The 1,153,433-nt window shown below is 44.7% G+C and overlaps 4 protein-coding genes, 2 long non-coding RNA genes, 1 other non-coding gene and 2 pseudogenes across 19 annotated transcripts; 4 read left to right on the top strand and 5 right to left on the bottom strand.

Annotated features, from left to right (window-relative positions):
* Positions 1-19,442: 19,442 nt before the first annotated feature.
* LOC132413908 (bolA-like protein 2 pseudogene) lies at positions 19,443-23,070 on the bottom strand (annotated as a pseudogene).
* Positions 23,071-33,206: 10,136 nt separating this feature from the next.
* Positions 33,207-519,980, top strand: MTUS2 (microtubule associated scaffold protein 2). 5 transcript variants are annotated; one of them, XM_059995941.1, is made up of 18 exons: positions 33,207-33,459; positions 49,272-49,359; positions 50,204-50,276; positions 78,688-78,720; positions 198,955-201,408; positions 206,238-206,478; positions 232,655-232,852; positions 362,969-363,130; positions 388,660-388,758; positions 409,197-409,408; positions 471,776-471,842; positions 498,966-499,180; positions 506,786-506,891; positions 510,096-510,169; positions 514,438-514,536; positions 515,621-515,740; positions 518,108-518,205; positions 519,313-519,980. In XM_059995941.1, the coding sequence occupies exons 5-18, from the start codon at positions 199,198-199,200 to the stop codon at positions 519,524-519,526; spliced, it is 4,116 nt and encodes a 1,371-aa protein (XP_059851924.1). In that variant the 5' UTR covers positions 33,207-33,459; positions 49,272-49,359; positions 50,204-50,276; positions 78,688-78,720; positions 198,955-199,197; the 3' UTR covers positions 519,527-519,980. The 5 variants fall into 5 exon arrangements, with proteins under 5 accessions (XP_059851924.1, XP_059851923.1, XP_059851927.1 ...); XM_059995940.1 differs by lacking the exon at positions 78,688-78,720; XM_059995944.1 differs by lacking the exon at positions 78,688-78,720 and having other exon boundaries at positions 232,658-232,852.
* TRNAR-UCU (transfer RNA arginine (anticodon UCU)) lies at positions 273,552-273,624 on the top strand. The gene has a single exon. It is a non-coding gene; the product is annotated as a tRNA-Arg (tRNA).
* On the top strand, positions 427,761-428,265 carry LOC132413694 (2-iminobutanoate/2-iminopropanoate deaminase pseudogene; annotated as a pseudogene).
* Positions 519,981-527,580: 7,600 nt separating the features above from the next.
* On the bottom strand, positions 527,581-594,528 carry SLC7A1 (solute carrier family 7 member 1). The gene is made up of 13 exons (XM_059995947.1): positions 594,328-594,528; positions 559,781-559,877; positions 546,233-546,616; positions 543,019-543,177; positions 541,183-541,357; positions 539,488-539,609; positions 538,759-538,981; positions 537,904-538,043; positions 535,122-535,224; positions 533,180-533,397; positions 532,793-532,959; positions 532,004-532,112; positions 527,581-530,741 (listed from the first exon to the last, which is right to left on the bottom strand). Exons 3-13 carry the CDS (start codon positions 546,600-546,602, stop codon positions 530,638-530,640), a joined length of 1,890 nt encoding a protein of 629 aa, XP_059851930.1. The 5' UTR covers positions 546,603-546,616; positions 559,781-559,877; positions 594,328-594,528; the 3' UTR covers positions 527,581-530,637.
* A 215-nt stretch (positions 594,529-594,743) lies between these two features.
* Positions 594,744-740,884, top strand: LOC132413767 (uncharacterized). The gene is made up of 4 exons (XR_009516809.1): positions 594,744-594,989; positions 595,099-595,312; positions 641,821-641,900; positions 740,348-740,884. It is a non-coding gene; the product is annotated as an uncharacterized lncRNA (long non-coding RNA).
* On the bottom strand, positions 664,906-735,270 carry UBL3 (ubiquitin like 3). The gene is made up of 5 exons (XM_059995952.1): positions 734,378-735,270; positions 678,168-678,276; positions 673,022-673,108; positions 668,877-668,954; positions 664,906-667,955 (listed from the first exon to the last, which is right to left on the bottom strand). The coding sequence occupies exons 1-5, from the start codon at positions 734,402-734,404 to the stop codon at positions 667,903-667,905; spliced, it is 354 nt and encodes a 117-aa protein (XP_059851935.1). The 5' UTR covers positions 734,405-735,270; the 3' UTR covers positions 664,906-667,902.
* Positions 740,885-1,000,622: 259,738 nt separating the features above from the next.
* Positions 1,000,623-1,077,345, bottom strand: KATNAL1 (katanin catalytic subunit A1 like 1). 9 transcript variants are annotated; one of them, XM_069540029.1, is made up of 12 exons: positions 1,076,628-1,076,706; positions 1,066,948-1,067,120; positions 1,064,978-1,065,138; positions 1,045,854-1,046,022; positions 1,029,021-1,029,148; positions 1,028,519-1,028,624; positions 1,023,982-1,024,140; positions 1,023,122-1,023,248; positions 1,021,761-1,021,895; positions 1,007,456-1,007,582; positions 1,005,812-1,006,035; positions 1,001,725-1,001,788 (listed from the first exon to the last, which is right to left on the bottom strand). In XM_069540029.1, the coding sequence occupies exons 2-11, from the start codon at positions 1,067,107-1,067,109 to the stop codon at positions 1,005,837-1,005,839; spliced, it is 1,473 nt and encodes a 490-aa protein (XP_069396130.1). In that variant the 5' UTR covers positions 1,067,110-1,067,120; positions 1,076,628-1,076,706; the 3' UTR covers positions 1,001,725-1,001,788; positions 1,005,812-1,005,836. The 9 variants fall into 9 exon arrangements, with proteins under 9 accessions (XP_069396131.1, XP_069396130.1, XP_059851940.1 ...); XM_059995957.1 differs by lacking the exon at positions 1,001,725-1,001,788 and adding an exon at positions 1,075,894-1,076,004 and having other exon boundaries at positions 1,001,815-1,006,035; positions 1,076,628-1,076,663; XM_069540030.1 differs by lacking the exons at positions 1,005,812-1,006,035; positions 1,007,456-1,007,582 and adding an exon at positions 1,000,623-1,001,095 and having other exon boundaries at positions 1,001,702-1,001,788.
* Positions 1,077,346-1,094,103: 16,758 nt separating this feature from the next.
* LOC132413755 (uncharacterized) lies at positions 1,094,104-1,140,316 on the bottom strand. Its single transcript, XR_009516807.1, has 3 exons — positions 1,140,250-1,140,316; positions 1,104,340-1,104,417; positions 1,094,104-1,094,214 (listed from the first exon to the last, which is right to left on the bottom strand). It is a non-coding gene; the product is annotated as an uncharacterized lncRNA (long non-coding RNA).
* Between the last annotated feature and the right edge of the window lie 13,117 nt (positions 1,140,317-1,153,433).

Genomic DNA, 1,153,433 nt, shown 5'->3' on the forward strand with positions numbered 1-1,153,433 from the left:
TATATTTATGTCTGTCCTGTTTCCTCTAAGAGTCCTATATGTTTCCCTAAGAAAAAGATCCAAATACGCCACCTACACAGTGAGTACAGGAAGCTCTCAAAGGTTTAGAAGAAAACCTCTTCAGATTCCAGTGCCCGACAGCGGCAGCGCATAGCTCTCGAATCCATCCCTTGCCTTCTGTCGCCTCACAGTGGAGCCTCGGCAGAGCGGTGCCTGTCTCCACTCTCCTCTGGGAGCGTTTATCTGCAGTAGACATCACAGGAGAATCTGCATCCTGCAGAGCTGGGTACCAAGTCTAATGAAAGCCCCCAGGGAGCCTTGGCCTGAATTCTGAGACGGCTGTGAAGCCCACACACCGGAGCTCTCGCCTGGCAAGACCAGGCTGCACTGTCATTTTCTCTGGGTTTGGTCAAGGTTCAAGGCTTCGGGGCATGAGGGGGTTCTGGAAGTCCACTGGGTGCTTCTTATGCGGACCTGGGGAGACCTGGGCTGAGTTGGGCTCTGTGCTCTGAAATCGGTTTAAAACAAAGAGATTCGACAGAGACTCATTTACCCTCTCTCCAGGAGTCCCTAAACTACTCCAAACCTGCCCTGGGCTTCAAGGTCTAAACTAGATTTGTCCCGCAAACCCAAGGCTGGCTGGTAGTAGCAGGTTCAGAACCCTCCTTGGGCAGCAGAACTGGTCTAGATCCTTCTGATCCACGTGCACTACTTTAGGACATTTCCTAGATGGCTGCTAGGTCGAGTTTGGGTCTTTGCTTAGAATGTGTTTACCCCAGACTGTTAATGGTTTAATTCTCAGTTGAAGCTAATGTCAAATTACATTCATTTCTTTTTCATGACTTACATTTGTCTGTATGTCCTCTGTTGTTAGGAGTCATTTTCTTTAATTTTTTTTTTTTTTTAGGAAAGCAGTCTCCTTTTAACCTCTGTGAGAAGGTGAGCTCTTTTGCATGTTGCAGTAAGTTCTGTGAGGAGGAATGAGTCCAATCTGTTCACCCAGTGATGCGTAATGAAAATACATTGCATTCATATGTCAGGGTTTTCTTCCAAAGACCACTCCCAACCATCACCTCTTTGAAGTTATAGACATGAATAGACGTATATATATAGATACACATATGAAACCAGATTAATTAAGGATGTAGTTATTAAATATGTGTGTTTATATATATATGTGGTATTAATACTGTGTATGTGGATGTATATATACATTGGTGGATATGTATAAGGGTGTGTGTGTGTGTGTTATGTAATTGTAAAACTTAAGCGAACTATGGTATAGGGACATTTTTGTCAATTTTGTCCAAGACCAAAAAAGAAAAATGTGTTTGTGACGTAACATGGAAATCTTTTAAAGATGAATTTAAAATATCAACTTGCATTTGAAGTTTGTGTGAGCTCCCCAGGACAAACACTTCTCTGAGGTCCACCTCTCCCCCTAGACCGTGGAATTGACTCTGACCATCCCAGAATACGGATCTCTAGCCTGTTTGAGAGGAGAAGCTGTTTTGCATTTTCCAAAGCCTTGTGCACTCCTCTCTCGGAGTGAAAGGGTTGAGGTGATAGAGGAAATCCCAACCCAACAAGCCAGGCCCACATCCTGGGAGCCTGACAGCTCAACTGCTTCCTCGCTGGGAATCTCTGGGAACTGAGTAGAGGAGCAGAAGGGAAGGGGTGGACCTGAGACCGTGGCCTTGCCTTTCACTCTGTGAGACCCTGCTTTCAACTCTTCGGGTGTCTACCCAGAAGTGGGATTGCTGGGTGATATGGTAATTTTTTTGGGGGGCCACACCTTGCAGCATGCGGAACATCCCCGACCAGGGATCTAACCCGTGACCCCTGCAGTGAAAGCGCAGAGTTTTAACCTCTGGACGCCAGGAAAGTCCGATCACATGGTGATTGTATGTCTGATTTTTTTGAGGAGCCTCCATGCTGTTTTCCACAGCAGCTGCACCTTCAACATTCCCACCAGCAGCTCACAAGGCTTCTAATTTCTCCACGTCCTCACCAACGCTTGTTATTTTCTGTTTTTTTAATATGGGTTTTTTTCTTAAAGATGAGGAACTAACTGGGTTGTAGTCAGCCTTTCTCTAAACTTGTTCTGAAGCTCACCTCCTCAGAACCATATTATAAAAATGCAGACTCCTAAGCCCACCCCAGACCAGGTGGGACCTCAGAGTGTGAGCTTTTAAGCAAACTCCTGTGAGCACCGCCTCCTGCACTCCCAGGAATGCCTCCTACACGTGGGACTGCAGAGGTTTCAGGGAGACACGACATTCAGCCCCCTAAAAACCACAGCGTGGAGGAGAACTCAAGCCACACCCATCAAGATAATCTTATCACATGGATTCACGTGGCAGCACAGATTAAAAAAATCACAGTCATTCATATTGTTTTTTCAAGTTCTCAGTCTTTTCAGCCGCGATCTACTAAAACATCAAATCAAGGTCTGGAAACATGACATTTTTAGCTAAGGAAATGCTCTTGATCAAAACCAGATTTTTACTGGTGATCCTCGAATGAAATAGCCCATTATCAGCTTCCTACAGAAATCTCCCCAGAGCTATTCTCAGGCAGCAGGGAAGCAATCTTCCCCAGGACCACTTCCCCGGCCATCACACCTACTGTGATCTGAGTCATGCCTTTTGTCTTGTGCCTGGAATTTGGGGATGTTTATGAAAATCTGTTGTAAATACTAGTCATAATTCCTCCTTTCACAAGATTCTTTATTTCAGAAAAATGAGTAGCCCATCACGTACAAACGTCATATCACTTCCAGCCCCATTGTCACCTGGAAATATTCCCTCTTCCGTTTTACTAGAGATTATTTAAAGGTTTTTGAGAACAGTGTGTCATAGAAATCCTCCAGCGAACTTAGTGTCTGGGTTGCCACCAATCATGTTAAAATACGCTTTTGCATCAGCTGTACCTACTTCAGCTTTTGAGGGCGGAAAATGGAGTTTTGTGTTGAGAAGTAAATGCTAATGAAAAGCAAAATATCCTTTTAATGCAGACTCCTTGAGTTTAATGTCTGTCTACTTGCTTCACTTAAGTTCCCAAAGCAGGTGGAGACACAATTAGCACATACATCATGATGATATTTTCTTTAGCACAATAAAACCTTATTTTCAAATTAAACTGCTCTGATGTTAAGCGTTAACATTTTAAGGTAAACATGTTGTGCTGGTTCAAAACTTTCAGAAAATAGAGAATAGGTCACTGGAGATTTCTTGCCAGGTGGTGTCTCTCAGCTTTCTACTGATGCCTTCAGATATGGATGTTCAACTAGACCAGATGAATATAGCAAAGCAGGACATAGTCCAGACTGCCCAGCTAGTCTCAAGCAAAACAAACAAAGCAAATGAAAAAGACAACATTCCATTGAATCCCTGTAAATAGAAATACCTGCGCACGTTGTGTAAACCGTCACTTATCCCTGTTTGTACTTGGCAGATGTTGGTGGAGGGGGAAGAGATAGTTAGAAATAAAATGGTCAGATGTGTGTGTCTAATTAATAGTCTGGGAGAAATAAGTGTACAGCTTATAGAAGCAAGTATTTAAAACTGATTTTTTAAAGAAAAAAATTATACTTTTAGTTTTTATAGGGACATACTGAAATGGAATTGTCCAAAGTAAGGGCAGTTCCATTCATGCAAATACCAGCTCTTTTGAAAGGCTCTGAGGCAGGTGAATTATTACCTGGGCATTTGGTGCCAATTTGACTGTTTGACAACAAGATGGGAAAGAAGGCAGGCTGGGAAAAGTTGGTCTTGATTTTTAGTTCTGTTCAATTGAAGATGGTAGCAAAGGCATCTTTCATGGGTAGTTTAAAACTCTGGAGAACAGAGCTTCTGAAACTAGGGTGCGTACGTATCACCCAGGGACTGTGTTAAAATGCAGATTCTGGTTTAGCAGGTCTGGGGCAGGGCCTGAGAGTCTGCATTTCGAGGAAGTTCCAGGTGAACCCTATATTGCTTGTGGGAGGAACACACCGAGTAGTCAGAGACTATAGCTCTTTGTCGTGCTGTCTTTTGGCCGTTCTGGAGCATGTTGGATCTGTACCCAAGTAACTGAGAGAAGCTTTGCATCTCTCACAGCTGCAGAGCAGAAAGCCCTGAACAACAGGAAGATGGGTCCAGCTAATAACCTTAGCCCTCTCAGCTGTCCACCTGCTTGACTCAAACCGAGTCCTTGTTTTGAGATTTAAAAGTGTGCTTTATACTTTCTAGAGGGGTTATAGAGTGCAAATGAGATTGGTATGGATGGCAGATGACTTGCCAGCTTCATCAGAGACAACAGTGTTCCCATTTTACAGAGAAATCCGGGCCCTACAGACAATATCCTCCTTTTGGGAGAAGCCCTTGGGGATGGACAGTGCCATGAACATTTACCTCTCAAGATGAGCTCCCATTTTTCTTCCCATATTCCTGGTCCTGCCTGTTCTTTTATTTCACAAAAAGTGTTAGTTAAATTTTATCAGGAATGAGAGGTCATTTTGTCCCAGTGTTCTGTCATAGAGAAATTTAGTGAGTCAAAGATCAAGGCCAAAGTCTGAAAGTCCTGTGTGGAGAGGTTGCCGCCTAATCCCGAAGTCTGCCAGGGCTGAGTTTTTGCCTATTGCACGATTGCTTTCATTAAGAAACATGTTTCATTGAGTCACAGGGTTGTGGGTAAAATAGTTTCCAATTTCTCCCCTTCCTAACGTCCACATATGCCACTCCTCTGAGGCTGCAGGGCCTGCGTGCATCTGGCGACTTCAGGCTTCAGCTGTTAAGTTCTTAAACTGGTAGCTGCACAGTAGATTTTCGGTCCTTGTCTCTATCACTGGCCACACCAGCTCCATCCGGCCGTACCTCTTGTACACACCTACTTACCGAAACATTACCTGTCATCAGTCTTGAGTCATTCATCAAGCAGGCCTTTAGTTTGAGATCCACACAGTTAAAGGGGGCCTCCTTTTTCTTTTCTTTTTTTTTTTTATGATTACGAGCTCCTGTTTCTGACATTAAATTTCCTTTACTCAATGTCTTAGCCATTAGGGCTGCACCTAAATAGAGTCCAATTTTCCTCCTCTCTGGGCACATGCTAAGTTTGTATTTTATTTTCTCTTTAAAAGTTAGGCTTATCGTGTGACTTGTGTTGGCCAATGAAATGTGGATGGAAGTTATATGTTACTTCCAGGAGGCAATATTAAATGCTTATGCACAATTCTGTTCCCATTCTTCTGGTATCACAGAAGCATTTCCCTAGAGGGATCTTCTAGCAACCCTGCAGCCGGGCCCCTGGATGGTTACGTTGAGAGGCACACCCCCATCACCAAATCCTGCACTCCACACTACACATGTAGTATGAGCTGCAAATAAACCTTTATTGTATTAAGCCCCAGATGTGTGTATGTGTGTGTGTTGGGGGGTGTTTGTTACAGCAGCCTAACCTATTCTATCCTGACTGCTCCACTGGCATTCAGCTGGTAGTGTAACCCATCATTTGTAAGTACAGAACTGCTAGGAAACGGCCTTTAGATATCATCTTCATTTTCTTTCTTTCTTTAAAAAATATTTATTTATTTATTTATTTGGCTGCATTGGGTCTTAGTTGCAGCATGTGAGATCTTCATTGCCTTGTGTGGGATCTTTTAGTTGCGGCGTCTGAACTCTTAGTTGCAGCATGTGGGAGCTAGTTCCCTGACCAGGGATCGAACCTGGGCCCCCTGCATTGGGATCGTGGAGTCTTAACCACTGGACCACCAGGGAATTCCCTTGTCTTCATTTTCTATTGTAGGATGGGGGTTGGGAAGGAGGGGACTAGTTCTTTCAAGCTTAAGAAGACAGTTATCGTAACCACCGTGAGGAATCACTTCCTCATCTCAAACAGCTGGCTGATAGGAACAGTAAGAGATGAAGTTCTTGTACGTTGTGAGGACTTCACAAATATTTATTTATTTAAAAAACACTTTAGGGCTTCCCTGGTGGCGCAGTGGTTGAGAGTCCGCCTGCCGATGCAGGGCACTCAGGTTCGTGCCCCGGTCCGGGAAGATCCCACATGCCGCGGAGCAGCTGGGCCCGTGAGCCATGGCCGCTGAGCCCGTGCGTCCGGAGCCTGTGCTCCGCAACGGGAGAGGCCACAACAGTGAGAGGCCCGCGTACTGCAAAAAAACCCACAACCCCCCCCCGCCAAAAAAACACACTTTAATATGTGTACAGCATGTTCCTGGTCATTCTTCCAACGCCCCCCTCAAGGGCACATCTATCCTGGATCTAGATATATCCAGTCTTCAATGAAAGCTGTTAAAAGAAAGACACATGTAGTAAACCAGCATCAGATTACACTCTCTCTAGAAGGAGGATTGACTCAAGTGCTCGGGGGTAATCCTTTTTGGGGGGGAGGCAAGGAATCAGGTACCAGGCCCACTTGGTTCCTGTACTGTCTCTGCTCCATTTGGAAGTTAGTTCTGGAGCCCTGGCCGGCAGGTCCTGCTTGCTTCCTCCTGGCATGACCCGCCATTTCTTTGACTTGGTGACCAAAACCTTCCCCAAATCTTCCACTCGCCGTATCTCACCTCTGCTGACATGGCCAGTAGCTGATAATGAAACACTGGGTCATCCGTGGGCATTCCTTGTCATGATTTTCTCCAGTCCTTCCGGGGCTTGAAATTAATGCCAATAAAGAAAATATTAGTTCTCCCTGATGTTTTGAATGGCGGGCTTAATTGTTTAGGCTGCAACTCAGAAACCAAATATGTCAGACGGAAAAAAAAATTTTTTTAATACTACATGAGAGGTAGTATTAGAAAGTGATGAGATTTTGGCTTCTGAGCTCAGACTGCCTGAGTCTGAGTTCCACTGTGGCACCTACTAGCTGGGTGGCCGTGGGCAGCTTCCTCAGCCTCTCTGTGCCCTAGTTGCCTCACCTGTAAAATGGGGCTATTGTTAGCGTATCTTTCGTTGGCTGCTGTTGTGAGCATTACACGAGTCAACACCTGCAAGAAGCGTGCTTGGGAAACAGCAAGTGCTTAGGAAGTGTTAGCCCAGAAAGGAGGAAAATAGCCCGACTGAGGGTACAGGCCCCGGTGTCCACTCCTCTGTGGCCTTAGGCAAGTTAATGACCTCTTTAAGCTTCAGTGTCATCGGCTGTCAAAGGAGGATAATGATAGTACCTACCTCATTGGAGTTTGGTGAGGTTGAAATGAAAGAGTATGTGTAAAGGTCTCAGCAAATAGCGCTGGGTCACCCAAAATGCTCAATAAATACCTGTTATTTTACTACTACTACTATTATTTAAAATTTTTTTTTAAAGTCTCAGCATTAAAGAAAACTCTGCTATACCTCCTTTCCAAACATCCTATGCTTTCCTCTTCTTTTGGCGTCATTTATCCAACAGTTTGAAAGATCGAATTCCTGGCGTTGTCCAGTTTTTCTTTGATGGGGTAGTTTCTTTGATCCCGGAGAATACAATGTTTATGTTGGCTGTCAACTGGGCAACGCCTAGGAATTATTTTTTAAAATGATCTCATGTAGTTTCCCAGAAATTCTCCGAAACACAAACGTTTTTAGGGGCAAAATAAATTTGAGGCTTCCATTAGTTCTTTAACACACCTTATAACCCATCTCCCAGATGCTAACATTTGCCTACACACCCCGATACTTTGCCAGAAACTGCATGGTTGTGACATCTAAGATGAGAATTGTTTGGGTTCATTCGGCACATTCTTTTTGGTTTGAAGTATGTTTTATACTGGAAGTTGAAAAGAATTACCTGTGTCATATTTAGACTACAGTGATTTGTTTTCCTATCCTATGTACTTACCCAGGTCTATTTCCTACTTTATTTTACAATTACTCAAAGAGCATTGATTTCAAGGCTTCTGTGAAATCTTCAAATATTTCAGAATTAGGTTATTTACTGTACCTTCACACTTCCAAGAAACGCCACATTCATCTCCGTTCCTGAATCAGAAAGGTCTCTAAAAATATCTATAGGTATGGAAATAAATTTATGATGAGAAAAACAGCATCTCTTTTTATCTCTTAACTCTTAGAAACGTATAAGCAAATGTACTGGTTCAAGGCACGTCTGCTTCTCTCAAAATACTACCACCAAGTTTCTTCAGGAATAATGCTGTCTCACATACTTTCAGAAACAAGCACTCCTGCATGGGAAGCCTTTGCTCCTCATTCTTCTGGGGATGTTCCCCTTTTAGGAAAGTGCTGACCCATCGCCTGGCTGCAGTCACGCGCCTGCAGTTTCTAACAGAGCCACGTGCTGGCAAAGATCAGTGGGGACTCTGGCCGTTCTCAACGTCCCTTGTGACTGGACAGGGCTCTTTGCAAGACCAGCAATGTCTCTTCGGTTAAAAGAGTTTTTGAAGCTTCAACAAATACCAAATCACTAAAAAAGTTTGGTGGGTAGGGCTTGCCTGGTGGCGCAGTGGTTGAGAGTCCGCCTGACGATGCAGGGGACACGTGTTGGTGCCCCGGTCCTGGAAGATCCCACATGCCGCGGAGCGGCTGGGCCCATGAGCCACGGCCGCTGAGCCTGCGCGTCCGGAGCCTGTGCTCCGCAACGGTGAGAGGCCCAACTCCGCCACAACAGTGAGAGGCCCGCGTACCGCAAAAAAAAAAAAAAAAAAAAAGTTTGGTGGGATCCCCACACCACGTGGCGACCTGGCAGGATTCATCAGAAGGAGGCTGGCGAAGACAAAGTACCAGCGAAGTTGGGTTCATTCGGATCAGAACAGAAGAGGCAGCTGGGACTTCAAGGAGAACGATGAGCTGGGGAAGCGGCATCTAACGAAGGAGCATGTGAAAAAGGCAGGACATGCGAGTGCTGTGCGTCCAGGGAAGGAAGGGCGGAGCCGGCTGAATGCGACGGGAAGTCCGCTTTAGTTGAACACGAAGGGACGGGGGAAAGTGATCTCCAGAAGGAAGCATGGCGCATGGATAGCCGCAGCCAGCGTATCGTAACTGAATAATTTGCTGTTTGGGAAGACGGAGAAATTGTGTGTGTAAAGGAAGCCACGATCCTGCAACTCGTTCAAAGTGTACCCCCTTTGCCCAGCCCCACGGCCCCAAGTGGGTGGCGGCTGGCGTGCACCTCCACCAGGGGTCACTGCGGTCTACGCAAATCTGGCCATTCCAGCCACGGTCCTTCCGGTGGAGCTGCGGACAGAACGGAATTATCTGAGAATGGCTTACTTGAAGGTCTCAGTTGCACAGGGCTCAGTGTGTTAACTGATGTCCTCCCCTCCGCCCCGAGGTACCATCCTCTGCATCATCTCTGCAGTGGGTGCGGTGCCCAGTTAGGCTCTTCCCAGGGGATGGAGCCCCATCTCGCACATCGTGCATAAACACCCTCAGCTACCTGTCCCTTACCTCCGCTTCTCCTTCTGGGCTCTGCTTACTTCTCCAGAAGGCTAGTCTGCACTGCAGCCTCTTCCTCAGACCCACTTCTCTCCCCTGCCCTTTCTTCAAAGTCTTCTTCCTTCGAGCTGATAACACTGAGTGGGGCAAACTCAGATTTCTGCAGCTAAATTTTACTGACTAGCTGATCCTCCACACTGTGACAGGGGGATGTTATCTATTTCTTCTCAGGAAACCTGAACACCTAGGTGGGAAAGGCCTGATTTCCTGGAAGAGCACTTCTGGAAAGACCACCCCCCCAGGAAATGAAATAAACTTTTTATCCAGGTACTTCCTGTTTCCTCAGTTTAAAGTACTCCCTCCCCTTGCCATACTCTTGTAAAAGAACTTCAAAGCAGGGCCTCCCAGGTTTGGGCTCCGATGCTTTTTCCTTTTAACTCTTTGTGGTTTACTCTAATTGGGCATTTAGTTATCCTACAGAATGGTCTGTGGCTGTTCAAAGAACGCGATCATTAAATGCTATTCAACTAATTTCTGCTAATACTCTTGTGTGTATCCAATCTGAACACATCTGTTATATTATTCTTGTGGTTTGTGGCTTCAGAGGAGGATGCATGCCTTGTTGAGATGTCCTGTGAGATGAAAGGAACACAGTGGATGATACTATCACTTCCAAATGTAAATAGTTATATTTATTTATTACAATTTGCAAAAATGTATACCCATTACACCTTCACTTGCAAAACTATGATCATTTCTGTTTCTCCATGGCCCAGTTTCAGTTCTACATGTAATCATTCTCCTGGAGAGGCACAAACAATGATGACGTTTAAGAGTCTCAAGGTTAGGGAGTCATTTCATAGATACAAGTTTTTTTTTTTTTTTTTTTAAACTTCATAAAGCTAATAGTTCTTGGAAGGAACATGTAAAGAAGCTATCCATCATGTAAACCTCCTTATAAATAAATCTGTTAGAGGTTGGAAAGATCTTAAGAAAAGGAGGCACAAGAAAGGTGAGCTATGTGAACTTGGGCAAATTCCCACCTCAAAGAGCCTCATTTTCCTTGCAGAATGGGAGAATGAAAAACTATTTCACAAAGTAGTTTGAAGATCAAAATCCAAAGGAGATGATGCATGGGGAAATGCCTCATAAAACCCAAATGCAAAGAACAAATGTCAGGTACTAATACTGTTTTGAGGGAGGCAGACGCAAAAATGCTGCAGGAGAGGAGCATGAGGATGGGTGGGGACAGGGTAGACATCTGGATGGTTGAGCACCCACAGTGTCAAAAAGAGGGACAAAGAAGTGAGGAGACCCTGAGACAGACTCGTTTACTTCATGGCTTGGTACCAGGTATGGCTCTGGGGGTCAAGTCAATGATGGGTGGTGGTGAGAGGTGGTGTTTCCTAGTGCATGGGATTTGATGTCAGAAGAGCTGGCACTGCCAGTTGACAACTTGAAGACTTTGGGGAAGTTTCTCAGCTCTTATCCCTCAGTTTCTGGTCTGTAAATGGCAGATAATGATAAGTGGTATTGTCAGCATTAAATGGGAATAACAGAAAATTTGACTTTGTAAACTAAAAAGGGCTGTGGTTATTCGATTGTAGATCAGCAGTGATTGACCAGCTCAGTCTCTGAAGTGCAGCAGTGGTACCAGTCCACACTAGTAGCCATTGTGCTCCTCACCACCATGTGCTCCCTGTTTCACTTAAGAATGTCCTTAAGGACTTCCCTGGAAGTCCAGGGGTTAAGACTTCGCCTTCCAATGCAGGGGGTGCAGGTTCAATCCCTGGTGGGGGAGATAAGATCCCACATGCCTTGCGGCCAAAAAACCAAAACATAAAACAGAAGCAATATTGTAACAAATTCAATAAAGACTTTAAAAATGGTCCATATCAAAAAAAAATCTTAAAAAATATAAGAATGTCCTTATGGAAGCAGAAAAATTAGGTTTATTAAATGTCAGTCCTTGAGTACCTGTCTTTTCAATATTCTCTGTTATGAAATGGAAGTACACTTAAAGTACTTCTGCTGTATGATGGTTACATGCATAAGGAAAAGTGCTCATTCAGTTGTTTGAGATGTGAGCTCAACTAGCCACTGCCTGCCCTCGCACCCACGGAACAACAATTTTACTTAAAGAATGATTAACTGTCAAATTATTGTTATTCAGTCCTGGGTATTTGAATACCAGAATATTTCATATTGTTTCCCTTAACACAGAGGAGTTTTACACAGGGAACTATATTCAATATCTTGTAATAACCTAGAATGGAAAAGAATTTGAAAAAGAGTATATATATATATATATATATATATATATATATATATGAATCACTGTACTGTACACCTGAAACTAATACAACATTATAAGTCAACTGTACTTCAATTAATATTTTTAATTAAAAAAATACATGGAAGTTTTAAAGTTTGATGTAGTCCCATGTATCTATTTTTGCTCTTTGTTTTATATCCAAGAAATCCTTGCCAAGTCCAATGTTATGAAGCTTTTCCCTATGTTTTACTCTAGGAGTGTTATAGTTTCAGGCATTATATTTAGCTTTTTAATCAATTTTGAGTTAATTTTTGTTCATAGTGTAAGGATCCAACTTTGTGTATGTGTGTATGTGTGTGTGTGTGTGGTTGTCCAGTTTCCCCAACACCATTTGTTGAAGAGACTATCCTTTTCCTATTGTCAAAGATTATATATCTGAGGATTTATCTCTGGGCTTTCTAGTCTATCCTGTTGGTCTATATGTCTGTCTTTATGTCAGTACCATACTATTTTGATTACTGTAGTATTGTAATATGTTTTGAAATCAGGACATGTAAGCCCTGTAGCTTTGTTTTTCTTTCTCAAGATTGTTTTGCCTATTTGGGATTCTTTGAGATTCCATATGAATTTTAGGATGTTTTTTCCTATTTCTGCAAAAAATGCCACTTCATAAGGATTTTGACTTTGATAGGGATTACACTGAATCTGTAGATTGCTTTGGGTAGTACAGACGTTTTAACAATATTAAGTCATCCAATCCATGAACATGAGATGTCTTTCCATTTATTTATGTCTTTTAAAATTTCTTCCAGTATTTTGTTTTCAGTGTACAAGTCTTTTGCCTCCTTGGTTAAATTTATTCCTAAATATTTCTTTTTTTTTTTGATGCTATTGTAAATAGGATTCTTTTCTTAATTTCATTTTCAAGTTGTTCATTAGTATATAGAAGTGCTTAGAATTGTTAGTGTATAGAAATGCAACTGATTTTTGCATGTCAATTTTGTATCCTGCAAGTTTGCTTAATGTGTTTATTAGTTTCAACAGGGATGTATGTGTGTAATCTTTAAGGTTTCCTACAAATAAGATCATGTCATGCAAACAGAGATGAGTTTACTTCTTCCTTTGTAGTTTAGATGAAGTGGAAAGAGTAGACATCCTTGTCTTCTTCCTGATCTTAGAGAGAAAGCTTTCAGTTTTCCACTATTGAGTATGACATTACCTGTGGGATTTTCACATATGGCCTTTATTATGTTGAGGTAGTTTTCTCTTTCTAGTGTGTTGAGTGTTTTTATCATGAAAGGGTATTGAATTTTGTCAAACGCTTTTTCTGTATCAATTGAGATGACTGTGTGGTTTTCGTCCTTCATCCTGTTAACGTGATGCGTTACAGTGACTGATTTTACTGTCCTTGCATTCCAGGAATAAATCCCACCTGATCATGGTGTATAATATTTTAAAAGTGTTGTTGAAGTTGCCTTGTTAGTATTTTGTTGAGGATTTTTGCATATTTTTCAGGGATATTAATCTGTAGTTTTCTTTTGCTATAGTATCTTTATCTGATTTTATTATCAAGGTAATGCTGGCCTTGTAAAATTAGTTAGGAAGTGTTCTCTCCTTTTCAACTTTTTGCAAGAGTTTGAGATGCTAGGTGTTAATTCTTCTTTAAATGTTTGGTAGACTTACTAGGAGGATAGCCTGTGGAAGTAGAGTCTAAGGAATACTAAAAGACACAAAAAAAGGCAACTTGCACAAATATGTTTACCATAGCACAATTGCTGGTAGTGAAAAATTGGAGCGACCCAAGTAACCAATGCACAGCAAATGTTAAGCGAACAATAGTACATCAGTATAAAAAAAACTCTACGTAACCATTAATGTGACAAGTATATAGATTATATTCAATAAAAAATGAGCATACTCAATAGTTTAGAGTATAACTCACTGATTATAACTCTAAAAATTCAAGTTTCAATATTGATCAGAATGAGAAACATTTTAGTTGATTTTTTTTTTTTTTGGTAAAGTGGTTATGTGCACATTAACATTTATAAGTGACAGACAATCACTGCAGGACTATTCAGGTCTGGATACAAATAGGCCAGGACGAGCCATGTCAATGTTGGTGGAGGCCTCTCTGGGTACTCCCATCCACTCTCTGGCCTCCTATCTCCTCACGGTCTGGTCAGAGGGAGGAAGGTAGGGCAGGGCAGTTGTGGGGCTCCCATAGGCAAAGGCATTGACTGGGGGTCCATGAGGAGGGCCAGCAGAAATTGGGGTACTGGCTGGGGTTGCTTGGTTGACTTGGCGATATGTCACACGTCATCAGGTCCCTCTGGTTATTCCTGGATTGGCAGGGCCAAGGGTTTCGCAGTCCAATCCAACTATATTTACTCCACATTTCCTGAGTGCCTCTGTGTGCCAGGTGCTTCACGAGGCCTTGTGGCGGCTCGTGGGGCTGCATTAGCTAGGGGCCCTGCCCATAAACAGCTCTTATCTGAAGAGCATAAGCAGATACCAGGGAGTCTCCACCAGCCATGAAATGGACGGGCAGTGATATTTTAGATTCTTGAAGATAAAATGTACTGATAAACCCTACTGATTAATAAGTTGTCACGCTTTGGGGGCAATCGTTGACTAGGGCTGCTCTCGGGTGGCCTGACACCTGTGTTTCAGTGATTCATTGTGTCCCAGAGTAAGCTGGATTAAAAGGCTGGGGAGGCTCAGAAGGGAGGAGAAGTGACCAAAGCAAACCAAAACGGCAGCAACGCAAACAGGGCAACCTAGTCATAAATTGTATGACGTTTTGGAGGAAGACACGAATGAAAAGAATTCTTTTCCTGAAGGTAAATGTTTTGTTTTGTCTCCAAAGTATTGTTTCTTCCTGTAGCAAAAAAGTTAGGGCAAGATGCAACTGTCCTCAAGGTCAGCTTTAGACATTTTCCAACGCAAAAAAATATTAATGAGAAGAACTGTGTTGTTTTGTTCTACATTTTTGTAAATCACTTTAATATCTGGCTTGATAGAAGACAACTGGATTCTCATATCTGCTTCTGCATCCAGTCTGTTGTGATGTCACACATTAGGTACAACTCCAGGTACACCGGTGAGAGAATGAAAGGGAAAAAGGCAAATAAAATCATATTATTTTGAAAGTAGTTTTGACCTCTCCTATCCACTGAAATGGTCTTGGGGATGCCAGGGGGCAGTGTTTTGAGACCCACTCTTTAGAGGATCCAACTCTTCCTGGGGCTGGAGGGGTCACACCCCCTCTTTCGCAAACCTTAGGGCACTTGAAAGACCTGTTCTTTCTTCTCTGGGTCAAGAATAAATGCAAGTTTCCAAGACTCAAAGCCACGATTGCTTTCTGAGAGGAGGGTAAGAAAACCACTTCTCATTATTTTTTAGTGAGACACCCGTGGAAATCACTCCTGCAAATCTCTCAGTTGGATTAGTTGCTACAAAGGGACTGCAGATGGTGTTGGGTGAGGGTGGACGAGGAATGGTTTGGAAGGAACAGTACAGAGGGGGCGGGGGATGGGAATTGAGCAGGGGCCCCCTGGGAGGGCTCAGGACACACTCAGGTCCCCATTAAAACTAGGCTGTCTGAATACTGTTACACTCCCCTCTGGTTTTCTCCTTGCCTAATCTTTTCCTGAAATTTCTCTTTCACACCCACAATGGGGGCAGACACAGGGATCTCCCTGGCCTCTCTCCTTTATCCTATTCCATTTCCCTCTCTCTAGACTAGCATACCTTGCTATCCAGTTGAAATCTTAGTGCTTGTGTGGCCTTGAGCAAATTGTCAACTTCTCTAAACTTCACTTTCCTGATCTGTAAATGGGAGATTATAGCAGTATCTACCCCGGAATACTGTGCAATCACACAAGAAAATGCATGCAAATCACTTAGCACAGTCAGCATCTGGCATGCAACAGACACTCATTCACATTAGCCATTATTAAGAAGCATCTCTGGTAAGGCCCCTGTGAGGTGTAAGAACCAATTGACACTTCTTCTGTAATACAGGGCTTTACTTCATATCCCCTCCATAGTTTATTAAAGGCCTCCAAAGCAATAATAGTTCGAATTCTGTTTATATCCTACCTGGGGGTGGCAAGTCTGGGAGCATCCTCTTGTGCCAAAGGCTTCAGTATTCACCTAATTATCTTCAGCAGCAAACACTGGCCACAGTAATCCTATTGGCACAACTCCTCCCTTTCTTGCTGCTTCTCCTCATTCTTTTTAAACCAAGACCAGTCTTAGGCTCACCTGAAATTTATCATGGATCACACAGCAAGTGCAGAAATGCAGAGCCATTTCTCCATGGATCATTTCCACTCAGCTGCTTGCTTTTCTCCCTGGCTTGCTGGGCTGGGGGATGGGGGAGGGGGGTGATTGTGGCCACAGCAGCTGCAGTCCTTCCCTGGGGCTCCATTCCCCCGAGGCAGAAGGAGTTGAACCATCCACTTGGTCACAAGGTCCTCGCCATCCTTTGCCCAACTGCTCAATTCTGAGGCTAATTTGGCAGAAAACAGGACTTGCATTGAGTTAGTGAGGATCAGGTCTTACGTCCTCTCTTATAGACATTTTTCCTCATTTCTTTATGAGCTCAGGTTAATAAAGTAATAGACCTTTATTAAAAGAAGAAAAAAAACCCTTGGGGATTCCCTAGCGGTCCAGTGGTTAAGACTCTACACTTCCACTGCGGCGGGTGCGGGTTCAACACCTGGTCGCAGAAATAAGATCCCACGTGCCACTCAGCCAAAAAATTAAAAACAAAAACGAAAACAACAGCAACAAAACTTTTTTTTTTTTTCAGTTTATCATCCCAAGGTACTCAGATTTGACAACTGGATTATTTAGGGAGTTGTCTATCAGTCACTTATCCAACATATATTTCTTGAGAGTTTCCCATGTTACGGACATAATTCTCTGTTCTGGAGATCCAGCAATGAACAGGGCAGACAAGCTTCCATCTCTGACAGAAGAGGATGAGGGGCAGAAAACACACAAGGAAGCAAACCGGAAAATAGCCTGGAGGCCAGGTGTACCAGGTAGAGATTTTGGTTAATAGCAACAGAAACCGACTTTGTTTTAACAAAAGTTGCAGGGGGTACTCATAGAATCGAAGGAAAGGCTGAAGAATCAAGATCTGGAAGCTCCCAAACCAGAATAACTTTGAGGATCTAGGAAACTAGAAGTGACTGACAGACGGACAGTATCTTTTCAGCACACCCACTCAAACCAGTCAGGTCCTGCCTTCCCCCCACCGCCCCTGCTTCTTCGTAGCTCCTTCTGAGTCAAGATCTTTGCCTGGAGAGAGGGCAGCTGGTTGGTCTAGCTTGACTCACATACCCACCTCTTGGGCAGGGGAGGGCAGGCCATCTGTATTGACAGTCCCTCCAAGATTCTCTCAGATGGTTAGAGTGGTAACTCCCCAAAGCAAACGTGGGGTGCTGTTGCAGAAGCAGGAGAGATGGCTCCCAAGCAGACAAAAAGAACAGCTGTGCCCCAGTTTAAAGCAGTTTCATAGGAGAAGCCTAGGTAGCGGTTTTAGCTTAGGCGGGCGTTCCAAAAATGGACGTGATTTTGGTTTGCATTAATTAGATCCATCTGGATTTCAAGGTGGAACCAACCCCACAGTTCCCTATAATGGTGAGAATAGGATTGAGGATCTAAGTTTAGTCATTTTGAGAAGGACACTGACAATTTAAAATTTATCAGGATCGTGAAGGATCTGGGAAGCCTGATGTATGAAGAATAAAGAAGCTGCTGTAAATAGTCCAGAGCCCCTCAAAGAGAGGCTAGTGCCTCACTATTGTGCTGTAGCCTAGAGTTAAATAGGAAGTTTCATTCCCTCTCTAAACATAGCTTATTATATAATCTTAGTCTATCAAAGGAAAACTTTAAAACAGTGTCTCAAATTTGCTATTTCTGCACATTTTTGTTTATTCCTCTGTAAAATGAATTCGAGCCAGATAACCTTTGGAATCTCCTCCAGTTTTAAAATTCTGTGCTCTACAAATCTCATCATCTTTATCAAGCTGTTATGAGACAGCTATGTTGTAAAAAAAATTTATTATTAACTTGGTAACTTTGCTTGCCAAAATTTATTCTATAATATTTTTGTTTTTTCCAAGAGTGTTCAATTACTCTTCATAATCTTCCTTTAAGTGGAGCAGAGTCAAATGGAACTTCTTCCATTTTAAAGATCAGGAAAGGAGAAATATAGTGGTTCATAGATACGGGTACAATACATGTCATTCTGTCTGTTTACACTGACGTATTATTCTTGTCCCTTTTGTAATAATTATACATCAGACACTGTTAGAGAGTCACGTTGTGAGAAGATTATTGTCAAAGAGGAAATTTTATATTTATCCAGAAGTTATCTATGGGGCAAGGTCTATTTGGTTATTTAGTCATGCCAAAGTCTTAAAAACAGTTAAGATGATATGTGAGCATAGGAACTCAATGATGAAACCTAAGATCTTTCAAGAGGAAGAAACAATTACAATTTGCAATTCAATTAGAAAAACACAATTAAAGGAATAAGAGTGTCTCTTCTCCAGCTGAATATTAAAGTTCACCACAAAGGAAAGCCTCGTGTGCAACATAGTTGTGGCTAGTTAACTACAGTATGTGATCTGGAGTGAGTGCCAGCTCAGGGCCAGATCATGAACTCTACAGGAGCCAGAGATCAAGGGTCATTTATGAAGCAACGCTTAGAATCACATAACTTGTAAATGCCTGTCTATTGCAATATTTCACAACACACAATGCACTCCCTATCTTTTCCCTTGACATTCAATATGCAATTGCTCAGAAATGTCACATGCTTGGGCTTATTAATAAAGAATTATTGGGCTTCCCTGGTGGCGCAGTGGTTAAGAATCCACCTGCCAAGGCAGGGGACACAGGTTGGAGCCCTGGTCTGGGAAGATCCCACATGCCACGGAGCAACTAAGCCTGTGAGCCACAACTACTGAGCCTGCACTCAAGAGCCCACGGGCCACAACTACTGAGCCCACCCACTGCATCTACTGAAGCCCACGCACTCTGGAGCCCGTGCTCCACAACAAGAGAAGCCACCGCAATGAGAAGCCCACACACCGCAACGAAGAGTAGCCCCTGCTCGCCGCAACTAGAGGAAGCCCGCGCACAGCAACGAAGACCCAACACAGCCAAAAATAATAAATAAAAATGAATAAATTTATTTTTTTAAAAAAGAATTACTGATACATTGACAATGAACTGAATCCAAGGCAAAGCTGACTGGTCTCTGCAAACAAGCTGAATCAATTCCCAAGGCGCTGGGCCACTAAGTTCATCTTCCTGACCCTGGGATAGAATGAAAAGGTCAGACTGCAGACCCCACGTCTGGAACAGCGTGACCTCAGAAAGAGCAGGAGGATAGACGTCAGTCTTGCTTGAGTTCTGGTCTTCTTGATTTGCCTCTGCCACGGGAGCTGTGTGACTCTGGAATCTTGTGTAAGATTCTGTACTTCTCTGGGCTTTATTTACTTCACCTGTAAAAGGAGTGAAGCAGTCACTCTCCAAGGACGTTGTAAAAGTATCACAGATTAGGTGATGGGAAAATATGATGGTTCTATGCACAGTCGGCGTTCTGCTTTCAGAGCAAATCTGCATTCAGGTAAAGGGATAGTCTTTCCCATCCCATCTGCTGATCTGACAGGTATGCCCTGCAGGCCTTGCCCTGGTTATTCTTTTGTTTTGTTTTGTTTTCCTCTTTTTTTTTTTTTGGCCCTGATCCATAATTGAATAGGTGTGCAGGTCTGGGTCCCTTATTTCTGCTGCTCACGGGCCCACTGCGCCGGGGTCAGGGTTTTCTGCTCAAAGGCATGGATGTGCAGGAGCTCTTCTGCTGGGCAAGTGTTCACAAGCCCGTGTCTCTGAAGCAGCGGCTTCCCCTTGAACTTGGCCGACACCACAAGGACGCGGAGGCTGGACGCGCAACAGTTGGGAGTCGTGTCCCCCACTTCCACGTGCTCCATCTCCGGGTCGCTGTGCAGCTTCTCCCTGGAGGTGCTGGGCGCTGAGTTCCACTGTGGCCCCCAAGCGGGGACGAACTGCAACTCGGACCCCTGCCGCACTGATATTCTTTGGTTTTTACTTTTGTCTCATCAGTGGTTGTCAAGACATATCCTCATTTCAACAGTCCAGTGTTTACACATTCTGGGCACCGTTCCAGAAGCTGGGGATACAGTCATGGACCGAAAACTCTAGAAAATTCCTGCTCCCGTGGACATTCTAGTAAGTGCAGACTAATATAATACATCAGGTGTTGGCGGTAAGTGCTTGGAGGAAAAATAAAGCTGGTTACAGGGTCAGGTCCCACCTAGAGGGGGACGGGGATGCTGTTTTAGCTGGGGAGGGTCTCCTTGAGAAGGTGACATCTAAAGAGCTGTGCGTGAATGGAGGGGGGCGTCCCCACAGTCTCCGGGCAAGAGCAGTCCGGGGAGTGGGCTTGAGGTGCTTTTGGACAAGGCACCCATCTTTCCATTCTGCACTGGCCCTGGTGCTCCTCGTGGCCGGGAGGAGTGTCATCCTCCTTGGCCCTGGCCTTGGGTGGCCCCTCCTGGGGAGCCTGAGTTTAAAACCCTGCTGATACTCTTGCTGCTTTTCCTCGGGTCCTGTTGCCCTCTGCTGGGCAGACCAGGTGTTAGCGCTCCCTCAAAGTCAGTGAAGAGAGTGCTCCAGAATCACGAATTTCAAAACCCAATTTGAGGGGATAGTTGAATCATCAATGTTCTCCCTCTGGGCTCTGAAGCCTGCTGCAAATTTGAGTAACTGATTCCAAAGTGAATTGCCTTGTAGGTAGATGGGTTTTGTTTCAAAACAAGCAATCACAAACCTTAGTATCCAGACCTAAGATGTAAAGTATAGCAGAAACATAACATTTGGAACTGTTGGCAATACTGTTTTATTGCGCCATCTTGTAATATTGCTTACTGTGTATGAAATATTCTTTATAATTAAAAAGTTATTGGAAGGGACCCACACTTTAATGGTATCTGTGTCCAGGATTTAAAGAACCTAATAACTCCAGTTTCCAAGTTCCATATATCTGGTGATTTTTCATTTTATTGGACATAGGGGGAATTACCTAGGGACTATTTATTTAATGATTGTAAGACATCAAGAATTTAACATCTAACCATTAAATCACTGCCTGTAAGATAGCCTCTCCTTTTGGCAATGATGGTACCAGAACCATGGGAAAAAAGTCATTAAAATTGGACTTCTGCTGTCTTTATTCCACCGTGTGTGTGTGTGTGTGTGTGTGTGAGTGTGTGAGTGTGTGCACGTGTGTGTGCAGTGTATGTGAGCATCAGTGAAAGGTGAAAGATGAGCTTCCTCTGTGTGCAAGGACAGGGGTGTGACGAACACAACTAAGGTTCCTGTCTAGACTCTACTGCAGTCTAAGTGCAGTGCCACAGGCTTCATCTGCCTTATCTCATTTAAATTTCACAGCAGCTTTGCAAGAGAGGTATTATACGTCCCACAGAAAACTGGGCATCAGTGAAGCTAAATAACTTGCCCAAGGTTGTTAATCTAGTAACTGACAGTCTGGATACAATGCCCCAACCACCTGACTCCAAAGCCCCATGTCCTTCCACTATGCAGTGTGGCTGCCTGATGAATGGCTCTCATCCTGAGTAGTTCTGTACAGAACTAAAGTCCTAAGGACCTAACAGATTGTGCAATGCAGTGGTACATTTCAATTTGCAGATGGCAAAATTGCAGCCCCAGGGAATGAAGTGACCTGTTCTAAGCTGGGTATTAAGAGGAAGAGCTGGACTTGGACCCCAAGTCTCCCTACCCCTAGTTCAGTGCTCCTTCCAATATATCATGGTGCTAGAATAACTTAGTTATAGAAACTGGGGAGAAGTTTTTAATCCCCACTTTCCTATCTCCTGTGTGGTCTTTGGGCACTCCAATAACTACCTAGAGTGGGAGATATAAAAGAATGACCTGGTATAAGAGTTTAAATGAATTATATATTGGTCGTGGTCTCACAGAAAGGAAAGAGAAAGGAAGCTACCCAAATAGGCTGCCCACCATCACTTTACTATCACCCAGTGCAACCTTCCAATCAGTTGATCAATCAAGCAATAGGTACTGAGCATCTTCTATGAGCCAAGTACCAAGATGGGTGCTAGACAACTAGAAATGAGTAACCGCCAGTGGGGGACTCACAGTCAAATGGGGTGAACAAACATGTAAACAAAAGTACGTTGCAACGCAAGTCCCATACATACTGTGCTACAGGACCACAGGGAGAACAGCAGCAAATTCCCCTTACAGAATACGGGAAGGCTCCACTGAGGGACACACCTTCACTCACAGCAGGATACCTTCAATACAGTGATGCTATTCACACAGCATTTTTCTAGTCCTTCTAACAGTGCAGTATGCCTCCTTCAATTTCAACTTGTATAGCTAGGAGGATTGTAAGATAATCTAGGAAAAAATAGGAAAAAGTTTTGTGAGTGATTGAATTATTTTGGTTAATAAGGAACAGAGCTGTGGGTTACTAAAAGATTGTGGTGAATTTGAATTCTCTAGAGGAATTGGACAGCAAATGAAAGTGTAATTTCAGCTTGGTTAAACACAAAGTAATTGGGATCGTTAAATTGGTATGCCAATTTAATTAAAAATTTAAAGCAAAAACAAAGCTGTTAGCTAAAAGGGTGACTATTATATAATCTTAATGAGTTTTCAATTTAAACATTTTTCCAATTAGAATTGGGATTAATTTTTAGGGGTCCCAGATATATCACACTGAACTCAGGAAAAAAAATAAGAGGGTCTGGGAATGATTAATACACCTCTCTTATTCCAGATAGATTAGAGAATTACACACTTTTAAAGTTTTATAAAACAGAAAATGGAATTGATTATTTATTAAATCTCAGAATTGGGAAAGACTGTTTAGGTTCAAAAGGAATAGAAGAGCAACAGGGGGAAAAAATGTACAAACTTAACTAAAAATGAGTAAAATTTCCCTATGTGTAAAATTAAGAAACACCATCAAAATACAAGACAAACTCTAGCGGGGGCGGGGGGATAGTTACAGCAATAAACTAATAATTATATAAATTATGTGAATATTAATTTAAGTTATCTATTAAAATTATATAAGCTAATGATTACAAAAAATGATAAGAAATTCTCTAACACGCTGATAGATAATAGATGTGTTAGTCAGCTATTATTACAATATTACTGCATAACAAGTCCCCTTAAAACTCACTGGCTTTTAACAACAGCATCTATTCTCACACAAGTCTGCTGTTTGGCTGACTTGGATTGCACCGAGCCGGGTGACTCTGCTTCTTCAGGCTCCAAGTTTGCTGGGCTTGGCTCCAGGATGCAGTTTGGGTACAGGTCTGTTCCAAGTGTGCTCATCACTCTAAGGCCAGTGATTACCCAGGGCTGGTTGTCATGGTGACAGCACTAGTGCAAGAGATGCACCAATCTGAGCAAGCATAATTAAAGCCTTTTGCTTGTGTCACGTCTGCTATTGTTCTGTTGGCCAAAGCAAGTCATATGGCCAAGCCCAACATCATTGGGGTGGAGAATGGTACTCCATCCACACTGGGAGGGGAAGCTGAATTAATCTAAATGATCACAATGGGAAAAAGAAATAAACTGGCAACCCACAAAATAGGAAACCCACAATTAATAGACATATGGAAAGATGAGCAACTCTATTAGTAATATAAAATGGAAATTAAAACTGCATTGAGGTAGCACTCATTACTTATTTATAAAGAAAGTGTTAAAATGAAATCACTCACAGTAAAAATTCTTCCCAAGAAGAACTACATGAAATCCAGATGGTTTTACGGATGAGTTCAATTAAATTTTCTAGAAACAAATTATTTCATCTTATGTAAATTCCTCCAGAGGACTGAAAGGGTGGAAATATTCCTAATGCACTTTAGGGCATCAAAACAAGGAAAGAACACAAGAATAAGGAAAATTGCGGTTCAATCTCACTCTTAAGCGTAGATATAAAAATTCCAGGTAAAACATTACTAAACAGAATCTAACTGTGTAAAAAACATAGCATAACATAACGAACCCCTGAATAGCATGGCTTAAATAAAAGAGAAGTTTCTAGTGTGGTTGGTCTAGGCTGGCAGACAGCTCTGCTTCAACAGGTCATCCAGAGACCTGGGTTCCTTTTACTTTGTTGCTAGGTCATTCCCGAGAGTCCTGTACTCATCTGAATCATCAGAACTGGGCCACTTCCACATCAGTGTCGTGGTCAGCACAGGTGAGGAAAAGCTGAGTCCAGGGAAAGCAGTGATTCTTTCAGTAGGCGCTACCTGGAGGCTGCACCATCACTCCTGGGGTGAGTAGAATCTCTTTGGGTGGCTGTGTGCCCAGGAAGAGATGGATGGATTTTTGGAGACAACTGGCAACCTGCTACACTAGGAATACTTTTAACAAAAGATGTGCAGGATCTATATGCAGAATATCATAAGGTCTTATTGGAGGACACTGAAGAACGCCCAAGAAAATGGAATAATATTCATGTTTTTGGAAAGGAATACTCAGTATCATGAAGTTGTTTATTCTCTCCAAATTCCAAAGAAAATCTGAAAGGAATCTTCATTAAAATTGACAGGTTCGGGCTGCCCTGGTGGCGCAGTGGTTGAGAATCTGCCTGCCAATGCAGGGGACACGGGTTCGAGCCCTGGTCCGGGAAGATCCCACGTGCTGCGGAGCAACTAGGCCCGTGCGCCACAACTACTGAGCCTGTGCGTCTGGAGCCTGTGCTCCGCAACAAGAGAGGCTGCGACAGTGAGAGGCCCGCGCACCGCGATGAAGAGCGGCCCCCACTCGCCGCAACTAGAGAAAGCCCTCACACAGAAACGAAGACCCAACACAGCCAAATATAAATAAATTAATTAAAAAAAAATTGACAGGTTCGTTCTAAAGAGTCAAGAAGCATAAGGTAGAAGAACTTGCTCTAGCTGATATAAAGACTTATAACTTTGTAGCCCTGTGCCGCCAGGGAAGTCCCTTGACTATTTTAAAATGAAGACTTCTTCAAAAAATACCATAATGTCAACATAAATTAAGTAATTCACTGGGAGAACATATCTGTAATACATACAATCAACAAAGAATTAGAATCCAGAATATGCTATGAACTTCTATAAATCTATAAGATAAATCACAAAATAGAAATGAGAAAATGTGCAAAAGAGGTGGACTGGTATTTCACAGAAGAGAAAATATGTATGGCACGTAACCATGAGAAGACATGTTCTATTTCATTAGTAATCAGGGCAATATCAAGTCAGACCACAGCAAGATGTTATTTTATACCCACAACAATTGCTTGCCAACAGTGAAGAAGTCTGACCATGTCAAGTGTTGGAGAGAATGAGGATAAATGGTATATATTGCTGGTGGAAATGTACATTGGTACAGCTGATGTTTCCGTTGGTACATTGCAAAAATATTTAGCATTATATTGAATGCTTTTTTTTTTGTGGTACGCGGGCCTCTCACTGTTGTGGCCTCTCCCGTTGCGGAGCACAGGCTCCGGACGCGCAGGCTCAGCGGCCATGGCTCACGGGCCCAGCCGCTCTGCGGCATGTGGGATCTTCCCGGACCGGGGCACGAACCCGCGTCCCCTGCATCGGCAGGCGGACTCTCAACCACTGCGCCACCAGGGAAGCCCTTGAATGCTTTTTGATACACAAGATGATTTTTATGAGATGTTCATATGGATTTATAATTTAAAAAAACCCTGAAAACAACCCAACAGGAAAATGATGGATATTATATAGCAGTGAAAAAACAAATGAACTTAAATTATGTGCCATAACATAGGTGAATCTTAGAAACATAATGTTGAGTGAACTAGCAAGTTGCAGAACTCCATTAGGTATGATATCATTTTTATAAGGCTAAAAAACCAAATTCACTAATACATTATTCAGTTATATATACATACATGATAAAGTTATTTTAAAAGAAAGATAAGAGAATAATGGGCATAAAATACAGGATACAGGTTCTCCTGGGGATGGAGTGAGGAAGAGGCAAGAGGATAGAGGAGTTATTCAGGATGGATGCAAGTTACTGGCTGAGTTATGGGTTCACCTGTGTTATTTTGTTCTGTAACATATGTACATGTCACATATTCTTCTGTATTTTCCAATATTATATTTAAAAACATGATAAAGAAAAACGAAAGAACTTGGATACTATTTATATTTATCAAATTTGCAAGCATTTTAAAGGAGATTAAAAGAAATGTGAAATAGCTTTTCTTGTACATTCATGATAGGAGTATAAACTGGTGCAGGCGTTTTTATTTGGATCTCTCTCTATTTATGTGTGTATATATATGCCACACAAGTATTTGATATAAGTATATACAAACACCTGTATACAATATATACACACATATATAATTTGTTATATATATATGTAGTCATTAGTTAATATTCTCTAACCCAATAATTCAATTTTGGGAAAATAAAAGCTAAAAAAACCCCTGAAATTAAAAAAAAAAAACACCTCAAAATTAGTTGTTAAAATTAGAAAAAAAGTTATGAACACAAAGATGTAGTTAGAAGTTCTTTTCTACCTGGGCACTTTGTCACTTTCCTTCCCTCAGAGGCACCGCCAGGCATACACAGTACCAGTGGAGGACACGCTCATGTCCAAAGTTGAGACCCACCCCCTCCAAGTTTCCAACATGTTGTCCCATTTATTTCTTCCGCAGTCCTCGCACCAGCTGTCATTACCCAGAATGTAAATTCCCTGAGAGGAGGGACCTCACACTGCGCTGGGGTGAAGTAGGTGCCCAGTAAGCACCTGTGGAGGAATGAACACCTCGCGAAAGAGGAAAAGACCTTTCTTGGAGCAAACCGGTCAAGATATGGGAGGCCTGGAGGAATATAAGTACCTTGTGTACCAGTACTGTGCACATTTTGTAACCATGTCTGATTTTTTTGGTCAGTATTCACTGCTCTCCAGAGAAATGACTTTCTGGGATCCTAGGTAAAATGCTAGGGGATTTCCATTCTCCTAAAAAAAGCCTCTTGCAACGTCTTCTGTGATTTGGTTTTTAGACACTATAGCATAAAATAACAATTAGGGAATCTGGGATGTTAGGAAAACTGGTTTGACTATATCAGATCTCCTGAAGAAGATTCTTTGTATGCTATAGATTGTGTTAAAATCGATGTATACATTTTTCAATAGGCTTTGCCATAATAACTGAAGCTTATTTCGCTGTAAGTACACGAAATAAGCAAAGAACATGTCTTTCAATATGCAGTATTTGTTATAGCCCTAAATTAACGTCACATTGTCAAGAGAGTCAAAACGCATTAAAATTCAAGTAGCATCAGGAGGATTGCAGCCATTTTTATTCTCCTGATGTTTCAGCCACGTCAATAATTGCCTGGGGGAATTTATCTGAGGTCTAGGGACAGAAATTATGATTTTTGTACCACTTGTATCATTTGAGCAGCCTCAAATCGGAGGAGAGACTGACCTTCAGGGCAAACAGGGAAAGACAGTGTGCATATGTGAGGCAAAACCCAGTCGACCCAGTTTGTGCCAGGGTCTTTCAGGCTATTAACTACAGTACTCTAAACCGTAATCAAACTTCAGGAGAAAAAAAGATCTTTAAACTCTTGGACATTAGAGCCAGGTTTCAAGAACGGGAACCAAACGTGTACTCTACATCGGAGGTGGTGCTGACAGTATTTAATAACTGAAGCCAGTGTTCAATGAACATGTTGAGGAAAGAAAGACGGACAGCTAAGTCCAGCTCCCAGCGACACTGTCAGAAGCCGGAGAAGTCTGCCTTTGGTCCTCTCGTCTTCCAGCTCTGCTTTCCCTGCTCTGGGTGAAAGGCTTTCCGTTCTCCCTGAAGCCAGGCTGGCGGGCCCAGAGCCCCAGTAGAGGGATGAGTAGCAGCTGGGATTCCGGAGCCTCTTGTGCGGGGCCCAGGGCTTAGGTGAAACATGCTTTCGGGCTTTGTGTGGTCCACTCGCCTGGAAGCCGGGCAGTGTTCAGACTGGGGAGGTGTGGCTCCCTGTCACTGGCTGGGGAACGCCCACACGCGACACCCGAGCCTTACACAGGACAGGCCCCAGAGCCTGGCAGTCTTGGGTCACCTGGCCCGGGAAGGAGGCAGGGAGGATCCCACTGATCCTTGAGGCAGAGGCTGTAGTTGTTATGAAAACCATCCTTTGCTTCCTGTATTATTTTGATAGTTGGTTACATTTGTTACAAATTGTGGTAAAGTATACATAACATAAAATCTGCCACCTTAACCATTTTAAGTGTACAGTTCCGAGGCATATATTCCCATTGTTGTGCAGCCGTCACCACCATCCCTCTCCAGAGCTCTTTCCATCTTGCAAAACTGAAACTCTGTCCCCGTTAAACAATAACTTCTCATCCTCCCCTCCTCCAGCCCCGGCAGTCACCATTCTACTTTCTTTCTTTTTTTAAAAAAATTAATTAATTAATTAATTAATTTAGGCTGCATTGGGTCTTCGTTGCTGCACGTGGGCTTTCTCTAGTTGCGGCGAGCGGAGGCTACTCTTTGTTGCGGTGCGTGTGGGCTTCTCACTGCGGTGGCTTCTCTTGTTGCGGAGCATGGGCTCTAGGCGCGTGGGCTTCAGTAGCTGTGGCACATGGGCTCAGTAGTTGTGGCTCGTGGGCTCTAGAGCTCAGACTCAGTAGTTGTGGTGCACGGCCTTAGTTGCTTGCAGCATGTGGGATCTTCCCAGACCAGGGCTCGAACCCGTGTCCCCTGCCCTGGCAGGCGGATTCTTAACCACTGCGCCACCAGGGAAATGCCAACCAGCACTCTACTTTCTGTCTTGATGAATCTGACTGCTCTAGGTACCTCATATAAGTGGACTCTTATAATATTTGTCCTTTTGTGTCTGGCTTATTTCACTTAGCATATTGTCCTCAGGGTTCATCCATGTTGTTGCATTTTTTTTAAATTTAATTTTTATTTTATTTTGGAGTATAGTTGATTAACAATGTTGTGTTAGTCTCAGGTGTTCAGCAAAGTGATTCAGTTATATATACATATTCTTTTTCAGATTCTTTTCCCATATAGGTTATTACAGAATATTGGGTAGCGTTCCCTGTGCTCTACAGTAGGTCCTTGTTGATCAACTATTGTATATATAGTAGTGTGTATCCATGTTGTTACATTTATCAGAACTTCCTCTTTTTAAAGCTGGATAACATACCGTTATATGTACCACATTTTGTTTATCCATTTATCTGTCAGTGGATACTTGGGCTGTTGCCACCTTTTTGCTATTGTGAATACTGTTCCTATGAACAGGGGCGTACAGATATCTCTTTGAGTCTCTGCTTTCAATTCTTTGGGTATATATCTAGAAGTTCAGTTGCTAAATCATATTGTAATTCTATTTTTTTTTTTGAGGAGCTGCCATATGTTTTCTATAGCAGCTGCCCCATTTTACATCCCCACCAATAGTGCACAAGCGTCCAGTTTTTCCACATCCCTGCCCCTAGTTACATTTTAGGTGACAGAGCATATACCACTGCAACATATCTGCTTCATTTTCAAACTGCCATCATAGCTGCTTTATTGTTTTCTTTCCTTCTCTCAAGCATTTACCTCACATCGATTTTTTGCTTACCAAAAGCCCAGAACTTGGTATAGTTCTGGCTTGGGGCCCGGGGTGCAGAGAGTAGCCAGGACACCAAAATAAGCCTTAATGTTTACAATTACCATAAATTATATTGTTAGGGCATTTTGCAGCTTATAAAATGCTTTTATATTTGTTACCACTTTGATTCCTGTCCTATAAGGTAAGTAATGCATTTGTTATTATCCCCCCTTATAGATGGAGAAACCAGGGCTCACAGAAGCTCAGTGACCTGCTTAGATTACACGGCCAACGTCACACCTTCTGATTTCTGACACACTTGGTGCTTTTCTCTTCATATCGTGAGATTTCTCCAGTCCACTCCACAGGCACATGCACAGAGACCAGTGTGATTATTCTCCCTTATGGGAGGACTGGTCATTCTAAGAAAACAGTAACTTCTGACTCAAACACTTAAAACTGCAGTAAAACATGCAGTCAGTATCTGTGCTGGCCACTGCTTGTGGACCTCTGTAAATCCCCCTGGTCCCACCATTTGCTCCAGCCGCTGCTGCAGCAACCAGTTTCAAGAGGCTTAGACCAGCTTCTCTTCGGTAGAACCAGACAGAACCTCACTTTGATTCCGTCCTGGATCTCTTGTTCTCTTCCCTGAAGAAACATCTGATGTCATAACATGGAATACCTGTGGGAACGCCTCATTGCTCACGCCTGCACGCTCTGGACGGGTGGGTGAGTTACGGCTTATGGCGCCACCGCTGACCAATAGGAAGTGGAAGTTAGTGGATAAAGAGATATTCCCTTTCATCTCCAAAGGACATGTCTGAGATGCATTCCACAAAAGGTCCTTCAAAAAGACCTGGCAGGAGAGAGAGAGACAGAGAGAGAGAGATGGGGGGGGGGGGAGAGAGAGAGAGAGAGAAAACAGGAAATGGAAAATAAACAAAACAGACTGAGACACAGGATAGAATAAGAAAGTATAATATGCATTTGATTGGAATTCAGAAGGACAGAATGGGAGAAAACAATATTAGAAGATAGTGTTGGAGAATTTTCTAAAATTGGTAAAAGACAAGAATTCTTAGATGCAGGAAGCACAATAAACCACAAAAAAGAGAAATAAAATGAAATCCACACCTAGACATAGAGAAGCAAACTGCAAAACAACAAAGACGATGAGAAGATGGTAAAAGCAGACAGAGAAGATGGGTCGCTCCTGAAGGGATAACAACTAAAACTGGCAGCTGACGTCACAGCAGCAGCAACAGAAGCCCAAAGAGAAAGTAATTGTTAACCTAGAACTGTAGACCTGGGTAACTATCGTGCAAAGATGGAAGTGACATAAGGACATCTTTAGGAAACCAAACTGGAGAGTGTTTATTACCAAAAAGCATTCACAAAGGAATTTTTGATGATGTATTCCAGAAAGAAGGATATTGATTCCAGAAGGAAGATCTGAGATTCAAGAAGGAATAGTAAGCAAACATTGACTATAAAATAATAATAACACTGTCTAATTTGCAGAGGAAAAAAATCAAGTAAAGTTTTGCATGATATCACGTAAGATGGGCAGGGGACAATTGAAGTTCAAGTGCTCAAAAGTCCTTCATCGTTCAGGAGAAGCACAGAGATGTAAAAACTTAGACTTTCCAGTTACCTACACATGTTAGAACTTTAAGAATAATTACTGGAAGAAAATACAGAATGTATAATTTCTGTAACAGGAAATATAAAACAACGGAAATTTTCCCTCAGTCATCTAAGGGAGGCAGAAAAGATCCCAAAAAAAGCAGGACCAGTAGAAAGCTCACAGATATATGGCAGAAGTAGGTTCAATTACACAAATAATGGATACAGTTACATAATAATTACTAAGTAATTAAATGAGGTATATTTACAGATGAAAAGGTGGATGTTGTCAGATTGAATAAAAATGACCAGATATTGCATATTTACAGACTGGGGCCAGTTCTGAGAAGGTCTTGTCAGGACAATGGGAACTTTCAGAACAAAGGCTGCCCAGTAAATGGGTCCTGCGAAATGGCTCAGCCCCAGTACTGCCCCCGTGCTCAGCCATGGGCAGGGAACAGCTGGGGGGATGTGTGACCTGGGTGTGAGCACCGTGGTGGATCCAAAGATGTGACGGCTGGAGGCCATCAGTTAGTTATCCTCTCGAGAATTGAGAAGAACACGACATGGCCACCACAGAGAGAGGTGTCTTCACATTTTAAATAGAGGCATTGGGCCATCTTTGTAGGATTTGATGAGTAAGGGTTAAGGCAGAGGAGAGAGTGATCAGGGAGGAGGCTGGTAGCAAGAATTACAGGGTGCTGTGAGGGAGAGGGGGCAGGACCAGCCCCTTCATCCAAAGAAAGGCTTCTGGAGAACTACCTGGAGAGCTTGGCATGGATCACCCAGAGTTTGGGGACATACATGAACCCAGAGCCTCCTAACTCCTACGAGACAAGCTTTGAAGAGCAAGGCTGGTCAGAGCTACCTGTGACCGGGGAACGGGGAGGGCGTGCTGCTGTGGCCGTGACCTGGATGGACAGGGTGGAAGGCGGCTGGGTCTGCCTGCCAGGGCACGTGACCCCTGCGGAGATGCACCACCAGTGGAGAAGCTGACTCGGAAGCCTGGTGCTGGGCAAGCTCCCCACCGTGCCATTCTGGATGAGCCAGTCTGCACAGAGTTAGCCCGGGATGTAGAACAAGGCAGGAAAAGGCCTTTACCTTCCCCATGCAGGCTTCTGAGCTTGGGTCCTGCCGGGAGCTGGTGGGTGGCGAGAGGGGAGTGGGGTAGGCTTAGGTGGAATGAGACGGAAGTTTTGACTTGGACTGGACTGGACTTTTTAATACCAGAGGATCAGACTGTTTATTAACAGCTGAAAGTGACAGGAAAAGCTTGAAATCTGCCCTAGATTCGTCCAGAGGAGAAGGGAGAGCTGTTAGAATATTTTTAAAAGACAGTGGTGTGATTTCCCTTCACTAAGTAGTCCAGTAATGATTCAAAAATTAACTGCTGTAAAATATTGCTTCACACGGTACTTTGGAAAAAGACCTCTCCACCGCCCTTAAAAAAACCCCACCTAAATAGTGCGAGGACCAGCACCCACATTTCATTTTTATAACGGCAAAAGCTTATTCCATTGACATTTGAACCGGACGCAGCGGAAGTTCTCTGATCTCGCTTACCTTCCACGTGCACTGCTTAGGGAAGCCGGGAGCACTTCTTTGAGACATAAATTAATATACTTATTCCTAAGAGGTTCTCTAGAACCCCTCGACCGGTGTTAGGCACATTTGGTGCTTATTAAACACAGAAATAAACCTGGTTCTAGAAAGAAACGTGTGCCTTTTCCGCAAACCTTTCCACAGGTCATCTTCGGGCTTCTCGTGCACCAGGAATCCCACCGCCGGAGCCGGAGCGGGACGGCGCGCGCACGGCGGCCCCACGGCCGGCAGAGGGCGCTGCGGCTCCCCGGCAGGGCTGCGGGGCGCGGGGCTCGGGTCCCGGCGTGTGCGTCTCGGGGAGGCCGGGAGGTGGTGCGCGCCTCTCCGCCCCGCGCCGCCCTCCCGCGCGGGCCCGCTCGCCGCCCGGCCGCTGTCAACGCCGCCCGCACCTCGCCGGCGAGGCGCGCGGGCTGCGCGGGGTGCGCGGCGCTCTCCGAGGCCCGGTCTTCGCCGCCGCCCGCGCCGCCGCTTCTCTTTGTCCGGGCGAGGCGGCCGGAGGGGCGGCCGCTGCGGCCGGGGGGCGCCTCGGCGTCCGGTCGGCGGGTCCGGCCGTCGCCACCGCGGCCGCCGCGCGCTCGGAGCGGGGGCGGCGGCCTGGGCGGTGCCGGCGCGAGGTGAGCGCGGGGCGCGAGCGGGCGTGGGCGGGCGGCGGGGACCAGGCTGGGGAGCCGGCTCCGCGCGCGGGGGCGTCCCTGCCCCCTCCGCCTGCGCCACCTCTGCCGGCTTCTCCCGGCAAGTTTGTCGCCCCCGCTTTGCGAACCTCCTCGGAGGATCAGCCGAGTCCAGACCTGTGGCCAAATAGAAAACTCGAGCTGGAGGCGGAGGAGGCGGAGGAGGCGTGTGGGAAGCCGGTCCGGGATGAGAGTCTCTTGAAGGGCAGCGCTGGCTTCTTGGACATCTTCCTTGGCTCTTTCCCACCCAGGTGAGCGAATCCTCTTCTGCTCAGTTCCGCACAGGGCCGGGCTGGGCTCCGCTGCCGGCGTTCTGGGAACCCGCGCCGAGTCGGGGAGTGATTGCCGCCGGGGCTCCGGGCAGCGCAGTGTTTATTTTGGCTTCTCGGTCATCACAGCCCTCGTTCTCTCCTGCCTGCATCCATCACCTCCTCGGACTGAGGTATTGCAGCTCATCCGGCACCTTCGCGTGCTGCCAGGTTAAACATCCTCTGTTTTAGAAGGGCTGGTAGGTGAGTTCAACCGAATCCCTCCCCGCCCCACACCCCCGGCTTTGGATAATTTGTTCTGTGTCTTCGTCTTAATTTAGTACGAATGTGTTATTTCCTTTGAGCTTTATAATGGTAAAGCAGTGAAGCGGTTTGCTACATCCATTTTTTCATTCTGAGCCTGTGCACAGAAGGAATTTCAGGCACATAAGTGATGTTACTACCATTCTATTTTAAATACAAACACGGAAAGAAGTACTCTTGGCAGGATACCAAAGGCGCCTGTACTCTGTTATATAAGTGCTTTTAAAAAATATTTGCTCATTGTTAAAGTTATAAAAGGGATTACCAGAGCATCTAAGAAGAGAGGGTGAAGATAAGTCAGAGCCATAATTTCTTCTTTAAACCAAAACTTTACTGGAAGATAAGCATGGTCTTAGCTGGAGATACCCTTTAAGATGATATAGGGCCGTTTCTTTGACCTCATTAGGTACAATTGTAAAACATAAAAAAAAAGTAGGTTTTGTAAGGGCTGTTAAGAAACTTGGTGAAAATTCTTTGACTACTTATTGATAGTAATCAAAAAGATCCCACAGATATCCTTTATGGCTTTTAAACTAGTGAATGATTTTATTTCTTATAGCTGATGGAAACTTTGTAATTATGAACTGCCAGTTATTAAAGATTTAAATAACCTTTAATATCTCTACTTGTATTTATGGGTTTTTTTTCAGAGAAGAAGAAGACAGAAGTAGAAATTATCAGGTATACTGAGGTCTGGGCACCTCGTCTTGTGACCCACATCTCAGGAATCTGTTCCAAGTGGTTTTTGGTGATGCTGTGACATTTGTAATGTTAAAAAGTCCCTTGTGATTCTAATGTGTAGCCAGGGGTGAGACCCATAGGATAGCATTGTTTTTTTTCAATTTGTCACTTTGTAGCCTAAGGTGTGGCTCCTAAGGTGTGGTTTAAGGAAAGTAAAAAATAAGTGGTTAGAAATATGGAGAGAGAATGGTATTGAAAAGAAGATGTGTTGAGGAATTATAGCACGTACACTTTTGTATTTTGTATATCTTTCTCGATTTTTTTTAAACGTGCAGGGAATAGTTGATGTTTATTGGGGACCCATGATTCCATGTGGACTATGTCAGGGAGTCCTGAGTGGGACATTTCTTTGTGCACAGGTAACAGTGAAGTTGAGTAGCGGTGTCAGGATATTCCTTTTTGTTTACATGAAAACACAATCACGTCTTATTAAAGATTGTTTGCTCCATGAAATTCAAAACTCATTATGTTAATATAGACTAGCAAATTAAGTGCAAAAAAGCTTTTATTGTCTTTAAGGTCGGAAATTAACGTGGCGGCTGAATCAATGTTTTCTGTCTACTTCATGTAATTCCAAATACCCAAATCTGGGGGCAGATTTTAGGGTTGGTTTGTGAAGGCTTATGTAAGTGCTACGACTATTGCATTAAACTCTCTGTTTTGGCTATTACATAATTGACACAGTACTGGATTGTTAAAGCCAAAACAGGGGAAGGATGCACAGCCCCAGCTCAGCACATGCGCTTTTATAATGAATTGCTGCGGCCAAATTAGAGGGAACAGCAGGGACGGAGGTTTGTGAAAGAGAGATGAGAATAGCGTCTAGAGGATTGATGTAAGAGAAGACTGTTATGCTTAGCGGTTTTCTAGAGATTTTAATGCTGCGGTATAAACCTCTCTAGTCTTTCGTATCTCCCAGCAGAGGCGCATTGACTGGGAAGCTAATGATCTTAAGCTTCAGGGCCCCTCACTCCGGCTTCGTCCAAGCCCCTGGGAGGGCCACTAGCAGTGTGCTCACATGGTCACAGAAGTTTGTATTTGTAATTGTGGATTTTTTTAAAATAAGGAGGACACTCTCTCCCCCCTCCCGCGTCCCATCATAAGAATGTAAGGCTCCATAAACCCTGAATCTGCTGTCTCCTGATTATGTTCAAATGTTAACTTTGAAAAATGCTTTTTCTTATTTTAACATCTGTAGTCTCATGAAAAGACAAAAAAAGAAATCTGGCCAATATTGTAGTTGAGCTGCTGAGAAAATGCAAACTGCTATCACCCAGGGCTCAGGTGGTTACCCGGTGAATCAGCTGTGCCTTGTGATCTCACACAAACTGGGACTTTTTTGGAGCCGAGCCGAGCCGGAGGCAGAGAGAAGCTGAGACGGGGGCGGGGAAGGGAGGAAAGTGGGTTAAAGCCCTTCCACATCTCAGAGACGGCTGCCGAGGGGAAAGGGAGAACGAAGTGAACTACCCAAAGATGCTTCATTAGTAAAAAGTTAATAGGAAGAGATAGCATCAGCTCCATAGGAGACTTTCCTGTAAACTCCTAGGATCTGTCTTCAATATGAATTCTAAACAGGGAGCAAACTCAGGCCTGGAAAATATCTTGCAGGAAACAAGTGCAGGCTGGGAAGGGCCAGGATAAACTATTGACTGTTCCCGTTTAGCAGTTTTATGGGTAAATGGGAGCCTTATTATGTGTGCCGCAGGAATGTTGGAGAGGGGGGTTATAGAAAACAGTGGAGGATTTTCCCTTTTTCTCGGAAGCAACTTCTGCTTCATATCTGAATTTGGATGCTTCAGATCTTACCATCTTGACCCCTTTCCCACCGGTCCTTATACCCCCTCCGCCCACCCACCCCTTCAGACATCCACCCATCCACCCACCCATTCACCAAGACACTCCGCTTGACCAAACTTCAGTCAGACAGACTCCTCTGAGCCCTCTTCTTGACTAGGCCTCAACCTTGGCCTATAGGAACTGCAACTTTCAACACAATCTTGTCGGTGTAGTGTTGTCCCCCGCCCCCCCAGAAGACTTGAGAAAACTCTAACTTGGCTTCCAGCCCCCTGAGGTCATGCCCCTGGGATGACCCATCCCCCCTTGAGTTTCTGTTTGGAAAAGCTCAAGTCTGCCACAAGGATTTACCCTTTGTTCCAGCCAACACCTGAGGATGGGCCCGATTTCCCTTTTATTCAGCATTTAGTATAAAAACAGTACAATTACAATGCATTCTCTGTCTCTTTGAGATGTATACGTGTCTCCTACAACCCAGGAGTATCCTTCTCAAGGACCTGAAAGCCGTTCCTTTGACGTGTAATCAGGAAGGATAGGGCCTCTGTCTCCCGTCTCTAGGAGACGGGGACAAACTGACACGTAACATCGTTGACGATGACCAACCACCCTGCCTGCTTTTTGTAATTGCCCGCTTCCGTGACTGCTTTAGCCCTGTCTGCTCTCTCGTTCCTCCTTTAAAACGCCTGGCCGCCTCCTTGTGGATTGAAGTTGAGCTAAGTTTTATACTGAAGTCTTTCTTTCCTCTTGCAGTATATACTGAATGAATTCTGTCTTTACTGCCTTTAACTAGCGTCTAGCTTTGTTTTTCTTTAATAACATCCAATGGATACTTTTGAGTGTCTGTTTGTGCCAAGCGCTGTTCTAGATATTAGGTATCTTAGAGCAGTGAACACAACAGACAAAAACTGTGCCCCAGAGGAGCTTACAGGGCCATGGATAGATTTATGTAAAATGTGTATCGTATCAGGTCGGGATAGTGCTGTGGAGAAAAGTAAATCAGAGAAGGAGGAGTGTAGGGTGGGGAGGGAGTGTTGCTGGGACATGTAGGTCAGGGAACGCCTCCCTGAGAGTGGATGCCGAGTAGAACCCTGAAGGAGATGAAGAGGGAGCCCCGTGGATGTCCGGGGAGAGCGTTTCCCTTGTTGGGGAATACCCAGTGCAGAGCCCTGGGAGGACGGAGCTGGGCTGGCGCTTATGGGGAGCAGCGGGGGGCTGGTGCCCCAGGCAGGCTCGCGGCCAGTGCTTCCCTGCAACAGCAACCCACCCCTCTAATTCTCTTGTGGTTTCTTGGGCCTACCCTGGGACCCTCCTCTCCAGCGCCGTGAGGTTGTGTCAGCGAGTGATGGTGTTACTCTTGGGCTTTAGGTGGTGTATTGGTTTGGGATCAGGTACAGCTGAGGGCCTCTCAGGGCTACTGGAATCCAGTCCAGACCATTACATAAACCAGGAGTAGGGGGAAGAGTTGGGTGTCTTCGTTGATGGTTCCCACTGGCTTGCTGTAGGAAAGGGGCCAACAGGAAAGCCTTATTTCAGCCCGGATTCCCTGCCGTCCCCTAGGAACAGATAGAACTGTGGTGAATAAAGGATGCCAACAGTGGGAACCACACTGCTCTTTCTCGGGGAATATCAAGATGTCAAGAGCCTACAGCAACTCCCGGCGTGAGACTGAGCCAGCGAGAACCCCGCGGCCTAAAGGTGTTTGGGTTGGTTAGGGTTTGAGGAGGGGAGTTTGCTCATTGGTTGACGAGGCTCCTCTGTGCCTGGATGGCTGCCCTACGTGTACTAGCCAGAAAGCACGTGTGTGGACCTGGTAGCAGGTGGTCACGGATCCCTCAGTGGAAAAGGTGAGAAGCCAGTGGGGAGCAGCAGCACGTCTGCTGGAGAAAGGCATGGCCTTCCGGGCGCATGGGGATGGGTTGGGGGACAGGATACACAGCTGTTTACTTTGTCAAGCTGTGAGCTTATAACCATTTCTATCCCTGACACAGACAAAGAAATCTTCCGTATAGATTACGGTTCTCTGGGTTGTTTGCTAGCAGGTTGGAGCATAACAGCAGGCTGAATGAGCACAAAAGCAGGTGGCGTTAGGAGGGTGGCATGTATAGGGGATTGCAGGCGGCATTAGGAATGTGGTGTGTATAGGAGATTGGCAGGTGGCATTAGGAAGGTGGCACACGTAGGAGGTTGGCAGGTGGCATTAGGAAGGTGGCGTGTATAGGAGATTGGCAGGTGGCATTAGGAAGGTGGCATACGTAGGAGATTGGCAGGTGGCATTAGGAAGGTGGCATACACAGGAGATTGGCAGGTGGCATTAGGAAGGTGGCATACACAGGAGATTGGCAGGTGGCATTAGGAAGGTGGCATACACAGGAGATTGGCACGTGGCATAGGAAGGTGGCATACGTAGGAGATTGGCAGGTGGCATAGGAAGGTGGCGTACGCAGGAGATTGGTGTCCTTGCCTCTTCTCTGTGCCTGTCATTGCTTTGTGTGGTCTCTCACTTTGCAGGCTTCCTTCACGTGCCCTACCATGTTTGGAAAATGGAGGATTTAGGTTATTCCTGGGTATGTTATACTCTTCTTTAACTTTTGTGAATGAGCCCTCTTCTAATTGGCTGTTGTTATATAATCAGTCGGTTATATACATTATGCATAGTGGTCATATTACATTGTATTAGTCCTTTTGGGCTGCTGTAACAACATACATCAAAAACAAAACAAAACAAAACAATATACATCAGACTGGTGGCTTATAAACAGCAGATGTTTATTCTCACCGTTCTGGAGGCTGGGAAGTCCAGGATCGTGTTGCCAGCAGACTTGGTAAGGGCCTGCTTTTTGGTTCACAAATGGCACCTTTCTGCTCTGTCCTCACTTGGTGGAAGGGGCAAGCAAGAAGCTCTCTGGGGCTCCGTTTATTAAGGTACTAATCTCACTCATGAGGGTTCTGCCCTCATGACCCAGTCACCTCCCAAAGGCCCCACCTCCTAATACCATCACCTTGGGCATTAGGTTTTCAACATATGAAGTTTGGGGGGACTCAAACATTCAGATTGTAGCATATATATAACCAGTAATTTATATTTAGAAAGCTGTTGATTTTAAGATATAATCGTGTAACTGGGCACTTTTCAAGCTCTTATCAATTCTAACCTCTTTTTGGTTATTTTTCTTGAATATTCTAGGTAGACAGTCATATCATCTGTAGGTGATGATTATTTTTTTTCTTTTCTTATTTCTATTTCATGTTTTATTACCAGAGTTTAGACTAGATAGGAGAAGATATCGTTAACTCAATCCGTTGAGTGATTTTTTTTTTAACATAAGATTGAGTATTGTCCTTCAGGTAGATGTACTTTCCCTGTCCTATAGGGCAGGGGTCCCCAGCCCCTGGGCCTCGGACCGGTAGCAGTCCCTGGCCTGTTAGGAACCAGCTGCACAGCAGGAGGTGAGTGGCGGGCGAGCGAGTGAGGCTTCATCTGCCACTCCCCATTGCTTGCATTACCGCCTGAACCATCGCTCGCATCACTGCCTGAACCATCCCCTACCCGCCCCTCCCCATCCATGGAAAAACTGTCCTCCACAAAACTGGTCCCTGGTGCCAAAAAGGTTGGGGACAGCTGCTGTAGGGGGTAGGTTGTATGACCCTTTAAGACTTCTCCTTATTAGTCTTGCCACTCTGTGCAGCTACAGACCCATTGCACCAGTAGGTTCAGTTCCCGTAGAAAAACAAAGCAGTGTGTATGCATAGTCATTAAAGGTGAGCCAGCAGTGTATACGATGGGGGCTAAGCCAGTATTAATGACAGGTTGATGTTGACTTTGGGAACTTTGACTCACCCACAGAAATGGAAAGCCAACATAGTATATTAGCTTCTATAAAGACTGTAATTAGGCAAATAAATTTGTCCAGACACAGGCTAATATTGATATAGTGATTTTAAACGCTTTTCAAAAGTATTGTGGAATATAGAGCCGTGGATTACAAGAAATGTCAATAAAACAGCAGAAGCAAATAATGAACACTTAATAGGGAAGTTAAATTTTCACACTTGACCAGACTTAACTGCAAAGGACTAATCTAAAAACTTAATATGAGCAGTATCTCTGTTAAATGACAGTATAAGAGAAGTAATCTCAAATCATCCAGAATTAATTATCTTTTTACTAGGCTGTTTGAAATTACTCAAAATAGCTTCTGAAGACAGGCAGTCTTTCTTTACGCACAAATAATTGTCTTCTCAGGTTGGAAATGTTGCCACATATTAAGCCAAACATATTTTTATACCAAATTCTTATATTTCTATCAGTTTATTTTCAGGAGAAGCCAATTTGAGAACTGAAATCATGCAAGAGAATAATTTTGATTGAAATGAATATTTCTAAGCTTGATGCATTTTCTATTAGTGTTGCATAATATTTTAGGAAGTATGTATGGCAGGCATGCCAAAAATTACAGTTAGTTTCCTAAAGACTCTAGAAAGTAATAAAAAATTTATATTAGTTTAATTGGTAGCTAGTAATGAGTTTAATACTGAGAGAGCTAATTTGCCTCTACTAGCAGTTTTAAGAGGTTAGTCTAATATAAGTAACTACTTTGTGCTCTACCCCCAAACTTCATACTGAATTTTTTCTGCTAGATTTTAGAGTTATCATTTTGACAACAACCCAAGATATTGTAATGGAATATAAATGTGAGTTAGAACTAATATCTCAGTTTGGAGCATGAAGAAAAGAAAGGAGATATGTGATCTGAAAATCCCCCTTCTCCAAGGTTGGGACTAGAAGGATACTTGTCAGGCAGTTGCCTCAAGCACAGAATTTAAGGGGGTACTAAAAACTACGCAATAAAATAAATAATATTTTCATATGGTTAAAAAATTAAAATTAGTGCAAAAATTCGTAAACAAGATATCAAAAATTTAAGAAAGACAAGATCAGTGTCTGATTTTTCCTTTTGTGTAAGGCTCAGTATGTCATAGCCTGACTGATCATGTTACTGATTGTGTTTTAATTTAAAATTTTGATATTTTGTTCACCATGGATTTCTTTTTGCATTAATTTTTATGTTTTAAAAATATCATTTATCTTGGAACCACCTCTGGAATGTTGGAATAAGGACATTGTGTAAATTCTCTTTTCCAAAACAGCAGTGAGAACAAAATTTCACTGAGTGAGGCAAAAATTGTCAAAATAAACTATTTTAGAACTCTGGAAATTGATCAAAGACTTGCAACAATCCAGGGGGTGTTTATTCAAGAAAAAAGACTGAATTGTGGTAAGAATAGTGACCTTTGTGGCATTTAAATTTATTCCCATTACCTCTTCCCAGCACCAGGGTAGCCTTGAAAGCTAAAAGCTGCTGGAGGGGACAGAATAGGTTCAGAGCTCTTCAAATGCCCCATTCTTAGAAAACTGTCACTGTATGACCTGTCTGGCAGCTCCCTGAAAAGCTCAGAACTTGTTTTTACTTCTCCTGACTCAGAACTCATTCTTTGTAAACATCCTTAGGGGATTTGTTAGAAAGGATCAGCGGCAATTGCTTAACAACACAGCTTCCTAAGGTGGCTACACCTGTAGGGGTTAACAAGAGGTTGACCAAAAAACTGAAAAGGAATAATTGGCAAAAGAGGTATCTGTAGAGGGCTGTGAAAAACTTTGACATATTCCTTAGAATCTAGAAGGCCCATATGCATATTCAAGTCTGTACATATGCCTAAGTAAGACTTGAGAAGGCCTTAATCTGTCACCTCTGGCTGACATTGAGGCTGTACACTAGAGTTGTAAACTGTCGTCAGGGCATAGAAAGTCCATGTCAACATACAAACAGAGCCCACAGCAAAGGCTGTGAGACATATTGGTTCAAAGCATTTAAGGAAATCTCTGTCCCATCATTAGCTGACTAATGAAGCAAATTGGGCAGAGACTTAAGTGGCTGCACATGGTAAAGAAAATAGACTTTATAGAATTAGTACAGGAAATGGACAGATAGCATTAGGAACAACAAAAGCAAACAGCAACAACAATAAACCTCTGGTTGGAGTGGCGGAATCTGATTTCTGGAGTTGCCATATTATATTATTTAAAATCAAATGTCAGCACACAATTGCAAAACACAAAGAAACAGGAACGTATGACCACGTCACAGGGACAAAACAATTAAAAATGTCCCTGAAAAAGTTCAGATGTTGGACTTACTAGACAAATGTTTTAAGTCAGCAATCATAAATGTGTTCAAAGAATGAAAGGAAGTCATGTCTAAAGAATTAAAGGATGAGAATGATGTCTCACCAAATAGAGAATATAAATAAAGGGATAGAAATAACTTTAAAAGAGCTGAATAGAAATTTTGGAGTTGAAAAGTACAGTAATGGGGGCTGAAAAATAGTTTTGAATTGGCAGAAGAAAGAATCAGTGAACTTGAAAGTAGGTCAATTGAAATTATACAGTTTGAGGAACAGAAAGCCAAATGAATGAAGAAAAATGAGCAGAACTTCAGATGATTCATTGTGAGTACCAACATAGGCATCATAGAAGTCCCAGAAGGAGAAAAGAGAGAGAAAGAAGACTTGAAGAAACAATGGCCCAAAACTTGCCAAATTTCATTTAAAAGATTAATCTGCACATCCAAGAAGTTCAGTACATTTCAGGATAAATGCAGAGCTCCACAGCCAGACACACAACAGTCAAGCTGTTAAAAGCCAAAACAAAGAAAGCAGCAAGAGAGAATGAAGTATTATGTATGAGGAATCCTCAGTAAGATTAACATCTGACTTCTCATCAGAAATCATGGAAGCCTGAAGCTAGTTGCTTCAAAGTGCTGAAAGAACAACCACCCATATCGTTTTGCTATATCCAGCAAAACTATCCTTCAACAAAGAAGAAAAAAATAAGACATCTCAGAAAAAGAAAAACAGAGAAATTGTCACTACCAGACTTGCCCTATAAGAAATATTAAAGGGGAGCCCTCAGGTTGTAATAAAAGAACACTAGACAGCAACTCAAATCCATGGAAGAAATAAGGAGTATCAGTAAAAGTAACTGATTATGTAAATATCAAGGCAGTATAAACTCCTAAGAAAATAACTAAGACATAAAAGAAACAACAAGGGAATTAAAATGCTATAGAAAAATATCTATTTAACACAAAAGAAGGCAGTAATGGAGGAATAGAGGGACAAAAAGACATAAGACGTTCAGAAAACAGAGGAAAATGGCAAATGTAAATACTATCAGTAATTACATTAAATGTAAATGAACTAAACATGCCAGTAAAAAGTCAGAGATGGGCAGAATGAATTAAATAAATATGATCTGACTATATTCTCACTACAGCAGACCCATTTTATATTCAAACACAAATAGTTTGAAAGTAAAAGAATAGAATAAGGTATACCATGCAAATAGTAACCAAAAGAGTGCTGGGAGTGGCTATACTAATATTAGACAAAATAGATTTTAAGTAAAAAATTATCACAAGAGACAAAGAGGGTCATTATATATTGATAAAAGGGTCAATCCATCAGGAAGACATAACCATTACAAACATATGTGCATCTAACAACAGTTTCCCAAAATACATGAAGCAAAAACTGACAATTGATGGGAGAAATAGAAAATACAACAATAATAGTTGGAGATTTCAATATCCTGCTTTCAATAACAAGTCAAAACTAGGCAGAAGTTTAGCTAGGCAGCTAGGCAGAAGATCAACAAGGAAATAGAAGACCTGAACAACATTATAAACCAGCTAGAACTAAGAGACATCCAAAGAACAACCCACCCAACCATAGTAGAATACACATTGTTTTCAGGTGCATGTAGAAAATTCTTCAGAATAGACTATATTAGGCACAGAACATATATTATGCCATAGATCATGTTTCAGTAACTTTAAAAGCATTGAAATCACACAAGGTATGTTTTTTTTTTTATCATACTGGAGTGATATTAGAAATCAGTAGCAGAAGGAGATTTCAGAAATTCATAAAATGTGGAAATTAAACAATATACTCTTTAATAACCAGTGGGTCAAAGAAGAGATCACAAGGGAAATTAGAAAATGCTTTGAGGTGAATGAAAACAAAGCGTACTAAAACTTATGCCGGCAAATCAGTGCTTAGAGGGATATTTATAGTTAAGAATGCCTCTATTAACACAAGAAGAAGGATCACAAATCAATAACCTAATCTTTCACCTTAAGAAGGTAGAAAAAGAAGAGCAAACTGAACCCTAAGCAAGCAGAAAGAAGGAAATAATAAAGACCAGAGTAGAAGTAAGTGAACTAGAGAATAGAAAAGCAATAGAGAAAATCAGTAAGACCTAAAATTAATCCTTTTAAAAGATCAACAAACTTGACAAACCCTTAGCTGACTAACCAACAGAAAAAGAAGGAAGGCTCAATTACCAAACCAGGAATGAAAGAGGGAGCTTTATATACTGCCCATGGTAGAGAAAGAAAAAAGACCATAAGGGAATATGATGAATAACTTTATGTCAACGGATTAGATAACCTAGATGAAATGGATAAACTCCTAGGAAGACACAGACTACCCAACTGACCCAAGAAGAAATAGAAAATCTGAAGTGACCTGTTACAAGTAAAGAAATTGAATTAGTTAAAATTTCCTGCAAAGAAAATCCCAGACCAAGATGACTTCACTGATAAATTATATCAAACAGTGAAGAATTAATAACAATTTAGCACAATCTCTTCCAGAAAATGGAAAAGGAGGGAATATTTCCCAACTCATTTTTTAAAAAAAATATTTATTTATTTACTTATTTTTGGCTGTGTTGGGTCTTCGTTTCTGTGCAAGGGCTTTCTCTAGTTGCAGCAAGCGGGGGCCACTCTTCATCGCGGTGTGCGGGCCTCTCACTATCGTGACCTCTCTTGTTGCGGAGCACAGGCTCCAGATGCGCAGGCTCAGTAGTTGTGGCTCACGGGCCTAGTTGCTCCGTGGCATGTGGGATCTTCCCAGACCAGGGCTCGAACCCGTGTCCCCTGCATTGGCAGGCAGATCTCAACCACTGCGCCACCAGGGAAGCCCCCAACTCATTTTTCAGGCCATTAATATTTTGATACTAAAACCAGAAGAAAAAAACATAAGCACAGACCAGTATTCCTTATGAATATAGATACAAAAATTTGCAACAAGATACTAGCAAACCAAATCCAGCAACATATAGAAAGGTTTATACATCATGACCAAGTGGGATTTCTCTAAGGAATGCAGGGGTGGCTTAATATATGAAAATCGGTGTAATACACCATATTAATAGAATAGAGTACATGCAAGACTTCTACACTGAAAACATCATTGAAAGAAAGTAAAGATAAGCTAAATAAATGGAAAGACATCCCCTATTCATGGACTGAAAGACAATATTGTTAAGATGGCAATGCTTCCCAAATTGACCTACAGACTCGATGTAATCCCAACTGCTCTTTTAGCAGACTGATCCTAAAATTCATATGGAAATGCAAGGGACACAGAATAGCCAAAGCAATCCTGAAAAAGGAGTACAAAGATGAAGGACTCACACTTCCTGATTTTAAAACTTATTACAAAACTACGGTGATTAGATGGTGTGGTACTGGCATAAGTATAGCCTTTTATAGATCAGTGGTATAAAATTGAGAGTCCAGAAATAAGCGCTTACATTTATGATTTTTCAACAAGGGTGATAAGACAATTCAAAGAGAAAGAATAGTCTTTTTAACAAATGGTGCTGGAGTAACTGTACGTCCACATGCAGAAGAATGAAGTTGCACCTTTGCACTATATACAAAAATTAACTCAAAATGGATCACTGATTTGAACGTCAAAGCTAAATAAAAAGACCTTTAGAAGAAAACATAGAAGTAAATTTTCATGCTCCTGGAGTAGGCAGTGGTTTCTTGAATATGATACCAAAAGCATAAGTAACAAAAGAAAGCATATATAAGTTGGGCTTCACAAAAATTAAAAACTTTTGTGTTTTAGAGAGTATCATCAAGAAAAAGATAGCCCATATAAGGGGAGCAAATTTTTACAAATTATGTATCCGATAAGAACTTGTATCCAAAATGTACTAAGAATGGTTGCAACTCAATTATATAAATAACCCAATTAAAAATTGAAGGCTTCAACTTGATATTTCTCCAAAGAAGATATACTAATGACAAATAAACCTATTAAAAGATGGTCAGCATTATTATTAGGGAGATACAAATCAAAAGTACAATGAGATATCACTACATACCCACTAAGATGGCTAACATAAAAAATATAATACCAAGTGTTGGTGAAGATTGGAACCCTGATATATTGATGGTGGGACTGTGAAATGGTACACTTTGGAAAATTGTTGCTAGTTACTCAGATTATAAACATAGAGTTATAATATAATCCAGCAATTCCATTCCTAAGCATATACCTAAGAGAGTGGAAAATAAATCCATATAAAAACTGTACACCAATCTGTACATAATAGCCAAAAACTGGAAACAATTCAGCTGTCCGTCAACTGATGAATGGATAAAATGTGGCATATTCGTACAATAGAATATTATTCATTCATAAAAAGGAATGAAGTACTGACATGTGTGAACTTTGGAAACATTTTAAGTGGAAGAAGCCAGACATAAAAGGCCACACATTGTGTGGTTCCATTTATATCAAATACCCAGAATAGGTAGATTTATAGAGACAAAATGGATTAGTGGTTGTCAGAGGCTGGGCATAGGGAGAGTGATGGGGTATCTGGTAATTGGGATGGAGTTTCTTTGTGGGGTAATGAAAATGTTTTCAAATTGGATAGTGACAATGGTTGTACAATTTTGTGAGTATATTAAAACCACTGAATTGCACCCTTAAAAATGGTGCATTTTATGGTATGTGAGTTACATATCAGTAAAGCTGTTATTTAAAAATTTATTCATCTTGCTTACAGAGTGTTTTGGTTCCACTTAAATTTCGTGCCTGAGGCAGATGCTTTGTCTCATCGTAGTCCTGACCCTGTCCTTCCCTACAGGGCTGCTGCCTCAGAATTCAGTAAAATATCTAGACTGGAAGATCAGAAACCTCAGGAAAGTTGGTGGTTACGTGTGAAGCAACAACTGATATTAGGGAAGGAGACTCTAGTGAGTTGCTCGAACTTTGAATGCAACATTCTGTGAGCTTTTAACATGTGACCAGAGTCTGTACGTCCAGCAGGGCCATGCTGTATATCACCGCGGTGCAGTCTTTGGTGTCCGTGGCTCTCTTAGCGTTGGGAAGAGTTAAGAGCATCTTCACAGATTTCTTAATAAGGAAGAGCCAGGCTATACTTTATAGAGCAGTGCTGTCTAATAGAAATACAATGTGAGCCACGATGTAATTTTAACTTTTCTAGTAACCACATAAACAAGGAAAAAAGAAACAGATGGAATTAATTTTAATATATTTTATTTAACCTAATATATTCAAAATATTATCTTCAGATAATTAATTTTAAAAATAGGGAATGAGAGATGAATGGTATAAAAAGAGATCAAAAAGTTTATTTTGCAACTGGCTGCATGCTCACACAAAAAACAAAGCAGAAGGATTTATGGTAGGCGGCTCATTTAACTGGTCTCCTGGTAGGAGGGACAGTTATTTAAGCCCTTCCTGTTCATCTCAGAAGAAAACACACTTCGTGAACATGTAGACTTTTGTATCCAGGGCACTCACATGGCCTCTAGGCTGTTGGTTTTAGTCCCAGTGGCGTTGGGCGCGCCCCATGTTGCATCGATAGCCGTGGGTCTGGTTGTGGAGGTGTTTGCTGTGCTGCTGGTGGTGCTTGTAGCGGTGGGGGGATGGGTAGGAGTGGTGGTTAGGGAAGGTCCTCAGATAGATGGGTTCCTAAGTACATTAGACAGAAGTAAACCTCTCCTTCATCCCATCTGGACTTGGAGGTGTTTGATTTTCTTAGTGTGGTGTGATCTCTGCCCCCCAGCCCACCATATAAGGACTGGCAGCCCTTCTGCTTTCTTCCCCTGCATCTAACCCTTCATCCATCTGCCCTCTGCACCTTGCTCCTCACTCACTTCGGTGTTGTTGTTTTTTTGCATCGTTTACAACATTTTATTAAAGTACAGAATTGTTGGAATTAAGCTAAATAGAAAAACATAGTAAATATTTACAAAAACCTTGATAACACCAGTCATCTCACACACATGTAACGAATGCAGGAAGGGCTTAACAAGTTTACAAGCTGAGGGCTTCCCTGGTGGCGCAGTGGTTGAGAGTCCGCCTGCCGACGCAGCGGACGCGGGTTCGTGGCCCGGTCCGGGAAGATCCCACATGCCGCAGAGTGGCTGGGCCTGTGAGCCATGGCCGCTGAGCCTGCGCATCCGGAGCCTGTGCTCCGCAACGGGAGAGGCCGCAGCAGTGAGAGGACCACGTACCGCAAAAAAAAAAAAAAAAAAAAAGTTTACAAGTTGAAAAGTATGGGGATTTCCTCAAATTGGATGTAACAGCTCGCTGCTGAATATGGCATCAATATAATATATAAGATCTTTGAGAGAATGCTGTCCCCGACTCTTCTGCAGTCGAGTGCCTCCTAGAAATTTGTTCCTTGGGAGATTGACTCGCAGGCAGCCAGAGGGGACAAGTCAAGAGTTGGGATCATCACAATTTAGGGTCTAATTTTCTTCATCTGATTGACTGTGTTGAGGTTATATAGACACAGCCACGGTCCTCACTCACTTTGACATGCTGTCCCTTGCGCCTGCCCTTCTTAGAGATCTGCGTTCTTCCTCTCAGCTCTTTGCCTTCCAGCCCTCAGCTTTTCTCTCTGCCACATTTATGCTCTTGGAAAAGACTCTCTATTGTTTCAAGGAGGAAGCCTAGAGGGAGTTGGCAGTAAATAGGGACCAGGTGGGTAGAAAGAGTAGAAAAGGTATTCTCAAGCCCTTCCAAATGCTGGAGGCAATTCATTCATTGTCTTTCAGGTGCCCTGAAGATGTGTTGGCTTGGAATGGAAACATTAACACCCAAACCCCTGATGCTGCTCAGAAAATGACGTGCGCACAGCGATAGGTAGTTTTGGAGATTTAATTGTTTCATAATCACTGGGTTTTCCAATTCTGTCTATTTCCTCGCTTGGAAAAATGATAAAACAGTTTTTTTTGCAGGTAAAAAATGCAGGCTGCCTATCAGTAATTTTATATGACTCAACCTAATACTAGCAGGCTTTCTGTGGTATCTATTGCAGTAGCATTTGGGAGGAAAATTTGTCTCTTTTCTACCACTGAGCAACTAATCTCCTTGCTGGACAATTGAGAGGAGAAAGTAATTTTTGCTGATTTATTTTGAAATACAGTTTTATTAAGGATTTAATTAATATTAATATTGTTAATATTGTAGGATTTACAGTTGCTCTGGCTTTTTATTTCTTCTGAATTATAGGAGAGTCAGAAGCATAACAAGTATAAATTTGGTGCAGTTTAAGACAATTAAGATCTACAAAATGGACATGTTTATTCATGTATCAGTGGTATTCTTCCCCTGATAAAAGCCAAGTCTTAAGTTCTTAAGATACTTCATTTATATGGTGTATTTAAGAATCAGTTTTCAGATCATTAACTACTTGAGGGATTAAAATAGAAAGAAAATTGAAGTCATGTAATCCATTGAGGATTAATCTGAATATAAGATTAAGTAGCTCTAAAATCCTAGACACAGCCAATGGAAAAGCAGTGAGTTTGTTGAAACAACTCCCATTATGAAGAGCTTATCTGTGGCACAACTACTGCCTAGATTCAAGAACTCCTGCACTAACTTTATTTTTCATCGAGAAGTAGTAGTGTAATGAAGTGCCTGTTTATGTTTCCCTGAAGCTTGCTCCTGTCTTCTGAATTCTCCTGTGCCTTCTCTTTTTAAGGTTTCTGCACCTGGATTGTCAACTAGGGCAAATTGTCACCAATGGCAGTAAAACTTGTTTTCTGGGGGTCAAGGTGAGTTTATGTGGATTTCTGTTCAATTTATGATTCCATTTGACTGGGGCTCATAGTTGCCTCTTAAATGTTGTATGATACTTCTTGGTAGTCAAAGTAAATAGCTGGTGGTAATTTGGGGTAAATATTATTAATGATGCAAGCAAATAAAAATGAATTCTCATACGAAAGCTTAATTCAGTTTTGCTATTTTTAAGATGTGAGGATTATATTCAGACGTTGACTGGAACTCAAGTTCAAGCAACGTGTTTTGTTAATGATTTTAAATTCGAGGAGTGTGTATATGAGGGCATCTCTTTCCTGGTGGTGATTAATCTTCTCCTGCAACAAAAGGTTATGGTGTGATGGTGAACATGTGTTTAATGATATCAGTTGACGGAAGTAGAACAAGAGGATGCAGTCGTATTTAGGGGCTTGTCTTGATTAGAGGATGTGCTTCTTGAGATAAAAAGACCAGATTGGGAGGGAAAAAGTTAATGCAGTGCAAACAGAGTTTATTAAATGATGCACAGAAGCTTTAGTGAACAGCCAAGACCATGGAAAGTTTAAAACGTTTGAGACGTTTGAGAGAAGCTTTTCTGGGGGCTGGTGCTAGTCTATGTGGCATTCTGTGCAAATTAGGCAAAGCCATCCCTTCCACACACCTTTTACGTCCATCTGATGGAGAACGGTTGGACTGTACTGATTTTTAGAACAAGACACTTTATTGCCATATGCTGGAAACTTGTAAGATAAATAAATTACCCATCTTTAAGTCATCAAAGTTGTAATAAAAATACATTTTTTAAGATGATGTGGATGGCGCCCCCTTGAATGTGGTGGCCTTGCACAGTTTGCAACCTGAACAACTGCCAGGCTGGCTTTGCTTTTTTTTAAATTAAGTTCTGGTCCTTGAGGACAAGAGAGATATAATAGTTTGGGATATGGCTTTGATTGGACACTTGGATTGATTGAAAGACACTTATCAGAGGGACAGTAGCTTCTATAGGTTTGGAGGCCAGAGGGCTGGCCTGCATTTTCTAGGGGTAAAACTAGGGAGGGAAAACCTAAACCATGTTTTAAACCAAATTAATGACTCAGTTCCTGCAATTGAGTGATAGTGTGTACTTTCAGATTCCCAGCACTTCTAAAGTGGTTTTATTCTGTAGATCACCACCTCTGTAACGTTCTTGTTCTTAAGGACTATTTATTTAAAGGCAGGTGTTTTTTTTGTTGTTGTTTATTTATTTATTTATGGCTGCGTTGGGTCTTTGTTACTGCACATGGGCTTTCTCTAGTTGCGGCGACCGGGGGCTACTCTTCGTTGCCGTGCGCGGGCTTATCATTGCAGTGGCTTCTCTTGTTGCGGAGCACAGGCTCCAGGTGCTTCAGTAGTTGTGGCATGTGGGCTCAGTAGTTGTGGCTCGTGGACTCTAGAGCACAGGCTTAGTAGTTGTGGCGCATGGGCTTATTTGCTCCGCGGCCTGTGGAATCTTCCCAGACCGGGGCTCGAACCCGTGTCCCCTGCCTTGGCAGGCAGATTCTTAACCACTGCGCCACCAGGGAAGTCCCTTAAGGACTCTTTAAACTTGAGTTTTTCCCCTGTAAAAAGGAGTTGCTTTCAAAATGTTGAGTGTGTCTGTAATGGCTGGCTCTTCTCTACTGATGAATTTTTGTAATTAATCTTCTGATGAGACAAAAAGCTGTTATGTTGTTGTTAGCGGGTGGATAGTGATTGATAAATACAGGGTACGAGAGATGCACCAGTATGTTGGGTCCAGAGATAGGGCTGCAGGTGGAGAATGTGACTGATGACTGATGTATTATTGAGATTTAAAAAAATAACAGATATGGGAGAAAACAGTGTAGTGCGGGTAGGTGATGGTGGTGGTGGTCTCGGTAGCTGGGGTCATGGGTGGAGGTCGTGGTGACTGTAGGGGTGGTCAGGATGGTGGCGGCACCGGGGGTACCGTGTGGGGGTGGGCGGCAGTAGCCACTGGGACCTCAGTGACTCACGAGAGGGAAGGGGATGGGAGATGGAAAAGATGCCAGGCCATAGAAACCAAATCTACGGCCTGGGAAAAAGGTCTTGCTTCTTGGGTGCTGGTGACAGAATTCATTGGAGGGAAATCCAAGGGGCTTCTCTTCGGGGAATGATAAACACGTTTTGTTTCTGTATCATTTATCCATCTCTTCCTCCCCTGGAGGATACCCCTTTCCCTTAAGAATAACTACAAAGAGATCTCAGAGAATAGTTGTAACTCCAGTGAACGTTGGTGTTTATTTCGCTTACCCCTGCCACGGCCTGCATTTCTCTCCTGGGTGGGTGTGTGTGTGTGTGTGTGTGTGTGTGTGTGTGTGTGTGTAGTAGGGTGGGGGGTTGGTCCTCTGAATACAGAAGTAGAGGAATACACGATCAGTTATTTAATTATTTATGGTTTGGCCGTGCCACGCGACATGTGGAATCTTAATTTCCCGACCAGGGATCGAACCCGTGCCCCCTGCAGTGGAAGCGTGGAGTCTTAACCACTGGACCTCCAGGGAAGTCCCTACATGACCAATTAAGAGAACCATTTATGTGATTTATGGGAAGAGGCCTTGGTGTTATTTACCTCTGAAACCTCTCTCACCCACCCCCGCCACACATACATGATTTGTGTTTTGAAGAGAGAAATGATGTGGGTTTGAAAAAGATGAGTTTAGGGGCAGAAGGAAAAGGGGAAAGAGGATTAGGGAGGTTTACATGGATTAATTCCCTCATGGATAATTGCTTAGCTGTCTGTTTCACTTTGTTTGTATCTTTATGTCTGATTTTTTTTCTTTGCCTTTGGAGTACCAAGGAAAGACTGAGAATATGGAGATGTTTTGGGTCTAATATTTGGTATCTGTGGTATTGAGCTGGTAATTTCGTGTTCCATTTTTCCTTACCTTTCATTGGGAGAATGATATTTGCTACTAGAAAAGATTTGTGAAAACGCTAGCTTCATAAATGTTAAAATGAAACAACGGTGTTTAAGAACAATCCAGCACTCTCATTGTCATTAATCTTCATAAATTTGGGGTTGACGTATTTTATCACTCTGTGATCCCAGTAATTGTTTTCATTACTTTTAATAAGAGATCCTTTCTGCTGAGTATGTAAAGATGTAGGTGCGCTGCAGCAGGAGTGATGTAGACATAAAGAGTAGCTTTTTAAAAGGCGGCGGTTAGTGGGTTCTCGTATGGTGGAGGGTGTTAGGTTAGGTGCATAGTGCCATGTACATCACCCATTGCTGAATGGCACGGCTTTGCAGTGTTTAAATGCCAGCTCTGTCTACCATCTAGTGAGTGCTGTCTCGCTTCAGTGCTGCGTGAGCCCGTAACACTCATTGTCTCGTTTGCTCCTTGAACGCTCTGAGGTAGGTGCTGACATTACCCTCATTTTCCAGCCCGGAAGTGGTGAGGGTTGGAGCTGGACCTTGCAGCCAGCTGCAGCCTTAACCATTGGGCTCTACTGCCTCGCTGGACACCCACCTGGATCCACTCCTCAAAGTCTTTCTCGTCTCTCAAATTCTGTGTGTTCCAGACTAGCCTTCCTCATCCCCCATCGTATGAAGCATGATAACATCGTAGACAGAACTGCTTTAAAATGGAGCAGATAATTCTATTATTAGCACCAGCTGAACAAGGTCAGAGGAATCCTAGATAGAAATTTGCACCCTGTAATGAGATGTGAGGGAATTGTTGGTTACAGTTTGTTTCCTAGAGACCTTAGGGGTTTTTAAAGACTATATATTTTTTTCCCACCAGAGAAGGTCCTGGGATTCTGAAATAGCTAAATGTCAAATAGGACTGAAACATACTCATATTCTGAGTAGGTGAAGAAACTCAGCAGTGCGTGGGCTTTATTTTCTGCTTTAAAATGGTCCTCAGGAGTAGATTAGAAGCACCAGGGTCTCAGAATCCATTATTTCAGGGATAGTGAGGTTAATCTTTTTCCTAATCCATCTTTCCCTTAGGCAGAAGACGTAGAAGTAGAGACTGGCCACATTTCAGTATTTAAATCCATAGACCCAGAGCCCCGAATTTTAGGAAATTCGTTGTTGGGGGTGAGGGAGGAAGAGTGAATAAAAGTCCACGGACGATCGCATTGGGATGATGAGAAATCACTTAGACTTTTTTGTTGTTTGTTTCTAAACGGTGCATAAGACAGCTCAGTTTTCCCTGCACCACTCTCTCAAACTGTTAGACATACTGTCATCCAGCCCCTCGAGCTAGGAATTAAACCTGTGTTCTGTTGGATGCGAGGCCAGATTTCATTCAACTGGGTCATCGGGGCACACACACGGGCTTGGATCCCACTGGCACTGTGTCATCTTTGGTAATTAATGGGTAAGCCCGCCAGTAGGCAAATGAAATGGCTTCAGTCTGGCTATTAGAGGCAGATAGCAGGGAACTGTGTAAATTTGAACAGGCGTCCAGTTAGTGATGAATTACAACGGGAGTCTTGGAAAAGTTCCTGTGATACTCACATTATGTCAGATGAGTTCATCGTATTTAAATTGATCACAGAAATTACAGAAGAATTAAAAATGAATGGGTTATTCAAATGTTTTAGGACATGGCTTTAACTTGCACATTTTTCATACAATGTATACTTCCACCCCCATCTTTCCCCCTTTTAGAAACACTGAGGACCTGCACTGACATCAGCCAGTTGGCAGTCATTTCCTGGGGCAGAAGCTTGGGACTTTGTGTAGAGAGGTCACTTGGAGAACCATTTCTAGTTCTCCTTTTGAAGGTTTAGTTTGTAACAATAGGAGAATGAACTAAATGGCTTTTTAAGATCTGCTTTGGCCTGCAAAGGGTTTTGTATTTAATTTGTCCTCATGGTTTTATGGTTATTTATTTTATTTAGCATCCTGATCGTTAAAAATGCTATGTGTGTTTAATGTCCAGGTGCTAAGATGGGGACATTCCTCTAGATGCCAGGATAGGCTGAACGGCCTTTTCAAAAGTTGTTGTTACCCCGTGTGGATTGGGGAGCGGCCTTGGCGCATGGGGGAGGGAAGTGGGGGTCTGTGCATTTTCTAACCTTGCTCCTGTAGGTCCCGTTCGTCACCAGAATGTGCGCTCCATGAGGGCTGGCATCCTGTTTATTCACTGCTTTTTTCCTGGCAGCTGGACCACTGAACACCTGACACATGCCGGGCGCTCAGTGAATGTTTGTGGAATGAATGAGGCAACTTGGAAGCATGTGGCTTTGTGGGGGGGGAGGTCCTTTTTCTTTCCTCTCCATTGGAGGACAGGAAGACTCACACAGTCCTTCTTTCCACCGCAGAGACATATCGAGAGACCGTGGCAAGACTTATACTTCTTTTAAGAAACGGGAAAGAGAAAAAAGTCCTTTATGCATGGCATATAACTTACTCAGTGGAAGCACTGGCTTTGCACTGGAGTCCCTCCTAAGTTAGGTTCCTCTTTATGCTTTTTTTTTTTTTAAATTGAAGTATAGTTGATTTACAGTGTTGTGTTAGTTTCTCGTGTATAGCAAAGTGATTCAGTTATTCATACATATATATATATGTTTTTCAGATTCCTTTTCCTTATAGGTTATTACAAAATATTGAGTAGAGTTCCCTGTGCTATACAGTAGATCTTTGTTTATTTATTTTACATATAGTAGTGTGTATCTGTTACTCCCAAATTCCTAATTTATCCCTCCTCCCCCATCTTTCCCCTTTGGCAACCGTAAGTTTGATTTCTATGTTTGTGAGCCTGTTTCTGTTTTGTAAATAAGTTCATTTGTGTCATCTTTTTAGATTCCACATATAGGTAAATGTGTCTTTCTCTGTCTGACTTACTTCACTTAGTATGTTAATCTCTAGGTCCGTCCATGCTGCTGCTAATGGCATTATTTTATTCTGTTTTTATGGCTGAGTAGTATTCCGTTGTATAAATACACCACATCTTCTTTATACAGACAACTTACCTTGGTCACTCAGGACCGGACAGGTCATCTGCAAGTGAGCACGCAGGATGATGTGGAATTTGGTGACGCTCTGGCTCGTGTCCAGGCTCTGGCATTTTGGAGTGTGTGACCTGACTTGGGTCACAGTGTCCTTACCTTGCGATGGGGTGGCGCCTGTCCTGTGGTTCTGTTAGGACCCGGTGAGGTTACGAGGGAGAGAGCACCCAGTAATGTTCCAGGGCCGGTGCTTTTCCCTTCCAGAGCAGGCCTTGTTTAAAAGTCTCCTTGAAGAAGTTGACGTTTCTAGACTGGCTAAATTACTTAAAAAAAAAAAAATATATGCAGTTTGTTTTTTAAACTCCTCTCTCAGAATAGGGCATACAGGCACACCTCGGAGATACTGGGGGTTTGGTTCCAGACCATTGCAGTCCACGGAATATCACAGCAAAGCGAGCCGCAGGACGTTTTTAGTTTCCCGGTGCATATCAAAGTTATGTTTGCACTCTACAGTAGTCTGTGAAGTGTGCAATAGCATTATGTCTAAAAACAAAATTACAGTGTACATACCTTAGTTAAAAAATACTTTATTACTAAAATAATGCTAACCATCGTGGGTCTTCGTGGCGTGGCAATCTTTTTGCAGTAGTAACATCAAAAGTCACTGATCACAGATCACCGTAACAAATGTGATGATACAGTAAACCTTTGAGATGTTGCGAGATTGACCAAAATGTGACCCAGAGACATGAAGTGACCAATGCTGTTGGAAAAATGGTGCTGGTAGGTTGGCTCCATGCGGGGTTGCTGCAAACCTTCAGTTTGTAGAAAACACAGTTGTTTGCAAGGCACAATAGAGCGAAATGCGATAAAATGGGGCCTGCCTGTCTTAAAGGGAGTCCTGCACGGGAGTGGGCTGCTCAGGTTATGCTTTGGCAGGTTAGGCGTTTACATAACCGCACGGATCTGAACTGGTTTGTTAATGAACCGACATTCTTAAGCCTGTGTGGGAGCCGCTTGAAGGAAGACCACGGGGAAATCTCAATTGAGTTTTCGAGGTCTGCCAATCCAGGGCAGCTTTCTCCTCCGAGTCTAATTTAAAGGAATAATAATGCTGTGTGATAACCAAAATGCATGAAAGAATTCGATTGGAAACACCTGGCTAGTTGTAGATTCTAAGATGCCTTTTGGCTCACTCAAGCATCTTAACATCACCCAGAACATACAGATGTGCTCTGAGTCCATCAAGGCAGAAGCTGTGCGTGTCCTTTAGAGATCTTAGGTCTGTTTTCCGTTTTTCTCTTCAGAAGAAATTAAATTATCCAGGCGGGTTAATCTCCAAAGACTATTATTATAAATGTGCAAATAATATGCCACTGATGAGGGAGTTTTAATAGACCACTTCTCAGAAGAACTCATGTTTTCTTCTGCTTCATGTAGACGCAGTTCTTGTTCTGCATTCAGAAAACAAAGCCGTCTTTCAGTTATTAGGAAAATGCACACTTCACAAAACCGATGAGTTTTAATAGGAGAAGGGTATTAGGACTCATCGTCTTCCTGAAAGACAGACATCGGGAAAATGATAGTCTGTGAGGCCCCTCGCTCTATAGCATCAGTGCCCTGTGTGTGATGCCGCCCTTTCCCTTCCTTTACAGGTATTCACGAGCACGTGCTCTTTCCTTACTGGACACGGTGCTGCTTCAGTGGCGTGAACCATGTCTCATTCACTCCCAGCGTTACTAGACAAAAGGCCTTACACGTAAGGGGGCTCAGGAAATATTTGGTGAATGGAAATCTTGTCCCAGCAAAGCACAGAAGGCCCAATGTGTTGTTTGTGGTTCCCGTTGTCTGAGGTGGGAATGGTGTGGACGAGTTCGTGCCCCTCTTAGGTCCTGGTTGAGCCGTGGCACTGCCCTGTATCTAGGATGTGAGAGAAGCCTGCCAGACGGTCACCTAAGGTGGCTTTCTTTGTAGAGTGGGAATATGTTGAAATAAGCATGAGCGGTTTGGAGCGTCTGCTGATAAGGTCAGCATCTCTTGCGTTGGCTGGTGGCGCTTTGGTTCTCCTTGTCGGATTTAGTGCAGAGGAGAGGGTGGAATTGCCCATCTCAGGGGGAAGGGACGGGGGCATAGGAGCTCTGGGAGGGAGGAGGGACAATGGACAGTGAGTGGTCTGGAAGAAAAGGATGCCCTGCCATGGGGGAGTCAGGAGAGGCGCTCTGTGGGGTATCAGGCGTAGATGAGGTTCCAGAGGCCAGTAAGTGACTTTTGGGACTCGCAAGACGTCTTTCTATCTCGTGGCTCCTCCTCTGTTATTTGCGCTGCGTCTCCTGTCTTGTCATTGCTCTGGCACATGATAGGGAATTGATGAGGACCTGGTAGGTGGTTGTGCAGGGCAGGCCTCCTTTCCTCCCCGACATGGCCTGAGTCCTCCCTCCGTAACTCTTGTTAGCATCTCTGCAGACTTCCTTTTATCCTTGGCTGTTTCAGTACCTGCCAGGCCCATCTCCCCCGGGGCACCGTCCGCGGAACCCAGGCTGCAGCCCTGAAGAAGGCTACCACCCTGGAGTTATGCTCTCTCAGGCCAGCTGGGCCTTGTGTGGCTCCAAGCAGCTGGGCGTTCATAGTTGGCAAAGCTTGACCTCGGGTGGAGAGACGGAGGGAAGAGCAGAGCTAGGCCTGCCCCGCTGGTGGGCAGGCATTTACTGGGGCCCCCTGCCTCTGCCAGGCTAAGCCCTCGTGTTATCTGACCACTCCACATATTTACCTACAGGCTAACACTTGGATTCCTTAGCAGAAATATGGGGCTCTTCACACACGCCATGGTTCCGTGTTTTATTAGTATTTCCTAGTACATACTTCTTTTTTAGTTGAGGTGCATAAGTGTTTATCGAATGTCTGACTTGTAATATTTCCTGTGCCAGATGCTGAGGACATAAAAAGGAATAAAATTAGGTTTTTACCTTCCAAGAATTTACGATCTAACGAGATAGCCCAGTATGTAAACAATATCAAAAGATTGGTTTAAAGGAAGGTCACGGGGTGGGGGGGCGGGGGAGCACGGAGGTGGGATTCCCAGACACTGCTTTCTCCATCCTTTCTAAGCCACTTGCAGTTATTATGTTTGGGGGTCCATCAGTATTGGTTTGATATTGGAGTTTTATATTTGCAGTACCATTTGACGACAGTTGTACTGAAAAATAATTTTAGGTACTGTAAGAACTCTAAGAGTCAAAAGAATTGAACTGTACTCAGTTAACGGCACCTAGTGTGGCAGGAAAAGAGAGGAATATTTAGGAAATATTTTCAGTAACGTGTTTATTGAAAACCACCTACCAGTTCCACACCAATTCCCCATCATTTCCAGAGCCATGACAAGACAAGGAGACGCAGTGCAAATAACAAGTTTAAAAGAAAATTATATTAGTCAGAAGAGTCTTCCAGTGAGCATGCCTGTGAATTACCATTTTACAATCTCCTAGCCCTTCCGTCTCCACCGATCTCCCCGCTATTGATGAAAGAATTCTTTTGGCCTTAATGGGCTAGATGTCAATGGAGGTGATGTTGCCGTCTCTCCCGGAGGACGTTTGGCACTGTCTGGGCACATTTCTGTTGTCACACCTGCTATTGGGATCTAACGGGCCAGGGACGCTGCTCAGCGTTCTGTAATGCACGGCACAGTCCCTCCAAGAGAATTTTCTGACCCCAAAGGTCAGTTGTGCCGAAGTTGAGATTCTCTGGGCTGGATGAATAGCCTATATTTCCTGTCTTCACTAGAAAAATTTATAAGATCCCCACTCAAGTAAGTGCCCATAAGGATGTAAAAAAAATGATGATTTTGAACAAGAGGGGGTTGGAGACTACGTGGGAGGTGGGGAGGTGGCAGCGATGTTTCACTATTGGCCTCTTTATGGCTTTTGCTGCATATCTTTTTTTTTTTGGTAACAAGTTTGTTTTTATTAATTAATCCATAAGATAAATTGTTTGATTATTGCTTAGCATGTTTTGGAGAACACTGCTAGTGTGTCTGGTGTGTAGCACAGACCCTGTAACAAAGTCCACCATTAACACGCATTCATCGGATGACTGCACGGGAAACGTGTTCCTGGAGAGAGGAGCATTTTATTTGTTTTCTCTAAACCCCTCTTATACGTTCACGTCTAGCTAAATGGAAAATGTGCTTCCAGAGCTGATGAAAGTCATTCCAAAGATCCAAAGAGAGTGTTAGGACAGTAAAGAGAGGACACCTGGCTCTCCAAAAGGGAGACGCTTTGGACTCTAATAGCAGCTGGTTTGGAAAGCTGAACAGGCAGAAGTTCAGAAAAGCCCACTTGTTCCAGAGCCACAGAGGAGTACGCTACCAGCAAACAGCTGTACCAGAAAGTAAACTCAGCACAGACCTGGAACAGGAAGGCGAGCAGGCATGATACAGAATCCTTAGGGGAAAGAGAAACTCAGCTTAGCGGTCGCACTGCCATCGGCCCCTGGCGCAGATGGAAGGAATGAGAGCGACACAGGACTTGCCTCATGGGCCCAACAGTGCGGGTTCTGTTGGGAAAAGCTCTTCCCGGTTTCCCTCTCACTGTTTCCCTCTATGAACCTTTTGCTCCAGCCACGTTTCCCTGCGGATTCTGTAAACACGGCTCTTGTTGCCTCTCCCTGTGTACTCACCGTGTTCCTCTGTCCGGATGCCGTTTGCTCTCTCTCCTCTCTGCCTTTGAGTTTTCTTTTACAAGATCCAACTCAAGTTCTCGGCCCTTTGTGAAACCCTCTCTGAGTTTTTCTGCATCAGAAATCTTTAACCATCTGAGTCCTCCCTCCCTCCACTCCTCCAAATTCAGGAGACAGCTTGCAGGCCTGGTTTATCACCAGGGCTTCTAGGGGGCAGCCGTCAGTACGTTGCATCTGGAATGTGAGGCCCAGAGTCGGGCGGGGGGCAGGGGTAGAGATAAGGAGAAAACCAGGAGGACTCACTCTATAGAAACCTCAGGTGTTTAGAAAACCCATCTGGGGAGGAATTCATCTTTTTATGGTCGTTGAAGCCGGTGATAGGAACAGAACAGCGTCCCCCTTCTGTCCAGCAGGAGCTGATTGGACGGACGCCCACCAGGCGAGAGGTTTTAGCCAGAGCCCGCACACAGCCCTCTGCCTGTTGGCTTAAGATTTGAGTGAAGGTTCTGACAGTCCCTTCAGACAAAGGGGGACAAAGAAGGGATGTGAAGGAGGCCTTATAACTTGTCCGCAAACCCCAGACCCAGAGGCAGACAAAAATGTACCTGCCATCCTAACATTAAGACAGGGTAAAGTCCCCGCTGTACAGGACCCCATCCCAGTTTTTGGACCCAGGTAGAGTACAGCCAGTGCTTGTTTTCTCGGGGTCCAGGTTCAGCATGGAAGATGCGTGGGTCTCTTGCTGTGCCCTGGCCTTGGCTGCAAGCTCGGGAGAGAGGACATGCTTGCTCATTGGCTGGAGGCCACCCCATCGGGCCAGGCACTCCTGTCGGTCTCACCAGGGACTCTGTCCACATTCAGCCTGGAACTTTGCAATATTGTGCAGAATTCCCAACAGCAGTAGCTTGTGATCAGCTCTATTTAGAAGAACAGTGTTAAAAACATAAATTGCCCAGAAGGTATGCTTAACATTAAAGTGTCAAGAAGTAGAAGGGAGAAGAGACTTGTGAAAATGAAGTTTAATTTTGCTACAGAGAACTTTAATTCTTTGTGCTGCATTTTTTGAGGATGTCTCTAAACCATCCCCGAGGTTGGTCTTTAGACAGTTGATTCATTTTACAGCAAAAACTCAGACAGATCCGTTAAAATTTAAGCCTCCTGCTGGGTGTTAAAATTTCATGATCATACCTGTCCTCATTACAAATATTTGTTTTCTCTTGACGTGAGACCACTGGGAAGAGAAGATTTACCTTGATTTTTGTATTCCGAATATTCAGTTACCTATTTACCATGGTTTCATTTATTTCTAGATGAAAATTTCCCTTTTTTTGTGCAGCCGAGTATTTAAGTTGCCGGAGAGGAATATCGCTGTTAAATGCGGACGATCATTTATTTGCAAGTTAAAGTATCTTCTGAAAAGGATGAAGACTTCTTCTTGCCTGAAGCTTGTTTGTTCCGTGAGAGCTGTGAGGTGTCTCTGAGGGCTGTTTCTATGCTGTGTTTTTTCCTGTGTCTTAGCCGTGAGGTATATTCCAGTTCCAGAGAAAACTCCTACATATGTTGGTAGAGAAAGGTGAGGAAATGTGTCTGGACTGGACCTACGAGGAATAAAAAACCCATGACGTGTGCATAGTTTAAATGCAGGGCTAGTGATTCTGAGTCTACATCGTATTTTTAATGCCATCGTGGAAGCACATGCATTTGTACATTGACACTGATGGAATTCATCTTGAGTGACCACGTGTACCTGAAGCTTTAGGGAATCTGATCTACAGAAAAAAGGACATTAGAGTACTCGTTTCAAAAACGTTGTCCTGTGTATGTGTGTGTGTCTGTATTTTGGGTTGGCCAAAAAGTTCGTTTGGATTTTTCCGTAACATCTTTGGGAAAACCTGAACAAACGTTTTGGCCAACCCAGTATGTGTGTGTGTACACACACACACACACACACACACACACACACACGTGTATATATACACACACACACGCATATAGACACATATATTATGTTAAATAGTTCAGGAGGTATTTATTATGTGTTGGGTACTATGCAGACGTCGTGGATGCAAAGGTAAATGTGACATGGTCCTTGCCTTCCAGAAACGCGGAGTCTAGGAGGAGACAGAGACAGGTGAGTAAGCAGTTCAGGTACAGGTGGAGGGGGCTCTCACCCGCGTCTTGAAGTGTGTGCAATTCTGTAGGCCCTTCTTAAAAATCGTACGAAACTACAAAAGGAGCATCAGGTAGAGAAACGAATGTTTATTTAGGCAGTGTCAGCTCCCACACCTGGGCCTTGGGAGCCGCTTCCCAGAGGAGGTGGTACTGGGGTGTGTCTGGTCTCCACGCTTGCCCCCCGCGCCTGTTCTCCCGCCAGCAGCCAGAGGGAGCCTTTGACACCCGCTGCAGATGACATCGCTCCCTGCTCCCGGGTCTCCACTTGCTCTCCCTCCCTGCAGAACAAACCCCATGCCCTTCCTCCTTCGCCCCCTGGCTCCTAATGCGCCACCTGCCCGCCTTGCCGTTCATCTTCTTCCTGAGCCCGGTTCGCCTGGGCCACCCCTCCGCTCGCATGGTTCCTGCCCCGTGCGTGGCCTGTGGTCTGCTCCTCTGCTGCGTGCCGGCTGCCCCAGCGTGGCCCTGGGAAGGGCCTTCCTGGCCACGCCCTGCATCCTCTGCCCTCTTCCTTCCGAGTTCTCTTCCTCAGAGCACCGTCACGGTGCCGCATACTCACTTGTTCGTCTGTCTCCCCCGCTGGAATGTAGGCTCTGGGAGGAGGTCTGGTTCTCCGCTGCTCTCTCAGCACCTGGAGTGGGGTCTGGCACACAGGAGACCCCGGTTAACTATCTGTTAGATGACCAGGTGAATGAGGGTAACGGGGACGGTACTTGGGGGCTTTGTTCTCAGCGGCTTGCCAGAAGAGAAGTTAATGGTCTTCCAGGGCTTGAAATATTTTCAAAGGCTGAAATCGTGTTTGTTTCTGAGCAACATAAAATTTACAGAATTTCTAAATTCTTTGGAAAAAAATTTCCCTGCCAGATGTCCTCTGGACGGACAGCATCTGATTACCTGAAATAGGTCTGATACTGTGTTGTCATGAACACCTCTAGTTTTGCTGTTTCTAATGCTTCGTTTGGATGTGGTTGGAGGAAACTTAAGGTAAAGAAGTGGGAGAGGGAGGGAAGAGTTAGTGTGTGTGTGGTGGGGATGCAAGTGTAAAGAGCTGCAAAAATCCCATATAAAATGTTTCCTTCTAATTATGCATTTGTTAAACTATCTGAAAACGGGTTTGATCGTGAAAACAGTGGCACGCTGACCGGGAAGGTGGTCTCTGTTCTTTATGATCCTGCAGGACACACAAGCCTCTTCGCTAGGATGGCAGTTTCCAAAGTGGGCTGTGTCCTGAGTGGGTGCCGTGGGAAGGCTCCTGACACTCCTTTGGGGGTGGAGGATGAGGCAGAAACTAAGCCTTATTGTGTTTTGCTCTAAGGACGGACACAGGCAGCTTCGCTTGGTCACCTGTAATGTTCCGAGCTGAGGTGTCCGGAGGGCGTGATGGGAGGTCACACCTGGAAGGAAAAAGCGACAACCTCACACCTCTGTCGCCTTTGCAGGGTGAAGTAGCTTTACAAATCACATTATCTGGTTTTAACTAAATTAACCTAGAAATTGACTATCATAGTAGCCAGTGAAAGTGCCAATGAACATCCAGAAACAGGCAGAATGGACGTGGTTTCTGCTGCTCCTTGTAGGAGAGTTTCCGTAGCCAAGTAAAAATTAAAATGATAACCTAAGCCTATTGGACAAGAAGTTGGCCGGAAACGCAACATCACCAAGATTATCTGAAATGCGGATTTAGAGCTGTGATTGTAACACTGTGTCTTCTCCTAACTGGGTAGTAAGTCTTGTTATATTAGTTACTGGTCAGAACACAGGTATATACAATTTATAAATGAACAAGTTCACACATGTTGGGGGATGTATGCTTGAAGTGTCTTACCGTTCGGGGGCGTCCACTCAGGAAAGCTCAGTGCCCACTGCTCAAAGGTCCTGCTGTTCAAAAGTGTGGTCCCCAGACGTGGGACCCTTTTCGAAATGAAGACTCTCGGGCTCCCACCTCAGACCCCCAGAGTCAGCATCTGCATCTCACCAGGCTCCCAGGTGGTTTGTGGGCACATCACAGTTTGGGAAATGCTGCTCTAGGACGCATTTTATAACATATCGCTTCTGGGCTTTTGACATCAGGGAGTGATTTCCCCACACAAGAAATCGTAGAATTACACAAGTTTGGTTTTGAGTCTTCCTTGTGTCACTTACAAACTTGACCTCAGGCAGTTCAGTGAACATCCGAGACCCTGTTTCCACGTCTGTAAAGTAGAGAGAGCGGTACCTGCCTCCTGGGTGTGTGTAGGAACTGCCCGTACGGGAAGCTGGAAGAGGAGGGGGTCGGTGAGCATGGGTTCAGTCCCTCCTTCCTCGCCTCGGCCTCCTTAGCCTGTGAACCCACAGAAGGGGGGATGGCTTATCTTACAATTTCAGAGCACAGAGGTCTTTAAGCTTTTTGCTCAGGTACCTCCTAAAAGAGTTTGGAAACATCGCGTACACTTTTTAAAGTTAACATCGAAAAATTTCACCACAAGTTTAAAGAGTTGCAAAATAATCCCTAGGTTATTGGGAATATGGGTAATTTAAAATAAAACTGGTGGTGTCACTCTTTCCAATCTAGCCAAGGGACTAAAAAGCCAGGAGAGTTGCTAGACTCTCAGTGGGGGGTTGTGGAGTGGGGAGGAGCCAGAGTTCACCGGCCCCTGACCTTGAACTTTGGTGGTGTCTCCAGAAGCGGCTGAGTCCCCTGGCGGCGCCAGCTCCTACCGGCGGCCCGGGCCAGGCTCACGGGGGTCCTGGCTTCTTCCTGGGGTTGCTGCCCCCGGGGCTCTGGTCACACTGGGGGGCTGCCGTTGACCCCCTGCACTTGCTCCTCCGCCTGGCTCCCTGGTTCCCAGCGGGTTTCTCAGCTCTTCGTGCATTTGCGTGACCAGTTCCCTGCATGAATGCCCTCTGTGACAGATGCTTAAAGTGGATTCTGTTTTCCCTGGTAAGAGTCTGACTGACACCCCAGTCTTTATCTCTATACCAGTATTTGGAATTGTCCCATTGTCACCTGAAGAGTTTAAAGCCTGAATCAACGCCCTAGAGAAAGATTCAGGGGGTGTGAAGGGTGTGTTTTCCTTGAAAACTGCAAGACAGGCAGATGCGAGGAGGAAGGATACTCCCAGCAGCAGGATTTGGGGGAAAAGTACATACAAGAGGTAAGGCTCTATAAACTGATTCCCTTTAAAACGAGCACCCCTGAAAAGCCTTTGTGTGCTCTGGTGTGAAGTTGGCTGCCTCGCAAAGGCACATGGGATGCTGCTTTGAGTAAATGCGGGACCGCGTGTGTCCCAAAGTCCCAGATATCCAGGGAGCCTTCTCTAGCACTCGTGGGGCCCAAACGCAGGCCAGCTCGGTGAAACGAGTGCCGAGTCTGCTGCATCCTGAGGCTGCACCTGATGGTTGCCAGGACCGGGCTTCTCCAAGGACCGGCCCTGGCCGAGCAGGGAGAGCTGCCAGGAGCCAGGGCTGGGGGCAGGTAGGAAGCCCATCGGAAGCGCCAGCAGTCACGCCGTCAGCTGGGAGCTGGGAGCGGGCTGCTCCTCTCACTGCGCCGCCAAGCGTGCTGAGGTCTGCACTTGTGTGCACCTGCCGCCTGGCTTCGGAGCTCTGCCACTTACCTGGGGACATCTCTTTGACAAATTTGGTTACAGAATGTCAAGGGCATTTATGGGCTAGCCACCTAATCTGGAAATAGCCTAAGGAGGATTTATAAAACAACCGCCTTCACTGGCCATGGGACAGAGTCCTTCCCCCCAGAAGAGTACTGTTTAGCACCTCTGTGGGCTTTTTGCTGTGTTTTTTTGTGAAGTTGCAAATATATTCTGAACTTCAGTCCATATTAAAATGGAACGAGAGGGGTAGACTGAAAAATACCAAACAACAACAACAACAAAAACAATGAAAGAACTCAAAACAAACCTCAAAACCGAAAGAGGCGCTTACACAGAGAGAGACTGTGTCCTGTGTGGAGTGCTGGCTGGGCTGGGCTGGGTGCTGTCCCCGGGGCGCGTGTTCTCCAAAATTCCTAGTTCTCACCATGAACTTATTGGGTGGATGTTGTCACTGAGTCCGTTTCATTGATGGGGCAGCTGAGAGTCGCTTGCCTAGAGCCACCCAGGTAACAGGAGGTGTAGCTGAAGTTGAACCAGGCATCCTGGCTCCAGAACCCAACTTCTCAGGCACTGAATCAACCTCTGAGCCCATTAGCCGCTCACCCTGTAAGGAGCTGTGGACATTTCCCGAGGAGGCTGCTTGCCCTCTGCCTGGCTCCCCTGGGAAGGGAGGACCTTGGTTGTTGAGGGTATTGAGACAAGGTTCAACTTACATTTGAGCAATGAATGCTGTTTCAGAGAGCCATCCTGGGTACCGATTCCACACTTTCTCCTAGGGAATGCTGCACCATCTGAGAAAATCTGGGAAGATAATAGTTCTGAGAGACAAAGGCAGGCCTTCTTAAACTTAGAAATTTGACCTTCCAATTAATGATGCTTCTTTTTAAAAATCCAAAAGATTAAAGTCATACGGTCTGTGGGCTTTCTGGAGGGATTAAAGATCAGAGATCAGTGTTTTGGAAGCTGTTACCTGGGGAATGGGAGAGAGATCCAGAAAAGAACAACGTTGGCTCTTGAAAGAGAAGGTAAAGCATTAAATAACGTTGGGGGTGGCTGGGTGGTGGCGGAAGCCAGGAAGCGAGAGGGCTTTGGACCAGTACCAGGAGGCAGCAAGACCAGGGAGCAGGCTGCCTTTTGGGAAAGTGGGAAGCAGATAATAGTTTTGGAAGTCAAACTACAGAACGGCCCTTTTCAAGTTTTTACATAAATAAAGAAGGAGTGAAAATACACTTGACGCGGTGATGTGGAAGTAACAGCTAAGGGCTTGTTGGTGGAGCTTGGATGACCAGTACGTAAGGTGTTCAGGGAAAGAGAACATACACACATGGGGCAGAGGGGATGCCTCCTTAAGTTCAAGTTTGCACAGTCTAACCTTATCATTTCACTTCGGTATTTCCAGTGTAGTAGTCATCAGTCAGTCCATCCGTCCGTCCGTCCATCCATCCATCCATCCATCCATCCATCATTTACATAGATACCTTCGAGCTTCTGCCACATGCCAGGCCCTGGGCTGGGTGCTAAGTGCACTGTGGAGAACAAAGCCACACGTGGCCCCTGCTGTGTTGATGCCATTAAGAAGCCCCAGTGTAGGTGATGACAGCCGCTGTGCTCAGCCCTGTGCAGGGCAGCTCCGTGCTCTGGATGTCAGAGGATCCCACCTAATAAAAGAACGAGAAGAAGGAGGCCATCTCGTGAGGTTGAGCCACTTCCCTGGGAGGCAGGGCACGCACATCTTCCCCAAGATGGAAATTCTTTTACAGGAAGGATTCTCAAGTGACGTGATCCAGGGATCCAGGGCCCTTTCTACCTTGTGTTCTTTTTTACATTTATACCAGGTCAGTTATACTAGGGTTGTAGCTCAGGGATGCAACCCATGGCAATGGCAGCAGCGCTGAATTGCAGACCCGCCTTTTTCACTGACCTGCTGTATAAAATAAAATTAAGACTAACATGTGCATAGCAATTAGTAGCTGGCCAAGTGCTTTCATGTGCTTACTTCAACTTGTATCTCTGCTTTATCCCAGCCCTCCTTCCTCTCTCTCTTCATCCGGGTCGGTAGGACAGGAAGGACCTTATTATCATCCCAGCAACATCAAGTGCATGTTGAAGACTTGCTGCATTGGAGATTAAAAACAAAATTATCACGTGTGCCCACCCTCTCCCCCTCTCAACCTCAGCAGCTAGAGAGGGGGACAGATACTTTCAGATACAATGTGTGAGTTTCTGTGCGGCAGACAGAGGGTTCTGGGAGTGTGGGGCGGGAACCCCTGCCTCGTGGGTGTGCGGCGGTGGAGGTTTCTGCAGAGTTTTAAAGAGTGAGTAAGATTCAGTTGGAAAAGGACCCTGGGTGAGGGCAGGTTGAGACAGAGGGTGGGCTTTGCTGGAGGAGGAGGTAGGAAGGCTGCAGTTCGAGAGCGTGTGCTCTAGAGCGTGAGTTCAATCCTCTGCATTCTTTGATTAAAGGATAAAACTTCCCTTTGCTTCTGGGGAAAAAAAAAAAAAAAAGCTGCTGTTGAAGCCAGGTCCTCCCTTTGCATCTCCAGGGCTCACTCCCTGAACTAAGCCGCATTCGGATGGGGGAGGGAGGGGAGAAGGTAGGAGAAGGTTAAGACACCGCATGTCGGGAGGGGTAGGGCAAGAGGGCTTTGAACGGGCCTCGACGGGCAGCAAATACAAGGGAACGGGCTACCTTTGGGGGAGGGGGAAGTCAATAATCGTAGGGGATTTTTTAAGGTGTCATTTTGGGCGCCTTTATCAGGCTGAAGTGCAGGGCTAAGCCCTGTTCAGTTGTCACATGTGCCCTTTACACCGACCCCCTGAATTAGGTGTCGCTGTCTCCATCGTACCTTACAAGCATCTGAGGGCCAGTGGGGTTGGAACCGGGGTGGACCTCACCCTGCCCTGCCCTGCCCTGCTGCCGTCGTCAGGCCTGCAAGGCTTGGGTGAGGCCTGTGAGCTGCCGGCGGCACTGTCCTGGGCTGGACATCTGCAGACAGTCCCCAAGCTTGTCTGGCATGGCTGGATTCTTCAGAGACACAATGAACAAAAGGACTTGGGGGACTGCTTGAGGACCTCATCCCTGCAGTATGGTCCTTTCTGTGGAAAAACGTGTTTTTAGACCCATTTGTGAGCTGGGCCTGTCTGTGCGATGCTTTGCTTTCTAGGACTCGGAGTCCGTGAGCCATATGCTGGCTTCCTCAGGCCTGTGGCCATCTGCCAGCTTCCAAACTATAGTAATTAAGGCGTTTATGAGTTAGCAGTGCTCGCTGTAATACGGAGGCCAAGTAGCTACTATTAAACTTAACTACTGAGGTAAAGCTGTATTTTCATAAAACATCTTGACTTTTTAAAGGCACGGGGTAAATCATCCTGTAACTGATTTAAGAAAGACTTTATTTACGGAGCTTCGCAGAGGAACATCATACAGAGAGGAGAGATCTAGTATGGGGAATGCGTGTGTTGCCCAAGAAAAATGTTTCTGTAGGAAAACAGCCTGCTGGTCAGCTGGGGGAGGAACGCAAGCCTTCCTGATCACTTGCTTCCCCTGGAACTTGACGGGAGACAGACTGGGGGGTTTTATTTCAGAATGAACCTTGCTGATCAATAAACTTTATTCTGCTTACTTTTGTTGCAAAACCTTGAGCCTGGGGGGAGGTGGAATTAGGGGGAGGGATTTAAATTGTATGTAGTTGTGATCAGTTAGACAAAGCGGCAGATATCTTGGACAAGATGGATTTAGAATTTGCTTAACTGCTCTTTGCTACAATGTCTGCCATCTGTAAGGAAAGCTCCCATTTGGAGATATAATCAAAATAATATTTCTAGATTTTACTGAGCGTTCTCCTCCCTTAAACAAATACTGTTGTTTCTTCTTTCCAGGTAACTGTCTTCATTTTCTGTAAAACAAGCAAACGACTGGTTTGTTAGAGGAGAAGTGAGTCAGCATTCCTAGCAGGCAGCCCTTTGTTGGCTTTTTGTGGGAATCCAGGAATTTGATTTTCTTCCTCCTAAAAGGATAGTGTCTGAAAAGGCGTGAGCAGAGAACATCTGAGGACTCAGTGGGTACCATCACTTGAGCTGAGAGGTTGGAAGGAGAGATTTGGACTAGGAGCTAGGTCTTGACATTTTCAGACGCTGCGTGTGAAGGCAGTAGAGAGACCCAGTGTATTTAGAAGAGCAGGGAAATTAGATCGGGGCTGGGCTGGCTTGCCTTCAGTCCTAAGGAGGAAGCAGGCAGCAGAGCACATCCTGACGCTGCACTACCTGGCTCCCCATTTTAGCTTGCGATAGATGCGTACTGGGCTTAGCCCTTCAGCTGGAAGTGAAGGTTTGCTGTCTGTCTGCTCCCTCCTCTGTCCTCTCTTCTCACTGCTTCTCTCTGTGTGCTGGACACTGGAGAAATTGGGACAAGTTCTTTTGGTGCTGCTTTTAGAGAAATGCACTAAGTCTATATGTGAAATCCGCCCCCCCCCACGCGCACTGTCTTTGCAGACGTTGTCGTTATGCACGGGGTGAAGTGTGACCGGCACTCGCTCACGTTTTGTGTCCGCCTGTGTAGCTCCCTGCTGGACTGCTCTAGTGTAGCCTCACAACAGGAACCCTCCTGGCCAGTGCCAGGTGCCTCGCTAGTTCTGTCAGCTACAAAGGCTGTTCTTATCCAAGAAGCAGTCTGTTAGGGAATCTTACCAGGCCCAGAGAGCCAGCGGACAGAGGTGGTTGAGCCTCTGCCCCTCGTGGACGGGGCTGACCAGGGGTGGTGCTCCCTGATGGAGTGACTCCGCTGGCCCTGACGGGTGGGGGGAGGTTGGTTTCCCCAGTGCCCTGGCGTGAACAGAGAAAGTGTCCGCCGGCGTGAGGATGGCGTGTAAAATGAGAAGTAGTAGGCGGTGGAGTGGAGCGCATTTGGACGCTAAAGTGTGTGTGAGATTGTGTAGATTAGTTGCCTGTTGGATAAATGATGGTCCGCATTGTGCGGGAGGATTAACTGCGGGCAGCCTGCACACCCACATAAAGCCCTACCAGATTGTTGTTCTGCGTGTAGTTGGGGGACTAGGAGGCCAGACAGGCCTGTGTGGGTACGGTTCTGCCCCTTACTAGCTTTTCTGAGCCTCAGTTTCTCTTATTCTAAAATGAGAACAGCCAGCCCAAGGGCTGCTTTGAAGAGTAAATTAAATGGGTGTGTTTGTGTTCATAAATTGAAAACTCCCCGGCACTTAATAGGTAGTTGGCAGGCAGCAGCTGCTATTATATCAAGGCCGAAATATGATCTTTGGGAATAGTCTTCAGAAGTCAGGAGTCCTGGAGCTTTGTCCGTGTTGTTTTTGCTGAGCCGAGAACAGTGCCTGGCACGTCATGGGTACTCAGTCCAGCGGGCCCTTGGTACCCACAGGTTCTGCATCCTCAGATTCAACTAACTGGGGATTCAACCAACTGTGGGTTGAAAATATTTGGGGGGCTTCCCTGGTGGCGCAGTGGTTGGGAGTCCGCCTGCTGATGCAGGGGACGCGGATTCGTGCCCCGGTCCGGGAGGGTCCCACATGCCGCGGAGCGGCTGGGCCCGTGAGCCATGGCCGCTGAGCCTGTGCGTCCAGAGCCTGTGCTCCGCAGCGGGAGAGGCCACAGCAGTGAGAGGCCCGCGTACCGCAAAAAAAGAAAAAAAGAAAAGAAAATATTTGGGGAAAAAATTCCAGAAAATTTCAAAAAGTGGAACTTGAATTTGCCACGCCTGCAACTACATACATAGCATTTACATTGTACTTACAACTAGGTACGTACATTACATTGTAGAGGTATGGTAAGTAATCGAGATGATTTAAAGTAGAGAGAACCTGTGCCTAGGTTGTATGCAGATACCACCTCACTCCATAGAAGGGACTTGAGCATCCACGGATTTGAGTGTCCAGGGGAGTCCTGGAACCAGCCCCCTGCAGATACCAAGGGACAACTGTACTTACCGGAATGTGGAAGAATCTGGATAGGAGGCAGATTTCTGTGTGTTCAGCGACTGAGGAGTGCGTGTGTGAAAGGGAGATGTGACCACTTGGGAGACTTGCGTTGGGAAAGGCAGCCTGGGCCTGGTTTCCCTGACCCTGTTCCCAGAGATTCCCAGAGGACTCCCCATGGGTTCCCCCCTTAGATTTTTGGGGCAGCCCTCCTCCCCCTACACACCCAGCTCCCAAAAGTATGTGGGAAAGAAACCCTTTTTTATTTTTATCCTTAACATAGGAGGGAGAGTCTAACATTTACAAAAGGACTTAATCAGAAATAGACTCTGCCATACACACACACACACACACACACACACACACACACACACCACACACCACACACACACACACCACACACACACACCACACACCCCTTCCCCACCCCACACTTGACTTCAATGTACATGTGTGACAAGAAAAGTAACACTGATCAATCTGAATGGGATTATTCAACAATATTGGTGGCATAGCTGGTTTGAAATTTGGAAATCATTCATTTGGGGTGACACCTGGTAAGATATATGCCCACTCCAGGTGATTAAATAGTAAGATGACCACCAACAATACAATCAAACATCAGAAAAACTAGAAGAAAATAGAATGTGATATTCATGAGGTCCCTGGAGGGTAGATGACTTTCAAGGATGAGAAGTGATCCAGGGATTTCACTACATAAAAGCGAAATCATCTGATGTGAAAACAAAGCGTAGCCAGAGTGGAAAGTGTATTGGCTGCAAATATGATCAAGTATTAATGTTTGTTATATATACAAAGAGCTTTTCTAGGTTGATAAATAGTAGATAAGTGGGAAAAAAGCAAACAATTTGGAAGAAGTGGAGCTGATAAACGTGGAAATAGGTCAGTTTCAGTGGAATCAAATAAATGCCAATGGAAGAAGCTACCACTCTTATCTACTACACTTGAAAAACTCAATGAAAACAATACTTGGGCTGGCAAGGGTATGCTCTCGTACATTTTTGGTTGTGTTGGAAGTCAGTGTAAAATTTTTAGAAAGCAGTTTGACAGGCAATCCCCCAATCAATAAAGGCATAAATGTCTAGTGATTTAGTGTTCTGGGAACTTATCCTAAGGAGATAGTACGAGAAAGAGAACCATCTATACACAGGATGTTTGCTGGAGTTTCATTGGTAATAGCAGAAAGTTGGAAACATCTTAAAAGCCAAGGGAGTGGGACACGTCTCGTGGATGAATTCTAAAGTCATTAAAAGTGATTTTGAAGCTGATCATAATATGGAAAAAATTTATGATGTTGACTGAAAAATAGGAATACCATTTGACGTACAAAATGACTTCAGCTCAACATGTATGAAGAGAGAAGAAATATGTACTAATAGATATTTCCCATTGGAGTGATGGTGCTAACGTTTTGTTTTATAGTTTCAAACCGTATGTATTTAAGTAATTATCGTTAGAGGGTGAGCAATAAGAAGAAATTAAAGAATTTGTACGAACATATAAAAGTCATTTGCATGGTACTTGGCCTCCTGTTTCTGCACATTCCAGTTCTTTGTAGGAGACAGTTTTGATAATAAGCCCCATCTTTATCCACAGATAGTTAAAGCAGAGCCCCAGGCTCATCAAATTCAAATCCTCTTCTGCTTTTCCCCCTTCCTCCAGCTTCCCTCCCTTCTCATAAGCAATCGGTTTCCTTGACTCTCAGGAACTAGCCTAGAGGCTGTTTTGTTCCCCAGACAAATAGTTGATTCCGTATTAAAATTCACTCCCTTTTCTGATTAACAAGTTCAAGTCCCATACAGCCCTCCCACTCAGTTACCATTTTTTTTTTTTTTTTTGAGAACACACCTCGCCCCCTGGAAAACTGCTGAGATGGACACAATCACCATCTAGCCCAGTGGTTCCGCCCTGGGTTATTATGCAGGAACCCGCAGTGCCATTAGAGGTGTGTGTGCCCCAGGGTTTGCAAGCCTTCTAACATAGCCCAGGGCTGAGGGACTTTGACCTTGGACAGGAGAGGTTAATACTAACCGCCTCAGCACTTCTGCTCCTCCGCGGTGGCTGCAAAGTGAGCTTTGTGCACCTGTCTCTGTGTTCGCCTGGAGCAGGCTTTCCAGTGAGGAAAAGAGAACTCATTTTAGCAGAAGGAGAATGTTTCGCAGGTGCCACAAGGGTTTTAGGTTCTGCTGAAAACAGATATGCTTTAATATAAAGTTGATTTTCAGGCTCCAGCCCCCATACAGTTCTTCTTTGGAGTTCAGAAGTCATGGGTTAGGATTCACTAATTATATCCCTGAGACTCTGGCTTTCTTCTCCTGCCACTTTGCCCACATCTGAGAATCTGTGGAGATGAATTTAGGCGACCTAACCATCCTCGCCTCTCCCCCTATATATTCACAGATGCAGGAAGTTTTCTTACAAACATCTCCCTGTTGTGAGTTCCCAGTGTAACAAATGTTAACTACATAGTAACCATAGCAGGTATTTTATTATAAGGGTCATCGTTTCCTACACTATTTTATGGAGAAGACAAGGTTAACCTGACTTCCAGTTATTGGGCCAAACCACATAGATCAAAATTTGAGCTGTGCTCGTGTCCAGACGGGAGAGCTCTGGGCTTTAAGAATTTATCAAGGCAAGTGCTTGGCACCTGTAGCTACTGAAATTCCCAGGCTTCCTGGCTCATCAGGGGTTGTACTAATGGGTCAGGTGAGGAGTGTCTGCTGTAATTTACTACATTTCTGCTGCTGCCGTTGTCACTGCTCACAGGGCCCAACTCGGCGTCTGGGTGGCTTAGTGGAACTGAAAGGCTGAAGGGGTGGATGTGGGTATAGGAGGTGCTCTGGTTTCTGAGGCACTGACTTCATTCATTTATTCAGTATATACTTCTTGAGTCCTTATTATTTGTCATCGCTAATCTTTTTTTGTTTCTAGAAGTTTTTTTTGACAGCTTTATTGAAATATAATTGCTTTACAATGGTGTGTTAGTTTCTGCTTTATAACAGAGTGAATCAGCTATACATATACATATATCCCCATATCTCTTCCCTCTTGCGTCTCCCTCCCTCCCACCCGCCCTATCCCACCCCTCTAGGTGGTCACAAAGCACCGAGCTGATCTCCCTGTGCTATGTGGCTTGCTTCCCACTAGCTATCGGTTTTACATTTAGTAGTGTATATATATATGTCCATGTCATCACTAATCTTGTGTTTCTTTCCCACTCTCTTGAACCTAGCTATAAGCAGGCCAACCAAATTGTTAGAGAAGGGGGTGGATTGAGGATTAGTGGATTGAGCATAGTTCCACTATGTTCACAAACGTTGCACGTAAGACACTGTGTTATGTTTCCTGGCAGTACCCTTGACTCCAGCGGGCTGTCTTGCCAGTGAATACTGTTGGTCACCAAGAGATTCAAGTCAGATGGTGGGTGGCTTGGTCAGTTCATCACCATCTCTGGAAAGCACACTTCAAGTTCCTGTAGCTTTGTTTGTTTGTTTTTTTGGTCAAGGAAGGGCAGCAACTTGGTTTAGTATTCCATTTCACAATAATAGAATGGAATAAGGGCTTTATGTTCTGTTGGGTTCATTTCTCTAAGAGTTTATCCTCTGAGTGATTAAAAGCCAAAGTGTCTGATGGAGAGTGTTGCATGAAAACATTGAAGGGAGTAAGCAATCCTCTGTAGTGTCCTCAGAGCTAAACAAAACGACTGGAGACTGCCAGCCATCACCACAGCAGGGGTCTTCAGTACAGAGAAGGATATGGGGAAAGGTGTTCATTTCTTCTTAAAATAGCTTTTAAAAATAGAACTGAGTTTCCTGCAATGCTCTGTGTAGGAGGACAGGAATTAGAGTCAACGGAGTATTCTAGGGGTTCAGTAAAATATTTTGAGCCAGAATAAACCTGAGAGCTCTGGACTTTATATGAGCTTATTGTCTACTTGAGGTGGTCGTGTTTATAATGACCTTATGTAAGCTACCTCCGTCCCTCTTTTGGAGCGAGATAAAAAATTGATAAATAGTGAAGGTGACAATGCCAGGTTGTAAATGTGTCCAAATGAGTGCATGGTGTCCTGTGCACTCCTAGGAGGAGTTTGGGGTATGGGGTGGTAGGAGGGAGGTGAGAAAGCTTTCTGGGGGAGGCTCAACTGATGTGCCAGGACCAGCAGCATGGATTCCTGAATCCAGTTTCTTAGAATAAAGCCTAAACTATTTTATAACTTATAATCCAGTTTTTTTGGTTACCTGCAAAGAATTAGGGGACTTTGGCTCTCAGTCTTATGTGAAAAGCATAATAACAAGCAGGTGAGCAAAACAAAAATCTTTAAAAAGGCTATTCTGGTGTTTTTTTTTCACCATTTAATAAATTTTAAACAAGTCATGATTGGTAGAACAGCAGTTAATGTTCATTGAATTAGTGGCTAAAGCCCATGTCTTAAAACCCTACAGTGGTAGCTTGATGGTGACCAAACCAAATCAAAAGATTTAAAAGGTGTGGGCCTGAAATTTTGCTTGGTCAAGAAGTTGTGGGGTTTTAAACTCACTAAACAAAAACACCCCACTCAGATTCTTCACACCTAAGGTGCCAGTTCCTTTAGGACCATTGGGCATTTTCAGCCTCTTCTGGGGAAAAATTGGGTGATTCCCAAGAGAGAGAGAAGTTGATGGACAAATAAGAACCGTGGTTATAAGTCTGTGGTCAACAGTTTATTTTCATTGTATTGTCCTTTCATTTTAAACATTTGTTTGTTTTTGCCCCCCTGTATGTAGTTGACGACTACTAGTAACTGAATTTTTTGGTTAGCGTAGACACAGCTGCTCTTGGAGAATATGAAATCATAGTTGCACTCTTCACTTAAAATTTGAAATAAAATATAAAGAACTTTCAAGTGAATACAGCAAAGGAGCATGAGTGTGCATGTATGTATATGTATGTGTGTGCGTGTGAGTGTGTCTGTTTAGCCGCTCAGCCTGTCTGTGAAGCAGTTGGTAGCTTAGGAAGCAAACTGTAACAGGCTTAAGAATCACAGGTAAAGCTTCCAGGATCCAGCCTCTGAGATTCTGGCCGAGTAGCTCTGGGTTGGCATTCAGGAATCTGCATTTCTGATATATATATATATATATATATATATATATATATATATTTTTTTTTTTTTTTTTTTGCCGTGCGCGGGCCTCTCACTGCTGTGGCCTCCCCCGCTGCGGAGCACAGCCGCTCCGCCGCATGTGGGATCCTCCCGGACCTGGGCACGAAGCCGCGTCCCCTGCATCAGCAGGCGGACTCCCAACCACTGCGCCACCAGGGAAGCCCCATTTCTGATAAATATTGATAAAGCCTGGGCTTCGGCTGTCACAAAGGCCCGTGATTTAGAGAAGCACTGCTTTAGAGGCGTGAACTTGGAGCTGATGGAGCCCCTTCCATTTTCACTCTGGTTCTAGCTCTTTCCCCAGTCCTCTGGGTCAGACCCTCACTCATGTGTCAAGAGTCAAATTAAAGTGACGAAATATCCAGAAAATATGAAATGTTCATATTCAGTTGGCAAAGTGCCCAGCTGTTCTCAGCCGTTTGTGCTTCCCGGCGTGACTCTGGATTCCCCTGTAAGTGCTGGTAATGAGAGGCTGGGCGTGGTTATGCAAATTGTTTCAGCACCGAGTCTCCACCACTGGCTGCACGTCTTAAACTGGGAGAAAATATATCCTGTGGTGTGTGATAGTCAGGATTTCGGCTGTTGGGGGAATCTCCTGTACCGTGTGATGGATTGTGGTATTTCTAGCGTGTTCCACCCCAAATTAGCCCGTTGATTGGGCTGGCTCGGAAAGAGCAGTGTCATCGGGAACAGAGCCTCCGGTTTTCCCCGTGGGGACATCTTAGGGAAGACGGGGTGCCCTAGAGTGACGGTCTCTGGGATGCTCAGCTGCTATGCTCTTTGTAATTGCTTTTCTCTTGTGATTTCCTTGATGAATGAGCCAAACTGTTTTCTTGAACACAAAACTGGAAACAAAACCATCTGAGGCTGTGGGAGCACTGCGCTTCGAACTCCTACTTTCCTTCATTTCAAAAGCTAATACATTGTTTCTGGGGGTTTCTTACAGGAGTAAACACTGGAGGAGCAGCGTCCGCGGATGGTATGTTTAAGTTTTCACGAGGAGTGCATTTGAGTGCTTCCCGAGCTAGGTGGTTCTGATGCTAATGAGCGTCTGCACGGGAGCACACGTGTGCGCTGCATTTTGCACCTGCATACGAGACGGTGGCCACTGTTACTGGCGCTGTTTACTGCACCGTCTCATTGTTTTGATCCTGTTTGAGCTTAAGTGTTAATTTATCCATAGCTCACCTGAAGCTGTGTGAATTTTTATTTTTTCTTCTGGTGAAATTCAGGCGACTGGAGTATCATTTTCCTGAACTTGAAGTAGTTGGTAAGCACAGATAATGGTAGAAGTGTGCAGGTAAGGGTGTGGCAGGAACAAAGAAGCGCTGGGGCCACATCCTGCTTCCCGGCACATGGCCTTTGACGGTCCTGTTATTCATCTCCGTGGCATCTGTGCTTCTGCGCTGCCTAGAACTGTGGGTTAGGAATGTGCCGTGTGAAAATACTAACATGACTGATTCTTGCTTTTCAGCTAGGTTTTCACGTTTGTTCTCAGATGGTTTGAAGTAAATACTGAGATTTATTATAAACTCTCTGCACAGAATTCTTATATTAAAAATAGTTTACATAAGATTTAAGCGGCGGTTTGCAAATAATGGTTTTAGGACAAACTATTGAATTTTCATTTTAACTTGTAGAATTTTGATTTAGCTTTTATTTTTGGTTGAGAACTAGGCAGGTAGGTTTCTCTGTCTTGTATAATTTGATAGGATTTGATAGGAGGAGGATTGGATATCCTCCTGTGTATGACTTCCAGGCCTGCATTTTAAAGTTGCTACATCCTGCTTTTAAAAATGTATTTAATGATGGAGGGTTGATTGAAATTTTAAAATGAATTTTAAAACGCTAAGTTTTTGAGGACAGTAACAGATCTTGAATGCATCGAAATGCAGCATTTTACACCTGCTATCTGAAGCAAACATTGAAGTTACAGAAATAATCCCTAATCTCTGCAAGTCTGTGAAAATGTAAGCAAAAGTCTTAAATCGTATCTACTGTCCTGCAGTGGTAGGTGGGGGAGGGCAGAATGGTGGTGAAAGAATGTGCTGGTCTAGTCTTGTGTAAGACAGATGCCAAGAATGGGAAAATGTTTAGCTTCTAAAAGACCTTTGCCTCTTTGTATTAAGCAAACCCTCCTCTCTCTGTTACTACTCAGTAAACTTGCTTGTGGCTGTCACCCATTGGGGTATGTAACCATAGCTCTTTCTCGTCTTCCCACTTTTCCCCTCATATTTGATTTAATATTGATTAAAAACTTAAGGAACAAAATTATAAGAAAAAAATGGAGGCGGGGCACTGTATTGACCAATAACGCAGAGTGACAGTTCTAGACCTCCTGCCTGTGCCAGGGACTTTCGGAGGAGGAGAAATGTTATCCAGAACTTGGTGAAAATCTCCTGTGCAAAGTCAAAGTTTCGCTACTTTTCTGCCAAACATCACTTTGGATTGCTTAAAATATATCCAGTGGGAGGAAAGGTTAATACGAGAAGACTCACGTTGTATCAGTATTTAAATTCTCTGGTAACGCTTCAACAGGGCATTGGGGTTTCCTTCAATACTAAGGTGAAGCATATTGGCAGTTCCTGCATCAGGTGGAGAGGGTGAGTCCAGCAGCTGTGCTGAGGATGTCTCACCTAGACCCCGTCGTTGCTGTTTTGCCCCCGTGACTGACGGTGGCAGCTTCTCATCTTTCTCCTGAAATCCTGGTGCAGGGACCCAGGGGAGCGATTGCCAGCGCTGAGCCTCTTCTGCACCGCTGTCATAACCAAGATGTGTGCAGTTGGCTCCGACTCCAGGGTCCTGGGACAGCTAACAGTCCTTTGAAGGGAATCCCGAAAAGACCCACGCAAATATTTCGACGACCACATAATCTTCATGCCTACTTCTAAGGAATTCAAAGCACTTTCTGTTCAAATCATTCATTTTTGTCTGCCTGTAGCAGACGTGAGGGGGGCACAGGGCTGCTTTAAGGAAAATAGGAGGAGGAAATGGAAGTCGGAAGGATGGCATTTTCTCTCAAATTAAGAACCTAGTCAGTTTTGGATGTGCATTTTAGCCCACTCAGGTGAAAATCCACACTGCAGTATAGTAATGTGTGATTTGCTACCTTACGGTAGTGTTGTCCTCTATGACAAATTCATCTGCTTCTTGCCTTGGAACCTGTATTTCTGTGGTGGTTTAACTCTCTCCCAGAGTCATCAGTAAGCAGTGACAATACTGGTGGTTTTCTGTTCGTTTATGCCGGAGTTCTAGGAAGCTCTCTATCATCCTTCTGGGTTGGGCTGTAGGGGGAGGAACAGGGTGGCCCTTCTGGTGTTAGACTGTGGGTCCTGGGTTCCATCTGCCCAGGGTATCCCTTCCATGCGGTTTGCTACTGCTTATATTTCTCCTCGTGCTGGAGTTTCATCCATTAGCAGGACTCAGGCCTTAAAAAGGGAAAAATTGGGTTTAAATTAGTGCGTTCTTAGCTTTTTGGATTTCAGGGACTAGAGAGCTATGGGAAAAATCTTCCAAATTTTTATTTTGCCAACGAAGTAGTTAAAAGAATTTTCAGTCACCTACCACCATCACTGTCATTCTTTTCTTGCTTTTGTTGCCTATAGAGAGTTCATGAAGGAAAGGATATTTTAACTCCAGAAAGGTAGGAAAGCTATAGTCTCAGACTATCGATCCTTTAGAGACAGAGTAAATTCAGCTTTATAAAGAGTTCACTATATGTCATCCTTTTTTTTTTTTTTTTTTTTTAAATTTCACTGTAGGCTGACTGGTTAGAACTTTATTTCAGACCAGAGTCTGGGAAGCACTGGGCTGGGTGATCTCTAGGACTCCTCTCAGCATCCCCCTTCTGTAACTTGAGTGGGTGTAGGGTGCTCTTGGTTTCTCTTTAGCTCTTGGGTGCAGGCGGAAAGGAGGAGGTTGGTAAACGTGAGTGCAGTACAGGACAATTGCCAGCAGCTTCTCTTTCAAAACCACCCAGCTGTAATGTTTACACAGTGTTGATTTGCTCGTCTGCAGATCCTTTTCAAAGGGAAAGAAATATTTAGAGCCGTTGAAGAGCTCTGTAGAATCTTGACCTTGGCTTCAACTGCTACCCTAGTTGGACCTAACTCTCTTAAGTTGCTCTGGCTTTCTATGTCCTCAAAGCTAAGTAATTAAAGCTTCCAGTGAGTTTAACTGGGTAGCTCATTGTTCAGATGACTTCACATTGGTGTTGATCATAGAGCCCTTTCAAAGCTATTAAATTCCAGTTCATTTTAACGGGAAAGTGATTTAAAAGTAATTTTACAATGGCTGTAATTTAAAAGTAATTTTACAATGGCTGGAGTTTCATTGGTCCATCTGTAAATTGCTTATCATTGTGAAGAAGGGCTCTTTTTCCTTTTTGTTAAAGGGTTTTGTTGAAAAGAGCTAGTGTCAAAAAAATTAAGGGAGCAGATCCCTGTATGTTTTGTGTCTGTTTTCTGTGCAATACAGAATCTGTTTTGGTTATCATCAGGTTTTTGAATTACTTTAAAATGTTCACCCTTGGGCCAACACAGACTCTGATTTCTTCATACACATTGGAAAAAAGTATATGGACTATGATTAGATCGAAAGTTATACTTAAAAAAAAAAACTTAGGTCTTAGGAGGAGTCCAAATGAAATACCTCTTCTTGTTTGAGTTGTAAAACAAAAACAATCTTGATAATATTTCCATTCTCCAAATGATGACAAGTGGCCTCAGCTGGAGAAGCAGGCAGATGACGGGATAGGGGAGGAGCGGGGAAGGACCACTGGACTGGATGGCCCCGTCCCAGCCTCTCCCATCTCTTTTTCAGTGAAGATCTCTGCCGGACCGTTTCCCATCTCCTCGCAGTGGTTGCCATGGCTGTTGACGTCCATGCCCCTCATAGCGATTAAGCTTGTGGATTTGTTGGGATTTCTCAAGTTTGGTTAGATTTGCGATTGGTCAAGGATAGTGGCTAGAAAGACATAGGGGTTTGTAGGAGCAGCTCATGAGAGAGAGTAGGGTGACAAGACATTGGAGGTTTTCAGGAAGGGAAGGAAGCATGTGACCTGATTCATGGTTTAAGAAGATGACTGTGGCTATTCATGGAGAGTAGCCTGCAGAGAGCCAAGTCGGGAAGCGTCTGCATAAGAGACAAATGGTGTGGACTCTGGTGATGGTGGGCAGCTGAGGAAGAATGGGTAAGTTTAGAATATGTTTCAAAAGTTGTGTTGATGGGGAATTCCCTGGCAGTCCGGTGGTTAGGACTGCGTGCTTCCAGTGCAGAGGGCCTGGGTTCTATCCCTGGTTGGGGAACTAAGATCCTGCGAGACATGCAGCACAGCCACACACACAAAAAAAAGTTGTGGTGATGGATGTGATGGGGGAGTGGAGGAAAGAGAGGACTTGAGGAACACTCTTAGGTATTGGGAGATGTGATGCTCTTTACTTAGTTGGGGTAGTCTTGGAGAATAGTGGGTTTGGCAGAGAAAAGCAAAAGGTTTGGATATGGTAACTTTGAGATTCATATTAGGCATCCAAAGGAAGGTCTGAGGGGCATAACCAATATGTGAAGAGTTAATGGCTGAGACTTTTCCAAATCTGATGAAAGACATCGTAGACACAAGAAATCTCACGAACTCCAAATACACAGTCCCTTCCACAGAGTAACAATAAAACTGACAGCTGACTTTTTTGATAGAATCAATGAAAGTCAGAAGACAATGCAATTACGTGTTTAAAAAGCTAAAGGAAAATACCTGCCAACCTAAAATTTTATATCTAGTGAGAATGTCTTTCTAAGACAAAGGCAAAATAAAAACATTTTCAGGCAAAATAAAACTTAAAAAAAAAAGTATTGCCAGCAGACCACAATGGAAGCATGGAGATATAAGAAGGAATAATTAGTGGTCCAAGAGGCCAAGGTTGAAGCTGCAGTGCTTTTTATGACCTTATGATCAGGGGTCACATACTGTTACTTCCACCAGATTAGTCACAGAGGAGCAACCCTGGTTCACTGTGGGATGGAACTGCACAGGGGCAAGAATACCAGGAGTCATGGTTCATTGTAGGCAATTTTGGGGGCTGGCTGCCATGTCAATTATTTTTTTTTTACATACTATAAAAAATGTTTTGGGCTTCCCTGGTGGTGCAGTGGTTGAGAGTCCGCCTGCCGATGCAGGGGACATGGGTTCGTGCCCCGAGTGGGAAGATCGCACATGCCGTGGAGCGGCTGGGCCCGTGAGCCATGGCCGCTGAGCCTGCGCGTCCGGAGCCTGTGCTCTGCAAAGGCAGGGGCCACAACAGTGACAGGCCTGTGTACCGCAAAAAAAAAAAAAAAAAAAAGTTTTGTTTTAAGTGGGTTCACTCTGAGGGGTCTTGATTTGGTATCAATTATCTTAAGATAAGTAGGACCTCTCAAATCATTCTTTTATAGATGTTCTTATCATAATTGTAATTTACATGTATTTGTGAGGTTTACTTTGTTGTCTCCACCTCAAGACAATATTTTTTGAAGGAAGGAGCCAGTGTATTCCCACCAAGTAGCACAGTACATGGCACATAATAGGTGCTCAGTAAAAATATATTAAATAAATGAATTCAGTAGAAGTTATTTGTTCTTTGTTAGGGAAACTCAAAACTTAGGTTAAATAGATTCATTTTTTGGTTTTGTTTTTATTATTCTGGGTATGCCCTTACATTGCTGCTTTATTAAGCCTGTGTTTTGAGGGCTCTGTATTCATGTAATTGTTCTATTTTAAAGGATTAACTTAAGTCTATGCTATTGTGGAAGGAAAAAATATCCCATAGGTAAGTATATGCTGTTGGATTGATAAGAATTTAACTTCTTCCCAGGGAGAAAATTGTTCAGCTGAATTCTATAATTGAGCACTTGGTGTCCCTCAAAAATGTTGATGATCATTTCAACAACTTGGAGTAAGAAAGATAAAATTGTATCTTTATTTTTTTTATTATTATTTTTTTTGCGGTACGCGGGCCTCTCACTGTCGTGGCCTCTCCCGTTGCAGAGCACAGGCTCCGGACGCGCAGGCTCAGCAGCCATGGCTCACGGGCCCAGCCGCTCCGCGGCATGTGGGATCTTCCCGGACCGGGGCACGAACCCGTGTCCCCTGCATCGGCAGGCGGACTCTCAACCACTGCGCCACCAGGGAAGCCCAAAATTGTATCTTTAAATGAAAAAAATTGGTTTCTGTTCATAGATATTAAGAATGTATCAGTAAGAATTATTCTTATTAAAAAGATTTATAGCAATTTTAAAGTGATTATTTTGTAGGTTTCCTATTTGTAATGTTCTAGAATTTGTTTTATTCATCACTTGTTTTGCCTACTAAAACCCAAACTAAAAAACTAAAGTGTTTTTAAATTCAAAAATTGATGAGACTTGCATAGGTGGCAGAATGCCGGGAAGGACCAGATTCTTAGCTGCCTACACACTATTATCCTGAGATGCTGTTATTTATTTATTTTTAAAATTATTTTTTAAAAATTTATTTTATTGAAGTATAGTTGATTTACAGTGTTGTGTTAATTTCTGCTATACAGCAGAGTGACTCAGTAATGCGTATATACGTATATATCTATTCTTTTTCATATTCTTTTCTATTATGGTTTATCACAGGATACTGAATACAGTTCCCTGTGCTGTACACAGTAGGACCTTGTTGTTTATCCATTCTCTATATAGTAGTCTGTGTGAGATGCTGTTATTTAAATGGTTTCGCTAACAGCTGAAACCTGACTTCCTCTGAGGGGGTTTTAGCCTTTCTCATCTCTCCTCTGCCTTCCTTCAGAATTAAGGAGCCTGATCTTGGACATTGGATCAGTGTTTTGTTCCCCCACAGATAATAAATTCTGAAGCAGAGAGACTCTGTCCTTGAAGAGTTGCCTTCATATGCTTGTGCAGAACACCTAGTTGAGATTAGTTAAATAATGACACTTATTAGCACACGTAAATATGGAAACCAGAAGGTGGGGTAGGATTCAATGTGACATCATCTAGAGGTGCCAGTTCCATTCCCACGTGAATGTCTTGGCTCTCCCCTTCTCCATATCCTCAAGCCATCGTAGAGAAGGCTGCAGCATCTCCAAGCCTCTCAACTCAACACACAGTCTAGAGGAAGAGAAAACGACTTCCTGGAGGTCCCACAAAGTATGGGAAAGGCTTTTCCAAAAGGTTCCAGGGAAGCGGTCTTTGTGGATCTTTGACTTCGGTGGAGTCACAGACCCATTCCTGATCCCGTCTTTGGTGATGGGAATGGAATTGTCCTTGGAACAGTCAGGGTGAACCGTGGAGCCAGGGATGTGGCCAGCTTCTCCTGGGGGGATGCCTTGGAGGAAAAGTGAATACCTGAACAAAGTCAAGTTTATCAGGAAGGAGGGCGGATGACCGACACAGTATCCCCTACACTCCCTGTTGTGTCCCTGGTACCTAGAACAATGCCTGGCACATAATAGGTTGTCTGTAAATGTTTATTAAATTAATTTGTCCTTTCATCTTCTGGCGTCATTTCTCAGACTCTTTGTTTTCTTTTCTTTCCTGGGACATAAACATTTATACCTTGCTTATTATTATCTTACTTTTAAAAGCTATTTTAAAAACACTTATGTAAATAGCCTGTTGCTATTTCACAATTAATAGAATTATTAAAAATAACTTACAACTAAAACAACTTGAGAGGTATGTGTTTAGACAACTTTGCTAGCGTATCCCAGTCTAAGGGCTCATCTTGAATGAAACTAAAAAAGCAAATTTGATCTATTACTTATAACCTGTAAGCCAGTGGAAGTATAACAGAGAATGTCGTCTTATAATGATGGCATATGGTAGGAACCGTAAAATCTCACATTACTTGTCGATACTTGTTCAGTTAAACGAACTGAATTTAGTGTGAGATTACTATAAATCCTGTAACTAAGGCGGTGATGATGTTGCTTTAGTAAAAGAATCTGTTAAGAAGATGCTCAGAAGCTTCCCCACTGATCTGTAGTAATATGGGTACATGTGTATGTTACCTGTTGATGTAATAAACTGTAATTCAATTCTGATATTTAATTAAGTATGTTTAGCCTCCAGATAACGGATGCCCTGGCTGATTCTCTGCCCTGGTGCTTGTTGCCTCACAGGCAGCACAGGCCTTAGAGGTACTGGCTCCTGTGTTTCACCACATCCCAACATGTGATCCTTTGCACTTGGAAATGAAGCTACTGACCTGCTGAGTATAGAGCGTGGTCTATGTGTTTTCTCTAGTTATGGTGCAAGGTTTGTACTTAATCATTTGAGTCATGGCTGGTGTATTAGGGTGCATGCTTTGTGGCTCTGAAAGACTTTCATTGATGTATATGAGGATCAAACCTACTTTTTGATGGCCTTTAGTCTAATGGTTCAGAATACTTTGAAACATTGAGCTTTGTGGCTTACAGAATGATGTATTTTCGTCAGGTGCCTGGTGGTGGATAGGAAAACTCAGGTGAGAATGGGCTTTTCCCCAGGACATCTCTGGAACCAGTGAAAAACAAAGTTTAATTACTATTTAAGACTTCCTTTTCTTCCCCCCGCCATTTTCATATTCCTCTGTGAGGTTAATTCCAAGTAGGAAGTTCACATTTTAGACCTGAATGCAGGGTCATGGCGTTGAGGGTAGGATTTACTTCCTGGAATGTTTGTTTCATTGGTTGCCGTGAGACTTCTCCAGGCCCATTGTTTTATGTACTAGTCGTATGAAACCTTGATGGGGGGCTCCCCTTGTTTGAGTTCCCTCTTGAAACATCCTTGCTGCAAATTTGAGAGATGCATATCTCTTGGGCAGGTATATTGCTATGTGTGTTTTAAGAGAGAGTTTTAAATGATTTTCATTGAACAGTAGAGTCCCTTGATGATCCAGCAGAGGTTGAAAATTGATGTGAGTGAGAAATTCTAAAGTGAGGAGAGAATTTCCCTTTAGTGTTGAGTGGCCAGTTGACATTGATACTTGGGATGTATCCAGGCACCATGAGCATGATAAGTGGTTTTCAGGGTCAGCGCTCTACAACCTGTGAGGAGAACAGAGATGGTCAAGATGGATGGATTGACTCGGGTCAGTGAGCCAAGGGGGGCAAGAAGTTGAAGTTGTTTGTACTAATAATTTCTGAAGTGATAGCTCATGGGGTTAAGGCAAAGAAATGGTGCTAGGAAGGATCCAACATAGTGAAAAAAGACCGAGGTTCAGCTACTAGAAGACTCTATTCACCATTTCATTAAACATTTAGGCAACCTTTGCTGAAACTTTATTTCACCAACACTTTGTCTTACATTTCTGTTCAACACATTCTGGTTAATACTGTGATTTAAGGAAGAAATCAGTGTTCATTGTGCTTAGCTCACACCCATTCTGAAAAATTATGAAAAAAGCATTTGCTCTTGGTGAAATTGAAATCTCATTTCCTTCCTGTCTGTTCCTTGTTGTTTCTCACTACAGATCACTCCAGGCTAATGAGAAAAAATTAAATGTATTTTATCAAGAACAGAATAAATATAGCAAGGTGGATCCCTGAATATTTATGAAACATAGCAGTAAATGAATAAAGGAAGGCATTAATAAATAAAGTTTGTTGTTCTCTCTTGGATTTTGTGAAATGGAAAAGCAGAGTCCAGGAATCATGGTAAATACTCTGACATATCCTGCTAATATTTTATTAGCATGCTAATAATTTAGATCATAGCACTGTATTTCTCCACCAAAAAGCAAAGGTTAGAAGAAAAGGAAAATTAAATATTGAAAAAAATCTATGGATTTTGTAATAGGAAAAATAAATTTTAACGTAACATGCATAATTTGGAAAATTTGGGAATATATATAAAAAGGAAAAGAAAAACTGAATGTTAGTCATACTAGTCAGCAATAATCCCAGATAATGTTTTGAGTATTTTATTCCAGGTTTTGTTTTCCTGTGTATAGCTTTTTTTAAAAAAATTATTATTGTGGTTGGGGTTATTTTTAGTAAGTTTCAAGCATTTATGTTACATGAAAAGATAAGGTGGACAGTTGGAGAGAAAGATGACTGTTTCACCCATGGTTAAGAGTACAGTATGGTCTATTGTTGAGAGAAATTTTATAAAATTTGGAGTTCTAGGGCTTCCCTGGTGGCGCAGTGGTTGAGAGTCTGCCTGCCAATGCACGGGACATGGGTTCGTGCCCCGGTCCAGGAAGATCCCACATGCCGCGGAGCTGCTGGGCCCGTGAGCCATGGCCGCTGAGCCTGCGCGTCTGGAGCCTGTGCTCCGCAATGGGAGAGGCCACAGCAGTGAGAGGCCCGCGTACCGCAAAAAAAAAAAAAAAAAAGAAAGAAATAAAATAAAATATGGAGTTCTAGAAAAGACTATAGTTATCTATTTGGCTTTTTGATTTAATATATTTTTATAGAACTATGCCTGTAAAAACGAAAGATGAAAGACCTAGAATAGCCAAGAGAATTTTGTCAAAGATTATAGTTGGAGGACTTAATGTTACTGAATTTGGTATCGGCCTAAGGACAGACAAAGGTCAATGGAACAGAATAAAGAGCCCAGAAATAAACCCGCACATTTAAGGTCAATTGATTTTTGACAGAGGCGCCAAAGTATTTCAGACGGGGAAGGATAGTCTTTTCAACGCATGTTGCTGGAAAAATTGAACATCTACAGGCAAAACAGTGAATTTAGACTCTTATCGCACATCAAATGCAAAAATTATCTCAAAGTGAATCGTGGACCTAAATTTAAGAATTAAAACTGTAAAACTCCTAGCAGTTTGATTTTTGTGTGTGACTTTGCACGGAAAAGATTTCTTAGGTATGACATCAAAAGTGTGACCCATGAAAACCTTAGTAAATCAGACTTCACTAAAATTAAAAACTTCTGCTTTTCAAAAAACAACATGAGAAAATGGAAAGACAAGCCACAATTTAAAACTTTCGTTCTGCAAAAGGTCTTCTTAAGAAGATGAAAAGACAAGCTCCAGACTGGAGAAAATATTTCTAAACTACGTATCAAAAAAATGGACACTATCTAGAATATATAAAGAGCTCTCAAAACTTCAATAGTGGGCTTTTCTGGTGGCGCAGTGGTTGAGAGTCTGCCTGCTGGTGCGGGGGACACGGGTTCGAGCCCTGGTCTGGGAGGATCCCACATGCCGCGGAGCGACTGGGCCCGTGAGCCACAACTACTGAGCCTGTGCGTCTGGAGCCCGTGCTGTGCAGCAAGAGAGGCTGTGATAGTGAGAGGCCCGCACACCGCGATGAAGAGTGGCTCCCGCTTGCCACAACTAGGGAAAGCCCACACACAGAAGCGAAGACCCAACACAGCCAAAATAAATAAATTAATGAATAGAAACTCCTACCCCCAACATCTTCAAAAAACAAAACAAAACAAAACTTCAATAGTAAAGAACAAAATATCCAGTTGGAAAATGGGCAGAGGACATAAGCATGAACAGACTTCACGGGTATTTCACTGAAGAAGGATACGCAGATGGCAAATAAGCACATGAAAAGATGTTCAGATCATTAGCCATCAGGGGAATGCACATTAAAACCACAATAAAATATTGCCACACATCTATCAGAATGGCTAAAATAAAATATAGTGACTCTGAAGGTAAAAATGGTGAGCTTAATTTAAAAAAATAGTGACACTGGCAAATGCTGCTGAAGATGCAGAAAACCTGGATCATTGATATATTTTCTGGTCAGAATGTAAAATGCTACAGCCACTCTGGAATCCAGTTTGGTAGTTTCCTATAAATCTAAACATGTCTTTACCAGCAATTGCACTATTGGGTGTATATCCCAGAGAAATGAAAAGGTACGTTCACACGTAAACTTGTACCCAAATGTTCATAGCAGCTTTATTCAGAATATAGAAGAAGTGAAAACTGTCCAGATGTGCTTTAATGGGTGAATGTTTAAACAGCTGTGGTATAGCTACACCATGGAATACGCTGTAGTGGTAAAAAGGATCAATACACGTGACAACTTAGATGCATCTCCAGGGAGTTACGTTGCATGAAAAAAAGCCAATATCAAAAGGTTAAATAATCTATTAATACGACGTTCTTAAAGGAACAGAAGTATGCAGATGGGGAACAGATTAGTGGTTGCCAGGGGTTTGAAATGGGGGACAGTGTAGCTGTTGGGGGGTAGCACAGAGGAGCCCCATGGTGCTCAAACGGTTCTGTATTGTAGTGGTGAGATTTAGACTGTGGTTCCACAAATCTAAACGTGTTATAAATTGCATTGAAGAGATGCTCACCATTACTAATCATTAGGGAGAGTAAATCAAAACCACCCATGAGGACTTTATACCCATCAGGATGACTATTATTAAAATAACAGGAAATAATAAGTGTTGGCCAGCATATGGACGAATGGGAACCCTTGTGCATTGCTGATGAGAATGTAAATTGCTGCAGCCATTATGGAAAAGAGTATGAAGTTCCTCAACAAATTAAAAATAGAACTACCCTATGATCCAGCAGTCCCACTTCTGGGTATATATCCCAAAGAATTGAAAGCAGAGACTCAAACACATATTTGTACACCCATGTTCACAGCCACATTCTTCACAGTAAGCAAAAGGTGGAAGCAATGCAAATGTCCATTGACAAATGGATGGATAAGTGGATGTGGTGTATCCATCCAGTGGACTATTACTCATCCTTAAAAAGGCCAGACATTCTGAGATGCTACAGTATGGATGAACCTTGAAGACATTACGCTAAGTGAAATAAGCTGGAAATAAGAGGACAAAGGTGTGATTCCACGTATAGGAGGTACCTTCAGTAGTCAAATTCATAGAGACAAAAAGTAGAATGGAGGTTGCCAGGGGCTAGGAGGAGGGAGGATTGAGGGGTTATTACCTGATGGGCACAGAGTTTCAGTCTGGGAAGATAAAAGAGTTTTGGTTGGTGGTGACGGGTGCACACAGCGTGTGTGTACTTAATGCCGCCTGGACATGGTTGAGGTGGTACATTTTCCGTTACGCGTATTTTACCGTAATAAAGAAAGATGCGTGGAACTGCACCGCTCACACACACAGAGAAATGTGTGCATTTAACTGGTTAAATTTAACTGGTTAAATCTGCGTTAAGTTTGCGGGTTGTACCAATTTTCTGGTTTGATATTTTCCTGTAGTTTAGCAAGATGTTCCAGTGAGGGAAACTGGGTGACGAATACATGGGACCTCTGTATTTGTTTGGCTACTTCCTATGAATTTATAATTATCTCAAAATAAAAAGTTCTTTTATTTTTTAAATACAAGCCCCAGATTTCCCTGGAGTACAGGAATTGGACAAAACTGGCTGTAATTATTGGAAGAGTTTGCCATTTTGTTAGGTTCTTCACCCATATGTAATTTAAGAATTAAAATTCTAAGGTCTAATAGAATTTTCCATTTGCACCTTTTTTTTAACGTAAGAGACCACTTGGAATGACTGTACTGAAATTTATCAGTGATTGATTTTTTTTTTTTTTTTTTTTTGGTATGTGGGCCTCTCACTGTTGTGGCCTCTCCCGTTGCGGAGCACAGGCTCCGGACGTGCAGGCTCAGCGGCCATGACTCACGGGCCCAGCCGCTCCGCGGCATGTGGGATCCTCCCTGGACCGGGGCACGAACCCGCATCCCCTGCATCAGCAGGCGGACTCTCAACCACTGCGCCACCAGGGAAGCCCTCAGTGATTGATTTTGACTTCAGGTTATTATATTTTCCAGACGAAAGAACGAAAAAAAGAACAAATGAATGAATGGATGAATGAATGAATGAATGAATAAATAAATAAATTTCTGTATAGTTGACTTTCTCTTAATAGATTTGGTTTGGGTGTTTTAAGAAAAGCATCATTCATATTTTGCTTTTTATCTTGCTTTGCAGTGATTCTTTTTTTTTTTTTTTTTTTGATACATCATCTGGTAAACATTAGAGAGAATTTGGTGAAAATACAGACTTTTGTGTTCAACTAGGTTGAAGACTGTTCTTGGCCCCTGAGCGATGCCAGAAGGCCAACAAGGAGGAGAGTGTCAGCAGTGTTTATTTACCTCTGTGGATAGAAAGGAGGAAAAGGAGCTGACATTGATGGTCAACATTTATGGAAGCCTGTGCTCCCACTACTGTGCAGATGCTTTTCTACGTGCCCTACTTAGGGGGGTTAAGTGTTCTCCAAAAGAGGATACTGAAGCCCAGAAAGAAACGTGCTGTTCCCAAGTTGCGCAGCTGATGAGTGCCTGAACTGGGGTCCAGACTCGCTTGGGAGAGGCAGTGATGTGCGGAGCGTGCGCAGGCTTTGGGTCAGGTTTAGGAGTGTGTCCCTCGTAACCATCCTCACTCACCTTTCGCCCTGGATGGCCCTGCCTTACAGGCAGGAGGTGTTGACCGCACACATTTGCATGGATCAGTCCTAAAGATGAATATTAAATATTATATTTCAAAAAAGTAGATACAGTATCTGTTGATTTGTTATATATTCAGTAGATATTTATTGAGTCCTTCACTGGTTCCAGGCACTATTTCAGGCACTGGGCATATAGCAGTGGACAAACCAAACCAAAATCAAGGAAAATAAGTAAGAAATATATGGATGCTACGTGGTCGTGAGGGTTGTGAAAACGCGTTCGGAAGGAAGGGTGATGGCTGTGCTGGGATAGCTGATGTTTTGAATAAGGTCATTAGGGAGAGCCTCACAGGGTCCCCTGAAGGTGAGGAGGAGTGAGGCTGCAGACCTCTGGGGGAAGGACACTCCAGACAGAGGGAATGGCAAGTCTTACAGCCCTGCGATGCGAATCTCTCTGTGCACTTGGAGCAGCAAAGTGGCCGGTGCATCTGGAGCACGGTGGCTGCGAGGGGGCTGGGATGGTCCGGTGTGAGGTCGAGGAATGTAGGGACCACACTGGGCAGGGCCTTGTAGGCCATCATTAGGAATTTTGCTTTATTGTGTGAGATTGGAGGAGGCTGGAGGGTCTTTTTTTTTTTAATTTTAATTTTTTTTATTGAACTATAGTTGATTGACAATGTTTCAGGTGTACAGCAAAGTGATTCAGTTATACATACATATATATCTGTTTTTTTCAGATTGTGTTCCATTATAGTTTAATACAAGATATTGAATATAGTTCCCTGTGCTATAAGTAGGTCCTTGTTTATTTTATATATAGTGGTGTGTATCTGCTAATCTCGAATCCCAAATTTATCCCCCCCCATTTCCCCTTGGGTAATCATAAGTTTATTCTCTATGTCTGTGAGTCTGTTTCTGTTTTGTAAATAAATAAGTTCATTTGTATCATTTTTTTAGATTTCACACGTAAGTGATATCATATGATACAGTATTTGTCTTTCTCTGTCTTACTTCACTTAGTGTTATAATCTCTAGGTCCATCCATGTTGCTGCGAATTGCATTTTATTCTTTTTTATGGCTGAGTAGTATGAGGCTGGAGGGTTTTGAGCAGAGGAGTGTTATCTTAATTGACTTAATTTTGAAAGCATCACTTGGGGGCTTTGTGGAGAAGAGGCAGAAGGGAGACAGTTCTGGAAGCAGGTGGGTGGAAGGTGGTTGCTATAACACAGGTGGGACATTACAGAGGCTTGGAGCGGGGTGGTCGTGGTGGAGATGCTAGGTGGTCGGATTCTGCTTATGTTTTTCACATTGGGCCCACAGGATTTACCGATGGATTAGGTGTGAGGTATGAGAGAAAGAGAGGCATCTAAAAGACTCCCAGTCCTTCGGCCCGAGTGCAAAAGAGATGGAGTTGTGAGTGCCATTGGCTGAGACAGGGTAGAGCCTGGAGGGGCAGGTCAGGAGCTCAGTTTGGGGTTAAGAATGAGCTTCATCTTTGGGTGCTGAAGATGAAATGAGTGTCGCCTGTGTGCAGATCGTCGCTGCAGCTCTTCTGAGTAGGCACAAGTAAGTGTAAGATGTGGTTCTGGCTCTCAAGGAACTTGCTGATAAATCAGGGGAGATAAAGTGCACACAACTGTAAAAAGTATGTGAAGTTTGTGAGTGACTTTAGGACTTCAGCTGAAGGGTCACCATGGGCTAGAACAGTCCAGGATTATCAGGTTGACTCTTGTGAGGAGCTGGCATTTTCCCTGGGCTTTCCAGTATTTGTTGGGCTTTGTTAGGTTAGCAAGCTGGGAAGCCAGCCTGTCTGGAGTGGTCCAGGGCACAGAGTCAGAGCATCCAGTAACAGGGCACGTTGGCCAACAGGGCGGGTTGAATTGGAGATCAGTGGGGGCTGAGGTTGAGGAAGGCCCTGGTCTGCTGGCTGGGGAGTTTGCCTTCATTTTGTAGGTAATAAGCCATGATTGAAGGGCTTTGATTCATGTAGTTGAGCTGATTGAATTACGGCCTTAGGACGTTTCATCTCTCCCATTAGGTTGCCTAGAACTCGGCCTCTTTGGTGTTTTAATTGTGCTTGTTCTCTGGTAGCTTCCTCCTTGTCAACTACGTTCCTCCTGACGCACTTGCCCCTTTGGCCCCCTGGACCCTCCTAATTCTTGAGTCACTTCCAGTCTCTGACCACAGGGCCTTCCTCATTTACTCAGGAAACATTTATTGAGAGCCTGCTCTGTGCCAGACCTCGTGCGGGACGTAGAGGACAAAGCAGGCGAGTCTAGAGGGGAACAGATATTGAATGAATGATTGTAGGTACCACTGCATCATTCCAACCTCGTGATGCCCTCTGAAGGAGGGAGCACTGGGGAAGGGGTTTAGGGTGGGCCCCCTGAGAAAGGCTTTTACGGTGAGGCCTGAGACCTGAATACTGTGGGGCAGAAGGAAGTGGGGAGCATTTCAGACCACGGCGGCCTGTGCCGAGGCCCTGGGTGGGCTGAGCTTCCTGCACTCTGGAAAGAAAGCAAAGGCTGTTGTGACTGCAGGGTCATGACGGGGTGTCCTCTGAGGTCTGTCCTTGGACCTCTTCTCTCACACCGCCCCCTCTCAGGGAATCTCGTCTCTTCCTTTGGCCTCAGTCGTCACCTGGGTGATTATTTCCACCTCTTACCTCCCTCAGGACATTCAGACTTCCTTGCCAGGCATCTGTACCTGCGTGTCCTAAACGCGTGATACACTCAACGTGTTCTAAACCCTAGGAAGGATCTTCTCGCTTCGCTATTTCTCTTGTACAGTCTGTGTTCTTGGGGCTCTACTTTTCTTCATGCATTTCTCCTTGTTGCTTTTCTACCCTCTCTTTCCTATCAAAACACAGCTCAAATATTACTCTTCTGCAAAACCTTTCCTACCGATTTATCCCTACCCCTGTCTACTGCAGCAGAATGAATGAATCCTGTGACCCTATGAAATGCTGTCCGTTTCTTTATTAACATGATTGCTTCGTACTACTGACCATTGCATATTTCTCTGTGCTCTTAATGGGTTGAGTCCTTCTAGACCTTATTTCCTTGGTGCCTTGTATGTTATCTGGAACTTGGAGTTTTACTAAATAACTGTTTCATGAGCAGAATAAAAATAGATATTGAAACACGGATGGAAGTGCTTTAAATAGGCCAATGAAAGTAGAGAGAGTCATGTCCCGTACAGAATGAGAATGTATCAAGTGAAGAAAACCCATCCCTCTGATTTTGCCCTTGGCATCTTAATAAGGGGGTACTGTGGGTTATTATTCTGGTTGAAGGCCCTGCACAGGCCTTGTGAAATCTGAAGAGCAAGAGGTATATATATTTTTAAACATCTTTATTGGAGTATAACTGCTTTACAATGGTGTGTTAGTTTCTGCTGTATAACAAAGTGAATCAGTTATACCTATATATATGTCCCCATATCTCTTCCCTCAGCAAGAGATATTTTGAGAGAGAATTGGTTCAACCTTTGGCTCTCATCTTTCACTTTTACAATTGCATTGTCAATGTCTAGGGCAAAGGGTAAGGGATCACCACATCCCTTGATTAAAGAAAAGATTTAGAAAGATTGATTAAAGAAAAAGAAATAAAATTGAGTGATAAATGGACATCCCCTCCCCCAAGAAAAAATGTAATTGATAGTGAAGTCTGATAACCAAGAATCTACTTGGAAGTAGTTAGTGTTTACCAACGGTGCTTCCTAGAATCCATTTGTTTTAATTTCTTTTAAATTCTTTGTGATGATGGAGGTGACAGGCTCATTGTTCACTTGTTTTCGGCTCTTCCCCACGGGGGTAGCTCTTCACATGCTCCCCGTTCTGTGTGACAGGCTTCAGCAAGAAAAGAAAGGATCGCACGTCGGTGGCTTTCCAGTCAAGGGGGAAAAGTCAGGGGCATTTAGGGGGTCCCTTGGCTTGCAGAGATGATTGAATTAAGACACCATTGCCTACCCCAGAGTACTTAAGCTCATTTGTACCTTAACATTTTCTCTTCCGTGCCAGCATCAGCCTTGCAGGTAGATGCTCATTATTTCTGACTTCCGAACGGTAGCCAAGTCCTCACAGGTTTGGGTGAGCCGCCTGGTTATCAGTAATTGCTCTCTCTCTGTGGTAGGGCAGCCGATTTTGTCATAAAGCTGTCGTGCGCCCTGAACGCGGGCGTGTCTTGTCTGCAAGGCTTCCCTGTTTCCTTCAGCTTGGGTCTGTGCTGCAACGCCTGTGAAACAGAACGGTGCCCTGTGCTTCGTGCTGGGCTTTGCATTTCCAAGGAAAGGATGCGGGAGGCTTCCTCTTGGAGAGAGGGATGCCTGGTGCCTGGGGAGACATGGGGAAAACATTACACTCTAAGATGCTCTGATTTGTGATTTTCAGCATTTGCATGATAAACAACCAGTAGGACGGAGGAAAAGCGCCCCAAAGAGAAGCAGATGGAAACCTGGCAGGACCTCACTGAAGCCCTCCTTTAGTGTGTACATGTGTTTTCTGCCCTTAAGTGGAGTTTGAGTGTGAGAAGGCATATATATTCGACTGCGGTGGGTGGGAGATGTTGGAGGAGGTTGGGTGAGGGGATGCAGGATGCTAGAGATGGTCTGATGGTACTTAACTAGGGTCTTGGCTACACTTGTCCACACCTGCATTCCACTGTTTGTTTCGGAGGACTTAGCAAAGCAACAAAGTGTCTATGCAACGTAGCAGCTTTTTATTAGACTATAAAGCATGGCGTTGTCCCTGGAACATCCTTTATTTTTGCCATGCAGCTTCACTTCTAATTTGTTCTCTGTAAGCATAGTATGGCCTAAGTTATAGGAGCTCTTGGTGGTTATAATTCTAGGAGATGGGTTGGAAGGGACCGTGTTGAAACATCTAGGCAAGTGTATTTCCAATGTCAGTGATTTGAGCGCTGGATTCATGATTTTTGCCATATTTGAGGACTACCTGTACTATTACTTAATAGGTTTTCTCTAGATTATATCCTCTGTCTGGCTTAGCTTCAGCTTAAGCATAATATCTGGGTTTCGTGAAGTTGCAGTCTGGATGCTGGAGCCGGACTGTCTGGGTTCAGTCCCAGCTCCACCTTTCACGGGTTCGGTGACTGGAGCAGGGCATGCCATCTCTCCGCATCTATGTTTCCCAAGTACAAAATGGGGATAATAATAGTATATGTCTCATCGGGGTTTTGTGGGGATTAAATGAAAAAAAAAAAGGAGAAGACTTGCAATAGTATCTTACACATAGTAAGTGCTCACAAAACGCTTTATTCATAGTTATATGTTTTTCTAATAAACCTGAAAATATTTAACCGTTAAAAAAATCCCTTTTATGCCAGCTAAAATTAGATTACATTCTACCAGCAGGATAGGGATCTTGCTTTGAGTAGCATTAATCTTGTCATCTGGTCTCATCCTTCTTTTTCTGCTTGATTCTTTCCTACATCACCTACATCTTTCCTACATCACCGGGACTAAGGCCCCGGGGATTTCAGTGCATCTTAGCCCCTGACACTCTTAAGAGCCTGCCTTAATGGGGTCCAAAGCTTCCTCCCATCAGTCCTCGTTTGCCCTTTGACATCACGGGAGCAAAGTCTAATCTGTCTTCTCCATCACAGTCCTTTACATCATTGAGGAAAGCTGTTGTGTCTCCCGGAATCTTCTCTTTCTTTCAGCTCTGAAAGTGTCAGCTTTTCTTCTGAAGCAGCCCCCTCCCCGCTGCCTTGCTTGTCTAATGTCATCTTTTCCATGGAAGGAAGCTGTGGGAGAAGAGACTTGTCCTAGGACACCTGGGATATGTTTTGCTGGTACTAATGAGCGTTGTAAACCCTGGGAGCACCTGAGCCTGGAAACAGCCAATGTCTTTTCAGATGCAAAAGTTGCAGATGGGAAGCAGATACGCCAGTATTTCTATTAAGAGCCAGGAACATTCATCTCGAGAAGTCTTGGAAGACACATTGTTGCCTCCCTGGAAGGGAACCAGGTGGCAGGTGAACTTGCTTTTCACTGTGTACTCTTATCTTTCAAGCTTTGTACTGTGAAGCTTTCCTCAAGCTTCGTACCTGTTTAAAAAAACCTCACATGCACATACGAGAAAAGCAGAATTATAGACTCCTGGAATTGGAAGGTATTTTAAAAAAATAATAGGGAGTTCATCAATAGTAAGTTCCTGACTAAGGGAACAAAAAGTGCAGTGCTCAAAGGAGAAGACAAAATAAATAAAAATAACAACAAACCTCGTCTCTAGCCTTCCTCCTCTGTCTGCAGGTTCCATTTGGTCCGGCTGGTTCCTGCTTCTCTTTTAAGATCCAGCTTGGGTGTTATTCCCCCCCGACCCCGGGAAGCCTTCCTTAACTCCTGAACCCTCTCCACTGGGCTGGAACCAGGATCTCCCATCCCGTTTCCGGAGCATCCTGTGCAAACTTCTAGACACATATGATTCTGCTTACCATAGCCTAGTATCTATTTACCCCTCAAACTCCACACCCCAGACTCCTTGAGGAGGGGCTGTCTCGTTAATATTTATATTCCCAGCATCTGTGATGATGCCCGCCTAGAGAATGCATGGGCTGTGCGTTTACAGAGTGGTGTGGAGGCTGTGAAGGCTTCGTGGGGCAGCTGGTGCTTGAGCCGCCCTGAGGTCTCACGAAACACTTGCCAGGCTGAGAGGAAAGGGGCAGCCCTCCAGGCAGAAGGACCAGCAAGTTCAAGGGCACAGAGGCACCGCTGAACATCCTTTTAGAACAACGGCGCACTGTAAAGAAATATTTTAATCCAAGACACATCTAATATTTTATAACAAAGCATATCTAATGTTTACCCAAGTTAGTTGAAAGCTTTGTGCTTTTTAATCTTTATTTCAGAATGAAGATGATTCTGAGTTCATTCGTTAGTTAATTTATTTGAGATTGTATTTTGAATCATCTGATGTGGATGGATGGGGGGTGTCCACAGGATTGGGTATTCTCCTTCCTGACCCACCTCTTTCCCTCCCTTCTCGCCTTCTTTTCCTTTTCTCCTCATTTCTGTAAGAATCTACAATGTAAAAGGTGTTGTCCAGACAGTTGGGGGACCTGAGTGAGGAGTTTATGGCCTTGAGATGAACAGTACTGTGTTACAAGGCAGAAAGGGATGAGCTGCCGGAGAATGCTCGCTGGGTTCTGTAGGAATGCGCAGGAAGGAGAACTTCCATCTAGAGAAGAACAGAGGAGGCTTCTTGGCGGGGACCACATGTATTCAGCATGTGGGATTTAGGTGGGCGGGTACTTGGGCTGGTGGATGTGAAGGAGGGGGTTGAACGTGGTGGGCATTCCCCGGGGGAGAACACAGCAGAAGCAAAAGTCTGCAGGCCGCACAGCCTGGAGTGGACTCAGGAAATGATGGCGATCCACGTGGCTGGAGAGGACAGTAAGGAGGTTGATTAGCAGGTGGTTGTGGAGGTCCCTAACTGCAAGGGGGGAAGTTGGGACTTTCTTCTTTAGGCAGTGAAGGAGGGGGCTCACTGAAGATGTTTAGCCTGCAATTGATGTATCAGAGTGGAGTCAGAGTCAAGTATCCTAAAAACCAGATAAAAACCAGTTGGAAAAGCTACTTGCTAAGTCTAAGAACCTACAGAAGCAGGAAGAAAATGATTCTTGGTCACGTGGTACTTTGAGATCTTCCAGGATCCCTTCTGGGCACAGTTTAATACAGGGAATGGCATAGGGCAGATACAGATTGGAAGTGACCAAAGGAAACAATCAGAATGGTCATCTCTTCCTGAGAGTCAAAGGTAAAGCCACTCGTCAACTAATTTGATCTGTGGTTGGAAGAGTCATGTTGCTGCCTGGTGTGAGCTGAGTTACAAGTTCATTATATCCATTTCTATTAGCGTTGGGGTGCCTGGTAATTTTTCTACGGTTTTGGTTTTGATAATGAGGAATTCTGAACCTCTTTCTGAAATATAGGAATAGAAGTGCCCCATGAAGCACAGGGCTTCCCGAGACGCTGTGTTTTGCTGGTTCCCTAGAGGAGCTTCGATTTCAGGAACATTGGAGAGAGACTGTGTGCTTATGGAGATACCCTCCAAATGGCTTTTAAAGCTACAGCTGGCTAAATGAGAAGATAGGTTAAACAGACTTTCCATGTGAATAGAACATGATTATAATTATTTTTATCCTCGAGTTGTGAGGCATAGTTTCTGCCATGTGCAGATTTGCAAATTTTTATGACTCAAAGAAATTTACTGTCAAGCGAGGATCCAGAGAGACATCATTTTGCCTCCAGACTTGGGATTTTGCACTTATAGCAAGTAAGTCACACTTTGTTTTTCAGTGATGGGGAGAAGGCACATAGAGTGAGAGGTTGTCGAGAGCTTTTAAGGTTGTATCATTTGCTTCTTTGGGGCCACTCTTCACTATTTAACTTCCCTCTTTATTACTGTCCCTTCTGTGGACTGAATTGTGTCATTCCCCCCTCCCCCCCAATTAATCTGTTGAAAGCTCAAACCCCCCAGTGTGATGGTATTTTAAAATGGGACCTTTGGGAGGTAGTGAGGTTTAGATGAGATCATGAGGATGGGGTCCTCATGATGGAATTAGTGCCCTTATAAAAAGAGGCGCCAGAGAGCTTATTCTCTCTATCTGGCTTGTGAGGACATAGTGAGAAGGAGGCCCATCTGCAAGTCAGGAGGAGACCTCTTAACAGAAACCAAATTTTCTGGTGCATTGATCTGGAACTTCCCAGCCTCCAGAACTGTGAGAAAATACCTTTCTGGTGTTGAAGCTCCCCAGTCTGTGATATTTTGTTGTGGTGACTTCAGCTGACTGATACAGCCCCACTAGGACAAAGACTTGTAAAAGTACACCTGAGGGTTCAAGAACATGTGATTACTACATAGGAATGCTGTGCCAGTCCCTTCTGAGGTTGGTTCTGACATGCATTTTTGGCGTGTAAGTGTCTGATAGAGACAGGCTGAGGTGAAACTGGGGTCTGCTTGTACGACAGATTCTAGTAAAGGGGAGGACATACTTTGCTTAAGAATAATAAAAACTCTTGGAGCCTGGGACATTGTACGTCCTATGTATGGAAACTTGGAGCCATTTGGGTTTTTAACTAGCTTAACATTTAAATACAAAAATTCTTGGATACCTGGAGAGATGAGCGAATTGGTTAGTTTATGATTAATATCAGTTTTGGAGTCCAGAGTCCTGTAGCAATAAAGGAAGTTCCTAAGACAGAACAGTTTAAAACAGAGAAAAGGTGAAGAACAGTATGGAAGCATTTCAAAGAGCTAGAAATCCATCTGTCAGTTTTGGCTCTCCTAGAAATCACCCATGCGCAGCAGCTGAAGGCCAGCCTCGCGTGGGCCAAGGTGTGTTTAGAAAAACAAAGGAGGAAGGAGAAAGAAGCCCATATCTGTATGTGGAGGTGGTCCCAGTGAGGTTCTCGTACCTCTCAGGTCTGAAATACAGTGGGATCCCCCGAGTATGTGGTTCATGGGTCTCTGAGGCTGCAGCCCCATCAGAAGAGCATTTTACTGTGCTGAGCTAAGAGTCCTAGGCAATATTTCATGGGTTTATTTGGCTTGTTTCTTTTCTCATTTGTGCAATAATGAGCTGTGCTTCTGTTAAAGTTTTAGGATACAGAAAGATATTTTGAAGAGGCCTGTAATCCAAAAAAAATTATACACAGATATCTTAAATTTGAAACCACATAACTCCCCAGTATTAATTCAAGCAGTTAGAGTGTTACATTCATTCCTTTAGATTAAATAATATTAATAGACTGTGTTTACCTACGAGGAATAGTTTAAGCAGCAGGGAGATTTAGTATATAACTCACTGAAAACTTCTTTCCTTAAAAAAGTTGATTGACCTTCTGTAGGTCCATGAAGGTGAGTGTTAAGTTCTTGAAAAATCAAATCAAAACAACACTGTCTGTGTACCGGAAAGCTACAGAGCAGCATTGGACCTGTACTGTCTAAGACACTAGCCACTAGCGCACGTGTAAATTCAAATTTAAATGAATTAAAGTGAAACACAATAAAACACTCAGTTCCTTAGCTGCACCAGACACATTTCAGGTGATCACGGCTACGATAGCTGTGGTTACCCTGTGAGACAGCAGGGATACAGAACATTTCTAACCACCGTAGTCATTTCCATCAGACAGGGCCGTGTGAGACCGTGTTCTCTGCCCCCACTGACTTTTACTCTGTTTCGGATCCAGGACAAAAACATGCGTGAAAGGAGATGACAAAAGAAAACGTAATCAGTGTGTTATCAGCAGTGTCGCAGTGCAGCGTATGATTGATGACTGGAATAATTTTATAGGTAATAAGTGATACAAGACGTTAGGCTGAGATGGTCAGGGAAGAGGTGTGATTTTTATTTGATATTCAGGTAAGTGGTAGGATTCTGAGAGGCAGTGATGAAGTGGGAGGCATTCTGTAAGAATGTCCTGACAGTTTTGTGGGGAAGGGAGGTGAGGGGGTAGTATAAGATGTGTTTGAAGTAGGAACAGCTATATAGTTAGCAGGACCGAGGGCAAAATAAAAAGGTGGGGTCTCTCGTTAAAAAACTATCGACAATTTCCAGACCATGACAGCAGAGCATGGGGCCCCAGTGTAGGTTGCCTTCCCTGGTCTGGGGGATGGTGAATAAGCCAAACTGACTAGGTTCTACTGAGTCCTACAGATGAGTAGTAAGAGATATGACCAGAAGCATTGTCAAAACTTCAACACTTTTCTCTGTCTCACTTTTGCCATCCCAAGGCATCCCGGGTTGTTGTTTGGGGCCAGAGCCCTTCTCATCACCCGGTGACTTGTCCTCCATCCTGAGAGTGACACCGAAGACAGTGTGTTATTCTTCTGGACACAATGCAAAGCGTTGTGCACGGCCAACTCCTTCCTTCATCTCTACTGATGGCAGGCATTGGCTCTCCAAGGAAAACAAATGATGCAGTTTAGAAAGTACCAGCTGATGCCATGCCAGCTGGGGACGTGGCACTCATTAGCATGTTAGTCCATGGTTGTACCAGAACTTCCCTCTTTGGCTGAAATGTCTCGAAGGGATTTATCACTCCAAATAAAAAAGGAAAATAGAAATCACTGTGGAGGTAAAGACAATGCACATACGTTAAATAAAAAATAATGCTGTTGGGAAAATAACGCCTATAGACTTGCTTGATGCAGGGCTGCCACAAACCTTCACTTTGTAAAAAATGTAGTATCTCTGAAGCACAATAGAGCAAAGTGCAATAAAATGAGGTATATGCCTGTCTTTGCCTACTATGTGGGTGGTTACAGAGAACAGTAATAAAATAATACAGACTTGATGAAGATGTACACCTTTCCTTTGGCGAAGAGTTCAGATTCCCTTTATTCACACTTCTTTAATCCTTACCACACGCACCCTGGTCCAGCGGGGTAATGTCTCAGTTTTACTTCTCTGGGCAATAAACACATTTCCTCTTGGCATGATGTAGCTTTTTAGTTTGAGATGATTGTAGACTCACAGGCAGTTGTAAGAAATAATAGAGATCTTATGTACCCTTTATCCAGATTTCCTCAACGATAACGTCTTGCAAAGCTATAGTACAACATCCCAACCAAGACGTTGGCATTGGTGCAGCCCCCTGATCTGGTTCAGATCTCTCCACTTCCACCTGTATTTATTTGTGTCTGTATGTCCAGTTCTGTGAAATTTTATCAAATGTGTAGATTCATGTATCACGACCACAGTCAAGATTCTGAAGTCCCGTCACCACAAGGATCCCTCATGTTGACCTTTTATAACCACTCACTGGCCCCCCCCCCGCCCCCATCATCCTTAACGCTTGGCAACCATTAATCTGTTCTCCATTTCCATAATTTTGTTATTTCAAGACACATAATGTAATCATACAGTATGTAACCTTTTAGGATTGGCTTTTTTTTCACTCAGCTAAATTCCCTGCTTATTAATCCAGATTGTTGTATCAGTAGGTTGTTCCTTTATACTGCTGAGTAGTGTTCCATGGTGGTGATGTACCACAGTTTGTTTAAAAGGTACCTAGGTAGTTTTCATTTTGGGGCTATTACAAATAAAGCTGAATGTTCCTTGCTAGGCTACCATAACAAAGTACCACAGACTGGGTGGCTTAAATAACAGAAATTTATTTTATTGTAATTCTGGAAGTTAGAAGTCTGAGATCAAGGTGTTGGTGGGGTTGGTTTCTTCTTTCTGTCTCTTTGGCTTGTAAATTTCCATCTTCTCCCTGTGTCATCACATGGTCTTCCCTCTGTGTGTATCTGTGTCCAAATTTCTCTTCTTATTAGAGCAGCAGTCACATTGGATTAAGGCCCACCCCAATAACTTAATGTAACCTTAATCACCTCTTTAAGGACACCATCTCCAAATATAGTCATATATTGAGATGTTGGGGCTTAGAACTTCAACATATGAATTTAGAAATAGGTAGAACTCAAGTCAGCCCATAACATTCATGTACAGGTTTTTCTGTGAATGTCAGTTTTCATTTCACTGAGATAAATGCCCAAGAGTACAGTTTCTGGGTTGTATGGTAATTGCATATTTATTTATTTATTTTTTTAACTACCCAGCTGTGCCACAGCGTGGCTGGTTTATATTCCCACCAGCAAGGTATGAACGATTCAGTTTCTCTGCATTCTCAGCAGCATTTGGTATTGTCACTATTTTCCATTTTAGCCATTCTGATAAATGTGTTGTGATATCTCATTGTGGTTTTAATGTGCATTTCCCTTATTGTGAATGATTTTGAACATCTTTGCATGTGCTTGTTTGCCATCTTTTATTTCCTCTTTGGAGAAAAGTCTGTTCATGTCTCTTGCCCATTTTAAAATTGTGGCTTGTTTGTTTTCTTACCATGGACTTTGGGAAGTTCTTTACATATTCTAGATACTAATTCATTTTCAAATATGTGGTTTGCAAATCACAGACATGTAGCTTATCCTGTTATGCTCTTAACAGAGTCTTTCACAGAACAAATGTTTTAATTTTGATAAAGTCCAATTTATCAGTTTTTTTCTCCTATGTGACTATGCTTTTAGTTTAAGCCTAGGAACTCTGCCCAGCCCTAGACCCCAAAGATTTTATTCTATTTTTAAAAAAAGGAAACTCTTATAGTTTTATGTTTCACATTTAAACCTATGGTCCATCTTAACTTAATTTTGGTATGAGATGTGAGGTTTAGGATAAAGTTGATTTTTCTGCCTATGGATGTCCAATTATTCCAGCATCATTTGTTGAAAAGGCTCCCCTTCCTCCGTCAAATTACTTTTACAGGCATCCCTTGTCTTATTGCACTTTGCTTTATTGTGCTTCACAGATACTGGGTTTTTTACAGATTGAAGCTTTATATCAGTCCTGCCTTGTCAGATGATTTTTTAGCAATAAAGTATTTTGAAATTAAGGTATATACACTGTGTTTTTAGAACTAATGCTATTGCACACTGTAGACTACAGTATAGTGTGAACATAACTTTTATATGCACTGGGAAACCAAAAAATATGTGTGACTCGCTTTATTGTGATGTTCGCTTTATTGCAGTGGTCTGGAACTGAATCTGCACTATCTCTGAGGTCTGCCTGTGCACTGTTGTCCGGTCCCTGCTGGACATATTTTTGTGTCTATTTCTGGATGTATTTTTGCGTTTCTACTCTGTTCCTTTGATGAATGTGTGTGTTCCTCTGCCGCTATCATACTGTCTTGATTACTGTAGCAGTATAGTAAGTCTTGATAACCAGTAGAGTGATTCCTCCTATTACATTATTCTTTTTTTTTCTAAGATTGTCTTAGCTATGGTAGATCCTATGCCTTTTAATGAAAATTTTAGAATAAGCTTATTTATGTCTACAAAAAAAAACTTGTTAGGGTTTTGATGGTAGTTGCATTAGATCAATTTGGAGAGAATTGACATCTTTACTATGTTGAGTCTTCCGGCCCATGAAAATGATATGTCTCTTTATTTACTTAGATCTTCTTTGATTTCTTTCACCAGCATTTTGTAATTTTCAGCATAAAAATCTCATACATGTTTTGTTAGGTACATACCTAAATATATCATTTGCTCTGGAGAGATTATAAATGGTATTGTGTTTTTAATTTTGGTTACTACAAGCTCTTTGTTACCATATAGAAATGCAATTGATATTTGTGTGTTGATCTTGCTTCTAGCTTTGTTGAATTTATTGCCAAGAGGTGTTTTTGTGTGTGTGTGTGTGTGTGTGTGTGTGTGTGTGTAGTTTCCTTGGGAATTTTTACATAGTAAATCATGTCATATGTAAATTGGGAGAGTTTTATTTTTTCCTTTCCAATCCAGATTTATTTCCTTTTCTTGCCATATTGAGCTGGCTAGAACTTCAACTACTATGTTGAGTAAAAGTGCTGAGGGCAGACCTCCTTGACTTCTTCCTGGTCTCAGAGGGAAAGCATCTAGATTTTCACCATTAAGTATGATGTTTGCTGTAGATTTTTTGTAGGTACTCGTTATCAGTTTGAGGAAGTTTCTCTTTGCTTCTAACATGCTGAGAGTTTTTGTCGTGAGTGGGTGTTGGATTTTGTCAAATGCTGTTTTTTGCATCAATTTATATGATTTTTCTTCTTTTGTCTGTTTTTATAGTGGGTTACATTGATTGATTTTTCAAATGTCAGACTAGCTTTGTACACCTGGAATAAATCCTACTTGGTCATGGTGTATAATTCTTTCTATACACTGTTGGATTCAGTTTGCTAATATTTTCTTGATGATTTTTGTGACTAAATTCACAGGAGATATTGGTCTTTATTATTTTTTCTTTTTTGTACTATCATTGTCTGGTTTTGGTAACAGGATAATACTGGCCTCTTAAAATGAGCTGAGAGTTGTTCCCTCAATTTCTATTTTTTTGGAAGAGATTGTATAAAATCAGTGTTAATTCTTTAAACATTTGGTAGAATTCTCCAGTGAAACCATCTGGGCCGGGTGATTCCTTTTTGGGGAGGTTTTTACCTTATGAATTAAATTCTTCAATAGTTATAGAGCTATTCAGATTCTCTCTTTTGTATTGGTTGAGTTGTGGTAGTTTGTGGTTTTTGAAGAACTGGTCCATTTCATCTAAGATTCCTTTTTTTTTTTTATGACATCATGACTTCTCTGTATTTGAAGAACTTCCTTTAGCCATTTTTTAAGTGTAGGTCTTCTAGCAACACATTGTTTTAGTTTTTCTTCATGTGAGAATGTCTTTATTTATCTATCATTCCTGAAGGATAGTTTTGCTGGATAAAAAATTTGCAGTTGACAGTTCTTTTCTTTCAACACTTTTTTCTGGCCTCCATGGTTTCAGATGAGTATCCAAATTGGTGTTTCCTTATAGGTAATCTATTGTTTCTCTCTAGCTACTTTCAAGATTTTTCTTGGTATTCAGTTTTTTTTTTTTTTTTTTTTTTTGGTATTCAGTTTTGAGAAGTTTATGATGTGTTTTGGTGTGGATTTCTTTGAGTTTATCTTCTTGGAAAATCATTGGTTTTTCGATTCTGTAAATTTATGTCTTTCACCAAATTTGGGATGTTTTCAGCCATTATTTCTTAAAATACTCTTTCAGTCCACTCTCTTTCTCCTGTTCTTCTAGGACTCCAAAAAATACAATGGTTGGACCTTTTCTTATTGTCCCACAGGTGCTTGAGGCTCTGTTAATTTTTTTTTTCAGTTTATTTTTCTCTCTCTTGTTCAGACTGGGTAAATTTTATTGTTCTGTCCTTGTGTTCGCTGATTCTTTCCTCTGTCATCCCCACTTTATTACTGAGCCCATCCACTGCGATTTTTATTTCTGTTATTATATTTTTCAGTTCATTTAAGAAAAATTTTAGTTGCTTGTTGAAGCATTTTTATCACGGCTGCTTTAAAATCCTTGTCAGATAATCCCAGCGTCTTATTTATCTCACTGTGGGTTGGTGCCAGTTGATAGTTTTTTCTCACCCAGGTTGTGATTTTCTTGGCTCTTGGTCTGACGAGTGATTTTTTCCATTGTATTCTGGATATTTTGGCTATTATGTTAAGAGTTTCTAAATTCTGTTTAAATCTTTTATTCTGGAAGGCAGTCATACTGTTTAGGTTTAGAACACAGATCCTGGCCTACTTTTGTGGGCTGTGGTTCCATTGGTCATTTAATTTTGAAGCCTGCTTAATGATCTGGTGCCACTGGGGCTCACATTGGTCCCTGCTGGTGCTGCCTGAGGGGGCGGAAGTAGCTTCCGGGCCTCAGGCCAGGACCCCTTGCACCTCTAGATGGGGGAGGAGTATCTCTGGCTCGTAGGGACAGTGACTCTTCCTGTGTCTGGCTGTTCGTTGTGTTGAGATTCACGTTACTGGTATTGCCCAGATGCCCAATGTCTCTTGACGGGGAAGGGAGTCTCCAGTCCCTGGAAACAGAGGCTCGATGTTGTTGTGGGGAAGGTCGCTCTAACCTGTGCTGCCTGGCTCCGTGGTCCCTCTAGGTGGAGAGGGGAATCTTGGGGGTGTTCCAGGTACTTTTGTGGTGGAATTGCCCTTGTTGGAGCCATCTCCCCCTTCCCCCTATGTTTCTCTGTGGAGGTTGGTATTCTCACTTGACTGGGAGGAGAAGGCTTCCACCGGCTGCTTACTGTCAGCAAGGGTTCCCATCAGTCCCCCTTGCTTGGCTCATGTGGTGTTGTCAGCAGTACTCCCTTTCGATTCAGGGGAGGAATGCGCCTACCTGCGCTGCCTTCTGTTGCTAGGTGAGAATCAGGAAATGCCAGGCCTGGGCTGCCTTCTGCTTTTGGGAGGAGATCCTAAGGCACCGTGCTGCTCTGTTGTTCCTTCAGTCCTAGGGTCCCTAACCATGAACCTTCCTCTGCCTTCCACCTTTCAGAATTCTGCCTTGGTTGACTTTTGCTTTGTTTCCAGGGTTTATAGTTGTACTTCAGTGGAAGGGGCACAGAGAAAAGAGTCCATGCCATGTTGACCAGACTCATATATTTTTTGTTTAGCTTTCATTCGCTTTCTGTACTTGCTTTTCCCCCCTTTTGCTTGAAAAGCTTTGAGAGTTACCCTGCAAGCAAGCAGTATCCTTTAGCTCTTGGGTACAGATGTATCTGACCAAGGTAAAAACTCCAGTAGAATTTATTTTGCTGGTGTGGATTCATTTAATTCTAAAAATATGGAGACAAAAGTCTAAGCTCACATGCATAGAGAATAAAGGGGAGGGAGCTGCTGCGGCCCCTCTGTGGGGACGTGGGGCTAAGCTAGTGTGCCCTTTGCTCTGTGGCACCATGCCTGTGGTCAGTGCTTGTCCTGCCTGAAGGGGAGGGTTGTGGCCATCTGGTCTCCCAGTTTCAATCACTTGCAGCAGTGCCCAGTAGCCCTCAGCCAGGGAACTATCTTTGGATTATCTCAAAGAAATTCTTTGGGCACTGAAAAAGAATGGAAAAAGTGTGGAAATCACTTTAAGATTAGTGGGGATTAGTGGAGAAGTAGATGAGATCTCTACCTGATGGCCTTTTTTTTTTTTTTTCTTTTTTTTCAAAAAAGGGTACTTGTATCGCTTTCTGCTCAGAAAGATAAACCAGCACCAAATTTGTCTTCTCAGGCAAGATGTGTTCCATTAGTAAGACCGGTTCCATTATATACTGTGCTATAAAGGAAATAATTTCATTCATTGTCCTTATCTCAGATTCTTTTTTAAAAAAAAAAATTTATTTTATTTATTTATTTTTGGCTGCATTGGGTCTTCGTTGCTGTGGTGGGCTTTCTCTAGTTGCGGCGAATGGGGGCCACTCTTCGTTGTGGTGTGTGGGCTTCTCCTCGTGGTGGCTTCTCTTGTTGCGGAGCACAGGCTCTAGGCGTGCGGGCTTCAGTAGTTGTGGCACGCGGGCTCAGTACTTGCGGCTCGTGGCTCTAGAACACAGGCTCAGTAGTTGCAGCACATGGGCTTAGTTGCTCTGCAGCACATGAGATCTTCCTGGACCAGGGCTTGAACCCATGTCCCCTGCATTGGCAGGCGGATTCTCAACCACTGCGCCACCAGGGAAGCCCCCGATTCTTTCTCTAATGATGAGAGGACAGGGAGATGAGAGAGGCCTGGATTGCCTCTGGGTCCTGGAATGGTTTGGGTCAGGTAAGGCACTTTTGGATCATTTTTGCATTGTACCCAGAATTGGAATGTTGTGCTTAATTATTCTGACCTAAGAAGCTGTTGACCATCCCTAACTTTGCAGAAGTCAATGGAACTGAAGATTCCTTAAGGAAAGAATTTGAAATATATTGATTCTGGTTCTACACATTTAATGACTAAACAATTAATGAATTCCTGGTTAAGTTCCTGTATTTTCTGATTTTTTTTTTTTTTTTTTGCAGTACGTGGGCCTCTCACTGTTGTGGCCTCTCCCGTTGCGAAGCACAGGCTCCGGACGCGCAGGCCCAGCGGCCATGGCTCACGGGCCCAGCCGCTCCGCGGCCCGTGGGATCTTCCTGGACCGGGGCACGAACCCGCGTCCCCTGCATCGGCAGGCGGACTCTCAACCGCTGCGCCAACAGGGAAGCCCTGTTTTCTGTTTAGATGACTCATATTTTCATTGGACAAATGAAAATGTGTTTGATACTAACACACAGTGGGTGAACATATAGTCAATTTAAATGTTTTACAAACTAACATTTGGTTGTCCTTCATGAAGACATACTAAATATCAGCTACTTTTAAGCTGCTTAAACATTTTCTAAATATCTAGCACTATGTTTTCAAAATCTTAACTGCCATCTGAGTGATCCCCTGGGCCTCCCATTTCTCTCTGGGGTGGGTCTTGTTTGTCCCACACTGAGGGCCCCTCACACTTTGGGGGAAACTACCTTTTCCACAGGACCTGGGTCTGAGTCCACGGGTCGGTTTTGAATCCGGTTCCACTGTTGACAAACTTGGGGCCTTGGGTAAGTGACCTCACCTCTGCACCTCGGTTGTCTCATTTACACACTGGGGGAATAGAGCACTGCTGTGGCGAGGTCCTGTGAGTATGAAATGGAACAGTGGATGCAAAGCACTGAGAACGGTATCTTGCTGCTAGCAAACACGTAGGAGGTGTTAGCTTTTCCTGTGGTGGGTGGTTATTGTTATGGTGAAACCAAAAGAAAGTAGGTATGACTGCGGGAATTCAAATAAAGACTTAAAGGTATGACCGGGCTTCCCTGGTGGCGCAGTGGTTGAGAGTCCGCCTGCCGAGGCAGGGGACGCGGGTTCGTGCCCTGGTCCGGGAGGACCCCACATGCCGCGGAGTGGCTGGGCCCGTGAGCCACGGCCGCTGAGCCTGCGCGTCCGGAGCCTGTGCTCCGCAACGGGAGAGGCCACAGCGGTGAGAAGTCCGCGTACCACAAAAACAACAACAAGGTCTGACCACCTTGGAATTGTTATCCGTCACCAGGATCTTGATGCTCCGGATGCCTAATAAAATGGCGCGCACTGATATTTAGTTTGATGCTGCGTTGCTCTGGGGGGGTAAACAGCCTTGCTCTGTTTGCTGTTTTCTGCCACATGTGATGCTACCCCCTTCCCCCTCCCTCCCCAAGGTGGGAATTCTCTTCAGCCTCTCGTTATTATGCTCTTCATAATAACAGTCAAATTAGCTATTGAACACACAAATCCCCATCTAATCTGTTTCTGAAAGGTATGGCTTTAAAAATAGTGAGATTTTATGATGGTGAATTTTGTCGTACTTTGTTATTAAGAGACGATAATACCTAATGAGTAATGAAAAATCAGTTAAATGCATTTAGGGAAATTAAAGTGCTGACAAATTTATAATGGCTCTTCTGGTTGTTAAATGGGTTTGACATGGGTTCAGAATTGGTGGTGGACAGAAATTTGTTGAATTTACTGAAATCTATTTCCATTAAAATGACAGCTGTGTAGAAGAGCCGTCGTCACCAGGGCATTTAGTTACGGGGCCCAGGAGTGTGAAGGAGAGAGCTAATCACCTAAGACAACTTGTACTTAATTTTAATTAGGTAAATTCCCCTTCATGTTTTAATCACGTCAACTCAGTCACAGATGGTGTGGAAGCCAGTGGCAGGCATCTTATTGTCTCACTCTGGTTTCTTTTTCTAAGTTACTTAAAAACAAAATTAGTTCTAGACTTGACTTTTGTACTTGATTCATGCATTCTGAATTAACCTCGTTCATAAAAATAGTTTGTCAGCCATCTTTTCAGTATTTGAAATTTCGTCTAGTAACCCCCTACAAATCATGTTTACAAAAATATACTGAAAAATCATAGTACAATCTGCAATGAAAAACAGAATCTGATGTGAGAGACTTATATCAGCGAAGTTGTTTAGTTGATAAAATAACAGTAGATCTAGAATATGATTTCCGAAGACCATTAAGGCCTTTTTAGTTTTGCGTGTGCTGTTGTATATTCGTTCATTTGTTTTTGCAATGTGGATGTAAATGGGATTTTGATCTTTGTTGGTTTATTAGTTTCTTGTTTTACTAAGATATTGGGGGAAGGTACCAGATAATCGAGGTTTTGTTATACTTGTGGGATATAACTAGGTGTTGTAGTGTTTATAGTCAGGAGATTTTCTTCTACTTAAATGTGCAGCATGTATAGCATAAAATTATTTTTTAGTTGATGCAAATAGAAGAATAATTTATGAATTTTGCAGCAGCCTGAGATTTTATGTAGTAAATATTTTTTATGTATTACTGTCTGAAAAATATGGTGCTAAATCAGCACAAGAAGATACAAAGATGTATTTTTTTAAGACTCTACTTTTAAGTTCTCTGTAATGGAGAGACAGACAGATAAACAATAATACAGAGCACTTGGAATAGGAAATCAGTTCCAAACAGAGATAAAATGATTTCAAGAGAAAAATCTGAGAAGTCCTGAAACTTGACATTTGAGCTTGGCCTGAAATAAGGAGTTTGATGAGTAGAAAATAGATGGAATGGTCCTTCCAGGCTGAGATTCAGCCCGACATGAGCAGAGGTGTGGAGAGAGAGAGTCCATACTGCTTTCGAGGAGCAGTGGGAGAATTTGGTAAATATAGGTGATGGGAGAGAGCTTTATTTAGTAGGAAATGAGTCTGGACACTCACATTTATTCACTCGACAACAAACACTTGCGTATCTTCTGGGTGCCAGGTGTGTGCCAGCTGCTTGGGCTACGAAGGTGGCCACGGTGGGAGCTGAGTCTGGAGGAGAAGCGCAGGATCTGGCCACTGGGGAGGTGAGGGCACTGCTGCGGAGCGTGTACGTTTTTGGGAGCCGTCGTGTGCTTTGAGGAGGAGAGTTCTGTGCTCTGACGAGAGCTTATGAAGAAATGTCTGGTGAGCTGTGGAGGGGAAGGTGGGATGGAGGAGGGGGAAGCAGAGGCAGCGAGGATGTAGCAGGGCAGGGCGTGGAGCACCACCCAGGATGCACTGAGATTGCGAAGGTCCGGCTCAGCCATGAGCCGCCTCCTTTTTCTATGCGAACCTTTCCAAGAAAAAAATGATTATGGGCTGTGATCTTTAATTTTTCTTCTTTAGAATAACGTGTTTAGCCTGATGTAGTAAAAATAGGTGGGTTTATAACTGAAATTATGTATGAAATAGAAGATTGTCTTTGAGAAAACTGATGTGGTGTTTTATCCACTAAAATGTGGTTGTCCAGGGGTAATTGGCCAGCAGTTTTCTCATCATTTAGCCTGAAGGCAGACTGAGGGCTGAGTGGGTTGACTTAGCACGTGGAGAATATTGGGCGGTGGGTGGAGCCTCGCCTGCCTTGCTCTCTCCCTTTGGGGCCAGGAATGGGAGCCAGGCACAGTTCTCCATGGCACTTCTGGTTTCCTTCCCGGTGAGATTCAGTGTTGGGTCTCTCCGTTTTCATATGAACCAAAGGTAGAGTGGAAGTGCATAGAAGAACTCAGTGTACAGAGAAATGGTTGGCAACTTCACCGAGAAGAACATCTCACATCTCTAAGATTATTTTAGTCCCTCAGGCATTCATAGGTTTTAATAAGACCAGCGATTTTTACTTTAGTTCAACCGTTGGTTTTTGAGTACCTGCTTTGTTCCCCTGGTAGAATTCCACCTGGAACACTGACTGTAGTGGAGTGGGATCTAGAACATCTTAAACTGGTTGGACACAGTTAACGGTGGCCAGTGTTAACTCCAGTGCCCCTGGCGGGGGGCACTCTTGTTGGGAACCATAAGGTACTTACGGGATTGGGGTGGGGTGCGCCTCGGGGGCTATAGTTGACTGAAAAAAGTATAAAGGTAATTGCAGTAACTCCTGCTAGTGCAGCTGAGACTCACTGCCTTTTTATAGCTGTTTGTTTTAGAAGAATTAGAACAGTCAGGTAGGCAGACCTGGAGTCCAGTGGACCTGCTCCTGGTTTTAACTGGCTGTTCTGTGACTTCGGACAAGGTATTCACGGTAGATTGAATACTCGAGTCCCCTTTTTCGCCCCCTGTTGTGGCATCATACTTCACACTGTGGCCGTGGCGCCTAGTTGGGGAGCACACTCCTCCTGGCCTTGATGCTGGGCGTGGCCGTGTGACTCGCCACGTGACTCACCTTGGCTGGTGAGTCTGAACATCAGCGAAGGGGACGCAGGTGGAGGCTTGAACGGGCTGTGTGCTGGGCTCAAGCTCAGGGGGGCCTCACTGAGAAGAAGTGTCCTGGAGTTGCCACCCCCACGGCCGTGGCCCCAGAGTGAGACCCGGACCAGACCCGAACCCACCTGGACTCGGTGCCTCAGTGAACGTGCAGACGTGTGCCCTGGACGATGAATGGGGTCATGAGCCACTGGGATCTGGGGTTTCGTTCTGTCGTGTCGGTGTGGCAATAGGGAACCAACACTCTGTGCTACGTCCTCTCCTGTAATCTGGTCAGTACAGTGCTGGACTCCAGGTAAGCAGGCAATACATACATTGTAGCTGGTTTTGATACTTAAAGTATGGGATACACACGAATCAGTGCATATCTTCAGCACAGTGGGAAATTAACCAAGTAAAGAGGAAGGAGGTAGGGCTGTAACATTGTTTTGTGCGTTTACTGTAAACTCCTTATGGTTCCGGGTGCTTTATGTTTACTAATTTTCACTCATTACTCAATGTATGTATTAGCGTTCTGCAGAGAAATGGGCTAGCAGGGTGTGTGTGTGTGTGTGTGTGTGTGTGTGTGAGTGTGTGAGTATGTCTTCTCCCTCCCTCCCTCCCTCCCTCTCTCTCTTTTGACTGATTGACTTATTTCGTGGGATTGGCTCAGGATAGAGGGGACTGGCAGGTCTGAAATCTGTAGGGCAGGCTGTCCGGCTGGAAACTCCGGCAGGGTTTCTGTGTTGCAGTCTTGAGACAGGATTCCTTCCTTGTTGGGAAACCTCATTCTTTGCCCTGAAGTCCTTCAACTGATTGGGTGAGGCCCACCCACATGACTGCTTTACTTAAAATCACTGATTATGAATGTTAATCACATCTAAGAAAGGCCTTTACAGCAACATCTAGACTGACTTGTATTTGGCCAAACATCTGGGCACCATAGCCCAGCCAAGGTGACACACAAGATTAACCACCACAGACATGTGTTTATGGTATTTCTGCTGTGTGATTGGGCTGGGCACACAGAGTTGAAACAGAATAGACCTGGTGGCCACCCACGTGGCATCTACCATCCAATGACTGTTACCTTGTTTTTACTGTTGCAGTAATAACTCTGTAAAGATGTGCCCTATTTTCCACCGTATAGCAAATGAGGAAGCCAAGGTTCAGGTGATAAGCCATTTAAGGATCTTACTATGTCCGTTCCCTATGCTGCCCCTCGCGGGAGATGTTTCCCAGATGATGATGGCCACGGTTCTGGGAGATGCAGCTTATGTATACGGGGCTTCTCTGCAGAAAGTAACTCATGATTCCTTGACTTCAGGCCTGGATGGCTGTTAGTCAGTTGGACTAATGAAATGGGAATTTATCGATGTAAACTTGAACCGCAGCAAACACTGAAGGCTTTTAGCAGTGCACATTTTATATTATCCGATGACACTTCCCAGGAGTGGAATTAACAGAATTAGACCCCAAGTTCTACCAAATACCATGATTGAGTTAAGATGCGTGCTGGAAAATGAAACAAATCTGTCACACGTGCCTGTAAACGATAGATTAATTACGCACAAAAGTCAGCCTGACGTTGTCCCTGATGGAGGTGTTGACTGTTGGTGTTTGTTCCATGTCGCTCTGCTATCGCATCCTGTTTTTGTGTGTTTCCTCCCTCTGCGTACTCATTAATTGGTTGTCTGTGTTAGTGTTCTTGTGTCTGTTTTCCAGTTTATGCTTCTAAAGAGAAGGGTCCTTTCTGTTTCACTCACCATTGTACCCTAAGGATACAGGGAGGGGCTGTTTAATGCTGACAATAACAGGCCAATCCTTGTGGTGAATGTGTTATGTGATTTGCTTAAAGTTTACTTTTATATTGAGTTATAACTTACATACACAGATCTTAAATGTATAGCGCAGTGAATTTGCACATATGTATGTCTGTGTAACCACAGTCCACCTCAAGGTATCGAATATTTCCAGGACTCCAGTGGGTGTGCTTCTGCCCAGCCCTCCCATACTCCAAGGTAACACTGTTCTATCACCATAGAAGCTTTTCGCCTGTGCTTGAACTTTGTGTAAATGGAATCACAGGGTTTGCTCTCCTGTGTGACTTCTTTAGCTCCGCATGATGTCTGTAGCATACGACATTAGGGGTTTTTTCTTCGTTGCTGTGAGATATTCTATTGGACGGATAATCTGCACTTTATCCATTCTGCTGTTGAGGGACATTTGGACCATTTACAGTGTTTTTGGCTATTATGGATAATACTGTTACGAACATTTCTGTACGTAATTTTTTGTACTCATTTGTCTTCATATATACTCAGGAGTGAAGTTGCTGGGTTGTAGGGTTTAGTTTTAGGAGAGCCTGCCAAACAGGTTTTGAAAGTGGTGACACCAACTCATCCTCCCGCTGACGGTGCGCGATCGTTCCAGTTGCTCTGCATCCTCACCAACACTTGCTCTGTATTTGGTTTTAAAACACTTCAAGTTTTGGTTTTAAAATACTCTTCAAGTTCTCTTACACAACTCTATGGAGTTGTGTAAGCAACTCTGCTGACAGCAGTAATGATCACGTGCTGTCTCTGTTTGATTAGCTTATTGAATTTTGTGCTGTTCCTGGCAAGCCCTTTGTGTAAATTTCCACAGATTATTCTCCGATGACCTCTTGTAACGTTCCAGATGTTTGGATGCTGAGGCCGAGGTGACGTGCTTATAATTGCATCTGCTTTTCTTCTGGGCGGTGCCTCAAGACCAGACATGATTGCTGAGGTCGGATTTTGTATTAGGGAAATAAAGAGAGCTGCTCCGACTCGGCATTGCTTCTCCCTGTGTTCCTTAAGCCCCCGAGGGAGACTTTGTTAGGTGTTGTGCTGTTCCCTAATTCTGTGCTGTTGGCAGGAAAACAGGTGGAGCACACGGCACCCCTATCAGCTCCGGCCCCGCTTGCGAGCCTGAAAGTCAACTTGATTTTTTTTAGGTGATTTTTTTCCCCTTTTACAATTGTAATATGGGTTCCCCTTGGCTACGCGTCTTACTTGGAGATAAAAATGATTTCTCTGACTTCTGTCCTGACCTAGTTTTTGCCTCCAAATGCGCCTGTTATCTCTAGGAGTCTTTAGGGATGTCTGACTCACAGCTGAGAAAGTGGTGGTGTGGCTTTCTCCCTTTCCTGGGTGCCCGTGCCTTTTGATGAGCTGCTGCTGGAGGCCTTGGGTGCCCAGTGTGGCCCGCGCGGAGGGAGAGAGCGATGTCCTGGGGACCAGGGTACCGACCCACGCCTGGCTTTCCCTTCGCCTCCCTCCGTGCTGAGACTCTGTCCCGCCCCGCAGCGTTGGTGGAGGGGGTGTGCCGAGTGCTGGGCTAATCTTTCCCTCATCAGATGTCCACCTGTGGCCCCGGAGGCTTTGGAAACCCGAAGGCCAAGGATTGACCCGGTTGTCTCTGCTTTCTTCTGGGACACCGATCCTGAGATGGTGCTGAACGCCCAGCTGCCTGAGTGGGGACCCTGTGCCGGAGGGAAGAGTGGAGAAGGAAGAGGGGGCCCATCTGTTAATATTTCAAGGTGGCATGTGACTTCACCTGCTTGGTAGTTCTAGTTCGCTCCTTTGTGCTATAAGAATATGACATGACTTTCTATATCTATATGGTATATAGATGTATATATTTCCCCGTAAGGGGGACTGTTAAAGGAGTGTGGGGGGGATAGGAGCAGAGTTTGAGTTGAGGGAGAATTGAGGGGATCAGATTCTTGTGGTTTTAGACCAGAGGAACAGGGTGGGTGCCCAGGAGGAGGAAGGCGGTCAAGCCACTGGATGGACTCCCAGGCTCACATCACCATGGCGCCAAGCTGCATGTTCTGGCCGTTCGGAGCAGTGAAGGCGGATGCCGCGTGCCCTGGGAGAGCAGCCTAGAGTGAGCCTGGGTGCAGGAGGCAGCTGCCTTCTCCGTGGCTGCAGGGTTTGGCTTCCGATTGAGGGGCAGCGGAGGCTCCTGTGGCCTATGGGGCCAGTACTTGGGTCGGCTAATCCCTAGGACAGAAGGCAAGGGTTTGGACTGTGTTCTGGGGAGAAGACATCGAGTTGGGATGGCCTGGGGCCTTAGCCACCTTATTCCCTGAAAAGAAAAGCAACTTTGGTGGATGCCTAACCACTGACCCACACCTCCCTGTTTATCCAATGGTCCCGTATTCCCAGGAGTAAGGATGTTTGCCTAATCCAACCCCGTGTGCACGCAGGCTTCTGAGAATATGAAAATTAAAGCTTGATTTACTGTTAAACATGCCTGACTTCATTAAAAATGTATTTATGTTTTCCTAAAGGATTTGGTAAAAGAAGGATATCTCTATCCTCTGGTTTTTATGATATTAGTCAGAACAATAAGAATGTTTTCTTTCCCTTTTTTCTTCTTAAATTAATTAATTAATTTATTTTTGGCTGCGTTGGGTCTTCGTTGCTGTGCGAGGGCTTTCTTTTTAGTTGCGGTGAGCAGGGGCTACTCTTCATTGCCACGCACGGGCCTCTCATTGTGGTGGCCTCTCTCGTCTTGGGGCACCGGCTCTGGGTGCGCGGGCTCTAGAGCGCACTCTCAGTAGTTGTGGCGCACGGGCCTAGCTGCTCTGCAGCATGTGGGATCTTCCTGAACCAGGGCTCGAACCCATGTTCCCTGCATTGGCAGGCGGATTCCTAACCACTGCGCCACCAGGGAAGCCCCTTACCCTTTTTAAAACCAGTAGTTCGTATATCACAAAGAAGGTTAGAGTTTTTAGGGGATATAGTCTGGAGGAAACAAAAACACTGACATTTTATATTAAAAGTAATTTTGCTCATTTCTCTTTCTTACTAGCATATGTAGTACACAACTGCGAGTTTCTCCCAAACATCCTGTATGGGGTCTTCAGTTCCAGAAATTAAAAGGAATTTATTATTGGAGAAATCGAGGCACAGAGAGCCACAAAAAGGCCAAGGGTTTTGCTTAATCCCTCTTACCTTTCTCACTAGAGACTAACTAAGCAGTGGGTTTCTTGGGCTACTAAAACTTTCAGTTTAAGATGTTGAAAAGCATCTGAGATAGTTTTATTTACTTTAAAATGGGAATCCATATAAGTGATCATAGTTTAATATTGTGTTTTTCAAATGAACCTGGCACTTGTTTCAATAGTGTGGGTGTAGAGTAATAAGATAAGCTGTGAAATCAGATTTCTACACTTGTAATTTCTTTATTCTACTTTCACATTTCTAGACTTTTCAGGAATTAACCAGAGTCATCTGGCACAGTCTTATAACCATCTTTCTCTTCTTTGTTGGGCAAGTCTGTTTTCATAGTTCTATTTCATATTCCGCTTAAACTTTATAGTCTTTTATAAAGTTTACATTTAGCTTTCATCATTCTTATGCATAAGCTTCTCAGTTGGGCCGGGAATCTAGGTTACTTGTGCCCAATTAATATTCCTTGTGTTAAGATGTTATTTCTTTTCTGTCAAATGTTAATTTTTAAATGTCAGTGTCCTTATAGCCACTGTAGTACTTTTTAAATGTAGGAGTAACATATAGCTGAAAACTAGGCATTTTTAGCTTGAGAAATAAAGGGGGAACTACTTAAGATTATCTTTTTAGTTTTTGTGTAAAAGGGAATTTTCATATTTTAATTTGTATAGCATATGTATCTAGGGCTGAGTTGGTTTTTACACTACTAATTGTTTCCGTATTTAGCCCTAAGGAAAGCTTATAGTCTTAAAAAAGCACCAACAAAGCAGTTTCCAAATGTTTGTCGAATTATTTGAAGTTGAGTATTTGTTTTATACTCTAAAGAATAAGGCTTTTAGTTAGTAACTAGTTCAGGATCAGTTTTTTCTATATTGTATTTTTTCAAGTATAAATTTAAATGAGCTCTTCTGGCAGTGGTGGACTGATTTGTTGTAAAAGAATTCACCTGCTGAAAATAGAAAAACTAAAAAAAAAAACGCCAAAGCAAAACAAAAACCTGTGTTTATACGTGCATGTTCGGAGTGGTGCTATTAACAACAGCCAAAAGGTGAAAACAGTTCAAGTGTCCATCAGCAGATGAATAGATAACCAAGTTCTGATATATATGTAATATGGAATATTATTCAACCATAAAAAGGAATGAAGTACCGATACCTGCTGCAGTGTGTATGAATTTCAAAAACATTATGCTAAGCAAAAGAAGCCAGATACAAAAAGTCGCATATTTTATGATTCCGTTTCTATGAAATATCCAAAATTGGTAAATCCGTAGAAATAGAAGATTAGTGATTTCCAGGGGCTGGGGGAGGGGGCAGTGAGGTTACTGGTTAATGGGTATGAGATTTCCTCTTGCACACATGGAAATGTTTCTGAAGTAGATAGAGGTGGTGGTTGCACAACATGGTGAATGTACTGAATGCCACTGAATTGTTTACTTTAAAACAGTTCATTTCATTTTATGTGAATTTCACCTCAATAATAATTTAAAAAACGACTGTTTTCAAAGTGCACTGGAGAGCTACCAATGCAATAAGGGCTGTGGATCCCAGATCCCAGAGGAGTGAGCCTGACTGTTGGCACCACATTTCCCCTTGAAGCATATGCTTGTTCCAGCTGAGCCAAGCTTCTAGAAGACTCATGGGTGGCAGAGAATAAAAACGCAGTTCAGAGCCCACCAAAAAAAGAGGGGTGCTAATAAACACATCATGATTTTATCTGGAATACCTTAAGCTTATAATCTAGGAATATGATTGAGCTGGAAATAGGCCAGCCCTTGCAAGGACAGAAGCCTAGCACCATCTCATATTAAATTAAGCAATCTTCCGTACTCTAACTGCCTGCTAGAAGCAAAAGTAAAATCCCTTCTGGAGAAAGATAGCATTCTTCAGAGTCTCAAGTTATCTTTAACAGTTTTCATGCATAGTTTCTCGCCTTCAATTAAAAAAAAATTAAGTATAAAAAAACACAAGAATTGACTGAACACCAAGAGACAAAACAGACAAAGGAAAAGGAACATGTAGTGGGGTTACCCTGTTATTGGAGTTATCAAACGCAGACTTTAAAATAACTGTGATTACTATATTCAGGCATAAGTTGGAGAATTGGACTGGAGCTAGAACTATAAAGGAGTAGAACTGGAAACTATAAGAAAGTATAAAAAAAACTAGATCTAAAAAATTAACTGCAATTAAGAACTCAAGAGTAGGCATAAGTGCAGATTAGATACAGCTAAAGAGAGAAATAGTGAATTAGAAAATAGATTAAAATAATGTCCAGGCTGAGGCATGGAAATTAAAAGCAATTAGAAAAAAACGCCAAACAGAAAGGAGCATAAGAGACATTGTAAGACAATCTAGTGTACGTGTATTTAGAGTCCCAGAAAATGAGGGAAGGTAGTAGGGAGAAAGGTGCAATATTTGAACAATAATGGCTGAAAATGTATACCATGAAAACATTAACCAAAAGAAAGCTAGTGTGACTATGTCACTATTATCTAAGTAAACCTAGAGATAAGGATCATTGCTAGAGGTAAAGAGAGAATGGTAGCTATTCTAAATATATAGGTAACTAAAAAAGACAGCTATAAAGAAAAAAGTGACATAACTAAAAGTAGAAATTTCATTATATGATATTAAAAAGTCACTATCAGTCTCTTTAGAAAATACTGGGCTACATTAAAATGAGGAAATTATGCTTATTAGGAAAAGATGATTGAGTTTGAAATGGCAAGCCACAGAGTGAGAGAAGATATTTGTAAAATGCAGGTGATAAAGATCTTTATATCCAGATATTTAAATAACTAAACATTTAAAAAGCAGTAACAACAACTCAGTAGAAATGTAGGCAAAAGGCTTGACATATCCTTCACAAAAAAAGAGTATCCAAATGGCCAATAAATAAAGAAAAGATATTCAATCCCATTTGTCCTCAGGAAAATGCAACAAGACCACAATGAAGTACCAATAAACATACCCCACAAATACTAGAATTAAAAAGACAAAAATATCAGTATTGACAACATTGGAGGTTATTAGAACTCTCATACTCTGGTGGGAGTGTAAATGGGTACACCAATTTGTAAAACTGTTAGTCAAAATTTAAATATTTGCAGGTCCTATAGTCCAATAATTCCTTTCTTAGGAATATAACCAGCAGAAGTGTGGCACATACATGCATCAAAAGACATACCAGGATGTTCGTGGCACCATTATTATTTTTTTAATTGAATAAGAGCTACCATGTATTTATTCCCTCTTACATGCTCAGTATTTTGTGTTATCTTTTTAAAAAAATTGAGGTATAATTAACATATAACATATTAGTTTCAGGTGTACAACATAATGATTTGACATTTGTATACACTGAAAAATGATTACCACAATAAGTCACCATACACAATTACAGAATGTTTTTCCTTGTGATGTGAACTCTTTAGATCTACCCTCTTGGTGACTTTCAAGTACACGATATAGTATTGTTAACTATAGTCATAGTCACCATGCTATACATTACATTCCCATGACTTGTTTATTTTGTAACTGGAAGTGTGTACCTTTTGACTCCCTTCACCCCCCTTGCCCACCCTGTGTGTTATCCTGATCAATACTTTAAGCGACACTTTGGTGTAAATCATATCTCCATTTTAAAGACATGAAAACTAGAGTCTAGAAAGATTAAGTGGATGGCACCATTATTCTTAATAGCCCCAGGTGTCCTTCAGTAAGAGAACAGATGAGCAGCCCGTGGTGTATTCTTACAGTGGAATCCTGTACGGTAATCAGTAGAGCTGCTGCTGAATACAATGACAGGGACACACCTCACAGTGTTGAGTGAATGAAGCCAGACAGACAAGAGTACACAGTGTATGAGTTCACTTGTTATCAAGGTCAAAAATAGGCAAGACAAATCTCTTGTGTAAAATGTCAGAGGAGAGCTTGTCTGTAGGGAAGATGGTTGGGGGTGTGTGGGAGGGCACTGGAGGAGGCTTCCAGAGTGCTGGTTCTGATTTGGGTGGTAGTTCTTTGGGGTTCACTTTGTGTTGTCTCATTTAACTATCTAATTCACTTTTCTGTATGTATGTTATACTTTAATATAAAAAAGTTAATATAAAGATACTTAAGAAAGAAATGTAAATTAGAAAGTTCCCACATCTGTATCACAAAAAGCTTGGAAGCATAGTGAAATCAACATAATATCCACAATTATTCTTTCGGCTTATTGCTTAGAATCCCTTCCCAAATTTACTAGCTGTGTGATTGGGGCAAGTTAGTTGTCTTGGTCAGCTTAGGTTGCTACAACAAAATACCATAGACTGGGGGGTGCTTACACAACAAACATTGACTTCTCACAGTCGAGAGGCTGGGAAGTCCAGGATCAAGGCACCAGCAGTTTCATTTCCCTGGAGGGGGCTCTCTTCTTGGCTTGCAGACGGCCACCTTCTTGCTGTGTCATCACATGATGGAGGGAGGGAGAGCTCAGTCTCTTCCTTTTCTTAGAAGGGCACTAATACCATCATGGGAGCCCCACCCTCATGTCCTCATCTAAGCCTAATCACCTCCAACAGCCTCATCTCCAAACACCATTACATTGGGGTTAGGGCTTCAAGATATGAATGTGGCAGGAGAGGGGACACATTTAGCCCACACCTTGCTCAGCCCTCTTAGTTCCTTCATTTCCTCATTGGTAAAGCAGAGGTTATAAAGTGGTATTTCATACTGTCATCTTAAGGGTCGGGTAGATGATACATTGAATGTACTCAGAGTGTTTGGTTCATAATTGATAACCTAAAATTATTCATTTCAAAAACATTTACCAAGTTTCCGCTCATGTACCTGCCATTGGGCTGGTGATGGTGACACAGAGATAAATAAGACAAAGTTAGGGAACTCCTGAAGGCCTCAGTCTAGATGGCTGTGCTGTCTAATATGGGGAGCCACCACCCAATACAGACATTGAAATGGAAGTAAAATTAAAAATAAAATTAAAATAAACTTTCTCAGTTTCACTGGCTACTGAGAAGTGCTCCATAGCCACATGTGGCTAGTGGCTGCCATGCTGGACAGCACAGATACGGGACATCTTCGTCACCATAGAAAGCCCTTCTGGACAGTGCTGGACAGGGCAGGTCAGCATACGGGGATACAGGTAGGCATTGGCAGGTGTCCTGGTACCGGTGAGGCTTGCACTGTTTTGAAAGATGAATTTTCCGGTGGGAGAATGGGGAGCTTGGCCACTCCAGTACAGTGAAAGCACAAAGACATAGGGCTTTTGGAAGCTTTGACTCACCTGGAGATAGTCAGGAGCTTTAAGTAGTTCGGTGTGGCAGGAATCCCGGCTGCAAGAGATGAGACTGGAAGGGAAAGCATAGCCTGGGTCCTAAGGGCGGAGGATGGCCAATTAGGAGCTTTTTCTACAGGACACTCAAGAGGGCTTTTTATCTATGACTTGCTTATTTCTTGAGTTAATGCTTCTTTTACCAATTTACCTACAAAAACTCATATTTAGCAAAAATATTTTTCGTAGTCTTTTTTTTTCAAACATGCAGTGGTGTTACTTTTTTTTTTTTTTTTTTTTTTTTTTGCTGTATGCGGGCCTCTCACTGTCGTGGCCTCTCCCGTTGCAGAGCACAGGCTCCGGACGCGCAGGCTCAGCGGCCATGGCTCACGGGCCCAGCCGCCCCACGGCATGTGGGATCTTCCCGGACCAGGGCACGAACCCGTGTCCCCTGCATCGGCAGGCGGACCCTCAACCACTGCGCCACCAGGGAAGCCGAGGTGTTACATTTTTATGTAGGTGCCTGTGCCTCTTTTCCTTTGTAGTTTCTAAGCATAGAAAGTGTCACCTCGAGAGCCTGAGATATTTTCAATTTTGATTTATTTTTATATTTTTTAGTATAAAATGGTGTCAGAAATTAATTTTGTATATCTAGAATGGGGTGCCTGAATTTTACACATCCACGTAACAAATATTTGTTACAGATATATTTGTGTGTAAAACATACATATGCATCCATATGTGTGTGTGCGTGTGTATGTATACATACACACGCACACACACACAAATTACCAGCGAGTACTTGCCAAACCATTTATTAATGTTTTCCTTCCTGCTGATGGATTCTTTGTCACGTATTACATTTTTATATATAATGAGGTTTATTTCTGAGTCATCAGTTCTGTTCTGTTGCTCTTTCTTTTCTTATGTCCGATATAACATTGTTTATTTATGCCACAAACATTTTAAGTATCTTTCTGTGTTTGTAAATCAAAACTCATGATTACTTAGTTCTCTTTCTATATTTGTTTGAAAAATGAATTCTATGTTTGTTTCGAAGTGGAAACTCATGATTCCATAGGTCTCCCCAGTGGTCTGAATCGGCTGAATCACACAGCTTGTCACTAGGGTCCGGGCTGGCATGGTATTTACTGAAAACACCGCTCACTTAGGAGATGTGTATCTTTAGGAAATGTATGTGCTGGCCTTGTAGTGCTTTGAAAGCCTGCTGTATACGTCATGGATGATGACTGATTCAGGGGTGCGTTCAGTACACAGCCACCGAGAGTGGGAAGGATCTTCTGTAGCAGTGTTATCATCCTTTGAGGTTCATGTTTGTGTCCTTTAATATTGCCATGTTCGTCTACAAGTATCAGCTCTAAGAAAAAGTTCTGTTATGGACATTTTATTGATTGGAAGACTCAGAAAGCTAGAAATAACTTGCAGGTGGAAGATGCTTTCAATTAACTGGCCTAGCTAGAATTGCTTTTCCTTCTCCTGACGTTTCTGTGTGTGTGTGTGTGTGTGTGTGTGTGTGTGTGTATACACACATGTGTGCACAGGCACACGCTGAGGAGTGGGGTTGAGGGTACAAGGGGATAGGACTTTTGTACGCGGTGGTAATTCACAAACGTAACCCTACAGTGGACCATAAGGTGGTGGTGGCTGGGTTTTGAGGAGATGACTTGCCTGGCGTTTGAAGTGTTCCTTGAATATATCCAGTAGCATCACCTGCTGTGTCTCATGTTCTGGCATTTTGCCTTTAGGTGGATCATTTATGTAACCAGAAAATGGTTCCGTTTTGGGGAGGTTGCTGTAAAGAATAATTAGCAATTTTCTCAAACATTTCGAAATTCAGATATTATCACTTAGTTTAAATGGAATAGCATTTACAGAAATTAGTCAGCAGTTTTAAATTGTTGCCCTTCATTCATTCCATGTGAACTATTCCCATGTGGAAACGACTCTCTTTGTAGAGAGCTTTACTATTCCAGGGCACCTTTGTCATGTCTCATCTTATTTGATGCTTACGACATTCCTGTGAGGTAGGTATTAATATTAACTACATTTTACATGAGGAAACCCAGGTTTATAGGGCGTAAGAAACACCCCTCATAGAGAGTAAGCCCCTTTTCAATCTGCCATGTGTCGCAGATTGTCAGAGGTCTCCCAACCCATTCCTCAGGGTTTTCTATAAAATGAAAACAAACAGAATCACTCTAATAATAATGGCCATCCATCTGTCCATGATGATTCATGTTTATAAAGACTGCAGTATAACTGTGTTTAAAATTGCCCCATCGAGGAACATATTTATTTATTTTAATTATTTATTAGTTATAAGTGCATTACAAATATACAACTATAATGAAAACTGCACAAGCCATTTTATTCATACAGATAATCATTTCCCCTTAAGTTCTGTCCTGAGGCCAGCCTATGAGTTTTGCCATATATTTTTCCTATTGCTGTCTGCTCATGGGTTATGTGGTTTATTATAGGAGGCAACGGAAAAGGAACTCCATGCCTATTTGAATCAGCTCCGCTAAAGAAAACACATGTTTTCATAGATCAGGCTGCTTATTTCCCTCTTGTTTAGAAAGTTTCGGGCTACTCTCACTTATATTACTGCCCTTACTGAACTTCTCCTTCCCATTGGGGCTGCATTTGCCATGGGCCTCGCATGACCGATTGCTTCTCCTCCTGCCTGAGTATCCACTTTGATGCTCTTGTATTGAGTCATTGTGGAATTTACTTACGAACTTTGCAAAGTGGGTCTCAAGGTAAATTAAGATATCTTCTTGATATTCAAGCCTGTCATTTTACCCTTAGCCTTAGTTAACCAACCTCCCTCACTCACTCTTCCTCCCTCCCTCCCTCCGTCTCTCCCTCCCTTCCTCCCTCCCTCCCTTCCTCCCTCCCTCCCTTCTCCTTCCCTCCCTCCCTTCCTCCCTCCCTCCTTCCCTCCCTTCTTCTTCCCTCCCTTCTCCCTCCCTTGCTCCCTTCCTTCTTTTTCAACTAGGACCTAGGAAATACTAATGCCCTAATAAATCATGGCTCTTCAATTAGCCGCCAGTCGGAATAAATAATTCTGATTTTGTTTTTTACTTTGTGCTTTCTGTACATTATTGTCACTTCATTCCATCACTGCATTCTGAGATTATGAAAAGTCTTCATAAAGACCATGCTTATTTGGACCTGATGAAAGTAGCTGGATTTCCCACATACGACGTCTTTCCCTCTCCATCCACTGCGCAGTGGTTGGGTTGAGTTGGGATTAACGCAAGGATTTGTGGAAGAAGATGGTCTCTAACCCACGCTGTATCAAAGAATGATCCCTCTGCATTTTCCCTTGAAGGCTGTGGCAAGATCTTACCAAAGTTCAGCGTCCTTTCCTGAGTGCCAAGAATCACCCAAGCGGGATGTGGGTCCCGTGAGCCCCAAGGATTCCTACCCGAAAGGAAGTTTTGTTATAACGTTGACAATAACTAAAGTGTCAATAATGGTAGCTGCTGCTGCTGTTTCTATAGTAATTTTATATTGTTTTCATGAAATAAAAATCATTTCAGAAAATATGCAAGTCACCATTACTATGTCCCTCTGCTAGGGGACTAAACGTGTTGAAGAAATATGAGTGAGATATTCCTATGCTCAAGAAGCTTAGCATTTAGTGCAGGGTATAAAAAAATCTACAAATAAGGAATAGAATGTGATAATCAGGAGAACAGAAACACAAGGACAGACTGCAGAGGGATTCATTGTAGCTGGAGGATTGGGAGTGCTCCTTCGAGGACTTGTGTTTGTGCCGGACAGCAAGGAATGAGCAGGTTTTGGACACATGGGGCTTGGGGAGCAGGGCCTTCCTAATGGGGAGAGAGTGGGGGAGATCTGCGGTTTGGGAACAGAGAGCGGTTACATTCATTTGGGGCACAGGGGGTTTTAGGAAGAGGTAGTAGATAAGATCAGTAAGATTAGAAAGATGGGCTGGACCCCCGATCGGGGACACCTTTGGATTGCTTCATTTGCTTTTCTCCCTCCCTTGAACATTTATAATTAAGTTTTTCAAAGCTCACAAGTATTATTATACTTTCTCAACAGAATCTCACTTTATTTCCTGAGCATTATTAGTATGGGGAATTGGTATCCCCTCCTCAGCTAGGCTGTTTCTACAAAATTACAGGATGTGTTTGAAATGTTGCTGTTTTGCTGAGAGGCTAGGTTGCTTTAGTGCTCTGATTTGCGTTGATCCTGGGGCCGTGACCTTAAGGACTCCTGTGGGCCGGGAAAGGAGGGCAGTGGGAACTGGGGAGAATCATCTCACCTCTAAAGCAGGGGCTGCTGAAATAGAGCCCACGGGTCAGTTTCGGTCACCGCTTGGCTTTGTATGCATCGTGAGCCCAGAATGGCTTTACATTTTTAAATGATTTTTAAAAACCAAGAGAAGAATGTTTCATGACACGTGAAAATTATATACGATTCAAACTCCAGAGTCCGTAAGTAAAGATCTCTTGGAACATGGCCAAGCTCATTTGTTTATGTTTTGTCCACGACTGCTTTAGTGCTACGGCTGCGTGATTTAGTGCTTGCGACAGAGACCATATGGCCGCAGAGACTAAATTTACTATCTGGTCCTTCACCTGGAGGGCTTGTAAAAAACATGAATTGCTGGACCCCAGGGTTTTCTTTTTTTAATTGAAGTATAGTTGATTCACAATGTTATATTAGTTTCAGGCGTACAGCATTAGTGATTCAGTATTTTTGCAGCTTATACTCCATTGTTACGTAATTATAAGATAATGGCTACAATTCCCTGTGCTGTACAATATATCCTTGTTGCTTATCTATTTTATATATAGTAGTTTGTGTCTGTTAATCCCATACCCGCAACTTGTCCCTCTGCCCTTCCCTCTCCCACTTTGGTAACCACTACTGAGTTTTCTAGATCTGTGAGTCTGTTCTGTTTTGCATATCCATTTATTTGTATTATTTTTAGACTCCACATATAAGTGATTTCATACAGTATTTGTTTGCTTTATTTCACTAAGCATAATATTCTTTAGGTCTGTCCATGTTGCTGCAAATGGTAGTATTTCATTCTTTTGTAAGGCTGAGTAGTATTCCATTGTGTGTGTGTGTGTGTATATATATATATATATATATATATATATATATATATATATATATATACACCACATCTTCCTTTTCAATTTGTCTGTTGATGGGCACCTGGATTACTTCTATGTTTTGGGTGTTGTAAATAATACCGCTATAAACACAGGGGTGCATGTATCTTTTTGACTTAGTATTTTCATTTTCTTTGGTTATATACCCAGAGTGGAATCACTGGGTCATGTAGTAGTTCTATTTTTAGTTTTTAGGGGAACCTCATACTATTTTCCACAGTGGCTGCACCAACATTCCCACCAACCGTGTACAAGGGTTCTATTTTCTCCATATCCTCTCCAGAATTTATTATTTGTCGATGTTTTGATGATAGCCGTTGTGACAAGTGTGAGGTGATATCTTGTTGTTTGGATCTGCATTTCTCTAATAATTAAGGATGTTGAGAGTCTTTTCATGTGCCTGTTGGCCATCTGTATGTGTTCTTTGGAAAAATGTCTGTTCAGGTCTTCTGTCCATTTTTCTGATTGGGTGTTTTTTTTGTTTTTATATTGAGTTGTATGTGAGGATTGAGAATTTGCATTTCCCATTTGATGCTGCTGCCGCCGGTCCTGGGGCCACCTTTTGAGAACCACCGGTCTGTAGCAGTGCTGCTCAAACTATAGTATGCTTGGAAATCACTTGGGGAGCTAGTTAAAATGTAGGGTCTGATTCATCAGGTCTGGGGTAGAGTCTAAGAGTCTGCATTTCTAACAGGCCCCTGGATGAAGCCACGTATCCAATGTCCAAAACTGAAGCCCTTGGGCAAGTATGACTCGCATGGTCCTTTTTGCCTGGGATGCTGATACAGCCAAAGGAGCCGACTTCTTTTGAGATGGAGAAAAATTTATGTGAGTAGGTTGTGAGCGACTGTTTGGGGAAATAAAATTAATTGGAGCTATAGGATGTTAAGCAAAGAAGTATGCTGGGGCTGTTTACAGTTAGTTTTCATTTTATGGGGATATTTAATTGCGTTTGCCACTTATATACATCTCTGAATAGGCAATAATAAAAATATTTTTATTTAACTAGATGTTTCTTTATTGTGATTGAGTTCACTCTCATACCTGTGGCTTACATGAGGTTTTATATTACTTTATGTGAGCCTCCTAATTGAGCCTTGAATGTGTTAATTAAAATTTCACTGGAATTTTATGTTTTGGGCATTAAGGAATATGGCTGAAAGGAATGTCTGCTTCTCAAAAGCCAGGGATGCTTTCAAAGTCCTGGCGCTCTGCTTGGTAGCTGCTTATTGATGGTTATATATCCTGAACAGAATTCAGGATCAGGGGCCAGACTGTTGCTTTGGGATGCATGGGCCAGTGTTGATTTTATAGAAGGTACTGTGGACGAAAAAATTTTGTCCGTGTAATTTTATAATTTTATTTTGATGAAGTACCAAAAAAGTTAATATCCAATGTGTTTGTGAGTGATTTATTCACTTAGAAAAGGAGTCTTCCAAGTATCTACCAGAGTTACAAGAGATCTTTTGGGCTTTGCAAAAAACTGTTTGTGCCTGTTGATGGAAACAAGTTATGAGTGAGCTCTTCTTGTGGACCTGAAGCAGCCTCCTACTTAAAAACATTTTCAAAGTATATTCTTCACATGTAAAGAATCTGGTGCCTCAGCACTAGTATCACCAACACCTCCTGGGTCTTGCCACTGTTAGTTAATTGACAATTTAAATGTTCTATTTAAGGAAAAGATGAGAAGTCAGTTTTTTGTTTCATTTTACTTTTTGTATCTTTCATCAGAGAAAGGAAAATAATAAATAATTGTACGTATGCCACTGTTTTTTCAAGAAAGTACTAGAACCTATTACTTTTTTTTTTTTAAGCAAATGGCATGTATTGGCCACATGGTTAAATTTTTATACAGAATTTAAAGACAACTTTCGAATATTAATTTGTGGAGGGTAATGGGAGATAGGGACAATTTATGATTCTTGGCAACTCGAAATTTCAGTGGGTTGGTTGAGAGTACAGTTAGTTTTAAGTGTACTGTTTATGCCTAGAGGGAAATTTTCTTTAGAAATTCAAACAGAATTTACAGGCCATCTTTTTCTTGTTCAAAGATGACAGATCATTTTCACAGTTAGCATATTTATGCAATCAAAATTATTGAGCATAATGTTAACTAATTTTCTTTAACAAAATAATTGTACTGTTGCCCTGTTGTCCAGGATTTAAGCTTTTTTTCAGAGCTGGAAATTTGTGCCCAACTCGCGGAACAACTGTTTATTTACTGGCTTGTGTGGCTTACGTTTACCTCTAAGCAAGTAATGTGTTACTGCATGGTGGGTAGGAGTGTTTCCAAATGATCGTCAGTTTCCTGAATCATTTAAAATCATCTCTCTATTTTAAGAAGATAAGGCTCAGGTCTAGAGGGAGAAGTTACAGGGAGGCAGTTTTTGGTTCTGTATAGGAAGGCATTTCATAATTCTGTAGGGCTGTTCAAAATAGCATGGGCTTGTCTCGTTAGGTAGTGACATTCCCTACAATTAGAAGTGTTCCTACCTGCCGGAGAATCTGTGGGTGGGATTCCTCTGTTAGGTGAGAAATTAGTCTTATTGGTTCCTAAGGTTTTTTCCTCATCTCAAGATGGCTTATTTCTGTAATCATAAAATTGCTGCTTCCCATGTGTTTAAATGTCAGAGGAGGAGGCTTTATGACTTTGTTGGCAACGTATTTCAGAGCACCATGGTAGACACGTAGCTTTCACTGTGATAATGTCAGCCATCGCTCGTTTCACAGGTGTGGCGGGGAGGACAGGGACCAACTCTTCCTGGGCCTGCGCTTGACTCTGTATTATAACAGATGCCGCTGTCCGCTGCCCCAGCTGGGGCTTTCACATCACAAACTCAGTGCAGGTCCCGAGTACAGGTTGGTCGGGGGGTGGATCTCCTCCCCACTACCCCTTTGGGCGACCAACTTGTAAATCTTGGAAGTCACTTAACATCTCTGAGCTTCGTTTTTCTTTCACCTTATAGGTTATATGTATATTTTAAAGGGTATAAAAGAGAACATGTGTAGGTATGTTTTGCTGAAAGCTTGCTTTCAGTTTTAGGGCTTGTTGGATTCGCTGGCAAAATAAGCGCTCATCTCACACAAATAAACAGCTTTAATCAACCCTTTAATGAAAGGTGATTTAACTGAATTTTAATATGCAATCATTAGAAGGAAAGGAGTAAGATTATTAGAGAAACATAACAAGGTATACATCACCGCATTGGGCCGACCCCTACTTCCAAATCCAAACGGCAGCTGGGAAGTCCCGAGTAACAGCTCTCTGGAGCCCCAGTTGGGAAGGGCCCTGGGCCGTGCGTCCACCCCACAGGTGAGATTTCAGAATGGAGTCCTGGGGGCTTCCGTTTATAATTCCAGGCTGCAAACTGATATTATCAGTTTGCAGGCAACAATGCAGCTCTGGTTCAATTGTAACAATGCTGTTAATTTCACCAGGTGAGTCACAAGATTTTCCAGACCCTGGGGGACTAGCCAGGTCCCCAGGGCTCAAGAAATTCCAAGACCCACTCCCTTTCTTATGGTAAGTGCCGCTTGACTTGCTAGGAGCAATTGTTAGGTGTGCAAGCAGGCCGCGCAGTCCAGGCAGGGTCACAGGTCGGGCAGAGGCCTGCGTCTGCCTCTGAAGCCTGAACAAGACTGCTTTATTAATTTTTCCAACAAGGTAGTAGGATATGTATGTTCAAACTTTTTTTTAAAATGAGGCAAACAACTTGTTTTTCAATCTTGGCTGCGTAGGACGGGGCTCTTCTCTCCATTTTATGGGAAGACTGGCCTTCCCCAGGATGGAATATTGACATCCCTTCTCCCATCTACTGAGTATGACCAGGCTTTCACGTTGAGTAGCAGGAATGTTTTTCTGTTGCATATGATTTGGGCATGAGTTTAATGTGCACCTCGGTTATTCCAAATGGGACCTACTCTCCTGCCTGGGGGCCCTGGATTTTAGTATACTTTTGGGTTTTCCCAGCCTCTCTCAGTTTCTAGCCCCACTTCTTACCAATACCTCACTCACCTTGTTATCTTTTAATTACAATATCCCATTCTCTTAATGTTTTAAAATTTTTTAATTGTGGTAAAATACACATAACATAAAACTTACCATCTTGACCATTTTTAAGTGTACTGTTCAGTAGTGTTAAGTACATTCACGTTGTCATGCAACCAAACTCTAGAACTCTTTTCATCTTGCAAAACCGAAACTCTATCCCCATTAAACAACAGTGCCTCATTTCCCCCTCCCTCCAGCCTCTGGCAACCACCATTCTATTTTCTGTCTCTATGAATGTGACTAATCTACACATCTCATACAAGTGAAATCACACAGTATTTGCCTTTCAACACCTGGCTTATTTAACTTAGTATAATGTACTCAAGGTTCATCCATGTTGCAGACTATGTCAAAATTTCCTTCCTTTTTTTTCACTCCCAATCACTAAATGCTTTATTTTATTTTTTAACATCTTTATTGGAGTATAATTGCTTTACAATCGTGTGTTAGTTTCTGCTTTATAACAAAGTGAATCAGTTATACATATACCTATGTCCCCATATTTCTTCCCTTTTGCGTCTCCCTCCCTCCCACCCTCCCTATCCCACGCCTCTAGGTGGTCACAAAGCACCCAGCTGATCTCCCTGTGCTATGCGGCTGCTTCCCACTAGCTATCTACTTTACATTTGGTAGTGTATATATGTCCATGCCACTCTCTCACTTTGTCCCAGCTTACCCTTCCCACTGCCTGTGTCCTCAAGTCCATTCTCTAGTAGGCCTGCATCTTTATTCCCGTCTTGCCCCTAGGTTCTTCATGACCATTTTTTTTTTTAAGATTCCATATATATGTGTTAGCATACGGTATTTGTTTTTCTTTCTGACTTACTTCACCCTGTATGACAGTCTCTAGGTCTACCCACCTGACTACAAATAACTCAATTTCGTTTCTTTTTATAGCTGAGTGATATTCCATTGTATATATGTGCCACATCTTCTTTATCCGTTCATCTGTCGATGGACACTTAGGTTGCTTCCATGTCCTGGCTATTGTAAATAGAGCTGCAATGAACATTGTGGTACATGACTCTTTTTGAATTATGGTTTTCTCAGGGTATATGCCCAGTAGTGGGATTGCTGGATCCTATGATAGTTCTGTTTTTAGTTTTTTAAGGAACCTCCATACTGCTCTCCATAGTGGCTGTATCAATTCATATTCCCACCAACAGTGCAAGAGGGTTCCCTTTTCTCCACACCCTCTCCAGCATTTATTGTTTCTAGATGTTTTGATGATGGCCATTCTGAGTGGTATGAGATGATATCTCCTTGTAGTTTTGATTTGCGTTTCTCTAATGATTAATGATGTTGAGCATTCTTTCATGTGTTTCTTGGCAATCTGTATATCTTCTTTGGAGAAATGTCTATTTAGGTTTTCTGTGCATTTTTGGATTGGGTTGTTTGTTTTTTTGATATTGAGCTGCATGAGCTGCTTATAAATTTTGGAGATTAATCCTTTGTCCGTTGCTTCATTTGCAAATATTTTCTCCCATTCTGAAGGTTGTCTTTTGGTCTTGTTTATGGTTTCCTTTACTGTGCAAAAGCTTTGAAGTTTCATTAGTTCCCATTTGTTTATTTTTGTTTTTATTTCCATTTCTCTAGGAGGTGGGTCAAAAAGGATCTTGCTGTGATTTATGTCATGGAGTGTTCTGCCTATGTTTTCCTCTAAGAGTTTAATAGTGTCTGACCTTACATTTAGATCTTTAATCCATTTTGAGTTTATTTTTGTGTATGGTGTTAGGGAGTGTTCCAATTTCATTTTTTTACATGTAGCTGTCCAGTTTTCCCAGCACCACTTATTGAAGAGGCCGTCTTTTCTCCACTGTATATTCTTTCCTCCTTTATCAAAGATAAGGTGACCATATATGCATGGGTTTATCTCTGTGCTTTCTATCCTGTTCCATTGATCTATATTTCTGTTTTTGTGCCAGTACCATACTGTCTTGATTACTGTAGCTTTGTAGTACAGTCTGAAGTCAGGGAGCCTGATTCCTCCAGCTCCGTTTTTCTTTCTCAAGATTGCTTTGGCTATTCGGGGTCTTTTGTGTGTGAAATTTTTTGTTCTAGTTCTGTGAAAAATGCCAGTGGTAGTTTGATAGGGATTGCATTGAATCTGTAGATTGCTTTGGGTAGTAGAGTCATTTTCACAATGTTGATTCTTCCAATCCAAGAACATGGTATATCTCTCCATCTGTTTGTATTATCTTTAATTTCTTTCATCAGTGTCTTATAGTTTTCTGCATACAGGTCTTTTATCTCTGTACATAGTTTTATTCCTAGGTATTTTATTCTTTTTGTTGCAGTGGTAAATGGGAGTGTTTCCTAATTTCTCTTTCAGATTTTTCATTATTAGTGTATAGGAATGCCAGAAATTTCTGTGCATTAATTTTGTATCCTGCAACTTTACCAAATTCATGGTTTAGCTCTAGTAGTTTTCTGGTAGCATCTTTCGGATTCTCTATGTATAGTACCATGTCATCTGCAAACAGTGACAGCTTTACTTCTTCTTTTCCAATTTGGATTACTTTTATTTCCTTTTCTTCTCTGATTGCTGTGGCTAAAACTTCCAAAACTATGTTGGATAATAGTGGTGAGAGTGGACATCCTTGTCTTGTTCCTGATCTTAGTGGAAATGGTTTCAGTTTTTCACCATTGAGGGTGATGTTGGCTGTGGGTTTGTCAGGTATGGCCTTTATTATGTTGAGGTAAGTTCCCTTTATGCCTAGTTTCTGCAGGGTTTTTTATCATAAATGGGTGTTGAATTTTGTCAAAAGCTTTCTCTGCATCTATTGAGATGATCATATGGTTTTTCTCCATCAGTTTGTTAATATGGTGTATCACATTGATTGATTTGCGTATACTGAAGAATCCTTGCATCCCTGGGATAAACCCCACTTGATCGTGGTGTATGATCCTTTTAATGTGCTGTTGGATTCTGTTTGCTAGTATTTTGTTGAGAATTTTTTGCATCTATGTTCATCAGTGATATTGGCCTATAGTTTTCTTTCTTTGTGACATCTTTGTCTGGTTTTGGTATCAGGGTGATGGTGGTTTCATAGAATGAGTTTGGGCGTGTTCCTCCCTCTGCTATATTTTGGAAGAGTTTGAGAAGGATAGGTGTTAGCTCTTCTCTAAATGTTTGATAGAATTTACCTGTGAAGCCATCTGGTGCTGGGCTTTTGTTTGTTGGAAGATTTTTAATCACAGTTTCAATTTTATTACTTGTGATTGGTCTGTTTATATTTTCTATTTCTTCCTGGTTCTGTCGCGGAACATTGTGCATTTCTAAGAATTTGTCCATTTCTTCCAGGTTGTCCATTTTATTGGAATGTAGTTGCTTGTAGTAATCTCTCATGATCCTTTATATTTCGGCAGTGTCAGTTGTTACTTCTCCTGTTTCATTTCTAATTCTATTGATTTGAGTCTTCTCCCTTTTTTTCTTCTTGAGTCTGGCTAATGGTTTATCAATTTTGTTTATCTTCTCAAAGAACTGCTTTTAGTTTTATTGATCTTTGCTATCGTTTCCTTCATTTCTTTTTCATTTATTTCTGATCTGATCTTTATGATTTCTTTCCTTCTGCTAACTTTGAGGTTTTTTTGTTCTTCTTTCTCTAATTGCTTTAGGTGTACGGTTAGGTTGTTTATTTGAGATGTTTCTTGTTTCTTAAGGTAGGTTTGTATTGCTAAAAACTTCCCTCTTAGAACTGCTTTTGCTGCATCCCATAGATTTTGGGTCGTCTTGTTTTCATTGTCATTTGTTTCTAGGTAGTTTTTGATTTCCTCTTTGATTTCTTCAGTGATCTCTTGGTTATTAAGTAGTATATTGTTTAGCCTCTATGTGTTTGTATTTGTTACAGATTTGTTCCTGTGATTGATATCTAGTCTCATAGCATTGTGGTCCGAAAAGATACTTAATATGATTTCAATTTTCTTAAATTTACCAAGGCTTGATTTGTGACCCAAGATATGATCTATCCTGGAGAATTTTCTATGAGCACTTGAGAAGAAAGTGTATTCTGTTGTTTTTGGATGGAATGTACTATAAATATCAGTTAAATATCAATTAAGAGTGCTCACACACAGGCTCCTTGGTGGCGGCAGCAGTAGCCTTAGCATCTCATGCCTGTCTCTCGGGTCCGGGCTGATAGCCACAGCTCGTGCCCGTCTCTGGAGCTCTTTTAAGCAGCACTCTTAATCCCCTTCTCCTTGCGGACCCAGAAACAGAGGCCTCTTGCCTCTTTGGCAGCTCCAGACTTTTTCCCGGACTCCCTCCCGGGTAGCCGTGGCGCACTAGCCCCCTTCAGGCTGTGTTCACGCCACCAACCCCCGTCCTCTCCCTGCGATCCGACCGAAGCCTGAGCCTCAGCTCCCAGCCCCGCCCGCCCCGGCGGGTGAGCAGACAAGCCTCTTGGGCTGGTGAATGCCGGTCGGCACCGATCCTCTGTGCAGGAATCTCCCCGCTTTGCCCTCCGCACCCCTGTGGCTGCGCTCTCCTCCGTGGCTCCGAAGCTTCCCCCCTCCGCCACCCGCAGTCTCTGCCCGCGAAGGGGCTTCCTAGTGTGTGGAAACCTTTCCTCCTTCACAGCTGTCTCCCACTGGTGCAGGTCCCGTCCCTATCCTTTTGTCTCTGTTTATTCTTTTTTCTTTTGCCCTACCCAGGTACGTGGGGAGTTTCTTGCCTTTTGGGGGGTCTGAGGTCTTCTGCCAGCGTTCAGTGGGTGTTCTGTAGGAGTTGTTCCACATGTAGATGTATTTGATGTATTTGTGGGGAGGAACGTGATCTCCGTGTCTTACTCTTCAGCCATCTTGAAGCTCCTCTTTCCTTCCTTTTTGAGACTGAATGATATTCCATTGTATGTGTACACGTTTTTTTAATCTGTTCATCCGTTGATGGACGCTTGGGTTGCTTCCACCTTTTGACTATTGTGAATAATGCTGTAGTAAACATGGGTATGCAAATATCTCTTTGAGACCCTGCTTTCAATTCTTTTAGACGCATACCCAGAAGTGGAATTGCTGTGTCATATGTTAACTCTATTTTTAATTTCTTGAGGAACTGCTACACTCTTTTCCATAGCAGGTGTTCCATTTTACTTTCCCATCAGCAGTGCACAGGGTTCCAATTTCTCCACATCCTTGTCAACAGTTGTTTTCTGTTTTGACAGTAGCCATCCTGATGAGTGTGAGATGATATCTCATGGGTTTGATTTTCATTTCCCTAATGACTAGTGATGTTGAGCATCTTTTTGTACGCTTGTTGGCCATTTGTTTATCTTCTTTGGAGAAATGTCTATTCAAATCCTTTGCCCTTTTTTTTTTTTTTGCAGTACGCGGGCCTCTCACTGTTGTAGCCTCTCCCGTTGTGGAGCGCAGGCTCAGCGGCCATGGCTCATGGGCCCAGCCGCTCTGTGGCATGTGGCATCTTCCCAGACCGGGGCACGAACCTGTGTCCCCTGCATCGGGAGGCAGACTCTCAACCACTGCGCCACCAGGGAAGCCCATTTGCCCATTTTTTAATTGGATTATTTGTTTTTTTGTTGTTGAATTATAGGAATTCTTTAGATATTCTGGATATCAACCCCTTATCAGCTATATGATTTGCAAATATTTTCTCCCATTCTGTAGGTTACCTTTTCACTTTATTGGTTGTGTTCTTTGATGCACAGAAGTTTTAAATTTTAATGTAGTACAAATTATCTACCCTGTTGCCTTGCTTTTGGTGTCATATTCAAGAAATTCTTGCTAAGACCAATATCATGAAGCTATCTCCCATGTTGTGTTCTGTTTTATAGTTTTAGGTCTTAAGTTTATTTCTTTGATCTATTTCAAATCAATTTTTGTATACGGTTTAAGGTAAGGGTCCAACTTCATTATTTAGCCTGTGGATATCCAGTTTTCCCAGCACCATTTGTTGAAGAGATGGCCTTTCCCCCATCGAGTGTTCTGGTACTCTTGTCAGAAGTCATTTGACCATATATGCAAGGGTTTATTTCTGGACTCTACATTCTGTTACAGTGATCCATATGGTCTTTATGCCAGTAACACACTGTTTTGATTACTGTACCTTGTAATAAGTGTTGAAATTGGGAAGCGTGAGACCTCCAACTTTGTTCTTCATTTTGAAGATCATTTTGGCTCTTGTCATCTTTGGGATTCATCTTTGGGATTCCATATTAATTTTAGGATGGAGTTTTCTATTTTCTGCAAAAAATGTCCCTGGGATTTTGATAGGGATTGAGATTGCTTCCGATCGTACTGGCATCTTAACAGTATTGTCTTCCAGTCCATGAACATGGGATGTGTTTCCATTCATTTGTGTCTTCTTTAATTTTGTTCAGCATCATTTTGCAGTTTTTTATGAACAAGTCTTTTGCCTCCTTGGTCAAGTTAATATTTAAGCATTTTATTTTTTGATGCGATTGTAAATGGAATTGTTTTCTTAACTTTCTTTTCTGATTTTCTTTTCTTTTCTGACATTGTTAATGTGCAGAAATGCAACTGGTTTTTGTGTGACTTTGAATTCTGCACCTTTGCTGAACTTGTTCATTCTAACAGGTCTTTTTTGTTTGTCTGTTTGCTTGTTTTGTGTGTGGAATCTTTGGGGTTTTCTACAGATAAGAGCGTGTTGTCTGAAAACAGAGATAATTTTACTTTTTCCTTTCTGATTTGGAAGCTTTGTTTCTCTCCCTTGCCTAATCGTTCCGTCTAGGACTTCCAGTACTATGTTGAATAGAATTGGTGAAAACAGGCATCCTTATATTATCCTTAATTTTGAAGGAAAGCTTTCATTCTTTCACCGCTGAGTGTGATGTTCGCTGTGGGCTTTTCATATATGGCCTTTATTATGTTAAGGTAGTTTCCCTCCATTCCTAGTCTGTTGAGTACATTCTCTTAATTAAAAAAAAATTAAAGCCAGGCACCATGATTAGGAAACCAAGATGAAGGATCTGACCTGGAGATAATATCGACAAACAAATGATAACAGTTGATAGAGCCTCTGCTACTGGCTAGGGTGGAGTGGTGTTTATTGAAGGGCAGGGCATAGTGATGGAGTGTGTATGAGCAGCACAAGCAGGTAATGCAACTTTCATGTGGGTATGCACCAGTGGTAGATGCTAGGATGGAATTCGAAAAAGAATTCCATGAAGTACTTCTTATTCCCTGTCACTGTTACACTTGTTTTTCCTTTTGTAGAAAACAAAATTTCTGTATTTATTTTTAGTTATAGACATGAAACATATTTGCTTTAGTATCTGAAGCAATTCTGTACAAAGATCATATATGGGCAAAGTTACTGATCTAATGTTCTTTCTGAACCAACACAACCTTCCTGAGATAATCACTGTTAATAGCCTGGTGTATAGCCTTCCAAATCTTTCTCCTTGCTCCAACAAATGTGTCAGCTTATTTATAAATATAGTGATATTTTGTCTTTATCCAAACAGAATATTTTTACACATTATTATGCAGTTTGTTCTTTTAATTTAACAGCAGTTCGTGTATATCCCTGCAAATTGCTAGATACAGATCTAATCCGATCTCTTTTTAAAAATTTTCTTTTTAAATAAATATATAGATATGAGATCATATACACATTGGGTGTTCTTTGGGATTTTTTCTCTTTCTGTTTTCACTTATTTTTCCTCTGTCACCCTAAATAACCCACGTGAATTACCCTGTGTGTATCCTCCTGTGCTTTCCTCTTTGCCCAGATAACCAAATATGAACATATAAACATACGAATATATAAGGATTTGGAGGTAATTGTTTGCCTTATTAACTGGTGTCATATTAAACACACTTTTCTGTGTTAATTTTCCCGTTCAGCAACGCCTCATAGAAGTACCTCCGACTCCATTAGTATAGTTCCCATTCATTCAGTTTATGGCTGTAGTCCATGGTATGGGTATGGACTCATCTTTATTTATTCAACTGTTGCCCTATTAATAAACATTCATTTTGTTTCCTTTTTTGCCGTTAGGAATAGCAGTGCAGTAAACGTATTTGTACATCCCTTCTTTTGCACTTTTTTTTTTTAAGAAAATGTTATAGTAGTTGAAATCTCATCAGTGTATTTTTAGCAATAGACATTGCTGGATTGCTTCCAAAATTTCTGTAACAATTACACTGCCACCAGCAATTTATGAGTGTCTTTTTTTGACATTTCTGTTAGCAATAGGTGTTAATCATCTTTATAACTTTTGCTAGTCTGAATGGAAAGAGTGCATTTGAGTCGTTTTTCCTATGTTTGGTCTTTTGGAGCATGGCTTTTCTGCAAATTTCCTATTCATATGTTTTGGCACATGTTTCTATTGAATTATTTTTCTTTTTTGTATCTGTTTCTAAGAGGGCTTTCTACATGTTATTGATATTAGCACTTTATTTTAAACATTTTATCGCAAATATATTGTTTTTATGTACACCTTGCTTATGATACCTTTTGCTCTATAAAAGTTTTAAAAGTTCATATAGCAAAATACATCTTTTATATTTCTTTGTTTTCAGAGGGAGATAAGGTGTCCACGTGTCTTTAGGTTGTACACATCGTCCCCTAGATTTTCTCTTAAGAGTTTCTGAGTTTATTGTTGGCATCTAGCCTTTACTTTATCTGTAATTTATTTTTACATGTGGTGTAAGAAAATTATTTTGTTCCAAATAGACAGCTGAAATTGCCAGCACTGTTTTTAAACTCAAAAAAATATTGAAGGGAGAGTTGAGACTTCCCTCATCAGAGAAGAAAACATACCATAACGGCTACTAGAGTGAGACAGAATGGAGACTCCAGAAATATCCAGGTGCAAGTAAAATTTTAATATACGACAAAGTGACATTTAAGGTTCATTGGTAGAGAGCAGTCTATTTGTTTTACCCATTTCCTTAAAATTTCAGGGGAAGAAAGAACTTTCAGAGCACATGCATTTTTGCTAACAATGTGGAAGAATTTTTGTGCCACTTGCCAGTAAGTTCTGCAGAAAAATGTGTAATCTTGACTCAAATTCCCAGTGGCTTGTCTTCAGTGTAGTTCCGTGAATGTGACAGTGAAAGCTCGTTTCCTGGCTTCACTGTGTGTGCTGACACGTCTGAGTTAAGATCCCAGTGAGTCATTTCTTTTTTTTTTTTTTTTTTTTTTTTGCTACGTTGGGTCTTCATTGCTGCGTGCGGGCTTTCTCTAGTTATGGTGAGCGGGGGCCACTCTTTGTTGCGGTGCGCGGGCTTCTCATTGTGGTGGCTTCTCTTGTTGCGGAGCACGGGCTCTAGGCACACGGGCTTCAGTAGTTGCAGCACACGGGCTCAGTAGCTGCAGCGCATGGGCTTAGTTGCTCCATGCCATGTGAAATCTTCCCAGACCAGGGATCAAGTGTTGTCCCCTGCATTGGCAGGCGGATTCTTAACCACTGCGCTTCTTAATTTCAAAGCATTGCAGATGATACAGACTGCCCAAGCTTTCTGTCCTGAAAGCCAAAATCACGTTGCTGCCTTCCGTTAGTTTCTCTCCCGTTATCCCGTGCACCCGAAGCCTTTGGCAGCGTGTTCTAAATGAACGTACCTGGACTGGATCAGGAGGGGGAGGTGCTCATGCGTGCATTGATGTTCTCACTGTGGCCACCCTGGCAGGTGGCCAGTGCCGAGAGATTCTGGGTGGGGAGGTATCGGGCTGGGCATCTCCTTGAAGACAGCAGATCTCGTTTGAGTAGGGCCAGGAAGCACAGGTATGATTTTGAGCAGGTAGATATTTGGGGCCTGGGTTGGGGAGCGGCCTTCCAGGACCTCGAGCCACGGACGCAGACGTGTATGCGTGATGGTTTGGAGGAGCGGATGTGTGAGGAGAGGGAGGGAGTGGTCAGGTTTAGGCAGGAGTGAGCCAAGTAGGGTCCTAGCACGAGGGACCCACACAGGGGGCTGAGTTGTCTCTGGAAGTGTCCCTCGACGGTGGTGGAGTATATCCAGAAGTCTCTTCGTAGCCCTGACTTCATTTCTCATGTGCCCTGTTGACTGTCCCTAAAACAGCTCCCATTTCCTGAGCATCGCCAGGTACCCGAATTCATTAGGCACTTTCTATACAAAAGGGCTCTAAAGTCAGTTGATAGATCCTGGTTTTGCAGGTAAGAAAGCTGAGGTTTGAGAGGCTGACTTTCCCTGTGTAATGGTTTCTGTGCAGCCGTGCGATTCTGACTCTGGTCTGCTTGGGTCCAAAGACTGTGCCCCCCATGCCCCCCCACACCGTCTCCTACCCCCATGTTACGTCCACGTGCCCGCCTCCTGCCGGGCATTGAACAGTTTTTGTGACGTTTCCCACAGTGTAGCTCCCATTATGGAGACTGCATCCCACGAATAATTAAATTGCCTTTAAAAATAACATACGAATACGAACGAAAGGCAGACTTCTAAGTATGTAGAGAAGGCTTTTGTGTAGCATGGCATTTAAAGAAAGGCTTTATCTTGTTTGCATCACCCCACACCAGCCAGAGCCAGCCAGATAGGAGTGTGGTGGCCCACTTAGGCTATCTTTAATTGCTCACTATAAATAGCCTAATGATGCTGCCGTAAAAGGACTCTGATATGACTGAGGGGCTCAGTGTGACCCACATATATGATGGTTTTCTAGGTGTCCGTGTCCGGGAACATTGATGCTCCTGTACGAGATGGTTTTCACTGCTGAAACGTGGGCTTAATTCCCAAGCCAGTCATTTCTTACCTCCCTCCCTCCAGATGCCATTGTCCCCATCATTCCTGTGTGCCTGCATCTGTGGTCAGGTTGTAGTGGGCACTCTGTCACTCTCTCATCCCAACCACATTTCCACCACTCACTTGGCCTGACACGGACAGACAAGTGCCTACTGCAGCCCAGTCCGATGCCTTAAGAGGACCCGCACAGGCTTGGGTGGCATGCTCCCTTGCTGCCTGGGGAAGCCATGGGAGCCTGGACGCCTTGCTGTGCTCTGGGCATTGAGGAGTTTTCTTGATTCCAGAACCAGACCATCTCTGCCACAGTCCTCACCAGCCTTTGCCACCTCCACTCCCAGCCCCCCTTGGGGTTCTCTCTCTCCCCAGGCTGGATGTCTTCCATGTCAGTGCAGTGTGGCTGCAGCACCAGTGGTCCTCTGGTTTTCTTTCTGCCCCACCCCTGCGTCAAGGCTGGGCTCCCACCTTTGTGTGGAGCATTCCAACAAGACCTGGAGTCTCCCCACCAAGACCTGTAGTTTAACTACCAAAGTCTCCCTTTTCAAAGACAGTGGACTCCAGTAGAACTGGAGATTTGAAAGGTCAGGAGGATTGCACCGAAAGGAGAGGGACTGGTGGGTAGCAAACATATAGAATAAAGACCCAGAGTCTAGGGGATTGTGTATGGCTAGAAAAAGAAGAAAACCAACACCAACAAACCAGACACCATAACCTAGAATATTAAAGGGAGAGCGAGGCAGTGGGTGACGGAGTGTGGGCGGCAGTCATGGGGAGACTGGTTAGAGCTGGTGGGGACAGAGGGGAAGTGACCTTCTCTGCTCACCACCCCAGAGAAGATGCAGGTAACTTTTAAGACCTGGACTCTGCAACTACCTTTCCACATGTGCTAAAAACTGTACCACATCACACAAAGAACTCTGGATTCAGAGACACCGAGTTGTCTAGACCGAAAATCAACTCAGTACTTTGGTTTACAGATGGCGGTAACTTGAGGGTAGTATCTGGTATCCTGTCCCTTCATAGAGAGGCCGTCCTTTCCTTGTAATAATAAAAATCAGTAACAGTCATGGTATTTGGAATTCATTGAATATATTTATTTTTGGGGGGGCTGCCTTGGGTCTTTGTTGCTGCGCACGGGCTTTCTCTAGTTGCGGTGAGCGGGGGCTACTCTTCATTGCGGTGCATGGGCTTCTCATTGCGGTGGCTTCTCTTGTAGAGCACAGGCTCTAGGTGCGCGGGCTTCAGTAGTTGCAGCACTTGGGCCCTAGAGCACACAGGCTCAGTAGTTATGGCTCATGGGCCTAGAGCACAGGCTTAGTAGTTGCAGCACACGGGCTCAGTATTTGTGGCACACTGGCTTAGCTCCTCTGCAGCACATGGGGTCTTCCCAGACCAGGGATCAAACCCGTGTCCCCTACATTGGCAGGCGGATTCTTAGCCGTTGAGCCACCAGGGAAGTCCCTGCATTCATTAAATATTTATGTCTCTTTTGCACTGTGGTTTTTCCTCTCTAGAGTTCATCAAAACTCAGTAATGCAGAGGATATTTTCCTTATACTTTACACTTTCCTTATACCTTATACTTTCCTTCAGATAACTTTCCAAGGCCACAGAGGTGAGTTTAGAATGTACAGTCTCTCTTGGGACCAAGTATTCTCTCTCAGGAGCGTAGCTGGGCATGAGGTCTACAGTCTGATGTCAGGCACTGATTATGAATGCCATGGAGTTCAGGAACGTCGTGTTCTGTATTTTGTGATATGCGTGTGGGAGAAGGTGTGAGACTGAGCCCTGATGTCAGCCTTTAACCAATTATTAGCCTCGGCATCTTGGAAAAACATGCCTCTGGGACGTGTTCCCTGAGCACAGCACACTTCCTGAAACCAACAGGTGCTAGGACCTCTGTGTTAGAAGTGTCAGTTTTGGTTATACTCAAACAGTAATGAAGTAAGAAAAATTTCAAAGTGCTTATTAGGTATCTGCATTTAACTTGTTCCTTGTGCTTAATTATCCCAGTAGTGCGGCATCCTCAGTTTCCAGCTTGCCTGTGAACTCAGGCGTCCTTCCTGGGTAGTGGGTTTGTCAGAGGCACCAGAAGAACATTTCCCCGGTGGTCTGTACTTGGCCTGCGTCGCCTGTTTTCCCGCAGGCTTCTGCTTGCTTGATCTGACCTTGAGGAAGGTGAAATGAATGTTACATATACAGCAGCACTTCGTGTTATTGGAGACCGTTTGCCGCCCAATTTCAGCTAACTGGGATATGATGAGGAAACTGAGCCAAAGGGACGTCGGAGTAGCCCAAGTAGCTGTCGGCAAATTTGCTGTTAAAGTGGAGAGTCTATTATTCTTAGTCTGTTTACTATGGTTTAAAAATATCTCTGAAAGAACTGTCTGATTGCTCAGCCTGCACACTGTTAGAAGTAGCGGATTAAAAGGTGTGGGCACTCTCTGGAGGCAGCCACGCTGACAAGAGTGAGAAGTAGAAAAAGGAGCGGGCTATCACAGGAACTTCCAAAGCCGGGTCAGCAGGACCCGCTTAATGTGACGGAGGAGTGCTGATCACGTAGTAAACGCGAAACGAGTCTTGTGGAATAAATAAATGTACAACTGTGGAGGTTGTATTGTTGAACCTTGTCAAAAAGGTTAAATTAATTTTAGTGGCTTACGTTTCAGAAGGATAAGGACATACATTTTTCACTTTGAAACTATTTCTGTGTTTAAGATGTAATTTAAAAATTAAAAAAAATTTTTTTGTTTAAAAAGACAAGCTGGACTTCTGTCTCTGGGAAGATGTTGTAGGCATACTTTCCCCTGTTCTTCTCAAACGCAACTACAAACTTTGTACTTTATACATAAAACAAACATGAAGTGGGTCTCAAAGGTGGAGAGAAGGAGGCAGGCCAGCTAGGGACCTTGAGGAATGACACTGTGGTGAGTTTTCTGGGCTTTCTTCTTGCCTAATCTATCCCGGACTTGGAGCAGAAGAAGCCAGCAACCCAGAACAGTCATGGGCAGAGATTAAAAGCTCTCCCTCACCCCCCGCAATGCCTGGTTTCTCTCACCAAAGGGCCATGGAAGAAGCAGGTTTGCAAGACAGGAAACTTTTAGACAGTAACCACTCTGCTCTAGTCAAGCACCATAGAAAAAGTTGTGGTCCCATTCCCACCCATGCCAGCAAAGACTTGGTGGGGAATCTAGACTTTCCCTTGTGAGCCAGTAATGAGGTGCCCTGACATCCCTGCCAGGGTGGTGGCTCTGGGTAAGGAGCCTGGGATTCTGCCCCCACTTGGTAGTAACAAGACCCCCTCCCCCTCCCCTGTGTGGTGGTGTCAGAGGAGGTCTAGTGGGGTGTCATGACTTTTCCCACCCTTAATGGTAATAAGGCCACACACCCTTCCATGGTTCATTGGGGGCCATGTGGGGAACCTGGACTTCCAGCTCCACCGGTCAGTAATGAGGCAGTGTCCCTACCCTCATCCTTTTCTGCCAGAGCAATGCCAGAAGGTTAAAATAAGAGGTTCTCATATCATAATACCCGAAATGTCCAGATTTCAATAAAAAAGCTTTTGTCATACCAAGAACCAAGAAGATCTCAAACCAAAAGAAAAAAGACAACAGATGCCACACTGAGATGACACAGATGTTAGAATTATCTGACAAACATTTTAAAGCAGCCATCGTCAAATATGCTTCAACAACACATGAAGGTTGTTAATGTCATTAGGGAAATGCAAACCCAAACCACAGTGAGATACCACTTCACACCCACCAGGATGGCTGTAATCAAAAAGACAGACAATAAGAACCGTTGGCGAGGATGTGGAGAAACTGCAACCCTCATACATGGTGGTAGGGATGTAAAATGGTGCAGCCAGTTTGGAAAGCAGTCTGGCAGTCCCTCAGAAAGTTAAATACATGTTACCACGTGACCAGTAATTCTGCTCGAGGTATATACCCAAGAGAATTGAAAACATATGTCCACAAAAAAGTCTGTACATGGGTGTTCACAGCAGCATTATTCATAATAACTAAAAAGTGGAAGCAGTATGAACGGATAAACAAAATGTCCTATGTCCATTTAATGGAATATTATTAAGCCGTGAAAAAGAATGAAGTAGTGATTCATGCTACAACATGGATAAACTTTGAAAACATTATGTTAAGTGAAAGAAACCAGTCGCAGAAAGCCACATATTGTTTGATTCCATTTATGTGAAATGTACAGATCAGACTACTCTACAGAGACAGAAAGTGGATTAATGGTTTCTGGGGATTAGGGAGAAAGGAGCATGGGGAGTGATTGCTAAGGGGCACGGTGTTTCATTTTGGAGTGATACAAAGTTCTGGAATTATTTAGTGGTGATGAATTTTATGGTATGTGAATTACATCTCCATAAGCACAGTGTTTCAAAGAGCAATTACAAACGCACTTAAAATGAATGAAAGAAATAGGAAGTCTCAACAAAGACATAGGAGATATAAAAAAGAACAAAATGGAGATTTTAGAACTGAAACATGTAACTGAAATAAAAAAACAGTGGATGGACTCAACAGTAGAGTGGATGCGCTCAACAGAAGAATGAAAAATCAGGGAAATGGAAGATGGAATGATAGAAATTATCCAATCTAAACAACAGAGAGAAAAGAGATTAAAAAAAATTAGCAGAACCTCAGGGACCTGTGGGACATTAACAAAAGATCTAACAATTGTGTCATCAGAGTCCTGGAAAGAAAGGAAAAAAAAAGAGAGGGTAGGCTGAAAAAGTACTTAAAGAAGTAATGGCTGAAAACTTCCTAAATTTGTCAGACATAAACCTACAAATCTAAGAAGCCTAAGGAATGCTGCATAGAATAATGCAAATAAATCCACACCAGAATATATCCTAGTCAAACTTTTGAAAATCAGACAGAAAATCTTGAAAGTAACATTAGAGAAATGACATCTTATCTATAGAGGAAAAGCAGTTAGAATGACGTTGAATTTCTCATCAGAAACTATGGAAGTGAAATCTGGACATTCTGTTTAATTCCACTGTAATGACTTTCACTGACTCTCCTCTCCCACAGTTCTGTTAAAACTTAAAAGTTCAAATTAGAAAACCTCCAATTATAAAAGTATTCATTGTTGATAAATTGGGAAATACAAATTAACATAGAGAAAATGCAAATGTCCCATAATCCCACCACGTGGAAAATCATTGTTAATTTTTGTTATGTTTGTTTCCAGTCTTTCTACTGTGCACTTTACAAAACTGAGATCATCTAAGACACACAGTTTTGTGGTATACCTTTTTACTTATCTTTGTATCATGAGCGTTTGACCACTTGGTTAAATAGTGTTCATGAATGTGATTTTTAATGGCTGTATTACCTTCCATACTATGAGGGTAAAATGACTTACGTTTGGTCCTTTTGGTGGTCTGCGAATTTTTGTTATTTTAAATAACACTCCCATGCACATCATTGAATATAGATCTCTGACTGCAGTACTGAATGTTTTCTTAGGTTAAGGTCTGAGAAGTAGAATTCTTAGATTAATGAGAATAAACTTAAAATCTCTTGATATATTTTGTCAATTTGCTGTCCAAGAAAAATAATACTAGTTTATGTGATGGTAATATATGTGTGTGTGTGTGTGCGTGCGTGTATTCCTAAAAAACTATCAAATGCAGCCTTCCACAGTCAAGAATCTTGACATGCCTTCTTCTCTCCTCATATCCCACACTGTTCCTGGCCCCAACTTTGTGATATTTCCCACGTTATGATTTTCTGGGATAGTAGTTTTAGAATGTCCCTAATGTTTTCTCAAATAATAAAATTACTTAGACTTAATTATCTGCTTTTCTGGCTCTCTATTATTTTTTGAGTTACCATCTTCCTTTTGCCACCATTTCTATTTTTATATATCTTCCAGTATATCTTTAATATAATGTTACGGATGGCAGGACATTCTGAGGAATTAGGGGAAATGCTACTTTTTTGAAAGGAAACAACAAGAAAAACATAGTTTTCTGTTTCCAGCCAGTTTCTGCCATTGATCACTATAGCTTTCGAATCTCTGGAGATTTCTTTGATGACATCTCTTGGTCTCCTTTTGCCTCAGTCTTATATTTATTATTATTTCATAGAATAGATCCACAGTTACTGGTCTTATCAGCCAGATTGGGGGAGGAGTGTTTGAGGAAAGAATTCAGAGTCCTCTCTACCCAAGCCTCACCCTGACCGCCTCAGATGTGCTGCATGGGGGGCTACGTGGGAACTGGTAGAGCGTCATGGACACAGGGTCTGTGTGTCCTGCATCCCAACCAACCTGGTCAGTGTTGCCCCAGGGAGTGTGGGGTCCAGCTTGCAGATGGAATGTCCTAAGCATCCCGTGGGGTTCTCTCTCCTGCACCATCAATTCTCCCTTTTTACTGTATCACTCCCAAAGAGCACATAGACGTGCTGTAATGCATCCTTCCTAACAAACAAGAAAAACCCTTTCTCCTCCCCGCTCTTTCTTCTGTCCATTTCACATCCCCTTTTTGCAGGAGGGCTTTTTGAGAGTCATCTGCGGACATTGTCCTTACCTTCTCATCGCCCCCTGCTCTTCTGATCTCACTCCAGTCAGGCCCCGCCCCATCGCTCCATGGGTACTGCTCTTGCCAGCCTCGCCAGCCACTTTCATCTGGCGTCCCCAGCGGTCGGTTGTCGTCATCTTACTTATTCATTCAGGAACCTTTGCACAAACGCCGACTCCCTCCCCCTTGGAACGCTCTTTCTTGCCTTCTTTGTCACCTGTGGTTTTGCTGCGTCTTCGTGGCCACGTGTCTCATTCTCTTCCTCAGCTCGACTTCTGAATGATGGAGTGAGCCAGGGCTCAGCTGTGGGCTTGCTGGCCTTCATTTCCACTTCTCCCACATGGTCTCACCCAAGTTCTTAACTGTAAAAGCCATGATCTCTCTGAAATTTTCGTCTCTAGCCCCAGCCATTCCACAGAACTCCATACTTGCTTGGCTAATTGTTTACTTGATACCCACACTTGGATGTCTGATGGATATCTCGAAATTAACATTTCCAAAGTAGTAATCCTAAATCTTTTTTACCAAATCTGTTCCTCCGCAGTCATCCCCGTTCTAGCAAATGCCAATACCCTCCACTCTGCTCCCTAAGCCAACAGCCTTATTTAGTCCTATTGCCTCTATTTTCAAAGAAATATGTCCCCTACTTTCTTTCTTCACTGATATTACTCTAGTCCAACTACTTACTCTCCCTTATACCTGTTCCTATAAACTGGTCTTTATTCTGCGATTAAGAGGGCTTTTGAAAATGTGAATTGGATTGTATCATTCCCCATACGACTATGAATAGAATCCCAAGCCCTTAACAAGACAACAGTGCCTCTTCATGTTTCTTCTTCTTTCTTTCATTGCGGTAAGGACATTTAACATGAGATCTACCCTCTTACATTTCTAAGTGTACACATCAGTACTATTAACTCTAGGCACGGTGTTGTCCAGCAGATCTCGAGACCTTATTCCTCTTGCATAACTGAAACTGTTTGTTTTGCTTTTCAGTTATTCGAAGCTATTGATCTACATGTTAAGCTCAGAGGTTCTTTCCTCAGCCGTGACCAGTCTACTAACAAGCCCATCAAAGCATTCTTTTATTTCCATTACAGTGTTTTTGTTTTGTTTTGCTTTTGGTTTTTTTTTTTTGGTACGCGGGCCTCTCACTGCTGTGGCCTCTCCCGTTGCGGAGCACAGGCTCTGGACGCACAGGCTCAGCGGCCATGGCTCACGGGCCCAGCCACAACGCGGCACGTGGGATCCTCCCGGACCGGGGCACGAACCCGCGTCCCCTGCATCGGCAGGCGGACTCTCAACCACTGAGCCACCAGGGAAGCCCCCGTTACAGTGTTTTTGATCTCCAGCATTTCTTTTTGGTTCTCTTAGGAGTTCCATCTCTCTGCTGGCATTGTCCATCTGTCCTGTGTGCCGTCTGCTTTATCCATTAGAGTCCTTAGCACATTAGTCAGAGTTATTTTAGATTCCCAGCCCCTTGCACGTCTGGTTCTGATGCTTGCGCTGTCTCTTCCAATTATGGTTTTTGCCTTTTTGTATGCTTTGGGATTTGTTTTTTGATGGCTGGACATGAGGTACCAGGTAAAAGGAACTGCTGTAACTAGGCCTTGAATTATGTGGTGGTGAGGCGTGAGAGGCTGGGGAATGTCCTGTGGTCCTATGATTGGGTCACTGTGTTTCCAGGAGCTGTGCCTCTGGCTTGTGAGCTTCACAAGTGTTTCTCAGTTTTTTTTCCTCCTCTTTTAGGTGGGACAGGATGGCTAGGGCGGGCTGGAGGTGGCTGTGTCCCTTCCCCAGTCAGTCTGGCTCTGAGCACATCCCAGCAGGCCAGGCTCTGGTTACCTTGTTTCCCCTGAGGGCAGGCCTTGTTAGAACAGAGGGCTCCGGTATATTTCAGTACGGTGCCTTTCATCTCCAGCTGCTGGGAGCAGGGGGGGCCTTTTCTCTGATATTTACTGTGGGAACCTGGTTGAGCTCCTGGCGGTAAATCTCACAATGCTGTGGGCCCCCCAGGACCGGATCCCCCACGGCCTCTGATTCTCAGTGTTGTCTGCGCAGATCCTCCAGCAGCGTCAGGCACAGTTCAGGTTTTCCTGCCCCGGCACCGGCTCCTGCCGTGGCTTCTGCTGGGGAAGCCGTATGTGCCTGGCTGTCTCTCCAATCTCGGGGGCCGAGTTGTGCCCTGTGTTGCTTCCCCATCTCTTCAGGATCCAAGAAGAGTTTGTGCTTTTTCAGACTATTTGATCTTACCTGTTAGGACAAAGTGGTAACTTGCAAGCTTCTTATAGGTGGAGCCAGAAACTGGAAGTCCCTAACTGAAGCTTTATACCCATCGATTAGCAAACCCACATTTCCTGTTCCCCTCCAGCTCCTGGGACTTCTAAGCACACTTCTGTTCTCTGCTTCTGTGAGTTTGATTTTTGGGGGTTTGGGTACCTGATGTCAATGGAATCGTGGTATTTATTCTTCTGTGACTGTCTTGTTTCAATGATCATAATGTCCTTAAGGTTCACCCATGTTGTCTTATGGTGCAGAATTTCCTCTCTCTAAAGGCTGAATGACATTCCATTGTATATATACACACCACATTTTCTTTGTCCATTCATCCATTGATAGACAGACCCTTAGGTTGCTTCTGCGTCTTGGCTCTTGTGAATAGCGCTGCAGCGAACGTGGGGGTGCTAATCTCTCTTCAAGATCCTGCTTTCAGTTCTTTTGCATAAATATGTGGAAGTGGGCTTGCTGGATCATATGCGAGTTCTATTTTCAATCTGATGAGGAACCTCCATACTGTTTGCCATAGAGGCTGCTGCATTTTACATTCCTACCAACAGGGTTCTGATTTCTCCACATCCTTAGCAATACTTGTCTGTTGGTTTTATTTATTTATTTTTTTGACAATACCCATCCTAACAGGTGTCAGATGAATAGACAATTTCAGCAAATGCCTTCCTCCCCCCCATTATAAACAGGAGCATGTTGAACATGTGATAGGAATACAAGTGTGTTAGATGTGAAGAAATAAGCTGCTTCTTTCCCGCCAGGGGGGACTTCCCTGGCGGCCCAGTGATTAGGACTCAGAACTTCCATTGCAGGGGGCATGGGTTCGATCCCTGGTTGGGGAACTAAGATCCCACATGCCGCAAGGTGTGGCCTAAAGAAAGAAAAGAAAAAGAAACTGGGTGTCTGTTCTCTCAAGCTGAGAAAGAAATTGTAATGAAAAATTCAAATGAATAGTTGAGAGAAACATGCAACCCATTAGGATTTTAGCGAAAGGGGCTATAGAAAAATTGAATGGGCTGCAGTGTACCGAAATAGCATTCCCGGGTGTTTATTTGCGTTATATAATGGGGTTCAGACGTTACATGTATTGCTTTTGCCTCTAATAACAGCTCCACCTCATGTTTTCGTGATGCCTCTTTTATATGGAACTTCCCAGGTGCTTCACCTCATTTAGTTCTCATTTAAACATGTGAGAAAATAGAGACAGAAACTGAGGTCCCAAACAGCGAAGGGACCTGCCCGAGGTCTGAAAGCTTCCGTGACACCAAAATGGGACACAGATTTAGGTGTTCTTATCCCGTATGCCATGTTCTTTCTGTGATGGCAAAGCTTCTCTTGTCAGTAAAGTAATGGATAAAGTCCGTGGGCTGCACTCAAACAGCCACACTGGACCAGTCATGGTAGCACTGCTGCCAGGTGTTAATAGCCAAGGGTGAAGTCCCACCTATGAATTGTGACTTTAAAGAGAACTTCCAATTTCGCAAGGTATAGACAGGATTGAGTCAGAGGGTGTTAAAACTGTACGTTCGGAGCGACTACTGCAGAGAAAGAAATATTTGCTTAGCTGAAACTGCTTTTTTTTTTTGCGGTACACGGGCCTCTCACAGCTGTGGCCTCTCCCGTTGCGGAGCACAGGCTCCAGACGCGCAGGCTCAGCAGCCACGGCTCACGGGCCCAGCCGCTCCGCGGCATGTGGGATCTTCCCGGACCGGGGCACGAACCCGTGTCCCCTGCGTCGGCAGGCGGACTCTCAACCACTGCGCCACCAGGGAAGCCCTCAAACAGCTTTTGAAAAAAATCTCAGCATCTTAGATGTGCATAAGGAAAGCTGCCTCTGGAGGGTGTGAGAATGTGTCTGCAGGTGCGGCTATGGTGGGGGCATGGGGGACACCAGCCCTCCGAGCATCACAGCGTCACAGGCGCGGTAATGGCTGGCTTCTCTGATGCAGCGCCGCTCTGTTCTTCCAGGGCCCTCCACCACAGAGCTAGTCAGCATTATTAATCCATAGAGTAATTGGTCCCCACAGAGTCCTTCCGCGTTATTTTAGCAGGTGGCCTTGCGAGGAGTCAGCTAAAATCATGCCTGTTCAGCACCAGGCAGCATTTCAACCACCAGAGCTTCAGAAAAAGCAGTATGTGTTTGGGAGCAGAACATTTCGATGTTTAAAAATCCCAAATGATCTTGGTGTTTTAATGTGTCCAGTTGTCAAAAATTCCAGAAGCACAGCCACGTAGGTTAGTCTCACCTTCTGGTGCACAGTGTAGTGCACACCTCCCACTGACACCCCACCTTCTAAGAACTGCAGGCATGTTCATTTCCTGTCTTATGGGAGAAGTGTGTACCTTGAAAAGGTAACTCTATAAACTAGTTTTAAATTTTGTGAATTTTTTCAGACATACAAAAACACACAAAATAATTCATCTTGTATGAACATCCACGTTTAAGAGATGCTGCGTTTTTGCATTTGCTGAAGGTTTTTTTTAAAGAAATGTTGTTTCAGATGCAGCTACAGCTTCACACCCCTACCTTAATCCCTTCCCTATGCGTCCCTCCCCAGGAAAACTTCTGTGCAGAAGTAGGTGTGACTCCTTTCCTTGTGTGGTGTTATCCCTTTACTATGTGTGTGTGTATCCAAAGAAATATATAGCTCATTTGTTGGTGTTTTAAGTCTACATACACTCTGCGTATGTATTGATAACTTGCTTTTTTTTTAGAAGAAAATGTAACATTAATTTTAAGCTTTAGCAAAATGAAGACCTGGATTTAGTTTACTCAGTTTTCACGGTTCTGTGATACGAACATGAAATTTTATTTTTCCCATCTGCTTTGATGGACATTGAGATTATGTAAACATTTTCAGTCTTAGCAAAAGCAATGCAACAGGATTTCTGATGGATAAGTCCATAGACACAGGGGAGAGGTATCCTCTAACACTCAAAGGTATCCTCTTTGAGCATTTTTCAAAGCTGTCACAGATTTATGTGTCATGAAATCAGTTTAATGGATTGCAACCCATTAAACCCATTTAACCCATTAAAAACTAATAAAGGTTCATTATGTTATACGTTATATAAATAATATCAAAATGCACTGCACATTACGTGGGTGGGTTTTGTTAGGCTTTTCTTTTAGTTAGATGTGTATGTGTGTGGGTTCACTGGGTTGTGAAGTCAAGTGTATTTCTTACTGAGGGTCCTAGTAAAGGAAGGTAAGGATTCACCACTCAGAGCACACGCTGGGCCCTACTGCTGGGTCCTGGGCCATGAGCATCTTCAGCTCTGTTGATTGTTGCCAAATTGCTCTTCAAAGTGGCTGTATCTTAACTGCAGTGTTCCTTCCTGTTTCACTACTTTCGCTATTTTGGCCCTGGGATTTTGTGACCAGGGTTTCACTTTCTTTTTAATTAATTAATTATATTTAATTTTGGCTGCGTTGGGTCTTCGTTGCGCGCGGGCTTTCTCTAGTTGCATCGAGCAGGGGCTACTCTTCATTGTGGTGTGCGGGCTTCTCAATGCAGTAGTTTCTCTAGTTGCAGAGCACGGGCTCTAGGCGTATGGGCTTCAGTAGTTGTGGCATGTGGGCTCAGTAGTTGGGGCGCACGGGCTTAGTTGTTCCGCGGCATGTGGGATCTTCCCGGACCAGGGCTCGAACCCGTGTCCCCTGCCTTGGCAGGTGGATTCTTAACCACTGTGCCACCAGGGAAGTCCGTGACCGGGGTTTCTAATTGTAAATTTAGTTTGCTTTTCCTGATTATTAGTGAGGCTGATAATAAGTCATTTCGAAGTGTTGAAAATGAATGGGGGGAAAATTTGTATTTTTTATTTTAGCACAGTCCTGGACAGTCATGAGAAAAATGACTAAGGAAAGTGAAAAGTAGAGGCTGGGGTCCTTACTAGGTTGATAGGGAAGAAGGAAGGTGAGAAATATCTAATATTTTGGTATCTGATTTTTAGGATTTTAGCCTTAGAAAGGGACTGGAATTATGTTGCTCTCTGCTGTCTAGTATGTGAGGGGAATGGTATTGCTAAGTGTAAACAGTGGTTACGCTTGGGCAGAGAGTGAAAATAGATGCCTTCCATAGCAGCAGTTTTATAAAATGCTTTACATAAAGTGTGCTGGGTGTGGTGTATTTGCATGTTTAACACGTAGGACTGTTCTTCACTGATTCAAAGAGTTCTTCTCCCCCCTAGTTTTCTTGAGTCAGGCCTCCCTCTTAGTCTGTCTTTTATTCTCCACCTTTGATCCCTGTGTGGGTGCAGAGCACTCTTGGGGCTGGTGAGTGGTACCTGACAGGGCGTGTCCGGACTGAGAGGTGATGGACAGGGGTATGTCCTGGAGGGGGCGGGGCCCATCTCATGGGACAGCTGTGTCTCCGCTTTGGAGGATTTTTGTTTTGAGGGACTGTGCCTCCAGTGTTGCTAGATATTTTCATGTGTTTTCCAAGAGAAATTAGAAATATTTTTTTAAAAAATTAATTCTGTGAATCTGTTGATTTTGTTTTTAAAATACTGACCCACCTTTGAAAAAAACCAAAACAGTTTTGGACAAACAACCCTATCTGAATTTAGTCTTCAGGCCACTGATTTGCACTGATTTTCTGTTAGGAGAATTGAATTGTGAAATGGCTTCAGTTTTAAAAAATCGTGAACACTAAGGTTGATTCCTTATGACCTACTTTGTCATTTTGCTTGTCTCCTCCTAGGTGCATGAGTGGGTGTTGAAGGAGCTGTGAGATACAGAATTACATCCCTTTTTCCTTTTCCTTAGTACCTCCTACAGAGCTTGTTTAGTAGGTTCCTAATAAACATTTGTTAAATGAGTGAACACATGAACGATGAAAACGTACAGTTCCGGGGCTCCTTTAGAACTGACGGTCTTAAAAATTGTGGTTACTCTTTGTCAGATTTGTATTATTTCCTTAGACTTGTAGCAAACGGAGATTTCTAACAAGACTCTCCCCATAAGCAGCCGCGTAGCACAGGGAGATCAGCTCGGTGCTTTGTGACCACCTAGAGGGGTGGGATAGGGAGGGTGGGAGGGAGACGCAAGAGGGAGGAGATATGGGGACGTATGTGTATGTATAGCTGATTCACTGTGTTATACAGCAGAAACTGACACACCATTGTAAAGCAATTATACTCCAATAAAGATGTTAAAAAAAAAAAAGACCCTCCCCGTGTCACTCCCCGACAGTTTTGCTGTTCACCAAAATGCCACATAGCTAATTCATGATTCATAAAGAAAGCTCAGCACATTAATAGATTAGATAGTCGGTAGAATGAATAATAGATGGCAGAGCTATGTATACAAAGCAAATATGCATTGCTCTTGGAGAATCACGTAACGGGGGTTGGCCCATCTGGAGCCTTTGCTTCCCTGGGGGAAATGAGAGGACGGAGTGATAATCCTTCAGTCATTAAAGAAGAAAATGAAGTTCCATATGGGGCATGTGATGGAGCCCAGGAAACTGCAGTGCTGACGGAATTCGGGAACAATTAACACTCTTCCGCCCTTAACTCCGTAGGCAGCCCGACTGGATTGGCAGCAGGACGACATTTAAATTGTCCGTGTTGAGTGGGTTGGAATTTTAGCCACAGCCCTTTCCAACCCTGGTGGCCAGTCATCAAGGCATGATAGTTATTTAAGTGTCTCGATTCTAAAAGCTGACTCGGAGCCATTCTTAGCTCTTCTTCCTCCCTGATCCTCAGGCCCCACCTGAAGACCTGACCCTCCTCCTGGGCGGTTTCTGGCTGCTCCCCCTGTTGGCTCGCTTCCCCCCCGCCCCCGGGCCTGGGCCACAGAGGTGCACGTGTGGTCCGTGGGACTCTCGTGGTCCTTTCAGTCTCCGGGCTCCCCTCCAGCACTCCACAGTGGGTCTTCAGGCTGGTTTCTCAGCGGGAGTTTCCGGTCCCCGGGCCAGCATCACGGCCATGCCTTCCAGCCTTACCTTTGCACTGTAGGAAGGCTCTTCAGACGACCATGGCCACGGCTGGTCAGCCAACTGGAAGGTCTTTTCCGCAGTCCTTATCCTCCTTCCTCGCACTGTAATAACATCTGCTGAGTGCGTTCCATACGTTGGCACTGTTCTAAGTATTCGATGCATATTACCTCGTTTAGTCTTGACCACAGCTACATGGGGAATATACTGTAATCTCTCATTTCTGTGGTGGGAAAACTGAGGCACGGTAACATCTTGACCACCTGCGCCATTTCTTAAAATTTATTTTTTATTGGAGTACAGTTGATTTAAAACGTTGTGTTAATTTCGGATGTACCTTTGCCATTTTGAAACTCAGCTTCTCTCTTTTTTCCGTACCAGTTCCTTGCCATGAACATTTAAGTGCCTGCTGTATTTCAGTCGGAGAGGTGCAGGACTCTCTCCGTCCTGAGTTTGCAGCAGGGCGGGAGAGCGTTCTAGGGTGTGGCTTCACTGTGAGTTGCACAAGGGAAAGTTGAAGTAGGTACAGGCAGCTGTGGAAGCTCAGTGTCTATCCTGAGGGTCAGGGACGTCTTCTGGGGAAGGGGCACTACAGCCGTCTGGAAGCCTGTTGAGATAAGATGGGAGCATGTTCCAGGATGAGGGCACAGCACGGCCAAAGGCAGAGGGTACAGAGCAGCCTGATGTCTGAGGATACAGACAGTGTGGCATTACTACGTTGATGGGACTGCACTAGGTGAACATTGGAGGAGGCCTTGTGTGAGGTGCTAATGAACTTGGCCTTCACTAAGTAACGTTGTGGCAGCTGTTGAATAATTTTAAGCTTGGGATAGACGTGGACAGAATTGTAGTTCAGTAGATTGCGGTGAATTTTAGAGGAAGGATAGTGGGGGGAGGGTTCAGATCAAGGGGGATCAGTTACCTGGCTATGGTGGCAGTCCAGGGGAGGGATAGTGAGGTACAGACTAGAGTCAGTGAAAGTATCTATAGTAGGAGGATACTAGAGAGAGTGCATATGAGAAACATTTAGAAGTTAAAATCAGCAGAGCATTTTAATAATGGCAGAAGATTGGAAGTAATCTGAATGACTGCTGGTGAAGGATGATTAAATTAGGTTCATAGATACAATGGAAAACGATCAGCTGTTACAAAGAAAAAGGGCAGCTTTGTGTGGACTGGAAGGACCAGCTTCCAAGAGAGTGGAGGTGGGTGGGAGGAGAGAGGAGCAAAAACTGTTTGCATACTGTGCTAACCCGGACTGTAAAAAAAAGAATGTGCGTACACTAACTCTGGAAGGAGGTAATTGGCTCTTCCAGGACAGATAGGTAGTTGGGGGAAGGGATGGAGTAAGGGATGTGGATTTCACCAGCACCAGGTGGGTCCTTCCATCTTTTGAACTTGGTGCCGTGGGTACAGATGACCTGAGCTTTACAGTCCTCTTGTGAATTGGGTCTGGGGAGTGAGGGAGAGGAGAGAGCCGTCCGTGACCCCAGGTTTGGGAATGTAGGTGAAGAGTCAGGTGGGGTCCAGGCTGGAGGAATGGTGACGAGATGATGAGTTGTGCATACAGCTGTATATATTTTTCTCACAGTGGGATTAAGAAATTGATGATCGATCAATCTCATTACCATATCGCTTTTCCGTTTAAAATTGCCCAAAGTGTTGTTTTAAGATATTTCAACCCAACTGGCCTTCGTTTAGACCGGTTTTTTTGTGTGTGTGGCCTCTCACTGTTGTGGCCTCTCCCGTTGCGGAGCACAGGCTCCGGACGCGCAGGCTCAGCGGCCATGGCTCACGGGCCCAGCCGCTCCGCGGCTTGCGGGATCTTCCCAGACCAGGGCACGAACCCGTGTCCCCTGCATCGGCAGGTGGACTCTCAACCACTGCGCCACCAGGGAAGCCCTAGACCAATTTTAAGAGAGGAGGAATTTTAGCTTAGGGAGATCCCTTTCAGCTGCTAGAGCTGTTCCTTTAGCTCCAGTGACAGAAGCAGCACTCCCTCGCGGCCCCCTGTGCGGCCGCCACCATAAACTGCAGAATTAAGTGCACATGGCTGCCCCGCCCTCTACCTCCCTGCCCTGGCCCCATCCTTGCAGAGGTCCTGTGGAAGCTCTTAGAGGGCGTCCACAAGTGGATGAGGCTAGAAGCTGTGAAAAGCAGCGCCAGCTTAGAAGGGTTGACCCTGGGGGCAGACCTAAGATGGTGTCAGCCTGCTCTTGTGGGTGTCCTGGGTTCAGAATATCCTCAGGTAGATGGCTTACATGTCTTCATGTTTACTGCGTATGCTTCCCGGAATTCTATACCTTATGCAACCCTTTGGGTTACTGGCCAACTTTTACTGCATGCAGATGTCTTTGGATAGGTTATGGTGCAGTTAGGCATTCTTACATTGGTCTGGGTTACCTCCAGGAGCGCTCGGTGGCGACGGGGCGGCAGGCGGGAGTGGATCAGAGGACCTCTGTGTCCCTCCAGCTCCAAGGTTCTGTGAATCAGGTTCCTGGCGTTGGGATTAAGAAGTTTGAGAGATGGGCCATTTGGAACGCGGACCAGTTTGGGGAAAATGGACAGGCCTGGTGGGAGGCCATGGTGGGAGGTGTAGGACAGTTCTAGAAGTGGAGAGTTGGACTTACAAAGTGATCCCAGAGGAAAGCAGAGAACCTTTATGTGTTTCTAAAAGTCTTGTCCAAGGCTGACACTCTTCTTAGGAGAAGGAAAGGAAAGTCTTAATGACCAGAACTTTAGCACTTATTATAATCAGTCATTCATGAGTTAAATCGACTCTGGGGAATTCACCTGGACATTTAAACACTATAATATTTTTTGATTAAAAATTTAAATTAAACACTACTGTAAGGTAAACACTTAGTTTACAGTTTAGAGGAAGCACTATTGTATTTTTTATGGGATAATGTTTTCTGACAATTTACTTATCCCTAAACTTTTAGAATATAACCGATTTGGTAAGAGGCGAGCTATGTTTACTTGCTCTCTCTTCATCGGTTACTCGACAGAACAGAACTGTTTGAGTTATAGGCATTTATGGCCCGTTAACAGCCTCACATGTTCACCCGCCATCATAATGTTACTTTGCGGTATTATCAGGTAAGAGATGAAAGCCTTTATTATAATCGAAATGATACAGAAGTGTTTCTCTTCACTGGGAAGCAGGCAGGGAAAAAGAGAATTAAACAAAGCAGCACTGTGCTAACTCAGTTTCTGAGCTGGCGGAGTTCAGGGTTTACTTATTTTCTTAATGGGAAATTCAAGCATTATGCATGCAGAAAGTTACCATTTTTGCCTGTTTACTGTTTTCAGTTTAAAAAGTACTGTTTTCAGTTTAAAAATTTACAGGGAATTCCCTGGTGGTCCAGTGGTTAGAGCTGTTCTTTTAGCTCTGCGCTTCCACTGCAGGGGGCACAGGTTCAATCCCTGGTCGGGGATCTAAGATCACGCATGCCACGTTGCATGGCCAAAAAAAATTTAAAAAAAGAAAAAATACTAATTTACAAAACTGACCTCTCTCAGCAACACACTTTGATGTGGGTTATAATCCATTTTCTATCTCTTTCTCAGACCAGCACAGCCCTCTGCAAGAGATTCATAGCCCAGCAATGGTCAAGAAGATAGGAAAATGACTTCTTAATCACAGTTGCACAAAGTGTGGTGACACTGCTCCATGAAATAGCATTTCTCTGCCAAGTTCAGAAAACTGTATTTTCTCGACTACATTTCTCTTGTCACGTGCTCTTTCTTTTCTTTGAGCATTCTTCTTGCACTTGACATTTATCAGAGTATGCTAAGAACATAGAAGGTTTAGTGAAATAGGCGAATGTCTGCTGGTGAAAACTTTCCCCATAGTTTAAAGAACTTGCAGCAGAGGGATTTTCCTAGTTTCATAAAACAGTTCAGACAAGGATGAACTAGATGGAGCCCTGACCCCTCACTTTGTAGATCCAGTCTTGCTTAGTGAATAGCATACAATATCCAAGGAAGCCGACTCAGAAATGCAAACTTTGTTGGATTAGGCAACACAGAAGAGTTTAAATAACATCATTTGCAAGAAGAAGAGTGGGAAAGGGAGCATCGTTTATGTCTTTGTTTTCTCATTAGAATGTAGAAATCGTATACCTGGACTTGTGTGAATTCTTACAGCATTCTTGTCCACTTAGAATCATGTCGTTCTCGTATTGGAACTCGACTGAGAGAGTGATTGCTCGTGTCTGTTGGAAATTACTGTGATATGAAGATTGTGAGTATAGTCTGTTTTAAAATAGAGACTCAGAAGAATTACAGGAATGTGTGTCCTGTGGCGTGTAATTACTTGTGATCATGTCCTTTGGTTCTAAGACAGCAGCACGTCCTTGGCGCCGTGACCCAGTGGGCTCCGTGCCTGGCCCTCCAGCCTTCCCTCTCTCATGACTGGCCACTCGGACCCTGCACCATCTGCCCAGGTCATTGTCAGGGGCACTAGTGACTATTTTTTGGCTTTAAAACGATTCCAATTATCAAACATTTCTCCCTCAAAAGAATTGAACATGGCATCCAGAAGAGAACCAAGGAGGCCTTTGCTTTTGTGATGACGGGTTTAAATTGAAAAGCACATCATCAGGGCTTCCCTGGTGGCGCAGTGGTTGAGAGTCCGCCTGCTGACGCAGGGGACGCGGGTTCGTGCCCTGGTCCGGAAAGATCCCACATGCTGCGGAGCGGCTGAGCCTGTGAGCCATGGCCGCTGAGCCTGCGCGTCCGGAGCCTGTGCTCCGCAACGCGAGAGGCCACAACAGTGAGAGGCCCGCGTACCGCAAAAAAGGACATCATCAGAAGGAACTTTCTCTTGCTTCGCCAAACTACATGATGAATTTTGAAAAGGACATCACTTTCTAGATAATTTGAGGGCTTTGGGGTACGTTCAGTATTTGAAGGGTACATTGATTGTGTTATCGATTTTGTGGATATTGGAAAGAAATTGATTATAATAAAGAGTCCATGCCATCAAATGGAGCAGTTCTTTTCCCAGGGAACATTTTACACTCTGGCTTTTTCAATTTATTTAATTATTATTTTAACCAGTAATACGCTTACGCTGTTGAAAACATTTTAAAAGACGTTTAGAGACCTTACTGCCACCTCCATTCTCATCCCACCCCTCACCCCACAGATAGACAGGTTAGTTAGGATCTGTGGGAGTGTTCCTTTATGCATATGCAAGCAAATGTACAGATATATTGTCTGCCCCCTCACCTTCTTACACAAAAGGTAGCCCTTCATACATACTGTTCTTCCTTGCTTTCTTCACTTAAGGGTGTGTCCTAGAGCTCCGTCCATATCAGAACACAGAGAGCTTCTCCGTTTCCTTTAGAGCTGCACGTTAATTCTTTGGGGGAGGGGGAGGTAGGTGCACCTCATTTATGTGACCTGCTTCTATGGACGGCCACTTGGATGGTTTCTGATGTTTTTCTTCTGCGGACACTGCTGTGATCTTTTACGCGCATGTGCAGGTGTCTCCATCTTTAAGATAAAAATCTCAGAAATGAGTTTGTTGGGTCAAAGGTAAATGTATCTGTAATTGTGACAGCTGTAACTTGATAGACCATAAGGTTTTTATTTAAACATTTAGGAAAAAAATTGGTCTTTCACCAGGAATGTCAGAGAGAAACTCTTTCCCTGTGGCAAAGTGTGACCAAAGCTTATCGTCCAAACCAGGACACTCTTAAGAGTGAAAGTGGCTCTAAAAATAGTGGGGCAGCAGGCAGGGGCCAGGGCTTTGCTGGCAGCCTGGACATATCTTGACTTACTCGTGGTCTCGCCAACAGAATGTGCTGTCAAACTTTCACATTGTTCTCAAGGGACCTTGAGTGGAATTAAAGTTCAAACGTAAGCATTTAATGAGGCCAGCCTTTAAAAGTAAAATTACCAAAGATGGTTGCACGACAGTGTGAATATACTTAATGCCATTGAGCTGGGCACTTAAACGTGGTTAAAATGGTAAATTTTATGTTACATGTATTTTGCCACAATTAAAAAATAAAAATTAAGAAAAGGAATAAACTATGGATACATGAAACTGTATGGATCAGTCTCAAATTATGCAAAATGAAAGAAAGTCTCAAAAGGCTACATCTTGTATAATTCTGTTCATAAGATACTCTGGAAAAGGTGCAGCTATAGAAACAGAAGATAGATGAGTGGTTTCCAGGAGCTGGGGTATGGGGGAGAGTTGAGTGTAAAGAATTGAAAACAAGGACTCAAACAGATATTTGTACACCCATGTTCATAGCAGCACTATTCACAAAAGCCACAAGGTGGAAGCAACCCAATGTTTATTGACGGATGAATAGATAAACAAAATGTGGTCCATCCATACAGTGGAATATCGTTCAGCCTTGAAAAGGAAGCAGATCCGGACACGCTACAGCATGGGTGAACCTTGAGGACGTTCCAGTAAGTGGAATAAGCCAGTCACAAAAAAGACTGTGTGATCCACTTATATGAGGCATGGGAAGGAGTCAAACTCACAGACACAGAAAGTAGACTGTGGGGTTAAGGGGTGGGGGGAGGGGAGGTGGTGAGTTGGTGTTTAATGGGTACAGTTTCAGCTGGAGAAGGTGAAAAAGTTCTGGAGGTGGATGGTGGTATGTGAGTTTACTCAATGCCACAGAACCGTGCCCTGGAAAATGGTTAAAATGGTACGTTTTATGTTACATATATTTTACCGTAAGAAAAGTCATCTTAAAAAACAAATCAGGGCTTCCCTGGTGGTGCAGTGGTTGAGCGTCTGCCTGCCGATGCAGGGGACGCGGGTTCGTGCCCCGGCCCGGGAAGATCCCACATGCCGCGGAGCGGCTGGGCCCGTGAGCCATGGCCGCTGAGCCTGTGCGTCCGGAGCCTGTGCTCCGCAACGGGAGAGGCCACGGCAGTGAGAGGCCCGCGCACCGCAAAAAAAACCAAACCAAAACAAAACACAAATCAGAGGGGAGTGAGCCGAATCAAGTGAGCCTCACCTGAAAAGCCGGGTGCGGGGGGGATCCTGCAGTCTCCCCAGGTGGGTGAGGCAGGGACGTGGGTGCAGAGTGTGTGCTCTGCCCGCTCGCGGAGGGTCGTGGTCATCGCAGGCAATGCACTGTCGCTCCTTTGTCTCCTGCGTGCCCTCCTGGGAGTCGGGATGATACAGGTGCCTGACCTGAGATGAGCAGGGACCCAGTGGTCAGGGTCTGCTGGCATACCTGGCCTTGTCCCTTCCTCCAGAGAGCCATGGTTGTCACCTGGTCCTGCTCAGTCCTCCCAGGGAGCGTCTCGTGAGTGGCAGGGGGCCTTCCTGCTCAGCCCTGCTTTCGGCTGGCTGCAGCCGTGGGTCCTGCTGCCCAGGCCCTGAGTCTGGACGGAGGCTAGAATGGTGGGTGGGAAACTCTGTTCCCACCCCACAGACGTCCGGTGCAGGACACCCCCTGGACTTTCTTGGCCTTGGTGCCTGGGTGGCGGCAGAGGCAGCAGGGAGTGGGTTTGGTGTCTTTTGGCTACAGGTTTTACGTAGGGGGGCTTTGTTGAGCTCCTGAGGCTGTATAAGAAGGCCTTTCTTTTAGGGTTTAGTCATCCTGTAGCTTAATAATCTTTCTACCTAGAACTCGGGCAGAGGCCATGGGCTGGACAGAGGACACTCTGAGCTGTGGGCTGCATGAGGGCCCAGGTCCCCCCTCCTGCCTCACTGACTGGAGTATGAGGGCCTCCACTCTCACATCCTTTAGGGTGTATTTTCCCAGGGGGCCCTGAGATCTCTCACGTGGAGATCCCACCTCCTCAGCCCTTCACAGATGCCCCATACCTGTCACTTGGGCTCAGTCTAATCGCCTGCTACACACACTCCTATTCACATGCAGTGGTCGTCAGCCTCAGCTGTGCTGTCCAAGACAGCAGCCGGAAGCCACGTGTGCGATGGAGGGCTTTCGAGGTGGCCAGTCCAAATGGAGATTTGCTGTGAATGTAAAATGCACACCAGATTTTGAAGACTGAGCATGAAAAAAAAACATGTAGAAAGACCTCATTGATTATTTTATATGTTGAAATGATAACAGGTTATATTGGGTAAAATAAAATACATTATTAAAGTTCATTTTGCGTGTTGGATTTACTTTTTAAAATGTGGCTACTAGGAGATCTGAAGTTACATGTGCAGCTGTCATTCTCTCAGTCAGCACTTTACTAGAGCGGCAGCATCACCTGGAAGCTGGTTAGAAATGCAGGTTCTTGGGCTCCACCCCAGGCTCAGGGAAGCAGAGACTCTGGGGTGGGGCCCAGCGAGCTGGGGGGGCTCCACCCCAGGCCTCCAGGTGATTCTGACGCAGGTCAAGTTTGAGCGACTCTCTCTCAATCAGTTTCCAAGTCGCTAGTGATTTTATGGAAAGCATGTACAGCGAAAGGCAATGAATAAGAAGGGGAGAGCCAACTGGTATCAGTGAATGAGGCGGGGGTATTCGTGAACCCGTGGCTACAGCTGAGACGCTGCTGGCCCTTGGATCTCAGCGTGCGCAGGATGGGCTGCAGGGCCCTGGGTGGCACCCTCCCAAGGCGGCCGTGGTTTGGACTCTTGCTTTGCCCCGGGCTCTCTCCACTCTCTTGCCTGCCTGGCCTCTGACCCACTTTGTTTCTTTTCCCATTTCCAGCCCCAAGTCCCGTGGACCTGACAACAGAGGTTGGCTTTTTCCCTTTTCATCATTCCGTGGGACAGAGGCTTGCGCTCATCTGGGGCTGTTTCTGCTATGCGGTGCCCTTAACTTGACGCTGATGGCTGAGTGTAGTCACGTGCACTTTGCTGGGTTCTGAATGCTGTCTTCATTCTGCTTAGAAGGGAGGGAAAGACGTTCAGAAGAGTAAGTCAGGGGAAAGGTGCTGAAGTAGCAGGGGTTTTTGAAATCTCATATAGTTGAAAATCTCTTAGGGAAAAGTCAGAATCCAAGTATGTCCCTCCCTTAATTTCTTTTGGGGGAAATTTTGGTTTCTTTCTAGTATAAACCAAAGGGATCTTTAGGAGAGCTCTGCATCTGTTTTTGTTTTTTAAAATATTTATTTATTTATTTATTGGCTGTGTTGGGTCTTTGTTGCTGCGCGCGGGCTCTCGTTGCGGTGAGTAGGGACTGCTCTTCGTTGCAGTGCAAGGGCTTCTCACTGCGGTGGGTTCTCTTGTTGTGGAGCACGGGCTCTAGGCATGCGGGCTTCAGTAGTTGTGGCTTGTGAGCTCTAGAGCGCAGGCTCAGTAGTTGTGGCGCACGGGCTTAGTTGCTCTGCGGCATGTGGGATCTTCCCAGACCAGGGCTCGAACCCGTGTCCCCTGCATTGGCCGGCGGACTCTTAACCACTGCGCCACCAGGGAGGTCCCTCTGCATCTGGTTTTGATGAGACCAAATGTATTGCGTCTAACTCCCGTTCCGCAAAACAGTTAATGGTTTCCAATGTCACTTAAAGCTTTGCAGCTCACATTCTGTCATTGAGGGTGGGAGTGCCTTACAGATATGGGACAGTGGTTAAGAATCCCCATACCGGCTTTGACATCTAAGGAAGCTATATTTGGGTTCTTTTTGAACCTTGGTTGGCCTCATTTGTAAAATGAGGATAATGTAGGTCCTTAATACTTTCTTTAAAACCCTTGGGGCCAAATACATGCAGGGATTTGCATCTTTTTCAGAATTCTGGTTCGTGCCTCTACCATGTAGAGCATGGCATTCCTACTAGGGTCTGAGGCAACATCCTGCAATCGAATACATTAATGTTTCTGAAATAAAACATTCTCACTAAGTGGGAGATTGAAAAAATACTATATATAGCTTCCTATCAGTTTAGGTAACATGTTACCATCAAGTGAATTATGAAAACAACCTTTAGTTTTGACACCTTTTGGTGTTCAGGATTGTGGATAAGGGGTTGTGGACTTTGGTATTGACTGTGTTGTCTGAAATAATGGAAAAAAACCCAGATTAGCAACTGTGCAGCGTTGGTTTGCTTTGGAATGGCTGAGGAATGCCCTGGGTTGGAAGGAGATTCCAAAGAGCTGATACATCGTCAACCTCTCATAGTTGATATTGACACCAGCAACCTAAGAGTACTGGACTTTGCTGTTCAGAAGGATAGAGGGGCTTTCCCAGATATTGGTGCCTAACGTAGTGGTTTTGATTTTTAGACAGAAAATAAATTATCCCAATTCAACTGCATCCTTGAATCTGGCTATACGCATGCTACACACATTTCACACAATTTTATTTGTGTGAAAATAAAACCCAGAGTTGATGCAAACTTACACCACAGTGTCATAGGTTTGTTTGATGATTGAATGTGACACTGTATATAAAGCAGGCAGCACAGAGCGCGGTCCTTGGTAACTCAGTAAATGTTAGCTGCGTGTTACGTTGTTATTATGATTGTACATGTTAATAATAAGTAGCACTGCCTGTTGTGCCAGATAAAATGGTTTTCATCTAAATTTGCTTCTTGTGTTTTAAAATACTTATAACAATGGAGGAAATGATATTCTTGTATTTTAAAAAGCTTATCTTAGATTTTCCCTGGATTTTAACTCAGTGACCTTGGTCAAGTCAGTTACCCTCCATGATGGTTAATTTTGTGTGTGCAGTTGGCCGGGCCATGGTGTGCAAATACTTGGTCAATCATCATTCTGGATGTTTCTGTGAGGGTGTTTTTGAATCAGACTGATATTTAAATTAGTGGACTTCGGGTGAAGCAGCTTGCCTTCCCTAACGTGAGTGGGCCTCATCCAATCAGTTGAAGGCCTGGACAGAAGAAAAGAGGGCCCCCTCCCCTTTCCCCACCACACCCTTCCACCGCAGCAAGAAAGAATTCAGCCTGCAGATGGCCTTGGGATTTATGGCTGCATCAGCTCTTCCCCAGCCTTCTGGTCTACCCTGCAGAGTTTGGACTTGCCAGCCTCCAGGATTGTATGAGCCAATTCATTGAAATAAATCTCCCTCTCCCTCTCCCTCTCTCTCCACACACACACACACACACACGCATGCACACACACACACATGCATGCAAACACACATCCTATTGGTTCTGTTTCTCTAGAGATTCTGAAAAATACACCTTCTCTTGACCTCATTTAGTTTCTTAATTTATAAAATAAGAGGATGGAAGAAGATGATTTCCAAGGTTTCTTTTTAGCAGTGTGAGAAGTTATTTGGGTTGCAAGCAGCTCAGTTCGGGCTTGGGGAGTTGTCTAAGACGACTCAGGCCATCCTTTGGGAGGATGGGGTAGGAAGGGGACTGGGCTTTTGCGAAGGGGCTGGAGACACGGGGCTCAGTTCAGAGCCGGTGATGGCCCGAGGGGAAACCACGTGGAGGTGTCCACGGGCACTTGGACTGTGGGTGTCACGGGATGAGGGTGAGTCACAGAGGGATGTCAATAGGTGCAGGATATGAGAACCTACCTGCTGGGTCTCTGGGGTGCTACTCCAGGAGGGAGGAACCCACTTCTCAGGCTCAGGCCCCAGACGGGTGCCCTGCAGCTGGGGCCTCCACCCGACTGAAGTGACGATGCCGTCCTGAGTGTCCCGGAGACAGTGGCCCCAGCCTGCCTCCTCACCAGATGCAAATAGCTGGACAGAACAATTCCTGAATGTTTACCGTGTCCCCGGATGAATTTTGGTCACTGTCCCGAACGTAGGATTTTCTAACGGGACCAGCTCTCGACTTGACTGAGGTCTATTCCTGCAGAGCCTGAGCCTCAGGTGGGAAGTTTGAGCTGGAGGAGTTTATTGTTATTGTTCCCTTTGTTCCTAGTGACAGTAATAATAGCTGTGTTTACTGATGCTGGTTTAGCGTTTGTCCATCCAGTAGGGAGCCACTGGCCCCATGTAACTATTAAATTTACAATTAATTAACATTAAATAATATTAAAAGTCTAATTCTTCAGTCACACTAGGTACCTTTCAAGTACTCGGGAGCCACATGGAGCTCGTGGCCTCTGTATTGGGCAGCACAGGTGTGGACCATTTCCATCACCACAGAAAGTGATGCTCTAGTCTCCGGCTTTGTACACGTCCTCTTACGTACTCCTACAGTGTTTTGGAGTGGGAATTATGATCCCCAGTTTTTAGGTGAAGATATTGGAGCTTAGGCTGAATACTTGACCCAAATCACAGCTCCTAAGTGACAGAGACAGGAACTCAAAACCTGTCTCTCAGACTCTCGTGGAGTCCCGAGGAACCCGCTGTTTGGATTTGCCAGCCGGCGGGTCGTGGTGAGTCTTCCCCCACTGTGGGCCAAGGATAGAAGCCTGGGTGAGAAGGAGGGAAGAGGGGAGAGGGTGGGGAGGGGAACACAGGATTTCCAGAAGGACGCAGCATCCGAGACCATCCAGTGCAGCACAGGGAGCTAGGGGGGATGACACCATGTCCCTGGGGTGACGTGAGGGCAGTGATCTTTGCTAGGGTGGGCTCAGTGTAGAGGAAGGGAGAAAGCTGGATTTCAGGGCTTTGGGGAGTGAATGGGAGGTGAAGGAGAGAAGGGAAAGAGACAGAGAGGGATGCTAGAAAGAGAAGTGGAATCAGAAGACAGAGGACGTTTTCAGGGTTGAGGGGGCTTGAGCCTGTTGCTGAACTAAGATAACGCCTGTCTGTGGGAACCAGGCTGGGAGTAACTTTGGGGCAGTGGTGGGGGAGTGGCGAGATGCCGGCAGCCCTGAGACACGCGCTCTGCCTGCAGGGGCAGCTGTCATGCTGTCCCAGGGGGCTGTGGCTGGGAGGTCGTGTTAACTTTCTGTTGCCAGGTTCCAGACACGTGCATTTTTTGGTGAAATGTCCCTGATTTATAAACATTTAAAAAATAGCATGGTTACTCCTTCCGTAAGAAGTATATATCCACTCAGAGAAATGTGAATGGATTTGACGCCACAGAACTATACACTTAAAAATGGTCGAAACGGTAAATTTTATGTTCTGTGGATTTGAGCTACACAGAAGCACACGCACGCGTACATATGTCTCTAGGCCATTTGGGCACCCAGGCTGTAAATCTGTGCTCCTGGGCTGGGGGATAGACCCTTACAGTTGGCCGTGCAGTAGAGTCCTACAGCCCAGGCACCCCTGGAACAGCTAAGTTGGAATGTGGGGCGCTGGGAAGGACCCAGGCATCAGCGTTGTTGCAGATGAATGGGTGATTCCCATGTGCAAGCGACGCTGAGAGCCTCTGGTGTAGAAGATGAGATCATTGGAGGATAAAGACCCTGAAGAGATAGGAGGGAATCACATTAAGACCCCAGATGTAGGGAACCCCTCTGCTTCTGGGACTGGAGGGACCAATTAAGGATATGTGCAGATTCTGTTTATTTTATTTTTTTATTTTTATTTTATATTGGACTATAGTTGACTTACAATCCACAATATATTAAAAAAAGAAACCCTTATACAACTTAATAGAGAAGCAAACAAACAACCTAATTAAAAAGTGGGGAGAGGCTCTGAATAGGCACTTTTCCAAAAAAGACATTTAAGTGGCCAACAGGCACAGGAAAAGGTGCTCAACATCACCAGTCATCAGGGAAATGCAAATCAAAACCACAATAAAATATCACCTCACACCTGTAAGAATGGCCATTACCAAAAAGACAAGAAATAACAAGTGTTGGCAAGGATGTGGAGAAAAGGGAGGGAATGCTGGAGGGAATGCTGGAGGGAATGCAAACCAGTGCAGCTACCATGGAAAACACTATGGAGGTTCCTCAAAAAATTAAAACTAGAGCTGCCATATAACCCAGCAGTTCCACTTCTTGGTATTTATCCAAAGAAAACAAAATCACTATCTTGAGAATATATCTGCATCCCAGTGTTCAATGCAGCATTATTTACAATAGCCAAGACATGGAAACAAGTTCATGGATTTTTAAAAATGTGGCACATATGCCCTCAAGATCCATGCATGTTGTCACAAATGGCAGGATTTCCTTCTTTTTATGACTGAATGATATTCGATTGTATACGTGCCAGATTCTGTTTAAAATAAAGGGCATGAGGCTATTGCCACCGGGAGAACAGAGACTCAGCTCCTCCAGTTGTGAAGTGGAAGGAGCTGTGTGCCTGCCCGGCTGCATCACCATGTGTCTTCATGTTCCTCGTGTGTGTGCAAATCTGTCTGCTCCTTAGGAACTGGTTTGGGACAAATGTGTTGTAAAGCAAACGTGTCGTAGGTGGGAGTGACCACCTTTTAGGAATCGCTTTACCTTTCGATACCTATCCCCACTCCACCACCGAAGAAGTCACAGATTATCATTTTGGAGAAAACAGCAAATTATAGAAATGGATTTGTGAGCAAAGAGATCAATCAGGAAAAAGATGAAAGTCTGACTCTACAGAGCCACTAACGAAGCTTTCAGTGAGCTGGACAAGTCCAAAATATTTACTGAATATGGATGGTTATTTCCAAAAATATAATTATCACTTTTGGTACAAAAATGTTAAAAGTCCATTAATGATCAGCTATTCAAAGAGGGAGACAAAGACCAGAGGTGTTCCTCGGAGGAGCATTTTTATTAAAGGGGAGTATATTTATGCGTACTGAAAATTAGAGAAGGTTTTGAATAATTCAGGGGGGAAATGCAATTGCATTTCCCCCCTGAACTGAATGTAGTTTCAAGTGATGGAAGCTCCGTGCCTAAAATATTAGTTTAATATGAGAACAAGCCCCTTTCCAGCACAGAGATGTTGCTCATGCAGCTTCCCTTGTAATCAAAAGCAATTGTTTGTAAAATAGCTTTGCGGTACTTGGTTTCAATTGGTTTTGGACCAGATTCTCATCAAGAGATGCAAATGCTTTCTTGTCAACTGTTTCCTCGGCTTCGATGTGTTTGCTGAGGGAGATTTGTATTGATTCCCTGTCATTTAAGATGCTCTGCTGGGCATGTGTTACACAGTTCTCGAGGCTGGGAGAGCACTGGGGGCTGCGATTCAGCATGCTGGGTCAGCTGTTGGTTTGAGAAGGAGCCAGAGAATCGAGGCTGCCACGGAAAAATCGGAAAAATCGTTGCTTGGTAATCGGGGGCCTTTGGGGATGCATTCTCTTCGTGCCTCAAAGCTAAACAGTGGAAGAAGCTTATGGAAATGAGGCCAGGATAGTGACACCTTTTCAGAAAAGGGATAAACGTATAAGGACACGTTAGGGAAGCACATTAGTTCAGATATTCGGCTAAAACATTTAAAAAACATTGGCCTCATTAACGGAGTCCATCACCAGCTTCCCTCACCCAGGAAGATATCCCCCAGCAAACTCCAGGAAGCGGGAGGGGGAAACAGACGTGGAAGAGGCTTGGATTCGGCTTGTGGGTGATGGGAATAGAGGAGTCGCTGAACCCCGGTCGCCATGTGATGGGGTTGGGTCTTCTAATCCAGAGGCGTCTCTTTGGGTGCCCATAGTGGCCGGACAGGGGGTCCAAGTGCGGGAGTCTGGTGTGTGGCTGGGAGGGCGAGAATGGGCGGTAGCCACCTTGGACCTCGTGTCGGGGTGCCTGTGAGGGGCGGGGTTGAGGTGAACAGGAGTCGGTGCCGCTGCGGTAAAGGGCTGCCGCGTGGGGATGCTGGGCCCTCACTGCCAGGTTGCCTGCTTTTCCACCTGAAGTCAGGAATCCGGATGATTTCTGGAGGATTCCCTGATTTATGTGTGATGGTACTGAGGGTAAATCATTTCACTGTGAGTTGCATAAAATGCCTCTGTGGGACAGAATGGGCCCATGCGTCTGCGGCCTCTGCCCCCTGCCCTTCTGTCTTCACCGGGGCTTGTGTGTGTGCGGGGGCACCAGAACCTTCTCCTGCCTGCGAGGCTTCACTGAGTCATTCATTCATTCGATGCTATCCGAACCAGCACAAGGTGGGTTGGGGGCCTGGGGCATTCCAGGTGGGAAGACGTTAGCGGCCTGGGACTTTGAGAGGAGCTGCGATGTTCCTGGGAGGATGTCTTTCTGTGTGATTAGAGAAGTCCATGTGGGCAAAAGGGTGTGATAATAATAAGTTCAATCGTAGTTAAGAGAATGAAGGGCTTCATGGTTGCTGGAGAAATCGGGTTGTGCCCTGGCGGCAGAAAGGAGCTCTTAGCGGAGAAGTAGCTTGGCCACGTTCGCATGTTTATAAGATGCCAGCTGCTGCTGCGGGAGGGCCTGGCGAAGGGCACCTGTGGGCCGGGGCACGTTTAATTTGAGGGCGAGACTTTTAAAAATGAGACTTTGGGGGCTTCCCTGGTGGCGCAGTGGTTGAGAGTCTGCCTGCCGATGCGGGGGACACGGGTTCGTGCCCCGGTCCAGGAAGATCCCACATGCCGCGGAGCGGCTGGGCCTGTGAGCCATGGCCGCTGAGCCTGCGCGTCCGGAGCCTGTGCTCTGCAACGGGAGAGGCCACAGCAGTGAGAGGCCCGCGTACCGCCAAAAAAAAAGAGACTTTGGTTCATTGAAGGCTGCAGCCATGTTAATGCAGGCGGTTGGGTCTGTGCTGCTGTTGGTCGTCGGGAAGCATGTACACGAGCACCGTGGGGCCACACGTGTGCGTTAGAGACTCGCCAGTGCTGCCCAGCTTGTGCTGGACAAATGCTTTGCCTGCCTTATGAGCACGTTTTCTCTGGTTTATTTCTGTTGAGGTGGTGGAGTAGTTATGAAACTCAGGTGTGACTCTTCATTTTCTAGAACGAATTTAATTTTTTTTTTTTCTCCCTGCTTGGGTGGAGAAAGGGAGAGCAGAGGGAAGAAATTAATATTTCAACAAATGCTTTCCCACAGTGGCACGTTGATGTAACTGTTTGGTTTTAGGGCCAAAAGGGAGCAGATATGAGGGCTGTGGGGGAGGAGGGGAGGAGGAGGGGGGATCAGGACCCCCCTGATCTCAGTCCCCCTGTGGGACTGAGAGCAGCCTTTACCAGATGGTGAGAGGGAGAGTGGGGGGTGGGCAGGGGACGGGGAGGGGCAGAGGGGACGGGGATGGGTGGGGGATGGGCGGGGGAGGGAGGACAGGGGAGGGGCAGGGGGGACAGGGGAGTGGCAGAGAGGACAGGGGAGGGTCAGAGGGGACAGGGGAGGGGCAGGGGAGACGGGAGGGGCAGGGGAGGAGCAGTGGAGGGGCAGAGGGGATGGGGAGGGGCAGGGGGATGGGAGGGGCAGGGGGACAGGGGATGGGCAGGGGAGTGGCAGGGGGAAGGGGAGGGGCAGGGGGGACAGGGGAGGGGCAGAGGAGAGGCAGAGGGGCAGGAGTTGGTCTGTGCCAGCTGCAGGTGACCAGAACCCAGGAGAAGATTTGGTCTTGGGTCCTGGGCTTCCTGGCCCCTGTGAGAAGACTTTCTCTGGCCCTGGGCCTGGGGCTCTGGGAGGGGATGCCCAGCTCTGAGGGATGGTGTTCACAGCTCTCAACTGGGAAAGGAAGAGAGTCTTCGCCCTCCTGGGGTTAGCTGTCCGGCTGTCTTCCTGAGGGTGATCAGAGCTGTCGCTGCGTGCTCTCGATGGAGGACCTCACGGGAGGCAAGGGAGGAAAGTGGGGCCCCGCCTCGGCCTCCCCTGTGCACGGATGTCAGCAGCATTGAGGCTTGTAGGCAGATTCCACTCCTGACACAGTTCCAGCAAGGTGCTAAGAGTGTTTCTTTTGTAATTTGTATTTTTGGCAGTTCACAGCCGCCCCGTAGCTTGGTTTGTGCTGGGCGTTTCCGGGACTCCGTCTGGCTGCCCTCGCTGCCCCTCTGGGCCTTTAGAAGACTGCAGTTCTGGCTGCTTCTGTTGGCACCTGTGCTACTGGGCAGACACCGCAGTGTCTGAAATGCCAGTGTGGCTTGGCTAGTGGCCTCCTCTCCCCTTACTGGCTGGGAGCTCGTTGAGGGTAGGGACCATCCTATTGTCCATTTGACCCCCAGCACCTTGCACGGAGGCAGGAGAGCTGTTCTGCAGCGTCGGGGAATGGCTTTCTGACAAGGGGGCACTGTGGTAGAGACCCGAAGGTGACCTTTCTCACCTGTGTTCTGGGTCCCGTCTTTTCTTCTGAGACCTCACATGTCAATAACCTCCCGTTTCTCTCCTTGAAAGCTTCTTGCGTTCAGAGTTTAACTATGTGATAGACACTGAGAAGCAAGTAAAGAAGAAGGAAAGGAAAAAAGAAGTTGGGAGGAGCAAAACTCTCCTTGCCCCCTGTCACTCCGGCCACACCCTGTGGACGCTTCTCCTCTTACGCATCCTTCCCTTCTCACTCCATAGGCACCTGGCGTGAACTCTCCTGCAGCAGCCCCTGTTGGGGTCTCTCACCACTTGTTTGACATGAAACCGACGGAACATTTTTCGCCTTTTCGCTTAGCCGGTCGGCAGCATCTGACTCTAGTGAACGCGCCTCTTACAAACGCTGGGTTCTTTTGCATTCTGTCCACAACACCAGATTCTACTGCTTGTTCCCGAACCCTCTAGCTGTTCTTTCTCCGTCTCCTTGGTAGACTTCTCTTCCCCTAAAAGGGTTCAGTCCTGAGCCCTCTTTGCTTTTCCTTCTATCTGCTCACCCTGGGTGTTTTTTCTTTCTTATCTGTTTCTGTGGCGTAAATGACCATTGGCAAACTGAAGACTTCCAAATACACATTTCCAGCCAGCATCTCTTAACTTATCATCCGATTCCGTATGGCCAACCGCCTTCCAACATTCTGACTTGAAAATCTCCCACATGTAAGGTCGGCGTGTCACAGCCCGACATTCTTCCTGCTGACTTTTTCTGTCTTAGAGACCCGTTCGCTAAGTCAGTGCTGGGGGTTGTCCTTGACCTCAAATCTTAGCCACCACCAACTATTGCCATTTGACCTCCTAAGTGGCCATGAACCTGCCCACTCCCCGTTGTCTCTGCTGCCCCTTCCAGCATCCTCCCCATGCTTCTTCCCCTTCCTGCGTGCTACATTGTATCCCATCTTTGCTCAGGACATACCGAGTGGCTTTCAGTTCCTGGCAAACTGCACTTTCTTACCCTCCAGTCCCATCCATGTTGTCCCAAATGACAAGATTTCACTCTTTTTTTATGGCTGAGTAATATTCCATTGTATATATAGACCACTTCTTCTTTGTCCATTCATCTGTTGATGGACACTTCGGTTGCTTCCACGTGTTGGTTATGGTAAATAGTGCTGCCGTGAACATTGGGGTGCATGTATCTTTTCCAATTAGCGTTTTCATTTTCTTCTGATGAATACCCAGGAGTGGAATTGCTGAGTCATATGTCAGTTCTATTTTTAATTTTTGAGGGACCTCCGTACTGTTTTCCCCAGTGGTTGCCCCAATTTACATTCTCACCGACAGTGTGCGAGGGCTCCCTTTCTACACATCCTCGCCATCAGCTGTGCTCTGGGATTGCCTTTCACAGGCGCCTGGTCCTCTGCAGTGTAGCCTGCACAGAAGGTATTAATGAGATTTCTCTTTAACACTTCTTGTCCTGGTTCAGTCCTCATCTTTTGTCTGGTCTGGGCCAACTGTTTATTCTGCTGCCGTGGTTTCTGGTCTCCAGTCCAAGTTACATAGGACTGCCTGACCTGTTGTCACCCTTCTTGTTTACAATTATGCATGGGTTTCCCGTGTCCTACAGTAGAGGCCAAACTCCTTAGCCTGACATTTGCATCATTCAAGATCTTGGTTGTGAGCAAGAGAAACCCACTCTGAAAAGGAAGCAGAAGAGGAAGGCTGTGGCTGATGCCTAGGTGATGGGCAACAGCCGGGGGGTGCGCGTTGGTGCCGGGACAAGGGAGGCAGGCTGCCCTGCTGTTGCCCAACACACAGTCCCTGCTGCGCGGGTACGGCTGCTACAGCTCCTGCTCACGTGGGCGGCTCACGTCTAATCTTTCCATCGTCTCGGTCTTTGTGTCGTGTGCTCAAGGTTCAAAGTCCCAAGTGAGAGCATCCACCTGACCAAGTCAGGTTCACTTCCCTAGAGGGATGAGGGGATAAGGGGCTCCTGTCTTTTTTTTCTTCAATGGGTGGAGATTCCCTGCCTCCACCAAGGCCGACAGCATTGAGAATTGCCCCCAAATAGGAAGTTGGTTTCGTTCCTGGCGGCCAAAAACAAACATCCCTACAGCAATGTCACTTAAACATTTTTTGTCTGCAACCTAGAAAGGATACGTGTGCACATATACACACACACACCTGCACACACACTCACGCACACACATGCTTAACTGAAAACAGTTTCAGGAAACAATACTTACCCATGAAAATGTGATTAAACTGATCTTCTCTATTATATTCTCATTTTTAAAAGTGCAGGTCATGTGGCACTAAATTGATGCCAGTTTGAAAATCTTGCCCTACAGCGTTCTCCGTGTGGTATATTCAAAATACTCGCAGTGATAGTTCTATGCATGAAAAGCTTATTTATACACTAGACACATCTTTTCACAGTTCAGTCTTTAAACAAATGTTTGCAAAGTAGATCCTTGAAGAAAGGCACTTATTACTTTGACAATGAAGGGGGCAAAAAAAGAACAAGAGAAAGGAGAAGGGGGAGGACAAAACACGAATTTGTTGTGTAATAAAAGCAGCAATCTGGGCTTCCCTGGTGGCGCAGTGGTTGAGGGTCCGCCTGCCGATGCAGGGGACACGGGTTCGTGCCCCGGTCCGGGAAGATCCCACGTGCCGCGGAGCGGCTGGGCCCGTGAGCCATGGCCGCTGAGCCTGCGTGTCCGGAGCTTGTGCTCCGCTACGGGAGAGGCCACAGCAGTGAGAGGCCCGCGTACCGGAAAAAAAAAAAAAAAAAAAAAAAGCAGCACTTTGTAGTTTCCAAACAGAATATCCAATCATATAATGAAAAAGTACCCAGTATAATAGTTCAGCATGTTTATATAGCTTTCCAGGAAAATGTAAATCAGTGATATTGCTAGAAAGCAATGGGATTTCAATTTTTGGTGTCATTTAACCAGACATGTTTCATCCAGCAAATATGAACTGAGAACCTGCCCTGGGTGAGGCCCTTTGCTGGGTGTTAGGAATGGTACAGAGGTGCCTGGGCCGGGCTCCTGGGCTCAAATGCTAGTCGAGAAGAGAAGACAAGGATGTAGAAAATAGTTGTGCCAGGTGGAGAGCGATAAGGATCCTGAGAAAGGAACAAAGGAAATGCAGAGAAATGTGGATGCCCAGTTCCTGAGGAGCAGGTTCTGTGGAACGAAGGAGGATGTCAGAGGCTGTGAGCCGGATTCCCCTGTGACCTGGTGTCCGCCCCGGTGCAGCCCACGGGGCCGTGGGGATCGACACAGGCTGTGGACCAGAAGGGCTTTTGTGCAGTCAGGATGCCCGTCTTAGTCCCTCTCTGTTCCTAGCACTGGGCCACGTTGGCACAAAGTAGATGCTCGGTAGGTATGCAGTGAATGAATTAACCTGGTGTTGGCAACAGAGTTCCTGTGGACAGTGGTGAGGGCTCAGCCACGAGCATAATGGCAGAGGGACCCTGCACAGCCCTCCGTGGGGTCCAGATGCCTGTGGGAGCTCATGGAGGGGGAAGCAGCCAGAGAGGGGCGAGGATTCCCAAACATGGCTTTGACGGCAGTGCTTGCCCATTCCCCCATCAGAAATCACAAGTGTTATCTGTGATCCAGCAAAGTTTTCTTGAGCACTTGTTATGCAGAAGGTCTGGAAAAGGGATCTACAGATGCTAAAAGGCAAGGGCCATGCCTTAAAGAGCAGCCAGGCTTTGTGAATGAAGCAGGGTAAAGCTGGGTGGGAGACAGACATCTATAGAAATGACTGAACAAACAGGACAGAAAGGGCGGAAGTGAGGCTCCTTTGGAGAAAGTGTTGGCCAGCGCCCTCTGGCTGCAATTAGGTGGGAAACTTGGCTTTGGCAGGTGTGAACTGCGCATGTTATGGTCTGCGTGTTACGGCTCTCTAGTAGTGATACCAGTGTCTTGTAACCCTGCTTCTTCCTATCCCAGATTAACCTGGTCCTGTTAAGCTAGTACATCGTATTCATCCATCCAAGTACCTCTCTGGACTCTTGAGACTCTGCTGAGCACAGAATCTTCTCTCCAGGAACTTGCAGCACGGAGATGGTGTTGGAAAGGAATCGTGCTGTGTCATCTGTTCTTCCAAAATGAAACTATTTCTGTGTCCTGGCACATGGCCTATAGTAACGATTTCTTTTTTTATCTGATTATAGCCAATTCTTTTAAAGATGAGATTCTGCCCAGGGGATGCTTTCACCAGTCCCTTCCTAGATAGGGAGTCAGTCTCCGGAACACAGGCTAAATATTTATTCAGTGTTGATGAGCTGTGCAAATTCTAGAATGGAGAGAAGGGTGACGACTAACCAGAGGGGAGGCGTGGCTGGGGCTCAGAATGGACAGAGTAGAGAGCAGGGAAAAGTGGAGGATGCTCAGAGCTGAGTCAGGTACAGCAGAACTCGTTCTTACGTCTGCAGGCATGACCCCCTCTGTGGCCCCCTCAAGCATGTAGCGATGAGTCTGTGCACATGTTTGTACTGCAGTGATGCAATACTACTACCATTTATTTAAGCCCCACCACGTGATAGGTGTGCTGCAGACCTTCAAGCCCTCACAGCAACCCTACAAGCTGCTACTATTTTTAGCTGCATTAAAATGCAGATGAGGAAACAGGGTGAAATTGGTGAGTGACAGCACAGCAGAGGACGGCAGGACGGGATTCAAAGCAAAGGATGCCACATTTCTGTCCCTTATTCCAGGGGACCTGCTTTATGTTTAGGGTGGTCGTGTGGCATTCTGAGAGGCCCAGAGATAGGCAGACCTTTATTAGCTCTTTCAGTGGTGATGCAGGGGGGCCGTGTCTTCTAGTAGAATGTGCTGGATAATTCGGAAACGTCCTGAGTTGCTACTCCAAAGGCAGCTGGAGAATCTTAAAATTTCATTCATATGCATCCACCACTCTCTTCTGAAATTGTCACTTCATTTTCCTAACAAGCTCTCCATTCCTTTAGAACCCTCCTGTTGAGTTCAGAATGCTGTCTGCTTTACCTGCTCAGGCCACTGGTGAATCTAGGGTCTGTTCTCCTCTGAGCAAACCAGAAATACGGTGCTTTTCCTCCTGCTGATTCAGCCACCGCTTCAGGTGTCCTGTCATCTCAATGCGAACAGCCAGTCTGTTGAGTTTCAGTGCATCTGATACCACGATCTCCTCAGATCTCATAAAATTTATTTATTTATTTATTTAGGTATTGATTCATTCATTTATTATTTCTGTCTATATTTTGTTAATTATACTTTTTTTATTGAAGTATAGTTGACTTACAGTATTGTGTTAGTTTCAGGTGTACAGCAAAGTGAATCAGTTATATATATATGACTGATTTTTCAGTCTTTTCCATTATAGATTATTACAAGGTATTGACTGTAGTTTCCTGTGCTTTACAGTAGGTCTTTGTCGTTTATCTGTTTTATATATACTAGTGTTGAACTGTTAATCCCAGCTCTTGTAAATTTTAAATTTAAGCCAAGGAATCACTCCATAGATTTTTTTCGATGAGTTTGTAGCTTTAGATCTTCATTAAAATGGTAAAAAAATTCACACTTTGCTTCAGTTTTCTTTAAATATTCCATAAGAAACAGTGGTTTTAAAATGTTTAACTTTTACTTTACTGTAGTGGTAAAAGGCTTAGAAGAAGAAGCTGCAGTCCTCTGCCCACCCGTCCCCATTCCAAATCCTACCCCTCGGAGCAACCGATTTCAAATCATTTTGCTGTTTTCTCCCGCTAACTCGGCTTCTGTTTCCCTTTTGGACATCAGCACTTGGTTTTTCATCACACAGTGGAGAGGTCAGCTCTGACTGCACACTCCCTTCCCAGCCTTCCCAAATATGGGTACATCAGCAGAAACGTTTTACGTTATTACATTCCATGACATTTACTGATGAGCCCACTAGTGTACTATGCAGCTTTCTCTCCTTTGGGTTTTTCCCTAAGGTTAGTGAACACCGCATGGGACATCGCTGGGTACTGTCCAGAAGTCCCTTCCTCTTCCTCTTTGCTGGTGCAGCCTGATTTTGTTCTGATGTCCACCCCTTGGCCACTTGACTCAGTAACTCCTGATGATGCCAAGCTAGTCACCAGGGCCCCGTTCCCCTGCCCTGCGAGGGGTGGCCTCAGGGGTGCTTCTGGGAAGGTTTCTTTGTTCTTAGAGAGACAAGCAAGGAAGAAACAGCCTTCCCTATCACCTGGCGAAGAGAGTGCCAAGGGCCTGCAGGACACTCTCACTCAGCGCAACTGTCCCAGCTCAGCAGGACCCCCAGCTGCCTCTTTTTACTGGGTCTGCCTTCCACGCCTACTGTTCTGCTCCTGTCTGAACCGGTGCATCTCTGGGCCTGGGCCCCACCCTTGTTTTCTTGGGATTTTCTTTCGGTCCCCTGTCCTGGATCCCCTGTCTTCTTCATTTATGTATTCATTTTGCAGAAGCATATTCTTCAGAGGTTTGGGAAACAGATGTATTTGAATTACTGTGTGTTTGAAAATGAATTTATTCTCACGCTTGATTTGATAGTTTAGCAGGGTATGGAATTCTAGGTGAAAATCATTATTTCTTGAAGTGTTAGGATTGCTCCCTGACTTCATATATTTGTTATTACTGTTCAGGGATCTGTTGCCAGTGATTCCGTTTATTTCCCTGGAACTTCTCTTTATTCCTGGTGCGTTCGGGGTACATGATGCTGTGCTTTGCAGTAGGCGCCATTTTATTTTCTGGGCCCTCAATGGGCCCTTATAATCTGGACACTTACGTTCTTCAGTGTTGAGAATTTTCTTGTTTTATTTGTTTGGTAATTTTCTCTTGTTTTTTCTGTTCTCTCTTTTTCCCCCTGCATTTCTATTAGAATTTAGAGCGCCTGCATTGATACACTAATTATTCTGTCTTTCTTAGTTTCTCCTTTTGGGGGATTCTAATTTCTGAGACTAATCGAATTTCTAGATTTTATCTTTAAAACCTTCTATTGATGGTTGCATTTTGTCATATTTTTAATTCCTATGAGCTCTTACATATTCCCAGACTGCCCCTTTCTATAGCATCTTATTCTTGTTTTATGGACACTCTTCTCTCTCTGAGGGAATTGATTAGAATTTTAAAATGTTTTCTTCTGTCCTTCAGCTGGTGATGGGTAAACAGACTGTGGTCCAGCCATGCAGTGGAATACCCGTCAGCAATAAAAAGGAATGAACTGTTGATACAAGTGCTAATATGAGTGAATCCAGAATGCAATATGCATTCTAGATTAATATTAACAATGTTAATATAACTAACTATGTTAATAAAATAATAATGATATGGTGTTATTATCTAGATTCATCTATATTAAAAGTGAAAGAAGCCAGATTTAAATGGCTACATGTACAAGGATGTAATAATGTACGGCACAGGGAATGCAGTCAATATTTCATGATAAACTTGTATGCAGTGTAATCTATAAAATATTGAATTACTATGTTAAACACCTGAAACTAATGTAAGGTTGATTGTAAGTCAGCTATACTTCGATTTTAAAAAAGGCTACGTGCTGTATAATTATATTGGTAAAACATTTTGGAAAAGGCAAACTGTAGGGATGGAGAATAGATCAGTGTTTGCTAGTGGGTCGTGGTGGGGGAGGAGCTGATTATGAGAGATGACGGGAGAGAAATCTGGGGGGTGACGCAGCTCTTCTGCATCTTGATTGGTGGTTACTCAGTGCATTTGTCAAAACTCAGAACTGTGCAGTAAAAAGAGTGGACTGTATTGTACGCAAGTTAGAACATACATTTTAAAAAGGTTTCTTCTGTTTTCTGTATTTTCTTTAATGCCTTGTCTCTTTTTCATCTGAGGCCTTCCTTACGAATCTTGTAGTTCTTAGCTGTCCGTTCCTACCTGTGAGTGGGATTGGAATCCAGAGCCACGTGTTGTGCTCTGTACGCCTTTGCTGTTGTGGAGGTGTTGAGAGTGTGTAGGCTGAAGAGCTATGCAACGTGCTCTCACACACACACGTACACACACACACTCGCGCAGGTGGAATTCCAGGCAAAGGAGTAGTAGTAATTCCAGTACAAAGAAGTAGTAAATTCTTTTCCTCTTTTCTGAATCAGTTGTCTTTTTCTACTTCAATGCGTCCTTGGGTTTCCTCTCCTTTTCTCGTTTCTCCTCTGGCCTCCTAGCTTCTGGTGGGGAGCGGAAAGTTTGCAGTTACTTTTCCAGTATCACTTTATTCCTTTCACGTTAATCAGAGGGCCTGGCACAGGTCTCCCCGCTCCCTTGCCAGGCTCTCAGGCTGCAGGCCTTGGTCTTTCCAGGCTGGTGCGACTCTACCTGCCTTCCCGTGGGGTTGAGCAGACCATTTCCCTCACCCCAGACGCTCCCAGGACCCCTGGCCAGGCCTGTCTGCCTGGAGAGAGGTGTTCTCCTGATTTATTCACTGCATCACGACTCTATTGACACCGGCCTGCTCCCTGGAGATTCCTTTGTCTCCACCCCTTCTGAGCTGTGCTCATACTTAGTTCGGAAGAGGCCCGAAGGGTAAACCTGGATCCTATTTCTCTGGTCGGGAGGGGGACAGTCAGTGTGTAAATGTGCTCCTGCAGCCTCGGAGAGCTGCCCAGTTAGAGGAGCAGTCCCCAGACACGGGTCAGGAGCCTTCCTGGACGCTGTCAGGACCGCGCGTTGGGGGGCCAGTTAGCATCATGGCTCCCTTTCCCATGCCTGAAACTTACGCACACATGTCATGCATGTACGAGGTTGTGATTGTGAATCACTAAATGAAAGTGACTAATTAGCTTTTCGGCTGTTTTATTGAAAAGATGAGAAGCATGAGACTTCATGGTATTTCTTTTGATTAAAATGGATGTTTGAGCACCTCATGTTATTTAAGAGTGAATTTCTAAACTGTGCTTTTAAATATTTAAAGCATGACCATTAAAATTCATCCTTACTCAGGTTTGTGCTTTCTGGGAGTGTTTGATTTTTGTTCCTTATGGAAGTTGTCAGGTTTGATCATTAAGATGCAATGCGTGAAGCCCCTGACCTATCCCGAAAATGCTAGCAAGCCGGCTTTCCACCCTGGGATTGTAGACTGAGTGCTGTTCAAATACTCATCGCCATGTTGCTCTTTAAGGAAGCATTCTTGAATTTTGTTGGGAATCTTACAGTTTTTTTTTTTTTCTATTTTTCTTCAAGTTTTGGTGAAATGTTGGAGGAATCATACAAGTTCACTAAAGCAATATTACTCATTCAGCTTGATTGTATAGAAGAACCAGTCATTCTCCCCAGCATAGATCATTTATTTTTCTTGTGTGTTTCTAGGCCAAGTTGGTTCCTAACTAAGGAATATATTTTTTCTTTTTCTATTTATCTTCATTTCTTTATCTCTCCCATAGAGATAAAGACATTCCAAACATGGTGATCAAAAATGCCTTATTCATTACATAGTATAACTAATGAAAATACAGAGACTCTTCACAAGAGGCCCTGGCCCATGAACGTATATCCTTTTCCATTTAATTGTAGTTTTTTTGCAGTCACCGTGAAGTTTATTTATTTGCTGTCTGGTTGTTACAAACTTTTTTGCCTGGACTGCATCATGGTGTTAAATATTTAGCTTTATCCTTCTAGGTATCTGGCTCATTTGACAGAAGAAAGGTTATATGCTTCTGATGAAAGATAAAGGAAATGCACCTTCCGGAAAAAAGTGGTTTGAAAGAGCCCTGTTTGTAGTGACCCAGCTCAGGCTTTTGAGCTGAAGGTGATTCTCTCCTTATCCCTGATGGTGTGAGAGAGACTTGTCTTCCTTTCAGATAGCAGACAATCCCTGAGATTTACAGCCTGCAGTCCCGCAGATCAACGAGGGTCATGTGTCACACCCACCATGAATGCTGAAGTCCATTGCCAGGGTCTGAGGCACACGGAAGAGAGTCAAGGTGTGCAGCTCGAGCACGCCTACTGCTTTGAAATAAACGCACTTGGAGAAGCGAGCTCGAGCGGGGCCTGGCAGAGGAGTCTGAGAAGGTGTTGGTCCTGCCTCTCAGCTTGTACAAAGCCACCCCCCAGGCCCAGCCCCAGCCCCCAGGAAGCAGCCTCCCTCCCCACCTGCTCGAGCAGACTTCAGGATTCTCCCGTAACTGCCTGACCCAGCGTCCGCATTGCAGAGCAGATTGGGCCAGAGGTCTAGTGGGGAAGAAAGGGGGAGGGTGGATTTGTTGGGAATATTCACATAAGCCATTTGTGGTTAGAAACGAAGAAGAAGGGAATAAACTCATGAATATTACAGTGTTATATTAACACTTGGGCAGGTAAATGCATGGGAGGAGATGCTCTTTTAAGACGCTCTTTCGAGTGTGTCCTCAATTGCCTTCATGTGCCAGGCAGGTGACATAGGCTGTGAAGCAACCAGGTGTGAGTTCACAGGCCAGATAGCCACTGGAGAAGGAGGCAGGACATGCCTTTCAAACGAACATTGGAGCTCAGTCTTTTAAAAAGTGCTCCTCACTCCTCCGTAACTCTATAACCAAAACCTCGCCTGACTCAGCACTTGGGATGCCAGTTGAACCGCTTGTGTGTGAATACACTTCCTTTCCTGTAAGTCAAGAAGGATCTGCTTTTATCTGGGTTTGAAGCCTGTCTCTCTTTTCAGTCTCCTGTTAATAAACACAAGCCCATGCTAATGGTATTGGAAGAGTTTGGGTCTCCTCTAGTAGTTTGTAGATGGAGTATTAGTCTTCAATAGATTAGCTTTTCTGACTTGTCTCATGAAGTAATGGCAGGGAATTTATCACCAAGTCTTGGTGGTCAAATTCAGCTGTTCTTGCTACCTTTTGAAACTGCCAGTCTTTTAAACTGGATGATGACATTTTCTTCCTTCACCAGAACGGATAACTCTTTGAGTTTTCTTCTGCTAAGAATATAGGGATTGCAAGGAGAAATGAGATCCACAGATAATCCCATGCCTCATTTTAGCAATTATTTTGCCCCCTTTTGTCAGAAATGCTTTTGGGAGCAAGCGGTGTTTGACAGATTGAATCTTCCAAGTGGCTTCTTTCCCTTAGCCCTTCCCCACTGGGGGAGTAAGAGGTAAAGGGATCATGGGGAAGAAAGGGGGACCTGTGACTGCAGCATCACACACCCAGTACCCAGACCTTGAACGACGTGGTACTTCTGGTGTACATGCGTGTAAGGTGGCCAGCTGGAATCCTTGTAAAACTACACACACGCACAGACACACACACACACCCTTTCATAAATTGCAAGAAGGGGCGAAGACCTCATTTTCTCCAGCCTCTCAGCTGCAGTTCCTGCCCCCCTCCTTGTCATCATGTGGTCCTGATATGTCTCTTTAACAGCATATTCGAGTACACCTGCCTGGCCTTTATTACCGTTGTTATTAGTTGCATCTCCATCATATCCCTTTTCCCTCAGCAGATTACCGTTTCTCTGAGGATCAGGACCTTTCATTTATGGATTCATTTCCCACTGTTCCTCGCACTGTGTTTTTTATTGGCTGATGGTTATAAGTTGGCTCCATCTCAGAGCCCTTTCAGGTCCTGTGTCCACGAGCCCTTGTTTCCCTGGCCTTCCCGATGCCTGAGGCTGTCAGGTCCTTGAAGGGATATGAGGGGCCTGCCCTCCTCCCCCTGCTGTGACAGGTCGTGGCTGGGCGACTTTGAGTCAGTCCTGAAGCTTCTCTAGGCTGCGGTTTCCTCATAGAAAATGAGAGGGTTAAACTCATTAATGTCTCAATTCCTTCCCACTCAGTGATTCTGTGATGAATATGTGCTCGGTGAGGCAATTACCCAGGGAGCCAAACACATTAGGAAGGGTTCAGTTACGCTACCGTATTCATGCATTCAACAAAGATTTGTTGGGGTTTATTGAGGACCTACAGTGTGTAGCAGAGCCTTCTGGTCACGGGGGACCAGTGGTGAGGGGGGCTTATATGATCTTCATCCTTGTGGAGAGTATGTTTTACTGGGAGTGGAGGACAGTGAACGAAAAAACACATGGAATAGCTGGGACAGACTGGGAAGGAAGCCGTGGGGGCTGTGACAGGGGACAGAGGATGAACCTCAGGAGAGCCTGAGGGGGGCGCAGCCATGCAGAGAGCCTGGCATTGGGTGCCAGGGAGCGACAGTGGCAGTGCAAAGCCCGTGGGCAGGCTGAAGGGGACGGTGAGGAAGGAGAGTGTGCGGGAGGGGTGAGGGGACCACGCAGGTCAGAGCAAGAAAGCCATGGAGTGTGTTTGTGGTGGGGAAGGGACCCCATCTGACTGATGTGTCAAGATGTTACTCTGGACACCTTGTGAAGGGAGAACGGCTCTTCAGAGAAGCAAGAATGGAGGTCGGGAGATCTGGTGGGCGATTTGTAAGTAGCTTATATGGGAGATGATGGTGGCAGTGAGGATGGAGAAAAGTGAATGGCTGGGATGAGCCGTGGAAATCCATCTGATACACACTTGCTGATGGATGGAGCTACAGGAAAGGGCCAAGGAAGCTCCAGGTTTCCAGCTTTGGTCACGAGGTGGGTGATGGTACCAGTAATCCAGGTAGGAGAGACCTGGGGGGGCCAGGGAGACCTGGGGGGCCAGGGAGACCTGGGGGGGCCAGGGAGGCCTGGGAGGTCTCTCATCTGGCCCTAATTGCCTCGAACAGTCCTTAAAATTCTAATATCTCATTTTCTCTTGATAAAATCTATATTCTGGAAATAGCTTGTCTCTCACGTTTGCCATTAAATATAATGGTTAAAAAGAATTTCCCTTTGGAGATACACACACAGCATGAAAGAAGGGATACAGATAGCCAAACATCATATGAAACGGCCTGTAACTTCCGTAGACGTAAAGTAATAACAAAATAAAGTAACAAGATTTTGTTAAACTATTAACTTTAAAGATTGAGGATTTCAGGGAAGCTTAGCCTGGCGGCTTAAGAGCATGGACTGTGGATTTAAATTCTGGCTCTTCCACTTACTTTCAGAAGTTCTTTAACATCTCTCTGCTTTAGTTTCTTCATCTGTAAAAACAAGATAGTAAATTCTAGCCATAGGGTTGTTATACGGATTCAGTGCAGTAAAGCACTGAAAACAGCACCTGGTAACGGTAAATGCTATTCAGGTGTGGAAGGTAAGTTCCTAGTGTTGAGCGAACTTCATTCCATTAAAAAATGTTTTTGAATCCCTGCCATGTGCCAGCTACTGTTCTGGACTTGAGAATAGAGTGGTGAACAGGGATTTCCCTGGCGGTCCAGTGGTTAAGACGCCATGCTTCCAATGCAGGGGGCGCGGGTTCGATCCCTGGTCAGGGAATTAAGATCCCACATGCCGTGTGGTACAGCCAAAAAAAAAAAAAAAAAGAGTGGTGAACAGAGGGTGGGGAGGGGGTCGCCTGCTCTCCTGGAGTTTATACAGGAGGAGTGGAGGCAGATAATAAACAGGCAGCTAAGCGCCAGAACCAGATCATCTGGGGTGGTGAGAAGTGTATTCTAAAGAGGGCGCCCATATGTCCAGTTTGTACTTGGTGTCTTGGCATTCTGTCTGGCTTAGCATTTTTGAACTCTCAAAAGTGTTCCAGTTTTATACAAAAACTTGTACATGAATGTATTTAGCAGCTTTATTTATAATTGCCCGAACCTGGAAATAACCCAAATGTCCCTCAACTGGGGAAGGCATGAACAAACTGTGGTACGTAGCACAGAATCATATTTAGCCGTAGAAATGAGCGAGCTACCGATAGACCCCAGGTCATGGTGAATCTCCAATGCACGGTGCAGTGCTGCACTGTACGTAGCACAGAATCATATTTAGCTGTAGAAATGAGCGAGCTACCGATAGACCCCAGGTCATGGTGAATCTCGGATGCACGGTGCTGTGCTGCACTGTACGTAGCACAGAATCATATTTAGCCGTAGAAATGAGCGAGCTACCGATAGACCCCCGGTCATGGTGAATCTCCGATGCCCTGTGCTGTGTGAGAAACCAGGCACAGAGCCTGCACACGGTATAGTGACATTTCAGTGACGTTCTGGAAAAGGCATAATTGTAGGAACAGAAATTAGATCTTGGTTGCCAGGGCCTGGGGGTCAGGGAAGGGTTGACTTACAAAAGGGGGGATTTTGGAACTCTTGGAACTGTTCTGTATCTTGATTGTGGTCATGGTGGTCACAAGACTGACTACTTTTGCCAAAACTTGCAGAACTGTACAGCAAAGAGGGTGAAATTTACATATGTAAATTATACTTTAATAAAACATGGAAAAAATTCCTAAGCAAGAAAGGAAACAGTTTCGCTATTTGAATGGCAGACGATCTGGTCATTGGAGTTATGAAGAGTTTTGGGAGAGCAGTGATGGAGCAGGAAGCAGGGAAATAGAGGGATAGAAGGAAGATTGACGCCTTTTTTCTTGAGGGCAATATGTATTCATTCAACAAATAATTATGAGACACCCATTATGTGCCAGGTCCTGGCATATAGTCTGGGCACAGATTGTGCCTGTAAAGAAAACAAAAACCCCTCATGGGGCTTAGAGTTGTGTATTAAAATGCAAATGTGCATTCCTGTTTATATAGTGAGTCTACCTTCAGGAATATATCGTAAGGAGGTCGGGGAGGGGCCGTAAAGATATGCATTCAGCAGTGTTCTGTGAAGAATTATTTTAAAAGGCAAAAGCTGAAAACAACCTAAAGTCTGACAATGGGGGATTGGTGGGTAAATTATGGTAAAAGTGGTCATTAAAAATGATAAAGTATTTATTACATGTATTTATGTGGGGAGGTGTCTGTGATACACAGAGTATAAAACTGAAGGTAAAATACTCATTTCCTAAGTATTAAAAAAATCTGGGATACTACACATTAATCTCTGTTTCTTGGGGTGGGAGTAGGGGACTTTGGTATATTTTTTACTTTTTTTTTACACACTGAAGATCCGTTTTTTTTCCAAATAATTGGCAACCTAAGTATTTTCATTTGGGGAAAAAAATCATTTAAGACAAACACAAAACAAAATAACTATTAAACATAATAGGCAAGGAATGAATACCCTATATTTTCTGAGTGAAATTCTGTTCTAGAAGGAAGGGTTTGTTTTTTAAAGGAGAAAACAAATGCTTTTTTGTTGGCAAATGCGAATGAGGCTGTTTTTGGAGAAACATGCGACATTTTTCTTGGAGAAACTTAAAATATCAGTTAGTTTAATATTTTGCTTAAATGTCAGATTAGTCTAACCTTTGAAAAGTCAGGTTACCTCTTTTCCTGGCCCTTTATAAAGGGGGAAAGAGAGCATTTGGTTTATGTGTATATTCTTCTTCACTCTTTTTACTCAAGGTAAAATAAAATAGCCTCTACTAGCTAAAAAAGAAAAAAAAAAGATGTTTTTCTGAGCACAGTTCTGATTATACATTAAAAGAAAATGTGATGTACTACTCATGCTATGTACATAGATAAGGAGAGTGAAGCAGGCTCCATGGAGCGGTTATATTTTTAACATAATTTGGCACGTTTTCACAGGATTCAGCACCACGGATAGCTACAGAGTCCCAGAACATTTCGTTATCATCCCCCAACCAGTGATTCAACTTTTAATCATATTGCAGTGAAACTGAACTTGTAAAGTTCATTCAGTCTGTGGTGCATCAAGTTTTAAACTATACCTATACCTGTTGAGAATAAATATATATAACATTATGAAACATATAAACATTATGAAATAGGACCCAGAACCCAGCTATTCCTAAATAATATGAATAAATAATATGAAATAGGACCAAGAGCCCGGCTATTCCTAAATGGTTACCATGGCCGAAAGCGTAGAAGAGTGATAACCACAAAACTTTCTAAAGCAGGTGAATCGATTGACTTGTATGTAAATGTTTGCAAGTCACTTCACATAAAACTATCCTTTCAAATGTGGTGGAACATCATAGACCTCAATATACGCTCATTAAAAATGCCAACTAAACGTTGAAAGTTGGGATTTTGACTTTTTTGCATCATTATTATATTTACCATTACATTTTGGGTTCATAGCCTATACATTTCTCTGTATCCCAGAGTTCTTCTGAAGGATTATTTATTGCATGGTAGGAATTGTAGCTGGAGCTTCTTTGGCAACTAAATTTTATTAAGTCAGATGGAATTGCCTTTACATTCAAAGGCACAGGGCTTGAATATTTATGTGGAAATTCACAACTGATAAAGCATTCCACAGCAGACCTGGCAGCTCAGGAAGGCTGTATGCAGTAATTTTTCAATCTTTTAAAACCCATGCCTCTTTTTTTTTTTTTTTTGCGGTACACGGGCCTCTCACTGCTGTGGCCTCTCCCTTTGCAGAGCACAGGCTCCGGATGCGCAAGCTCAGCGGCCGTGGCTCACGGGCCCAGCCGTTCCGCGGCATGTGGGATCTTCCCAGACCGGGGCACGAACCCGCGTCCCCTGCATCGGCAGGCGGACTCTCAACCACGGTGCCACCAGGGAAGCCCTATAAGTCTGGATTTTTATGATCATGTTTGTGCTGGGGTGGGAGGGATGTTTATCTCAGTAGAGTACCCTGGAGTGAAATCCAGATCCAGAGAAAACCTCTTGCCCGTGTAGATTCTGTGACTGTCTTCTGGTGAAACAGTGGTGCTCTAGGGGGGAGGAGTGAATCTGTGCAAGAAGGGAAGGAAACAGGAAACATTACCTCCTGTATATAATTTTGCCTTTTATAATTGAAGAAGGTTTTAAAATTTGCTTTTCCTGTCTTGTGTGAGCTTCCTATCCTTTTTTGGTTTCTGGTTTTGCTTTTCTCTCCTTGTTCTTAGGATAGTGACTTTTCCTTTTATTCTCCCCTGTGATCTGTATAATTTCACCAACAGGCAGCTTTCCTTTTACGGCTTCTACTTTCTGCATGGATTTTCCTTTCCTGCCTCTATCCCTGCTCTGTCACGTCTTAGCTGTGTGACTTTGGGAATGTTACCCTCTCTGTGTTGTCATTTCCTTACCTGGAGAGAGAGAGAAAAAAAGCAAGGAGATGTGAAGATCTGTTTCTGGAGGCCATTACAAATATTAAATCGTTTAACTTAAATTAAAATTAAAAATTAAAGTAATTACAATTTAAAACTTAAAATTTACAAACATGTATTAGTGCTGAGAATAATACTTGGCCCCTAGAAGGTTCTAGCTTTCCATCCTCTTTCCAATGAACAATGTTTGTTTACTGACAGAGAACATCTGTTATGTAATTCTTAAATATTAAGGTACAACTCTTTCTAGCAAGATTTTACACCTGCTTGTCACTCTCTAGCAATCACATTGTGGATTGCGGTGTCTGAATGCTCCGGTTTGGTTTGTCACTGCTGAGAAGAATGCATTTATTTCCTTCTTCCAGCCTCGATAGTTCAAACCCAAGAGGGCTCTTGGCTTCATGCTTATAATTCTGCCCACAGAGAATTAGAGATGCTTACTTTGCCTGGTTGGCTCACATTTATGGAATGTCTTGCTCTCCATGACTTTCCAGGACGCCCATTTCCCGACCCAGAGAGCACGGTGTTCTTTTAAACTGCTGTCTTAATGATTTGCCTACATGCTTTTTGTATTTCTGCCCAGAGGCACAAGGAAAGCACCTTGAAAACTGAATAATGAAAGAAATATGGATGCTTTGAGACTCCCCTCTGTATCAGGGAATGGAGGCTGGGATCAGAGTGTCAGCACCTTGGTTAGGCTTGAGGCTGGACCTGGGGGTACCACTGGCCTACTGAAGACAGGCCTGGAAGAAGGGAGAGAAGGAGAAAAAGAAAGCAGGGTCCAGGGCCGAAGGGGGTGGGAGGATGAGGACCTGAGTGCGACAGGGACAGAACGGAAGTGCGGCATAGCAGGGAGATGCAAGTGCAAACCTGTGCACAGGTGTGTGTATTTGGACAGGATTCTACGAACATGGGGAAAGGAATGGAAAGACCTAGATCAGGATGTCACTGTGCCTTGTGTGGGGGGGCGGGGGAGGAGGAAGAAGGGGGAAATAAAAAAATAACTGACCAAAACCAGCTTATAGGAAATGATGTCATTTATGGAAAACGTACATGCTTATGTACAGATGCAAACGAAAGGAAAAGAGAGCTCCGTCAGCTGAGTTCTTAGGGGTGCCCATGGGAGGCTGTCAAGTGAAAAGTTACGTTGGGAAGATGGGGGCTGGGATGGAGAGGAGCGTGAGGGTGGCTGCAAGTTATTGGTGATTTTTTGGTCCTTTGCTTTTCTTGTTTATTATGTTATTTTGTTTTATAATAGATACATACAAATGTACATATATGTAGATATACATATATGGTATATACACACATGTACATGTTTAGTATATGTACAAATATACATGCATGTGTGGATATACACACACACATTCCTTTGAATGTGTGAAGTAGCATATGAAACAATGATGAGGGGAAGACAACTGGGTTGCCACGTAACCTATTTTGGTAGAAACGTAACAGTCTCCCGTGTAATGTGCGTGCGCACTCGTGCATGTTTGCACGAAGCAGAGGAAGGCGTGGAAGGCGGCTGTTCACTTTGATTCCCCACTGGGGGAATTGGGTACGAGGCAGAACCTTGGTACTTTTAAAGTCTCCCATCCCCAGGGCCTAATGAATGCATTCATCGTAGTGGATAAAACAGTGTTAGCCTTGAGTGGTTTACTGATGATCTGTGAGGCTACTTTGGTAGAAATTTAAATACTTTATTAGAGTTTAATCTCCATCAGGGCAGAAATAACATTGATCTTCATCATTCATCTTGTCATGGATTCATTCACTCATGCTAAGGGTACATATTAAGTTCCATATAGATAGATAGATAGATGTATGTGCCAGGTATTTAACAATATTTTCTTTGATGCCTAGCACATTTGGAGTTTTCTTTTTAAAGTAAAAATATAGGGTTTTTGAAAGTTCATCATAGAAGGGCCTGATCTAGTGGATCAGGAAGGCTTCCTGTAGGAAGTGGCATTTAAGCTACAAAGTGAAGACTAAACGGGAGTTTGTTGGGTGAGGTCAGGGGAGGATTCCATATTCCATGCAGATGGAAGGGTATGTGCAAAGGCCCTGAAGCAGGGAGAAAGGAACATGGTAACGTGAGGAATGAGGAGTGTGGCTGCAGCCTAGTAAAGGAAAGGATGAGAGGAAATGAGGCTAGAAAGGTATGTAGGGGCTGGATCATCCAGGACTCGCAGGCTACTAGAATTTCCTCCAACTTTTTATTTTGAAAAGTGTCAAACCTGTACAAAGGTTGCAGGTGTAGTCGAGTGGATCTCCTGGATCTTCAAATTGCTAACATTTTTCCATGTTTGTGTGCTCTCTCTCTCTCTTTCTCACACACACACACACACACACACACACACACACACACACACACACACACACCTTTTTCTCTTTGCTGACCGTTTGAGAGTAAGTTACAGACAACATGTCATGTTAACAAGCATGTCATGTTTAATATCATGTATCTTCCGGGAACACAGATTATCTCTGGTATAATTGTGATACTGTTACACACCCAAGAAAGTTAACATTGATTAAATACCGTTACCCAATAGATTGTCCACATTTAAATCTTGAATTGTCCCAATGTTCTCTGCTAACGTTTTTGAAACTCCAGGATCCAGCAAGGACCATGCATTGTGTACAGATGTCCATTGGTGTTTGGGGGGCAAGTGTAGCCCAGCTATTTTGTAGAATGCCCACCAATTTAAATTTGCCTGATTATTTCCTCATGATTAAACTCAGTTGAACATTTACAGCAGGGATACTCTCATAGGGGATGTGAGGCCTGAGAACTCCCTAACATCCGGAGCACGTGATAGCACTTTCCATAATGAAGATGTTACATTTGATGGTGTCTACCAGCTTTTTCCATTGTACACATGAAATTTTCCTTTGTAAGAAATAAAATAATCTGGAGGGTGGTGCTTTAAGATTCTGTAAATATCCTGTTCCCCAACAATCTTGCACTCAGTGATTTTAGCAACTATTGGCATCCCTCATCCAAGATAATTGTTACTCTGGTGAATGCAAAGTGGTGATTTTTCTAATTGTCTAATTTTTTGTATATTAGCTGGTATTCTGTGAAGAAGAGCCTTCCTTTCTCCTCCACTCTTTTTAATCCGTATCAGTATGAACCTGTGAATTTTTAAAATACAAATTTAAGATTTACTATGTATTTATAATCCACTTCTAACATGAATCGTTTTGATGTTACAGTTTCCCATATTTGGCCAGCAGGAGCCCCTGTCTAAAAGGCTTTTGAGAAGTAGTACCTGGATTGAGTGAATGAAGTAATAGTAGGAAAGTGATGAATAAATCTGTGTTTACCATGCTTCTCTTTTCTCCCGGGACTCTATATCTGTCAATCTAGCGCGCTTTTCTTTTTATTTCTCTCTAGGTCTCATGGGCTGATTGGCTCTCGTTCAGCTGGAACCTAACAGAGAAGTCATCCTGCTGTGTATCAAGACAATGCCCAGTTTTAAAACTGCTCTGAAAATGATGAAGACAGGATCGCCCAGTGATGCTGTCAGGGGGCAACAAGCAGCTTGAGAATTCCCTGTTCACCAGGTAGCAGCTTGAAGGAAGCCCCTTTCCATTAAGGAGGACTGCATGGCAGGCAGCCCCCACTGAAGGCTGGAAAATGAGTGTCCCAGTGGCTCCTAAGAAATCATGTTACACTGAGTTACGGGACGACAGAAATGGAGTGAAAAACAACAACGAGAGCGTCCTAAGTCTGGGAGACACCAATGCCAACCCCGTCGTGTTGGAGGTCAGCTCCTCTCCTGATGAGCCTGTGACGTGTGCCCTGACAGATGAAATTGGAAATGCAAATTCAAGGGGGCCAGAAAGTAGTACCCGTGTCCAGAAGGAGTTTCACCCCCTTCAGGGCTTTTCGAAGGCATCTCAGGTTGGCCCTGCCAGCCTGAAGGATTTTAAATTTTCTCCGATGGCTCAGAGAGAACGGAATGAAGAGCCCATGCTGGAGAGAGGCACAGATCCCCTGCAGGCCCCTCGGGGTCTTCAGGGACAATGTCAGTCAAGTTGGAGGACTATCACAGGTGAGGCCAGCCCAGAGGTTTCGGCTCAGAGGGAGGTTGACGTTCCCCGGCATGTTCCCAAGGATAAGTTGGCCAAGACCCTTGACAATGCGGAACTGAGGAGGCATTCTCTGGAGAGAGCCGGCAGCTCTGCCGTAGCAGTGGACATGCTTACCAAGGAGTGGGCTGGGGGTCTGGCCTGGCCGCTTCCACAGCCTGCAGTGCTGGGGTCCCCAGAAGTCCCCCGACCGGTACCCAGTGGTGGGGAGGGGCCGCAGAAGATGGGGGCAGCCCCTTCTCCAGGGCTGGCTTGTCTTCCAGCTGATGGTACCTCAGAGGGAAAGAGCTCACGTCATCCTAAACCATCTACCTCAGTAATCAAGGAGACCACCCCCTTAGAGACCCAGCCGGTTGGGGGACAGGTACCCAAAGTTAGCACCCAGAGCACAGAGCCTTCCGCCCACCCAGAGTGCGCTCCCAGTTCCTCTCCAGCCTTGAGAGACGTCCTGAGGAAGCCAGAAGCACAGCCAGGTCAGGGAAAGCCCGAGCCCGAGATGGAGCTGAAACGTGTGCAGCTCAGGGCCGCGCAGGAGCTCCCGTCCACCCAGGCGGACGGGCTGGGATGTCCTCAGGAGGATGGCGTGTCATCCCCAGGGAGAAAGGAGCCGTGTACGGAGGGAGCACAGCAGGAAGCCTCGGCTGCGGCGCACAGCGGGCCCCACCCGCCGGCCATGGGAAGAGGCAGGGGCGAGCAGGAAAAGAGCGGTGAGGAGGGGTCTCTCCAGCCCACCCCCAAGCCGAGCCCCGCTTCCTCGGGAGCTGCTGGGCATCAGCCCGCGGGCAGAAGTTCACCAAGTGCAGCTAGGAAACCGGGTGAAGCCCCATCCAGCAGCGTTTCACCCAGGGATGGTCACGTCGCTTTTGTTCCTGGTGATATGACTGACAGCAGGCCCTCAGGTGCCAGAGAGGAGAGAGGGGTTCTGGGCGGTGGGAACGGGGACGGCGCTACGGTTTTTAACTCAGATCGTTCTGTTGGAGAGAGCGGAACTGGGGTCCCTGAGCCCCCCGACCCTCCAAGCAGCAGCTCAGAAGCCGGGGAAAGCACAGAGATCGCTACGTCCGTTGCTGAGACTAGGAACCGTCTAGAGACTGCAGTGAAGACTGAAAGCACCCCCCAAGTAAGGGCAGATTCTCTTCCCGGAGTCCCAGCGCCCCTCCACCCAGAGACAACCGTGAATGTGGCCCGGCAGCCCGTGCAACCCAGCAGCCGTTTTCCGGACTTGGGTGCCTTGAATGTGGACGCGGGGGTCCCCCCGGCCGCCCCGCCTTCTGCCAACAGCTCCAGGTTGTCACACGCTTCCCTGAAAGTGCCTGACAAGAACCCCTGCCCTGGTGGGATCCCCAAGCCTGGCCTCACCCGTCCCGAGGACACACCCGCCTCACAGGAGGGAACGGAGGGCCCCCAGGTTGAAAAGACGGAAGAAAGGGCGGATCCCCGGCCCCTCGTTATGCCCAAGCCCAAGCACGTGAGGCCCAAGATCATCACCTACATCCGGAGGAGCCCTCAGGCCCTCGGCCAGGTGGACGCGTCTCTGGTTCCCGTGGGGCTACCTTACGCCCCGCCCTCGTGTAACATGCCTCTCCCCAAAGAGGAGAAGGCGGCAGGTGGAGACCTGAAGCCGGCCGCCAGCCTCTATGACAAGTTCAAGCCAGACCTGCAGCGGCCCCGGGTGTTCAGCTCCGGACTGGTGGTGTCTGGGATCAAGCCGCCGGGACACCCCTTCAGTCAAATGAGTGAGAAGTTTTTACAGGAGGTAAGAGAATGCCACTGTGATACAGTCTCTAAGTTGAACGTCCTAGAGTTTGTTGTGTATTTTCTATGAATGGTGAAAACAGAATTTCCTCTCTTAGCAAATTGCAGACTCTGATGCATGCGCTTGTACAGAAATGGACGGTTTTAGCTAGAGGAGGTCGTAGGCAAATGGACACTTTCGATGAGAAGAGTTTGATGATCAGATGAGATGGAGCTAACGTCTGAAGAGAGTCATTTAAATTCTACCTGACATAATGCACAAAAGTTAGATAGGTGTGCATTCAAACCGGCTTCCTTGTTTAAATAAGGGAGCATAATTCTTCTAGGTCAATGGAAAAAAATCCAAAATAAATATATTGTTCAAATTAGTCAGACTTCATCCTGTGAGGGGGAGTATTTCCCTTCTGGGAGAATCTTGTATTCGTCCATGTCAAGAGCACAGTGAGTAGAAAATAATGTGTTAGGCATGGGCTCTGTTTTAAGTCAAAACAGTAGTTACAACTAGCATTTAGTTGAGTGTCTACTATGCATTGGGCCCACAGAACATCACATTTAATCTTTGCCGGTCTTCACTAATCCTTGCAGTGATTCTCTGGAGGGTGGGATTGTGGTTCTTATCATTGTTCAGATGAGGAAGCAGCCTTGGAGAGCTCTGAGTCACTCATCCAAGGCAGCAAAACAAGGACGGCACTGAGATGCTCGCCCACACCCACCCAGTCTCCTCACTCTGTGGCCCCTCTCAGTACTGGGGCGCTATGGCGAGTTGTGCTCCCAGAGCTCAGAAGGAAGGTTTTCTCTGGATGCAGTCTCACGGCAGCCAGTGATCGATTAAGAGGAAAGCAGCGTCAGATCGTTTCTCTCCCCAACACCCTCCACGTCTGCTCAGGCCACTCAGAACACGGGCTGGAGCCTATAGGATGCTCAGCTGTTAGGATGCACTCGATCTGGCTCCTTTACTTCCCGACCACCTCTCCTTCCTTCACTCTCTCTCTCCCTCTGCTGCCTCAGGGCCTTTGCACTTCCCTCTGCTCAGAATATTCTTCTCCCAGATATCTGAATGCCTTTCTCCTTCACGTTCTTTAGGTCTCTGTTCAATGATCACTTCACTGGAGACTTTCATTTGTAACAGTTCGTTAAATAAAGTAATTTTGTACCCTCCCCCCGCCCCCAAACAAAAAGATACCCTAGATTTTTCTCTGCAAAACACAATTGTGAAAGAAACTTTATTTGGAGATGTAGGCAAAAATCCTGTTACTGTTCTATCTCTTTGACCCTTCTTAATTTTTTTAATGTATGTTTCCTTTCTTTGTTGCTTCCATTCTCTCCATAAAATACACAATAATGTCTATATTAGATGCACATCGCCCCAGATATTCTCTATTCTTAATCCTGTAGAAGCCACCCCAAGTCTCCAGGAAGTGGGATAGTATGAGTGTTGGTGCGGCCTTAGTGGTGCTGAGGGATCTGGGGAGACCCCGTTGGTGTGGGGACAGCAGTGCCACTGTGCACCAGCCGCTCTGAGGACCATTTCCTGCTGTAATCAGAGCATTCGAGGCCCAGGTCCTTTCCTCAGGCTACAGGATAGAGCAGAGAAGCCCCAGGGGTTGTGCTGGGCTCATTTCTGCGGTAGTCTCTAATCACAAGTGGAGAATGGGCTGGCCTTTGCCCTTTGCTCCTGTAGCTGTGACTTGGTGTAACCCAGAGAGTCCCCCTCCTGTGTTCAGCCCCCAGAAGTGGCTCTGAAGGTCATCGTGGGTCTAGTCATGCCAGGAGGATAAAATACGCTGACTTGTTTAGACTGCTTTCTGCTCTCAGCTATCCTGAGGCCTCTGGGACACTCCCTCCTATTGACTTCTTGGGGGAATCCTTTTTATTTTTTTTTAAATTAATTAATTAATTAATTAATTTTTGGCTGTGTTGGGTCTTCGTTTCTGTGCGAGGGCTTTCTCTAGTTGCGGCGAGCGGGGGCCACTCTTCATCGCGGTGCGCGGGCCTCTCACTATCACGGCCTCTCTTGTTGCGGAGCATGGGCTCCAGACGCGCAGGCTCAGTAGTTGTGGCTCACGGGCCTAGTTGCTCCGCGGCATGTGGGATCCTCCCAGACCAGGGCTCGAACCCATGTCCCCTGCATCGGCAGGTGGATTCTCAACCACTGCACCACCAGGGAAGCCCGGGAATCCTTTTAATTACTGGTGTAAGAGGGGGGAAGGGAGCAAGAGTGAGAGGACCGGGTGAGCTTGTGTGCTTACAGCATACAGGTGTGTGATTAGGGCTGAACCCTGCTGCTCCTCCCTGGTACCACCTCATCACTGTAGGACACTGTGCCTGTCAGAGCTCTCCAGAGAAACAGATTGTACATACAGGCATGTATATGTATGTACCTTTCTGTCTGTTGAGACTTTAAGGAATTGGTGCATGCAGTTGTGGAGACTGGCAAGTCCAAAATATGCAGGGTGGGCTGGCAGGCTGGAGACCTAGGGAAGAGTTGATGCTGCAGTTTAAATTCAAAAGCCATCTGCTGGGAGATTTCCCTCGTCTTTAAGGGAGGTCTTTTTCTATTAAGGCCTTCAACTGATTGGACGAGGCCCACCCACATGATGAAGAGTAATCTGCTTTATTCAAGGTCTACTGAATTAAATGTTGATCTCATCTGAAAAACAGCACTAGAGAAACATCTAGGATAATCTTTAACCACATATCTGGGTGACGTGGCCTATCACGTTGACAAAGTGAGCCGTCACAAGCCCTCTCCTTGCCATAGCTTCTCAGTGACGCCTCTGCATCTGCCCCATTGTCTCCCCAGCCTGCCGTCCCCTGAGAACAGGACAGGGCAGATAGGAAGAGGGACAGTCCAGTAAGAACTTAGTTGCTTGTGGTGTGTGCCTTGATGGGTTTTAGGAGTTTGTTTGAAATCACAAGGATTCTTTAGTTTCAGAATTATTTCTCTAAAACTACTGCATTAGAGAAAGAGGGAAAAAACCCATTTGGGGTTAATCTCCCTGTGTTTATGACTGTACGGTGATACCTGCTGGGTTCTGTCAATAAAGATGAAAGAAAAGAGTGTGAAGCTTTTTGTAGATTCTCTTCTTTTATTAAAAATACGTAGATTAGGCATCTAAGGAGTACTTTTCACCTTTTCAAAGAATTTTTTATCTTACCAGAGACAAATTCCCCAACAAAATGGCAGGCATTGAGGTTCCTGAAATTGTTAAGGTCGTTTTCAGATGATGGAATGATGGATTTTGAGCCCTGAAACCTATACAGTTTGAAAGAACAGAATAATTACTGAGATAAGACATGGCAACCCTAAAACCCTGACAGATGTAGGTTAGAAATGATAATAATTTCTTCATGGGAGCACCTGCTAAAAGCTGTGAGCAGTGACACCAAACACTTAGACACTAAAATAAAAAAAAAATTGAGCAAATGTGAGTATAATAGAAAAACCAAAGATTGACAGTAAGAAAGTAGAAACTGGTAAAAATTTTCTCAGCGAGCAGATGTAGAATGTTCTTTCACAGGAATATAATTTGCTGGGGCCTGAATTCCATCTACTACTATAGCAATCATGCATATTTTACAATGTGATTATGATAAAACTTTAAAGGCCTCATCTTCTGTTTCAATAACGTCAATTTAAGGAGAACTTCATATCTATTTCATCAGTAAAAGAGTATTAAATGAAGGGTTTATCTCTTCAACAGCCTGGATCAAAGCTTTATAGCCGCTATAAAGAATATTGTTAAATGCCTGTGATTCCTGCATAGAGGTTTGACACGTAACATGTATTATGATTTAGAGCAGAGTTAGTTGACATCTATGTCTTTTCATATAGCCTCTGGCACTTTTTTTTTAACTTAAAGGAAATAAGATTATTTCGTTGTCTTTTTTTTTTTTTTTTTTTCACTTTTAACATGAAGAAACACTGATACTATGAACAGGCTTTGTGAGTACAGAATTGCATATATAAAAGGTAGCCATCAATTGTATTTTAATCCAAACTGTTAATCACAGGCAACAGTAACATGATGTTATGTTGTTAGATTCAGGAAAGAATGAAACATGATTCCTTCATTTAATAGATGTTTGTTGATTTCAGCTCTGTGCTAGGCATTGTTCTAGGTGCTCTGAATTCAGCAGTCAGCAAGACTCTGCCCCAAACCTTCCCTTCTAGTGAAACTTGCTCAGACATTCCTGGAGGCCACACCTTACTAGGGAAGACAATCAGAGGTAATTCACAGTCTCTCATTTTTAATTATGTAAAAAGAATGTAGAAGCCTGAAAACACATCTTTCCATTAACTTCTCTGTTCTTCCAAATAACCTTTTCCCCCTCATTAACAATGCATATTTTATTTCCTAAGTAGCCTAATACCTAACATAAATTGATAAGGTTCATCACCTTATTGTAAGACTAGGTCACCAGGAAAACTGTGCCTTTTCTCCTTAGGAATAATGAGCCTGTCATAGTTCCGTGAACATTTGCTCAATTCTTTCCTTGTGTCATTGACATTTTTCGTTTATAGATTAACTCCTTGCACAAATTCCAATGATTTTGTAGTGATCAAATTTAAAAATCTGATGGAGGGAATTCTCCTCCCAGCGAAATGTAGATTCATAGAGTATTAAAACCGGCATAGACCTAAGGGATCATCCAGTTGCTGTCAACTTAGAGATGAAGACCTTGGGCCCAGAGAAGGTAAGAGATGGGTGATGAAGCAGCTCAGTGGTTCCAGAGTGGTCACCGTTGGAGCCCTGGTCTCCGGACCAGGTTCCGCACTCGTCCCGTGATGTGCGGTTCTCTGAATGAGCTTCTTGTCATTTACCATAGGTTACAGAACGCCCTGGAAAAGAAGAATTTTGTTCTCCTCCCTATACTCACTACGAAGTTCCTCCAACGTTCTATCGATCGGCCATGCTCCTTAAGCCCCAGTTGGGATTGGGTGCAATGTCACGTTTACCATCTGCCAAGAGCAGGATCCTGATCGCGAGCCAGAGGTCTTCAGCGAGTGCCATTCACCCACCAGGAACCATAGCGGCAGCTGCCAGCCTCTACAGTTCCGACCCTGCAGGTAACCAGTGCCACAGGGGCTGCTTTTTCCTGCTGTACTTGTAAATAGTAATCGCATAAAGTGATGGTAACCGCCTAAAGTATGAATGCCTCTCCTTCTTTAAAAGAGCCTTTTTTCTGTTCTTCCATCCGATTGTAGATACAGACATTTGTCAAGACTCATCTATCTGCAACTGTCATTCTCCATGTCACCCTCAAAACGATGGCCCTTGTGACCACCACCTCATTTCTTGTAGTTTCTCCTATACATGTGGTTTCTCTGATACATCCTATAGACTAGGGCTCAGAAAGGGCCAGATAGTAAATATTTTACGCCTCGGGGCCATAATGGTCTGTATTGTAATTACTTAGCATGAAAGTAGCCATAGACAGTCCATGAATGCGTGGGTGCAGCTGTGTTTCAACACAACTTATTTTACAAAAACAGATACAGGCACACCTTGGGTGTGCCTGCAGTTCCGGTTCCAGACCACTGCAGTGGAGCAAATATTGCAATTAAGAGAGTCATACGCGTTTTTGGTTTCCCAGCGCATGTAAAAGTTATGTTCACGCTATACTGGAGTCTATTAAGTGTGCCGTAGCATTATGTCTACAAAAACAATGTATCCACCGTAATTAAAAAATACTTTATTTATAAAAAATCCTAACCATCATCTGAGCCTTCAGCAAGTCGTGGGAGTAACATTAGAGATGACTGATCACAGATCGGTATGACAAGCATAATAATAATTTAAAAGTTTGAAATATCATGAGAATTACCAAAATGTGACACCAGCAACACAACGTGAGCAAATGCTGTTGGAAAAATGGTGCCGACAGACTCGCTGGAGGCAGGGTTGCCTCAAACCTTCAATTTGTAAAAAACGCAGTACCTGCGAAGTGCGGTAAAATGAGGTATACCTGTAGTGGGCTGGGTTTGGCATCCAGGCTGTAGTGTGTCAGGGAGACCTTTCTGCAGTACAGCGGTGACCGTATCTCTTTTTTCAGCTGTTCACACGTCTTGAGCGCCCCATCCCAGCCCCATTCTCCTGCTCTGCAGTGGCTGGCCCTTGTCCTCTCCTGATGCTCTCTGCACTTCTCTGTTTTCCTCTCTCCATCCCTTCTTCTGCTCATGTGGTTTCCTCTAGGTTTTATGTCTTATTTTATTATAGAAATAATATATACCCCTTGTCAAAAACTTTGAATATAGAAAAATATGAAGAAGAAAGTAATTGTACTTATATTTTTAGCATCCAGCCCAGAGTTAATATTATGGAAATTTTTCTTCCCGTGTGTTTCTTCATATGCATTTTTAAATAGTTGAGTTAATACTGGACGTGAATTTTGTTTTTTCCTAGTAATATCATATTGTAGGCATTTCCTATGCCATCAGTGTTTCAGAAATATTTTAATGGCCACGTAAGATTCTGTTTTGTTCATTTATTCATTGATTTAACAAATTCTGGATACTTACCAGGTGCCAGAAGGTGTAACTCGAGGACTGCAGCAGTGAACAGAGAACTCCTGCCTTTGTGCAACATAGTCTAATGGATGAAATAGACAATAAAAAGATACATGCATAATTGGAAATTGTGATAAGTGTCAGCAAAGCAAGAAGCACAGTGTTTTGAGAAATTGCAACCAGGAGAGTGCTCTATGGGTGGGACAGAGGTGCTTCGGGGCAGCCTCTCTGAGGAAGTGGGAAGAATGCACGGGGAATAACACCAGAAGTCATTCATGGAAGTTGGGTTCTGCTTATTCTACACTATCTTCAATAATGTTGCAATTTGAATCTCTGTACTTATTTGTCTTCTTTCAGATTGTTTTCTCAGAATAGATTATTTGTAGTTTAATTATTGGCTAAATACACATCCAAACATTTTTTAAGACTGACTTATTTTCCAGAAAATGTGTAGTCATTATTTTCACACTAGAGTTTCTGGAAGGTGCTTCTCTTTGCCACACCCTTGCCGGGATTGAGTATTACCATTATTATTACTCCTCCTCCTATTATTATTATTGCATTTCTTTTACTATTAGTGGAAGGGAACTTTTTTGTACCTGTTTGCCATTTTGTGACTTGTCATTTACTCAGGTAATAACTGATGGTCTCAATGGCTAGTTGTTTTCTTGGTAAGCCCTTCTATAAAAACAAATTATTTTTTAATGGTTCCCATGGTATATGTTTATTATGATGGATCTACCTGCTGCTACACAGCTGCTACAGGTCAGTTATGTGTTCAGTCACTCATTCAACAATGAGTACTGTGGGACTGTTACATGTCAGCATTGTTCTAGGTGTGGGCAGAAAGCAGTGACAACAGGCAAAAATCCTTGCCCCTGTTTTAGAATTTTAGGATGGGGGTAGGCAAACTTTTTTTTTTTTTTTTTAGTGAATAAATAAAGCACATGGTCTATTGAGAGAAATCACTAGTATTGAAGAAAATGAGACATTAGAGAAGGGGGGATTTGGGCCAAGAAGGAGGGAGATTCCAATTTTAAATAGGATGGCTGGAAAAGGCCTCCCTGGGCGATGACCTTTAAGCCAGTCCCCAAAGATGGGAGGGAGGGAAGAGCCAGTGCAAAGGCCCTGGGGTGGCAGGAAGGCCAGGGAGGCTGGAGCAGAGTAAGTAGCGGGGAGAGTGGTTGGGGAGGAGAGTAGAGGGGTGGCTGGCATTGAGGGAACTTGCAGAAGGTCGTAAGGATGTGACTTAGTCTGAGTGAGAAGACCATTGGAGGCTTTGGAAGTAGGGCAGTGTGATCTGAGTTTTGTGTAAACAGGACCTCTCTGAGTGATGGGTTGAGAGCACGCTGTAAGGGGACAGTTTGTCTGCATATCTCCCTTCCCTTTGCCCCACACATTCTTACTGCCTTCTGACTCTCCAAATTTTGATCTCTGTCTTCAACTCACTGTGATGGACAGACTCTCTTTGAGTTCCTCCCTCCTGGGCTCTGGCATGGATGGTGCCTCCAGGCAGTGAGATTGGCAGTGATAAGGCTCACCTCAAGGATCACATTCCTGTGCTGGTTGTTGTACAGTTTCTGAAAACATTAGTTTTATATATTTGGTTTCATTTTGTAATTGTTTATGGCAGTTTCCATATCAATTAAATCTTTATGGGTGAAGTTGCTTTTACATATTCATTAGAGATTGTTGACGTCAGATGATGTTTGTTGTAGCTAATGAGAAAACTTTCTCTTTTGTGTTTGCTCTTTTAGTTTCAGACTATAGTGGTTGTTTGGGGTTTTTTGGTTATTACTTTAAGAATACTTTTAAAATGTTTCTGTATATGGTTGTATTTTGTTTGCAATTTGTGTTTAATTTTGTGCCAGGCATCACATATTCAGCACGTTGGGATTCTCTGTCACTCTTACCTTGGTTATTCTTAGATCTTTATTTTACATGGTCACTCGAGGCTCTGAGCAGCATCACACTGGCAATGAGAACAGGAGGTAGGAACAGCCCTCAATGCTGCAGCCCGTAATTTAGCGTTCACATTTCCAAACTCAGGTGATGTCCCTCATTCTGACTCCTAAAGATCTGGTTTGATATGTGAACTGCATACACTGTATTTTTTTCAGGTCTTAGGTAGGGAAACACTTAGGTCTCCTATAGACAAGTAAACCTGTGACTTAAACTTTGGGAAGAATTCTGTTGTTTCCACTCCTGTGTTGGCTCTGTGAGTACCATTATGTGTATCATGGCTTTAAAGTGGCTTAGAAGAACCAGAGGTGCAGTAAGTACATACTACCCCACAAAGCATATTCTTACACAGTTTCTTTGCTAGAAATGAATACTCTTTCCTAAGACCCTTAAAGTCTTACAGATCCTTTTGGTGTTTTTGGCCGTGCCACGCAGCATGCGGGATCTTAGTTCCCCGACCAGGGATCGAACCCGTGCCCCCTGCAGTGGAAGCACGGAGTCTTAACCACTGGACTGGCAGGGAAGTTCCAAAGTCTTACAGATCTCAATGTGATTCTGTCTGCTGAAAAATAAATAAACCTGAGCACTTGCTTACTTCTTAGATAATTTCTGTGTTTTTGTATAAAGTGTTTTCTGACTCCACAGTCATGCGTAAACCTATGAAGTTTTACTGTCATCAGGCCTGGGTATGAAACTCAGGATGCTATTTAAGTACTCCAAGTACAACAGTAGGACGGTTACCTCCCTTTAGGTGGACGTAAAATCTGTACTAGTGAAACCTAAGATTGTGTATAAAAACAGTTCATTATTAGAGCCTTCACATCTAAAGAGTTAAAAAGATCGTTCTTTTCTGTACTGCCTTTTTAGTAGATTTATATATGTTTTATGTTCCTTTTTCTGAAAAACCTCTCTCACAGCATTATGTAATACATTATGTAAAAAATGCTAACTGGTATACAGCATATCAGGATGTAATTTGTTTTCATGAAAATAACTGTACCCAGTGTTGCTGAAAGCGTGACGTTTTTGTGTCAGCCAGTGCACCCTGAAAGAAGTATAATAATTTTTGATAGGGATAAAGTGTCAGAATAGAAGGTTTTTAAAGACTAGATGAGAAATACTTTATTCTGTAAATAACCAGAGAAGTTCAATCAGGTAAGTTGAGACAGTTTTTCTCAACTTATATTCAGTTTTGTTACGAATTCTGCTTATTAAAATAAATTTTATTTTAGAGTTCAACATACCTCTTTGGTAATTTTTTTCAAAAGGCAGGTTGAATCCTGCCAAATTTTAAAATGTAGGCTATTAAGTTAATGTAATATATATTGAAGAACAAGTAAACTTGATTGGAACAATTTAAAAACACAAGCACAGTAGTGATTGTGGAGAACTCTGAGTGGTCATGATGATGTCAGAAATTTAGCAAATTGTAAGCATATATTCAGTATTTCTAAAGGAAGAATTCTGAGGTGAGAGCATTATCCCCACTTTGTGGGGACACAGAGAGTTAACCCAGTGATTACAACAGGAAGAGAGACATACTTGATAGAGACATGCAGAATGCACGTGAGGGGGCTATCCACCTCAGCTCGGGCAGGTTGGGGCTCTGGAAAGATTTTCCACGTGAGGTGAGTTGAATTGAATTTTGCAGGATAAACAGGAGTTTACCAGAAGGGATAATGGTAGAATGTGTATCTGTCAGAGAAAGGGGTCATCAGTTTGGGCGATTCAGATCCCTCACAGGGACCGATTACTCAGTAGGGAGGACTGGAGGATGCTTGGTAGGGTGGGGCTAGTGATGGACAGTTAGTCATTGGACACATGCGGAGTTTGAGGTTCCTTGGGAACATTCAGGTAGAAATTTCCAAAGGACAGAAATGGGGACTGGAGAGAAGTTGGAGCCGAAGGTCAGTATAGGAGTCATTGCCACCTAGATGTGAGCCGAAGCCGTGCAAATGGATGAGCAGGGTCAGGGCGGGAGAGGGAGGACAGAGTAAGGAAGGGGTCAAGAAGAGGACTTTGTGTCCACATTTAAGGAGTAACTGAAGAAAGACGCCTGCAAGAGGCAGGAGACTGCAGGGTGGGTGGGTGGAGGCCATTGGGAAAATGTAGCATTGGAGTCTAAGGAAGGGGGAGCTTCCAAGGTAGAAAATGGTCAAGTCTGTCTCACAGAAGACAGGACAAGGAAAAATGCAAAGAGGCTGGGATCGGAAATTAGGAAGCAGTTGGTGACCTAGTTCTGAATGAGCAATTTTAGTAAAACGTGGGGTGGAAGTCACGTCTTAGTAAGGCTGAGAAGTGAATGAAAAGTGAGAAAGTGGAAGCAATGAGAATAGACCGCTGTTTCTAAGAATGCACCGGTGGAGGAGAGCCCTGGGTGCTCGCTGCAGGGGAAGCAGGGCTGTGTGTTGTTTTGTTTTTCAGAGCCTGTGTGAGAGGTCGGACTTAGTTGGAATTGTGAGCGAGAGGGAGCGGCCTGGGGAGAGAGGCTGAAGGGTGTGGTGGTATTAACTGTTGGAACAAGGTGCCCAGGTGGGTGGCAGACAATGAGATCGCAATCCCATGTGGAGGGTGGACCTTGGAACAGAAGCAGAGCATTGATTCTTGTAAGGCAAAGGAAGGGAGAAAGAGAAGAAACACAGAGTGGGTGAGGTGTCGGTTCCTGTGTTAAGAATGAGAGTAGAGAATGAAATATGCCATTTGCAGCAACATGGATGGACCTAGAGATGATCATACTAAGAGCAGTAAGTCAGACAGAGAAAGACAAACGCCACGATATCACTTACATGTGGAATCTAAAATATGACACGAGTGAACTTATCTACGAAACAGAAACAGACTCAAAGACATAGAAATCAAATTTATGGTTACCAAAGGGGAAAGGGGGCAGGGGGAGGGATAAATTAGGAGTTTGGGATTAACAGATACAAACTACTATATATATAAAAAACAAGGTCCTACTATTATAGCAAAGGGAACTATATTCAATATCCTGTAATAAACCATAATGAAAAAGAATATGAAAAAAATGTGTGTGTGTATATAAGTATAACTGGATCACGCTGCTGTACACCAGAAACTAACACAACATTGTAAATCAACTATACTTCGATTTCAAAAAAAGAATAACAAGTTTTTTGGCATTGCTTAAGTGCCACGTTACTATTTTTACCACAGTTTTACTTATTTTCATGACAACTATAGCATCTACCAAGAAAAATTTAAATCAGGTGGGAAAACATCCCTGTAAGACAAACTGATGAATTCCTGAGATGGTCCAAGAGAACATGGCATAACTATGGTTCCTCTGGTGTCTTAATAACACTGGATGACCTTGGGACGAATCTTGGAGGCTTCGGAGGAACCATTAAGTTTGTACTGGTGTTTGTCTTAGTATATCTCTCAATGTCACCCATTTCTACATACTGTTGGAATGGACATTGACAGTGACTATTTTTTTTATTGTGCATTCGGCCAACAAAGCCATCCCATCTTTGACTTACTTTCATTGCAACTGAGCATGCCTAAAATGCCCTGCAGAAACTTATTAAAAATGTAAGTTTCCTTGGCCCAGACCCAGAGAGTCAGCTTCAGTGGCCCTGGGGTGCATCACAGGCGTAATAACTATTCTTCTATTTATTTGGACAAACACTATTAGTATATGTAATGAATACTGAGCACCTACTGTGTGTCAAGTTGTTTCCGCACTGAGGATACAACCATGAGGATATAACCATGAACAAGATAGAAGAGATCCCACAGGCAGTTATGATGCAGTGTGACTTAGTGCTGGGATGGCAGAGTCTTCTGGGCTCAGAAGAGCATAGGAGGGTATCTAACCCCAAGTCGGGGCCCAGGAAAGTTTCTTAGGTGAAGTTTGGTACGAAGGAGCAAAGGATTTGAGGTATGGGGGTCAGGGATGAGGAGGTGATGGGAGTGGATGGGTATTCCAGGCAGAGGGAATGCTACATGTGAAGATTGGTATGCCTGGAACATAGGATGTCAAAGAAGGATGAGAAAAAAGACAGAAGATTGTAATGATGTGGTAAGTGGTGTTAAGGAATTGGCCTTTTCTCCTAAGAACAAGATGGTGCCGTTAAAGGATATTAAGCAAGGGACTGATAGGATCACATTTCACTTAAAAAATATCTGTTAGACTGAAGTTTGGAGAATGGATTGAGGTGTATTGAGGTCCTGAGGGACAGGAGTGGGGTGGGGTAACAAGGATGGAGACAGGGACCTTTTAAGAGACTGATGCAGGATACCCTAAATGATAGCCAAGGTGGTGGTAGGGTATAGAGAGAAGTAGATAGGTTCTAGGGGGTGGATTTGACTAACCCCCCGACCCTGTGAGTCAAGTTCACATCAGAATAGATTGTGGGAAAATCCTTCAAGGATAAAAAGCAAGGAAGAGTAATGGCGGCTCTAACTCAACTCTACAGGCAAAAATCCACTACTAATTCTAACGGGACACAGCTGAAGGGGACGGACCTTGCAATTAGCTGCTCTGTTTATTTGCTTTTTAAAGTGACAGTAAGGGATGAGGATGAATCATCTACATTTTTTTGTTTTGCCATTTTGACCTTGTTTGATATGGAATCTCAAGACTTCTGTCTGATTTATCCTTGTATATGAGCGCTCATCACAAAGCTTGTCTTCCCGGATTTTTCTATACCATGGAAAGGGGCTGTATCCTTATCTTTAAACGTTCTTGTCCTTCCTTAATCCAAAACCATATAAAAACATGATTTCAAAGCATAGGTTCAGAAGTTGGAGAGTATTGAGTGGTTTGGGCAGGTAAAGTCTCAAACCGAAGTGAGGAATGGAATCATGCAGTATGTATTTACTGGACACCCACTGTGTCCCGGGCTTTTTGTTTCAAGATGCCTTTTGCTTTCTCCTGGTGCCTGCCTCTGGGACTTGCAGTCCTACAGCTTCTGTTTGCCTCCTCAGCTTAGATGTTGTTCTTCTGGAACTTCCCTTCGTTCTTTCTCCTGGGATGGATCCACGTGTTTCCTGGTTCATTTTGCTGGAGTACATCCTCGGTAATTTTCTCAGACAGGGTTCAGGGAAAGCAAACTCACAGAGTTTTTGCCTTTCTGAGACAGCCTTTAGTCTGCATTCACTAGATCAAATATCATTTTCTAGGTTGAAAATGATTTTCTTTCAAAACATGCAGACTTCCACTGGTGCTCTAAAGAAACCTGGTGCCAGTCTGAGAAATATATATATATATATTTTTTTTTTTTTGGTAGGAGACCTGCTTTTGTTGCTCTCTGGAAGCTTTAGAATCATCTGTACCCTTGGTGTTTTAATTCTCTGTTTCCTGGAATTTCTATTATTTGATTTTTGGATCTCCCAAAGTGATTACTTGTGTCTCGTTTTTCTCACATGTTTTCTGTTACTTCATTCTTTACATTTTTCATTGTAGACCATCTGACTGGACTTTATTTTCTAACACTTCTCTTGAATTGTTGTTTGGGTATTTTTAATTTCCAAGGATGCCGTCTTGGTTTCTGATTGCGTCTTTTCATAGCAGATTGCACTTTCTTTTTTTTTTTTTTTTTTTTTTTGCGATACGCAGGCCTCTCACTGTTGTGGCCTCTCCCGTTGCGGAGCACAGGCTCCGGATGCGCAGGCTCAGCAGCCATGGCTCATGGGCCCAGCCGCTCCGCGGCATGTGGGATCTTCCCGGACCGGGGCACGAACCCGTGTCCCCTGCATCGGCAGGCGGACTCTCAACCACTGCGCCACCAGGGAAGCCCTGCACTTTCTTTTATTGTTGCCATATCTTCCCAAATTTCTCTAGGGATAATTAGATTTTTTTAAAGATAGCTTTTTTTTTTGACATCTTTATTGCAGTATAATTGCTTTTCAATAGTGTGTAGTTTCTGCTGTATAACAAAGTGAATCAGCTATACGTATACATATATCCCCATAGCCTCTCCCTCCCATCCTAAAGATAGCTTTTGTTTCCTGAATTCTCTCTATATGCTCAGGGGCAGATTTTCTCTTTGTTTTTCTCAATTTTTTTGTTGTTTGTGTTATGCCGGCAGCTTTTCTCGAAGTCTTTGTGATCATTCATGCTTACTATTGAGTTTGGTGGGCATCAAGTCCATTTGTTCGGACTCTTTAGGAGTCTGTTTCCGCTAACCCTGGGGCTTGGCACGGGGTGGCCAGGTAGGGGTAAATTCCTGGCTGCTGGACACTGGAGGACCTGATGAGGGAGACAGTGGGGTGGAGGCTATAGTGTCTCCCTCATCATTTCAGCCTCTCGCTCCTCCTTCCTGGGATCAGAGGCTCTGCGGCCCTGGCTGTCCGGCTGGAGGTCAGCACTTGCTTTTCCAGGGCAGCGCGTCTCTCCCGTCTGCTGCAGGCTGCGCTTTCCTCTGCCTGCCAGTCGGGGGCCTCCGTCTCTGTTCCAGAAACTTTCGAAATATCTGGCTCGGTAAGTACCTGTCTCTTGTTCTAGGTTTAAATAGGTAAAGTGCTTAATAGAAGGAAGTCGGTAAATATTAGCTGTTATTATGAATTGTACCTCTTAGAATTGAATTACTCTCACTTTAAGGCACCTTTGGTAAGAAAGGGACAAAATGCCTGCGTTCTGTCCACCACCACGAGCTGGCGGTCTCCTTTTCTACTTAACTCTAGTCACCAGCACCTCTTGGGGCTCTGCTCAGTAGTGTAAAATGATTGTTCCGTCAGTATTGCAAAAGCAGTGTGAGAACTGTGCTTTACATGCGCTCCATGGAAAAGACATGCTAGGTCATCAGAATCTTCTGAGTCTTTTCCTTAGCAAAGAGAGCAAGTGCTTTGCTTTTCCTCTGTTTTGCAGTGCTAAAACCAATGATCAGAAAACAGATGATTCAAGTGCATTTGCTCATAAAGATATTGTTCCTTTCGATGAGCCCTGAGCCTCTGATGATTTCCCCGAGAACTACAAATACATATAGGATCCAGGAACTTTCTCCATCCTCACGTATACCCACAGCAGTTTAGAAGCATTGGTGGGTTTAGAGTCAGTTAAAAGTAATTGACTAACGCTTCTAATTCTGTAAGATGCGCTAATACAAGGTCACCTGGATTTGACGTCTCTTTTTAAACAGCTTCTATTTATAAGCAGATCTGTCCAGCAGAAGTATGACATGGGCAGTATTTACATTACTTGTCCCTGCTGCGAATGTCCTTCTGTTTGTAGCACTCTCTCATGCCTGCTCCCCCACCGACCCTTTCCAGTTCCCTTCTCTTAACATAAAGGCTTTGACTAATTTATATACCGACCAATTATGTATAGAGAGGCCAACTCTCCCAAGGCGGGGTTTTTACTCTAATACAGTGGAAAATATGTCACTGGGTATTTGTGAATCTCTGGATTAAATCCAGTCGCTTTAGGTGAGATAACAAGATCTAAACAGAAATGCAAATGAAGATGCTCAGATCCCGGTTATACTCCGATAACGCAAAAATGCTTAGTCTCAATTTTTTAGATAATTATAAGGAAGTAAAACTCAAGATTTGGGCCTCCATTAAAGACACACTGCATACATAGGTTTATTTGGTTTTGCAGATGATTTATTGCTCATTTAGCACAGAGTTCTGTTTTTACCTTTAGACCCATCTCTTTGCAACTCCAGAAACATTAACAAAACCAAACCAAAACAAAAAACTTTCACTAGTTCCCTTTCCAGCCTGGATATTAAATAATGCCAGTGAGCCAGCAATCTCAGTTAAGTTTTCCCCCTGATCATCATTCCCGGATTGTGGACAGACACACCTGTAATGAAGGGAGCAAAAGCACGGGGTCTAAGCCCCCTGCGTCCCTCTGCAGCCTCACCCGTTGAGGTGCCGCGCATCCACCCTGGGCCTTGCTGGGGTTTGCTTTGCTGCTCACAGGGAGTGGCCCACAGGCGGTGCAGCCGCTCTGCAGGAGAGCCTTCCGCGGGGCTCTTCTGACCACAGCGTGCTTCTGTTGTTTCTGCAGTGAGAAGGATCTTCCTAGAGTCCCTACACATTGCTGTGTCTTCAGGTGTGCATGACCCCAGTGGGGCATGGCTTAACCACAGTGGTTCCCTTGGAGGTTTCTCAGGGATGTCGGCCTTTTCTTATTCCTACAACAAAGAAGATTTCTCTTTACTCACCCTCCCACCTTCCTACCACTCCCCCAGCTAATCAGTCAGCCAGACCTGCTGATTTTGTAACTTGAATACATCTACTCCATCCCTGCTCCCAGAATGTCCGGACTTCTCTCCTGATCTGCTGCCCCCCAGCTGACTTCCATACCTCTAGTCCTGACATATCCCAACTCATCCTCTGCTCAGCAGATCAGTCCCTGTCCTCCTTCCTTTAACAGTCTTTTTTTTTTTTTTTTTTAACATCTTTACTGGAGTATAATTGCTTTACAATGGTGTGTTAGTTTCTGCTTTATAACAAAGTGAATCAGTTATACATATACATATGTTCCCATATCTCTTCCCTCTTGTGTCTCCCTCCCTCTCACTCTCCCTATCCCACCCCTCTAGGTGGTCACAGAGCACGGAGCTGATCTCCCTGTGCTATGCGGCTGCTTCCCACTAGCTATCTACTTTACATTTGGTAGTGTGTATATGTCCATGTCACTCTTTACTTTGTCACAGCTGACCCTTCCCCCTCCCCATATCCTCAAGTCCATGCTCTAGTAGGTCTGTGTCTTTATTCCCGTCTTACCCTTAGGTTCTTCATGACCTTTTTTTTTTTTTTCTTCACAGATTCCATATATATGTGTTAGCATATGGTATTTGTTTTTCTCTTTCTGACTTACTTCACTCTGTATGACAGACTCTAGGTCCATCCACCTCACTAAAAATAACTCAATTTCGTTTCTTTTTATGGCTGAGTAATATTCCATTGTATATATGTGCCACATCTTCTTTATCCATTCATCTGTCAATGCACACTTAGGTGGCTTCCATATCCTGGCTATTGTAAGTAGTGCTGCAGTGAACACTGTGGTACATGACTCTTTTTGAATTATGGTTTTCTTAGGGTATATGCCCAATAGTGGGATTGCTGGGTCATATGGTAGTTCTATTTTTAGAATTTTAAGGAACCTCCATACTGTTCTCCTTAATGGCTGTATCAATTTACATTCCCACCAACAGTGCAAGAGGGTTCCCTTTTCTCCACACCCTCTCCAGCATTTATCGTTTCTAGATTTTTTGATAATAGCCATTCTGACTGGCATGAGGTAATACCTCATTGTAGTTTTGATTTGCATTTCTCTAATCATTAGTGATGTTGAGCATCTTTTCATGTGCCTCTTGGCCATCTGTATGTCTTCCTTGGTAAAATGTCTATTTACGTCTTCCACCCATTTTTTAATTGGATTGTTTGGGTTTTTTTGATATTGAGCTCCATGAGCTGTTTGTATATTTTGGAGATTAATTCTTTGACTGTTGTTTCATTTGCAAATATTTTCTCCCATTCTTAGGGTTGTCTTTTTCTCTTGTTTATGGTTTCCTTTGCTGTGCAAAAGCTTTTAAGTTTCATTAAGTCCCACTTGTTTATTTTTGTTTTTATTTTCATTACTGTAGAAAGTGGGTCAAAAAAGATGATTTTGCTGTGATTTATGTCAAAGAGTGTTCTACCTATGTTTTCCTCTAAGAGTTCTATAGTGTCTGGTCTTACATTTAGGTCTTTAATCCATTTGGAGTTTATTTTTGTGTATGGTGTTAGGGAGTGTTCTAATTTCATTCTTTTACATGTAGCTGTCCAGTTTTCCCAGCACCACTTAATGAAGAGGCTGTCTTTTCTCCATTGTATGTTCTTGCCTCCTTTGTCATAAATTAGGTGACTGTATGTGTGTGGGTTTATCTCTGGGCATTCTATCCTGTACCATTGATCTATATTTCTGTTTTTGTGCCAGTGCCATACTGTCTTGATTACTGTAGTTTTATGGTATAGTTTTAAGTCAGGGAGCCTGATTCCTCCAACTCCGTTTTTCTTTCTCAAGATTGCTTTGGGTATTTGGGGTATTTTGTGTTTCCATACAAATTGTAAAATTTTTTGCTCTAATTCTGTAAAGAATGCCACTGGTAGTTTGATAGGGCTTGCATTGAATCTGTAGATTGCTTTGGGTAGTATAGTCATTTTCACAATATTGATTCTTCCAATCCAGGAACATGGTATATTTCTCCATCTGTTTGCGTCATCTTTGATTTCTTTCATCCATGTTTTATAGTTTTCTGAGTACAAGTCTTTTGCCTCCTTAGGCAGGTTTATCCCTAGGTATTTTATTCTTTTTGTTGCATTGGTAAATAGGATTGTTTCCTTAATTTCTCTTTCTGATTATTCGTTGTTGATGTATAGCAGTGCCAGAGATCTGTGCATTAATTTTCTATTCTGCAACCTTACCAAATTCATTGTTTAGTTCCAGTAGTTTTCTGGAGGCATCTTTAGGATTTTCTTTGTATAGTATCATGTCATCGACAAACAGTGACAGTTTTACTTCTTCTTTTCCAATTTGTATTCCTTTTATTTCTTTTTCTTCTCTGATTGCTGTGGGTAGGACTACCAAATCTATGTAGAATAAGAGTGGTGAGAGTGGACATCCTTGTCTTGTTCCTGATCTTAGTGGAAATGCTTTCAGTTTTTCACCATTGAGTATGATGCTTGCTGTGGGTTTGTCATATATGGCCTTTATTATGTTGAGGTAGGTTCCATCTATGCCCAGTTTCTGGAGAGTTTTTATCATAGATGGGTGTTGAATTTTGTGAAAATCTTTTTCTGCATCTACTGAGATGATCATATGGTTTTTATTCCTTAATTTGTTAATGTGGTGTATCACATTGATTGATTTGCATATATTGAAGAATCCTTGCATACCTGGGATAAATCCCACTTGATCATGGTGTTTAATATGATCCTTTTAATATGTTGTTGGATTCTGTTTTTCTAGTATTTTGTTCAGGAGTTTTGCATCTATGTTCATCAGTGATATTGGTTTATAATTTTCTTTTTTTGTGATATCTTTTTCTGGTTTTGGTATCAGGGTGATGGTGGCTTCGTAGAATGAATTTGGGAGTGTTTCTCCCTCTGCAATTTTTTGCAAGTGTTTGAGAAGGATGGGTGTCAGCTCTTCTCAAAATGTTTGATGGACTTCGCCTGTGAAGCCATCTGGTCCTGGACTTTTGTTTGTTGGAAGATTTTTAATTAATGGTTTCAGTTTCATTACTTGTGATAGGTCTGTTTATATTTTCTAATTCTTTTGGTTCAGTCTTGGAAAAGTGTACCCTTGCAAGAATTTGTCCATTCTTCGTGGTTGTCCATTTTATTGGCATATAGTTGTTTGTAGTAGTCTCTCATAATCCTTTGTACTTCTGTGGTGTCAGTTGTGATTTCTTCTTGTTCATTTCTAATTTTATTGATTTGTGCCCTCTCCCTTTTTTTCTTGATGAGTCTGGCTAAGGGTTTAGCAATTTTGTTTATCTTCTCAAAGAACCAGCTTTTAGTTATTGTTTTCTTCATTTCTGTTAAATTTATTTCTGCTCTGATCTTTATGATTTCCTTCCTTCTACTGACGTTTGGTTTTCTTCGTTCTTCTTTCTGTAGTTGTTTTAAGTATAGGGTTAGATTGTTTATTTGAGACTTTTCTTGTTTCTTGAGGTGAGATTGAATTACTATAAACTTTCCTCTTAGAACTGCTTTTGCTGCATCCCATAGGTTTTAGATTGTCGTGTTTTCGTTGTCATTTGTTTCTATGTATTTTGTCATTTCTTGTTTGATTTCTTCAGTGATCTCTTGGCTGTTTAGTAGTGCGCTGTTTAGCCTCCATGTATTTGTGTTTTTTTACAGTTTTTTCCTGTAATTGATTTCCAATCTCATAGCGTTGTGGTCAGAAAATATGCTTGATACGATTTCAGTTTTCTTAAATTTACCGAGGCTTGATTTGTGATCCAAGATATGGGCTATCCTGGAGAATGTTCCATGAGCACTTGAGAAGAAAGTGTATTCTGTTGTTTTTGGATGGAATGTCCTATAAACATCAATTAAGTCCATCTTGTTTAATGTGTCATTTAAAGCTTGTGTTTCCTTATTTATTTTCATTTTTGACGATCTGTCCATTGGTGAAAGTGGGGTGTTAAAAGTCCCCTACTATTATTGTGTTATTGTCGATTTCCCCTTTTGTGGCTGTTAGCATTTGCCTTATGTATTGAGGTGCTCCTCTGTTAGGTAAACAATATTTACATTTGTTATATATGCATCTTGGATTGATCCCTTGATCATTATGTAGTGTCCTTCTTTGTCTCTTATAATAGTCTTTATTTTAAAGTCTATTTTGTCTGATATGAGAATTGCTACTCCAGCTTTCTTTTGATTTCCATTTGCACGGAATATCTTTTTCCATCCCCTCACTTTCAGTCTGTATGTGTCCCTAGGTCTGAAGTGGGTCTCTTGACTGCATACGTACGGGTCTTGTTTTTGTATGCATTCAGCCAGTCTGTTTCTTTTGGTTGGAGCATTTAATCCACTTACATTTAAGGTAATTATCGATATGTATGTTCCTATTACCATTTTCTTAATTGTTTTGGGTTTGTTATTGTAGGTCTTTTCCTTCTCTTGTGTTTCTTGCCTAGAGAAGTTCCTTTACCATTTGTTGTAAAGCTGGTTTGGTGGTGCTGAATTATGTTAACTTTTGCTTGTCTGTAATGGTTTTAATTTCTCTGTTGAATCTGAATGAGATCCTTGCTGGCTAGAGTAATCTTGGTTGTAGGTTTTTCCCTTTCATCAGTTTAAATATGTCCTGTCACTCCCTTCTGGCTTGCAGAGTTTCTGCTGAAAGATCAGCTGTTAACCTTATGGGGATTCCCTTGTATGTTATTTGTTGCTTTTCCATTGGTGCTTTCAGTATTTTTTCTTTGTATTTAATTTTTGATAGTTTGAGTACTATGTGTCTTGGCATGCTTCTTTTTGGTTTTATCCTGAATGGTACTCTCTGTGCTTCCTGGACTGGATTGACTATTTCCTTTCGCACCTTAGGGAAGTTTTCGACTATAATCTCTTCAAATATTTTCTCAGACCCTCTCGTTTTCTCTTCTTCTTCTGGGACCCCTATAATTCGCATGCTGGTGTGTTTAATGTTGTTCCAGAGGTCTCTGAGTCTGTCCTCAGTTCTTTTCATTCTTTGTTCTTTATTCTGCTCCCCAGCAGTTATTTCCACTATTTTATCTTCCAGCTCACTTATCCGTTCTTCTGCCTCCGTTATTCTGATATTGACTCCTTTTAGAGTATTTTTAATTTTAGTAATTGTGCTGTTCATCACTGTTTGCTCTTTAGTTCCTCTAGATCCTTGTTAAATGTTTCTTGTGTTTTCCCCATTCTGTTTCCAAGAATTTGGATCATCTTTACTATCATTACTCTGAATCCTTTTTCAGATAGGTTGCCTATTTCATCTTCATTTATTTGGTCTTGTAGGTTTTTACCTTGCTCCTTCATCTGTAACAAAGTGTTTTTTTGTTTCTTTCTTTTTTTTTTTAATGGGTGGTGCTGTATTCCTGTCTTACCGGTTGTTTGGTCTGAGACGTCCAGCAGTGGAGTTTGCAGGTAGTTGGATAGAGCTGGGTCTTGTTGCTGAGATGAGGACCTCCAGGAGGCCTCTGTCTGATTGATATTCCCTGGGGTCTGAGGTTCTCTGTTAGTCCAGTGGTTTGAACTCAGAGCTCCCACCACAGGAGCTCAGGTCCAACCTCTGGCCTGGGAACCAAGATCCCACAAGCTTTGTGGCGCATTAAAAAAAAAAGGAAGGAAGAGAGCTTCCCTGGTGGCGCAGTGGCTGAGAGTCTGCCTGCCGAGGCAGGGGACATGGGTTCGTGCCCCGGTGTGGGAAGATCCCACATGCCACAGAGTGGCTGGGCCCGTGAGCCATGGCTGCTGAGCCTGCACGTCCAGAGCCTGTGCTCTGCAACGGGAGAGGCCACAACAGTGAGAGGCCCGTGTACCGCAAAAAAAAAAAAAAAAAAAAAGAAGGAAGAAAGAAAAAAAGTAGCAATATGATATGAAAGAATAAAAATCAAAATAAAATTAGAAAGATCAGGAAAAATAAAACTATTTGAAACAACTGCAACAAGGTAAAATAAAACCACAACAGAAAAAAGAAAAAACAAAAAGAGAGGGTGGGGAACAAGCCAAAAGGAGAGATCACTGGTCGCTGGGGTTTCCTCCCATCGCCTTAGGTGTCCGTGGTCCCCCCCCGGTGCCTGGTAGGTGCCCTCATTGTGAGGAGACGTGAATTCTGTGTCCTCCTAGTACACCATCTTGACTCCCCATTTACGTTCTTAAAGTTTTTATCTTACTGCCTCAGATGTCAAGAATGTTGGACAATGATGGATGGACCTTTATCAATACACTATTGAACCATAAGGCACTGTAATCTGATTGTAGTTGATTGAGGTATTCTAGCATTACAAAGTCATTTTTAAAGGAGAATCAATACAAAAGGAAAAACGGTGAGAATAAATACAGCTTCTCATGTTTCCTCTAAATGTGAAGATTTGCATTCTTCAGAGGATTCGTCTGTCAAAAGAAAAACGGTATTACTTTGAAAGAGCAACACATCTTTTTAGCACTTAATAGCAGCAAAATCCCTTTTGTTGTTCACACAGGAATTTGTATCTTTTTTTGGGCAAAATCTTCACAGAATACAGAGCCTTGATAAAAATAAAAGAAGTGAGCCCACGTAAGCTCCTTTGCATGGGATTTGAATATTTGATCCTAGAGGTTTTTTGTTAAAATATTCATTAATTTTCAAAGTTATTTAATTTCCCCATTATGGTCATATTCATTTGGAAGGGTCTTTGATCTGCTGAACATTTCTTCCATCTGCCGGTTAGAAGGGGTTTTTGTGGAGGACTCACGACGACAGACCGAGTCCTCTGTCTGTCACAGGCCCTTTGGAAGTTGAAGATACTGATAGAGATTGGGAACGTCATCATTGCTCCAGCTCAGTGTAAGCCTGTTACTGAACTGAAGACAAGATTTATTCTTTTTAAAAAAAGTTTTGTTTTAATATAACAGCTGTATTGACACAATTCATATAGTAGATAGAATTCACCCTTTTAAAGGATACAGTTCAGTGGTTTTTAGTCTATTCACACAATTGTGCGACCGTCACCACTATCAGTTTGAGAACATTTTCACAGAAACCCTATGCCTGTTATCAGGCCCTCCCCACTTCCTCAAACTCCAGCCCCTGGCAAGCACTAACCTACTTTCTGTCTCTATAGATTTGCCTATTCTGGACGTTTCATATAATTGAATCATACCATGTGCAGCCTTTTGTGTCTGGCTTCTTTCACTTGCCTTAATGTTTTCAGGGTTCATCCATGTTATAACGTGTATCGGTAGTTCCTTTCTTTTTGTAGCTGAAAAATATTGCAGTGTATTGACCTTCCACATCATGTTTATCCATTCATCAGTTGATGCACATTTGTATCGTTTCTACCTTGTGTCTCATGAATAATGCCAGTCTCTTTCTCTCTTTCCCCCTCCGCCCACCCCCAGTCTTTTTTTCCTTTATTGTTTTTACTGGGGGCGGGGTGTCTCTCTAATCTGCTTGTATTGATGACGTTTTTCCAGAGAGCTTCAGCTCAGCATCGTCTGGGGTGGGGCCTCCCCGTGGCAGTGGTTGCTTTATAAGATTTCAGGACCCTGGGCTTCAGTAGGGTTTGAATTAACTCCTTTGCTGTCCCCAGAGACGCCGTGGGTGTTTTTCTGTATAACCCTGAGATCAGGATTTCTGACAGAGGTACAGGCGGCAGCAGAGACATTTCAGGGTCCTGCTGAGACATCTGCTCTTGGGAATGTAGACCTCAGCGCTCACATGATGGCTTTTTTCTTTGGTCTTGTTTTCCCCCTAATGACTGCTTTTTCATGAGTGACCACCCAGTGGGCCTGCATATAGGACAGAGTAGTCTTTCCCCTGAACCAAGGATCAGTCACAACTCCGTTCCAAGATGTACACATAGGTCCAGGCGAAGCTACGTGACCCAAGGCCCACTCCAATCCCATAATCCTGTTCCTAAAAGCCAATTGATGACTGACACTTCCACCTTAGGTCGGGGAAGTCTGTGTAACGGAGGTTCTGTAGGACTCGTTAATGCAGCACAGAGCCCCACGGCTCAAAGCACCAGCTAACCAGCCAGCAGCAGCATGAAGCGCGTGCTCGCTATTAGTCAGCAGAGCTAGTTAGTAAGCAAGGCGAGAAGAAAGACTCCCTGCGGTGGTGGTCACTGTCTCAGTATCCTGATCACAGCACCTATTGTCGTGGCCACCCGGGAGAGGCAGTGTTACCGACCAGGGTCCTTGGCCTTCCACAATCAGTAGAAATTGACTAGAGCCCAGGCAAGAAATTCAGGCAAGGCTTTATTGGGGCCCCTGCTGCAGCAGAGGGGAGCGAGAACACCACAGGTTCCCTTGCTCGCTCCCTGAAGAGGGGCTGGCTGGTTCCTTATATGGGGTGAGAGCAGGGGTGTGTCAGGCTGGAGGGGTGACTTAGGGGTTTTGCCCGTCCCTTTGGTGGTGTCGAGTGCAGGAGGGCATGCGCAGTCCCGTGCTTTTGCTCCCGACACCCTGTTTTTGCTCCCAGCTCTTCAGAAGTGGCAGTTGGGTTTTTTGGGTCTTTCTGTATCTTCTTGTCTATGATTTGCCCCAAGTGCACAGGCACACAGTTATTTTTAGTCCCTTATCGTTTCTTTGTATTGTTACCTGAGGAATGTGTGTCCAGGTGCAAGCCCTGCAGCAAAGGGCCCCAGGTCCCAGCCTGTCTCAGTAGGAGGGACCCCCACCCCCAATTTGTTTTGGATGTCAAGACTGATGATGCCATACGCAAAGCAAGAGGGTATGAGGAAGTTCATTACTCACATAATTGAGGTCTCTGGGGAGAGATCGGCAGGCCTCTCAAACATGCCTGGCATGGCTTGAGAGAGCCAGGAAAGGACACTGGCTCAGCTCTTTTTTACTGTTGTTAGAGGTTAGAGGTGGGATGGGGCAGGGTTCAGTGGAAGTGGTAGGGGCCTGTGTAGTTTGAGTCTCCTCCCAGCGGCAAAGGAGGGAGCACTGGGCTTAAGTTCTTTCCAGCTTTCTCAGACGTGGGACAGAGGGGCATGGGGAGCACAGAAGGGGGTGCAGCGTTTGAAAGTTGACAGCTGTGATCAATCAAACATTGAAAAAAGAGAGTCTGACCCTTTATTACAGTTCCTGAGTATTTTATTCTTTTTGTTACTATAGTAAGTGAAATTTTCTTAACTTCATTTTTGGATTATTCATTGCAAGTGTATAGAAATACAATTGATTTTCATGTATTGAATCATGTATTAGTTCTAATAGTTTTTAAGTAGATTTTATAGGATTTTTTTTTAATATACAAGTTCGTGTCGTCTATAGCTAGAGAAAGTTTTCCTTTTGTTTCCCATCTGTGTGCCTTTTATTTTATTTTCTTGCCCAATTGCCTTGGCTAGAAACTTCCATAAAATGTTGAATAGAAGTGGTGAGAGCAGACATCCTTGTCTTGTTCCTGATTTGGGGGGGAAGCATTCAGTCTGTTTTCCTTGAGTATGATGTTAGCTGTGGGTTTTTCCTAGATACCCTTATTAGGTTGAGATTATTTTCATTTTTTCCTAGTTTGTTAGGTGTTTTATCATGAAGTGCTGTTGGAATTTGTCAAGTGATTTTTCTGCATCTATTGAGATAATTGTGTGGGTTTTTTTTTTATTCTATTAATGTAAGTACATTGACTGATTTCCATGTTAAACCAGTCTTTCATTTTGGGGATAAATCTCACTTGGTCATGGCATATAATCCTTTTTATAGGTGGCTGGTTTCAGTTTGCTATATATATATATATATATATATATATATATATATATTTTTTTTTTTTTTTTTTTTTTTTTTTTTTTTTTTTTTTTTTTTTTGCCGTATGCGGGCCTCTCACTGTTGTGGCCTCTCCCGTTGCGGAGCACAGGCTCCGGACGTGCAGGCTCAGTGGCCATTGCTCACAGGCCCAGCTGCTCTGCGGCATGTGGGATCTTCCTGGACCGGGGCACGAACCCATGTCCCCTGCATCGGCAGGCGGACTCCCAACCACTGCACCACCAGGGAAGCCCTGCTGTATATTTTGATGAGGATTTTGCATCTACAGTAGATATCAGTCTGTAGTTTTCTTTTCTCTTGATATTTTTGTCTGGTTTTGGTATCAAGGTAATATTGTCCTCACAGAATGAGTTTGGAAGTGTTCTCTTCACCCCTCCCCCCATTTTTGGATAACTTGTGAAGAATTGGTATAAATTTTTCTTTAAATGTCTGACATGATTCACTAGGGAAGACATTTGGACCTGGACTTTTCTTTCTGGGAAGTTTTTGAATTATGAATTCCATCTTTTTGTTATAGGTGTATTTTCTATTTCTTCTTGAGTAAGTTTTCATAGTTTGTGTCTTTCTGGAACTTTTCAGTCTCACTAGATTATCTAATTTGTTGAGATATAGTTGTTCATTAATATTCCCTTATAATTATTTTTGTTTCTGAAGAATGAGCTGTGATGTCCCCTCTTCCATTCCTAATTTAAAGATTTGTCTTCCCTTTCTCTTGTTTAGTCTAGCTAGAGGTTTGTCAACTTTGTTGATCTTTGTAAGAACCAACTTTTGACTTCATTGATTCTCTCTATTGTTTTTCCATTCAGTTTCATTTATTTCCATTGTCTTATTTATTATATCCTGCTTTCTGGTTGGTTTAGGTTTAGTTTGCTCTTTTCTTTCTTCAGTGTCTTTAGGTGGAAGGTTGCTTTATTGATTTGACATCTTTCTCCTATTTTAATGTAGGCATTTATAGATATAACTTTCCTTCTAAGTACTGCTTTAGTTGCTTCCCATAAGCAACGAAAATTTAAAAAAAAGGAATAAAAACCCCAGGAGATTAATATTGGAACAGTACTATTAACTAGACTACAGAACTTAGTCTGATTTCACTCATTTTTACAGGCACTCCTGTGTGTGTGTGTGTGTGTGTGTGTGTTTGTACATGTATATTTAGTTCTATGAAATTTTATCGTGTGTTTAGAGTTGTGTTAACACCACTTAAATCCATTAACATTTCACTTCTGGAGAGAATTAGAGCTTGTACTTAGAAACTAATTCAGTCCTGTGTAACCCAAGCATGGAAATAAATCATAGATAACCCTTGTAAGGCTAAAGTCAACTTGACTAGGCTGAACAGGCTTGATATCAGGCATCTACAGAGAAGGGGGTCTACAGAGCTGAGTCAACCATAGTCCTTTGAGAAGGGATAGGGAGTATCAGGGAATCACAGGTGACATGTTTAAGGAGACAGGGGCAGGATTCAAAAATGGGCAGAAATCCAGGGAGCAGGAATTTGCCGAATGTAGTTGATGGTAGTGCAACCCACAAGGATCTTAATATGTTGTCAAATGGAGGTGAATTTCTTATGACTTTTCTTTCCAGTTGCTGTGCATAATGAATGTGAAAGGGTAGGACTAGCTCAGAGGAGCAGAGTTGTGATGGACAATTTTGATTTCAAATATACAGTACAGTCAATAGCAATGTGTTCCAAAACCAGGTACAAGAAAAATGGTGTCATTACTTTGTTACAGAGGCTCATCTCCTATATATTCAGACCTTGATGCTACTTGATTATGTCACCAGCACCTGTCTCTGCCAAGGTATTGCTGGGCCCTAATTCTGCTGTTAAAGGTCAGGGAGGGTAAGTTGGACAATGGTAGATTGGCAATGACCATAAACTGTCTCAGCAATGAAAGTACTGAATCTGTGTGTATTGCAGGGCTGAACGTTCGTTGGAACGTTAGATGAAAAAACAGAAACAAGCAAAAAACAGAAAAGAAACAGGAAAGGAATGCACTTGTATCATTTCAATCTTTTTAAATTTAATGATGCTTATTTTATAGCCTAATATTTAGTTTATCCCGGAGAAGGTTCTGTGTACACTTGAGAAGCATGTGTATTCTGCTGCTGTTGGGTGGAGTGTTTTATACATGTCTGTAGGTCTCGTTGGTTTATAGTGTTTGTCTTCTGTTGCCTTGTTGATCTTCTGCTTAGTTGTTCCATCATTGAAAGTGGGGTATTAAAGTCTCCAAATATTATTTTGAATTGTTTATTTCTCCTGTCAATTCTGTAAGCTTTTGCTTTGTGTATTTTGGGACCCTGTTTTAGATGTATATATATTTACAGCCGCTGTATCTGCCTGATTTACTGACTTTGAATCATGATATCCCTCTTTATCTCTTTCTTGTTGTGAAATGTGTTTTTTCTGCCATCAGTATAGCCACTCCAGCTTTCTGCTGGTTGTTCTTTGCATGATATGTCTTTTCCCATCCTTCTGCTTTTAAACTAATTGTATGTTTGAATCTAAAATGTCTGTCCAGCAGAGAGCATATGTTTCAGTCTTGTTTTTCATCCAGTCTGTCAGTCTCTGCCTTATGACTGGATTGGTTGGTACATTCACGTTTAATGTTACTGTTGATATAGTTGGATTTACATGCGCTATTTTGCTATTTGTTTTCTGTCTGCCTCATGTCTTTTTTGTTTCTCTACTCATTACTGCTTTCTCTTGCACTGAGTAAGTATTTTCCAAGGTAGCATTTTAATTCCTTTAGTGATTTTTTTCAGTATATTTTTTTGAGTTATCTTCTTACTGATTGCTCTAGGGCTTACCATATCATCTTAAATTATCAGAATCTACTTAATATTTACACTAATGTCAGTGGCATACAGAAATGTTACTCCTATTTAGCTCTATTCCATCTTTCTCCTTTTTACATCCATGTCTATTACAAACCCAGTAATACATATTTTTAGTTATTACTTCATATAACTTTGTGTCTTTTAGAGAAGCAGAGAACAATAATTCTAAGGCATTGACATGACATTTACTTTCCGATACAAAGGGGCCAATATTACTCGTTAAACAGTGATTATTTCTTCTTTGTCCTAGTTGAACATTTTTTTCCAAGCGTTAGAACAGACCTGAGTTGGGAATATTCACAGCACCAGCTCCTGTCCCCTCTTCCCTTTGCACTCACCTGATTCCTCCCCTTCCTAGTCCTGACCTAGACGTCAGGAAACCACAGTTGTACAGATTCTGCCGTCACCTGGACATACGAGTGACCATGGCCTCACTCTCAGGGGAGCTGCTGCTAGAGGAAAGGGCACTGCAGGCCCAGCCTGGCATCTGTTGGTTCTTGATGTATTTCCACACATAGATGCTTTCTAATATGTAGACTCTTCACTGATTTTTTAGACCTTGAATTTTTTTTACAGATAGCCCATTTTAATTTTAATCTGCAACCTGGTGGAGCTTTCAGTAGATAATGAAGAGTTGCCTGACTGTAGTGTAAGAACAAGCACTCACAGTAGATGTGGCTGCAGTGAAAGTTGTTAAATGGCTCGACTAGGACAATTATACAGAATAGCAGGACGCTTGGCCCTTTTTCCTTTTAAATGTCATATTAAAGAGCATTTGTGGGCTTCCCTGGTGGCGCAGTGGTTAAGAATCCACCTGCCAATGCAGGGGACATGGGTTCGAGCCCTGGTCCACGAAGATCCCACATGCCGCAGAGCAACTAAGCCCGTGTGTCACAACTACTGAGCCCGCGCTCTACAGCCCGTGAACCACAACTACTGAGCCCGTGCACCACAGCTAGTGAAACCCACGTGCCTAGAGCCCGTGCTCCGCAACAAGAGAAGCCACCGCAATGAGAAGCCCGCACACTGCAACGAAAAGTAGCCCCCGCTCGCCGCAACTAGAGAAGGCCCGCGTGCAGCAACGAAGACCCAACGCAGCCAAAAATAAATAAATAAAATAAATGAATTTATAAAAAACGAGCATTTGCGTGTTGATAATGTTCTGGTTCTATCTGATATTGAGAGAATTCTCATAGGGTTGGGACGATCGTCACAGTAGCTATGCATGGAGCCCGGCTCAGACACGGGAGTGCTGAGATCATGCACTTATAATAATGTTTTATTATTTCAAATTAGCTGGCTTTGCACGTATCTGGGAACTAATTTTGAAGTTTAGACTAACATAAAAACAGATAATGGAAAAAGGAGAGAATGAAACCTAGCCTCAGTTTAAGCACCTATCAAGTTCTGTGTTACAAGCAGTAGTACTTACACTAACGCTTCCAGGCCAGTTTTATCAACCCTGTTCCTTCCACGGGAGGAAACTGTGGTTCTTAGTGTTAGGTCAAGTGCGTGAGATTACACAGTAGTAATTGGTAGAGACTAGATTTCAGCCAGCTACACAGTTTGTGCTCTTTTCACCTCGTTCCTGCCACCACTAAATGATTCTTTGTATGTGTCTCTGTGAATTATTACATAGAGTTTATAATTGCTGATGTTTGGCCACAAGGGTTCTTCACTCATCATATGTCAGAAGCAAGGTGTATCTCAGCTTCACAATTCTAGGGTGACCTGCAACAGTATGTGTCCTCATTCCATTCAGCCCCCTAAGCACTTTATACCTTTCTTTATGGCCATATTGTAGGGTGAGTTGTCTGTTCTGGTCTCGTCTGCCTGCTGTCTCTCCTCCTCTTAGCACCTGGCCCGCAGTGAGGGCCCTTTCTCATAAAGACGCCTTTGTGAATGTGTTGAATCAGATGGTGCAAGAGTAATTGTGGTCTGTTTATGCTGGATCTGGGTTAATATTCACAATCTGTGTCTTCTCTATCTTGCTATCAACTGAGATTTTTTTTCTGGCTTGGGTTCATTTTAGCAGATTTAAAGAAACCTTCCGGTTCAAATGCTGCAAAATCCAACCTACCCAAATCTGGACTTCGTCCTCCTGGCTACTCGCGCCTTCCGGCAGCCAAGCTGGCGGCCTTTGGCTTCGTCCGGAGCTCCAGCGTGTCCTCGGTGTCCAGCACCCAGTCAGCGGACAGCGCCCAGCCCGAGCCCAGCCGGCTGGCCAACCGTAAGTGGGGTGGACAGGTGGGCGGGCTTGCATCCCAGACAGGCAGGACCAGCAGAGGGCGAATCAGCGTGTGGGTACAACAGGGTTGCATTTTCTTTGCGTTTAACTAAGAATTTGGGTTGACTACCTTAATCTCCCATTGTTGGGACTTTAAAGATAATCTGCTGAAGAAAAATAAAAGCCTGTTTGGCACTACCATTTCCTAAGTTATGGGGAGTTAATGTGCCAGAAAAAGACATGAAATATTAGTGGGAAAATCATTTTAGTCACCTGTGATTACCTGTCATGCCTTCATATTGGTGGAGCTCTTGATTTCTAAAAGTTCATTAAACGATGTTAAAAATAGGGAAGCCCAGCGGAGCTTCTTCTAGTCTGTGCCCGGGAAGGTCCCTGTTAGCTGAGATGGTGTCACTCCAGGCCTGGTTCCTGACACTGGTGTTGTAAGCTGCATTTTAAAGTATGAATTAATAGCGTCCGAGCAGGTCATATCAGCTGCTGTCCCTAAAGACCCAAGGCTGCCCCATTTGGGCTGAGCCTTTGAGGACCAAACCCCATCTCAGCCTCATCGACTTCAAAGTCATTGTTACTGGATCTGAAGCCATGACACCTCAGATGTTGGGTAGTAAGAATTTGCCAGGGAAATCTAAGCAGTTTTCATGTGGAAAGCTGTTTTGAAGGGTTTATAGTAGTTGAATAAAGTTGGAATAAGAGATAGAGACAGAGTGAAAGACGGGAAGGGGGAAGGGGAAGAGGAAGAGAGATTGAGAATAAGATTGATTTTGTATTAGTTTTTTCAATTTCCTCTCTCCAAGCTTGTTTTTTCCCTATCCTTTCTCGGCTTTATAGAGCTCATGGGTGGAACATTTGTACCTCTGTAGTTCTAAATTTTAGTCTACCTGGTTATTCCTAAAAGTAATGCATCTCGACGTGTTTGTAAGCATTTCTGAGAGGTTCTTGGTTCACTTGATTTCCTGAAGGTGCTGTGTCTCAGACCTACTTCCATATGGGGATCATTTTAGAAACCCCACTGGAATTAGAGATTGCATCATGGCACAGTGCCAGTCTCAAATTTGCAAACGCGTAACTCTTAATTTTTCGATATGTGTGTGCGTGTTAACAGTCTGAAGGTTTTGAAATAGAGGAGTGACGATTTGTTATCATTTTTAGGAGTGAAATTCCCAGTGGCATGTTTCTGTTTTAGATGGAGCATGAATGATAAAAAATCTCATGGTATGTATCTTTCCAAGGAAGGAGTTAAGATTCTGATTTCTTAAAAAAAATGAACCTCAAGGTGACCTGAGGCATGTCCCCATGGCAGCCACTTTTTCAAAAGGAGAGCTGACAGGTGTGGATGGAATAATTCCAGGTGTGCTTAGGGCATTTCTTCTCACCTGTGCTTCAAAGCATACTAGCTAGGGACTCCCTGAGCAGCCGAGATGAGAGCTGTTATGTGCCAGAGAAAGTAACTCCTGGTTTAAAGATTTCATAGGAAAAGAAATATTTACTCTATTCAGAACTGTTTTCTGTTTCTAGAATTGATCTGTAATTATTTGCCACCTAACTATATATAAAATTTGTCCTTCACCAGTAAATCACAGAAGAACTTCGCCCATGTTTGAATCGATGTCTTAGTGCCATTAACCATTATGCTTATGCTTGTTACCAGACTTAAGGTCAAGAAAACTCCTGTTCCTGTTCTTTAGCAAATAAGTGATGCTTTGATGACAAGGATTAAGTAAAAGACGAAGCTCTTGCAAGAGCTGAAAGTTCTTAGACAAATCCTAGGAGCAAATGTTGCCAGTTTAGCTCATGGAAACAGCTAACATGATGTCAGAGTTGGTTCCTTTTTTGTTCCTTGTCTTGTCTTTCTTTAGACACTACTTAGGGTTCATTTTAGGAATATTACTATAAAAAGGGATTGCACCACAGTAAGTAGATGCCTCAAAATCTGAAACATGATTACAATGAGGAACTATTTGCAAATGTGCGACTCATGATTTTAGACACTCACGTGCCTATAAACAGTCTGACAGCGTCCACGTGACTGAATGCTGTGTGGGGGACACTTTTAAGTGATTCATTGTGAACCTACTAGTGTTTTGTGGGCCACCTTGGCTTAGCTGCGACTTTTCTGTGCTGTTTTCCTGGGTCCAGATGGGCAAGTGATCCTGTAGAGGGGGGCCTGGGAGCCCCCTGAGTGCGGGTCTCAGCTGTTCCATTTGGAGTCTGCCCTCCACCCCGGGCTCAGGCTCTGCACCGTTCATTCAACCCTGCTGGGCAAGGGCTTCCCAAGGCGAGTGCCCTGCTGTGTTTTCTGACCTTTTCCACGAGGCTTTGGCAAATGGGGCCAACACAGGGAAAGGAATCGTCCGTAGATCCTTAGAACCTGAGGGTATTTTAGCATCCTGTCCACCCCTGCATTTTATAGCTGAGCGAACTGAGATCAGAATGACCTGCTCCCATCCTGGGAGCAGGAGGGAGTATTCCTCTTCCTCTGTTTAGTTCTCAAAGCTGCCATGTACGGTAAAGACATGTACGGTGAAGTCATTTCTTTCTATTAGTGAAGCAAATCTTAGAGTTGAGTTGCCTTGAGAGGCCCTTCAGGCCCAACCCACCTGTCCCTGCCCCACCCCTTCCCAGGTGTGTACTCGCTTCAGGTGATGGGGAACCTTCCATCATGTGAAGAAGCCAGCTGTTTGGTGAGCAGCTCGCATGGTGAGGCCGTGCTCCTTGTGGGTTCAGGCTGCCTCCCTGTAATTTCTTGCTAGTAGCTCAGTTTCTCTGGATTAACACGCAAGCTTTATCCTCATTGTGCTGCAGGACATCACCCTCCCTTCACTCCTGTACAGGTTCATCACGTAGAGGTTATGAGGTTGGCCCATTTCGAACCTCAAATAAAATTTCAAATGACATTACGTCGTGACCCACAGCTTTTTTAAGATTGAAAGTGAACAGGAAAAAAGTAATTCTCTACCTTAAAACTTAAATTTAAGCTTAAAATCACAGTATTTGAGCAGGTCTGACCTAATATGTAGCTCATCATTTTAAAAATTCTCCAATATGCTTCAGGCAATAGAAATTTGGAGAAAAACAATTACAGTGTAATTTAGTGTTGGTAACAAACTATAGCCCAAAGTATACCTAGTTGTCAAATTAACCAGCAGTTAGGCTTATAGACTTGATTTTTCTGGTGGGTAAGGAGGTATAATTTAAAGTTAAAACCTTTGGGGGAGTGTGTGTGTGTGTGGGAAGGGAAATAGAAAGACTTAGGGTTTCATGAATTAATCATTAGTGAAAATAGATCATATCACACAAGGATAGAATAATTTATGTGGAGGATCATCTCTCATTGTGGACTCTGAATAACACCTAACCTATTGGTGCTCAAGAAACAGAAAATATCTATCAGAAAAGAACATGAAGAAGGTGGCCTTTGCAGCTGTCCTTTCCAGTTTCTCCTCCTCTTTTTCTCTCTGCAATATTCTCATGTTTTCTTTGTGCGGTGAACTGAGACCAGAAATCATGAGACAAAGAATTTGAAAGGAGAAATAAAAAAGAAATCTGAAGGATTTTCTGTTGTTTCTTGTTCTGGTGCAGGAAAGTAGTAGAATGTTTAGAGATGTAGGGATAGAGCTGGATGTGGACAGAGAGACTGACATCGGTATAAATAATCATGTTGCATGGATATATGTGCCGACAGCCTTCTAAATGAGTTGAGGTGGAGGCTTCATTTCTGTTTAGGGTGATCAGGGAGTTTCTCAGAGGGGGTTGTGAGCTGGGCGGTATTTGGGGAGGTAGAGGTGGGCTCTACCTAGGAGATCCTTTGAGAGGAGCTGTTGGTACATCCAGAAAACCTCCGGAAGCCAAGGGGTTGCCATTTCTGATGCAGCCTGCTGGTTCATCATGGTGGGGTCTGTCTCCTTGGTGCTGAAGTCCAGTGTTTGAGGTCCCCAGGGTCTGTCCTCAGAATGCATCTATCCCAATGCTGCCATCTTCCCCTTGGTCCTCTTTTCCACAGTTTCAGCTCTTAGCACTTCAGACGCGGTGCCAAATCCATCTCTCCAGCCCCAACTTCTCTCCAGAACTTCTCATCTACATTTCAAATGACCTGTCAAATATCTCCAGCTGGGTGACTCAAGTCATCTCAAACTAAACGTTTCCCTCAAAATGAATCTTCCGTTATCTTTTCCAAAGTGACGCCGCCTCTCAAAGTTGCTCTATGATGTAATGACATCTATGATCTCCTGTCTACGGAGGCTGGAAATTTTAAAATCAGCCGTTACCACTCACCATTTTTGTTTTCTTTTTTGCCTTCCTTTGTATTCAGTGATCAAATCTGATCAGTTCTTTCTTACATTTACTCTATCCTCTTTCTTTTCTCCTCCTCATCTTTGTTTAAATCTATGTCACCTGAACTATTCGCAGTACATCCTCACTCTCTAATCCACAGGCACATGGTCCTATAGACAATTTTCTTTTGAGCCTGTTGGGAGTGCTCCATGTGTCCCTGTACTCACTTCCACTGCTTTCCAGAAGTTACAGGCCCTCCATGACTTGCTTAGCCCCCTTCTCACCTTTCCCTCACCCAGTCCCCTGACATACACCCTCAACCAGACAACGAGAGCTGTTCCCATTTTTCTCTGAGGGCTTTGTGCTTTTCTGCCTTTGGGTCTTGGTTTAAACTATTCATTTCTAGAATGCTCTCCCTTCCCACAGATCTCTCTGTGGATTCAGTCATTTTCAGTGTGATTCAAATACCATTTCCTCTAAGAAGCCTTCCTTCATCTGTGAACCTGAAGTGGTCCTTCCTCCTAGGAACTCCCACTGCCTCTTACTTGTATCACTTTTGTGGCTTATCACATACCATCTTGGTATAGTTATTTGTTTTTATGTCCTGTCTCCCCTGTGGACTGTCAGCTCTTTGAGGATACAGGGTATGTCTCTTAATAATTTTAGTATACCTCACACTACCTAGCATGGGCTTTCCACTAGTAGAATTTCAAGAGAAATTCTCTCCCAGTGGAAAGATTTTCTCATATGTGAGGGTATAGAACAAGAGAGACTTTTCTTTTTTTTTTTTTTTTTGCGGTACGCGGGCCTCTCACTGTCGTGGCCTCTCCCGTTGCGGAGCACAGGCTCCGGACGCGCAGGCCCAGCGGCCATGGCTCACGGGCCTAGCCGCTCCGCGGCATGTGGGATCCTCCCGGACCGGGGCACGAACCCGTGTCCCCTGCATCGGCAGGTGGACTCTCAACCACTGCGCCACCAGGGAAGCCCAAGAGAGACCTTTGAGAGAGGAACTTGGGCAACTTTCAGAAGTATTTTGTACCAGGAACACATTTTCAGTCTATTAGGACTTTCATATGTCTTGATAGTTGAAGTTCCATCACTGTGGTTCTCACACTTTTCTAAATTACCTCAATTATCTCTAAAATGTCGCTTCCATTGACTGTGGTGTACCCATAGATAATTTATACAACTCAAAGCATGGAAAAGATAATAGGTTATTTGTAGTATAATTATATTCAGAGCTAAATCGTTATGTGGACTGACCTACTAGTCTCACAGATGTCTAAGATCTTATATATCTCCTTGCATGTAATTAGCCATTTTAAAAGAATTAGGCTAAAACCCAACTGTTGAGGCTTTTCATGAGAGAATTGCAAAGTTTCCAATTAGACATCTCAATTTAGAGAGACTGGATATTCTCATTAAATTCTAGAGCTATAGTTCTTATTTTCATACTTAAATAGGTAGGTGGTCTTTTAATTATTGAATAAAATTTGGGTTCTGGAGATAATGATCTGAAGTGGAAATCACTAACCATTTTGGAAGTTAGTCAGTGAAAGTAAAGGTTAATATGAAAGCTTTTTGCATGTTCATTTCAGCGTTTATGCTTATGAACACTGTAGAATTCTTCTACATACATGACATGTTTGATTTTCTGTAACTGACATGCATTCTAAATAAGATAAGAGGGCTTCCCGGGTGGTGCAGTGGTTAGGAATCCACCTGCCAATGCAGGAGACACGGGTTCCGGCCCTGGTCCAGGAGGATCCCACATGCCGGGGAGCAACTAAGCCCGTGCGCCACAACTACTGAAGCCTGTGTGCCTAGAGCCTGTGCTCCGCAACAAGAGAAGCCACACCAAAGAGAAGCCCGCGCACCGCAGCGAAGAGTAGCCCCCGCGTGCAGCAATGAAGACCCAATGCAGCCAAAAATAAATAAATAAAAATAAATAAATGAGAGTCGACAAGAAGCATTATTAATAACTCCTACCGAAACAGCCATCAACCTGTCTCATGTTCCATTGGCGAAGAGGGAGTCATTTTTTATTCATGGAAAAAGGAGCTGAATGGGACCTGTGAGGTTAAATTTCAGAGAAGCTATTGCCTATTTGAGATTGAGCCTTATTGATGTCCTTGTACATTCCTTTTCAAAACACTCGGACACCGATCACGTCTACCCAGAGATGAGATTAGAGCGTAAATGTGTTTTGTTTTGTTTCAAAGAAAACTGACCATTAAACGGTTGAAAGTAAGATAAACTGAAATTGGGATGATAATAGTTTTGTATGTAGTAAACGTAATGTCTAATTGAACTGCCTCATTTGGGGGGCTTGTGTTGTTTTGTGAAGATCGGGTTGTCTACTTGCCCTTCCCCAGTCCTGAAGTCTTGCAGCATCTGTTATGGGGTGAGCATGGAACTCAGTGCTGGGGCCAGGACACCCTGTGTAGTTAGTGTCTGGTGGGGAGGTGGGGTATCCAAGTGCATCCTGCAGGGAGCTGTGAGGGGGCTGTGGCTGGAGACGGCACAGCGTTGGGGAGGGGTTAGGGGAGGAGGAACCCGAAGGACGGAGCACCTGCCCGTCCTGACCCCACGCCCCTCAAGTCCCCTTGGGCTGTCTCAGCCCTACTGCGTTATATCTTCAGATCTAATTATTCCACTCTGCTTCTAGGTAATGACAGATGTTCTGGATTTGCTGTAAAATAATCCAGCAAAGAAAAGAACAAAACAAACCTGGAGGGGGGCAGTATAGATAAGGAAAGTTAGACAAAAGTTTGATAATCCTTGAAGCTGGATGATGGAACTCTGAGGGTTCATTGCACTATTTACTTCCCGGTTTTGGGTTTTTTTTTTTTTTTTTTTTTTTGGTATGTTTGAAAATTTCCATTTTTATTTAACCTTCTGTGGAAGAAGGTTAAAATCTCATCTTTTCTCTGTATTGGTTTTTCTTTCTTAAGAGTCAGTATATTCTTGTCCTGCCCCTAGGTTCTCCAGAACCATTTTTTTTTTTTTTTACATTCCAAGCATAGCACAGGGAGATCAGCACCGAACCTAGAGGGGTGGAATAGGGAGGGTGGGAGAGAGATGCAAGAGGGAGGAGATATGGGAATATATGTATATGTATAGCTGATTGACTTTGTTGTAAAGCAGAAACGAACACGCCCTTGTAAAGCAATTACACGCCAATAAAGATGTTACAAAATATAAATAAATAAAATAAAGTGACATCCTTAAAAATAAAAAGAGTCAGTATGGCATAGTGGTGAAGAATGTGGTCTCTGCAGGTGCACTGCTGGGTTTGCATCCTGCCTCTGCCACTAGCTAGTTCTGTGACTTTGGGCAAGTTACTTACTCTCTCTGTGCCTCTACTTTCTCACTGTAAAATAATAATAATATTACTACTAATAAATAATGTCAAAAGCCACTGTAGGATTGATGAGAACATTAAATGGAATTAATGTATGCAAACAGGGCCTTGCACAATAATAATAATAATGTTCCAGTGGCTGTTTCCATCCATTTCCCACATGCAGAAAGTTGTCTGTTGGGAGAGATTTAAAAGCTCAGATGGAAAAACTCCGTGGTGGATTAACCGTGTCTGGTGTGGGTTGAAGAAACTGGTATTGATAACATCTAGGTCAGGGAGTCGACGTTCACTCCATTTCACAGTTGTTATCCTCAACTCTCTCATGTACGGTGAATGCCTTTCTGAGCGTTAAACTAAAACATGCGTCATTCATGAAACCGTAAGGTGGCAGTTCTAGAAGTTCATCTCTTGATTTTCATGGGCGTCTCTTACTTTTGGGCTACAAGCTTCTGGTTGTTTGGCTATTTATGAAACATAGGCAGGGAAAGTCATGTTTTTATCTCTTTATCTAAAAGGGCTCTGCCGTGCCCTTAGCATGTTATCATTTAAGAGAGTACATTCGGTTGGGCTCCCTTTAAATGAAATGTATTTATGCAAGGTGACTAATACATAGCACATGAATCTAAGCTGATGGCTTTTAAAACCTCTGCTCAGAATAGAAACTGAGAGTTGGATCTGATTTTTATTTCTGTGCCTGTAATGTCTGCAGGAAACAAATGGGAACATTTGATTTTGCAGCGTGAAAAGGGCTTCACACAGCTTCTCATTTTGCTAGAGTCTAATTTCCATTGTACTAGGGTTTTACTCTGTTGGCTATCTCAACCCGATTTGGGTGTGTGGGGAAAAGAGAATAGTGAGAACAAAACCCAAAATAAGCTCCTGATTTTCTCTGGAAATGAGGAAGTCAAACACATGCCACTGGTGGATTTAAATACCTATTTCCCTGGTATCTGTAATTAGGTAAAGTATTCTTTGTAAGGAAAAAAACAGAATCATTTTCACCGAATCTCGCTGTTAATTTTCCCAGTGATTCCCACACATTCAATTCCTTCTTTTTTCCCTTTCTTTGCTTCCTTCATACACTCACATCAGAATGAGTTCTTCTGGGTGTTATTCGGTGTTGCCTGTAAGTGAAAATATTTTCTTTATTGCTTAAGTAACACCTAGTTTATCCATTTTGAATCAGATATGTGAGCAAAACTGTTAGAAGTCATATAGCCCTTCAAAAGGTTAATAGTGCCGTATTCTTGCATGTTTTAGCATATTCAAGGTATTTTATGAAGAAAGGATGCTTTGAACTATGAACTGAGATAAGAAATATGCCACACTTGCATGCATAATATGTAATAAAATCAGCATTTATGGTAATAGAATAATCTTTGGGAAAGTCAGTTAACCTCAGTGGACTCAGATTTTTATTATAAAAGTTGGAAGGTATCGAATTAAATGAATTGACCACTTTGGGCTCTCAGAGCTGGGACCTTGTGGCTGAATTCTATCCATGTGTGGAATCATTTATGGTTCTTCAGTGGTGAATGATCAGAATCGTATTTGAGAAACATTAATATGGTAAAATGTAAGTTAATTCGTTTGGAGAAGAGAGACAGAGAGTGAGAGGTCTCAGTTCTGCCAAAATTAGGGATTCTTCCCGTCTTGGCCTGACCTTATTTTGTTATTCTTCTCCTGTCATATGAGATGGACCTTTCAGGACACTAACAGACAGAGAACAGCTCACAAGTTTTACTGCCCTGATTTTTTCCTATAAAATATAGAAAGTCACACCTTAGAAGTCACCTTGCTCCGGCCCTTTGCCTAACGCTGAGCATCTTGGATTATTAGTCCAGCATCAGAACAGAGACAGGGAGGTGCATGACTTCCAGACTCATACTGACTTCTCCTGGGAACTTGACCAACAGTACGTGCTTTCTTACATTGCTGTAATACGCACAGTCTATCATCTGGGAAGGTTCCTAGAGATCCTTGCAGGGTCTTCCTTAAGGCAGCAGATGGGGCAGCACAGATCAGTAATTCCTTTTGCTTTTGATGAGAGAGAAAATCAATTAATGGTGATGTCAGAGGGTTCTTTGGCTCCCATAACAGGCAGCGACTGGGAGGCGAGGGTTGGTGGGAGCCTGAAGTAGGTGTCAGCAGTGGGCACGGAAAGAAAGGACCAGATGGAAAAGTGTCAGAACCGAGAGGGCAAGAGCGCCTGAGAGGGTGGGGTGACAGGAAGGGTGAGGGGGCCACTCACAGAACTGGGGGAGCACACTCAGGCGTAGGTAAACGTGAGCCCACCTCCCTCAAGCCCACCCCCACACCTGGCTGGCTGACCCCAGTGTCGCTACGTGGGGGGCTGCATGGGGTTCAGCTCAGAGATCTGCTTGTCAAGCAGGTCAGGACTTCGTGAAGACGATGGGGGTACGTGAGAATAATTAAACCCATGTGGTAGAACTAGATACACTTACTGTGTATTACTTTTACTCTAAATATATGCAGTCAGTTTAGATTGTAAGTGGTAGGTTCTGATCTAAAGGTCTAGTTCTTCCTCCCTAAGGAACTGGTGAGAACCTTCTCCCAGTACAGCTAAGATGCTGCGATGTCACTTTCGTAGAACAGGCCTTAGTCTCTGGTTCCATTTATGTGCTAATTTCAAGTTGACCCCAAAGGAAGAGTTTTGTCAGTCTTGGTAAGGAGGGTTACTTCTTCCCATAAGTTCCGGAAAATTCCCTCAGTCCACTTTCTTTTCCACATGAGAGCACTTCCTCACTGTGCCCGTGATGTTTTCCCTAATTTGAGTGCTTTGTTCTTTTTTTAATTCTTATCAGAGTAGAGTTGATTTACAACGTTGTGTTAGTTTCAGGTGCACAGCAGAGTGAATCAGCTATGCATATGCATATGTATAGATTCTCTTCCCATACAGGTCATTACAGAGTATTGAGTAGAGTTCCCTGTGCTATGTAGTAGGTTCTTATTAGTTATCTTTTTTATATGTAGTAGTGTGTATACGTCAATCCCAGTCTCCCAGTTTATCCCTCCCCGCTTCCGCCCTGGTAACCATGTTAGTTTTCTACATCTGTGTGGAGTGCTTTGTCCTTTTTCTGTGTATTGGGGTTGCTGAGGGCAAAGAATGAGATACTTCACAACGCTTTTTCTTAGGTAACGTCTTAACCTGGGTCGTGGATTTCTCCAGCAGAAACGCGGATGCTGTACACACAGATTTTGCATCTCCCTGCCTGCTGCCCTGGGAGGGACTTGGGTTGAGCACACGCAGCCCTGGCCTGAGCAGGCAAGGGCCGTCATTGTTGCCACTGGTGTGGCAGCGGAGGGCCACCTGCAGCTCTCAGAGCCGCAGGAGGGTTGCCCTGCTCTCTTCCACCTCTGCTGGTCCCTCTGCCACACCCTCTCGTCAGCCTTTAGGGTTGGCTCCTAACTTGTGACAGCAGCAACGCAGGGATCCTCACTCCATTCCTGTACGTGTGACGTGTGTGTGTGTGTGTGTGTGTGTGTGTGTGTGTGTTTTGGACGTATGTGTGTATGCATACGACCTTACTACAACTTTGCCAAAAGTCACAATGAAGTGTCCCCACCTCGACCTCTTGCCCTTGCCACAAATAAATGTGATGGGAAACGGCCACCCCAGAATCTCCTACCATGGCCCCTGTCACAGAAATCCAAGGCTCGAATCTTTTCCCTAGACCTCTTTATTAGAAACTGTGTGTGGCAGGGAGATGACAAGCAGACAGCCTCAGCTATTAACTGCCAACACCCATTTACTCTCACCTCTTTGAATAGAAAATGAAAAATGCCAACACATCTCGGGTGCCGTTAGCCCCGAGGTTTGCCTCTAAAGTCAGTGCCTACACAGGAGACTTCTGTTGCCACCAGTGAGGTTTTTTTTTGTTTGTTTGTTTTGTTTTTGTTTTTGCTGTATGCGGGCCTCTCACTGTTGCAGCATCCCTGCTGCAGAGCACAGGCTCCGGACGCGCAGGCTCAGCGGCCATGGCTCACGGGCCCAGCCGCTCCGCGGCACGTGGGATCCTCCCGGCCCGGGGCACGAGCCCGTGTCCTCTGCCTCGGCAGGCGGACTCTCAACCACTGTGCCACCAGGGAAACCCCACCAGTGAGGTTTGCTAATGAAAGCAAATGAGCCTGGATGGACCTGTCACAGTGGTTTCACTGAACAGATATGCCAATTAAGCCAGAGGTCAAGGAGCAGGTGTTGTTTCAAGCAGGTGTTATTAGTTTGTGTCCAACAGTGGCTCTGAAAGAACACAAGAAACAGTCCAGTTCTTCCTAGTTTTTATTTCAGTTGAGGAATATATGTGCTCACTGGCTGGTGACTGATTACCTGTCCAGGAAATGTCAGTTCCCTCCGGCTGGTCCTTCTATGCCTTGGGCATCTTCGTGCTTGCACCGTCTTTCTTCTTCCTGTATCCTTAGCTGTCTGTTGCTGCCAGAAGCCTTGCTTTACCATCACGGAAGCCTACAGTGTCCACACCAGCACCTCAGGTGTCATCCAAGTGATCGTGACCGTTCTACAAAAAAGGAGAGGATGTAAGGAAAGTCGAGGTGACATCACCACCCCAGGTTGAGTTAGTGATGAACCCAGGGCTGGAGCATCAGTCCGACGCCTCATCCCATGATGCCCGCCAGGGTGAGAGGCACTGAGTGTCGCTCCAGGAGGGTTTATTGGAGAAATGGATGCTTGTTCCACGTGTAGCTCGATTCCATCAATGAGCTCCTACGATGCAAATTGGCAGCAACTGGAATCTAGCAGTTTCCCGTGACGTTCCCTCTGCTGAGGATCTGCGGGAAGCCTAGTCCAGCTGCCTGCAGTACACGGGAGCCTGTTAGCCGTGGGTCGGTACTGGTTGCGGTTCTGTGTGAGCGATCCCCAGAGACAGGGAGGGTGGAGGTGCGAGTGTTGTGTGCTGAGCACAGAGACTGGCAGGACCCTGTGCTCATTCCCAGACTCCAAGAGAGGTGGTGGGGGCAGTGAAGGGTAGCTGGGAGTTCAGAGGACGCGGATCTAGATGCTGCCCTGGGCTGTCATCTTGGACAAGTCACACATATCTGTGGGCCTCCAGTGTCCTCCCTTTTAAGTGAGGGGTGGGACCATGGTTTCTGACACGCCTTCTGTGGATCCTGTGTCTTTGGTCCCAAGACTCGTGAGCAGAAGGTTTGCAGGGGGTCCAGGGCCCCGAGGGCACAAGTTTGTTCCTTCTTACATTTTCATTCGGAAACTGTAAGGAAAGACCCCTTCCGTTTCCCATATATTTTTCCTTTGTTATGATTGAAGGACATACAAATTATGCTGTCTCTATATATTGCTAAGAGAGTTGATCTTACAGGTTCTCATCAGAAGAAAAAAAATCTCTAGGAGTTTGGGATTAACACACTATTACACACACTATTCTCTATATACACACTATTCTATATATAAAATAGATAAACAACAGGGACCTACTGAATAGCACAGAGAGTATACTGAATATCTTGTGATAACCTATAATGGAAAAGAATCTGAAAAAGAAGGTGTGTGTGTGTGTGTGTGTGTGTGTGTGTGCACGCGCGCATATATATATATATATTCAGTTACTATATATATATGTATACATAGATATATATATATATACATATATATATATATAGTAACTGAATCACTTTGCTGTATACCGGAAACTAACACAACATTGTAAACCAACTATACTTCAATAAAAAAATTAAAGTAAAAAAACAAAACAAAACTCTATGGGACTTTTGATGGATCTAACTACATTTATTGTGATGATCATTTCACAGGGTATACATATATCAAATTATTATGCTGTACACCTAAAACTTGTACAATGTTATATGTCAGTTATATCTCAATGAAAAAACAAAGATCAATGCCTAGATTTCTTTCTACATTAACGTTAATAATTAGAATTATTGGAGACTTTTAAATATGTTTGCTCACTTATATTTTCTAAGCATGGGGAGCGAAGGGAGAAGAAAAGAAAAAGAGAGGAAAAAAGAAGATGGAAATATATCACATTTTTAAGAGAAGAGAAGAATAAAAAGAAAGGGGACAAATGGCTAATGGTCCCATTGTTATCAGAGACCAGAGAAGGAGTTTAAATTTCAGTAGGAAGTGACTGGGGAGTCCACCACCTAAGGATGGCCTGGTGCCCCTGGGGTCTGGTGTGCATTACAGTCCCCTCCACGACTGAATTCAGTTACTTCTGGCAACGAGATCAATGTGGGGCAGCAGTAATCTCTACAACATTCTGATGAAAATTAAAAGATGAAAGGAGGCTGTATAAAATAATTAATATAGCAAGAAAAAGCAGAACCTGCTTGTCTTTGGGAAAGACTGATAACAGCCTCTTCTATAAGTTATGTCAGGTTATGGGACAGACAATACGTGGAACAAAACGCCGGATCACTTCCCTAACCATGTGAGAACGTTTGCAATTTCCCATCTTTCGCTCTTTCTCGAGGGAGTGTTCTTTCAGTGATGATAAAATTCCCTGTAATTCCTTATTACTTCTCAAGAGGTAACCATCTAGATGTTCTATGAGACAGCTATAAGGAATAACTCTCACTCATCCCTAAGAAAACGGTGTCAGTATAAGTTGGACAGATGTTGTCAGGCATGTATCTCCGACATGCTCATATTCAAAAAACTCCAGAAATACCTTAAAAATTTATATTGAAATATTGTTGATTTACAATGTTGTGTTAGTTTCAGGTGTACAGCAAAGTGATTCAGTTATACATATAGATAGATAGATAGATAGATAGATAGGTATTCTTTTTTTTTACATTCTCTTCCATTATGGGTTATTACAGGATACTGAGTTAGGTGCCCTGTGCTATACAGTAGGTCCTTGTTGGTGATCTATATTAAATATAGTAGTGAAAAAACTCCAGAGATATTCATTAATAGCCCATTGCTTTTGTCCTGTGCTGGGCGCTGGAGGAGCAAGGGAGAAATATGTGCTAAAGATGAGGGTCTGGGCATTAAGGAGCTTATACTTCTGTTATTCTTTTTTTAAAAAAAGACTTCTCGGGCTTCCATAGTGGCACAGTGGTTAAAGAATCCACCTGCCAATGCAGGGGACACGGGTTCGGGCCCTGGTCCGGGAGGATCCCACATGCGGCGGAGCAGCTAGGCCCGTGCGCCACAGCTGCTGAGCCTGCGCTCTACAGCCCCCGGTTATGACTGCTGAGCCCGCGTGCCTGGAGCCTGTGCTCCGCCACAAGAAAAGCCACCGCAGTGGGAGGCCCGCGCACCGCAACGAAGAGTAGCCCCCGTTAGCCCCCATTCACTGCAACTAGAGAAAGCCTACACACCAAGGAAGACCCCAAAGCAGCCATAAATAAAGGCAGAAGTATTGAAAAGCCAAAAAAAAAAAAAAAAAAGACTTCTCTCTAGAAAACTAATTTTATATAAAGAATTATATATATATTGATTTTGGACAGGCAATATCATATAGATAAATATGGGGAATTTTTTAAAGAACTACAGTAATAAAGTGAAGCTCTGTACAAGGTGTATTTAGGCTAAGGCAGGGGTGTGGAAAGAGCCCAGAAATTCATGGAGAAGGTCATAGTTCAAGGCCCCACTCACCCTTTCACTTCTCCAAACCTCGTTACCCACTGTATTGTGAGAATGAGAGCATGTAATTGAGGCTCGCAATAGGCTGAAGGCTATAAAATGTAGTATGAATAGGACTACTTATTATGTAACCCAGTGCGGAGCAGAAATTTGTGCTCTACTGTTGCCCCTGGGTTGGGCCCCTGCCCCTGAGTTTGGGACAGTCATCCTAGGTGAGCAGATGAGGCTCATTGGAGGGAGAGGGAGGGGCTGAGATGCAGTAGGTCTTGAAGGACAGAAGGCTTTGTGTTGGTGGAAGTGAGCGGGGGCACATTTCCCCAGAAGGAGTGATGAGTAAGGGGACTGTTAGATCAGCCCTCACCCCTGTGGGTCCTGTCACTGCCTGGGCTACATTTCCTTCTCTACCAGCCACACTCACTTTTTGCTGATGACTAAAAAGGAGAATATGTTTTCCTGCTATTTCGTGCAAGGCATAGCTTTTCCCCACCCGTATTCACAGCTCCTTTGGGAGGATCTAGGTTACTTTTCTTTCCCTCCTCAGTGGCATCTGTTAACAGAGACAAAAAGACGTGTTTTGCAATGTTGTCTAGAGTGGCTTCTCCTGCTTGCACTCATGTTAATCTCTGTCTAGCTGAGGAAGGGACATGGGTAGATTGGTAAAGAATCAGGCTGAAAACAAGAGCTATTTAATTACTTGTAGAGGTTCTTACAGGAGTTGAACTTTACATCGGCCCAATGATGAGAAACAGAAAAGAAACTAAACAATGTGACTTTAAACAAATTCCTGTCTCCACTCATATCACTGTTTCTTTCCTTCAGTCCCTTTAAGCTCTGTCAGAGGGACATACCATATAGCAAAGGAATAAAAAAGTGTAGCTTTTGTGACCAGTACCTGATTGTCCTCCAGCTAGACCATCAGCTTTTCCATTGCTGGGTCTGCAGTGTTCCCAGTGCCTAGTTCTGTGCCTGCTCTATTTTAGGTGCTAAGTAAAGGTTTAAAAATTGGAAATAACTTTAAAACTGGTAAAGATAAAATTTACTATAATTTCTAACATACATATTTCCTTTTTTTTATCCTTGATCTTTGGATGGGTCATTTTTTTAAAGCCTATCATTTTATATTCTCTTATCAGTTCTTGGAACATTTTATTCAAGCTTACAATCACTATTCATTGATTTAACTTCTCTAATAAGTATCTCTTTAGCTTCCTTTCACCATACTTAGATTTAATGATTATGTTTCTTATTAACAACATTTACTGATGGTTACTATTAAAAGTAATATAAAATAAGTGTTGGTGGGGATGTGTAGAAACTGGAATCCCTGTGCGTTGCTATTAGGAATGTAAAATGGTGCAGTCATTATGAAAAACGGTATGGCTGTTCCGCAAAAAAAAATTAAAATCAGAATTACCATATGATTCAGCAGTCCATTTCTGGGTATATACCCCACAGAATTGAAAGCATGGTCTTGAAGAGATATTTGTATACTCATGTTCATAGCACCATTCATCATTCACAATAATCAAAAGGTGGAAGCAACCCAAATGTCCATTGACGGATGAATGGATAAGCAAAGTGTGGTATATACATACAATGGAATATTAATCAGCCTTAAAAAGGAATTCTGGCATATGCTACAACATGGGAGAACCTTGAGGACATTATACTAAATGAAATACGCCAGACAAGACAGGACAAATATTGTATGATTCCATATATATGACTACCTAGAATACTCAAAAATCAGAGTCAGAATAGAATGTGGTTTGCCAGGGACTGGGGGAGGGGGAGTGGAGAGTTAGTGTTGAATGGGTGTAGAGTTTCATTTTTGCAAGACGAGAAAAGTTCTGGAGATGAATGGCGGTGATGGTTGCACCAGCTGAATGTACTGATGCCGCAGAACTGTAGACCTGAAGAATATTAAGATGGTAAGTTTTATGTTATATGTATTTGACCACAATTTAAAAATAAATTTAAAAGAATCTGGTGAGAGCCAGTGATACAGTAGCCACGAAGGAACTAGAAAACTGGATCAAGTGGGCCAGGATGTCATTTTGATGACTTCAGGAAAGCTTGTAGGTCCAGTGGGGCATCTGGTGTTCCATCCAGTTGTGGGGGCGTCTTACGTGTAAATATCCTGTATCATCGTGCGGTCTGGGTGTGGTAGGCACCACATTCAGTTTCTTGAGCAGCTTCATCGGTTTAAAAATGAGTAGCTTCTCCAGTAGTTTGCAGTTCAACCCGAGAGGCACTTGGGGTTGCCAAGCAACATGTGACTGCCGTCAACAGGAGCACATCTAACATTAATTTTATAATCGCTTAAAATGATAGAAGAAATGTTCAATCTAAATGTTTTCATTTCCACCTACTCCAACGAAAAATATAAACACCTGGATTGTCACACGCCATGCCGTTTCCACAAGGACAGCGTTTCATGCGTCAGCTCCCGCGTCTTGCCTTTTTTGTCGAAGTGTCTTCCAGGAGACCAGGGGACACCAGTGGGTATCTGGTGCCGGATTCACACTGTGAGGGCTGAGCTTTGTACATCCGAGATGTTCTGAAGTCACTCAACAAAGTAACGCCTCACAGTGGCAAACGTTTTCTTTAATGATGATTTTTTTCCCCCAATCCAGAGGACTTCCTTTGGTTAAGCTTAGGAAAAAAAAGAAAAAGAAAAAGATAGAAGTTAAATTACTCATTGTACTTCCTGCACGGAGCATCACAACAGACCTAAACGAGAAAGCTTTTTGTTTGAAGCATTCTCGTTTTAATGCCTGAGATCCACAGAAATGGAGTCAGTAGGAAATGTTCAAAACTGAAGTGATTCAGCTGGGTTGGCCAAAGGTTACATATGGAAGAAAGGGGATTCTTTTTCCTTCTAAAGCCAGAGCTTTGTGTTCTACTTGGACTGCAGCCTTCACCGTATTTGACTGACTGTATCTGGGGCAGACCAAGGAGGAATATGGTTAAGCACGTGAATTATTCTGACACTCCGTTGCTTTCTCCAAATGCCCCCAATCAGGTTGGTGGGGAGTCCTGGCACCTGGACTTGTTGTTTGCCTAAACTCTACTCTTTCCCGGGAGCTCGCGTGGCTGAGGCATCTGGTACCCGGTCATCTCAGCTCCTTGCCTCTGTGACTCCAGTGAACCTCAGTTCCACGCCGACAGCCCATCTGCTCCATCCTTCCCACCCTTTCCCCTCCTGCCCTGTTTCCTACCATGGCTGCTCCAAACCTCCCCGGTTCTCTGGAGTTCCTGCTTATCCACCTGCCTCTCCGTGCTCACCTTGAGCTCTTTCTTTCCTATTTCTGTCCAAAGCTAAAGTAACTTCTCCATGTGTGCCCTTGACCCCAGCTCATCCCACAACCTGCAGACCCCATCTCTGGTGAGAAGGCCTGGGTTGGGATCCTGCCTGTGTGCCTAGGAGCAGTGGGGCCTTGGGAAGCTAGCTGGCCTTGCTCTGCACCAGCTTCTCATCAGCAGACTGTGGTTAGTGGGCCCTGGGTCACAGGGTACCTATGAGGATTAGGAGGTGATGCATGGGAAGCACTGTGATGCCTGGCTTCAGCATCTTCACTTCTCTGCCACGGATGCTGGCTCTGGGGCCTCCACCTGGGCTCCCGGGAGCCCATTCCTGTGCCCACCAGCTTCCTGCCTGCCTGCTCCCCCCGGTGGTCCGGCTTCTCCCACAGCCCTTCTTTCCAGGCTTTCAGTCTTTATTAACAATTCCTCCAGGAGACTTACTTGATTCCCCGTCTCCCCGCCCCACTCCAGGCCCAAGTGTGAGTGAGGGTCTCCCCGGACCTCCGCTCCGTGACAGTCAGTTTTATGTGTCAGCGTGGCTGGGCTGTAGTCTCCCAAGTTCTGTCAGACACCAATCCTGGCATTGCTATAGGGGCGTTTGGTAGACGTGGTTAACATCTGTAATCAGTCCACTCTTAGTAAAGGAGATTGATTATCCCCTATAATCTGGGTGGGCCTCATCCAATCATTGCAAAAGCCTTAAGTGCAAAACTGAGGCTTCCCTGAAGAAGACAAAATTCTGCAGCAAGACTGCAACATTGGCTCCTGCCTGGGAGATTCTTCCCCACAGGCTTGCGGTATGGATTTTGGACTCACCAGCCCCCATCATTGTGTAAGGCAGTGTCTTGAAATAACTCTGTGTGTGTGTGTATGAAAATATATTTATTCCCACACTCACACATACATACGCGTGTTCATATTCTGCTGGCTCTGTTTCCCTGGAGAAGCCGCCTGGCTCAGCATTCCCTGCACGCACACTGCATCACACCCCGTTTGCTTTCTGAATCTCCTCTGCTCTGACAGCTACGTGCAGGCAGGACCCACGTTTCTCCGTGTGCCAATCCCACAACTCAGTTTGTCCTGAATGAATGAATACTGGGGAAGTCCATCAGAACGTATCATGCCTATCCTTGAGCATAATAAAAACAATTATGTAGAGAAGAATAACTCTCCTAATTGGCAGGTGATTTCCCGTCACCCCTGTAGACGGACTCCACAAAGAGCGCTGTCTCCCTTAACCCCTGGCTCAGCCATTAAGGGACTTGGCTGTTGTCCTCACCTCCTACGTCACCCACTGGCCTCAGCGATAGAATCAGTCATTTATTTGGGTCATGATTGATTTATTCTTCCCACTTCTGTGACCCACTTGGGATTTAGCTCTTTCATTTTCCTACACATGCAGCATTTAGATGAAAATAGTTCATAAACAGCTGTTCGGGGCTGGGTAACTTTTTTTCCCCACTTCACCCTTCATTAGTATTTTTCTCTTTCTATAATCGGATTCTTTGAAAGTTCTGGCAAGAGGTTTGTTCTGAAACGCAGGCTGAGGCTGCGTGTGAAGATGCTGGTATAGATACATGATGCGTTATTTACTCCAAAGTCCAGGTTTCTCCCTAACGTTATTGTGCAACATTTTTATTTTCAGTTTGGAAGCTGTCCTGCACTGATCACTGTTTCCACTCTTTCTTCGTGCGGCTGATCTGCCCAGCACAAACCCAATCCCTGCTTTTCTTCCGTATACTGCTGAGAGGGTCACCAGTCCTCAGAAATCATGTCTGGACGCCGCCAGCGTTGATGAGGACCCTGTTTCTGAGCGGGCGCCGTGGGTCTGTGATGCAGTTAGGCTGCCTGGCTCTCTTTCCACATGACATAATGTATTCTGTCAAAGTTGGAACACGCTGAAACTACGAACTCAGGCAGTTCCCTGGTTTGCTTGGATTCAGAGACACTTGAAGGAACTAAAAATAGCTTTACAGGGAGAGAAGTGTATTGGGCATTTCCCCTTTTGGAAGGACTTCTATTCACTCTGTCTCCTGATTCTTGGGAAACAGTGTCTCTGGTTCCAGTCCCAGGGGAGCCACAGTGTAATCAGACAGTGGAGGTCAGTGTCCTGTGCCTCCGAGGATCCTGTTCAGTCTTTGTGCCTCCCCAGCCCCTAAGAAAGAAGAGCTCAGCACCAAAAAGGGGGGTGGGGACTGAACCACAGGGATTTGTCAGAGCTTCGGAGAGATAGCCTCGATCCAGACTGAGAGAGCAGGAGGTGGGGTTGTAGCTACAGGGATGAGGGCAAAGAGAGGCTCAGGATGGGAAGGTGGTCTGCAATTTGAACTTAGGTCATTGACTGGGACGTTCAGCAAGGTTGTCCTCACTAGAAGATGAGCTTTGTGCGCTAATTGCTCCATGCAGGCTGACAAGGGATAGATACATGGTTGCCACACAAATTCTGTAAGAGAGTCGGGCTATTAAGCTGAGTTTCCCCATCCTGGCAGCAGCTCAGGCTGGCTTTAGTCTTACAGAAGGAATGTGAACTTAGAGCTGGACAGTGTGGGTGTGAACCCCAACCATGTCACTCAAGTTGTGAAATCACCTGTGCTTTAGTTTCCCCACGCGGTAAAATGGGATTAATAATTCCATCCTTCCTGCTGCACAGTGTGGCTTTAAAGATGGCCATTGCAAGGAAAGAAAATTACAGGCCAATATTGCTGATGAACCTAGATGCAAAAATTCTCAACAACATACCAGCAAGTGGAATTCAAGAGCATGCTAAAATGATCATACACCATTATTATCCATCACTGGGATGCAAGGATGGTTCAACAAGCCCATATCAATAAGTGTGATACATCACATTGACTGAATGAAGGGTAAAAATCATACGCTGATTTCAATAGATGCAGAAAAAGCACTTCACAAAATTCAACATCCATTTGTGATAAAAAAAATCTCATCACATTAGGTATAGAAGTAATGTACCTAAACATAATAAAGGCCATATTCAAAAAACCCACAGCTAACATCACAATGACAAAAAGTTAAAAGCCTTTCCTCTCCGATCAGGAACAAGACAGGGATGCTCAAAATTGCCATTTCTACTCAAGAGAGTACTGGAAGTCATAACTATAGTAAAAGAAAAAGAAATAAAAAGCATCCAAATCAGAATGGAAGAAGTAAAATTGTCTCTGTTTGCAGATGATATGATATTAAATACAGAAAACCCTAAAGGCTCCACCAAAAAATGATTAGAACTAATGAATGAATTCAGTAAAATTGCAGGATGCAAAATCAACGTACAAAAATAAGTTGTGTTTCTGTACACTAACAATGAACTATCTGAAAGAGATATTAAGAAAGCAGTCCCATTTACAAAAAATAATAAAAAAGCTTTTTATTAAATTTAATCAATTTATTTAACCAATAAATTAAACCAAGGAGGTGTACACTATACACTATTCTTTCAGTGTATAAAACCTGTATGCTAAAAACTATAAGACAGTGGTGAAAGAAATTGAAGAAGAAGACGCAAATAAATGGAAAACTATTCCATTCTCATGGGTTGGAAGAATTAATATTGTGAAAATGTCCTTAGTACCCAAAGCAATCTACAGATTCAGTGCAATCCCTATCAAAATGCAATGGCATTTTTGTCAGAAATAGAAAAACACTGGGGGGCAGGGGTGGTGGTGGTGGGATGAATTGGGAGACTGGGGTTGACATATATACACTAATGTGTATAAAATAGATAACTAATAAGAACCTGCTGTATAAAAAGATAAATAAAATTGAAAAATAAGAATAAAACTAACCTAAAATTTGTGTGGAACCACAGAAGATTCTGATTAGCTAAAACACTATGGAGAAAGAGGAACAGAACTGGAGGCATTATGCTTCTTGATTTCAAGCTATATTACAAAGATATAGTAATCAAAACAGTATGCTAATGGCATAAGAACAGACACTCATGCATATGTGGTCAATTAATTTATGACAAAGAAACCAAGAATACAAAGTGGGGAAAGAAGAGTCACTTCAGGAAATGGTGCTGGGAAAATTGGACAGCCACATGCAGAAGAATGGAACTGGACAGTATCTTACACCATACCCCCAAATGAACTCAAACTGTATTAAAGACTTAAATTCAAGAACTGAAGCTATAAAAGTTCGAGAAGAAAACACAGGGGGGGTCCTGTCTTTGGCACTGGTCTCAGCAATGATTTTTTTGGATTTGACACCAACAGCACAGGCAACAAAAGAAAAATAAGTGAGACTGCACACATCAAACCAAAAAGCTTCTGCACAGCAAAGGAAACCATCAAGAAAATGAAAAAGCAGCTTATGGAATGGGAGAAAATATTTGCAAACCACATATCTGATGGGAGATTAATATCCAAAATATACATGAACTCATACAACTCAATAACAAAAACCCAAATAACCCAATTAAAAATGAGCAAAGGATCTGAATCGACATTTTTTCCTAAAGACGTACAAATGACCAACAGGCACATGAAAATGTACTCAACATCACTAATCAGGGAAATGCAAATCAAGATCTTGAGGTATCACCTCACACCTGTTAGGTTATCTTTTATCGAGAAGACAAGAAATAACAAAAGCGTGTGGGTAAAGGGAACCCTTGTGTACCGTCCAGCAATTCTACTTCTGGGTGTACATCCAAAGGAAATGAAAACAGAATATCACAGAAATATTGCACTCTCACGTTCATTGCAGCATTATTTACAATAGGTGAGATACGGAAATAACCTATGTGTCCATCAACAGATGAAGAGTTGAAGAAAATGTGAGAAAAAAATATATATAACTGAGATATATATATATATATATACATATATATATGTATATATAAATTCATCCATTAAAAAAGAAGGAAGTCCTGCCTTTTGTGACAGCGTGGATGAACCTGGATGGCATTACACTAAGTGAGATTATCTAGACAGAGAAAGACAGATACTGCATGGTGTCACTTATTTGTGGAATCTAAGGGGGGAAAAAAGCCAAATTCATGGCAACAGAATAGAAGGGGCCAGAGGGAGGGGGCCAGGGGGAGGGGGAAATGGGAGGATGTAGGTCAAAGGGTACAAATGTTCAGTTGTAAGAATAAGTTCTGAGGATCTAATGGTGACTATAGTTATTAATATGGTATCATATACTTGAAAGTTGCTGAAAGTAGATCTTAAGCATTCTCATCTCAAAATAAAAAAAGGAAGAAAGAAAGTTAATTGTGTGAGATGATGCATGTGTGATTATCTTGATCTTGGTAGTTATTCCACAGTGTATACATATATCAGATCGTCACATTGTACGCTTTAAATATAGACAATTATATTTGTCAATTAAGTTGGGGAAAAAATTAATGTATTCAGGTAATGCTTTAATTGACTATTTGCTGCACGCCGCATACCTTGTAAAGTGCTATACATACCAACCTGTAAAGACCCCACATCCCTTCTTTCCAAGAGCTGCAGTCGGGTGGGGAGAGCAACACTGAAGCAGATGTTTGTAAGATGCTATGACGGAGGCGTGTACAGAGAAAGTGAGCCTCTGGGGCAAATGTATAGTTTGCTTGGGACATCAGAAAGGTGGTGGAGGAAGAGAAGACAGACCGGAAGGCACAGCAGAGTTCATGAGGGGGGACAGACAGAGAGGGAATAGCAGTGTGAATTCAGAGGCCTGATGTGCAGGAAGCCAGCAGGAATAGGTCCTCCGGGGCCCACTGCCAGGCAAGCATTTGGGCCTAAGGAAATGCATGGCCGGGAATGACTCAGATTTGTGAGTTAAATAGGAGTGCCCGAGAGGCAGTGCGGAGAGTGGGTGTGAGTGCGGAGAGGGGGAACTCAAGGAGACCAGGGAGGAGTGGTCCGGGGAGAGATTATCGGGGCCTGTACCTGGACAGAGGCAGGGTGGAGAGGAAGGGCTGGGTGTGAGAGGTCTTCGGGATGACCTCCCTTTCTAAATTGCGGAGTGCCATAAAACGTAGGGACAAAACCAAATATCAATGCATGGAAATTAAATCTCACTACTCTTAACTTAAAAAAAAGAACTGGGACTTCCCTGGTGGTCCAGTGGTTAAGACTCTGCACTTTCAATGCAGGGGGCACGGGATCGATCCCTGGTTGGAGAACTAAGATCCCACATGCCGTGCAGTGTGGCCACAAAAAAAATTAAAAAAAATTAAAAAAAGAACTATCTTATATGTGAACTATATGTCAATAAAAAGAAAAAAAAAAAAGAACTGTCGATGCCTACAAGAGCAAGGATGAAGAAACATATCACTTCCCAAATCAGCAGTGAATATCTCTGAATGGTGGCATTTGAGGCAGTTTCGGTTTTATTTTGTTTTGTTTTTTCTTTTCCTTGCCACTATTTAAAATTTTGATGACAGCCATGTAGTACTTGTGCAGTTAGTACATGTATAAGGGAATGCCAGGTTGCCTTCATCTGTGTTTATCAAAAAGGACCATCTTAACAGCTTTGAGTCTTTCTGAGCCTTGACGTTTTGCTCACATATAAAAATGAACAAGGACTGAATATATTCAGTGATTAAATGGGAAATAAGAAAAAGAGGAAACCTTTCATCTTTGATGCTTTTATTTTCTAAATCAAACGATGACCCCAGTTGGAAGGAAATTGTAAATGATAAAACTGTGACTGTATTCCAACCGTGGCCCTAATCATGGGGCCGAGTAGAGCATTTCTTTAGCTTTTCTCAATGTTTAGGCAGGCACAGTTTTACAGAATGATGGACACTCTGCACACTTCCCCTGCTTTATAAATATTTAGTACCATGATTACTCATAAATCCAGGCATCGCTGTGGAACTTTATTTTCCTGGCAGTCTGTTTTTTCATCTGGAATGACATTAAGATTCAGAAAGGACTGGCTGTCGTTTAGCTCTGTTATTTGGGAGATCTGTAGTTCTGTTTTTCTGTCCTTGTGCCAGGGCCCAGAACTTGTGGAATAGTATATTGATGTTCTTTTCACAATTGGAGTTATAACACTGAAAATTTCGATTCCTAGTGGGGAACTTTTCTTTCTCCTTTTTTAACATCTTTATTGGAGTATAATTGCTTTACAATGGTGTGTTAGTTTCTGCTTTATAACAAAGGGAATCACCTATACATATACATACATCCGCATATCCCCTCCCTCTTGTGTCTCCCTCCCACCCTCCCTATCCCACCCCTCTAGGTGGTCACAAAGCACCGAGCTGATCTCCCTGTGCTTTGTGGCTGCTTCCCACTAGCTATCTGTTTTACGTTTGGTAGTGTATATATGTCTATGCCACTCTCTCACTTCGTCCCAGCTTACCCTTCCTCCTCCCCATGTCCTCAAATCCATTCTCTATGTCTGCGTCTTTATTCCTGTCCTGCCCCTAGGTTCTTCATAACCTTTTTTTTTTTTTTTAGATTCCATATATATGTGTTAGCATATGGTATTTGTCTTTCTCTTTCTGACTACTTCACTCTGTATGACAGACTCTAGGTCCATCCACTTCACTACAAATGACTCAATTTCGTTTCTTTTTATGGCTGAGTAATATTCCATTGCATATATGTGCCACATCTTCTTTATCCATTCATCTGTCGATGGACACTTAGGTTGCTTCTGTGTCCTGGCTGTTGTAAATAGAGCTGCAATGAATACTGTGGTACATGACTCTTTTTGAATTATGGTTTTCTCAGGGTATATGCCCAGTAGTGGAATTGCTGGGTCGTATGATAGTTCTATTTTTAGTTTTTGAAGGAACCTCCATACCAACAGTGCAAGAGGATTCTCACACCCTGTCCAGTATTTATTGTTTATAGAGTTTTTGATGATGGCCATTCTGACTGGTGTGAGGTGATACCTCATTGTAGTTCTGATTTGCATTTCTCTAATGATTAGTGATGTTGAGCATTCTTTCATGTGTTTGTTGGCTGTCTGTATATCTTCTTTGGAGAAATGTCAATTTAGGTCTTCTGCCCATTTTTGGATTGGGTTGTTTATTTTTTGCATATTGAGCTGCATGAGCTGCTTGTAAATTTTGGAGATTAATCCTTTGTCAGTTGCTTCATTTGCAAATATTTTCTCCTATTCTGAGGGTTGTCTTTTCGTCTTGTTTATGTTTTTCTTTGCTGTGCAAAAGCTTTTAAGTTTCATTAGGTCCCACTTGCTTTTTTTGTTTTTATATCCATTATTTTAGGAGGCGGGTCAAAAAGGATCTTGCTGTGATTTATGTCATGGAGTGTTCTGCCTGTGTTTTCCTCTAAGAGTTTTACAGTGTCTGGCCTTACATTTAGGTCTTTAATCCATTTTGAGTTTATTTTTGTGTACAGTGTTAGGGAGTGTTCTAATTTCATTCTTTTACATGTAGCTGTCCAGTTTTCCCAGCACCACGTATTGAAGAGGCTGTCTTTTCTCCACTGTACATCCTGGCCTTCTTTGTCATAGATTAGTTGACCATAGGTGTGTGTGTTTACCTCTGGGCTTTCTATCCTGTTCCATTGATCTATGTTTCTGTTTTTGTGCCAGTACCATATTGTCTTGATTACTGTAGCTTTGTAGAGTAGTCTGAAGTCAGGGAGTCTGATTACTCCAGCTCCGTTTTTTTCCCTCAAGACTGCTTTGGCTATTCGGGGTCCATTGTGTTTCCATACAGACTTTAAGATTTTTTTGTTCTAGTTCTGTAAAAGATGCCACTGGTAATTTGATAGGGATTGGATTGAATCTGTAGATTGCTTTGGGTAGTATAGTCATTTTCACAGTATTGATTCTTCCAATCCAAAAACATGGTAATCTCTCCATCTGTTTGTATCATCTTTAATTTCTTTCATCAATGTCTTATAGTTTTCTGCATGCAGGTCTTTTATCTCCCTAGGTAGTTTTATTCCTAGGTATTTTATTCTTTTTGTTGCAGTGGTAAATGAGAGTGTTTCCTTAATTTCTCTTTCAGATTTTTCATCATTAGTGTATAGGAATGCAAGAGATTTCTGTGCATTAATTTTGTATCCTTCTGCTTTACCAAATTCATGGATTAGCTCTAGTAGTTTTCTGGTGGCATCTTTAGGATTGTCTATGTATTGTACCATGTCATCTGCAAACAGTGACAGTTTTACTTCTTCTTTTCCAATTTGTATTCCTTTTCTTTCTTTTTCTTCCCTGATTGCCATGGCTAGGTCTTCCAAAACTATGTTGAATAATGGTGAGAGTGGACATCCTTGTCTTGTTCCTGATCTTAGAGGAAATGCTTTCAGTTTCTCACCATTGAGAATGATGTTTGCTGTGGGTGTGTCATATATGGCCTTTATTATGTTGAAATATGTTCCCTCTATGCCCACTTTCTGGAGAGTTTTTATGATAAATGGGTGTTGAATTTTGTCAAAAGCTTTTTCTGCATCTATTGAGATGATCATATGGTGTTTATTCTTCAATTTGTTAATATGGTTTATCACATTGATTGATTTGCATATATTGAAGAATCCTTGCATCCCTGGGATGAATCCCACTTGATCATGGTGTATGATCTTTTTAATGTGTTGTTGGATTCTGTTTGCTAGTATTTTGTTGAGGATTTTTGCATCTGTTTTCATCAGTGATATTGGTCTATAATTTTCATTTTTGTAGTATCTTTGTGTCGTTTTGGTATCAGGGTGATGGTGGCCTCATAGAATGAGTTTGGGAGTGTTCCTTCCTCTGTAATGTTTTGGAGGAGTTTGAGAAGGATGGGTGTTAGCTCTTCTCTAAATGTTTGATAGAATTCACCTGTGAAGCAATCTGGTCCTGGGCTTTTTTTTGTTGGAAGATTTTTAATCACAGTTTCAATTTCATTACTTGTGATTGGTCTGTTCGTATTTTCTGTTTCTTCCTGGTTCAGTCTTGGAAGGTTATACCTTTCTAAGAATTTTTCCATTTCTTCCAGATTGTCCATTTTATTGGCATAGAGTTGCTTGTAGTTGTCTCTTATGATGCTTTGTATTTCTGTGGTGTCTGTCGTAACTTCTCCTTTTTCATTTCTAATTTTATTGATTTGAGTCCCCTTCCTCTTTTTCTTGATGAGTCTGGCTAATGGTTTATCAATTTTGTTTATCTTCTCAAAGAACCAGCTTTTACTTTTATTGATCTTTTCTATTGTTTCCTTCATTTCTTTTCCATTTATTTCTGATCTGATCCTTATGATTTCTTTCCTTCTGCTAACTTTGGGGGTTTTTTTGTTCTTCTTTCTCTTATTGCTTTAGGTGTAAGGTTATGTTGTTTATTTGAGACGATTCTTTTTTCTTGAGGTAGGATTGTATTGCTATATACTTCCTTCTGAACTGCTTTTGCTGCGTCCCATAGGTTTAGGGTCCTCGTGTTTTCATTGTCATTTGTTTCTAGGTATTTTTTGGTTTCCTCAGGAATCTCTTGGTTATTAAGTAGTGTATTGGTTAGCCTCCATGTGTTTGTATTTTTTAGAGATTTTTTTCCTGTAATTGATATCTTGTCTCACAGCGTTGTGGTCGGAAAAGATGCTTTATTCGATTTCAATTTTCTTAAATTTACCAAGGCTTGACTTGTGATCCAAGATATGGGCTATCCTGAAGAATGTTCCATGAGCACTTGAGAAGAAAGTGTATTCTGTTGTTTTTGGATGGAATGTCCTATAAATATCAATGAAGCCCATCTTGTTTAATGTATCATTTAAAGCTTGTGTTTCCTTATTTATTTCATTTTGGATGATCTGTCCATTGGTGAAAGTGGGGTGTTAAAATCCCCTACTATGAATGTGTTACCGTCGATTTCCCCTTTTATGGCTGTTAGCATTTGCCTTATGTATTGAGGTGCTCCTATGTTGGGTGCATAAATATTTAGATTTGTTATATCTTCTTCTTGGATCGATCCCTTGATCGTTATGTAGTGTCCTTCTTTGTCTCTTCTAATAGTCTTTATTTTAAAGTCTATTCTGTCTGATATGAGAATTGCTACTCCAGCTTTCTTTTGATTTCCATTTGTATGGAATATCTTTTTCCATCCCCTCACTTTCAGTCTGTATGTGTCCCTAGGTCTGAAGTGGGTCTCTTGTAGACAGCATATATACGGGTCTTGTTTTCCTTACCATGTAAGGAAAGCTGCCCCATTTTGCAAATAATGGTACAACCATTCTTTAGATTCATATCTATTCTCATTGGTTTTGATACTTAGCTCTAGTCCTTTTGGGTCATGACTTCCTCACTCTTGTGCTGTTAAATTTCTGACTTGTGCAGGTCTTGGGTCCCTGAGACAGAGGTGTCTGGGGCCAGAGGAGTAGCTATCCTCCCCTTCCTCTGCCATCTTCCATCAGCCAGCATTTCCTAGGTTGGATTCTCTCCACCAAGCATCACCTGTCCAGTGATTAGCAACTGTTTCCCCAAACATCCCATTGAAATGTTAGGGTGCCTGTAGTCATGGTTGTCAGCCGGGAGGGTTTTCTTCTTCCTCTGAGTTTTCACGGATGAGGAACTGCACTGGGGGCTGCTAACCAGATGCCATTTTAAACCCTCATTTTAGCTTTCCTCCCCTCACAACTGAGAGACAGAATATGTTTATGAATATATGCAGAAAATCTCTCCTGATTTCATCAAGATAAGCAGTTTCTTAAATGAGGAGAATATCTTCATTTAAGAATACGTGAGGAAAAATGTTAAATTTGGAATCTTCAGACGCTTAGGAACAAGCTATGAGGAGACGGATGCCCACAGGATGGGAAGGTCATCTTCTCAGAGGGATGACAGTTCCTAAGGAATCTCTGGGCTGTTCCCGGCGCCACTATATTTCCTGGCACTGCACACAGCTCTTGGGGTCCCGTGCCTACATGGCTTTGCCATGAGGCTGCCCTCTCTGCAGCCTTGTGTCCTGTAGGACAGGATGCCAGAGACCGTGAAGGAGAACAGGAATTAGCTCTAAATGCTGCAGCAATTATGGGATGGTTTCCTTTTGTAGGCAACCAAGTCGCTAGTGCTTGGTGGTGTCCTGAACAAATTGTTCTCTGTCCTGAGCAGTGGAGTGGGGTTCACCGGCCTGGAAGATGATCACCCAAAGGTATTTGTTTGTCTTTTCTCCTCTGCGTGCCCCAGTGCCCTGTTAGGTGATTAGGAAGCACCAATCACAAGAAAATGAGCTTTTCCTCCCCGGAGCGCAGTGACCCATCACCTGCATAGATTTGAGTGGAGCCCATGCAGTGCACAGTCAAGGAGACTGTCCTCATGGGAAGCAGCCCTGTGCAAACTTGCCCACGGGAGCTGCAGGTCGTGCTTGAAAATGCAACACAGCCTGTGCCGGAGCTTCTCCCAAGTCTGACATTTATGCTTCTGGATCACTGGTGTAGCTGCTGGAGAAAGGCGGTGGCAGTGTCCACTGGACATCAGGAGGGGAACCGAAACTGCCTCGGGGATCCCCGATCCCTTCAGGGACCAGCAGACATGAGCTGCATTCTAATTCTGAACTACATAGGTTGCTGGCATAAAATACATTCATGTTTGCTTGTTGAGGAAATTAAAGCATAGAAAACTGAATTACATCTAATATCAAATCTTAGCCATTTTTTTTTTCCTGGTCAACAACTTACATGACAAGCAGAATAGAATACCTCCGTGAGACCTGTCTGTCTTCAGGTGCTTACTATGCAGTGTTGTGGAGCAGACAGACAGACAGGTGGAGGTGATTTTGTAATATAGTGTAGTGAGTGCCAGGGTAGGGATAAATAGAGGGTACCCCGGGAGCACGAGGGAGGGGTGTCTCACTATGATGGAATGGGGGGCAGAGAAGCTTCTTGAAGGTGAACCTTGACGGATACAGAGGAGTTATGCAGGCAGGTAAGGAACAGAGGGCATCCCAGGTAGAAGGTACAGCTTAGAGATACTGCTGGGGAGACACAAATAGCTCAGTTTGACTGGAACCTTTTGAAGAAGGTATAGCTATAGAAGGTACACAGGAGCCCCAGGGCAAGAGCTCTGTGTGCAGAACTAATTTTGGTTTTCCTAGACTTAATCAGAGCTGCAAATACATACTTAATAAGAATAATGTGCTTCATTTATTTTCTTCCCTTTGTACCCTTTTGGTCGAATACGCGTTGTTAATAAGCCAGGGTGGGATAAAGGAACAAGTGGCATTTAGCTGAACATGTAGTTAAGTACAAAATATGTGCAAAATCCTGCTCTAGGTGCTACGGGTGTTAGAAAAACACTCGTAATACTAGTGAAATCTTATCATATGCTTCCTGCCATCTGAAATAGCTTATGATCTAAATGGGGATCTGATTTTTTTCAGTGACATACCCTTTTGGAAATTTGTGTTTGTGTGTATGTGCGTGTATGTTTGTATGTGTTTTTACTTATATTTACACATATCAGTCATTTGCTCTCAGACTTTAAAGGGCATCAGGGTCACATGGAGGGTTTTTTAAAATGGTTTTCTGGGATCTACCCTCAGTACTTGTGATGCAGTATATTCGAGGTGGGGTCCAAGAATGTGTGTTTCTAGGTGATGCTGATCCTGCTGGTTGAGGGACCACTGGTATAAATGCAGCAAAATGAAAAAGTTCAGGCGTATGAGAGGCAAAGAGTTAAGGCCTAATTGAGGAGGAAAAGGTGAATCAGAGGCTAATGTTGTACCCGCTTTTATAGGAGGAGAGAGAAGTCAGATTGTCCTGCGTGATCCAGGAGGGCATGTTGGCTTGAAGAGATGGTGTATAGAAAACAAGTGGAGGAGAAGTTTTGCTTAAAGGGGCGATAAGCTAGTCATCACAGTTGATGTAGAGAATTCCTGGTTACAAAATAAGGAAGACATTAACAGAGGATATTAGATTGGGAAGGAAGGGTGAATGAAATGTCTAAAAGGGTCTTTAACCAAGCAAGAATGATTGTATCTTAAATATTAGTCACAGGAAATCACTGTAGGAACCTCAGAAGCAATAAGATCGAGCTTAACAAAATATTCTCCAAATCCTGCGTTGGATAAACAGAGGCCGGGAAAACCCAGAAGCGCTAAGACAAGCAGAGAAGTCTGCTGTATTTTTCTAGCTGTAAGGTGATGAAGCCTTATGCCCAGCTTTTCTTGTGGAATTACTAGTAGAAGAAGTAAAATTGAAAAAACACAGATGAAACTATGGAGAACTTACAATTTAATAAGGCAGGCAAGACACATCTTCCTCCGTCCCTCCCTCCCTCCCTCCCCTCCTTCCTTCCTTCCTTCCCTATTTCCTTCCTCCCTCCCTCCCTCCCTCCCTTCCTTCCTTCCTTCCCTCTTTCCTTCCTTCCTCCCTCTCTCCCTCCCTCCCTCCCTCCCTCCCTTCCTTCCTTCCCTCTTTCCTTCCTTCCTCCCTCCCTTTCTTCCTTCCTTTCATTTTTTCTAAATACCATTCTCCACATATTCTCAGTGCTTAATAAATTATTGATTGAGAAAATAACTAACCTACAGGTTACTTCCAAAAACATTTTCAGCCTCTCTTTTCTTATCCAAAAAATGGGGATTACGTAGCAAGCCTACCTCTGGGCATAACACAGATAAAATAATTGGTATAAAGTGCTTTCATCGTCTAAAAGTCTGAATATAATTATTATTGCTAACGACAGAATAAGAGATCAAGTTCTCGTCGTGTGGATTTAAATTAGTTCAGAGAAAGGAAATTTGTGCAGATTCCCTTCATAGAAAGGAGTTAATGGGGAGCCTCAGGAATTGGCGCCTAGCGTCTGAAGTAATTAGTTGGAGAAAACTAGCTATAGCTCATCGAAGTAGCTGATGGCACAGAATTATGTAGGCTAGTGAAAACCACGGAGAATTCTACAAGATATTCCAGAAGGGTCTAATCAAACAGTATGACCGGAAAATAGGACAGCAGCTCCATTTTAACGAAGACAAACGACTTGCCTAGAAAAGGAAATAGTTTCAGTTTCCTCAGCACGTTGATTAACCAAGAGATATTAGAGGAAACAGCGGCGTGTGGTTGATACAGACACCGGAATGCTAAGGTACCATATTCATTCATTTGTCCGTTCACTGGATTATTCACTCAGCGCACACTTCCTGACTGTCTGTCACGTAAGTGTGCTAAACACCAGGGGGAGTGGGGAACAAAAGTAAACCAAGACACAGTCCAGTCCCATTCTGTAAGCTAGCTCACAGCCCAATGAGGGGGATGGAAAGGTAAACACAGGAGGCTGCGAAACCACCACATGAGTACTTAGGTTAGTGTTTTTTAATTGCTGTGTAACTAATCCCAGAAATGACTTAGAACAACACACCTCTCTCTCCGTTTCCATGGCTTGGGAGTCTGGGCACAAGACTCAGAGTCAGGTCTTGGCTAGCTGCATCCTCATCTGGGGGCTCAGCTGGGGGTGGGGGGAGAATCCGTTTCCACGCTCACTTAGGTTGTTGGCAGGATTTATTTCCTGGGGCTATTTGCTGAGGGTCCCAGCTTTTGGCTCGCTGTTGCCTGGAGGTCACCTTCAGCTTCTAGATGCCACCTGCACTTCCTTGACCCATGGGCTTGTCCAGCATGACCACTTACCTCCTCAGATTAACAAGGAGAGTCTCTTCTTCCAGTCAAGGATAGAGATTTACATAACATGACCTAACCTTGAAAGTGATATGTCATCACCTTTGCCATCTTCTGTGGCTTATAAGCCAGTCCCAGGCGCCACCTGCACTCAAAGGTGAAGGGGTTACACAGGGCATAAGCAATAGGAGGTGGAAATTATGGGGGTGAGGTCGCCCTGTGGACCTGTCTGCCAAGTAACACACTACAGGCTTCCTAGCAGAGAACACATCTGAGACAAATACATTCGAAGAGTCATCAGACACCTATTAACCCGCTGTTCTTGGCACTTGAGTTACATCCACGGCGTGCATGTTCAATTTAAGAAAAAAGTGGAGAATTCAATCTTTGAGAAGTGGTTGCTGTAATTTAAAACAGATTTACACTCCCATTTCTTGATCCAAAGATTTCAGCTCTTTACACAGATATTTTAAAACAAAAATGACCAGACAATTCATATTATAGACCATCATGTAGCCAACCTTAGCAGCTGTCTTTATTTTAGAATTGCACAGTGTTTGCCATTTCTGAACCAAGAACCATTAAGGTTTGGTAGACATGCCAGGAGAAACATGTTTACTTGGAAACTTGAGATAAATAAATTATCCAACAAGAAAGGCTAGTTACCTCCTATGCAGATATGGCTAAACGTCCATATGGAGATGAATAGTATTTGGCTTGTCGTGTTCGCATTTCTTGGGGTAGCAGACTGGAGTGCCCTGATTGTACACAGGCCTGAGTTCATTGGTCTCCTGTCTGTACTATGGGAAACACAAAAATCTCTGTGTCGCAGGATTGTTTTAAGGGTGAAAGGTCATTTATGCAGAGTGCCTAGCACTGTACAGGATATTTCAAGTATGTAATGCATGTTTGGTGAATGAATGGATGGATGAACAAATAACTTGATGAATTATTATTGTGGGGCAGTTTTCACTCAGGGTGGAAAAACCAATGAGATAGCAAACCAAGGACTAGCAGGTAACAACAGTTGTTGCGAATACTCTGGTTAACTTTAGCAAGGTGGCTCTAAGACCCGTTATATGTTAAAAAAATCCAAATAAAGCCTATATATCATGAGGTCAAAGCTGAATCTATTGCTGAGCTGATTCTAAGCCACATTCATTAACCATCAATGAAGTACATTCAAGAAAGAAGTAATGTGGGCTTCCCTGGTGGCGCGGTGGTTGGGGGTCCGCCTGCCGGTGCAGGGGACACGGGTTCGTGCCCCAATCCAGGGGGATCCCACATGCCGTGGAGCGGCTGGGCCCGTGGGCCATGGCTGCTGAGCCTGCGCGTCCGGAGCCTGCGCTCCGCGGCGGGAGAGGCCGCAGCGGTCAGAGGCCCGCGTACCGCAAAAAAAAAAAAGAAAGAAAGAAAGAAAGAAGTAATGTTCATCTAAGAAGCCTGTGATATCATTTATGTTAAAGTCATAGTTGTCACCTTACAATAGACATCAACTCCTCTCCTTGGAGAACTCCTATAGCTGATAAAATAGAGGCTACCAGCTAGCTGATGGTGTGTGATTTCTGCAGTCACAGTTATCTGTCAGAGCCACAATCTGAAATCAGACACTTCCTGTCTTCCTGGTCATCTAGTTGTAAAAGGAGAATTTTGTATGCATAATTCTGATATTCACCATGTCTCAGTTGTCATCAATGAATCTTCCTTAAAGAAGAATACATAACTTCTGAGCTGTTAGGATAGGAGTTTCCGAAAAGTATGACCGGGATGCTTTCATTTTTCTTATCTGGGAGCCTTCATGTGTGAAGGGAAAGTACCTTATATACTTCGGAGGCTGATCATTTGTGTGACCTTGGAAGAGTCCCCTAACCCTCTGCATTTCAAGTCTACACGCACAAAATGTGAGTTGTACCAGATGAGCTCCATAGTGCCTTGCACTTAAATAGTCCAAAGTTCTTTCTAAGTTGGCTGATTTGGACCAGTCGGCAGTTCCGGTGGGTCTTGCCACTTCAGTGTACTGCAGTAGTGCAGGCCAAACGGAAGCTCAGTTGTCTGGTTAGACAGGGCAGGCTCATTGCCTTGTCATTACCATTCACCTATTAACAGCCTAAAGACAGAGTTTAAAAACTCACATTTCTGAGTTATTTGTAGTGAGGTGGATGGACCTAGGGTGTGTCATACAGAGTGAAGTAAGTCAGAAAGAGAAAAACAAATACCGTATGCTAACACATATATATGGAATCTAAAAAAAAAAAAAAAAGTTTCTGAAGAACCTAGGGGCAGGACAGGAATAAAGACGCAGACATAGAGAAAGGACTTGAGGACACGGGGAGGGGGAAGGGTAAGCTGGGACGAAGTGAGAGAGTGGCATGGACATATATACACTACCAAACGTAAAATAGATAGCTAGTGGGAAGCAGCCGCATAGCACAGGGAGATCAGCTCGGCGCTTTGTGACCACCTGGAGGGGTGGGATAGGGAGGGTGGGAGGGAGACGCAAGAGGGAGGAGATATAGGAATGTATGTATATGTATAGCTGATTCACTTTGTTATACAGCAGAAACTAACGCACCATTGTAAAGCAATTATACACCAATAAAGATGTTAAAAAATAAAATAAAATAAAATAAAAGCTCACATTTCCAGTTCTGCATGACAGACTCTAACTGCTAAATTTAACTAACTGCCCTCAAACGCACAGTCATTTATTTTCCTCGGAAACAAACGAGCCGGTTCAACTCCTACCCCGTCCTGGTTCCATCCTGGCTGCCGGGCACACCGTCTCTCAGCCTCCCTACCTGAGCCCCTTCTCGCCCAACGTTACAACTGCAAATGCTCTGAAAGGGAGTCCGGGGACTCCCGGTGCACAGCGCTTTCCCGCTGCGGGCTTCCATCTCCTGGAGGGGAAGGTGGCGGGCACTAGGCTCCCTCCGTCCCAGCACTGTCTCCAGCTCTACTGCTGCCCTGATGCCAGGGCCTTGGTCCCATCTTGCCCATTCTCTAGTTTTCCCCTGGCTCTTGCTGAGTGAGCATGGTCTCCCCCTGCCCACCCATCGCGCCACTTCTCCCTCCCGCTTACTTCCTCTTCTTCCTCCTCCCCTTCTTCCTTTTTGGTTTTCTTTAACAGCCTTTCACCTGAGTTGGAAAAGGATCAGGTGACGACACTGTGTCTTTTAACATTTTGGAGACTCTGGGTTTTATTTGGTAGGAAGGAAAATAGAAGGTTGTAATGCCAATCTGTACTCTCGGTTGCTCAGTCAAGGAGTTTTAAGAGCAAAAAGAGTATCAAGGTGGCTGGAAGAAGACCCAGCCATGGGCACCTAAAAGAATCGAATCTTCCCCGTTCAAAAGGCATTGAAGGGTGACAAATAGAGGCACATTCAGATGTTGGAGGTCAGATTATTATTATTGTTTCTTCCAACCCTGGCTTTGCTCTCCCATTGTTCACTGGATCTGGCTAGAAAAATTAGGGAGAAACAATATCACTGAGTTTTATAGACCCTCTTAATAGAAAATAAACTCTTAGTTGTGAGCATTTAAGGTTTATGGAGAACTAAGTTTTCAGCATGGATTTCCATCATGAAGTACATCGTTGTTAAATATCTGAGCTCATTTGTTTGGTTACTCTTGAATTTGCAAATGCTTCCAGTGTTTGAAAACATGAACTAATCCGTACAATCATTTTACATATCTTTCTCATAATATTGCAGAAGTTTATAGTCTTACTGGAAATATAAACGAATCAAAAGGCCATCATCTCATGCATTATTAAACATAGGAAATCCTACCACTGGCTAAATTAATTAACCATTAACCTTCTTACAACACCATGTGTCAGGAATCAATTTCATAAGTGATACACTTCTGCAATGATAGTGCAAAATGGGATTTCTGCACAGCTAATGCCAGATAAAAAACCAAGTGTTGGGATGTTGCTAGATACTTGTGCAGGAAAAGCAGTGCATGAAAAGAATTCAAATTACCTATCATCCTGCCGTATGCTACAGCTGTTGCTTACATAATATATTTAATTGACGTCCAACTTGAAATCACTTAATATGGCTGAGCTGGATTGGATTTTATGTGTTGACTATTACATATAGTGAAATATTCCGCTGTTTTGGTGTTTCTGCTTCTTAATTCATAACCTCATGGCTACCCCTTATATTTTGAATCTATAATTTCTTAAGAAACTGATCATTTCAAAAAGAGAGAAAGTAGCTCTTGGTATAAAGATGTAAGTCACTTTCAAATAGCCCCTTTCATCAGGGTAAGTGGAAAAGAAGATAAGTTTAACTGATGTCAACTCCTGGTGATGGAATGAAATCCCAAGAGTGAGCATTCTGAACACATACGGATGTGTAACAAAAGACCTGGACGTGTTTTTTAAAATTCCGGTTTCATCCCTCTGAATTGTAAGGATGAATTCTCGTGGTTAGGAAGGTTGAGAAACATAAAATATAATACCATCACAAGGGTTTATAAGATTTGAAAGGTTTACCTATATTTGATGAAACTGTACTTTATCTGATAGTACGAAGCATGTGTTTTCAGCCTTGAAGTGATGTGAGGGTGTCTGTAACATCCCAATAGGAAAAAGAAGACTTGAGAGAACTGTGGGGTTGAAGAGGATAAGACTTTCATTAAGAGGAGCTGATAGCATTTGGTCTTTCCATATGTCTATATAATTTGTAGTACCCTTGGCAAAATAGAGACACATAAAATAAGTCCAGTGCATTTGATCTTATCTGAAAACAAAGCAGAGCCATTGTGTCTCCTTTTTCAGCCAGGAATTACGCTTCACTGCCTCGGCACATAAACTGTGCCCTCGCGGGAAGAGCAGGATTGAGTGAAAAGTCTAGGATAGGGTCATAAAGTGGCTGACTCAGGACAGATGTACTCTAAGAACAGATTCCAATATTTGATCTTCAAATTATAAAATCAGTATCAAATTGTGGAAAACGTGTGTGATAGAGGAAAACCCACCAGTAATTCTAGCTGCGTAAGTCGGTTATGTGTGCGTGTGCATATATGGGGTTTTTGTGTACACATATCTCTATGATTGTAATCATAGTGTAATATAACTTGATTTCTGCTATTACCCACTTAATGGTGCATTGTAAGAAGGGCATTATTAAAGATACTTAACAACTGGTACAGCACAGGCGTTGACACAGGAGTCATGGGCAGTAGCTAATCAGAGTGGACACCAGCCATAAACAGCCACTCACCCGGACCCGTGCACACTGGCTAAGTACCGTTCTTATCCGTTGCTGAAGAGTCTTCACGATGCAAACGTTAATGACTGAATTAACCACAGTTACCTAGCCCTTGCCCTACTGTTAATAATTTAGGGGCCTACCATGTTTTAATGTTATAATCATGCAATGAACAAATTATGTTAAAGTATTTATAAGAATTGAATTATAAACGGTTATAAACTTGATTAGTTTGTGGCTGAAAAGAATAAATCCTACATGAATTAGGAGTTCATGGGTGGCAGTATAGGTTCCAACACTGCTTTACCCTATGCTCCTGAATATGTCACTTTAATATATTAATATATCTTGAAATAGCTGTCTATGTGGACGTTTCAGTCTACCAAATGAAAGTGATTCCTGTTATTGCAAAAAGGCTCAGATTTATACAATACAGGGCACTGAAGTGCTCATTACAAATAAAGAGCTCTAGAAAGGTGTCAGATGATGGGGGGTTGGGGCAGGGGAAGAGCACGGATTTGGAACCTGGGTCTGAATCCTGGCTTTACCTCTTACTGGCTGTGTGACGTTGAGCTGGTCACTAGCTGCTCTGAGCTTCCCTCTCTTCAAATGGACGCAGCACTTCCCCTGCCTACTTTGGGGTTACTCTGATGACACAAGCAGAGAGTCTCATAAACTCCCAAGTTTGGAATGAGAAGGATTATTATTTAGTTGATGCAGAACATCTGTACTGATATCTTCTAAAAATGATTCTGAAGTTCTGTGAACCTAGAAAACTATAGAAGAACAGAAACAAACATCCATCTACTTGGCACGCAGAATGAGAACATCTGAAGTTTTGCCAAATTTCAGATCGCTTTTGAAAGAAATAAATCAGTCCCAATCCACACCCCTCTCCCCTCCCCACCGAGGCACCCTGGAGTCTGATACTGGCAAATACACTGCTAAGACTTTCATCCCTGAGCTAACGTGTGCCTGTGAGGAACATCAAGCATTGTGTCTTTAAATACTAGGTAATGATATCAAAATGCTCTGCATTCTGTGACTTACTCATCGTCCTTGAGATTCACTCACGTTCACACGCACAGCCCTGCATCACTCATTTTCATGACTGCAGTGGAACTCCGCCTTGATCTCCACTGTGTGTGCTCTGTCCCACTGCTCTTGGGCGTTTGGGCTTATTCCTAGTGCAAAGCTATGATAGCCCATACTGTCCTGAGCGTGCCTGCACACGTGTCCTGGTGCACACGTGTGAATGTCTCTCTAGCTCAGGAGGTGGAATTGTTCGGTCACACACACACCTCCGTATCTCCACCCTTACTAAATTAGAGCAAAATACCCTCAGATACCTTGTTCTAACAATTTGCATCCTCCCTTCATCAGTGTATAAGAGTTCCAGTGTCAGAACTTCCCTGGTGGTCCAGTGGTTAGGACTCCAGTCTTCTAATGCAGGGGACCCGGGTTCGATCCCTGGTCGGGGAACTAAGATCCCACACGCTGCACAGTGTGGCCAAAAAAAAAAAAAGAAGTTCCAGTTTCCCCACATACTCACTCATACTTGGTGTTTTTCCCTTTCTAATTTTAATAGTATCTTGAAGTGAAAAACGGGTCCACAAATAAATATTGGGGTTTTATTTGATTTAGAAAATGATAATATTTTGGTCTCAATATTGAACTATGGTAACCAAACTAAATACCTGCCGTGAAAATATAGCAAGTGGCCACGACCTTGGGTTCTGAGGCTGATGGAGGCCCAGCTGCACTGCCTCTCCCGGCGATGAGTGCCGCAGGCTTCAGACATCTCTTCCGGTCCTGGAGGGACTGACTTTCCAAGATCAGGAGTACATGAAATACTGTGTGTGGCCATGAGTGCCGCAGGCTTCAGACATCTCTTTCGGTCCTGGAGGGACTGACTTTCCCAGATCAGGAGGAATACATGAATACTGTGTGTGGCCGCTAGTCAAAATCACCAGAGTTAGAGGCAGAAATCTGCATTTCCGACGGACCCCCAGGGTGAATCTTCACACCTAGGTTTGCTCTTCAAATGAGGTAGGAAAGATCAGTGGTGGACATAGGTCCATCACCATTAATTCAGAAAGTTTGTTAAAGGGTCTAAGAGACAAGATAAAAACAGAGAAAGAAGTTCCAAGGAAACCTGAAAAGCCAGGTTAAGTGTCTCTGACTTTTAGAAACTGAACTCTGACTCCTGGCGTGAGTGCCTCCGCATGGTGGATTCTAACCTCTCTGCCTTGCTGAGGACAGCACATGCCAGCACCCAGGCACAAGCAAAACCCTTCACTCCCTCACGTGTCTCTGCTCCCGGGAAGCGGGACACTGATCCCTGGGAGGGACCCCCTACAAATGGATCGAAAGGCTACCAATTCTAGAGGACCTGCTGAACAGCAGGCACTGGTGCTTTTCACGTATCTTCTTATTTAATCCTCAGGATGATTCCACAAGGTAAGTTGTTACTTCCTTTTTGCCAGTTAGAAAGCAGGAAATGGCAGAGCCAGGGCTGAGCCTAGGTCGGTCTGGGAAGCTTGAAATCACTGCTGTCTTTCCATACCCTGGCAGCATCAGGACCACAGAGGCAACTAGATCAGGAAAGAAAAGTCTGTAGCAGTTCAGGAGAGCTGTTTTTTGTCAAGCAAGGAAACCACAGAAGAAAAAATACCTCTTTGACTTCTGTCACACTCAGGGAGTCTCAAAGAAGTGAGGGGAGCTTCTGCGTCTTCTTCCTCTGTCTGTCCACTGGTTCACACACACACTGTGCCCACCTCTCGAGAAAGGATGACGCAGGGCAAAGAGAAAAATAAGTCATTCCAGCTGGCTGGCTCCCATATCTGCCCTGGCCTCCTCAACCCCAAACTTCCTCATGTTTTGCCCTGGGTCTTTGCCAGATGATTTTTGAATTCTTTAAATTTCAAGACGCTCAGGAAACTCACTGTCCAAGGGTGGCAGTAATGAGAAGGAACGATGGGTCCAGGTCTGTTCTTCAGTGCATCCGGCCCATCCTCCATGCTGCCACCTCCAGAGGAGACACACTAGCCAGAGGACACAAGAGGAACCAGCAGACCCCAGATAATGTGGAAAGCTCCATTTGATAGAGCAGCAGTTTGCAAATAACCAAAATGACCGATGATACGAGATGTATTAAACAAAATTAATGCACAGAAATCTCTTGCATTCCTATACACTCAACATCAAAAAGAGAAATTAAGGAAACAATCCCATTCACCACTGCAACAAAAAGAATAAAATACCTAGGAATAAACCTACCTAAGGAGGTAAAAGACCTGTACTCAGAAAACTATAAGACACTGATGAAAGAAGTTAAAGATGATACAAACAGATGGAGAGATATACCATGTTCTTGGATTGGAAGAATCAACATTGTGAAAATGACTCTACTACCCAAAGCAATCTACAGATTCAATGCAATCCCTATCAAACTACCACTGGCATTTTTTATAAAACTAGAACAAAAAATCTTAAAATTTGTATGGAGACACCAAAGACCCCGAATAGCCAAAACAGTCTTGAGGGATAAACTCCAAATGGATTAAAGACCTAAATGTAAGACTGGACACTATAAAAGTGTCAGAGGAAAACATAGGAAGAACAGTTTGACATAAGTCACAGCAAGATCTTTATTGACCCACCTCCTAGAGTAATGGAAATAAAAATAAACAAATGGGACTTAACGAAACTTAAAAGCTTTTGCACAGCAAAGGAAACTACAAACAAGACAAAAAGACAACCCTCAAAATGGGAGAAAATATTTGCAAACGAATCAACGGACAAAGGATTAGTCTCCAAAATTTACAAGCAGCTCATGCGGCTCAATATTAAAAAAACAAACAACCCAATCCAAAAATGGGCAGAAACCTAAATAGACATTTCTCCAAAGAAGACATACAGATGGCCAAGAGGCACATGAAAAGCTGCTCAACATCACGAATTATTAGAGAAATGCAAATCGAAACTACAGTGAGGTATCATCTCACACCGGTTAGAATGGCCATCATCAGAAAACCTACAAACAACAAATGCTGGAGAGGGTGTGAGGGGAACCCTCTTACCCTGTTGGTGGGAATGTAAATTGATACAGCCACTATGGCAAACAGTATGGAGGTTCCTTAAAAAACTAAAAATAGAATTACCATACGACCCAGCAATGCCACTACTGGGCATATACCCAGAGAAAACCATAATTCAAAAGACACATGCACCCCAATGTTCATTGCAGCATTATTTACGATAGTCAGGTCATGGAAGCAACCTAAATGCCCATCGACAGATAAATGGATAAAGAAGATGTGGTACATATATACAATGGAATATTACTCAGCCATAAAAAGGAACAAAATTGGGTCATTTGTGGAGGTGTGGATGGATCTAGAGACTGTCATACAGAGTGAAGTAAGTCAGAAAGAGAAAAACAAATATCGTATATTAATGTATATATGTGGAATCTAGAAAAATGGTACAGATGAACCGGTTTGCAGGGCAGAAGTTGAGACACACACGTAGAGAACAAACATATGGACATCAAGGGGGGAAAGTGGTTGGGGGGTGGGCTTTGGGGTGGGGTGACTTGGGAGATTGGGATTGACATGTATACAGTGATGGGTATAAAATTGATAACTAATAAGAACCTGCTGTATAAAAAATAAATAAAATTCAAAAATTCAAAAAAAAAAAAAAAACATTGTGTGATGGAATACTGCATAGCTTTAAAAATGATGTTACAGAGCATTACCGTGGAGAAGGTTCGTGATTGTTACTGAAAAGTTCAGGTGATACAATCCTAATTTTGTGTTTTAAAAGTTTATGTATACATGTGTTATATATGTGTGTGTGTAAACTTTAAAATACACATCTATAAATGTAAACTTTTTTACACAAAAACAAGACTGGATGGACATATAGCAAAAATTAGTGAGTAGTTTTATAGTAAGTTTTAGATTTATTTTAATAGTCTGTATATACCTAAGGACCATGTATGGGTACACACATACATACTCCAAACTTAAATGTAAAACCTAGAACTATAAAACTTTTAGGAAAAAATCTTTAAGACCTAGGACTTAGCAAAGAATTTTTAGATTAGACATCAAAAGCATGGTCCATCAAGGAAAAAGTAGGTAACATGCAAGTTAAAACAACAGTGTGGTCACTTTACACACCTATCAGAATGACTAAAATGAAAAATAGTGACAACACCAAATGCTGATGAATGCAGGAAAAACTAGGCAACTCATACCTTGCTGGAGGGAAGATAAAATGGTACAGCCACTCTGGAAAAGGTTGGTAATTCCATGTGCAACTAGCCATTCGATTACCATACAACCCAGCAGTTGTACTCCTGGGCATTTATCCCACAGCAATGAAGTTTTATGTTCACACAAAAAAACTGTACATGAACGTTCATGGCAGCTTTCTGTGTAAAAGCCACGAACTGGAAACAACCCACAAGTCCTTCAGTAAACAATTAAATAACTTTGGTCTGTCCATACTGTGGAATACTGCTCAGCAGCTGAAAAGAACACATTGTTGATACACAATACTTATCAACCTGTGAATCTTCCGAGGTGTTGCTGAGTGAGAAAAGCCAAGCCCAAAAGGTTATATATTGTATGATTCCATTTGTATAACCTTCTTGAGAAGACAAAATTATAGAAATGGAGAACAGATTTGTAAACAGTCCAAGGGGTTGTGGCTGGAAGATGAGGAGGTGGGAGGAAGATGGGTGTGGTTATGAGAGGCCAACACGAGGGATGCTGTGGCCTCTCTCTCTCTCTCACACACACACACACACACACACACACACACACACACGAATGAATATAGGTAAAACTAGGGAAATCTGAACAAGATTGTCTCAGTGTCCGTATCCTGGTTGTTATATTGTATTAGAATTTCCCAAGACATTATTCTTGGGGGAAACTGGGTGTAGGGTATGCAGGATCTCTCTGTGTTATTTCTTATGAGTGCATGTGAGCCTACAATGATCTCAAAATAAAAAGTTTGATTGAAAACATTATATAAGTTTTGTTTCAACTGAGTAATTTTGTCTTTTTTTTTTATTGGAGTATAATTGCTTTACAATGTTGTGTTAGTTTCTGCCACACAGCAAAGTGAATCAGCCGTACACATATACACATCGCCTCCATCTTGGACCTCCCTCACCGCCCCCCATCCCACCCAACTAGGCCATCACAGAGCACCGAGCTGAGCTCCCTGTGCTGTGTAGCACAGTGCTGTACAGCAGGTTCCCACTAGCTATCTATTTCACACATGGTAGTGTATTTATGTCAAACCTTATCTCCCAGTTCATCCCACCCTCCCCTCCCCACCCCATGTCCACACGTCCATTCTCTGCATCTGCCTTTCTATTCCTGACCTACCAATAGGTTCATCTTTCTAGATTCCACGTGTATGTGTTAATATACCATATTTGTTTTTCTCTTTGACTTACATTTACATAATTACATAACATATATTATTTGTGTATAACATTGTAGTATATATATTATAGTTTGGTATTTATAAGAAATAGATTAATTACTAATACATCACTGAAGAACTTGACCACTTGGAATACGTATATCGTTGCAAAGTAAAATTAATAATTTGCTCCTCTTTTCAGCAAAACGCTATGAAAGGGTTATCGGTACTCATCGTACCCAGTTCTCCCATTCTCTTTCAAACCCGTTTTCATTAAGGTTTCACCTATGCATTTTATCCAAAGGTACTGAACACACAGGGTTAACTGCAGACTCCTTCCCTGTCCCCACCTCTCTTAACCCAGCAGCCTCATTTGTCCTGCTGGATGAAGTCCTCCTTGACAACTTGCTGCATGTGGCTTCCCGGTTCCTTAGAGCGACGTGGCCTGGGATCAGTGGCTAGGCCTCCTCTCTGCCTGCATGCTCTTGGTGATCTCACCTGGTTTATGGTTTTAAATTCCATTTACGTGCCTATGACTCAGTTTTATACTCCAGCTCACTCCTTTCTCTTGAACCGTGGATTCATACACCCAGCCGCACGCCTGACATCTCCACTTGGATACCTACCAGGCATCTTAAAATTTAGCAGGCGGCAAACCAAGCCTCTGACTTCCAGCACTGCCCCCCACCCCCGCCACAACAGAGCCTTCTGCACCCACAGCTTCCCCCTCTCAGCTGTTGCATTTTCGTTCTTCCAGCTGCTCAGGCCCAAACCCCTGACATCTGAGGCGGTCTCTGGCTCCTGTTTCTCTCACACGCCAACATGTAGTCGGTCGGCAAATCCTGGTGACTCTACCTTTGAAGTACACTCAGGATTAAACTACATCTTTCCACTTAGATCACTGCCTCTGCTCTCCAAGCCTCCATTGTCTCTGAATGGGTTTCTCCAGTAGACCTATCCCTAAAGTCACCCGAGCTTCTGCAGTGATCCTTTTAGAACCAGATTAGATGATGTCAATCCTCTGCTCAAAACTGTAGGAGTACCCACCGCGAGACGCAGTCAGCCGATCTACCGTGATGGTCCCGTGTCCCCGGTCAACTCCATAAACTTCTTGGACTCTCCCCACCCTCACTCGTTCCAGCCACACGAGCCTCCTTGCTCTTCCTCGGGTCTGCCAGGCTCACTCCCACTTCTGCCTGGAGGGCTCCTCACCCGGGATCCACATCACCAGTTCTCCCAACTCCAAATCTTCACTCTACTCTCACCTTCCCAGTGAAGCCTACATTGAATCTCCTATTTAACGGTGAAAACCCTCCCCCCATTTAGCATGCCCAGTCCCTTACTTTCCAAGACACTTAACCGCCTCTTAACCTCCTGCATTAGTTTCCTAGGACTGCTGTAACAAGGTCCCACAAACTGAACAACAGAAATCTACTCTCTCACAGTTTTGGCGACCGGAAGTCTAAAATCAAGGTGTCAGCAGGGCCGTGCGCACTCTGCAGGCTCTTGGGAAGAATCCTTCCTTGACTTTCCTACACTTCTAGCATCCGGTGCTTGCCAGAAATCCTTGGATTCTTTGCCTCTGGCAGTATACCTCCAATCTCCGCCTCTGTCTCCATGTGGCCGTCTTTCCTCTGTGTGTCTCTCTGTGTACAGATTCCCTCTTCTTAGGACACTATTGATATTGGATTCAGCGCCCACACGAATCCAGTGTGACCTCAGCTTAACTGGATTACATCTGCCACGACCCAAATAAGGTCACCTTCCCAGGTTCCTGGTGGACATACATTTTGGGAGGACACTATTCAAACAGTACCCATACCATATGATTATACAGTTGATATATTTTGTTATTGGGTGGCTGCCTGTTGTAGAATGTAACTTTCTTAGAGGCAGAGACTTGTCTGTTTGGTCCTGAATGTATCCCAAGTTCCTAGAATGTTTCATAGCAAAGAGTAGAATCTCAGTAAATTAAACAGTACCCTTACATATCACGGAATGAACTTCAGGGGTTTACTGACACACTTCTGTGGTATTCTACACGTGAGCAATGTCATTCAACCCCCTAGACAAATGTTTATTCAACAAATAGACTACCAAGTGATTGAGTTAAAACAGAGACCTTAGTTGGCCCTTTAAAATGTTATGTTTTCTAAATCATATAATTCTGGCTCTTTTTATTTTTTTAATTATTTATTTATTTATTTTTAAAAATTTTAACTTTTTATTTTATATTGGAGTAGAATTGATTAACAATGTTGTGTTAGTTTCAGGTGTACAGCAAAGTGATTCAGTTATACATATACATGTATCTATTGTTTTTCAAATTCTTTTCCCATTTAGGTTGTTACAAAGTATTGAGCAGAATTGTTCCCTGTGCTATAAGTAGGTCCATGTTGGATATCCATTTTATTTTATTTTTAAAAATTTATTTATTATTTATTTTTTTTGGTGAGGTGATAGCTCATTGTGGTTTTTTTTTTTTTAACATCTTTATTGGAGTATAATGCTTTACAATGGTGTGTTAGTTTCTGCTTTACAACAAAATGAATCAGTTATATATATACATATGTTCCCATATCTCTTCCCTCTTGCGTCTCCCTCCCTCCCACCTTCCCTATCCCACCCCTCCAGGCGGTAACAAAGCACCAAACTGATCTCCCTGTGCTACGCGGCTGCTTCCCACTAGCTACCTACCTTACGTTTGGTAGTGTATATATGTCCATGACTCTCTCTTGCTTTGTCACAGCTTACCCTTCCCCCCTCCCCATATCCTCAAGTCCATTCTTTAGTAGGTCTGTGTCTTTTTTCCTGTCTTACCCCTAGGTTCTTCATGACATTTTTTTTTCTTAAATTCCATATATATGTGTTAGCATACGGTATTTGTGTCTCTCTTTCTGACTTACTTCACTCTGTATGACAGACTCTAGGGCCATCCACCTCATTACAAATAGCTCAATTTCGTTTCTTTTTATGGCTGAGTAATATTCCATCGTATATATGTGCCACATCTTCTTTATCTATTCATCCGATGATGGACACTTAGGTTGTTTCCATCTCCGGGCTATTGTAAATAGAGCTGCAATAAACATTTTCGTACATGACTCTTTTTGAATTATGGTTTTCTCAGGGTATATGCCCAGTAGTGGGATTGCTGGGTCATATGGTAATTCTATTTTTAGTTTTTGAAGGAACCTCCATACTGTTCTCCACAGTGGCTGATTCAATTTACATTCCCACCACCAGTGCAAGAGTGTTCCCTTTTCTCCACACCCTCTCCAGCATTTATTGTTTCTAGATTTTTTGATGATGGCCATTCTGACTGGTGTGAGATGATATCTCATTGTAGTTTTGATTTGCATTTCTCTAATGATTAATGATGTTGAGCATTCTTTCATGTGTTTGTTGCCAGTCTGTATATCTTCTTTGGAGAAATGTCTATTTAGGTCTTCTGCCCATTTTTGGATTGGGTTGTTTGTTTTTTTGTTATTAAGCTGCATGAGCTGCTTATAAATTTTGGAGATTAATCCTTTGTCCGTTGCTTCATTTGCAAATATTTTCTCCCATTCTGAGGGTTGTCTTTTGGTCTCGTTTATGGTTTCCTTTGCTGTGCAAAACCTTTGAAGTTTCATTAGTTCCCATTTGTTTATTTTTGTTTTTATTTCCATTTCTCTAGGAGGTGGGTCAAAAAGGATCTTGCTGTGATTTATGTAATAGAGTGTCCTGCCTATGTTTTCCTCTAAGAGTTTGATAGTTTCTAGCCTTACATTTAGGTCTTTAATCCATTTTGAGCTTATTTTTGTGTATGGTGTTAGGGAATGATCTAATCTCATACTTTTACATGTACCTGTCCAGTTTTCCCAGCACCATTTATTGAAGAGGCTGTCCTTTCTCCACTGTACATTCCTGCCTCCTTTATCAAAGATAAGGTGACCATATGTGCGTGGGTTTATCTCTGGGATTTCTATCCCGTTCTATTGATCTATCTTTCTGTTTTTGTGCCAGTACCATACTGTCTTGATTACTGTAGCTTTGTAGTATAGTCTGAAGTCAGGGAGCCTGATTCCCCTAGATCCGTTTTTCGTTCTCAAGATTGCTTTGGCTATTCGGGGTCTTTTGTGTTTCCATACAAATTGTGAAATTTTTTGTTCTAGTTCTGTGAAAAATACCAGTGGTAGTTTGATAGGGATTGCATTGAATCTGTAGATTGCTTTGGGTAGTAGAGTCATTTTCACAATGTTGATTCTTCCAGTCCAAGAACATGGTATATCTCTCCATCTGTTTGTATCATCTTTAATTTCTTTCATCAGTGTCTTATAATTTTCTGCATACAGGTCTTTTGTCTCCTTAGGTAGGTTTATTCCTAGATATTTCATTCTTTTTGTTGCAATCGTAAATGGGAGTGTTTTCTTGATTTCACTTTCAGATTTTTCATCATTAGTGTATAGGAATGCCAGAGTTTTCTGTGCATTAATTTTGTATCCTGCTACTTTACCAAATTCATTGATTAGCTCTAGCAGTTTTCTGGTAGCATCTTTAGGATTTTCTATGTATAGTATCATGTCCTCTGCAAACAGTGACAGCTTTTACTTCTTTTCCAATTTGGATTCCTTTTATTTCCTTTTCTTCTCTGATTGCTGAGGCTAAAACTTCCATAACTATGTTGAATAAGAGTGGTGAGAGTGGGCAACCTTGTCTTGTTCCTGATCTTAGTGGAAATGCTTTCAGTTTTTCACCATTGAGGACGATGTTGGCTGTGGGTTTGTCATATATGGCCTTTATTATGTTGAGGAAAGTTCCCTCTATGCTTACTTTCTGCAGGGTTTTTATCATAAATGGGTGTTGAATTTTGTTGAAAGCTTTCTCTGCATCTATTGAGATGATCATATGGTTTTTCTCCTTCAATTTGTTACTATGGTGTATCACGTTGATTGATTTGCGTATATTGAAGAATCCTTGCATTCCTGGAATAAACCCCAGTTGATCATGGTGTATGATCCATTTAATGTGCTGTTGGATTCTGTTTGCTAGTATTTTGTTGAGGATTTTTGCATCTATGTTCATCAGTGATATTGGCCTTTAGTTTTCTTTCTTTGTGACATCTTTGTCTGGTTTTGGTATCAGGGTGATGGTGGCCTCGCAGAATGAGCTTGGGAGTGTTCCTTCCTCTGCTATATTTTGGAAGACTTTGAGAAGGATAGGTGTTAGCTCTTCTGTAGATGTTTGATGGAATTCGCCTGTGAAGCCATCTGGTCCTGGGCTTTTTTTTGTTGGAAGATTTGTAATCACAGTTTCAATTTCAGTGCTTGTGATTGGTCTGTTCATATTTTCTATTTCTTCCTGATTCAGTCTTGGCAGGTTGTGCATTTCCAAGAATTTTTCCATTTCTTCCAGATTGTCCATTTTATTGGCATAGAGTTGCTTGTAGTAATCTCTCATGATCTTTTTTATTTCTGCAGTGTCAGTTGTTACTTCTCCTTTTTCATTTCTAATTCTATTGATTTGAGTCTCCTCCCTTTTTTCTTGATGAGTCTGGCTAATGGTTTATCAATTTTGTTTATCTTCTCAAAGAACCATTTTTTAGTTTTATTGATCTTGGCTAACGTTTCCTTCATTTCTTTTTCATTTATTTCTGATCTGAGTTGTATGATTTCTTTCCTTCTGCTAACTTTGGGGTTTTTTTGTTCTTCTTTCTCTAATTGCTTTAGGTGCAAGGTTAGGTTGTTTATTCGAGATGTTTCCTGTTTCTTAAGGTAGGATTGTATTGCTATAAACTTCCCTCTTAGAACTGCTTTTGCTGCATCCCATAGATTTTGGGTCATCGTGCCTCCATTGTCATTTGTTTCTAGGTATTTTTTAATTTCCTCTTTGATTTCTTCAGTGATCATTTCGTTATTAAGTAGTGTATTGTTTAGCCTCCACGTGTTTGTGTTTTTTACAGATCTTTTCCTGTAATTGATATCTAGTCTCATAGCGTTGTGGTCAGAAAATATACTTGATACAATTTCAATTTTCTTAAATTTACCAAGGCTTGATTTGTGACCCAAGATATGATCTATCCTGGAGAATGTTCCATGAGCAGTTGAGAAAAATATGTATGCTGTTTTTTTTTTGGATGGAATGTCCTATAAATATCAATTAAGTCCATCTTGTTTAATATGTCATTTAAAGCTTGTGTTTCCTGATTTATTTTCATTTTGGATGATCTGTCCATTGGTGAAAGTGGGGTGTTAAAGTCCCCTACTATGAATGTGTTACTGTCGATTTCCCCTTTTATGGCTGTTAGTATTTGCCTTATGTATTGAGGTGCTCCTGTGTTGGGTGCATAAATATTTACAATTGTTATATTTTCTTCTTGGATCGATCCCTTGATCATTATGTAGTGTCCTTCTTTGACTCTTCTAATAGTCTTTATTTTAAATTCTATTTTGTCTGATATGAGAATGCTACTCCAGCTTTCTTTTGGTTTCCATTTGCATGAAATATCTTTTTCCATCCCCTTACTTTCAGTCTGTATGTGTCTCTAGGTCTGAAGTGGGTCTCTTGTAGACAGCAAATATGTGGGTCTTGTTTTTGTATCCATTCAGCCAATCTGTGTCTTTTGGTGGGAGCATTTAGTCCATTTACATTTAAGGTAATTATCGATATGTATGTTCCTATTCCCATTTTCTGAATTGTTTTGGGTTCGTTATTGTAGGTCTTTTCCTTCTCTTGTGTTTCTTGCCTAGAGAAGTTCCTTTAGCAGTTGTTGTAGAGCTGGTTTGGTGGTCCTGAACTCTCTCAGCTTTTGCTTGTCTGTAAAGGTTTTAATTTCTCCATCAAATCTTAATGAGATCCTTGCTGGGTAGAGTAATCTTGGTTGCACGTTTTTCTCCTTCATCACTTTCAATATGTCCTGCCAGTCCCTTCTGCCTTGCAGAGTTTCTCCTGAAAGATCAGCTGTTAACCTTATGGGGATTCCCTTGTGTGTTATTTGTTGTTTTTCCCTTGCTGCTTTTAATATGCTTTCTTTGTATTTAATTTTTGACAGTTTGATTAATATGTGTCTTGGCGTATTTCTCCTTGGATTTATCCTGTATGGGACTCTCTGTGCTTCCTAGACTTGATTAACTATTTCCTTTCCCATATTAGGGAAGTTTTCAACTATAATCTCTTCAAATATTTTCTCAGTCCCTTTCTTTTTCTCTTCATCTTCTGGAACCCCTATAATTCGAATGTTGGTGCATTTAATGTTGTCCCAGAGGTCTCTGAGACTGTCTTCAGTTCTTTTCATTCTTTTTTCTTTATTCTGCCCTGCAGTAGTTATTTCCACTATTTTATCTTCCAGGTCACTTATCCGTTCTTCTGCCTCAGTTATTCTGCTATTGATCCCATCTACAGTATTTTTCATTTCATTTATTGTGCTGTTCATCATTGTTTGTTTCATCTTTAGTTCTTCTAGGTCCTTGTTAAATGTTTCTTGCATTTTGTCTATTCTGTTTCCAAGATTTTGGATCATCTTTACTATCATTATTCTGAATTGTTTTTCAGGTAGACTGCCTATTTCCTTTTCATTTGTTAGGTCTGGTGGGTTTTTATCTTGCTCCTTCATCTGCTGTGTGTTTTTCTCTCTTCTCATTTTGCTTATCTTACTGTGTTTGGGGTCTCCTTTATGCAGGCTGCAGGTTCGTAGTTCCCATTGTTTTTGGTGTCTGTTCCCAGTGGCTAAGGTTGGTTTAGTGGGTTGTGTAGGCTTCCTGATGGAGGGGACTAGTGCCTGTGTTCTGGTGGATGAGGCTGGATCTTGTCTTTCTGGTGGGCAGGTCCATGTCTGGTGGTGTGTTTTGGGGTGTCTATGGACTTATTATCATTTTAGGCAGCCTCTCTGCTAATGGGTTCGGTTGTGTTCCTGTCTTGCTAGTTGTTTGGCATAGGATGTCCAGCAGTGTAGTTTGCTGGTCGTTGGGTGAAGGTGGGTGCTGGTGTTGAGATGGAGATCTCTGGGAGATTTTCGCCATTTGATATTATGTGGAGCTGGGAGGTCTTTTGTGGACTAGTGTCCTGAAGTTGGCTCTCCCACCTCAGAGGCACAGCACTGACTCCTGGCTGCAGCACCAAGAGCCTTTCATCCACAGGGCTCAGAATAAAAGGGAGAAAAAGTAGAAAGAAAGAATTAGTAGAAGTAGAAAGAAAGAAAGAAAGAAACAAGGGAGGGAGGGAGGGAGGAAGGAAGGAGGGAAGGAAGGAAAAAAGAAAGAAAGAAGATAAAGTAAAATAAAATAAAGTAAGATAAAATATAATAAAGTTATTAAAATAAAAAATTATTAAGAGAAAAAACAAAACAAAACAAAAAAAACGGACGGATAGAGCCCTAGGACAAATGGTGGAAGCAAAGCTATACAGACAAAATATCACATAGAAGCATCCACATACACACTCACAAAAAGAGGAAAAGGGGAAAAAATCATAAATCTTGCTTTCAAAGTCCACCTTCTCAATTTGTGATGATTCGTTGTGTAAAGGAGGGGAGGAAGGAAAGAAAGAACGAAGATAAATTAAAATAAAATAGTTATTAAAATAAAATAATTATTAAGATAAAAAAACAAAAAACGGACGTATAGAACCCTCGGACAAATGGTGGAAACAAAGCTATACAGACAAAAGCTCACACAGAAGCATACACATACACACTCACAAAAAATGGAAAAGGGGAAAAAATCATAAATTTTGCTCTCGAAGTCCACCTCCTCAATTTGGGATGATTAGTTGTGTATTCAGGTATTCCACAGGTGCAGGTACATCAAGTTGATTGTGGAGACTTAATCCGCTGCTCCTGAGGCAGCTGGGAGAGATTTCCCTTTCTCTTCTTTGTTCTCACAGCTCTCAGGGGCTCAGCTTTGGATTTGGCCCCGCCTCTGCGTGTAGGTCTCTGGAGGGCGTCTGTTCTTCGCTCAGACAGGATGGGGTTAAAGGAGCAGCTGATTGGGGGCTCTGACTCACTCGGGCCGCGGGGAGGGAGGGGCATGGAGGGCGGGGCGAGCCTGCGGCGGCAGAGGCCAGCGTGACGCTGCGCCGTCGTGACGTTGCACCAGCCTGAGGTGCGCCGTGCGTCCTTCCGGGGAAGTTGTCCCTGGGTCCCGGGACCCTGGCAGTGGCGGGCTGCACAGGCTCCCCGGAAGAGGGGTGTGGACAGTGACCTGCGCTCGCACACAGGCTTCTTGGCGGCGGCAGCAGCAGCCTTAGCGTCTCATGCCCGTCTCTGGGTTCCGCGCTTTTAGCCGCGGCTCGCGCCCGTCTCTGGAGTTCCTTTAAGCAGCGCTCGTAATCCCCTCTCCTCGCGCACCAGGAAGCAAAGAGGTAAGAAAAAGTCTCTTGCCTCTTCGGCAGGTCCACACTTTTCCCCGGACTCCCTCCCGGCTAGCCGTGGCGCACTAGCCCCTTCAGGCTGTGTTCACGCCGCCAACCCCAGTCCTCTCCCTGCGCTCCGACCGAAGCCCGAGCCTCAGCTCCCAGCCCCGCCCGCCCTGGCGGGGGAGCAGACAAGCCTCTCGGGCTGGTGAGTGCCGGTCGGCACGATCCTCTGTGCGGGAATGTCTCCGCTTTGCCCTCCGCACCCGTTGCTGTGCTCTCCTCCGCGGCTCCGAAGCTTCCCCCCTCCGCCTCCCGCAGTCTCCGCCCGCGAAGGGGCTTCTAGTGTGCGGGAACCTTTCCTCCTTCACGGCTCCCTCCCACTGATGCAGGTCCCGTCCCTATCCTTTTGTCTCTGTTTATTCATTTTTCTTTTGCCCTACCCAGGTACGTGGGGGGGTTCCTTGCCTTTTGGGAGGTCTGAGGTCTTCTGCCAGTGTTCAGTAGGTGTTCTGTAGGAGTTGTTCCACGTGTAGATATATTTCTGGTGTATCTGTGGGGAGGAAGGTGCTCTCCGCGTCTTACTCTTCCGCCATCTTCCCGGAAGGCTGGCCCTTTTTAAGTGAAAATTTCACTCTTGCTTGATAAGATTCTTGGTGATAAGATCCAGAGTGTATACGTACTTGTAAACAAAGTGTTTTAAGGGCAAGATGCTTCCTTTCTTGCTTTCTGATGGACTTGGAGTTACTAGAGTCGGATCAGACCCCTGAGGATCTAAAACTCGGTGTGTCTGAGGCTGGCTGTTGTTCCTTGATGCTGCCCAGGGGTTTGATCCTTGTCTGCTGGGGGTCACGGATGAGTGTAGAGAGCTGAGTGGATTCTGAAGGCCTTGGAGAAAATACTTTGTGTCTTGTCTCTCCCACTCCCTACAAGTCAGATCTTGTCCAGTCCAGCCTTTGTGTGTGTGGGGTGTGTGTGTGGTGTGTGTGTCACAGGACCAGAATTAGGGTGATGTGAGTGAAGCCTTCACCTTGGATGCCAAAGAACTCATCGATAAAGTAAATAATATTTTTATGCAATATTCTTAAAAAATAATGTTAAAAATCCACGGCAAACAAAATACTGAATTTAAAAATAAAACAGGCTGTTGCTACTTTGTTTTATGACCCTAGATTATCATGCATGAGGCCAGAGAGCTGTTCTGGGTCCATGTGGCCAGTCCTTCCGTCCCCGTTGGATGGGTTCACAAGGGCTGACCATTGTGTGGGCACAGATGGAGCAAAGTGGGTACCACACACAGTCATTTTTTATTGTAGAGGAGTTTTTAATAAGTGTTTCCTCACACTCCAATATGAGTCGCATGCCAGGCTGCATGTGTGTTCATGCATGTTTGTGCATGGTTGTGTTTGTATGTTCAATTCCTGTTCTGGGGTTTGGCTCTAGGACAGCTACAGATGGTTATGTGGTGCTTGGTCAAATTCAGTTAAGACAGCCCCCAGAGTTTGACTTCATTTCAGCACCACTAGAAGGGTAGGCCCAGCCAGGCTGACCCCAGGGTGGGCCAGGTTGTTCCTGAGCCCACAGAGGACGGTGCAGCCCAGTCTGTCCTGCCTACCAGAACCAACATTGTAGTCCACCCGTGGGGCACTTCTGAAGTTCACGATGAATGTCGGCACACATCAGGGAAAGCATTTCAGAATAGCCTCCGTGATCTTTCCTCCACTCCAGGCATCATGAGTCCTGAATCCCTAAATGGATGAAGACACCTTTTTTTTTTTTTTTAACATCTTTATTGGGGTATAATTGTTTTACAATGGTGTGTTAGTTTCTGCTTTATAACAAAGTGTATCAGTTATACATATACATATGTTCCCATATCTCTTCCCTCTTGCATCTCCCTCCCTCCCACCCTCCCTATCCCACCCCTGCAGGTGGTCACAAAGCACCGAGCTGTTCTCCCTGTGCTATGCGGCTGCTTCCCACTAGCTTTCTACCTTACATTTGTTAGTGTGTATATGTCCATGCCTCTCTCTCGCTTTGTCACAGCTCACCCTTCCCCCTCCCCATATCCTCAAGTCCGTTCTCTAGTAGGTCTGTGTCTTTATTCCTGTCTTACCCCTAGGTTCTTCATGACATTTTTTTCTTAAATTCCATATATATGTGTTAGCATACGGTATTTGTCTTTCTCTTTCTGACTCACTTCACTCTGTATGACAGACTCTAGGTCTATCCACCTCATTACAAATAGCTCAATTTCATTTCTTTTTATGGCTGAGTAATATTCCATTGTATATATGTGCCACATCTTCTTTATCCATTCATCCGATGATGGGCACTTCGGTTGTTTCCGACACCTTTTTCTTGATCTCATGTGTCCTGTGATTGAACTCTGCTGAAAATTCCAGTTCCCATCCTTTCTTACCTGCCCTGAAAGGAGCTCAGAAAAGCCAGAGCAAGGCTGTCGGGCCGGTCCCCACTGTCGCGGAGAGAACAGAAGATCCCGAAAAAAGAATCGTTAGGCAGCATCTCCCCTTCCCGACGCTGTAAAATCTACCCAGCTCTGCCTGTAGGTGGTGAGGCAAGATTAGTGGCAGACAAAATGGGGAGCAGCTTGAACAATCCCAGACGCCTGCCCTGTGGGTCCAGCTCGGAAGTGACCCTGTGCCTGCGCTGGACTGAAATACACAGGCCCTTCTTCCTTTGCCTTCCAGGCTCCATGCAGCATTGTTTTATCTGGTGACATTTCTTCTGTCTGCTCATTTTATTTGCACCATTATTTCTGTCCTAAGTTTAGCAGCCCTGGGCATTGAGCCTATATTTTTGACAGCAGTTTTGGCTAAGGTGCACTGTGGTGGGAAGACAGGTGCCTTACATAAATCTTAATGATGTCAGTGATTATAAACCGCCTGAGTGCTCAGAGATGATCTCTTTATAATTGGCTATTGACAGGGTTCTTGGAGAAAAGCCTTTCTATTAGGTAACATGGTTTGAGGTATTACCATCCTTTGTTTAGGGATAACAGATATGTGAACTTAATTCGTAGCATTTTTGCACTTGAGTGGGAACCCACAAAGAGAAATGACTGCAGATAAGATCCTTTTATGGAATATTTAGTATAAAGAGTGCTTTCATGAAAAAATTTTCTGAGAAAATCCCGACACCACATGTAATTATGTATTGGTCTTATGAAATAATTTCAAAGAGGAAATAATTTTTTCCACCTTAGTACAAATAATTTAAAATCAGGTGCTCTACTACTAGTCATAAATGAAACAAATTAAAATAATTATGTGGTTTTTTTCTACTTAGGCATTGAAATTATGGAAAAGGCATTTCATTTAAGGCAGAAATGTATCATTATGAAATATTGAAAAATATTCTTAAAGGTTTAACTTTAGGAACAGGGATGAATTTCTCTGTAATCAGGAAAATGTTGGAAAGCTTGAGTCTAGGGTTTGCCATGGCTCTTAGGATAAAATCTGCACTGCTCGGCTGGAGCTGTGAGATGACCCTCTCCTCCCTCTGGTGTCATCACATACAAGCTGCCCTCACTCTTTCCACTGACACAGCCCTGACCATCCTTCAGGTGCTTGCATACTTCCTCCTGCCCCAGGACCTTTTCATATTCTGCTCCCACCCTGGGCCTGTCCTCCCCTTTCTTTTTCGCACTAAGTAAGAGATCTCAGCTAAAGCATCTCATCTTCAGGGGAGCCTGTCCTTTCCTTCTTGACCACATTAATCCTCACCCTCCACAACCAGACACACAATACCCACTTCAGATTCCTCTCCTTCATAGCTCTTATCAGAGCTGCACTTCCATAGTTACATTTAAGGTTGTTTAATCATCTCCCTCAACCTCTGTATAGCCCGTGAGTTGCTTAAGAGCTGAGACCTAAGCCTGGTTTTGCTTGGTGTGATATCCCTTCTGTCTACCCTGATGCCTTAATAAACATTTTGGAAGGAAGAGAAGACAGTCAATGTGAGATTGGTCCTTTTTAATGGCTCTTTTATTTAACATTAAAAAAAATTTCTTTTAAAACGCTTGCTGTATTTCCGATAGAAGTTTTGTGTTTTCATGAGTAGACAATGTTGCAGAGAATCTCTTTTGAGATATAGTCGACGTATAACGTTGTGTATGTTTAAAGTGTACAACGTGTTGATTTGATACAGCTAACACCTCCATCAGGTCACAGAACTATCATTTCTTTTTGTGGTGGGAACATTTCAGATGTAGTCTCTAAGCAATCTGAAGTATATAAACCAGTATTGTTGACTATAATCACTATGCTGTGCATTAGATCTCCAGAACTTATTCATCTTTTAATTTCAAATTCTTCTCTTCCATATTTATTTGGCCGTCATTACATTTCCGCTAGCAATACAACGTTAACCTGTCCACTGTGCTCTGGCTGGAAGCAAACTGTTTGAGATGCAGGTCCTGCTGTTCTGAAGCATTTTTTCTTTTCTACTAAGGACAGTGGGGGATAGTTAAATGCCATGAGAAGCTGAATTTCCACAAAACTGATGCAGTGAGAAAGCATGTTTCTTACCAAAACACTCGTGTCAGGGTACAGCTACCGGGGAAAGGTGAACTCTGCTCTTACTGTCAAAAGAATGGCCTCCCACTCATCCTAATTGGAGTGAGGACACAGGATTTTAAATTTCGTACAATATCTGTTTCTCTAGGACTAGGATTTTTATCTGTAAATATCAGTACTTTTGGATTGGAAACTTACGTTGCAGGAGCTTTGAGACACAATTTTATGGATCCATAGAATTGAAGAGAAAAATAGACTGACGTAGAAAACCAGAAAAGGTTGTAGTAGAATTTCTTGTAGGATTCTTCCAACAAATGAACCCTTCAGCAAACCTTCTTGAGATGTCATTTCTTCCTAAATATAAAGTGGGCTTCCTTGTACCCCCATTTCTAGACACAGAACAACCCATGAGTCTTCTTGCTACTGTTGATGGGTGTCTGCTCCAGGCCCGTTATCTACCTCTACCTTTCTGAAAGTTTCTTCATCCTCCAGGAATTCTCAGCAATAAATGTCCAGGATTTAAGTGGATATGGTTTATTTTTTCTATGTTTGTAACATACTTAAATACATAGGTTTTTATTTGGGAACGCAGACTAGTAGCTCTTTGAAGTGGTGGTTTTTATATGTATTTACATATAGATGTTCAAAACAAATAGATTTTATACAGACATCTTTTTAGACTTTCGCTTCTGAAAATGTTTTTTAAGGATTTGGCATTTAAATGCTTACCAGGTCAGTAGCCTACCATTATTAACAATAATATTTAATTTACTTTTAAAGTAATACAGCTCAATTGATGATTTAAAGAAAGTAACTGAATTTCAACTGCCTTTCAGTACACGTCTGTGTAATTAATTCAGTTTTTCCAACAATGTAATTTGGAAGAACAGGGGCATCTATCAAGCCGGATGTTTTATGTTTAATGTCACATATAGGTTCTTGTGTTCTTCAGATTTAATTCTCAAGTATTCTCTAGAACCAATTATTAGGGTTTTTAAAAATAAAGTACTTCTAATAATACAATCATTTTTTAAAAGCAACTCCTTTCTAAATAAAAGTAGCTTAGTGCTTTATGTAAGTTGAACTGTAATACAGTCTTCCCATATTGATAACTCAGAACCATCTGCATGGCTCCTAAATTTGACCATTAGAAAATAATTAGATTTTTTTAATTGTCTTATTTAACCAGAAAAGTTAAAATCAGAATATATTTCAGGAATGAGCCACAATAAAGAACCTAATTAATATTATACTTGCCCTTTCAAAGTCACGTGTGTATAATACCGAAAGAAATAGAAAGGGTACGTGAACAGAGAAACAAAGAGGGAAGCAAACCAACGCTTTTGTGTCCTTTTAACCAAAGTACACAGGGACAGGTGAGATGTATAATCTTGTTGAGCTTAATCTCATTTTAAATGATATCAGCTGACATTTAGTGTATCTAGTATGACAAATTTATTTAAAGTTTTCATTGATGAGCAAACTTGGAAAAAAGCCAGAACAACTCACTAAATCCCAGAATATTTAGAGGAGGGTTTATTCTGAATGTTTTTTATGTTACCCAAATGACTGCCCTTGACTGTTGGTCATGAAACAAGAAACAATTGGACTTTCCAGACTCACGTTAGCCCTGAGCGTGACTTGTGCTTGTTATGTACGTTGATGATGTTTCACATTTTAGCTGAGCTCCACACGTTCGGGCGCTTAGAAAAGCACCTCACTCAATAAATTAGATGAGATGATAGCCCTGTTCTTATAAAACGTGTTGGATTTGACAGTGTAGCAGTCAGTGTTCTTTTGTGAATTCTCTCAGCACTCTTGCAAGGAGGGTAGTTGCCCTTCGCCTCGTCTTATAGTTGAACAGATTAAATAACCTACCAATGCCTAGGCAGTGCCAGAGCGGGGGTCAGAATGCACAGGTCAGAAATTTCTGTCTGTGCCTTTGCTTTACTTAATTTTACCCAAACAAGGAAGCACAAATTTTCAAGCAGGAAGATGGGCGAGGCCTTCAAATATGACACTACTGTCAGCCAGAGTATTTTATTTGCAGCCTCGTGAGCAAATTGCCCCTTCGTCATTCCTCCCTGAGTCTTTATTACCATTATTCCAGGATCACTATAGTAAAGTTCAAAGCAGGAGGAGAGTCAAGCTGGGAAATGCTGATTCTGCTATTTAAGCCTCGCCTCGGGGCGCGGGGATAATGCTAATGTTTTGCATACAACATCACGCACGACTCCTTTCACTTTATGAATCCATGTGTGTATATGTGAAAAGAATACGTTGTACCGTGTATCATTTCTAGGTCATGCACACGTCAGTCCTGCCCATATATTAACAGTGGAATTAGCTGTGGAGTAGTCACCAGTGAGGTAACTTTCCTTTTAGGTTTGTGACCTGCCCCGGCTTTTAGTGGGACAGCTGCCTCAGTTCTCACTTCTGTGCCCCAGGCTTGTTGGGGCAAGACAGCAAGTGAAATCTAAAACAGATCTCACTAATTCTCATGAAACTGCAGAGTGAAACACAGTGGTTCGCGTTTATAAAAGCGGGATTTAAAAGGAAAGTGGAATATTAGCCCAAGGATGGGGTGCTTTTTAGGTCCTTTGGTGAAATGGCCTTTCATGTCACAGAAAAAAAAAAGAGTGAAACGGATAGCATGCGTGTGTCTAGGTAACACAGTTTCTACGCATTTAAAAGTAAAATAAAAATAGTTGTTTGGAAAATAAAATGGTTTCGAGTGTGTGATTCATCCTTTTGCATTGGAAAATAAGAGGAGGTGCTTGCAGCAGTGAGCTTGTATCAGAATAAGGCAGACTTTTAATTTATATGTGTGTCAGAAGCACTAGGTATCTGCATTGTACACAGGAGATTATGCTGGGACAGGGCAAAATTTCAGATAGGTAGATAGATAGATAGATATCTGTAGATAGATAATTATGTGTATGTATTTTATACACATAAATATAATTATATATTTCATTCTCAATGTAAAGATATCCTCATTTTATCTACCTATTTGCTCTACAAGTATTTAATTTTCTGTTGTTCTCCTGAATTTGGGCCAGCAGCTGAGGACATTTCCAGCCAGTTCTCATGTGATAAACATAAGGGTTGTTCTCTTCCATCACAAGGACTGTCTAGCCAAATCTGCAGAAAGTAAAGGTGATGACAAGGAAGCTGCAGATGTGCCTGGAACAAAGATTTGATGATTTGCATGTGCCTTTCATATTGTCTCACCTCTAGCTAAATCCTCCAGACCTGTCAATTCAGAGTGTTTCCCTGTCAAGAGACCCCTGGATCCTTCACTGTGAAGAGCATGTTGATATATTAGAAAAGGTTCAAAGAAGAGGTACAGCAGGGGCTACTAAGGGCGTGGAGAAGGAAGTAAAGGCCTGATATGAATTGTCTGTGGAAGTGAAAACTAGGAAGCAGGGACAGAGAGCCTAGGGGAGGAAGATGCTCAGGTATGAGGGACCAACTGACTTAGACCAGGTGGAGGAAAATGGACAAGGATGCAGTGAATCTGAGAAGACGAAATCTTAGCATAAGTGCAGAAAGAGCCTTTCTTAATGAGAGCTTCTAAAAAGCAAGGAAGCTTGCATTATTACCCTATTGCTATTATTATTACTATTATTACTGCATTGCTATTAACTCTGCTCCCGTGAGCACTGACACCGGAAACAAAATTGAGCACTAATGAATTGGAGCTGAATTCCCACTCGAGGTTCGTCAACCCCGCCCCTAATACTCATGCCACTCCTTATCAGCTTCTACTTCCAAGAGACCTAGAGAGCCAAGGAGACTGTGGGGCTGAATTATTTAAATCAAATGACAGATTGTGTATAAAGATGCTCGTGCACCGTAAAACTGGACACAAATGCTACTAACATAAGTGCGTTTCCGACGGAGCCCACCTATCTGGTTTCCTTACTGCCCCTCCACCCTGAGGTCCCTCAAATGGGGCAGGTATCTGCTCTCAGGTCCTGGGTGAGGCTCACACCTTGTATCAGGGCTGACAGGCAGCTTGGAGAAACGGCTGTGAAACCCAGTTGGTCCTCCAGCCCCGGACGGTGATGGCGGTTCTCTTTCCCATTAAGTGTGTGTCTCTTGTGGTTGTTGTTCGTGGTTCTTTGAAACAGCTTTCTATGTTTAGAGACCATTGATTAAAAAGAAAAAAAAGAAAAATCTTTCTAAAACGTGGCAGCCATCCCAGGCTTGCATTTGAGGGAGCAAGGCTTTCTATCTCACTCGTCTTTGCATCAGGAAATAAGATGTTCACTGACTGGTATTTGACTTTTAGAAATTTGCTGTACCTTCTCCAGTTTCCTCTTCTCCGTGTTTAAACTGTGGATTGTGGTGCATATTCTTACAAGGAAATTTGTAAACACAGTCTCTTCATTTAGCCGCAAGACTTGGTCAGTGGGGATGGAGGGGTCTAGCGAATTTAAGTTTTGGGTTAACGTAGAGCTCTTTTTGTTCAGGTTCTAGGCAAAAACCTTTCTCCAATGTTTCATTGTACTCCTTTGCCTTATAAATATAGAGCATTGGATACAATTAAATCCTGGTTGAGTGAATAAGAATCGTATTGACATAAAAAGCACAGGTAATTGGGCAGAAGTGTGATCTGTTTGAGAACTTCCTCTTCTAAGTGAGCAGTGATGAGACTTGTAGGGTGGGAGGGGGAAGACAGTGTAGACCTGATATTCACAGTAGTGGAGGTGAGATCTACAAGTGGCGAGAGTCAAATGGAGGAAAGATAGGGCAGATGGGTTATATCAGTCAGGATTACGTTTGCCTGCATATGACAGAAAATCTAAAATAATTGTGACTTAAGCAAGGCAGAATTAATCTTTCTCTCATGTGAAAGGAATCTGGAGAAATCTGGAGGGCCTGTATGACTTGGTGTTAGGGACTCAAGCTCCTTCTACTATATTTCTCTGCCAACTTCAGTTCAATGCTTTTGCCTCATGGTCCAAGAAGGCTGCTTGAAATCCAGCCATTCTGTCAGCATTCCAGTCCGTAGGAAGGAAGAGGAGCCAAATACAGGCTAGTCCCTTGCTTTTCAAAGCAGTTTCTGAAAGATGCACACTTTAGTTCTGCTTACATTTCAGGCATCAGAATTTAGCTACTTGGTCCTACCTAGCTACAAGGGAGGCTGGGAAGCGTCTTTCTTCTTCCAGGTGACCACATACTCCACTAAAATTATGGGGTTCTAGTACTAAGATGGAAGGAGAAATGCACATGGGGAGACAGCCAGCGGTCTTTGCCATGAGGTTTGGAGACAATGGATGATTGTGGTATCGTGGAAACAACACCCGTTAGTAGGAATCTGTGTCTGGAATCTCATGACTGCTTTGCTAGTGCCTCCCTGTGTGACACGGCTGGGCCACTTGACTTTACTGAGCTTCAGCTCTGTCATTTTTAAAGTATAGGTGCAGAACCTGATGCTCTGTAAGGTCACTGCCCCTCAAACATGCTCTGTCTCCTCTCCTCCCGAAAGTGCTTGGTCAAAACAAGACCAAAGTGATTTACGATTCTAGGTATTTAGGGTTTAATACATCAAGGATTTACTCTTGTCCATGTGAATGCTCTTTGGCCTGTGAAGAGAAAAGGCATCCAGCAAATCAAAGCATTTAATAAACTGAATAAAGTGGCGTCATGAATTAAAAGATTAGTCAGACCTGATGTTTCACGGGGAATTAAATGTTGGCAGTGTCCCGTTCAGCATCTTCTTTGGTGCAAGATTCTTGGCTCTGACGGAATTTAACATTCTAATTTATTATAATAAGATTCAATTGCACACTCAAGCTTGAAATTGTTCAAGGAGGTAAAATTACAAAAAGAACCCTAGGCTGGGGGATTGTTTATCTCAACAAAAATTTGAGTGTCTACCTACCGCCAGGCACTGCATTAGGGACATTTCCAGCCTAGTGCAGGGTCCCACACAAGCACACGAGATCAGGTTAAGCTGTGTACAAAGTGGAAGAGGGAAACGGAGGAGGGAGCAGAGTTGTGAGTTCGGATTGGGGCGGGCTGGGTGTGGGATGCGTGTGGGCCACCTACGTGAAAATGTGCAGCAGGGGAGTCGATATGCAGGCAGAGAACTTTGGGGTCGAGTTCAGGGTAAATATGTAGGTTGCGAAATCATCACTGTGTGAGTGGTGGACACGAGCTCACCTAGGAAGAGGGCCTGGGCTAGGGACTCAGGATGACAACGTTTAGGGTAGAGAAGAATTAGCGGAGAGAGTTGGGAGGAGCTGACAGGTAGGAGGAAACTCAGGAGATCAGTGCTTCTTAGAAGTCGCTCTATGAGGAGCAGCCCTTGTGTGTGTGTGTGTGTGTGTGTGTGTGCGTGTGCATGCGTGCACACACACGCGAACAATGGTTTTGTTGACCACTGTAAACACTGTAAAGTGACTAGCATAAAATTGGGGTCATTGCAGCCCTTCATAAGTATGTGTTGACTAAAAGAATTAATGCATAGTGAACAGATGAATGTGTACAAATATAAGTAAGGAATAGAAAGTGTCCATTGGGTTTAGGAACTGAAGGGTACTGTAGGTGCGAGGTGGGGCTAGACACCACTTTGGAGTAGGTGAGCTATGAACAGGGTGTGGGGTGGAGATGTTCTGGGGCGAGAAGGGAAGGTGAGAGATTTAAGGGTCAAACGTGAAGGAGCACATTAGGAAATGAAGCCCTTGTGTGTGCTCAGAACCTGAGGGCAAGGAAGAGGGAAGAGCCTGTTTGAACTCAGAACCACGGTGACCTGCAAGCATTGGCGAGCCTGGGATAGGATGCCGTGGACAGGAGCGGGGCCAGCTCTGGGGGTGAACGAGCCATGCAGCCACACAGAGCCCGGCTCTCAGCAGGGCCTCACACTTGCTTTCATGTTCTGTTGTCACCATCTTGAAATTTTTAATAATTTTGAAACAAGGGGCCTGGTTTAAAATTTTGCTTTGGGATTGCAAGTGCTGTCCCAGCCCTAAGTAAGATCATAGAAATCGTCGAATCACATTTTTCATAGGTTCTCATCCTCATTCTTTCATTCATTCTTTCCTCTAACATACATGGGATTTGTGCCTACTGCATGCCAGACACCCTTCCGGGCAGTTCATTCTTTGATCCGGGATTTTGTCTGTGTTGGTTGCAAAATAATTGCACCTGCTGATTTTTTATTATAGATTTTTTCCCATGACTTATCTTTCTTTTCTTTACTGATATTTGGTAGAATGTGTTAAAATCAGCATCTCTCTATCCTCGATCTTTACTTCTTAGAGTCAGCCATTCTACTGTAAGGATTTGTCTGTTTGCAAATAAACATCGAGAAAGGATGCTGTTCCTTGGTAAGTTTGAACCTCAGGATATGTAAGTAGCTGAGCTACTTGCTTCAGTTTTCGAGTTTATTTTGTTTTCTCCTTAGGCCTAAATGTTAAGGATCTTAAGGAAATAAATTAAAATTTAAGCACCTATGTGATGCTAAACGTTTTACATATTGGTTTTACCCTCACATTTTAATTTATTTGCTTATAAAGCTCCAGTTTTTGGTCTATTGCCTATCTATAATTTTCACATGTGAGTGGAAGGGCTTAGTAATTGGAGATACTAGGGCCTTCAGTACTGTGTTAAATGTCTTCCATTTCCTTAGGAAAAAATTGTAGTTCAGCGTGAATGATTAGGATGGAAATAGCATACTGATTCTCTCCCGAAGAAGGTCAAGATGATGAATTATTCGAACCTTCTGAGAAGGTTATGGTTGCGTCGGTACTGCATTCAAAGAAATGACGTGGCTCTTTCCACTCTTATTTTGTGGCTCAAGTGCACACACACATAAACTTCTCAAACTCCCCTTTGTCTGTTTCCTGAAACGGAAGTTGCAGAAAGCATATCTTTTGCATATATTACTGTCTGCTAGCCTCTGAGACTTAGACTTAGATTTGAATTGAGCTGTTTTCACCCCTCCCCCCTTAGGATGACACTTTCCTGCTCTCTTCAGGGAGTACCGCCTTCTGCACTCCCTTCCCTTTAAGGCAGACTGTAAACTGTGACGTTATCCTTGCAAAGGCAGCCTGATTTTATTTGATTTTATATTAATTGGAAACATCACACTTACAAGTTAACAGCTGTTTCACTGTCCTTTTCCCCTTAAATGAGGCTTTCTTTACTTTATTGGAAAATGTGCTTCATCGATCCCAGATGTTTCCATGCTACCTGGACATACAGTGATATGCCTGCACCATTTATTTTGCATAATGTGGCATCTTGCCTGTTTGGGTGCACTCTTAATGTATTCTGTTTACCTCTGAGCTTATCAAGAAACCAATTTCCTGACAACAAACGAAGGAGGGTCCAATGGTAGTTTGCACATTTCTATTTACTGTTTTACCCTTGAGAAATCCTTCACACTGCTTAAGCCTCAACATTTAAAATAACCAGTGAGCCATCAGAGGCAGAACAGTAGCTGGCATGCTCTATTCATTAGTGTTTCATGGTTGTCCATATTCAATTATGGAATTTGAAAGCATTTTATTCCATGGAAACAAGGTTAGGTTTGAACTGTAAAAAGGAGAGATACACGAATAAAAGATTAGCCAAACTTCATTCTGTTTTGCATTCTAAAATTACTCTCGATTTGCCTAATAAATATATTGCCCTCCACTGACTAGGGACTTTGTTGTCCAACTTGGTTTGCAGCAAATTACAGTTTTCTCCTAACACCCCCATGGTCACGTGCACAGGAATTTCCCTTCTGCATAGTATTGCAGACCTTGGGTGGAATAAATTGAAGGGCTGATTCCTTTGTCCCAGGGGGGCAGATGGTGATTATTTATGGTCAGTATTTCATGAAAATTAAATTCTCTGCTGTTTATGTTTTATAAAGATTAACTCTTTGCAGAGTAAATGTGAAATGCTGAACTGTGTCTGGGCAGCCTCTTTCTAGCCCCTAAATTGAAGCAGCTCACTCTTCCTCTGCTGACAGTCATTCAGCCTCTTCATACCTCAATTATATTTTCAGCCAATAATATGTTCATAAATCAAATGGATAGTTTGAATCTGAGTAGAATGTTTAAGTCTTATGTATATCCATGACCTGAGAATCGTATTTTTGAGGTTCTTAACATATCGTTGTTTAGTGCTCTTTTTAGAAAATTTACATTCTTTTATTACAAGCTGAAAAGAATTTGAAACAGAAAAATTGACACTGAAGTCCAGTATTACTTATACATCGTAAAGATAAAGTCTAAATCCTTTCTTTGAATGATGAACGCCGATTATAAGACTATGCCTCTTATTTTCAGGATGCAAAGACTAATGGACAGTAAAGCATAATTATTTATGGTTGATTGTAAAGGAAAGGGGTTTGATTCCACTGACCCCCAGGGGAGGTGGATATGCTGTCCCTCCCTACATAATTATAGTTATTTCCACTTGAAACTTCCATAGGCAGTAACAGAGGAGAAAATGACAATACCCCATTGCAATAGCCATTAGACAAGGTGTGTTCTCCACTTGATATATGTGCTAGAAAAAAAATCGCTTTAGGATGATAACAAAGAAAGCAGCCTGTGTAGGTATCTGTCATGTGTACAGACTGTCGATGACCTTGGGGAGCATGTTGGCTTGGAGGGCTACAGTATTTTGAGTGCTTGGTTAGATTGCTGGATATATTGAATTCACTAATGATTGCCTTTGAGCAAGACAGTTGAGTGTAGCTAACAGAAATAGACCTTTGGCTTTACGTGCCCATGGCCACCAATTGCTGTCTGGAAGTACAAAGCTCAATTATGCAGGGTCTCAAAAATATGCTTTTTTGGTTTTTTTTCTTGAAACTTACAACAGAGATTTGCTTGAATCCTGGTGTGGCTGATGAGCATTTACTTAAATATCATACATATTTTAAATATAAATTTATGTAAACATTCAGGTACAACTGTACCAGAGACAGAGTCACCCAACAGCCTCATGTATTTGTATGTTCTCTTTATATATTTAGTGGGTTTCAATTTACAATCCCAACCTGGTCATGAAGAGAGTCATATTTTTCTTCATTTTTCCATAGCTGAACTGTGTCATTCATTGTCTGTTCTCTTGGTGCAAGTGGTACATAGTACTGTTTCCAGGGCTGGGCGAGCTCTCGAGTTGGCTGGGCCATCTCCGTATCTCGGCTTTCATTGGCACTACTGCTTTCCTGAGATCCTCCTTATCTATTTTCTCTCCGAGCTTCTGCTAACGGGTCCCCATGCCCTGCATCGTGGCTGTCCCCAGTAGGCATGTGGCTCTTGACTCTCAGCTGTCTTCTGTTTACCTTACCTTACCTTAAATTGTGGGAAGACTTTCAGATCTCTTCCATGCCCAAATACCTGGGCAGGGAGCCATGATGGGTCCTCTCACCTTAAGATTTGCCCAGATGTCTTCCTCACTCTCCTTATGGCCACCATGTTGGGGCAGGGAGCAGGTTTGAGGGGAAAACCAGAAGTTCACTTTTAAACATCTTACATTTGGGATGCTAATAGACATGCAGGCAGAGTTGGCAGTTGAATATGCGCGTCTGGAGTTCAGGGGAGAGGTCTGGACTCTAGATAAGAATTTGGAAGCCATTTGCACTGTGATTCCAGTAGGTACGTTGTCGCTTCACATTGTACCTATGATTTCTGATTTCATTTAGGTTTCCAGATTTTCTGGTTTATCTCACTTTTATATAAAAACAGCTAGGTCCTTTCCTTTGAAAATACCTGTAGGACTTTTTTCCTCAGACTGAGGAGAAATTTTATGGGTGGACCATAAATAAACTCTCTAAAAATTAGTCAGCAGTTGCTGTGTTCTTAGGCATCCATACTGTGTAGGTCTGTGAGGTGAAAATACTTTATCCAAAAATAGGAACATAAAATATGTTAAATGAAGAGAACGCTTTCTCAGTCCTAAATTTGGTTGATTCACTATTTTGTCTTTGGTTGGTTTCCAAATGAAGATGTTCTTTTAAAAAGAAAAGTGGTGTTTAATGACTTTGAACACTTCTCTGTAAAACCCTCTTCCAAGGGGGTTGAATAATTTATGAGTCTTTAATATTGGAGAGGGAAGTTATTCCTCGAAGCCTAGCTTTTCATAACCACTTTGCCATGGCTGATTGATCTCTCTACTCACAAGGCTACACCCGCACGAAGCACACAACCCCGTGGTCACTGAACTCCAGTACTGAGCACATAAGAAGAGGCTCACAGTGACACAGACACAGACACAACATTAATTTTAGGGTATTGGAAAAAACCAAACATCCCTAAGATAAAGAAAGAGAAGTGGGATGTAGGGCAAAGGCAGAAGTTGTGTTTCACTAAAAGCAGATTAAGTTGCAGCCCTTCTATGGTAAGTCTGCAGGTGTTTAAGTTCACTCATTTTGGAATTGAAATGCCTGAAATGTTTCCTGAGAGGTTGGACTTGCATGGGTATCCATGGCCATATGTCTGTATCTTCAGATAACTCTGCAGCATTTCACACAGTAGTTCATGATCTATTTTCTGTTTTCTTTAAGCTTTTGATTATACCCACTCATCATTTTGCTCCAGGTCAGGGGTCACTGACCAGCCTGTGTACTGGCTTCCCTTGAGTCCAGTGGCCTTCTCTGGTTCAGTCCATTATGAACAGGGATACTGGGTTGTTCACATAATATTAGATTTGGCTACTGTTGGTGGGACAGTGCCCTGTGAGATGTCTCAGGGTAGGTCTTCTGACCTTATTGGTACACTCATGTCCTGGTCTTCTGATTAAAGTATAATGTTCCATAAATGATGTTCTCCTCAATATACAGATATTCATAACAGGACTTGTGAGCCTGATTGAAAAGAGACTTTACTTATATCCACTTGATTTTAAGCCTACCCATTTTAGTATCTCCTCGAAAAAATTGTTACCTTTCCTAGGATTGAACTCTCTTCCCTCTTGTATAGGCCGGATCTGGAAGGTCCTAAAATCTTCCAGGCACTTTGATTCCAAAATGGAAAAGTGATTTGAGGCAGAGGATAACAGTTGTGCAAACAATGGGCTAACCAGAAAGTTTGAAAAAGTTGGGGAATGAGGTATCCATGGGGGGCTCGGAAAAGCTCTGATATGTTCCTGGTAATCTAGAAGGCCATGCTCATACTTAGGTCTGTGTATATTCCCAGGGCTGTGTGCATGCTCATGGAAGACCTGAGGAGGCCGTAAGCTCTCACCTCTGGCTGAACTTGAGGCGTTAGGCAAGCAGGAAGCAAAGGCTGAGGTGGAGTGTAAACTGCCTGGCTGAGGATTGAAGGCCTGTGCCAACAGCACAGAGCCACTCAGCAAAGACAGGAGACTTCTTAGTTCCAGGCATTTAAGGCAACCTCTGTTCAATCATTAGCTGTCTGCTAAGATAATAGACCCGAGACTTAAGTGGCTATACCTGACAAATGAATATAGACTTTACAGAATTCGTTCGGAAAAGTCACTAAACTAACAACAAAAATAAACCTTGGGGAAAGAGGAAAGTCTCATTTCCAAAATTGCCAAATTATATCATTTGAGATGCTCAGTTTTCAACAAAAATTAATGAGATAGACAAAGAATTAAGAAAGTATGGCCAAACACAGGATGGAGGGGGCTGCACAGAGGAAGAGGCAGTCAATAGAAACTGTCCCAGAGAAAGCCCGTACCTTGGGTATATTAGCAAAAACTGTAAAGCAGATGTTTTAAACATATTCAGAGAATGAAGGGAAACCATGTCTAAATAAGTAAAGTATGAGAAAAATGCCTTGACCAAATATAAAATACCAAAAAAGAGATAGCAGTTACAAAAAAGAATTAAATAGAAATTCTGGAATTGAAAAAGTACAATAACTGAAATGAAAAATTCACTAGAGGGGCTCAACAGCAGATTTGAGCAAGCAGAAGAATCACATAACCCAAAGGTAGATCATTAAGATCATCCAGTTGGAGGAACACAGAGAAAAAAGAATGAAAATAAACGAAGAGTCTCAGAAACCTGTGAGACATCATCAAACATAATGACATATGCATAATGGAAGTTCCAAAAGGAGAGGAGAAGAAGGGGAAGAAAGAACACTGATGAAATAATGGCTGAAAACTTCCCAAATTTGATTAAAAGTTTGAATCTACACATCGAAGAAACCCAACAAACTCCCAGTAGGGTAAACTCAAAGAGAATTATCTTAGACACATCAGAATTAAACTGTCAAAATCCAAAGCTAAAGAGAGAATCTTGAATAGAGAAGAAAGTTGTCAGAAATTCAAGCGATCCTCAGAAATATTAACAGCTTATTTCTCATCAAAAACTGTACAGGCCAGAAAGCAGTGGATGACATAGTCAAAGTGCTCAAAGAAAAAAAAATAAACCAAAAATTCTATGTCCAGCAAAACTGTCCTCCAATAATGAGGGAGAAATTAAACATCCCCACCTTAACAAAATCATCACTATCAGATCTTCCCTATAAGAAATACTAAAAAGAGTCCTTCAGTAAAATAAATGACAAGGGGATTAATATAGTAAACTAGGCAATAGGTATATATTTAACACAAAAGAAAGCAGTCAGTAATGGAGGAAGAAAGGAATAAAAAGGATATAAGTAATATAGAAAGCAAATAGCAAAATGGCAAACACAAATTCTGCCTTATCAATAATCATATTAAATCAAATGAATTAAACATTCCAATTAAAGGGCAGAGAGTTGAACACGATTTAAAAAAAAACTGTATCCAATTGTACGCTATGTACAAGAGACACACTTTAGATTTAATTTAGACACAAATAGGTGAAAATAAAAGAATGGAAAAAGATATACTGTACAAACAGTATACAAAAGGGAACTAGAATCTGTATGTTAATATCAGACAAAATAGATTTGAAGATAAAAATTGTTACTAGAAACAAAGAAGAATAACATGATAAAAGATTAATCTATTGAGATTACATAGCAATTATAAACATACATGCACCGAACAACTGAGACCCAAAATACATGAAGCAAAAATTGAAAGAATTGAAGAGAGAAATAGAGAATTCAACAATAATAGTTAAAAACTTCAGCACTCCACTTTGAATAATATATAGAGCACCTAGGGAGAAGATCAATAAGAAAATGGAAAACTTTAACAATATTATAAATCAACTAGACCTAATAGACCTCTTTTTTTTTTTTTTTTTTTTTTTTGCGGTGTGTGGGTATCTCACTGTTGTGGCCTCTCCTGTTGCTGAGCACAGGCTCCGGACGTGCAGGCTCAGCAGCCATGGCTCATGGGCCCAGCCACTCCATGGCATGTGGGATCTTCCTGGACCGGGGCACGAACCCATGTCCCCTGCATCAGCAGGCAGACTCTCAACCACTGTGCCACCAGGGAAGCCCAGACCTAATAGACTTCAGAACCTAATGTTCAGGACTTTCACAAGCGTTAGGTTCAAGAAGTTCATCATTGGGAACTTCTTAGAAACTTCTTCAGAGGATAGAAAGCCAAAAGTAATTTGTTTTGTTACGGAGATCTTTTTTGTTCCTAAGGAAGAGACGATTACAATTTTTAGTATTTATCTCACTCCGTGGAGAGACAGCCTCCCATGTGTTAAATTCTCATAACAGTTCTTCATGTTATCTTCACAATATTAAGGCTATAAAGCTATCTTTGTTTTAGTTAAGTCATTAAAACTGGCAATATCCACTTAGGATAAAAATCATTTTCTCTAGCCCAGGCAAGGGGACCCTTAAAGAAATTCACTGGAGGGGGGAAAAAAAAAAAGAGATTCTTTTTCTCCTGTAATTACTTAACTTGCCAATTTACTTGATTAATCTTTTGCTCTTTTATGTAGCCCAACCACATGTCTTTTTGTTTGTTTTCCTTTATTACACTTAAAATATAATTTATTGCCCATTGGATTAAGTTGGGAAGCACCATCTCACAGCTGAAGTGGACCCCAAGCAGTCGCTCTTATGGAAGGAGGGGACAGTGTCTTCAGTGATTAATCCTCGAGGGTCCACCTATTTTTTCTTCTCCCATGTGCTCTAGTAATAAGAAAAGTAACATCGTCACGGCTGACACAGTATGGCACTACGTTAGTATGTGCTTTTCACATATTAACTCAATGTTTATGCCACCCATGAGTTAAGTACTTCTTTTAAAATTGAAGGATAGTTGATTTACAATATTGTGTTAGTTTCAGGTGTACAGCAAAGTGATTTGGTGATACATATATATATATGTGTGTGTGTGTGTGTGTGTATCTATATATCTATATTCTTTTTCTTCTATGCTTTTCCATTATAGGTTACTACAAGGTATTGAATATATTTCCCTGTGCTGTACAGTAAACTCTTGTTTATCTATTGAGTTAAATACTATTTTAACCCCATTATTCAGGTGGGAAAACCAAGGCAAAGAAAAATGCCTATAAAGCTAGCAAGTGGTAGAGTTGGGATTCAAACCCAGGTCATCTGGCTCCAGAATCCATGGTCCACATGCTCGGCCACCTCTGCTAAGCCCCAGGCTGTGGAGGTGGTCGGAACACTCATGTGTCGTGGAATTGGTTTGACCTCACTGTGGCCTTGACAGACTCCCAGGAGAGCTCAGGGGCCTGTGGGTAGTAGGCACAGGCGAGCATGAGAAGCTGCATTGATTGGACACAGCAGTTCAGTGCTGCTGGATAGAGGATGAATTTGCTTGGCATTTTTTCCTAGTTAACTGTGCTCTCGTTCTCAAGCTAGAGCACTTCGTGTGTGTAACTTAGTGCCTTGTCATTCCAGCACTTTGGAGGTTATCAGAGTAACAGTGTCGTGGCACTCTATCAGCCAAGGGCTGCTTCCCAGGCATTTCTGGACCGTGAAACCTCGCCCACAGTTAGCCTGGGGGCATTTACATCATCACCATAGTGGACTCTGGTGACTACGTGTTTTCCCCTTTTAATTCAAACAGCCAGGGGTGAGCGATTTGCTCTGAGACTATATCGGCATAGCCACATCATTACAGAAGGGCTCTCTGGAACCCTGTGCCGAGGAGCGGGAGCAGCAGCTACAGCTGCCACGTGGCCGGATGTCGGGGCCTAGAGGTTTCGGTCCTGGGCATCCTCAGACCCATCGCTCCGGAGTCTCAGGGTGCCTCAGCTTGTCCAAGTCGTAATCATTGTTAGTCGTACTGTTGTTGGAGGTTCAGAAATCCAGTCTGAGTTGGAGGGTGACTCTTTAGACAGTGATGAGCAGTAGGAAATGGGAAAACGTCACAGGGAATCTCAATCTCTTGCTGGCTTCAACATTCTGTGGCTGGCACTAGGATTTCCAAGATATCAATGTGTTTTTGTTTTTGCCTCGTTTGCATAATTGGCGCAGAGGGAATCTGATTTATGAGGAGAAGTACAGGTATAAGAACAGTGATGAGGGCTTCCCTGGTGGCGCAGTGGTTGAGAGTCCGCCTGCCGATGCAGGGGACACAGGTTCATGCCCCGGTCCGGGAAGATCCCACATGCTGGGCCCGTGAGCCATGGCCGCTGAGCCTGTGCGTCCGGAGCCTGTGCTCCGAAACGGGAGAGGCCACAACAGTGAGAGGCCCACGTACCGCAAAAAAACCCACAAGAAACAATAAAAAGAGAGAAGAGTGATGAGAAGCACTTGTTAAGGAGAAAGGTGATAATTAACTCTTGTCTCCCTGGGTACCAGCATAACTGAGATTTTGACATCCTGGCAGCTAGGGAATGAGCCTGTGTTCTCTATGCTTCTGGAAGCTCTTTTGCAGTGTTTGTGAAGAAGGCTAACTAATGTGCAAATGGTGGGCTGAGGACTGTGGGGTATCTGGGCTGCTGTGCCCAAGAGACCACAGCTGGACTGAGCCAGCGCTGAACATCAGACCACTCAGCGGACGATGATCCTGGGAAATCTTGGGGGTGGGGCTAAGTGTCAACCTACTGCTCCCTGATCATGAGAGCCTTACTGCTCCCTGATCATGAGAGCCTTCATATTCAGACCTGAAAAGAAAGAGCAATAGCTCAGGGTACATTTTCCCTGAGTGTCTCTCTGACTTTTTTGAATGGGTGTGGTTGTACAGTAATGACTGTGAAATCACATAATCATCTGTTTCTCATACCGGCCCCTTTACCATAGCGAAGTCTCCAGGACCTTGCAGAGTAGGACTTTGTACGGCATCTGCAAAGAAATATGTCAGTGATGTGGTGAGTATAATGCAGTGAGTTATTTCCCAAGTAGTAAATAAAGCTGGGAAGAGCTGTTAACAGCCTGCAAGTCCATAAGGATGTCATAAATCTCAAAATTTGCTTTGTGTCAAAATATTTTATTGAAGCATTGATGGTACTTGGGCATAATTTAATGAGTAGTAAATCAGTCAAATTAAGTGATTACAGTTTGTGTGTATATGCTCATAAACTTCATCTAGGTCTTAAATGTTTTGTTCAAGTTTTCTGAGACTGGGATTTAGTGAGGTCATGCTTGGGAAAAGGTCGAGGTTAGTAAGTATACAGAACAATAGGTGTGTAATTGTGTTCAAGGCATGAAACCTGCTTGTTAAAAAAGCCAGCCATGTCTCATTTCCCACACTCCACTGGAAATTTCAGTCGTTTGTTTTTAAACCCAAACTGGTGCATTATCTCTGAGGCCACAGTCAAGCTGCCTACAGAATACTTAGGAACGGCACTCTGTGTTTTAAATTTATTAATCCCAGAGTGGTTGAAAAGCAGAGATGGTAAATTAAGATGTAAGACAGACAGTAGGATGCCTTCGGTGTGAGAGGAAGAGGTGGGGGAGAAGATATCATGGAAGTACTGGAAGAGAAGATATAACCAAAAGATGCATTTCGTATTTTCATCCGGGATTAATTCATTGGGGAGACTGAATCAATAGCATAAGTTTACATATTAGACCAATGAGCAGAACATTGAAAATGGATTATTTCCAGTCTTCTGACTGCAGAAGTCATGTTAATATAACTTGAAGATGTAAAAAATTAATAAACAGAAACCTCAATTAAATGGAGTTGGGGGCCCAGAAGAGGGAGCTCTCAGGACCGGTGAAACTCCTGTGCTTTCCTTTTCCCTTTTCAGCCAAAGAAAAGCCATGGACTGTTTGACTTTAGCCCTCCCAATTTCCTTTCCCCTCTATAAAATTCTTCTCCTTCCCTTGCCATGTGGGGACTTGCACACGACTCGCCATGGTTGCAGACCCTGAATTGCAATTCTCTTCTGATCCTGAATAAACGCATCTTTGCTCTAGAGATATCTGGCAGTCAGTTTGTTTCAGGTCAGCAGAGATCTCTTTGCGGTTGCTAAACAATGCAGGAGCTGATAGGAGACTGATACTCCTTGGGTATAATTCTTGTTTTCTCAGGCAGTGATGTGGAGTACTGAGTCAGGGAAAACTAGAAAGGGGGAAAGTAGTAGAGCTCACCATGCAATTCCATTAAGCACTTCTGGGCCAGGCATTGTATTAAGTCTTAAGAGGTACAATAGTTAATAGGTCACAGCTCTTGGATTGGTGTTGAAAGATACACAGAGTGTCATCTTCCAAAAGAGAGAAGATTTGAAAGCCCTATGGAGGGGGGAAAGCCCTATGGAAGGGCTCTCAGCTCAGCCTGGCCCGGTCAGGAGGGTCATCCCGGTGAAGGTGGGGCCTGAGCAGTTGTCGGGGGAGTGCTTCATGAGGGGAAGCAACCTAAGCAAAAAAAACAGAAGCAAAAAGCAGTGTAACGTGTTCAAGGAACTAAAAGAAATGCGTATTTTGGAAGCATCAAAGGGGGCGGGGCACTGAGAGGTAAGCCTGGCAATGGCTTCCTGGGCTGCATCAAGGAAGGCCTGTGCACTTGCTCCGGAGTCTGAAGGTGGCGCCTTTGAAGGTGACTGACGTGAACAGATGGGTGTTTTACAGAGATGGCTCTGGCAGCAGGGAAGGGAGGACGATGAATTTGAGAATCACAGAGGCTGTCCAGATAACCCAGCTGAGATGACGCAGGCTTCACGTCCTGCAGGTGTTACAGAAAGATGTGCCCACCTACATTTTGTGGATTTCTTTAGGCTATTTTTAAAAGTATTTCTTTCTTTCTTTATTTTGGCTGTGTGGGGTCTTGTTTGGGCTCCTCTCTCTCTAGTTATGGCACACGCGGGCTTCAGAGCACGTGGGCTCTGTAGTTGCCGTGCACGGGCTCTCTAGTTGAGGCGCATGGGCTCAGTAGTTGCGGCTCGCGGGCTTAGTTGCCCTGCAGCATGCAGGATCTTAGTTCCCGACCAGGGATCGAACCCGTGTCCCCTGCACTGGAAGGTGGACTCTTAACCACTGGACCATCAGGGAAGTCCCTAGTCTATTTATTTATTTATTTTTTAAAGTAAGAGCTGTTGTAAACACGGAGAAAAGCATAGGAGGTAATACAAACACCCATCTCCCAACCACAAAGGTTTAACAGGTATTAATATTTAACGTAATTTGATTGTTAAGGAGTTAAAACATTACAGTTTAGTTAGATTTTCCTGTGAACCTCTCCTCAGTCTCAGTCTCCTCCCCATATGAATTTGGTACTTATTATTCCCTTGCGTGTGTTTTATATTTTGCTACACATATTTGTACCTACACTTAAAATATAGTATGTTTTTACATATCTTACATTTTTACGTCAGTGTTATCAAACTGTATGTAATATTCCATAACTTACTTTTTCCATTCTCCTTTTTTTTAGTTTAAGGTGTACAGCATGATGATTTTTCCCCCTTTATTTACTTATTTTTAATTAAAGTTTAGTTGATTTACAGTGTTGTGTTAGTTTCAGGTGTACAGCAAAGTGATTCAGTTACACACACACACACACACACACACACACACACACATATATATATATATAAATCTGTTCTTTTTCAGATTCTTTTCCTTTATAGGTTATTACAAGATATTGAATATAGTTCCCTGTGCTTTATACATAGACCCTTGTTGGTTATCTGTTTTATATGTAGTAGTGTGTATGTGTTAATCCCAAACTCCTATTTCATCCCTTCCCCCTTTCCACGTTGGGAACCATCAGTTTGTGTTCTATGTCTGTGAGTCTGTTTCTGTTTAATAAATAAGTTCATTAGTATCAGTTTTCTAGATTCCACATATAACTGATATCACATGATATTTGTCTTTCTCTGTCTGACTTACTTCACTGCCATTATTTTTTAAGTATATCCATGTTGATACATCATTTAGCTTGAGCTTTTCCTGACAACTATTATACAGTGTTGTGGTGTGTACTGCAGTGTGTATATTTGTACTGTGGATGAACACATAGTTTATTTCACTTTAGACTGTTTCTAGCAGCGGGCTCTGAGCAGCTGTCACAGCCTACCTCACTGAGAGTCCCCTGGAGAATTAAGCCCTAATGCCCCAAATCACCCATTATTTGTATGAATTAATTTCTTGCCTACGCATCCAGAACTGTGCTAGTTTTGTAACCTGTGCCCCCAGCAATGGAAGCGTGGAGTCTTAACCACTGGACTGCTCCTTGGGAGTTTTGAGAAGATAATCCTCCAGTCATTACGGTTCAGATGAGAACCACTTGTTGAGAAAATCTCTGAGTAGAATTGCTGGGTATGTCATAAGGTATGTGCATAGTTCTTCTTTCAACCGGGTGTGGGCAAAGGCCCTTCAAAGTGACGCTCCAATTCGCTGTATAAAAAGACTGTTCCCCATCTTTGCCAATAGTCGTTGCTGTCAGATTTTTCTGTCTTTGCCAACTGAGGGGCGTTAATAGTATTGTAGCCTTTTAATTTTCATTTTCCTAATTATTAGTCTGTGTGAGCACCTGTTTTGAATATAATTTTTGTGACTGGATTTCTTCTACTAGTTGCTGATTTATATGCTTTCCATTTTTCTATTCAGGTATTGCCTTTTCCTTACTTATTTTATTCTTATACATTCTGGTTACCAATCCTTGGTTCATTATACGAATATCAGATACATTTTAAATTTACTTGTGGCATCTGTTTTGGACACAGGTTTTTCACTTTAATTTAATTTTAAACAGATTTATCAATCTTTTCCTTTATGGTTTGTGCTCTTTGTGTTTCATGAGAAATTCTTTCCTACCCATGCTTTTCCCCCAGTATATTTCTCTAAAGATTTAAAAATTCACTTTTCATACTATAGTTTTTATTCCTCCTGCAACTGATCAGTTGATTTTTTTTGTTTTTTTGGGTGTATGCGGGCCTCTCACTGTCGTGGCCTCTCCTGTTGCGGAGCACAGGCTCTGGACGCGCAGGCTCAGCGGCCATGGCTCACGGGCCCAGCCGCTCCGCGGCATGTGGGATCTTCCCGGACCGGGGCACGAACCCACGTCCCCTGCATTGGCAGGTGGACTCTCAACTACTGCGCCACCAGGGAAGCCCCTGATCAGTTGATTTTTATGTCTAGCATGAGGTAGAGGTCTCATTTCATTTTGTTCTTCAGAGATAACCAGGGGCCCAGGAACTGCTTATTAAACAGTCTTTGCACATGGCCAGGGTTCACCCCCATCTCCTTGCTTTTAAATGTGTCTAGGATTGTTTCTGAGCTCTCTGCTCTGCTGCATTCTGTTTGTCTCTGTGTCAGCACTGCACTGTCTTAATTACAATAGCTTTACCCTACGTTTTGAGATGTGGCAGGGAAATTTCTCTCTTTATCATTATCTTGCCTATTCTTGGACCTTTGTTCTTACATATGAAGTCTAAAGTCAGTTTGTTTAGCTAAAAAGTAAAATTCTTAGGAGTTTTTATTATAATTATTCTTTGAGTTAATAGAATAATTTGGGGAGAACTAATATTTATAGTATTGTTTTCTTTTCATGAATATGCTCTATCTTTGCATATATTCAAGTGTTCTTTTGTGTCTCTCAGTAGCACTTTGTAATTTATTGATACTTCAAAAAGACCCGTCGCATCTTCTGTATGATTTAGTCCTGGGTGCCTTGTAACTTCCTAGCTGTTATCTCTTCAAATGTTTCTCCTGCTCTTCATCTGTCTCCTGGGTCGCTTAACTGTTCATCTTACGTTGCTGCTTCGTGGGTGAATTCTGCAGAGCCCTCTTCTAATTCACTAAATCTTGCTTCCACCATCCAGTCTAGAGTTCATCCCACCTGGACTGTTTTTATTTATTTAAATGACTGTATCTTCCATTTCCAGACATTCTAGTTATTTCTCTTCTGGATCTATATGTTGTTACATTTCTTCCTGTTTTCATTCCGTAAAGTCTTGGTGGTTTGTTTTTTTTTGATGGGTGTATTTTATTTCTCTGAGTATGCTAAACATACTTAGTTTAAAATCTTTGTCAGACTAGTCCATGAAATGAATTCGTTCACGGTAAATTCATGTAGATTCTGCTGGCTGTGTTTCTTAGCATTAGCTGTATTAATATTTTGAGGCTTTGACTTATTTTGTTATTACTGTTTCTCTTTTTCCCCCTCCACGTTTGCCTTCCCTGCTTAATGGTTGTGTCTGCCAGGCCCTGAGTTGTCCAGTCAAAACGAGGTCCTCATAGGTGACTTGAGCTCCTGTGCCATGATGACTCTGATCCGGTCCAGTGCAGTGGGATGTAGTGAGAGGTGGGACGGCGGGGGTGGGGGGGCGGGGAGAGGCGGGCGGAGGCTGCCACGGTTCCCGTCACCAGGCTGTGTCTGCTTCCTTTAACCTCGCCAGGTCTGCAGTGAACAGCAGACTTGTTCAGCGTCCTTCACAAGGCTGGCCGCCGTCTCTGATGGCCACTCTGGGCAGTGCAGTGCAGTGTATCCCTGCCCCCATGGGAATCTGTCTCCAGACTGGGAGCCTCGTGGACCCTTCCCACGGCTTCATGTTCTGTTCCAGTCCTGATTCACAAATCTGTCTCCGTTTGGAAGACGACCATGGCTACTTCTATTTATATTTTAAATCTGTCATGGGCGTATGTTTGGAGCGGAGGATATACATCAAGATGTGATCATATTTTGCCATCTTGACTAGTCCCCAAACCTGATTTTAGAAAAGATAATTTGCAGAGTGGTGTGGTGTTACCTTCACATTTGCCTATCACAACAGTGCAATTCTGCATCCTTTCAATCCCTGCTCCCATCAGTCTTTATGATCATAGAATTGAGGGTGACATTCTTTCAGTGAATCATATCATGATCCACCAGCTGAAAGATTAATTCAGAAAACATGATTAGAAAGAGACATCTGAATAGTTTATCTGAGACATAAGGCGTGGACATCAGTGACAGGATTTAAATAACTACAATGAATTCTCTTTAGTTTTCTTGTCTTACCCAATTAGCATCAAAATGTTTTTACCAGTTTAGGTAAGGCAGTGTCAGAAAGTCTAACTGCTTTGCTGGTCATAAATTATCACAGTTCGTGTGCTGACTGAAAGAATACTTTCTGTCACTAAAATACCCAGTTTCCCTTTTGGAACAAGAATGATAATACAACATTAATATTGTTCTGGGATGTACCATACTCTGTGTAATTTTTTCAACAATTTGTCAGCAGTCTAAGTAAATAAGAAATTGTGCCTCCTCTTTAATAAACTCTCTCTGTTCATTACTTCATGCTTCTAGCATACAATGTCCTGTAGAATTAGGACTGTGTCTCCCAAGATGCCATATTAAATTTAAGTTAGTGCCGGCCGTATTTTTCCAGTGTTGCACGGAGTTAATATTAGCCTGTATCTCATCTTCTTCAGCCATCAATCTTAGAACGTGCTGATGAAGCAACCTCCTTCAGATTAAAAAGATAACATTACAGATTCTAAGTGAACCTTTCAGATTTGCCCTCATTTTTATCTCAAATTAAAATGAAAATGGTATAAAGTACTCGCGGGATAGTTCATTTTTGGTTCTGCCGAATAATATTTGACGTTATGGCCAAATTTAACGCTCAGCGTCTAAGTGGCTTTTTATGTTCTCATTTACACTATGGAGAGAAGATGTTGGCATTAGATTTTTTTTTAATGAAGTAGTTTTTTTGCTATAATCGAGACATGACAATTTTGGACATATTGTAAAAAAGAATTATTCATTTAACAAACGATTAATGTGTTTATATTATATGTAAACTTTCATTCATTAACGCTTTTTGGTTTGTTTTTATGTATTGATTGATTGGCATTAGATTTTTTTTAAAAACCCTGTCAGTATCGGTCATTTGTTTATTTATTTATTTGGCCGCACCATGCAGCATGCGGGATCTTAGTTCCCTGACCAGGGATGGAACATGCGCCCCTTGCAGGGGAAGCGTGGAGTCCTAACCACTGGACCTCTGGGGAAGTCCCGGCATTAGATTTTAAATGTTTGTAATAGCAAAGCTTTTATGTGAAGAATTCAGAGAGCTGGACACCCTCGCTCCATCAGAGGCCACATCACTTGATACTTCGTGGAAACTCCATTTGAATTCCCAAAACAAGACCGAGATTCATTCTTTAAATGTTAAACACGACATAAACATTTTTTCCCCTACAAATCTTTAAGACTGTGGAATTCAGTAGGGATCATCAAAATCCATAGAATGTGGAAATAAATTCTTAAAAACTTGAATTGCTTTTATTTACACTTGGAACCTTTTTAATTGGTTTTTAAATAAATTTATTTATTTTAGGCTGCATTGGGTCTTTCTTGCTGCACGCGGGCTTTCTCTAGTTGTGGCGAGCGGGGGCTACTCTTCGTTGCAGTGCGCGGGTTACTCTTCGTTGCACGCGGGCTTCTCGTTGCGGTGGCTTCTCTTGCTGTAGAGCACGGGCTCTAACGCGGGCTTCAGTAGTTCCAGCACACGGACGGGCTCAGTAGTTGTGGCTCACAGGCTGTAGAGCGCAGGCTCAGTAGTTGTGGCGCACGGCCTTCGTTGCTCCGCGGCATGTGGGATCTTCCCGGACCAGGGCTCGAACCCGTGTCCCCTGCATTGGCAGGTGGATTCTTAACCACTGTATCACCAGGGAAGCCCCTGGAGCCTTTTTAATATTAAAATCTTTGCTGAGGAAAGGGGATCTCTTTATGCCTTTTTAGCCAAAGAAAGAAATTCGTGTAACTAGAGATAACCACACAGATAAGCTTTGTGACTTGTCAAGCTTCGCTTAAGTGCCGCAGTTAAACCACTGTGAAGATGATGTTTGGTTTTAGAGTTGCTTCAAGAAGATTACAGGTTTTAGAATGACAGCAGGCTTCCTGGGTCTTCTTTCTTTTCTGCACTGTGCCTGGAACCCTAATCTGGAGGTGAGAGAGGTGGCCCTATCTCACACAGAAAAACCCCTGTTAGGTCATGAAAAGTTGAGAGAGCCCCGCCTCTGGCTGGGGGTGTCGGCCATCATTGAAGGTCTCCTTGCCGTGATGGATGGCTCTGTAACCTGGGCGCATGTGACCCAAGGCCCATTTCCTGGAGCTGTAGCAAGAGACCGAGCTTGGTGGCTTCTCTTCTAGCTGGGGAGGAACGAAGAAGCCCATCATGTCAACTTCTTCAGGCTGTCCCTAGACAGCGTCCTCTCCGGCATGCTGAGGAGACTCTGAGAACACTCTATTGCCACTTGGGCTGGGATGCTTTCCTTCTGTGAAAAACAGAGGAGGATAAAATTACAGTCAGGCTGATACTCTAATAGCCTCTGGGAGGGAAGTTACTTTATCCTTGGAATGAACTGGTGTCAGGCTTTGCTGTTGTAACTCCACCAGATAAGAGTTACGCACTATTCCTATAGGTTACGTACTGCTTCTCTCATGTGATCTAGGACATCTCAAACTTGGCAGAGAAGAGAAAACCCACAGCCTAGAGAATATTAGAGTGTAGATAGCTGAAGGTCTCATGTTTCATTGAAGCCTTATGTGTTTTCCAAAAAAATCGTGCGAACTTTGCATCTTATTCCAAAATATATCCAGTTTTACATTCATAGAATTATAGTGTCACTTTTGTGAATTATTACAGCCTTTTTGAAATGCAATTTGGCATTATCTGTTAATATTAAAAATACATGTACCCTTTCACTCAGCAGTCTTCTGGGAATTGGTCTCATAGAAATAAAAGCATCAGTACCTCAAGATACATGTATAACGATACATATGACCACTTGTCATGGCAAAAATTGGAATAGAATGAATGGCACTGAACAGGGAAGCCGTTGAATATAAACTGTGGAGCCACCACAGTGTGGAATAGTGCTGCCATTAAAGAGGATAAATGGGAATCCTGCTGCGCGACTTGAAGGGATTTCTGTGAGTAAAGCAAAATGCAAGGAATACCTCTAAGAGCCCATGTTTATAAAACGATGCCAGAATAACTGTATATGTTTCTGTATGTTTTGTAAATAATATTAGCATGAGGAAACAGGTAGCTCACCAGGTTACCTGTGGTAGGAGGGATGAAAGAAGGAGGAGGGAGGGGAAAAGAAAATACTGCATTTATATAATCATGTGAAGTTAGATATGTATGTGTGATCTGTGCAATACAAATTTTAAACAAACAAATTGCCCCTCTCTCGTAAATTCGGAAGCCGACAGGCTCGTGCTAAGTGGCTTTGCCCTCTCCCTGCCTCATCACAGCATAGCCCTGGGAGCAGTGGTGTTCTCACTTGAGATACATGACCTGACACCATCCATAGTGCGAACGAAGGTCTGAGAGGTACAAGCCACCATGCTGCCTCCATCTGCTGGAGTGCCGCCCTCTGGGGAGGTTCTGTTGGTCCTGCCATGACGTGAACGTGAAGGGGCTTCCTGACTGAGGCAGGCTGTGGGCATTTTTAAGGTTCCCTAGACATTGGTACCTTGATTCTGAGGCTTGATTTCTGCTGGCTCTTTAAGCCTTTAAGTCATCATCTGATTTGACCTCTAGCTTTCTGCAGTGATTCCTGGTTGTTTCTCTGGTTCCACCTTTGGTTATAGGCTTTGCTCTTGTTTTGACCTCTAACTTTCATGTAATGTCTACATTTGAACCATCCCTTTACTATAAAGTACTTTATTCTCTTTTTCCTTCATTCTCTTCTTTTTTTTTTTTTTTCCGGTACACGGGCCTCTCACTGCTGCGGCCTCTCCGGTCGCGGAACACAGGCTCCAGACGTGCAGGCCCAGCAGCCATGGCTCACGGGCCCAGCCGCTCTGCAGCATGTGGGATCCTCCCAGACCAGGGCACGAACCCGTGTCCCCTGCATCGGCAGGCGGACTCCCAACCACTGCGCCACCAGGGAAGCCCAAGGATAGTTTTAAGATATACTATATTAAGTGTTATTTCCTTTCATTGACTTTTCATGGAACATTCTGGAACAACTGTGGTATTGATAACAGCAGAGAGTCAGGTGGATCTGTTCATGTTGCTTTAAAAGCATGAATCCTGTAAGTGAATTTGGATGTTTGGGTTGGACTCTGGCTCATTTTAGCTTACTAGTTTCTTTGCCTTGAAAACAGATGCATGGGATCTTTTTGGAAGGGAATCTTAAAGGTCATCTAACCATACTTCAAGTACAATTAATACTTTCTAAAACATCTCCACAGAGAGCTTGGCCAAATTTCTAAACATTTTCCTGTCACTATAAGACACTCACTGTCTCCAGAGGTAACTCATTTTCATCTTTGGGCATTTCTTCCTTAGTTATATTAAATTTGAGTCTGACCAGGGATCTTTCTGTACTCTTACTGGCAGCCAGGTGAAAATCGGATCCTTTCTTGCTGATGATAACATCATCAAGAGCCTCTAAAATGTTCCATACACAATGAGTAGCATTATGGCAAAAACTGCCAGGCATCCCAGAAGAGAGGACCAAATAACTGAAAACCAAGAGGAAAAAACCCTGATAACATCACCTTGTGAGATGCTGGAAGGTTAGATTGCTGCTTCCTACTCTGCATAGTGGCCTGCACTGCAAGTCACTGAAAGCTTCAGGGAGAAAGCAGAGGGAAGGTCTGGCTCACATCTTACTATGTTTTGCTTCGTGCTGGTATGTTGGCTGCTTTGGTTGCTCTCTGATGTCTTCAAGTGGCTAAATTCTGTATTTTTGTGTGTGGGTGGTTGTCACTATTTTCTGTAGGAAGGTTGATGTACTACAAGCTATTCCTTCATAGTCAGAAGCAGACTGAACATACATGATAATGAAAAGTGTCAGTTAAACATGGGTAATTTAGTTTCATAAACTTTAAAATCAGATAACATTTTGGAGGAATTGAGGTTTCAGCTTCACAATCTGGGGACTGGAATTTGGGCCTTCATTTTCATTTCTAGAGACTAATTTAAGTATAGGAAAATGAGTTGAATTATTCATGCATATGACTTCACTAATAGTTCCTATATTTGTGTACCACTTGTGAGTATCTCAACAAAAGAGGATCCAAATTATCTAGATGGGTTGCAGCATCATCCAAGGATGCCAAGTCTTTGATCCACTTTTTTACCCTCAGGATTCTGCTTGCATGATGAGGACGAATTGACTTCTCAACACAAAAAAATATCTTCAGCACCACCCCCTGACTTTATATAGTATTGCTAAATACCATATTATACATCTGGTCCATCCAGCCAAGCTTTGAATTGCTGTGGTTCAAGCTGTAGGAGTGTATCTAGTTCATAATTTTATTATGTTCTGTTTTTAACTTTTCAGTGCAAAGCCTTTCTTGGTGAATGATTCAGTGAACTGACTCAGATTATTCTTATACATGTTGTTGTTGAATGTTACGTAACATAACACGAACGTGTTATATTTTATATCGTGTGATTTTACCACACATGGGTGGACTATCTTTAGACATGCTTATTACTACATTAAATTACAAAAAAAAACCCAAAACCCACTTAAATGCTTTCCCCAACCCATCAATATAAATAATTTCCTGCTGCTGTCTATCTCATGGGCACCATGTCCAACACTTCTTCAATCCCACCAATGTTCTCTTCAACCCACAAGTAAATGTAGTTTACAGTGCTCTCATCAGCTGCAAGAGAAAATGTCACAATTTATCCTTTTCATGCAACTTCTCCTGCAAGTTTTCCACTAATTCCTCAACACCCTGAACAACAGTGTTTCCAATCACACTTAGATTTCCACAAGGCTATTTCTGTCTGGTCAGGATACATAGTTACAGCTGTGTTCAATTAGCATTTTTATAAACTCACCATCCCTAAAAGGTTGACTGCTCAGCAGTTGTTTCACTTAATTCATTATTTCACAGTTGCAGCTATTTCATTCACTTTGTTTCTATTAGAAACAAATCTGGTAGTTTTTAATAGAAACAAAGTAGAATTTTTCCCTCATTTTATTAAGTTTTTCTTACAAATCTTTCCTGATGCCAGCATTTATTGTGGCTTATTTAAAAATGGCATCTTATGCCGTACTCTTTCAGTGCAGACACGCATGTTTGTGTATTAAACACCTAGCATATTTCTGTGTGGAAGTGAAGAATATTACTTTCTCATTTTTTTATGGCACATTCAGCTTTTTGGATCTGTCTTGTGTTTTCCTGCTTTTAATATGGATAAAGAAATATTTCACTTCCTTCCATTCAAGTGTAAGACACAGTGTCACAGCTTGATGACTGATGGCGGCTGACATTGCATGTTAGAGTTGGGTGGATGTTGGAGTTGGGTAGACATTAGAGAACAGTAGAGACTGTGGCAAACTGAAGAGTCAGTGCCCTGTCTGAAGGTGGAAGCCACTACCCAACTCCAGCCAGGTGTCATTTAGTATATTTCCATATCTTCTGATTTTTTTTTTTAATTAAAGCAGAAATTCATATTTTTGGTGAAATCCCTCCATTTTGAATATGATGAATTCCATGATTTCCAAAAACAATGTGTGGGCCAAACATTGTGTCTGTTGAGCTGTCTTGGCTTGCAGGTGTCCGTTTGGAATCTCTGCTTTGTATCCTCATAGACTCCAAGAATGTTAGAGCTGGAAGAAACTTTACAGCGTATCAAAAATAAACTGCTGTTGAGGGGGAAGAATTCAGAACCCAGACTCCTGACTCCCATTTCAGGGCACTGCAGGTTTCTAATCTGTTGAGTTTTTGATCTGCACTGTTACTGTGAAACCCTGCTATAACCAGATAGTCAAAGCAGAAAGAGTTCAGGGAGTGGTGGGTGGTTGGTGGGTTGTAAATTTCCTCGTTTTGACCTGAATTAACTGAGCAATTCCATCCATGTTTTTCTCATTTTTACCTCAATAGATATGATGGTGGGGGGCAGGAGGGAATTAGTATTGTCTGGGTTTCTCCACATTATCTGTGACTCAGAATTAATTAATATGCTTCTATTTTCTTTCAAGTAGGTAGAAAATTCTTCTTTCACAACATTGGGTATTCACTATTCCACAAGAAATGTCCATATTAAATGCTGTGGGAGTGAAAGCATTCCTCACAAGAGTTACAGTGTTTGAATTTAGGGTTGCTTTTTTTTTTTTTAAACCAAACTAGAAAGGATTCTTTTTTTAACATCTTTATTGGAGTATAATTGCTTTACAATGGTGTGTTAGTTTCTACTTTATAACAAAGTGAATCAGCTATACATATACATACATCCCCATGTCCCCTCCCTCTTGCGTCTCCCTCCCACCCTCCCTATCCCACCCCTCTAGGTAGTCACAAAGCACCGAGCTGATCTCCCTGTGCTATGCGGCTGCTTCCCACTAGCTATCTATTTTACGTTTGGTAGTGTATATATTTGACAGTGAATGTCTCTAAAAGTTCAGAGTCTCCTGTCCAGGGGGGACGTGAAAGCATTGGGCCTGGGTATGAAGAAAAAGAACATCACAATTACTTTGAATAAACACCGTATGAAATGCGGGCTCAGTCACATGCTGGCCTCGCTGTTGCCTTTCTTTCTTTCCACTCTTCCTTCCAATTGTGATGTGGTTCCACCATTGTCTGGGGCCATTTATTGAGGGTTTTGGCTTTTGCGTTTTGTGTGGGTTCATGTGTGTCTGGTTTATTTCACTTGCATAATATCCTCCAGGTTCATCCATGTTGTAGTAAATGGCAGGATTTCCTTCTTTTTTTAAAGTTAATTTTTATTGGAAGTACAGTGTTTTTTTTCATTGGAGTATAGTTGCTTTACAGTGTTGTGTTAGTTTCCACTGTACAGTAAAGTGAATCAGTTATACAGATACATTTATCCACTCTTTTTTAGTTTCTGTTTCCACATAGGTCATTATAGAGTATTGAGTAGAGTTCCCTGTGCTCTACAGTAGGTCCTTATTAGTTATCTATTTTATATATAATAGTGTGTATATGTCAATCCCAGTGTCCCAATTTATCTCCCCCCTCCCCTTTCCCCCTTGGTAACTATAAGTATGTTTAAAAAAGTTTTCGGCGATGTGGAAACACCCTGAGCCTGGCATGGTGGGGGGTAGGTAACCAAGATGTGAACTCTGCTCAGGCAGGACAGAGGAGGACAGACATGATGCCCCTAGGGGGACAGTGACACTGAGCCCACTGGCTTCTTGGGACCGAGTCGGTGAGCGTGCTGGCGTAAATGTACCCAGAAGTGTAATAGGTCAAATTGCAGTCAATGTGGATATCATTTTAGACTTCTTTTTATGTAAGTTTGATCATCTGAAGCACAAAACTAAACAGTTTTATTACCACCAATGGTTAACAGCCATCAGCTGGTATGCCATGAGAAGCCGTAATTCAGAGTGTGCTGGGAGAGACATAACTTTGTTCTTCCACCCACCCACAGACATTTTGTATTTGCAGTGATCCAATCTCAGCTTTTTAGTTCTAAGAAGTTGCTATTTCCAGGGAAACATTTCTGCCATGATTTGGAAAGGGAGAGGTAAATCTGCCGTATCGCCTGGAGGTTGATAGGAAAAGAAGGAAAACAACTTTTTAAAATGCTTTTTGGGAAGAGGAAAAAAACCGAGCCATTTTAGGCATTCCCATTTCAGAAGGTTATTCTCATCTGAGAAAGACATTTGAGAGGTTGAAATGGAATATTGCCACTGCTGTGCCTCACATATTGAAGAGAAGTAATAGGCAATTATTTTTGTAGGTTCTTCTCATAAGAAAAGCTATGTAGGACTGGGCCGACCTTCATAAGATAAAATGGGGAATTGAGCAGTTATTCAATGAATTTCAAACAGTGTCAAGAACCCAGCATGATTTTTGCCATAAAGTATGTAGATGGACTTTTCTAGAGTGAAAATAGCTTCCAGTCTCTGTCCCAGTATGATGATAGTATGGTTTCATGTGAAGAAAAAATTCAGGCAATAGAGAAAACCACACAAAAGAATTGATTTCAATTTTTCACTTCAGAAGTGTCTGTTGAGTACCTACTGTGTGCAGGTTGGGTGCTGGGGATTCATCAGTATTCAGACAGGCACAGTTCTTGCCCCTTCGCACCATTGCCTGAGTGTTTCACTGGAAATGGTTCTTCCAGACATTGCTTGATATACATGCATATTGTTGATGGATAATTTTGTAAGAGATCATCTCATATGATGTGAGTAGTTCTGCTGCATAATGTGATCTATTGTAAACGGCGATTCATTACTGAGGACTGCATAACTGTATCACACTCTTTAAAGACTGCACAGTGTTCAGTTCTGTGTTTCCACCATTATTTAAGTAAAACATCTCCTACTGAAAAACATTTAGATTGTTTCTAGAGTTATTTAATTTTTATTTAATTTAATTTTTTTGCTATTTTTTTAAATTAATAGGTTTTATTTTTTAACAGATCTGGGTTTACAGAAAAATGAGCAGAAAGTACAGACAGTTCCCATATACCCCTTTACCCTTGTCCCAGTTTACTCTATTAATAATAGGGTAAAACATCTGGTATTAGTGTGATATGCTGGTTACCGTTGATAAGCCAATATTGACAGATTATTATTAATTAAATTCAGTAGTTTGCATTAGGGTTCACTCTTTGTGCTGTATCCTCTATGGATTTTGCAAAATGTATAATGACAAGTGTCCACTGTTACAGTGTCATACGGGGTAGTTTCACTGCCCTAAAAATCCCCTGTGCTCCAGCTGTTCATCCCTCTCTCCTCCCTGACACCTGCACAACTGGCAACCACTGAACTTATTGCTGTCTTCATAATTTTGCTCTTCCCAGTGTGCCAAACAGTTGGAAACATACATTATGTAACCTTTTCAGATTGGCTTCTTTAAATTAGGAATATGCATTTAAGGTCCCCCCCCCTTTTATTTTTCCTTAAAAATCTCATGTCTTTTTATTGCACAACAATATTCCATTGTACGGATGTACCACAGTTTGTTTATCCCTTCACTTATTGAAAGACATCTCGATTGCTTACAAGTTTTAGCAGTTGTGAATAATTTGCTTTAAACATCCATGTGCAGCTTTTTGTGTAGATGTAAGTTTTCAACTCATTTGGATAAATGACAAGGAGCACGATTGCTGGATCGTGTGTGTGTGTGTGTGTGTGTGTGTATTTTAAGAGTATGTTTAATTTTGAAAGAAACTGTCAGACTCTCTCTTCCAAAATGGCTGTACCATTTTGCATTCTCACCAGTGACGAGTGAGAGTTCCTGTTGCTGCACATCCTCTCTAGCATTTGGTGTTGTCAGTGTTTTGAATTTTTCCCGTTTCAATAGATTTGTAGTGGTATCTCATTGTTGTTTTAACTTGCAATTCCCTAATGACATATGATGTTGAACATCTTTTCATATGCTTATTTGTCATCTGTGTATCTTCTTTGGTAAGGTGTCTGTTTAGATCTCATGCCCATTTTTAAATTGGGTTGTTTGTTCTCTTACTGTTGAGTTTTAAGAGTTCTTTGTATATTTTGGATACCAGTACTTTATGAAATATATATTTTCAAATATTTTCTCCCAGGCTATGGCTTGTTCTTTTATTCTGTGAACATCGTCTTTCATAGAGCATGCATTTTGTTTGTTTTATTTAATTTTGGTTGCATTGGGTCTTGTTTCATGCGGGATCTTCATTGAGGCATGTGGGATCTTTCATTGTGGCGTGCGGTCTTCTCTCTAGTCATGGCGTGTGGGTTTTCTCTCTCTAGTTGTGGCACACAGGCTCCAGAGCACGTGGGTTCTGTAGTTTACAGCATGCGGGCTCTCTTGTTTAGGCGAGTGAGCTCAGTAGTGGTGGTGTGTGGGCATAATTGCCCTGCGGCATGTGGGATCTTAGTTCCCTGGCCAGGGATCGAACCCACGTCCCCTGCACTGGAAGGCAGATTCTTTACCACTGAACCACCAGGGAAGTCCCTGAGCATATATTTTAAATTTTGATGAAAACAAACTTATTAATTTTTTCATTCATATATTTTGATTTAGGTGTTATATCAAAAATGTCATTGCCAAACCCAAGATCACCTGATTGTTAACCTTTATCCTATGTCACCGTACAGGAATTTTAGAGTTTCACACTTTACATTTAGGTTTATGATACATTTTGGATTAATTTTTTTTAAAGATGGAAGGCCTGTGTCTAGATTCAGTTTTTTGCATGTGAATGTCCAGTTGTTCCAGCACCATTTGCTGAAAAGACTATCCTTTCTCTGATGAGTCAGCCTTGCTCTTTTGTCAAAGATCAGATGACTATATTTATGTAGGTCTGTTACTGGGCTCTGTGTTATATTGTCTGTTCTTTCTCCAGTACCACACTGTCTTGATTACTGTAGTATGAGAGTATGTCTTAAAGTGGAGTAATGTCAGTCATCTCTTTTTCTCCTGTAATATTGGGATGACTTCTGGATCTTTAGCTGTTTCATGTAAGCTTCAAGATCAGTTTGTCAATATCCACGAAATAACTTGCTGGGGTTTTGATTGGTATTGCATTGAATATATAGATCAAGTTGACAAGAACTGGCATTTTGACAACATTGAGCCTTCCTATCCATATTTATAGCATGCCTCTCTGTGTTTTTTTTAGATCTTCTTTGATTTCTTTCATCAGTGTTTTACATTTTCCTCATTATAGATCTTGTACATTTTTTTGTTAGATTTATATCAAAATATTTCACTTTTGGGGTGCCAATATACGTGGTATTATGTTTTTCACTTCAAATTCTAGTTGTTCATTGGTGGTATATAATAAAGCAATTGACTTTTGTATATTAACATTGTATCCTGCAACTTTGATATAAACACTTATTCCAGGATTTCCAGGAGTTTTTTGTTGATTCTTTGGGATTTTCTATGTCATCTGTGAACAAAGACAGCTTCACTTTTTTCTTTCCAATCTCTATATCTTTTATTCCTTTTCCTGACTTATTGCATTGGCTAGGACTTCCAGTATGGTGTTGGACAAGAGTGGTGAAAGTGGACATCTTACTGTGTTCCTGATCTTATTAGGAAAGCACCTGTTTTCTCTGCATTAAGTATGATGTTAGCTGTAGTTTTTTGTAGATGTTTTTTATCGAATTGAGGAAGCTTCTCTTTATTTTTAGTTTGCTGAGAGTTTTTATCACGAATGGGTGTTGGATTTTGTCAAACGCTTTTCTGACTTTATGGATACGCTCATATGATTTTTCTTTGTTAGTATGTTTAGCAGTAGGCTCCATTAATTGATTGATTTTTCTAATGTTGGACCAGCCTTGTATAACTTGAATAAATCCCACTTGATTGTTAAATTAGATTTCTAGGGGTACTACCTTAAAGTACCACAATGAGTGACTTAACGTAAATTTACTGTTCATAGTTTTGAAGGCTAGATGTCTGAGATCCAGGGGTCAGCAGGGTTGGCTCCTTCTGAGGGCTCTGAGAGCAAGAATCTATCCCATGCCATTCCCCTAGCTTTGGGTGGTTTGCTGACAGTCTTTGGCACTTTCTTTGTTTTGTAGACACATCACTCCTATATCTAATTTACTTTATCTCTGTCCTCTTGCATTTTACTATAAGCAGCAGAGAGAAACCAGGCCTCACGTTTAACACTTTGCTTAGAAATCACCTCAACTAAATATCCGGGTTCATTACTTACAAGGTCTACTTTCCACAGCACAGCAGAATGCAATTCAGCCAAGTTCTCTGTCACTTTTTAGCATCATTTTTCCTCCACTTTCTAATAACATGTTCCTCGTTTCCATCTGAGACCTACCAGAAGCGCCTTTAACGTTCATATTTCTAGCAACAGTTGGTGAGTCTCTGGTGAGATAGTTTCTCTTAAGGGCAGGCCTCTTTGAGAACAGAATGGGCACTGGACTTACTTCAGAATGCCCACTTTTCCCCTCCCTCTGCCAGAAGCATGGGATTTTTCTCTGATCTTCACTGTGGAAGCTGGTCGGGCATCTGGAGGTAATACTCAACAAAAGTGTGAGTCACCCACTAAGACTGAGCCCCTCTGGAGTTTTTAACTTTCAGAAATGCCCCTACTCAGCCCCTAGCAGCTCCTCAATTACAATTAAGTTTTCATGCCCCCAGTACTGGTTCCTGCAGAGATTTCTGCCTGTGGGTTTCACCAGGAAGTTGTGATTCTCTGCATCTGCCTGTCTGTCTTTCTCTCCAACTTTGGGGGCAGCAGTTTGCCCTGTGTCCTCAGTTTTCTGATGGATCTAAGAAGATTTACTGATTTTAAGTTTTTGAGCTTTTTTCTTACTGTGTGGGTGTGAGTGATGACTTCTAAGTTTCTTACATTCCGGACTAGAAACTGAAGTCTGTAAGTCTGTGTTTAATTTAGCTTTTTTTTGATTTTGTGTGTATGTGGGCTGAGTGTTTTTGTTTTTGCTTTTGTTTTGCACAATTATTAGCAATACTGCAACCTTGCATATATGACAAGTTGCCTTCTGTAGACTGACTCTTCAAAGTGGATTGAAGGTTATACAAAATACTAATTGATGTGTATTGGGCCAAATTTCCTTATGGTGAAATCACTGTACTCCCAGCAGCATGGATGACTTTGCCTGCTTCCACAGACTCTCACCAACATTGACTATTGCCAGACTTTTGTATCCTTGCCAGTTAGATAAGCAGAAAGAGAGGTCTTCTAGTTTTACCTGCATTTTTTTTCACCGTAAGTCTGTCTTCTCACATATACTGGTCTCTTGTATTGCTTCTTTTGTTAATTACCTGTGTGTGTTTCATCAGTTTCTCTGTGTGGATGTTCATCTTTTTCCTATTAATTAATAAAAAGTTTACTTTAAGTTAGTAAACTTTTGTCTATCTTATATTTTGTAAATGTTTTTTCCACATGTATGTTGTTTATATTTTTAACTTTATAATAGGATTTTTGTTAAGTTTTTTACTTTTTTAATAAAGTGTGTATACCTTTACCGTTAATTCTGTTATTCTTGTTTTTAATGTTTCTAACGAAGATTTTCCCCATTCTTGACATATTCGGTTGTTTATTTTGATTTTGGTCTTGGATTTTGCTCAGCCATATTTTCCTCTAGTCTTTAAAATATGTATCTTTGGTTCACCTGGAATGGGTTTTCATGGAAAGCCTGAGAATGGGGTCAAGCTTGATTTGTAGCCAAACATCATCTAGCCAGTTGTACAAACACTTAGAAAATAGCTCCTTTTTTTTTTTTTTTAACTGATATAAATACCACCTTTATCACTGGCTGGGATTTCCTTCTGGATTCTCCATTTATGGATTCGTCTGTTTCATACCATGTAATTCTATAGCATTAGTGCTGGTATTTATATAGCGTTTATCTGTGGTGAGTGTTACAACCTCTTTACTTCTTCCTTTTCTGTTTCTTACACCTCCAGCTAGTCTCACAAATTCATTCTTCAGAGTGGCCTTTCAAAGTCATTTTTTCAAGATCACCTCCCCACAAAATAGGAGTTAGTACTTCTTTTTATTATTAGCTTCACACATTTTCAGGTAAGTTTGTATATAAGTTTTTAATTGATTTGTCAATAATTTGAATGGGATCTTTTGTGTGCTTCCTTAAACCAGTGAAACTCTTGCTGTTTATACTTTTAACTGGTCCTTTGATTGAACGCTTACTGATTGTATCTTCAGTTGATATATTTTTACCAGGTATGTCAGTAATGATACGCTAACAAAGAATTCAAATAATGATGATTATTTTTCATTTATAATGTTAAAACTTTGCTTTTACTCTCTTGTTTAGATGCAGTTTTAAAATAATATTAAATAATGTGTTAATGAATACTTTTATCTCATTTTGGGCTTTGTTGGGAGTGTTTCTAGTGTTTGTTAATCTTAGTGGTTCAGCTGATGGTGTGAAATACATGCTTTTATCATTTTAAGGAATTATCTCTATTCTATTTTTATTCAGTCTTTTTTTTTCAATCAGGAATAGATGGTCAGTTTTGTCATTGTTTAAATCAATAATCAACAGACTCCTGTGATTTTTCTCCTTGAGTTTTTGATACACTCAATTATTTAAATAGATTTTTCTGATACTGAGTTATTTTCTCTGTACTAATTAATTGGCATACTAATTCATTCATGAAACCATTTTGGCCTGGAGCTTATTATAAATCAGTAATTGGCAACTTTCTCAGTGATTTCTTTGTTTTTTGGCCTATTTAGGTGTTCCAGTTAATTTCTGTAACATGTTTTCCTGCAAAACTATCCACTCTCCCCAATTTCCTAAAACATTAGCATACAGTTCTTTAAGTTTTACTTGTATCTCTGTCTTCCACTCTTATATCCACTATTATATATTTACCTAATTTTTGACTAGGTAGAGGTTTGTGTGGTATATTGAAGTTGTTGTCCCAAAATACAATTTCTAATTTATCTACCATGACTTCTTTTTCCTAATTTATTACTTTTAAAAATCTTTAGGACAATCTTTTGCCTTTCCATGGGCATATTTATTTGTATTTTTTATAACCTCTTCCATTGATTGCTTACTTCATTTATTTTATTTTGTATTAGCACCGAAGGTGTATTTACTCTGAATATACACCTGACTGTATTCTGAAGGTTTTATTAAATAACTAGGGTGAGATTGGTCCTATTTGATTATATTATTGGCTGGAACTACAAGGATACAGAATCCTGACCTCATTCATTCACCTTTTCCCATAAGGTCCCTAAGACTTAAGCCCCAGTATACAGAACCTAGAAAGCTGGGATGAACAGTGTAAAACACTTAATTTTTCCTAGCCAGAATAGACTTAAATAGCTTCTGATAAATAGCACTAGTTTCTAGAGACTTGTTCTATTCCATCGCTTTCAGTATGCAAGCCCAAACTCAATATAGTATTAGAAAAGCATAGTCCATGCCCATCAGCATAATGAGAAAGGGAAATAGAGGAAGATATTGTTGAGCCAGAAGAGGCACATTAGCTCAGAATGTCTGGTGTTGGACTGGTCTGGGCCATGGCAGCGCCTGTACAGTGGAGGAAGAGGAGAGAGAAAACCAGATGTTCCTTCCTCCTCTCGTGCAGGAGCAGGTGCTGTGTCATCACTCCAGCTTTCAGGAAGGGAGGTGCAGAGCAGTCACACCTAGGCTCTGTTTTTACTATTGGTCGCTAGCAGATTTGTCCCCATCAGGTCCTGGAATGTGACCAGTTGCCAATTCTTATTCTTTGTTGTGAAGACCAGGAGGAAGGTAGAAAGATGAACACACACACAGGAAATAAGCTTAACCCTAGAGGCCAACTGTTTTCATTTGTATCCTTTGAATTTTTGTGACTTTCTGCCATTGTGACTTTGATACCTTATTTGATCCAAGACTTGTTTAAAAAAAAACCATTTTAAAAAATTTCCAGTGGATCTGGTTTGCTTCTGTTTTAGGTATTTACGTTGAGTTATATAGAACCGTGAGCACCAGAAGTGATTTTAAAGGTTTTTAACATTTTGGAATTGATTGGCTGTGAGCTCATGTTCTGTGCTGTGGCTTTCCAGGGCAGTCCTGTGTGCTCTGGGTCGTAGAAGCATCCTTTAGATGATTTTGTGTCTCTAACAGGGCCCAGGGGCTTGCACCAGTTCTGGGTCCTTTTTTTTTTTTTTTTAAATAAATTTATTTATCTATTTATTTATCTATTTCTCTTTGTCTGCGTTGGGTCTTGGTTGCTGCACGTGGCCATTCTCTAGTTGTGGTGAGCGGGGGCTACTCTTCATTGCAGTGCGCGGCCTTCTCATTGCGGTGGCTTCTCTTGTTGCGGAGCACTGGCTCTAGGTGCCGCGGGCTCAGTAGTTGTGGCATGTGGGCTCAGTAGTTGTGGCTCGTGGGCTCTAGAGTGCGGGCTCAGTAGTTGTGGCATGTGGGCTCAGTAGTTGTGGCTCGTGGGCTCTAGAGTGCAGGCTCAGTAGCTGTGGCTCATGGGCTTGGTTGCTCCGCGGCATGTGGGATCTTCCCGGACCAGGGCTCCAACCCATGTCCCCTGCATTGGCAGGTGGATTCTTAACCACTGCGCCACCAGGGAAGCCCCTGTGTCCATTTTATGGTCATTTCTCAGCCTGGGTTTCCTGTGCCCTAATATCCATCCCATCTCAGGCCAAGGAGGCTCCCATTTCTTTGGGTGACCCTGTACCAGTCCCCTGGCAAGTGGGGAGCTTCTTTGCTACTTCTCCAGGCCAAAGGCGGAATACTCTGGTCCCTGAATGTCATGATTTGGGGCAGGTAGCTCAGTCTCCAGCTCCCTGTGGTTCGTGGTCTGGACTCGGTGCCCACAGGGCTGTCAGAACCCTGGATGTTCAGGGAACGTCCAGGGAGTCATTTGGCTTCGACTCCTACTTCTGTGACTTTGATTCCTTCTTGACTTTTTATAGCTGGTGATTTATTTCCCTTTCTTGGTTTCAGCTCAACTATGCAATTAAAAATTATCTGGCTCTGTTTTATCCAGAATTTTCCCATGAGAAACAAAGGGGCAAAGGTAGAAAAGGATCCCTGTGTGCCAATCGTGTGCACACCATTGCCTGGGAATCTGGAGTGATGATTACACTGACCATGCTTCGTGGTGCAGTTAGGGGCCTCAATTTATACAGTTATATGGCCTATACACATCTCCTTCTTCAATTAATTCACTTCAATTAAACTCAGCGAATACTCACTGAGAAGCTGTTACCGGGGTAGTTACTGTGTTGGGTGCTGTACAAGACGGAAGTAGTCTTAATCACCAGTGATTCATGGTCCAGTGGGAGGGATGGACAGAGCATGGAATGGACGGAACTTGCATTTTCTTCTGTGGTGCTTGGGGTACCTCAGGGGTCAGGCCACTTGTTGGATTCTGGGGGTAGATCTCACCAGAGTAGACAGATGTGGGAACAGTCCAAGAGGTTCTTACATTTGGGAGGAGCTCAGACTCCTTTGAAAATCTGAAAAAAAATACCTATGGACCTTGTTCTCAGAAAAATATTCATTTTGCACATGGTTTCTGGGTTCCAGTAGCCCCTCTGTAAGACCTCATAGGGTTAGAAACTGCTGAAGTCAACGTAAGACAAAGCTGCTCGGGTTTCCATCGCAAGTCCTTCGGGAAAGAGAAGTAATTTTGTTTCAGCCCCGCAGTCAGTAAACAGAGACCACAGATGCCATGAGAACTGCAGATAATGTGGCCAGTGTTTCATCAGGATGTATGTTATTATTCCTAGTACTGTCTAATACGATCACCAGCATCATCCCTAACAAACTATGGAGATGTTTAAAAACTCAGTGCCCGCACGGGAGAGTGTGCTGACAGCTCTGGCCTAATTAGCCATCTTCTAAGTGTAAGAATCCTAGCATATAAAATCCCAACTACCTGATGTGCTGTGGTAGTGGCCATCGGCAGATTTACTGCTGTTGTAATGATGTTGGAAACACTCTTAGCGTGAGATCGAATATCTGATCTTTGTTTGCCAAGTCGAGGACACTTCCTCCCGCTTTTGCTATCTTTCAGTTGCCTTTGCACTGCATGAATCACAAATGTAATGCTAGAAACATGAGCTTTTGCCAGTGCAAGGTAAAAAAATAAAATATTGACTTTTCTTCAGTGGGATTCTCGATGCGCAGTGAACATTTCCCTGCATTATCATCTGTAGATGATTTGGTTCTGAGTGACCGCATATGATTAAAATCCCCAGGTGTGGGGAAGTTCTGATTGTGGGATGAACGTTCTCAGCAAACAAATGCAATTTTTACCTTTCTTAGAATTTTATGTTATGAAGAGTGTTTTCCATGAACTGCATTTGTTTTTATCTCGAATCTATCCTTTGATTTGCTTTCTTTTTTTTTTTGAGTTTGTAGGTATGACAGTTTCATGAAAACTTTAGACATAAAATCCAACCTTACAGAAAAGAAAAATTATAATTCTTCTAAATGACCAAAGATGCCTCATTCTTTCATTCTGCCTACCAGCTTCTTTAAAGATGTTATGTATTTGTTTTTATATTGTAATTATTGATAAAGGAGAGAAGAAAAAGCTCAAATATATTTTAAATTTGGCATGAATCAAATGCAGGTTGCTCTAATCTGAAATTACAAAGAGGAGAAGAACTTTGAACATAGTTTGAAGAGCCCCAGACCTGGGTTAGAATATCGAGGGGCTGTTCCCAGCTCTGACCTTGCCACTTTCTGTGTGACCTTGAGCAGACCACTTCCCTCTGTCAGTTTCTCTTTTCTTGTCTATAAAATTGACATATTTCTAGAGTAACTTTATTTTTGTTTAACTTTTATTATTTTTTAAAATAAACTTATTTATTTATTTTTGGCTGCGTTGGGTCTTCATTGCTGCGCGCGGGCTTTCTCTAGTTGCGGCGAGCAGGGGCTATTCTTCGTTGCGGTGCGTGGGCTTCTCATTGCGGTGGCTTCTCTTGTTGTGGAGCACGGGCTCTAGGCACGCAGGCTCAGTAGTTGTGGCTCGCGGGCTCTAGAGCTCAGGCTCAGTAGTTGTGGCTCACGGGCTTCGTTGCTCCGCGGCATGTGGGATCTTCCCAGACCAAGGCTCAAACCTGTGTCCCCTGCATTGGCAGGTGGATTCTTAACCATTGCACCACCAGGGAAGCCCCCTAGAGTGACTTTAAATGAAAATCAAATGCCTAATAGCTCAGTATAGGACAGCCCCCCAACACTTTAATCTCTTCCTGTCTTAGCAATTGTCTTATTTGTTAAGATGTATTAATTTGTTGTTTTCTTGTGTGTTACCTTTTACCTTCATGCGGACAGGGATTTACATGCCCAGTACCTAGCACAGTGCCTGGCATATGCTAGCCGACCCTCTCCTTCTAGAGTCACATCCCCTTGGAAGTCTTTACTGCTCTGCCTTCTCCCCGATAGGTGGAATTAACACTCAGTCTCTCTTCAAACGCCCACCTACCCAGTACTTATTTCTGAAAAATAAAAGCACGTCATACATTTAACTGCATTTGTTTTAAGTCTCTTTCTTCCTGCAAGTCATTTAACCTCTGTAAGACAAGGATCCTTTCTCACTCATCTTCTCATCCCTGGCATCTAGGGGTGCCCAGTATATAGTAGATGCTTAATTTTTAGGTGGATGAAAAACGTTAACATGTGGGTGTTGGCCTAGCACAGTAGGCAAATTGACTTATTCTCTGGCACTCTGTCCTTTTAGCCCCAGAAATGAGCCCATTTCTGGGTTAGCAGGGGATATGTTGGTCTGAGAGGTGTGCTGTGGCTGGGATTACTGTCCATCCTGCCTCGCTTGTACCAGCCCCATTTCAGGTCTGCTTACCCCAGCGTCCCGTTCAGTTTAGTAGTCATCTCAGATGTATGTTATTTTGATGTTTAAGAAATAATTTTCATTTTGAATGTAGTTTTAAATAAAATTCTATTATAATTTATTTTTTATAAATATAAATTTGTATAATTTTAATAGCTTTGTTAGCTACTAAAATTAATAGCTATGAATTTTAATAGCTCTGTATAATTTTAATAGCTTTGTACATAGCATAGAATCACCCATTTCAAGTGTAAAGTCAGTGATCTTTAGTACATTTACTGAGTGGTTCATCCATCAACATGTCCAGCTTTAGGACATTTTCATCACCCCAGTAAGATCCCTCATGCCCACTTTTACTCCCAGCCAGGAATCTACTTTCTGTCTATAAGTTTTCCTTTTCTGGAAATTTCACATAAACGAAACCAGGCAGCATATGGTCTCTTGCGTCTGTCTTCTTTCAATAAGGATGGAGGTTCACCCATATCATATCTTGTATTGGTAGTTCATTCCTTTTTTTTTGCTGAATAGTATTCAAATTTATGGATGCAACTCATTTTATCTGTCTGCTTAATAGAACTGTATTATCATTTAAAACCAATATTTTGATAATATGTATTTCAAAAATTGCATAATTTAATTATTTTAGTGCCCCCTTTCCCCTCTGAATTGTGTGTTAGGATGATATCATTACCCTGGCTATAGGCCAACCTGCCTATGTGTGGTTTCCGGGGTAGAGAACCCTTGGAAGCCATACTGGTTCAACTTCTGTTCATATCAACATGTACTGAGCACCCTTGCGCTCAGTACAAGTACAGATTCAGAAACAAGTACAAGTACAGATTCAGAAACAAGTAAGACATCATCCCTGCCTTTGAAGACCTTACAGTCTAACAATAACAGCTAACGTTAATTGAGCACCTACTATTGGTGGAGATGGTTCTGAGTACATTACGTGTATTGTCTTATTAAATCCTTGCTGTAATATCTGAGGAGGAGAGTATCCTTATCATCCTCCTTTTGTATGTGAAACTGGGCCCAGAGAGGTTAAGTAACTTGCTCTGGCTTAGGAGACTGGCTAGATGGTAGTGCCTGTAACTGAGATTGGAAATGCAGAAAGAGGAACACTTAGTGGGGGCAAAACCAGAAAAGTTTGAGGTAGTTTGAATTTGAGGCACTCAAGGAGAGTTGTCCACCAAGTATTTGTATGTACTCGTGCAACGCCGCAGCAGGAAGTCAAGGCTAGAGATGGAAATCGGGTATCATCAGCGTGTAAGGGGAGGAGAAATCATGAGAGGGATGAGGTCACCCTGGGAGAATGTGTAGTTTGAGAAGAGCCTTAGCTGAATCTTGGGGAGCACCTCTGTGCAGGGGGGCAGCAAGAGGCAGGCAGCTCTGCACTAGGGGGAAACCCTGATGGATGCGGGAGGAGGGACTAAAAAAGGGTGGAGCCACAGAAGCCCATGGGCGGACTGTCAAGGCAGCAAGTGCAGCTGGAAGACCCAGGAAGATGAGACCAGAAGTGTCTCCTGATATGGGAATGTGGGGGCTGTTGATTACATCTGCTTTCGGGGCATGGGAGAGCTTGGAAGCCAGTTAGCAGTGGCTTTCGATATCAAAGGGCCATGATTAGTGGGGTCACGCTGGTGGCTGCTCTTTGAAGACATTCAAGAACTAAAGCCTTGAAGGCTCGGAGCATCAAGGGAAGATTGTCTTTTCAATGTCACAGCCTTGAGACTCTTTATAAGTGTGAGGCAGGGAACCAAGAAGGGAAGTTCTGAAGACGTAAGAATAAGGGAACAATTCTGTGGTCCTCAACCCTCGCGGCACGTTATCAATAGAACCATCCGGGTTGAGGGCAGTGGGGAGAGATGCTACTTAAGAAGAACAGAAACGCTCATTCGGTTGACCTGGTAGTGGGGCTCAGACACTCATAATATACTTTTTAGCTCCCTAGATGATCCTGATTTATAGCCAGGGTTGAAAAAGCACTGGAATAATCGATGGAATGGTATTCCAGAGGAGATGGTAGGAGATGGGATTAATACAACATGGAAGAGTTGGCCTTGACCAAGAGGAAGAGTCAAGGACAGGTATATTCGTAGATGGGTTTACAGATGTGGAAGTAGGAAGATAAAGTAGTCTCTGCCTGTTGACCTCAACTTTCTCAAAGTGTGAGGCTAATAGTAAGATGAGAGGAGCTGAGGCTAGACGGCTTGAGAAGAAGGTAAAACTTTGGGATACCTGCTGAAGGGACCGGGAGCGGCAGATGACAGTGGTCCGCTGGGTGCTGCTGGCCTATCAGTAGTTAGAGACGCACAGCGCTAACACAGTTCTGATGCAAATACAAACATGGAAGGGCCATTTCCCCTGCCAGCCTGAGAGCAGAGAGCGAGAATTGGATTCCTGACGCGGGGCTGGGATTTTGCCAAGAAGGGGCTCAGTAAGGAAGGGGTAGTGCACACGGGAGACCCTACTGATGGAAAATTTCAGGATGAGTAAGAAGCAAGTGAAAGCAGGAGGAAGCTGATTAGGAGCAAAGGAAGGATATGGAGGCTGAATGGCCGCCTGAAGTCCAAGGGAAGTGCCAGTGAGGTCAGGGGCGTGAGAAAACTGACAGGATGGGGACTCATGCTTGGCGATGATATGGGAGTTTATGGTGTCGAATGTGGATCGGCTCCAAAGTGCGGTGCTTGGCTACGGTTAAGGTTGAATGAGGTGGATGGAAAGTAAAAGGCAGTTGAATTGAAGGTGTAAAGGAATTATTAGGCAAGAGTGTTGGATGTATCATTCATTTGGATGTTGACAACATCCTGGTAAGGGCTTCAGTGGGATTGTAAAAACATGAGCCAGATGCCAAGGATTTTGATGAATAAGAGGGAATAATCATGGTACTGGAACAGGATTGTGGGGACAAGGGGAGGTCGAGCCTCAGGCATGAGCCTCAGATAACGGGAAAGTTTCACAGGAATGTGGTGGCTGATTAATGGTTTCGGTGGGAATGAGGCGAGCAGAGATGGCAAAACTTCCTTCCAACTCAACTCCATAGTATTTGGCCCATGGAAGAATAAGAATTTGGTCTGGAGAAGGGTGCAGGGGAAAAGGAAGCCTTGGAAGAGATCAGTTTGGGGGAGGCAAGGAAGTCCAGAGTGTGTTCCAAGCAGAGGCTGGAGTGGAAAGGAAGAGTTTCTCAAAGCCTGACATTGAGTTAGGGGCACCTGTGTCAGGTCCTGGGGACTCGCCACGTGAGAACTTGATTCAGTTCCCCTTCCATCCTATCACTCACCAAGGAGAAAATCTTTAAAGACCCTCTAACACTTGCTCATCTTTCTTTTCCCCAGAGAGAGAGTGGCCTCAGGTGTAGAGCTAGATTTTAACATGGTCTTGCGGGCATTTCATTGAATAGTTACCTTGTATTTACGGAAAATGTTACTGGTGTGTTTATGTTTGATATAAAATCCATTATTAAAAACATTTTAAAGTTTTTTTTAAAAAAGAGTTCATTTTCTAAATATTCAGTAAATAATAGCAGAGTGGTGAGCAGATGTGGCAAGAATAGCCAAGGTGGTACAGGAATGACTGAGGCTTTGGAGGTATTGACCCAGTGGACAGTTTGTGAAGGACAAGATGCAGGGGGAGAATTGGGAAGGGAGAGCAGTAGTGGCAGAGGCAAGAAGCTGAGAATGAAAACTGTGGGAAGAGAAAAGGACCTGACGTGGGGGCACCCTGAGACTGACCTGGCAGAGTTCAAGATCATTCCGATCCTCCAGAGTCCCCCAAAGAGTCTCCAGAACCAGAGAGACCCCCAGAGCTCCTCCAGTTCAGATCTCACACTGCCGCCAGACATGAGACCAGAAACAAGGCAGAGGGATGGCCAATCCAGGACATCCTTTTCCCGTCTGTGCTCCCCAGCAGCAAGCGTCCCTCGTGTTCACTGTGAAGGTCCCTATTGAAACTGTAGAGAGCCTCAGATGTAACCAGCTGAACCCAAAGAGCCCCTGCTTGGGCTTCCCCATCCCCCCTCCCTCCACCCCAGCTCTTACTCCACTAGGACCAAGGTTCTAAGCAAGTGTTGCTGAAGGGCGCTTGGGCTCTTAGGCAATGAAATCAGGCAAAGGCAACATTAAGAGGTTTTTACAGAAGTGGATAGGGGGAAACGGCTGGCGAGCTAGTACTCCAGTGAACAAGGAGGAAAATAAAATATTTACGTTGAAGTGTTTGGATTATGTGGTGGAGACATTGGCTCTTACAGTTCTGCTATGAGCAGGGAACATTTCATTCTGTCACCAGAGTCCCAAAGAATTTGGTTGTGGGATTTTGGACAGGAAAATTAATGAGCTTCAATGTCAGCATCTTTTCTTAATGGCCTCAGAACAGCGCTATTGATTACAGCTGCTCAGGACAGTACGCTTCTTGTTCACTTGAAAAATGAAGAGTTGCTCTGTTGTCCTGATCCATCTTCGGAAATAATGCATTCTCTCCTGCACGGCTGAGTTCTCCATGCTAGATCATCTCTGAGCCCCACTCCCCAGGGAAGCACGTGGAGGGAGAGAATGAAGACATTTATTGTCCCTGTGACATGAAGGGTCTCACTTTCCCTCATGCTTTCACAGAGAGGAGGGAAGGATTTGGATTTTAGGCTTTCAGAAATTTCAGTTTAAATTTAGTTCAAATAGGTCTTCTCAATTTGAAAAGATATTGATCAGCTCTTCCGATAAACTACAAGTTTAATGTATGTTGGAAAATTTCTTAGCTAAGTACCAAGAATTTCCAGTGTTTTATTGCCCATAAATTCCAGTTTGAACACCTGTGTGGGGAAAACAAAAATGATCTTCAGTGCTCAGAAGATGTGAGATTCCTACAGATCTGTGCCGACCGAGCTTTAAACCCAGGGCAGCAGGGATGCCTGGTCATCCTGTCACTCAGGCTGTGTTTTCTTCATCCAGTCACCGACTCTCTTGAACTTCATGAAAGCGTCCCTCTTTTCAGTGACAATTCAAAGTGAAGAAGAAGAAGGAGGTGACTAGATGCTGATTTCAGATTTAAAGTTGTGAGTGAGGTTGTGGTGGAAATTGGAGAAGGAACGTAAGATGTTCCACCCAAGTTCGTAGGAGCAACACTATTTAGCATAAATTAAGAGCCAAGTTCTGTACTCACTCAGGTGGTATCACTCAGCCTCGCCTTCCTTGCCTGTGAGGTTGGGATAGAATGCCTGACATCTGGGGTGTTAGGAGGGCTTTTGGTTTGTTTGCTTCCTTGTTTGTCTTTAATTGTGGTAAAACGTGCATTAACATAGAACTTACCAATTTAGCCTTTTTTGAGAGTACAGTTCAGTAGAATTAAGTACATTCACCTTGTTCCACAACCATCACCACCATCCATCTCCAAAACATTTTTATCTTCCCAAACTGAAACTCTGCACCCAGTAAACAGTAACTCCTCATTTGTTCCTCCCTCCAGCCCCAGGCAATCACCAGGGTTTCTCCTTTCAGTCTCAGTGATTTTTTTTTTTTTTTTTTTTTTGCGGTACGCGGGCCTCTCACTGTTGTGGCCTCTCCCATTGCGGAGCACAAGCTCCGGACGCACAGGCTCAGCGGCCATGGCTCACGGGCCCAACCGCTCCGCGGCATGTGGGATCTTCCCGGACCAGGGCACGAACCCATGTCCCCTGCATCGGCAGGCAGACTCTCAACCACCGCGCCACCAGGGAAGCCCCGGTCTCGGTGAATTTGACTATTCCAGACACTCCACATAAGTACAGTTATGCTCTCTGTTTTCTTTCGTGTCTGACTTATTTCACTTAGCAAAATGACTTCAAGGTTCCTCCATGCTGTGGCACATATCAAATTTCCATTACTTTTTGTGGCAGGATAATGTTGCGTTGTAAAGTATAGACCATATTTTGTTTATCCGTGCATCTGTCCATGGGTGTTTGGGGCGTTCACACATTTGGCTATTATGAACAACACTGCTGTGAACATGGGTGTACCAATATCTGTTTAGCTCCCTACTTTTAATTCAATTGGGTATATACACCCAGGTGGATTACTGGATCATACGGTAATTTTATGTTTAATTTTTTGAGGAACCACCATACCGTTTTGAAGTTGTAATAAGAAGTTAGAACCAAGCATTTGGAATCTTCTGAACCTGGCAGTTCAAGCTTGGAATGGAAATAAAACTGGTTTGTCCTTCAGGCTCTAGGATCCCACCTCTTGTCCAAACTAATTTTACAGGTGAAGTAATCCCCTTTCTCCAAATCAGTGGAGAAGTACTTCCAAGCGAGGGCTCTAGTTAGAGCATGAAATAACTTGTTCCCATGGACACATTGTCTTTTCTGACTGAGTTCTTAAACTAGGTCTAGCTAAAACATAAGGTAACCAAACGATAATAACAATGTATACCTTTGGGACTCGTCCTGTTAACTAGCCCTTTCTAGGAGCCAGGATAAGAGTGTCCTGGCCACACTGAGCAAGGGATGTGTGGGGACTGTGTGTTGAGAAAAGGTAAGTGGCTGGAGGGGACAGATTGGTTTAAAATGGGAGAAAATTTTAGGTGTCACAAGGACATTTCTTGATGAGATAAAGCAGGAAGAACATTCTGCCAGAAGGGCAACCTAGAGAGAGAATTGGATATTTATACTAGATGTGCTTCTCTGGGACTTTGCTGTCTTTAACACCTCATTTTACATTTTGAGTTTTTTCCCTTTCTTCTGAGGGCTTCACCCTAAGTCCTTTTCTCCCTCCAACAATCACATCCATCCAGTGGCTTCACAGTTTACGCTGTCCACTCCCCGTTTTCCACCTCCAGCCTAGTGTCTGTTCTGGGCTTCTGTATTTATTCAGCAGATTTTATGGAGTCCTCACTATGGGCCAGGCAGTATTCTAGATGCTGGTCTGGATGCAGATGTGGTCCTTGTTCTTGGATGTTGATGTGGAAGTGGGGATGACAGTGCAGGGAGGATGCTTCAGTAGGATGGTCTAGCTGTCCCTGAGAGCTGACATCTGAGCAGACATCTAATGTCTGTTCAACATCTCTATCTGGATGACACCAAGCTCTGAAACTCAGTTTGCCCAAAGCTGAACTCATGACCTGCCTCCTTTCCCTGCAATCTGTCCCCGCTCTAGAATATTCTAGAATATTCTATCAAAGTAAGTGATGCTACCATCCTCCTCCTGGGAGTCATCTGTAAGAACTTCCTCTGCCACCGCTTCCAATCAACCACCAACTCCTGTCCATTTTACCCATTGTGTATTTCCTGAATCTGTCCTCCTGTCTGTCTTTACCACCATCTCTGTCATCTCATGCCTGGACTACCACAAAAGCATACCCCTCACTCGATAACCACTCTTGCTGTCTCCTCACTGCAGCCAGAGGGATCTTTGAAAAAAGTACATCAGATCATGAGCTCCCCTGTGAGGGCCTTTTAGTGACTTCCAGTAGCTCTTTGGTTAAAAGCCAGATATGTGACCCAGGCTCCGCCTTCTTACTGGATTCAGATTCACCAAGCATCACCGCCACCCTTTGTGCCCCTGTTTCTTGACTTCACCATCCTTCAGACCACCGACAAGTTCATCCTTCCTTCCCATCTCAGGGCCTTTGCACGTGCCGCTCCATTTCCCCAAACACTCCCCACCCCATTCACCTAACTAACCTCATCCTTCAGGTTTTAGTTTACATATGACTTTGTGGATGAGTCTTTCCAGACCTTCCTCACCCGCAGATTAAGTTAGAACTTATTCTTTTCTTGTACTTTTCTTCGGTCGGCTTGAGGATATTCATCCATCTACTAAAGAGCTATCTATCAGATAGCTTCTCCGAGCCAGGCGCTCGTAGGTGTTGGGATATATCAGCAAACAAAAGAGACAAAATCCCTGTAGACTTACATTCTAACAGGTGAGACTAAATAAATAAACAAACATAATAAGCCCAGAAATGGGATAGTTTGTTAGAAGGTGACCTGGGCTCTGGAAAAAAAAGAGAGCAAGTTGGAAAGTTGGGCAACAATGATGGTGGGGGGTTTGGTTGCCATTATGTCTAACTGTGGATAATTTTAAGTGTTATATATGCTTTTCTTTTTTTAAAGATTTCAAATGACTTTATTATTTCTTTTAAAATATTTATTTGTTTGTTTGTTTATGCCTGCGTCGGGTCTCAGTTGCGGCATGCGGGATCTTTCGTTGCGGTGCGCAGGGTTCTCTAGCTGTGGTGCGCGGGCTCCAAAGTGCGTGGGCTCAATAGTTGCGGCGCACGGGCTTAGTTACCCTGCGGCATGTGGGATCTTAGTTCCCCGACCAGGGATTGAACCCAAGTCTCCTGCATTGGAAGGTGGATTCGTAACCACTGGACCACCAGAGAAGTCCCAAGTGTGATTATATGCTTAATGTCTTCCTTGCTAAATGTTTCATTCCACTGGGGCTTACATGATGTAGTCTTCTCCAGGCACAGAGGAGGGTCTTTTGAATGAGATGAATGAATGAATAAGTGAATGAGTGAATGAACAAAGAAATGTGAAGACAGAGAAAAGAATGGCCTGGACCTGGACCCAGGCACTGGCAAAGGAATGGAAGAGTAGATTTAAGAAATACTTCACGCAAGAGCAGGCAGTGGTGTTTGGCCACCCGGTTGACTGGACGTGCCCTAGTGCAGGGCAGCAGTGCGTCTTACTGGCATGGAGGCTGCTTACTGGGAAGATGGGTGCCATGTGACCATGAGCTGCTGCTTTAGAGCAGCTGGACATGTCCAGCGAGCTTAGCCTTCTCAGTGCTTCAGTTGCATAGCAGTGGGGTCTCCATTCCAAGAAACACAACTTCAGGTCACTCAAGGAAGAACCCCACCTCGGTTTAAAAGTAAGTGTCTCTTGCCTTTGCTAAGCTTCCAATCCATTTAGCTTTCTCCTTGTGCCCCAGTGATTCCTTCCCTGTGACAGGAAAATCGAGTAGCACTTGATAGAAATATGAAAACACTGTCAGCTCAGATCCTCCACCTCCCTCGTTCTGCACGTTCTCAACTCTTTGTACTCTTGATCTGGAAACACATAACTGCCAGCTGAGCTAGTAGTCGGACTATATAATCATGGACCACTTGCTGCCTTGCTCTCCTCTCTCTCTCCCTCTCTCTCCGCTGTTCGGTAGTTTTAAAGTTACAATACCCGTGCCACCACTTAAATTTTTTTTTTTCACAAAATTGCTGACTTGAACTAAATGTGCCCTGTGATTTTTTTCTGAAAGATGCCAAGTTCTGAGTATCCCCTAGCTCACAAGCAAAATGATTTTTGCCCACGGTGCACACTTGCATCAGCACGAAGTCATTCCCAGGTGAATATTTTACGACTGCAGTCACTGTAATTGCACCCCATGTAGCTGGAGGCACGTGTGAGCAGAACTGGCTAAGGGAGTAGGGATGGAAGCACCCAGATGAGGGTGGGGCAAGGGAGGCGGATCAGCCTTGGGCTTTGTTTTTGAGACCAATCCTGGTGCTGTTCCATTTCAGAGGAGATTAAGTGAGGATCTCTTCCTCTGTTACGTGATTTTTCTGTTAGGATTGCTTGCAGCCCCCTCTGGTCCATCTGTCAAACTGTCATTACCCCAGAATTAAAATTCTGACTATTTATACACAAAGGTAAAGGATCTCGCCCATATTCAGTATTGGTTCTGAATTTCTTTTGGCTCATTTGGGGACCTTGTTCTGTGATGGTCTTACATTTGTCTAGAAAATGCCATCAAAGGCTAATTAACAGTGTCAGCAATACACCAGGTTAAAGACTCCTCTTAGGACCACACCTTGAAAATCCAGGCTCTGCCCTTTGGGATTCGAGGAAGCCAGGAGAGCGCAGTTCTGTGGTTCGTGGACTCGTAACTGCTGTGTGAAGCAGAGCTGTCGGCCAGAGCCTGGGGGCGGCGGGGTAGAAGGTAATGGGCGCTCCAGGTGCAGGGCCACTGATTTCTAGACGATGGATCGATCCCCAGGCATCACTCACCCCTCCAGGCCGCCAGACAGCTGAGGTTCGGGAACAGCCTTCAGTTTCTGGGCAGGCTGTGTTGAATTGTTGAAAGGACTTGGATTTTGGAATCAGACTCGAATTTGAATGCTGACTGTGCATTTATTGCCTTTGTAATCTGTCCTGGCTCAAATTACTCAGCCTTAGTTTCTGCTTTTGCAAAATGAGCAGCAGATTGCACAGATGAAATGAGGGCATCTGTGTAGGTGTTCAGTAAAAGTCATGTGTCTGGTGTTAGCCCTCCGCCAGTGTTAGTTTCTGTTTCCTGCAGGCCTGGGCAGTGACAGGGGTCTACTCTAGCATTAGCATCATAGGAAGCAGTAAATCAGAGGCAGAGGTCCTTGTTGGGGATTCCAGCTGTGAGGCTGTGGTTTGTAAGATGACAGTGAGCCAGGGGGGAGCCCCGTGACCAGCACGGGTGTATCACTGTGTCTGCCAGATAGCAACTTGGGGAGCAGGAATCTGGTGGCCAACACTGGACAGCTTGTCCTGGCATTGAAATGGGCCCCATTGCCACCTCCTATAAGGGAGGTTGGTGAGCCTGAGCCCCCATGCTGACTGTTCAGGGCAGGAAGGGCCACAGTGAGGGGCGTGGGCCGAGCCTGGACAGAGGGGCGAGGAAGGCAAAGCACCAACAAAGGGAAGAGGGCATCATTACATTTTATTGTCATCACTATATTTTCATGTCCTGTTTTCTTTAAGGTCTGCAAATGCATGTGGCTTTGAGAACAATTGTCAACAGAATAGACGGGTATTTCACTTCCTAAAAACGGGAAAGGAAAGAAACAGAAGACTTAATTCTGGTGTTTAAAAATGTTTTGACATTTTGCAAGAAACAAGCAGCATCTCTACTACTGTGGGACTCTTAAGTGGTTTGTAGTCACGTGACTTTTCTCACTCTTAATTGATCATAAACCAGCTTTATCTGCTTTGGAATGAACTTTCCTCACACCTCATTCAGGACCCTGCCAGGCTTGGAGTTGGTCCAAATCAGGGCTCATTAGCACATCTTAGCTCATTAAAGACTTGTCCAAGCAGGTATTCTCAACCCAGTGATGGCTCACCAACAGTAATGTTGGCCCCTCCCCTGCTTCTAAATGCTTCCTCTGAAGTTGCCTTCTTCTGGTCAGACCTTCACTGTTGCAGAACAGTTGGTGTACCCAGTACTGTTTACAGTACATATTACTTAGGACCCTTACTTTGTCTTATTGATCTACTAAAACAGCTTTGGATTGCATCTTTGTTTCCAGCCTTGCCCCATTCTAATCCGTTTTCCCCATTCCATAGCCATGGCCATCTTTCTAAAATGTATACATGACCATGTCATTCCTTATTGAAACCCCTCGGTGGCCTTTTGTTGCCTTTAGGATCAAGTCCAAACTCCTTCATGCTACCGTGGGGCAAGTAGATGTACGTGCAGAGGACTTGGGAACCTCAGAGCCAAATGTTCTTACCATTATCTGCAACCTTCCCAGGAGAGTTTACTGTGGTTGTAACGCTTACGCTGAGTTTTAAAGAATGAAACAGAGTTCACCTGGCAGGAGGGGCATGGGAAAGGCATTCCAGATAGAGAGAACCACATGCTTAAAGGCAACAAAGCGAGAAACATCATGGTATATTCATAGCATGATAAATAGTCTAATATCAGACTTTAAGATCCAGGGAGGGAGTGGCCTTCCTTGGTCTAGTAAGGAGCTTGGATTTACTTTATAAGAAGTGAGGGAAAGCGGCGGGGGTGGTAGTGGTGGTGGTGGGATGAATTGGGAGACTGGGATTGACATGTATACACTGATGTGTATAAAATGGATGACTAATAAGAGCCTACTGTATAAAAAAATAAATTAAATTAAAAGAAGATGAAGTAAGGGATCGTTGAAAATAATTCGTTTTGTTTTTGAGAAAGAGGAGGATGTGAAAGAGACTGGAGAAAGAAGGTAACATTCAGCGAATATCTACTGTGTGTCAGGAACCCTGCTAGATGCTTCGTCTAGGTTATTTCTGATTTGCCCTAGAACCCATTTTATGGATGAGGAAATGTAGATTCAGAAGGACTCAGCCTTTTTTCTGAATCACTCCAGCTTATATGTGGTGGATCCACGTGCTTTTCACTAGGGTAGCCCGCTCAGGGGATCAGGGTGACAGCTGGGGTGTCCTGGCCTGTCCTCGCCTCTGCTGCAGCCTCCCTTGCCCTGGGGCCCATCTCCGTGCAGCACTGTGCTGGACCAGCTCGTCACGCCTACTCGGCTGATGCGCTAGCTAGTAGTCCGTGGGAGTTTGCTAGTGTCACCTGACAAACTACCACCAACTTATCCACTTAAAACAATACCTGTTTATTTGCTCACATATGGCGGAGCTGAGTTCTCTGCTCAAGGTCTCAAAGGCTGAAGTCAAGGTGTTGGTTGGGCTGAAATTCTCCCCTCCAGGCTCTGGGGAAGAATCCACTTCCTAGCTCATTCAGCTGTTGGCAGAATTTACTTCCTTGTGGTTGTAGGACTGAGGTCCCCTTTTCTTTCCAGCTGTCAGGGGGGAACTACCCTCAGCAACCAGAGGCTGCCCACACTCCCGGCTGCTGGTCCCCTCAACCTGCAAGCTGGGGATGGGGCGTTGAATCCCTCGAGTGCTTTGAATCTCTGACTTGCTCTTCTGCCTCCAGCCAGAGAAAATGCTGTGCTTCTAAAAGGCTAGTGTGGGGCTCCCCTGGTGGCGCAGTGGTTGGGAATCCGCCTGCCGTTGCAGGGGACATGGGTTCGTGCCCCGGCCCGGGAAGATCCCACGTGCCACGGAGCGGCTGGGCCCGTGAGCCATGGCCGCTGAGCCTGCGCGTCCGGAGCCTGTGCTCCGCAACCGGAGAGGCCCACGTACCGCAAAAAAAAAAAAAAAAGGCTAGTGTGATTAGGTCAGGCACACCCAGATAACTCCCTTTCCTAATAGCCAGTGTGCTGTATAGTGCAGCTTACTCACTGGAGTCAAATCCCTCAGATTCACCTTCCTGCGGGTTATGCAGGGCATGTACACTGGGGAACAGGGCTCTTGGAAGACACTTTAGCATCCAGCTCACACACATATCTTGATTACACTTATGTTTAGAATTTGCGTTTATTTAAAATAAAAATTTTCCTCCTTGGAATAGCCCAGGATTTCGTTCCTATCTGCTGCCTAACACTTTGCCAGAAGTCCCCTTAGGGAAGGAGACCTTAGCAGATGTTCCATTTCATTGATATTTTAGGAAACAGTTTATTCCACTTCTGCTTAAGCCCCTAGGCAGCAGGCTGGCCCATTCTTTGCTTTCTGTGCACACAGCCTTAGGTTCCAGTCCCCATTCCCTGTACCTACCTGGCCCAAAGGTCCTGCCACTTAGTTAAGGCGAGGCTTTCTTGGAATTCTGTGCCCTTCAGACACATGTTCTGACTAATGCAGAATTCAGATTCTGCTACTGATTGAAATGCTTCTGGTTATGCACCTTAATTTATGAATTTTCAGCTCTATGAGTAATATTTATACTTATTTTTTATTTACAAACATTTTTCAACTTTATGAATTTCTAACAACGACAAAAACAAGAAGTGAAAGAGAGTTCATGAGCCGTCAGTTCCTCAGTTTGTGGGAGAGCAGGCAGGAACGGATGCTGAACATGGCCCAGTGCAGACATGGGACTCCCTGCCCTCTGGGGTTGCAGGGTGACCCCAGGTGTTCACCCGTGCCTGGTTTGCACCTCACGGTTACCCAGCATAAGACATCGCCATTGTTGGAGGAATGGAGAGGAAAGCCCTTGGAGAGAGGAGATGCAGAAGAGTTGAAACTCACAAGCATGAGCTTGGGATCAGAGATTCCTAAAATCCAGAAGCGGAGAGACAGGCCTGGCTTCACTGCTTCAGGCTTAGTGTGGAGGCTGCTAGCAGCATCCTTGAGAAATTTCCCTAAGGGAAGCGGTCAACTGAAGCCTTTGCTCACGTATCATGAAATCTGAAGCATTTAAAGGGGTTGTAAGGTTCATTTACGAGTCTGTTGACGATAATTTGCAAAAACCAGTTTGAATAATGTTTGCCTGAGTGATTTTATGATAGGTTTTTCAATATTTGTGATTTTATTTTGCATAGATGATGGTTGAACAGCAGGTACCAGTCATACCTTTACCCCTAACAATGAATGGAAATAGGGATTTCAATTTTGAAATTTATATTGGGAAGGACTTTGAGGAAAAGGATTGTGTCCATAAACTAAGGAAGAGCAAATGGTTTTCAGAGGCCAGGAGAGGGGAGCCTACCATTTATTTAGTGCTTACTGCATATGAGATACTCTAGACATGATTTTGTGGTCCCAGCGGTGCTTGCTCTTCTAGTGTTACAAATGAAGATGCAGGGGAAGAAAAGTTAGTGACTGTCGCAGGGTTGCCGTGTTCTCAGTGTGCAGCGCTTACCACGGGCCTCAGCCACCACAGTACTCTTTCACTGGAGCCAGAAGGGCACAGCCAAAGCAAAGCAAAGGATTCTCTTTGTTTTGTTTTGATTCATAAGTCCAGTAACTATAATGCTTTAAAAACTGTTTATTTCTCTCTATAACCCTAGGATTCTTCCAAGGAATGACGTATTTGCCATTAAACCATGATGATTTAAACTACTTGAAGAGCTTACCATCTGTTTTCTACTGAGGTTTCCCCATACAATTTCAGTTGAAAACAGTTGCTATTTATGTTATTTGGACATTAGTACAGCTCCTGGGGGTTCATGGTTTTGGACCAAGGCTGTCAGAATCAGGAGGATTTCAGTACCTTTTCCCAGTTTCTGATTGAGACAGATGAGGGTGTTACATGTGGAAAGCAGGAAAGGTCCATTACTTGACAGGCATTAAAGCGTTGTTGAATACTGAAGGTATTTTTTGTAGAGCCCTAGTTTAGCTAAAGAAGTAACCAAAAGTTAGCTATCAAGAATTATTAAAGAATTAGCTACAAAGCTAACCCAGCAGAATTTTAGATGTTACCAGTCTCGTTTTCCACTAAGACGAGTAAGTACTGTCTTTTCACTAAATCTTTCAGTCTTTCATTCAACTAGAGCAGTGGTTCTCACTGGAGATGGTTTTTGCCCGTAGAGGGCATGTGACAATATCTGGAGACATTTTTTGATTGTCACAACAAATCAGATTGGGGATGGGCAGGGAGAGAGGGTGCTACCGGCATCCACTGGGTAGAGGCCGCCAGGGACGCTGCTAAACATCCTACGACGCTCAGGGCAGCCTCCACAGCAAAGACGTATCCAGTCCAAGATGTAGATAGTGCCCTTTGGAAAGCTCTGGGCCAAAGGGAAAAAATAATGAAGTTGTCACTGAGGAGCAAAACCAATACTATGTTGAAAGAGAGAAAAAAAAAAAAAGGAAGATAACTACCCTCTTGGACCCTAAAGGAAAAGGGAGAGTTTTCTAGCTCTCTGGAGGGGAGAGAAAATTCTTAGAGTTCAAGGGATGAATATTATTTGGATTTACAAGTTGGCAAACCTCCTAAAGCCAATAGGCTGTTCTTTTCTTTCTTTTTTTTTTTTTTTTGCGGTACGCGGGCCTCTCACTGCTGTGGCCTCTCCCGTTGTGGAGCACAGGCTCCGGACCTGGGGCACGAACCCGCGTCCCCTGCATTGGCAGGCAGACTCTCAACCACTGCTCCACCAGGGAAGCCCGGCTGTTCATTTTTTAACAGGCTGTTCAGTTTCTTCTCCCGTAAAGGTTTCATATTCTCCAGAAACTACTAAGTAGAAAGGGTTCTTTTTCAGAGGGCAAGAAATCCCGGCTAGAGGTACAATTCTGACTTCTTCTAGCAGCCCCTGAAGGGTTTATAAATATATAGGAAAGAAGGTTAGGGCTCAGTTGCGACGACCCACTTTTCAACATTTGACTTGGTTTCTCAGGATTTGGACTTGGTTTGCTGCCAGACTGTGGCTTACAGAAGCGGTGTTTGATGTGGAGTAACTCATGCATTCCTCGGATGCTTCAAAACAATTAATTAAACAGATCTGTGACACAAATAGCAGACTATATTAGAGCCCCAAATCCAAGCTATGGAAGTGGAACACCTAACCTTTCTTATTGCTCTATTAATAAAAGCCAGTAGATAAGCCCTTGATCATTTCTGTAATTTCTTATAGCTTATTAATAACTTCAGCAGAATTTAAATTGAGTTCAGATCAGTTGCTCTTATCTTTTAACAACTCCCATATTAAGCATATAATTAAAATGCTCCAGTTTAACTGTTTTCCCCAAGGTATTAACTACTAAAAGATTCACACAGTGATGAACCAGAGTATTCATGGATGAGGCCTCAAGCTTTTAAGTACTTCAGATAAGGAAAAGGGATTTATTACAACTGGTCTAATTGATATAAAAGAGGAATGGTAAGAAGTTGCATTTAATTACTCAAAAGTCTCTTGAAATACCGTGTTAGCCCTTGGTCTTTTAAGTCACTAACCTGCATCAATATTTGACCATGTTCTCTCCTTTGGGAATGTGACTTGGTAAATATTAAAGAGAATTTCTCAAGTCAAAAAGAAGCTTTAAGTCACAAGTGTCCTGGGCTGGGTGATGCTGGCTTTTATCTTCCATGATTACATCTATGATTTTAAGAGAGATGGTATGATCACCCCTGGCCTTTGCTCTCTTTGTTAACCAGCTTGGTTTTTCTTACAGTAGCTCTGTTCCCTAGAGGGGAACTAAGAGAAGATGTTATAGAGAAGGTGGCATTTAATGAGGCTACGGAAGACGGGAAGGCCTGCCCACGTTGCAGGATGTCACAGATGGGAGGGAAGGGCACCACTCATACAGGCCCACTCTCCCTTTAACCTTTGTGTTCCTGGACTGTGAATCTCACCTTACCAGTTCAACTGCACCCATATTCCCCCTGTTTCCTGAGCAGACATAAAAAAAAAAAAGAGGACCCTCTTTGCTGTGTATTAGAATGAACTCCAGGAAGAGATGAGGAAGCTTTTCTGGAGAGTCTGAATGGGGAGGGGTGGATAGAGAGTAGGGGGACAAAGGTGGGGTTTTTTTTCTAATCCTCTGTGATGATTTAATTGTGATCATTGTTAAAAGAAGGAAATTTTGGGAAAGTATGCCTAGCCCTGGGGCACTGTGAAAACTACCTGTTGAAGCAGTGGGAACGTGTGAAGGTAGAGATGGCTGTCAGTGTTGGCGTCTGCTAATCTGCTTCCCTTATTGATCTGGTGGAGTTAGGGATGTCTTGAGGGTATTTCCGTAGGGCTTGCATGGGACAGGATTTCATAAAACAAGGTGCCATTAGGAGTCACGTGGGACAGATGGGGCACTTGACAGAATGACAGCTGATGATACTTGTGATGACAGCTAACAGTTATTGAGTACCAGGCACTTTGCAAAGTGATCTATATGTATTTTCTCATTTAATTCTCAGGTTGGGAATTCCCTGGTGGTCCAATGGTTAGGGCTCTGCGCTTCCACTGCAAGGGGTACAGGTTCGATCCCTAGTTGGGGAACGAAAATCCCGCATGCCACGTGGCACAGCCAGAACAAAACAAAACAAAAAACAATTGAAAAAAGAACATAATTCTCAGGTTAACCTAATGACAGAGGGTAAATAAATAAGCCATTTCATAAAAGAGGCTTAATTAATTAACTCTTTAAAGAGAATATTACTAGTAGGTTTCACATCAGGTATTGAATTTAGGCAGAGCCTGTGGTGTCTGTGACTCTGCTATATGGCACTATTACTGTTATTATTCTTAAGACCTTGCTGTCAAAGTCCAGCCAGCAGAGCTCAGGAGGGGAGGCCCTGCAGCAGGAATCCAGAGAGTTTCCGTGGACCTAGAGGAGCCCTCTTCTACCCAGTACCTGACCTAGAGAAGTGTGTCCTGCTGCCTGATTAGGATGCTGTGTAATCCAGCATCCTGATCAGGATGCCATGATGGTTAGGATGCCATGATGTCCTCTGGTCCAGGGCTGGAATCATTTACCAGATTCCTGGAGTACTGTGTTGAGGAAGATGCTAAGGCCAGCCCTGGATTAGTGAGAAGTTAACATTCACTCTAGGTGAAGTGGGAGTAGTGAAACGCATGCCATGTGTTTCTCCTTCTTTCACTAGGACTTAGGCTACTGGGGAAAGGTGGATAGAGGAAGAACCATGATTCTTTAGAGCTGCCTCTTCAGAGCCAGCCTCCAGTTACTGCCTTGGAAAGATGTGAAGCCGTGAGATGTTGGTGGTTGGAAGAAAAGACAAGAGACAGTAGGCTGACAAGGCTGATGGGCTTTGAATGAGGCTCAGTGTTGGGTTAGTGGCGTAAGGTCAATGTTGCCTTTCCTAAGGGCTTATAGGTGCCTCATACTGTCCTAAGCACTTTATTCTAAACGTGTAATAACCCTTTTAATACAACAACTCTAATGAGTAGATACCACTGTTATCCCCATTTTACAGTTGAAGAAATGAGGCAGAGAGAGAATGAACAACTTGTCCAGGACTTGAACCCAGGCAGTCTTAACCACTTAACTGTTATCCTCTCAAACTTTATGAAACCCAGAGATGAATGTGTGAGATGAGACTAAAGCAAGTACTGAAATGATATAGAGGAAAAGTAGTAGGTAAATGGTACCCTCTCTTGGGGAGAGGGGTAGGGGTGCTTGGGCAAAAAGACCCCAAAACCATTAAATTCTGTTTATCTTTCTGTGTACTGTTTTTAAAAATGTTTGAAAACCACCGCACTACCATAGACAGTCCCCACCTTTTAGGCAACCGATGCCCCACCTTGGCCGTGCTCAGTGACTGCATTCGTGGGAGCTGTTGAGGGAAGTGTGAAGCTTTTAGTGTCTCTGGGCTCAGAAATTGAGAAGAAGAGTTGACTATTAAAGGAAGCACTGACCCCACGGGACAGGTTTGCACTCAGTACTTTGTTCATACAGCATATACTTCTGAAGCGTAGCCTTGTTTATGGCGGGGCAGGAATTCACAGGGTAGAATCCTGCCTGCCTGGAGTTTGTATGGTTCTTGATGTGATGTGGGAATTGAGATGGGAAAAATACGTTGGGACCAGATAATGCAAGAATTCGAGGGCCACAAACAAGAGTTTGGAGTTTATGTGGAAGACCACACAGAGGTATAGGGAGGCGGATTCACTGAATGAAGGAATAGGGGAGGACGGGGGAAGAGTGGGGTCCATGCCATGGTGTCCCCGACAGGTGCTAAGGGGCTGACCTGGGTGCCCGCAGGAGCAGACAGGGATTTAAATTTGGAGTCTGTAACGGAAATGGAAGCCCACTGACTTGCACTGGTCGACAGAAGGGAGAGAGTCAGGAGGATTCTGACGCTTTAATTCTGAGTTTCCAGAACAATGATGGTCGTTAATAATCAAGAATAAAGGAGGGCGGGGGCCAGTGTGCAGCTGAGAGAAATGTTTGCTTTAGACGTTACCTTTTCCCCAACCTCTCCACTTAAAGTACCCCTTTCACCCTTGAGTTGGTCCTGCTCCTGTGTTTCTTTTGTAATTGGTCGCAGTTTGAGATGATTTTGTCCGTCCCTGTCTGTGCTCCAGGTGTCCCCCCACTGGAATGTAAGTGCTGTGAAGACAGGACCACGTCTGTCCTGTGCCTCCTGCCTGGGGCAGAGCGTGGCACAGAGAAGGCTTAGTCTCCTTCATTTTGACAAAGATATTTCTTTGCCGAAATGGTGAGCTAGCAGGTTTACTTTAGCTCTTTAGTGAGAAATAAAGCATCCACCTGGATTAAAATATGCAGGAGGTGGTAAATAAAACATCCAGTTGGTACCTTAATAATTAAACTAAATTTTGCTGCCAGGTGATAAATGCTGCCAAATCAATGAAATATGCATCAGTGAGGCAGTCGCGCAGCCAGAACACTATACAACTTGATTGCCTGGGATTGCTTTAAAAAATCAGTGAAGAGACTAGTTTAATCATTGTAATATGGATGAATACTCAGAATCAGGAAAACATGTTTCTTCCACTTTGGCTGTAATGCCTTCACAGTATTAATAACTGATTTGCTTTTCTTCTGCAACCTTCCCCTTAAGAGCCTCATCCTGGTCTGGTTAGTGTTCATTCCTCCTTGCCATTCTTTCTTCTTTTAAAGTTCAGTTTCACATGGAGAGTGGACTTGAGGACATGGGGAGGGGGAAGGGTAAGCTGGGACGAAGTGAGAGAGTGGCATGGACATATATACACTATCAAACGTAAAATAGATAGCTAGTGGGAAGCAGCCGCATAGCACAGGGAGATCAGCTCGGTGCTTTGTGACCACCTAGAGGGGTGGGATAGGGAGGGTGGGAGGGAGACGCAAGAGGGAGGGGACATGGGGATGTATGTATATGTATAGCTGATTCACTTTGGTATAAAGCAGAAACTTAACACACCATTGTAAAGCAATTATACTCCAATAAAGATGTTAAAAAAAAGAATAAATAAAATTTCTGTGTATACTTACAAAAAAAATAATAAAGTTCAGTCTTAGTTATTGGCCTTCCCAGTAAATGAAGTGGTAACAAGAGCACTGGGATGTGCGTCACAAACCCTAACGTCTCGTCCTGACTGCAGTCTTGGTCAGAATGATCCTTTCGAGCAGGTTGGGTAGATCCCACTCATCGCTTTGTAGGGGGCTATCAGGGCTCCTATAAATCTACACTTCCTCCGCCCAGTGCCTCAGGTCCTGTGAGGGACTTTCATTCCTTTAGTGCAGCCTTGTCTGGCCTGAATTTGCACGTGGCCTCCTCTGTCTGTGGCGTAGGACCAGAGCCGCTGAGACCCACACCTAATTTGGTGGGAGTAGATGAGAAAAGTGAAGGAGTTGGCGATGCCATCCTTCTCACTTGGGAGCTTGGGCCTTCTGCTGTAGTGGGTGGGATGCAGTAGTGGGTTCCAGGGGTGTTCTTTTCTGTGTTATTGAAGAGTGTGCCACCAGGAGACGGAAGCACCCTGGGACGGACGGGTTGGGATCTGCTGTAGCCACAGTGCAGGGACGCTGGATGGGAAGGAGGAATAATCACTCCTGCGTGAGAACAGGAGTTCTCAGGGGAGAGGTGAGAGCGGAATCCCAATTCGAGGAACCTGTTCCAACCAGGGGATCCAGGAAAGAAAACTGATGTATGAGAATTTTTTAATTGATTGATTTTGTAGATAATTCAAATACCATAAGATTCACCCTTGTATGCATAAATCTGGTAGTTGTTAGTATACTCACGAGGTTATACACCATCACTCCTAATGCCAGAACATTTTCATTACCCCCGGAAAGAAACCCTTTACCCATTAGCAGTCAGTCCTCTCTCCCCTGGCCCCCTCGCCTCTGACAGTCTCTTATCTCCTCTTGCTTCTGTGCTTTGTCTATTCTGCACATTCCGTATAAATGGAATTGTATAATACGTCGCCTTTCATGCTTGGCTTCTTTTATTTAGCATAACATTTTCAAGGTTCATCTATGTTGTGGCTTCTATCAGTAATTCATTCCTTGTTATGGCTGAGTAATATTCTGTTGTATGAGTAAACCACATTTATGTACCATTCATCTCTTGATGGACATTTGGGCGGTTCTCCTTTTTAAATTATTATGCTTAATGCTGCTATGAATATTTGTGTACAAGGCTTTGTGTGGACATATGATTTCAAGTCTCTTGGGCATATACCCAAGAGTAGTACCGCTAGGTCATATGGTAGCTCTGTGTTTAACATTTTGAGGAACTGTCAAACTGTTTTCCAAAGAGACTACTCTGTATTACAATCCCGCCAGCAATGTATGAAGATTCCAATTTTTCCACATCTCTACCAACACTTCTTATTGTCTGTGTTTTAATTATACCCATTCTACTGGGTTGAAAGTGGTATTTAATGGCTTTGATTTGCATTTCCCTAGTGACTAGTGACGTTGGCATCTTTTCATGTGCTTATTGGCCATTTGTATCAATATCTCTCTTTGGAGAAAGGTCTATTCAAATCCTGCGTTCATTTTTAATTGGGTTACTTGTCTTTTTATTGTTGAGCTATAAAATTCTTTATGTATTCTGGATACTAGACCCTTATCAGATATATGATTTGTAAATATTTTCTTCTATTCTGTCAGTTGTCTTTGCACTTTATTAATAGTGCCCTCTGAAGGACAAATGTTTTTATTTTGATGAAGTCTGATTTATCTGTTTTTCTCTTTAGTTACTTGTGCTTTAGGTGTCATATCTGAGAAAGCATAATCTCAGTTTTCTTCTAAGAGTTTTATAATTTTAGCCCTTCCATTTATGTCTTTGATTCATTTTTAATTAGTTTTTTTTTTTTTTTTTTTTTTTTTGGCGGTACGCGGGCCTCTCACTGCTGTGGCCTCTCCCGTTGTGGAGCACAGGCTCCGGACGCGCAGGCTCAGCGGCCATGGCTCACGGGCTCAGCCGCTCCGCGGCATGTGGGATCTTCCCGGACCGGGGCACGAACCCGTGTCCCCTGCATTGGCAGGCGGACTCTCAATCACTGCACCACCAGGGAAGCCCTTTAATTAGTTTTTGAATATGGTCTGAAATTCATGACTTCATGAAGTTTTTTTCTTCTTCTGCACCACACGGCTTTCAGGATCTTAGTTCCCCGACCAGGGATTGAACCCGGGGCCATGGCAGTGAAAGTGCCAACCACTTGAATACCAGTCCTAACCACTGGACCGCCAGTGAAAATTTGAAAGACTCAATTGATCAGCTCAGGGTGTTCAGGCATGTGGGGAATGAACTGTAGGAGCTGTCCCTGGAGGAAGAATAAGAAGCTGGTTTTCTCCTAGGATTTGGTGCTGAACAAGCATCGTTGTCCTGACAGTTTGAAGAGAAAAAGGTAGAGAGATCAGGTTTATGTATAGAAATGGACCCAGCTGAATTCTATAACCGTGCAGAATATAGGCCTTGCAAATTCTCACACTCTAATGAAGGAGATCTTACTTTCCAAATAGCAAGTCAATGATATGATGATTTGGATATCTACAAAAGATGGCCCCTATCCGGCAGTGAAGCAGGACGCTGTAGTCCTTTGGTTATTATGAGCAGAGGAATCCCTTCATACTTTGGTGATGATGATGTGACATCTGATATTAATCCTTGAATACTTTCCAGGTTCCTATGAAAAGCTCATTTGCTGTGTTGCTAGCCTGTAAGTGTTCATAACTAACACATAAGAGCATACCATGCACCGGACACCACTCTAAACATGTGTTTTTTTTTTTTTTTGACTAACTCTTGCATCACCTTTTTAAAAATCCACTTGCATTAGCTCTTTTAATTCTCACAGCAGCTCTGTGGAGTCAATTATCGTTATCGTCACTTACAGATGAAGAAACGAGGAGCAGGGAGGTGGGAGGGAGAGGAGGCCTGGTTGTCTTTCCCCCAAGTCTGCACCATTTATCATGTGGATGGCTCGGGACACAGTAGGTTCTGGCTGGTTGGGAATGGGATGACTGATCAGATGCGTGGACCACTCTCACTAGCTGTATCCTCCAGAGCATCTTTCCGGCTCACACAGGCACGGTGTATTTCCGGTTGTTTTCTCCTCTTACCATGCCGTGGTTTGATGTCGTCTGCATTGTTGTGAAGTCTCCGAGCAGTTACAGAATTCAGCAGCCGTTTCCAAATTCAGAGTACTTGTCATTTACTGAATCATGTGTCTTTAAGTACTGGCTGACTTAAGCTGGTTTTCAGTGAGGGGTACTGTTCACTGCTGAGCTGTCTCCCACAATAAGGGACAAGAGCAGGGTTCAGTTTTATTTTATTGTATTGTATTATTTTGTTTTGTTTTACTTTTCGGTATTCAAGACCTCTCTCAGAGGGGAGTACAGAGCTTCCTTGATGCTTCCTTCTTCAAACAGATGAATTACTTCCCAGCCTGGAGAGCAGCCGATCTCCAAATTGACATGTTCACTGAATTATAAATTTCACGTAAGAGAATAATGCCAGGCACAAGAGCATTTGATAAAAGGGCATTTGAACTCCACAAATGCTACAAAATATTCCCCTTCTTAAGAAACTTTAATAGTTAAATAGAAGGCTCTGTGTGGAAGATTTTATGTTCCGTTCAACTTCCACTACACATTGCAGTGAATAGATGATTCTGGCAGTGTGTCAGCAGAGGCTGAACATTAGATAATTCCATGAGAAATATTTCTAGTGGCCGAGCCATTGCCATCCCCCCTCAAAATGTCCTACAACCCCCAGAGATTCTCTGAGTCCTAGGATGGGACTGGTGAGCCTGTGCTGTGATTCAGAAGCTAAGACTCACTGTTCTGCAGGTGCCCGGTGTCCCTTTTCTTGATGAGGTTTCGATCAGACACGTGCTTACTTTATTTTTCTGTTGAGGTAACATTGATGTATAACATATAGGTTTCATGTGTGCACCATTATATTTCTGCCTCTGTATGCCCTACAACGTGCTCACCACCAAAATTTTCGTTTCCATCCATCACCATACAGCTGATCCTTTTTACCCATTTCGCCCTCCTGCCGCCAGCCCCCAACCCGGAGCCCTCTCCTATGGGAACCACTGTTCTCTGTATCTATGTGTTTGTTTGGTTGGTTTAGTTTTTTCATTTATTTTGGCTTGGGGGGTATTTGCTTTTTATAATTTCACATATGAGTGAAATCATACAGTATTTTTCTTCGTCTGACTTATTTCACTTCGCGTAATCCCCTTGAGGTATATCCATGTTGTCTCAAATGGCAAGAGTTTATCTTTTTATGGCCGGGTAGTATTACGTGGTGTGTGTGTAGGTATGTGTTTGTGTAGCACATCTTCTTTGTCCATTCATCCACTGATGGGCGTTTAGGTTGTTTCCATATCTTGGTTACTGTGAATAGTGCTGCAGTGAACATGGGGTGCAGGTTATCTTTTTGGATTAGTGTTTTTGTTTTCTTCGGACAAATACCCAGAAGTGGAGTTGCTGGATCAAATGGTAGTTCTATCATTAATTTTTTGAGGAACCTCCATACTATCTTCCATAGTAGCTGCCTCGATTTCCACTCCCACCAACGGTGCCTGATGGCCCCCTTTTCTCCACTTTCTCCCCAACACTTGTTACCTCTTGTCTTATTGATAACAGCCATTCTGACAGTTGTGAGGTGATGTCTCGTGGTTTTAATTTGCATTTCCCTAATTAGTGATGTTGGACATCTTTTCATGTGCCTGTTGGCCATCTGTATGTCTTATTTGGAAAAATTCAGCTCCTCTGCCCTTTCTTTAATATGGTTTGGGTTGTTGTTAAGTTGTGTGAGTTCTTTATATATTTTGGATGTTAACCCATTATCAGATACATTATTTGCAAATATCTCCTCCCATTTGCCAGGTTGTCCCCTGATTTTGTTGATGGTTTCCTTTGCTATACAGAAGCTTTTTAGTTTTCTATATATATAGTTTTTTTTCTATATATAGAAAACTATATATAGTTTTCTATATATAGTTTTTGTTTATGTTTGCTTTTGCTTCCTTTGCCTGAGGAGACACATCTAGAAAGATATTGCTAAGACCAATGTCAAAGAGTGTACTGCCTATGTTTTCTTCTAGGAGTTTTATGGTTTCAGGTCTTACATTCAAGTCTCTAATCCACTTTGAGTTAATTTCTGTGCACTGTGTGAGATAGCGGTCGTTTCATTTTTCTGCATATGGCTGTCCTGTGCTTGCTTTTTAATCTGAAATTCAGGATACAGTGTACATCCTTTCAGCGGAGTTTCATCATTTTTATTCTGTTTGTGTGGAGCAAATGCATTCTCCTAGCCCTGTTTAAAACTATTTAAAACCTTGCACGGGACCTTCAAAGAACTATAGGGCATAGGTTCTCTGTTAGGAAATCACACGTTCTTTAGTTTTCCTTCCTAAATACACTATTCTTTAGAAACCAAACAGATCTTACCCATTTTAAACAGACTTTCAGAGGGAGGAGAGCAGCCATCTCTTACTCTAAGGGGTTGAATAAAACTCCTGAGTATTTTAACACTAAAGCCACTTAATAATGTTATCATTTCGATGCAGGCCCTGTCTAAATAGAATGTTATGACTACCCTTTTAAAATGATGAAAACAAAACAATTTAATCTTTCACTAAAATTCTGTATACTTCTTCCACCTGTCATTGCCTGTTTTCCACAGTAGATGGTCACGTTCCTAACTGGATAGTTTTATCCCCAACAAGCGGTAATCTGAGTATAGTCAGACTCTGTTTAATTTAGTAGATTAGTCCTTGCAGCTGTACCCAGAGGTACATTTAGAAGATTTATCCTTTAATAGGAATAGATGGTGGTGTCATTGTCTTTAAGAGATTACAAATGTATAAACCATAATAGGTTTGAAAAGATATAGAGGAAAATATTAGACCACGGCCATTCCGGGCATTTAAATCTGACACAAATCCCAGGATGCCCTATCTTCAGAGCAGTCCATCGTAAACAAGCTGTCCTATAGACGCAGAGCCTGTTCTGTGTTGAATAGGAAACCGAAATGATGAATAAATATCTGCCTTCGCAGTAAACTGGACTCTAATGCAAGGTCCTCTTAGTTTGATGAGGCCTCAGCTTTTCAGACAAAAAGTTTCATGAGTTTCAAAGGGATTCTCTGTCTCCATATTCTCACCCGTCTACCTTCATCCCAAGCCTCTTCTTCTCAAGGTAGAATCAGCTGGGTTTCAGGGAGCGCCGAATACACTTCCTGGACCAGTGGTGCACATGTGCGTTCTTACTCTCGTCTCCCCTGGGTCACTCACACTGTTTCTCACTGTTGCTCATCCCCTGTGAGTCACAAAATAAATGCTTACCGTGTGTGTCTGCAGCTCCACATCCACACAAGCAGATTGTGTGTGCGTGAGCACACGTGTAAAATCTTCAGAGAAGTGAGGCTGCTCGTGGCTTTGGTGGAGCCCCTGGCATGGGGATTTGGATGACAGACTCCCCTGCGGTGGCTAAAGGGAGCTCTTTTCCACATCTGGTCCCAGAGAAATGCTTTTCAGGGCCACTCACTAGGAGTCGGGTCAGGTTCTAAAGCAGGTGGCAGCAGTAGGATGGTCGACAGTGGCACACGGCAAGGGGGTCCATCCATTTTTCATGAACTTGTATGCTTCCACAGGTTCAGCCTTTGGGACTGAAGACCAGCCGGCTCTGAAGGCAGCTCTGCCTTCCAAAGACACACCCAAAGGGGCTGCCCGGGTGGCCCCTCCAGCATCCTCCAGTGTGACAACACCTCGCAGGAGTTTGCTTCCAGCGCCAAAATCCACGACCACACCGGCGGGTAAGACTTGCGCTGTGGAGAAGCTCCGCAGTGGAGAGCCTCTTCTGCATTAAAGTCTTTTGAAAGTCCTTGGGTAAATCAGTTGTCTAGATGGGATGACAGATGAGTTTCAGATGGCATTTAAAATTAATAATAATAACACTACCACAATTTTCAAGGCACTTTCATATATTCCTGTGTTTAAATTCTCACAACTCCCTCTCACTCCTCTCTGTGACTGGTAACCCATCAGACCACACAGTTTTCATTGCAAAGAAAAAAGGATCAAGCTGTTTTAGGCAAATTTGGTTCAGGGAAGCAGGCGCTGATGAAATCACTGGAAGGCCAGTAGGAGTGAGCTGCAGACTGTGCCCCCGGGAGTGGGTCCCTGATCCCTGGGGGCAACTGCTGCCTCTACAGGGATTCAGGGGCTCCATCCCCCTGCTGGTCCCAGGCCCGCACCACCCATGCTGGGATGCAGGGATCAGTGGCTACCGCAGAAAGCCTTGCTCCCGAGCTCACACCGTGCCTGCTCTATCCAGACCCGCAAAGCCAATGCCCCGAGCCCTGCGCCTCCACACCCAGGAAGCTGGTGAGGGACACAGAGAATTCAGCTGACGCAAAGGTGTGACAAACGAAGGTGCTGGTCAGCAGCCCGGTGCGGCCCCCGCCCCGCCTTCTCCTCCCAGATCGCAAGCGTACACGTTTGCCCGTGGGATGTCCAAGCACGCGGCATGTGGCTTAGCTTTCCATCTTCCGCGCTGTAGGAAGACACACTAAGAGGAAGGAAGCTTGGATGTTGAGCCTGAATCCACGGTAGATGGCTCACCCCTGTGGCTATTCATTGCTCCAGGTTATTCTTCTGTGCTCTTGTACTCATGTACCAGTGCATATACGTACACACGCAGATGGGCTTGCGTGAGTTCCTAAAAGTAAGATTGGATTGTACCCAGTTTTCTACATGTTACTTTCCTTACTCAAAGTATGTCATAGAGCTGCCCTCAAGTCAGTGTATGGCTCATTTTTCAATGGCTGCCTGGTGTGGATATACCATGATCTATTGAACCATTCCCCCGCTGGTGGACATTCACTTTGTAACTGGTGTTTGCTGCTATAAACAGTGCTGCAGTACGTGTCCTTGGTGGCATTCTTTCTACAGGATTGGTCCCCAGCAGTGGGATGGCTGCGTTTGATGCATTAATAGATATGATTAGATTCCTTTTCAAAGAGGCTGCAGTGCTTCACCTTTCCACCCATATCCCTGCTAAGAACAGATAGCATTTTAAAAATTTTTTGTCCATTTGGTGGAAGTGTTATTTTAAATTTGCATTTCCCTGACCACTTGCCCTTCAATGGAGTACCACCTTGTAATCCCCTTTGGTAAGACTTAAATTGACTTGTTTGGTTTTGCTCTTCCTCAGTGGAGGAGAAGCTCCTGGGGACAGTGACTTGTCCATTTTATTGAGCACAGTATCCCCGCTGCTGCAGTGTCCCCGGTGACTGACACGCAGTGGCTACTTAACATCTATTTGTTAATGGTTGGATACATCAACGAATCAATGAATGAATGTCACACGGCCTTTGACTCTTGGTTCCAGTTTAACGGTTTGGCCTTGGTTTAAATAGAAAATAACGAGACAAGCCTGCACTGAGTTAAAATACAGTTGTTGAATCAATCCTATAGACCAGTGTTTGTCAAATTTTAGTGCATCGGAATCACCTGAAGTGGTTGTTAAAACACTGATTACTGGGCCTCATCCTAGCATCTCATTAGTAGGTCTGAGGTGGGGCCTGAGAATTTGCATTTCTAATGATTCCCAGGTGGCGCTGCGTATCCTGCTGGTCTAGAGATCACACTTGTGAAACCACTGTTACAGAAAAATGGACTAGGAATTTGAACAGACAGTTCTTAGAAAAAGAAATGCACATAGCTCCTAGCCATATGAAAAGAGAATCAGCATCGCTCATAATAAGAAAAACATAAACTAAAATTACAATAGACTATAGTATCTTACCTGTGAGATGGGCAAACATCCAGATGTTTGAAAACATACACTGTCGTGAATCTGCAGGAAAAGAGGCATTCTCGTACGTGTACTGGCTGGAATATAAAATAGCTCAACTCCTATGAAAGGAAATGGGCAATATCTAATAATAAAATCACATGTGCATTTTTTCTTTGACTTAGCAGTCCCACCTCCAGAAATCTTTCCCAAAGGTAGACTGGCAAAAGCAGAATGCACAAAGTGATTCACTGCAGTGCTGTTTGAAATGGCAAAATACTGAAACGACTCAGCTGTCCATCCACAGGGGACCAGCTGAATGGACTGTCATACGTCCATGGAATAAGAAGACTTATTCCAAGTGACTTTAAAAGAGTAATTTGGTTGTTCCACCCTAATAGTATGTACTCTATGTTCAAAAAGAATTGAAAAAAAAATCTTAAACTGTTTTTAGTAATTACATTATTGGTGGTAGCGTGGCTATTGCGATTCCAAATCTGCTGTTATTCTGAATGTGTGTATTATGAGAAAAATAGGATATGGGCATAATGGGATAAAGTATGAACTTATCTGAAATTTATCATTAAACAGTATTGCCGGGCTTCCCTGGTGGCGCAGTGGTTGGGAGTCTGCCTGCCGATGCAGGGGACACGGGTTCGTGCCCTGGTCCGGGAAGATCCCACATGCCGCGGAGCGGCTGGGCCCCTGAGCCATGGCCACTGGGCCTGCGCGTCCGGAGCCTGTACTCCGCAACGGGAGAGGCCACAACAGTCAGAGGCCCGTGTACCGCAAAAAAAAAAGTATTGCCAGCTCTGTCCACTGAAAAGTTATAAACAGTGACTAGACCAATAGCATAGAGTACCCCCAGTGCCCAGACTGTGATCTCTCAATACATTTTGCATTAACAGGAGATAAGGGTCTTTGAAGAAATGGCTGGTTCCAGGTCTAGGGCAGGAACTGTAGACCCCAGAACAGACAGCCAAGAGGAATTCAAAGACTACTAGGATTCTATCAACTCAAGAGTCAGACGAATAAGCTCCTACTGCAAGAAAGAAAGAGAGAGAGAGAGAGAGAGAGAGAGAGGGAGGGAGGGAGGGAGGGGAGAGGGAGGGAGGGAGGGAGAGGAAGGAAGAAAGGAAGGAAGGAAGAGATTGAATATCAATAAGATTCATAATTGCAGTAGAATAATATTCATCAAATCAAAATATATGTGTATCCATGAGGTCATAATGATACAAAATAAGATAAAAACTAGTCACTTTGGTTGATGCTAAGAAACTTTTTTTGAAATTTGGTAAAGAAAGAAAAGAATAATATATTTTAGCCACTTCTCCTATTCAGTCTGTATCTCATGATAACCAAATAGTTGGTGAAGGGAAAGTTCTCTTTTAGTGTTTAAAAGCATTCTAGTTAATAAATAAGGTATGGTAGAATATCACCTTTTCAAAGCTTTAGTGAATCAGTAGGTAAAGACAATGATCATCAATGGAAAGGGAAAACCAGACGTTACGAACTAATGCTGATATACAACATTACATGTGAGTTAGTCTCGGGGGAAAAAATGAATCCGCCCTAGCCTTTAGATTTACTAATTTACTAGAAGTAGAAAGGACAAAGAAGCATGTTAAATAACACCATGGGAATAAAATCCACCAACCAGACTGAAAAACTCTAAAACAAACCATCCAACTTACTCAAATGTAGAAATAACAACAAAAATTGCAAAAAAAAAAAAGATAATCAAACATTCTGGGAGGGGGACAAAGGATATAGAGGGGGAACCTGTAGATTATAAAAAACTTAGACTTATCATCCAGTTGCAAAGTATGATCTTGTTTTGTATCCCAATTCAAACAAACACACCAAAAAAAATTTTTTTTAAAGATAACTGAGGAAGTGTGAACCAACATTGGCTCTTAGATGACATTAAGAAAGTATTATTCTGAGTATGATGGTAGTATTTGTGGTTATGTTTTTGTTTCTGTTTAATCGAAGTATAGTTGCTTTACAATGTTGTGTTAATTTCAGGTGTACAGCAAAGTGATTCATTTGTACATATACATATATTCTGTTCTTTTTCAGATTCTTTTCCTTTAGAGGTTATTACAAAATACTGAGTAGAGTTCTCTGTGTTATACAGTAGGTCCTTGTTGGTTGTCTGTTTTATATATAGTAGTGTGTGTATGCTAATCCCGAACTCCTCATTTATCCCTCCCTGTGGGTATGTTTTCTTAAAAAGCCGTCTTTTAGAAACGCACAAATATGAAGTGATACGCTTTCTGGGATTTGCTTCAGAATAACCCAGGATGGTGGCACATGGAGTCAACATGTTACAGAAGATGAAACATGGGTATTGCTTGTTGTTGAAGTTGGGTGATAGAATACATAGTTAACTAGACTAGTCTCTCTGCTTCAGTACATGTTTAAAGTGTTCCATTGAAAACTGTGCAGAGAGAGTGGCTGTTTTAGCTGTTTCAGTGGAGGTAGAGCTAAATGGAAATAAGGTATTTCAGGTGTGAAGAATAGAGGGCAAGACAGCAACAGTGTTTAAGACCATAAAAATTTCATTATTTTTTCAAATACTTCTGCTCTGTAGAGGATTTTGGAAATCCATGTGATCTTGATAACAAGAATTCTCTTCCACTTTGTATTACTTTATAAAACACTTTAATGTGCTAAATGTGATTTGGTCCTCACAAAAACCTAGAGTGGTGGACAAGGAAAGTATTAGTTTGCAGATGGGAAATCAAGATTCAGAGGTGAAAGGACTTGCCCCAAGGCATGTGGTGGCGTCAGGAAATCACACAGGTTGTGTATGTGTCCTGTGCTTTTTCCACGATAATATAAATATCCCGCTGTGGAGTATAAGAATTCCATCTGTGGTCCCCCATTACCATGAGATTTCACATGTGTGAACTGGGGATGGTGGTAAACAGAAATGGTACACAGGATTCCTTGCCTCAGGCCAGGCTCTCCTTGAGACATCTTGGTTAGAATTTGGTTGGTGATGCCATGAAAAATAGGTGTTTAACCAGAGGGAAGAGAGGGGAAGGAATGATACTGTGTGAGGAGGGATTCATGGGGGGTAAGGGATGTTCCCAGCAGAGAAAGGGTCACCATGATGTTACCGGTTTCCACGCCGAGTGCTCAGAAAGTACTTGTGACTTGGGCAGGTTGTTACATAATGAAGCAATAGACCAGTTCCTGAGGACAAGTGAGAGTCCTGCCTTTCCCCGTGTCCTAGAACAGCCTCCAGCAGATGCTTGGAGACTCCCACCTGTTTCACACCCTTATGCAGCTGCCCCGAGGTCAGCTTCTTAGGCTCTGATGGCAAATTCCACAGGCCTCGTCCGGTAGAAGCAGCTGGCAGCTGCCCCCAGTCATGTCTCTCTTTCCCTTCTCTCTCTCCCCCAGTTTTTCCTCTCTGTAACTGTGAGCTCTGCCAGCCTTGCTCTGTTACTTGCAGCCTCCTTCTTCAGGGTCCGCAGGGGTGGGAGTGGGGGGCAGAGGGGTTAGCCCCAGACTCTGGAGGTGAGACAGGCAGTGGACAGAGCTCCCGAGCCTTAGTCAAGGTCTGCTCGGAAGCCTATTTCAATGACGCCCTAAGACTCTGTGTTCGATTTTTCCAAAGACATAAAACTTCTTAGATATTTTCCCATTATTGACATAAGGAGGAGGTGCTAGGGTGTTTGTTTTCTTTTAAGATTTATTTTTTGGATGTGGACCATTTTTAAAGCCTTTATTGAATTTGGTACAATATTGCTTCTGTTTTCTATGTTTTGGTTTTTTGGCCGTGAGACATGTGGGATCTTAGCCCTCTGACCGGGGATTGAACCTGCACCCCCTGCATTGGAAGGCATTGGACTGCCAAGGATGTCCCAAGGGTGTTTTAGAACGAGGATTAAGCACCACCCTTTACTAGACGGAGGACCCCAGGCCAGCCGCCGTGTAGACTATGGCTGTGACCCCTGTGACATGCAGTCATCAGGGGAAGGCACGGATTGGGAAAATGCAGCAGAAGGCTCCCTTGAGAGATTTCAGGATGTTCTCTTCTAACTTGCATCCCACTCTAACACCTAATTTAACAACAAGTATAAAATTGTGGTTAAAAGATACATTTTATTACCGAATTTTAGGTTTGCATTTGTTCCACTGCTATGAATTTTTCATTTAAATAAAATCTAGTTCCTACTACCAAATCAGCTTTCACATCACCTTGTTCTGTCATCAAGCTAATTAAAAAGCAGAAGGCAGGCGTGCAGATTACAGTTAAATTCCAAATAATTGTATTTCCTGGGACTGTGAGGTGTTTGGGTTATTTTAATTACTTAGGTAACACCAACCCTTGTTTTAAGGGCATGCTGTTGGAAACATTTCTAAACTGTGATGCTTTGCTTCTTTCCCTTGGTGATTCCAGGTGACTTGGATTCAAGAATAATTAGAACAGTCCTTAACCTTGAGGGGCTCAAAATAAGGTAAACAGATTTGTACACTGATAATTAGAGTGAGAGCAAGAGAGCTATAATCCGATCAGCTGGCTGCCAGTTAATTCTAGCAGACCAGGAATTCATAGTAAGATGGATTAAGAAACAAATGACCTGAAGAAGTTTAAATTAAATATAATAGACTTTTAAAATTATTTAATCACTTTCTATTTATTATTTGTTTAATCATTTTCTGATTTATGTGTTATGTTTTCACTTTCTGATTTCAGAAAAGATACAAGGCAGCATGTAGTAAAGGGCACAGAATATCAGAGATACAAGGATAAAAATCCAAATAATAAAAAAGAGAAGAGCCTGATAAAACTGGGCTCAGAGCTTCCTGACTGCAAGGGCAAAAGAAGAAACACAATCAGGGGAAAAAAAAAAAGAGTGTGCCACTTTATCAGAAGAGAGAAACTTATTTTTTAAGCACAAATGTGTAAAATTTTAACTCTGTGAATTTAAAAAAAATCATATTGAACAACATAATGGACAATAATTTTAATTGTATAGTTTAAACATATCTTTTCTGATAGGAAAATAATTGGATAATATTTTAAAATTTTGGAATAGGGAAGGCCTTTCTAAACATGATGTGAAACCTGGAAACCTTTAAAAAATGATAGATTTACCTACATACAAATTTTAAATTGTCTGCAATAAAGGACATCCTAGAGGTAAGAAGGATGGTAAACTGAATGAAAATGCTTCAACAAAGTGTTATTATGAAAATCAATAGAAAAAGTACAATTTCATTTGAAAAGTAGGTAAAATATATGAATGGGTGACTTATACAATAGAAGTACAAAGAGATCAGTGGCCATAAACATGAAGAGATGTTCGAATTCACTAATGACTAAATACGTTCAGTTTTTTTTAATAAGATACCATCTTTTTCATATTGGATTAGAAAAAATAAAAAGGTTTATTACATGCCGGTGTTGGTAAGAACATGGCAAAAAAACACTCTTATAGCATTAGTGGGAATGTAAATTGGGACAGTCTTTTGGAGGTCAGTTTGTTAATATCTATGAAAATGTAACTATCTTTACCGTGTAATCCAGTATTTCTACATCTGGGACTCTCTTTTACAAAAATACTTGCTCAAGCAGCAATGATATATGTATAGGAACATTCTCTGCAACACTGATTATAATACTAAACAATTAGAAACAATCTAAATATCCATCAATATGGACATATTTAAATAGGTTACAATATGTATCCATTCAATAGACGCTTATTTAGTTATTGAAAAGATTGAGCTAGATCGATAGGAATTATTCAGAAACTGTCCATAATATATTGTTAAAGCAAGAGAAGCTACAGAACATGATCTCATTTTTTCAAAACCCAAAATGAAAATAAATCTTTTTTTAACGTATACCTTTTTGTATATTTATAGAAAAAAGGTGGAAAGTATCATTTAAATAGTTAATAGCTATTATCAGTGTGGTGTCCAATTGGAGAAAAATTGTGATTAGGAAAACGAACTTTCATTTTTAAGTTTTGTATTCCTTCTATAGTTAGAATTTTTCCAAATGTTTCAGTTTTTACAATGAAATACATAAAAACAACTCAGTAAAAAATGGGATAATAATTTGCTCCCAGAAAAATGCATGAAGAATATAGAAAAAAATGAAACAATAAAATATCTCATAATCTCAGTCCATGAATAGCTACCAATAATATATATTGGCATATTTCCTTTCACTCTTTTTTCTAAACAGGTATGGATTTTTTCCCCATAATTGAGCTGATGCTTTATAGATACTTCTGTATCTTGCTTTTTCACTTAACATTATATCCTAAGCATTTTCCAATGTCACGATAAACATGTGAAAATTTAACTTTTAGTCCTGTCGTAAGAACTTCATATTGATTTACCCCAATTTGTAGGACTCTTTATCCCTTGTTCAGCATTTAGGTTGTTTTCAGTGTTTCATTACCACAAAGCAAGGAATTGCAATAAGCTTATTTTGCAAAAACATTTTGCTGGGGTTGTCCAGACTACCCTCAGGCTTGATGATTTCCCTAGAAGTGCTCACAGGACTCGGAAGTTGTTATATTCATCATTACAGTTTGTGAAAGTGGAAGAATCCAGAGTAAAAAGTCAAAGGAAGAAAGCTCACGGGGCGAAGTTCAGAGAAAACCAGACACCAGGTCCCAAGGGTCCCCTCCCAGTGGAGTCATACAGGTGTGCTTAATTCCTTCAGCAACGATATGCAACAGCACATCACCTGAGTCTGGTTGTCCAGGGTTTTTATTATGGGTCAGTTACATTGGCATATAGCACCTGCTGGACTGTCTAGGCAAACTGGTACCATGTGACCCAAGACCTCAGGTAGGCAGAACGCTTTCCTCAGTCAGAACATGCCAGAAGCTCAGCTCCCAGGAGCTGGCCAAAGGCCAGTCAGGAAAACAAGCCCTTCCTGGGAATGGGCAGGGCTTGAGCAATGCAGGGTGTTTTTATGATGGATTCCTAAAGGCAGAAATATGGAGTCACACTGAAATACGGCTTTACAAATAACGCAGACATATTTTGACTGTAGCAATTTCTTATAGCCATAAATCAACTAAATCAAGGAGACAATATTAAATGAGTTGTTTGGAGAGATATTTTACTGGAGCTAAAGTATAATCTAGGAGTACATCCTTTATGAAATTTAACTCTATAATCAAGAGTTTAGAGGACCCTTAGAAGGAAATGATTGGCATGTGTTTTCAGCTGTCCCTCTAAAGTAAGAGTTGTCTTAGTTCAGTTTATGATGGCAAATAAGTCAATATTCATTTGTCTTAAGTGTAATATTCTATGTTGGGTAATTGGAAGGATGCTTAAATGTTTTAGATATCAGGAATATAAATAACAAAACTATTTTGTTCAGGTCTTTTCCTTTTTTCTTTTCTTCTTTTCAAAGGTATGTTTACTGAGCATTCTCTGTGTACCATGCAGTATGCTTGGGGATTTCTATATTCTACCTGATTTAGCTCTAGGGGAAACTGGGGTTTAGAGAAATTAAGTAAACCCCCCTCCCACCCACGGTCATACAGCTTCTATGCAGCAGAACGTGAAATCAACCTAGATCTGTCTGACTTTAAAAGGTATATACCTAACCTTTGTGCTGTGCCACTTACAGATTCCTACACAGATGGAGGCCAGTTAATTACATTTTATTGAAATAACTATCATTGAAAAATACAGCTTAGAGGTTGAATCCTCTTTCTGGGACAATGCTAGTTACTGCACATATAGCGCCCAGAACCCCTATAATAATTCTGTATTCTGTCCATGCCCCTCTTTCCCCAGGTTTCCAGACACAGGTTGAGAACTAATGCACTGTGCTAAGCATGATCCACTCCTATAATATCATCTTCCTGTAAGTTAATAATGATCATTGCCTTCTTATTTATTTATTTATTTGGCCACACCCCTCGGCTTGTGGGATTTTAGTTCCCCGACCGACCAGGGATTGAACCCATGCCCCCTGCAGTGGAAGCGCGGAGTCCTAACTACTGGACTGCCAGGGAATTCCCTTTATTTATTTATTTGTTATTATTTTTCTTTTCATTGCCTTCTTTTTTTTTTTTTGTGGTACGCGGGCCTCTCACTGTTGTGGCCTCTCCCGTTGCGGAGCACAGGCTCCGGACGGCCACTCTCAGTGGCCGTGGCTCACGGGCCCAGCCGCTCCGCGGCATGTGGGATCTTCCCGGACCAGGGCATGAACCCGCGTCCCCCGCATCGGCAGGCGGACTCTCAACCACTGCGCCACCAGGGAAGCCCCATTGCCTTCTTGACATCAGTGTGACGACAAAGGAAACTGCTGTGGATTTAGTGCTAATGGTTAAAAAAAAAGTACTGAACATCCTCTCTGTGGCTGTGTAAAGGGAAGAATTCTAGAAACGTAACCTTGGTCTTTTGGTGACTCTTTTTCTCTGAATTGTCATGAAAAATTGTTCTGTTGTTCGTATGTCAAATACAAAATTTCACCAGGGTTTTGATCCGTATAATTTGACACAAATAATCAGGCTTTACCGATTGACTTTTCCAACTGGTTTTCAGTTGTTGTAGCAAAAGGGAAAATATTTTCAGTTGAAGTATTGATCTGGTGATAGACTACTTCTAGGTCAGTATGCCTTCTGGTACTGTCATGTTGACATGATGTATAACAGAAAATAAAATTCCTTTATTCAGACTAAGCTGTAGAAGGATTTCCCATGGTTATACAGAAGATGAACAGCTGATGTCTTATTGTTTGGGTTCCTCTCGCCCTAAGGAAAATATTCTCTGGAAATAATGAGGCTGTTATTTTATGGGCTACAGAAACTCCACTTGTATCATAAAACTTAATTTTACTTCTTGAACAGGGGATTATTATTTCTGCATTAAATTCCACACGTTTAGGTATTTCTGGGCATACTATAATTTAAAAAGACAAGTAGCTTGTCAACACCATCAGAATGTGTTTCCCGAGCACTTTAAGGTGCAGGCTTCCGGAAACAGCTGCTCTCGCACGTTCTCCCCTGCCTCTCTTCAGTTTGGCCAAGCATCATCTCCCCTCTCCGGGCACATCTTCAATGAAGAGATTGAGTAAGAGCTTGCTGAAATAAAATGTTCTGCTCTAGGAAAGGACAGGACAGGTAAAGGGATCACTGTGCCACTGGAATCCTGGGTCTGGATGGTTTGAGAGGTTCTCCTTGCCGTAGCACATGCTCTTCTAACATAAACAGCTCTACGAACCTATCATTTCTCTGACAGTGAGGGGATCACGGCACCTCACAATGTGGAAGCCCGCGTTGACCCGGGAGTGGGACCTGAAGGAGGCAAGTTCAAAGCAGTTAGGCTGTGCTGGGCTTTTCAGTGCAGATGGTGTTATCACTTGGTGTTGGCTGTGTTCTCCCTGAGGCTGGGTCCCCGTGGCTAGCCCAACTTTAGCTCATTTGTCATTGTGAAGCCAAAGGGGAACCTGCAATGGGTTGGGGAGAGAGGAGAGTAGAAGTGTTAGAAAGAACTTTTGTGGGAGAAAAATCCATACATTTGAGACCCATTCCTTTGCATGAGGTCATAGAGACAGGAAAATATGGCGGGATGATGGATGGAATGACTGTCCATTTCATCGTTCAGAGGGTGGCATTCGTGGGTGTCCTGGAAGGTCTGTTTGCTGTTCTTTCTGGCCAGCAGTGGGGAGGTTCCTCGCAGCGGCCAGGAGGCGCTGTGAGTCACACGCTGTGACCCCAGGGTCCAGCTCAGTCACCCCGGGGAGTGACGGGCATCCGTTCATTCCACGGACGTTACAGGGCACCTTCTTTGAGTTGAGCTCCATGCTGGATGCTTGGGGAAATCATGATGAATGAGACAGAAACAGTCTCTGTTGCTACAGAGCCCATGGTGTAACAGGAGAGAGGAGCATAAAACTTGTACTTACACACGTAATTATTTAATTACAGTTATGCTTGAGTGCACAGTGGAGGCGTATCATACAGACCTACTGTAGTGCACAAAAACTGCGCAGGCAGAGACCTAATGGGTCAGTCGAAGTTGCCAGGCACCAATGGTGGGGAACGGCATTTCGTGCAGGTGAACACATGGATTCCCTCTTCGTAAATCTTAGAGGTTCCCAAGCTTCCCTCCCCTTAAAATCTTGGGCTAGGACTGCTAAAAACTAGACTCCTTATTAATTTTAAAATAAACACCCTCCTTTCCCCTTCCGTCCCTTTTATGGAGAAACTTGCAAGCTGTGAAGTGGCAAAAAGACAGACAGCGTGAAAAAAATGTACAGAAAATTTACAGCTTCTTCATCAGTGTCTGATTTTCCTGGTGAGTCCACCCTGGCCTTAATCATTACACAAACATTGCCCTTTAAGCAGTTCGTTGGGACAGTTTGATTTTGTGTGTGTGTGTGTGGACACTTGAGTTTAAAGCTCTGATACCCTCATCCTCTATTGCCAGTTTAGTGGCCTAGAGGGCTGTTTAACAATTATCATGAAATGCCACAGGAGGATCCAAGTAAGGGACAGGATACATTTCCCTTTCTCTGCTTTGCCTTTCAAATTCTTCCATGGAAACAGCGGCATGGATAATATTTTGGGAAGCACTGGGGGACGCGCTCACTGTACCAGAGAGAATTTATAAAATGCCGTGACCCTCCTTGCTGTTAGGCCCCCTGCAGGCTGATGTGAAACCTTTTATTGTGTGGTGGTCCCTCCAAGGTAAGGCGCAAAACCCTAGCTCTCACTTAAGAGTGTACGCACGCATTGCATCTCAGAGGTTACACGCCTGGTATTTTTGCCCACTCTGCTTGTCAGCCTCGAAGAGCTATGGGAGCTGGCCCAGAAGTAATTAATGCAAATGGTCCTGGAGAGCCGGGTTTCCATTGTGATTTCTGACATTTATATGCTTCAGAACTCTGCCTCCTGTACTATAAATGCATTGTTATGCAAAGTGCTACCATGGTGTAGCCCCATCTCTTAGCCTGAGGATCATGGAACTTTTAATTACATGTCAGTGTTTAAAACTTTCCAATTCATTCCAGATTTATATGTTTTACTAGCTACCTTACACTGATGAAATACCAAATACTAATTACTGTCTTCGAGCAGGGATGGGGGGAGCTAGAATAAATGCAAATATAATAAGAAAGAGACAAATGCCAGCCATCCGTTTTCTAAGATAAGTGGCAAAGAATAACACGTTTCTTGGACATTGCAGAGTCTTCATATTGTCCGTCTTCAATCCATCGATCAGCATATTTGTGTGGAGAACCGCTTTGGGCGCCAAAGCAGCCTCACTGCTAGGAGTCTAAAGCCCATGCTGAAAATGAGAAGCCTGCACACGACCACCAGATGCAGGACCCTGAAATACAGAGTCCCCCAGCCTAGCAGTAGCTCTGATTGTTGAACAGTCCACATGGCAGGTAGATGGGGAATGAATGAAAGCCGAATGCCTCACTCATTAAGTATATGCAGCTTTAAGTGATGTGACAGTACCATGCTGTGTATCCGAGCTGGGACAATGGGATAAATATTAAACAGGACAAACAGATGTGATGGTTCATTGATGAGCAACTGTAATAATAATAATGGCCAGCATTTATTGAGTACTTACTGTATGCTTAGTCGTACCCACCTTTTCATTTCATCCTCACTTAAAAACCTTATGATGTGTAGGTACTATTCTTAAGACTATTTTATAGATTAGGAAACTGTGGATTAGAGAGATCAAGTAGTTTTCCCAGGATAACAAAACGAGGAGATTTACGGGTTGGGTGTAAGCCCCGGCATCCAGCTGCAGAGCCCGTACTTGCACCCGGTGCCGGTGCCCTTTCTGTAGCCCTGACAGTGACGGGCCTCTTCACACAGCTGCTGTGACCAACATCACCCAGCAGAGAACCCACCTGCTTGGGCTGCCAGCCTGCAGTGCTTCTGTGCCCATGACCTGGGAAAATATAACAGCAAGGTTACGGGACCCTTTTCTTATTCATTGGCTACATCTTTTTAGGTTTAAAAAAACAAAGATACCTTGGACATATTTCTGTCTCCACATGATTTTTGTTCCAATGAGTGGAATAACTTTACTAGTAAGCCACTGTTAATTGAAAGTTTCTACCACACAGACTTCGGATGGCAGAGGAAACAGGGAGTGAGCTTTGAAGTTAGACCCAGCAACACCTGGGTGACTTTAATTCAGTTACCTGACTTCTCTAACCTTCGATTCCTTATTGGAAAAAGAAGAATGTGTAATTCTTGTCACCCTGATTCAGGAATGATTTAATACACTGGCACTGCACTTATAATCCATAGGTTCTAAACAAACGTTTATAACAATTAAGTTAATATTGTTAATAAGTACCATGTTTGTAGGTGCCTGGCATTATGCTAAGCATTTTTAATATTTGCCTGGTGCAGCTGGAGGTCGTAGAGGGCTAGAGACCAGGAAGGTGGGACTCGAGCAAACCCTCACGTCTCATACCCCACCCTGCTGCCCCTGAACGTGCTGTACCTTTGCGCATGGTCCCACGCCTGTTGTGTCCTGTCCTTCGTGGTGATTGTCCTTCATAGTTCACACCTCAGCTCAAACATAACATTCTTCGGTGAGGCCCTACCTGACTCTTCCTCTGAGCTCCCTGAGAAATCTTTAGCCAGACCACTGGGCTGGCACCTGATGCATCATCTTGTCACTACTTACATGTCCCACTAGTTAGTGAATTTCTGGACGTAAGGATTTTGTCTTTCACCTTGGACTCTCCAACAGCTAACACCCCATCAAGTACGGTAGACCCGCCCAATAAATACATGATGAACAAATGAATAAGGGAATGCTTTGGATTTTTCAAGGAATGAATAGTTCAGAAAATAAGAAAGGGATGATGCAGCCTTTGGAATAAAACTACAGGGAACTAACGTGTGGGCACTCATTTAATACTAAGTAGACCATATTTATATGGGGAAAACGTTAGCTGTGAAAAGCACAATTTTATTGTGTTCTTGAATTAATGTGAAAGTAAATTATTGGATGGAATGAGACAAATAATCCCAGACCATTTCTTTCATTTGGGCTTACCTAACTAAAACTGCCACAATGAATAAAGCCCCAGTATCTATTTGGGTAGTTTCAAAAATACAAAGTACTTTTTGCACCACGACTTACTTATTCACATTTTCTCAGTGCCTAATAGATCACGCAGTGTCTTGATTCCCCAGAACTGGATTATTTTCCACCCACAGATCCATCATATGCAGAGCTTTACTTATTTTTCTTCTAAGAGTGTGTAAGGGGATTTCTCATTACTCACTTAGGATGTGCCTGTTTATTAGGTGGGGAGAGAGAGGTACTGCAGAAGAAATGAAAAAGAGGAAGAAAATAACAAGAGGTTTCAGAATATCAGGAATTTACCTAATCTCAAGGTTGACTTCATTTTCCACAAAGGAAGAACGTGATTAGTTAGTAATGATAACCAGCTCTATTTATTTACAAATATTTACTGAGTGGGCGATTTTCATGTGATGCATTGTCTAATGGGGAACACGGACAGATGAAGGGCTTTCAACCTATAGTGCAATAAGCTTGTAGCCACAGAGCATATTAGCAGTATCCAGAGACCTCTAGGTTGAGGTCTGGAGGATGAGTTGGAGCAGAGTTCACTGGAGAGAAGAGAAGGTAGGAGGTGGTGTGCAGTTCTGCAAGAGAAGTGACAGTGATCTGAACTAAGGAGTTGCAGTGACTACGAAAAAAAGAGGTGGACTAAATTTAAGAGAGATACAAGATGTATGTTTCATAGGATTTGGCATCTTATTGCATATAAGAAGTAAGAATGAGGGAGGGGATAAGGATGCGATCAACATTACTGGCTCAGGCAAAAGACACATCTACCGGGACAGAGAAAATAGGACTGAGAGGAAGTTTCGTTAGGTGACAGAGTTCATTGTTGGAAGTACTGAGTGTCATGTGCACCAGGAGAGATCCAAAAAGAGGTATCTCTTGCACTGGGACAGTGCTTGGTGCCTACTTGGTGCTTAATAATGAATGAATAAGAATATATTTGGGGGATTACAAAGCTTTTAAACAGATATAATATTTTCCCCCCAAACCCACTTCTTCATTCTTTTATCCTTACCTTTTCATAACAATCTTCAGAATTAAATCATCCCTGCTTTTATCCCAGGAAGTAATTAGGTCTCTGTTGTGAGTCTGATTTTTTTGTAGGTCTCTATTTGAGGACAGAGACCTCCTTTATTTTACTTTAAATTTCCAGCTACAAGGTCTGCCCTCGTGCGTGCAATAAATGGAGTTGACATGGAATGAACCTTAAACAGGTTAAATCCAGCATTTTCTCGAGTGTATTCAGATTGCTCCCTCATTAACTCCATTCTCACCAACATCAGATATTCCTGCTGATTTTTTTTTAAAGCAGCTAAAACCTGTTTCCTTCTTTTATCCCTGCAAGCCCTCCTGAATCCTCTCTTACGCACTCTGTCTCTCATTTATACCTCATCCAGGTTCCTCTTTTATTTGATGTATTCGTATCTAGATAACATTTCCTTTCTTCATCCTATTCAACCCCTATAAATCTTCCCTTGAAATGTTCCCTCATTCTGTTTGTCTCGTAAGTGACATCAGAATCCCTACTTCCTGATGACATAGTTCATTTTTTCCTAATCACCTCCTCCAATTCCCTTCCTGATGCTCATAGCACTCGTTGTTGCCACGCTGACCTTTCTTTTTTCTTCTTGCTCCCCTTCATCTTCCCAACATGGCTTTTCATGTTGTTTGGGTGGGGTCTGTAGGGCTGGGGGAAGAATTAGCCCCGTTACCTGTGCTTTCACAGGTGGATGGAGTGAGAAGGTTAGACGGTTGGGGGATAAAGTCAGTTATTGTGCATATTTCTTTATCCTTTTTTTCTTATCTTTTCTTACTTCTACCAAGATTGATTTGCAGGGATTTGTGGCCTATTGTGGGTGAGGTTAAGAGCCTCTGCAAATTCCCTTTGATTTTTTTTTGATGTGCGTATTGTAAAAAAAAGTATATAGCATTCTTCTAACCGTTATCTTAAATTGAATTTTTCTTTCCATTTTGATGTGCTCAGTGAGGATCCTGACTTAGCCATTGACATTTGTCGTCATTTTTTTTTTTTTTTTTTTTTTGTGGTACGCGGGCCTCTCACTGCTGTGGCCTCTCCCGTTGCGGAGCACAGGCTCCGGACGCGCAGGCTCAGCAGCCACGGCTCATGGGCCCAGCTGCTCCGCGGCATGTGGGATCCTCCCGGACCGGGGCACGAACCCGCGTCCCCTGCATCGGCAGGCGGACTCCCAACCACTGCGCCACCAGGGAAGCCCATCATATTGTTTTAAGAGGACAGCCTCGTGCTCATCCATCGCTCTTGATTGGGCAGCTTTAGTCACATTCTCACAGGTCCCACACAGGTGGGCTTGGCCTTAAGCATCGTGATGAACAGGTTGTAATAAACCACAAGGTGGGTCTTGGAATAAAACACAAACACTTGTCAGGGTCACTCAGATCACCGTGGAAGACCTTGTCCGCATGAGAAGCTGAGCTCGCTCGCTATTCTTCCCTCTTCCAAGGAGCTCTGTACACTTTGCCAGGGAGCACCTTCCAGCTTAGGCCTTAGGGCGGCGTTCTGCTGCTCTATTTATGGTGAAATGCTTTAGGGCCATTTGACTGTGTAGGGATCGTCTGGAAATGGGTGACTACCATCTGTGACCATGTTTCAAATGAAACTCTATGACTTCTTGTCTGAGACCAGAGTGAGGCTGGCATTTCTTTCCCCACCTGCCGCCTTCTTCCTTCCACCCCAATGATAGGGCTCTGGATCTTGTATATACACATTCGTTTATATAGCTCTGAATCTCAGCCTGTGTAAGGTACACAAGGAGTAGTTTTGGCCAATATACAGCCCCATGAGAGATGAGTGTGTATATGTATTCATTAAGGAGCTATTTCCACTGGCTGGCATCCTGTAATTCAGGTCTTGTTTGGTTGCAGGTTACAGAAACCCAATTCAAACTGCCTTAGCAAAAAAGAAAGCAAAAGGTCAGAGAGATTTTGGCTCATGTAACTGATAAGTTCAGGAGATGATGCTAATGTAAGGTGAGGCTGTACACGGTACTTAAACAAGGTCATCATCGATGTTTTCCAACTCTTGCCCCTTCTTTCCCCTTGGTTAGCTTCTTGTTCACAAAGGCTCTCCCCTTTGGTCAAAGATGGTCAAAGGCAGTTCAAATTTACGTCTCACCAGCCTAGGTATCTATCAGAAAAAGAATTCTTTTCTATTGGTCAAAGGCAGTTCGGATTTACATCCCACCAGCCTAGGTGTCTATCAGAAAAAGAATTCTTTTCTAGTAATTCCAGCAAAGTTCTCAAGGTAGGGTTCTCATTATCCCAGGTTGGATCTTTTTATTTCTAAGCCAAGATGCTCTGTCACACTGGCGTGATGTAGAGCTCTGATTGGCCAGGCCTAGGTCACATGCCCACCTCCAGATCCAGGCAGGTCAGCCCCACCCAACCACATGGACCAAGAGTAGGGAAGAGTTGGTTCCTCAAAGGTCAGCAATGGGTTCAGTAAATAGAAGCTGGTCAGGCCAGATAAGAGACATCCATCCACTAGAGGCATACAGTCTACGCTGGGTGAAAGAAAACAGGGAAAGCTGAATGGGCTCTAAGGAAAGACTGCTATTCAAGAGGAGTTGATGAAATTAGGAAAAGCTTCATAAATGAGTGACAGGGATTCAGGGTGCTCATATAGGCCAAGTACTGAGTACCTTTTTGGTGAGCAAAAAGAGTTTCTTCATTTTTTCATTCAGGTAGACAGAGAAGGTGTGATAGGCTGAATAATGGCCCCCAAATACATCCATGTACTAGTCACTGGAACCTATGAATGTTACGTTGCAAGGCCACAGGGACTTTGCTGATGCGATGAAGTTAAGGCTCTTGAGATGGGGACAGTGTGCTGAGTGATCCAGATAGACCCAGTGTAATCACAAGGTCCTTATAAGAGGAAGGAGGGAGGAGGTGGAGGAGAAGGAGGTGTAATGATGGAAGCAGAGCCCGGAGTGAAGTGCCTTGAAGGTGGAGGAAGGACCACAGCCAAGGAAGGCTGGAAGCGGATTCTCCACCAGAACCTCCAGAAGGAACCAGCCCTGCTGACACATTGACAGTAGCCCAGTGAGACTGATTTCCTACTTCTGACAACCCCCCACCCCAGAGCTGTAGGAGAATAAATGTGTGTTGTTTTTAACCACCAAGGTCATGGTAATTTGTACCAGGGGCAAACCAGAAACTCATACAGAAGGGCTTAAGAGAGGGGATGAGCTGAATTTGAGGATGATGAGGTGGGCCAAGCAGCTGAGGGAGAGACTGAGCCCTCCAGACTATGAGACAGCCCAGTGGGAGCACAGAGCATCGTAGGGGACCACGGTGTCACAGCAGGGGACACGCAGCAGAGGAAGTGCAATCCTGGAGCTTGCCTGTTCCACAACACAGAACTGGGGCTTCCTACTGAAGACCAGGGAAAGCTTTGGAAAGCTTTTATTTTATTTTATTTATTTATTTTTGCTGTGTTGGGTCTTTGCTTCTGTGCGAGGGCCTTCTCCAGCCGCGGCGAGTGGGGGCCACCCACTTCATCGCGGTGCGCGGGCCTCCCACTATCACGGCCCCTCCCGTTGCGGAGCACAGGCTCCAGATGCGCAGGCCCAGCAGTTGTGGCTCACGGGCCCAGTTGCTCCGCGGCATGTGGGATCCTCCCAGACCAGGGCTCGAACCCGTGTCCCCTGCATTAGCAGGCAGACTCTCAACCACTGCGCCACCAGGGAAGCCCCTGGAAAGCGTTTAAAAGTAAAATCACGTAATTTGAAAGGTCGTTCTGGCAGCTGTAAGGAGGGTGAATTGACTAAAGATGAATGTGAGACACAGACTGAGAAATCACTTAGGAGACTTTCCTAGTTGTCCCAGCAAGAAATGAGGAGGGCTTAGCTAAGGGAAACCGTGAGGGTGGATAAAGGGGCAGAATTAGAGAGACTTAGTAACCGATTAGATTTGGGAGGATAAGGCCGAGGACTCACTAGCTTCTGGTCTCAGTGACTAGGGGGACGGGTGGCCAGGAAAGCAGATATTGGAAGAGGAGTGGATTGGAGAGGAAGATAATTAGCTCCGTGTAGGGTGTGATGATCTGGTCATCCAGTAGGTAAGTGGTCATGTCTAGTTGACACCTTGAAACGGGTCTGGATCTCAGGAGAGGTGTCTGGGCCCATCTGGATTGGAAATAACAGATTTCTATAGTCATCAGTGGGTATAATTCAGTGGTATAAGCACGCCGAATGGACAGGCTCATCCAGAAGAGTGGCCTGGAGAAGGTCGAGGCAGAATCCTGGGGCAGCTTTACTAGGCGTAGGGAAAGGACTAAGGGAGAGTGGCCAGAGGGGCAGCAGGAAAACCGTGAGACCAAAACTGGCATTGCTGGGTACTCTGGGATCTTACAGAGTAAAACGAAAGCTGACGGTATACTCAAAAAACATTTAAGCTGAGTCCAGATTGCAAGAAAACTGCAAGAACAGCTGTAAGTCTTGACTAATCGCCTTAATTTTCTGTGCCGTCAAGAGCTCCCAGAACCACACAGGAATTCTCCAGGCAGCACTGTGTTCCTGGGGGAAGGGTCGTGGAACTTCCGATCAAAGTGATTCTCGTAGAATTGGTTGCACTAGGCTGGTTTCCTTCCTTATCCTTTCAGAGAGCTGATAGATTATTTTCATTTTGGTTTTGGTTTCAGGCCTTTTATTTTTTATTATAAAAGTAATGTGTGTGCTCATCATTAAAAGTGGAGATAATGCAGAAGCATATTAAAATAAAAAGTAAAATTCCCTTGATCCTGCTTCTCAGAAGTAACCATTATTAAAAACATTTAAAAACTAGTAAATGGAAAAAAAAAACTAGTAAATGGCCTTTCAGTTATTTTTATATATTTACAACTATAATACAGGTAACATTTTTGCGTCATAAATATGGGATAATACCGTGCATACTGTTCAACAGCTAGCTTTTTAATTTATTTCTCATGGACATCTTTCCATGCCAGTATAATACAGAACAACCTCATTCTTTTTAATGGTGGCGTAGTGCTACATCATGTGGTTATACAGTAGTTTATTTAATCATTCCCCTGTGTGCATTTTTGGTTATTTATACATCTCTGTTGTTGTGAATAATGTATGAAATGTCTTTAAATGTGCATCTTTTCACACTTGCAGAAGTATTCCAAAGAGAGATCTGTAGAAGCAGAATTGCTGGGTCAAGTCTGTCACTGTTTAAATTTTTGATGGAAGCTGCCAGATAGCACTCCATGAAGGCTGGATGGAAACTCTTGAGACTCTGAATAAATACTTACGTTTAGTTACCCCTTAAAGTGTGGTGTTTAGCACACACTTTGGCCTTTAACTCTTCCCTTCTGAGTTCCTAGGAGTCTGGCTGACTTTCTGTGTTCGTTGAAACCTAAAATCTGAGCAGAGGGAGGCAATAGAAGAGTGAGATGATCCATAAGTGGGATACTCTGCAGAGTGGGCGTGGCTTCAGTGGAGTGGAGTCAGGGCTGGGCTTTCAGGACCCCGCCGGTCCAGCCTTCTGTAACCCCCAAATGCCTGGACATGGCCTGCCTTGAAAAGAGCCCGGTAGGAGATGGGCGGACAGTGGGGCCTAGACTGAATGGCCACGCTGTCCAGGGCTTATGTCCTAGTGGGGAAGGTGGACAGTAAACAAACAGATGTGTGGATGTTTTGGGCGGTGACAAGTGCTGTGAAGAAGAATGAAGCAGGTGAGGGGCAGAGTGGCAGGTGGCAGGAGGGCTGTTTTACCTGGAGTGTCAGGCACAGCCTCCCTGAAGATTGCCATCTGCGCAGAGACCTGAATGAGCAGATGAGTGAACCAAGCCTAAGGTCTCGGGGAAGCATATTCCACGCAGAAGGAGCTCAAGCTAACGTGACCAGAATGGGAGGAAGTACAACGAGTCTGAGCACCAGCAAGACTGGCAGTGTGGCTGGAGTGTGTGAGCAGGTGCAGAGGTGTGTGTGTGTGTGTGTGTGTGTGTGTGTGTGTGTGTGTGTGTGTGTGTGTGTGTGTGTGTGTATTAGCTAGGGTTCTCCAGAGACACAGAACCAGTAGGAGATATATACGTACATACATAGCATATTTTATATAGGAAAATAATATATATTTATGTATTAATACATTTATAATACAGAATATCCTATTATATTTATTATGAATAACATATATACTATTACATATATACTTTAGATAATATATTTTAATATATAATTATAAATATATAAATATATTTTTAAATATATAGATTTTAATATATTTTAATATATTTATAAATATATAATATATAAAAATATATTATATATTTTAAATATGTAATTATGTCTATACTTTATATATACTCTTATATATAGTATATATATAATTATAGAATATAGTATAGAGTACATATATAGTATAGTATAGTATATATTATATATATTATAGAATATAGAATACATATATATAAAAAGAGATTTATTGTGAGGAATTGGCTCACATGATTATGGAGGCTGAGAAGTCTCAAGACCTGCAGTCAGTGAGCCCATGGTGTAGGTTCCAGTCCAAGGACAGAAGACTGATGTCCCAGATCAACCAGTCAGGCAGCTGAAGTTCCATCTTACCCAACCGTCTGTTCTACTCAGGCCTTCAACAGATTGTATGAGGCCCCCTCACACTGGGGAGGACAGTCTGCTTTACTCAGTCTACCAGTTCAAATGTTACTCTCATCTAGAATAAGGTATGACCAAATGTCTGGGCAACCGTAGCCCCATCAGGTTGACACATAAAATGAACTCCCACAGGTGTCTGATGTAGCCTAGGGACCAGCACTTCTGGGCTGTGCTGTTCACTGGCCCACAGTCAGTCAGTGAGCCCTTGAAGTATGACCAGTGCTGGACACTGAAGTGATGTTCAGCATGTTGGTTTAAATAAAACATATTATTACAGGTAATCGCACTGGACTTCGTACATTTTACATGTTGTTGGTAGGAAATTTGAAATTACATAAGTGGCTCACATTGTATTTCTGTTGGGTAGCGCTGGTCTGTAGGGCCTTGTTAGTGTGGCGAGGAGTCTGCATTTCACTCTGAGTAGCTTGGGAGGTGAGAGGAGGGTTTTGAGATTGGGAATGACTTGCTCTAAGTTGGGTTGAAGTTCATTCACCTGCTGCCCTGGGGGCATATGCAGTAGAGGGGCGGCGGTGGTGGTAGCAGAGCCGGTGGGAGGCCTTGAAGAAGGAGGAAGGGGCGATGGTGACCTGGGCTCTGCAGGGGCAGTGGGGAGGGGGAAGAAGTGGTCAGACCTGGGAGATGTTCACCGAGGAGATCCAACAAGCTTTGCTGATGGACTGAATGGGGGCTGGGAGCCAAACAAGGTGACTCCTTGTGTGTTCGGCCTGAGCACAGTGAGTGAAGGGTGGAGCCGTTTGCTGAGAGGGGAAGGGCTTGGGGTATGTTCGCTAAATGCGTGAAGCACCTTTTTTGAGAGAAGGAAGAAAAAAGTAGTGGCTAGACATGCAAAGAAGAGGTAAACCAGCGAGACTCCAACAGTTTGTCCAAAGGCGGCAAAACAGAGGAGGTGCTCACAGGTGTGTGGGAAGAGCCGCAGGAGACAGGTGGACAAGGATAGAGAGGGCTGAGGCAGGTCCGGTGGTGTCGGGAGAAGCAGTAGCCCAGTCAGGCGGCCAGAAGAGGAGACAGGGACAGAGAGGTTGGCTCCAGATACCTGCCTCCCTCTCCAAAGCCTGGAAATGATCTCTCCCCAGTCATCCACACACACACACGCACGCACACACACTTGCACGCACACATACGTATAAATGATCTGTAATAGTGCTTTTAAAGCTGTAAGGGAAAAGTTGACATATTTGAACATTTAAATATTTTAAAACTACTGTACAAGGAAAGGTACTCTAAATAAGTTGTAAAAAGTGAAAGGCTGGAAGATACAATTTGTATAACAGGCAAGGGATTAATATCCAGCATAAATGAAGAGTTCCTACACACCAGTAAGAAAAATGGGCAGAGGGTTTAATTAGGCAATTTTCAAATAAAGAAATGCACATGACCAATGTGAAAAGATTCTAAGTGTCTGGCAGAAATTGAAATGATGAGACTTCAGTGTCGGTAGGGCATGGGGCGTGTAGGAAGAACTGGCCTCATACACTTGGTTGGGAGTGTAAATTTAGTTGCCTTTTATGGAGGACAGTTGGGCTGTGTCTGGTAATGTTGCAAATGAGCAGGATCTTAATCCAGCAAAAGTGTATCTGTGCGTTTATCCTGTAAAGATACTGGTACATGCGTACAAAAAAACAAGTAGAAGTATGTTTATTATCGCACATTTAGCTATTTTAATAGCTAACACGTGCAAACACTCTAAACGTTCGTCAACAGGAGGATGGGTAAATTATGGTACATCTTTGCCCATTAATATGATGTGGCATTTTTTTAAAGACCTATGAATACATGGTATGAAAAAGATCTTCAGAAGTGTGGGTACGTAAAAAGAAATTGCAGTATGGGATGCATTTAGCTAATTAATAGCTGCATTTGTATTTGGGTAGATATACTTAGAAATACCTAGAAGAAGGTTTGGAAGCGTAAACGCCAAATTGCTAGCTGGTTACCTCTGGAAGAGGAGTAAGGGTGCAGGGTGTGGGGCAAAGTGGGAAGTTTGTGTTCCGCTTCTAAGGAGCCATCACCATCTCGAGGGTTTATTCTGAAACGACATAATAAACTGTGCTGAGGCGGAGACGGGTCTAGGTACACCCAGGTCGGCGTTATTCCTGATCTTCCATCCATCATTCTTGGACTTTCTGATGAAGGGGATGTGACGGGGAGGGTCTGTGCCCAGCACACAAGGGAGAAACGGTGCTGTGTCCTGAGTGCCTGGTCTTAGACATGGCCCGAGCTCAGGCTGTCCCGTGCTGCTGCAGCCGGCTCTGCCAGCAGGTTCTACAAAGGCTCAGCTGCAGCAGAGAGAGAGCTCAGAGGCTGTCCAGGTCACCTCGGTGGACCAGCTGCGTGGAAATTAATTAGAGGCAGACTGTGTCCCCCGCGGCTCGACTGTCATGATGGTGGAGTCGTCAGCAGTTAGATTCGGCTACAGCTTCCTTCTCCATGTCATGAAAATTTGTTTTGGCAGAAGGAGGCAGGCAGACTGAGGACAGCACAATTTTAATTCCCAGATAGTTTGTCAGGGTCTTTGGGGTGCGGTGACCTCCAGAGATAGGGGTGGTTTTCATCAAATCAGAGACAGCAGTGTACTTATTCCTCTGACCACTCAAAACGAAATTCCCTCTGCTGTAAACAAGTGTGTCATTCCTGAAGCACAGGGGGTGGTGGCCATAGCAACAAATCACCCAAATATTATTTGTTCTCTGTGCCTTTTGTTAAGCCTCCCTTTGCACACACAGTCTGTGTTTGTTTCAGTTGTAATGAACTCTCTTTGTTTCTTTTTCTCTTTTTAAACTGTGTATAGGAACAAAGAAAGAAGTACAGAAAGATCAAGATGCTAATAAACCTGCAGTTTCATCTCCTAAGAGAATGTCAGCTTCAGCCGCCAAGCTTCATTCGCCAGGTATTTAAGAAACGTGAACTGTGTTATCTGCGGAGACTTGAACTTGGAGTTTATTGTGTTCAAATGTCATTAGTGGAGCAGTGCCAGCCCATGTGGTATGAGTGATGGTTCCAGGGCTTGACATACACGTATGGATGTGTTCTGAGTCTAGCTGAAATGAACCAGCTGTTGGCATCATTTTGTCTTAAAACACAAAATGTTATGCTACGTTGAAGTGGTAGATTCTTCTCTGTGTAGGAGTATCTCCTATTCCAACAGAATATAAAATAATTTATAATTGAAAAATAGACTTTGGAGATCTAACTTCAAGAGAGAATATTTCCCAAAAAGAAGAAAAACAGAGAAATAAATGGTAGATATCAAATACTTGTTATTTTGTTTATTTACATCCTGATAGGAATAAGCTACGTAATGTCACATGAAAGCTGAAAATGGTTTATTAAGAAAACTCATGCTGTAAGGTATCAACCCCTTTGTAGAATAGAGTGCGATATAACCTCAGAACATTTTCTTTAAGCACACAAGTAGTAGCAGTAATAGCAGCTAATGTTTGAGTTCTTACTGTCTACCACGCACAGTCCTAAGCTCTTTAGATACATCCATGTATTTAAGGCCCACAGTAACTGGGAGACAGGTACTATTATTGCCTCTCCCTCTACACGTGAGGAAATTGAGGTACAGAGATTTCTGTTAATTTGCCCAGAGCCACAGGAAGTAAGTAGTAGAGTATTGGTTTGAATGCAGACACTCTGAATCCCAAAACTGCACTCTTAGTTGCCACACTGTTAACCAGAAAGCTTGGAGAATAGTGAACTTTTTAATATTTCTGGTAAATTAAAAATGTATAGGAAGTAATCCAAAGCCACACACGAGAGGGTCAGGAGACAAAACCTGTTACCAATCGAAAGTTCGTGTGCATGATGCCCAGCGAGGCCAAACAAACGGAGATTTCGGAGTTTGGAGTAGAGAAAGGTTTAGTGCAGGGCCACGCAAGGAGATGGGTGGCTTGTGCCCACAAGACCCCCAGCTGCTCAAAGGGTTTCAGCAAAGCATTTTTAAAGGCAAGGTAAGGGAGGGGCGCAGTTAGTTGTTGCAAACTTCTTGGTGTCGAAATCCTTTGTTCTTGCAGCTGTGGGTGTAGGTCAGGTTAGGCTGTTCCTATAAACCTCCAACAAGACAAATGCTTTTCTCTGTTCTGCAACATTTTTTCTGTATAAGAATGACCTTCTTAAAGGTCAGCGCCTTGAGAATAGGCTATCCTGTATAGTTCAGGCTATAGGCAACATTCTTTTACAAAAGGTGCAGAGCCAGCATGGCTAAGCACAGGCAGCAAAGCACAAGAAACAGATCTAATATGGAGTCAGATTTGTTCTTCCCTATTACAAGCCCAGTGCCTAAAGAGGGTGGGAGATGAGATCAGAGAACCCTTCATAAATCTGGAATTTCTGAAGGGCAACACCCTCACTAGACAAATTAGGAAGGGAAAAAAGCTCACCCTGCAGGAGTCTGGCCTATTGTGCTTTGGCTCTGAGAGAAGGTGGGAAGGGAACCAGTCCTCCCTTAGGAAATCCTCACCTCAATCCGCCCTGCCTCAATCAGGGAGCTGGAATGCCTGCTACCGCTACAGTCTGAAAATTCAACTTAAAATGCTACAGTACTTGTGTCCACTTGGTGAATAAAATGTGAAACTGCTACACACACAAGGAAATAAGCCACTGTGAGTGAGGTCCTTATATTGTAAGTAGATGGATAAATTGTGGTATTTATACAGTGGAATTCTATTCACCAATAAGAGAGTAAAGATGTTTTACATTGTGTAATTTCAGACTTGGTTAAGTTAAACTATACATGTTAACATTTTTAGAATTACCAATAAAATAGAGTTCTGAACCAGTAAGGGGAAAAGTTGAAAAGAGGGGTTAAGAAAAATTTAAATCTATATAAATGAAAGCAAAAGAGGGAGAAAGGAAAAAGAAAACAGGGAGAGGAAGAGAGAGGAAAGAAGGAAGGGAGGAGGTAGGGATATGGAAGAAATTGAAAGAATAAAATAAGGTATTAGAAATGAATTCAGGGACTTCCCTGGTGGCGCAGTGGTTAAGAATCTGCCTGCCAGTGCAGGGGACACAGGTTCCAGCCCTGGTCAGGGAAGATCCCACATGCCGCAGAGCATCTAAGCCTGTGCGCCACAACTACTGAGCCCACGTCCACAACTACTGAAGCCTGTGTGCCTAGAGCCCATGCTCTGCAGCAAGAGAAGCCACTGCAATGAGAAGCCCACACACCACAACGAAGAGTAGCCGAGCTGCCGCTCGCCGCAACTAGAGAAAGCCCGCGCGCAGCAACACAGCCAAAAATAAATAAATAAATATTTTTAAAAAAAGAAATGAATTTAAATATGTCATAATGAATGTACATGAACTAAACTCTTAGACTGAATCACAGATTTAGATTAGCAGACTGGATTCATTTATTAAACAGTCACACAGTATTTATTAAGTGCACATTGTATGATGTAAAATCTAGCTTTAGACTGTTTTACAAAGTACACACCTAAAATAGAAGAATACTAGGGAATTCCCTGGTGGTCCAGTGATTAGGGCTCCACACTTCCATTGCAGGGATCTTAGTTCCTCAACGGGTTCAATCCCTGGTCGGGGAACTAAGATCCCTCATGACACGTGGCAAAAAAAAAAAAAAAAATCCTAAAAGGTTGAAAATAAAAGGACTGAAATATTTATGCCAAGAAAATATGAAACAAAAAAAAGTGTGCGGTATTCTGTATTGAAACATCTTTATTTGGTGTAATTAATAAAGATTAAACTACACATATTGAAAGTGTAGTTTGGTGAGTTTTGACATGTGTATGCACATGTGAAACCATCACCACAGTCCAGACGGCAAATGTGTCCACCATCCCCTGGAGTTTCCTGGTGCCCCTTTGTCATCCCGTCCACCTAGCCCTCTGCACCCACACCCCAGTCCCCACTCTGTCCCTAAAGATCAGTTTGTATTTGCTAAAGGTTGATACAGATGGAATCATATATACTCTACTTTTATCTGGCTTCTTTTACTCAGCATGGCTTTTTTGAGATCTATCCAACATGGCAATAGTCCATTCCTTTTTATTGGTGAATAGAATTCCACTGTGTAAATACCACAGTTTGTCCATTTACCTATTGAGAGACTTCGGGGGTTTTTCCCCAAGGATTTGGCTGTTATAAATGAAACTACTGTGCACATTTGTACAAGTCTTGGTATGGCCTTCTGCTTTTAGTCCTCTCGGCACATAGCTAGGAGTGGAATGCCTGAGTCATATGGTAGCTATGTGTTTAACTTTTTAAAACTGTTTAAAAGTTTTCCAAACTGTTTTCCAAAGTGGTTTTACCATTTTATATTCCCATCGGTGGTGTCTTAGAGATCCAGTTTCTCCACATCCTTGCCAACCCTTGGTATGGTCAGTTTTTTTAATAGTATGCATTATAGTAGGTACACAGTGGTATCTCGTGGTTTTAATTTGCATTTCCCTAATAACTAATGATGTTATAATGTTGAGCATCTTTTTGTTTATTTGACATCTGTGTATATTCTTTGATAAAATATATATTCCAATCTTTCATCATTTGGGTTTTTTTGGTCTTCTTTTTATTGAATTTTGAGAGTTTTTATATATTCTGGATACAGTTTTTTCAGCTATGTGATTTACAATTTTTTCTTCACAATTTGTGGCTTGTTTAGCTTCTCTTAACAATGTCTTTTGAATATTAGATGTTCTTAATTTTCAAGAAGTCCAATTCATATTTTTTTCTTTTATGGACCGTATTGTGAGTGTTATCTAAAAAATCTTTGCATAACCCAAGGTCACAAAGATTCTCTCTTACATTTTATTCTAAAAAGATTTATAGTTGTAGGTTTTATATTTAAGTCTATGATCCATTTAATTTAATTTTTGTATATAGTGTGAGTATGGCTTGACTCTCTTTTCGCAGAAGGATATACAGTTGATTTCTACTCTGACCATTATTATTTCTCTTCTGCTTACACTGGATTTAATTAGTTAATGTCATTAATTTGAAGTCTTTCTGCTTTTCTAGTGTGCACTTAGTACAGTAATTTTCCTCTATATACTGCTTTTAGATATATAATTTACAAATTTTGATATATTGGGTTTTCATCTTCATTGAGTTCACAATATTTTCAGGTTTCCCTTTTTGATTTCTTGTGTCCCCTTGATTATTTAGAAATGTGTTTTTTTAGTTTGCAAGTATTTGGGACTTTCCAGAGATCTTTCTGATTTTATTTCTAATTTAATTCCATTGTGGTTGGAGAACATACTTTGGATGACTTGAATCCTTTCAAATTTATTGAGACTTCGTCTTATGACCCACACCAAGGGCTGTCTTGGTGAATCTCTCATATGTGCTTAAAAAGAATGCCTTTTCTGCCGTTTCTGTGTGGAATATTCTACAGTGTCATAGTTCAAGTTTGTTGATAGCATTGTTCAGGTATGCTATAGCCTTACTGATTTTCTGTCTACTGTTCTATCGGTAATTGAGAGAAGGTTATTGAAATCTCAGAGTATAACTGGGGACTTGTCTTTCTCCTTTCAGCTCTATCATCATTTTGCTTTGTGTATTTTGAAGCTCTGTTATTAGGTACATAAATGTTTAGGATTGTTTATCATTTTGATGAATTTTCCACTATCGTTATGAAATGAACCTCTATCCCTGGTAATATTCTTTTCCCTGAAGTCTACTTTATTCAATATTAATAGTGCCACTCAGCTTCCTGTTCATTTCAGCATGGAATACCTCTTTCCATACTTCTCCTTTTCATCTATTTGTCTCTTTATATTTAAGTTGGTTTTTTATAGGCAGTTTATCCTTGGCTCTTCCATTTTTATCCAGTCTCAAATCTCTACCTTTGATGTACATTTAATGTTATTGGTTTGATTGGGAGTAAATCTACCATCTTGCTATTATTTTCTATTTATCCCACATGTTCTTTTTTCCCCCTATTTTACTACCTTCTTTTACATTACTTATTTTTTATGATTCCATTCCTCCCCTTGGTTGATGTATTAGCTACCTATATCTTGTTGTCGTGTTATTTTAGTGGTGGTTTTAAGGTTCAGAGTCTACATCTTTACACATTCTAGCTTCAAGTGTATTATTATATCACTTCACATATAGTATAAGAGTTACAACAGTATGCTGCCATCTCTCTCCTCCTGGCATTTGTGCTACTGTTAGCAAACATTTTCCTTCTACGTATGTTCTGTGTATAAACCCACACTACAGTGTTATTTTTGATTATCAGCACTCAGTTTTCTTCTTAAGCAAAAGTCTTATAGATTTACTCAATTAGTTCTCACTGCTGGTGTTCTTCATTCCTTTATGTGGATCCAGATTTCTATCTGGTATCATCTTTCTTCTACCCGAAGGATTTCCTTTAAAATTTCTTATAGTGGAGGTTTCCTGGTGATAAAATCTTCCTGTTTTTGTTTACCTTCATCTTTGAGAGATAACTTTTATTTTGTTCAGAATTCAAGTTGGCATTATTTTTTTCTTGAGGTATTTAAAGATGTTGTTCCACTGTCTTTTGGTTTGAATGGTTCCCAATTTAAAATGGACTGTCATCCTTATCTTTATTTCTCTGTGCCTGTGTGTCTTTTTCTTCTCTGACTGCTTTAAAGATGTTCTCTTTAACACTGGTTTGGAGCAAATTGATTACACTATACTTTGGTGTCATTTTCTTTGTGGGATTTTTTGTGTGTGCTTGAATTTTCTTGAGATTGTTTGATCTGTGGATATGTACGTTTCATCAAATTTGAAAATTTTTGCCCATTATTTCTTCAGAAATTTTCCACCCTAACAGCCTCATCTCCAGGGACTCCAATTATGCATATGTTAGGCCCCTGGTAGTTGCCCCACACCTGTCCAAACTGATACTTTGTTCATTTCTTTCAGTCTTCTTTCTGTGTGTTTAATTTTGGCTAGTTTCTCCTGCTATATGTTTGCTAATCTTTTCCTTTCCCTTTTCTTTTTAAAAAATAACACCCGGGCTTCCCTCGTGGTGCAGTGGTTGAGAATCTGCCTGCCAATGCAGGGGACATGGGTTCAAGCCCTGGTCTGGGAAGATCCCACATGCCGCGGAGCAACTAGGCCCGTGAGCCACAACTACTGAGCCTGCACGTCTGGAGCCTGTGCTCCACAACAAGAGAGGCCGCAACAGTGAGAGGCCCGTGCACTGCGATGAAGAGTGGCCCCTGCTCGCTGCAACTAGAGAAAGCCCTCGCACAGAAACGAAGACCCAACACAGCTAAAAATAAATATAAAAATAAATAAATAAAATTTAAAAGTAACACCCAATTATTAGTTCTGTAGGTCACAGTTCCACAGGTCAGACATCCAGGTGTAGCTTCACTGGGTTCTCTGTTCAGCGTATCACAAGGTTGAAATCATGGTATCGGCTAGGCTGAGTTCTTGAATAGATGCTCTGGAGAAAAATCCACTTTGAAGCGCATTCAAGTTGTTGGTAGAACCACTTCTTTGTAGTTGTGGGACTGAGGTCTCTGCTTACTTGCTGGCTGTCTGTAGGGGCACTTTTAGCTCTTAGGGCCCCCTCATTCCTTGCCATGCAGCTCCCTCCATCTTCAAAGCAGTAATGGTGTGTTGAATGCTTCTCGGGCCTCAAATCTCTGACTTCCCACTCTGCAACCAGTTGGAGAAAAGTCTGCTTTTAACAGGCTCACCTGATTAGGTCAGGCTCACCAAGGATAATCTCCCCCTTTGTATATAATGTTACATAATCGTCCTATTCACAGATTCCACTCACACTCAAGGGCGTTCTGCAGGTGTCTTAGTCAGCTCAGGGTGCTATAACAAATACCATACCGGTGGCTTAAACAACAGAAATGTATTTCTCACAGTTCTGGAGCCTGGGAGGGCCAAGATCCAAGTACTGGCTGATTTGGCTACTGGTGAGGACCCTCTTCCTGGTTTTCAGGTGGATGCCTTCTTGCTGTGTCATCATGTGGGGGAAAGAGGTAATCTCTCTCGTGTCTCTTCTCTCAAGACCACTAATTCCATTCATGAAGGCTTCACCCTCATGACCTAATTACTTCCCAAAAGCACCACCTCAGAATACCATCACATTGGGGATTAGAGATTTAACACATGAATTTTGGGAGAACCCAAACATTCAGTTCAAAACAGCAGGATATGCATGCAAGGGAGCAGAAACACGCGTCCAGATTACCACAGGGGAATTTCAAGCCAGCTTTGGTGAACAGAAACCTATGTAGTGGATAATGGACAGACCTGGGGGCATAGTATTTTGGTTCCAGCCTCCCCTCCTTGCTTCCTTCATCCCTCTCTGAGGGTGACTCTCCTTTCTTCAGATTACTGGATACCAAAGAAGAAAGGGAACTGGACCAGTGATGCCTATATCAGGCCTTGAACCTTCTACTGTCATCTGGGTGAAGAGTGGCTGGTGAAGTTGAGGTGTGCTCCCCTCCCCTGCTGATCTGTAGATAAGCTGAGGATGGTCACTGTGTTTTATGTCATCAGTCCCATCCCCAAAACAAAACAAGCCATAACAAGAAAATTCCCCTGACCTGCGTATTTCTGACCCACTTCTCTCCCCACCTTTGTAGCCAGGCTTGGGAAAGAGTCTTCCATGATCCCCGTCTTTGTCCCTTTGCTTACAAGGGACTCCTCCCGTCGCTGCCGGCTAGCGCCACACCCCACCCCGCCCATTCCACTGCCCTGCAAAGGCCACAAGTGACCTCCTGGTTATTAGGTCTAAGTGGACATGTCCTGTTCCTTATCACATCTCTGTGGCATTTGGCATTATTGATCACTCCCTTCCTGAAACTTTCCTTCCTTCAATCTGTGACACCAATTCCTACTGGCTCTCTTCCTGCATCTGAAAATGCTTACACTGAGTTGCCTTCACTCGAAACTCTTCTGCAAATTCTAAAGGTTGCCAGGTTGCTTGGCCCAAAAGAACAGACTGAACCAGGTTCAAATCCTGGCTCAGTAGCTCACGTGATATATGACTTTGGACAAATAACATAACTTCTCTGAGTCTCAACTGCTTCTTTGGTAAAATAGGAATTATGTCTGTGCTGCAGGTCATGGTCATGTGCTGCACCAACATATCAGACCTGTTACCCTTCCATGACTCTAAGCTTCTTGATAACAGAAAGCATATTTTAAAGGGACACAGGACATTCTGAGGCAGCTGTTTTGACCCTGGCATTTTGATAAAACGGCAGCAAAGCGCCCCGAGTCCCCCTGTCCAGATGGGTCTGTCAGAACATTCTGATTGAGTTTCTTTGTTAGCTGAACTGTAGTTCACATACTGTACGTTTCACCTTTTTAAAGTGTACAATTCAGTGGTTTTTAGTATATTCACAGAATTGTGCAGCTGTCACCACTACTTCCAGAGCATTTTCATTTACTCCCAAGAGAAACCCACACCCCTCAGCAGTCACTCCCATCCCCTGCTTTCCGCAGCCCCTGACAACCACTAGTCTACTCTGTGCTTCGGGGATGTGCCCATTCTGGACATTTCATATAAGTGGAATCATACAGTATGTGCCCTTTTCTTTCAGTTTCTTTCATTTAGCATGTTTTCGAGGTTCAGGCATGTCAAAACATGGATCAATATTTCATTCCTGATTTTGTCTAAATAATATTCCATTACATGGATATATCATATTTTGTTTATCCACTCATCAGTTGATGGGCATTTGAGTTGTTTCCAACGTTTGGCTACTGTGGGTAATGCTGCTATGGAAATCCATGTCATTAATCTTTTCTTATGCAGTGTCTAATCTACTCTTAATCCCATCCAGTGTATTTTTCATCTCAGACATTTGAGGTTTTAATCTCTAGAATTTTTATTTAGGTCTTTTTTTTTTTGTCTTCTTTGTTTCTACTTGACATGTTCAATTGTTCCTCCAGCTTCTTGATATATGGCATATAGTTATAATAACTGTTAATCACAGGTGTCATTTCTTGGCGGGCTTCAATTGATTGCATTTCCTCCCAATTACGGGTTGCACATTTGCATGCCTGAATATTTTTTTAGCTGACAGACGTTGTGAATTTTTCCTTTTTGGGTACTGGATGTTTTTTAATCCTGTAAATATTCTTAAGCTTTGTTCTTGGGTGAAACTATGTGACTTGGAAAGAGTTTGAGCATCTTGGGTCTTTCTCATCAGCCTTGTTACGTGGTCCCGACTAGCGATCAGTCTAAGGCTGATTTTAGCACAGCACCAGGGCGTGACCCTCCCGGGTGTCAGATGCCCTGGGAATCGTGAGGTTTTCCACTCTACCAGTGGGACAAGAACTAATCCTGGCCTCCTGTGAGCTCTTGGGAGTGTTCCCTCTAATCCTGCTTGGAATGCTTTCCCTGGCCTTGGGCACTGTCCTCACAGGCTGCACTGATCAGACTTGTCCAGATACTCGAGGGGTCCCTCTGTGTGTCTCTGTCTGTCTCTGTCCTCTTGACTACTCTGACCTGTAACCTCTGACCTCTGAACTTCCCGAGCCCGCAGCTCCACCTTCCCGACTTGGGGAAGCCACCAGGCTCCCCGTGGGTTTCCTCTCTGTGCCATGGCCTGGAAGGCCACCCAGGCCATACGGTCAGGTGATTGTAGGGATTGTGGGGAGCACCTCATTTGTTTTCTGACTCTGGGGCTCACTGTGCTTCATTTCCTAATATTTAATGTCTTGAAATCCACTGACTTATATATTTTGGTCAAGTGTTTTGGGTAGTTTCAGATGAGAAGGGAAATCCCATCCTTCATCTTGGCCAGAAGTAGCTATAATTTTTAATATAAAAATTAAGCAATTGCTATAATACTATTAAACCATGATTTTTCACCCTCAAAGAAAGGAGGCAATCAGATTTACCTTCATAAATAGCACTTGTACTTCTGGTAAATAATAAGAAATTTCCTGAAGATGAGACTATTTTACATCAGTTTTTGTCTAGAGCGTGGATTATAGTAACAGATTTTTCATAGTTGTCTTTGGAAACTCTGCTTGTAACATCCTTTTTTTTTCTCTCTCTTTTTCTATACATCGAAATAGAAAAGTCTGCTCTTTCATTGGAGTGGGAAAGGTAAACCTCTTCTTTCTAGGGTACTTATTATACGGCCGGGCGCTGCCCAATTTAGTAATTCCTGCCCTCACCCGTGCTCGGAACTGGCCGGAAGGAAATTTCCTACCGTGATGCCGTCTGCCCTTCACCTCTCCCCGCCACTAACCACGTGCAGGCAAACGAGTGCCAGTGCTAAGTAGAAGGGAGTGTGCCGCTGGGCAAATTTTTCTGAAATAAATTTAGATCCATTTAAGAAAAAGCCTGTCCAGGACCACAAAGAATTTGGCCTGGGGTGCTCCCCGGGGTGTCATGCTGGTGCTAGCCTGCAAGAAACAGACCCCCTCTCTGTTAGGATGTGGACCAAACTCATGAAGTGCTTTTCCTTAAGCTGGAGGGCTGTCAGAGTTGTGTCCTTTCATTCTTTTCTTTCTCGTTTACAAGTATTAAGATCATGGGCCTTCTCTGAGATTATAAATATGCAGGTCCCAATGCTGCACAGTTTGCTTGTTATAATGTCAGTTAAGCTTCCAGCTTTAAAATTAAACCAGGCTTTTCCCTCCATTAGAATCCTCTGGATAGTGACCAGATGACTGCAGATGAATTTTTCATGTTCTCTTTCCATTTTGAAGGGTCGTGTTCTTGCTGGCGCTCAGCCTTTGCACGCAAACTGTTTGCATTCACCTTTGTAACAATATAAGGTTACTAGCTCTTTCCTCTGGGTTGTCAGCTGTCACTGGGACCATCGTAGATTCTCTCTGCCCCTAATCAGAGTAATGCAACCAGTAGGATGTGATTGGGGCAAGACCGAGATAATGGGAGAATGTTCTGGATTTAGGGTATGCCCCCAAACCCGTGAGATCTGTCAGAGATGTTGCAGAGTGGATCAGCAGTGTGCTTGAGCGGTGAGAGCCCCGGTGAGGAGTCAATACTAGAAACCCAGCCGCGTCCGGGCCCCTCCTGACGCTTGCTTACCGGCAAGGGCAGGACCTCATTCCTTTGCATATCCACTGGGCTGTGCTTGTGTCATTCACAGAGCAGGTGCTTGGTAAAAGTCGTCAGATATTTTGGTCCCCACAAAACACATGACATGAAGTGCACACGTGAAATCGTCTGTCTGAAGGTCACCGCAAGACACTGGTCTAGGTATTTCTGTTCATATATTTCACATTGAACACTTGCATTGGGGATAAGCCTCATTAACAGTTGGGAAGTTTACAAGGGTCAGAGAGTAAAAAACTAGTACTTTTACTCTTTCATTTAACGACTCCCAAACCATCACTAAGCCCCATTTTGAAGGTCTGTGTTTGTTTTGTTGTTTTGTTTGTTTTTTGAATTTTATTTATTTTTTTATAAAATAGGTTCTTATTAGTTATCTATTTTATACATATTAGTGTGTATATGTCAATCCCAATCTTCCAATTCATCCCCCCAGCCCCCCCACCACTTCCTCCCTTGGTATCCATATGTTTGTTCTCTACATCTGTGTCTCTATTTCTGCCTTGCAGACTGGTTCATCTGTGCCAGTTTTCTAGATTCCAAATATATGTGTTAATATTCGATATTTGTTTTTCTCTTTCTGACTTACTTCACTTTGTATGACAGTCTCTAGGTCCATCCACGTCTCTACAAATGACCCAATTTCGTTCCTTTTTATGACTGAGTAATATTCCATTGTATATATGTACCACATCTTCTTTATCCATTCGTCTGTCTATGGGCATTTAGGTTGCTTCCATGGCCTGGCTACTGTAAATAGTGCTGCAGTGAACATTGAAGTGCATGTGTGTTTTTGAATTATGGTTTTCTCTGGGTATATGCCCAGTGGTGGGATTGCTGGGTCATATGGTAATTCTATTTTTAGTTTTTTAAGGAACCTCCATACTGTTCTCCATAGTGGCTGTATCAATTTACATTCCCACCAACAGTGCAAGAGGGTTCCCTTTTCTCCACATCTTCTCCAGCATTTGTTGTTTGTAGATTTTCTGATGATGCCCATTCTAACTGGTGTGAGGTGATACCTCATTGTAGTTTTGACTTGCATTTCTCTAATAATTAGTGATGTTGAGCAGCTTTTCATGTGCCTCTTGGCCATCTGTATGTCTTCTTTGGCAAAATGTCTATTTAGGTCTTCTGCCCATTTTTGGATTGGGTTTTTTTTTGTTTGTTTTGTTTTTGTTTTTTTAATATTGAGCTGCATGAGCTGTTTATATATTTTGGAGATTGATCCTTTGTCCGTTGATTCATTTGCAAATATTTTCTCCCATTCTGAGGGTTGTCTTTTCATCTTGTTTATAGTTTCCTTTGCTGTGCAAAAGCTTTTAAGTTTCATTAGATCCCATTTGTTTATTTTTGGTTTTTTTCCCATTACTCTAGGAGGTGGGTCAAAAAAGATCTTGCGGTGACTATGTCAAACAATGTTCTTCCTACGTTTTCCTCTAAGAGTTTTATAGTGTCTGGTGTTACATTTAGGTCTTTAATCCATTTTGAGTTTATTTTTGTGTTTGGTGTTAGGGAGTGTTCTGATTTCATTCTTTTACATGTAGCTGTCTAGTTTTCCCAGCACCACTTATTGAAGAGGCTGTCTTTTCTTTATTGTATATCCTTGCCTCCTTTGTCATAGATTAGGTGACCATAGATTAGGCGTGGGTTTATCTCTGGGCTTTCTATCCTGTTCCATTGATCTATATTTCTGTTTTTGTGCTAGTACCATACTGTCGCCTTGTAGTATAGTCTGAAGTCAGGGAGTCTGATTCCTCCAGCTCCGTTTCTTTCCCTCAAGACTGCTTTGGCTATTCAGGGTCTTTTGTGTCTCCATACAAATTTTAAGATTTTTTTGTTCTAGTTTTATAAAAAATGCCATTGGTAATTTGATAGGGATTGCATTGAATCTGTAGATTGCTTTGGGTAGTATAGTCATTTTCACAATATTGATTCTTCCAATCCAAGAACATGGTCTATCTTTTCATCTGTTTGTGTCATCTTTGATTCCTTTCATTAGTGTCTTATAGTTTTCTGAGTACAGGTCTTTTATCTCCTTAGGGAGGTTTATTCCTAGGTATGTTATTCTTTTTGTTGCAATGGTGAATGGGATTGTTTCCTTAATTTCTCTTTCTGATCTTTCGTTGTTAGTGTATAGGAATGCGTGAGATTTCTGTGCATTAATTTTGTATCCTGCAGCTTTACCAAATTCATTGATTAGCTCTAGTAGTTTTCTGCTGGCATCTTTAGGATTATCTATGTATAGTATCATGTCATCTGCAAACAGTGACGGTTTTACTTTTTCTTTTCCAATTTGTATTCCTTTTATTTCTCTAGTTCTAGAGAAGAACTTCCCAAACTAGAACTTCCAAAACTATGTCGAATAATAGTGGCGAGAGTGGACATCCTTGTCTTGTTCCTATCTTAGAGTGCTTTAATTTTTTCACCATTGAGAATGATGTTTGCTGTGGGTTTGTCATATATGGCCTTTATTATGTTGAGGTAGTTTCCCTCTATGTCCACTTTCTGGAGAGTTTTTATCATAAATGGGTGTTGAATTTTGTCAAGAGCTTTTTCTGCATCTATTGAGATGAGCATATGGTTTTTATCCTTCAATTTGTTAATATGGTGTATCACATTCATTGATTGGCATATACTGAAGAATCCTTGCATCCCTGGGATAAATCCCACTTGATCATGGTGTATGATCCTTTTAATGTGTTGTTGGATTCTGTTTGCTAGTATTTTGTTGAGGATTTTTGCATCTATATTCATCAGTGATATTTGTGTGTAGCTTTATTTTTTTTTTTGTAGTATCTGTTTCTGGTTTTGAAATCAGGGTGATGGCGACTTCGTAGAATGAGTTTGGGAGTTTTCCTTCCTCTGCAATTTTTTGGAAGAGTTTGAGAAGGATGGGTGTTAGCTATTCTCTCGATGTTTGATAGAATTCACTTGTGAAGCCATCTGGCCCCTGGACTTTTGTTTTTTGGAAGATTTTAAATCACAGATTACTTGTGATTGCTTTGTTCATATTTTCTATTTCTTCCTGGTTCAGTCTTGGAAGGTTATACCTTTCTAAGAATTTGTCCATTTCTTCCAGGTTGTCCATTTTATTGACATAGAGTTGCTTGTAGTAGTCTCTTATGATGCTTTGTATTTCTGTGGTATCCATTGTAACTTCTCCTTTTTCATTTCTAATTTTATTGACTTGAGTTCTCTCCCTCTTTTTCTTGATGAGTTTGGCAAAAGGTTTATCAATCTTCTCAAAGAACCAGCTTTTAGTTTTATTGATGTTTGCTATTGTTTTCTTTGTTTCTTTTTCATTTATTTCTGCTCTGACCTTTATGGTTTCTTTCCTTCTACTAACTTCGGGTTTTGTTTGCTCTTCTTTCTCTACTTCCTTTAGGTGTAAGGTTGATTGTTTATTTGAGATTTTTCTGGTTTCTTGAGGTAGGATTGTATTGCTATAAACGTCCCTCTTAGAACTGCCTTTGCTGCATCCCATAAGTTTTGGATCATTGTGTTTTCTTTGTCATTTGTCTCTAGGTAATTTTTGCTTTCCTCTTTGAATTCTTCAGTGATCTCTTGGTTATTTAGTAATGTATTCTTTAGCCTCCACGTGTTTGTGTTTTTTTTCACAGTTTTTTCCCTGTAATTCATTTCTAATCTCATAGCGTTGTGGTCAGAAAAGATGCTTGATATGATTTCAGTTTTCTTAAATTTACCAAGGCTTGATTTGTGACCGAAGATGTGATCTATCCTGGAGAATGTTCTGTGTGCACTTGAGAAGAAAGTGTAATCAGCTGTTTTTGGATGGAATGTCCTATAAATATCAACTAAATCTATCTGGTCTATTGGCTAATGTTTCCTTATTAATTTTCTGTCTGGATGATCTGTCCATTGGTGTAAGTGGGGTGTTAAAGTCCCCCACTATTATTGTCTTTCTGTCGATTTCTTCTTTTATCGCTGTTAGCATTTGCCTTATTTATTGAGGTGCTCCTATGTTGGGTGCATATATATTTATAATTGTTATATCTTCTTCTTGGATTGATCCCTTGATCATTATGTAGTGTCCTTCCTTGTCTCTTGTAACATTCTTTATTTTAAAGTTGATCTTATCTGATATGAGTATTGCTACTACAGGTTTCTTTTGATTTCCATTTGCATGGAATATCTTTTTCCATCCCCTCACTTTCAATCTGTATGTGTCCCTAGGTTTGAAGTCAGTCTCTTGTAGACAGCATATATACGGGTCTTGTTTTTGTGTCCATTCAGCGAGCCTGTGTTTTCTGGTTGGAGCGTTTAATCCATTCACATTTAAGGTGATTATCGATATGTATATTCCTATTATCATTTTCTTAATTGTTATGGGTTTGTTTTTGTAGGTCCTTTTCTTCTCTTGTGTTTCCCACTTAGAGAAGTTCCTTTAGCATTTGTTGTAGAGCTGGTTTGGTGGTGCTGAATTCTCTTAGCTTTTGCTTGTCTGTAAAGCTTTTGATTTCTCCATTGAACCTGAATGAGATCCTTGGCGGGTAGAGTAATCTTGGTTGTAGGTTCTTCCCTTTCAGCAGTTTAAATATATCGTGCCCCTCCCTTCTGGCTTATAGAGTTTCTGCTGAGAAATCAGCTGTTTACCGTATGGGAGTTCCCTTGTATGTTATTTGTCATTTTTCCCTTGTTGCTTTCAATAATTTTTCTTTGTCTTTAATTTTTGTCAATTTCATTACTGTGTGTCTCAGTGTGTTTCTCCTTGGGTTTATCCTGCCTGGGACTCACTGTGCTTCCTGGACTTGGGTGGCTATTTCCTTTCCTATGTTAGGGAAGTTTTTGACTATAATCTCTTTAAATATTTTCTCCGGTCCTTTCTCTCTCTCTTCTCTTTCTGGGACCCCTATAATGCGAATGTTGGTGTGTTTAATGTTGTCCCAGAGGTCTCTTAGGCTGTCTTCATTTCTTTTCAGTTTTTTTCCTTTATTCTATTCCGTGGCAGTGAATTCCATCCTTCTGTCTTCCAAGTCACTTATCCGTTCTTCTCCCTTAGTTATACTGCTATTGATTCCTTCTAGTGTGTTTTTCATTTCAGTTATTGTATTGTTCATCTCTGTCTGTTTTTTCTTTAATTCTTCCAGGTGTTTGTTCTTTAATTCTTCTAGGTCTCTGTTAAACATTTCTTGCATCTTCTCAATCTTTGCCTCCATTCTTTTTCCGAGCTCCTGGATCATCTTCACTATCATTATTCTGAATTCTTTTTCTGGAAGGTTGCTTATCTCCACTTCATTTAGTTGTTTTTCTGAGGTTTTATCTTGTTCCTTCATCTGGTACACAGTCCTCTGCCTTTTCATTTTGTCTATCTTTCTGTGAATGTGGTTTTCGTTCCACAGGCTGCAGTACTGTAGTTCTTCTTGCTTCTGCTGTCTGCCCTCTGGTGGATGAAGCTATCTCAGTTTCCTAGTTTAACTGGATGGAAATCAGAATATTCTAGGTGACCAGAGTTTTGATTTTTTTTTGGAAAGAGACTAAACACACGTAACTTGACTCTACCTGGCTGCAGACAGAAGTCAGTGGCATGTCTGCCTGCCTTGAACCTTTGACCTCCCCAGAAACAATATAAGTACCACAAAGAACAGGGAAGGAGGTAATAAAATCTTCCAGCGCATGGAAATGTCCTCAGGGGATGTGGCACGGCCCTCATTTGAAGCGTGTATGGTGGCTTTTCCAGAGAAGTTTGGGTGTAAGAGGTCAGAAGTGGGTCACCGTCATCACAGTCATTCCAGTGCCGACCGTGTGCTCCATGAGCTGCCTGTGATCACTGGCTCACAACTTTTCTGTCCCGTGTTCCCATTTACCCTTTACTTCCTAAGCAGGTTTGTATTTAAACTTCATCATGTGCTGGCTTTTAAGAAAAGACAGCAAAATCCTTTTTAATTTTTAATGAACCAGGTGAAGCTGGCTGAGTGTCATTCATCTTCTTTCAACATAAGCTCTCTGTCCCCAGGACGGTGGGTGAGGCTGTGAGGCCGTCCTTCCGTACCGTCCTGGGGATGGTCGGACATATGGGCGGACAGGAAAGTGAGTGACAGAATGATACTTCAGGGAATAACTGTAGACATATTTGACAAAATCCACAGCACAGGAAAAGAATGCTGTTTTTAGCGAGGATCAGAGCTATGCTGACGACAGTCAAATGATTATTAGTCACAGGCAAAGTTATATTTGATATATTGGGTTGGCCAAAAAATTCATTTGGGTTTTTCTATAACATCTTGCAGAAAAATCCAAATGAACTTTTTGGCCAACCCAATTTTTAAAAAGATGGCAGTTCCCTTTTCTTTTTTTTTTTTTACATCTTTATTGGAGTATAATTGCTTTACAATGGTGTGTTAGTTTCTGCTTTATAACAAAGTGAATCAGTTATACATATACATATGTTCCCATATCTCCTCCCTCTTGCGTCTCCCTCCCACCCTCCCTATCCCACCCCTCCAGGCAGTCACAAAGCACCGAGCTGATCTCCCTGTGCTATGCGGCTGCTTCCCACTAGCTATCTACCTTACGTTTGGTAGTGTATATATGTCCATGCCACTCTCTTGCTTTGTCACAGCTTACCCTTCCCCCTCCCCATATCCCTTTTCAACTAAAAGCGATAGAGAACTTCACATGCAACCTTGTTTGTCCACGTTTCCTTCCGGTAGTCTTAGCACTGAGGCCTGAGCGTTGGTCTGTGCTGTGAAGTGCCGCCAGCCTGGAGTCCCACGCAAGGACTGGTTTCATCAGGCAGTGTGGTGTCACAGTACGGCTAAACATTGGCTTGATATGTTCATGTCAAAAGCTGATGTTAACAGGGGAGCCAATGTCCTGGCTCAGAACATCGGTTTGGTGGCCCCAGGAGTAGAAACGTGGACTGAGTATACCGGTGTTAAGTAGAACCCTCGAATATTGAGTGTGTGAATAAAACCGGTTTAATAACAACACCAGTATCAAAGTAAACACCAAGAATAGGATTTCACCAAATCCTTTCATATCGGCTGTTCACAATATAATTGCTAACCTAAAAATAATGATGATGATGGTAATAATAACAGAGGATAAATCTGACAGCCAGAAACACAGGGAAACATGAACATTTACTAATATCCACAAGTTCAGAGGTAACTCTGTATGCTATAGATTGCAATTAGCTTTAATTGGCTGAGCTGGAAGGATGTTTTATTATTTCTTTAGATTTCTAAAAGAAGTGCCTTCTGTTGTAATGGTGTCAGGCACCCAGTACCTCAACACATTACAAACACTGGAGTGTTTATAAAATCACCAGCCGCAGTGATAAAATGGCAAACGGTAACCCTGAGGAAAGTGTGCCTTGGGCCTTAGGCTGTGCCTTAGAATTTAATGCAGGCAGTGAAATTTCTCACACTTTGTCAGTAGTTATTTTTCTTTTGTTTTCAGTATTGAGAATGTTGGAATTAAGTATATATTAAGATTGATTGGCCTTCTGGAATGCTGTATACTCTTATGCCGCAAAGACAGTTTTAAAGAAGCAATAATTTCACATTCTACTATTCCATTAAGCCGTACTAGTTGAAGATATGTCATATTCCAGTCTCTGATGATTTCCTCTTTTTTATAATTAATTAATTTTTGGCTGCGTTGGGTCCTCGTTGCTGCATGCGAGCTTTCTCTAGTTGCGGTGAGCAGGGCTACCCTTCGTTGCGGTGCGCGGGCTTCTCATTGCGGTGGCTTCTCTTGTTGCGGAGCACGGGCTCTAGGAGTGCGGGTTTCAGTAGTTGTGGCACGCAGGCTTCAGTAGTTGTGGCTCATGGGCTCTAGAGCACAGGCCCAGGAGTTGTGGCGCACAGACTTAGTTGCTACGCAGCATGTGGGATCTTCCCGGACTAGGACTCAAACCCACGTCCCCTGCATTGGCAGGCGGACTCCTAACCACTGCGCCACCAGGGAAGCCCTCTGATGATTTCTTAAAAGGAGGAAGATTTGATTAAAATTAGCATGGTTACCATTAAATTAACAATCAGAAGTATTTAGATCAGTTAACAATCTTTTCCCCTTAAAAGGTGAGGCCATTGTGTGTTCTCAGGCCCATGACTCTGCTGCAGCTCACGGTATCAGGTACCGAAGAGGCCACTGCTTTCCGATTTGTTCTATATGTTACGCCCTGATGTTTTGGAGGCAGAGCGGGGAGACGAAAGAACGGTGGAAACATTAAAGTTTATTCATGATTGTGTGGTCCGTGTCCCTGTCATGTCCTCTAGGACGTGACCTGTTGGAGCCAAGGAAAGAATATTCTTGGGAACGTAAGTCCACTGGCCACCGCAGGGCTCTCTGGGGGTGTCAGGTCTGCCTGAGCCTCATGCTAGAAGTACAGCCGATCCGAGGAAGACTCTTGCTTACCCGAGGGTCTGGGACCGTGATGCAGTGCTTGTCTCTGAGCTCTTTCCTGGGCCTTTACGCCTTAATGCTTCAGCCTAATAATCTTCTTAAAGCCTCCCCAACCCCAGGCAGAGTTTCTGGTTCTTCCGTCTGTGCACCCTCCTCAACACACACCCCTAACATTTGCCCAGCAGGAACCAGATCTCAGAGGCTTTGTGGGCCGTGTAAGGAACGAGCACTTTCTTCTTACTGCAGCGGAGCGTAAGGAGTGGAGGGAGGGGTCCACGCGGGCCGTGGGCTCTTTTCTGTTTATAGAGATCATTCTGGCTTCTGTGCAGTGAAAGATGAGGAAAAGCAGGGCTCCCGTTAGAAGGTGAGGGATTATGGTGGCTGGGACTGGACCTTCAGCCGTGGAGGTGGTGTGAATGCTCACATGCAGGGCATGGGTGCTGTAGGAATCTAAAGCCAGAAATCCCTGCAGCAGAGGTCATCAGACACGTGACTTGAACCTGACATTAAAGAAAGGGTTGAAGGGAGGGGAGGGCGTGTAGGCGTTACTCCCCGATGCCCAGTGAAAGAGTTGCTAGGTGTTAACTCTGACTTCGACCTGGATTGACTGATTGATTTCCCATTAGACATTTTCAAAGAGGAATCCCCTTGAAGAAAACAAAAACAAAAACAAAAACACAACTGCTCCAGTCTCTCTAAGCAGACCCAGAAGAATGCAGGCAGCTAGAAGGAATTGGGCCGTTTTGTCTGGTACTCTTTTTTCCAGGCCTGAAACCTTGCACTTCAGACCACATCAACAGAGCCATATTTAAAGTCCCTGTTTTTCATTTGTAACACCTAAAATGACAAATGATGGGCAATTCCTTGTCAGCTACTTGATGGAATCCTTCGGTCATAAGGAGCGGTTGTCACATTCGGGCTGAATGTGACTCACAGGTGACTGTTTTTCTTTCTAGGATACCCCAAGCAGAGGCCCACGGCCCCCCGCAACGGGGCCTCCCCCAAGCCGGACCCGCAGGCCCGAGAGGCCGAGCGGCAGCTGGTGCAGCGGCTGAAGGAGCGGTACGAACAGCAGGCGCGGCAGCTGGGCCTCGTGCAGGGGGAGCTGAGGAAGGCCGTCCGGGGCTTTGAGGCACTCGCCGTGTCCACTCAGCTTTTCTTCAGGAAGGTGAGTCCACATCTGGTGAATGTTGAAGGGCTCTCGGTTCGCGGGGAGGATGGCGGTGGTGACGGTTGTTGTGTGTGTGTGTGTTTCAGTTCGAGTTTGGGGTTAGAGACCAGTTTGATTTTCAGGTCATACAGCATCTCCGCCAGCACCGCGTAATGTTTTGGGTGCCCAGTTTAGACTTGAGCGTGGAAGACGTTAGTCTGGGAGGAAGGATCCATAACCTGGACTGCAGAAGGGAAAATGGTGTAAAAAAGAAGGGAAAGGGCATAAATGAACGCTTTGAAGGTGAGGTCTTGGAAGAGAATGGAGTACGTGAATGTTTGCATTTTAGACCCGAGACGGCCAGGGTCTGAACTGTCTACACCTTCAGTACAGAGGGAGCCAGGGCCACAGGGCGGTGCCACTTTGGCTGTTGAGGGGACCCGGAAGGTGCCGGGCTGGGCCTCTCCTCGGGGCCACGCTCACAGTGCACGCGGGACAGCATGGGGTAGGGGCGTCCTCCCTGCCCCCTCGGTTCTTCTGACAGTGCAGAGAGGCTTGGTTTCCTCAGCCTGAGTGTCCAGAGGCTCCTGGGCCATCTGGACTCCGAGTCTGTTACCAGCCATGGTGTAGTTTGGCTTTCCTGCCTCTGAATGTGAAAGGGCGGCGGTGGGAGCGCGGGTCTGTCTGTCTTTGTGCGTTCGTGCTCCACCCTGAGGTGGCCAAGCCCTGTTTGGGGGAGAACTTGAACATTTACCTTTGAGGTTTAAACATTATCAGTTAGCACATCAATAACCCGTAAGGCATTAGTTTCATGTATGGACCTTCCGGTATCTGTAAATGAAAGTAAAAATGCTTTATAAATGCCCCCCAACTAAGAAAATGAACTAACTAAATTTCTAACTAATTTAAAGAAGAAAATCAGAAGAATATTAACCAGCACCATGTCCGCTGGTTTTCTTTATTATCTGTACCGTGAAGTGTGGAGGGCTCTCTGACCTTTGACGATAGCCTGCAGCCTCTCTTGCCCTACAGTGTGGAAGCCTGAGCTGACCTGTTCTGTGGTTTCCTTTCTTGCTTAAAGCTTCTGGCCCAAAGAGCTAATTACCAAGTTATTGTTGTGATGGAAGACAAGACAAACAGGTTTCAGTTTTACCAATAGTTTCTGCCTCTTCCCTGGTCAAAGTGTTAACACCAGCAGTAAATGGCCAATTTGAATTTTATGTCTTCCCTTCTGGTCTAGTACCACTGGGGTCAACCTTAAAGAGCTGCAGTTGCTGCGTTCTCACCCCTGTGAGAATTAAAGTTACAAACACATTTTTGAGGTGCCAAAGGGGCCAGACTTGCCATGGTAAATATCGAGCATTTTTCTTATTAGACAAAGAGTGACGTGTTTTCCGTTCCTCAGCTAGATGTGTATTTTCCACTGCCTGTGAAGTCTTTAACAAAGAGAGGAAAACAGCGCTGTTCGTTGCAGTTCGGTGATAACATTTACTTTGTAACTCTGCCCGCTCTGGGATCGCACCTTCCATACATCATCCAGCTTCATGACAAATCCTTGATACAGGTTTCGTGTGGATAGATATGCCAGCAGACATCGAATTAGCACATTGGTAACATGCGCTGTGTTTTCAAGTTAGAACTTTTGGACCCCATTTATGGCGTCATGGCAGAGAAGAGAGTTCCTGTGTTGAATAAGGGTCGGTTCCCTGTAGTGATGCATTTCTAGGCCCCAGGAAAATTCCTTTTGGCCCATGGACCACGAGTTTTATTTCACTGCAGCATACACATGGCTCTTCAAGCAGAGACCCAAGGGCAGGTGATTTGTAGCCATCTCCATGAGACCCCCCTACTGGCTGGAGCCGCACTCGGCATGACATTTCAGCAAGATGGATGGTGGGCACGAATTTCATTTTCTTTGCAGTAAGTCACAGCCAGCAGCTCCAGACAGGCCTCCCCAATGGCCATGGCATTTCACTTCCCACACGGTGTGCTCTTTTTTCCGTCCTTCTGATCTCAACTCTTTCTCCAGAGACACCTCAGAAGAAAAAATGGACATTTTTAAAGTCTGCAGTTGAACATAAGTGGCTTCCACTCAGGCTGGCATGTGTTCTACATGGTTTAAGATGATTGATTTGAGAGTTTTCCAGGAATACCAGACTAGACCAGGGGGTGTGACCAGAGTGGGGCACGCGGGGAAGTGGAGGCCAGGCAACCTGGGAATTCTGATGATGGGGCCCCTACTACAAGGGCTCAGGATCCTGAGATGCTCTCATGACCCGTGTCCCTCTTGGGGGAAGCCAATGCATTATTATTATTATTGTTATATATGGGGCAATGGTCACAGCCCAGCATGGCAGCTGTGCAGGGCGTGGCCTCCATAGCCAGCCTGAAAAAGCAGTATCTCTTTGCTCTTCTGCTTAGAAGACCCTGCTGGAACTCTACCCCTGTATCTTTTCTACGCTGTAGCATATTCGTCTACAAAGCCGGCGTAGTGGAGAGAGGGGGCCGTGCCAGCAAGGAGCCGGTCCCACCTCCACCTCCATCTTGCACGAGACCTTGAGCGAGTTGCGGCCCCTCTTTGAGCCGTGACAGCATCACCAACGGGAATACGTCCTTGCTCCCCTCGGCTTCCCGCTGCAGAATCACCTCTGATGAGAGTCATCTTTGACTCTCAGTTTCCTCAATTTCAAATAGGTTTGATAATAACTCTTTACAAGGTTATTGTGAGAATGGAGTGAATTAATGGGCAAAGGTGCTTTGAACAAATATTCAGTAAAACATTCTTTTTGAGGACAAGGAAAATGTGACAAATGTTTTACTCTCCAGCGGGTTGAATAAGACATATGTGAGGAATATAAAGCTGAAACACAGACCACACCCCTCTTATTTCATTTTATGTATATAAAGGATTTGGCTTGGGGTGAACTTTAAGAATAGAATTAATCTTCTAGTCCAGCTGTTCAGCTGCTGCTGCTGTATATTTTTTCCAGAATGTGCTGATGCTATTAAGTATGGAGGTCACTGGAAAAAGGAATTCGGAGCCTGGATAGGGATCTTTCATTTCTGCCCCATGTTTCACAGCCCCTGGCAGGGCGGCTGTGAAAGCTGTCAGCTGTGGTACAGCCTGAGCCCAGCGTCCAGGGATGCTAAGATGCCACATTTAGTTGCCAACACCTACCTCATGCTTGTGCTCGTTCCAGGCAGCTCTGTTCCCCCTAACAAGGCACGGTCCTCACCACAGGCCAGACAGCTGTGCTGAAATCCATGGTCCCAGACCTCTGGGGGGACTGTACTAATAAGTGTGATTCTCAGGGACTCTCACTTCTCAGGGTCAAGTTAAAAGACTTTTACCTTTTGCTGCCTGGTTCCCGGGAACGCTACTCTTTGGCAGCCCCTGGCGGCTAATCCAGGAGGTGGTCCTGCCTCGCCCTGTAGCATCAGGTTTTACACAGGTTACATCTGAGGGTGTATTTATTTTCGTTTTAGTTTTAATCAGATTTATTATATTTATTCTATATTTTTTCATATTGGTTTGTGTCATTTTTATCATTAACTTTATGAATGTGATAGACGATGGTTTTTAACTATTTCTTATTTATTATTAAATAGTTTAGGCCTACAAGGCATGAAAATTTATGTCAAGCATTTGTGTACTTTCTAAGCTTAATCAAAATTAATGATGCATCAGCCTCCTTCTCCCTAAAGTGTATATATATGAATGTATATTTTTTTCTTTTACTCTTTGACGTTTTATCACAAAAAATATATTGAATAATTGTGGAGAAGTGTGGAAAGAATAACACCCAAATACTCATCATTTAGGTTTAATACTTAATGACATGTTTCCGTATTCACTTTATCTATGTTTTTTAAAATATTTACTTATTTCTTTATTTGGTCGTGCTGGGTCTTAGTTGTGGCAGGCAGGCTCCTTAGTTGTGTCTTGCCAGCTCTTTAGTTGCAGCTTTAGTCCCATTTTATCTATGTTTTTGTTGTTAGTTAGGGATACATATTTTTAAATATAGTTCATATACTTAACTTTTCATCTTTAATTCACTTATGTTAGTAGATTTTTATCAACCCTGCCCCGACCGTATGAAAGCTTCTGTGGAGGGTTCAAAAAAGTAGAAGGCAAAGCACCTTAATAACAATATCGCTCCTGTTTATTGACCATCTCCTATGTCCTAGACACTTTACATATAGTATTTTAACCCACCCTGGTGTGGACACTATTCTCATGTGACAATCGAGGAGACCGAGGCTCAGGGAGGTTATGTAGCCTTCCAGAGACAACAGAATTGGAAAGCAATGGAGCCACGATACAAATGCAGGTCAGCCCGTATCCACCCCATATTTTTCCCACAATATTGTGGTCGTTTCTCTCTCTCTCCACCCAGCCTTCAAGGTTTTGATGTAGTTAAGGGGGAAGAACAAAATGTGAAACAATAATCTAAAAGTTAAACACATGTAGAGGATGCTTAGAGAAAATGATCTAAGGTAATAGTCAACCTGAAGCCACAAACAAAAATGGTGTATGTTGTGGTAGAAGCCCAGCACTGTGAGTGGGAAGGGACGCCCTGGGAAGGAGACTGGCAGGGGCCGGGACAGAGAGCTGGGAGGGATTATTGTGAGTAAAGAGGAGGGGGAGCGTGTGTACGGGCAGAGGACAGTCCAACCTGGTTGTCTGCAGAGTGGTGGCCCCTCCCTATCTTGAAGCCCAGGGTAGATTAGTTAATGGTTTGCGGATGGAAATCCAGGGACTCGGAACTGTTTTTGGAAGTGCGAAGATTCCTCTGTAACAGACGGCTCCTCTTGGTCAAGGTGGCCCAGATTCACCTTCCGGGCTCCATAGCTGGCTGCTTCCATCCGAGCAGGCTGTGTAGAATCCTTTTGGAAAATAAATGCATGCTTGCTTGCTTTTGCCATTTGATACATTCGCATGGATCATCGGATGAAAGTCTGCCCTAGGGCCCCAAAACAGCAGAGAAGCTGTTGTATCCGGCTGCCAAGGGAGTTTATGTGTCAGGACACTTTCCCACCGACGGGAGCTTCAGGGCAATGATTACATCTGATCAAAACTGAAAACCGAGGGGCTTCCCTGGTGGCGCAGTGGTTAAGAATCCACCTGCCAATGCAGGGGACAAAGGTTCGAGCCCTGGTCCGAGAAGATCCCACGTGCCGCGGAGCAACTAAGCCCGTGCACCACAACTACTGATCCTGCGCTCTAGAGCCTGCGAGCCACAACCGTTGAAGCCCGCGCGCCTAGAGCCTGTGCTCCGCAACAAGAGAGGCCACAGCAATGAGACACCTGCGCACAACGAAGAGTAGCCCCCGCTCACCGCAACTAGAGAAAGCCTGCACACGGTAACGAAGACCCAATGCAACCAAAAAAAGAAAAAAGAAAAAAAAACCCTGAAAACCGTACGCTCTCTGTTGCTCCCTAAATCCTAAAAATGTCCATTTAAATATAGTATTTTGTGCTTCTCCCCCTTATAAACAGTGCCCTGTGATTATCTTTTCTTCCTTAATTTTACCTTGAATAACTAAAGCCTTAGAGAAAAAGTGAGCACCTAGGTTGGCATTTCTGACAGTTCAGTATATGACCTGATGGGAATGTTGATGAAATAGTAAATTGGCTATTCCAGCGATTGTTGTTCTAAAAGAACTTTTGTGTCCCAAAGGTCATTGTGACCACATTCCTTTGCTGGGAGAACCATGAGTGTTAGCTTTTACCCTTAGGACTTGAGCTTAAGGAAATGCTTAGCGTAACCCCCAGATATCAAAATATTCCCAATATCAAGGGATAGAACACCCCCTCCCCGCCCCAGCTATGCCAAGCAGCTCTTTGAAGTAGTAAGAATCCCTGGCCTGGGGTGTCAGTTATGGAAGCCATCCCACATTCCAGGAGCATCCTCCCTATCTCCCGTCCTCTCAGGAATTTCAGGTGGGATGAGCTTATTTTTTTATAGTTACTTGTGGCTGTGAATTTCTGCTTCTCTTAAATTAGCTCAGCTGATGGGTTCTGGCCATCCCACAGGCAGCATCCCTGCCTGCCTGGAGTGGCTCCCCTTTGTTGGTTTCCAAGATTCTTTGTGCTTTGTGATGCTGCGAGCTCCATTAGGGAGTTAAACATGGGTTTAGATGTCAGGGGAGGAAAAAGGAAGCTGTAGAAAGGAAGCTGTAGACTTGGGAGACATTTGTATAGAAGTGACATTATAGAGGGAGGAAATTGACAAGAGCATGTGTACAGAAGAGGAAGGCAGACACAGGACAGCCCCTCAGCCCAAGGAGGAGCAGGAAAGAAAGGAAACGCAGGAGATGGTGAGAAAGGCTGTTGAAAACAGGGGAAGTCCCACCTCAAAGAAGCCAAACGAGGGAGGAGTTTCTGTAGGTTGGAGTGATTTGTAATACCAGGTACCAGACAGTGGATGAAAATGACACAGAATGAGGATATATCCCAGAGTTTGGCACGCTCACAGGAGTATCTGTGAACAGGTCAGGACGACCAGATTCTCCTGGTTCCTTGACAACCAAATGGTTTAGCAAGTTTGGCCTCTGTCAGCCCGCGGTGAACGTTTCCCTGTGAGAAGTGGCAATGGTGACATCTACAGGGCATTGGCTGGAAATGAAATCTGTGCCCCCAGAAGAGTGCTTGCCAAATATTCCCTTAAATTCCAGGGCGTTTTACAAAAAGCAGGTGCCACTCTCCGCCCCTTGTTCACTAAAGTGCGAACTGCAGACCTGCCTGTTCCACAGACGTAATTGAAATTAGGTTTGATACTAAAATCACACAACTGCTTTCATTTTTCATTTTATTCCTGACAATCAAAGTACTAAGCAAGAATAAGACAGATGTCACACACTGCAAGCAGCTTCCCTAAGAGATAATTCATAAAAGCAATTCTATATTGCACAAACCTGAGAGTCAAACAATCTGTATCTGTAATTCAGTCCCTGGAGAGCGTGAAGGCCCGTGACATCTGCTTTACCAGGAACAGAGGAAGAAACATTTAAAATTCAAATGTACTGAGCCTCTATGACATGACAGTACTCTCTTGAAAACAGAGACAACATGCGAACTGTGCTGACAAAATAAATAGGAAGTGATATCATTTCTCAAACTTTTCTGCAACAGTATTTCCCCATTATTTTTGCAGTTTGAAAGAAATGCAGGGCCATAATTTTATATCTATTTTACAGGCAGAAAGGAGGCCGAAGAAGAGGGGGAAAAAGAAACGAAGAATAAATGCAATGATTAGAAAAGTTACAAAGATATTAATCCAACTGGAATAATCATCACATTAAATGTGAGTGGTCTAAACATACCAATTAAAAGACAGAGGTAGAAAGGATTTTTTTTAACCCAACTATATATTGTCCACAAGGAACCCGATTTAAATATAAAGACTCTCCTGTGTACCTGAAACTAGCCCAATACTGTAAATCAACTATACTCCAATTAAAAGAAAAATAAATAAAAATAAAGATACTCACAAAAGTAAAGGGATGGAGAAAGATATACCATGCTAACTCTAATCCAAAGAAAGTTGGAATAGCAATATTAATTTCAGACAAAGCAGACTTTGGAACAAAGTGGATCATCAGAGATTAAAGAGGACACTGCATTATGTATAAAGGGGTCAGTTCTCCAAAAGACATAAAAGCATGGGGCTTCCCTGGTGGCGCAGTGGTTGAGAGTCTGCCTGCCGATGCAGGGGACACAGGTTCATGCCCTGGTCTGGGAAGATCCCACATGCCGCGGAGCATCTAGGCCCATGAGCCATGGCTGCTGAGCCTGCGCGTCCGGAGCCTGTGCTCCGCAATGGGAGAGGCCACAACAGTGAGAGTCCCGCGTACCGCAAAAAATAATAATAATAATAAAATAAATAAATAAATAAATAATTAGAATCATACAAAATATGTTGTCTGACCTTGATGAAATTAGACAAAAATCAGTAGGAGAAAGATAACAGGAAAATCTTCAAACATTTGGAAATTAAATAACATACTACCAAATAACCCGTGTATCAGAAAGAAGTTTCAAGGGAAATTAGAAAATACTTTAAACTGAAGGAAAATAAAATTACAACATTTAGAACTTTGTGGAACATGGCTAACATAGTGCCTAGGATGATATTTATAGTATTAGAAACTCAGGAAAGACAAAAAGTCTGAATCAGTGATCTAAGCTTCTACCTCAAGACACTAGAAAAAGAATTAGGCTTGTAGCATGTATCATAGGGTACAATATAGCACAAAAATAACCCCAGAGCAAGCAAAAGAAAGGAAATAATAAAGATAGGAGGAAAAATCAATGAAATTGAAAACAGAAGAATAATAGAATCAATGAAACTGAAAGCTGGTTCTTTGAGACAGTCAGTAAAATCGATAAACCTATTGTAAGTCTGACAAACAAAAAGACAAACTTACCAGCATCAGGAATGAAAGAGGGGAAATCGCCACAGACCCCACAGGTGTTAAAAAGGAATGAACTATTGATACACGTGAGACCTCGCGTGATTCTCAAAGGCATTATGCTGCGTTGAAGAAGCTACACTCGAGAATTTGCACATACTCTCTGATTCTATGTATATGATATTTTCCAAAAGGCAAAACCATAGTGATGGAGAACAGATTGGTAGTTGCCAGGGTTCAGGGATGTGGGGTGTGCAAAGGCAGATTTTTGGAGTAGTGCAGCTGTTCTATATTCTGGTTGTGGTGGTAGTTACATAAATCTATACATGTTTTTAAATTCATAGAAGCGTACACATAAAAGTCTCCCACACACACAACACAGTCAATGATACTATTTTTTAATTTTTTAAGTAAATTTTTTTGAAAAGAAAAAGTCACAGTCCATATGGTCATTTTCTTATTATCCTTTGGGTCTTATTCTTTTGAAGCTTATAGGAAAGGCAAATAGATTTAGTGTTTGGTGAGACAGATTCTCACTTCTTCACGGCAACAAGTTACATCTATAGCAGGACAGTGTGTAAAGTGTCAGTTTGTGGTGAGTCATCTTCAAAGCATCCGTCGATGTGCTCTGGCCCAGCCTCTAACTTGGTTGGCCTCTGACAGGGTAACCACTCGAAACAGTACAGCCTCGTAGTTCAACAAGGACTCAGATTCTCAGCTTCACCCTGAAAAGCCTGAGAGCCAGAAGATTTGAAGAGGGCCGTTAATCTGGGCAGGTGTTAATCTCCAGCCTCCTACTCTTCCTCAATTAGAGGGAAATTATCCAAGCTGGGAAGGGGGAAGAGTGTTCCAGAAGAATCTCAAGATGCAATCTTAGTCTGTATGCACCTGCCTCAGGATAAGTCCAAGAGGAGAGACTAAAACCCAGTGGAACCCCCATAATTTGGGGGATCCCAGGGTGATGGGGAGCTTTGCCTTGTTCGTCTCACTTGGACTCCTGGTGGTGACAGACCTCCCTGACCTCCCTCGAGCTGCAGTGGATTGAGGGTGACAGAGCAGAGGCGGGTGGAGAGCGGGGAGGGCAGAATAAGACTCCCGAGAGCTTCAAAGGATGGAGAACACCACCAACATGAGATGGAACAGGGGATGGGCGTGGACATGACAACGAGAGGCCACAGTGAGGACGTTGTGAGGACAGAGCCAGGGATCACAGCCCTTAAGGCATGGTTATACACAGCAGTGGGTGTGATGTGAAAGACGACACTCAGAATCCTTCCAGATGAGTCACAGCTCAAAGGCTGCCAGCCGAGGAGCATGATGGAAGGAGAAACAGAGGCCACCCGCCCCTGCCCACGCCAGGACCCACTTGGAATCAAGCCGGGGTGGCATAGGAGAGAAGAAAACCCAGGAGAGGGGGGTTTCGAACTGGAAAGTGGCTGATTTCTGTCAATCTAAATTGAGAAATTATGCGATTTAACTTTCGCCTAAAAGTAACTAGACTACCTTTCCCCAAACTGAGGAAAGTCAGAGGCTTGAGGTAGAGATTACGGGCAGTCAGAGAAAAAGAAAACTATACTTGAGAGTAGTTGAATTTTTGAAGTTCATATATATAACATACCTTTAAAGAATTGTTATAACTGAAAATAGGGAGGAATGGTGGAAGTCGTGTGTTTTGACCTGGTAATATGTTCTAGCCGCCAGATGAGGCCCCCCAGGGCTATAACAACCACCCAGAGACTATACATGAGACAGTCTCTTTTTTCAGATGGAACACTGGAGCTCAGAGAGGCTAAGTCGCAAAGGCTGCAAAGCACAGCCAGGATTTGAAGGCATCTGACTCTCAACCTGTCCTGTTTCCCTGGTGTTTCACAAGCCTCTCACAACAGGAAGAAACACAAGGGTAACCAGTCGTTCAGATCCCAGGGTACTGTCCCATAGCCGGGGACATAGAGAGGCTTAGGGGACACAGTCGTGCTGGCATCAGAGTGGCCATCATCAGTCCTGACATTGGGCAGCTGTGAATCTCAGCTGACCCCGGAGAACAGTCTCAGACCGTGAACTCACCCGTACTCCGTGAGTTTGTATTGTTATTTCAAGTAACACATGTTAGCGCTTGCTTTAAAGATAACAGGGTTTAAAGTGGGGAGTTCCCAGGAGACGGGGAACTCATTTCTCCGTGGGGTGGATTTGACGTAGCCAGTGAGCTGTCCCGTGCTGGTAGTCTCAGTCATTAACCTCTATTTGCAATAGGTAAGCTGTTCTGCTAGAAGAAGGAATGCACCCGAGATGGATGGACAGAGTACGCTTCTCAGCAAAGCAGAAGCAGGTCAGCTTAGGCTGCCCCAGAGCAAGTGCCTGCCCGGGCACAGCCGTGGCCGCCTGCTCCTGCATTCCCTTCTAGGAAAATCTACACTGATTTTTAGGAGGATTGGGCCTAGCCAGGGAAGAAAGAAGTAGAACAACCCAAATGAGAATCTGTGGCTGGCTAGAATCCTTCCTGCCCCTGGGAGTCTATAGCCGGGGGACCAAAGGGGCAGATTTCTGGGCTTCTGCCCAGATACAGGTGGTCCCGGAGTTGAGGAAGAGAGGGGAAGCTCTGGGGCATATAAAGTAGGCTAGCCAGAGTGAGGAGAAAGTTTGCATCTGTAGCAAGCAAAGAAGGGCTAAAATCCCTAACACGACGAAGCAAAAGGGTTTGATGCTATATAATCAGAAGCTGTAGCGCTTATGGCATTTAGCATAGTTACAGTGTAGAAAGTAACCTGCTAGCGTAGGGGAATTACGTAGAGGTACTGGAAGTAAGACTGCTTATCCCTCCTTGTTACTAGCTAACATTTACGTATCTTACTGTGGACCAAGCCCTTGGCAGGGGCCCACCACCCCTTGTCCCGTTTAGTTCTCTCCGCAGCCCTGTGGATGGGCACTGTTGGGACCTAGAGAGAAGCGTCACTTTGCCTGAAGTCACACAGTGACGCAGAGCCAGGCTGGAGTCTGACCCAGGGGCAGGGTCCTTCAGACTTCATTACTACATTCATACTTGGTACAGTAAAGTGAGAAAGCGCAATGTAGAGAAAGCACAGAACTGGGCATCAGAAAACGGATCCAGCCCGATCCTTGTCAGCACTGCGGTCTGGAAAGTCCACAGACCCTCTGTCTGTTTCACTTTCCTCATCTGTGAAAGGAGACCGTTCTGAGGGTGAACCGAGCTAGTGTCCACGAAAGTGGTTGGGAGATGCTGCCACTTGGTGATGATGACTGTGGAATCAGAAAATAATCCTCAAGTCAAGTGCCTGCTCTGGACCAGCAGCTGTGCTCGGGACTGGGAATACAACAGAGGGCAAAGCAGACGTGCTCTGTGCCCTCGTGGAGCTTGGTGGAGGGATTGAGCACGTCTTTTAAATACAAGAAACGGTATTGGAGGGTGCAACCTCGTCTGGGAGCTCCGGGGTGCAGGCTCTGAGATGGAAGAAAGAGGGGACACGATGGCAGCAGGTGTGGCGGGGAGAGGGGCCTGTGTGGAAAATCACTGCGGAGGGGAGGGGACGTGCGAGTCCATGGAGTTGAGGGGGCGCCGATAGAGCCCTAGGCTGGGTAGCTGGTTGACAGGCCCGACCTTGCAGGGCCTCCTAAACAGTGAGGGGGAGCCCGCTCCTTACGGAGGAGCAAAAGGAAGACCCTGTGTGGACGGTGATCTGAGCAGACTCACGTTTCCAGAACAGACGGGCAGGGAGACCAAATGGGAAGCTAAGGCTGTGGTCCACACGGGCGTGGATGGTGGTGGCTTGGACCAGCGTGATGGATGTGGAGATGGAGAGATGTCCATGGTGGTGGGAGAGATGTTAGGAGGTAAGTCGGGTAAGAGTGGTGATGTGTTGGAATAAGGGGTGAGGAAAAGGTAGCTGCCAGGCTGAGGTCAAGGTCTCTGGCTGGGGAAGCACATGAATGGGGTACCACTCACTGAGATGGAAGATGTGATGGGTGGGCTCCACGGAGGTTCCTGGACTGAGTCCTCAGACATGAAGAGCTTGAGGTCCTTTGAGACATCACTGAAGATCTCCAGTAGGCTAAATAGAACCGGTACTCTTGACACCGGTAGCTGGTACGTGTTGTCTGACTTTTAAGAGGAAGTGGCAGAGCATCTCCTGGGGGCCTTCATGGTCTGGGTCCAAAGAGATTCTTCTTTGGTATAAAACACAGTGCTTTTCCTTCCGGAGTTGGCCTCGTTTGTGAGATCAGATGACCACGTGACACAGTGAGAAATTATAAGTCAGTGTGTGACTGATGAGCAGAGCTCGGGCTGTGCTGGAAGTGAGTGCAGAGGCTTCCTGGGAAAACTGATACTCACACGGGACACACCTGGCAGGCTGAGGGACAGGTGGGAGGGAAGATAGTGATACACCGACGTGAGCAGGAGAAGAGAGAATTAACACAGCTCTGTGCTGTGACAGGGGCAGCGGGAGCGAGGTGGGAGGCCGACTGAAGATCGCAGCGTATACATAAGACATGGGGTCACAGCATCCAGCCGCTTAACACAGAGATGTATTTGAAGATGAGACTTGTATTCTTGGAATTGTGACTTTCTATTTCAGTGGCTCCTGGTCTTGTTAAAAGACAGATCAGTCCTGGCAAACGGCAAACCCAAGTTCAAATGACATGAAAATTGAGTGTGTACGCGCGTGCGCGTTTATGTATGTGTGTTTCTTTCCCACCGTCATGCAGAGCTTTAGGCAGTATCTAATAGCCAGCTTAGTGAAAATGATATTTTAAAATAGATGTGAGGGCCTCAAGGAAATGATGTCTATTTCCACTCCTAATCTCAACTATTGGGGGCAGCTGGGGTGACCTGTAATCAAACCTGGGGGCCCTGCACTGAGAGGGAATGGACAGCTCTGGAGAGCCAAGCCAGAAATGGAGTAAATGACTATTCTCGGATTTTGGTTCACCTGGAAAAATGTCTTCTGATTTGAATAAAAACGTGTCGGCACAGGGAGGATGTCTCTTCCCAGGCTTTGGGCTTTGCGTTGCTGCCACGCCAGGCCTGCCGTCTCCCCTTGCCTCCTTTGGGAGTGGGAGCCAGCCCCTGTGATTTCAGAGCCCATCAGAAAGTGTTCACACGGGAGCATAGGAGAGGGCAGCCGCGGGTGTGGGCTCGCCCTCCTGATGTGCTAGGAAAGGAGACCCAGTGACCATAACATCAGCATCTTCTAGTTCCATCTGCTTATTACTGTCCAGGGAGCCTGTCCACAGGCTACTTACAGAGAGGAGGCGTTTGTCTAACTTCTGACTGTCCACTTTTTTCAGTAATAGGGAAACGGACTCATGCGAAACATACAAAGTAGTTCAGGGACAACCACTTTGGGGCCTATTTAAAATAACTTGACCTATATTGTCTATAATTAAACCTGGAGTGGGATTGCGTTTTGAAAAATTCTCTTAAGCTGATTTATCCTTTTTCAGTGCACCACAGCAGAATCCCCAAAGAAAGGGAGAAAAAATATCTGTGTGTATTTATAAAACATCCTCTTTGGATGAATATATTTTGTGAGAGGAAGACAGCAAGGGGAAATATCACAGCCAAAAGGATTATCTTCTCTTCCGTTGGAAGAGACTTTTTTATAATGAAACAAAGTCCTGATGGGTTCATTCCATTTACTTGTCCAAGTCCAGTGGAGATCCTGTGTTCATTGGACTCTTGATATTATCCGAAACTTCTGATATAGTCAGGATTTATGCTCCCACTCAATAACAATACCAGCTTTCTGCAGTCCAGGGTCTGATCTGTTATATTCTGTCCAGGAGAAAGTAGTTTCAGATGCAGAAGCACGTGTGTTCATGCTCTGGGTGCTCTTTCAGCACGTAGGGTGGGAATCCAAACAGTCCAGGAGAAGGGCTCGGCCCAAACTATAGAATTCCCACATCCTTGAACAGTCTGGGCCCCTGGAGAGCAACAGGACTGAAACAAGGGCCTCTGCTACTTGGGATCGCTGAGGCTCGTATTCTGTGTGGTTTGTTTCTCTTATCTTCGGTCCCGACAACAGCTCGGACACGTGAGAGCTGTGCGGCCACAGCTGCCGACCTCACTCCGGGCCACACACTGCAGACAGCCAGTGCCGCCACGAGTACAGCCTGGGAATCATTCAAACGCGGCAGCGCCAGCCAGCAGTGTCCCCACCCCACTCCTGTGTCCAGACTGCCTTAGTTTAAGCCCCTTCACCTGAGACAGTTATTCCCAGCTGAAAACGGACCACAGCTGCTGCTCAAATAGTACTGGTGACCTGAAAACATCTAACTACAGTTTTCAAAATACGATTAGGGGGAACCACCGTATCAGTTTATAACACTAGTGTTGGGACCAGATTTTAATTCCAATCCCAGTTCGATTCATCCATTCATTTCATTTTTCTTCTGGGTCTCTGGTGTGCCAGCCATGCTGCTGGGCCCCCAGGGTCCCTCAGGGAACAAGAGGCACCCTGACTTCTGGGCTACAGTGGGTGAGCGTGAGGTAAGGTATCAGGAGCGTCGTAAGGCAGGCTGAAGATGTGTCATCATTTGTAAGAAATACAGGATGATTCTACCAAAATACTCTCCCAGCACATGTTCTTTTATGGTCTGACCAGATCATTTCCGGTTTCCTTGTCCCAGTGGCGCCGAGAGTAACTCAGCCTGTCCCTGTTCTCTGAGGAGCGATGCTTGGAGCACCCCTGGGTGCTGGGCACCCCACACCCACAGATCACTGAGTTGCCCGCCCTTGTTGCCCAAATGCCCAGGCAGAGAGGGGGTAGGAAGTTTAGAGATGGCAGAGACAGCCAAGAAGGTCCCAATTGCTTCCTTCCAGAGCCTTTTCTTTACTGGTCTTGCGCTTCCCATCAGAAAAGGGGGCTAGAGAATTCCTTTAGCCCCCTGCCCCATCACACCCACACTGGGCAGGGGCCCCAGTGTTCCCCAGCGCTGAAGTCTTTAGTGCAGGTGTCCTACTGCCTGGCATCACTGGAGCCCTCCCTCCACTGGTGGCCATCTGTCCTGTCACCCCAGCTTAGGGGCAGATGAACGGCAGGATGGAGCGGCCATGTGTCAAGTCAATCAGTGACAGAATCGCCAGCACCTACACCACCATCTCATCCGGACGTGAACTGAAGTGAGACATTTTCTTGTTTGCCAGAAGAGGAGAAAGATTCTCACCCACTGGGAGAAAGACATGATTATTTTAGCTTTCTGATCCAACCTTTCCTTGCATCTTCCCATACTGGGAAAGGTAAACCAGCAGGAGTGGGTGAAGGGTTGGCTGTGAGGTGTGGGGTGCTTAGGAAAGGTGTTTAGGGGGAGCTTGGTTTCCAGTTGCTTAGCTGGGTGGACGGTGATGCCATTTTGCTGAGACTGATGTGGTACCTTCCACAATCTAAGGAACTGAGGTCCTATCAGTGGCAGTTAGCATTTTAAAATCCTCTTAGTGATATTTACAGCTATCATTATAAAAACTAGAAGCTCCGTTAGCCTGTCCCACCTAGAAATAGAGCACATAACCCCTATGTTTGTAGCAGCACTATTCATAATAGCCAACGCTTGGAGACAACCTAAATGTCCATCGACAGATGTATGGAAAAAGAAGATGTGGTACCTATATACGATGGAATACTACTCAGCCATAAAAAAAGAATGAAATAATGCCATTTGCAGCAACATGGATGCAACTAGAGATGATCATACTAAGTGAAGTAAGTCAGAAAGAGAAAGACAAATACCACATGGTATCACTTATATGTGGAATCTAAGATATGACACAAATGAACATATTTACAAAACAGAAACAGACTCATGGATATAGAGAACAGACTTGTGGTTGCCAAGGGGGAGGGGGAAGGATGGACTGGGAGTTTGGGATTAGCAGGTGCAAACTATGAGATATAGAATAGATAAACAACAAAGTCCTCCTGTATAGCACAGGGAACTATATTCCATATCCTATGATAAACCACAATGGAAAAGAATCTAAAAAAGAGTGGATATATGTATATGTATAACTGATACACTTTGCTGTACAGCAGAAATTAACACAACATTGTAAATCAACTATACTTCAAGTAAAATAATCAAAAAAAAAGAAAGAAAGAAAGAAGGAAACACAGTGCATATATGGTGGTGGCAGCGCTTCAGCCTGTGCACCGTTTGCTGGAGCTCAGAACTTTGTTGTGCTGCCCTGTGAAACCACAGCTGTGTGGCTCTGAGGACCCAGCACAGCCCCTGCCCCAGAGCCAAAGTGGGTTGTCCCCCCTCTACCAGCCTACAAGAAATCACCCCGTGGTTGGGCAGCAACCAGGATGAGGGGGCTACGGCTCATCCCGGGCTTGCTCACAACCCCAGCGTGTCCCCGGGATTGGCCTTCAGTCTGCTCTCAACCCCAGCGTATATGCCCAGGGTTGGCATTCAGTCCGCCGGCGCCAGGCCCTGGGGAGCTGCGGATCTCAACAGTGGAAGAATCAAGGTGCGACCCAGAAGGCTGGCTTTGTCCTCTTCTCTTCATCCTTTACGCTTTCCCTGATTCATTTTGTGGGTAAATGAGGTGACATTTGATGAAATGCAGCACTCCGAGCTTTCTAAACAGAAGAGTCCTCTGCCATCTCCCCAAACGGAAAGAATGCTCAGACTAAACTCGGTTCTCTAGGATCCAAAGTCCGGCTTCTGTCTGCACACGCAGAGCTTGGATTTAATTCTTTATTTTGGCTTCCTAGCTATCAAGACAGCTAAAAGCCACGTTCATAGCTTATAGTAATCAAGTCAATTTTGACTTTCCTACTACACATCATTTTATCTTCAAACTGAGAAGTAATTAAGCCACCTTTGCAGGCATTGCAGATTGGGCTAAAAACGAGGGAAATGCGCTATGGCACAGGGTCTGTGAATGACTTATATCGGATTATCACCTCTGAGTAGAATTTGAGTTTGACTCTGTTAGTATATGATTTTTGATGGGCACGTTTTCGCCTTTTGTCTCCATCTGAACTGAAAAGACAGGTTCATACTTTGTGTCTCACTGTATATATCTTGCCCAAGGCTGTTGTCTTGCCCCCAGCCGTCTGTCCTAGTGGAACTGCCATCACAAAGTGCCATTGCATTTGTTTATCCATCCCTTCTTTTTCTCATAACGGTGACGATCTGTAAATTACGCTTGTCAACATCTCCTAGACGCTGTTACATTCTGGATGGCTGTGTGCTCCTGGGCACAGCTGTTTCAATCATTGTTTCCTTTTACTGACAGAAAGGGGAAACCAAAGGTTGTTTTGACAATAATCTTTTTTTTTTTTTATTAAAGAGAAACTACTAGAAGGAAGGAAGAGTAAGGAAGCATGAGGCCCAAATTATTTGTAGGAGAGGGATGTACAAGAGGGTCAAGAGTGGCTTATGAGTCAAATCAATTGATGCGTTGGACAAACAGTGGGTTTGTAAGATGCATTTACATTGAATCTGAAAAGATGTTTTGAACTGAAAGAGGCGTTGGCTGGGAGCAGAGTCACTGCAAATGATGCCGTTGAAAAGGTGGGGTCTCCTTGCTCCAAGGGCACGTAGAGAGTCAGGCTGAGTTTTGCCCTATTAATAAAATACATAGGGCGTCCCTGGTGGCACAGTGGTTGAGAGTCTGCCTGCCGAGGCAGGGGACGCGGGTTCGTGCCCCGGTCCGGGAAGATCCCACATGCCGCGGAGCGGCTGGGCCCGTGAGCCATGGCCGCTGAGCCTGCGCGTCCGGAGACTGTGCTCTGCAACGGGAGAGGCCACAACAGTGAGAGGCCCGCGTACCGCAAAAAAAAAAGAAAAAAAAAAAGGAAAATCCATAGCGTTTATGCACAGCAGGGCCAAGATTTTTAATTAGAATGCCTAAAATCCATATTTATCATCGGTTCACTAGGCTATGCTGTACTTCCACTTAACAAACCCTTCGGGGGATGCTACTCGTTTTGCTTAAATGGCAATTTTAAGAAGACCAGAACAGACCCGTGAGACACGTGTAGGAGCAGTATACGGGGTAGTTGTCTCCAAGGGAAAAAGCATTAGCCGTGTCGTCTTTGATCAGAAAGGTGATCGGCACCGCGAAAGCCCCAGCGGCCATTGGTCCCTACAGTCAGGCTGTGCTAGTCGATGGGACCATTTACATTTCAGGACAGCTAGCCGTGGATCCTGCAAGTGGATAGCTTGTGCCAGGAGGGGTGGCAGAAGAGACTAAACAAGCTCTTACAAACATGGGTGAAATCCTGAAAGCAGCGGGCTGTGACTTCACGAATGTGGCAAGAACAGCTGTTTTGCCGGCTGACATAAACGACTTCAATACTGTCAATGACATCTACAAGCAGTATTTCCAGAGTAGTCTTCCCGCGAGAGCTGCTCAGGTTGCTGCTTTGCCCAGAGGAGGGCAAAGTGTTGAGACTGAAGCAGTAGCTGTGCAAGGACCCCTCATGACAGCATCGCTCTGAGTGGGCCCAGTGTTATTTAGTCTGGAATCTTAATAATGTTTTTAAATTAACATCTTAATTTTTACAATCTTTGTTGGGAAGCGTAAGGTTGACTGAAATATCTGAAGTTATTTTGGAAATACCATATAATAAGGGGAATTGAATGTGAATTGAAGATTAATGATGAATCTAGTTACTGATGTTATAAATTACACCTCTATAACACTCATATTACTGGATGTGGGAGAAGAGACACGCATTACATAGTTACTCAGAAAAATAAAAGTAAAGGGAAGTGCCATGTAGGAAAGATGAGTTGCTATTCCTGAGAAATACTAAGGAGCACACCTAATTCAGTTAAACCCTGTTAATTTAATGGTGTGAAATACTTAGTTCTCGTGTCAGATAACACGATTCTGCTTTTACTTGAGTAAAATTAAAGCACTTAAGTTTGAATGGTAGAGGTAAAGGAGAAGCAGCTGACCAAATTTTATATAGGTAATATTTTTCTAATGGAAATAAAATAGCATGCAGATTTAAAAAAAAAAAAAAAGACCAGAATATAACTCTTTGTGTCAGAATTCATTAATACATTCATTATGTTGGGGGAACACTGTCATGTCATGTTTCCAAAACATAATGTCTTTTGGATTGTTTTAAAATTGCTGTCCTGCAAAATTCATCAGCAGTGCACTGAGAAAAGGAGAAGAAGTCCTGGTCTGTCTCTCATGCTGTCAGAATTGAAGTGAAGTACATAACACCCATCCAGGACTCCTACACTGACACAGTTTGGGGGTCTTGCTTCCCGAGCTTCATGAAACTAATTACAGTTGTTTGTGGACTAACGAACTTGTATTTTTGTGGTCTTGTGCTCAGCTGTGGGAAGGATGTCACTCAGTCACCTCCTGTGGGAGAACACTGCCAGACATTGATGAAAGACTCTTTAAAAGAACAGTCACATAGTTTGCGTCACTTAGAAGCTTATAATCCAAAGAATGAAAGAGGACCACATCTCAAAACACCAGGAAACACAAACAAAGGGAACCTGTAATGAGTATGTAAAAAGTCCTGGTCTATGTGTTTCAGTTCTCTGGCATTTGAATCTATATAGGTAAATGATGTGTTGAAAAAATCCCAGAGTCACTATTAGCTTAGCCTGGAATAATGCCTGGTATATAGTAAGCATTCAATCATATTTGTGGGTTTTTTAAAATTTCTTAAAATTAAAAAAAATTAAATTTGTTTTAATTGAAGTATAGTTGATTTACAATATCATGTTAGTTTCAGTGTACAACATAACAATTCAGTTTTATATATATATAATATATATATATTATATATATATTATATATATATATATATTCTTTTTCAGATTCTTTTCCCTTATAGTTTATTACAAAATATAGAGTATAGTTCCCTATGCTATTATACAGTAGGTCCTTGCTGGTTATCTATTTTATATATAGTAGTGTATATATGTTAATCCCAACCTACTAATTTATCCCTCCCTCCAGCCCCCTCTCCCCTTTGGTAACCATAAGTTTGTTTTCTATGTCTGTGAATCTCTTTTTGTTTTGGAAATAAGTTCATTCGTATCTTTTTTTTTTTTTTACATTCCACATATAAGTGATACCATAGGACACTTACCTTTCTCTGTCTGGCTTACTTCTCTTAGTGTGATCATCTTCAGATCCATCAGTCATATTTGCTGAATGAAATAATGACATGAAAAGGATTACTACAAAGTGCCGTACAATTTGTAACCTTTGAAAATGTAATGTTAGGAGTGGAGGTTGTGACTATCACAGTGCTTGGTACAGATTTGCTGTTTTAATAAAATTAAATTCAGGAAGGATTTCCTGTGTAGCTACCATCATGCCTGCATGGAATCCAAAGAAGGAATCCAAGTCAGCCACGTTCTTAGTGGGTTTGGGGGGCTTGCTTGTAGCGCCTCTCGTCAAAATATTTTCTCCAAATACGTCTGGAGAATTGGGACATGGGAACCACATGTCTGCAATTCCCCCAAATCAAACGCTTCTGGGGAGATGCTAGGCCAGTGACGAGGGAGTGGAGCCAGGTTTTCGTTCTTGTTCACTCACTGCCCAGGGGGCAGCCTCTGTCTGAGACCTACATCCAGTTAGGATACCGATCACACTTAATTATGGTTTGTTTTCATCCTTGTACTCCTTAGCCATCACAGAAAAGCCAGCCCTGCTCCCTCGTCCATGACTACCTCATCCCTTTTAGGAACTTGTCTTCGGTTCAGTTTCCTAGAAGCAGAGTTGGAGACAGGGATCTCGGTGCCCCTGAGTTACAGGGAATTGTGCTCTAAGAACACCCATGAGGGAGTCAGGACAGGGACATGGCAGGGCTGCTAGGACCATGCTGAAACCTGATGAATGGGCCACAGCAGTGTTTCCGAGAGAGGGATATGCTGCCCCCTCAACGCACAGCAGCCTCCAAGGCCATGTTTCTCTCCTGGTGTCAGGAAGTTCAAAGTACAGTAGTTGGTCCTTTACTTTGGAGGAAATGTTCTCCCTTGCCACAGACTACCGGACTCCTAAAAACTTGATTGACGTGCTGGCCCCTGTATCTTTGAAGAGTTCTTCCCTTACCTTCGGGAGCACATGATTCTGACCAAGACCTTCAAAGTACTTGTCGTTCTTTGCTCACCCAAGTGGATTAACACAGTTTCATCAATGTCCTGGACCAGTGTGATCTTCTGCAAATGTTCAGATGGCCTAAGTCCTTTCAGACTTTACTGTGACAGAGAGCAGAAGAATTAACCCAGCCCTGGGACGAGGCTTCCATGAGTAATGGCCATTCCCTGTGGCGTTAGCTGCTTCAGATCCTCTGTTTTGATCGGGGTGGAGGATGCATCCGCCAACTCAGTAGCCACAAACCACACACCAGGGTCCGTGTCCACCTGCTCTAGAAAGTATTACCACATCAGGCACATTGAAGCTGGTGGGTGAGGTTTGTGGTGGAGCTGTATCTCTCACCATGATCCATCTGGGTTTTTCTAGGGGCCAGGCTAGTGAATTGAGTGGGGTATGATGAGGACCACCAGCCCTGCATCTGTTAAGCCTTTGGAAGCGGCACTAACCTCTGCCGTGCCTTCTAGGATACAGTCGTGCTCATAATGTCCTGTCTTACCTGGGATGGGAGGGGACGGTTTCATGGACTGCTGCTTTGACATTCCTATTACAATAGTTCTTACTCCATAAGTCAAGGAACCAACGTGAGGGTTCTGCTAAGACTGTCTATTCTGATCGTGTATTTAGGAATTAAGGAAATAATCACTGAGGTCCATGGACTTGATGGCTACACCATGACTTGAACGTGGTCTAGGACTCCATCAGTTACCTGGGTCCCATGTGCGCCTATTCTAGCAGGGGTGCCTGATAGTGCTTAGTACCAGGCCACTGGGTGCCAGTGTCTGCCACAGCCCTGGATCCAACATCCTTCAGGAGGTCTGGGTATTCCCCTTTCTACAATACACAGTTAGCCAAGTCAAGACCGTAAGTTTCTTTGCTGAAGGACTAGAGGAATCACTATACATATGTGTGTCATGGTGTTTCAGAGTCTTGGGGACCCAGTTTCTTCTTCAGTAAATGGGTTTTGTGTCTGAGGACTGATCTCAGTCTGGAAGCTGGACAAGGCATCCTGGCTTTCCACTGGGGTGACTCACCTCAGTCTTTGGCTTGCCCACTCCTGGTTTCTTTTGGTTGTATGTCAAGCAGTGCCCTGTTGGGTGCCCATATGTCTTGTCTCCAGGAACACTGTGTTCTCTTCTGTAGGTCTTGCAGCTCACCCAGCATACTGTCCTCAGAGTCTGGCTGATGGCTGAGTGCTGCCACATGGCCTTGGGCATCCTGGGATCCTCTTGTTCCCATGGATACTGTAAAGTCCTGTTTTATGACAGCATCTCCTGATATCAGCTGGGGCTTACAGAGGAGAGCCTCTGCTGAGCTTCTTGGTGACAGCGGTGTAACCCCTGTCACCTTAGTAAAAGGTCCTCCTGAGGACCATAGTCAGCTGGTGGGTCTTCCAGTCTCCCAGCTTGCCCACTTCTCCAGCTTTGTGTCCCTTCCTCCGTGGGCTGCTGTGGCAATTCTGAGGTCCCTTCTTCATTTCTTGTGGGCTCTCGCTTTTTCCAGGCTTCTCTGGGCCGGATCCCAAACCCTTGCAGGAATGAAATCTTTGTCATGGAGAGTGCCATATCAACAGTCTCCCCGTCATCCAGCTTCACACTCTGCTCTTCCCCTCGACCCGCACCCTTGGGATCCACTCCCAGATGTATTCTACTGTTCCTGCCGTGAAACCTTAACCAGTTCCTGCCGGTCCTTTGGTTTTTAATCTCTGTCCTCCCTCTGCAGGCCTAGGACTTTCTGGTTGGCTCCTGCTGAGATCTGACCCTAGTTATTAGTGTGGTCACTACCAGCGGAGGTGGGGCAGACCTGAGGAGGACAAGTGTGGTCCTCTAAGGCACCCGCTTCATTTGGGAGAGGTGGGGGGGTGGTTCTGTTCACCAACAAAGCGGGGATAATCACTTCTGCAGCCCGCAGCGTTTAGGGAAATATGAGCGCATCTACCCAGATACCTTCATACTGAGTGTCGAGATCCCACCCCTTCCCCCTCAGGGCTTTGCCTGTGATGTAGGAGACTTACCAGAGCTGAGAGTCTTCCTTCTCTGAAAGGACGTGCCTCTACTCTTAGATTAGATCCTGAGCCTAGTGGACGGGGATGAAGGTTCCTTACGTGCTGCCACGGAGACCTCTGGCTCTCATACTTAGCTTCGATTGATGCTTCGTTGCCCCAGTCTGTCCTTTTCTCTTCAAAGCATCAAAGCATCAGCAGTAGCCACCCAGTTTCGTGGTCCCCCAAATCCCTGTATCCCTTCAGATCTCACAAAGCCAGAGACAACTCACGAGCCAGTGTGTCCTTCCCCCCACGCGTCCTTTCCCAGTTCAGCACACGTGCTGTAGAATTCCAGGGACCATCGCTACTCCTCCGGCCCCATCATCGCCAGGGGCTGGTGGATGATTCACCTCCAGAATCCATCCTGAGGGTCTGCTTCCCAGCACTACTTCTGGGACCACCTGCTTTACATCAGCCTCCCCAGAAGCAGAGCTGAGATAGAGACTCAGGTGCTTGGCATTTATTGAGGGTGTAATCTTCAGGAAAAAGCCATTAGGGAAGCAGCGCAAGAAAAGGGAAGCAGCTGAGCAAGGGTGTGGCCTGGGTGAGGTCTAGTCATGCCTGATCCACAAAGAGCCTCAAGGACATAAATTGCCCCCAGCGTTCTCCTGTCCAGAGGTAAGGAGCTTTAGGACAACCACATTGACCTTCTTCTAAAATGTTCTCTCCATTTCCTTGCCTTAACTAAGGCTCTTAACTGTGCACATACCAACTATTTCTTGTGTTTCCCACCCAAACCTCAGACTTCATCCTAGTCTGAGGCTGTGTCTGCCTGCTACCCCTCCTTGCCAGGCTCAGCTACCAACTTCTCAGATGCTCTCATGACCACCCCATCAAGCCCCATTCATCAAAGACTGTCAGGCAGGCTCCCCGTCTTTGCTACACCGACTTCTCCCACAATTACTGTAGGTTTTACCAACAGCTGACAACTAAACCTCCAATTCTTGGGCCTTCTTAACTCCCGATACCTTTACAGTTCCACTTCAGCTATCTGCTCCGTGAATAGGTCCTGGATTCTGCCTTCAGCCAGATCCACTTTATACCCTAAATGGTCATATCTCGTTCTGACCAGTCTGCTTTCTCTGCCCAGCTCTCATCTCTGACTCCTGCTAATCCTCTTCCTCAACACACAAAGACCTCCCTCCAATTGCTAGGGCCATCTTGTTTCTTCCACTGTGTCAGGACCCTTCTTATCTCCATTCCCTCTATGACCCAGGACCCCTTGGCTGAAAGGTGAGTCCCTAGACCAGCAGCATTAACAACGCCTGGGAACGTTGGAAATGTTTAGTCTCCGGCCCCGTCCCAGACCCCCTGAATCAGAATCTGCATTTTAACAAGATACCCAGGTGATCTATATGCACAGTAAATCCAAGCAGCACTTCTGTAAGCTGCTTTACCTGCAGGTTCCCTAACTGTTGTCCTTCTGCCAGATCCGCCCAGCAGAACTCTGGTCCTACGAGGACACTGCAGTGTGGATACTCCTAGTTACGAGCCATGGCTGATCTGTGCCTCCAGTCACGGTGGAGCTGTCAGGCTGTTGTTTATCAACCCTTCTATTTGTTTTTGTCATCTGCAGTTTCTCTCAACAGCTTTTCCAAATGCTTACCATTTCCTTCAAGCCCTGATTCAAACCCCGACTCCTCTTTATAAATTAAACTAGTTTTGCTTAATATGTATTAGAGTAAAATATTTGCTCATGTTTTTAATCTCTTTGAATGTAATTGTTATATTTTGTTAATACAAATTTTTTCCAAGAAAGAAAGAGAACTGTGGAACAATTAGGAATTAGAAAGAAAAAAAAAGGGAACAAATGGAACAAAAACCACCTGTTTGATTGTGTTACCGTTGCAGATATCTGTTCTATTACTGTACTTCTCTGTGAGTTTGATGTTTTATATTTTCAAAGGAAATTTAAAGATCATGCTGGTGCAAAGAGAAATTTAAAAGTTTCCCTTGATAATATGTACACTGGCCAGCCCACCTGTCTCTCATTATACCCTTTGCCTAATCTGAAAAACTGCAAACCAAGAATTTAAATTTGAAATGACCTTGGGTCTGAATAAAAGAAAAATCTCCTGAGAGGAATGCATTCTCAACCCAGGCCTCAAAGAATTCTTGCAGGCAGAGTTTCAAAAAGAGGAGCACACAATTTTTTAAAAAAATCACAAAAAGTCCCATGTTAGAGCCAGCAGAAAACAACAAACAAGAGAACCACATACAGAAGACTTCATTATTAAAATTATCATAAACAGCGTTCAAAAACAAAGCATGCATAGAGGGAAGTCCAAGAAGGAGGGGATATAGGTATACATATAGCTGATTCACTTCATTGTACAGGAGAAACTAACACAACATTGTAAAGCAACTTTACTCCAATTAAAAAAAAAAAAATTCTGCTTAAAAAAAATGTGTGCGTAGGGGCTTCCCTGGTGGCGCAGTGGTTGAGAGTCCACCTGCCGATGCAGGGCACTCGGATTCGTGCCTCGGTCCGGGAAGACCCCATGTGCCGCGGGGTGGCTGGGCCCGTGAGCCATGGCTGCTGAGCCTGCGTGTCCAGAGCCTGTGCTCCGCAACGGGAGAGGACACAACAGTGAGAGGCCCACGTACAGCAAAAAAAAAAAAAAAAAAAAAGTGTGCGTAATATGTGGAATTTTTAAATTTTTATTTTGTGTTGGAATATAGTTGATTAACAATGTTGTGTTAGTTTCAGGTGCACAACAGAGTGATTTAGTTATAGATATACACGTATCTGTTCTTTTTCAAATTCTTTTCCCATTTAGGTTATTACAGAGTATAGAGCAGAGTTCCCTGTACTATACAGTAGGTCCTTGTTGGTTATCTGTTTTAAATATAGCAGTGTGTACATGTCAATCCCAAACTCCCAATCTATCCCCTCCCACCCTTCCCCACTGGTAACCGTAAGTTCATTCTCTAAGTCTGTGAGTCTGTTTCTGTTTTGTAAATAAGTTCATTTGTATCATTTTTTTTTTTAGATTTCACATATAAGCGATATCATATGATATTTGTCTTTCTCTGTCTGACTTACTTCACTTAGTATGATAATCTCCAGGTCTATCCCTGCTGCTTCAAATGGCATTATTTCATTCTTTTTAATGGTTGAGTAATATTCCATTGTATATATGTACCACATCTTCTTTATCCATTCATCTGTTGATGGACATTTAGGTTGCTTCTAGGTCTTGGCTATTGTAAACAGCGCTGCAATGAACATTGGGGTGCATGTATCCTTTCAAACCATGTTTTTCTCCAGTTATATGCCCAGGAGTGGGATTGCTGGATCATACGTTAACTCTGTTTTTAGTTTCTTAAGGAACCTCCATACTGTTCTCCATAGTGGCTGTACCAACTTACATTCCCACCAACAGTGTAGGAGGGTTCCCTTTTCTCCATACCCTCTCCAGCATTTATTGTTTGTAGACTTTTTGATGATGGCCATTCTGGTGCTGGGAAAACTGGACAGCTACATGTAACACAGTGAAATTAGAACATTCTTTAACACCATACACAAAACTCAACTCAAAATAGATCAAAGACCTAAATGTAAGGCCAGACACTATGAAACTCTTAGAGGAAAATACAGGCAGAACACTCTTTGACATAAATCACAGCAGTATCTTTTTGGATCCACCTCCTAGAATAATGGAAATAAAAACAAAAATAAACAAATGGGACCTAATCAAACTCAAAGGCTTTTGCACAGCAAAGGAAACCATAAACAAAATGAAAAGATAACCCACAGAATGGGAGAAAGCATTTGCAAACAATGAGACCAACAAGGGATTAATCTCCAAAATTTACAAATAGCTCATGTGGCACAATATCAAAAAAACAAACAACCCAATCAAAAAATGGGCAGAAGACCTAAATAGATATTTTTCCAAAGAAGACATACAGATGGGCAAGAGGCACATGAAAGGATGCTCAACTTCGCTAATTTTTAGAAAAATGCAAATCAAAACTACAATGCAGTATCACCTCACACCAGTCAGAACGGCCATCCTCAAAAGGTCTACAAGCAATATGTGGTTTTAGAAGAGAGTCAATCCAAAGTATGACTCAAAGACTGTAAAAAATCACCAAAGAATCAAGTAGAAATTCTTGAACTTGAAAAATAATTAATTGAAATTTAAAACTTTATGGTTCAGCTACAGAAGAGATAATTCATGAAATTGAAGATTTGAAGAAATTACAGCGCGTAGCCCAGGAAGACGAAGACAAAGAAATGGAAAATAGCAAAGGTTAAGAGACATGGGGTGGTGGGGGTAAGAATGAAATAGGCCGACATATGTAATGAGACTTCCAGAAAGAAAGAAGAGAGAGAATTAGGAGAATCATCATTAAAAACTATCATGACCAAGACTTTTTTCAGAATTAATAAATGACAGGAACCCTCAGACTTAAAAAGAACAACGAATCAAAATAAATAAAAAGAAATTCACACGCACATACTGTGTGGTATAATTGCAGAACACAACAAACAGAAGATTTTTATAGGAATCATAAGGACCAAAAAAAAAAAAAAAAAAGAGTATCTACAAAAGGAGCAACACAAACTGGGGAGTAACTCCATAGCAACAAGAATGGGGAGAAAACAGTGGAATAAAGTTCTGGGAAGAAATAATTGGCATTCCATGTTAATAAAACTTACTCCCAAAATGTGGAGAAAATAAGGACATTTTTAAACAAACAAGATTGACTGGGGGGTCGGAGTCAAGATGGCAGACTAGGAGGACATGGAATTCATGTCTCTGCACAGCTAGGGCCCCTACCAGGCACTAGTGGGGCACCACGGACACCTAAGGTGACAGGAGGAACCCCCAGTGACCAGTTTGCGGGATCTTGGTTCCCAGGCTGGACGTTGGGCCTGAGCTCCTGTGGTGGGAGCTCCGAGTCCAAACCACTGGACTAACAGAGAACCTCAGACCTCAGGGAAGATTAATCGGAGTGAGGCCTCCCAGAGGTCCTCATCTCAGGACCAAGACCTGGCTCTATCCAACTGCCTGCAAATGCCAGTGCTGGATGCCTCAGGCCAAACAACCAGTAAGACAGGAATACAGCCCCACCCATCATAAACAAACAAACAAACAAAAAAATATGTGACAGACGAGGGAGCAAGGTAAAACCTAGAAGACCAAATAAATGAAGACGAAATAGGCAACCTACCTGAAAAAGAATTCAGAGTAATGATAGTAAAGAAGATCCAAAATCTCAGAAAAAGAATGGAGAAAATACAAGAAACATTTAACAAGGATCTAGAAGAACTAAAAGAGCAAACAAACAGTAATGAACAACACAATAACTGAAATTAAAAATACTCTAGAAGGAACCAATAGCAGAATAACTGAGGCAGAAGAACAGTAAGTGAGCTGGAAGATAAAATGGTGGAAATAAGTGCCAGGGAGCAGAATAAAGAAAAAAGAATGAAAAGAACTGAGGACAGACTCAGAGACTCTAGGACAACATTAAACACACCAGCATTCGAATTACAGGGGTCCCAGAAGAAGAAGAGAAAAAGAAAGGGTCTGAGAAAATATTTGAAGTGATTATAGACAAAAACTTCCCTAAGGTGGGAAAGGAAATAGTCAATCAAGTCCAGGAAGTGCAGAGAGTCCCATACAGGATAAACCCAAACAGAAACACTGAGACATATATTAATCAAACTATAAAAAATTAAATACAAAAAAAAAATCAAAAGTAGCAAGGTAAAAGCAACAAATAACATACAAGGGAATCCCCATAAGGTTAACAGCTGCTCTTTCAGCAGAAACTCTGCAAGCCAGAAGGGAGTGGAAGGACATATTTAAACTGATGAAAGGGAAAAACCTACAAGCAAGATTACCCAGCAAGGATCTCATTCAGGTTCAACGAAGAAATTAAAACCTTAACTTCTCTAGGCAGGAAACACAAGAGAAGCAAAAGACCTACAAAAACAAACCCAAAACAATTAAGAAAATGATAATAGGAACATACATATTGATAATTACCTTAAATGTAAATGGATTAAATGCTCCAAACAAAAGACATAGACTGGCTGAATGGATACAAAAACAAGGCCCATAAATATGCTGTCTACAAGAGACCCACTTCAGACCTAGGGACACATACACACTGAAAGTGAGGGGATGGAAAAAGATATTCCATGCAAATGGAAACCAAAGAAAGCTGGAGTAGCAATTCTCATATCAGACAAAATAGACTTTAAAATAAAGACTATTACAGGAGACAAAGAAGGACACTACATAATGATCAAGGGATCGATCCAAGAAGAAGATATAACAAATGTAAATATTTTTGCACCCAACATAGGAGCACCTCAAGATATAAGGCAAATGCTAACAGCCATAAAAGGGGAAATCGACAGTAACACTATCATAGGAGGGGACTTTAACACCTCACTTTCACCAATGGACAGATCAACCAAAATGAAAATAAATAAGGAAACACAAGCTTTAAATGACACATTAAACAAGATGGGCTTCATTGATATTTGTAGGACATTCCATCCAAAACCAACAGAATACACCTTCTTCTCGAGTGCACATGGAACATTCTCCAGGGTAGACCATATCTTGGGTTGCACAAATCAAGCCTTGGTAAATTTAAGAAAATTGAAATCATATCAACAATCTTCTCCAACCACAACACTATGAGACTAGATATCAATTACAGTAAAAAAAACTGTAAAAAATACAAACATATGGAGGCTAAGCAATACACTACTAAATAACCAAGAGATCGCTGAAGAAATCAAAGAGGAAATCAAAAAATACCCAGAAACAAATGACAGTGAGAATAGGACAACCCAAACCTATGGGATGCAGCAAAAGCAGTTCTAAGAGGGAAGTTTATAGCAATACAATCCTACCTCAAGAAACAAGAAAAATCTCAAATAAACAACCTAACCTTACACCTAAAGCAATTAGAGAAAGAAGAACAAACAAAACCCAAAGTTAGCAGAAGGAAAGAAATCATAAAGATCAGATCAGAAATAAATGAAAAATAAAAGAAGGAAACAATTTATAAAGATTAATAAATCTAAAAGCTGGTTCTTTGAGAAGATAAACAAAATTGATAAAGCATTAGCCAGACTCATCAAGAAAAAAAGGGAGAAGACTCAGATCACCAGAAATAGAAATGAAAAAGGAGAAGTAACAACTGACACTGCAGAAATACAAAGGATCATGAGAGATTACTGCAAGCAACTCTATGTCAATAAAATAGACAACCTGGAAGAAATGGACAAATTCTTAGAAAAGCACCACCTTCTGAGACTGAACCAGGAAGAAATAGAAAATATAAACAGTCCAATCACAAGCACTGAAATTGAAACTGTGATTAAAAATCTTCCAACAAACAAAAGCCCAGCACCAGATGGCTTCACAGGTGAATTCTATCAAACATTTAAAGAAGAGCTAACATCTATCCTTCTCAAACTCTTCCAAAATATAGCAGAGGGAGGAACACTCCCAAGCTCATTCTACGAAGCCACCATCACCCTGATACCAAAACCAGACAAAGATGTCACAAGAAAAGAAAACTACAGGCCAATATCTCTGATGAACCTAGATGCAAAAATCATCAACAAAATACAAGCAAACAGAATCCAACAGCCCATTAAAAGGATCATACACCACGATCAAGTGGGCTTTATCCCAGGAATGCAAGGATTCTTCAATATATGCAAATCAATCAATGTGATACACCATATTAACAAACTGAAGGAGGAAAACCATATGATAATCTCAGTAGATGCAGAAAAAGCTTTTGACAAAATTCAACACCCATTTATGATAAAATCTCTCCAGAAAGTAGGCATAGAGAGAACCTACCTCAACATAATAAAGGTCGTATATGATAAGCCCACAGCCAACATCATTCTCAGTGGTGAAAAACTGAAACCATTTCCTCTAAGATCAGGAACAAGACAAGGTTGCCCACTCTCACTACTATTATTCAACATAGTTTTGGAAGTTTTCGTCACAGCAATCAGAGAAGAAAAATAAATAAAAGGAATACAAATTGGAAAAGAAAAAGTAAAACTGTCACTGTTTGCAGAGGACATGATACTATACATAGAGAATCCTAAAGATGCTACCAGAAGACTACTAGAGCTAATCAATGAATTTGGTAGAGTAGTAGGATACAAAATTAATGCACAGAAATCTCTTGCATTCCTATACACTAATGACGAAAAATCTGAAAGAGAAATTAAGGAAACACTCCCATTCACCATTGCAACAAAAAGAATAAAATACCTAGGAATAAACCTACCTAAGGAGAAAAAAGACCTGTATGCAGAAAACTATAAGACACTGAAGAAATACAAACAGATGGAGAGATATACCATGTTCTTGGATTGGAAGAATCAACATTGTGAAAATGACTATACTACCCAAAGCAATCTACAGATTCAGTGCAATCCCTATCAGATTACCAATGGCATTTTTCACAGAACAAGAGCAAAGAATTTCACAATTTGTATGGAAACACAAAAGACCCCGAATAGCCAAAGCAATCTTGAGAAAGAAAAATGGAGCTGGAGGAATCAGGCTCCCTGACTTCAGACTATGCTACAAATCTACAGTAATCAAGACAGTATGGTACTGGCACAAAAACAGAAATATAGATCAATGGAACAGGATAGAAAGCCCAGAGATGAACCCACGCCTAATCTATGGTCACCTAATCTATGACAAAGGAGGCAAGGATATACAATAGAGAAAAGACAGCCTCTTCAATAAGTGGTGCTGGGAAAACTAGACAGCTACATGTAAAAGAATGAAATTAGACAGCCCTCAGAATGGGAGAAAATATTTGCAAACCAAGCAACTGACATAGGTTTAATCTCCAAAACATACAAGCAGCTCATGCAGCGCAATATCAAAAAAACAAACAACCCAATCCAAAAATGGGCAGAAGACCTAAATAGACATTTCTCCAGAGAAGATATACAGATTGCCAACAAACACATGAAAGGATGCTGAACATCACTAATCATTAGAGAAATGCAAATCAAAACTACAATGAGATACCATCTCACACCAGTCAGAATGGCCATCATTAAAAAATCTACAAAGAGTAAATGCTGGAGAGGGTGTGGAGAAAGGACGCCCTCTTGCACTGTTGGTGGGAATGTAAATTGATACAGCCACTATGGAGAACAGGATGGAGGTTCCTTAAAAAACTAAAAATAGAACTACCGTACGACCCAGCAATCCCACTGCTGGGCATATACCCTGAGAAAACCATAATTCAAAAAGAGTCATGTACCACAGTGTTCATTGCAGCTCTGTTTACAATAGCCAGGACATGGAAGCAACCTGAGTGTCCATTGACAGATGAACGGATAAAGAAGATGTGGCACATATATACAATGGAATACTACTCAGCCATAAAAAGAAATGAAATTGAGTTATTTGTAGTGAGGTGGATGGACCTAGAGTCTGTCATACAGAGTGAAGTAAGAAAGCGAAAAACAAATACTGTATGCTAACACATATATATGGAATCTAAAAAATAGTTCTGAAAAACCTAGGGGCAGGAAAGGAATAAAGACGCAGATGTAGAGAATAGACTTGAGGACATGGGGAGAGGGAAGGATAAGCTGGGAAGAAGTGAGAGAGTGGCATTGACATACATACACTACCAAATGTAAAATAGATAGCTAGTGGGAAGCAGCCGCATAGCACTGGGAGATCAGCTCAGTGTTTTGTGACCACCTAGAGGGATGGGATAGGGAGGGTGGGCGGGAAACGCAAGAAGGAGGGGATATGGGGATATATGTATATATATAGCTGATTCAGTTTGTTATGCAGCAGAAACTAACACAACAATGTAAAGCAACTATACTCTAATAAAGATGTTTAAAAAAAAACAAATGCTGGAGAGGGTGTGGAGAAAAGGGAACTCTCTTGCGCTATTGGCGGGAATGTAAATTGATACAGCCACTGTGGAGAACGGTATGGAGGTCCCTTAAAAAACTAAAAGTAGAACTACCATATGACCCAGCAATCCCACTGCTGGGCATATACCCTGAGAAAACCATAATTCAAAAAGAGACATGTACCACAATGTTCATTGCAGCACTATTTACAATAGCCAGGACGTGGAAGCAACCTAAGTGTCCATCGACAGATGAATGGATAAAGAAGAAGTGGCACATATATACAGTGGAATATTACTCAGCCATAAAAAGAAACGAAATTGAGTTGTTTGTAGTGAGGTGGATGGACCTAGAGTCTGTCATACAGAGTGAAGTAAGTCAGAAAGAGAAAAACAAATACCGTATGCTAACACATATATATGGAATCTAAAAAAAAACTGGTTCTGATGAACCTAGGGGCAGGACAGGAATAAAGACGCAGATGTGGAGAATGGACTTGAGGACATGGGGAGAGGGAAGGGTAAGCTGGGAAGAAGTGAGAGAGTGGCATTGACATACATACACTACCAAACGTATAATAGCTAGCTAGTGGGAAGCAGCAGCATAGCACAGGGAGATCAGCTCGGTGCTTTGTGACCCCCTGGAGGTGTGGGATAGGCAGGTTGGAAGGGAGATACAAGAGGGAGGGGATATGGGGATATACGTATGCATATAGCTGATTCACTTTGTTGTACAGCAGAGACTAACACACATTGTAAAGGAATTATACTCCAGTAAAAATGTTAAAAAAAAAAAAAAAGATTTACCCGCCTACAGACTCTCATTAAAGGAACTTACAAATAACAAAAATGAGAAAAAATAATCTCAGAAAGAAGGTCTGATTTGGAAGAAGAGATGTTATGTCTGGAAATGGATGTGTTGTAAGCAGTCAGCACTTAATGAGGAATGAAGGAAGAACCCCAGTAAAACAGTGGGCGGCAATAAAGAAGAAATAAGGATACAGACTGCCTTGGAAGAGCTTATGAATTGATTGAGACCTTAAGAACATCTCCGAGTGGCACAGAAATGATGAAATGATAAAGACCCAAGGTTCTGGAGAAGAGGAGATTGTGTGATATTATTACTGCGGCATATGTTTAATAAACTGAAAAGACCTAATATCTAATCAGAGAAGATAGTAATCTCTCCTGGAATCTCTGAAATCTGGCCTTTTTTCTTCCATGGACTGAACAGAGGGTCGTAGGATGGCCCTTTGTCAACAATGGCCAGAGTTAATGCTGAAACGTCATTATTAGTTATTCATTCCTACGAGTTAAACAAACCCTCTCCCTAGGATATAGTATGCATAGCAGTTCAGAGGTGCACCTGGCGCTTTAGCAGAGTGGGCCTGGGTATCATTTTTAAAATCTCCTACTTATCTTTTTTCCCTTTGGTTGTTTGTCTTTTGCATGTTGATTTATGATAAATTATATATTAGAGATGTTAGCATTTTATCTATCATAAGCGTTGCAAAAATTTTCTTTGATCTGTAGATTTCTTTTTACTTGGTTATGCTGTCTTTTAACATATATAAGATTGCTTTGCTCTGTAGTCAAGTCTATGACTATTCCCTTTATGTCTTATGGGTTTGATTTCATACTTAGGAAGACCTTCCATCCCCAAGATGATAAAGATACTCATATATATTTGCCACCAATACCGTGATAGTTTTAATTTCAATGTTTAGATCTTAAATCCATATGAAATTTGCTTTGGTATGTGGTTTGAGGTAGTGGGTTCACCTTTTTGTTTTTCCACGTAAGTAGTCTATTGTCTTAACACCACTGATGGATACTCCGTTACTTCCCATGGATTTGAAATGCCACCTTTATTATATTATGAGTTCCAAAAGGTACATTGTTCTGTTTCTGCCTCCTTTTGTTCCATTGATCAACTTACCTGGGCCAGACCAAACTGTTTTAATTACTGTAGTTTAGTTGATAGAGATAGAGATATCAAGCATTTCCTCATCATTATTTAAAAATAAATTTCATGGCTATTCTCAGGCATTTTTCTCTTTCAGTTGAATTATTAAAACAACTTGTCAATTTTAATAAAAAATGCTCATTGGGATTTAAATTTTAATTGCCCCGGATTTGGAGATTAATTTGAAAAGAATTGACATCTTTACAATATAGGATCATTTAATCAAGAGCAAAAAATAGTATTACCTCATTTATTCAGGAATTAAGTTGTGTGTGTGTGTGTGTGCATGCGTGTGCACACACGCACATGTGTCTGTGTCGATATCCATACGTTTTCGTATTGGTACTGTACATTTCTGAATATGAAATGTGTGCATGGGTTTGTTCCTCCTTTCAACTTTCCGCCCACAACCACCTATATAAGAATCACCAATGATATGCGAGTGCCTTTTGATTATGTCACTGTGCTGGGTACCCAAACCCCAGCACCTTGGCCCCGACAAATTTGACCATCAACAGACAAGAACTCTGCCCAGTGGCATGTTTTGTCCTAGAGAGTGTCTGCTTGAACCAGTCAGAGCCTCTCTCTTAGGGATTTTGTTTTGAGATATAGCAATAGAATCCGCAGGGGTAGTGGAGTCAAGAAGCTGAAAAAGAGAAAGCAGTGAGCAAAAGCCAAGAGGCAGTATGAGTAAGCATAAAGCACGTGATAAAGAAAAGCATTTAGAGGTGATAGTGGGCATCAGCTGCAGTAAAGCAAGTACAAAATATAGGAAAAGCTGAATCATGCGTATGGCAGAGTTGCGAGTGTGGGAAGCAGGGAACACCTGTTACTGAAGGATGAGACGATCACTGGGGCAGCCTCTTGAAGAGTCGTATTATCGAGCCACCCAGAGCTGTTTTGTCTCCTGTGTATTCCAGTCTTCTATGAAGTTGGTCTGTGATATTGTTTTTCACTTCTCTGTATTTCTTTCCAATAAATGCCCATAAACGTAAAGCTCAGCTTTGGGAGGGAGGGCAGGGAGTTAGATGCATATCCTCAAGCTACCATCTTAAATGAAAAACCTATTTCTCCTTCTTAGCAGAAAACCTTCTTCGTCATGAAGAATAAGACTAATAAGCACGATCTCCCTCACTTTCTCCCACCCCTGCTCTCCTGCAAACATATTTCTCTATTACTCCTCCCTTGTTTCTCACCAGTCTCAGGATGAGTAGCCCCTTCGTCTGATTCAAGTTCAGTGTCTTCTCCCCCCACCTCTTGACCCCATGCACACAGGCTTGTGCTCTTGATTATAATCCCTGGCCTCTACTCTGGGGGCTTTGCTCGTCAACCACCCTCGCTACTTATTTCTTTAGTTCCTCCTTCCTTCCTGACCCCTCTCACCCTATAACAGGTACAGCTCCTGTCACGCCCCCTCTCTATCTGTGGTCTGATCTTTCTGCTCCTTCACCCATCTTAATCAGCTTCCTGTGGGTGCTGCATTCATGGAGGGCATCCCCAACGATGTCCGAGTTGCCGGTGGTAAAGGGTATTTTTCAATCCCTATCTAGACTCTCTTTGCTGATCATTTTGGTTGTGCCTTAATTCTAGAAACTTCACTTCCTTAGCCTCTGATATCACACTCTTCTGATTTTCCTTGTTTTCTACCACTTCTTACCATTTCTTTTCTCTCTTTCTTTTTAAACTGAGCTCCTCTTTTTTATCCCATCCCTGGATAATCCTGTCCTGGTGACTAGGTTACTACTAAGGGCTGCCCAGACTCTAGCCCTGAGCATCCCAATGTGTACATTCAGCTTCCTGCTTGTTTCCGCCCAGCTGCCAAGAACATCAATTCAGCAGATCTCAAACAGTGTTCCCGGGCTTCCTGTAATGCCTTCTCCTACCCTTGTTCACTCTATTTCATTTTGGCACCACCGTCACCTAAACTAGGAAACTGGTAGTCTTCTCTGTTGGTGAATTCCACGTGTCACCTTGACTAGGCCATGGGGTGCCCAGGCATTTGTTCAAACGTTATCTTGGTGTATGTGTGAGGATGTTTATGGATGAGATTAACATTTGAAATGGTAGACTGAATACAGCAGATTGCCCTGTCCACTAAGGGTGGGCCACATCCAATCAGTTGATCCAGAACAGACTTTTACTCAGAAAGGCTGAGTAAGAGAGCATTCTTTTGCCTAACTGCCTTCAAGCTGGCACATTGGCTTTTTCGTGCCTTCAGACTCGATCTGAAACATGGGCTATTCCTTGGTCTTGAGTAAGCCCGCTTTCCAACTGGACCTGCACCACTGGCTCAGGCCTTTGAACTCAGATTGGGAGCTACACCATCTGCTCTCCTGGGATCCAGCTTGCAGGCAGCTGACTGTGAGCCTTCTCAGCCTCCATGACTGCATCAACCAATTCCTCAAAATAAATCTCTTCTTATATTTAAAACATACGTATGTATACATATGCATATACACATGTATATACATTATACATGTCATACATTTTCTGTGTAACTGTGCAGATGCATATATATAGGATATGTAATTGGAGATATGTATATCTCTATTGGTTCTTTTTCTCTGGAGAACCTGGACTGATACACCCTCCTTGCCTTACTCTCTCCAGTTTTTTCTCATGAATATGTATACTTACATCTATATACCTTTCTTACATCTGTTTATCTTGTCTCTCCAGGACACTCCATCCACAGTCAGTCCATCTAGTACTTCACCTGTCTCAAGTCTTGATTGCTTGAGAAGGAGCTACCTGAAATACCAGTCACCATGTCCCTTCCCTGTTAAGAACCTTCCAGCAGCCCTCCAGGATCACAGGGTCAACAAAATAGAGCCAAGCTCCTTGATTTGCGTGTCTAGGCCATTACCTGTCCCCTGCCTGCCTCCCTGGCTTTATTTCTTTCCACAGAAATCCCATTTTAGCATTGTCCTTGGAGCCACCGGAGGCTTCCCTGGCTTACTTACCCCAGACAGAGACCACCGAACTGATAGATTCAATTCTGTGCTAATGCCTGAGTCAGCCCCGTGTCCTATCAGACTCCCTGAACCACCTCTAGACTTTAAACCTACATCATGGACAGAATGAGGAAGGGGAAGAGGTTGGGTAGAAAAAAGATGTGCTCCATTCTTTTTCCCTTGGGACTTGTCCTCATGACAAATCAGAATGTGTGAAGCAAATAGCTGCCCCGTCACCAAAAGGGAGATGTGCTCAAAGTTGTGCTTGTGGCTAAACTTCTGATAAACGCGAAATCCGGGTTTCCTTCTGCCTTCCTGAAATCTTTCTGCCCAGTCTCCTGGAATCCTTACTTAACTCCAAATAAGAGGTCACTGGAGATTCAGTAATAGCAAGTTTTGTTTTTTAAATGTTACATTGAGTTACTAAGCTTCAAGAAGCTTTTCTTGTTGTTCACCATTGCTATATTGATTGTGGAACTAAATTTTTTATCTTTTTAAAATACTGACCAGTAAATCTTCAATTGTTTTTCATATTTTCAGGAAAATAAAATAATCCAGCTTATAGTCAATGACGGAGGAAAAGTGCCTGGTTTTTTTGCCACTGAGGAGTAGTTTAATGTTCTTGGGGGAATTTGTGATTAATTTCATTTGAGTAATCAGCACTTATAATCATGTTAGATAGCTATGGCTTAAGCATTTTGATTTGCTTCTTAAATAATCTTATCAGAATCCCGACAGATTTTTTTCAGCTTTAAATCATATTGACAACCTGTTCTTGACTTTATTATCCAAATATGAGGGTGAGGGCTTTTAATATTTATTTATTTATTTATTTGGTTGGGCCAGGTCTTAGTTGCAGCAAGCAGCCTCCTTAGTTGCGGCTCCAGGGCCCTTAGTTGTGGCTCACTGGCTCCTTAGTTGCAGCCCGCAGGCTCCTTAGTTGTGGCGTGTGAACTCTTAGTTGCAGCATGTATGTGGGATCTAGTTCCCTGACCAGGGATCGAACCCGGGTCCCCTGCATTGGGAGCACGGAGTCTTATCCACTGTGCCACCAGGGAAGTCCTGAGGGTAAGGGTTTTTAGAAATTTTATAAGCAGCAAAAATTTTTAAATGAAAGTGTCCAGTTTAATACTGTTTCTTATTTATTGGAACAGAAACCCAAATTACATAGCACAGCCCACCCAAAAAAGTTAGCTTCTGAGGTTCTGTATTTTAATCCTGCAGAGTATAAGTGACTTATAAAACCTTTCAGAAAAGACTTGGCATATTTAGTAGTGAGAGAGCAGAATCGTCACCTCTGCAGGTTTGCCATGACACTGGAGAATGTCTTGCTACAAGTGAGGTTCTTACGCATGTGGAGTACTCCAAACATACAGAAAAGTATAAGGAATTATTTAATGACAGGTATGTGCTCGTTATCTAAGTTTTGTTTTTTGGGTTTTTTTTTTGCGGTATGTGGGCCTCTCCCATTGCGGAGCACAGGCTCCAGACGCGCAGGCTCAGCGGCTGTGGCTCACGGGCCCAGCCGCTCCGTGGCATGTGGGATCTTCCCAGACCGGGGCACGAACCTGCGTCCCCTGCATCGGCAGGCGGACTCTCAACCACTGCGCCACCAGGGAAGCCCGTGTTAAGGTGTTTTATCATGTCAAGAAAGGGTCCTTCAATTCCTATTTTCTTGAGTGCTGTTAACAGGAATGGGTATTGAATTTTTGTCAAAGTCTTCTTTCAGCATCTATGGAGATAATTATATTTTTTCCTTTTGATCTATCAATATTGATTTCCTAATATTGAAATGACCTTAAGTTATTGGAATAAATCTCAACTGGTCATGGTGTATTATTTTCTTTATACGCTATTGGATTCTGTTTGCTAATATTTTTTTTCAGTCCTTTTGTATCAATATTCACGAGTGACGATGATCGGCAAGTTTTTTTCTACTTTCTTTGGAGTCTTCATCAGGTTTAGGTATCAAAATACTCAATTTATTAAAAGAATTAGGAAGTTTTCCTTTATTTTTGCATCAGTATTTTGAGCCAGTTTTCTATTTGCTGCTGTAACAGATCACCACAAGCTTAGTGCTTTAAAATAAAACAGATTTGTTATCTAACTGTTGTAAAAGTCAGAAGTCCAGAGTGGGTCCCCCTGAGCTAAGATTGAATGCAGGCTGCATTCATTTCTGGGGGTTCTAAAGGAAAATCCACTTTCTTGCCTGTACCGGCTTCTAGAGGCTGCCTCTAATCCTCAGTTCACGGTCTTCCACCTTCAGAGCCGGCAGTGGTTTTTCTCTTATCGCGTTTCTCTGACATTGACTCTCCTACCTCCCTCTCCCACCTTTAGAAGTGCCTGTGATTACTTTGGGTCTTCTGGATAATCCAGGATAATCTCCCTATTTTAAGGTCAGCTGATCAGCAACCTTAATTCTGCCTGCAACTTTAATTCCTCCTTGCCATGGAGCATAAGATAGTCATAAGTTCTGGGGATTCTGACATAGACGTCTTTCTGGCGAAGGGAGGCATTATTCTGCCTGCCACAATCTTCAGTGCTCTAGATCAATTTATAGAACACCGGAACAGTCAGATCTTTGAAGGTTTGATAGAAGACCACGGTGAAAATATCTGGGCCTGTTGTTTTTGTGTGTGTGTGGTAGTTCTTTAATCTGTGGAAATTTGCTCTGTTTAAACTTTTTCTGATGGGCTCAGTTTTGGTTATCTGTATTTCTTTAGAAAATTATCCATTTAATAAAGGATTTCAAATTTATTTGTATAGCTGCCTGTTACAACTTTTAATTCTTGTTTCTGTTTTCTTCTTGTCATTTCTTATTTTGTTTGTACATTCTTTCTTTTTCCTTGCTCAGGTTAGCTAGTGGCTTGCAATTTTGTTAACTTCTTTCAATTAAATCTACTGGTTTCCTATTCTCTACTTCATTAATTTCTGCTTTTGCCTTTACTCTTTCATTCCCAGGGCTTTCTTTTGGATTACTTTGTTGTTGTTTTCAGTTTTTTCAGCTAGGTATATGAGTCATTTATTTGCATCCTTTCATTTTTCACTTATGAAAGCATTTCCAGCTATGAGTTGTCCTCTCATAACTGCTTTAAATGTATCCCATGTGTTAGGGGTTTGGTGGTTTGTTTTTAAAACTTTAAAAAATTTCAATTTGTATTTTCTCTTTCACCCAAGAGTTGTTTAATGGGATTGTTTTTAGTTTTGGGTTTTTTTTTTTGCGGTACGTGGGTCTCTCACTGTTGTGGCCTCTTCCGTTGTGGAGCACAGGCTCTGGACGCGCAGGCTCAGTGGCCATGGCTAATGGGCCCAGCCGCTCTGCGGCATGTCGGATTTCCCGGACTGGGGCACAAACCCATGTCCCCTGCATTGGCAGGCAGACTCTCAACCACTGCGCCACCAGGGAAGCCCTGTTTTTAGTTTTGATTAATGATTTCTCTTTTCATTTCATTGGTTAATAATCTCTACTTTTATTGTGCTGTGATCAGAGTATTGATTGTAATATTTCTCATTCATGGAACTTACTGATGTTTCTTTATGATCAGTTTTTATGCATGGTTCAAAGGCTCTTGACAAGATATATTTGCTTAAATTATCAAAATATAAAGTTCAGTATATATCCAAAAGGCCTACCTAATTGATTCTGCTTTGTTTGTTTATCCACTTGATCTGTCTTGAGCTGGGAGTGGTAAATCTGCTTCATAAAGTTGGTTACTTTGTTATTTGGAGCATAGATATTCATAAGTATTTTATTTTCATCGTAAATTTGGCTTTTAGCATTAAAAGGTGCCCTTCTTTGCTGTGTTTAACACTTTTAGGCTTGAATTCCTATTTGTTAGATATCAAGATTGCTGCTTCTGCTTTCTTATTGTTTTCATTTTCCTGGAATATCTTTATCCATGCATTTATATTTTGCCGTGCTGAATCATTTTGTTTTATATATCACATGAATACAGCATATAGTTGGGTCTTACGTTGTGAGCTGAATTGAGAATCTTTTTCTTATAATTGGTGAAATTAGCCCATTACACGCATCGATATGGCTGATATGTTTGGTCTCAATTCTATCATAATGTTTTATAATTACATCTATTATGTTCTGTTGATGTGTTTCTTTTTCTAAAGCTGTATATTCTTTGCCCTTTAATGTTAAAGAACGGAATTTAGGAACATTTTATTTTTATTTTAGTGGTTACCTTTACACTTACACCTTTTTCAGTGTTCCCAGTCCTGTTTTCTTATCTAACCTTTGACCATCTGGTTTGCCAGTTTTTAATTGCATCCTTTAACTCCTACCCATTGCCTTCACAGCAGCCAAGGAGCTTAACTTACTTTCTTTATCCTCTTCCTATTTTCTAGTTTTCCTCTTCCTAGTTTTCTTTCTTACTAGTTTTTTAGTTGCATTATTTCTTTTTAGTTGTCACGACATATAGAATTTGTACATTAGTCTTCCATCCTCGTACTCACATTTGGTTTTGTCTTAGATCGACAATTCTGTGCATAAATCCTTACGTCAGTCCTTTTGATGAAAATTTCCCAGTCATCTCTCAGTTGAATGACACACAAACTCTAGGCTATTCCTTCAGAAAGACTCATAGGTACAAAATTCCCTGTGTCCTTGTGTTTTAAACTTTCTCTATAGCCTTGATACTTGGGGAGCTTGACTTTTTAGAAAGTCCTTGTTTTATATGTTCTTTCATTAAGCTGTTCTTTGTTCGTCTTTAAATACTGCTCCATTGTTGTCTTACTTTGAATATCTAACATTTCTGCCCTTGTAATTAGGTGATCTTTTTGCCTAGAGATCTTGATTTTTTTTCTAATCTCTAAATTCTAACAGACTTAGTAGAAGTTAAACATCTTAGAGTTGTTTAAATCTGGGCTACTTTTCCCAGGTACCCAGTGTGTTTTTTCAAAATGAAGATTCAATTCTCTGAAAAGCTTTCTTACAGTGTTTTTTTTAACATCTTTATTGGAGTATAATTGCTTTACAGTGGTGTGTTTGTTTCTGCTTTATAACAAAGGGAATCAGCTGTACGTATACATATATCTCCTCCCTCTTGTGTCTCCCTCCCACCCTCCCTATCCCACTCCTCTAGGTGGTCACAAAGCACCAAGCTGATCTCCCTGTGCTATGAGGCTGCTTCCCACTAGCTATCTATTTTACATTTGGTAGTGTATATATGTCCATGCCACTCTCTCATTTTGTCTCAGCTTACCCTTCCCCCTCCCTGTGTCCTCAAGTCCATTCTCTACATCTGCATCTTTATTCCTGTCCTACAGTACATTTTTTAAGTATCATACCTGTTCCATTATTTTGTTTTTTCTCTTCAGGAGTCTAATAATATGAGTATTAATCCCTCTTTATCTGTTTTTCATTTCCCGTATTTTCTCCATGGCCCTTTTTTAATTCTTTCTTTTTCTCATTTTTATTTTCTTGTTTGCTTTTCTGCCTTTTAAAGTGCCTTTTATTAAATTTTCATTTTAATTTATCTTGCTTTGAGTACTTTGTAATTTAATCTTCATCTTTGAGATCACTGTCTTTTTCTTCCATTTCAAAATTCAATCAATAGCAGAGGTGTAAGAGGTGGTCAGATTCTTGGGCTATTTTTCAGGGAGAGCTGACAGGATTTGCTGCTGGACTGTATGTAGGATTAGAGTTCATTATATTATTTTCAAAGAATTGTGGTTACCTTCACTGCAAGTGCAGACTTTTTGCAAACATTGGGTATACTCACTAGTTGTGAGGCACCTACCATTTCCTTCCCTGAAGTGGTCGCATATTTGAGAATCTGGGCATATGATGTAGAATAGAAGCTGTGGAGCCGTTGGTTGGAGGCCATGTGGCAATCTACAGTGAGCATTGCTGATAACGTTTAGCGACAGACCCACACAGGTAAATGGCCAGGGTCTTCTCAGCAGTGGAAAAAGAGAAAGAGGAAAATAGTAGGGGGGTTGGGAGAGTCAGCTTTCTCCCACGCTTAGGCAGTAAAGATAACAACGCGCAGTGGCACCCTTAATGTCTTGTATTTCTTCAGAGCTGCAAATCGAAAGAAAGGTCCAGGCGGATGTCAGAGCGGTTTCTCTGTGTTTGCTTGATGATATCTATGCAGTTGGGCCTGAGGATTAATGTTCTGCAGGGGTCGTAAACACCCCCCACCAAACATTAGAGCAACAGCTGTGTTGTTCCCTATTAGCAGGTGTCTATGTCTTGAAGTTCTTCAACTTTAACTAGGATGAGTCTGCTCAACGTTTAATGTATTTATTCAATGTGTACCGGTGCTTACTGTGTGCCTGGTGCCGTGCTGAGTGATAAGGATGCTGTCAGGTCCTTAGAGGCTCTCTCGGAGCTGGTGACCTTATACAGGAAGGCAAACAGGTCAGAGAACTGTTTGATTGCCATGGTGAGAGGTGCTACAAAGGAAGAGTAGAGGTTTCTGGGAAAACCTTCACCTAACTGAGGTGCTGGGGACTAGTCTTAACAAAAGGAAGAAGCCATATGCCGAGTTCAGTGAGTTACACATCATTCCCATTCCTGCAGTGATCCCGTCTGTCCTTGGAGAGGCTGCTGCTTCATCATGGTATAGTAAGAAGGGCTAGGGCACTGGGATAGACACCTAGGTTGGTCACAGACACCATTCCAGTGTCCAAGTCCTTTCACCCTTTCTTTATAATGGCCAGTCAGTCGCACTGCTGATGGATATTCAGCTTGTGGTCCACAGTGACCACCCTTCTTATCTAATGTATGTCAAATAGACAGATGCACTTTGCAGCTTTGCCAACTGTTGCCCATCTCTGTATCTGATTCTATCAGTTATCCAGTCTTGTCCAGCCTCTTTATCCAGCTAGTAAAGGTCATTTTGAGTTTCACGGCTCTTACAAGAGTGGACAGCTCTTCTGAATATAATGCAGAAACTTAAGGAGGATACCTCTCCTGCAGTCATCCTAGTCACTGACTTAAAAGGAAAAAAAATAAAGGTACTGTCAAAGACTAACAGATTCAAAACAAAAAAGATTGTCATACCTAAATAGCAGCCTTCCTACTTGGGTATTACAGAAAAGTGACAGCTCTTTTGACAAGTATCTAAGAACAGAATAGTATATATGTCATTTGTTTCTTTTTTTTTAATACTCTTAATATTCTAGATCCTGGTTATTACATGAAAGGTGTTTCAGAGCATCTATTGTCTGTATGCAAATGATTGTAACCATCAATTACTTCCAGTTTCAAAATTTCTGTTTCATATTTTCACTTTCCAGCCCGTTCCCACCTCATTAAAATCTCTAGATGGCTTGTGTCTGGTAAATGCTGTGCCTATTGTCCTGGCATCCCCTTTGCTGAAATCCAGTGCAAGAGCTGCAGCCCATATTTTAGATGCATGGAGACAGGAGGGGCATGGACGGCGGAACCACAATAAACAGATGGTTGCCTTGACAGTCTGTAAGAGGCTCTCTCATGATCGTTTTTCATGGTTTTTCTTTTGAAATAAGTAGTGAGACAGACATACAGTTCTGATCTCGTTGACCTCCTGCACATGGCCCATGGCTGACAAACGCACGAAACAACAAAACGCTTCTGCCAGGAAGCCACGATCACTGGGTTCCACTCCTGCGAGGTCCTTCCCGCGTCCCTTGAGGCAGTGGTCACGGAGACCAAGTCCCGAGGCAGACTGCTGGTGCCGTGGGTGTGAACTGAGGGAGGCACAGCAAGGGGGCGGGATATTTTGGGGAAGGCAGATGTAAACAATTATGATTACATGGAGCAGAATGTCATGAGCAAGAGCAAGTACACACAGTGATGTGAAATCAGAGAGAAGGAGAAAATTCACTGCAGTGGAAGGATCAGGCAGAAGAGGTGAAGCGGCACTGAGGGGACAGCGCAGTCGGGTTTGAGCCGAGGGAGCCTTGCGTCTGATGGGTGATTGGGGCTGGGGGATAGGTCAGGAACTCCAAGTTCAAGGAAGACAGAGAAACAAGAATCATAAAACTGACTATTTTAACGTTGACTTATGCCCAAGGTTTCTACTGTGTCAGTTTAAAGTTATTCGTACATTGGTTTGTAAATGTACCTTAAAAAAAAAAAAAAAACACTACAGTAGAGGCTCTTGCTCCAAATTCTGAAAATGTGGGGCAATTTCATAAGTATGTTTGAATTTCTTTTATATTTTTATATACTCACATCCCTCATCCAGATTATAACACAGACTTACAATTATGTAGGCCTTACAGATAAAAGCACAGTGGTAAAGACACAGCTTCGGAGTCAGATCTGAGTTCAGGACCCCACTCCATCTTTTCCTCGCTTGATGTTTGCATGGCAGGATGTCCGATCTCTGAGCCTCATTTTCCTCATCTGCAAAATGAAGACGATAATAGGGCTGATTTCGCGTTGCTCTTTGAGGGTTACATGAGCTGTTTGCATGCAAGCCGTAAGCACAGTGCCTGGCATCTACTAATGATCAGTTAATGTTCATCATTATTTATTGCTCTAAAACATCACGTGTTTATGAGGTTTTCTCTGAAGAGGTATCCCAGTAGACCTTCTTATAACTTTTCTGAATGTTTGTTCCTACTCCCATGCAAAACAATATATACCAGGAATAAAACGCATCTCAAGCTTTTTTTAAATATTAGGAACTAAAATGTCCCAGATTTCATCAGTCTGTGAGGTCACAGCTTCCTTTGTGCTAAATTACAATAGTCTAATCCCCCATTCTATATGCCTTCAAGAAGTTCAGCCTTTTCTTCAGATATCCATGCATTTGGGGAACTCTTTAGAAAATTCCTATGCCGGCCCTTGGCTTGGGCATGTTGTATAGGCCAGTTGATCTCCCCCAAATTGAGTTTCATTGAGCACTTTTTCTCATGTAAAGGCCCCAGGAGAAGGAGCTGTTACTGTCTCATTCCATCCTAAGGCCCCATCCTGATTTCTTCATGACATCTTCCAAGGATGTTTTGCCTGAGGGAAGGACTACTTCCTTCAAGGGAAATCTCAGTCCAAACAGGTGGCCCTCAAAAGACAACGAACAACACGGGATTTGTGATGTGTAACTCCCATCCCCAACTAGAAGGAACCAGGGCACCTGGAGGGGAGGGATGGCTGGTCCCAGATCTGTAGCAGGAAACATCCCAGGTGAGCCTAAGATACCGTGTTGTGTCAGAAAGCAAGAAAGGGAGACGAATGAGTTGTGTCAACAGGACACAGGGACTATTAAGAAGGTGCTCCCATTGGTCAGAGATGAGATAAACTGAGCATCTAAAAAGGGTAATAAATGCAATCGACTAAAACACATTGTGTATATTAACATAAAAACATGAATTTATAATGATGTTTGGAAGAAGTGAGAGAAAGCAAATAACCTCATTGGGTACCATTACAACCCCAAGTCTTTATTCAGAAAATCGGCACTTAAAGGGAAAGGAGTGAGCATTTATCCCATCTTTCCTGTACAGCCTGTATTGCTGGGAATTGAAATCGCCCTAGTTGATGAAGAAAACTTCTTTTCTTATATAAAAATTCTAGCCAAGAAATGCAAAAGGATGATAGAGTCAGAACATCATGTTGTAACTCCTGATGAAATAATCGATTCAGGTAATAAGCATTAATGAAAGCATTAGATGAGCTGATGATGGGGAACTTTCTAATGGAAGAGATGAAGCCATCACATCTGATTCACCATAGTATCACTGACGATGGAACCCCCAGTCATTGTGTGCTTCCCGATGGGTTGCAGGGTCATGTCCACAGTATCACATCCGAGGTATTGTTGCCCAGGTACATTCAACCTCGAATCTCATCCAGCCGCAAGAACTGAATTTTATTTACAGGGTTGTAGGAACAAGGGAAATGACACTACAAGGAAGCAAAGAGGCAAGTCCAGAATGTGGGACATTCTGTAAGCCAAACAACCCAGTTTCTGAACAAATCAATGGCGGCAGGGAGATAGGAAGGGGAGGGTGGGCCCTACTGGTTGATAGAAGAGGCCTGGGAGACTTAACACCTAATGTAATATGTGAACGTAGTTTGGGTCAAGAAAACCAACTGTAAAATAATTTCGTTTCAGATAAGCCAGGGAAATGTTACTACAGACTAAGCGTTAGATGCCAAGGATATATTGTCAGTTTTGTTCGGGGTGTTAACGGCATTGTGATTATGTGAAAATGCTCAGAATTTTCAGCAATGCATACTAAAATATGTAGGGCTTGACTTTAAAATACTTTAACAAAAAAAAAAGAAAAGGGACAAGTGAAAATAAAGTTTCAAATCTTGATAACTGCTGAATCTGGGTGATGGACATATGAAAAAAAAAAGTTTAAATAAAAAAGGGATAGATGTAACATATGTGCCAAAATCTTGGTAACTGTTGAAACTGGGTATATGAAGGTCCTTCATATTTATCCCTCTGTTTTTGAGTACATTTGAAGTTTTTTCACTGACAAAATAAAGACGGTGTAACTCTAGGACACTGGTACATTTCTCAAAATCTGGGTTGTTTGCTCTGAGATCTCACCATGTGTGCGATTTGAGCACAGCCAGTCCCGGGCCCCTTGGCGCCCTCTGTGCACAGGAAGAGAAGCTGAATCCATCTTTCTTTGGGCAGCCTCGCCTCTCACCCTCTCTCCTGTGGGCAGCAGCGGGAGCAGGCATGCTCAGACCTCGCACAAGAACAAGCAGTCATTTTCTAGGACGCTGCAGTCTAAATCCTAATTTAGAAGGAAAGGGTGTCCTCAGGTGCAGAAAAGCAATTCTGCCCGAAGAAAGCCTTCTGCACACGGCGCTGGCCAGCTTCTTAGAGCCCCCCTGCCCTGCTGCTCCACCCACAAGAGAGGCTTTGCTCTGTTTTCATTTGATCAGAAACTTACTGTGCAAGGACCGCCTACGCCCAGGGGAATGCATGCCACCACTTCTTTATTTTTATCTATCGTAAAATGCACATGACATAACATTTACCACTTCAGCCACTTAAGTGTACAGTTCAGTACCATTCAGTGCAGTCACATTATGAGGCTCCAGCCTCTAGAGCTCTTTCCATCTTGCAAAACTGAAGCTCTGTCCCCAGTAAGTATCTCCCCATTCCCGCCTTTCCCACAGCCCCTGGCAACCACTGTTCTACTATCTGTGTCTAGGAATTCGACGACTCTAGGGACCTCATGTAAGTAGGATCATACCGTATTTGTCTTTTTGTGACTGGCTTATCTCACGTAGCGTAAGGTCTTCCAGGTTCATCCGTTGTAGCATGTGACAGGATTTCCTTCCTTTTTAAGGCAGAATAATATTGCGTTGTATGGATGGGTACATTTTGTTTATCCCTTCATCCATCGATGGACACTTGGGTTGCTTCCCAAGTGTCCTGGTTTGTGATCAGTGCTGCTATGAACATGGGTGTACCAAGGCATCGCTTCTTGCAATATCAAGTTTTTCTCCCATGGTGTCAAAAGCCTCCAGCAACAGCTCTCAGCCCAGGTTGAAGCTCAAGGTCCTGTCAGCTCTTCTCTCTCCGAGAGGTCTGCCTGAGCTCACTGCCAGAGAGGGCAAGCCTGTGTGAGAGAGAGGCACCTGTGTACCTCCTGACATCAAAGAGCCCAGGCGGTGGTCACTGCCTTCCCCTGATACACTTTGTCTGAAAACAATAAAAGTAATACATTCTGGCAAGATGGTAAACAGTGGAAATTCACTCCCTCACCCCTATTTTCCCTTCCCCAAGGATCAGCTGCTGTTGGATGAACGGTGGGATTTTTTCCAACAGATTTATTGTAGACATATACAAACGCATATGTGTGTATAGTTCTGCTTCATTTTTCATAAAAGTTTCCATACACTGGAAAGGTGCTAGATATCGAGGGTGTTCCCATTTTTATGCTGTTACAAATGATGCTAAACTGAATATGCTTATGCATACACTCTCGTATATATGTGTTACTGTAGGATAGAAGTCGATCTGTTGGGTCAAAGTGTATGTACATTTAAAATTTTGATAGAAACAGCCTAAAGAATTATACCAGTTTACCTGTTAGTGCTAAAGAAAGATTTGAGTTTATTCTTTCAAGTTTGGGACAAACATTCTGGTCTGTTGTTATTTAATCACCAAATATCCTTGACCTCTCTACAAGAAATCTAAGTCACCTGTGCTACTTAATTAAAATCGTCTTGGAAAAATCTCAAGTTAGTAAGATTATCTAATTTTTACTATTGTCTGCTTCCAGTCTTAGGTGAATTTAATGGGCAAAAATGTAATTGTATACTTCTGCAGACAGTAAATTTCAGGATTTCTCCCCTGAGATATCAGGAAGTATAAAGTTAATTTCATAAATATTTGCATCTCTCAGGATTACACAAACATATTTTTAAATACCACGTTTCTTTTGAAATTAAAAAAAAAAAACCCTTCGCTCCCACCCCTGTCCCTTTTTGATTTTGAACTTTTTGAAAAATTACAAATCGTCCAGAAAGATCCAGTCCGCTAAGACTTTTATGCTGATATGCCCACGAGATATAGCTGCCCACACCCAAATTTTAATTACTTAAGCCACTTGAATGGTTTGGTCTGTCAAATAAGACAAGCGATTTCACGATTGTATTTCAAATATAAAGATTTCCTCCAATGGGGCAAAACTGTTCGTGGCACACAAATTTGAAAAGGAGCAATGGGTGGTCCCCTCCGCGCCGCCCCCCTCCGCCCAGGCAACGATGCCCTGAGAGGCGGGTTACATGGAGGAAAGGCCGTGTATTATGCATCACGTTTATAAGCGTCTTTACTTCTCGGGAAAATAGAAAGCCAGTATTTGAGCAGAGCCACGTCTCTCGCAGTCCTCTCCGTGGTCCTCAGCCCAAGCATCCCTGGAAGACCAGCCCTTTTGTGTTTCCTGCGTCCTCTCCAGGCGTGGCTGCGTCGCGCTGGGGCGCGACCGCGCGAGGGGGAGGGCCGGGAGCGGCGCGCCGGCTGTCCCCTCCGGGAGGTGGCATTGGTAAATGCTCGATTGTTACGCGACGATTGATTTGCCTCACTCTGAGGATTCCAGTGGCAAAGTGACCCTCCCTCCAACTGTCCCCTCCCTTCCTGGCTCCCGCCCTGCCTCTCCCCGCAGCGGGAACCCAACGCGGCCGCCCCGCGTTCCTCCTCCTCCTCTCCTTCCTCTGGTTCCCGGATTCCAGAAGTTATTAGGAGAAATAAGGTAGCCGAGGGGACCACATGGAAGTTGTGACAGCTCCCAGCGGCGCGCCCCTCTCGCTGGAGCCATCACCTCGCCTTAGCGATTACCCGCCGACACACTGAATGAAGGAGGTCCCCTTGCCAGCCAGCCTGCCGAGATGGGCCACTGCTGCTGCAAGCCTTATAACTGCCTTCAGTGCCTGGACAAGACGGTACTTTGCCTTCCCTGTCTCTCTCTCCCTCCCCTCCTCCTTCCAAAGGGCAGAGAGAAGGCCAGAGCCAGCGCCTCTGTCCCTGTCCCCGGCATGCGTGTGCACTTGTCTTGTGGGTGAGCATGAGGCCGCCCTGACTGGCTCCCGGTGCCGAATGGGAGCGGTGTTGGCAGAAACACCAGGGTCTCCCATACTCTGCAGTGCCTTACATAATTGCCTTCCTGCAGTCTCAGATGTAACTGTTGCATTCTCCTGAAACAGGAGGGCTCTGCTCCAACATCTTGAAATTCAAACTGCCAAGAAATCCTTGGAATATTCTTACTGCATTTTAATGTACCTGCGAAATCTAAGACGGTCCAGTGGGGAATTTAGATTAGCTAGACGTGTTTCCCTTGGCCAGCTGGTAACTTTGAAAGTTTGCCACTCTTTTTGACAAACAGCACCCATCCTTGTAATTTCTGTTCTTAAGGTCAGAGAAGCAAGCACCGGCCCAGTTATTCTCTCTGTACGTGTTTGCCTCACGTAGGGGTGAAGAACATAGAGGTGAAAACTTAAGAAGCTGGAGAGCCTGAGGGTGTGTTCCAGTTTTCACTGGAAGGAAAATTCACAGCCAGGGAATGGAGAACAGAGTGTGAGCAAGCATTGTATGACAATTCCGACACAAAGCCTCTTTGCTTTTGACATTTGCCTGTGAGCTTGCAGAGGGATTAAGACATGCTTTGAATTTCACTATTAGAAATGTGCTGGCATTCCTAGTAGTGATATAAAATAAAATATATCACTCTCATCTCTGTGGTATATTTTATTATCACACACATTTGGATTCCTCCAAATGCATGAAATGGAGTTTAACGAGAGGTTGAAGTTGCCTCCTTTCTACTCATGGGCGTCAGCTGTGTGGCTTGAGGTATAGTATGTGACCAGGTGAAGGGAAGTGAATGGCTTAATATAAAACACATTACGAGGAGGTCACTTGGGAACATCTTAGTTATCAGCTGTGTTTATGAACCTTGACCTAAAGGAGGGTTACGTACCACCTAGGAAAGTTAAACTGATGCCTTACAAGTCCCCTGGTCCTTCTCTTCCAGTAGAAATAACTATCTCAGTGGGATTGGCTTTTGCTACCATGACTAAGAACTGAGGTATTTATGTACACATTTATGTGCTTTTGACAAGTAGAAATATGCAACATTTGCACTCAGTTATCTGCAGATCCCACATGGAAGTGATTAAGCCCTTTTTTCAAGAGAAATGGTCACCAGAAGGTGTTGAAGGAAGCCTTGTAACAGTAATTATTATAAAAGGGAAGAATTTGCTACAAGTACAACAATATTATAATGTTCCTATTTCTAAGCTCTGGTACAAAAGTTTTCGAAATAGTGGCTGATTAAAGGTCTTTTTAGAGAAAATATATTTTGAAGTGAATCCATCCTCCTCTTTCGTTTCAAATCAAGTTGTTGAAAACTATTATCCCTGTGTCAATCTTTAAATTGGAGATTTTAGGAAGATAATTAAATGTTATTTCATCGCAGTGTGATGTTTAAGTGGCTTGCAAATGTTTTAGCTTTGAAACTTCAAACTTAAGGCAAATTATTCTTTCCTGATGAAAACTTAAAAGCTTACGCAGCACTTATAAACTTTCTCATTAAGTTTACACCCACATTTCTTGATGTTTCTTTGCTATGTTTTAGAATGGTATTCCCATTGGTGGTTTTATAGATGTATGTTCATAGGTGCTCATTTTAGGGATTAAGGGCTTTCCTTTTTTCATTAAAAAATTTGTTGTTTTATTTAGCTACCCACCTTTCAGCATAACTTCGCAGGCAGTATGCCAAAATCATTTGTTTATTCAATAGTTACCTATTGGGCCAGGCATGGTCTACTAGGACTATTATGGGATTCCATTCCAAACTCTGGAAATCAGTTTACTCTTTAAGTCCCACAATAAAATCCTTCAGTTTGCTGATCAGCTGTGACAATCCCAGCATCAGCCTGGTTTGAAAGAGACCTGATAAAATGGTCGATGAAGTTGTTTCTGATTACTTTAGCCCATTTTAATAAACCATAAAAAAAGAAAAGAAACATTCCCTCCGAACTCTGTATAGATACAAAATAGAAAACTTTATTTTGTGAAGTAAAAAAGTCTTTAACAGTTTGATCGTAGTGCAGCTAAAGATGTTTTGAAAAGAGTGGGGAGACAATTGTAGATAAGTCATCAGTTCAGAGATGCGCCAAGAAATGTTAGTCTTTTTTTTTTTTTTTGCGGTACGCGGGCCTCTCACTGCCGCGGCCTCTCCGGTCGCAGAGCACAGGCTCCAGACGCGCAGGCCCTGCGGCCATGGCTCACGGGCCCAGCAGCTCCGCGGCACGTGGGGTCTTCCCGGACCAGGGCACGAACCCACGTCCTCTGCATCGGCAGGCGGACTCTCAACCACTGCGCCACCAGGGAAGCCCCAAGAAATGTTAGTCTTAAGATGCTTCTTTAACATGAATTTATTGGGGGGGGGGAAAGTAAGGAATCTTACCTAGAATATAAAATGCATAAAAAGTTGTTAAGTGAACAAATAGTTTTTAAAAGCTGATCGTGCCTAGGCATTTTAACGTTAAAAACACCTGTAAAAACATCGACGGTATTTCTTACTCGTTTGCTCTGTGCCCAGTTATTATGGGGACTAGCAAAGAATTCTTAAAAGGCACAGCCTGTCCTATGGAGTTTACCAGTTATTTGTTTGGTTGTATTTCCACCTTTTCCAGAGAAATTGCAAGGGAGGTAGGCAACAGTAAACACATACAGGGCAATTCAAGCATTAGTACAAGACTGGAGTATCATTAAGTGAAAGTCATGTGGTACTGATCCTACCTGTTTCTGGCATCCAGTGAAAGGAGAAGTCAGTGCTGGAATCAAAGGCGAGGTTTCTTGGAAGGAGTGGATCCTGACTTGCACGTTGAGGAACGGGGTAGAGTTTTGAGAAGGACTGTACCTCTAAGCAAAGAGTGCAGGGGTGAAGATGTTTTAGCCCACTTTGGTGAAAGATGAGAGTCAACATGGGGACACAGAAGCACATAAGGAGTGTGGGGAAATGTTTTCTAGGCTGAAAACCAGACCCAGTTTTTTTAACTTGAGTTAAGAAGTAGGGATCCATCTTGGGATTTGAGAGGCGGTCTGTAGAAAGACTCGTTCTCTACAGTTATTTGGAAGGGACAAGTATGACCCAGGAAGGCCCCTGGGACACCCAGATGGATCCCCAAGAGTCCATTCACCAGCGGACTCAGTGTGGTCCAGGCTCAAGCCAGCAGCTCTGCACATGCAGACACTTCCCAGAGTTGGTCACTCTTAGGAACGTTGAGGTACTAAGAGAAATCAAGTAGATGTACAATTAGAACGCCAACTTGTTTTTTAACAATGAGTAATACACCTGACAAGCAAGCGAATGATTACAAGCCCGATAAACATGGAGTTTCTTTTTAGAGTCAAAGTCTAGCCTCATAAGAAGCTTTGATGAGGATGGAATGTTATTTAGGCATCCAGTGACCTCATGTCCCATCCCCACTCCAGCCTGAAATCACGTGGGAGGCTGTGCGATTGTTACTCACCCTGGTGACTGCCTCTTCCAGTCTCCCTTTGCTTTGCTTCCATTTCTATGACCCGCTCTTGTCTTACTGCTTTAGGTCCGGTCCTTTCCCTTTAGGGGTTACTTTGCATATCTCTACCCTAACCTTTTCTGTGTTGCTTATCATCTCAGAGGCTAATCTTACTTACCTTTCTCTAAATTCTTTGTAGGGGTGTGAGTTGGGGGAAGGCACCTCACTGCTTCTCCCAGGTATGCACGGGTGATGGGACAGTAATAAATTTGGGAAGGTCACTCAAAGACAATAGAATCCAGAAAGGTCAAGAGACTTCTTCAGTGAGACATAAGTGGGTTAAAAATCATGGTTCTGGCTAATTTTCCTTTCTTTTGCTTGCTCTGGGATCGAGAATTTTCCAGCCTTACTTCTTTCGATTCACATTTCTTCTCCTTGGGCCCCACAAGTCGCTGTCCTTCCTAAATGTTCCTAGGTTATCCAGGTTTGTTCTGATGCCCCCCTATTAACTACCGCCTCTTAGGTAAGCTAGATGTTTTGCGGTCGTCAACACCCAAGCATGCACAAAGGCAAAGGCTGGAATGATGCATCTTAAAATTTAGTCTGGTTTCTTTTGAAACCAGTTATGGCTTTGCTCATTTTCCACGCGACTAGACACTGACACGTATTTAAGAATATTAAATGTGAATGATGCTTTCCCTTTGACCAGTCTATATTAGATTTCATTTCCGAGTAGAAAAGCAGACATAAAATACAGTGGGCTGTGTTAATTATATGTGAAAGAAATAATACTTATTGATTAAGTCAAAGCATGGCATCAATGCTGCCTTAAAGCCATAATAACTGAAATGAATAAAAGGTCAGTTCACCTCCCAAAGGAATTTTCCACAGAGCTATATTACGAATCTGGCCAATCTTCACAATAATACTAATATTGAAAATGAATGCAGTATTCACAAAGGGTGAAAAGAGAGCAACACTGAAGACTTAGGTGTTCTGTTGATGTCACCTGGTGTCTGGTTCATTTTGAAATACAAAAGAAAATGTTTCCCTATTAAGACAAGTTCTACCGTGTAGAATGAAACCCTCAGCTGTGAACTCATGAGTGAGAAGCAATATTGTTTCTGGGAAGAATGAAAAAAATCCCTTAACCTCTTTGTCATTTCATGTGTAGGTATATGACTTAGGATTTCAAAAATTCATAATAAAAAGGATCTGGATGTTTCCTCAAATACCAGAATTCTGTGGATATTTTAATTTTTCACTCCTCGTTAGGGTTCTTTTGTTTAGCCTGGGAAAAAGTGGCCCAGCTCACATGATTGAATTTTCCTGATCTGCACCAATTTCAGGGCAGGCTAAAAAGATAGGAAAGATTAGTTGGGAGTCTTTAAGCTTGCATATATATATATATATATATTTTTTTAATGTACATACATATGTTCCTCTTTAAAAAAAATACATCAGGGTTTCCCTGGTGGCGCAGTGGTTGGGAGTCCGCCTGCCGATGCAGGGGATATGGGTTCGTGCCCCGGTCTGGGAAGATCCCACATTCTGCGGAGCGGCTGGGCCCGTGAGCCATGGCCGGTGAACCTGGGCATCCGGAGCCTTTGCTCCGCGACGGGAGAGGCCACAACAGTGAGAGGCCCCGCGTACCGCAAAAAAAAATCAGATGGGGAAGAGGGAGCTGATAAAAACACTCAGAACTAAGTGAATTTTATGAAGTTGTCATCAGTATGCTTGTAGCTGATCGAGCATTCTTTCAGGGACAGTCAGAGACCAGAAGCAGACACTTGGCAAGAAAAGGCAAAGGGCCCCTCTGATGGGGGTGACAGAGGTTCCCAGAAATAGCCCCAGGTGCTGTCTTGTGTCGATGGCCCTTCTGGCCTTTGCCTGGGCTGCTCCCTTCCTGGGCCCCCTGCTTACGCATCCTCCGGTCTCAGGAACTCTCCAAGCCAGCCCTGCCTGGTTGAGTTGTATCACATTGTTTTGTAATTGCTTATTTATTTACTGACTCTCTGGGAGACTCTTAAGCTTCTTGAAGGCAGAAGTATCCTGCCTGGCCTGTCTGCCTGCCGCATAGTAGACACTAAGTAAATACGTGTAGTGTTGGATACATTCCTGTTTCTGGATCAGTTGGGGTGAAAGCACCTCAGATTCACGCAGCGTTTTATGTGTTGATTATCATTCAAAACAGATCTGTTCAATTTTAATCAAAACCAGGCTGTCCTGTCGATTTCTAATTGGGGGAGGGGCTTAGGTGGCTGATGCCTAAGTAGGGTCACGTGGATGATGATAACACAGATGGGCGTTTTCACTTCCCGCCACCACCAGTCACACAGGCAGCAGCAGCCCCAGAACAGACAGCCCCCCGTTGACCAAGCGTGTTAGGATGACAGTGCGGCAGGCTTGCTTGGGGCTTGGCCACACATCCAGTTGCTCGAAGTTAATGGGCTGATGAGCGGGTTGTACCCTTTGCCAGGCTTCTGTAGCCAGGAAAGATCAAAGGCAGCGTTTCTCCAGAGTTTGCAGCGCCATGTCTAAGAAGAAATGTGGGCTTCACTGTAGCAGACCTGGTAGGACAAGAGGTGGAGGGGAGACTCGGATGTTCCGTGGGGAGAGCACATCTGGGATTCCGTCTGTGAGCGCAGCGGACCACACCAGAGACACTAGAGGACTCGGACTGCAAAGGAGAGGTGCGTGACAACATAAAAGAGGCGGCTAAGAAACACAGCTGCTGGTGAGGGGCCGAGATGAATGTTCTCCAAGTGTCCGTTTCTAGTTAAGCCCGTCCTAGAGTAAACAGTAATTTTAGAGAAACGGGCGTCTTCGACTTGACAGTTTCTGGACTGTATCACTAGGGGAGTTGGGATGCCTAATGCTGAGTTCTATTTTTAGCCCATCGGGCTGAACGCAGGGGCTCATGTGCTTGGCACCAGCGAGGAATTTTCCACTCATTCCCCATGTAGGGAAGCACTGATCTGACACTGAGGCCTCGAGGAGGCCCTGCTTGTATTTCAGCCCTCCCACTGCATCAGGACTCCGGACCTGGCTTGGGGTGGGGGAGGGGGGGTGGTGCATGAGAGCCCTCGGAAGGGAGCCTTCGGGGCAGCCTCACTCCAGACATTCAGCAGAACCTCAGGGCCCGGCAGGAAGGCTGCTGGGCTCCGTTGAGCCACAGTGGCTGCAAAGGTGACTCTCGGAGGCAGGGAGTGGAGAGTGGCAATTCCCTTTAGGTCCCTTTCTTGTCTAAGGAGCAGTGTCCCCGAAGTCTCAGTTGTTGACTCATTCCGTTGCAGGGCAGCATCGCATCATTCTGCTTTGGTTTGCAGGAAACAAAACGTAACGTAATTGATGCAGAGAATTCACAGATTAGAAGAGTTGATATCATTTCAAAATCAAGCACTTAAGGAAGGAGGGCTGCAGCCAGACTGCTCCGGCTGGCCTCCGTGAGCAGAGCCGTGCCAGCGCCTGCAGGAGGAGCACGTTGGGGGGCCATCGGGAAGGGCTTGAGAAAGCTGACTGAGGAAAAGCGAAGTAGCTGCCCTATCCGATGTTACCACCACACAGAGGCTAGAATGGAAATGAAGTGCAACTGACAAATCCACACCAAGGACAAACACAGCGAGGGCCTGGGGCGGGTGGGGTGTGAACGCAGCCAGGCAACACTTCCATGGAGCAGTCATCGGAGGTGGCGCTGCCTCTCCTCCAGTTAGACGGGGAAAGCTTCGTGGTAATGAGAGCTCGGATCCAAGCTGAGGATGGGTGCAATTGGGATCTCGGTGTTGGGTCTAGGTAAGCACGGGACAGAGGGGAGCTTCTCCTTGTGTTAGTGTTTGATAAAGAGTGTGGAGCCTGGGTGAAAACTCCTGCTTGGCCACTTCCTGGCTGGTTGTGCAGGTTACTTGGCCAGTTACCTAACCACAGGACCCCAGTCCCGTCCTCCAGAATGGGAAATAAAACCCCAGGACCTGCTTGACAGTATTTGGGGGAGTAAGTGAGCAAAAGGGCTTACCCAGCACTGTGCCTTGGCATCTAGGAAGTGTTTGGTCAAGGTTGGTGTTAATACTGACGTAGTGATCAGCAGACCTTACCCAAGCTCGTTTTCCTTGACATTTTAGCCACCAGGTTTGTTGCTTGTCCTTGTCTGTTTGATGACCCTGAGATCAGTTGGTTTTGTCATCTGTGCCTGCAGAAGGTTGGGGGTGAGGGGGGCCTGGGTCTTCACGGATCGTCTTCCTCTCTGCCTCTCAAAAGGGAGAAGGTGCAGGGTCTCTCACCTCCCTGGTTTCCCTCCTATTTCCCCTGCATCTCTTCTCCCTTCCCATCCTCTTCCCTTTCCTCTCTTGCGTCTTCTCTTTCATTCTCTCACTTACGTTTCTCCTAAAGCAAAGATGGGTGGGCAGGCCTGGCCACAGATACCAGTGGTGGCTTTTCATCGAAGTGACTCAAGTCTGAAGATCTTCATGAGCATCATTACCGTCTCCAGCTGAGGCCTGTCCTCCTCGCTGGACCTTCAAGCCACTCCGTCCCCAAATGCCTGATTCTTCCGTGGCTGGAAAGCGGGGTGTGATGGGTTGTGACGCAGGATCCCTCTGCACGGGTAACATCCACCCAGGGCTTCGTCCCAGGGCTTCTGCAGGCGCTGAGGGAAACGTTGGCTTTGGGTGCAAGATTAGAGTCAGTTTGTTGTTTTTTGTTACATTCTAGTCGATCCCTGCCTAACCTCGTCTAAGTCTTTGCAACTCTCAGCGGCCCAAGAGTGAATCCTTGGTGTTGCTATTTCTGGACCAATGAGGACAATATTTCAATTCTCTGGCTGTGCTTTGGAAATTGACGATAGGAGCGTTCAGAATTATTCTTTTATTTATTTATTTTTAATTTTATTTATTTATTTATTTATGGCTGTGTTGGGTCTTCGTTTCTGTGCGCCGGCTTTCTCCAGTTGTGGCGAGCGGGGGCCACTCTTCATCGCGGTGCGCGGGCCTCTCACTATCACGGCCTCTCTTGTTGTGGAGCACAAGCTCCAGACGCGCAGGCTCAGTAATTGTGGCTCATTGGCCTAGTTGCCCCGCGGCATGTGGGATCTTCCCAGTGCAGGGCTCGAACCCGTGTCCCCTGCATTGGCAGGCAGATTCTCAACCACTGTGCCACCAGGGAAGCCCCAGAATTATTCTTGAGAGTAGAAACAAGTTAGTTTTTTCACTAGTTTGAGATTATTTCAGGGTAAATACTGAAATTTACCCTCTCAGGAATACCAAGTTTTCTTAATTTGTAGTAACAAGTCAGCCGGCTGTATTACGCTGCTGTTAGACCAAGCACCTGTGCCTGTGATCAGTCTGACTAGACACTTTGCCTGTTCTGAGTTCTCTAGTCTTTGAACTTACAGTAGAATCAAGACAGAGTCAGGAAGGTGCTTTAGGAAAAAAAAAAAAAGCAGAGAACAAGACATATGCCAACTCTAAACACATTCAGGCACTCAACGTGGAAAAGCACCTGTCATCTATAGGATGTCATCCAGTGGCAAACAGAATCAAAGGAAACAACAGAGTTGTAGTAACAGCTAACACTTGTATAGAGCTTGTAAGTGCCAGGCACCGTTCTAACTGCTTCACGTACGTTAATTTATTTAACCCTCAGGACAGCCCTGTGCTGTGGGCGTGGCATCGAGGCAGTGTCACGTAGTGATTAGGAGAATGTACACTTTCAGGGTGATTTCCAGCCTTCAAATTCAGGGAAGGCGAGGATGCTATGGGCTGGGGTGAGGAGGGAGCTCCATGAGTGGGTTGGGGGTCCACTGTCCCTCAAGTAGTGTATGGTTGCTACATTAGTCTTAAGAGAAGCATGACTTAATCATTGTTAATGCCTGTGACTAAAATAGCTCGCAGCTTATTATGCAAGTAGAGTGTTACCTAGGCATGACATTCTAATATTGCTTAGCAAATGCCCTTTGGATAACCTGAGACCCTGCCATCAAGCCAACGTAGCACACGTGTCACCGGGGTCTAAACGCAGCAGACACAGAGACAAGATCGTGACAGCTGTCTGTTCCCATTCGGCACAGGTTGTCCAGAGGTGCTGACATCGAAGTCACAGCAAGTTTAAGAAAGAAAGAGCATTCACGAGGCCCTGAGGATGTCTGTGCTAGATATTTGGTACCCATTTTGGCCAAAAATCCCTCTTTGGAAACGTTTGCTTTGGGAGTACATTCTACATGATGAAGGAGCCTTTCCTTGAGGGCCTGTACTTTTGGCTTCTGTCACTTGAAGAGAATTTATGTACCACATCTTTCCTAGTTATTTTTAGTAGTAATAAATATCACAACAAATGTAAATATTGGTGCTGACTCATGCCTTCAACTCATCTATTTTATGTCATAGTTTGTATTTGATTTGAAAACAACTGAGCAATCACTTAGTGACAAATGGCGTTATTCACAGTAAGTAACACTTTGAGTGTGAGTTTTCTTCGTCTTCCTTCTACCGATGCAGAGAATGGAACAAAAAACCTTGGAAACTTAAGTTTTGGTGTTGGTCTTATTACAAAGAGAAATGTTTCATGTTAGGTTTTCTGCCCATTATTCATTAGGTAGGTAACAGTGCATGTATGGACAAAAGGGTAAGTTTAAGGGGACAGCTGGGAAAATAAGCATCTGTCCCTCAGAGAAATATGGTATTTTCATGGTCAAAAATCTCGTAATAGTGACAATAATTAAAAATATATAATAATATATAACAGCAGATTAATGTGTAGGACATAGACATGCAAAGAATTACTGTAGGTTGAGGTATACAGAGTGCAGTACAGGTATACAGAGTGCAGAAATAATACATGGGTATTATTAATATTATTAATATTATACGGCAAGCTTTGCGATTTGAATGTGATACAAATGAGTGAGTCAGACATGGCTTTGTACGTTTTTTATATGCTTATATAATGAGAAAATTATCTCCTTAAGGGCTCAACTTATAAATATTTGCTTAATATGATTCATCAATTGAACATGTGAAAGTGCTTACTTAGCCTAAAACGAGGGGACTCTCGGTATCCATTTTGTTTTTTCAGAATGAAAGTGCCCTTGTGAAAGAAAAAGAGCTGTCAATCGAACTTGCAAACATCAGGGATGAAGTTGGTAAGTAGGGCATTGGCAATGAGGAACGTAAAAAGTGTCTTTTTCTGCTATCTGTGAATGTATAACAAAAGCAGTTGTGTCTCAGGTAATGACCAGAGCACACCTGCCTGGACAAAAGGAAGTATCTTCCCCAGCACAGTGGTGGGTTCTTGTAGCCTTGCGGGGAGCTGTGATTTCTATGTCATGTCTCCGTTGTTATACGGGCAGCTTCCTGACAGTTCACGGTGGAACTAATCAGGCTTGAGTCTGCTCCTCCCAGACGGCAGCACATCTCTCTGTCTGCCTTGTGTGGGGTGACAAGCACCCCTCCATGTCACGCCCCACCCCTGGACAGGCACAGCTCCAGCAGAAGCAGCTCAGCTTTGGTGGGTAACTGAGGTGCTCCCTGTAACTTGCTTCCTGCCACTGTACACCCTGCCGTGAAATACTCTGTGATCTAGAACACGAATCTGGATGGCTTAGAAAATGCTAGGGTTCATGTTGAAACTCCTTCTCTTTGATACGATGGTGTAGTTCTGGCTGAACCGCAGGACAGCTTGCCAATGACGGGAAGATCCCCAGAGCCTGGGATGTGGTAACCAGCGCCCCTCCCTCTGTGCTGTCCCGAAGCTTCTGAGTGCAGCAGGAACCACACGGGGATCACGCTGGGATTTTGTGTTTAAGCCTTACTTGATTTCTGCATTAGTGCTAAGAATAGAACAAGAATTCACCTGCCAAATGAAAAAGCCATGGGGGGAGGGGAAGGCAGCACCACGGCCTGGGCCCGTCAGCCCAGCATTCGGCCCCAGAGGACACTTTAGCAGCGAGTTCCTGAACCACTGGAGAGGCTGCATTTGTGAGAGGGAAAGACGGGGATATCAGGATCGCCTGTTAACCGTAAAGTCATAAATTCTCGTGTCTTGACCTGCAGGGTATTCCCTTGAAGGGAAAGGGGTATTGAGCTTACAAACCAGACTTCCCAGTGATCCTGTAGAGAGATGATGAGTCCTGTCTTCTTACCCCCCAGCCTTATTTGGACCTCTTATCAGCTGAGTCTGGGGGGCGGGGTCACTGGAGGGGAGGGGCCAGGTGTGCGGTTCTGAGGGGGAGATGGAATTTCTAAAGATTGTAAATTTGACATAGAAGAAAAAAAAGAAGCTGCGAAAAGTCAGAATCCTTTAGGGGCACTTCTACAGATCCCAGAACAGGGCTGGCCTGTCCCCCACATTCAAAAATCGCTGCTTAAAATTCTTCACAACCATTAAAATGCTGCCCTAAATTCTACCGATACCTGCTCGTAAGTACCCGTCAGCTTTCTGCACCCTTGATGTGAAGAAATTCAATCAAAGGTCTTCAGCCTCCAGCCAGAATCAGCTTTGCTGGTGGTTCCCAGCCCTGGTGCGTGTTCGAATCACCTGGAATGCTTTTTAGAACATCGATTCCCGGGACCTTCCCGAGGGCAACAGAATCAAAATCTTTGAGGGTGAGGCTGAGGCTGAGGCATTGCTTCATTCCCCAGGTGTTTCTTAGGTGCAGTTTGAGAATCACTGAATTGCGTTGAAGGAACAGGGGTTTTGATTTGGAGCAGGAACGAGGCCGGGGAGTGGGAGGTTCCCGCAGGCCAGGGCTCCGGGCAGCAGGAGGGGCCCAGGCAGAGGAGCCAGGCGGGTGAGGGACGGTGCCGAAAGAAGACAGATTCCACCTGCTTTGATCTCACCCTTAGGGTTGGCCTGGCTCCCGGGAAAGGGGAGGGAGGTCCCCCTCCCTTCTCATCCTCCTTCCCTCGCCTTTGCCGGTCAGGCTGGGTGTCCATCCTCTGAGTCCGCTCCCATCTGGATTAGATGAGCTTCCGGGAACTAAACACAAAAAGGAACCCCCTGGTGTGTTCGCTGACACACTTCACATTTACAATACATTTCCATCTGTGACTTCTCTGGGGGAGCTACCACAGAATCTTCTAGAAGGCGTGTAGTTAGAATCCCTCTCAGAGATTTTGAGATGTGTCATCCCACACTGATGGAATCTCTGACCATAGTAGTTTTTAAGTAGGAAATTTCTGGCAGTTGACTTACAAGTAAACTTTGAGGACATCTCCAAATAAGTGGTGTTTTCTTTTTTTTTTTAATTAATTTATTTTTATTTATTTTTGGCTGCGTCGGGTCTCTGTTGCTGCGCGTGGACTTTCTCTAGTTGTGGCAACCAAGGGCTACTCTTCATTGTGGTGCGCAGCCTTCTCATTGTGGTGGCTTCTCTTGTTGCGGAGCACGGGCTCTAGGCATGTGGGCCTCAGTAGTTGTGGCTCATGGGCTCAGTAGTTGTGGCTCACGGGCTCTAAAGCGCAGGCTCAGTAGTTGTAGCGCACAGGCTGAGTTGCTCTGCGGCGTTTGTGATCTTCCCAGACCAGGGCTCAAACTCGTGTCCCTTGCATTGGTAGGCGGATTCTTAACCACGGCGCCACCAGGGAAGCCCAAGTGGTGTTTCCTGATCCCACTTCGGGCATCAGGTGTGTAGGAGATTTTTCCACATGGAGAACACTTGCTGGGTGTTCAACAGTTCAGTTCAGTTTTGACACTAACTCTCCGAGTGAGTGCAGACCCCACAGGTGAAGGGCCAGTCCCACTAGACTGCAGGTGCCAGTCCTAAGTCCCAGGAGCCTCTTATACTTCTGACCAACTGGCTATAAATTCAGGGGTTCCCATTCCCATCCTAGAATGACTTGTACAACTCAGGAAAACACTTTACTTACGTTTACCAGTTCATCATAAAGGATACAACTCAGGAACAGCCCAATGGAAGAGATGCACAGGACAAGGTGTTTGGGGGGAGGGGGAGGTACGGAGCTTCCACACCCTCCCAGGACAGGTCCCTCCCCCAGGAGCTAGCTGTGTTCCCTGACCTGGGAGCTCTCTGAATCAAGAGATTTTATAACCTCTTCTCCAGCGTCTCCTTTCCCTAGAGGTTGGTGAGTGGGGCTGAAAATTCCATCCCTCTAATCACCTGGTCTGTCCTGTGACCAGCCCCATCCTGAGGCTCTCTAGGGGCCCCCCAGTAAGTTACCTCGTTAGCATAAACTCAGAGAAGGAGCTCATCATAAATACAAAGGCACTCCTGTCACTCAGGAAATCCAAAGGGTTTTAGGAGCTCCAGGGACAAAAAGCAATGTATTGTTCTACCACACCTAGCCAAGGTACCTCGCCAAGGCTCTGCCCAGTTCCTTCATTTAACAAGCTTCTGAGCACCTTTATGCACCAGGCAGCTTCATAGCATTTCAGAGGTGATCCAGGTCTTAATGACTATAGTCTATTCACCACATTTGTGAGATCGGTAAACTGAGACATGGTCAAAGATCTTGGCTAAAGTTGGGACGTCTGTAAGAAGTACCAAGAAGAAAACCTTAGTTCTCCTTAATCTCAGTCCATTCGTTCATTCAACAGATATTTATTAGGTGCCTAGTATGTGCCAGGCACAGGCTAGGCAGGGTCACCATGGATGGTGAAGCAGTCATACCTTGCAGGGGGCGCCCCTCTGAGTGGGGGCTGAAAGGCACCCACACTGCAGGCGCTCACCAAGCCCTGGACCCCAGCCTGCGGTTGCTGCCACCCACAGGAAGGGGTCTTTTTTTCTGATTTGCACAAAGGCACCATGTGGACTAGCTATGACCTGGTGCCGTATACGGACAAGTCAGTGGTGGATAAGACACAGCTCATGTCCTCGAGGAGCTTCCGACCCAAGACTCCGTGCGGGAGGGGCCATCTGAGGTGGGCTTGCACAGTGACTGAGGCTCGGGTAGATGCACGTGGGAAGGGAGGGAGCACGATTATTGAGCACCAGCTATGCCTGCTGCCCCAGTGAATGTGCCCTGGACCTATAGGCGCCATGACCATTTGGGGGCATTACCTATCCTGCGTACCTTTGGAAAGGAAAACCCATTCCTCCTTCCACGGATTAAAAACACTTATCGCACTTGTCACTTAAGAGTTATAAAACACTCTGTCGTAAACTAGAATCAGCTACTCTTCGCCTTTGAGTGTTTGGGGTTTTACCAGTTTTTGCTATTACGCTATAGTGAGTGTACTGTTTGCAAATTACTTTTCTCCTCTTGTGTTATTTTGTTGGAATATAATCTCAAAAGTGTGGACCAATAATTTGGGTAGGATTTCACATTTGATTTAAACTCATCTATATGTGCAGTGTCCTGGATATTTATTCTGTAAATCACTGCACAAGATTATGGTGGATTTAATCTCAGTGTAGCTAGGGTTGCCTTATAAGAAGGGAATTAAATCAATTTCTCCCTCCCCCTCCCCTCCCCTCCCCTCCCCTCCCCTCCCCCTCCCCTCCCCTCCCCTCCCCCTCCCCTCCCCTCCCCCTCCCCTCCCCTCCCCCTCCCCTCCCCTCCCCTCCCGTCCCCCTCCCCTCCCCTCCCCTCCCCTCCTCTCCCCCTCCCCCTCCCCTCCCCTCCTCTCCCCCTCCCCCTCCCCTCCCCTCCTCCCCCTCCCCCTCCTCTCCCCCTCCCCCTCCCCTCCCCCCCCTCCCCTCCCCCTCCCCTCCCTCTCCCCCTCCCCCCCTTCCTCCCTCTCTCTCTCACACACACCTGAGAAGGGACACGTAATTGCCAGTCATATGCCAAGATGTAGTTTGGGATGGAGCTTTTTGTGGTCCAAGGGTAGAGTCCCTGTGGAGTGGCTGAAATTTCTGTCATCTGTGGTATTTGTATCTCCTATGAAGACAGGGATCTCTAGTCATCCTCCTGAAAGCTTCTCATCTCAGGTCACCCTCCAGGGTTGATGGCTCTTGCCTTGTCTTTGGAGTTGGCCTGAATTGGGTCTATCCTTGGAAAAGCCTTCCTCTAGCTGTATTGGTTGTGGGATGAAAGGGCATTTCGGATCTCCAGGAAACCAGAATCCAGCATCACATCCAGGGAAGGAGGAGTAAAGATGCTAGAAACATATTTAATATATGATTTTTTAATCACATCTTAAAATTTCCCCAAAAGTACAGTTATTAAAATATGAGCCCTGATTTTTGGGTAAAGTGGCGTTCTCCAGATTTGGAAGTCAAATACTGGATCCTTGAAGGTTCATCCTTTACATTTGTAGATGCCGAAAATGATTTGTGAGATGTTCTTCCCGGAAGCAGATTACTTCCTTTTGAGACGTTACGCTTCAGGTTGTTGACCACCATCAGGTAGATATTTATGGTCTTCTCTCCAGCAAAGCTGCCTTATTAGAAAACCTGAGCTATAAGAAATGCGAATTAAAAAGATATGAATTAGATGAACTCCACAGAAAAACACGCAATAAATAGCTAGGTTCAAATGGGGCCTCTGGCTCACACTCCTTACTTAGCCCCAGTGCTCTCACAGGCAGACCAGAGCCCTGCTGAGATGTACGTGCAGACACAAGTTGGACCAACGCTAACAACACTGCACATCTCCCACCAGATTCCTTCCTCAAGGCCGCTCAGAACTGTGACTGTCTGAATGTGCTGTGAAATTGCCTCTCATCTTTGAAGCTCTCAGTCACCCAGCCGCCCTCCTCCTAGCCTTCTTTACCTGCCACTGCCCCAGTCCCACTGCTGATGGACAAAGCTTCTCTCTGCACCCACGTGTGGCTCTGTCACCCCTTCCTCTCCTGAACTTGTTAGCTCTGCTCTGGCTGTTCCCAAGCCACGGCCATGGGCTTTTAGCTTTCTGCCAGCCTCAGACTTAAGATGGACTTTGCTTTTTCGTCTCTACTGAAAACTTTAAAAACACTTAACATGAAATACAGTTTTAAAACAGAAAGCAGTAATTAACAAAGCAATCCTTCTGTTAAAGTTTCTCAGGTATTGTACAGGAAGCTAAATGGTTAAATCCCCATTTAGATTAAAGTTAGCTTATTGAAACAAAACATCATATCTGAATGTTTTCTATAATATGAAATAAAGTCATACTAAAGACCTCTGAGAGCCTGATATAAAGGTATGATAGAAATCTCAGTTTATGACAGTAAACACTGACTTGTTATTACGTTCTTAAGTTACTAAATAGAATGAACTTTTCAACTTATTCTCATTTATAACTAGCAACCTAAATATGTTTACACACACTACTGTAAGTGTATCTGTGAGATGATTTCACCTTCCAGGGTTTATGCATAAAATGTGTCTTCCAATTTATGATCATAATCCCTTGTATTTACAAAGCACTTAGCACTTACCAAGCTCTGTCATATGGTATGTTTTATTTCTTCATTCAGACAGCTCTGTGAAGTAGGTGCTGGTGTCTTTTATAGGAAATTGAGGCTCAGAAAGGTTAAGTGACTTCCATAAGAGCACACAGCTGGGATGGGACAGAGTCAGGTCTTAACCCAAGTCTAGAATTCTTCTACACATCGTATGTAACTTTACCCATCGTGAGTAACTTTACACATGGTGCGTGACTTTACACACGGTGCGTGACTTTACACATCATGTGTAACTTTACCACGGCATCCCCAGCTCCCCCACCACCTTTTTTTGGTAACTTTTAATTTAATAGATTGAAAAATCAGGTAAACAAAATAGTTTTGTATCCCAGTTCTCTATGACTCCCACCCAAAACCATGATAGATGCTAGTATGAATCTGTCCAAACGTAGATTAAATTATGTAACAGTTAATTCATCCCTAAGCTATAGCCATTAGGATCGGATTCAGGAACAAATAACAAACTCCCTAAACAACGGTAGCTTAATCAAGCTAGATGTTTATTCCTCCCTTATATAAAAGTCAGGAGGTGAGCACCCAGAAGCAGGTGTGGTTCTGTTCCACAGAGTCCACAGGGGGCCCAGGCTTCCAACAGCTCAGCGTTCACCCATCCCCAAGACAGTGGTGCTTCTCCTTGTGGTCCCGGGTGGCAGTGGTCAGCACTGGGTGCCACGTGGTCATCATATCTCTAGTCCAGTAGTAGGATGGAGGAGGGAACGAACGAAGAAGCAGAAACAGTGAGTCAGCTCCTCTTGGGGAAAAGTTTCCCGGAACTTATATCTCCTTGGCCAGACCTAAGTCACAGGGCAAACCTAGTCACAAGGGGACTGGGAAATGTGCTCTTTTTTCTTGGTGACCTTGCCCAGATATTTTGTTACTGTGGAGGAAGGGGAGAGCTGTGCTGTGGAGCCTCACTTGCCTCCGTCAGTAAGATGGAGGGAATAGTCCTGTCACACGAGCTGAATGGGAGCAAAGGATCTAGCAGAATGTTTGGCAGAAAATTGAGGGCACAGTATATGCTAATTCCCTTAAGTTTCAGATTAGATTCCGTTGTATTCCTTCCCCTCACAGCTTTAAAAAAGATGAGTTAAAATGCAAAACCCAAGAGGACACCTCAGAAAAAATAACTAATCTTGAGATCACAAAAATAATGTACATTTTCTGATTTATAAAAATATCTCTTCGAAGCACACCAATTAAAAGACAGTTTGCCAGATTGGATAAAAAAGCAAGATGCAGCTATGGGCTGCCGAAGAGAAATCCACTTCATATATAAAGATATAGATATTTAAAAGTAAAAGGATAGAAAAAAGATATACTATGCTACCACCAATCCAAAGAAAATTGAAGTGTCTGTGTTAATATCACAGAGTAAACTTCAGACCAGGAGTGTTACTAAGGATGAAGATGGCCATTACATAATGATCAAGGAGTCAGTTCACCAAAAAGACATAACAGTACTAAATATCTGTGCGCCTAAAAATAGAGCTTCAAGTCACATGAAGCGAAAACTTGTGGAACTGAAAGGAGAAATAGACAATTCCACTATTACAGTTGGAGACTTCAGCCCTCCTCTTTCAGTACTGAGAGAACGAACAGGCAGAAAATCAGTTGGATTTAAAAGACCCAAACAACAGTATCAACCAATAGGACCTAACTGACATTCATAGAAGATTGCATCCAACAAGCAGAATGTACATCCTTTTCAAATACACGTGGAACATTGACCTACATGGACCATATGCTGAGCCATAAAACGAACCTCAACAAATATAAAAGAATTGAACCATACAGACTGCTTTGGACTCTAACAGAATCTGACTATACAGCAGTAGCACAAAAATACCTGGAAAACTCCAAACACTTGGAAATTAAACAGCACACAACTAACACATGGGTCAAAGAGAAAACCAGAAAGTAAATTAGAAATTTATGTTGAATTGAATGAAAAAATAAACACAACATCTCTGGAATACGAAATTCTCTCTGATCAGCAGAGTTGAATCTTCTCAATCTTCTCAACAGCTTTGGCAGGGGGGACCCAAATACATATTTACTATTTAACTATCACTGTCCTAGGTTCTATGGTGGGGTGCAAATAGTGTTATTTAGAAGATTTGATCTAGAAGGTTTGGTCTGCTGTCAGAAATTTGAGTGTGACAGTAGAGATTCAAATATGCTGCTTTCTTTGCAAGATGGACCACTCAGCGTGACGAGGTCTGGGAGTTACCTGTCCCTCCTATAGGAAAATGATGTTCTGAGCTGGGAAAAAATTCAAGCCAGTGATGTCAACTGCCATGATTAGATTTTATCCCAGTAAATGTAATTTTTAAAAGTCATTTTAGTTTCTATCTCAAACAGGTGCTTACCCATGCACAGTAATATCAAAACCACAAACTCCCTTAGATGTACCAGAGACTGGGTTTGGTTGCCATGGAAAGTACATCATCAGCTACAGTTCCACAGAGCTGCTACTTTCTTTGAGACAATGATTTATTCTAACTGGCAGCAACACATTTTTTGATATTTATAAAATTCTTTGAAGTCTATAGGTATAGCACCTTTTAGTTATTTTATATGGAGATGTCTGTTTTGTGATGCTCTGAAATATTTACTCCTTTATGAATAATGTTAATATTTTTAAATCTGGGGGTTTAATCCTTAACCTGAATTGACCGAAAAAAATAAGGATACCAAGGGCTGCCCGTAAACTACCCTGCGGACAAGCAGTGTCTTGAAACTTGGAGTCAGCAGCTTCCATACAATTGTGACTTCATAATAAATCCAATATCTACAGTGGTGTATGGTTTACAAAGCTCTTTCACATATTATTTCATTTAATCCTGACAACAACCCTAGGAGACAGACAGGTAAGGTAGATAATACCACCACCGTTGTAAAGGTGACTAAATTGTGGCTATAGAGAATGAAAGCAAACCCCAAATCATGTAGCTACTAAGGATAATGGAGCTGGGTCCTTATCTTGTTCCAGCGTGACCATAGCATGCTGCCTTTGTGTTGTAAGATTTCAGTTGGTGTCTTGGGGAAGATAAGAAAAAGCAGAAAAAGATGTGACCTGCTATATAGATTCAACCTGAAAATTGCTGAAGAGCATCTTGCAAAACACAGTGCTTTAAATGACAATCACATACAAATTATGCAAATGTAATCACCGCCCACTTGTGAGTTTCCCGTGCACTTGGATCCCTCTTATTTTTCTTTGTATCTTGAGCCCCATCCCAGGGCTTAGCGCATTAAATGGGAACCATTCATTGCTTCATTGTATAAACTTGACTGAACCCAGGAGATGCACCTGTTAGTGTACCGGGAGTGGAAGATGGATGCGACATGGTCGCTGACTTCAGGGGACACCTGGGCACTGGGGAGGCAGATGCAGAAGCAGGTACTTAAAACCCAGGGTACTGAGTAAGGTGCTGGAGATCTGGGAGTTCAGAGGATGGTTTGTAACCCAGTCAGGGGTCCAGGAAGGGCTTTTAGGGGTAAAACAGCTGAGCTTAAAGGCAATGGAGGAGTCATTGAAGAAGTGGTTCTTCTACACTTGAGCAATTATATCAACAGCGTTAATTATGTCATTGACTCAATTTCTCCTTTGGGAGATGGGAAAAATAGTAAAGACTGGTTTTTCATGGGGTGACCCCTAAACCAGAGGAATAGGGCAAATGAATTTATCTGTGAAACTCTTTAAACTACTTGCATACAAAGCAGGGCAGTGTTTGGGATGTTAGACTCCAATGAATCTCTCTTCATAGATTTTTTAGACCTTTGGTTTTTCTTGTCTAATGCCATTATGAAATTACTCTCACTCATTCAGGTAACCACAGATACCAGGTCCAGCTTCAAGAGTACTGGCAATCTGTTTCCTTAATTTGGCAGTTAATTTGAATCAAGTAATATATAAATTGCAGTATATGCTTATGTTATGTTCAGATCACTCTTTTTGATTAAAATTGCAGTTTTTCAGCCAAATGTCAGGTCTTCAGGAGGTTAATTCTGGTGAAGATGAGAACTAGACCAGCTCTGCATTGCAAGGAACCGTGTAAAGGCTTACTAGGTTTTGGTGATGATGAATCTGATTCTGATCTCAGGGCCCCTTAACACAGCTATTTTCTTAAAAAAAAAAAGGAAAAGCTAGTGCTGAAGAATTTGGTCAGAATTTAGCTAATCAGAGTGATGGTTCCAGATGGACAGACTGGCACCTAAGTGTGGGCATCGTTAGTGCACCAGGAATGGCTCTGACTTTCAAGGAAACGCCTTTTAAGTAAGTTTACTAGAGCCTGATATAGAAAACGAAAATCCCAATTTATTAATTTACAATAAGTAATGATATGTCTCCTTGTAGGCACATCTACCTAGAAAGCTAAAATTGTAATCAGAGGACAGCTTAGTGGACCAGAATCAATCATGTGCTATTATAATAATGGCATCTCACTGAGATAGCCTTGGGCAGCCATCTGCATACCTCTTTTGTTCCTGGGACCTCAGTTCTTAGCCAGGGATCCCCATGGGAGGAGATGGAAGCCTATTAGGATCACCTGGGAGCTTCTACCAAGTACCCATGCCTGCCCTGCTTCCAGCTATTATAGAGTAACTAGTACTGGACTTAACATCCCACTGTACACAGCTATAAGAGACAAAATATATAAGGCAGCTGTTTCCAAGCAATAGACACCACAGGCCCGTGATCCTTGAAGAAAAGGGATCACACTGAGTCCCCCGTTGGCCCCAGCTTTCTGCCTGGAGTCACTTACCAGACCACAGCACAGAGAGGTGCTCCAGCAGTGACCGCCATGTTGCTGAGCTGAAGAAGCAGTTACCAGAGATCTAGGTGATTAAAGCAGCTAAAAATCGTGAGGCCATTGGGACTTCCCTGGCGGTCCAGTGGTTAAGATTCCGTGCTTCCAGTGCAGGGGGCGCCGGTTCAATCCCTGGTCGGGGAACTAAGATACCACATGCCATGTGGCCAAAAAATTTTTTAAAAAAAGAAATCATGGGGCCGAGCAGTGGAGAGCAGTAACCTATGCAGAGGAGGCCCCAGGAGTTTGCACGGGGGGTTCCCGGGTGGTCTTAGATGAAGCATGGGCATCACATGTCCGGGGAGACCTGGCAGAGGGCAGCTGCTGCAGGACTGACATGGGTGAGGGCAACAGAGGCTGCATCGTGCTGGGAGACGTTGGATTCCAGCCCAGCCAGGGTGGAGAGACCTCACTGAGCACCTCGAGACAAGACCTGAGAAAGGCCAGGCTTTAGGAGTAAGGACCATGACCGAGAGTAAGGGTCTCTCTAGGAAACTCAAGTGGACCCACCCTAACAAAGACTAAAACCAAGTGTGGTGGAGTCAAAGGCATCCAGTAATTTACCTGCCTGCAAAGTAATACACAGACAAAGTAGTACACGCTTCCTGCAGTATACCATCCATGATGTTGAACACTTATTTTTAAAACTTAGACCTACAAAAAGCAGGGCCCATAATCAAGGGGAAAAGTAGTCAGTAGACATGCGTGTTGAAATAACCCAGATGTCGGAACTAGCAGATGTGAAATTTTTAAAAACTGTCCTAAACATGTTCCAGCACTTCCAGAAAAAGAGGAATGTAGTGAGTAACCAGGTGGGGAAGCACAACAGAGGAACAGAAACTACAAGAGAACCAAACAGAAATGTTAGCGCCCAAGAGTCGAATCTCTGAAATGAAAGACTCACTGGCTGGGCTTTACAGCAGGTTGGAGACCGCAGGAAAAGGGGTCGGTGAATTGGAGACAATCAACTGATACTATCCAATCTAAAGAACAGAGAGAAAAAAAAGATTAAAAGAAAATGAACAGAGTGTCAGGGACCTGTGGCAGTGTAAGAGATGCGTAATTGGCTTGTCAGAAGGAGAAGAGCGAGTGATTGGGGGAAATCTTTTTGGAAAAAATGATGTGCAAAGACATCCCAAATTTGGTTTTTTAAAAGAGCAACCTGCAGACCCAAGAAGCAGTGAACCCCAAACAGGATAAATGCAAATACACACATCACATCAAAGACAGCCTAGCTGAAGACACACATCACCTACAGAGGACAGGGCTGTGAGTGACAGTTAACCTCGCCAGAAACAGACCGAGGCAGTGGAATGACATGTTTGAACTGCTTGAAGAATAATAAAAAAAACAAAAGCAGAAGTCAGTATCCAGAGAAAACATCTTTTAAAAATGATAGAAACTTGGAATTATAGGAAAGAAATAAGATTGTCAAAATGGTAAATGTGTGGATAAATATAAAAGATTACTCATTTTGTTTTAAGGTGATTATTCTTTTTTTTTTTTTTTGCGGTACGCGGGCCTCTCACTGTTGTGGCCTCTCCCCTTGCGGAGCACAGGCTCCGGATGCGCAGGCCCAGCGGCCATGGCTCACGGGCCCAGCCGCTCCGCGGCATGTGGGATCTTCCCGGACCGGGGCCCGAACCTGCATCCCCTGCACCGGCAGGCGGACTCTCAACCACTGCGCCACCAGGGAAGCCCTGATTATTCATTTTGTTTTAAGTGTTCAGCTTGATGATCTTTGTCTGTGAATACATCCATATAATCACCACCCAAGACAAGACCTAAGATGTTTACATCACTCCCGAAAGTTCCCCCAGGCCTCTTTCTCCAGTCAATTCCACCCCCTCCCTACCTCTGAAGCCACCACTTCCGTATTTCTGTCACCATAGATTAGTTTTGCCTGGTCTTGGATTTCCTACAAATGGGATCAGACAGTGTATGGTCCTTTGCGTCTGGGTGTCTGGGTGCTTTTGCCCTGCATGAGAGATTCATCCACGTCGCTGAGCATATCAGTAGTTTGCTCCTTTTCATTGAGTCGCGTTCCATTGGCATGCATATGCCAACATGAATTATCCACTCTTCCGCTAATGGACATTTGGGTTGTGTCCACATTTTGCTGTTATAAATAAGGCTGTTATGAATATCCTCGCACAGGTCTCCTTGTGGACAGAGATGCTTTTCATTTCTCTCAGTTAAATTCCTACACGAGAAATGACTGGCTCATAGGACAGATGTGAGTTTCACGTTAGGAGAAGCTTCCAGTTCTGGAAATGGCTGTTCCATTCTTGCGCCGTCCCCCAGAGTGTTTGAGGGTTCCAGTCTCTCCACATGCTTGCCAACATTCGGTGTTGTCAGTTATGTTGTTGTTTTCGCCGTTAGAGCAGGTGTGAACAGTATCTCATCGTGGTTTTAATTTGCATTTCCCTGACCACTAAGGAAGTTGAGCACTTTTATGTGCTAATTAGCTATTGGATATCTTCCATGAGCCGTCTGTCGCCCACTTTTTCCTGCGCGGTTTGTCTTTTTGCTGAACGGCAGACGCCCCCTTCACCTGGGCACACAGGTGCTCTCAAGGCTGCCGCACTCCCACCTGGCCCACCCTCTTCGTGCTCATGATCTGTCTTCTGATTCCCAGCACTTAAAGACTGACTCAGGATGGCCTCAGTCTACAGCCTCGAATATCAAGAATAGAAAGCAAACCTATTCCTGAAATATGAAGCATTTTAAGTGTCGTTCTTAAGATCAATTTGAATGCCTGTTTTGCATAAACGTGTTCTCAGTGTTTTGTCCCGAGATCAGTAAGCTATAATCCAAGAACTCAAAGAGTTTGTAACTAGTTGGAAAAGCAGACATGGCAGTGAATGATTATAGCATGAAATAAAGTTAGTGGCTCTCTCCTTAAATATCCCTTTTTGCCCCTGATGCTGTCCTAAGCCCCCTTTCCTCGCTCTCCGTGGTCTCCCTGGTGATCTCATCTACCCCCGTGGCTTCAACTACCCCCTAAGCAGTGCCCTCCCGAGACCATGGCTCCAGTCCTGGTCTCTCCTGAGGTCACCTCTTGGTGAACCACAGGCAGTACAGCTCTTCAGGAGCAATTAATTTCGTCTCCACCTACCCCACGCTCCCCACTTGAAAGCAGAACCAAATCGCCACTTCTCCTGTTACAGTCCTGATTTATTTCAGGTACAAGCTAAGCTGCTGTAACAAAAAGGCACCCAGATTCAATGGAATAAATAAGAAAGAGGGGTATTTTTCTCTCGTGTAATTGTCCGCAGACAAGAAGCCCCAGGTTTCAGCCTGAGGGAAGGAGAAGGAGGGAAAGTCGAGGGCAAGCAGCTCCCTCGTAAGAATCTGGTCTAGAAGTTGCCACATCACTTCTTCACATCCCTTGACCCAAGGACAGTCGTGTGGCCCCATGGAGCTGCAAGGGAGGCTGGAAGATGGCGTGTCCAGCAGGGCATCCGTTTCTGCTAACACTTAGAGAGTATTTTGAATAAAAGAAAGAAAGGGAGATGGGGGACAGGTAGGCTCAACCACAGTTTGAAGCTCAGTTACTGACACCACAGTTTGCAGAGGAAACTGGTACAGGAAATGGGGGGCATCGCCGACTCTGCCTCTGCGTCTGCTTCATGCTTGATGTCCAGGAAGTCCCAGGTTCTGTTGATTCTAGCTCGGAGGTCCGTCCTACTTCTGTCCTCTCCTTTTCATTCCTGTAGTGACCTCATCTCTCCTTTTGCAAACGCCTTCTCACTCATTCCCTTCCTTTCCTTCCTGCCCCTAGCGTCCATCCCCTGTCACTTCCCCGATTAAAAACCATCAGTAACCAGAAATGCTTGTGACAAAAACAGCACTCGCCTCTAGCTAGAGCGTCTAACATGCCTCCCAGACTTACTCTGAGACAGCGTTTTTGTTTGGTGCTGTTTTCATGTCTGCCTCTCTATTCTTCTTTTTTTTTTTTTTTTGGCTTTTTAAAGCATTGAAGCATAGTTGATTTACAGTGTTGTTAGTTTCAGGTGTACAAAAGGCTCCTGGGTGATGGAGACACAAAGAGCTTACAATCTCCAGCAATAAATAAGGAACCAGTCGGGCAGTGCTTACTGTACATGACAGGCTGGGGTGGGAGGCAGCTGTTAGATGGAGGTGAGACCCTGTAAGAGAGGGAGAGTCACCGCACACACAGGCATGAATATGGAGAGGTTGGGCTAGGCTCTGGACCAGCAGGATCCCGGCTGTGCTGGTGGGGGGTGGCAGTCTAGACTGGCCTGAGTAAGACTGTGGGTATCCCCAGTAGGGGACATCTGCCGACCATATCAGAGGTCCATGTTATAGCTTTTAAGAAAGGTTATAACGTATTTCAGTTAAGTAAAATCCTCGGTTATTTCAGAAGAGGTTCAGTCATTCTTGGTCAGTCCTGTTATTGTCTTTACACAGTGCTGAGTTAAAGCCCTCCTTCCTCCAAGTGCTGTGGCAGGAGCATGGGCTGCAGGGTCCAGCAGACTTGGTCTTAGTCAATGCTCCTGTGCAGGAGATTAAGCCCTCTTAGCCTCAGTTTCCTCATCTGTGAAATGGGGGTTGCACTAGGACTTACCTCCCAGCTTCTAGTGTGAGGTTGAAATGGGATAATTCAGAGTAAGTGCCAGGCTCAGCATCGTGCCTGGCCTCTATTATTAGCTGTTTATTTTTGGGGGGGGTACATAGAATCACTGAAATATTACAGTAAGAATATTTCCCACCCTTCATGAATGCTAGGGTGGAACCTAGCATAAAGAAACAGCCATGGGCTTCCCTGGTGGCGCAGTGGTTAAGAATCTGCCTGCCAGTGCAAGGGACACGGGTTCGAGCCCTGGTCCAGGCAGATCCCACATGCTGCGGAGCAACTAAGCCCATGTGCCACAGCTACTGAGCCCGTGCTCTAGAGCCCGTGCTCTGCAGCAAGAGAAGCCACCGCAATGAGAAGCTTGCACACCGCAACGAACAGTAGCCCCTGCTCGCTGCAACTGGAGAAGGCCCTGGGTAACTCAAAAGGGGTGTGGCTTGCCCAGGCCGCTGTCTCCTCTGAGGGAAGTGATCCCCTGGTACTCTTCAAGCCAGCATGTATTTATGGAAATCTGCCCGGGCCTGGCATTGTGCTGAGATGGGCGTCCATAGAGGAAGGCTGCACGGGGTCTAGCTAGAGTAATAGACAAGTATTAATGCTCATCATAAACATACTCTTGAGCTATCATTAATTGCCTAGAAATTTAACTTGTTCTGTGTCTATGCTTAAAACTGGTGGGTAGAAATAATTCGAGGTGGTCCATTTTGTTCCTTGGAGTCGACTTGATGTATTTGGAAGTAGTATAGCAAAAGGATGGGAAGAGTTCATGGGGAAATGCACACCTCTTTAAAAACTAGATTCTGTAGATTTCAAACATCAACCCTTCATCGATAAACCCTCGAACAACAAGTAAAGAGTCATAAGTCTGGGAAAACCTCCGAGAAAATGTCCCAAATCCCATGGAGAACACAGAATATCCAGGCCATGCATTTGACATCCTAAAGGAGGGAATGACAGTATTTAAACTCACCACCATCAAATGGACTGAAATGTATTATCTAGCAGCCCCTTGGTCTCCATCCCCTCCAAAAGCAAATAAGGGGAATGGGGCCCCCAAACTGGGATAGAGGGTGGAGGTCAGCAACACGCCGTGGAATCCCCGCCAGCTAGGAAGCTAAGGAAGGGACAGGGTCACAGGAGTTCACTGGTTAGAACCCTGTAGGGTGGGTTCTAGCCAGTGAGAAGGGGTCCAAAATCTCAACTGAAGCCTCTGTTTAAACATTTTTCAGGAACTTATTGAAAGCGCCTTCTAAAAAGGATGTCCAACCTAGAGATAATGTTCACTGTTCAATTTATGTAACAAATATTAATTTGAGGTAAAATTAAAGGGTCATTTTTCAATACCATTTTGGACAGGACAAAAAAATATTAAAAATATTAAAAGCAGTAAATGCTCACTGGACCCACTCTCTGGCCTGTTCAAAGCCAGCCGTCAGAGCGGCTCCCATGGTGTGTTAGATGAGCCGGCACCGGCTTTGCAGCCCAAATTAACCTGGAGGAGAGGAAAGAGCAGACTCTGTGCAGAATCATCTCCCCAGAAAGCCGCTTCCTGTTTATGGGCAGTGGTGTTATTAGTTCTTATGTAGATGGAATTGGTTTCTCTTTTCAAAACTCATCATTATAACCATCCTCTTACATCCATTTCCTCTTTCCTCCTTTGCCCCCATACTTGCATTTTTCTCCTCTCAGACCAAGAAGGTTACTTCTAAGCATTGCAGTTACATTCACACACAGGATCGGTCATTATCCATTTGTTGAAAGGCTCATCCTTTATCTTAAGGAACACATAAAAATGGCACAAAGTAATTTATGACTCGAAAAGCACCTTAAACTAATTGGGATTTTTGTATCTGTTTCTCCTTATATTTCTTTGTTTCCATTCTCCCAAAACATAAGAGCAGTATTACTATTACTATTCGAAAGAGCACTGCTGAGATTCAGAGCACCTGGAGGGACTTCCACCTCCCGAGTTCTCGCTGTGTCAGCTTGGACAAGTGATTTAACCCCTCTGAGCCTCCATTTTCTCTTCTATAAAATCAGAGCAAAAATGCTGGCTTCCTCCAGCTTTGAAATGTGTTGCAAAGATTTAAACAAGTTAATATTGTGTGTTAAAGAGCTTCATAAATGAAGACACAGAAACGTCAGTCGTCGATATTGCTACTAATGTCTCCTGTCGCTGGGCACTGAGTCATTCTGCAAAGCACATTTTCTCTGCAGATGAAGCTTCTCTCTTTAGGGCTCCATTTTGGAGGGAGATCATCATGAAAATGGTATACCCTTCCCTGTCTTCTTCAAGAGAGGACAGTGGGCAAATATAAACTCTTCTTGATGACCCTTGGTCACCATTCCAATATCCATAGAATTCTACCATGCCAGGGCAGAAGGGGGCTTTACACTAAAGGTGCCTATCTTCATCCGCTCGGGCTGCTATAACAAAATACCATACGTTGGGTGGCTTAAACAGCAGACATTTGTTTTCCCACAGTTCTGGAGGCTGAAGTCCAGATCAGGGGCTGGCTGGTTTCTGCTGCGGCCTCTGTCCTTGGCCTTTGGGAGGACCTCTTCCGCCTGTGTCCTCACCTGGCCTCTGAGACATCCCTGGTGGCTTTTCTTCTTGTACGGACACCAGTCATGTTGGACTAGGGCCCCACTGTAATGGCCTCATTCTAACTTAATCACCCCTTCAAAGACCCCATCTCCAAATAGGGTTGCACTCTGAGGTCCTGGGGATGGGGGCTTCAACATGTGACTTTAAGGCGAATACACTTCAGCCTGTAACAGTGCCTGACCTCCTCATTTTACGGATAAGGATGTGGAGACCCAGAGAGGTTGAGTGAGTTGCCAAAATTCCCACAGCTCGTGTCCGCAGAGCCTGGGACAGAGGCTGGCCTGGAGACCAGGGCTCCTTCTGCCTCCCCGGCCTTACTGAGTCTTGCCTTTGTCTCCTGTCCCTTCCGGGTGTCATCTGACCACTTCTGTCCTGGGCTCTCACTCCCCAACCCCTCCCCACCCCTTCTAAATCTGTTGGAAACTCTGACAGTCCGGATTCAGTGTGCAGGAAGGGTTTCTTACTGTGTGGAAGTTTAAGTTGTAAAGGGGTGGGGTGTAAGTGGGCACTTCAGGACACATATTTGGGGATCTTGAGGCTCCTGTATATATATAGTCATCCAGTTTGGAGGCCGTGTTCCCAAAATTTGACCCCCAGGTAAATGTTAATGCACTCTAAAAAGCCACCTTGATGAGAAACCTTTCCGTATTTGTTCCATAGCATTGGAAACGCCTAGCAGCTAGAAAGTGCCCTTCATCTTACTGCATCCCATGCCTCTCGTGTTCTCCCCCGAACCATTTACACACCCTCAGGTAGGGAAGCACATCTGTCAACCTGTGCCCGCCTCACTGGGGGAGATTTAATAATGAGAGTTTATCCTGAGGTCTCATGCTTTCAAGACTTCAACACATAAAATAGGCCACAGCATATGCCCACGCGAAACGAAATATTATCGTTAATGATTGAAGTGTCGCAAGGCTTGTCAAAATTCAGCAGTCCTGAATTTCACATTTTTCATACTAATTGACAGCATCCAGAAGGGCCCTTCTTGAGTACCGCGAACCAGAGGTGAATTCCACCATAACGTTTGTGAACCATGGGCCCTTATATGTACATGAATCCGGCTATTAGTTCAGTAGAGATTTATTTGGTGCCTAATGTGTGCCTTTCTCCCCGGTTCGACTCCTCCTCTGATGTTTGCCTCTCCTTAAACGGCACCACCGTCCCCAGTCGCTCAGACCAATAGCCTGAGTCATCCTCGATGCCGATTCCTGGCTTTCCCTCACCTCCCTCGTCCAATCCAGGAGCAGATGAAGGTGGCTTTGCCTCCCAAATGCCTCGCACACCCATCCAGCCCTCACCAGTCTGCATCCCCAGTCCCGGGCACCGTTATATCCGCCTGGACCCCAGATATGTTCTCCGCGCGGCTTTCCTTGCCTCTGTCGGGCAATTCTCCATGCAACCACCAGGGCGCTCTTGTAAAAGCTTCATGAGCTCTTGTTTTCCCCAGTTTAAGACTGGCGGGGGCGGGGGAGGGCGGTCTTTCAGTTAGAGGACTACAATCCCCACTCCTCTCCGGGGACCACGGGCCCCCGCGTGATCTGACCCCGCCTCTCTCCATCTTCACCTCCCCCCACTGGCTCCATCACGGGTCCTCGAGCCCCGTGTTGTCTTCCTGTTCCTTAAGTGAGCCGAGTGTTCCCACCTCCGGACCTTTGCTGTGGCGGTTCCTGCGCCTCGAAACCCCTACCTCTAGCTCTCTGGACGCCGCCCCTTCCCCGTCGTTCACATCCACCTGGGTGGTGTTTTCTACGGCACCTCCTTCATCCGCCGGCCGCCGGAATATGACCCCGGCCCTAGCCCTTCCCTAGCGTTGCTCTCATTTAACGTCCTTCACTACAGTTGTCTCAGGTTTTCACGATCTAACTTTTTGCCGTTTAAAATTTTTGCCCGCGTCTGTCTTTGCCCACCTGACAGCGTGTCTGATTCACCATGGAACTAGGCGTGGCCCGTAGCAGGTGCTCAGTAAATTCAATTACTGTCTACTGATGTTCCACCTGCCTCTCTGACCGGGCCCTGGGGATACCGCACGGACCTGCAAAGATGCCAGGAGACCCAGGACTCTCCGCCTGGCTCTTTCACTCCCATTTCTACTCCTAGTCTCTGAACCTTTCCTCCATCTCAGCCCCTCCTTTTCTCTCTTGTTGACATTTTCATCAAAAAGAAGGTCCTAAAGAAAGAGAAAGAGAGAGCGGGGCAGTAGAGGGCAGTGTGGCCAGGATCTCAGGCAGCGCGTTTCATGGACTGAGCCTGCGGCCTCCTGTGGGTCATTGTGATTTGACAAGTGTGGACAGAGACCTTCGCCACCAGAGGGCTTTCCCAGGCATTATAGCTCCCCCTGGTGGGCACTGATTTGTTACAGGATCACTGCCATCAAAAAAAAAAAAAAAAAAAACCCCAAAAAAGCTTCACAAAGACACTCACAGTCTTTAACCCCACGTAACTCTACTCCTAGAAATGTGCCCTGATGAACAAAGCAGAACAGTATATGAGTGACACAAGGCAAATGTCCGACAATAAGGACATGTAAATTACGGTGCGTCCACATGAAAGTACAAGGTAGCCGTAAAAATATTAACTAGGAAGACATGGAAACTTCCTAACAGAATATTCAGAAGTCATACCACTGCAACAGCTATGAAGGGACAACACAAAGGGAAAATTTCATTTTCTTTGTGTAGTGAGTTGCGGGTAATTTTTAAATTACATTTTTTCCTTGAAAGTTATTTTGTCTTTTCAATTACTCCCCATCTCTCAAAGAAACAACTTAATCTTTTATCTACTGTGAGATGTCCTGTCACTATGTAACGATACTATTATTTTACTAGGGCTACCGTACAAAGTACCGCAGGCTGGGGGACTTAAACAACAGAAATTAATTTTCTCATAGTTCTGGAGGCTGGAAATTGAGATCAAGATGCCAGCAGGGTTAGTTTCTTCTGAGGCTTCTCCTCTTGGCTTATAGATGGCTACCTTGCCTTCCCTCTACAGGTGTCTTTGTCCTGTAGACTCCAGTCATATTGGATTAGGGCTGACCCTAGTGACCTCATTTTAACTTAGTGACCTCTGTAAAAATCCTGTCTCCAAACATGGTCACATTCCGAGGTACTGGCGGTTAGGACTTCAACATATAAATTCTGGGGGCACACAGTTGAGCCCATAACAGTGACTGTTACAATAGTACCACGTATTTATATACAGTATCATTTCTTCATATTTAGATGGCTTATTTTATGATCGTTATATCTAAAGCACTTCCTGTGACATGAAAGGCAGTATAGTATCATCCCTGATGCTTTATCATGAGTTAGAGCCAGATAATTTTCTCCAGTTTAAGTCTAGTGCTGTAATTACTAATGTTTGCTACCTCTTTGGTAAACCAATAACAAGTTGTAATTATTCAAGGGACATTTGGGGCAATTGTTTAAAGAAAAATGATCTTACTCACTGGGTTTTTTTCTCTCTCATTTGATGTATGAACTGTGGTATATATGTATGTACTGGGTACACACACTATATATTCATGCATACATACATCTATATGTTCCATGATTTAAAACTGTACAACAGACTCTGATAATCTTGTTTTTGCTTTTCAAACTCATGCTTATGAATTAGAAATGTCATAACACTCCTGGCCTGTCATAATCCTGTTCTTTTAGAAATTATTTTCTCAGCTTCTTAGTTTCTAGGGATTTATTACTGTGGTGTTTGCCTCTCACACTATAAAGTACCAAATGTTTTCTCATGAATAGAAATAATGAAAGCAAGACTCCAGATGTTACCCATTAAATTAGCCTGCGTTAATCCCTATCTGCCCCAATAGATACATTTTTCAAGATTTACCAGAGGCAAGAGGATGTTTATTTCTTTAGGGACTCTGTTACTGGAGCTCTTTCCCTGGTGCCTCAGCTGCGCTTCTTATCCAATATCTTCTGCAGGCCTGGGGCTTATGACATGGGGTCATTTCAAGAATAGAAGTGTCACCTCTCATATATAATAGCGATTGGGAATTTGGGGGTTGGTGCTATATGTGGGAAAGTGATTACGTTGCCACTTCATAGACAGCAAAACTGAGGCCTGCCATGCTCATGATTTATTGAAGGCAACAGTACAGTTCAGGGACAGCTGTCGGATGAAAATCAGTCATTTCTGACCCCTCCAAAGAGTGCCAGGCCCATGAATCATCCTGCCACGAACACAAATAAAATCGCACGTTAGATGGAAAAGTCCTGTCCTTTCTGACCACAGGCTACATAACCTTTTAAAACCTAGTCTTCTCCTTAGTCATGGTAGTAATTTTTAAAAATGTTTTAACTCATAAGATATGAAAACACATAATAGGATTTTCTCAAATACATACTGTTGCAGGTGTTTTGTTGGGCAGTGATCCCTGTAACTGAAACGCACAGCCTCTAAGGGAGGGTCAGAAATACAGATGCATTTCCATTCCAAGTAGAAGTACACGGTCATACTCTTTCTGCATCTGGCCTTTTTTGTTTAACGGTGTATTACAGATCATTCCACGATAACATGAAAAGATTCACCTTATTTTTTTTTACTGGTTACCCGTATCCCATGGCACGTAGGATTTGTCCTGTGTGAATAGTGGATTTATCATCATTTATTTAACTAGCCCCCCACTATTTCCTGAACGCAAATCGTGCTGTAGTAGTCATCCTTGACCAAATTTTTTGTGCCCTTGGGAAATTGTTAGGTTAAAAGATAGGTGTCATTTAATTTTTCCTCCAATGTAACTGATTTGTTATTATTCGTTTCTTTACCTTTTTGTTTTATTCCATCTATGCGATCTATATAGTCAACTTACTGTTCTGATTTCCTAAAGTTACTGATATTAGTATATGACAAATACATTTTTCCCATACAAAATAGTACTTGTTAAAGAAAAATACATGATGAGCATTTTTTATGATCTTCATTTGAGTCTTATGTGCTATTTCTAGTTAAGAAACAGTAAGAGTGGTTCTCAGGTTCCCTTAGGCTCCACAGATATCCGTGTGTGCGCGCGTATAAAACAGTATAGTGGTGGAATTTTTATTTTGTCAGCAAACATCGTCATCATTGTTACACAGAATCTCAAAATTCAAACGTGAACTTTTCCTCTACAAAAACATCTAAATTTATCCCCTGAGATATTTTTCCTGTCATGTTATTTTGCAGATTTTCTTTCCATATTTGGTAAGAACTTTATTGAGATATAATTCACGTACCATAAAATTCACTCATTTAAAATGTGAATTGAAAACAATTCAGTGGTTTTTAGTATAGTCACAGTTATGCAGCTGTAACTATAATCTGTTTTAGAACATTTTCATCACCCCAAAAAGAAATCCTTTCACTGTCACCCTTCTCAAGCTCCCATACCTAGCTTTTAAATTTTGAAAGATACTTGTGCCCCCCGAAGCAGCTCTCAGTTATACCCCCGCATCGGTCCCTGGAAGGCCGGTTTCCTCATACCCTCCCTGTATTATCAGAATATTTCATTTGATCAGCCTCATAGGTGGACAACATCTCCTGCTTCGATCTGCACGTATTGAATCATGGATGGTGCCGACCATCTGTTCTCATGTTTCTGGGCTGTTTATGCTTCATCTCTGCACCGCTTTGTGGACCTATTTTAAATACAAACAAACATGTTGTTGTCACTGCTTCATTTTGATCCCATCCACCGGGGCAGGATGCATGGGGCAAAGACGGCTAGGAAGTTAGTTCTACGGAAACAAGAGCACCCTCCAAAGAGGCCCCCCCATGCACCCAGAAACCCGCCCCGGGGCTCGCTGCCCGGGACTTACCCGTCATTACCCTGTGCCCGCCCCCCGCCATTCTTGTGTTTTGGATGACACTCCACCCTCCCCCAATGTAGGTAAAATAATTGCTCCTTGGCGGGGTGGGGGAGGGGTGGACTGGGAGTTTGGGGTTAGTAGATGTGAACCATTACATATAGGATGGGCAGAGCACAGGGAACTATATCCAGTCTCCTGTGATAAACCATGATGGAAACGAATAGGAAGAAGAGTGTCTGTGTGTGTAACTAAGTGCTTCTCCGTTGGCCTCAATCTGGCTTTGTCTCAATCCATGAAACACTGTTTTTTAATGGACGTTCCATGGTCTTTGTTCTGTTAAAACCCAGTCACCCTAGGATAAACCTGTCTTTATATATACACCTCTTCCCTAGTCTGTGGATCCTGATAGCTTTTTCACTAGCTAGGGTCCCTGGTGAAATTCTAATAACTTCCCCAAGTTGGAGGGTCTTTGGGGAAAGCTGGAGCTCTGTTTCAGCCGGGGCTCAGACTCCTGGGAACAGGTGATTCCTCACCACCACCTCCAGGCCTGAGCCACTGTGACCTTTAGCTCCTGGTAGGTTCTTTCTGTGGGGACTGTAGCCTCCCATGACCTCACTACCAGGGACCAGAAAGCCTCAGCCCGAGTCTGCTGTTCCTGCTGTATTTGTTAGCGATCGAGCAAAACGCCCTTTCACTACTTGTGGTGGGAAGCCCGGTGCACGCCCAACCATTCGTCCTGAGGTACCTATACCTGACCGGAAAGACGTACTCACAGCAGGTGTGACAATAAGATATATGTTCAAGGGAATCCCTAGCATATTTGACACACAGCATTTGTAACACTCCCTCCTCTATACCACAAAATCATTTTCAGGATAACGCTGTGATAGTCAGAAGCCTAACTTTCCTGACTCACTCTATAAACAATTAGAAAAAAGAAATTTCAATTTAAAGATGATTCGATTGATATTCAAATGAGAAGCACATAGTGCCAAGTCTGTGATATTCCTGCCAGGCCTACCTGACCTGAATGTAACAATGAGGAAAGCTCAGAGAGGCCAAATGGAAAGACTGGCCTGTCATCTTCAAAAGTGTCCAGGTCCTGAAAATCCAGGGAAGACTGAGGAAGTATCCCAGACAAAAGGAGACTGGGGATAGTTAAATGCAGCTCGTGATTCAGAACGAGATCCTTTTTCTAGAAAGGACATTATTAGGACAACTGGTGAAATTTTAATGGGTCTGAGCATTGGAGGGCACTGTTGGATCAGTGTTGATTCCTGACTTTGATGACTGCATTGTGGTTACGTAGGAGAATGTCCTTGTTTGTAGGGAATATATGCTAAGGAATTCGGGGTTGATGAGACAGCAGTCAGCCTCTGATTCTCAAATGGTTCAGGGGGAAAACGTCATTTGGACAATAATGTCCTTGTACCGTACTTCCGACTTTTCTCTGTTTGTGATTTTTTTTTAAATACAAAAATTGCTTTGAAAAACCTCGATGGTAATTGTAGCAATTGCTTAGAATGTAGACCAACCAAAAACTTCGGAGGAGTATTTTTTCACCAACATGCTTTAGAGTTGCTGGCACAGGTGACAGCAAAAAGCAGAGGGCTTTTCAAGTCAGTGTGGTTATTGCTTTAAAATTCCCTGCAGACGGTGCGTCCTCTATGGGGGTGCCCCCCACCCACCCTCAGTACACCCTGATTACACTGGCACATCCTCACAACTCTTCACGGTTGTGTGTCAGAATCCTCCAAACAATGATGGGACGCAGGACACAGGGCCAGGTGAAGCCCTGGACCAAGAAGGCCTTTGGGGACAGCGTTAGGCTGCTGGGCTGGCCAGACTCTTACACGCTGTGCGCACAGGGCAAGATCCAGCCCGTCCACAGCTCATTTCGCCAGGGAACAAATGTCTTTAAACATCCCCTGTGCTAATTAACAAAGCCTTTGAGAGCCGAGTGTGGCAAAGAAACCGTTGAATTAGCTGCGCCTTTAGGGCGGGACTGCTGATTAGGGTGTTTCAAACGCCATGTAACTACCTTGGATGAATGGTCCTGATCATAACAGCCACCCCTAGTGTGCAGATTATCCTGAACCAGTACCGATGCTGCTCACTCAACTTCAGTAAGCGACAAGCCTCCCCAGACTGCAGCACAGAGCAGGGAGCGTAGAGGCCCCCGTCTTTGTGGAGCGAGTGAGGTGTCCGTCCACTTTGACGTCTGCGTGCGTGGGCATCGTCACCTCCACGGGACCTAAACAGACTAGCTTGTCAGGGAAGGCTTTCTCCTTCTTGGAAGCAGTTTGCAGTTGAGGAAGAGACTTTGAAATGAGAGCAGTCCGCTCTGGCCCAGGGGAGGCACGAGCTCTAAGTGCTGTCGCAGCCCCTCCCCGCGAAGCAAACCAGAACTGCGGCAGGGCGACCCACCCGTGCAAAGGGGCGTTGAGTGGTTACCCGTCCTTCCTCCAGTGGGGAAGGATGCTGCTGGTGAGGTCTCGGTCACTGAAAGGACCCGCACGCACACTTCCTCTGCGATTGTCCCATGCGGCATGTCAGCCTGCAGAGAATCCCGTGCATCCCGTCTTGTCTCCAGCCTCCAGGCGTACCCGGGTCTCACGCCTTGATGGGTGTAAGAGACCGTGGCCCTTGTGAAGAGTTGACGTGCTGGGCTCCTGTCTGGGGTTTCTGATCCACCAGGGTGTGCCTAGGAGCGTGCATTTGTAACAAGCACCCAGTATCTGTGATGCCCATGGTCTGTGGACCCTCAGCGAGCCCTGATCTAGCGGCAGAAACATGCGGCTTGTGGTCAGAAAACCCAGATTTGCCTTCGCAGCTCATGCTTCACACGCTGAGTGGGACCTTGGGCCGGTTGCCGGAGCTCCCCAGGGCCCAGGTTCACCCCAGCATCCAGGGTCTGTGTTGGGGATCAAATGTGGTAGGGAGGAAAGCACTTGACAAACGGTGAAGCTCTGCAGAAGGATGGGGACCTGGCCTTGGTCCTTACGTCCACCTTGACGTGGTACTCGTGGGGGCTGCAGCGCTTTCGGTGCGTCCTGGCCAGTTTTTTAAGTGTCGCTCTCCCTGTCCCCAGCCTTCCATGCGGCGAAGTGCGAGAAGCTGCAGAGAGAGAAGGCGGAGCTGGAGCGGCGCTGTGAGGATGAGGTGCGCAGGCTGGGCTGGCGGCAGCAGGCCGAGCTGCGCGACCTGGAGCGGCGGCTGCAGCTGCAGTTCGAGACCGAGGTGGCCCAGCTCCAGGAGGAGCACCGCGCACAGCTGCTGCGGATCGGGTGTCAGCACCAACGGCAGGTCAGTCTGCGCCCCGGCCCGGGCGCTGTCCTTGCCGTCGTCGGGAGACGTGGGTGGGAGGTGGAGGGGAGCCGCTTTGGCCAGGAGTCCGTGCAGCAAGCAGGTGAGCTTCCGGTCAAGCCCGCTCTCCCCACCTCGTTTCTCTCCTCTGTCCCCTCCCGTCGTCCCCCGCAGCCACTCTTGTCTCCCCGCCTTGTGCTCCCAGGCACACTCCCACCTCCGAGATTTTGCTCGCTGTGCCCTCTGCCTGGAATCCTCTCCCTCTAGAAACCCCATGGCTCCCTCTCTCCCTCCCTTGCAGACTTTTCTCAGTGAGGCCTTTCCTGATCCAAAATCACAGCTCCTTCCCCACGTCGTGCACACTCTTCCTGTTTAGTTTTTCCTGGGCACTCACTACTACCTAATGTATGAGAACTTTTACTTTGTACCCTATTGATCTTCTGCGTATTCCATAAGGACAGTGATGATGACAGACACATGTGTATCTAGCACGTGCTGTGTGCCAGGCCCTGCTCTTCCCTCTTTACATGTACTAACTCATTTAACCCCCGCGATAACTCTTAGAGGGAGTACCATTATTGTCCCCATTTTACAGGTGAGAAAACTGAGACCCAGAGGTTAAATAACTTGCCAGCATTCACGCTTATGAAAGAGCCAGGGTTGGACCCAGTCTGATCCCAGGGTCCGTGCTCTCGAGCACTGAACTAGAGTTTTCTGCCGGGTTTACTGCTAAATCTCTGGCACAGGACCGCCTGCCAGCACAGAGCGAGCCTTCAGTGTGTATTTGCTGAATGAAAGAAGGATTCCGCTCATTAACCTTAGCCCAGCAGTCTTCCTAGAGAGGGTCATTCATCCTGGCATAGCTGGGGAAGAATTCCCAGGGAGCCTGTCAGCCTGAAAGCAGGTAGGAGCCTGGCGTGCCCATCCCCACGGCCAGCTGCCGTGTCCGTTACCGTGTTGGCGCCGGTGTGACAGGCAGGTTAAGACGAGACCCCTCTGCTTCCGAGAGAGCTCGTTTGCCCCTCCCTCTTCTCTTCCTCCTAAGTCCCCAAGGCTCTGACGCCTTAATGCCCACCTTCTAATTGTGTATTGTTACCCCTGGTCTGCTCGTGGTATCCCTAAGGTAAACTGGCATTTGTGAAGAGCTCACTTTACATCTCAGGCTGGTGCCGAGTGGCCCTTCACTATCATGAACGTTTGGGCTGCCTCCCCGGTAGGTAATCTGGATGGCGCAGGTCCCCAGAGGCTTGCGAATCATGGCGGGCATGGGAGAAATCTCAGAGTAATAATAGGTGCTATTGTTGGGATAAACGGTCTCCTGTTTGACAACACTTTCTTCTATTCAGCATCTTGGGTTAGTCGTCCTCCTTTTTCTAGAGGCCTGTGGAAACCAGACACATCTGCCTGCTTGAGGTGGTACAGACTTAGAGGCTGGGAGACAGATAGGTTTCAGCTAAGGTTACCTGCTGGGCTAAGATTAGAAGATTAGATTCAGCATCTTGGCTTCTCAGCTGGCTTTAAGTGGACATTTGCATGGCTGCCGTCTTTAGTCTTACCTGCTTCGTGGTCCCTTGATACAGCTCAGACCTGGTACAGATACTGGCTTGTTCTGTGCCCTGTATCCTGGGGCTGTTCATTCCCAATTTTACACAAAGAATGTATTTATACCCATATTCACTGACTTTTGGTCCAAAGTTCTCGGTTGGTTGAGAAGATGCCAAGAGATGGAAGGAAGGGCAGGAGGTGGTCCCCTGGCAGAAGGATGAGCCTCTGAACAAACGCTCATGCTGGGGTGTCGTGTGTGGGAAACCGGGAAGCCAGGGCCACTGCCGAGGGGAGCCCGTCCGCCAGTGGAGGGAGCCGGGGCAGAACCTCGCTAAGTTTTGTCGGTGCAGGAGCCTGTGCTGGGGGGTGTGGCCTCATCTGCCTTTGAGCTGGGACAGCGGCCTTTTAAAGATTTCATACCGGGAGAGATTGGAGGCCCTGACTTTCCCACTTGAGAGTGAGTTACATGAGCTACTTATGTATATTTTAAAAGTGCTCTGTCTCCTGAGAGCTCTGATCCTGTTCTCCCTGATCCTTTACAGCTGAAGTGATTCATTTGCTTATTCATCCATCTAAGCAAAGAACAGTCAGTGAAGGTCCGCCGCACGCGCGGCCTCATGACGTCACACTGCAAGGGATGCCAACATTTATAAAACGTGGACTTGCTTGTTCCATAGCCTCAGGTTATAGATCCAGGGAAGTTCTGAGGCACTTTCTCCAGAAACTGTAATACTGGGTGGGAAATACAGATTCTGTGTTTAGGAACTGAGAGTTTCCTTCCAGATGGGAGGATGAGGGAAAGCTTTATGGTGGAAAGAGCATCTGCACGCTTTACATTCGAGTAAATCATTCCTATAGAAACCCACTGGTTTGGGGGCAGGGGGAGGGATGGATGGTTGAAATCTACGTATTACTCAGGCCCCTGATTCTGCTCCTGCTGCTGGATGTTGGCTGTTGTCTTGACCTTCAGCTTCTCCAGCAGGGAGCGCGCAGGCAACCAGGAAGAAGGTGAAATGCGCATCAAGCCATATTCTAATTTCCAGGTAGAGTAAATGCTCATGTATTTGGTCCAGGAGGGGCTCGGTGCCTGGCCGCAGTGGGGGTCTGGAACGTCCGTGGTTCCAGCGATCTGTGCCGACCCTCCATGCTCAGGGCCTCTCTGTGGGGGACAGTCACGTTCGGCAAGGCTGACCCATAGATCCTGCCATCTCGAGCCTTAAAACTCAAGTTCACCAATGGGGCCTCTCCTGGCGCCCCGGTGCCCCGGCCGGCAGCGCAGAGGCTGCTTCCATTCTGACGCAGGAAGTTCTGAGGCTTTTCTCTGATCAGGAACTCCCTCAAGAAGGCCGGCTGACCTCTGACCTTACCGCAGGATGCCCCTAGGAAGATCCAGCCGTCCACTTGCCTCGAGCGGCAAAGACCGTCTCTCTGTCTCCACATGGGAGTCACTGGGGAGCTTCTGGCAAAGCACTCCTCCTGTCTGCACCCCGTGCTGATGGAATCAGAGTCATGGACTGGGGCTTCCCGGGGCCCAGAGCTGCAGCTGTCTGGTGTCGGGGGATGTGCAGGGCCTCCTTCTTTAGCCCTGCAGGGGTATGAGCAGGGGCATGGCCTGGCCTCCTGGCTTTCTTCCGTGCCTTTAAAGATATGCTAGGACTCTTATCTTAAAAGTCGGATTATAAAGGTGTTTCATCAGATCAGTGCTCATTCTAGAGCTGGCCGCACATTAACAGAAGCCAGGTTTCCCAAGCTTCCCTATCTCAGGGCACACGAAACAGATTTTTCAACGTAAACACAAATGCTTTTCCTTTTCTGCTCCAAATGTACTCGCCCACGGAGCCTGGTGTTCAGTGATCAGACTTGTGACCTTTGACCTTCTCCCTCCAAGACCCTGTGGCAGTTTGTCTCTCTCCCTGACCCGGCCCGGAAGCCCCTCGTGCAGGGCCCCCTGGTTCCTAAAGGCATTCTGGATTCTGCCTTTTGAGCAGAGACTCCTTTCCAGAGGAGCAGTAGTGTTCAGCCTTTGGCATTTACGTTGGCTTTGTCTCATATCCGGGACACACTTTGTAACCTTTCCTAAAGAAATCATCCTTTTAGACTTACCTGGGAGGCCCAGCGTGCCCACACTTAATCAGACCGTGCAGAGGCCACTTCAGCCATCATCTCGCATTCTGTCCCATATCCGTCCCGCACGGCAGGTGCACAGCTGCCATCAGCGAAACCACACTGTCTGATCAAATAGAATGAGGTCCCGAGGGCCCCTCTGTTTTCCGGCGCCAGAGCCCCGCCCATCGCAGCCCAGAGCCTCCGGACACTGGAAAGAGGCAGAGCCGGGAGATAGAAGCCTCTGTGAACACCTGCCCACGTGGTGGGCGGCAAAGGGGCAAAGGCACAGCCCGGAGGGGCATGAGGTCAGCCCAGGAGCTCTGGCGGGGCTGGCTGCCTGCTCGGAGTCGGTACCCAGGATGATGTAGCAGGGATGCAGGGACAGAAGGGATGGTGGGTCGTCTCGTTATCCGGAAGGAGAGTCGTTCAGAGAGCCCTGGAGAGAAAAGACAGGGGCAGCTCCCTCTGTCTCATCAGATAGGAAGACACGTCGCAGATGGGGGCAAATGGGAGTTTAATCTGGTTTTCTTTAATGAGGAAAGCCGAGACAATGTAAAGCCCATGCGTCTTCGTTCTAAATGGAAGTCTTCTCTCAGTGAATTGCCGAAGGCTCCCATAATTGCATTTTGCAAATGGCTGAATGAAGTAAGCCCACAGCTCTATTCTTACCCATCGGAGAGGGCGGCTTCCCAGCCCTTTGCTTTGCTGGAACTCAGCTAAACAGCAAACAGCTGCAGGAACAGAGCCTGGTGCAGGGACCAGCTGCTGCTCTGTACCCCTGGGACTACTTGATGGGCACATGGACAGACCTCCGCAGCCAGCTCAGAACTTTGTCCTCCTGGAAGAGGGAGGAGGCTGGCCCAGCAGAGATTTTGGGGGGACGGGGGCACCCAGGGTTCTAAAAGGAAGAAAATGAAACTTCACCCAGCATAAGTTTGCTGTGGCCGGATAATGGCTTAGCGCCTCTGTCTCGTTTTCGGTGATCTACAACGCAAAACATATCTTGTGTGTCCCTTGGGTCAACTTGTCTGAATCCCCTCAAATGCCTGCCGACCTGGAGGTCTTCTCAGGCTGAGAGCTCGGACGGGCTGCTGCCCCGTGCTCTGGAAAGAAGCCTAGAGCCATAGAGGAGAAGCCATGGGGATTGAAACTGGGATAAGAAAGGGGATGGCCAACAGTGCACGGCCCCTTCCTTGTAGAGGGAACAGTCTTTAAAAACCATACGCATGTCTGGAAACCTCAATCACTCGAGAGTAAGGACCATGATGCCCAGATTTTGGCTCACTGACTCTCACTGGTTTCCTTCAGAACATCCTGGGCTTTCCTCTCATTGCATGTGGAGGAATTCGGGGATCAGTATTTCATCCCCAGAAGCCCCTCTGAGAGGCTGTAACAGACAGATCACACCCTTACATCATCCTTGGTATATTGGGTGTGGTATTCCATCACCACTAAATCAAAGACCTGACTCCACCAAGGCAGGAGGGCATGCGATGAAGCGCCACCCTTGCTGATCAGAGCAGACCCACCGCCAGGACGAAAGGGACTCTTCTGGAACGTAGTCCCGGCATCCATCTCTCTTTTCTGAAACCACCCGTGGCAATTTGGGTAAGAACCCAATAAATTAGAATCATACTAAGGACGGATGAAAGATTCTTCTTTCTACTGAACTAACATACCTCCAAACAATGTGTGGGTACTTGTTTCTAACGGAAGTCACCAGCGGAGCATAAGGAAAACCAGTTCCATTTTTTTTAACCGATGATTTGTTTTTCCAAGAGACTGAAAGTCTTTGGACAAAGATTCCATAAAAAACCTTCATATAAACAGGATTTGGGCAATTAAAAACTGCAGTAATCGGCCTTTCTGCTGAGTGGATTCATAGCTCTGAGCCTCGAGTGAAGTATTGTTTAATCAAGAATGGCCAGTAGGTAAAAGTGAACCATTGCATACCATGTCCATTTTCATGGCGTAATGCAGCTTTCCGAACGCTGTCAAGTTCGTTGTTGGTCTTGGCAGTGATATTTCTGTTTTAGTGGATGACACTTCCTTTTACCATAGGAGACAGAAGTCGGGCCAACTTTCCCAAGCAATGATGGTATCCAGAATGGGAATCTATCCCATTTTAAAATACAAACACTCCCATGCATCCCCTTCACAAGCGGGCTTCCTTTCTTGTGAAGAGTTCTTCCTCCTTTTACAGATCAAAGATCAGCCTGTGAATTATCCCCAGAGAAATGAGACCCTCTGAGAGGTGGCTGGACAGTGTTCTGAGCCGGTCCGCCACAGAGCTTCAGGGCACGGGCAGGTGCGCTGGTTCAGTGTTGTTCAAATGCTAGGTTTTGACACCTTAGTACGTTGTGAAATGAATTTAGTGGTTTGTAACTGCATTTTGAAAAACAACAAAGGAACATAGAATAAAAATTTAAAAACGAGATTACTGCAGGTAAGAGGGGAAAGTGTCATTTTGTGAAACTTTGGTTTCACACACACGCCCCGTGTATGCGTGTGTGTGTGTGTGTGTGTGTGTGTGTGTAACAATGTACAATGGTGTTTTTACAGTGGGTCACCGACAGAGAATTTGGAAAAACATTGTTCTGGTTTGCTATCACAGGGAGAGGTCGTCTTATGCAATGAGTCCTGTAAGTCATACATTTGAAGTTAAAATAACAGCTGCAACAACAAAAGTAACAAAAGTAACAAAAGCAGTAAAGATGGAAGGTGTGTGGTGGGGCCAGAGATCAGGAAGGGGGAAAATGAAAAATCCTGGGCTGGCGTAGCACAGGGAGATCAGCTCGGTGCTTTGTGACCACCTGGGGGAGGCGGTGGATAGGGAGGGTGGGAGGGAGGGAGACGCAAGAGGGAAGAGATATGGGGATATATGTATATGTATAACTGATTCACTTTGTTATAAAGCAGAAACTAACACGCCACTGTAAAGCAATTATACTCCAATAAAGATGTTAAAAATATATATATATAATGAAAAACAGTCAAAAACAAAAAAAAAATCCTGGGCTGGCTGCACTACCTGTGATTAAACTCCTGGAAATGTACCATCAGCCAGAGAAACAGCAGCTTCTTGGGAGCAGGTCCCACAGCCTGGGCAGGGGGAGGTCTGCACCGTGATCCGGGGGGCAGGTTCACGGCTGGAACAGGGGTGGCGAGCACACACACACACCTGCCCACTTGCCTTGGGGCTGGTGAGAGGGTCCCTGGGCACTGGTTGCTGGTCTTGCGGGGGGAGGCAAGGGCAGTGCGTTTCAGAGCTTCGCCATGGATGTCAGACAGCCCTGTGCTGACTGCTGGCTCTGCCATTCACTAGCCTTTGGGCAAAACACTTCAAGCCTCTCTGAGCCTCAGTTTCCTCGTCTGGGAAATGAACATGAAAACATTTACTTTATCATATTGCTGTGAGGCTTGAGTGGAGAAGCCGAGAGTGTAGCTTAATAAATGTTAGCTCCCTCCAGATGCCTCGCGTGCGGTAGCTCCCACCTGCTGCCAGGAAGCAGAACGGACCTTCTGGTAGGGGAGGACCGTCTTCTGTCCCTTATTACCTCACGGAATGCTTGGTGGAAGGGGAAGGAATGGGGTGGAAGGAAATGGTCCAGAGGGGGCGCAGGGCAGTAAAGAGGTGGCTTCGGCAGCTACCCACCCCACCCCGGGAGCTGCTTCCCGTTGCATGAGCGGCAGGGCTGTGGCAGTGACTTCCCTGTGACATCCCCTGCCCCGCCGCCCCTGACTCCGGGACTCCCGCGTCACCAACAAATCCTGGCTCTGCTGCCTCGGCACAAGGCTGGAGGTAGCCGCCATCACAGTAGAGTGTCCTGCCCTTGACGTTTGGGCCACTGACATTTCCCCTCGTTGCAGTCCACCTCAGTCCTCCAAGCAGCGAGGCCATTGGAGCCCCCGGTCCCCGGCTCTCTGTGTAACCAGAGCTGTGATCTCCTGCAGGTGGAAGACATCACCGCCAGCCATGAGGCGGCTCTCCTAGAGATGGAAAACAGCCACACGGTCGCCATCTCGCTCCTGCAGGATGACCACGACCACAAGGTGCAAGGTAGCTACGAGGCTTGGTGCGCGCGGTGGGCCGGCAGGGTGGGCTGTGCGCACTGACCCTCTCCGGCTGCAGACATGGGGAGCCCTCCCTTTCCCTCTTGCTTCCCTTTCCCTTCTTCCTTCCTTTCCTTCCTGGTGTGTCCTTTGTGTTGCTTCTTGGGTTCAGAAAAGACAGAAATCCAGGACCCGGGTAACTACAGTAAGTCCCCTACATATGAATGAGTTCCGTTCCGAGAGCGCATTCGTAAGTCCAATTCGTTCGTAAGTCCAACAAAGTTAGCCTAGGTACCCAACTAACACAATCAGCTATATAGTACTGTCCTGTAATAGGTTCATAATACTTTTCACACAAATAATACATAAAAAACAAACAACACAAAAGTAAAGAAAACATGTTTAATCTTACAGTCCAGTACCTTGAAAAGTACAGTAGTCCAGTACAACAGCTGGCATCCAGGGGCTGGCATCGAGTGAAGAGGCAAGAAGAGTTACTGACTGGAGGGGAGAGAGGAGGTGGGAGATGGTAGAGCTGAAGGATCGTCAGCAATAGGGGACGGAGGGCCAGCTGCAGTGTCACTCACGCCTGACGTTGATGGAATGCACATTCACATCTTTGAAAGTTCGCAGCTTGAAGGTTCTTTTGTAGGGGACTTACTGTACTTTCCTCTGAAGCCGATCCTCTCAACCCTGCCTGAATACTGGAGCCTTGGTCCCAGAGCAGGGTTTGGTAGCTGGTCTGGGTTACAGCCTGGGCTTGTTAAAGCTCATAGGTGAATGTAACAGGTAGCCAAGCTTGAGACCCACTGTTCTACAGTAAGTGTAGAAATCCTGGGCTTTGTCTTGTGTTGTGGCCTTATAACCATCCCACAGGTGTGGTGTTGTCACGGCCACGCCAGCATCTGATTGGGCCTGGCTCTCCACACCTTGCACTCAGACCACATTCACCATGGATGTAAGTGGACTCTCAGGATCTTTCTTTTTACATTTTTTATAACTTTGACTTGTCTTTGGATATGTAGGATTTTATGTGGGTTGTAACAATAGCAACAGCGTTTAACTAAGTACTACTAAGATTTTGACTGTGAAAGAAGCTTTTTACACGTTAACGTGCATTTACGTCATATAGAGAATTTGTTTTTCAATTTCCCCTTTCCTCATTTCTTCCTCCCCAGTCAGCTGATTGTTAAAGTATATGAAAAACAATTAATTTAACAATAGATTAATAAATTCCAAAAATTTGAGAATTAATATCAGGGTTTTAAAATTATTTTAAAATGTTCTTTGTAAACAGCAAGGCCCACTGTGCAGTAATCAATGCTCATGTGATTGTCCCCTCGAGCACCAACCCCCCACCTCTGGGAACTACCCATACGTGGAAAAGTCCAAGCTGGACGCAAGGGAGAGGAATTTCCTGAGAACTAGTTAAATGCGTTACCTGTTCCTGAGAGCGCATCTCATGCTTAGAGGACCAGCTCCCACCCCTGGATGCACATTGGAACCACCTGGAGAGTTTTTTTTTAAAAAATACTGATGTGTAGCTCCCCTTACAGAGGTTCCGATCTAATTGCCCTGGGGTGCAGCCCAGGCATCGGGATTTTTTAAAGCTCCCCAGGTGATTCTAATATGTAGCAGAATTGGAGAAGCACTCTCTTAGAGCACAGTCTTAAGCATGGGACAGAGTGTCAGGACCTTAAAATAATGAAATACATTATGAGTACATAGATAGTCGCCATGGTTTATGCCACCTAATAGATACGGACTTTTCTTTGCTTGTGAGGTATAGGGTATCTGAAAATGCCCTAAAGCCCATCACTACACTGTAGGAAAATGGTCTCAGGAAAGGGAACAGGAACGGAAATGTTACAATGAGTGTTGACTTTTGTTTCCGGATTTTCGTATAAATAGACTTGGTAGATTTTTCTGACTAATGAAGTCTCGCTTAGACGCCACGTCCAGGGCCTTTGAATTACATATAATGTGAAGACAATGTGGGCGTGTGTAATGGTAGCTAAAAACTTCATTATTATGGATGGTGCTCTCAATGCCTATTAAAAGTAATCATTTAGACAAAGGCAGGTAGACCAGAAACCCACATGATTTTATGTCAATAAAATAAGCACAAACTTTTTTCTTTTTTCCCAAATGTAAATTTCAGCTATAACAACTGGATTTCTAAGAGACCTTTAACCATCATTAGTTAAAAGATTTGGGTCAATGGAAACCACAAAGTTTTTCTTAATTGCAGCTTATGCCAGCCGGAATGATAATTATTGGTCTCCAATACTCTCCTGTGCTAAGCATATGATCCAGGTTGATTAATGAGACCTTTCCTCTCTCCAGTTATAACATGAAAACAAATTGCTTGTGTAGCTAGAATGAGACGGGCTTCACCCAGCTAATAAGACTATTCCCATCTGGAGGAAAATAGAATCCATTTGCTTAATAACTCTTACATGACATCTCTTGCTGCCTATCTTGCAAATTATCACTGGAATGACACTTTTCACGGAATAGAATTGCTCCAGACTCCCCAAGAGGAACCAGTCCAATGAGTCCTTCCTTCTGTCTGAGTGGCTTAACATCGACTCTTTGCTTAAGCAAATCCTAGCATCTGTGGTTTCCAGAGTGTGGCCCAGAGGCCACCAAGGTGACTCTGCAGGCACAGCACTGGCCCCGTTCACCTGTCCATTCTCCAGTCCATGCCCCGCTCTCCTTGGAAAGGTCCCTGCTTCAGCCCGAGACTGCGGCTTCGTGGTAGAAAAGAAGAGTGATCCTGGGAGGGAAGAAAAGGGAGATTTAACATTAATTACCTAGTGGTTTTACCATTAGGAATAGTTGGAGAATTCAGTGAGTGCTATGAATGGAGAATCTGACTTGGCCCGGGTGTTGGTAGAGCTGGGTATAAAAGTGAGTGTGTGTGTGTGTGCGTGCGTGCGTGTGCGTGTACTCTGTTTGCTTCCCTCCCTCCTTTCTTTCCTCTTAACCCTCGCCCTTTCTCCTATTTCCTTCCTCATCCTTTCTCCCTCTCTCCTAAATAACATTGCATACAATTTCAGACTAATGGAGAGGTCTCTTTAGGCTTAAGTCCACTATATACTGGTGTCCCTTACTCACCTACGTCACTAGTCTTAGCCTGGCAAAAGAATCTTGTTTGATCCCTTTTCAAAAGAAAGATCAGCCTAACAATTTGATGTCTTCTCTCCAGAACTGATATCTACCCACGAGCTTGAAAAGAAAGAATTGGAAGAAAATTTTGAAAAGCTGCGGCTGTCATTACAGGTTAGTGTTTCCTTAACTCCAACATCACGATAATGGCAGCATTGTTATTCCTGTCCGCAGACATTTATCCAGCACCTACCGTGTACTGGATCCTGTACTAAGCATTGGAATATGGGGGTAAATAAGACTTACTCCCTGCCCTTAAGGAGTTGACTGTCTACTCAGAGCTGTGATACAAATAGTGACAGACCAGCACGGAAGGTAACACATGCTTGCACAGAATGAATAATACCGTTAGCGCCACAGGGGTTCCAAGAGACGGCCCATGTGCTTGCGGTCAGAGTCATGTTTGGGGAAAGGGGAGGATTAGGGAGCAGAGCATTCTAGGCGGGGGTAACGGGATAAGGAGACTCATGTAGGGCATAAATCGCAGGACATGTTCTGGGAATTGTAAAAGCAACTTCAACCCCCTGGAGATGTAACGAAGCTTCTTGGCGTCCCGCTTGAAACCTACACAGAGTGTGGGTCTCAGATGCCAGGGGCGCTGCCTGGCTTCCTTCTGATCTCGGAGGGGAGAATGGAGGTCTCTGCCTTCCAGAGACCCCAATCAGCTGCTTCTGTGAAAAGATGTTGACTGCCCCCAGCCCTAGAGAGGGGCTGCCTGGGAAGCCAAGGGGAGGCTGGTAGCCCTGCTTCCATTGCCAGCTGTGGACGTCCCAGTCATAGAAAGATTACCTTTTAAATATTAGGGACATTCACATCTGGAAATTTGGGAGGTGATTACCATAATTCTAATACAAAGGCAGGAGTTTTGTTTCTTCAATGGCTCACTTTCCCCAGGCAGTGTTTCTCGCACAGAGCCTGCCCTGCCGAGAAAAGAATCTAGGATCATGGAGTGTCGCACTATTGAGTGTACTATTCAAAAGTTTTTAAATGGGAAACCACCTGCTGCAAACCCACCCCCGGTCCGTCGATCCATGGACCCATCGGGGGGCCTCACATGCCCACGTAAAAGATTTGAGTTTGAGGTTTAAATCCCCACTGTACCTTCTCTTAATAGCTTTGAAATCTTGGACAGCTACATAAGCTGTAAACCTTAGTTTACCCATCTGTAAAATGGGGATAATGCCAATTCCTTCCTCAAAGTGTGAGCAGCTTAAGGGAAATAATATGTGTGTCAATGAAAACATTAATCAATAGTCAATCCAAGAAAGAAATGGAGAATTTTATTTGAGCCAACCTGAGGATTAGAACCCAGGAGACAGTCTTTATGTGGTATACAATGGAATACTACTCAGCCATAGAAAAGAACGAAATTTTGCCATTTGAAGCAACATGGATAGACTTGGAGGGCATGCTGCTAAGTGAAATACGTCAGAGAAAGACAAACACTGTATGATGTCACTTATATGTGGAATATAAAAAACACAACAAACTAGTGAATGTAACATAAAAGAAGCAGACTCACAGATACAGAGAACAAACTAGTGGTTACCAGTGGGGGGAGGGCACGTAGGGATGGGGGAGGGGAGGTGCAAATTGCTGGGTGTAAATAGGCTCGAGGATGTGTTGTACAACACGGGGAATATTTCGTAATTGCAATATTTTGTAATAACTGTAAATAGTAACCTTTAAAAATTGTATTAACTTTTTTTTAAAGATTAAAAGACAAAGCGCTAAGGACTGTTCCTTAGAGGTCAATGCACAGTTATATAAATTTTTGAGGCAAAGGGTCTTACATCAAAGTAACATATTGACAGTGTACGTAGTCCAACAGGGCAAGTAGTGGGTCATCGTGACCCCTTACAGGATTGAGAAAGGAATGTTATCTCCTAAGGAGTTACCTTGCTGGCTCCAGGAGAAAATTGCTTTTTTTTTTTTTTCCGGTGAGCAGGCATTCCTGTGTCTTCTAAGGGGATCTAGTTAATGTATAATGCAGATGCACCGTGCACACTAAAGAGGGGTAGTGGCCCAGATGGGCAGAGAGAGAATTTTCTGTTTAAAAATTTTCTGATCCTGCCTTAAAAATAAATTGATTTCATCGTGTGTAAAGGGCATAGAGCACTAGGCAGCAGCTAGTGCTATTATAATAGTTTCAGGCGTTGTTACATTTGCCATCATCATCATTATTATGGGGCCGTTGGTTAACTCCAAGTGGTCCCTGCCGGGCCAGGTCACCAGCTGGGTCTTGGTGCTCTTACCTTGGCATAAAGTAGCCAATCCAAGTTGAAGAACAGCACGTCCTGTCTGATTGCTGGGGCACCATTGTGTGCCTGAGGATCTGTTTTGAATAATGGCGAAGAAAGCAGAAAAAACACAGTGTGATAGCTTAGATGCCGCCTAGATGGTACTTGCCTGAGTGTTGCACTGTTTCACATTTTAATGGAGGACAAGAGGCTCGAGAGGAATGCTTGCTCTGACGAGGCTTGTATAGGAGGTGGGTAGCACTCCAGTCATTTTAATTTTTGCAATAAAATAATAGCTAATATTTATAGAGCACTTACTGTATGCCAGGTACTGTTCTAAGTATTAACTCACCACCATCCTCTGGGTTAGGTATTATTATTACCGTACCCATTTTACAGATGGGGAAACCTGGACACAGTGGTTAAACTACGGAGCGCTCCAGTCATTTTATAGTCACGTTCTACGCATGCGTGCTGCGGCCCAGCCGGCTGTCCTGAGCCCTGATTTACACTTGCTGGCTCATGTGCCTTCCAGCTCCACTGACACTGTCTTGCCCTCATGCAGCAGCAAGTGCACTTAATGGCACTGTGGGGGGCTTTTATTTCTTAAAAATGAAATGGAAGTAACTGGAAACAAAAAAGGAGAGAAGGAAAAGGAACCCGCCAAGGCTGGGTTCTCTGTGATGACAAGAAAGCGGTCGAGCCAGCACGTGCTATGTGGCAGTGCTCTCGTGTGCAGTTCTATCGTTGACCGCACCCAGCTGCTCACATGTGGTGAGCGGGGCCATCTCTCTTGCCAGAAGTGTTCACGGGAAGACCTCAGTCCCTGGGTTTTAATGTTACAGAAGTGGTGATGGGGGTGGAGAATTTTGGAACACGTGGCACCAGCAAGGCACCGTCTCTTCCCTCTGCTTGGGCGTCAAGGCTCTGCCCGGCTCCCTCTGCTGCCCGCCGCCATCGGTCAGGGCCGGGGCTGCGGGGAGAGGGCTCAGCGTGGTGGCACCTGCGCTGGCAGCAGGGCTGGGGCCCCGGGCCTCCCCACACACGCCTCCATTCTCTCCACCTTCACACACAGAGCAGCCCCGTGGCGGGCACGTGCTGGGATGGGGGTCAGGAGGGCCCTCCGGGTCGGGGGGGAACGTCTGAACGGGACAGATTTCACTCACGTGGCAGCTCAGGCCAGGGGCCTGCCACCCAGGGGCGCCGAGCGGAGGCCAGAAGAGGGCCGGGGGTGAGCGGGAGCTGGCTGTGGGGGAAGAGCGGATGTAAGGTGGGTTGGGGGCAGCGAGACGAGAAAGGCGGATGCGGAGGCTGCAGACGCTGCGTCAGCGGCACTTGGTCCCGAGGGCGCGGGGTTTTACGTAGGGGGGGGGGGGGGGCTCAGGCTTGCGCTTTAGAAAGCTCCCCCTCCCCCGCGCCCCGACCCTGACTCCCCCCTTGAGGGCAAATGAGTTGCCGGGTCCGGGACAAAGTCAGCGAGTGGCTCCACCCGGTGGAGGGAGTAGGATCAGGAGTGTTTGTGGATCCGGGGACGTGACGCAGGAGGCCGCATCCTCCGGGCCCTGCCATTGCTGTGTTTAGTGTGGGGGGAGGGGCTCGGGCAGAGCCAGAAGTCAAGGTTGGTTCGACAGCTTCTGGCTTGAACTTGACAGATGAGCACAGTTCTTCTCTGAGGTGGATTAACCGTCCTTCCTGAAGCGGGGGGCTAGAGCCCCGCCCAGACTAAGATGCCTCTGCTGATGGGCTGCTTTTGTGAAGTCAGATGATAAATTATTAAACGCCTCCGCTCCGGAAGCTTCTTGCTTTCCTGGGGGTGGGGGGCGAGGACAGCTCTCTGATCTCAGGAGGCGCTGAGTCGGGCCACCTGCTTCGAGTGCCCCGCCAGCGTGCGTGCACTTTCCGTGCGACAGAAACACGCATCTGTCAGTGTTCTGTGGTCCATTCTGGACAAGGCACGGAGGCAGGGAGACTGGGGCCTCTCCCTGCTGCATGCGAAGGCCTTTTGGTGGAGCCCGGTGGGGGGGACCTCTGATCTGGACGCCTTGGGAAGAGCCCCCAGGGCAGGGTGGTGGCCGTCATCACCGCCTCCCAGGTGCCACGTCTGCAGGGGACCGGGCTGGACGTTTCATGTGTTACCTGCAGGACCAGGTGGACACGCTGACCTTCCAGAGCCAGTCTCTGCGGGACCGAGCCAGACGCTTCGAGGAAGCTTTGAGGAAAAACACTGAGGAGCAGCTGGAGGTATCATGCGCTTCCGCTCTCCCAGCACCCGCAGGGCCCTTGCAGGGCAGTTCTGTTGGACTCCAGGAAACCCGGGGCTCCCCCAGCAGTCACCCGAAGGCAGGGCCCCTGTGCTGATCTGACGCCAGAGCGACAGCGGTCAGGGCCTCCCGGGATTTTAAGCATGTGCCTGTCAGCACCTGTGCTGAGTCGGGATGGCCCTGGGTTCTCCATCTAAGAGTTATTCTTGCCTCATTGTACACGGCTCCCCAGCCCCTGTCCCTGGGCTGCTGTGACGAGCTGGGCCTGGAAACACCCCACCCTGGCCAGGCCCCATTCCAGCCCCACGTCCCGTTCCCTCCCAGTGCCGCCTGCAAGGGAGGCATCCCTGAAGCCCCAGTTGGTGGGGTGAGGGGTTTTTCCTCAGGCTGGCACAATTCCTTCCCTCTGATGTAAGGTGCCGGATAAAACACACGAGGCAAAAATACACAACAGCCAGTTACATGTGAATTACAGATCAGTGAGTTTCTTAGTAACAAGTATGTCTCATGCAATACTTACGTGAAATTCCAACATAATTGAACGTCCTGTCTTTTAATTTGTCACATCTGGCAACCTTATTCTCACATTTACTTTTCTACAACAGCCTTTTCTGCTTCTTAAACCACTTTGCTCATTTCCTATGCATGGCAGGGGGCGGGGCCCTCCATGGGCACAGTTGGGACCTTTCAATCCCCACCTGTCTGTTGAATCAAGTAGTCTGCGTGAATGTTAAAAGCCCATGTTGAATGTACTGGTTTTGCCCGCTAAATTCCCCTGGGGCGGTAGGCTGGTGGTATCCGGCCACCCCAGGATCCGACGTTTCAGGGAATGACGGCTTCGTCTCTCCTGCTCCCCAAGGGGCTGGGTTTTCAGTAGCTCCCCCAGTGGAAACTCGTGGGCATCGTTACCAGGAAGGCTGTGAGCACTGTCTCCCTCTCGCCCTCTCGCGCTCACTCTCCAGTGCCTGTTAGGATGACTAGATTGCGCTGAATTCATGGTGCTGGTGGACACTGGGCTTCGCCGGGCTGCCTGGTAAATAGCTCCTTGCTCTCCGCCCCTGTAGATCGCATTGGCTCCTTATCAGCACCTGGAAGAAGACATGAAGAGTCTGAAGCAGGTATTAGAGATGAAGAATCAGCAAATACACCAGCAGGAAAAGAAGATCATTGAGCTGGAAAAGCTGGTGAGTCGGCCTCTTACCTTGGGAGGCCCCAGTAACCTGCATGATATCCCTGCTGCCACGGTAGATGTCAATATCAACAGCACCCACGGCCCCATCCAGGTGGGGGCCCTTACATGTCCGGTGCTCACAAGTGAGCAGAAAACGCCTTTCTTAGGAAGCCAGGAGTTCAGAAGTCTCAGAGGTGGCCTCATTTGTAGAAACCCGGAGGCCGTCTGATGCCCCGCCTGGCTCCGCAGCCACCTCTGTGACGTGCCAGTTCCTCCCCCCGCCGGGGAAGGTGTGCGGTGAGCCTGCATCTGTGGAGCGTCGCTTTTGTGCACCAGGCACGGCGCAGACACGCTGTGCGCGTGTGTTCTTTAGCTCTGACAGCAATCCACTGAGTAGGTGCTGTCAGGAGCCTCCTTTCACAGATGCGGAGACGGAGGCTTAGGACGAGGTCCTGTCTCACCCAGGGCCAAACAGTGGTCCAGCCCAGGCGTGAGCCCTGGGCCAGAGCTCCAGGCCCCGGCTTTCAGCACACGCTCCGCCTCGCCTTTCAGCCTGGCTCCCGCAGAACTAGCAAAGGGCACCCCTTTGGGGGAGTAGAGCAGCCAGAGTTCACTCCCCGCCCCTGTGGGTGCGAGGGCTGAAGCCGAGACAGTCATCCGGAGTCAGCAGCAGAGAAGCCTGCCTCCAGGGAGATGCCATTCTGAGGGGAAGGTTGGCCCAAGGGTCGCAGGTAGATTAATTTTTTCCTTTTTATTGTTATATTTAAAATAAATTTTTGATACTCTAAAAGGAAATATAATTTCCTCTAAAAGGAAATTATAAGATATAGATAAGAAAATTTAAATGACATATTTCTACTCTGTTAATATTTCCAGAGCCTTTCTTCTGTACAAGTGTACACACCCTAATATACGACCCACACATACATACGAGTGTTTTGTATCCTGCTTTCTTTCAGTTAGCAAACCCTCAGCTTACCATCTCAGTAACTGATCACCTCCTCTAACTTTTCAAGTTCTCCGTATGTCTCGGAAATGTCCTTGAAGCCGCTATATCCAAACCAGGAGCCGGTCCCAGACCACCTGTCGCGTTCAGTCGGCACGTCCCCCTCCTGATCTAGCACCGTCCCTCTCTGGGGACATCTCTCGCTGCACGGATGCCTGTCAGTCAGGATAAGGGCAGACGGGGGTGTGAGTGCCTATTGCCAGCATCAGAGGCAATGCTGGCGTCCTGGCGCCCTCCAGCAGCCCAGAGCTTCCCAGCAAGGCCAGAGCTAAGGCCAGCGGGGGGCTCGCGAACAGTCCTCCCGTCTCAGCCCTGCAGCCCTCCTCCTCCAGGCAGGGCCACCTGCATCGTTATCTGGTCAGCCACAAGCCTCCGGGCTTCTTTGGCTGTATTTAGCCATGCTCCAGGCCTTCTGCAGGTACGCAAGAGTTCTCATTCCAGAAATCTTTCCAGGCAGAGGGGTGGGTAGGGGTGGGGGGAAGAACTGATTTAATCACTTCCCATTTCCTGGGAGGGCCTTGCTGAAGGGCAGGGGCAGAGCCCAGAGCCCTGGTGCCTAAGCCTGAGTCATGGAGAAGCGGCGGTTTCCTTTAAAGATTCCTCTAGCATTTATTTCTCAGTGCATCTTAGAATGGAGCTCTGCTTCGGCTAGGTCTCAGGCCCTGGGGACACACCGACAGAGAGAGCGGGGCGTGAGTTGCAGAGGAGTGGCAACCACAGAGGATGTTCTCTTCTGATCGTCTGCCACGCTGGGCTCGAGCTGCACGTTCCCGGCTGCCCAGAGCCTCAGAAGGAAAAGAGCGTGTCCACGCTGTTTGCATTTCCAGCCCTCCATTAATTCAGAATGTCGTAGAATGCACACAGGCCTGGCCAGAGATGCCAGTGCAGGGCAGACGGCCTGATGGGAAGAACCGGGGGACCCATCAGCCAAACGGGGTCCAGGTGGTGCTCGCGGCTCCTTTCCGACAATGGCAGGGGTCTGGGGACACTCACTGTGAGAGATATATTCTACATAGGAATCCAGTACAGGCACACACGTAAGTTGTAGATATACAGTACATACGATCCACTATATACACTAATATATACACACATAATACACCTAAGAGGGAAATATATACTGTATCTAAAATACATACAACAATACTTCTACTACACACGGTGCACTCTGGTATTTTCTATTCTGTTTTGTTTAAAAAAGAAATGCTGGTCACGTCCCTCTAACCTGATTTTACAACCGACTGATGCATTGCAAACCGCGGTTTGGAAAACACTGTTCTTGATAAAGTTCCAAAGCCCAGAAGCCGAGGGCATTGGTCTGCCATCTGTCCGCAGGGCCTTGCTGAGCAGCTCTTGACACTGCATCTTTTATAGGCAGAGAAGAACATTATCCTGGAGGAAAAGATCCAAGTTCTCCAACAGCAGAATGAAGACCTCAAAGCCAGGATCGACCAGAACACCGTCGTCACGAGGTAGGTGGGCCTGGGCGTCGGAGCTTCCAAAGCATGTGTCGCCGACAGGATGGCTTTGCTCTTGACCTTGGAGCGCTCTGCTTTTATCCTCACTCCTCCGAGCCCTGAGGCTTCCCCACACAGGCTCTTGGCACTCCCTGCGCCACGGGCAGCATAGAACACACCGCTCTGAGCACCCAGCCGATGCCCGGGCTCCGCAGAGCAGTGGGTCCCACCTTGGTGGAAATGAGTGACACCGGCCAAAGCCTGGGGCACAGCTGGGAGGTGACGGGGATGTTTCTGGAGGAGGTTTTGGAGAGGCTGCCAGCTGGGGGTTCCTAGGCTAAAGAGAATCACCGTGTGAGCCAACGCCGAGCCCCATCGCTGGGGCCTGCGGCTGCTGCGCCAGCGCTGGGCCAGGTGGTCATGGCAGAGGAGAGCTGGCCTGGCCAAAGGGCAGCAGGGAGGGGATGCACCAATGCAGCTGCTCCCCAGGGACACTGCTTCCATCTTGGTGCTGCCTTCCTTGCTCGGAGGGCCCCAGGAAGGGAGATGGGGGGGCAGACCCACTGCTGTCACGACAGAGGCACAGAACGCCTCGGTTCCTTTTTCATTTAGCATCCATTAGCTGCAAACATCAACTAAGCGTCCGTTACACACCAGGCCTCAGACTGGGTGCTGGGCACTCGAGGAGGACCGCTCTGGGGCCTGTTCTCCGGGGCTCCCGGTCCAGCAGGCGGCCAGATGCACAGACCAGAGGTGATGGCTGCCAGGGAGGCCTGAGCCAGGGGCAGGGCGTCCCACACCAAGCGGCACTTCCCGCTCTCTCTCCCTCCCGGCGGCTTCTGCTCTCTCCCCTGGCCCCCAGCGCCTCCCCTGACCCGGGCAGAGGGGCTGTGGGCAGGTCGGCTGTTGGCGGAGGGTCTCTGGGAACGGATGTGTGGCTGGGATGAGTAGCAATCGCGTTGCAACCCCGCTTCTTGGTCCCTGGGGTCTGGCAGGACCCTGTTCTCCCCGCGGGCACCCACCACCTACCCCCTTTCCCTGCAACCCTCGGCCTTGCAGACCTCAGGTTAAGTGCCTCCCGGCGTGACTGCTGCTCGACAGTTGCTTGTTCTCCCCGTGCAGACAGCTGTCAGAGGAGAATGCTAACCTCCAGGAATACGTGGAGAAAGAAACACAGGAGAAGAAAAGGTTGAGCCGAACCAACGAAGAGCTGCTTTGGAAGCTGCAAACGGGGGACCCAACCAGCCCGATTAAACTGTCCCCCACGTCCCCCGTTTACCGAGGCTCCTCCTCCGGGCCCTCCTCTCCCGCCAGAGTCAGCATGACGCCCAGATGACGCCACCACGCTGCGGGTCGAGCTGCGGCGCCTGGTCCACGAGGGTTTCCGCCTCGAGGGAGTGGTGACCGTGGACCGGCCCGACTGACCCTGTGCGCATGCCCAGTAGCTGTATAGCTGCATCCTAGGCAGAGTCCTTTTCTGATCCTCGTGTAAGACTGTCCTGGTACTGGCACTTCGGAAAGTGTAAATGGTAGCATCTGATGTGCAAACGTTTGACCGTAGTTAGAGCCAAAAGAAAGAAACGCCAACTGTTCTTGAGCAATGAACTTTCACTGCAGAATATCAGGTTAGTTACAAATAGCTCAGTTTTGAATATCCATTGAATAATCCTCGTGTACTGCACCGATATGTGTGTATATTTAGATATACATATATACACATGCAGTGGTTCTGAATTGCATTTTTTATAACATGAAGTGCTGACATATTTTGGTGAAGGTCAGCAGTTTTCTAACTCGTGCCTAAGAATTATTGGGAAATGAAAATGCATTTCTATCTACCTTCCCAGGAATATTTCTACCCAAAATAGAAAAAGGAAAAAAAAAAAAAGATACAGAGAAGCAGCGCCTTCCGACCTACCACCACGTGGTACTCTGTTCAACACCAGCACCGGCCGTTCACGAACGGTACCTGCCTTCGGAACAATCAGCTTCTTAGTCCACATGATGTGAGGTCACCATTACTCCATCCGCGAGTTTCAGTCATTAATACTTCTGTCATGAGCGGATAAGGGGCAGCAGTGGGAAACCCGGAGGGGGTGAGGAGTTTGGCAGGTGTCACTCATGACAGTGGATCATCTATAGTCTTGTAAACACAAGTTCTGCTTTTTTTCCCTAAATGGCATCTTGGAATCCATCATTAAGCTCTTTCATCTTTGGGAAAATATGGAAGCACATGACCTTATAGGTTGAGGGTGAGAGTGACCTTGGAGTTGGCCAAGACCGTTCACGCTCCGTCCTCAAGAAGGAAGACCGCTGATAGGGTCTGTGTTCTGACTAGGCGTAGGGTAGGAAAGCGTACTCTGCCATCCTAGTTGCTTTACTCTGATGTGATGCTGAAAATGGTCAACCCACCAAAGTATGACCCTCAGCCCCACTTCACTGGCGCCCCCTTCGGTCTGGTTCCGTAACCCAACCTCATTCCTGTACCTTGAGAAGCTCAGGGGTTCCAGCAGGGGCTTCCAGAAATCCTGGGGGATCAGTTCCAAGCTGTGCTAGACCGTCCCATGGCCTCCCAGAAACCCAGGTGCATTTTCTGCCGGGTGATCGAGCAGTGCCACAGCTGACAGAGGTCCCATCCCTGGCCCAGGAGGTTCTTCCACACAGAGGAAGGAGCCCGGGAAACAGCCAGCCAGCGGTGGCTGGCTTCTGGACTGGCGTTTGGCTCTGAAACGGTAGAATTAGAACCTGAGAGGTATTCCTGTAGTGCTGTGGACGATTAGAAGCAAGACACACAAAAGAAAGAAGCGGTTTCAACAGTTGATATGGTGATGACAATGATGCCTTTGTTCACTGTTTGTGACGAAGACCCTGCGCTTTTCTCCCTAAGGCCCCTCAAAATGGTCCTGAGCACAGGACTGGCTCTGAGCTTACCCGAGGCGGGCGGCCTCATGTAGGGTTGCTTCGTGGGCCAGAGCCACAGAGCAGGGAAGAAACGGCCCACGCAAGGGCTTGGCTGGCCCAGAGTCCTGCCTGCTCTGTGAATACGGGGCCGGCGTAAAGACAGACCTGGTCTGTGTTCCTTGCGTGAGTCAAGGTTGGGCTTCCCGGCCTCGTGTACATCTCATTTCTAGCAAACCTCCAGGTGTTTGCCCATCCTGGGGACATACGCAGGAGTATCCACTGAAGAAACATTTTTTTCCTTTAGTGGCTCTGCATGATGCTGTGATGTTGAGTTGGGCCTCCCATTAGAGTAGATCATGCCACGTTGACGAGACACACACGTGTTTATTCTTCTAGCAGGCACACCTGCAGACACGATCGCTCAGCCCTCTGAACTAGGAGCTGCTTCCCTAACGGCACTTGCTAAATGCAGTTACGCAGCAATACAGACACCAGTGTTATGTTAGAATGGGGTCCAGTGTGTTAGCCTGTTGCAGTCAAAGTTGTAGTGGTGTTAGAACGAAGCAGTCCCTCACCAGGCGACTAGAGCGTGGCTCTAACCAGCCCTGACCTTGGGTGCTTGAGCTAATTCCCCCCTTGCCCTGGCTTCATTTCCCTGTCATGGACGCCCATTGTATACGGCTCCTATCCCAGAACACGAGGGGTGGCGGCCACCGGGCCCCTTCTGTGCCTCTCCAGCCCCCACACTGTTAGGACTTGGACCTCTGTCTCCCTGGCGTCCACCTCCCAGGCCAGAGCTGCTGCCACGCGGAGATGCCGCAGTCTCCCCGCCTGCCACTCACAGACCCGCGAAACCGCACCAACCTCTTCCTGGCGCGTGGGACCCCGTCGGCGCCCTGCCCTCCCGCCGCCCAGCACACACCCGGCAAGGTTCTGGCGGGGTGGGACACCTGGTGGCCCTCTGAATGGGGTCGCTCGTTCCTCTTACGGCCCCTGCGGGTTCTGTGTTGCCGATTTGTGTTTGAAGCATATTAAAATGAACCTGAGGGACCTCTGTGACATGCACTTGATGTGACCGTTGGCCTGGCCCTCCCAGGCTGCAGGAGGTCCGGTGGGGTCAGGCAGGGAGGTCAGAAGGCCGGGCTTCCCTTGTGGGTGCGCCGGCTGGCCGTCACTGAGTCTCCCCCCACCTTGTGTGTGCGCCGGCTGCCGTCACTGAGTCTCCCCCCGCGTTGTGTGTGCGCCGGCTGCCATCACTGTCTCCCCGCCGCCTTGTGTGTCCGCCGGCTGCCGTCACTGAGTCTACCCCCTCAACCCTTGTGTGTGCGCCGACTGGCCATCACTGAGTCTCCCCCCGCCTTGTGTGTGCGCCGGCTGGCCGTCACTGAGTCTCCCCCCCCCCAACCCTTGTGTGTGCGCCGGCTGGCCGTCACTGAGTCTCCCCCCGCCTTGTGTGTGCGCCGGCTGGCCGTCACTGAGTCTCCGCCCCCCAACCCTTGTATGTGCGCCGGCTGCCGTCACTGAGTCTCCCCCCGCGTTGTGTGTGCGCCGACTGGCCGTCACTGAGTCTCCCCCCCCCCAACCCTTGTGTGTGCGCCGGCTGCCGTCACTGAGTCTCCCCCCCCCAACCCTTGTGTGTGCGCCGGCTGCCGTCACTGAGTCTCCCCCCCCCCCAACCCTTGTGTGTGCGCCGGCTGGCCGTCACTGAGTCTCCCCCCGCCTTGTGTGTGCGCCGGCTGCCGTCACTGAGTCTCCCCCCGCCTTGTGTGTGCGCCGGCTGCCGTCACTGAGTCTCCCCCCGCGTTGTGTGTGCGCCGGCTGCCGTCACTGAGTCTCCCCCCGCCTTGTGTGTGCGCCGGCTGGCCGTCACTGAGTCTCCCCCCGCGTTGTGTGTGCGCCGGCTGCCGTCACTGAGTCTCCCCCGACTCGGCGGACTCAGGATCCCTGCACCCATCTTCCAGCCCGGATCCTTCAGCAGCCTTGCCCAGGCTTTGGGGGCTCAGCGGCTCTGCTCCGTCTCCCCCGTCCTGGGGAGGCCCGGGTGGGTTGGAGGAGGTTGGAAAAAGGACACGAGATTGAGGCCAGTCCCCTCACCATCAACGTCGAATTCAGACGTGGACCTATTGCTTCTACCCCAGAGTGAGCTCGGTCTGTCCTCAAGCCCGTCCCTTTGCACCCGGCTGGTCACAGAGCTCTCCTCTCAGAGCACTGGGAAAAGGCCCACCCGGCTTGGGGGCCCCGTGGGCACAGCACTGCGTTGTCATGCGCTTTCTCATGCCCTCGGGGTTCTCGGGGGCCAGGCCACTCCCTGAACCTAAACACGCTCACTTCCCCCACCAGGGCCTTCAGCCTCGGGGCCTGCCCTGCCTGGGGTCGCAGGCTGGTTCCCTGTGGGGTTTGCAGGGACCTCCGGAGACTCCAGCCACTCTGCCCTCCCGAACCACTGCCGGACAGGAGCCCCTTGGCAGGTGATAGAGCCCCTTGAGTTACTCCGGACCCGCCAGCACCACTGCCGGACCCCCTGGGTCACCCACGTGTCCAGGTTATCGGCGACGGCTGCTATTCATGATCTGCTTGTCGACCCGTCCCCACCTGTTCGTTTTTTCTGGGGTCTTGTGCCACCACCTTTATCATACCCACCCTGCTTTGTCCTCCCCGTCAGCACAGCTGCTTAACAGAGGGGCGCTGGCGCCCGGCCCACGGAGGAAACCAGGGTGGAGGGGCCTCGCATCCGTGGAGAGCTGTGTCCCGCACAGCTGTCTTGCCGTGGCAGAGAGCCCTTTGAAGTCAGCGCTCGGTCCCCGCTGTGCCAAGGGAGGCCACGGCCGGCTCTCCCTGCCTGTGAGGCTGGAAGGAGTTGAGGAGAGCGAAGCTCAGGTAGAAACCGGGGGGCAGGGTGTCCCACCCGCTGCTGGAGGCTGTTCTCACTCCGTGGCTGCATCCTCGAACGGGCACCCTCGCATCGCGTCCCTGCATCCCTTGTAGGCAAGAGGCAGGGTCCTGCCCGCTGGGGAGTTTGGGTCAAATGCTCTAAACAGTCACCACCACCATCACAGGCTAGAGCTCATTCGCTTAAGTTTGCTAAATTTTTTTTTTTTTTTGAACCTGTCTTCTTTTCTCAAACTTCTTTAAAAACAAAAGCAGGACACCTCGGGTTTCTTGAACGCCCAGCTCTGTTCCTTCCCCCTCAGCATGGGGGACATGCAGGCGAATTTGCCTCCCTCACCAAGTCTGGGCGAGTTTTCCAGAGACAGCACCACGCGGGATAAAGTGCGGTGCAGCCTAAGCTGGGCCCTCCCGTCCCTGCGGGATGCCCGGGTCCCTCCCCACAGACAACCCGGACAGGCTCAGCTGGTGCTGTCTTTCACCTGCACCCAAATCCACGTAGCAGGGGCTGCGTTAGCAGACGCTCAACAAGTAACCGCACGGCTTCAAGCAGTAAAGATGTAAAGCGTCCGTGGGAAAGTCCGACCGCGCAGCTTCTCCCGGCTCCGCACCGCAGTCCTGAGTGCCCGCGGATCGATGATGAGAAGGAGGCCAGAGCTCACGTCATCAGCGGACGTACCACCTGCTTTATTCCCGAAGCCTCTCTCACATCGCATTTTTTCTGGCCGTATTTATGGCTTGGTGGACAGGCTTATACAGTAAAGCGAAACGATGCCCCTTGGAAGAGGGGCGGACAGGGCTACCCCGGGGAGGTGTCCCCGCCCTCCCGGCCGTCTGGTGGCTGAACAGCACCCCCACCCCCACCCCGAGGAGTCCGTGAGGTTCCTCCCCTTTGCGGAGGCTGGGCTGTCCTTCTGACTCACCAGACGTGTTTCATCACCAACTTGTGCTCCAGGTAACTCCCCACCCCCAGGCCTCCGCCCCCCCGCCCCATCAGGGTTTCCTAGGAAACTGCCCGGAAGCCTGGCGGGGGCGCTTCAGGCGCCCGCCCGCACCGGCCGCTAGGCGGCAGTGTGGCGCCACGGGACTGGCCGCACCGCGCCGAGGCGGGCTCCCGGGAAGACTTGCTCGGGGGCGCCCGGGGAAGCCGGCCCGTCTACAAGTCGGGGTCTGGGCTCACGGGCGCCTGCCAGTTGTCACAGATCGCCTTGGGGGCGGGGGAGGGCGGGGCGGCTGAGGGCAGGAAGGGGCACCCTGCCTGCGTTCGTCCCCGCAGAGCCCTGGGGAAAAGGAGGGAAAGCGTCCACGCGGTCCAGGCCTGGTGGGTGGTTCACCGCGCGGCCGACAGATGCCCCTCACGTCCCTGATGCTGAGCGTGCGGGGCCGGCAGCAGACCTCCCAGCGTGATCACGCCAAGCCTCAGGGCCTGGGAATTCAGGCCCCCTTGACTGCGTGTGCCTCCTGTGTAAGCAAGCGCTTCCTTTCTCAAGCGGGGCGGGGGGTGGTGAGAGATCAAGGATTATGAGAAGAGCTACAGCTACAGCCCTCCCCATACCCTCCCGCTCCTGCGCGCACCCCACCCTCCAGATGGGTGGCGGGCGTGTGGCGGGCAACACAAGGCCAGTGCCCAAGGCAGAGGGGTTTGCTGCACTGACACCCAAGTCCTGCAAACGAGCAGCGTCATGCCCCGCAGACTCACTGGCAGGAAGACCTCTGGGCCCAAACCCAAGCCAAGTCCGGAAAAGAGTGCAAGGTGGGGAGACAGCATCAGAGGATCCTAAATGAGGGTCGAGGGGTTCCCTGGCCGAGGCGCTAAAGCCGGAATGAGGATTTCCACCAAACGGCTGAAGGAGAACGAGGCAACGCGACATCCTTCCGGTTGTGGGGAAGCAGGCAGATTCTCAAGAAGCAAAGAGCAGGATCTGAACTCCCTGCGGGGCACCCACCCCGGGGCACCCACCCCCTCCGCCCCCCAGAGCTGCCGGAATTCCTGAGCTCACACTGAGCACGCCCAGGCCATAGACGGAATTTATTAGGATTTGCGGAAGCATGAGAGGATGTACCACAAAATAGCCTGACTTTACAACATGAAGTACGGCATCAATGCACAGTGTTGTCAGCAAAACTGGGATACAGAGCAGAGGTTCACATTTTTTAAAGGCGATGGACAACATCTACTCTTGTCCTTAAAATAAAAACGGGGGGGGGGGGGCCAGCAGAGGCCAATCTGATTTGCAGTTAGCGTCAGAATCTAAATCTAGTATCACAATTATAAGAAACTATAAGAAAACTATTAGAAAAATAGAACATCAAACAAGCAAAAATATTATACAATTTACATAATAAAAAACACACAATTCTCTTAATAATGTCTCCACGTTCAGTAGAAGAAAGAGTACTGAAGAAACCACAGCTCTTCAGGTTTGATTATAAACCAACCCTCAAGAAGACCATCACCCTTTGTGCTCCTTAGACCCATCAATGCTGAAAGGCACAACGTAAGCAGGAAACTTATCTTAAATATATAACTTCTCCAATGGGAAAATAAGTCCCAAACTTAAAAAGTTTGTCATCAAGAAACACAAAATCATACACCTTGTTAATAATTTAACAAAGCCTGAATGCATCTCCCCAGCCCTCCTCCGCGACTCCGGAGAAATCCCATTTGGACTTCAAGCCAAGGTCTTCCATCTCACGGGGGTTTTCAGCAGTTCAACACATTTACAAGGTGGGCCGGGGGGCTCCGGAGAACTGCGCCCCCAGACCCTTGGCCAGTCCACGCCCCTCTTGGAAGAGCACTGCCACCCAGCGAAGCAGCGGGCACAGAAAGACTGGGCCATAGTGATGAACGGGAAGGTCAGTTGCCTTTTTTTTCCTGACAACCTCCCATTAGGTATTGTAACTACGATGACGAGATACAGAATGTATGTAGCTTCTTGCACCACTGGACCAATAAAGCATTTCATTACCCAAAAAAGTCCACAAGAGTCTGATAAAATGTACATCTTGCTCTCCCTAAGGAGCCTCACATACAATTCTCTCATTACCAAGGCAAACATGCATTTTAAATTACACCTAACAATTATGCACAACATATATTCAGTTCCGTCTGAAGTTAACTCTCACAAGCGTCACACACCTGCGCCCAGAGTGCGGCCATGCCGGCCATGCCTCTCCATCCATCCTACAACACTCGGGCCACCAGGCCCGGCACCAAGTCCCCTCCTGCCTGTCTCCAGGGGGCTGGTTCTCGGGTGCCAACAGAACAAGCGGCTCTGAATGTGTCAAGGCGGGGCGTCCAGGTCAGGAGAGACAGGTCCCAGCATGAAGCCAGGCAGCTTTCCTCCAGCAGCGAGGCCCCGTCAAACGCCCGTGGGCTCGCCGACAGTCTGGGTGGGGCCGCTAGGAGACGTGTCCACACACCCGATGCTGACAGCTCTGCCTACAACGTCAGGCTAGACGCCATCCTAGGCGGGACGGCAAGACCTGTCAACTCACCCTGCCTGCCTGGAGGACGAGGTGGAGGAGAGGAGGACGAGATGGAGGAGAGGAGGCCAGGTACAGCCCCGTTCCCCCCCACCCCCCCCCCCCCGCCTCCCGCTGTCCGCCCCCCTGACGCCATGCACAAAGCACAGCAAACACGTCGTGAGGCTCCTGCTGGGCCCGCGCCCCTCTCAGGTGTGAACAGATGTGTCAGAGGTGGAGAAGGGAGTGCCGCGGGCCCAGGGGCTCTGGGTGGGCACAGAAGCCTCCGCAGTGCTGCTGCAGTCGCCAGTGGACACGGCAGGGCAAGGCCCGTGGTGTCCAAACTACACGGAACCAGGAAGCCGACCACCTGATGGACACGGACTCAACGGAACAAAACCTAGCGTGGGGGAGACACAAGTGACCCTGACGACAGTGTAAACTCTGCAGCTTCTGCAAGTCGGCCTGGAAAGGTGCTCCGTCCCGCGGCCCTCTGGGTTTGTAAAAGCAAAGCCGGCCCAAAGTCGGGCAGAGGAGATGCGAGCAGGTGAGCCGGGGGCCGTGCGGAGGCTCGAGCTCCTGCCCGAGGCCCCCATCCCCCACCCCGGGGCGGGGGGTGGCTCGGGGCCCACTGCCTCTCCGGAGACCCCGCACCCCTCACTCTTTGGCACAGGTCCCGGGGACCCCGCGTGGGTTTTCACAAGGCCGTGGACACGCAGGGAGGGGGCCGCGGGCGGCAGGAAGGGGCGCTTCCCCATCACAAGCGGGTCTTTCCAATGTGACCGTTTGGGGCTGGTGCACAGATAAAAGGAGACGCGGTATCCCCGAAGGGCGCGTCACTGGAAATGTGGAACTTCTGACTCTGCAGGAAAACGTAGCCAAGCCGTGGAACCGAGTGCGGGAGGGGCTGGGATGTGAAACCGTCGGGAACTTCCGGCAGTTACTTTTGGCCGTGTGTCTGTGTCCGTGTGTCTGTCTGGCAGGCGGCAGGTCTCTGTGTGTACGTGTTTGTGCGCGTGTCCAGCTCAGGGCCAGGAAGGAGGAGTGTGATCAGAAGGCCCACTGACTTCGGAGGCGCCGCCCCACGCACAGAAGAGAAAAGCCTCGGCAACGGCATGAAGACCCGCTCTCAACAGGCCCCGTCCCGGGACCCCAGGTGCTCTTTCCGGGGGGGAGCGCGGGGGCCTTCTCAAGGCAGCCACTGCCCTTCTGCGCGGCGCCTCGCGGCTCTGGGTGAGGAAGGGGACCACGTGTCAGGACGCGCTCGCCCCGTGAGATGCTGAGACACACCTTCTTGGCTGGAGAGCCACGAGCGCTGCTGGCGGAAACATCAGTCGTGCAGTCTGCTGGGGGGCGTCACACGGGGAAACGTCAGCCAGAACGAAAAAGGGAAAGAACACCTCAACCTGCCACCTTTCTGGGACACCCTCTCTCCCTCGCGCTCTCTGCCTCTGTGGAAAAACAGCAGACACATCACGCAAACCAACGGCCAAGAGGCCCCAGAGGACGGCAGACACCAAACCCCACAAAATACGTTACTATTTATCACAATGTTGTACCAAGCAAAGCACCAAGCTACATAAATTAAATACCTTTCTTTGGAAATCCAAGCTTTGGGCTCTTACAGTCCTCCCGCTGGAAGATTCACAAGTGACACTGAGAATAAAGCTTCCATGAGCGACCAGAGCGGCCACCAGAGCCTAGAACGAAGGCCGACCCTGCCAACTGGCTGCTTCACTCATTCTTGCATTTTCCTCCAAGAACTTTTTGGGGCAGAGGGAGAAAAGCCAAGTGCCATCAGTTCATCAGGCTTCTTTCTACCAGGTTTGTGACAAAGGCCAGAGGGAGAGGATATGGGGAGCGAAGCTTCCAAAGCAGCGTTTACGCTTCCCATGGAGTCCAACACGCCTGCCCCTCACCTGCCAACACGGGCCCTTCCGTCTACTGAACTACACTCTCTCGGGAAGGCAGACTTGGCCCGGCTACCAGAAGAGTCCCCAGGGCCTCGGGAGGGAGCGCCGTGTGCACAGGGACACACGGACACCGAGGCAGGGGTGCGGGGCAGGGTCACCGACCCGCACACAAACCCGCAGCGTCTGGACGACACACACCCACACGAGAGGCACAGTAACGTGACCCCAAACCGTGTCACGTGCAGACCCCGCACCCTGGACAGTTCGGGGTGATTGCTCGGCCGTGTGCCGCGCCACTGTTAAGCGCCTGCTGAGTTCAGTGGAGTGACCGATTCACAGCGGCAGACAGGAGGACTCCACGTGAGGATAAGACACGAGAGGGGCCAGAAGCAGCTGCAGGGCCACGCCGTCACTCAGGATGAGCGGACGCCGGCCTCGGAGACCTTGAGACCCAAGAAGCCGACCTCCGAGCGGCAGAGGAGGACTCAGGGCGGAGCCAGGACCACAGAAAGCGCTGTTCTCCGCTCGGCTCACTCGAGGCAGGTCCTACAGAAATAGTGTCACATTCCAGTTACTCAGGACTCGGCCGGCGCTGAGAGGCGCCAGAGCAGCAGGAACCGGCCCGGGGCCTGGGCTGGTGGCCGCAGGAGGTCCGGGTGGAGTGGCCACCGCCCTGGCCCCGCGCAGAGCCCGGTCCCGTGGCCCGAGTGTGCAGTGTGCGAGGGGGGCCGGAGCCCCGCCTGGAAGGAGGGGGGGTGGTCACAGTCCTCACGGGCCCTCCGGAGACAGCTCAGCAGAAGCAGGAGAAGGAGACCGTCTAGTTTTCCTTCCTAAGTACACGCTGTCCTTAGGCTGGGGGCGGCACAGCTGGGCACAGACCGTGTCGCGGTGCTCAGCTGGCATCTGGGGCGGCTGTTCGGGGCTGGGCGGGGAGGCGGGGACTGGAGTGTCCAGCACAGTCCCTGGAAGGGAGGCCGGACCGCTCAGGTGATGAGAGGAGGTGACTTCCATTCTGCCCAAGGCCGCAGCAGCAGGGGCGCCCGGCCGGCGAGGAGAAGGGCTGCTGTCTTGCTCAGAGAGAGGCTCAGAGGCAGGTGGGCAGCCTCGGCCCCGTGGCCCCAGCTGGGAGCTGCCAGGTGATGGGCCCAGCGAGCCGGCCTGAGCAGGACACGCAGGCCGCGGGCCGCCCCATCGCGGCACTGTGCTCTCTGGGTGCGGGCGGGTCCCGTGCATGCGCAGGGGGAGCGAGGTGCTGCCGGGGCCTTGGGGGCAGGGCTGTGCGTCACTTGCAATGGTCCAAGTGACCGTCAGGAGTCCTTGCTGGGTCGGCAGCCAGGGACGCCTCCTCGCTGTGCCAGAGACCATAGCCAAAGTAGATGAAGAAGCCTGCGGGCCGAGGGCAGAGACCGGGTGTGAGTGGGCACCGTCGGGTCCCGGGAAGCAGTCCCCGCAGCAGCCTCTGCAGGCGGCCCCGCCGGGAGGCCTCGGCAGGTGGCAGCCCCAGGCAGGGCCCCCGTGGAGGAGGGCGCGACTCATCGTGCAGGGTCGCCTCTACGCTCAGCAAAGGTGCATCCTTCTGGGCAGCCTCAGGCCGGGGGAGCGGCTGGGCTCGGGGCCCTGGGGGCGGGGTGGGCGCTGGTTCCACAGCCTCATCTGCTGCCCACCTGGCGGGGTACCCCGCGGCCGCTGGTGGGGGGCCAGGACAGACCCTGCAGGAGTCACGCTGTCCCCGCCACGGCGGACTTCCCAGGGCACTAGGGCTCCCCAGGCTCTTCGCGCCGTCTGTACAGCTCTCGTTCTCCCTACCTGAGTGACTTAGACATTCAGGTAGCCTGGGACTGCGTGCAACCCGTGAATTTAGTCATTCCAGTGAGTGTCAGGGGCCACAGAGGTCCGTGCTCCTAACTGTCCCCCCACCCCGGGGCCACCTTTGTGCCAGTGACACAGGAGAGCAGGCCTTGAAGGAAGGACCCAGCCACCAAAAGCCCTGGGACCCAGGAGCGTGTCGGGGATGCTTGGAAGCGGGCGTCCTCCGCCTCTGCCGCCTCCACTCCCGCAGTCACTGGGGCTGGGAGGTTTGGCCGCAACACGGCCTGGAGGTCACTGCTCTCGTCAGTGGCCCCGACCGGTCAAGGCCAGTCTCCCGGGCCTCGGCCCCCGGCCTCCGACACTACACAAGGAACCCGGGTCCATCTCTGCAGCGCCTGCTGTCAGAGGCCCAGAGAGGGGCCACGGTTGGTGCTAAATGGGGCCAGCACCCAAAGGGTGACCCCCCCTGCTTCCCACAGGCCCAGCCAGTCCCCACGGCCCAGTGTTTGGGATGGACAGCAGACTCACGGGCTCGTTCTGAGAATGTTAAGCTCTGGCCCGAGATAACTAGTTCAGACAAAGGCTTTAAAGTTATCTAAAAGGGAAGGGAGGACCCACAGCCTACCAGGAGCTCCTCACTGTCAGAGAGGAAACCGCTGACTACGCGTGTTTTCGCTGTGTTTTGAAATCTGAAACGGGGGCGGCTGGAGGGCACAAGCCATCCAGCCAGTAGCAGGGAGGACGAATGAGCAGCTCAGCATAGGCTGGCGGGGCTGGGGGCCTCCAAGAGTCGCTGGGACATCACGTGCTGGTCACCTCGAAACCCACAAGTCACATACCTATCAGCATCCACACTGCAAACCGGACCCACGTGCCTCGGTCCAGCTGCATCATGAGATAGACGTTCACGAAGATGCTCAGGACCGGCAGCACCGGCAAGAAGGGCACCTGCGGAGACAGGAGGCGGGGCGTCAGGTGTGACGCGATGGAGAGGGCGGGACAGACGGCTCTGCTCCACTCATTTAGCGAAACTACCCAAGAAAGGAGCGCACCCGAGGCTGATACGGACGGCCAGGTCTACGTGGCGAGGGGCTGAGTGCCAGTCCCCAGTCCCGTACCCACACCCCGTACCCCCAGCACCCCCAAGTACACCCCCGCAGGCAAATCCTAGTAGGTGGGAGTTTGTCCTACGCTACTAATCGCCAAAGTGAGCTGTCGTCTAACTTCCCCGCTTACTCCTCCCCTGAAGGGGCCGGAAGAGGGGCTTCTGCTTTATTTCTAAGGCTGAACTACCTTATTATGCGTAGAATCTAAAAATGCAGAAGCCCTGGTCATCCCCAAGGCTTGGTGATGACATGCGATCCACCAGGGCCAACGTTTATTTATGAGAAGCCCAGAGAACGCAGGGCGCTACCCCACCTGAGAGCCAGGGCCCAGCCTCTCTCAGCAGGCGCCGTCTGTGCCCGGGAGCCCCAGGCTCACATCCCTCGAGGCCGGCCAGCGAGCACCTCCCTCCGCCCACCCAGGCCTCGCAGAGCCCAGGCAGGCAGGGCAGCCTCCCGGCAGGAGCGCCAGGCTCACAGCTTCCCGGGGGGTTCCCTCCAGCCCGGTCAGGCCGAGCTGCTCACCTTGAACGAGAGCTTGGTCTTGCTCTCGGGCTGCCGCCAGATGATGGCTGTGACCACGCAGCAGAGGAAGGCGGAGCCCACGAGCACGAAGACTGCCCACAGCTCCCCATTTACCAGGGCCCCGTTGCCAAGCACAGCCACCATGCAGAAGGTGATGACCAGCAGGGCTAAGAGGGAGAGAGAGACGTACTTCAGTCATTTCCCAAGTTCCCACACACAGACATCCTCAGCTCTCCCCAGAACCCGTGGAGAGCGAGGCTCCACTTCTGCAGGCACCCACCCCAGTTAGGACAGAACGACGTCACGGTCCAGGGCAAGTGCGGCTCTTCCCCACCCGCGAGGATAAGCAAGACCCCAAACACCGCACAGGGAAGGGTAGGCTCTTACCTATGAGGCTGGTTGAGATGTTCACAATTAGCCCAGAGAATCTGGAAGGCTCTGTATTTTGCGGTGAGAGTACGGTTTTCAGAGAAAATTTTTCTGCTTCTGGTAAAAAGCCCATCTGGGAATCGCTGGTGCTCACCAACTCGTTCTGGTAGACTGGGTCGAGCTCGTCACTAGTCCTGGCCATCTGGTATACCATGTTAGGCTGCTCCGGCTGGTACCTGTGAAGCAGCAGTTTGCTTGACCGTCGTAATGTGCTTTAATTAACAAGCAAAAGGACACACACTAACTCAAGTTCTTAGTAAGCCTTCAGAGGTAAGCTGCCCAGGACACAGGGCATAAAACGGGAAGAGGGTGATCAGAATGGTACATTTTCCCGCAAACAGAAAGAGAGGAGGAGACCCAGGCCTCACCTTCTGCTCCTACCTCTCTGGGCAACACCCTCCTTGGTGTCTCTGTTATGAGGCAACTTGACCTCCACCATGACCCAGCCCAGAGGAAGGTCCCAAGAGTGTCTCTTGCTCTGAGAAGTAGCACTGGCCCTTGGACGCTTAAGATATTAGGCCACTTCCAACCAAACTATGGCTGTAAGGGGGCTAACAGCACAGACAGAAATAGAAAGCAATTACGTTAGGACCCTGTCTGGTGCAGAGAGCCAGAGAACTATATCTGCAGCCTGATGAATTCGAGAAACTCTGTTTGCAAGACTTAACTGGATCACTTTATTTTAAAACTCCCAGTGCCTTGGAATAAATAACTCTCTAGAGCTGGGTGAAGGACCATGACTTTCAAGACACGAGCCACCTGCAAGTGAGACACTCATTTTAAATGAGGCTCCCTATCTTCCCAGCCAAGATGACCAAAGGTCGGATCCTTCCCACCCGCTTTGCAAAACGGAGCGCTTTACGAATTATTCTGCATATAATCTAAGAGCGAATATAAAGATACTTAACCGCTTTTTTCACTGACTCACTCATACAATACCATTCGGTCTGTTAAGACAGTGGGGTGGACCTCAGAGAGATTTTAGCGCTGAGCTCTTGGGAAGGAAGAAGGGGTGGGAAACTAGCAAACTAGCTCTAGCTGACTCTCCAGAGCCAGGTAATTAGCTGTAGAGCACGTTAGGGATGGAATCAGTGTCCTGGCAAGTGTAAAGCCCTGAGAAAGTGGGGGGCTCTCCCCAGGTGACCACACTGAGCACCTGCACAGGTATCTGTTCCCATCATGTACCCTTACCTGGGGTCGTTCCTGGGAGTGAGAAAGCAGAGCCCTGTCTCCCAGAGCAAAGGGAAACTGGAGCAGGGGTGTGCTTGAAAGGAGGGGCACCGAGGCAGCGGAGGACCCCAGGACACCAAGCCTCGGCCCAGAACTGCTTTATTAGGGCCCTCCACGGGGCTGGCCCGGTCCAGACAGGACTCCAAGCCAGAACCGGGAGAGTCTTCCTGAACACTGTCAGCTACTCCGGGACCTGTAACGGCACTCACTCCTCTGGGGCCGGTGCACTGCTGCCACGGGAACACCACACTGACCCACGTTTCACAGGTCTTGGATTCTCCCAATTCCCACCAGGGCCTGACCCCAGTCCTCTCTGTCCCAGAACCTGGACCAAATTGAAATCGTTACCCTAAGCCTTCAAAAATTCTGATCCAAGGATCCAGGCCCAACAGTCGGGTTGATAACCTGTCTCTACCCTCCCAACATCTAGCCAGGAAAATCAGGGCCCATGAGAGAGACAGGTGGGGCCACCCCGGACTCTTCAGGGATATTCTCTTCAGGGTTATTCAGGGATAACCAGGCTTTCAACCACCAGATGCCACCCTCTCCCAGGCGGGTCCCAAAGGAGCTGTCCGCAGCCTAAAGTTTACACTGTATAAACCACTGACACAAACTACTAAAAAGAAGGCTGGCAGTGTGCCTGTCCTGGAACCCAGAAAGCCGTACCTACCGTAAGACCAACACACAGGCAGCCACCAGAGAGTAGGCCAGGAGGGTGCCAATGGACATGAGGTCCACCAGGTCCTTCAGGTCGAAGAGGAAGGCCATCACCCCTGGGGAGGAGACGAACGTCAGGACCGAGCACGACCCTCCACAGCCGGCCAGAACCACAACCCCACCTGCGACCCAGGCTGTGTGAGGCGTGCCGCTTCTACTTTCCCCTTGCTCTCCCCGGCCCTTTCCATGGAAAAACACTGTGACTTTGCTTAAAGGGGAGAAAAGCTCAGGATTAACCGTATACGCAGCTCTCAACAGACAGTAATAGTAATTAACATTTATGTGGAGAGTACTTTTATCAACATGATCCTTTCTGACCCTCATGGCAATTTTGCCAGCCATCCCTACACTAAAAATGGAGAAAGTGAAGTTCAGACATGTTAACAGACTTACCTAAGGTCACACAGCTATTAAGTGGAAGAGTCAGGCTCTAAGCTAGCTTCTTATGGCTCTGAGTCCAATGTGTCTTCCCCTACACCATGCAGACGTATAGACAGACATGTATATCTATCCATCACCCCATCCACCATCCATCCATCCATCACCTACCCATCATCTACCCACCCATCATCCATCCATCAACTACCCACCCATCATCCAGCCATACACCATCCACCCATGATCCATCCACCCATCATCCACCCACCCATCCATCCACGCATCCTCCATCCACCCACCCATCCACCATCCACCCACCCATCCACCACCCATCCATCCGTCATCCACCCATCCTTCCATCCGTCATCCACCCATCCATCCCTCATCCCTCATCCAATGGCACTCGTGAGCACGCCAGTCCCTGGGTGCTAGGTATGTGCCACTGAACAAGGCAGACCAGACAGCCGCTGGCCTCCCCAAGCATTCACCGGAGACTCGCATCAGCAGGCAACAGTGGTGAGGAGGCGGCTGGGGGCAAGTCCACTGCCCTCAACAGAGGATTCTAACCCAGAAGATGGGCGTGGAAAGCAGTGTTATTCCCAGACAATACAGTCCCTTCACCATGACCCCACTTCCAGCAAAACAAAACATGCATGCTTCTTTGAAAATCTTCTGTAGATCTTTAGGAGAATATGCATGTCTATTTATGTGGGTATATGTGTCGAGTTTCCCATTTAAAAAATAACTTGGCTGGATCTACTTTGGGATATTTTCAAATCACATGCAATCAACACAAGTTGAAACATAAACACTAAGCCGTAACTTTTCCACAAATATTTCTCAAGCCCACACAGACCACTGCAAGTAAAACAAATTCAAATTGAGGCTAAAAAACAGAATTAAAGAGCAGTGAGGCCCCTCTGGATAATTAGAAGAGGAGCCCCCTGTGTGAGCTACAAATGCCTACGCTCCCACTCAGAGGAACTCGAGCCAAACTTTTTCCATGTGAGGTGATTTTAGAAAACTAAATACTTACCACCCCCGCCAAACGAAAAGAAAAAGCAAACCCTTGGTTTGGCGATGTGAGTCCCTTTAAACATTATAGTTTGATGTCCCTTAATCAGCACAGGAAGGAAATTAAGGCCAGTCTTCAATACAATCAAATTACAAGTAAATACTGAAAAAACACTATTTCCAATTCCTTAATCCCTTAAACATACTGGTCACATTTTGACACATGGTGCCCCTTAAAATGCCCACGGCAATCACCCTCAAGAATGCAGACTCACATAACGAACGTGTAAAATAAGAAAAACTGGCTTTCCTTCATTATGTAATGTTAATCCAAAAAACTATACGCACACGTTGCTAAGGGCGTAAACGCTACTGACAACAATTCACTCTGTAAGATGGTCATGCGCCTCACTCAAGGCTATTTGACAAGTTCCTGTGATGCAACTGTCACTGGTATCCTGTGTCATCATTTACCAAGAAGACCCACTGCTCTACTCATGGGCTGGAAGGAACCAGCCATTTTGGCCCCAAAACAAACCAGGAACCAAGAGGCAAGCTCTGCACTCACCGGGCAAGAGCATCCTCACTTGACCTCTCTGAGCCTCCGCTTCTCATCTGTGTGCACCTGCCTCCTGGGCTGTGAAACGCAATTCGATGAGGAAACATAAAAAAAAGCACAGTCTCCTCGCGGGGCTGCCATGCCTCTCATGGCACGCAGAGCTCCAAGGGCTCTCTAGCCCCCGGCTCTCCCCTCTCGGAACTGTCCTCTTGGCGAGGGACCCGATATGCGGTCAGATCAGCCTCCTCTGGACCTGCCATTGTTTACAAACTCAGGGCGAATGGCTTCACCAGCCACACCCTCAATGTCCCCTGGGGAATAGGTGACACGCTTTAGAAAGCATCGATCATAAGGGATTCTCACTTCCCAGAGAATTCACAAGCTAAGACGCACGGATGGTGAATTTCCAGTACCAACAAAAAGTCACCCGGTTTGTACCGTGTAAAATGTCATCCCACCAAGGTCTGCTCGGGGACATTCAGAAAAGGGGAAAGACGCCGGGCTTTGAAGGGACAGCGTGTATTCTAAGCTCTGTCCAATGAAACGATAACAATTTAAAAATTCAAATTGTTTGAGAATTCCATCACATGCTCTGTAAAACTGGCTTCTGCCTTTTGTCAAAAAGGCACTTAGTTACCTTGAAATAAACCAGGTACAAGAGTAAAAACCCAAAGTTAAAAAAGACCAGTTACAGCGTCTCTCGGACCAGCACAAGTCAAGATATTTCCCTAGGGAATAATGACTCCACTGTTAAAACACCGGCACGTGAAATTCCAGTTCTTACCGGCAATGGCACCTGAGGTTAACGTGGCGATTATTGGTGTTTTGGTCCTATCGTTGATCTGGGCCAAAAATTTAAACAGCAGCCCATCTTCAGCCATGGCATAGATGACTCGAGGCATGGGAAACATGGACCCTAAAAGGCTAGATGGGAAGAAAAGCAAAATGCATCCGTAAGATATCTCATGGGAATAAAGGCACCGTAACGCGCCATGCGTGTTTACCACCGAGGAGAGGCAGCTGTCTCCAACCTGTGAAGCCCGCACCTAAAAGACGGACTCAACACACCAACCCCCGGAAAAGCACTCACCGCAAAGGCTAACAGGAACGGGAGATGTGTGACGTAAACTAGCGTGGCAGCTAGACACAGTTTTATGGAAGAGAAATTTTGTATTTATTCCCGTGATTATTTCTAGCTGAATCAAGCAGAAAATAAAAGCATCGCTGCGTTCATGAGGATTTCTCTGTGGTCAATCCGTTTTTAGCAAATACTTCCTGTGTGTCCAGGCCAGCAGAAAACATCAAAGTGTTTCTCATTAAAAGGCACGTGCTCCCCTTTTCAAGGTAGCCTCTGCTTTATGGCCAAACTAAGGGCCAAAAGACAGCGTTCACAGAGGCGGCCCGGTCCAGTGGCCACAGATGGGGACAGAGAACCAGGACCTTGCTGAGTAGACAGTGCTAAAATGTGGGCTTCAGGTTCTTCGAGATGAAATGTCAGTAACACAAACAGCCCTTGGGGTGACCGACAGCAGCACGAGGGGAGAAGCCACACGATCAGGGCTGGGGTTTGGCTCTATTTCAAGGGACAAGAGGAATATTCACAGCAGACCCGCCTTCCCGGGAGTTTCCGCTTCCTCACCTGGTGGAAAGGGCACAGAGGGAGCCGATGGCCACTGCGTACTTGGCGCCCTCCCAGCCCACGTGCTTGAAGGCGTCTGGCAGGGGGCTGTCCTTGTCCAGGCAGAAGTAGGGCATCATGAGCGTGAGGGCGGCCGACACCCCGAAGTAGGCGACGAAGCAGATGAGAAGGGACGCGACGATGCCCACGGGGATGGCCTTCTGGGGGTTCTTGACCTCCTCCCCTGCAAGGAGCAAGGGGTCAGCTGGGGGGCTCGGGACCACCCCATGGCACGCGGCCCTGTGGGGACCAGGGCCTTCCCCCGGCACCACAGACCACGACACCCACAAGCCCAGGGACAGTGTTCTCGGCCTTCACACTGATGGTCGGCAAGGAAGACTCGCCGCCTTTAGCAGAGAACACGCGGGAGGCCCGGGAGCCCGGCCTGTTCAGTCACCAGGACGACGGTGTTTTTAGCGGCCCTATGTCTCCCGGAGGGTGCACAGGTCTGCAATCAGCCGCAGCTAATGCCATCCTCCCGGCCCGCAGGGGACTGGTGGTCTCGTTCAGGGTGCCGCTTCCCGTCAGGCCTGCCACTCGGGGAGTGATGAAGCGGAAGATTAGCAGGAAGGTGCGCACGCACACGGTACCCAGGAGGGAGAGAGCGGCAACGGGCACACACGCGCGCCCGGGAAGGGAAGCAGCGACCTGGCCAGGTGGGCCCGGGTGGGCCGAGGGGGGCGGGCGTACCTGTGGTGGCGATGCAGTCGAAGCCCACGAACGCGTAGAAGCAGGTGGCTGCCCCCGACAGGACACCGGAGAACCCGAAGGGCATGAACCCCCCGACGCCAGGTTTCCCCTCCTCCGTGTCACTGGAAGAGAGAGCCACGGTCAAGAGGCCAGCACCCGCTCCGTGGTCCCCAACAGGAACCATCCCAGCTGCCCCCCTGCGGCCGGGCCCCCCCCCCACGGTGAACGGTCCTGGGACAGCGGTCACAGCTGCCACACTCCTGGGCGACGGGCCTCCCTGCTTTTCACAGCCAGGGCTGCAAGGGGCCACCAAGCCCTTTCCAGACGCCCCGGCTAAACACTGATTTGTGTGGGGCAGGGACCGCAAGGCAGGGTGCCCGTCAGGAAGGGGAGGAACCGGCGACCGCAGCCTCTCCCCCGGGACCCCCAGAGCATGGCTCAGCTGCCCGCCAGGCGCGGCGGTCCCCGCCCGCCCAGGACCAAAATGCAAAGTCCTGCACGTTTACCAGCAGCTCATGTCTGAAAACAAGCATTTCCAGAGATGCCGCGGTTAGAAAGGGTGAACTGTCTCAGTGGAGAAAAACCGCCCCTGCCTCCCGTGCACCAGGTGAAGGGCGCGGGTGCCTGTGCGGGTGGGGTGGGTTTTCCGGATCTGAGCGCACTGTCCTCACGCTCTGTCCCCTCGTGGGAGAGCTGGGCCATGCCTGTGCCCACAGCCCAGATGCAACCAGGCGCACGAAGACGGCGTCCTCAAGGCTGACGGGACAGCCGGGCGGATGATCTGGTGGTCCCTGAAAGCCAGCGTGTGGTCTCGCTGGCCAGCCCCGCCCCCCGACTGTTCATTCCAGGACCTGACACATCATTTTAAAGCCACTGCACTGTTAGGAAGGTCTCTTCATCAGAGCCGTTTAACCTTCAGCCACAATTAAAACAAAATGAAAACTCCCCACTCTCCATCCTAGGACCCTAAAATTTACCCAAAAATCTGACAAAAGATCAGAAAGGCCCGTTTCCACGTCTGGCTTTTGTTTCCTGGATAAGATGAGCCTGTCGGTAAGGGTGCACCCAGAGGCCTGGGGAGCTGGCCAGGCACCTGCCTCCAGCCCTGGGTGTCCTGAGCCCCAGATACAGAAGGGAGATGGGGCCACGGTCTCTCAGGGCTGACGCAACACAAGCTGAGTGAGAGTGAAAGAGATTATCATAATCACATTCTGATACTTCAGTAGTTCTGAAAACCTCTGAAAAAAACCTGTGAGGAAAGTTCCACATATTACTTCTTTGTTCTGGGGCGTCAAATAGGAAGGCATTTCCGGATAAAGTGGCTCCCGCCACGGTGCTGCAGAGAAAATCTTTTCTGAAAGCAAAATTCAGAGCTTGATCATGAGAGAAATATGAGGGGAAAGGGATTCCTGAGTGAGTCTGACCATGGGCCCCAACCACGCACAGTCCTGGAATTAGAACGAGGATGCTGTTTCCCCGACACCTTCCTTAGTCACGCACAAGGAAAGAAAACTTAACCCAAACTTCAAACAAATCAAACACCCTCAGCTAACTGACTGCCAAACAAACAATTAAATAATAACAAAACGTTCTAGTTCAAATTACACTAAAAATAAAAAAAGACTCGTATCGTCACAGCCGACGGCATCACCAACCTCGTGACTGTCACGCACCCAGACACAGAGCAACACTCACTTGTTCAGGCAGAGGTGGCCAGATGTGTTCTGGAAATCCTCCTCCGTGAGCTGCCAGTTTTTAATGGATCCTTTCACGAATCCCGACACCATGATGAAGCCCAGCACCAGAACGTTGACACACGTGAAGACCTTGTTGACCATGGCCGACTCCTTCACGCCCAGGGTCAGCAGTCCTGCAAAAGCGCGTCAACAGAAACTCTCTCAGTGTGAACCTCGCACCAGGCACGTCCTTCTGGGATGGGGACGGGGACGGGGACGAGAGGGTGACTTAGGAAGAATCCAAGCAGCATCAGACCTCCGAGGAGGAAATGGGGCTGAATTCATTCTCATTCTAGAGGCAGGGATCAAAATAACCAAGGTCTGCGGGGGTGCTGAACAAGGCCATCAAGGCTGGCCTTCCAGATCCCCTCTGGACTCGAGACGCCGGGCCAGGGGCACCAGCAGAGGCCGCGACGTGTCAGCCAACGGCCCCCGAGAGCAAGGCCCTCCCTCCCCGAGGAGGAAGAGAGCCCTCCCTCTTCCTGAACCTCCATCCCCCAGAGCCACCCTCGGGGGCAGGATTTCATTTCCTCCAAGAGACACTTTGCTTGGATTCTCGGGAGGGTGAGAGTTTCCCAGAAGAGGAGTCATGCGCTCACTGCTAGGGGGCGCTAGCAGTGACAGCCACCTGGGCTGTGGGACCCCTGCCGCGTACGGGTCCTCCTGGGACTCAGCGCACGGAGAACAACGTATAAGCTAGACTAGTGCCAGCTTGTAAACTCCGGATAAAGAAGACACCGAATGATGAAAGCCCACGGGAGCCACATGACACCACTGCCGCAGGGCACGCTTCTGTAGTGAACTCTCGGCTAGGCAAGAAGAGAGGCAGGGAAGGTGCCTGGTGACACGTGACCACTGACCTGATTGGAAACTACTGCCCTGCCGTGTAGGTCTCTCATACGTTTTAAAACAAAAGACGCTCTACGTAATAGACTGAATTCTGAAAAACAGGCATTAGGACAGAATTGAGCAATTCGTCACAGGGAACACGTCTCCGCCGTGTTTGTTCTTCAGCGTCCCTCCCTCTCGTGTTTATGAAAATCTCACTCGTGCAGACTTAATTTCTGATACATGTTCCTGCCAGCTGGACCAGAAATACTGCTGAGACTGGCCTGTGCGGAATGATTTCAATTATGTGGTGTGTGAAATACGGCACGTTGTTTTTAAAACCCATCCAAGATTTTCTAACCTCAAAGGAGAATTTATCTGCATTTCAGCTTAATGTTTATGTAAACAAAACTCCCATCCTAGTGGCTGACACTCGGATAAGTGTCACTAAGAAGCTGCCGTCAGCTGTGTTCAAGCCATGTCTGCGATTTTAAAATTCCGTACCGGCAACTTCGTGGTGAAGCTTATTTATTTAAAGGGTGTTTTGCCGGCCGTTGGGTGTAAACCACCCGAGCCTTCGCCAACACTGAGGCCCTCATTCCTCCACATCGCCCTGGCTGACAAACGCCAACTTTCCTTTTCCAAGTCGTCATCCGCTGACTGCAAAGAATTTGTATTTCTGTATCAAAAAGCCTGCAGCATTAACAAAATCTTATTCCACAGTTACGCAAACACCTGAAATTCTCTTTTAATTAAATGACACGTAGCTCGACCGATTCAAGAGGTCAATCCTACGTGAATCTCTAAGAAGCCATTTTGACAAAAAAGATGTCTGTATCAATTACAAAAAGGAGAAGAAAATGGGGGGATGGCAGAAAGAGAAAAGGAAGAAAGCAACTTAATGGGAGCCTGTCCTACACCTTGGACCCCTCGCTCCAACCCAGTGCCTTCCGGTGTGTGGCTTTACCTGTTAAGATGAGAATTATGATCACGGCAAATATGTCCGGGTTTTCGGCCAGCACCCCGGGCGCGTTCAGGGCCATGTGCGTCCGCGAGAACTCCCCGATGGGTTTGCCAATCAGCTCGTCAAACGTTGCGCTCCAGGCTCTGGCTACGCTCGAAGTACCTGCCACGAAACACACCGTCAGACGAAACTGAAGGGAAACAGTTAACGGAGCACCTGTCACCAAGCTCGGCACCGGCGGCACTCACGTAGGGATCGCAGCCGGCGCACGGGGGTCCAGCGGCAGCCGCCGGACCCCGGGATGTGCTGACTCGAAAGTGAGGGTCAGTTAGTGTTTGCAGAGACGTGAGAAGTGGAGCCTGGCAAGAAACCCGTTTTCCATCACAATCAATACGACGTGTATAGCATGCGTTTCGGACGTACATGTAACTCAATTACAATAAAAGTCTAACCAACTAATGTTACCCTGAGCACAGAGAGGCACTCTGACAGTACTGACTTCTACTTATTTGATCTCATCCGACAAGAACTCCTGAGGGCGAACCGTTCAGGTGACTTCACGACCCACTCCTGGGCTGCAGTGAGCAGGGGCCACGCTCCTCAGGAAGCGCCTCCCCTAAGACCCCAGCAGCAGAGCCGACAGGCCTGCCTCCCGCTGCGGGGGACTAAGGGCGGCGGCTCGGGGCTGGCTCCACGCCAGCAGCGAAGTCCCCGCTCACCCCTGCCTCCGCTGCTCCGGGCCCGGGCGGGCACCACTGACGCGGGCCGTGGCCCCGAGGGTCTGCCCGACGTGCTGGGTGCGGCGTCCAGCACCCCAAAGGCCAAGAGCAGCTGACTGCTCTCTGTCTCTGTCTCTTAATCTGAATAACGGCACTGCTCTTCCAGCAATGCTTCCCGGGAAATGTCGCTAAAGTTCCAATATCCACAAAAAGTTTCTTTATCTTCAAAGGGGGCCCTGCTGGTGACCGTGGTCTGGATCTTCCACAGAACTTGGCCAGAGTGACCTGCAGGACTCCATTTCACCGTCTGGTCTCACGCTAAGTGTCCTTCCAACAACTCAAAAAGGAAACCACATTTCTTCATCCCGAGTAGCCAGCCTATGACGAGTTCTGTCCTTCGAGGCCACAACCCAGTGAAGCAACAGGTCACTACCTCTCCTGCCCCAGAGGCCAGCTCGCTGCCAACAGGGCTGCCCAGCTTTTCCTGCCAGCCTACCCCCTCCCCACCCTTGAATCGTGGCTTTTAAAAGAAACACATTTGATAGAAAAGCTGCCCTTGCTCAGGAGGTGAGGCTGAGAGCTGCCTGCAGTAGCACGGGGGTGCGTCTCACACGACACCACCACTCTGGCCAAGACCCCGTCGCCACCTGCTGGTCCAGAAGCTGCAGGTGCTTCACGTTCACCATTCTGTTTTATTCGCAGGTAAATCCTCTGGAAACATAACGGCCCCTTTAAAATAGCTGCGTTCCCACCGAGAGGCTGCAGCTTGTAAGGACGTGTATGGTTGCAAGTTTTGGTGCTGCACTGAGAAAAACGTGATTAGGAATTTTATTTTCCAACCCAGAAGAGTAAGCTCTCGGCAGGTGCTGGAAAGAAAGGGAGGGTGTCGCCCAGGGAGCCTGGCGGAGCCCAGGCGGAGGCCCAGCACCACACACGGCTTCCCAGAGGGCAGGCACGGGAGCCAGCGGGGCCCACGGGGTTCAACGCATCCCACGCCCCGGTTTTCTGATATTACTTCAAAGAGCTAAAGCAGAACTGGAACAGTTAGTGGCCATTTGTATTATTTCTGTTTGCGAACCGGCCACTCGTATCCTTCAGTTATTCTGACATTCAGCCGTTTGTTTCTTTTAAGTGGATGTATTCAGCTTCGGCTGTAATCAAAATACAAATAACATAAAGAGAATAACACTGAAACCTATCGAACAGAAAAGACTATGTTTTTGGTGTTTTCGTTTGTTGGTTGGTTGTTTCTAACGCTGACGCCAAGTCCAGAGTCAGCAAGGACGTGAGGAAAAGGGGCCCTTGGCCATCAGGAGGATCGCAGGCAACACAGGCCTTGAAGATACGCAGGCCCGCTGACCTAGACATTCTGCTTCTTAGACCATTTTAAAGGAAAAAGCACAGCTTTTTCTTTTTTATGCCAAAGTCATTAAGTTACTATTTATAACAACAACACAGCTGGAAACAATCTAAATACCCCACAAAGGCACCCAATCAATTATCTGTATATAAATCTATATAATGGTACATCATCAAGAATATTACTGTGGGGCTTCCCTGGTGGCACAGTGGTTAAGAATCCACCTGTCAAGGCAGGGGACATGGGTTCGAGCCCTGGTCCGGGACGATCCCACATGCCGCGGAGCAACTAAGCCTGTGCGCCACAACTACCGAGCCTGTGCTCTAGAGCCCGCGAGCCACAACTACTGAGCCCATGTGACACAACTACTGAAGCCTGCGCACAGCAATGAAGACCCAACGCAGCCAAAAATAAAATAAATAAACGTACAGAAAGAAAAAAAAGAATATTACTATGGAAAAATAACTAACGCTATGAAAAATGTACACTATATATTGTTTTACAAGTACAGAGGCACGCTAGACAGAAAAATATACATTCAGGTTCACAAAAATATTAACCGTGTTACATCCCTAAACTCTGTGAACGGAGGTCACCCTGCTCCTCCACAGGGTCTAACGTTGAGCGGGATGCCGGGCACAGAGGAGGTACCTGATAAACGTTCGCTGAAAGGATGAATGAATAAGAGAATTAATTTCTCCAGGCTGTCAGAGTGGGTCATTTCCACTTTCTTCTTTGCGCTCTTCTACATTTCCTAAATTTTTCTGTATCAGTGATGTATTTACTCAAGTAATCAGAAAAAAAATACTGAAAGAGACTACGTCCTTTTTAACTAGATACAAACACCCTACTGATTCTGTGTCTGTCGTGCTAACAGGACTGGCCTCCTTGCTGGCCTGGCTTGTCCCCACTAAGGTCATCCCATGTACTTGATCATTAAAAAGCAAGGGCAGTGATGCCCGACGGTGGCCTCCGCCTTGCGTTAGAGGAAAAGGGAAAGTGTGTAGCAGTTCAGCGAGGCGCAGGTGCTGGGGAGGCGCCAGACTGTGTGTCTAGGGAGCCGAGCGGGGCGCGGCCCACGGCTGGGGTGGGAACAGCCGAGGCGGCAGGGGGCAGGCTCCGGGCCTCCCGGACCTACCGATGATGTAGGAGAGGATGAGGTTCCAGCCGGTGATGAAAGCCCAGAGCTCACCCACGGTGACGTAGCTGTAGAGGTAGGCCGAGCCTGTCTTGGGGACCCGAGCGCCAAACTCGCCGTAGCAGAGGCCGGCCAGCACGGAGGCCAGCGCGGCCACCAGGAAGGAGATGACGATGGCGGGCCCCGCGTTCTCCCGGGCCACGGCCCCGGCCAGCACGTAGACGCCGGCCCCCAGCGTGCTGCCCACCCCCAGCGCCACCAGGTCGAACGTGTTGAGGCAGCGGGACAGCCGGCTCCCCTCCCAGCTGCCGTCCACCGCCTTCCGCCGCAGCATCTGCTGCCCGACGCCCAGCAGCGCCTTGCACCCCATCCTGCGGCTCAAACCTGCCGAGAGAAAGAACAAGGTGTGTGTCAGCGTCGCCCCGCCCTCACCATCAACCCTTCATCGCAGCCGGACGGCGAGGTGCGCCCGCGTCGTCATCCACAGCTAAGGCCTCGCACGTCACGATTCCACGGCCCGCGGTCACAACACCCACCCACGGCTTCCCGGTCTCAGGCTTAACCAGCGGGAGAAACGCCCGGAGGCCCACGCGCCGGCCGACTGGACTCTGGTCGCTGAGCCTCCGCACTGATTTCAGTTCTTAACCAAGAGCCTCCTACGGGCACAAAGAGCACGAGAGGCACACATTGAGGACGTCGTCCCTGCCCTCAATAATCGTGCGATTTGCCAGGAAAAGCAAGACGCCATTCCAAGTGGGCTGCTGGGGAAAGAAAACCAAACCACATTTTAATTTAATTATTAGGACCCAGAGGCCCTGAATAGCAATGACAATGCCGTTTAGAGACCTTCCTGGGATCCTCTGAGACGGCAGGGGTCAGGCCGCCTCCACTGTAACACAGAGTTAGGTCCAGAGCAGAAAAGCGCTGAATTACTAACAAGTCAGGGCTCCTTGTAACCGTCACTACCCGGGGAAGCACTTCCCTGGACCAAAATGTTGGCCCCAAGTGCTGTGTGATGCACTCCTGATCACACGCCAAGAGGGGGCCCCCGTGCACACACGGCTCCCGGCCTCCGACTCTCACACGGGACACACCCAGTGGGGGTCCCAGGATGCCACCCACACCGTGAACAGCATCCCAGGACAGTGATTTAAACGCGGACAGACACGGCCCCGGCCAGGTGGCCAAGGTCGACATCAACAGCGACAAGTTATAGTTGACCATATGATGTGATAAGAAGGGCCTTTACCTCTGACAGCCTCCTCCCCAAACCCATAAGCCCAGGCTAACCCTGAGAAAAAGATCAGACAAATCACAGGCGAGACGAACTCTCTTCGAAACACCTGACCAATCGTCAGGCGTCATCGAAAACAAGGAAGGTCGGAGAACCGTCTCGAGCAGGGGGAGCCCAAGGAGACAGGACGCCACACGTCACGTGGGAGGGGATGGGATCCCGGAACAGAAGGAGGATGGCAGGGAAAACGAAGGCGGTCTGAATAAAGTGTGGACTTCTGCTGTATCAATATCGGCTCGTTAATCGTAACTAAAATACCACACTAGTGTCAGATGTTAACCAGAGAGAAGAGTGGGTGCGGGGCATGTGGGCACTCTCTGTACTAGCTTCACGGCTTTCCTATAGATCTGTAAACGTGAGCTACGATAGTTTTCAGACAACAGCATCTGCAGAGATAAGCTATCACCATGACTTTTAGCTCCTAAAAATTCATCTTTATGATCCATTGGTATTTACTGACCTACCTTTGCTGTAAGCAAGTCACTGGAAAGCAAAACGGTCTAAATGGAGACGGCAGGTCCAGCCAAGTCCACACCCAACCACCTGGCGCCCTGGACCGCCCGCCCACACCTTTGTGGCCCCGCCCCCTCCCAGCCTCAGGCCAGGCCCCCGTGGGTCATGTCACTGGCCAGCTCCCGGTCACAGAGGGACCAGTGGATGGTCCTCTCTGCCAGGCCAAGAGGAGAGATAAAGTTTCTCAAGACTCAGTTTTTAGCTAGAGTGGGCAATCAACTCATCCGATCCGACCTCCTTCTCGTAAAGACGAGGGAAAACAACTCAGACACCCAGTGTCAGACAGGGTCACGAGCTCGGAAGGTGCGGGGGTGGCTCCACATCTGGGTCTGGCGTTGGCAGGGGTGGGGGGCGGGAAATGATATCACCGTCAGTGAGGTGGGGAGGAAGTGGGAGGAAATGAGGGAAGAAGACCTTGTTAGTGGAACAGCAGTGGAGCAGGAAAATCACAGACACAGGGGCTGATAAGAGCTGAGAGGGCAGGGACAGACCAGGAGACACGCAAAGGAGCAACGGCGCCCGGGGGGTTTCCGGCCACTCACGGGCCAGCTGCCGATGCTCGGTCGGGCAGTGAGGACCTGCCGGGGCTCCGGTGCTGTCCGGGGAGCCCAGGGCGCGAGTCCTCCCGGGCCTGCCTTTCCCTTTCTTCCTCCCAGGATTTACCTGGAGTCATTCAGGTCAGGCTGTGAACAACAGCAAAGCCTTTACTAAACCACTGCTTGGATGACGAGTCAGAAGGGCAGACGCACCATTTCAACACAACCCTTAGCAGGAGAGGAATGTGTGAAGATGCGGCACACAACCGCTCAGCATCATCTTGGGGGGGGAGGGGAGTAGTTTAAGAAGCCAGGAACCTTCAAGGGGAGCGGAGTGTGAACGCTCCCCATTACTGGCATTGTTTCCAACTTGGCTGGTAAATGGGACTGACGTTTAGAGAGAGCGCTGCCCTGCTCGCGTCCTCTCCTAGATGTAGTCGTTGGTTCATAACAAACGGATTCTCTCCCCTAAACCAAGTGCAGAGCAAAGACAGTGCAGTTAAATAGCGTTTTCTTTCCTCAGCTTCACAGAGGAAAGTAACCCCAGGGCCCAGGAGGCACCTGCCTCCCTCTGAACGACCAGACACGCTGTGCCCTGGGCTCTTTGCAAGGGCTGCGTCCACAGCGCACACGCCTTTCCAGATGTGCTGCCGTCTGGAGCAGAAGCAAGAGCTGCCGGAGTGATCCGACTGGGACGCCTGGCGAGGGGCACACTGGAGCCTGGGGATACTTTACCGAGAGCCCGGTGACCTCACTTTAGGCCGGAATGACCCCCCTGGACGCGCAGCTGCAGTGCGTGTGCCACATGCCCCTGGGTGGTATCACCGGCACAGAACCCACTCACTAACCCTGGGGGGCCCCCGCACCATCTTCAAAATAAAGGGGGCGGGGCATCAAATTCTGTCAATTTAGATACCGATTTTAGACGCAGGTTTTCAACCGTATGTGAACGGGACTTCTTGGTGGAGCCCACAAACCGAGACTCCAGGGAGGCAGTGGACTTCTAAGCAGGCACACAGCGCCCCCGTTCCTCACGAAGGGTCCTGGGCTGTTCCTCCCTCACAGGAGCCGGAGGGAAGTGCTCCGGGTGCCAGTGGATGGGAGCACAGGAGGGCCCGTTAGTTTCACCTTGGTTACTTCCTCGGTGCTCCCTGCTGTCTGGGGAAAGGGCAAACCCAACTTCTTTGGAAGCCACTGGGACAGAAACGCAGCTGCTGAGGCCCTGCGCTGAGAACGAGGAAAATGCAAGTGCGCTGTCTGCTTCTACTTTCCAGGGTGGGAGAAAATGAGATGCTCGCTAACCTTGTTCAGGTTTATTTTAAAGAAATGTCCTTTCTGTCTCCTTGGGAGTCGTGCAAAAACTGTTCTCCGGGTGGCATCGCCTGGCGGCATTTTGTACACATTACGGCGCGACTCATTCACGCCTGGACTCCTAAGGTGGGCACCCAGCCAGCAGTGAGACCAAATGAAACCTCTCCGTGTAAAACCCATCTAACCACGTCAACACCGGCAACGTCAGGGTCATGCGGACTTCCTGCTGCTGGGATTTACGCCGACAGTCACCAAATACTTGGAAAGGATTATCTGGAAATTACGTTACCCTCTCACGTGGGGAGGAATTTGTGCCACAGTCGACACCTACACTTTCAGTTTTTGACAGAAATCCTGTAACAGCAAGAGCCTCAGCTCTGTCTTACTCCCGATTCATTTATTAGTAAAGAGCACTTGCCTTATGTGTTATCCTCTCAGAAAAGCAAAGAAAATCTGCCCCTTTCCCACAGAATTTCTAACCTCAAGTTTTATTCTGGTGATCACTATATAACAATAGGAGCAAAGTGACCAATGGTCCCGACTGCAGAGATAAAGATGCTGTTTTCAAGGCGTCTGACAAAGGTGGGCAAGTGGGAACTGGATGATTTTTTTTTTTTTTTTAACTCTCAAACGTCATGACAGTCCCATCACTGAAAAAGTCCGCTTAACGGCTCGTGGGAGGGAGGGGAAGAGGTCAGACGTAGGCTGCGGTAGACACTAAGTTCATAAATCCTTTGGGGAAAGTCTTAATATTGAAATTTTATTGCCCATACTTGTGCTTTTCCTTTAAGCGATCTTTACAACGGTCCCAGACATGGGAGCCACATAGAGTGACATCTGCCCTTCCCGTGGGAGAATGATGCCCCGTGGTCCACACGTGTCCCGGGCTAGAGAAAGTAGGTCCTCGCTAGGGCGCTCACCTGTGGGACACACAGACCGGGGGTCCGACGAGTCAGCAAACTCACTTCAGCGCTCCTACGGCCACGTGGGGGACTCCCCCCAGGAGCCCCCAAGGCTCTAGAGCGCATGCAGGTTTCACAAGGAAGGGAGCAGAGGGCCCACGACAGGGCCCTCTCAACCAGATGTGGTCCAAGGGGGTCCAAAAAAGGAGCGTTTCGGGACGTGGGCCATCGTGGGGACGGAGACTCACAGCAAGGAACAAAATCTGAGTTGAAGGAAGTTCTTCTCCAAGCCAGATTCACAGCCCCCAGATGTCAGGAGGACCAGGTGCAAGAGCTTAAAGTTAAAAAAAAACCTGTGGCGTGGAGGGGACCAGCCAATGCTGATGGAGACCCAACGTGTGGGCACGTGGAAGGAGGGAAGGAAACAACAGAAGGGAACGAAAAGCACAGGGGGGATGGGGGGAGGGGACAACACAGCGGGGAAGGTCTGCTGCGGTGGGTGACAGGGGCCGGCCGGCTCACACCCCTCGTCCTCAATGGGCAGCAGGAGCCTGTCTGCCTCCAGGACCCGGAGTCTCTCTTAAAGTCCCTCAAGATCTACACTTGTCTGACCCCAGGCAGCACGGCCATGCTGAGGATAAAACTGAATTCCTCCAAAATTCGCAGATCTCACAGCTGTTAAGATGCCCTGTGCTGACATGGCCAGGTTTAGGGACAAGCACAAACCCGGTCCCAGCCCAGGAAGCAGAGCGTCAGGGCCGGGCCGAGCGGTGATGGGGCTCCTGAAGAGGGGTGTGGGACCAGGCTTAACGGTCCGTCTCAAAGACCACCACCTCCACGGGGAAGAACAGGTCCACTCCACCCAGCGAGGACAGAGGCCTAAAGCCCGCAAGGCGCCTGGGCCTGTCTCTGCTTCCAGTGAAGACACTTTGTGCTTGGCTGAAATCCACAACCAATAGGTAATGTGGTCTCCACCGGCATGGGGAGCACAAGGCCCGCCATCCTCGGCCTTCAGAAAGCCAACCCCCAGGACCCCTGTCCCCGGGCTGACCCTTCCTACCGATTCAACAGAACGAACTGCAGGACGCGCCAGAGGCCTCTGGGGTCCCGTAAACTACGGCAGGTATGTTCTGCACCTCAGTCCTAACTCCCAGCCACCAGGCCCAGGAGGGCGGCCCTGGGGTCCAGCTCAGGCACGCACCCACCCCGCAGAGCAGCTTCCAGGGGCAGATTCCAATGCAGGGATGCCACAGGGAACTGGAACCGCTGACCATGGGCACAGCGCTCCCTGTGGGCCAGGCACCAAGCCACTGAGGGGCAGGGAACCCCGTGTGGCCCGGGGGCCGAAGCAGTCCCATCTCCCACGATCACGCCTTGCAGAGGCCCAAGCAGACAATCCCAGGCTGGGAGCAAGGATGCGGCACCAGCTCGGGGCCTAGAGCGAGATCGTCCAGGTGCGAATCCGCTACCAGACGGGGTGCAGACAGTGAGTGTCTTCAGTAGTTCTCGTACCGTGGGAAAACGTCAAATTAAAAACTACATGGTATGATCCCGATGAGGATAAGTGGAGGTGGGGTGTAAATACCAAGATATTAACTGAGACTACCTTCCGGATCTTTTCTATACTTGCCATGTCATCTATGGCAGTGAGATGCGTTACTTCCTAAAGCGAAAAACAACAGCAACAGCTAACACGTGGGGGCACCAGCCAAAGGGAAGCTCCTTTACATAAATGACCTTATTTAATTCTCACATCACCATATCCAGCAGGCAATACTTTGCATTCTGGAAATAGGGGGACCCAGGCAGACTAGAACTCAGTCATTCCCAACCCTGGCCGCCCATCAGAGTCCCGTGGGGACAGTTTTTAAACTAACGATGCCGGCCCAGCACAGATCAAGTGACTTCTGTGAAGTTCTCCCAGGTCACCTGGTGGAGGGCAAGCAAGCCAATCAAAGATGGAGTCGGGGCTCAGACCCACATCTTACTGCCTCCAGAGCTTTGAGCTGTCCTCTGAATTATGATCTCCTGGGTCCTGGGGGTGTGCTTGGGGGGAGAGAGGCTGTGTAAGAAAGAAGGGGGGGGCTTCCCTGGTGGCGCAGTGGTTGAGAGGCCGCCTGCCGATGCAGGGGATACGGGTTCGTGCCCCGGTCCGGGAAGATCCCACATGCCACGGAGCGGCTGGGCCCGTGAGCTGTGGCCGCTGAGCCTGCGCGTCCGGAGCCTGTGCTCCGCAACGGGAGAGGCCACAACAGTGAGGGGCCCGCGTACCGAAAAAAAAAGAAAGAAAGAAAGAAGGGGGGACAGATGGCACAGCTAATGGCCAGGGGGAGCGGTCCCCCATCGTGGGGCTGGGCATCCACACGTCGCACTGCAGGGCCCCATCTAGTCACCCTCCATCCCCCCAGCAGTGCTTACGGGACCGTTAACACGTCGAGTGCCCACAGCACACACGCAGTCCTATCGCTGACTTAAATTCAGGAAACTAACAGGACACGGGCTGTCTTTCCGTCCTTCATCTTAGGTCATACACTCGGCGTGACCATCAACGACTAACGAGGGTCTGTCCATCAAAGGAGATCTTATTAGCTGGATATTTAAGGGTGTGATTCACCAAGGAGCTCGGTTCTGTTTCTCTAAATGAACACACAGGCAAGAAGATGCTAGCTGGGTTAAAATCTAACCCAAGCGACGTAGTCTGGTCTATGAAGCCTTGAAATAGTTCCGGACGGCCCCTCCCGTCATGGGGGGTGTCCCACCCCCAGCCCACCCCGCTCCACTGTGGGGACAGCTGGAGTCCCTGTCCCCTCTGCCCAGGGCTTTCGTGAGGCTCAGGTTCCTTGTGTTAAACTAGTCCGCGTGGCTGGGGCCTCAGTTTCCACATCTGAAAGATGGGGTGGCCCTGCGGCCCTGCCCGTGCAGGAGCTCACGAGGACTAAATGAGGTAACGATAAGCACGCTGAGAGGAAAATCCCTCCAGTGCCGAGCCAGCACTGCTCCTTCCCTTTTCAGTCTCAGCACCTGCCCGTCGCCTCTGCCTCACAGAAGCAGGGGGCACACACTCCCCGGCAGCTCTGCGTTCCCGCCACAAGGCAGTCATGAACTGACACCTCGCCAGACGCTGTGAACGCTGCCTACCTAACCACACCACCTTTCCAACACTGTTTACCCGAATCCAAGAATGACAAGAGCCGAGCAGCCGGCGGAAGATCCAGCAAGTCCTTCTTCATGAAAACCAGACACAATCTGGAAACGTTTCCTCCTCAAGCCAGCAGGATGTGTGTGATTAGAGAGTCTTTATGTCTCTGGACGGCATTTCCATCACTAGGGAGGCCACGCTTTATCAGGACACATGCCCGGTGTTGTGTGCAGAAACACGTTACAACAGAAATGCGTGTTCCGTCAGGAGCTCCGAGCTCCTCTGACACATGCCTTAGCCAGACTTATTCTCCAGGATGTAAAGAAAACAAAGTTCTCTCCCTGGTTCACAGCGACGTGAAACCGAGCGACGTACAAACTCTGGGGGGAGGGTCCAGGGGGAGACTCGTCGCCTCGGCCCTCCAGCGCAGGGTCCACAGGGGCCCGGCCCTGAGCTTCATCAGGTCGTGCGCCTGTGAACTGTGAGCACTTCACCTGGGCCTTGACGACCGTTACTGAACTGGCTCTCCAATCTCAAATGGAAAAGAAATGTCTGAAATACATTTCCCCTAAGACAGGACTCAGACTAACTCTCAGAACATTGCCTCTTCAATTCTCTAGGCCTCTGAGGCATCCTGAAAGGTCAATTAGTTTTCAGTGGCTCCTTCTAGAAACGTTCTCTTTCAAAATGCCCCAGGACACCTGGCATCTGGAACCAGAGCAGGCAGGGGGTTCCTGCCAGGCTGATCTAATTCCGCTGCACAGTCAGACCGTTATTCTTCCATGTACTCAGTTACTCACTCAACAAACCCTAACACACCCAGGCAGTGCACCGATTTACCCGTAAGCCTGCGCCTACCTTAATCCCCAAACGCCTGTAATTTCCTCCCTTCCCCCAGTCTTCCCACCGTCACAAGCAACTCTGAAAAAACTCGGCATTTCCAGAAAATGCACTGGTTCAAAAGTAAAGAAGGTGTGAAAAATCAGGGACAGTTTCCCAAAACTGAGCTGGAGAAGAGACTCTTGGGGAGCTGGGGTCCACTGGAAACCAGCACTGATCTACACACACCAGCTCTTCGCCAGACACACACACGAGGTCATTTCGTCCTCACCAGAAACCAGCACAGGTTTAGGAAAAACGAAGTGGTTCATAGGTTATTCCAAAGCTGGGAGAGAGAAACTTGTAGATCCGTGTTTCTGTGCTGTGCACTGTGCGGGACATACGTGAATTTTAAGGTTCACCTCCCACCTTTCAGCAGGTCACACCCTGACCTGCCTGGGAGACAAAGCTCAGGCCCACTGCGCCGCAGGTGACCCTGGCCAGACTGCACAGGTGAGGCTGGGCCAGGGTGTGGGGAGCTGGACCGGCCAGGGCCGTGCACCTAGGAAAGTCACGGGTGGGCAGCTGAGGGATTCACACTCGAGATGCAGAGGAAGGGCATCAACAACATACACCGGGAGGATTAATCCGGTCTCGTGCAGGACAGACTAGAGGGTAGCGGCCTTCTGTACCTGGGTAGCAAATCGATATGTTACCTTTGAGCAGGTATTTTAATCCAACTAACAAAGCCCCTTGCGCAAGCAAACGCTATATTCTCTCATATGTACCAGCATTTGTTCCCCGTCCCTGCTTTCTCCCCGAAGAGCCCTGAACTATTCCCAGCACCCACGCCCTGGTTACCATGGGGATTATCTGAGCGGGGTGGGGTGCGCCCTGCAGGAATAACCCTAGTAGGAAATGCATGTTTTATGATGGGTCTTGCTGGTGTACTGGCAACCTACTTTCACTGGTGGCCAAAACTTCAGACACTCACCCGCAAGAGAAAAGCATTTACGATTTGAAAGAAACACCACGGCCTCCCTCGTGGCTCGCCACCTCACCTGTTTTCCTGCCACAAGGTTTTCTCTCACGTCACACACCTAGAGGACACGTCCAGTGGGTGGTAACAGAACGCCTCCGTTACAGAGAACGTGATGCCGTTTAGCCCAAGTCACTGTGAGGCATCGGAAGCAAAGGGCCAGTTGCACGAGGGCCTGTGAATACGGGAATGCAGGACCGAGTGATCAAGGGCCAGGAGAGAGTGGACCAGAGGATAAGGCTGAGCCCGAGACGGAGAGAGCAGCCCAGAGCGCTGGACACGAGACCAGAGCCGGCCGGTGGTGCTGAGTGTGAAGCGGCTGTTTTCCTGCACGTCGGATGGACCGTGTGTACACCATACGTCACAGGCAGAGCCCCCAGCTCTGCTGTAATGGACGCTCCAGTGCAATAACCTTAAGGACAGGCTGTCCCCCCAGAATGTCACCCGAATGTGACCCCAGGGCCTCGCCATAAGCCAACGTTCAATATCTGGACTGCAGTGACCTGAAATTCTCCCTTCTCTGGTCCCACTTAGTGACACTTAGAACCCACATCATCAGAGAACGAGGAAACACAGCACAGACTTCTCCTATCGTCTTTAAGGAAGTCTTAAAGGCTGAAAATAGAAGTTGCAACTTATGCCCCAAGTAATGCTCTCTACATGCCCCACTGCACAGAAAGCCCCACGAAGAGGGCGCCTGCCTTCTTCCTAGAAGTTCACAGCCGCATCAGTCACCTGAGACTCAGGGTCACATTTTCCTACACAAAAATGGGACAAAGCCACCACTGGGCTCAAAGCAGCTCACAAAAGGCAGCTTAACCCGAAACGTTCCTGAAGTGCATCCGAGCTCTCTGGAGCTGCCCACTGCCCAGCGGGGCCAGTGAGGGCACGAGGACACCGACGTGGGTTGGGAGGATAAATGGATCCTGCAGAAGTTGTGATCCTTTAATAGATGTAAAGTCATGGGTCATTGTGGAAAAAAGAAAGGAGCAAAACAATTTTTCACCAAAATGAATATCAGATGGGAGCACATTTAATCCCTCCTCTCGGGGCAAGGAAAGGTGATCTGCGGTGGACGGTGTCTAAGGTGGCCCGTGACCCGCTCCCCCTGGTGGGAGTGGGAGTGGGGTGGGAGCTGGGGCTTGCCTCTCCCAGCAGAACCTGGCAAAGGGGAGGGATGTCACCCCACAATTATGTGACACTATTTAAGGCTCTGTCTTACCAGCTTGAGGAAGTGAGTGGCCACATTGGGAAAACCCAAGCGGCAGTCAATGTGGCCTCCAAGTCAGCCAGCGAGAGACTGGGGCCCTAAGTCCCAAAACCACGAGGACGTGGATTTGGCCAACAACCCAAGGAAGCCCGGACACAGATCCCATCCCCAGCTGAGCCTTCAGCTGAGAACCAGGTCCTGGTCCACAGCCCGACTGCAGCTTCGCGGTGCTCCAGGCACCTCGCTAGCTAAGCCACGCTCTGACTCCCGACCAGATGAACCACGAGAAGACAGATGTCTTAGGCCCCTAAGTCTGCGGTGTGTGCGGTGACAGCTGACTAATCCATGGTCCAGACGGCCATGAGGTAACACGTGAGTCTGCATTCACTTTCTCTTTAAACCTTCAAGGACCCAAAGACCAGAGCCCAACGTTTCTTTAACTTTCTCTGCTTCAGTGATGGAGTTAACCTTTAATTCACCTGAAACTATTGTTTCTTGGTTAAGGCGGAATGATTTGAAAGGAATTTCCTCTTTCTGCAAGAATGGTGTACATTAAATAGCTATTATTTTCACTTTTAAAAAATGGTGTTTCTACCCTGTGCCCCTCTTTTAGGACTTGCAGGAGCTACAAAGATAAGCACTATGCTGTCCCTGCTCTCAGGGTGCTTGCAGCCTGGAAAAAAGGCCAAATTAGCCATCCATCCATCCAACAAGTATTTATCTGATGGACACCTACTATATGCCTCTCCCTTCCCTGTGCTGTAAGGAAAGAACAAAGTTCCCTGCTCTCCTGGCAGGAGAAGACAATACAACAAACCAAAGAGCACAAACAGGCGGCAGAGACCCGAGCCCTCCGGAGACACGTCACCTCCGCTACCACCTGGCACCTGGCCTCTTCACTCAGGAAGGGCGCCGTCACGGTGTGGCCGGTGGGCTGTGAAGTCCCCTGATTTAGACACGGTTCAGGATCTGCCCAAGCACTAGGAACCATCCAGGGCTTCCCCAGACACCTCATCACGGCCCTGCCGATCCGAGAAGCCAGCAACCTGAGGCTCTTCACTCAAATGTGAACACTCCCCGCAGCCTGGGTACCAGGTAACAGAGGAAGGGGCTCTAGGAGAGGCTGAGCAGCAGAGAGGAGGAGATGCAGCGTCAACAACTCTCACTTAAGCACTTCTACTAAACAGGTGCTGAAAAGGAGGAGGAGACCAGGCTACTCAAGGCTCACGATGGGCCGCGCTCCCCCTTCCCTGCTGCACGGATCTAACCTGACTCTTCGGGGAAGCGCGCCCGGGAACCTTTGCTTCTGACATTTACAAGCTGCAACAGCCTCGTAAACAAGGTGCTCACTCAGAGCGTGGACCTCTCGGGAAGGAGGAGCTGGGGAGCCCCGCCCGTCCCTGCGAGGCGCCTCCGTGAGGCAAAGGTCCCGGCAACACGTCCGCCAAGCCGCCTGATGAAGGACTCAGAGGGCTGCAGATCCTGATCGCGTGTGCGCTCTTAGCACGGCTCCACACTCGGAAGGAACAACATGAACGGCCCCAAACGACTGGAAGATCGCAGGGCGGCGGGGGAGTCAGGTGCAGAGCTGAAAACCCCTTGTGATAAATGAAACAGTGACGAAAATGACCGTCTCCACACTCAGCGAACCTGTTTTCTTAACCAAAACCTAAGCAGAGCAACAGCTTTCCAGCATTTTTCTTTCCCCAAACTACACCCTACGCTAAACCCAAATACAAGCATCAGGGGAAGGGGGACCCGCTCTTATGTAAAGGGACAAGGGGTGAGCAGCCCCCCTGCTGGCCTTGACCTTCCCCGCCCTCCATGCCTGCTCCTGTGCCCCGCCCCTGCCCAGGACTCCAGGGCTGCAAGGACCAGCCCGAAATACACCGACCTACAGCGGGTCGTTATAGCCCCTAAACCCAAGAATGAGCTACGGGAGAATTCTTAAGGACAAGAGTGACAAGCAGAGGAGTGAGAGGCACAGGAGCAAGACAAGAAGCTTGGGAGCAGACTGGAAAGTGGAGCTGGCCCTTGACCTTGAGAAACCGCAGTCTCCCAGAGTCAAAGGCAGACACGGAGCAGATGCATCACGGCCGAGGCTCTGTGGCCGCCCACGGGGCACAGTCCCTCCAAGGGCTGCAGACCAGGCGGTGCCCGGAGTGAGGGGACACCCTCTCCCCACGGAGCCCTGCACCGAACGCCTTGCTGTCGCAGGATGTTAAGAGGTCTGTACGAAGCAGAAGTGCAGGTAAGAATTCAAGAACCCATTAGAGTGAAAAGACAAACCTTTCCTGGTGAGTCAATGGGACGGAAGAGCTGGATGGGCGCGGCAGTGAGACATTAAAAAGACAACTTAGGGGGGCTTCCCTGGTGGCGCAGTGGTTGAGAGTCTGCCTGCCCATGCAGGGGACACGGGTTCGAGCCCTGGTCCGGGAAGATCCCACATGCCGCGGAGCAACTGGGCCCGTGAGCCGCAACTACTGAGCCTGCGCGTCTGGAGCCTGTGCTCCACAACAAGAGAGGCCGAGATAGTGAGAGGCCCGTGCACCGCAATAAAGAGTGGCCCCCGCTCGCCACAACTAGAGAAAGCCCTCGCACAGAAACGAAGACCCAACACAGTCAAAAATGAATAAATAAATTAATTTAAAAAAAAAAAAGACAACTTAGGGCTTAGTTATCAGTTAACTTAAAAAGCCAGCGGCCAGCGAAAGCCCTAAATGAGTAACAGTCCAGCAAAAAAGAGCAGGACTCCCCCGCCGGGGTGCTGACAGGCAGACCGTACCTGGACTATGGCGTGAGGACTGTCACCTTGTCACCCGAGGATCCCTGGGTCCTGGAGCGAAGACGTCTCAGGAGCGACGAGACGGGGCTGCAGGCTCCTGGGAGGCAAGGAAGAGACGTTAGACTCCATCTGTTTTGACCCCAGAACCTCCAAGCCTGCGGCCATCGCAGGGAGGAAAGATTCTGTTTAGCCCAGCATCCGGAAGGCAGACGAGGTCCCACCACGGGGACAGAGCAGCACGCGGGGAGCACCGCTGGGGAGAAGATGGGAAACCAGACCAGACGGCCTCCAAACCAGAGGTTCTACCCCGCCACCGCTACAAACGTGGGGTCATATCTAAGTAAGGACGACAGCAAAGCATCTTCCAGACAGGCTACGCCCACACATCCAGGACACAGAGGTGGAGCTGTGCGCGCTCTGCGGCCCTGCGAGGGGCCAGCCCGGGGAGCGAGCGCTCTCCTGACGCTGGCACTGAGAACTGAGGTCAGCAGGGGCAGAAAGCCTCAGCTGCGTCCTCCAGGGAACGCGGGACTCCAGTCGGTGTGACCGGCCGCTCTCCTGTCCTTGCCGGCGCTTGCAGTGTCAGGGCACCAGCGCAGAGCACACGGCACTAGTGCACCACCCTCGCGGGCCCTGGGCAGCCACCTGCCCGTGACTTCAGGTGGGCCACACGCTGCTCTGACGCGGGGCGTGCTCTGTCACCACGTGCCGGGGGAGCGGCCTGCAGTCCCAGAAGGAATGAATGCGGTGACGGTCACTCCTTACAGGGGCATCCAGGAAGAACCTCCTGGACGAGTGGCATATAAAGTCCTCTGTTTTCCCAACTGCGGGGTTCCTACTCTACACAGGCTCACGCGCTCACCCACCCAGGAGCTGGCGTGCTTTAGCCAAGCTTCCTGCATATGACTCTGCACCGATGTGAACCCAGGTGCGGATTATTGCTGAGCCGAAAGCTCACGTGAAGATGCTCATCAACAGCTCAAGCTGCATCACTTCAACGCAGCAAAGCAGGTTTCCAGCGGCTGCAGCCAACCGTTCCACCCCACCAACACCTTCTGTATATTCATTCTGTGCTAATGTTTCAGTCTTTGCCACTTCCCACTTTGAAAATGTCCAAACCTACATGAAAGTTAACGCACATATTTACACACTTTTCATCTACATTTGCCAATATTTAACATTTTGCCACATCTGCTCTATCGTTATGTAAATATACACTTTTCTCACGAACCATTTGATACTGAGCTGTAATAGCTAACATGACACTTGACCTCTAAGTACTTTGGTAACTCCCAAGGATGAAACTCACCCACATAACTGTAACGTCACTTGTTAGAAACCGAATATTCAGTAGCCTCTAAAACACAGCCCACGATCAAACGTCCAAAACCAACAACATTCTGGCATTTGTCTGTCATGGGCCAAGTACCACAAGGGCAGTGAGAGAAACGAAGATGAGTTAAGGCCCAGGTTCACAGCCCAGGGGGAGACGGACACACAGATCCTTCCTGGGAGCTGGGCACAAAGGGGGAGCTGTCTCACACGCGAGTCTCTGTCTTGGCAGAAGAGAAAGTGGTCGCTCCACCTGAAGACCTCAGGACAGGTCTCTGCAATCTGGGGCTTTGCAGAGGACGAGGTTACCCAACCTACACGCAGAGAGTGGGAACGGAACACAAAAACGGAGAGGCTAGAATATGACAGCCAGAACAATGCCGCCCAACCCCAAAATGTCCAAATCCTACCTCTGGGAACTTGTGACTACGTCAGGTTACGTGACAGGGAGGTTGCAGAAGGAACGAAGGTGCTCATCAGCTGACCTTGGACGAGACGCTCCCGGGGTGGGTCTGGTATGTAATCCCCAGGGTCCCTGAAGGATGGGGGAGGGGGCGGGCAGCCTCCAGAAGCCCACAAAGGCAAGGAACTGGATTCTCTCGAGAGCTCTAAGAAAGGAACACACCCTCCCAACACCTGGACGTGAGCCCAGTGAGACCTATTCTGGACTTCTGACCTGCAGAACTGAAGACTAATATTAGGTTGGCCAAAAAGTAAGGTGTTACGGAACATCCCAAATGAACTTTTTGGCCAACCCAGTAAATCTGCGTTGTTTTAAAGCCTTTTTTTTTTCACGTAGAGGCTTGAAACAAGGCTGGAAACTGTCAAAGTGCCAGGGGCTGGGGCCAAGTCATCGAGTCCAGCTGCCGAGAACCATGATAGGATCTGTATTTTAGGAAGAAAGCCCCGGAATGAACGGAACAGAATCCGGAAGGAAAACAACTGGCGATGCTTGTTGCCAAGGAGAGAATTTGAGCTTTCAAGCAAGAATCCTAGAACTGTGGAAAACCGGTACCTGTCACCAAGATCTCAGTCGACAGCTTCCCCAAACTTAGGGTTTTCTGAAGACTTCGGTGGTAATGTTAACAAACGTGTTTCTAGTAAACATATACGATGAAGTCTGTCAACGCTTAGATCCGGATTATTCAGTGAAACAGGCACATCCACCGAAACAGAATCACAGATGGGTAAAAGATTGATCAAGTACAAAACAGACCCATTTCAGAGTACAAAAAGCTCACGGACATGGTTTCAGACTCCACGGGGTACCAGCTACCACCTGTCGAGCTTCTGTGCGGTACCAAAAGCTCTCCACAATCACCTGAAAAGGCTACTAAAGTCCGCTTCCGCTTCCAAGTACAGATCTGCGGCCACATTTTCTTCATGTATTTCAACTAAAACAACACATCAAAACTGAATGAGGTATAATCAGACATAAGAACCAAGTGGCCTTCTGTCAAGCCACACACTAAAGAGATTTGTAAACGTGGAAAACAACACCACTCTTATTAAACTTTTTTTGTTTTGGAAACTAGTTTTCCATAAAAATGTTTTCCATAACAAAAGTTACTTGTTAACGTAAAATCGTTTATTGTTATTGTTACTTTTTGCAGGACTAATACATAAATATTTTAAGTTGTTCTGAATTTTAATTTGTAACATGATACAACCCACATAAGCGAAAGTTCTCAACGATTTTTAAAAAAATTTTATTTATTTATTTACTTACTTACTTATTTACACTTATTTATTTATTTTATTTTTGGCTGCGTTGGGTCTCCGTTGCTGCGCGCGGGCTTTCTCTAGTTGCGGCGAGCGGGGGCTACTCTTCGTTGTGGTGCACAGGCTTCTCATTGTGGTGGCTTCTCTTGCTGCGGAGCACGGGCTCTAGGTGCCCGGGCTTCAGTACTTGTCGCACGTGGGCTCAGCAGTTGTGGCTCGCGGGCTCTAGAGCGCAGGCTTCGTTGTCCCGCGGCATGTGGGATCTTGCCAGACCAGGGCTCGAACCCTCGTCCCCTGCACTGGCAGGCGGACTCTCAACCACTGCGCCACCAGGGAAGCCCCTCAATAATCTTTGAGAGTGAAAAGGGTCCTGAGATCAAACAGCTTGAGGACCACTGCTTTAGGGATGCCGTATGGCGTGGACCCAGCCAGGCTGACACAGGCCCCGTCAGCAGAGCTGCCCTCCTGCTTCCTCAGGCAGGACGAGGCAGCCTGAGAGGGGGCCTCACTCTGCTCATTTCCCTGTCATGGTATCAAAGCAGTTAATGCCAAACTTCAGTGCTAAAGAAAGGCCTGCCGTACATTACACCAGGCTGACCCCACCAGGATTAATGGGATTGGAATGCATAGTCATAAAACTCATTAGCACTGCCTTTCTTTAATCCAAGAATGTTTCAACCGATTTGTTCTACTTCGGATTTGAAATTTCACTTGTTATAAACAGGGTAGTGAGAATGCTACAACCACCTCATACCTAAAGAATGTGATTTCATTCCTTTCATAAGTACAGCAAGCAGCATTCCAACACCACCCTTGCTGGGCTTCCAAGGGCACAGACACTGCACAGGTGTGACCAATGACACCACGTGGCTCTGTGTAACAGGCGACACCCACACACTGATGGGAAATACATACATAAAATAACCCGAAAACATCAGCCAACGTACTTCCACTGAATAATTTATAAACCCAAAGGAATCAGGGCTTCCCATCAAGTACATTGATAGCAACTACTAAACAGGTTTTTGGCTTTATTAAACACAGTGCCCAACTTTGGGGCGGCTTAAATAGCTGCTTTCCCTTTGAATGAGTTTGTGTATTTTTCTTCATGCCACAAATGTCTTTGAGTGCCAGATACACTTCTAGAAACCAGAGATGCAGCGGTGAACTAACTAGACCAAAATCCTGCCTCGGCAGAATTTACATTCTGCGACTAGGAACACGTCTTTGAAAAATAAGGATGCATGAACTATCAACAGGAGGTAGCACGCTTCTGAGCTCCTAAAGCAATTCCATGAAATTATTAGAAAGAAGATGAGCCCCCCCATTATACGAGCGAGTGCTCCAGCCCATGAGAAGGTCAGATATGAAGGTCATTGTAAGGAATGAAGCTACAAGAAGAGTTCAACGCAGTTAGGGGAATTCTGTTAAGTCTTCTGACTGCAACCAAGCACTGTGGCAAGAACAGAGCTCCCTGGCTGGCCTCGAGCCCCTGGAACAGACAAGGACCTCCCAAGGGGATGCATGGGGGGTCGGAAGCCTGGAAGGAGGGCATCTGTAGTTTGAAAAAACAAATATTTTAATTAAATTTTTTCTTTGGTATGAATAGTTTTGAAATTTCAGCACGAGATTTTTGTTTGTTAAAAGGGAGCATGGACTCAGAGGCTGACGAGTACCGCGAAGAAGTTAATATCCTTCCTGTTCAAGGAAAGAGAGGGCTGATGGACTCAAAACCTGAGTGGGGGAGAGAGGCCTCCAGGCATCACCCAAGGATCCAAAACTGTCCTCAGAGACGCTCACACTTTGTTCGCCTTTCCGTTATGACCCTGCAGGACGGGCGCCACGGGGCTGCTTCAAGAACTGACATCACGCAGCTGCTCCTGCCATGCGCCGAGAGCTGGTGACTCCGACATGGCCTTCCAGACCACCAGAACCTGGGAGCGATCCCCTCTGTCCTGAGCCTTCCAGTCCTGAAGCTCTGCATTTGGCATTTATCCAGTGTACCCGTCGTACACTGAAATAATACACTCACGAGGGGCCGACCTGGCCGGTACCAGAAACCACAGTACTTTTACACATTGTGTCCCCAGCCTTCCCCGTGACCCACACCTCCTGCCGCCCAGGGCTCTATGACGGCAGGCCATGCTCTTGTTCACAGGTGGTCAGTGATAAAGGGCTGGCTTCCACCTGAGGACAGGGGGCTCGTGATGACGGGGGGTCTTACAGCTATTACTAAATCCGTTCCCCAGAATGGATTCCAGCGTCCACTGAGAATGTGACTATATCACCTCTTCCCACAATTTCCATTGTCCACCCTGTTTCCACCTTTACTGGGGACCAACACCAGTTTCTATCCACCCGCTAAGGCAGCAATAACATTTAAACATAAAAGCTGTTTGAAAGACCTCACAATATATATAGCCACCTGTGGTTCCACAATGCTTATTAGGGGGGAAAATGTTACAAACTGTAAAGGAAATGTGGTCAAAGAAGTAACAGCAAGATATTAATCCCACTCCCAACCCTTCAATAATTAACATTACTCCCGCCAGTTCTGCACCAAGGAAAAGACCACAATTTGATAGATCATCCTTCCTTTGAGACGCAAGATACTCCACGACAAGGACACTGAATCCTCCTCGGCTGTGTGCTGCAGCAGGCCAGGCGAGGCCGTGCTGCCCACGGGCGTAAATCTCCCGGGGAGGCTCAAGGAGGGAGGGGGCATCCAGAGAGCCTAGGGGGCTGGGGGCACCGAGTCGGGGGCTGTAGGGCAGTGGTTCTCAACTGGGGGTGATTTTGCCCCCCAAGGACCACTTGGCCATGTCTGAAGACAGCTTTGTCGTCGCAGCTGACGGAGGGTGGTGCTGGCATGTAGCAGGCAGAGGCGAGGGACGCTGCTGGACATCCTCCAGCGCCAGCACAGTCCCCACCAACAGAAGGGTGCAGAGCGCCGAGGTGGGGGGAACCTGCCGCGCTGTGTAGGGCTGTGAGTGAAGTGCTCCACAGATGCAGTTTTTAATAAGCGAAGTGGTTTTTGAAATATTTTAAAGTAATGTTTTACTCTTAAAAAACCTACAAATAATGCCTGCGATTAAACATGTATTCACAAGAAAGCAAAACGTTGTCACCACGTCGCTGGAAAACCCTCAATGTCCCCAAACCAGGGCTGAGAATTACTAAGAGGCAAGCAGACAAAGGAAAAAGTACAAGATGAAAAAAACGTGCCGAGGACTAAGACGAGCTGCGCTTCTTAATCCAGGTTTTTAGAGTGAACCGGACCCTGAAGTTCTGCGCGAGCTCGTTCACCCTGCGTCACGTGGACATGCTCAAAAGTCCGTGGGGACGGGACCGCTGGCGGGGGCCCCCCAAGAGAGAAAGGAACCGGGCACCCGCCACGCGGTCCCGTCAACGCTTCACAGGTGCGGTGCGGGGCTCACAACAGGTTAAGTACCTCGAGCGGCTGTCAGGCTCCACCGTGTCAGTGTCTGAGTGGGGAGGACGCCCAGGCTCTGCGGTTCTGGAGGAGCACAAAGAGGGGGCGCGGTCCGTCCCAGAAACGCTCCGCCTGCCAGTGAGCAGCCAACCTCTATTTTTAACACCTGACCATTTGAGAGGCGAAATCTTACCTTCTAAGAGTTGGGCAGGACCACCTGGCCACCTAACTCAGAGATCGCCGCAGACTGTAAAAGGGAAAACTGAGCAGGGCAGGAAAGCGGTGGGGAGAGAGAGGAGGGGGAGCCACGGAGGGCCCGGCAGGCATCTGCCGTCAGGTGTCTCCGCAAGGACGGCAGCAGCGATCGCAGCGGCTGGCGTTTGCTCTAGGCGCCTACTCGGTCCCGCCCAGACCGAGCTCTGACGTTTACACAGCGAGCACAACCCACTGCTCTTCCGGAAAAGCAGCTTCCGAAAGCAGGCAGAAAGCAGAGCCCCGGCTCAAACCTCAGCGCGCCTAAAACCACTCTGAGACTCCTGAATTACCTTTCACGCTACTGAAACTCTGCATGAGGCTTCTAGTAGGTCCCCGAGGACAACGGGCCACGTGATTACAGTAAAACTTTAGTTAGACACAAAGATGACCCTCCCACTTCGCAAGCACAGTCAGAGGCAGTGGAATGAGGAGAAATCGTTTTCCGAAGACGAGCTGGTTTTCAACCCCTGACTACCTGAATGAGCTTCTGCAGATTACTCTGAACCCCAATTTCCCCACTTCTGCAATGAGGAAACGACTGTCAAACTCACAGAACTGCTTAAAAATCATTGGAAATTGAGATTATGCCTATAAATACGTCAAGCACTTCTTAAAATCAATTCATTGTTGAAGGCTTTCTGTGAGTAAGTGACGTAACTTCAGAAATACTTTCTCTTCATTTCATACTGTTTCCCAACTGCACTGGCACCTGACTGGCATTTTGTTTGTTTGGGGTTTTTTTTTGGCCTCACCGTGTGGCATGCGGAATCTTAGCTCCCCGACCAGGGATTGAACCGGCGCCCCCTGCGTTGGGAGCATGGAGTCTTAACCACTGGACCGCCAGGAAGTCCCCTGGCTGGCATTTTGCAATCTCTCTGCCAAAGAGCTAATGGGCGACACCAACATAACATGCAGCCAAGGGGAGCTGCTATGTGAAGAAATCCTCCCACTTAAGCGAAGGACTGTTTGACCCGTGACTGTCAGCCCTTAATTACGTGGTGCGTCAATATTTTAAAAGAACTGTCTCACGAACCAGCGGTTGGGGTCCACGATGCCGCCTGCCCTGGATGTGGACATCTGAGGCTTCTGTCTGCCAGTGACTTAACCCAAAGAGTTTAATAAAGGAGAGTCTTTGCCAGTGAGGAAGTGACGTTACTATTGCTGGGAAGGTGAAAGAGCTACTCAGGAAATATATGAATACAACACAAAAACTGCAGGGTTTTCTCCAAAACAGCAGCAGAGAGAGGAAGCCGAGGGGAATTTCAGGATGGAGTCATCAGGGGGGCAGTGGTCAAGGTGGAGGCGTGGCCGGGCTAAGGCAGGAAGGCGGGCGCCCATCGGACAGGACGGGGCGGCGGGGGCAGGGAGGAGCACAGCGGTCCCAGGAGAGTGGGGCCCAGCCTGCCAGGAGGCCGGCAGAGGGAGCCGAGGTCAGGGTGCTGCTGCCCACGGTCCAGGCTGAGCTTCTGCAAGATCTCTTCCGGCTCCACGATGGTTTCCCTGGAAACACACATTCTGGCCTCACACCGATGCATTCTCCTGAGACTCAGAAAATATAATCCATGGCCCGTTGTGCTCAGGATCCCCTCAAGCCACCTGCCAGGGCCCAGGCAGATCTGTCGATCACCAGGCAAATAAGCCTGTGTGCCGGGAGAGGATGATGTCCCTCTGCCACGCCCAGTGGGCGCCCCCCAGGAGGCAGACAGCAGCCCCCCTCTAAGATGAGACTTGGGCAGTCTCATCAAGTTACCCCCTCCTGCCCCTCTTAACCAACACTTTCTATTTTTAAAGCCATAGCATCAATGCAGAGACAGACCCTATGGTCTGGGGCCAAGGACCCCTCACCCGTTCTCACTCTCAGAGGGCAGTGAGTGGGCTCATTACTAACCCACCGCTTTGCCAAGTCCAAGTCTAAGCCACTTTCCCTTCCTGGGGCCCGAGCGATGGTGTCTACTGTGTCATCAAAGTCTACGAGGAGGAACGTGATGATTACACAACAAGGTGAATGGACTTAATGTCACCGAAGTGTATACTTCAAAATGTACAATAAAAAATAAGTAACAGGGCTTCCCTGGTGGCGCAGTAGTTAAGAATATGCCTGCCAATGCAGGGGATACGGGTTCGAGCCCTGGTCCGGGAAGCTCCCACATGCCGCGGGCAACCAACCCCACGAGCCACAACTACTGAAGCCCACGCGCCTACAGCCCGTGCTCTGTAACAAGAGAAGCCACCGCAGTGAGAAGCCCGTGCACCACAAAAAAGAACAAAAGCAGCCAAAATAAATAGATAAAATAAATTTGTGTATATATATAAAAAAGTAACATTCAAAAACTAAAAAGAGGGCTTCCCTGGTGGCGCAGTGGTTGAGAGTCCGCCTGCCGATGCAGAGGACGCGAGTTCGTGCCCCGGTCCGGGAAGATCCCACATGCCGCGGAGCGGCTGGGCCCGTGAGCCATGGCCGCTGAGCCTGCGCGTCCGGAGCCTGTGCTCCGCAACGGGAGAGGCCACAACAGTGAGAGGCCCGCGTACTGCAAAAAAAAAAAAAAAAAAAAACTAAAAGGATTCCTCAAAAATCTGAAGTTACTGCTATAGGACCCAACCACTCCTAGATATATAACCAAGGTAGATGTAAAAAAACTTGTATACAAACACTTGCATACAGATGTTCACTGCAGCATTATTCATAATAGCCCCAAAGTGGTTAAACAACCCAAATGCCCATCAACAAAATGCAGTCTACCCATACAAGGGAATATTATTCCGCCATAAAAAGGAATGAAGTACTCATTCATGCTACAGCGTGGATGAACCTTGAAATCATTACGCTAATGTCACGAAAGGCCATGTACTGTGTTAGTTCAGGTATATGAAATGTCCAGAATAGAGACAGAAAGTAGATGAGTGGTTGCCTGGGCGGGTGGGTGGGTGATGAAAATGTTCCAAAATTGTGGGAATGGGTTGCCTAACTGTGGATCTAATAAAAACCACTGAATTTATGCTTCAAATGGATGAACTTTATGGTATTAAATTATATTCAGTAAAGCTGTTTTTTTTTTTAAAAAAAAAAAAAAGCCGAGAGGCACCCAACCCACAAGGAACTGCCCAGTAACGGCTTTTCTGTTAAAGGTGCCCAGGCAGACTCTACAACTTCTATCCAAGTTCAGCTGCGAAAGCAGCACTTTGTCCCCCATATTTTAATTCTGCTTCAAGTCAAAACTCTGCCATTCCCCACCCCACCCAATCAATAATTATAGCTCTGGCTGCAGCTGATAAGACGATCGCCACTCTATCTGCACAAGCCATTTAATATGCGTAACAGTCTTTCTGCTTTGAGAGTTTCACGAACGTGAAATCAGCTCCTGTTTAATAAGCCCTAACTACACGCACTGCCTCCGCTTTTGTCCCGTTACACTGAACGCAGGCTCCAGTTTCAATACACAGCTTAAATTTCCACGGTGACAGGGCACAGAATAGTAAAACTGAGGAAGGCTGCAGCAGGTGTTGGCTTAAATGATACTTAGTTTAAGCTTCCAGCTCACACAGGGCCCGGGGGAGGCGTATCCCTCTTGCTCTGTGTGTGCCTACGGTCCAGGACCTCAGAGGAAAGGGAATCAGAAGAAAAGATCATCAGGCAGTGAAAAAATTAACAAAATTAACAAAGTCTCTTAGCACCAGCACAGTATTTTCTAAGACCGTCACGGCGCACTAACAGGGCGAATAAATCACCGGTGAGGCAGGGAAAGACAGGCCCAGCTGGGGAAGCTGCAAGGAAAAGTGCACAGGAGGCGATTTCTGGGGGGCGCTTCCCGTCCCGAACGTTCAGAACGCTCCCAAGGCTCAGCCGCAGACCTCTGTCTGCCAAGGCACACCTGGCAGGTGAGTTCACGCCACCCTCCTGGGCGTTCACAGGCCCCGGGTACATCTCCCTGCGGGCAGGTGTCTGCCTGCCCCTCTCCTCCCACGATGTGGCCGTTGACAGCACCGTGGCTCTGGAGAAGCCTGAGAAGACAAATGAGCCTTGGCTGTGGCCAGGAGAGCAGCCCGGGTCCGGGAACGAGAAGCCTGCCTGTGCAGCCCTGCCATTACCAAAGGGGATCAGGCAAGCACTTGCAGGCCTGGGCCTCTGAATTTCTGTACTCCGATAGACTCAGTTTGTCCTCCTGGGGCTACCACTGGCTGTGTCGCTGCAATTCTACACACGAAGGCAGGCAGAGAAACGTTAACGACAAAGAGTGGATGGTGCCTCCCAGAGGCTCCCGCTCAGGGGGCCCTGCTCCCCGGGAGGGGCACCGCACACCTGCCATTGATCAGCCGGGACTGAAGTCAAAAATGGCTCTGTTCTCGCTTTCTCCACCAAACTTACACAAAATTTCTTCTCGAGGAGCTTCTTGAGAACATTTTCATCTGTGTGAAGTGGTCCCAACGCGCTGCACATGAAGTAGGAAACAGGAAGGCCGGCGCTGGGAAGGAATTACGAGATGATCTACAACATTCCAAACCAGGTTCCCAGCACACCACCCTCGAGCGTCTCTGCTGGATGTGCGTGCCTCATACTGTTGCCATACTGTTCCTTAAAGGAATCCACCTTTTCATAATTAAAATGTTTTCAGAAAACCTGTATTCTTCTCATAAATGGAGCACCACCAAAAGATCTGAAATCAGATACAAAACTCAGCTCCGTCATCCCACGGGAGCGCCGTCTGCTTCCTGCGGGGACCCCGAAGGGTAGGGCCTGACAGGTAGTGAGCGCCGGGCGTGTCAGCATCTAACAGACGTTAGAATTTAACACGCTATTACGATAAAAATGTTCGCGTTCTCCCTGAAATCATCTCGCACGCAGAGCACACCCAGCACGCTCTGGCCTACGAGCTGGCGAACTGTGGCACTTAGGCCCATTTTTGTGTTGACCCTGAGTTCGAGTGGTTTCTGTTAAGTTGGTTGAAAACAAAAAAATAAAAAAGAGGAAGAGGAAGACGAAGATCATTATTCGACAGAGACCACGTGCAGCCCAAAAAGCCAAAAATATTTGCTACGCAGCCCTCTTCAGCTCGTTCTCATTACACCTCTACTTTGCCAATGAGGCGACCCAAGACCAATTCCACTGAATGACTCAGATCCACCGCACACAGGTCTTCAGGCTTTTGATAAAGGAATTCCACCCAAGAGGCCATCAGTTAAACGCTTTCAAGATGGGCCTCCGTCCAACCACTTCAGCGTCATTATAAGGAGTGAGTCTCGTCTACAGCAAACCAGATGGGGGCGGGAGCAGGGCGAGGACACAATTCCTCCACCTGTTCCCGCCCGCCTCCTCAGCCCCCACCACTCCACCCCTTCCACCAGGCACTGAGGCTCACCTGTGTGCATCCTGATCACTCCGGCACCAGCAGGTGAGGGAGGAGACCCCCCGGGATGGAAGACCCCTCCGCATCGCCAGCTGCAGCCCCCTGGTTACCCAAGACAGGGCGCTAACACGCCGGGCCACCCCTGCCCTGTCCCCGCCTCTGTAAGCAGGTACCAAACTCACTTCACACGACCCGGTCTGAGAGCGCCCTGCTGCCCGCAGGGGCCCTGACGGCTGCGGCCTTGCAGGCAGTGAGCTCTGGATGTCTGCAGCTGCTGATGTCCCGTCAAGAACGCGGGCAGCCAGGCCACCCCACCGACAAGGCCTCTATTATAGAGCCGCACAGCTGGACGGGCCTTGAAGCCTCTGGTGGCCCCTCCTCCCCCTAAAGGGCGCAGCTCCGGGGCCAGCCTAGACCCCCCCCCCCACTCTCAAAACTGCCCAGAGTCTAGTGATTCGTTATAACAACACACTGCATTATAAGAAGGCATTTTTTAAAAAATCTTCAATTTAATGAAATCTGAGCAGCTGGTATGTCACAGACATGTCCCAGTCACATTACGCAAAGTAGGTTAATAGAAAGAAGAGGTCAGGACGGGGGGCAGGTTTCCTGACATAACGCGGAAGCTCTCTCACAGCCTCATTCTCGCACTGCCTGGCCTGGCCCACGGAGTGAAAACACCTGGTAGCTCCTGCCTGCGCGTGAACCCCTGGGCAGGTGTGGTCACAATGTCCTTATGGCACAGAATGAAGTGGCCACCGTGCCCGGCGGTGCCTCTTCTGAAGGTCCTCTGCCCTGACCTCAGCATGAAGAGACCACAGGGATCCGGGCACCCGGGGGTGGGGGGGGCTGGAAGCTCGGCTCAAGTTACTATCTGTTGAACCAAGCACATGCGAGATGGACACACCTTTCCTACATCCCATTTTATCAGAAGTCCCAGTGCCCCCGAGGTGGGTGCGCTCGGGCACACGTCACTACCCGGTTTTCTGATGGAAAGACTGCTCCGTTTCGGCCTCACCACCTGAAAACCGGGTAGTGAGTCTTGCCTCCCCTACGCCTCCCCACCCGACCCCTGCCTGCTCCCGGCTGTGGAGGTCAAAGAGCAGAGAGGGAAGAGCGAGGTCAACGTCTCAGACACAACCGGATTCAGAATATGGCGGGCAAGTGACTTACCTTCCCCGGGCTCCCTCTCCCTCCGCATAGTTACCTCCCGGTCTGGGGCAGGGCCAAGCGATTAACACGTGCAGGGCCCTGAGGAGCAGCTGGCACACAGGAAGCACTGATTAGTACTAGTTTCTTAATCTGTAAGAGATCTTACTAACAACCAGCATGTAAAGTGATTTGAAGATTAAGCAGGTACTTTAAATGACAACTGTTTTTAATTATATGAAGGTATCCTGTAATTGACCGTGCACTACGCAAGCATACAGTTTAAAAAGTACTGGGTTGGTCAAAAAGTCTGTCATCTTATGCGAAAACCCGGACGAACTTTTTGACCAAACCAATAAAAATAAGCTTACTGTTTGATTTATTTCCATCTGTACCAGTTCAGATGGTTGAAGGTTTGAGGGCTACTGCCTCAAAATACTTAAATTGACTTAAAACTGTTAAAAATATTAAGTATATGAAATGTACAAAGAAACAGACATACACATTACAACTAATATTGAGTTTTTGACCACTGATTTTTATTTCTGAATCTGTAAACATCCCGGTTTCTGTAGCGCTGACGGCCGCCGTCGTCCGCGGTGCGTGGGTCGGGGGCTGGTGGTGACCGTGGCCGTCCTGGTGTCCGCTGTCATTTAGGAGCCGGGGTCGGGGGGCTGCTCTGGGAGCCTCCTTCGCAGGCGAGCAGCTCAGATGGTGCGGGCTGCGGGCTGCCGCCACTCCACCCAGGGGCCTCTTCACCTGTTTGGCTCTCGGGCCAAATCCGGCCACGTTAGGAAATGAAATGCTCTGTTTCACCTGCCCTGCCGCGGGGACGGCTGCTTCCACTGCGAACCCCCTGGCGGAAAGCGATGCCCAGTCGAGAGGCCACCTTCCTCCCGCCAGGAGGTCTGGACGCGCACAAAGCCCAGTTATTTGTTTTGCCAAACTGTATATACACTGAATGGAAATGTTTGTTTTCTGTGTCCCACTCTACGTCTCAAGAGACAAATGATTAAAGAAGAAATTCAAGGGCATCTTTTTTCCGCTCATCGCCTCCAACCTGCTTATATTAAGAGCCCCACTTCCTGCCTTTTAACTTACGTTTCTGTCGGCCTATCATCCACTCTTCTTTGTTGACCTTTACGTGTACAATGTTGCTTCAAAACCCTTCTTCAAAGGAAAGGTCAGAGTGAAATGTCACCGGGAACGATGCCAGATGGCCAGCAGCCAGGGGCACCCGCTCCCAGAGCTGAGCTTACCTGTGGGGTGTGTGACCCGGGGACCAAAGGCAGGAGGGACAGCCCGCGGCTGGACCCCCTGACCTACTGCGGGCCACGCCCACAGCGGAGAAGCCCAGTTCACCAGCCCAGACCCCCAGGACCCCCCATCCAAGAGCTGCTTACGGTGCGTCCACCGCATGCACACACTCTGTTGGAACTGTAGGTGACAGAGAAAGCTCCGCGCTCCCTGCCCTGGAGGCTGGTCATGTAACAGGAGAAAGGACATTAAAAAAAACACAGAGTGAATATGTAAGAGGGTTCCCAAAAGGGGGAGGGTTGGGAAGCTGAAAGAAACCTCTAAGGTTACTGCACAGGACAAAAGATGGCTGTGACAGATGGGGAAGGAAGGACCGACAGGATGCAATAAGTGACAACAGTAGAGGCAAGAGAAGGGAACGAGTCAAAGGTAACTCTAAGCTCTCAAGCCTGGGAGACTGGAAGACTGAGGACTCGTAAAGAGGCAACGTCAAGAACACACGTTCCGGAGCAAAATCCAAGTCCAGGTTTGGAAGCACTGAGTTCGGGGTGAGGGTGAGACCAAGGGAGATGCTGTGACCTGCCATTCTGACTCCACCACTCACTCTCTCAGCTCTGGTTTACAAAATACAAGTGATCCCAGGCTCACAAAAGCAGCGCGTCAGCAGCACAGAAGACCAGCGCCGGCTCACGCTAGAGAACTCAACTAACCAACATACCAACTAGAGACAAGCAACACATACGCACAACTGGCAAAGGCCAACTGAGTACGTTAACAATTCAAATCTGCAAAACCTGATCTAGAAAAACTGCACTCGGAAGGAACAAACGGCACAAAAGAAACAGTGGCTGAAGCTAAATTCACCAGAATCTGCTGTGGACACACGGCTGACAAATGCTGGCAATTTAAATGCGATGTAATTTACCCTGACGAGAATAATTTCAGAAAAAAGCAAAATTTGAATGGTTTGTCTGTGCTCTAAAAACTTAATGACTTAAACTGAAGTTCACTCAGGGAAACGTTTTCATCCAAAATTCATCTGTGATGATATTTCTGACAAAGTATTTATATTCACAAGCAGAGTCAAAACATCCTCAGAACAGAACCGTGTGTCAAAATGCCCTGTGCTCAGCAGCACAGACACCCGGCACACAGCGGGGCACGCGAGCCGCCGAAGCAAAGGCTCCAGGCAGGGCTTGTGCAGGGGTCAGTGCTGACAGGGGGCTCGGGGGGGAGCTGGCTGCTAAGAGCCCTGTGGGGAGCAGGCCCACGCTTTGAGCCCAAGGAGGAAGCATCGCTCAAGGGAAGGGGCAAGAGCAACCTTAGAAAGAGTCCAAAGCAGGACCTGCCTGGTGGTCCAGCAGTTGAGACTCCGCGCTTCCAATGCAGGAGGCACGGGCTCGATCCCTGGTCAGGGAACTAAGATCCCACAAGCCGTGTGTGCAACCAAAAAGTCCAAAGCAGCTGGACTTTCCTGAAGTGGAGAAAGGGGCGTGACTCCATGTTTCTCCCTGAGGCCCACACCCTCACCTCTCAACGTGAGCCAGGAGCCAAAACAAGGCCAGATGAAATACAGGACGCCCACCTGAATCAGAATTTCACATGAACAACGAATGACGGCTTAGTGTATCATAATTACGTCCCAAATATTGCCAATAGATATCTTTTCAGTATAAAAAAAGTTGTACTAAAAAAGTATCCATTGCTTACCTACAATTCAAATTTAACTGCATGTCCAAATTTAACTAGTCATCCGTCCAGCATTTTTAGTTGCTCAACCTGGGAACCCTCGCCTGGTGTCCACGGCCCAGGCCTGAGCACCTCACCTCCACCCACACCCTCCGTGCCCCTGATCACCAGCCCTGAGTTCCGACAGCCTCTCTGCAAAGGCCTTTCCGCAGACCAAGCAGCAAGTAACGACCCCCCCCCCAGCATCCGTATCTACCGAGCCTCCCCCCACACACCCATACTGTGCATGGAGGAAGCTGCCACCACAGACGCAGAAAAGGAGAGAGTCTGCGGGAAGAAGGGAATGGCCAGGCGTGTGAAACATTTCAGAGACAACGGGGGTGCGGGCTGATGACAGACCACTAGAGGGTCTAATGAGAAAAGGCTGTCTAAAAGCGAGCAGTTCCAGTAGCAGCTTAGCTTCCAGTCAGCTGAAGCATAAAGACACGGCTTCTCACCAACGGCTTGCATCTTCACGGTGCCTGCAGAGAATGCCACAGAATGTGCCCTGGAAGGACCAGCCAGCACTTGGGTAACTCAGGCAAGTGCCTGTGGGCAGCCAATCGATGCTGCTGCGTGAATGAATGAATCCACACTTTCTCGAAGAACTTGTTCTGAAATTTGAAATCGTACATAATTATTGAAATATAATATAAGTCCAGGGCCAATCTTCCATTCCCTGGCACGCACCGCGGGAGCTGACGTTCTCTGCTCTTCCACTAGTCATGCTGAGGATTATTTGTAGGGCGGGTCACGAGCATCTGTGCTGGGCCCGAACCAAACAAATGAACCAAAAACACCTGCCATTCCACGTGATGACGCACACGTTAAGATTCACAGGCACAAAGCCGAGAAGCAAGGCCACCACTTCCCAAACAAAAGTCAATCTAGTTCCGAACCCGTTACTTTCTACGCCCCTTTGTGTAACTGCCGTGGCCGGTATTTAGTTACGGGAGCGCTTAATCAAACAAACATCCAAGAACACCGCAATTTTCTTATTTATACATAAAAGTATTATTCAACCCCACGCCAATTTCCCTTGCTCTGTGCTGGAAGAAATCCCAAGGACGCCTTATCACAGCAAAAAACTTCAAAAAAAAAAGAGGACGACATATATTTTTAAAAAGAGAGTACTGCATATTGCTTCTAACTTAGGATAAATCCCCAGCATACTTTGAGTTTTTATAAAGGAACTTTTATTTGCTTTGCTACTATGAAGTTTCCATTCTGCTAAAAGCCCCTAATTTAGAATTTACAAACAGATCGAGCCTGGACAATGTGAACTGTGCTGAGCTTTGGGACACAGTATCCCCTGGCATCGAGCAAACGTGCTCCACGGCTCTGCTGCTAAACGTTTAGGTATTTTACGATGGAGTAAAAAACCTAAGCTAAGAGCGGGTTTAATGCTCAAATTAAACCAAAGGCTTTTCATACCAATGCCTGAAACGTTTAAATTCAAACGGAGTCTGTGTTCTTAGTACTTGTTTTTTTCAAACCTGGCCCAAGGGAATGTATCTCTGTCCTCATGCGGGGGGCGCTGGTGCCAGCTCCGGTTATCTGCCGCTGCCTTGCAACTTCTAAGGAAGGACCTATCCACCCACAGCTCACCGTTCAGTGCTGGAGATACACGTTTTATTATTAATTTTCAGCAAACGTCATTAATGCTCAGGGTTGCCTAGCGCTCCTGTGAACAAGAGCAAACACTCACAGGACCGGCAGAGTCAAGGAAGACCATGCCTTCTGCAGGTGGAAAGAACCACACGACTGTCTCAGCTGAGACCCACCAATGTTCTAACAGCAGGGAGACGGTTACTCCACTGACACAGTCCTAACACTGGGGGTTGGTCACTGCACCATATCTTTGGTTTCTTGGGACCCCAATTCGCCCTAAAGGCTGACACCAACAATACCAATCTCAAATGAGACCTACAGTACTTCGTGGGGCTGGGGAATGTCAGACTTGGAAGGAAGGTGTTCCGGGTCACCTGCTCCTCCTGTGCCGATGGCCTTACCTGAGGCCATCCGCTGAGGACCCCTGTCAGATGAGGGCACTGTGGTCTTTCCAGACGACAAATGTGCCGTGTCTACCGACGTTAAAAGTCAACAGAAGAACGAAAAGTACAGACAAGGGGAAGGAACACCCACTGGCCAAGCACTGAGTGCAGCCCCGGGCTGAGGGCCCCGGTCGGCCATGCCCCCTCGGTTCCCAGACGGCCCAGTGGGCAGCGCCCATCCGAAGGACGCAGGCCCTGGGCTGGAACCCAGGTCTGTCTGGCACCTGGTGCTCCCACTTCCCATTCCGGCGGCCCAGGTGAGAGGAGCCCTCGCCGTGGCTGGTCGTCTCCACTGCTGATTTTCATTATCGATTACCTACATTTAAATGCCAATATGAAACTTTACAAACTCTCAACAGAGAAACACAAGGCCAATTCTAGAATTCAACTACAATTCCCTACATAATGTGGTCTGCCGTCACTGGGGTCTGACGTGGCTAAGGTACGGTGACCTTGACAGTCAGATGGGGCTGAAGGCGCCCTCGCCGGGCGCCTCTCCTCCGTGCCACCTTCTCTGTGGCTGACTTTGCTCCTGGCGGCGTCCTGTTGGCCCTGACACCGTGTTCCCACCCAAGTGGGTCAGGGTCTGCAAAAGCAGGGCACCACGCTCAACCGGCCCCCGCGAGCCAAATGCGCCCCACCGGCTGGGAGAGGCTGAGGGGGACACGGGATGGCCAGGGAAGTGAGGACGGGGCACTGGCTGGAGGGGAGTGGACGGGAGGGAGAGCGCCCTGCAGAGGGCAAAGCAATACTGCAGAATTCGGTTCCAAGAGGGGGCTCCTAATTCAGACGAGAAGGCTGTGCCCATCCTGGGCTGTGGCTCACTTCACAAGGACCACAGAGCGTAAACAAGACAATGCAGACGGCGTCTTAGGCACCAAGCTCGCCCTGCTCCTCTGAAAGGCCACGCAGGCCAGACTCAGAGAGCCAAGAACAGAAGAAATTATATCTCGGTCAAACCTGGTCTACTCTGGCCGAGAGTCCTGTCTGTGGAGAAGCTCACAAAGCAAACTTTGTACGTAGGCATATCCCACGATAGCATCTCCAAAGATTCGTGATAAACCCCAGCTCCACGTGCCAGCCAGCCGGGGATAATGCCATCCTTCTTGCATCCACTTCCCTTTTCCGCCTCTGCTCCTCTGGTTCTGTCATTGAGCAGCTGCGGAAAGCACTATGTGGTTTTTCTTTATGCTGAGGGAGTTGAAAGTCCTGACCAGGGCCGAGCTGACCGCCAGGGCTGGTGGGGAAATCCGCGGCTCGCCACGCCATGGTCTACGGGAGTTTCAAACTCGGGTCGCATCTCTTTCTGCCGGTGCTGCCAGACTGGGGGCGGGGGGGTCCCAAACCTTCCACGTGGCCCTTGTACGAGCTGAGCTCTCCTCCATCCCCAAACAAAAGCCAAGGCTTCGCTGGGATTTGCAGACTAGAAACTTCCCCTCTCCTGTAATACAACCCTTATCGGATTTCTGTCCAGAGAGCAGATATTTAAGACATCTGAATCGTGGCTGTACAGTCGAAGTCTTTTTTGCAGATCTGACCGTTTGCCATCCTTTGTCTGCCGCTGACCCTTACATGAACTCGGTGGCACAGCTGAGTGTGCACTGCCCAATACAAGGGCAGGTTATTTTTATATACACACATCTGCATATCTAAATAGGAAAGCTCCGTCATCTCCGATCCTGTCCACTAAGGCAAACCCAAAGGACCTTGGGCAGAACGCCCTTCCTTAAGGGGCTCCTTGAAATAGAGGCCCAGGAAAGGCACCTGGTGTCTCAGGGTCTGTCTCCAGGCTGGTCCACCCCAGGTGCAGCGAAGGATGCCTGGATGCAGAGACAAACCCAAGTCTGGGACATCCGCTCTGGTCTGCTATTTCTTCCTGGAAGACAGGGCACCATGAGGACCCACCAATGCTAGAAAAGCAGTGACCCTTCAGTATCGCCCGCATCGGCTCCCCGTCTCAGCCTGTCGAAAGCAGCGAACCTTAAAGAGCCACGTTTGCCCTTTTCTCTGCCTGCGGGGCCTGGTGGCAGGCAGGGAGCCTCTGTTCTCTCTCACATCTTCGAGACCACCTTCGTCTTTATTCCACTGCCAAGAAGTATGTCTCTTGGAGGAGGCGGGGAAGAAGCAGAAACAAGGACCCTGAGAAGGATTTTCCAAAAGAAGTGTTTCCAGTGAAAGACAGCTCTTTCCAGAATCACAGGCCCAGAGCTTCAGCTGGGCTCTGCGGCTGACGTGGCTCCATCCGTACTCGAGCTGGGCGGGTTAACAAGGGCAAAGCTCGCTTTCTTTCTCCTTTGACGGCGCCTGTGTATATTTTGGTGTGTGTGGCCGCCTAATCCTTTTGAAAGATAACCTCTCTCAAGCTTCCTCTCTGGTGAGATAGCTTGGAAATGAAACTTCTCATGGCCTATCCCGACATTCCAAAACCCGCAGGAGACGCCCCCCACACACATCAGCACCCGGCTGCCCCTGCTAGGAAGTCCTTGCCCAGGACTACGGGTAAGCGGCCGGCAGTGTTGCATCAGACCGTGAAATCCTTGGTCCAAGGCTGCTGCTCGCTCTTGCCAGAGATGCGCTGAGGAAACACACTGCTCTGACCAGCCTGGGCTCTTCTGGGGGGCTCCTAGGAGGGGGTGCGAATCTGATGCACCACGGGGAGGCCCGCGACCAGGTGCTTTTTTTTTTTGTAACAGCCACTCTTCTCCTTCTGGTTGCAACAGGTCACGCCACTCGACATTTCTGGGCTCATACAGGCCAAGTGACACTTCTCAGTCAAAATCTCTGTCAGCGTCCTAACACCGGAGCTTCTGGTTTCTACTACCTTGGATCTCTACTGTTCCTACTCAACAACAATTCTTACAGTCTGGACACCAAACTGCTGCACGGAGCTCTTCAGAGGCTCCATAGTCACAGAATGTCACCACTTCCCGCTTAGGGCTGGAAACCCCAAAGCGAGTATCCTAGTGCCACCTCTTCGGACTCCAGAAGCAGAAAGCGTGGCCCTGAGGGCTCGGCCCCGCCCAGGGTCACTCGGTCCGAGGCTGGGCTGGCAGCAAGGAGGTCTCTGGACTTCCAGGCCAGTCTAACCGGTGGGGGGGGGGGGGGGGAGCGGAGAGGCCTGCCTGGGGCACTTGCTGGGGAGGGGGTGGTGAATCCACGGGGGGACATCAGGGCTGGGCAGCAGGGGATGAAGGACTCCAGCTCTAGCCCCCGTCCATCCATCCCGGCTCCCCTGACGCCACCATGCCTGACTCCCGGTTCATTCAAGAGCTGGGAGGGACCGCATCCCTCTTCCGAAAGTCACCCCTTGTCACCTCGAGACGACCCACAAGCAGGCGGGGAGCACGTCTCCTGGGCTGGACGGCACTACCTTCCCCTTTACAGACATTCCCCACACCTTCACACACACACACACACGTCTCAACTTCCCCACTGGCTGCTTTGCTGAGCTATCAAGACTAATGCCCTTCGGCTGACGGCCTTCCCCTCTGCCAAGGGGACGAGCGCGGAAAAGCTGAGGGATTCCTCACGGCCCGACCACAAGGTCTCACCCATGTAACACACCGCTCATCCTGCCACCCGGTGAGACAGATAACGGGCAAGTCTCTAGGGACTGAAAAGTGTACGAAAGGTGATTATAAGACACTCTGCACGAGACGCCATGAATTAAATCTGATTATCCCCAAGAAAATGCCGTGGTGGGATTTCATAAAGCAATACATGCAGGAGGCAAAATGCAGACACCACCAAAGGCCACAGAGTCAAGGACAGGGTCAGCCCCACCCCGACCCCTCAGACCCCACCATCACCACCGCCGTGCACAGCCCTCCAAGTACGAGCGGTCTTGGCTCACGGTTTTTACAGAAGTGATCACAAATCCCAGATTTTAAAGAAAAACGTAAATGATGTTTCCATATACTACTTAACAGAGAGCCTTCCCGTGAGCATATGAATGAACGAGCCAGATAACACGGCAAAAAGAAAAATCAAGTACGACTGAGTGTAGTAATACTCCGCTCCCATCACTTCTTCCCTCATTATTTCCCCTGTGACAAGGAACATTTAGATCAATTCAAAGGTCAGGGGCCGAGGCCACACCTCTGGGGCCTCTGGGCTGTGGGAGGAGGATGGACCCACACCTGAGCACCCGACCGTTCCCGAAACTTCCTCAGAGGCAAACGGAAGGAAACTGCAAGGGGCTTAACACCTGCAAGTCCGCCCAAACCCACACCCTCCCTCGCCAAGCAGCATCCTGGTCTAGGGTCTTGGAAGCAGGGAACCCCGGCACCCCCAGGCCCCATCCCTCCACACGGCTCCCCTTTAATTAAAGGTCCTGACACCCCCTCTTCCATTAAGAGCTTCCTGACCAAGAGAGAACAAGTAGCAACCTCTCCTTAGCCCCTTCCACCACCCCGCAGTCTCTGAAGCCTCCTGCATTACAGCAGTCACCACCTCAGGTGGGCTCTTCACTGGGCAGAAACCTCCAGAGGCTGAAGCTTAACCCTTTCCACACCAACCCTAACTAGAGCTCACGGTTTCTGAGCACCAGGCAACGTTCTAAACTCATTTTACATATCTAGTCATCAGCACAGCCTACAGCGTAGGGACTGCAGCTCTCCCCATTTTCTAAATGGGGAAACTGGGAGCTGCAGGTGTTCCCACACACGGACTCCTAAGACGGGAGCTGCCAAGTTCTGGTGCCTCCTTCTACGTACGCGATTCCTATCGCCTCTGCCCCTGCCGGGAGCTCTGCCCCTGCAGCCTGAGTTTCCACTCCCTATCTGCAGTTGGTGGCAAACAGAAAACCCGGCTGGTCAGAGATGAATGCGCCCCACGCCCCTCCCACCCCGAGGGCCCGGGGAAAGCAAGCGCTTGGGTTCCTGAAGAGACATCTTTTGAGCATCTACTCAACAGCAGGCACTGGTGGGTCCAGGAGCCTGGCCTCAAGGGGCTTGCGGTCCGACAGCAGCTGAGGTCTCCTTGACGAGGTCCAGTTGCCAGTAGTTTGACAGGTGCCGGCTACTCCCAGAGAACGCAGGAGCTGGTTAGAAACTCTGCCCCAGACCTTCGGAAACAGATCTGCAGGTCGGCGAAATGCCCAGAGGGGATCTGTGCACAGGCACCTGTGAGCCTGTGAGATGGGTTAGACACCTGAGGTCTGACTTTAGGATGTGAAAGGCACTAGGACATCATGCAAATTGAACTTACATACTTATGCAAAATGTATTCCTCTTCTCCATCCTGCGCCTGCTGCCACATCTGTCCAATCCTACCTATGCGCGTTTTAGATGTGGACGGAGGGGTAGCTGTCGTAACGAAGAGGCAGTCTGCACAGTGCCATGGAAGCGCCTCCTGTTTTGTGCGCTACCTCCCCAGCCATGGTTAGTCTTGCCCCTCGGTTTACAGTTTTATATTTATTAGCGCACACTTTGCATCTGTAGGTCCAGGTACTAAGGCGAGGTCTAGACGAGCAGGGCTGTGGCCCTCAGGCCACACGCATGGTAAAGTCGGCCCGGAAGTCCTGCTGGCTGGGGGTAGTGTAGCGCGGGGGGAGGGGCTGGGAGAACTGAGCCGGCCCTCGTGAGCTGGGGACAGCGCTGCTCGCTCCCACGCAGCGTCAGACTGGAGGGAGGGCTCTTCTGCCTCTATCCCTGCTGCCAGGGCCACACACCTTGCTGGAAAGAGACACCCTGTGAGGGCTCGGGTCAGAGCCAGCAGCCCCCGAAGAGGCTGCGAATCTCCCAGTAACCGGGGGGCTCTCCAGGGCGACTCAGCAAGAGCTGCCTTGCGGATGCTCAAGGCAGGACAGTTCACAGGCAGCCAGGAGCTGCAGGGAAGCCTGAGGAATTCAAGGTGGCAGAGGCCTTGCCGTGACTCATCAGACCACAGACCTGAGAGCCTTTCAGTAACTAGGCCTGAGTCCTAGCACAAGTTACAGCTGGTATTCTCCAAATTCTGACTGCATCCAATTCTGAGGCTAGCAAGACATTCTTCCCAGTTCAATGTGCATTACTCAAAGAATTAGTGAATATTGTTGCCTAATGTCTCCCAAGGTTGCCCTCTAGGGAGAAAGAAAGGTCTTCCAACAAAAGATTTCCTTTTAAAACCAAACTTGCTGCTAAAAATTTGAGGTTATAGACTTCTGGGGGACATGTTATACCATTACAATTGCAGATAATCCCCTATTTCACATAATATTAACATATATAACAGCATAAAATCAAGTTCATGAGGATTCTTCTCAAATACTAACAACAGTGGTAATATTTGTAATTTATAAATGAATTTTTAAAAGACTACAAGTTAAGCACTCTGAACTCTTACAATAAACTTACTGAGAAGCACAGCAAATAAAAGAAGTTATAAGAAACAAGGCCAGATATTTGTACAGTTTCAATAAACTAGGTGATTTATCTTGTTCTAGTTCTGTTGTCACTGTGCTTTTGTTCCACAGAATCAATTCCCTTGATTTACAATTGTTCTAGGAATTATATACAAAGACTTATTAAAGAATATTAATTTTCTAAGCAAAAAAAAAAAATTCAAACGCTTCTCAAAAAAGAGAACAAAATGCATTCAACCTTTTCCAGAAGAACTATTTAATGGTACAATTGCTATTGCTAATATTATAATCTCAATGCCCTGTTCAATTTTAATCCATCAGACCTCAGAGTCTAAAAATTAATATTTCTGTAAGAGTGACTTTTCTCCCTCTTCTTCCTACAAATCCTCAACTCTGAAAGAGAAGGCTCACCTTTCAGGTGGACTCTTCCTCAAATCACACTGAAAAAAGTAAACACACAAAAAAAAGGTCAAAGTGCTGAAATTAACAAATGTTTGGGCCATCCCTGAAAAAAACACACAGCCTGACCAGGCCACCTTCAAAACACCAGAGTGTGAGGTCAGCTTAGGACAGAGCTACCCGGGTTTGCATCAGCAGCAAACCACACTGGGAATTCACACAGGTCTTGCCTTGTGTCCCTATTTGCCTTCTAGGGAATCATCATAGATAATAATGTCCACTTCGGTCAGAAGCCCTTAAATCACCGCAAAAAGAAAAAACCTCTACCCTCTGACTGTCTTTGTCTAAATCGGTGTGGACAGAGAATTCCTCCCAGGCCCTAGTCCAGTGAGTGTAAAACTCAGGACACCACAGAGGAGGGGAGGGTGGGCATGGAGGCCAGCACGCCCACGCCCAGCAGTGTCTGCAAACTGCAAGTCGCCACCAGGATTTTTTGCGATGCGATAGAAAAGAGTAAAAATCATCAGAGTGCAGCGCAAGTACGAGAATGAGTACTGTTTGGTGGGAAGTTTCATTTTAATCTGTATGTAAATACGTACTTCCCTGTGTGTGCACCTGAGCAGCGTTTCAGTTTATTTCCTCTTGTAGACTGCAGCCAAAGAAGCTGACAGCCGCCACCCTCGGGAGAACCGGGGTGTGGGCCCCAGCAGCCCTACCCCAGGCCGAAGGAAGCCTCCCCAAGGGGCTTCCAGAACCCTGTGCAGATCGGGCTCTGAAACCTAAGTGCCTGTGTCCTTCTGAAGGAGGAACGAAACGATCTCACCAGGGGAAAGCACGGGCGGCTGTGACACGCAATCGCTGAGACCAGGGCCATCCTCAAAGCCAACCTGAGATGCTGTGTTACTAAAGAACCTTCTGAATCAGAAACAGGGCGATGTACGGCCTACTAGGATATCTTGGTGGTACTGATACTAGAAAATGAGAAACTCTCCCCGGGCAAATCAGGCAAAATTCTCAACAACAGGACAGGTCAAGGCGGTGAAATGGTACACCAGCCACCAGCACCTGAGAAGTTGTCTCCTTACCCCATCTGTGAAGGAGCCTAGCAGCCAACCCAGGAAAAACTTATCCCAATACCCTAATTTCAACAAGACCCGATTACTCCAAAAGCAGAAACATCACAGTCACTCATTCATAGGGTGATGTGTATCAAAGTACAAAATGTGGTACATGTTTGTAGCCAAACCCTCCAAAATAAACCCCAAATCGAGATGCCAGGACAGAATTACAATAGAAAATCAAAATAATTTATTGTTCTTTCCACTTGCCAAAATGTTACTACTTAGCTCAAAGACACCCCGCCTTTAAACTATCCTGCTGTTTCACTAATTATAAAAATAATCCATACAACGAATATTTGCTGAGCACTAATTCAGGTGCTACACACCTAGCAGTGAACAAAACAGAGCCTGATTTTCAGTGTTTTCTTTCTGTACAAATACATGTATCTCATTAAGAGAACACTGATTATGGAAAATTGTGTCCAGATTTTTTTCACTTTTAATAGTAAAGTTTTTCCCTTAAGATCAAATGTTCCTTGAAAACATCACTTTTATTGGCTACGTGGTATTCCACCGTGGATGGTGTCATAATTTACCAAAGGACATTTCTAAATGCTGACCACAGGATAAAAACACAAATGAGAGAGAGAGACACAGTCAAACACAGCATGTTAGATCCAGATTTAGGACCTTAAGGGGGTAAAAGAGGGAAGATACAACCTTACCGATCACGGACCCCGGGCAGTGGACATGTACACGGTCACGGCTTCCCCGTGTGCCACGTTAAGGCCTAACTTGTGAATCTCCCTTTTTTATAAGCCCCACTCCCTCTTTGATCCAAGAGAACATTGTCTGCACAGAACAATACGTTTTCATTTCAATTTCCCTTCTTCTCAGGAAAGGAAATGTTTGCACTTCAAAGGGCTTCTTTGAAGAGCAGCCTCCGGTGCTGGCCCGTCCAGGTTAGGAGTTCCGTGGCCCCAGCGGGGTGTGCAGAGTCTGGGCGGCTGCCCACCGCAGTCCCTCTCCAGGCCACCTCCTTCAAGGAGAGGGTCTAGTGCGGGAGAAGAGAAAACAAACATGGAAAAATACTTGGGGCTTTTGATCATGGCTTTCAGAGGCCCTGTTCACACACAGCGTAGGTTTCACAGCTCAGGGAAACTGAGGTACGAACCATGGGGAGCCGGGTTCTAAGAATGAAACCCTTCCAGAAACCAGCCCCACCCAGCGAGGGCCCCTTCCAGAGCCGGGGAAAGAGCGGAGTCTCGGGGGTACTGCTGGTGATGACAAAGGGCACGGCTTTGATAAACAAAACACAAAAAGAAGCAAGAGCCACACCTCCCCCAACAGTCTGGAACCTTCCCCCAGGAACTTCTGGGCTAGCACAGAACACAACTCACCATTTAGAATCTCTCCTCTTATCGCTCCCCTGGCCCGCTCGCGGCGGCCGGGAGGCTCAACAACCCTATGAAATAACCGCAAGCTACAGGCCAGGAGGCCAGGAGCATTCCTCTCCATCAGGGCCCCTGCCCATCCCTACCCTCTGCTTCGTCTGGGCAGCCAGGGCTACACAGCGGACAAGCGAGGGCCTGCACGTTTCTTTTCAAGGCTTGAACAAGTTCTGGGGATTTAATAATCATCTCCACCCTTCCCCACCCCGAGGGGGTTATGTTTGCCTGCTCAGGTGGGCCGACGGCCAGGTGGTGGGCAGGGGCTTGAAAGGCATCCGCTCCAGACAGGGCGCCTGCTGCTCCGGCAGCCCGAGGCCTTGCTCCGGGCCCCCGCCCTGTGTGTTCAGGCTGCGGGTCTGCGCGACCACGTCACCCTGAGCTGAAGTCTTCTGACCAAGCGCCTTCCTGCGAGCCCTCTACCCTGGCTGGGCGCTCAGCCGCTCTGCCGAACTATGGGTGCTGTTTATTTTCCTTTATTTTACTTTTCTGTAGTTTCCAAATTCTTCACAATACACATTCTAACTTTTAGGGACATTTTTTTTTCTTAAAGAGGCTTATAAGGTAGAAAATTAGACCACAGTTCCATTGAAAGAGCCTCTCCTGAAAACAAACAAAAAAAACCCAAGAAAACGAAAAACAAAAAACCAACTACCTACATGCATATGTAAAGGACACTATTTGGACAACTGGAAGTTGAATATGGACTGTGGACTTGATGATGTCACAAATGTTCCATTTCCTGATTTTGATGTCGTACGGTGGTCACGTAAGAGAATGAATGTCCTTATTCTTAGGAAACACACTGAAGCATGCCGGGGTAAATAAAAGGACATGATGTCTTCCACTTACTCTCAGATGGTTCAGGAAAAAATGCATCCGTGTGTGTAGACAGATTAACTGATTGACAGATAAACAGAAAGAAGGAATGAAATGTAAACAACCAGTGAATCTGAGAAAATTGAGGCGCTCCTTGTAACCCCTGCAACTTCTCTTTAAGTTTGAAATGCTATCCACAAAAAGTTGAAAGAGCAAAGGAAGAAAGGAGAGAGGCAGGAAGGGACGGGCACGAGTTTCCCCACTCCACCTGCCAGCACCCACGGCCTCCCCATGGGGCCACGGCCACGGGGGCCCTGCCAGCACACAGTCTCTCCAGCGTAGACAGTGCCTGCTGCTACCCTGGCTCGGACAGCCCCCAGCCCCGGCTTCCTGAGGGCGTCAGGGAAGCACCTTCCAAGAAAGAAGACCCCTTCCCACCTCCCGACACTACAGAAGTCAGCAAAGTGAAGATCCTGGGAGAATGGCTACCGCCACTGGCCTTGAGAAGGAGGGAGAACCGAGAAGGGAGCCACTTAGCCCTACAAACCAGACGACCCCCTGCAAAGGGCCCTCCCCCCAGCGGCGGAGCAGAGACGACCGATGGAGATCAGTGAGGCTGGGCTCCCATGGCCCGGGCAGGAAGCCCCTCGTCCAGCCAGCTCCGGCGATGCCAATGTCAGACTACTGACCCAGGAGGAACGCAGCCCAGCCTCTGTCACACTTCGGCACAGCTGTGTCAAGGACCCCAGGGCTCAGAGAGGAAAGATCTGCGCTCAGAGGAACCGGGGCAGCTAGAGAGAAACAGCAGGCTGCCGCCCAGTGGTGGCACAGCCGGCTCCCGCACCTCCAGGACTTACTTGGAACCAAGAGGCGCAGGGCAGCCCGGCATCTCCAGGTCCGTGTGCTAACCTCAGGGCCCGGCGTGGCCCCGCGCACACGCGTGCCAGACCACGGTTGCCAGAGCGAGCGGCCGGAGCCCCAGGCACAGGCTGATGCCCACAGCCCAAAGCACGCTCGGTGTTAGGGCCCTGGAGCCAGGCCCCAGGTGCAAATCCTAGCTCTGCCACTTAAGACCCACCCCTGTGCCCATCGGCAACTTGTGTCACTTCTCAGGGCCTCCATCGCCCCATCAGCCAAACAGCAGGACCAACCTCAGGGGGCGGCTGTGAGGATTAAATGACAACAAAGAAAGTGCGGAGCGAGCCCCACAGTGAGCACTAACAAGGGCTTGGAGTCTGGATCTTACTCAGCCCCAGGGCCTCTCCCTTCCTTCCTATTTGGTGTAAGAGACTTTGGTTAATGGTACTTGGTAGGCAGATAAGAAGATACAGAGGAAGAGAGCATTTCCAAGCCGACCTTAAAAGGTCACCCCCAGCATCTTCATCGGCAGGAAGACGACGGTGACAACAGTGTGATGAGACGCCGGTAAGACGTTTGCTCCCTTCCCCTCGCCGCTGCCCCGTGATGGGGCCCCCATCCCACGCCAATGCACTGGGGCATCTACCTCAGCCCTCAAAGGAAGGGATGAAAAAAGGTGGGAAACAGACTTGGCCCCAGTTTTTAAACCCAAAGCGCTCAGGGTAATTTGGACCAAATGTTTGGGGTCAGGATGGACGAGGGCAGACACCCCCAAAACACACAGACGCACACACTCACACGCACGTGCACACAGACACAGGCAGGCCACCCCTGAGGATGAGACCGTGAGCTCTGCTTCCCAGAGGCGTGAGGAGGGGACAAACCCAAGGCTGTGGATCTGAGACCTGCGGGGACTGGCCTCCCCAACACCCTGGTGCCACGCCACCCACTGCAAGGCAGACACAACTCCAAGAAGGGACGACCTTTTGACACCTTGGCAAAATGGGAGGGCAAATAAAGTTGTTACAGATTTTCTTCTCCTCCACGCCAAAATCAAAGAACTGTGCTTTGTCTCCAGTAAAACAGCTAACGTTTATACGAAGCACCTGGTATGCGCCAGAAGCTGTGTTAAGTGCGGAACCTGGATGATTGCCTCATTTAAATCCTCTCAATCCTGTAAGGTAGGCACTAGAAGCCAATTATTATGCAGGCAATATGGAGAAGGATTCAAACGTGGCTCCGAGAAATATCTTAGAAAAGGCACTGATCCTGTAAGCGGAGCCCACTCCGGGGCGGGGGGAGGCCCACGGCACCTCCTTCGTCCCCGCAGTGCGTGGCCCGTCAGGAGAGCAGGGGCCCGCCCAGACTCGGCACGGCGAGCGGGTCTCCGCGATGCGGGGCTCCCTGTGCGCCCAGCACGTGCGGAGAATCAGGACCCACTCCTACGCACGTGGCGAAGTACTTGGCTGTTCTCACAGGCAAGAACCTTACCTGCATGGGTCTTCTGAAGAAAGCACTACGGCAGGAAGACAGAATGTTTCAGAAACAACTGCCTCCAGAGGGGAAAGGTGACTCAGGAAGAAGGGAGACGGTGTGGAAACACATGCTGTCCTACCGGACGAAGGACATTCTTTCTCCCTCCTCAGCATAAATCCGCCTCTTGGTAGCCCCTGAAGGCTGAACGGAGCTTGATTTCTGGTTGCCTTTATCAGAAGAGAAGGCTGGCAATGGAAAGAACCTATTTTCTGAAAGGATCTAAATGGACTGACCTTTATTCTTTCAAAGAATATTCTGCACTGCATGTTTACTGGCTTCATCATTATGAGGCTGCGAGGGCGGGCTTCCCCAAGCTACAGGCAGGGCAAGAACACGTCTGCAGGGTTCCCACAGCCCAAAGGACATACTGGAGGCTGCACAGAGACGGCCGCAAACCTGCACCGGAGACGCCTCGGATGGCGCCCTTCCCGGCACTGGACCACCCGCCCTGGCTCCTAGAAGCAGCGTCTGCGTTTCAGGGCGATGACCTCAGGCTACACTGAAGCTGGTCTCTAACTCCACACAGCTCTACCCTCAGCTGACGTGGTCTGTCCACCAAATCCACCACCTGGCGGTCCCCAGTGCTAATGACAACAACCAGAGGAAAAGCCAAATGGAAGACTCGGGTGCGGCATGACGAGGGAGCCCCATGCCAGACTCTATCCCGACGTGCAGAGATGTCTCTCCTGCAGCCTGTGTCCCCGGGTGAGCGAATCCTGACCGATGGGTGAAGCAAACAGCTTCAGCCGCTGCTCTGCCGAGGACAAAGGTCTGAAGGAACGTCTTCGGAGCCCAATGAAGACAGCGGACCAAATCCTCTTACCAACGTGCTGCCCGTCCTTCTGGCAGATTCATAGGTGGCAAATGCACTAACCCCCCCCATGATGAACCGGGGCTTGCTCTGAACAAGTGCAAGGATAGCTGCTGTCAAAGCGGCTTTGCAGTTGGGGGTGGGGACATGATTACAGAGAAAGAGAAGCCACTGAAGTTACCACAGGGCCCACAACCTGCCACCAAAGCTGCTACTCTTCTCTTGACTGGAACAGACGTAAAACCTTGGGCAGATACAACCTTGGCCTGGGGTCCAATGCCAGGGGCCTCCGGCCCAAGAAACCCCCGGCAGGCAGGCCTCCTGAAGGCCAGGAATGAAAAAGTAGGCGCGCCCCAGGGCTGCAGACCCCAAGCGGGCCACGGGACAAACCCACGGCCAAGATGCCCACTGGAGGGCGCAGGGGAGATCAGGGAGGCCGCAGGCTTGCCGGGCGGAGGGGAAGGAGGACCCACGCTGCGGCGGGACGTGGGCGCAACAAGGCAGCTCCGGCTCAGCCCCGGCCCGTGAGGATGGAAGCGTCTGGAAAAAGCTGGTTGTGACTTTTACCGAGTCCTTCCCCACACGCTCTCCTCAGCCTTCCCCACCTCACTAGCACAGTGGCTCCGCTCTACGTGGAACCTCATCCGGCCTTTCACACCTCACATGGAATCTTCCTTTAAAATCCACAGACAGAGCAAGGACACCAGCCTGCAGACTGAGCAGAAGTCAACCAGCTCACATTCCTACCGTGTCCAAGCTGCCACCATCTCTCTCTCTCACAGAAACGACATATGGACACACTCTCTCGTGCAGAAATAAGCTGGGCTTGGGTTTTTTTCCAGACCTAAGTTACCAGTCTCTGCTCTGGCCTCCCCCCTTCTGCGCCTGCCCGTCCCCCATCTCTTCTCCACCCAGGAGTTGAAGTGGCCCTTCCACTCCCTGACAGCCACCCAGCACTCCCCGCTTCTCTGAGAGAAACAGCCTGCCAGCAACAGGAGCAGACAGGGGTGAGGGCCCCAGGCTGGAGAAGAGCACCAGGGCCCGCCCGTCCGCAGGTCCCACCTGGAGTGAGGACCCGGCCCCAGGTGGAAGGATGGCCATCTCAGAAGATGCCTGTGGCCCAGACACCTCCAGGGTCAGAGGAAAATGTTTCTCCCCATAACAAGGACACACCCATTCCTGTTTCAAATTCCTCTCTGGGATTAATAAACCAATACCTTCAAATACATAATTAATAATGTAAGGGATTAATTTAATAAGACATAATGCTGGGCCCTCCAACGTAATTGCATATTTTTACTGGCCTGAGTAGACAAGAAACGACAGACTAGAACACTCAGTAAACATGTGTTTAAGCCCATCAAAGAATGGAAGCCCCAACCCAATACAATTAACGTGTGTCCTAAAATGCAAGCTCCTCGAGGTCAGCAATCTCGTCTTTCAAGCCTTTCTTCCTTTAAAGCAAATAATTATATGCATAAGAGCACCCATGTGGTTCAATCCAGATTTAAACAACTGAGTACATTTCTGATCTCTATTAATTCTCGTCCTGTTTCTTTAGTCAAAACCCCTTTGGCACTCTTTAAATTTTACCTGTAATAATTAAACATGATCTTAATATGCTAAACCTTTAAAAACTATTTTAATCCATTGTTGATTTTGTCCCCTAAGTTTCTATTCTGACTGTGACTTAAACAAGACTTTTTTGTTTTAATCACAGAAGGGTGTGTGCATATAAAAATAATAATTTCCACTGAGATCAACTAAAAATATCAGGGGATATTTTTGTAGGTATCACGGTTTCCTATTATCGGAACCAAACCTAAGTGGCAAAAAACGTTAAGATGAATCCCGAGTAAATTATAATTCAAATGAAACACAATTAGGAAATTCAGCCAGAGGCCAAAACACAGTCCTGGTCACAGTTTTAAGAGCTCATTTAGGGAAATACACCTGGGATTGAAACCCTCACCCCCCTCCTCTGTTTACAAATCTGGAGTATAACCTACTCCAGGTTACTTCTACACGTGAGAGCCTGAGGGCGGGTACTGGGCAGTGTTCCGTTTCTTCCGGAAGGCACTTGTCTGGCTGTCCTAATCATACAAGTCAAGCACCGCTCGTCTCGGGTTCTCACAGCCACTGAAAAGGGGAAGGTAGTAGTACTACAGCGCCCTGCTGCCGTGTACACACTGGTCTTAGAATGACTGCGGGACCCGCCTGGCCCGGGAAGTTTCCTACTACGTAGAAAGGAACACACTGAGAATAGGTTGTCTCGGTGAAGCCGGAAGAACTGCCTCCTGCTCGAAACCATCTGGAAGCGTTGAGCACCGGCCTCTACGGGCCAGATTGGGTCACAAGGAAGCCCCCGGCGGGGGGGACTTCCCCGAAACAACTCCGGGGACCCGGAAGAGAGGTGGAGGCGGGCCAGGGAGTGTGCAGGGTTCCAGAGAGGAAGAGACGTGGGCGCCGCGGCCAGCTTGCGGGTGCGCGACGCCGTCCTCGGCCGGCCACCTGCCGCGGGACCACCCTCCGCCGCCCGGCGGGCTCCCCACCCGCGGCCGATAACACGTCGTGGACCTCGCGGCGGGGCGGCGTGCTCCGCTCCGCGCCATGTAAGGGAAGGTCTCGGGACGCCTGCCGGGCCCAGTGCCCGCTCCCCGTCCCCACGCCCCCGCGACCACCCGCGCGTCCCGGCGCCCGGTGCCCCGCAGGGAGCGCTGGGCCAGCACCCCGGAGGCGCCAGGTCGCCCACGCTTCCTCACGGGGTGTTGCATCATGCACCACGCCGCGCCTTCAGCGAACCAAAATGGACTCCGTGGCGGAGACAGCCTCATGGGCACCGGCCGCGTACACCCCCGTCCGCCCTGCCCGCGCCCACCCGGAGGATGCCAGGGCTCCCCGCGCGGGCTCCGCGCCCCTCCCCGCGCCGCCGGGGTCAGCCCCCCAAGGTGACCCGGACCCGGGCAGCTGCCCCAGCGCCGGCGGAGGACGGGGACTCACCGGGCCGGCGGGTGGCGGGATGCAGGCAAGACCGCGGCTGGACTGACGGACGATCGACCAAGGCTCGGCGGGACTGACGGACGCTCGGGCGGAGGCGCGGCGCGCGGGGAGCCGGAGGGGGAGACTCGGGTAACGGACGTCGGGTGGCCGCGCGCCCCGCCGGCAGCTGACCTGCCGCTCACACCTGCCGGCGCTGAGTGAATGGAGCGTTGAGGGCGGGAGGGATCGGGAGCCGGTTTCATCAGCCGCGCCCCGCTCCCTGCGCCCGCCCCCAGCGCCCCGCCGTCCGGCCCGCTCGCTAGCGTCACCGCCTGGCACCAATGGCAGCGCGGCGCGGCGGCGGCTCCGGGAGCGGGCGGCGGCGGGGGCGGGGCTGGGGGCGGGGCGGGGCGCGGCGTCTTCGCGCGCCCCGCGCCCTAACCTGGGATTCCCCCGCGGGTGGGCGGCGCCTGCGGACGCGCTGGTGGTCTCCCCGCCTGCGTGCGGCCATCCCTCGGGCAGTGGGAGCCCGCCTGCGTCTTCGGGTCCCCGCAGACCCCCGCGCGGGCCCGACTGGCGCGGCCGCCAGACTGTCCACCCGACCGCGGGCCCCGGCGAGCGGACCCCGCGCTCGCGGCCAGTTTACCTCCCCCAAAATGAGAAGATTGGGGAGGCACTTCAAGGTTGGTTTTTTTTTAATTATGATAAATCTTCATTTCTTTGTCATTGGAATATTGTATTGCTGTTCCCTTACTTTCAACAAATAATGTATCCTCGCCCCTTGTCCGGAAGGGCCGGAAGCCTGAATCTGCCTGTGCCCCTGGCGGTAGGACGAGCACCTGGCCGGCGGGCCTGTCTCCGCGGCTACTTCCGGAGCTACTCTCCCCGAGATGGCAGAAACTAGACCCGGGTCCCACCGCGCTCACCTCACAGGCTCCCTCTTGGCGCCCAAAACCAAGCAGAAGCCACAGTCTATAGAGATCCAGTAACCTGTGACACGAGAGAGGTAAGTAGGTCATAGATTAACCCCGCCAGCCTCCTCTCTAACTTTGCAGGAAAACAGGAAAAACGATAGCACGGTGTCCACGGCCTTTGAGTCCTTTCCCCGCTTCCTACCCAACCCCCCTCCCCCCGCAATGTCCTTGGTCAGTGATGGGGCCTCATTATCAGCCACAGGGTGCGATACTCTTGGAATTACACTAGCAATTTATAAAGCATATAACTGCAGGGTGCTATTAGCTTCAGAAGCGTTTTCGTGAACACGTAGCAATGGGCTAGTATTTGCAAGGCACTTTGGAGTGTTTGGTATCATAATCAGTGACTACATACACGTTGTTTTAAAACAGAAAATTTCAGTTTCAACTGTTCATTGGTGAAAGGATGCTCTCAAGTTGCGTTAAGGAGGTCTCCTGTGCTGGGGCTCTTCCTGAATCCCACACAGCCTCCTTAACCCGCTGACGCTGCCATCATAGGATTCCACAGAGGGAAGCCTGGTGTGATTCAAGGACCACGCGCTTTGCCTTTGCACTCGATCTGGATTTGAATCTGAATTCTACTCTTTCATTCCTTTATGGTTTTCCACAAGCTATTTCACTTCTGTTTGGAGCTTATAAACCTTTTATTCTTAGCAGAATATCCCTTAGTACTTGAAATATGATTGTGGGATTTTTTTTTTTTTTTACTCTTGGCAGGAAAATAGAACTTAATAGATTGTAGAGATGCTCTGCTCGGGCAACAAGCAGACGGATCATAGAGATAGTATCTGTAAATTCTGAGAGCAAGTGTTCCAGGCCCTGATGGGTGTATGGGTGGAACTCAACCAAGACAGTTGTCAGCACTGTGCCCCGTTTAGCAGCCTCGCCCAGCAGACTTCGTCTTCAGTAAAACTGTAGGAGACCCTCCATGACAAGGCCCGTAAGCAAGCAAGTTGCTGGCAGAAAAGATTCAGTGCGAACCAGGGGAAGAATAATGATGCTCAAAGCCTCAGCAAAAAGGGGAAAATGTCGAAAAAACTGGCTGAATTTATAAATAAAGCGAAATCAGGCAGGTTAGGATCACACACAGGTCCAGAGGGATCATGAGTGACAGACCACCCTGATCATACTCAAAGAACAGCGGATCCAAGATTCCAAAGACTGTTAAGGAAAGGAAATGCTAGAATTTAAGCCCTAGGAGCACCATCCAGGGTGAAGGTGGACAGACCAAGTCCCGGGCCAGCACCGTTAGGCAGGATGGGGTCCAGAAAACGTAGAGAATCAGTCAGACAGATGTGGTTTTGGACTAAACTCTTACCTCCTGCTAGCTGCTGGCCTAGGGGAATTGTGTTTGTCCTCTTTTAACAACATACTTTATGATGCCAACTTCTGGAAAAAGCTAAATTATGAAGACATTAAAAAGATCAGTGGTTGCCAGAGGCTTGTCGGGGGAAGAAGTGGGAGGGATGAATAAGTAGCGCACGGGGATGTTTAGGGCAATGAAACTACTCTTAACGATACTGTAAGGGGGCTACACGTCATTATACGGTTGTCAAAAACCACAGAATGTCCAACACAGACAGTAAACCTTTATATTAACTACAGAATTCAGCTAATAATAATGTGTCCACATTGGCTCATCAGTCATAGCAAATGCACCACAACAATTCAAGATGTTAATAATAGGGGAGGGCTTCCCTGATGGCGCAGTGGTTGAGAGTCTGCCTGCCGATGCAGGGGATGCGGGTTCGTGCCCCGGTCCGGGAAGATCCCACATGTTGGTTTCCCTCCCCCTCATCCCGTACTGGAGGACTCCTCTGGACACAGATCAGATGCCAGTGGCAACACTTCTGGATGGCTTTCATTTTAATAACAGGTGGCCATCCCCACTGCAAGCACTCTGGGACCCCAGGTCCGAAACCATCCTCTAGAGAAACATGGTATGCGTGCATCAGTCCAGAGCCTAAGGATACATCATCAGAAGTGGTGTATTTCTTTTCTTTTCTTTTTTTTTTTTTTGCGGTACGCGGTCCTCTCGCTGTTGTGGCCTCTCCGGTTGCAGAGCACAGGCTCCGGATGCGCAGGCTCAGCGGCCATGGCTCACGGGCCCAGCCGCTCCGCGGCATGTGGGATCTTCCCGGACCGTGGCACGAACCTGCGTGCCCTGCATCGGCAGGCGGACTCCCAACCACTGCGCCACCAGGGAAGCCCTAATTAATTGTTTAATTGTCTGTCTTCCCCCAACTAGGCTGAAACTCCATAAAGGCAAAGCCCTTTTCTACCTGTGCACTGCTGTGTGCTAAGCAGAGTGCCTGCACAGAAGAGGCATTGACACATTAGTTAAATGATGAATAACCAGAGGGGATTCCAGATGAGAAGCAGAGATTCTACATGAAGCAGTGATGGGAAGGATAAAGCCCCACTATCTTTTCTCAGCTCCTCCCCAACTGGCTACAGATTGGAAATCTTATTACCCTCAAAGACAGCTCCCCGTTTCATTGTCTCCTATCCTCCTCATTTCTCAGAGACAGATGCTATGAGATCATTGCAGTCTTTTGGAGATCCAGGTCCCCAATCCCATAATATAGGGCTCTATTCAGGAGAGGAGAGATATGAATACTTCCAAGGAAGTACTCTTGGGCACATCATTTTAGTTAATTATCATCATCTCATCAAACCATCACCTTATTGAATACTCCCAAAGATAAATCTTTGTGTTCTTATTAACCATTTCCCTAAAATAGTAGGAGACCAAGGATAATCTGTCCCTGACTTCTTCCTTGGAGATTCGTGTTTCCACAAGTCACAGCCAACCATAGTTTTAAATGGTCAAAACCAGAAACAACGACTTCTCTGTATTAGTCAAGAATCACTCAATTGCAGGTAATCCATACCTGATTCAAACAACTCTAGGAAATCTTTTAAATTTATTGTTACATAACTGCGAAGTTTAGGATTTGCCAGGTGTACGTATGTCTGGAGCTAGGTTTTCAAAATATATCTCAGTCTCTCTATCTCGCAGTTTTCCTGATGGCTGTATTCTTTGCCAAATCTCTCCATTGGTAAAAGCAGTGGTTTTTGAAGTGCGGCGAAGAAGGAAACCCCTTCCAGCATCCATTTCAATCCTACAAAAGGACCACAGTAGGCTCTGCTTGGGTCGCATGCCCAAGCTTACATACCTCTCCCTGATTCCTGCAGAGTGGTGTTCTCTTGTGGGCTAGCCTGGGTCACATACCCACCTCTGTGGGGCAGGGGAACAGTGCAGAGAGGAGGTTGATTGGCAGTTCCACTAGTATCACAGAAATAGAGGAAGAGGTAGTCCCCACAGGGAAGGAATGTGGGGAGACAAGAAAGAAACTGGTGTCCACTCTATTTCCACTCCCCTGCTCGTTCAGATGTCCCCCAGCTCATCCTAGAGGCATCTGGACCACGTGTTTTTCGTGTGTTACCACCATCCAGCTCCAGCGACCACTCCAGGCACATCTGCCCTGTCTCTGAGGCACATATGCCCTTGAAACAGTGATTTCGTTTCCTTTGGATAAATACCCAGAAGTGAACTTACTGGATCCTATGGTAGCTCTATTTTTGATTTCTTGATGAATCTCCATACCGTTTTCCTTAGTGGCTATACCAATTTACATTCCCACCAACAGTGCACAAGTTTCTTTTCTTTGATAATAGCCATTCTGTGTCATTGCTTGCTCTTCTCTTGTAGACAGCATATAATTGGACTTTTTAAAATTCATTCTCCCAATTTCTACTTCTTAATTGGAATGTTTAATCCATTTACATTTAACATAATTACTAGTAGGTTAGGGCTTTTGTATGTCATTTAAAATTTTCTTTATGTCATGTCTTTTTCCCTTTATTTCTTCATTACTGCCTTCTTTTGTGTTAGATAAAATTTCCTAGCATACCATTTAAATTATCTATTGTTTCTTTACTATATATTTTTGAGATTTTTTTATTGGGTGCCCTGGCAATTAAAATGAAATTGTAACTTAGAACAATCTAGTTTGGATTAATAGCAATTTAAGTAGTCTGCTAAACTTTTGCTTCTTTATATTCCATTCCCTCCCTTTTCTTTATGCTTTTATTGTCATACAAATTACATCTTTACACACCGTAAGCCCAACAAGATAGTTTTATAATTGTTGCTTTGTACAGTTGTCCTTAAATCCAAAAGAAGAAAAAAACTACAAATGAAGACACATTTGTACTATCTTTGTAAAACCCATGTATTGACCTTCTCTGGTGTTCTTCATTGTTCATTTGGATTTTAGTTACTGTCCCATCATTTCAGCCTGGAGGACTCTGTTTAGTATTTCTTGTAGGTCAGGTCTGATAGTGACAAAGCCTCTCATTGTTTCGTCTCCTTCATTTTTGAAGGACTAGATTTCCTAGATGTAGGATGTTAGTTGACAGTGTTTTTCTTTTAGTACTTTGACTATGTCATCCCACTGCCTCCTGGCAACCATGGTTTTGAATGAGAAGTTAGTTGTTAATGTTAACCTCATTGAGATCCCTCGTGCAGGACGGGTTTGCTTTCCTCTTGCTGCTGTCATCAGTCTCTCCTTTTCTTTGGCTTTTTAGCAATTTGATTATGATGTATTTGGTATAGATCTCTTTAAAATGATCTACTTGGAGTTCATTGAGCTTCCTTGGTGAGCAGATCGTTTTTCATCACTTAGGAAGTTTTTGGCCATTGTTTCTTCAAATATTCTTTTTTCTCCTTTCTTTTCTTTCTTTCTTGGACTCCCCTTATGTGTAGGCTGGATGGTGTCCCACAGGTTTCTGAGGCTCTGTTTATTCTTCTTTATTCTTTTTTGTTTTTGTTCTTCAGACTGGATAATCTCAATTAGTCTATTGGTTGTTTTGTCTGCCTGTTCAAATCTTCTGTTGAGCCCCTCTAGTGAAGTTTTCATTACAGTTTTTATACTTTTCGACTCCAGAATTTTCATTTAAAAATAATTTATATCTCTTTATTGACATATTCTATTTTGTGAGATGTCATTCTCATACTTTAGTTCTTTCAACATGGTTTCCTACATAATTGATGACTTTAAGTCTTTGTCTAGTAAATCTAACATGTGCCCTTTCTCGTGCACAGTTTCTTTTGTGTGCTTTTTCTCTTGTGAAAAGATATTCTTCCTGGGTTTTTTTTTTTTCATGTCTTGTGATTTTTTGCTGAAAGCTGTACATTCTAGATAAATAATGTGCCCACCCTAGAAATAAGATTCTCTCCTTCCCAAGGTTTTTTGCTGTTGTTCTTGCTGTTTTCTGTTTATTTGTTCAGTGACTTTCCTAGACAAATTTTATAAAGCCTGTATTCTTTGTCATATATAGCCACTGAAGTCTCTGCTACTTAGCTTAGTGTTCAGCGAATGATTGCACTAAGATTTCCTTATATGTCTTGAACCAATAAGTCTCTCGTCCTTTCTCTGGGGCTTCTGTGTGTGTGTTGGGGCATGCTTGCCAAGTTCCCACAGGTAGCTTACAGCTCTGCGTTAGCCTACACTTCTTGCTTGTGCAGATCCTCAGAGTCAGCCGGAATTGAGAGCTTAGGGTCTTCTCAGTTGTTTCTTAGGCATAGACACAGCTCAAGGTATGCACACAGCCCTGTGTGTGTGCTTGTGGTCTTCTAGATTCCCAGGAATATATAGAAACTTTTGAAAGCACCCTATGGATATCACGTGTCCAGTGTTTCCTTTTAAGTTTTTTTTTCATAGCCTTTTGTTAGCCTCAACTTGTAACGCTTCCTTAAGCAACTGCAGTGTTAAACAATTAATGCTGATTGTTTTGACAAATACCCTGTCAGTAGGGCTGTTGTCACAGAGGGAGTTCTAAGTTACATCAAAGAAAGAGATGCCCTGAAAATGGAACTTTTCAGCAGGCTGTCAGACAGGTCAAATATTGACAGTTCTTTGGGAATGGCCCTTTTGGGAGCTCTGCACTCATTCTGCCCCCTCTAGCGGCTGCTAGGCTGCTAGCTCTCAGGCATATTCTCTTTGATCTTCAAGGTTACTGAGAGGGAAAGCATCATCTCTGCAAAGCTTGGCAGTGTCTCTTGATTGATGAATGTTACTAGACTAAAATTAGGACTTCTGTCTATCAAAGACACCACTAGGAAAATGAAAATGGAAGCCAAAGAGTGGAAGATGGTATTTGTAATACATATGACTGACAAAGAATTGTCACAAATCTGTAAGAGCAGGTTAGACACAGCTGAATTTTTTTTAAAAATTGTGAACAGAAGGAATTATTTGGAACACCATCTAAAAAGACAGAGATGCAAAATATAAAACTCTACCGAAAATAAGGAAGTAAGAGTAATAAGTCCTAACATATACAAAGAGACAATTTTCAAAGACATGTAACTAGGATATTTTCATAAATATTGCTAAGATTTAAATTCTAAAATATCAGAATCCAAATGAACTTCAAGTAGGGGAGAAAGTCCACAACTAGAAACAACATAGAGAAACTATAGGACATGAAAGACAAAAGACCTTAAGAGCATCCAAGAAAAACCAGATTACCTATGAAGAAATGGCAATGAGAGTAAAATTTTATTTTTCAGTGACCATGATATCAGAGCCAGTGAATTATTTTCACTGTGCTCAGAGACACTGAAGAGTTACCCACAGTTCTCTACCCGCTGACACCATCTTTAAGAACAAAGGTTAAATAAAAACATTTTCTGACTTAATAACTAAGAATGTTTTTCTCTAAAAGACACTCATTAAAGGAAATACTAAAAATATGTGGAAAAAATACCTCAGGTGGAATGTCTGAGGGACAAGAAGAAATGGTGAGCAAAGATATTGCTAAATATAGATACAGATGGTATAAAGTAAATAAAGTAGCGTCTAACTTAGGGGTAGGGATAATAGAGTAGAACTAAAATAGTGAACAACTGGATGTGTGGTCAGATTTGAATGGTGCTTCGTGATTAAGAGATGCTAAATCCAGATTTCTTTGGTTTGAATTCTGACTTTGGTACTAATTATCTGGTGGTACCTATTACCTTGCTTTAGGCAAGTTAATTAACACCTCTGTACGTCTATTTACTTCTCTTAATATGAGGATAGTAATAGTATCACTCATAGGGTTACTGGGATGCTTAAATTAGTTAATATATGTGAACCACTTAGAACAGTGCTTGATACATGGCAAGTGCTTCATAAGTGTGAGCTATGAGTATCAATAAAGCATTCTCAGGTCCTTGTGTTGCCAGGTGAAATACAGAATCATGGTGAGAGACTTTATCAAACTTCTTTTGACAGCAGTGATTGAGAAAATAAAAATACTATTAGCAAGTTCGTTTTCATTGACTCATAAACTTTGTACCACACTAACTTAAACTACATAGACTTTTCAAAAATCTATTTATTGAGCTACACGATAATTCCAAGAAGTAAAAACCTGACAGGTTGTGGCAGACACTGCTAGCGGCCTTCGTGATGTTCAGCCTGCCTTTCTTACACACAGAACACTGGTTTCCTGTAGAGTGTGAATGTGTCCAGCTAAGACACTGACTCTCCCAGATGTCTTTACAATTATATGGCCATAGCCCCTAGTTCAGATCGTTGAGATTTAAGTGAAAGTCATTGGGTTCGATTTCTGGAAAGGCATGTCATGCTTTATGCCTTTAAAGCTAATGTGCCTTGAACCAATATGTTTCTATCCTTTCACTCTGTGTGTGTGCTCCTCCTGCCTTCAAAGCTCCCGTAAGAAGTTGACAACTCTGCCTTAGCTCTCACTTCTTATTTGTGCATAGCCTGAAGGTCAGCCAGAGGGGAAAACTTACAGCCTTCTCAGGTTTTCCTGGGCATGTGCACAACCCTTAGCATGAACACAGCCCTGCACATGCATGTGGCCTTTTACATTCCCAGGAACGTACAGGAGATTTCAAATGTCCCTTGTGAACTTTTTTCCAAATAATCTATTTACTCAGAGAGAATTCGCTAAAAATTTCTGGGAATTTAAAAGTGGACTTTGACAGATTGTTTCCTAAAATCGGCCAAGAAGAACAATAAAGTGGAATCTTCTATGTCATCAAAATGACAGTAATGATAATAGGGTGGCATTATTCAGAAATATATAGCATGATGGGAAAAGAAGTCCATAAATAGACACAACACACACGCATACACTTTGCGTATGACATAGGCTGCACTTTAAATTAGTAGGGAAAGGATGAATTATTCCATAAATAGGTTGGAATGATTGGCAGTTCATTTAGGAGAATAATAGATCTTTATGTCATTCCTTACAATAAATTCCAAATGGTTTAAAGATATAGATAGATAGATAAATGTGATAATAATCTTAATGTGAGGAAGGATTTTTTTTAGGACAAAGGAAAACGAGAAAACAAAGGCAAATCTTGACAAATTTGACTATCGACGAGTTAAATACGTCCTCATAGTGCAAGTCCCCACAAATAAAAGTAAAGGCAAACAACAGGCTGATTGACAGTTCTTATCAAATATGTAACAGAAAAAGAAAAAACTAAATAATGGGATCCTGTTTTTAACGAATTAAATTGGCCAAAGAGAAGAAGCTTTTAGGAGGTTGATCATATACCATGTTAATGTGGAGGTGAAGATACAGTCATACTCACCCTCACTGTTAGTAAGAGTACAAAGTGGTAGAGCTGTTTTGAGAGAGGCAATTTGACAGGTTCTAACAAAATTTTAAATGTGCGTCACTCAAATACAATATTCTCACCTCTAGGAATCCGTACTGCAGAATATTCACACGCTCCCAAAGGGGTGTTTGCGTGAGGCTGTTCACTGCCCTACTGTTTGTGGCAGGACCAGGAACCTGAATGCCCTTCACTCCTCTGTGTGTGTGTGGGGGTGGGTGTGTGTGTATATGTGTGTGGGGTGTGAGTGTATGGATGTGGGTATGTGTATATGTGTGTGGGGTGTGTGTATGTGTGTGTGGGGGTGTGTGTATGTGTGTGGGGGTGTGTGTGTATGTGTGTGTCGGCGGTGTGTGTGTGTGTGTGTCAAAAGAGGGAAGGGGGTTACAGAGAGAAAAAGTCTACAGTAAAGATTCAGATTACTTCACAATTATTTTGGATGGGGAACTTCTTTCTTTAACTGTTTTTGGTGACCCAGAGTGGTGACAGGACAGCTTGGCTTTGTGGGTAAATATACCACAAGAGGGACTTTAATGTTTCATAACATATGCTTCTGTATTGTTTACATTTTTCAAGTGATTTTTTAAAATAACAGAAAAGAAAAAGAAAAAAGCAAACTACACAGCTGTGTACTATGCTCCAGTTAGGGTTGAGGAACTGCATAGAAATAGCTGTGTGTTTGTTTATATGTCATAGACGTCTGATACAGGTGCACACCCAACTGTTAACAGCTGAGTGAAGGGGAGGCAGGGAGAGGGCGGATGGGGGGCTTTCACGTTCAATACGCTTCCGTTCTGTTTGATGTTTTTACAAGTTTGTTTTCAGCTCTTGAAATTTTTAAAAAATGAACAAATAAATAAAACATGTCAATAAAGGGAAGGGGAAAGAAAGCCAGTTGCTTTCCAGCAGAAGGAAAGAAGGAAGGAAGGAAGAGGTGGTGTTTTCAAGACTGGGGAAGCGCAAGGAGACAGGAGTGACTCAGAGACGAGAGAGGACGTGGGTCAGCCATGCTGTGACGTCCCGGGGGGTGCGGGGAGGGGACGCGCCACATGCATGGCATACACCTCCCTGCAGTGGGGGAGAGACGCAGGGGACCGGGAGGGAGAAGAAACAGAGATTTTGAGCTTGGCCGTCTGTGTGAAGGGAGACAAAAGGAGGGGTCCAGCCAGAAGAGCAGGGACCAGAGCGCATCCTGAATAAATACCAGCGGGAACGGCCGTGTTCTCATTTTTAGACCTCAGCTTTACCAGCAATTGTATTTCTGTGAAAACCAAAACCGTTTTCTTCAGTTAGAAACATGTCCTTTAAACCATGGCCATAGGCCGCCTGTGCCTTAGCTAAGGTGATTCATAATGAAGGACGCTTCAAAGCAATTGGCTGTCTTATCTCTATCATCTTGTATTTCTGCAGCAGGACTTGGGAATTAGCTTTCACCATAGAAGGGAGCGAATAGTATTAGAGAAGAGAACAATGTATATGTGACAAATGCACGTGGGATAAGAATACGATTTTAAGTGAAGGAAGACTGGCCTGAGAAAATGCACAGGAAGCGTGCTGTTTGTGTAAAGTGTCCCTAAAACCCGGGCCAAATCTCTAGTCTTTGTGGCTGTGATGCATAAAGAAATCTTCAGGGTACAGGCTGAGTTAAAACCAGCTAAACTGGGATGAATTTGTGTTGCGGGAGAGAAACATAATATACAAGGGACTTAAGAACCACCGAAGCTCTTGCTGAAGGAGACACCTATGGTATCTCTTGTTGTGTTCTGCTGCTTATTCCCTTTGAGCAAGAATAAAATTACTGTATTTTTTGCTCTTCAAAAATCTTCTCTGGGCTTCCCTGGTGGCACAGTGGTTGAGAGTCTGCCTGCCGAAGCAGGGGACGCGGGTTCATGCCCTGGTCCGGGAAGATCCCACATGCCGCGGAGCGGCTAGGCCCGTGAGCCATGGCCGCTGAGCCTGCGCGTCCGGAGCCTGTGCTCCGCAATGGGAGAGGCCACAACGGTGAGAGGCCCGCGTACCGCAAAAAAAAAAAGAAAAAAGAAAAAATCTTCTCTGCTTGCTGTTTCTCTGGTGCGATTGGCCAGCATATTCTGATCCACGGAAAGAGGAAGGCAGTGGGGCCACCCCTTCCCCTCCCACTGCACAGGGGAAGGGCTATTGAAAGCGTGCAACGCGAGGCTGTAAGACTCACTAAGCTACATGTATCAATAGTTTCTGGAAAGTGTGTGTGTGATGGTAGCTTCTCATGTAGCTGGCTCTTTTCCAAAGCCATGCACCTCGGGGGGTCATTCTGTTCTCAAAGCGTGTCACGTGTCCAACCGCAAACAGGGCTAACTTGATTCTCAAAGACAAGTGGACGATTTGAGGTTTTCAAGTAGGGAAAGCTAAAAAATAAAACCCATGAGGAGAAGTCTGTGAGATGCCATTAAATAGAGCTGGATGCTAGTGGCCACCAAGCACCAAGTCTCTGAGAGGCAGGCCCATAACCACCCAGTATAATGGTCTGGATAAGAATGAGATCGTATTGCCGGAAATTTCAGCGTCATAGCAGATCATCTTGCCTCTTAAAAGGTGAACTTTCGTGAAGAATTTTGCCTCTAACGGATGGCATGGAGCTGAGAACTGTCCTACCGAAGGGTCATCACAGTTCACTCTGGGGTTTTGACACGTCCTCTGTCTCTCGAGGCTGCGGGAATTGCTGACGTCCAGTCCAGCTTCCAAGCACTGAACTCCCAGGACGAACTTGATCTTGTTCGTGAACCGAGGGTGGCAAATTAACACAACATAATTTTATTCAGCAGAGTTGCGGGAGTTAAAACAAGCAGAACTGGCAAAGATTCAGATGAAGAAGCGTTCCTGTGTTCGCTGGTAGGTGTGTGAGTTGCTACGGCTCGTTTTGGCAAGCAGTCTGGCAATGCTCATGCCTCGATTAGCTCATCTCTCCCCAGCAGTGAAGAAGCAAGGCTCCAACGGGGGCAGAGGCAGAAAGCAATTTTCTCTCCCCTCCTTTATGGTTTCCTCCTTGTTCCCAGCTAAAGTCTCCAGCAGCTTACATAACCTTTTCTGTTGCTTTTAGATTTTAAAAAAAAAGCCTCTGGTCACTTCTGTTCACAACATTGAAAGTGTCCAGCCCCGTGTGAAAGTCAGAACTGTGGATTTTACGTCAATCTTTTCCCTGGGCCTGGCCTGGTGGCGGCTTCTCAGCTGCTTCCCTACGTGGCTCCACGCCTGCAACCTGGCCCAGGTTTCTGACCCCGCCAGGCTTGGAGGCCGGGAAGGACAGGAAAGGGGTAGGATTCGTCAACATGGAGCTCACGGCCAACAGCACTGTAACTCATGCCTGAACAGAGCTTCTCTGATACATATGTTTTCAGTGTAGGGCACACGCAGTCATCCTGTGCTTAGGATACTAGACAGCACTTCATGCTGTGCTTGGGGGCGATTTTAAACAGCAAAATCATCAACAAAATCACAAAAATATGAGAACTGTGTCACTGAGTAGACAGTGAAGAGGACAGTGTTTACGATATGAGAGCTGGTGCTCCACCGAGTGTCACCTCGGCCATCCTCAGCTGTGAAGGTGCATGTCAGTGACAAATATTTTGCCACTCTGCTCGTGACTGTAACTGCAGAAGCCCCACAAGCACTGATTTTAGGGTTACAAGTAAATGTTAGCAAGTAAGCAAATTTGCAAGTACAGAATCATGAACAGTGATTCTAGTTCCATTGTAAACAAATGCTTCTCAGATCATGCTCTTCCAAAATGTCATCAGTTTCTTACTGGGAATCTGATTTTATAGGAGCATATGCCAGAAATCTACTGCAAATATCATACTGAATGATGAAAAATTAGAAGCATTATTATTAAAGGAGCAAGAAAATGCTCCCGTCCCATTCATTGTGCTGGAGATCTTTAGTCAGAGTGATAAGAAAAAGAAAAAAGATACGAATGCTGGGAAGGAAAGACAAAAATGTCTTTGATTTAGGATGATGCGATTATCCGTCCATAAAATCCAAGAGAATAAATTAAGACCTAGTTAACCAATAAGAGTGCCTCAGGGGGGACAGGTATAAAATCACATATGAAAAGTAATAGCTTCCCTATATGCCAACCAAAAGCAATTAGGAAATATAATTGAAAAAACGAATTCCATTCATAACACCAACAAAATCTCCTAGGAGCAAACCCAACAAGAGAACTGTAACACTTATGAGGACAAAAAAAATAAGACTTATTAAAGGACAAAAAAGAACCTGAAAAAATGGAGAATTAACCATATTCCTAGTTCAGATAAGTCAACATTTTTTCAATGTGTCTTGTTCCCAAATTAAACTGTAAATTTGTTGCAATGCCAGTCAAAACTCCTTTCCCCAACCCAAATCTTACAGCCCATGTCAAATGTTTTCAAAACTTCTTCTGAAATTTTTGAGAGTATGCACCAGGCCAGCAAAGCCTACTTTGAAATAGGAGACCAATGAGGGTATCAAAGTACGTTATAAGTTATAGTGGTTTAAAAACGTAACTTAAAGGGAATGAATAAACAGATGAATAGAACATAATATATAGAGTCCACAAACAGACCTATGTATATATAGGAATTTAGTAAATAACAAAAGTTATACTTTGGACCAGTCAGTAAAAAATTTACTAAATGATGTTGGAAAATAAATGATGCAAAAAGGTCTTTGCAACATACAATAAAAGACAAGGGATGAATAGACAGAATATACAAGTAATTCTTACAAAGCAGTAACGCAAAGTGCAAAAGAAAAGTGGGCAAAGGACGTGAAAAGACATTTCAGAGGAAATCATGCCAATGACCAGCAACTAAATGAAGAGATCCTCAATTTCAATAGCAATCAGAGAAATGCAAATTAAACAGGATTGAGACATCGTCTCCAGCCGTAGTTTGGCAAAATTGAAGAGACTGATAATAGCAAGTGTTGATGAAGAAGTGGAGAAATGGTATTTTCCTGCATTAAAGGTGGTTCAGCTCTTTTGGAGAGCAACATGGCAGCGTGAATTAAAATGTTCAACATACATACTTGGTGAGCCAAGAATGCCTTCCTAGGTATCTGATATAGAGACGTACTCTCACATATGCTCAAAGAGATATTGATGGTAACAGTGAAAAATTGGAAACCAACTTAAGTGTTTGTTAGAAGCAGAATGGTTAAATAATCTATCGTACTTTGATGCTGTGGATAATTGTAGCAATTTTTAAGGAAACATATCAATATATACCAGCATTAAAATATCTCAGACATATATCGTCAAGTGAAAAAAGCATGTTGCCGAAAATACATGCAGTGCTATGTAATATATGTTAAATTAAAAATATGCACAAACTGTTCATTTCTATCTTTATCTACATAGGTATGCATGTAAACACATGGAAAAATGTCTGTAAGCACACATGCCAGATTAATAAGCAGATGCTACCTCTAAAGAGGTGAATGGGATCAAAAGTGGTCATCAAAGAGAATCTTGCTTTGTTTTTTAATTTTTAAAAATTTCGTTTGTGGTAAAAAAAAAAAAACCCACATAACATAAAGTTCAGCATCTTAATCATTTTCAAGTATACAGTTCATTAGTGTTAAGTATATCCACATTGTTGGGTAACAGATCACCAGAAATTTTTTATCTTGCAAAACTGAAACTCTGTACCCATTAAACAATTGCCCATTTCCCTCTGCACTCCGTCCTGGTACCCACCATTCTGCCTTCTATCTCTATGAATGTGAGTACTTTGCATACTTCATATATGAGGAGTCATACAGTATTTGTCTTTTTGTGACTGCCTTATTTCACTTAGCATGTCTTCAGCGTTCATTTATATTGTAGCAAGTATCAGATTTTCTTTCCTCTTTAAGGCTGAATAATATTCCATTCTCTGTATAGACCACATTTTATTTATTCATTCATCTGTAGATGGACACTTGGCTTGCTTCCACCATTTGGCTATTGTAAATAGTGCTGCTGTGAACATGAGTGTACAAATATCTCTTCAAGACCCTGCTTTCCTTTCTTGTGGGTATATACCCAGAAGTGGGATTGCTGAATCACAATGGTAGTTCTGTTTTTAACTTTTTGAGCAACTGTCATACTGTTCTTGTTTTTATTAAGTATTTCACAACAAGAATATACTTATGTGTTCTTCATGTAATTAAGGGTAAAGGAAAAAATTAGTCTAGATAAGTGTGGTTCAAAGGACACCGTGCATAAGTAAATGGTGGTTTTGGTGAAAGTAAGAACGGGCAAATGTGGTGGTCTCTGTCTTAGCAAAACGCCTGTGAGCTGGGAGTGTTGAAAACTATGGGTCTAGCGTTGACTTAGCATGCCTGATAGTTTCATTGTTCTCAAGTATCTGCTAGCCTCGCCTGGGGAGGCTTATGCCTCCCCACCCTACAGATAACCCTCCGGCCATCTGACTTGCGTTGGCCAATGAAACGTGAGCAGAAGCGCCGAGAGCCAAAGCGAGGCTTTCTGTGTCCTCTTCCTGCTGTGACCACCATCACCATCCCAGCCCAGGTTGTAAAAGCAGTCGGGGTCCCAACGGGAGGTCGTGTGCAGCAGAGCTTCAGCCACACTTGGATGCAAGTCAAGCACGAGTGAGAAGTACATCTTGGGGGTTGAAAATGACTGGATTTATTTATTTATTTATTATTGACGTATAGTTAATTTACAGTGTTGTGTTAGTTTCTGGTGTACAGCAACGTGATTCAGTTATGTGTATATATATATATAACTGAATATATATATATCTTCTTTTTTATTTTCTTTTCCATAGGGTAGAAAGATATTGAATATAGGATATTGAATATGGTTCCCTGTGCTATACAGTAAGACCTTGTTGTTTATCCATCCTATATATAATAGTTTGCATCTGCTGATCCCAAACTCCCAGTACATCCCTCCCCCAACCTCCTCCCCCTTGGCAACCACAAGTCTATTCTCTATGTCTGTGAGTCCGTTTCTGTTTTGTAGATATGTTCATTTGTGTCATATTTTACATTCCGCATGTAAGTGATATCATATGATATTTGTCTGGCTTACTTCACTTACTATGGTAACCTCTGGGTTTATCCATGTTGCTGCAAATGGCATTATTTCATTTTTTATGGCTGAGTAGTACTCCATCGTGTATATATGTGTATATATATATAATATACATATTTGTGCGTATATATATATACATATCTGTGTGTGTGTAGATATATATAATATATATCTATATATATCACATGTTCTTTTTCCATTTATCTGTCAAAGGACATTAGGTTGCTTCCATATCTTGGCTATTGTGAATAGTGTTGCTATGAACATTGGGGTGCATATATCTTTCTGAATTAGAGTTTTCCCCCAATAATGCCCAAGGGTGGGATTCCTGGCTCATATGGCAACTCTGTTTTTAGTTTTTTTGAGAAACCTCCAACACTGTTTTCCATCGACTGGATTTATTTTTGATATCACAGGACAACATGGTCTGTCTGCCTCATGCAAGACGTTTATTTAGCACTCCTTGTCTGCACGAGGACTGTGGACTCCTAGTGGGAACAGGAATCTGTAAATCAAGGCCTCTTCTGAAGACATGTATGCACCGCTGCAAAGCCAGGGAGAAGGCCAGCGCCATCCGTGCATGTCACATTTCAGGGCAGGGGCTGAGATCCACAGAACTCCAGGGTTTCTGGGATTCTTTGGAACAGTTGTTTCAAGTAAGCATCAATCCTCAACTCTGAGTAAAAAGGACCTAAGGGTATGGTTTCACTGTCTCTAAGAAGACACACAATGTCAAGATGAGGCCTGTGAAGTGCACATTTTCTCTTGAACTTGCTACGTGTAATGTTGAGAGTTCCCCCGGAGTGCGCTGGTTAATCAGCATTTTCTTAATTAGCATCTTTCAATCTTCTTTATGAGCCAGAAAGCATTGTGGATAAAGCATGGTACACCGCCGGCTAAGAATGTGGGATTCTAGGTCTGACTCCACCAGTGACTAACAGGATCTAGGCAAGTCCTAGCTTCTCTGACCTCATTTTTTTCTGTTTATAAAATAATTCTGGCTCATCTGTATTATCTGATCTGTTAGGACAAATTTCATGACCACATCGGCATGAAATCTGCATGAGGTTGATACTGAAATGGATTAGACACACTTAATCAAGATGGTGAAAGAGGAGGCTGGAACCAGGACAGAAAACCCATTCCCACCCCAGCCAAGGGCTTCCCCGTGTGCCGGGTTTGCTGGGGAGGTCAGGGAGAGAGGCTGGCAGCCAAGGCATTTTGAAAACATAGCTTTTATTTGAAATTCACGGTACATTTGGTTAAATTTAACTTTTAGTAAATTACGTAACATATTATGATCTATGTAATTATATATCATATATTACGATTTTGGATGGATAGATAGATAACGTTTTAGTTCTTAATGGATTTTTTGGTCTTTTTAAATTTTCTGAGTTAGAGGAACTCTCTGGATGGTGTTAAAGAGAGAGATATGAACCAGATGGGGCTAATTCTGATACTTGGAGCAGTGAACCATTTCTGGTCTTTATCCTGCTCTATGGTGGATGGATGGGGTGGACCCAGTGAGCACCTCTCTTTAATCGTGGAGCCATAGAGGGACTATTGTGGCCTGAGGATGCCATCCCTTCACACCTAACCCTTTTCACGTTGACGTGTGGAGCTGATGCTGCCGATTGGCAGGGCACTGGGTATTTTTTAGCTACTGTACGTGTCATATTCTCGGTACAATTTTTAAATTGAGGGGAGCTGCAAACCTTATCACCTGGTACTAACATACAGGTAAGTGGACATACTGAGCATTATTTAAATTACATTTCTTTCAGGCAAACAAACAGCAACGGCAAAAACTCGAAACAATAATTGATTAAAAAAAGGGGGGAGGGGTTGGAATGATCGGAAATGGAATCGTCACCATTGGGAAAAAGTTCAACTTGTGATTCTTATTTATATCCAACCTTTGTGAGCATCCTTTCGTTTATTTACATAAAATCAACTTGGGCTTCATCAACTCTGCTGAGAAAAAAAAGATGACATCTACCTGTAACCGCCAGCAAGCGCTCTGGAGAGGACAGGTTCTTAAATTACGTCATTAATTTCCAAGATATACGCATCACGTTTGTGTTTGCAGAGCATAAAAATGTATTAGAGGAAGCCCAATTTCACGTGCTGATAAAAAAGAACACAGAAGATGTCATTCACTAGCAATCTCTCTTCCTTTTGATTTACAACTTTTAGGGAGCAACGGTGTCATTCAGCTGCAGGGTCACAGGGCCGCCTCCTGGTGGAAATACAGAGTAGAAGTGAGGAGGGAGGGGCATGGGGGGCACTTTTGCTCTACTGACAGTGTTTGATGCCTTAAGCTAGGGGATGAGGACATGGGCATCTTAATTATTCTTTATTCCTTTTCTTGGCATATCTTAAATATCGCGATAGTATATTATTTTTAAGAAAAGAAGACCCAATTCTGAGGGCTTTGGGAACTAATTCAGTCATCTTAAGTTACTTAGGTCTGTGTACCTTTTTGGCTCCAGTGAGAATTATTTTATACAATTAGGGATAGGAATGTTGGAGAAGAAAACTTGAATTGATTAGGGGGACAGCTGTGATCTTAGAGAAGGGAACCATGGCTTGTTAATCTTGCCCTAGACTGTGTGCCCAGAGACTTGTCCAAGATCTTCAGAGCGAGGGAGCTGAGGGGCAACAGTCCCCAGCTGCGGACCTGGAACACCAGCATGTCCCTTGCTATAAGGGCTGGTGGCTGAGAGGTGGACCTGAATGACCCGGGCATGAAAAGGACAAAGCCCAGCAAAGAAGCTGGTTTTAGAACCAACGCTGACTCCCAAGAGGCTGCATGTACAGATAGGTCACACCTGAGATGAAGTAGTTTCTGCCCGGGCCGTGGGTTGGGTGACTCGCTGCTAAGGGTCAGCATGGATGACACAGGAAGGACAAGGCAAGGCTGTGGTCCTAGGCACAGCCTAGAGACAGGTCCCCCTTTACCCCAGGGGCAGTAGTGGGAGGTGTAAGTGTCAAATCTTGGGGAGCCTGCCTTTCTGTGGCTGCTTTGGGGACAAAACCTCTTCCTCCTCGGACCCCTCGGAAAGGGGAATCTCTTAAAGCGAGACCCATGACCTGGGACAGCAGATCTGTGAACTGAGACTCCACGCAAACAGGGATATCAGAGCCAGGTGCCCTGTCCTCAGACCGTGGCGGCCCGCTATCTCTGGGTGCTTCCAGGGTCCTCTCTGGGAGTGCGTTTCCTTTCTCTTCCTTCTTAATGTATCTAAACCAGAATCCCTCCGTGGGGATTTTCTTCTCGCACAACTTCTTTAAACTGGGTGTAGTAATCCGCACACCGAAAAACTCACCCTTTTCAAGTGGACGGTCTGGTGGCCCTGGGGTAGACTGGCTCCTTCAGTTCTTCCTCTGCGGGCTAGTCTCTGTCGAGCCTGTTTGGGGGAGCGGCTTCTTCCTGTGCGTTTCCCCTGGCAGAGAGGGAGGCAGGCCTGCCTTTCACCGTGGCTGCCTGCGGCCTGTGGTCCCGCGTTGACTGGGGCTCTGCCCACCGGCTCCCCATGTGCTGAGAGCACAGGCTCGCGACGTCTGAGGCAGGGAGAGAGCTAACCCACGCACGCTCTATCGATTTTTCCCATTGTCTCGGTTCCTTTGACTCCCTCTTTTCCCCTAGGGGAACAGTTAGGAAATAGCCAACAACCCTTGCAGGCAAACTGAGTTTCAGAATTTATTGCATTCCGAAAACAGTGGAAAAGAAATCAAGCATCGGGCCTCAGAAGGATCACGCAGAAGCAAGTGATGTTCCCGTTTGATGGTGAAGCAGCCCGGCAGTCCATGCCTTTGGGGATAGGACGTACACTGAGAAGGGTGTTCCCTGATGTTAGGAAAATAATAGGCTGGCATGCGCACGTATCTTCCTCCTTGAGACTAATTAGAAAGTTGAGGAAACCTAGTCAAGGAAGGAATATCTGGTATTTGCCTGGTTCTCTGCACAAAATGGTAATCCAATGGTCAGGAATAACTATGGGTGTACATATTTTCTGAGAATACAATAAACAGAACTCTAAGTTTACAAAACATTAAGAAGTAAAGAGTAGTCATTAGCTTTCCAAAACCAATTGGCGTTTTTATCCTGCTGAAATTCTGTTGTAAGGGATGAAGCTAACAATAAATGGGTCAGAGACTACAGAGCTTTCCGTGCTAAAAATTCTGAGATTCGCATGTCAATACCTCAGAATGTAGAGCAAGACAGACCCTCAGAAACTAAAGACTCTCAATCAGGGTTATACGATTACCCAGGATCATGTGCCAAAATGTATCTTAAATTGATGTTGTTGGAAATTTCCCCCATAAAAGCTAATGAAAATGATAACTCCTGGAGTTCTAATAAAGTTGAGAGGTTAAGAAAGATCCTAAATTAGCTTTCCTAGTCTTAAGACACTGCTTGTCTACCATGGAACGGTGAAAAACCACCAGCCTCGTGAACCAGGGCATTAGTGTGAACCCACATCCCCTGGGAACTTGTTAAAAATACAGAGGCCCGAAAAACAAAAACAACAACAGCAAAAACAATAACAAAAACCTAAATACAGAGGCCCAGGTCCCAGGCCGCAGCTCGGTCGGTAGATCTGGCGCCCTCGAGCGTTCGGAAGCACACCAGCTCTGAGAAGCCTAACATAGTGGAAACAGTTGGAGTTTGAAATCAAGTAGACAGTTGAGACTCAGAGGCCACCATTCCGTGACCTTGAGCAAGCTGCCGCTCTCTCTGAACCTTAGTTCTCTCAACTGTTACGAACTTCCTGGGTTGTTGTGAGGATTAAGTTAACGGCCTGTTTTTCTCCGTGTTTGCCACCTAGTGGATGATTAATAAATGTTTCTTCTTACTAGGACTGCCATAGCAAAATACCACAGACCGGGTGACCTAAACAACCGTCATTTATTTTCTTACAGTTCTGGAGGCTGAAAGTCCAAGGTCAAGGTATCAGCAGGGTTGGTTCTCCTGAGGCCTCTCTCCTTGGCTTGCAGACAGCCATCTTCTCGCCGTGACCTCTCGTGGCCTCTTCTCTATGTGAGGGTGCCCGCATCTCTTCCTCTTCTTATAATGTCATCAGTCCTGTAGTCCTCTTGGATTAGGGCCCCACCCTTAGGCCATCATTTAACCTTAATCAGCTCTGTAAAGCCCTTATCTCCAAATACAGCCACACTGGGGGTTAGAGCTTCAACACGCGCGTTTTGGGGGAGACACAATTCAGTCCCGAACACTTCCCTTCACCCTATCTTTTTACCTGTGCTCTTGCCTTTTTCCTTTCCCATCACCGTCAGCAGTAGTTTATGTTTGAATCATCTGTAACTCAAAAGAATCATTTTACAATACTTATCTGATGAAAGCACTGGTTGAAGATGAGGTGAGGACGGGGTGCAGGTATTCTGCCGAAGGCATTGGCTTCATGGGAATCCAGTCCCCAGAACCCTGGTCCAAGAATATAACAGAGACTCTACTCTTAGCTAAAGGGTCTGGTTACTCTCACTAGTTCGGTTTCATTTTTTTTTTTTTAAAGTGACCTAGATGGAGAAGGCGCAGAATCCCCCACGTCTAAATTCTCAGTCCTCACATTTCCAAATTCTGAAGGGCTTTTTTTTTCTTCTTCTTCCTCTTAAGATAGATCACAGCAGAGAAGAAGAAAAGTCTTTTCAGATTTCATAAGCGAAAGCTTAACTTTGTGATATATCATTTCCTGACAGAGTGGTTATTTAGCGCCTATGTTTAGAGTCCATAATATTCAGTTTCAGATGTGTGAGGCCTCGTTCCAAGCAAGCTGCCTCGCCCTTCCCTGCTGTTCAAATGTCTCCTTCATGGTTGCACACAAGGCTCCACAGAGGCTGGCAGCCTCCTAATAGAATCTGTGATGTGAATTGCATTCATGCTGATGTTACAAGGCAGCACCTGGCCGCCTCAGATCCTCCCTGATGTAACTGGCAACACACTGAAATGAGTCAGTCTGTGAGTCACTCAAGAAACCTTCAGCGACTGCATTGTTCTCTTATTCATACTCCAGTGAATTAAGTCTTCTGACCTGGACTATGAATTTTAGCTCTTTCCCAATTAAGTTCCTTGGCTCTATGTTGGTTTTTCTTCCGTGAAACTGAAGCAGCCTTCTAAAAATGTGTGCATTTATTATGTATGTTCCTCTGCCTGATTTAAAATGCGCCACTCTGATTACTCTGAACTGTGATTGAATGGAGACGCCTGGGAATAGGTATGTATTCATAATGAATTTTTCCTTTGCTACCTCGGGCGGAGATTAAGGCCTCCATTGAGGGGCACTTCTGATGCGATATTGACAGGACCGTCCTGACCTCCGCAGTGGGCTGAGGCAGCCCAGAGATCCTCACTTTCTACCCTTCTCACTTCTTGTTTGTCCCACGCTTGGGAAAGGCACTGTATGGTTCAGTTCTAAAATGTCCGAGCCCAAGGAGATCCTGGCATCTCTGAATTCAGTCCCCTCTCTCTTCCTCAACGTCTGATTAACCAAAGTCAAACTACATAGTTTTCCAGTGTCCTCCACCCTGAGGCAAGGTGGGCTTTCCTGGGCCTGGGCTCAGCCGTGTGACTTACGTTGGCCAACTGGATGTTGACAGAGTCGATGCAAGGAGAACCGTAGAAAGTGCTCGTGCGACGGGGCCAGCTCTCTGGCGCTTCTGCTGTTGCTGGGAGAGGAACGTGTCTGGTAGCTGCGGGTCCAGGAGGAGGGAAGACACGGCACGTGTGACCAGCTTAGTCTCAGCTAAGCTTTTCCTCTGCAAAGCCTAGAGCGGCGCTCCCAGCCGCTCTGGGCGGACAGTTCATTCAGGACTTTAAAAGTGTTGCTTTGCTGTTACTGTAGTTGCCTCTAGTGCTTTACATCCTTCAAAGTAAGCAGGTGAAGCCACCTGTACTTAGTGTGGGACTGGGCTGCCGCGTCTGTTCTGCACCCCTGGACCATGGAAACCTCTCCCCCTTAGGGGTACGTGAATGCTGCTTATTACTCAGTGAGATGAATGGTGAGCAAAGGGGAACGTTCTTGGACTACCTGATGTCTTTTTTTTTTATATAAATTTATTTTATTTTTGGCTGCGTTGGGTCTTTGTTGCTATGCGTGGGCTCTCGTTGCGGAACACAGGCTCTAGGGGCGTGGGCTTCAGTAGTCGTGCCTCGCGGGCTCTAGAGCCTGTGCTCTGCAACAAGAGAAGCCACCGCAGTGAGAAGCCCGCGCACCGCCATGAAGAGTAGCCCCCGCTCGCCGCAACTAGAGAAAGCCCGTGCGCAGCAATGAAGACCCAATGCAGCCATAAATAAATACATGTATTTAAAAAAAAAAAAAGAATTCCTCTTAGAAGTCTTCATTCGGTATTAATAATTCAGCTTCTGGTCTGTTTTTGCTTGTATTTGCAAAACATATTTTGTTCATTTCTGTCACATTTCCCAGTCGGTAGGTCTGGTAACGGGCCTTTCGGTCAGTATCTGGTTGGCTTTTATTGTTTGCCGCTTGTAACCTCTTGTGTTCCTGGGACTTTGGCTCCTGTGTTGTCGTCAAGCTCTGCCTTGAGGTCTTGTCTGTGCTCTCGCCAGGCCCCCTCACCTGTCCCCCAAGTGCACTCCCTCCAGCCATGACCACTTCAGATTGCGTCACCTCCACCCGTACGTGGCGCCGTCACTACCTGCTCATTCCAAACTGCGTCCCCAGAGCCTCTCACATGCCGGCACACGGGAGTTCTCAAGAAGTATTTTTTTAGTGACTGATGATAGGTGTAGGATCAGTTAGGTTCATCCGTAAGGAATAGAAAACCCAAATACCAGTGGCCTAAAAGGAGTTTCTCTCTCCCTTATTTAAAAGTCCTTAGGCCTTTAGGCATTCAGGCCAGAGCTGGTGAGCCTTTGCATCCGTACAGTCTCAGGGACACAGGTTCCTCCCACATCGTCATGCTGCACGTCCAGGGCACGCTCCTTGTCCTCATAGTGCCAGACGGCCCACGTCTCGGGCCACAGGATGGGAGAAGGGACAAAGAAGAGCCGGCAGGGTCTCTGAGAGAAGGTTTCTGGAATTGCCAAGCAGACAAGCACTTCTTATGTAGCGTTAGCCAGAAGTTAGTGTCAGGGCCACGCTGCCTACAGAGGAAGCTGGGGTGTGTTGTCATAATGTGGATAACTTGGTGCCCAGCTGAAAAATTCTACCACTGTGGAAGAAGAGGAAAACACGCTACGGAACCTTTAGCAATTGCAGAACGCTAACGACCTGAAAAGGCATAGCGTATTTGTGGAAACAAGGGGACTGGTGGAGCGAGCGGGTCGTAGTATGAGCAAGGTAGCGTGGTGGGCCAGCTACAGAGACCAGGAGGGCTAACCTGGGAAGTAATGCCAAGACTTCGTATATTATCCTGTAGTCTGTTTATCAGTGAGGGTCCGGAGAGGAAGCAGGCACTCCTCAAAGGGGTGAAGTGAGTTTAATGAAGGACTGTCAAAAGGGTTAGAAAGATCAATTAGGAGGCTATTATGATAGTTCTGTAGTTGCTTTCCTTTTTTAAAAAAATCAAAACTCACAGTAAGAAGTATATATTTATATTGTTATTTTTATATTGTTCGTCAGGTAACACACACACACACACACACACACACACACACACACACACACACATAAAATCTGAAGCCCATGAAACAATACTTAACCTTACTAGAAGCAAAGCACTCTGCTTTCACTTAGAAATACTGGTTCCATATTGTAATCATTTCACAATACGTGTACATCAAACCCTCACGATGCACACCTTAAACTTATACAGTGATGTGTGTCAGTTATTCTTGAATAAAACTGGGGAGGAGGGCTTCCCTGGTGGCGCAGTGGTTGAGAGTCCACCTGCCGATGCAGGGGACACGGGTTCGTGCCCTGGTCCGGGGGGATCCCACATGCCACGGAGCGGCTGGGCCCGTGAGCCATGGCCACTGAGCCTGCACGTCCGGAGCCTGTGCTCCACAACGGGAGAGGCCACAGCAGTGAGAGGCCCGCGTACCGCAAAAAAAAAAACAAAAAACAACTGGGGGGGAATGCTCATTCCGAACCATTTTGTTGATTTTATGAGTCACTAATGAGTCACAACTTTCAGTTTCAACAACATTAGTCTAAGAGTGTAGTAGGCAGAATAATGCCCCAAAGACGCCCACGTCCTTTGATTTTGATTGAGGACCCTGAGATGGGAGGTTATCCTGCACGCCCCGGGGATGGGGGCCCCGCGTTATCACAGGGGTGTTTATAAGGCGAAAAGGGAGCAAAAAGAGATGTGAGGAAGGAGACAGTGTCCTAGTGGGGCAGCTGGCCGTCGCTGGCTTGGAGGACGGAAGAAGGGGGCCACGAGCCAAGGAATGCCTGCCTCCAGAATGTGGAAAATGTGAGGAAACACACTCTCCCCTGGAGGCTGCATGAGGAACGCTGTCCTGTTAACACCTTGATTTTAGCCACTTTTGACCTCCGGAGCTGTGAGGTGATGAATGTGTGTTGCTTTAAGCTGTCAGGTTTGTGGTGATTCCTGACAGCAACGGCAAGAAACTAGTACGAGGAGGGAGGTGAAGGGAGTCGGAGTGAAGGCAGTGTGGGTGTGGGGAGGGATGAGAGATGTGGCGTCCAGCTTCTCTCTCAGGGTGGAGGGCCACTGCCCTGAGACGAATCACAGTTTTCCTTCGTCTCATGTGTTATAATCCTGGGAAAGTTAAAATGAATATCAAAGACTTAGAGGAGGATAGAAGTCTGGTTTAAAACTCTTTGTTTTAGCGACATGACCATATGAATTCAGGGCAGATAAATAGTGTGCCGTAAACCTGTGAGCGGATCTGGAAGAAGACGGATGGGGCCACCCAGATGGTTTCTTCATTTAGTCCCGGCTGCCCTAGGAGGTTAACCTGTGACCAAGTGGCTCTACACCTCAGAGGGAGAGGATGGACTAGTCAATAAATGGTCATGGACAGCTGTCAACATGAGAAAACAAAGTTGGACTCAAATGTGGAAAGCAAGACGGTAAAACTTTTAGAAGTATAGTAGGATAGCTTTATAACATCAAGGAACAGCATAAAGTCCAAGCTATACACCCAAAACAAAAGGGGAAACAGATTCATTCGATTATATGAAAATTTAAAAACTTGAATACAACAGAAGTCTCCATAACAACGTGATAAAGCCAACCAGAGCTGGAGGGGACTTGTAAATACAGATATCTAATAAAACAGCAGAGCCTAGAATATCTTAATAACTCTACACATCAATGAGAGTCAGCCAACCCAGTAGGTAAGCAGGCAATGGATGTTAGCTGACAGTTCACAGAGGAGGAAACCTGAGTAGCCCATAAATATACAATGACACGTCCTACTTCACTGGCCGTTGAAGAAATGAAAACGAAAATGAGAGGCCTTCCCACTGTCATCAAATTAGCCAAAATTTTTAAATGTGACAATGTCAAGTGTTGGAGAGGATGTGGAGAAACAGGAACTTTCATACTTTCCTGGGAGGAGTGTAAATGGGTCCAAGCATTTCAGAGAACAATCTGATGGTGTCTGGTGAAGATGAAGATTCCTAGAGATGTTCCCTTGAGAAACCCAAGCATGTGCACAAGGAGACCCACAAACTCCTCTCACTTAAGCATTGTTTAACCTGGAAACGAAATACCCATCGTTACAAGACTAGACAGATAAATAGTGATATATTCCCCCAAAGAAGTAATATATCATAGCTGAAAATGAATTAACTAGAGCCTTGTTGTGTTACCATAGAGAAATCTCAAAACACATAACACTGAGCCAGAAGATCAGGTTGTAGTAAAATACACACAGTAACATCGCATGCAAAACAGTATTGTTTATGCACAGAAACATCAGTGTAAAAATCACAGAAACAGACACGAGAATGGTAAGCACCGAACTTAGAATAGTAGGTCCAGGAAGGAGGGAGGAGAACGGAGTCAGGGAGGGTGGGAACACACAGGAGGCTGTAGCTGTAATGTCTGATTCATACTTTACACTCATTATTTTATACTTTATACTTTTTGTGTGCTTGAAAAGTTTTATTTAAAAAATCAAACCCTTCACCATGGCAAAAAAGCCACCTACAATACTGCCCCCTCTGTGGCTGTCCTCGCCAACCTTTTCAATCTCCCCATCCATCACTCCCATGTATTGTCCTACTGAGCTCTCGGTAGACCAAAGTTTGTGTTGTTTCCCGAGCGTATTTCTTTTCACAGCTCCGTGCCTTCACTTATGCTGTCCCCTCCCTCTGGACCCCACCTGGAAGGCCATTCATCCTTCCAGATTCATTTCATGTTTCGTCTCTGGTGTTCTCCAAGGTATGCGTCTCAAACCCTGATGTGCAGAGGAGTCATCCTTAGATCTTGTTAGAGTGCAGGGTCTGATTCTTCTGGTCCACGAGGATCGCACTGAGTACCGGGCCCTCATGACCCCATCCTCTTCCAGCAACATTAGGAGCTCCCCACTCTAGATTCCCATAGCTTCCCCTACATTCCCTTCTGACAGTATTCCTTGCATTGTTCTGCGTCTGCTTTCTTTTTTAAAAATAGATATCCATCTTTTTCGTGAAACCCTTAAGGGTAGTAATCTCCTAAGGGTATTTATCCTGCCCTGGACTTCACTGTACTGCCAGCACCTAGCATTCATTGGCTGAATATTTGAAGCATTCCCATGTTGAAAGTATAATTGTCTTTTGCACCTCAGGTGAAGCCTTATTAAATCTTTTCAAGCGTATCTGTTTAAGTTGTGTTTTATGTCTCAGGCCAGTAGCAACAGGTATGTAGGGCAGTAAATGCATACTGTGTGCAGATCAGGTCTGGAGAAGTTCCTGATTACAGTGCTCGTCGGAGAGGGGAGCTGGGAGCTGGAAACCCTTAAAGATGTTCAGATCCCTTAGGGCAGAGAAAGCTTTGGAGATGCAGGGGATTTAGTTACTTGGTCACAGGGCATGGATTTTGCTGTAATCATTTAGATGGCTTAGGGGAGCTTTGCAGACCTGTCCTAAGAAAACAGGCTCTCTGAGAACAGGATGAGTGGAGGGGCAAACCAAGGGCTGCCCGCTGATTAACGGCCTGACCACGGCTCGCCCTCTGCTCTGCCCATCCTGTCCGTGGGCAGGGAGCCCGCCTGGGTGCGCCCGCGCGGCAGAAGCAGGCCGCTGAGCGGAGGCGGGTGGAGCCTAGCCAGCTGGCACCTGCCCACCCGATTCCAGGGCTGGCGGTGCCACTTGGTGGCCATGCCACCTTGAGCAACTTCCTTCACCTTTCAGGGCCCAGGGGTGCCGGATTTAACAAATAAAATATTGCATGGGAGGTACGTAGACTAAAAAAGCATTCCTTGTTTATCTGAAATTCACATGTAATGGGGCATCCGTATTTCATCTGGCAACCTCCTCTGGGCCTCGCTTTCTTCATTTCTAACATGCGGATGGTAACCTTATGATCCTTATAAGATGGTGAAGATGAAATGATTTAATATACAGAAAGTGCTCAGAACGGAGCCTGGCTCAGCGTACGTGCTCACTGCGGCGACTTTATCGTGACTCTTTCGCGTCACTGTTGGCAGCATCACTTACCTGAACCATTGCCGCAAGTTCTAACTGGTCTAACCCTGACTCCGGTTCCTTTTCCCACCTTCCTTCCATGTGACGGCCGGAGGTATCACTCTAAAATATTGGGATGGCCAAAATGTTCGTTCGGGTTTTTCCACAACATCTTCTAGAACTCTGAGCATGCATTTTAAATTCTACTGCACATCTCATGGCTTCCAAATCCACGTTCGTCTCTCTGGGGTGACCTTTGTGAAACGAAAATCGGAATGGAGTTGGTGTTGCTAAGAGAGCTCTCTACAGTGCGGCCGCTGAGGCAGTGAGGCTTACGCGCGTCTCAGCCGGGGTGGAATCTGAACTTTTGACCGCTTGTCCTAACGAAGACATCCAGAACATCCGCCAGAAACTCAAGATACGTATCAGACCCTTACCCTGCTCATGATAGCCTATCTGCTTATCAGGCCCCTACCCGGTCCCTTATGACAAATATTCATTTCTTGTGTCGGAGAACAGCCTCGTGGCTTTTGCCTTTATAAGCCCCTGACTCTTCGGTTTACCCGAATCTGTGTCTCCCGAATTGCAATTCTTAAGACCCCCAAATAAGGCTCTTTGTTGTTCAAGGCCTTGAGATTGGTTAGTGTCCAACGCCTTCAAGACTTGCACTCCCTCGCCTTTCCGGTCCCTGTTTCCACCAGCCCTGCCCTCTGTGCTCCCTGATGCCCGGCCTCTCCCTGACCCCGTTCCTCCCTCTGTGTCCTTCCACGGCTGCCCCCTCGACCTGGAATCCCTGTCTCCCCTCGGCCCCTGATCAGTGGCCTCTTATCCTCTGGAGCTCTGCTGAAGAGTGCCTTCTCTGGAAACTTCTCTAAGCCCCCATCGTGAGCCTCCCCCAGTCGTCATCCACCTACGTATTTGGGTTCTCCTGCCATACTATATTATGGTTATTTCCTTTTCCATGTTATATTTTCTCTAACAGGATAACATCTGTGTGTAAATAAATTTTAATCCACAGCCTAGAGCTTTTAGTTAGTATCTGAAGTATCTTGGTCAGGAACTCACTCATCTAGGGTGGTGATCAAACATGAAAAGTTCACCACCCAGAGGGGCTGCAGCAACTTCCAACATCCTTATTGCCGTCTACGCCAGAGGCCTTGCTCTTTGGCTAAGGGATGTGGAAGCAATTTTTCACTTCTAGAATGGTCAGTATCCAAAGACTTGTATAGGCACTGCTGTCCTGTCACGGGCAGAAGAGAGGGAGCTGAGGTCTCAATCCCACTTGGCTGGAGGCTTCTGCCATCTGATTTGATTGAGCTGATTTATTGCCGGGATACAGTTGCATTTGCCTGTAGCGAAGCTTTCATGCAAGGTGTCTGTTAGCCTGAAAGAACAGAGTGCAGGGACTTCACCAAAATTACGCTGGAGAGACTGGTTGGGGTTCTACCTGCTTGCTGACAGAAGTTGCCTCACGTTTGGGAATATGGCTCTTACTGCAGCCCACCACCTGGTGGGGGTGGGGTGGGGGTTGGCAGGAGGCACCTGCGTCCTTCCATGCATCCTGGGTCACTGAAGCCACCGTCATCCACCAGAAAGGACCCGACCAACATGAAACCAAGTTGGTTCAGTCTGCAGTACCTTGTCTCTCCAACTAAAGGTGAGCTCGAGAGCAGGGGCCTGTATTCATCTCCTTGGAGACTCCGGCCCCTCCCCCTGCAGCTAGCACCACAGGGGGTGCTTGTACCGAAGGAGCAGGAAAAGGCCAAGACCCTTCATTGCTGAGCCAGCTTCAAAACGTTGAGGACAGACTCAGACATCCAGTCAGCAAATAGGATTGGGACGAAAACATATAGGAAAACAAAGAATACACAAGAAAGGTACCTTTTTTTTTTTTTTTTTTTTTTTTTTTGCGGTACGCGGGCCTCTCACTGTTGTGGCCTCTCCCGTTGCGGAGCACAGGCTCCGGACGCACAGGCTCAGTGGCCATGGCTCACGGGCCCAGCCACTCCGCGGCATGTGGGATCTTCCCGGACCGGGGCACGAACCTGTGTCCCCTGCATCGGCAGGCGGACTTTCAACCACTGCGCCACCAGGGAAGCCCTTGATGTTTATTTTAATCTTTATTAGAAGGACCAGTTTTGACTCTGTGATGTTTGTGATTCTCTGTGGCTTTAGTTTTGTAGCCTCAACCCTGAAGAAGTTATTCCACTTTTCCAAAAGCCTCACTTTTTCACTTTTAATTTTATTATTATCAAGAAAATGATTCCTCTGTATTTCTAAAAGAAATCCAGTCAGTCAAATATTTATCTTTATTTTAAAAACACATTTCCTTTTTAAATAAACTTTTATATTTTGTAATAATTCTAGTTTTAAAGACAAGTTGCAATACAGAATTCCTATATTTCCTCCATGTGGTTTCCATTAATATTAGCATCTTTCATGATCGTGGTAGCTTTGTCAAAGCTAAGGAATTAACATTGGTCAGTACCGCCGATTAGACTCCAGCCATATTTGGGTTTCATCAGTTTGTCCATTGATGTCCTTCTTCAGTTCCAGGATCCAGCCCAGGATCCCACCTGGCACTTAGTCTTCGCGTCCCCATAGTCTCTCCAGTCTTTGACAGTTTCTCAGTCTCTCCTTGTTTATCACGACCTTGACAGTTCTGAAGAGTGCTGTCCAGATATTTTGTAGAATGTTCCTTAATTTGGGTTTGTCTGATGTTTCCTCATGATTAGACTAAGGATCTGGGTTTTGAGGAAGAATACCGACTGGCAAAGTGCCTGAGAGGGATTTTTTTAGATTCCTCAATGCCTTTAATGCTAACGGGGTGATGTGTGTGATGAATTCTCAAGAGGGCAAGCTATTTCTTACAGAAAAAGTTTCAAGGAAAAGATATCAAAAGGTACCTTTCTGCTGTTATAAACATTACCACAGTAAATATCTTGTAACGAGACAATGTAGTGAATAATTAAGACTTGTCAAAAATTAATAAACAGAAACCTCAATGAAAAAGAGTCAGGAGCCCAGAGGGGGCACTCTCACATCCTGTGAGAACAGCAGAACCCAATAGGAAGAAGGAAGACTCCGCTTCTTCCCAGGCCAGGGCTCAGCCAATGAAAAGCCATGGACTCTGTTTACTTCAGCCCTCCCAGCTCCCTCTTCCTCTTTATAAAAGCATTTTCATTCCCTTGCTGTGCAGGGACTTGCCCCCGTAGCTCACCATGGTTGCAGACCCCAAATTGCCATCCTCTGCTGATCTCAAATAAACCCACCTTTGCTGGAGAAATATATCTGGCAGTCTTTTTGTTTCAGGTGAACAGACAGTAGATTTTGAACTCGCTCTGTGTGCAAATTCTGGTTCTGGCCCCCCCGAGTACAACTTTGAGCAAGTTCCTTGGTATCTGTGCTGTTTCTTTCTATAAAAGAAGGAATGCGGTGCTTATTATTTATTATTGTAGTAAAATATACGTAACATAAAAGTTACCATTTTAACCATTTTAAAGCGTATAGTTCAGTGGCATTAAGTACATTAACACTTTTGAGTAATTCTCATTGCCATCCACCTCCAGAACCTTTTCATCATCCCCAACGGAAATTCTGTATCCATTAAACGGTTCCCCATCTGCCTTCCGTCCAGGCTGTGGTAACCACTATTCTACATTTTGTCTCTATGGATTCGCGTATTCTAGGTATAATACTTGTCCTTTTGTGTCTGGTTTATTTCACTTAGCATAGTGTCTTCAGAGTTCATCTATGTTGTAGCATGTATCAGAATCGAATTCCTTTTTAAGGCTAAATAACATTACTTTGTATGTGTATACCACATTTTGTTTGTTCAGTCATCCGACAATGCCCTTTTGACTTGTTTCCACCTTTCGGCTGTTGTGGATAATGTTGCTGTAAACATTGGTGTACAAATATCTGTTCCAGTCCCTGCTTTCAGTTCTTTGCGGTTTATAACTAGAAGTGGAGTTGTTGGATCATGTCACAATTTTGTGTTTAATTTGGGGGGAAACTGCTCTACAGTCTTCCACAGTGGTTGGACCATTTTACATTTCCACCAGCAACGTGTGAGAGTTCGAATTTCTCCACATCCTTGCCAATATTTATTCTCTGGGTTTTTTTGGAGGGGGACATGGGGTGGATAATAGCCATTGTAATTTCTGTGAAGTGGTATCTTCATTGTGATTTTGATTTGCATGTGTCTAATCATTAGTGGTGTTGAGCCTCTGTTCATGTGCATATGGGCCATTTGTATGTCCTTGGAGGGATGTCTATTCAAGTCACCTCTTGACCACCAACCACCTCTGTCTTGAGACTCTTGTCTGCCTGTACTTCCAACACCCTGCTTTCCTCCGGTTCTCCCTCCAGCCCTCTGATCAGTCCTCCTTTCTTCTCACGCATTGTGGCAGAGCGTCTTACAGTTAGTCCCCTAGAGGTCCCTGACTCTTCCTGTACTCAGTGTTTAGCTCATGCCACCTTCTCAGAGAATCTCATGGCCGATGTGAGATTTGAGGAACTTATTTCCAATGAAGACATCGGGTATTTAATTAATACATTATAAATAAATAAATAAATAAATAAATAGTTTCAGTTAAAAAGCCAATTAAAAAAGGAAAAACTGAATACTAAGAAATACTCAGGTAATCAAAAGAAATCAGGAAGGGCAACAAAGAGACAGAGAGGTATCAGATGGGACCAACAGAAAAAAATAGGAAGGTATTAGACTTAAACACAAAGATCTCAAAAGTTACACTAAGTTTAAGTGGACTAAATACTTCAATTGAAGGGGACTGTCAGGCTGGATAAAGAAAGCAAGATCAAATTTTATTCTATTTATAAGAGACGTATTTTAAATATAAAGGTATAAATAGGTTAAAATTATGGGAAAATATATAACATATATACACCAATCATAAGAAAGCTTGAGTGTCTATATTAATATCTGGATTTCAGACTTGCCTCACCCGCTCCCACAATCACATATTCCTTGCAATAAATCTCTTAATGTATCTCCTACTAATTCTGTTTCTCTGATTCAACCTTGAATGATAGACACTGATACCAAAACTAGTTAACAACAGGCAGTGCACCCGGCGGACCCACAGATCTGCTCTTGCTTCAGGGGTATTTGGACGGAACAGACCCAGGGATGCCCCTTCTTCCAGCCTCCGACCACCTTCCAACCTCTCTTCTGAGCGAAATTAAAGAAGATCCAAATAAGTAGGTTGTCCACAGGTTGGAAGGCGATATTGTTATGATGTCATTTCTCCCCATATTGTTCTATAGATTCAATGCAAAATCCCATTCACATCCAAGAAGGCTTTTATTGTAGAAATTTACAAGCTGATTCTAAAATTTATAAATAAAGGGGACATCCCTGGGGAGGTCCATTGGTTGGGACTTTGCCTTCCAGTGCAGGGGGTGTGGGTTTGATCCCTGGTCCGGGAGCTAAGATCCCACATGCTTCATGGCCAAAAAACCAAGGCATAGAACAGAGACAATACTGTCACAAATTCTATAAAGACTTTAAAGATGGTCCACATCAAAACAAAAAATCTTAAAAAAAGTAAAATTTATAGAGAACAGGGAACTTAGAATAGCCGAACAATTTTGAATGAGATTCAAAAGTTACTATAAATTAACTATAAACCGTCAAGTAGTAACAATTCTGAACAAAATGTCAAGTGTTACTATAAAGGTGCATTCATCAAGAAAGTATGGTGTTGGCGTAAGGATATACCTAGACATCAGTGGGATTAATAGACCCTCAATGATATATGGTTAGCTTGTATTCAGTATAGCTGCCAAAGCAATTCCATGGGGTAAAGTCTCTTCCGTACATGGTGCTAGAACAGCTGGATGTCCATATAATAAAAAATAAATCTTGACCTTACTTCACACCATACCCCAAACTAATTATGAAACCTGAATGTAAAAGCCAAAACTATAAAGGTTTCAGAAGTATGCATAGGAGAGTATCTTTGCAAGCTTAGGATAGGCAAAATTTACTCAGATGAGACACAGAGAACACTAACCAGTGTTTTCTTTTATGAAGCATTGACTTCATAAAGTTCAAATGTCCTGCCCATCAAAAGCCACTGTGAGAAAATTAATAGGTAGGCCATAGATTGGGGAAAAAATTGTGATAGATAGGTAGATAGGGATATCTACAAATAGATCATAGATATGATAGATAGGTAATAGATAGGTAGGTAGATAGATAGATAATAGATAGGTAGATAGATAGATGATAGATAGAGACATCTGTAGGTAGATACACAGGTAGATACCTGACAAAGGATTTGTATTTAGAACATATCAAGAACTTGTGCAACTGAATAATAAAAAGATTTACAACCCAGTAATTGAATAAATGATCCCGATTAAGATATTGAGTTCAGAGTTCACTTTATATATAGTCTCTGGAGGCAAAGAAATGAAAGTTGAATTATACTATGAGAAAATCCACTCCCTCATCAATAAGGCTCTCCAGGCTTTCAAAATAACCACATAAATTCAAGATACAGTATCACAATTCCAGTCACCTTTGGTGCATTCTGTACAGAGGGTCTACACAGACCTTTGGAAAGATTAGCCGGATAACCCTCGCGGTTTCCTTAAAGCACAGGTGAGGGAGTGAACAGTTCAGCTTAATCCCATAAAGAGAGGAAACTGCGGAAGATCTGCTCCTGAGCGGCAGCAACCTTGACTCCAGGCAGACACACAGATGGGCGCTGTCGCCAAGGCGGGACCAGCTCTGCCAGAGCTCGCCTTTCCCACCCTTTCTGATTGACTCACCCGCCCGCCCCCTCAGCACTTAATCATGCCCCCCTCTATGTGGAAGTCAGGGCTTGTAGCTTGACTGTGGGCTCTCCTTCGAGGAGCCTCTGGTGACTCATTTCCTGCTCCAGCACAGGCTGGGAGCCCAGGGTCTCCACGCCTGCCGTCTCCTGCGCTCCCCTCCACCTTGCCCACGGCTGCCCTTGACGTTGCTATAGAGTAACAGTAGTAACGTCTCTCTGCGAAACCCCGGTGTGGACTTCCGGGCCCCAAAGCTTGACCTTCGTGCCGCCCCCGGAGCCGTCGCGTGTGCTGGTGCCTCACCCGCAATGCCGTTCCCATCCTTCAGCGACCCAAACAGCAGCGCCGTTGGTAGCCACCATGTCCATGAGGTCCCCCCCGCATCCTCTCTCCTCCCAGCGCGTCATCCTCTGCGCTCGGGAACTTTACAGTGTGTACCACTCAACAGCTTTGTCCTCCTCGGAGAAGACAGACAAGAAACTTGTAAACACATAAATAAGACAATTCAAAGTACAGAGAGGCGTTGTGAAGACAATAAAACAGGCTGCTTGACTTGCAAATGAAGCATGGTGGCATAACCTCTGAGGAGGTGACTTCTGAGGACAGACCTGAGGGATGAAAGGGAGCCAGCCTTGCACAGATCCCGGGGAGAATGCATCTGCCGGCAGGCACAGCAAGTTCAAAGGCCCTGGGGCATCCTTGGGGCATTTGAAGGAAAGAAAGAAAAGCAGCGTGACCGTGACCGAGGTGGGGGGAGGGTGAGTGGGGGTCAGTTGCGGGTAGGTGGACCAGGTCCGTTCAGGCGGGGCTGGGGGAGGTGAGGAGAGGCAGGTTGCAACCTAACTGTGGACCAAGGACAGGAGTGAAGGTGGTGTGCTGGGCCGTCTCTTGAGGTCGCCGGGACCCTACTTGTGAGAGGCATTTGGTCTTTTCTTCCACGGCCTCAGGAGTGGAGCTTTATCTGCCAGGCCTTCTGCCGGAAGTTCCACAGGCCACCCTGTTGGAAAGAAATTAGTTCCCATTCAGAGGACGCAGAGAGGGAGCTGCGGATTGAGAAGGCGGTAGACAGAAATCCTTCCCGATAGCCAGGACGGCGGTTAGGAGACAAGGCAGAGGATTTTCTAATAGCTTCCTTCCTCTTGGCTTCTTAGAACTAGAAAACCAACCTTGCATTTTACCTAAATCAGACCGTCAGGAGAAACTCTCAGTGTCTCTGGGTGATTGAAAAGAAAGAAAAAAATCTCTAATGGCAAATAGGTGAGAAAGTGGAAGAATTCCTGGGTTGGAAGTGAGTGGTTCACAATTCAGTTTCCAGTCCATTAGCACTGAGCTTTGAGAGGCCAGATAAAGGGGTGTGATCGGTGAATTTCCTCTCTCTTTATAATCGTAACCAGAACAACAAGCATGTTTTGAACACACCCTGGGAGCCAGGCACACGTAATGTTAAGTAGCTTACCTGGAAGATTTACAATCTTCATTTTTCAGGTGAAGGTCGGGAGGTTGAGGAATGTGCCCATGATCGTGTACCTGGGCAGCAGAACAGCTAGGACCCAACCCCTGATTCTCGAATCTGGGGTCTTAACCCCTGCCTCTGGGTGGCTGTGGACTTTCAGCATCTGCTTCTGGCCTGCTGGGCGCTGGCAGAGCTGCTCCCTGGGCCCGGCAGCTGCCCCGAGGCCGGTCCTGTTCAGGCAGAAGCCGCCACCCCTTGGGGAGCTGGCCGCCACCGTCAGGGCTGAAGGCCGAAGCAGAAGGGAGACCCAGGATTGGCAGAGTCAGGACGATCCCTATTTATGCTCCCCTTAGGGGAAAAGGTGAGGAAATTGTGGTTTTTATGAAAGCGTTCACCCTGGCCTCTCGTTGACTGCACATCTGAGCGCACCCAGCCCTCTCCAGGAGCTCCTTCCTAGGGGGTGGCTGAGATGTGAGCCGTGGAGGAGAAATTCCTCACACTGTTTGTTAAAGTAGGTTCCATCTCTTAGGTGGTGTGACCCTCAAGGCTGAGCGTGTAGTCCGAGCAGAGGCCCTAGACACGTGCTTTTCTAGATCCAAAGGTGGAACTGAACTGGCCAGCGAAATCGGTTTAAAATAAGAGCCAGATGTGACAGGGAGGGGCACCCTTGGCGAAGGCAGTTTGCCCCCAGGCAGTCCCATGGGTTGGCGCTCCTCCAGGTGTGCCCCCTCCAGATGCTGGCATCCCATGGCAGGCCCGGGACCCTGATGTGCCTCTGTGTGGTGGGTGGAACTGAGGCCCCCAAAACGTACGCCCAAGTCCCAACTCCCAGAACCTGTGACTGTAGACTTAACCTGGGAAAAATGCCTTTGCAGATGTATTTAAGCTTAAGATCTAGCGATGAAATCACTTTGGATTTAGAGTGGGTCCGAAGTCCCATGACAGGTGTCCTTATAAGAGCAGAGGGAGGTCTGGGACACGGACACACGGGGGAGAAAAGGCGCGAGAAGATGAAGCAGAGGCTGGAGTGGTCAGCCCAAGCCCAGGCAGCTGGGAGAGGAAGGCAGGGGTCCTCCTCTGGGGCCTCCAGCGGCTGCAGGGTCTGGCCAACACCTTGAGTTTGGACTTTCGGCCTCCAGAATCATGGTGGAGACAGGGGAATCTGTGTCGTTCTAAGCTGCCAGTTTGTGGTCATTAGTAAAGCATCCCTAGAAACTGACAGAAGGTTCTACTGCCCCTCATCATGAGGCCTGACTCACTGGCTACACTGCACCCGCTCCATCGCCAGGGCAAGGGCTTCCCTATTTCCAGGGAGAAATGCAACCGAGAAGGGGAGGCCCCCTCTGTCCAGTGTGCTGTCCCTTGTAGCAGAGCCCTGGGCAGGAGACGGACGCTGGCCGTGGTCCAGCTTCAGAAAGGCCCCCGCTCGGCACTGGGGTGGACCCCTCCTCCCCGCCGCACTCTGGGCAGCTTCTGGGGGTCCGGCCAGGCCCCTCGACCCTGCTGGGGGGTGCAGAGAGGTGGGGCGCAGGTCGGTGTGTCTTCGCTGATTCCCTCTCTCCTCTTCTTCCCTCTCTTCTGGAGCTCTAGGCTCCGGAGTCACCTGGGGGTTCTCCCGGCCCTTCTCCGAATGGGCCCTGATGGAGCCGCTGCGTCCACGTCGCACAGGCCCGTTTTCCTCGTCGACCCACCTCGAGTGTCGAGTGATTCCAGTTTCTTTGGTCACATGTTTACCAGCAAGTCCCACAGAGGGCGAATCCCATCTTTTCCGTGTGGGTTTTTCTAGTTTCGCTCGAAGCACCGTTTCCAGGTTCTCGAGGGCTGGAAGGCACCGCATGGTTGGGGCTCCTTGGGGACACCCGCCAGGGGACAAGCTGGTCCTCTGAGCTGAGTAGCCACAGCGAGATGCCAGAGGGATGGGCAGGGTCATCCTTACTGCTCTCTTTCTCCTGTGTCTGTGTGCGTGCGTGTGTGTGAGACTGAATGTGTGTGTGCGTGTGTGTGCATGTGTATGTGAAACTGAAAGTGCGTGTGTGTGACTGCGTGTGTGTGAGACTGAACGTGCGTGTGTGTGTGAGACTGAATGTGTGTGCATGTGTGTGTGCATGTGTGTGAGACTGAACGTGTGTGTGTGTGAGACAAAGTGCATGTGTGTGAGACTGAATGTGCGCGTGTGTACACGTGTGTGAGACTGAACGTGTGTGTGTGAGGGACTGTGTGTGTGTGTGTGTGTGTGTGTGTGGAGGTAGGAGCCAGTCATTCGCCACCACAGTTTCTTCTCACTAAATGAAGGGAGACTTTGAAGTTCTTACTCTTTTTCCTGTCGGTGCTAAAGCCCTGAGATTCTGTGGAGCTCGTCCCAGGAGAATTTAAAACCAGAAACAGCGAGCCCGCGAGCGCTTTCAGCAGCTCCAGCTTACAGAGCGCTCCAAACCCACAAGAGAAAAAAGAACGCTTTCAGGTCCTCTTCCTCTTCCACTGGCGTCTGCAGCAGCCAGCGCCTTCGGCACAATCTCCTGCTCCCTGGGAGGCACCACTCTTGTGGTTTGGTTTCACATCTGTCCTTGAGCCGCCCTCCAGCGGGTGAGGCTGCCGCCTGCAGCGCGGGCCTGAGGCCGGTGCGAGCTTCGCCCTCGGCCCGGGAGGCGAGTTCCCAGGCGGCCCCCTCGCGGCTCAGTGCCCCCTTTCCTTGACCACGGTAAAGAAGGACAGTAAAGCCAAGGACTTGCGTTGCAGAAAGAAATAGACCCAGGGGCGTGCAAGAGCAGGGAACGCAGTGATGAGGGCTCCGCAGCACATCTGCGCAGCTCCGTTTCATTCACTCCTGGATCCCCAGTGGTCCCACCATCCCAGACTCCCAGGATGTCGGAGGAATTGGGATCGCTCACGTGAAGATGTTGTGGCCTCACGTGCCAGCCCTCACGGGAGGGCTTTGCGCTACTTTCCCTGCCATTCCTCCTCTGCTTTGTCTGCCCTGTGTCTGTGGATGTGGTTCGGGGAGCAGGGAGGGCGGGTGAGTAGGGATTGATCGCCCAGAAACGGTCCTTCTTATGACGCTGGGCCCCCCTTGGTCTTGTCAAGCTCCATCCAGTGGAAAGACCAGCCCAGGTACAGACCCCACCCAGTGGTTTATGGGGGTTGATGTGTAACTCTGGTACACAAGGCACACAAGGTTTTACGGAAACACCGGAAGGAACTTTTTGGCCAGCCCACTACACTTAGATACAGTCTAAGAACAGTACGGTCCAGCTGCGATCTCGTCCTCCTAGGCGCCTTCATTAATTCATTCCACTTGAGAAACAGTGACTGTGTGCCTTCCGTGTGCCGGCCCTCGTTCAGGATGCTGGGGGGCGCACAGGTGAACAGACCCGCCGTGGATCCTGCTCTGGGCCCAGGCGGTTGGCTTCCTTTCCTAATGCTGAGGAAGTGCCCAGGCAGGAGAACGCGTCTGTCTCCTCCCCGCCCCAAGTGTGTGGATATTGGGGTTCAGTGCCTGCCCCAGCTCCCACGTTTGAGCGCCCCATCTCCACCTTTGGTCTGCAGGGAGCCAGAGCTCCACCACCCCTGCGCCCAGCAGGCTTCTGGCCCCGGGCCTGGCCTTGCTCTTTCAGGCGTACAGCGCCCTCTGTTGGTGACCCACATGTAATACCCTGGCCTTCAGCTGGGACACCGTGCAGCCCTGGTAGCCTTTTCTGCTCATCTGAGCCCGGTGTGTGCTGTTCACCCATCCAGCCATCTATCCATCCGTCCAAACAGCCACTGCTGAGTGCCAGACCCTGTCCGAGGGGGTGAGGATATAAAAATGTAAAGATAAATTTTCTGTCTTCATCACAAGGTAAATTTTCAGTCTTCTCCCAAGTTTCAAGTTCAGCTCCGTTCCCCTGAATGAGGATCCCAGTGCTGGTGGCTGGATGGGGCCTGGGGTGCATTCCAGGTCCCATTATCTCTTTCAGAGGATGTGGCCTGAGGGTCCTCTCGTCAAGTGGACCCTTCGTGGTTGTCCTGTGCGTCCTACAGTTTCCCAACCTAACTGGGCAGATCTGTCCCCACTCTGACTCTGTGCTACATGTAGAATAATGGGCTTAATTCCCCCGGGGGGACAAACTCCTATCCCCCAAAACTACCTCCCCCACCCCCGCCGCCCTGGAACTCCTCCCTTCCCCTCCCTAAATGGGAGCCCACTGGCCATGGGCGTGAGCAAAGCCGGGCAGGTCCCGATCAGGATCTCCTGCCACCTTCCCTGCAGCCACCCGCTGCCGCTGGGCTCTGTGCACCTGCCGTCCCCACCTTCAGGATGCTGGTCCGCCACCAACCCCTCCATCTTCAAAAGGCAAATGCACACACCTCGACTCTCCGCGGTGGCCGTGGGGAAGCTCACACTCCCGTTCTTGCACCAGCAAGTCTCAGAAAAACGCAGGCGTTGTGGCGTGGGGCCCCCTAGAGGCCAGCAGGGGTTACCACATGCCCTCAAAGCGAAGACAGCCTCTCCTCAGAGGGACCAGCCTTTCAAGTACAGAGTGTTTCTCGCCGGCAGAAACACAGGGCCCAAGATTTTTTCTGTCTTTCTCTTCCGGTATTTCTGCGGTTTAACTCTTTTTAAAAAATATTTTATTAGGGCTGATTTACAATGTTGTGTTAGTTTCAGGCGTACAGCAAAGTGGATCAGTTATACATATACACATATCCACTCTTTTTTAGATTCTTTTCCCATGTAGGTTATTACAGAATATTGAGTAGAGTTCCCCGTGCTATACAGTAGGTCCTTGTTGATTATCTATTTTATATATAGTAGTGTGTCTATGTTATCTATTTTATATATAGTAGTGTGTATATGTTCACCCCAATCTCCTAATTTATTCCTCCCTCCACCCCGGTTTAACTCTTTTTAAGTTTTTGTTTCAATATAGCAGCTTGAATCCATATATTATACAATATATTATACATATAATTATACATACATTATACAATTCATACATCCATACATTATACAATATCTAATATATGAATTCATATGTGATATACTTCACCCATTTAAAGTGTATGATTCAGTGGTTTTAGTATATTCAGAGTCTTGTAACCATCACCACAATCAACTTTAGAACCTTTTCCTCCCCCCAAAAAGAAGCCTGTCGCCCCCATTAGCTGTCACCCCCCACTTCCCCCCAGCATGCCGAGCCCCTGGCAACCGCACACCTCCTTTCTCTCTCTGTGATTTGCCTGTTAGGGATAACTCGTGTGATTGGAATCACATAATACGTGGCCTTTTGTGTCTGCCTGGCTTCTATCACAAAACAAGCTTTTTCTCCTTATTTCATCTGCAGCTTAATTAGACTGATGATATAGTCCATCAACCTAAACGGGACACTTGTAGAGTGAGAGCGGTGCCCTTGATAATTACCCTGTGACATCAGGCACGCACATGGGCCACCCCTAGTCAAAGCGGCAGAGGCGTGAACGTCCTGCCTTCAACTGGAAATGGTTGCACCTCACAACCACTGTGAAGCCACCTGCCTCCCCTTCCCTAAATCAAAATTCCCCAATCACCCTCAGCAACCTCGGGTCTCACCGGGAACTGAAGTTAATTTACTTGTAGAGTTGCTAATGCTCTGTTCACAGCTGAAGCGTGCTCGTGATTTATGGGAGAAATAAGACTCATTTCCCCCAGAGACGAAAACTGGCAGTTGTATTTTTCATTTTGGAAGCATGGAATTCGACTGCACAGGGTGCAAACTGCAAAGGAAAGCGGGCGCAGAAAACACGGCTTTGTCATGACAAACATGGAAGGGATGGCACGGACTGTGGGCCTTCGGAGTGAGCCTCTCGGAGGCCTAATCGGCAGCTCTGAAAAGGGCAGCATGACTATTCATTGTTGGGCTGTTAAAGGCACCTGGCTTGGTGTCGTCTCTCGCCGCGCCTGTCCCTCCCAGGTTCTTTTATGTACTCTCAGAAGATGTTTTCAGTGTTCGTAAACCAATGAAAGATTTATTATTTTTACATTATAAGTATCTGCTGGGCGGAGATAGAAGTGATGCCTTTAGGACAACAGCTTCTCACGGTCGCTGCTGACTCATGAGCACGCGGTACGGTTCAGAAGTAGATGTGTTTAACTATCGATGCCTGCCCCTCACCCCGCCTTGCTGCAGTAAGGCGTTATGAAATAAGGAGATCTCTACCACCAGACACCTGCATCACTGTCATCAAACGAGCATTGATGGTCCCCCCACAAGCAGGATGCTCTGCACCATGCTGACGGGGCTGCAAACAAAATATACTTGGGCTGCCCTGGAACACTACACACACAGACACAATTATATATAGTAACCAAGAAGCCATCTTCTCCAAATCTCTGGCTCCCATCATGCCCCTGCCTCAGCCTCGAGCCTGAATTCTCTAAGGAACCGAGTGATGGTTCTGTGATTTGTGTTCTGAATTCACTACCCAGGTCGATTGAGGGCCACCTGTCACAGTGTGGCCAGGGATCACCCCCTGTGGAAGCTGGTTTTGATTCCCGCTCTTCAGATGCAGGGAACGTCCTTGGAGCCAGACGTTGCGTCTAGACGCTTCCAAGCCAAGGAGGACCCTCATACCAGTCCGGTTCTGGGCCCCAGATGCCCACGTGCTCCTCTGGTGTCCCAAGCAGCTTTTGTTTGTGTGTGTTTTGTGTCTGAGCTCATCCATCTGGCTCCCCTTCTGCCACCTTTTCTTCTGTTTACACCCACAATCTCAATTTGTCTTCCAGCTCTTTCCAAACCAATTAGGCTGTGGACAGATTTAGTCCATTTCTAGGCCAGATGCTCAAATACATCCTTTTCTGCATTAAAAATAATCGAAGTAGGCTCCCAGCCAGCTGCAGGATTTACAGACCCTGGAAATTCTAGGAGAAATCCACAGAAATCTTTCTGATTCCGGCGCCATCCCCACATTCATTCAGCAGGGGGAAAAAAGGCGTTGATTTCATGGGAGCATGGAAAGCATCTTAAGTGTTGGTCAGAGCACCCAGTCTCTCACAGTCGGAAGATCTGGCCTGGACCACCTGGTACCTTTCTTTCCCGATGCGATGTTCCTCTCCAGTGAGGTCACGCACCGCTCCTGGGCAGGGCAAGCCGCTTCTCCCAGCATTTGTGTATCCATCCCCTCCAGCCGGGGAAGCTGGGGTTTTCTTGTCAGCACTATGCTCTCCACTTTGTTGCTTATTCGGGTGCCGTTTATACAGATACGTCATATTCTCTATGTGTGTCGCGTGTTTAAGCTAGGACCATCATTTCTCACCTCATCTTAAAGCTTCAGGAAAGGGTTTGCTGATGAAATGGGTAGGGTGTTCCAAGGAGAAAAAGCTCACGTCATCATGCCCAGGGGAGGAAGACAATTCCTTAGCTGGAGCCCAGCGGAGAGCTTGCAGAGCAGGTGTTTGTGCCTCTGGGAAAAAAATCATACGATGCTGCGGGTTTCCTTGCTGACGGGAGAGCTGCCCACAGGCAGATACCTCCTGGCCATTCATGCTCACACAGAGGCCTCCCTCGGCTTCCCGGGGAGAAAAGCCAGTGTCAGAATCCAGTGTGCGAAAGACTCCAGCCTACTCCCAGGAACCTCAGGTGTCGTAGGTGAGGCCCCGGAATCTGCAGGTGAACTGGATGCAGGAGTTGCCAGCTGCAGAATCTGGCCACGCTGTACCACGGCCTCCCTGGATCCCCCAGGATGCTGAGCTCCAAACACAGGTGCTGTCATGCTGCCCGGAGGCCCAGTTGGGAGCCTCAAGGGTTAGAGCAGAGGGGGGACACATCATACCTGGGGGCCAGGTGGAGCACCCTGCGTGCAGCCCATGGGCACCGTGAAGGGCCCCTCATCAAACGTACAGGCAGAGAAACGCTGTCCCAAGTCACCCCACAGGAGCCATGGGTCCAAGCGTCGGAGGAAAAGAGAGGGATCAAATGTCACCCACGATTGTCCCAGCACCATAGGTTAACCCCGAAGGTCAAGGCTTCTCAAACAAAACCAGCTCTCATTTATAGATTGCCTCTAACTGCGTTCTATACTGTATGTATGAGCCGCGTGGTGTCATTTACTGAGCATTTACTCTGGGCCACAAGGTGGGGGGTCCTTCCTGTGGGAGGCGATGGCGTGTGAAGACCCTGAAGAGGACGGTGCTCCCCCCGCCAACCCCACCATCGCTCTCTCCTCGAAGTATGGTCCAAGGCTGGCAGCGTCAGCATCACCTGGGGGAGCGTGTTCGAAATGCAGGCTCTCAGGCCCCCAGCCCCTCTGAGTCAGAGTCTGCCTTCTAACCAGACCCGCAGGTGATTTGAAAGCAAGTTAACAATTGAGACGCACCGTTCCGCTCCTCCGAGGACCCGTGGAGGCTCCCATCTCCCCATCAGTGATGCTTTTTCTTGTTTCTGTCTGAACAAATAAACGTGCCTCAGCCCATACTTTTTTTTTTTTTAAAGGCACAAGCCCAGATTCCTATTAATAAATGAATTCCCAGTGAGTGATTTCCAAAGCCAGAGGGGACACGGCATGGCTGAGCTCCAGGGGGAACGGATGACGACTGCAGCAAACGGCACCGTCCCCAGCACCGCCCAGGGTGTTTTATAAACGGCCAAGTCTATCCCCTTATTAAACAGCCGCCCCCGAGCCCCCAGCCATAGAAACACAAGGCCTGCGTTTCCTGACGCTGTGGACTTGGACGGGGCCTCCTCTGCGGCGGGGAAGCCAGTGGCAACGGGAACCTGCAGGGACCCGGCTCTGTGCCCTGCTCTGAACACAGGCGTGTTGGAGGCCGATGAGGGTGTGCCCGGGATGGGGCCATCGGCCGAGCTGTGACAGGCCTCCGCTGGTCTGACGCTCCATCCAGAATAAAGCAGGCTCGAGCTTTACCAGCTCCCCTGGGTGACAGATTAAGTGTGACCCGTTGGACGGAGTGCTCGTCTCAGGCTGGCGGGGAGAAGGCTTCCGTGCCGGCCTCAGGGCTGGAGCTACTGTGCCTTAACCATCAGTCTACAGCGGTGGCATCGTCCTCACCTCCCACCTGTTCTACCAAAGAGTCAAGGACCCTAGGGACCGGATTTCAAACACTTCCCTGTGGCCCGGGCCACATCCGTAAGTTCTAAGGATGTCATCTAGTCCTGATACAGACTTGCTTGGTATGGGTCTCCTGCGGTTGCTATAATCAGTATTAGAATCAAGGTTAGAAGTCGTTGCTGAGAAGTGGCGGCGAGGCAGGAGGCTCGTCAACGAGCCCGTCAGCGTCAGATGCAGAAACTGCTGCGAAGGAAACTTCTTTGCTGAGTCCTCAGCCTCAAAGTGGTGACAGTGTTAACTCTCTCGCAAGGCTTTTCAGAGGAACAGAGGAGGAGACATCAATGCAATTGCCTCGTGCGTATTAGGCATGTGGTAAATGCCTGTAGGATCTGGACCCTTCCTCTTTACCACTGAGTAGAACATGGAATAGGGAAAATCCATTTTGGAGTCAATCCCCAAGGCTCGGTTTCCGGCAGACGACGTGGGTATCACGTGAAGGCGATTTGACCCAAAGGTGTTAGTGTTCATGGCGGAGCTGTGCTGTGTTTACAGGGGGCCCTGATGCAAGGCAGAGGCTCAGCTCCGTCACAGCCTCATCAGGAGACAGTGGAAACTCAAACACTATGGATTCTTTCCTGCCAGGGTTTTTTTTTTTTTTTTTTTTTTATTGGAGTATAGTCACTTTACAATGTTGTGTTAGTTTCTGTTGTACAGCAAAGTGAATCAGCTATACGTATACATATATCCCCTCTTTTCTGGATTTCCTTCCCATTTAGGTCACCACACAGAGCATTGAGGGGAGGGGGAGTTCCCTGTGCTATACGTAGGTTCTCATTAGTTATCTATTGTATACATAGTTGTGTATATATGTCAGTCCCGATCTCCCAATTCATCTCATTCCCTCATCCCCCCTTGGTATCTATACATTTGTTCTCTACATCTGTGTCTCTGTTTCTGCTTTGCAAATAAGTTCATCTGTATCATTCTTCTAGACTACTCAGCCATAAAAAGGAACGAAGTTGGGCCATTTGCAGAGACGTGGCTGGACCTAGAGACTGTCATGCAGAGTGAGGTAAGTCAGAAAGAGAAAAACAAATGCCGTAAAATACCGCTCATATGTGCAATCTGCCAGGCTTTTCTGGAACACCGAACCCCCTTGATCTGTCTACCTTCCCACCTGTGGGCTCACATAAGCCAGTAGAGGGCAACCTTCCCCACGGGAGGTGTTACCTAAGGCAGGGCCAGCTGTGTGGACAACTTGGGATTTTCCCGCGGGCAGGTTGGTACCACATCCTGTCAGCCAGGCCTGTTCTGCTTTTTACAGGGAAACAGCTGCCTTCTTGTGCCCAGCCTCTCCCAACAGTGTGTCATCACAGGCCACCCCTGGGCCGCTAGGTTCTGTGTGGTGGTCAGAGGCAACCAGCGGCCCCGCTCAAGAGAATTTAATTCTCACCGTATGTGTAAGGGCCGACGCAGTAATTTTGCAAGCATTGTTTAAGTATTTGGGAGCGTTTTGTTCATTAGACAACCAAAGTACTTAAAAAGAAAATTAAACATATTTTCATTATGAAAGCACTATGAAATGTCCAAGGGAATTTAATTAGCCAAAAGTTCTAAAGTCCTTTTGTAAACAATTACTTGAATTTGAATAGATCTCTAAGTGAAATCATAAGATTTGTTAAGTTCGACTGAAAAGCTTGAGAAAACCTGGGTTTTACAATGCGTTACTTTAAAAAAAAATTGAACACTGTATTCATTTTTAACACCAAAGTCGCCTGTTTTGGTACTCAGTCTCCTTTCAGGACCACAAAAAACATGCAACGGCAAAGGTGCATAGGAGAAACCGGGTGATGTGTTTCCCCAGGGAAACATGATTTTTCTTACCTGTTCTGAGTCTTATTCTTTTCCCACTGGATCTGGTTTTGCCCTTTGAGGGAGAGAAGAAAAATGTGAATTCAGTGTGTTGTCAGAGACGGACGATTTCACACGCTGAGCTCTATTTTTCTGCTAGAAAGTAATTCCTTCCTACCTATCTCCTCCTAATAAATGATCTTCCATCTTGATTCTGTCTCCCTGAGATATCTCATCTACTTCTGGATCCGAAAGCTCTATGACTTCTCTTCCAAACACCGGTCCCCTGACTCAGATACTAGCTGTCCCTAGGATGGGATGCTGTCATCTCGAATTCAACGCATCTCTGTGATCTCCTGTGCCTCCTTTTTCATGTCACCCGGCTCAGAACCTCAGGCATCTTTAATGTCTTTGCCGTGGACCACTTTTATTTAATAAGATCGTTCGTTCTTAGAATTTCCTTACCACCGCCATTACCGTTAGAGGCCAAGTCCTTACTTCCAGACCACAAGAACTTTTTTTTGGAGGGAGGGGGATTTTTTTGGATTGATATATAATTCACATCCCATTGAAATTCACTTGCTTAAAGTATACAGTTCTGTGTGTGGTTTTTACTATATCCTCAGGTATGTACAAATATAACCACCACCCACCCCCAGAACACGTTCATCATCCCCCAGGGAAATCCTGAACAATGACTTTTGAATGAGCCATATTGCTGCTGGTCTTTGCACTCAATTAAATATACCTAGAGGTGGTTTGAGGATTAAGCCGTGTTCGGTTCAAATGCTGAGAGCACCATGTTGTCCTTAGCTGAGGTGACTGTGGTGTCGTGGCTCTGGGCTCTGAACCCCAGCAATACGACATACTATTTTTGTGGCCTTAATATTTCCTGTGCCCAGTTTTATCATCTGTAAAATAGGACAACAATGGTACAGTATGAGAATAAGATAAACTGGCATGACGTGAGCAATCAATGGACATAAGTTGTTATTTTATAAACTTCTCATCCAACCATATAACTTTAATGCATCTTCTTAGAATTTTAATTTTGAGATGACTGTAAATTCACATGCCATTGCAGGAAATCATACAGAGAGATTACTCAGTTTTCCCCAGTGATACCATCTTGAAAAACGATTGTCCAAATCACCACCAGAAAATTGGCATTGATGCGCACAAGATACAGAGCATTTCTGCCATGACAAGGATCCTTCACGTTGCCCTTTCCTAGCCCCCCACTCACTCCTTAGCCCCTGGAAATTCTGAATCTGCTCTCTGTTTTATCATTTCAATCATGTTAAGTCAATGCGACCATAGGGTGGTTGGGATTGACTTTCTTCACTCAGCACAATTCCCTTGAGTTCCATCCAAGTTGCCGTTTGTAGACACTGGGTTCACTTTCCTTGCCGAGTAGTGCCCTTCGCTGTGGATGGACCACACGTTGTTTGACCATCTGCCCACAGAAGGTTTCCAGATTTTCACCATGACAATAATGCGTATTTATTCAGACTTCACTGCTGAGAAAGAACTCTTTCGTAGATCTCACCTGTCCAATACAATAGCCCTGGGAGACAGACCAGGCCATGTTAGCCTCACTTTATAGTGAGAAAACGGATTTGCCCAGTGTCACATAGGTTGTGCATGACAGAGCTGTCCCTCAGATCACCCGAATAAATACCCTGTGCTTTTTTTTTTTCACCATATCACTCTGCTTCCTTTATAAACTCATTCATTCAACAAACGTTTCCAGAGTGCCTGAGCTCCAGGAACACAAAAATGACAGGACACTGTCCTTCCAGAGCGTATGTTAGAGGGCAGTCAGAAATTCAGAAAACAAAATAACAACCCAGAAAGGTAATGACTGTGATGCTCAAGGTGGGAAAAGAGAAGATGTGTTTGAATATGTGTTTGGGGGCAGCCTCACCAGGTCCCTGCACGTTGTGGGCATGGGAACTGGTGACAGTATCATGCAGTTGAAGGCAGTGGTATGTGTGTGCTGCTGTATAGAAGGTTCTACTGAAATTTCCCATGGAGTGTGACAGTTCCCTGAAGGTCATTGGCTGAGGACAGATGCAGGCTGGGACCAGATATTCTAATTTCTGTGACTGTTCGAGTCCCCAGAATAAGCAGAGCCTTGTACGCAGAGACCCAGAGAAATACAACTTTCCTCGGGTGGCTTCCGCAAGAGGAGGGGAGACATTCGCATTTGTCAAGAGACCCGGACCTCAGACCCTGGAGAAAAAGGGACCCTGAGAAAAGCACTGGGTCCACACAGGAAACGAGCCCCAGGGCTTCTCAGACCCACACCGCATCTCCAGGACAGCACACAGCAGTGGAATTCCCACCACCAGTTGCAGAAATGACGCTGCGAGCAAGCCTGTCTTCACAAAGCTAGTCATCGTGTTGGGGAGACAGACCAACAGACACACGCGGCGTACCCAGTGTGACGGGTGCCATTCCAGGGCCCACAGGGTGAGCGCTGAGGACATGGGACAGCCCAGCAGAACGGTGCTGCAGGGCAGGCGGGACATTTGAAGGAATGTGGGAAGAGTTAAGAGCTAAGGCATAACACCCCTCATCAAGTTTGTTGCCCACGGCCTCCCACCCTGTTCCTATCCGGGCAACACTAAAGAGAAAGCAAGAGCCCTGGATTTCTCAGCTGGGCAGGACCCAGCTACTTCAGGTCACAGCCCTGCCCTCGGGGGCTTATTCTCCACAGTTATTGGCCGGCCTCCGAAGCATCCTTCCTCTGCTGCAAGAAAGGGCTCTTGTTTGCTGCTGAATGGCTTCGTCAGCCTGCTTCCTGCCCACATCAGCTTGGAAGCCCAGAGGCTTCTTTTCGTTTTTGAACTACCTCCGCCCCTTTAAGTTCAAACTGATGACGCCGCCATCAATTCAAACCTTATAAACATGGTATGGGTTTCCCCGGAATCAGGAGGAGTTTATAAAAGTCACACTCACAAACATTTTGAGATGGGTCCCTGTCTGGCTCGGGATTAGATTTAGGATGCTGTAGGGTAACACCCTTAAGAGCCTTAGAAGTTCTTTGACCAGCTGAGAGGTCTCGGAGACATGCCATTAAATATTCCTGAAATCGTAAAAGAGAACCACATCCTTGAGAGGACCCTTTTTTTTTAAAATTTATTTATTTATGGCTGCGTTGGGTCTTCGTTGCTGCGTGCAGCCTTTCTCTAGTTGCAGCGAGCGGGGGCTACTCGTCGTTGCGGTGCGCGGGCTTCTCATTGTGGTGGCTTTTGTTGCAGAGCGTGGGCTCTAGGCACGTGGGCTTCAGTAGTTGTGGCTCACGGGCTCAGTAGTCGTGGCTCACGGATTCTAGAGCGCAGGCTCAGTAGTTGTGGCGCACGGGCTTAGTTGCTCCGCGGCATGTGGGAATCTTCCCAGACCAGGGCTCGAACCCGTGTCCCCTGCATTGGCAGGTGGATTCCTAACCACTGGGCCACCAGGGAAGCCCGAGAGGAACTTTTACCCTAAGGCCGTCTTACTTTGAGAACAACCTGCCTTCTGGAAAGGCTGGGAGTGTGAAGCAGTTTAATTTTGAACCCAGAAAATCCTGGCTTCTTTATATATTCTCTAAATTATATTTGAAAACTGAAAAATTCTTCTTCTAGTTCATTTCTCTTTATCTGTCCCTTATCTGCTGAAAGAAATCAGTTGACACTTTCAACCTTCTGCCCAAAACTTTCTTGGCCAAATCGCTATCCATTAGCTATGGCTGGTTTTATTTTCCACATTTCCACACTTGTCACAGTTGAGCAGGTGACAGCTTTGCTAAACTTTCCACCACTACATCACACGGATTTTTTTTCCTCCAGCTTCCGATAACAATTTCCTCTCTGCTTTTACAGGCCCGACAACGATCTTCCTAAAACTCTTTTAAGCCAGTGCCGTACGGTTTACGTTTTTAAATGTCAACATGCCGTTCCTGGTACCAATTTCCATTCTGGTTATCTGTCGCTGTGTAGCACACTGCCCGAAAACCTGGTGCCGTAAAACAGCAATATTTTCTTATCTCTCACGGTGCTGTGGGTTGACTGGTCCCAGGTGAGCGGTGCTCATGGGGGTCTTTCCTGTGATCGCAGGCAGATGTTGCTGGGGGCTAACGTCGAGGATGTGAGACCAGAGAAGAAGGTCAGGGTTAGACCGTGAAAGATCAGTGTGCCTGGTTAAGGAATTTTAACTTTAAAACATAGTCAGTAGGGATTCCTGGAAGAATTCTGAGCAAGGAAGTGAGGTTATTAGCCCTTTCCTAAGAAAATAATGAGAAGCCGAGTGGGAGTGGAGGGAGGGAGAGGCCGGAGAGGCGCAGGTTGTTAGAAGGCCTGGGGGTGGGCAGAGGCGGTGGGGTGGGGGGAGAGATGAAGTTTAAGGGTAAAAGTGATGTCCAGGCTCGTCTGCTTCTCTCCATCAGTCCTGGCAGCTTCTGCTGGGGGCTGCACCCAAGTTCTCCTCTTCAAGCCTCTAGGAGCGTGCTCAGGGTGGAGAGTGCTTCCAGAGGGCACTTCGTGGGGCTCAAAGACCACGCTACCCCCGTGTCCTTGTCACGGGCTGAACTTAACTCACGCCCTCTGCTGTCATCTCACCTGTCAGCTTGATTCCAACTTTTGACGACTCTTTCCTCCCCGAGATACTCTCTTCCTTGCATGCCGTGTCCAAGACACCCCATTCTCCTTCTTCTTCTGCCCCCTGCCTGCTTCTTCTCTGTCTCTCTGCGGATGTGGCATCCTCTACTTGGCTATTCCATGTCAGAGCCCCTCAAGCTCAGCCCTGGGCTCTCCTTACCCTTGTCTTGGAAACTTGACTCTGAACTCAAACGACTTCCAGTACTTCTTTGCTCTCATGACTCTTGTAACAGTTAGGATTGGGTTTGACTGTAGATGAGAGAAAACTCCAAGTATCAGTAGCCTAAATGCTATAAAAGTATTTCTTTTCAGGGATCTAGTCTTCTTGTCGCTCTGCCATCCTCAACCTAGGACTTTTACCTCATGGTCCAAGATGACTTCTTGGGTTCCAGCCATCACAACCACATTTCTGTCAGCAGGCAGGAATAAGTCAGGAGGAAGGACACACCCTTTCCTTTAAGGATACTTGACAGAAGTCATACCTGGCACTGCTTATACTTCATTGGTTAAAGTTTAGTCAGGTGACCACCCTGGCTCAAGGGAGGTTTGGAAATGTATGGCCAGCTAAAAATTAGATGTTCTAGAACTAAAGAAGAAGGAGTAAGTGGATGGACAGCAGGTTCCAGCTAGTCTTTGCTACATCTCCCAGATACATACCTCCAAGCCAGACTTTTCTATAGCCCCTGCCACTTTGGTACTCAAATCTCAGGACCAAATATCCAAGACTGAACTCATGATCTCTCTCAAATGTGTTCCACTTCTGGTATTTCCTTTCTCGGTGAAGGGCACCCCAGTCTCTCCAGCCATGCAAGCCAGACACCTAGGCGCCGTCGCTGGCTCCTAGGATGGGTAGCGTTAATCGTTCACGGATCATCCTTGCCGTGGCTTCCCTGGGCAGAGTCCGATCCGCTGGCCCACTGCCTTTGGGCTTTGCCGTTCGGCATCCTGGGGCTGGTGGTATATGAGCAGACACTTATTAGGCCTTGTCCAGCCAGAGGCTTGAAATGTGCTTCTGTGTTTTGGCCTGGCCTCTTGCCCTTCTGACATCCACCGTGGAAGAGCTTGGCCCCAGGTAACTGCAGATTCTAGAATGAGAAATACATGGATTGCCTGCAACCCGAAGCAGAAATGCCCCCAACCAGCCTGCAGACCTATAACAAGAAAAATGAGTATTGTAACCACTGAGAATTTGGGGTTGTTCGTTATCCAACATTACAGTGGAAAACCACTGTAACTGCGTGTTATTCTACTGCAGTGGAAACCTAATTAGTAGAGTTACCTTGTACTTCCATATCTGCTCCTCCATTTAGTCCTGTCAGTTTATCTCGGTAATATCGCTAGAATCTCATCACATCTCTCCAGCTCCAGGACCACCATTACCTTAGCCCAAGCTATGGCCACTTTGCCTGGGCCACTGCAAAGCCTCCCGCCTGGTCCCACACCTCTGCTCTGGCCCCTTGGCGTACAGCTCTCCACCCTACAGCCAGACACCCTTTGGAAAAGGTCAATCTTAGTTATTTCTTTATTTGCTTGTTTGCTTGGTTTAGGTCACGCCTTGCGGCTTGCAGGACCTTAACTCCCTGACCAGGGATCAAACCTGGGCCCACGGCAGTGAAAGCGCCTTGTCGTAACCGCTGCACCGGCAGGGAATTCCCGCCAGTCTCATTTTACAGAGGGATGGGGCTCTCCGCTTTCTTGTCCCAGGCGATTCTTTTATTCTCATTCATTTACAGATAACAGGGGGTTTCCCTATCCACGGGGCCGCTGTTCCCCATACCCAGGTTACTATTTCACCATTATCTCTTGGGGGAAGAACTTTTTTAAAGTTTATTTTATTGAAGTATAGTTGATTTACAATGTTGTGTTAATTTCTTCTATACAGCAGGGTGACTCAGTTATACATATATGTGTGTGTGTGTGTATATATATTCTTTTTCACATTCTTTTCTATTATGGTTTATAACGGGGTGTTGAATATAGTTCCTGGTGCTCCGCAGTAGGACCTCGTTGTGTTTCCATTCTCTATATAATAGTTTGCATCTGCTAATCCCAAACTCCCAATCCTTCCCTCCCCCACCCCCCTCCCCCATGGCAACCACAGGTCTGTTCTCTACATCTGTGAGCCTGTTTCTGATTCATAGGTAGGTTCATTTGTGTCATATTTTAGATTCCACATATAAGTGATACCATATGGTATATGTCTGACTTACTTCACTTCGTATGATAATCTCTAGGTCCATCCATGTTGCTACAGATGGCATTATTTCATTCTGCGTTATGGCTGAGTGATATTCCATGGTATGTATGTACCACGTCTTCTTTAGCCATTCATCTGTCAGTGGACATTTAGGTTGCTTCCATGTCCTGGCTATTGTAAATGGTGCTGCTATGAACATTGGGGTGCATGTATCTTTTTGAATTAGAGTTTTCTCCAGATGTATGCCCAGGAGTGGGATTGCAGGCTCATCTGGCAACTCTATTTTTAGTTTTTTGAGGAACCTCCATACTGTTTTCCATAGTGGCTGCACCAATTTACATTCTCTTGGGGGGGAGAACTTACATGTGTCACGAGCCTTTGAACCGAGGGCGACAGTCTGAGTGGGCTGAACAAAGGATGATGTCACCCTTGCTGGGCTCATGATGAGGGGAGAGCGGGCTGTGAGGAAGATGACCCCTCAGCCCAGGCCGCCTCCTGGCAGCGTGCTTTCCCGGGTGTAGACAGGCTGCCACGTGGGCTAGAGTCCCACCCGGCCCTCTGGCGCTTCTGGGGCAGAGGTTGGGCAGTCCATCCATGCCCTTCTCTCTGCGTGGTTCCTACAGGCTGGCCAGTCCTTCTGGCCTCGTGTGCACGGTCCCCACCCACCCCCGCCCCCATACCGTCCAGGTTATGATCTACTCACTTTGGATGAACTTCATCCCCCGATCTCTTCGGGACTTTGCCTTTTGGTTCACTGGACGCTCTGCTCTTACAAATCAGAGCTCTGGCTCTCGCAGCTATTATCTCTGGACTGGAAGCCAGTGGCCAAACCTTGACCCCGTGTTTGGCTTTGCCATCCAGGAAAGCACAGTTTTACTCCTCCCCAGGAAGAGCCGTGCTGATTTAGGAGTGCAGAAAAGAAAAGCACAGGAAGACATGAACCTATTTGAAACATATTTCAATGCATGATAACGTCACTGTCTGTCTCCACTTAAAACTACTCAATAGCTTCCTGCTGATCTTAACACAAAGAATAAAATCTTAAACATGGCCCAAAGAGCCTAAGTGGTCTGGCTTTGGCCTTCCTCTCCAGCTAACCGTCCACTCCAGCCCCTCCAGCCTGCTGTCTGTACCTTGGGAGAGCCACGTTCCCTCCCCCGTTGAGGCCTCCTTCCTCTGGGAAGCCCCTCTAGACGCCCGCAGTCCCTGTGACAAACTCCCGTAGCCTCACTCCTTTAATTTCAGGAACTTCTTTCGTTTGCTGGATTATTTGGTTGCCCTCTCTCTCTCCCTGATTCTCTGAGCTGTGAGAGAACTGGCACGTAGTTGTCTTTTTCGTCACTATTTTCATTCTTTTCTGGCTGCGCCATACGGCTTGCGGGGTCTTAGTTCCCCGACCAGGGATTGAACCGGGCCCCCCCTGCAATGGAAGCTCGGAGTCCTTAGCACTGGACCGCCGGGGAATTCATTATTTTCATTCTTCAGTGAATGAGTGAATGGGATAGATGGATAAATGGATGGATGCAGGGATGGTAGTTACTGGTTAAAGACAATCGTGCAACTCTGGGTCCTAATCCAGATTGGTCTGTCAGAGTATCAAGGAGCAGACACAGCCTGATGAATGGTCGGAGTATATATAGCTGCCTATTTGAACTAGAAAAATTAAGTCCTCCCAAATCACCTGGTCCCACCTCCTGGAAATTTTACCAGTCAGGGTTATCCCTTTGTGCTGGTCCTCAAGAAACTTGTACTAAAATTCCAATAATTCTAGGAGAGTTCAGTCCTCACGAGCTGTATTTTAGGCAGCAGAATTCACGGCTGAGCCCTGGAGATCAGGGAGAAAGAGGATGGGGAAAGAAGAGACATGGGGAGGTGGGGAGGGAGACACACCGTGAGTGAGGCCCTGAGACGGAGTCAAGCCCGGGAAGGCGTCATCAGCTTCACACATTTGCCAAGATCCCACCCTTTTATGCTTCACCATCCAGCAAAAAGTCATTTCGCTGTTTTGAGTTTTTCCCCCAAGGCACAAGGATACAAAAACAAACCAAGGAAACTTCTTTAGAGGTAATTGGAAGCACATGGGTATGAGATGTTTAGCATTTGAATATATCCTCTTGGAAAACTCACTCATTCATCCCTTTACTCATTAAAGAAATACTATTGTCGATCATGTGCCTGGCCCCGGGGAAACTGGAAATAGAGAAAGAACCAAACAGACTGCGTTTCTACCCCCATAGGATAGAGGGAACTTCCCACAGGGCTTTTAGAGAAAAAGACGTGCGTTCTTCTGGGTCCACCCAGACTACCCTGGGCTTGTAACTGCCTGGGAGCCGTGGGACAGGGGGGATCTGGGGAAAGTTGGGAACTGGATGACATTGTTGAGAGGCACGAGAGCATCGAAAGGGAAAGGAAAGAATATTCTCTTTTCCCATCTTTTTAAATCTTTGGTGCCAGGACCTGGGCAGATGAGGGGAGAGAGGGATGTGGTTAGAAGCTGTACTCCAGGAAGTGTCACCAGTGTGGTTTGAATTACGCTAATGGCCTGATGCCAGCCTGTAGCTTTGAAGCTTTGCTGCAAATAGAGAAAAGATGTCTGATCTGCAAAGGAGAGTTTAACTGGCTGGTGATGCGAGAATCAGCTCTGCGGCATCTTATTTCACTTTACTTATTTCCTTTTGTTCCCGGTATTCAATTTCTACCCTTCTGCAGTTACGTAAGAGCTGGACACTTCGTGTTCCAGCATCCTGCCCTTAATGAAATTCCTTCTATTCCTTTTCTTACTTTTCTTACACATTCTTCCCCCCAGGCCATTACAGAGGGCACGTACAAAATACAGCGATTCTGCGATTTCAATAAAAAGCCACGTAATCTCTTCCTAAAGCACCACTCCGCTTCGGAAAAGTCAGTATTCCTCCATTGGCAATTTCCCATAATGTGGTTAGTTTAACAAAATTTGAAAAAGCCAAAATGTTGTGAGAACAATTGCATTCTTCAAATTCTCCTTAATTTCCTACCCTCCAGTGTTTCTTAGACTGTTTCACGTCTTACCTCATTGTTGGCTAAGGGAGAAGGTCAAAAAAAGCTGGCCTTGAACCATTTCAGAAGAAGGGGTGTATCAGTCAGGGTGGCTTGGTTGTAAGGGATAGAAACTTTCCGTGAGTGAGCCCAAGTGGAAAAGGCATGGACGGAGGGTGTGGGGCTTGTTAGCAGAGGGACGGGAGGGCGCCTAGGCAACAAAAGGAGCAGATGTCCCCCGTAGAGGCCCAAAGCGAGCGGTCCCTTCCCATCCCACACGCAGCTGGACAATCATGAGGATGGTGGGGACGCAGCTGCAAGAAGAGGTTCTCCTGTTCGGAGAAGGTGCCTGGGCTGAAGGCTTGAGTGTGCTTAATGGGCAGAATGCTCGTTTTCTTGCCCCATGGTGCGGGGCCCCGTTCTGGACTCCCCTGCGTGGCAAAAAGGGAAAGCTTTCAGCAGAGCTGTCTACAAGAGCTGTATCCACTTCCTCCCCAATGGAGCTTCCAGCCACCCGTCTCTGCCCTGGAACTGTGCATGGCTAGATTCCCCACAGCCTCCATACTGCCAACTCCAGTGGACTTTCTGGTCCTCCTGTTGCTCTGCCGGACACTATTCCCTGGGCATCTCTGATACGCCCCGTCCTTGCCCTGTCCTTGCCCCGTCCTGCGCTGGCCTCTCCTTCGTGCTCTTCTGCCAGCTTCTCCTCCTCCTCTGGCCCCCTAGTTGTGGGAGTTGCTCAAGGCTTGGCCCTGGGCCCTCTTCTAGTCTCTGTGTTCTCCCGTTAAGCAGGTCCATCAGTAACATTCCCGCTTAGGGGTGCCCCGGGCACCTCAGTCTTAACATACAAAACATTTATTTTCCCACAGTTCTGGAGGCAGGAAGTGCAAGGTCAAGGTGTCCGTAGGGCTGGTTTCCTGCCCCCCCCCCTTTGCAGACGCCTTCTCCCTTTGTCTTCATGTGGCCTCTTCTCTGTGTGCACGCGCGAATCGCAGACATCTCTCCCTGTGTGTCCTAATCCCTCTTCGTATAAGGACAGCAGTCATCTTGGATTAGGGCCCCAGCCTAGAGACTTCAGTTTAGCTTTAATCACCTCTTTGAAGACCCTATGTGTGTACAGTCGCACTGTGGTCCTGGGGGTTAGGACTTCAACATAGGAATTTGGGGATGGACACAATTCAGCCAAAACACGGTATTTTTATGATCTTATTTTATTTTATGGGAATTGATGCTGCCTGCCTTAAGCACAACACAATTTTAATGAACCCCACTTGGACAATAATTTTTCATGACCATTTGAACACCGATTACAGACTTAATTGGATACATTTTCTAAACAATTTAAACTAAAATTATAGTCTTACCATGACTGACCGTTCGAAACCTTCAGTATTTTCATTTTAAATTCTAGAGCGGACGGCTTACGTACCACAGTATGTTAGTTTTAACAACTACATGGTTTTACACTATAGAAAGGCTACAGACACACTGAAGATGGCTTTGACAATCTGGTAATATCGCCTGCATCTTCACTAGGACGCAGTTTAAAGGTTGTACCCAGTACTCGAAGGTTTCCTCTGAGGCTCCTTCCTTCCTGCTCCCATGGAGCTTGTCTCGTGTTTCCACCGCCCTCCTCGACTGTGCGCAGCTTGCAGAATACTGTATGTGTTCCAGTCTGGATTGTGGGTTAATCAAACAAAGACTGTGTATCCACACGTCTTTCCATCCCTCGGCATCTAGCGAAGGTGCCCCCTAGCAGGTGTTATGGTTTGAATTGTGTCCCCCACAGATTTGTGTGTTGAAGCCCTAACTGCTGGTCCCTCAAAATGTGACCTTTTTTGGGAACAGGGTCATTACAGATGTAACTGGTTCAGATGAGGTCCTACTGGAGTAGGTTGGGTGGGTCCCTGACACAATATGACCGGTGCCCTTATAAAAAGAGAAGTTTAGACACGGACATACACCTTGCGAAGATAAGGACAGACATTGGGACTCTGTTACAAGCCATGGGACATCTGGGCCGGAGGCATGGAACAGATTCTCCCTCCAGCCAACCCCGCTGAATGCTTGAACTTGGACTTCTAGCCTCCAGAACCGTGAGGTAATCTCTGTGTTTAAGGCACCCAGTTTGTGGTACTATGTTATGGCAGCTCTAGAAAGTTGAAAAAGTGAGTATCAATAAACACAGTGAAAAGGAGCCTTATTAAAAGTGTACTGGGGGAATTCCCTGGCAGTCCAGTGGTTAGGACTCAGAGCTTTCACTGCCTAGGGCATGGGTTCAATCCCCGGTCCGGGAACTAGGATCCTGCGTGCCACGCCAAAAAAAAAAAAAAAAAAAAGTGTACCCAGTACAGCATAAATTAACACAGCATTGTAAATCAACTATACTTCAATAAAATTTTTTTAAAAAGAAGAAAAGAAAAAAAGTGTACCCAGACAATAGGCATCACTGGGCCATGTGAGTCCCCTTCCTAGAAATACTTGTTGACTTGATTCTCTTTGGTTTCTTTGTCCCTTTTGTGCTCTCTCTCCTCCTGACAGGGCTGCATGGGCTCTTTTTTTTTTTTTTTAACATCTTTATTGGGGTATAATTGCTTTACAATGGTGTGTTAGTTTCTGCTTTATAACAAAGTGAATCAGTTATACATATACATATGTTCCCATATCTCTTCCCTCTTGCGTCTCCCTCCCTCCCACCCTCCCTATCCCACCCCTGCAGGCGGTCACAAGAGCTGATCTCCCTGTGCTATGCGGCTGCTTCCCACTAGCTATCTAGAGGCATGGACATATATGCATGGACTCTTAAGTGACAGGCAGGAAGCCTGTTTCTTGCACTGCACAGGGTGCCTCAATCTCTCTCCGACGAATCAAATATTCTTTGAGCGCCGCTGAGGCACATTTGCCTAGAGTAATGCACACCCAAAATAAAGGCTCAGATGAGAAGAGCTTTATGACCCAAGCTCACCAGCACAAACTTATTTGCAGACACATATTTTTAACCAGCTCAGCAGCTGTCCCTGGGCCGGGCACAGACTGTACAGCGATGCTGTGTTTCTGGCTTTCACATTTGTGTACGATCTTGGAGACCATTCTCCACTGTTTACAGCTACAGCTACATTTCTTACTTGGGAGCCCGTTGTGGGGATCCCCACAGCAGTTTTGGGGAACTGAGACAGAGAACCAATTTGCATTTGCACTCATGCACATACCCCCTCCTGTCAAGTGCTAGGTTCTGAGTGTCCTGTTGCTTAAAATTCAGGTGTCCAAGCAGCTAGGGGCCAGGATCCACAAAGCTGCCACCTTCACGTTTATTTCTTTGTTCAGTAGGGATGCCTTGCCTCCCGATGCATCCAGAAGGAAGAAAGCAGCTGGGATGGGTCCGTGAAAAAAAAAAAGGAAAAGGAAAGAGGAAAGGAGGGTCACATCTTTTGAGCCCTTACGTGTGTGAGTTCTGGGCAGATATTAGCTCATTAAATCTCAACACTGATCGAACCACTGGGACACTGGGGATGGTACCTCTATTTCACATGGAGCGATGGATGTTAGAGGAGTTGAACGATGTGCCCACACCCATTAGACTGGTTTATGGGGGCGCTGGGATTAAAAGCACATCTGTCTGACTCTTGGGCTTGTGTTTTTCCACATTACCGCCAGAGGTTATGTCAAGGCTGGGTAGCTGGGTAGACAGTAAACAGAAAAGGAGGCTAAGGGTTATTAACGGCTGTGAGTAGGTGTAAAACAGAGCTTAAGAGTTTTAGGACAACCAAGGAACAGGTTGCTGAGCTCTCGTCCTATAAATAGGTCAAAGCAATTCATCAAGACGAAAAACGTTTTGAGAAATTTGCTACAAAGATCTTTTGTCAAAAAAAAAAAGAAGGTCATGAAGAACCTAGGGGCAGGACAGGAATAAAGACGCAGACGTAGAGAATGGACTTGAGGACACGGGGAGTGGGAAGGGTAAGCTGGGACGAAGTGAGAGAGTGGCATGGACATATATACACTACCAAATGTAAAAAGATAGCTAGTGGGAAGCAGCCCGCATAGCACAGGGAGATCAGCTCGGTGCTTTGTGACCACCTAGAGGGGTGGGAGAGGGAGGGTGGGAGGGAGACGCAAGAGGGAGGGGACATGGGGATATATGTATATGTATAGCTGATTCACTTTGTTATACAGCAGAAACTGACACACCATTGTAAAGCAATTCTACTCCAAGAAAGATGTTAAAAAAACAAAAAGATCTTTTTTCATTATGCGGTCAATGTAATGATGTATAAGGCCTTCCACCATTCAGGAACTGTCTAATCGCCCCCTTGGGAAGCGGGGCCACGCTGGTGTGGGTTCAGCTGGGGATGTGTCTAGGGGTGTGGGCAATGTTGGGAGGTGAGTGGCATTTACTAGAAGCAGGGCCTGGACACCAAGGAGATGCCAGGCCAGAGTCAGAAGGAACAGGTCAGTGCTGGGTCTCCAAGCCCCGTGAGGCTGGGCCCAAGGGGGTGTGTGTGTGTATGAAAGATGGAACCAGTGCTTGAACAGGTCAAGAAGGTGGAAATAGAGTACGTCCGGGTCATTCCCGACCCAAAGGCAATCTGCTTCTGTGCTTTGTTTCTTTTTTAAAGTAGCACCTATGGCCTCTGGGGCGCACGTGTAAGGCACGTACAGAGAACAGGCAGAAGTCGTTTCCAACTGGCCGTTTTTGACATCCACCCTTGATTAGAAGTGAGAGCACAGTTGAGCTCCAGGAAGGCTCCCTGCGGGTGGTTCAAGTAATGGCATGTAGCCCCTGGACGCAGGGGACGCTGAGAACAGCTGGGACAAATGGGCGTGAAGCAGCTGAGGGTCTCCAGCCTTCCCATGCCCTGGGATGGCTGCAGACCTGCCTGGGACAGGACCTGGGAGCCAGAGCGGCCTGTTAGTCTGAAGAAGGGCCATGTGTGACGTCACACAGATGATGTCACCCTGCCCTAAGGGTTCTGTCTGGTCCGTCTCCCCAGGCTCAATGAGCAGACGCTCCCTGGCGCTGACTCCAGAGCCTGCGATGTGACCCAGCATGGGGACTGCTCTGTTCTCGAGGCCTGGTCGTCAGCCTCCGTGGGAATGTGTACTGAGACCCTGTCATGGAGCCTCACCCATCAGGCCTGCGCTGCAGCCTGAGGCGTCGGCAGACAGGTTGGGTAACGGAATATAGGCAAGCTGTGTACTTTGTCCATGAAACAGGGCCCACACTCTAAGGGGGACTCGCCTTCTTGGAAAAGAATTCTTCTCCCCATCCCTTGGGCCTGGCCTTGCCAGCTGCAGGGATTTCTTCTTCTTCTTCTTCTTCTTTTTTTTTTTTGGAGCTTTATATCTATTAGAAGTTCCAGAGTCAGGAGAATCACCACCAATATTACACAGGCTACCAGGAAACTGCTGACACTCGCACTGAGCAAAAACACCTGCCACACAGCTGCTCTCTTCCCACGGCACGGCTTCAGCCAGGTAGACCCTCCTCTGTGGTAATCTTCGTCCAGATTTGACAGGAGCTGCGAGCCCGCCGTGGAGAGGTCAGCCACAGCCAGGGGCATGGCTCCCGTGCAGCGGGTGAACGTTGCCTGTCGGCACCAGCTGCAGGGATTTCTCTCCAGCGGTTAAAATAAACAGTCCACACGTGCGTGGCCAACCTTGGAGGAAAGGTGTCAGGAAGCAAAGAGGCCACAGGATTTGAAGTCAAATGTTTTGAGAGCAGCTCGGCTCTCTTGGCTTGGGAAGTAGCTTTTCTTTGAGTTTTAGAGTCTTAACTTTTGAATTGGAGGTCAAGGTGGTGCTCACGTGGTCCAACCTCCGCATTTTATGGCAAAGGAGACTGAGGACAAGTCCATCCGGGATTGCCATTGGATGGGAGAGCTGAGGCCCTAAGCCTACTCTGACCCTCGGGGCTGGGCTTCTCTGTCCCGTGAAGAGGACCAGTGGGGACACGGGGGTCAGAGAAGCCCCAGGGGAGACAGATGTGCTCTGGATCTGGAACTAGAGGACCCAGGGAGACAGTTACATCGCAGGGGAAAGCGAGAGGGCGGGTGAAGGGGTAAGTGCATGAAGGACAGACATGAAGGGTATCTTCCCGGGGCCAGTGAGGGCACCAGGCTGATAGGTTTGGGGGGAAAGTGAGAAGTAAAGCTGGGTAGTGTATTGGTCAGAGCGAAGGATTGCAGAAACCAGGGTCCCTCCCAGCTAGTTAAAGCAGAAAGGACTTAATGGTATATATATCACCTAGAGAATGGAACAGATAGACAAAGAGGCTCTAAGCTGAGCCTCCAAGAGTGAGTCCCTTCCCCACGTGGAAGAACTGGGCTGCCGGGAGGGCTGAGGCCTCCGTCATGATCAGAAAGCTGCCACACTAAGATGCTGCCTGCAAACTAGAAGTCACTGCCTCCAAGCCAGAGCGCACGGCCTGTGCCATTTGTACCAGCAAAGCGGATGCTCTGTGCCCGGCTCCTCTTCCGACACACCCCAGCTGTGAATCAATCTCCCCGGGATGCCTCCGAGAGGAGGAACTTAAAACTGGACCTCTAGCTGCAAGAGAGTCAGGAGAATGGATCTTAGCTTTCACTTGTGCAGCTAATGCAAAAGGGTTTGGAATGAGTGTTGAACAAGCCAGTCCCCGGGATTCGCTGCAGGTGGAGAGCCCAGAGCCGCAGGAAGGAGACCTGTGCCAGGGAGCTGGGATTTTTGTGGTCAGAAGTGAGGAGTCACTGAGAAGTTCTGGGCCCCAGAAGCGTCATGAAAAAAGTGATTTTGAAAAGATTTATCTAAAAACATTATTCCAACCAGATTTGTCACCAGGAAGTCTTAGGTAAAAAAGAAGATATAGGAGACGGTTGCTGTGATCTGTTAATTATCTCAGAGATAAAGAAGGCCTGGAGCAGGGACAGCAGGAGCAGAGAGGAAGAAAATAGTAACTAACAGTAAATTGAGACTATTCAGTGACTGATGAGACAGGTAACAAAATGAACCACAAACTCTGTGAGCAGAGACTGTCTCACTTGTCCTTGAACTCTTAGTGCCTCCCCCAGTGCATGGCTTACAGTAGATGCCCAATGAATGGACCTCAGGTGAGCGAGAAAGACAAGTCAAGATGGTAAATGATCATCAAAAGGCAGGTGATTAAATAACTTTAAAACAGTGAGACAACAGATTTTGCTATTTTTCCCTCTTTTTTTTTTTTTTTTTTTTTTGCGGTACACGGGCCTCTCACTGCTGTGGCCTCTCCCGTTGCGGAGCACAGGCTCCGGACACGCAGGTTCAGCGGCCATGGCTCACGGGCCCAGCCGCTCCGCGGCATGTGGGATCTTCCCGGACCGGGGCACGAACCCGTGTCCCCTGTATTGGCAGGCGGACTCCCAACCACTGCGCCACCAGGGAAGCACCTATTTTTCCCTCTGTGACCGGCAACTAGAAAAGCACTTCACACAGAGTGTGTGGGGGGAGAGACGGAGGGGGGGAGGAATATGGGAGAAAGTGAAAAATAGAGCTGATTCTCCGGCAGAAGTGAGGGACTAAGACGGTGCCTGAGTTGGGAGAATAATCCGACCCTGAGGGTCACCCCAGGTGGGAATGAACAACACCCTCAGCCGGGCGGGGGGACACCAGCTCCAGACCCTCAGTGACACATCAGCAGAGAGAGCAGGGGAAGCTTCTCCAACAGAGCCTGCACACCCCGCAGCTGAGTTTTCTTTCTTTTCCTTCCATCCCCCTCCCCCCCACCCATTTCCACAAACTCCACAACATCATACTTAGAGAACTAAAGTATACATTTCTTAAAAAGCAAAGGACTGGACCCAGCTGAGAATCAAAGTGCTGACATCAGAAGAAAGACGGAGGTCATCTCAGTGACTGCACACGGAAAAGACACCAATGTTAAAGCAGAGAAGATAACACATCCGGCCCGTGAATGGTGAGAATCCAATAGACGCACAGTTGGTGTCCCTGAAGCAGAGGATTGACAAGAGGACCAGAAGATGTCCTGAGAGATACGTATGAAAAATTTCCCGGGCAGAACTGAATCTGCAGGTTAAAAGCACACTCCACATTCTTGGAGATTTTGACACCGAAAGCTCTTTGCCAAGGCATAGCCTGGAGAAGCTGTTGAACTTGAGGCTTAAACAAAGGAATCTCCAGGCATCTAGAAAAACACAAATCAACTACAAGAGAGACAAATTAGACTGGCCTCAGAATTGTTCACAACAGTCAGAGCCTGAGAACATTGGAGCAATGTCTACCAAGTTCTGAAAGAACGTGCAGCCTGAGATCATTCCACCCCATCAAGGTGTCATTCAAACGTAAAGGTAACAGACAGACACCTTTAGGCAGTGCTGTGAACCTTCTTTAAAAGATATTTTACAATAACAACTTAACCCACTGATAGATGACTCATGATTTAAAACCATCAGGACTCGGGAAGCTTTGATGAAAGATTGGTAAGTGAATATGGAATCCATTTAAATGTAGAGTTAAAACTGAATAATTATGATACCACGTAATTAGAGAGCAGTGTATGTGTTAGAAATATGGGAATTTTATGGGATATGGGAATATTAAAATATGGGAATATTAAAATAATCATATAACTTAACAAAATTCAGAGGGGGTCAGACGGAAGAAGTAATACCTCTTTCATCTTTCAGAGAAAGGAATCAATTAGTATTGTCTGAAACTGAAACATAAAGTACTAAAGATAAATAGTAACCCCTTCTTTTTCTTCAAAATCACTCTTTCTTTAATCCTAGAGGGATATTTAGGAAACAACCCTCTGGTGGTGAAGAAACTTTTATGTGACAGTGATTCTTTGAGTTTCATTTCCATGTCTTTTGTTGAATGCAACTAAAATTCAAAACAGCTTTTGTTGTATGACCCCAAGTTTATAAAGCAGTTTTGCTTATGAACCGTCTCTGCTGTCATCATGAACAGAGAATACTCAGATCATGTTCTTATTTGTGCGTGATGGGCTTGGGGTGAAACTAAAGTGAAAACACTTTTCACCTCTTCATGTTTAAGACTCTGAATTCTTTATAATAAGCATTTTTAAAAATACAGAAACAGTGCATTTTATTTTATTATATAATTTATTACCGTAGAAAGGCTGGAGGGAAATCGCCAAGTCCCTTCTGGGGGTGTGTGAGTGTGCATGACTCAGTGGTGCAGCCCCACCTGCAGGAAACGTCCAGATTTCGGAGTTACGGGTGGGGTTTCTGAGCTTCCTCGCGTCGTGGCCCCGGCTCGCTTTGCAAGCCTCCACTTTCTCATTGCCTCCCTGTCAAAGTCAAGTCCTCCGTGCTCCAGCCACACCGAGCTACTCACAATTGCCTCGCCAGCGTGCCCGCTTTCATTTCTGGGCCTTTGCATTTCTGTTTGCTCTGCTTGCATCGCCCTCTGCCCATTTTCTCCGAAGCTCTGCCGGGCTCCTTTTCCTGGGTAAGGCCTACTCATGTGTTTGAAAAAAAATTTTATTTTTCTTTTACTGTGGTAAAATATATATAGCATAGAATTTACCATTTTAAGCATTCTTAAGCGTACAAGCCGGGGCGCTAAGTGCATTCACGATGTGCGGCCATCCCCACTGTCCACCTCCAGAGCTCTTTTCATCTTCCCAGACTGAAACTGTGTCCCCGCGTCCCCATCCTTGCCTTCCCCCAGCCTCTGGTCACTTCTGTTCTACTTTCCATCGCTATGATGCCTATTCAAGGTACTTCGTATAAGTGGAATCATACACTATTTGTCCTCTTGTGGCCTCTTATTTCACTTAGAATAGTGTCTTCAAGGCTCATCCGTGTTGTAGCATGTGTCAGAATTTCCATCCTTTTTAAAGTTGAATAATAGTCCATTGTCTGACGATACCACATTTTGCTTTTCTATTCATCTGTTTGGGTAGTTGCCACCTTTTGGGTACTGTGAATAATGTTGCTGTGAACACTGATGTACAAATCCTTCTCATTTTTATGGATTCCACTTCGACATTATTTCTCCCCGTGGGTATCGCGGCTGGGATGCTGGGGGTCTGGCCTCGTGGTCTGGGAGCGGGTGGTGGTAGTGAGCATGCGCAAAGGCACGCAGGGAGGAGGGGGTCTAGGGCGATGCGGCAGGAGGGGCGCAGGAGCAGTACTACTCGGCGTGCGCAAGGTCTCCTAGAATCCAAAGCGGCTGGGACCCTTATTCCCCGTCTCCATCCTCTCGCCCGGTTTCCATTTCTACTTTAACTTCACTTACTGCAGTCTTTCCACCGTATTGTGTTCTCGGTATTTAAGTGGTTCTGGTTTTGGTCATTGGCAAGAATTAAGGAGACCATTCCGAGCCACGAGTGTTCTGATTTAGTTCAGCTGATGTGAGCAACCCAGGCGTCAATAGGAAAAAGTAAAAAATTAAAATAATGAAAACTCCCCCGGTGGTTCCGGCATGCAGCCAGGGTCGGCACCCAGCAGTGTATCCCTGCCATGTTCTTTTTGTTTTGAGCACAGCAATCGTGTACTTTCTATTTCCGTTCAACCCCCGTTCATTCCAGACCTTTCTAACACCATTCTCAGAGGTGTCTGACACTTACTAGATTTCTCCTTGATTTACATAGCCAAACACCCGGTTCTGCTCATGCTGTTTAAATTACAATGGGAGAGCTGACTTGTGGCCACAGTGATCTCTTCAGTGTCTTTTTTCCTTCCTCATCGGGATAATTTGTGACTACATAGTGATTTACTTGTGAGAGATCTGCACGCAGAATCTTCCTATTTTTTCTCCTTTTCGTAAGCTACTTCTTCATGATGTCTAGAACACACATGCGTGCTGGGCCCTCCATTTCCGACATAAGGCCCTCTGACAGCTCTGATGGGCGGTCAGATGAGTTCTTGGGCCAGTCAGTGCTAAAAATGTTTATTTTAAAATAATCCCTACAACCCTACAAAATAGGTATTATCCTTACTCTATATATGAAAAAACGGAAGCCCAAAGATTAAGTAACTGGACCTCGAAGCCAGGCCTGATTCCAAAGCCCTGCTGGTCTCGGGCATGGCATCCCGCAGTCTGAGGGCTGAATGGCAGTTATCAGTCAAAATGGAGATGTGTTCATCAAATTTTTTAAAACGCTTGAGAAACACTGGTGGAAGGTTGCACGCTAATTAGTGGAACTCAGTTAAGCAAAGCCCCGGAGAGAAAACCTCGTGATGCAGAAGGGGACCATGAGAAGGGCCAGGCTCCAGAACGCCGGAAAAGCCATCTTATCCAGCAGATAATTGAGAACGGAATAAATTCCCCTCTTTTATTATCACATGGAACATGTGGACAGTCTAAAAAGCAACACCGATTAAAACCTTGAGGTTCCAGTTCCGTGTGTGGTCAGGCACTATTCCCCTCTAGATCCTGTTCCCTCCTTGTTATTTAAAAGGAGCAAAGTGTCTTCTACTACAACGTAGACTCCCCTTACACCAAAATAAGGCTTGAGAAATGTCTGTAGAAAATAAAAATCAGATACTGAACAATGTCTGAATGTGTAATAACTACACTCTAGAATCAGTTGAGTCTCTGCCTCAGACTCTTTTGGTTTTAAAACAAATCACTTCCAGAGCCACGTTAAGAAATATATGTTTGTTTACCCAATTCCTTTTCTCCCCCCCCCCCCCCCCCCCGCCGTGCCACGCGGCATGCAGTGGAAGTGCAGTCTTAACCACTGGATCGATCACCAGGGAAGTCCCCCAGTTCCTTTTTTTATTGGTTGAATCAAAGGAGAGATTGACATCCCCTTTCCCCAAGTATTGATTTACCATGCCTACTGTATACTTCTTGAAAGTTGGCGTTTTGAAAAGGAGGCAGAATAAAAAAAATTGAAGGACATTTGATGTCATTGTCAAGGGCCACAAAATAATAAATGAAGTATGTTTTCATATTGTAGTACTGGCTTAAACTTGACCGAGACTTGGACGTTTATTTACTTTTGTCCACGAACTCTTTCGGAAGCCAGTCCCCACCCCATCCCCAGGTCTGTGAAAGGGCTTCACACACGCTGTATTCTTCCGAAGAAAGCGCACCAAGCGCTCGGAGCCGCAGAGGGGAGCCGCAGCCAACCACCCGCTGCCCACGTCCGAGAAGCCCACTCTGCTAGGTCAGGGAAACCGTGCCTAGGAGACAGCCAGCAGCCTGCAGTTTTGTTTCAACCACAAGTATAGGTTACACGCCCTTCTTCAAGCCCTCCTCCCACCCCTAGTCACTCTGTTTGGCTAACCAGTGGCTATATTGCAAAATAATAATGGGAAAAAAATTAAAGAGATGCCTGCAACAGTTACCAGTAAGGGTGGTGTGAAGGTACACAGAATTTTGGTTGATCACTTCTCTTTGGTTTCGGTAACAGAGAAGAAAAAAAGGCTGACATAATGCTGATTTTACTGAGGAATGTAATAAAATAAATGGAAGGAAAAAAGAGAAAAATAGTAGAGACAAAGAATATTTCTACACCAAAATTATGAAGTCATTTAAAAGAAGGGAAATATTCTACAACAGATGAAGAAAGTTTTAATTTCTTTTCACATTAAACATTGTTCACCACAGTCAGCTAACAGAAATTATTGTAACGTTGGTCAAGATGACATAAAACAAAGGATAGATGTTTGTCATGAGAAAACCTCATGTAATGTGCGTGATGATGTTAAATACTACATTTTTCATGACAAGATACAACTTATCTTGAAGAGGAACCAAATAAGTCAGATCAAGGAGACATGCTGAGGTTTTAATAAAGAAGGAAAGCTTTGCCTTTTCCAGAATACTTCAAGTCTAGGACAATTTAGGTGAAAGACATGAGTTAAATACCAAGTGCTGGGCAGGGTCACAGGCCCGTAGCTCAGGTTTTATTTACAGGACTGGACCTCTGCGGCTCTCGCCTTTCAGCAAGCAAGCTGTTTGTGGCAGAGGGACCGTCAATGGGATATGATCGATCCGTTTTAACCGGCAGGCAGTCCAAGGAACTATTTTCAAAGGGATGGTTGAGTATCTTCATGTATACACTATTAAGGCATCTACATTTTTGGTGTTTCCTGTATGTAATTTTACTGCAATTTTCAAATTCTTCTTTGCATTTTGCACAACAATGATATCAGGTATTGAGAGACATAATTCTCTACTGATGAACCAGTTCATCCATTTTGCAAACTCCAAATTGAGGTCTTGTGAAGGGAAATTTATAATGTGGGAACACACAGAAAGATATATTGAAAACCAATAGAGAATATGGTTAACCATAAAATTTCAATCACAATTAAATGTAGTCTTTAACTTTGGAGAAACAGAAGAATAATTAGAATTAAAATAGTTATTAAAAATAATTACCAGTAGTTTGTATTAGGAAAGAATACAGCCATAAATGGCTTAATTGCCCAATTAAGTAACTACCAGAGTCTTCTTTAGTCCACACGAACAATTCACATGTGAGTTAGTCAGCAAAGCATATAAATGCTCGACATCTCTTGAATAGAACATCTTAGTGATAACACGGACTACATAATTCTACCCATTGTCGTGACTGTGCACAGATTAACCAGGTTAAATACCAGAGATACATTGGGATTCGTCCCAAACCTAACAGTAGAATATTAAACAAATTTTTTAAAGATTCAGAAATAAAAACTGAACAATTTTAACATGGAGGAGACAGTGCTTAAACAATTATCAACCTAATCAAGACCTTTAAAATTACCACCAAAATGCACTACAATATTTTTTTTATTTAGTTTACATAAAGGATCTGTAAGTCCAGGTTGCAGGAGGAAAATGTTCAGTGCTATTTACATTCATTTTAAAACTCTGCTCTATACAAATTTAATTCTGATCAGTATGAACAATATTTTCGTAGATCTACTGCATATAAAGCCTTTTCGTCAAAGCATTAACAATGAATAAAATAACCTGATTACCTTTAAACAAAGCTGACCGTTTGAAACGATTTACACTTACTATTTGTAAGGGCCGTGGACACTCATTTCAGTACAGAACATAACGTCAGCCTGCAAGTTCATTTTTATAAAGGCTAAAGTTATTTATATGGAACATTGTTCTATATACTACACGCCAATCTATATTTAAGTTCTATAGTTAGGTATTTTATAAGTTTTTTATTAAATATATTCTACACGTATTTGTAATTTCATCCAGGAAGAATTTCTTCCCAGTGAAAAAATATAAAATCTTTTCTATTTTTTACAGGTTTAGATGAAACTAGCTCATGCTTTAGTGCTGTGCAAATTGTTTCTAGCATATCAATTTTTAAATTATTGGTACAAAACAAAACAATGGCATCCCTAATCAAGTGTGCCTTGAAAATCAGCTGTTGACTTTAATACAATTGCAAGCACTAATACCCAATGCAAACTACATAAAGAAACAAAATTAGTCCTATGGAGAATTTTTTAATTTTAAGAATTCATCTGAGGTCTCTAATGAGTAACTGTGACACTGGACACAGAGATGAGCAATAATTATGGAAAAATTCAATTTGCTGATATTCAAATACACAAAAGTGATGAATAAATGAGGTTTTCTAATATTTCTGTGCAATCACGGAGGTCTACGAGTGACTGGAATTTACCCCTGCGTTAAGGCTAGGACGCGAGCTCTCACCCATCTTGTGCTATGTGAACCAGCCCTCCGTCACTGTCTGACTAGAGTGCACATGTTAAAGGAAAAACAACTAGTCTCATCAGCCCTCTGCTGAGTAATTTCAACAAGAGGCACGTTTTGTTTCTTCACTTGTTGCAGTGAGAACAGTCGCACTCAGTGTAGGATTCTGTGCCAGCGCAGCCGCCACGGCTGACTTTGGTAGCATTCACCCAACATTTCAGTTTCTTTTCCATTTTTTACTCTCATGTTAGCCCAGTAATTAACTTCATTAACTGCTGTGTCTTCCAGTGTGGATTGTATATATGAGTATATTTCTAGGTACCATAAACCATGTTATAAATTCTGCTGATGAAGAAAATAACCGTCAATCTTTTTTAGTGCACACTGTATTTGGAACACTTGATTTTGTTAGTTCTGGTAATGAAAATTTTTGTGGCAGCAAAATCGTTTCTGCTATGAAAGATAACTTGTTAACTTTTCCCCTGGAGATTGACTTGCATTCAAAAATCAATACATTTTAAAACTGCTCGACATAAACAAAAATACTGGAAATAAAAAATCATAGTGAAAAATGTTCTTGGTTCTTTTTACTTTCATGAGAAAAGATGACAGTGTTCATGTGATAGTTCAGGTCCACGTATTTATAGGCAGACTCTTCCTAAAGGTTCTGAAGCGACGTTGGGTCTCCTCTGGCCCAGCAGCATGAAAGACAAAGACTACATCACACCACACCTGGCAGACACTGTTTACAGGATCACACAGCAATTACTCTCTCCAGTCTTTTCGCGATTCCTCTGACCTAGGGAAGATGAAGAGAAGCCTTGTTTATAAAAATGCATGGGGGGACTCCCCGGGGGGGGGGGGGCTTCCCTGGTGGTGCAGTGGTTGAGAGTCCGCCTGCCGATGCAGGGGACACGGGTTCGTGCCCCGGTCTGGGAAGATCCCACATGCCGCGGAGCGGCTGGGCCCGTGAGCCATGGCCGCTGAGCCTGCGCGTCCCGGAGCCTGTGCTCCACATAATGGGAGAGGCCGCAGCAGTGAGAGGCCTGCATACCGCAAAAAAAAAAAAAAGCATGGGGAAAGGGGCATAATAAGAAACAGCAAGCATAGTAAGAAACAGGATTTTTCTGTTTAATGTTTGCATTATTTTAAATTAAAAAGCTATAGTAAATACCCTTTTAATTTTAGCCTGTTTCCAAAATGTCTGGTTATTTGCTTACTAACAAGTTCCATCCATAAACTATGAATAGTTTCTGGTGACTCGTTAGGTCTTAGCAATCGTCCACAAAGTCACCTTCCCTCTCCACTGAGACCCAGCTCCAGGATGGATGGTAGCACCTCATCCTGCACTATCCTCCACAAGCCTTCCCGGAAGCAGAAGGCTTCCACAAGGCAAGCAGATGGCTGGGCGGCGGGCGGGGCGCTGATACCTGTCTTCACCCCCAAAAGAGGCCCGCAGAGGTTTTTAACATAAGGGCCCACTTACCTACCCAGACACCCTAGAGATTCCACAGTCCTGCCCCTCCCTCTCCTCTCCCCCAAACCAAGATACACACATAAACACAGAGGAGAATCAAGGGACACGCTGATTTGGTTTGACTGCTAAGGACCAGTCACCATAAACTATGAGAACTTCTTCCCCTCAGAATTTCCGAGAAACGCGGAGCCACTTCTGAATGGCTGTGGCTCGAGTGAGAACCTTCTCGAGCGCACGGCTCACCTTGAGAGTTGGGCTCTGGCAGTGTCTCTCTGGCCACCAAGTGCATCACTGTTGTTTTGCCAAAAGGAAGTTTTAATGCTATGTGAAAAGCAGAAGACAACTTGTTACATATACACCAACCTGTTGAAATCACTAACCAAAATTGAAACCATTTTAAAAATTGATTGCTTTTTGTATGACTTCCTCAACAGATGGCATTTCTTACCAGAGAGAGCATCTCTTACAAAATGAAATTAGGTTCATATTATCAGAAACAATTTTTATAATTCAGAAATTATTTAGCTATGGCTATCAGCTTGACACATATATACACATTGTTTAAGGAAGGGGACAAGAGAAAATGCATAACTGGTTAATATTGGATAATCTTTAAAGGAGAGAAGGAATTTCAAAAAGGTTTTAAAGAATACTTTTTCTAAATTAGGGGGAAGTTTAGATTAAGAGACATTTGTTTCTAAACCTAATTATGTTTAGTCACATAATAAAATTCCTGCACCAGACAGGCCACTATAATGTAGAAACAGAAGAAATGACAAACATAATTTTAAACATAATAATAATATAATAATTTTATTATTTTTAACCTTATATGCTTCAATTAGAAAATAATTTTCTTAAAAAGGTTACTTTAAAAGAATCACTGTCTTGGCATTATTAGTAATCACTGTTTTCTAATCAAGTCTTTAAAAGGTTTTTCTCATTTATAAGTAATAATTTTTATTATGAAATATTTCAGACACAGACCAATATAACGCACCCATGAACCACTGACGCAAAAGTTTCATGGCAAATCCCTTTGTCATTCTGTGTATAAAATTAGAAGCAGCCGGTAGCTCTAACATCTGGAGTTGTTTCCATAGCCGTGATGTTTTAGTTCTGACGTTTCAAGCTAGTCTCTTCACTACAAGCTTAAGGCAGGCTTAGATCATTACGTAGCAAGCACTACCCTCCTACCACTTGCTCTTGAAACCTGCTCTATAGGATGATGGTTAAAAAGAGCCCTAATTATCTTCAATATTCCTAATATTTCATGTAATCAAGGTGAGTTTCCATCTTACTTAAAGCTAGCCAGCCACTACTTGGTCTGTTCTCTTAATTTCTGAAGTTAAAATGAAGCATCGTGGCCCCAAAATACACACTAGGCTGAAGAAAAAGGAGGGCCTTTATTGGATAATCTCCTGGGCCTGACTTAACACTGAAATGCAAACAGAACTTTATATGATGAAACATTTCACTAAATGTATTGGGAGAGCCTGACTGAATTTAAAATGTCCACATACCAAGCTGTGTTCCACTCTCACACCACCTTCTTGACTCCAGTAAGCCAGACCTGGGTTACAATTGCACCCTGCTACTTACTGACTGTAAGATGAGTTCTGAGAGTTCTGTTGACCCCTCCCTACGCCTCAGCTTCCTCCACCTAAATTGGAGATAGTAATTCTATCACCTGCCCCCTACCACTGTATTGATTAAAAGAAACAATCCAAGGAAAGTGCTTACCTCGGGGCTTGGCACAAAAAAGCATTCCATAAATATTACCATGATCATCATCTTTTTGAGCAGCCAGGAAAACAGACCTCAGAGAACAGGTAAGTGAACTGAGATGCAAATGTGGAGAAATGTGGGACAGGCCTAGAAAGCTGCTGAGGGGCTTCCTGTTTGAAGCCACAAATTCGATTGACGGGGACTTAGTTTTCTTCTCCATCTGAATTTTAACTAGAAATTGTAGACATTGATACTAAGAGACGGTAAAGGAAGAGGGATACCAGATCCAAGATGCTTTCTCTCCTTCACTGTGCTGCTTCTGCTTTCTACTGGGACACTGCACAGTACCCAGAAGAGAGGTTCTCACCCTTCACAGAAAAATGACCAGGGACGGCAAATCGGTAGTAGATTGGGAGACAGGGTGGGGGAGAGTGGGCATGCAGAAATCTGCATTTAAAAATAAGTATCCGATGCCCACAGAGCAAGTCTCAAGCCGTGCAAAGCAAGCCTAGGCCTTCTCCACACTAGCCATTCAACTGTATGACCCTGTGTGCCGTCTCCTCCTTATCCACATTCAACAATACAGGGAGACAGAGCCTTCCCTGGTGGCGCAATGGTTGAGAGTCTGCCTGCCGATGCAGGGGACACGGGTTCGTGCCCCGGCCCAGGAAGATCCCACATGCCGCGGAGCGGCTGGGCCCGTGAGCCATGGCCGCTGAGCCTGCGCGTCCGGAGCCTGTGCTCCGCAACGAGAGAGGCCACAGCAGTGAGAGGCCTGCGTACCTCAAAAAAAAAAACAAAAACAAAAAACAGGGAGACAAAGAAAAACAGCGACCAAAAAGCCACAAATAGTTCAATGTTATTACCCAGATTTACTGATCAACTTAAAAGGTCTAGGTTATATTCCTATGCTCTTTGTCTAAATCACTAAGACCAGAGATGGTTTGTTCTTGAAAAGACTGACAGCAACATAGAATGAGAGTAATAACGTAAGTCAATCTGTTAATCGGTCAAAAACAAATTCCAAAAACAAGTCAATAGTTTGATTTTAACACAAATTCTATTATCTTTAATATGAAGTTGGAACTTTGGGGCCACAACAGAGAGGTAATTAAAGAATTAAGTTGATAAGAAATTGCTCATGTAGATCAATACTCAAAGGGAAATGGAGTCTCAAGAGTCATTCGTGGAGTCAATAGATTAATTCAATCAACATTGACCCATCAACACTACAAGAGCTTATGTGAGGCACAGACAATCAAAAAAAGACTAAAATATGGTCCCATCCTTAATGAATGTAAAATATAGCCATAGACAACACATTAAGAATTGGTCCATGTAACTACACAAAGAGCTATAAAGAAGTAATAATAACAATAACTACAAACCAAAACAAGCTATATTTTAAACGGCAGATACCTCTCAGTAGATAGCAGCACTTTTTAGACCAGTGTTATCAATGCCTCCAAAACTTGGCTGTGTGTAAAATTACATACTGAAACACTCCATCGACTTGATATTGTCATAATAATCATTTGTATTCATCTACTCCAAGTCACATAGTATTTTAACAGTGAATTGTATGTGTTTCTACTATGTAATACCAGAGCACCTTGAAGGAAGAGATTCTTTTTCAACCCTGTATCTTTAATTGTTTAGCAGTGTTGGCACATAAGAAATAAATACATGCTGAATAAATGAATGAATGAACGAAAATATTCTACCTTTAAGGAAGAACAGATTAAACATTTCGATTATTAGGTTTAGAGGGAAAAAGTCATGACTATATGTAAACAAAGATATATTACAGTAGATCACTTCCTTTGCCTACATATTTCTAATTCTCATAATATATTTGAAATACTTGTACTTAAATAAAAACAAATCCTGCTGATGGTAGACAGTGTTCCACCCAGAAGGGGGCACTATTGAGCTACATTTCCCCATTCACATATAAAGAGCAGTAATAGCGAACAATTACAGTGTTTACTATGTGCCAAGCACTGTTTTATGTGCTCTGAATTTATAAACTAATTCAACCGTCCCAACCTATGAGGTAGGCACTATGGTTATCCTAATTTACTGATGAGGAAACTAAGACAGAAAGCAGTGAAGTAACTTGTTCAAGGTTACAGAGCCAGTAAGTAGTGGAGCTAAGATACAATGTAGACAATCTTGCTCTAAAATCTGCTCTTTCAGTCACTACACTACAGTTTCTCTAATGTTACTCACTTACCTTTATTCCTGCATGATTAGCAATTACATCAGTTAGAGTCAAACTGAAAACATACCTTCAGTATTCTATTTGAAAATCCATTACCATAAACTTTTCCTAGTTTGTGTGTCTCGCTTTAACTTAAAAATATTACATCTAAATTATATTATCCAGAAGTACACTTAAATTACATTTATAAAATATAGGTATGGACTCCCATCTGTAATGGCTTAGAGTTTATTCTACAAGGCAGTAAACACTTAATCATAGTGCTAAAATTAAACGGAATGAAAAATGTAAAGAAGTAGACATATCAAAAATTAGGCAAAATTCACAGTTTGAAATTATATATTTTTAGTAAGATAAGACATTAGCATTTAAACAAACAAATGAATAATGCTGCCATGAGACAGGCATTAAATCCCATTACAAAGGTAACTATTACCTCCTAATGTGACATTTCCATGTAGAAATCGTCCTTGATAAATAAGGCGTAGAATGTTTGGACTGCTGACCTGCTCTTCTTCCCAGTCTGAAAAGAACCAGGGAATTGTTAGGTGCATTTCAACATAAAATTAAGGTATTAGTGCATTGTTCTAAAATTCGGCTCCAAATCAGATAGAATACATCAGAGAAGACGCTTGGCGATTCCTTATAATTGGAACAGTCACGACCCACTTAATCACTGTTCTTGCTGTTCTCGTTAAATAGCAAGAGCTGCTTAAGGCTAGTTTTTGCTTCCTAAAGAACACTAAACTGTGCCAAAATATGGTCCTGAAGTTTAAAAATGAAAACAAATGAGTTGGGGAAAATCTAATCCTAGTTTAAAAAATGTCAGCTGAAAATGTTAATAACCAGTAATTAACAGAAAATATTATAATATTACCAATATTTGTACCTTTTAAAATATACATTTGAGGCTGGAAACAATAGGTTTAACAAAGATTTTTAAAAGAATTAATATATTGATATAGAGCATAACAAAAAATTATACCTCAATAACTGGAAAACAAACATTTAAAAAACCAGAACAACAAAAAAATTAGGTGTTTACTTTTGGGTAATGTTGATAACTTTATCGTTTTTTTGAAGCCAATTGATAAACATTACAGAAGACACAACTTTAGTTGACTTTACCCAAAATTCTCAGTATAAACTTGAAAAATAACATATTAGAAGGTGCTATATAAGTATGAAAGCTAGGATAATGTACAAAGAAAATCAAAAGAGAAACTGGTAGGTAGAATGAATAACAGAATATTTCATTTTAGTGTATAACTTACATTATAGTAAAATATGGAATATGATTCTGTTAAAATAATGGTTTGAGAACAGTAGTATCATGACAAGGTATGGGGTTAGTAATTTTCACTAGCTTGTAGATACAGAATTTGGAGCTCTGATTTTGAAAGGTTTGAGAATTTCATCATCATCTTCCTCAAGAATTCTAGTATCATGTGTTTGTTTCCTATAGAAGCTCCTGTTTTCAGGAGATGATAACTGTCAACACACAAACTAGTTTAAAGTAGCCTGAAGAGCAAGGGACAGAAGAGAAAGGAGGTAGTAGAGCACTTTTCTTCTTGCCTTTTTTTGAGTGTTCAAAATGATGAATATGAATTTGATAAAACCAGTGCCTGTCAGTGACTCAGCACAACAGGAATGGGTAAGGAGAAGTGAAACTCATTCATTCTCCCCCAGGCCCCCGTCTCGTCCCTCCCCCTGGAGTGTCTCTATTGCCTTCTGACTCCAGGGCTCCCAGGTCCCTCTTCTCCAGAAGAAAGAATAAGTTGTCAGTTGTTAACACTTTCGTATGGATTACTTTGAATTCATCACACCCAAAATTATTGTTTAATAGAATATTTCTTTTTCCTTTCCTTTAGCATTGTTCATTTTATTCTGTCACGATAATTTCTACCTAATCTAATTTTACACGTGTCAAATTGTATTTTGTGTTAAATGTCCTCAATGTCAAAATGCCAGGGTTAAAATATTCTCCTATAATTTTTCTTTTTAAAATAATTTTCATTCAGTTTATTCAAACTAAAAAAAAACGTTTACCCATCTCTCCCCTCCCCACACCTTGTGCAACCACCAATCTGCTCTCTGTTATCTATGAGCTTGGCTTTTTTTGTTTGTTTTTTTTTAAGATTCTACATATAAGAGATATCATCCGGTATTCATCTTTCTCTCTCTGACTTATCTCACTTTGCATAATTGCCCTCCAGGTCCATCCATGTTGTTGCAAATGGCAAGATTTCACTCTTTTTCTAATGGCTGAGTAATATTCCATTGTATATGTGTGTGTCTCTCACAATCTCACTATGCATTCATCCACTGATGGAAACTCAGGTTGTTTCCATATCTTGGCTATTGTAAATAAAGCTGCAGTGGGCATAAGGATGCATATATCATTTCGAATTAAGTGTTTTCATTTTCTTCAGATAAATACCCAGACGCAGAATTGCTAGACCATATAGTAGTTCTATTTTTCATTTTTTGAGGAATCGCCATACTGTTTTCCAAAGTGGCCGCACCAATTTACATTCCCACCACTGTGGCTGGGAATGTAAATTGGCCTCCTTTTCTCCACATCGTCACCAACACTTGTTATTCCTTGTCTTTTTGATAACAGTCATTGTAACAGGCGTGAGGTAACATGTTGTTATGGTTTAGATTTGCATTTCCCGGATGATTAATGATGTTGAGCATCTCTTCTTGTGCCTGTTGCCCATCTGTGTGTCTTCTCTGGAAAAATGTCTGTTCAGCTCTCCTACCCATTTTAAAACTGGATTGTTTGTTTTTTTGCTGTTGAGTTGTATGCGTTCCTTGTATATTTTAGATATTAGACCCTTATCAGATATATGAATATTTCTGGTCAAGATATAAAGACAAATGACAGTAGTTGTCTAATTTACACGGAAAAAAAATTCTAAAAGTGTTTAAAGTATTTTTTTGAGATGCAGAAACTTGACGCCACATATTTCTTTGTCCTACACAGAGTGTCATGATTCTCATGTGCTTCTGTGGTTTAATATGCTATCTTCCTTTCCTTCTCAGAGGATCTGAAATTTAAAAAGACCTGTAGAAGAATAATGCTTACAGGAGGAATTTCAGCTACTAGCGACATATATCAGTGGGTTATTTTTTGGAACTCTGACCCAATAACACTATGTGCCTGACTATTCCATCTATTAACAATATTCCACTAAGCTGCACAAGAATATACCAAAGGAAACCAACTCCTTCCAAAAATATATTGCACAAAGTATTTCCTCCTACTGATTTAATATTCACTACACTTTTATTATTAGCACCAATAAATATTTACATCTGCTGACCTTTAGTGCATTATGTGATACAAAGCAGACCTAGATTTTTTAATGTTTTATATAAAATAAAAATTATTTATTTTTATTCCCTGCAGTGTCTAAAACTGCTGAGTAGAACTGGCAAACTGAGGAAAAGATTGGGTTCAAAAACCTTTTCTATGAAAATAAGTAACGTAGAATTGATACAATTTCCAACACTGGTAGATGGTTTGGGAAACTATGTTACAGACCTGCACGTGAATCTCACCTTTGTTTACCATTAATCAGGATACTTTAAGGAATTGAAACTACTTTTAATGTCTAAGTCAAACAATCACGAAGGTGAAACTATTTCCTTTACCTCAAGTTATGGCGTAAGCCTTGCAGCCAGGGTTGTAGTGCCCTTTTCTACAACACGCCCACAGATGTCAAAAGCCTATCTTCACCCTCCACCCCACAAAAGTCACAAAAGGCATCTTTACACTTAGTACAACATCACCACCACACAGGTATTTAAAAACGCTTTCCATACTCTTACTTATCTACCCTGTCCGGCTATGAAGAAAATCCAGTATTCTAAGAACGCAAGTTTAGTTTACTTCAGCTCTTCTGAAATTCCTTCTTATCTATGACCTCTAGCTTCAGTCTCTTCCTGATTTAGGAGCTAGTGTTGACGTGTTCCTTGGTTATCAGTGAGAAGAAAGATCCAGTCATTTGAAAGTGTTTGTCTAAAGCAGAGTATTTCTTAAACTCAGGTCTATGAATCCACAAAGACAGGTTCTTAGGGTCTCAAAGTCCTCTTCAATAAGTTCTAGATTCTGTTTTCATTTTAATGATAATCTGCAGGAGATTATCTAGATAATTCAAATAATTACCTTACAACCAAGTACAGCCTTGGGATTTTAGTGCCCATGTATGCATTTAAGTTTATGATTGTACTGGTGCCAAGCAGTACTTCTTTGTCAAGAGGTTAACAAGAAAAGAACAGAGGTTGACTTAATACATAAACGATGCATTCTTGTTAAGTGAAGGCTGAATGACAATTTGGTACACTGTGTGAATGAAGGTTTTGTGGTGAATCTGCAGATAACTGGGTTCTCATACAGCAAGTAGTAGCAGAGGCATGCCACACTCAACAGTACCATATTCATGGTGCAAGCAGTGAGTTAGTTTTAGCAAAATATATCATGTGGCACACTGAAGTTGTTAATTTGAACATTACCGGTTTTAGAGTTATATTTGCATTTTCTTTGTAGATCTGTTTTAGTTTTATGGTTGTATACAAGTTAATAAGGATAAAGAGTTAATTGAGTTATATGTCTCTATCCTTAAAAATAAACATTATAACAAAAATAAGTCAGCACTAGGCAATCTACAAGAATTTTCTTCCTGTAAGGAGTTCCATATATATTTTTTAGGTTGAGAAACACTGACCTAATTGATTCATTTTGTATACACTGTGTTCTTTGTTAAAACAAGTCTTGTGATTTAAAAGTCCAAGCTGCTTTGGTAGTAAAATTAAGTGAAATCAGCTGAAACAGTCATATCACTATGGTACATGCCATTAAAAGGGTCAAGATGACTTGGGTTAAGTTTAAAGGAAGAACATAAGCTAAAGACTCACTTGAGGATGGCAAGCCAGTCTTATTACATAGAAAAGAACCAGAGGAAGGAATAAGACATACACACACCCCACCCCCGCACCCAAATTCTGTTTGTCATGGATACTGGCTTGAAAATGCAACGTATAAATGGATTTTATACCTCCTTGACCTTGTAGTAGTTCAGAGAACACAGGAAGTGACATGAATTAGAAATTAACTTTGTGTCAAGCTCAATTTTAAATAGGCTATGTATAGAATAGACCAAAGAGAAGGTATTATAATTTGTTAAAGACAGTTTTTCTTTCCTTTTATGTGTGTTTTGTTATTAATAGGGTTACTGATATGAAAGTGTGTGTGTGTGTGTGTGTGTGTGTGTGTGTGTGTGTGTGTTAGCTACCTTCTGTATTCTTTAAAAAAAATAATTTTCTTTTATCAATACATTAAAACAGCTCTAAAGCCAACCAGGGACTTGATGCACTGGCTCCGTTATCATTCTGCAGTGAGGGAGCTGAAAAGCAAAACCCAGGAAGGATGCAGCAACCCCCTTAACTTTAAGCCTTACCCTCAATCATTTGTTTGTTCTCTTTTATTTACTTACAACTTTTTCAAAATGTTTGTGAAACAAGGTAGGGCATGAAGAATTAACATTATTCATTCCCAAGAGAAAAATACCACTCACCCATTGGCCAATTGTCATACACATGCTTTGCAATGTCAGAAGCAGAATCATTAGGAGAAAACAGGAACTCTTTTGTTTTCCCGCTTACCAAGATGAGGCGCAAGTTTATCTGAAAGAAGACAATGATTCTTTTAATATAAATCTTGCAATTTTTAAAATAAAATAATCTTTTCATTTCAATAACATTCTCAGTTATTACTAATGCCATTTTCTGGTTTTTATTAAATTATAAAAAGATTCTTTTTAAAGAATGGGAATTTGAGACATGATTTTATTTCCATTATTTAATATATATATATGGGGGGGGTAATTTACCATAATAAACGAACAAAGGAAAACCAAAATTCATTATACTTAACTACTCCAGCAATGCTCAGAATTGGACTTTTACAGGTTATCACTATAACTATAAAATACACATTTTCCATTGAAAAGCTAATAGAAGTGGTTACCCTGCAGATCACATCACTAAACAGGAAAAATAGTTACTTGCTAATCTGCTTCTTAGGAAAAAGAAAGAGACAAGAATTATATACAACTGTTTATCCTATAAAAAATTTTCAAACCTAAACAAATGAACCAGCAACTATAATTTTAAAGAACTTTATTAGAGTTAATAGAGGAGTCAATAATTGTAATTACTTTAATCCCAATTACATGATTGCTCATTTCTGTGGGAAGGGGAGGAGGCGCCATGTGTGACAAAGAACACAGATTCACCCTCACCGGAAAACCTAATCTGGACGAGAGAGCTACAAATTTTGAGATCCACTGGACTTACAATTCCAAGTCAATGTATTTTGCAAAAAGTTCACTTTTTCACTTTTGTCTTTATCCATAATTAATGATATTATTTAAAACCACGATATTCATTAATTTCCCCTATAAGTTCCAGGAATACAAGTGCGGTTTTCTATACCTCCAGGCGTCTGTTAAGAGACCAAATAACACCTTCCTAAAACTTCCAGTCCTGAGCTCAGCGCTGGGACTAGCCTAGCTTCTTTATATAGAGAGAACAGAGAATGTCATTGTACCAGTTTGAATTGCGCCAGGTCCTAGGTTACCCAAGCTCTCCTCCTCAGTTACTAACATTTTTTTTTCTTAGAAAAAAAAAACCCAGAAAATCTTTAAGATGACAAAGCCTACAGTGAAAACACTGGTGCCTACTGCAGCAACACCAGGATACCAGGTCACTGATTTACTATCTGCCACAACAGTGGCCATTGCCACTCCCAGTGCCTCACCACTTTGAAAATGTACTGAAAGTTATAAAATATCTCCTCTAGAAAAATGCTATACATGGGCTTCCCTGGTGGCGCGGTGGTTGAGAGTCCGCCTGCTGATGCAGAGGACACGGGTTCGTGCCCCAGTCTGGGAAGATCCCACATGCCGCAGAGCGGCTAGGCCCATGAGCCATGGCCGCTGAGCCTGCGCATCCGGATCCTGTGCTCCGCAACGGGAGAGGCCACAACGGTGAGAGGCCCGCGTACAGCAAAAAAAAAAAAAAAAAAAAAAGCTATACACAAACAATTCTGCATTCAATGGAATGCAACTGAATTCCACAGTAGATGGAATAGAACTGGGTTCTATATTAGAAACTGTATTCTAACTGTATGTACACTATATCTCAATTTTTAAAGTATTTTAAAAGATAAAAAGAAATCTACATTTCAGGTGAAAAGCCCTTTCGATATGTCCAATATGAATTTTTGCTGCCTTTTCTAATTAAAATGAACTTAGACCAAAGAACTTAATACAGGAAGAGATCTGATGAAATCACACTGCTATAAAGAAGTAATTTGATTCAGAAACTCTAAGTTCCATTAGAAAAAAATTCAAGTAATAGTTTGCAAACATGATTTTATTGTAAGAAAGCACCACCTTATTCATCTCCTATAACAAGTAATGAGTGATTCCCAAAGCAAGAAACCTAACATCTACACAATACAATGTGAATTTTAGTTCTCACACATATATCACTATTCAAGGCTGTCTCTTTACGTGTGAATATTGGTAAATATATATTTGCTCTGAACTTATATGGAATCTTTTAATAGCTTCAAACTACTATGTAACATCCCTTCAGTTATTAATGCCCAAGAAATTATGCCCTTCATAATGGTTCAGCCACATGTGTCTGCTTAACCAGAAAGAAATATAATTAAATTCAGGCTTCCTAAGAGTTATGTAAGTGATATGAACCTACTATTTCCTGGAATCAGCTTTTAAGTTTAACGTTCATTTCTATTGAGCTTTTCTTCAAATTATATTTAAAAATAGCAAAGAAAAGAGGGAAGGAGGACCTAATCCTTATCTTCTGTAAAGGTTACACGAATGCATACTTTAGATTTTCCCTAATATCCATCAATATGGAAACGGAAAAGTAAATGATAGCACATCCTTCCTATGGAAATTTCCCACAGTCATTAAACGACATAAGAGATCTGTATGATTTGACATGGCAAGACATCCACAATATATTAAACAAAAACAAAATAATCCACATACCTCCACCCCATAAATACATAACACTAAGTGCATTCATGCTGCAAAGTTCTTGGCATTTCCTATTTTAAAACTGATATAATCACTGTCACTAATAAACTGATATTTCACTTTCATATTTAAAAGTCAACGGTCTAACAAATTTATGTTTATCTAGATGTTCAGAATGTTGAAAACTTTTGGCCTGTAGATGTGTTTGACACAGGTTAAAAAATATTTTTTAAAATGTTTACAGGTGGGCATGAACTTTTCAGTTTGACACATACCCTACTAATCTCAATATACGCACACTGGTCTGCTTCATACACTTATACCTGGCTGGCCCCAGAAAACATTTAAGTTTATAATTCGTGGTAAAGTTTGAAAGTGGCTTTGGGCTACAAAATGAGAACAGAAAGCAGAGTAAGACTTTAAAACCTACTTAGAGGGAAACTAATCACCCCTTTGGGTGGGGAAAGGGGAGAACATGACAACTGCAAGAATAAGTCTAAAAGTACATCAACCTAAGAATTTATCAAATCTTACCGTTAAACTATCTATAACTGACAGTAGCAGTTAAAGACTGCATTTGGAAAGAAGCTTAAGTCCAAAATTAAAACTAACAGCAATAAACCCACAAAATTAAGTGGCTGAGTAAAGTTAACACATTGCCTGAAACACTTCCGCTGCCTGGAACAGTGCCTGGCACATAGTAGGTGTTCAACCAGTATTTGTTGACTCACTAGTGTTTCAGTTTCTTCAGTTTGAAGACTCAAGTAGAGATGTAGACTAGATAGGTCAGCACCAAGATCAAAATCCAGGCTTCCACATTCTGGGCATTTTATTAAATGACAAGTGTAGTAAGTAGAATGAGAATGGATAGTAATTTTGTGGTAGTGACAGGGACGTGTGGGTATTTCACTGTGTAGAAACCTCAGTGTTTAATTTGTCAGGGTCTGGATCTTAGTGTCAGCAATATGCCACAATTTATATAAATGCTATTATTTAGTAAGGCGCTCTGAAAAGTGAAGTTAATCTTGAGCTACCATATTAACATGTATATTGTGCCTAGTTTTCAAATGAAGATAAAGACTGGGTTTATTGATACGTTAGATTAACAGATGAGTCTGGACTTGTTCCTATGCTTACATCTATGTGACAGCCTTGTCCCTAGACTAGAAGCATGAATCCATCTGCCTCAGTATGCAGTCAAGTGTATCTTAGGACTGTAACACCAAGGGAGGAAAACACTGAATTCCCATCATTTCCTTTAGAAGAAATCCTGAAAGCAATCACCCAGACAAACATCTAGCTACACAGGCTGGTCAGCAGTTAATTGTTCTTATATTATAGTTAGAATCTCTCAGGCTTATTCAGATAAGTGATGTCAATTATAGCTCCCCTCAGTAAATGTATAGCAATTCCTACAAATTTCTTTGTAGGAATTTTCTTTTAGAAGATTATGTATTAATTATTTAAATACTCATTCATGAAAGACCTTTTTACTTCTTTGAAGCCAAATCAATCTATAAAATACCTTAAAAGAACCTCTGCTCATGAGGTAGTGGGATTCTCAACACATCGACGGATTACAACACTCTTATTTACAGCGTAAAATGTGATATACTGATATACATACTTATCTAAAAACAAAACTTAATTAGGACTCAATGACTTGGTATGAGACGGAGCTCCTATTATGTAATGAAATCCCCAAGGGATGGCAACTGGGTCATCCAAATGAATTATATATTTTATAATTACTTTTGAGGCAAAACAAATCAAAACAAGACTATTAGTGTGGCAGAACTACCATGATAATTTCCCGTAAGGCCAATGGAAACAACAGAAGCTCTTCCATGCATGTAATTTCAAGTTAAAAAAAAAGTTTTCGGTCAAATTGATTGCCATTCCTATTTGTTACATTATATCAATTTGGAGAAATCTCATCTAGAGCTTAATTCACTCAACAATTTGTTTTCAACTGGTCAGGATGGAAAAATTTAGAGGAAGGAAAGAGGGGGCATGGAAGATGGGACTAACTGGAATATAAACGGGCAATAGGAGATGGACCATGCCCTGTAAAAGAAATATGAAAATATGACTGTTTTCTACAAAAAGATCAACATGTTGATCAAAAAAGGAACTCCTGACTTCCCTGAGAGTCTCTGAGGAGTAAACCGAGTCCTGGGGCACGCTACTCCACTTCCTAGGGAAGCACCTTTGCCTCTGCAGTGCTCATTCCTGCCTTTTTTGCTAAAGGATGAATAAGTGGCCAGTGGGAAAGATGTTAGACTTTCTTTGAAAATCACTTTTTAAAAGCTCTCAATTTATCTCAAGGGGATTATACCCAGTTGAAAAAAAAAAAAAAGTCAATCCAAAAGGCTACATACCGTATGATTCCACTGATATAATGTTCTTGAAATGACTACGGTAGAGATGGAGAAGAGACGAGTGGTGGCCAGGTTTTAGGAAGAAGGGAAGGCAGTGGCTGTGTTTGTAAAGGAAGCACAGGGATCCCGGGCGTGGAACTGCAATGTGTGCTGCTGTGTAAGTGGCACATGAATCTGCACGTGTGACACAACTGTACAGAACTAAGACACAGACATGAATGAGTGCATGCAAAACTGGAGAAATCCCAATAAAGTCTGTGGATTTTATTAGCGTCAATTTCCTGTTGAGCTACTGTACTAGTTATAAGATACTACCATTAGGGAAAAGTAGGTGAAGGGTGTATGGGATTTTTCTGTACTATTTCTTACAGTTGCATGTGAATCCATAATTACCTTGAAATAAAAAGATGTAAAAACAAGCGCTCACCTTGCTAAAAACTGATATGGTATTATGTTTGTCTCTACTTATTTTTCTTATTTTCATTTGAAGATGAAAAGCGCTTTTTAAAACATAATCTTGTATTAAAATAGCTACTTGATCTAGAGGAAAAAATATAAACCGACCATTGACTTAAGACAAGGTATGAAGTTGAAAACAGATAAGCATTTCTTTTCTAGAGTTACGGATTTTTATAAATGGCATATTTTGAATTTTTGTTAACTGTATGTTAAAGAAAAATGGAATGAAGGAGGAATGTGTTCATGTTTCTACACAGGACTGATTTAAAACAAATTATTCAAGTAACTGCAGTGCTTAAATATGATAATTATATATTTCACAAACTTTCTTTTAGTTGTTTTATTCAAACGTTTTCTGAAACAGACACTGTGTTTGGTGCCTGGATTACAAAACATTTAATATGAAATCCCTGGAGGATTTCATACCCTTGAAGCTATGAGACATACAAACATAATTATGGAGGACAGGCGTGGCTACAAAATGCTCAACAAATATTTGCTGAATGAACATAAAAGAGAACAGAAAGGAGAACCTGTGAGCTGGAGATTCCAGGGTAGGGTAAAGAAGTAAAAATGCTACCAGCTTGCCATCTTTTGTGTGGCTTACTACACAGGCACCTAGTCAGCACTAGTCTAGCCAGGCTCTGATGCAGGTGTTCCTACCCACATTTCAGAGCTGTGGGAAGCAGTGTAGAGACCTTAGTAAGTGGGAAGCTGAGAGCTGAACCCAGTGCACTAACAACCCAGAACCTGCTGTCTGCCATTCTGCTCAAGCAAACCAGGTGGTCCTGGCGAATTCCTCACCATGGTCTCCATGATTATTCTCTGTCATCTAGATCACACTTGCCCCCACTATGCCCCAATGACAGGTACCTTCTTTCAGTTCCTCAAAATCGCCAAGTTCTCCCCTGCCTCAAGGCCTTTACCCGGGTTGTTCCTTCTGGTCAGAGCGCTCGGTGCCCCATGCTCCCTACCCCAGTCCACACACACTCTGGGCTTATATGTTTGAGAGAGGATGGCATAAAAAATTCTCCCGAGCCTAACCATCCTGGATGAAACGATAAAACTAAATTTTTGAAAGAAGAGCAGGAGAAGAATTTCAAAATAGAACTGAAGAAGCCAAGACAGCATTCCTACTTTCTACTGGAATGAAGGAGCAGTCCTGTTTGTGAAGAAGTTAATATAAGGCATTCATGAAAACAGATTTTAACTTCTAAGAAAATACACCTGAATTCTTGTCTCGGAATTTACTTGTATTATGTAGTCATAAACTCAGGTACACTGAGACTTGCTAAATGGATTAAAACTATGGGATCTGTTTCTATCTTCCTTTTAACACTTAAAATGATGTAGAGTCTAATATACATGAAATATGAAATCTTTAGAGGTAAAAACTCAGTGGGATTCCTTATTTTTAATTGTAGAAACACTTACCTACCCTGAAAAATAGGTAAAGGGGAGGTCAGAGAGTTCTCTAGCTTAAGTCCCAAGTAAAACTTTTACAACATCTCATGTTACGTGGAATGTTAATTTCCAGAACATTTGACTCATTTAAAAACGTAGGAGAACTACATCCCAAAGCAACACTTAACGCTTTTTGAATTACATGAACCCATCAACTGTTTATATTCATTATTTTTTGACCACTGAACATGAATAAGAAGCTGCTGGACAATAAAAATGAATTGATAATAATAGTGAATTAGCCTACTTGCTTTCTATATAGATTGACTTTTTTTTTCATCAGTGAAGAAACAAAGAAAATGTTGAGTCCTTATAAGTACAATTTAAAATCAAACAATGTAGCTTAAAATTTGTGCAGCATTTAGTGCCTGGCACATCTTATCACAAGTCACCTATTACCATCGTCATCACAACCATCATCAGTTTAGTAAGTCATGTAACACTAACCACATAGCGCTCTTTCTTTAGATACTTTATAATGTACATTTATTTACTTTAAAATAAGTTTGGGAAACTTGGATAAAATTAAAATTCCATGAGAAAACTGGATAACATATTTTCTTGAGAATCCTTGAAAATTATTCTTAATATTATAATTTTTCCTTCAAGTTCTAAATCCTATAAACTTAGAAAACATGTTAGTAATGGAATTAAATTATGATTTTGCATCACTTTAAAACCTGACTATAGGATATCCCTTTAAAACTTGCCCCTAAATAGGATACAAACTAGCTGCTTTAACAAGATTTCAATATGAAATAGTAGCAGTCTGATTTCCTATACATACTATCAACTAAACAGCAACTCTGAATGAAAGTAAAGCACTCTCTTTGGGACACTGGGTTTGTATACAGGGAAACCCTTGTTTTGAGGATTTTTAGGTCTTATAACTCACTTTAATAAGAACAACAGTTCAGTACAATTGTTTCTGTCAACCAAGCACTTAATATATTAAATTACAGACAGGAGAAAGGGAAATGGCAAAAGCAAAGCAATAAAGGACACTGGGGAAGGGAGAGAACTTTTTCTATATTCATAATATATATTTTCATGTATTTCAGGAAGGTGACAGTTTTTTTCTCTGCCCATCTCTCCTTAGTGGAAATACAATGGTGTTAAGTTTTTTGGCTAACAGCCTAAAATCATGAGAGAAGAAACTCATTTATTGAATACCAACTAAGTACTAGAACTTTTCCTTACATACATTGTATTTTGGCACCTACTATATAGCACTGTCTCTTCTCTCTAATCACCTAGCTACTCCGATAAATCCAGGTATGACACAGCATGAATCTTTCAGACCTCTATACTTCTTACACTTGTCTTGGCTTTGCCATTATTTGAGGTGTGTGCCAGGTTACATTTGAGGTTCCTGTGGGTGTCAATTCCCAGATGCTCTTCCTCCTACTTCTTCTAAGCTATTATCAAATCCTCGGTACTATAAATCCCATGCCTTTTACAGTATTCCTCAATCATTCAACTTTTAAGATTGCAGGGAGTCTCAGGATTCATCCAGCTCTTAGACAGGAAACAGACAAGGCAAAAGGCCCTGGAAGACTAGCTAGTTAGTGGCAAAGCAGAACAGGAACACAAGCCTCTCCCCTAGGTCAGGGTCTGCTCCAGCATAACTTCAATGCCTCCCTAAACCACCCTCCCAGTCTCCTCTAGAGCTTTCAAAATATTGGACTTATGTCTTACTCAGATAGGCACTCCAGAAGGGCTTGCTTTTCTCTTCGGAGTCAGGCAACTTTTGAGGCAAAAATACTCCTTATCTGCTACATACTAGCTGAAAACTAATCCTGCATTTCTCTGAATGATGGAACTTCTAGAGAATATAAGTAAATATCAAGAGGAAAAGAGTTTTCATTTACCGTAAAATAAGTCTGGAAGTGCCAGGTTAAAAAATTCAAACAAGGTATCTGCCAGGAGCTTGGGGAAGGAGGAATGTGGAGTTACTGTTTAATGAGTAAAGAGTTTCAGTTTTTCAAGACGAAAAGAGTTCTGGAGGTGGATGGTGGTGATGGTTGCAGAACACTAGGAATGCCTTTAATACCACTGAACTGCACATTTAAAAATGGTTAAGATGGTAAATATTATATGTATTTTACTACAATCTAAACACACACACAAAATTTATAAAACAAAATTCAAAGTTTCCTCACTGCAAAACTTCTCAGAATCTTTCATGTGCCAAAATGAATTTGTGAATTTCCAAGGGCAACAGGGGTCTATATCAGAGTATTCAAGACTTCTACTTTCAGCTGATATTCCCAGAGACTGAACACACAAATGTCTGTTAAACAAGCAACTAGGCTAGATGCTGTAGAAGATACAAAGATGACCAGTAGCTCTCCAGTACTCTGAGTTTGCTCTCAAGCATTCACCCACCTCCACAGACAGTGAGGCTAAGGCAGGAAGGTCACTGAAATTCAAGTTTGTTTCCTTGAATGGCACACAGGAGTAGTTTGTGTGACCACTCCAGCCTACCTCGCTCAGTACGGATTTTCAAATTTGTCGGGCGTGCTGTGTTGATGCAGAGCCTGATTTGCATGGAACAGAAAATCAGACATCAGTTCTATGGCATATTTTATCACAAAAAAATGCTGAAACAGTTTTAATTAAAATTATCTACACCTGCTGTTAGAGGATGTAAAAATGACTTTCCTCTTTACAGCGTAACTGTGAATTAAATATTTGCATCACTGTCAAATGAAAGGACAGTACATATCCAAAATGGTCTTTAATATTAGAGTAAAATTCACATAAGATGGACCCATTAAAAACACACAATTGATAAGTCTTATCTTTCCCATATACTTTTTTAAAAAATTAATTAATTAATTTTTGGCTGTATTGGGTCTTCGTTGCTGCATGTGGACTTTCTCTAGTTGCAGCGAGCAGGGGCTACTCTTCGTTGTGGTGCGTGGGCTTCTCACTGCGGTGGCTTCTCTTGTCGCAGAGCATGGGCTCTAGGTGCACGGGGTTCAGTAATTGTGGCTCGTGGGCTCAACAGTTGTGGCTCGCGGGCTCTAGAGCGCAGGCTCAGCAGTTGTGGCGCACAGGCTTAGTTGCTCCATGGTATGTGGGATCTTCCCGGACCAGGGCTCGAACCCGTGTCCCCTGCATCGGCAGGCAGATTCTTAACCACTGTGCCACGAGGGAAGTCCCTCCCACTTTTTAAAAAACATGAGGAAAATGGTTTAGACTTGATGGTCTGGCTGTGGCTAGAAAAGAAAATAATTTTAATGGGTGCCTTTGCCCTAAGAAAGAAAAACTTAATAGTTCTCTGAGGGATTGTCCCAGATGACTGTTAAAGTCCCTTCCAGCTCTAATATATGATTAACATTAAACAAAAAGGGCATGTTATTTAGAAATATAACCATTTTATTATGCATAATAAAAATGCATAGGATATATAAACATTCACTAATGACCAAGTTATTCCTATCCGTCACACTTCATATTTGAATTAAACAGAGATGTAATGATGTAAACCCACTGCCTTGATTTCCTCGTCACATCACTAACTCTTATCTTTAATTCCCTATAAACCAGTGCCTATTGAAGTCACACTAGTGAACTGTACTCGTGAAGGTCACCGAGGGCCATCTAATAAAAAACATCAAGTATAGATAGCTTCCTCTCATTTCTCATGTTCCTTAGTCTTTCTGCAACATTTGGCACAGTTTAACTCCTTCCTTCTTGAAAATCTTTCCTTGTTAGGCTTCTATAATTCCCAGAATGTGTTTTCTGGAACACTAGCATCCATTAAGTATTCTGGGGGAGAAAAGGGTTCAAGTGATCGGATAAATCTGTAAAACGTTACTTCATATATTCCCCTCTTGGAGATTTGCCAGGTATGCTAACATATTAAAAACCCAGAGAATTCGCGCAATGAACAAATTCATTTAACTTTCACACAGTTGTAGTTTTTAACCACAGAACCAATTTTCTTTCCCATATTACCTGTTACCATCCCACAGATCTAGTGTTCAGTAAAACATACTTTGGAGAATACTTTTCCTGTTCCTTTGAACCTCTTTTTAGTTGTTGTCTTTCCTCTTGCACTTACTCCAAATACGGGCTTTCCAATGTTCCCTCATCAATCTTTTCTTTCCAACACCCTATCCAGGAGACATCCTCATCCACACCCAAGGCCTCAGCTGCCCCTGCTTGGGACACCCCCATTCTCCATGGAGGACCACTTTCACTTCTCCAACTGTCGGCCACCATTTCTAATTAGAGAGCCTGCTGTCCCCTCAAAATCATATGTTTAAATTTGAACTTATCCCTTCCTAAACAACAGGTTTCCCTCCCAACTTATTTATTTCTGCTCAGCTCTCCCGGTCTCCCAGTCACTCAGGCTTGAAAGCTCAGAGTCATCATTTACTCTGCCCTGTTTTCTCCTCTCCCCTCTCTGTTACTAAATCCTTTCAGGTTCTCTCTGCTGCCTCTCTCACCCCCAATCCACCCTGCACATTCCCAAACATTTTTGACAATTAAAATTGTCAGTGTGCTACAGGTAGCTAACATTTACTTATCACTGGAACGTGCTACACAGTACTTTGCATGAAAGTATGCAGCTCGTGGACGTACAACCCTGTGAGACAGGTACTACTGTCTCCATCTTATAGATGGTAAATGGGGACACGGAGGTGAAGTAACTTCTCAAGATCACATAGTCACGGTCGAAACTTCTCAGTCCAATCCAACCACAGCTGTCCCTCGGTATCCACCGGATTGGGGTTCCAGGGCCGTGGCGGATACCCATATCCCTTACACAAAATGGCATAGTACAGTAAGTAGGCTTAGGGTCTCTGTACCCACGGATGCGGAACCCACAGATATGGAGGGCTGACTGTAATACTATTTCCCTCGGCAAATTTCTACTCCAGCCAAATTGATATATTCATTATGAATCCTATCCTGGCGAGAATCACAAGAATGACTTCCTGATTCCTCTCTTTCAGTTCTAATGTCTCCTTTGAAGCATATGCGACAACTTCAGCCTACACTGCTCATTCCTACCTCAGAGTTTCTACCCAATCATGGGTGTGTACTGGGGTGGCCCTATGTGTCCACGTTTGCCTGGAAGAATTGTGATCGTTGTTGTATAATTGTTGTCTCGCTATTATGATGCACAGTGCCCCCTTTTACTCGCAGAAATATCTCAATCTAGACAATAAATAATAAGGTCATCCTACATATATCATATCATTTATTGTAGGAAGATACAGTTTATGTCATGTGTCTTAACTCTCCAATTAAATCATGGTCCTTGAGGGTGGCAAAATCAATCTTAAAACTTCATAGTTCTCTTCTTTCGTAAGTTGCTAACTTAACATACACAAGCACAGTTGCTTATGTGTGTGCGACAAAACAATTTTGGAGATGAGCCTTTGGCTGGGTTTTGTTTCCCAATTAAATCCTACTTTTAGCTCTAAAGACGAAAATTGCATTTTAAATTAATTCATAAAGTTAACCTCAGTCACCGTGCCTGAAAAATACTACGTATTTAATATACTGGAAGATGAATGAATAATGTACCAGAATATGCCAGACTACAGCCAACATTCCTAAAATATTTCAATAATGTAATGTAACAGGATACTTCAAGTATAACCAGGAAGTGGATCTACCAACAACTACCAAGAAAAATATGTATTCTAATGTTTTTACTATTATACACAGTTAGGTGATGATAGACTCACTGTTTTCCACACACAACTATCATGGACTACGTGCCCTGAAACAGCCCATAGTGATAATAAAAAACAGTTACCCTGAAGAGGGAAAAAAGAAAAAGACATTTTAAAAAATCATCCTATTCTTTACAGTATGTTTGTAGTCAACTCATTATTCAAAAGTGATAGCAAACTCTCCTGTTTAAGAAGAATACATTCTGTCTGGCTATGAAGACGACGATTGTTCCAGGCTGCCTGTGCTTCACAGGCCTATTCAGCTCACACAGACAATTTGCATCAACCTGTGCCTAGTGATACTGTCACTCAGTGGTGCCCCAGATAGCCACAACCTCATGTGCTCTTAACATTGAGGTTCTCATTTATAAATTAATGTCTCTGGAATACTCATGAATTCTTCCTTGAATATAACTGTTTTATTCATTATTATTTATTAAATTTTAAAACCATAATAAATGATTTTACGTAGGTTTAGTGTGACAAAATTATTTAGCAGCAGAACTCTACAAAACAAGCAGGAAATGAAAAAGGCAGACATGTAAATGCATCAACATCAGCATATAATATTAAGTACAATTATGAGGAAAATATAGCACAAAATTCTGCATCTATGCAGGGTGTACCATCTACGCTAAGAACGTTATTAATTAACGCAATCACTAAGTGTTCATCATTGGGGGTGAAGGCATCGTGCTAGTCATTTAAAAAAACACAAGAACTGTATGTTCATAAAAGTTGTTACTGAATATAAATATAAATCCAGCAGCATCAAAACATTTAGCATTACAATACAGAGAGCAAATGCAGTGGCAGCAGATGGTTTCAAAGAGGGGAAATAAAGAAGAAAACTACACAGTAGTAAAGTACAAATTAAAACTAAAAGGAAAAATTTTACAAAGAAATAGTTAAGGAAAAGGGCAGATGAACTCCTGGGAAAAAGTAAATGACTAACAGAGAGCAAAAGAAGGAATATTTATAAAGAGGAAAGACTGTTATGAGCAGATTAGACAATTGTCTAGAAACATGGACATGAAAAGAGTAGAATGCATCTTTGCCAGAGAAACAATTCAAGAACTAAAGAACTCCTGGCACTGAGCTAGAAAATATCACTTATGCTTTCTGCAAATTTAGAAACTTAGGTTCAGAGTTAAAGAAAAATTGTCTAAGGTATAAAAAAACAGAAGATAGTTAGAAATCCAAATAAATTGGCGCAGGTCAGTTAAGTATGACTATCTTCTGACTTGGACTATATGCTATACGCTGAGCAATGCTCTATTTTTTAAATCAATAAAATAGCCTACGCTCATGTCTATTAAACAAAATCCACAAGAATAAGTGAGGAATTTCAGAAGTTTCTAACATATATCAACAATAGCTCAGAGTAACGAACACCATAAAATAGATACAAAAGTCTGGGAAAGATATTTAATGAGTCTCTCGATCTCTCATTGTAAGAACTTAATAACAGTGTTCCTATCACTTTGATTTCTTATATTAGAGCTTATTTTCAGAAGATTCATGACGTTAATGTTTGAACAATTACCAATCCCTAACATACTGTCCTTACTCTATCTTCCGTTTTAGAAAGTACTAATAGGGCATAAAAATTGCTTTCTTAGGGAATATAAAAAAATTATTTTTTCCATTTTCTTCAAAAGTAATTCCACAATGCTATGCATTTGATTATGCTTTCTTGCAGCAGTTGTGGGGAAGAACTAAATGCATCAGGACTACAACTAACAAAGGCAGAATTCTACCCAAAGGTAGTGTTATGATTATTACCTCCTGGAGCCCAAACAGTCTTTCTTGGCACTCCTAAATGATAAGACTGCAAACACTCATTTCACATTCAAGTATTCAGGCTACTCACTCATGAATGGAATTAGTGGTTTTGATCACATATACATAAATTTTTATGTGCACAGGACCTCATGCCTTCGAGGAACAACTCTCCTGGTAGTGACTTTAATCTAGCAAATACTAAGTCATCTGGATCCTAACCACCTCTCATTTATAAGCTTTGATGTCCCAAGGCTTCACATGTAAATCCACTGTTTGAAACCTGGATTACATTTCTATAGAAAAAAGGCTATTTACGGCAGTTAGTTTCCCAGCGAATTCCTAAGTCTATTTAATCTATTGTAATAATATGACTAAAATACACCTAATATGCAGTGAAAAGCAGTAACATTATTAGTAATCGCAAACACCCATAACTCTTACTGTGTGCCAGGTCATCTTTTAGGTGTTTTTCCTATGTTGACTCATTTGATCCTCACACCAACCCTATGGGAAACTTACTATTACTACGCCCGTGTCTACAGAGGAGGAAACTAAGCAGAGACTAAATAACCTACCCAAACCTGGTTAAGAAGTACCAGAGCTGGGTTTCAATCCAACCCTGGTTCCAGGGCCTGCACTTTCAGCCACTAGGCTAAATTTCCTATAATTATTGACAAGTTTTAGTTAGTTCAGCCTGCAGAGCATCCAAAGTTTTAAAAGTACATCATGGTTTTTTACTTCAAATGACTCATCTGACACTTTAAAAGATTCTTCTGAGGCTGGTTTCATTACTTCAGTCACTATTATTTAATGAATTATTCACATATGTGCACGTAGAATTTACTTCAGGATAAGTGTTCGTGGTCAGAGCCCCTGGTCCCTGGCTGAAGCCCCTGGACTACTCCATTTGTCTCCAAAATGTATGCTTCCTAAATAAACAAATCTGAGTTGTCCTGCTTTTTAAAAATAAAAGTAAAAACAAATCAATAAATAATCTCTATCAGGAAGTTAAACGGAGGAACAATTACGATGACTTCTACTAACCACTCCAGAAATACACTAAATTGAATAACTTTGATTGCTGTTCTTAATGTTGTCTTCTATGTTGTATTTACTGGGGGCTTGATAGCATCATCTGTTCATTTTCTGTCAATTTCCCCCTCCACTGCTCTTGGCAACACCAATCTTGGAGCACCATCTCCTCACCCCAGGAAACAAAGATTCAAAGGAACTACTAACAGAGGTTCAAATCCAAAAGATTCACTGGTGCGCATACAGGACTAGTTCTGGACTAGCTGTTCTGTGAAGACAAGAAGGCAGGGGCAGGGGCGAAGGGCTGGAGGATGGAGAGACAGCTCAGCGATGACTCAAACTAGAGAGAAAGAAATGAAGAGACAGGGTCTCCAAGTTCTAGCTTCTAAAATTACCTTTAATTTTTATTCAATTTACAAATCTGTCAAAATGTATCACTTGACTTTTGATTAACTTCTTAAATTTTAAACTGCAATTATAAATTCAATAGATTTTTTTCCTTTTTACATATTTCAACTACCTGATAGCAAATCTTCCCAATTACTTAATAATTTCTATAAAACTAATAAACTAAACTTATAAAAACATGAACCTTAAATTCCTGTCAATGTCACAGTAATGTAAATACTTATAAGTGTTTATCTTAGAAATCACAAGCAAAAAAACATCATATCAATTACATCTTTTACATTGTAAGTACATTGACTTCAGCATCATTTAGTCAGCCATCAGAGAAATCAAAATCAAAACCACAATAAGATATCATTTCAAACCCACTAGGATGGTTATAACCAAAACAATAGACAATGAGTGTTAGCAAAGGTGTGGTGAAACTGGAATCCTCAAATATTGCTGAGGGGAATGTAAAATGGTACAGCCGCTCTGGAAAACAGTTTGGCAGGTCCTCAAAACGTTAAACACAGAGCTGTCCTATGATCCAGCAATTCCAGTCCTAGGTATGGTTGATTCTCATTATACATAGTAGTTCTGTTCTACACAGTTTCATGAACACTGAGGAAGAGGATACTGAGCCACTACTATTAGGGTTAGGTTGTGAGCCTCTGGTAACAATTTCATCAACCAATGAATACATAACCTGATTTTATATGTGTTTCTGTTTAAAGATACCTTAAAAAGATGTTTACACAACTCTGTGAACATTCCAAAAAATCCACTGAACTGTACACTTTTTAAAAGGGTGAATATTATGGTATGTGAATTATTTCTCAATTTTTAAGAATTGGAATTACATTGAACCTGAATCTAATTGAGTCTCTAGACTTCAATACCAGTTTACAGGAAAACTGAGGAATAGAGGAAGAAATAAAATAACACTATGAAAAAGCAAAACTTAAACCAAACCCAAAATGCAGTACATTGTACAAGACATATGTCCAGCTCTTCCAACAAGTCAATGGCATAGGAAGAGAGAGAGAAAGGGTGTTAAAGAGGGAGGGAACTAAGAGAATAAAAGATACTCAAATGACATAATCATATGCAACGTGCAAACCCTTTTAGATCTTAATTTGAACAAACCAACTCTTAAGTAAAATAAGGGAGATCTCAATATGGACTGCAGAGTAAATGTTATTAAGGAATTACTGTGCTAATGAAGTCATGATTATATAGATTCTTATCTGTTAGAGATTCATACTTAAGAATTTAAGGAAGAATGACCAAAAGCCTGGGATTTGTTTTAAAATACTCTATTAAAAACAACTTGTTGGGGGAGGATGGTGGTGAATAGGTATAATAAGAATGGTGTACATGTTTTTAATTGTTGAAGCATGGTAATAGGTACATAGGAGTCCTTTAGACTATATTTTCCACTTCTATGAATGTTTGAAACTTTCTATGATGAAAAGGTTTTAAAATTATAATTATAAGGCAGTCTTATTATTCAAAGACGTCTAATTCTCTTAACTATGAAAACTACACAAACTGCCAAATATGGAGAGATTGCTTATTTGTGTATTCTTTTTAAACTTAATTCAAAATCTTCCAGAAAGTAAAAGACATTTGTCTAATAAAAAAATTATACCGTCACAAACAATTTTGGGATAACTTTCCCATGAAACTTTTAGGGCTACCATCTCAGCTGTTAAGATTTCTTCAAGATCAGAGAGGCCCAGGGACAGACCCTTGCCTGCAACCACAACTGCCCGCTGAACCTGCAGGATAGCTGCTGCATCAGTGACACCAGAACTTAAAGAAGGAGACAGGTCCCTCAGCAGCCTGCCTCCAACCTAAAGGATGTCTTCCTGACCTCCAAACGAGACACTGACCGTTACCTGCCAGAAAGTTGTCAAACATATACATACAAATCATCTGCCTCTGCAGTCAACAATTATAATAAAAAATGAAAAAAACTCAAAATAATCAACGATCCGTTCAATATGAATGGTGCCGCTACCTTGGGTGGGACGACTCTGACCCTTAGATTCAGGTTTACTATTAATGTATATATGCTTAATTTTTCTGTTTACTCAAAGAAATCTATAACTCTACTCGGGTGGCTACAATACTGATTAGATGTGGCATTTATCTGAATTTTAAGATATGTGAATGTCTTCCCATGTAAATATATAAGAACCCTGAACTTGGTTTGTATGTATTCCATATATTTTCTACCTTTTGGAGCCACAGTTCTTTTAGGTGATAAACTAACAAGGATATAATCTTGGCTCTTTTTCATGACTTGGTCTGAATTCTGATCACAACTGGTAAGGCCATTCTACTAAAAGGTATTATTTGCAGATTCCTTCAGCTTTTTAATTAGGTACTGTTCTAAATTCAGCTGCTGTTCCCCAAGGGTTTCCCATTCTAGATTTAAGGAAATGACAGGAAAATTTTAGGAAAAAACTTGAGGGCAGGAAGTCCCTGCCACGTAAAGAGAACATGTAAGTGTCTCTTTTCCTTAACAACTGACATTTCAATTACAGTGCCATGGAAAAAGCAGTTCATGTACTTACACATTAATCATTTACATATTTATTAGTAGAAATACCTTACGAAAACACCACCTAATCAAATAGGCTCTAAAGAAAAAAAAAATCTTAATGTATTTTTCTTATTCCCCATATTCTGTGTTCTGTGCACCTGTGTGTTCTGTGCACCCGTGTTCTGTTGGTTTGTCTTTGTTTTTGTCTCCCCAACAAAACTGTACATTTCTTCAGGTCACAAAAAAGGAAAGGAAAGAGGAAAAGTATATGCTAGATGCTTTGTTATTTTGTGAATGAGATGTAATACAGTCAACACAAGCTTAGTTGGTGAGTAAAATATGTTTGAGGAGTACAGACAGAATCTTAGAATTAAAGGAGGGTAATGTCTCCACAGGATGTTTTCATCAACATATGGTTCTCTGGTGAATACCCCTCATCTTCTTTAAGGTCTGCTAACACATTTACGTTAGGCCAGGATAGTGCTGGAGACTACTACTCTCCTAATTCCCTCCTGACATTCCCCAATATGTTTTCAAATCTGTTATTTAATTCACATTACATACATTACCTACATGCATCTGGGAGGCACTTTAATGACTGTTACTTTACCTGTAATGGCTACTGCAAAGATCAGATAAAATAAGTATGAACATTTACTCTAAATTCTAAGACCTTAAAGTGCTGTTAGTCTCATATTTATATATAAGGAATAATTCGCTTCAATCGAATAAAATGACCATCCTTAATTTGTCCTTTTCCTAACCTTGCTCAATTATTTCCTGCCTTGTATATGAGGTTTGCCATACATTTAGGCCTATTAATCCTTTGAGCATCAATTAAACATGTAACTCCTATTTAGACTATAAACTCCTTAAGGACAGGAAACACAAGAACTTCAATTCCTTCTGTGTCTGTACTTCCTTCTACTTCCTCTCACCATTGGCCAGTTTTTTACAGAGTGGGTATTTGTGGCAGCATTATTAAATATCCTTAATGAAGGCATGGTACAAGTACGGAACCAGCTAATCATTCTCCCTAAAGTGCGTCAATAAAATCATTAGGGGGCCATTAGAGAGGAAGAGGAAAATACCATGATTACCAGGATCACGATGCTGTCTCTAACAAGCCATAGCAACCACTGAAGAGGTAACCCTAAAAAGCAGCAGCTGCATTCCACATGCTTGCTAACAATCCTTATTCCAAAGACTCAAGGTCCTCTGAATGTCTGCAATCACTCTACAAATGTTTCAGTCTTTAAACCATTATTATTTTCATAATTTAAATCTGAATAAGGTAGCCTGAAGCATGTACAATTAGAAAATAACGTGGAAAACAAACCACTTCTAAGTGGTCTTACTATGCTGCAGCACAGCTATTATACAACATATATGTGAATTACTTCTCAAATGAGGGAATTCAGCAAAGAATTAGAAAACCTGTAAGACTTATCAAACTACCATTCTAGTAATTTTTGACATGCTTGATATTATTGTTGGTGGTGATAACAATAGGATTTACTACTTACCATGTGTCAGAAAGTGTGCTAACTATAATTATATAAAGCAGATATTATCTTTATTTTCCAGATGAGCAGACTGAGGCTTAACTGAGGTTAAATATCTTGCCAAAGTTAAGCGGAAGGTTTTTCCAGTTCACTGTACAGCCTGGGTTTGGTTATCAGACCTAGCACTTAATAGCTGTGACATCCCAGACATATTACTTGACTGTTCTGGGAGCTAAGTTTCTTAGTTGTAACATCACTACTATCAACAACTGTTTCATACTGCAGAGTCTGAAAAATGTTTTGATATATATTAAGTTACTGGATATTCACACCACCCTCATTTTCTCGTTCTGCAGATGACTTACCCAAGGTCACATGCCTGGTGGCTAGATCAGGGCTTACATACAGAGAATACCCTAACTACTCACAACCTATTCTGAAGCTCAAATGAGACAGTATGTGAATGTATTTTGTAAACTCTACATCTGTTTGTAAAAATGTAAACTAGCATATTATTGTCCATGTTCTCTGATTAGGGAGGTACTGATTGTATTCAATGATCTCTAAAGTTATATCTAGATGTAAAACTGCAAGTTAGAAGAGTTTTTTTCTTTTGCTATTAAAAAAAAAACAGATTCCCACCATCTAAAGACTATTAACATTTTTTTTACACAGTATGATCACGCTCAATAGAATATAAATTTTTTCTTTTCCTCAAGATAATGTTAAGAATCTCTCCATGGTATTAATCATGCATTCAGCCAAAAAAAAAAAAAAAATAGCACCTACTGTGGACACACTGGGTATGTAAACAAGCAAACAAACAAAAGATAACCTGTAAGAAAGTGCTATAAAGGAAACAAGGCTCTAGAACAGGGAGCTTTAGGAAGGTTTCATTGAAGGGCTCTCTGAGGAGATGATACTTACACTGAGACCTAAACTAGCAGCCAGAAACACAAAGAATAGGCAGTAGGACACTCCAGGCAGTGGGAACAGCGTTTATGAAGACTTCAAGGAAGAAAAGGAAAAACCTGTGCATTTCAGGAAAGAGAACACGAACGCTAAGGGCAGCCTAGCAGCCGAGGAAGGCTGGTACAGATGAGGCTGAAGGGCACACGGGCCAGATCCCACACAGGCCGGGAGGAGTCTGAGTAGTGCTCAGAATGTACTGTGAAACCATTTAAAAGTTTTAAACAGGGAGGCACATGATCCAAATTCCACTGCAGATCACCTTGGCTGTTGTAGGATAAAGTAGCTAATAAGATAAGAAGAGAGCCCAGCCCGAGCCCTGAAGAAGGCTAACATTCAGAAGGCAGATCAGAGCTGGCAAAGGAAACTGAGAGGGAGGGGCTGATGAGAGAGCAAGACAGCTCTGTGTGGGGTCATGGGAACCAAAAGAAAGTGTTTAAAGGAAGACCAGATGCTATACTACTTTAAGTTCTGCTGAGAGGTCGAGTAAGATGAAGACAGAGAAGCGTCTTCTGGATTTGTAACCTAGAGATCACTAATGACCTAGAACAGTTTCAGTGGCGTGCAGTCTATTCTGTGCACAACCTTTGTAAATATTTAATGACTTCTTATATCCCACTGAGTGAAAACACAGCCATTTTTCCTACAAAAGTGAGTTTTCTCCATAGGAATTAGATATTTTAAATTCAATTAAAGAACATGATTTACCTTATTTGAACCAATATTGTTTATAATACAAACTATGATGAAGAACTAGCACTCTGTAGGAAAAACCAGCTGCACACAGGACACACGGGGACGCAAAGCTACTCTGTTTGAAAGGCTGGCTACTATGCTGGTGGTGTGTTTTTTTGCTCACCGTTAACAGTTATGAATTTCCAGCCTCTACAATAAAGGCCTGAAAGAGATACTCAAATTTCCAGCACCCATGTACGCATGGGCCCTTGACAACTTCAGGTTAATGGGGTACAGGTTAAAGTACCTGGGGAGGAAGGGCTCTTTCGCAAATAAAGTGCTGCTCAGGAAAAGCCTTTTGTCCTTCCACCTTTTCACCACCTGGAACATAATGTGATGTTCGGAATTACAGTAATCTTTAGACCACGGGAAGGAAATCCACAGGCTAAGGAGAGTAGAGTGGAGTGACAGGAGGAGCCTGGTTCCTTGAGGGCAGTCTCAGGCCACTGTATTAGCCCTAAAAAGCCCCCTTCCAGATTTCTTGCTGGAGGAGGCATGTAAACCCCTCACTTGTTTTAAGCCATAATAGCTGAACACGATGCTAGCAGGTACATGATATGTTCATTTCATTCCTTCCTCAGTAAGAGTATTTTTAAAAGAAGCAATGTATAATACAAGAAGACATCAGAACTATAGCAAATTCCACTGCAACTAGGAGTGGCATGTGATCTAGTTGTGAACAATGAGGTACAAGGAAGACTGATGGGGGCTCCTAGGAAATGAAACCCTTTGCTGATAAGAAGAAAGTGCTGAAGGAAAATGGTAGCTGGGCTGTCCCTGCCATGCCCTCCACACCACCGCTTGCCCTCTGCCCTTCCTGCCTTTTGAACTGCTTGTGATATCTGGAGCCACATGCGATCCTGAAGCCACAGGACAACAAGCACAGGATGAAAAGCCCATCTCCAATAATGGGAAACCCTGGCTGCTCGATGGTACCACCAACTGCTAAACCAGACTGCCCTTCTCCAGATTTAAGATAGTTAAGCGTCTTTATTGATAAAGTCATTTATTATTTACTATTTTTTTAAGTTTTTTTTCTTTTTTCCCCCCAGCAAAAAGCATTCCTACCTCCTTTCAAATAGCCAAGTGTAGCATTTCCTCCTTTACTCTGGCTTTGCATCTCCTTTCCAAGTTTCTTCTCCAGTATAGGTTGAAATTGTACTAATGTGCCTGTCCTTGGAATGCTCTCCCTTCTAAATCTTATCAATTCTTAAAGGGCCTAACTGAATTCCTGTGTTCCTCAAGAACTGTTCCAAAGGAGCCACAGGGACCATGTCCTGATGCCCACAATTCTCTCCAGTCATTTACTGACAGTCACTCACCATTCTCCACCCCCTTTACTTTATTCCCCACATAAACCCTCCCGTTCAAATCAGCGCAGCAATTAGCCAATTCAAAATTCAATCTCAGAATTTTCAGGCTGGGAATGCAGAATACCTTCACTGTGGCCCTTTTGCTACTCTTAACTGAAAGCCTAGTTGTAAACTCATGGTTACGTTACTTTAAGTACATGCAACTTATTTTCTCTTCTGGATCAGTAATTCTTAAGTATAAATCTGAATGTATCTGGGAAACTTTTCCAAAATACATACACCAAGAACCACCCCAAACCTACTGACTCATTTCCGAGGGCACATGTTGAAGGTCCCGGGTGACGCTGACGTGTACCCCTGGGGAAGATTTTTCTGCTGTAGGTATTCTACAGCTGCACTGTTCAGTAAGGTAGCTGCTGGCCATATGTGGCTATTGAAGACTTGAAATTAATTTAAATTTAAAATCTGATGTGAGATTCAGTTATAGGAAAACTTTATGTCTGGAATGTGGGTGTGTGAATTTACTTTTGAAATGTAGATTTTATGAAATCTAAATTCACACGGTATTTCCAATGAAAATTTAACATCTGAATTGAAATGTTTTATAAGTAGATTACAAAGACTTGGTACGAAAAAATGTAAAATACTATTAATAATTTTATACTAGTTACATGTTAAGATGATAATATTTTGGATATACTAAGTGAAAATATATTTAAATAATTGATTTCCCCCATTTCTTTTACTTTTTTAATATGACCACTAGAAAATTTTAAACTATCTGTATTGCTGCATTCTATTTCTGTTGGACAGTACTGTTCTTTAAAGAATCATTTTTACCCAATTGTGACTAAGAGTTATGCTATTTAAAACTCTCTATTACATTTACTTGGAGAGAGCTACTCACTGTGCTACCCAATGTCTCCTTTAGAAAGGCATGTGTAAGTCTGAAATTTCTCTCAGACTTCAGTGTCAGGAAGAAAATTCCTTTTCCTAAGCAACTGGTATAGTTTTATTTTAGGAACAATGCTAATCTTATTACAACTGAGGCACCTCTTCTTGCTCTGCCCACAGGAAGCTCAGAGCCAAATAAGAGGCAAACTTTATTAATTGTATAGACTCTTCAGGAACACTTCTCTACCTAGTGCCCAGATTTTATTTTTCTTCTTGAAAGTCACAAATTTTTTTTTTTTTGGCAGTGAGGTAGGAAATAACCTTCAATAAGCATCAAAGCTTAGATAAACACTAAAAACAAAACTTAGTTAAATTAAATACAGAAAATTGTATTCAATTCCTTAAACTGTTATTTCTCATTTTCTAATTTACTCTGCATAATTCATTCTTTTCAATGAAAATAAAGCAACCTTTAAACAACACACCAAAATACAGCTGATCCTAGAACAACATGGGGGGATAGGGGCCTGGACCCTCTGAGCAGTTGAAAATCCGAGTGTAACTTACAGTCAGCCCTCCATAGATACAGTACCTCCGTATCCATGGTTCTGTACCCATAGATTCAACCAACTGCAGATCGTGTAGTACTGTGGTTTTTACTATTTTTTAAAAATCCATGTGCAAGTGGACCCGTGCAGTCCAAACCCATGTTGTTCAAGGCACTCTCATATACTTTGGAGAAGGAGAAACAGAGTCACTTGTGAAATAAGATGAAAATCGTTAGAGGACAAAGGTGTCATTAGTGAATATTAGTGACACCGTTCTGCTTTATCTAATGAAATAATGTTCAGAGTCACAAAAGAAGGAACCCAAATCAGGCTCCTTGAATTCACTCATGGGAATTCACTCCTATTAAGCCTAACCAAAGAGGAAACAGCAGTTTCAGGTCTAACTTAGAAGGTTTAAAAAAAAAAAAATTATGTGTTATTTGACTAAAGATTTTGTGAAATTCTCTCATTCATTTACAGCCAGTATGATAAGTATAGATTGTTTAATTACCTCAAATATCATAAGCGCAACAATATCTTTCGGCAGATACCTATTTTACTAAGTCCTTAACTAAACTGAGCATACCAACTGGCTTAAAGATGTTATCAAGAAGAACAAATTTATATTCTACCAAACAGAAAACTTAATCTAGAAATGAAACTCATGGTAACAATCTGAAAGCCTGCTAAAAGCTTCTATTCTTCACATGAATAGGTCATTTCATATAGGTATACACCAACTATGTAATAAGAAACAATAATAAAGATTTTAATTCTGACTTTCCAAGCCAAATTTTCCACATGGTTTACAGGGGAGAAAAACTAATACTTTTCCAACAATCCATCAAAGAGTCACTGAACACCTACTCTTTTTCAAGCACCATACAGGCCCAAGATACAAGGCTGAATAAGATGCACAAGTCTCATGCTCTCACTGGGGAAACCAGAGTGTGATTAAGCAGGGCCGAGGGGGGCTGCTGTCTAGGAATTCAGGTCTATAAGGGACACTAAAGCACCGCAGGACTATACTGTCCATGTATGGCTAAAGTCAGCTCAAGCTCTAAAACTGAACAGTATAGAGATTTTTATCAGGAATAATAAATGTTATCATCTAAATTTTAAATGCCCTTTAAGAAGCTCTCTGCTTTAGAAAATTCATGAATTAAAACTACCAAAACTTGGGAAATGTTTTGTCTATTTCTTTTTTAGAAAATTGACCTTGCTTTAGCAAGCAGAAATGAAGCCGTAAGGTATTTGTTTCTATGTGGAAATGTTATGAAAATAAAATTAGTTTATCCTTATTCCATTAAATACATGTTGAGCAAACATTTAAAAAATATTATTATTAGTTCCTAACCCACATGAACTGACCCAACCCCAGGCAAAACAAAGTAGCAAGTGAAATGTCAATCCAGTGTAACTCAGCACTACAAAAGAAATCCTGTGTCACTCACAGGCACAGAGCCAACAAGCACCAACACAGACTTAAAAGGCCTAGAACAGCATCCCAGAGAAAAGGGGCTCCTACACCGAGATCTCAAATAGGAGTTAGTCAAGTGGAAAGTAGATGGGGGAAATACATCTTAAAATACATCGGCTTAAAACCTCTGAGATCCTCTAGTCTGGAGGCTGTAGAATTGTAAATACACATACTTTGAGAAGTTACCACGAATTACCAATCTGCCACGGAAAAAGGAATCAAAGAGATTGAAATTACTTTACCAAGTTAGAAGTTTGCTGAATAAATTTGGGAGGGCCAGAAGTCAAGGCATATATTTAACCCACTGCAAAGCTAAAAACATCCTTGTTTTATTCTCAGTCTTCTGAATACTATTTAATCCCCAAATACGTACTCTCTTCTCAATTCAGAACCACAAAACAAAAATTAAGGCAACATTACTGGCATTTTGTGGAAATTTACAGGAAGCTGTGCTTCCTGTACTGCATAGAGATCTAACTCTAAGTTACTAGATGAGTTCCACACCTGGGCAAACAATTGGCTTTATCATTCACAGGTTGGTTACATGGATTCCAGTCCAAACAGAAAAGCACGCAGCGGAAGATGTCTGGAAAACTCTCTTAATGCAATAAAGGAAAACCCATACAGTCCTTTCTTAACTTTATCTTCTGGGGCCAACTAACCTATACATTTCTAATGGAGATAAGCTTTCAATATTTATCAAATAACCAGTCCCTGCATGGAGCCATTATAAATTTCATTTATCACACACCTAGCCTTTAGGACCTATTAGGTAGGTGCTCAGGGATATTTTCCCCTAAACTTTCAGAATGCTTGCTAGGAATTCTCTTTTCAGTATTATTTAATTATGTTAATGTTACTATTATTATGTTACTTTTTTTCTTTTTTGTGTGTGGTACGCGGGCCTCTCACCGCTGTGGCCCCTCCCGTTGGGGAGCACAGGCTCCGGACGCGCAGGCCCAGCGGCCATGGCCCAGGGGTCCAGCCGCTCTGCGGCATGCGGGATCCTATTATGTTACTTTGCATAGAGCCCCTTCTTCTCCTCAGTTAAAGCACTGAAGGTATTGAACTTACTAGATTATGAAATATAATCACAGAATTTAGGGAATTTACTTTTAGAACCAACTAATAGTAAAGAGTTTTTTATAATAGAAGCTGCCTGTTGTGGCTACCCAGAGAGCTTCTCTCTTGCTCTGGGCTAAGATAATCAGCTTTAAACTGTGTCTAAAATAAGAGCAACTATGCCATCAATGTTGACCTCTGGAAATCTTGTAATCAAAATCAATTTGGGTATAAGAATTGATTATAAAAATTGCTGTTTAGAGGCCTTCATTGTTATTTTCTTGGTCTTGGCTAAACTCTGCACAGCAGAGATTGCTATATAGCCACTAGGTAAATTAGGGGTTATCTATCCTATGTTGTATTGTATCTTGATTCAAGACATGGAACATGAATTACCTTGGCTGCATGTAACGATCCTCAAGAGCAAGACAAACCTGTGGCAATGCTGCTATGCTGTGTCCTCTTTATCCCTGGACATTTTGCGCTGAGGACTGTTCAATTCCAAGCTACAGTGCTACATGCTAAACCACTTCGACTTTTAAAATCATACGGAGAAGGTGATACATGAATTTAATTTCTTGTCTGCTTTATTTTATTCGTTCTGGAATAAAGGAACGGAAGCATTTTCTAGTTTAGACTTTGGATGTCAACACGGGGAAAGGCTACTACTACATAGCTCAGTATGCTATAATGTTTAAAATAAAAATCTCAATAAATAAATTTCAGTTCCTCTGTTTACTTTGCCTCCTGTTTGACAGATCTGCAGAAGCAGCAGAAACCTTGAATTTTTAAAAATATGATTTCAGTTGTCTGGGCTTGCTCTTGTGATTTAATCACTGCCACAGTCCCCTCCCCACTCTTGGGGGTTGGGGATGTGTGATGAGGAGGATAGTTGCAGTAATTGTAATGGCAGAATGGGTCAGGGGAGGCACAAGGAAAGGGCCATAAACAAAAGAGCTTAAATGTATTAGAAAAAAACAGGGTTTCTAGAGGCTTGTGATGTTTTGAATGTCAACCTGTAATCCAACTCTAAAAGCAGAAAGTAATCACAGGAGAAAAAAAAATTGCCAGCCAACGGAAGGTCATCAAGGTTGTTAAAAGGGATATTCAAGTGCAAATTCACAGGTACACATGTACATGTACGGATACACTTGCACATGTGGCCAATCCCTACTCGGATCCAGAACTGGGTCAGGGTTTTGAGAGATGGGAGAGCAGAGAGCTGGGTGAGTGGCAACCAGACATAAAGAAATGCCTTCTCTGTAAGCCAAGGATTCCAAATGAAACTTGATTCAGAGAATTTTTTTAAACTTTTGCTTTTATTCAGTTCAAGGCTTATAGAAAAATAACCTCTAGCTTGAACTGTTTGCAAATGTTTATTTTTAGCTCTCCATTCACCCTTAACTGCATAAAGGAGTGAAGAAAAGAAGCAAAATAAAGCTAAAAAATAAGAAAATAGCCATACTTTACCTCTAGTTCAGATATACTCACAAGCTTTCTAATTCATGATCAAGAAGTCTAAATTTGGACTAAGGAAAAAAGATACTATCACACACATCCTCTTCAGTCAGGAAGAGAAAGTTAATAGTATCTGCAAAGCCTTCAAACCACAGGAATTCAGAGACACTTAACATCAATTATTTAAATGACTACTAACCTATTGCAGAGCAAAGGAAAAAGAGAACAAACTGTTTAGGTCACTGACCAGACATATAAACACTATTTTCTTCCTTTTCCTTCCGATAAAAAAGGAAGATAGCAACCTAATGATTTCCCAGATTAAAGCCAATCAATCACCTGAAAGCTATTGCTCTGTCCAAGAACTATTTTTAAATCTTTAGGCAATTTTTTTAGCTTTCAAAAATAGTTTCTTACTTACTGAAAAAATTCTTACTTCACATAATATGTATGTCACAAGTGCGCTTGTGCTCAACGTTAGTGGCCAATGTTTAAGTTTTTATATGCTGACAGCAAAGTCAGAATACATTTTACTTCTTTTAGAGGTAAGAGAGAAAAACTGAGAACTCTAAGAATATTGCCTAAAGTAGGATTAGAAAAGAACTTTGCTATACTATGCCTTCAACATTTCTCAATGTTCGTAAGACAAAAATCACTTTAATGCTAAACAGATTTTGAAATGTTAAATTTTTCAGTGCCTTCAGTTCAAAATTACTAAAAGGTAGCATAAAAACTTGTCTTTATATGCTTTTATATCTGTATGATTGATAATATTAGGTAATTATTGCTAATTGTGAAGCTGTGATGATTACTGTGGTTGTTTTAAAAGTCATTATCATATATTTCATATATACCAAATATCACATGTAACATGATAATTGGGATTTGTTTCAAAACCTTTCAAGAAAAGCAAGTAAACATGACTGACTATGAGCTGATAATTGTTGAAGCTGGAATATGGATACGTGGGGGTTTCATTATACTCCTCTCTCCATTTCTGTATATATCTGAAATTTTTCATAAAACTTAAAATAAGAGTTTACAAAATCCCACCTAAGGGACTCTTAATGTTGTCATCTAAAGGAGTTGAGTCAAACTGTAAAGCTGGTCATTTAGCTTTGGGACAGAAAATGAGAAATATTCATAGTGTAATACAGAAGAGAAAGGCCAAGTAAGGTGTTTTGTTGCAGTATGCATCCATCCCAGAAGTCCGGGAATAAAGAAACGTGATTATAGAGTTTAAAAGAAATACAGCCACCAGTGAATAAAAGATTCCACCAAGTCCATGAACTAAGGTGGGTGTTATAATGGTACTTTTACAAATCCGGAAGAAATTAACCTACCTATCCACAGAATTAGAAGACTTAATATAATAAAACAGTTATATATTTTCTGTAATCCATCCTGGATAATTACTGTTTATTTACAATAATGAATTAAACTACTAGGGCACTGCAAATTATACAGATTTATTTTTTATGAGCAGTTTTCCAAAATAAAATAAAATGTACTCTTCTTTCAACCAGAAAGGACATCATTTAAAAAAAAGGAAAGTTAGAAGAGAATTATATTAAGTAATTTAGAGAGAAACAATTTAGAAAGAATTCAAGAACCCCCCCACCCCCACCGAAGAATTAATGAGCAACATTCATTAATGTTAAAGGCTGATTAAAAGGCCAGAGACCTCCATCACAAGGAATAACTCAAGGGTAATAATCCCTTTTCCCCACTCCCTACCCCCCAAGTTTTTCTATAGACAACTGCAAGGATAAAATGTCAACCACTTCAGAAATGTGAAAGATTCTACAAATAAGCTTAATAGAATGATTTACGGTATTTGGATAAGCCTAACAACGTCTCCTAAACTTATAGTATTCCCCGACATGGTATTTTCTTTGTTTTCTGGAAAGAAGCTTCTCTAATGAAGATAGCGGTATGTTAGTGACCCTGCAAAAAAGATGTACCAGAGATAAGCAGGATCTCACTGAGAGGTCCTTAGACTTTTTATAGTAACATAGAATGAATTCTGGATTTAGACTACTCCCAGATTCCTTGCAGTCTTAGAGTTTATTTTACATTCATGGTTCCTATATTTGAAATAGTATTAGACATTTAAAAATATTAAATTCAAGGTTGGTTTTTTTTCCCTTGAGTTATCTTCCACTCCTTTGTTCTTTCAATCTAAAGAATCAGATATGGACACTGTTCAAATCAACATGCTAGGCTACAACCATGATATAAACAATAAACTCAACTGCATAATAAAGATATTAAAGGAGACCCTTTACCTGATTTGCTATTATTTGTTAAATAAATGCTCCCTTTTTGCTCTGCAATCTTACTACATGTATACATAAAAGAAACTGGCTCATTTCTAATGTACATAGTAGTACTGAATAATACAGTACACCTTCCCACAATTCCAGAGATGTTATACTCACATAACAGGCTCTGGAGACAGAATACCTGGATTTGAATCCTAGTTCCATCAGTCACCAACAAATTGCTTAATTTCTCCATGTTTCAGTTTCCATATTTTTAAAATGGGGATAATAATAATTCCTAGCTCATAGCATTGTGGGGAAGTTTTATTGAATTAATGTGTGTGAAACACTTGGAATACTGCCCACCTGGGCACTCAATACTAACTAAGCTAAACTGTATTTACATATTGAAAACAACAGAACCTAGACAAGAAGGCTTATTGACTTAGGCTCCAAAAGGACCTTGTTATAAAAGACTGAAATCTGAGCAATGTTTCAGTATATCTGATACTACTTGTGGGTTTTTTTTTTAAACCTATTGTTTGTAGTACCTGATTTATTACACTAAATTCATCAGAGAAAAGTGAAATGCCTCCCTTGTGACATAACAAAGCTGTAACACATATCAGGACTGAAACTGTGTTTATTATTTATAACTGTCCAAAGTCATCTCATAGTAGTCATGGTTCTTGGTAACTAATCAAATTGCTCAGGAAGCTATTCTGACAGTTTCTTGGTAGGTCCAACTTTAAAACCTTTAAAATGAAGTAAGAGATGGTGCTACTATTGCTTTGCAGATATTAAATTTCACCTGCGGCTTGAAGACTCAGTCCTTTCCAAAAGAACACGCTAATTTCTTTGGTTGAATTCGCTACCATTTTCTATTGTATATCCTTTATTCATTGAATATGTATTCCACAGATAGCAAAGTTTAGTATTCCAATAAAAATCTTTCAGAAAAATTAATATTTCTCTAATACAAGGCCATAATATAAACTTTGACTTTCTTTAAACCTACTTTCAGTTTATAGTATTGTGTACTGACTTTGTAAAGAAATACATATTCTGAATTTTCTGATTGCACATAAAAATCCCCAAAATAGAATCTTCAACAGTGGCTCTCAAGGAATTCAGATGAAATTAAGAGTGTTTTATAAATAGTTGCCAGGTGATTGCAACTGGTCTTCTAAAGTCCTTTGTTAAATTACTTAAATTAGAAGATCTAGAAATCTAATCTCATTCAGGACTGTTGAGAAATAGTGTTGATGTTCTTAATTGTGATATAATTAACAATAACATCACTGTAATATGCTGTGTTGGTTGAATATATCTGGCAGACAAAGTAGCTTATGAACTGGCAGAGACGGAACTCAATAAGTCAATGACCTTTACACAAATGTGATTTCTAAAGAGTAAACAGAACGTATAAATTTTGTAAATCATACATTCAAAGACTTGTTTTTATTTTATTTACTTTTGACAGGTGGACTGGAGAGTAAACTATAAATAGAATTTAAAGTATACTATTCTTTTAAAAAATCTTGCATACCATAAACATGTATATAGACGTTATCTTTATCTTTATATCATATATGTACTTCCAAACCTAGAACAGGATAAAGCAAAGTACTAATTGGAGAAGGGAAAAACTTAAAAAAAAAAAAAAGGTTGAGTCCTTTTGTAAGATCAGAAAGCCTTTAAGCATTCTTGCAAAACTCAAATATAAATAAACTCAAACTCCTCCTTCTTTGATTCTACTGAGATAAAGTGCTCTGATTTAGGTGAGTTTTTGTTTTGCTTTGACTTTAGGGGAGCTACCAAATAAAATTAGCAAAATATTTCTAGTCACTGGCACTCCATATTAGACTCCACAGAATCCCCAGAAAGACGACTGCATTTTAAAAAGCAAAAATGGGGACTTCCCTGGTGGCACAGTGGTTAAGAATCCACCTGCCAATGCAGGGGACACGGGTTAGAGCCCTGGTCGGGGAAGATCCCACATGCCGCGGAGCAACTAAGCCCATGCGCCACAACTACTGAGCCTGCGCTCTAGAGCCCCCGCGGCACAACTACTGAAGCCTGCGTACCTAGAGCCCATGCTCCGCAACGAGAGGCCACCGCAGTGAGAAGCCCGCACACCGCAACAAAGAGTAGACCCCGCTCGCTGCAACTAGAGAAAGCCCAGTGTGCAGCAACGAAGACCCAACGCAGCCAAAAATAAATAAATTTATAAAAAAATAAAAAGCATAGATATACACCCCTAAGTTCATAGCAGCACTATTTACAATAGCCAAGACATGGAAACTACCTAAATGTCCATCGACAGATGAATGGATAAAGATGTGGTGTAATGTATGTGTGTATGTATGTGTACACACACACACACACACACACAACACAGCCATAGAAAAGAATGAAATGATACCATCTGCAGCAACATGGATGAACCTACGGATTATCATACTACGTGAAGTAGGCCAGAAAGAGAAAGACAAATACCATATGGTATCACTTATATGTGGAATCTAAAATACGACGCAAATGAACTTATCTATGAAACAGAAACAGACTCACAGACATAGAGAACAGACCTGTGGTTGCCGGTGGTGGGTGAGGAGGGGGTTGGGGGAGGGATGGAGTGGGAGGTTGGGATCAGCAGATGCAAACTATTACATAGAGAATGGATAAACAACAAGGTCCTGCTGTATAGCACAGGGAACTATATTCAATACCCTGTGATAAACTGTCATGGAAAAGAATATGAAAAAGAATACATATATTTGTACAACTGAATCACTGTGCTGTACACCAGAAACCAACACAGCATTGTAAATCAACTATACTTAAATAAAATAATTTTTTAAAATATAAATATAAAGCAAAAGTGGTACCCATTAAAATATAAAGCTATTTTATTCTTTGGAAAAACCGAAGACTTAAAGGTTTCTTAAGAGTAAACATAACCTTATGAGTGAATGTGTAAGACTACACATAGCTAAATTTGATCTTTAAGACCTCCCCAAATCAGAACATTTCAAAGTGAATCATCAACTGTATACATACACACACTTACATATGCCACACAGAGAAAAAGTCTAGAGGGTAGAGAGCAAAAACATTAACAGTATTTATACTAAGTAAAAGAATTTTATAAACGATATTGTTTTCTTTAAAATGTTTTACAAGTTTTTCAATAATCCTATTGCTTTCTAATCAGTTACGGAATTAGAATAAAACAATAACAAACAAAACAATGAAGTTTACATTTTTAAAACTAAATACATAAAATAAATAGACTACGGCCAAGAAAGGGCAAATAAGACAAGCTAGATAAACACCTGCTTTTAGAAAACACTGGTCAAGTACATGGAGACATCACAGAAAGGATAAATGTCATTCATCTTACTGTGGAAGATAAGTTATATTTCATTGATTGCTAAGTGGCAATCACACTAACCTACTTGATAATGCACAATTATGATTACCTTTCTAAGTAGTTTATCTTTAAAAAAAGTTACGCCTTAGCTAAAATTAATACTATAGGACCACATAGGTAACGACTATGTTTTCAAACAGATAAGAATAGAAGTGGGTACTACTGTTCCTGCCTTTGTACTACCTGATGTACCTATTCTGGAACATCTCCCTTCTGTACTTTTAATTATCTTTGGTGTTATGTCTCAGGTAACTATAACTTACTAAGTTATTCAAGTCATCTGGGAAACAGGAAAGGGTTTTACAGTTTCAGGGTAGACTGCCCTCCCTTTTGTCCAACTGAGATGGCCACTTGAACTAGTCCGGGAAGACTTCAGCTATACAGCTAGTGGTTCTACTTGAGAAAGGAGATCTCAGATATGACTCGTGTGTTGGCATAATTTGAAAATAAAAATACAATAATAAGCTTACATCTGCACTCTGCACTATAAACAACCTAAGAGGGAACCCATCTCTACTTCAGAATAATGATATTTATGGAAAAAGTTTTCCCAGTTTCTTATTTTTCTTGGCTGCCTGTCCTAAGTCCCAAAGGAGTAAGGCAGACAGCACTCTGGGAAATGAAAGAGCTGTTTGCTTGCTTCCTATGCCAGCTAGGAGTCTGACAGTACCTCTGCGAGGCGAGATGTCTCAATTTTTTAGTAAACCTGTCTTTCTCTGGGTATGAAGAATTAAACAAGAAACATCAAAGCATGAACTGAATGGCTGCTATTGAACCAACAACCCTACTACTAGGTAATAAAGAATATCCCTGTGCAGGATTTAAAAAGGATCAATTTCAGAGCAAAAAGCAAGTATTATTAATGTTTGTCCAGATTATATATAATAGCAAAGCAAAATACTGTGAAAAACAGAAAGGTTTGAGAAAAGGTAGATATGGACACAAAACTGAAAAATAGTAATGACTTCAAAAAAAGTGGACATGTTGAATTCTTCTATGTCTAGCACTTCAATATGGAAGAAAACTCTGTGAATTATAACAAAAGCACTGTTTTGTCCACATTAAAATATTTGACAATGAAGTAAGATCCACACAACCTTCACCAAATTACACAAAATGGACTTTAGTTGGTCCTCATCCAATCCTCCTGCAACCTCTGCTGTTGTCCACCCCTACTCCTCCTTGGGTTTTCTCCTTGCATGGCTTTCATGAGCGTCAAACTTTTTAAAAAGTTTATTTTTCCAATAACTCTGTTCCTTTTCCCATTTTAAAAACTCTCCTATCTCTAAATAGAGGCATTGTACGTTTGGGTTGTTCCCCATCTCAATGAATTCACGTAACCTCATATCGGTATTTTTCTTCAATTTAATGCACACTAATTTCTATTTTTAGCCCTCTCTTCTTTCGTGAGGGCTATTCCAGTAAGAATGTGGAACAGCCCTCACGAAAGAAGGCTCACATTCTTAAGTAAGAGGGCTATTCCTCTTACTTAAGGAGAGGTCAAAGATGACTCCCAGGTACCTATACTATTTGCTCTTTCTAAAAGAATTCCATTAGCTTGATTGTATGTCTTTCTATGTCATGTAGACTAAAACCCAGAAAGTTAAAAGAAAGGCTGATGACAGTATACACAATGACAGTAGGAAAAAATGAATGCTGACACTGAGAGAACAAAAATCACAAAAAGTAAAAGCAAAAGCTTAGCAATTTGGGACCATTTGAAATACAAGCCAAAGAAAAAACTGTCAGAGATGTCTTTAGTCCAGTGAGAGAAATAATTATGTAAACTATATAACTGCACTGTCCAATACAGTAACCATTAGCCACATGTAACTACATTTAAATTAATTAAATAAAATTTAAAATTCCATTCCTCAGTCACACACCACTTCGCAAGTGCTCAATCGCCACATGTAGCTAATGGCTACCTTACTGGACAGCACAGATGAAGAATACTTCGATCACTGCAGAAAGTTCTATTGGACAAAGCTGCAGTGCTCATTCAACATTCACTGAGTATTCCCTATACAACAGGCACATGCTAGGGACAGAAGTATAGAAAGATGAGTAAGATAAGGCCTCTCTCTGCCCTCAAGGAGCACACAGTCTGTCTAGTGGATGAAACAAAAAATATTTACAAGTGCTAGAATAGAGGTAATAACATTTATGAGAGAGTAATTGATTAAGAGGCTCAGCTCTGAACTCCAGACCAATTAGCTGGAATTCCAATCCTTTTATCTAGGTTCTCTGTGGACCGGGCCTTACTCACCTGGTGTTATGAGGGTACAGCAAATAATGCTGAGACTCATCACTACCTAGCAATCCTAGGCTCATCGGAACCAAGATGCTGAAACCTAACCAGGATTTGCGTTAGCTTTGTCCCCCTGGACTTGGTGCTTCACACTGCTGGCAACGCTTGAAGGAGAAAACCGTCCTGCTACTCTGCTTTTTTCCCTTGGTCCCTCCCAGGAAACAGCTTTGCCTCAACTGTCCCTTTGGTTTGGAGCTCCTAGCACGTGCTATACTTATAATGATGAAGTCCTTGACCAAGTAATTAAGGCATTGCCAAGGAATTAACACTGCAGTCGAGAACAAGTATTCAGTGGAAATGAAGCAAGAAGGGAGGGGAGAGGTGCTCCTAAGCAGAAAGGGCAGGCTAAGCAAGGATGAAAGAGAGAAGCATAAATGTTAACTGAAAGATCTGTGGGCAAGCAGAGGACTGATTCATTACAACCCAAACACAGGGCACACACAGCAGGCAACAGCAGGAGATGAGGCTGGATTGAAACCCAACTGCTAAGAGCCTTAATGCCACCACCCAAGGAGCCTGGCCTGTGAGTGATAACCAAGCGTTATTAAGTAGAACAGTTACATGATGAGATCTGTGTTTTCAAAAGACAAACCTGGGAAAAGGGTGAAAGGCAGATAAATAGCAGTAGATAAAGAGGAACGATACCTGGATGAAGACCTGGCTGAAGGTAGTGGAGATAAAGAACAGGAAATTCATCCGAGAGACATTAGAGAAAACTGGTTAGCTCTGACTACTGACAGGATGGATCTGGTACACTGGCATCCGATGTTCGTTGCACAAGTTAGTGAGAAAGATACTGATCTCTTAGATGACAGAGAAGGACAGAAAACGAAAACCATGAGAAACACAAAAATTTAAGGGAAGGACTGGCAGTGAGAGAAACTGAAAAGGAACAAAGAAATCAAACGAGGCCATAATCCTTCTGCCTGGAATGTGATTCCCCAAGATACCTGGATGGCTGTAGCTCCTTCAGACCCTTGTGCAGATGTCGACATCTTAGTGAGTTCTCCCCTGATGGCATGATTTAAAACTGAACTGCACAGGAGTTCTCTCTCAGCGCTCTCCAACCCCCTCTCCTGCTGTATTTTTCTCTGGAGAAAAATACCGACATCTATTATACTATATATTTTACTTATTTATTGTGTTTAATGTCTGTCTCCCTACTACTTAAATGTAAGCTCCATTAGGGGAGGAAATTTGTCTGCTTCATTCACCACTGTACACCAGAGCCTAAAACAGTGCCTGGCATATAGCACCTGCTCAACAAACACTTGCTGATTGACTGAATGATGCGAAGAAATAAAAATAGCAGGATTACTACGCATATACTGATAAGTATGGAAGTAAACTGATATCTAACTTGGAAATTATATTGATTATATTGAGTGCTAAAAGTAAAAATCTATATAACAGTCCTTTAAGTACAAAAGGCTCAAACATATTTTCTTCAAATATGTGTTTCATATATACTATATTCAAATATATGTAATTAATTTTAACATAGGCTTTCTGTTTACTCACAAAGTAATGAGAGAGACTTTATAGCTTGAAAAATCACTCACAATACTCGACAGCCACACTGCAAATCCACCAGTTCAAGTATTTAAATCCTATTAATACCTTTTCAACTTCCATTACAAATTTCTAATTTCCTTTCTGAAATTTTGGCTATTTTAAAACATTAAGCAAATGCAAGAAGCTGAAGTTGAAATACCAGAATGTCAGTATAAGCACAGTCATTAGCTTTAAGATATAATGAAAAGGATATGACATTAAAAAGGTAAAGAATGGTCAAAAGTTAGAAATGCAAAAATATCCAAGAATACAAAAAGGCCCACCTAGCTGGCTGGCTTCAGGAAAAAGACCAAATATCATTAAGTCTCACTTTCCTCATCAATAAAATGCAGCTAATACTAGCACCTACCTACCTGATAAGCTTGTTCTGAGAGTTTTTGTTGGATTAAATCTGTTTCAAGTAATTAACTTGGCACAGTGTAAATGTAATTTACACAGAGTAAATGTAATTTACTCCTTTAACCCACAAATATTTATGAAGAATACAGAAGGCATCATACTTACTGGCTACAGTGGCCAGTGAAAGAGATATACCTATCCTCGTAGAATCTAGGACAACTAAAATAAATCTAAAGACAAACAAACGAATTACCAAGTGTGACAAGTGTCACAGAGGAAGCCTATGGGGTCCTGAGTCAGAAACCAAGGGAGTGAGAGAATTCAACCTTAGATGTGGGCAGAAAAAGTATCTCTGAGGACAGGCAAGCTAAGAAGTCATTACCCATACATGTAGGGCACAAAAGTACACGGATAAGGATTCCCGGCAAAGGGACTGATACGTACAAAGACTCAGCCCAAGTGTGGGAAGAGCTTGTGGCCTCTGAGGAGCTGAGAGGACGCAGTGTAACTGAAGCACAGGAAGCCAAAGGAGGTAAGATCATAGAGACAGGCAAAAGCCAGATGATGCAGGACTCTGAAGGGCCACTGTAAGGATCTGTGACTTGATTCTATGGGACTTTATTCTTCAGTGGAAAGCTGCTGAAGTTCTCTGGTTTTCTTCAGAGGGACAGATGATCCAATTTACACCTCATAAAAATCACTAGAGCTATTTTTGGAAAGTGTAATACAGGGGAATGTGAAAAGAGGTAGAATAATTAGTTCCAAGACTAATGCCATAGTCCAGGAGACAGCGATGGTACTTGCAATATGGTGGTAGCAAGGAGATGAAGAGGACTTGATGGATTCCAGATACAGTTTGAAATGGATTGAATTTGGGGGATGAGGGAACGGAAGAAATCAAAGATGACTCCTAGATGTCTGACTTAAGCAAATGTTTGGCTGATGGTGCCATGGTAAGTAACACAGTTAAGAATTTAATTAATTTTAGCTATTCATAGCTACTATTAGGATAGAAGCGAGAGGAAAAAAACCTGGTGATCCTACAGCCAAAATAGAGGGAGGGAGGGAGGGGACACTAAAGCACAGACAGAAAGGACAATTAGGTCAAGCTGTGAGGGAAGAGCAATATTAGACCAAACTTCCCACTGAAAACAACTATAAAAGTGACATAAAATACCAAACAAACTGAGCTATCTAAAGGAACAGAGAGAACAACCGAGAGAGCCAGGACGTCAGGAGCCTTGAGGAGGGAGACACATAGAAGGTCCCCACTTCCCCCTTGAGGTATTTGCCGATTACCACTACGGGGTATACAGGCCAAGCAGAAAGCAGCATCTCGGAGCTTGCGTCAGTCCCACGGGGCTGGGAAGACAAGAATCGGAATTCTGTACCACACCAAGGCAGCTAGGAATTGAGGATCCCAGATAAAAAGGAACCACAAAGCATGAGCCCATCATTCTGCTCAATTTTTGCCCTCCAGGAATGTGCTGAACATGGAATGAAGTGCAGGAAAACTCCTCAAAAAGATGTTGCAAAGAGGCTAAAAGCTGAGCAGAACTTTCATCAGCCTCACAATACTTAAAATTCAGGGCTTGCCAAGGAAGAGGCATCTTGGTAAATACTTCAGACTTTTAAATGAGACCTCAAAAGAGCTACGTGCTAAGAGGCTGTTTGAATTTCCTGATTACCCAGAATTCAGGCTTATGTCTTATCAATCACTGATGAATCAAAGTGATCAATGTTGTCCTAACTGCCTGCCAGAGAATATTAATAACATTTTTCTGGGACTTCCCTGGCGGTCCAGTGGTTAAGACTCCACACTTCCACTGCAGCGGGCACAAGTTCGATCCCTGGAAGGGGAACTAAGATCCTGCATGCCACACGGTGCAGCCAAAAAAATAAATTTAAAAATTTTTTAAGAAATAATATTTTTCTATCTGAAGAAAGATAACATCATTCTGATCCTCATAATTTTTCATCACAACGTTAATAAAACATTACCAGGCATACTGGAAAAAAGGATCAAATGATCAAAAGGCAGACAACAGAAATCAGCTCATGGGTGATGCAGGTATTAGAGTTATCAGACAGAAACATTACAACAATGTTTATATGCTCAAGAAAATAGGTAAAACACTGTGAGAACTTGAATCTGTATAAGGTTTTGGACTGAAAATACAAAAACTGAAATTAAGAACTCAATAATTGGGTATAACTGGATGTTGGACAGAGGAGATATGATAGGTAAACTTGAAGATAGTTCAGCAAAAATATCCAGATACACAGAGGGGGTAAAAATAGTATGAAAACTGTGAAATGACCTAACATACGTGAATTCATAGTCCAAGAAAGAAAGGAAAGAATTAGGGCTTCCCTGGTGGCACAGTGGTTGGGAATCCACCTGCCAATGCAGGGGACACGGGTTCGATCCCTGCTCCGGGAAGATCCCACATGGCTCAGAGCAACTAAGCCCGTGTGCCACAACTACTGAGCCTGCACTCTAGAGCCTATGCACCGCAACTACTGAGCCCATGTGTCACAACTACTGAAGCCCATGTGCCTAGAGCCCGTGCTCCGCAACAAGAGAAGCTACCGCAATGAGAAGCCCGCATACCGCAACGAAGAGTAGCCCCCACTCGCCGCAACTAGAGAAAGCCCACGCATAGCAACAAAGACCCAAAGCAGCCAAAAATAAATAAATAAACTTATTTAAAAAAAAAAAAAGAATCCCAGCTTATGAAGAGGGTGTGTAGAAAAGGGAACCCTCCTACATTGTTGGTGGGAATGGAAGCTGGTGCAGCAACTGTGGAAAACAGTATGGAGGTTCCTCAAAAAACTAAAAATAGAACTACCATATGACCCAGCAATCCCACTACTGGGCATATACCCTGAGAAAACGGTAATTCAAAAGGACACACATGTACTGTAATTCAAAAGGACACACATGTACTGTTCATTGCTGCACTATTTACAATAGCCAGGATATGGAACAACCTAAATGTCCAATGACAGACGAATGGATAAAGAAGATGTGGTACGTATTTACAATGGAATATTACTCAGCCATAAAAAGGAACGAAACTGGGTCATCTGTAGAGATGTGAATGGACCTAGAGTCTGTCATACAGAGTGAAGTGAGACAGAAAGAGAAAAACAAATATCGTGTATGTGGAATCTAGAAAAATGGTACATATGAACCTATTTGCAGGGTAGGAACAGACAAAAAGACGTAGAGAACGGACATGTGGACACAGTGGGGAAAGGGGAAGGTGGGACGAATTGGGAGGTTAGGAGTGACATATATACACTACCATGCGTAAAATAAGTAGCTAGTGGGAACACACTATAAAGCACAGGAAACTCAGCTCAGTGCTCTGTGATGACCTAGATGGATGGGATGGGTGGGGGGTGGGAGGGACGTCCAAGAGGGAGGGGATTATAGGTATACATGTAGCTGATTCACTTCATTGCACAGCAGAAACTAATACAACATTGCAAAGCATTTATACTCCAATTAAAAAAAAAAAACTATGATGCATAAAGAGATTCATCTTAAGCTATAAGGACAAAGAAAGGTTTTAAAGAAATAGCTGGAAAGAGAAGTTAAAAAAAAAAGGTACTATATAATATCCAAAAAAACCAGACTTTAAGGCAAAAATTATTACTAGAGATAATGATAAAAGGATCAATCCAACAGGAAGATACAACAAATTTATTTGTAAATTTATTTGCAACCAAGAACTTGGCCTCAAAATATATAAGGCAAAAATTTGAGAGAACTAAAAAGACATATAGATGAATCCTCACACAGTTGGAGATTTTAACACATTTCTCTCAATGAAGTGATAAAAAAGACAAAGAAGTTGGTAGTGATACAGTCGATTTGAACATGATTAATAAACTTGACTTACATGATATTAATCACACCACACTTAATTTTCTAACACTGACCAGAAAGCAAGTGTCAACAAATTACCAACAACTGAAATCAGAGAAAGAATGATCCTAGACCACAGTAGTATTAAACTAGATATCAACAATAAGAATATAGCTAGAAAATCCCCAAATGCTTAGACATTATGCAATATACTTCTAAATAACCAATGCATCAAAGAAACCACAATGGAAAATTTAAAACAATTCTAATTGAGTAATAAAAACATGATATATCAGACTCGTGAGATCCAGCTGAAGTTGCACGTATAGGGAAATTTCATAGACTTAAACGCATACATTAAAAAGAGAAGACTGATCACTACTGATTTGAGTATCCATCTCAAGAAACTTTAAAAAGAACAGCAAATTAATTTTTTTAAGAAATAGAAGGAAAGAAATAAAAGTAAAAGCAGAACCTAATAGAAAATAAAGAACTTTTTAAATCTGAAAATTGGCTCTTTGAAAATCAATGGTGATCAAGAAGCAGCACAAATTACCAACAATCAGATTTTAAAAGCACATATCATTACAGATACTACAAACATTAAAAAGATAATGAAAGGATACTGTAAAAAAATGTAAGCCACATTGGAAAATTTAGATAAAACAGACAAATGCCTTAAAAGCAAATCTTGTCAAAATTGACAAAGAAGTAATAGAAAACGTGAATAGTCCTACATGAACTGAAGAAACAGAATCAATAATTCCCATAAGAAAACTCCAAATGGCTTCACCAGTGAATTCTTCCAAACATTTATGGATGCAATAAAATCAATTTTCACAAACTCAGAGAACAGAAAACATTTCCCAGGTCACTTTATGAAGTCAGCATAACCTTGATACCTAAAAGTGTCAAAGACTTTACAAGAAGTTAAAAATTACTCGTCAATCCTTTTCATGAACAAAAATGCAATGTAAACGAAATATATTCTAGCATATTAAGAAGATAATGTATAGTGAAAAAGTTAGGTTTATCCAGAAATTCAAGGATGCTTTAAAATTAGTCAATGTGTATCCCTCCCCCATCCCCCCAATTTTAAACACATATCTAAACACACAGCAACTACATTCAAGCATTTTATCCTAAGGAAATAATCAGACAAGGCACAGAGATATACTCTAAGATATGTATTATGACACTGTTTATAATAGCTTTTAAATGCTATATGAATATGGAATAGCTAAACAATTTATGTACACTTATCAGAATCAGTTCAAAATTATAATATGGTTCTATAACTTGTTTGTATGGGTAACTGTTAATGATATATGACTAAATGAAAAAAGCAGGATACAAAAGCACGAGTATTTCTAAGGCAAAAAGACTAATTTTATATGAAAGTGAAGAAAATTAAACATATCATGAGAGAACATTTTGTCTAGGCATAATGAGTTGCCATCTTAATTTATGTTCATAAACAAAAGATATAATGCGTAACTTAAGACAATTTTCTTCAGCAGAAAGAACACTTTCTTCTCAAAATCTAGTCAAAGAAAATTGCCCAAGTATATATTTTATTTAGACCATAAAAAAATGCTACTAGATTTGAATCTATCAACAGAGATCTGCATCATACATAAGCAGTTATACTAGTATGAAGACAAAAACAAAATACCCTAAAAGCACTAAATCAATCTATGTGTTGTGTGTGTGTGTGTATATATATATATATATATGTGTGTGTGTGTGTGTGTGTATATATGTATGTATATATATATAAAACAATAATAGTCTGCATTCAAAGTGGTAAGTTTATAGGAAAAAGTTCTATTGTATAATATAAATGTAAGAGGACTCAAAATTCCAACAAGTTTAAAGAAAACTCCCTTTAATTTTAGCAACTAATAAGAAAATCCACCTGCATTAAAATCATTCCAACCCAGAGGTTACATAGTATTTTGCAAGCATACCTGGAACAAGGTTTGGGGAGGGAACCTGAGGTATTTTGCTTAGGAAGGAGTGCCTAAGGGATTTAGCACTGTCTGCTCAGGTATGGTAGGGGGAAAGGGCTTAGTGTGTTTATCACTGTTGCCATGAGACCCAAATTCCTACCCTAGCTCTGCATTTTCCTAGCTACTCCCGATTCCAAAGAAGTTCCTTACCCTCTCTGAACCTAGGCTGTGAGAAAGTAAAAACAGCTCTGCTGACAATCACACTGTGATGCCTCTAAAAGACAGAGACAGACAAAGCCAACAGAAGACCACCAGGTAATAAACTCTCCCAGGGCCACTCTACAGCTCCAAAATGACCAACACTCTCCCCCAGCCCCCTTCCTTTCTCCTGACTCCTAAACAAAGACAGCTGAAAGATCTGATTACCAACCCACTTCCACTTTGTGCACGCAGCGTTCAGTCCAGAGCTAGTCTCCACTTCCCTGCTCTCTCATCAGAATCATTGGGCACAGTGCAAACTCCAGCAAGAACCTCTCCGGATACCCTTTCAGGAGATTGCGTGGCCGCTCAGGCACAGGCTCCTCCTCGCCGCAGCAAGTCAATAAACCTGACTCGTTCCACTACAGATGTATTCCTGGTGGTCTTCTCCTGGTGGGTAATAGCTGCTTCTTTTTCTATATACCAACCTATTTATCCAGGGTCACTGAGAGGATTAAACTAAATGTTATCCTGTAAAATGCCAAGCATCTGCCTGGGAAACTGCTAGTACACAACAAATGTTAGCATCTCTCCCCTATGAGCTCAAAATAAAGCTACGCATGTAATTTTATTTTTTTAATCATCTACCTAGTTCATCCCTGCAAGAATCTACATCTCTGCAAAACACAGCTAACAACCAAAAAAGATAAGCCCTGAAGTAAACAGAACTCTAAGCAACCAAAACAGACATAATCGAGTCCATGAAATAAAGAGTATGCACTTTACCATAAGAACTCCTAAAAATCTCACTTGGACACCATTTGCTCATTTTTAACACACTTTATTCTAATAAACTTTGAAAATCTGGTTTCCACACCCACAGCAAATTAGAATCAGCAACTGTAAAAAGTTAGAGAGGAATAGGTACTTACCACAGAAAAATGTAATTGCTTAAGGCAGGAGATGGGAAAACTATAAATATCAAACAGAACTTAAAATACTTAGAAATCTTAAGTCATCTTACACACAACTTCTAAAATTTTTTGACTGAACATCCCAACTATAAAATACTTCAGCATATACTCCCAATATATATATTCATTTATAAACCATATATTTTATGTCTATTATAAAACATATACTAAAACAGAATTAAAATATTAAAATATTGTTTTAATTATTAACTATTTTAAACATTATCTGTTTTAATACTGCAATCACTAAAAATACTATTACTGCTAACATACTAAGTAAGAGCACTGTTACTGAATACGCCTATTTTTTAAAATCTTGCTTTCCCCTTTTGTAAAGTTCAATGTACTCTGAAACTTGGTTTTAAGAGAAGTCAAGTCGTAACTGAAAAACCTAGCTCACAAATGCATAGATCCATACAGAACGCTATGTCACTTACTGGTTCACAAAATCATATCACTTTTCTATTGTATCACTAAATATGCACAAGTCTTTGTTAAAAGTCAGTTTCTTGATGTCAATGTTATCACAATTTTATTTTACCTGATGTCAGTCAGATATTTTTGCAAACTAAGGAAAATGTGTTGCTTTTTACGTTTCTAATAAACGGGTCTAAAGCCCACTGAAATTCTCTATGAGGAAGATTTTTCAACAGACTGGAAAAATCTAAACATGTTTTCAAATGTTCTCTCCATAACACTTCTGAAAAGCAGGTATTTTTTTCACTTACTGGTTAAAAATGTCAATTTTGCCTTAAAGAGACAACTAATTGTTTTCTAAAAATTATTTGCTGGGCTTCCCTGGTGGCGCAGAGGTTGAGAGTCCGCCTGCCAATGCAAGGGACACAGGTTCGTGCCCCAGTCCGGGAAGATCCCACATGCCGCAGAGCGGCTGGGCCTGTGAGCCGTGGCCGCTGAGCCTGCGCGTCCGGAGCCTGTGCTCCGCAACCTGAGACTCCACAACAGTGACAGGCCCGCGTACCGCAAAAAAAAAAAAAAATTATCTGCCAGGTAGCATACTATTGATAACTTCTTGCCATCATGGAAAAGATCAGTATCTAAAATGTTCATCTTTCGTAAAATAAAAATGTGTAATTCAGCTTTGAGTTCTACAATTCTTTAAGTACTTTGACAATGAACCTCTGCTCCCCTATTTTTAAAAGTAACTAGATAATACACTATGACAGAAAAGCTGTAGAAACTTTGAGAAACTCATGGTGCTGCTTTTGTTCTCCACATTACAAAATTCCCACACCTTCCCCCAGCAAACCATGCTCATGAGAACGTGGACCTAGAAAAGCCTCGAGGCTTTTTCAGATCCAATCCATATTTTAATTCAAAACCTCAATTCTTCCCTCTTTTTGGAGCACAAAATAACAACTAGAAGTTCTAATATTTTTATTCTCACATCGCAACTGACTTGCCTCATCTCACTTTGTAAATTACTAGTAGTGAAGCATCTATATTAGATGCTGAGGGTATGACCGCTACAGTTTATAGAATAATGATTACACAGTGAAGGAGTCAATGAACTTCATTGAAGTGAATCGATATTATTCAAATGATGGCTCTAAGTCACGGAAAGTAAATTATGCGTAGCATATTACACGTAAGCAAATAGGACAGTAATCCAAAATAAATTGGGATATTCCCCAGAACAACCTTTAGGTATTCAAAAAATTTACTGATTCAAAAAAATTTATTACCCACGGTTTTTAGTTACCATGAATTCTAGTCACTTTCAGTTTTTCCCCCCTCAGAATGAGAGGAATTCTTAGAGCATATTTAAGGAGTATATACTTCAGTCTCCTAAATCATATTTACTGTTCCATGTTATGAAAACCAGTAGAGCCATCAGTACTTTATCGATCATTTAAAATAACTTCAAGCCTTACACTAAAAATATATTTTTCATATTCCAAATAGTAATAGAAGCAGACATCACAGACTTCATATTTAACACCATTATTAGAAATAGTAGTAGTATGGGACAATATTTACCTTTCCCATAAGTAACAGAGAGAGTAATGCTTTAGGAGTCAAGAAAACTCTCAACAGTTTTTTTTCTGTTGTTTGTTTTTTTTGCGGTACGCAGGCCTCCCACTGCCGCGGCCCCTCTCGCTGTGGAGCACAGGCTCCTGACATGCAGGCCCAGCAGCCATGGCTCACGGGCCCAGCAGCTCCGCGGCACGTGGGATCTTCCCGGACCGAGGCACGAACCCGTAGTTATCCCCCGCATCGGCAGGCGCACTCCCATCCACTGCGCCACCAGGGAAGCCCCTCAACAGTTTTTAAATGTCTATTCTGTTTTAGAAATTACAGGAGATCTAATAAAGGTAAGACACATATTCATGTAAATTTGACATCACGTAAGAATCTGAAATACACTGACAGAAAATGGTTCACAGGAAGGAAAGATCACTGTGGAGTAGAATGAACTAAAAACCGTTTTCACAGGAGAGGGACATGAGCTGGAGTAGGATTCAGAGCTAGAAAGGAAAAGGCATTCAAAGCAGAGGGAAATAATGTGTCATTTGTTTTCTCAATAAAAATGCCTAATTCAGAACACCAAATTTAAGACACATTCAAGTAAAACAATTTAGAGAAACACTCCATAAGAGATATGTTAATTAATAAGCCGTTCATCAAGTCACCTACGTGTGTGTGTGTGTGTGTGTGTGTGTGTATAAGTATATATACATAAATGGTACTATCTACCCTTTAGCTTCATAGAACCCCCCAACTTATACTGGGAATAAGAAGTTCCACCAAGAGAATGAAAAATTAAGAAGAGCTGTAAGTAAAGAGAAAATCTGTGCATTACATCTTTTGGGGGGGGGATTTTTTTTTTAACATCTTTATTGGAGTATAATTGCTTCACAATGGTGTGTCAGTTTCTGCTTTACAACAAAGTGAATCAGCTATACACATACACACAACCCCGTATCTCCTCCCTCTTGTGTCTCCCTCCCACCTTCCCTATCCCACCCCTCTAGGTGGTCACAAAGCACCGAGCTGATCTCCCTGTGCTATGTGGCTGCTTCCCACTAGCTATCTATTTTACATTTGGTAGCGTATATATGTCCATGCCATTTTCTCAGTTCATCCCAGCTTACCCTTCCCCCTCCCTGTGTCCTCAAGTCCATTCTTTACATCTGCGCCTTTATTCCTGTCCTGCTCCTAGGTTCTTCAGAAGCTTTTTTTATTATTATTTTTAAGATTCCATATATATGTGTTAGTATACGGTATTTGTTTTTCTCTTTCTGACTTACTTCACTCTGTATGAGTTTCTAGGTCCATCCACCTGACTACAAATAACTCAATTTCGTTTCTTTTTATGGCTGAGTAATATTCCATTGTGTATATGTGCCACATCTTCTTTATCCATTCATCTGTCGATGGACACGTAGATGAATGGATATTGTAAATAGAGCTGCAATGAACATTGTGGTACATGACTCTTTTTGAATTATGGTTTTCGTCCTGGCTATTGTAAATAGAGCTGCAATGAACATTGTGGTACATGACTCTTTTTGAATTATGGTTTTCTCAGGGTATATGCCCAGTAGTGGGATGGCTGGGTCATATGGTAGTTCTATTTTTAGCTTTTTAAGGAACCTCCACACTGTTCTCCATAGTGGCTGTATCAATTTACATTCCCACCAACAGTGAAAGAGGGTTCCCTTTTCTCCACACCCTCTCCAGCATTTATTCTTCATATATTTTTTGATGATGCCCATTCTGACTGGTATGAGGTGATACCTCATTGTAGTTTTGATTTGCATTTCTCAGTGATTAGTGATGTTGAGCATCCTTTCATGTGTTTGTTGGCAATCTGTATATCTTCTTTGGAGAAATGTCTATGTAGGTCTTCTGCCCATTTTAGGATTGGGTTGTTTGTTTTTTTCTTATTGAGCTGCATGAGCTGCTTATAAATTTTGGAGATTAATCCTTTGTCAGTTGCTTCATTTGCAAATATTTTCTCCCATTCTGAGGGTTGTATTTTCGTCTTGTCTATGGTTTCCTTTGCTGTGCAAAAGCTTTTAAGTTTCATTAGGCCCCATTTGTTTATTTTTGTTTTTATTTCCATTTATCTAGGAGGTGGGTCAAAAAGGATCTTGCTGTGATTTATGTCATAGAGTGTTCAGCCTATGTTTTCCTCTAAGAGTTTTATAGTGTCTGGCCTTACATTTAGGTCCTTAATCCATCTGGAGTTTATTTTTGTGTATGGTGTTAGGGAGTGTTCTAATTTCATTCTTTTACATGTAGCTGTGCAGTTTTCCCAGCACCACTTATCAGAGAGGCTGTCTTTTCTCCATTGTATATTCTTGCCTCCTTTATCAAAAATAAGGTGACCATATGTGCGTGGGTTTATCTCTGGGCTTTCTATCCTGTTCCATTGATCTAGATTTCTGTTTTTGTGCCAGTACCAAAGTGTCTTGATTACTGTAGCTTTGTAGTATAGTCTGAAGTCTGGGAGCCTGATTCCTCCAGCTCCGTTCTCAAGATTGCTTTGACTATTCGGAGTCTTTTGTGTTTCCATACAAATTGTGCAATTTTTCTTCTAGTTCTCTGAAAAATGCCATTGGTAGTTTGATAGGGATTGCATTGAATCTGTAGATTGCTTTGGGTAGTATAGTCATTTCCACAGTGTTCATTCTTCCAATCCAAGAACATGGTATATCTCTCCATCTATTTGTATCATCTTTAATTTCTTTCATCAGTGTCTTACAGTTTTCTGCATACAGGTCTTTTGTCTCCTTAGGTAGGTTTATTCCTAGGTATTTTATTCTTTTTGTTGCAATGGTAAATGGGAGTGTTTCCTTAATTTCTCTTTCAGATTTTTCATCATTAGTGTATAGGAATGCAAGAGATTTCTGTGCATTAATTTTGTATCCTGCTACTTTACCAAATTCATTGATTAGCTCTAGGAGTTTTCTGGTAGCATCTTTAGGATTCTCTATGTATAGTATCATGTCATCTGCAAACAGTGACAGCTTTACTTCTTCTTTTCCAATTTGTATTCCTTTTATTTCTTTTTCTTCTCTGACTGCTGTGGCTAAAACTTCCAAAACTGTGTTGAATAACAGTGGTGAGAGTGGACAACCTTGTCTTATTCCCGATCTTAGAGGAAATGGTTTCAGCTTTTCACCACTGAGAATGATGTTGGCTGTGGGTTTGTCATATATGGCCTTTATTCTGTTGAGGTAAGTTCCCTCTACGCCTACTTTCTGGAGGGTTTTTATCATACATGGGTGTTGAATTTTGTCAAGAGCTTTTTCTGCATCTATTGAGATGATCATATGGTTTTTCTCCTTCAACTTGTTAATATGGTTTATCACATTGATTGATTTGCATATACTGAAGAATTCTTGCATTCCAGGGATAAACCCCACTTGATCATGGTGTATGATCCTTTTAATGTGCTGTTGGATTCTGTTTGCTAGTATTTTGTTGAGGATTTTTTGCATCTATGTTCATTAGGGATATTGGCCTGTAGTTTTCTTTCTTTGTGACATCTTTGTCTGGTTTTGGTATCGCTGATGGTGGCCTCGTAGAATGAGTTTGGGAGTGTTCCTCCCTCTGCTATAGTTTGGAAGAGTTTGAGAAGGATAGGTGTTAGCTCTTCTCTAAATGTTTGATAGAATTCGCCTGTGAAGTCATCTGGTCCTGGGCTTTTGTTTGCTGGAAGATTTTTAATCACAGTCTCAATTTCAGTGCTGGTGATTGGTCTGTTTATATTTTCTATTTCTTCCTGGTTCAGTCTCAGACGGTTGTACTTTTCTAAGAATTTGTCCATTTCTTCCAGGTTGTCTATTCTATTGGCATATAGTTGCTTGTAGTAATCGCCCATGATCCTTTGTATTTTGCAATGTCAGCTGTTACTTCTCCTTTTTCATTTCTAATTCTGTTGAGTCTTCTCCCTTTTCTTCTTGATGAGTCTGGCTAATGGTTTATCAATTTTGTTTATCTTCTCAAAGAACCAGCTTTTAGTTTTATTGATCTTTGCTATCGTTTCCTTCATTTCTTTTTCATTTATTGCTGATCTGATCTTTATAATTTCTTTCCTTCTGCTAACTTTGGGGGTTTTTTGTTCTTCTTTCTCGAATTGCTTTAGGTGTAAGGTTAGTTTGTTTATTTGAGATGTTTCTTGTTTCTTGAGGTAGGACTGTATTGCCATAAACTTCCCTCTTAGAACTGCTTTTGCTGCATCCCATAGGTTTTTGGGTCATCACGTTTTCATTGTCATTTGTTTCTAGGTATTTTTTAATTTCCTCTTTGAGTTCTTCAGTGATCTCTTGATTATTTAGTAGTGTATTGTTTAGCCTCCATGTGTTTGTATTTTTTACAGATGTTTTCCTGTAATTGATATCTAGTCTCATAGCATTGTGGTCGGAAAAGATACTTGATACGATTTCTATTTTCTTAAATTTACCAAGGCTTGATTTGTGGCCCAAGATATGATCCTGGAGAATGTTCCATGAGCACTTGAGAAGAAAGTGTATTCTGTTGTTTTTGGATGGAATGTCCTATAAATATCAATTAAGTCCATCTTGTTTAATGTATCACTTAAAGCTTGTGTTTCCTTATTTATTTTCATCTTGGATGATCTGTCCATTGGTGAAAGTGGGGTGTTAAAGTCCCCTACTATGACTGTGTTACTGTCGATTTCCCCTTTTATGGCTGTTAGCATTTGCCTTATGTATTGAGGTGCTCCTATGTTGGGTGCATAAATATTTAGAACTGTCATATCTTCTTCTTGGATTGATCCCTTGATCATTATGTAGTGTCCTTCTTTGTCTCTTGTAATAGGTTTTATTCTGAAGTCTATTTTGTCTGATATGAGAACTGCTAGTCCGGCTTTCTTTTGATTTCCATTTGCATGGAATATCTTTTTCCATCCCCTCATTTTCAGTCTGTAGGTGTCCCTAGGTCTGAAGTGGGTCTCTTATGGACAGCATATATACGGGTCTTGCTTCTGTATCCATTCGGCCAGTCTATGTCTTTTGGTTGGAGCATTTAATCCATTTAAATTTAAGGCAGTTATCAATATGTATGTTCCTATTACCATTTTCTTAACTGTTTTGGGTTCGTTATTGTAGGTCTTTCCCTTCTCTTGTGTTTCCTGCCTAGAGAAGTTCCTTTAGCATTTGTTGTAAAGCTGGTTTGGTGGTATTGAATTCTCCTAGCTTTTGCTAGTCTGTAAAGGTTTTAATTTCTCCATCGAATCTGAATGAGATCCTTGCTGGGTAATCTTGGTTGTAGGTTTTTCCCTTTCATCACTTTAAATAGGTCCTGCCACTCCCTTCTGGCTTGCACAGTTTCTACTGAAAGATCAGCTGTTAACCTTATGGGGAGTCCCTTGTATGTTATTTGTTGTTTTTGCCTTGCTTGGGCATTAGATCTTAATACACCCTTTCTTCAAAGTTAAAATTTTTCTATTCTCTAGACCTTTAACGAGCATGACATTTTCCCCTGGCATAATCTATATCTGTCATTTTAACTTGGAAAAGTGATAAAACTTCAGTTTGAAAAGAAATTCATTTTAATAATTTCCTGTCCACTAGAGGGCTCCAACATTTCTTCCACAAATGTTACAGATATGACATTACAATAAAAATATTCATTAAGCACTGAAAAAACTCAAATTATCATTAGCTCACTTAACCCCAGACTAAAAATGGTTACATCTGCTACAATTTTACATTAATAGTTTTAAAAGATACACGGTTTTCCTGTATTTTATCATCTAAAACATTTTGAATAACCAAAATTGCTTTGCCATTATTCTCACACTAATTGTCAATGTCTCTCTTAGGTAGGGTTTTCAATTTTACAGATATCATAAAGTATACTTTCAGTCCAAAGCTCTAAATTGTAGTTCAAATGTCTTATATAATAGTTTTATAAATACAATAATTTATTTCTTGATAACTTTCCAAATCCAGAAAATTACCAGCTTATCCACCCAGCCTTAGGCTTTATTACTAACAGAAAGAGTAAACATTTTCTTTCAGAAAAACCTAAGTCATTAACAAAATTCATGCTACAATTATAAACAGTGAATATTGCCCATCATAAACTATGATTTGCGCTGAGGCGAAAAAAATGAATCATTTAAACACAATGTATTATAATGATATTCTGTTCAGATATTTTCAGATTTTTCTCACAAATAAGTTATTACACTGGAATGTTAGTAAATCTCCTAGTTCAAACTCAATCACTCTTAGCAAAGGAAAAGCCAACATTTTAAGTAAACACATTTATATAATTTATAGGACATCTTTACAGAATGTTCATTGGAAAAGTATCAACTGCAAATTATTTTTTGTAAAGAATCTAGCAAATCCATTCACGGGGGGTACCACTCCCACCATCCTCAAAAGACTGACTTGCTAAATTTGGATTGTAAGAAAAAGAGACTACTTATGGTCAACAAAAAAATTTACTGAATGTTTAAAAATAAATTTTAAATGTTAGTTATATTTACAAAATAAAAAAGTGACGCTAAAAAATCGATTTTAGAAGCAAAATAATTGCCGTAAGAAGACTTTACCAAAAACATCAAATGATTTAGCAATTATTATAGCTCATTTATGAACTATCTCCAATGAAAACATGACAGGGGTTATAACTTCACTGCCCCACCTCGTCTCCTAAACAGGATTTTCCTATACAACTGACAGGCACCGTTAACACGTGAAACAGCGTAACATTTGTTTCTAAATAGCACATACGAACTGTCGCCACTGAGAAACTTGACATTTTTACTGCATCTAGCAAAAATGTATGTATTCGTACTTGCAAGAGTGTGTATCCTGATCACTTTAGAGTTGTACTTCAAGGGAAATGTCAGAGTGTGGAAAGAGGTGGGAGTGGACCGGCTGACGCTCTCCAAGAGTGGTAAAAGTCTTCTCACTTTAAGTCACAGATGTAAATGCAGATTGTCAATTACTGATAATAAAAAGTTGAACAAATATGAAGCATTTAATCGACAACTTTCAACCAGTATTTATCATGTCATATTTCAAAAAGTTGAGGATTCTAGGTACATATCAAATAAAGGCACTTCTTAAGCAAAAATGCAATGTAAGTACTAGCAAATGAAGGTTTAAAAGGTTTTAACGCTGGAAAAAGCCCTCAAGACCTCCAACAAGTTGGACAGCTAGAAAATGACACATAAAAAATATTCAGAACCATCTAATCTGAGCTGTACCTTAGATACACTCTGAAATAGCATCACCAGGGCATTATATGTTTATTACATAATACTGCTTTGCCCTTGCATATCACCTTTAATCACGGGATCTCAAAGCACCAAAGAATCATCAAGGCCTTAAAATACAGTCTGAAACAGAAATAGTTGTATTTTATAACTGCAGCTATTAATAAAACCTTGCACTACTTCCCGGTCCCCTGATACGAACACTAGCTTCCAAACCTTCTCTCTGACTTGGAAACAGTATTCCCCAAATCATCTCAATTTGTGACTGATGCTACCCGCATTCCAGCTTTTCTTCATCACTGGGCCTAAATAAAGTTGTGGCACTGTTTTAATGACACAAATCGATTTCACGACAACTTCTGTGACAGATAAATAGTACGAAGGGTGATCACTTCTCACAGTGCACATGATGATATAAGATGGAGGCTTTAGAGAGAGAGCCAATCTTTGCTGGAGGTGATGAGCCCACAGAGCAATTATCCAACAGAGGAAAGAGCATTTTCCAGCTCCGTCCAGAGACCTCTCCAGGCAACTTCGCGAGTAGGGTGGAGGAAATCAAGTCCAGCTATCCTTAAGCAGGCCGGAGACTATTCTCCGGTGTGCACACCAGGAGGGAAGGGAAAACTAAAAGGACAATGCTCGAGTTTTAAGAATCAGGAAGGAGAGTGTAAGGTTGCTATGCGGCCACCCTAGAGACAGAACACTGTGGTTCCTTTGCATTTAAATAGTGCACTAAAAGGGAAATCAAACGCTAGCAAAATGTCTTTAAACCAAGGTCAAATTATGCCAGTTAGAGCCATTTAATTTTTATTTTACAGCCTGTAAATGAGGTTCACTCTTATTGAAACATCTGTCATTTTAAAATTTAATCACCAGGAAAGTTCAATTTTGTTTTTTCGCTGAAATATACAAACACTCAAATGTTAACTTCATGTAAGTGAGCATAACTATGTTAACTTCAATTCTTTCATAAACAAGATTATTCACCTTCCTGTTAATTGCATTACGTTTGTCCCTAGGACAGCAAAGTGTAATTTCACACTCATACAAACCCACCTCCCAGCACTGTAAACCTACACAGTTCCTGTTAGTCAACAGTCTCATATCCTTAACCTTTATGCAGAGTACTTTTTGTTTCAGGTTCTTAACATTGCAGTATGAAGGCTCAATCAATAATATGTTTTATGAGCTTTTAAAAGTCCAGTGATGTAATACTACTAAATATTTGGTACTAAAAGTCCTGGAATATTCATTCAAAGTACCAAAATACAGCCAGCCTAGATTTGTCAAAATTCCAAAACGTCTTAATATTTCTGTTGCCATACTTGCTCACCCATACGTTTCAAAAAGCTCACAGCAAATTCTGGTCAAGTTTCTCTCCAAGAGATAACACGTCCCTGTTTTTGGAAATATCAAGCTTGTACCTACTGCGTTAATGATCAGTGCCACCGAGCACGATCCCCGTTTTCCTGTCCACCTCTGTATCTAGCAGGGACGCTCTGCCCACTGCCACTGACGTTTTCAGAAGCTTTAAAGACACAAGTGTTCAGAGGCTTCTAGCAAAGAAGAGATTTTCTCCACTTCAGGCTACCTTGCTACATGTTCCCAACTTCTCCATTGTCTTTAATCATTTAGAAAACACAAATGAGAAAAATCTGCATTAAAAGCAGTACTTTCTCAAGAGGGACACCAGACCCTCCAACTTCTCCAGATCCCCCAGCACCGTGGCTTTTCAAGAGTCCCCCGCAAACCTTCACCCCACGCCTGTATCCTGATTTAATAAGACTGGAAACCACAATTAAATCAAAGGGTGTCGTAACTCTTATCCTTCACTTACCATATCCGCCGGGACATTACTGGACATCTTGCCGTTTGATATATATACCCAGATGTTTACGCCGAAAAAAAAAATCAAAAAGAGACAACAACAAACAAAAAAGAGAAATCTTCGAGCTACAGAAATCAACCTTCACGATCTTGACTGGTTCGAGATGTGCTTCCCCCTAAAATAAGTTCTTTCGGAGCCAAAGTGCCGGCCGGGCCGAGGTTCCGAGCGAAGAGGAACAATCGCCGGGAGCGGTGTGGCCAGACCAGGAGGGAACTCCTGGGGTAGCAGCCCCGTCGTCGTCGTCAGCAGCAGCAGCCCCAGGACCGGCCGCGCCAGGTGGACCGAGCCGAGTGACACACGGACATGGAGCGGGGTGGGAGGGGGTTAAATCGTCTTCCTCCTTTCCCAGCCCGGCAGTGATTCACACTTGCTCCCAAGTCGAGTCTTCATTAAGCAGGAGGAGAATGCCCCGGCGCCGCGGTACACAGATAACTATGTGGCTACACATGGACGCGTCCCCAGGCGGACGGCGCGGGGAAACGGCTCAACTCGCGCGGCCGGCGTTGCCAGCCGGGCCGCGGAAACCCGCGCTCAAGGGCATTTAACTCGTTGGCAGCCGAAGCGCAAGCCCGGGCCGGAGAGCCGGGGCGGCGAGCGGGGAAAGCGGGGCGCTCGGCCCGGCAGGAGACCCCACGGCCCGTCGGGGCTCAGGCCGCGGGCGCCTCCGGGCAGCCGCGGGGCTCAGGACACATAGTCTCCGGCTTCCCGGCGCTCCTCTCTCGCCTCCGCCTCCCCCGGCTCCGCCTTCCCCTCCCCTCCCCGGCCTCGCGAGCTCCCCGCGACGCCGACTTCGGCTGGGCCCCGGAAGAGCCCGGGTCCTTCCTCTCCTCAGCCCGGGAACCGCTTCCTCTCAGAGCTCTGTCTCTCCTCCTCCTCCTCCTCCTCCTCCTCCTCCTCCTCCTCCACTTTTCAGTACCCGACGCCGCAGCCGCCTCCTGTCATCGCCCCTCAAGCCAACATGGCGGCGGCGGCGGCGGCGGCAGCTGCCGGAGCGCGAGTCGGGGACATGGGAAGAGCACGGCCCCCCACTCGCAGCCGCCGCCCCCGCCTTCCTTCTCCCCCTCCCCCTCCGCGAACACCAAAGGCGTCACTACGGAGACCACCCTCGAGCATCACGGGAAGTGTAGTCTACGCCGGGGGGGGCGGTGCGGAGGGAGCGGGCCGCCTAACGCGTCCTCGCCCGACTCCGAAGCCACGCCCCTCCTAGCAACAGTTGCTAGGAGAGGAAAGCTCGCTTTAGCCAAGCTGCTGCAGGGAAGTTAGGAGATACCTGCTACCAGAAGTGCTGTGATCGTGCGAATTATTGGGCGAAAATTATTCTGCACAGGGAAATTCCCTCGTGCACAATATACACGCAGAGTTAAAACATGGTTTACCTCCAAGCAGAACCATTCATTTTTAAGGATAGCACGCTCTCCACATCCTGCAATCTCAAAGCATTTTGTATAGTGATTTCGTCTAGTTCTCTCCTCAACAATACATTTGGAAGATCAGAAGCATTGATTTCCAATAAGGTCATAGAAGTTCAACAAGAGTAAGAATATAGTTAAGCAGGGAGAATGTTGGAACATATGTTTCTTGAAGACCCAGGCCCATAAAGCTACAATCTAGTTAATTGAAATTACCAAAAACTGCATTAGATGCAATAGTGTATGAACCAAAAAGTGTATTAGATACGATAGTGTATGAGGCTAAATCTCTATCAGGAAATAGCTACTACAAACTACATGAGGATTCGCCAGTTTACCAGGCTAGCCCTGAAATTCTATTTAACTCAAGATGTAATTGAAAATTTATACACCTGCAGTGATTAGCAAACAGCAGAAAATAATACCATTAATGAGAGACTTAGATGAAGAATACATCTAGCCCAGATTTAGGAACAAAATGCAGAGACCACAAATGTCTATCTGACTCCCTATACATACCTCTCTTAGGGTATTTTAGGAAGGGTCGTCTCAATGAGACACCTGTATAAAAATGCCAACAAGGTAAGAGTCTGACAGCCACCTCTCCAACCTACAGTTATGTGACCGCATCTGTGAAACAGTCTTGTCTTCCTTCCAGGGGTAAAGTAGGGGCACTTGTGAGGATAAATTCATGCAGGGAAAATAAATCACTTTGTGAATAACAATGCATCATTTGATGTGAAACGTTACTACTTATTCATTCAGCAAACAAACACACCAGGCACTCTGCTAGGCACCAGGAGTTCAAAAATGAATAATCCAGGCAGTGTCCCCCATTGTCTAGGAGCCTGTGTCATTCCCCACAGCAATCTCTCCAGTCAGGTGTGTCTCATCATGATGGAAACTCACAGGACGTTTAGAGTACCTGCCTCTTGATTAGCCCTGCTGGAGAAATTCCAAGCCCTCCTGGAGGCCTATATCATCCTGGGGTGAGTTAGCGTAGTAACCAGGGAGGAGGAGGGTAGATTGAATTCCCAGAGAGACCAAAGGACAGAAGAAAAAAGAGGCCTGAATCTTGCCCTGATTAGGCTTCAGGACTTGGTATAGATATTTCTGAGTCCATAGCTACACGATTTTCCTTGGCCTCATTCTCCATGTTTAGCAACCACAGAGGCCTCTCTAGCAGCCCTCCAGGAAATAAGGGCAGCTGAAGATGTTTCAGTGAGTTCAGAAGGAATATTGAAGGCTGTTGCTCACAAAGTTAGTCCTCCACCCTACTCCAAACCCCAACTTTCATCCAACTACTGCCCTGGCCAAGGCTCTGCAAGAAGCAGAAGGTGGCAGGATGTATAGAAGCCTCAACTCACTTCCTCTGCTGTTTCCCAGCAATCGTGCGACGACAGGAGACATAATGACCACCACTGCCAGCCCAAGACCTTGGCATCTCTGATACATGGTGTTGCTGTTTGACACTGGTTACCCCAGCCACCTCCACAAAAGGCAGCATCTTTCAAAAGTAAAGTCCCTGCACCTGGCTGTATTTCCAGTCTCTCTTCTAAGAGAGGCTGCGACATTATTCTCCATAAGACTCATTATAGCTCTTGCCTAATAGAGTTAAGGCACAAGGGAGCATGACTGGACACAGTTGCAGACTTTTCCACTCTCCTCTCTTTCCTCTGTACTTCCCGACTCAGGTGGGTGAGAAGAGAGACTGGAAAAAGAGCCCATCTGTTCCCGGCAGGAAAGGATAACATCTTCTTAATACCTTCAATCTACTCTCAGCATCAATTTGAAGGAAGCAAGTGACACGGCATTTTTGTATTACAAAAAGTAACTCTATGGGAAATCAAAAGACCTGGCTTTGGGGATGAATTTGCTGTGTGACCTTTGACAAGACACTTTGCTTCTCTGAGTCTCAATTTGTTCATCTGAGGAGGTGGGACTAAAATCTCTAAGGCCCCTTCTAAGAGTCTGTGAAGTCAAGTCCTGGAAGAATAACACATGACACCCATGACCTGTTAAAAATATCTCCCCCAAGTGACTGCTCATGGGTATGAGGGGTTTTTGGGGGGTGGAGGGCAGAGTGTGATGGAAATGTTCTAAAATTAGATTACGGTGATGGCAGCATAACTCTGTAAATATACTAAAAACTATTGAATTGTACATGTGAAATGGGAGAATTTATATTTTTTTAAATTATAAATACACATAATTTAAAATTTACCATCTTTACTTTTTGGGGTGCACAATTCAGTGGCATTAAGTACATTTACTCCATTGTACTACCGTCACCACCATCCATCTGCAGAACTCTTTCATCTTGTGAAACTGAAACTCCAAACCCAATACACAACTTCCCATTCCCCCTCCCCCTCCCCCCAGCCCCCGGCAACCACCAGAATACTTTCTGTCTCTATTAATTTGACAACTCTAGGTAACTAATATAATTAGAATCATACAGTACTTGTCCTTTCGTAATTGGTTTATTTCACTTAATGTCTTCAAGGCTCATCCATGTTGTAGCATGTGTCAGAATTTCCTCCCTCTTTAAGAGGAAATAAATACTCCACTGTATGTATGTACATAGTACATTTTGCCTATCCATTCATCCATCGATGGACACTTGGATTGCTTCTACATTTTGGTTATTTTGAGGTGGATGATTTTTATGATATGTAAATTGTATGTCAGTGAAGCTGTTAAAAATATAATCTCCCCTATCTGCCATGTAAGGGGTCTGAAATGATTTCCATCTTAGGATCATTCCTTAAGGGTCTTCACAAAAAACTCTGGAATTTAAACTAGAGAGAAGCATTATTTTCTATAAGACCAGTAACCTTTAATCAGGTATTACTTTGCTTGATTATCTCATTATGCCATCCATTGTCATTTATTAAAGATCTGGGGGTAGGGAAATGCCACAAGGGGCAGAGAAATGTTTGCAACAATGCCTGGGGGGTGGAGACAAGGGTTGTGGATATACCATACTCTGTGGGCAAAGTGGAAATAAGAACTTTGAGAACCTCCTTTGCCCTCTATGTCCGGTTTTACCCAAGACTGGCCTGGTCCCCTTTGGTCCCAGTGTAAGAGACACATCAAGGTTTTGCTTTGTAAAATTATACTACATTTCTTTCTCATGAGAAAATCTATATGAAGCCCCCTAAAACCAATGTGAAGACTCCCATCATAGAAGGGTTCTCAAGAAATGTTCATTTCCTACCACAAAAAAGGTCGAGGTCTTTTCTCTGGAACTAGATGTAATTTGCTAGTTACTGGTTTAGTAATGGACTTTCCCCCTTCAGTCTTTACTCTTGCTGCAGCAGAATAAATGGACTATGTGTGTTTGTAGATTTGAGAATCGTGCTCTGAAGGCGTTTGGGATATGAAGAAAAGAATTATATTGTGTAAGGCAAGGGAACAGGCCGGACACGTTGGCTGACCTATTTTCACTCCTGAGGAGCACCCCTACACACGTTGCAAATATGTCCAGCCTTTCAACCCTACACTCCCCTAACCAGACATTCTCAACCCAGTTCCCATAAAAATCACTAGGAACCACTTAAAGAGACAGATGCCCCAGCCCTTCCCCAGAACAACTAAATCACACTCTCCTGGACCGGACCTGACACCGGTATTTTTCAAACCTCCCCTAAGTGTTTTGATTGTGCAGCCACAACTGAGAAACACTGTGTATGTCAAATTCCTTCAAGTTCAGCTTCCTTCCTTTGCCTCAGTCTTGTCTTAGTAATAAGAGTGATAACCTGTAGGTACTGTGATTGGTAAAGGTGGCCACGGTCACAGAGATGTAAGGAATAATCATAAGCCCACTGCTCTCCCCTCCCCCGCCCCACTGCGTTCATTTACTCACCCAGACCTTGACCTCTCCTCTGACACAGCCCAAGTCTCTTTATCTCAAGACATTTCCCTCTGCTTAGAGTCCATGGGAACCAGCACTGGGCAGTTTGAAAGCACAGACGAAATGAGGCAAATTCAGCCTGGAGGTATCTGGAGTTGAACCAGGTGAAGGCCAGGTGAACAGCCGGGCTGTTCAGGAAGAGCATACACACACACACACACACACACACACACACACACACACACACACACACACACACACACACACACACGGGTTGAAACGCAGACTGGAAGTCAAGGAGTCAAGGAGGGGAGGTGGCTGAAGCCCAGATTGCTGCTTGGGAATGGGGGAGGGGTGAGGCAAGAAAAGGGCAGGAGAGAGAAAGTGGAAGCCAGTCACCAAGCACTTTGCAACTGAGGCTAAGCAGTTTGGATTTACTCTGATAGCAAATGGAAGCCATTGAAAGGTTGTAGATGGGGGAATGCCATGATGAGATTTGTTTTTATAGGAGGATGGAAAAGGGCCTCTGAACTCCAACAGTACCTTTTATCTGTATGTTTTGGGTTAGTTGTCATGGACCCACGTAATCTAAAAACTCTTAGGCGGTCCTGAAGATGATCAAAGCCCAACTCTTTTTTTCTTTTTTTTTTTCAGATCAGAAAGACCAGTTTTATAGGAGACCAGGACTGACTCCTAATACAGTGCTTGTTACTCTCTCTTCTGCTAACAAAGTTCCACAAAAACAAGGAGTCATTCTACTACATAATACATAGTCAACCCAGTATGTACTTTTCTCTTTTATTTTTAAAATAAAGAGCAATGCCAATATTATAGAAACTTTGGAAATTAGAAAAACTATTTTTGTTTTTTGTATATTTCCTTCCAGGTTGTTTTATGTACGTAATTTCACATATTTGTGGTATGCATAACATTTTCTTTTCAATATTAAATGAAAATTCATTTTTTTTTTTGGCGGTACATGGGCCTCTCTCTGTTGTGGCCTCTCCCGCTGCGGAGCACAGGCTCCGGACGCACAGGCTCAGCGGCCATGGCTCACGGGCCCAGCCGCTCCGCGGCATGTGGGATCCTCCCGGACCGGGGCACGAACCCGTGTCCCCTGCATCGGCAGGTGGACTCTCAACCACTGCGCCACCAGGGAAGCCCTGAAAATTCATTTTTTAAACATTAAAATGTTTTAATGCTACAAATGGCTACCTAATCTTCCTACTCATTTGTAACGGTTGCATACTATTCCACTCTGTCCATGTACTATAATTTATACAATCATTTTCTGTTTGGGGGGCATAAAGGTTGCTTGCAATTGTATGCTCTTTGTGCAAATAAGTCTTTCTGCATTTTGAATTACTTGTCTAGGGGAGAGTCCAGAAACTGTTATCATGGAGTCAAGTCTATAAGCCTCCCCATGGCTCTTGAACTGTGCCTTCAAGTTATTCTCCAAAGGGTTTGCCTGCTTAGAATGCTGTCTGTGAATATGAATACCAACTTTACCATCATCACCACCCCAGCCCTTATGTGTATCTATAGCTGTACTACCTGTTTATAATACGCACGTATACCTTGCGCACAACAGCAGTGCAAAGTGGTGACTGGGCAGTCAGAGCTCCATCCCGCTACCCCATCAGCCCTCCTCTCCTCCAATTAAAGACACAATCCAAGGAAAAACAGGTATTTTCTATGTAAGCACAGCTTCAACAACACACCCACACCCATATCCATACACACACATACACACACACACACGCACACACACACACACACAACCCCAACCAGATAGGAGACCCCTCATATTTAGAAATTTTGGATATGTCCCTGACTGTATATGCTATTTATTAGGTTAAAAAAACAAATCCTGTTCTTTGTGGCTTTTCATTTTGCATTGAGATGATTTCTATCTGGTTGAGCCTTTTTCTGTGTGTAAGAAATAAACATTTTTGAACGTTCATTTCTTACACACAGAGAGCAAGCAGAAACAGGACAGCAAGCACAGTACAGTCTGGGGCCAGTGTGGATAAAGCCCAGGAGGCTTACCTGGTGCATAGCTGGGGCGATCCCTCACGTGGGGAGGATGCATCTTCCCTCCAGCTGGGCATGGGTGACATGACCGTGGAGTTTTAAGGGTCATTTTAGTATAGATATCAATCAGATAACATAAAGAAATTAGTTTCTTATTTACAAATAATTTATCGACATAAGACAGCTCCTGGGCCACCACATCATGAGTGAAGGAGGTAACACCCAGTTTTGCTACAGGTTGGCAGCTTTATTTCTCCCTTGGGCTGCAGCCGCCTTTCTACCTGTTTGGATCGTGGGTCTTCAACTATCTGTAGCCTCCTTAAGGGCCTGAACTGGGTTTTATTCATCTTTGTAGCCTCAACGCTTAACATAGTGAATGAATAACACCCAACACCCTTGCCAGTAAGTGCACGGAAGAGATGAACCTTTATGTTCTCTTCCCAGTTCCATGATTTTGTAAAGTCGGGGATTACCTTTTGATGTTCTATTCAGACCTAGAAGTATGCCTCATTAACGCAGAAATGATATTCAGGCTCAGCTCAATTGCTTTCCCACGACTAAGAGAATATGCCAACAGAAAGACAATTTTTGTGTGAAGGCTGGAATTCGCTTTTGAAAAAACGAGAGTTATGTTTTTTAATGGTCACATAGTTCTAGCAAGCTTTTGCAAACATTACAGCCACGGGAGTTGGGCAGTCTGAGTTCATAGGCCACTAGAAAAGTAATACCCGTGTTTGACCTCTCGCTGATGTCCCACAATGCCTTTCTTCCTGACCTGACCCCATGTTTGCCCACACTATTGAATATCTAAAGCTAAAGTTGGAAGGAACCTTAGTGATGGCATCATCTTCAACTCTTTTAACAAGTGAGGAAATAGAAACTTTTTGAGAAGCACACACATTTTCTCTGTACTTTTCAAATGTACATGAGAATGAGTTTCCTCTAAGATGTTCCAAGAAACAAAAAGGCAGAATAGTTCCTAGTGGCATTATGTAATTGTTGAATTATTATATAACTCTGTGTTAAGTCATGACAAATATACCAAATGAATATAAAATGTATCATCAAATTGGTATCCTAAAATACAATCATTATTCTTGGTTTCCACTGTCACAGAAATCAGCCCACCATCACAGGATTATTCAATGAAGAAAAAAAAAATTTTAACGCCAAAAGTAATAAAACTCTATTCAATTAAAAAAAAATTTTAAATCCTGCATTAGCAGTACACTCCCATCAGTGTAGGCAAAACAACTGTCCTTAACACTAATCTTGTGGCATGTGGCATGAACTGGAAATTCTGTTGCTTTTGTACCCCAGTAACCTCCACCATAGTCACTGGGCTTTTGTTTGTTCATTTTTATTTTTTTATGGAAGTTGCTTTACAGTGCTGTATTAGTTTCAGATAGTCATTGTTTTTGACACGAGTTTTTTGATTGATTGATCCATAATTATTCCACGCTGTTCAAATTGTGTTTTTCTCTTTTCACCAAGGCAGATAGTGACCCTGTCCATCATTAATGCATTGCACATTATCTTACTATCTAAGAGAGCAGAATGAAGAATCAAAGAAAGATTTCTCCAAAGCCTTGTGTAGGCCCTTGAAGGCTTCCAGTGTATCACACTGACAGGGAGGTTGCCAGTCGGAATGGCTGGGCCAAAGAATGGCCTCTGTCATGACTGATCCAGTCCTTGAGTCAGGCCTTGTTGGACAACTGCCCTTGTGGTTGAATTTCACGACCGTGTTTCCTACACTGAATAACCATCAGTCTCATCCTCCATGCCGATCGGGGACTTCACAGAGGGGCCGGGACCTAACCGTCTCACGAGGGGCAACAGCGGAGAAAGAACCGCCACGTTTAACTGCACATCTCACCCAGCAGGCCGGGAACCTTCATGCCACATCATCATCTCACCTTTGGGGGTGATTCATTTGTCATTAATTTATCACACAACCCTTGACTTAATACCACAGATAAAAGAGAAAACCTAAAATGAACTTAAATCAACAGATTATAGTGAAAGAGACAGGGGAAAATAACATATTGGTTGTGAGTGTGGGCCCTGGGTTTAAATCCTGGCTCTGCCTTTTACCAGATGTGTAAACGTGGGTGAGTTCCTTGATTTTCTCATCTAAAAAAAATTATGAAAGTAAAAAAGTGCATACACATATATAAATTTAAAAGAGAACTCTTTCTAGCACATAATAAGCTCTCAGTACTAATCTACGATTATAATTATCATAATGAAATGGGATACAGTGACAGAGGCTTCAAGTGTTAGTGCTACAGGTTTGTCTCAGTCTACTTTTTCTGCTATGCTAGGATTTTCACATGTGGTAGTAACTCGACTAAACCAACTTCTCTTAGGGCGAGTGTTCTCAGCTATTTGTTCATGCTCAGCTCGGATCCAGCAACACTGTCGGCCTCTTGTTGTAGAGACCAATGGAACCACATTTATGAAAAGGTCGGCCTCATGACTAGCAGAATAAAGCAAGTTGAACCTGGAATTTGAACCCTAAACTGTGACCTCATGGCCTCTTCCTTCACAGACAAAAGGAGTCAAGTAAGAAATCTCACAAATTTGTATCCTCAAATCTCACAAATATTACTCAGCCTGTAGCATCCGTACTCTTCCCTCATCAGCTTTGGGGGAAGCCCTAAGCCTCTCCTTCTAAGAATCAGCCCTCTACCCACCCAGGAGCCACTCCTTCTGTCCCCAGAACACTGTTCCAACAAACAACCCTTCTCTTGTCTTCCATCTTCCGTCTCTCCCTCTCCCAAGGTTCTTCTGCCCAGGGTGACCATATAACATGTTGTCCCAAATCGGAAAAGTTAAAGAAAAGGGGGCATTGTTGATACTTGCACAGGGAAGCTGGGACTACCCCAGGCAAACTTCTCCTTACCATGGAAATATGCTCAAATCTCTCCTATCTTTAAAAAGAAAAATAACAGACTCTCCCATTTCTCAGAATTCTTTCTAATTCCTCCTATATCTTGTTCCTCCTTTAATATCAACTTCTTTAAAGTATTGAGCATGTCCCATACACTCCTTTTTTTTTTTCTTTTTTGCGGTACGTGGGCCCCTCACTGTTGTGGCCTCTCCTGTTGTAGAGCACAGGCTCCGGACGCACAGGCTCAGCGTCCATGGCTCACGGGCCCAGCCGCTCCGTGGCATGGGAGATCTTCCCGGACCGGGGCACGAACCCGTGTCCCCGGCATCGGCAGGCGGACTCTCAACCACTGCGCCACCAGGGAAGCCCCCATACACTCCATTTAACCCTCACTCAGGGCTGCTGCCAGGAAAGCCAATCAAGTGAAGGGCTACGGGGCAGATGGTTCTAGATATTTCTCACTTAAGGGACGTATCGTGCATACACGTCTAAAATCCTAACCTTCCCTGTCCATCAGAGCACATGGTAGTTGCTCAGTAAATGCTGTGAGTCGGATAGTTAAGCTGCAGATACTAGGAAAGTTCAGCGGCCGGGCTCTGCATCTCTTAGGACTCTCCTACTATCCCCCTGTTAAGAAGACATTGCTTTACAAGATTGGTCAGATTGTCATGGGGAAGCAAGGAAAACAGAGTCAGCAGGGAATGACTGTGTTTCTGATTTGTAACCAAAGCTGCCACTGGCTCCTGGGTATGGCCAGTGCTGACAGTTTCAAAGTTCTATGGGGATTTAGAGAGGCATTTTCTGTTTTGACCCCATGGTTAGCTTTTTCATGAAATATTCCTCTGTATGTTTCCTACAATTATTTTCACCTTCATCACTTTTCCATCCCTGATCTTATACCCACGTGACATTGAAGTAGGAACATAAGTCTTCGGTGAGATCAGGATCCCAGGAAGAGAGAGTAACATGGTAATTTTGTTAAAGCCCCGGAAGCACATTTCCCAGTTCTACTTAGTGAATTTGTGTCTTGCCATCTTTAAGCAGCACTGAAATCACAAGCATTTGGATTTAGCTTGAAAATGAAAACACACGTGAGTTCTAAACCAGCTTCAAAACTGAGGAAAAAAAAAAAGGTTATTTCCTACTTATAGAAAATCTAACATGAGAGATATCCCTAAAACACGTTATTTTGTAAGTTCTTCAAAACACTGCAGCAATTTGCACAAAAGTGTGCTTGGTGATGCTTACGATGCACACGATGGTAGCCTGAGGCTTTGAGAGGTGAAGCCCAGCCATTTCCATTATCACTGAAAAATCTCCGTATTTCATTACATTTTAGCAAAGTCATCTTTTCCCTAAATCTTAGAAGCTCCAAACACACTTCACCCCCAAATATTTCTATGTGCTACAGAGAATACATGGAGAACATAAACAGAAGAGAAGGGGAAGAGACAGAAGCAGTACACCCAGGCATAACATTTGCAAAAGAGTTAGCAGAAAACTAGGCAACAAGCACAGATGCCATGCGTGCCCCCAGGCGAGAGGCGGAGGAGAGTAACTACTCCCTTTGCCAGCTCTGCTTCTTCCCTGAGGGGCCCAGGGCAAGGTCCTTGACCCCCTCCGTCTCCTCCTAGCTTTCAACACTTGCATTTGTGGAATATGCCTAGGCTGTTTAGTTAACTTGCCCAAGGGGAATTACACCAATTACAAAGTCATGGATGGGAATGATTTTCCCTTGCAATTTTTCATACTGCACGGGGTTTTAACCAGGTAACAGAATGGGCAAAGAACATGGAATGTTCCTCCACAAACCTTCCAGACTCTATCCTGTGTCTGCCTGTTTTCAGGATACAGAAAGTGAGGACAAGAGACCTCACACCAATCAGAATGGCATCATTAAAAAGTCTACAAGTAACAAACGCTGGAGAGGATGTGGAGAAAAGGGAACCCTCCTACACTGTTGGTGGGAATGTGAATTGATACAGCTACTATGGAGAACAGTAGGGAGGTTCCTTAAAAAACAAAAAATAGAGCTACCATATGATCCTGCAATCCCACTCCTGGGCATATATCTGGAGAAAACTCTAATTCAAAAAGATACATGCACCCCTATGTTCAAAGCAGGACTATTCACAATAGCCAAGACATGAAGCAACCTAAATGTCCATCGACAGATGAATGGAGAAAGAAGAAGTGGTACATATATACAATGGAATATTACTCAGCCATAAAAAAGAATGAAATAATGCCATTTGCAGCAACATGGATGGACCCAGAGATTATCATACTAAGTGAAGTAGGTCAGACAGAGAAAGACAAATATCATATGATATCACTTATATGTGGAATCTAAAAAAAATGATATAAATGAACTTATTTACAAAACAGAATAGAGTAACAGATATAGAAAACAAACTTATGGTTACCAGAGGGGATAGTGGGGTGAGTAGATAAATTAGGGGTTTGGGATTAACGTATACACACTGTTATGTATAAAACAGATAAACAACAAGGACATACTGTATAGCACAGGGAACTATATTCAATGTCTTGTAATAAGCTATAATGAAAAAGAATCTGAAAAAGAATCTGTATATGTATGTATAACTGAATCACTTCGCTGTATACCTGAAGCTAACACAACATTGTAAATTAACTACACTTCAATTTAAAAAATAGTTTAAAAGAGAGAGAGAGAAGGAAAAGACAAGAGAAGAATATAAAGAAAAGGAGGGGGCAGCAGAAGGCGAACTGAATGGTACCAGCTCTCCTAGGCAACCTCCACGTGTCAGGCACCATTTGGGACTTTACATCCTTTATTTCATGTAAGCTTTATAACAACCCCGTGAGGTCACATCGTTTTGCCCAATTTTACAGATGGAGAAGAGACTCAGGAGATAGATAACTTTCTCAAGGTCCCTGGGATTCAGACTCAGATCTGTTTAATTCCGAGAAGGATTAAGGAGAAGGGCAGAGAGAACAATTAGAAAAAGTACCATGTGGCAGAGTTGAGTTAAAACCTTAGAAGGGGGCTTCCCTGGTGGCGCAGTGGTTGAGAGTCCGCCTGCCAGTGCAGGGGACACGGGTTCGTGCCCCGGTCCGGGAGGATCCCGCGTGCCGCGGAGTGGCTGGGCCCGTGAGCCATGGTCGCTGAGTGTGCGCGTCCGGAGCCTGTGCTCCGCAACCAGAGAGGCCAAAACAGCGAGAGGCCCGCGTACCACACACACACAAAAAAAAACCTTAGAAGGACATTCACTCTCTTTAGCTCATGCATATACACTTTTCTTCCATAAAGAACAAAAACAGATAAATAGCTTTAGGGACCCAGAAATAAGTTATTGGAGTCATAAAATGCTGGCTTTTGAGTTTAGTTTCTTCTATGGATATAATTTATCCATTAAATCCACTCCTGGGGTTCTCTTATTCCTGGAAGGGTGTTCCTACTTTCTGTACAAATACGATTCCAGGTAGCTGTGCATCATGACATAGTCAAAGAAATCAAATAAAACTTTGCCATTTATTTAAAATCAAATCACACGCCTCACATTTATTAGTATAAAACGGTGGCAAGCTTAAATGCATCTCCTGACACTATAACATGCTTGGAGGCCTGAACAGATCTTGTGCCTTTTTGCTATTCTTTTTCTTGCAGGCTCCATCCCTTTAGGACATGAGCAAGTGGCCCAAAGCTCATTTTTTAAAGTGTTTTAAGAAGCACTTGTCAAATTTCAAATTCAGATTCCTTGCAGGCTGCACATGGAACAAATGAAAGATGGTTCTCTTGAAACTTGAGTGTGCTTCCCCTACACCTAGTGGTTCTTTGGGGCTTATCGTGTACGGTCGTTAAATTAAAAAACCAGTTTCCTGTGAATAAGGCTATTCCTTTGGAATATGCTAAATAACAGTTATAAAAATATTTTGGGGAGGGTTTTGTTGGCATTGGAGGCTGCTTTTTTTTTCCCCCAAAAGTTAAACTCCAATTATATTTCAGCATACGTGCATTCTTTTCATGGGCATGTGCTGTTTTGTTCTAGTTTCTGTGGTAAATCAAATGTGCGAAGTCTCAAGTTTATGAATAAATCATATTAACAATAATTCTTATGAGGCTAAGTATAAAATTAAAAGTCTTGATTAAAAACCATCAGTACCTCCATTGTCGGGGGGGGGCACTGTGGTTCTCAGAACAGCTGCCTGGTGCTCCCCGCGCTTTACTAGGTTGGGATGCCTTCGAGCCGGCAACCTTATTCACCCTTTATTTATAGCACTATGGGTGTGTTTATTTCCATTCTTGTAAAAACTTTCTGCTGATGGCAAGATACACAAAGCTTTCAGATCAAGGACAGGGACCTACCATTTTTGGAACCGATCATGTTTTATGGGATGATTCATTATGGATTCTTTAGCTAAAGTGGATGGTCTTTTTCAGCCTTTGTTTTCAGCACAACTAACCTAACTGGCTGTGGGTCTGGAATTCACTTTATCCGCACTGACGAGTACATGAATACATGGTCCTGGGTGGAGGGTTGACATTTCTAGGTTTTGATCAGCCCGTGTATTCTAGTCTGATTCTAGAATCAGAGGAAAACTTAGGCACATCCTGGAAGGGTTAATCCACTAGGTCTCCAGCTTGAGTTCCTTCATGTCAGGGAATCTGAAAAGATGGTGATGGGGGAGAGAGGAGGGAAGAATCCTTGAAATAATTTCAACTCTTTAAAAAGGTTAAGAGAAGTTGTATATTTGTAACTGACAAGGCTGCTCAGGAGACTCAAATGTCACATTTCTTGGACTTTTGGCTGGAACACGATGGCATTGATCATCCCATGGAAAAATCTATTAATAAAAACTTAATAAATGCAGCTTAGGAGATGAAAATCTTTCAGAAAAATGGGGTGCATCGGGGAAAGATAACAGAATTATGCAAAACCACTGACTGGGGCTTCCCTGGTGGCGCAGTGGTTGAGAGTCCGCCTGCCGATGCAGGGGACACGGGTTCGTGCCCCGGTCTGGGAAGATCCCACATGCCGCGGAGCGGCTGGGCCCGTGAGCCATGGCCGCTGAGCCTGCGCGTCCGGAGCCTGTGCTCCGCAACGGGAGAGGCCGCAACCGTGAGAGGCCCGCATACCGCCAAAAAAAAAAAAAAAAAGATAACACTTAATAATCATGAGAGGCATTCAACAGATACATACACTGTACCATGTACTGTTCAAGATGAACCCTGCCTGAATTAGCTTTCTGACCCATTCTCACATGAAACTAGATCATCACTACAACGGTACTTTGGAATATCCATTTGTATCAATACATAAAATCAATGCCTAATCAGCATCAATACTTAAAAGGCTTCTTTTACTCTAATATTTGCAAAAATAGCAAAAGGATTAATTAAGAATGACTGAGTTCAGAAAAGGCATATAAATGAATTTGTCTTTTAAAACTTGTCAAAAATCACAAATACAAATGTAATACATCTTCATTAGAAAAATGTGAAAGGACATAAAGACGGAAAAATAAACTCCATCCACAATCCTAACCCTAAATCTTCTCCTACCCCACGCCATTTGTCTTGTTTTCTACATTTCTTGTAAATATTTGGACTCAACCTATATATAAAAATTTCGAATCTTGCTCTTCTTTTCTTACTACCATAAACACTTTGCAAGCGTCACAACTCTTTGTAAATATCATAGTGAGTGACTACATATCATTCCATCATAAGGTCATGTAACCACATATATATATATATTTATATATACATATATTTACATTTATTATTTTTACCTGAGCTGGAACAGGTCCTTGAATATGACTGTTATATCCTCTCTCTTGCTAAACCCAGCATCTTGGGAAGATCCTAAGGAACAATTGTCCAAGGTCCAGTTATAATTAAGAACAAAAATTAAAAGTCCTTAAATTGTATCATTAACTCTTAGTCAAAGTTGAATGTATTTCAAATGTGCATTGATTTTCTTTCTTTTTGATATTTATAGCTCAGTCTAGCATCCTTTAGACCCAGGTCTTTGGGCTCTTGGCGATTGGTAGAGATTTATATTTCGACTATGTACACAGTAGAATAGATATATTCATATAATTGGTGATCGATGTTTCCACCTCCAAAAGGCTTTAATGCCAGCTATATCTTTTTTCAGTTGAACTGTATTAAACTTTATTTAGTTTTTCTTTTTTTTAAAGAGATTTCACAATATCCTTGAGTTGCCCTGGAATATTACATAACTAGGGTCTTGGAGTCAGGATGAAAGTTATGTTAATATCACATCTTACGTGACAGGAACAACATTCTTCTGGTGTTTTGATGAAGCAATAGTTTTGAGGAACGAAAAGGAAAAACACGATTATCTCTGGTGCCCACAGAGCATCTGGGGGGTGTGGCGGGGTTCTGAAGGGTGGGGGGAGTCCGGGGCAAGCGAGGAGCGAACTAAAGCATCGTGGGCGCAGGAGGCAGAGTGTCCGCACACCAAAGGACCGAGAAAAAAAAAAAAAGAAGAAGAAGAAAAGGAAAAAAAAAATGCCATTGTTTGCCTGGCTGATTTTAAAGTCTCATTTTCATGGAATGAAATTCATTTAAAAGTCATTATAAAGCAGTTTTTAGTTATTACATTCTAGTGATGGAGGAGTTTGTAATGTATTCATAGAAATAATTAAATGTTCATAACAGTGCTCTTGTTCACCATTTCTGAAGACAGCATTCTTTTAAACTATAAAAGCTCAGAACCCACCTATTATCTTTGATTGATCCCCTGAAATGTCCTCTCGTTCAGTTTCAAGTAGTAAAACACATATTGAGGATTTGGAGAACCCAAAAGGGAAGTTCATAGAGGTTGACTGAGCTGAACAGTCAGAATTAGAGGTTTTCTTTTTAAAATGCATTACCTTGAACAACATTCAATTAAAAATCTTGAGAAAAAATTAGGTAGATGGAGAGGCAGAGCCTTTAGGTGGGATAGATTTCTTTTTCCCCCCTAATTCCCATGTTGCTTGGGATAAAGTTCCAGAAAGGAACCCTTAAAGGCATGAAGGGTCTAGGCCACCAGCCCAGCCGTCTTTATGGCAGGGGACATGACTTTAAATTTCTTCTGTCTTGGTGGCAGGAAGGAAAATTCTTTCTCTGCAAAACCTACTCCCACTTCCACCATCAGATTTCCTCCGATTTGTAGAAACTGTATCAGCATTTTGTGAAGGTGAAAGAGCTCTGAAATAAAGGGCTACGTTTGCTTTGAAGGTCCGGCGGGGACAAAGCAAGATTCTTTTTCTCCCTGGAGGATTGGATGGCACAATAAAAGACAAGAATGTGAGTGAGGGGCACCAAGGAGAAATATAAAGGACACAGTCCGGCCCTTCTTGATAGGGCTAGCTTCCTATTCTCCTGGTTAGAAAAACATGCTTCGCCAACTAAGTTTGTCCTTTTCCATCTCCGTGGTTTTGTTTTACATCAATTTACAGATTTCCTTGCTCTGCCCTCATATCTCTTTGTACTGGATTCTCCCACTCTTGTGACTGCCACTCTGTGAACAGAATCAGTTGTAAATTTATTCCTACTTTTTCAGCTCTGTGGAATATCAGGGGTTTCTTTGTTTGCTTGTGTGTTTTTGTAGGATGTAGTCTCCCAAATAGCCTGGTAAATTTTAAAAGAAAATCAAAGATATTCAAACTTCAGCCAGGCAAGGATCTCGACCACCCCTTTCTGTGGCACAGTGGCTCCCAGGCCACATCGGTACCTTGCGTTCCCTTCCATTTACAGCAGATTACCCTTTACACACTAATCATCAACACTGCCAAAACCAGAGCGTGATTGGAGCAATTGACTCTTTTATTCTTTAAATTAAAATTAAGCCAAAAGACCAATGCTCAGAGTAGCAAATAAAGCAAGGTCTACCTGTTTTAAGAGAGTCTGAAGGATTACATTCCAGATCTGCAAACCCCATGCATTTGGGAGTGATTATTTGCTTTGTAAAAGAATTTTTGACTTTGCAAAGGAGCCACTAGAGGATTTGCTTGAAAGCTCTGTTGCGCTGAAAATCATTTGGTTTACTTACCTTTAATTTACACCAAGGGCTCTTCTCTTGGGTAAAGGCAGCGATATCCTGCAAATGGCCAAGGATGCCAACCACTTACTAGAGAAAGTCTGACAGGTATTACCTGTTAAAACTGCTGACTGGGTTGGTGGGAGCTTTTTAAGAATGAATGACAGGCAGACATCCATACATTGCACTAAACTTTGGAGAAGTCCCCACTCTGGAGAAGCAGAATGGTCTTGTCTGTCAATGGAGACCTGTTTGACTTGGTGAGGTAATTGTAAGTTGCTGACCTTAGATCTCGGCTGAGATAATCAGGTTACTAAAGTACACAAAGGAGAATTAGCTCTAATACAGAAACTTGAGACAAGAGTTTAAGGGAGGGTCCAGAATAATTTAAAAACTGTGAATATTTTCAAAGAGTTCCCATTGTGCATCTTAAACTCATCTAAATGGAAAAACACGAGGTGAGTTAATGAAAAATGTGGAATGCTGGGATCATAGCTTAATTGTACAGCTTTGTTCAAAATAATAGATTAACAGTTACCGAGCACCACACACCATGGCCAGCCAGTGTGCTGGGCATTTTCTATTTCATTGAACACAAAGTCATAAATTGATGAACCCAGCAATTTAAACCATGTTTAAAGGCAACGTTTCTTTAAATCTGGAATTAGAAGCAAAATCTTACTCACTTTAGACTGGGCTTTTCCTCCTAATGGCAAGAATTTTACATTTGCAGAGGGCCAAATTATGTTGAACTCATGGGTAATTAAATATTGACTTTAGTGCATCTAAATTATTGCTCATTTTACAAAAAGATTAGAATTAGGCATTATATATGCGTGATATGGCTTAGAAGTAAGATTAAAACCTAGTTTCTTTTTCATTTATTTCCTCAAATAGCTTTTTAGTGGAAGGGTTTCTCTTTCCTTCGTCTCCTTGCATCCCAAAAGATTTTGCTGAAGAAGGAAACCCCAGGCTCTCTGGTAGGCAGCAACAGAAGAGAGCTACGGGTCATTCCTGCCCAGTGATGGGACTGGCTTTCCCACTGTAGAGAAGAAAGGGTACCCATTCGAGTCCTTTTCCTCCTAACCAGTGCCGAATGCCTCAAAACTGAAATTTCACAAAAGACGTTAACGGGAGTAAGTTCTGGCCAAACAATTGCCTTTGGTAGTTCTGAAAGCTCTCTCTGAAGTTGGCATGGCTCACACTGCCCTCACTGGACCTTTCCGGTCCTCATACCTCTCTACCCACCTAGTTCCTTACTCACCTCGGCTCTATTTTTAGGCATCTACGTTGTTATTTCAAGGACTGATTTATAGCATGACATCATTGTTAGTTACCTTCAGTTGATGTTGTTCTCTAATTGTTGCGCTCATTCAGTCTTGTCTCCCCCGACAAGACAGTCATGTCACCAGGTGACTCACACTCCCCTACGGCGCCCAGGAAATCACGAGTGCAGCACATGTGCTCCGGCTCTCGGCTCTGTGTCAGGGGCTTGGATCTCTGACTTGGTGAGCTTAGGTGGTAAGGGCCTGAAACAATAACAATTGTATAGTAAGGGACTATTTTTTAATACTCACATATTTACTTATTCAGTATTAGACCTTTCCTGATGGTTTCTTCCTTGATAGGCAAAAATTACATTTCTTTCTCCTCTTTCATCTTCTCAATATACTTGAAAGGTCATAATTCTACCAATATGTCATAATTCTACGAATATCATATACTGCAGAGCCAAGACTTATACACCATAACTGCAGTTTCTTTAGAGCACAGCGTTATACTGTTGAAGTTTCAAACAGCCTCATCTCTTCCCTGGTTATAATCCCCAATGCTGCATCTGGTCGTTCACATTTTTGAATTTCTGCTTTTTCCTGGTTGCCTCCCTCTCAGAACTCTCTGCCCTGCTCCAACCTGATTTCCAGCCTCGTCAACCTGCTTTATAGTTATTAGTCAGGCTTCCCTTCCACCCCATCGACACTGGATCCGCTTCTCCCAAATCCCTTCTAATTTTAGTCCCTAGTTTTGCCTGAGTCCATCCTCCACAATCTGGGCACATTGCTTGTATGAAGTAATGGCGTTATTTTACACTTGAGTTGGAATTGATAGTTTTGCTGGGTGGGGGACATTTCTTCACGTGAAAAGAAGGTGTTTTGATAGTTGTGGGGTTTTTTGGTAGTATTTTTTTTTTTAACTCGTTTCCTGCCGGGGGTCCATTGTTGCAGCAGTGGGATGAAAGAGAGAGGGAGAAGGAAGAGGATGGCAAGATAAGGGCGCTGAAAGGAAAGATAAAAGGTCACCGTGAGGTTACTTGCTCCCTGCTTTCCAAGGCCCGCCTTGCATTTCAAGGCACTGCTGTCTTCAAGGAAATTGGTTTTCAATTACACGTCTGTCATAGCTGTTGCTTCGGGGTCCAGGACACGGGCTCAGATTACTGTATTTGTTCTGGAAGCGATGCCAACGGAGGCTCAGAAAAGTGATGTTTATTCAGGCGGTATTCGGGGACCCAGGTGGGCTCCTGTACTTCCTCACTGCCTATTTCCCTGGCTGTTAGCCAGCTCTGAGTTATAAGAAGGTAGAGAGAACCTATATATAAGCCACCGAAATAACAACAACTTATTACCGTTTCACAAATAATTATTAAAGTTGGCTTGGATGGTTTCAAGAAGTAAAAAACATAACGTTGTGTCAATCCGTGGTAGCCCCATAATTTCCAAATGGAAGGATGTTGAGGGGTCACAGTTTTGTTGGAAGGACCAGAGCTAAGGGACTTATCTAGAAGCAGTGTTTCCATGTGGCACGCACTATTTTTACTTAGATTGTCTACTTATTTGGGGTAGCAGAGGAATAGCTGATGGAGATTTTAGGGAGAGTCTAAGACTTTCCAACACATATTGTTATGTTGGACGCGGGGGTCTTTTTCAAACATTGTTTCCAATGTCCGTGGTAGGAAAATCAAAAGAATACCATGTCTGAAATTTTAAAAGTTTTCAAACTGCAAACTTCCACATTCCCTCTCACCCAGGCTCCATGTATCTTATTTTGAACACCACTGGCATAGTTTTACACAAGTGATCAATAGGAGGGGAAAGTTGAGATAAGTATCTGGGAATCCTAATTGAATCTGATGTGCTCTGCGTGTAAACTTGGAGCCGCCTGACAGTTTGCAGAACTATATTTCTTGTATCAGATGTCAAGAAGCCTGCCTGCCTGAAAATACCTACCATAATTACCTGCTAGGGTACGCCTGTTAGTCATTCCTTGAGTCTAGTCACCCAAGACCTTACTAGAATGTTATAGTAGAATAAAAACACTCATTACGTCCCATGAATAATTTAGTATAAATTTAATTATTGCATTACCTAGTCGGTCACCTGCCTGATCCCAAGGGAATGGGATGTAGGATTGGTAAATCTGGATAAATGAAGAGTGACTAGAAAAATTGCAAAGCATAGGTGCTTCAGTGGAGGACATCAGTGCAGAGGCAGACAGAGGGCATCAGAGGACAGTGGGTTCTGGGAGAAGATTCATAAAAGAGGGCCCAGAAGATGAGAAATCAATTCACCTAGTCACTATTTTAACTGTGGCTAGTTCTGTATTTGTGGCATATAGTTAGGATTAAATTTGGTTGTAAGTAATATGTTACAATGACTTAAGCAAGAAAGATTGTTTTTCTCTTATGTTCTGTAAGTCCAGAGACCGTTACTTCCGAGCTAGATTGTACTTCGCAGTTTCAGGAGAACCCAAACTCTTTTTGTTTGGTTGGTTGCTTGCTTGTTTTTGCATGTATAGTTTCCATTTTCCACGTCCGTCACCTCATGGCTCAAGATTGCTGCTAGAGCTCCAGCCATTGCCTCTACATTCTCATCAACAGAAAGATCGAAGGAGAAAAGAGGGGTATGACCCCACTCTTCCATTTTCACTTATATCTCTTGGGCCAGAACTTAGACATATGTGGTCTTTATTTTGTATCGTGAGCGATGTATTCTATTACTGTGGGGAAAGGGGAGAGAATCCTGAGTCCCTGCCACAGGTTTACAGCTCCCATCTATGCTGGTTCCACTGCTGGGTTTCAGTCACACCTCAGCATTTCTACCAATTTTGTAGGCAGTGCTGGCTAGAAGTCTGCTGTGTGTCAGTGAAGTAGGAGACTGGAGAGGCTGTCAGTGAGCAGCAGAGATGGCAGGGTGCTGAGGGAGCCATCACTCAGGGACATGGCCACCAGTCACTGGGCCTGCGGATGTGGCACTCTGTCGGGGAGGAAAGAGCCGGGTCACCAGCAAGAGGGAGCATGAAGAAAAAACAGAAAAAAGAAACAACGCCACAACTGCCCCTGTGAAATTCAGCTCGGCTTTTTCACAAGCACATGGAGCACATCAGGAACTCTCAGAAACACTGGGAGACAGGGAGGCGGACCTTGCTTTGGACCAGGATCCGACATTAACTATCAGGGCAAAAGGAAGTGAAGCACCGGCTACAGTTAAAACCTTCGATAACTCACAACTGAAAGCAAAGTTCTTTCTGTGAGTTTAGGTTATGATTTGGGCAGAACTTCGAGAAACTTGTTTCTTCACATGTCTCTTTTCCTGCTTGGGAAACCTGATGGTGGTTTAATTAACCCCAACTGAATATCAGCATCAGGTAAGGTCTGATCTGGTCCTTTTATTAACTCTGTCAGATACTAACATCAAAGCCTCCATGGGCTTTGTGATTGTGACTATTACATTCTGCTCTGTTTCTTCCTCTTATGCATTAAAAACTAAAGACAGTTATTTCAAAGTTATGGTCTAAAAATTAGGGTTTTCATGGTAATATTAATTTATTTCCCCATTTTCCATGTCCTGTTCTAAGATTTTGCAATGATCAGGATAATTGGAAGTTTAAAATACCACGGTCAATAGGACCGGTTTAATGTTTTGTTTTGTTTTTTTATAAGAATTTAGATGTTCTAATTTTGTAGTTTTCAGTGTTTTATGGCTTTTTTTATTGCCTCTGCAAAGGTTCTGTCTTAATATATATGAAAGTTTTTAATAGCTGCATCCGCTGACATCTATTTTACTCCTATCTTACAGAAACAAGTAAGCATGCAAAAGATGAGATTAGAACCTTGCAATATACACAATTGAAAGAACACTGGTGATGTGAATAACGCCATTCAAGCTTAATGGCCTTTCCTTCCCTTACCAGAGGGCATGGATCATTATATTTGCATCTGAAGGTTGTGTACTTAGAATAGCTCACTGCTTGGGCACAGAGCGTGGCAGGTGACGGACATTGCTAGATGTCTACCGTACCATTCCTTCTAGACTTGCTTTTTTGGATAGAAACCTGATGGGAAGATGAAATTTCTCATCCTCTTTTGTGTGGAGGTGCAGCCATGGGACTAAATTCTGCCCAACGAGGTTAAGAGGGAACCTCCTAAAAGGATGAAGGATGCTCTCCTTTGATTTCCCTTCTTTCTGTCACTTGGAATGTAGATTTTTAGATCATGAAATGATGGAGTAAGGTTGATGAAACAAGAGGACAGAAGGAGCCTGGATTCCAGAAGAGCCCTCATATTAATCCTGGAGGCAAATTCTGGTTTTTTACCTAAAAGAGAAAGTTCAATCTGGTGTAAACACTACTATTTAGGATTTCCTCAATTAGGCACCTAAGATGAATTCTAGTGGATGGACTGGGATTCTGAAACATGGGATGGAGGATACAGATGAGAGATAGCAAAGGCAAGAATCTTGTATTCTACAAGTTGTGGGTCCTAGTTGGGACTCACAGTCACCTGTCAAGCTTCTAGACCAAGGAAGATTCGTCAACTTTTCTATCCTTTGCAGAGACCGGACAATGCTTGAGCAGGTACACGAAATAGCTGTTGAATAATGAATCAATAACCCAATGAGTGAAGAAAAGGAAGTCTTGTTGGGGGTGGGGCATGTGGAAGGGACGATTTTTGCTCATTAGGCCAAAAATACATGAGAAAACTTGCTTTGTGCACTTAAAAAATTCATTTTAAATTCATGATGGATGAATATGCTTCAGAGTGATTCAAATGCTAAGGTAGTCTTAAAACTATTCTTAAAATTGATTATCTATAATTAGCCCATCAGGTATGTGTTGAATATCTATGGGTCCAGCACTGTGCTGGGTATATAATACTGTAGTTTGTATTTTAAAATGATTTCTCATTTGTGATATATGATATATGAGGAGGTACTCCGGAGCCTCATCCTTGCTCTCTCTCACCTATAGGGTTATTTCGAGGCAGTGGTAAGTCAAGGGAGAGCATCAACAAATACTCTAATTACCCTACAGATCTGTCTTTTTCTCTCCTGCCCACCGGTGTAGCCCATGCACCTTGTCCCAGTATGGAGACTAAAGAAGATACCTGTAAAGGCCAAAGGAATGAAGCTCTAATGGTGGAATGTCAGGCATCTTGCCAAATAAAGAAACTAATATAGTCTCGCTCTGTCCAAATGTGTTGTAATGAAGGTGGAATTCTACTGTTTCTAGACTCCTCTTTTCCATGCTGCTCTGAGTTCCTCAACCTAAATCTTCGCTGATGACCCAGTTCCCAGTGTTTGTGACTTTTTGGAGATCCAGATAGTCAAAGTTGCACTATAGGTACTCTGGAGTCATCTGAAAGAACTGTGAACCACTCCTGGAATTATCTCCAGAGAATACTAACAGGATCATTCCAGATTCAGTGATTTCAGTTTCACATTACTTGGATTGGGGGAATTTGGGGAAGATGCCAAAGTCAGGTTGGTCACCCCTTAGGGTTGGGATATGAGTAGGAATGTCTCTAAATCAACCCTGTTCGGGAGAATTTTATGCAGTAAAAGGAATGTGGCTATTGTGACTGAGGAATTGGGTGTTTATATTTTATTTAGTTTTAAATGATTTAAATAGCCACATGTGGCTAGTGGCTACCACATTGGAGTGCATGGTTCTAGAATCTTGTATTCCTAGTTGTTATAAATGTGTCTAGAGAGCAAGGATTTAAAATCTTATCCAAAGGAGAATGCTAAGGTCGGCCAAGAAAAATGCTGCCAGGACGGGTGGTCAGGCTCGAGAGGCGATTGCAAGGCATCAGATCTGAGTGCAGGAGACCAAATGGGGCCAGAGACGGACAAGGCCAGGCGGAGAAAATGAGGGTGTGGGACACACAGGCAGCTTCCCCTCAGCCCACAGCTTGGGACGCTTTGCCTACAGCTGTAGTTTTTCTTCATTTATTTACTTTTAAAATTTTCATTGGAGTTGATTTACGATGTTGTGTTAGTTTCAGGTGTACAGAAAAGTGAATCAGTTATACATATACATGTATCCACTCTTTTTTTTTTTTTTTTTGCGGTACGCGGGCCTCTCCCTGTTGTGGCCTCTCCCATTGCGGAGCACAGGCTCCGGACGCGCAGGCTCAGCGGCCATGGCTCACGGGCCCAGCCGCTCCGCGGCATGTGGGATCTTCCCGGACCGGGGCACGAACCCGTGTCCCCTGCATCGGCAGGCGGACTCCCAACCACTGCGCCACCAGGGAAGCCCTCCACTCTTTTTTGTTTAGATTCTTTTCCCATATAGGCCATTACAGAGTATTGAGTAGAGTTCCCTGTGCTCTACAGCAGGCTCTTATTAGTTGTCTCTTTTATATATAGTAGCGTGTATATGTCAATCCTAATCTCCCAATTTATCCCTCCGCCCCATCCCCTGGTAACCATAAGTTTGTTTTCTACATCCCTGACTCTACTTCTGTTTTGTAAATAAGTTCATTTGAACCCTTTTTTCTTTAGGTTCCACCTAAGAACACTTAACTTGCATTTGATTGCCTCAGCCTTCTTAGAAGGTTCAGGCCTGACGTCCAAGCAAAGTTTGGCCATAGAGAGAAATTTGAAGATCACATGTCAGAAGCCCGCAGATTATACTGTGTTGCCATGTTTAAATACTAAGCTAGATTTTTTTTAGGTAAAACATTTTCTTTTGCTAATATGTTGCTTTGGGGTTCTCCATGGGGTTTTTTTTTCTCCTGATATGAGAAACCTTCTTTTGTCGCAAATCAACCAAATACCAAAAAAGAAAATTTGGGATGAAAGCAAAGGTATATCGATATTTTTCTGTTCAAGGTGTTTGTAATTTTATCTAAATACTTATAAGTTAACTTTCCCATCTTTAATTAAGAAAGTATGTGAAACTCTCTTTGAAAAATTCATCAGAAAGCCCACCTGACTGTGACTGGCATTTTCAGTTGCTCTGGAAACAGGCTCAAGACTCTGTTGCATTGTTTCAACTTAATGGGACAATACAATAGTCCAGTGTCTTTCAGATCCGCTGTTTCGTGTGTCTTTAAATTTATCACTATAGATACTGGGTACAATTAACAAAGACTTTGGAAGGAGGGATCCTGAGAGCATTGACAACACTGAATCATGCCTTTCTAGTTTTTCTCAATGTGAGGCTTTCTTTGGAATTGTAGAAAAAAGTCAGGAGGAAACGTAACCCCACAGGGAACTGGTCTTTGAAAATCCTTAAAGCGAAAGGACTCTTCTTAAAGAGTTCTTCTTTCTCAACCAAGGCTCAGAAGGGTTAGACTACTGGGCTCAGGACGTTTGGGGAGAGAGAAAAACATCGACGCTCCTTCAGTCTTATACTTGTGAGAACAGAAGTGATCAGGCTCAGATTCCTGCTTGCTAGCCAAGCAGACAAGTAGCAGGAGAATGAATGCTGTGGTCAGGAAGTTGCGTCACTGGGGTTGGGGTGGAGGCAGGAGAGCCAATCCCGTGCATGGACACTGTGTGATTGGCAGAGAAGTCAACCTATCCAGGTGTGTTGGGGAAGAACAAATTTTCAGGGTAAGTATTCACCATCCAGGAGAACTCTGACTTTGCTAGCCCATTTTCCTGGGTCTCGTTATGTAGATTCCTTCGGTGTTGGTAAAAGAAAGGATGGACTGATTTATACAGGAAGGGGCAGAGAACAACTCCGTGCTAACCCTTGCCCCACTCCTGACACACTGAATTAGAAGGTCTGCAACTGAGGTGAGAGCATTGTGTTGAAAGAGATTCCCAAATGATTGTTTTCTTCATGCTTGATAAAGGACCATTGTTCTAATCGATGCACCCATAGAATAGGTCAGATGTGAAGAAAAAGGTACATTTAGGAGTAGGCATGGCAGCAGTGTACATGGGAGGAGGTCATGGATTATGGTATCAGAGATAAATAAATGGATTTTGGCAGGTGGATAATAAGCGGTGGCTGTAGTGCAGAGCGTCATTACTCACGGCGGGGTCTGCGGGTCAGCAGCATCAATGTCATCTGAGAACTTGTTAAAAAATGCAGAACCTTGGACCATATCCTAGACCTGTGGGATCAGAATCTGCATTTCAACGAGGTCCCCGGTGTCGTGGGAAAGGTGGTCTAGGATTCTGGTGTTGGGAGCAGCAAAATACCCTGGGATGAAGAGGCAAGGCTTGGGAGCCAGACTGCCTAATTCACATGATCCTGACATCCCATGTAGGCTGAGCCCATGGGCAAGGTGCACGAGGACTCTGTGTGCCTCAGCTTCCCCATCTGTAAACTGGGTGCAGTAATATCCCCGCAACTCTGGGCTGTTACAAGGAAGAAATCATAAATCCAAGTAAAGCACTTATCTAGAAGGTAGTAGGTGCTCAGTAAATGCTAGATCCTAGTCATCTTTCCTTAGACGGAATGATGTTGGACCAGTCTCTTCACCTCTCTGGACCTCAGTTTCCACGTTGAGAACATGAGGGCAATAATAAGTAGTCACTGGGCTGCAGTGAGGGCTATCAGAGACATACGTGTTCTGTGGTCTGTAAACACATCTCCAGATGTGAGGATGCTGTCGTCGACCGCCTGTCAGAGGGAGAAGGGCAGGTACGAAGGCGAAGCTTTCAGCCCATCCCAGCAAGAAGGCAAGACCTCCCGAGGGGAAGGGGACCACCGAGGTTTTTCTGAAGCCCATTGAGAACCAGACCACCCTCAAATATGTGATAAGGTAAAAGGTCATTGGGCTCAAGTCATCCTGTCCTCTGTCTTATTCTCTCCCCCTCCACCCATGGACCGGATCGGACCACCCATGAAGAGATGTTTGTGCAGTGGCTGGAGGGTAAATGACATCTTTGTGCAACCCTGGCTGGAGTGTGGCAAGGAACAGCGGGGGTGACCACCCCCAGTTCTGTCCTAGAGTCCTCCGGACTTCCCTCTTTCTTTCTTGTCCTAGACAATCCTTGTCTAGACAATCCTTGGGCAAGCTGACAACTCAGACTTTGACACTTTTTATTTTTTTATACATTTATTATTTTTATTTTTTTATTTCTTATTATTTATTTTTATTTTCTTTTTATTTTTTTTATACATTTATTATTTATTTATTTATGGCTGTGTTGGGTCTTCGTTGTGGCGCACGGGCTTTCTCTAGTTGCGGCGAGCGGGGGCTACTCTTCATTGCGGTGGGCGGGCTTCTCATTGCGGTGGCTTCTCTTCTTGCAGAGCATGGGCTCTAGGCGCACGGGCTTCAGTAGTTGTCACACATGGGCTCAGTAGTTGTGGCTCGCGGGCTCTAGAGCACAGGCTCAGTAGTTGTGACACACGGGCTTCATTGCTCCACGGCATGCGGGATCGTCCCGGACCGGGGCTCAAACCCGTGTCTCCTGCATTGGCGGGCGGATTCTTAACCACTGCGCCACCAGGGAAGCCCTGGGTCCTCTTTTTAATCTTGACTTTCTTCTGAGGGTGCAGCCCAGCAGATCTGGGATACATTCCATTATTTGCAGAACCGAGAGACATAAAATCTTTTACGCTCACTTCCTGTAGCTGGCTTAGGGCCTAAGGGGCAGAAAAGCTGACCCTGGATTTATTGCTGCTGCTGGGAGACTTGGGAGGTTTCGGCAGCAACATCACATTTTTTTTCCATCACGGCTCAGCTGGATGGAAGCACTGTGAGTGAGGCTCTGTCCCAAGTGCCTCGGGACACTGTCAGGGCCAAGAGTTAATGCAGCCACTACAGGGGCCCCTAGAGGCCTCCAAAAAGGTCTGTGTGAGAATATGTACCAGTTGGGAAGGAGCAGAATGCACGGCGAGTCATCGGGTGCTGACTGCTTCTTCCTCGTGCGATCCCCCGCCTCAGCACTTGCCTTCTGCTTGGAGGACCGCGTCCACAGCACCTCTTTCTGTGTCTTCCTTGTCTTCCAAGACAGCCTCTACAATTACAGTTGCAAAATCTAAAGCCCAAGTGAACACCTGAGGAATGTAAGCTGTGCCGAGCAAGTCTTTGCTTTTCCCTTTCATCATCCGTTGCCCCATCTAGAACCATCTGTCAAGGCTTTGACAGCAGAATGCCCCCCCTCACAGAGACAGCATAAAACTTGAGTTTAACCAGAGCAGAAATGCTGGTTCTGACCCTCTCAGTCATCCGATCTCCTGAAGGAAACCCCCAGCCCGGCCCTGCCCGGCCTGAGCTATCCTATTGTGTCTTTCTAGTTGGGGAAAGGACTCTTTCTGTCTCAGGAACAATGTTAGTCACTGTTCAGAAGAAAGCACAATTGTGATGGTCCAAGATATTAAATAAGAAAGGCCTGATTCTCCCAAGGCTCTCTGGGAAGACAGAGTTCTGAAGACTGACTCAACTATTTACGACTTAACGTGGAAAGGACTGGATGGTTTGCCAGAGGGAAGCAGGCACCTGCTGGTCTCAGCACAGGGCAACTGCAGACCCTCTTACTTGACAGAAGACCGATGGCCCGGTGTGAGGGTTGGTTGTGTAGCAGGGCATCCGCGCACGCACGCGCGCGCGTGTGTGTGTGTGTGTGTGTGTGTGTGTGTGTGTGTGTGTGAAGGTTGTCTCCCCATTACCCTCTGAGAGGGTCCCATGTCAGGAGGTGAGTTCTCAGAAGGAAGGAGGGCACCTGGGACATCATGCCCATTCACTGGTCCAGAGCGGCTGACTGGACCCCACTTCCTAGGGCGGTGCAGCTTCTGGGTCCTTCCGGGGTGTTGGGGTCCCTGACCCTGGCCAGTGTGGAGGGGAGGTCCTGCGGTCCTGCTCGGAATGGAGCAGGTGGTGAGGCCCCTTCCCCGGGGAGCATCAGGCTGCTCTGAGACAGTTTTGTCCTTCAAAACAAAAGGGTCCCTTGATGTAAAAGAAAAGGCTGGTCCTAACTTCTTCGTTTACTCTTGGTGGGTAACAAGCCTCCCATTCACTTTCCAGAGGGTCTCTTTCTCTGGGGCCTCAGAGAAGGCGCATTGTTAGGAGACTGGAGGATGGAAATGTGGGCCAGTGAGGGCCGTGCTGTGAGCTCTCAGGGCGCTTAAATACTTGGAAACCAGCCCCTCCCTCCCCTTTCAGAGAGAGGCTTATTCAGGTTGGAGATTCGGAAACTTTCTCTTTTGTGAGGTAGACTCTTTTGATCCATCAACCGTGGCATTAGTTTCTTCTCAAACCAGGTGAAAAAATGACTGTAATAAAAACAAGTCTGGGTTTTCCTGGTTTATGATACATCCCGTCACTTGGACACATGCAATTAAGTCTTCAAACCCCCTAGACATGGTTCTCTAAAGAATAGGGGAATCATTTGAGGACAGGTGATAAGTTCCTCGAAACAGAAAGGAATGTGTTCTTTGGGTACGAGCAAAACTTCAACTCGTCCTTTTTTTTGGAGGAAAAAGAGTCTCTGGTTTTAGGTCTCCTTAAATCACTTCGGCAGAAAACCAGTTACAATGGCACAAAAAAGAAACCAATTTTCAAAAGGAATGAAAACACTTAAGATTGAACTACACCCTCCCAGTCCTATTTTTTCAACTCTCGTCTGTCTGTGGGTGACTCTAACACCTGTGTCTGGATGCTTCTCTCTGGACTCCAGATCTACCTTTCCAACGCCTGCTGGATTTGTCCACCAGTGGGTATCTTACTGTCCCCCAACTTGAATGTGTCCCACTCTGGACTCCACCCTCCCCTTTGGAATACCACCTCCTCTTGATTCCCTTGTTTCTGCTGATGGCATCAACTCTTGTAACCAAGCAGGACCCTATGGGAAAGAGAGCCCCTCAGGTCCTCTGCCTGCCTCTTGTTTGTAGGAAAACTCTAGCCTCCCAGGCTTTTCCCAAATTCCAAAGAGTAAATTTAATCAGAGAAGTGAGAAAGTGCAAAAAGAAAGGAAAACAGTCAAACAAGACAAAATAATAATACATTAGCCATTAAACAAAGTCAAAGACCTTTAGTTCCACCTCAAGGACTGTAGATAATATTCTGAGCCATGTCCTTTGAGCTCTTTTGCAGATACTAGAATCTCCACCATGTGGAAGAAGTTAACTGTGTGCTGCCCACAAGCATGTAGACCCCAGACTGGTTGGAACCAGAAGGTTGATGACGTTGACTCCCGATTACCTCCCCACCAACCAACCAGAAGAATGTCCACGAGCTGATCACACACCCCACAACCCTCCTCCCTCACCCTGTCTTTAAAAACCTTTCCCTGAAAGCCTTCAGGGAGTTCAGGTCTTTTAAGTCCTGCCTGGACTCCTTGCTTGGCACCTGCGATAAACGCTTCACTTTCCTTTACCACACCGGGTGTCAGTAGATGGGCTTTACTGTGTAATGTCAAGAGGACCCAAGTTTGGTTCAGTAACATTATCGTTGTGAATGTTGTCAATTCTCTCTCTTTAGTGATTCAGAACCCCCACCCCCACCCCCCGGTTCCCACCACTAACAAACATGATAGTGAAAGACCTTATCACTGCTTCCTTTGACAATTGCAACAGGCTTCTCCCTTGTCCAGCCTGTTCCCATGCCAATCCTTGTCCACAAATCATGCAGAATTAATTTTCCTAAAGCACAGCTATAGTCATCTCCTTGCTGTAGTGGACATTTGTCAGTAGAAGCTGCCCAATGTCACTGAACATCCTCCCATATTTTGGGCTAACGTCTTCCTAACATAGAAACCGCACATCCCAGACTCCCTTGCAACTAAGGCTCAGGTTTATGATTTCAGGAATCCATTGTCCTGTAAATGCATGTGGGGGGTTGGATCTTCAGGAGTGAAGGTGGGATGTGTTTTCATGACAGTACCTCCTGTTTCCTGGCTTCAGAGCCAAAATGTTTAGCTCACCTGAAGTTTCTATAAGCTACCTAATCTTGTGTGGAAATTCTCTTTCAGCTCGGACTAGGCAGAGTGGATTCTGTTGTTGGCAACTAATAAGCAAAAAATTAAAAATAAATATTGATGGCTCCTCAGTGCCTAATCAAATAAATAGCTGCTCCCCAGCCTGGCATCCACATTTCTCTGCAATGTCTCAGAGCAACAGGACTTTCAAGGCCATCAGACTTGTGTTTCTATTTTCCTACTTGTGCTGCCTTTGTTAAGTGCATTTCCTCAGATTTTATGATTTTCCCCCTGTAATCATAGTTTCCCTGCATTAGCTTCTACTTTGGTTTAACAACCGAAATAAAATAACCACCAGGAACAAGCTTTTTATGGTGAGGACATTCCAAAATTTAGTGTGTGGCTGTCTCCTCTTTGATTTTTAGACACTGAGATCAACAGCTCCCAAAGACCCCAAATTATGCTAATATATGTCCTGTATAAATATAAAACCCATCAAGTCTTGCTTGGGAGAAAACTCTACAACATTAAAGGGGAACTTTATTAGCATCAAGAAAGCATTTTTGACGATGTCTTTCTACACACCTTTCATTTTTTTCTCATATTTTCCTATCTTTGACTTGGTCTATACAACATCAAATGAAAGTGAAAAATTCAATCAAAGAAGTTTTTCATGTTACGCAGATAAAACATCTGGAAGATTTAATTTCTTCTTTTCCATCCTGTGGATGGTCTTGTAGAGATTTAGTCTGTGTCATTTACCAAGACAGCTACTTCCTCATCTCAGTCCATCCTTCACCTTCACATGAATTTTTTAAAATCTTTAATTTTTGAGAAGCTCTTTTCCACTTTAGAAACACAAAGGCTTCACCAGACCTTTGAGGATGCCCATAGAAAGGGATGCAATATTCATTGCTAACCTGCCTCTTCCCAGTCTTGCTTTGATAATGTTGGAGATGATGAATTGAAGAAAAGGATATTTGGATCAGAACAGGAAGGTCCTGACTTTATTAAGCCCTATGAATATGGAAGTAATTGTCAAAATCAGTCCTGGACCCTCTGCTGGACATGGTTCACGTGAAGCCTCCATAGACATCATTGTTCACTGACTGCTGGAAGGGCCTAATGCTGCCTGTGACTGTGGCCTTGGATCTGATACCATGTTGCTGACATTGACTCTGAGCTATATTGTTCTCATTAGTAGTGACCACCTTGGTTTCCCAACTGATTGGAGCTGCACTGCCCTGCTTCAGTGTTGATGGTCGACGCTCTATATGGGATCTAGTCACAGTTTAATAGCTTCCCTTTCCTTGGCAAAGAAAACATTTTTCTAAGATCTACAGTTATCATTGAAGCCAAGTTCATTTAGACTCATTGTCCTTCTTCTTCTCCCATTCTCACTCCCCATGCATGCTACAAACGTCACTGTGAACTGGCAGTGTCGACCACGCCACTGAAAACCAAAGTGTTGCAAGGTAAGAATGATGAGAACCCAGAACATTTACACGATCAGATGACAGCCTTTTGGATTACATTCTTAAAAGATTTTAACGATATCAGCCTAGTTTTAAGAATGGCAAACACCACGAAATTCTACCGTCAACATTTTGCATGATAAGTCTTTACTGATTGAATTTTAAAGAGGGAATGAAAAGCATTGAGGGGGTTTGTTTTACCTAAATGAATTCAAGTTTTCTTTGTTCTGCATAGTTTAACTGCCATTACCATAAATAGGTCATTGGTTTTGACTTCATGAAACTATTGGAAATTCCCATGATAAATCCCTGTGCTGACATTTTATATCATTATATAATAATAATATAGTATATATGTAAGAGCGTTTATATATTTAAATATTTATAAAAATATAAATTAAATTATACTGAATTAAGATGTTAATTAAGAATTAAATATATTTAAATATATAAATATTTAAAGATATATATTTAAAGCTTCCCCTCTAGTGTGGTGAATGAAATATTTAACGCCAATTATTGTGGAACAGTTACTTATTGGCTAAGAGGGAGTAATGTTTGCGTTCACTCCCAGCTTTGTTAATCATCTGTCTCATGATCGCCAGTTTGCTGGATGTGATGATTTAGGGCCTGTTGGAGTCTGTGAGATTTTACAAAAGACGTGTTCACCGTCTTTCAACACATTTCAGGAAGGTCAGGCTTGACCATACAACCTGGACAACCGTGTTGCTGGGGCAGATTTAATTTGTCTCCTGGTAAATTATCTACCCCATACGTTGAACAAAACTGGAAAATCTTGTCATCTGGTTGCCAGATGCTTTAGAGAAAATTGAGATGAAAACACTGAAGTTCCGTCAGTACTTTAATAATTTCAGTTTTATTATTTTACAAAGCTTTTCAGATAGGGATCAAGCCTATATATATGCTTGATATCTATCTATCTATCTATCTATATTCTGACTCCCTTTTCAAAAGTTTATTACAATCCACTGTCTTTCAATTTAAGGGACTAGAATACTACTCAAGTTGCCATCTCTTGGAAGCCCAAGACACTCAGCAGGAGTGAAGCGATCCTAAACATAACCCTTTAATATTACAGATTCTGTGGGGCTGATCTCAAAAGACTGAGGAATAACCTGGGGTGAACTTTATGTATCTAACCATTTGTATCCTTATCAAGAAGATGAAATACATCAGAGCTTTACTGTTTGGGCTGAGAGCCATGCTCAGGACGGGCCCACACTGATTACACTCTGGGAGTAATTGTAAGCTGTCTTCACACTTGAACTCTTAGTGAGGTGAATGCATTTTCTCCTTCCTTTATGAGGCTGTCATGAGCTTTGTAGTGTCTGGTAATTAAGGACCATGATGACATAGTGGAGGCCCCTCAAATGGACACCCCACGTGAAGCTGAGCAACATGGTGGAATGGGCTGGGAACTTACGGCTGGAGATCCTGGACTTGAATGCCAATCCTGCCACTTATGAGTGGTTTGACATTGGACAGGTCTCTCAGTCTCTCTTCTTTATCATCTGCAAAAGGAGGATAATCACATGTCCTTTCCAGGCTCTTGGACGAATGAAACGAGATAATACATGTGAGTACATCTGGCACCTGGGGGGTCTTAATAAGCCTTAGTTGAACCCGAATCTGGACTCAAAAATCACCAAACACTGGACAATGTCAGTGTTGCCAGCACTGGACCAAATTAGTGCGCCTCCACCCTGGAAGAAGTAGGGACTCTCTTGGTTCCTCGTTTACCTTGGAAATTCCAGTGAACGATGGGAGGTTTGAGGCATCAAGGTTTAAGGAGACACGATTCGGTTTGGAAGTCTCCGGGAAACCTTGGAAGAAGAACTTGCTCCGCCTTCCTGGGTACCCTTCAGGATGGACGGGGAACTTCTCAGACCACTCTCCCAGAGACCCTTCCACATCGAACAGGACTCTCAGGCCTATTTGTAGTGCTCTAGAATCCTTTGGGATGTTTGGGGGCTAGAATGAGCTTCCGGGGACTGAGAAATCGTCTTTGGTCTGAAGTTGCTGGAGTAACAATCTTTTGATCACCCTGAGCAACACAAGATCATGTCTTGTCACCCAAACATAATGGAGCTTGTCTTACTCTTTAAAGAATCGCCACTTCCCTAGTGCAAAGGCTTCCTTGTGACCTGAGGAGGCAGGGCTGGAAGGAGAGGGTCCGGGGAGGAGACGGTCACTGCTTTGGCCGGAGGGTGGCTCACTTAATAGAGTGGAAGGAGCATGGACTTCACAACTGCACAGCATCAGTTGTCTTAGCTGTGCAACTTGGCCAAGTTCTCCAGCATAAATAAGCCTCAACTTCCTCATCTGTATAGGGGGTAGAATGCCACCTATCCACAGGGTGGCTGTGAGGATTAAATGAGATCACAAGTGTTAAAGAATCCACACACAGTAGGCCTTCAATAAATCTCAGTTCTCCTCACTGACCCCCAACTATCTCCCTCATTTTTTCATGTGGTCTCAGACCGTGTGCATGTGCCCGAACCCCTCTCCCATTCACGGCTCAGTCCCGTTTTCCTGGGGCTCCATTCCTACAAGTCTCCCATATCCCACCTAGTTTCCACATCCCAGCTTCTTTTCCCTTTGGTCCTTGAGATGCTCCCCTGCTAGTTGCTATGTCCTCTCTGGCACATCCCATCCCAGTGTCTTCTCGGGCAACCCCTTTGTGGCATTTCTGCTCCGGCTTCTCCAGGTGGCCGTGTGCCTCTCGTAGCACTGGGGTATCCAGTCTCCTTGGTCCTCAGTAAGCAAGTGGGCGGTGCCAGGCAGAACACCAGCTATTAGGCCAGGGTGGTGCAGAACCCCTGCCCCTCTGGCTCGGTGGAGAGGACAGCGTTTCCTGCCACTAGCCGGGTGTGTCTGCGGGTGTGTGGGTGAGGGCACTCACTGTCTGCACGTGAGTGGCCTTCTCCTGGCAACAGGGAGAGGAGAAGGGGAAATGAAATGCTGGCTCATGACTACAGAGCACCTTTCTTATTGCTGCATTTACCTCCTTGATTCTCACCATGGCATCCAGGGACCATGCAAACAGATAAAGGCGGGGGGAAGCAGAACAGAGGGACCAGATACAATAAAGAGGGAAAGGCGTGTGGGTAATGGGTGAATTGATATGATTTCATATACATTTATATCAGCTCTTCTACCCAAACCCAGAAAGATGTCAAAATGTGGGAACAACCAGAGCCTGGGAGAAAACTGAAAGAAATCCAGGCTGGAATAAGAAAACATCCTTTAATACTCCTGCCCTTCCTTTCCGTGGGGGGATCCTGTGCTAGAGAGGGCTGCCAGGTACATCTGTGTCAGCACTGTTCTTCAAACTGTAGGTCCTGACCCAGCAGAGGATCAAGAGATCAACTTAGGCTGAGAACCAGCATTCTTTAAAACTTTTTGATTGAAGTCTAATGTATACAACCACATACATAAATCTTAAATGTATAGCTCAGAAATTTAAAAATATATGGATATATGCATAAAGCCAATACCCAAATCAAGATATAGAACATCTCCTGCAACCCGGGAGGCCCCCTCCTGTGACATCCAAGTAAATACTCACCCACTTCCCTAGAGACAACCACTGTTTTGACTTCTATGACCACAGCTTAGTCTTGGCTATTCTTAGTCCTCATATAAGTAGAATCATACAATTATACTCTTTTATCTGTCTTCTCTCACCCGAATGTTATGCTCTTATGGCAGTGGTTCATTTTTTATAGCCGTGCGGTAGTTTATTGTATGAATACACTGCACTTTAAGGAATTAATTCTACAGTTGCACATTTGGTTTATTTCCAGTTCTGTGCTGTGACTTTACAAGTCCTTTGGTGGACATGTTCACTCATTTTTCCGTGGGTAGATTCCTAGGACTGGAATCGCTGGGTCTGAGGGTTGAGGCATGTTTATTTTTAGAAAATACTACCCAACAGTTTTCTAAAGCTGAACTATCCAGTGTGATAGCCGTTGGATGTAAGCTCTCCTTATGGCTATTTAAATTTAACTTCAAACAAAACTTTAAGTTGAGTCCTACAGTTACACCAGCACAGTTCAAGTGCTCAATAGCCCCTGGTGGCTCGTGGTCACTGTTTGGACAGTGTAGACAGAGCCCATTTCCACGCTCAGAGAACTTTCTCTGATGTTCCAAACTGACTTCCAGCATTTCTCAAAACACGAAGTCAGGTAGAACACATGAGAGTGCATTCTATCAAGTAAGGGTTACTATTGTTTCATGAGTCTTTTGTTTCAGCAATATTTTTGTGGATGTGTGTACTCGGTTGTGGTATGAAGTGTATTTCTCACCATGGGTCATAGTAAAGGCTCTGTCGAGAGGCAGGTTTTTGTGACCTTTGGCTAGAAACGTGGAGGGAAGATGAAGAGGAAAGGAGAGGTTGTGAGGGAGGGGGATACATAAGGACTTTTGTGGACCAGGTGGGATTTTTGTCAGCCTCATGCTTCTTGGTTATGTTGTACAAGACTGCATAGGGTACGGATTAATTTCTGGAAGTATATATACTTCCTGTAAGTTTATTCTTCCGAATGAGTAGGAGAGACAGGTGTTGTTTAGCGATGGATGGTCTCAGCTTTCCATACTTCCCAGCCTGAGGCATCTACTCGCTCCATGAGACTTGACTGGCCCTGCGTGGCGCTGGCTCACAGGGTTACTTCAGTGACCCACTGGGTACATGCAGGATGTTATGAACCACCGCTGCTGCCCAGAAGAGAGCTGCTTCTGTCAAGTCAATGCCAATGAGAATGAAATGTCAGATTAGCTTTGCAGGCCTTCAAACTCTGATGTGTGCCATTTGGTCACCTCGTCTTCTGGTGGTAAAGTACATTGCAGATGTCCTTTGAAAGCTCATTAAATAGAAGCAGTGCCCCAAATTATGGTGATTGTACAAGATGTTCTCAATATGACATTATTTCTTTAATCAGGGAACAGTGACTCCTGCATAGTTTTAACAGTGGAAAGTGTTCAATCACCAGAAACAGAAAATCAAGCAATTATTTCAGACTTCTGAGCAAAGTCACAGAAAACTCTTGTCAGTTCCAGTACCCTTGTATAGGTAGCATCAAATTCTAGTCTGGTCCCCAAGAGCCCATCTCAGGCGATGACCCCACGTGGGTCTAGGAGGTACCCGTGGTCTTCAGAAAGCCTTCGACCCTGGGTCACCCTTGGTCCTAATGTCCCTGGAGTGATGATTTGATTCCAGAGGCAGGTTGCTCCACGTGTGTCAAAGCTGCCTGGAGATGCCAGGTTACACTGAGAACACAGCATCACGCCATCTGAGCATATGTTGCGAAATCAGCCTCACTGAATGGACTGTGAAAATTGGGTATAAAGATCTTTCCCCGTCCACTGGCATCTTCCTTCTCTTCAAGGATATCAATAGCTAAGCCTTTTTTTTTTTTTTTTTTTTTTTTTTGCGGTATGCGGGCCTCTCACTGTTGTGGCCTCTCCCATTGCGGAGCACAGGCTCCAGATGCGCAGGCCCAGTAGCCATGGCTCATGGGCCCAGCTGCTCCGCAGCATGTGGGATCTTCCCGGACCGGGGCACGAACCCGCGTCCCCTGCATCGGCAGGCGGACTCTCAACCACTGTGCCACCAGGGAAGCCCACTAAGCCTTATTTTGATAGACGTGTTCTTGAAAAGTCATGTACGTTAAATTTGGATACACTGAATCCTAGTTCCCCTGGTCTTTTACTCCAGCATCAGTTTTATAAATGCTCACACCTGACTGCTCTTCAGTGAAGAACGACTCCAGCAGGTATGCTTCTCAGCCTGCCTCCGCCTTCTGCCACACAGGGGATGGTAAACAACCCCTTTCAAGTACTGGGTGTGTATGGGCTGCTGGTGAGATGCCACATTTAAAAACATCTTATCATTAATTATTTTATGAGTTTGGGTTTTCAAAGTCATTTCCTTAAAATGAGGCACGCCTGTATCATTAATTCCAATCTGATCAATCATGTGTCCCATTGTCCCCACATCACATAGAACTGGTGGATCCCACTGCATTTTATTGAGCCCATCATCCTAATACTTAATTTTCTATGGCAACAGTTGACTCAACATATGATCTAAATTCAAGGCCTGAGCCTACAGCTTAAGACTCCTGGCATCCAGGATACATCAGAGGTAGGGAGTATGTTGCAGCAGATCCTTTGCTGCCTCTCTCTCGAGGCCAGCCCAGGTATCCCCCACGCGTCACAGCCCTCCTCGCTCCTGGGCTCCCACGTGGCTTCAGAATCGTTCTCAACACAGCAGTTCAGGCCTCCACTAATCAACATTCAGAATTCATGAGATGAAACCTGCTTGCCTGCTCTGGAATCTATCATTTATGGGTGAATTCTCCTTCAATGAATCTTAGGCCGAAAAGAAATCTCATTGGTTTAGACTGCTTTGTCTGAGCCCTGGCCAGAGCACATTTATAGAAGATAGAATCATGTGTTCTTTAGTCGAATGGATTGTCACAGTTTTATCCCTTCGCTGTTGGTGGATCAGAGAGGCACCAGAGCACGAGAGAGTCAGAGGGACCTGAATTCAATTCCCGGTCCTGCAGCTCACTTGCTGCATCACCCTGAACAAATGACTTAACCTCTCTGAGCTTCAGTTTCCACAGCTGCAAAATGGGATGATAAAACCTACCACAGAGAGTTGTTGCGAGGTTCTATCAGGAAGTATTAGTATAAAGCTTAGCATATTGCAAGCGCTCAATACATGGTAATAATTATATTATTTTCGACTGCTGTGACTAGTTGTAGGTCTTAGGTTCTCCTGTGTTGGAATTTAAATAAAGACATGCGTTAGTCATAGGAAACATAACCTCAGTCCTCCAGTTGGGACCTACAAGGAGGCTGCCACAGTAAAGGCAACGAAAGCAACCTCAGCTGGATCGTTTTTGCACTTTCTCTCCAAAACATGGCATTCGGATGGGATCCAAAATTAAACCCTTAGGAGACAGTAAAGGAAGCAGACAGCTGTTGCTGCAGAGCTGCATTAACCTCTCAGCCACGCCCCTTGGATCAGCCTCTCCAGAGAAGCAGAAAACATGTGAGACGCCGCAGATTCTGCAGCAGAACAAGAATATGACCTGGGAAATCCTGGAGGTGGCTCATATCACGGGCAGACCTCTTCCCACACAGCTGTGCCCAGGCCTGTTAAATTTGATAGGAGGGCTGGCTCATAGAATTACTATTTTCTCCGCTAAGTATAATGCTGTGAGGAAAAGAGAAGGGAACTCAATAAAAGAAACGAGTTGGTGTCCTTGTTAAGTAGGAAGTGTTGGTTCTAAGTGAGCCGTGTGGCTCTAGCTACCTGTCGGATGGCATCTCCCACAGCCATCCAGAATACCTTTTGGCAAGCTTACGCTGGGCCATGAGGACCGGAGTATAGCCATGTCACGAGAGCACAAGCCATTCTGATCAGAGAACATCAGCAAGAAAGAGGAGAGAGATTTTTACTTGGGTCCTTTCAGTTGAGTTCATCCTAGAAGCCAATGGAAACAATTCTTCAAATCACCACCATATTGGACTGAGAACACATATTGTCTGACATCCTAAGAGAGTAATATGACTGAATCTCACGGAGGTAAACACTGCAGCTACCACAAAATCAAGTGTTTGGTGCAAGGAAATAGCTTCTGGAAAGCCCTGTCCACATGGTAAGGGGCTGCCTCACACTCTGTGCTTCCCTAGAACGATGAGCTCCTTCCACACACTGTTCTTACCTCTTTTACTTGAAACGCTTGTCAGTAATCCTCCCCACTCTCCTGTAACACACGCATACACGAGCTCAGTGGTTCTCAAACTACAACAGCCCTGGGAGCCGCGCAGAGGGCTTGTTCAAACACAAATTGCTGGGCCCCGCCTCTGGAGACTGTAATTCAGTACTTTTGGGGTTGATCTGAGAATTTGCATTTCTAACAAGTGCTCAGGGGATGCTGATTTTCTGGTTCCTGGCCCACATTCTAAGAACCACTGCTTTAAGGGCTCGTGCACAGAGCTGGGGTTAATGGTTGGTTGTGTGAATGAATGAGTGAGTGAGTGATGAATGAATGAATGAATGGATGGATGGATGAAAGTCCTCCTTAGCTACCTCTTTAATGTCCTCAGGATTCATATTTTTGTCCTATAGGGATCTCCTCTGCAAAGTGTACTTCCTACAGTAAAGGAAGGCTATTTTTTTTTTTCTATTTGAAGACAGTCTTTTTCATCCTACCAGGCCAAATATCCCGTGATAAGTAGTTTAGTCTCTCTTGCTAATTCCAGGGCACACGGAGTTCTCAACTGTGAAGGTGCCAAAAGTTCTCTGGATTCAAAGTGTGTCTGTACAGATGGACAGATTGGGGAGCCAGACTCTTCATTGCTTTCTCTGCTCTAAAAATTCTCAGCGTTTCATTTGAACACATCAAAGCGAGCTGGGATGAAAGACAAAATGAGCTTGACACTACAAAAATGGTGCCCGCTTGGGCGCCATGACACGTGAGCACGGCGAGGGCTGGTCCTGGGCCATTAAACCAGCTGGGGCTTCACCTGGAGAGCCTGCTGCTGCTGGCCTGACTTTTGGCCTTGGTGTGAGCATTTTTCACCCAAATTGGGCCACTCCTTATCCTTGGTAACAGGGTAAGAGCAGGTTCCGTCAACCGTGGTTGTTTCCCAGCTGTCTGTAGACATGTTCCATGGTACCAGATTTGCTCTTTGATCATTTTAACAATTAATTATATTACATTTTGCCATTGTAATCGACTGACATATTTCTAGAGAAGAGTAGAAAAAAGGGATAAATCACTTCCTACCACTGTAAAAATAACCCTGTTGACATTGACATTTTGTGTATTTCTTTTCAGTTCAGTTTCTATGCTCAGGATTATTTGTTTTTAATACATATGTGATGAGTCTGTATCTGTATCTTCTGCCAAACACACTTTCTGCAGAAAAGGAAGCCTTTTTGTCTTTAAAGACTTTCCTTTTTATTCTGCCTCACCAACTGACCTGCAGTGGGTAGTTTAGTCTCTCTTGTTAATTCGGGGCACATAAAGTTCTCAACCGTAAAGGTGCCAGAAGTTCTCTCTTTCTAGCTTAAAAAATGATTTTATAAAGTAGATTTGCAATTTTCCCACTTTAAAAAGCTGATTTTGAAAACGTGATTACTTAGAATCTTAAGCTGATTTTGTATTCTTTTTCCGTTTAAAGGGAATGTGATATATATTTCCCAGTGATAATATAAACTCCTATAGAATTACTTTAAAAGTCTCCTTTTGACCCTCCTTACTTAGATCAGTTGTAGCCAGAAAACAAAACTAAACTAAAACCCAAAACCAAGACAATGGTAGGACAGGAAGTGTGAAAGGCAGCACTAAATTCTATTCAGTGTACACCACCAAGGCTGTTCCAATGAGCCAAGGAAAAACGGCACCATGACTGTGAAAAACAGACTAATTGGTTAAAAATGAATCCCGAAGCCTGATCATTAAGTCTAAAATAAAATCAACTTTGAGGCTCAAGTTATCAAGTTTAGTGAGTCTTCATTTATGCAGATGCCTAGATGCCTACTTCCTTTTGGGTAGCAGAAACCAAGATGGCAGGATGTGTTCTCTCGTTCAGGTGGAGACGTGTGATTTCCAGTAGATCTGAGTTCAAGTCTTAATTTTCACATGCAGGGGATGATTCCTCTTCCTCAGATTGCCTTCAGGTAGCATGGCACTGCTAGAGGGCAATTTCGTTTCCCATCAAGGGCTGGTAAGCAGAGATTTCTGATAGCACAGGGTACCAGCTAGGGGTTGGCTGGCGCTCTTAAAGGAGACAGTAACACTGCACCAGAGCTGTTAAATATGATGATAAAAATGTAAACAAGGGTCCCCTTTTTGTGGAAAAATATGAATTATTTAACTCACTTCCGAAAATTAAAAAAAAACAAACCCAAAGATTTTTAAAAATGAAAGACAACTTACTGGATGAATATACACACGCACATAACATGTATGCTTAATGTTTTTAGAACATGGAAAGAACATGCATCCCCAAGACAATTATGAAGATAATAGTCCTATCAAAATAAAGTTGCCATCACTGAGACCAAAAAAAGATTCCTTTGGCACGTAAAGGGTCTAATAAAGTTTGTTCCAGTTATGCTGGCCTAGCGTGAGCTGACCACTGTGGTAGTTTGCTAGGGCTCCATAACACGGTACCACAGACGGGGCAGCTTAAATAACAGAAATCTATTCTCTCCCAGTCTTGGAGGCCGGAAGTCTGACCGTCTGGTTTCTATTTCCAAACACATTTCACTCCCATTCCAACTTCCCTCGGCAGTGGTACCACCCACATCAAATCCTGTGTTGAATATGAGGGGCAATTCCTACAGTGGTCCAAGGGGGACGGATTTGCATTCATCCTACAGTTTGACTTTGCTTTAGACCGAAGGACTTGAGAGGCTCGTATTCACTGAATCTACTTTATCTCTGATTTCTTAATTTTTTGAATATTTTGTGATACTTCCCCGATGTATTCTTGGTATGTAGAATGAAGAGTATATCTCTGTCTGACTCACCTCTCTAACGAGATACACGTTATCTGTCTGACGTGAGTGTGCCTTGGGGGTGATGGTGGATGCTTTGTTACTAGCTTCTGAGATTTATTTGGAGAATAGAAGTCGTTATCCTTTCAAAATGACCCTCTGAGAAAAGAAGGCTTTCTGTAGGCTGAGACTGAATCACCTGCATTGCTAACTAATCCTCGAAGGTAGCTTCTTACACCCTCGCATCTGACTGTGGGCAAGGGCAGCCCTAGAAACTTCCCTCTCTTGTTCCCAGAGTTGTGGTCAGAGGCCATGGGAAGATCACATCCACTATTATAACAAAATGAGTAAGGACATATGTGTAAAAAGTGGGGCGGGCTTCCCTGGTGGCGCAGTGGTTGGGAGTCTGCCTGCCGATGCAGGGGACACAGGTTCGTGCCCCGGTCCGGGAAGATCCCACGTGCCGCGGAGCGGCTGGGCCCGTGAGCCATGGCCGCTGAGCCTGCGCGTCCGGAGCCTGTGCTCCGCAACGGGAGAGGCCACAACAGTGAGAGGCCCGCGTACCGCAAAAAAAAAAAAAAAAGAAAGCGGGGCGAAATTTCCTTGAGCTAATGTAATAAACACTCTGAACTGTCAGAGTTAGCCAAACCAAACCAAACAAAAATAGCTTCAGGTGAGAAAGATAAATTCTCAAAATCTGCATATGTCTAAAAGCTGCGAGCTCAGTACACACCATCAGGAGGAAATTTCCCTAGGGAGATAATATCTTATTGGTACTACCTCTGAACAAGTCAGAATCGTTAAATGTGAAAAAACCTGCCACCTTGTCCAAATGCTTTCCTGCTACCAGGATGCGTGCAATTGAATTATGCAGAGAGACTATCAATCATGTATTTATTCGGCCTTTCATGATCAAGTCTGAGTTTGGGGTAAATCAAAGTGACATCATGACCCCCAGGGTTTCGTGATGGAGGTGATTGAGTGACCCAGTCGTTGGGGGTTTTCTGAGTCCCAGTGTGAGACGGAGTCTCCCGTTTTACATTCAGAGTCACAAATGCTCCCACAGAGCCATGGTGGGAACATACAGACATTTAAACGGTTGGCCTGGTGTTCAAAAGTTAAGCGGCTGAAAGCACAAAGACTTACCAGCAGGAAGCTGAGTGAAAGTGTTCGCTTGGCCGGCCGTTGAGAAATGCATCCCGATGGGGAGAGATGCAGAGATTTTGGACAGGAAGCCCTGCCCCTCCCCACAGTGTCACTCAGGGGAGCGGGTCCCCCACCTCCACCTAGGCCACCTGCCACCTGTCACCTTATGGCTGGCTTCTTGCATCCAGTGTGGAGGAGAGGCGCCCGGGCGGGTGATTCTCGGCTCCAGCCTGGCATCCTGTTGGAAGGCAGAGGCAGACGGCTTTTGAATGGTCACTGCCATACATTTCCATTCACCTGTTCTCGTAGCTGCTTCTTTCTGCGTTTCACACATCTGCTCTCGGTGAACCCTTGGAACACCCTGGCCAGGGGCATTTCAGGGTTAACAGCCTCACGAGGAATCAGGGGAGACGTCAAGCTCTGTGTCAGGCCAGTGCAGGACTGACCAGGGAGACCTGAGCTCTCTTATCAACGGGGCCATCACATCGTTCCAGCTTCAGGAGCCGATAGTAGATGTGGGGCTCGCCGTAGGCCAAGGTGTGAGAGCACGTTTATTCCTAATGCCCTTGTTTCTCTTTGGCTCTCCTCCCCTGTCTTCGTGAGCCCCGGTGAGTACAACTATCACCCTTGGGCTACCCCCTGGTTCTCTCCAAACAGCAGCATAAACCCCTGCCATGTTCCACATTCCGGACTTCCCCTGATTTCCTGTCCCTATTAAAACGCGCTGCCTCTACCATGTGACGGTGCTGTTCCACATCGCCACCGCCCTATAACATGGGTGTGCTTCTTCAGGCCTCTTCATTCTCTGGAGGTGGGCAGGGCGACCAAAAACTATGCCTTCTATATGCTTTGTGAAATCTTTATATATAATATCTCACTGAGTACTTTTGACCATCCTGGAAGGCAGGGGATGTTAGCCCCATATTCCGGAAAAAGCTCAGAGAGATCAAGAAATTTGCTGAAAATCTCCCAGCCAGTCCGGAGGGGAACCAGGATTCCAGCTCAGCTGGCTCAGAAGAAGCCTGTGTTCTTTCCCCACTGGCGCTGGTGGGGTCATGGCTGACAGTCCCCCGTGTCACACCTCGGTGGGGGGGGGGGGTCTGCTGATATGGTGCAATGGTTCCGGGCCTCTGCAGAGGTAGCAAAGTCCCCAGCCCTGCGCCTTCCCCTGTTTCCTTCGGCTCCAGTTATTGCTGGTAGCCGCCTTCTCTCCACCCAGGGAGCCTTCAGATATCACAGTTGCGGGATTTGTGAGGCTGGCACGTGTTTCTGGGATCAATAAATTCAGTCTAATGGGTTTTAATGCACTGCCGTGAAACGCACCTACCAACAGCGTGGTTCTGGGAAGAGTGTGTCCGTGGCCTCATCACCGGAAGAAGGCTGGGTTCCATCCTATCACCTCGGCGCACGTGTGAGCAGGGCCTCTGACCTGCACAGCCGGGGCCGGAGCACCTGCGCGACTTTGGGGGGCAATGTTCTTCCTTATTTCTGTGGACTAATCAACACTGAGAGTTAAAAGGGAAAGTGAAAACACATCTGTCTGGTTGATGATGCAAGAGATCCAAGTTTTTAAAGAAATGTCACTTCAAATGTGAAAAGCCTGAAAATTATTCTTACTCTTCTGATCCATGATAGGGATTTTAAAACACTTTTTTTTTTTTTTTTTTACTTTCACCGAAAAACTAATTAGCAAAGTTAGTTTTAAAGCGAATGCTCAGTTGCTGCAAGAGCAAGAAATAGATTTAGCATCCATGCCACGTTCTCCAAACGTCACTTCCACCGTAAGTTTCGACCTTCTTGCCCATTAATAATTTAACCAGAGTTGCTAGTAGCATAAGCAGTGGATTATTTCTTTCTGTCTCTGCCCAAGAATATGATCTAGAGGCAGTGACCATTCTAACCTGAGGGCTGAGAAGGAGGTGGCTAGCTTCGATAATCTAGACTGTTGATCATGAATTATGGAACCCATGTATTGAACAGATATTTATTTGGCGTCTACCACGTGGCCCTTGCTCTGTTACGATTTCTCTTTCATCACGGCTGTGCTGCAAAATGACCCGAGGACCTGGTGATGCACTTGGCCCTCGAGGAGCTCCCAGGGAGGGGCTCATGAAAGAAGGAATAAAGCATGGAAGGAAGGAGAGGTAGTAAGAATGTGGGACTTCTGCTCCTTCTGAGGCCACAGTTACGAGCTTGGCATGTGGGATGAGGACGTCTCCAGGCTCTTCTAGGAAAGGTAAACAGAAAACCATAGTGAAAAAGAGTAACTCAAATGGCTACTTGTGATGGCCCTTGCCTGGTGTCGGAGCAAGCATAGGATATGCTGACCGTGTGTAGCTGAGGGGGAGGGGACGAATCGGAAGCGGGGAACACGTAGGAGTGGGCAACGTCAGCTGGCTTTTGTTCCCTCCCAACATCCTGGTCCCCACTCTGCCCGGCCGGGCTAATGCTCACTACTTCCTGGATGAGTGCGGTTTGGAACCCTCTGGGCTGCTCCTAGGCTGGCCGACCTGGAGTCCCGGAGGTGCCTGCACCGGGAAGTGTCCCAGGGAGGGACCAGACCGCCCAGTCTGGAGGCTCTGTGGATGGGCGTGGCCCCCCCAGGCTGGCTCAGGGGTGACAAGTGCTGACCGAGCCTCACCCCATTCTGCCCCGTCCGTCGTCTGGAAGGAACGGCTGGGCGAACTTTACCTCCCGAGGTTTCTGGTCACGACTGTCTTGCTACCAGCTGCTCCCACCTGGAACCACCCATGTATTCCCAAGCCAAGAACACCACACTGGCATTGTTTCTAATAGAAACAGGGTATAACGTCATGCCTTCATTTGATCATTCCACCAACAGGCACAGGGCACCACTGTGGACCACACACCATGCTTAGCTCTGGGAAAGATGGCTAAGACAGGTCCCCGATATTAAGGGCTCAAATTTACAAGAAGGGACAGACATACAAATTTTTAAAAATCACAGTAGACTGTTACATGCTTGTTGATTTCATTTATATGACATTCTGGAAAAGGTCAAACTAGAGAGACCAGAAACAGAATAGTGATTGTCAGGGGCTGGCGGATGGGTAGGAGTTGGGGGGTTGGGAGTATCATGTGACTACGTTGGTGTTGGTTACAGTTAAATACTAACTGTACTTGTTAAAACTTGCAGAAATGTACACTAAAAAGCGTGAATCTTTCTGCATGTACTGTAACAATATTTTTAAAAATAAAAGAAATCACAGTAGAACACGGTAAGTGCTGCGATAAATAGGGTGATGTGTGAAAGGTGCAAAGGAAGAAGACAGCAGCTCTTCCTGGGAGGTAGGGGAGGTGGTCAGAGAAGCCTGGACAGAGAAAGGGGGCAATTGACTTGCGGTTTCTGAAGATGACATGAGTTTCCAGAGAGACGGGAGGAAGAGGGCATTCCAGGTAGGGGAACAGCATATGTGAAGGTACAGAGGCCGGACAGCAAGCCCCCTGTGTCCTGTGAGCCGCTGGTCCTTTGGTGCCCCCGACGCATGGGCGGGAGTCCAAGTACGCCATTCAAAATGTGATGCTGAGGATACGGGACGAGGACTTTCGCCTTTCAACATTTAAAAAATTGTGCTAAAACATATCTAACATGGAATTTGCCATTTTCATCATCATTAAGTGTGCAGTTCACTGACACTAATTACCTTCACAATGGTGCGCCGCTATCACCACCATCTATTTTCAAAACCCTTTCATCACATTACCCCAAGCAGACTCTCTGTTCCCATTAAACAGTAATTCCACACTCCTTCCTGCCCCCAGGCCCTGGGAACCTCTAATCTACTTTCTGTCTCTAGGAATTTGCCTACTCTAGATACTTAACATGAGTGGAATCATATAATATTTGTCCTTTTGTGTCTGGCTTATTTCACTTAGCATATTTTTGTTTTGTTGTTCATGAAGTCTTTGGAAGACACTCAGGTGGTGGAAGTCTCCACCACCTCTGAAAAGGAGGGACTCAGGACAGGGCTGGCATTCCTCTCTGTGCGGTCCTGCACATACTTTAGCTCCGCTTGTCAGTTCAAGGTCAGACGTGGTCAGTGACACCCCTGCACACCTACAGCTCCCCTGCACCTCCATGGGGCCCTGGTGTCTGTCGAGGGCCCCCTCCGCACTGATCTGTGGCACTCAGCCTTCTCACCCTCTACCAAACCGCAAAAGGAATTTTTTTTAAAGGCTTAAGAAAATAAGTGACCAAGAATTGCAAATGAGGCAACCCAAGGAGAAGGGTTTGGAGTTAATTAGCCCTTGAACTGTCAAACCCAATTGCTTCCAGTGAGTTCTGACATTTCTAAGAATAATTAAGGGCTTGGCTGTCACATTTCACAAAGGCCCAATCACGACGCAGGCAAGTTCCACCTGCTGTCCCCACACGATGTCCGATGTCCGGAGACACACAGAGGAGAATTAGATGCAGTGCACATTGCAGATCTTTGGGCAGAGTGTCATGTTTTTGAAGAATTTTTCATATTTTTGGCCCCGAAATTTAATGATCACCATTTAAGGGCTAGATATGAGTGGCAGAAGGGGCAGCACTTTAAAAATGTCTGAAATCACGGGTGATAATAACAGCTACCACTTACCAAGTACACTCTTCCAGGTACCACAGGAGCCTCGGAGGTAGAGACAGATATATTATCCTCAATTCATAGGTGAGGAAGCTGAGGCCCAGAGAGGTTACACAAGTTTTTCAGGGTCACAGGGTCAAGATCTAACCCAGGCAGTCTAGCTCCAGGGCTGGCGTTCTCAACAATGCGACTCACATCTCCTGTCTCCAAGCCGTCCTGAGTTACGCTGTCAGGGGACCCACCAGCCTTGCTGGCATGCATAATTAGCCTTGTCAGAAAGTATTTATTAATCACAAACTGACATGTGATTCTGGTTCCTTGCCCACTAAGCACTGTTTTTCAAGCAAGACATAATTCATCGATAATCTAACTCGTCTCGTACTCAAGTGACCGCCTCATCGTTATCTCCCACCACTTTCATTCACTCATCCACTATGATTTTGCCTTTATGTTCAAGGCACTGTATCAAGTCATGTGAGAGAGACTTGTTAGAAATAGGGTCTGTCCGGGAGGGCCTTACTGTGAGGAAATAACACACATATAATACTTATAATAAAAGGTAGTATAATACAAGATAAAATATAGCACAGGGTAATATGGTGCAAAGTAAAAAGTGCTCGATTCCACAAGGAAAAACCTGTAGCATTGCTATGGCTGTTTGGAGGAGAGAAATAACCTCTTGGATGTGTGTGTGTGTGTGTATGTGTGTGTGTGTGTGTGTGTGTTGTTCAAGGTGGGGAGAAGTTGGTGGAGAGAAGGTGGGGGGAGGAAAGGAGGGAAATCAGACAAGATTTTAGGAAGAAAGTAATGAGACAAGCCTTTGATATAGGCTGAATTGTGTTCCCCAAATTCACATGTTCAAGTCCTAATCTGCAGTGCCTTAGGATCAGGCTGTATTTGGAGAAGGGGTCTTTAAAGGGGGAATTAAGTTAAAGTGAGGCTGCGGGGTGTGTGTGTGTGTCCTAACTTAAAATGACTGGTGACCTTATAAGATGAGCAAATCTGGACACAGACAGACACAGAGAGAAGACAGCCGTCTACAAGCCAAGGAGGGGCCTCAGCAGAAACCAGCCCGGCTGACACCCTGACATTTGACTTCCAGGCTCTAGAACCGTGAGAAAATACATTTCTGCTGTTAAAGACACTCATTCTCTGGTACTTTATTATGGCAGCTGGAGCAGATGAATATAAACTGGAAAAAGAGGATTTGGACATGGGACGGATGGAAAGGAATGGGGGGGACATGTGGGGGGACAACTGGACTTTATTCAGTGGTTAATGGGGACCCTAGGCAGGTTTCTGTGCAGACACGACATGACCCGCAGTCCTTCGCTCCATTCAACAAACACTGACTGAGGCCCTGCCCCATGCCAGGCGTCGCCAATAGCAACCTGAAGGCTGCAGCTGTGAGAAGATGCCTTGGCACCTGGCTCTTCATAGGCTGCACGGCTGGGAGGAGACAACTGGAAAATAGGTTAAATTGGGGAGCGTGTGGTGGAGGGAGACTAGTTAGAAGTCTTTTATCCTGGCCTGACTCAGTGCCTTTCAATCTTCTTTTGAAAGAGTCCAACTGACACCCTCCCCGCACCCTCCCCGGGAGGTGTCCACTCCTCCCACCCCTGGCCTGTTCCCAGTCATAAGTAGCAGTGTCAGCACGTCTGCATAGCTCCACCGGCCAAGAAAATGTGGTTAAACTCTACCGTCTGCATTATGGGAACATGACTTTTTACAATTTCTTTCAAATATAAACATAAAATTGTTATCTTTTCCAAACTCCACGTTCCGCCAGGAGATTCTGAAACAACCCTCCCCTTAGCTCCACTCAGTGTATCGCTGCATCCACCACCACAGAAAATGGTCTTTTGATGTCAAACAGCATCTCCAAGGGATGGTGATTGGAAAAACAGAAATACAGAAGCAATCCCAAACAAAATACATCTGCGGCGTGTCTACAGTGACAAGTCTTTCCTCAGTGTGGTAGGCAAAAGGATGGCGTCCCCAAGGATGCCCGTGTCCTAACCCCTAGAACCTGTGACTCTATAACTTCGTATTGCAGATGGGATCAAGTTTACAGCCTTGAGATGGTGAGCGTAGCCTGCATTGCTCAGGTGGGCTTAATCTAATCACATGGGGTTTTAAAAAGAGAGACCCTTTCCCAGCTATGGCCAGAGGGAGAACGACCATGGAGGAATAGTCAGAGAGATGCAGTGTTGCTTGCCTTGAAGATGGAGGAGTGAGGCCCCGAGCCAAGGAATGTGGGCAGCCTCTGGAAACTGAAAAGGGCAAGGAAACGGAGTGTTTCCTAGATTCTCCAAAACAGGAACATGGCAGGGCCAACAGCCTGATTTTTTTGCCCGTTGAGACTCACGTTGGAATTCTAGCCTACAGAGCGGTAGGTGTAACTTCGTTTTGTTTTAAGCCACTGACCGTTGTGGTGATGTGTTATAACAGCAATAGGAAAGGAATGCATTCTGTTTGCTGGGACTCGACCTGCTTATTTAAACAGTGTATCTTTTCGGGGTTGACCTTTTAGTGTCTTCCAATTCATGGATGCCCTTACCTAGTTGGTTTCATTTTTCCCATCAGATTCTAAACTCCCTAAGGACAGGGCCTGAGTTATTCGTCCTAGCATCTCTAGTGCCAGGACAGTAGATGTCACATAGTAGATTTCAATAACTATGAATTAAGTGATTGTCTGAAAGCCCAAAGCAGCCTAGGGCTTCCTAATGCCCTAATGGGACCTCCAAAGTGAGGCATCAGTGCTTCTTTTCAGACATAAAGGGGTCAGATCTGATGTCTCCATTGATGTATATGTATGTCATTATGGTGAAATGAATTCCTGTGAGCTGTAACCAAGACAACAAGAAATCCCATTCACGTGGAGACACTGGTGAGTCATTCAGACAAGCGTCAGTGAAGGCCTGGCTTCCCAAGACAATCTTTGTACAATGTCACTCCAGGCCCCTTTTCATGAAGAGCGTTTATCAACAGGGCCTGTTCTAAATGGCTCTGCCTATGTGACTCATTTCACTGGTCCATCCAGCAAAGGCATGGAACTCAGAAACAAAGCTTTTGTCAGTTTGGATACACGCCTCATGAAATTATGTTTATTTTTGGAAAGAAATGACCATTCACAATTTTTCACTGTTGGGTAGAAAGCTCTGTAGTTGCTTTCTAGAAAATGATGGTGGCCAGTTACAGTATAAAGAACGCAGCCTCCTCCCCATATCGTCGGTAATTATTCTCAACTGTCATTAGCAGAAACTGGGAATCAGTGGGGAAGGGGGTCCAGAGAAAGCCCTGCTGGCCAGGACCTGGTCTGCTACTGCTCTGTCCACAGTGAGGCCACCCGCCTTCCCTGCTGCGCTCTGCACACTCCCTGCTGTCCTTGAAGCTCACAGCCTGGGCCGGCGCTGAGACGCTCCTGCTAGGGTGGCTTCTGCCCCTGCTGCAGGAAGCTGAAGGGCATGGTGAGGGTACAGCGTCAGACCTCGACCCACCCAAGACTGGGAACTTTGAGTTGACCTGGAGATTTTATTTCTCCTCTTCTTCTCCCCAAACTCACTGGAGATCAGAGTTTTCCCTTCTGCTTCCAGCCCCTCTTCTGAACCATTCTATACCCAGCCCTGATGTCAGGTAATAGGTCCAACTATGGCTTCAGCTGTCCCCAAAGTGGCCCTCTGAAAGTGTCCCTTTGAGGACCTTGTCTTCCAGCCGATGACAACTCCCTTGAGCAATACTTCCTTGGCTGTCCGCTTCAGGGTTGAGAGATTGCTCGTGCTCATGTTTGCGGCCCAGGTGTGCCTTCTCCTGGCCTTCCTTCCAGCCGCTTCTCAACTGCTCGGTGCAGGCGATGACTCTGGCAGGTGAGGGTCCTAAATTTGTCCTCAGGTTCTGAGAGCACAAATTCTTTCCTGGCCACATCACTGCAGTCATCCAGCAGGGGTTTTGGTGACTCCCATGTGCCCGGGGTTCAGGTCATCAGCAGTAAACAGGAAGTGGATGGTAGGATATTAGCTCTGGGCACTTGCCACGCAATTTATTTTCCTTGGCTCGTGTTTGCATGTGTCTATGACTACGGTTCTCTGATAGGAGCCTATCAGAATCAAGCCATATTTAATGAGTGACTAATGCATTTTATCTGCTGGAACATAGGTTGGCCAGGAAAGAAAGTGGATGGGCTGACATTTGGAACAAGGGTATTTAGAAGGAACCATCACCTAAATCATTCCAAATCCTAAACTATTCCCAACCACGGTGGTCCCACGCTATTGGGTCACTGGGAGAGCTGTATGGGGATCAGAGCAGGTGCTCTAAAGCAGGTCGTGAGGCAGGAAGAGCCTGCAGGTGAGGAGTCTTAGGATCCCCCAGGTAAGGTGAGCCCCGCAAGCACAACCTTGCCACGGAGAGGCGAGCCAGGTGCCGAGGACTGGCGAGGACCAAAGCCCTCATTCAGTCCAGGTGTACAAAAGGGTCAGGACTTAGGGGGAAACCTGACATGAATATTCCACTAAAGAGGCAACATCTCGGGAGAAAACCAGGAAGTGATAGATGGGAGAAGATGGGAAGACGGAATCTCTTAACTCCATCAAGATGGGGTAAAGGTGAATGAGCTGTAGAACCCCCAAGAGGAGGAAAATAATAGAAATGCTCACCCAAAAAGAGCATGTTAGAGATCAGAAGTCAAAGATTGGAGAGGAAGCCAGGAGTTTGGGAAGCAGAGAAGCAGCTTGGAGTGTATGTGGGATGTCCCGTGAAGCGAGAGTGTTATCGTGTGTGAGGTTTTTCACAATGAATCAAGGATAGCTTCCTGCTGTCGACCTGGATCAGCCACGTGACCAAGACCCCCTCTTCTCGCCCAAACTCCTCTTCCCTCCTCAGTTTGCCCCCGTGTAGGTTTCACACTATGGAGAAGTTGGCAATTAGACTTTTTTTTTTTTAAGGCAATTAGACTTTAATATCCATCTATCTCTATGGACCTTGTTGTCAACAGAAGGATCTTTATCTGAAGAGCATTTTCCCATGGGTCAGATGTTAAAACCTGCCAACTCTAACCTATGCAGTTCAAAAACACAGAAAAAAACAAGATGTACAAGCTGTTTTCTTTGAGCATAGTGAAATAGAGCGCTTAAAGGTGTCTTTCAAGTGACCCAGGTCCAAATCAATAATCCAGTCCTAGACAGAGAAATCACGATGGCATCTTGTTAAAGGGGGTACATGACGGTGAGCCAGAGGTCCACAAAGTCACAGGATAAACCTGGGACATCATAACAGGAAGGGGTGGATAGATTATGGGAATGCAGAAGTTACATGAAATTTTAAGATAAAACACAAAACTGCAAAGAAATGCAGGCATTTCATTGGCCACGTGGGCCACACCCCAGAATCCTGAGTCCCAGTAGAGGTTCTCCTTTAGAAAGTCTGGAAAGTTCTGTCCTCTGGAAACATAAGGAAGTCACACCTAGCCCAGCTTCCTGTGTCCTCATTCTCTTCAGTCCTGCCTTGGTGGGAAAGTTTGATACCCTATGTCATCATAGCCATTGAGAAAACATACAATATTTAAATAAATACATGAGCAACAACCCCAAATATGCAGGAAATATACCAGACTCTCTTTCACATGAAACACCTATAACAACAATCACAGCTCACACAGAATAATTGACACATTGGGACACTGGTGTGGTCCCACCCAGCTAGGGGTGCAGCTCCTGACAGTAAGGTAGGTTTTGTGGAAGAGAACAGAGTAGCTCAATGCTGGTGAGATAAAACATTAGGGCTGTTTCCTAGATATCCTCCCAGGTGTCTTAGGCATTTCTTCCTTCTTCTTGGATCCACGGATTGCCCAGTGTCTTAGATCTGCTTCTTTCCCTGTAGATGACATGTCCAAGGCTCCCATGACACTGCGCCATCACCTACCCTCTGCGGATACCTGTGGAGGTGCCCTGTTTCCTCCTAGATCTTATTTAAGATACCACAGTTTAGGGCAACTTATCTTCTTAGCCTTCTACTGCTTCTTCTTTTTTAACCTTAATCAGACTGGGCTCTGTCCCAGCTCTCAGCTGCTTTCTCAGATTTCTGGGCTCTGTGCTTTCTCCCTGAGTTCTCCTCTTGCTGCTACAAACCCCAGGCATCACTGGCCCTCGGCATCCGGGGCTCATTCTTCAAAGCTCAGTTTATCTCCTCTATGAAGCCTTTACGAGTCCTCTCTTTCCCATCATTCCATCATGCTTTGCAGCTCTGAGACAGCTGTCATCATTTGTGTATGTCTTTGCTCCTCTACTGGAAGGTAGCAACTTGAGGGTCATTGACTATGTCTTACCCATCTTTGCATTTTCCATGCTACTTAGGTACCCGTGGCTTCCACATATTAGAGCTCAGTGTGTTGGCCTTGGACAAGTGGCTGCATCTCCCTGAGCCTTGGTGCTCTTATCTGTAAAATGGGGCTAATAACAATGTGTCCTTCACAGGGATGAGTGTCAGAATGAAGTGAGCTCATTGGCACATAGCACGTGCTCCTTGCTACTACTATCAATAGTATATCAGCTGTACCTTATTCATTTCATACTAAAATGATCTCTTTTCAGTGCTTGGGGTCTCTCCCAACTTCCTCATTTCATGAAGAAAATAGTGCCTACGAGATTTCAGTGTTCTCAGCCCTGCCTATGTACCAACACCATCTGGGGAGCCTTTAAAAAATACCGAAGCCTGGATTCTACCTTCCAGAAATTCTGCTTCAGTGGGTAGAGCCCAGCCACCAGTGATTTTTATTCCCTGAGTGTTTCTCACGTAGGGCCGGGATCGAGAAACCCTGAAAAATCATTAGAGAGTTTACCACTTCTGTAACAGATCCCTTCAGTCCTATTTCTAGAGCAAAGAGCTGGAATCTTAAGGGAGCCAATCTCCTGACTACGCCACTATTAACACCCAGAGACGTACATTTCTCCTTGTTCTAGAAATCTTCCACTGTTCATTCTCTCTAAGATCCCGTGATGACTCAGCGTTTTAATATTTCTTTGGTGTCCCTCTCCAATCCCCAAACAGTCAAGTGCTGGTTCAAGATAACTTAGTGCATAAAGTGCTAGGTGATAAAATCACAGGGGAGTGACACATAGGAGAGGAGGAGGGATACACAAAATCCTTCCAACCCTCCAGCTCTCATTTTTCCTCTCTGGCTTGTTATGAGAGATGGGCTCCGTCCCAGCAGCCACGAGTGGGCAGGGCCTCGGAGAGGGCACGGGAGGCCACGGTCTGCCAGCCTGTGCCAGTGTGAGTAGAGGCCACACGGACAATTGGGCCATTATAGCAATAAGGAGAGGGCAACTGCCGATAGAGAGATGCAAATGTCTGTTTCTTGCTCTCCAGCCTTTTAAAAGCCTTTGTGCATAATTATATGTATAAACCTTGTCGTTCTTACTGGGCATTGAATTTCAACGGGAATTAGGCCAAAATCAGGACTGGAGAAGTGTCCCCACTGTGGCCAACCTGGGAATGCTTCGTCAGTCCCGTCCTGCTGACTCAATTCTCTCTCTGAACTGCAGGACTTATGTAACTTTAGTATAAGAGTCCAGCCCCGTGGTTCTATTGCCAAGATGGAGAAAAAGAAAAAAAAAAAAGGCTGATTAAATTCGAGACGTGGAGGATAATGCCAAAAGGCAGAGGAAATGTGATCTCTGAGGAGAGAGAAAGAGAAATGTGTGTATGTTGGAGACAGGAGATACGGATATTGGGAAAATGAATTCTGAGGGTCAGATGACTTCTGTGAAGCAATCGCTCTGAGGAATTTATACTGTTTCCCTGACCCCTGGTCCTGGATGGCCTAGTGATCGCTGTTGTTTTTCCAATAGACCCAGAATGTGACTTAAAACCTACATGAAAGGCCCATGAAATTGTTCAGATGATTCTGAGGACAGGCCCCATTCGCCCCAGAGCCTGAGTTCCAGCTGACATAGAGGACACAGCACACCCACTCCCAAGAGGACCCACACCCCAGATCAGACTTGGAGCCGATGCCACAACCCCGAAATGCCCTGGGCCTCAGTCCAGACGTGTTCAAGCTTAAAGGTGCAGTTGGATGGGACCTTGGACGTAAGTTTTACTGGTCAGGAAACTCATGCCTGCAGGGGGGGAAGCAAGTCACCCAGATCACATGTCGTGCTTGTGATAGAGACGCAACCAGCCCCTGAATCTTCCAACAGCTCTGTGTCTGCCCGCTCTAGCTCTGAGCTGGAGAACACTGGCTTAGCAGCAGAATGGCACAAGGTGCTGGAGATGAAGACTCTTCCTGGGCTATAACCCCCCGGCCCTTCCATTTTGGGGGGACACTTTTGGAAATTCTGTCTGGGCACTAACTGCACAAACAAAACAGAAGAGCAAATAGAGACGGAGGATACCAGCCAGGGAGGACATTGTTAATGCATGAGGTCACCGGCTCCAAGTGCAAACCACCTATGGAAACAAGGTTCTTGTGTTGGTTGCAGCCAACAAGGCTCTCCGAGGCTTCGAGTGGCAGCAGAGAAGACGTGTAGAATCTACAAAACATTCTGCAGCTCTGCTCAGCTCTTCAAACTCAAATATTTGTGTTCTATCGGGAAGTGGCTCAGAGCACAGGCACAAACCCGCTAAGTACGTGATCCTGGCACCAGCTAAGCGCCCCAGCGTGATTCAGGGTGTCCCCGGTCTTAGGCACGCCTCTAATCAACACCGTTCAACAACAACAGCACCTGAGTCAGAACCAGTCTAAAGCCCTTCATGGGCTCTGAGCCCAACCCTCCCATTTACTTACTCCCTTTGCCCCTGGAGCCAAGAGTGGTCCAGCGCCCCCTGCTGGTGACCTGTCTTGCTCCTCTTCTGCTGGGTTTAGGAGCCTGGGCTGCCTTACCCCGCAGTGAGTCAAAGACTTTCTGTTCCCCATTTTACAAGCCACCTCTCTCTGCTTAAATGCCCAGTGCCTGGGGATGCCATGTCTTTTCTGCTTCCCTCTGCCTTCCTCTCAAAGGGAAAAAGAATTTCATTTGGGAGTCGTTGGGGCGTGGATTATGAAATCCTTCCCTCACATCCCGGGTGCCATGGGGATGCATGAATTCGTGGCTGGCGGCTGGCGATGCTGCCGTGAGCTCCATGTCCATGCCGTCGCCTCTGAGCACATTAGAGCCTTTAGTCAGTGTGCTCACCATGCAGCTGAGACTTGGACAGGTTTGCCAGCTGTCTCCTCAGATGGAATGCAAACAAACAGAGTGGAGAGAGCCTGGCCTGCTCCTGAGGCTCTTGGCTATTCCAGTGGGGGGTTGGGCGGGGGTGGTGGGGTGGAGGCTGCCCTCCACCCAGCAGGGCTCCCTGATGCCTCTCTCAGGGAGGAAGAGACTTGAAGCTGCTTTACTTCCCCAGGCCACTCCTCCATGCCTGCAATTCCTGCTACAGGAGAGGGAAAAAGCCTTTCACTTCACAACTGAAAATAAGACTTCAATTCCCATACTCCTTTGATGAAAAAACAGTGACACTGGGCTTCCCTGGTGGCGCAGCGGTTGAGAGTCCGCCTGCCGACGCAGGGCACTCGGGTTCGTGCCCCGGTCCGGGAAGATCCCACATGCCGCGGAGCGGCTCGGCCCGTGAGCCATGGCCGCTGAGCCTGTGCGAACGGAGCCTGTGCTCCACAACGGGAGAGGCCACAGCAGTCAGAGGCTCGCATACCGCAAAAAAAAAAAAAAAAAAAAAAAAAAAGACACTCAAACCCATCTAAATTGGAAGTTGCTGATTTTAAATCCTTTACTCAGATTGATAAGAAAAAAGGATTATGTAAGAGCTGGACATAAACTCTGGCTCTTTCATAATTTTGCCCAGGGCTTAGCCTTCTTGCATTAAAAAAATCTATTCACCACACTGACAGGGGTAGATTTTCCCCTCTCCTCTCTGGATTGTCTGTTGTCTTCCTTAGCTATGCCATGCGGCTTTCTCAATCCCACCGCCAAGTTGTCTGTGAGCCCAGCTTTCCAATGGGCACTCCTTAGTACTGACCAAATAGTGATGAACTTTAAGGCGTCCCCTAATCTGTGAGCCAGTGGAGATCTAGCGGTCAAGTCCAACGCCCTGCTTTTACAGACAAGGAAGTTAGCGCTGCTCCTGTAAGTGAGAGGTTGGCAGGGCTGAGACCACAGTCGGTTTTGCTCGGGGATTTAGTCCAGGTTTCACAACTCCTTCTCTGGTTCTCTCAGGGGCCACCAACAAAACTGCACGTCCATATTCTGCTCTGTCTCAGGCTTCTGGGTTCTGACTCAGGAATAGCCAAAAGGTTTCCTTTCCAGCGTTCTGTGTAATGGAAACCCTGCTTGACGAATTACGATCCACCTCTCTGGGATTCCTGAGTCTCTGACATTAATTAAACATAGAGAGCATTTTCCTTCCATAAAGTAGGAGAACTGAGCCTTATAGATGAGTCACACGTTGATATTCGGTAAAGGTGAAATTCTCTCACTGTCAGAGAATTAAAGAACCCGGAAGGGCAGGCTGAAATCTAGAACTAACTCCTGTCCTTGGGTCTGACTGTGGAGAGGGACCTTGGCACAAGGGTTTATTTACGCCCTAGTTCCCTGTACAGGGTGGGGTGGGGAGACGGGATGTGGGTTCTGTTTTAGAAAGTGTGCGTGGCATTGGCGGAAGGTCTGGAGGAGGAGACTAGAGGAAAAGTGTACATATGCACACACACACACGCATACACAGACACGCACGCATACACGCACACATACATGCATGCACGCACGCCTGCGGTTGCCATGGGCCTGGTGTTTGTTCCCACTGGCTGGCTCAGCAGAAAATTCGGCTGAGTTGCAAGACCATGTTTTGAAGGTGGGCGCTGGAAAGAGCAAATACATTTTTCAGGTTCAGGAAAACACCAGCCAGGGAGAGCCAAGGGAGGAGAGGAGAACAGATTTTTTTTTTTCTAGTAATAACATTTAAAGTCAGAGCTCAAGTTCACCTGTTAACCTTGGTGATGTTGACTTACCCTGCTGGCTCTCAACGCCCAATGACCGAGGTGAACCCAACTCCAGCCCTGGAGGCACACCCTCAGCTGGCAGCTGTGACGTAACTCTTTGTTTTCAACACATGTTCTGAATACCCCAGGACTGACCAAGCAGGACTGGGTTGAGAGCAAAAATCTCCAACCTGACAGTCACTGTGATATCAGGAACGTTTAGAAAAGCCATAACTCAGGGCTGGTTCATAACTTCTTGGAATAAGTGTGCTTGCTTCAGATGATATGTAATCAGCAGACGGCAGCTACGGATGCGGGAATAATTCAGGGGTAACCAGGGATCCTTAGATCTGGAAGAAGGAAGAAGCAAAGTCAAGGTTTTCTTCAAAGGTTTCACAATTTCCTTAGATTTTAATGCAGCTTAAATTCCCAAAGTGTAACCAAGGACATTGCCATAGGAAATAAATTAATTCGATATTGGCCAATTTAAACAGAATGAATTCACAAGCTGCAGAACCACAGATGGAATTAGATTTGATTATTCTGACTTAAGAAAACACATTTGGAGAGAAAAATAATATGGGTTTATTGTGAAATTAGAGTTGTATGAATCAGATAGGTATTGAAAGATTTAGGGAAAGATGGTACTTTTTAGAAACAGAGTCCTAGGATCCCCAGTCCATATTTTACAAATACCAGCATTGTTTCAATTTTGTCAGTGGGTTTAAAGAACTTATTTTTTAAATTCTTGAAAGAACATTAGATCTTTTAAGTTTTTTTTTTGTTTGTTTGTTTTTTTTTTGGTAAGATGCCATGGCGCCTTTGTAGAAAAGAGAGAAGGGGTGATTACAACATCAGGCCCAATCATCGTTGTTGAATTGGATTTGTGAACTTCCAACTCAGAACAGGTCTGGATTTGCTTTATCACTTCCGCTGGCTCCAAACAGTGGGGCCTCCTCCATGGGGGAGGAGGGTGGTCACAGAGATTAGAGATATTTGTTCCCTCAAGTCCCTTTGAGTTGGGCTACTCTTTAGAAAAGGTCGAATCTAGCGTAATCCCTGTAAAATAACCACCATTTCATTATTAAACTCATTTTCTTTTGGCCAGATGCCCCCCAAATGCTTTCAAATCACAAGTAGGTTGATGCAGGAGAATATGGGGAAGGAATCAGTGCCTAATATTTCTAAATTTTTATGGATTTTTCTCCTTCAAGAATTAAGAATATTGGAGTTGAATTGGAGTTGTGTTGAGAATTAGCTCATAGTGAAAAATGGTGAATATTCCCATAAGCCCTGGGTCACAGGTGCGGAAGCCCAGACCTGACCAGGAGAACCCAAATAAGGAGCCCAGCAAAGGGTGGACCCTGAATGCATGGGGCAGGGCAGGGCAGGGAAATGGGAATGAGGTGTTTGGGAAAACTGTCTAGATTTTCTCCCTATATTTCTTCATGTATTCAATTCAGTCTATTAAAAAGGAGTTCTGCAAATGAATTTTTTTCATAAAGAAGCTGATTAGAGATAACCATTTTTTAAATTTTCGAAGCTATTTTTTTTAACCTGATATAACCAGAAAGCTTGTTAAACTGGGGATGCTGAGTTTGCCTGGGATGACAAGATTGGGAAACGTTAGATAAAGCACCACTTTGCACCCGCCAGAAGACTGATTTTTGTTCTCTAATAATAGTGTTCACATTCCTAAGACAGATGCACTCAGTCCAGCTGGCCGAGAGGAAGTGGGGAAGAGGAGGGCAAAGCCCAGATGCAAGGGAGCTCTCCGTCGGCACACTAGCTTTGTCTTAGCCTGATTTCCCTAGAAAGCAGAGCCTGATGCAAAAGCATGTGTGCTTCCACTCCACGGGGAAGTGTCATCCCGAGGAGAGAAGTGTCAAGGGTCAATTATCAGTTGTGGAGGAGGGTGTATCCTGGTGCGGCCATCTTCGGGAAAAACAGAGCTTGCGTCTTTAGCCATGGAACCATCCTACGCCCACGTGGGACACTCCGTACCCAAAACCTATTCTGGTTGGTGTTGCTTTCGGCCGTTTCTGCTGTCCCTAAGCTGCAAGAACTCTTACCACATCCTCGGCATCTTTTGCAAAGGAGCATCAATTATCAGTGATAATAGAATGCAAAGAAAGCCATTGATTTTGAGCTTCTAATGTATGATGTGGTTTGTTCTTCCTGAGAAGATAGATCCTGCTTGCGCTCAAGAATCCCCCTCACCCCAAAGCCTTGTCTCTCTTACTTCAGGACTGCGGCGCCAGCCACTTCCCTGAATTGGAGCGTCTGATTGGCTACTCCGTGTTATAAAATAGGCGGAATCTGGACTCACCGCTTTATGCAGAGTTCTGCCCCACTTCCTCTGGGATCCCACCCTGCCCCCCGAGTCAGCCAAGGTGTGGGTTTGGGTGGAAACATCTCTTCCGACTGTGAGGGACTATGGTGACACAAAGATGGCCACAGTGCAGATTGAATGTCTGGGTTTCTTTTGAGCTGGATGTGTGAGTTTTTAAATTTTATTTATTTATTTATTCGTTTATTTATTTTTATTTTTTAGCTGCACTGTGTGGCATGTGGGATCTTAGTTCCCGGACCAGGGATTGAACCCGCACCCCATGTATTGGAAGCTTGGAGTCTTAACCAGTGGGCCTCCAGGAAAGTCTGGATGTGTGAGTTTTTTTTTAAATAACTTTTTTGGTTTTCTGATGGCTACATTTGCCTACATATTTAAGGTTTTGCTTATGAAGTGATTTGCTTTATTTATTTATTTATTTTTTATCGATTTATCTGTTTATTTTTGGCTGCATTGGGTCTCGTTGCTGCGCACGGGCTTTCTCTAGCTGCGGCAAGCGGGGGTTGGCTGCTCTTTGTTGCGGTGCGCGGGCTTCTCAATGCGGTGGCTTCTCTTGTTGCGGAGCACGGGCTCTAGGCGCGTGGGCTTCAGTAGCTGTGGCTCGCGGGCTCAGTAGTTGTGGCGCAGAGGCTTAGCTGCTCCGTGGGATGTGGGATCTTCCCAGACCAGAGATCGAACCTATGTCCCCTGCATTGGCAGGCGGATTCTTAACCACTGTGCCACCAGGGAAGTCCCTGGATGTGTGAGTTTTAAAGCCAAGTTTCCAATGTTTCCAGACACGGGGACGTGTGTGTGAGCAGAGGACTGTTCCTGTAGTGGGGAGAGAGGACAGCTCTGGGAGCTGCAGGCTCTGACAGCTCAGGAAGGGGTGCATCTGATGAGAACCTCAGGGGAGCAGCCCTGGTCCTTTTCGGCCTCCTGACTCACTAGTAATACTTGGCCTGTTTCTTCCACCCCCAGGGAGCTGTGCTAGGGTGTGTTTTCAGAATGCACGGGGTTCCTCTGATAAAAGGAGTACCCTGAGTACAAAGTATTATTGTCACGTATTACACAATGCGGCTAAAAATAGGATGTGCCGATCGGCAGGAGGGCAGGATGTCTCTTCAGCGTTTGCCTGGGACAAACAAGTGGCCCAGTGGACTCAGCAGCCAGGAGCTGGTGTGCAGCTGAGCGGCCTGAGAATAGGTGAGGAGACAGAGGGAGCGGGGGGCCCTCAGCTGGGGCTCCTGGTGGGGCACCCCCGGGTGACAGGGTGACATGCGAGCCTTGAGCCAACCAGGGAGTCTTGCCATGAAGGACACGTGCGCACAATTGCCACCAGCCTGGCCAGGGATGGGGCAGGGATCAAATACTGCCGATTACAGGGCACCCGAGGAGCTCAGCAGCAAAGCGCAGGGTGGCAGAGCAGGGCACTGAGAGCGTCCCAGTTAGGAGGTGTCACTCAAGACCAGAGGGCCGGAGTCTCCTTCGGGTTTTTTTCACAAAGCCCCAGGGCAGGTCGTGGTACTCGGCCATGCCCACCGTGCCCTGGCTGTTCTTCACCGTGTAGGAGACAGAGCAGTGAGAGCAGAGCATCCCCATCCCAGACCCTGTGGTCCCCAAACCACTTGTACTGAGTGGGGACTGGTGTAGCCCCACCCCGCTGCTCCGGCCCCTCCCTCATCCCCCCCCTCAACCCCGCAGCTGACTGTATAGGTGTTTGGAGGTGTCGGCTCTGAAGTGTTAAAAATAAAACCGGGCTCTGCACACTGGGGCTTCTCATTATTGTGCTGACAAACGAGCCCCGCAGCAGTTGTCCACCTATCCGGCTAAGGAGCTCTCATTTGAGCGTTTCGGCTGGACCTGGGTGGGGTGGAGCAGATGCCTCCTGGGACCGCCTGTTTGGGGAGCTGATCACGTTTCCACTCTGGAAACCTTTCCAGCCTCCCTACCTAGGGAAGCCCCAGCGGGGGGTGACCGACGCACAGCAGAGCGGGGAGGACCTCCCGGCCGAGAGCTGTGCTTTGGGGTGGGCGGCGGACATGGAGAGAGGCTGGCAGGTGCCAGGGGAGAGCGCAAGCTGAGTTAAGATCCAGGTGTGGAGGGAGGATTGGGACCTTCCTTCAGCAGCTTCTGACCCCTGTGAAATGTTCCCACTGGAAAGGGGGAAGCTCTGATGGGTGCTAAGCTCAAGGTGCCTCGCGTGCCGGCGTGGCTTTCTCCAGCACTGTCCCGGTGACATCAGAGGTGGTTCTGGGCCATGAAGCAAACTCTTCGGGGTTTGACCAGTTCTTTTTCGGCCAGGTTGAGTGGTCTGGCTTTCGTGAACCTCTAAAAAGGAAGGGAGGGGAACAGCTCAGTTTCTCAGTGGAATAAGATGACATTGGTGGCTGGTACCCAACTCCTCACCCCTAACTGCCTGGTCTGGCCTCCTGGGTAAAAGGATCAAGGAGTGACTAGAAGCTGTATCAGGGGCTGAATGGAGGAGGTGGGATCCCCCAAACCCAGCCGAGAGACTCCGTGGAACATCCCTGAAGTCCTGCCCCTCTCTCCTCACCTGCCCCCTCCCTGGAATGTCAGTGCCGTGAGGTTAAAGATGCTGGATTCAGGGCCTGGAACGAAACTGAAGCACAGAAGTGAAAGAATGAATGAGTCTGGTATTCTTCTCGTAGTTTCTTTCACTCTCACGGGCCCTCAGGGCCCCCCAGGTGTCTACTCCAGAATCTCTCCTGCTCACTGAGATTCTCTCCTCTTCTTAGCGTTTTTGCTACCCTTCTGTTCCACTTCTAATTAACTACTGGTCTCCAGCCACTACAGTTAGCCCTTCCCTATCATGCTCAATGCAAACCCACTAACAAGATCAAACTTTGCTCCAATAAAATATGGAAGTGTAGCTTTTCTTCTCTTTCCTCTGCCTTCCCTACCACTTAAAAACTCTTATCAGGGAAATTTCCAAACATACAAGAAACTAGAAAGACTAGGGCAGTGACCCCACCCTCCATCATATACTCAACATTCATCAACATTTTGCCAACCTCGTTTCACCTCCCCTCTGCCCTTTTCCGTTTGGGGGAATATTTAATCCTCTAACTTTCTGAGTGCAATTAGAGAGCCTCCCTTACCTTCATGCCACTATTAACGTTTCAGCCCCATCAGGACGGGGCCCATACTTGCTCCGTTATGTCTGCATCCCATGTCACTCAGTCCTACTTCTGTGTTGAGAGCTGTTTGAATTACACAGTGTTTACTGCAGGAAGTGCTGTGGTTTAGAATCCAGTTTGGCTCACTTTAGATGAGCTATATGGTCTATATTTTTTCTCCTTTCCCATTTTCCTTCTTAAGCAGAATATTAGAGTTGCCCAATTCCCACCCCCATCCCATAGCACGTTGCCTTTTCTTCCTTTCTTTTTCTCTAATCATATCCTGAAGCATTTCACCAGCACACTTTATTATCTAACCACATGTCGCCAGCCCAGGAGACATTCTGAATATTGACAGCAATAATGAAATAGCCCAGGTCCAGACTGGCTCTTCTCTGTGAGATGCTCATGTACTAAGACAGACCTACTAGGCTCTGTCAGGAACGTTCTCTGTCTCCTTCATGGCTGGAGGGACAGAGGCAGATGGACGGACAGATGGGGATAAAGAACTCCCTGGCAGCATCTGGAAGGTCTGCCTACACACGGAATGGACAATTACTCCTTGGGTCAGAAATGTAAAACTTGTTACATATATATATACACATATATACATGCATACAGTATAAACATATATACATACTATATATATATTATATATCTTTCTTATTTCTCACACTGTGTACAAGCTCAGTCCTGAGATGCTTTTGTTGACCTTTTTTTCTTAGTCAGAGAAGAAGATTGATCCCCTTCTTGCCAGTGCCCAGCAGGTGTGTGTGTGGCATTATTTGGGGGTTCCACGTGTGCCCTTCCCTATAGCTAACCAGAGCCAGGGGCAGACAGGTGGGGCCCAGGGAGTTGGGTTCTTCGCTTTCTTAAGTCAGAACCGAATCATCCAAACCATCACCTCTCAACCCAGATGGTGGCTGGTGTTCCGTGAATTTCGATCAGCACAAAAAGCACATGAGCCAGTTGGGGTCCAGCGTCCGTTTTCCCTTTAATAACCCAGCCCAGCTCAGCTAGGGAATGTTCTCCAGTCTCATCCTGTCTGTGCCCAGACCTTCCCCACCCTCCCCAATCCCCCTAAATGTGAATAATTCCAGGAATGGGAGCCAGTTGTCAGGGCCAGCGGACACGAGGGTACCAAGGGGGCGGAGCTGGCCCTGCCCTCCCCTAGGTCCTCTCTTTAATGGCTCCACCTCCTTTAGTTTCCCCTCCTTCCTGCTGCTTGGAGGCTTGGGGAGATACCTCAGCCGGGCCCAGACCTCAGCCCCTTCCCACGCCTTTCCCTCCCCTGGGCTTCCTCACTTGCACTGCGTGTTTAGTGCCCCAGATCCTCAGGGCAACGTTCAGTCACAGGGCTGCTCGGACACAGCAGTCACTACAACGACACAAACCTACGTTCATTTGTCAACCCTGCCCAGGTACCCTGTCTTTCCTCATCATAACAGCCGACATTTTTTTGAGTGCTCACTACCTGTCAGGTACTTTATCTGTATTAACTCACAATAACCCTAAGAGGTAAGACTACTGTTGTCCCCATTTTACAGATGAGGAAACTGAGGCACAGAGCAGTTCAGTCATTTGCCCAAAGTCACACAGCTAATAGTTATCAGGGTGGAGATTCAAATCTGAGATTCAAGTCTGACTCAACAACCCAAAGTTCTTTCAAAGTAAACCTGAAACTGTGTAGAATTACATATGACATGGAAATAATTGAATAAGGTTCTGGCTCAGGTGGTGGCATTCTGAGGTTCTTCTTTCCCCTTTTTCTTTTTCTGTTTCTATTTTTTTTATTATAGGCTTGTTCACGCAGTGACCATGTCGAGAGTAAATATGATGGTGGATCTGTAGATAACGTGGAAATGGAGGTGACAGTTTTGGTTAGGTTGCTTTGCTGTGACCTACTAACCTCAGGTAGGCAGGCACCCTTAGGTCTGGTTGAAGATCTTGCTTAAGTCCTGTAAAGGAAGACCAGAACTCCTGGAATCACCCAATGTGTAACTGTTATGGAAATACGATGTGCAAAATCTCCAAAAAGAGAGGATCCATCTTTAGGGATCTGAGGATCAACTAAAATCGTAAGAGAAGGTAATTAAGAGGGAGAAAGATCTGTGACTATGAGTTGGCCGGGAACCAAAAAAATGAAAATATCTGCAAACTCCCCACAATGGATGAGACATTGTGAGTGGAAAAGGGCATCCTTCCTGCCTTTACAATAGCTCAGAGGATGTCCTAAGCAGGAGAAATTCATTAAAGACGGAACTGCCAAGGAGTATCTGGCACCAGGCGTTGTGCTTTGGGAGTTTTCAGGGAGCATCAGTTAAATCAGTGAGGGATGAACAGACGGATGAAGGTGGGGCTTTGAGGGAGGACTCAGGATGGTAGAACTAGGATGTCACCGGCGAGACCTCGCCCAAACCCACGTGGTCACTGCCTCCGCTGTCCTTCCAAGATGTTCTGGGCATAAACTGAGGGCAGGGACTGTGTCCATGCCCCTTGGTACCCTACCCTCTAGGTACAGTACCTGGCGCATAGCTGGTGCTCACTATACATTTGTTGGGAAAAATCAATGAATAAATGAATGAAGGTGGCCACTGAGTTCTCCGGCTAAGTCACTCAGGCGTATGAAGCTTGACGAGCCGCTTATTCCTCTCCCATCGAATTCCCCCAATTGTCTTGCCAACGTCTCCATCTTCCTTCATTGCGTTGCTCGGATCTCTCAGCGCGGACTTCCTGCACGGTGTCACCAGCTGCCTCAGCTCTAGGGGAGAAATAGCTTCAAAAGAGTGGTAACCCTTACTCATAAGCATTACACAATGTCTCAGCTGCCTCCCATGGGGCTTCTGGTCTCCATCTTGGTTCCGTCTAAGAAAACCTTTGGTAGGGGTGGGGGAAGTGGGATGGGTTGGATCATGGCGCTGAGCCATGGCGGTACTGGCAAGAAGATGGGCACATTTCTGGTTCTCCTACTACTTCCCTCTGGGCTCTGGGACAAGCTCCCTCAGCCCTCTCTGCCCCAGTCCCCTCAACCACAGAACAGGGGTGGCTGCACCTGGCCACCTGCCAGGGTTCCCATGAGCCAGACAGATGGAGAAGCTCTTTGAAAACTTGAACGTTCTCTTTAGAAATGCTCTCTAGCAAATGAAAATTTCCTAGGGATAATTCTTTTAGCTTTTCTTATAACTCCCTTCTTTTTAAGGCTTTTTTTTTTTTTTAATGGGAGGGGAAACAAAAAAAACAACTGTGTACTATCTCCCCTTCCACATTTTTCTAGTTATGATTTTTTTTTTAAAAAAGCAGCATTGGGGGCTTCCCTGGTGGCGCAGTGGTTGAGAGTCCACCTGCCGATGCAGGGGACGCGGGTTCGTGCCCCGGTCCGGGAGGATCCCACATGCTGCGGAGCGGCTGGGCCCGTGAGCCGTGGCCGCTGAGCCTGCGCGTCCGGAGCCTGTGCTCCGCAATGGGAGAAGCCACAACAGTGAGAGGCCCGTGTACTGCAAAAAAAAAAAAAAAGCAGCATTGTTCTCTGAATTTCTCAGCAACTGAACTTTACACAGTAGGTGATTCTCAATTCACAGTTAAAATTCACATGCAAACCGATTTTCTGAACCTAATGGCTGTTCACACATTCAAAAAGGCTTCGTTTTTCTGTCTTCATGTCACTGTTCACTCTCCACGTCCTCTGTACTTGCTCATCAGTCTCTGAGCAAATCTCTGGGCAACTCCTCCCCACAAGGAGCTCCTCCAAATCAGTGTGAAACCCTTAATTTAATTAACACCATTACAGTTTCCCAACAAGGATAAATGAGATCAACCACATTTACACCAGGAAGGAAGGAAATTAATTTCACCCAAATGAAAAAAAAGAGAAGACCTTGCAAACCCGGCAAATTAACAGTTGTCTTAGTGGAGATCACGGAAGATCCTGAAACCAGAGGTCGGGAGGTCACGTATCCTGGGTGGGCTTCAAAATAACTGCAGAAATCCCAACAGCAACAGTTCAGAAAAGACCCAACGGGCAAGATATTCCTTAAGGAAGGGAAAAGGATGGGAGCGTGAAAAGAGGGAATTACATCATTATCAGAAATGATTAAGTTTGGCACTGGTGATTCACATGTTAATAAGGCATCCCCAGAGCTTGTCTCTCAGCTGCTTCAGACTTTTAGTTAATGTGTTGTGCAAATCAGGATCAAAAGAAGATACCCGGTATTTTCTATTTTTTCTATTTTTAAAACCAGATTTTTCGGGGACAGAAGGGAAGGGATCCAGGACTTACAAGAGATTTAATGTAAAATATAAACTAAGGTGATTAAAACAAAATGGATCCTGTCTCGTAACACTGAGGGGTACACGTGGACCGAAATGTGCCGATTCATGTGCAGGCTGGCTGGAGGCTAGCAGGTAAAAATCTGGGGGAAAGAGGCCTAGAACTCATCCCTGACCCCAAGCTGGGAAATATGCCAACTGCATTGTGTTACTGTGGGGGAAATACCCCACCGTGATTCTAGAATTCAGTAAAAAGAAAATTGTATTCGAGGGAAGGAGAAACAGTCATCTTGTTATGCTTCCCCGCTAGACCTCAGGCAACCACATGCCATCTTGATTACTGTACTTTTCAAAAGATACAGAAAAACTTGACACGATCTGGAAAGAGTGACACAAGGGAAAACACAGAATGTGTGATGGAAAAGAGGTCCCAGAAGCGAAGGTTAAAGAATCAGGACTATTTAACCTAAAGAGGAAAGAGGCAGTGGTGAAATACCATTGTTTTCAAACATAGGACAGTTTTTTGGCAGGAGGAGGCTGATCATATGTTTCCTGAGTGTGTGGAGGCCAGGACAAAAAAAATGCAGATGAAAATCAGAAGAGTAAATAGATCCTCTGATGGCTTTCTGTTTTCCGCAGACCAAGGCAAAGCTCCGGGATCTCAGTGCACCTAGGGTCCTATCTTGTGTCACTGCTGCCCCTCACTGCAAACCCACGCCGAGCACAGCCTCTGCCCCTGCTTCGCATGTCTTCCATGCGTTTTCACTAGTAGCCAGCAACCGTGAATCTCCTCTGGGGGGTACCCACTCCTGTATCTGGCTCCGCCACAATACCGGGAGCTCTCAGCACAGCGCTGGATCAGAGTTCGAATCCCACAAAGTGTTGTTAAATCAGTGAAGAATTTAAGGAAGTAATCCTTAAGGCCACGAACAAAGACAAGGAGAGAGATGTCTAATAAGGAATTTTAAAGTGAAAGGCTGGCTGTTGTGTTCCAGAAATTCCTCTTCGTCTCCTGAACAGAGTCTTCAGTAAATCTACAGTGCTCACTAATACCTTGTGAAGTGGATGTTTCTCTTTGGGGATGTATTTCAGTCCTGCTTCAAGGTTGATAGGGAGTGAAAACTCGTAGATATTCAGCATCCGGGTAACACTGGAAAACCCATCATGCCTTCTCTGAGAAAATCCTGCTGTTTGCATGTAGATTCTAATCCCTCCACAGGAACTTTCTTGATCTCCTGTTCTCGCTGATCCAAAAAAGGATTCAGCAGAAAATTAGGTTCTACTTAGTATAGCTCTTTTCCTGTAGTAGGTTTACAATAAATTCTTGAGATCTTATGGTAATTAAACAACGTGCCTATTCTGGGGTAGTAGCAACTCAATTACAGGGGGCCCCTCTGTATCTTCGGGTTCCACATCCATAGATTCAACCAACTGCAGATGGAAAATATATTTTTTTTAATTCCAGAAAGTTCCAAAAAGCAAAACTTGAATTTGCTGTGCACTGGCCCCTACTTACAAAGCATTTACATTGCATTAGGTATTGTAAGTAATCCAGGGACGATTTAAAGTCTGTGGGAGGAAGCGCATAGGGAGGATGCTAATACTACAACTTTTTTGTTGTTGTTGTTTTGTGGTACGTGGGCCTCTCACTGCTGTGGCCTCTCCCGTTGCGGAGCACAGGCTCCGGACGCGCAGGCTCAGCGGCCATGGCTCACGGGCCCAGCCGCTCCGCGGCATGTGGGATCCTCCCGGACCGGGGCACGAACCCGCGTCCCCTGCATCGGCAGGTGGACTCTCAACCACTGCGCCACCAGGGAAGCCCTACACCTTTTTATATAAGGGTCTTCAGCATCTGTGGACTTTGGTATCCCCAGGGTCCTGGAACCAATCTCCTGAGGATACCAAGGGATAACTGTATTCTGTTACACTGACCATCCATGTGTTGGCCTACACACCTGTCTGGACTTTTTATTTAGAACATAGTGTCCTGGGAGCCACATAGCTTCCTGGGAGGGTGAGGATGGAGAGTCTCCAACAGCTATTCAGCATCTCCACTTGGACTTCATTCACAAAGACCTACAGAGTAGACAGTGCTAAGGCAGCCCCTCTGACACCATCGAACTCTTTCAGTAAACTCTATTTTCCTGAAACCACACTGCATTCTGTGAGGCTGGAAGGGATCACAGGTAATTTTACCTAGTTCATGCTTCTTTGTCTGGGAAGAACGGAGCTCAGCCTTGGTAAAGAGCTGGGCTGTTCTCTCTCTATAAAATCCCCACGTGCTCCTTTTACATCTTACCTTTTTATTTGTTTCCAAACCACATTCCTCTCTAAAGCCAGCCTTCGCCGTGTTTACTTAAAGATACATTAGAACGCCGTGGTTTCCCATGGTGTCTCTTACCCATTTGCCAAAATTATGCAAATTAAGACTAACCCCAATCTGGCTGGGGTTGCTTGGGATTAAGAAGTAATTGGATTGTAATATGCTAATCTGTATGCTAATATCTCTCCCAGAAGGTAAAGAGACCCCAAAATGCTAATGTGAGATCCTTTCCAGGAAAGAGGATTGTGAGCTGGGGGCAGGAGGAGGGAGGGGAGCCCAATGGGCCAGGGAAACTGTGTGAGGGTTTTTGTTTATTTGCTTCTTTTAAACATTTTTTTAATTTTTTAATTGAAGTATCGTTAATTTCCAATGTGATGTTAGTTTCAAGCGTACAGCAACGTGATTCAGTTATACATACATATATCTATGCTGAATGATTAGGTGCTTTGGAGAGGGGCCAGAGCAGGGCTGGGACCTCGCTTTGCAAAACTTAAGAAAGAAATAAGGGGGTGACCATGCAAAGTGCCTGGAACTGTGACCCTCTGTTTGGGAGCCGCCTCGGGTCCTGTTCCATCCACCCTCGTGCAATCCTTCCAACACGTGATTCCGCCAGCGGGAAGCTCTGAACTTCTGTTAAAAGCTACACATTGTTCTTTCCTGATCACCCATGTCTTTTTCTCAGACACCTCTGAAGCCCTTTCATGTCTGCTCAGAGACGTGAAGGGCTGCTTTAGCTCCTTTTCTCGCCCTCCCTCCACCCGGAAGTCATACGTCATTACTGTCAGTGGATGGACCCCACATACACCACAGAGGTCAAAGGCTCCAGCCAGTGAGTTTCAAACGCCATCAACAAACACCGCCGCCCATTAGGAAATAATGTCAACCTGGACCAAAGGAAGCCATCTTCAAGGCATGCTCTGCCGATGCCCCGGCTTCCGGTTCCCGAGTCCCTGGTCTCATTTGTTCTGAGGCAAAGTACGTTAAGGCTGGTGCTGTTTAGTTGCACTAATGTAACGAAAAGGTGGCAGAAATGTTGGAAAACCTCTGAAGTCCCGTTAACTGGATTGAGACTAGAACCCTGCTTTCTACTCTGGAAGCTGGATCTAAAGCCAGTAAAGTAAAATCACCCCAAAATGTAGATAATGTGCCATGTGGTTACTGTGGGTGTCAATGATCAATGCTCAGTTTCCTTCCCAGGGGCAAGGTTTCCAGACGCCTTTCAACTAAGGGAATGGGCTGTTCCCTGGTTGTAGGAAGAGGGCGTTTGTTGATCACACATCTTTTTAATCAGTTATAGACACAGATGCTTCCCCAATTTTTTTCTGACATAAAATTACTCCTCTAGGGCTTCCCTGGTGGCGCAGTGGTTGGGAGTCCGCCTGCCGATGCAGGGGACACGGGTTCGTGCCCCGGTCCGGGAAGATCCCACAAGCCGCGGAGCAGCTGGGCCCGTGAGCCATGGCCGCTGAACCTGCGCGTCCGGAGCCTGTGCTCCGCAACGGGAGAGGCCACAGCGGTGAGAGGCCCGCGTACCACACACACAAAAAAAATTACTCCTCTAAACAAAAGTGCTCAACATATAAATTCAGGAGACAGATTTCCTTACCCAGGAGCGTTTTCTTCCTACTTTCTGTATTGTTGGTTCAATGTGAATTACCCTGAAAAAGACCACCTCCAAAGCCCTGAAAGTTCTCCTTAAATCATTTCACCCTGACAGGTTCTCTTAGTTTCAGACAAACACAATACCCAGTGAGGTGCTATACGTGGGCAAAACGCTGCAGGCGTTAATCAAGGCTCGTGTTAGTGCGTGTTCTTCCTGTTCATACCAGGGCTCTGCATGACTCCATGCTTCTCTCCATCAGCAGCCAGCCAGCCGTCCTCAGGAAATCCATTGCCCTTCCCCGGCCCCAGCTTGCCTGTCTGTAAAAGGATGGCTGAGCTAAGTGTGTTCCCAGGTCCCCTCTGGTCTAAGCTCCCAGGTTGAAGACATGTACCCAGCAGGACTACTGAGAAGTAAGAGAAAGGCCTCCCCTTTCCCGCCTGACGACCCTGCTGGGCGCTCTTGGCTTCAGAATTTGATGTTTCTATCTCCTCTCTTTTCTGACTGGTAAAACCCTACTCTTGCTTCAAGGCCTAGTCAGTCCCAGGCAGCTGTTGAGGGAAAGCGACTTTCCTCGTTCTTACCAGTCCTTTCCCTGTCAGGAGGGGAGCTCAGAGGGGCGATGCACAGGCAGGAAGCGGAAACACCGAGACGGTGGTGTACCGAAATTCCGAAAGGCTCGAGGGACTGTTTGAGAGCTAAGGGCAGTCTGGAAGCTGGGAGTAAATGATGGGTGTTATTTGCAGCCTCTGGGTTAAATGGTTAATGTTCTCTGGTTGGTCGTTACCTTGAGCTCTGAAGTTATAGCCTTGGTCTCTCGATGATCTGTCTCTGCCCGACTGAACAGGTGCAGGCAAGGGGGTCTGGTGCTCTCTGAGGGCCCTTGACTTGGGACACCCCAAGTATTCCTGTGGATTTCTCCACGTGCTGACGTACCCGGGACTGGCCAGTGGCGTGTGTCCATCCCACCTGGCTCTGCAAGCCTCACGATGGGTGGTTTATGACCACAGGAAACAGGGGTATTTGGCAAGATGAACCTATTTCAGTGGATCCTAGGTCTAGAGAAAAAGGCTTTAACTATTAAAGAAAGGGAGATGCTGGGTTCCCCCCACCCACACCGTGGCTCTTTCCCCCTTTCCTTTAACCACTTTGGCCTGATGTCCTAAAGGGACCAGATGTGGGTTCCTGGGAGGGGTCTCTCTCTCTCTCTCTGCCTGTCTCTGTCTCTGTTTCTCTCTTTCTCTCTCTCTTACACCCCTCCACTCCTCTCCCCACACAATCCAGTCTCATGCATAATATTTTTTTCAGTTGCTCTTAAAAATGTACTCAGCTACTGAAAATAAACTCCTACAATTTGCTGCAAGTTTTCAGACTTCTTTAGCTCCCAAGCAGACACGAGAGCCTTCAGGAATCTGCCTGCGGCTGCCCTGCTTGTCCTTAGAGCCTCACATTCTCCATCCACCCCCCACCCCCCTGCAGAGGTGAACAGTCGGCGACGTGTGGAATATTTAGGTCTTTCCTTTCCTTTTTACTCAGTGCCGCCCCGCAGTGTGTCATCTCCTTGGGCTTAGTATCTCTCCAGAAAGTGGACAAGATCAAGGAGAAAGGGAGCGTGTAAAGCCAAGGCCTTCCTGCCCCAGCTCTTACAAAAATGCCTCAGTGCTGGAGGATTTTGAAAGTCATAACAGAAATATGATATTGTGGGCTCCTTTCTAGATTTCATTAACTTGTGTAAGAGTGTTTCACGGTAGTCCAGAAAAAGAGCATCTGTTCATACCTTCAATTTCCTAATGAATGAAGTGTCGTGAATAAAGAAAGTCCAGAGGAAATCTGTTGATAAAAAAACGCTTCTTCCCTTTATGTCTTGCACTGATGCTCGGTGCAGGGTCGAGGACATAGCAGTAGCTCACTAAATACATTCCGCTCTTTTGGGAATAGCTTCTCATCAAAAGTATATTTTATCTCATCACTTATACGTGGAATCTAAAATATGACACAAATGAACTTATTTACAAAACAGAAACTGACTCACAGACATAGAAAACAAACTTTTGTTTACCAAAGGGGAAAGGGTTTGTCCATCCCAAATGCACAAGATGTCAAGAATCCCCATTCCAGGATTTGGAATCGCCTGGACAGCTAAAGTAAAATGAAAACTCATTTCCTTTTTGATTTCTTCTGAGACCTAAACATATCCATTTTCTTGCTTTCTGAAGGTTTCCTCTCCTCTGTTTATTTAAGGGACTACCCTGTTGCCTTTTCAGTACGAGGTGAGGCACAGCACTTGCAGATTTCTACAGACAAGCGGTCTCAGTGTGCAGACCACTGTGCTAGCTGTAGGCATCTAAGGGAAATGACTTGGGCAGCCCAGTACGAACCTGGCTGAGGGACCAAATTAGCACAACCGTTACTCCACCCGGTAATTACCAACCTTTCCTTGAATACTTTTTGGGTTCAGAGTCACTAACGGCTGGAGCAGACTCCAGGACTCCCTAAATATCAGTAATTCCAGCTCCCTCCATGGTGTGGGCCTGGGGAGAGGGGCGGAGGGCTGTTAGAAGTCACATGACCTTCGAAAAAGAAGTGCTTTGACAATCATGGATACAGGGTGGACAATAAAATCTGCCTCCCTCTTCTCTTTTGGAGCAAATATTTGCTAGTTTAGATAATTGCAAGCATTTTCCCAAGGCCTGGTTTGTGATAAACAGGACAGAAACACCCCTGGAAATGGCTCTCCCCATAACCCGTTCCCATTGCTGGTGCCCCAGGTTACCGTTAAGTTCAATGGGCTTCTCTCTACATCTGTTCTTTTGTGCCAACATATTGGAATGATAATATTCCCACTCTTGTGCTTGGAGAGTAGTTCTACCAGCTAGATTACAATAACAAGCATGGTCACCCAATCCCTTTCTTTAGAGGGAAAATTCCTCAAAGTCCTCTGGGAAATGCAGGGGTTTTCCATGATTGGAATGAATTCATGGTCATCTAAAGAAACAGGACACAAGACGTGTGAAGGGTTTATGTAAGCGACAACCTTGACTTGTCCTGGGAAGAAACTCATATAACGCATTCGTTCTGCCGTCCAACAGACATGAACTGGGAGTTGACTTCTCCCACAGTCTGTGCTTGGTACTTGGTAGAATTAAAAAGTAGAGATGTCTCAGCCCAGGTGCGACCACTGAGGCTGGAGACCTCACATTCCAGGTGGCAGGTAGGGGGAGAGGAGAGGGGCTGGGGTTAGAGGAAGAGGCCAGAAACGAGCTTGGGATGCATTTGAAGAAAACAGTTCCCTTATGTCGATATAGCTGGTATTGTGACCACACATTTAGGTCCAGAAATAGAGGCACATTAGCATAACAGGGGAGACCTGGTTTACCTGCAGTTCCTTTAAAAAAAATACCTCGAGTCTTCCTTTGGCCAAGAGCTTAATGGGATACAGTAGAGTGATGTGGTACCTTTGAAAAGCTAATATAATTGTAGGCTCTATTCAATAGAAATACAGTGTCCAGATCATAAGTAATAGCAACAATGTATGTTGGTCAGATAACAATTGAAAAGCACGTTCCATTCAAGGTGCTGCAATTTAAGATGAATCATAAGGTGCAATAATGTAACTAGAGAAGAAAGGTATAGATGCTGGGCTCTGGAAATGCCAGGCATAAACTTGGGGGGGAGGCTCTGAGTGTTTAGCTTGGAAGGGAGAAAACCAAGAAATAATAACTGTCTCCAAATATTGGAGGAGTTGTGGTAAGGGAGAAGGAATGGATGGGTTTTATTTTCGTGAAAGACAGAATTAGAGCAAAGAGTGAATAAGTGTCAAGGGAAGGGCTGAGGAAGTAAATAAGGAAGGAAGTGGCCTGGAGGAGACTTTAACTCAGTATAGGAAATCAACTTTCTATAAAAAGCTTTCTCCCAAACTAAAGTGCTGGGTGTGGGAAATGACACTCTCCAGAGATAGAGAGCTCTTAGCTGCCCACGAGAGCATAAGCAAATGGACATTTGTCAGTACTTTGAGGAGAGAGTTCCAGGGTCTGGCAAGATGTTTGCTGTCTAAGGTCTTATTCATCTCCAAGATGCCAGGTTTCCATGATGGGCCAGACCTGAAGTGGTCCTGCTAAGAGCCACCGGAAGCCTAACCACGTGGAGCCCAAGTCCATACGTATATCGATCAAAGTACTTTTAAGCAGATGGACTACTCTGGACTCTTTAGTGAAAGCCCCAGCCTTTTTCTCAGGGCTAGTTCTAGAGCAGCGACCTTTCCCTAAAGTAACAACGAGGTCACGAGTAAGACTGGCAAGGTCTTCACAAGATGCCTGCTCCTTCTGAGACAAATATGAATGAGAAGTGTTGCTAGGTTACCGGTGACAGCTCCCATCTACGATTCTAGGTGCAGTTGGGGAGAAATGATGCCGAGATATGCAAAAGACAAAGAGCGAACAATCAAAGAGAAAAAGGAAATATGGACTCCATCCAAAGAGAGTGTTTCCTCCAGGTGCCGTCTATGAGAACAGGCTGTCGTTCTTGTGCTAGTCCAGAGCAAAGATTTAGGAAACAGAGACACACACAGAATGGTAATTCAAACTGGTTTATCAGATTTTTTAATAATAAAACGATTCATTTCAGTACAAAATTTAATACGTGGGAGTATAACATTTTCAACAAAATGATTCATTTGCTTGCTATACCAAGAGCTCTTTGAGGATTGGGACAATCTTCTATGTATCTTGGTACCCCTGGAGTTCAGCACAGTGTGTGGCACAGAGTAAAAGTTGCTATAAGTGTTTAGTGTACTCTACAGAAATGTGTTTTTTGGGTGGTCGATAGGTTGAAGTATCTGAACAAGACCACAATGATTTCTGCTTTCCCTGGTCTTCTGTTGCTCTAGCAAAACCTTCCTCTGCTCTCGGTGGAAAATTAGGCTCCGAAGCACTTGGTTCCAGCACCTTCCATGGCAACCTCAGTTTACTTGTTCACTAATGCACTCATCAAATGTTTATTGAACCCCTACCTTGTGTGAGGCACCGTGCTGGGGCTGAGGTACAGATAAACAAGCCCACGAAGACCCCTGCTTCCAGAAACTCCCCTCCCATGTCTGCGGCTGGGAGAGGCATGGCACTGGGAGTGAGTTCCTAGTGTCAGTTCAACAGAAGAAAAGTTTCTTTTTCAAATGACCAGTTGAGATACATCGATGTAGTAAATGGAAACAACATTTAAAAAAAAATTTTATTGGAGAAGAGTTGATTTACAATGTTAGTTTCAGGTGTAGGGCAAAGTGAATCGGTTATACATATACATATATCCACTCTTTTTTTTAGACTCTTTTCCCATGTAGGCCATTACAGAGTATTGAATAGAGTTCCCTGTGCTATACAGTAGGTCCTTATTAGTTATCTATTTTATATATAGTAGTGTGTATATGTCAATCCCAGTCTCCCAATTTATCCTTCACCCTGCTTACCCCCCGGGTAACCATAAGTTTGTTTTCTACATCCATGACTCTACTTCTGTTTTGTAAATAAGTTCATTTGTACCCTTTTTTTAGATTCCACATATAAGCGATACCATATGATATTTGTCTTTCTCTGTCTGACTTACATCACTCAGTCTGACAATCTCTAGGTCCATCCATGTTGCTGCAGATGGCATTATTTTGTTCTTTTTTATGGCTGAGTAATATTCCATTGTATGTATGTACCACATCTTCTTTACCCATTCATCTGTCGATGGACACTTAGGTTGCTTCCACATCCTAGCTACTGTAAATAGAGCTGCAATGAACATTGTGGTACACGGCTCTTTTTGAATTATGGTTTTCTCAGGGTATATGCCCAGTAGTGGGATTGCTGGGTCGTATGGTAGTTCTAGTTTTAGTTTTTTGAGGAACCTCCATACTGGCTGTACATAGTGGCTGTATCAATTTACATTCCCACCAACAGTGCAAGAGGGTACCCTTTTCTCCACACCCTCTCCAGCATTTATTGTTTGTAGATATTTTGATGATGCCCATTCTGACTGGGAAACAACTTTTAAAAGAACTTTGTCCAAGAATCTCTGTGATTTGTTTTCCCTTTGATCCAAAAATATGTTAACAAGTACAGCTGACCCTTGAACAATGTTGGGGGGTGGTAACCCGTGTATAATTTACGGTTGGCCCTCCGTATCCACAGCTCCTCCTGCATCCGAAGATTCAACCAACCATGGACCATGTAATGCTGTAGTATTTACTATTGAAAACAACCCACATATAAGTGGATCCTTGCAGTGCAAACTGTGTTGTTCAAGGGTCAGCTGTATAAACATAAAAAACACCCTGCCCAGGAAGGTTGAGTAATCCTGACAGGATTCAATCCAAGCTTTAACCATGTTTTATGTCAAAAAGTAAAAATGATTACAATCAAATACGATTCACGATGGACTTGACCAAATACACTGCTATGAAGAGAAATTGTTCGAACTCTCAGACATTCAGAAGCAGAAGCATTCTCTCTGGACCTGCCACCTGGAGGCTCATCAGTGGTTTCAAACAGATCAGCAAATAAGGAGAGATTTGAAAGGATCACTGCAGCCACACTGTCACAAATCTGAATGTAAATTGGGTCATCTTTTTTTTTAAAAAAATAAATTTATTTATTTATTTATTTTTGGCTGTGTTGGGTCTTCGTTGCTGCGTGGTGGCTTTCTCTAGTTGCGGCGAGCAGGGGCTACTCTTTGTTGCACTGCATGGGCTTCTCATTGTGGTGCCTTTTCTTTGTTGCAGAACACAGGCTCTAGGCACGCGAGCTTCAGTAGTTGTGGCACAAGGGCTCAGTAGTTGTGGCGCAGGGGCTTAGTTGCTCCGCAGCATGTGGAATCTTCCCGGACCAGGGCTCGAACCCGTGTCCCCTGCATTGGCAGGCGGATTCTTAACCACTGTGCCACCAGGGAAGTCCTGGGTCGTCTTCTTAAAGGGTTCGATTCTTTGCTCATATCCTCGGACAAGAATGGCAAAAAGATGATTAGAGGAACAGAAAAGAAAGAGTTGAGAAGAGAAAGCATGAAGAAGAGAAAATCCAGCAGAACTTGAAGGTCAATTAAAATAAGAAAAGCCTGGAAGAAAGGGCACCTTGGATAAGAAAGGAGCGGAGGAAGTGAGAAATAAAGAAAAAGAGGAGTTAAAATTTTTCAGAATCACTAGACTCTGGCTCGAACTTGATGGAAAACAGGCATTTCTTTGCTGTTGATCTGTGGGGGTCCCTGCTGTCGGGCTGCGGTGGCCCCTGATTTTGGAGGCCAGTGATGGATTGAATGTCACCAGTAGGATGCTGCCCAGCACACAGCAGGCATCGACGCTGGGGTAGCCTGAGTGCAAAGGAGACCTAAATACAGAAGCAGATGGCCGAGATGCACTCAGTGTCTTTAACGTATTCAGTCCCTCTGAGATGCATCCCTGGGAAACATTTTGTTTCCTCTTTCTGGATGGGTAAAGCAAGGCATTATAATGTGACCTAATTATTCCCCCCCCACACACACATTGTGTATTTTTATATAAAGGCAGCATGAAGAATGAACTGGGCAAGGTTTAGCCCAAGTGCTGCTGAGGCAGGAGGGCTCTTCAGAAACCCATACCCCCTCCCTCTATATAGGGGCTGGAGGAGTCCACAGAGAGGAGAGGCATCAGAGCCTCCCGCCTGCCTTACATAAATATTGAAAAGACTGATATGATCATGTTGGCAAACGGTTCTGCGCTCCTGAGAGCGAGAGAGTTACGAGGCTGTGATTTTATTATGCATAACACGGCATGTGCTTACTGCTGGTGAGCTCAGATGCAAACTGCCTGTGGGTTGTAATTTCACTCTGCTCCTTCCCGCTCCTTCTGTGTTAGGGACCAGCAGCTTAGGTTCCTATATTGGAAAAATCAGTTTCTTCATCACCAACAACTCTAATACATCAGAGGAGAATGATGGAGGAGAGAAAGTTCGATAACAGCGGTTCTGTTGCCCCAGTGAGATTTGCCCAAATGGGACGGTTCAGCCCGTTGAGCGGGAAATCAGACCGACAACGGACCTGGTCTCCACTGAGTCGGGATTCTCTCTAAGCAAGACACCACTGAGCAAAAAAATCAATAGCAGGAAAAACGAGATCAAACCATGCTCGGGTTTCAACACCATGGGGAAATAACTGGGAGAAGGAAACTTTATTAAGACTGCTCCTCCAACCCTACCCGTTCCTTTGAGGCATCTCTGCTTTAAACATTCCAGTCCATTCTGGGGAGTGGAGGACATTGTAGGGCAGATTGATCCTGCACTGAATAGCCATTTAGTTACGTATTAGATGTGTAACAAGAGACGGATTTTCTTGGCGAAGTGCGTCAAAGGGTAACCCCTCCAACTCACACCCTCCAGACAGGTCCAAGACTGACTGGGCTGCTTCCGAGACTGAGAAGAAACTAGACTATTATCCACAGTGGAACAGGGACCCACCAGAAGAAAGGAAGAGCAGTCACAAGTGACTTGGAGACATGATGCAAGATGGGCATTGTTTTCTATGTATTGTACTTAAATCAACCACAAACCAATGACTGCAACTACTCGGTGCTATGCAAGGAAAAAAAAAGGTTTTCTGGTCTTTCTCCTCTGTCTCACTCTTAATACGCCTCGGACAGCTGTGAGCCCCTCCCTTGTGCTCTAACACTTCACTGCAAAGCTCTAAATGGGAACAGAGATGCACCGTATTCAAGGCGACGCAATTCGGCAAGTCCTTATTTTTACTTATTTAAAATGAGTGGCGGGCTTCCCTGGTGGCGCAGTGGTTGAGAGTCCGCCTGCCGATGCAGGGGACGCGGGTTCGTGCCCCGGTCCGGGAGGATCCCACATGCCGCGGAGCGGCTGGGCCTGTGAGCCATGGCCGCTGAGCCTGCGAGTCCGGAGCCTGTGCTCTGCAACGGGAGAGGCCACGACAGTGAGAGGCCCGCGTGCCGCGAAAAAAAATAAAAATAAAAATAAAAAAAAATAAAAATAAAATAAAATGAGTGGCTGTTATAAGCCCAATGCTTTCCTGAGCACTGTGGGGTTAGAAAAGAAAAATACTCTGCCCCCGTACTGTACTGGAACTTACAGACTCGCCGACACGCATGAAGGTATTAGACACTATATCACAAAGTAATAGTAACCCAGTGCTGAAAGGCATGCGCTGTTTCTCCAATCTTGAAAGATGGCCCTGAGACTGACAGGCCTCCCTTGGTGCCCTCCCCCAACCCTTATCACAGTCCCATGAATCCCACTGGGCCCAGTGCCCACCCAGTCGAAGGGATGGTCTCACCTCTGTTCTTAACACCTGGACTTGAGGTAGGGAGTGTGTACACAGCCTGCATTTCAGTGGAGCCCGAAGGAGAGTCAAAGAAACTCACTTGGTAGCAGCGAAAGCCCCAAATCGGTTAAAACGCTACCATTTATTTTACGTAAAAAAAAAGTCATTTTTTACCTAAAGAGGCAAAAGCCCTTACATCTTCGTGCCTGTTCTACCAGCTGTCCAGGTCCTCACCTGTCAAGGAACTGCAATAGCACTCAGCACCCACCTCCAGCAAGGCTGCACGATGGGGGCCTGTGAGGAAGACTGAGACGAACTGACCATCAGACACTCACACAGGACTGGGTAAAACAAGCGCCAAGAACCAGCGGGCAGTTAGTCAGGAAGGGATGCAATACCCTGCCTCCCGCTCACTACTCAGACCCTTTTATTGGTGCTCTGCTGAGTACTCCCCGGCCTCTAGGAGCCTGACCCGCCACCTGCCAGGTCCTGGAACCTGCTCCAGGTTACAGAGCAGGGCCATTCAGTCCTATAAAAACAAGGCCTCCAAGCCCACATAGGCACAAAGATCGAGTCACGAAAACACGGCACTGAGAAGGTGAGAAGGACACAGTGCCGACAAAGATCTGGCAGCTCTTAGTGGACCACACGCAGCAGGGGAGTCAGCTCAGCCTGCACCACGATTTTAAGAGGAGTTAATGAGCTCCAGGTGAGCTGCCTCTAAGGGCTGCTGTGGCCCGGAGGAAGATTCTGTTATGCATCCCCAGACTCTGCCCTTCTCACCTCACAAATGCATGTCCCTGGTGGCAAGGGACGGGTGATGGGAAGTGATGGACAGACTGGACGAGGCAGCATCTCTGATAATTGAAAGTTGCAAGAGGGACCCGACGGCTCTCAGCTAAAGCACGCAGTTGGATCACGGGTTCCCCTGGGGCTTCTTCTCAAGTCGCCCCCTGAGCTCTGCCCCCAGCTCTTGCCCTAACTGCGGTCCGGGAGGATAAAAGCTCCTCCCTTCGATGCCCGCCCCCTTCCCCTCCCCCAGTCTGCAGGCCCCACCCAGCAGCCATCGCGAGTGGTAAGGAATCACTGAGGCCCTGCCCAGGGACCTCTGGTAGGGCTTTCTAGCAAACAGGCCACTTCGGATGAAAGCAGCCCAAACAGCTGAGCGGTTAGAAGTGACAGCAGTCACCAACGATGTGTGGGCCCTGTAGGAAACGGCAGGTCGGTAAATACTCGGCAGCCACACTGCACACTCTCAATGCAGCCCCGATCTCTAATAGTGGGTGCTTGCTCGTATATAAACGGGTCTTTCTCCCACTCGGCACCCAGCTGCCTTGAGCTAAGATGCTGATCGGCTCCACGAAAGACAAGTTCAAAGCAGCACCGAGCCCAGGAGCCTGGAGAGCAAGGGCCAGAGCCTGGGGTCCTGCGGAGTCACCCGGGGCCTTTGAAAACCCCAGACCAGTTAAACCAGAACCTCTGGGGGGTGGAACTGGGGAATTAGGATTAAAAACATTTTTTAAACTTTTACTTGGAAATAATTGCAAACACTGAAAAGTTGCAAGACTAAGACATACTACAAAGAATACCCGCATGTCCTTTATGCTTGTGAACATTTTAGCCTTTTTGCTCTGTCATTTCTCTGTCTCTCTTTACACACACACACACACACACACTGTTAAAAAAAATTTTCCTGAACCATTTGAAAGTGAGCTACATCACGTCCCTTTGTCCCTAAACACCTCAGCGCATCCTTCCTACAACTAGGGCCATTCTTCCACACAACCACAGTACAGGTTCAACAGCAATAAATAGAACATTGACACAATACTTTTGGAATCAGTCTGTGTTTTACTGTCAGGTGAGTTCCGTGTGTAGCCAGGTGAGAACCCCTGGGGCCACTACCACTCACCCCAGGATCTTGGTTCCTCGTAAAGGAAGCAGAGAAGAGGTTGATGGTCCAGATCTCCCAGTCACCCGGATTTATTTATTCTTTGAAGGTTATTTATTTAATTAACAGTGGAAGACTACAAAGTAAATGTTCCTCATTAGTTAACTGGTTAAATAATTTTTTTCTTTTTCTTTTTCTATTCTCATGTCCTTATTTTTTCACTCAGATTTATTAACAAAGCAAACTGGCCACTGCACTATTGGGACCCAGTGGACACCTGGGTCTGGGGGTTGCTCTGGAAAGCTCCGACTCCCCTTTTTTTTTGTTTTTTTTTTTTGCGGTACGCGGGCGTCTCACTGCTGTGGCCTCTCCCGTTGCGGAGCACAGGCTCCGGATGCGCAGGCTCAGTGGCCATGGCTCACGGGCCCAGCCGCTCCGCTGCACGTGGGATTTTCCCGGACCGGGTCACGAACCCGCGTCCCCTGCGTCGGCAGGCGGACTCTCCACCACTGCACCACCAGGGAAGCCCCCCGCCTCCCCTTTTTTCTTCCATCTCCCCCCTTACTCCATTTCCCCCTGAGGGACGTCTCTTGTGACCCGGCTTGTTTCATAACCAGCTGGTGATTTACTAACAATCTAATATGGCACGATGGCCTCTCAAGAAATTACCCTGGGCTTTGTTCAGACTGCTTCGGGACTTTTAAAACTAAGATGATCTCTCTCCTTTCTGGTAATTCAGGCTCACAGCCTTTGAAGGCGAGTGTGGTGGCTGATTTTCTGTGTCAACTTGACTGGACCCTGGGGTGCCCAGATACTTGGTTAAACATTATTCAGGGTGTGTTCTTGAGGGAGTTTCTGGATGAGGTTAACATTTGAATCGGCAGGCTGAGTAAAGCAGGGTCATCCACCCATTTCTGGCCTGAGTAGAACCAAAGACTCAGTCTCTCTGCCTGACCGTCCTCCAGCTGGGACACCCGTCTCCTCCTGCCTTCAGACTTCAACTTGGACTGGAGCTACACATGGGCTCTCCTGGGCCTCCAGCTTGCAGACTGCAGACCTTGGGACTTAGCCTCTGCCACCACATGAGCCAATTCCTTATAATAAATCAGATACATCTGTTTCTCTGGAAAACCCAGACTAATACAAAGAGTGAGCTGGATTTTTCCAGAAGGGAAAGGAATGGGACAGAGAAAGTTGAAGAGTTAATTTCCAAACTGGAAGGAGGTAGTTGGGTACTCAGAGACGGGGAAAAAGGATGGTGGGCTGCAGGTTCTCCAGGGACCTGACCCCTCAAGGTGTCCCCTCTACGGTGGCACGTCCCTAGGTGGGTGGGTTGTAAAAGGTCCAGGTGAGGCTCCCCTAGGGCTGAGCCTGGTCCAGGGTGGGTGGAGCTGCCAGCAGACCGCCAGCCCTTGAAGGACCACTCTGACCCGGCTGGGGGCCAGCAACTGCAGCTACTGTGCCAGGCCGGCAATGCAGGACCAGCTCCACGGGCAGCCTAGGTGCCCTCCAAGAGACGTGGCAGAACGAAACACCCTTAAAACCCCAGGAATCTTATATGGCCTTGGGAAGGGAAGGAGGCCAGAGAAGACTGATACTGAGTTTCCAGCCATGTTAGTCGGAGGATACCCTGCTTTCCGTAAGTGTCACAAGGCAGTTGACACCTGGAACATGCATATAAGGCCAAACTCCATCTCCGTTTCCCAGTATTTGCCTAGGACACATATTTCCCATGTAGAAAATTCTCTCTTCCTCATAACATTCCTTTAGATATCAGGACGTCATCAGGAGGGTTTCATAGACTGTTCCCTGGAGGAGGGGGGAGGGAGGCTCTGAATCCTCTGCAGTTGATTGTATTCGAAAATGTGCATTTTTCTGGGGAGGGAACCCGTACACCTGATCAGATCCTCAGAAGAGGTTGGACCTAAAATAAAACCACACACCACTGTAGCAGAGTGAAAAGGTCCTTTAGGGCAAATTGCCTTCTTTCTGGTCCATCTTCCCTGAATTGGTCACTCATTCATGCATTCATTATTTTTATTTATTTCATTTTTTGGCCACACGGCGCGGTCTATGGGATCTTAGTTTCCCGACCAGGGATCGAACCGATGCCCCCTGCAGTGGGAGCGCAGAGTCTTAACCACTGGACCGCCAGGGAAGTCCTTCATTCAGTATTCTTAGAAGCCCTCCCGTTCCGCAAGTCCTGTAGCTCCAAGTAGAATAGTCTGCACAAGGCTCTTGCTTCTGGTCTTTGCTCTGCCCTTGTCCTTTGACATGGGGCTGGCTCTGGCTTGGCCTTACCATGTCCTCCTGCCATGTAGCCTGGTGACCAGAGCTTCACCTTGGTTCCCTCAGCCTCATTTCCTGGTTCTCTCCCCTGCAGGCTCTCTGTGTGCCACCTTCCTCTCTGGAACTCCCCACACCACCTGTCGCAGCTTCCCTGGACATGCTCTCTGCCTGCCGCCTGCCCCTGAGCCTCCCTCCAGAACATCTGCTCCCACAGCACTCTGCACTTTCATTGCCAGAACATGCCTCACATGTTAGCGTTTCGTTGTCTGCTCTATGCGCTAGATTAAATTCCATGAGGGTAAGAGCCGTGTCCTGTTCATTGCTATATGCCCAGTACCTATTAGCACCTAGTCCCAAGTCCATAACTGGTACCTGGGACGTATTTGTGGAATGAATGAATGAATGTCCAGTATCCAGGTCCTGCCTGGCTGTCCTTAGCAAGATGGATCCCATCACCAAGTAAATAGCATCACTTGCACGGGCCTGGACACAAAGCATGCTGGGACCACAGCAAGGTCAGCAGCTGGGGAGCCCAGCGTTCTGTTCCCAAAAAGGCCAGGAGCATGCTGATTTCTCAGGCAGGCATGGTGGGCCAGTCTTTTGGCAGGAGCACTGCAGGGGGCTTTCAAAAAGCTCTCTTCTTGAAATCAAGAAGAGCAACATCACTGCAGTGAAGGAGTGTCCCACCACAGACAGCTGTAGGATCCTCAAAGGGGGCCTCAGGGATCTTCATTGAAATACAGATTTTAGAGTCCTGCCCAAGACCCCTTGAATCAGTGTTGGGCCCGTGGTCCAAGGCTGTGGCCTCTCCCGTTGCAGAGCACAGGCTCCGGACGCGCAGGCTCAGCGGCCATGACTCACGGGCCCAGCTGCTCCGCGGCATGTGGGATCCTCCCAGACCGGGGCACGAACCCGTGTCCCCTGCATCGGCAGGTGGACTCTCAACCACTGAGCCACCAGGGAAGCCCCAAGGCTGTGCTTTTAAACAAGCTTTATGAAGATTGCACTTGGAAAAGCTCAGAGCTGTAGAGTGGAAGCAGGACCCCACCTTCTCCAGCATTCTGGCATGAGCAAAGTTGGAAAGCCAGACCCCAGCCAAGCTAAGTGGGATTTGAGGTTGTTTGTAGAAAGCATGGTTAAAATTTTGGAAGCAGGCAGACCGTTTTTTTGTTTTTGTTTTTGTTTTGTTTTGTTTAGTTGTATCTGTAGTTGATTTTATTGAATGCTTTTATTAATTTTCTCCTTGATCCTTTTTTACTTTAAAAATTAATAGACTTAATTTTTTAGAGCAGTATTAGATTTACAGAACAATGGAGCAAATAGTATAGAGTTCCCAAATACTCTCCTTCTCCGTACTCGGTTTCCCCTTATTTTTTTAACATCTTGCATTAGTGTGGTATGCTAATTATAACTAATAGTTACAATTAATGAACCAATATTAATACATTATTATTAACTAAACTCTATAGTTTATGTTAAGGTTCACTCTTGGTGTTGTACATTCTGTAGGTTTTGACAAATGCATATCAGGTATTCGCAATTATAGTATCCTACGGAATTGTTTCACTGCCCTAAAAATGCCCTGTGCTCCACCTGTTTGCTCCCATTCCCTCCCCCAAAGCCTCTGGCAACCACTGATCTTTTTACTGTCTCTACAGTTTGCCTTTTCCAGAATGCCATGTAGTTGGAATCCTACAGCATATAGCCTTTCACATTGGCTTCTTTCAGTGAGCAGTGTGCATGTAAGTTTCCTCCTTGTCTTTTTGTGTTGATAGCTCTTTCCTTTTTATTGCTGAATAACATCCCATTGTATGTATGTAGCAGTTGATTATCCATTCACTTATCTGAGGACATCTTGGTTGTTTCCAGTTTTGGGTAATTATGAATAAAGCCGCTATAAACATTCTTGTGCAAATTTTTGTATGGACACGCTTTCAACTATAGTGGGTAAATACCAAGGAGAGTGATTGCTGGATTGTGTGCTAAGACTGTTTCACTTTGTAAGAAAGTGGCTGGACCATTTTGTATTCCCACCAGCAAAGTATGAGAGTTCCTGTTGCTCCACACCCTCATCAGCACTTGGTATTGTCATGTTTTTAGATTTTAGCCATTTTAACGTGTGTGGCGGTAGCTCATTATTTAATGTGCGATTCCCTAATGACATGTGATGTTGAGCATCTTTGCATAGGCTTACTTGTCATCTGTATATCTTCTTTGGTGAGGTGTCCATTTTTCATTTGTATTAAGAGTTCATTGTATATTTTAGATAAAAGTCCTTTATCAGATATGTGATTTGCAAATGTTTTCTCCCAGACTGTGACTTGTCTTTTCATTCTCTGAGCTGCGTCTTTTGTAGAGCAGAAGTTTGAAATTTTAATAAAGTCCAACTTACCAATTTTTTCTTTCATGTATTGTGCTTTTCATATTGCTAAAAACTAAAACTCACTGTGCTTTTAATTCATCACCAAACCTAAGGTTATCTAGATTTCCTCCTAGGTCTTCTAGAAGTTTCATAGTTTTGCATTTTAAATTCATATCTATGATCCATTTTGAGTTAAACTTCATGAAAGTTACAAGGTCTATGTTTAGACTCCTTCTTACCATAGAGTTTGGCAAACTCAGCGTATGATTTTTTTTCTTTCTTTATTAAGTCCAGAACTTTCCCCTTTTCACTTCGCGCTTCTCTTTGGCGTATCCGAATTGCCAGCATCCCTCCTCTTGAGCTTTGGGGCCATTAAGCAAAATAAGTGTTACCTGAACACAAGTACTGTGACATTGTGGCAGTTGATCTGATAACCACCATGGCTGCTAAATGCTGGACCAGATGTGCTGGACAAAAGGACTCCTGGGTGGGATGGCGCAGGACAGTTTGAGATTTCATCACACTACTCAGAAAGGCATGCAATTTAAAACATGTGAATTGTTTATTTCTGGAATTTTCCATTTAATATTTTTGGACTGCAGTTGGCCCTGGGTAACTGAAACCGTGGAAAGTGAAACCCCAGATAAGGGAGAACTAGTGTAGGTAAGATTTTTTTCTCCCTCTGGCTTTTTTCAAGAAGTTCTTTCTGACTTTGATTTTCTGTGGTTTGACTATGATATACCTAGGTGTGGTTTTTAGGTATTTACCCTGCCTGGTGCACTCTGAGATTCCTGAATCTTTGGTTCGGTGCCTATCTTCACTTTGGAAAATTCTCAGCCATTATTATTTCAGACTGGGTTTTAAATCCTGCCTCTGCCATTACTAGAGAAGTGATCCTAAGTGAGCTATTTAACCTTTCTGAGCCCTAGTTTCCTTAACTCTGTAACGGGAGTAACAGCTATGTGTTACAGGATACGGTGGGGCGGAAATGAGGTCCGGCTTCGCACGGTGTCTGGCACAGAGTGGAGGGGGAGCTGGTGGTTAGTGAGCGCCATGCAATAAAGGGAACTGTCGCTGAGCGGGCAGGGTGACGGACCTTGAACATCAGGCCCACCAGACAAAGTCCCTGGTTGGTACTGAAGCCACTCATATGCTTCTTAGACTGATTAGGAATTCACTGAAGGGGAGGTGGGGGGCCCAGAGTGAGCCCCAGAATTGACAGAACTTCCTGGAATCTAGGCATCTTGGAATCGCCCCAGTCAGTTGCCAGGCCCACTAGTAAACCCCAGATATTGATATTTTCGCTAGCTGTAATTATGGGCTTGGGTGTCCAGAGCAGTCTCACAAAATAAAAGTTTTATGAGGGCAGAAGTGAGGCTACCCCAGCCCAGGCTCAGAGCTGGCTTCATGAAGACTATAGCTCTGCATCCAGCAATGGTCTAGTGAGGTCCAGCCTGGAGGTCCTGGGGGACCCTGCCTGGAGCTTCCAGCCTGGCATACCTCAACTCCCAGCCCTAGACGGTAAAATCCCTGAGGCTGAAGGCTGCTACTCCAAGGGTCCTTGCAAGCCTTCCTCTGCAAGGACAATAACTGAATATTCTTGCGTGGGAAGAAGAGGGATTCAATTCAAATGGAGGCAAAGAAAAAGATGAAATACAAATGTAAAGGGTTTTTAAATGTTCAGCATAAGAGCCAAGGTAACCTACCTTTGATTTACCTGACTTCAAAACATGCACTCTGGGGCTTCCCTGGTGGCGCAGTGGTTGAGAGTCCGCCTGACGATGCAGGGGACGCGGGTTCGTGCCCTGGTCCGGGAAGATCCCACATGCCGTGGAGCGGCTGGGCCCGTGACCCATGGCCGCTGAGCCTGCGCGTCCGGAGCCTGTGCTCTGCAACGGGAGAGGCCGCAACAGTGAGAGGCCCGCTTAACTGCAAAACACAAAAAAACAAAAAAAAAAAACCAGACACTCTGAAAAACACTCAAATAGGCTTCTGGCCAAGATGGAATAATGGAGACCAGATTTATTTTACGACCTGAAATAATGAAAACATATGACACAGGCATGTCACTCTGTTTACCCAAGAGAAATGAAATCATATGTCCACACACATTCTGGAGCATGGATACTTATATTAGCTTTATTAGCAAAAGCCAAAGGATGGAAGCCACCCAAATGTCCATCAAGAGATGAACGGAAAAACAAATGATGGTGCTTCCATACAGTGGAATACTACTCAGCAATAAAAAGGAATGAACTATTGACCCATGCAGCAACATGGATGAATTTTAACATATTTATGTGGAGTGAAAGAAACTAGACAAAAGTAGAGTTCATACTGAATTATTTCTTTTATATAAAATACTTGAAAATCGAAACTAATCAATAGTGACAGGAAGCAGATCAGTGGTTGCCTGGGGAGTCGTGGGCAAGATGGGAGTGGGGAATGAGAAGGTGGGATTACAAGAGGGTCGGGGGGAAACTTTAGGGGGTCATGAGTATGTTTATCATCTTGTTTATGGTGGTGGTCTCATAGGTATATCCTATATATAAACTTACCCCATTGCACACTTTAAATTTGTGCAGTTTATTAAGGTCAACAGAGCTGTTAAAAAAATCTTTTCTTGTTCCAACATTATCTTTTGCTGTTTTCCCTCTTTAAAAAAATGTTCAATTTGCTAAATAATCAAAGAAATGAAAATTAAAGCTAACATAACCATCTCCAGTGTATGGAAAAACTTTATAAACATAAAACATGGACTCAGAGAAATAGACTCTCTCCTATGCCCTTGTAAAGGAAAACGACTTCATTTATTCACTGCTTACTGAATACTTCACTTCTGGTCACATAATGCGGCAGTTTTCCCATGCCAAGCAATCCTGTGACATCAGCTGAGTGTCCTGCAGTTTAACCCAATTCTGGTGCTATCTACCTGTAGATGCCACAGATGAAGGGCTCGGTCCCACAAGACTGGCTTCCCTTCCCCAATTCAAACATCAATCGCAAATCCAGGTTGTCCCCTGGGATTCTGACCAATTGGCTATAAATCAGACATTCTCATGACCCCATCCTCAGGTTGATTCATTTGTTAGAACGGCTCACAGATCTCATGAAACAGTTTACTTACTAGATTTCTGGTTTATTATAAAAGGATATATCACAGGAACAGTCAGATGGAAGAGATGCACAGGGCAAGGTATGCGGGAAGAGGCATGGAGCTTCCACACCCTGTCCGGATGGACCAACCTCCCAGCACCTCTATGCATTCAGCACCCTGGAAGTTCTCCAAACCCTACAGTCCGGTTCAAGTATTTTTTTTTTTTTTTGCGGTACGCGGGCCTCTCACTGCTGTGGCCTCTCCCGTTGTGGAGCACAGGCTCCGGACGCGCAGGCTCAGCGGCCATGGCTCACAGGCCCAGCCGCCCCTGCGGCATGTGGGATCGTCCCGGACCGGGGCACGAACCCGTGTCCCCTGCATCAGCAGGCGGACTGTCAACCACTGCGCCACCAGGGAAGCTCCGGTTCAAGGATTATTAAGGAGGCTCCATGACTCAGGCAAGATTGATTAAATCATTGGCCACTGGCCAGTTGAACCTCCAGCCCCTCTCCTGTCTCCCAGTGTTGAGGGGTGAGGATGAATATTTCATGAAGTCCCAAGGTTGGCTCTGCTGGCAACCGGCCCATTCTCTGGCCTTTCCAATAGCCGCCTCTTTAACATAAACTCAGGTGTGCTTGCAATTTCTTATGAATAACAAAAGGGACCCACTTCACCTTTATTCCTCTGGAGCTATTTCAGGAACTGGAAGCAAAATTAAATATTATACGAAAGATGCCCCTATAGCTCTTTGATAGGAAATGACAAGGGTTTTAGGTGTTATTGCCGGCAGAATATGCATGTCTTATTATGTCACAATATCACAGCCTCATGCATCTTTGGTGGGAGTGGTGGTAGGCTCAACACTGCTGAGGGCAATTTACCAACATATATTAAAAGCCGTAAACTGTGCCTAACATTTTAAAATGTGCCAGCCAATTTTAGGGATTAGCTCCGAGGTTACCTCTTGTCTTAGGATGTGAGAAAGACATAGTTTCAAGGATATAAATTACAGTCCTGTTTATATTTGCAAAATATTTGCAAATAATCTATATACCAAACAATTTGAGATTGACTAAGTAATAATATAGTCACACAAAAATAGGTGCTCCACTATTTACAATAGCCAGGTCACGGAAGCAACCTAAATACCCATAGACAGACGAATGGATAAAGAAGATGTGGTACATATATACAGTGGAATATTACTCAGCCAGAAAAAGGAACAAAACTGGGTCATTTGTAGAAACGTGGATGGACCTAGAGACTGTCACACAGAGTGAAGTAAGTCAGAAAGAGAAAAACAAATATTGTATATTAACACATATATGTGGAATCCAGAAACATGGTACAGATTGCAAGACGGAAATAGAGACACAGATGTAGCGAACAAACGAATGAACACCAAGGGGGGTGCAGGGGTGGTGCAGGGGGGATGAACTGGGAGATTGGGATTGACATATATACACTAATGTGTATAAAATAGATAACTAATAAGAACCTGCTGTATAAAAAAAATAAAATTGAAAAAAAAGGTGCTCCAGAAACAGACATAGAAACAGTTGGGGGTGCAAGATGTTGACTTGGGTCACTGTCTGTGAGACAGGACGGGAGGAAGCAGGATTGGTCAAGAAAACAGCAAGGCGAAGGCTGGGCCGACCCAAGGGGGCTCAGGCTGAAATGGCCAGGCTCTCAGAACCACCACGTACTCAGTCACTGGTTGCAAGTAAGACGGCAGGCTGGGTGGTCCTCGGCAGCCGAGGCCACCCCGCAGGAGCTGGGAACGGGACGGGGTGTGCTGACTGCACTCAGCTGGACAGCACGTCCTTCTTCCAGGAGCATCTGGACAGCGTGTCCTTCCTTGTCCACCACCATCCTCAAAGCCTCCGCTCCCCGGCCCCTCTCATCCCTTGTGCTTGCTGTTCTACTTCTATTGTCTCCACTGACTTTCAGAGTCAGTTTCTTTATGAAATGTTTACTGTACAGTTATTTGCAGAACTCTCCGGAGGAAAGAAATGCTATCGAAATTTAATTAATGGGAGAGACAGTAAGTAAATAAAATGAGATTCTGGAGAGAATTCAGTGCACGGGAATGACGAGTACATTCATTGTCGCTTAATTTGATGGGCTGGGCAGAAGAGCGGGAAGAGTTCCCTCCTCTCCCAGCGTCCACAGGATGAGCCTCTGCAAACCAAGAGCAGGGTTTTCCTCTCTGGGTTGGAAGTCAACGAAGGGGCTTCCTGCGCTGTCATCCTCCGTGTGGATGCAGCCAGAGGGCCAGGGGATGAACGTGTCTGTGTGTATGTGTGTGTGTGTGGTGGGGGGCGTGTTTTTTACCAGGACGAGGACACAGGACAACCTCTCTCTGCTCTCCATCTGGGGCCAGCCAGTAGACAGAGCATAGAGCCCATAAGGGAAGGAAGAACAGTGGTAACAACAGTAACATCATTCTGGGTCAGCAAAGCAAAGGCTAGAACTACTACAGAGGAGAACTGACACTTATGGAAAGAGACATCGGCAGGTGGCTATTTCTGTCTGAATCTCCATTAGAATCTTATGCAATGAGTCAAATGCAGAGCTGTGGTTTGACTGCTAAAAAAGAATAAAATAAAATAAATTAAAAGTAAAATAAAATAAGATAAATGATCAATGACAACCTTTTCAAAATCCAGAAATTCTGCCCACGGCAAATAGTAGCAAGGATGTTGGTCAGTAGGATCTTTTATTTTGCTGGTACGTGATCATAGCATTTGGGAAGCAATTTGGCCTTCTCTTGTAGTGTTGAACATTTGCCTTCCCTATATTTCAAGCCATCCACCCCAAGAATATACCCCCGAGAAACTCTTGCACATGTGCCCAGGAAATACTGTGGTATAGTGTTCATAACACTGTTAGTAGGATCAAAAAACTATGAACAAAGAACCCAAAGGCCCATAAACTAGTGAATAGATAAATAAACTATGGAATATTTTTTGGCAATAAAGTGAAGCCCCCGATACGTGCTACAAATGTGGATGAACCTTGAAAAGATTTTGCCAAATGAACGAAGCCAGTCGCAAATTATATGACTCCATGTACGTGAAATGTTCAGAACAGGCCAATCTATAGAGACAGAAAGTAGGTTAATGGTTGCCAGGGACTATAGAGGGATTGGAGAAACTAGTGAGTAGTGATGTCCCCTGTGAAGCAGCAGCAATGCCAGTGGTCTCTGCCTGCCCAGGACATCCTCTCCTCGCTGGTCTTCATGGCCCAGACAGTCTGCATTTCTCACCCACAAGGGGGAGGCATCTCTGAAGGAGCTTCGGGGAGCTTTTGAGCCCTCCTGAACCACAGTTTGGGGCTTTGTCCGACAAAGCACTCAGACCAGATTAGAACGTCTTTTAGGGAAGGGTAGCGGGGAGCTGGCTTGAGTTAAGTAGTCTTTCCAGGCACTTGTCTTCCATCAATTCTCCTTGAATAAGTTCAGTGTTCACAATGGTTCTCAACCCAAACACCTCTTAATCTACTTTAATTTCTGTTTTGGAAGGAGGGCAGGAGGAATTTTTGTACAATGCTTCAAAAAGTAGGCATTAATAGACCCTGAGGGCACAGTCCCTGCGGTGGCCGCCTAGCACTTTCACGCTGTGTCCTGAAAGCGGTCCACACTCTCTGAGAGCAAAGGAGGCTCTGTGGACAGAGACACCGAGTCCTCAGAGACACCGGGACATCAGGATCACAGTCTCGGAAGGGAAGAACATGACCCTGAGTCTGACCCACATGCCACCGAGTGTATGGACCAATCTGTTTCCAATATGAAATAGTACTTATGAGCGAAATAAAGGACCCATTCCTCATCCTCCAGAAACCTGTATTGCAGCTGGTGAAATGACACCTTTAGATAAGGTTCGCTTCCATATCACCACTCAGGATTTGTCAAGGACCCCGCCCTCCACCCTGAGAGCAGATGCTCCGGCTTCAGAGTTCAGGAAACGTTCTCATGAATCACAAGGCCGTGTTTTCTTCCTCGATACTATCCTGCACTGTTTTCACTATTGTTTCTGTCTTTGGCACCCGAGTTTCAGAAGACGCAGTTCAGGCAGAGCTCGGGGTAGGTCCTCATGGTTTAGAAAAGATTCACTCAACTAGATGTGCAATTATTAGCATCGTGATGCCCCCTGTGAAGGAGCAGCCCTCTGAAGGCCAAGGCCTGCCCACCAGAGCCAGATGGGGGTTGGACTGGCTCACATATGTGAAAACTTTGAAATGAAGAGGATTTGACCTTAGGGAGACAGATGCTGCTTCCCTTGCCTAATTAGCCATTTTGGAAGAGAATCTAGCATCTTCGGTCCTGGAAGAGTTTCCAGGATGAGGGAACTCTCCAAGCCGCCCCCAGACATGCACAGGCACTGCCCAGAGCCCACAGCTGCGGCGGCACAGGACCAGCCGTCTACCTGGCTGAATTCAAGGAGGCAGATGTGCTCTTACGCCGTAAATTCGTACCCAGGCACAGGTCTCCATGGCAACCTTTCACACTAAAAGAAGGACATTTGTAAATATGCATTTTGCAAGCCTTCTTTTTTGATTCGAAATATCAGCCTTTTGAGAACAATTTGCTTTGCCAGCTGTGTCCCGCTGTGGGAAGAGTGGGGGCATGGGGCCTTCTCACCTGCCCCTCTGTTTCCTCAAGGTCCTTTCCTTCTGGGCTCACTGAAATCAAGTGGCAAATGCACACTGTGCTTCCTTTCTGGGCCCAGTGCCCTACGAGGAGCTGGGGACACAGAAGGAGGGAGGACACACCGTGCCCAGGGTCCCCTGGCACATTGCATCCCCACCACCTGGTCACAGACCCTCAGGGGACCTGAGCTCCGCGTGTCTGAGCCTTGGAGATTCACCAGGGTGTGTATGAGGCTCACCTGTGGAGCTTTAAAACGTACAGCGGGCTGATCCGGCACGCTAGTCCTTTGGTATTTACCCAAAGGAGTGAAAAACTTATGTCCACACAAATACCTGCGCATGTACGTTTGTAGCCGCTTTATTAATCATTGTCAGAACTTGGAAGCAACCCAGACGTCCTTCAGTAGGGGAACGGATAAACGAACTGTGGTACGTTCGGACAATGGGATATTATTCAGTACTAAAAAGGAATGAGGAGCAAACCATAGAAAGACATGGAAGAAACTTAAATGCATGTTGTTAAGTGAAAGAAGCCAGTCTGAAAAGGCTACACACTGTATGCTTCCAACTGTATGATATTCGGGAAGACGCAAAACGAGAGAGACAATAAAAAGATCAGTGGTTGCCAGGCCTTTTGGGGGGCTGGGGATGGAGGTGGAAAGGGATGACTAGGCGGGGCACAGACAGTTTTTAGGGCAGTGACAATACTTTGTACGATACCATAATGGTAGATACGTGTCATTATTATACATTTCTCCAAATCCACAGAGTGTATAACACCAAGAGGGAACCCAAGTGTAAACTGTGAACTATGACTGGTGATGATGTATCAGTGCAGGTTCATCAGTTGTAACAGATGTGCCCCTCTGGTGGCGGATGCTCACAGTTCGGGAGGCTGTGCACATGTGGGGACAGAGGATATATGGGACATCTCTGTACTCTCCTCTCAATTTTGCTGTGAACCTAAAACTACCCTAAAAAATAGTCTGAAACAAAATAAAGGACCACATAGTATATGCTCAATAAATAAATAAAGGAAGGACAGAAGGATGCAGTGAGAGACAAAACAGGCATTTCCTCTTGATCTCTCTCAGCGATTAACCTGTTGGTATTTAATTTCCGATGCTATGGCCAGCTGGTTCTTTGAGTCTCTAATCGATTTGGTCAAAGTCACTTAACTTCACTCTGTCATTAACAATGAATAAAGAACTTAAAAGCAAGCAAACACACACACACACAAAACAAAAACTGCAGCTGCCCTTGTCCTATTCCCAGGACTTCCTAGACCCGAGGTATGTTTAAAAGTTCTTGCGATGACTGTGACATTCACCCCTAGGCGAAAGCCATCAACTACGTGTTTCCTAGAAGACAGGCTTAGCCCCTCCAACGAAGACCTAAAGTCACAGAGGCTCAAAGAGATGGAATTTCATCTTTCTCTCATTTAACGGTCCAAAGGCAGGCAGGCAGGCAGCCCAGGGCAGGGGGATCGCTACTCCTCAGGCGGCCCTGCAATGCAGGCTCGTCTTCGTTGCTGCTCCAACACCTAGAGAGAGGCTCTTGCCCGCGTGGCTGAAGATGGAGCCCCTCTTACGTGCCCGCTCTCCAGCCTTTGGGGCGGGGAAGGGAAGAGAGGTGGCTGGGACCTGAAAGAGTGACAGGTCAGAGCACACAGAAACAAATCCCGCCCTTCCGGCAAGCGAGGTGAGGACACGCAGTCTTTGGCTGGGGTCCATGAGCCAGCCCTGCCGGAGGTTAGCGAGGAGAGAATGGACACAGGGACACACCTCCACGTGCTGTTAGAGGATGGCTCAGACTTTGCTGCATATTCGAACCATGTGGAGAACTTTGACAAATGTTGACGCCCAGGCCACACCCCAGGCCAGCTACATCACAATCGCTGGGGGTTGGACCCAGGTGTCGGTACTTGTAAAATCATTTCCACAAATAACATTTTTGAGACCTGGAGCCGACAGAGAAACATCATTCCTAGGAGAGCATAAGGAAGTGTCTGGAGAGCTGCACAGACCATTGGGTTCTGGAGGGCGTAGCTGTCCTGAGTGGTCTGCAGATGCAGGGACGTTAGGCTCTGCACTGCTCAGTCGGGCCGGGACACAGCTCCACCTCCGGCCATACCTCTCACTCTCCGTGAGTGGCGATGAGTCCACAGCCCACAACGGGGAACCTCATTCAGACGAGTCACCTGCTGGTGGTCTAAGGTGACCAGCAAATTCTGCACACATCGTAGAAGAGGTCATACTGATGGTAACCCCATGGACAACACACTCTTTGGGATAAACCTGCCTAGAGCTATCGAAGTGTGATGTGCAAGGGAGCCCTGACCCACAGCCCAGCTCCCACCACGGGCTTTACCTCCCTGGGCCTATTTCCTCAACAACAAAATGTGGATGATGATAATACTAAGGCAACATTTATGCGGCACTTACTGTATGCCGACCGCTTTCTGGATGCTTAATATATATTAGTGAATTTAATCTTCTCCACAATCTCATAAGATAGACACTATCGTCATTCCTATTGTATAGACGAAGAAACTGAGCCATGGAGAGGTTACACTGGTTTTTTTAGTTTAATAATACATTTATCAAAAGCAGTTCTTTTCACAGAAAAACCATTATTATCTGGTTTGGGCGTGCTATAAAAGAGAAACGCCATTGTTCCCATCAGCGGCTACTTACAGTACTCCCCATAAGCAGGTGTCAGAGCCCACCTGGTGTTCAAATCCAAATTATAAGCACAGTGCTGAGAACTCCCAAGACTCCTGCAAACCTCAACCTTCATAAAAGGGATGGAGCAGCAGAGACAGTGCCCAGGCGTGGCACAGACGGTGATGAAGATTCTCCACTGTGAAGCATCTCTGGTACTTTCCAGAGCTTTGCTGTTTTCAGAATCTTTTTTGTTTAATGTTTATAAATATCTGTAGCCATATTCTTCACTGTCAATGTGAGTTATCAAATGTATCCAGCAGGTTATGTGGGTACCCTGCAGATGAGTGGCCAAGGCAGGATTTGAACCCTGGGGACCTGGCTTCAATGTCCACGCTCCCAGGTCCACGGATCCACTGCCCCGTGCAGCTTAGTTCAAGGCCTTGTTGTGGGGATGAAATGGCGTGACGACTGCCTGGTAAAGCATGGGTGAGGCCCCTAGTACATGTCCGTTATAGGGGTTATTATTAGTAAAGTCAAAAGTTGATCCTTAGCTGTCACAATGAGCATGTCTACTGTCCCGGGATCTAGCAGAGTGTCTAGGACCTGCTGGGCACTCAGTAAAAATGAGTACAATGTAGAGTTCTTTTCAGAATCCCTCTTTCCCTCTGCCTCCGACTCTTTCCATCTCTCTCTGTCTCTCTCTCTCCTCTGCCGTCCTTAGTGTTTAGAGCCAAAGATGTTTCCTTTGTGCTTATGGCCTGGAGAGGCAGCGTCAGGGGCCCGGGGACGCTCTGATGACCACAGCCTGTGCTCCAGGGCGAAGTTCCTCTCCCTTCGGCCACGCCAACCATTTCTGGGCGCTGCCTTTGGATACAGTCATTTCTTTGTTGCTTCTGTCTGAAACTTCACAAAATTACTCCCTTCGATTCACCCAAAATACTATTTCTTGTCCTGAAATAGCATCTTAACAGACTCACCGGTGTTTTTATCCCCCTGGGCTGTAAATTCCCCAACCACAGCATCATGAGAGTGAGGGCGTTCTTAGATCTCGTGGAGGCCGGGCCCCTGGAGTCAGAGGCAGAGAACCAGTCTCAGTTCACACAGAGGTGACGCAGGATCAAAGCCAAGCTCAGGTCAGGGGACAGGCTCAGCCCAAGGGAAGTCCCGTCCTCACAGCTGTGGGGTCCTTCTCCTCGACGTGCTCACCTCCCATCCCATCTGAGGTACTCAAGTCCTCTGTGGACACTTTCCCGGCCTCAGAGAAAAGCGTGGCTCCTCCGCTGCAGAGGTGGTCAGGGAAAAGGAAGGAGGTGAATGAAATCGGTTTTCAATTAAGATGCTCGGGGAGGGTGAACCTCACATCAGGGCCTTGATCTGGGGCTTCCAACATCTTTTCTACGAGCCCACAGTGAGTGGTGTGGAGAGAGGCTCTCACCCACCCCAAAGCCAGGAATCAAGCCGCCACCTCCTGCAGCTATTTTTAGTTTTGGAGCTTTTCCGAGCCTGACATCTTACTCAGGGTTAGTCAGAGCCCCGAGAACGCAGCTGTGCGCCCCGTGCTGCCTCAGCGCTCGGGGGCAAAGCCAGGGGAGCTGGGGTGGGTCCGGGACCCGGGGACAGCTGTGACCCGAGGCCTCATGATCCTGTGGGCTCAGAGAGAAGCCTCCTCAGCGTGTGTGAAGTGTTGTCTCCTACACTTTAGTTCACCTTCTCCCCTCCCAAAGCCATGGCTCTGTGGGTTCAGAAGAGCGAGGTCAGATAGAACGCAGGTAAGAAAATGAGGGATCAGAGGGGATATGTCCAAACCAAAGTCAAATCCGAGCCTTCCGACCCCCCAACAGGGCTCAGTATGGTCCCACGTGGACAGACCTGGCACCGTCCTGTCGCCCCTCTGGATGTGATCAGGGCTGACTATGGGCCCAGCAAAGGCTCTGGGAAAGTTTTGATCCATCGGGAACCAAGTTTAGTTGAAATTCACAGGATTGACGTCCTCCATAGGGCCTTTTCTTATTTCTCTAAAATGAACAGTGGCTATGTCTCAACAGACACACGATACATGCTTGGCTTCAACAGGAAAAGAATTGCTTAAACTAGAACATAAAAGCGTAAGAAACGATGTTCTGTCAGAGGGAGAGAGAGGCCCCTGCATCGTGGGGATGGGTTCTCGTGTGCACTTGGTGATTCGGTGAGCTCTTCTCCAAGGCGGGGAGAGACCTGCACTGTTCCAGAAAATGCCGGGCCATTGTGCCGGCTCCTAAGAAATTCAAATTACATTGAAATATAGTTAATATCCCAACGTCCTCTGACCCTCTTTCTTCCTGTTTTGATCAGAGGGTTTCAGACCCATCCCTGTTTGTGGAAGAATTTTTTTAGTTCTTTCTCTGTCTCACCCGTGCCCCCAGATGATTCCATCAGTTTAACGAACAGAAAAAAACAAACCAGTAATGATACACAGAACCCCTCACTACAACAGTGCCCCCTGGAAAAAAAAATTTATTGGGATTTTTATTTTAAACCATTTATCCAGTGGTTGCTTTACTGCGAATTAGAATCATCTGGGGAATTTAAAATAATCTCTGCACCCTGGGCACTGGACTCAAACATCAGAATTGTTTTTTTTTTTAACTCTTCAGATGATCCCAAAATGCCACTGAGTTGAGGACCAGTGATCTGAACCAATACGGCTCAAGTTCGTGGTTCTAACGAGCTCCCAGGAGACGCCAGCGCTGCTGGTCCACAGACCACACCTTGAACAGATGTGGCCAAGGTGTATTTCTTGCTCCCTGATGCCAAGTGACTTGTGGAGAAATAGAAAATGTTGAAGGCAGCTTAGGCAAAATGGACATGGGGAAGCAAGAAAGCTCCTTTGATTGTAGAATATCCCCCAGGTTGTTAAGAAATGACTTCTAGACTTCCTACATAGATGGGGTTGACAGCTCCAGTTTAGGGGAGAACCTGGACTTCCATAACCTAGAATGTTCCAGACCGAAAGGACCTGGTAGGTCATGGGGTCCAGTGATCCCCAATCCTGGCTGATTTTCAGAATCACCCGGGAACTTTCTAAAAATTTATATAGTCCTGGGCTCCACCCGAGTAGCTACTCATTCAGCATATTTTATTTTATTTTATCTTTTAATATTTATTTATTATTTGTTTTATTTATTTTGGCTGCATCGCGTCTTAGTTGCGGCGTGTGGGATCTAGTTCCCCAACCAGGGATCGAACCCCGGCCCCCTGCGTTGGGTGTGCAGAGTCTTACCCACTGGACCACCAGGGAAGTCCCTCATTCAGCTTCTTTAAAAATAGCCGATTTGAGTTCAGACAGATTTGGGAACCACTGGTCTGGTCCACCCCCAGCCTCACCTCCTGCCCCTCACACGTACCTATTTTATGGAAGAGGAACCCCGGGCATGGGATTCTCTCTGACAAATTGGCATTTTTCTGCTATGAGAACTGACCGAGCCTGAAGGAAAAAAGAAGCCTGAGCGAGCAATAGGGAGACCTCCTTCCGGGTCCCAGCGTTTGGGGAGCTGGATTCTGGCTAATAAATTCAGGCGGTGTGTCTGCCTTGGCTTTCTCGGGCTGACAGGCTAATTTTATGAGACAGTAAAGACAACGGCCAGGTACACGGTGAGCTGCTAAATAAGGAGGCTCAGCCCAGCTGGAAGGGAAGATTTTGTGTTTGCCCAGAACGCACGCCCACACGCAGGAGAGGGCGGCAATGGCCCCCCTGGGCTGCCCACCCCTCCGGTGGAGCTGGGCGTGGGCCCTGGTCATGGCTTTCCCTCCTCCTATGATTCTCCTGTGTCCTTTCAAAGACAGAGGGTGAAGGTTTTTAAAGCTTCACGACAAGTCCCAGCCACAATCCCACCTATGAGTAGAAATACTTCTGCCTGCTCCCCTGGGACTTGCGGCAGCCCCACCAGCCCCCGTCTTGTCAGGATGCTCCCATTCTACCTGCCTGTGTCCATCCAACCCTGCTCACAATGAACGTACGAGGGACACGGGCTACTTCCAGATCTGTCTGACGCTCCACACCCAGACCTGGGGCCTGCGTGTCCCCAACCCTGCCCAAGATTCACTGAAAACACCACCTGAGTAGCCCTTAGAGATATGGCCATAATTATTCGTGTGATTTTGTAAAACCACTAGACTCTTCCCTCTTTGAATGTTTGATTGTTTTGTTAAGTTAGGCATAAATATTCAATTTGAAGTCTTAACCCATATTTAATCATTCATCCATATGTTTATTTCTTGAACACATGCATCAGTAAACACCATATTGGTGTATCTTAACGCCGCAGTCCTGTTGGATAGGTAGGATGGCTGCGTTTTACACAGAAAGAATCTGAAGTTCAGAGATTATGAGCTATTCATTCAAGATCGCACACCTCGAAAGCCATTTAACTGAGGTTTGAGCCCAGACCTCTCTGGCTTCAAAACACCTTCTCCTTCCCCCAAATTCGCCTCTGAAATGACAGTCCCTCTCCTTTCAGAGACAGAGGAAGGCTGCTAATTGTAATTTTGTTTTGAATTTTATTTTACTTTATTTTTATACAGCAGGTTCTTATTAATTATCTATTTTATACATATTAATATATATATGTCAATCCCAATCTCCCAATTCATTACTTTTTTTAATGAACGATTTTTTACGGCAAAGACAGGAGAAAGCCGAAAGACCTACGCCAACAGAAAGTGGTTTCATCACATAACAACTTACTATGCATAACTGGCTAGCAGACCCATAAGTGGGTAAGCTAAAATGTATACATCTGAATTTCTCTGAGACGCTTCCTGTGACTCACCAGTCTAATGAGGGCGCGAGGTCGAACACTTCATAGACCCCGAATTTCTCCTCTTCTGCATACCTGCCTCCCTTGTGCTGTGACAAGGGCTCGTTCTGCACAGACTGCGCGGCTCAGCACCAATTTTGGGAAGGACGGAAGAGCAGAATGACGAGAGTGATCTGCATTGCATCCCTTTTGGAAGGGTTTATACTTCCAGGCTGTGGCCTATTTCTTGAAAATAAGCTTCGTATTTGGCAAGCGTTGTAGATTTCCGGAGAAGCTGCAAAGAGAGTACGGAGTTCTCACTCTGTTTCCCCTCATGTTAGCATCTGCATTACCATGGCAAATTATAATGTCCGGTGATTTTTAAAGTGATTATGTTCTGTCTCCCTGTGCAGTATGGATAAACAACTGCTGGTCACGCAGCCACGAGGAGTCTTGGGAGTCATGACCTCAGTGACCTTGATCCCCCGGGTCTGAAGTCTCAGGGCGGGGTGGGGAGGGGTGAATAATCGGATGGCTTTGCAGGGGTTCCTTGGGAGGATTAAATGAGGCCATAACGGTGAAAGTCCCCAGCATGGTGCCTGGCACACTTGTTGAATATGAGCCTTGTACTGTGCCTTGAAGCAGCGGTTTCCATCAGGCTGTGTGGTTCCCTGTTTTGACCGTGTCATTCCCCAGCACCGCTGAGCCATAGCCTAACTTGTGTTTACTTAATATACTCTGAATATTCGTCTCCTCCCTGCTTCTGTCCCTCGTCCTTTCGCCATAAATCCTGTTTGACAAATTCAGGCCAAGGGCAGTTATCCTCAACGGAGAGATTGCTTCCTCTTCTGGAATTGCGTATTTCAGAGCCGCTGGCCGGGCCAGGTGGTCCCAGCCAGGCTGACGAGCAGCCCTGATGCACAGCTCATGCCTGTTGGATTCTCAAGCAGTGGTGGAAGAACACGGACACTGTAGAGATTACCAAGGAGGTACAGAGTGGAAAACATTTCCGCATCGGTCATGTTACTGGCGGCCAGAGGAAGGTGGGGACAGAGAGGGGTTGGCCTTGCGGGGGAGAGAAGGGGAGGAAACAGACATAATTAGAGAATGTGGGCTCTAGACATTTTCCTCCCCTTCCTGATTTATTTTGTGTCCCCTGAGCTGGATGCCAAGCTGGTACACGTTTCCAGAAATGAATGGGGTGCTTGAAGGCTTCAGAATGAAAGTGACAGTCTTCACGTGCATACTTGCTGACGGAGGCTGCCTGCGTCTGCTGTCTGAACAAGGAGCCTCCTCTGTGCACATCTTACCTCGCCCACGACGTCTTGGAAGCCAGCAGATGCCCGGAGGGAACCCGCTTGGGGCTGTGCGTGTATAAGGAGCCTTCTCTTTAAGGCGTTCTTTCTTGTTCATCCCATTCCATTAAGAAGATTCCACTCAACATGAGTAGTTGCTAAAGCCTATTGAAAACAACTGTCCATATTCCTTAATTAGCACAAGAGAATGTGAAATTTTAAAAATGTACATGTGTTATTTTTTTCTTTTCTCTCTCTCTGTTTTTTTTTTTTTTTAGCGAACAGGGTTGTCCTTTGATGTGTGTCTCTCCTTGCATGCCCAGTTTTTTAACTGAGCGTGTAAGGAGATCCCACTCCCTGCGTTTTGAGCAGGAGGACCATGCGGGTGGAGGGAGTCTGGGCTGTCTGCTCCTCAGCCAGGCAGAGCAGACGGCCAGGAGAAGCAGGAGAGGGATCTTTCTGAAGCGGGAGAAACAAGACAGAGAACTGTCAAGCTCCCACTGACAGCTGCTGCTCAAGTCGGATGCGGAAGGGGTCACACACAGCCAGCTTCGGAAGCCATCAGGGAGCCAGAGGTTACACACCAGGATTCTGAAGGGAATTATGGCTATCTTGAAAATGATCACGTATAGAAGGTTCTAGAAATCTAGGTCTTCTTTTTTTTTTCCCCTGCATTGGACATCGCTTGAAAGAAGTCATTGTTTATCGTGACCAAGGTGTTTCTATCTGCTACCTGTTGAAATCAGGGTTGACCTACACTCCAAAGTGAGATACAGAAAATATAGATATTTCTTGGCACACAGAATCATCGGTATGTGGGGAAGGGCTTGGAGTTTTACCTGTAAGTTGCAAAACAGTGATTTTGCTGCCTGCGTCTCCATTCCTTCCGGGCAGATGCAAACTTTTGCAGATGGGATCTCCTGTCTTCATTATTTTCTTTCCTTCCTCTTTTATTTTGCATTTTCTCTCCTTTTGCCCTTTCTCCTCTGAAAGGTCCAGAGCCCTGAAGAGAAGGATGAGAAAGGAGGGAATGGTCAAGGGTTACGTTTCAAAGGAAGGACACAGAAGGGAAAAGAGAGTAAGAACAGCTTTGGCCCAGGAGTTAAGAAAGCTGAACTTGAGTCTGAGGTCTGACACCAAACAAGAACAACAACAACAGCAGCAATTTAAAATAATAATAGCGCTTACTGCATACCAAGCACTTGCTACCACCAGGCATTATCTGGACTTTGAATTTAACCTGCCAATTGAATGAGTGAAGTGGGCGCACTCCTGGTGCCCACGTTGCAGACGAGCAGACAGTTCTAGATCTCTAAGTGGCCGCCTATGGTCACGCAGACCTCAGAGGCCGAGCTGGAATTTGTGATCACAATACTGCGTCGCCTCCCTGGGGCACGGGGGCAATTAATGTCCATCCCCTCAGTCTCTGCACAACGAGATGGTCTTAACAGATGCTTTAAAGCTCCTTCCAGGCCTTCCTTCAATCAATGCCAGTGCTACCTTCTTCCACTAGCCATCGTCTCAAGACTTGATACAAGAATGTGGCACCCTTGGCTACTTGAAGCCATTGGAGGCAAAGGGGGAAGTGAGCGTTTCACACCCAGTGTTGCCTCGTCACACCGCTTCCTGGGCCCTTTGAGAGAAGCCTTCACATTTCAAGCAAAATATTCGTGTTCAGCAGGTCCCAAGCAGAAGACCTTGCTGAAGATCCCTGCAGATGAGCGCTGCCGCTTAACGGAGTGTAGGAACGACACCAAGGTGCCTGGAGAATAAAGCAACCATGGATGAACCTTGAAGACATGACGATAAGGGAAATAAACCAGACGCAAAAAGGCAAATGCTGGACGATTCCGCTCATAGGAGGTACCTAGAGAAGCTGAATTCACAGAGACAGAGCGCAGAATGGCGGTTACCAGGGGCTGGGGGAGGGGGACGGGGGTGGTGGTTAGCGTTTAACGGATGCAGAGTTTCGGTTTGAGAAGATGAAAATGCTCTGGAGATGAAGAGTGGTGACGCTTGTGCATGTGCTTAATACCACTGAACTCTCTGCTCAAAAACGGTAAAATGGTACATTTTATGCTGTGTCTATTTTCCCACAATCAAAAGAAAATAAATGACTATATCAAAAAGTGTCTTATTGTTTGTTTATGACTGTATAATAGGCATTTGTTGAAAATTAAATGCAGAGAAGTATAAAAATCAGATTAAAATTACACAATTTTCACCAACTAGATTTAACGATAATTATGACTTCTATCCAGTCTTTTCCCTTTGCAGCTATCTAATATATATACAGAAACTCAAATATTTGAGTTCATACTGTATAAACATTATTTGTTCATTCCTTTTCACTTAACATTACATTCTGAGCATTTTCTAAACAATTAACGTTTATTTGTGAACATGATTTTATAATGGCTGCATCCTAGTTCAGGCATGCTGTAATTTATGTAGCTCTCCCTCTGTTTTTGGACTTTTAGGTTTTTTTGATTTCTTACTTTGTAAATAGCATTAAAGCAATCGTCCCAGGACACCCATCTTTGCCTGCCTCTGATCATTTCCTTAGGACACGTTCCTAGAAATAGAGTTACTGGGTCAAAGGACAGGTTATATATTTGAAAAATTTGTTTCACTATTTCTGTGTGTGTGTGTGTGTGTGTGCGTGTGTGTGAACTAGTTTCAGAAGCCCTTTCCCTGCCCTTTGTTTGTCTGGGGACTGTTTGAAGCCCTTGGAATCTCATCCTCTTTTAGATGATGCTGGCTGAGTGGTCCTCACATTCCTGATCCCTGAAAACCGCCTTTACGGAAGATGTGTTTGAATTCTGATCAGACTTTAAACCAAACCTACAGATCTGAGCAAAGGAGTCCTGTTGGGCAAAAACTGAAAGAGACGGGGTCTGAGGTTTTGTTTGTGCAAACATGGCTCGTTTCTCACAGGAAGGTGTGAGATTAGGGCAAAGCTCAGCTGCCCCAGCTCTGTCCTGGCTGCTCACTAACGTATTCGGTGCACTTCCTGCTCTGAAGGAGAAGGAAAGTGAAAACTTGCTGGAGCTCCTTGGCTGCTGGTCCACAAGGGGTTAAAGGTAGCCTGGACCACATCGACCTCTGGGCTTCCCTGCATTCTGTCACTTACTCCCAAGGGACGCACACAGACCCACCCTAGAAGGGGAAACAGCAAATCTCTGATCCCCAGGCAATTTTTGGTTTCAAAAGTCCTCCTTGCATCTTTTCATCAGGGTCTGCTGACTCTTTTCTCACCGTTTCCCGACTTCTCTGTAATTCCCTTCCATTCTTCAGAGCTCAGCTCAAATGCGATTTTCACGTAGAAGCTTCTGTGACCCTTTTAAACTAGATCAACACCCTAACGCACTTTTTTCATAGAGCTTTTCACAATTTGTAATTATCCTGATTTGGGTAATCATTAGGTTGATGTATCATTTAATGTCTTCATTCAACAAATATTTTTTAAGTGCCTCTGTGCGCCAGGAACTGTACTATTTGCTGGGATTACAGAGCTGAGCAAAATAGATTTGGTTCCTTTTCTTGGGGAGCTTACAGTCCAGTGGGAAATACACAAGTAAAAATCTGAGTGCAGTTTTCAATAAGGGCTATAAAGGGAATGAAGTTGGTGCAGCGACAAAGACTGGTGGACGGACCCCATCAATGGTGTCATCCTGAAGCCCAGATGGAAGACAGAAGGATAGGAGGAACCAGGAGTGGGAAGAGTCAGGAGGAAGGAGGGAAGCAGCAAAGTGTGCCCGGGAGCTGGTGACATGTAGGATGGTGGTGGCCCTGACAGTGTTTCCCAGAGTGCAGTTTGTTGAGAAGTGAATGGATGGTGAGGAATTAGGAAGTATGTGCATAGGAAGAGCAGTGTGGGCTGTACAGGGGGATAGAAAAATCAGGTGGATGGAGAGAGATAAGAAGGGCCAAGGGAGGAATTGAAGTGGGTTTTCCAGAGTTTCTTTCTTTCTTTTTTCAAATGGGAGGTAGTAGAAGGTGTTGATAAGCTGTGGGATGACTCAGGGGGAGAGAGGGAGAGAGATGGTGCTCAGAGAGGCAATAAATGGAGAGCTAAGTCCTTGAGGAGATAAGATGGGATGGAACCCAGAGCAGAGATAAATAGATAGGGCGTTTATAGGAGGAGAGTCACCTCATCAATTTTTAACACTTTATTATGGAAAATTTCAAACATATAAAAGTAGAGAGAACAGTATCATGAAACCCCATATACCCATCACCCCAGCTTCGACACATAGCCAATCACATGTCATCTGTATCCCACTCAATTTATCACCCCTTTCCCAGGTTATTTTGAAACAAATGCAAGACACTTTAACTTTTCATCTTCAGAGACCTTAGTAGTATCCCTAAAAATAAGGACTTAAAAAAATTACAACAAAACTATTATCACACTTAAAAAATAGTGATTTCTTAATGTCACCAAGTACCCAGGGTTCAAACTTCCCTGACTGTCTGTCATATGTTTTTTATTTTTTACACATGACTTGTTCAAATCAAAACCAAACAAGGCGCACACGCTGAATTCCGTTGATATGCTTTTTTTTTTTTTTTTTTTTTGCGGTACGCGGGCCTCTCACTGTTGTGGCCTCTCCCGTTGCGGAGCACAGGCTCCGGACGCGCAGGCTCAGCGGCCATGGGTCACGGGCCCAGCCGCTCCGCGGCATGTGGGATCTTCCCGGACTGGGGCACGAACCCGTGTTCCCTGCATCGGCAGGCGGACTCTCACCCACTGCGCCACCAGGGAAGCCCATTTTACTAGTTTTAAAGGGAGACAAGAGGAAAAGGGCAGGTAAAAGTGTGAGTGTGTTTGTAGATTTGATATTAACCAGATGTTTGCCCCTCCAGACTCTACCGCCATGAGGGCAGGATGACGGCGCTTTGTTTCCCACTTGTATTTCCAATGCTGAGCTGGGCTTGACACTGAGAAGTCACTCGCCAGTGTACAACAAAAAGGATGAATGAATGAATGAATGAATGAAAGGGTGAATAAAATACAAAAACTGCCCCTTTTGCCCATCTTATGACCGCATTGGGGTATATTCAACCTCTTACCTTCATTCCGTCCTTCACCTCTCTCCAGGCTCAGACCTATACTTAGGGGAGCCATTTGGAAGTCGAAATTAAACTGTGAGTTGAAAACAAAAGAAAAAGAAGTCACAGAAAGGGCTTGTCTACTGCCACGTCCGGAAGGGTAATGAGCTGTGCTTGTCAGTAAGGGGTAGGGGTAGGGGCAGCAAGAAAACATTAGCATTTGTTGACAGCTGCTGGGAAGACTGGCTTCGCTGGTGGGCATTAGCGCAGGAATGATGATGTGCTAGTTTAAGGGAGAGAACAGCCTCCACGTTAAGTCCCTCCCTCTCCATTCCGCCCCATTCACAGACTCAGCTGACGGCAAGTTCAGGCTCATTGACTAGAGTCCCCTGGTCAAGGCCACAGTTCCCTAGAGCATTCCTGGCTCCAGCCAGCCCGTGCTCACCTGGCTCAGAGAAACAGTCCCGCCCCACTGCGCAGGACCATCTCCGTACTTGGGCATGGACTCAGTGGAGAGGCTTTTTGACCTACAACCCTCCCCGCGTTGTTGGACTCTCACTTCTCCAGGAGGGACCCCTGAGGGAAGGAAGTCTGTCTTTCCTTTCTGGATACTAGGCTCCTAGCACCGTGTCTGGCATATTTTATTTAGTTGCGTTCATTCATTCATTTATTCCGCTACCTCATTTCAAAAAGGATTCAAGGCACTGTCAGCTACTGCTGAAGGTGTGTGCTAAATGAATAAATGCAGGTACATCGGAAAGAACAAATGAATGGGTGATTCCTAGACATTTCCATCACACTCTGAACTCCTCCTCAGGATAAACTCCAGTATTACAAAAGGGGGTGGCCAGTGCAGAGCACAGGGAGCTCTTCTGTCCCCGGAACGAGGCATTCCCCAGCTTATAATACGAACCAGCACTGCAATGGCTCTTTGGACCTCTACTGATGACCCACGGCCTGCCGTAAACCAAACCTCCCGTGGCTTTTTCATATGAACCACATCTCTGCCTTGCATTTGTGTGGTCAACTTTTTCTTAACCTGCTGAATATTATTCTTTTAGATATAAAATAGATAGATAGATAGATAGAAAGATAGATAGATAGATAGATGATAGATAGATAGATTTAGCAATAAACTGTCAATTCAGAATATTAAATTGGTTTGAATCTAGTTTGGGTCTTCCAATGTATTGGCCATTCCTCCTAGTTCTGTGTCATCTGAAAGTTGGTAAGAACGTCTTCACTTACTCTAAGTTGTTGGTAAAGCCTTATGACCAACCACATCTCACCTTTAGGATTTCCGGCCTCTGAATTCTTACAGACATGTTGCACTAATCTTCTGTCACTTACATGGAATTTCTCTTTCTCCATTTGTGACGTTCCTCCTAAAAGATATCATGAGAACTTTGCAAAATACCCCCTGAAATCCAGCTATCCTTTCTCTATGCCAACCCTGGATCTATCAAAATGATTTTGGATCATTGAACCATGGGGTTGGAAACATATGTTAGAGGTCGTACAACCCAGTACTTCACTGATGGGGAAACAGAAGGCGAGAGTACCTGCATAAGTACTCACGCTGAGCACTCACACAAGTACCTGCACTAGTACTCATAATGAGTACTCAGTACTCACATGAGTACTCCTTCATTCAGGTCAGGGAAGTGCTCAGTGACAATGTCTTGACTTGAAGCCTGGGCTCCTGACTCCACATACAAGTGACTTTACAAAATGTCCTGCCACTTCAAGAGAGACCATGCAGACTCCTAGTGACTGCCCCTTGCTTTTGCTCACAATCTGTTAAATAAAACTCCTCCATAATGTTAGGGGGCTTTGTGTTGATACCAAGAGAATTGAAGCCAAGGGAACATCCAGGGCTTTAATAAACTAAGTCTCTGGATCAGACATGTTGCGTTCCAGAATACAAAAACAACCTATGTGATCCTGAAAACGTGGCAGGCAGTGTTTGGGAAAGTCTGAGAACAGTTTCTGGAGAGGATTGGAATTGAGTGGACTTTGAAGAATAGGAAAGATTTTGATAGAAACAAAGTGCCTTAACATTGGGGAAACTGGAGCCACAGCAGCTGGAATGCACGTTCCGGACAAGAAACAAAGGGATGGTATCAGCTCACCTAACTGGAGAGGACAGGGGTCCACCAGGACCGCCAGATCCACGGGCTCTAAAGACATGATGTGGGTGTTTCTTTCCATCTCTCAGCTCTGCTTCGTGCGCTAGCTCCTTTCTCAGGGAGGCTGCCCCAGCGGCTGGTGACAGCGGCTATCACAATCCTAGTGGGGAAAGGGCGTCCTTTTGCCAAGAATCCCAGAAATGTCCCAGGGAGGGCTCTCATTGGCTCCCCTGAACAGGGTTGCCAGATTTAGCCAGTAAAACTACAGATGCCCCATTACCTTTGAATTTCAGGTAAATAATGAATAACTTCTTAGTGTAAGTATATTCCATGTAATATTTGGGATACATACAAGAAATTATTTATTTTCCAAATACCCAAATTTAAATTTGAATCAAAGTTAATAACAGCCTCTATTTTATCTGGCACCAATCTACATGGCCAGGCAGGTGAGGAGCTTAGCTGGTCCACCCTGGGTCGTGTGCCTGTACCAGGGATCGCAGGAGTGAGGTCACCCTGGGGCAGGAGACAGATGGGCCCCAGGGTAAGCAGCTTAGTTCATTCCCTGTGGACAGAAACTCCAACATATCAATAGTAGGACAATCGAGAGAGGAGGCTGGGCCCTGCCCAGATAAGAGATAAAAGACGACAAATTCCTCATTCTCGAAATCAAGGAGACCTCCCTGACTGCACACGCACAGAAAGGGTCCTTGGAGGTCAAAAAGGGAGGGGGCGCCACCCCATAGTAAGTGATGTCAGCTATCGATAGGCCTCTTCGCTAGAATCCATCTTGGATAAGAGACATGGGAGGACCCTGACATGGGACGTGCACATGGGAGGACCCTGCGATATACCAAATACAGGCTCAGAACCAGGCAAAGCAAGATGATTGGCCAAAGGAAACCCAGAAGAAATGCCCCATAAAAGTTATTCAAACTACCACGAGGGTGCAACTCTCTGAGTCCACCCGTATGTCTATCCACACATACTCTTTTTCCTCCTAATAAACACTTTGTTTCACTACTTTCCACCTCTACGTGGAAACTCATTTCTACGCAGCTGATGGGCCAGGGCCTTGTCACTGGCCGCTGGTCCCTGGTGGTCTAGTGGCCAGGTTTCAGCACTCTCACTGCCGCTGCGCGACCTCAGTTTCTGGCCGGGAACCGAAATCCTGCTTCAAGCCGCTGTAGGCCGAGGCCATCGGAGATGAACCCCATCCTCGCTCCATGGACCGGGAGTGGGGGGTGGTCAGCAATCAGATGCTTTCCCACAGAGGCCCTGCTTGTGGGGCAGACAAAACAGCAGATGCTCACTGTACTCAACTCCATGGACAGTAACAAGAGCAAGATAAAAGGGCAAATGGGACTCAAGCAAAAGAGTCTTGCTTCTCTGTTACCCCACAGTAATGCTGGGACTTCACCACCTGGTTTTTCTGGGTCCCATGACTCATGCCCACTAGTCTGTAAGCTCCTAGAGAAAAGGCCTGTGCGTTTGTTGTGCATCACTGCAGTCCTGTTGCTAGGCACATAGTAGACTCTCAATTAAAGGTTATTGAATGCCAGATGAATGAAGCATTACAAGTCCTTTATACTTCCTTGGGCAAATTTAATTATTCACACTAGATGCAGTTCTTCAAAAGAGACCTTCAAAATGTTTTCACGCGAGCAAGGACGAATGCTTTGATAACAATAGCAATGCTAACATGCTGTCCTTCCATGGGACCGTATACCTCTGGCTCTCTCTCGATGTTCTCTGAAAAGCTCATAAATTTCATGTGATGGTATCTCTGCAAGATAGATGAGTATTTTTCCATTTTCCATATAAGGGAGCTGAATCACCAGAGGCTGGGTCATTCCATCAAGACCACAGATAGGGTGGATAGAATCTGACAGAGTTTGGGATCCCCATTTTGGGCTGTTTCTCCATCTTCCTGAGAACTGTGTTTTCGGAACCATAATATTTTCTCTCCATACTGTAGCATTTCAGCTTGGAGAAAGCAGGCCAATTCCTGTGGAAAGTTCAAGTGTCTCTACAAGTTTGTTTCTGGCAAAATGCATAGTGGGTGTTCTTTCACAGGTGGGTTTAGAACGTGAAGCAAGGGGAGCTGGAGAAGTCGGCAGACCTGGGGTTCAGTCCTGGCCCTACCAATCAGCCCAGGTCCCCTCCTGAGACAGACTGGGGACAAAGGCTGCTCTGCCTGGTGACCACTGAGAGCTTTCATGTACCAGATGCTTTGCAGAGTCCCTCCCTGGAGCAAGGGGGGGGGGCCCATCTCAGGGACAGTTTACATACCACAGTTATCACAGTTTCCAATAATTTTCTGACAAATGGAAATAAAATGTCTTGAGGAAAAGGCTTCTTGTTCTAATTTGCCCAAAAGTTTCACATGTGCCCCCAAAGCCTTCCTCGTCCTGTTATAATCCCCGTCTTCCAGAGGAAGAAGCTTTGGCTCAGTTTTTACCCAAAGTAAAATACAGTAGCTGACAGGGACTTCCCTGGTGGTCCAGTGGTTAAGAATCCGCCTTCCAATGCAGGGGACGCAGGTTTGATCCCTGGTCAGGGAACTAAGATCCTACATACTGTGGGGCAACTAAGTCCCTGCACCACAACTAGAGAGCCCGCATGCTGCAACTACAGAGCCCACACGCTCTGGAGCCCTCGTGCCACAACTAGAGAGAAGCCCATGCGCCCCAACAAAAGATCCCACATGCTGCAACTAAGACCTGATGCAGCCAAAAATAAATAAATAAATATTTTTAAAAGATATATACAAAAAAAAAAAAAAGATATATACAGTAACTGACGGAGCTGGGATTTAAAGCCAGAGTGTCTGACTCCAAAGCACTGTGCTGTTTCTGCTACACCAGCACTGCCTCTCGTAGGGGTGGTAGGGCAGGAATGAGACGGTGAGTGTTAAAAAGGGGCGTGTCCCCCAGAGCACCATAAAACGCAAGGAATCACTGTTCAGATTCGCCTTTGAGCAGGACGGTTCATGTTACCGCTGGGCTTTTCCTGGCGGGGGACAAGCCATCGTGCTATGTGGCCTTTGAAGAGCATCCCACATTCTACCGGGACAGGAGCGCCCAGAGACTGGAGCCGCATCTGAATCAGACGATGCTGACGGGAGAGAGCAGTAATGGCCATGGCTCACAGTGGGTGCGGGTACCATATCTCCCACCATCGTGTGCACAGGCACCTCTCGTGCACACGCTCCCCTCTTTGCGGACAACAAAGGGCTTAGGTGAAGCCTCTGAGCCGTGAACTTCCAGCAGCGGCCGGGCCCCGCGCACCGTGGGCGCGTGGCGAGCAGCTGTGGACTTGAAGGCTCCAGATGCGTGAAAAGCGGGCTATTGTCGAAGCAAATCTACCTCATCTAAGATGTCCTGCTCATACAACAGAAAAGGGGACCTATTTTGACTTTTAAGGGCTATTTTCAGGAGCCAGCGAAGTGGAGAACTTCAGGGGTGTGCAGCCATGGCTTCACTCTGGGTCCGACCAGTCACTCGTCTCCTTTGTAACTCAGAGGAACTGGAGCCCACAGTCCCTAAGCGAACCCAGCCCCGCCGCGCTGTGACACTGATTCTAAAGTCGTTTAGGAAACACGTGCACACCTATGTACCTAAGTACGTACATATTTTTTTTCTTCGTAAAGTAGGCTAATTAGTACTTTTCAAACTCTTAGAGAAAGTACAAAAAAAAATGTTTTAAGTGACCAAAGGGCTTTTGTGTTAGCACTTTGTGGGGAGGCCCTGTGGCCTGGTGGAAAGAGCTGTAAGTAAGAACCCAGAGAGCTGGATTCGAGCACTATCTCTTAGACCAAGCAGTTCTGAGTGATCGGACATGTGACCTAACATCGCTGAGTCTCATATTCCTCATCTCCAAAATTTTTAAAAGCTGGATTACGAGAGCTCTGAGGTTAGTCACTAGTGGTTTTTTTTTTGTTTTTTTTTTTTTAGTCACTAGTGGTTTTATCCACACGTAGGATCTGCTACAACCTTCTCCGTAGCCCTTTCTCCAAGATGAGTGAGGGGTGACCCACCGGTTGAGCACCTGAGCCATGCAGGTGCCAAGGGTTGCAGGCGGGGACGAACCAGGACCTAAGGGTGGTGCAGAATTGGAGGTCCCTACCCACCTCTAGGAGCATTTCTTTTGATTTTATTAATTGTCTTTTATTTAGCTCATATAAGAGCCAATTCCTGCCTCAGAGTCAAGACACAAAAAAGAAAACAGTGCTAGATGGGGTGAAAGACGGGAGAAGCCCAGCATCCCTTGGGGCTCCCAGTGCCTCCTGCCCAGTGTCATGGAGGTTGTTCCCAGGACAAGCCCCAGAGAGTCTGCTTTCTTGGATGGAGCTGAAATTCTTTATAAAATGCCCTACTCCAATGAGGAAGATGGTGCCACTGAGCATAAAACATACAGAAGTGTGCAAACTAGCAAGAAGGGAATTGAACGAAAAGTTTTGGAATTCTTAAGTAAAATGTAGAGGAGGATAAACAGGACCAGAAAGAGGGAAGAAGCAAGGGAGCAGAGAATCCAGAAAGCGACAGGAGGCGGCGGGGAGGGAGCTTCTGAGAATCGGAAGCAGCTGGAGGCAGGCTGAGCCTCGAACAGTCAGCCCAGCATCCTCCGCCTGCCTCCAGGGAAAGGCCCTGAGCCAGCGGACTGTCTTGAAATCGGAAAAGCAGGTGACAGGAGAAGGAGGTGGGAATCTTGTGCTCACTCCCCAGGCACCGCTGCGGAGGGAATCCAGGGCAGGGGGAGATGCCTAGAACAGGGTCTTCAGAGGGAGTGTCAGCCTTTCCCACATCACTCACTCTCCGGGTACCACCCAGGGGAAACAGCTCCCTTGTCATCAGCTCTGATGTGTATCAGTATTTTTTAAAAGATTTTAAAATACTATTTTTACCCAGAGCACTTTTTTTTCTTCCAAAGGAACAAAAGGATCACAGCCCACCTGCTCCTCAAACTGGCAGCCCTGAGAAAAGGCAGGGCTGGGATTTGCATATGGAGGGAGCTTGTACCCCCGCCTTCCCACCCCCTCCTCATTCCCACAGAAATGAAACCAAAAGGAACGCCATGGGCTTGCTACTGTCATCCATCCTGAGATACACGAGCAAAAATAGTATGAAAAGGTGAATGATGGGGCTTCACAGCTAATGTGATCATCTGTAGTAGTTTTGGTCATTAATAGTATGATGGTTCTAAGAATGGAAGGGGGTCTCTCTCTCTCTCTCTCTCTCTCTCTCTCTCTCTCTCTCTCTCACACACACACACACACACACACACACACACACACACACACAGCCTGGTAGCCTGGGTTTTTCCACCACAAAGGAGTTATGTTCTGCTCTTTCGTATTTCAGATTTCCAACGTCCCTTAAAATTTCAGCTAATTAAGTATTAGTGGGTCATTTGCTAGTTTAGGAAAGGCTGACACTTCCACTCCCTGTTTTTCTTGTCTTTCTTTACTTCAAAATCACTAGCACTTAGGGATCTTGTTCAGAAACTTCCACACAGGGTTCTCCTCCTTGTTCTCCCGTGCGACTAGCTCAGCGTTTGATAGTGAAGGACTCACCTCTGATGTGTGTGTGTGGGAGAGCCATGTTTACATATATATATGAGGATTGTTTTTAAAGAAAAAAATCTCGTGAAAGCCACACAAGAGCCCCCGGTCTATCTTAGCTTCTGACTTTCTCTTAAAGTGGAAAATATGAAGAATATTACTCATACACTCGTTTTAGAAGTGGAAGACAAAGGGAAAGCAGATGATTCATTCCAACACCAGAGACAAAGAACAAACAAAGGCTAGAGTGACTTTTCTCAGGCCTCGGAACTTTGGGTGAAGGACTTGGTGGTGTCTGCATGTGGGAGCTGCACGGGGCACCCCCCAGAGCCACTCAGCCTTGCTGCCCTCCCACCCGGAGCCCGTATTCATCTGGGAGATCTTGGATGGTATCTGCCTGGGACCTTGCACACGACCAATGGGGCATCTTGGCTCTGTGTGGGGTGGGTGTTCCTTGGGTACCTGCTTCCTGGCGCGCTGGGAGTTCCTCCCAAAGGTCACAGGAACCCGGGGTCTTCCCCTGCTGAAGGTAATGCTCTTCATTACCACTTTCCTCCTGGCATCATCCCTGATGCTCTGGAAACGGTCTCGCCCATCAGAGGCCGAGGGGCCAGGTGGACAGGGCCTGGCTTAGCTCCTGAGACTTCCTGGGCCCCCAATCCACACAGCACTTAAGGCACAGAGAAACAAGAGAGGCACTGAAAATTCATGACCAAAAAAAGTACAGATATGACTTAAGGAACACCCATTATTGGATATTTGCTGCAGAGGAAACAATAAATCAAAGTAATGATCCTTAGAGCAGGCACCTGATAACATTTTTTGTAAAGATAAGCCAGTCTGTCTTAAAGAAGGATATTAAACAGATCCGTCAACCCCAGGCAAAGCTATTGCTAAATAAACTGACAATTAATAGATAGCCCGGAAGATAAACACCGTTCAGGGAAGAGTCGCTAAAAGGCCGGTATTTTAAAGGGGGGTGTTTACTTTAGGAAAGAAAAAATGAAGTTAAAAGATTAAGTACCAGATAGAAAACGCTCCTTCCAGGCCCCAGCCCCAAGTGTCTGGTTCTGAACTGATGCTCTGCCTCTTAGAGCTGAAATCTTACCTTGTGAATCGCTTTACCAGAAAAATCACCTCTCTTTAAAGGTCTGATTTTTTTTTTTTTTTTTTTTTTTTTTGCTGTACGCGGGCCTCTCACTGTTGTGGCCTCCCCCATTGTGGAGCACAGGCTCCAGACGCGCAGGCTCAGCGGCCATGGCTCACGGGCCCAACCGCTCCGCGGCATGTGGGATCTTCCCGGACCGGGGCACGAACCCATGTCCCCTGCATCGGCAGGTGGACTCTCAACCACTGCGCCACCAGGGAAGCCCAAAGGTCTGCTTTTTAAAAGGTTAAGCCACTCTTCAGTGTTTTTCTTTTAAATGCAATAAGGTCTTTTTTTTTTAAGTTGAGATAACTTTCCAAAACACATAATAGACACCTGGAAAGATGGTATATTACTATAAAATAACATGATTTAAAGCAGTCTCCTAGGAACACACCCGAGCCCGTACATCTGAAGACTTGTTTATTGTTATTTGTTCACAGCCGAAGACAGAAGGTCAACCTGAGGTCAAACTCAGGTTCATTAGCACATTCATTAACTGTGGCTGCCTGTTGTAAATCTATTCCAGATGTTAACTCTTTAAGTGGGAGCTTCTTCGTGATGATTTCTGATCGGGAATTACTGTTTCACAGCCATGTTCTGATTTCTACAAGTGTCTCTTTTTCCAGTTTGCTGGCGAGCGGGGACCGGGCAGGTGGAGTGCATCCTGGCGCGGCAGGGCGATCGCCCCATCTCTCCACCGGCCGAACCTCCTTGTCGCCACAGCTCGGCCTCCCGTTCCTTTCCTAGGAGTGCTCTTTTTTTTTTTTTTTTTAACATCTTTAGTGGAGTATAATTGCTTTACAATGGTGTGTTAGTTTCTGCTTTATAACAAAGTGAATCAGCTATACATATACATATGTTCCCATATCTCCTCCCTCTTGCGTCTCCCTCTCACCCTCCCTCCCACCCCTCCAGGTGGTCACAAAGCACGAGCTGATCTCCCTGTGCTATGCGGCTGCTTCCCACTAGCTATCTGTTTTACGTTTGGTAGTGTATACATGGCCATGCCTCTCTCTCGCTTTGTCACATCTTACTAGGAATGCTCCTGACATGAAATCACTCCTCGTCACCGCAGCGCAGCTAAAACGGTCTCCACACCAACTCGGGGCCCCGCGGACCCCTGGGAGGGCCTCGAGGACGCAGCGGAAGGCTGGTGGGCCGCATCTTTAGCCGCCTGGGCCTTCTGCATCCCTCTTCCCCAGCAGTCAAGTGATAGCTGCTCTCCTCTGCCCCGCGAGTATCTTTCTTTCCTGCAGGATTAGACAGCAGGAGTGAGTCAGGGAAGGGAGCCTCTCCCCTTCGCAGCTTCAGTCTCTTCCCAAGTCCCTGCGTCCTTTGCTTTCTCCAGGACCTGTACACACACCGTGCACGCCTGAGTCCGGGACCCGGAAGGGGTTCCCTGTTTCTTCCACTTCTGCACCCAGTAGAGCCAAGGCGCGGTTTCCTGTGGTGTTACAGACAAGCCGTGTTCTGTTGCCACTCCCTCTTTAGGCCTTTGCTCTGCCTTCGGGTGTTTTTTTGTTTGTTTGTTTGTTTGCGGTAGGCGGGCCTCTCACTGTTGTAGCCTCTCCCGTTGCGGAGCACAGGCTCTGGACGCGCAGGCTCAGCGGCCATGGCTCACGGGCCCAGCCGCTCCGCGGCATGTGGGATCTTCCCAGACCAGGGCACGAACCCGCGTCCCCTGCATCGGCAGGCGGACTCTCAACCACTGCGCCACCAGGGAAGCCCTGCCTTTGGGGTTTGGATGGCTGTCCCTATCGTCACCGCGATCCTCGATCCCGGCAGCTACACTCTCTGCCTGACTGCCACCCCGAGCCCGTGCCCTCCGCCCTCCGGCCTTGTTGCTAACCTAATCCCCTTCCTGAGAGCACAGCACTGCCTCCCTGTGGGCGCCCTTGCAAATTGTCCCAGGATGCCCCTGCCTGCCATCCAGGTCTTGAATTAGGCTTGGGGTCCTTGGCCCTGGGCTCTTCCCTTTGAGGGGACTCTTCTCCTTCATTCCGGAATTCCCAAGGTTAAATATTTGTCAGAACTACCCAGAGGATGTGATGTCTCCTGCCAGCTCTGTCTCTGGTACCAGCTGTTTCTCTGAAGCTGGATGGGTTCCCCTGACTCAGCCCGACAGGTGGGCCGCCTCCTTGCTCCCTGCCTGCCCAGTGGTGTGAGAAGTCACAGGGCTGGACCCATGGCCACCCCCGGCCTTCAGGGAGAACATCACACATGAGGACACATCCGTGCAGCCTGGGACTGGGCAGTAACGGCCCAGCCATCTGACCATTTGGGAGATTGGGCTCCTGCCTCATCTCCTGGAGATGAGCCCTTCCCCCCACCCCCACCGGTTTCTGCAGTAGTGTTGCACCGGGATGTTCCCAGATCCGCTGACAAGGGGCTGCAGACGTGGGCGCCAGGTCAGCGCGGACCGCTGGCCAAGCTTCTCCAAATGTGCTTCCTCTTGCAGCGTCAGCATTCAGATTTGGTCTTTGGGGTGTCCTGATACCGTTGAACCTTTTCGTACCCTCTCCTCACTCGAAGATGTTCTTTCTATTGGGAGAGAGAGACTATAGCAGTGTTCTGAATAATAGTGGGACAGTCACCGTTGTCCATGGCAACACAGCTGCATAAGAACGCGCTGTGTGGTAAACAGAGTGAGTCTGAATCCTGTGGCTGTGGGCTTATCGCACCTGGGGCAGGGGTGGCCGGGCTGGGGCGGGGGGTGGTACGGCCTCTCGTGGAATCTCTGCTAGATCTCTTCTGCCAGTGGACCTGAACCTCTACGTGAGATCTTGACCTACATTATAGAGAAAGAACCCGGAATAGATGCCCGGAGAGCATTTGTCATGATGAAGGAAGGAAGGGAACCGGCTAAGGGCCAAGTTCAGGCCTTATGTGCGTCCTCCGTGTCATCATTTCGTCCTCCCAACAGCCCTGCATGGTGGATAAGTTTAGCGCATCTCACAGATGAGGAACCCAAGGCTTAGGGAGAATCCAGCCATGGGCCCAAGGGCTTGAGCACCGGCTGTGCACTTCACAGCTCTGTGGCCCGGGACAGCCCCGTGGGTGGGACAGCAGCTTCAGCTGCTAATCCCAGTGGGGATTAGAACCAGGCCCATCTGACTCCAATGGCTGTGACATCCCACTGCGTCCTGAGCCAATATGCTTTCAGGACCCGGCATCTTCTGTCCTTCCCTCTCCTGCAGGCGCCAATGCTCTAAACAGCCCAGGGTTTTCCGAAGGCACCTGGCTTCAAGCCCAGCGAGTCTCAGGGGTGAGAAGATACTTGGGTTCAGCGTGTTGCTTGCTGACACTGTAACTTATAGCAGGACGTGGAGTGGGGAGTATCTACGGACAAGCGTTTGGTAAAAATAGACTTTGATCATAAACAGAGACTTCTAACCCCAGGTGTGACCAAGAGGAGGTTTAAAGATGGGAAAGTGGACACGGCCGTAGACCCTGTGAACCTGGGAGAACATGACAGGCTGCTGGGGACAGCCCCAGGGTCACATGGGAGAACGTTCCCATAGGGCCTGGCCACTTCGGTTCAGGACCAAAGCAATCAGGTCGGAGATGGCAGGACCCAGAGCAGGAGAAACGCGATGGTTTCATCCTACCCGCGGGACTCAGCTTTGCCTGTTTTCAGGCGGAGTGACTGCGCACAGATTTTACACCAGGGGGGATGGGAAGGGGCCGGGGGGCGGACAGAGCGCCAGAGTCAGCGGCCGAGCTCCCGCGGGGGTTTCTCAGCACCGGGAGCCCAGTGCGAGCTCACAGGAGCCTGAGAGGTGTGGGACCCACGATGGGCTTCACCGCATGTTTGGAACCGTCTCCCGGTTCCTTCCACGCTGAGGGTCACGGGAAGGGGGCTTGTGCGGCAGCGAAGAGCACGCGGGCTTTGACAGTCACAGCCATGGCTTGAGCTGAGCTCACTCACGACCACCAGTGAGATCTGAGCCTCGGCTCCTCGAGTGCAATGGCGGGGGGAGGGGGCATTGGACGTTTTCATCAGGGTCTTGGCGGGAACCAGATGGCCCTCCGCGAGTGGGATGGGGGAGGGTGCTGGAGCACCCAGCTCTGGGCCTGGCCAGCGAGGGAGGCCAAGGTCAGCTGTGTTGGAACTCGGTGAGAGACAGAGGTGGGAGAGGACACCCCCCCACCCCCCTAGCCTGCGGGGAGGGGAGCAGACGCCCTGGTCCCTCTTCCTGCCCTGCCAGCTCCTATCTGTACCTCCCAGGGGCCAAACCCGGTCAGAGCCAGAGCACGAGGGGCCTGAGTGGGGCAGCCCGTTGGGAGCAGCCCCCAGGACATGGGGGAGGGGGGAGGGAAGGGGGGAGGACGGAGCCTCGGGTCCAGCGCAGACGAAGCAGGACTTTGAACTGTAACTCACGGAGTGTCCCACACTCTGTGCCACGCCTGAAGGTGCAGACGTGAGGGCTCACAGGCACCGTGGTCGTGGCCTGGTTGGGGAGCCAGTTAGTTGTTCAAAAAAGTGGAAATCATCACATAATTGCAAACGATAAGAGGTCATGTGAAGAAAAAGTCTAAGCAATAAAGAGAGTCCCATAGTAGCCCCAGACGGAGGGAATCAGGAAAAGATGCGTCCAGACGCCACTCTCAGGACGAGGTTGGAAGGAGACGGGGAGGTCATTTCAGGAGAAGGGACGGAGGGTGAGTTGGAGAGGAGAACGTCCCGAGCACAGGCTCTGAGACGGGGGTGGGGCTGTGCATACCTGATTTTGCGGCCGGTGAGGAATATGGTCGATAACATGAGCCCTGGGAGGCCGCTGGGTGGGAGAGCGAGTCGTGCACGTTTGCAAAGAATCAAGCTGGCTACAGAGACAGAACTAATTGGAAGGTCCAGAGTGGATGTAGGGGGACCAGTCAGGAGGCTGCGGCAGGGACCCAAGCAAGGGTGACAGCAGCTTGGCTTGAAGCCGTGGCGATTGCGCCTTCGTCCCGCCGTCCATCCAGTTAGGACCGTCTGTGCTTCGGGCACTGTCAAGGCCTGTGGATGGAGCAACGAACAAGACGATGAGGCTTCCGTCCTCAGGCAGCTTAGATTCGAGTGGGGAAAGATGTGACAACGGCTGGGGAAAACGAGAAGATGGAATCAGGACATACGTAGGGGATGCAGCCAGTGGATCTCAGGTACTGGGTCAGGGAATGGGAAGTATGGAGGAACACCCGGGTTTCTGACTTACACCCCTGGGAGAACAGTTGGGCCATTCCCGACCTAAGGGACTGCGATGGAGAAGCGGACTTTGGGGAATGAGTTCTGTTCTGGACGTGCTGGGCTGGAGCTGGCTTTGCTGCATACTGCATTGCAGAGCAGCCAGGGTACCTGAATGATGGAGGGTCTTGGAGGGCACTGCGCAGAGTCTGGTATGAGGTGCTCAGTGAGTGTTAGCAGCTCTTACCCTGTCTGTGAAAAGCTCCAGTAAGAAACGTCTGTTGGAGGATGTCAGTGGAGGTGTCTGAAACAGTTGGACCCCGTGGCTTCTGTTCTGCTGGCGTGGACCAACGAAACCTCCCTAGAGCAGCGTCTGACATGCTGGAGGACTTGGCCCTGAGGGGGACGTGAATTATATCCCCCTGGCCCTGGCAGTCGGCAGCTAGGTCGGTTCTGAGACAGATCTGAATTCCACAGAATCTTTGAAACTCTCAGATGTCTTAGGATCCCCCCAGAACGATCGCAGTGGGAGAAGTCCCAGGGGTCGGTTCATCTTGGAGTTGTTCCTGGTGGGCAGCTGGAAGAAGTTCCAGGTGGCTTCAGTTCAGTCTGTGCAGCTCCAGAGCCTGGAATGGCTGGAGTCCCTGGCAATTTCCTGGGTCTGTTCTAAAATCAGGGACTTCTCAGGGGAGTTTGGGGCCCGACAAAACACGCAGGGTAAGTCACTGCCCAGCCAACTGCGCTAAAACAAAGTCTGCTTAAGATAAAAATCAAAGAGAACCTTGGAGCGAGAAAAACAGGGAGAGGGCCTCAGAGGAGAGCAACACACAGCCTAGGGGCATCTCCGGAAGTGCGCAAGGCTGGACCCATTGATTGCCTTGTGCCTTGTTTTGGGTAAGGACTGTTATGGCCTTTTATTTTTTTTTTTTTTCCCTTGCAGCATCTGATGGAATCAGCTTCTGCTCACAGGCTGCCAATCCCAGCTTCTGGGTTAAAATAGGACAGGCCCCTAGACCCCGTGAAGCCTGGTTTATCACATCTCCAGTTGTAGCGGCCACTGGGGATTCCTTGCGAAGGAGTGGCTTGGGCTGGCGTATCTGTGCTTTGTTCAACACCGAGCTCGTCGCGTTCTCCAAGGCTCATTTGTCAGCATTTATTGAGCATCTGCTATGTGCCAGAAAACATGCTCAATAGTGAGGCTGCCACAGAACGAACGAACCCGCAGGTGCAGGAGTGGGAGAGGAAGGTGCAGAGGAAGGGTGGAGAAGAGAAGGGAGGGAGAGTTTTACCCATTGTCTTTGCGGCTCTATTGATTCAAACCTCAAAAAGGAAAGAGGAAAAACACCTGAGGCCATAATAGCCCAGAGCAGTATCAGTATTGATGTCAGTTTTATTTTTAAATACGCATAAATAGAATCAAGGATGCTTGCTTCTGGAATTTTCTAGGTGAGCCGTCAGAGATGATAGCATCTAGGGCATGGTTGATACCCAGCAAGCCTTAGATGAGAGTCAGTCCTGAAAACATTTTTCTGCCTTTAGCACAGGCAGGCTGAAGGGATACATTGGCTGTAGCTAGAATTCTTTTTTCCCCTCCTTTCTTTTATAGTGATTTTTAAAATTTGACTTCAGAATTGGCCAGAAAAAGCATCTCAACCAATGTTGTGTATTTGAAAAAGATGGCAAATCACTCGACAGAGAGATGTATAATTCAGGCCACTACTGAATTATATGCCTAGAAGCCAACAAAGTAAGTACTTTGTTGCTAAGGGGATTAATTAGTTAATGTCTATAAAGGGCTTTAACGGTGAAAAATGCTCTATACATGTAAAGTATTATTAATATCACCAGTAGTTCTACTGCTTTTATATTAGGTAGGAAGACTTGTTCTTTAGTCTGGTTATGGGTTCTTATGGTGAAAATGAAAAGGAGAAAAGAGAACAGCAAGAACTTACAAAAGACCGCGACCCGCTGGTTTTTGTTTATTTTAAAGGAATTTCCATAACGGAAGAAGGCTTTCTTGACATGAATGTGTGCTTACAATTCTTGTCATTTGATATGCTGGCATCACATCCCCCTGCCTCCTGAATCTCTCCTGCTTTCTTGGGCAAGTGGGTGGAGTTTTGGAAAACTGGGTCTTGCAGAAGGAGAGGTGGCTGTCGTCTCCCACGCAGTGTCAGGCTGAGAGGACGAACAAACGGTCCAGCCTGCCGGGGGGGTCTTTTTGGTGTGCGAGTGAGATCTTGGGGGCTGGCCAGTGGCAGTGATTTTCCTCACTGTGACCTGTAAGGCACTGCGGGGTTTGGTGACAGCACAGCCAGGTGTGACCCAGGTAATTCCTAAGAGCTTTGGAACATGAATCATTTTTATTAACATAGTAGCTAAGGTGGGTGAACTAGAGGGGGGTGGCCTTCCCAGAGGCCTTCCTCTGGGAGCCTCTGGTTACGCCTTGTGCCAGTTTAGATGCTAAAGCGCTGAGTCAAGGGGCCTAGGGACCTAAGGTGGCACCGATGGGGAGAAGGCAGATCCCTGGAAGGTTCTCAATGTTCAGCAGTAGGTGCCGACCACCTGGAATTCTGGAGGAAGCCCTGGAATAGAGGACAAAACAGGATCGGCCAGGCCGGCGGTGACCGCTAACACTGGATCCCTTTGCCACGTGTCCAGGCCCTTCTTCCTTCTCAAGCGCATATGATGGGCCTCCCCAGGTGTTGTTGAAAAGTTACACACTTTGTGAGGCTCAGAGGAAGTTAGGAGAAAGGCATGCGTGTAAAGAAGATGAGGAAGAAAGCAAGGCGGGCAGGATGATGGAAAGCAGAGACATGCCAGAGGATGGGACGGGGTCTCGCGTGGAGCTAACCACTCCAGTCTCCAAGTGAGGTCTCGGCCAATAAGGGGCCTGTGCACATATTTCATAGACCAGGGGCCGAGGATCCGTTTTTGCAGCTGGAAAACAAATGCACGCAAGAAATCACACGGCAGAGAGCTAGCGGTTTAACCCATGTTTTGTGAACTCGGCTGCACTTCTGAGTCCCTCTCTTCTGGGTTTTACACGGGCCCAACGAAAGGTGCTGTTTGGGGAAATGTGGCGGAGCCTCAGGCATCTTCACAAATAAAACCATTTTTCAAAATACCAGGATCGTTCCCCTAGTTTGACCGCTGCAGGGCAGCCATTCCACCCGTGACACCCCTGCCAAAGGTAGAACCCTCCAGCTATCTTTTGTTCTGGGCTTGGTATTGAAGCTTCTCCAGTGACTGTTTCTTCCCCGTCATTCTCCAAGGCTCCCGCATTTCCTTAACAGCCAGAAAGACCCACAGAATGACGCCTGCAATCTCCTTGTCTTAGAATATTTAACCATCACTCCTGACATGCAGTATCTGTGTCATTTTAACACCTGCCTCATGGCGGGAATACTAGAGTCAGGGAGAAGCCCAGGTGCCAAGGTGCTGAACCGAGTGTCAGGAGGAGATGGGAAGGGATTGCCAGAGGCAAGCGCCTCCCAGAGGAAGGAGAGTGGTGGCAAACCAATGGCTCCCTCCACTGTCGATGGGACTCTGCACCCCCCGTCATGGGAAGGTGGTCCGTAGGGTGCTGGGGTGGCAGAAACTGGGAGGAAATCACTAGACGGAGGTGTATAAGCCTCCTTCAGGATGCCCATTTTGGAGTTAGGCTGGAACCATCTATGCTCTAGTTCCCTGATTGCTATAGCGTTCAGTTGGGTATCATAATACCAATAAAATGATCATGAATCCAGCAAGGCAGACAGACCTTTGTTTTCTTCTAAGATTACCCAGAACCCAAAAGGGACATGGCTGCTGAAAAAGGAGCCCCGCCACCAGCGACAATGCCAATCTATCACTCTCCCATCACTTCTGCATCTCTTCCTCCTGTTTCCATGGGTGCATTTCAGCAAAGCTGATCAAGAAAACTGCCAGGAGTGACCGTGTAGCAGTGGAAACAGAGTTTGTGTTGTGCATGTGTGTACGTGGGTGTGTGCTTGTGTGTCTGCATGCATGCCTGTGCACACGCATGTGCCTCTAGAGTGTGTGTGTGTGCACTTGTGTGCGCGTGTGTGCACACATGCCTGTACCAAGGGCGGCAGGCACCAAGGGCAGCGTGGAAGGCTGAGCAGCTGTGCACTGGTGTCCGCCTCACCTGCCCACGAGGCAGAGAACAAGCTGCGTCCGCTGCTGGTAACCTGCTTGCTTCTGGGCCTCCGCCTTGACTCCTTTCTATTTGCACTGTCTTTGTTGTCATTGTTTCATATTTTTCTGTCTAGGTTTGCTCTCCCAAGTGAGTTTATAAATTGCTCGAGAACAAAGGCCATGTCATATTCTGTGTGTGATTGCAAGACAGCTCCTCTGGACCTTTGCTCAGACTCTCCCGACCGCCAGGTGATGCACCACGGCTGCCTGCCTTTTGGCTCCTGGAGTAATAAACGGGCCTGTCTGCAGACCGTCACGGAGGGTCCAGACCCCAGCAGCCCGCCCTCAGTAGGAGGGCAGTCTCTGGCAGCGATGCCCGGCAGGCGGGACACACCAAGCCCCCCACTCTGTGCTCTGGGCACAGGGGCTGGGACTTCAGTGTGAGCATGTTCGATCCTTTCACCCCGTCCCACCCCCCAGGGGACACACGAGGGCACTGTGCTGCCCCCTCTCATTGCCCCCAGCTCCATTCTCCCCCTTTCCCTGCTGCTCCGTGCCTGGATGCGATCCCTGAGGTCTGCAGCCTATAGGTGCTCTGGCCCTCTGGCTACCAAGTGGGTTCAGCCCTGGGAGACCAAAGGTGGGAGGGGAGAAGAGGTCAAGGCGTTTGTCAAACGCACTCCCTTGCCCTCCCCCTCCCCCTGCCGTCCTGTCCCGCCAGATGAGATTCCTCCTCCTCCGGGTCCAGCTCCTATAGGGTGACCCTGTCAGCAGAATTCTCTTGTGGGCTCTACTACTTCCTCTCTCGCCCCTTTGGGCTGGGGCAGCAGCGGCTTCACCTCTGACTGCCCTAGGAGTCTGAGCCCCCGCAATGGTCCCCTTAAGCCCGCCCACCCTCAGTGAAGAGTCTCCTCCTTAAACTCCCCTCCGACGAATCCTTTTAATGTGCCCTCTTTTGTCCTCACCCACCCTCCAACTTAACAATAAAGCCACAAACTGCGAGCACCCCGGGGGCGGGGCTCTGCCTGCTGCCTTGTTGCTCCCCAAGCTTAGCAGGTAGGTCACCGATGGATGTTTGTTAAATGAACACGGAATGGGTGATGCGCGGATGAATCGCACGTATGAATGTCTGGTAACCACAGGGGAGTCAGTGGTGTCTTAAAGCAAAAGAACAGAATGCAGAGGGGACGAGAAGGGCCTTCAGCAGGAAGGGCGGTGGAATTCTTGACTGTGATGGCCGCGGCATGTCTCTCGGCCAAACCATGGACGGTGTAACGCAGTTTGTAGCTGGAGCTCCCCGTTCCAGCCTCAGGAATGGCTGCGCAATTGTTGGAAACGTCCTCGGGCTTCCTGGCAGGTAGAGGCCACACGATGTTTCTCTGGAATGCTGACGTGGCCTTCAAATGCACCTGGAGAGGGGATCGCTTCCCTTCGGAAGCCAGAGCAGGCTAGAAAGAGGAAGAGGGACAGCAGCCGCAGAGCCACGAGGGCGGAGGAGGGGAGGAGGCTGTCCAAGTGGAACGGACCGCGGACATTTCTCTGGCCTCCACGAGAGCTGCTGAGCGTAGCCCATCGGAGAGAGGGCGGATTTGGAGAAGGAATGGACCACGTTCACGACGGGAAACTTTTCCTAAGCATGCTGCACATTCCCTGTGGAAGAGCAGAAATGCTTTTCAAGCAAGGCTCCCTTTGGGTAACTCCTTTTGCATTACTGCCTAGGAAAGAATTGCACACGTAGAGGTAATGAATAAACACGTCCTGTCATTGGAGGGTTTCAGGGCAGGTGGTGGAAGGGACTCTATCCGACAGTCATCCCGGAAGGAGGTTCCAGGCTCTTACTCTCTACTACAGGAAGTGAACTCACTCACGGGATAAATCGGGTCGGATCCCCACAGTGTCCCTCCAGGTGCCCGTAAAGCCACGCCCTCCCTCCGCTCCAACCAGACAGTGTTCCCATCACTGGGGGGAGGTGCGGTACGTGTTAAGACAGCCCCATGAACAGCAAAGGCAATGAATGTTGATCACAATGGACTAGGCTCTGGCAAGGATCTGTTTTGTCTGGATGATTTAAAGCTCTTTCCTGGTCAGAGGGCATCCTCAGCTCCACCAAAGTCTCAGGGGAACTTGGACTCATGATAGTGGTGCGCGTGGCCGTATTTATTACCCATTCACTTACCCTTTAGGGAACCCTTTTGTGGCCTCTGTGAGTCATGATATTTTCTCCTCTAGAAGAATCTCATCTCTATTGAGCTGGACATCTACGATGGGAACCAATTCTATTATAGGTATATTTAAGGAAGATGATTTCCTTATCTCTCTGAATAGCACACATCATATGAAAGCTCTTTGTTACAGCATCTATCTCATTCTTAACCTACTTATTAATCAATTGATCAATTTGCCAGGCACTATTCTAAATGTTCTGTGTGGTTTAACTCATTTAATCCTCTACAACCATGGTTTGGGTATTATGATCACCTACATTTTTAGACTGAGACTCTCTGAGGCTCAGAGAAGTTAAGCCACTTGCCCCAGGTCACACAGCTAGGAAGTGTCAGTGATGGTTTTCATACTCAGGCATTCTAATTTCACAGCCAATAAATACTCATCCACTACATTCCCCTGAGTTTTTGAAAACATCTTTTATATAATATGGTTTAACTGGGAATAGAGACTACCTGGGCACTGTCCCTGAACAATGTCTTTCTACACTACTTTGGTTTAGTATAATATCTTTAGAAAAAGTGATCAAGTATGGGGTTAAAAGATGCAGCAGTCCATTCCAGCAGGGAATCCATTCCTATCAACGGGAAGGGTGCTCAATTCTCCCAGTAATCCCCCCTGAAGAATGTGAAGGATACCTTTGACTAGACTTTATAGGGTCTTTGCCTTGGATTCCCGTCACTGAATACCTCCTGTGCATTTTAAATTACAATTTGTTCTAAATATTTTGTAAAAGCTTTCAACCAGGGCTTCCCTGGTGGTGCAGTGGTTGAGAGTCCGCCTGCCGATGCAGGGGACATGGGTTCGTGCCCCGGTCCGGGAAGATCCCACATGCCGCGGAGCGGCTGGGCCCGTGAGCCATGGCCGCTGAGCCTGCGCGTCCGGAGCCTGTGCTCCGCAACGGGAGAGGCCACAACAGTGAGAGGCCCGTGTACCACAAAAAAAATAAAAAAGCTTTCAACCAGTTTCCAATACTTTTCTTTTGAGTATATATAATTTCCATACAGTTTAAACAAATGAAGAGAAACAGAAACAAATTGTTAATGATTTATTTATATATTGCTCACAAGGGTTCTCTTTTGGTCAGTTTAATGATGAACTGTCTCCAATATTTATGAAAATCTGATGCTCAATCTTTGGGGTTTTCCTCTTGTATTATCTACAGAGATAGAAATCCTATATGGGCAATAAGAGTTATAAAGAATTTCCTTGCCATGGAGTGAGTTGTATATAACAAATTGAGTTTGAAATGTACCAATGTGAAATCAATTGGATTAGAATGAATCTATTTAGAAACTTTATTTCATTTGAATTCAGATTCACTATGAAGTCAGAACATTGCTGGCTTGATCTATTATGGCTTCTAAGACCACACCCTCCTGTGGTCCCTCATAAGCTCAACGCCATGGCTCAGGGCTCAGTAGGGGCTGTCTCCCCTACACCCCACCCCCACTGTCCCCTGCAGTCTGTGGCAAATGACATACATCGACAGTTCTTTCAATTCAGTTGAACCAGCCTTTATGGAGTGTCAGGCTGTATGCTTGGTGGGTTTGGGGATGTTTTTGGTGGTATATAGTGAGAGATGTGTCTTATAGAACTAGGAGTTACTAAACTCCAATATGTTACTAAATTTATTGATTGTTATTATTAATAATTTATTGTTTACAAAGCAGTCTACATATATGTCATTGTCCCATCACATCTGTCTTTCCAGGTCTATTGCCCTAATCTTATTATATGGAAAGGAAACGGAAGCTGGAGAGGTCAAGGCACTTGCCCTGAGTCGTCGTGCAAGTCCTAACATCAACAGCAAAGTCCACGGAGTCTCTGATGCTGCACCTGGCACAATAGCTGCTTGGTAAGTATCTGTTGAAAAAATCTATGAAGCAGTGGATTGGTGGGAGGTGGGCTGAGAGGATGATTTTTACTTTGTTTCCACGTCCATTGAAGGGAAGAGATAGCTGCCCGAGACGGGAGAAGGGATTTCCTCTCTTCAATGCCAACCACCCCTAGGCTATTGCCCAGAATGAGTGCAGGCGCCATGTATTCAATAACGACACAGGATGCTGTCTGTGCAGACTGATCAAGGAAGTGGAGTACAAGGTAGGTTAAAAAAACAAAAAAAAAAGAAATCAAAAGAAATGAAATGGGCTCCAAAGGCCTTGCAAACAGGACTCAGTCCGTATTTAAAAACCAATGACACAAAAAACCATTGCTCGTGGAAATGATGGAGGACGATTGTCTCCTGGCCAGGACGGCACAGACCACCCTCCCCACGTGGCCCCAGAAATGTAGTCTTCTTTCTGCCCAGCTGCAGGCAGCTTCAGCGGACCCTGGCTTTCTCAGGATACCTGCAACCTTGGTGAAGTCAACAGATATAAGCTGGAAACCAGAGGCCAAGCCCAATCATGCAGAAGCCTTTCACAAGCGATAGGTCTGAAAGCCAGACCTCTGTTTTCAGTACTGTCACGTGACCACTTATGAATGGAACCTCCTTGGAGAATGCCAGGGAATGCCTTGCTTCCACACTATCAAAGGACCAAAATGACAATATAGCATTTGGGATCTAGGTGAGAAGTTTCCCATGTTGGAACCCTCTTCCTGAACTGGGTGACAAGGCAAGATCCCTTTAACCTTGTGGACAAAAGGTAATATGCACCTAAAAGGGTTTTTCTTTTTAATTTTTCTTTTGAATTTCACACCATCATCAGAGTTATTTCCTAAAATTTAGCTCATTCCCTCCTTTCAAAACCTCACCACTGTCCATGGGATAAAGACCAAACTCTTGGGTGTGGCCTTCAAGTCTGTCTGTTCCAGCTTTTTACTCTCCCGGTGCCATCTCCCTGCCACATCTACCCTCGGTCTACTTTGCTTCCAAAAAGAGCCCAAACAAACCCACATGGCCACATGGCTGTGTCTCTGCTCATGCTGTTTCCTCAGCCTTGGGTCTCTTTCCTCTTTTCCAGTTACCCAAATCCCCCATTCATCTTTAAAAAGTGATCCCAGTTGCCACCTCTTCTGGGAGCATTTATCCATTGCTGACCCATCATAAATTATTTCTGCTTCCAAACCCCCTCCACCCTTTGCTGCAACCTCTGACTTATTACCTATTTCGTTTGGCCTTAGGTTCCCATGAATAGCGCTGTCTCAAATTAGAGGTCAGTTCTTTAAGGTTAGAGTCAATACCCCGTTTTCACTCTTTCTTGCTCCAAAACTTCCCCGGGCTTTGCAAATGGCGGCTGCCCAGCGCATGTCTGTTGAATGAACTTTGTTGAATTTTCACACACTCAGTCCAGAATGGAAGAGGCAGCGCCCACTGGGATAGGTCGCCAGGGATGTTTCCAGACTCACATGATGGGGAAGGATGCTGAGAGGTTACCTCATCTATCTCTGCCTTTAGGCAAGCTCAGCAAAGCCCGCCGAGAAAGATGAGCCTCGTTCTGCTTGCGAAGGAAGGGGAGAGAGCCTGAGGTGAATCCTTAATATTCCTTGTCAGGAAATCCTCCCCACAATCCATCCTCAAGCCTGTAAGTTGGTCATTATTGTTACAACAGCATTTTAGCTGCTGGTTGTTATTATTATGGGATTAACTGAGTTTGCTGTGCATCCCCCCAGAGGCTCTTTAAAGTAACTGCTTTAAAAATTGAAAGCACCGTCAGTGAGTAGAGCTTATAAAATGTGCTTGGTGGGGACATCCTCTTCAGCAAACTTTCATACCTCCAGCCCCCAGGACTGGTAAAAGTTAAAGATTTCCCCGTATTTCAGCATTTGAAAAAAAACTAGCTGTGATTTTATCTTCCACGTTGGTTTGGAATCACCCTGTCATTGCGAAAGTGGGGCGGGGAAGGGAGGCTGTACGGCCCCATTTTCTTTTACATCATTAGCGGAGCCATTTCTTGTAAAATGGCTTTTTTTCAGCGCTAACTCCCAAGCGATGGAGCTTTACTGAGACGTCTGAGTGCTGGTGGCTGGATTCATTTAGTGAATCTTTACACTATTAATTGAAATCATTGCCAAGCTAAATCCAATGCGTACTTGACGCAGGGGGTGTGGACCACCCAGTGGGGAAGTCAGAGGGTGGTCTGGCCCTGGGCTCCCAACAGGCAGGAAATATTCCCACCCCCATCTCCAGCACCCCCCCCCGACTACTCACCCCCTTTCCCTGAACCCCCAAGACCCTTCCTGCCAAACAAGCTCATTCTCTGCCCCTGGGGGATTCCAAATGGGCCTGTCAGGTAGAAAACACCTGACCACTAACCCTAGCCCTAGCGCTGACCTTGTCTAACCCCATGAAACGGTCATGATATTCATGGTGGATGCTGGTGACGTAGTCTAGAGAGAAGGGTGTGAAGAATGTCGGCTCCGGTATCAGAAAGTCCAGGGTTTGAATCCCTCTCAGTAAACTGATTAGCCTTGTGACCCTGGGTAAACTGCTTACCCACTGAGCCTCCATTTTCTCATCTGTAAAATGGGGATAAAAATAATGACCTTGGGACTTCCCTGGTGGTGCAGTGGTTAAGACTCAGGGCTTCCACTGCACAGGGCACAGGTTTGATCCCCATTTGAGGCACTAAGGTTGTGCCTGCCGCGCCGCATGGCCCAAAGAAAGAAAGAAAAGAAAAAAAAAGGAATGCGCTGTTGATATATGCAACATGGATCTCAAAAGAATTAAAATAATAATAATAAAGACCTCATGGGAGGTCAATCCCACATGGGATTGCTGAGCTGACAGGATGAACCCTGTGAACAAAGCACTGAACAGGGTACTTGGGGTTCCATGGTACAGGTTTGCATGTGGACGCCACGGGCAATGCTATGATTCAAAAGGGTGAGAGGTGATGGTTGCAGTTCCACGGGAGGTCGCCAGTGGGCTGTCTTTGGGGAACTGAAGACTCTGCACCTTGATTGCCACCGATACCCTCCGCCTCAGGGCTTTGCAAATACCCCTCCTCTTTGCTGGCCCACTATTTCAAATGGCAGTTGACTACCCCGCCTTCGCTTTATTTTTCTCCATCGAATATCTCCCCATCTGCTGCTCAGGACATCCCTCTAAATTCATATTCTAACGGTAGGATCCCTCTGGTTTTTAATTCCCTAACTTCAAAGAATATACACATCTCAAAGCAACATTTTCTTCAGCTGATGCTTATATAAGAAAAATGTCTACTTCCATCCCACTGGCTCAGCGTGACGTCTTTAATAAAACGATGCACAGTAGAATCTTGAATTAGAGTCCAGATACGGTTGGTAGAATGTTGGAGGCGTGTGTAGGTGTTTTGAAAGACTTTCTGGGTGACAGCAAAGGGCTGTGCATCTAGACGTTTCTCCACCCCTCCAGCTTCAAAATTCTTCACTTGGGGAATAACAGTTCATTTTAGGAAATTGCTTTGTGCTTTTTACGGGAAAAATAAAAATTTACTGTAAATATTATCTGTGTTTTTGTCTACAAATGGTTCATGACTGACATTTGCCTTATTTATTTGCCATGACTCACCTTAAAGGTAATGCTTGTGACATGGCATGCAAACCATGTGTGTCACTGCACACAGGTGACTGTCAGCAACCTTATTAATTGGTTAGGGACCAAGAAGTGCTGATGTAAGCATTCATAATTATGTACTCTATGGGTGTTAGCTCAGTTGGGTTACGCATTAGGAAACTGACTGGAGGTTTTGATAGATGTGTAACATCGTGATTTTCCCATTTAATATAAGCATCGAATTATATTATTTATCTTTTTTTATTTTCTATTTGTCCTCACTAAAGCGTGAGCTCCGTGTGAGCCAGTAAGTACTTGGAGGAAATCTGTTTCTGGTCTCCTTGGGCTGCAGCAGGAGTTACCTCATAAGGACCTGCTCGTCTCAGTGCAGCCCTGCACCCTGTTCTAGGCTCACTCCTCTCCCCCAACAGAAGGCTGCCGCGTGGGGAGGGGGTTCCACCTCAGGGAAGATTGAAAATGCTCTAGATGTCTGACAACTAGAGGGAGAAGGCTGTGATGCCGAAAGCTCGGCTTCTCTGTGCACTGGTGCTGATTCGAGTCTCGGAGACAGAGTTTTGGGTAGAGTAGAAAAGGAGAGCTTTATTACTTTGCCAGGGAAAGGGGGACACAGTGGGCTCCTGCCTCGAAAAACGATGTGTCCCCCTTTGGAGAGGATAGTGAGAAGTTTTATAGTGATGGAGCAAAGAGGGTGTGATTGGCTTATGGACATTCTTCTGATAGGTTGGTAGTGAGGTAAGTAGGAGTCAGCATCGTCAACCTTCAGGTTCCAACCGGTCTGGGGTCTACATACTTGTGGGCAGCACACCATTGATAATCATAACTTCCCCCACCTGGAGGGGGTTTCAGGATCTGCAAAACAGCTCAAAGATATTGCTGTGTATACCCGTCGACGGGGAACCAAGACCTTGCCCCAAGGCTCCTCTATGGTTTCTCTTGACTGTGTCTCCCTGGTCTCGCATCTCCTCCCTTCCCTAATCAGCAACTGCTTGAATCTGCCCTTTGGAACTCGGGGAAGGTCATGGATGCTGAATGCAGGCTATGTCCTGTAATCAAAGGAATGGGGGACACAGAAAGGCTTTGTGCCCAGGAGCCCCTCAGGGCCCTGCTCAGTATCAGCTGCTGCATTCGCTGAGCACCAAGGAGGGAAGCAATGATAGGCACTTTGTGTACGTGCCACGGGGTAGACTGCTTCTGAAGTGTCTCCCAGTGATCCCGCCTTCTGGTATCCACACCCCGCATAACCTCTCCCTTTGGGGGGTATGCAGATCTAGTGTCTCACTTTTAACAAATAGAATACAGCGGAAGTGATGGGATGTCCTTTCCAAGATGAGGCTATGAGAAACCGTGACTTCCTTCTTTCTCCCTCTGACTCTGCTCCCTGACTTGCTCTGGTGAAGCAAGCTTCTGAGTTGTGAGCTGCCCTATGGACAGACCCACACGGCAAAGAACTGAGAGAGGCCCCCAGCCAGCAGGGCATGAGGACCTGGGGCCTCAGTCTGACAGCCCACAAGAAACCACAGCCTGCCAACAGCCCCGTGAGTGAGCCCGCAAGTGACGCCGTCCACTGAGCCTTCAGATGACCTCAGCCTGGCTGACAGCCTGGATTGTCCTCTTATGAGACCCTGAGTTAGAGGACCCAGCTGAGCAGATCCACAGAAACTGTGACATAACACACGTTGTTGCTTTAAGTTAGTAAGTTTTGGGGTAATTTGTTACACAGCAGCAATCGGTCACTAATACACATTATTTCATTTACTCTTCACTACAGCTCATTTTACAGGTCTGGACACAGAGGCTCAGAGAAATAAGGCAAATCGCCAAAGGTCACTACTATTGCCAGACCAGAAATCAAACCACAGATTGTCTTGGGTCCAACCGTCTTGTACTTTCCCACAGTCTGGTTCTTCCTCTGGAGGTCCACCACAGACCTACCAGGAGTCTGCTCTCTGGAACATCTGTGCTTCCCCAACACTCACTTTCACATATTTCTGATTGTCTGTCTCACTGCAATATGCAACATAAAACCACATGGACGGGGCTTCCCTGGTGGCGCAGTGGTTGAGAGTCCGCCTGCCGATGCAGGGGACGCGGGTTCGTGACCCGGTCCGGGAGGATCCCACGTGCCACGGAGCGGCTGGGCCCGTGAGCCATGGCTGCTGAGCCTGCGCGTCCGGAGCCTGTGCTCCGCAACGGGAGGCCACAACGGTGAGAGGCCTGCGTACGGCAAAAAAACCAAAAAACCACACGGACATCTTCAGAGAGGATCCTTCAAACACTGGATCCAGCTACTTCCCCTCAAACAGGCTGCAAAACTTCAGGGGATAAAATCTATTTTTACTTTCAGGAAGCCATCTGCCTCCCTTCCAGTTTAGAAATTTGACCAGAGCTGGAAAATAATAACGAGATATTTGAGGTCAGTGCGCAGTTGGGCTAATTTCTCTCACACCCCTCTGTAATCTCTTATTTTGTCAAAGGGCCGGTACCAAGGACAAAGGAGGATTGAAGGATTGGTGTATTACTTATTATCAATACCTGAAGTGTGGGCTAAGTGAACCAGATGTTAATCTGGGCTACACACCCCTCAGAAAACATGCAGGGGGCCTGATTAGACCGAATGAAGTAGAAGAGACCCTCCCCGGCCTCCCTGGGCGCTCTGCCTCCCCCACCCCCCACACTTTTCAGGGTGCCTATTCCCCACGACATGGCTACAGAGCTCCCCTTCCAGGGATGGTACCCCATTCAGCATCCCCTAAGCAGAGGGCAAGGCCGGCCAGCCTTTTGCAGAGCTCTTCAGGGATGACTGGTGATGAAGAGGCTTCCATCTGTGCTAATCAGAGGCTGCGTCCGCAGGCTGGTTCCTCATCCTAGAATAAAATGCTGAGCTGCGTGGCTTTTATTGTTTCTTCAGGGAGAATCTACACTAACAAGTGAAATGAACTAATGCAAACCTGACCAATATCAGTCACAGTATAGACTCAAAAAGGTTTCTTCCCATAACAGTCGAAGCGTGGACCAGAATCACCCAGAGAACACGTCCGCTCTGCGTTCTGTCTGGGGGCTGCCTTTCCTGTTCAACTTTCACTTCTGCACATTCCTTCTGGTTGTACAGAAGGAGAAATCTTCCTCCCTCTGACTCACTCTTGGGGTCATGAACTCTCTCTGGAAAGTTCCCCAGCAAAACACCGATTGGTTGGTTCAGAACAACATTACCTGGCTGGGTTTGGCTCTGGATGAATAAATATGGTTAATCAATATCTAACCAGCAAGCAGGAGGTTATATACGGTAGAGATTAGGGCTGTACATAAATAAAAATGAAAATTAGTCTAACAAGACTAATGTGCTGTTTTACTCAGGGACACATTTTTTGTTCACTATTTTTATTGCAATATGTTATTGCACATGGTAATTAGGCAGAAATTCAATTTATAAAAGTGATGGGTGTACTAACAAATATGGGATCCACCTGCTTCGAGTGTTCTTATGAATTTGTAATGAAAAATGGTGGTCCCCATTCTCTACTGTAATATACCCTCTCATAATTAAACAAAAGACAAAGGTAGAGATGAACACTCTGGACCTGGGTGCCATGTCCCCACTCTCTCTCCATGGTCCTGTCTGCTGGGCGCAGAGACCTTATTTCATCAAAAGAGCACATCTTCAGGTTTTGCACTGGGAAAGAGATACTGCTCTAGTGGGACGTGGTGAGGTCATGATCAGGGAACTTGGGGATGATGGAGAGGGAAGAGGGGAGTTTGGGCTGACCGGGAGCGTGGAGAAGGAGGCCAGGATGAGTGCAAATAGAAAAATGTTGAGCAGAGGAGCACAGGTGCCAAAGTCTTGGAGGCGTGACTCGGGCAGTGAAGAAAGGTCCAGCTGGAAGAACAAACACCGGGACAAGGGCAAGTCAGGACCTGACCCGGGTGATCGGCAGAGGCCAGAGCAGAGACTGTCCCCAAGCAAGTCACGCAGGGGGTGGAGCCTGAAGAAACAGCGGGACTGAGTATCTTAGAGAGGCATCTCAGGTCCAGAAATATAGGTTCCACTACAAAAAAAATCCCAGCAACCAGCAGGCAGTGGAATTATCAGGAAGTAGTATGTGCAGTGATCCCAAGCTTGGGCTCGCCATGAGCCAAACATTAGTTAACTAATTAGCTCAGTGACCTTAATTAACCTTAAACTAGTCGGCTCCCTTGCCCTCCATTTCCTCGGCTGTAAAAGGAAGATAATAACAGTAGCTAACTTACTGGTTTGTTGTGAGGATCAAAGAATATAATACACGAATGAATGTGCTTATCACAGCTTCCAGGGTAGCTGGTGCTCAATAAATGGAAACAATGTCTACTGTTACCGTTAACAATAAGCTTGAGTGTGACTTCCAACGCTGGTCCACCTTAAGGGACGAGAGGAAGCCCAGTCAGACATCTCTTGCCAGGTGCCAGGCGATGCCTTTAAGATGCTGTAGGCGGGAATCTTTTACAAGCAACCCTGAGACTTCCCACAAGGCGGAATTAAGTAATTCATCCGGCCATGTGTCCAACAGCCCTCACCCTGGTTATGATGCCTGCAGTTTCAGACTCCGAATCTCCAGCTCCTGCTCTGAGGTGGAGCTTCCAGAACCTCAAAATAGCTATGAAAAGGAATATTCTCTGCACTGTATAGAGGAGGAAACCGAGGCTGAAGAGGTTAAATAAATTGCCCAAAGCTCACAGTGGATGAAGTGGGAGAGCTGAGATGAAGATCAATCCAGATTCGACTCCAGAGCTCTCGTCTGGTACCCAGCACCTCCCTGCCTCCCAGATGCGTGGGACTGCGTCAGACAGGGAGAGGGCTGGAGGTGGCCTGGATGGTGAGTGCCTAAAGGGAGAGGGAACAGAGAAGGAAGGCTCGAATGCCCAGGATAAAGTCTCCAGCTTTACCCACTGCTCAGACCTCCTGAGTGCTTCCAGCGGGGTGCGTCCTGGCAGAGAAAGTACCCAGACATGGTTTGTGCTGGGGGCAGCCAGACACTTGTACGCCAGGCCAGGGTCCACACCGAGGCCAACAATTACACCCAGGGCCAACAAAATATCCCTAGCCAGGCCTCCTCCCACCTAGATAAACTGAGTCAGCAAGTTGGTACCACAAGGGCTGCAGAGATAGCATCTTGCATATCAGGAGGTATTCCCGTGCCCAGGGATGATGGGCTTTCTAATTTTTAAAAAAGTATCAGACAAACAAGTAATCATCTCACTTAGGGTTTGACAGCCTCATCAGATTTAGTCCTCCACATATAGGCCAAACATAGCATCTTACTCTTGTAAGCCCCCGCAAGCACTACCTCTAATTAAGGATTATTGGAAGCCCAACTGCCCATCTTTGCTGACTGCATGGGAACATCGCACTAGTCACTTTAAGAACAACCGATGTAGTTCAAAGTAAGGCATCCTCAACCTAACAAGAGGCTGTGCTTCCCATGTGTAAATAGAGCGCCTGAGATGAGGGCAGCATTTCTGCAAACACACAGCGCTGTTAGACACCTGCTAGCGCACAATTAGCCCACAACTTAACCCTAGCACACAAACATCCGAAGAACCCATGGTAAACATTCTGTAGGGCTTGGCGTAGCCATGGAGTTTGGGCTCTGCTCTGAATCTCTTGGGGAGCTGTGAATGAATTTTCTTCCTGGGAGTTACCTGATGAACGTGAAGCTTCGAGACAGTGAATCTGGATAAGTTACGCAGTGTCCGCTGAGGCAGAGACCAGTAAGGAGGGCGTGGCAAAATTCCAGTTGTGAGTCGCTGGAGGCCTGAATTGAAGTAAGGCGATTGCAGTTGAAACAGACAGAAATTTATTTATAGTCATTCATTCAACCAGTTCTTATCGGGCATCTCCTATGTACCCCGGCGATTCGTTCATTCGTTCTTCAATTATTAGACAAAAGTATTATTGAGCATCTTTTATGTGTGGAGGACTGTGTGGACTTTATGAAAGTCTGCAGTCTAGAAAGGAATATATATGTGAAAAGTAATAGTTACCGGCGTGATGCCCGAGAGGAAGAGTGGGGAGAGGTGTGATGGAGCTGCACCCCAGGAGAAGAGTAAGTGGTGAGGGTGAGTAGGAAAAGCCTGGCCAAGGAAGTGGGACTTACAAACTGAGACTGGAAGATCGAGCTGGGGTCAGTCAGATCAAGACACGAGAGAGGACTATTCCAGGCAGAAGGAACAGTGTGTACAAAACTCAGGAGGGAAGAGAGAGTAAAGCACGTTTAAAGAACGAAAGGAAGTTGTTTTTACTGCTGCGGCCTCTCCCGTTGCGGAGCACAGGCTCCGGACGCGCAGGCTCAGCGGCCATGGCTCACGGGCCCAGCCGCTCCGCGGCGTGTGGGATCTTCCCGGACCGGGGCACGATCACGTGTCCTCTGCGTCGGCAGGTGGACTCTCAACCACTGCGCCGCCAGGGAAGCCCCACGAAAGGAAGTTTTAATGTGGTGGGAACAGAGTACACGGGAGAAGCTGGAAGCAGGTGCCAGGTTGCCGGTGGCTTTGTAAACCGCAGAAAGGCGCTCCGCCTCGATGCTTAGGGTCACTGTAGTTTTAAACAGGGTAGTTATGTGATCAGGTTGAGGTGGGCTGATTTTTTTCCCCTAAATCACTCTTGGTATAACCTAGGGAAGGGATGGCAGAGGGGCAAGATGGGAGGCAAGAAAAGCAGATAGGAGGTGCAAGCGGGTAGAGTCACTGAAGTAGGAATTATTCGGGGGAGAGCAGGTTGTCAGAGAAAATGACAAGATCAGGGCTTTCCTGGTGGCGCAGTGGTTGAGAGTCTGCCTGCCGATGCAGGGGATACGGGCTCGAGCCCCGGTCTGGGAGGATCCCACATGCTGCGGAGCGACTGGGCCCGTGAGCCACAACTGCTGGGCCTGCGCATCTGGAGCCTGTGCTCCGCAACGGGAGGGGCCGCAATAGTGGGAGGCCTGCGCACTGCAAAAAAAAAAAAAAAAGATCAGTGTGGACAGGGTTTGCCCAGCACTTCCAAGATAAACGAGTAGAGATTTAAGTAGGGGGTTGAAGAGCTGAGTCTGGAACTCAGGTCATCCGAGCCCATGATAAGGATCTGGAAGTGATCAGCATAGAACTGGAAATTGTAGTCACTGAGGAGAATGGAGTCATGGCGGTTGGCAGGGGAGTGACAGGGGAGGATGTTTGGAGCAAGAAAGAGTTATAGAGACAAGTCAGAGAAGACTGGGCAGAAACTGATGTCCAGCTAGCTGCAAAGGACAGAGAGAGGAAGGAGGTAAAGATGACCAGTGCATCCTGGGTGACGAGGAGAATTTCAACCTGGAGGATTTACCAAGCTCCTCTCCCTGTGAAGACAGAGCAGTAATGAATAGACAGATGATTGACTGATCATTCGATAGATAGAGTCTGTCCATATTTAGGGAACACCTGCCCTAAGTGTGTTAGCCACTTTCTCTTGCTCTGGAGACACTAAATAAAGACACTAACCCACTAGAGAAATCCCATCTCGAGGAGGAGATAGACATGAAAACAGATAATGATCCACATTGTGACTTGGTCAATTATGTGCCAGGAACTTCACTAAAGGTGCGAAGGAAGGAGTGGCCCTTCCAGTTCCCAGAAGGGGTTCAACCCAGGATCTGTATTGGTTTCCTAGGGCTGCCATCACAAAATACCACTAACTTGGTGGCAGTAAGAAATCTGTTCATAAGCAACAGAATTTGTTCTATAAGCAACAGACATTTATTCTCTCGCGGTTCTGGAAGCTAGAAGTCTGAAATCAAGGTGTGGGCAGCACCATGGTCTCTCTGAAGTCTCTAAGGAGGAACCCTCCCTTGCTTCTTTCTAGACCCTGGTGGCTCCTGGCAATCTTTGGTTTTCCCTGGTTTGTGGCAGCTTCTTGGCCTCTGTCTCCACGTGTCCTTCTTCCCTGTGTCTCTGTGTTCAAATCTTCGTTCTCCTATAAAGATGCCAGTCATTGGGCTTAGGCTAAGCCTCATCCAGTATGACCACTTCTGAACTTGATTACATCTGCAAAGACTCTGTTTCCAAATCCGGTCCCGTTCACAGGCACCGGGTACTGTACAGAGGAATTGTACATATGTTGTATGTACAGGATTTGAACATATCTCTTGGGGGACACAAGTCAACCTACTAATAGTATTCTTCTCTTTCTAGCGCCCAGCTTGGTGCCTGATACCCAGCAGATGCTCAGACTATGTTTGTTTAATTGCATCTGTGGCCCTATCACGTCAGAAGAGAAGAGATGAGTGCCTTTGCTGAAATGGTTGGCAATTTGTATCTGATATGCAGTTCTACGGTCAATTCTGGGAAAGGATTTTCAGCTCACGAACGTCAGCATTTCTTTGCTGAACCCCTCTCAATTAATAAATGAATCTTACAGTACCTTGTATCCAGTTATAGGGTCTACTGAAGCCTTTTTCCTTCCAAAGGAGAAAAACCAATTACTTCACCAAGAAATATTCTAAAATGGAGTTGAGCTTTTGATCATGTATATACTGAAGGCTTAATATGGATGACTTTTCGCCAGCACATTAAGAATTCTCCAGGAGTTGGTACTATTTCGTGGAGACATATCAGCAATATCTATCAAAGGTAAAAATGTATGTACCCTTTGACCCAGTGATTCTAGTTCTAGGAATTTACTCTGTGGATATACTCTCATGCATGGAAAACTACAAATTTTTCTTTTTTAAATCACAGTATTTTTCATCTAGAGAAGACTAGTTAAATAAATAATGATCTATCCAGACAATGAACTAGTATCACATCATTTAGGATTGGATTCTACTGCACGTAACAGAAATTGGACAACTCTGGATTTAACAATTAAGAAGTTTCTTTTCCCAGATAAGGAGAAGTCCGGAGGTTGGTGGCCCAGAGCAGATATGATGGACCATCCCACCCCTTAGGTCAGGATGGCATATAAGTCCAAGCTTCACAACTTGCCCTGGGGTCTCATATCCTTACTGGGCTCGTGTATGTACGTAATTAAATTTTTCTCTTGCTAATCCGTCTGACGTTAATTTGATTATTAAGCCAGACAAAGAACCAAGAAGGACAGAGGAAAAAATTTTCCTCCTCTACGGTATGTATACTTGGTATTTATAATGCTAGTCACATTTATGAGACGTTGGTATATAAGAGCAACTAACAGGTTAGCCTTGTGATTCCAACTTGATAGGTAATGGAGTGATTGATTTAAATTTAAGATTTTAAGCTGAAAAGTATAAGAGAATAAAGCTAGTAAACAAGGTTGAAATGCCTAAGAGAATTTGAGTCACCATACTTATAAGTTTAACTTATATTTATAAAAATCACCGAATTTTAGGGAAGGTTCTGTTATTCTACTTGAAGTACTAAGGAAACAAACCGAAGTATTTATACATGTTTAAGGAAATTTAATTAACTAAATTGTAAACAGCTTTGGAAAGTAATTGTTAAATTTTACTAATTTTTAAAACAGAATTATAAGAGTTATACTTTCAAAGCCCAAGGAAAGAGTTTTTTTTTAAATTTGTAACTTAAATTAAATATTAGATGAAGTAACAAAATAACCATAAACCTTTGTTTTTCCGTTTCTCAGAGTTGCTTTCAAGGATCTAAGAAATTCTCCATGACATCTTTGAGGCCTAACTAGCAGAGAAGCTTCTCAAATTCCCCTGTGACAACCTTGCTGGTGGCTGGGTTTCCACCAGGATGGCTTTCCCTGGCACCTGTACAGAGCATCACAGGGGGCCCACCTGCACAGACGCTGTCCTACCCCCTTACCCTGCTGTGCCCGTTCTTTTCCATAGCACTAATCACCTTCAAACATACTTTACAATTTACTTTTAAAAAGTTATTTATTTGGAGGTTTTGGGGGTGGATGGTAGAATATAAAACTTGCCATCTTAACCAGGTGTAAGGGTGAGATTCAGCAGTGTTCAGTACGTTCACACGTGACGGGACCACCAGGTTGCCTAAGGAGGGTTGAACCGGCTCAGGTCGGACACGGAGCAGGTCCAAATTCCCGTGCTGATCAGGTTGCCTTTTTATTGTGCTTATTGTTTACTGTGACCTTCCCCTCAAAACGTAAGCACGTGGAGGGCAGGGGTCTGGTTGCTCACTGATGTCTTCAAGCACCTGGCCTAGCATGGGATCCCACCTGACCTGAGTGGGATCTCACCAGCTGCCCTGCACTCAGCTGCTGATGTGCTGGGGGGCGGAGCTGAGAGATGCAGGCTGCCAGTGTCTTCTGTAAACCCCGGCTGACAGCAGCTCCCCTTGACTGTGATCTTGCAATCTTACTATTAGGCCCCAATATCCTCATTTTTCTATCCTTCATGCCCACTCGTCTACTGTTAAAAATAGAAGTACCCTTGAACAAGCTCCTGTTAACACCCCGCCCTTGACTTACAGCATCAGTATCGAGTGTTCACCACTTGTTCACCCTGAAACTGGTTGCACCAAAGGAATTGATTAAGGCAGCGCTGCGCAAAGTGTGGTCTGCGGGTCTGTAGCTGTCTGCAAGCTGTTACCACCCCATGACAAGAGACTGAGAGCAATCAGTAGAAACTTTTCTAGCCATCTGACAGAATATTTTTATGTTGTCGAATTAACAGTAAAAACTGGTACTTACATTTTGCACGTTTGGAGGGATTTGCTGTTTCATTTTTATACTGATCTTTCCAGTAATTCACGTTTATTATATTTTCTGAAAGTACCAGTCCATGATGGGTTGGACATTTTTAAATGAACTGAGTGACATGGGGAAGCTCAGAGATTCTCGCACGGGCTGTGAAGCCGTGAATCAAGCTGGGAGGCTGCCAGCCGGAAGAAGGCTGGAGACATACCAGGCCCCTCCCGCCTTCGGACACCGGGTCCCAGCTCTCAGTCACAGACACCCCCATCATATTAACTATCAACTAACATCACCTCCTTACTTCTTTCCACCATCTACTTCCTGAGCGAGGCTAGTGGAGCAAGGTCACTGCTGAGAAACCCAAGAGGCAAATTCTTAAAAACTACTTGAATCAGTCGGAGAGTTTGGTAACGCGGCCAGACACAAAAAGAAAGTAGAAGGAAGGCCCCCAAGCCACTAATATTAGTAAGAGAGTTTTGGTATTAGTAAGGGGGTTATCTATGTAATAGCTTTTCTCTTTACAGTAATAAGCACATAAAACAGAAATATGGGGCTCCATTCATAATAATAACAAAATCTGTATCATGTCTTATTGAAGAGCCTTAAAACAAGATCTGAATAAAGGAAAAGATGTACTATGTATTCACATAGAAAGGCTAAACAACAAAAACAAAAAGTCTCCAAAAAATTATCACATATATTTAATGAAACTCAAATTTGGAATAACAACTGTGTTAGTGTTTTATTTGAAGTAAGTAATCTTGACTTTATTCAGAAGAATAAATGCCTGAGAATAGCCCAGAAATGTACTTAAACATGGTAAGGAAGGTTTTTGTTTTTAACCAGATATTAGAACATACTAGAAGATCAGGGTAGTCAAATTAATATTGTAACAGCATATAGAAAAATGAGAGTTTAGTAGAACAGATGAAATAATCCTGAAATTATAGATTTTATAATCTATATAGATTTTATATATAGATTTTAGGATCTATAGAAATAGATCCTAAAAGATAAGGAATTTAATATAAGCAAAGGTGATATTTAATCCAACAGGAAATTTTGATAAATGATGCTATCACAACTGATTAGTCATCCAAAAGAAAAGTGGGACTCCAATTGCAGACCAAAAATAAACCCCACTTGAATCGATGGCTTAAATGTGAAAACGAAAGCAAAATGGTTTTAAAGGAAATCTAGGAGACTTAGTAAAATCCAGGAGAGAAGCCCCTCTCAGCCATGTCATAAAACCCAGAAAAAAAGACAGAAAAAAAAAAAAGATAGACATATTTGACTCCATACAAAAAAAGAAATTTTCTTAAATGACAAAAAAAAAAAAAGAAAAATTATAAAGGAGGTCAGTAGAGGAACAATTGATTTGTAAAAACATTTTCAATGCAAGTAACAAAGGACCAGTATCTATAACATATAAAAGACATTTACAAATGGACAAAGCAAACAAGCTGATGTAAAAGCGGGCAGAGGATGTATCACTGCAGTTGATAGAATACAACAGCTAACTTCCTTCTAGCATTTCTGCAGGCTAGGCACTGCTCTGCAAGCTTTGCATGCATTAATTCATTTAATTTTTATAACAGTCCTGTGAGATAGGTCTTGTTTCTATATTTTATATATGGGAAAACTGAGGCACAGAGAGTTTAAGTAACTTGCTTGAGGTCACACAGCTAGTGAGTGGCAGAGCTATGATTTTAACCCAAGCGTCTTGGATCTAGAATACCTGTTAAATTGCCAATTCAGATGACCCAAAACATGAAATAATGTTCAAATCTGATTGACGTCAGGGAAGTCCAAATTAAAGTTACAGTAAACAATGAGTTACCCCTTGAAATCTACCAAACTGGAAAAAAAAAGTATAAAAAACATTAATACCCAGGGGTCTCAGAGATGCTGGGAGAAAGAGTACTCTCTTACATTACTGGTAGAAATGTGAATTGTAGCTGCCTTTCAAGGAAGCTGTTTGAAAAACAATCTGGCAACATTTATTACAATTTTTGAAAATCCACATTCATTTTTGAGCCAACAGTCTCACTCGCTGGGAATCTAGCCCATAGAAGCCCATAAAAGAACCAACTTGAAGAATGTAGTTATAAGGTTATTTAATGCGTCACTGTTCGTACCAGGGAGGGAAACTTGGAAACAACCGAAGGCTCATCAGTGGAGAGGGGCTGGACTCATTGTAGAACCTTCTCCCAGTACTTTGCTGGAATCAGCTCCCCACACAATGCACACACCTCTTCCCAGAGTCACTATAGCCCACCAGCATGTCACTCAGGTTGGAAATGAACCAGGGTGGGATATTTAGGGCACGATATCAGCAAACACTGCCCATCAGGGTTTTCCCTGAGACAGCTGTTGTTAAACATTTACCAGCACAAAAAACTGCTTCCACTGCATAAGGTGATATATAGCCGTTAAAAATCGGGCACAAAAACTGTTCCATTGTAGGTATTTTCATGAGGTTTTAACTAGGTGGAAGAGGAGAAGTACGCATACAATCCAGTTTTGATACAAATAATGAAAAAAACCTCACGGAAATATGTGTGTGTTAACAGTTTACGTGATGATATCAACTTGGAGGAAAGTATGAAAGATATGTAGGGAAGAGGCAATATCTTTAGGGGCAGTGGCGGAGGGGAAGATTTTTTTTTAAATGATTCCATACACAACTCACACACACATATGTTTGTAGGTGTGTATTCATAAAGAAGTTAAGGAACAAATACCAAGTAAGTTCATATCCACAGAGCGGTAGGGGTGTCTACGATATACCATCAAATGAGAAAGCAAGTTGCAGAGCCATCCACTTGGTGAGATTCTACTTCAGTAAAAAGAAATAAACCCAAACCCCAATATAGGTATGTAGTTGCCTGTATGAACAGCATAAAAGCTTGTAAGTGCATAGACTCTGGATAGCCCGGGAGAGTAGGATTGGAATTAGTAACGGGGGGCTTTTCTTCATCTAACTTTTTTTTTTTTTTTTTTTTTTTGCGGTACGCGGGCCTGTCACTGTTGTGGCCTCTCCCGTCGCGGAGCACAGGCTCCGGACGCGCAGGCTCAGCGGCCACGGCTCATGGGCCCAGCCGCTCCGCGGCATGTGGGATCCTCCCGGACCGGGGCACGAACCCATGTGCCCTGCATCGGCAGGCGGACTCTCAACCACTGCGCCACCAGGGAAGCCCTCTTCATCTATCTTTAAACTGTTTCACATGTTACAACCAACAGGTATTTGGTTGAAAAAAATCAAATCCAAAAAAGTTCCAGAAAAAAAAATCATCCTTTGTAATTGTCAGTGCTCTTTCACCCACTGTATCACCTTTGCACCTCCTAACTGTGTGAAAAGAACAAACACTGTTATCGCCATTTTACTGTTAAGGAAACAGAGCTCAGAGATGCAAACTGCCTTGCCCAAGACCACACTACTGTTCATGGTGGAACCCGTCTCCCACCCAGGCCTCTGATCCACAGTACAGCGGTCTGAGCAGATACCCCCATGGATACAGGGGGAGAAAAGCAGTAGCAACACCAGAAAGGAATCAGTGGTGTCTTTCCAGGTCAGGACAATTATGCAGGCAAGAATGAAGTCTGCTATGAAATAAAACACCCCTGAATACGTAATTATCAACATTTACCATGTATGACTAAGAAGTTTGTCTAACCTTTCTTGAAGCAGTCAGCGTTTGCTAGCAATCTGATTGCATCATCTGGAGCCTTCCGTGCTCGTTTCACAGGGTTGCGTGAGGTCACGTGGCCCAAAGGATATTCAGAAACATCACCTACTGGGGGATCAGGGAGCTGCTGTCCGAGGCCCTGGCTGCTGGCTCCACAACAAGGGGACCAAGTTGGAAACCTGGCCAGTTCTTAACCTGCTAGAAGCCTCCTCGGGGCACGGATCTGTGTACTGTTCCTTTGCCATATCAGCGTCTTTAAAAACACACCTGTGCTTGTTTAAGAGATCTCCGAGTCCCTGAAAATTGATGCGTGTGCACCGTGACGTGGCCAAATGAATCACAGTGGGAGCCCTGGGCGGCACCAGGCCGGCTGGCACTGCCACACCCGTCTTATCTTCCTCAGTGGCAGTGAGCACATTCTTGTCTCTACGGGCAATGCTGGTCTTTTGAAAATGGAATGGGAATTATCCTCAGAGGTTCAGATATGCTGTTTCCACGTCTCCATCGCTCAGGGTGTGTTTGACCAAGACCAGTGAGTTTTGGTGGATCTGGTTGCAACGCGTTGAGGACCTACAGACAGGTTCAGCTCTGCTACCAGCTGTGGGATTTCAAGCAAGTCAGAACCTCTTCCTGGGTCGATGTCTTCATCTCTAATATAAGGGCTGTGAAATCCTTACAATCCTGTCTTGTGGCCCATTGTGAAAATCGAACTAGGAAATGTATGAGAAGCTGCTTTGCAGATCAAAAAGCACTTCATTGCTTCGCCATGTCATAAGAAATGAGAGAGCTCCTCCACAGGGCCCCTATTCTCAGGTACATATTTTTAAAATGTGTATCTATATATCTATACAGATCTCCATCTATCTATCCATCATCCATCCATCTTCAATTTGAAATCACTCATGGTTAATCCAAGTTCCGTGGGAAATCATTCTGTAATGTTGAATGAAATTCCCTTAAGAGATTCTGTTGATGTAAGTGCAAGAACAAAAAAAAGCAATGTTTGCCATCAACAAATAGGAATTTTTAAAAGATGCTTTTTTCTTGGCTGTGGTGATTTCTGCTTGGCACTATACAAATGCCTTTATTTCAACAATGTTTTCTCCTTGTTGCTGAGACGGGAGCTTTGGGAACAGGCTTAGTACAATGTGTTGCTTGAGACTTTTAAAATGCAAATAAGTCTTTCAATTCAAAGTTCAGAATATTCTTCTAAATTTAAACGATATCTACTGTAAAATTTTGGAAAGCAATCTGGCAAAGACTGTTAAAATTAAAAATAATAATCTCTTTGGCTATGAATATGACAGAGCATGTCGTGACGCTAACATCCGTCGACTGTTTCCTACGCGCCAGGCACAAGGCTAAGTGTTTGGTGAGGATGGTCTCATTTAATCCTCACAACTCAGTGAGGAGGTGTGTTTTTATCCCCCATTTTGCCAACCAGGAAAGACTCCACTTTTCCCCAAACGTATGCATGGAAACGTCACTGCTGAAGTGGATATCGGTTGCATTTAGAACATCACCAAGCCCTGACAGATGGGCTAGGAGCACAGGAAGAGCCACCCTTTCTGTACGCCAGCCACTGTGCGAGACCCTTGTCACAAAGCATTTCCTTCCAGCTCCCGCCCCCCACAATTCCCAGAGAAGGAAACGAGGCTCAGAAGGGGCGCAAACTCCTATTTGCTGAGCTTGCTCTTGCCTGCGGGGCCTTACCCTAGGCACCTTCCAGCAGTTTTCCCAATTAAACACATAAGGAAAGGCAGAAAATACAGACAATACACAAACATGGGGGAAATGATCAACATCTCTGGTGGTTCAAAATTACAACTTTAAACATCAGCGAGGTATCAAGGATGCCTATCACGTTAGCCAAAGTTAAACGCCAATGGCAGTGACGTCATAGCGAAGCTAACATGTGTATATTGCTGGTGGTGCTTTTATGACGAAGCACTAAATGAAGAAGCAGATTACAAGGGCATGGGTGCTCTCTCTAAGGGGATCCACGTGCATGACGGGGACCTGGCAAAATGAAAACAGCTGTTGTGTTAGAGGGAATGAAAATTTTAATCTCTTAAATTGTCTCTACTATTTTCTAATATTGTTTTTACAAGAAATAAAACTGGGAAGGAAAGAGATTTTATCTTCCCATTGCACCATTTTACGGCCGAGGGTTGCCTTCCTGACTTAAATAAATCAGGGATATCACCCATAAATGACGGAAAAGCCAAGATTCAGTCATTCTGAACTTCTGCCTTCACCTGAATTATTGAAAGTGTACTTTAAAGTGGCAAATTTTATGATCATTATTCAACCCCTTCATTTTCTTGATGAGGAAATGGAGGCCCAGAGACTTGGATTCCCTGGTCAGGGTCATGTAGTTGCCTGTAAAGCTGAGGCTGGCGCCTGTTGTTTCATTTTATAAAAATCCTATAAGATGAAAATGCGTATATTATTTATAAGAAAGCACCTTGAGGTGTTTTACGACCAGCATTTCTGACACCTCACGTGTGGCGCTTTGCCCAGCACCAGCAAATTCTCCGATTCTCTGACGCCAGCTGGGTGTCCAGCGATCCGATTCCGACGCTAGCTCCATGGAGTTGGTATAGACCCCACTGGTTAAGGGCTCAGTCCCACAAGACTGTCCCCACTTCAGGCACCCAGTCACAAGCCCCAGCTTGTCATCTGTACTTCTGACCCACTGGCCATAAATCTGGAGTGCCCCCTCGGCTTCGATAATGTGTTAGAACAGCCCACAGAACTCAGGGAAATGACTTCTTGATTATCACTGGTATATGGTAAAGGAGCTTATAAAGGATAAAAATGAACTGCCAGGTGAAGAGGTACATAGGATGAGGTCCCGCTGAGCGTGGAGCTTCTGTTCCCATGGAGTTTGGGGTGTGCACCCTCCCAACACACGGATGCATTCGCCAACCTGGAAGCTCTCAGAATCCCATCATTTCGGAGGTTTGTGCAGATTTCGTGAGGGAAATAATTGACCACTGGTGACTGAACTCACCTTCCAGGCTCTCTTCACCCCCTGGAGGCTGGGGGTGGGTCTGAAGCTCTCAGTTCTCTAATCCTGCCTCGCTCTTTCTGGCCACCAGTCCCCGACCTGAGGCTATGAAGGAGCCCCTTGTTATCTCATGCAAAAGACACTCATACAAAACCAAACATCTATATCTATATCTATATATATATATATTTTTTCTTACCGTATCACACCAAAAATTCCTCACTGAAGAAAATGGATAAGACCTCAGAATCCAAACACTGGAGTGAGCATGATCCTAGGGTTCATTCTAGAACTTGTGGCTGGGTATGTTGGCCACCGGTCTTGAGGTCTGGGATCGCTCTAGGGCAGTGTTCTCACTGTGGGGTCCCCGGACCAGCTGCATCACATCATCTGGGGACCTGTTAGAGATGCACACGCTCAGGACCTGTCCACAATGTAGGGAATCATGAACTCAGAGGGGAACCCAGCAATCCATCTTTCCTTGAGCTCTCCAGGAGCTTCCGATGCATGCGAAAGGCTGAGAACCAAGCTCAAAGACAGTGCTTCTCCAAACGCCATGGGCATCAGAATCCCCTGAGGGTCCAGTTAAAATGCAGGTTCTGATTCTGTAGGCCTGGGGGAATGGGTTCAGAGAAAAAGCCTTTCTAACAGGCTCAGGATATGTCAGTGCTGCTTCTTTGGGGACCACAGTCTGAGGAACAAGATTCCACTACAGCTGCACGCCCACAGGCAAAAGCTGTGAATGGGTTCCAGCTGCTCAGATACTGAACGTCCGCCCTCCGTGTCCTCGAGACTCAGCGTGGTGCAGGGCTAGCAGCTCGGGCATCCACTGAAGCTTGTTGGAAAGGAAGAATCTCAGCACCTCCCCAGACCCACTCAATAAATCTGCATTTAAATAAGATCCTCAGATGTGTTTGTAATATGCATGTTTGAGAAGTGCTTCTGGAAGCTGCTGGATGCCTAAGCTGCTGAGCCAGCCTCCTCCAGCCCAGGCAGACTCAGACGCTACCCCAACGTGACTTACAAACGTTAGCATCTTCCACTTTCAGAAAAGGCTGGGGGCTCAGGTGTAAGAGGTGAAAACCTAGGGTTTCACCAGACACAAGAGCCAAAGTGGGGATGCGGGGGTGAAAGAATGGGGAACAGGCATCATGCAGAACTATTTTTAAATGTGAAAGCTTTGAGAAATGTCCCCACCAAAAAAAAAAAAATTGATCTTGATAGTTTTTCCCAAGCAGTACAACTCCATCCCAGGGGGGTGGGTAACCACCGGGGTTACCTTTACCCCCTCTGAACCTTCCCTCCCACCCGACCCTGCTCCTGACCCTTCCAGAAACAAAGGAAGCGAGAAAGAAACGCACGATGAAGAAGGGGTTCCATTTAGAAGCATTTTAGAGCAATTGTCTACAGTATTAGCTTCCTGTTGCTGCTGTAACAAATGACCGCACGCTTAGTGGCTTGAAACACAGATTTACTAACGTACAGTTCTGGAGGTCAGAAGTCAGGAACTAGTTTCACTGGACCGAGTCAAGGGGTAGGAAGGCTCGCATGCCTTCTGCAAGCTCCAGGAGAAAATATATTCCCTTGCCTTTTCCAGTGTCTAGAGGCCACCGGCATTCCTTGACCTGTGGTCGCTCCTCCATCTTCGAAGCCAGACCCAGAGCAGGTTTAAATCTTTCTCCTCTCTCCAACTTCTGCTTCTGTCACCACATCTGCTTCTCTGATTCCGACTCTGCTGTCTCCCTCTTTCCCTTGCAAGGGCCCTGTGATGACTCGGGCCGACCCAGATAATTCAGGATCACCTCCACCCCAAGGTCTTTAACCTGATCACATCTGCAAAGTCCCTTTTGCCATGTAAGGTGATATATTCGCAGGTGCCAGGGATTAGGAAATGAACATCTTTGGGGAACATTATTCTGCCCACCCCCGCTCCTTTTTAAAGTTCCTCTGAAGGGTCTAGGGTGAAGGATGCCACCTTGCCAGGGGCTCTGCTACGCTCCAGTGGGCCCTGTCTTGGAATTGGTGATGGTAATGGATGCGTCACTGCCTCATTCAGAGCTGGGAACAGTGCAGGAGTTCAGTGTCAGACTTCCCACTCTCAGCAGGACTCAGCTTCAGTTATTTATAGTGTCAATGGCTTGCCTTTTGCATTAAGTAACCGTTTGCATTAAATGAATTTTTAAAATAGGAGCCGCTCGGTGCCAAGCTGGAGAGTGTCTTCTGTTCGTGGGGCTCACAGTGAGAGCTGAAAGATGCTGAATGAGTACTTTTATGTATCAGGCCCAGCTGCCCACACGCCAACCACAGTTACATCTGAAATACACTTATCTCATGACGTCTCCGTGGAGGACCGGCTCGTCTTTCGTGCTCTAAATGACCAGATCCAGTGATGGGCGTGGTTTAGGAGCTGGTCCTCAAGGCCTTCTCCTGCTCAGAGGGCCGTGACCTTGAGCAGGAAGCCTGTGGATTCAGAGGCCCCTCAGCCCCTGGCCGTTGTGAACTGATGCTCACACGTTTCCTTCTGGGAACCAGAAGTAATGACAGAGGTGCTCACTGCAGCTGGGGCTAGGGGAACCCGTATTCCTTCAGCCACCCTGAGCACCCGGGGACATGACAAGAAAAGGCCCAGTGCCCACCCCGCGGGAGCTTCCTTAGAATGAGGAGGAAGGAGTAATCATGCAGAGTGGCAGGTGTCACACTAACATTAAGTAAGGGGCATCATGGGGACACAGGAGGAGCCCGCGTCCAGCCTGGGAGGCAAGAGCAGGGGCTTGAAGAATGGGGAGTTAATAGGCACAGAGAGAAGCGGGATGCCTGGAGAGCACTAGGTAGGTGTCACCTATTAGTACGTACGTTACTGTTGTTGTTGTTATTATTATTATCAACTTACTGTTGCACTCATGCTACACACAAAGGCTGCTGTGATCATAATAACACCTAACACTAAACCCAGCACTTACCACATGCTGTGCGCCAGGGGTGCTCCATCTCCTGACTTCTGTAATGCTCACAACCACCTTCTGAAGCAGCGGCCATCATTGTACTGGAAGGAAACTGAGGCACAGGGAGCTGAAAGCAGGGATGACACACCTGGAAGTGTTGCCCTTCCTCAGAGTCTGACTCCCAGAGCCCTGGCTCCGAGTTCTGGGTACCAGGTATCACGGCAGACAAGGCGAGGTGGAGTGAGTAGCAGCGTGGTACTGGCTAAAGGGTTCTAGGATCTTCCAATCGAGAGCTCTGTGTCTTGAAGAAGGTGAATAGGGTCCAGCCTCCATGTGCCGAGTGTGGAAGCTGTAAGAGGAGAAGGAGTAGGTGGGGACAGGTGGGGGGTAGGGGCAGGACAAGCAGGCCTTCCAGGGACAGGGCGAGGGTGTCCCCGAGTTTGCCGCTCCCCGCTGCAGTTGGTGCGTGGCTCCTGGGCCCCCAGCAGAGACCACAGCCCACACATTGGCTCTCAAACCTTTGAACCTGGGAGGACACTGCCCTTCGTGAGGCCGCCCCCGTGTAGCACAGCAGGTGCCTCGGCCACAGGGGAGGAGCGGGGACTCCCTAGGCTCTGTGGCTGACAAGCCCACGACAGACGGCCCTGGAGTGGCCGATTCGAGGTGGTGGAACAGACCAGCGCCAGGGCCTGGGTCCAGGGAAACATCCGTGGGTGCTCACAGAACGAGTCCCAGAGACCCCACTCCTGCACGCTCTCCCTCTGCCCCCTCTGTCACAGCCCCTCTTTCAGCCCCGGCAGGAATGGGCTCTTCAGGGTCTAATACAACTTAGCAACAACTCGGTTCTTCCGACGACCCACCTGAGGCCTCCAGAACTCCGTCTCAGCCCTGAAGCTTCTTCACTGGGAGGTGATGGGCCACGCAGAGGCTCTTTGGGCGGGCTTCCCATCCACATATTCGGTTAACTCAACCTTGTCAGCAGGCGATCTGTGGAGACCCTCGCTCTGAAGACCTGGGTGCAGCCAGCCTGGAGGGGCATCGGGGAGAGCCTCAGGCCATTTCAAGGAATCTCCCATCATCACGTTCTTCTCTTTAAACGCCCTAAAAAAAAGAGTCTTGATATCGGAGGGAAAAATTGGGTGTCTTGGGCAAATTATTTCAAGTGCCCTGCCAAGCATTACCGGCTTTTATTGTATTCTCTTAGTTGTTTTTAGTTGTCCTGATTATACTTTAAGAATAGAGTTTTGTTTTGTTTTGTTTTTTTACTTTTGAGCTGTACCATGTGGCACGTGGGAGGTTAGCTCCCCGACCAGAGAGCGAACCCGCACTCCCTGCAGCGGAGGCGTGGAGTCTTAACCGCTGGACCACCAGGGAAGTCGCCAGGGAATTCTGAGTTAGTCAGAGTCCTCTGTTCTTAACTGTCACCAGCGGCCACGGTGAAGAGCTGGCAGGTTCCAATCCTGGCGCCACCACTTGGTGACCACGTGGCCTGGGCCGTGTGCTCAATCTTTCTGTTAACTATGGATCAAAACGAGACCTGTCACCAGAGCCCGTCGTGAGGATAAAATGAGTAATTGCTCGTAAAACACTGAGAGCTGAGGCTGTGCCTAGTAGGTGCTATGTATGTGTTTCTAATATTGTTATTATTATTGTTTACCTAAATTTCCTCCTTCTTCCCTGGTCCCTGCTCACCTTCTGCTCTCCAGGAAACCAGTCTAAAGTGTTTGACATGTGACCTGCTTTCCTTGTGGACAGGCTTTTCAAAGTCAGAGTTAATTCCAGGCCACAAGTCACAGCTAACAGCCCATGATGCTGTGGTAACAGTTCCCACAGGGCCGTGTGAATTATGACCAGCTACAGTGATCGCCATACTCTGGCCTAACGATGCAATTTACCCATAAAGTAAATTCCTTATAGGCAGATAATTTTTACTGACATTGTATATGTCTGGATTCTTAGTGACAAGCAACAGAAATTGATCCTGGCTGAGAACGTCGCAGAATGACCAGCAGGTGGTGAGAGCTGGGGAGGTGCTCCTTTAGTGGCGCCCTCTTACGGGAACCTGGCCTGAAAAAGATCCTGTCATCTTCAGCATCAGTCTTCTAAGGCTGCCCTGGGCATCAATATCCAGAAAGTGGGAAGAGAAAGTGGAAGAAATGTGGGGGTCATGCAGGGGACGTCTCATTGGCCAGGCCTGGAAGTAGCTCCAAGCCATTGGCTAGAATTCAGTCATATGGTCTAACCACAAAGGAGGCTGGGAATATCTTCTGGCCACGTGCCTCGGAGAGAAAAGGAAACAGGTTTAGTGACTAGCTAGCAGTCTCTGCAACAGAAAGCAAGCATGTGGTCCTTTCAGTTACCGGGCCCTCCTCCAAGCTCCCACTACATAGGCTGCTCCAGACACCGAGACCCCCCTGTGACAGGAGACCGTGATAAATTGCCCTGTTACTTCACTCATTAAAACACCTTTCTTCTCTTAGGCAAGGGCAAGTCCCATTTGCTACACAAGTCACATAGCTCTTCCTTTCGTTTTACAATCCGGCCCAAAGGGCAGACGCACAGCCGGGTTCTAACAGTGGCAGGAGCTGGGGGGCAGCGGTAGGGAAGCAACGTACCCGCTTCCCTAGCTGCCTATCATGCTGTCGCAGTGCTGCCTCGAAGACCTTTCTTCTCAAGCCTACCAAGCACCTTGTCACGGCCTGCTCAAAAGTTGTTGATAAGAGGGCTGGGGGCAGGGCCGCGGGGATAGTGGGTGAGCGTTTCATGGGGACAGAGTTCCACTTGGGGAAGATAAGAAAGCTCTGGAGATGGATGGTGGGGAGGGTGGCACAGCAGTGTGAATGTGCTTAATGCCACGGAACTGTGCCCTTGAAGATGGTTAAAATGGTAAAATTGTGTATTTTACCACATTTTTTTTTAACGGAAAGAGCTATTGATAAAAAACAACAGCCTGGATGACCCTCAAAGGGCATTATGCCGAAAGAAAAAAGCCAAACACACAGGGCTAAACGCTGGATGGTTCCATAGATAAGAAGTTCTGGAAATGTCAAAACTACAGGGGAAAAAATCCAATCAGTCATTTGCAGGAGCCAGGGTTACAGGAAGGCTGCTCATTGCAGAGGGCCCTGGGGGAGCCTTTGGGGGTTCCATATGGTGATTGGGTACAACTGTCTACACCCGTCGAAACACACCATATGTACGCTTAAAATGGATTTTTATTTTATGTAAATTATACTTCAATAAGCTGATAGAAGAAACTGTTACCTCAAAATTGTGGGCTTCCTCCCCCCATTTCCCGGGGACTGGAGGGACTTCCCACACCCATAGTTTCCCAAATTGAGAGAGAAAACAACAGGGATTCCCAAGAAGTGGCAGAGCCGCTGGCGAGGTGGGGCTGGGGAGATGGGTGAGGACGGGTAATGGGACGTCGCAGGGCCTGCCCGGCCCTGGCTCTGCTGCGGCCTTGCTGCCCCCCGCCACCGCCCCACCGGTGAGGTGCAGGCTGTCGGGGCCTCCCTGTGGGAAGCCGTTGGGTCTCCTCGGGGGCCGTACTCTGTGCTCAGCCCAGTGGCCCACTGCTTGTACCCGAGGGCACCTTGGGCAGGCTGCCTAAAACACCGCCCTTCCCATTCCACACTCTGCTGCTGGTGAGTCTGGAAAAGCAATGCAGGCTCAAGTGAACATTTCATTTCTCTTCGCTCTACATGCCTGCTGTTCTCTCAGCTCCGGCCCTTGTCCTGGGTAACGTGCTCCAGTGCGATACCTATCCGGAGGCGTCTGTGGGTGTGGGAAGCAGAGCACCAACGTGCAGTTAAAGGGTCTGCGCTGGGTTGGGCCCCCTGCAGCCCAGCACCTCCCTCGAGGTCCCAGCCCCCAGGCCCAGCTCACTGCTTACGAACGCTCCTCTCCTCTGCAGCCCCTTAGGGGTCCCTGTCCGACCAGAGGTCAGAAGGAACCTGGCTCACGAAAGTGAGTTCCTCAGTCACAAAGACAAATCACTGTTAAAGGCAAAGACCTGGTGGGGAGAAATGGCTCCCTTCTGATGGGCTCCATCCCCTGCTGGCTGCGGATTCTGTAAACTGGGTGACCGACTGCAGGGCTTGGTTATGTCCCCCAAAGATACGTCCAGGTCCTATAATCCCCACTACCTGTGAGTGTGCCTGTATTTGGAAACAGTGTCTTTGCCAATGTCAGGAAGCTAAGGCTCTCGAGATGAGATCATCTGGTGGCCTCATAAGAGGAAGGGGAGGGGGATTTGAGACTCAGAGGCACAGGGGAGAAGGCCCGGAGGCCATGAGAAGATAGAGGCAGAGCCTGGAGGGAAGCGTCCACAAGCCAAGGAATGAAGGGAGCCTCCGGAAGTTAGGAGAGAGGTGAAGAGCAGATTCCCTCAGAGCCTCCAGAAGGAATGGCCCCGCCGACACTTTGATTTTGGACTTGTGGCCTCCACAGCCGTAAGAAAATTAATTTCTGTTGTTTTGTGTTCGTTTTTTAAGGCAGCCCTGGGAAACTAAGCCACCACCTCTCCTGGAGCTCAGGGTCTGCCTTGGGGAAGCCCCGACGGGGGTGCAGAGAGCAGGCCCTTATTCCAGCCCCCACAGACGACTAGCAGCTCTGGGCCGGCCTCCAGCTGTTCTCAATGACATTTTGTTTTGTTTTTTTCTCAGTGACATTTTGATGGCAGTCTGGAAGATGAATTTGATGGTCTTTGGGGTTCCTTCCAGTTCTCAGATATATGATGGCTTACCAATTTAACGAGCCAGCAGAGCAAACTAAAGTGGTGTTCAAACTTTTCTAAGCAGTGGAACCCTTCAGGTATCAAAGGGAATCGTATGCCAAACCTTAACCTACGAAGTGCAGCCATCTGCCTGAAGCACGACGGCAGGGCTGTCCTGGCAGACCCGGTGAGAGGCCTCAAGCCCCATCCCACCCGCCGCCAGCCTCTCCCTCCCCACAGTCGCCTCCAGATAGCCACTCCAGCCCCGAAGCACCTCCAAGGTCCTGGGAATTCCGGAACACAGCCCGAAGCCACAGGTGCTGGGGAATCTGCGTCCACCCTGGAATCAGACACTGGGGCCTCAATGCCAGCTCCACCAATGGCCACCAGGTGGCCTCAGACAAGTAGTTGCTTCTCTGAGCCTCAGTCTCCTCATCTGTAAAATGGGGATTCCTCATTCCCACTTCCTCTGATATTTGGGGGGTTAAGTGACAAACATAGGTGCCTGCAGCAGCCCACAACAGACATAACATGACTTCCTGTCTCTCTTTTCTCACTCCGCTGTTCCTGGCCCTCCCCTGTCCTACCTGGGCCTCGACCTGTAGCTTCATTCTGAGCTGCCCCACTCCACGCACACTCCTGATAAACTCACAGCCGTGCCTTCGCACAGGCAGGTCCTTCAGTGTAGCCTGCTTCTCCCCTTACTTTCCCTTCACACACACACACACACACACACCCTCCAGGCCCACCTGACAAACCTCTGTTCATCTTTCAAGACCACCCCAACTGGCTGGGCAGAGGTAGTCACCCCACATGTCCCCATGCAGGGCTGCCCTGCTGCTCTGTAATTTTTCACGACCCTCCTCTCACACTTTCTCCCCTTGTTGCTCCACTGAACTGTGCCCATTTCCAGAGCATGACTGCACGGCAGGCCCTGCGGGTTGACTGTGGGCACCCGTGCCCACCCCTCCCTCACAGAGCCCCGGTTGTATGTGAATCTCACCTGGTCTGAGCCCCTCGCGGAAATTCCCTTCCCTGTGCCAGTTGTTGGTCCAGGGTGTCATGTGACCCAACCTGCCCAATGAGCTGTAAGGGGCGGTGAGCTTCCCCTCCCCGCCCACGCACCCCTCCCCACCGCCCGGGGAGAGAAGGATGCTGTCCTGTGAAGATGGGATGCTTGGTCCTGCAGCAGTCACAATGTCACCAGGGGGGACCAGAAGAATCTCAGAGATACCAACACATTGTGGAGCCCCTGACACAACTCTGGAACCAAGTACTTCCAAGCTTCTTCCGAAGCTGGGTAATAAATATCTGTATTGTCTGACTCTAAGTCAGGAATTGTTAAACACAGTGCGCACCTCACTGGGTTGGTCCGGTGATTAAGTGGATTAATTCATGCCGACCACTTGGCGCCTAAAGCAGTCCAGTCAGCCTCGACCTCCCACCATGTGTCCCCACGCCGCGCGCTGAGGCTGCCCACGGACCCTCCACGTCCATCTGAGGAAAGAGCACACGGGCTCTTATTGCCGACGGCCGGGAGGAAGCACCGAGCTTGGGGCCGCTTCCCGGCACGCGCCTGGGACCGAGCAGCCTAACGTCTCATCACTGGCAAAACCCACGTGCAGGTGCGTCAAGCACCCGGTGGGTGAGGGTCACCACGTTTGGCCTGGGTCAAAGGTTACTGACTTGAGTACAAGGCAGTCTCACAAACGTTTGTCCCTTCTCACATGATCACTCTTCTGCTCTCGTGCTCTTGTTTTTAAACCCAACTCACCTTAAAACAGTTGCCATCAGAGCCCAGGGCCGCGTGGCCCCCACAGCATAGCCAAAAGCCCCGAGGCTCCAGCCCCTGAGGCACTTTCCAGGGGGAGACTCTGCCTCCCGGCCTAGGGGGCCTGGCGTTCCACAGGCTCCTGGACGAACGTCCACTTGTTCCCCAGAGCACCTGACCTTGCGTGGTGGACATAGAGCTAACCTTGGAAAGGTAAGGGGATCGTGGACAAATGCGCGTTAGGCAACAGGGCAGAGGACAGAACTGGTCTCAGAATCACGAGCCCCAGGTTTTGGTTCTGATTTTGTCACTTGCAAACTGGGGCACTTCGGAAGGTTCCCACAACATCACTGAAGCCCCTCCCTTACCTGTACAATAGGAGCCTGAGCTAGCTAGCCACTGGTAGCCTGTGAACTTGAAAACTGACTGCACCGCTTGCTAATTGTATAACTTTGGGCTAGTTCTATGTTTGACCTCCCAAAGTTCCAATTTTCCTTCCCTGTAACACAGTAGGGCGTGATATCCCGATTTTGTAAGCTTTACAAATAAGACGTGTAAAGTCCCCAACACACGGTGAGACACACGATAGGCACATAGATATTCTCATCATCGTCACTTCTGGCTTTAGGAGTCTTAACCTCGTGACAGAATTGTGAGCCAGGCCAACACCGTCACTTTTGAGACTCAAGGATCACAGGAGGCCTTGCCCCGTGGGGCTGGTGAGTAAATCAGGGATGAAGCCGGCACAGAGCCAGGGCAGCACGCCCCGGCCCCTGCAGTGTTGCCCAGACCAACTGCCTCCCGAGTACAGGAATTTAAAAAAGACGTCTAGGTCAGAGCCATAATTAGAAGTGGCCGAGGGTCTTCCATGAAGACAGCAGGCTTTCGCTGATCGATAGCTACCACTTATTTCAGAGAGGAAGGGAGAATTCCAAAAGGAGTCTGGGATTGGAAATGTGTCTGGAGTCCTCAGCCTGAGGGCTGAGTGGGCGCTGAATGGCAGCCCGGCCTCAGAACGGGAAGGCTCCTTCTTCCCTCCCCACCAACCAGCCCCACTGAGGAGCAGTCCCCACCAGTAAAGTCCCTCTATGCCCACTGACTCGCTGAATTGGCAACACCCGGGCTCTGGTCAGCCGGCCACCCTGGGACCAGCTTTCTGAAGATTTCCAACGTCTCAACAGTAAACCATCCTTCTGCTTTTCTGTTCTGGAAACCAAGCCCCTCTGACATGACATAGAACTTTTTTATCTTCTCACTCCTTCCTCCTACTTTGCAACCAAACAAATGTTCACATACTATCCTCAGACCCTAAATGAAGCCCCTGTGGGATTAAAAAAAAGTTGTCAGAAGCCCCAAAATCAGAGCCTTAGGAGCTCCTGATACTAAACTCATGGACACGCCAACCCAGCCACATGTGGGCATGCGCCCTCTCAACGTGGCCTATGTACTATCCAAGCACCTCCACATATGCGTGAATATTTTTGTTTGTTTTTTGCATTCTGGTTCAATTCTGGTTTTTAGTTGGCCAATGGTTTCAGTTCACTTATCTCCGTATCTGTGCTCCAAAAAAGGAACAAGAGAGTTGTTTCAAAGGGAGCTTTCGAATCCAAGCTATGGAAACTCTGCAAGGCTACTTTTAAACAGATTTTCATTAGGAGCAGCCTTGCGCGCGCACATACGCTCCTCTGGCCGGTTGCTTTCCAGCAGAACTGTGGCAGAGACGATGCTCATTTGCATTCCTCTGTCTCTTGTAGTGCCGCCCCCCAACCAGGTTGGTGTCATGTGACCAGTGCTAGCCAATGAAATGTGAGCAGAAGTCACTCCTTCCATTCCAGGCTGAGGTAGTTAAGAACTGGTATGACCCTCCAGTTCCTCTTTTCCAGCCCCAGTGGCCTCCATCTCCCTTATCTTCTGCAGATAGTGTAGCTACAAGAAGGAGAAGGGCTGCCTGACACACCCTGTAAGTGAGATTCAAGCCTGACACTGAGGGACGTGGCTACTGTGTCAGCATCAGTAACTTGGACTAATGTAGGATTAGTTTTCCGACTGACTTCACCTTCATTCAGAGTAGATCGTTCCCTTTCAGTCCACTTCCTGTTCTCAGAAGTAGGTCATTGGTGTAATTCATTACCCCACGCTCATTTCTTGAGCTTTCATGGAGTCCTACCATGGGCCAGGCACTTGTGGGCCTGGGGCTGGGGAGCTGAGTAAATCCTTCCCCACATCTTCCCTAAAGGATTGTACAGTCTATTGAGGCAAGACAGACACGGCCAACGAGCAGTCCTGAACACATCTGTCTAGATGGTGTGAGCAAAATAATTATCTTCAGGGAATGGTCTCAAAGCTGTCATAGGTGCTGACAGGAGATACAGGAATCAAAGCGTATACTTTCTTTGATCAAACTTAATTGGACAGATGTTCCACTGAACGATATCCAGTTAGGCTATTGATTCTTTAATTCCTCATCTATTAAGCACATAATGACCCAGACCCATCTCGTGTGTGAGAAAGATACTGCCCCCCAGGAAACAGGTAAAAATATGACAATCAAACAAACTCATGGCAAAGTGTTCCTTCTCTCAAATTATAAAAATTTAAAGCATGCCTGAGGGCTCAGTTTGTACCCACTAGGTTGTAAAAAAATAAAGTTTTTATATGAAACGTCTATATTAGTTTGCTCAAGCTGCTGTAACAAAGTACCACAAACTGGACGGCTTAAACAATAGAAACTGATTATTCCACACTCTGGAGGCCAGAAGGCCAAGGTCGAGGTGTCAGCAGGGTTGGATCCTTCTACAGAGTGTGAGGGAGAATCTGTCCAGCCCACTGTCCCAGCTTCTGGAGACTGGCTGAAGCCCTTGCTGCTCCTTGGATGTGCTACCTTGATACCTGCCTGCATCTTCACATGACGTTCTCCCTGTGTGTGTACCTATCTCTGTGTCCAAATTTCTCCTTTTTATAAGGACACCAGTCATATTGGATTAGGGGCCACCTTCTCCAATATGACCTCACCTTAAGTTGATCATCTACAACAACCCTATTTCCAAATAAGGTCACATTCACAGGTCCTGGGGAGTTAGGACTTCAGCATTATTTTATTTTATTTTATTTTATTTTATTTGTATTCAACCCATAACAATACCCAGCACTGGCAAGGTTGGGGTAAACTGATCTGCTTATACTGTGATGTTTCTAGCAATAACAGTAGCTATAAAATGTTAGGAACCTCTAAATTAAACCAGTGCCTGGAACACAGAAGGCCCTCAAGATATATGTTAAATATATAAACGATGGATCTGGGGACCACATGCCATGTAGATAAGATTGCCAGTTTTGCCCTTTTCTCGCTGTGTGACCTCAGGCAAGTGGCTTCCCCTCTCTGGGCCGTAGCTTTCAACTATGAACTTGGGATGGTCATGCTTGCTGCTTTGTAGGGCTAATGTAAAGAGCTAATGAGGTCGTATCTGTCAAATGCTTAGCAGAGAGATATGCAAACAAGTGCTTAATAAACATTTGATATTATTGTTAAAAAATGTTAGGGAAGTAACGTGCATCAGTAACTATCAAGATGAATACCCTTTGGCCCACAGATCTCACGCTCAGGAATGTATCTTATACCTGCTGTGCGGGTCAAATCTGGGTGTTAGCTTTTCCAGGGCCATACAGAGATGAACAGAAAGAGTCAAAGCAATAGCTTACAAAAATTATCCTAGACCCAAGTCACTGTAATTATACTTAAATATACTTATATATTATAGTCACGAAGGTTCATTTGCTACTGCTGCTAGAACTTTGATGGGAAAGTCTGAAAATATCTGTCTTCAGGAAATAATCCAACTGAAGCTGAAGCTGCTAGATACAAAGATGACTGTTGGGCATAATTGCTGTTCCCAAACTGGAAGCAGAGAGACATTATTTATTCAGCTAACACTTACTGAGCACCTTCTATCTGCAGGGCTTTCTGCTAGGGGCTGGGGATGCAGTGGTAAAGAATCATTCTAGTCCCTATTTGCAAAGAGCCTACGGTCCCAACTGGTGAATGTTTTCATGAATTTTATTCTTAACATGTTGGCATAACATGCAGGCATTTAATGGTAATTAAGAAAGATGCAAATACCATTTGAAATTCACAAAGATTAACTTAGAATGGCATCTACGCTATACTAGAACTATTTGAAATATGCATGCTTGCTGACTTTGGTCTATTTGGTTCACTTCTGTAGGCTCCATAAGAACTTGCTGAACTGAAGACTGTCAGGTTATATGCAAAATCAAAAAATCATTTTTGGGCAATAGAATCATGAATATGTTTTCCAGAAATTTCCTTGATACAGTTCCTACAATAGTTTGTTGAAAAGTAAGTTAATAAATTAAAAAAGAGAGTCCTAGCTGCCTCTAGAACTCATATGTCAAGGGAATGGAAATCTTAAAGAAATTAAAAATAAAAGAACTTTGAGTCTGGGATGTCCCCAGGGCTGAGAGGCTGTGAACCTGGACCTTGGTCATTCTTCAATCCTCCCCAGGGCAGACAAGTACGGGGCTGTTGCGAAGGTCTGAGGGAGACGTGCTGAGGGTCTGAAGTAAGAAAGTGACAGGGGTGGCGAGGGGGATCCAACAGGAGAGGATTGCTCGTCTTCTGTGCGAGACTCTCCACTCCAACTTCCCGAACGCTGCACTGCTCTGTTCCCCTTCCTCGCTGTGCTTTTCTAGAAGGAGTGAGACTTGTTATCCCGCATTTGGATGACTTCTAGATACGTTTAGAAAAGCTTATTTGGACAACGTTCTGGTATGGTCAGCCAGTTGAGACAGGAAGACAAAATTTCTGCCTGTTTTGACAAAATACGTGCATGCAAATAAAACGCAGAATGAACTCTTAACATCCAGTGGGCCTTGCAAGTCCCTTGACGGATGTGACTTAACAGCTCCCTCTCTCTCACTGCCCCCAACATACACACAAGCGATCCACCCCCAAACCCGATAGAGTCTACCTAAAACCACATCTCAAGTCCTTCCACTCTCTCCACCCCACAGCCCCCGAGTCCAAGGCCCCAGAAACTCTCGCCTGGATTCCTGCAACACCCCCTACTGGTCTCACGGCTCTACCCTTGGCCTCCCTGGTCCATTCTATGCACAGGAGCCAAAGAGATCTTTTTTTTTTTTTTTTTTTGCGGTACGCAGGCCTCTCACTGTTGTGGCCTCTCCCATTGCGGAGCACAGGCTCCGGATGCGCAGGCTCAGTGGCCATGGCTCACGGGCCCAGCCGCTCTGCGGCATGTGGGATCCTCCCGGACCGGGGCACGAACCCGCGTCCCCTGCATCGACAGGCGGACTCTCAACCACGGCACCACCAGGGAAGCTCCACAAAGAGATCTTTTTAAAAACACAACTCAGAGTATGTCACTCCTGCTTCAAGTGACCTTCAGTAGCTCCCATTTCACTTAGGCTATGATATAGAATCCTTAACACGGACTGCAAGGCTCCCCACGTGCAGCTTCTGTCCGCCTCTCCAGCCCTTCTTCTTGCTGGACACTCACTCATTTCACTGACCACATTGCCCTCTTTCAAGCTCCCAAATGAGTCAAGCTCTTTCATGCCTCAGGACCTTTGCACGTGCTGTTCTTCCCGCCTGGAATGTCCTCTCCACTCTCTGCCTAACGAACAGATATTCATTTTTTAGCTCTCAGCTTAAAGTCATCTCCTTCAAAGGATCTTTTCTCACCTCTTCATATGGATTAGAAACCCCTGCTACTGCTCAGTACTTAACTTTCATACAATTATCTAAATACATAAATTTCTTGTTTATCTGTGCGATTATTGGTTTAATGTCTGTCTGTCCCATTAGCTTATAACTTCTACGAGGGCAAAGACCATGTCTGTTTTGCTTCTCATTGTATACCCACCCAGTGCCTAGCAAGGTTCATGGTGAGCCCTCAACATAGGATTTACCGAATGAATGATTCAATGAACCAACCCAGACATCAGTTCAATCACAAGAAATATTTCCTGGCTGTGTCCTTCATCTGTTGAATGCAAATTTATTCAACAGTTACACAATGAAGAGTAACAGAAACACATAATAATTCTTTTGCTAACATGGAGGATGTATTCCAAGGACATACTTCTTGGTCTGACGGTTTATTGCTAGAGATAGAAGTGCAGCAGGCAATGAGATTTGGCCCAGGGTGCCAGATAAAGAATTGTCTTGGAAACATCATTAAATACTTTATAAATTAGGCAATTTCAGGCTGTGAGGGATAAAGACATACTCAGTTTGTCTCAGTAAATGGAAGTCTATCAGTTAGACTCAATATTGTATGTGACAGAGGACCCATCTCAAACCGCCTTGAACAACAGAGAGGATTTATTGGCTTCATAATGGAAAAGTCTAGAGACAAGTCTGTCTTTCTTAGGGAGACGCTTGACGCCGGGGCCTAATGATGTCACCAGAACCGTTTCTCTCTGCCTCTGCCCTGCTCTCCACCCAAGGCTCTGTCCTGAGGCTGCACAAAGTCACCTATGTTCTCATTTCATAAAAGCAAAGGGGTTGCAGCTGTCCAGACTTCACGTCCTCACACCCCCTGAGCTACAGAAGAGAGCGCCTTTCTTCTAGAAGCTTCTACAGAACCTGACAGATCAGCAGAATCACATGACAAGCTGATTCCTGACACCACCCCCCAGCACCTCCCCGCACAAACGTAGTATAGCTGGTGGACAGCCTGAGAATCTATAATTTTTGAATTTTTTTTTTACAGAAAACTATAAAGGAGAAACCAAAATTGCTCCATCATTCCACCATCCAGAAGACACAAAGTTTTCCAGTAAAAGTAACCAATGCACAAAGTAAGAAAATCAAACAGTACAGAATGGAGTGTTAAACCTTCTCTTCCCATCCCTTCCCTCAAAGGTGTTGCCGTTATCACTTTCTTGTATATTTTCCATTAAAAAAAAGAATGTGTGCATTTACCAAAATACATAGTGTATCATTTTTTAAATTTTATGGAAAACAGATCCCACTATTTGTACCCTCCTGCTTCTTACTTTTTTCACTACACAATGTAACTCAGAGTCCGTGCTATCTCAGCAAATGGAGTTCCTCTTCAACCTTTTAAAAAGATGTAAGAATGTAACCCTAGTTTATTTAACTGGTTCTCTATTGATGGACATTTAGGTTGTTTATTACATGAACAATGCTGCGGTAGACTTCCTTCCTTATCTGTCTTGACCTTCTCTGTGGGTGATGGCACAGAGCCAGCTCCTAGCGGTGGGATCACTGGGTCAAAAGTTATCCACATTTTAAAAATGTTAACAAGATCCTACTGTATAGCACAGGAAACTATATTCAATATTCTATGATAAACCATAATGGAAAAGAATATATATAATATATTCTTAATATACATATTGAGTCCCCTACACACGAACCTTCATGTTGTGAACTTTCAAAGATCAGAATGCTTGTTCGCATGTCCAATCACGTAAGGCGTGAGTGAAATTGCAGCTTGCCCTCCGTCCCCTATTGCTGACGATCCTTCAGTTCTACCATCTCCCACCTCCTCTCTCCCCTCCAGTCAGTAACTCTTCTTGCCTGTTTGGGCAATGCCAGTCCCTGGATGCCAGCTGTTGTACTGGACTACTGTACATTTCAAGGTACTGGACTATAAGATTAAAAATGTTTTCTTTATTTTTATTTATTATTTGTGTGAAAAGTATTATAAAACGATTACAGTATAGTACTATATAGCCGATTGTGTTGGGTGGGTACCTAGGCTAACTTTGCTGGACTTACGAACAAATTGGACTTACGAATGCACTCTCGGAACGGAACTCGTTCGTATGTAGGGGACTTACTGTATATAGCTGAATCAATTTGCTTTACAATAGAAATTGACACAATATTGGGACTTCCCTGGCCATCCAGTGGTTAAAACTCCATGCTCCTAATGCGGGGGCACGGGTTCCCTCCCTGGTCGGGGAACTAAGATGCCACATGCCGCGCAGCACGGCCAGAAAAAAAAAAAATTAACACAACATTGTAAATCAACCATACTTCAGTAAAATAAATTTTTTTAAAAATGTTGATGTACGTTGAGGTTCACTAATGAAGTCTCTATTACCATTTGAACTTCACAATTGTTGCCCTTAACTACACGTGGGTGAATATGATGATACTGGAGCGGAGGGTTCTGGGAATCTGTGCTGTTCAAAGCCCATTATGTGATTCTGGAGCTCATCCGGCTGTGAGGACCACTGCCCCGCCAGGCTTCCCAGGTGCCACCGAAGTTGCATTCGTTGTCACTCCCTCTGAGCTGTTAAAAGCTGGTCCTTCCCCCGTATTCTCACCAGCCTGGGCATTATGACATTTTACGATTTTTATCAATCAGATTCATGAAGGATGGTCATGCACCGCTCTGATTTGCATCTCCTTACTTCCGAATGATTGATTCTTCCTATGTTCATTGGTCTTTGATGTTTCTTCTTGCTTTGCCAGTTTGGATCTTCTGCCCAGCAGTTAGTAGGGAGCTTGTATTAGGTACAGGAGCCCATTGCAAATTAACGATAGTAATGCTTGTTCATCTGTGTTCCAAATAGTTTCTCCCTTGTTTATGATTTCTTCTGACTGATTCATGGGTCTGTTTGCTTGGTTTTTTAGCTATAAAGATTTCGTTTTGTTCTGTTCTAATGTGGTCAAAATTTAAAATCTTTTGCCTTTATGGTTTCTGGAGGAATTTATTTTTTAAACGCCTCCCCCCACCCCCGGGTGATTTGCCAAGTTTGTGAGTTACTGCCTTACAGGACATAAATAAGGAACAGAATACAGCCCCTGCCCTTAGGGAGTTTACAACCGCTTGGGAGAGAGAAGTCGACACAGAAAAGAGCACGAGTGAAAAAAGCGAGATCTGAGAACTTTCAAATGAGCCATATCTGACCTGCCTCCAAAGACCTGCTTGGTCTCGGTCCTCTTCCTGGGGGCTCCCACCCGCAGACCCCGCTGTGGAGAATGGGAGACCCTGTGAGGTAGCCGAAGGCACAGAAGAGCCAGCCACACAGAATGAAGGGGGAGGTGATGGGGTGACAGCGCAAGGCCTGGGGGCCGACTCAACACAGCAGGGTCTCAGAGCGCCTGGTGGGGGGCTGGCCCTGCCTTCCTCTGAATGTGCAGCGGGGAGCAGACTTCTTTCCTCCTTTGTCTTATCTAACCTTCAACAATCAAGTAAACAAGTCAGCACTTGAGTCAGGTTCTGTTTCTCGCCACCCAAAGATCCTGACTCAAGTGGGGCTGTAGGAATTTGGGAAAAAGCTAGATCTCCGCGGGCAGGGTGAAGAATATAAAGTTTTGTGGGAAAAAAACAGAGATTTCTAGCCAGGGGCGGGGGGGCGGTCTCTGGAGGGAAAGAACTAGTTTTCACTCAACTCTACAGCCCTCATAGCTTCTAGAACAGGGTCCTAGTTTAGATATATTATGAATGGTTGAGTCAATTAATGAATGAGTCAGTTGATCAATCAACATGAAACGATTTGAGTTGGGCCTGCAAAGGCCAAGGGTGAGCACCGCTTCTTTCTCTTCCCGGGGAAAAGAACACCTGAGCCGTAGCACCTGCTCGGCGGCGCTGGTCTGAACCGCGGGGAGGTGGAGGTGAGAGCTCAGAGGTGAGAACCCGAGGATAACATTCACAGGGCAGGGGGCGTAGCCTATTTGACGACCAAGGATTCTATGAGGATGTGCAAATGGAAGAGCAAGTTGAGGGTCTGGAATGCCAGGCTGTGGGTCTCAGTCTGTCCACAGAATAGAGTCACTGACCATTCAGTTCAGGCGCAGACATGGCTCAAATCAGCGTTTCAGGAAGACTTGCCTGATGACGTAAGTGGGACGGATTCCAAGTCAGGAAGAAATTGGAAAACATTCAGATAAGAGGGGCTTAGTATCTGGGCTACGGCTGGGACAGTGAAAACGGAAAAGTAGGGACGGATTCGAGAAACTTCACCAAGGGAGAACTGAGGGGACCCAGTGACTGATCTGTCCTGGATGGGGGGAAGCAGGGGGAGGGGGCATGGACAGGCCGGAGAACACAGCTCACCCGCTCTCCCCGCGACAGCTGGGCCTCCCTGCATTTTCCAGTCCCTGGAATCTATCACTAGATTCTTCTTAACCCCACTCTAGCCTCACACTTTGTCTTCTTAGAACATCTAGAATGTCAAAGGGAAAAGCGTCAGGAAGACAAAGACAGAGACAATTGCCAGGCGGAAGCTACGCTCTGGGCCTGGGCCTGTGCTTGGGATCAGGGAGGGGACGGGACCCGCTGGGCAGGAGGGCCCATACTAGGGGGCTCTATCTCCATAACGGCGCCCAGGGAGGGTGGAGCCCCATCAGGAAAGGTCTCGAATACCAGGCTGCCTTGGGATTCTTTCCTGCAGGGAACAGGGGAGACCCTGGAGTGTTCCAGGCCGGGGAACGAAATTGGCTGCCAGCTCTGGGCATCACAGATTGATGCAGAGGCAGAGGAGCTGTTGCACTAACCAGGGCAGGAACTGATAAGAAGTGACACTAGGGCAGTGGCAGCAGGAAGGAGGGGGCACAGTGAGGGAAGGAGGGATGGGACCGCGGCCAGGCAACGAGGATGAAGCGGAAGGAGACCTGGAGCTGGCCCAGGGCCCCCTTCTCCTCTCTTCTGTCACCTTCAAGCCTTTGGCATGGCAACCCCTGAGGTGCAGGGGCCCTGCCGGTCAGGCACTGGAGGGAGGAGGGTAAAGGCTGCCGGCTGGTCCCTCTCCATCCTGCGTCCCAGCACAGCTTGCTGGGCTGACACTACCGATGGCTTAAATCCCAGAGCCTGTTGCCAAGGGGAGAACCTCAGCTCTCGCAAGGTTGGCGTCGCTGCAGGGGCAGGTGGTCCCCGAAGGAGGATGCTACCCGGGCTTCATTACATATACAGAGTCACCTGAACTGATGGTTCTTCCAGAAGCCTCGTAAAAAATACGTCCAAATTCTGACGTTCAGCTTTCCACACACCTGAAAGGTACCTTTTTAATTAATTAGTAATTAATTGGCTGTGCCGCGCGGCTCACGGGATCTTCCTCCCCCGAGCAGGGACTGAACCTGGGCCCTGGAAGTGAAAGCGCCGACTGCACCGCCAGGGAATTCCCGAAAGGTAACTCTTTAGAATTCCGTATTCTCAGGAAAATGGGGCTCCTCATGACGAAGAAAGGTCAACAGCTCTCCCAAGTTTAAGTGCACGGAGAAGAAAGGTTGATCTCACAGCACCAGCCTGTGCCAGGGTCTCTGCTCCTGACTTTGGGTCACGCCCATCTGCATCAGAGTTGCTCAAGCCTATTTCCTTCTTGAATAAAAAATGGAGTAATATTCCGTACATCCCAAAGAATCAATATATTTACACAATTATAAATCCAATAATATTATATGATGATGAAGCCTATTAATAAAACCCACCATCCAGGAAGATTCTAGTGTTCCAGAGGTTGGGAAATGCCTTTAAATTCCGACTTCACAGCACTAAGGACGTAATAAAAGCATGAGAATGAGTGTGCAGTACTTGAAACCAGTAAGGAGAATTATTGTACACTGTTTCAATCATGGCAACTCATGCACTTTTGGTGTAATTAGCCTTTTCTTCTTACTCATATTTTAATTTTGAAACAAATATGCAGATTTATGCTAATAGTATAGCTCAGCAAATTATCCATTGCATTTGAGGAAGCACTCCAGCGAATTATAAAATGGGATCATCTTTCTGACAAAGAGATCCAGAAACAGATTTAGGAACAGTGGACAAAATGCACGGTGAACTTGGCCCTAGAGACAGCTCTTGGGAGAGCTTTCGTGAACATGTATGGAGAGGTTCAGAGAGAAACGAATGTCCCCCGCCCTCAGTTCCTTCTGAGACTTCTGAATTCAGAGCCTGGATCTGCCCAGGATCCAAGAGGGGCTTGCGTGCTAAAGCTTCCAAGGGTGTGGAATTATGACGTGCCTCCTTACACAGTTACTTCCATAATCCCACTGAAGCCATGATCCACGTGGTCAGTCTCAGACCAGCATTAGAGTCAAGAAACACCATGCATCAACCCCAGAGCAACTCAAAATAATCGACATTGTTTCTATGCATTTCCTAAACAGAGTAACAGACACTCGGGCCACGGCAATACTTCTTTAAATCTCTTTCCCATTTCCATCCAGTTCCCTCGCATCTCTTTCCTCAGGTCTACCTGAAAAATCTCTCCCTGGCCACTGGCTGAGCAGGCAAAGCCGCCCTCTGACAATGGCAGACCCTTCCCGGTGGACAGGGTGGGGAAGGAGAGCCTCCCCAGGTGCAAAGTCCTCCTGATGGGCAGGAAGGGAAGCCTGGAGTACTCATGCCTCACTCATTTCAGCCCATCGTCACTGTCTACTCTTGAATACGTTAGACCATGAGCCTCTGCAGCAGGGGGACCATCACCTGCAGAGGGAAATCCAGCCACAGATGAACGGCTTGGTGAGACCTGTGTTGCCTTGGATGCAACAAGCAGGATGCTGGTGGGGGCTCCCCGGGCGCAGCTCCGGTGATGAAATCTTTCTGTTACCAGAGGCGTAAAGAATCATCAGATCAAGTGAACAACAAGGTTGGAAACACAAGCATCACCAGCAGATACCATTTTAATACATCTGGAGAATACACCCCTCCTTCCCTAGCTCGGGGTCTTAACCGAGCTTCCTTCAGCCGCTGACGGCTCCTTTCACCAGCCACGCCCCTGCTGCCATCTCCTACCTGGTGCCCGCCTCCCTCCCCATCATGCCCTGGGAAAACCGTTGTCTACTGAGCCACCAAGGGAGGGCTCAGAAGAAACCCTTGAATCCACCTTTTAAATGCATGCGTTGGTCTTAAACCCAGGCCTTGTCTCTTACTATTACTCCCCCAAGCTGAATAGTTCTTACCCTCTGCCAGTGTTTCCTGGGCCCATTTTAAGAGCTGGGTGCCCAGAGGAAAGCTTCAAGGAGATAGTAAGGTAAAGGGGGCTACAAAAAGAGGCTTCCTCCTTCATACCAGGGATCTGATCTTCCCCACCTTGTTTTTCCCTCAAAGACAAACTGCTGTAGCCCGGCTTCCCACATTGATCTAATCAAAAGTCCAAACACAATTTCGGGACTGTCAAAACAAGTCCCGAAGACCTGACACAGACAATTAACAGAAGTCAAGGCCACCCACCCTCCTCCTCCCGGCTCTCCTCCGTGTCTCATCCAGACGCCTGCTCCAGGCCCCGCCATCGCCGCCAGCAGGTGGTTGCGCTGGGATCTCCTGACTTGGGCTGGGAGCTATAATTACCCGGTGTGTAATTTGGCTGCTAAATGGATTGTTTACAAAGGTGCACGTGATGAAATCACAGGCGTGGCGGCGCATAGCGATGAGGCTGGCTGGGAGGGGCCAGCTCCACCTGCCACCACGGCTGCTGCAGACTCTGAGCGCCCAAGTCACCTGGGCCCGGGCCCCGTGACATAGGGAAATACCTGGCCTTCCTCTCTCAGGTGTCATCAGGTAATGAACCCCGGGCAGAAGCAGACTCCCCTTGGCACGGGACAGGAGATGGAGCTCTGCCGAACCACTGGCTCCCAGCCTGGAAGGAAAATGGGCCCAGCGGGAGACTCAGGGGTCCAATGGAAAGGTCAAGGTCACAGGGCTCATTCCGGGCAGGTCATGGAACTGGGGACTGTCCTGTCAAAGTTGCAGGGAACCACAGGCCATCAACCTCTCTGCACAGTGGCTGAGATGTCAGAAAGCCTTTCTGAGATCAGGGAAATGACTTGTCAAACAGAAGATGACATCCCATAGGGACAAGGATGAAGCCAAGGCCTCATTTGGGAATCTGGAACGAGCCAGAGACCCAAAATATGAATAAGGGGTTAAACACAATACAACCTGCAGGGTCTGATCAGCTCTCAGGTCCAACATGCTTTTGTAATGAAATGCTAGTTTAAAACAAAACAAAAGAAACAGACTCACAGACACAGAAAATAAACATGGTTACCAAAGGGGAAAGGGGGTGGAGGAGGGATAAATTAGGGGTTTGGGATTAGCAGATACAAACTCCTATATATAAAATAGATAAACAGCAAGGTCCTTCTGTATCGCACAGGGAACTATATTCAATATCTTATAATAAACCACAATGGAAAAGAGTATATATATATCTATATAACTGAATCCCTTTGTTGTACACCAGAAACTAACACAACATTGTAAATCAACTCTACTTCAATAAAAAATAAATAAATAAAACAAAGAAAAGTCCCAAGATAATCAATGGGTATTTACCTCAAAAGAATTTAAGAGTAAAAGAATTTAAGAATTTGAAAGAAATGATGTTTCTAGTGCTAAAAACGGAAGTTTTGGAAAGGCATGGGAAAATTAGAGAGGGTCGGTGAAGAGGAAATAAATAACTAAAGGGATGGAAAACTGGACCAATGAAGAAAGGGTAAAGAATTCAACGGTATTCACTCCACACAGAAGCAGGTGAGGGGGGTTATACCCTCACGGCACTAGGTGGTCTCAGAAATTCTAGGCACAGTGGTGCTGAATTCCATCTAACACGGGTCTTTTTGGACCATGTCCCAGGAGAGTGAGTTTATAATGCACTGCGATAATAATAACATGAGTTTCATCTGCAAAGCGGTCCCGCTCTTCCTACCAGAAACCCAGAGACAGGCTGGTGGCTGGAAAACCAGGAACCAAGTCTTCTTTCTCTGCAATGGCGACACTTACAGAATATATGGGGCACCCACTTGACACCAGGCATGCTGGGAAGCCTGGGCATCCTTGCTCAGCAACACGTCAGGCTCCATCTTCACTGGCAAAGGGAGTCACAGTGAAGGAAGCGCTTCCCAGGAGTGTAGTGATAAAATCCACGGTAAATTCCAATCAATTTTAGGGGCCTAAAGAATGGAGAGGACAACTTTACATTTTGGCAGGGGGACAAAATCTGACTAAGGGACTTCCCTGGTGGTCCAGTGGTTAAAACTCTGCACTTCCAATACAAGGGGCGAGGGTTCGACCCCTGGTCGGGGAACTAAGATCCCACATGCCACACGGTGTGGCAAAAAAAAAAAAAAAAATTCTGACCCGAGGACCCTTCCATCTCCACCAAGCAGCCAGTGCAGGAGGCTGAGGTTGCTCAGAAGCCCTCTCTGCTCAGGGAACTGCCTCTCCTCTTCCCAGGCTGAATGGTGTTTCCAGGCAGCAAGTAGGAGTGACGACCGTCTAGTCGTATCATCTGTCTGTTCCGTCTGGCTTGTGTGCTGACTCTGAGCTTGGGGTCCAGAACCTCCCAGGCTGCTTTCTGATGAGGTGGACAGTTTGGGTCTAGTCTAGCCCCTAACAAGAGCTGGGGTCCCCCACTGCCAGCAGGGAAGGAGCAGAGGAATAAACACCCTGACTCTTCTCTCCTCCAGCCGACGGCCAAGCCCGGCTGGAAGAGAGAGGGCAGGAGAGCTGGGGGGACACAGCGCCTCGGGCGCTGAGCAGGGTGGAGAAGGTCGGAGAACGAATGGGGATTTGGGGGACAATTGGGGACCGGCCAGCACAGACGCTAAAACATGCAGCCAGGACTGAGAATGACTGCAGCATCCAGCTTTTCCCAGTGAAGAGGAGAATGAACGCAGAGCATTTGATGTGGAAAAGTCAGCTCCAGCAGGACTTCAGAACCAGCAGCCTCCGGGCAGTCCAGGCGAGCATTTTCAACAGATAAGCCACCTATTTTCCTGCCCTTGCCATTGCCCACCAGGACCCGAGGAGACAGGGCTGCAATGTTGAGTCCCCCGCCTATCCTCCCACAAGAGCTGAGGAGGGTGCTATGTGAGCATCTCGGGAGTCACTTCTGCAGCTGCACAGCATTTACAGCTCCGCAGCACAGGGCCTGGAGGGAGAGTGGGACAAAGTAAGCTTCCTGTTTCACAAACACCTTCTCATCTCCTTCTGTAAGGATGCCCTCTCTTTTTCTGACATTATGCTGTAAAACCCAGTGGATTCAGTCCTCTGTGTTCAGGTGAGCCAGGATCTTCAGCAGAACCAGGAGTCTGTGCTCAGCTACGCTGGGGGACGAGACAGGGTGCCCGGGGGGGTGGGGAGCCGCATGGGAACGAGATCTGGAAGATTCTGTACAATCCCAATTAGAACAGCCACTGAAGATGCCTCACATTTCTGACAGAGAAGCAACAGCTCCTGAAAATAATAACCATTTCCGCTTTGCTCAGTTATGATCCCTAGATTACAGGCGTCTTGTTACCGCCCCCAAACAAACAAGCAAACAACTGATTTTATTCCATTAGAGTCAGAGCCGTCGGTTTCTTTTTGATTGAAGAAAGCCTCCTTCAAGAATGACTGAACGCATTCTTCATTCAAACCCAATCCAGAGCCTGGGCTGGGGCTGCAGTCATTTTGTCTCCTCCTTGCCTCTGCCCGGGGCTCCATCTAGTGTCCTCTGGAAGGTACTACACTCTCCATCCCGCTTCTTAAAGATGCCTTTTCTCCTAATGAGCTGGCTTCATAGAAAATCATGAGACTTGAGAGGGGGAAAAAAAATTGGCCTCTATGACAGACATTTTTCAAAAGTGGTTGAGCAATAAAGACTTCCCATTTATTGGATTTCACACATGATTCTGCTTGAGCCAAACCAAAGACTCATGACTCTTAAAAAACAATGAATAGGCAGAGTACAGAGTTTGGGCAATTTTCTCATGACTGTCTTGTTTTTAGGAACAATGTCTGTGTGGACACATAAAAAGCTGACTGATTTGCACATGGAACATGCACAGTTTTAGGGTCAGGCCTCATATAGCTAAGACTTATCTGAGCCCCTCTTTTGGGCTGAATTGTGTCCCAACACCCAAATTCAAATAAGTCCTACCGCCAGTACCTCAGAATGGAACCACACTGGAGATGAGGCAGTTAAAAGGAGGTCTTTAAGGTGACGTGACCGGTGTCCTTCCCTATAAGAAGAGGAAATTTCCGCACAGACCTGCAGGCACAGGTGGAAAGCCAGGTGAGGACAGAGTGAGAAGGTAGCCACCCACCAGCCAGGGGGAGAGGCCTCAGGAGAAACCAACCCCGCCGGCACCTTGATCTTGGACCTCTAGCCTCCAGAGCTGTGAGACAATAAATTTCTCTTGTTTAAGGCCCCAAGTCTGTGCTGTTTTGTTACGGTGGACCGAGCAAACGAATACAGCCCCTAAACGTTTTTCCCCCCGCAAGCTGGGCAAATGTTGGGATACCAGAGGAAACATTGGTCACACTGAGTTATGAGTGACCAATGCAAGTTTGTGTCCCTGCATTTCATACCCAGTGAGTCCTGAACCTTGCAATATTGGGCAGTAGCTCTGGGAGTCCCCCTTTGCCCACTCCTCCCTTCTATGTACAGGGGAACTAATAAGGGTTAAACCTATTCCGGAACTAGGTTCCTGGATGGAGGTTTAAAGGAATCAGGATCCTCCCTGGGGGTGGGGGGCGGCAGCTGGGTGACAGATCTGCCTTTGACCACGACTAGGTGTGTAAGCTTCGGGAGTTCCTGCACCCCTCCCAACCCCGTCCTCTGTAAAATGAGGGTGATCAGGTCGCTAGGAAAAGTAAAGGTGCCCATTTAGTTTGCGGCTTAGCAGGGCATCTGGCCTGTGCCTGCTCGGGACACTTCCGCCAGCCACACCTAAGCCAGGACGTGAAAATCAGAATCCCCAGACTTCCCAAGGTGAAGGGGCGCAGAACCCCGCCCGAGCGGGGAGATGAGCTGTTTGCGCAGGTGTAGACATTAAACACCCGTGTCCTCCCCCGACACACACACACACTGCAGTGCCCAGTGGACTCCCGGGTAAAAGCCAATTTCAGAAAATTGCTTCCAGTGACCTCTGATTTCAAGTGATCTCCTATAAGGATAGGGGCCTTTGGCCAGAAATTTAGAGACACGATTTTTTAAGGCACAGAAGCATGATGGCTGCAGCGGGTGCACGAGGCAAGGGCATCCGGAGCGAGGAGCGGACTCCGGGAACCGCAGCGCCGACTCAGCCGTTTCCAAGCGAGATCAATCTCCGTCCGGCAGGGCCATTTCCTCCGCCGGCGGCTCCGGGCCTGCGGCCGCGCGGCCCATTAGTGACTCTGGGACCCGATCGCGCAGCGCACTGCCCGGCGCTGCGCCCTCGCCACCTGGCCCAAGCGCCACCCGCCCCGCCGCCCGGTCCGCGGCGGACGCCGCAGGGCCGGGCAGGGACAGCCCCCCTTATTCCCGCAGCCCGAGTCCCCGCGCAACGGGCGGTGCACACCGTGCGTCCCCCCGCGGCCGCGCCCTGCAGGTGTGGATGCCCTGGGGTCCTCCCGACGGGACCCCCGGCTCCCCCTGGCGGACTCCAGCTCCCTCTAGCCGTTTTAGAGGTTCAATTTCAGCCATCTGGGGGGTGGTTTTCCAGCTAACACACACACACACACACACACACACACACACACACACACACACACACACAACTAAAGTTGGGTGCATCAGCGATCTCGGTGTCAAGATTCACACAGGTTAGGGAGTCAAAGCACAGAAATGCAATAAAATTGAAAAGTGGGTTAGGCCAGAAGAGTGCTGAGAACGCTCTGTAACTGAACGCTATGTGCCAAACAGCCGCAGAACACTCAGTGTTCCGTCTGCATTTATCTGCCCCGGGAAATAGAGGCGTGTTGGATTTCTCTCCTGGAACCACTGTATACTTGGCAAGGAATGAATTCCTTACAAAGGCAACATTTTTAAAATATATATATTGAATGTATAACACTGAGTGGGAAGGCTTCTGTCAGAAAGGGGAATGCATCCTGCAGGCCCAATGAAGAAGAGAGTTAAAGCACCATAAACTTTAGGGGTTCCATTTGTTGGTTTGATGGAAACAAAAATGATAAATGTGTTTCCATGAGCATCTGAACAAGCTTGTAACTCTCTGCGGCAACCCGAATCCAGCCTTGTGTTTTATTCCCTTAATAAAACATATGAATGTGGGAAATGTCTAGGAGTTTCGGCCATCTAAGTTGGGCAGTCAGCCCCCGTGACGTAGACCCTCTTCTGTCATTTGTTCTGTGCGTGGACAGCTGTGTGGTCAGTCATGCAGTGGGACCTCACATAAGGCCCAGCAGCCGTGACACGCTGACACTTCTGAACGAAGCTGCTGGCGATGGAAAGAGAAAAAAAAAGGAGGAAGGGGAGTGAAAGGGGAGAGAGAGAGATTCTTGTTTACTCTGCAAACTACACTAGCAGCCATATGCCTTTTGGACCAAACTGACAAGGTGGGGATGTGTCCCTCTGGGCCTGGCATCCTCAACCCTAGGGAAACCAGAGAGGCAGAGAAGCTGAGAGGGATGAAGGTTCTCCTGGGCGGCCCAAGGCCCAGCCTGACTTCGCAGACGTCTCTTGGCCGGCACTTGGCCACATGGAGACCATCTTCGGCCACTGAGAAAAGCCAACGTGATGGTCTAGCCTTTGTACCCATCACTCGGCCTGACCAAGACAGGACTGTACTTCCTGTCTGGAGGAGGCCTGCCATTACTGTTTCGGAGAAACAGAAGAGCCCAGGGCACTGGAGGTTGAAATGGATCTAGGGAGAGGAGACTTTCAGAAGTGGGGGACAGGAGTGGTCTTAAATTTACATAATTTGGATAAAAATGGTACATGTTCTGCTTTAAGCCTTCAACTCAAGTCATCATGTGTTTACAAATGCTTTTTAATTGGAGACGACAGGAATAATTGGAAAACAAAGAAGTAAGGAATGAAGGTAACTTGATGTCCGTGTACTGGTGAAAGAATAACTTTTCCTGTCTAATCGAGACTACTTAACACCAAAGAGAGCCAGCATCACTCCATTACTGTGTAGCAAATATGTGACACCTGTCGTGGCCAAACATGCTGGTGAGGAAAGTCCTGACATCTCTGTTTATCTGCAGATGGAATGGAACTCTGCATACTTCACGTCTGTGATTCCCAAAAAGCATCACCTTGGAACATATGAGAAATGCAGATTCTCAGGTCTCTCCCTAGACCTACTGAATCAGAAACTCTGAAGGTGGCCCCAGCAATCTGTATTTTAACAAGCCTTCCAGGCAATTCTGAGGCACCCTAAAGTTCGAGAACCTCTGCTTTGCGTTGTATCTTCCTTGTGGTATCAAATATTTAACTTTGATTTAAAAGTCAGAGTAAATCCACGAGTGATGGGTTTAAAATAGGGTTTGGAATATGGGAAATGAAGCTTGATAAATACGAAATCATCACTCCCAGCTCCTACTCAGTGCAAGACACTACATATATCGGCAGAGAGCCTATGAGAAGAGACAGATGAGATGAGAGGGCAGGGGAACAGGCTTCATGGAACCTGGAGGGAGGTTTCTAGTGATGTGCCACAGGGCTCTGCTTCCACCAGGCCCACGAACATCTTGATCACTGACTGATAAAGCTGCTTACCAACTTTAAAATTTACAGATTTAATTAAGTCCGTAGAAATCCCAAGTGTTTCATTGATAGGTCTGAGAAGACAGCAACAAAATCGGGACGATGGCTTAAAGCTAATAGCATGTCATTTATCTGGGATAATGTACTGTGTAGTCAGGATCAAGCAACCAACAGCACCGATGCAAATTAATTACGGTCTGTAGAGACGATATACTCAGTGTAAAGTCAATGGTGTGAGGTGACCACCAGAGGAAGTTTGTGGGTTTTTTCGGCTGCACCACACGGCTTGTGGGATCTTAGTTCCCCAACCGGGGATTGAACCTGGGCCCTGGCAGTGAGTGCGCAGAGTCCCAACTGCTAGACCACCAGGGAATTCCCAAGAAAGTCTCGTCTTTTAAGAGGAGTGTGGTAGACTAGAAAAATTCCCTCCGAAGATATCCACAGCCTTATCTATGGAACCTGTGAATGCCACCTTATACGGGGAGAAGGGGCTTTGCAGGTGTGAGGGAGTTATGGGTCTTGAGATGCGGAGATGAGCCCAAATTCTCCAGGTGGGCCCTAAATGCAATCAGATACATTCTTCTAAGAGGGAGGCAAAGGGAGAGTTGACTAAACACAAAAGGGACAGTGATGTGAAGACAGACAGAGGGATGTGAAAGTGCTGGCCTTGAAGACTGAAGCAATGCAGCCACAAACCAAGGACCGCCAGCAGCCACCAGGAGCTAGAAGAGGCAAAAGAGTCTCCCTTAGAGTCTCTGGACGGGGCACCATCCTGCCGACATCTTGATTTTGGCCCAGGGATACTGATTTTGGAATTCTGGCTCCCAGAACTGTGAGAGAATAAATTTCTGTAGTTTCAAGCCACCACGTTTGTGGTAGTTTGTTACAGGAGCCGCAGGGACAGAGAAGAGAGTTCCGTTCCATCTTTCCCTCGGCAGCACTGTTGGGTTCTGAGCACCGCACTTGGGAGACGTATCTACCAAAAGTGGCATTAAGAGTTGTTCTGAACGGTCCCAAGAGGGAAAGTTAAGACCAACAGTTGTAAACTACAAGGTGACAAAGTTCAGCTTAACATAAGGAGGCGCCCTCTGGGCAAAGAGGGAATCAACAGCCTCAAAAGGTAGTGACTCCCCCATGACTGAAGGCATTCAAGCAGGGACAGAGCAGCATTTGTTAGGAAGGTGAATATCATAAAGGGAGCTCCAGCTCCAGAGGCAAGGTGGATGGAGGCTAGATAAGGTCCCCTCGAACCCGGGGTGTGGGGTGGGGGTGGGGGTGGAGGAGTGATTTTACAGCCCTGCTCTGCTCTCACTGGAGTGGAGACAGACAGGAAGAAGACACAAACGGTTGTAAAAGTCTGAACATGCAATGATTAAACCCAGGCACGGATGTGGCTTTGGAGTGGAAAGGAAGGAATGCATTTTTTAAAAGGTTTTGGAGGCTTAAGTAATCAGTCTTTGGCAGCAGCTTGAATTTGGAGAGAGAAGAGTATTTATTAGGTGTCTACTAAGAGCACTGACCCGGGAGCTGTGGGCAAAATAAATATAGGATGGACGCTTATCCCCGGGAGAGAGAGAGAGGAGGGGAAATAATTAGGGAATCGGGTTCAGTAAGGAAGTTGCTGTGCTGTGCGTGGTGTAGAATGGAACGAATCAGAGAAGGCTAGAGCCATCCGAGTTTGGGGTTTGGTTTTTGAGGAAGTGGGCGTTGAAAGGGGGAGGAGGGGAGTGGGGCTGGGCTTGGAGCTGCAGTGCCAACAGTGACAAAGGTTGTGAAGATGCAAAACACCGTCGTTCAGTTGTTGTCATGTTCAATTTGAATGTGGTTGCAGTGCCTCCAGAGAGGATCTTGGTGGCCCCGAAGAGGGAAAGCACTTCTTAAACAAAACCTCCAAAGTGCAAAGCCTACAGCAAGCGCTTAATGGATTTGAATACATCAAAATTAAAGGATTTTAATCAGAGGAAGGACAAGGTCATCAGACAGATGACAGATTGGGAGAAGATACCTGCAATGTCAAAACCGACTAGGGACCAATATCTAGAATATGAAAGAACCCTGTGTATCCACAAAAGGTGTGGAAGTCCCCTCTCCTCAATGAACAAAGGATCAGAAGAGGCAAGTCACAGAAGAGGAAACCATTCCGAATAACCGGCATGTGAAGAGATGCTCAAACTCATTAGTAGTTAGAAAAATACAAATTACAGTGGGGTACCACTTAAACCCATTTGATTGGCCAAAATTGGGAAGCTGGATATTGCCAGGTGGTGGCCAGGATGGGGGAACACTGAAATTCCCGGGCTCTGCGGGAGGCTTGTAGAACAATGCAGCATTCCCGAGAGCAGCATTTAAGTCAAAGTCAATATACGGATCTGTAACCCAACACCACCACCCCACACGTGTACCCTAGGGACATTCTCCTCTATGTCCTAAGGGCCAAGCACGAAGATGCTTACTGCAGTTCTGTTTGTGGCTGAGGGGGGCGTCCATCTATGGGTGGGGGATGGGAACAAGTGGAGAAGACGCTCTCTGAAATACTCTGCCGGGGTCGGAAGGAACGGAGGAAATGAATAGAACTTTGAAAACAGTGTGTGTCGGGAAGTGAGAAACAAGGAGAGCGGCCAGATATTTGCGTGCATTTCATAGCGCGTGCATATGAAACAGCACAGGTTTGACAATCACATTAGGGTGGATGCCTGGAGGGGAACGGGAAAGGAAGTGGGAAATGAAAACCGAAAAAATAAACGCATGCGTGCATGCCTGGATGCATGAAGGAGTGAGATGGGGCTGTGCGGGAACCAGGGATGAAGTGCAGTATGACCTGAGGACCGTCATTACCCCAACCCTCCGCTGCTGAGAGCGAAATGAGAACTCTTAGGCATCATATCAATTACTAGTACAATTCTAGACCTGAATAGTGAACAGATGACTTCTGAGATGGGCTATAAAGTTGAAGTCATGGCACACACAAAATATTTTTTAATGTAGAGAGCGACCAAACTAGTAGATCAAGGAATGTCGTTTAGACGTGACATTGCATTTTTCCGCAAAACGTTGGCATGGTCTCTGTCAAAGGAGCAAAGAAAGGTGGCCAGGAAAAGAAGTAACGGGTATGTTGTTTGCAGTTAAGCACCTAATTCCAATAACGCTTGGTTAATAATTTAATTCTGCCTAGAGCTGTGATTCTTAAGAGTTTTCAGGTTTGTAGTTTTCGAGACTCTTATCAAAGTGTTGGCCCCTCTTCCCAGAAAAATACACACAGGCATTTACAAAAGTATGTGTTCAAATTGGGAGTGGGGTCAGTGTGAGCCCTTGAGCCATGGGTCTCAGGCTAAGAACCAAGTTCAAGGACCAAGTTTGTAACCAGTGACATTCACCATTGAGACTTGAATAGGAATCTCTAAGGGTGACATTTGTGTTAAAAAGGTCCCCAGGTTGTCTTGATATGTATCCATAGCTAAAGTGGTAGCTCAGCTCAAACCTGCCGACCGACAGACTCACCCCAGGACCTTTCGTAAAGAGATTTTCAGGCCTCATCACCAGAGGGTTCTTCTATATTAGGGCCTAGGAGTCTGTGTGTTTCTCCTTTTCCCCAAGTTGATACAAGGGTAGGACCTAAGCTGGGCCAATCACAGCCCTTCCTTGGGATGTTTCTAATTATAAGCAGTGTGGGAGACGCAATCTATAATCAACCTCAGAGACTTGCCTTTGCTGGGAACTCCTGGGGGCGCATGTATCCTTCACTTACTAGCTCTGTGATCTTGGGCAGCCCTACTTAACTTCTCTGCTTGGACGTTGTTAGTAGTAAATCTGAGAGAAAAGCAAAGTAACTCAGAGGGGAGAATTCAGCACACCAAATGTTTGTTACAGAGCCTTGGCACCAAGGAGGAACTGCTCCCAGACTCTCCCAGCAGACAGAGCTGGGGAAGGTAGGTATAGCTACAGATATAGACACAGATGTAGATGCATACATACACAGCTATATTTATCTCTATATCTATCTATTGAAAAATGGGTCCAGACAAATACCTCTAATTGCAGTCTAACTAGGGATTCTCCTTTTCTCCCTCAGTGACAGTGACAAACTTCCTCCTCATCGCCCTTAATATATTCACTTATTTGGCCAATCCCCCTGTGAGTGGCCCATCTCCTGCCTCCACCATCACCCCCTTCTCCCCCCGCTAGGGCTCTGACCCCCCAACTTTGCCAGCACGCTGCCCCTCCCCCTCGAGGATTTCCCTAATTGAGTTGTCTGCTCCTAAGCTAAGAGACCTTAAAACTATAAATAGCTGGAAAAACGTTCAACGTATTTTTACTTTACCTCCTATTTTAAAACCACAGTTCCTCCCACCTCTGTGCATAAGATGATGAGAAATCCACCACCTCTGCTCGCACGCCTACAGATCGGCACAGAACCTACACACAGCAGGTAAGCCCAGGGCAGGTAACCCTGCATCGCCAACGCCGACGGCCTCGGAGCCCCAGCTCATGTCCTGCTGCCTCCTGGACGTCCCCGCACGGAAGCTTCATCAGCACCCGGACAGAACACGGCCAAGCAGACCTTCAGTGCCCGACCTGTCCTTCCACGACCTCCTCGGCTCGGGACTGGAACTCCCTCCACTCAGTTACTCTGCAAACCCGTAAGTTACTCTTGATTCTCCTCTTTCCCCAATACCCACCTCCACACCTAACACGGAGACCCTTCCTCCCAAACGTAGCCCAAATCCGTCCCTTTCCGTCCACTCCACACCCATCACCCTGACCTGTCGCCTCCACCAGCCCTTGAACTATCCCAGCGACTCCTCACTGGTCTCCTGGCGCCACGTCCTCCCTGGTGGGTGGCGCCATCGCCACCCCTCCTGCCCCATCAGCTTCGGCCGGTGCGCCTGTCCGCGTGATGGGATGTGAGCAGGGCTGGGCTCCACCTCTGCCTGCTAGTGTCGGCTGCAGGCGACGGTCCCTGTGTGCCCGCACCGCCTGGTCCTGGTGAGAAGGTGCGGGGGCAGGGCAGCGGCCTCCGGAAACGTGAGCCGCAACTAAATGTTGCCATCGGAAGCGTAGGCAATTTGGCGGGGTCGTATCTTACCGTGGGAAAGCTTACTAATAAGTCCTGGGCAGTCTATTCTGTGAGCAGCCATAAGTCATCCTTCAAAAAAAATAAATGGGACTTCCCTGGCGGTCCAGTGGTTAAGACTCCGCGTTTCCACTGCAAGGGGCGCGGGTTCGATCCCTGGGCAGGGAAGTTCCGCATGCCGCGCGGTGGGGCGAAGCACAAAAGAATCACTCCCAGTGACCTCACCCAGTCCCTGCACTGTCCAGTGGCACCCCGAGTCCTGCAGGGGAAACGCCCAGCCCCTGAGGCTGCTCTGCAAAGGCCCTGAGCTCTGGGCCTCCTTCCCCACCACGTGGTTACAGTGACCTGTCCCGGGCCCCGCCGCTGGGCAGCTGTAATCGCAGGACTCCTGTCACTCATCTTCCTGAGCAGGAAACACGCCTGCTTCTCCATTCGCCGATGTGATGGTACCAGCCATGCTAGGCAGTGGGCAACACACCCTCCATAAATATTCATTCCTTACTTCTCGTGCACTTTTCAGCAGTGCATTAACTTGGTCCTGCAAAGAAACGCTTTTCTGCCTTCTGTAAATTAATGCCAGTAGCCAACAGCCTTGGAGGGTTGTTTTGCTCCAAGCTCTGGATTGGGTGTGTGTTGAATTTCTAACAGTGCTCTGTGGTCAGCGGCCTCTACCACCTCGGGTTCCAGCATCGGGCTGTAGCGCGCCCTGTACACACACAGCTTGGAAAGGCTCTGTGGAATACATGCAGGGTGTTGGCTGGACGTGAGTCACTGTCATAGGTGCGGCAAGGATTAAGTCGGAGCCAAGTGAGGCTACAGACAGAACACTCAGAACAACTTCTGAAAGCACGCAGAAATGCATCTCGCCCTTGAGCCTGTGGGCTGTGATGAACAGTGCTCCCAGAGCTCAAGAACTGTAAGAATCTGATTTTATATATATATATATATATATTTATTTATTTATTATTTTTTTTGGCTGCACATGGCTTGTGGGATCTTAGTTCCCCGACCAGGGATTGAACCCGAGCACTCAGCAGCGGAATCGTGGAGTCCTAACCGCTGGACCACCAGGGAGTTCCCAGGACCTGATACATATGTAAAAATTCTAATCTTTCATTAAAAAAAATAATTTTGGTAGCATCAAGGCTAGGAATGTAAACAACTTTGCTGAAATGTTTTATTGATTATTCTAAAAATTAATTACCTGAAGTTTTTCTTTTTTTTCAATTAAAAAGCTCAGGGAGAAATACTGGATTCTTCTGCGATTCTTTTTTTTTTTCCCCTAGGCTCTTACACACAATCATGAGACTTGTGAGCTGTGAGGAACTGTAGAAATCATTCACTTCAATCCTTTCCTGTTGTAGTGAGCGAACTGGGACCTGGAGACGTTACGACGTGGTTAAAGGCACTTGGCGAGTTAAAAGGAACCCAGTTTCTAGGTGTCCTTAATCAGAGCCTCTCAGGTTAGGACTTTAAGGACCAAATGAGTCCAACTCCCCAGCCAGAAAATGTGTGTCTCTTTTACAACCTGACCATCCTCTGTGCTTGAGTCTGTCTCGTCTGGCAGCCCTCAAGGGGGCCTGTCCATCTTTAAGGAGTTCTGAGTGTTAAAAACGCTTGTTATTGATCAGGGTGTGATCTCACGTGACTCCCACCTGTACTGACCTGCTGCTGGAACTCGAGAATTCAGAATCTAGAGTTTCTGAGTCCACTCCTGGCTCTGGACTACACGCAAACTACACATGCAGTTTGCCTGTACATTGCCGGATGCCTGTACATTTCCCCGTGGATAATGACCACCGAAAATAATATCACGGCTTGAGCTTATCCCTAGTTTCTGCTCTGGATGAAATTTTTCTAAACCTGGGCAGAGGGTTCAGCCCTGGAGGAGACCCCTCTGCCCTGGGCATCAATGCCGCTTTCACGGGTGTCATGGTCAGGCTTGCGGCACTGACGGTGCTCCCGTAAGAGAGCTCCCTGGGGGGTCTCTTCCTGTGCGGCCACCAGCTAAGAATCCACCCAGCCCATAAATCACAGCCAGCAAAGTGCTACAAAACCTGCCCGGGGCTTCTGTGCTGCATTCAAGTCAAGAACACCTTGTCAAGGTCTTGAATCAGAACCTACCAGGTGCTGAAGGCTAGCTGGCCTTTTCTGGGCAGAAAGTGGAGGAGCCAGAGTTTACACAGGGGTCCTGGCCAGCCGTCAGGTGGTGGAGAAGCAAAGCCAGGTGGAGGGGCACAGATTAATGAGGAGAAGGAAAGTCATCAAGTACACCGCATCTTAGAGAAGTCAGTAAGAGGTACCATTTGTTAATTACTGGATGTCAGCCTCTATGCTAAACATCTATGTATGTTATCCCATTAAATTGCAATTAACTTCACTACACATAGTAAGGAAGTGATTGTCATTCTATTCTGCAGAGACTAAAGGGAGGCACGGGGGAGGTGGGATCATTAGTAAAAGTCCTTCTTTAATAAACAGCAGAGAGAGGATTCAAACCTAGATTCTCCAAATTGAGACTCTGAACCCCTACCTTATTTGCCTCCTTCCTGTGCAGACCCTCCCTGAAGCCAAGGGAAGGTGTCCCCACCCCCAGACACCTTGGCCTGGAAGCTCCCAGATCTTCAGTGTCTGGCTGTCTCCCACCCCCAGCCTGAGTGTCAGATGTTGCTGCAGGATTCAGTTTTTTGAGCGAAACGCCAAGTCACATGGCAGACCTAACTCACTTCCTCTCTCAACGCTTTACCCTCCCCAGAAACCAAGTGGCCGCTCAGCGGTCAGAAAGGCCATTCTCTTCAGTGGAACGAGAGATCTGATGGAAGGCTCCAGTCGCATCCGAAGACTCTAGGTACTTCAAGGGCTTCCAGTACGAAAGCGTCTGGAGGCCTCCTCCAAGCAAACCCCTGAAGCGCTAGCAATTATGGTGGGGCTGCCCCCAGCTGAAATCCAACCAAACTTCCTGAACACGGATAACCAGAGACTGGAGCCCAAAGCGACGCCAGTCCAACCAGGGAAGCTGCGGCGGCCCCACCTGCCTGGGGGGCAAGACTCTGCATTCCGAAGCTGGCCGACGCTCAGGGCGAGCCTGTTCTCACCCTGCTAAGGATCGCCAGCATCGCTCCGCCTTGCCAGCAGGGGCAGCCGGGGTCTGAAGGCTGTCGCACAGCACGCACAGCACGCACGGCCTTTACAAGCTCCTTTACTAGTGCCACGTGCTATCTGACACACACTCCCCCTTCCGCACTCTCACACTCCGTGACTGCCAAGGTCTTCCTCGATCTGATCCTGAGCGCACGCCGCTCCCTCTCCCTGGAATGAACTCCTGCTTATTCTTCAAGACACAGCTCAAAGGTCCCATCTTCTCCAGACCCTTCCCTGATCCCCAAGCGATATTTCCTCTTATGTATCACATGGTCAATTATTTGAACATCTGTTATGCTAACGAATGTCCTGTACTCTTATTACGCATTTGTGTATGTCTTCTCTATCAGACCCCAAACTGCTCATAGCCGTTGTCATAGTAACAACAGCACTAGCTCTACCTGGTATGGCATGTCATCTGGTAGGACACTGCCGTGATGATCAGTAAAGAATCACCATATCTATTCAATAGGTGTCAGGTTCTCCCCAACGCCGCACTTTGCTTATACGAATGGTCCTTATTTCCTGTCTTGGAATCTTAAGTCCATATGGCTTGTTGGTGACTCCCCACCTGGTCCTGCAATTTGATCAGCCCTGCAGTTTTCACTTTTCTCCTTTCTAACCATTCCCCTTTTCCTCCAGGCTGTGGGTCCATATTCATGAAGTTGTCATTCGGCTCTCGTGTCCTGTTTTATCTCTCTTCCAGTGTTTGATTACCATTTCTGCATCTCTTAGACTTGTTATACACAAGTCAGCCATTTTTAATTGCCTAAAACTTTTAAACCTTGGATTAAGTAAAATCTAGAAATGCATACAATTCTTCCAAAGAATCGCTAATAGTTACTATATAGTGATATCAAAAGTTCAATCAGCACCAATGCGGTCACCGCTGCTTGAATGTTACTGGCTAGTGTGGTCATAGCACCTCACACCCAGTGGTCCTTGGAGACACGCCCTAGAGCCACTGGTGCAGGCAGGTATTGAAATTGGTATCCAGTTCCGTAGAGAGATGAAGACATGGCATGCAGAGGTGGTGATGACACTTACAGGGCCCTCGCCGCGTGCCGCCAGCTCCACCTAAGAGCTTATATGCTCAAGAGCTGCTGAGCCTTGTAATAACTTCTGAGGAAGCTGTCAGGACAAGAAAGTCAGAGGGGCTGTCTGCACACTCTTTCCCCTCCCTTTACCCTAGAGCCCAACATGGTGTTTCAATAGATCATCCCTATACATGTTAGGAGGATTAATGATCAGGTAAGAGTAAACGAACGGATGGCAGCCTCATACATGTCATCAAGACATGGCCACCTCAGGAACTAATGGAAACATCGCGTCCACTGGGATATAAGACGCTGGTGACGGTGTTGATGGTAGGATGATAGGAGTAATCGTGCCTAAGAGTCTGGGTAATTTCACCCTTCCAAGAGATGTGGTTTCTTAAGCAGGTGACGAAGCAAATCTACTCAGATGTGGGAAGAGGAAACTAAAAGTTCTATATATAATCATTTTGTTTAAAAATAAGAATTTGAGTTCTTAGTTGATAATATAAATATTTGATATGTAGACTGACAGCAACAATATTTAAGTGTGCACGTATATATAATTTAAAATAAACATATGTATACTGGGGGATATATGCTCAGAAGTTTTTAATGATGGGGAGCAGAGTCAGAAGAGCTTGCAGACCACTTATTTAGGGAGGGAGCAGCCAGTCCGATTTGATTTACCTACGGGAGCTTGGAAGGCCTGGAGGAAGGCTCCCATCCCCCTAAAAGGGCCACAGACCGCCTTGAAGCAGAGGAGATACAAGTTTCTTTCCAGAAGGGTGGAAGTGTCTCTCTGAGGAGCCCAACCGCCTATAGCCATTAGGAAACTATTCTAGATTCTTCGGCCCACAATAGCCTACTCCTCCTGTGCGCTGCCATCTCTGACACACAGAGCGGATCGCGGTCAGCGTTTCGAAGATCGCGCACCACTTACCGAGGTGACCCTTGCCTTTTCAAAAGCTACACCGGATTCTCACCACCTCGAGATAGTTCCAGCTAGTGAGTGGCAAAGCCGAGATCCCCACCGAGGCCTGTCCAGCTCTGATCCCCAGGCTCTTTCCCCGCTAAGGCTCGGATGACGCCTGCGCTGGCCGCGTGGAAGGCATCCTCTCCCAGGATTGCCGGGACCCCCTCCGGGCTTAGGTTGCTCTGTTCGCAGAAGCGACTTTGCAGTCCCTCACCTCAGCTGGGCATATGTCTGGGCGCCCTCTGTGGTGTAAGTTACTTAATATAATCAGGATAAAAGCCAGACATTAGAAACCTTGATCGGAGCTCGGAACTGCGCACGAGGAATAAAATAACTCAAGGACGCCCTCAGGCCATGCCAAGGGCTATGCCGAGTGGGCCCAAACCACGAGCAGACTCTTACCAGAAGACTAAACTTTAACCAAACATACCCACAAATAGGGACGCCCACGTCTTCCTGTCAAATACCAGTGATTAATAAGCACTTTCACTTGTGTGTTAAAGAAGCAATATGCCCATGCCTCCCAGGGGATAATTATTTCCCTGTTACACTGAAATAAATGTTCAGTTCTAAAAATCCACAATCCTGGTGCTGAGTTTGAGTTTTGAGAGTTTAATGATTACCTTCTATTTCCTTTCCTATAACTATTAACCTTTTTCTTGTCTTTTGAGATGAAATTATATCCAACACACATTGTCGACTTTCAACGGGCATTCAGTGTCAACAGCTGGAACTGGCAGGAGGAACGGCACTAGGAAAGAAAATGAGTAAAAGAGGAAAAGGGTGACGGAAAACCGCAGCTTTTAAAACTTTTAACAATTGCCTGCAATCTGCCAGGTCGGCCTCTCCCTTTGGTGGGAGGAGTTGGGGGCGGGGGGAGCAGGGAGGGGGCGGTCCTAGTTCTCTCAGCCCGTGTGTGGTATTACCAAGTGTGACCAGCAGAGGGAGGCTTCTCCCTGTTTAAGGCAGAAAGCTGGGCACCTGGAGATGCTATTCTCCCCGAAGGATGCAGGTTTAAAGGAGCTTGCATAAGCAGAGATCTTCCCAACCACGACTTGAAAATACATCTCCTCTCAGCCTTTGCCTCTGTTGAAAGGGCAAGAAAGGGCTGGCGAAGAAACAAACCTGTTGGCAAGGTCGTCAGCCCACAGGCACACGTGTTCATTCATCGTCCAGCTCTGGCTGAATAAGGGTTTGGAGGTGGGGCTGGGTGTGAGGACAGCGAAGCGGGACGAGACCCACACTGCTTGGAAGGAGTTCAGTCTTCGGGAAGGGGTCCGAGGTCCATGGACGAGCAAGGGGAGCCCAGAGGCCGGCCAGACAGCCCTGGGGAGGCGGGGGCACGCGTACCCACCCGTCCTTGGGTGAGCCGTGCGGGGGCAAGACCCCCGTGGTCTCTCCTCCCAGGTCCCCAGAGAAGCCTCCCCTCCCATCCCTTCCCCTAGATTTCTGCTTCTCCCTGACCAACCCTCACCCCATGTCCTCGCTGCCATCAGAACCTTTAATAGAACCTTTTAAGTAGAGCAGTGGGTGGGGTTTCTTGGGTACCTTTCCCTCCTCTGCCCTCCTGTCCTGTAGCTTCCTTCCCACCCGGAGGTGTTTGGCCATCCACTCCTGGCACACGTCGGCACCTCGTGCATGGCTGTCACCAGTCCAGGCCACAGCCTAGCCACGAGGGGAGCTCTCCCACTTGCAGAGTAGGGCATCTGAGTCCAGAAAATATCCCTGGACAACGGGGACTATTGTAACCTAGGAGGTCCACTAACTCCTCAGATCACCAGGCTGTAAGTGATGTGATTATACCCAGACTTTTTTGGCCTCAGATCCTGGGCCCACCTCATCACACGATTCCATCTCTGGTGGGTTATTTATTCAATGTTTTAGGTTGACTTGTCCTCTTTTACATAAACAAATAAAGGGAAAGTGGGAGAAAACAGGAAGTAGTACCAAGGTTATTAGGAAGCCAGAAATCTAAAACTAGCTTCTGTAAAGAGCAGCAGACTCAACTGTGGTTTCTCTTTACCTTGAAGAAGCCGCAGCTAATGACCAACACAGGCCTGCTTCATCTAGGCGGTAACTAGCCACCGGCCACCGGCGGCAAGGTAACCAGGATCACAGCCTCCTGAAGGACAGGGCGCCTGCCGGCAGCAGGGGGTCAGAGCAGGGTGCCTGCAGCAGCGTCCTGCGCTTCTCTGGGGACCTCAGCGTGCTCAGCATCAGCGGAGAGGGCTGGGACAAAGCTCAACCAGTGAGGATATTTTAAAGTAATGACCACAGGGCTTCCCTGGTGGCGCAGTGGTTGAGAGTCTGCCTGCCGACGCAGCGGAGGCGGGTTCGTGGCCCAGTCCGGGAAGATCCCACATGCCGCGGAGCGGCTGGGCCCGTGAGCCACAGCCGCTGAGCCTGCGCGCCCGGAGCCTGTGCTCCGCAACGGGAGAGGCCACAGCAGTGAGAGGCCCGCGTACCGCAAAGGAAAAAGAAGTACAACAGGAGCCAACCTGGAGGAGCCGCCACTGACCAAATTTGGGACAATGAGGTCATCGAAATCAATAATGATGGCACCTGATTACAACACACTGAATTAGTAACTTATAATCCATAGTGATACCAAGAACAAATCGAAGGGATTGAACTTTGCAACCCACCGATGTAGGAAGTGACTCAGGCAAGGATCATCAATGGATCCAAGGATGCTAAGACCATCAATGAAGTTTGCTGGGGAACAGGATATTCCCATGATCTTACAGTAACACCCCGAAGCTTCTCATTAACTACAGAATGTAAAAGGTGCCTTTCCTGTGGAAAGATCTGGCTGTCGTTACTTGTTATTAAAGTTAGCATTACCAGTAACGGGGTTAGGCTCGTTGAAACAGCCTCCCAGGGTGCTTCTCTGGGAAGAGACAGAGAGATGGCAAATGTGGTAGAATGTCAGTTGGTGAATCAAGGTGAAGGATATATTCGTTGTACTAGTCTTTCAAATTTTCTGTAGCTTTAACATCTTTCAAAATAAAATGTGTGTGTGAGTATGTGATGGAAATGGGGGGGCGGGGGGGAGCATTGGGATGGGGTGAGATTTGGGGCTGTGTTGGCCTGAGTCTTCCTCAACTTTGTCCCAAGCACAAGGCTCAGCTCCGGCTGCTTGAAGCTTGATGCTCTAAGAGAGGCAAGAATTTCAACACAGGAGAGCTCAAGCACGGCAGGCATCGTAGTAGTAGGAGGGAATCTTTCCTAGCTGTCCATAGGGAGATGGGAGCAGAACGAGAGCTCTCTGGGCTAAAGGACCAGGGGAAGATGAAAGATGAGGCCTGGCAGATGTGTAGGAGCTGGTACAGAAGACCTGGCATTCGTTCAGCCTTCTGATGTGACGGCACTGGGGCTGGAGACATTCACATCATCCCAGCGGAAGTCAACACCCTCCCCTTCTCTTTCCTCTTCTCTTTCTCACTCTGCCCATCACTCAACTCAGCTACCACTGCTGGACCCTCTCTCTCCTGAACCAGCATCTTCCGTTGTACGTCTCTGCTTTTCCCTTCTTCCTCTAGGCTTCACCTTCTCGGTCTCCTTTGCTCACTGCTCTTCAAACTGCTCCTCCAATCCGGACATTTTCCAAGGATCAGACCTGGGGTGTCTTAGTCTCACTCTGCACACTCCGCCCTGTGTGTTCTGTCTGCCCCTAAATCTGTGTCTTTCTCCCCAGTCGGTGGCCCAGTATCCAGGCACGAGCTCTCCACTCTCTGCTGGACACCTCCATGTGCACAGCCTCCAGTCACCTTAAACCCGACAGACCCCAAATCAATGAGGCGTGTTGCCCATACCCCAAACCCACTCTTCTCCTCTGTATCTTTTCCAGGTTAACGGTGACTCTCTCTCCATTCTTCTGAAATCTAGGCAACCTCCTGACTTCACCTCGCCCATCCCCTGAATCCCATCAGCCACCCAGATCCTGCAGATTCGACCTTCTGAGTACATCTCGCATCTACCCCTTCCTTCCACGCTCACTGCCTTTGCGCGGATCTCACCAGTTTCCCTATTGATTAACTGAAAGAACGTTCGATCGGTCGCCAGGTTTTCAGCCTTGCTTCCCTCAGAACAGCTCCCACGCTGCCCACACAGCAATCTAAGATACAAACCTGACCCTGTCACTTTGCTGTGGAGCATGAAGCCCTACTATAATTAGCCTCGGGTTCTGGTATTTCCCTCATTCTGGTCTTAGTGGACTATTCTCAGAACCCCAACGTGATGCTGTGATTTATAATAAGAAATATATATTTGGTCTCAGTCTGTCAAGTTACCTTGTCCCCACTTTCCTGGCAGAGTTCTTAAACGCTGGGAATTTCCTAAGTGTTGAGAGAGATAAAGGTGGTTTTTGTTATGGTAATGAGGTGAGCTTTGGAAAGCCCCTAAGTCACCGAGGGGTGGGGGCTCCTCAGCAGAAGAACCAACCACAGGATTAGACGGTTGGAAACTTCAGGCCCACCCCCAAACCTCCCTGGAGGAGAGAGGGGCTGGAGGTGGAATCCATCACCCACAGCCAGTGACGTCGGCAATCCTGTCCACGTAATGAAGCCTCCCTAAAAACCCAAAAGGAAGGCGTTTGTTTGCAGAGCTTCCAAGTTGGGGGGCGTGTCCACGAGCTGCCGTGCTAGGGGACCACGGGGGTCCCCCTAGGGGACCACGGGGACCACAGCTCCTCTGAGGGAAACCTCACCTATGTATCTCTTCATGTGGCTGTTGACTCTTATCCTTTGTAATAAACCAGCAGTCTAGTGAGTAAGCTGGTTTCCTGACCTCTGCGAGCCCCTCTAGAAAATTAACCGAACCGCAGATGGGGGTCGGGAGAATCTCTGGTTTACAGTCAGGCGGTCAGAAGCACAGGGCTAGTGAGTGGCGTCTGAAGTGGAGGGTCTTGTAGGGCTGAGCCCTTGACTCGTGGCATCTGATGCTCCCCCTGGGTAGAGAGTTTCAGAATCGGGTTGAATTGTGGGATACCCAGCTGGTGTCAGAGAACTGTCTGGTTCAGGGAAACCCTCTACGCTGGACCTGGTGTCGGGATTTCACCCAGACGCCCCTTGCTGGTTCCCACCTCTAGGCTCTACCCCGGTTTCCCTCCGTCTACAGTGCTCACCACTTCAAGGACGCCTGACGTCCTGCCAGACTCAGCACTGACGGCAGGATCCCTTTCAGGGCTCCCGCAGCAACTCGGATGTGAGTCCAGCACCTCCGGTTGTGCACTGTGTTCTAAGAATTCACTTCTACATGTGTGACCCGCCGGGCTCGCGAGAGGCAGGGACAACATCTTACTCCCCGTATCTCCCCAATGCCCATCATTGCGCTTGACCTTGTCAATATCTGACTGTTCCAAGAAATCAATCTGAGAAAATCCTGGAGTCATGCAACATTTAGAACTGGAAGGGAAGCCACAGAACACCTAGTCAAACACCCTCATTTTCACCTGAAGAAGTTGAGGATTACAGGTAGGTGGCTGGCTTATTGTTGCTAGAGCTGAGATTTGTGTTTCCCTTTAGTCCGTGTGAAATCAGGTGTGTAGATGAATAAGAGAACGTGCGTGTGGGTGTGAGGGGACTCCAGGCGCCCGCATGCCATACCCGGGAACATCTCCCAGTTTGGGAGATCCTTGGAATTACAAAAGATATGCAGGTACACCGCGTATCCTCACTAGCGTCCTGACTGCATTCAGGACTCTGACTCCTGGCCTGGCCTGATTTCTGTCACACCCTCCCTCCCAGCGCGAGGCTGCCTCATGTGAGGGATGAATCTTCTGCCTGGCTCAGAGGGCATCTCCAGGGCCCTTGTTCCTTTTGTTATCATTTTATACTCATCAGGGTTGTTAAGCCATTTGGTATCCCAGGCAACCTGAAAACAGCTCCTGGACGTTTTAACCCCCAAAAAAGACAGTTCCAAGGGAAGAAAGAGGAACCCTCACCAGGTGTTACCGTCACACGCTTGGAAAAGCTACTGTATAACCTTTCAAGGGACTCCTCTCTGGGGACTGGAAGGTCTTGGGCTTTGGGGGGTGGAAGGGAAGGACTGAGAGAAGAAGACCAGTTATGTAGGAACAGATCTTTTGTTTCTAGCCATGAAAATAGATTTCTGGGGTGTGAAACCCCAGCTGAGTGTTTCTGCAGGGGAATCCACAAGTTTCTCCATCAGCCCAAATGCAGGTTCCTCTTGAAATCGCTCAGCCCGAGTCACGAGGTGTAGCTAGTGGTTTCCTGAAACGTCCAGAGAACCCCCAACCCCCTTCCAGAGGGCTTCATCCAGCGCACTGCCCCTCACACAGCCACAAAAGTGCTACCAAGCCAGCCTGCTCGCGAAGCTCGCCGCGCCTGCCCCCTGCTCCACGTAACAACCTCTTGCGCGGCTTCCTTTGAAACCTTGCCCTTGAACTCAGCTTCAGGATTCCTGTGAGTCCCCAGATAGAGAACATCAGGTGTGATGAGTCTACAGGGCCTCCATTCATAAAACGCTGCGGCCTCCGTCTCCATGAGTCGTTAAACCCTCCCGCTGGAGGACCGCGGGCCTCTGCTGCCCCGAGGTCTGTACACTCGCAGTGGGGAAAGCAAAAGGATGTTTGCTCTGAGCCTCCAGGGCAAGGAGAGCCTTTGATAAACACACATGTTCTTCGGGCCGGAGGGAGGCCTGGGAACTCTTTGCTGTGCTTTAACTGTATGGTCGGCAGGGAGGCGCGGGGTGTCCACGCTGCGCAGCGCGCTGAGGGTAACAGAGCCTGGCGCGGTGCACCGTAGCCCGCCCTCCCCAGGCCGTCCGCGAGGGGTGCGGGTGTTTGTCTCGCCCGATATTTTGCAGAACCTGGCTCCTCTTCACTCTGTTACTTCTGGGGTCTCCAAGGCCATGTGACACGCTCACCATGAGCCTGCGGGCGGCCTGGAGCCCACCCTGCCCCTTCTCCACCCCGCTCTGCTCCCGTGGTTTCTGATGCCCTGGTTACGCAGGGGCTGTGGTCCTGAGGCTACCACCGATCGTCAAGGGCACAGGCCCCCGCTGGATCTTCGAAGGGCACTGACCCCCACTAGCACAGGAAGCTCGCACCCTGCTAACGCGTCAAAGCTTTGCCACTTCCTGAGCCAAGGCTGGAAGAGCTCTCCCCCAACCCCTTCCTTCTGGCTTGTTTTCTTATCTGGGCATCCACCTCCCCCCCACCCCCCACCCCCCAGCCACCCTGCCCCCCCAGAGCTCTGACTCAGCCCTAAGGTGTGTAAGGGTGGGGGAGAGTAGAGGTGTGGCCAAGGGACCCTGTGGAGCAGATGCTCTTCCCCACTAAGATGCTGGTGAGGACTCCAGTTCTTTCTTCCTTTAAAAGAGCTCATTGCCTAGAAGGAAACTCAGCCCCTCCTGGCAGGGCCATTCTCCTGACAGGGCTAGATCCCAGGCTGAATGCTGCTTCATCTTAAACTGAGACCCCGTATTAGTAAACATTAGCCTCCACCATGAATAACGGAAAAAACCCAAACAATAGTAGCTTAAACAAGACAGATGTTTGTGTCTCTCTTTCATCCCCACAAAGCCTGGAGTTGGTTAGTCCCAGGCAGTTATAGGGACCCTGAGGGGCCTAGGCTGCTTCCATCTGGCAGCTCTGCTATATGTGCTTCAGTTCCCAAGGGCTCCTTGGATGTCGGCATCCCTGTCCCAGCAAACAGGGAAGAGAAAAGCCAGAAAGGGTACAGCCCCTCTTTTTAAGGGCGCTTCCTGGAAGCTGTAGCCACCACTTCTGCTGACATTCCACTGGCCAGAATGTGGTCACTTAGCCATACTGACCTGCAAGGAAGGCTGGGAAATGTAGTCTTTATTCCCAGTAGACTGTGCTCAGCAAAAACTTGGAGTAAGTTCTAAAAGGAGGGGACAATGGATAGAAGTCTCTGCCACAGGGGACTTTCCTGGTGGTCCAGTGGTTAAGACTCCACGCTCCCAATGCAGGAGGCCTAGGTTCAACCCCTGGTTGGGGGAACTATGATCCCACATACTGCAACTAAGCCCACGCGCTGCAACTAGAGAAGTCCGTGAGCCGAAACGAAGATTGGGCACAGCCAAAATTAATTAATTAATTATTATTTTTTTAATTAATTTTTTAAAATTTAGAAGTCTCTGCCACAGACGCCACTCCTTGTTCATGTGAGTATTAATGCCCCAGAGAAAGTGTCAGACCCTAAATGGACACCCATTTTGGGAATCCTTAACTATCACGCTGGGCCCCTCACTTTCCTTTGTTGATGAAGACCCTTGCCACTTCCACACCCGCCACACACACACACCAGGCAGCTTCTCCAAGTGCAGTCTGCAATCCACCTGCCTCAGAACCCCTGAGCTGCTTGTTGAAATTGCAGATTCCTGAGTCCTCCAGGCTCATTGGATTTGAATCTTGGGGTAAGCCCTACAAACCTGCAATTTATAGACACTTTTTAGGTCATTCTTACACACACTAAAATTCCACGTCCACAATTTAGTCCATCTTGGAGAAATCAGGAAATGTCTGAGACTGCTAAACATAAGAATACCAGAACTAACAATAATACTTAGTGAGTTGGGGGAGAAGGCGTTTAGGAGATTACAAGTTGTGACGTCTGGTGATGCCACTGGAAAATCATCTGACCCTGCCTCGAGGACTTGGTCCCGGATGTTCAAGGGCAGGCTTGCTATCTTCTGATCACCAAATAAAAATCAGTAATCATTGGAGGTAAAAGAGCCTTCTCCCGTGCAGTGGAGGCAGGGGGGCAGCCTCAATGGTGAGGCCATGGGAGAGAGGCGAGGGGTCCGACATCAGGTAAGCACAAGCCAGCCCCACGGGAGCGCAGAGCTGCTGGGAGCCTCTGAGAAATGGAAAGTTTAAACACCAGGGCTGTCACAGGGTTGAGGTTTAGGAAGCAAAGACTTGACATCTGGGTGAGCTAGTCCCCGATGGGGACAGAGCTATCATTTGCAGGGAGTGGGTGGGCATTTTTATGGTCACAGTGATGGGGGAGGGGGATGTTACTGGCATTTAGAGACCAGTGATGCTAGACATTCTGAAATGTGAAGGACATTCCCACACCGTGAAGAGTTTTCTCAAGTCCCATGGGATATTAAGGTTTCTATAATAATTATCTAAGCTTAGAAATGAACTCCATTTGACATAATTTACGAAAAACTACATGTGATATTTTCTGTACTTAAATATATATTGAAATCTTCGAGCATGCAACTGTCAAGGTTTTTTTCAGAACTCTATGAAGAGCTGTTCCCAGTTTCAGAAATATATGTCAACTGCCACAGCTCCATTCATAGTAACTGACTTGCCATTGGAACAATTCAGCCTACTTCTGGTGTCAAATTCAGAGGGATTTACATATATGTGCAAACTTGTGAGTCCCTTCTTAGGTCTTGTAGAAGAGACATGACCGAGCACTTACAAGTTTTTAAGTGTACTATTTTGTTATAAGTTATTTTCCCTCTAGTTTTTCTTTAGAGTAATATATGGATTTTTCCCTTAATTCTATGGATATAATTTCAGGAGGATAAAGGAAAGTTACACAACATTTGTCATCAAAGGGGCTGCTGGGCATGATGGGGAGACTCTGCCGGATGCTGGCCTGGGCGTAGCCTCAGAGCAAATGAAGGCTGACCATGACCTCTGTGTGCTTCCTGAGCATCTCCACCTCTTCTCATTTACAAAGGCTCCTGCCAACCAGCTGGCTGCTCTCAGTTGACTGTGGGTCTGCGGCAAAGACCCAGCTCTCCAAACCCTCCCCCTTCAGTACAGACCACGTGGTTTCCCGTGTTGCTGGCACAGACTCCTCCAGGAGGGTTTGTGACAATTCAACACAGTCATTTTGTGACCAGGGACATTCCAACATACTTGCTTTACTCTTGCTTTGACCCAAGAACATTTCGATATGGACAGAAATCAAGCTTTCAGCTATTTTTATTACCAAGTAACAAATGAAACAGACATTCTGCCTCCACGCCTCGGCCTCACCTATGCCTCCCGCCATGCCAAGCCCCCCACCTCCTGGGAAATGGGGTGCTTACGGCTCAGAGATGGGCTGAAGGTCAGGAAGGTCTGCTGCACCAACTTCTTGGTAATAAGAGTCTGCTTTATACATTTTGCCATGGGTCTTTCTGGTATAGAACAGCCACCCAAAATGGCCTCATCAAAAGGACTTTCTCAAAATTCCCTGCTTCTCCCCAACACCAGAGGAAATAGGGTTAAGAAATGGGGCACACCAATAAGGACCATCTTGGCTGACCCCAGATGAGGAGAAAGCACCCAGAAAGCTCAGCAGAGGTGACACGATGGGCTCTTCCTACCCCACCTGTCTCTGCCTCTTCCCTGCCTTTGGACAGGGGTGACAGCCGAGGGGCCCTGGATGGGAGTCTATAGCCCTGGGTTTCTCAACCTGTTGGAATCAGCTAGATTGCTTTAGACAAGTACGGACACCTGGGTCCCACCCCAAAAGGTTCACCTTTCATTGGTCTGGGGTGCACCCTGGGCACTGGTATTTCTCAACCCACCTCGGTGATTTGAAACCTGTACCATCAGGAACCTGCACTATAGCTGCCCTCAACAGCTCTCTCCAACATGCCTTTATTTTGGCATTTCCCATTTCTTCTAGCTCCAGGGAGAAGGCTTTGGTGATTAACTGCAAAGCAAAACTGTTCATTACTCCTTAATAAGATGAATTTGTGTCACCCACGATATGTCATCCTGTCTCTGCCCTGATTCCACTCCTGACAAGTCTGTGTGCCAGCCCTTTCTTCTCTTCAAACTGATATTCTGATAAGTCCCTATATTTTGAAAGGCATCCTGGTCACCAAAGGGCTTTTTTGCAGGGGAGGAGAGAGGATGCTGTTACGGGGAGAGCTAATAGCCAATACAACAAATTTAACCCAAGGAGATTTTGCAGAACTGGGAGCCTTGAGACAGCTCTAGAGGTTCCCGGTCCCAGGCGGAGGGCTGGCACTGGAGTGGGTAAATTCTGGGAAGGGGCTGCCTCAGCTCTTTCAACAAGTTGCCACTCATGAGTGGGCAGCTTATGTGTCTTTCCTTTAGAGTCATGTGCGCCCACCCACCTATAAATCAAAGTCACTTCCCCCTTGTTTTATGTTCAATGTCAATTAAAAATAATTACAGCACCTGTTATGGAGGGAATTATGTCCCCCCAAAATAGATATGCTCTAGTCCTAATCCCCAGTGCTTCTGAATGCGACCTTATTTGGAAATAGGATCGTTAGAAAAGTAATTTGTTAAGTTACAATACGGTCACAGGAGTAATCTGATATGACTTGTGTCCTTATAAGAAGACAGCCTTGTGAAGACAGACACGCACATGAAAAACGTCACGTGGAGATGGCGGGTTGGAGTGATGTGGCCTCAAGCCAAGGGACACCCAGGATTGCTGGCAACCCCAGAAGCTAAGAAAAAGGCACAGAACAGATTTTCCCCTAGAGCCCTTGAGCAAGCACTGCCCTGCCGACACCTCGATCTTGGACTTCTGGTCTCCAGAACCATGAGAGAAAAAACTTCTGTCGTTTTAAGCTACCTGCCTCTTGGTACTTTGTTGCAGCAGCTGCCGAAACGAATACAAACCAAGTTATAGGGGCTCCCTGGTAGCGCAGTGGTAAAGAATCCACCTGCCGACGCAGGGGACACGGGTTCGAGCCCTGGTCTGGGAAGATCCCACATGCCGCAGAGCAACTAAGCCCGTGCGCCACCACTACTGAGCCTGCGCTCTAGAGCCCACGAGCCACAACTACTGAGCCCACATGCCACAGCTATTGAAGCCCACGTGCCTACAGCCTGTGCTCCACAACAAGGGAAGCCACTGCAATGAGAAGATGGTACACTGCAATGAAGAGGAGCCCCTGCTTAACGCAACTCAAAGCAACCAAAAATAAATAAACAGATAATTAAAAAAAAACAAGTTATAATGCCCACTGTTGTTTGTTTAAAAGAGGCGGTAGATTGTGATGGTTGAGAGCACGGGCTTTTGTGTCAAGCAGACCTGGGTTCTGCTCCCTCCTAGGACTACCTGTGTGACTTTTCTCAGCTGGCAAATGAGGACACCAACACCCTAATGCATAGAGCTGTTTAGGAAACTTGAAACAGATGATGTCTAAGAAGTACCCAGGCCCAGCACTCAGAGAGGCCCTCCCAAAGCACAGAGGCAAGAGATGGACAGGGCCTTGAGCAGGGAGCCAGGCTGTCTGTCTGGATAATGGAGGGCAGAGGGCCAGGCCCAGTGCCTGACCTCCCGGGATGCTGTCAGGGTGAGGGAGGGGACATGCGGGAGCCCTTGGAGTGAGCTGCGGCCTTAGCGTCATATCACCATCATTATTTTTCCAAATATTCATCACTGACTGTTTCAGACTTTCAGCAAGACGGTTTTCAGTGCAATGCAGAGAGCTGTGTGTCGGGCCTTGGTTCACACCCCAGGCATCTGGCTGTCACGCAGCAACAGCAAACCCATTCACTTGGGTCTTACTGCTTAATTATTGCAAATTGGCACGGCTTTGGGGGCCTTGAGAGCCCGTGGACGCGCACCATGCGTTTTGGGCAGGAAGGCTCTCCTGGCACAGGGAAGTGCCTGTCTCGCCTGCAGCTCTGCTCTGCTAAGTGGTGGATCCTCTCCAAACGCTCGGCCCCAAATGCACAGGAAGCGAGGCACCAGTGCCATGCTCACCCAGGACCAGTCTTTCAGCCGTGCCATCCAGCATTTGTCACCAGTGGCAGTTTCCAGCCTGGCAGTGGAAAGAGGCGAGGGGAGGGGAGTCGTGCAGTCGGTCTGATGTTTCATGTATGCGCAGGACTCACACAGGACACGTAGAACCCAAAAGCCCCTCCCCGCCGGCCCGAGTGAAGAGCTATGTCCCTGCCCATCTTGGGTGGCCCTTGGCTATGGGCACAGAGCAGAGGAGAGCTTGTCCGGAACCTACATCATTCACTCATTCATTCCTTCAATCAATCAACCAATATTTACCGAGCATCTACTATGTGTCAGGGCTGTGCTCAGCCCTGGTGACACAGAAATGATGTAGAAAGGGGGCTTCCCGAAGCTCAGTGGGGAAAGGGCAGGACCTGGGTGTGGCCTCCGTGCGTTCCAGGAGGAGCCTTGGCTAGAGCGCCCTCGGCAGGCTGGAGGGAGTCGGCCCAGTCACTAAGCCTGGTAATGACACTCATTTCCTCATTTTTGCCTCTGTGATGGGCTGGGCGCGGGCCTGGGAGCCTGAGTTTCACTGATGAATTTTACAAAGGTCTCAGCCCTCAGAGTTTTACATTAAGGCCCCGGGAATGTGAAATCTGCAACCTGAATATTTTCTAACCCTTCTTGATCTGAGAACATTCCAGTGAAACTGGGCTCCTGGGAGACCCAGTCTCTGCCCCACCCACATCAGCCATGAGGCAGAGCGCTTGGTCTGCGCCCCCCTTAGGACGCGGAAGCCTCTCCTTCCCTACTCTGCCGGCAGCGCTGTAGTGGAACGACGCTGGTGGCAGGGAAGAGCGAGGGGCGGGGGGGGGGGGGCTGTTTTCTAAGGCCTGATGCCAGGAAGACTTGCCCCAAGCATTTCCTAGAGAACTAGGAAGATATCCTGACTTCTCAAGCTCCCAGCGTAGCGAAAGGGTAAACACAAAACACTCTCTCTCAGAGAGCTGGACGCCGAAGCCAGAGCCCACGGGCCATCTCAGCACTTCCCGCTGGACAAGGCAGGCCTCTCGCAAAGGGGGGTCCAGCTCCTGCCTGAGGCCGCAGCAAAGCCACCGGCTCCTGGGAAGACTGACATGGAGGTGACCTACACAGTCCTCCTGGGAGGCAGGAAGAGGGTCTGGCGGTGGTCAGGCAGAGGCACAGGGAGAGGGGCCCAGCAAGGAGGCTGTGCTGGCCTGTCTGGGTTGGCACGTCCCATCCTTGTGCGGAGGCAGGGACAGCGGGGGCACATTCTGAAGGAAGAGAGGACAAGGCCTTTATCTTTAGAGACTATTAGAGGGATATTCCTCCCCCAGGAGCTGACATGGAAGCCGAAGGCAAGTGAAATTTCAGAAGGGATTCAGGACCAAGAATCTAGCCCAGGGTATCTCAGCCGTGATGGACATTTGGGGCCAGGAACTTAATTCTCTGTCGTGTGTGGGGGTGTCCTGTGCACGGTGGAATGTCTAGCAGTGTCCTTGGCCTCTGCCCGCTAGATGCAGTGGCATCCCCTACCCCCAGCTTTGGCGACCACAAATGTCTCCAGATACTGCCAGGTGTCCCCTGGGGACAAAATCACTCCCGGCTGAGAGCCGCTGGTCTAGCCGTCTACCTGGACCAAGCTTCCCCCCACGTCAGCCCAGCCAGCTCTTAGGCTCCGCCTCCTCTTCCCACGGTGCCAGGACTTCGGTACTGAAACTCCCGCATCCTCTCCGGCGCAGGCGGACTGGGGCGGGTGCCCATCTCCAGGCCCCTCCCCTTCGTGCGCGGAGCCCCAGCCTCACCATGCCCGAATCCGCGCTCGCTGCAACGCCGCACCAACCTCCCCTGCGTTCTCTGGCTCTCTTATTCTGCTCTCCACTCTCTTTACTCCATAGCACTTACCACCTTCTAACATACTATTTCATTTAGTGTCTCGTTTACTGTCTGTCCCTCCTCCTGCCCTCCCTCCACCGCCCCCATAAAAGCTACTTCAGGGCTGGGATCTTTGCTTATTCCACAGATGTGTCCCAAGTGCCCAGGACAGTGTCAGGCCCATGGGAGATGCTGAACAAACATTGTTTCGTGAAGGATCAGGACTCTACAAACATTATGAGCATCTGTGACCTTTGTCATCACTCCGCTGTTAGTTGCTTTCACTTTCCCAGCATGTTGCTTGGCAGTGCTTAGCAGGAAACCCTTCCCAGGAGCAGGGCCTGGGGTGCATCTTTGGGACGGCTGAGACTCTGTCTTTCTTCAGCTGGTGGGGTCAGGGGTGAGCAGAGAGAGTCCCAAGGCGTGGGCAGCCCAGGGTCCGGGGGAGGCCACAGGTGAGTTCCCCGGCCTGCTATGAGGATGGCGGGCGCGCGGGCCTGAAGCCAGCACTGGGGAGGCCAGTGCTACACCGATGCTGCCAGGGCCCACCTCCCAGCGTCCTGGGGCAGGATCTGTCCTCTAAGGCCTGGCAGTGTGCTGGGCACAAAGCAGGATCTCAATAAATGTTTTCCGGATTGAGCATTTACAAGGAAATATGATGTAGCGTTGTAAGTAAGAGTTTGGGCTTTGGGGCTGGGGGCTTTCAGTTCCAACCCTGGCATTGCCACCTCATGTCTGTCTGACCTTGGGCAAATCCCTTCCCCTGCCTGGGCCCTCACGCCTTCATCTGTTAGATGGAAATAAAAACAATACTCATCTCACGAGCATCACTCTGTATAAGTGGGAGCTAGTACAGGATTCCTTCCGAAGAGAACAGCAGGAGGTACTGTACCTATTATCTAATTCTACAGAGCAGATCATCCTAAACTTTGTGGCTTAAGACCAGCAATGAGCCTTTCTTGACATCTCTCACAGTTTCTGTGTTTCAGGCGTTCAGGAGCAGCTTGGCTGTAGGTTCTGGCTCAGGCTATGCCGTGAGCCTGCGGTCAGATGTCAGTCAGGGCTGTGGTCTCATCTGAAGGCTCCACCGGGACTACAGGCCCTGCTCCCAGGCAGCTCCCTCACGTGATGGCTTGCTGGCAAGAGGCTTCAGTTCTTCTTCACGTGGGCCTCTCCACCAGGCTACCTGAGTGTCCACAAGACATGCTGGTGGCTTTCACCAGAGTGAGTGGTCCAGGAGAACAAGGTGAAGTTCAGCGCCCCTTCGGTCTAGCCTTGGAAGATGCATATCATCAGCGCTGTCGTGCTCTGTCTGCTGAGGGCTCCCAGACGAGCCCTGGCCCCGTGTGGGAAGAGACTATGCAGGTGTGAGGACCAGGTGGTGAGGCCACTGGGGCCACCTTGGAGGCTGGCTCCCACGGATACACCTGACAGTCAATCTCGAAACTGGGAGCGGCTCCATCCAGCCCCTGGCGACTGCATTGCCTTTCCACCTTCGTCTGCTCATCTGCAAAATGACATACATTGCTGAGCACCGTCTGCCTGGTTGGTTTAAGCATCTGTTTCCAGGCGAGTCTGTGAGCTTTTTAAGAAAGGGGCCTGCAGCGTCTTTGCATCCCTGTGCTCACAGTGCCTCAGTAAATGCCGGAAGAAATGAACGTCACCTCACATCTCACTTTCGTACAGTTTCCACTTTGTCCCCGAGTTCTAACCAGTGAAAGCCCAGGAACATTCAGAGCCTCAAAGGTCCAACACGGCTCAACACAGGGCAGAGGTGTGGAGCTGAGCGGGCGTGGATGTGACCCTGCAGGGATCTGCCAGCACCCAGCAAGGGCCACTAAGACACAGCTGTGCCCAGGCCGGCCCTCAAGCCACCTCTGGACGCCTCCTCCCTGATCACATCCATTGCCAAGCCTGGGTGGGCAAGGATGAAGCAATTATAAATCAGATCCTTCCTTCCTCAGTTTTGGGATTCAATCCAGGCATTAGGATTGTGGACGATCTCGCCTTTTCTGTAGTTTTTCAGATTTACCACAATGAAATTGCATTTGTTTAATGATGAGAAAAAAATACCAGGGAAAAATATAAACCTTACTCGGCTTGTGATTTTCACCACGACTGGTCCCAGTAGGGCCTGGGATGTGGTTCCTCTGCAGGACACGCTGAGGTCTGCCTGGTCCCAGTAGGGCCTGGGATGTGGTTCCTCTGCAGGACACGTTGAGGTCTGCCTGAGGGTCACTTCCCCTGAGTCCCCACTGTTTGCTGGAGGACTCAGTGAGTGATCTGTGAAATGGGCTGTTGAGTTTTACTTTTCATTTTGCAGATTGTTTGCAAGGATTAGTGGGTCACCCTGGACACATGGTTGATGGAGGCCAGATGGCCAGTGACAGAGGGTCAGGTGATGGGCTCGTTGTCAGGATAACTCTGACCACCCCCTACAAGTGAGCTGTGGCCTATATGGCCTGAACAGTTACACTGTCTCTCCAAGGGATCATGCCAGAAGAAACCTGACTTTGAGACTCACATTCAATCATTATCACCATTATAATGGTAATTAACAATGTCTGGTGGATTCTGGACTTCCTGCTTTGCTACAACGTAACAGCTGAGTTCCCAGTTTGGCGCTGGGAGAAGACAGACATTCCGGGGTCTCATGAGAGATCTGCGTGACATGTATTAACAGCACTGACATCCTGAGATCCACCAGGCCTGACTTTAATAAGTCTTTTTTCCCTGTTTCTTTTCCACTCCCTTTCCAGAAACAGCTCCTCAGTGAAAATTGTCATGACAACCTGAGCGCGGGCACTTCAGCGGGTGGAGCAGGGCCAGAGGGTCTGGGCGTAGGGATGAAAGAGCCTGATGACGGTGGCAGCCCGGCCGCAGGAAGCTTGGCAGTGCAAAATCAAAGCGAGTGTTGAAGGTCACGCTCGGTTTCATGAATGGAAAGCTAGGTTAGGGGCTTCTCCACGCAGAGGCCCCAGGCCCCCAACATGGTCTGGAGGATGCCCGGAGCCTGCACGGGGCTGGTCCTGCCCGCCGGTGCCCGCCCGCCCCGCCCTGGGGATCAGGGTCTCATCGTGCCTTCAGCCTGGGTAACCTTTGTGCAAAGAGCGGAGTGGCACCCCTTTGATTCCTCTGACCCAGAGCCGTTGGGGAAAGCAGGTTGTTTATCACAGCAGAGCTGTAAGAGCTCTGTACAAAGCCTGGTGGGCTATTGGGGGCACTGAGTTCTCCGCAGCCTGGAACAGAGAGCAAGGCCCGAGTCTCCTCTCTCTGGCTGCACAGGCAAACCTTAAGCCTCTGGGTCCCTGGCGTGTCCCTAAGATGGAGCTTCTCCTGCCCGAAAGCAGACGGCTCCCCGGGTGCTTTCCCTGGTCCCTCTCACCAGAAGATCTGAGATCCTAGAAAACTGGCTTGTGCCGTGGAAAGAACAGGCTTCGGTTGTCAGGACGACCTGGATGGAATCCTAGCTCTGCCACCCCCCCTGTGTGACCTTGGAAGTTACAGAAACTTCTCCAAAATGCAGTCTCCTGACACTCCGGGTTCTCAAGCCCAAGGGGAGCTACGCTAACCTCTCCGCAGACACCGCTCTAAACGTTGTACACACGTCAACTCAGAGCAGCCCTACAACGTGCAACATCTATTACCATACACTTCCATCTTATAGATGAGGAAGCTGAGGCCCAGAGAGGTTAGGGGTCTTGCCCCAAATCACAGACTAGTGAGAGGCAGAGCCCAGAATTAGACCCAGGCGGTCTGCCCCCAGATCCATACACTTAGCCCCACGCCGGATTGTTCCAGACCCTACACCACCTCCTGCAAGACCCTCACCAGTCTCAGTTTTCACCACACTCCACCGTCCCTACATTCCACGCACCCAGGCCTTCGTGGGCTGAGCCCACGCTGACCTCAGGGCCTTTGTGCATGCTGACCCTCTGCCCGTGTCTTCATCCCACTCGCTACCTGGCTGCATCCTCCCCCTTTGCCTCCCCGCCTACACATCCCCTCCTCAAAGGGACACCCTGACCACCTAGTCCAGGGACAGCACAACTGTCCTGGAAGGAGGGGGTTTGTTCATTTCCCACGGTCTGTGAGACCCGTGAGGACGCGCCCGGCTCCACTCCCTTCACCGTGGTCCACGCTGGCACAGAGAGCTCGATGTCCATCTCTACTCAGGGTGGGGTACCTGTCAGAGGTGCCTGGGAGGGGACTTCAAGGCTGAAGTGAGACCTAGAAGAGGTCGTGCTGGAGGGCTAGCTGTCCAGCCGGCGAGGGCCTCGGGTGTGGGCACGGCAAAGGCGAGGCTGAAAGGAACGCGGCCCACCCTGCCTGCAGCGGTGGCACCTTGCCTCGAACCCACCACCTTCTCCCCACAAAGGTCCGGGGACATTCCGGGTCAGAGCTCGTAGGCGGTGTGCCATGGGGCCAACCCGTGCAGAGGAAGGGAACCGCCTAGACTTCCATCCGGGCCCCCTGTTAAAATGGACGTGTAACTAGATGGCCCTTATCCACCAAGGGGCCTCATTGTCACCCACTCCTGTCTGCTGGGGAGGACCCTCCATTCTGTCCTCTGGGCTCAATGTCACCACACTGTCCAGTTCATAATCCCACCTTTACGGGACCCGGCACAGTACAGGGGCGACACACCAGCCGGGCCGTCGGGAAACCAGGTTTGTGGTCTGCCGTTACCTCCCTGATCTTGGACACGTCAGTTACCCTCTCTGGGCAAGAAAATTTTCATCTTTCAAGTAAGAGGCTTAGATTAGAAAGGCGGTCTTTCAACATTTTTTTAAACAGTTGGATACTTTTTTAAATTAAAAAAATTGAACAAATATTTTAAAAACTGAAATCTTTACGGAACTTCAATATCAAGAGCAGATAATGGTAAAACACCGCTGCTGTCATAGGGATGGGCAGGCCCACCTATTCACTGTCCCCCTGACTCCCTTGCCCCTTGGCTCCGAAGAACTGCCAGGGCCCCGAGGAGCACAGTTTGAAACCTCCTGATGCAGGTGCTCACCAGGAACGTCCCTGCAGTGTCCCCCGCGCTCCCTGGAGGCAAGAGGCCTGAGATAGGGCTGGACCCCAGAGCTGCCAGGAGATGTCCGTGGGCCCTAAGGGCGTGGTGGCAGCACCGTCATTTTCCATGCAGCTGGGAGGCCACGGAATTCCTTCCACGCTGGGGCAGCTGTCACCAGGCATTAACGGTTGGGTTTTCTAAGAGCGAACGCTGGGGAGTCCCAACCAGAGGTGTGATGCGTTGCCTCGGCAGGTACATGTGCTTGTGCAATAAAGGTGCTGTCAGCCCATACACGGGGCCTGATGAATGTCGGCTTTGGCAAGTCCTAACCCAGGCACTGATGCTAAATCACAGACAACATCCACTGAGCCCATCACCCCACAAACATCCACATCCGCGAATGAGAACGCCTCAGGGCTGCGACCAATCAATGCTGATCAAGAACAATTAAATATTAAATGTCAAAAAAAAAAAGAATACCTCAAGGGAACGGTACCACTTTGGGGTTCACAGTCCAGGCTGTGCAGGCAGCTAGATTTAGGTCAAATCCCCCAGCTCGTTTTCTCATCTGTAAAATGGGAAAAATAGTATCAACATCCTAGGGTTGTTGCTTGGAGTAAACGAGAAAGCGTGTGTACAGCTCACAGCATGCTCAGATACCATTATTATTAACGTCATGGGGGCCTGTTTCCAAATAGCTGGCAGGAGTCATCACACACAAAGTGAACACAAAACTTCAGAAAACCCTGGACAGCACCCCAGCCATCACTTAACCTGGATCTTAGAGTTATCTGTCTGCCTGTTTTGAATGCTAGATATGCTGCATATAAAATTATAGAGATAATCTGAGGGGTTTTTTAAAACTAATTAATTAACTTATTTTTGGCTGCGTTGGGTCTTCGTTGCTGCGCGCGGGCTTTCTCTAGTTGCAGGGAGCGGGGGCTACTCTTCGTTGCGGTGCATGGGCTTCTCATTGCGGTGGCTTCTCTTGTTGCGGAGCATGGGCTCTAGGCGCACAGGTTTCAGTAGTTGTGGCATATGGGCTCAGTAGTTGTGGCTCGCGGGCTCTAGAGCATAGACTCAGTAGTTGTGGCGCACAGGCTTAGTTGCTCCGCGGCATGTTGGATCTTCCGGGACCAGGGTTCAAACCCGTGTCCCCTGCATTGGCAGGCGGATTCTCAACCACTGCGCCACCAGGGAAGTCCTAATCTGAGGTTTTAAATGATGTTATCTGCCTGCCTCCAGAGAAGATTTACTTTTATTTTGAGTAGGCACTTGGGCAGATTATCTTAACCCATCCTACATGAGCTGATTCAAAGCTGGTTTCAGTCTGTGAAGGCTGGTCCATTCGTGATTCACCCTTATGCTTGGGGGTGACCCCTCTGTTGCTCCACTCAAAAGCCTGGAGTGTTTACTAAGCCCCCTCATCCTTGGCAGGACCCAAGCTCAAATGTTTGTTCCTCTAGCCTCATGGGACTGAAAGTTCTACTCAGTTTCTCAGCCCCTCAGCTGGCACTTAGGAATTAGCAAATGCCTCATGGGGTAGGGGAACGGAAGGCTCCCCTCTCTGTAACTCCCTCTTCTCCCTGATTTTGGCCCCTCAAGTCCTGGCTGCCTTGGGAGCTCTCTGATAGCTTCAACAGAGTTTGTAAAAATAGTTCATCTGGTTTTTCTAGTTGTTCTCAAGGTGGGAGTTGATATGGTTATTAGGTAGTCCACCATATTGGAAGTGAAAGTCTCTATTTGAGTTAATGCTCATTTAGGTTTTTTGTTTTTTTTTTAATTGTTCTGTTTTCCCGTGCTTTGTTAATTTAAAGGTCTCACCAGGATGGTTGGGGGAAGTGAGAATCCATCTCTTTCATTCCAGTCTAGGATCAAATTCCTCAGGTGGCAGAAAGGTAGGATATGAGGAGGGTGTCTGGTCATGGACCCAGATGGCACCTGGTCGTAACCTAAAGTCAAAGAAGGCATGTTGACTGCAGGTTTCCTCAGCAGCTGAATTCTGGAGGCATTTTTCCTCAGCAAGTCCACACACTAGTTTGATTAATGCTAACTTTTCCTCCAAATAATACAGCTTAGAAACAAGGTAGGAGAGCCATCTCCTGGTAAGAAATATGGTGATGTTGAGACTTACAGAGATTCTCAAACTGTGTGGGACCCTGAGGGTCCTGGGAAGACGGGGTTTGGGAAGGTGTTCAGAGTGAGTGCATTCCTGTCTCTGTCTTCACATCACCTTCAACCAGGGCAGCTCCCACTTTCTCCATTTTATGCATGGGATTTCTGATCCAGGTTTCCACCATGTGGAATCTGAGAAATTGTTCCATCAAACAAGTCTGAAACAGTTTCATCTTATCAATAATCTGAGTTCTCCGGACATAAGTGACTTTCCTAGGGCCGTACAAACGATTCCTGGTAACGCCAGGACAAAACCCAGCTGCTCTGACCCCAGTTCAAGCACTTTCCACCACCCCACACTCTGTCACTTGGAGATTCAGTTTCCCAAAGGTTCTTTGCTTTAGAAAAATGTTTCTCTTAAAGAGCACTCTTCCTTGCTTTTTGTAGAGCTTTGTGGGCTCCTCTCACGAGCTCCCCCTGGAGGACATGGAGTGAACAAGGGTGCTGTCTTTCCACTGATGGGACCAGAGGCAGCAAAGCTCCCGGGAAGCACAGTAGTGCTTTGCAGCAGATGCCCCGGGAGACCGCGCCATCCTACCTCTCGTGACTCACCATGTGACCTTGACAAGTCAGGCCGCCTCGCTGGTCCCAGTTTTCTCCTCCATAAAATTAGAAAACCAGGAAGCTGAAGATCTTTGCACTTTGTTGTGGGGGGTCCTTCAGAGAATCCCCCAAGAAGGCCTGATGCACCCCGACATGGGCATGTGATTCCTCCTCCTCTTGGGAAGCCAAAGATGTCAACAAACCCAGATGACTGGTCCGTTCCAAGAGAGGAGCTACACCTCTGCCTCAAGGGAGGAGGATATATAATCTCAGAGTTCTGGGCTAACCTGTGTCCCCCCGCAAATTCCTATATTGAAGCCCTAACCCCTAGTACCTCAGAAAGTGACTGTATTTGGAGGAAGGGCCTTTAAAGGGGTTAATTAAGGTAATAAGATCACTAGTTTGGGTCCCAATCCAATATGACTGGTGCCCTTATAAGAAGCCAAGGAGAGAGGCCTCAGGAAAACCCAAATCTGCCGACACCTTGATCTTGGACTTCCAGCCTCCAGAACTGTGAGCAAATAAATTCCTGTTGTTCAAGCCCCCCAGTCCGTGGTAGCTTGTACGGCAGCCCTAGCAATCTAAAACAATCGGCAAATTCCCTGCTCAATGACCGACCCCCCCCCCTTTGGGAATCATCCCTGTTTGCTCTTTTAACAATCTCTCTGTCAATAAATTGGAGAGAAATGCATCCCTTAGAATGAGTAAGATAAATAAAGTTATGATGAGATGTTCCAACGGACCTACGATTTCGGCCCTGGGGGAGAAGTCACAGCAACTCGCACACAGCCTTTTGCTGGAAGAGGCACTGGCTGTCCTTGCAAGGGCTGGGCTGAGATGGGCCAGCAAATCCTCTGTTTGCCCTCATCACTACAGGATCAGTGCCAGCTCTAAGGTCCTGGACTGCTGGGATCACTGAAGAATCCCACACTTGGCAGAGGGCTGGAGCCGGGCACGTATGATCTGGGTGGTACTTGGCATTGCATTTAGCAGGAAAAAATGGAACATGAAGCCCATAGCTTGTCTCTGCCTTTTGGCATCCTGCAATTCCCATCTCATTGGAGTAAAATGAACCCAAGTACCATCTGGTACAGGAAGGTGAAGTCCGTGTCTGTCAGACCCTAAAACACACCTGATGGGGTTTACTGACTTGGGGCCAGGTGGATGGAAGCTTCATCCATTGAGGAAAGAACAAAACAATGGCTCCCAATACAGAGATATGTATAAAAAGCTAAAATAAAGTCTTCTGCTTAGCCAAGAAATGGCCTGTCAATCCAGGATTAATAAGCAACAGCGTGGCTGGCCTCTGTGCCCCGTCACCACACAAAGGTCATACATTCTCTTGAGTTCAAAGGCTGAGGAAAGAGCACGAGCTTTGGAGTCAGGCCTGAGTTCAGACCCTGGCTTTTCTGCCAACAACGGTATAACTCGGTCTCTGATCCTCGGCTTCCCGATCTGTGAAACAGGGATAACAAGGCCTTTCTCGTGGCTGTGAAGAGCACATGAAATAACGGTGTTAAGGTCCAAGTGCTCGGAGCCTAGGGCCCTGCTATTTTTCAGTGTTGACGTCGCATCTCCCACTGTCCATCACTGAGCCCACGGTGGGACCGGCACACACAAAGGCACGCCCGGCATGATCAACAACTTGAAAATTTGACCAGGTTTGTTAAGACTGAATGGGGCTCGAAAGAGTGGAGAGACTATTTTTCCTTTGACTTAGAAAGACCCGAGGGCAGCTTTCAGACAGGATGTCCAAATGCCCAAGGCCCCCTCCTGGGACGAGGTGTGCAGTTTTGATGAGGTATATTGAGCCCCATCAGTCGCTTGGCCCTAGAAGCTGAGTCTGTTGGCAAATAAACCTAAAGGAAGTCTTTGGTCTGGTCAGTGAGCAGAGTTCACCAAGAACGTACTCAAGAGCACAACCAACCCCAATAATTAACTCTCTAATTAACCAGGAAGGGAGGACCAGCACAAGGAGAAAGACTCTTTTTTTTTTTTTTTTTTTTTGCAGTACGCGGGCCTCTCACTGTTGTGGCCTCTCCCGTTGCAGAGCACAGGCTCCGGACGCACAGGCTCAGCGGCCATGGCTCATGGGCCCAGCCGCTCCGCGGCATGTGGGATCCTCCCGGACCGGGGCACGAACCCGCGTCCCCTGCATCGGCAGGCAGACCCTCAACCACTGAGCCACCAGGGAAGCCCTCACCAAATTACTTTGATCATTACTTTTCTGCTCCACAGCAATGACACATTTTGAGTGTGAAATCACAAAGAACCTATTTAATTATTTACAAATCATATTCTTCTGGACTAGTATATTTTGCACATTAGAAAGCATACCCAGGAAGGGACTTCCCTGGTGATCCAGTGGCTAAGACTCCACACTCCCAATGCAGGGGGCCTGGGTTCGATCCCTGGTCAGGGAATTAAGATCCCACATGCATGCCACAACTAAGAGTCTGCATGCCACAACTAAAGATCCCGCATGCCACAAGTAAAAATATCCCACACGCCACAACTAACACCCAGTGCAGCCAAATAAATAAATAAATATAAAAAAAAAAACCATATCCGGGGAATTCTCTGGCGGTTCAGTGGTTAGGACTTGGCACTTTCACTGCCGTGGGCCCAGGTTCAATCCCTGGTTGGGGGAGCTAAGATCTCGCAAGCCACGTGGTGTGGCAAAAAGACAACCCTCAGAATGGGAGAAAATATTTTCAAATGAAGCAGCTGACAAAGGATTAATCTCCAAAATATACAAGCAGCTCATGCAGCTCAATATCAAAAAAACAAACAACCCAATCCAAAAATGGGCAGAAGACCTAAATAGACATTTCTCCAAAGAAGATATACAGACTGCCAACAAACACATGAAAGAATACTCAACATCATTAATCATTAGAGAAATACAAATCAAAACTACAGTGAGGTATCACCTCACACCAGTCAGAATGGCCATCATCAAAATTAATACTCCAATAAAGATGTTAAAAATAAATAAATAAAGGATATAGGAAAGCAAAAAAAAAAAAATCTACAAACAATACATGCTGGAGAGGGTGTGGAGGAAAGGGAACACTCTTGCACGGTTGGTGGGAATGTAAATTGACACAGCCACTATGGAGAACAGTATGAAGGTTCCTTAAAAAACTAAAAATAGAAATACCATATGACCCAGCAATCCCACTACTAGGCATATACCCTGAGAAAACCATAATTAAAAGAGACACATGCACCCCAATGTTCATTGCAGCACTATTTACAATAGCCACGTCATGAGAGCAACCTAAGTGTCCATCAACAGATGCATGGATAAAGATGTGACACAAATATACAATGGAATATTACTCAGCCATAAAAAGAAATGAAATTGAGTTATTTGTAGTGAGGTGGATGGATCTAGAGTCTGTCATACAGAGTGAGGTAAGTCAGAAAGAGAAAAACAAATACCGTATGCTAACACATATATATGGAACCTAAAAAAATGGTTCTGATGAACCTAGGAGCAGAACAGGAATAAAGACACAGATGTAGGGAATGGACTTGAGGACACGGGGAGGGGGAACGGTAAGCTGGGACGAAGTGAGAGAGTGGCATGGACATATATACACTACCAAATGTAAAACAGATAGCTAGTGGGAAGCAGCCGCATAGCATAGGGAGATCAGCTCGGTGCTTTGTGACCACCTAGAGGGGTGGGATAGGGAGGGTGGGAGGGAGGGAGACACAAGAGGGAGGAGATATGGGGATATATGTATACGTATAGCTGATTCACTTCGTTATACAGCAGAAACTAACACAACAATGTAAAGCAATTATACTCCAATAAAGATGTTTAAAAAAAAAAAAGCATACCCACATATAGAGATTTTAAAGGATAAACAAGATGTACAGAGAAGTTCTAGTTTTTGTCCCATTACCCAGTGGATCATTTTGGTACCCCCTGGGATGGAGGCCCCCTGCTTTGGGGGGACCATTGCCTTTGTGGTTACCATGTCTGTCTCTCCAGATTGACACATTTATTCCTCAGCTTTGAATACCTTCTATAAGATTACAGCCAAGGCTCCCTTCCACCCTCTCTTTAAAGACACTTTCCCTACCTCCTGTCCTGTGTAGATTTATAGTTGCCTCAGCAATCGGATTTCCTCCAGTTCTAAGTCCCAAGGGCACGTCAGTCTCCTATCAGGCTCACCACCTGCCTTTCCCATTTACTACCTAACCATTTTCTCTTTGATACACTTTTCATTCTTCTTATACATAATTTCCATTTCCTCACCTAGGCTGTGAATGCCAAGAGGGTACGGATTAGTCTCAAATCTGTTTTCCTAGTGCCCGGCATGCTGCTGGGGAACAGCACGGGCTTCCTAGACTGTTGACATTATAACTGTGCACAGCATCACGTGGTGAAATAGAAAATTAACAACTCACTATTGATTCAGAGGTGAAAAATGCAAGTCTTGCAATTAAGCCTAAAGGTAGATCTGATTGTAACACAATAAAAAAATTAATAGCCGTCTGAGTTGCCCTTGTAGATAGTCCTTGGGGAGTGAAAAAGACATAAAAGTCATTATATTTGGCCTTTGTTAGTGTTTCCAGTGTGCGCGGCTCAGGGCTGCAGGTAAGGGGGCATCCACTTGCAACTTCAGCCCAGAGCTGCTGCAGGTGAATTGACCCTTAGTGTTGCCTGAACTGTCACTAGAGGAAAAGCAAAGGCAAGATGGGGGAGATTTGGGAGAGGGTGCCCTGAGGAAGAGGCCAAAGGACCACGAGGAAGAGGAAGCTGCCACAGTCCTGCCCACAGAGGAGAGGAAGCCATAGTTAGTGAGCCAGGCACTGTTTAGTCTTCCCCACGGGAGCTCCTTTAGGCCTCCAACACCACGGAGTAGAAAATATCTGCATTTTCTAGATGCTGTTACTTAGAGAAGTTACGTAATCTTCTCAATATCACAGAGCTAGTAGGTGAGTGGAGGCGCTGGATTGGAACCCAGGGCTGTCTCACTCGGGGGACACTGCGGCTTCACCTAGCATCTCATTGAGACCTGGTGATCCCAGGTGATGATCCCAGGTGATACCCTGTTACTAGCATCTTTCCCTGACTCTCCTACTTCTATCAGAGTGTCTGTGTCCTATTCCCCCGTAGAGCTCTCTTCTCATTAAGGTGGGCTGGCAGTACGAAGGTGGTGATTACTGATCATGGGCCAACTTCCCTCTCTGGCGACCTGTGTCCATTCTGACATGGGTCTCATGGGGACTGTGCCTGACACAGACTGGAAGAGATATTTGAGAGTGGGCCAGCCTGTGGGACTTTCCCAGATCATGTCACGCAAGCAGTCGTCTCTTGTGGGTCCTATCGAGGCATGTTGGGTTTTGTCTGGTTTTAGTCCCGATGACAGTGGGGGACTAATTATGGGATGTTAGATTCTCAGCAGCCCTTACCTTGGGCTATGATGTAAAGACCACCAATGCACATAAGGACAGACTCTGTTCCTTAATCAGAATGGAGAGGGAGTGAGTTCTGTTTAAGAGTCTTTCTCGGGCTTCCCAGGTGGCGCAGTGGTTGAGAGTCCACCTGCCAATGCAGGGGACACGGGTTCGTGCCCCAGTCCGGGAAGATCCCACATGCCGCAGAGCGGTTGGGCCCATGAGCCATGGCTGCTGAGCCTGCGTGTCCGGAGCCTGTGCTCCGCAATGGGAGAGGCCACAACAGTGAGAGGCCCGCGTACCACACACACACACAAAAAAGTAATCTGGTGACCACTGTAAAATCATTGGGGCTGGATTCTGTCCCCCACCTCCCCATATTCATATGAAATCCTAACCCTCACTACCTCAGAATGTGACTGTATTTAGAGAGGGGGTCTTTAAAGTGGTAATTAAGTTAAAATGAGGTCACTGGGGGGGGGGGGGTCCTAACCCAATATGACCAGTGTCCTTATAAGAAGAGGAAATTTAGACACAAACAGGCAGAGGGCAGACCACCTGAGGGAGAGGACGGCCGTCTGCAAGCCAAGGAGAGAGGCCTCAGAGGAAACCAACCCTCCTGACGTCTTCGTCTTGGACTTCCAGCCTCCAGAACTGTGAGAAAATGCACTTCTGTTGTTTAAGCCCCCCCCCCCCCGTCTGTGGCACTTTGTGAAGGTAGCTCTAGCAGACTAAGACAACGGCCCTCATTCTGACCCCTGCTGGCAGGAGACTGGAAATCTCTCCCATCTGAGTCGAATCTTTCCCTCTTTGTGTAGAGTCCTGTGGGTTCTCCATCTCCTGGCCTCACTATTCTAAGTGTACCTCATGGTGGAGTCCTTTGTAAGCAGCAAAGACATATCAGGAAATACCTCTCCTGCCTGGTCCCACACTACCGCCAGCCCAGCCTTCCGCTTGCCCACCCCCTCTTATACACCTGGCCGTGGAGACCCTTATTCCAGCCCCACCAGGACTGAGGCCACTGCTGGGTCAGTGACTTGCCCAATTTCACTAAATAAGTTGTTGGCTAAGAATGGTGTCAAAATCCATCCCTAATTATTCAGTTGATAACCTTGGCAAACGTGTTCCCAATGTGTGCCAAGTGACTTCAAAACATTTTTGACCAGCTTCCCCTCTCCTAGAATAAGTATCCACTAATAGCCTGAAAAAAAACCCCTAAGATTGAATTAAAATTATTAGTTGCCAGTGTGAATGTCTTTCTTTCACCTGAGCCCTCTTGGCTGGAGTTAATTTGTCATGATACTGTAACCCAAATTTTATAATTACTGGTTGTGGCACAGTCAAAAATTTTCAAGTGGTATAAAATGTCTGTTCTAAAGCAGGGTTACAGGTTTGGAAAATAAACCATTTAAAAGAAGTTCTAAGTCTAGCCATCCTACTTAAACCTGTTATTCTTAGTGTAACTGGTCACGTGCATCTGTGCAGTTTTGGGGGTTTTTTGTTTTTTAATTTATTTTTGGCTGCGTTAGGTCTTTGTTGCTGTGCGTGGGCTTTCTCTAGTTGCAGTGAGCGGGGGCTACTCTTCGCTGTGGTGTGCGGGCTTCTCATTGCGGTGGCTTCTCTTGTTGCAGAGCACAGGCTCTAGGTGCACGGGCTTCAGGAGTTGTGGCGTGCAGGCTCAGTAGTTGTGGCGCATGGGCTTAGTTGCTTGGCGGCATGTGGGATCTTCCCGGACCAGGGCTTGAACCCGTGTCCCCTGCATTGGCAGGCGGATTCTTAACCACTGCGCCACCAGGGAAACCCTGTGCAGTATTTTTCTAGTAGCTGACACACAATGTGTTAGAATATTTGGCAAAAAAGAAGCATGAGATATTTTTATTCAGATTGTGATTCCTATGCAAAAATGCACAAACGTAAAAAGAAATTCTTCCTGGGAGGTGATATTGATCTCACGAGGGGCAGTAGACACTGTCGTGAAGAAAACTCACTGGCTTTAAGCAAGGTATTTACGTTCTTTGGCCTCAATTGTCCCATCAATAAAGTGGGATTAAAATAGTTTCTTCGCCTGGGTGCTATAAGCATTGTGTTTGGTACCTAGTTAAGCTCAGGAATAGTCAAGAAATAACTTCTGGGAAAAAAAAAAAAAGTAAAGTTGCATGACATACAGGCATACACATTTCTATTTCATTAATATCCTGTGACAAAGTGAGATGCAGAAATCTAATGAAAGGATACAATAGTAGCTGATTTTTCATTGAGAGGGGAAAAGTGGTTTCTTTCTCCATCCCAGAGCCAAGGGCTGGTCAGAGGAAAGAATGGGGACAATTTCAACAGAAAATAACCAAATGTCGGAAGAAAATTTGCAAAAACAATTGATTTCCTTCCCAAGGACTGGAAGTGGCATAGGCAGTTGGGCAACAAAGGAGCTGCAGTCATTTTCTGTCCCATTTCTACAAATGGCAACAAAAACATGATGGCGGAGAACAACGCCAAGTGACAAGCTTCATTTCATTCCTCGGGGATAGAAAACACATCCGTTTATTAAGTCTTTAAAAGCTATAACCACAGATTGCAGCAACAAGACGCTACAGGGAAAAGAGTGCTTGGGTTGAGCCAACCGTATGTGGCAACCAAATGAAAAGATGGTTCCCGTATGGAGGCGCAGCGGGCCAGTCCCCGGGAAGAGCATGAACAGAGAGTTCTCATTTACAGCGGAGATGCTGACGTACCGCGTGTTTTCCTCCGCAGACAGGCAAGCTCCCTGGAAAAGGAAGATTAATGCAAGCAGAGAACGTGAACTCTCTCTAGCAAACCATGTCCATTTTCTGCCTGGGGAGACCTCTAAGAAATGGATGGCCCTGACCGTGGATTAGGAGGATGTGAATGAGTTCTGCCCCAAGTACTGCCCCTGCTTCCCAACTCTGCCCAACTGGACTTTCGCAGAGAAGTCTCACTTGCCCCATCATCCCTGGGCGAGAGCCTGTCCACCATTTTACCAAAAACAGAGCCTTTCCCATTTAAATTGCAAAGGTTTGTTTATGTCAAGTTTAACATATTTTTGCAGAAATCTTTTCAAAATGAATGTCAGACCCCCGATCGCTCAGCATACACTGAACATTAGTGAGATGGCACGTGAGTAAGTACAGAGAGCGTGGCACAGAACACGCACTAGGCGGTGCCCTATGCCTGTTGCTCTGTTTATTCCTTTTTATAATTCAAGGTCATCAGTGTGACTACTGCTGATGGAGGGGTGCCTCTGCAGAGGTGGACAAGGTGCAAGAAGAAGTTGGAGAGATACAGAGGACTACGCTTTTTGAGTATTTGTTCTGTGGTTTCTCTCCCCTCCCCCCTTTCACCATTAGGCTATTCATGGTCATTTCTTGGTCCCCTTCTCTACACTGTTTCGCTTACGCAGGCTCAGTACCTTCCCTGAACAACAGATGTGTTCATAAAACTCTCTACGTGCAAACTCCACGAGGGCACTGACTAGGTAACGCAACCAGACACGCCCTGACACGGCAGCTGTTCTGGTTCCCCAGCCTCTGTCTCCCACTCTTGCCCCTCTCAGCAAGGGAAACTCCACCCTTCCAGCTGCTGCGCCTCCATTCGGGAACCATCTTTTCATTTGGTTGCCACATACGGTTGGCTCAACCCAAGCACTCCTTTCTCTGTAGCGTCTTGTTGCTGCAATCTGTGGAGTCATTCTTGACAAGCCTCCTTCCTCGCTCCCCACCCCCAGGCAATCAGCAGATCCTGTAACCTCTCCTTTCAGAACAGGGACGGAAGCGGATCACGCCTCACCTCATCCTCTGCTACCACCTTGGCCCGAGGCACCGCCTCCTCTCCCCCAGATTCCTGGCCTTGCCTTCCTATTCTCAGCTCATGAGCAGAGGCCATCCTTTTAATCACGTCACTCCTTCTAGTGGCCTGCGAGGCCCACTCACCTGGATCCTCGTGACCGCGCTGCCCTTGTCTCCGTATCCTCCTCCTCCTGGCTGACTCAGCTGCACCCAGCGCCCTGGCCCCCTTGCTGTGCTTCGCATAAGCCAGACAGCTTCCCGCCTCGGGGCCTCTGCACTGGCCCTTTCTTCTGTCTACGACGCTACTCACCTAGATGTGGACGTGATTCTTCTCCCAGCCTCAGATCCCTGCTCAAACGTCACTCTCTAGCACGGCCCTCCCTCTTCCTCTCCCTATTCTGCTTTAACACTCATCACTTCCCAACATAGAGTTTGCTTGTATATCTTGTTTATTGCTTCCACCAACTAGAATGTGAGCTCCACGAGAACAGGGATTTTTTTTTTTTTCATATCTTGTTCACTACTATATCCCTAACTCCTAAAACAGTACCTGGCACACAGCTGGTCATCAATAAATATCTGCTGAGTGAAGATTTTTTTACTGTAGTCATTGAGCCTGCTCCTAGACATATAGGGTAGTGATTATGAGCAAGGATTTTAAAGTCAGACTAATGAAGATTCAAAAACCTGCTCTAACCCATTTTAGCTGCGTGACCTTAGGCAAGGAGTTGAACTTCTCTAAATGTAGTTTTATCCTCTTTAAAATAGGCATGGTGGTGTACAAAAAAGCATGTAAAGCACTGAGCACAGAACCTAGCAAACTCATCATGCAGTACATATGCCTTGTTATGAGTATGATTCCCATGGCCACCCCTCAGTGCAGGTGGCTAGCATGTGTCCCCTGTTGACCACAAAACCCCCAGCTCATCTCCTTGACTCCAGCGTTTCCCCACACCCCAGCATCTTCTACACACTAGGACCAGAGTGATCTTCCAGAACACAAATCTAATTGGTAATACAGAGATCCAAAGAATCTCTCTTCCAAGGGTGAGCTGTGACAAAGCGAGAGAGTGGCATGGACATATAAACACTACCAAACGTAAGGTAGATAGCTAGTGGGAAGCAGCCGCATAGCACAGGGAGATCGGCTCAGTGCTTTGTGACCACCTAGAGGGGTGGGATAGGGAGGGTGGGAGGGAGACGCAAGAGGGAAGGGATATGGGTATAGATGTATACATATAGCTGATTCACTTTGTTATACAGCAGAAACTAACACACCATTGTAAAGCAATTATACCCTAATAAAGATGTTAAAAAAAAAAAAATCTCTCTTCCAAAAAAGCTGACAATAAATTGTCAAAACCACCCTGGGCAGAAGTCCCGAAGTTACCCGAAGGCCTGCAGTAATCTGGGAAACTTTATCCAACCCAAATGGCTAAATCTTGGTAAGAACAGTGAGGCTTATGGTGTTTTAACTTGCCCTGTTCCAATCTACCCACCTCCAGCTCCATGGTTGCCCTGAAAACCAGGCCTAGTAAAACCAGTAGCCCGAGAGCCATCAGACAGGTGGAAATGCAGTCGGAGCTCCTCTAAAGCTTCATTCCTGGGGAACTGTCAGTACTTGACCTCTCTGGTAGCTCCCTGGAAGACTCCACTTGCAAAGTCATCCTTGTTTCACCTGACTTGGCCTTCACTCCATCAAAATGCCTTTTTCCCCCGGGGGTGATTGTCAAAAAAAAAAAAACATTAAAGGCAACTTGCGGCGGGGAGCTTTGTGGCTGCCTGAGGCAGTGAACAACAGTTGGGACAAACAATTAGCCAAAAAGCTTCAGAGGAAAAGCTGAGGAATGAATCTCCAAAGGGGCTTTGAAAAGCTTCCACACATTCATGGGAATCTCGAAGGCCATGTGCGTGTGCAGGGCTATGAGCGTGCCTAGGGCTGTGCGTATGCTCACAAAAGACCTCAGAAGGCCCTACGTTCTCACCTCTAGCTGACCTTGACGGTCTGCACACCACGGAGTGAACGCTGAGGCATGGTTGTCGACGGCCTGGCTCAGTGCTGAAGAGGAGCCCCGCCAAGCACACAGAGCCCTTGGCAAAGGCTGCGAGATCTACTGGTTATAGAAATTTAAGGAAATATCTGCCCGCTCATTAACTGACCACTGAGCTAACTGAGCACAGCGTATAATGACTAAACATGAAAAAGATTACAGACTCTACAGAATTAGTTCAGAAAAGCTATTAAAAAAACCCAAACAACAAACACTGGAGACAGGGCAGAATCTGATTTCCAGAGTTACCCTATTACCGGTTTGCCCAAAAAGTTCACTCGGGTTTTTCCATAAGATCTTATGAAAAACCCGAACGAACTTTTTAGCCAACCCAATACGTTATTTAAAATTTCTACTTTTCAGGACGGAGTCAAGATGGCGGACGAGGAGGACGCGGAATTCGCGTCTCCTCACAACGAGGGCACCTACCAGGCGCCGGTGGGGGACCACGGACACCTAAGGGGACGGGAGGAACCCCCAGCTACCGGGTAGGACGTGGGGCGTGGGGGGAGTGAGGGGGGAGGAGAAGTGGAGGCGGGACGGGGCTGGCGCCCCTGAGGGGCGGCTGGGGGAGGGGAAGGGATCCCACGCCCGAAGGGGGAAATTGGGGGACCATCGAGAGGGCAGAGGATCAAAAGGGAGCGTGGCCAGGTTTCCCCTGCCCACATGGGCCCCCAGGAGCCTGCTGAGATCCCGGGCCTGATCCTCTGCCCACCGAGGCCCCCTCCAGCCGCGGGTCGTGAGGGAGTGGGAGGGAGGGAAGGGAGAGCAAAGTAAAGGTGGACCTCCGGGACCGGCACCACTGGGGGCGGCTGGGGGAGGGGAGGAGTTCCTACACCCAGCGGGACCCACCCACGGTTAGGGGTCCAGGGGCGATGGGGGAGACCCTGGGGTACACAGTGGGGGGGGCGGGGAGGGGTGGCACGAAAGAACATAAGGGAACGGGAACAGTGCTTTCCCTGTCCACTCAGGCACTGGGGAGCCAGCTGGGCTCCTGGGCCAAATCCCGCGGAGCCTCCCTCCTGCCGCGCAGAGCCCAAGTCCCGCCCCTGCACCCCCAGCCAGGGCCCCATCTCTACACTCGGAGACCCCCTCTGAGACCCCCTCCAACGCGCTGGGCCTAAACCCCACCCACACATCCCCACTGAGGGCCCTACCTCCAAACTCCGGAACTCCACACTCCACAGGCCCTCCTTCCACGTGCTGCCTCTCCCCTTCTGAGCAAGTCCTAAGCAGAGGCTCCGCCCCACGCTTGAACGTCGCCCATCTAGGACCCGCCCCATGCTCAAACGTCACCACCCCCACCCCCACACCCCCCTCACCCGCCTAGGTCCCGCCCCACCCTAAACCCCGCCCCTGCCTAAGTTCCACGCACACACACCCCAACCCCCCACCCCCGCCTAAACTCCGGCCCCATAGCCAAGCCCTTTTTATTTCTTTTTTCCTCTTTTAGATTGGAGTTCTGTTTTACCTTGCTGATTCATTGTTGTTGATTCTTTTATATTTTTATTTTTCTAATTTTATTTTAATCTTTATACTTTGTTATTGTTCTCTCCTTTTGGCTTGTTCCCCCCCGCTTTCTTCTTTTGCAGTTTTATTTTACCTTGTTGCAGTTGTTTCAATTATAGTTTTATTTTTCCTAATATAATTTTTATCTAATTTTATTTTGTTTTTTATTCTTTGATATTGTACTGCTTTTCTTCTTCTTCTTCTTTTTTTTTTTACGGTGCCACGAAGTTTGCGGGATCTTGGTTCTCAGTCTGGAGGTGTGGGAGCTCCGAGTCCAAATCACTGGACTAACAGAGAACCTCAGACCCCAGGGAATATCAATTGGAGTGAGGCCTCCCGGAAGTCCTCATCTCAGCACCAAGACCCAGCTCTATCCAGCTGCCTACAAACCCCAGTGCTGGACGTCTCAGGCCAAACAACCAGTAAGACAGGAATATAGCACCACCCACCAAAAAAAAGAAACAACAAAAAAATATGTTAAAGATGAAGGAGCAAGGTAAAAACCTACAAGACCAAATAAATGAAGACAAAATAGGCAACCTACCTGAAAAAGAATTCAGAGCAGTGATAGTAAAGATAACCCCAAATCTCGGAAACAAAATGGAGAAAATGCAAGAAACATTTAACAAGGAACTAGAAGAACTAAAGAGCAAACAAACAGTGATGAACAACACAAATACTGAAATTAAAAATACTCTAGAGGGAATCAATAGAATAACGGAGGCAGAAGAACGGATAAGTGAGCTGGAAGATAAAATGGCGGAAATAAGTGCCAGGGTGCAGAATAAAGAAAAAAGAATGAGAAGAACTGAGGACAGACTCAGAGACTCTAGGACAACATTAAACACACCAGCATTCGAATTACAGGGGTCCCAGAAGAAGAAGAGAAAAAGAAAGGGTCTGAGAAAATATTTCAAGAGATTATAGTCGAAAACTTCCCTAAGGTGCGAAAGGAAATAGTCAATCAAGTCTAGGAAGCACAGAGAATACCATTCAGGATAAAACCAAAAAGAAACATGCAGAGAAACATATTAATCAAACTATCAAAAATTAAATACAAAGAAAAAATACTGAAAGCAGCAAGGGAAAAGCAACAAATAACACACAAGGGAATCCCCATAAGGTGAACAGCTGATCTTTCAGCAGAAACTGTGTAAGCCAGAAGGGAGTGGCAGGACATATTTAAAGTGATGAAAGGGAAAAGCCTACAACCAAGATTACTCTACCCATCAAGGATCTCATTCAGATTTGATTGAGAAATTAAAACCTTTACAGATAAGCAAAAGTTAAGAGAATTCAGCACCACCAAACCAGCTTTACAATAAATTCTAAAGGAACTTCTCTAGGCAGGAAACACAAGAGTAGGAAAAGACCTTCAAAAACAAACTCAAAACAATTAAGAAAATGGCAATAGGAACATACATATCGATAATTACCTTGAATATAAATGGATTAAATGCTCCAACCAAAAGACATAGACTGGCTGAATGGATACAAAAACAAGACCTGTACATGTGCTGTCTACAAGACACCCACTTCAGACCTAGGGACACATACAGACTGAAAGTGAGGGGATGGAAAAAGATATTCCATGCACATGGAAATCAAAAGAAAGCAGGAGTAGCAATTCTCATATCAGACAAAATAGACTTTAAAATAAAGACTATTACAAGAGACAAAGAAGGACACTACATAATAATCAGGGATCAATCCAAGAAGAAGATATAACAATTGTAAATATTTATGCACCCAACATAGGAGCACCTCAATACATAAGGCAAATGCTAACAGCCATAAAAGGGGAAATCGACAGTAACACAATCATAGGAGGGGACTTTAACACCCCACTTTCACCAATGGACAGATCATCCAAAATGAAAATAAATAAGGAAACACAAGCTTTAAATGATACATTAAACAAGATGGACTTAATTGATATTTACAGCACATTCCATCCAAAAGCAACAGAATACACTTTCTTCTTAAGTGCTCATGGAACATTCTCCAGGATAGATCACATCTTGGGTTACAAATCAAGCCTTGGCAAATTTAAGAAAACTGAAATTGTATCAAGTATCTTTTCCGACCACAATGCTATGAGACTAGATATCAATTACAGGAAATAAATCTGTAAAAAGTACAAACACATGGAGGCTAAACAATATACTACTAAATAACCAAGAGATCACTGAAGAGGAAATTTAAAAATACCTAGAAACAAATGACAGTGAAAACACGATGACCCACAACCTATGGGATGCAGCAAAAGCAGTTCTAAGAAGTTTAGAGCAATACAATCCTACCTTAAGAAACAAGAAAATCTCAAATAAACAACCTAACCTTACACCTAAAGCAATTAGAGAATGAAGGACAACAACAAAAAAAACCCCAAAGTTAGCAGAAGGAAAGAAATCATAAAGATCAGATCAGAAATAAATGAAAAAGAAATGAAGGAAACAGTAGCAAAGATCAATAACACTAAAAGCTGGTTCTTTGAGAAGACAAACAAAATTGATAAACCATTAGCCAGACTCATCAAGAAAAAAAGGGAGAAGACTCAAATCAATAGAATTAGAAATGAAAAAGGAGAACTAACAACTGACACTGTAGAAACACAAAGGATCATGAGAGATTACTACAAGCAACTATATGCCAATAAAATGGACAACCTGGAAGAAATGGACAAATTCTCAGAAATCTACAACCTGCCAAAACTGAATCAGGAAGAAATAGAAAGTATGAACAGACCAATCACAAGCACTGAAATTGAGACTGTGATTAAAAATCTTTCAACAAGCAAAAGCCCAGGACCAGATGGCTTCACAGGCGAATTCTATCAGACATTTAGAGAAGAGCTGACACCTATCCTTCTCAAACTCTTCCAAAATATAGCAGAGGGAGGAACACTCCCAAACTCATTCTACGAGGCCACCATCACCCTACAACAATAGTTGAAATCCATGTTGCTGAGCACACAGTTGTATAAAGGTATCATTTGTATGTCAATAACAACACAGAGAAGGGGGAAGTGAATGAAACTATTTAGAAGCAAAGTTTTTGTTTACTATTTAAGTTAATTGGTATTAATCCAAACTAGATTGTTGTTAAGTCAAGAGTTAATTGTAACCCCCAGAGCAACCACTAAGAAATTAATTTAAATATACATAGTAAAATAAATGGCAAAGGAATTAAAATAATACACTAGAAAATATCTAACATAAAAGGAGACAGTAATGGAGGAATAGAGGAATGAAAAAACCATGAGATATATAAAGAAAACAAATAGCAAGATGACAGACAGAAATGCTACCTTATCAGTAATTATGTTAAGCGTAAATGGATTAATCACTCCCATTAAAAGAAAGAGATTGGTAGATTAAAAAAATGATCCAACTATATGCTGTCTATAAGAGGTTCACTTTAGATTCAAAGACATGAATAGCTTGAAAGTAAAAGGATAGAAAAAAGATATACCACACAAAAACAGTAACCAAAGGAAAGCAGGAGTAGCTATATTAATATCAGACAGAAGAGACCTTAAAACAAAATTTGTTGCTAGATATAAAGGAGGCCATTTTTTAATGATAAAAGGGTCAGTCCATCAAAAAGGTATTTTCTAGCGTATCATTTAAATTCCTTTGTCATTTATGCTACTACAAATATAGGCAGGGAAGTGAGACCAGCAGTCACAGCTTTGGGGTGCAGGGTTGTGCTCAAGGTAACAGAGGAAGTGCTGAAGGAGATCATGAAAAGGGGGTGAGAACTGCCCCCTGTAGGAGAAACTGTGAAAGGCTTGGAAGTGAGAACAAATACAGTGTCTTGGAGAAAAATGAGGCACATAAGGTCCACTTGGGAGGGTTTTACATATCATGTCAGTGAGTTCAGTGTTTTTTCCTGTCGACAATAGGGAGTCACTGAACACTTTTGAGCCAAGGAGAAAGTGATGTCATGCCGAGTGGTGTTTTTGAAGATTAACCGGGCAGGGGTTTGTAGGACGGTTAGAGAGGTTGAGGAAGGAAGCCCAGCAGTCCGGTCACCAAGCAGGGTGGCCCTATCAAGAAAGGAGGAGAGGGACTTCCCTGGTGGTCCAGTGGGTAAGACTCCGTGCTCCCAGTGCAGGGGGCCTGGGTTCAATCCCTGGTCAGGGAACTCGATCCCGCATGCATGCCGCAACTAAGAAGTCCACATGCCGCAGCTAAGAAGTCCGCATGCCGCCACTAAGACCTGGCGCAGCCAAAATAAATAAATAAATATTTTTTTTAAAAAGAAAGGAGGAGATAATGAGACACAGGTGGGAGGGGAAGTTGCTGAGCACCGTGCAAATGCTCTGCATGTGCCAGCTCAGGTGACCTTCACACCCACCTGCGAAGGCATTGTTCTTAGCTTACAGATGGTTCAAAACCAGTCCCAGTGCAGTTAGGTAACTTGCTGTGGTCATACAGCCAGGAAGTGGCAGGGGAGGCGGGGCGTGGCCCCTGAGAATCTGATGTGCCTTTAAAACACCTGCGAACTGTTTGAAGTAGTCATTAGCTGAATAAATGCTTTTTCAGCAAGGGATAATAATTTTATCAATAATCAGGTTCATCACGTATTGGGTGCTACACTTATAAGCACTACCAGAGCAGAATTGGTCTCTATCCTTCTCACACGCACCAGGTAGTTTGACACAGTCCTCGAGCCTCACTGGATATTCGTAAGTACTTATTGACTGAAAGTCCTGGGGCCACTTGGAAAGTCACTGGAGCGAAGTTATCAGAGTCCACGTGTTTTCAAGCATCATTTCAATAGGTTTCCATCTGGAGGCAGCATGACGTTGGCGTCACCCTCAGTTCTGTCACCCACAGGCTACAGGCGGTTTTTAATGGACATGTTTAACACCAAACCAGTAGGTGGGGTCCGAGTGGCCATTTTTTTAAACGGCTCAGCTCTGAACTGGTTAATTTTTGCTCGTGTTCAATAACTTTTAAAAACTAGAATATGCTTAGAGTTAAAAGACTTTCTCAATATCCCTGCCTCACAACTAAGAAGGAGTGTAGAATTAGAATCCACTGCGTGTCATAACCTTAAGGTGACATTCTGACCCGACTTTGGAATAAACAGACTTAAAACAGTATTTCACAAGAAGAAACAATTTGTTATCTCCTACATTTTAAGAGTTTTTAACTTTGCCTGTTTTCTCCTCTTGTAACTATTAATGTAGATGGAGCATGGAAATCATCTTGCAGGAAGAATAGCTTCCTTTGTTGGCTAATGTTTTTTCCTTTTACTCACTATTGTGAAATGGAATTCTTTCATAGATGATGCTTAATGTTCTGTGTTAACCTCTCGTAAGGCTCTGTTGAGCATGACAAATGTGTGAATGATTACTTTTCGTTTTCATTGAGAAGATAAAACATTAATATATTAAATTTGTATTTTAAGCAAGTTCTTCTACATGAGGCCTTTAATTGTTTAGCCTTGTCGTTGACACATATGAGTTGAGTTGCCCAGTTTCCAACCGATGCTGCCCTTTCCCTTCAAGGTGCCGGGTGCTGTCTGGCTTCTTCACAGCCTTCTCCATCTGGCTTTCCCAGGAGGTAGAGCTGGTGTCCAGAGCAGTTCCATCGCGTGCTCACTTCTAACTCTGAGAACTACAGAGCAGTGGGGTGTCCCTCACAATTCGGGGGAGTAAGGGGTACTGCTTTTGAATCGCACACTTCTCTCTAGCATGAGCTCAATCCAACACGTGAAGGATTGCAGATTCACTTCCTGTCTCATCAACTTGTCATGGAAAGTTTCGAGCTGCAAAACAGCCTGTCCTTTTACCTTCAAAGCTTGAAAGCTCTTGGATCTAAGAAGGAAATAGCTTATTTGGGTTGAAAAAAGACAATTTGATTTTAGGATGGTTAAACACAGGGTTACTGAAACACTAAACCCAAACAACGTTTAGCCTAATAAGAGATTCGGGTGGTTCTGCTGGTACCTCATTAATGCCACCTAGAACCAGGCATCCTGCCATTGGAGATGTGCAGTACTGAGGGGCTTACTGGGTGAGGGGAGAGGAAGCTGACTTAGAGGTTCTGATGAGACAGGTTAGGAGGGCATATTTTGGAACAGGACTGTGAGCCATGAGACAACAACCACGTGGTCCAAAGTTATGCACAGACACACGTGTGCACGTGAACAGACGCCCCCTCCCCTCCACATGCACACAGCCTACAAGCCTGTGGGTGTTTGCAAAAGTCACTTGCCCGCAAAGCCAACAGGACTCTCACTAACCACGTGGTCTGGGAGGACTCTGACAGATTAGGTTCGACCATAGTGATTTAAAACCTTATTATTACCGGGTTATTAAATTACTCACTGTGTGATTAGAGAAAGTACCCAACCTTTCTGAGCCTCAGTTTCTTAATCTATGAAATTGATTAAATAATTCCTTTTAGGCAGGGTTGTTGGTGAGGATTAGCCGTAACAGCTGAAACATCCAGCACAGTAAGTGGAACACAGCCAGTGCCCAATACACAGTACTAATTGCTATGACTTTTATTCTTATTTTTAATCAGGGGATGAAGATCAGGGATTTGAGGAAAATGAATGTCAATTGTCTTTTTAAAAGAAATGTTGCAGGGCTAAAGTAGTTTTTCTTTAAAATGTTGCCCACAGTGTCCTTACCAGATCTTTAAGGTTGTGACCTTGTGTGTGTGTGAGAGAGAGAGAGAGATAAAAACTGCTTTAACAGCCATTTTTAAAATTATTTAATTAATTTATTTTTGGCTGCATTGGGTCTTCGTTGCTGCACGCAGGCTTTCTCTAGTTGCGGTGAGCGGGGACTACTCTTCGTTGCGGTGCGCGGGCTTCTCATTGCGGTGGCTTCTCTTGTTGCGGAGCACGGGCTCTAGGCGCGTGGGCTCAGTACTTGTGGCTCACAGGCTCTTGAGTACAGGCTCAGTAGTTGTGGCGCACGGGCTTAGTTGCTCCGCAGCATGTGGGATCTTCCCGGACCAGGGATCGAACCTGTGTCCCCTGAATTAGCAGGCGATTCTTAACCACTGCACCTCCAGGGAAGTCCAACAGCTATTTTTAAATCTTTTAAAATGTGTTGAAATTACATGTTTACAGGAAAGGATGGGACTTCTGTTTCTGGTTCTGCAGGTAAGAAGCTTGCAAGTTGCCCCTCTGTCCTAACAAGTAAAAGTTGAACAGACTGAAATCCAACCCTAGGATCTAATAAGAGAGGGAGGGGACACAGGACAAACCTTGGCCCCCAAGATTTGGAGAAACATCCAGGCAAGTACAGGGAGGGGCAGCTGCCCAGAGCAGACTCAGTGGGAACCAGTGCCAGGAACCAGTGCCGGGAGGAAAACCTCGGCTGTGACGGACAAACCCCTAGAGGCTCTGAGCAGACAAGTCTGAGAGCTAAAAACTCCAGGGGGACCCAGTCATAGGGGGCCCACAATCCTATGAGATTTACCTCCAGGAGCTCGGCCAGGTTCCCACAGTAAATATCAGAGAAAAGGCCCCCCCTGCTCCCAGCAGCCAGAGGGGAAAAGGAACTGTGCTGAAATACACCAGACTATTTCTCTTGGGACTGACACATACACACTGCTATACATAAAATAGATAACTAATAAAGACCTACTGTATAGTGCAGGGAAATCTACTCAATATTCTGTAATGGCCTATATGGGAAAAGAATCTAAGAAAGAATGAATATATATATATATATATATATATATATATATATATATATATATATATATATATAACTGATTCACTGGGCTGTACGCCTGAAACTAACACAACATTATAAGTTAACTCTACTCCAGTAAAAATAAAATAGAATAAAAAGAAATACACCGGAGCCCTCTATTCTTCTTAACAAGGCCTGCCATCAGGGGAAACTAGGTAACAAGACCTGCTGGGGTGTGCTCAGAGCCAGACTGACTGGGGAAGGGACATAGTCACCTCCAGCCCACCCTAGCCATCCTGTCCCACCTAAAAGAGGAGAAAAAAAACCTGAGAAACACTTGTGAAGCTCACAGGCCAGAGGCACAGACTCACGAAAGCACTGTCACCTAATCATAGAATTAGAACACTTCCCCGCCCTTCACACCTCACCGCCACATCACCGAAGGCCTATTTCCAGCAGTTCCTTTTCTCCAGCACACCATGTCTAGCTATTAAGAAAAATTACAAGGTCTACCAAAAGGCAAAAATCACAGAGACAGAGCAAGCATCAGAACCAGACATGGAAAGCACGTTGGAATTATCAGACCAGGAATTTAAAACAACTCTGATTAATATGCTAAGGACTGTAATGGAGAAAGAAGACAGCACACAAGGACAGATGGGCAATGAAAGCAGCGAGACTGAAATCCTAAGAAGGAACCAGAAAGAAAGGCTAGAGATCAAAAGCGCTGTAACAGAAATGAAGAATGCCTTTGATGGGCTTACAGGCAGACCTTGTTTTATTGCACTTTGCTTTATTTTGAGTCACAGATACTGCATTTTTTTACCAGTCGAAGCAACCCTGCATAGAACAAGTCTATCTGCACTATTTTCCTAACAGCATTTGCTCACTTTTATGTGTCTGTGTCACGTTTTGGTAATTCTCACAATATCTCAAACTTTTTCATTATTATTATATTGGTTAGAGTGCTATGTGATCAGTGATCTTTGATGTTCCTGTTGTAATTGTTTTGGGATGCCTCATACCACACCCACGGAAGATGAAGAACTTAATAAATGTGTGTTCCCCCCCGCTTTTTTTGGCTGCACCACATGGCTTGTGGGATCTTAGTTCCCCAACCAGGGATTGAACCCGCACCCTTGGCAGTGAAATCACGGAGTCCTAACCACTGGACTGCCAGGGAATTCCCAATAAATGTGTGTTCTGACTGCTCAACAGGGCCATTACCCTGTCTCTCTCCCTCCCTATTCCTTGAGACACAACAATATTGAAATTAGGCCAATTAATAACCCTACAATGGCCTTTAAGTGTTCAAGTGAAAGAAAGCATTGAACATCTCTCACTTGAAATCAAAAGCTAAAAGTTACTAAGCTTAGTGAGGAAGGCATATTGAAAGACTAGATAGGCTGAAAGCTAGGCTTCTTGAGCCAGTTAGCCAAGTTGTGAATAAAAAGGAAAAGTTCTTAAAGGAAAATGAGCATTGGCTTCAATTTGAAGTCACCATCTACATTAGTCCTTAACCAGAGTGTCAGACTGTCCTTTGAAGCTTTGAAGCCAGGCATTGACTTTTCCTCTCCAGCTATGAAAGTCCTAGAAGGTTGTTCAGTCCACGTTGAAAACCTGGATGACAGCACATCTGTTTACAACATGATTTACTGAACATTTTAAACCCACAGTTGAGACCTACTGCACAGAAGAAGAAAAAAAAGATTCCTTTCAAAATATTACCGCTCACTGGTGACTGTTGAGAAAAAAACCCACCCACCTGGAATTCTGTACCCTACAAAATTATCCTTCAAAAGTGAAGGAGAAATAAAGACTTTTTCAGACAAACATTTGGGAAATTTGTTGCCAGTAGACCTGCAATATATGTCAAAAGAAGTTCTTTCAAGAGAATGAAAAAATATAGGTCAGAAACTCAGATCTATGTAAAGAAAGAAAGAATATCAAAGAAAGAATAAGTGGGGACTTCCCTGGTGGCACAGTGGTTAAGAATCCACCTGCCAATGCAGGGGACACGGATTTGAGCCGTGGTCCGAGAAGATCCCACATGCCACGGAGCAACTAAGCCCGTGCAGCACAACTGCTGAGCCTGTGCTCTAGAGCCTGCAAGCCACAACTACTGAAGCCCGTGTGCCACAACTACTGAAGCCTGCACACCTGGAGCCTGTGCACCGCAACAAAGAGTAGCCCCCGCTTGTCGCAACCAGACAAAACCCACACGCAGCAACGAAGACCCAACGCAGCCAAAAGTAAATAAATAAATAAAAGAATAAGTGAAGGTAAAAAACCAAAAACTTTTATTTTTCTTATTCTCAATAATATTAGCAAAAACATATTGATTATGTATACTTATGTATTTGGTAACCTAGGTGAAATAGACCAATACCTTCAAAGACACAATCTGTCAAAAAAAAAAGAAAGATATGAATAGGCCTGTATCTATTAAAGAAATTGAATCAAGAATTAAAACCTTCCAACAGGGCTTCCCTGGTGGCGCAGTGGTTGAGAATCTGCCTGCCAATGCAGGGGACACGGCTTCGAGTCCTGGTCTGGGAAGATCCCACATGCCGCGGAGCAACTAGACCCGTGAGCTACGACTGCTGAGCCTGCACGTCTGGAGCTTGTGCTCCGCAACAAGAGAGGCCGCGACAGTGAGAGGCCCGCGCACCGCGATGAAGAGTGGCTCCCACTTGCCACAACTAGAGAAAGCCCTCGCACAGAAACGAAGACCAAACACAGCCAAAAATAAATAACTTAATTAATTAAAAAAACAAAACAAACAAACAAAAAAACTTTCCAACACAGAAATCACCATGCCCAGATGGGTTCACTGGTGAATTCAACCAAACATTTAAGAAAGAAATTATACCAATTTCCTACGATCTATTTCAAAGGATAGAAACAAAGGGAATACCTCTAGCTCATTCTATGAGGCCACTATTATCTTGATACCAAAATCATACAAAGACACTACAAAGAAAAAAATTAAAGATCAGTATCTTTCATGAATATAGAAGCAAAAATCCTCAACAAAATATTAGCAAATTGAATCCAAAAAAGTGTAAAAAGAATTATACACCATGACCTAGTGGGATTTATTCCAAGTATGCAAAGCTGGTTCGACATTCAAAAATCAATTAATATAACCCATCACATCAACAGACTGAAAAAGGAGCACGAGAATGTTCTGGAAGAGTTTAAGCCCAGCTCTCACCATTCCCCACCACACTGTCTTGGGATTATTGAAGCCCACCTGTTCCCACAGAAATAGGCAGCAACAGCCCAGTTCTTGGTAGTATCAGCTCCCCCCAACCCAGCTGAGCTGAGGTGCTGATGACCCGAGGACTGGAGCCTGGCAACCTGGGGGCCCTGAGGGTTTACAGGTACAGCTCTGGGCAGTGCCATCGGTGAGGGGTGGCTGCAGTGTTTCTGTGGTTCCCGGGGCCTTACTCGGGAGCTTCCCTCCGCTCCCCTTAAACTCACCGCGGGAGACACACGAGGGCCTCCATCGTGGCTTCTTGGTAACACACATTAGCAGAGAGGAAAGCGGACACGGTCAGGGCAACAGAGCTCCTACGCCAAACCACACCTCTGCGGAGAACAACCACTAGAAGAAAGACATCAAGCCAACAGCATGCATCCCTGAAGCAGAACTGTTGGGATAAATGGACCAAGGGGTAAGTTAACACAATAAATAAGCTCAAAGAGGTAAGGGAGCATAAAAGTAATGTGAACCAGGAAAAGAAGTTACCGAATAGGAAGCACGTGCCTGATATACTCAAAGGGGGGCAGGAGGTCATTCTGAGACCCAGTGGAATTCTCAGCACAGCAGATGGAACGCCAGCTCCCTTGTCTACCCCGCCCCGCCCAGTGAGAGTGAGAGAGGTTACGGGGATACCATTAGCCGCAGCCTTCCTCAGATGTTAAGGGTGTGCTCTGCAGACCTTAATCAGTCCCTCACCACACACCGGTGAGTTACAGCGCAGACGTGGAGAACAGTGCACTGCACTGCGTAGAGAGTTTATTTCTAAACCACGGGTCTGACTGGGTTATTCTCCAGCTGAACCACGTTTAGTGGCTTTCTGTCATCAGCAGAAGGAACTCAGAATGACACGTGAAGCTCTTTACATCCTGGCCCCAAACTACCTCCTGCCATTCTCCTCTAAGCACCTTACGATCTAACAACATGGAAGTCTGCATCCCAGATGGCAAAGCAAAGAGCTTCCTTCCAGGCACTGATTCTGCAGATCTGCGATCGCTGCCTGGAACCTCTGGGGAGGAGGAGTGTGGGACAGACGGCCGTGGTCCATCGGCGTGTCTGCCAGGGGCTCACGAGGTGGGGAAAGCTTGCCATGCTGTGAATTAATGAGCCTCTGCCAGAAGTCCTCACACATACCATGGTTTTTCATAGCTTCATGCCTTAGAAAACGCTGTTGCACTCGCCTAGAAGGTTCTTTCCCACACTATCCACCAATGAAACTCCTACGCATCCTTCTAGGCCCCAGGCCCTCCCCAGGAGCCTTAGCACCTTCCTTTCCACGAGGCCGCAGCTATGATTCCAGGCACACGTCACACAGCGCTGGGGGGTTGTCTGTGGATTCATCTCTCCAGCTGTGAACGCCTGGAGGGCAGGGACCAGGTTTCACTCTCCTCTTCATCCCCCGTGGGATGTGCGGTGCCTGTCACATAGAGACCATTTAATAAATGCTTGACTTATTAATTAAATATGAATGTCTAGCTAGCTAATTAATCATAATGGATAATTATATGTTACTAGAGGATCTGTCCAGGATGATTCCTTGGAATTCCTGCCTTGAGGGAAAGTAAAATTAGTCTAGTCTGGCTGATCCTAGAGGCAGCTCAGCATCATTTAATTACAGGTCTTATTAGGCCTCCTCTGAGCACCTGCCTGTCCTCTAGACTGAGGCTCCCCCCTGAAGGGTCCCCTGGTTTCCACCGCAGAGGCTGCCGGCCTAGCAGTGCCGGCCAGTGTCAAGCCGGGAATGTGTCCGAGATTAAAGGTTTGGTTTTCAAATCTCCTAGACCCCCAAAGATGACCCTGTTCTGTGGAGGGAGACTTCACGTTCTGTAACAGGCAAAAGACCCGGGGCTGTCTGACCAGCCAGAATGAATGATTTTCGGTATCAAGCTGAACTTCCTGAGGGTCAGGGCTCCATCCAGAGTGAGCACAGGGGTCCTGGGCACCCTTTACTGTCTTGTCTCTCACTGCACCCTCCCCCATGCACATTCCCTGGGCTGCTTCGTCTCTGGGGGAGGTGTTTCCTCAACCTGGAATTCTCACCCCACTCCCGCCCAGCCCACCGTCTACTTGGTAAACACCTACTCACTGGTCTTTTAAAACTCAGGTCAGTAGGTTCATTTGTACCATTTTTTTTAGATTCCATATATAAGCGATGTCATATGATATCTGTCTTTCTCTGTCTCACTTACTTCAAGCAGGAGGTCAAATGAACTTACTTACAAAGCAGAAATAGACTCACAGATGTAAAAGACAAACTTATGGGTACCAGGGAGGGAACGGAGGGAGGGATAAATTGGGAGGTTGGGATTGACATATATACACTAGTATGTATAAAGTAGATAGATAAGATAGATAGATAGATAGATAAGGACCTACTGTAGAGCACAGGGAACTCTACTCCATACTCTGTAATGACCTATATGGGAAAAGAATCTAAAAAAGAGTGGGTACATGTATATGTATAACTGATTCGTTTTGCTGTACAGCAGAAACTAATACAACATCGTAAATCAACTATACTCCAATAAAAGTTAATTTTTAAAAATAACTTAAAAAAAATAAAACTCAGGTCAGGCATCACCTTGCTGAGAAAGCCTCTCTGATCCCCCAGCCCCCAGGCCCAGGCCCCAGGAAGCAGGGACCCTCCTTCTTTCAGGCCCTTCTAGCCAAGCCCCTCCCACTCGATAGTGTTATCTGTGTGACTGAGTCTGCAGAGATCCCTGCTGGGAGGCCAGGGCAGTTAGGGACAAAGGAACAGGTTCTCCCACCATCGCAGGAAACAGTCCCAGGCCAAAGCCTGAGACAGCTACCCCGGCAGCAGGGCAGGCAGGCGGGAGCAGCTGCCACAGCCATGGCGGGCTGTGTGGTCCTGCTGGGCGTAGACCATCAAAGGCGGGCAGGGCTGGGCTTTGGTGCAAACAGAGAGAGCTGGGACCACTGTGGCTTCAGGCCTCCCCTGGGAATTTGTTTGCCCTCAATGTCGACATGCATCTTTGAAGCCCTTCTTCCTTCCTGCCTCTGCTAGAGAAAGGAAACTAACTTGGAGCACAAGAATATATTGCCAGGTAGGGATTCCCTGGCCGTCCAGTGATTAGGCCTCTGCACTGCTTTCACTGCTGAGGGCGTGGGTTCAATGGGGAACTAAGATCCCGCAAGCTGTGTGGCGTGGCCAAATTAAAAAATATATATTGCCAAATCAATTAGGAATGCCAGATATATTGCATTCCTTCATTGCAAGGAATGCAAACCTCCTTGTCAGGCTGTAGAGGCCACCTGGGGTTGACGCTCAACCTGCCTCACTGAGGGATGGGAGCCCCGCCGGGTGACAACAGCCAGAGGCAGTAGAGAACACGCCCCCCACCCCCGATCAGGAGAGCTTCGGAGCTAAGATCCTGATGATCACAGGAGGATAAGAATTAGAGAAAATGGTACCAACTTTTTGTAGGCATTTCTTCCATGGTTGTTTTTCAAGAACTATCTGCTTCAGGAGTTAATACTAAGCTCAACTTTTTTAGGGGAGAGAACTCTTTCTGAAAATTACAGACAGAAGAGCATCTGGAATTCCCTCCCCCTCCCCTACACCTGGTTTTGATTTTAGCCTGCCCATCCAGGCTGGGCGGCCAGGCACCCTAGGCACGAAGCAAGAGCAGGGCTCCTAGAGTTACAGAAACAGTGTTTTATAGCCGGCTTAGCTTTTAAAGATTAACTTAGAAAAATACTACATGCATAGCACTTAATATGAGCTGGGTCCTGTTCTAAAGTCTTCATGTGAATTATTTATTTAATCTTCCCAACAACCTTCTCGAGCAGCTACCATTATGATCTCCGTTTAACAGATAGGAACCTGGGGCTGAAAAGTGCCAGCGACTTGCCCCAGGTCTCCCAGCTCGAGGGAGAGACAGCTGGGGTGAAGAGCCAGGCAGCGGCTGGCCTCCAGAGTGCCCACTTTTAACCACCACACCGTCCCACCTGCAGCATGAAAGCCAGGGTGAGGTGTGCAGGACACAGAGGTTGGTCGCCCCATCACGGTGGGGTGACGGAAAGGCTAAATTGGATTTGGGGGAGACTCTTCCAGGGCGAGGATGGACGAGGGAAAGGAATGAGACGCTGGGGCGCCCGTGGGGCTCTGGTCAAAGATGCGATCGCGTGGGATGACTAAGGGCAGCCAGGGGGCCAGTGTGGACGCGTCGGCGGGACTGTCAAGGGTCAGAACTAGAGAGACCCAGAAGACAAGTGAAAGCCAAGATGCACCCTAAAGTGGAGGATAAGAGCGGGAGCCACCGAGGGCCGAAACCAACACGGACAAGGAACCAGGAGGTGGGAACGCACATGCAGAGGCAGTGACGGCCCAGCTGGAGCCTCCTGGTGTGTCCAAGGGTCAGCCGCCTGGAGGCCACAGGGTCGGGCTGGGCACAAGGAGGAGGTCTGGGTCACGGGTGTCATATGGTAAGATGACCACAGGTGTTTGAAGTCTGACCACCAGTGCTGAAAACTGCACCCTAGAGAGATGAGCCAGGATGGACTCCTTGAGAGCAGGTGGTCAGGAAACACTTGGACTGGTCTCTGAATCCCACTGGGCGGGGAGGCCACGATTTCGGGCTTCTCCCTAAAAGGCCCCGGGGAGAATCTCCCTTCTGCGGCCACCGACTCACCTGCCGTGGCCTCACTCACTGAGGGTGCTGATGACAGGGCAAACCTGCCACCATGTCACGTCCTATAAATTTTGGGCACTAAGCAAATGTTAAGCTATAAAACAGGAGTGTGGAAATCATTAGCAATGTACCAGTGATCTCATAACGGCACTGTGGAGGTTTCCCAAGGAAATAATCTCTTTTCCAAACACCAAGTACCGTAACGATACAACCAAGACGGGTTTCTATTCATTCCTGGCCAGCCTCTCTCAGATTTATGTTCCAGTCCTGAGATGGGACCTCTCGCTGCATTTCGGCGCATTACTTAATCGAATGGTATGCTGGTTGACCCCGGTGTGTCTTAAGGTTGCGGTTATTTATGGATATCGTTTCGCCTGTGAGGTCACTGTGAGGCCTGATCTGCATATGTCTGTCAGGAGAGCTGGGGCACTATTTGCATAAGAAGCCCTAGATCTCTTGGGAGGCCCACAAAGAGGACCGCGGCGCTGCTGAGGGCAGATTCTGTGCGTTTAGAGACCAGCTACCCAAGGGAAGACTCTAGTCAAGCCCCAGAGGGGAGCACTTTGGGAAAGCGGGGTCTCCACCCCACCTCAGGTCTAAAGTGAGCCAGTGAACGCGTGCTCTGCTACAGAGGGCATCTCAGTGGGGGTCGTGCATCATGGCATCACGAGCGGCTGCAGTCTCCCCAGTTCCTTCCAGGCCCTTCCTGGAAAAGGGGGTGTCCTTATGAGCCACACTGCACTGCAATGGACTTTCACTAAATTTTATGAAAACCGTTTCTTAAGCACCTCCTGGGGCAGGTGGGGCGACAGAGCAAGACCAGTAGGTGTGATTCCTGCCCTTGAAGTCTCCTAACGGTCCTGTGAGGAAGAGAGACTTGTGCCATGGAAGCCAGAGCAGTGGATTCTCTTATTGCTTTATGTCTTCCTGGTGGCCTGAGCCTTCTGTCATATGTAATGCCCCTCTTTGTCTCCAGTAATTTTCTTGGCTGTGAAGTCTACTTTACCAAATGTCAATATAGCCACTCCTGCTTTTTATTTTTATTTATTTATTTATTTTTTTTGCGGTATGCGGGCCTCTCACTGTTGTGGCCTCTCCCGTTGCGGAGCACAGGCTCAGGATGCGCAGGCTCAGCGGCCATGGCTCACGGGCCCAGCCACTCCACGGCATGTGGGATCTTCCCGGACCAGGGCACGAACTCGTGTACCCTGCATCAGCAGGTGGACTCTCAACCACTGCGCCACCAGGGAAGCCCCTCCTGCTTTTTATTTTTATTATTATCTGCATGGTATATCTTTTTCTATTCTTTTACTTTCAACCTACCCAAGTTGTTGTATTTGGAGTTTCTTGTAAACAACCTATGTTGGATTTTTTTATCCATTCAATGTCTGTCTTTTAATTGGTGTACTTAGACCATTCACATTTAAGGTAATTGTTGACGTTTCAGGGCTTAAATCTGCCGCTTTATTATTTGTTTTCTGTTTGTTTCTTCTAATTCCACCATTTCTCCTTTCTGACCTTCCTCTGGTTACTTGAGCATTTTTTAGGGTTCCGTCTCGATATATTTATAACGTCTTTGAGTATTTTGTTTGGCATAGTTTTCTCAGCAGTTGCTGTAGACATTACAATATACATATATAATTTATCACAGTCTACTGGTATTAGTGGTACTGGTGTCACTCTGGGTGAAGTATAGAAACCTTATTAGTCCTCTTACCTTCCCCATTTTTAAAAGTGCGTTTTCTTATGTATTTCCTCCTCCACATATATTGAATACTAGTCAAATGATGTTATAATTGCTTCAACCATCAAATATGTTTTAAGAAACTCATGAGAAGTAGGATAGTCTACTTACCCCTATTCTTACCCATTCTGAGGTTCTTGTTAAAGCTTCGAGGCTTCTTCTGTTATGTCCTTTATGTCTACAGAACTTTCTAAAAGGATAGGTTTACTAGAAACAAAATCGCCTCGTTTTTCTTTGTCTGAGAACGTCTTTATTTCCCCTTCATTCCTGAAAGATATTTTCAATAGATACAGAATTTGTGGTTGACAGTTCTTTGCTTTCAATACTTGAAAGATGTTGTGCCACTTCCTTCTGGCCACCATGTCTTCAGATGAGAAATCTGCTGTCATTTGATTATTGTCTCCATATAAGTAAAGCCTTGTTTCTCTCTGGCTGCTGTCAAGAATTTTCTTTTTTTGGTCTTTAGCTTTTAAAAGTTTATTACACGTCTTGCCATGGGTTTCACACCATTTGGGTTCATCCCACTTGGATTTCACTCAGCATCTTGAATCAATAGATTCTTGGCTCAACCCCACTGGTAACCCTCCCCGCAAAAGTAGGGCACCTACTCCCACTGCCCCTCGTCTCCCAGGATCAATGTGGGCTCAGCTTCCCTCCAGGGTCCCACCGACACCTGGCAGTGGGGAGGTGAAGGGCTGACTCATGCTGTTTTGCTCCTGCAGGGGTGGGGCAGAAGCTCAGCTCCTTGTTGGGCCCTGCTGACACAGGGAAGTGGAAGAGGTGAATCAGCCTGCCGTCTAGCCCCATTCTGCTTCCCACCTCATTCTGTCTCCGATACCAGAGACAGGAGTGTGAGGTTCAACTAGCTACTGGACTCCACCGCCACTACTGGCGGGGAAACTGGAGCTCTGCCTACTTCCACTGAGCAGGGCACAGGAGATCAAGTACCCACTTGGTCCCTAGACATCACCCAGCCAGAGGATTAGAGCATCACTGCTTCTACCAAGTCAGAGATGGAAGATCAGCCCTCTGCTTAGCTGTACTGAGCAGGGTAATCAGAGTGCTGCCGCCTGCTTCCACAGGGCAGCAGGGTCGTGGCAGAAGACCAGCTCCCTGCTTGGCCCTGCTGAAACTCGGGGGTGGAGGTGTAGTTTTTCCACTGGTGTTTGGCTAGAGCAAGGCGAGTATTGCCAAAAAGGGTTTCTGTTGTTAGGTAACCCCTTTCTCAGTCTTTGGGCTATGGGGAACGGGCTTTTCTTGAAGATATTTTCGGTCTGGGTGGGCCTGTGGGCAATTCCAGGTTGGACGTTTATGCAGAACCCTGTCTGGAATATACTGGAGGCAATAAAGAAGCCCCGGGGACCCACCACTGTGATGGTCCTCAAGTCCTGAGGACCCTGGGAAGTCTGCTTTCTTCTTCCTGCCTTTCAAAGCCTTCTTATGCTTTTCTGTTATGTCCACAGTCTTTTAGTTGTGAGAGGGAGATGCTGGGAGGAATGCAGCTGCTTCATCTTGGCTGGAACCGAAGTCTGACCATATCTGGCATATTTAGGAGAGATCAGATATGTTCCGAGAGACCTATAGTTCCCCTCGGGGTTACAGGCAATCTCAGAGTTCCCTCCTGACCAAGTGGGGTGAGAAGTAGCTGAGAGAAAGAGCCAGTGAGTTTGCCAAAAGGTTACCATGACACGATAGGAAGTTTTCATTGCTTTGAACATAATGCCTTTCCCACAAATTAACACTAAGTCATGATCCAGGAACCCTGCACACTGAGCCAGTTTCAAAACATAAACTACAAACTTTATAGAGCACAGCTCACTTGCCCATGTTGGTCGGATACATTTGGTTGTTATTAATTACTCAGTAGGCGACCCAAGGCACTTAAAACACCACCACGGACACCATAAGTGAGTCAACGTTTCTAGAACCTAAATTCTAACATTTCTGAACTGTGGCTTTTTCAGCCTCGATCTTCAAAGGTACTTGATGAAGCATAACATACACAAGGCACCATGGTTACAACCAAGCACGACGGAGCAGCACGTGCGGTTAACTGATAACGGGCTTTACTGGGAACTTGGTGTCAAGAAACTGAGTCAGTAAGATGCCCACGGAAAAGGAGGACTTTGATATGCTGCAAGAAATAGTGACTTTTGTCCTCAATTTCGGACATCTCTTTTAACATGACGTTTTTAAACATCTGTTTCTGAAGCAGAGCAGGAAATCTCTAAGCAGCCGTAACTCTTTGCTTGTGTCACACAGCAACTACAGGCTGTATTTTTTTTTAATCCAACCAGGAAATCTTTCTTCTTCCTTTTAAACTAGTTCAAAGCAGAGCATTTAACGGGCATTTCTACGTAGGGAGAGTTTGAGAGGCCACTGTTACAAATGGTGTTATGAGATGAGTCATGGTAAAGGATGCGATTCTGCTTTTGGAGGGTTTATGAATGGGGCTGGTTTATTAGCCAGCTGGGGGCGAGGGGGTGTCACCTGATATTCTGAGTCAGTCCCACAGCAAAGGAAGGCAAGTTGCAAGTGTGCTTGTCAAGTACCTCGCTTCTGGGCACCTCTTTGAAGCAAGAGTAACTGTTCTGGCCCTTTGTTTGACTGAATGGCTTTCAGAACTGTGTTTCCAATCTCTATGACAGAAGCTTATATGGCTTCAGTGGCCGTGGATTACACAGAGAGGGGGTGTGTGTGTGTGTGTGTGCGTGTGTGTGCCTGCACAGTAGGGGGAGGTCAAGGTGGGTTTTTTTTTTCTCGGTGAAATATATGAGATGCCATATGGTGGAACAACCTGAGAATACCAGGTGTGCCTGCATCGGAATCTAATGTGCTGTTACCATGGAGACCAGAGCTCCCTGGGCTATGCAGGGCCTCTACTTCCCCCATCGGAGGCGCTTCCTTGTCTAACAGAAACAGGGGCTCTGACATACAAAAGAAGTAAACCTTGAAGGCAAGCCGTTAGCAATTTCTAATTTGTTTTTCCTTGATTCTTTCTAAAGAGTTTTCTCCCTCTCTACTCATGGCTTATTTGAGCAAAGGCTTTGCTAGCAATAATCATAGCGGCATTTATTAAGATGGTGCTTTGTGGTACACATACTCTATCTACCCTCTGGAGTGAGTGTTTTATCTACATTTTTACAGAGGAGAAAACCAAGGCTTCAAGAAAATAGGATATTTTCCCAAGTCATAAATCTCCTACACAGCTGTCCAAGTTGGAACTTGAACCCAGATCCATCTGACTTCAGCCTGTGCGCTTAACTCCCTGCCAAAGGGCGTTGAATTCATCACATCTGGAGTATGTCTTTTCAAAGGATCTCAAGCTTTTTAGTCCTATGAACTAAGAACTGAGAAGTAAAAGAAAAAGGATGTGAAGTTCCTGAAAGCTTTAGAATGGCCAAGTAATGAGCTATTAACGGGACAAGCCACAACCACATTGAGAACAAATGGCTAAGATTTACCGAGCATCTGTATGTCACTCATTCTTTCAGCGAATACATATTGAGACCTACTTTATGCCAAGCATTGTTCTAAGTCCCGTGGATGCAATGGTGAACAAAACTAACGAATCAGACAAAAATCCCTGCCTGTGGGGACTTCTCAGACTCTCCAGTTTGTGTCTGTGTCAGACACTTGGCCATGGGAACTCAGAAGTGGTAAAACATGGTCCTTACCCTGGAGTTTATGATTAAGAAGCCAAGACAGACACACAGATAACCTAACTGTAACGCACTGAGATAAGTGCTAGGCTCCAGAGGGGTATGAAGTTCTGGGAATGGTGGCTACTGGGTGGGCATGGGGGCTTCCAAGGTTCTTCTTGCTAGCTTTAGATGGCTAGAGCCCTCAAGAGATCCCAGATCCACTGACCTGCCTGGAGGTCCTCTGGGACCCTCATGGCCAACTCCTGAGAAACAGGAACCCCTCAGGTGGCACATTCTCATGCAGGCCTTTGTCCTGTAGTGACTATCCTACCAGGTCTCCCTCACCTGTGTATCAGGCAATTGAGAAGTATAGGATTTTACATCGGTTCCTAACTCACTGCATTTCTTCACATTTCATTTTGCTCATTCTAGCTCTTCCTTCCACCTGAGCTCTTTTTAAACATTGTTTCAATAACCTTAAATATAATCTGTTCTTCCCAGCTTTGGGTCATCTAGAAATTTGATATCTTCACCTTCTATTAAAACACTTGGAGAACAGGGTCAAGGACAGGCCTTGAGAAAGGTATTAAAGCCTTCTTCCCAGGCCAGCAGAAATCCACCAAATAATACCCTTTGGTGTAGTCGTTTGACCAGCCAAGTGCCCACGTAACTATCACTGAGGTTACATCTCTCTACAGTGGCCATAAGGACATCACTGGAGATGTTATCACATGCCTTGGCAAAGTTCCTCCTTCCATCCCCACAGACACACACACACACACACACACGCACACACTTCTATCTTGGTGACGGTTGAGGAGATTGCAGTTGCTTTAAAATTCAAAATGTTAAGATGAGAATACCAAATTATCTGGCTCTAGCCATGACAGTAAACTCAGGCCTGTCGTTTACACGTGGGTTTTGCTGAAATGGTGCCAGACTGTCAAACAGAAATGAAAAGTTACCAAACAATTGTCCCACTTTGTTTTATTAATTTTTGAGTAGACAAGAAGAATCGGAGCCACACATAAATGGAGTTCATTGTTAGCATTAAATAAAACAACAAAGTAAATCTAATACATTTTAATGAAATGCACGGCCATGATTGTGCTGTATGGTAATTAAATAGAATTATAAGACATTAACAGCAATTGAAATAACTTTCTTACACAGTAGAAAATCCTGGGGGTGAGAACTGGGTAAAGAAAGATCCTTAAAAAAAAAGGAAAAGATATGGGTAGGGGGAGGAAATTAGGGCCATCTAATAAGATCAGGGTTAGGGGTGGGTTTTGCCCTTATTTAAGCCAAGCAATTCCAAAGACTGTGGAGCTTTCAATCCCTGCCCCTGACTAAATTTACCAGCTGGGAATTTGGGCAGGGAGAATAGAGTCTAAGAATATTTGTTCAGCTCTTCTAAGAGAAAAGAAACTGAAGAGTTCTAAAAATCAAAAATCAACTAGAGCTGATTCTACGAGTATTGTTAAGATGCTAAAAGGTGAAAGGCAGTGCCTTCCCTCTATTACAGCAACAAGAGGAAAGCGGGCCTTCCTGTTCAAGAACCTGGTGAGTCAGTTCAAACTATCTAGGAACCCATTAAAAATTCAGGCACCTAGATCACTCCGAAGCCCACTGATCAAGACCTCAAGGAAGGGGGTTGAGGCATGTGTATTTTTAAAAGTTCCCTAAGTGGTCCTGACAATTACCCAAGTTGATTATCTAGAACCTTTATGCAGATAAATTCTGCACCTAAGGGTAATTAGAAATCACAGCCAAAGAGAGAAGAAAGATTGGGGAAAGCAAGCTGAAGAAGTAGAAAACCCCAAGGGCTACAATGCCAATGTGTGTAAGAAAATTTAACCAGTTGCTTTCCTAACGCCTACCACCACTCAGGGGAAAGGTACTCTGACGGAGACGGTCGAGGGGGAGCGCGTCGTGATGCAGCATCGAGCAGGCCGTGTGGGATGTTAAAACACGAGGCTTGAGAAAACCGAAGTGAGGGAACTGAGCAGTTGATTTGCAGAGAGATGTTTCAGGAGGCGAGAGGAAGTGATAAAACAGAAACAGGCCTTTTCAAAATTTAGTCAGACTGATCTTGCGTCTAGTCTGCAGAAGCCAAAGCAATTTTCAATTAACTCCTTCCTCCCCTTTTCCCTTTCACTGCCACAGGCTAAGGGTGGAAACTCTGTGTCCAGGGAGGGGCGCTCTTTCTAGCCTAGAGCACAGCCCATACGAGCCACTTAACCTCAACTACGCTGGCAGCGCTACAAGAAATTCCGTACTTCTGTGACCTATTTCGTCTAACACACTCACAAATGCAAACAAATGTTTAAATTACGCTGGTCACAGATCTAAGAGATTTTCGAATGTGAAGTGTGATTGCCAACGAAGCTTTGTGCATTGGTAGCTGCGTGCCTGTGAGCTGCCCCTCAGAGAAAGGGACGGCACTGTACGCTGAAGGCTTACTGGGCACGTGGGCAGTCACCCCATTCGCTTTCCTTCTGAATCTTATTTGTGAGCCTGTCATGCAATAGGCACTGTGTCTCCCTGGTAACCAGCCCCCCCCCCCCAAAGTACAGGCAGCTCCTATTCTGCCTCTTTGTGTTGTGTCCCAATCACAGTCCTCTACACGAGGCTCTTCCAGCAACTTCCATCTACTTTATCACTTTTTCGTTGGTCCCTGACCTCAGAACTTGAAATCTCTGAAGAGCAGAAGTGGGGTGCTAGGAGAGCCAGTGGCTAACTAAAGGTTACCCACATTTCCCACAGGCAGTGCTGGGTCTTGCTATTTTTTATCAGCTGAACCCCACAAGAACGTTAGAAGCCCATGGAATCCCCAGCGAACAGCCCTCACACAGTTTAACGTCTCCAGTATTGACAGTCATCCACCTACTGTTCCCCCTCAAAGGCTAAACATACTCCATACAGGTTTTATTTTAAATCAAATCAGCACAGGGTGCAGACTACTTATAAAATAGAGATGCAATCTGCCTTGGCAGGAACTGTGAGTTACTATTGTACTGAACAACTCCTGGTGCTCTGTTGATGCTACGTGGTAAATTTAAATAAGTTGCCTCTAATATGAATGTGGCTGGGAAAAAAAAATGATAGAAAATTACACCAGTTTTCATCCCAAGACCGACCACTCAGGTTCTGTGTTATTTCTGTCTCCAGAAGGGGTATGATTTCAGCAATGGTAAAAGCATTTTCTTATCCGATTAGCAAAGCACTTCTTCCCTGAGATTTTCACAAGCTGATGTTATGAAGAGAGTCACTGTTGTGAGGACTTGCTGTGTGACCTTGGGCAAATCACCTCCCTAGGCCTCAGTTCCTCCACTAGAAAAATAAAGAGCATGAGATCTCTGAATGTCCACCCAGCCCTACAGCTTTCTGGCCTTCTAATTCTAAAACTTCCAAAAATGAAAATTAAAAACAGAAAGCCAACTGAACAGCCTGGTCAGCCAGGATGACAAGTGGCTGGGAAGGGCAGTTACATGGGGGGGCACCACCTGTGCGGAGTGCATTCCTGTTCCCAGTTACTCAGCCCCTCCCCGGAGGAGGATTATACATCTCTAGCGTCTGCCACGTGACGCCTCTTGGAGAGAATATTTCCCAGTTCCACTGACAAAAGGTTTGGCCACATGACTTGTTTTGCCCAGTGGAACGTAACAGACACGACGTATGCGACATCTCAAGAGGAGTTCGAAGAGCCTCTGAGGGCTTCTGAGACCTCCTGCTCTCCTCCCCGTGCCACGAGGACAGGGGCCACTGAAGGTTTTGGGGATCTCAAGAAGGCACCGCGCAGGGAGCGGAATCAGAGTGAAAGCAGGGCTGCAGATGACACGAGGATAGGAAGCGTACTTTTGCTACTGCAGCCGCTGAAACGTGGAGGTCATTTCACTCCCTCAGTCTCACCTAGAGAAAGTTGACTGACCCGCCACTCCACGGGGCACATCTGATAAACACCCAAAGAAGGACAAGGATGACCTGGCTAAGGTGTGCTCTTTGCATGAGCGTTTCTGGCGGCAGCCGCCTTGTAACTCGGCACCATGGACACCGGAAATACGCAGCTCTCCGAATTTGCAGCACCAGTTGCCTCAGACAGGAATTTGGGGCTGGCAAGACGCCACCGTTCCGGTGAGGCCCTCGATTCACTATGCATCTAAGTGGGACTCAGTGGGGTAAAGAGGGACCCTGGCCTTAGCAGCCAGAGGCGCCGGGCCACTCCCTGATGACTGAATTCCCACGTGTCTGCAGAAAACCCTGATCCTGTCTCTGAAGCCAAGTCACGCCACCTTTGAAACCTCACATTGGTTCTCAGTTCAGAGAGGTCATCTCCAGGGGCCAGTCTGTGCTTCTGTTGTTTTGTGGTTGTTCATCTGAATGAAAACGCAGTATTCTAAGATTTCGCATAGAACAAATGGCTTCTCTCACTCAGGATGAGGAACGCCAGATTCAACGATCTGAAACAGCTCTGAAACAGACCAGGCTTAAACCATTACCTAATCTGGACACCACTGTCCTCACCATTGGACAGGCGGATATCGTACCTATCAGTGGCACGCATCAACTTTAAGCAGCAAATCAGGGCAAAAAACATGAATTTTCCAAGTGAACTGACATCACAGCCTAGGTGAGATGAACATGGTTATATGGTAAACCTGCGCCTACTTATCAGTCTTTGTTCAGAGTAACGTGTATGTTACTTTAAGAGGAAAAAAGAGAAAGAGAACTAATTAGATTTACACGTGAACACAGTCAAAATAAAGAACTCAAATCTATTTTTTTTCATTCTTATACAGCCTGAGGGCAATAGCCAAAAGAAATTAAGTGTGAGTAACGCAAAATAGATTGTGTGAATTTCAATTTGAAATGTGTGAAGTTAATATACAACTGCAAATTAAGAAGTGCCTTTTGATTTATAAAGTAGGCTTGATCCACACGTGGAAAAAATTCTATCCCATAGACAACTCCAAGGTGGGCTCCCAGGCTGCACGCGGACCTGGAGACATGGAGGGGAGTTTCGTAGCACTGAGAAGACCCTGTGACTGCGGAGCAGTGCCGTCATCCACGGCAGTCACAACCAAAGCACCCGAGGCGTGCTGCTGCGGGGCCTGTACACGCAGGGACTGTGGCCGGGCCACCGCCCCTCCTGAGAAGACCGGCAAGGCAGTCTCACAACTCCACAACCAGCGCTCAAGATAAGGGACCTTTAAGCTACATACAAATGAACGGAAATGAAGTTTTGTGTTTACTAAGGCCAGGTCCACAGACTAACATCCAACTTTGCCATCATCACACAGTGAATGTTTCTTCGTGTCAGTGTTCTTCACAAGGGCTTTGCTTACGGGGTCACAGTGAAGAAAGAGCCTTCTCACTGCCCACTGCAGACGGAGACCCTCCTGTGTGCGGAGTCCTGCGGGGGAGACGGCGATGACCCCCGCTCCCTGCCCTCCCAGAGCTCACCGTCTAGTGTGTAACAGAACCTGCTCTGGTAAAAGGCAACTAATAACTGTAACACAAGTCAGCAGGAAGACGGTGACCGTCACCGCTACTGGACTAGCATCCCCGCCCTTGCCACGCGGTAACCTCCTCTTCGTGATCCAGGACATCACCTCCTCTGTGCTTCTCCTCCACACGGCTGCTCAGTCACACGCTCACTGTGGTTGATGCGCCCCTAGGATTCGGTGATGGTTTGTTTCAGGGCTTTCTCTACCGGGACGAGTTCCTTAAGGCAATGGCTGTGCCTCAGATCTACTGGGCATTCAATAAGTTAAACTGACTTTATATAGGTCTAAATAATAGACCTACATAAATCAATTAATATCTGTATGAGATTCAAATTAGAAAACCTGGAGAAGTAAGTCCTGGCTAGACCTTTCCAGGTGCCCTTTGCGCACAAGCCCCCATGGATTACACAGAAAACTTCCTCACCCAGAAAACCTTGGAAAACTCCCCTTTGTGGAAACTGAAACCCTCTGACATCATGTAATGCTTTTTCTTTCTGTGAAAAGCAAATGGGACTAACAAACTGCAACTCTGGTCTGTGATTCTTAAGCGAAGTACACGAAGCTCTACCTGTGTGACCTTCTCTAGGACATATGCATGTATCTGCAGTAAGGAAAGACAGTGAGACAGTGCGTAGTTCGTAAATTCCATATTTAAAGTGCCTTTTTTTCAGAAATGATGCTTGCTGTTTTTTGTTCCTGTTGTACAGAGGGAGAAATTTGAGCCTTCGTCTGCTAAAGGAGGCAAGAGAGGTCGAGCTGAGCGCTACCACAACCTGGTTTTGGTTCACGAAAGGTACTAAAAGCAGTGAGAACGGGACCCTCTCTTCATCCTGCCTCTCTTACCTTTGCTGGAAAAATAGCCTAAGAGCTCTCACAAGCATTTAGCAAAACACTTCTGTGTGCACGGGTCTACCATGACCACTAGGGAAGCCACGCCAATACGGGGGTGATTGCAGAATCCCACCTTTGGTGAAAGGCTGAAAGCAGTGTGGGTACCGCCTAGACACAGCTCAGGCTGTGTGTGTCAGGGAATGAAAGGGTAGTGGGACACTTTGATCTATTTCTGGCGTCCTAAGATTTCTGTTACATCACAATAAGAGTATCGGAGCAAACTCAAGCTCAGGGAAGACAGTGGTCCCTAGTTGTGGCAAACCCAAAGCAGCCATCCCCCCTTGAGTCCAAATGGCGCACTGCCAAGCAAACAGACCCCACGCGCTCTGAGCACAGGGTCAGGAGTCTTCCTCACCACTGCATCTACGTGTCTGAGAGGCACTGACAAAGAGCCGGGCTAGGCATCCAGAGCTGCTTTATTTGCAGGAAGAAACAAAGCCCATATTAAATAAAAAGAGCTTGGCTCCGCAAGGGGGCGTGTGGAGGAGGAATCCTCACTTGCGCTGTTTGCCGATTTCCACGGCGTAAATACTCTCACCATAGCCAATTTCAAGCTATCAACAGGTTGACAGACTTGCAGCATTTTAAAATATTCAACAATTGGCTCCGAGGGACATCCATGGTGGTGCAGTGGTTAAGAATCCACCTGCCAATGGAGGGGACACGGGTTCGAGCCCTGGTCCGGGAAGATCCCACATGCTGCGGAGCAACTAAGCCCGTGCGCCACAACTACTGAGCCTGCGCTCTAGAGCCCACGAGCCACAACTACTGAGCCCACGAGCCACAGCTACTGAAGCCCGAGCACCTAGAGCCCGGGCTCTGCAACAAGAGAAGCCACCGCAATGAGAAGCCCGTGCACCGCAGCAAAGAATAGCCCCCACTCGCCGCAACTAGAGAAAGCCCGCGTGCAGCAACGAAGACCCAACGCAGCCAAAGAAAAAATAATAATAAACTTAAAAAAAAAAAATTGGCTCTGAGAAAGCCTGTGAGGAGCCAGCTCGAGCATACCGGCGTGGGTCACATTTATTGCGGGTTTATTATGGGGCCAGAAACTGATAAGCACTTTATATTTCAAGTATCTCATTTCATCTTCCCAGCAGTCCTGTAAGGAAGGTCCATCATCATCATCTCCATCTGAAGGTGAGAAAACAGAGGCACAGAGAGGATAAGCAACTTGCCGCGTGTCACCCAGCTGGGAAGCGGCGGGGCTGAGGCTGGAATCCCGGTTCTGACTCCCGAGCTGAAGTTCTCCCAACCCCACAGTGCTCTCCTGGGACAGATCCTTGTTCCCAAAATAACAGATCTCTAGCCAAAGGGCCAGGATGGTGCGATGACCAGAGTATGCATGGCCCAAATAAGACCAGACGTTTGCAGTTCATGCCAACCTCCTCACACAGTCAAGAACACACGGAGATTCCTTCTCTTTGAAAACTCAACCTCCTCCCTTCTTGATTCTTCCTTCCAGTCCGACTCTCACCCCTTTGCACTTCCCTGTCAGGAACGAGAGCCTCTGTCCTGCTCTTCGTCCCCCAACAAGCCCACTCACATTTAGCTGACCAGCTCTATCCCTCCGTGAACAAGGACAGGTCGGCAAGCAGCGCCCTCCTCGGGAGCGACAGCTACCTGCACGTCCCCCAAACCAGGACAGGAACCAATGTTCCCAGCGCAGGAAGCAGCGAGCACACGGCCCGGGGCATCCTTTCCACACGCAGTGGAGGAACCGTGGTGGAAGCGGCCCAGGGATCACTGATAAATGAAGAGGAAGAAATGGACAGTGATATATTCATATCATATCCAGAAGTCAGGAATTATTCCAAGCCTGAGGAGAAATGAAAACCCAGGACGGGAATTAAACTTGTCCTGAGTCATTTAAGGGCCATCACCTCCAGACTAAGCAGAATCAGGAGAACAATCGGTGGGACTGATTGAGAACTGGAATTGATGGGCATATGAGGGTCAGGGTGGCAGGCGGAGGGAAGACTCCCAGGCCCTGATCTCGAGGATTTGTTTCCATTGTTCTGTGATGTTGTTGCCGAAAGCAGTGAGTTTCCTATTAGAAACTCTAATATGTGCAATCTAAACTTGAAACAATTTCCCCTATTTAAATATCTTCCACATTGCAATTATTCAAAAAATATTGATCAAATGAACGGAAGGAATATATTTATATAAAGAAAATAGTTGGAATTTTGTGTTTTAGGCTATGTTATTCACAATGCAAATTATGAAACATATATGCCTGTGTAATACATTATGAAGCTAATTCACAAAGACAGATTTCAGAGATCTTGGGCAAATTCATCTTAAGAGGAACCCATTTTGTGTTCCAGTTATTACTACGTTTAGGTTAGATTCTCCTCACCAGTGGAACTGTAGTCATTCACATCATAATGTGCACACAAGTGTTCCTTAGAATAAAGTAAAAGGTAAACTAATGGTGATAAAAAATAAAAGTCTTCCAAATGAAGAGATTCAGTGGGTTTTGAAACTATTCATACAAAATGCAACCTTCCAATTAATTTGCAAGAACTGATTGACACCAGGGAAGATGCAGACTTAACAGCCAAAGTTAAATGAAAAGTTCTGCATAATTAGTGGCTGTGATTAAAAAATGAAGCTCATGATTTGTAACTGCAGCCAATGATTTATTTCCTCCACTTGGATCTACACACTTTTGTGAGGTAACTTTTTCATCTACGAAAGTCATTAAAACTAAACACTAAAATTAACTAAATCGCTGTACCTAGTTAGTCTAGCCCAAGGGTTTTTTAAAAAAAATGAACCATATTTAATCTCATGGTTCTCGATAAAATATTATCCATGATTTTTGGAGGGCATTTTGTGCCAATAAAATTATTTTTCATGTTTTCATATTTGCAGTCCTTAAATTTTCTAATTTTGTGCATATTTTTATAAATTACAAACATTCTGTAGATTATCAGTAGAGTAAATATATTGTAATATAGTGTAAACTATCGTGTAAAACTCACAAACATCTTACCGATGGAGAGGCATCGTCACAGGAGTTTGCAGAGCACTGTCCCAGGTCACACGAAATGACCAGCACAATCCTGCCCTGCAAGGCACATGCAATGGGGTCCAGAGCCACGACTGACTTTCAGGCCGAGGGCTTTCAGGAGGCAGAAGTAAAGGCAAGCACTGACTGGATTTCTATAAATACTGCTCTTTAAAAACCACCTTAATATATTTGTAAGCATATTTCCTTTGTAAAGCAAAATAATTATCATATAAAAGCAAAAGGTAAAAGTCTCCCTTCCTGCAAGAGGTTTTTCATTTTAGTTTGAATAAAGAAAAATTCAGGTGCTAAATTTCAAAAGGAATTCATCTATCATAAAAGATTTTTCTAAAATATTAAAAGTTCATTTATAGTACAAACTAATAAAATATATAAGAAACTGGTATACTTTGAAAAGCAAAGAAAAGATGTTTTCATTGTTTAATAATCCCACACTAAAAAAAATCAGGGGGAAAATGAGAGTTTTCATTAAGAATAGGAACTAATGAGGTTGTTTCTTATGATAAGCAAATACGTATTTCATACCATTCCCTAATGAGAACCTAGGAAAATGGTGCTTTTCTTTTACCATGAATATTTCTGGATGCAGTTTCTAGCTGCCTTGAGCAAAGTCCATTCTTACGTTGCTAGCTTCTGCAAATCTCTTCCAGAGCCGCTGTGCTGGATGACATTTTGTCCAATTAGTTGTCAGCATATTTCCTTTTACCTTCACTGCAATAACCTTACTTCTTCTAAGAAGATTTCACACCCTCAACCCGTTCATTTAAAACTATACAAAAAGCTGTTCTCAAAGACCCACTGCTAGGCAACAGAAACCTGTGAACTAAATCTCAGGTGAAAAACAGTTCTCTTCGAAGAGAGATGAGAACAATTACGGTCATTTCACAGTAAATTATTAATTTAATCCAGAATACAATATCATCTTGTTAGAATTTCTAAATAGAGGTCAAAACAAAAAAGACAACCTACAAGGACTCAAGCATTTTTATGAGTGTGTACATGTATATCTGAATACGTACAAACATGTATATACATTCAGCACACGACAGATCCCTGATGAACAGCTAATTCGGTTTGCTGTGTTTGATCAACGCATGTCTGTCCCCTGTGCTACAACTCCGGGAGACGGCATGGAATGTCGGTGCGCTGGGTTTTCAAGAGAGCACTGTCATTACCAGCTCTTTACAGAGAGACACAAACGAAGCCAGTTCTTACAATAAAGGCAGAATAACGTGTACTAAATTCAGAACTAGCTTAGATTTTGAAACATGGGCTCTGCATTGTAAACCAAACTAAAACATTTCACACACATTTATCTTTGAGGAAAAAAAGTTTGATTGGGGAAAAGGCTTTTAAAGGCTTACAGATTTCATGAGAAGGGTTTCCTAAGGCCTTAGAAACCAAGTTGTGCTTAAAAAGTAATTTCTATGAGTTAAGCACAAACGAATCATAAACTTATGGATTGAATTCACCTTGAAATACACAAGGGTTTAAAAATTAAAGGAAATATGCTTGGTAAAGTATGTTTGAGAAATGTTATAAAATATATTTCAGAATGTTTGAAAAATAGCTGGAGGTATTTTACAAATCCCAAACGAAGCTTGATTCACCCATCTCTAATTACAACACTAATTACTAACACTATAGTTTAGGATTTATGTTATGGAATACAGTAGTCATACCATGATTAGTTATTTGTTGAAAGAAGTTATTTAAGATGTGCTGATTGAAAGCATTTTGAACGTTCAGAGCTAAACTCAGCTCTGGGGTAGTTCTTCAAATACAGACATTGAAGCCAGGGTAAGTACAGGGGGCTGCTCTCCTGGTAACTCATGGCGACCATACGTACAGCTGAGGACTTTGGAGCTGCCGTCCTCTATGCAGAACACGGTCAGGAATCTTATTAGTAAAAATAAACGACTGAGCTCTATACCACTTAAGTTGGTGATTTAAATATGATTCATGGAAACTCTTAGAATGATCAGTTCATTTCATAAAACCGGCCCTGAAAAAGAAATAGCTGTATATTTACACTCTGATATAACGTAGGGCAACAATATTCCCAAAGTCATGTTAATCCCACAACACAAGCCATTATTTTTTCCTATTATTATAAACATAAATACTGCAACAGAATATATCACTGTAGTCTGCCCAAAAGTCTCCTGGTAAAAAAAAAGTTACAGGAAAGGGATGGTAAAACGGTGATTAATAACCTCAGAAAAATGGGTGAATGTTAACACATTTATTTCAAGAATTGAGTACTTTTGCATTTAACATTGTTGAAAGTAACCTTGGAATATGGCAAAGGACTAGGCTCTGGAACTAGACTGACTTAGGTTCCATTTTTTCTTCTACTTCTTAGGAGCCAAATGACTAGAGCAAATCACTCTATAAGCCTCAGTTTCTTCTTCTGCAACAAGAGAATAATAGTAAATACATCTTAGAACTAATGTGTGGATTTAATAAAGCAATAAAAGTACAGTATCTTGCATACAGTAAACATTATAAATGTTAGTGCCAGTCCTATGACGTTAATTTATCTGATACTTCTTATTCTTAACTATCATCAACTTAGCTGAACAGTCTGTATCGGCACCATGCCGCAGAGGCTTTAAGGTCCTTAATAAATGTTCCCCTGTCTAGCTTGCTTTCATTATACCTTACCTGCAGCATTTGTTAAGATCAGAAATAGATATAAGTCCTATTTCCCAGTTCAGAATGTGATCTTGAACACAGATATTAAAATCTCCCTGGGCACAGTTCCTTTACCTGTGACACGAGGGGACTGGACCAAGTCATTTGCTCCCAGGTTCGGGTCTGCTGGGCCAGGAGCATCTGACCGTGGTGATGCCCAGGCAGGCAGGGAGGAAAGCACGGTGCACCAGTCTCCTGAATCTGAGCCTGGGTTGATGCAATCAGCCAGGTGAGACTTGAGCCCACCCTGCCTTTCCACCCATCCATTTGCAAGGAAGCAGCTGCCGCTGGCCAGGCAACGCTTCTATCTTCCCTCGCCGTTTCCACCTGAACTCCTGGTTCTGGGCAGGCCCCCTAGCGATCCAGTGTGCTCTGCCATGAGCCATCTCAAGGCGGCACTGGCCATACACCTGGAGAAGGTAGGAAGGACTGAAGGGAAGGCCCTAGCCACATATGTGTCCTACTTCTGTCCTTAATTAATTTTGTACCTCATTCTTTTTTCTCATATCCTTTAAGAGATCAAAACCTCAATGGTGACAGGAAGAAAAGAAGTGGAGCCACGGAATTAAATTGTTGCTAGGTGCCTTCCAGCTATAAATATTATACAACTACATGACAAAATAATGATGCATAAATATCTACTTCACATTGGTCTACCTGGAACACTCTGGGAACTAAAGGTAAAGCTAGAAAGGGCACAGACGGCCTAGATAAATGACATAAACACGAACACTCAAAGAACAGACCTCCTTATCACTCCTCATCCTCAAATGGCTGGACTCCTAATTTACCTGCAATTCTAACATGCCTAACAACTGTTTCTTTTCATTAGGTTCACTGAAGGCTGCAGGCCGGAAATTGGAAGAGAAATAAAGGTTGACAGCCTGATAACAGAAGAGTAAAAATGCTACAGAAGCAAACACCAGAACTCAAAGACCACTGAGTGACAGGCAGAAAAGCCCTGCTGTCCCTCCACTAGCTGCTGAGGGTAGCACATCACAAGGAGAACTCTGAATGACAAAGAAAAGGTTACGTTCAAATTCTCTACTTTACAAAGTCAGAGAACAAGTGTGATATCTTTTAGAAAGGTTTCAGTAAAAACCAATTAAAAATAGATAAGCATATGAAAAGATGTTCAACATCATGTCATTAGAGAACTGAAAATTAAAACAGCAATGAGAACCCACGACACACCTATCAGCATGGCACGATCGGGAACCCTGACAACACCAAACGCCGGTGATGACGTGCAGCAACGGGGACGCCCACTCATCACTGGTGGGAATGCAAATGGTGCAGCCACTCAGAGGCAGTCTGGCAGTTTCTCACAAGACTAAACATACTCTTACCATACATTCCACCAACAGTACTCTTAGGTATTTACTCAAATGAGTTGAAAACTTATGTCCAAACAAAACCCTGCACCGGAATGTTTACAGCAGTTTTATTCATAAATGCTAAAACCTGGAAGCAACCAGGATGCCCTTCAGTAGGTGACGGATCAACAAACTGGCACATCCATGTACTGGAGTATTATTCCATGATGAAAAGAACTATCGAGCCACAAAAAGACAAGGAGGAACCTTAAATGCATATGGCTAAGGGAAAGAAGCCTGTCTAAAAAGGGTACGTACTGCATGATTGCAGCTATATGACATTCTGGAAAAGGCAAACTGTGGAGACAGTAGAAAGATCAGTGGGTGCCAGGGGTTAAGAGGAGGGGCAAAGATGAACAGGCAGAGCAGGGAGGATTTTAGGTCAGTGAAACAATTCCGTATGACACTGTAATGGTGGATATATGACATTATGCTTTTGTCAAAACCCAATGAACTGTAATATAAACGATGAACTTCAGTAATAATCAATACTGACCCAACTAAAACAAGCAAATCACACTAAAGCGAGATACTGATAAAAGGGGAAATGGCGGGGGGTGGGGGGAGAAGTATATGAGAACTCTCCTCATATACAGGTTAATTTTTCTGTAAACATAACATTGCTCAAAAAATAAAGCCTGTGAACTAAAAAAAAATAGTTTTGGAGAATTCATAACATAAGACACAGTCATGTGGTGCAGATGTAGAGAATGGACTTGAGGACATGGGGAGGGGGAAGGGTAAGCTGGGACGAAGTGAGAGAGTGGCATGGACATATATACACTACCAAACGTAAAATAGATAGCTAGTGGGAAGCAGCTGCATAGCACAGGGAGATCAGCTTGGTGCTTTGTGACCACCTAGAGGGGTGGGATAGGGAGGGTGGGAGGGAGACGCAAGAGGGAGGAGATATGGGGTTATTTGTATATGTATAGCTGATTCACTTTGTTATAAAGCAGAAACTAACACACCATTGTAAAGCAATTATACTCCAATAGAGATGTTTAAAAAGAAAAATGGAAACAGGAAAGGAAAAAAAAAGACACCGTCATGTGGAAAATTCACCTTATGGAACATCCACTTCGCAATGGTGCTACACAAATACGTGTATTTGTTAAACCAGTTAGAATTAATTGAAAAGCCATTCTTAGCCACATCAACCTTGAAACTATTAGCATAATGCACGGCAAACACAAAATGTCAGGTTCACAATATGTGATTTTATAAGAACTGAAACTCCGGAAAAAGTCATCCCTTACTAGTGAGGGATTTGTTACTCCCACTGGTGGCAATAAGTGGACCAGCGACTGTAGATCAAATATGAACCACAAAGAAAACACCGACAAGCCACACTCTAGAAATTTATTACCAAACTACAACCTATGCACAGACACAGCTAAGCTCATGAAGCTAGGGATGTAGCCGCACAAAATGTAAGGAAAAGCACATTTAATAAATACAATTTGGAAACGTCTTTTTCTTTAAATTAGGTTCAAAATACTGGGAGACAGACACTGAAACAAAAATCTTAACAAAACACTTACAGCACATAGCGATCTCGCTGGACACTGTGTCCGCACAATGTTAACCGAAGGCGACGCCTGCTGCCCTGCTGCCGTGTGAACAGACATGTCACGTGTCCACCTCGGTGTGTTTCCATGAAGTACTTAGGTCCTTGTACAGGAACAGTTAGGTCCCGAGACTTTTAATGCTGTCACATGAGTTTGTATTTATGAAGCTAAGAGAGAACAGGAGGTGTGTTGTGTTTGAAACCACTCCTTGACATGAGGAACATCGAGTGATGAAGCTGTCCCAACAAAGAGGGGAAGACTCACCCAGACATTCTGTAGAGGCTTCACTTGGAATATATGGCTTTCCCAGAGGAAGAACAACAAATATTTTCAAGTGAAATTTCAGTGTTAAAAAAAGTGAGTGAGAGAGGAGAGAGAAGGAAGCGCTTAGACGAACACACAGGTATAGTGGAGATGACTAACTGAATTTCAATATGGTTTCAATTCATTCGCACCTAAAACTAAGCCTGTTTGACTGAGGTAGACTCTGGAAATAACACGTGCAAAGACTCAGGTTTTCCAAAGGGCAATATTTAGTCATTTCAGAGGTTGTAAAACAAAAGTGCATTTTATGATTTTGAACTTAAAATAAAATGGGAGTCCTTTCATAGGAGGAAAACCTCCACATTAATTCCCTACCAAAGTTCCATATGTACAGAAACCTACACACTGCTGGTGACAAAGCAGAATCTAGGTTATTTCTATACATATAAAATAAAATCAATCAACAAAGGAGAAAGGTAAAATAAAAAGAATAAATTTGATGACGTTACCTTAATATTTTTCCTGTTTTTATTAACAAGTCATCTGGAAATTGAGAAATATTCCTAAAGTTAAAGAGTTGTCCGGAGCCAAAAAACCTAATAAAAATTCAAAGAATTATTGTTAATTTGTGAATGTTTAAAAACATATGTGTTATCTTAGGGACTTTATTTTTAAATATCATATAGTTTTCATAAGAGAAAACAATATTAAAAGCAAACGTCCTAAAAAATCAAATAAATAAGTATGAAAAGCCTAATTTAAAGGTATAAATAAGTAAACATAGTAATTATTACAGTTTTTAGCTTTTTCTGCAAAAAAAAAAATAATTAGCAGAGATAAGAATAAAACATTTGGGGTTTAAATATTTGTATTCCCCTAACACGCCCTCCAACTATAATTCCTACCCTTTTCTATTGTGACAGATTCTTAGATTCACATAAATATTATGTACATTGGGCTTCCCTGTTGGCGCAGTGGTTGAGAGTCCGCCTGCCAATGCAGGGGACACGGGTTCATGCCCGGGTCTGGGAAGATCCCACGTGCCGCGGAGCGGCTGGGCCCATGAGCCATGGCCACTGAGCCTGCGCGTCTGGAGCCTGTGCTCCGCAACGGAAGAGGCCACAGCAGTGAGAGGCCCGCGTACCGCAAAAAAAAAATTATGTACATCACAAATTAAGCTGTATGTACAAACTACTACACAATCAAAACCATTATGGAACAGAAGATACAAAACAAATGTTAAAAGAAGGATTACTATTGTTTCTTCATATGGTTAAAGTGGCCCTTTCTTGGAAAAGGCCAACAATTATCCTTAACATTTTATGCCTATCACACAGGAAATACCCTGAGGTGACTTATCATTCACAAAAGAAAAGGAGGAGTGGGAATCTACTATTATGCCAAAAGAGTCAATAATCAAGACAACACAGAAGGAGCCAAAGCCCACATGACAAGCAATACCTGCCTCATCCTTCACTTTACCTCAAGGTTGCTAGGGTAAGGAAAGTGAAACAGAACCGCGTCAACTGGTCTGTGATTCTCATCATGGATACGGCAGTGTAGACAGAAACTTCCAAGGAGGGGATTCAAACAAACTCAAGGTGTTCGAAACCTACAGTACCAACACTTTCTGTTCAGAAGAGTCAGGCTGCATGTAGCAAAGTGAAAGAGTGACACTTATATTGAAAATCTGGGCTGTGTACACACATTTTTCCTGATGTACATGAATGTTTTTTTACGGCAGATTCACCAGACACTTGCTTGCTCACTTTTTGAGTAATTAGTGATTTCAGCCTATGTTTGGACAGTCAAATATCACATCATAAAAACTGCAGTCTCTGGAGCCCAAACGAAACCCCCAGTTAGGCAGCTAGACCACAACATGTTACCTCTTCCAAGCTATCTTGGCATTTTGGGAGGTAGAGGTCCAAGCCCAAAGTGTGTCTGGTCGTTCTGGAATGCCCACACTGCTGCTGACTGAAGATAAAGTCTGTGACGCCATCGTCTATTTTCTACATGGATTACTAGAAGGTTTCGGCCTCCATTAGAGAGCCATTTGTCTGGCACATTCAATTAATATTCATTTCCTTTTAAAAGTAAAGGAATTGTGCAAGCAAAATGTTTGCAGTAAACGTGTAACGCGTTTACATGTTTGCCATAATTGCATGTGTATGTGTTTACAATAAACATGTAGCTTGGGAAATGACAAAAATTGTTCATGAAAACAGCCAAGATCTACAGTAGTCCTGTTGTTCAAGCAAATGGATACCACTTCTAATTTTAAAGCAAATTTAAAGAGAGAAAAACGTTTAAAGCAACTCGCAGGTTACTGTGCCTTCCATTTATAAACTGAAATCGTTTCATTAGTGGGAGCCAGAAGCTACACGGTGTAATTACAGGAAGTGCCCAGTCGGTACTGCACTGCCTGGTCCAACTCTGTGGCCACAGAGCGCCCACCCAAGGGACAGGCACACAGCAGGCAACCAACATGAGCCTACTAAGATGGAGGATTATCTGATCAGATAACTGCGAGACAGAAGTGTAGAAAACTTAGTCCCGACATCACTGTGTTGAAGAACCCCAAACACTCAGGTTTTCAGAGGAATTAAAGGAACCAAATCTTTCTAATTTGATAATACAACAGAAAAAAGAAAATAAAACACAAAAATGCTCTCATTCTGGGTAAGGCAACACAGTCTTGCAATAAAGACAATGCACATACCATGTGCAGGAAAGGTCGGACAGAACGCCCTAGGGATCTCCTCAGGATCCTTTATGGGGTTAATACATACAAAGCATTCACCATCCACTGACAGAGCAAAGTGAGAAACAAGGGAAATAAACACACTGGACTGACTTAACACAGTAAAGATAAGCTCCTAGGAGGCTTGAGTCTCCAAATACTGCTCAACTGATAGTTTTTAAAAAATCAAAATTACCACGTTATTATGCATGAAGAATTCAGAAAAAAATTGAAATGTAAGCCAAGACAAATACATGAAATCTAGCAAAATGGGCTGACTAAACTATGCAAACAAGTTTTGGCAATCAAAACACTAAGGTTTTAACGACTGCCCCTAGGACTTCGGGAAAAAAATAACTTACTGGACGGCAATAGTCTGCAAGATTATCTTAGTGGGATTATTTATTTCTTTATTTTAAAAGTTCATGAATAAAAGGAAAGTTCTCTCATTTCAACTTTTAAGATGAACTAAATCAATTAAAATAAAATCATGATATCTCATGATTTTAACTCTTATAAATCTATGCCTCAGAGGAAAGGGGGGTAATTTAAAGCATTAGATGAATACTGTGGTATATGGTTCTAAGTAGGGGGAAGAAATCTCTTAAGGAAGCTGCTAAGAGTTTAACTGTCAAAAAAGCTATATGTTATTTCTGGTTTTAAACTAGTAGTTGCTGTCCAAAATTGAAAATTCAGGATATCATCAAATACAAATTTTTTAAAGCTTGACTATTAAAGCAGAGGTTGCCCAATCAAAACAGGATAAATGTAATTTTTTAAAATTAACACTAGGCTACTCTACTTGTGACTAGATACATGGCCTCTCCTTTTCTGGCCTCCTTCTACGGTCTAATTTCTGCTGAAAAGAATGGGCATATCATATTTCTAACCTAATCTTAGTGTGCGTACAAGCACTCAACCTAGACAAGGAATGATTCTTAAATGTTCGTTGTTCATTATGCACGATGTTATTTTGTTAATAAACAAGCTGTCTCGAAAGCCATAAAGATTTTGCTTTGTTTGTTTTGCATTAGCCACAAGAGAGTGGACTTGTTTAGAATACCAAAGCATTTATTTAGAATATGAAAGGCAAATTCAGCAAAAAACAATGTTTGAGCTGAGAAAAATCAAGGGTTTATCTGTTGAACATATTGAAAGAAAAGTGAAAACAAACTCAGAAGTCTAGAATGAAAAAGAGCATCTTATGCAAGCATGATGTCCTTTCCACCCTTCCAATGTAAAATACGGCCAGCAAAACAAATACTGAAAACCAGAGAAGCCACTTGGCAAAAGGATTCAAAAACCACAAAGCATGAGGCTATTCCCCCATAAAGCTCAATAAGCGATTAAATAGCTAGTAGAGGGAATGGTGAGGGAAGGGAAGGGAAAATTCAAACTATATAAGAGACTCTAACAGTAGTAGGTGAATTCTAAAGGTTTAACTAGCAGATTCATTATTTAATCCAAAACCATAATTCTTAACAACAAATAATAGATCTGACACAAACCCAGTTTTGATGTTAAAAGCCAACAGATATAGGTCCCTCATGTTCAGAGCAAAGCATAGAAAAAACTAAAAAACAATGAACACTAGTGAGAAACAGAGCTCCCTCTACATCTCCTGTAAACAAGTTTCTACGACAGCACACTGGTTGCTTTCTTCAGCCCCCAATACTCTGGTTAGGGTGTGCAACTATAATGCATGGATACGTGGCTATCAGGCTCTCTATGTAAGCTTTTCTTACTTCTCAAGGATATGTATGTTCTTTTGTGTTTTAAATTTTTCCTTTAAGAGAAAATCTCTCCAATGTAAAGTTCCAAACCTGTTTTTTTAAAAAATTGCTGGAATTTCTTCACATTTTATAAACAAAAATACCAGAAATGAAAGAGCTGACAGAAATTCAAGCAGATCCAAATTCAACCATCCACTTTTCGTATTTCTCCAAGTCTGCAGCAGACACAGACTTAGCAATTTTCTTAAGAGCCAATTCAAAGTCTCCTTTGGTAACAGGCATCTGAAGTTCCTCTTTAGAAAGTGCACGGATCTCTTCTGGACTTAGGCCATTGATTCGTCGTCTCATTGCCATTAAAGAGGCATCCCTAAAAATATACCAAAATCAGTGAATACTTATTGTTGCAAATGTTTTAAACATATTCAACTGTGATCATGTTAAGGGAAAACATTCAAAAGATCATTTTATATGTTTTTACCATGCTGCTCAGAATTTTCCACTTCAGAGACATCCTGAGGGCTCAGGAAAGGTTAAAACAAGATGCAAAGGACTTAAACATAAAAAGTACTGTAATGAATCTTAAAAGTCTAGGCTGGGCTCAGATGGTACTGAATTTTCTTTTCCCCACTTGCTCCTCAAAGACAGCCCAGAAGTCTAGGAAACTGAAGGAGAATTATGAAATACTGAATTGCATACTTGGAAATAAACATACGGCTAATGTTAACATAACTCAAATCTTATACCAGTTTGTCTACAACCTAATTAGAGGAGGTAAAGCCAGGAACCTCTCTCTCTCTGGAGCATGAATATACCTGAATACAGTGGATGTGGAATTCCCTACATGGAATATTTGTGGGCAAGTGAAGAGAGAAAACCTGGCTTCTCTGGATCCTATTTTCAGCTCATTCTGATCACTTGTAAATAATTACGCAGGTTAGGAAGAAGTGTACAACTAGTGCTCACGAAAAAGCTATTAGGCAGCCAAGCCAACCAAAACTTCACATTTTTATACATTTTTCTATGGTAACAGTAGAAGCTATTGTGTATACATTTTTCTATGGTAACAGTAGAAGCTATTGTGAACTTATTGAGTGCCACTAAACTTACACGCGTATAGGACAAATACTCGTGGAAAAAATGAGTAACACAGATGTTATGGTTTTAAGGAAAGGCTACTGATGTCAATTTAAGTATTGTTAGGGAAGTTAAGTACTAAAAACAAATCCTCTTCACTGAGTGATGTGAATTGTCTAAAAGTTATGATGTCACTAAACTGAAAGGGAAATTTTTATATATATATACATATAAAATTGATCACCTTTGTTCATCTGCGTGTAGTAAAATAATGCCAACCAAAACAAAATGATATTATTTTATGTTGATTCAGCTAGTCTCCAATTTAGGGCTAAATTAACCTTAGGTTGTCAAAGCCATTTATGACCAAGTTGGGCAAAACAATTTCTTAAAAATCAAAGGCTCTAAAAGGTGAACTACAGTTGACCCTTGAACAACACGGGGGTTAGGGGTGCAGACCCTTGGCACAGTTGAAAATCCGGGAATAACTTATAGTCAGCCCTCTGAACGAGCGATTCCTCCTTATCCACAGTTCCAGATTCAACCAACCGCAGATCCTGTAGTACTACAGGATGTATTTAGTGAAAAAAATCCACACAGTTCAAACCTGCATCGTTCAAGGGTCAACTGCACACTGACTTTAAGACAAGTCCTCCTGATAAATCCACAACTAATGTCTAACGTCACGGATCATTAACAACAACAAAAAATACCTGCAAACATTAGTTATATCAGCACCAGAATAGCCCTCAATCTTCTCTGCTATATCTTCCAGTTGAATATCAGGATCCAATTCAACCTCACGAAGATTGATTTTCAGAAGCTCAGTTCTTCCTTTTGCTGTTAGAAGATTTTTTTTGTTGTTATTATTAGATGTTTTACTTTACAAATCATTTTGATAAGAAATCACCTATTTAACATTCAGGAAAAGAAAGAGTCTAATGAAAAGAAAAGTCAACAACTGTGAGTCCACTAATATTACTAATTCACTGCATGACTAGTGGAATCATTTAACTTCCTGTGTGCCTTGGCTGTAGTAACTAATAATTGAAACAAAACTCAGAGTTTTCCTAATAGATTGTGAAGATATTTGCTATGAGAACAAAGGGTCTGAGATCCTTTATGAAAAATAAAAACATTAGTATTCAAGCACCAGAAATGCTTTTGTAAAAAAAATATTTAGCCTAGCTTTATGAAACTAGATTGCATGGAGTGTAACTCCTAGGAGTTACTTTGCTCACCTTTTAGTATGACATAGGAAAAGATTTCCAGAACTCTAATCAGTATTTTTTAAAAATCCAGTTTTCTTTTCCTAGCAATCAGCAATTGGCACAAAACGCTTATTAATATATTTTTTACTTGGAGAGCCGGCCCACAGACATTTGCTGTTCCAATATGATTGAAATGTGTATCGAGTAAGCTGAAACAAACAGAATTTTTTAATAACCAATCTTGCTTGCTGTTTCACCATCAGTTTTTGTGACAAATCTGCTTAATATAGCACACTAAGGTAATGCAGAATTAGCCTGGATCCGGCTCTCTACGATTTCCTGATATACAAAATGAAATTTAATTTTCCCAATTTTTATCTTGAAAAATTTTAAATCTTCAGGTAAAAAAAAAAATAGTGAACACTCATTTACCTTTTCTCTAGATTCACCAATTGTCAACATTTTGCCATTATCACTCCCTTGCCCTCTCCTCTCATCCCCACTCTCATTTATGAACTGAGAGCTAGCTATAGGCAACACAACACTTTACCTTGAATTCTTCAGCATGTATCTCCTAAGAACAAAGGCATCCACACAACCATCACACTTAACAGGAAATTTAACATTGGTGCATTGGTCTCATCTAACACACAGTCCAGATTAAAATGTCCGCATTTGTCCCGGGCCTTTATTACTTTCTTAAAAACCATTACACGTTATATTAAAGTTATTGTCTCTCTTTAGTCTTCTTCAAACAGTTCCCCAGTGTTACTTTGTTTTGTCTTTCATGACATTGACAATTCCCCCCCAAATGATCTTACAGAGTTAAGGCATTCCAATGAAGACCCCAACAGGTCTGTTTGTGGAACCTGACAGGCAGATATGAAAATGGTAATGGAAGGAACCAAGAATAACCAAGACACTCAGGAAGAACAATAGCAAGGCAGGAGGAACTGCTCTACTACAAAGCAATAGGATTCAAATCTGTCTAACACTCTTGCAGAGAGAGGCAAGCATATCCGTGACACAGAATGGAGAGCCTAGGAGCAGAGCAGAGCATACGCTACGGACACCTGATTTGTGACACAGGTGGTTCGGGGCAGTAGGAGAAAGGAGGGTCTTTTCGATAAACGATGCCAGAACTGACTACTCACAGAGAAAAAATGGGACTGGGTCATCCTCACCATACATAAAAATCAGTGCCGGATATATTACTGATCTAAACATAAGATGCAAAATTATAAGCATTTTAGAAGACAAAACAGGAATCTATCTTAATGACCTCACAGTAAATATTCTTAAGATACATTAAAAAATCGACTACATGGAAAAAGACGGATAAACTGACCCCATTAAAATTAGGAACGCCTATTCATCGAAAGACACTGTAAAACAGTGAAAACATACAATCTACAGAGTTTGAGAAAATATTTACACCAGATTTAACAAAAAACTTATATCTAGAATATTTAAGGACTTCCTACAAATCAATAAGAAAATGTCAGACCACCTAATAGAAAAATGGACAAAAAACTTGAACAAATATATCACAAAATCAAAATGGCCAATCAATAAAGGAAAAGATGTTCAAATTCTTTACTAATACAGGAAATACAAATTAAACCGCAATAAGCACTGCACACCAAAAGACTGGTACACATTTAAAAGTCTGACAACACCAAGTGATGGAAAACTGTGAAACAACGGGAACTCTCACACGTTGCTGGCTGGGAGGAGTGTAAACTGAAGCAACTGCTCTGGAAGACAGCCTGGATTTATCCACTGATGTTTCAGCTGTGCAACATGACCTAGCAATTCACTGCTAGGATGGAATGCTCCATCCTGGCCTAAAGAAACTTAGGCACTTGCACCATTATACATGCAGAAGAATGTTCATAGCAGTATAAAAGCCTAAAACTGGAAATAATCATAACATCCATCAAAAAATATGATGGATAATTGTGGCATAATCACATAATGGATGTTATGGGCTGAACTGTGTCCCCTGCTAAATTCTTATGTTGAAGCTCTAACCTCTGATACCTCAGAATGTGACTGTATTTGGAGACAGGACCTTTAAAAAGGTAATTAAGGTAAAATGAGTCAGATGGGTGGGCCCTAATCCAATATGACCTAATCCAATATGTATCTTTACAAGAAGACTAGGACACAGAGGCACACAACATGAGGAAAGACCACATGAGGACATTAAAAGAAAATGGCCACCTACAAGCTAAGGAAAGAGGCCCTAGAAGGAAACCAATCCTGCCAACACCATTCATCTTGGACCTGTAGCCTACAAAACTGTGATAAAATAAGTTTCCCTTGTTTAAGTCACCCAGTCTGTGGGTGTACTGTGTTATGGCAGCCCTAGCAAACTAATACAATGCAACAGCACACCGCCACAAACACAAGCTGCCTCTACGCGTCGCAACATGGATGAATCTTAAAAACACACTGAGCAAAATATGCAAGCTACAAATGAACACAATTAATGTGATTCATTTATGTAAAGTTTAAAAGGAGGTAAAACTGTGTGTGGGGATATATTACTAGGTGATAAAATTGTAAGGAAAAACAACAAATTATTTCCCTAGAAGCAGTGACAGTGATTACCAGCAGGAACTGGAAGGGAGTTGTGCCGGGAAGGAACATACTGCGGAGCGCGGAGGCCTGACACTGCTCCACTTCCTGTCCCAGCAGGTGCTTCGATGGTTGTTTGCTTTGCCAATTATTGGATAAATTGGACATTTTAACAGATTTTTTTGTATTTGAGTTATATTTCACTCACACTCACACACACACACACACACACACACACGCTTGAAGTAAGATGGAGCAAAGCAACGCAAAGAGCAGCCAGGGTGAAAAGAGAAGCAGCAAGCAGGCAGGATCTGCGTGTGACTAGAAACTGTGACCTCCAGAATCCCTTCACCTCGGGAGCTCCTATCCTTGACCATCTTCAGCCACAGGCACCCCCCTGCAGTGAGCATGGGTACCCACAGGTGGTGCGGGCCCAGGAAGTCCTCCGCTTAGGTGGTCAGCCAGAGGGGCATGGGAAGAAAGACGGGGAAGGGAGGGAGCTCACAGGGCCACTGCTGCACGAGGCGCTCGTGCTCCAGATGCCGCAGGGAAAGCTCCAAGTTCAGCCCAAGAGCTCCACACACAGCAGGTGGATGTTAGTGAACGAACATCACTTTGCTCTTTCAGTTCCCATGTTAGAACACCACTGTATTTGCAAATCAAAACGTTTTACTGTGGCCAGCCCGAAGAACTTAAAGCATCAAGTTTAATATAACGCATTCGCCCCCAGAAGCAAAGTTCTTTTTTTTTTTTTTTTTTTTTTGTGGTACGTGGGCCTCTCACTGTTGTGGCCTCTCCCGTTGTGGAGCACAGGCTCTGGACATGCAGGCTCAGTGGCCATGGCTCATGGGCCCAGCTGCTCCGCGGCATGTGGGATCCCCCCGGACCGGGTCACGAACCCGTGTCCCCTGCATCGGCAGGCGGACTCCCAACCACTGCCCCACCAGGGAAGCCCGAAGCAAAGTTCTTGACAGTCGACTTAAATGAACTTTGGAGCATAAAGCTGCTCATAAGTGAGGGCTGGTGGGACTGAAGCTTAGTAGGAAGCATCCTCCTCTTCCCTAGTAACTATGATTTGGAAAAGATAACTTTTAATACTGGTTGTATCAATGATTTGTCAGAAGATTCTAAGCAGGATTTATCATCTCTATAAAACTCAATTAATGATATGTAATAAGCTTGTGAAAGGATTTAACGAGGGGTTAATGTGTTAACAACAGTATAAAGAACTGCCAATGCTACATAACCAAGTTAATACACATTTGAAATTTAAATAAACACTGTTAGATGGATCACACAACTTCTTCTTGAGTACTGGAGGCAGTCCAGCACGACTGATAAGGAGTGTGTGCTGTGGGGCCGGATGGCCGGGGTGCACATCCCTGCTCTGCCGCACCGGGCAGGATACCTAACTGCTCGGGGCCTCAGTTTCTCATAAGTAAAGATAAGAACAGAATCTACCTCACAAGCCTGATGTGAGGGTTAAATGAGCTAATACACGTAAAGCCCAGTCCACAGGCAGCGCTCAGTAAATGGCAGTCGCCCCATCACGCACACCACCTTCAGTCAATCAACAAACAGGATTAGCAGGAGACAGAGAAAAGCCAGATTCCTTCTATTAAGGACCACCTGGGGGTTAGACAGCACAGAGGAAACACCCAGGGGAGTGAAGTCCACACGGGGAGAGAGACCACGGCAAAGAAGACTTCACAGAATTGGTATGCTTTCATGTCGACTTTGAAAAATCAATAAAATTTAAATACAAAGGAAGAGGGAGAACAATCTGGGAAATGAGAGCACCATAAATTATGACATGGAAGCAGGAAGAAGCACGAATGAAAGAAAAGGTAAGTAGAAAAGTACAACACAGTATTAAGAAATGCAAATAGACACAAATAGGATAGATAAGGTACGAACTTACAGTTTAAAAAAAAAGTACTCTGACCCTGATGGGATAGGAAATAAGAATCACTCAGAGTCTAAGAGACTCTGTGATGCCTTGGTGGTTTAGGGAGGTTAGCCTAAAAGCAAAACAACTAAATGAAGGGGCTGGAGAAAGGAGTTCATTAGGCTGAGCAGTGGTTGCTGCCATAATGCAGATGCATAAAGTAAGAAGAGACTTGGTACAAGGCCAAGCTCCACCCGTGCCTGTTACCTGACTTCTTCCATCTGTTGACTACCGCACATTGTATTTACCAACATGGTGCAAGAGCCTCTCCTCCCACACACGCTTCTACAATGGGGCCTTCCACTCCTCCACCCAGAGGTAGTCTGATTCCCCTCCTCTTGAAAATGGGTGGGCTTGTAAATGCTTCAACCCAGAGTACAGCAGAGGTGACATTACGTGACCCCCAAGGCTAGGTCATAAGAAGCAATGCACCTTCCACCTTTCCCAGTGGAACAATCACACCTGGGGCCCTGACCTACCACGTATGAAATGTGACAAGCTGAGGCCACCATGCCTGAGGAAGCCCAGGCCACATGGAATAACCCCAAGTAACACAGAGGTGCTCCAGAAAGACAGCCCCACCTGAGGCCCCAGGCCTCAGCCACCAGGTATGTGCGTGAAGACACTCCAGATGATGCCAGGCTCCAGATGTGGAGTCACCCTCAGCTGCTGATCTTCCAGTTGTGACCCAGAATTCATGGAACAGACACAAACCATCCCTGTGGTGCCCTATCTGAATTCCTGATCCCAGAATCTGTGAGCAAAAGAAGACTGTTTGGAATGGTATGTTAAACAGCAAGAGTAACTGATACACTGACTTTTCTTGCCATCAAGTTCTAATTGCCTCGCAATCTTAAAGAAATCTGCATATTTATGTAAATTACATAACTTACAATATGCCTTTTTGGGTGGCTTTCCTTGTTTTATCTATTTTCATTCTTATACTTCTTGCCTTTTCCAACTAAAAATTGCTTTTCATGGTTGCTTTTGTTCATAAAATGTCCTTCAATTTTTTTACTTTAATATAATCTACTTTTCTTTCCATTAATTTTACCCTAGATTTCCAAATCATTCTTTCAGTTCTCTCATCTTTCCAAATTTTCTTTATAGTTCTGTCTCTTCCAGACCCTTTTATCTCACCAGATGCTCCGGCCACAACAGCTGTCCGTTCACTTTCAAGCAACCATGCCTTTGTTTCTGTTCTTCTCTATGGAAATTCAGTGAAAATGCAACTTCCTCCATGAAGTCTCCCCTAAGCACCTCAGTCAGAATTTACTATTCCACGTTTCCACCCCAAAAGTACTATGGGCAACTCCAGTATCACATGCTCCCTCGCTTCCCTGCTGTTAGGGTAGGTGTATGCCCCCTTCCAACCACACGGTGAGTTCTCTAAGGACAAGGATTGTACACTTTATATTCCCACAGTACCTAATAAAAGTCTTTCAGATAGCAAAGAGCTAAATAAACACCTGTGAAATTAATTAACACAGATAAAAGAAGACGTTAGAAAGGGTGGAGTTCTAATTATGATTATTTGTTTGGGAGCCCTTTAGGAGAAAGCAATTTCTCAAGTTCTATGGTCATGAGGTACACACATTCAGACCAGTAATGAGCAAAGAGAAGCACCTAAAAGTCATTACCTATAATGACTATTACCTTTACCATTACCTATAACATAACCTTTTCATAAAGGAAAACAAGTTTAGAAAAAATCCCAATAGTCAGCCAGGTCTATGTTCTTCTCCAATATTTCAAAGAAAGCTGAATTCCTATCTTCGTACCATAAAGTATATCTTTCTCCTCAACCCAAGCTTTCCTCAGCGGTTTATAAAATTCCTATCATCAATTATTTTTCTGTCTGTTATAGTGAATTAAAGTTCAAAGTACAAAAGCTCAAATGATGTCAATTCAAGTAGTAAAGCTTTTAGTTTCCCCATCAGTATTAATTTTTTATTTATAATCATTGTGCACAATAGAAAAATTAAAAGATTTCATATAAATATTCTAGGTGTCATACACATATTTTGTTTAGAAAGCAAGGAAGAAGAGAAAAAAGGGGGAAAGAGAAAGGGAAGAAATTTATTAAATCGGGAGTGATAATAAACCACTCAAATTTCAAATCTTCATGTGACTAATAGAAGAGCAAGGCAGACACTAAGGAGCTGCTTCTGGGAGAAGTAATATTTCAGGACAGTTTAAATCACTTACATTATTGCTTTAAATAAGTTTATTATTCTGTAAGCTCAATTAGTAAGTTAAGCATTATTTTAAGAAATTTTTTTCTGTTTAAGTAATGATATTATTAGAATTAACAGAATATGTAGTAGCAGCCAGGAAAGACAATACAAGATGTAATCTGTGAACTAGAAATCTACCAATTATTTATATACACCCTTGAGATCTAGTTGCAAAAGTGAATAAGGAATATTACAATAATTAAGTTTCAAAAGTCATAGGGGAGGCTATGACTTCTGGCCATCATTAAAAAAAAAGTGGTATCAGACTTATCCTTCTATGGTAAACAACTATTAAAATATAACAGGCAACTGTTTTCATGCATTAGTCAACAGACAGTAAAGAACTGCAAAGTGACTTTTTAAGTTCTGTCCATAATTTGAGTGCCTGCCAGAACAAATCTCAACACCGTTTAAAAGAAAACAACATAATCCAGACTCTCTAAAATGTAGAGCATACAATAAAAATTACTGAATGTGTGAAGAAACAGAAAAATGTGACCCATACACGAACAATTTTTTAAATAGCAAATAGAAACAGATGTTCCGCACGTTAGAATTAGCTGACAAAAACTATAAAGTAGTATATCAATTACCTATTTCAGAACAGCATATTATACTAAAACTTAGTGGCTTAAAACAACAAGTTATTACCCTCACGGTTTCTGTGCATCAGGAGTTTGGGAGCAGTTTAGCTAGAAAATTCTAGTTTAGGGTCTGTGATGGTTAATTTTATGTGTCAACATGGCTGGGCCACAGTGCCCAGATATCTGTTCAAACATTATTCTAGATGTTTCTGTGAGGGTGTTTTTGGATGAAATTAATATTTAAGTTGCTGGACGCTGAGTACAGCAGACTGTGCTCCATAATGTGGGTGGGCCTCAATCTATCAGCTGAAGGCCTGAACAGAACAAAAGAGGTCCCCAGAGCAAGAGGAATTTCTGTCAGCAGATGGCCTTCAGATAAAAAGGTTTAATCCTTTTTATGATCTAGCCTTGGAAGTCATATGGCATCACTTCTGCCATATTCTTTTCCTTAGAAGCAAATCACTAAGTCCAATCCATTTTCAAGAGGAGGGGAATTAAGCTCCACCTTTTGGAGAGAAACATCTCAAAGAATTAAAGGAAAATATACAGAAAATCAATGATCAGATGAGGAATCCCAGCAAAGCAACGGAAACTATAAAAAAGAAAACAACAAAACAGAAATGCTAGATTTGCAAAATGTCAATACATGTGAAATGAAAAATTCACTGGACAGGATTAAAAGCAGATTGGCGATGGCAGAAGAAAACAGTGTCAGTGAACGTGAAGACAAGTGAACAGAAACTACCAACCTGAGGAATAGAAAGAAAAAAGATTGAAAAAAAATTGTTAACAGAGTCCCGGTGATCTGTGCAGCAATATCAGAAAGTCCAACACACATGCAGGATAAATAAAAGGAAAACCCCACAGAGGTACATCATAGTCAAACTGCTGAAAAACAATGATAAATAGAATATTTAAAAAGTCAACTGTAGAGGACAAACACTCAAGAAAATACCAGCTTGTTTTCTATAGTTAAACATATACTCACAGGTATTTATCCAAGAGAAATGAAAACACATGTCTACACAAAGAACTGAACATGAATGTTTATAGCAACTTTACTTATAACAGTCCCAAACTAGAAATTATCTAAATATCCATCAATAAGAGAATAGATAAATAATCTGTGGTACGGTCATATAACAGAATACTACTCACCAATAAAAAACAATAACATCGATGAATCCCAAAATAATCATGCTGAGTGAAAAAAGCCAGTCACAAAATAATACATACTGTATGATCCTATTTATGTGAAATTCAAAACAATCTATAGTGACAAAAATCAGATCAGTGGTTGCCTGAGGTGGGAAGTGTTTCGGGGAGAGAAGAATGGACTGCAAAGGGGCACAAGAAATCCTTTCAGGATGAAAGATATGCTCTGCATCTTGATTGTGGTGTGTTTCATGGCTGTATGCAATTGTCAAACTCATCAAATTTTATGTGGATAAAGCTTATTATATATAAATTATTCCTCAATAAAGCTGAATTTAAAAAAATAACCAGAGGGAAAACGATATATTACATACAATGATAGGAATGGCAGCTGACCTCACATGCAAAAAACAATGGAGGCCAGAAGATTATAGAATGATATCTTTATAAGCACTGAGAGAAAAAAAACAAAACAAAAAACAAACAAAAAGCCCTCTTCCAACCCAGAATTATTTATCAGTCAAAAACAACCTTCAGAAATAAGAGTGAAATAAAGACATTTCAGAAAACAAAAACTGAATTTGATGCTAGCAGACCTTAACTACTAAATGAAGTTGTTTAGACAAATGAGAGACGGACCCAGCTGGAAACTTGAACCTTAAAAAGGAAAGCAGAGCAGTGGATGCTAAATATGTAGGTAAACAGAAAAGACTACTGTTTGTGCTCCTCTTAATTTAAGTTTGCACTGACAATTTAAGCCCATTATATGTTTGGATTTACAATGTATGCAGATGTAAAATACATGACAAAATAGCACAAAGGCTGGGGGAGGCAAATGGTTCTTACATTTTACATGAAGTGGTACAATATTAGCTCTACAGTGACTGTAATAAGTTACAGATGCATATTGTAAATCCCTAGAGTAACTGCTAAAAAATACACAGTTAAGTATAGCTAAAAGCCAATAAGGAAATTAAAATGGATACTAAAAAAGAGTCAACTATTAAGAGAAATTAAGAAAGTTCGTTACAGAGTAACGAACAAACAAAAGGGACAAATAGCAAAATGGCAGACTTAAACATAACCATGTCAATAATTACATTATATTTCAATGGACAAAATACTGCAATTAAAAAGCAAAGATAAACTATACAAATAGTAAGACCCAATTATATGCTGTCTACAAGAACTGCACTGCAAATACAAACATGTACAAGGTGAAAATTAAAGGAAGGAAGCAGATATATCATGCAAACAGTAGCAAAACAAAGATGGTGAGGCTATATTAATATCAAAGTAAACATCAAGTCAAAGGATTTAATCAGAGAGGAAGAGATGTTTCATAAAGGTAGAAGAATCAAGAAGATATAACAATGATAACTGTTTATGTACCTAATGACAGAACTTCAAACTGCATGAAGCAAAAATTTACAGAATTAAAGTGAAAAATAAACAAATTCACAATCATACTTAAAAAGTTTAACCACCCACTCTCAATAATTGATAGAAAAAAACAGAGCAAAAAATCATTAAGGATCTAGAAGATTTAAACAATACTATCACAACAACTTGATCTAACTGACATTTATGGAATATTGTCTCAACAAGTGCAGAATAAATATTCTATTCAACTGCAGCTGAAACATTCAGCAAGATACACTATATGCTGAATCATAAAATCTCAACAAAATTCAAAAACTGACATCTTACAGAGTAGTTCTTAATTATAGTGGAATTAAATTAGAAATCAACAACAACAAGACATCTAGAAAATCCTCAAATATTTGGATACTAAACCACATACTTCTTTTTTTTTTTCTTCAGCCTTGCCTCACGGCTTGTGGGATCTTATCTCCCCAACCAGGGATTGAACCCGGGCCCTCAGCAGTGAGAGGACAGAGTACTAACCACTGGACCGCCACGGAATTCCCTAAACCACATACTTCTAAATAACTCAAGAGTCAAAGAAAAAAAGAAAAAGGAAAAATTTTAAATATTTCTAATTGAATAGTAAAGAAAATATAACAAAATTTGTGGGATGAAGCCAAAGCAGTGCTTTAAGAGAAATACAACCTTAAATGTTTATATTAAAAGAAAAAGAACAAAGGTTTAAAATCAACAGTCTAAGTTTCTAACTTCATAAAAAAAGAGAAAATTAAACTCAGGAGTATAAGGGAGAAATAAGAAGAGATAAAAATCAATGAAATACAAAACAGAACATTAACAAAGCAAGAAGTTGGTTCTTTGAAAAGATTAATAACACTGATAAATGTCTAGCAAGAATGATCAAGAACAACAGGGATAAAACACAAATTGCCTCTTCTAGGAATGAAAATTGAGCCATTATTATAGATCATATAGACGAAACAGAAATTAAGGTGTGTGGATTTGTACTGTGTCAACTTCAGTGAAGTTAGAATTTCACTTCTCAGAATTCTCTTCATTACATAGTTCTGGGTTAGTGGGGACCACATCAGTCATTATGGACAAGATGTGAAAGGCAGAACTGAAATCAACTCAGAAAGTTAGTTCAGGGCATGAAGAGCATTTGCAGTTGAGGCCTATTGTCACTTGCCTGCCGGCTCATCTTTTTAGTGAGGGGCAGCACCTGGGCCTCCAACTCTTTCCAGCTCCTGTCAGATTTCCTCCTTCAGCTTGACTCCTAAGCCAGGTGTACCTTGAGTACTGTTACAAAGAGTGCCAGCTTCTTCTAAAGGACACCCCAATCATCAAAGTTGTAACTCTTAGAGGCAATGAGAGCCCAGTGTGGGTTCCAGTCTATCCTCATGAGTTCCAGCTCATCCCCACAGGTTACAGTTTGTTCTTGTTTCCACCATTGCATCTTCTCTTCCTACTGCCCTCCCTACTGACTTCAGCCTCCAGAACCAGACATGAAATCAACAGCCTCACATAAACCATTTAGTCAGCTTCCATGTTTGTATTAGGTCAAATCCCAATAAACCTGACAACCTAGAGGAAAGGGACACATTTTTTGAAAAACACAAACTACCAAAGCCTACTCAATGAAAAATAGATAACCTGACAGGATAACCCTATATCTAATTTTTTTTTAATCAATGGAACAGAACAGAGAATTCAGAAATAGACCCACATATATGCAGCAAAATAATTTTCAACAAAGGTGCCAAAGTAACTCAATGGAAAAATAAAACTCCTTTTAACAAGTGATGCTAGAACAACTCAATACACATATGAAAAAAATGAAACTCAACCCCCAATTGACACATATACAAAAAATTAATTCAATATGGATCACAGATCTAACTCTAATTTCTAAAGGAAAATATAGGAGAAAACCTTTGACTTCTTGTGGTAAGCAAAGATTTCTTAAGATACAAAAAGCACTATCCATAAAAGAAAAACCTGACAAGAGGACTTAATCAAAATTAACACTTCTGCTTATCAAAAGACACCATAAAGAAAATTGAAAGGCAAACCACAAACTGAAAGAAAATAAGGCATTTCACACTTACTAGAATGACTAAAATTAAAATACTGGCGATACCAAATGTTGGCAAAAATATGGAAGTATTGGAATTCTCATTCATTGATGGTGAGAGTATAAAATGGTACAACCACTTAGGAAAATGGTTTGAGCATTATAAAGTTAAACACACACCTACCCTATGATCCACCTATTCTCTTCTTATCTATATTACCCAAAAGAATTGAAAATACTCATCTATAAAAAGATCTATACAAAAATATTTATAGCTTCATTCATAATAGCCAAAAACTAGAAATAACTCAAATGTCCATCAAAAAGAGAATAAACAAATTGTCATGTAATCACATCACAAATAAACTACTGATACATGTAACCACATGGATGAATTTCAGAAACATTATGTTGTGTGGAAGTAGCCAGATGCACAAGAGTACATATGTCATGATTCCATTTATATGAAGTTTAGTAATAGGTAAAACTAATCTATGGTGTTAAAAATCAGGAAGGTGAATGACTGTTAGGGGTTTGAGTCAACTGGTAGGGGCACAGAGAAACTTTCTGAGGTGAAAGAAATGTCCACATTGTGAGTAGGGTACTGATTAAACAAGAGTATTCATTTGTCAAAACTCATCAAACTGTAAACTTAAGATTTGTACATTTCACACTGTACGTAAATTTTATCTCAATATAAAAAGAAAAAACTCACTTATGAAAATGTCAACATTCATCAACAGAATGAAATATTTTTTCAAAGCAGCATACTTCAAAAAAGATCCCAAGAGAACTTTATTTTTAATCACTGAAGTTTTTTTTCATTATAAAAATGTTTTTAAATTTTCACATTCTTATCAACGTACATTGTTTTTTGTAGTACAGGGACAAAAACTTGTATCACGTAAGATTTTTTTTTTTTTTTTTTTTTTGCGGTACGCGGGCCTCTCACCGCTGTGGCCTCTCCCGCTGCGGAGCACAGGCTCTGGACGCGCAGGCCCAGTGGCCATGGCCCACAGGCCCAGCCGCTCCGCGGCATGTGGGATCCTCCCGGACCGGGGCACGAACCCGCATCCCCTGCATCGGCAGGCGGACTCTCAACCACTGCACCACCAGGGAAGCCCCACATAAGTTTTAATGAAGACTCAAGTTTAAAATTAAAACTTAGGGACTTCCCTTGGTGGCACAGTGGTTGAGAATCCGCCTGCCAATGCAAGGGACATGGGGTTCGATCCCTGGTCGGGGAAGATCCCACATGCCGTGGAGCAGCTAAGCCCGTGCACCACACTACTGAGCCTGCGCTCTAGAGCCCATGAGCCACAACTACTGTGGTCTTGGCACCACATGCCACAACTACTGAGCCCACACGCCACAACTACTAAAGCCTGTGTGCTCTAGGGCCCACTTGCCACAACTACTGAGCCCGTGTGCTGCAACTACTGAAGCCCACGCACCTAGAGCCTGTGCTCTGCAACGAGAGAAGCCACCACAATGAGAAGACCGCACACCACAACGAAGAGTAGCCCCCGCTTGCCAAAACTAGAGAAAGCCTGCGCGCAGCAACGAAGACCCAACACAGCCAAAAAAATAAATTAATTAAAAATAAATAAATAAAAGTAAAACTTAGATGTCCTATCAACTTATTAACACAACCACTCCTCTGAATGTAAGAAACTTCAGCAGAGTACTGAGGCCTCTGTTTCCATAAATAACAAATGGGTTTTGTGATGCTATAAACGTCTTTAAGCAGAATGCCAAGGGAATAAAGACCTACAGAAATAGAAAAATGTAACAGAGAGTAAAAGAAAGATCAAAATATAGTAAAAGGAAGGCATCATACCTGTTGGGAGAGGTATATATATCCTTTTTTCTAATCTCCTTCGCAATGCTTCATCAATGTCCCATGGGAAATTAGTAGCAGCCAATACCATAACCATTTTGGAAGGATCGTCATTCTCTAAAGCTCCTCCAACTCCTATATACAGTAAGTGGGAAAGAAGAGTGTTTTTCTTACAGTCCTTTATTCTTTCATTCAACTAACATTTCTAAGCATCGGCCACAGGCTTGGTGGTAGAGGCTCAATGACGAACATGATGCAGTTCTTCTGACCTCTGCATGGTGTCAGAACCAGACAAATCAACAGATAACTACAGAACAAGTACAACACAGTCACTCTAGTCTCTCATATTACACTTTAACAGAAATTAAGACAGTTAACTCATTGAGGGAAGGAACTCCTGGTACTACATTATTTTATGTATCTTATAGTGCCTGGCACTGTATGCAACACACGTTTTAAGTATTCCATTAGTATCTATGGTTGGTGGATAACCACAGCTATTTTAAAACAATGCACTGTGGATATACATACATACATACATATATATACTTTTTTTTTTAACACACTTTATGTTTTCTCACAATTTGCTTAAATAGCCTCCTATTCACCATACAACTACCAGAGTGATATATCTCTAAAAAGTAGCTCTGGGCCCATCACTCTCTTCCTCCAGTGGCTCCCCAAAGCCTTTTCTTCTTTGTCTGAATAACTTCTACCGATATTTCAGAGCCCAAGTCAGCTATTCCCTTCTACGACTCCCTTAGTCCGGGCGGTGCCTCTCGTGCTATGTTTTCACTAAACCCAGAACTCATAATGTATTGCAATTGTCTGTGAGGTGCCTGCTTCTCAACTAGGTCAGTGGTTCTCAAAACTTTTGGCCCCAGAATCCTTTTTATGCCCGTAAAGACTACTGACCTCCAAAGAGCTTTTGTGTGCATGTAGTGTATCAACATTTATTATTAAAAACTAAAAATGAGACTTGTGAGAGAATGAAAGTGAAAAAGGTAAATAACATCTTGATATTACTATGAAAATAGTTTGGCCTTTGCACACCTTTTAAAAGAGTCTTAAAGACCCCCGGGACCCTGAGCCACATCTCTAAAGGCTTTGCTCTAAATAGTAAGCTCCTTGAAGGCCACCACACTCCTTTTCTTTTTAACCTCAGAACCTGAGATGGTGCAAGTAAGCAATAGATGCTTTTTGAGTGCATGAACAAATGTACAAATGCGTGGATGAACAAATGATCACAAATACGTTCAGCTGCCTTCTAGTCCGGTCGTTGAGAATTTCCAAGTATGAATCTACACAAAATTCAAAAAGGGACCAAAACAGTTTAGAGACAGTAATTAAATATCAATTACCATCCATCTGAATGAGTAGCTCAGACTTGACCCTGCGACTTGCCTCATGCTCATCAGAGGTTCCTCTTCGACTGCAGATAGAATCTATCTCATCAATGAAGATGGTGGTGGGGGCATAAAACCTAGCCTTTGTGAAAATAGTTTAAAGAAATCATTTAGTGACCTCCTGAAATAATCTGAAGTTTTTAAAAGACATTTCCTCCGACTAAAACAATGGTGAAAAAGAGCAGAAATTTCTCACTGCTTTAATGCCATCACTTGCTTATAGACAGAGGTTAAATTAATCAATCATATCAGAAACAGAAAAATTTCTAAACATAAAAGATAAGTTATATGGTTGGTGAAGTCAGGTGACAGATACACGAGGATTCACGGTACTATTCTTTCTACTTTTGTGTTTGAAAATTTCCATAATACAAAAAGTTTCTAAAGATAAATCACCAATCTATCCTCAAATATGCAGTCTTAAGTAGCTACTGCAAACTACTTTGAAAAAGGAACAAACTTTAATGATAGATCAATTTCTGATTTTCAAAATATATGTTAAAATATACTTCTGCTCACCAGCTCATTAGAGATCCAGAAATATCAGTCAAACCACACACATTTCCAAAGTCTCTTCTACCCGCACCGGACGGGATGCCAAAGGGCTTTTACTTCAGAGAGGAAGGTACGCTGAAGACACATCAACCACTCCACAAAACCCACCGCCCCGTGTCTTATTAGCGTGTCAAGAACTGTGAAACTATAAGTACAGTTGCCCTTTCTTAAATGGATCCCTGGGTAAACGGATCTAGATTAAAGGGATACCATGTGCCTACACAAACAGTGCTTTGAAATCCGAATATAACACCACTCACCATTTCAAACAACAGACGAACTAACTTCTCAGATTCCCCTCTGTATTTCGACGTCAGCGTGGAAGACGAGACGTTGAAGAATGTTGTGCCACACTCAGTGGCGACAGCTTTAGCCAGCATGGTCTTACCAGTGCCTGGGGGCCCGGCCATCAGCACGCCCTGAAATTCCAAAGGACACACGAAATGACTTATCAGATTAATGTGCTTTCTAATAGAATATCAGCAACTATTAATGTACACGAAACCCTTCCCATCAAAAGATAAGCTCAACTGCCACAGTAAACTCATGGCGCATTGGGCACGAATATCATTTCACAGACAGAAAAAGCAAAAATGAAGAATGGTTTCACAAAAGGTCTCAAATCAGAGGTACTCAGAGATGGGCTAACAAAGGGCCTAGACAACAAGGAATCTCCTGGTACATTTAGAAAGAGCCCACCGATTTTACTGAACCTGGCAGAAGACAAATGTGTATGGTCTTGAGCACCGCTTAAGAGTGACTGCTCTGTTTAAGCAATGAAAATAAGATGACATTCTCTACCACATGGAGCAGATTATATATCCCTCGCCCTCCTAAGGTACAAAACCTATCTTCAACAACACACTTACAATATACACTTTGAATCAGAAATAAAGATCCATTCATCAGTTAATAAATAAGGTAGCTAAAATCTAGTGGTGATTCAAACATAATCAAGTTAGCTAGCCTTTTATCAGTTTAACTGTGCCAGGCAGTTAAGAGTTTACATAAAACAGTGTTAGTAAGGAAAAAGCCACTACATAGACTAAAATATAAATTTTACTTACTTCTCACCTTTGAAACAAACAGAAAAACGTTCCATAAAAATAAATCAATGAGGAGTAAAAATTATCCAAGAACACCGATCCTCTAGTCTTGCAGACTAATGGATTTTTAAATACTTATTATTTTCTTCTAACACTTTTAATGAGAGTTCAGATATATAGTTAACACTACATTTCTTTTGCATGATAGTTCGTGATCTTAAGAGGAATTTGGAGCCATTTGTTAATTTAATTCAATTAGCTTTGGGGGGTTTAAACTTTGAAAACTATGTGCATATCAAAGTTTCATAAACTCTAAATTCAGAAACCGTCCAAACGCTCTTCTAGCTATAGCATTTTGATACCCAGGACAACCAGGGATCACTAGGATTTGAAACGCTAGTTTTACAAGAAAAATTTTTGCTTTGCCAGAAGCCTTTATACATGAGATTGATATTTTGAAAACTGTAAAGACAACTAATGGTATTGGCACAGCTACAGAAAAGTTTCTGTTTCTCTTTCCACCATCCCCTCTCAATGCCCTCTCAGTTCCTGTAATGTCATTAATGTGGTCATGTCCAGCAGGAGATAATTTCCAGGGTTAGCGTCTGTGCGCAGACACAGCTCATAGATGCAGTACAGCGTTTATAAATTTCCCCTCCTCATGACATTACCCTGTCAATTATCTCCTCTATTTCCTGTATCTCCTCCTCTGTGGGCTCTATTTATTTAAAAAATAAAATCCTTCACTTGACCCTACAAATCCTCTGGCTACTATCTACCTCTTCCTTCCTCTTCCCAGCCAACCTTCTTAAAGAAATGGTTTATGTTTACTATTTGTTCTTCACAAGCTACAGTCTGACTTCTGCCTCTACTCCTTCACTAAAAATACCTAAGTTACTAATCCAATGGTCACTTTTCTTTCCTTTTCTGTTTTGAGTTTTACGTATTCTTTTTTTCGGCTGCACCACTGCGCAGTACGCGGGATCCTAGTTCCCTGACCAGGAATCAAACCCGCACCCACTGCTTGGAAGCACGGAGTCTTAAGCACTGGATCTCCAGGGAAGTCCCAACCAATGGTCACTTTTCAACTCACAGCTTCCTTCCCTCTCTCTGACCTTGGATGGTGCCGATACCTGGTGTTCATTCCCTTCTCCCTGAAACCCCTGCTCCCTAGGTTGGTTCTAGGACACGGTTCTTTCTTGATGCTTCTCCTACTCATGACCATCTTCAGTGGCTTTCAGGTCTCCTCTTCCCCCTGCCCTTTATATTCCCAAAGCAATTCTAAATCTTTTGCTCTTTTGAAAACCCTTTATAAAACTCCTTGAACAATTTCATCCATACCCAAATTATCAACCACCACTTATATCTCACAATTTTAATTTAAACTTAAACTCTAGCCCGAGCTCCAGACCTCTATTTCCAATTACCCACTGAGTTTTCACCTAAATATATTTTGTTTCTATTTAAATCTGCTCCTCTCCTCCATTTCCAGTATCAGTTCACTGTACCCTATTTAATGAAGAATTTGGCTGGCCCTTTTCCCTAGTTCCTGGGAGGCAGACTCTAAACCCTTGGAATTTCCCAAGTGATAGGAGTGTCTTTGCTGTTCATGTTGGGCCCTGAAATTTTAGGCTAATAAGGTGGCTCATGGTGGGTCCCTATATAGATTATGCTAATGAGATGACTCAGGATGGGGGCTGGCCTTGCCCAAAATACCAACCCTGTGATTAGCAGGCTGGGGCTTGAGCCATGCGATGTCAACCAGACCTCTGGGGAGAGAAGGGAGACTGGAGATTGAGACATATGGGCAACAATTCAATCAATTATGATTATGCAATGAAACCCCAGTAAAAACTCTGGACACTGAAGCCTGAGTGAGCTTCCCTGTTGGCAGTACTGTGTATACTGTCACACATCCATGCACCAGGAGGGTAAAGCATCCTGCTTGCAAGGGAAAGGACAACAGAAGCTACACTGTCAGCATCCCCCCAGATCTCACCCTATGCACTTCTTCTGCTAGTTCTGATCTGCCTCCTTTTGCTATAACAAAAACTATAATCGGAAGTACAATGCTTTCCTAAGTTCTGTGAGTCATTCTAGAGAATTATCAAACCTGAGGGTGCAGTGAGAACCCCCAAATTTACAGCCAGCTGTCAGAGTGAGGGTGACCTGGGGACCCCCAAATTTGTGGTTGGCATCTGAAGTGAGGGCAGCCTTGTGGAAAACTGACCTCAACCTGTGAAGTTTGGCCCAATTTTGGGTAGTTGGTATCCGAGCAACTGCATACTCCTGTAATTCAAGCCTGGAATCTAAGAGTCATACAACTTGTTCCTCTCCCTACCCCTATAAACCATCATGTCATAATGTTATCACTTACACCTTTTAAATATCTCTCACAGATCCACTCATTCTTCATTGGCCAAATAACGAACGCCTTTGTTCAGGTCTTCATCGTATGGCTAGACTACTGCAACAGCCTCCTGACCAGACTCCTCTCTGTATCCATCTATGCCCATCTCCAATCCAGCCTGCATACTGCTGCCAAGGTGATCTTCATACATTTGCAAATTACCCTCTTGCTAAAAGTGTACAGGGCTCGTCATGATACATAGGTTATACCTACCATTCCAGCTGTTTTAAAACTCCTTTAAATACCTATTTTATCAAGGCCTTATTATTTCTTTTAAACATTGTTTTTAAAATTATAATAAAGGGGAAATTTATGGTAATATGGTCCCCAAATTAGGTAAATCTATAACAAACAGTCTATAAAAGTTTTTAAGTTGTGAGAGGCAATCAAAATGCCATGGGTGTTCCAAGCCATTTATGTAAACACACAATTTCTCCTCCTCTCTACTTTTACATCAAACAAGGAAGAGGTATTGCGAAGGTAAAAGACCTTCCCAGCTAATTCGGAAGGGCAAAGTAAGATCATGCTTTTATTTCACTCTACCAGTCAGAGTAAAGAGTCTGCCTATGGCTAAGACCAAAAAAAGTTCCAGGCAGCAGCTGTTGGAAGGGTTTTTAATATGCTAAAATGAAAACACTGAACTTAGGAGGAACTAGTCCTGGGCAAGCTAAAAAGATATAAACATTCTGATTACATTTGAGAATTACACCAAGCCTAGATGAAGTGTTCAAACTAATTAATTACTGAGAAATACGCCGGCTTTTAAAAAGATAATTTATTTGATCAAACACTTATTCTATGACTATGCACTATTACTATTTAATTTGCTTGCTAACTTTTTTTTTTTTTTTTTGATACGCGGGCCTCTCACTGTTGTGGCTCTCCCGTTGCGGAGCACAGGCTCCGGATGCACAGGCTCGGTGGCCATGGCTCACCGGCCTAGCCGCTCCGCGGCATGTAGGATCTTCCCGGACCGGGGCACGAACCCACGTCCCCTGCATCGGCAGGCGGACTCTCAACCACTGCGCCACCAGGGAAGCCCCTTGCTAACTTTTTATTTACAAAAACAGACATCTAGAAAATTCTTAAAACTCATCTCTAGCTCAGCGCCCCTGAGGGAAGTGACTTTAAAGACTATAGTTCCACCACTCCAGGCCCCTCTCCTGCCAGGCAGAGGCAGCATATCGCAACCACAAATCCAAATCCAGGTACCTGAGGGCTGCCCAACCTCCCCCAACCTTTACAAACTGTGTTAATAAACACACAAAGAAACTACAGTGCTGCCGTTCTTTACCATGCAAGCAGCAGTTTTATACCTATATTACTTCAATAAATTCTCACCTTCCATGGCCTTCTAATCCCTTTGAAAAAGTCAGGCATCCACATGGGAAGAACAACAGCTTCCCTTAGCAACTTCTTAGCTTCTTCCAGATCTGCTATGTCATCCCTTTGTAAGAAGAGCAAAGTTTCATGCTTATTCAGGGACATCTTTGATTTATGATCAATACCAATTCTTTTAATTTTTTTAAATTATGAAATTTTTCTTACATTAAGAACATTATTCTAATTTTTACTGTATAAAATGATCAGTGAAAACATACTGCAATCATAAATTAGGACATGTTATTCAATTAACAACCTTTGTCAGCTATGTCAACATCAAATTAGTATGAAAATGTCTTGGTTATATTCTGCAAGAAGAACTGTCCTACCAATTCTGCACACTCATATTACGGATGAGGTCATAATCAGGAGATGAATGGATAACAAGACAAGACTCACACCAAGCCAACCTACAATTTGTTTTCTCCACTACTGTAATTCAAGAACTTAACAGACTAACCAATGAATGCTAGGATTCCTAGAGACAATGTCTCTCTCAAGGGCTTCCACCAGATCCTTATCATATGCAGCACCATCAAATCTTGGAATTTCACCATCACTTGCACCGTCTTGCATATTTTTCCTCCCCTGGGGACAGGTACAAAAAAATGCTGATCAATAACAAGATAATTTTAATTAACATCATTAAGCTTTCAAAATATTGCAATGTAACCATTTTAAATGGCTATTTTTTTAAATACTGTTTGCTAATTACCCAAATGCCATCCTCCCCTATTTAATTCATCAGAAATAGATGAACTGGCCAACTTTATTAGACACTTCAAATTTACATTCTTGAGGGGACAGTTGCATCTAAGACTGAAATGAGCTAGATACCTCTAAATTTGTGGATGCATGGGATTTCTACCGCCACTAAAAAATACTTGAGTATTAACACAGAGGAAGAAACGAAATCAATTGAAAACCTACTGCATGGCAAGAAATCTCACATATATTATCTCACTTAATACAACTACCCTACAAGGTAGGTATTATAACCCTATTTTTACAGATAAGGAAGTGGGTCTCAGAAAGTGAAGTAACTTAAGTTCACAATTATTAAATGTCAGAGTACAGATTTTAACTCAGATCTCCCTGACTCCCCAGATCCATGCTTTTTCACAGCATCAGGCCACCTCATGCCTGGCTGAGTCATCTTAAAGCTTAAAAGCAGGTTATGGTGGAGAGGGATAAATTAGGAGGATGGGATTAGCATACACACACTACTATATATAAAATAGGTAACCAGCAAGGACCTGCTGTATAGCACTACACAGTACTACACTCAATATTTTGTAATAAACTATAAGGAAAAAGAATCTGAAAAAAAATATATATATATATAATGTGTATAACTGAATCACTGTGCTGTACACCTGAAACTAACACAACATTGTAAATCAACTATACTTCATTAAAAACAACAAAAGACTAGGTTATGTGTGGCAGAACTATCCTCCTAAGCATCCAGGAAAGAGGCTGCAGACGAGGAAAGAGGTGGCACCCTGAACTGCATCTTACAAAGCCTTTTCCCTGTCACTGTAAGTACCCACTCAGGGCTGAGGGTTTCTTCCTAGTAAGGTCCTTGGACCACATCATAAAGTCACTGTAATGACAATGATAAAAGGACCTTTTAAAATAGTATCATTAGGACCATTAAAGCAATCACTTTACCCCAAATTCTTTATTTAATAATATAGTAGCTTTAAAAAAGAGTTATATGCTATGGTTTCTATGGAGTTCTGCCAAGATTTACTCGGCTCTGAAGAGCTTTAAATGAAACATGCTCAGCTGCCAGAGAGAGTTCAACCACTGGAACTACTTCAGCAGACAGAGCCAAGCACCTCCCCAGAGCTTCAGCTCCACAGTTACTGTTAATGTAAAAATGAAAGGAAATATGGTCCAAAAATGAGTCAGTTTCCTAAGCTTCAATCTGAAGAGAGAGAACAGGATGAGCCTCTCCTACCACACTCCATCTGAGATAAACCATAAACTAGATCCTAAGTGCTGAGAGAGGCCTAAATGGCTCCCTTTGGGCAAACATTCTAGCTCTTTAAGCCACTAGGTAAATGGCCAAACAGTACTCTGGTGACTTGACCCCAAAATGAATAATTTACTGTCCCTGGGTAGCATGGCAACAGAATTAAGCTAAGTTTTCAGAAAGATTCTTGTATTTCAGATGACAGATCCCAATACTGACACTTAAAAGGAATAAACTGCTGGCATGCCTACGCAACAAAAATAACATCAACAAATTTAAAATAAGCACAGCCTAGAATCACATTTTATAATAATGATAGGCCAAGGCTAGTCACATTCAAACAAATCACTGGGAACACTGTGTAATCATTTTAAAACTGTTCTAGAAATAAATCAACCAAAGAATGCAACAGACACTGATATATCTGGGACTTAACAAGCTTTGATATGACACTGTAACTATTTTATTTATTTATTTATTTTTGGCTGCGTTGGGTCTTCACTGCTGCGCATGGGCTTTCTTTAGTTGCGGTGATCAGGGGCTACTCTTCATTGCAATGCATGGGCTTCTCATTGCAGTGGCTTCTCTTGTTGCGGAGCATGGGCTCTAGGCACGTGGGCTTCAGCAGTTGTGGCATGCGGGCTCAGTAGTTGTGGCTCACGGGCTCGGTAGTTGTGGCACACGGGCTTAGTCGCTCCTTGGCATGTGGGATCTTCCTAGACCAGTGATCAAACCCGTGTCCCCTGCATTGGCAGACGGATTCTCAACCACTGCGTCACCAGGGAAGTCCTGACACTGTAATTTTAGACTTACCAAAAAATTAGTATTAAAAAATATAGGCAGGGCTTCCCTGGTGGCGCAGTGGTTGAGAGTCCGCCTGCTGATGCAGGGGACACGGGTTCGTGACCCGGTCCAGGAAGATCCCACATGCCGTGGAGCGGCTGGGCCCGTGAGCCATGGCCGCTGAGCCTGCGCGTCCGGAGGCTGTGCTCTGTAACGGGAGAGGCCACAACAGTGAGAGGCCCGCGTACCGCAGAAAAAAAAAAAAAAAAAAAAAAAAAAAATATATATATATATATATATATATAGGCAGACAGTCATTTTAATATGAATGTCCAAGTGGTGGGGGAGGATTTGATAAACACTACCAAGGGAAATGAAAAGCTGCACACTTATCTGGAAGTAACAGGAATCATAGGATTTTAAGAACAATAAATATGTGACCATCTATGTCCAACACATTCAGTTTCAGATCAGTGAATGAAAATACATTACCTGCCCTCACTGAGCATCCAGTCTTGTGGTGGAAACAATTAACAAGTAAACAAACCCAAAACATACATAATTATAAACTGTTAAGAGCTATGAAAAAACTGAATGGTCTATAGCTATAGCTATGGTCTATAGCTATTTACTATAGCTAAAAGGTATTGAGCAAAAAGAATAAGTTGGAGAGATGATCAGAGGCCAGCTCACTGGGCCCGTATAGGCCATGGGAAGGAATTTAGATTTTATTCTAAGTACACGGGGAAATTTTTGAAATGTGCTAAGCAGGGGAATGACAGGATCTGATTTACATTTTAAAATGACCCTGTTAGCTGCGATATGGAAAAAGGATGGGCTGGAGGGAGAAGGAGAAGCAGAAAAACAAAGACCTATTGCAGTAGTCAAGGTCAAGGCTCTCAATTCACAGAAGAGGACAGTGTATAAAGTTAGTCAAAAAAAAAAAAAAAAAGGTTCTGAAGAACCTAGGGGTAGGACAGGAATAAAGACACAGACTTAGGGTGGACTTGAGGACATGGGGAGGGGGAAGGGTAAGCTGGGACGAAGTGAGAGAATGGCATGGACATATATACACTACCAAATGTAAAATAGATAGCTAGTGGGAAGCAGCCACATAGCACAGGGAGATCAGCTCCATGCTTTGTGACCACCTAGAGGGGTGGGATAGGGAGGGTGGGAGGGAGACGCAAGAGGGAGGAGATATGGGGATAAATGTATATGTATAGCTGATTCACTTTGTTATACAGCAGAAACTAACACAACAATGTAAAGCAATTATACACTAATAAAGATGTTAAAAAAAAGAAGCTAGTCAAAGGACGTGCCCTAGCACCCAAAGTTTCTCAATGGTAGAAATGAGACCTGAATACAAATTAAGTACTACAAAGAAGATTCTAGAACTTTTTCAAACCAAAATGGTGAGGTTACTAAACAACAAATTAAGGAAACTAAAAATAAATAATTTATTTGGTTATATTGGGAAATCACAAAATGGGTGACAATTATCCTTCATAACAAATACTCAGATAAATTAAAATAGGGATATCAAATATAAGTTAGTAGCTCTGGTTTCAGTTAACCAACTAGATTAACCACAACACCTAAAAGAAGTTTAGTTTTCAGGCAATAAAGCTAACCTCACCCAAGATATTATTACCTGTACAGTTTATAATAATAATAATAGCTGCAACATCACTGAAATGATCTTAGAAATCTTTGCTTAAATTTTCACATTAATTAGCAAAAATTTGATTATTAGCATGAAGACTGATATACTTTTTCTCATTAAAGCGAAGTATTTTAGCTTCTTTTTACGAGTGTCTAAATTACCCATATCAAAAAGTTTGTTTATGATCTTTCATTGGTATACTATTTGAGGAAGATGAGAAAATTAATGACCAACTCAATATTATAGAGTCAATTAATGACACAGATTGGCCTAAAATGCAAATAATAGTTTTTATATTTCACTGTGTGCCATCTAAGAGAAACATGCTCAGTTACTGGCTCTGGGTCTTACATTTTAAGAAAAATGCTGACAAATAAATTATACCGAGAGAAGAGTAATAAAGGGTTCAAAACCCATGTCATATGGAGGAGGCTCAGGGACCCTAGAGACATTTAAGCTGAAGAAAAAATGTTAACGGAGCAACACAACCAACTGACCTCCTTACCTGTATGTACTCTATATTACTCCAAAGGAAAGAACCAGGACCAGTACAAAGTGACAGAAGAGGTAAATTTCAGATCGACAAAAGAAAGAATTTTCTAACAATGAGTCCATCCATCAAGGGAGTCATCTCTCTTGTAGGTAGTGAGCTACCTGATGTTAGAATCACTGGCTAATTAATAATAAAAACCACCGGCCCCCAATCACAGGGATGTCTGAGTTGAATGATAGCTGACCTTTGGTTCTTCGGGTAAAGCCACTGCCTCTCACTTGCCACTTATTCATCTGTTTCCTGAGTTCAACAGCCCAAGGCAAGTGCAAAATTGCTTGGAAATCTCATTGTTTCTCTCTTTCTTTTTAACATGATCTTTACTCTGTATCATACCTGTGTTAGTTCCCCACTGTCATGTTACCTTTACAGCTAACACTCGTTTACAGCTTGCTATATGCCAGGCACTGTTCTAAGCACTTGACATAACAATCTTAAAGGTCCTATGAGTTAGGTACTCGTATTATTTCTACCTCATAGATGAGAAAACTGAGGCACCAAGAGCTTGAGTAAATTGTCCAAGGACACACAGCTAGATCCTAGGCAGTGTGGCTTCAGAACCAGTGCTTTCAACCCCTTTGTACACTATGGCATAAGGCTGCACACTTTGGGCTACTCCTACCGCAGTGTGAGAAGCGAACACAGGAAAAGTTAGACAAGATCTCTAAACTGATATTTTAGAGATAAGACTTTATTATTTACAAGGGAAAGTACGTTGATAAATGCAAAATGCTTACTAATTTCAGTGTCATGCCTTGCATTGGAGTGTTAATACAAAATATATTTAAGTTGAAATAACGAATCCATAGCATTCTGCTTACTTCTCAATAAATGCATTCTTGCAGCAATATTTATGAATACTTACTCTGTACCAGTCACTATTCTAGGTACTGGGAAATAGCAGTGATCCAAGCAGACAAAAATCCTGCCCTCAGAGGCATACACTCACATTAGGGGACACAACATACAAACAAGTAAAACACAGTAAAACATTTAGGGACAGAACAGCAAGTAACTACTTTACTATAATCTAATGCAATAAAATTTAAAATAATAAAAATAAAAGCAAAAACCAACACACTATTAATCAGCTGCCATGAGAGAAAAAATTTGTGGAGCGATTTAATATCCAAAGGACAGAACAGGATATTTCTTAAAAACAAGTCACTGATAATACGAATGGCCAATAAACATATGAAAGAACATTTTTTTTTTTTTTTGCGGTACACGGGCCTCTCACTGCTGTGGCCTCTCCCGTCGCGGAGCACAGGCTCCGGACACGCAGGCTCAGCGGCCATGGCTCACGGGCCCAGCTGCTCCGCGGCATGTGGGATCCTCCCGGACCGGGGCACGAACCCATGTCCCCTGCATCGGCAGGGGGACTCTCAACCACTGCGCCACCAGGGAAGCCCATGAAAGAACTTTTAACCTCAGAAGTTATCAGATAAGTACACAATACATGGTAGATATGCTGGTAAAATCACAACGAGATTCACCCACAAGAGAGAGACAATATCAAGTGTTGGGGAGGATGTGGAGCAACTAGAACTTTCGTGCTCTGCAGGCAGACGTGGAAATTGGTATAATCACTTTGGAAAACTATTTGGTATTACCTACTGAAGTTTAACATATGCATAACCTATGGCCCATCAGTTCCACTCCTAGGTATATGCTCACTAGAAAGGTATATATGCTCACATATATACCAAAGGATAAGTACAAAACTATCCAAGGTAGCATTATTAATAATAGTTTCAAACTGAAAACAATCCAAAAATTCACTAATAGTAAAACAGATTCAACTGTGGTATAATACTGTATATTAATGAAAATAAACAAACTTCAGAGATATGCAACAGGATGGCGAAATCTCACCAACATATGTTGAGCAAAAAAAGCCAGACAAAAAAAGAATACTTACTGTACGTAAAGTTTCAAAAAAGGTATAACTAATTTATGGTATTAGAAATCAGAATAGTGGTTATCTTTGGAAACAAAGTGGCAGAATAGTGGTTACTTCTGAGAAAGAAGTGTCAGGGATCAGAAGGGATCCTGAGTATGGCTTCTGAGGTGCTAAATGTTCTATTCTTGACCCCTGAGTGATAGTTACATGGATTACATGGTAGTTACAGAGATTGAACGCAGTCAGCCGAAGCGGACTCTTACTGGTTTGTAAGAGCCAATTATTAAATTTGCAGGAATTTTTCTATAAAAAACAGCCATTGATAAAAATTAAATTACACAAACAGAATAAATTATATTAAAAACAGCAGTGGTAATTACTCAAAACTCCTCACTTCTAACTATTTAACTATTACCTATGCACTTAAGGTTACTTAAGTCTACTGTGTCTACACTATAGAATGGTAGGCTACTACCCATCTTATCTTGACTCTGAGTTCAGTGACCTCCTGTTGGTAGCTTGAAATCCATCATAGTGAAAGTATTTATACCAGAGAAACCAGAAAATGCTACAAAACAGGGCTTGATTTCTTGTTTTGTTAACTGTCTAGACTTAAAGTAATGGGGAAAATATTACATTTAAAAGTGTGTCATTTCTATAGTTGTTACAATGTAAATAGCACAAAAAATGAAGGAAATAATTTTCCAGTATTTGAAAACCATGATCTGATTCATCAAAGTTGCTCAAGTGATTGATCAATGAGTGAAGTTCCCACATATGTTTCTGTTGTTTCGCTTTCATCTGACTCATTAATAAAAACAAAATATCAACCAATATCCTAACAGAACTACATTCCTAATCATCTGTCAACTGCAACCATAGGTACCTACATTTGCAAGAGTTAAGCAAAAAGCAGCAAAGGCATTCGGTGAGGGTCCATTGGCTCTATAAAGTTTACACTAAAGAGTACTGTATATTTTATTATTTGTAAATTATATGCTGCACATCCTTTATATCAGTCAGATTTATAATAAATTTGTGTGTGTATATGTACGTGTTTATATACACATACGCTTTTTTTTCCTTCAGAAAATTAGTTATTAAACGTTTACCAGTACACTGCTGGTTAGATGATCATCATTCATCAAATATACCCTTATAATGTATACACTTTTCTTCAATAAAAAGATTTTTTTAAGTCACTGTTCACTTGTATAACCACCGATCAACAGTTCTCAAAAGAATACTCCAGGGGCTTCCCTGGTGGCGCAGTGGTTGAGAATCTGCCTGCCAATGCAGGGGACACGGGTTCGAGCCCTGGTCTGGGAGGATCCCACATGCCGTGGAGCAACTGGGCCAGTGAGCCACAACTACTGAGCCTGCGCATCTGGAACCTGTGCTCCGCAACAAGAGAGGCCGCGATAGTGAGAGACCCGCGCACCGCCATGAAGAGTGGCCCCCGCTTGCCACAACTAGAGAAAGCCCTCGCACAGAAACGAAGACCCAACACAGCCATAAATAAATAAATAAATTTAAAAGAATACTCCAACCCAGTTTACAATGTCTCTCCATATCAGACATCCCTACATTTAATCAGAGAAGGAAAATATTCAAAAAATGGCCATTTGTTATAATTCAATGAAATGAAGTCCTTTAAGTTTAATAGCTTTAAATTAAGTCTCTGAAGATGATTTACCATACTTTAATTTGAATTCTATCTAAAAGCACATACAGCTTTAATCATGAGATCATAATGGAAGCACTGCTCATTTCACTAAGAGTTAATTAACCATAAAGCCATAGTCTTATAAATACTTGAGAATCAGAATTTTATTAATTAAATTTATTTTTGGTTTATAATATCAAAACATCTATTCTGTTACCTAATATTTTACTTTTAGACTATCCTTTTTAAATTAAAAAATGCATTTGTTATTTCTATGTATATTTCTACACTGACTCTAGACTTAGATAGTAAAATAAAAATAACCATTTTTCTCAGGTACATTCAAATAAGACTAAAAAATATGGCTGTAAAGGTTCATTTATTCATCTGATTCCCTCTCATCAATAACAATCAACTTGAGGCCAGGAGTCACATATTAAAGTTTGCCTTCCTAGTACCTAGAAGTATGACTAACACAAAGTATGCACTTAATAAAGGTACATTAAGTAAATGGCGTAACAAACTGGCCTCATGATGACTCTGTACCTCAGGGGAAAAAACTGTAAGGCTTGAATAACAGATCACCATACACAGTGACTGTTATTTATTGAAAAATAGCATTTTTAAGATTGGACCTAACTTGAAGCCTGTTAGCAGTTTAAAAAAAAAAAGAAGAAAAAGATTTAATCACTCTCAGAAAGTGAACTGGTACTCTTAAAAGAAATAGATATTTGTGATACATTAAAATAAGACAGCAAGCACTTTCAAATAAGAGGCTGCATAGCATAATGGTTAAAAGCTCAGGTATTAGAGTTCAAATCCTAGTTCCACCATCTACTTGCAGTTGTAACTTCAGTGTCTCAATTTCTTCGTACACAGTACAGGGAAAATAACCCTGAGTTCACAGGAATTTGTAGGGAGGACTGGGACAGGTTAAGAATGCTCAAGGCAGAGTGAGACCTGTTCCTACTGCTTTTCTTACTAGCTGTTTCCTCATACAGTTCACAAGACTAAACTAAGCATCCAAAGATACTGAGAGTCTTAAGCAAAACATGTAATTTCTCCTGTCCTCTCTTTTTTTAACATCTATAAAGTTAAGTGGCTAGAGCAGAAAAGCAGCTTTCAAACTTTTGACCATGACACAAAGTAATAAATTCATCTTAGATCATGAGCTAGTGTATACAAATATATAACTAAATTTTTACATACTTATATAACAAATTTTTTTCTCAAAATAATACTGTTCTTATAATGGGCAATGCAGTCTGAATTTTCTAGTCTATTTCATTTTTCTTTTTAAGCTGGTTGCAACACACAAAGCTGATTTAAAAAAACCAACAACACTGAGTACCCTTCAGTACTCGATTTCAAATTAGCTTTCAATGGCAATGGATATCTGTCAGTTTCATCTGAACTGCCTCAAACCCTATCACCGCTTCCAGTGAATTTAAGGACTCCAGTATTCTAATGAATATCTGAGCGCTTACAATGATCATAACTGAACCAACCAAGCACACCTTTCAAATTCTAATGAAGTTTCTATGAGTTTTTTTTTAATTGTAATCCCTTTTGTTTCCAGAGTGACTCAGAAAGTCTCTTTTATCTTCAAACAACTCTTCTTTTTCTTTTATTAAAGGGCTTATTTTCCAGTGACATTCTGAGTACTTACATGTGAATGAAGAACAACTAAGATTTAGAAAATTATTTGGAACTTTTTAAGTAAAAGACAATTTACAATATCCAGAGAAATTTATCTGACATTCAACAAATGCTGCCTGGCTGTTTTGTTCTTTGCTTAAGAATCCCATTTTAAAATCAACATTTATTTAATTTTTCTGGAACTCTTTTCAAATCCAACCAGACTTTTAATCTAATTTGGTAGGGATACTACATAATATGAAAAATACTAAAATAAAGAGGAAAAAGATCTGTGATTCCCAAAGCTCCATTCCTTACTCTATGACTTTGGATAAGATACTTCAGCTCTATCTCAGTTTCTTCATTTGTAAAAATGGGGATAAAATGACTGCCTACTACTTGGGACTATTTCATAAATTATTGTGTAATCACTCCAAATGGTACCTAGCAGGGAAGCATCCAATAAACCACGACCAATATCCTTCTCTTGTGTTATGTGAAGGTAAGATAAAGACTGAAAGTTCCTTACCTGGTTCTAAAAGTTTATCTAAAAGCTACTAGCAGAGTGATGGGTGGACTTCAGCCACCACCTTATTCTCTAAACTGCAACCAAGGTTAGCAGCACAAAAATGAAGAACAGAGGAAGAAACAAAGATGATATATAAGACACAGATTTTTAAGTATCCATTATGCGGCTTTTGTAATGGGGAGAACCAGTTCAATTTCATCAGCAGGAAAATTTATTTATTTATTAGTACCCCTCACTAATCCCAAAAGGATCTGAAATGGAATCACTTACTGTTTTATGACATAATAGCTTCAACAAATTACAAACATAAAAAAATCTAATTCATTTTCAGTGTCCTAGCGAGGTAGAGAGAATATGTCTTTGGCTCTATCTCCTGAATAGAAATACTCAGAAAACATCAGTTTTATTCCATTATGGTCTAAAAAACCACAAGGTGTAGGAAGTTGGTCTGTGTAGAGTCCTTACCACTGACTGAAATCATAGAGAGTAAAAATATTCAAATATAGTATGTAATTTTTAAGGATAACCATTTGCTATTAGTTATAAGCTGTATTTTCACAATAAATATCACGGCATAAATGTGATGACATATAGGACCCCTAGCTAGGAAAATAAAACTTCTCTGTGGCAATTCAATAACATCCTCATTCATTTATGACATCATAAAGGAAACAGGAAATGCTATCACTAAAAATTTATTTTTGTCTTTTCATTAAAATTAAGGCTAAGAGAAACGTCAGGTCATCCTGGCTCCTTACTCTGAAAAATTATGTTCAGCATATTTTCCTAAAGTCCATTTTAAGGACAGCACAGAATTTCTACCCAGTATTATGTTTATTCACCAATCAATTTCCCAGATAAAGTAAAAGTACATACTGAACCCAAACCAAAGGAAATTTTCTCATTAAGAAAAAAAATCTTGTTTTACTCTAAAATTTAAAGATAAATCAAAGTTTAAAAAATTTTTATCAATAGTAAAGCGTATCTATCATCTTATTCTGTGAACACTGTAGACACAGCTACTTCCTTATAAATCTTTCCCCTACAATTATGTTTTCATTTTAATTCAGAATACTAGTTAAAATACTTTTTAAGTTTTAAAACTTTATTTTGAATATTTCTATAAACGCTCAGGACTTCCCTGGCGGTCCAGTGGTTAGGACTCTGCACTTCCACTGCAGGGGGCACAGGCTCGATCCCTGGTCGGGGAACTAAAATCTGGCCAAAAAAAAGCTCCATTTTAGAGGGCAGACAGCAGAAGCAAGAAGAACTACAATACTGTAGCCTGTGGAACAAAAAGCACATTCACAGAAAGACAGACAAGATGAAAAGGCAGAGGGCTATGTACCAGATGAAGGAACAAGATAAAATCCCAGAAAAACAACTAAATGAAGTGGAGATAGGCAACCTTACAGAAAAAGAATTCAGAATAATGACAGTGAAGATGATCCAGGACCTTGGAAAAAGAATGGAGGCAAAGATCGAGAAGATGCAATAAATGTTTAAAACAAATCTAGAAGAATTAAAGAACAAACAAACAGAGATGAACAACACAATAACTGAAATGAAAAATACACTAGAAGGAATCAATAGCAGAATAACTGAGGCAGAAGAACAGATAAGTGACCTGGAAGACAGAATGGTGGAATTCACTGTTGCAGAACAGAATAAAGAAAAAAGAATGAAAAGAAATGAAGACAGCCTAAGAGACCTCTGGGACAACATTAAATGCAACAACATTCACATTATAGGGATCCCAGAAGGAGAAGAGAGAGAGAAAGGACCAAAGAAAATATTCAAAGAGATTATAGTCGAAAACTTCCCTAACATGGGAAAGGAAATAGCCACCCAAGTCCAGGAAGCGCAGTGAGTCCTATACAGGATAAACCCAAGGAGAAACACGCCAAGACACATAGTAATCAAACTGGCAAAAATTAAAGACAAAGAAAAATTATTGAAAGCAGCAAAGGAAAAACGACAAATAACATACAAGGGAACTCCCATAAGGTTAACAGCTGATTTCTCAGCAGAAACTCTACAAGCCAGAAGGGAGTGGCATGATATACTTAAAGTGATGAAAGGGAAGAACCTACAATCAAGATTACTCTACCCCGCAAGGATCTCATTCAGATTCAATGGAGAAATCAAAAGCTTTACAGACAAGCAAAGGCTAAGAGAATTCAGCACCACCAAACCAGCTCTACAACAAATGCTAAAGGAACTTCTCTAAGTGGGAAACACAAGAGAGGAAAAGGATCCACAAAAACAAAACCATTAAGAAAATGGTAATAGGAACATACATATCGATAATTACCTTAAACGTGAATGGATTAAATGCTCCAACCAAAAGACAGAGGCTTGCTGAATGGATACAAAAACAAGAGCCATATATATGCTGTCTACAAGAGACCCACTTCAGACCTAGGGACACATACAGACTGAAAGTGAGGGGATGGAAAAAGATATTCCAGGCAAACAGAAATCTGAAGAAAGCTGGAGTAGCAATACTCATATCAGATAAAATAGACTTTAAAATAAAGAATGTTACAAGAGACAAGGAAGGACTCTACATAATGATCATTCCAAGAAGATATAACAATTATAAATATGTATGCACCCAACATAGGAGAACCTCAATACATAAGGCAACTGCTAACAGCTATAAAAGAGGAAATCGACAGTAACACAATAATAGTGGGGGACTTTAACACCTCACTTGCACCAATGGACAGATTATCCATAATGAAAATAAATAAGGAAACAGAAGCTTTAAATGATACAATAGACCAGATAGATTTAACTGATAGGACATTCCATCCAAAAACAGCAGATTACACTTCCTTCTCAAGTGCGCATGGAACATTCTCCAGGATCGATCACATCCTGGGTCACAAATCAAGCCTCAGTAATTTTAAGAAAATTGAAATCATATCAAGCATTTTTTCTGACCACAACACTATGTGATTAGAAATGAATTACAGGGAAAAAAATGTAAAAATCACATACACATGGAGGCTAAACAATACGTTACTAAATAACCAAGAGATCACTGAAGAAATCAAAGAGGAAATCAAAAAATACCTAGAGACAAATGACAATGAAAACACGATGATCCAAAACCTATGAGATGCAGCAAAAGCAGTTCTAAGAAGGAAGTTTATAGTCATACAGGTCTACCTCAAGAAACAAGAAAAATCTCAAATAAACAATCTAACCTTACACCTAAAGGAACTAGAGAAAGAAGAACAAACAAAACCCAAAGTTAGCAGAAGGAAAGAAATCATAACGATCAGAGCAGAAATAAATGAAATAGAAACAAAGAGAACAAGAGCAAAGATCAATAAAGCTAAAAGCTGGTTCTTGGAGAAGATAAACAAAATTGATAAACCATTAGTCAGAGTCATCAAGAAAAAGAGGGAGAGGACTCAAATCAATAAAATTAGAAATGAAAAAGGAGAAGTTACAACAGACACCACAGAAATACAAAGCACCCTAAGAGACTACTACAAGCAACTCTATGCCAACAAAATGGACAACCTGGAAGAAATGGACAAATTCTTAGAAAGGTATAACCTTCCAAGACTGAACCAGAAGAAAACAGAAAATATGAACAGACCAATCACAAGTAATGAAATTGAAACTGTGATTAAAAATCTTCCAACAAACAAAAGTCCAGGACCAGATGGCTTCACAGGTGAATTCTATCAAACATTTAGAGAAGAGCTAACACCGATCCTTCTCAAACTCTTCCAAAAAATTACAGAGGAAGGAACACTCCAAACTCATTCTATGAGGCCACCATCACCCTGATACCAAAACCAGACAAAGATACTACAAAAAAAGAAAATTACAGACCAATATCACTGATGAATATAGATGCAAAAATCCTCAACAAAATACTAGCAAACAGAATCCAACAACACATTAAAAGGATCATACACCATGATCAAGTGGGATTTATCCCAGGGATGCAAGGATTCTTCAATATATGCAAATCAATCAATGTGATACACCATATTAACAAATTGAAGAATAAAAACCATATGATCACCTCAATAGATGCAGAAAAAGCTTTTGACAAAATTCAACACCCATTTATGATAAAAACTCTCCAAGAAGTGGGCAAAGAAGGAACCTACCTCAACATAATAATATATGACAAACTCACGGCCAACATCATTCTCAATGGTGAAAAACTGAAAGCATTTCCTCTAAGATCAGGAATGAGACAAGGATGTCCACTGTCACCACTATTATTCAACATAGTTTTGGAAGTCCTAGCCACAGCAATCAGAGAAGAAAAAGAAATAAAAGAAATACAAATTGGAAAAGAAGACGTAAAACTGTCAGTGTTTGCAGATTACATGATACTATACACAGAGAATCCTAAAAATGCCACCAGAAGACTACTAGAGCTAATCAATGAATTTGGTAAAGTTGCAGGATACAAAATTAATGCACAGAAATCTCTTGCATTCCTATACACTAATGATGAAAAATCTGAAAGAGAAATTATGGAAACACTCCCATTTACCACTGCAACAAAAAGAATAAAATATCTAGGAATAAACTACCTAGGGACACAAAAGACCTGTATGCAGAAAACTATAAGACACTGATGAAAGAAATTAAAGATGATACAAACAGATGGAGAGATATACCATGTTCTTGGATTGGAAAAATCAATATTGTGAAAATGACTATATTACCCAAAGCAATCTACAGATTCAATGCAATCCATATCAAATTACCAATGGCATTTTTTACGGAACTAGAACAAATCATCTCAAAATTTGTATGGAGACACAAAAGACCCCGAATAGCCAAAGCAGTCTTGAGGGGAAAAAACAGAGCTGGAGGAATCAGACTCCCTGACTTCAGACCATACTACAAAGCTACAGTAATCAAGACAATATGGTACTGGCACAAAATCAGAAACATAGATCAACGGAACAAGATAGAAAGCCCAGAGATAAACCCACGCACGTATGGTCAACTAATCCATGACAAAGGAGGCAAGGATATACAATGGAGAAAAGACAGTCTCTTCAATAAGTGGTGCTGGGAAAACTGGACAGCTACACGTTAAAGAATGAAATTAGAACACTCCCTAACACCATACACAAAAATAAACTCAAAATGGATTCGAGACCTAAATCTAAGACCAGACACTATAAAACTCTTAGAGGAAAACATAGGAAGAACACTCTTTGACATAAATCACAGCAAGATCTTTTTTGATCCACCTCCTAGAGTAATGGAAATAAAAACAAAAATAAACAAATGGGACCTAATGAAACTTAAAAGCTTTTGCAAAGCAAAGGAAACCATAAACAAGATGAAAAGACAACCCTCAGAATGGGAGAAAATATTCACAAACGCATCAACGGACAAAGGATTAATCTCCAAAATATATAAACAGCTCATGCAGCTCAATATTAAAGAAATAAACAACCCAATCAAAAAATGGGCAGAAGACCTAAATAGACATTTCTCCAAAGAAGACATACAGATGGCCAAGAAGCACATGAAAAGCTGCTCAACATCACTAATTATTAGAGAAATGCAAATCAAAACTACAATGAGGTATCACCTCACACCAGTTAGAATGGGCATCATCAGAAAATCTACAAACAACAAATGCTGGAGAGGGTGTGGAGAAAAGGGAACCCTCTTGCACTGTTGGTGGGAATGTAAATGGGTACAGCCACTATGGAGAACAGTACGGAGGTTCCTTAAAAAACTAAAAATAGAATTACCATATGATCCAGCAATCCCACTACTGGGCATATACCCAGAGAAAACCATAACTCAGAAAGAGTCATGCACCCCAATGTTCACTGCAGCCCTATTTACAATAGCCAGGTCATGGAAGCAACCTAAATGCCCATCGACAGAGGAATGGATAAAGAAGATGTGGTACATATATACAGTGGAATATTACTCAGCCATAAAAAGGAATGAAATTAGGTCATTTGTTGAGACGTGGATGGATTTAGAGACTGTCATACAGAGTGAAGTAAGTCAGAAAGAGAAAAACAAATATCGTATATTAACGCATGTATGTGGAACCTAGAAAAATGGTACAGATGAACCTGTTTGCAGGGCAGAAGTTGAGACATAGATGTAGAGAACAAACGTATGGACACCAAGGGGGAAAGCCGCAGGGGGGTGGGAAAAAAAGAAAATACAAACTACCTCCTCATCCTCCTCTAAGTGAACGTGGACTACTATTTAAGATTCAAAATTATTTCCTATTTAATTTTGTCATTTTTTATCTTTAATTATCAGAATTGTGATGGTATTTAATACAATTTTGAAATTCAAAGAATGAAAAGCTCCATTTTACTTAAGATTTCTGTGTGTGTGTGTTAAGAAATATATACACCTCTGAGGTTACTGACAGTACAGAATGGCCTTCAAAATGCAAAGACTGCATAGGTTTTTGATTCAAAGTTTTTTAAAAAACCTCTTCCATGTCAAAACCAGGGTCCTCTGAAAAGCCCACTAAAAGTATAATAAGCAACAAACATCACGGGCTTAAAGTGAGTGGGTTACAAAGAGGTAGTCTTGCCTTGTCATCTCTCCCTCTTGCTCTACAATCCTTGTCCCTACTTGTAGAGGGTTTTTCACTCTTTGATATAGGATGTGCTCGGCCTACAGGTCCCCGGGCTCCTCCTCCTGGCATTTCTTTCCTCAAAGGTCTTACTTCTCGATTGGGACGCCTTATCTGAGGTGGAGCTCTGACAAAAAAATAAATACATAAAATTAAAATTAATCAAAGGCAAAAGTATTTCAATACTACATTAGTCAATAAAACTATTAAATCAATAAGCCCACAAGGTCAATTTTTCCCCCTTTTGCCAATTCACGGCTACAACTCTTAGGTCAGTTTTTAAAGTGCTTTTCTGTAAAGTATACTGGTTGATACAAACATTAAATACGTATAAATGACACATACAGCAGCAATTATTTTGTCAAAAATAACATTCACCAATAGAGGGCAATACAGACTATTCCTATCTAATAACCTTAATAGTGTTAACAGAAAATCAATTCCTTTATTCATTACTGTCCTAAGCCAAATAAGTAACTTTAAAAAAAAATCATTAAAAGCTGAAAGGACAAGAATTCAAAATATATTTATTTGCATAGCTTACTAGTTTATCCTTTACAACCAAAATGATTTTCTCTGCTTCCATGTTGGAAAAACCATTTCATTCATCAAATTACAAACAGCAGGGCTTAATGAAATCTTCTTAATTTATGTGCAAAGTTTATGTGTAAAAATATTACTCATGCTTTGAGGGTGTCAAAAATCACAGGATCATTCAAATTATACAGGCCCCCAAATGGGAATCAAGAATTTTGATAACTATATGTGGCAAAGGATGTTAATTCTATTTATGGTGGTGATCATTTCACAATATACACAAATATTGAGTCATTATGTTGTACACCTGAAACTAATTAATACATGTCAAATATACAGCAATTTTAAAAAAGAATTTTGATAAATACATAAATATAATTATGCTTACAAAGTGGCATATTTTGTCTAATGTAATGTGAAACATGTCTTCTTCAAATAGTGAAATTATGGGGCTTCTCAGAACAGTATTTATTTGCCTCTCTCTGGGTGTTGGGGGAGACTCCATCACTTTGTGTCTAAGCTTTTAGTTCTTCCTCCCTGAACTGCCTCTGCCTCTGTTTTCCTACCTTTACTCTCTTTACAGCTCTGCCTGTATTTGCAGCCCTTCACATCCCATATGTGTGTTCCTTTTCCACCCATGTGCCAAAATCTATTCTTATCCCCTTTCCAGCTTCATGCTTTTAATTCATCTAACTCATCACGGAGTTTCTCTTCCTGGTATCAGAAAAAGTCTCACATGTGTATTACTCAATGAACTCAGGAAAACAGGAAAATGGATGAAAACCAGGAAGGTTGAAAACTCAAGGTAAAAAATAGTTAACATATTGCAGCATCTTCAGACTACTGGAATTAGACCGCTACATGAAAGTGCTGAGGATGAGAGAGGCTGGTGAAAAGTGTATGTCTTTCTACTAGGTTACCATACACTGACATCTGAATCCTTGGAGTCCAATCCAGTTAAACAGTTATTTACTGAACACCCACACCTGTTAGGAGGTATATATCCTCTACTGTGCTAGGCCCTAGGAGGAGACAAAGATGAACAAGCAATCTTGTGGGGAAAAAATCCACAGGAAAGAAACTTGAAAATCGTGTATGGTGAAATAGTTACAAGGCATTCTCAAATTTAAAGGTATTATTATGGTTTTGGTTCTAGCGCATTATTAGTCTTTTAAGTATTCTGTCAATAAGGTAAAAATGTAATGAGACTGGTAAAGACTAAAAAACTAAAAATGTTATGTTGCTCTATTCCTAGTATTTCATTGCAACCATTGTTTTTTGAACGAATTTCTGTTTTGTTTTGGTTTTTTTTTGCGGTATGCGGGCCTCTCACTGCTGTGGCCTCTCCCGCTGCGGAGCACAGGCTCCAGACGCGCAGGCTCAGCAGCCATGGCTCACGGGCCCAGCCGCTGAATGGCATGTGGGATCTTCCAGGACCGGGGCACGAACCCGCGTCCCCTGCATAGGCAGGTGGACTCTCAACCACGGCGCCACCAGGGAAGCCCTCTGTTTGGTTTTGATGAAGAGGTATAAAGTAGTAGAGCAGAACTTTACTGTTTTATATATATATATATATCTGTGTATGTATAATGTCTTTCCTGAATTGGATTCCTGGCCAAAGACAATAAAAAGCGGCTGACAATCTCTTCCACACAGAACACACGTCAAGTCTGCCCTTCTGCTAGCAGCTGCGCCTGCTATTTAAATAGTCTGTCATTGTTTGTGGTCCTGCTTTCTGGAGGCACAGCCAGCCCGAAGCTCTTGCTCACACAGCAAGCCCGTCCTTACAGCTGCGTGCCAGGCTGCTCGGTGGCCTCGCTGACGAGGGGTGAACTGCAGGGACTCTGGAAACATTTCTTCTGCCTCCTCAGCTTGTGCTTTCCCGCCTCAGCTTGCTATTTAGCGGTCACTGAGGAGTCCTGCTTGCAGCCCACATTGCACACACAGCCAGTTCAGTAAAGCTGTGCTGCGAGAATTATGTCAAAGCTCGTTCACAGGCTGCACTCCAGGTGTTTGCTGCTGCTGACCTTGTCCTGCCACTCAGTATTCTGACGGGCTCATAAACGGTCTGAAGGAAACTGCTCAAGAGGCCAGATGTGGCATTTGTGGCAAGTCCCACGTCTCACAGAAAGTGTGCCTGTGCTTTGCAGGTCTTCAGTTCCGTCTCACTGCAGTTTGATAGTACATTCGAAACAGACTGTCAGCTTCCCAAAGGACACCCTTGACTCTGTTCTGTACTTCTTCCTCCATTAGGGCATCACTGCCCAATGGCATGCTTCAATTTAAGGACTCAGTGACAGCTTCCAGGCTGTAAAAAATAAGTCTCAGGGCTTCTTTTACTGGTCTCTTTTTAAAAAGAGACTTTATTAGTAGGGTTGCACAGCATCGTCAGCCTCTGCCCCAATGGTCAAACACAGGCTGACACCCTGCTAGCTTACAGCATTTCAAATATAGAGAATAACTGGAAATCTGCAGATAAAAGAGTAGCATGTCTACACTGAGCTCAGTTCTCCTACTGGAGGATATTTCCCCGTAGGAATGGGAAGAAAGATGCCTTACCCTATCATATGCAAATAAGCCTGACTTCCTCCAAAAGCCAATATTCCCTTTCTAAGCAATATTAAATATCAATATTATATGTAAATGTTCTTACAGCACTGCTTGTAATAGTAAACACCTGGAAACAACCCAAAGGTCCAGTATCAGAACAGATGCATAAATTATTATACATTCACATAATGGGATACTATATTCACGTGAACATGAATTACAGACACATGCAATAATAATAGATCAATCTCAGGACCACAATGTTGAGTGAAAAAGTAAGTTCAAAGAACACATACAGTATGATTCTAAGCAAAACAAGATACTGTGTGCAGATTAATATGTATGTGCTAAAAGTATAAAGAAAGGCAAAGGAATGATAAACCCCAAATCCAGGACAGTGGCTAACTCTGAAAGAGGAGGGGAGGGAACAGGATGCAGAGGAGCTCATAGGGGGCCTTCAAGGTAATGCTAATGTTCTTTATCTTAAACTCCATGGTGGGTACATAGATCCTACTGTATTATAACTCCTTATTCCTTACATAAATTTTATTATTCATATTAGTTACTTGGTAGTTAATAAACTTTAAATATGATGAATATAACAACACCACTAATTAAATTATTTGAGCACCTAAGAAAATGAAATTATAGGGTTGCTACAAAGTTTTTGGCATGTTCTAGAAACACACATGTGCTAGTGATGTGGGCTCAGAGTACACATCCTCAGCTGAACCTACTGTATTACTGCCTGGCAAATCTCCATAAAAGATTGGGCAACAGAAATAGAACTGTCTGTCAGACAGCACCACGCATCCAGGGTTCCAGAAATCAAAGGGGAAGAGACCTCTTCTGAAGATGCCTTCATTCCACACCATATTTAGAAACAGGGTCAAAGATACTATCACAATTTTCTCCAATTGCTATACAGGCACCTTCTTAAGATTCCCATCTATTCAGCTCTTTCTATTTCTTCCAGCTTTCTGTTTCATGATTATTCTAAATTCTTTGGTTATATCTGTTTGTTCATACATTGTTAGAATTCTAGTATAAGAAAAAGAAATTTGGAACAGGTCTTATATATGCCCAAGAACATAAATCAAATTACTGAAACTTCTGCAAAAGGAAGAAAAATACTCTTACTTTGCTATGACATTAATCTATATGAATTAAACAGGAAAACATACCTCTCCATAGCTAATGAAAAAAAACACGAGTTCCAAGTAGTTCATACTGATATTTTTACTATAAGGACTTGGGGTCAATATATGAGACTTTGAGTCCAAGAGAAATTATTTGGTAAGAAATCAGGAGGCAAGAAAGCAAAGCTTAAACAGAAATTAGAGGACTTATTATTTGAAATTAACGATTAAGAATTTTTTTTTTTTTTTTTTTTTTTTTTTTTTTTACGTACGCAGGCCTCTCACTGTTGTGGCCTCTCCCGTTGAGGAGCACAGGCTCCGGACACGCAGGCCCAGCGGCCATGGTTCACGGGCCTAGCTGCTCCGCGGCATGTGGGATCTTCCTGGACCGGGGCACGAACCCGTGTCCCCTGCATTGGCAGGCAGACTCTCAACCACTGCACCACCAGGGAAGCCCAAGAATTTTTTTTTTAATATTTATTTGGCTGCCTCAGGTCTTAGTTGCGGCACGTGGGATCTTCATTGCTGCATCTTTTTAGTTGCAGCATGCAGGATCTTTAGTTGTGGCATGCGGGATCAAGTTCCCAGACCAGAGATTGAACCCGGGCCCCTTGCATTGGGAGTGCAGTGTCTTAGCTACTGGCCTGCCAGGGAAGTCCAATGATTAAGAATTTTAATGTCCACTCTCATCAAATATATGACTGCTATTTTTTCAAATCAGAAAATATATGTTTATCTAATAAGGACAGGAACTACACTGGCTGTTGACATAAAAACGTTGCAAACACGATTCCTCCCTTCACAGAGAAACAGCATGGTGATCCGGAGTTAGCATTAGATTTAGAATCCTAAACCCTGGGTGCCTTCCTACTCCCAGGTCCACCAACTACTGATTATATGAGCGTATCACTTAACATCTACAAGCCTCATATTCTTCCTCTGTAAATGGGGATGGTTAATACTTAACAGAATTGTTTAAATCTATTTTTCATTGAGGTATACCATATATTCAGTAAAATGTACATATATTAGGTACACAACTCAATAAATTTTGGTACTGTATAACCACCAGTAGAACAAAGAGCATTTCCCAATACCCCAGAAAGTTTTTTTCATGGCCCCTGTTAGTAAATATCAGCTGGTAAAGGTAACCATTATTTTGACCTTACTATCATAGATTAGGTTCGCCTGTTCTAGTTTCATAAAATGGAATCTTATAGTACATACTCTTTCAACATTACCTGTGAAATTCATCCATGTTCCTGTATATAGCCGTTTATCTTTCTTCACTGCTGTGGAGTATTCTATTGCATAAATATACAACTTATCAATTCTGTGAATGGACACCTGAGCTGTTTTCTATTTGAGGTTTATTATTAAAGCCTCTATGAATATGGGAATTATCCTCATGGTAAACAGAAGCATTCATTTCTTTGGGATCTGTACCCAGGAGCAGAATAGCTGCATCATAAAGTGTATGTAAGATTAGCTTTAGTAAATATAGCCAACGGTATTCCAGAGTAGTGATGCCATTCTACACTCCCATCACCATGTACGAGAGTGCCAGTTGTCCCACCCTAGTCATTCTGGGGGTGGGGTGGGGTGTAATGGTGTCTCATTGTGGTTCTACCTTGCCTTTCTTGAATGGCTACAGATGTTAAACACCTTTTCAACAAGATGCTTATTAGCCATGTGAATATCTTCTTTTGTATAGTATCTGTTCCAGTCTTTAGTCCATTTTCTTTCAACTGGGTTGCCTGACTTTTTCTTATTGATTTACTGATCGTTGTTCTTTATATATTCTGGATACAAGTCCTTTGTCATACATATGCTTTGCAAACATCTTCTACCAGTATATGGCTTTCCTTTTTTTTTTAACTTTCTACCAGTATATGACTTGTCTTAATGGTGCATCTCTTGATGAAAAGAAGTTCATAATTTTCTGACTTACTGACCTTTTATCTTTAATGCTTTATTGTCCAGTTTAATAAATCTTTGCTATCCCAAGAAGATGATAATATCCCTTCCATGTTTTCTTCTGGAAGTTTTATTTTATTACCTTTTTACATTTTAGGTGGTGATCTATTTCAAATTAGTTTTTCTATATGATGTGAGGTAAGGGGTTGAGATTTTCCTCACCACATGGACATTCAATTAACCCAGAAGCATTTACTGACAAGACCCACCTTTCCCTACTGAATTGCAGTGGTGCCTCTTCATAAATCACGTGACTCCATAGAACTTAACCTTTAATAAGTTCCAGTTCTAAAAAGAACTTTAGAAATTTTAGTTATTTGCTATCAGAAAATTATAAACAAATATTTTAGTATGATATATTCCAGAGTCAGTTCAAAATATTAATTTTTCAACAAATATCTGAACTTTTGATGAATGCAAGATACTACACTACGTAATAGAAAAGGCTTTTTTGTATACTGGATTAAGTCTTCCCTCACTATCTAACAAGCAAATCAATCACACTCAGAAACACATGGAGTACTATAAGCCATGCTGATATGAGTTGCTTTATATCCTCAAGGGTACTTTTTGTGCAAAAAAATCTCTTCAAAGGTTTACTTTGATTTTTTAAATATTCAATTTATTAAAGTTAAAACTGCAGAAATTCGGTTAGTCCTTAAAGCTTTTAGATTCACTTACAAATATTTTTTTATGTACAAGAGCAGCAGATTTTAGAAGTCACTTTTAAGAGGTTTTTGAATAATGCTTGATGCCATTCACAAACCTGGCTAATTAAATGCCACTAAAATTTTTAACATACGTTTATAAATGTAATATATTTTATTTCCTTCTTAGTTCTTCAACTGTCTTACTTAACAAAGCATAACTTACATATAAATACTTTCATAAACTTAGTAAGTTAAACTTATAAATGAGGTAAGCCTAATTTCTCCTAAATGTTCCCCAAAAGTACTTAACATAAATTTTCATGTAAAATCACAGATCTAAATTATTCCATAATACACTTAAAATTGGAATTGCATGCTTGTCACCTCATTAGCCATATTGTCTTAAATTACAAGTACATAAAAATAATAAATAAATATGTACATATCCCTTAACAAAAAATACTACTATTACAGTTTTGAGTCTCTTAGACATTTCTACTCTTAATTCTAAATGTCACTGGAGTTGGAAGATGCTTACCCACTACAGAAGACAATTAGCCAAGTTAACCAAGGTAATATTTAGCCAAAAATTTCTGCTGGTATGAGATCTGGAGCTGCAGACATACTTCTCACACCAAATATTATACAGTCCCATTTAATATCACGGGGGCTGCCCTCTTAGCATTTTGATGTTACCCACAACTAGGTATTTCAGCAAGAACAGGGGCGAGACTCTTGTCAGAGACTCTGATGGGACATACTGATCCTTATTTAAAGTTGCTAAGCCAGTCATTCTATCACTTCTAAGGTAGGGGAAGGGGACGATAACATTACTAATTATTTCGTCTAATGGTAGGATGCCACTACTCCCAGGCAGGTTGATTATTTAATTTTACCTTGCTCTTCTTTGGATCTAAAGATAGGCCCTTGCCTTTTCCATTTAACTCTAAAGACCTTTGAACTTGAAAAACTTAAAATATTTAATTTATCTTATGTCTAACTGTAAAGACCTTAAAACTAGATGGACAATGGCACTCTTTCAGAGTATAGGGACTACACAATTTTTACAGATTATATTAAAATACTATCAGTTGAACTTTAAATATCTCATAGTTCTTTGTCTAGTTTATGGTCAAGTTCTGAAAATATTCTACTGATTTTCAAAACACTGGAATACAAAAAAATATGATATAGTCCATGCATTCAAGAAGCTTATAGTTTAGCTAAAAATATATACATATTTTATGTATTATATTGGACATCCCTTTCTATCCACATATAAATCCTGCAATGAAAGCCTCGCTGAAGACGAGTTCCCAACTAAACTATAAATAAAAGTCCTCAGAAACAACAAACTGGAGGATAAGACCCTCAAGAACTTATGATAAATATATAGATACAGTTTATCTCTAATGAATTGAATTTTCTATCTTTCAGTTTTCTTTTCTGTAACATTAAAAAAAAAACTCTGGATAAAATGTAACAAATATCCTGTTTATATACAGGTGATCTTACCAGAAGATAAGAGAAATACCTAACAGTCAAAAAATAAATAAAATACAGCTGATGGCATGGCAGTCCTTGAGGGTTTCCAGGGCTCGAGGTTTAATGAGCACAAAGTGAGGCCCGCGACAAGGCCTGAGGCCTACAAATGTCAAAGCTGAGCTGAGACTGGCAAGCGAAGCCAGGACTCTCAAAGGGCAGAATTAAACACGCACATGGAAGAAGCAAGTACGTCTGTCCATCTGAGCCTATGTTCTATATGTGTGGAGTAAGGTACAAGTCGCCCCCAGAAACAGGAACCGGGGCCTGCACTCATGTGACTTGGGATTTAGTTTTATACTCCCTTAAGTGAAGAAATTTACCTAAAAGTGGTCCAGGCAGGTGACATCCTGAAGGCACCTGGCTGAACCCAACACAGACCCTCTGAGGAGTGACATCCCCCTAAACAAGCCACACATAGAATGACTCAAACCTTGAAGGGACATTCTCAGCTTTACCACAAACAAGAGCCATCAGAAATAACCAGAAGGATAAGGCTCCAAACAACTTCTGATAATAGAACTATCAGCTATGAACTATAAAAATGAACGTTTAAAATGGTTAAAAGCGTAAAAAGGAATTTGAAACAAAAGAAACACAAGTCTTAAGTAGTGTTAAATAAAAACAAATCCATATTCAGATAATCTATAGTGAAACTATTTAACACCAAGACAAAAAATAAAATCATAAAAACAATGAAAGAGAAAAGAGAAGTTATCTACAAACGACAATTAGACTGCTCATGCAAACCAGAAGGCACAATCCTCCTATCACTAATGTCATCTGCAAAGCAGAGAGAGAGTGGGGCTGGATATAAGGAGCTGAAGTGAATATAGAACGAGCAGAGGGACAGCACTAGGGAACAACAAGAGGAGGAGATAAGAGAAGAAGGGGCCACAGTTAGGGGAAAAAAAAAAAAAAAAGAGGAAGGAAAAAAGCATAGTACAGTGTAACAGAAGCCAAAAGAAGAAAGATGGTAAATACTATCAACTGTTACAAAAGTTAAACACCTTAACTCTTGAGAATTTGGCATATTCCATTTTAAATTAGGAAGCTGTCTTCAAGAAGTCAGTCCCATACTGCAATGAATAGAGATCCAGGATTTCTACTCATTAAGGAAAGAGAAGCAGTGAATGGCAACACAGGGAGAGTACACATCACAGCAGTTTGCCAGAGGAAAGAAGAAGGGAGAAAACAGTGGTAAAGTGCAGCAAGGCAAATATTTCTTTCAAGGAAAACAAAACTGATGTGTTATGATTTCATTCTGACTTACCACTATCTTGTTCCCATTCCTTAGTTTATCTCTAATGAATTAAAATTTCTATCTTTCAGTTGTCTTTTCTGTAACATAAAAAAAAAAAAACGATAGAAATACCAAGTTTTTAGGCACTCATTGTAATAAATACCTAGGATTCCAAAATAAGATTTCAAATGAATGACTACTGAGTTCTGCAAAATAAGACAAATGCTTCCTAGAAAACTTACATAAAAGAAATAAAATAGCCAAATGGAATGGATGTCCCCTCTTGGGACACTTTAGGTGAGAATTTAAACCCTGGAAAACACCTGCACCCCGCCCTCACTCTCAGATGATCCTGCTTGCTTTTCTTCCCTCATCGAAATAATCAGGAGAGAACCTCCACAAGCGCTCACCTCCACATCTGCCCACTTCTCTGCGTCCACAGCCTTTATAACTAACTGCCTTCCCTCCAGCTACTCTGAATCAGCTATCCTGCAGCCGCCCCACCTGTACACTGGATCCTGCCTCCTCTTGTCTACTCAGGGACATTGCTCCAGTAGTGCCTCCTTCTCCCAGGCATCGTCAATCTTCCCCTGTCTGCTGCAGCATTCTCATCAGCATACAAAAGTCTCGGAAACAACAACAAATTTTGATTCCACTTCCCCAACTACCACTCAATTTCTATGCTCCCCTTTTCAACAAGACTCGCTGAAAGAACTGCACGCATTCATTGTTTTCAATTCCTCTCTTCCCATTCTCTGAACCCACTCCATTATTCTCCACCATTCCACCAAAACCACTCATCATGGTCACCAGTGAGCTCCATGTTGCTAAATCCAATCCAATTCTCAATCCTTATCTTACTTAACCCACATGCAACATTTGATAAAGTTGCTTAGAATCTTTAAGCTTCAATTTCTTCTAAAAAAAAATAGGGATGATATTAATAGTACCTATTTTAGAGGGTGGTTGTGAAGACCAAGAAAAAAAACCATGTAGAGAGTTTATTAGCATAGTACCTGGTTCCCAGTTAAAAACTCCTCAATAAATGTCAATGACTATGGTTAATCAGCACTGCTACCTAATTCTTCCCATAGTCTAAATATAGAGTCCATCCCACACTCCAGAAACAGAATTCTGGAAGAGAATATGACTCCAGAATGTTTAGAAATGAGTATAATCTCAACCTGCCAATCATACTCAGCAATAACCTACTCTACCATATGAAGAATGACCTTAAAATTTCTTTCTTAAAATTCCATACTTGCTGATGATTCCTAAGTAACCACTACTAATCCCAATCTCTCTTAAACTCTGGTTCTCATTTCCAATTCCTATTCAACAGCTTCATCTAGATATTTAATTACCTGCTCCAATTCTCTCATTCTCTTATATCATTAATCACCAAATCCAGTCCATTCTACCTCAGTAATGGCTCTCACAACCATTTTACAAGACTGTAAGCTCAGGAAGGCAGGGACTGTGTCTGTTTCTGCATCCCACCGTATCCCCACCATAGTACTGGCGCCCAGCATAGTACTTGGCATACAATAAGCGCCAGCATCCTAGGTTAAGCTTTCCACAATGTCTGCATTATTTTTCTGATGGTTTCTGGCCAAGGTCTGTGCTGGGTTTTTTCTTTTATTACCTTTATACTTTCCACAGGGCCAAAAATAAAGTTGAGTATATGATGAATGCTCATAAAATATACGTTGGATAGAGCAATAGTAGTGTTTTTCTTCCTAAGACTTTAAAACAATTTTACAAAACAATCTCATCATGATGTACATTTTACAGAGGTGAAAAGTGAGGCACAGAGAAGTGAAATTAACTTGGAGGACCACTCAATTAGTGGTGGAACTGATACAAAAGCTTGCTCTCCTACCTCCCAATCCCAGGAAAATTTCCCAGAGCCTGGGTGAGATACCAGTAAGGATGAGACGGCAGTTTACTGTCTATCGGTACTTGACCTTGGCCTTAGCTGATCTTTTCCTAGTGCAAACTGGGATTTAATATGCAAGCAGTTACTTAATCTATTAGGGTACCCAAAGAAAACATAAAGCAACAATTTTAATACCAAGTCAACAAGAATTTCTTCTTTGCTGAAATGCTACAGAATAGCACAAATTTGATAAAAAATCAATCATCCTATCTATCTGTATACAGAACACTCTATGCCACTTCCCTTGGTTCCAGACGCAATAACGTTAGAGAGCCTATCAGAGTTCTCTTTTTCAACCTGTATGGGATAAGCCAAATGATTATTTCCAGGCTTGTGTATCCTGTTGCTACTGCCATATCTCCCAAAAGATGTAACTTTAAAAGACCTAACACATTTATTTTTTAAGTTGAATAAAGAATACTTTATTGAATATAATCTATGTCAAATACTGTTCCAATACAGAAAATCTTAGTTTCATGGCCTCAGGTCTCACCAGCAGAGATCATTTTTAAATGGCCTCATTAAAGAGAATGTGCTTAATAAATTTACATGGAAAATACTATAAAATAATTTAATTAATACAAGATACCTTTTAACTTAGGACACTAAGAATGATCTGGAGGCTTCATCTCTTTGGAGTTTAATTCTCATATTGCCAGAACCTCCCATTATAATCCTACTTTTGTAGCTCAATTTCCTCATACTTAAGGCAATAAATCTAATTCACTTTAAAAGGTTGTTCTGATTTATCCAAGCAGCTGCTGGTAAACAGGATCATGATTAAACCCAGAGGACACATGACATATAAGGTATAACTTCGAACAATGTGGAAAACCACCACGGAAAACCACCAGTGGTAATGGACATTACCTCACCGTACCGTAACAGGGAGAGAGAAGAAGTTTTGTGTTAAAGTCCATGAGGTGAAAAGGCAGACCCACAAGCAGGGCTACCAAACTAGTGGCTAACAATAAACCCAACAGATGCGTCCCGGAAACATTTTGTACAAAACAAGGTAAATTATACTTTCCGACTGGCCTACAATTTCTGTGTGGTATTCTCAAAGAGAAATTTTTTTAATTACATTATTTATTTCATCAAGCATTTTCAGCTTCTTTATTCTCCTACCACCTCTAGTAAGAATTTAATCAAGTGGTTAACAGAACTATATATTATATATGAGGATATACAGATAAATATCAAAATAGACCCATAGGGCTTCCCTGGTGGCGCAGTGATTGGGAGTCCGCCTGCCGATGCAGGGGACGCGGGTTCGTGTCCCGGTCCGGGAGGATCCCACATGCCGCGGAGCGGCTGGGCCCGTGAGCCATGGCCGCTGAGCCTGCGCGTCCGGAGCCTGTGCTCCGCAACAGGAGAGGCCACAGCAGTTAGAGGCCCGCGTACCGCAAAAACAAAACAACAACAACAACAAAAAAAAAAACAAAATAGACCCATAGATACCACCAAGTATGTGTAGCAAAGTAACATGGCAGAGTGGATATAAATAAGACTCCTGAAGTTGAGGAGATCTGGGTTCAAATCCTGGCTCTGCCACTTTCTTGTTCAGATGACTTTGGGAAAATAACAAACTTTGTAAGATTCAATTTCCTCAGCTTCATACGATTTATTCATAACAATAGATCAGCAATAGTAATATGGGTACACAATACAAGTAGCTACTTCAGAGGATCACTGTAGGTTTAAATATGATAGTGCTTGTAAAACATAAATTGACCGATAACTAGTAATCATGCTCTTCCTAAAAATGACTGCCCACGGGCTTCCCTGGTGGCGCAGTGGTTGAGAGTCCTCCTGCCGATGCAGGGGACACGGGTTCGTGACCCGGTCCGGGAAGATCCCACATGCCGTGGAGCGTCTGGGCCCATGAGCCATGGCCGCTGAGCCTGCGCATCCGGAGCCTGTGCTCCGCAATGGGAGAGGCCACAACAGTGAGAGGCCCGCGTACTGGTTAAAAAAAAAAAAAAAAAAAAAAAAAGACTGCCCACTTCATGAGACTTGGACATTTAAAAAACCATATTCTCTCTGCCAGAGTTATTCAAAATGTTTCAGAAAACTAAGGATTTATATAGAATGTACAGGAAGGAAAAAAAATTCCTTAAGGAATTTTACAAATGAGGCTATGTCATTTTTAAAATTCTGTTAGTCTCTTACTATTTATCTGAAAGAACGCTGTAGTCTTTTATTTCAGAGTTGATGATTCACTTTACTTATTACATGCCAGTTACTGTCCTAAACATTAAATTTCTTAATTAATTCCATGAGGTAGACATCCCCATTTTACAGACAGTGAAGCTAATGTTTAGAGGTTAAATAACTTGCACAAGGTCATAAAGCAAAGAGGTGTCAGAAGTAGAATTCAAACTCAGATCTCGTGGGCTCCAGTCAATTGTCTTCCCATTACACCAAGAATACCTAAGGACTATATCCACTTTTCACTATCTCTAGGTGGAAATTTTATTACTTTTGTTTTATACGACCTGTAGAAGAAACAAAATTTTAAAAGGAAAAAATTATACAATTTTAACTTCCCATAACTTTTAACCCTAAACTTACAATCTTAATATTTGCTTATTCTATCAGCTCATGCACACATTCTGTGCTACAAACCTGTGTAAAGCTGACTTCATTAACATCTGCCTTACGTAGGTATCACTATGATGTTATTACTTGGTGAAGGATCTGTGGATTTGCTTATGTAAAGATTTTATTCTTAAAGTTTAAAACTGCTAATCCCATGATACTACTCAAGGTATTAAACAGAATTCCTTCACTAGTAGAACCCTGTGGAGTTGCTGGTGTTTTTCCATTGTTGTTGATGATATATGTGGAAATGGGAATCTTTTTTCCCCAAGCAATATACAGTCTTAGATTTGCTTTTATTACGGATTTCTGATCCACAGAGAAAAAAAAAATACACACAATGGTTACACACATGGGAAACTTTTTTAAAATTTAGTATGGAGGAAGGAGGTTTGGAGAAACATATTCTGGTCCATTCATCTTCTACTTTCATTGAGAATAACGATTAAAACAAGTATAAAAATAAGTCAGATCTGTGCTATGGGCAGTTACAGGAGGCCAAAGAAAAAGAAATAATTGCGCTGGTGTTTCTCTAATGAGAAGAAGTTTTCAGGAAAGTGTTCATCAATGGGAAAATGCCAGCCACACTTTCTATTCAGTCTGAGCCACAGATATTAGATATTAGAGTTATTATCTGTGGCCACTGCCTTCTGAAATACATCATGGTGCTCTAGCAATTACGAACAGGTACTTCCTATACTGAAAATTATTCCCAGGACCAGATGGCTTCACTGGCGAATTCTACCAAACATTTAAAAAAGAATTAATGCCAATCCTTCTTAAACTCTTCCAAAAAACTGAGGAAGAGGGAACACTTCCAAACTCATTTTATGAAGCCAGCATTACTCTGATACCAAAGCCAAATAAGGACACGATGAGAAAAGAAAACTATAGACCAATATCCTCAATGAATATGGAGGCAAAAATTCTCAACAGCATATTAGCAAACCAAATTCAAATACAACATGACCAAGTGGGATTTATCCTTGGGATAAACATATACAAATCAATAAATATGATACACCACATCAATAGAATAAAAGATAAAAATCATACTATCATCTTGATAGATGAAGAAAAGCATTTGACAAAATACGACACCCTTTCATGATAAAAACCCTCAACAAATTGAAGGAACATACCTCAGCATGATAAAGGCCATATATGACAACAGCTAACATTATACTCAACAGTGAAAAATTGAACGTTTCTCTTCTTGAACAGCAACAAGATAAGAATGCCCACACTCTCATCACTCTTATTCAGCATAACACTGGAAGTCCTAGCTAGAGTAATTAGGCAAAACAAAGAAATAAAAGGCATCCAAATTGGAAAGGAATAAGCAAAATTGTCTTTATTTGCAAATGGTATGATCTTAAATATAGAAAACCCTAAAGACTCAACCAAAAAAACATTTGAAACTAATCAATGAATTCACTAAAGTTGCAGGATGTAAGATCAACATACAAAAATCAGTTGTGCCTCTATACATTAACAACAAAACATCTGAAAAAGAAACAAAAATATCCCATTCACATTGGCATCAAAAACAATAAAGTACTTAGGAATAAATTTAACCAAGTGAAAGATCTGTACAATGAAAACTACCAGACTTTAATGAAAGAAACTGAAGGAGACACAAACAAATGGAAAGATATCCTACATTTATGGATCAGAAGATTAATATTGTTAAAATATCCATACTACGCAAAGCCATCTACAGATTCAACACAATCCATGTCAAACTTCCAACGGCGTTTTTCACAGCACTAGAAAGAAGAATCCTAAAATTTGTATGGAGACACAAAAGACCAAAAATAGCCAAAGCAATCATGAGAAAGAAGAACAAAGCCAGAGGCATCACACTTCCTGATTTCAAACTATACTATTGATACAAAACTATAGTAATTAAAACAGTATAAAAACAGACACACAGACCAGTGGAACAGAATAGAGAGCTCAGAAATAAACCCCTGTCACATAATAGTGACAAGGGAGCCAAGAACACTCAATGGGGGAGAGGATAATCTCTTCAACAAATCCTGTTGAGAAAACTGGATAACCACAGCGGAAAAAATGAACTTGAACCCTTATCTTACACCACTCACAAAAATGAACTCGAAATGGATTTAAAAGACTTAAAACATAAGGCCCAATACTGCAAAACCCTAGAAGAAAACAGAGGAAGGAAGCTCCTTGATATTGGTCTTGGTAATGATCTTTTTAGATGACACCAAAAGCACAAGCAACAAAAGCAAAAATCAACAAATGGGACTACATCAAACTAAAAAGCTCCTGTATGCAAAAGAAGCAATACAAATAAATAAATAAAAAGGCAACCTACCAAATGGGAGAAAATATTTGCAAACCATAAATCAGATACGGGGTTAATATCCAAAATGTTAAGTAAATATATATAAAGAACTCATACAAGTCAATAACAACAACAACAACCCAATCAGAAAATGGGGAGAGGAATTAAACAGACAGTTTTCCAGAGAAGACATCCAAATGACCAACATGTACATGAAACTATGCTAAACATTATTAATCATCAGGGAAACGCAAATCAAAACAACAATGAGACATTACCTCGCATCTGTTGGAATGACTATTATCAAGAAGACAAGGGATAAGGGTTGGCAAGGATGTGGAAAGAAGGGAATCCTTGTGCACTGTTGGTGGGAATGAAAATTGGTTCAGCCACTACGGAAAAGAGTATTAAGGTTCCTCAAAAAATTAAAAATAGAACTACCAGACGACCCAACAATTCCACTCCCGGGTATATAACCGAAAGAAATAAAAACAGGATACTGAAGAGATATATGCATTCCCACATTGACTGCAGCTTTATTTACAATAACCAAGATATGAAAACAATGTAAGTGACCACTAACAGATGAATGGATAAAGATGATGTGGTACACATATACTACAATGGAATATTATTCAGCCATGACAAAAAAGGAAACCCTGCCGTTTGCAACAACATGGATAAACCCTGAAGGCATTATGCTAAGTGAGTTAAGTCATACAAAGAAGGACTAATGCATGTTACTTATATGTGGAATCTGAAAAAGCCAAACTTGTAAAAACAGCGAGTTGAAGGGTAGTTACCAGGGGCTGGGAGATGGGGGTGGGGGCAGGGAGTTGGGAAGATGGTGTTTAACGGCACAAACTTGCAACCAGTAGTTAAATAAGTCCTAGAAATCTAATGCACAGCACAGCGATTAAACACTACAATACTGCATCACATACTTCAGAGTTGCTAAGACACTGTATCTTAATTCCCACCAGAAAAAGAAATGATAACTATGTAACGTGATAGAGGTGTTAGCTAAGGCTACTGTGATAATCCTATCACAATATAGAAATATATCAAATCAACAGACTGTACACCTTAAACTTACACAATGCTGTGTCAATTATATCTAAATAAAAATAGTGTCAGCTTTTAGCTTTAAACAAGAAATGTATTTCTAAATTAATGACTTTCAGGAAAAAACAAGGTATTTATTATACATACATAAAATTTTCAAGTCTGATCCATCAAAATGCCATTATATTTACTTTGGAACTTCCTATGACTCTTGAAACAGTGCTTTTTGAGGGGGTAACAGTCACCTTAATCCAAAACACCTGAGGGTGGCTACATCTGAGGAAAGCACTATATTACTGTAGACCTTAGAAAAGAATCATCATCTAGTGTTTTTATAATGGGAATCATAAAATTATCTCTAACTCAGTGGAAAAAAATCCTGAAGGAATAAATTAACTACATTTCACAGTTCTTTAAATGCTTTTAGGAAATTTTAAGAGATCAACAAGCTAAATACATGATCACAGCTACTAACCAAAGGGATATTTATTTTCTATGATGCAACACTCTGGCCACAATATACAACTTCACAAAAAAGGGGACTGAAAGCCAGAAAGACCTAAGCTCAGCTCCTGGTCTAGCCTAACTTACAGGTCAAGGTCTCCCAAACCTCAGTTTCTTTACCTGTGGAATTAATGAAGTTACTCATTCAACGTTGGCTGAATGCCTACTATGTGCCAAACACTGTGTGAGCAGTGGAAGTTTGCTATTTGTTATTTGTTTTGAGTAAATAAAACCATGGTCCTTGCCCTTGCAAAACTCCTAATCTTGTCAAGAGACAAAGAAACACAACATAACTAGGATGAACACTGTTATGCGAGGGAAACCAGAAAAGGCTGCAGAGAAGACAAGCAGTTTAGCTGAGACTCGAAGAATGAATATGAGTTGCTTAGATGGGGACTGTGGTTATTCCTTGAGGAAGAACAGACTATGCAAAGACAGGAAGGCAGCAAAGAAGAAGAGAGACTTTTAATGCAGATGATGCACAGAGCACCAAGAAGATAAACTTCAAGCCTTATTGACACACTAGGGAATTTGCCCTTTAGGGCAAATTTAGGGAAAGGTTAGGGAACCTTTAGGGAAAGGTTAGGTTCCTTCAACACTAAGATTCAGGAAACTGGCTGTATGCCCAACCAGATGAACCCAATTTGTCCACCATTTCATCTAAAGTTGTTAGTCTTTTAAAGCAAAAAAGCTCTGATGCTGACATTATGAAATCTAAAAGAACCTGCTTAACTGATAAATTTATCAGTTAAACTAAAATTTAGGACTAGCAGTAGATTGCTATTGTTTTGATTACAGTAGTAAAACATTCCAAAAGCAAGACAGATGACAAATGATATACTTCTGTTCTTTATCAAATACAAACCCTGTAAACACACGTGTGAAAATTATAAATAGGTATTAAATTTACATGCCCCCCAAAACAGTTTTTCACACTTTGTTCAAATAAAGCTTTACTCTCTTCACTCTGAATATCAATTAACTATAGAAGTACCTAAAGAGAATGTAAGGTCCCAGTTACCTGTGTTCTGCAGGCACAGGGGGCGGCCAAACAGCAGGATCTCTAAATGGTTCATCTTGACAGGACACAGGGAAATCTGGGGGCTTGTCGATTTTAAAACTTTCCAAAGTGCTGACAATACTTTTAACTTGTTCATATTCTTCCAATAATTCCTGCCGAACCTTAAAAAAATAGTCTTTATGCTACAAAATATTTATATAAATTGCAAATAACAAATTGCTATAGAATTCTAGTTTTCTTAATGTTGTTCAAAGTATGCAAAATGGGTAATTAAAACATAGTTTAAAAAAACAACCATTTAAAGTTACATAGGAGGCCAAGAATTGGTTTGAAGACATAAGTGTAATATATATCTTTTCTTAGTGCAAGTCGTTATATATCTTTCATGAAGAAATTCTTTCTACCAAAGAATGTGATGACCATTAAGACAATTTAAAACAAGCAACTAAGTTAGTAAGAAGTTAACCATTCCCAGAAATCTATGTTATGCTAAATACTTTTAATATATTTGTAAGCTTCCTCAAAAATTGTCAGCCAAAATGCTGATAGGAAATCAGCATTTCCTATCCCCAATATCACAAAATACGAAATGACTGTCGTGAGCATCTGAAAGCCTGAAGTGGTGTAATATTGATACTAAGAATTACCCATTTCCAATTTAAATTCTGCCTCACCAAGGTCTGAATCCTCTTCACCTTGTTTAAAATCTTTCAAGTCCTGGCTAAAGTTTATTTTGAGCTCAAAGGCAAGATTTTTCCCATATTTAAAAACCTTCACTGAGCACCAACTATGTGGAAATTCTCATGTTTTTGAACTTTGAGCCCAAACTAATTTTCAAAGACAAGCAGGTAATAGATTGAAAATTACATTTATAAATTAATTTTAACAATTTTAATTTTCTTAACCAGAAAGCACACTTCCCTATAAAGCAGAGCATAAGAAACTTTCCCTTAACTTTATCTCAAATAATATATAGAAAGGAACATATAAGGGAGTCACAGAACCAAAGAAAAATCTAAATTCAACTAATATATGCAATTATAGGCTACACTTAGAGAAATGAAATTTCAGAACCTAACAGAAAGAAACATAGTAGAAGTACCAGAACAAAAATGGTCACTATTTAACACAATTAAGAACAGGTCAAAAATATTTCCATGCTAGATTAATAAACAACTCCTGCCTGGGGCTAGGATGCAGGATAGAACACAACTAAAAATTTCAACTTGAGTTAAAGCGAGTGTATTGTTCTCACTCAACATAATTTGGTTAACACTTAAGTTGGAAAATAAGCCAAATTTACCCTGAAAACTTAGTAAACCATCAATTTCTGACCAGTGGAAAACTTAAAAGAAACACTTGAAAGGCATTAGCACATAAATGAAACTTCAAAGAAATGCCTGACTTTGTACTTTTAATTTTAAAAGGATTTTAAGTTTTAAGAGTAAGTGGGGAAATTCTAATTCAAGTTTTTATTAACTGTAATATTATATAACCAAGTTGTATAGTCAAGAGACACAGCAAATATATTAGTGTTTTTTATTAGATTACTGACTCCTTTGTATTTATAAGCAGTCTTTCAAAAGAAGAGGAAATCTTCTTAAAGGAAAAGTTTTATGAAATGAGTCAAAATTACATGTAAAATGAAAGGGGAAAGGGCAAGTAGAAATACCTTATTTCAAAAATTTGTAATCACACACAATTAGTCAACTGATCAGGGAAAAGAATTAAAAGTAGATTCAATTTGAATTAAATATCTTCAAAATATGTCTCATAAAATATATTATCAAAAGTATATAAAATATTAACTGGGAAAGACAGAAAACTATTCAGAGTACATTTTAAATATATTTCAGTATTCAGACAAATAAGAGCTATTTACAAAAATCTCAAACTAATTTTCTAACTCTTATCTTTCAAGTATAACAGACCGCTGCCCTCATTCACTGAATACTTGAACGTGACCTTACCTGCTGCCATTTGCCTTTGACAGCTGGGTCTCTGACTGACTGGCAATGTCTCTGAATCTGCTGTATCACCCCCTGGTAATATACCATTGATGAGTCATAATTTCCAAGAAGTGCATATTCTCTTCCTTTCTTTGCATTGTCACAAATCTCAGCCAAATTCATCTTTCAGAGACCTAAACATAAAATATGACTTTTTATTAAGTTTTCAGTACTGACTTTAAAGTATTTCTTATTATGATTTAAAAGATCTGCTTAAAACTACTTTGAAAGTCAAAATGGTTCTCTCACTCTTTGAGGTTATCTGAATGCATCTTATAATACTGAACAAAATTCCCAATTTTGGAAATACAAAGGAGATCACAAAAGAACACACAAAGAGATAATAAGGAGACAAATTACACAGCTCTGAACTATCGATTTATGTTACAGGTAAATAAATTAGACACTAGTTCTCCTTGCTCATTTATAATTACTACACGCTGCAATAATAGTAAAGATGAACTTGCTTTATTTTAGTCCACCTATTCTTGACAATGTAAAAATAAATATATGAATATCTCACATTTTCCAATGACATCAACAATTAAAACTGCAGAAACTATTTCTCACTAAAACTATTTGGCCCCAAGAACAAAAAGTTAAGGAACTTTTTGACTTAAGGAACACATTTTAAAAGAACAGCCTATAGTTGTCCATGCATCGTTTGTATACATTTAATTGTTCCATACAATTTAAATCTAAGCAAAAACCTGTGAATTAAACTACCTGAGCTCTTTTTGCTCCTCATGTTGTAATCTTCTATGACCCTGTCATTTGTAGCTTTTTGTCTGTGCAAATAACTATCATTAATCTTTCCCCTTCTATAAGATGCTAGGAAAAAATATCATCTGAACCTCTGGTTTCCACCAAAGCCCTCCAGCCCAGTAATTCTGGCTTTTCTTCCAGGCTTCTCTAAAGTCTCCCAAGATCATCCAAGGCTTCTAAGCAAAGCTGCTTTCCACCGAAAACTACAAAGAGTAGGAAGTCCAGAGATACAGGAGAATGACATCTTGGGAATGAGTCCAAATTGACCTACTCTTATTTCCTGGAACAGTAAACCAATGAATACACTTGGTAGAGAAAAATCAAAATATTTCTCCATGCCTTCCTGAGGGAGTTAAATTTTGATGTGGGTAGCTTGGCCCTTCCTCTCTACTTCTTATCTATTCTTAAGGGGCTCAAAAACTCTTCCTCAAAATTAACTGTCTCTAGTTCTAGTCATTTCAGCTGACTCCAGTACATTTCTGAGAATAAAATTGTTTCCTTTATGTGTTTTGGCATATTATTTGCCCCTTCTCCAGGCATAGGTTCCTTGAAGGCAGCATCTATGTTACTTGAGAATCACACTGCAGCAAATAGTACACTACTGTTACACAGTAAGAAATGTCAACATTCAGTAGATCTACCCACAGAAAATAGGACAACCACGGAAAGCCTCCTCTTCAAATTAGAACAATTCTTCAAATTAGTCACTGTGAGACAAAAGCATTAATTCTGCTAATATGTACAGGTACACAAATATGCAGACTGAAAATATCTCGATGGAAAGCAGGGGTCAGCAAACTTTTTCTGTAAAGGGCCAGAGAGTAAATATTTTTAGCTTTGAGGGGCAATGGGCAAAATCGAGGATATTATGTAAGTACTTATATAATGAGACAAAAATGTCCACAATTTTTATCGACAAAATTCAAAATATTATAGTAGTAATAGTTGAGTACCACTTTTTGCAAAACAGGTCTACTAATAAGAAAGGAACTCTTTTGTGGGGGGATATTTCATGTAGTTCAGATTCAAAGTTACTGTTCCCTATCATCAAAAGCAATTGCAAATGTTCGTATGTTAATGCTGCTCTTTAATAATACTTATGCATTTCATGTTTAAAAGTGTCTTTTTACCCAGATAGGTACTGTCACATAATGATATCAAATCACAAGCATATGATTTCATCCAGCATATTCACTGTTTGGAAAGCATTTAAAGATTTTATTCTTCTCTTGATAATGTCTTTTAGCATGTCATTACATTGCATGTTAATCACTTCCAATTGAAGGGTAAGTGGAAGTACCTCAATTACACAGTTAAATGGATTTCATAATATGGAAATTTCCTTTGCACTTGCATCAAAGTAGTTTGAGCTCAAAAAAATATACTGAAAATCTGGGTGGGAATGGAGATCTCACTTCTTTGCTTTAACTTTTGACAGCAAGGAAAGCTATATAAAATAGCTTGGTATTACTTGTGATTCAAACATTAGTTGGCATTGAAATAACTTTTAGTTTTGCATATAAGCACTGTTTGGTCCTGTAATTTTCAGTTGATTCATAAAGAAACATTATTAAGTCTGCAGCCAAACTGATTTCCAAAGCCATTCAGTGTTCAGTAATAGTGGGTGAGAGCAGTTCCTCTCATTCAGAAAAATTTCAAATCAGCCCTTAGCTCAAGCGATTACAATAGAACTTTACCACTACAAGCCACCAAACTGCTGTGTGGCAGGGGCAAGTCTATTTCTGACAAAGATTCATGGAACTGACAATGGCTAAGTCCTCAAGAGCAACACTCGAGTCTTAAGACACTAATGCTTCCTCACTACATGATAGATTCAAATATTCTCTGCAAAACACCTGCTGATAAAAAAAAACAGTGAAGGGCTTCCCTGGTGGCACAGTGGTTAAGAATCCGCCTGCCAATGCAGGGGACATGGGTTCGAGCCCTGGTCCGGGAAGATCCCACATGGCACAGAGCAACTAAGCCTGTGCACCACAACTACTGAGCCTGTGCACTAGGCCCCACGAGCCATAACTACTGAGCCAGCATGCTGCAACTACTGAAGCCTATGCACCTACAGCCCCTGCTCTGCAACAAAAGAAGCCACCGCAATGAGAAGCCCATGCGCTGCAATGAAGAGGAGCCCCTGCTCACAGCAACTAGAGAAAGCCCGTGTGCAGCAACGAAGACCCAACACAGCCAAAAATAAATAAAATAAAAAATAAATAAAATTTTAAAAAACAGTGAAGAGCCAACAACTTTAACCATGCTACATTTTCACAGCTTTGTAAATTTGTTCACCTAAGCCTTTTTCTGTTCTACACATATTTTTTGCCACCCCGAGTTTCAACACATCTTAACAGATTCCACTTCAGGTTGTACAGAATTCGTGTTTTCTCAACTTTTTATAAGTATTCCTGTCTGTAGCTATTCCACAAATACTATTCATTAAATGTAATTTTTCAGTAACTTCAAACTCAGCATTGACTTCTCAAATAAACACTTAAGTTGTTTTGGTAACATCTGTCAATTCATCAAGAGCCAAGGAAAACCAATCAAAATCATTTGCCTTGTTTTATTTAATTGATTATTGATGTCCTCAATAGCAACTGTTCTCACCAGAAGGCTAATAGTCACAAGCAAGTTTATTTTCTCCAGACACATTTCTTTGGCTGCTACAATCAAACAAGATTTACTTAAATTACCATTGGTAAATGACTTCCTTGTTTGGCCAACAAATGAGACACTCAGAAACTTACTCTGGGTGCAGCCTGATTTTCGTTTTTTAATTTTGTGAAGAAATTCTGCTTAAAAAGATATTCCTTTTTAAGTTTTCTAACCACTGCTTTCCTATGAATTGGGAATACCATGACGAGTGATTCTCTGGTAATGTCAGTGTAAATTGTATGTCTTTAGCACAGCTATAGTGTCATTGCATAACAATCAAAATGCTTTGTCATTTACTTCGATATTCTACACTCCACTGTGCTTTAAAAGTATAAATATGTCAAGTCCATTTTTCTCATCTTTTCTTGTTTTGACATGATGGGAATCCGCTGACAATAAATGAAGTAAAATGTCACAGTACAGTGATATGCAGGGCACGTGAAACACTGTGATTATAGTGCACACCAAGCAGCAGTGCAAAGCAACGGGAACATCACGAAGTCTCTACTCCAACTACTGAACTCTGCACAAAAGTAGCCATAAACAATATGTAAACAAATGAGTGTGGTTGTGTTCCAATAAAACTTTATTTATAGACACTGATATCTGAATTTCATTTATTTTCACGTCACAGAACACTATTCTTCTTTTGACTTCTTTAACCGTTAAAAAAAAGGAAAATAACATTCTTAGTTCATGGGCCATACAAAAATAAGGAGCAGATTGAATTTGGCCCCCAGACTATAGGTTGCCAACTCCTGCTTTCAGCTTGTCTTAAGACTCTAGGAAAATAAACACATATTAACCCAAAAGAAGTAGAAGGAAGAACATAATAAGGTTAAGAGCAAAAATCAATAAAATAGAACAGAAAAAAAAAAAAAGAAATTTCTATGTAGCCAAAAGCTGGTTCTTTGGAAAGATCATTAAAAATGATTAAACCTCTAGTATTACTGACCAAGAAAGGGAGAGAGAAAACACAAATTACCAAAATCAGAAATGATGGAGGGGTTATCACTACAAACTTTAGAGCTATTAAAAGGCAAAAGAGGGCTTAATGAAATGGACAAGTTCTATGAAAGTCACAACATACCAAAGCTATTTCTCAAGAAGAAACAGAGTAATTAATCTGAATAGTCCTCTGTCAATCAATGAAATTCAATTTGTAATTTAAAATCTTTCCACCAAAAAAACCCCAAAATAAACAAACAAAAAAAACTCCCAAAACACTCCAAATCCAAAAGGTTTCACAAGTGAATCCTCTCAAGTACTCAGGGAAAAAATAAACCAATTCCAAACAAACTCTCTCAGAAAAAGGAAGAGGTGGAAAAACCGCCAACTCATACTTTAAGGCCAGCTTTACCCTGATACCAAAACCAGACATTATAAGAAAAGAAATTTACCTACCAGTATCCCTCAGGAACACAGATACAAAAATATTTAAATTTTAGCTAATCAAGTCCAGTATATAAAAAGGATAACACATTATGACCAAGTGGGGCTTATACCAAAAATTCAAGGTGGTTTCTATTAAAAAACCAATCAGTATAATTTTTTTTTTTTTTTTGGCGATACGCGGGCCTCTCACTGTTGTGGCCTCTCCCGTTGCGGAGCACAGGCTCCGGATGCGCAGGCTCAGCGGCCATGGCTCACGGGCCCAGCCGCTCCGCGGCATGTGGCATCTTCCCAGACCGGGGCACGAACCCGTGTCCCCTGCATCGGCAGGCGGACTCTCAACCACTGAGCCACCAGGGAAGCCCGATGAATCTTTTTATATAGATCAAATTATCATTTTGTAATGTAACTACTACCTGATCTACCTGCTTAACGTGGTCAAGTAAAGTCACAGAACATGGCCTTTTGTCAAAGAGAACTGAGAATCCTGCCATGTTGTTGGTAAGGAAGGGGGAGAAGGGGGAGAGAAAGGCCTCCGGTTACGGAGCACTTCAGGTTTACCTCCGTTAAACTGTCTAATCTTCCCAAAAATCTTATAGATAGCATTAACATCTTTTTTGAGTGGGGCGCAGGTCTGGAAACATGCGCATGATCACATGGAAAATAAGCTGTAGTTCCAGAAGTGGACAACAGATCTATCTGACCCCTCCCACTGCACCACACTCAGGAAATGATCCTTGGAGAAATGTTCTCTGTAAAAGAATATCACTGTATATGTTGAGAAACTAAAGTATTGATCCAAAAGATCTGTAAGGGTCTTTCTAGTTTTAGTGTGATATTTATACAAATAGACAGCAATTATCAGTTTAAATGAATAAATCTAAAGTTATTGAGGAATGGTCCAATCATAAGTTCTTGGCCTGAATTCTCTTCTCTTCAGAACACATTAGGATATTGGTTTCCTCACTATTTTAAGCTTCCCCTTAGTAAACCAATCAAATTATAAGGAAAAAAAAATTGCACCGCCTGGTGTTTTGCTGTCATCTAATCAATGAAACAATTCTTACTTGTCCTAGCTCAGGTTCCATAGTGGCTATTTCAAATCTCCACTATTCTCCTTTCCTAACCCCAATCTCATCTCTCATCAATTGACGTTTACTTCTATCCACCTCTTAGGGGCCATAAGCTTTGAACTCTCACCTTTTACCACCCAACCTATAAATACCTGTATCTATTCGCATCTCTTCCTTTTTCAGAGCATCTCCCCTCCTATCAACACTAGCATGCTGCCTAGTAACACAGCTAGAACTTAGCTGCTGCTTATGAAACGTACCAAATTCATTCTAGCCTAATTCTTCCACCCTGCTCATCCCATCCTTTCCTACTTTCTCAGGGATCTCGATCAGCTCTCTCCTCGCTCTTCGTCGCCTACATTGTCACACATTTCCTCTTTATTGGCTCTTTCCTTAATAGCTTGTCATCAATCTTTAAAAAAAAAACCTATAAACCTCTTTTAGTTTGCCTCAACTCTTTTTCTTCACAGTCAAGCTTCTTTAAAAAGAAGTGTGACTGGAAATTTTAATGTTAAGGAAGTACTGTTGAATTTTTTAAGTAGGCAATACTACAGTTCTATTTTTTTTTAAAGAATCCTTAACTTTCAAAGATACATAATGAAATAATTACAGATAAAAAGATATGATATCTGAGTGTAGCTTTAAAATAATCCATGGGACTTCCCTGGTGGTGCAGTGGTTAAGAATCCGCCTGCCAGTGTTGGCAGGGGACACCGTTCAATCCCTGGTCCAGGAAGATTCCCACGTGCCGCAGAGCAACTAAGCCCGCACACCACAACTACTGAGCCCGCGAGCCACAACTACTGAAGCCCGCGCGCCTAGAGCCCGTGCTCCGCAACAAGAGAAGCCACCGCAATGAGAAGCCTACGCACCACAACGAAGAGGAGCCCCTGCTCACTGCAACTAGAGAAAGCCCGTGCGCAGCAACGAACATCCAATGCAGCCAAAAATAAAAATTAATTAAAAAAGAAATAAATAAAATTATCCAAATGTGGGCAGAGATTATAGACGAAACAAAATTGGTCATGTGTTCATTCTCCAAGCTAGGTGATGGCTACATGGGGCTCATTATTCTGTTTTCTTTTGTGTATGTATTAATACGGAAACTCTTTTCAAGTAGCCTATGCCCAGATTCCTCTTCTTCATTTTTGCAAAGTTTAGAAATGATGTGCAGTCACCAAATCCACTGGACACATTTCAATCTTTGCCTTACTCACCCTCTCCGAGGCACCTGGACCACTCCCTCCCTGCTTCCTGCTTTCCTCTCCTTCGTCATTTGTTATGATGCTTTCTGCGGTTCTTCTCCTTGCTCTCTGCCTCCTGACCTCTCAGCCTCATCTGTGGGCTCCCACTTCCTTTCAAACACCTCCCTCTCCCCAGAAACTCAACTCCCCTGTAAATGCTGCTGTTTCTCAAGAGATCCACATCCAAACCTCTTCTTTTTTCATAGCTACACATTCCTCCTATGTGAGCTGGTCCATTCTCTCCTGTAACTACTTATCTACACGTAAACCTCTACCTCTGAGCTCTGTCCAGAACTCTGGATACAAATGCCTCCTTCCCTGAATATCAAGGAACCTTGAACAAATACTCAAAAGTAAACCGATTTATCTTTATCTTTTGCCCCCGATAAAAACCTGCTCCTCCTCGTCTCAATCAGTGGTTTCAATATCCCATCAGTCATCCTAGCCAGAAAACTAAGAATCATTTGTCTTAGGATTCCAAATCTTTCTAGCCCCCAACATCCAAACTCTTATCAAGTCATATCAATTTTACCTCTTAAATACTCCTGCAATCCATCTCTTCCCATAACTCCGACTGCTTACTTTAGGCTCTTTTCCTTACTGGACTTTTTTTTTCCCCCCCTAAAACTGGTTTTCCTATCACCTCTCTCCTGGATCCATTCTCCACACTGGAGCCGGAGGTCTTTCTAAAATCCAAACCCAATAAATGGCACTACTCCATCAGAAATTCTTCAACAGTCACCCCATGTTGAGGAAAAAATTCTAAACGCTTTGTCATGGTACCAAGTACTTCGAGACCTGGTCTCTCCCACTACATTGCAAGTATTCTGGGATTTAGTCATCAGAATGACCTAGGGTTCCGCAAACACAAAGCACTCCAATTTTTCCTTTGCTTTTGTAATGCCATTTGCCTAGAATGACTCTCCTCAGCCTCTCTCCAGGAAAAGCTTAAGCAACTTTCCTAACACAAGTCAAATGTCACATCATTCTGGAGGCTTCTCCTAATCTCCCTAGACAGAGTCAGGATCTTTCTTCCAAAGGGTGTGGAGAACGGCATGAGTGGTTGAGATCATGACTGAGATGAGCTAGACCCACGTGGGTTGAAATCCCAGGTTCACATCTTATCAGCTATGCCTTTGGGCAAGGTCTCTAAGGCTGTTTCCTCATCTCTAGATAACAGCAGTGGGATTGCATGCAAAATACGCCAGAGTACCTCCCACAAAGTAAGTATTCAATACACGTCACTGTGATATTACCACGTATTCCCACTCGAGGCTCACAGCAACTTGCACCTCTCTCCCACACTACTGTGATGACACGAATGTGTGCCCACGCAGGACACAGACTATATTCTATCATCTCTCAATTCCCACCACCTGGCATCTATTGCCTGGCAATAATAGGTCCTTAACAAATCTTGAATGAATAAATAAGGTATTTCAAATCCTTATACTGTATACCGTAAGGTCTTGATTTTTTTCTAGTGGTCTTACTAAACCTACTTTTTATCTCCTCCTATGAAACTGCTACTTTTAGTATAGTTTACAGAGGCCAACTTCATTTAATGGAAATAAAAGGAATTTTATAGTGGCCTTATGATGTTTTCTTGTTTTAAAACATACACACACAAAATAAGCCCACAATACATCAATAATTTCCCAACATACCACTGTAAAATGCCAAATTTCTAGGATGGTATTCTACCTATCGAAAAATGTTAAAGGGTAGACAAGGCAGGTTTTCTACATCTGTGTCAGCTTCCTTACCGCCAGGGCCTGAGCAAACTTCAGGTGCTAAGGTGTATTCCAGAGCATTAAGAAAAAGAAAGAAAGAAAGAACACGGCGCTTTTCATTCTGAAAAATGGTCCTGAGAAATTCTGAAAAATGTTATAAAAAATAATTATTACTACCCACTGCTAAAAAAAATGAAATAAAAAGACAAGTCTGTATTTCAAAAACATTAGTGATTTAAAGTTGAACTGAGGTTTCAAATAGAATCAAAATATGTGTCGGCAGTGTTCAGGCTAGTAGGCAGGGGTGGATCTTGACCCTCAATAAATAAAATGCAAAACGCAAAACGGTAAAAATATCAGATACTACCATATAACAGCATGGTATCTTTTCTCTACTTCTACACTTAACCTTTAAACATTAATGCCCTTTGAGTAATTATTAATCAATGGGTTTAATTAATGCAAACACCTCCTAACTACTTCAGAACAAATCTGATCAAATACCTAGAAATAAAGGAGGGAATCAGGGAAAAGGAGAAACGCCTGTTAAAATATAGTTTTTCGGGTCTCCCATCAAACGTGTGCCATACATACGGTTCTGCACCGAGAGGCAGCAACCTGAGGGGGAGAGGCGCCGAAGGCCCGAGGCCCTGCAGCCTGCGCGGCCGCTCCTCCCAGAGACTACGCGGGGCGGTGGCCGGGCCGGGGTGGGGCCAGTTCTGCAACCGGGGCGGGCCAAATGGCGGGGCGGAAAGCCCGAGTCTCACCTCCACTTCCCCTTCCCAGCGCTCAGAACCCAATTCCGCGACCACCCCAGAACCCCCCTCAACACAAAGAGAAAGATTGTCTCTCCCCGCTCGGCTCAAAGTTTATCGGTCTTTCCCAGCTGTCGGGGACGCCGGGCTTTGTAGTTCTCCCGTCCAGGCCGCCCCGCCAAGGCCGCGAGCCCAAGGAGCCGCTGAACTACAATCCCCATCATGCCATGCGCTCCCGCGGCTCTCCCCGTCCCGCACGGCACGCACTGCCTCCCCCGCCGCGCACAGCCGCCGCCTCTCCCGCGGCGGGAGCAGGGGTGGGGCTGTCAAACCGGATACCCCACCAGCGGCTCTGTAGCTGGCGCCCGTCTCCTTCGGATTCATTACCTAGGTGCCGCAGGTCGACCGACCGTTTTGCTGCGGTCCAGGTGGGGTGGGGGTGGGGCATAGGCCGCCGCCGCCGCGGAGTCCGTTAGTTCGCGACGTGCGTGTAGAGGCGGCGGCGGCGGCGTACGGTTGCCATGGCAGCCGTGGGCCTGTAGGGCGTGGGGCTCGAAGTCAGCTCTGGGGAGGAGCCTGGGAACCCACCCAGGTGCCGGGGCAGGGAGGCACTAGGGTGCGCCTAGGAGCGGAGGGAGACGGTGGCATTGAGGGGGACGGGTGACGAATTGAACTCCGGTGCTGCCGATGAGCCCTGCGCGGCAGCGTCCAATCCCCGTGGCAGGACGCGTGTCCGTTCTCTCGGCGAGCGCGTCGAGCCTGCTCTATTCTGAGACGATGCCTGTGGCGTCAGAGGAAGGAGCGGCGCCAGGCTCTTTAAAGGTCGCTGGTCCAGCCCTTCCCTCGCCGCCTATCCTGGCATCCCCGCGGGCCCTGCCTCGAGGCATGTTTGGAACCTAAGTCACCTCTTTTGAGTTTTTTCACCAGTAAAACCGAGTTTGCAACCTCTCACACCTCCTTTCTGCCATTTTCTGTGTAGGATAGAAACGAATCATTTAGTGAAGTGTAATGCATGCGGCCTTTAGGATTATTCGGGAGGCTTGAGAATTTGTAAATGGCATTGATTTCACTTGAACATTGATCTATAATATTTCTTAAATAATCGTATGTGGGCTGGCCATGACCCGTCTCAGAGATGCCGTGAGTCTAAAACCCACTTCTTCGTTCACGCCCTGCCGCTACACTGGGTGGCTGATAACCAGGGGCAACTTAATTGGTCTGATGCTCAACGTTTTAATCTGCAAAATGGAGGTAAGAGCCATTTCACAGTGCTCGTGAGAAATAAAAGCACTGATGCTGATGAAGCATTCTAAAACAAAGCCTGGCATTCAACAGTAACTTTTAAATATTAGTTCTTTGATCCATCGTGATAAGAGCCAGAAGGGTGGGCGCCTGGAGGTGAGGGTGTGGTTTGACTGAAGAGGGAATTTTTCTGTAGTGATAGAAAAGCTCTATATCTTGCTTAGATTTGGGTTCCAAGGGTATATGCATTTGTCAAAACTCATGAAATGCTACACTTGAGATTTGTACATTTCACTGTAGGTAAATTTACCTCAAAAAAAAGAACATTAAAATAACAGCTATTATTATTAGAGCTGTAGACTCTCATAGAGACCACAGACATATTCTAGGTCCAGTCTCCAGAGTGTGCAGGTGAGGAAAATGAGGCATATAGATTTAAGTAAATGGAGGAGGAAGGAGGCATTACTGACCCTGTCATTTTCTAGTAATAAAAGCCTCTTGAGAATTTATGATTGAAAATAGCAAGCTGCTGTGTGTCATCAGTTTTCAGTCGGGGTCACCTTGTCCACAGAGATTTTGTGGAAGGCCAGTGTTCTCTCCAAGACTGCATATGCCTTGGGGGCTTACAATTTCAGGGTCACTTCTGGCTCTGAGCTCTTGTTTTCTCTAAATAGTTAGACTGCCTCACATCTCACCTCCTGCAACGCTTTTTTCTCCTGCTGACACACAATGTGGAAAGCAGACTCTTTTCGGTTGTTCGTATAGCAGACTCTTCTGAAGGTTTGTAGCAACCAAAGCGTTCTGAATGAAAGATGCAAATAACCTAAAATTATAATTCCCTGCTCTTAAAAGTCCTTCAGTATCCCAGCGGCCTTGGTATCCACCGACCCCCATCCTCTTTTAGTATGAACCGCAGCTTCCCACTCTCCATCATCTCTGTGGTCCCATCCCTCCCGTCCTATTTTCTCTCCTTATATAGTACTTTTACTTATCTCTGTCTCCGAATCTATACTTAGGGTCACCTTCCATTCCTAAACTGTTTATCAAAGTATTTTCCTACACACAAAAAAGTGCCTTGCCAAGAGAAGCTGTAATGCCAGCTATTAAAATAATTGTCTTCACCCCAGAATATTTCTGCATATTCTATTTGATTCAGCCCACATTATAGTTACTCAATAAGTAAGCAGCTTACGCACATGATGTGTTTAGGCTACCTACAGAGTGGATTCAATTATGAGAACTATTTAGTATAAGTTAGGAAGCAGTTGATAGTAGCTAGAATCTGATGTCCAAGAGAAAGAAAAGAAACCAAAGTCTTGGTGGTCACAGCTTATATTGTGCAGAAGAAATGACAGCATTCAAACAAGAAAATCCAGAACAAAACCTAAGTATTAAGCAATCACAGAAGCAACACCCGGACCTGTCACCTCTAGCAATTTGGTCACAACTGTGCATATATTTTAAGGCTATAAATAGACTTTCCTTTACTCCTGGGGAAGATGATACTGATCGGCTCCCAGCTGAACACATGTTTAGTCAGGGTGACAGGTTCACCTGATCCATCGATCCTTCACCTGGTTTCCTGTGTTCACAGTCACTTGCACTTGCAAAGCAGCTGGCTGGGGTCGCAGTGCAGCCTACAACCATGAAGAGGTCTCCAAACGCAAGGTCCCAACGCATAACCCTCCTTGTTTTCTGAAGTTGGGATCCCAGAGCCTCCATGCAGCAGGACAAGCCCCTTGAGGAGAGTGGATGACAGCAGCGAAAGGAAACAGCTGCTTTGCAGGAAGCTGAAGGAGGGCAGTCATGCACAGGAAGACCACGAGCCACTGAAGCACAGCCTTAAAAAACAGCGTGGCTCTGGATGGCTGGGAAACTACGGGGACTGCCTGTAAACTTTAGGTGGGTGTTTTCACTGGATACTTTCTACCAGTTGAAGTGATAGTTAAACACACTGTGCAAATTCAAAAGATGGGGCTGAAAGTAATAACAGATTAATCTCCCGAGATAGACAATATGGTGAAGAGCCACCGCCCTCATTAAAGAGACTTTGCGGGAATTCCCTGGTGGTCCAGTGGTGAGGACTCATCGCTTTCACTGCTGTGGCCCGGGTTCTATCCCTGGTCAGGGAACTAAGATCCCACAAGCCACAAGACAGCCAAAAAAAAAAAAAAGAGAGAGAGACTCGGCGCTTCTGGTTCAAAGCCAGAAGTTTTCCCTCAGTCCTCAGTCCCCTGGCCTTGGTAGCCTTTGACTTTACTGACCTCCCTCCTTTGTGCCCCGTGCCCTTGGTTCTCTTCAAAGCATCGTCACTGCGTTCTTCACCAGCTCTCCTACCTGCTCCTTAAACGTGGGAATGGTTCCCAGCGTTCAGTCCATAGAGCCTGTCCATGTACAAGGCTTCGTCTTGGCCCCGGGCAACACTCAGATTTCCCTCACTGGTTTTGGCCCCCAGGTCCCAGCGCTGCAGCAAGCATGCAGGGGCTTGTTCTACTGTTCTACTGTCCTCTTCACCTGGAATGCTCCCCCCTCCACTAAATTCTACCTGTTCTATCAAAACTAACTCAGGCCTTTACATGGAACCTTTCCAGATCGTTCCTGCTCACAATCCTACTCTCCTGCCCTGTACTCACAGTATTTCCCACCTGTGTCACCCTCGGACAACTAACCACACTGCCTCGTGACAGATCACGTACTGATTACTCGTTGGCTTTTGTCTTTTCTCCTCACTAGCTTTCAAGCTCCTCTGATGTGCATTTCCGGGTATTCCCCAAAACATCTTTATAATACCTTTTCTGTAAAAAGGACACAAATATTTTTGATTGGTGGCTCCTTAGCTTTTCTCCTTAGGGCAACCTCCTCTCTGGTGGTCCTCCCCCTTCTAGTACATGCAGGACACTTGCAGCTTCTTAATACATCCTGAACTGGTGGACCCTGACCAATATGGATCGTGAAGTAAAATATATTTCCTCCTGTGAATGTCGGTGGAAAAGAGCCAAGAACACTACCTTAGAGGAGTCGGGGTTCTTAAATAAACAAACAGGTGTCCTGCATGTCGAGGGACCAGTCCTGCCAGGTAGAGGTGCTGTGCATTTCAGGTCTGCGAAAAGCGAAGACCCAGCTCCTCCACAGAAGCTGTCTCTGTTGGACCCCAGGCCTACTCTGGCCCCTGAGCCTCACTGCCAATGAGCCTGCAGTGTTCTCCCAGAGCTTGGCCTGAACCCCAAGCTTCGTCTGGAATCTGACCTCTCTCAGAATGTGGACACTCAGCTTTTTCACTTGCTACCCTTGTATTCCTCATTGGCAAGTGGGAGCAAATAGCTAATGATGCAGAAAGCCAGGAAGTGGTACCAGGGGCCTCATAACGTGAATGCAAGGGGAGGATTAAAAAGATTTTCAGGGCAGCAATTTTGTCTCTCTGATGCTGTCTTTTCTTAAAGGTAATGGAGGAGATAATAAGAGAAGGAAATGAAGAAACTGGTACCTGTGTTTCTGTCTTATCCAGCCAAAATGAGGCTTTGCTCTGTTTTATTCACGAACTGTACTTCTGCTTCAGTGCTTCCGTTAGAAGTGAGACTTTCTTTAAAGACCAGCGTCACTTAATCACATATTCCTAATGAAAAGAACTGCTCCCCATTTTAGGGATTCAGAATATTTCCTATGTGTGCCAAAATAAACAGAAAACCTCTTGGCAGTAGCCTGTGGGGATTCTCCTTGCTTGTGATTCTGTATTTCTTTATGCTGATTTAGAAATATGAACAGAAAACTCAGGATTCAAGGTTGTTAAGTGGATTTGTAGCACTCTGGAGTGTTGTGGGTACATAACTCAATGAATGAACCCATAGTCCCCTGTGACAGCTGGAGTCACGGGATTTCTTTGAGCACTGCAGTAAGTCATCGTGAATACTCAGCAAGGTGCTAACACATTCGCAGTGCTTCTTTCCCCTAACTATTGTAGGACCTTATATTTAGTAGAAGGACACATAACCAAATGTGCATTACTCGAAAATGTTGGCAAGAGTTACTTCGTTTGTGACAAGCAGAATATCTTCTAGCGAATTGAAAAGCACGTCACCTTCTGATTCAGCCACTGAAGCATGTTACGATGTAGGTGGCGTGTCGCAGAGGAAAAGCAGCTTGTGATCAGGTTTTCTATTCTTAGAAGGCAGTCTTGTGGCAAGCAACCCCAGCCATGAAACATTGCAGGTCTGAATGAAAAACGGAACAGTTCAGCTGGGATCCCCTTCCTCCTTCCCATTGCAAGAAAATACAAGCCACTCTAGAGGGACCCTCCCATTCCTGGAATACCTTTTTCCCCCCTGGTTTCCTGTGTCCTGTTCTACTGTGACTATAGAACGGAGAAGGATGGAGTTGGGAGGCGCAATTCCATCTCCTTTTCTGGCTCTTGCTTTTCTGCTACATTTTAGGTCTTCTTTGTGATTTATGTGCATAAATGCTACAACGTCATAAATACTGGCTGCATGAATCATTCCTAAATGGTTAACTACTCAAGCAAACCGTTCATCATCCCATCTCTCCTTGGTATTCTCTGCTTGTATTCACCAGGCTGCCGCCTTCCTTTCTCAAATCTCACCTCAAATTTCATGTTTCCAGAAAACCCTCACTAAGAGCTGTGATAAAGAATTCTAACAGCCCTTACTCAACCTCATCTCTGTCCCTTTTCCCCCCAACTTACCTGTTCCCGCTCTCTGAAAGTGAAGTTACAATGACGTGAAGTAGGACAGCAATTACACAAGTTTTGTAAAGTGTCTTCTTGATCTGTGCCAGGATTTACAGCCTCATGGCCAATAAGCATTTCAGTATTGTTTTGTTTTGTTTAACATGTAAAACATACATGAAAAGCATAGAGTTGCATAACAACAACACCTGGTACCCACCACATCCTGATTTGCATTTTGATTATTTTTCAGATGCATGTTTTTTACTATTACTCTATGTTGTAAGCATTCTATAATATTGTTTTATGGGTTTTCAAGCTTTATATAAATGTTATACTATGCTTTCTTGAGATTGCCTTTTCCTGTTCAAAGTTGTGTTTCTGAGGTTGATCCATGTTTATAAACATAAAGTTAGTTCATTCATTTTATTTATTTGTGTATTATTTCTGGCTGCGTTGGGTCTTTGCTGCTGCGCGCGGGCATTCTCTAGTTGCGGCGAGTGGGGGCTACTCTTCGTTGTGGTGCGCATGTTTCTCATTGCGGTGGCTTCTCTTGTTGCGGAGCACGGGCTCTAGGCGCACGGGCTTCAGTGGTTGTGGCTCGTGGGCTCTAGAGCGCAGGCTCAGTAGTTGTGGCACACGGGCTTAGCTGCTCTGCGGTATGTGGGATCTTCCCGGACCAGGGCTGGAACCCATGTCCCCTGCACTGGCAGGCGTATTCTTAACCACTGCGCCACCAGGGAAGCCCATTTCATTCATTCTAATTGCTGTAACAATATAATACAGTTCGTCCATTTTCTATTGATGGATATTTAGGTCGTTTTCAACCCTGATGTCTTCAGGCATTCAGGCTGCTATAACAAAAAACCACAGACTGGACGGCATATAAACAACAGAAATTTATTTTTCACAGTTCTGGAAGCTAGGAACCAGCAGATTCGGTGTGAGATTTCTAGTCATGGACGGCTGTCTTCTTGCTGTGTCCTCCCATGGCAGATGGGGAGAGGGAGCCCTCTGGAGTCTCTTTTAAAAGGGCAGTAATCCCTGGGCTTATGAACTGGGGAGATGGGACAGAAACATTCAGTCTATAGCAGTCCACCCTTGGCCATCCAAAATTTATGTTGTACTCACATGTCAACTCAAAAGTGTAAAGTCCAAGATCTCCTCCAAATACCATCTAAATCAGATATGGTGAGACTCAAGGTAAGATTTATCCTGAGGCAAATTCCCCAGCTGTGAGCCTGCGCTTCCAAAATACAAAGTGGTAGGATGGTCACAGGACAGGTGTTCCCAGTCCAAAGCGGAGAAATGGGAAAGAAGAAAGCAGAGACAGGCCCCACCCCCGTGGCTCCATGCCTCGTTGGTCCCCTCCTGTGAAGCCTAGCTGGAGGCAGCCATGCCCCCGGGGCTCCTACACTCTCTGGGCAGTATGGATGCTGCCACAGTTTGCTGCCCGAGCCGCACCTGGGGCAGCCGGGGAGCATCCTGCCTGCGTGCAGGTTGCGGACATGTGAGGCAAAGCAGTGCTGCCGGCTATCCCTGAGCTCCTGAGAGCGCCAGTGGCCCCTCCTGCTCTCTCCCGCCCTGAACACAGGCCTGTGATGCAAGTGGCAGCCCTGACAATCTCTGCATCACCTTGGGGGGGAGGGTTATTCTTCCGTTGTCTTGGAGAAGACCTCCTGGCTTCTGTGGAGGTGGCGGATCCCCACCCACCTCCTTATCGAATGCTCGCTTGGCCACATCCTTCGTGTTCTCTCCCAAAGAGCCCTTCTCATTCTTGTCAATATGGACACTGAGAATTTTACAAATCTTTAAGTTCTGTTTCCTTTTGTTAGTAACAATTTCATCTTTAAGTCATTTCTCTCTTTTCACATTTTACCCTAAATAGTCAGGAAGAATCAGGCTACTTCTGCAACTCTTTGCTTAGAAACTGCTTCAGCTAAATATCCAACTTCATTGCTTGCAAGTTCTAACTTCCACAAAACATTAGAACATGAACACAATTCAGTTCTTTGCCACTTTATAAAAAGTACGGCCTTTCCTCTATTGTGCAATAAAATGTTCCTCATTTCCAGCTAAGCCTTCATCAGAATGGCTTTTTCCATCTCTATTTCTACAACATTCTGTTCAGGATTACTTAAAAGGATTGAGGCTTTCTCTATGGCTCTCGTCAGAATCGCCCCTAATGGTCTGTTCATGGCAATGTTGGCTTTTTCTAGCAGGCACCTCAAAACTCTTCAAGCCTCTACCCATCACCCAGTTCCAAAGCCACTTCCACATTTTTGAGTGTTTATTACTGCAGCACCCCACTCCTGGGACTTCACTGATACTAAAGATTGTAGAGTGAATATTCTTGGATCTTACCTTGTGCATATGTATAAAAGTCTTTTAGGGCTTATGTCAAGAAGTAGAATAATGGATGGTAAAGCATGTTCATCTTCAATTTTCTGAGATTTTGCCCATTATTTCCTAAAGTGGTTATTCCATTTACAGTCACAGTGCAAAAGAATTCCTGCTTCACCATATCTTGGAATTATCCAGCATTTTTATTTTGCTGGTCTAATGAGCATGGAAGTATGAAGGTGTATTTGGGTTTGAAATGGGTATCTCTGTATGAGTGTTGCTGGTCAGGAATATGAGGCTGAAACCAAGGAGGCAGAGGAAGTCAAATATAAATTAGACAGTGTATTATCTATTGCTGCATAATGAATTACCGCAATCTTATGGGCTCAGGATAGCACACAGTTATTATCGCAATTTCTGTGGGTCAGAAGTCCAGGGACAATTTAGCTGGGTTCTCAGCTTCAGGGTGTCTCCCAAGACTATAATCGAGGTGTTGGCCAGAGCTCAGGTCTCATCTGAAAGCTTAACTGGGGAAGGACCCAGCTGCAAGCTCACCTAGCTGTTGGCAGGATTCAGCTCTTTGCAGGCAGCTGGACTGGGGGCCTTAGTTACTTGCTGGCTGTTGGCCAGAAGCTGCCTTCAGTTCTCTGCCCTCTGAGCCTCTTCACAGGGCAACTCATAACATGCCAACCTGCTTCATCAAAGCCAGCAAAAGTAAGACTTGCTACCAAAATGGAAGTCAGTATCTTAAGTGATCTATTCGTGGAAATATCATTCTTGGCATATTCTATTGGTTAGAGGCAAATCACAGATCCCACCCATACTGCAGGGGAGGGGATTACCCAGAAATGTGATACCAAGAGGTGGGGATCATTACAGGTCATCTTAGGCTCCATCTGCCACAGGCGGGTATAATGGTTAAGGATATTGGTTAGCCTACCATTACAGACCCAAACAACAGTGAGCTAAACAAGACTAGAACTTTATTTCTCTCAAATTTAGAAGTCTGGATAGGCAGTATAGGGCTGGTATGGCAGCTCCATAATCATCAGGGAACCATGCTCCTTCTGTGTCATTGATCTGCCATTCACAACATGTGGCTCCTACCTCATTATACAAGAGAGCTGCTCCAGCACTTGCCATTGTGCTGCATTCCAACCACTCAAATCCACTCTACATACTGTAGCCAGAATAACTGTAGCACAGTTGTGCTAAAATGCAAACCTGATCATGTTGCTCCTCTGGGTAAAAACCTTTCAGCGGCACTCCCAGCCTACAACAGAGCATCTCAAACATTTTTACCTGTACTCAGTACAGGCATACATTTTTATGTACACACACACACACCCCTATAACTGAAACATAAGTTTCATGCAACAAAACTCACCCTTGCTACGTATCATAGTCTCTGATAGTCCCTGTTCTATTTCATTTATATTTAATTCATAAACTACTAAGGAATGTGGGAAAACACTGGGTACACGGTGACCCGGCTGTGCTTGCTTTTGCTTGCTCTCTGCACTCCAGCCTCCTCCCCTGACCTCTGTGCCTATGTAACTCCTATAAATGTGCCTATAGTCACCTGTCGTCCCAACTGTCCATCTCACCTCCCAGCCCCTCTTGCTCTTCCAGAACCGGCTTAGGCATTCCCTCTGGAACCCATTTCCTGGCCCCCAGTCCCCTTCCGTGTGCCTCCCACCATCACACACTTATGCTGATTCTAGTCATCTGTTCACGCTCTGCTTCCCCACGAAACAATCAGTTCCTTAAAAATGGGAACCATGTCTTTCTGGCTGTTTACCCCCCGCTCCTGTATAGTGCCTGACATCAAGTCAAAACTTAAGAAATGTTTCTTACACGAATAAATAAATGAATGAATGTCACAGAGAAAAAAGTTCCTGCCAACATTTATTGAAAATCTATTGAATGTAGAGTACTGTGCTGAAGAGAATTATGGAAAAAAATCGTGGAAGTTGACAGTGATAAAGTTTTTTAAATAGGTATAAAATGACCTGTGTTTATAAATAAGAAGTGTCTTTATATACAACGAAGTACCGTCAGATTTCTCACTGACAGCGCATTGAATGATCAAAGTGGGATTGAAGGAACGCATTCTTTTATCCCTTCTCCTAACTGATTCCCTATTTTTATCTCTTATGAGACAAACCGCAGACATTCCTCAGACATCTCTCTCCTAACCCAGGTCTACTCTCCAGCAGCAAAGCCCAGTGTTGAGGCAAGAACAGAGCTGTTCAAGTGATATTGATCAAGTACCCACATGACTAATTCAGGGCCCTCCATATAGGCCCAGGAATCACAGTGAGATATCACCTCACACCTGTCACAATGGCTATCATCTAAACGTGCTGGCGAGGATGCTGAGAAAAGGGAGCCCTCGTGCACTGCTAGTGGGGATGTAAAGTGGTAAAGCCACTATGGAGAACAGTACGGACGTTCCTCAAAAAATTAAGAACGGAACCGTCATATGATCCAGCTATTCCACTTCTGGGTATTTATCCAAAGAATATGAAGACACTGATTAGATAAGATATATGCACCCCCATGTTCATCGCAGCATTATTCACAATAGCCAAGATACGGAAACAACCTAAGTGTCCATCAATGGATGAATGGATAAAGAAGATGTGATATATATGTACACACACATGATGGAATATATGTATATGATGGAATGTTACTCAGCCATAAATAGAAATGAGATCTTGCCATTCACAGGACAGCATGGATGAACCTCTAGGATATTGTGCTAAGTGAGATAAGTCAGACAGAGAAATTCAGCTACCATGTGATTGCACTCATATGCAGAATCTAAAAAACAGAACAAAACAGGCCCAGGGAGCCCCAGTGAAGTAAGGTGACACATTACAGATCTTAACTTGGTTAAGGACACATACAGCAGCTGCTTCAGATGCCATCGTGAGCCAGAAAATTCAGAAACGCAGCAGGAAGGGAAGTGTGACTCCAATGTGGATTCAGTGTCTCACTCAGATGTTCCTTTGACCCTGGGAAGCCCAGTCTGCTCTGATCAATTCTGCAATCCCGGCCGGTAAATCAGTGAACAAAGCAGACCAAAAACATACGCAGACTATATTGGAAAGAATGAAGTACTGCCAGGTAACAACTTCTAATTTGCTAGTTAATTTTAAGTCCCAAGTGCAGGAAAACAGCATTATAAATAACCTGACCTCTCTCAAACCACTGCTCCTTCCCTGTAGGTAATAATAACAGCAGCAGTTTACATTTGTACTGACTTTTACAGTCTACGAGAAGCTTTATCCCGTTCCATCCCAGAGCGGCCCTGTGAGGCAGGTCCACGTAGTATCCCCATTTTATAGAATAATAAAAAGAGAGGTCACACAACCACACACAGTCACACAGTGAGTGAATAACTAGAACTATATGGGATTCTAAGTCATAATACGACCACTTGTTACAAGGGAATAGCAATCAGAAACCTGGATTCTAACCCCAGCGCCGCTAGCTACTTAGCTGTGTGATCCTGGACATGTCTTTCAGCCTTTCTGAACTTAATTTCCTCACCTGTAAAAAATGTACATATGGGCTTCCCTGGTGGCACAGTGGTTGAGAGTCCGCCTGCCGATGCAGGGGACACGGGTTCGTGCCCCGGTCCGGGAAGATCCCACATGCCGCGGAGCAGCTGGGCCCGTGAGCTATGGCCGCTGAGCCTGCGCGTCCAGAGCCTGTGCTCCACAACGGGAGAGGCCACAGCAGTGAGAGGCCCGCGTACCGCAAAAAAAAAAAAAAAAAAAAGTACATAATAATACCTTCCTTGGCTGCCTCACAGGGTCCTTCTGAGGACAAAGCTGGTGGTATGTTGAACGTGCTTTATAACTGGGAGGGTGTTCCACAGATGTCCGGTCTCAGCAATCTTTTCTACCAAAATAAGGAGAGTAATAGTTGTTATCTTTTTACTTTGACAGGGCCTTTCATTGCAGCCTTTTGATAATTTTGCGGCATATTATTACCAATAAAACACCCCTGTTGCTACCATCTCTACAGGTATGCCAGCAACTGGCCAATGAGGGAGGAGGAAGTTTCTTTCTTCTAGAATGAATTTAGAGCAGTGTCACCTGGAGAAATTTAAATATACAGGCGTCTAGGCCTCACACTGCGGCCAATTAAATTTTAATCTGGGGGTGGGCAGGAACCGGGCATCAGGAGTTTTTAAAGTTCCTCAAGAGGACTGACATGTGCACACCGCTATATTTAACATGGATTACCAACAAGGACCTACTGTAGAGCACAGGGAACTCTGCTCAATATTATGCAACAACCTAAATGGGAAAAGAATTGAAAAAAGAATAGATACACGTATACCTATAACTGAATCACTTTGCTGTACACCTGGAACTATCACAATATTGTTAATCAACTGTACTCCAATATAAAATAAAAAGTTTAAAAATATAAATAAATAAATAGAGTTCCCCAAGAGATTCTGATTTGCTGCTGAGCTTGGGACCCACTGCTGTAGAGACTACAAGTCTGTCTACTTGTTCCAGAGACGGAAGCACGTAACCTGAGGATGTCTCAGGTCACTTGGGAAAGCGGTCCAGAAGTTGGACCTCGGACCTCAAAGAGCCTACAGTCCCACCATCACATATGCAGCAGACCTCCTTTCTGGACTGGCACCTCTGGAGGAAAGCATGGGCAATGTGTGTGGTGGGAAAGATGCTAAACACACGGGAGAAGCCTGAACAGTGCAGAGGACCCTTTTCCTCATCACTGTTCCTCTATCAAAGGTCTGCTTCTCAGTAACGTACTGCTTCCACAGTAACTCCCCTACATCATAAGGACTGGAAAAGTGAATACATTTATTTTAAAAAAGAAATCTCAGAAAATAAGCAAATATTCTACAAGTGGCCAATCCTATAATTTTTCCCACCGATAATAAGGAAATACTCATGTGTTATTTAATGTTAACTTCTTCCACTCAATTCCAACGCACTTGCAAATTAACATGTTCTGCATGTTTCACTTTAGAGTTAAGCAAATAAGCATAAAATTACAAGTGTCATTTATTTCATATCTATTTTAAGTATTTAGTTTCTAGTAAAAACACAGGTTTAGCTGTTTGGTTGAAATTTCTTAAAGAAATTTCCATTATTGGAAGAAAATATCCAGCAAAAAGCCAGGGTATTACTATAATTAGAACTTTGCCTTTGTGTCTTCATAGGAGACGAAGTAACACTTCCTCAACTACTCACTTCTGAATTCCCTTCTCATACCAGAAATGGAGAAACAAAGTAAATAAAATGATTTGATTTTTCAGGATCCCCCTTTAGATGTGGACACCAGATTTTTATACTCTTACGGGTGGGGGGGGACATCCCTACCCTTAAACTGGTCCCATTAGAAACTATCTCAGGCTGAGTTACATTGTCTCGTTTGATCACTTCTCTTACAAGACTTGAAACAATTTGGTTGGAGTAAACTCCTCTTACAAATCCTGGAGATTTAAATACTGAAGAGATTTACCTCTCATCTGAGAAGAGTTTACGGTCCAGAGCAATGGCCTGGAGACAAATACTCCGGCCTCTGTGACCCCACAAAAGCAGTAATTAGGCAGCACCTCATCGTGATGCAGTGAGGGTGCAGAAGATGGAGCAGGGCTACGCTCTGGGGTTTAGGAATGAAACTGGCTTCCTGGAGAGTCAACAGAAGAAATCAGGCAACCTAAAAATATTTAAAGAGCCAGGACGCCCAGGGGAGAATTTCCAACTATTTAAGTGGAAAAGATTAGCATTTGCTAAGTCCGAAAAGGAGATTTTTAATGAAAAACTCAGCAAAGTGCAGACTTGTATGACATCTTTAAAAATAATAATAATAATTAAGATCATACCTATCATACACAGAGTAATCAGAGACTTTATATTTTCTCTACAATGACCTAAGGAAAAGAATCTAAAAACAGACTCTACAGATAACGAGCTGTTCTTTGTCCAGAGTTCGTTAGAATCCAACACCTCTGTCATACAGGCGGTCCGTTCCATCTCACCATCTCTCAGGCATAAATCGTGACATGGTCACGATCTCTTCCTCTGGCCTCTAATTACAATTCTGCTCCTTATTCCTTAACACTGTCTACATTTCATATGCTCCTCATATGAATGAGATGTATTGTGTGTTGTGGTTAAACTCTTGGGCACCAGGCCCAGCTGCTTGGCCCAAACTCTCTGGCCTTGGCAATGACTTCCCCACTTTGTGCTTTGGTTTCCTTGGCTGTAAAATGGGAATAACGGCCTCAGTGGGTTGTCAGGAGAATTAAAGCAGTTACGGGAAAAACGCTTGGGAAAGTGTCCGACACACAGTCAGAACTCAATAAATATTCACTATTGTTATCACCACACTTTGCATTTCCTTAGTGCTTACAAAAAATATTTAAGATATACACGTATATTTTAAAAGATGCATGGTCTAACAAAGGACTGTTTTCAGATTCTTGGATTTGCTTGCATTGAAAGTCTCCACACACCATTGAATTACACATTTAGAGGATTTTTTTTTTTTTTACATATAATCCTAAAGCCCAGGAAGTATTCTATAATGTGATCCCTGATCTCAGCCTGTTTACACTGGTTATTTAAGAAAGAGAATATAGGCTCATGAAACGCTCATTAAAAATCAAAAGCAGCTCGTGATTCTGTATAAAGTGAGTAGTTCAGGCCATAACAGCTACAAAAATATGGAAGAGCAAGAATTCGGAGGGTACAAAGTCTTCACTGTGTACATAAAGTTGACAGAGAATAGCACGTGGAGCACGAAACACAGGTAAGAAAGATGAAGGGATGTTCCCACAGGAGGGACGCCATGAAGATGTGGGCAAGTGAATGGAACCACCCACCTGAAACAGATGGCCTGTCTTTAGAATTAGGTGAGATGGGTTGACAAAGCCACTCCAGGTACAGGCTGCATGGCTGAGGGCTTCAAATGCCAGACTGAAGCGTCTGATTTCGCCCCAAGAGTTCCTGAAATTGTGTTAGTTGGGAAGTGGCCTAAACACAGTTACATGCAAGACAGGTTAATGTGGGGAGAGACCAGAAGCAAGGGGAAACATTGGATGGCTTTTAATAATAATTTAAACATGAGGCGATGAGGTCCTGGACCAAGGTGGGGACCTTGGGAACAGAAAGGGACAGTCATGAAAGGCATGACTGTCCCCCTCACTTCATTCTCGCAGCCAAAGTGTTCCCTAGACTGTGTTACCGGAGCACACCAGGTGCCCCCAGGAAACAATTCTCACGTCCTGGTGGACCCTCTCGTCCTGATTCTCACCTGCTTCCTCTTGCCCTTCTGTCGTACGTGTGTGTCACATAGATTCCAGACAGTAAGATAAAATCATATTCGTCTTGCTCCCTCTGAAGGTCATATAGTATTTCCCAATTGTGTAGGGTTTTAAAATTATTTTTTATTTGAATTGGTGAATAATTTTTAATTAACAAGTCATTAGTAAGTTAGTAGTTTAAAAGGTTAGAAGAGTATGTACTTTAAGTGGATGTAGTTTATTGTACCTAAATTGTTCCTCAATAAAGTTGATAAGGGGCTTCCCTGGTGACGCAGTGGTTAAGAATCCACCCGCCAATGCAGGGGACACGGGTTCGAGCCCTGGTCCGGGAGGATCCCATGCTCGGCCACCACTACCTACGAGTGCGCCTCGTCTTCACGAGGAGAACAAGACTCTTAGCGTATTCTTTGCATCTCCCACAGCTCTTAACACACAACCTCATACAGAGACACTTAGTAAACATTCATTGAGAGAATTAACGTTTCCTATACTCGCTATTTTCCTTTTATGTATAAAAAAGGAAAATAGTGCAATGCTCATAGTGTCTCTTTTTCAGAGAGACTCTGAGTTTTTTCTTAGATTCTCAGCCTGTTTTTCAAGCACAAAGGGATTCACGACTGCGTCAATCATATTCTCCAACTTGTGCGCGCACCAAACACACCCCACCTGTCACTGCACAAACGGAAATCTCCTCTAGGATTGCGTCTGCTGGGGGGCAACAGGCAAGTGGTTGGCGCTTTTCACTTTTTCTGGAGGGAGGGCTAGCTCTGATAGTTTCAGTTCTCTGAAAAATGAATCCAAAACAATAAAACAGGCTGAATGTTTTCCTCCAGTAGAAGAAAGGAAAGCAAACCCTACTACAGGTAAATGGAAATCTTCAAATAGACCCATGACGCATCGCTGAGACATTCTTGAGATAATGGCTTTAGTTAGACGGGGGCCACAAATCTTTACATTTCTTCATTCGCCTGGCAGGACTAATGAGATTTTATGGCGGGCAAAACTGTTTATCCCTTGGGTGACATTGGCAAGAACAACCATATCTTTATCAACCAAGAGTGTCCTGCACTACAGCTTCCTTCCTCACAAAAGACTGCCCCAGACGAGATCACAATGTTTACTGCACCTAAGAACCTCATTTCTTCGCGTTAACGCTCCACCCGTCCCCTTGGGTCGGCTGGATCTACTCATTCCTTCCTACGGTCACATTATTCCATAAAAGAGGCTGGCAGAAGACATGGAAAAAAGCAAAGAGAAGAAAAGAAAGTTTCCTAAGCGACCTGGGAAGAGATGCAGGGCTGACGGCTGTGCATCTGGAATATGATATGCACCCCATGGGCCATTAGGAAGAGAGCTGCCTGCGGTACCGTCACGCTAAACAGGCAGGGCCGGCTCTGCTCCCGTCAGCCGTGTGTGGGAATAAGAGGAGGGTGGCTGCTCCTCCAGCCTGGGACAAGGATTGGGCCGCTCTTTAGAGGCTCCATGTTGCCCACGAGAGGCTGCAATGTCTTTTCTCAGCACTTCAGTAGCACAAACTCACGTATTTGACAACTGCCCTCATACACTCCTATGATGACATGTCCATTCTCCCTTTGGAAAGAGTCCCCAGTTCTCACACCAAAGAGATCTGGAGAAATGGCTCAGCAAAAGTCAGTGAACAGCTTCTAGATCTGGGTAAGATGGAGTAAGCTCTCTCTCTCTACCCTGGCTCACCCACTGAATTCCAGGACAGAATGCAGGGGCAGCTATCTGAGGACCAAGCAGGTTGATGGGGAGAGAAAACATGAATTCCTAGTACCATCAGCTTGTCTGCGGATCCACCATTTTCCCCCTGGAATTCCCTGGAAGGGACGCAAGGCAGCCTGAAGCCCAGAAGTGGGACCGAGAACACGCCAGCAGAAATCTTCTAGTTCAGCCTCCAGGTGTGAGAAAGGAGTCTTCTGGCTGTGTAGACAGCAGTGTAAGTTCACAGCCTCGGGAGCTTCCTGCGTGAAATCTGAAACCGGCCCCTATACAGAGAGGGCAGGGAGAGACAGAGGAAAGAAGCTGACTCCTCCAGATCGGTAGGTGGCAGGTTTAATAAGCAAGGGGACTTACATAAGATGCTCACCTTGAGCGGCCGCAAGACAAACGCATCACTGTACCCGCCCGCCAGACTCTTAAAAGATTATCAGAAGCCCTACCGGGGTCCAGTCACGTATACTGTCCAGATGGTCTCAACAACACCTGAGTCCCAAGGCTGTGTCCTTGGAACAGCTCCCACTGCAGGAATGGTGGGAAGAATGTACATTCAGGGGAGGGGAGGGGGTTAGGAGCCTCTGCCTGCCCCGGTCCAGCTCGTGGGTCAACTGGAGGTCACATCCTCTCCATCACCTCCTCTAATAAACATGAAAGGCACGCAGCATGGAGAATGCTGGGGAAGGGGACACTTCCTCTCCAATTAAAGGAGGGGTGGTCCCAAGAGTACGGTTTTCCCTCTCTCAGTGCCCCCACCATTTGGCCCTGGACACGGGCAGAGTCACAAGAATGGCACAGGAGAACAGGGAAAATAAAAGCCCAGCTTTCTGGATGGACAACCAAAAAGGGAAACCCCAGGAAACTGGAAAATACCAGGGAGATTATAGAGAGAAAGGAGTTTGGGAAAACAAACCATAACATTATATGCTAAATTCTGGGCTCACCGCCACGCCACGCGTGCTTGGATTTGATCACAAACAGCGTAACAAAGACCCAGAACTGAATTAACAGATACCTCACCATCTAGGTCCCAGCCTGACCATGAGATGGTGGGCATTCAGGAGAAATGTGAAGAGCACTGCAAAGACTTTGAAAGTGGAACTGACATTCAAACCACAACCCACAGAAATCTGGTCAGAACTTGCAGACTGAGCCCAACTGTGTCGATTGTCTGCTTAAAAAAACAACAACAACAACATTCTCTACCCGATTTAAACAAGACCCAGTATCTCATAATACTCAAAATGTCTGTGATATGATCCAAAAATATTTGGCATATGAACCAGGAAAATCTCAACTCACATGGGAAACCGCAACCAATGGATATCAGTGCCAAGATGACACAGATGCGAAAGTTATCTGACAAAGACGTTAAAGCGACAATTACAAAAATGCTCCGAGAAGTAAAAACAAATACTCTAGAAAGCCTCAGCAAAAAAAAAAAAAAAATACGAGATGACCCAAATAGATATTTTAGAACTGAAAATACATTAACAAAAATGTAAACTTCACTGAATGGGTTAAAAAACAGAATGGAGATAACAGAGGGAAAAGTTGATCAACTTGAAGATTGAGCAATAGAAATTATCCAGTCTTAACAAGAGAGAATGAATATATATATATATATGTATAACTGAATCAGTTTACTGTACACTTCACCTGAAACTAACATAACACTGTAAATCAACTATATTTCAATAAAAAACATTTTTTAAAGACAGGAAAAAATAAAATAAAAAACTGAAAAGAGAGAGAGCATGAAGATTGAAAACAAAAACGAACAGCGCTTCAGAGTCCTATGGAACAATTCCAAAAAGTCTAATATTTGTGGCATTAGAGTCCCAGAGGATAGGAAAAAGAGTATGATGTAGAAAAACAGATGAAAAATAGACTGAAAACTTCCCAAATTTATCAAAAGGCATAAACCAATAGATTGCAGAATCTCAGCAGACCCCAAACAGGATAAACCCAAGAAATCCATGCCCAGACACATCATGATTAAACTGCTGAAAAAAGCACTCAGAGAAAAACAACATATTATGTTGGAACAACAGTGGAACAGCTGGAATTCTCATCTGAAACAACTAGAGGAGAGAAAGTAGTTGAACAACAGTGTTTATGTGCAGAAAGAAAAAAAAACTGTCATCCTGGAATCCTATATTCTAAGAAAATATCCTTCAGGAATGAAGGTGAAATGAAAACCTTCTCAGGTGAATGAAAAATAAGAGAATTCATCAGACGCAGACTTGCTCTGGAAGAATTGCTAAAGGGCTAAAGAAAGATCTTCAGACAAAATCACCCTGTGTGAAAGAAGCCAGACTCAAAAGGTTATGCACTATAATGATCTCATGTACATGAGGCTCTCAGAGAGACAAAGCTATGATGATGGAGAACCGATCAGTGGTTGCTAGGAGCCAGGGGTGGGATGAGGGTGTGAGTAAATGGGATAGCAGGAGAGAATTTTGGAAGGACCAGGCTGGCTGTATCCTGACTGTGATGGTGGTACATGCAGTAAAACGCATGGGACTCTGCAGACACATACATACAAAGTCAATACTGCTCCATATTAATTTCTTTTAAAAAGTCAACAGGGCTTCCCTGGTGGCGCAGTGGTTGAGAGTCCACCTACCGATGCAGGGGACACGGGTTCGTGCCGCGGAGCGGCTGGGTCCGTGAGCCGTGGCCGCTGAGCCTGCGCGTCCGGAGCCTGTGCTCCGCATTGGGAGAGGCCACAACAGTGAGAGGCCCGCGTACCGCAAAAACAAACAAACAAAAAAATGGGCATTGTCATCATAGGTGGTCCTTAATAAAATGCAGATTTTAAAATAAATAAAAAATAAAAAGTCAACAAACAGAGATGTTGCTCCCTAAGAACCGCCTGGTCTTTGAATAATACTTGAGGGTTCACCACCTCCCTTGGACGCCCGCTTGCAAGGGCAATCGATAAGGCCATGGCCATGGTCAAGGTCAGGCTGTTTCTGCTGCCCTTGAGTGCAGCCGATAGCTGGATTTACCCTCCCCACCTGCCTGGCTACCAGTTCCAGGGAAGAGTGTATCACATGCTTGAAGTGGGCAGTGAATAAGAAGGCAGGAGTCATTCTGACAGCGTTAGAGTTCTACAAAAACTGTAAAGCTGACCTCCCCCCATTCCTGCCCCCAAACAAGAAAAAACCCACTGGATTCATCAGCATCACGGCGTATGGATCTATATGACCCCTCATCGTTGGAGCACAGGCTTCTGGGGCTGCTTCTTAGCAGCTGCACCCACAGAAGTGCAGCAAAACCCCGCGGGTCCCGGAGCCCCTCCCCCACTGCACCACTGCGGTGTGACGGGTAGAGTATTTCTCTTACGACACACGCCCTTTCAGCCAAAGTAATGATCCTCCTTTTGTGTTCGGTGGTTGGTATCACAATTTTTGCCTTTGACAGACCCATCTGAGGAAGAGGAAATCTGCACGTCTGCAGGGGAAGAAGTAAGATGAAAGCAAAGTCTTGAGCACCTTGCGGATACCACATTGTTTAAAAGTTGTCTTAATGTGACTCTCTCCTCCTAAGGCAGGAATGGTGCTTTCCTCGGTCTTGCGTCTCCAGTGATGGACACGGTGACAGACAGAGGCGCTCGCATCAACGTGGGCTGCAAGCTGGTGATGGATACAAACGTGATGGAATAAATGGGCTTGCGTGGCTGATAGAGGACAAGTCCTGCAAACAGGTGCCGAGCTCCCCCGTCCAACCCTGTCTCTTGCCACTGATGGGAGGTGATGGGCAGTGGTGATCCGGTGGCCTAGGAGAGACAAGGGTCTAACAGAGGGGAGGCAGGAGAATCGGACCACAGCAGGTGACTCACCGTCCAGCCCCAGGCACTGGCATGAGCTGCCCCCTCTGGGTCGAGGAGGAAGGAAATAAGCAGCAGAAAACAGCGGATAAGGTGCACTAAGTCAACGTGCAAACCCCACCGTCCTCTAAAGCATGTTCTGTTCCCTGGATGGGCCTTCGAAGTGTGGCCCGTCTTCAAATATGGTTAAGAAACACTCCGTCCTGTGTCTCCTTCTTAAAGATTTATGATACATATTTGCTGGATTAACTCCTCTGAAAAGTCCCACCATAAAGAAGTATGTTGCACTTTTTGAAAGATTTAATTGTGGTATCATTAGCACAGGCGCACACCTTAAGTGTTCAGGTGAATGAGTTTCAAAAGTTGAATGAATCTACCACCACCCAAAACAAGATACAAGACGCTTCCATCACCCCAGGAAGTCTCCTCGTTCCAGTCCATCCCCTCTCCTGGTCCAGCCGTGAACAGTGTCTGACTTCTCATCATTACCATAGTCTGGCTTTGCTACTTCTTAGACTTCACAAAAGTCGAACCATGTTGCATGGATTTATTTCTCTGTGTGTGGGTGGCTGGTCTGGCTTCTTTTGCTCAGCGTGAGATCTCTTACTCTCACCAAAGCTATTGTGTATATCAGCTCATCCTCTTTTTTGTAATTGCTGAGCTGTATTCCATTGTGTATGGATAAATACATATATCTCATGATCTGCTTATCCACCCTCCTTTTGACAGAAATTGGATTGTTTCCGGGCCTTGCCTATTATGAATAATGCAGGTATGAACATTCTTGTGCAAGTTCTTCTGTGGTCATATGCTTTCATTTTTCGTGGATAAATACTTAAGAGAGAAATGACTGGGTCATAGGGCAGATATATTTAACTTCATAAAAACTGCCAAAACGGTTCTCCAAAGTGGTTGCACCTGTTTCACTTTTAAAACTTAGTATTTCCTGCATTCATTTGACAACAGAACCCTACACATCTATAGAATGAGCAGGTACGATTAGACAGCTTTTAAGATTCCTCCCAGCTTTACACTATGAGAAAATGGCCAAGGCATCAGAAGTGTAATTGTTTTGTCTTCTCTGTGTATACACACACACACACACACACACACACACACACATATATATATATATTTTTTTTTTTTTTTTTTTTTTTTTTTTTTTTTGCGGTACGCAGGCCTCTCACTGTTGTGGCCTCTCCCGTCGCGGAGCACAGGCTCTGGACGCGCAGGCTCAGCGGCCATGGCTCACGGGCCCAGCCGCTCCGCGGCATGTGGGATCTTCCCGGACCGGGGCACGAACCCACGTCCCCTGCATCGGCAGGCGGACTCTCAACCACTGCGCCACCAGGGAAGCCCTCTGTGTATATCTTATAGACAAAAGCAAATGAAGTGAAACCAGAAGGACCAGAAAGACCTAAAAAGGTTGGGAGTAGGAAGACAGAAGGCAGCCTTGAGTCCAGGGGGTGGGGGAAGAGATGCCAGCAGGCAGCCATGTGGATGGAGGCATGAAAAAGCCAGAAGGAAGCTGAGATGCCAAAGTTAAAACGATTAAAGCAGAGACAATGGTGTACCAAGACTCCCACAGTGTTTAAGAAGTTTCTCTGCTCTGGGGACATCAATAATGACAAGATATTAATAAAACTCTCCAACATCACTTTTTCTAAAAGGGAGAAATGAGTAGACAATTTGGGGTAAAAGCAAAAATAAGGTACTGGATTTTATTCATTCCAACTCCACTTATTAAGAATTTAAGCTTATAAAGACATTACTGTACGGGTATAATTCTTCACGGATCTTTCAAATTCCTGCACATCTTGAGCAGAGAAACTGACTGCCGTTTGTTCTGGACTATCTTTTGAAGGATGTTTATGTAATGACCAGCCTTGATAAAGAGAGACAGTGTCTCCCTCTGGAGCAAAATGCAGGTTTGCTCACATCCTTGTAAGATAGAGATAATGTCTATCGCTGAAGCAAAGGGCATTATATGCCTGTTGCTTCTTATAAAAGATTCAGGTTCCCTAAACTCAGGATTCCTCTCCTGAAATGCAACCCACTGCAGGAGCAGGTATAATGCAGCCGTCTTTGCAATGCCCTCTGGGAATTGAGGGTTGAGAGATCGGTACCCCAAATGTGCTGCTAGTCTCTACCGCTACGGCTGTGAATAATAAACAGCCTTCCCTGACCCAGGAGTCTCCTGCCTTTACCGTATCCATGAAACTGTAGCCGCTAACTTGTTAGCGTGCAAGTGGGGTAAAGGCTCAGTCTCTTCAAACGTCTCGACAATTATGTGTGAACTTCTTGAACAATAATAGCAGAAATCCTTCCTCCACGCTTTTCCAAAGTTTAATTTGTGAGCAAGGGGAATTAATTCTAAAACCAGGAGATTTTTAAAAAACAGACTTCAAGAAATTTAAAATTTCTCAATACACTGTTAATTTCTAGACCTGGGCCCTGGGGCAAGTACTTTCCTGCCTGTTTTAGAAAGTTGGCACCATTTGGGAAAAGATATTCCCTTCATCCTAAGAACCGACACAGTAAAACTTCTCTCTCAAGATTCTGTACCGCAAAGAAAAGAATCAAACTCGGCCTCAGCTGCCCAGCTCACTAGTGTCGCCCAAGGGCAAGGGCCTCTCCTGCTTCTCCAGTTTCAGAGGCTGACTGGTTCACGGCTCCCCAGGAGGCCCTGAGGAGGGCATATTTCCTTCATGGTTTTTGAAAGGGAGAGGACAAGTGCCTGTCCACACTGCAAACAGTCAGAGAAACCTTAAACGAATCTCCAGCCAGAAAGCAGAGGGTCAGTGGCAGGGCGCCCACCCATCCAACTCGCCAGGAACGATCCCACTTCACACATGTTCCCCGCGTGGACAGTAAATTGGTCATCCTGGTCAAAGGATCCAGGGAGCCCCTTCACCCCTCAAGTCCAAGCTCCAAGCACACGCGTCGCCTCCTCTTACGTTTGTCACCTCACTGAATCACCTGTGGAAGCGATTGAGGGCATATGAGTGTTCCCCACACACGCCAGCATCTTCACATGAATGTCATCACCTCTAAAATCGTGACCTTCCCTCACCCCTTTCTATGCAGGACCAGCACGTCACCCATCTGGGGGGGCAAGCCCCACCCCCACTTGGAAATCAGTGTTCCCCTTCATCATCAGCATTCACCCTCATCTTCAACTGTTGAACCGGATAATTTCTCGAGATTCCTTCCAGATCTGATATCTATCGTTCAGTGTTCCCCATTCACTTATTCATTCTCCTCAAAATATGCACGTCCCCCAAAATTGACAGTGACCCTTCCCCTTCTAATCCAACCCCCTGAAGTGATCAATTTACAAGTCTATTTACTCCTGAATGGTTTCCGAGGTATACTTTCTGTCTGTATGCCACAGAGGCAGTGTGCTTCATGAGCTCCGTAAAGGCCTACATTTCAGATTGGATGGGCTTTTCCCCTCCCTCCTCCTCATTGCCCTTTATTCGAGGATGTGTGTGTGTGCACGTGCACACACACGCACTTTACTACTGGTCCTTAATCTTATGCCTGGCAAACTATTCCAGCGTGGTATGCTTAGGGCTCTGCGTGGAATACGCATTCTGTTCTACACGCTGCAGTCCACATAGCGTACCATTCTGCTCAGGCTGCCGTAACAAAATACTACAGACTGGGGGCAATAGAAACTTATTTTCTAAACAACAGAAACTTATTTTCTAAACAACAGAAACTTATTTCCTCACGGTTCTAGAGACTAGAAATCCAAGATCAAGGTGCGAGCAGGGTTGGGGTCTGCTGAGACCTCTCTTCCTGGCTTGCAGACGGCTGACTTCTCCCTGTGTCCTCACATGGCCTTTCTTCTATGAGGGAGGGCGAGCCCTCTGGTGTCTCTTCCCCTTTTCATAAGGACACCTATCCTATCGAATTAGGGCCCCACCCTTATGACCTATTTTAACCTTACCTCCTGAAAAGTCCCATTTCCAAATACAGTCACATGACAGTGAGGACTTCAACGTATAAATTGGGGGAGACAGAGTTTTGTCCATAACAATAGGATACAAAGCATATGTGAAACATTAGATAATTACAGAGTGGCAGAGCTAACAGTAAAGGTCACACTGAAGGCAGAATGCTAGCTGTTATTGGCAGAAACAAGGAACAGAGTGCAAAGGTATGGGTCATTTTGTTTCTATTTTAAATAAGCTCTTCTTTTAGCAGATGTGTGAATGTCTTGCTTACTCACCTTTAGTGGCCATTGAGAAATACAACTGCTAACTTTCTAAGCACAATACATTTCACAAAAAGGGCAGGCTCAGTCGATATTTTCACACACTCCCACGCATGATAGAAGGGGGATATGTGACTTTAACATTAAATGCAGGGACTTCCCTGGCGGTCCAGTGGTTAAGGCTCTGCACTTCCACCGCAGGGGGCACGGGTTCGATCCCTGGTCGGGGAACGAAGATCCCACATGCCGAGTGGTGCAAAAAAAAAAACATTAAATGCAAAGAGGCAGATAAGTCATTAATGGCTCTGATTTCATCCTTCCGACATTAATTGGAGATCTTTGCTTAAGAACCAATCATTTTGAGACATTTAGGGAAATTGGAACATGGGTTGTGTCTTAGAAAACATTAGAGAATTATTGTTAATTTTGTTCAATATGATCATGATATTCTGGCTACGAAAGAAAATGGAGAAGCAGAGAGAAGTATTTAGGGGTGAAAGAGGAGGAAGAGGAAGAGGAGGGGAAGGAGGAAGAGGAAAGAAAAAGCGAAATATGAAGCAAATATAGGAAAATGTTGATAGCTTGAATTTGGGGAAAAGAACATGAGGTTCTTTTTTTTTTTTTTTTTTGGGTACGCGGGTCTCTCACTGCTGTGGCCTCTTGCGTTGCGGAGCACAGGCTCCGGACGCACAGGCTCAGCGGCCACGTCTCACGGGCCCAGCCGCTCCGCGGCATGTGGGATCTTCCCGGACCGGGGCACGAACCCGTGTCCCCTGCATCGGCAGGCGGACTCTCAACCACTGCGCCACCAGGGAAGCCCCAGAACGTGAGGTTCTTTATATGATATGTCTACTTTTGTGTAAGTCTGAAAGTCTTCGTTAAGAAGTGTTTTTAAATTTTTATCAGTGAATATTTACTGAATGCCTACAACAGGGGTTAAGTGTTGCCTGCTATCAGGGGTAGATCCAAGTCTTGTGGGGCTTGAAGCGCTTACAATTTGGAGACCCCTCTTTAAGAAAAAGCATGAACACGAGATTCTCTTGTTAGGGCCTGTGTGGTGAGAGGTCTGAAAACGGGGTTTCACCAGCTTCATGGTAAATCTACCTCTGCCTGCCATGTGTTTGTGCTGGCTGGCCCAGTGATTTTTCCTCTTTTAGCCTTTTTTTCCCCCTGTTTTTATTATGAACATTTCAAATGAAGCAAAAATTAGAGCAATGCAGACAATGATCTTTATGCACCTACCATCCTGCTTCTACAACGATCAGTCTCCTTGGTGAGCATCAGTTCATCCACAGTCCCATCCACCCGCCTCCACACGCACTGTGTTATCCTGAAGCAAATCTCTAGCATCATTTTATCCCTAAAACATTTCAGTATGCATCTCTAAAAGATAAGGGCTCTTTCAGAAGCATAACCACAATATCATTACCTGGAAAATAATAATTCCCTAAGCAATTCAGTGTTCAAATTTCTCTAATTGTCTCAAATATCTTTTTACAGTGTGTTTGAATCAGGAAGCATATAAAGTGTATTGCAACTGGTTGATTAAGTCTCTCTTAGTCTACAGGTTTGCCCTCCCAGTGTTTAACTTTGCTTGCAATTTCTTTTGTAGCAACTGAGTCATTTTGTCCTGTAGGGCTTCCCACAGTCTGCATCTTGCTAACTGCATTCCTGTGGTATCATTTCACGTGTTCCCCTATCTCCTTTCTTTCCTGTAAATTGGTAGTTATATCTAGAAGCTTGATCAGATTCGGGTTTGACTTTCTGACAAGAATTCTTCTTAGGTGAGTGCTTCTATAGGCAGGCACCAGATAAATTGTGTTTCTTTTAGTCAGGTTAGTAGCCACTGCTTGATCTAATGTTTGGTTTGTATTTAAACATGAGCCCCTTTGGGCAGGTGGTGGGTACCAGCCGGGGTGCCCTTCCTTTTTACCCCAGGCCCGCTTCACACTTCACAGTTCACCTGGCTTGGCTCTCAAAGGCCCTGAGCTTTCGGGAGGATTAGGGTGGCGACTGCAGCAGACAAAGGTAAACAAGGGGCAGGCCTTGTACTAAAGGAGTTTATAGTGTGGTTGTCAGGAGCACAGGAAAGTGACAATAAGGGAAGCGTCATAAAGTGGTACAGATAGCTCCTGCAGCGCCCCCGCTGGGGGGCACAGAGGAGTCACGCTCCAGGTAAGGACTGTGACCCAGACACTGGCTTCTCTAACCGAAACAGAACATCGTACTGATGACAGCTCTGTAGTCCCAGATACAAGTGGGCATCCCCCGCTCCCCGGGCTTCCTTTGCAAACCGTCCTGTCCATCCTTCTCCACTGTTTTAGGGGCCAAAGGACTCACGGCCAGGTTTCTGACTCCCTCTTCGTTGCAGGTCACATGCTGCCTTGTGGTACGACCACCCGTTAACATATTTTCCAACTGTGAAGAAAGGGGAGAAGAGATCAACCATCATCTGCTGCGGGGAATGTAGGAAGAAGAATATCTATCACACATCTACTCCCGGGCGGGCACGGGGTGTTTTCTCTGCTATGAGTATCTAACGCACACCTGAGAGGTCAGCGTCTGTGGCAAATGCTACTAGCTACGTACCCAGGATCTGCATTCGCCTTCTTTCTTTCTAACAGAATCCCAGTTTTATTCACAAAGTGCCCACTACCACTCGCTCACTAAGATGCCCTCGTAGCTGGGAGTGACCGTGTGGCTGGATGCTGACCACTGGGTTCTAGCTGGAAGTCAGCTGGGGATCTCTGAGACAGTTTGGGGGGCTGCCCTTTCTTCCTTTCCCTCCTTCCCCTTCCTGCCTGGGATGTACAGTTTAGTGGGAGGTAGAGCAGCTACCTCGTAGCTGTGAGAGGACACGAACGTGAGGACGAAAGCCGCACACTGAGGGTTGCGCAGCAGGAAGAAAAAAGCGACCTTCCTGGTGTCACCAACCCTCCCGCAAATGCCTGCCTCTGGAATTCCTGAGAAGCGTGAAAAAAAAGAAAGCCTTACTTGGTTAAACCCCCATAGTCAGCCTTCTGTTACAAACAGCCCGAATGTAATCGATCTGACGGTGGTTATTATTATGATAATTTGACTTATGTATTAAGATACTAACGTTCAGATAGGTAAAGAAACTCAGCCAATTGGCACAGCCAGAATAAGGCATAGCTGGTATCCAGCACTTACTCCCGTCCCCTGCCACCTGATTATCAATGAATGAACATTTTGCAATTCCATGATACACTGGGCAAGCCAGAGGCTCCCTCAGTGTTTGAAAGCCAGGTGGTAAAGGCATTTTCCCTTCCCCTGGAGTCTCTGCCATTCTTCTATTCAGCACTGGACCATCGTGTTCTTCTGCCAGTCAGTCAGACCCTAGGTTTCTGGCAATGAGGACCCTGTCCCTTTCTTTCCAGGCCGGTCTTCCTGAAAATAGACCAATGGCAGCTTCTGGAAATCCCTTCTCCCCTCAAATGCCTCCTCTACTGGACTTCACCACACTGCCCACGTTCTACCACTGCAACATAAATCGGAACACCCCTGGGAAAATAGAGCTCTCTTGCCCAGTAATTCCCCACAAGGCATTCCACAAAACCCTAGTCTCAAGCGAAGTTACTATGTATTACTGGATTTACTTGAGACTAAGATGTACAATCTTTCACATTTTAACATCTCTGAAATCAGGATGTTTGTTATAATCGATGTACCATATAATCATCATTGACCATTTTTCTCTTTAATATCTCTGAGATCATAATGCATCTTATAGGCACTGGTGTCTTAATTTTGGAATATGGTACTTGAAAATAAAAAGGTTCCATGGTCAAATAAGTTTGGGGAACTTAGTAATGAATAAACTAATTCAAACTAAAGTTTTGAATGCAGACCTTCTCAGAGCCTTTAATATGCTAAAGTGCATCTCAAGAGATTTGCTAAGATTATGTGGGCATGAAATTCTCTCTTTTTTTTTTTTTTTTTTGAGCACCCTATAGTGCTAGTGTTATATGGAACACAACTTTTAAAACACTGCATTAAGCCATTATATTCTGGATTAATTGATCAGATTTGCTAACCAACTCTCCTCCATCAGAGAATTCTGTGAAAGTTGGTCAGAAAATATGTAATATGTAAACTGTGAAACTGTCAAGTCTGAAGCATGGCCCTTTAATGAGAGGGTCCAAGACCTCACAGAGGCACCATTCACCTGAGTCAGTCACTGGAAAACAGCAAATACCTTTTGGAGGGACTATTGGAAAGTAGGGGCTGCAATAATGCTAAGCTTTACCTACGTGACTCTTTTAATTGGCAGTCAAGCCTGCTTGCCCTCATCCAGTCCAAAGAGACAAGAGTGTGATTAGGGTCACAACTCCTTAATGCCTGGGGACTGTGTCTGATCCCCAGAACCTCAGGACAACATCCTTGGTCTCAGAGATACATAGAGTCCTGAAGTGGCTCCTGCAATGCTGATATCTCAGCGCTGTAATGCTGAAGACCCCAAACATATATAATTCGGAGTACTTTTTAAATTCCCCAGGTAATTCCAGTATGCAAACACAGTCGAGGGCCATCCTTTCACGGAAGGAACTGACTTGATTAAACAGAGTTTAACTATAACAGCTGGTGAAAGATGTATTTAGCTGTTGCAGTAATCTAAGCCCTCGGCGATCACGGCAAAAAGGATGGTGGAAATAGAAACGGGAGATGGAGGCAAGAAATATTTCAGAGGAAGAATCCGCAGGGAGGGGCTTAAAAATAACTCTGATTCTGAGAAGACTGAAAGAATACTGTACCACTGAAAAGCACAGGACAGTGATGGGAGGGGTGGGGAGGTCCTGGGTTTTGGAGAGAAGATCATTGCTTGAGTTTACACGTGGAGCCGTAGTTTTTAGAATGAGATCCAAGTGGAGATGTCCAGGAGGCAGTTGGAGATGGGGGCTAGGGCGCAGAGGGCAGATTATAAACTTTGAAGTCATTTGTGCCCGGGCAATGTTTGAAGCCTTAGGAGTTTAAAGATAGTCTTTCCCACAATGTGATCCTGTTCAGGTGAGCACAAGTCCATAACTGCTGGGAGTCAGTGTGAAAGACTTGAAGTTCAAGTTCAAGTTCAATGCTGCCAACCAGCTGTGTAGCCTTGCACCAGATCCTCTACCTTCCGAGCCTCAGTTTCCTTAACTGGAAAACAGGAACAACCATACCAACCTCTCTGGGCTGTTGCAAATATTAAATAAGGAAATCTTTGTAAAGCGCTTGGCATAATGCCTGGTGCAAAGTATGACCTTGAGCCTTGCTAGGTCTCTCTGATTCCCCTGGTCCCACCCCATGCAACGCCCACGCAGGTCACGATACAAGTCCACTTCTCTTCAGTGTCAAGAGCCAGTTCAGCAACAACAAACAATCAGTTTGCACTCACCTCGATGGTATGTGAAGATCAAAGCTCGGCAGGCCAATTTAATTTTCTTCCATGATAGGTAGGCCATATAGATAAGGAATGAGCAGGAGACGTAATCGCTCTGTGCTGAAGTATGACCTTAGATTCCATTGCCAATGACTTTTCATCAATGAGGTAGAAAGAAATAAGACTCTTTTCTTTCTTAAGAGCTGAATAATATCACCCAAGAAGTGGCTTATCGATGACTCAGCCTCAACCTGGAAGCATCCTGCGTGATCTCACACATGTCAGAGCTGGAGCTCACGCTGAGCATCTCTATCTTTACCCCAGTGATGTAACTGAGAACTTCCGAATTAAGATCACAGATGACACCAAGTTGTGAGGCATTAGTAAAGAGGCAGGAACAGAAGTCAAAATAGCATTAACCGAGCACAGAGTTCATAGAGGGTGAGTGAGGCTCAACACGAACACGTGTGACGTTTCTTTTAAACAGCCTATGGAGACAAAAAGGAGGATATCATCTATCGACTAATTCACCGGATCATCACTTGTTTCACCCGGAGCTGTAGCAAGGGAAGCAAGGGTGCTCAAGGGTGGCCGGGGTGCCTAGGTGCTCCCCGACGCGTTTAACACATAACAGAGAAGAAAGGAGAAGACAGAAGGAAAGGGAAGGTGAGGCAGGATGAGAAAGAGACAGGGAGTGGATGATTCTAGTCGACTGGAATTCTAATTCGCTTACAGAGTGAATACGTAATTTGTGGAGCACGTGGCGTGTGCAGGCCCTGCATCCGCTGCTGGGCACCTGACTTCTAAATGTTGATGGGCCTGTGATGAGTCCTGACACCTCTTCTTTCTCTCCGCACTCACCCCCTTGGCAATGTCGTCCGCTACCCGGGCTTTCCGCACCATCTGCCTGCTGATGACTCACAAATCCAGACCTCCATCCCAGACGCAGGTGACCAGTAGTCTAACTGCCCTCTCGACGGATCACAAACTTGGTCCATGGGAAGCGGAGTCTCGAGGGTTCCTTGTCCCTGCCCAAACCTCTCCTTCCCCACCTTTCCCCTACTCCACACACGGCAGCAGACGGCTGAAACAGAGGAGCTGTCCTTGACTCCTGCATCCCACGTCCTGTCGGTTTTAATTCTTCAGAATGAGGATTAGACCCTACAGCTGAAAAGCAGCAAGTCTTGATAATCTCAGTCTAAAGATGATGGCAAACAGCTGGGCAGACACCGCCCCACTTCCTGCTCTGTGCTCCCCCCAGCCCCGAGGTCAACCTGGCAGCCTAGGGAAGGAGCCACAGCGTCCGGGGTGTGCTGTCTCTGGAGCGGCAGCTGCAGTGTCGATGAGGACAGGTTACCATGGGGGAAGCAAGGAGATCCGCAGGTGATATGGGAGGCTCTGAGACAGATGTCAGTGGACTTTCTCTGTGAAGGGCCAGATGAAATACTGTAGGATTTGCTGGGCATACAGAGTGGTGTCCGTCCCAGCTGCTCAACACGGCCATTTCAGCGAAAGCAGCCACAGGCGTAACGAAGGAGACACACGCGAAGGAGCAAGGCTGTGTTCTAATAAAGCTAGTTATGGACACAGACTTCCATTTCCTATGATTTTCACACATCACAAAATAGTATTCTTCTTCTGATTTTTTCCCAACCACTTCAAAGTTTAAAACAAACAGAAAAAAAAAACATCGCACAGGCTCTGTGAAAACAGGCAGCAGGCCAGTTGTGGGCCCTTGTCTGTAGTTTGCCGACCCTTAATCCAAGAGAGTCTTGCAGACCCTGGTGCGCCTGGTCCCCAGTAGACACCTGATGAGCCACAGGGTTTCCCGCCCAACCCACAGAGGAGCAGAGCACAGCGGGGAGTTTGTCCTCCGGAGGCTGAGGACACACGTGGCATAAGGCAAGGGCCTGCTTCCTCACTGCGGCTCTGACGGCAGGACCCTTGGGGAAGCTGCCCTGGCCCCAGGAGGAATAGGACTGATTTGTACTTGTAACCCTCTCTCGAAGAAAAACCCCCGGCTCTTAAACTCCAGCTGTCTCTGCAGTAAATGTAAACTGTAGCAACATGGCTGCAGGTGATTTATGGGAGCTTCTGCACAGATTTTTGCAATTTAAAATTTTCCACTATTGTTGGTGTAACAACAAAAAAAAGAAGTTATTCACATGAAAACAGGTTGAGCACTGATACCAGTTAACAAGGGAGGCTGCAGAATGTCTACCCCGGGATCTTTAAAACTCTGATCAACAACCATCTGTTTTGGAGGTTTAAGGAGAGCCCAGCCCGCCTTAAGGGGCTGGGGGGGATAACCGCTCTGGGTTTCCTCCATCTCCATAATTCCAGGGTACAAAAGGAGCCAGAGGCCCACAGCGAAGAGTGGTTAGAAAGAGTAGCTCTTCTTTCCTTTTCTCCGACAACAGAAACAGTGAAGATTAACTCCCCAAATCCCTGTGTAACACTGAATACCCAGCAGAAGAAGTTTCCTTTGAAATTGCATCTGTCTGCGTCAGAGGTCCATAAAGCCTGTATTTTAATGCCGAAATAACTCCAGTTATTTGAGCTGCTGTTACTGCTGAAAGATTTTTGAAGAGGAAGAAGAAAAAGCGTTCTCAAGATGACAAGGAATTTGTCGGAAAGGACTCGGTACAAACAAGGTGCTGATTTTTTTCCCTACAAAAGGGGTGGGTACAGTTGAGAAATTGTCCCCGTCCCCGAAGAGAGACAGATGGACCTTTTCAGGTCACGGATTTCTCTGCATCAGGTGGCCACTGAGTCTCTCTGCTGAGCGTCTGTAAGTCAGGCCATTCTCTCTTCCACCTTCTGAGCTTTCCCTGGTGCTAGAGATGCTGCCAATCCAGATGTGATTGGCAAACGGTCTTGACATCACAGAGAGCAAACTGCAGTGCTGCTTGCTCTTCTGGGGCTGATTTCAAACCACTGCGTTAACAAGAGCCGGCACTGAGTCCCCCCCACACCCCAAATTAGACTGTATAATCCATTTTTTAAAAATAACGCGGGGATAGATACGATGTAAGGTTTTCCGAAATTTCTTTCTGTCGGTCACCTTTTCACGATCAGTTTTGCTGCCGCGGTACACAGCAGAAGGTTGGCAGTTTTGCGGTATTTTTTATACTATGTCATCATCAGTCAAAGTGTCCAGATAAATCACTTAACGGGGAGGCTGTAGAGACACTGCTGAGTTAGCTCCATAACCATGCAGCTGAGATAAGAGTCTGCACTCACTCACTCCCTTCTGTCCTGGACAGAATCGTGTGGTTTACATTTGCCAGAAATAGATGTGCAAGTATTTCCTCTTGGCTGGACTTCCTTCTCTCTATTGTAGTATCAATAATTATGAAAAGATGAATACAGAAGAGCAGCATCGCTTTTGATAATCATCGCCCCTCATCAAGCGCCTACCGCGGACCTGCCTGCAGAATACAGCCTCCTCTCCCCCCCAACATCTGCACAAGTGGGCACTATTCATCCATTTTTACAGCTACGTAAACCAACCTGCAGGAAGTTAACTTGTCTGGGCTCATATTTCTGGTATGAAGTGGAGCCTGGCTTCCAGCCGAGCTCTGTTGGCCGGCAGCGCCTCGCTCTTTCCAATATTCAGCAAAGCCTCCCTAAGTAACATATTTGATTGACTCAGCACTTTCCATGACAGTCCCTCTAGCACATTCACTTACCTCTTTCCATGAACCTCTTCCCACCTCTTTCAAAACTGTTACTTTTCCTTGTAATCGCACAACGATGACTTTAAAGAAAAATTCCAAACGTGGGGTACCACTCTCTCTCACAACTATTTTCAGTTTCTATGCTTTTTTCCAGTCTTTGCCTACGTGGACTTAACGAGTATATCATTTTAAATACGAAAACTGTATAACCTTCTTTTGCATCTAATATTATATCATGAATACATTCCCATGTTTCTACACAGTTGTTATAATTGCTAATTTAACAACTGCATAATATTCCATCAAGTTGATAGACCCCAATTTCTTAAGCCATTTCTCAAACCATTTCTCTTCTGTTGAGTTGTTTATAATGTTTCCCTACTATAAGTAATGTTACAATAAACGGTTTTCAAGTATATAACCTTTTTCCTTTCAGTGAGATTCTTCTTTAGGCTAAATTCCCAAAAGCACAATTACCGGACCAAAGGGTTTGAATATTTCATGTTTGGCTGTCCTCCGTACGTCCCGAACGCACACGTATGAGTCCCAGCATTGCCCTCCTCACCTTCTAAGCGTAGCTGGGGACAGACATTCAGCGCATCGCTTCACTCCCCTCGCCCCTGACAAGGCATCGGGCTGGGGCGGGGCCTGCTCACACTCGTGGATGCGGACAATTTCGGGATGTAAGTGAGTTAGACTTCTCCTGAAATCCTTGTGTTACCCATTCAGATACCAGGCCAGAAAGATAAAAACAGTTGCTCAGTGCTGGCAAGGGAATGAAGAATTAGACACATGAATAAGTTATAAAGTGGCAGACCTCTCTGGAAGGCAAATTTGGCGATACGTAGGAAAAGCTCTAAAAATGTATACGTGTTCAAGCCAGCCATTCTACTTTAATAATTTAATCCCACAGGGGAAAAGTCAAGGAGAGGTACAAATATTTAGCTACAAACATATTCCTTATAGCATTTCGTATAAGAGCAAAACTAGAAATACATTTATGTCCAACGAAAAGAACTGGCTAGGGGCTTTCCTGGTGGCGCAGTGGTTGAGAGTCCGCCTGCCGATGCAGGGGACACGGGTTCGTGCCCCGGTCCGGGAGGATCCCACATGCCGCAGAGCGGCTGGGCCCGTGAGCTGTGGCTGCTGAGCCTGTGCGTCCGGAACCTCTGCTCTGCAGCGGGAGAGGCCACAACGGTGAGAGGCCCGCGTACCGCAAAAAAAAAGAACTGGCTTAAAAAATTATGGTATCTGTATAATGGAGTGCTATGCAGTCATTTTAGATTATAATTGTAGGGACTTCCCTGGCGGTCCAGTGGTAAAGAATCCACCTTCCAATGCAGGGGACACAGCTTCCATCCCTGGTCAGGAAACTAAGATCCCACACGCCATGGGGCAACTAAGCCCGCAAGCCACAACTACTGAGCCCGGGTGCCTCAACTAGAGAGCCCACATGCCACAAACTACAGAGCACACGTGGTCTGGAGCTCATGTGCCACAACTAGAGAGAGAAAAACCCATGCACCACAACTAGAGAGAAGCCCACGCGCCACAACAAAAGATCCTCCACACCTCAATGAAGATCCCACCTGCCGCAACTAAGACCTGATGCAGCCATAAAAATAAATAAGTGAAAAAAATAAATAAATAAATAAATAAGTGAAAATAAATAAATTCCCTTTCTTTAAAAAAACTGTATAATTGTAGATGACCTAATAGGTTAATGACATAAACACAGGTTCACAATATATTTAATGAAAAAACGAGTCACAAACTAGCACTTATTATATTCGCTATTTGTGTAAAATGTATAGAGATAGAAATGCTTCAATTATTAACAGCATTTATTGGATATACCTGCATATTGGAATTATGGGTGCTTAATGGTCTTGCTTTTAAAAAATTTTTATACCACATATATTATTGCTTTTGTAATAAGCAATAAAGTTTATTTTTTCTTATTTATACCCATTTCTAAAGCCTACATGTGCACAAAAATTCTTTTCATACTCCTCCCAGTTGGGACAGGGACAAGAAGAACTGTCTGTGTCGTCCTGTAGATTCTGTGTGTACTTCCTCATCCACATGTCCAAACATCCAGGGGATAACAAAGGTGTAACAATGACAGCAAAGGAAATGAGGATGCCTCGACCCCTATAATCAGGGACCTGGACATCTCTCCCCACAGAAGGAAGGAGGGACTCCTTGAGAAAATAAGGGTAGCAGGAATAAATACTGTCTCCCCTCGCTGTATTAATTATCTATTGTTGCACAGTGAATCACCCCCAGACTCAGGAACTTAAAACAACAGACGTGTATGATCTCTCACAGTTTCTGAGAGTCAGGAATCTGGGAGTGAGCTCACAGAGTGGCTCTGACTCAGGCCCCTCACGAGACTGTAGTCAAGCCAGGACTGCGGTCATCGTGAGGCTCGACTGGGGCTGGAGTTGCCACGCTGCAGGGCACCACACAGTTGTTATGAGACAGGCTGGGACCTGGGACCTGGGGCCCTTTGCGGCAGTGCTGCAATACTTGCACCTGGACAAAGGTTTCCTTGAGCAACAAAATACAAAGAAACTATAAGAGACTAAAACTAACTGCGTGCAAGGCGGTTAGGGCAAGTTACGGACAACAAGATACAAAGAGACCAAAAATCCAACTGCCACTTCTGAGGAGCCAGGAGCAAAAGCAGGGGACTGCGCATGCCCCCTGCACACACCGCCACCCAAAGGGTGGGCAGACCCCCTAAGCCAGCCCTCCGGCCGGAGCCCTGGACCCGCCCCTCCCCTCCCCCCATGCCATCCCCTTGGGGAGCAGGCAAGCAAGGAAACCTGTGGTTTGTTCTCGCTCCCCCCGGTTGCAGCAGGGGCCCCGATAAAGCCCTGCCTGAATTTCTTGTCTGGCCTCTGATCAATTTCCATTGATTAAGGAGGCCAAGAACCCTGGTCAGTAACAGCTGGGGACCTCAGTTCCTCACTGGCTCTCAGCTACAAGCCTCATTTCCCTGCCTCATGCACCTCTCCGTACACGGTGTGTCCTCGTGACATGACAGCCGGCTTCCTGAACGAGGGATTCAAGAGAGAGTGAGAGAGAAAGCACTTGATATGGAAGCTGCAGTGTGTTTTAAAACCTAATCCTGGAAATAAACTCCAGTCACTTCTGTATCCTATTGGTCACACAGACCAACTCTGATATAGTGCGGGAGGGACCCGGCAGGAGTGTGAACAACAGGAAGGGTCTTCTTGGAGGCTGCCTACCACACTCCCCAACCCAAGTGCTACATCACTGAAACCCCCTCAGCCAGAGAACTGGGGGCTCAGAAACGAAAAGCCACCTAGAAGGAGTAAAGTTGGGGGACCATGGTTAAAAATGAATCTACAGGGAATTCCCTGGTGGTCCAGTGGTTAAGACTCGGCACTTTCAAAGCAGTGGTCCCGGGTTCGATCCCTGGCTGGGGAGCTAAGATCCCACAAGCTGCGCGGCATGGCCAAAAAATAAAATAAAATAAAATAAAACAAGATGAGATAAGATAAAATTAAATTAAAACCTACAAAATTCTAATAGGTAATTTTCACTTTCATTGAATAAAACACTAGACAATATAGTATACAAAGAGCTTATCAAGGGCATATTAAAAGTAATGGGTACTGTACAATTAATTTCCATTTCACTATGCTTTGCTTACTAGAGTCTTTTGCAAATTCCCTTGCCAGCAATTTGAAGGAGATTCTTACAAATTTATATTGCTTCGTTGATGCAGACACTATGTACACCAAGAAGGCTTTTTCTGTGTCTGGTCCTTGGTGCAATGTGAGTGCCTCTCTCATTGATTTGCTCTGAGTCTTGCTTTGGCTATAGTCCTAAAGGCACAACTTTGGCCAAATGTAGTTTACTACTCAGTTACATGAAGGTGAGAATGATTACCTTCCCTCAAGGCTTAACATCAGGGTTATAAAGCCTCAACGTCACCCTTACCTACTTCATGCCAAAGCCAGAGCACAGAGGCCTCTCACCTCCCTTGCTCCTGGGCTGGCACCCCTGTAGGGCAGGCTGTGCCCTTTGTCTGCACTGCTCCCCACACCTGGCCCAAGGCGGCGCTGCATCAGTCTCTACTGCCAGGGCTTCCTCTTCACCTCCTTTTCCCTTCCTGGCTTCCAACCTGTTTTTTAAATTATTGCCAACAAGAATGACTGACAATCTGCTTATACTCTGCCCTGAATTTTGGAAGGTAACCAGAGGTATCAAGTGAAGGGAAGAATGGAATTTTAGGAAGAAGAATGTGTGACCTTTATAGTCGTCTAGTGACTTGACTGTAAGGTTGCTTATTACCCTTAGGGCTTACAGCAGAGTATTTACTAGACTTGTTAATAAATGTATGCATGAATGAAGAGTTGGAGAAGGAAAAAGTTCAGCCTTCTACATTTATCTGGCCGAATGAAAAGTTGACTACTCTATTATGTTCCCCCAAACCTCACCCTATCAAAAAAGAGGCCGGCCTGTGAAATTCTGGCCAATGGGCCATCGTATCTTTGTATTGTTAGTACCATGGCTTTTCTCTTGCCTCTTGAGGTCAGAAGACAAAGTCATGCATATGGACCCTTAAGCTGAGCACGTTATCACAATATAGCGTATTTGCATTAGGAGTCTCCAGCCAAGTGACAAGAGATAGAGAAGAATCTTATGGATGAGACGCAGAATGTGTCTAGAAGTAGAAGGAGGGTGGTACTGTGAGGAAAGTTTATCTGCTTGCAGGTTTGACAGAGATGGGGGTAAATCCAAAGGGGTAAATAGGGTAATGTCTAGCAAGGGGATAGCAGGGGCTTAAACACTTGTGTTGGTCAGGCTCTCGCAGGGGCCAAGTGACAAACTGAACTTACACTAGCTTAGATAAGGGAGGCAGGGACTCAGAGGCAAGGATTTTAATTCCGTAGTAATTCTTTCTCCCCGTTTTGTCTCTGCTTTTTTGTGTGTGGATTTCATTCTCTCCTCCTACAGAGACCTTTCTTCACACAGCAGTGGATATGGGAGCCCACCTCACTGGGTTCCCAGTCAAATGACCCTTTGACCAGAGAAGGAAGGGTTCTTCTTCTGGGTCCAGCTCAGTATACCCTGAGTTGGGACTCTGTAGGGTGACAGGTCCATCTCTACACCCATCACTGTAGCCAAGAAGCTGGCTGTGTTTCCTTAAACCCTGTAAGCTTCACTTTCCTCGTGTGTAAAGTAGGGATAATATTAACACCAACCACAAATTGTTATTGTGAAGATTAAATTGATTTAAATGAGATAGCACATGTAAAGTGCTCAGTTCCACATGTGGCACACAGTAAACGCTCAAACAGTCTATTGTCTCTTTTGGCGGTTGTTAGTGCTCTGTGATCTGCGCAGTGTGGAGACCAAACCATAGTATCTGCTCTTCTACTTGCTACCCAAATGGCACTGCCTTCTGCTCTTGCCAACCTGCCCCTATTCCTACAGCCAGACCGGAGTTATGTTGAATAATATACATAAAATACTATAAAATCATGCATGTAGGAAGGTGTGAGAGGGTCAACAAAGGTCAAAACCAGAATCATACAATTTAGACTTAAAAGAACTTTTTGATATTTCAGAGAACAAAACTTGCACCCTTACTTATAGAGGCAGAAAACATAAATTAGTGCCTAAGATCCTGTTATGAAATGATAGCATACTGGATTTGCAGGCTGACGAGCCAGTCTCAGCTATTGTTGATTTGCTTTGAGGCCTCTGTTTCTTCCTTCTGTAAAATGGGGATAATGATATTCCCCTTCAACTCCCACATTGGGATGTGGTGAGACTTAATGAGGCACTTTGGGTAAAATGCTTTGAGCTTAGCTAATGAAACCCTCCGTGTAGTCACTCAATGCTATTACACAGTCCTGCGTGTCTGGAGTGAGAAGTTGGTTGGCACTACTTCAGAGATCTGCTAAGAACCACAGATACACTAAACGGTCTTTTTAAAAATGGAGGTTAAATCGAAACAGCAAGTTTGGCCCAGTTACTGCCTTGTCCTAGTAGGACCTCCTGCCCGATCTCGTTGACAGCCCTTTCCCCTGAGTACCACCTGTACTGATTACGTACCCTCTCCTCATTGTAACTCCTCTCAAGTCAAGCATCATCCATTCCACTGAGGCATCATCCTTCCCTCACCACAGTTGGAGATTTATAGTTGGATAATGTGAATTTTGGATGAATTACCATTGTGTTAACATCATATGAATTATATGCCAATTATATCTCCATAAAACTGGGGGGAAACCCCAATATAGGAGGAAAGGTAATTGTATGCTACAGAGCAGCAAATTGAAAAACAGTTTATTTAATTAAAGTATAGTTGATTTACAATATTGCATTAGTTTCAGGTGTACAGCACAGTGATTCAGTATTTTTGCAGATTATATTCCATTACAGGTTATTACAAGATAATAGGTATAACTCCCTGTGCTATACAGTATATCCATGTTGGTTACGTAGTTTATATATAGTAGTTTGTTAATCCCATTCCCCTAATTTGACCATCCTCCCTTCCCTCTCCCCTTTGGTAACCACTAGCTTGTTCTCTGTATCTGTGAGTCTGTTTCTGTTTTGCATATACACTCATTTGTATTATTTTTTAGATTCCACATATAAGTGATATCATACAGTATTTGTCTCTCTCTGTCTGACTTATTTCACTAAGCATAATATTCTCTAGGTCCATCCATGTTGCTGCAATTGGCATTATTTCGTTCTTTTTTGTGGTTGAGTAATATTCCATTCTGTATACGTACCACATCTTCTTAATCCAATCATCTGTTGATGGGACTTTGGTTGCTTCCATGTCTTGGCTATTGTAAATAGTGCTGCTATGAACACTGGGGTGCATGTAGCTTTTTGAATTAGTGTTTTCATTTGAAAAACAGTTTTTCCATAATGTACTGAAACGACAGTTAAACTGTTAAGAAGGCACTAACCCAGTGGTATGCTGGGGCCAGCTGATACCGACTTGTGAGAACTGATTGTTAAATTTTTAGGAATTTTTTGAACCAGTTGTTAAATACAGTTATTTTGGAAGCTAAATTACATAAGCTTACAATTTTAAAAATTATATTGAAAACAAAGCTAATAATTTCTCAAAACTTATCACTTCATAGTAATTTTACGATTATATATTCTCTTGAGGTTTTTTATAGCTAGTGTTTATGTCTATCGTATCTGTAATGATGTGCTTCTCTGTATTTCTTCCCATCTGCCTGTTCAGCGATATCCTCTTGGTTGCCTGAAATAGCCACAGTAGGAGCATTTACACCCCAGAAACTGGACTGCTACAGATCAGGGCTCCCCCTCCCCCCAGGAGCCACTTGTCAAACATTGACCAACACACCTTGTCTAGCCCCATAAGGACAAAGAGAGAACAGGAATGGAGACAACAGGAGACAAAACAATGTCAACAATATTCTGGAAACTAGACAAGCAGATGAACGAGAGTTAATTAATTTAGCAGAGAAGATACAGCCAAAACCCAAGCCCATAGGGAGGGAGGCTGAAGAAGCAAGCCAGCTTCCACAGAGCCTTAGAAAGAAACAGAAATTGGTTCCCTTTGTGCAGAATATAGGTGCAGGTGCGCTGAAAACAAATGTGTTGAAAATTTGTGCAAGGAACGAGGAGACTCCCTACTTCTTCCCACAAGCCTGTGCAGCCAGGCCATGCCCCTGCCCAGCCCTGGGAGAAAAGGTTGAATCGGAGATCATCTGGACAGTGGGCACAGCTGGGAGCTGGCACGTGACCCGCTGCTGAAACAGGATTAAATGACAGTCTGCATTCTGGATTACAACACCCTGCAGTCTCTTCCCCCCTCTTGGCTCCCAGAATGCTGGCAGTGAGGCTTATACCCCACAGGCAGATCCGATGATTCATCTCTAGGGAAGCTGGCAAGTCCAAGAGAAAAGACTTACAGACACTGGCCTAGCAGGATCCCCTAATGAAACATCCAGGGTGCTGCAGAATCACCAACCCGGAGCCCACTGGTTCATAAACTTCGCCCAGGCACACATCCCCTTACTGTGAGCACTAAATCACCAGACATCGGCGGAAAGCCTCTAACATGAAGAAAAATTATTTGCAAAGTCAAATTCTATATCCAGACAAGCTATCAAGTGCAACAGTCGAATAAAGACACTTACAAGGTCCCCAGACATTTACCTGCCATGAACCCTTTCTCAGGAATCTACTGAAGGATGCGCTTCAACAAAACAAAGAATTACCTAAGAATGAAGAGAGAAGCCCCAGGAAACAGAGGATCCAACATAGGAGAGAAGGAAAGAGGATTCCCAGGATGATGCTAAAGGGAAGCTCTGAGCTGGTAACTGCAGTGGGCCAAGGGGGAACCAGCCCCGAGTTTGGAGCGGGAAGACAGCTCCAGGAAGACATCCCCACAGGGAGGGAAACACAACTGAGAGATTACTAATCAGTGTTCATCACGCTGAGGAGCGTCTGGGGATGCATTACTCATAAACACCCAAAGAACTACACAATTAAATAGATAAGGCAATTATTTACTCGGGGGGGGGGGGGGGCGCGGGGAGATGTACAAGAACCAAAATGTAATTATAGTGCACGATGTAGACACTCAAAATAATGCAAATACTGAGAGTGATTTAATCAAAAATTGTGCCGTCCCGTAATTTATAATATTCTAACATGCACATACTTCTCACATTTTAACATCTTGGAAGTCAGACTGCACCTCATGGTCAATGTGATAAGAAAGTATTGTTTCTAAGTTTAACTGGGAGCATGTTCATGCTTTTGTAGTGACTCATAAACAATGGTACATCTTATAATGGATGGCATCTAAGATGGGAAGAGAACTCTATGGGGAAGTGAGGGAGAAGTATGAACACCTGTGTCTAGGAGGGGGGACGAAAGCTAAACCCTCATCTTCCACAGCAATAAGTCAGTAGAACATTTCTAAAATTATGAAAGTAAAGATGCAGTTTTATAAACATACTGTTTAGAACGACTGCTGCCAATACCAGGAGTACCACTAAAAGCACAGCCAGCCGTTGGCTTTGGGGAACAGTAACTGGAGGTAAGAATGGGTGAGGCAGGAGGCACTGGGTTGTGACGTTTCTATAAGCCTCCTAAACATGTGAATTTTAAAACTATATACGTTAGAACAAAAAGTAATATGTATAGAAATAAGAATAAAACGCAGCGCTCCATTTCAAGCCTCGCCAGAAGTTTTCAGATCGTGAAAATGAAGACGGATCTTTACGGTCTCCTCTTTCAGGACAAGGCGTCTAACCGTCCCCGGGCCCCACCCCAGGCTGGTCTCAGGAAGGGAGGCTCCTGGGTGACATGTACATTGTCTCACATGCCACCTCTCGCCTCCCATCTCAGGAAACTCTGGCTGCCTGATTTTTCACTCTCAGATGAGATAGCCGGTCTTCCGAGAAGGTGGAAACTGCAGGGCATACGACACATTTTCCAAATGCTCCCGTTCCCCAGAGCCCTTGAGACTGAGAAAGGAAGTTGTCGGTTTGGCAGGTGTGGAGGCCGCTTCCCCGCAGACATCTGTCAGTGGCTCTGGAAGCGTGGGCCCCTCCTCTTTACAGAGACAAAACCCCGGATTCCTGCTGAGATGAGGCACCAGCATGTGTCGGCTGCACGTCAGCCGGGAAGGAGAGGGTGAGGAAACAAGAGAAAGATCCCTCCTGGTGAAGCAAAAGCTGCCGGCTCCTCGAACGTCAGCCACACGCACACGAGTCCCACAGGCCAGGAGGCACCCAGCTGCTCCCCAGGACATCCGGGCACTGCCCGAATCTGCGCGGGGGGTGGGGGCGGGAAACAAACATCTGCGATTCTGCCGGGGAACGGGGTGAGGCCACCGATGCTGGGAGTGATTTGGAATAAGCACCCAGGGAGCTCGAGGCGGCGGTCAGCCATTCGGGGCCAGCGTCTCTGATGCGGGGCCCCCCAGACCGACATTCCGCTGCTGTGAGACGCTGCGGCCACACCACGCGTTCGTGTGCAAACACTTCACACCGGTCGGTAAACAGCCGCAGCCCGCTCGCCCGACACCTCCCGCCACCGCACAGCCAGCCAGCGGGGAACACACGGCCCAGCAGAGGGCCTCCAGGAGCTGGCGCGGAGGCCCCCCGCGGACGGCTGCTCTGGTTGGTCGGGCTGGCGTGTTAAATATTTTAAATCTCTCCCTCTGTAACTAGATCTATCAGTGAGAGGCCAGAAAGCTGACTTCCTGCAGAAACCCCTCCACCTTCCTCTCCCCGCCTCCTTTCTCCCTAGCCCAGCGTCTGCCAGTTTAGGACACCGGGGAGTATCTTTTGCAGTAAAAATGTCTTTTTCTACGTTCAAGAAGAGACGCCCTCTTCTCATTCCCTGGGGGACCCCGATACTCCAGCCTGCAAGGAAATTTTCCTATGTGCCTCTTCCTTCTGCTTCCCTAACTTGTTTATCTTGATGAAATTAGGTTAAAATGGCCAGGGGCAGCGGCCTAAAAGGGGAAGATAAAGTTAGTAGAGGCCAATGTGCAGCCTCAGGGGCGCGCGCCGACTGGGAAGAAAACAGCCAGGGCCCGGGGGGTGTGCACAGCCCAGCCGGGCTTGCTGGAGGCCTCTGGGTACCACACGTTTTCGTCCTGGCTGCCAGGGGCCGTCTTTCCCTTCACCTTCCCCCCTCTCTCAGCCACCATTTTCCATTTCCAGCACCTGAAAGACAGGGATCCCCTTGAGCCCTGGGCAGGGCCCAGGTCACAGATCTGAGGGTTTCCCTAAGGATGCTCTGGGCTTCCTGTGCAGCCATGGGAAGGGAGCTGCTCTTTCCGCAGAGTGGAGGTTAAACGGCTGTCTTACCCTTGGGTGGAGGCAGGCTCAGGTCTTGCCAGCAGAGCCAAAGACAAGGCCCCCAGCTCTCCTGGCTCAGGGAGGGCTAGGTACCCAAGGGCACCCCACAAATGGCCTTTGGCCCTCACGGATGTGCACTGTGATATGGGGAACAGTTCAATCTGTTTCTTCTAACTCTGTAGAAAACTTTCTCAATCTGTCAAAATTATAAGACTTGGGACAATTTAGCAAATGATCGTTTCGGTTTTGTTTTTATTTGTTTTTTGGTTTGTTTTTAATGTGAAATCAAAGGCAGGCTGCAGAGTGGAAAGGGCCCACCCAGTAAGGACTTAAGAGGACCGGTGTAAATGCTGATCTCTCTGACCGAGGCCTTCTCTTCCTGAAGTGCCTGCCCAAAGGGGCGTGGTGAGTAGTAAATTTAATCCTGTTTGTAAAATGCCTTAAAAAGTGTAAAGTAAAAAATCTACAAACAATAAATGCTGGAGAGGGTGTGGAGAAAAGGGAACCCTCTTGCACTGTTGGTGGGAATGTAAATTGATACAGCCACTATAGAGAACAGTATGGAGGTTCCTTAAAAAACTAAAAATAGAACTACCATACGACCCAGCAGTCCCACCACTGGGCATATACCCTGAGAAAAACATAATTCAAAAAGAGTCATGTACCAAAATGTTCATTGCAGCTCTATTTACAATAGCCAGGACATGGAAGCAACCTAAGTGTCCATCAACAGATGAATGGATAAAGAAGATGTGGCACATATATACAATGGAATATTACTCAGCCATGAAAAGGAACGAAACTGAGTTATTTGTAGTGAGGTGGATGGACCTAGAGACTGTCATACAGAGTGAAGCAAGTCAGAAAGAGAAAAACAAATACCGTATGCTAACACATATATATGGAATCTAAAACAAAAAATGGTCAGAAGAACCTAGGGGCAAGACGGGAATAAAGATGCAGACCTACTAGAGAATGGACTTGAGGATATGGGGAGGGGAAAGGGTAAGCTGGGACAAAGTGAGACAGTGGCATGGACATATATACGCTACCAAACGTAAAATAGCTAGCTAGTGGGAAACAGCCGCATAGCACAGGGAGATCAGCTCGGTGCTCTGTGACCACCTAGAGGGGTGGGATAGGGAGGGTGGGAGGGAGGGAGATGCAAGAGGGAAGAGATATGGGGACATATGTATATGTATAACTGATTCACTTTGTTATAAAGCAGAAACTAACACACCATTGTAAAGCAATTATACTCCAATAAAGATGTTAAAAAAAAAAGTGTAAAGTAGAATTGCCAATTTAAGGAGACTGGTTTTCTCTTCTATTCCAGCAAATCGTAACCACTCTGCTTGCACTAGCTGCTCCAGACAGGGTCTATCCTCTGCCACCGTGCATGGGCTTCAGCCTGTCAAGGATGCCCATGGTCCTGCTACAGCACTGCAGGTTCTGGGCCAGCTGGGCCAGGTAACCCGGTGGCCAGAGTGGAAGAGATGATGTAAAGATGCAGCTTGTTTAACCTGGAGAAGAGCAGGTGGTCCAAGGGGCCATGGTTAGAAGTCTTCCAATGCATGCGTGGTAGGAAGAACATGAAAGTGTTCTGTACAGCTTTGAGAGGTGGAATCAAGTGGGCCCAGTGCTGGGATTTAAGAGGTCAGATTTTTTTTTTCTAACCATCTTATCCATTTTAAAGTGTACAATTTGGTATTGTTAAGTATATTCACATCATTGTACAACATCTTGCAAAACGGAAACTCTATACCCATTAAACATTAATTCCCACTCACCCAAGCCCTTGGCAACCACCTTTCTACTTTCTGTCTCTATGATTTTCACTACGTTAGATACTTCATGTGAGTGGAATCCTACAGTGTCTGTCCTGTTGTGACTGATTTATCTCACTTAGTATAGTGTGCTTAAAGTTCACCCATATTGTAGCGTGTGACAGGACCGCCCTCTTTTTTCAGGCTATATAATATTTCATTGTATGTATAGACCACATTTTATCTATTCATCTGTTGACTGGCATTTGGGTTGCTTCCACCTGTTGGTTATTGTGAATTAACGGTGCAATAAACATGGATGTGCAACTATCTCTTTGAAATCCTGCTTTGAATTCTTTGGGGTATATGCCCAGGAGTGGAATTTCTGGATTACATGGTAATTCTATTTTTAATTTTTTAAGGAAATTCCATACTGTTTTCCATACGGCTGCATCATTTTACATTCCCACCAACAGTGCACAAGGGCTCCAGTTTCGCCAGGTCCTCACCAACACTTATTATTTTCTGGTCTTTTGATAGTGCCCATCCTAATGCATGCGAGGTGATACCTCATTGTGGTTTTGATTTGCATTTATCTGATGATTAGTGATGTTGAGCATCTTTTCATACGTTTGTTGGTCATTTTTATGTCATCTTTGGAGAATGGTCTATTCAAGTCCTTTGCCCATTTTAAAATTGGGGTTTTTGGGGGCTTTTGTTGATTTCTAGAAGTTCCTTACATATTCTGGATATTAATCTATTATCAGATGCCTGATTTGCTAATGTTTTCTCCCATTCATCACTCTGTTGATTGTTTCCTTTGATGCACTTAAGTTTTTAAGTTGGATGTAGTCTCACTGGTCTATCTTTGTTTTTGTTGCCTGAAGGCATATTTTTAAAGAAGTAAAGTGATACATGTGCAGGGTAAAAAAAATGTCAGAAGAAAAAAGAAAGATACATATATACATATATATACATATAAACGTATGTATATGTCTACCTATACATATATTCATAAACATATACACATAAAATTCTCCCTTCAACCCCGACACCCAATCTCACAGTTTCCTTTCTCAGAGGCAACCACAGTTGCCAGTAACTTTCCAGATAAAACCTAAACATATATTCATGTGTATCCTTCTTTTCAATTATATAAATGTCAAATGTATTATGGATCCAATCTCTTTTTCCCACTGAACAACATAACCAGGAGCAGAGAACCAACGTAAAGACTTTTCCCTGTCAGTACATGAGAAGACTTTAACACCTGCCTGATATTCCGTAGAATAGACATTCCATAATTTCTTTAATCAATCCCCTTGTTAAACATTTAAATGATTTCCAGGGACTTCCCTGGTGGTGCAGTGGTTAAGAATCCGCCTGCCAATGCAGGGGACACGGGTTCGAGCCCTGTTCCGGGAATATCCCACATGCCGTGGAGCAACCAAGCCCGAGTGCCACAACAACTGAAGCCCGCGTGCCTAGAGCCCGTGCTCCGCAACAAGAGAAGCCACCACAATGAGAAGCCTGCGCACCACAACAAAGGGTAGCCCCCGCTCACCACAACTAGAGGAAGCCCGCACGCAGCGACGAAGACCCAACACAGCCAAAATTAAATAAATAAATAAATAAATAAATGATTTCTAACCCTTCGCTGCAGTGAATATCTTTGACACATGTCTTTGAGCCCATGGGGATTATTCTGTAGGATAAATCGCTATAAGTGGCTTTGTGCGTTTTAAACTTTGATAGATATAGCCACATAGTGGGTAGATTTTACCCCAAAGTAATAAAGAATTTTAGCAACTAAAACTGCCCAAAGTGGTGTGGATTACTTTAGGAGATTGTGTGTTTTAAGGAAATCAAGACCAGGTTACAAATCAACTCGTTGAGAATGCTACTGGATATATTCAAGCGTTGTAAACTCATTGATCACAAAGTCCCTTCCCACTCTGATACTGTAATTTTCTAATACATGCTATAGCCCAAGAGACTTCACGTATTTTTGCTGAATGTTGTTCAGTGATAAAGCAAGATGTGGGCTTGATTCACACTGGAAAGTACATGAAGGACGCACGTGAATACAACCCGTCCCTAAAGAGGCCCTTGTGTGAAGCAATGCTCTAAATTAAGGACTCGCACATGGTATGCTTGTACCATGTGGCCCTGGGCAGGTGGTTTGAGAGGATATTCGGAGGCCCTTCGTGTCCTCTCCATCTGTCATCACGCACGTTGTGCACATCTGGAACTCCACATACGGAAAAGTGCTCTGTGGTAGATGTGGCCAAACAGGGAGAGCTGTTTCTGTGAAAGCCTTTGGTCAGGGTCCTCAGCAGCAGGGCCATGATATGGTGTGCTGTCATCTGATGCGAGGAGTGTGCTCATTGCTTTTGCTAATTAAAGAACTGAGGCTTCCCAGGGACGGAAAGTTCCCTATCTTGCACCAGCTCATTTAATTTCCAGCTGTAGATTTTTTTTTTTTTGGTAAGATCTTTCTTATATATGCTGCATTGAGCTGAAATCTGTCCCCCTTTAATATCTGTTTGTTGGTTTTATTTCTTCCTTTTAGAGCCATTAAATACAAAATTATTCTCCTTCTACATTCCAGACCTTCAGACGCCTGAGAAGAGCCGTCAGATGCCCATCAGTCTTCTCTTCTTTGGGTTCAGTCTCCTCGAGTCGTTACCCATTTCTTAGGTGTCATGTTTTCCAGATGTTCACCATCTTAGTCACTCTTTTTGAACACCACCCAAGCAGTCAAAGGCCTCTGAAAGTGTGCTGCCCAGAATTGGGCCTGATCCTGGCCAGGGAAGGATAAGATGGAATCATTTCCTTGTTTTCCTGTGGTCCTTTTCTTTTAAACAATGAAGCCTAAAAAAGGCATGCCAGAGGTTTCTTGCTTCTTCAGCCTGTCAAACATGCCTTTCCACATTTTTGGGTGAAAGCACCCTGACTTCCCAGTAGGAAATTTTCTTCCCTTATTCTGAGAAGTTCTGAGAGCACCCCAGTCAGGGTTCTCCCTGCCCCCTCCTGCTGGGGTGGGAGGGGGCACAGAAAACCCACTTTCAGCCATTCAGACTCTGGTTCCTCGGGTTCTGAGCCTTGGGGAGAATGATGTAGCAGAGAAGTTCCGGTGGGGCAGGAGGAGACACGGAGCTGTCCATTCATTCCTGCTGAAGGCCCGATCCTCTTCTCCCTGAGGCTTGGCTCTTCAGCATCCAACAACCATTCCGTACCTTTCCAGCAAAGGCCTTTTCCACTGAGTGTCAAAGTCTGTTTCCATCGCTTGCAACTAAAGAACCCTGACACCATCAGATTACCTTGTCGTGCCCTGCTCCCAACAGGGGCACATTGTGAACCAGACACCTAAATCTATTTCACAGGTTATGATCTGTTTCTATTCACACTCCTGACACCAGAGGTATGGGGGTTTTTCCCACACCAGCCAATTCTCCAACTCTCTGGACACCAACTGGGTGTTCTGTGGCTTAATTCAATTCTGACACTAACTCTCCAGAGTTAGCACAGACCCCACAGGTTAAGGACTCAGTCCTACAAAACTGCACCCTCTTTGGATGCCAACTGCAAGTCCCAGGGCCTCCTGTACTTCTGACCGGCCAGCTATAAAGTCGGAGGTTCCCAAAACTCCCTCTTCAGATTCAATGATTTGCTAGAACAGCTCACAGAACTCAGGGAAACACTTTACTTGCTAGTACCAGTTTATTACAAAGGATATTCTAAAGGATACAAATGAATAGTCAAATGGAAGAGGTGCGTAGGGGAGGGGGGTAGGTGGAGCTTCCTTGCCCTCTCTGGGCACATCCCCCTCCCAGGACCTCAGCGTGTTCACCAACCCAGAAGCTCTCTAAACCCCATCATTTAGGGGTCTTGATGGAACTTTCATTACGTAAGTATGATAGATCGAATCTTTGCCTTTTGGTGATTAAGTCAGTCTCCAGCCCCTCTCCCCTCCCTGGAGGTCAGAAGGTGGGGCTGAAAGTTCCAGCCCTCTAATCACTTAGCTGGTTCCTCTGGTAACCAACCCCCATCCTGAAGCTCTCAAGCCCCCTCCCCCAAAAAAGTCACTTCAGTAGCATAAACTCAGGTGTGGTTGAAAGGGGCTCACATCACGAGTAACAAAAGATGCTCCTCTCAACCCTATTACTCGGGAAATTCCAAGGGTTTTAGAAGCTCTTGTGCTAGGAACTGGGGAATAAAGACCAAATACAGGTTTCTTATTATATCGCAGGATCCCACAGATGCTGCCATTAAATCACATGTCCCCCCAGTTCTGTACTTGGAAAGTTGATTTGGGACAAAAACACAGCCTTTGAGGATCACGAGTCTCTCTCGTTTGTTCCCATCTATCCAATAGAAGATAACTGCCTGCTGATTTGCTAACTTACCATCAAGATCCATTGGCAAAAATGTTAAGCACCTGATTATAGCTCATGTGTATGGGCTGCTAAGTTACTCTGTGCCTCCCTTCAAGGCGAGAAAATCAGTGTTCACGGAGGTTTCCTAACTGGTCCATAAGCCGTGGACCTAAGCTTCAAACCCAAGTCTGGAAGCCACAAAGCCAGGGAGAAACGAGGGATTCTCATAGAGTTCACGGCCCACAAGTGACCTGGGGAGAAGCTGTTATCTCCAACTATTTCGGAAGACCTGGAAGAAAAGGGCAGAAGAAGTCCTTGGAGCCCGCTTCAGGATGCAAAAGCCTGTCTCCAACTCCACGTGCTAATTACCAGAGTGGTACCGCTAGAGGTTGAAGTCACTGAGTGTTGAGGTCGAGGTTTAAGGCATCAGATTTCCTGTGAGACGGAGGCCTGGGTGGGAAGGCTCCTCCCACCTAGCTTGCTCTGCATCCTGAGCAATGGACCAACATACCGATGCACCCCACATGCGTGTGGCGGCATCTCGTGGCGCCCTCTTTTGGATTCGGAGGTCACAAGAAAGACACCCCCACATCCTCACAGTACCTGCTCACCCCATCCCCTCTCCCCTACTCCCTGCCTTGCTGCAATCGGGACAACTCTTAGAAGAGGGAATTACCAACAGGAGAGACCTGACGTGTCCAAAGACAAGACAAACATTGTGGGGAAACGTTAGTTATATTAAGGTAGATTTAGATGTTGCTTTTACTGAAGTTCTGTTTTGTTTTTTGTTTTGTTTCGTTTCTCACCCAGATTTGGTAGTTTTAGATCCTAATTTTATAACCTTGGTCACTGGGAGAACCCTGACTGATTCCTATCACTTTAAACAGCCTTTTATAGTCACAGCATCTACAGTACATTTCCTCTTCTTTTTCAACATATCACATTTCTTGGCAGAAATCTCTAGCAGAAAGCACCAAAATTTTTATAATGAGGATAAAATCAAAATTTCACACATCAGATTTCTCTTGTAGACTATTTCTTCCTGTTCAGTCTTTCCCTATTTTAACTTTTAGTGGCTAACAATTTAAAATCTGATTTCAGCGTTATCCATTCATCGTATAGGATTTGGTTGCCAAACGGCATTTGCCCTTTGCTCTGACTTTAAAGTTTCTAAACTGAAAGACTGCCTCAGGAGCCTGGCTGCATTCAGGCAGTGGTCCCCTCCCACTTGAATTCCCAGGGTGAACTCCGGAATAGCTTCCCTGTCTCCATTTCACTTGCCTGCTAAGATTTTCCATTTTAAAATGTGTGCTGTGCTCTTGCTTCCAATGTGAAGGTTGTTTGCGATTGCTGTTAAGAGTAAGGATCAAGTTCAAAACCCAAATACCAACAAGACACACTGCAGGAAGCCACAAGATGAATCCTTCACTTAACGACCGAACGAGGCCAGGAGGCCAAAGTGGCTTTTGTCCCTTCTAGCCGAGTCACTATGGTCCCTGAACCTTTTGCTTTTTCCCCTGAATGTGCTTTCCCATCTCTGCTCAGTGACTAACTCCGTCACGCATTTGACCCAGTTTGTTTGGCAAGATGTGATTTTTTTTTTTTAACTCGCGCTGCTTTTCCTGGTCACGACTCTCTCACAGGCATTTAGCGACTCCCTCCCGGCATCCATCTGGCCCTGCTGCCGAGCTGGATTGATGGCTGTCTCCCCAGCTGTTCCCTTCCAGCCCTCTCTCCTCTCCCTGGCAAATCCATATTCTACTTGCTTTTCGGCAGCATTTTGATGTCTCCAGCGTCTCCTGAAAATAGATAAACACTACTCTCCAAGGGAAGTGGCCAAGCAGAGGCCACAGATTTGTACCAGCTCAATAATCTTCTCAGAAGGGAAGCATAATAACAACAGTGGTCACCGGTGTAAAGGCTTTGCATCATTTCCAAGTACCTTGGACTCACATGGTCTCATTTAACGTCCATGGTCACCCACAGCGCAGGTTAGAGTGGTCCTTCCATTTCACAGGTAGGAAAGCAAGGCTCAAAGAGGTGAAGAACTTGTCTATACAGGGAGTAAGGGAGAGGCCAGGAGTTGAACCAACCCTCTTAAAAACTGCTGTATCATTTACATTCGTAAAATACACAGATCTTCAGAGCTGTTTGATGAGTTTTGACAAATGTATATACTTGTGTAACTACCACCTGAAAAGGGTCTAGAACATTTCCATCACCCACAAACTCCGGGAGGGTGGGAAATCGGGAAGGCTATTCCGGAGTTCACCCAGGGAACTGCAGCACCTGTCCCCACCCTCCCCAGCCCTGTGCCTTTTCCCAGGAAACCCTCCACCACTTTCTGGCTCCTACAACCTAGATTAGTTTGCCTTGAACCTGTCTTCTGACACCAAACTCCATATTCCACATTCCGTCCTTTTTCTGTTATACCATGCCGTGTCTTTGAAATGAACTCAACAGCACCTACATGGCTGGAATCTATAGACAGGACTGTAGGAAGCCAGGCCATAGTCTTTCAGCTGAAAAAGTAGGTCAGCTGGTGGAGTGGATGTTGAGGTCTGCAATTCGGGGTACGTAGGGAGTGCAATCCCCAAACCACAGAAAGGCCCTCTCTCCAAAGTCCACCGTGAAGTTCAACTCACTGCTCTAGGGCCTCAACAGCACTTCTATGTACAGAGGGTTCCTGAAGGAAAAGGTTTAAAAGAGAGAGGTCAGATTCTGCTTCAAGATCAAAAACCCCAGACTCCAGTCCACACTTCCAGGACCTCCCCACCCCCCTGAGCTGCCAACGAGGTGTCTGGGGCCACCAGTGACAAGCAATGCTCTGAATTTTTACACTGGACTCGTGGACTTTTCATGACCATCAGGCATGTGTAATCTGTCAACTGGGAGTTTTGCAACTGGAGGCCTCTGTTTTAGGGGGGGAAAGAAAAGAAAGAAAGAAAAAAGAAATAACAAAAGTCCATTCGATTACTTCCAAGGATATACAGTAAAGGGAACTAACCGCTGAGTCACTTTAGGTCAAATTCCTATCAGGCTTCCATTAATGAAGGGACACATAACACAATGAACCTTATCTGCTTATTTGTCCACAGTTTTATGCCAAACTCTTTGTTCACCGTAGCAGGTTAACTGGTTCCTCTTGGATCTTGTTTATACACAGTGGAGCGCTGGTCAATGTTTAACAGTTGATTCTCTGCGAGGGGAAAATGTAGGCCTGATTCGCAGCATTTGCCGGTTTCTGCCTGGCCCGGACGGTCGGTTTGGGAGACAGGCTGTGTGATCAGGCTCCTGCACCCCCACCCCGAAGCACGTAACACCTTCCACTGACTGAAGAGCACAGGCAACTGGGAGTGGCGGGAGGGCTGGCGGGAGGGCGGCCCCGCCAGGCACGTCAGCCATCTCCAGGGTGAGTGATCTGTGGGTGGCCCTGTCCCCTCTGCCTGCTCTCCCAGGCTCTCCCACAGCAGTCTTCTCGCTCCAGAAGATATACTGTACAGTCAAGGGTCTGCAAGGGACGCCTCACCTGGGCTGGAATTCCCAAATAAGCCTTCAAAGTCATTTTGAAGCGCAGAATAAACATAAGGCAGCCCGAGATGAGTTCCCACAAATCCTCAAGCCAGAGAACCTGAGCGAGCGGCCTCTACTTTTGATTCCTTTGCCTGAATTACTAGCTAGTCTTTAAATGTTTTCAGACTCTCCCTAAACATCCAGCCTTCTTATTTGGTTTTGTTCTTCCCTTTAGAAGACTAATCGCAGAAAAGCACAAACATGTAATCATTTCCTGCTCCCGGACGAGCATCTACGGGCTTGCAGAGAGGACGGGACTGCAGGAAGGCACTGCAGCCTCAGCTGCGGCCCGAAGCCCGTCCTCGGGTTAACTCGTATAGCGAGCGTGCCATCACACTCCCCCCTATAGAGCCGTGAGAGTGGGAGACAAGATTCTTGGATATTTGCAGGCTCATAAAACAGTTTGTGTGGTGGAAAGATTGTGTTCCTTTTTTATCGACATGCGTTAGGTCAGCCAAGCAGCCCAGCTCCCACTTTGCTGGCATCCGCTGCATCACGCGGCCTCTTCACCCCTTTAATTAGCGCTCACTCCTTCCTCCAGAACTTGACCTGATTCTGCATGACCTTTCCCAATCTCCCCTCCACTTCCTGTCCCAACTTGTCCCTGCTCTGCATTCTGCTCTGCACATTTCTTTTACAGGAGCATTGTGTTACATTTTTAAGCCTTCTGATGACTTTAATGTATTTCAAATAATTGTCTCGGCTTCCTGTCTCTCCTGTTCAGCCCAGCCTCTTTCATGTCATGCGGTCATTAAATTCCTCATACGGGCACGTTCCTGACTGTTATGGAGGGATTCAAAGATATCCAAGAAGAGGTCCCTGCCCTCAACGATTTTGAAATCTAGGAGAGGGGATACTTATGATAATACCTAAGCAAAACTGACAGCTTTCTCTCTGTCACGACATTTCCTTCCATTACCTTCAGCCTCATAATAATCCTTGAAATAGACACTAATGTTATTCTCACTTTACATATGTGATCACTAAGGCTCAGAGAGGTTAAGTAACTTGCTGAAGTCACACAGCTGGTAAATAGTGAATGTAATTATGACCTGGGAGTTCTAGCCCAAATGATTCCAAAAGCTGAGCCCTAACCACTGTGTGACATGGTTAAGTACCAAGTAGCGATAATATGAGAAGGGAAAGTGCTGACGGCAAAGCCAAAACAGAATTTAAGAGCTGGGTGGTTTTAGAAGATGAGATAAAAACCAAAAGTGCTAGATGAGAACCTTTTCTTTAGGAAGGACTGGACTCCCTGGCCCCAGGGTACCCAGGCAGAAGTTGGAGCCAACGGTGACGTTCTGGGTGCACGCCGGCACCTGGAAGGGGCCTCTGTAAGTCCTTCAGCTCTTGGTATGATGATTTTGGCAAGTGGCCTATACGCTGAGCCTGGAAGGAAGGCTTCTTGTCTGGTGTGGACTGAGAGGAGAAGGTGTCTGGGGTGGAAAGAACCCAGGGATCAAACCTCCAGAGTCCGAACACACGAGGTCTGCCTCTCATTGTGACTGGAGTCCCCACAAAGCTGACGCACTACCTGGGTCAGGAATGTACATACGTGTAAACACAACCGCTGTGTGACAGTTAAAGAAGCAATAAATGTGATCACTGAAGCCAGTGATTCTCAAACTATGCTCCTGAATTTACTCCATAAGCTAGACTCAGGAGTTCTACAGGGAAAATTAAATAATTGCAGTTATTACAAATTTTCAGGGGCGGTAGAAGCGTCTGGGTGTCCCAAAGGCATCTTGACCTCAATAGATTCGTTTGAAATTTGTCTCTTAAATTTGTCTTCCAACTTTGGCAACTGCTACCCCTTATCTGCCAGTGACCAGTGACACAATAAAACAAAAAGTGAGCAGACCTAACAAAAATGAGCAGAAAAACACAGAAATAACCAGTTAGGTTTGGTATGACAGCTTGATCTTTCTTCCTGGATAGTTGGTGGTACTTTTAGATTGCGTACATATATTACAGTCACCCTTTCCACCCATAAGATTGTTCTTAGGTCACCTAATAGAAACAAATACATCAGTATTTCATGGTGTTCTACAAAGAGCAGCACAGCTTCAGGTGCTCTCCTTTGCCTTCTGAATGTGCCGTGTGGCTGAGTGATGATTATATAATTATTTTACTGCAGTGTGGCTAAAAGTGTAGAAATTCTAGGGACTTCCCTGGTGGCGCAGTGGTTAAGAATGCAGGGGACACAGGTTCGATGCCTGGTCCGGGAAGATCCCACATGCCACGGAGCAACTAAGCCGGTGAGCCACAACTACTGAGCCTGAGAGCCACAACTACTGAAGCCCACGTGCCTAGAGCCCGTGCTCCACAACGAGAGAAGCCACCGCAATGAGAAGCCCGCGCACCGCAACAAAGAGTAGCTCCTGCTTGCTGCAACTCGAGAAAGCCGCACGCAGCAACAAAGACCCAACACAGCCAAAAATAAAAATAAATAAATAAAATTGATTCTTAAAAAAATAATAATAATAGAAGTGCAGAAATTCTAAATGTGGGACGTACGGTTAGGCTGGGGGAGGACATTTTGAAGGGTTGGTGGAAAATGGTTCCATTTAAAGATACAACGTACAGTACAAGGAGGTGCCAGGCCTTCTCTCCCATTAGCTGTGTTTCCCCCGCAGCAGGGACCCTCCACCCACGAGGCTGTATCGGAATGACCCCAGGAGCTTTTACAAAATGGACCCGTACCACTACCTCCCCTGAGGACAGCTCACCCCCAAGCCTGTCTCAGGCCTCTGGCTTGTGAGAGACTCAGAGGCCCATGGGAGGAGGAGGCTGCGCACAACATGAAAGGGCCTCACAGGAGATTTCCACCCCTTCACCTGCTTTAAGAACCTCCACCTAGACTCCAATGATCAGGACCTTTAACGATGTTTCACCAGTGATCTAAATGTTCCCATTTTAAACAGCCCCTTTGGCCAGCAGGGGGCTGTGACTCTCATCTCCTCCCCGAGCCCACCCTTCTCCCCTGCCCTGCAGGACAACCAGCATTGGGATACGATGTCCCAAGCCCTGAAAGGGGCCCCTGTGACCGATCCTCCTGCAAAGCCAGTGTGGACCAGAGCACCTCTGCCCACTGGAGCCTGGTCGGCACCAGTGCCTTGAGCTACTCAGCCTGGAGCTGATGCCACCTCAGCCTCACATCGCTGGTACTGCCAGAGCCCCCCGTCTGATCCCAGCTGAGCCCGTCTCTCCTCTGAGGTTTCAACCAGCTGCTAGACGCTGATGATACCAGCCTCGGCTTCTGGAACCGCCCCTTGGACCTTTACCTAAGCATCCGCCAGGCACCTCCAGCTCAACATACTCAAGACTGAGCTCGTCATCTCCTGTGCTAACCCAGCTCCTCTCCTATAACTTCAAACTCAGTGGGCAGTACCACCATCCACTGGGCTACCCAAGCTAGAAACCTGGGCGCCATCGCTGAATTCTCATTCTCCCACGACCCTTCACCCATAACTGACCAGACATCGAGACCTGCTCATTTTATTTACCTGGCTTTCCTAGATCACAGTCCCAGCTCAAGTCCTTCACATCCCATCCGGATTTACTGCAACAGGTCTCCTGGGCTCAGCCTTTCCCCCATGAAGTCCATCCTCCGTAATGTTGTCAGAGGGATCTATATATTTACAAAGCAACCCACATAACCAATGACACCATCAATGCTGGACAGCCAACAGAGCCCAAGCTCCTTCATATATACACAAGCTCTGTGTTCCCCACCTTTATCCCCTACCTCACCTTGCCTGGTATTTTAAGCCCCATCAAGATAAAACAGTTTCTCTGTTGCCTCCCTGTTACTTAAACCTGATCATGCTACCACCTCCTTTTGCCTTGAAGGCTGACGTTCAACAGATATCACCAGCCATCTCTGATCCCACCTCTCCCCTCCCAGGGTTAGGCGCCCTTCCCAAGGTCCCCATGATCCCCAGTGCTTGCCCCCAGGTCACCCTATCGATTTATACTGTCTGTTTATGTTTGTCTCTTCCAGTGAATGTGAGCTCCTTGAGGGCAGGGACTGTGTTTTCTACTATCTCTGAATTGCCAGTCATAGAGCAGAATTTCACAGAGGATGAAAATGTAAAGCAAACTGCGGCACAGAAGCACTGTCCTCCCTGGCCTTCCACCAGGAAGTATCAAAGTCGTGACCACCCACAAACCTGTACATGGTGTCTCACCCTGTGGGCGTCTCTTGACTATTAAGACATCTCCCCTAGTCTCTAAAGCAGAGGCCTGGGGGAGGGGAGGACGCACAGGGCCTTCTCTCATTCAGCCCTTCTCTGTCTCCACGTGTGGACGTACAAGAGACATCAGCCAAGACCCAACACCCCACCAAGCCCCGTTTCCCAGGACCGGAAGCCATCTGAGGTGCTCGGTCACCTCGCTAGACGCACACACAGGTCAGGCGTCTCCTCCCGGCCCAGCTGTGCTCCCATGCGCCCCCCACTGGCTTCCTCCGTGGCCTGAGTGCCCCACCACTGGCTTGGCCCCATTCAGCAGCCACCTGACGATTGGCCTGACACCCTGCCAGACTTCTGCTTGCCCAACCTGACCCTCTGAGAAGCAGAGAGTACTGCTGGGCCTTCAAAGGGCGGCCCATGCCTCTTAGCATAGTGTCAGAGCGGAGAAACATGGCTTCTGACATGGAAAGCTGTTCCGCTCGGTATTTACCAAGTGCGTGGCGCTCATCAACCATCTTACAAAGGGCAGTTTCATGTCATGGGTGAGAACGTGGGCTCCACAGACAGGCCCGGGTTCAAATCCCAGGTCTGGCCCTTAGGGGTTGTGTGACCTCGGGCAAGTTACTCTCTGTGCCTTTCTGTGCCTCAGCTTCCCATCTGTAAAATGGGAATGATAGCAGTACTGTCTCCATTACAGGATCGCTCTGAGGAATGAACGAGCTAACGAAGAACAGTGCCGGGGATGTCGTGAGGGTTACCCAAGTACCAGCTGCCGTCACACACCGTACGTGTGTATCTCAGCCACTCCTCACAACAACCTCATTTTACAGATAAGGGAGGACTGAGACGCAGCCAGACCAGAGCCGAGCTCCCCCAGCCTCCACATCCTCAACCGCACAGGCTGCACACGGCCCAGATCCCCTCAGCCCTGGGGCCAGGCTTCTGTTCCCAAGGGTTACACTGGGCAAGACGTTCTGCACCCTTATACAAACATTGCTTATCTTTTTAGTAGGAAGCGTGATCTAAGCTAATTCGGAAGTAGGGAATGTCTCATACTAAAGAACAGCTCTCTTTATGAAAACCAAAGCAAATGTAAACAAGAACCCTTGCCAGTTAAAACCCGACCAAGCCACTCCATTAGCAGGAAAATGATGGGGGCAGAGCAAGGGCTCAGGGTTTTGGGTTTTGACTCGATGTCTTCAACAGGCACCTCCACGGTGCCCCGGGACCATCAGAGACCTGTGCACACAGACTGGCTGCAGGTGGGGCTCCCGTGCCTTCAGCTGCCGAAGGCGGTCTGGCAGGAAGCACGTTGGTGCCCTGGCGGTTTCTAGGGCCACGTGAGCTAACTGCCAGGTTATACTTCTGCAATTATAGCCCCCGGGGACCAGCCACGTGAAACGGACATTGGTGGCTCTAACTTAGAAAGGCTCAAGCAGCAGCCCTTCTAGTGCAAGGGAAAACTTGGGAAGGAAAAATTGACTTGAGTTCGGGTTTTGTGGTGACAAAAGCATGATAAACAGGAGGGCTGCAGCTGCGTGATTAATGAGGCGTGGCAGCCTGTGCATTGGCTTTGAAAGACTGTAAATACATGGGGCTCCTCGAGCACAGCCCGTCGGTTACAAATTACAAGTCGCCTTTCAATTGTGGTCCCGTTCCACCTCTTGTTTTGAACAGAGTGCACACACAACTTTCAACCCGCCAGCTGTGGAGTCCCAGGCACCCAGGAGCCTGGAGACACACCTGCACCCAGGCTGCTCTGCGCGAGCACAGTTAACAAGACATTGAGCTGGGATTCGACCAGCAACGTTCCTTCACCTCACTGCACGCTTTGGTGTCGACTGGAAGGCTTGGTTCTGACTGTTCAGTGTTCAGGGATAGTTACTTCATTAACACTTCTGAGATCCCATTTCTACACGTCTCACCAGTCACGGAGAAAAAGAGCTGTGCGGGCCATTCCTTTGAAAATGTAGTAGATGTATTTGTGTTTGGAGAGGCCTAATGATACACTCAAGAATCCACTATTAGAGGTTGTTTGCTTTCAGGAAGAGAACATTATACCTGAAAGATATGTTTGAAGAAAATAACCGGGTGGCAACAATCCACAGTGTGCCAGTGCATTTGCAGCCCAATCATTACCCCTGCTACCTGAGGCTTCTTTGTGATTTCAGTCCTTGGTGTGAGATAAATACACACACATACACACACATACACACACACACACACACACACAAAACAGCAAGCATATATGCTCGGAAGCTTAAAATCTCGGGCTCAACAATACAAAAGACATTTGAGTCATTTGTCTCAGACCCAGCCAGAACCCACTTCTCCTAACATGAATTCCCTTACCTTTTGAAATTCAGGACAGTAGATATTGAGTTTACCTGGGCTCTTAAACTCAACATGCAACTTAGTTGGAAGAAATTCTCTTTCAAACTGAGAAAACAGCTTCCCTCCAAGTTTAACCAAATCTGAGAAAAGTACAATTTGATTGTTTTTCTTTTCATTCCTTTTCCTTAAATGTATTGGCCAGAATTGTCCCTGGTCTTTAAGCCAATCAGTTGAGCAATATCTGGCCAGACCCCCTTAAAAACACGTTCCTCTCTCTTCGCTGTATTTCTCCCATACAGTAAAGTGTGAAATGTTTCATAACCTATGGGGTTTGCACCTGGCAGAGCGGCTCGGCCAGAGCCGTCTGAGCTGCACGTGGCGCCGCCCTTGCCCAAGCAATGCCTCGTGCCCCTCCGTTCTCTAGAAAGCTCTGTGAGTCCACAGCAGATGCTTTACTTGAAGTGTTTCCTCCTGGGGGGAGAAAAAGGCAAAGACTCCTGCCCTTATCTGCTCTTATTCAAAGGCTCTACTAGTTATGGGACAGAATTTCATCAGAAAAGACGGGACAATTAAATAAATTCTGTTTCCCAAAAGTAACCCACAGTCTGGGAATTCCCTGGTGGTCCAGTGGTCAGGACTCCGTGCTCTCACTGCAGAGGGCCGGGATTCAATCCCTGATCGGGCAGCACAGCCAAAAGGAAGAAAAACAGAAAAGTAACCCACAGGAAACCAGAGTTACCGAGATATCCCATGACTTTTGTTGTTGTTGTGTTCGAAGACGATGTGGACTAAAGCACGACCACCCACCTCGTCACATGAGCCAGAAACCCGGAAGGCACCCACGTCCTCGCCTCCTGGCTTTGTCCCTCCCTGCAGTCAGTCACCTCGTGCTGTTGAGTGTACCTCTCGCCAGCCTGGAATCCACCCGTGGGCTTTGTCCCCTCACCCCTGCCCCCTGGACTGGCAGTCTCTGTGCTGCAGTCCTGCCTTCCACGTCCCTCCAGCACAGCTGCGGCAGTGAGGGCTCCAAATGCAAATTCAACCAACTCGCCTTCCTAGCAGGCTCCTCGCCACCCGCGCAATAGCGTCCCAACGCCGTGGCGTGGCGCGCAAAGGCCTGCAGGACCGTGCTTCGGCCGCGCCTCTTCTTCCCGGGGACCACACACATCTCACCGTCCTGTGATTAGATGTGCGCGTGTCGGCCTCACCTCCTTCACCGCGAGATCCTTGCGGGCAGGCCCTGTCTCTTTCAGATCGGGACCACCAGCGCCTTACGTGGGAAGAGCTCCCCGACTAAAGGAATCTATAACCTAAAAACTAATTTTTACGCCCTGCCCTAGTCCAGACAGGATTTGAGCTTCAGCAAAGAGTAAAGTCTACAAATACAATCTCCATCGCACTCAGACGGTAAATATACTGACCCCTAGCTTATCTGATGTGTTCACATGGGCTGTGATCACATCAAATAAGCTGTGAGGTCTGTGACCACCTTCAGCGGGCTTTGCTGTAAACATTAACAATATTAATCATTGCTGCCATCTGATGTATGTATCAAGCACTCCATATTACAGCTCCACAAGTCTCTAAAGCAGAGTTTCCTCTTTCACAGGTGAAGAAGCTACGGCAAGGAAAGGTTAAGAAATGTGTCCAGAGTCACACAATCAATAATGAGAGAAGATTCGGTCCCGGGGACTTTTTCTCTCCAAGGCCCGGGCTCCTCCCGCTGTGTCACGCTGCCTCTCTGTTTAAAGCCTGGCTTCTGACCCGATGAGCGCTGCCAACAGTTTAAAAACAGTTTGCTTATGTCATGGGCGGCAAAGGCTGTGGCAGACACTGCAGTGTGGCCTTAAAGGAAGAGGCTAGAACTTATGCTTAGAGCAAGTACTACCCAAGCCCTGATCACATCTGCCTTTACCCACTACCCGCACCTCCGGGCTCATACTCAGGAGCCTTAGAAGCTGCCGAAGAGACACCCTGACCGAACCCTGACTATTGGTATCGATGGCCCAAAGGGTACCCTGGAAACAACTGTAAGATCTGCAAGCCCCTGGGGAGAGGGTTTGCTCCAAACCCCTTTGCAACTCACCCACGACAGGATATCTGGTCTGCTTTCTAGGGACGGAATCAGTCCCGGAGACTCTCAGGACAGAGGCGGCACACCGGGGTTCCAGGCTCTGGGGATGGGGGTGTGGAGGGAGAAGCTGCGGAGATCACTCTGGGGAAAGACGCAGTGACTTAGGTCCCTGTGAGCCAAGCGGACCGACCCCTAGATGGGAAGAGCTTCAGGCCGGCTTGTTGCAGCAAGCACTCTGCTCCCCCTGCATAGCTAGCGTGTTCCAAGAGCCCACCTCATTGCTGCAAAAGGCAGAGAGAAGTCCCCAGCCAGGAGTCAGGCAAACCCCCAGCCAAGACCCAGCAGCACGCTGTAGGGGGGTGACTGAGGCTGGCAGACCAGGGGAGGAGGAGAGAGGAGGGAGCTGTTATTTACTGTGCCAAGTCCTAGGGGTTAGGCCCTGAACCAAGATGAAAAATACTGCTCTCGCCTCACTCGAAACCACTCCAACCTCCTTCTAGCAAGACTTCCTATGCACTCAAGTCTGTAACGCTAGAGATCTTCCAACTCCCCTGCCCTGGGGTTTCCGTAAGTAACCTCCCAGGTCAATTATAAGAACAATAGCATCTTTTTCCAGGCTTACTCCCTGCTCCAGGTGCAGGATGTAGTGTGAGACTGTTCGTGGCCACCACGCTGCCCTCCGGAAGCACAGAGGTGGGCGTGCTCTGGAGCTTCTCCAGCAGGGGTGACAAAGGCACTAATGTCTAGTCAATCTCTAGCCTCACGGGTACCGAGCAGCACCAACACAGCTTCCTGGTTCAGCAGCTTTCCTGTCTGCAGCAGAGGCAGTGTGGCCCGGGCAGCAACTACCTGCCCAGGCCAGTTCTGCAGCATGGCTCTGGGAGCTGGACCTGGACACCCTGCCTGGAACCTCCTTCTCCAGCCACCATCCTGTAACCCAGTGGTTCTCAGAGGGAGATTACTGGACCAGCAGTATCATCAGTAACTGGGAACTAGTTATACATGCAAATTCTTGGGCCCCACCTCAGACCTGCTGAATCAGAAGCTCTGGCAGTGTGGCCCAGTAATCTTGGCTTTAACAAGCCTTTCTGGTGACTCTGACGCATGTAAAGTTTAAGAACCTGTGCTACAAGCCAAGAGCCTACAGTCAATCCACTTTGGCTGAAACCAACTAGAGTGGAGTCTGTTGTCTGCCACTTAACCCGGACCGAATCACAGTTCCTGCTCTCATGTTGTCCATAAGGAACACAATCAATTATAACAAACAGCAGGATGTTCTGGAGAAGGACAAAATACACTCACTTCACCCAGTCAAAAATGGTGATCTCCCAACTTCTTTTATTATATAGCCTTCTCAGAATTTTTGAACATCTACCCTCAATAGTTACACTTATTCCTAAATTTTATAAATACTCTAGTAATATGTCATAAAACACATATAAACAGGACCTTAGCAGATGAGATTTTTAAATGAACATAAAACAAAACTTCTAATGTTTTCATCCTGCACCCCTATGGGTGACACTTTTAGTGATCACTGGTCTAGAATGTAGGAAAACCTTCCAGCAGAAGTAATAGCAGAATCAAAGAAACTTAAAAGATGGTGAATGATGCATTTGTGGAAATGTAAGTAGACAACAGTGACTGTAAAGAAGGAGGGGGTAACCAGAGCTGATGATGATGATGACGACAATAAATAATATTATTGAGCAAATAACATTGTCATTTAGCTCTGAAAGCAACCCTATGAAGTAGAATTATTACCTCCACTTTTTAGGTTGGGAAATGGAGGCTCAAACGTCTCCTGTCTAGTAAGAGGCAGAGCTGGGTTTTAAAACCATAGTCTGAGTCTTTCTACTGGCAGTTTCTGGCTTGGGCCACTGTGTGGTTGGTAGAGCCATTGGTTGGGGCAGAGAATTCCAGAGGGAAGATGATAAGTTTTGTTTTGATGTGTGAGGTACCCATGAGATATCCCAGTGGAACTATCCAATACACAACTTAATATATGACAAAGATGCTGAAACAACTGAACATCCATATGTAAAAAAAAAAAAAACACTTTGATTCATACCTCATACCATATATAAAAATTAACTTAACATGGGCATAAACCTAAATGTAAAACCTAAATCTATGTTTTGAAGAAAACATAGGAGAAAATTTTGGTGACAAGATTCCGCAAACATTTCTTAGATATGACACCAAAAGCACATTCCATAAAAGAAAACATTGATAAATTGGATTTCATCAAAATTTTAAATTCTGCTCTTTGAATGACACTACTGAGAGAATGAAAATAAAAATCACAGACTGCAGAAAATATTTGCAAAGTATGTATCTGTACCTGTATCCAGAATACATAATGAACTCTCAAAACTCAATAGGAAGAAAACAAACAACGCAATTTAAAAATAGGCAAAAGATTTGAGTGGACACATCATTTAAAAGGAGATACATGATGCGGACTTCACTGGTGGTCCAGTGGGTAAGGCTCCGTGCTCCCAGTGCAGGGGGCCCAGGTTCGATCCCTGGTCGGGGAACTAGATCCCGCACACATGCCACAACTAAGAGTCCGCATGCCGCAATGAAGATCCCACATGCTGCAACTGAGACCCGGAGCAGCCAAAATAAATAATTTTAAAAAGGGGATATATGAATGGCAGCGATCGATGCTCAACATCATTAGGGAAATGCAAATTAATATCATAATGATATACATACCTATTAGAAAGGTTAAAATCAAAAAGACCAACTATACTGAGTATTGGCAAAGATGGAGAGAAACTGGAACTCTCATATGCTGCTGTTGACAATGCGAAATGGTACAGCCATTTTGGAAAAAGTTTGGCAGTTTTTAAAAAGTTAAACGCACCTTCCATATAAGCCAACCAGGCCACTTCTATGTATCTTCCCAAAAGAAAGAAAAGCATGTGTTCATACAAAGACTTGTGCAGAAATGTTTACAGCAGCTCTATTCAGAGTCTCAAAAAATTATAAACAAAAAAATTGATTAAACCAGGTGAAAAAAGGAGATAAAACCATTATGGTTGAAGATAATAACTTGGTAGCGTCAAGAATCAACTAAAATCAAGATCATGTTCTTGAAACCCCCGTTCTAGGATACTCCAACATTAAGAAATTAAACCCTTATAGGAAAAAAATAGGGAAACTTATCATCAGCAGAAAAGTTATTATTATTTTCATATTTTTAAAATAAAATAACATGGATAAGGCAGTAAATAAAGACAATGTGGCACTTCATCACTTTATATTCCTATTAATAAATGAAAACTTATTTTTTATTAGAAAGAAACTGTAAACAAACTTTAACATGTCCTTTCACAGGTAAATGGATAAACTGTGGTGTGTCCATCCCAAGGAATACTACTGAGTCATGAAAAAGGAATGAACTATTGATACACACAACGACCTGGATGAATGTCCAAATCATTATACATAGCGAAAGAAGTTACACAAAAAAGAGTGCATACTATATGATTCCATTTCTATAAAACTCTAGAAATGGCAAATTAATCTACAGTGACAGAAAGAAGATTGAGTGGTGGCCTGGAAGTGAGGGAAGCAGGAGGGGCAGAGAGATTACAGACGAGCTGGAGGAAACTTTGAAGATGACAGACACGTTCATTATCCTGATCATGGTGATGTTTTCATGAGTGAAGATAGATGTCAAATTTTATCATACTGTCCATTTAAAGTATATATAGATTAGGGTATGCTAATTATCCCTCGATTAAGCTGTTAAAAAGGAAAAGTAAATTAAAACAAAAAGTCCCTCAATTTACATGGTGATTTTTTTAAAAAAAAAGATTATTCACAATAACCTTTGTGAAGTGATTGATTAAAAATCACAGTGCAGCTATGATGAAACTGTGGATTGGTCTGCTAGGGCCCCCATGACAAAGCATCACAGACCTGGTGGCTTAAACAGCAGAAATGTATTGTCTTACAGTCTGGAGGCTAGAAGTCCAAGGTCAAGGCGTCAGCAGTGTTGGTTTTTTCTGAGGCCTCTCCCCTTGGCTTGTAGATGCCACCTTCTTCCTTGTCCTCACAGGGTCTTCTCTCTGCACATGTGCATGTCTGTGTCTTAGTCACTTCTTCTCATGAGGACATGAGTCATATGTGATTACAGCCCATCCTAATGGTCTCAATTTAATTTAATCACCTCTTTAAACACTCTGTCTCCAAATACAGTCATGTTCTGAGGTTCTGGGGGTCAGGGCTTCAACATATGAATTGGGGAATAAGACACAATTCAGCCCATAATAAACCACGTTTCCATTTATATTACAACACTTACCGCACAGTTCATTTAGACATGGCCTAATTTCTTTTAGGATGTTTTGGTTATATGATTTGCATGATTCATAGAAGAGAGATTTTCTTGAATTAGCAATTCTACTAAACTACCAAAAGCTGTACCTGAGCCTCTAAAAAAACCCCAGACAGACAAGAGATAAACAGGCAGGAGGAAATGTGATCTTTGGGGAGGTGGGTTGGTGGGGGAGACAGGGTTGGAGACATAAAGGAAGGCCTGGCAGTTATCCCTTCCAGTGACATCCAGTAGGAATGAGAAAAGAGACAGGATCACAAAGTTGGTTTCCCTTTATCTCAGGTCCTGGCTTACCATCAGTCTGCCTGGATGGACCCACATGAGGTTTCTGTCTCGTCTGGTCTGAGGCCTATTAGTCCTCAGTAACTGGAGAGACACCGCCACCTCCAAAGGAAAATCGTGACTTTACGACTTGAACAAACGGCCACATTTCCAGGCAAAGCGCCTTCCTGGCCGCGAGGCCAAACTGACAGCTGCTGCGTTTGTGAGCCCCCCTTTCTGTAGATGCCAAGGGCAGGAAATTCAAGCCAGAAATTCAGGCAGGTGGGGAGATCAGGTGTGGTGTGAAGCAGGATACCCAGCGGAAAACCACCTGCCGAGTGAGGCCCAAGCGTGGGCCTTTGAAAAGCCCTGGCTCACTAGTTCACACACTGAACTGTGTTTTTGTTCAGATGAGCTAATAAAGTTCGATTTAGAATCTGCATGGGGTTCTAGATTTCAAAGCATTTTTACTGGACCTGTGATGAAAATGTCCCCTTTGGTGTGAGACCCTTGGACTTGTATGTGGAATCCGGGAGCAAATACCTTACCTTGGGCTGGAGTTGAATTACCTGTAAACTGATAACGTGAGTGAGAGATAAACATCCTTTTGGCTGTCAGATATGCACCCCTACCTTGTACTACACCCAAAAGAATCATAGTCCCTTTTCCAGAGATGTTTATTTTTGTTTTGTTTTCTTTTGCGGTATGCGGGCCTCTCACTGCTGTGGCCTCTCCCGTTGCGGAGCACAGGCTCCGGACGCACAGGCTCAGTGGCCATGGCTCACGGGCCCAGCCGCTCCGCGGCATGTGGGATCTTCCCGGACCGGGGCACGAACCCGTGTCCCCCGCATCGGCAGGCGGACTCTCAACCACTGCGCCACCAGGGAAGCCCCAGAGATGTTTTTAAAAGAAAAGGTAAATTACTTCATTTAGTTACATGTTTGACAACCCTCCCATACGTTATTCCAACGCTGAGGTGGAAACAGGAGGATCCGAGGACCCAGCTGTGTCGCCAATTTGGGGGATTCATTTTGCCCTCTCCAGACCACCTTCCTTCACAGGGAACTGCTGCTGATTCTTTGATTTCTACCTAAACCCTCACAGAGTAAATTAAGAGGCAGGAAGACCTTAATACGGTATTTGAGCTGGACTTAAGATCAAGTGGGCAACTAGAGAATTATGATTATTAAGCATTATGATTTTATTGATAATTATTATGGTGACCATTTATTATCTGCTATGTGTCAAGCACTGTTCTAGAATATAATTATAGAATTTAATTCTCACCATAGCAAGAAGTAGATAATAATATTCACCATTTTTACATCAACAAAAGGTTTAAGGAAACTCCTTGCCCAGGGACACAGAAATCTTAAGCAGCAAAGCTGAATTCAGCCCTAGACTCGTCTGATTTCAAAGCCCACCTCTTGCTTCTCCACCACCTCTCACTTTTCAAAAAAAAGGCCTTAAAATATATTTTGGATTGTGTTTGACTGTTGTTATTTGGTGAGCTATCTTTGTATGTCTATTTAGAATGTAAGCTCCTTAATACGAAAAGACTAGGTCTTTTTCTGGCCTTGTTTAGCAGAATACACATTTGTGTCTTTAAAATGTGACTTAAAGGTCTGCATCTGACTCGATTATTGTACCAACATGAGGCTCCTGGTTTTGACAATGGACTGTTGTTATATAAAATTGTATTGTCGGGGAAGCTGAATGAAGTGTACGTGGGACTTCTCTGTACTATTTTGCAACTTTTTAGGAGTCTTTAGTTCAAAATAAAAGTATTTTTTAAATGTTACTTGATAATGATAATAAGGGGCACTGTGGTATTAGAACAAACAGAACCTGGGTGCCAGGTTCTAACGCTGCCCTTCAGTAACTGCTCTGTGTGGCTTTGGGTAAGTCCTATGTCCACCTGAGGCCTGGCAAAGTCCAGATGGTGTCCGAGTCCCATCTGAGCCTTGAGTTATAATTTCTGTTGTTAAAAAAATACATTCTACAGGAGTTATTAAGTGACCATGTTGGGATTTGAACTTTTGATGGCTGGGTACCAACCTATATTCTTTCTTCTATAAAACACTGGAATAGAAGTTTCTGTGACCGCAGAGATGATTTGTACTTGTTCCGATTAATTGCGGCTAGCTGCTAATAACTGCTAATTGCTAATAATTGTGCAAATAATTGCTAATTAGTAAACTGTTAAAGTAGCATTTTGGAATTCCCAGGACCTTCTGACTGTAAAAAAAAAAGAAAGAAATTTTAAATCTTGGCTAGGAAAAAAGAAAAAACAACATTCTAGACTTCCACTTTTGGATGCAAGAATATATATACATCTAACTTGCTCCCTCCCAAAACACACTAAAACTATAATAAAGAGATGTTTTAAAGACGTATCCACAAGGACAGGCAGGACAGGAGCAGAGACAACAGCAAGGAAATTACAGAAGCTGGGAGGCGGATGAGTGAGCGATGAAGGATCGACAGGCCTGGAGCTGGCAGCAGATAAAGCTAAGGACGAACTCATTTCACACTCCAGAACCTTCACGAAGCCCAGGAACCAACAGCACCAGGTGCCTCTGGAGACGGGGACACAAAGAGGGTGGCTAAAGGCCTGGGTGAAAACCCTGGAGACACAGATCTCTAGACTGCTTTCCCCACTCTGCACCACTGGGAGACAGCTTTTCCCCATCCGACCAGAGTGTAGAGATTTCACGCTCTTAAGAGTGCAAGATAGAAGTGTGTGGGCTGGGAAGTTGAAAACCAAGAAGGGTAAATGACTGTACACACAACGAACGCTGAGTGCTGAGACCTCCCTCCGTCCTCCCCCAGCTTAGCTCCCAGAACACGGGCAGTCAGGTCTAAAGCTTCCAGGCAGGAGGCTAAAATTCCACTATGGAGAATCTGACCAGCCCAAGAAAAACAGGCCCAAGATATTGAAGTTAGGGAATGCTCAACAAATGGTCCACCCAGCCAGCTTGCCCCACAGGGAAGCTCACACTCAACAAATCCTGCCTGGAGCTCAGAGCTTCCAGTTAGTTTTTTGGTTCTAACTCTATCATGAAGACAGATAGAAAACAAACAAGAGGAAAAAAAGCAACTGGGAGTTTATGCAGGGAGAAGAAAACTTTCCCCCAAATAATTAATATCCTCAGAGAGTTGACAGAGGAGATATGCAAAAGGAACAGAGTGCTATTAAAAGAAGAGACATGTAGAGAACAACAGCAGAAAGAGCTCTGGGAATTAAAAACATGAGTGCACAGATGACATTAAATAGAGAGGCTGGAAAAAAAAGCTGGTGGGAAGTATCCCAGAAACCAGAGCAAAAAGACAGAAAATGCTAGTGAAAAGAAAAATAGAGGATGAGTCCTGTGAGTGTGATGTTTAAATAACAGAAAAAGTCTCAGAAAGAGAGACAAGAGAAACAGAAAAGAGGAAATCGTTAACAAGACTATTCAAGAAGTTCTCCCGGAACAGAAGTACAGGAGATTCCAGAATGAAAGTGTCTACCAAGTACCCAACACAATGGATGAACACAGACCAACGAACATCGCTGGGAAATTTCTAAACACTGGAGACCACTGGGATCAAACAAGATCCTACGGGTTTCCATAAAGATAAAATAGGCCAAATACAAGGATCAGGAAACACACTGACCTCAGGCTTTTAAAAGGAAAAAGACAATGGACAGAGAGGGTCCAGTTCTAGGTAAGACGCCAAACGGATCCTCCACCCAGACTCTCCTGTGGATTGCCCTTATAAAACCTGGACAGAATGACACAGCAGCTGTTAGAGGAATCTGAAAAGTAAACAGTAACAGGCAGACTGACAAAGAAGACTAGAATCCAAAGTACCACTAAACCAACAGTGTAAGCATCATTCTTTCCTCTGGAATATCCAGCTTTGACTCAAGGCAGTGTGACAGTCATGGCACCAATAGCCTGGAGTGCCAGAAAATGGAATATCATTCAGCAATAAAAAGGAACAAATTCTTGATTCATGCAATAGAATGGATGACTCAGATGCATTTTGCTAAATGAAATAAGCCCGATGCAAAAGAGTATTACATGGTTCCCTTTATTGAACATCCTGGAAAAGGCCACACTATAGGGACAGAAAACAGTTCAGAGATCACTAGGAGACAAGGTACAGGGAGGGACTGACCATAAAGAGGAAGCATGAGGGCATTTTTGTGATAGAATTATTCCGCATCGTAACTGTAGTGGTAGATACACAGCTCTATGCGTTTGTCAAAATCCCTAGACCTGTATGTACACCACAAAGAGTGAAATTTGCTACGTGTAAATTAAAAAAAAAAAAAAAAAAAACCAGGATGTGGGAGTGACCCCACAAAAATTGAAGCCGTAACAAATTAACTTAAGTGTCACCAATGAATAACATAACCACGGAAAGGGGTGAAAGAAAAGAACTTTTGGAGCTTTGAAAACGGTATTTAACAGGATACTGTCAGGTTTAAGACAAAAAGCACTCTATACAAATGTAATACCTACTGCAGGCAGTAGATCTGCTTTTCAGGGGGGATGGGCTAGCACTTCTCAAATTACTTCATGTGCACACTAGGGTTGCACAACACAGTAAATACCGTGTAGATCATGAGAGCCAGGTTTCTCATTGTCAGAGAAAGAAGTTACAAATAGGGAAAGGGGGGAAGGTTGGAATGAACTTTGTGGTGCTGGGTTAGAATCAGAGGTATCATATGAACTCATGCGATTTACGTTGTGATTTAAGTATGTATACAGATTGATAAAGAAGGAAAGAAATATGCGTATATACATGGGTCATTAGACATACATACATTTCCTAGCCCCGGCTCCTGTGAAGACCTAGAAGCAATGACACCACAATAACAGTGAGCACACCTAGTGCCTGGATGTTGGTCTCTAGAGACGATGATTTATTAAAGGGAACCAGGGGTCCTTGCAGAAGTGGTAGATGCAGCTGGGAAAGCGAACATAAATGAACCTGGAGTATCTTGTGAGGTCAGAAGGTAAGAAAGTGCTCAAAAAAGGGTGGAAGGACGGACTGAAATAACACAGAAACCAACCTGAAAGTGTTCGCAATGGCCAAAACTGGAACAATTCAAAATATAATATAAATGACGGTATAATTAGATTAGCGCCCATAGGATAAAATAAATACCCACGAGTCCATTCTAATGTATATACATACATACACGGGGGGAGAAGAGGCAGCTCTTCCTTACAGAAGAATTCCAATTAACAAATGTAGAAGAAATGAGGAAAATATAAAATCACCATTAGAAAACCACAGTAATAACTGATACAGGCAAGAGTCACCAATGAATGCTACAATTAGTGAACAACGGCTTGAAGAGAAACGGGATATTTGCATAATCTAACAGTATCTCCCCCCGAGATATTTATTAACTAAAAAAGGAAAAATAGTAACTTTACCCAGTCTCTTAGGCAAATGAGGAAGGTAAACACCACCAGTAATAAGAATTATCAACATCACGAATCCCTTGACAGGATACACTGAGAAGGGCACGTTCCTTCTGTCGCATCCTTGCTAAGAATTCATCATGAGAAATCAACAGACAAACCAACCCGAACGGAGGTTCCGTTATGTTCTACAAAAGAACGGACTGGTATTCTTCAATAGTGACAAATTCATGAAAATGATCAGGTAAAGACTGAGGAACTGTCACAGATTGGGAAAAACTAAGCAGAAGTAAGATCAAAATGTAACGTGGGATCCTGGATTGGATCCTGGGACAGAAAAGGGGCATCAGTGAAAAAACTGATGAACTCCAAATAAGCCTACAGTTAATAGTATTAAACCAAAGTTAATGTCTTGGTTTTGATAATTGTACTATGATTATGTAAGATGTAAACATTAGGGAAAGCTGGGTGAGGGATATATGAAAATCCTCTTACTATTTTCACTTTTCCGTGAGTCTAAAATTATTGCAAAATAAAAGGTGCTGTTTTTTTTTTAAGTACGTACTATGTTAAAGCGTCACTTTACATCCTAAGCTGACCTGGCCCAGCTGACCGCTGAGGTTTATCAGTAATGACGTAGACTCATAAACCACGCCAGAGCTCAGCCCTAACAGCCGTGTGAGTCGGTGTCCAGCCAGCTGCCTGGCTGGTCCTCTTTTTTTTTTTCTATTTTTTTTCTATTTTTTTTTCTATTATACATCAGCCATAGGCTTGGCTACAATTCCCAGGCCTTGGACTTTGCTGGACCAGAAGAAGGAAGAGGAAGGGGAAGCGAAGAGCCTCTGGGATGGAAGGTGCCTTCTGTGCTCTTTTAAGCTGCTTTCAGCTCCGGCTCTGTGGCGCTCAGATCTCTAAGGAAGCTACCCTTTCGCCACGTCCAAAAGATTACAGAATGATAGAGGGTAGGTTGGACCTGTTTGTGCCCTCAGAACTTAAAAAACCATCTCTATGTTTACAGATCTGAGTTTCCATTTCACGTTTGTGGGGAAATAACTAAGCAGCCTTGCCAGGTGGTAGCAAGACTCTTCATGTTCACAAGCTCCTCCATATAGAAGAGAGAGCAGGTTAAGTCCTGAAAGCCTTTCTTAAGAGCACTGTGTCCTTCCAGTTGCCTGGGAGGGGTTTATGTTTGCAGCCCTCAGATTTACTTCCACTGAACAGGAGTGTTTCAAAGCCAAGCCTATGCTCCTCCTCTGAGCCGGTGTCTGTCCTCTCAAGCACATTCTCCCCAGCAAATCAGTGTTCTCTACACTGGAAGTGCACTGAGAGAGACCCCATCTGCAAATACTGTAAGGATCTCCCCAGCAGTTTCACAGCCACCACCCCATGCACTTTGAAGTCGGGCAAATTCAGAAGGGCCTTGTATGGAGGAAATGTCCATGGCTTGGGGCCAATGCGTCATCACTCCGAGTCTTCAGGCAAACTCCTGGCATGCTCCTGAGGGAGCCTGTTGATGTGGAGCCTCCAAGCCAGGACGCTTCAGATCCTTTGGGTTTTGTCTATCACTTGTCCCGTCTCTTGCCGATTACTGTTGACTGTTGAGAGGAGGCAGCTTCAGACGTTACACAGTTACCCTTGTCTTTTAGAACCTTGCCTGACATTGAATGACTCGGTCCATACACAAGGCCGACAGTCAGGATTTTTTTCACTGTTTCCATTTTTTTTTAATGATCTCTTTTTTGTAATGTATATTCGTAAACCCCTCATGGACATGACATAGGCTTAAAAATGTCTGTAAAATACCTGAGGCTCCGCGTGAGCAGAGCAAGCACGCTGCAAACCAAGGTGCTTGTGGCCAAGACCCTGACCCTGGTCACTGGTGGTGAGCAGAGATTTCTCAGGAGAGCACAGCTTTGCTGTAACCATGGAGAGAGCATCTGCACCTCCCACAAAGAACAAGGAGATTCTAAAGCTGATGCTTGGTACACGGTTTCCAGAATCCACATAGCGGGGGGTTGACACAATTATGTGGAAGGTTTGGGCACAAATCTACTTATCTACATAATTTTTAAAAAATCAGAGATTGGTTCGGAAATTTGAAAAAGGGTTACCTTGTTTAGTCGCTTACTATGTGTCGAGCACACACATTGCCTCATTGAATTCCGAGAGCCACTCCACAATGTAGACGGTATGGTTCCCAGATCACAAACAAGGAAACGGAGGCAACGACAGGTAAAGGAACTTGTCCGAAGTCACACAGCTAAGTAGGGGCAACGGTGGGACTCAAACCTGGGTCTCTGACTGCAGCACTCTTAACCACCAAGCTAAACTCTTCGGGTAACCACCTCAGATGCAGGGGCCCCAGGTTCACTCCTTGGTTGGGAAACTAAGATGCCACGAGGTGCAGCCACAAAAAAAAAAAAACAAGAATCACAGTCTCTTCAGTACACCAATAGCACTAATATGCATCATGCATTATAGACACGGTGACAGAATTTAAAACAACAAAAACAAACAAACAACTGTGGAGAAATGAGTGTGCTCCTCTCATCAGAGGTACGACCCTTCCGCTCACAACACCCCCATCCGGGGAGCTGGCCTGTGAGCCCCAGGCCAACCTCAGAACACTCCCACTGTGGTCGCCTCCCTGCATGGCCTGACCCCACGCCTTAAGAATCCACACAACTGGAAGCCAATGGCAGCTGTCTGCTGACGGGGCTCAGGAAGCGGCCCTCAACCAGGGGCGATGTGGCCCCCAGGGGACATTTGGCAACGTCGGGAGGTAGTTTTGATTGTCACAGCTGGGTGTCTGCTGGGGGGTGGGCACTGCAGGGTGCAGCCACGAGGGGAGTAATCATCCCACAGAGCACAGGGCGGGTCCCCACTCCCTCACCCCCGTCCAGCCCTAAATGACAATGGTCTTGAGGTTGAGAAGCCCGCGCTAAAGGAGCAGCAATGCTCCGAGCTGTCGTCCAGCTGGGCAAGGACGAAGGGTCACTGCTACCTCGGTCAGGAAGCTGGGTCAGACAACAGCTCACTGGGAGGGTGGGAGGGGCATGTGCCACTCACTCTGGGGCTCCTCCCATCCGGCTAATGAGCGCATTTACAGACTGTCTGAACCCACAGCTACCTCTCCCCCATAAACAACATGCTGCCAAGCT

The sequence above is a fragment of the Delphinus delphis genome, chromosome 18 (assembly GCF_949987515.2).
Source record: "Delphinus delphis chromosome 18, mDelDel1.2, whole genome shotgun sequence".
Classification (NCBI taxonomy): Eukaryota; Metazoa; Chordata; class Mammalia; order Artiodactyla; family Delphinidae; genus Delphinus; species Delphinus delphis.

What these genes read in the sequence shown, in the direction of transcription:
- MTUS2 (XM_059995941.1), top strand. Translation starts at nt 199,198, where the DNA reads ATGAGTGTCCCAGTGGCTCCTAAGAAATCATGTTACACTGAGTTACGG. An exon ending in CTCAGCTTTTCTTCAGGAAG is followed by an intron (nt 409,409 to 471,775) that starts GTGAGTCCACAT and finishes TTGTTTTTTCAG; the next exon opens with AATGAAAGTGCCCTTGTGAA. An exon ending in AGCTGCGGCTGTCATTACAG is followed by an intron (nt 510,170 to 514,437) that starts GTTAGTGTTTCC and finishes TGTTACCTGCAG; the next exon opens with GACCAGGTGGACACGCTGAC.
- SLC7A1 (XM_059995947.1), bottom strand. Translation starts at nt 546,602, where the DNA reads ATGGGGTGCAAGGCGCTGCTGGGCGTCGGGCAGCAGATGCTGCGGCGG. An exon ending in GGCCACCTCTGCCTGAACAA is followed by an intron (nt 539,610 to 541,182) that starts GTGAGTGTTGCT and finishes TCTCTCTTCCAG; the next exon opens with TGACACGGAGGAGGGGAAAC. An exon ending in CTCTGTGCCCTTTCCACCAG is followed by an intron (nt 538,044 to 538,758) that starts GTGAGGAAGCGG and finishes CTTCCCATCTAG; the next exon opens with CCTTTTAGGGTCCATGTTTC.
- UBL3 (XM_059995952.1), bottom strand. Translation starts at nt 734,404, where the DNA reads ATGTCCAGTAATGTCCCGGCGGATATG. An exon ending in GTAATGTCCCGGCGGATATG is followed by an intron (nt 678,277 to 734,377) that starts GTAAGTGAAGGA and finishes GTCTTCTTTCAG; the next exon opens with ATAAACTTGCGCCTCATCTT. An exon ending in GCCAGAGCCCAACTCTCAAG is followed by an intron (nt 667,956 to 668,876) that starts GTGAGCCGTGCG and finishes CATCTTCCCTAG; the next exon opens with GTCAGAGGAATCGCGAAAAG.
- KATNAL1 (XM_069540029.1), bottom strand. Translation starts at nt 1,067,109, where the DNA reads ATGAATTTGGCTGAGATTTGTGACAATGCAAAGAAAGGAAGAGAATAT. An exon ending in GGATTAGAAGGCCATGGAAG is followed by an intron (nt 1,024,141 to 1,028,518) that starts GTGAGAATTTAT and finishes TTGGAATTTCAG; the next exon opens with GGCGTGCTGATGGCCGGGCC. An exon ending in GCTACTCATTCAGATGGATG is followed by an intron (nt 1,021,896 to 1,023,121) that starts GTAATTGATATT and finishes TACTGTATATAG; the next exon opens with GAGTTGGAGGAGCTTTAGAG.